The sequence below is a fragment of the Anabrus simplex genome, chromosome 5 (assembly GCF_040414725.1).
Source record: "Anabrus simplex isolate iqAnaSimp1 chromosome 5, ASM4041472v1, whole genome shotgun sequence".
NCBI lineage: Eukaryota > Metazoa > Arthropoda > Insecta > Orthoptera > Tettigoniidae > Anabrus > Anabrus simplex.
This window is the reverse complement of record NC_090269.1, coordinates 223,361,717-224,515,149: the sequence shown is the minus strand read 5'-3', so window position 1 is coordinate 224,515,149 and position 1,153,433 is coordinate 223,361,717. Positions and strand designations below refer to the sequence as shown.

The window sequence follows — 1,153,433 nt, the reverse complement described above, 5'->3', positions numbered from 1 at the left end:
CCTATATGATCTGCCTCAATCATTACCGAGCTTTGTGTGTTTGTGCCTTGGCTGAGTGCTGTGTGTTGTTGGCATGAGTGTCCTTTCATTTAATCATCCCATCCGTGAATATGTATGTATGTCTGGTCTTGGTTTGTGATTGGAGTTATCCTTTTGGTCAACTGTTTGTGAGGCAGTTATCAGTTATGGTTGGGCCATGTTGGCCGGTATTAGATTGGGATAACTGGATGGCCTTGTGCCTGAGCTATTATAGTTTTAACTGGTTTTTTCCTTCCTGATTATTGGTCGGACGTACTTAGCTATTTCTGGTGTGTCGTGAACCATCTTCCTCGTGTAATCTATCAACTAGTGTAAGTACATTTATCTGGTGTCTGGACCACTTTTTGTTTTCCTACTCGTAACTTGTCTTGCTGTGTATTAATTAATCTGACTGATCTTTTCTGAACTACTGCTTTGGATTTCATCCTGCTGTAAATGTTACTTGGTAATTTGGTGTTTCTTATGCCTGTTAATTCTCTGCATTGTTGGTATCGTGCACTGCCGTGGTAATTATGTACCTGGAATATGTGTGGTCAAAAATTTTGTTAACCTATTGGTACTTATCTAATTCCTTTGAGTTGTGGGTTCAAGTATTCCTTACCATATCTACTTGTCGGGTCTTGTGTTGTGTTGTTGATGATCCTCTGCCTGAGGGGTGGTATATGCCCTTTTGAACCTTCATTGGGATGGCTTTGGACATATGTAAGGTGGTTGTGTTGTGACGGTACCGTGGATTATTTTTGGGGAACTACTTTGGGGTGGCATGAGAACTTCACGGCATGTTGTTGAGGATGTTAGTGTTCCTTTAATCCCTTTGTGGAGCTGACACATGTCCGGTGTGGTTGGTCATGGTTGGGTTTTTCTTTGTGTTGTATTATTTGGTGATGTTGGCACCTTGGTATGGGCAGTGTTGGTGTCTGTCTTTGATTTACCTCCGTGTTCTGTGGATATGGCCATTTTCTTCTACATGAATCTACTACTCTCAGAATTAGCTTGTTGGTTTTCAGTAATGTGTCTGTTTGGTATGCTCGGGTTTTACCTTCCCTGTCTCCATGCATTTCCTATTGATCTGATGTCGTGTCTGTAACTTCTTCTACTGTAAAGCTCATTTTAATTTTACCTGCCACTCTATGGTGTTTTATTGTTCTCAGTGGATCTCTTAGTGTCTGTTGACATTGGTGTTTGTCATCTTACCGTGCTCTGGGTTTGCTACTCTGGTATGGGACGGAGTAGTGCTCCCTTGGTCGGTACTGGAATCTTCCTGCGAGTTGATTATGGGGTCTTCTTGTAGAGTACTGCCTTCTTCATGCTACTGTGAGCATTTTCCATGGACTCGCCTCGTATTCCGCCACTTATGTTTTATTTGCTTGCTCTCCTGGTGGATAGGAGAAAGTACCTGTGGCCGTATTGGGACAGTGTGATGGGAAAGTCACGTATTTGTAGACCGGGTAATGCCGAGACCCTCTTGGGTACCTGGTGGTGTACGTTGTGTGCGTTATTGCTCGATATTTTCCATTTTGGTCTTCCGATCTGAGGTTTTACTTTGCCTTTTAATTTGATTGGCTGGCCATTGTGAAATTAATTGTATTTAAGGTTCTGTGTAGTAGGTTGGTTACTGATTCCAGATTGTGTTCCCTCCTGTGATTCTTCTGTCCCTATTTCTGTTCCGTTATGTCCATGTCGTTTATTTGTGGCTAATGATGTGTGCGGTTGCTTGGTGTTGCTTGGCTGATCTGTTGTCGATGACAGACTATTCGCGAACCCTCCATCTGGATACCTTAAGAAGTCTCCAACCGGTCCAGTCAATCCTTCCCTTGCTCAAAACATGTTTACCATTTTAAGCCTTGGATTTTCCATATTTAATATCCTAACTCTGACTCCTTGAAGCTAGATTTATCAATTGCGTTTTGGTTGCTTGTCCTCACTCTTATTCTACAAGGTGGTGTATTTTGATGTGGGAAGTTGAACCTGTATTTGAAATTTTTTTCCCTAATGCTCTTGTCAGTGGATCTTGGAATCTGTTAGTGGTTGATTCTTCACTGTGTCGTAACCCTGTATCTACTAAATTCTAACCTTGGACTTAACCTGCTTTCATTGGTGTACGCCTGTGTAATGACCTTCGTCTAGAGGAAAAATTTCCTGACCTATGTCATATTTATTTATGTTTAGTTAGTGGTGGTAAGACGTTGTACTGTCATGCTGGTACCTGTAGGCTAGGTGTTGTTTCACTCAGAGCTTCTGATCTGAACTTCTGTGGAATATTGCTATTTGGCACTGCGGTCATGGCACCTTATGTTGTGGTTGATGCTCTTGATTATGGGTTGTTGTTTTGGGGTGATTTTAATTCTGGGTATTTGATTGCTAACCGAACCGAGGGTTGAAGTTTGAGGTCTTGTTTGGCTATGGTGATGGGTGTGGTTGCTCGTTCCATTCCGGTATTATGGATACTCCGTGTACTAACTGGTGCTTACCCTGTTGACTACTCACTTCTTTGTTTGAGTGGTGTACCGTGGCCCTGACTCAATCAAGCGTAACAAAACTGTATTGATCTAAAATTTTGCGGTTCTCTTATTTTGAAGATTACATTCACCAATTGCGTTCTCTTTGGGTCCTCCCCTGATCCCGTTGTGCGTTTCATTTCAGTGTTGTCACCTTTTTGCAACTCGAGATCATGCATTCCCTTAATATCATAAGAGATTTGTAAAGGTATTCGTGCATTAAAATTAATTTACCACCGTGCTTGCGAAAATAACCTGGATGCGTGGACTTATAATCATGTGGTTTTCGTTTAATTTTGGTCAGCATATCTGTGATTAGTGTGAGAGTTGCCAAACCTCAAGGTGAACTGCGTCATGTGTCATAAACTATATCATTGTGTGATGCATTGAAACAATGTGTATTGGGTGAACCTGAATATTTGGTGAACTCTGGTCATTGTGCTCTCTATTTGATGACAAACATTACTCTGGTGATTTTCCGAGTGCTCGGTTAACGTTTCTGGACACTGATGTTGATAGCACCCGGCCAATTATTTCTACAAACAATGTGATATGGAACTGTGTCTTAAACTATTAACCTGGTCTTGTGAACTCCTAACTAAAACTAGTTAATCTTGGCGGTCGTTTTCTGTTGGACTACTTCGCCCAAATTTAGTATATGTGTGACCACATCATTGATGGCATATGCATGTGATTTTGTCGTCGTTTCGGGGCGGGAGGGCTGAGACAATATTAGTGTGAGCCTCCCCCTTATAACATTTTGAACTGGCCTTGCGCCCTAGAATATCTGTGTCAATTGGCTGCTCTGCAAAATACCGTTTTAAGCTAATGTATCCCGCGCGGCATTGTTCTGGCTCCGTGAGGTTGCGCATAACTGCGCATGCGCCGGCCTACTACCAGAGAGTCTTGCTTCTTCCTCGCGTCTGACGCGAAAGCCAGTTCGCTTGGGTCAGCCATGACGCGCGCTTGTGTGTTTGAGTGTTACGCCATGGAGAGGTGGATTTCCAGAAAACCCCCGTAGTTACTAGATTAACGGGGATTTTCCCCAGGTGAACTAGTTAGTGACCTCCTGCCATTTCTTCTGATCATGTGTTTGGATCTATATTTCGTCTGGATACTCGCTAACAAGGTCTGATGCCGGTCGTGTGACTGCATTCTTCGTCAACTATGGCCAGGTTTAAATTCCTCTCATTTCTTCACCACCAAAGGTATGTACCAGTGTTTGAATCATTTTAAACGTCGTCCAGAAGAGGATTTTGATATTTTCGAAGATTTCTGGAATAATAATAATAATAATAATAATAATAATAATAATAATAATAATAATAATAATAATAATAATAATAATAATAAATATTTGGACTTCGTCGTTAAATTAATACCTATTTGCGTGTGTGGTATCAAAATCTGAAAAACAGTTTCGGCAACTAATCACAGTAATGTGGAAGGTTCACAGTGAACTGAATTGGGATTTTTAGTTTAAAATTTTACTGAGTTCCTTTTGGCACTTTTAAATTGTAACCTTCTTTGTGAACCAAGGTACAGTCTCCAAGGTAGAGAGCTTTACCTTCTTCGGCTTTCTGTTTGCTTTCCTGTGTTTGTTTTCTAATTCGTTTGGTATGTTTTCTTCTCCCCTCCCCCTTCTGGGGTTTTGGGTGAATTAAAAATTGTTTTCTCTAGCCTGTTTTCCTCCTTGTTATTTGGAGGCGTTGCTTTTGTTTGGTGGTGACCTTGGCAACGGTTTTGGGGTGATTGTTGTCGGGTTTTAATGTTGTCTGGCGTTTGGAGCCTGTGTGCATCTAGAAGTATATATTTCTGAGTTGAGTGTATCGTTCTCTGTTTTAAAGTTAATTTATTAATTTTGACCACCCTTTAAAGTTGTGTTACTATTTTCTTCCCTCGGGTGGTGTGTATTTTTACGTAAAATTCTATATGTCTTGGAAACTGTCCTTGGTGGAAACTGAACGTTTTTAATTTTGGTAATTATGAGAAGCGGCCGCGTTGAAGATCCATTTTATTGAATAATTGTTAACTGAGTTTTTTTATTAATTAACTATCCGTGATCGATCACATTTTATTTCAAGGTAGTATTTATGTAAAGAAGTCAATTGGTTTTCCGTTGTTTTCTGATCACATTTTATTAGGTACGGAGGTCATCCTTTTCCTTTCTTTGTTGTTTTCATAAAATTTTCAATTTATTATCTGTTAAAGAGTATTTATTTACCATTAATTGTTAATTAATAATGAATTAATTTTTCTTTTAAACCATACCTGGGTATATTCTGATTTATTTTATTTATTGTTAATTACCCTTTCCACCTTTCAACTTTACGTTGACTATTTACATTTTGGCTTTACGTCTTAAAATAAACATAGGTTTTATCAACTTAATGACTTGGTTTGTTACCTACTATTTGCCCTTCCATTAAAATTCTTTAACTTCATTGAAGTGTTAGTTTTCATTCGCCACGTTCGGTGGAGCACTGCCACCGATTTTCTTGTGTATCAACTTCCACGGCCTTAAGTCGTCTTCCTCCGCTGCTTCCGGTAAGTTATTTCTATGGTTTCTTGTTTTTTTATTGTGCTTGAAATTTTGTTGTCCTTCTTCTTATGCCCATCATTCTCCCTCGTGTTCGCTATAACTTCCATTTTTGGGGCGGACACGCTAGCAACCTTCTCACCAGGGTCTCTATCTATCTCTCTCTCTCTCTCTCTCTCTTCCTCTCTCTCTCTCTGTCCTTTTTCCTCCCTCTTCTACTCTCACCCTGGTGGGTAAGGTTATTCACCTCATCATCCCTAGGTCGTACCGGGGTCCTAGAGGGTGGTGAGCGGTGAGAGTGGTATCAGAGCGGTGGTTGTTTTTTGTTCCACTGTTGTTCTGAACCCGATTTGAGTGGTAGCAGACCTGTTGTTGTTGTTATTGTTGTTGCTCTGCTGCCTAATCTCAGTTGTTTCTGCCTTGTGCAACCTAACTTTCCTCCCCTCCTACCCTTGCTTGGTGCAGTGCTGTGGCGAATATTGGTGGATGGAAATCAAAAACTAAGAAACTAAGTGTTATTGTCAATAACTATTGTAAAAGGAAATGCAAGGATATCGTGTAATTCCCTATGTTATTTGTTTCATGTAACTGTGTTTTGGAGTTTCCTGTTGCTTTCAACTGTGTTTATGCTGGGCTGTATGGACTTACCTACTTGCTGATTATGATTTTGAAACCCTATGAGTAATTGTGCTGTGAATTCTGCTTCTGCCTTGCTGTTTCGAGGTGACCTGTAAATTTTTCTTCTTTTTCCTGGCGGATTTGGTGAGTGACTGCATGTAATTAATTATTCTGGGTAGGTGGAAGTTGTAATAATTGAACAACTTGTAATGGAGTATGACTTGGTTGACTCAGGGCTACTGGTGTACTACCGCTTAGTACATGTCCTGTATTATGTGTACTGGCTGTCAACCTTGTATCTTTGCTGCCTACCTGCATACTGTGGTTGCGATTTCGGTGGGAATTAATCTGGTCTTATCGTGGAGAGCTTTTCTGATCATTATGTGATGTGAAGGTTGCTCGGTTGCTTTTGGAGAGTGACATTGTGTGTCCTGGGATTACCTTGTTGTGTTATCTGTTCTGGCCTTGCTTTGGGCTCCGAGAATTAACGTTGTTATTATCATTTCTAGCATAATTCCTGTATGGTACCTCGGTGGTGTACATGCTAACAGTTTATTTGTCTTCTAAATTTAATACCTTCTTACTGCGTTAACTCTGGTGTGTGATTCTGATTATAATTTGACCTGGCCACTAAGCATGTCCAAATATGCCTACTTATATGTGTAAACGGTTATGTGCTGTAGTGTACGGTGATGTGTTATGCCCTTTCATGGTTTTGAACTGTGACCTGGTGTTATGGCGTTGATGGTCGTATGTGCTTTTCATTTAATTGGGGGCTGTGTGGGTAAAGTTATTTGCCCCTACTAACTTATGGCTAACCTCTGTTGTTTCCATGCCAGTAACCGTTCTTGGCTGTTAGTATCTGATAATCTAGTGGGCAACATCTTGGTATTCTGAAACTTACTACCCTGTAATGTTTCTGTTCTCTTTGGTTGGTGTTTAATTTGGAAATTGCTTAACCTTACTTGTCTTTTATTATTCCTTTAAACTTGGTTTAAGTTTCTGTTATCTGAAGTGTAGTTGGCTTTTAGTGTGCCGTTAAATATGCACACTTGTGAGATCATGTCTGGTTTACTTGACTTGTTACTAGAGACGTGTTCCCGCCCTTGTGTGGAATTTGGTATATTGAAATCTGCCTATATGATGTGCCTCAATCATTACCGAGCTTTGTGTGTTTGTGCCTTGGCTGAGTGCTGTGTGTTGTTGGCATGAGTGTCCTTTCATTTAATCATCCCATCCGTGAATATGTATGTATGTCTGGTCTTGGTTTGTGATTGGAGTTATCCTTTTGGTCAACTGTTTGTGAGGCAGTTATCAGTTATGGTTGGGCCATGTTGGCCGGTATTAGGTTGGGATAACTGGATGGCCTTGTGCCTGAGCTATTATAGTTTTAACTGGTTTTTTCCTTCCTGATTATTGGTCGGACGTACTTAGCTATTTCTGGTGTGTCGTGAACCATCTTCCTCGTGTAATCTATCAACTAGTTGAAGTACATTTATCTGGTGTCTGGGCCACTTTTTGTTTTCCTACTCGTAACTTGTCTTGCTGTGTATTAATTAATCTGACTGATCTTTTCTGAACTACTGCTTTGGATTTCATCCTGCTGTAAATGTTACTTGGTAATTTGGTGTTTCTTATGCCTGTTAATTCTCTGCATTGTTGGTATCGTGCACTGCCGTGGTAATTATGTACCTGGAATATGTGTGGTCAAAAATTTTGTTAACCTATTGGTACTTATCTAATTCCTTTGAGTTGTGGGTTCAAGTATTCCTTACCATATCTACTTGTCGGGTCTTGTGTTGTGTTGTTGATGATCCTCTGCCTGAGGGGTGGTATATGCCCTTTTGAACCTTCATTGGGATGGCTTTGGACATATGTAAGGTGGTTGTGTTGTGACGGTACCGTGGATTATTTTTGGGGAACTATTTTGGGGTGGCATGAGAACTTCACGGCATGTTGTTGAGGATGTTAGTGTTCCTTTAATCCCTTTGTGGAGCTGACACATGTCCGGTGTGGTTGGTCATGGTTGGGTTATTCTTTGTGTTGTATTATTTGGTGATGTTGGCACCTTGGTATGGGCAGTGTTGGTGTCTGTCTTTGATTTACCTCCGTGTTCTGTGGATATGGCCATTTTCTTCTACATGAATCTACTACTCTCAGAATTAGCTTGTTGGTTTTCAGTAATGTGTCTGTTTGGTATGCTCGGGTTTTACCTTCCCTGTCTCCATGCATTTCCTATTGATCTGATGTCGTGTCTGTAACTTCTTCTACTGTAAAGCTCATTTTAATTTTACCTGCCACTCTATGGTGTTTTATTGTTCTCAGTGGATCTCTTAGTGTCTGTTGACATTGGTGTTTGTCATCTTACCGTGCTCTGGGTTGCCACTTTTCTGCTTTTGTGTGCAGTCAGCGTGTCCCTAAGGTCCAGTTTCTGTCTTGGCCAGGGGTTGAAGGCTCGAAGCACTTTCTCTCCACTCTCCAGAAGTGGCTGTAATTCAGCCCCGAGGCAATGAAGCTGGGAGATTATAAAATTTACTTCAATGTCTTTGTATTAAACCGTTTTTATTTAATATGTTCATTGAAGAAGCTATTCAGATCATGAAGGAGAGGACAAAGGGAATAAAAGTCAATGGTGAAAGGATACATTGTACCAGATTTGCAGACTCAGAAAAAGAAATGAATAGAATGCTGAAAGTCCTCTCGGACACTCTCAAGCTATGGAAATTAAAAGTTAAAAAGCGGAAAACGATAGTAATGGTAGTTCAGAAAAGAACGGAAGAAATTAAAACCAATATATAAAAATTGATGACGTCAGAATTGATCAGGTGAAACAATCTTGTTATCTAGATAGTATGATAACAGTGATAATAGATGCTTTCGGGAAGTAAAGAGGAGAATAGCACTGGTAAAACAAGCATTTTTGACTAAGAACATTTTAGCCAGCACACACATGAATATAGATATCAGAAAATCCTTTGCAATATCATTTGTATGGAGTACACTTCGGTATGGGAGTGAGAGATGGACTCTGGGTTAATTAGAAAGGGATCGACTTGAAGCTTCTGAAATGTGGATATGGCGGAAAATAATCCAAACGAGCTGGACGGAAAGACAAACCAAGCTGAAAGTCTTAAGTGAAGTTAGAGAAGAGAGAAGATTATTAAGGGAAATGGAAAACAAGAAATTAAAGTTTATTGGTCATGTCATCAGACACAACACTTTCATCACCAGCAATTAAGAAGGGAAAGCGCTTGGAAAGAAAGGAAGAGCAGGACCTTGAATGAAGTATTTAGACGTCATCAAGAAGACTGATTGATTGTCTTGATATATCGTCGTTACGCCTCGAAATACCACTAGTGTCTAGGGGAGAAGTACTGACCCGCAGCACATGTATCACTTAGACAATTCATTGATATACATTAGCGGAAATTGAAAGTGTTACACCATGAAGTACCACTCCGATATTTATTAAATTTTGTGCAGACGTTCAATACATAACAGGTATTAAATAATTAAATGTTCAGTCCGTTCGGAATTGTCAATCATCAGTATGAGCTATGACCCCCACCAGCACGAATAAATCTTGTATTCGGTGTGGATGGAAGCAAACATCCTCGGAATGTGATCTAGGGATTTCTTACCACGTCTGAAACATACGCTATGTCAAGTCCTGAAGATTGCTGGCTGGAGGCTGATATGACCGTATACGTCTTCCCATCACATCCCAGACATGCTCTGTGGGTGACAAATCAGGGCATCGGGCAGGCCACTCAAAGATCCGTACATTCCTCACTGCACTTCTGGTCTGAACTGCCGTTTGGGCTCTTGTATTATCCTGCTGGAATGTTCTATTTGGTACCCTTGCCATGAAGGCTATGTCAACAGGGTTTAGTATTCTTGCCACATACTGGCGAGCATTTAATCACCCTTCAACAAGTACTAAATCCGTCCTGTTGTCATATCCGATTCCTTCCTTCACCCTGATTTAAGGTGTTAGAGACGTATACGCCCCGATAATCGCGCCGCTTCCTGTGACCTTTCATCTGGTTGTCTGTGGACATGTTCACGTCGATTTGACCGCTACAACTGTAGCGAGACTGATCGATGAACACCACAGGATGCCACTCGAGGCCTCAGGTTACTGTGGCTCTATATCATGCAAGTCTCCATTGCCTGTGGTTTGGCGTCGGCGTAAACAACGCATGTTAACACGAGATATCAATTCAGCTTCCAGTAATCTGCTCTCGATGTTTCGTGGTGACACTCTGCCTGTAACCACTGCCCGGATTTCAGCTGTTGTCATCTATCTACTCGTCAGAGCCAGCCGACGAATCCTAATATGTTATCATGGTGCTGTCTTTCTGGAAGGACCCGCGCCTGCACTTCATGCCACACTGTTGTCCTGAGTCCATCTCGTCACTACTCGCTCTGCAGTCATTGCACTACAGTCAACGGTCTGCGAAATCTCTCGGTACTGTTCTCCCATATCCCTCATGCCAATGATTCAACCTTTCACAAAGTCCTAAAGATGGCGATAAGCTGCCCGTGTATTCCTCTAGGCATGTTGTGTTGCGATCTCTGCCTGAAAAGAGATAGTAACGTTAGAGACACCCAGCAGCCATTACGTACACACACCAGCCGCCATCTTTAGGAATGTCGCTTTCCTGTTCTAACATTTAGGTCTATGCGGATAAAATTTTAATCAACATACATCACAGGCATGTAATTACTGGGGTATCGGTTTGGTGGCATTCGGTCAAGGTTTTCATGGTGTAACATTTTCCATTTCCGCTAATATAATTAATACAGATTACAAAACATTCTGGTCAGAGTTCTAAATTGAAACATTATCATTTACAACGGTTTTTCTAGGCACAATGACGCTATTTTATATGTATAAAGAGCCAATATTTGCAAAACTGATTAAAGTGGTGTCATATCTTTTCAACGCTGTTTCGCTTGTGTCGTAGCCTCTGTGTGTTAGTTGACCATGAAAAGGTATAGCTATAGCATCACAATGAAACTCTCGGAAGAAAGGGAATAGGACGGAGAAGTAAAATAACAATGAGAGGATGATTATGATGAAAGCGGAAATGAAGAATATTATAGGATGGAGATTTATTCTATTGATAATATATCTATTTATATTTTCACTCCAGGGTTCAGAAATTTCTAAACATCTTTACGTCTTTACAGTGAGTGGTTGTTGGTTATCATTCAAGGACGGAGGAGTCACTACATTTACGTTGAAATACTCCCGATAGAATGAATTTCTGCGGGTGTACATGTAAGAAAAGGAATGAGTGAACGGAAGACTGGTAGAGTGAAAGTGAGTACTGTATGTGAGTTAACTGTCTATAGAGAGAAAGAACGAGCAGTATACATGCATACCTTGCACATCACTATTTAAGTATTTTGGAAACTGTGTGAATATGGTTAATAACATCTCAGCTTAAGATAGGTCTAGCAATCTTTTGATATGTACACTGGGGCTCACCTTTTTCTCTAGATCTTCCAAATTTTTGCACTGAATTATGGTAAGTAAAAAATAAACTAATACGAATACCCTCGAAGTATACCTACTGAAGTATCATACCATTGCCTCGTACGTCATCGACCTGTTACATGTAAATACTTTTAACGGTGAAGATTTCCTTTCATGGTCTACATTAAGATAAGCGGGGATAAACATTTGATAAATAGGCCATTCGCTCGTCCACCTACTCTGACACGATAGTTGCTACTGCTTGACACATAGACCTATACAATGGACTACATAGTGGTTAGTACGACGTAATTATCAGTGCAAAGTTGATCTACGGGAATAACAATCGTTATTTACGTTTACAGTGCAACATGGTCGGAGAAGAGGAAATTCAGTACTCAGGCAAGCCTTTATCAGTTTCTTAGTTGGATCCCCAGTCAAGACTGTCCTCAATTCCCGCGCTCTTTCGTTTAAGATGGACCAATAGGCGACATGCATACTTAAAGGTTACGTAATTTTCCCACTTTGAAATATAGGAGACAAGTATTCCTTTTTATACCCTTTATATTGAAAGTAAGATTTATCAGTTAATTGGTGAGTGACAAAAGGAAGAGCAAATCATAATTCCGCATAATATTGTTGTAATTCGCTGCAGTTGTCATGGTATCCTACGCATTATTTCGTTTCCCTATTAAATAGTCCAGAAACAATATCTCTAAATACAATTCTTCTTATTTACTTTTACAACTACTTCGGTTTGATGCTATACGTGGATTAAGTCCATTTTAGACAGCTGGAATGCCTTTCCTACAGTCAATCCCATGTGGAGGGGAGTATTCATTATTGCATGTTTCTGCGGTGATTTGTAGTGTGAGTGTTATATGTAAATGGCGATGTGTGTTAAGACGAACGCTAAGTCTTGGCACAGAACTGCAACAATTAACCAGACGCAGTTAAGATATCGGTTTGGTCGTTAATCTAACCCAGTGCCCTCTAAGCCGAAGGACACTACGCTGACCACTCAACCAAAACGAAGGATATTCTTCAATGTGTTTGAACTTAAGTTTTTGTGTATCTAAAAGCAAGGAAAAATAACGTGCTAATAGTATTTTTAGCTGCCCATCTGTATATGTTCTTAACCGCCAATATAATATAACATTCCTGAAGAAATTTGGACTGACATTGTAACTTTAGATGTGAGAGGTTATTGCATTTGTCATTGGTTTCCGTTTAAAGTGGCAAGGTTCGGATCATGGCAAATGTGTATAGACTTATTAAAACGGAATTCACGTTCCTTTTGTTGAAATCCACAAAAAAACTGCACGTCTAGTAGCTACGGTATAATTATTCCATCAATGCAATAATTATACCTTCTTTCAAACGAAGAGAGAATTATTGGTGTTTAGAAATGAACACGTTGAGCGTAAGTGTGCTCTAGTGCAAGGAGTTGTAGAAGTTAGGAGCTCACCAATATAATAGGCCATACCGTGTAGAAAAAGCCAAGATACGACAAAGAAAATAATATTACAACTTTTGTTTAATAATGTCAACGCCCTGAAACAAATGTACAGAGTTAGTTGTGGGCAGAATATGATGGATGAATTTCATGGCCAGATTGGCTACGGTGTCTGGTCGTGTTGTTACCTGTTATACTTCCCTACGACCTTCCTTAAACTACCGTAAAGGAGAGTAGTTTTTCTCAATACTATTTGAATTATTTACTATCGCACAATTCTTCTACGCTGGTCCAAATAATACTACACATTTTTGGCATCCAAACACTGAATTCCTAATTTAAACGAATGAAAGTCAATGTTTTGCAAAAATACACAAATTAAATAACATATATCCCACTATCGGCAGCCCTAGAGATGGTTTTCCACGGCTTCTCACGCTCACACCAGTCAAATGCTTGGGCTCTTTTTTAATTAAGGCCACGGCCGCTTCATTTCCAGTCCTAACACTTTCCTATCCTCTCGTAGCCTATCTGTGACGGTGAAATGTAAAGCAAACTGTATGGAAAACAAAAAGTACAAAAACATGTATATAAACAAAAACACTAACAATACTGGCAGAGGAGCTCAAACCGAGCATCGGTACCTGCTACCATCCAACTCTATGGAAAATACGGATAACCCAGAAAAATATTTTATCGTTCCCACCACATACATTTGGGGGTAAGTATTATATCCATTTTCTCTGTTGTTGCCTTGTATGACTGTTCCTCGACGCAATTTTCTTTTATTTCCTCCGACAATTTCGCCTTTATATGTGGTTGTAATGAATGTATTGTTCTAAATTTGATACACGAAATATTATACTTTCCATTTCAATATTATTCCTACCAGAGCCACGCCGATATGTCAGCGTATTAAATCTTACTAAAGTAATAGGAATAGTATCCGTCCTTTTATTTCCAATTTAAGTAGCGAAGTTAAAGAACACATATTCCGTTTTCTTACGACTTATTCTGAGTCCATTAGTCTCCAAAACTTTTCACCAAAATGCTAAGACAGCCTCAACCATTTCACGTGTTTCACCGACTAGGATGATGTCGTCTGAGTATAGAAGGGTCCATGGGAGTCGTGTCATCAGTTGTTCTGTGAGATAGTTAATAACTATATTGAATAAGATTGGGCTCAGATCTGAACCTTGATGAATACCATCGTCAACAGAGAAACTCCCAGAGACACACAACTTTGAAATTTTTATCTCGAGTGCCTCTCAATTGATTTTTACTGAATAAATACAAAAAGCCTTTCCAGTTCATTTTTCACAAAGATCTGGATATGTAGGGAAGTTGCTTGGATTTGGTTTATCTCTGTGAGTTAAATAGGAGCCGACAAATAACATTCTTCTTCCTTCCTGGCCGTTTATATGTGCCCACAATGGACACTCCCAAGTATCACTCGGGGTCGATTCTTGTGATCCTTGGAGAGTACTCCCTGCGGTCGGATGCCTCCGTCACTGGAATGCCGTTTCTATTCAAGGCCATTTCGCCTGTACGCCACCATGTTGCTCTTGGACGCCCACGTTCTCTCCTTATTTCCTCAATTGCAAGAGCTGTCTTAACGGGATGATCTTCATCTCGATGCTGTACGTGTCCGTACCCGTGCAACTGCCGCTCCTCCAATTTCTCACTAATAGGGACCGTACTAAATGATCTTCGTACATGCTCACTGTGCACTCGGTCTAAGAGGGTGACACCCGCTGACAATCGCAGCATCCGTACTTCCGTTACATGCATTTCCTGACCATGCTTCTTTTGCCTTGTACAACACTCGGAGCCGTAAGTGAGGGCAGGTCTAATTAGAGTCTTGTATACCTTGCCTTTGACCTGTATAGACATCCTCCTGTCCCATAAGACACCTGTCAGCAAACGCCATTTTGTTCGTGCTTCACGTCGTCATCAATCGTAGTATCGTTGGTAATATTATTGAGCCGAGATACTTGATTTTATTCGTCACTGCCAGAGGTTCAACCGCTAAGAAAATAGTATTGAGTGCACCATGATCTTCTGGCTTGGCGAAGTTAAAGAACACATATTGCGTTTTCTTACGGTTTATTCTGAGTCCATTTGTCTCCAAAACCTTTCACCAAACTTCTAAGACTGCCTCGACCTCTTCACGTGTTTCAGCGACTAGGATGATGTCGTCTGAGTATAGAAGGGTCCATGGGAGTCGTGTCATCAGTTGTTCTGTGAGATAGTTAATAACTATATTGAATAAGATTGGGCTCAAATTTGAACCTTGATGAATACCATCTTCAACAGAGAAACTCCCAGAGATATCCGAACTAGACTTCATCTTCGTACACGTCCAGGATCAGCCTCAAATACTCCTCCGGAACATACAACGGACAGCTCCACTCCTGGTTTCTTCTTAACAACATCATTGAATTTTGAATTTTCTGACTTCTTCTAGCCGTGTAGAACAGAAGCCTTTCGAAATAAACATACTTCCTAACGCCCTTCACATGTGCACCGACTAAGGGTTTCTGTCTTTGCTGATTGTTCCTTTAATTAATTATTCGACGTTTCATTTCCTACAACCGAACAGTTGCGCCACACATGTTTGTGAAGAGCCAGTAGTAGCGTTCGATGTTAAAGTGTACATATATATCACTTTCGACTTCAAATCACTGCATGGAATCAAAAGCTGCCTTAGCACAACATTGTAGCAACATACACGATTTTTTGAGACTTAAGTTTTAGTAATGTTTAAAATTGGAGGACCCTGTACCAGCGGTTTATTTCTGCCAATAGCCGTTATGTATCCATTATCAGAGCCTCCCTAAATCATCAGAATCCTATATGTTTCAACGTAACTAAAATATATTGAACGCATTTCGGTACAGTTTCTAGTGATCATCAGTTCCATAAATGAGAAAAAAAATTTCACTTGCGAATTCACAGGTATAATCTAGCCCTTAAAAGAATAAGGAATGACTTTAGCTCAAGTACATAGTCTTAAGCTGTATGCTCAATATTTCATTGAATAAGGAAATGATGTAATGTGCTTTAACACTGGAAATTGCGCTGTGTTCCATGTACAATTCACCATGGAACAATGTGGTTCCCGCTATAACTTGATGCTCATTGTGCCCTGGGATTCGCCTGTCAGACATGCAGTTCTGAGAGAAGCTTGATAAAGATGCTCCGCAGATTACCGAAGGACTACTGTATGTCTTGTTACGAGCTCATAGGAATAAATACGCGTTATGGAACGGCAGTGAGTTTAGGATTCTCCTTCTTTGTGTTTGGCTGTAATAATAATAATAATAATAATAATAATAATAATAATGCAGAAACACGCACTAGGTCAGTGGTACCAATACCAAGTCCTGATGACACAACTAAAAGACTGACAAAACGCAGTTCAGACTTCAGCGTCCTTTCAACAAAATACTATTTGTTTGTTGCTTGTTCAAAGCGACTTAATATCTAGGACATCGGCCCAACAAAATATTGAATGTCACATAGTTTTCTCAGTTTCAAGAAAATGTAATAATTAACGTTTTCAGCCTGATATCATCGAATATAGACAATGGGAAGACATATTTGACTACAGGCTTACCTAAAAATTGCTAGTTTGATGACACTGTAGGCAGTTATTGTTCCTTTCTCCAGAATGCTGTGGACCACTCTAATGGCTCCCAAGATCCAGCTGTAAAATATTATAGCCGGCGCCAAGCTAGAAAAATTAACCCTGATTGGTTGGCGTATAGAAGGTTTAAAAGTCCAGAATAGTATAGTGAAAGGAATTTATAAAGACAGGAAAACCGCTATAATTTCTAACTCTTTCAGTTCGAGTACGACCACAACTGTAGAGTAGTGGTCAGTAGAGTGTAAGCTGAAAGTTTCAGACGTTCCTGACCATTAGATGTCTGATGGGTACTGCTGGTGATGCAATGCACTTGCTAGACAAATACGCAGATAAGTGCGATGCAACGATTCTGAAGAAGAAAATATTATTATTATTATTATTATTATTATTATTATTATTATTATTATTATTATTATTATTATTATTATTATTATTATTATTATTATCATTGGAAGGAATGGCATATTTAACGCATGTCTGGAATCAGTATTGATATCGATTTATACAGCTAAAGGTCATAAAGGAGCTTGACAATTATTAATACATTTCCACTTACAATTTTCGATGTAGTTCTTCCTATCGGATTTCAAACGGGCTAAGACAATTTTAATCCATAAAGAAGGTGACCGGGTTAAAATACAGAACTGGAGACCAGTGACAATTTAGGGTACTGTACTTTGCGACGTAACATCGAACGTATTATTGATAACATGCTTAGACAAACTGTTAAATTCAGTTGCAATCAAAAAGATGTCATATTCTGTCCAGGGACTTTCATTAATACATCACTAACACATGCAGTATAAATCGCTGCATCAAAGATGCGAAAATTAAGAAGATATATTGCTCTGTTGTATTTCTGGATATCTGTAAGCCCTTTGACAACATATCAAATGAGAATATAGAGCGAACACTTACCATCATTCCTATATCAAATAAACTTATGACACTGGTTGTAAATCTTTTGACTGCGAAATCAACCAGCATACAGGTAAATAAGAAAACCATAACAGATACAAACCTTATTAAGAGAAGTGTGGCACAAAGTGTTCATTTTTCCCCTATACTGTTCAATTTAGCAGTCGACTGCGTTCTGATAGAATTAAGTGAGCAATAAATTTCCCAGGAATACGGATCCACGCTACTCCCAGATGCAGAAAATTGGCAGTACTTGAGTTTGCAGATAATGTAACTCTTGTATTGCTACGGATAAAGTGCGATGAAACTAATTATATTCTTAACTTTGGACGAGTGTTCAAGATTCCGCTGAGTGCTTTGCAGATCTGGCCAGAACTTCCCTGACAAAAAATTATCTCCAAACAAATACTAGTAAGAATAAAGCTATTTCTATATATAAGGGTCCGTTGAGTCTTACCGCTCCAATTGCGGTAGACGGAGAGAAAATTGCGTTCATTTCATCGAATGAGACCATAAAATACCTTGGCGTAACTTTTCAAGGCGAAATTATATTCAGTCCCTGTATTTTCATAGACCAGCTTACTATGATTTTAAACTAACTGGTTAGCTCACCGCTTCTCATACCTAATAAGAATTTTTGGGTACAGCTGGTATATCCATTCCAGGGCGCACTTCTTAAAAGTCTGACAGCAAACTTTCTCAGTGATATAGACAGAGTCAAAAAGAATTCTGCTAAGGCAATTATTGGTTTACGAATAGATGCCACATATTATATGTTCGATGCACCACGAAGTCTCAGAAGACTTGGTATCTTTAAAGCGCAATTGAAACACTTCATTCAACATATAAAGATATGCAGAAGGCTGATCACTCTAAAGAAACAATATAAATACGTGACCAGAGAGCTTCAAACCGAAATTAATCAGACTCCAGCGCTTGCCACTCACCGAAGAGCAAACTGAACATCTCAGAAACTCTAGCGCTAAATCAATCCAGAAGTTGCTTTTTGGACATTCGTTCACGAAATGGACCTTGTTGCCATCTAAAGGAAAAGGATTAATGTTATTTTATCATTGGAAGAAAGGCAACTCCTAGGTAAGCAATAAGAAAGGATTGTCGTGTGGGCAATTGACGGAAGAAATTAAAATGAATTGCAGTGCCATATCCTGGGAGGAGCCTTAATGCATCCCGTTGCATGAGACGTGACAAGCTGGAAACCCTTCCTCATGTATTAGAGTTCTGTCCGAAGGGAGATATAATCAGAATAAACCGTCACAATGCTGTGCGTTCTATGATCGCTGCAAGCCTTCGTACACAACAACTTCTCGAAATCTACTGTATGTAGAAGGTGGATGCATGTCCGAAGATGGATTAACACGCCGAGGTGTCATCATAGTGATCGACCGAACAAGAGAAGCAGCTCTGGTGTTCGATCCGACAGTGAGATTTGAGGGCAACGAATACCAACCATCTGTAAAGAGTAAAGGGCCATCTACGAATCATATACGAAAGTGCAAAAATTGGAAGTGGTTGATCTGATGACAGAAAAACTGGTATACCCAGAGGCGCCAGAGCGACTAAACCTAAATAAACTCTGGACTTCTTGAGGAATATTACAATATCTGAATCCACTATCCAGGCTACAGCCGACTCGGTACTAAAACCCTCGTTTTCAATTGTCAGACATCTCCTGTATTCCACAAAATTATTGTGAAATTGCTTAAAATTCCGATGAATCAAAGGACAGAAATTCCCACAGACAACCACACCAGATACAATCTGCTTGCTAGCAAAATGGCAATAAAAAATAGCACAATATATTCATTGTCATAAATATTGTTCAATGTTAACTGATTAGAAGGCTTTAGGTTCCCTAATAGGGGCGGTTGCATTCTGGATGTTGTCTCTAATAACAATAATAATAATAATAATAATAATAATAATAATAATATACTCAGATATTGCCTGCAGGCAATCTTTTTTGATAAAATATAGCCTCCTTTCTTGCCAAACTCGACGATATTCTCTATTTTACCAAATTATATCCATTTTTAACTATTTCTTAAAATGTATTACTTAGTTTCAATTAATTTTGTCGGTTATGTACCGAATGTATTTCAGGAGTGCTGAAATTTCTTTCCTTCGATTCAAAAGTTCTTCTACCTCATGGGATCCACAGGTAGACGTTCAACACAGATTAATAGACTGAGGTAATCAAGGCTCTTGATAATGGGTTACGAAAGGGAACACTAAGGTAAATAGAGTTTTTGTGGGTGATGGCTGAGGAACAATATTATTATCATAGCAGGTCAAACTTATATGATAAGATTTTCATAGGATTCATTGAGAAAATAACAACGGATTTGTTTACTAATAACAATTTTAAAATAGAGGCTGGTTACATAATTATTAGTAAGTAAATTAATTACTCTTGGGAGTAAATTTCATATAGCCACAGAAATGTCAGGTTTCCATGAATTATTTGGTTTATATGTAAGCAAAAACTAGTGGTAAAAAAGTAATGATTAACCCTAACGTTACATAAGTGGCAGTATTTTATTCGCAGTCCAGGTAGAAAATCCGCTATGTGAACTATTACAAGCAAGGCTACCTCAGAAGTAGCGGAAAGTCACATTTATGGAATAAACGTAAAACGAGCCCACAAAAATAAAGTGCGATGAAACTAATTGTGTTCTTAACTTAGGACGTACGTTCAAGAAAAGGAAAACGGGTACACTGTCTTTAAACTCGGAAGGGTCTGTAGATGACTTCCTGGGGTTTATTATGTTAAAAATGGCACGCATCAAGCAAATATCTAAAGTGAGATTAAATGTTTCAATTATAATGAGACAGTTTCTATGAATACATCCACTACCATGTACGGCGAATCCGAATAGCCATTTCTTCAACAACCATTCAACTCCCCTAAGTGAAACTACCCTTGGTTATTTCAGCGCGATTCAAGTTCAATAACGGTTATCTGGGAAGGAAATATTGTTAAGGCATACGGCGACGGTAATGAAAGAAAATCTGGAGCATACAATGTATGTGTGGAACCCAATGTATTAGAAGTGAAAGTAATGTTTCTTGACTACTGCCTTGGGTATTCTAATTTATATACAGGCCGAGGGAAGAGATTAAAATATTTGTCTGGGACGGTAATCAGAGGTGCGACTTTATTAGATTTTATTATTACAACAGTATTCAAATGAAATTGTCTAGCTTTAACGCTGGCTGAGCGGTGGAAGCTGCTAGTTGAAGATAAATACGCCCCAAACGCAACTGATGTGTTTACCTCAATGGGATTCGAGCAAAACTGATAAGGTTTTAATTCCTTCGAACGCAACTAATATACGCCCTATGCAGCCATCAATACATAATGTACAGTAACATGGTGATTCAGTTGATTACCTGTGTTCAAAGAACTACTTTCTGGGAAATCAAACCACAATACCCCAAGTCTCTAAAGTAATTAACAACGCTGCATTGACTATATGCTTGTAGGTATTATGTCTCATAATTAGACTTCGTACTACACCAGCATGGTTTCTCCGTCTTTTGCCGCCGAGGTGACATTACAATTTTGACTCGATATTCAACCACTTAGCACTTATTGTAGCACTAGTGGTTTCATTCCTGGCTATGAGTTAAATTAATTTAAAACTGAGCCCCAAACAAGCCTGATAATAAAGACTCCTTTCTAGGATTTATGTTTATAGTATATTACAGTGATAGAAACGGCACCTTTAGTTGATGATTGACATTAGGCTTCCCTATATTGCATAAATGTTGCTATGTATCTAACCTGAAGAAATATGGCAGTAAAATATGATTATGGAGTTCTATGAAATACCTTTATGCAAATGTTACTTGATATAATGATGACATCATTTCCCTTTTTTTTAATTGAGCAGGTAATTAAAATTTAATGTTATAGATGCTTCATAGATTTCAGGTAAATATTTGTTTATTTAATTGAATTCAATACAGATGACAAAACGAACGTAATTATACGCCGATTACAATAACTACTTATTTATAACTGCTGTTACATATTACTGAATGCGATTAAAATTAAAATCAGCATGTATAACGAACTGTTTCATTACAGTTTTAATTTTGAAGTGACAATTGCATAATATTCCATATTCAAAATTCATATCGAATATATAGAATAAACAGTATATGATCGTATCTACCGCTGAGAGGCCTCAGTCGAAGTTTTACCTACAAATTTGTATCTCAGCAGTAAATATACAGCATCCGTTCAGGTAATATTTTTCAATATTTTCTCAACTATTTGGCAATCTTATAAATTATCCACCTTTTAGACATCCTACCAGACTGTATCAGAATACATGATATTTCTTTTAGCCAGTCGTACGGAATGTTGCAGTATTACTCGTTTCAGGTCATATATGTTAAAGTAACCCAACAATTACACGGAAATATACGAATTAATAAAAAAAATAAGTATTTGTTTTCGAGGGAATTGTTACCCCTCAAAATAATGTTACAATAACAGTGAAATAAAGGTTCAGATATCTTATGAAGAGCACCCAAGAGAAAGAAAAAAGAACGTCAAGCAAGGTGTAATAACGAAATATTGTCTCTCCGTCTACCTAACGAAATACCATAACGTCTAAACAACTGGCCAGAATTTCATAAAATTTCACAGAAACATTCTCAGACGGATATGACGCCTGGTCATTATTTATTTCAAAATATAGGTCTGAAAATATAGTATTTTTGAAATCGTTTGTAAAAATTCGAGTAATAAATTATTACCAGACCAGATAACATGATACATAATCAAAGCAGTGATATAACTTTATTGATGCTGAGTGTCTGTGGTTTGCCGTCCGTTACAAAAGTACCGCTGTAGAGGTTTAGTATACCGTAAATATACCTTAGTAAATCTTCTTCCCCAATTGACCTCGAATTTCTAACAAGGCAACTTCGATATAATTAAAGTTCCAAACTTACTCAGAAGTCAGACAGAAATTAAAAATAAAATTTACGATTTCCGTTATATTTTTTACAACCGACCGCTACTCAGCCCGAAAGCCTGCATATTAGGAGGTGTCGTGCGGTCAGGACGACGAATACTCTCGGTCGTTATTCTTGACTTTTTCAACCGTGGTTATAATTTAGTATGGTATTTAAAACACAGTAGGAAGTTTAAAACCGAGCTCGATAGCTGCAGTCGCTTAAGTGCGGCCGGTATCCAGTATTCGGGAGATAGTGGGTTCGAAACCCACTGTCGGCAGCCCTGAAGATAGTTTTCCGTGATTTCCCATTTTCACACCAGGCAAATTTTGGGACTGTACCTTAATTAAGGCCCGGCCGCTTCCTTCCCACTCCTAGCCCTTTCCTGTCCCATCGTCACCATAAGACCTATCTGTGTCGGTGTGGCGTAAAGCCGCTAGTTAAAAAAAAGGAATTTTAAATTCGAACCGTAGAACATTAATCCTGGTTAAATTTGGAAAATAATGGTATGCAAGAAATCCTGGTTAAATGTTACAAAAAATGCCACATAAAGATAAAGTTAGAATGGATCCGGTGCAGTACGTATCAACTGGCTTCGGTGGTGAGGTCATGTGATGCGAATGGATTATCATTATGTTTGTTGTTTAAAGGGGCCTAACAGCTTGGTCATCAGTCCTTAAAGGTACGTGGTGCAACGAAATGAAAATTAAAACTTCAAAATTTATCCACTGAGTAGAATATAAAACGAATGATTTTAAATGATAGTGAAACAAAAGCGATCGGTGGATCCAATTCACAATGCCTTAATTACTGGGATAACGCTTATTATTTAAAGGGGTCCAAAATCCAGATCACCGGCCCCTCACAATGGCACTTATCATTGATAAAGCAGAACCAAGGCGTTCCTCCTATAGTGATACTAATCACAGGTAACATTGACTCATGGTGTTTCTCGCATGGTGGTACTAATCACAGGTAATGTAAACCCATGGTGGTTCGCACAAACAACGCAGACACACGGTGTTCCGACATAGTGGGTGCCGTTATTCCACATAGTGGAACTAATCACAGGCCACGTATACTCACAGTGTTGCTCACAGAGTGGTACTAATCATAGGCAATGTAGACCCAGGGTGTATCACACATTATGGTAACACCCACTGGCAACACAAACCCATGGTGTTCCTCACATAATGGTACAACTCTCAGGCAACATAGACCCATGGTTTTCCTCAAATAGTGGTACTAATTACGGCCGACAACCAAACGCGTCGTATTCCTTACATGGTGATACTAATCACAGGCAACGTAGACCCATGGTGTTTCTCATAAAGTGGTACTACTCACAGGTAACGCAGACCCATTCTGAACACAGTTAAACGACCGGTGGAGTGCACTCGAGGACACCACAAGCAACGCCCAGACCCGTAGTGTTTCTCGCATAATGGTACTGTTCCTACGTAACGTAGACCAATGGATTACCTCACCAAATCGCAGGTAACGTCGACCCATGGTGTTCCGCATGTAGTGGTACTAATCAAAAGTAGTCTAATGATTCTAATGTCATCATTCCATGGTCGCCCCTTTTAGTCGCTTTTACGGCAGGTAGGGGATACCGTGGGTGTAGTCTTCGTCTGTGTACCCCACCCACAGGGGTACCGGACAAAGAAAGACAAGGGCCACGAAAAGCGTGAAAATGAAAACTCCTTAGGCCTCAAATGTTTTAATACTGTCGGGGTCGGGAAAGAACAAGAGTTGATCGTGGGAGGTCGAAATGATAGATGAAAGTGAGGAACCTGGCACAAGTAAGTGGAAGCAATGTCAGGACTCAGCTAAGTGTCCCGTAGTAGCAAACCCACGCTCCCAAGTTGAGAGCCCCTGGGGCCCCTTTCAGTCACCTCTTACCACAGGCAGGGATACTGTGGGTATATTCTTCATCTGCGTCCCTCACACACAGGGGGTTGATATGAAATTCGAGGAGGATAGGATTTTGTTTAGCAGATAAACAAGACACCGTGCGTGTTTCGGCTCTTGATACAACTCGGGATATTTAGAGAATTTGTGATTTTATTGTACAATCACATTATTCTTGGAACTTACGAATGATCGATGTTATGAAGCTTGAAATACTGACATTGATGGTGTGATGTTTAAGAATTTAAGTGGGATGTTTCCTTGAAAAATGCGTGAATTCTGTCATGGGGTGGAAAGCCGTTTCTCTTGATTACCATGGGCAGTCGCAGAGTGGCAAAGTAATTATATACTCATCTTGAGGAGGTTTGATCTAAAGCAGACATAATTTGTATGAAATTGCATGAGGATATAATTAGGCCCGAGAGATACAGATAGGAGGATAGATTACCTAGTAGAACAATGGGTTGTGCCATGTAGAGTAAGGGAATTACAGGAAGACCAAGGCGACGATGGTTACACTAAAGTTTTAATTATTTAGTTATACAGTAAGAGGATATATTCGTCTCGGTTTGTTTCAAGATATTGGCCTGAAGATTCATTATTTGCGAATTTATTTGTAAAATCCGTGTTATAGCTCAAAGTGGTATTGCACAAGCTTAATCTAATAGAAATAGAAAGGAATAACATTGTACAGTATTGTAAGTTTGGAGTTACTCAATTATTAAGACACTCTGTCTTGTTAATGTTATTTATCAATTAAATGAACTGTTTCAAAATGGTGGTATTTAATATTTAGGAATGTACTGAAGTTGCCCATAGTTTTTTTTAAATGCATTTTAAACCAAAATTATGGGCCAATGGTTACTTCTAGCAAAATAAACAGCAGTATATGTACTCAAAATTAAGTTTAACACAAGATATATCATATGAATTTTCTTTATAACTCCAGTAAATTATGCGTTATCATGTCAAAACTCACGCTCCAGAAGTATGTAAGAAGTTACTGAAGTTGCGCGTGTCTTGTATGCTAGAAATAAAAAGATTATACAAAAGATTACTCCTACCACAAAGTATATACATACATATATACATACGAGCCCTGTCAATAATGTAGTGCCAACGCAATATATAATGAACTAACAAGTAAAAAATAAAATGAAACGGCGTATGACTTTTAGTATCGGGAGTGTCCGAGGACAAGTTCGGCTCGCCAGGTACAGGTTTATTAATTTTACTCCCGTAGGCGACCTGCGTGTCATGATGTTGAAGATGACACGTACACCCAGCCCCGTGCCCGGGAAATTAACCAATTATGGTTAAAATTCCCGACCTTGCCTGGAATCGAACCCGCGACCCCTGTGACCAGAGGTCAGCACGCTAACCATTGAGCCATGGAGCCAAATTGCATTACATTCCTTCATTGTAGTCACCCTCAAAGTCTATTACCTTTTACCAAATTTCGGGAAGCAGTGGGGGACCGCTGCAGGGCCTTCTCTCTTAAATACAGCGACGGAGCGCCCTAGTGCGCGGAGTACAGGTGCCACGTCAGGATATCGGCGGCCTTCAGAGGGTTCCTTCAAGTTCGGAAACAGGTCGAAGTCACAAGGACCCCTATCTGGTGAGTACAGGGGTTGTTCCGAAGTTGGAGTAAGAGCTTGACAGAGTATGCGACACGATAGGGCTATAGTCTCGCAATAATCGTGCACGTTTGCGCCTCATAGCCTGACGCAAAAGGACGCTCTAGAAATTTGCAAGAGTAGTCACTGTTGACTGTTTTTCCCTCAGGCAAAGCATGCGTAAGAATAACACCCTGGTAATCGCGTGCCACAATCAGTATAAGCTTCACCCGACTGGGTTACTGTCGATATTTCAATGGACGTGGCGAACCTGGCTGACGCCATTCATTGGATTGACGCTTTAATTCAGGCTCATAGGCTCGTGCCCATGTCTCATTAATGGCTGTAGAAATGCGCCCCCTTTTGCTGCGATATCTATCCAGATGGATGCCAGCGAGTGTCATTTCTGTACATTGGTGAGTTTATGTGGAACCCAACGGGTCGCAATTTTCCTCATATTACGATATTTCGTCAGTATGTGCCAAACCGTTCGAACACTGAGACCAACATCAACGGATAATTCCCGGACAGTCCATCGATGGTCCACGGAAATGAGATGTCAATATGACCTTGAGGAATGGACGGCTGACCTGTGCGGTGCAAATCCTCTGTCTCGTTCCGATCCAAACGAAACGCCTTGGCCCATCGTGCAACCGTCCTGCATTCTTGTTACAGGCTTCACGTAATCCTCGATAACATTCTGATCCATTTTTGCCACGGGCAAGCTCGATTTTAATCCACGAACACTGATCACCTTTCGAAAGCATGCGTTAGAGCTGTGAAATCAACACTCTTCACTTCAACTCCACACAGCAACAACACCCCCAGCTGGATGCCCGTCAAATGTACACTACACATCGACAATAGCGCCAAATGACCGCACCCTTATCCTATTTGCGCATGCCCGATCTTCTGCGAGTGTCTGTACTACTTAGCCACAATTCCATTTACAGACCTCATATATACGTCTTCTTTACAGACTATTATGCCTTTCAGCATTCAGCCCGCAAGATTCTGAGATCGTATTAAATGCCGCCCAAATACTCTAATTGTAACTAGCTTTGTGACCTCGTTTAGTTCTATACCTCTTATCTCCTTGGTCTCCCTCTACTTCTCTTACCCTCCACGACCGAGTCCATTAATCTCCTAGAACTGTCCACCGCCATTCACCTCACATAGCCACACCACAGAATTCGTTTAATTCATACACCATCATCAATCGATTTCAATCCTAACATAGACTTTATCTCTTCATTCGGAGTCACCTCCTGCCATTGTTCCCACTGTTTGTACTAAAGATCATTCTCGCTACTGTCTGTTACCTCTAACTTATGATTAAGATATCCTGAGTACACCCAGCTTTCAATTTCGTAAAGCAAAGTTGTTTTGAAACCAGACCGGTGCAAAGATAGTTTCCTTAGGGAGATGACTTCATTCTTACAACGAACCGTTGCTTTGCTACACCTTGATTCAATTTCACAACCTCTCACTTTGAATTCATGACCATTTGAATATTTTAAGGCTATTCAAGTGCTCTATATTAACACTTAGTTGCCAGTAATACTCCTCAACGTTCCTCGTGAGCATTCTTTGATCCTTTCTCACTTGTCTAAGAATGCTTAACATAGATACATATATTATATATCCTCACCTTCCACAAACAGTTTGTTTCAATTGTCATACCAGACTGATGAAGGCTTACGCTTGAGATTCTCAGTGTTTAAAATCAATAACAATCAATCAACATTTATCTGCATTTTGGGCAGACGCCCTGAAAACAGATCCCCTATCTCTTGTTTTCCTAGCATTTTCTTAAATTGCAAATAATTTGGAAAATTATTGAACATATTCATTGGTAAATTCTTCCAATCCCAAGCAACCACTTCCTATAAACGAATATTTGCCCCTATTTTTTCTCTTGGAATTCCAAATTTATCTTCATATTGAGATCATTCCTACTTTTGAAAGCACCACTCAAAATTATTCTTCCACTAATGTCATTTCACGCCATATTTACACTGACAGCTCGGAATATACTACTTAGTCGAGCAGCGCGTTTGCTCTCTCTCACGTCTTCCCAGCCCAAACTTTGCAACATTTTCCTAACGCTGAACTTTTGTCTGAAATCACCCGGAACAAATCGAGCTGCTTTTCTTTGATTCTTTCCAGTTCTTGAATCAAATAATCCTGGTGAGGGTCGCATACACTGGGACCATACTCTAGTTGGGGTCTTTCCGAAGACTTATATGCCGTCTCCTTTACATCCTTACTACAACCCCTAAATATACTCTTAACCATGTGCATAGACATGTAGGTGGGGATACTGCGATTCCAACACAACTCAACCATGCAAGTTACTTCAATCTCCTTTAAAATATTTTCTGGATCACAGTTTGTGTGACAGTCATGCTTATTGGGAAATAACGCTTGCTACGGACTGGGCGATACATCTAGATATTCCATTTCATTACTTTGCACTTATCAGCTACTACGTAAATAAATATGATCACAATAAAATATGATCACGACTTGTAGGGTGTCCGCTGTCTGTAATTTTGTTTGTATTGAAAATTATTCAGATATTTATGTGTTTTAGGTCAACTCAAGACCGTATCTGTAGTTCTTTTGCTTTCGTCTCTGTCTGTCCGTCTGTTTGTTCCAACATCACGGCGAAACGGCTGCACAGATCTCGACTAAACTTACTATTTAGTACATACTCATCCAGGGGAAGGTTTAGATATGCATATGATTTAATAATCACCAAATAGACTGGGAGTTTCTAGGAAAACCAGAAGAGTTTCCTTCCATTTTCTCTTATACTATTGATTTTATGTGAAATCTGGTGATTATAAGAGAAGCGCTGCTTCATTTTAAACAACTTTTTTTACATATATTATTTCGCTTAACATTCAAATGAGGGAGAAAATGAATAAATTCTGCGGGTTTCATGCCATGCATTGAGTGACCGATAAACCGGCAAAGAACCTTCCGGATACCATGGCAACGTCTCTGGCTACTTGACAGCAAGGAATTGACGTTACACCATTTTCGTCATCATTACTGTAAACTCGCGGTGTTCCTTGGATAGAAAGCGACTGACACGTTAATCTGAAATTCTGAGGGATATTTGCGGAATAACGTTGGAAGTTACAATCGTTCTCGAATAGCACTAAAGGGGCGTTTTAATATACGAACAGTACCGAGGAGTGTAGCCCATTATTTCACACTGTAATGTGTATTCTGGCATTTGCTATAAATGTTACTGTATTTATTTTGTATTTCTGTCCCATGCTTTAATTTTTCTTCTCTGTCTTGCCACATTAGGCTTAAGTAATAACACCGTAAGCTATCTTCTTATCTGTTTACCTAGGAATACCTGCGCGTAAATTTCTCCCCTGTTAACGCCTTCTTGTATCAGTAACTCATATCACCACAATTTAGTGAGGGACATTTCATTTTACATTACGTGCAATTGGCATTTACGTATTTGTCCTATCCCACTGTCCTCAGTTATAATCCCGTTTTATATTAATTTCAACTTTCTTAACTGTATTACTTTCTCTTTTAAATTCTCTTTATGCATGCGAGTGCTGATTCCGGAACCTGGACACTCTTTCCTTTTGAAGAAAAATCCCAAACTATTGAAATATATAACAGCATGGCCCCGGAAAATATTAAAAAATGGATTCAATTTTAATGACGGTGCGGACCTTCGTTTCGGGGTAATAAATGTCTAAATGGTAAGTCGTATCTCAAAACAGACAGTACAATCGCCGTTCAATTTGGAGTGATCTGCAGCTTTGGTCCTATGACCTCAAGTCGTATCTCGATCCCTTATACGTTAGACTGAGCTGCATTCCTGGTTTTTATGTTAATTTTGTACTTTTTGTACGTATATGTTATCATTTGACACATTTATGGGAGAGACAGAGCTATCAAATTCGGCACGCACATTGACACCACCAGTGGCCATACGAAAACCAAATTTTACTAATCCACCTGCCACATGAATATCCGAAAAATAAAGTAATGTGTGAAAACTGTACACATAGTACACTGTATTTAATGATTATAACTCAATCTAACCGATAAATATAGGAGATGCGAGAAAATGTCATAAGACCAAACATATACAGTAGAACACTAAAAGAGGCCTCTGGTGGTGGAATCCGTTTAACGACATCACGTACTGATTGAAAGCAGTAAATCTCGAAATGAAGGTCTTCACTTATAAACGTGCCCATTCCTATCTATATAAATAAATTTGTAGGAGGTCCGCTGTATGTAATTTCGTTTCTTTTGACAATTTTTCCCATATTTATCGGTTTTATGTCAAATCAAGACCGTACAAGTGTACAGTAATTTACGAATAAATCCGTAAACAATGCAGAATACCCTATCGAAGCACGGATACATTAGGTAGTTAATAAATATTTCAATTGCCTGCTGGTCTGTAAAAAGTATAAAAAGCTGGTTATGTCCGCATACTTACAGTAAACAATCCCACGCGAATATCGAAGACATAATTGTGCTCTTCACTTTTACTTTCACTTATCTTCTCCGACTTCATATTCTACAGTACCATCGAATAACACTTAGCTAACATTATTATATAGTTTAGTTAATATAGTTAATTTGGTACAATCTGGTTCAATGCTACTCGTTGAAACCAACTTCTTATAATGTACAGAGTATGTCAATAAAAATAAATGTTTCCTTTATTGTTCCTTTCCTATTTCCAGTGACATTTTCACACTATTTTAGGGGCATTTTTAACGAAGAGGTTGTCCCGATTTTTAATTACGCCACGTGATAACACAAACTCTGGTTCTGTATTTGCTTCAGACGGCCATTTTCTCACCGCGAGATCGTTACTTGTTCGTGGAGACGGTTCCTATCATGCGAATCGAATCCACTGCCAGGTTGGGATATTACCGATCTTAATGGTGTCTGGCATTAATCACGCACATCACAACTCATTAAATTCTACTTTGAGGGAAACAGTTGTGACTCCAATATTTTATTTTATCTATGCTATCTCTGTGGCCGTGTAAGTAAATATTTTCCTTAGGACGATTAACCTTCAATCATATGCATATTTAATAAGTTGACCGTAGAAATTCAACAACTACTACTACTCCTCATTATAATAATCATGATAACAATAATTGTACAGGAGCTACACCCGCCTTGCGCATTTAAATTAAGCAACTGGAGAATGCCGTCTGAAATATAAACTTTGCAACAACTAGTACAAGAAGTTTGAACATTTCTCAACAGATGTCGCAACTATAAACTTATGTTGTGTCCTCTGGTGTAAGGATGTAACTATTAAAAATCTAGATACATTTTGTATGTTATGGCTTCCAGAACTGAATTGTTTATACTTTGTTTTCGGTGTGTTAAAGTTTACAACACTTCTATCTCTTCCCGCCAACTTAAGATGTCGGCCAATGAAAAATTATGTACATTTATTTATCTGCCAATCAAAACTTTCTGGTATTTATTTAATTATCCAATGAGAATTGGGTGTGTGTCAGGGCCTTAGCCCAGAGTTTTCTGGAACTTTCCCGTGGCCGATAAAAGCTGGCATATTTTCGAAACAGGTTGTCTAGATTGTTTTCGCAACGGAGGTGGGGCAGCCTCATCCACCTTCGGGAGGTCCACCAGCTCAAGGTAATGGCAGATCCAGTTTAAAATCTGGTAGTCTTTCAAAGCTCGAGGGAAATTTTCAAATCCTTAGTACCGTATGTAACTTTATTTTCTAAAATGCAAACTTCAAACTTTAAACGTAAATTTCAAAATAGTCGAAAGAACTTAACCGAAATCAGGGAATAGAGAGTGAGATACCCTCTCGTGTTCCCTCTCAACTTGATTTTGAGGTGACTATGACTTTTTAACCTTTTCTATCTGGTGATTTCTGTAACTCAAACATTTTTCTCCATCTAGTCACCTCCGTAGAATAGGCATAGCCTCCGTAACGTCGGGCCATAAGCCCAAATAAGGTTTTATGCATTTACATAAATTTTAAGGAGGGCTAGTGTTCACCTCCTCACCATTTTGGTTTTTGGTCCAATAACTGTAACCTTTTGTTTCCACCAAAGACCTTGTAGAATGGGTACCGGTCACCCCTGGTAAACTCTATTTCATTCTTTTCATGTGAAAGGTATCAGACTGTTGAGCTTGAGACAGTGAATACTGTTCAATTTTGTTAAATATAGGTTTTGCCTCTGATAGGCCTAGAAAGTGTGAATTTTTTAAAATAGGTTCCTAAGTGTAAATTTATAGAGCCAAAATGCTCTTACCTTTGGTGTAAAAGGAATTGGGAAACCGTCTCCTTGACTATTGATGTTAAGGAGCAGGAGTGAAATTGTAAAAGGGAGCTTCAAGCTCAGCCTTTAAAATTGTTATCTGATTATTTTAGACCTCTCTAAAAGTGTTTCTCAAGCTTACGTGCAACCTTCTGTAATTAATTGTTAATTGAATGGCAAATGATTAAGACTTTTAAAAAATAGGGAGAGGTTAAAAAGGAACAAAACTGCCAATTTTAAAATTTTAATTCTATATTTCGATTATCGTATATCCACCCATTCATGCCCGCACCTTCCTTCAATCCGTGATCCACAAAACACGGCAACAACAACAACGATAATAATAATAATAATAATAATAATAATAATAATAATAATAATAATAATAATAATAATAATAATAATAATAATAATAATAATAATAATAATAATAATAATAATATAATTAGTAAATTTAGATTTGGATCTGAACATTTTCTTTCTTTTTTCTCTGCTTTTATTCTTCTATGTTTTCTATCAAAATAACAACTATGTTGCAAATGTGGGTGACCGATCACTCTGAATGACATTTCAGTAACAATTTGTTATAGGTAATAACATTTATGAAATATGAGAATCCCAGCTAGAGCGCTCTCTGAGACTACTTAATATTGTAACGAAGAACTATTTGTATTCCCATTTTACAGAAGTAAAACAAGGATTAAATATCTTCTGGTACAGAGTAAGCACAGCCAAATCACTCGTTGTTCTTTTATTAGAAAAACAAAGGCAATAACAACCCGTCAATTGAAGGAGAGAGAATTTCGAAATCAAACACGAGCAATATTCTCGTACTACAGGCAGGATATGACATTTAAATTCCAAAATGAGACAAGAACGCATTTAAAGAATTGACTGGCACACAATAGAGAAGGGATGTTGAAACATTCAATTTGATTCTCAAACATAACTTATCAACAAGACCTAATCGGTTATGAGGCAGAAAGAAATAGATAATAAGCTTATGCTAGTTTGTGACTTGGAAAACAAGGGGGTATACAGATGAAAAGTAGAAAAAAAAGAGGTTAAATTTTGAAAGTTCTAATCACAAAGGGAAACGTGTGTCTACACTCCTGCTTCCATTCAAATATTACAAAACTTTATGGAACCTAAATTTGTTCTAGAAGGAACCAGCCAAATTTACATAATTCTAAAATAGTAATAGAATGTTTCATGTCAAGAGACCAAAGAATCTCTGTATGCCACACGATGTTTCTACAGTTATAAGCCTATGAAGGGGGGTTGCTAAGAAGAAGTAGCCTGCCTTACGGTTGCTCCACTGACCCGTTGCCATAGATGAGTTCCGAACTTTAGCCGATGATCAAAAGAAGATCATACTTGCAGTCAACTGCGAACTCCTTTAATTACGGCTGACTGGGCGCTGATTGGGTACAGAGAAAACAGATAGTGGCAACATTAAGGAAATAGAATAAAGGGGTGCTAACTCCTAGCCTTCAAAATTCTCAACTAATAGGTTCTAGCACAAGATCCTAGGAGGCAAACCCTAACAGAAACGCGATACCTATTGATAGGCTAAAGTAATAATATGTTGAAAGAGTCTAATACCTTGTCACTAGATAACAATAATGCAACATGATTTAAGAGTTACTTAAGTGTAAATGGGGTGCATCTAAGTGTTACAACAACAACAACAACAACAACAACAATAATAATTGTACCGGGCGGTACACCTCCACGCCGCTAATTCAAACATTGCACCAGTTGAAACTCCCCTAGTGGAGGAGGCCTGAACTTTAACAACCACATTAAATCTCAGATTTCTCAGAAGATGTCCTACTGCAAATTTTGAAGTGTTCTGAACTATGTCAATTTTGATTTTTTTTTTTTGCTTTCTCTGTAGTAAGAAGTGTGAACATTCTCTTCTAGATGGCACTACTTAAGAACTACAATTGTGCACCCTAGTGCGAAGTGAAGGAACTTCTTTTTGAAGAAATTTTGCGTTCATAAGTTTGTTCTTTGTTAAATTTCTTTCAGTCATTTTTGGGTTGGCAGTATAACCCTTCTCTTTCCGCTAGTTTTGAAATTAGCCAATCCCGAATTTCTTAGATTAATTTTCGGCCAATCGGGGCTTTCTTCCCCAACTTGCTCTGTAACTGTGTTCTGTAACCAATAAACTTTTGTGGGCGGGTTGTAATCATTCATGAAAAGTCTCGAATGTTCCGCGAGGGTTTATAAACTGCTGGTTTTCTGGTCTCCTGGCCACTTCAGTAACATCTATCCGTGTGTGATTATGTAGCAGGGGGCGCGAAGCGCCTCTTTCTTCGGGCAGCCGTTCTTCCATCAGGTAATGGCCATTTTATAACTTCATTTCTTGCTAGCTCAGCAGTTTAACCCTCGGGGCAGGTTCGAAACTTTTATTATATAACTTTCCTTTAAAATGTAAAAGACACTTTGTATAAATTCCGTCTCTTTAACTAAAAATCCTCTCGAGCTCCCACTCATATGGTTTTGAGGTGACTACGTTTTCATAACCGTTTTTCTTCTCTTCATAATGTAATAAAGTTTTCCTATCGTGTCACTTCCGTAGTATGGGATTAGCCCTTGCATAAGCGGCTTAAGAGCCAAATGGGTTTTAAAAAGGTGTATTAGGAGTGCAAGTCACGCCTCCACTCAAGTTGGTATTTTGAGGCCATGTAATTGTCCTGTTTCTTTACTCAATAGGCCTCAGTAGGTTGGGTATTTTTTACCCCTGTTCTTGTGTGCATGGAGGGCAGCTTAAAGGTTGAGTTTGGAGTGGCCTTTGAATAGGCTTGAATTTTGAGAGCGGTTTGCTCCTTCTTAAAAGTAGATGTTCTGTGTGCCTCGTGGAGGCCTTACTTGGCTTGACTGGGGTTTTCTGCCCCTTTGTTGAACATTGGATAAAGGTAAAGTTGAGCTTATAACTGAAGGTTCATGAGTATTGGGCTCGAAGCCCAAATTTTGTAACAACTGTAATTGTACTTTCTTAATTTATTGATCTGCTATTTGGAACCTGTTATATTCTGTGATTTATTTATCTTGAAAAGAAAATATAACCTTTGTTAAAGTTTTAAATTAACTTTAATTTCGTAGGTTGAGTCCTATTCATCCCAGCACCTTCTTTCACCTCTGCCGGTCCACCAAATCTCCGTAACTAGTGGTAGCAGAGCGTGGTTGAATGGGTCTCAATTTAGCCCTTTTTGATGGATAAATATTGCTTTTGATTTGAACTCTAAAAATTTTCTCAGTCGCTGGCATTTTTCGATTTTTTCCAAATTTGTATTCTTCTGTCATTATGTCCGGCCCTCGCGAAGTACTCCATCCGTTCTATTTGCGTAAAGAAGAATTAATTTATGAACTAGCTCTCAGAAACGTTCAGTCTGGAGGCACGGTTGCGTTGGATGCTAATAAACTTAAAAATTCCCTTCAGTTGCCTATTACCACCCCAACGTTGGGAGAGAAAGAAATTGACGATGCTCTCTTCACGATCAATGACAATACTACTGAGCTAGCATCTGTAGCTAGTTTTTTTGAAGAAGGGAACCCATCCCCTAACCAACTTAAACGTGTGCATGCTCGACTATTTCATTTTTATAACAGGCTTAATGATCTATTGTCTCTCAAGTTGAGTGACATTCAGGGAAAGGAGGCTAGTGCCCTCATTGAAAACATCTCTAAATTGTCCAGTACTGTTGGTCACTTGTTATCGGGGGTAACGCCTCCCAAAACTGACCCGCCCCTGGCAGTAAACACAGTTAGCGAGGAAACTTCGTCCAAAGGGGACGAAAATGGAACATCAACAGTTACTCAAAAAACCACTCCCCCATTGGAAACTGAGTCCGATCCTCGCACGTCCATTCCACCCTTTGTGTTAAATAGGGCACCTTCGGAATCGGTTTCTCCGCCACTTAGGCCCCTTTCTACTATGTCACCGGGTTTTAGCAGTTTACCCCATCCATTAGCTATGTTACTTAAAGGTATTTCCAAGTTTTCGCTTAACTCCACTACTGATGTCATTGCTTTCTTAAGGTCTTTAGTTGAATTCCAAGATCATGCCCTTGTTTTTTCTCTGTCTCCGTGTCAAATCCTTCAGATAATTTACCCTTATTCCATTGGTGTTCTCTCCGATAAGATAGTTAGGGCAATCGCTGAACAGTCATCCATAGAAGACTTCCATGCCCATCTGTTGGCAAATTTTATCCCCGCTCGAGCTAGGTCATCGCTCATTCAAAATTACTACTATGGAGTACAACATTTGGATGAGAATTTGGCAGACTTCATCCAAGACATCAAGTTTTACACTAGGGTGTTTGCCCTACATTTCCCTGAAGATCAAATTGTCCAGGCTATTGTAGAAGGGATTTCACCATCCTACAGGTCATACTTGTGTTTTGCGTCGCGCCCTCAAACGTTTGCCGAGCTAGAGGCTATGGCTGTGTCAGCCGAAGGAGTCAGATACGCCGATACCTTGCGTGTCGCGAAAGAACCCCCTCCATCATCTAGTAGTTTTCGGCCTCCACCTCGCCGACCCATCACATCCCGTAAATGTTACGCTTGCGGGTCGCCTGACCATCTTCGCAATAAATGTCCATTGATCAAATCTAGTAGGACAAACAATGGAGCAAGTTCATCCCAAGGTTGCTTTAAATGCGGCGCGTTTTCACATATTGCCAAGAACTGCCCTAATGCTAACAGCACTCCCTCCTGCTCAACTTCGGGTGCAACTTCCACCAACAATCATAAGTGACTAGTGGCTTCGGCTGAGTCAGATAATCCATATTCCCGAGGCTCAGCTCCAAGTAAACCAGCCGAAATCTCAGGAAGAACTCAGTCTTCAAATTTATCTTTTGAAGGTCCCAAAGAATATCTTAGGATCGCGGCGGATACCCCCGCACCTGTTCCATTTCTCAAAATTGAATTGAGTAATGAGCCTGTGATTGCTCTTTTAGATTCAGGCAGTGTTTGTTCCATTATTTCGGCCGAATGGTATTCCAAATTAAAATCTATTTGTAAAATTCCTGATTTTTGTACGTCTTCGGTTCAATATGTTTCGGCAAACTCCTCTCCGTTAGAAATTTTAGGGTTTCTGTATGCCAAAATTCGCATATCAAAATTTACTTGGAAGGTTAAACTGTTTGTGGCAAAGCACTTGTCCTGTCCCATTATATTGGGAGCAGATTTCATGTCCCACACGTGTCTGGTGCTCGACCTTCAGAGTAAGTCGTGCACATTCAAATTTGCTTCTAATTGTAAAATCCCCTTATTGAAATGTAATTCTGTGTCTTGTTCATCTGTTTCGCCTACCCAGGATGAGATGTTGTTAGACCTTAGACATCTACCTGAGGACCAGGCAGAGAGTATTCGTGAGCTGTGTCAGTCGTTTCCAGAGGCGTTCTCGGATACTCTTGGTGTTACTGACCTTATTGAATACAAAATTGAGGTCACGGATTCTATTCCTCTCCGTTTTCCACCTTATAGGCTATCTCCACCTAAAATGAAGGCATTGAAATAAATAATCGATCAAATGCTAAAGGATGGTATTATTCGGCCCTCTATGTCGGCGTATTCTTCGCCTATTTTTCTAGTCCCGAAACCCCAAGGTGGTTTCAGGCCTGTGATTGATTATAGGGCTCTCAATCGGAAGGTGGTGTTACAATCTGTGCCCCTTCCTGACCTTCATTCGTGCTTTTCTTGGTTTCGTAAAGCTAAGTTCTTCACCATCTTGGACCTCAACCAGGCCTATAATCTAATTCCTCTGGCTGAAGAATCTAAACATCTTAGAGCGTTTGCCACGGATTGGAATTTGTATGAATACAACCGCGTACCTTTCGTGCTCCCCACGGGAGCAGGTGTACTTACGAGTTTGCTAGATCGGGTTTTCTCCGACATCAAATTTGAGTACTTGTAGCACTATCTTGATGATGTCGTCGTATTTTCGGAGACTTTCGAAGAACATCTTCATCATCTGAAAGAAGTTCTTAGTCGCCTTCGTAAGGCTGGGTTAACGGTGAAGCTGTCCAAGATAGCTTTCGCTAAACCTTCCATGTCATTCCTAGGGCATATTGTCTCGCCCGATGGTGTCGCAGTGGATCATTCCAGAACACAGGCCATCCGTGATTTCAAACCTCCCAAGGATATCAAAGGTATCGCCAGATTCATTGGTATGGTGAATTTCTTCAGGAAATTTATTCCAAATTTCGCTAACAGAGCGACGCCCTTGAACCTTCTTCGCAGGAAAGGCGTCAAATTTGAGTGGGGACCTTCTCAACAAGCCGCTTTGGAAGATCTTAAATTAGCTCTCTGTAATGCCCCTGTTCTCGCTATGCCTGATTTCGCTAAGAAATTCATCGTCCAAACCGACGCGTCGTCGTCGGCGGTGGCAGCAGTCCTTCTTCAAGAGACTAAACTCGGGAGGCGCCCCATCGCCTACGCCTCTAGGACTCTATCGGCTCAAGAAGCCAAGTATTCCATCTATGAGCTCGAAGGTTTGGCAGTTTTATTTGCTTTAGAAAAGTTCCGCTTCTATCTGGAACATGTTAAGTTCGACTTGGAGACAGATAACCAAGCCTTAAGTTGGGTCTTAGCTAGGCCACGTCGTACTGGTCGTATAGCCCGGTGGGCCATCAGAATTTCTGCCTTCCAATTTGATGTTAGGCATATCAGAGGTACTGAAAATGTTGTGGCAGACGGACTAAGCCGTATGTTTTCCAATGATGAAGAGACCCATGAACTGGTCGATGGTTCTTCACCTCACGAATCCATACTACCTGAGCTTAATGCCATTCTGACTGATGCTCCCATGTTATTTAGAAATATTGAAAAATATCAACGTGAAGATCTAGTGCTGGCTCCCATTCTTCTGGGGAACATGTTGTCCCTTATGTATTGAGGAATGGTGTTCTATGTTGCCCGTTGGGGCATGATAAGATGATGAAAGTTGTAGTTCCAGTTGTTCTTGTACCTATGATCTTCAAGTACAATCATGAGACCCCATTAGGGGGGCATTTAGGCATCTTCAAAACCCGAGAAAAGATTCGTGAAATGTTCATCTGGAAAGGTATGGACGGAGAAATCCGTGAATTGGTAAAATATTGTAAATCATGTTGGCTTAGTAAACCTACCATGTCAACTAAGCAAGGGCTTTTGTCTTCTTATCAAGCGTCGCGCCCCATGGAACTTCTCTACATCGATTACGTAGGACCCTTCCCCCAGTCAAAGGGGAATGCCAATAAGTTTATCCTTGTATGTGTAGATGGTTTTACAAGATTTTCTTGGTTATTTCCAACTAAGCTGGCTACCGCCCAGTCCACCATTACTTGCTTAAATTCCATTTTTGCTTCTTTCGGCCCGTGTCAATATATTGTGTCTGATAATGCTAAAGCTTTCACTTCAAATCTTTTCCGTAAATTTTGTTTTGATCTATCTATCTCTCATGTAACTACTTCTGTTTACTATCCTCAACCATCTCTAGCGGAACGGGTGAAACGTAATCTGAGATCGGCCCTTATTGCCTATCATCATGAAGATCATTCTAGGTGGGACACATCCCTGCATTGGTTAGCTTTTGCTTTGAATTCGGCGGTTCATGAATCCCATAAATTCACTCCAGCTTCCTTGATATTCAAGTTTGTTCCAAACACGCCGCTCTCTAACCTTTGGTCTCTGAGTGACATTCTACCTGAGACAATCGATCCGGATAAGATTAAAGACCTTTGGAAGAAGGCTAAAGCCAATCCTAAAGTGTCTCTTGAAAAGGTTAGGGAAAGATATGATCGTGGACGGAGACCCACCCATTTGAATGTAGGCGACCAGGTAATGGTCAAGAATTCTGTTCCTGCGGGCAAGCTTGCCCCCAGATTGCAGAGGCCATGTATCATTCTTGATTTCCTTACACCCGTTACCTTATTATTAAGCAATCCAGCCACAGAGATGATATTTAGGGTTCACCTGTCGCAGGTGAAACCTGTGTAACTTTCGCGCTAACTTAGCTGGTTTTACTTTTGTTACATTTTGAAAGAAATCTGAAAGTTATATTTTGGGTTTCATTTCGAGGCCTTCGGCTCTTTGAATTAGGTTTCTTGTATTAAAATGTTCTTTGTACAACCTTCCCCGACCAATTAAACTGCTATCCTGTCCTCGCCATGGCCATTACCATGCCCCCGTCTCCTGCTCCAAAACACCTGTGGCTAATTGAAATGAAATAAAATCTCCTCGCTTCTGGCCCCTCAGCCTCACCACAAAGACCGTACCCTAAAATCATTGTGGTCCAACTATTCTGCCGCCGAGATCTTAATGTTTCAGTGCCCCCGCAGCCGTGGCGCCGTACCGCCACTGAGGTGGGGTACGGGCCCGCCCCTCTCCAGTGAGGCCAACCAGTGTACGGCGAGTCGGAGTCCTCCTTTCGGCCAAGGCTGATGTGCGGCGCAACTCCTGCAAACTGACCGCGGCCTGTAAACAATCGTCGCGTGTGCGGCGTGCTTCACCACCACTACCCCTCTCATAGTGCGGGAGAGCGGTATCTCAGGGTACTTGAGGGGCCCGAGCGGCCTCATCTGGACACAAGCTGCTGCGGCTGGTCTCGCCATCAAGTAATAAGCAACTAATGTACTTAATCAGCTACATGGATATTTCACATCAACAATTACTACATTTTTGAATTCAACTGCAACATCGGGTGGAATTAGAAAATTCCTTTTCTCTCTTTCAAGAATTAACTATTTTTCTTCCTGAAGTCAACTACTACAGCATAGAGACATTTAATCAAAAGTTACTACAAAGAATTTTGACACTGCATCAAACCAATTTAAGAAAATCTTTTGTGAATCCTTCTGCTATTAATTTAAATATCAACATCATAACTTGTAACTTGTTTTAAAACAAAGTTTGGTGTTCTTCTGTGTCACCCCTTCTAAGGAGTTTTGGGGGAGGGAGGTCTGTACTGGGCGGTACACCTCCACGCCGCTAATTCAAACATTGCGCCAGTTGAAACTCCCCTAGTGGAGGAAGCCTGAACTTTAACAACCACATTAATTCTCAGATTTCTCAGATGTCCTACTGCAAATTTTGAAGTGTTCTGAACTATGTCAATTTTGATTTGTTTTTGTTTTCTCTGTAGTAAGAAGTGTGAACATTCTCTTCTAGATGGCACTACTTAAGAACTACAATTGTGCACCCTAGTGCGAAGTGAAGGAACTTCTTTTTGAAGAAATTTTGCGTTCATAAGTTCGTTCTTTGTTAAATTTCTTTCAGTCATTTTTTGGGTTGGCAGTATAACCCTTCTCTTTCCGCTAGTTTTGAAATTAGCCAATCCCGAATTTCTTAGATTAATTTTCGGCCAATCGGGGCTTTCTTCCCCAACTTGCTCTGTAACTGTGTTCTGTAACCAATAAACTTTTGTGGGCGGGTTGTAATCATTCATGAAAAGTCTCGAATGTTCCGCGAGGGTTTATAAACTGCTGGTTTTCTGGTCTCCTGGCCACTTCAGTAACATCTATCCGTGTGTGATTATGTAGCAGGGGGCGCGAAGCGCCTCTTTCTTCGGGCAGCCGTTCTTCCATCAGGTAATGGCCATTTTATAACTTCATTTCTTGCTAGCTCAGCAGTTTAACCCTCGGGGCAGGTTCGAAACTTTTATTATGTAACTTTCCTTTAAAATGTAAAAGACACTTTGTATAAATTCCGTCTCTTTAACTTAAAATCGGGATAGAGAGTGCCTAATCCTCTCGAGCTCCCACTCATATGGTTTTGAGGTGACTACGTTTTCATAACCGTTTTTCTTCTCTTCATAATGTAATAAAGTTTTCCTATCGTGTCACCTCCGTAGTATGGGATTAGCCCTTGCATAAGCGGCCTAAGAGCCAAATGGGTTTAAAAAAGTTGTATTAGGAGTGCAAGTCACGCCTCCACTCAAGTTGGTATTTTGAGGCCATGTAATTGTCCTGTTTCTTTACTCAATAGGCCTCAGTAGGTTGGGTATTTTTTACCCCTGTTCTTGTGTGCCTGGAGGGCAGCTTAAAGGTTGAGTTTGAAGTGGCCTTTGAATAGGCTTGAATTTTGAGAGCGGTTTGCTCCTTCTTAAAAGTAGATGTTCTGTGTGCCTCGTGGAGGCCTTACTTGGCTTGACTGGGTTTTCTGCCCCTTTGATGAACATTGGATGAAGGTAAAGTTGAGCTTATAACTGAAGGTTCATGAGTATTGGGCTCGAAGCCCAAATTTTGTAACAACTGTAATTGTACTTTCTTAATTTATTGATCTGCTATTTGGAACCTGTTATATTCTGTGATTTATTTATCTTGAAAAGAAAATATAACCTTTGTTAAAGTTTTAAATTAACTTTAATTTCGTAGGTTAAGACCTATTCATCCCAGCACCTTCTTTCACCTCTGCCGGTCCACCAAATCTCCGTAACAATAACAATAATAATAATAATAATAATAATAATAATAATAATAATAATAATAATAATAATAATAGCTTTATCAGAGGCGCCGATGATTTAGAATTTTGTCCCAAAGACGTTCATATGCGTGTAGAAAAGTCTATCGATGGGAGGCTGAATTTCAAATACCGGAATTGAATCTACCAAATTTGGCTGAGAATACCATAGTTTTACCAAGTATGACACGCATTACAAATGTATTGATATTATTCCATCAACATGTAAATATTAAACCATCGGCTGAACATACATCGAATCAACGGACTTCGTATTTAATAGAGACAATTCCCTGGACGATCTAATCTTGTCCATAGATGCCTCGTCAAATTCAGAGGTGATTCTTTATTATGAAGCTTTTATCAATTACAATTAATAATTTTTAAGAAGAAGTATACCAGTGGAAAGCTATCGATAATTCAAAATTTTCTCTAGGAGAATCTACTACTATAAAACGATATATACATAAATTTTTTCCCATGAAAGGAGATCAATACCTTTGATATATTTTACAATATACCTTCATGATATTTGCATTTTTACACCATTGGTGCTATATCAAATACTACATAGTCTAGAGGACTCATTTTGAAGTTTAATTAGAAGGATATTAACTCTTTATTGGGCATTGCATAGGAAATATTTTGTTTGCACAACAGTATTTTAATTTCAAGAGTGCATTGATATTATTCCGTATCAAATAATTTCTGGTAATTCAGAATGCACTTACGAAATTAATTCGATTTTCAACAAAGACAATTATGATATACAGTGCTCTATTTGTCATTATGTACATGCGAATAAGTTTTGAAGAGTATCAACGATAATAATATTAATTTCCGAATTGGTAAACATAGTAACCTAACTCACGTAAAAGAAATTCTACACATCTCAGAATGCTCACGCGAGAAGATATTTCAAGGAGAGCACACAGATTTTTATTCTAGATACCCTCTGGAAAAAAAACATGCACAAATGTACAGTCAATGAATGTTTAAAAAGCTTAATAACTATTTCCAGGTTTACGTAGAATCAAACCAACACCAATAATCATAACATCGTCGCAATTTATAATTCTCTGGCACTCACTTAATTTCTAGTTCTAGTGGTGTAGTATTTCTTCGCATAACTTTCATTTGTTTAATGTTTCAACAATTTTTCAAGTTATTCAACTTTTCATAGACTACAGTACGTAAAACTTTAATATCCGGAAAACTGCGACAACAGCCTTATTATTCGGAAGATAAAACCGTTCTAGAGGACTCCGGTACTTGACTTACTACAATTATTTAGCTAAAACTTTTCTTATACGCGTATTTTCAAACATCCCCTGTTTAATCTATGCCCCGACTTTGGAAGGTAGCAAGCTATGGGATGAACGGTAATTAATAATTCTTTAATCAACTTCCTTCTTATCTTCAGAAACGATTAGTACTTTAATTGACTTGTGCAAAGGAAAAGCCATCATCGGTTCAGTGAGAAAAGTGGCATTAGCTAATATATTTTTCGTTTGTATGAGCTTTAAAACTCCGAATGAATTAATTTTCAAATTAACACGCGAGAGTCGCACCCGCGGCAAGTTGCCGCACTTTTAAATATTTGTAAATGATTTCGTTGCTAGCCGCTGTAGGGCTTAGGGCTCTCGTTTCATCCCTCCCCTCCCTCTCTCTCGCCTTACGTTGATTATCGTCAGTGAATTGCCTGCTGCGTTCCGGAGTAGTTTAAGTTTTCTTTCACTCTCGCATCTGCCGCGGCATATTGTCTTCATGCGACCCCTCGCGTAGTGCATTTTTACATGACTGCATTTCCAAGAAAGTTTCTTAAGTAAAGTTCATGTGGTTTATGGTGGCTTTCAGTGAAGTTTGGTGCTGTAGTTTTATCTTGAATTGTGACCAAATCATTCATTGAAATGTACAAATGGAAACGTTGCGGCAATTCTCTCAGGCGCGACCTCTCGCGCTCTTTAAAAATTCTCGTAACTTTACCAGATTTTGCGACAAAATTCATTAATTTTTTTTAGATTGAGTAAATATTGTTACTGGGTAATTATGTTAGTACTAGTCGAAAGGCAGTTACACAGGGTACATATTAATATTTTTATCAGAGCATTCACCGCCAAAGGTAAATAGCAGCTCATTAAAATATGAAGCGTGAGCAATTTGCCTTCGCGCGACCTCTCGCGTGTTAAAATAAGCGGCTGTGGATAACAGCCTGAAGCGCCAATAAGAGTTAGTTCACTGCATTGGCTAGGCTTATTGAAGGACAAGTGAGGAAGGCCACATACGAACGATCGAAAACAATTATCGACTCCAATGTGAAAGTGACTGAAGCGCCTCTCCAGAGCAGACACACAATTATTAGTAAGCCCATAACACTAATTGAAACAAAAACTGATGAAGTAGAACAGTACTATCGCGCTGGAGGAGACAGGTCTATAAGTCTGCTCACTAATGGAATAACGTACTTGGTGAGGCCCAAAAAAGGTATTGGCAAGGCAAACAGAAATCATTATCTGTCAGACATTACGCTCTTTTAAGTCTAGAAAATGGGATATAGGATTCAAAGTACAGCATTAGACCCGACGAACTGAGGGATTGTCATGTCAGAGTTTCGTTTCCCGTCAAAGAGAGGATAACATGTATATTATACGTAGCAGAGGGCCTGATATGTAATGCCCCACTTTTTCAATTAAATCCTCCGATTAGCAGAAAAAACGTGCTCTCCTTTTTTACATGGCCTCGTAACAGACAGCCTAATGTGAAGTACAGCAGTATGTCTATCTTAACCCGTTGTTCTTTTAATAGCTATGAGTTAATTCTTCAATCCTTAGAGGTGCATCCAATGTACAAGCACGTACTGTTTGCGTGTTATTGTGATCATTGGGTGATTTCGAACTAAGGAGTAGAAATGTAACAGCAGGGTTTCAAAAAGTGATATAAATGTAGACAAATTATGAAATCTAACAGGAATGGACTTTGGTGCTAACATGGGATTATCCGTTGCTATTTCATTGTTCCAGCACAGTGCTATTTATATTAAGGCATGGTAAGAAAGGAGAAACAGGTCCGACTCATTGTCTGAATGGTCAGCATTGAGGCCTTGGATTCAGAGCGTCCCGGGTTCGATTCCCGGCCAGGCCAGGGATTTTAAGGGAAGTTAGGACTAAATTATTTAAAAAAATAGTAATTATTGATAGAATTGAATGAAATTTGGGTTATGGTCTCCTAATAGTGAAAGAAGTCCATATACCAATTTTCAGGAAAATAGCAACAGAACTTTCTGAGAAATTAACACTTATAATTTAAAATTTTAAAAAATCGATAAACATAAAGAATGCTCCAGCTGAACAGTTACTTCAAATATCTCATTGAAAACTGGTGTACAGGGACTTCAAGGTATGGAAAGAATTTTTTTTTTTTTTTTTTGCTAGGGTCTTTACGTCGCACCGACACAGATAGGTCTTATGGCGAAAAGGAAAGAATTTTAACAGAGAGAAAGTCTGCATATGTAGTCCCTGAATGTGAGGAGAAAATGTGTTTTATGTGTTTATGTTTTGATCAAATTATGCTTAAAATTACCCCTTTGAAGGCTACTATCTTTTAAAGTATCAACATTATAAAAAATTCCTTCCATTAATATCAAGACAATACAGGTGTTAACAAACCATGAAATTCTCATGGAATTTGAAACCAAATCGGTTCGGCTGGAACATTTTAAATACCTGAAAATATATATATGAAAAAAACACATTTTCTTAAGTAAAAGCTAGTGGTTGGGGACTTAACCGGACATTGAAATGTCACGCTAGTACTTTAAAAATAGCGGAACCCGAAAGATACCACCGCCAAATGATCCGCAGGATTCCGGCGTACAATAATATGCACAAATTGAAAAATCGATAATTTTTACTTTTTTCAATAAAAACTCAGTCCCAGCCTCCCTTAATGACCTATGATTAATTCTTCTGGCCTGGGGACTGGGTTTTCGTGTTTATCCTAACACTTTCCTCTTATCATTCACACAACACACTACACTACCAACCACCAAAGAAATACGCAATAATGATTACATCGCTCCGTACGGGGTTGGCGTCAGGGAGGGCATCCGGCCATAAACAGGGCCAAATCCACATGAGCGACACAGTTCGTGACCGCGACCCCACAAGTGTGGAGAAAAAACAGTAGAGAAAGAAGAAGGAGCAACAGATCCACTATAAACAGAATATGTACTCAGGAAGTCTGTAAAAAATCTACACGTACTTCTTGAATTTGTAGATTTTATTGACAATGATCTGATTTACAATGAACTTTGTATCCCTAGGTCCAGGATAGCGAAACAAAGTTTGATAAGGTGATAAAATTCCGTTGTAGGATCGGAAAAGAATTACCCAAGAATAGGTGCAGAAAAATGAGGTAAGATCAATGACTTGACGACATGAAATGAGGACAAATTTCAATAGTAAATGCAACAGAAATGGCTCGTAACTTGAAGTTAAAATGAATAATAACACTTTCACTTCGCAAAGTAGCGTAAGGGAAATGAACAGAGCAACACAATTGTAGAGTTCAAAATGGTATCACTGGAGGAATTTTATTTATTTTTGGGGACGCTTCTGGGCTGTTATAAATAATCTAGAAATAAAGAGGAGGAGGAGGATGTAATATATCAGCACTATTTAGGATAAATAATTGGAATTCATTGTAGTTCAAAGAAAGTAACCATACAGATGGAAAAGGTTTGAAAATATTCCTAGTATATAGGGAGATTTGTCTCCTGATATCATGAGCTACAGTGTTTTTTTTTTCAAAATAGAACATTGCACTAACTTGAGATAATATACTGGATGGTAAATTGACTTCTATATTATTTTTTTTGGTGTGTAAGAAACCTGGGAGATGGGTATCAAAAAATTGAAATGACTACCTTCCTCCAAACGGACCAACACCATAAAGATTAACTGCAATGTTGTCGCAGTTCGAAGCGTTCGATATTCGCAAATACATTAATTTCTACGTTTGGAAATTGTGATATTATTACATTGAAATAAGTTTCAAATAGCGTGCAAAAATCCCGCCATCACGAATCTGCATTGTGGTAACATGATTTTGGCGCGTATACTCTAGTGAGTCCGTCGCACTATTTTCCGCCTGTTTACCACTGTGTCATTCTGTGCATAGAATGGGCGCGAATTTTCATGGATTCACTTTTCTTTCAAGTTAGAAATATACAATTATAGAGGTAAACGTTAGAAAAATACACTCTTCATTCCTTGAAATTTCATGCTTCCTATTTGCCACAGGCCTTATGTCTTCGTAAAATAGTCCAGCCAAAGTCCCGCATACATCTAAGAACTTGACACGTGGCAACGCCAAGATCACGAGCTTCGTGGGAAAAGATCGGAACATCGCTTGGCTTTCCATTTCCGCGGCCACACAAAGTAATTAAAATTGCGAACTCTTTTTCTTTTTTCCATTGAAGGTTATGGGTTCAGTACGGAACAGAATCCGTAAGCAGAAAATATGTTTACGACTGGTTCAAATGATTTCGGGATGGACTGGATACTGAATCATCCACCACATCCGTTCTGCTTCAAATGGACAGTTCACTGCACAGGCATCTGAGTCAGAGAAGTTCTGACATTTTTGAACGAGGCACCCCGATGAATGCTAAGGTTGACTTCAACCTTCCATGTATAAATCATCGACGAGCGAATAGGTACTTATCATTGTATATTAAAATAAAACTGAATAATTAATTAGCTATTCATACTGTTGAATACTAATTGGTGTTGCGTTTTCTAAAGCTCTCTTCCAATCTACAGGTAAGTGACATAGTGTTGAGTGCAGAGTTCATATACACGAGATAACTAGAGGCTTCGTGAGGTACAGGCCATAATACAATCACGATGACGTAATGCAGAAAGAATAATAATTTACACTGCCGATGGAAGCAAAATATGCAGATGATACGTCTGTATTTAGTAGTCAAAAATATTCGTAAATCCTGCATTAATATACCAGGCGAGATCAGTAACACTATGATAGTATAAAATCTACTAAGTTAGGTTTATATAATTTTAGGAGAAGTAGTTTGAAAATGTGTCCAAAAAGGTAAAAGCGTAACGACATTTTTACTTTTCAAACAAATCATACTACACATTAATAAATGTATGAATACAACGAAAGTAAAAAATAAAAATGTTCATAAGAATATAAGGTATTAAATCCATACATATTTAGATGGCCATAATACAGAAGATATTTTTAGTGTCTTGGAGATTCTGGCACCATTCCTGAAAGAAAGTTTTAGATTTTTCAGAATTTCTATGGTTGTTAAGATTATGTTACACAATCAACTATTAATGCATTGACCAATAGGACCTGTTCACTTCTTGCAACCTTCACGAAAATTGCTGCGGTAGTTAGTTTTATTGCTTCTAATAACTAAATATTGCCTACTACGAACAGTTACATTTTAATATCTTAATATCAAATCCAAAATCATTTAATATAGCCTATAAAACGTATTTAGTTCAAACTTATCGAGGGAGGTTTTCTACTTCTATGCACTGATACTTTTCGTAAAAGGCAGTACGTTCCGACTGTCACCTAAGCAAAGAAATATAATAAACGTTAGATTATTTGTTTACTGATCATTAAGATTACTTTCAGAATTGTTTATAAAATATAAAACGAATAGCTATAAGTTTGTACAACAATAAGAAAGCCAAAACTTAACTCATGATCAGCATGGGTTTTCTAAAAAAAATTTCTCACAATTGCTCCTTCAGGGAAACGAATAACATATTTTTCTACAGATAAAATACTGTAAATATGCTAGAAGTGTTAGGTAGAGAATTAAAATGGGCAGTTCTCTCCGCACTCAGTACATTCGTATTCCGCATCGAATAATCTTAACAATTAACCTATGATGGTCTAAGTCATATTTCTCCTGTAGAAAGGATCTGATCTACATATCTTGCACTACTTTCTTCACAACTGAAGAGTACGCAAGTAGCCTGTTGAGTGCCAAATCAATGAATATTTAATATCGATAAATACTATAATAAATAATTAAAAAGCTGAGTAAATGTACGATATTCAGGACCACATTTTACTCGAAATAAACTTTCAGCGTATGAGGTCGTGTTCAGCACGTAAAGTACGGATCGAAGTGTTCATAAGTAGAGAGCAAAAATTACCAACCGGACATGACTCGAATCTGGAGCCATAAACTTCCAGTTTCGTATCAGATGCTCTTTCCACTTCATCAATGGTGGCTTACTTTTTTATTGTTAAGGATCTGAGATACAAGTCTGTCACTACTGCCATCATACTGCAGAATGCACGTAATTCACCCTTTGTTGGCCAATTCAGTGAATATTTAATGCCCGCAACCACATTTTACTAGAAATATACTATCAACTAACTAGGTCGTGTTCAGAATATATAGCACATTTCGAAGAGATGTTAAGTATAGAATAAAATTGGAAAAAACGAACGCCACTGCAAGAATTTAAATTTTTTTATTTGATTAAAGTTCCAAGGTCGCAGGCTCAAGTATGCGCGAAAAGACGTATGGCATAGTGGTACATTAATAACCACTATGACCGAGCTCGATACCTGCAGTCGCTTAAGTGCGGCCAGTATCCAGTAATCGGGAGATCGTGGGTTCGAGCCCCACTGTCGGCAGCCCTGAAGATGGTTTTCCGTGGTTTCCCATGTTCACACCAGGCAAATGCCGGGGCTGTACCTTAATTAAGGCCACGGCTGCATCCTTCCACTTCCTAGGCATTTCCCATCCCATCGTCGCCATAAGACCTATCTGTGTCGGTGCGACGTAAAGCAAATAGCAAAAAAAAAAATTAATAAAATAAATAAAATAACCGCTATGGTCACCACGATTTTGGATGAAAGCATTCAAAAGTGCATTAATTATTTCTGGCAGGTTCCGTATGTCATTTTGTATGATAGAGATCGAATTGCAATTTTTCAGTCAAATCATCAACGGTTAATGCCGGTATTCAATGACGCTGAACTTATTGTTCCATGATGTTCTCTATGTGCTCAGTGGGTGAAAGGTCTAGTGATCTCGCAGGTCAGGACAACTGGTCAACACTCTGTACAGCACGTTGAGTGACAGCGGCGGCGTAAGGACAAGCGTTATCCTGTTGGAAAACACCCCTTTAAATAATATGAATGAATGGAAGCACAACCGATTCAATCAATAGTCCGACGTACAAATCCGCTGTCAAGGTTCTTCGGATAATGACGAATTTGCGGCTTCTGTCAAAGAAAATGTTCCAGGTGCAGATCCAATTTGTCGATGCCAAACACAGCTTGGTGCCAAGAGCTCACCTGGCCTTGCAACACCCCCTAACAATGATGAAGAATGACGTACAGAAGAGAACGTCATAGGGAAGTGCGCACACTAGACAATATAAAAAACAAATAATTGAAAATAAATCTGATAATAACACATCAAATATAAACAAGGAAGCAAGGAAGCGAGGAAGAGTGCAAGAACCCACCCATAAAATAAAGTTAGAGGTGGGGATCACTAGGAATTACGAAGGAATTCACCTAAACGACGCCAACATTTAAAATTTTTAAAATAAATATATCCTTGAGCAAATCATATTTACATGTCATAAAATAAATCTTTTAGGCCTTGTAAAATAAAATGAACTTGAAATAATGACAATCTTAATGGCATACATAAGAGTTTGTAAAATAAACAATTCAGATATAAATACAATTAATATTATTTAAAATAAAATGATTTCTTCATTTTAAAAGAAAATCCAAATCCTGGTGCACCGGATTGCTTTAAACCTCACAAGTTACTAGCAAATATCCTTAAACAAAATTAAAATATTAATTAAAATAACAACAAATTGCTTAATAGAGGGCTTTCGACAGACCGTACAGACCGTAGTGGAAGGATCATTCTCCGTAAAACCCACATAACGTAGATCAAACAACGCATCATCATAAATTGAAACCCTCACAAAAAACGGACCAAAATGCTAAACACCATACAGCACAGAAATTAAAATAATATCAACTCCAATAAATTATGAATTAAGTCGCCCAACATAGTAGGCATGGAAAGTAACAAATACACAACCCGATATAAGTAATATAATGAGGAAGAACACACAACCACAAGAAAGAAGACAAACGATCTCGCCTCATTACCACAAACAATCCATAATTATATTCACAGCGGCACACACCAGCGGACGCTAATCCAGACGAGACAATAATGCATAATATCAGTTGCGTAACTGCCACACGACGATAAGATAAGGTAAGCAAATAACAATCAGAAGAGTAGATAAGGCCGAAGCAAAAATCGCTCCACACTAGGGGTGTCCAAACCCTCAAATAAAACCCAAAATTTACATTATTAAGGAACTACATCTTTGAAATTAATGTGGGTATCCCCACCTAATAAAGACAATAATCTAGTAAAACCACCCGCAGTAATGCTGAAATGTACAATCCTAATCCCTAACTATATGTACAAAGCAAATAATAAAATCTACGAAATACCATACTAATAATAATCATATTTAAATAAGGGGTGGTGTTTGGTGCAAACGTAGTACTTAGGTTGGAACACGGGTAACAGGATGCCGAAACACACGAAATGATGCACCAAAATAATATGAGAATCACAACATCAAAGAAAACACGATAATGTACACCAAATAAGCACAGGAAGAAAAGCAATGAATATGAAATTTACCAACAGTAACCGCACACGTATCAAAAACCCCAGGGAAAACACACGCAGATACACCAGAAAAAAGAATAAATCAAAGGGAAACACCAAATTTAGAAAAAGCAACGAAGAATTTTGACGGTTACCTAGACCCAACAATGCACTTGGCCGTTATACACAGCACACACTTCAAGTTTGAACGCCATCACCAAACACTGACATAATTTCAGCTACAATAAATACACTCATAGAATACAGGAACACACACCAAGAAAGTAATATTTACAGTAATAAATCCTAAGGGCGTACATTCATGGTGACCAATTATGCCAAGGTAACCCCCTTGTGTTTCACCTAATTACTACGGCACTTACAAGTAAAAATTTAAAAAACTTTACATAATTAACTCTAATGTAACTAAGATACTCTAAAACACATTTTGTCCACCTCGCTTGGTGAGGTATACCCTCCTTAATTACCCAATACCGACCGATTCGGTCATAATATCAGAAGCAGTGCGACAGTTGACCATTGCTGCGATCAGCGTCTATACTCGAGCAGTTCCAACAGCCGATAGATACACTCCACACTTCGCCACATGGCGCAACACAGTCTAACACCGCTGCACACTCTGGCGGAGACCGCCAAAACACACACTGTAGTTGCAATATACACACATAGATGTCGTAGGAGTCCGTGTAGCTGTCCACAATACAATTATACCCTGTAGAGGCACTACCATAGAGAAAAAAATGTTACGAAGAGTCACAATTGCCACATTTAGACTGAATAGATGACCAATAGGCTAACTGTTCAGATCGCACATGCATTAAAATTAGCTAAGTCCACCAGATACAAGGTTTAGTCATCCAATTCTTCAAATAGTGTTGAATTCCAGTCTCATATAGTAATGGTAATATCACAGCTCAGTATCCTGACACTAGGCCGCGAATACAAGGTCCAATAGCAGAATGCAATTCACAAAGATTACTAGTGCCGATAAGAGACTCATTTTAAATATACGCCGCGTAGACAGTTGATTGTCCAAATTATATCACACAATTAGCGCTTTTTGCTTAATAACGCCTCAGCCTCCTTTTTACCAAACAACGGCCAACACTGGCACCAAAACAGAAAAGGCCCTGATCTGGAAACACAACAGATCTCCACACCACCCTCCAGTGAGCTCTATATTGACACCACTGAAGTCATAGATGGCAGTGGTTAGGAGTTAGTGGCATGAACCCTACCGGTTGGCTGGTTCGGATATGTCCCTCAAGTAATCGATTTGTTACTGTGTCACTCTGGTGCCAGAAACTCTAGTGGCTGCTGCAGATGCAGTATGATCCACCACAGCCATGCAGGGAATACGGCGGTCTTCCCTCTCCGTAGTGGGCCGTGTGCGCACGCACGCGGTATTCGTTGGACAGTGCCATCCACTGGCCATCTTTGCCAACAACGATGCCGAGTCTTTCTGAAATGTCACGGAAAGAACATCCACCTTCTCGTAGCTGTATTACATGGCCTTCTTCAAACTCAGTAAGCTCCTTCATCTCCTTAAGTGCATGCTTGACTCTCACCTGTCTTACAACGTCAGCACCGGACGATGGCCAATGTTCACGAAATGTACAATGCGTATTTAAAACAAACTTGATATGCAATGTCATATTGGCACTACTAACACCACTCTTCGCCGACTAGCGCGCAAATCTGAATATGCATCATCTTTCAGATGTGCAAACACGCCTCCCGAATTTTATTTATATCTGACAACTCCTTCATGTTGTTGATATTTGATTTTCCGCCTGTGTATGACCTAGGACACAGCATTAGACGTAAAATCGGTAGGTTGGAAATTTGCTTCACCTTTAAGGTGGTCAACAGTACGAATGATTCATCGTATTGGCCCACAATGAGTGACTTAAGCACACTATACAGTTGTGAAGCAATACTGCCATATTTGTAGCTTATGGCCTTTCCAACAGGACAAATATGAACTAGACCACTTTAGCTCAAATGAAAACAAGCATACGACGCGAAATTGGGAGGTTGTGGTTTCGAAACTGACTACAGATTTTTTGGAAATTTTGTTCTCCACTTAACATCTTTACGACATGTACTATATGCAGTGTACACGATCTAATATGCTGATCGTTTATTTCTGCGGTCATTAATATTAAATACTTATTGAATTGGGCCGCAGTAGGTGACTTAAAACACACAATATTTATGATGGCAGTAGCACCAGACCTGTAGCTTAAATCCTTTATAGCATAAAAATATGACTTTGGCCACAACAAATCATTTAAAAGGCGCATGCGACGCGAAATCGGAAGTTTGAGGGTTTATATCACACTGGTGTCCATTCTGGCACTTTTTTCTGTACTTAATATCTCTTCGATATGTACTATAATTATATTCTGAGCATGTCCTATTGGGTTGAAAATTTGTTTGGGGTACAGTGCGGTCGTGAATGTCAAGTATTCATAGTCATGTATTCATCATAACAGTTACCATGATTTGTTGGGATTTTCCGAACGTAATGAAAATAATGATTTATATTAATTTGAATAGTTGGACTTGGTAAGCTTTTATATTTCGTAAATGCATGCTTGGTAATTAAAAAGAACACATAAAAATGATGCGAAACGAAACTTCAAGTAGTGAAAGGAAAGATCGTTTGTTCATACTTGCCAGGAAATAACCAACTTGCTCCAAGAAGTGTTCTTATTTATACATAATGTCTGGAAACAAGACTGTATAAATGTGGAAAAAGCGACCAATTTATGTGTTATTCACTGGCTGTGATGAAGGTTCTTATTGTTTCCGATAGAGCTTGTATCATGTCTGAGAACATGGCAGTCATAATCCGTAAAAATGAGGAAACGGTAATAAAGACATGTGTCTATCTATCTATCTATCTATCTATCTATCTAACTAACTAACTATCTATCTAAACAAACACCCTGAATTTGAATTTCTTTCGGTTTGTGCCAATCTCTTGCCGGTAACGTAGATGTTGTGCGTCCAGGATAAACAGTAGCCGGCGTGTACGCCATTCCGTGGCCTCCGAGCTTTGGACATTTGGCCCCTCGCCGCCTTTGCTTTCCTTGTAACTCACCAGATCAAAATAAATTTTCAACCACTCATTCAATGTACTATCGGGGAGAGATACTCTCCGCACGACGAGAGAAAATGTGATTTAGTGCTTATTCAATCAGTTTGTGTCCACTCTCGGACATTGGCCCAAATGCACTGCTGTGCTCGGTGCCTTAATGCTGTGACGAGGGCAAGATTTCTGTAGCGTACCGTGCGAGCTGTCTCATGTTGGCTTTAATCTTTCTTCTGCCTTCCCGACAGGAAATTTTTGTGGTTTTATTTGCTTCGTGCTTCACACAACTTTGTGATATTGTGGCAATTGCGAACTTTCATATATTGTAATTAAACTCAACGCGCTTTCCTTTTCTTCCTGGCTTTTTCAGTTTTCTTGAGGTCAGCCTTTGTGCGCATTTGGCCCAAATTTACAGATGAATACCTTTACAGCCATGAACTCTATCTGGGGGAATGTATTCACTATAGCGTTTTATTGTAGTGGTTGGTAGTGTCATGTGTTGCGTGTACAAAAAGAAATGTGTATTGAGAAGAACATAAAACACTGAGTCCTGGAGCCTGGGGAAGTAACCGCCTGTAGTTAAATTGGTCATCCCGGCGAGAATCAAACCCGTAGCCCTCTGAAACGAAGACAAGTATGTTGACCATTCAGCGTAGGATCCGAACGACCTCCAACACACTGTAGCTTATTTCCAGTATAAGCTAAATTACTGTATAGTAAAAGTTCAAGGAAAGCATTTCACGAGAAGCCCCATCACTTGAACTTACATTACTCCCCAAGTTATGATAGCATACCTCAAATGAACTGTGAGTTCTCATTATCTCAGTTAGGGCTATTAACATACCTTAGATTACAAACATGAAAGTCTTTGAACACCCGCAGTTATTCAAAGAATGTTCCCAGTCACTATGTGTTATATTCGCAAGTAGAACTTCTAATATCCACTTCCACTTTATTTTAGTATCTTTTTAATTTCGAACTCAGTGTACAAATTTCGAAGGTCAAGGGTTCAGTTGAATTGTCTCGATGATTTCAATCATTGGGATGCCATTTCGTGAACTGAGTCTTGGCTTTTAGAGTGACAATATTTGACAATTTGAAACTCAGTTGTCAAAGTTCATTTTACCCCCGTAAAATTCATTTGTTTCAAGTATGACTCTACCGAAGTTTTTATATTGTAAATTAGGTCATATTTCCTTTGAAATCATACCTCTGCTATAAACGTCAGTGTCCAAATTGAGAAGTTGTACCGAGTGAAAATTTCGAGATGCGAGATGATAAAGTAGTGGCGTGCCGTGCTACATTCTACACGATATCACAAGCCCTGCTAGGCGAGAAAAATTATCTAAATCTTTAAGGATCATATGTTGAAATTTGGTCTTCGATGTGAACGATATTTGTTGAGTGGCAACATGAAACTATTCACTAATTTCGTTGTCATCTTTTTTTTTTGTAATGAACCCAATACTGGAGAAAATTTAAAACGCATCGAAATCAAAAAAAATAAAAATCTGTCACGTAATTCACAGAATTATGAGATTCGAAGTTAATGTGACAGAGCCAGTGGAAGGTGGCAAACAGAAAAGATTAGATGGAGGCCGTGTGCCCCTGCAATACAATAAGAATCACCTCAAGAACATTTAAGTCATGAGACTTACGCGTTTTTTTGTGGTCAATAGAATCTTAATTAGCAAAGATGTAATTCATGTGACTCGGTATTTATTTCTCACTCGCTGTGTTCATAATTACTGAAGGCTTCTAATACATTCATTGTAGTATTCTGGATTTCTTTGTTGTTACCTGGAATTTCGGCTATATTAATTATAATAACTTCCATAAATCATATTAGCCACAGCGTGCTCAATATTGCACTATACGAAATAGAAAGTTAACACTGCCACGTTTCTCACTCCTCATCTTGCTTAATACGCCTCATTTTGGCGCTGCTATTGGTTTTGGCAGTTTCTTTATAACGGCATAGCCTTTGGTGGTGTTATTTGAAGATCCAATCAGCCTCCGAGCTTGTGACTTAACAAACACAAAACCATGTTCCATTCATGTGAATTAACTTCGTATATTCAGCAGTTTACGAAATTTGTTCCTAAATCGATTTTCCATGTGGGAGAGTCGAAATTGTCGTCGTTGTGACTACAGAATAACCTACCCGTTCATCACCTAGCCACAGAATCCATCAGAGCCTCGGCCTCTCCTTGTATTCCCTTGGGGAATCCTCGTTGAAATACAGTGAAGGAAATCTGAAGCTCTACGGAGTAGAAGCTCTGCTCCGAGAATTATGTAAAGAGCACTACGAACACGTTTGCCAAGTAAACGAGCGGGAGCTCACCCATCTAACTGCCAGTAAGCTACGCAAAGGGCACGTACTTCAATACAATGTTAAGAAGAGCATATTCAATTCATTGACAATCTAATTCAAGATGCCAGCCCTTCTTTCATGTTCTACTTTTATTGCTTCTCATGAGGGAGTATATCTATCCTCTGTAAGAAACCTCTATTACCAGGACTAACATACAACACGCTCCAAAATTTAACACCAAAAATTTCAGTAGCTTTCGTTGACCTTATACCTCCATTCTTATTTACATTCCTTTAAGAAATATCAGTGTATTTTTATATCTTCTTAAGGTTAAATGATTGTTACACCTATATCAAATTGTAATAATAGTTACCTGCAAAGTGGATATCGTATCTAACGTACAACACATGCACACGTTGTGAAATGAGACGAACACGAATTGTATAATACATCGTGTATTGTAATGTGGTGTCACGATATGTACACCGTACTACATTTTATCCCATTTTATGCTCGACGAAGCCGAAATATGAATATCCCAGAAAACTGAATCTTAATGAGACTCAATGTAGTTCAAGTTTGATACAGCTTTTCCCCCAATCAGAGTTCAGATGTTCATTGTGATACAACTGTTTGACCAATTTGGTAAGGATAGCAAAATCAAACAAGTCGGACACACATTAACATCAATCCACCTTCTACTTTCAATATTCCACAACCACATGAAACATTCCCGCAAATTCAATTCACCAAATGTACAATAAACAATTTGTATTTGAAATAAAGCTAGGTTAAGATAGCCTTCTATGAAAGCTTTGAAAACATATGAGATTGTGAATGTCTCTGATCCACTCACGGAAAATCAATAACCCAGAGCATGCGCTCTGCGCTATCTTCAGTAAACACAACTATCAAGCGACATCTCGACAGAAATTTATGGATATTTATATAATAGAGTTATAGAGTAATAATCGTCGAGCATAAACAGTCGTATGCAACTCGCCTGTCATGGCAATAATTAAGAACGAGTATATCTACAAAACGAGCGAAGCGAGTTTTATAATTTCCATAATGTACTATTAAGGTAAATAGCAAAGCAAAGTCATCTCCCTACAGGCCATGAAGGCCCTTGGAGGGGTGGAAGGTAAAGGCTTCCACTATCCGTAACCTCGGCACTTGATGGGATAGAGTGGTTAGCTCTAAGCTCGGCCGCCTTTGCCCCCAGGAATTACCCTGGTACTCATTTTTGGTGTAGGCTGAGTGAACCTCAGGAAGTGGAAATCTCATTTCTTTAATTTTACGACTTCCTGACGGGGATTCGAACGCACGTCCTTCCGGGCGAGCCGAGCACGCCTTTACCGCCTCGGCCAGGCAGCCCCTATTAAGGTAAATGGATTTAGACTAAAATCAGGCTGAATCGTTCTGATGAAATATCGATTTGAATGTTAGCTGTGCTATACGTCAAATACAATCATGAGATTCTAAGTTAATGTGACAGAGCCAGTGGAATGTGACAAATAGGAAAGATTAGATGGAGTCCGTGTGCCCCCTACAATACAATAAGAATCAGCTCAAGAACATTTAAGTCATGGGACTTACGCGTTTGTTTCTGGTCAGTAGATTCTTAATTAACAATTATGTGAATGTCTCTGATCCACTAACGGAAAATCAATAGCCCAGAGCATATTCATTTATGGCTCCATTTTTCCTGACAGTTATTCTCATAGTTACGAGATCTTGGTTAAGCAACTTCATTTTTGAGTGTCGCAGTGTTAGACTCTCAGACCTAAAGTGTATAATAGTTTTTATACGAAACTGGCACACAAAGAGAATTTTTACGTTGCGAGTGAGATGTTTACGCCCACGCCTGCGACCGGGGAGAAATTTCAAAACGAGTAACGTAGATGCATCACTTTAGTGCCTGTTGCGTATAAAAATTAGTTTCATAGTTGGTGAATTTACTTTTAAAAAATTGGATTCGTCGCGACGAAAATCGTCCATCTTTGATTCATGCATGGGCGTTTTGTTGTTTTTTGTTCGTGTATTGCTCTACATGGGGTTATGTTGAACATGGGGTATTCTACAAATCCTACTTCAGGAATAAATTTCAATTTGTTAGTTTCAACCATGTACAGGGTAATTTCAGGCATAAACCAAGGTTCAAAATTAGGTCCACTGTTGTTCATTCTGTTTGTTAATGATATTGGTTCTGTATTAAAGAATTCTAAGTTTCAGATATATGCCGACGACGTTAACATTTACAGACAGATTTCCTCAAACCAGGATAACGAAAAATTACAACAAGACCTAACAGCACTGGTTTAATGGGGAAAACACAATTCAATTCAATTCAGTGTTACGAAATGTGAATCAATGACCTTCACTAGAAAAATACAACTAAACCTCCATTCTTATCAAATGAACAATATCAGCCTAAAACGAGTTGAAGAAAAGAAGTATTTAGGAGCAATATTTGATAGTAATCTCCATTTCAATATACACGTAAATAACGCCGTAAGTAAGACCTAGAAGTACCTAGCATTTCTAATGAGAAACACGAACAAATTCAAAAATATCAAAGATATTATATACATGTATGAAATTCACTAGTTAGAATAGTAATAGAATAAGCATCTATACTCTGGAATCCATCATGTAATAAAAGTATAAAAGAAATAGAAAATGTTCAAGCTAAATTTAAAAATGCCTGTATTTCTGTACCTCTACAAAATAGTTTAATATAGTGACTCAATAACAAATTTTGGGATAGATAAGTTGCATACCAGGAGATCATTAACGAGTGTAAAATATCTACATAGAATTATCAAAGGTAAAGCAGATAACAGAGAATTACCAAACAAACCTTATTAAAAGGTCAGACACAAATCACCATATGAATTAAGCATTAAACAGGAATATGTCAGTCAGTTAATGAAATGCCAAACGTGGACATATTTTACGAGGAGAGTGTCTTCTTAAGGTCAGTCAGAGGGCAACTCACACAGAGAGAAGACATAAATTAAATAGAGTAGCATACTTGTGAACCATGAATAATTTAGCCCTTAGATTAATTTAGATTAACAATATATATTTTAGGGGAAATTAAAATAGTAATTTAAAACACACATTTTCAACAGTTTACAGTTCGTAAGTATTGTATTAGGTATCATATTTTAATTTTCATTGTAAATTATTTATAACATTAGAAATAAGAAAAGGAAATGTTCTGTAAGTGGGCTGAAATTCCTGTTGAACAATAAACCAAATAAATAAATAAATAAATAAATAAATAAATAAATAAATAAATAAATAAATAAATAAATAAATAAATAAATAAATAAATAAATAAATCATGTTAAAGAATGGTACAGCCAAAACCGTGACCGAAGACAAAACTAAGGGGTTCCAAGTTAAGAACAACACCAGAAAACCGATTCAGATATCAGAGGAGGAAAGGAGAAGATCAGTTAGAATGAAGAACTATTGGGAGAAGAAAAGAGCACAAGCATCTAAGGAGTGATTGATCTGACGTCCCTCAAAGATGGGTGATTCTAAATGAAGAAGAAATAAGTAAATAAAATAAATTATATCGGTAACATATTATTTGAAGCAGGGAACTGTCCACTGAGCTACCAGAGTCATAAAGATGGTTCTTTGAAGCTGAATTAATGAAATTAATACTGTGATATATGCGATATTCACCTGCTGGAAATAGATTAACCCGCACATTGCTCAGTGTTGTAATGGTGGCAGATTAATTGAGTTGGAAATGCAGAGACGCCATTTTTTGTGTAGATGGGTGCGGATCCACGGTGCTGCAATCAGGCGGAGAAACAATTTAACAAGGTTAATTTTAGTGTCCTTTGAGTCATGATCTCTCTGATTATCTTTGTTTTCAAGAACTTTTAGCTTCACCCCTGGGTGATCCATTCAGCCACCGCGACTACAGTTGAGGAGCTATCTGACGATGGGATTGCGACCATGGTCCAGAAAGCCGAGAATAATGTCCGAGAGAATTCGGCACACTGTTAATGTGACGACTTTTACACTGCCTGCGGGATGAGCAGTGGTCGCTTGATGGGCCCAGTTATCTCCTCCATACAGCAAAGTAATTCTGATGTAAAGGTAGCTCACTTGTTTCTTACAGAACTCTCAGAGGGTTTGGGTGGTAGAATACATCCGCGATGTCGCCTGTCTGTCGTATCAGGTGACTAAAACGGACTAGGGGCTTCAACTTGACAGCGTAGATTGGCAACCGCGTTTTCCGTAACTGATTCTGGCATTGCTAACATTTACTGGAACCAGTATCCTCGCTTTTGTCGTTTCTATTCGACTTCTTTTTTTTTTTTTGCTAGGGGCTTTACGTCGCACCGACACAGATAGGTCTTATGGCGACGATGGGATAGGAAAGGCCTGGGAGTTGGAAGGAAGCGGCCGTGGCTTTAATTAAGGTACAGCCCCAGCATTTGCCTGGTGTGAAAATGGGAAACCACGGAAAACCATCTTCAGGGCTGCCGATAGTGGGATTCGAACCTACTATCTCCCGGATCTATTCGACTTCACTTGGTCAGTTGTTCTCTCCCGAATCCGACGGTAATAGGTTTAAGAGGTCTAGGGCGTCTTTAATTTTCACGCCCTTCGTGGCTCTTCCATTTTGTTTGGCGATACATTCATTTTTCTAAATATTGGACCTCTTTGATTTTTCTTGTGATTAGTGTTGATATAGGATGATTGCCTAGTTGCACTTCCATTTATAAAAGAGTAACCACCATCACCACTTACAGAATACCGTTGATCAAAACTTAAATCTAACTCTATAAACGTTATTGCATCATGGTTCAAGTTTCACTTTGTAAACTACTATCCTGGGACAATACTTTTCCCAGGTACTTGAAAATATCGATCAGTTCACGTTTCATGTTATCCACCTGCCTTGTAATCGTGTTAAGAATTATCCTCATAATATTTAATCAATTTACTTTAGTATTCAAAGTGCTAATTTTTTACTCAATAATGACTGCACCTCATTTCAAGCTTCAAGATAATATACTTCAGGATTTCAACAAAATCGGCCAATAATATTAATCCATCAGCGTATTTTAAATTACTTTCAGCATTTCCACGCTTCTTGTAAATTTTTACCTTTCTGTAAAGGATTCATGATAGCCACGACTGTTATAATGTAATGTACTATGAATCTGGTAGTCCTCTCCTCGAATATTTTGTAAAAATGAATAGCCTTATGTTTGAGAATGTTCACAATCGCGATACAATGAGAATATATTACAGATCATGGGATAATGAAGCATTTTAGCGTTTTCTAAGACATGTAGTAACTTCGAACCGAGAAATTCTACCATCAATTCTCACTGCAAGTGCGTCACGCATCCCCATTCCTTATTCTGAATCTGAAAAATATAACTATTCAGTGAAACTTTTCACTAGTCATATACACAGACACATTAAGAGCCGTATGTTTACGAGCAACAAGGGTACTTCAGAAGATACCACCTCGCCATTCACCACTGATCTGCATTTAGGGCAGTCACCCAGGTGGCAGATTCCGTATCTTTTCTTCACTGAGCCTTTACTTACACAATTACAAAAAATTTCGAAATTTATTGAAAATCTCCCTTGGTAAATTATTCCAATCCCTAACTTGTCTTCCTATAAACGAATGTTTGCCTCAAATTGTTTTCTCTAATTCCAACTTTATCTTCATACTGTGATCTTTCCTACTTTCAAAAATATTAGAATTTATTCATCTAATAGTATCATTACGCACCATCTCTCCACTGATAGTTCGGAATATACCACCTAGTCGAGCTGCTCGCCTCCTTTCTCCCAAGTCCTCCGAACACAAATTTTGCAACATTTTTGTAACGCTACTCTTTTTCCAGAATTCACCCAGAAAAAGAACGATCTGCTTGTCTTAGGATTTTTTCCAGTTCTCGAATCAATTAATCCTGGTTAGAGTCCTATACACTGGAACCATACACTATTTGGGGTCTTACCAGTGACTGTCCTAGAGATGACCATAACGGAACGTCTGGTAACAAGAAGCCTGCTCTTTACATAACACCCAATAAACCCACACTCGAGTCCATGGGAAATTGCACAACAGTTGAACATCAGGTAGTCTCCCGTACTTAGAACACCCCATTAATATTTCCCGGAAAATTTTTCCCTTATATGTCTGCAGACTGACTTATTTTCTTCTGTCCACGCCTCGTTATACTTAGTTCGTAATATCTGAAGCCTTCTCTTTTAATTTTCGTCTTAGTTAATGTACAACTATTAGGTTACAATTATAAAAATATAATTCTTATGCATAGTTCACTGCAGATCAGACAGTGGTCTGTACCATTGAAAATTCCCAGAATACACCTATATTCTTAATAGATATTCTGACTCAGTTATAATGTAATATACTATGATTCTGGTAGCCCTCTCCTCGAATATTGTGTAAGAATGAATAGTCTTATATTTGAGAATGTTCACAATCGCGGCACAATGCGAATATATTACAGATCACGTGATGATTTCAAGATTGTCGCAATTCCCATTTCATGTTTAAGCAGGCGTTTCATTTACATTACCAAACCGGTTAGAAAGAACATTCATGGATTTTATTATTTAATAATAATATGGCATAACAGCTCCGTATTTTGTGTAGGGCGTAAAAACAAAGATATTCGTTTTACTGTTATTACTGTGCGTACCGGAAGGACAGATGTATTCAGAACCGTATAAAAAGTTGCGGTTTGCGTGAAACAATATTGGTCGGTGCAGTTGATTCGCCTGGCGTTTAAAATGCCATCACGGTGAAGAGGCTGCCTCCATTTCACATCCAAGCTCACGCATAATGATATTCAGTTCTGATCATCGGTTAATTTTTATAGAGTAGGTCAGGAAGTCAAATCAAAAGTTTCACCATTACACGAGGAACAGGCTACGGAAGAATTAGGAATAATCAGGCAAGAATTAACAGCGTTTAAGATTTCAGGAATAAGTTTACTTATAAACCTCATATAGATGATATTTTCCATCGATAGATATTTTGTTTCAATGTTTCATTTCGTAATGAAATGTTTAAACATTTGTAGTGTTTGTCTTTGCAGAGGAAAGTTTCAATGTCAGTTCACTTCAGTTAAGGTAACAGTCCATTTCTCTTGATGGTTGAAATCAAGACAGATCTAATCACGGAGCGTAATGGGGAGAGATTTTCTTCGAATCCTTTCTCTTAGTCTGAGTGAACTTCAGAGTTGTCTCTCTCAATTTATCCATTTTTCAGTTGATTGACCGGCGCCGTTCCCTTCTTCCTTTCTGCTTTCTTTAATATTGAACATAACGTGCACAATTGTCATCTCCTTTATCTGATACGCGAATTGCAGTCTCGGACGTTTTCTGCTTTTCTCATTCAAGGCTGTCAAGGACAGACACGCAAGTGTACATCTATTTTCGCTTGGATGTTGTATTGACATCTCAGCTAAAACGCAGAAAATTACTGGAAAGAAATATATACACATTATAAATTTGTCCAAAGTAAAATAGAACAAAAAATAAGTGATATCTTTATCTTCAGTTGGATTCGTCCGCCTCTGCTTGTGGGTTGTATGCCAATCGGAACTTCTCTCTCCCCTTTTCCATTTTGCATTCCATCATCATATCGGTCAATACTGATGAAAAACATTTCTTGTTATTCATTGGTTATTTCATCTTTAGGTTAGAATGTCTATTTATTTATTTATTTATTTAATTTGTCGGACAATTCATCTCAGTATTGAGATTTATCATAGCAAAGAAATGCTTTACTGCACGTATTTTAATAACGTATGATGCTTTCAGGTGCATTCCTTTCATTTATGTTTTAAGGTCTCTTCATATTAATTGCTCAAATAGCTCGTTCATTAACTGCTTCCAGTCTTTTCGTCAAAACGTTCCTCTTTCTTACTCCTTCATTTCTTATACCTTGAAGCAATACTTAATGATAGAAGAAAAAGAACTGCGGCTATCAAAACAATGCGTAAGAGCTTAAACCTGGTTCGTTCATATGCACTGCCATTACTACCTCCACGCTATGTAAAGTCGTTACTCCGTGTTACGTAATTGTTTATCTACCGTGATGTAACCATGCTGTCATTCATTTATGGTCTAAGCATCACGAAATGTCTCAATGTACTGTAGGATTCATGGATTATAGATTTAGTATCTTTTTCTAGTCAGCCTATATTTATTCAGTCTACGTTCTCTTTGGGTCTGCTTCCAATTATTAAAGGGAGAGTTTCTCTTCTTCATAGTGGACATAATTTCCTTTAAAATACAGGGTCTGTTTTCTTATTTTTAAATGGTGATCATAAAGACCACTTCATTCCCGCACACAAAAAGATATTTTTTCATGTCTGCCAGATAATTGCTTTATACACATTTCCGTTGGTTGTGTAATGACAGGTAGTCTATCAGATGATAGAACAGGAAGAAGTTTCCCGTTGGTGCGGGAGTATGCGTAAACTACTCTGGTTTGTAATTTTGGACTGTGTATCTCTGTGGGTAATTAATGCTAGCAGAGCCAGACGAATCAAGGCGGAGAATCTCGAGAACGGAGAAATTTAGTGCATTATATGATAAATAGAAATTTCCTAACAATACATTTCCAGCATATTCAGGATATAGAGATAGAATGGGTGATATACAGGAATCTTGTTGGCGGAACTTCAATGGAATACCTAGGAATAACTGTGCGTAAAAGATAGGTGAAAGTGAATATGTCTGTGGAATGATGAAGTCTGAAGAACATGCATGCGTAAAAGGAATGCGTATCAAAGATGACTCCAAACAAGGTTTGATTGAGATGAGGAATTTTGCATAGATCAAACGAGCAGAGGGAAATATGTCGTTGTGGAGTCCAAGAAGTAATCGTGAGAATATTTCGGTTATAACCTTGAAAAGACTGATCAAGCAGAAAGGAAATATCTCTGGACTGCAATAAATAAACTTAGAAACTGAAGAAAAATGGAAATGAAAAGCGTCTTGTTTAAATGAGGTGAAATTGTAAATCCTAGGAATCACTGGACATATGGAAGGTATGTATTACAAAATAACTCAATGGAGTTTATAGTGAAGAGACCAACGATGGCAGTGGAATTACCCTCGACAAACAGGAAAGGATGGTATGTAAACTACATTGACATAAAGCTGCGGTAATATGTTTTTTGTATTTTTATAACTGTTAGGTCTTCAGTCTGCCGAAACTAATTTTGAATATATAAATTTATAAACTGCCTGAAAAAAATATGGTAACATATACGTTCAGGTCTCAGTTCAAATATTAATGCAAGCGATGAATTAAAATTAAAATAAAAAAATTAAAATAAAAATTAAAATTGAAATTAAAGAATAAATTTACATACATCATATATACATACACCGTCGTTATAGACTGTTATGATTTTAAGCGTTCAGTCTGCCACCCTCTGTGAATTTACTAAGTTATACGCTGCCACAATCCTCTATTTGTAACAAGTACTGTGGCCTCTTTTAGTTACTGTATATACCTCTTATCTTTAAATAGATAGAAAGTGGGTCTAACCATTGCCATCTTGGCTTCCATCTACTCCTCTGACTCTCCATAAGAGAGTCCATTATTTTCCTGGGTAACCTATCCTCCTCCATCCGCCTCACATGACCCCACACGGAAGCCAGTATTTTAGTACAGCTTCATCCATGGATTTCGTTCTTAGTTAGCCTTTATCTCTACATTCCGTGTACCCTCCTGCCACTGTTCCCACCTATTTTTACCAGCAATCATTCTCGTTCATTTAATGCCTGTTACTTCTAACTTATGAATAAGATATCCTGAGTCCACATAGCTTTCATTCCCGTACAACAAAGTTTGTCTCACAACAGATCGATGTAAAGATAATTTCGTCCGTGAGTTAACTTCCTTTTTACAGTATACTGTTGATCGCAACTGCAAGCTAACTGCATTAGTTTTACTGCACCTTGGTTCAATCTCGCTTAGATCCTGGTAGAACACAGATCCTAAATCCTTGAAATGATCTACCTGCTCCAGCTTTGTATCCTCCGTCTGACATTCATTTTTCTTGGTTTGCTTACCCATTGATATCAACTAAATTTAACTTACAATTAAAATTATTTAATTGAAATTAATTAAAATGAAGTTAAATTATTAATATTCAAATACACCGATCACTTCACCGGATATTCATTAAATACTTTGTTTTCTTCAGCTATCTTGAGATCTTCAGTTGTAGAGAAGAATCGATACAACAATACCAATAATTGCAATTACGTAAACATATGCATAACCTGAGATGTGTAAAAAAAGTTTGCATGAAGATTAAAATTGATCCCAGTTGAAAACATAAAACAAACATTGAATTAAATTTTATAATTCACTGGGCATTTCATCGGATACTCGTTAATTCGATGGACATTCTTTTGTATTCATTTGTTTAACTTACATACTAAAATTAAATAATCTCTTGTATAACCATTATATCTGTTTCAAAATTCATTGATATGGGCTGAATTTTATGTATTAACGGTGCTGTTCAGTGTAACTGTACATAAAAGCATCAAATTCATGGACTATGGGAACATTACATTTCTTTGTGTATGAGGTGATCTCTGACTTGCTTCAAGGAAATCAGAAATCACTTCAGATGGTATTTTTTGTATTTAGTATATGTGAGTTAATATGTGATATGTATATACGTGTGTATTTAGGTACGTTGGTATTTTACCTTTCCCTGTTCTCTAAATTTTCACTAGATCACCGGAGAAGCTGCGTGGATCGTTCGGGTGAAATAATTGTGTCGGAAAGTTTATTTGAAATTTACTTAAATCAATAGCACAGGTTCAAGAATACAGTAAATGAGAAGTCGTGAAACTAATGGGTGGAACAAATTTATTAACAAAATCGCATGAGAAAGCATGGTAAATTCCCAAAATAAAATAAACCATGTTAAATTTACAGAATTTTAGAGAGAAAATCGTCATCACGGAATATTTATCGAAAAACGGGTCTCGAACCAATTGTATTTTACGGAGTGTACAGATGAGTTAAATCTACGGAGGGCACGAAGCCTATATCGTAGTCGTTTCTGCTGCTGACATATGATTATAGACTCGCACATCTCGGCCTGGTTGAACAAATCCGATCTAATCGGTAAACAAATTATAAATCAGTGACTTGTGGCTGACACATATACCCCCAAAAGAACACTGAATTTAATAGCAGGGGATCCGCCCGGACAAGCTGAAGTGGATGAGCTTGTGCTGTAACCCAATTATACAACGTTGCACACAATGACCATGGATACTAAATGTAGAAAACAAACATACAAGGTGCAATAAGGCACATTCTGAAAAAGTATAAAACAAATAAATACATTTGAAGTCGTCTGATATCCTGATCTAAAGCACGATGCCTCTCTGCCTTTGGATATCTCCGGCTGTATTCCGCACACGTTGCAGGTACTTGCCAGCTAGAATTGGCAATATCAGATGAGCTGTGGGAGAAAGTGACACGCGGAGATAACTTTAAGTTAGAACAGACCCCCTGTAGCCCGCTCAGAATATAACGGATCTGTGTGTTCACGCCCATTCATTCCCAAACTACCAGCGTTCTTCACTAAAACTTATTACACATGGCTTACGGAACGAGATTCAACTACCGTCACATTGACAAAGAAAGCGGCACAAATATCCCCAGTATTCCGCTCTGACACATAAGTACAATTTCGTCACATAATACGCCACATTATGGCTCACAGTAACGTGGACTTCACACATACCTTGCCTCTCTGGAAAATAGGCTACACTCATTAACGTTTCCCGGACCTCCCATCTAGCATATACAGGTTAGCATCATGGCTCACTCTCAGCCTATTATCTAAGCGTTCTCACCGCTTTTTTCACTAATATCTCCTGGCAGTAATACAACACATATCTGGACTCTTTCTGGCCTCGCATATACCCTCTCTGCATTCTAACCTGACACTCGGCTACAAGTCAGTCTGTTGCATATGATTCCAAAAGATCCTTGCTCATTTACAACGGTGGAAATATCTCACTGCTCTCGCTCCAAGCCTAAAAGCATGCTCCATGCAGATCAAGCACATACTGGCAGTATTAACTATCTGGTATTCGATACCGGGTTCCCTGTTCGAAACTCTAGCTGTGAGCTGACCTACAAATCTATTTGAAGGCAATGCCATCATTACAACCCTCTCGTCCAAAATGTCGCTAAAGTATACTGCATACAAAACACGTAAAAACTATTAAACTGGCATTACCCTCATACCATCTAATGCAAAGCTAATAAAACACAGGGCTGGTGCGTATCGTCAGCCCTAAGTTAAATTAATTTATTCTATACTTGTTATAAACATGATTAAGGCATGGACCTTATATAATTAAATATGTACATATTGAAAAAGGCGCTGTGTGGAGTCTACAACTATAAGTCATGCTTAAATTGCAGGTTAACTAATCATATATCCTCCGCCATTTCCTCATCATTTCCTCTTGCGGTTAGCAGACCTACGTCTTATAGTTAGCACATCCCAGAGCTGCGGACGTTGAATCTGGAAGCCTGGTACTCGACTCGTGGAAACGCCCTCACTGTTGACGTTATGGTCGTTCTTGCTCCGCTGCAAGCCCTGGAAACTGGATGTTGAAATTAACTATTCCTCTTCACTACCTCGTATGTTTACGCGCGCAATGTCTTGACCTAGGCGACATTATAAAGGTGAATATCCTACTTATGAGTTCGATCGCGAGTTGAGCCTATTATAATTATGAAAACCCGGTCACATCAAGTTCATTAGGCAGCTAACTTTCCGCGAACCGCACTCAAATGAATAACTTGATCTAGTTCATATATCATCTATTCACAGTACACGCTCAGACGAGCTAATTTATTTCTGAGTTAACGCTTTGTAACAACTTTGTTAAAGGCACTATTTTATAGGCACAAAGTCTCGAATTTAGATACGAGCAACACGCACTCCACGCCGGTCTTTCAGTCACAAGCCACAAGCTTCCTCAGCTAGAATCCCTTCATAGCAAATGCCCGTGTCCGTTAAGGATGCTGCATCCCCGTTTTCTGTACATACTGTCTTTTTGTACCGGCCGCGTCCCGTCAACGGCCGTTTGAATTTGAGTGAGGAAACCATTAAGTTGCATGGTTGTCAACGCAATGGTGTAAATAGTTCTCCATAAATTAAATCAATATATTCTAGTCTCAACAAGTAATCGCTAGGACTGAAGCTTGCGCTACGGGGTCGCCTCCTCCCACAGCACGGAGTTCGGGCTCTGTGTGGTGCTGTGCGAATATTCTGATTATACGAAATGATGCTATTTGGCTCGTGATCTGGTGATACCGTATAGTATGTATGTACATTCGTCTGAAAACAAGAATGAGTGCATGGTATTTTACACTTTCCAGCAATTGAATCTACGAATAAAATGCTTTTCTTGAGTATCCATGGCATTTATGTATACATGTGAGGTTAGTTCCGTTTGATAGTAATTATTAAATCTGACAAAATGCCAAATGCCACGAAAATACAATACCATGTGCTCATTCGTCCTTCGAGCGACGATACGCGAGGTGAATGTTGAAGAATAGTTTACCAGAGAACAATAGACGTAGCCATAGAAAGCGGAGGGAGGCCATAACTCAGAACTGAACGAGGGCACAATCTTAGATGCAGACAGAGGGTTCTCGAGCCCCGTAGCTCATAGAGTCTTGCGGTTAGCAGAGATATGGTCCAATAACAGAATGTCTAGAATATGAAAATGACCATAATGTTGAAAAGTCCACGTACATAAAAATGATATTAGGGTGGATTCAAAATGTGCAATTACACGAAGTCCAAAGTTGGAATGTCGAACCTTTACGGAGGTCCACACTCTACTATGTCCATCACTTACAATAATATAGTTCAGTGACTAAAATATCCAGAATTACTAAAAATAAATTACTAATAAACGTGAAGTATGAACTGTGGTTAAACCAGTTCTTTAATCTACTTTGATTGTTACGTTGTTACAGCCATGAATTTGGGTCATATTTTAATGTTAACCCTCTTCTTGTGGGTTAAAATGTAGTTTCAAGTGATAAGCGACGGATTTCATTATCGTCCTTGAATTGTTGGTAACTACGGACGATGTTTTCCACTTGTTGCTAATTTTGTATGTATCTCCTGTCCAATGGGCGTTTAATATTCACATAACCACCTATTAATTAAGTCACCAAAACTGCTTTAGCATTTTGCTTCTATTTAGGTGATGAAAAAATCGTCATATACTGTATTTACGTAGGTATTTTAGGATTGCAACTAACCTATGTAGTTGAACTTCGTTGTTTGTTGGGTTGGAGACCATTTAACACTAATGAATACATATTCCATCTCTGTGGCGGGAACGTCTGGGGAACAGCCCTCCTTCTTCCTCTTTCTTGCCTGCCAAAGACGTAAGTTATTTTCACATATTTGGCGACCTCCAAAATTTCTTCATCAAAATTGCGCTATAATGAATTGCACAGTAAAAATTAATCTTCTATGGGAAATAGAAGCAGTGCTATAATTTCATCAGTTTGCTTCCTGACAAGAGAATTTTCTACGTTTAGATAAGCCTCTCGTAACAATTTGCAAACCACGTTTCTCAATAGGGAGTTAGTAAAATGGAAACGACGATCTGTAGTATGTATGTTTGGAAAAAGACAAGCATTTATATTAGCCAACTTACAATCGGTGATCTAAAAATTTGATAAGAGACAACATTGTTGAGAGTTGTGTAATGTAGGATCTCACGATAAAATTAACAGTACATTTGTTGTATTTGACGGACGATGAGGCAGACCACCAGAGAAAATTAATTTCTAACCAAGCCATGTGCAGTAAATAGTTGAGCAAGTTGGTTGGGCGCAGTTTTGTAAGTACGATCACTAAATATGGTAACACTGAGCGACAAAACTTTTGTTTTCTTTAATGTTGAAGAAATTAAATTTCTTCCGGCACTCTGTAGAACCAAGTCATAAATTTAAAAAAATTCGCCTGTTGGTGCTTTTTATATGCTTCTTTCATGATCACTTCCCTCAAACTGTTCGACACGCGAGTACGATTTTTATGTTGCTGACAACTATTCTTCCAACTTATTGCATTTATTTGAGGCAAAAATGCCAGAAACTTCTCGTTGTATACACGAGAAATTATTTCCTATCCAATGATTCCAGCTGGTTGTTCCATAGGATTGGCCTGGCCAATTGTGCGTATTCTGTGTGGCACTTCGTGCACTCGGATATCGATGATATTTGGTGGATGTAAGTGGTTCACTTTCCCATCTCTTTTTAATGAAGATGCTCTTCAAATCCGCATTAGTCACATATCGAAAGTTGTAGGACTTTCTCTCATAACAGCGCCAGTGCTTGAAGTTCGAATTACGTTTCATGAATGGTAGTGGTCAACGTTGTCTCTGTAGAGAAGAATAGGTTTATTCTTTCGCGAGTAAAAGTATTCAGCCACTGTAGACATGAAAAAATAGATTATTAAAAACATGCATTTTTGAATGCTTCGTGATTTAAATACAGAGAAAAATCTTGAAATTAAGGTCTGCAAGGTGATAGATTAAAAAAAAGCAGCCCTACTCAAAAATGAGTTGGTTTGGTAGGTATGGTATTTTTTCTCATTAAACTGCGGGCCACATCCCACAGTTTCAAACATGTGTCGCTATCTTGAGTGAGCACTTTTATGAACAGGACATTTTTATACTGTAGACATTTCTGCACATTGGACGGTTTTTGCTTTTGGACGGTATAAGTTCTAACATTTCCAAATTTTGGAACTCTTATTAGTGGATTAAATGCCATGGACTAAATGATATCAGGACTTTCTAGCTTGGGAATTTTATACATTTGGACATTTTGGTTTGGAACATTTCTCTGGGAATAAATCGAGTAGCATGGAAGGCGGAGTCTATAATAAAGGTATGTGCTACAGTGTACGATATTCTCTAGCTTTAACTGACTATTCACCTGTCTTGTCACCGATGTAAATTAAATAATACGATTATTAATTGTTATTATTGAAATTGGAATCTTTAACAGAAGCTCGTGAATACGGACATAAACATTTCAAGCATCATACAACAACTTCCTTTAAAGTATTGCAACATCAAATAAAGGATGCATTCTGAATTCTGTCCTCATTACCAATTCCTTAAGGTAAAAGGAAGACGTAGTGTAGCCTCTCAAAACTCGCTATATTTAATCTAACAATTACGCATTAGCCTTATATTGCACTAATAATATTCCTGAGGAAATATTTAAGAATATTTTCTCATAGTGTGTTTGTCGTACACGTGCGATAATATAGCCTACAAACTTACAGTCATTTGAGGATATGAATCCTTGTGTACAGAATAGGCATTTACAGAAACTTCAGAACTCTTGTCAACACTGTGATTCATTTATTGGTGATATAATAGCTATGCGTTTGCGTTAATATCTCGCCAAGGTAGATCATTTATCATATACTGTCTTCGGAATGCAATCTCGGTAGACATTTATTGAGAAACTTCTGAAATTCATTGGAGACCAATGTAGAACTTAAACAAATTCCTTTCTTATCTATACAATTCTTAAATCATTTATAACATGGCTCTTCGTGCGTACAATAGAGGTTTCATTTTAAATGATTTCAATAATTGCTATAAATATAATCGTATCTGTGGTAAAAATTAATAACCAAGTATAAAGAGCTCACATAATGAATGATTCATCCACAAGAGTTCAAGGCTTCCGCTTTGGGCTATAATAATAATAATAATAATAATAAGAAGAAGATGAAGAGGCATACGAAAATAATCTATGTATATAAAATTCGTATTATTCAGTCTGTCTTCCACAGATATATTGAGAACACGAGAAAGTTTCAGCACCTGAAATTCGTACCAGATATTAGTGGTTATATCCGCTTTACAAGAAAAACAAAATGAATCTCAAATGTTAACGAATTTTTTATTATGCAAAGATAACTACATTTCGTTCAGGGAAGTTGAAATTATCGTGATTGTCTCATATTCGACATTAAGACGTACACAGACATATCTTTCGGCAAGGGTTCGAACTGCGTGCGTAACAAGTTACGAGTGATGGTTCCGTACCCGGCGGTTATATATAGGACAGACAAAAACATACCCAAATGATCTGGAGCTATACTCTAAGAATGAGATTATCAAGGATTGTATGAATTTCCTTTGTAAAATCAACTAATTGTCAAAGAACTGGCCATCAAAAGTCCAGTTACTCCACGATAAGGACCAAAATGTACTAACAAATGCAATAATGACGAGCTTAAAAATTTGCTATTGCAGGGAGAAATTACACAAGATAAAGCGATATATTTAGAGAAAGATAAACTGAGTAAATTTGTCACGGAATAGACAGGGTAACAATTCTAATTCCGCAGACTTCTACGTCTAACATGAGAATTAATCAGATGAATTAATACATGCTAAGTTATTCATATGGGACGAGGCAACCATGAGTCTCCATCACGCTCTCTCAGCAGTAGATCAGCCATCACAAAATTAACGAACCTTTGGGTAGGAAAGTGATCTTGTTTGGCGGAGAATTTCGACACTATCTACCAGTGTGAGACTGAACACTAGAACATGATCACAGAACAGCTATTGTACAGTCAAGTTTAAAGTATTCAATTCTATGCCCAAAATGAAGATGTCTAAACAATCCAAATATAATCTAAGAGCATATCCTAACTATAGTGAATGGCTTCTTAAACTATGCAAAGGGAAAAATGCCAGGAATAATAATAAGAAGAAGAATTCCAATGTATCATTCTTCTGTCTTTCTTGCGAACCGGCCAAACTTAGGACCACGCCAATACCACTTCACTTCCTTCTAATCATCCCTTCTTCCTTCCTCTTTCTCCACAGTGCCTTCATTCTTTCAGAATGTTGCGCTCTTCTCTCTTCAGTCCATCTCCCCCCTCTGCGCTCTTTCTTTTCTTCAACCAGAACTTTTATGTTGGAAAGTCTTTTCCTGAATTGGTCTCTATCACGGCATTCTTCATCTGCAATTCCTAACCTCTTGAGCTCTTCTTTCATCTGCTTGGCATATCCCCCCTGGCTCTTCAAGTAGTATATTTTATTAAAAATGTGTTTATTTAACCTTGTTGGATCCATTCTGACCATGTGTCCATAGCCGTCTTTTCCTTATTGTTGTTTCCAGGTCTTCTGTTCTTTTGTATATCTTCTTATTTGAGCGTAATCTGTAGTTTCCCTCTACCACCCTTGGGCCGTAAATCCTCCTCAATATTCTCCGTTCAATCTTTAGTAGTTTTTCCAGGTTCGTTAGTGTTGCTGTTTCCACCCCATACAGAATCACTGGTTTTACCACAGCATCATAATGTCTTAGTTTCGCATTGATGGAAAGATTCTTTTTGTTGTAAATGGCCTTGGTGGCAATGTTTAGCCTTTCCAACTTAAGTCTTCTATTTTCCATGGCCTCTTTATCCATCCCGTTGCTGTTGATAATTTCTCCCAGGTATTTAAACTGCTTTGTGACCTTCACTTCGCCATATTTCATTGTTCTCTTCACATAATTTCTGTCCGTGCTCATCATCTCTGTTTTCGTGAAGGAGATTTTTAAACCTGTTTTCTCGGCTATCTCCTGTAGTTCATTTATCTGTGTTATTGCTTCCTGTTCTGTCTCAGCGAAGAGTGCCAAATCATCAGCAAAGGCCAAACACTTGGGTTTGACATGTTTATTTTTACTACCTATTATAGCACCTGAGTCATTATGTTTCCACAGTGTTTTCATGACCTTATCTAGAACCACGTTGAAGAGTGTTGGGGATAAGTTGTCACCCTGTCTCAGACCTGTTTTTATCTGGAAGGGTTTGCTGATCTCTCCTCGAAATTCCACTTTGGATATGGTGTTTGTTAGTGTTAACCTAAGTAAGTTGAGTGTTTTTTGATAGATGCCATATTCTCTCAAAATTTCCATCAATGTGTCTCTATCTATTGATTCGTATGCTTTTTGAAAGTCAACGAAAGAGATGAAGATGTTCTTTGGCCGCGCATTGTAATATTTGATTATCATTTTTAGACTCAATATATGGTCCTGACAAGAGCGCCCTCTCCTGAATCCACCTTGATACTCTCCCAACTTGTGGTCAATTTGCGGTGTCAGTCTGTTCAATAGGAGTTTAGAAAAAATATTATACGTGACAGATAAAAGTGATATTCCTCGGTAGTTGTTGACGTCTGTTTTCGGTCCCTTTTTATGTAGCGGGTGTATTAATGCCACCAGCCAGTCTTCTGCTATTTTCTCATCTCTCCAAAAATTCCGGAACAGTTCTGTCACTTCAGTGATAAAGGCATCATTGGCTATCTTCCACAGTTCTGCTATTACTCCATCTTCACCAGATGCTTTGTTGTTCTTTAGGGAGTTTATTACTTCTCTTACTTCTTCCTCATCTGGTGGTTCAGAATCTGGGTTCTGGATTGTGTCCTTCTCAATCTCCAATTTTTCCTGTGGTGATTCACAGTTAAGGAGGTCTTCAAAGTACTTTGCAAGGATCTCACAGTTATCTTCATTGTTGAGGGCAAGAGTTCTGTCCGTTTTCTTGAAATGCAGGCTCGGTGCTATATAGCCCTTGATTCTATTTTCAAAGGCCCTATGGAATAATCTGGTATTGTTTTTCTTGAAGTTTTCATCCATTTCTGTGACTTCTGCCCTAAGGTGTTCTCTTCTGACTTCTGGGTTTGTTTCCTTATTTCTCGTGATTTTTCCAAATTTGTCACAGTCTTATTCTCATTCCATGATTTCCGTGCCTCAAATCTTTATTTGATTGCATTTTCACATTCTGCATTCCACCATGCATGCTTGCTTCGACGTTTCGTAGACGCTAATTCAACTGCTGGCTCCTGCAGATTTTTTGTCACTTCATTCCAATTTCTTGGCACCTGTAGCTTTTTTCCTGTATTCTTCCCTCTTTTCTTGGATGAGCAATTCACGGTCAATTTTTGGCACTCTATTCCCACAGATATGTGTTTTTCGTCCGGGTATGAAATTCATCTTAATCTGTGATAAATAATGGTCTGATGTTACATTAACCGCTTTTCTAACTTTGACGTTATGAATTTCCTTGTAATTGTTCTTGGATATCGCTACATGGTCCAGTTGAAATTCGCCTAGCAAGGGGTTTGGTGATACCCATGTTTTCTTTTTGTTGGGGCGTGCTTTGAAATGGGTAGACATGAGTTTAAAGTTGTTCATATTGCATAAATTGATCAGTCTTTCTCCGTTTTAATTCGTCCTGTTGTGTGCCGGATGTTGTCCAACTATTTCAATGTACTTCCTTTCCCGCCTCACTTGTGCATTGAAGTCTCCCAGGAGAATTTTTATGTTATTTTTTGGGATCTTTAGTATTTCATCCCCCAGTTTGTCCCGAAACTCTTCAACCATATCGGGGTTCTTTTTATTATCCTCATTTATTGGTGCATGAGCATTTATCAGCGTGTATTTCTTATTCGCTTATTCTTATTCGCTGATTTGATCGTCATGAGTGATAGTCTTGAGTTCACACTCTTGAAGTCGACTATAGTGTTTAGAAATTTTTTGTTTACTACAAAGGCTGTTCCCAGTTGCGGGACGTTTTTCATGATCTTTTTTCCGGCCTTTCCTTTGAAGATTCTGAACCCATCTGATTCAAAAGGTTCTTCATCCATATACCGCGTTTCCTGGAGGGCCAGTATCGAGATGTTGAGTCTATGTAGCTCCGCTGTTAACTGTTTCAATTTTCCAACCTGAATAAGGGAGTTGATGTTGATGTTGAATTTTCCAAAATAGTATTTCCTCTTATTCTTGAATTTAGCAATGTTCTTGTGGTGCTCCAGTTCACTCACGAGCTTCAAAATGTCAGGCACCCTAGAATCCGAAAGGGTAATTTAATTCGTGAGAAGCTTGTTCCATGATATTAATGTTCATTTTAGGGGTTGGACATAGTCCAACATTGTACAACTAAGGTTGTTAGCCTTAGAGGGCCTCATGATGTTTTCTGGCGAAAGGCAGGCACTTCCTCCTACCTTAAATACGTATGGTTTCCCCGCCAATACTCAGGTGGCTAACTGCAGTGGTTACCCACTGGGCGATGGGGTCGCCACATCCCTACGCCTACAATGTATCATTCATTCTTAAACGAAACAAATTTTTCCTAAATTTAATCTTCCCTGTCACAATCAATAGTTTTTGAATATACAATACTTTACAAATTGCTTAACGTCGAACCACACAGATAGGGCTTCATTAATTCCATTCCTGACTCGGTCGAATGACTGGAAACAGGCTGTGGATATTTTGATTTAATATCCTTTCTCAACTACCAAGCTTTGTGTATCATTCCTTTTTTATTTCATGCAAATGATTTCACTTTAGCATTGAAGTATATAAATATAATTTCCTCTGAATACATATAAGTTGCTTACACCGCTGGCGTATTGGCATATTTATCTCCTTTGTTGTCTTTTACTTGTATTTACTTTAGAAATGAGGTTTTGCAAACGCAGATGGAATTACATTTGTCGATTCAATTAATCAATGTCTTCAGTTGTTAGCCATACAAACTAATTGGATTATCATAGCACAAGATCGTTGCTTTCATAGTTGGTTTAAACAAATTTACCTTTAGTGTCTTACAAGCCTAAGACGCTGCAATCTCTTGACCTCTAAAGAGCGAGACTCAATGCTTGAAGCTCTGCTCGTGGGCAATCCGTCATTCGGTTAGACGGGTCTGGTGCTTCCTATCAGCGAATACATTGTGCTGCACTCGTGAGAGATAGACCATTATGGATTTTTCTCAAGAGTATTTTTGTATACAATACCAAGTTCGGAGAATTTTTATTTGTATATGTCTAGAGAATGGAAGAAAATTATATTCCTGAACACACAAAAATTCTATAACAATACTGTCCAAATCTTGAGCTATAAAATCATTGAAAATTAAAGGAGCTTAAATTATGGACATTTGTATTGATTTAGTTATCATCATACAGTACGATTTTAGACTGGGGGAAATTGTAGGTGAGTTATCCAATAGCCCCGTATGCTAAAGTTTCAAACTCTTTGTTTCTTTGAAGCTATTCTGAAGCTCATGAAATATGATGTGAGTATATTCTAGCTTAGAATTGTGAATTCTCAAAGAGTAATTGTTCTATTACATGACTGAGAAATCGATGTAATTTTGTTCATCTGACCGATGCCGTTGTAAAAACATCATACTCTCTAATTTCATAAAATTATCTTCATTTATTTTACCAAATGACTATTAGATATGTGCACTTTGTACTGTAGGAATGTACTTGGAATTATCAGCCTAAAACATGCAATAATATTTATTTCAATAAAGATTTAAAGCCTGTGTAATCTATTCAAGGAATATTACTTTCGGTGTTGATTTCATAACATTGATGATGAAGTTGAAGATATTTGTTGTTCAAAGGGGCCTAACATATAAGGTCATCGGCCCGTTTATAAGATTGAGGCCTTAGAATTTCAGCATTGAAAGCTTAATATCTGAATGATTACTTTCGACGTTCATTCTTATCTTACAATTTTACTGCATTAGACTAACCCTATCAGAGACGGTGACTGTAAAGTTTATGTAGCAACGTGTATGACTTCCGTGTTAATATAAATGTTTTATAAAGGAAATTATGAAAAACAAATATACGTTCTGTTCCTCTACATATCTGCAAACAGTACCACCTTGTACCACCATGAAGTCGTGAATGACACTTTAGAAATGTGCTACTGTTATTTTACGTTGATAACGAAAGATGAAATTTCTTCCATTTCGCCTGATTCTCATGGTTTCAGAAACATATCATACAAACAAGATTAAAATACATGCTTCCCGCCACTAATTCTGCAATTCTTAGTACGACTGATGTATATCAGCGCAGTTTTTATCTTTTACCGGAACTTCCTCCTTCAGTTCTTCTTACATATTTATGGCATAATTCTGACGAGATCTATGCAGAGCGGTATAAATCGCTTTCATTTTCGGAGGAGTTCTTGTACATTTTTCTTGCTTCTTCGACATAGTAATTAAAATCTACTTAGGAACTGCTCGAAATAATAACATTAACAAAAATTGTACCATTCGTCATTCTGCACCAATTGCTCACTTTTTTCGTATTGAGCTACTATGGACCACGTTACTTCAGCTGTTTTATCTGGGCTTTGATCTTTGCCCAGTGCTCCGTTATTCGGTGCTGGTGATGCTCTTTTCTTTCCTGCGTCCACGTCTTTCCCGTCTTCGACTTTGGCCTTTCTTGAAAACCTTGGTGGTCTTTTAGTTTCCTCCTGTGTGGGTTGCCTTCTTGTATACCGTATCTTCATAAGTGATTCCCATCTCCTGTAGGTCCCTTTCCACCTCCTTGAACCAAGTTGGCTCGGTCTTCTCATCTATAAAATAAGTAATGATCTAGTTCGAAAATCGTGTGCGTTTTATTCTTAGCAAGTGGCCATAAAATGCAATTCTCCTTCTCCGCATGGCATCGGAGAATTTCTGGACATGAGTATACAGCTCATGCTTAAGTCGATGTATATATTCATAGTTGTCTTTAATTGGGCCAAGAATTCCCCTTAAGATATTTCCTTCTTTCTTTCTTTCTTTCTTTCTTTCTTCCTTCCTTCCTTTCTTTCTTTCTTCCTTTAATTTCCAATTTGCCTAGCAGGCCTTTCTTAGCAAGGCATTCCACTGCATACTAAGCCTCTAGTCTTATGACAGGCAGTAATGTCTGAGTTTAGCATTCAAGGGTATGGCATTATTTTTGTAAACGTCTTTGGTCAGTTGATATGCCATTTCCATTTTATTCATGCGCTACGCGAAAGCTTCTTTTTCAGAAATACTTTGTTCTATCTAATTGCCAAGATCAAATGCACCTGTCCGTTTGATTGTCCTATGGTTTACGTTTAGCTTTCTTGGTGCTGGCCTGATGTTAGTTAAGAATTGCGTTTTCTCCAGGGAGATCTGGGGGCCTGCTTTTTCCACCTCTGCTTTGAGGCCATTCATTTTCTTTATAACTATGTCTACATAATCAGAGAAAATTGCTATATCGTCTTCAAAAGCTGGGCAATCAATTGAAAGTTTCATGTTCTTGTAACCCTATCTCACACCATTTTGGACCCCATCGTTTTAATTTCTTTGCGCCACTCACGGATGACTTCTTCAAGGACGCAATTGAAGAACAGGGGCGAGAGCCCACCTCACTGCCTAACTCGCTTGAAAGCGTCTGAAATATCTCCTCTGAACTTAACTCTGGATGTTGTGTTAGCTAGGGTCCTTTCGATTATTGTCCTGGTTTTTTTTATCGAAGCAAAATTCCTTTAGAGCTTGAGTAAGAGTGATTCCATCCATCGAGTCCTAGGTCTTCTTGAAGTCGACGAAGGTCACACAAATTTCTTGTTCCTTAGTTTCAGATATGAGAGGGTAGATTTCACATTCATAATTTGCTCGGCACGTGAACGCTCTTACCCGAACCCTGCTTGGTACTCTCCCAGCTGTGGATCAAGTTGTTGTTCCGAACTAAACTGCAGAGCTTTTGAGAATATTTTGCCTGGAATATTTTAATATAATTTTTAGTGATGCTAGGGAGAGAATTGAAATTTTCTTTACCCGTTCTTGTTCTCGCAATGGTGATTACTCATGCAGCTAGTAGGTATCAACCCCATTATCTTCCCTGTAGAAAACATTACCCTTGTATAGAACAATACAATTTCACAATGTTTACAATGTTTATTTTATACATTAGAAGTTCATGTAACTTTTTTTTTTGCAAGTTGCTTTACGTCGCACCGACACAGACAGGTCTTATGGCGACGATGGGATAGGAAAGGCTTAGGAGTTTGGAGGAAGCGGCCATGGCCTTAATTCAGGTACAGCCCCAGCATTTGCCTGGTGTGAAAATGGGAAACCACGGAAAACCATTTTCAGGGCTGCCCATAGTGGGATTCGAACCTACTATCTCCCGGATGCAAGCTCACAGCCACGCGCCTCTACGCGCACGGCCAACTCGCCCGGTAGTTCATGTAACATATGACACGATACAAACTTTCGAATGTAATTTAATTTTTAAATTTTCAATATAGGTGTACTTTTAGAATATTTTAACTTTGTGTATATCTCTCTTAAAATGGTACCTTGATTCCAGCTTCATCAATTACTGAGCTTTAAGCTGATGATGATATTCTCTACTAAGAATGTAACATGTATTTTTAATTTATAAAATAAACATTGTGAACTTGTATTGTACATGTGAGACTTTCCTGTAATTTAACTAGCTCATTATAACATTTAATACAATATGAAAAAGGAGACGAGAATCTGTGATGGGAGATTGGAATACAGATGTGGGCCAAGTAAGGGAAGGTAATGCCGCAGGAGAATTCGGATTGGGACGAAGGAAGGAGAGAGGAAGTCGGCGAGTTGAATTCTGCAATGATCATAATTTAGTCCTGGCTAAAACTTGGTTCAAACACCACAAACAACGTCAGAATACGTGGAGGAAAGCTGTAGACACAGGAAGGTAGCAAGTAGACTTCATTATGTTCAGGCATAGATTCAGAAGCCAGGTGTTGGATTGCATGACACTGCCAGGGACAGCCGTGGGTTCTGACCGGAACCTGGTGGTCATGCAATGTAGGTTAAAGATGAAGAAATTGAAGAAAGGAAGGAATGCAAGAATATGAGATTTAGGTAAGCTTAGTGAAATGAGTTTGAGAGATTTCTCTAAAGAAAATGATGCACAAGGACTATATTATAAGTCTGTAGGAAACACAATAAGTGAAGTGTGGACGATCGTGAAGAATGAGATCAATATGGTTGCTGAAGAAAATTAAGGGAGAAGGATCAGGTCAAGTAAGAATCAGTGGATATTCTCATTCATGAACGGAGAAAATACAAGAATGCAATAAACGAGGAAGGCAGAAAAGAATAAAGGCGATTAAAGAATGAAATAGGTAGAAAGTACAGGTCAGGTAAGGAAGAATGACTGAAAGAGAAATGCAAAAAATATTGAAGGATGTTTGGTTGTAGAGAAACGTAGATGAATCTTATAGGAAAATCAAGGTAATCTTCGGATAAAGGAAAACTAGGAATATGAATATTACGAGCTCAGATGGGAAACTACTGCTAAGGAAAGAAGACAGGGCAGCAAGATGGCAGGAACGTATTAAACAATATTATCAAGGCAAATAAATAAAATATAGTGTTCTGGAACAAGAAGAGGCTCATTGTGCTGATGAAACTGGACACCAAATTATGAGGTCAAAATTCAATAGAGCTTTGAAAGACCTAAAGAGGAACAAGACACATGGAATTGATGACATATTCTAAGAATTACTGACCTCCTTAGGAAATACCAGCATGGGGAGGTCATTCAATTCAGTGTGTAAGATGTGAGATACAGGAGAAGTGCCATACGATTTTACACAGAGAGTTGTTGTACCTATTCCCAAGAAATCAGGTGCTGACAAGTGTGGAAACTACCCCTCCAAGAGTCTAGTACCTCACGTTTGCAGAAATTTAACACGTATCATTTACAGAAGAATGGAAAGACATGTTTAGGCTGTTTTGCGAGATCAGTTTGGCTTTAAAGGAAATGTCGGAACACATCTGATCTTAAAGAATGGAATTAAGAAAGTTTGCCTACTTGCATGGCGTTCATAGATCTGGAAAAGGCATTGGATAATGTTGATTGGATCAAGCTATTTGTGATCAGATACCGAGAAAGAAGAATTGTTTATAATCTATACAAATGTCAGTCTGCAGTGATAAGAATCGGCGGTTAAGATAAAGAAGCAGCAATCCAAAAAGGATTGAGGCAAGGCTGCAGTTTTCCCCTTTTAATTTTCAATGTTTACGTGGAACAGGTGGTACAGGAAATCAAAACGGAATATGGAAAAGGAAACACAATGAAGGAGAGGAAACTGAAACTCTGAGATTTGCCGATGACGTTGTTACTTTATACTAGTCTGCAGAGGATCTGGAGACATTTCTGAATGGTATGGACACAGTTTTGGAGAAGGAGTACAAGATGAAAGTAATTAATTCCAAAACAAAAGTACTGGATTGCAGTCTTATGAATTCAGGTGTTGCAGAAAATATTAAATTAGGAAATGAAATCTTAAAGGAAGTGCATGAATAAATAGTGATGGCAGAAGTAAGGAGGACATAAATTCAGACTAGCACATTCTAGGCAGGCCTTTTTAAGAAAATAAATTTGCTAATTTCGAACATTGATATAGGAATTAGAAAGACGTGTCTGAAGACTTTCACGTGGAGCGTGGCATTGTATGGAAGTGAACCATGGACGATAACTATCTTAGAAAGTTAAAAAAATAGAAGCTTTTAAAATGTGGTGTTACAGAAAAATACTGAAAGTAAGATTGATAGATCGAATCACAAATGAAGGGATACTGCATCGTATTGGTGACAGGAGTACGATTTGGTGAAATTTGACCGGAAGAAGAGAGATTATCTTAAATGATTCAGGTCTTGTTGAGCTGGTTTTTGAGGGAAATGTAGGCGGTAAAAAGAAGGCAGCAGTAGACCAAGGTATGACTATAACCATCAGATTAGGATTGATGTGGGATGTAGTAGTTACGTAGAAATGAAAATGTTATCATAACATAGGGTGGCATGGAAACCAGTCTTTGGACTGATGACTCAAATAACACATTGAGCTGCTTCGTTACTTCATTTGGGAAAGCATTCAGTTATATTCTGAAGATACTAATATCATATTAGTAATTATATATATGTATGGAAGAACGATGAATAAAACGAGATGCTGATACGACAATGTCTTCTGGCTGTCGAGACATGCCAGGTTGAAAATTACGGCCCTTTGAAAGAGAGTTAAATCAGGATGAAACGTCCACTAGCTCAGTGTATCAACTGTATATGTAAACAAATCCAAATATCCACTGATATATCCTATCTTCTGACGTACGAATAGAAAATCCTTTAACCAGCCATATCGGGATCAAATGAAAAAGCTTTCGGCCTTTTACCTTAAGATCTCCCAGTTCAGTAAATCTCAACACATATTGACTGGAATACGTATAGCATGGCGTGTCCCCTTTTTACCACGTTTTATATTATTCTTGTCAGAATGAATCTATAGAACTACTGTTTCCAAAATTTACATTTGACATTGATTCTATTTTTTCTATACTTACCTGGATAAAATGTGTTCGGGAAGGACCTTTATGAAACTCATCTTTGTAAAGTCCAAATCTGTGTCAGATAACTGAAGGAAAATCCTAGATGAATTGTATGAATAATATATATACTACCAAGGGTCCCTAATTAGGCTTACATTGCATGTCCATAATTTTATCGGATTCGTATCTTTGTCCTGTCCGATTTTCCAACTTCTAAAATAATTACTCAACAGACTTGTTCCTGATAGGTGCCTCCGTTCGTTCTTTAATTTGGCTGTTGTGAGCAAATGCCCGTCGTCGTTGCCATCATCATCATCATCATCATCATCATACAGCGATAAGGCCTGTTGGGATGTTCATAGCTAAAAGACATCTCTATTGTGTTCAATACACTGCTTTCCTCCTCCCGTCCTTTCCAATTCCGACGTTTCTCAGGTCTACATGAGATTGTGGGAAGTATAGAATTATAAACACCCTATAAAATTTTAGTTAGACTTAGGTTTGAAATAATTTTCTGTACATAAAATGTATCCCATTATATATACATTCTTTGAAGTGTTGCCGTGATGTTAACAGAGAATTGTAGATATATATTGCTTGGTAGACTGATAAAATATAAAATATAAGAAACTAGTGATAGTGAATGTGAACATAATAGACTAACAATCGGTGATCTGCCGACGATCATGTGAAAATGAGTAACGGAAAAGAAGAAAGAGTTTCATTAAGTGACATGCCGAAACACGAAGATAAACTTGAAGTTGCCAAGGTAAACGTCAAGCTGCTTGTGTCGAGAAGCCAGATATATGGTTTTGCCAAGTGCAAGCATAAAATCTTATCACCGGTATAAATACCGAACAAACAAAATTCAACTATCTTCTTGCCCGGATGGAGCCAAGATTTGTCTAGAATATTTGGAATCTAGTTACAAGTGTAGAAACTAATAAATATTATCTTGCAAAGGATAGGCTGTTAACTTTATTTAAAGAAAGCGAAGTACGACCAATAAAAAAGGTAGTTAGCCAACTCGAACTTAGAGATATGAAATCAAGTGAGTTGCTTAAAAAAATGAAAGGTTATGGTGAGGCAAATAAGCTTTAGAAGACTCTTTGGCTCAACAAATTACCAAGCGACATTAGGAGCATTTTCTCGCGAAAATGTTGAAAAATGGCGACCCTGAGGTCATTTTACAATTATCCCTCAATTCAATGCAGTACCGCATTTATATCATTGAGCAATCTAATAGATTTCTCTTCCAAGAAATACTCAATAAGGTCTCTACTGAAATAATTAGCTATCATCCCGAAATAAACAATCGTTTAGAAGACCCGGCTTCCCAAAAATTTAGATCTAACCGTTAATTATGCTCTATATTGGGTTGTCATCCAACAGTAAAACTTGGTTCAATTCATATTAGAGTTGACCATAGATAATTGGCAAATCTTATAGGAAAGTTATTTACTTTCAAATGTTCCCATATTTTGTCGTGATTCTTCTCCGTCTAACATCGCAATGAATCATCATACAAAATAATCAACATTTTAATATAAATATGTAGAGGATACCTGTTTCAGTGACTTAGAAGGACGCTATAATTTCTTTTTAATTATATTTCTGGTTGTTTAGAATATCACAAAAGAGTAAAACTGATGATCGAATGCACCTCTGTGCACGTAAACGTATTCATGTATGTGTCTGAGCCGTAATTACTTCCTTACTGAAACCATCCGCTCCCAACAAAGTTGAGAGAGCGCAAGTACAGCTTAATGATGTCTTCAGGGCATTCTTTGTTATGATGTTAACATTTCAAACTTTGTACTTAGAATACAAATTCTCGGGGACTAAAACTTCTTGCTCAAACGTCATTCGGAACGTGTATTTCACGTTATTCTCACGTAAGTAAATATCGTTGGATAATACAATCGCTAAATATAAAGGTAGTGAAGAAGTTGTAGTACCTATATTACGCATACCTGTATGTACACTTCCATTTTTCCCTAAGAATCACATGACTGCCCAGTATGTTTGCCATAATGTTATTGTTACATGACTCATTTGATAAATCCAGTCTCCTAGTAGTGTATGTTCCTTCCACAAGCATTCCTAAATCGGTTTCTTGTGAGCGAATGCAAATAGACGTGGCCAAATTTGTGAAAAGTTCAACACGGATGAAAGGTCAGGTTGTAAGTTTCACCAAGAAGAGAAGTCACCCTAGTTCTAATTACCATGTTGATGGCGTGCGTGCTCCCAATTGAGATCTCTGATCGTACTTAGGTGTAAATATAACTAATGATCTTCGTTGGGATAATCACATTAACGAGGTTGTAAACAAACGTCACAAATCTCTTCATATGATCACGAGTTTATTTAGGATTTGTAGTAAGGTTACAAAGGAGAGGGCGTGTAAGTGTCAAGTAAGACTCCAATTAGAGTATGATTCCAGTGTATGGGACTCACACATGTATTACTTGTTACGAGACAAGGAAATGATACAGAGTAAAGCAGCTCTATTGTATTTGTTATGGTTGATGTCCGACAAAAGAACTGTGTTAAAATGTTTAATAATTTGTGCTGGAAATACTTTGGAGTAAAGAAACTAGCTGTTCGTCTAAACAGGATGTTTCGATCTGTCATTGGAGGGAAAGGAAATATTATAATGATTATTTAAAAAAATTGGAATTCAGGAGGGAAAATTGGGGTAAACATTCATTTATAGACGAGGAATTAGGGAATGTAATGATTTTCAAAGGGAAATGTTCTATAAATTTTTAGGTTCTTTGAACTCATTTAAGAAAAGACTAGAGCGGTTAATAGGGAGTCTTGGCGACAGCGCTAGATGCAGATTGATTGATTGATTGATTGATTGATTGATTGATTGATTGATTGATTGATTGATTGATTGATTGATTGATTGATTGATTGATTGATTGATTGACTGATTATGGTTTTCGGTAATATAGCTATCCAGAACACCGAATTCAAATTATTTCGGACTGCATAGCGAAATGAGTTAGACTTTTCCCCAGATTGCGGTATCACATCTCGGTACTGTACTGATATTTCAATATTTCAGAGGTTTAAAACACAGAAAGCCCCTGGAATACATTTACTCGGGAAATTTTAGTGATACAGTAAATGCTTAGTATACTGGGTTTCTTAAGGTCAACTTATTAATGGGTTGGGACTATATATTATTGTTCTTATCGGATCGATTAAGTAATGAATACGAAACTTAGAGAGTACAGTCACAAGCATTCAAAATCATCTACAATTACTGCTTTTGTTATTCTCTGTTTTGGCGTATATAGAATAATCGATCATAGTGTTCTGCAATGAAACGTTACTCACAATTATATTGATGGCGTTAAGAAAATTAATTATATAGCTATGTCAAATTTATTTTGAAATCGTTTATATTCCTTATGCACTTTTAAGAAATGTCTTGAAAATTATCCAATTATTTCCTGAGTCCCTCCGTGTATAGAAAGTAGACCCTTTACAATCACACATAATGACAATGGATGAAGAGACAATATTTATACGTATATAGTGAAAATCTTACGAATTATCATCATATTACTAGCATCCGTAAAAATATACGTAGAATATAAAATTACATATTTTACAAGTATGTAAGTTCTTCACTCGTTAATTTATGTATAAGTCTAGTAACAATATCAGCGACTTAAGTTCAGGAATTTGTACTGCATTCTAGCCCTTAATTTAACTATCCCTTAAAGAGTTAGTTTCGAACATTCTTAAATTTAATCTTATTACATGTCCGATAGATTACAAAGAGTATTTTAAGGTGGATGACCAAATAAGCCAGGGCGATCAGGTGAAACAAAGAGTATGTTTTTTTTTTTGCATTACGGATGTTGTAAGAAACACGGATTTACCTTTACGAGGCACTCCTCAACCACCTTCAAATGATCATTAATTAGTGAAAGAAGTGTCCATTTATTTTATCAAGATTGGTAAGAAAAATTACCTAGTCACAGTCACTACGTTGGTGCACTTGGCACAACTTCTCAGGAACGAGAGAAAGTCAGCTCATTTACTATATGGAATCAAACCAGTGAAGCATGTATTTTGAGTTTATTCTCACGGTTCCAAATGGTTTTTTCTGTGTTTCGTATGTTGATACTATACTGATAAAATTTTCAAAGCGATTCAATTAAGATATTTTAGCTTACAAATGAAAATAGCGGAATATTACTAATTTTTTGTAGACCTTGATATCAATTAAAAAGACAAGCCTGACGTTAATAAGGAAGGAAGGCAAAAATTTTTTAAGTTGTTTCAGTGATAATAGTCACTCAACTATCTCTTAATATTGCAGTGAATGAGTTAGGGAGAAAGAATGCACAACGGAGAGAAATTCCAACAGAGTAAGTTTCTAGAAAATTTTCTAAAATATTTAGAGATTACTTGTAAAATTCCAGCAGTATAGAAAAGAAGTAAATTTGTTGATATGAGTATGTTAAAAAGATCTGTATGACAAATAAATATAAATAGGTGAAAATAAATTCCAGCCAAGAAACTTTCTTTTTTTGCTAGTTGTTTTACGTCGCACCGACACAGATAGGTCTTACGGCGACGATGGGACCGGAAAGGGCTAGGAGTGGGAAGGAAGCGGCCGTGGCCTTAATTAAGGTACAGCCCCAGCATTTGCCTGGTGTGAAAATGGGAAACCACGGAAAACCATTTTCAGGGCTGCCGACAGCCAAGAAACAAATGGTTGAAGCATTATCCAAATTCGTAAACCATATTAAAAGAATCTCACCACTAATCTGCATTTAGAACTGTCACCAATTGGTAGATTCTTCTCCTTCTTATTCCTTTATTCATGGGTTCTCTTTTAAAGTTCCTTTTAGCGTCGACCTGGAAGATCTTGTGTATTCCTTTATCTCCAACTAGTTATACCTGTTCCTTTCAGAAAGGTGCAGGTCCTCCTTATTGGGTCTTCTCGGATGTTTCTTCTCTCTTCACCAGGTAATCCCAGAGTAGAGATTCTAATTTTTCCCAGCGCCTCACATTCCACATCATTGCATTTCCTACTCGTTGGCTGAACGGTCAGCGTACTGGCCTTCGGTTCATGGCTATGATTTTGTTCACCGCAAGGTTCCACAGAAGAGGAGAAAGAACTCCTCCATGGGCACATCCACGAGTTTTTCTAACAGTTAGCGTGTCTTCAAACATAGCTGCCTTCATTTTTCTCCCGCCTAACATGGATCTAATCCTTTTTACAACAGTCTTGCTAACCCTACTCTCTTCAACAGCTTTAATCATTTCGTTGTAGATTGTATTACTAAAGGCCCCTTCTATGTCTAGAAATGCCGCCAGAGCAATTTGTTTGTGTTCTAGGCTTTCCTCTAGTTTGCAAACCAATTGTTTTAGTGCTGTCTCAGTGGATCTGCCACGTCTGTATGCAAACCTATTTCGTGTAAAGTTCAGTTGCACCGTTTTCCGGATATATCTATCCTGTATTTCTCCATTGCTTTTAGCATGAAGGAGTTTAAGCATATTGGTTTATAGGGCTTTGGATTGGGCATAGTTCGCCCTTCCATCTTTAGGTATAAATACCCCTTTAGATTTAGACCATGATTTCGGCACGTATCCCTGAGCTAGGCTTACTCTAAAAACGTCTGTCAGGACCTTGATGATTATCTCCAGTGCTTCCTGCATTGGTATCGTTAGTATCACATCTGGTCCCGGAGCCTTTATGGGCTGAAATGTGCTGATTGCCACCTCACACGGTGAGGCTTAATTAATCGTTTGTCAAAGTTCCAATCCGCTCTTCGGGATCTGGCTTGTGTTTCAACCATTTCTTACCCTTATAATTCCTTAGCCTCAGGAAAATGACAAGCTAGCAACACCTCCAGCGTCTCCTTTCACGTCTGAGTGTATGTTCCATCGGGTTTTTCCAATGTTCCCACTTGATTTATATGTATCATTTTAAGGACCTTCTGGAGACTTGTAGCTTCAGTGTTTTATTCCACGTTCTGGCAGAACAGTCCCCAAGAGTTTCTTTTTGCTCTCCGTATTTCTAGGTTATACTCAATAAGTTCCCAATGATATACGTCCTATATACAAACTCTTGATGATATGTACAACGCTCTAACCCCTTTCTTCATTTTGGCTAGATTATTATTCCACCAACTAACATTTTGGGCGGTTTATTTTCTCTAAAGGGACAGTTGTCATGGTATGCGGGTAAAATCGCATCTTCTAATTTTCCCACTGCCTCATCCAATTCTCACCGTCTCCTTACGTTCGTTTGGATCTTTTGTACAGTCTGCCCTAGAACTTCTCTGTATCCATCCTAGTTCGTTCTTTTAGGATCTCTGCACATTTAAATATCACATTGCTTCGCATCTATCGCTAATTGGATATGCTGGTGGTCTGCCAAGGATGGCTCCTCCAGCACCTTCCAATCCCGAATGAAGTTTGCAATATGCATGGTGCTCAATATGATACCTATTACCTCTCTACGATTCTTATTTATGAATGCAGGTTTATTTCCTAGGTTTAATATTATCAGTTCTGTTTTAATAATAAACTATATTAAGGACTCACTTCTTGCATTGCAGTTAGTACTGCCCCTTGCAGTGTGATGTGAATTTGTATCTCCCCCTGGTACTAGGTGTTCACTTTTCCTCTTTTCTTTGCAAATTAATTCTTCGACGTCTTCCCATGGAGGCGGATCCATTGAGTCGTATGGAAAATACGCGGAGTCTATCGGTATTTCTCTGGGACCTTCCCAATTTCCATGTTTTATCTTGGCCGCCAATAGATCCCTTGAACAATGTTCCTGTATCGGAAGGAATGTTCACTTCCTGCTGACAAGGAAACATGTTCTGGGCATATCCGATGTAATATCGTGCATGAGCTTACCTCCAGAATCCGCCAGCCCTGCTACTCCGCCCTTAACTACCCATGGCTCCTGAATAAGAGCCACGTCAATAGCCTCGGACTTGAACTTCCTGACGAAATTGGCAACGGCTGTTTTTTATATCGAAGGTTGGCCAGAAGAAATTTCAGCACCATCCTTGCCAAAGCTGGGTTTTGCTTTGCCCTTAATTACTTGAAATTTTATCTGCCCAAGTACACGCTTGGCCTTAATGCCTCCCTTCTTGAGCACTTGAAATTATCTTTCATTAATGTCCAAAACATTGTCATTCCTGTGTTATCATTATCAGTGATTGTCGCATTTAGCATTCTCCACTCTTTCATCGTAAGTTTGGTTTCATGCTAATGGATTCTGACAAGAACATCTTGTAAATGGAGGTGGAATCCTGGTGTTGATCTTTGTAGTGTTCAGCACCTTCTTAGCTTCTGCCAGCTCCAAATTCTCCCCTTCCCAAGGGTTGCAATTGGCTACTGTCTGTTCCTGCCAACTTTTTATGGATTTTCGCAGATAAGTACCATTGCTCCACTTTACAGCCTTGAAGACTCGAGGAAGCCTGGAAGACACCCGTCCGGTAGCGGTTTCATCTGCGCTATCGGGATAGGTGAGAGCTCTTTCACGTCTTCCTCCTTCAGTTTCCCACTTGGAAAGATTTAAGGTGGTTTAAGGTATTATGACTGCCTTGATTGAAGTGAGTCTTTCTGAAAAGGACATGACCGTTTCTTCTTTCCGTTTCTTGGCTGGTGGTATTGTAGCCGAACGTTATGGCGTACTATCCTCCCACCTTAGTCTTTTGGGCGTTGTCGGAGGGATAGCCTCCCACCGATCCCTGTTCCTTGGCTTCTTCTCCGTCCAAGTTCCAGCAGCTATTATGGCTTCCTTTATCGCTCTCTTCCTTTCTTTATTGTATGTACTCTTGCGAGGTGGTCTGTCAATATGTAATCTGTTGATTTTTGATGCAGAAATCTTCAGTTCTGTCTCTAAGGACGTTCCTGATTTCTGTTGCCATTTCTGGTTTTGTGTTGACGATAGCCGGTCCTTCTGGGACTTCTGTCTTCACGTTTCATCTTGGGCTTGCTCCCGGATCTGCTCTGCTAGAGGTTCCGTGGTTTCCCTCGATGTCGGGGTTTTAGAAAATGGATCTTCTTGAGCTTCCATTTTTCAATCATCATAGGTTTCTTGCTCCTTTTACGGTCCGGAGCGTCGTTCTCACCATCCGTGATGAGGCATACAGCCTTATATTGTCCTCCCGCAACTCGGGCTCTCTGTAGCAGAAACCACGCCCCACAGTCGTCCATCCAGCAGTCCGCCTCTGACCCGAACCTAGGCAGGTTTGTTCCCCTGTCATTAGGCCTACTCACGTGGTTTCCACTTGACTGAGTTCACAGCCATGACTTTCCCCTTAGGTTGGGTTCGCCCCTTTCCCAACCCGCGGCTGGTCCAGACTACGTAGAGGAAAGGGATGTGTTGGTTCCAATACTCCGCAATGAACATCCAGCTCATTCACCAGCACCACTTCACCTGAACCACCGTATCACCTATGTGAGGAACCATGGGTGGCTTTGTATCATGTGTGGGCGAGCCATCCACTTCCAAACCTTGGCTTTGGCTAGTAACAATCATAATGCATCCAAACTTTTTCTGGCAATACCTGTTTTAGGTCCGCGAGAGGCATTTTATTTCCCTCAGACCCTCCGGACAAGTCCGGCGAGGCTCCCTATCCGCCACGTGGGACGCGGCCGATAGGAGAATAAGTAAAGGAAACCCCCCCAGTGGCATTGGCAAGTCACCTACGAATTGATTACTTTGTCTTTAAGGTATGATTTCAAAGAAACTGAGGTAATGAGTGACTGAGTAGGCTATGCCAGAATTAGACTGAACTGAGATATTCTGAGTTTTGTGTTTGCCGTAATAAGGAGAAAACTATATCATGATCCTAAGGACTGGACAGGCTGGGAAACTGGGTTCGAACCTACGAGCAATATACACAAAGTCAGTTTGATTTTTCACCAAACATTACACCATATATTAATAATTATTAAAGTTTGCATATACTTTTACTTATTTACAGGTTAAACAAAACAGTATTTCTCTGATTAGCACTTAGGAATTTCCCTACCCACATTTCAATAATTGAAGCTAAAAGTCTTTTCAGTTCTCTTGGCAACAATCTTGAAGTATGCCCTCACACTTCAGTCTCTGAACTTCAATAGTTCGGTAGGATGACTTCTCTCTTTTTGCTTCCTTCTTGCGGACGCCTATGTAGCTTCGGACGCCTGGCTGACTGTTTGGATTAAGATTCAGTTCCACAAACACAAATGCTTGGCCGTTAGGGAAGGAGGAGCCGCACTATAGATTGAGTCTTTCCTCACCGAGTGTCTGTTCAGCTTACTAAAGGGCTCCTGAACTGGACTTAGTGTCTCTAGTGCCGCTTATCACCATGTTACCTCTAACAACTCTCTAATTTTTTTCTTCCAAATCTTTGTCCGACTCACTGAACTGCCTCCCGGTTCACTTACTACCAATCAGATTATTCTGTCCACAGAACACTACTCTCACAACGTCTGCGGAGCTTCTCTCCGATATGAACTCGATCACGGCTACAGAGCTCCTCTCGGTACGAACTCGGTCACGACTACAAGATTTCTCCTCGACGTGAACACTATCACGGCTTCCAGGTTTCTCTCCGATACGGTCTAAAAATCCATCTTATAATGTCCAGTCTGTCTTTCTAGAAGTTACCAGTGTTCTATCCAAATATCAACCCCTACTACTTCATAACTCTGATGTGCTGTGAGCTGATTAGCTCTCGTAATCCTCTTACCACTTTAATGGTGATGTCTTTGCAAGTTTCTAGAAAAATATATTTTTCTACACTGTCAAAGTGCTGCGTTTTTCGTTTAGTAGTTTATATGATGTATATGGCCTTACCTAAATATCATCGCTGTACGATCACGGTATCGGTATCCCCTACAATGCTCTTCCTATTCATTATTTTCCTTAAGACTGATTACCCCTCCCAGCAACACATCAGAACAAAATTCGTTGTTTTCGTTTTCCTATGTCATTCTGTAAAGGGAACTGAAATTTGTTGTACCGAACTGTTGAAATGTACATATTTCCATGATATATTTTGCACTCCTACAGTAAAATGCAATTAAGGTTCGTTTTCCTTTGCACATTAACACAGGAATATGAACACAACGATCGTTGTTTTCATGGACTGGATTTCCATGTGTGGCTGGGAAGCGTGACCAGTCTTAAGGAGGACAACAGATCGGAAGAGCATTGTGGAATACGACGTTCTGCTCTTGCACAGTCAATATGTGAAAGATATGAGCATTTTTTGGTTCATCTCCTTGAATCATCATTTATCTGTCCAATTCGGTAGCATCTTTGAGCGCTCTTGCCTTCCCAGGCGGTCTTCTTGTTCTTCGTCACTTGCAGACATGACTACGGGAACAATTAAGAATGAAACTACGTGAAATTAACGTCTTGGAGAATGTAATGAATAATTTCTTTAAATAAAGATCAAAATGCGAAATATCATCTAACATGATGATCTCGCTGGGCTAAATTTCCATTGAATGTTCAAAATCGCACGGCCATGTTTAATTAACAATTTTCTGCTACAAGCTGTGCTTTTAAATATTAACAAAGGTGATCACAATAATAGATGTTTTAAACAATACTCTTTTATTTTTATTACTATAGAATGGAATATTAGAATTATTAAACTAATTTTTCTCAAGTGTTAATAATATTCTAAACTATCAACCACGTGATCCTCCATCATTCCAACTGAATGTTATACGCATGACACCGAATGCTCTGAAGCGCATAAAAACTTGATCAGAATGGTCGTTTATCACAAAAGTAGTGATCATTGACTTTTGCTGTGTAAATAGCATACGATGGAAAGTTCAGCTGTAATTAGTGCCTATTCTACCAATGTTAGCTGCCAATAGCGATAATTATACATGTTTCTTAACCTGGGTTACCAAATAAAGTTCATTTACTAATTTCAAATGTCCTTAATTATTCTTAAACATGCAAATGTAAACGGCAATAAGCACATTGGATTAACGATGTATTTGTGCAGTTTGGAGTTGAGAAAAAATCCGCAGTGACCCAGATAACTCTATCAAAAGAATTAATGTCATCACTTTCAACAGGAAAGTAGCTTCCTTCGAGCCACGCAAATAAAGGTGGATAATAGCGTGAAGGTTCTGCATGTCACTACCAATGTTGACGATTCAAACTTGCTCAAAAAAGCATTCGGCCAATTTCTTCTATTGACGAAGAAAGCATATATACAAAGGTTGAACAAGGGAAGTTGCACGATGAGGAATGGTTTCTGCCTGTTTGTGTTCATCCGGAATTACGAAAGATTTTGTCGATGGAGTAAAAATGAATCTAGAACCAATATTCCAAGGTTGGAAAGGACAGTTATTCCACCACTGCCCAAGAATACTCTTGACCACTTTCCCTGATTTTGGACAAGTATGTTATAAAGTCGGATCACCTTCTCATGCACTCGGGTATCAAATGTGCCACTTGGTATACGTACAACAGTGAGAATTGGGCAGAGGCATTGAAATTCCTTGAATAAAATGAACTTAATTGTGTACAAGTATGATATTGCAGACGCTGATTTGACTCCGACAATCGTGCTTCTTCCCTGATGCTAGGTTGTGTGTGGTGTGCAGATTGGTCGGTATTCAGAATTTCAGCTGATGAATGATTAGGAATTCATATACTAAATGCAATCACCAAATTCTCCATCTTTTCCTCTGTTTGAGCATATTTTTTATGTTACAAAGCGAATAACTTCGTGACTAACAATCTTGTGAACTGCTTTGACATTCCAAAGCCAGGTCTGTCCAGCTTTTAATCATCAATCGTAAATCATACCGTCCTAGCTTACGTGCACGCCCACCGCCTTATATCGATACCATACATAGTCTTTAGCTGCATAATCATTTAAATATTCATACACAGGCTCGACATAACTAGTACCGTCGGAAGGCATTTGCACCACTTCTTAAGCATCCTGGATTTCAGTGCTATTGGCGACTTCAAATTTCTTGATCAATTCCCTTTTCATGTACTTCACGTGATAAAGACGTTAATTCAATCTGGTGCGAAAGCCTTAACACCTGATTTGGGTCAGTTCTCATTTCACAAGAATTTACTAATTACAGATTGTTTTGTGCAGATCCGTGTTTATTTTCACATAAAAACATAACAATAAAATGATGCAATTAAAATAAGTAACAATCCAAAATAACATGTATTAGTCTCAGATCGCATCACCAACATGCCGCCACCTAATTTAAGGAACAAATGACGTAACCAGAATTTATGAAACTTCAAATAAACAACAACGAAGGAACATACAAGAACATAAGAAGGGTTCAGGATATTTGAAAAGTTAAAAGAACCAATTGAAATGTTATTGAACAAATTATTCTTGAGGAAACACCCTCAGTTTTATAATAGGGCGTTTGTACGCGCCCGTTGGAATGCGCACTGATACAACACGGACTTGCCCATCAGCTCCAGAATGAACCGACTCAATTACCCCAGTCCTCCACACAAGAGGGGGTAAATTGTCCTCCTTAACGATTACCAGTGTGCCAGCTTGTAGAATGGGTTGTATTGTAGACCATTTACTGCGTTGCTGAAGTTGGGACAGATAGACGCTAGACCATCTTTTCCACACCTGTTGTCTGCATCGCAGAATGTGTTCCCATCTTGACAAACGTGACACTGGATCTGGAAGCAAATCTCACTCCGGCATGGAAATAAGAGGTCCACGTACTAAGAAGTGGCCAGGCGTTAAGAAGAAAAACTCATCAGTGCTGTTAGGTAAAGGAGTGATGGGTCTGGAATTGAGGCAAGCTTCAATCTGTCGGAGGGGTGTGTACATTTCTTCAAATGTCAGAACTGTGTTCCCCACTACTCTCCTTAAATGATACTTCACTGTTTTTATCCCGGCTTTCCACAATCCACCAAAGTGTGGTGCTTGAGGGGGACAAAATTCCACTCAATTCCTTCTTGATGACTCCGTGACTTAAGTATGAGATGCAATTCCTTGAGTTAATTTTTTGGAACCCACGAAGCATGTGACATTGTCACTGTAAATGTTACTACATCTACCACTCCGTGCTGAAAATCTTCGTAATGCAGCCATAAACGCCTCTATAGTAAAAATGCTCACCAACTCAAGGTGAATTGCTTTAATAGCCAAGAATACAAAGAAGGCAATATAACATTTTATCTTCACCTTGCTGCGTACCGTGCCTTGCTTGATGTACAATGGTCCACCATGGCCTATATCACAATTTAAAAAAAAAGACTTACTTGGTTCAACTCTTGCAGGAGGTAACTGACTCATGAGCTGTTCTGTTGTAGTAGCCTTCAGTCTGAAACAACGAAGATATTTATCGATGGTCTTTCGAATGACAGATCGCCCGTTGGGTATCCAAAAGTGTTGCCTTAGAGATGCAAGAAGCAATAGAGGGCCGGCATGTAATAACATTTGACGTTCGTACAATATCAAAAGTTCTGTTACATGGTGTTTTGGAGGCATTATCAGTGCTAATGAGTTCTCTAACCTATTACCTACCCTGAGGACATAATTGGCATTCGTGAAAGGATGCAGATATTTTAACTTGCTATCAACGGGAAATGACCGACCTCGTTTCAGTGTTTTGATTACATTATGATAAGTACTTAGCTGAACATTATGGACAATGATGTTCATGAACTTATTAAGCTCTGTGGTTGTCAGACATCCAGTCAGGCGTTGTCCCGTATCACTGCATTTGAGATTGTATATAAATCTTAGAACATATGTCACGGTTCACAGCAACCTTGACCATAAGGAGAAATAATTCAGCAAGTGTTCCCATGATAGATGCATAGAAAGTAGACTGATACTATAATGTTTTTTTTAAAACTTTCTACGCTTCATTTTCTAGTAATTATGACCAAGCGGGTTGAGTTCCTTGAGCCATGAAGGTCCCGCCGAATACAGCAGAGTTAGCTTCAAATTTTGAGGATCAACTCCTCTTGGAATGATGTCGGCATGGGTATCTTGAGTAGGGACATGTCTCCAGTTCTTTGTATCAGACAGTTCTTGTATTTCAGAAACACGATTTACCACATATGTCTTCCGCGAGTTAGAATTCACTTTCTGCTCGCTCTTTGATAGCTGCCCTTAATTTCTCCATTAACCTAGCTAGGAGTAACGCACCACGCAGCTCAAGACATTGCAAGGATACGTTTCTCAATGGTGCTACTCGAGATTTTCCAGTTAACAATGAAACAATTGCGTTTCTACTGGTGTGTACACATCGCAAGTAAATGCAAGCACCATAGGATTGCTCTGAAGCATCTCAAAATCGATGAAGCTCTGTACGAGTGCTATTACTACTTCCGAGAACAGAACGATGAATATGTATATCATTAAGAGATGGAAGTGTGTTGTGTATTTCCTGCCACTGTTCTTCGAGCTCATCACTTAATGTCTCATTTACTCGTAATTCCCACAAATGTTGAAGAATTATTCGGCATCTTACAATGACAGGACCTAGTACGCCAAGAGAGTCATATAATGCTGCTACACTGGCCAGTATTTTCCGTTTTGTCCACGTTGTTGTTTTTTGGGTGTTCTTAGAGACGAAAAATTAGATTCGATCACTCGGTGGGTGCCATAAAAACCAAGGTGTTGCATGGGTTCTTCTTTATTGTCAAGACTCCATGGAAGGCTAGTTTCTTGAAATTCCTGAGTGATGGCTTCAATACTATGCTGTATCTGGTTCCTTGGGATTGTCTTCCATTCATGTATCAGTCTCAGATCGCGTCACCAACACGCAATACATTATGAGCTCGCAAACGTAAACAAGTACTTTTGATTCAGACAGAATAATGTTTTAACGCAATGCCACGAAACCAAGCTGCAACAGGCAGGAATTATCTCTGTTTATTTGTAGCTGATGAGTCAGTATGGGCGGCGAAAACTTGCTTGACTGCTATTTATCACCATGGCTGTTTACAAAAGGTGAGATAAATACCCGCCAAATACTTCGGTATGTTCCTTGTAAGACATATTGCATTGTTTTGGATTAGATGATTCTTATTTGATTTGTATATTTAGTAGCAATTGGAGAGTCCCTCTTTACACTAACAGCGCGTTTGAAACGAGGTTCGTAAACCAAATCCGTTACACTAGTCACCAGTGTCGTTTTCAGGTAACTTATATTAAGGTAAGCCTTGCCAGCCCTTGGCGAATTCATTGAAATTTTCTTCTCTCTGTAATTTTTCCAAATAATCTGGGTGGGCACTATGTGTGAATTAACCCCAGTTTTGTGGCCGAATAATCTTAATTATGACAACCCCATAAGTAGGGATGTACTCACTAACCTTTCTGGGATAATTAATATTTTGTATTTAATGAAGAAGTGCATTAAGACAAACACAATATCTACGCCCCCGAGCTAAATTAACGAGACGTGGCTAAAATACTCGATTCTGCTGGCAATATTAGCTGGGACCTGGGTGCTATATGTCGGATCGTGGCGAACATTTAAAGGTAATTGGGACTTATTGAACCGTTCACTTCAAGACGGTAAATTCTAACGATTTATCCATAAAAGTAACTGGTATTCAAATTCTTATAGAGAAATTCAATTTCAAAAATATTATTAAGTAAATGTAAGTAAATGAATTGCATACCTCCTGAATGTTGACAGGCTATGGATATTCAGTTGGTGTATACTATCAGTGTCTGAGAACTGTTTGATGCACCATGCTGGAATTCAACGAACTAAATGTCAGATAGTTCATATCATGGAATATCCTGAGATTTATGTAACCAACACTTATCATACAATTTCAGAAGTCTCCTTCAAAATTACGATGAGTGCTGTCGAGAAAGTCCAGTAGGGACCTCTGGGAGGCACTCAGAGAAATTAAGAGCAAACACTAACCTCGGTAGCAAGTCCAAATAAAGGTCATCGTATATATGGCAATGTTAGAACAGCTTATTGCACAGAGTTTGAGAGAGCCTTGTATTTTCCATATAAACACAATCATGGATATATAAAGATAAGTGCAACGACAGCGTGAAGACAATCCGTACTTCATACTAATATTCTCGGATATATTAACAGTACATAGGTCAATGTAGTAGACTAGATTTAGCGACGCTTGGTTGAGCGCGATGGCACGAACGGGGCACCAAATGTAAACACCGTTACAGTTAAATCTCCGTTCATTTCCGATTTGAATTTCATTACTACCAGGAATAACTATTGACATATTTTTAATATATTTTAATTACTTGTACAATAATGAATTCTCTGTGCCTCGTGATTGTGACTCAGAATCGAATGTTATAGTTGATGTGCGAGGAATGAATTGAATAAGAAACACGCGTTCCTTTTTCCTTCTACATGACACTTTATAATGCATTATATAATAAAACTAGCAAGGTACCCGTGCTTCGCTACGGTATTATACTGAAATTTATAATTGAATGCTTATTGTTTTAGATATATAATCCGCTGAAATTCGCGATCTGACACGTTTTCAGCGAGAATCCACAAAAATTCCCGATCTGACTCGTTTTCTATTAGATTACGGCACGTTTCCTCCCATTTTTCAATCTTCCTTTCCAGCAATCGATTTCGTACTTCCCGGGCTAGGCTCAGGTATTCTTCCCGGTCAGTTGGGTCCGTAAATCTTTGCCATACCGTATTTTCCTATAATCATTTTTAATCTGGATAAAATCTTCAGGAGATCCGGCGTGGTGTCATATTGGGTGCCTTGGCGGCACTGAACCCGCGGCCGGACTGCATTCTTAGTCATTACCCGTCCAGGAGCCGTTTCCAGCGCGGTTCGCATATTTGACGACGGTCCGGAACATTATTATTATTAATATTATTATTATTATTATTATTATTATTATTAATGTTATTCTTATTCTTATTATTATTATTACTATTATGTGTTGCTGGGGTGAATGATGACAGGGAAAATCGGAGTATCCGGAGAAAAACCTGTCCCGCCTCCGTTTTGTCCAGCACGAATGTCATATGGAGTGACCGGGATTTGAACCACGGAACCCAGCTGTGAGAGGCCGGCGCGCTGCCGCCTGAGCAACGGAGGATCCTTATAAGTACATTAAGAACAGTAAAATCAATTGGTCTCACCTCCTTTTACACCCCATCGCCGTTAGTTTTTACTGCCAACACCCCCCCCCCCAAAAAAAAATTAAAAGAAGGCGTGTTTCTTTATGTTTAACGGAAATTCCAAACACCAATGTTCACGTCTATTACCTTCAGTTTTGAGATATAAGTATCCCCATAAATATAATTTACTTTTGTCACTTCATTTCAAACTGCTCCCCCCCCCCCTCTAAGTGAATTTTCCCGCAAAAAATACTTGTTTCTTTAATAGTGAAGGATCTTCTAAATACCAACTATCACGACTCTAACTTCTTCAGTTTTTGATTTATGTGTCCTCATGAAAGGAATTCAACTCCTTTACACTCCCGCCCCCCAAGATGGTTTCCCCCCCAAAACGCGTTTTTCTTTGTTTTTAAAGGAGATCCAAATAAGAATTTTCACGTCTGTAACAACTTTAGTTTTTATTAGATGTATATATTCTCATACAATTAAAGTCAATTATTTTTTCAATTCTTTCACCCCCTCCCCCCGCTTCATTGGATTTTCCGAGAATACGTGTTTCTTTACTTTTAAAGCAGATTGCAAATATCAAATTTCACGTCTGTAACATCTTCATTTTTAAGATATCAGTAGCCTAATTAAAAGAATTCAACACCATTTTCAGTCACTTTCACCCCCCCTCCACCGAAGTGGTATTTCCGAAAATTAAAAAAAAACGTTTCTTTATGTTTATTAGAGATAAAAATACCATTTTTCACTTCTGTAACATGTTAAGTTTTTTTTAGATATACTGTAAAAATTCTCATTTTAAAATTTCACCCCTTTTGGGTTCCCCTTAAGTGGAGTTTCCAAAAACAAATCACCTATGTTTCTTTACATTTACAGGAGATTCCAAACACCCACTTTTTACGTCTGTAACATTTTACGTTTCCAAGATAATCTTTCAAAAATTTCACCCCAATTTGTCACTTCTGTTTAACCGCCATTAATAGGATTTTCCAAAAAATAAAAAAATACGTGTTTCTTTATTTTTAAAGGAGATCCCATATACAAATTTTCAGTTCTGTAATATCTTCCGTTTGTGAGATATATGTATCCTCATTAAAGGCATTCAACCCATTTTTTACCCTTTTACACCCCTCCTATTGGGATTTACAGGAAACAAAAAAATACGTGTTCCTTTATTTTTAGAGGAGATTCTAACTACCAATTTTTTATCTGTAAATTTTAAAGTTTTAAGATGTAGACACATTCATTTAAAAAAAAATCACCCCCCTTTTCACCCCTCAATAGTTGGATTTTCCAAAAACGAAAAAATACGTGTTTCTTTACATTTAAAGTAGATCCCAAATACCAATTTTCAGGTCTGTAATATCTTCAGGTTCTGAAATATAAGTAGCCTCATTAAAGGCATTCAACCCATTATTCACCCTTTTACACCCTTCCTATTGGGATTTTCCGAAAACAAAAGAATACGTGTTTCTTTATTTTTAAAGGAGTATCTAAATACCAATTTTTACATCTATAAACTGTAACAGTTTTGAGATATAGATACACTCATTTTAAAAAATCACCCATTTTTCACCCCCCCCATTAATTGGATTTTCCAAAAAAACACGTGTTTCTTTATTTTTAAAGGAGATCCCAAACACCAATTTTCAGGTCTGTAATATCTTCAGTTTCTGAAATATATGTAGCCTCATCAAAGGTATTCAACCCTTTTTCACCCCCTTTTCATCCCTCCTATTGCGATTTTCCGAAAACAAAAAATATGTGTTTCTTTATGTTTAATGAAGATTCCAAATACCAATTTTTAAATCTGCAAACTTTAAAAGTTTGGAGATATGGATTCACTCATTTTAAAAATTCACCCCCTTTTCACCCTCCCATTAATTGGATTTTCCAAAAACAAAAAAATACGTGTTTCTTTATTTTTAAAAGAGATCAAAAGTACCAATTTTCAGGTCTGTAATATCTTCAGTTTCTGAGATATAAGTACTGGTATACTGATTAAGGACATTCAACCCATTTTCCCCATTTTCACCCCTTTTCACCCCTCCTATTGGGATTTTCTGAAAACAAAAAAATACGTGTTTCCTTATTTTTAAAGAAGATTCTATATACCAATTTTTACATCTGTAAACTTGTAAACTTTCGAGATATAGACACACTCATTTTAAAATTTCACCCCTCTTTTCACCCCCTTAGCGAAGGAATATCCAAAAATCCTCTCTTAGCGAGCACCTACATCTTAATATGAATATATCCCCAAAATTTCATTTCGTTACGTCCAGTAGTTTTGGCTCTGCGATGATGAATCAGTCAGTCAGTCAGTCAGTCAGTCAGGACAAGTTATTTTATATATATAGATTACCTCGTTAATTTGCTTACATGTGAGAATGTTTGCATTCCAAAATTATAAAATTAGATCGATTCGGTATAACATAGCTTCTCTCAGAATCGGACAACAGCAACTGCGTTTTCTTAAGCCTTCATTAAGTCTCCATCACTGCATGACGTTGGGAGGTTTCATCTTTTTTTCCAGATCTGACGTAGCTTTGGTTGACCGTGAGAGATCCAAGATCTAGTTCGGTCGCCTATTTGTGTAGATAATCAGCCGTCCTGCATAAGCAGTCCGCTGCCCGGTGTACACAACTAGTGCAAGTTGCAGCCATCAGAATGTTGAGAAAAGAGGAAGGAAGCAGGTTTAGATGGTATTTTACCTGAATTCGTGATATATCTTGGGAAGCATGGAAAAATATGTATGGCTCAAGAACTTCATCAGTGACGTGTCAGAGACTGGAATCGTTCTTCCGGAGTTCAAGAGGGCTCACATCATGGCAACCCTCAAACCAGCAAAATAGCAGGTGACCCCTCAAGCTATCGACATATTGCACTACTGAGTGTTTGCTACAAATTGTTGGAAACCCTCATCCAGGCAGGTTTCATAATTAAAAGAATCTGCTGTGGACAAGTATTAGCGTTAACACCATTCCATGAGGAAGGATTCGTTATTTACAGCAGTTCGTAAGTTGAATATGTATATGTACTCGCTTGATCGACCTCTCCGCAGCAGCAGTTGTCACGTTGGTTGAATACCCATTACAAATACGGAAAACATTCACACACTCATGCCGGGTTAATTAGTTTTCATAGAGAACGACGGAGACCAATTGCATATACAGTGAGTTTTCCCTATTTTCCAGTTGAATTACCCTAATTTGACCCTTGTTAAGTTTAAGTTCTGCTCCTATCCCTCGATAGATTTCTCGAGGAGTAGGCCTATTACTCCCAGCCTCAAAATGCTATTTAATAGTATTTTAGCATACATTTGCCATATTATTACTGAAACAAGTTTCTAATGCTTGACTATAAACTCTAAACTAGTCGCACTGACTTTCTCCCTAGTTCACCGTCCGTTTCTGTCCGCTTGCTGGTTTACCACGGCAGAGCTTACACACGAACTGTATTAATTGTACAGAGCTCACGACCGCTACAGCCAGGGTATTTTGCATGTATACGTAACAATACCAGCAGGAACTCCAAATTTGAAATAATACCCATGCAACACAGAAATGAAGTAGAATATAAGTGACTTGATGTTTACATGATGTTATTTCGGATCTATATAACAAGTGTAATGTTCAAATTAGTTACAGAACAGTTGAGAATGAATCAGTAATTTCGAAGTAATTAAGTGCTTGCGCTATAAAATTACATCACGGTATGGGTTCATTTATGACTAATCTAGTATTCATTCGGTAGACCGAGAAGTGGTAAGTGATAAGCATTAAAATGAACTACAGATTACATTTTCACGACAGGAAGGCACCGTCCTTTACACACGTATGTGCTCTTCGGGATCAATGGGAAGCTACGAAAGAAGCTATAGTGAAATTAATTAATTTCCTTTCATTTAGGACGTACGGTATACAGCAAATTGCATGTTTGTAATTGTATACGCAGTATTCGGGAGATAGTAGGTTCGAACCCAACTGTCGGCAGCCCTGAAAATGGTTTTCCGTGGTTTCCCATTTTCACACCAGGCAAATTAATTAAGGCCACGGCCGTTTGCTTCCCACTCGTAGCCCTTCCTTGTCCCATCGTCGCCACAAGACCTATCTGTGTCGGTGCGACGTAAAGCAAGTAGCAGAGGTAATTGTATACGACAGTGGACATCGTGAACATAGCAACGGTAAATTCCGTTTTACGCGAAATGTTAATCAGGGGTCATGGCGGATCATTTCAATTTCCTCGTGATTGAAACTATGCCTGCCTTGGTGAAAATCCAGTGATGATGTTCCTCGACCATCCGGAACCTTATGTAGAATGCTGTAAAGATGGAGTATAATCATTTCTGTGGCGTCGGAACCGTGAATATAACCGGTGGTGATGTTCGGAATTACTGTTCAACTAGAAGTACAACTGGCCAACATTTTCTAATCACTAATAAGAGGAAAATTTAATAACTGAAATGTTAAAGTTTGGAAGTTCCAAATTTATCACAATCGAATTTAACACACAAGCACATATTAACAAGATAGAGCACCACACAAAATTTGAAGGTTAGTTAAATTTTTGCTAATTTATTAACAGATGTTGTTTATATGTTGAGTGGAAAATGGTGCTTGGGGCATAGATTTCATCATGACTGGTTTATAATTTGACAGGCTTGTCAAAAACCTCATACACATAGTAACAACTCTGTGTTTAGTAGTAAGGTATAAACTATTCGCGATGTAAGTTTTTCAATTTTCCATTATTCATACAATAGGCAAATACTCTAGTTTGGTGCTGTTTTAGGAACAAAATTATGACGGCAATTGTCTTCAACTGATAATAAAATGCAGTACTATGTTTAACTCCTGTACATATTGAAACATTATCAGAATATTTCAGGTTAATCTGATAAGAACTCTGTTGCAATAAGAATGTTATACACGGCAATGAGCTCACAATATTTTAAGCTAGAAACATCCCATCGAAAGTTCTAAGAAACACACTTGCATTAAAACTGCTCAGGAATGTTACTCCCTCAGACTTCTGTCTCCTATTATGCACAGTTTAGGCCTACTACAAGGGAAATGCATGGTCTTTCACTCAAAGTGGGCCGGCCGGCGTAGCGCAGCGCAGTGGGTACATGGGCGAGTTAAAGATCAGACGAGCACACGGCAACTCGCTGAGCTTGGGGCCGGGAAAGCGCCCGTATGAATCGCAAATCAAGCACACATAATAAGGCATAATCAAAGTAAAATAATTCCTTAACTTCTCACAGACGATGTTGGAAATAGCGTCCAGCGGTATCTTCACATTTCTGGCTTCATCTAAGGAAATTTACATTCATGCGCATTAGTTCGTCTACCGAGATAGCCTCAGTTTCTCTCGTGATAATTTGTTTGAGTTCATCTAGAGTGTGAGTTGCATAAACATTATTTTTCAATTTTCTCCACAAATAAAAACCGCAAACCGTAAGATATAGGAATCTTGTGGGCCACAATGGATTACTAGTTACCCTGTTGTCATTTAAACTTAATGACTCGTTAGCCTTATCGCGGTTACCGAGTATTGCTGGTAATATCCAGATTGGCATTCATGGTTCGTCAATTGTAAAAAATTGAATGAGAATATCATCCCTATATCTCTGCCCAGCGATTGTGGTTTCAAAACTATAGGCCCTATTATTCTGTCTACAATTACTGCCGCCAACACTCCTATTTTCACACTCTAGATCAGGGCCATCCAAACAGCGCTCCCCGAGCGCTAGCGCTCTGGCCGCGCTCCAAGCCAGTGCTCCGAGCGCTTTGAGGGAAGGTAGTTTCGGTAGTGGAGGGAGGAGCTTGGCTGGCTGAGCGAGCGGTCTGCCCGCCCGGCCGAAGAGAGCAGCCGATTTTTTAGTGTGCCACTGAGATTTTATGTGTTAAAAAAACACAATTTGTAACACCACTATCGTGCCAACCACAGGGATCATTACGGTGTTTTGACAGACGCCAGTCGCCAATCGAAGTTGGAAGGATTGAAAGAAAATTTCAAGCAGCACTGTTCTGTATTGTTGTTTTAATGTTTAAATGCTTGTTTATAAACGGGAATGAATAAATGATTGAATTATCTGAAGAACACAAAAGTTGTGACTTACCGTATTTTTGCCTGACAGGAGATTGAGGAGAGTGAGGTTGGTGGACCAACTTTACGAACAAGCTACAAATGCTCGTCGCAAATTGCCAAAGCTGGGAAACCCTTCGCGGAAGGGAATGTAATGAAGGAGTGCCTAATGGACGCGGCGGCATGTATTTGTCCTATGAAGCTATTTGAGAAATTGCACAAAATATCTCTTTCTCCTCGCACTGTGGCTCGCAGAATAGACAATGTGGCCGTTGATATGGAACAACAATTAATGGAGAAGGCAGCAAATTTTGTATCCTTTTCCATCGTTCTCGATGAATCAACCGACATTGCGGACACAGCTCAGCTCGTTATTTTCATTCGAGGGTGGATGACGATATTCGGCTCACCGAGGATTTCCTAGACTTGGTAGCTCTCAAAGACACCACTACCGGTTTCGATATTTTCAAAGCAGTATGGGGGTGTTTTTGAGTCAATGGGATTAAAATGGGAGCGGTTCACGAGTGTAACGACGGATTGAGCATCTGCATTACGTAGTCTACGAACGGGATCCCTCAGCTATGTAAAATTAAAAATGACTGAGAGCGGTACTACCCTAATGGCGGCGATCCAATGCTTGATACACCAGGAGGCAATCTGTGCAAAAGTCGCCAAGCTTAAAGACGTAATCGGAACAGTTGTGCGAGTGGTAAATTTTCTTCGATCCTATGGACTCACGCACCGTCAATTCAAAGAGTACCGGGCGAGTTGGCCGTGCAGTTAGGGGCGCGCAACTGTGAGCTGGCATTCGGGAGATAGTGGGTTCGAACCCCACTGTTGGCAGCCCTGAAGATGGTTTTCCGTGGTTTCCCATTTTCACACCTGGCAAATGCTGTGGCTGAACCTTAATTAGTACCTCAATTAAGGCCACGGCCGCTTCCTTCCCATTCCTGGGCCTTTCTTGTCCCATCGTCGCCATAAGACCTACCTGTGTCTGTGCGACGTAAAGCAAATAGCAAAGAAATATATATATATCAAAGAGTTCTTGGATGACTTCGAAGTGGAGTATCCGGATATCCCGTGCCATGCAGAAGTAAGATGGCTGAGCAAGACGAAGGTGCTTCATCGAGTTTTTTGCTTGCGGAATGCAATAGATACCTTTTATTTATTTAATAGTGCACAAATGTGCATTAAGAATACATTATTCTTTCGCATATTCTAGTAAAGATTTTGTTCTCTTGTTGCACTTGCTGAAATGATAGCGATCGCAATGTTTGTCACACAACACACACACACAATGTTCAGACGGTTCATGGAAGGTATCTATTCCATGAATAGATACATTTTATGACACAAAAGGGCGGCCCGAAATTATTTTGCGTAATCCTAAGTAGGTGGTGGACTGGGTCTTTTTAAGTGACTTTACTGCCCATCTTGAAAACTTCGCTTACCGAGCTCGATAGCTGCAATCTCTTAAGTGCGACCAGTATCCAGTATTCGGGAGATAGTAGGTTCGAACCCCTCTGTCGGCAGCCCTGAAGATGGTTTTCCGTGGTTTCCTATTTTTACACCTTAATTAAGGCCACGGCCGCTTCCTTCCCAGTCCTAGCCCTTTCCTGCCTGATCGTCGCCGTAAGACATATCTGTGTCGGTGCGACGTAAAGCCAATAGCAAAAAGAAAAAACTTGGCTTCAGGGCGAAAAGCACAATATCTGCGATTTGGTGGAAGATATTTAAGCGTTCAAAAGAAAATTGATTTTGTGGGAAAACCAGTTGCGTGCAAGGAACACAGGACATTTTCCATTGCTTGAAGCAGTGAAATAAGGTGTCGATTTTGATGAGTACTTGCAGGCAATTCGCCAATTACAAGAAGAATTTGAAAAGAGATTTTCAGAATTATCAGAACCCCAAGCGGTGTTAGATGTAATTGTTCGAACATTTTCTCTTACTGCAGACAGTGCTCCACAGCTATTTCAATTAGAGTAGCTTGAACTGCAGTGCAATCTTCGTCTTAAAGACCGCTTTCTAATGTCACGAAGTTTGGAAGAATTTTATAGCGGCTTTCCGCAAGAAGAATACCCCCTTTTGTATAAACATGCATGTAAAGTTCTGTCAATGTTCGGCTCAACGTATATTTGTGAGCGTTTCTTTTCGGTTCTTAAGCTTACCAAAATAAACATCGTGCAACGATGAGCGATAGAAACTCGCGTAATTGTTTAAGAATATTGGTATAATATTGGTAAAATTTTTAATTTTCCTTTCAGATATGTTCAAATTTCAGTTTTGAATAAATCGCATTACTGCATTCCCTACTTAAAACTTGATTTCGTTTCCTGCATATTCCATACATCGGAGTACCTTTCGATTTGTATATGCGGTATATTGGTTATGGCAAAACAGCCTTATCAATATGATGTCAACAAACCCACAAAAGCCGACGAACGCACGACTGTACGTACGTATCTGGTCAGCGCGGTCCGAACATCGTCCGTCTCAGGTCTCCTCGCTGCCACACGGTAGTGGTGGTAGGGGAAGGAGCGCTAGTCTGACTGCCCAGTGCTCCTCGAGCGCGGGCGCGCTCTCGGAGCGCAATAGCTGGATGGCCCTGCTCTAGATGAATTCATACAAAATATCACTAAATAAATTGAGGTTATCACGGCAGATGAACTAATGCGTAAAAATGAAAATTTCCTTAGATTAAGCCAGAAATGTATAGATGCAGGTGGAGGACATTTTTAACATCTTCCGTGACAAGGTGAGAAACTATTTTATTTGTTTATGCGTTATTGTGTATGCTTGTTATTTACATGCGATTCATACGGGCGCTCTCCCGGCCCTAAGCTCAGCGAGTTGCCGCGCGCTCGTCTGACCTTCACGTCTCCCACCTACCTACTGCGCTGCGCCGGCCCCGCTTAAAGTGAAAGACCCTGAATATTCCAGCAGAATTATTGAAATGGTAGTCCGAAAGAACACTGAAGCCAATACCGTCTGACAACGTGAGAAAAGGGGCGTATGCTTGCTCTATATACGACGTGCCGCTAATTTTTAAATCTGGCATTTAGCTCTTAAAAATGGCATTAGGGCAAAAGTTATGAGGTTAAAACTGAAAATTCATTTTTGGCGAAGTATGACGGTAGGATAAAGTAAGAGGGCCACGACGGGCGTGATATTGAAGTGCAATATATTCTAGGCCACACAAGCCTAAAATAGAAAGGGTCAAAACACGATTAGGCTAAACATATGTGGCCAGATAGGAAAGATAAACATGAGGTACCTGGAATTCAAGTGCTGCATTGAGAAGGCAAGAAGCACATTATTAAGGCTGCAAACAGTTCTCAAATGCCTGTTGTCAGGTGAGCCTGTGTTGTCACCGCTCACCTACTTCAATACAGGGATTCAACTGACCCACGGACGCGATTGATTTGGGTAGGTAGCCGTAATCTGTTTTCTATTGAATATCTAGTTCCATATTGTACCCGTCCCTACCACAAAAGGCTCCGGTGAGAACATCTACAGGGCGTTACTGGGTAAAATAAATAGGCGGATGTCTTCAATTAACTTGGCGGCATATAGGGTAGGAGAAATGGGACGTACTTAACTATAATGAGAACACATTCGTATCGAATTTAAGTGAATGCAAAAGATTTGTTAAATCCTGACGACTATGGGAATGTCGCATGTATACACAAATGAAATACATAGTTTATTTTACAACTGTTGTGGATTATTTATTGACTTGTAGTCGTGTGTGATAGATTCGAGTACTGTTTATCGCGAAGCGATATGCCATGACGCGACCTGAACGGAAACATTTATCATAAACACTGAAGCTCTCTCACATTATTGACAAATGAAATTAACATTCATACAACAAGTCTGAGCGATCCCTATTCTAAAAGCACAGAATTATTTCCCAACGAAATACCACAAAAGAAATTATATAAATGTGGATCAAACACCCGGATTTGAACCGACCCTCACTGAAAAACAATTCGCCGTGCCGATGGAATAAAGCAATCGCCGACGCTAATTACAGTCACAACATGCTACATAAAACTACATAAAGAATCACACATTATGTACAATAAAGACGTGATGCACCCCGTCCTTCATTTTAGCATTGTGGAATACCAATGCCCACGTAGAGGACTGAACTGATGACCCCAGACATGAACATGTGGCACTGGAAACCCTAGCTAATTTATACTAAAATAAATAATAATAATCTAACAAATATTAGTACCAATTACCGTGTCATTTATTAGCGAATACAGTATTCTGGCGTATTGAATATTTCCAAATATTAGCCTGTTCAACAGGCTCTGCTTCGCACCTAAAAGCTCACTCCCTTAGAGGCGAGACACACACCAACACATCGGGCGCAAGGTCAAGTATTTCCACCCCCACAACGGGTGGTCATTAGGCTCGGACTTCACAGGCATAACAAACTATCTCTTTAAAAACACCTCGTCCCGAGGTACACTCTCCATAATACTGAGGTCTATCCCTCGTTCATCAAATCGCTCTCATGGCCAACTCATGACTTCAAATATCACATCTATCTCACATCACGACAATGGTTTTATAATACCATTATTATTATTATTATTATTATTATTATTATTATTGATTTCGACTGTCCATGGACTTCCTTACGTGATTAACCTGCTAACTAAATCATATCAAACCATCACACGGAAACCTCCTCATAATTAGAACGTAATTAAATAATCAAATGATAATTAACTCATAATCAAACCCTCATTAATTTATGGTTAACACATAATTAACTTATAATTAAATTGTCACACGGTAATCAACTTACAATTAAATATTCACATGCTAATTAACTCAAAATCACACTGTAATTAAATTGTCACGCGGTAATCAAATCATCATTAAATATTCCCACGCTCATTAACTCATATTTATACCATTATTAAATTGCCACACGGTACTTGAATCATAATTAAATCGTACTTAAACTGATCAAAACAACCCATCTTAAATTGAAACACTCCCTAGCTAAATATTTCATTGGGGGTATGGGGTATCAGTCCCATAGACATCTGTCTTAACTCTTGATCACCTAACGTAGCTTAATTATATTACTTACCATTCATGAAATTATCAATACTAGAGGAACTACAACCTAACTTAAATTGTCAATCCCTGAATCTACAAAACTACTGCTCTCCTGACGCATTAACTGGCTACAAATTTCCCAAAATGAAGTAAATAAGTAAATCTTCTATTGCACGCAAATCTCTCAGATTATAGTTTCCCCTATTTACAATTAAATCACTCAGACCTGTTATTAATTAAATAAAATAAGAAATCAAAACTACGTGCTCATCTCTGGCACTTCTACATTCAAATTAAGTTACATCCCTAACATTATAACGTAAGTTTATGATAAATAATTCCCGTCCCTTCTAGTTGTGCCATATAAATAAGAATATACTCATCTCTATTATCTGAACACACCTTGGTCAGCTAGGGAGATCCATAACGGGTTTTACTGTTGACTCATTGGCACCAAGGCGATCACTGGTAGCTCCATTTCACCTTCAAGTGGAAGTCCATGGTTCTTGGTCGATGAAGTCGCTTGCAGTATCCTGAGCACAGAACACGTCACTATTAATTTTCACAATATGTTTAATTGCGTTGAGCATTGGCGTCCGGCCACTATTTCGGGTTAGTACTTTGTAATCCGCGGTTTGGTATCAAATTCCTTGTACCTCTCAGCCAATATACTAAAGACAATGGGTTGGAATGTAGTACCATATCTGAAGTACTTATCTGATTATTGTTTCGTCGAAGGAGCTATACCAGAAGAATGGAGAGTTGCTATAGTAGCCCCAGTGTATAAAGGAAAGGGTGATAGACATAAAGCTGAAAATTACAGGCCAGTAAGTTTGACATGCATTGTATGTAAGCTTTGGGAAGGCATTCTTTCTGATTATATTAGACATGTTTGTGAAATTAATAACTGGTTCGATAGAAGGCAATTCGGTTTTAGGAAAGGTTATTCCACTGAAGCTCAACTTGTAGGATTCCAGCAAGATATAGCAGATATCTCGGATTCTGGAGGTCAAATGGACTGTATCGCGATTGACATGTCTAAAGCATTTGATAGGGTGGATCATGGGAGACTACTGGCAAAAATGAGTGCAATTGGACTAGACAAAAGAGTGACTGAATCGGTTGCTATATTTCTAGAAAATAGATCTCAGAGAGTTAGAGTAGGTGAAGCTTTGTCTGACCCTGTAATAGTTGAGAGGGGAGTTCCTCAGGGCAGTGTTATCGGACCTTTATGTTTTCTTATATATATAAATGATATGAGTAAAGGAGTGGAATCGGAGGTAAGGCTTTTTGCGGATGATGTTATTCTCTATAGAGTGATAAATAAGTTACAAGATTGTGAGCAACTGCAACGTGACCTCGAAAATGTTGTGAGATGGACAGCAGGCAATGGTATGTTGATAAACGGGGCTAGAAGTCAGGTTGTGTGTTTCACAAATAGGAAAAGTCCTCTCAGTTTTAATTACTGCGTTTATGGGGTGAAAGTTCTTTTTGGGGATCATTGTAAGTATCTAGGTGTTAATATAAGGAAAGATCTACACTGGGGTAATCACATAAATGGGATTGTAAATAAAGGGTACCGATCTCTGCACATGGTTATGAGGGTGTTTAGGGGTTGTAGTAAGGATGTAAAGGAGAGTGCATATAAGTCTCTGGTACGACCCCAACTAGAGTATGGTTCCAGTGTATGGGACCCTCACAAGGATTACCTGATTCAAGAATGGGAAAAAATCCAAAGAAAAGCAGCTCGATTTGTTCTGGGTGATTTCCGACAAAAGAGTAGCGTTACAAAAATGTTGCAATGTTTGGGTTGGGAAGAATTGAGAGAAAGAAGAAGAGCTGCTCGACTAAGTGCTATGTTCCGAGCTGTCAGCGGAGAGATGGCGTGGAATGACATTAGTAGACGAATTGGTTTGAATGGCGTTTATAAAAGTAGGAAAGATCACAATATGAAGATAAAGTTGGAATTCAAGAGGACAAACTGGGGCAAATATTCATTTATAGGAAGGAAAGTTAGGGATTGGAATAACTTGCCAAGGGAGATGTTCAATAAATTCCCAATTTCTTTGAAATCATTTCGGAAAAGGCTAGGAAAGCAACAGATAGGGAATCTGCCACCTGGGCGACTGCCCTAAATGCAGATCAGTATTGATTGTTTTTTTATTGTTTTTTAACATTTATTTATTACTACCCGACACGGTTGTGCTGTAATAATAATAATGTTACAATTCGAACTGAGTGTTCGCGATACATCACAGTTTTAAAAGTTTAATTACTAACGTCATGTATATCAACTCTATGCAGTATTCACACGAATTACTCTATTGCATTTGAATTTTATGTCTGAAGTCACCAAACAAAGGATTAATAGGAGCTCAGCTAAACATATCAGTATTCACCTGATGTGATTGGGACATCTTCGTACGATTATTCTTCGTAGTATCTCCTGTAATTAATTAAAGATTTTCCTGCTTTCCCTTCCACACTAGGGTGAACTCCCGCATCAAGGTGGTGTTTTGACAGTAACCAGATGGCCCCTGGTAATTTTACACGCAGAAATAACACAGTATTCTTTCTCCAACCGTAAGTTATCATCCAAGAAGACGTTAAACACTCTAAATAAATGCCCCAATTATAGTTATCTCTTCTAAATCGGAAAACGACTACAGAATTAAGATTTTATTAATTTCCACATCGTAGTTAATCACGTTGGCAAGGCTGGATTAAAGATGGCTTCCATATTTCGCTTCGAAAAAGTTTGCCTCCCCTCGATTTCTTGGTCATGAGGTAAGGATAACTTCTCTCAAGTTACGTCACGGTGAACCACCGATTGCAGCCCCACCCAAGACTTCACTGGCTTGGCTCTCCTGCTGGACAAAGAAAGATGTTGCGCAATAGATCGCAAATAATAAAATTCTGTACAATAAATTGTAAAGACTTATTTTATCAGTCTCAATGATATTGACATTAATTAATTTCGATATTTCTTTCCTCAAATAGCATTGTGTCTGCAATTTAAATGACCAGTCTTAACCAGAGGTCCTTGGATCATGCCCCTGTCAGGTGCAATATTGTTCCATATTATGCAGCAACATTAACTGCCTTGTTAAAACATATTCGATTTCCTTTCTAGATTTTCTCTCTCATTATTTTCTTGATAAATATTGTTTGGATGTTTTTGTCATTAGAAAGTCTAAGAACATCAAACATTGTCGAAAGAAACTTCGCAACATCAGAATCGTTTTCGTATCTTCCAGTAATCCTTTCCATTCTTATCCTCAACTCCCTGTACAGCTCTTCTTTCCGCTCTTAAGTTTAAGTCCGTCCTCGAATTATTATGATTAGTAATCGAAAGCGACTTTCAACCTATTAGGTCGTACTGAGATGTCTCAAACACATCGGGTGAATACTGGTCACCGGATGGTCGTACTATTTGACCTCTAGTGGACCGTGGATAGGCCATATGCAATGTGGTCGTGAAAATTCAATATTCATTGTCTTGGCCCTCAACGGCCAACTTAAACGCACTCTACAGTGTGATGGTAGCAGTACCAGACCTGTAGCTTAGATCCTTTCCAACAGAACAAAGATGGCCTAGGCCACCATAGCTCAATTGTTAGAGCAACCGACGAGAAATCGGGAGGTTGTGGGTTCGGATCCCACTGGTGTCTGGTTGGCCATTTTTGTTCTGTACTTAACATCTCTTCAACACGTACTAAATGTACGTAACACGACCTAATAGGTTGAAAGTCACTTTCGATTACATTGTGGTCGTGAAAATTCAAGATTCATTTATTATGATTAGATTTCCCATCTGAGCTTTATATTTTAAGCACTTGATGAGGTCATTCATTCCTGGGTGTGATCTCCCAATCTGACTATTCAGTTTACGTTTCCATCCTTCTACTGAGTTAATCGTCCTATGATGTCGGTTATAGCAGTTAAATAATTCAGGCAGTACTATAGGATTCTCTAGCAACTGGTCAACTAATTATTCAGGGAATACGAGGAGCTTTCCTTCAAATCCTTGCCCATGTATGTAAATTCTCAACACTTCAGGCTCCTCTTCAACACTTTTAGCCTTGAGGAGAAACAAATACAGCACACAGTTGTACACACAGTCTAACGTCTTTATTTTCCTTGTATTAGTTTATTCGTACCAATAATTTAAACTCTCCTCCAGAGACATAGCGTATAATGAAGAGAATGCTCCTGGGTCTTAAATGAGGGAAATACCTCCTTTAAAGCTCAGATAGCCGACATTTGAAAATAAATATATACTGTCTAAGAATTCCATTCAGGTAATTACAGTAGAAACAAACATAGCATTCGTAAATTTCTTTCCTTCTGTCAAAAATAAGAGCAAAGACGACTGGTGATACTGCAGTGCTTCCAAGGTCGATATGCATGGAGTAGAGTTGATGAAACTACTACAGCTTTTGAACGTCCAAGAACATGAGCCAAGACATGTATCTTCTCGAAGTCTCCTTTCCTTTCCTTTCCTTTCCTTTCCTTTCCTTTCTCTCCACCAAACACATCACCCTACCTCTTACACGATTATTGGCTATGATGAATCTTTCCCAGTCATCCGTTTTTAGGATTTCCTGACGAAGAACAACCTCCTCCGAAATTCATAGCTCCTTTTGTACTCCCTCTGCACGGTTTCTGTTTTGGCATATCGAAGGCTTAAAATTTGTAGAACTGCGGTGTCATTGTAACAAATTGTTGTCGTGTGTTTAATGAAGGCTGAAATTTCTCGTCAAATACCTGAGGAACTGCCACACATCATCGTTGGCCCGCTTTTTGCTCTAAATATAGCTTTTTGTACCTCCAAGTTTGCCTCATCAGGAACGCACTGATTATCGATCATCTCACCACCATGTTATTCTGACATACTAGTCTCTTTTTCGTTGCGATTTCTTCCATTTTAAACACACCCATGTCAACCAAAACCACTGATTTTACCCGTATTTTTTTTATAATATTACCCATTATGTAAAACAAATACTTGCCTTTAAACGTCATAATAAAATCCATGGCAAAAGAAAGAAAGCAAGTAGATTACAAGAATAGTTATATCACAGCCTGATGTTTACAGCTGCAATAAACGTGTTGTAAACTGTATACATTATAAACTCTAAACATTCGTTTGCAGAATTACTAAATGTATGTTTTAAATATTCATTGAACAATTCTCACAGGTACAAACATTTATTCAGTGCTATATACTCTATGATCATATATAAATCTGAATATGAACTCAAATTCAGTTGAAGGGAGAGAGGATGGGTTAGGAAAATTCCTTAGTCTAACCTTACAACATGCGGAGTACCCACCAATTAGAATTCTTCTTGCTGCATTGAAGTTTGAAAACCCAGGCAGGCTGCCAATAATTTAATTATGATCGCAAGGGGGACACAACTATTTATCTGAATTCCTTTCTTCTTTGGTGATTTTTTGAATTTCCTCCAATTTGCTTTACATGATACATATTTTATGGTGACCGTAGATAAGAAGAGGGCTACGAGTGGGAGGGAAGCTACCACGGCGTTAATTAAGGTACAGTCCCATAATTGCCTGGTATGAAAATGGGAAATGACCGAAAACCAACTTCAGGGTTGCCGACAGTGCGGTTCGAACCCACTAGCTACCGAATGCAATCCGACAGCTACGCGACCGAAACCGCGCAACCACTCGCTCGGTCTTTCTCTGTTATTGAAAATGATCACATGTGGTACAAATTATTCTGTGATCGCAAATGGTTCAGTCAGTCCTTATGTTTCCTACCAACAAAATATTTTAAAATCTTGTTTAAAAAAATAAATATAAATGTAAGTATAAATTGTATAAACGGCTTCATATTTTTCTGTGGTAAAATAGATGTCTATGCACTGAGTAACGCCCAATGTACCTTCTAAATAATATAATATTCAACGTTAGTTATAGAGTAGAATAGATGTATTGTATCTGGCAAGATCAAGGCCAATAGTCCTCCTCTTCCAACTGGCCAGAAAAATCAGTAATGAAACTTGCACAATATAAATAAGGTATACGGAACATTTTACTACAGCTTAACCACACGTTTCAATAAAATGATTACACAAAAATGTGAAAAAGGTATTGTGTTGGTGATGAGGATGAGGTGGATGAGTCTGATGTACACTAACATAATATGATTATGGTATTCACGAATTATTAGCTAATCTATATAATCCTTAGTGATAACAGCTGTTATATACAGTACATAGCTTGTAGAAAGGCGGATATTTAATTGATATGATATTTAATTGATATAACATACTGCATAACACACAAAACTTCAACTATTACCTACTAGCTATTGGTGATTTGATATTTTGATATTTACGTTATTTAGTCTCAGTATATGACCCTCAGTACAGTTTTAATTTGTTTGTAATTCTCTATTGAAATTTGATTTTATCTGTTAGACCGGTAGTTAGTTAATGGTCAAATATTTGGGTTATATTAAATGAAATTAAATCAACGATTCTCTATTTTTTCTATATCTACGGACTTACATTTGTACAACTTGCGAGAGAGTGACATGAGAAATATTAACATTTTCTCTGTCATGTGCAGGAGAGCCGTAATTTCTGTGTAGTGCTTAGCGTTTCTTCTCTCTCAGTTGTATGTCGGAGTCGTGAAATATGTATTGATTCCAGGGTTGTGCCAATAGGATAGACATCATTTTGTTTATTTATTCCCAAGTTTATTAGTTCTTTGCATACCACAGTAGGTCTACTGTAAGGAATGTGCGTGTCTCACACTGACGTTTCGAACTGCTTGTGATGTCTTATTTCGTAGTAGATTAAAGTAGTCTTGGGTATGTTGTCGCTTAAACTGCCTACGTAAGTAATGTAACGTCTGATAGCATTTATAGGCCCGTAAAACATTTAAGATTGCTTTATTTATTTAGTTCAAATAGCTTCATATTTAAATCAAATAATTTCGTACTTGTTCGTGGCAGGCATACGACTTTATAAAATATTCTTCCGGGTCATGTATATTGCGTTTACAGCATTGAAAGGTGGATCCTTAATTGTTATAACATATTGTATAAGACACAAATCAAAACTTCAACTATTAGGTACTAGCTATTGGTTATTTGAGATTTTACGTTGCATTTACGTTGTGTATTTCGGTCAGTCCGTCTCGAATTAATGTATTTTAGTCCACCACATCCAGTATTACGGTATTATCGCTGTATTGCTCTTCAGGTCGTTGGGCTGTCAAGACAACTACTGCTCTGCCGGATGCCTATAGACACTGAAGTTCCAAGACATCAGTATGATGACTTCCTCTGCAGTACAGATTGGCTTTCTTGATCGGATCCGCTCGCTCTGTTAGTCTCATATGGCTGAGTAAATACACTGACTGACAGAGCAAATGCAACACCAAGAAGGAGTGGTCAGAACTTTATGCCAATTGCAGGGTAGACTGACGTCACTGAGGTATGCTCATGATGTGAAATGCGCCGCTGTGCTGCGCACGTAGCGAACGATAAATGGGACACGGCGTTGGCGAATGGCCCACTTCGTACCGTGATTTCTCAGCCGACAGTCATTGTAGAACGTGTTGTCGTGTGCCACAGGACACGTGTATAGCTAAGAATGCCAGGCCGCCGTCAACGGAGGCATTTCCAGCAGACAGACGACTTTACGAGGGGTATGGTGATCGGGCTGAGAAGGGCAGGTTGGTCGCTTCGTCAAATCGCAGCCGATACCCATAGGGATGTGTCCACGGTGCAGCGCCTGTGGCGAAGATGGTTGGCGCAGGGACATGTGGCACGTGCGAGGGGTCCAGGCGCAGCCCGAGTGACGTCAGCACGCGAGGATCGGCGCATCCGCCGCCAAGCGGTGGCAGCCCCGCACGCCACGTCAACCGCCATTCTTCAGCATGTGCAAGACACCCTGGCCGATCCAATATCGACCAGAACAATTTCCCGTCGATTGGTTGAAATAGGCCTGCACTCCCGGCGTCCACCCAGAAGACTACCATTGACACCACAGCATAGACGTGCACGCCTGGCATGGTGCCGGGCTAGAGCGACTTGGATGAGGGAATGGCGGAACGTCGTGTTCTCCGATGAGTCACGCTTCTGTTCTATCAGTGATAGTCACCGCAGACGAGTGTGGCGTCGGCGTGGAGAAAGGTCAAATCCGGCAGTAACTGTGGAGCGCCCTACCGCTAGACAACGCGGCATCATGGTTTGGGGCGCTATTGCGTATGATTCCACGTCACCTCTAGTGCGTATTCAAGGCACGTTAAATGCCCACCGCTACGTGCAGCATGTGCTGCGGCCGGTGGCACTCCCGTACCTTCAGGGGCTGCCCAATGCTCTGTTTCAGCAGGATAATGCCCGTCCACACACTGCTCGCGTCTCCCAACAGGCTCTACGAGGTGTACAGATGTTTCCGTGGCCAGCGTACTCTCCGGATCTCTCACCAATCGAACACGTGTGGGATCTCATTGGACGCCCCAACCTCGTACGGACGACCAACTGTGGCAAATGGTTGACAGAGAATGGAGAACCATCCCTCAGGACACCATCCGCACTCTTATTGACTCTGTACCTCGACGTGTTTCTGCGTGCATCGCCGCTCGCGGTGGTCCTACATCCTACTGAGTCGATGCCGTGCGTATTGTGTAACCTGCATATCGGTTTGAAATAAACATCAATTATTCGTCCGTGCCGTCTCTGTTTTTTCCCCAACTTTCATCCCTTTCGAACCACTCCTTCTTGGTGTTGCATTTGCTCTGTCAGTCAGTGTACTTCCGGACGCAATTAAAGTTAACTTGCCAAGAATTCAACCTGGGGACTCCTGGTAAGAGGCCAATATACAACTCTTTGCATATTAACAACACACAATTTTCATTTCGTAGAAATCCACGAGTCACTGGAATATAGTAAATAAAAGTAGTAGATAGCTTAGAATATTCGAAGGACTCTGCAACAAAAATGGTAAAAATGTTGTAATTTAAGCTTCTGATGTCATGAAGTAACTCTGTATAAATTATTTAAAACTAAATTATATATTATGGAATGGTAGAATGCTATGGATATGTACATACGTTCACATTCACTCATGTACAGAAATATTCTACGAAGTTTCTTTAATGTACCGTGCAGACTGGTTTGTGCATTTTCGTCAGCCCGTCTCGAATTATGGGATTTTAGTCCACTACATCCAGTATTACGGTATTCTCGCTGTATTGCTCATTAGGTCGTCGGGCTGTCACGCTAACTACTGCTCAGCCGGATGCCTATAGCCACTGAAGTTCCAAGACGTCAGTGTGATGACGTCCTCTGCAATACTGATTGGCTTTCTTGATCGGGTCTGTTCGCTCAGTTAGACTCATGTGACTGAGTACAGACTTCACACCGCAATGAAAATTAACTTGCCAATACACAACTCCTACACCACTGGGCTGGTAGAGTATTCTTGCGCCTTTGAATAATGTACTTGGTAATTCCAAACACACGTTCACTGGAAGCTCGTCACAAGTAAGACAATAAGCTGCAGGACTTCTTTTATCAACCGTGACAACGTTGTAATGAAGTCCTTCCACCAACCTAAAACATTACTGAACCTTTCTGCAGCAGTCCGGCTCCATGGGTAAATGGTTAGAGTGCTGGCCTTTGGCCACAACGGTTCCGGGTTCTATTTTAACCATAATTGGTTAATTTCGCTGGCACGGGGGCTGGTTGAATGTGTCGTCGTCATTAACATTTCAACCTCATCATGACGCGCAGGTCGCGTATGGGAATTGAATCAAAAGACCTGCATCTGGCGAGCCGAAATTGTCCTCGGACACTCCCGGCACTAAAAGCCATCGAGCACGATAGCTGCACTCGCTTAAGTGCGGCCAGTATCCAGTAATAGGGAGATAGTGGGTTCGAACCCCACTGTCGGCAGCCCTGAAGATAGTTTTCCGTGGTTTCCCATTTTCACACCAGGCAAATGCTAGGGGATGTATCTTAATTAAGCCCACGGCTGCTTCCTTTCCATTCCTAGGCCTTTCCTATCCCATCGTCGCCATAAGACCTATCTGTGTCGGCGCGACGTAAAGTAAATAGCAATAAATAAAAGCCATACGCCAGTTCATTTTTTACTTGGTGGTATTGGATTACAGTGTATCATCGGGGTAATGATTGTCACTGCCGTCGTCTGAGTTTTCCTAATCTTACATTTCACTTCTTTTGGCTGCACCGTCACACTGGCTTGTTATTTGTAGGCCTGGATCAGATTAAAATTGACTTGGACTGTCACAAACAGGCAGCTCACTTCCTTATAAGCTTCCTTTCTCTCGGACTCACGAAGCTTGAGCAGTTAGCGATAATCTGGGCTCAAGAATGTTGCTGTATTACGATCCCTTGTTATTTCAGTTTATTCCGTGATGCATACCTACCATTCAGCAAGTAGATTATTACTTTCACTTCAGGAAATTCATCCTCATTCAAGTAGCAGCATTCAGCTAAAGAATACGATGTTACGCGGATAGTGACAGCTCGCTTATGCTTTAAGTTTTAAGTCTCTATGAATATATTTTGCCGGCCCTGCGGTGTAGGTGTAGTGTGCCTGCCTCTTACCCGGTCGTCTCATCTTTAACTTTTTTTTTTTTTTTTTTTTTGCTAGTTGCTTTACGTCGCACGGACACAGATAGGTCTTATGGCGACGATGGGACAGGGAAGGGCTGGGAGTGGGAAGGAAGCGGCCGTGGCCTTAATTAAGGTACAGCCCCAGCATTTTACAATATTTTGGATTATTATATCCCTATATTCAAATAAGAGCATTCATTACTTACATTGTGCAGGGCACAAGTGAATCTCGAATAATGTGAGTTTGGTAAACAAAAAAGGGAAGGAATGAATGACACAAAGCGCGCTCCTTTCTTTTTTATTTTAAAATGGAGATGCCAGGCCAGGTCAGGGGTTTTTACCTGAATCTGAGGGCTGGTTCGAGGTCTACTCAGCTTACATGATTACAATTGAGGAGCTATCTGACGGTGAGAAGGTGACCCCGGTCTAGAAATCCAAGGAAAACGGCTGAGAGGATTCGTCGCGCTGACCACGCGACACCTCGTAATCTGCAGGCCTTCGGGCTGAGTAACGGTTGTTTGATAGGCCATGACCTTTCGGGGCTGTTGCGCTATGGGTTTTTTAATGAATATTTTTTGCGGTATTTTACGGCTTCATCCCGCAGATATTCTTCGAACCCTTTAAGGCGACACTCCTAATCGTTTTCCTCCAACAGTAATTGACGAACTCTTTTGAATTATTATTATTATTATTAGTATTATTATTATTATTTTTATTATCAATTACGTTTCAAAACATGTAGCGGAATGGGAATATTATGAAATTATTAAGGAAGTACTTTGTTAAACTGCTACAGAATGTAACCCAGCTGTCTAAACAAACGTTATGTCTCTCTCCGTGTAGCAGTAAATAGTACGGACCTGATGCTGCATTCACAGTCGCTTTCATTGCTATTTTAACTGTAGTGGCCTCTCCATTTTTTAAATAAAACAGAGAAAGAAGCGGGCTTTGTGTTATTCTTTGCTTCCCTTTTTGTTTACCAAACTCACATTAAACGAGATTCACTTGTGCCCTGCACAATGTTGAAATGAAAGCTCCTATTTGAATCTAGGGATATAATTATCCAAAATATTCTAAAAACTACTAACTGGACAACAAGCCCATAGCACTGTATTGACAGCATGTTCCCTTAGTACATGGACGTTTTATTTTTGTAGCCATATTGTGCTTGTGTAGTGCAAAATGCAAATTCAGTTATAATATCTATCTTTATAACATGCGTCACGTATCACCGGTACCACGTGAAGCTAATGTAATAAAACGCACTGTTTTATCTTTGACACTTTGCAATGCTGTTGTGGGTCACCCATTTCATGAAAAATTGCGTAATTTGTAGCTGTTAGTGAAGCGCTGCAATGAATCCTTGTCGTTTGACGATTGTCGAGCTTTTCTTGAGGTGGCTGTGGTGTAGTGTCGAATATGTAATATTCGTAAATTTGGATTACTATTTAATTGCACATTTCACTTTTGTCGTGAGACGAAGGAAATAATGCGCCACATTCACATATTTACCGAAGTTCTTCTTTATATATATTTGTTTGCATCTGATTAGGAAGGTCTTGCTGAAAATTAACCAACATGCCGTGCGGCTCCATGGCTAAGTGGTTAGCGTGCTGAGTTTAGCCACCGGGGTCCCGGGTTCGGTTCCCGGTAGGATCGGAATTTTTAACCATAATTGGTTAATTTCGCTGACACTGGGGCTGGGTGTGTGTGTCGTCTTCATCATCATTTCATCCTCATCACGACGCGCACGTCACCTACGGGTGTCAAATCAAAAGACCTGCATCAGGCTAGCCGAACTTGTCCTCGGACACTAAAAGCCATACGCCATTTCATTTCATTTCATTTCATTTCAACCAACATGCCAAATTCGATACTTTGTGGTCGTGAGGGTAGGGTCTAATTACGCATCTGGTGTTCCTCAATGGAAAGTAGATAACGTGTCATTGAATTTCTACGAAATTATACTTGCCGATGAGGAGGGTTTCCGAAATATCTACATTGAATGTTCAGTATTTGTTTGCCAACATTTCCTTGAAATATTGATTAATAATTCATTTTGATGAAATCATACTCAGGACTATATTTTGTTAAAATTAGAGAGTAAAACTCTGCTATTAGTAAGACAGCTACGGAAGTACTAGAGTGGAATCTAGATGTGCAACGGTGTTCTAAGTATTTTAACTAGATGTCTCTATTGGTGAATCCTAGTGCCCTCCGGTATACTAAAACATAGTTAACTTAACGGAACATGTTCTCGTTTTGAGGTTGGGTAACCTCATCCGTCTTCAGTTGTTTTTAAGTTATTTTGCAGTTCAAATCATTGCACCAAACAAATTAGCACAGAACTGAAATTCAGTAACTCAATAAAATTTGTATTCCAGCATACTAGCATTGAACTGAACGTCAGTAACTGAACAATCATTCAGTGGAATACAAATCTTCCGGACCAACCGGTAGTAGAAAATATTTGAATAGCTAATTGAATCTCCTTTCCATGTATAGACGTGTATCCACACAATTTTAACAGAACCAATATGCATGTTAATTCTTTATCCAGTTCGCAGTATTTTCGAAAGCTCCAACATTCCATTTAGAGTTAATTTGCATTCCATTTATATGACTGACTGTTTGAGGATATATGAATTCTTCTACGTCATGCAGCTATTTGATTCTCATAACTTGTAATGTTTTCGCTTTGAAAAGAGGCTGCAGTATTTTCTATTCACTCCAGTATGGTGATATATATAGCAATTTCCAACTAGTATGTTTATTTATAATTCTGTCTTTAATCATGATGATTAATATAAATTTATTTTACAAGTTGCTTTAAACCACTCGGACACAGATAGGTCTTATGGCGACAATTAATATTAAAATTATCCTAGGATGTTAATGTTGGATAATGAGAATGATGACTCACGAAAGTGGAAAAAAGACATATGTTCAGTTTCATATTTGTGTACCTTATTCCTGCTCTTTATTCGAGTATTGGCCTCCAAATCCTAAGATTACGGGTTCAAACTCGGTAGAGGTTGTCGGATTTTTGAAGGGTGGAGAAAATTCCATTATTCTCTACATGTTGTACGATGTTGGCATGTAAAAGTTGTCTGGGGACACATATGGTGTTCACCCGACAAAATTCGTTAAAACTGTGGCGTAGGCGCCCTAGAGAGATCAGGTATACTCTGCCGTATAGGAGGCCTAGAAAAACGGAACGTCGAAATTGACGAGCAGGCAGCCAGCAGGCATCAAATTAAAATGCCTACACATGGTAGCTGAGGTCATATTATTATTATTATTATTATTATTATTATTATTATTATTATTATTATTATTATTATTATTATTATTATTATTATTTCCATATATTATAGAAGCCAATTTTCAGGTTAATACTCAATAAGCAGACCACAGACTTATGTACCAACCTTTGAAACGTAGACAGGACTATTTCCAAAGCAAATCCCATAGTTATTTATCGACTCATTGACTTATACTTTAATACGACCAGCACTGTTACGTTTTTCTCTTTACCGATAAAACGTATGCAACGGAAAGTTTGTAAATAATTTACCTACTAAATAAATCTTGTCATGAGCAATTTTCCAGGAAAACCTACCGTAAGAGAGATACGTCGAGTTTTATATGTAAGGCCCTTTCTGAAGCCCTTCCTGTTGACATTTAGCGCCCTCATTCTAAACTTACCGGTACGTACCAAATTTCATGAAAATCCACCAATTCATTCTACCGTGCTGCTGTAACAGTGAGACAAGATAAGACAAACGGACAAAAATTATACTGAATCAGATAGAGGCTTCATTTATCCTGTCCGGTATGAAGCCCAAGTACCATGTCAATGTTCAAAAAGTAAAGTCAGGAACACGATAATTTCTATAATTATAAAAGGAAGTGTTTGTCTGTCTGTCTGTGCGCGATGCCCAGCAAAATCTACAGCACGCAGAGATCTGAAATTTTGAACATAGGTAGATGGAAGGGGGTCCGAATGCACCTCGAAGCCGGAATTTTCATTTTCGCTTTCGTTGGTGAGTTATGAACGAAAAACCATCGTAAAACGTGCATTGGGATATGACAATCCAACGTGCTGTCACCAAGATTAAATGCATAGAGTCGCTGTCGCTAGGCAACGTACATGAGATAGGTAGAGAACACAATATTCAAGGAGCCATTTTACGTCCAGGACGTTGGAAGCTGTTTTTGGTCTTATATGGTGTGAGGGCATATGACGGTGTACGTTACGAGCGAGACATCGGGAAGTGCAGACGTGTGAATGAGCTGAGGTGCGCAATATGGGAATAACGATACAGCAATACAGGCTAAGAATTGGAAGATGGCATGGTGCAAGGCAGTGTTGGAAGGAAGGTGGAGTTGAGAGAGGAAGAGAAATTAGTGGTTATAAAGGACTGTTGGAGATTATGTTGTGTGCGACGGTTATTGCGACGCTGCTGGTGGTAGGAGGTATAGAAAAGAATCCGGGTCCAAACCAGGGACCGTTCGGCTGGGAGGAGCTTGAAGAGATCAAGAGAGTGGTGAAGGAAGCAAGCAAAGGAGAAGAAATTAAGGAAATGATGCAGGAACACCAGGCAACCCAAATGAAGGAGATGAAGGACTTAAAAAGTTTTATAAAAGAAGAAATTGGAGGTGTAAATGACAAGTTAGCGGAGATAGAAGATGAGGTAGAGAGCTTGAAAAAGAAGGTGGTGGTACTGGAAGAGGAATTAACAGCAATGAAGAGAGAAGTGAGGTTAGCGAGGAACGAATCGGCAAGAAAAAATGTGTTTGTGTACGGTGTACCTGAGGAAGGAACAGAATCAAAAGTGGAATTAGTATTGAAAGTGGTGGACATAGTTTCGAACAAAATGAAGATAAACTTTTCTGAAGTTGATATAGATGATATATATAGAGTGGGAAGGAACAAGGGACATAGACCGGTGAAATTAAGATTAATATCAACCCTGATGGCTGATATACTTCTGAGGAATGCTGGAAATTTGAAAGGATCGAACATTTATTTGAAGGCTGAGATAGAGAAAGAAGATAGGATGCGGTTGGAGGTCTATAAGCGGCATATGTGGCGTGCTAGAGCGGAGGGATTGCGAGTCAAGATAGTGGGGAGGTGTCTGGTTACTTCAGGCAGAAATTAGTCGCGATCGTGGACACAAGAGGAACTGCTGAGGATGGAAAAATGTGAGGAGGAAATGAGTTGCAGAAATCGAGAGCAGGGCGACATCAGTACGGAGAAGGAAGAGAGAAGAGGGGACTGCGGTGTCAGCGGGCAGGTAGCGAAGACAGCAGAGTCCTTGGTGAGTCAGAACAGCCCAGGAAGGAGTGAATCAACAAGTAGGACACTAGACCGAAGTGAAGTGGATACAGGTAGTGAAGAGGTGACGGGAAGGGAAAGGAGTCAGGGTAGTGACTTAACCTCCCCAAATAGGAATAATGCAGAAATAAACCTGGAGAGAAAGCAGGCGTTAAATAAGGCGAGATCCTTAAGTTTAAAAGATCTATGGGGTGGGAAAAAAGGCTCTGTCACGGAAAAGGGGAAGGATGGGGGTGAGAAGAAAGAGAGGGATGGGGTGGAGCCAAAAGGAAGAATCACGAGAAGTAAGGGGGGAAGTGGTGAAATGCAGAAGTATAGGGAGGGAGGGGGAGGAAATAAATAACTTGATATGGTGATAGGGATGCTGAGTATTGAGGGGTTGATGGGGAAGTTAGGGAATAAGGAAATTGTGGATTTAGTGAAAGATTTTGAGATTATTGCTCTAGTAGAGACGTGGTTAGGGAAGGGGGTTGAAATTACATGGGACGGTTATAGAGTAGTTAACGTGTTAAGGAAAAAAATAGGGAAGAGGGGCCGAAACCCAGGGGGCATAGTAGTTTTAATAAGGAATGAGATAGCTGAATGGGTGGAGACGTTACAGACTAGGGTAGAAGGGGTAGTGTGGTTGAGAGTAAAAATGGGGAAGGGGGCAGCGGAAGCAATTTGTCTGGCACTGCTTTATAACCATCCGAGCGATTCAGTGTATGCAAATAAACATTTTTTTTGACGAACTGATTGAAGAAATAAACACAATTAAAGGAATGTATGTAGAAGATGGGATGATTTTATTGGGGGATTGGAATGCGAGAGTGAGCAATAGAGTACCGGTATACGGGAAAGAAGTAAAAGTAGACGGGATACTGCAAAGGAAGAGCAAGGATAATGTTGTAAATAGTTATGGAGAAAGGTTATTAGAGTTATGTGCTCTAGAACATTTATTTATTTTAAATGGGTGGATGAAGGGGGATAGTGTGGGTGATTTGACGTATATTACAACAAATGGAGGGAGTGTGGTGGACATAGGAATAAGCTCAGAGATAGCGTTAAGGAGAATAATAAGTTTTGAGGTGTTAGAATATGGGTTGACAGAACATATGCCTATCAAAATAAAATTGAGAACTTTGGTTGCTGATGAGAAGGGAAAGATGGAGGAAAGTAAGGAGAGGTATAGGAATGGAGGATGGAAGTATGTATGGGATGATAATACCAAAGAGAAATTAAGACGGCATTTGAAAGAGGAGGGAGATATATTAAGGGTAGGAATTGAAAGGGCGGTCGAAGGGAATGATATGGATAACGTGTTAAAATTAATTGAACTCCCTGTATGGAGGGTGGGGAAGAAAGTGAGGAGAAGGGTAGAGGGAAAAAAGAATAAAATGAATGGATGGTTTGATGAAGACTGTAGGAGAAAACGTGAGGTTGTAATGAGAGCCCTAGCGGAGTTTAGGAAGGAGGGTACGCAAGAAAAAAGGAAGGAATATTGTAAATTGAGAAGGGAATATAAAGAGGTATTGAATGAGAAGAAGAGAGGATGGAAGGAGGCGGAAGCTGAAAAAATAAATATATATTGCAGAGAGAAGAAATTTGAGAGGATTTGGGAGTCAATAAACAAGATCAGAAGAACGAAACCGGAGGGGAAGGGAGATAAAATAGGAGAAAACGAGTGGGTTAGGCATTTTAAAAGGCTTTTAGAAGGGGAGAGGAAATTGGGTAGAGAAATAGACAAGTCACAAATTGGAAGGGAACTGGAAGTAGGCATTACAATATTGGATGGGGAGATAACAAGGCAGGAGGTAATTACAGTATTAAAAAATGCTAGACCCAAGGCTGCAGGAGGTGTGAATGGTATTTCCAATAGTGTGTGGAAAGAGGTAGGGGCAAATGAACCGATGTTGAGAGGGATTGTGAAATTCTTTAATAGGTTGCTGGAAACGGGGAAATTTCCTAGAGAATGGAGGATGGGGGTATTATGCCCTATTTATAAAAATAAAGGAGCTAGTAGTGATCCAAACAACTATAGAGGAATTACACTCCTAGACTCGCTGTCAAAGGTGTACACAGGGGTTTTGGCGAATAGGATAACAAATTGGGCGGAACAGTACGGTAGGATATCTGAGTTCCAAAATGGATTTAGGAAAGGATGTAATACAGTTGATAATGTTTGGATTCTGGACACTTTGATTACAAAGTATGTGAGGATAGCAGGGCGTAAATTATTTATAGCAGCGATTGACTTAGAAAAAGCCTTTGATACGGTCAGTAGGGAGGCGCTATTTTTGAGATTAGGGGAGGTTGGAATGTCGAAAAAAATGAGGGTGGCAATTGAAACTATTTATGAGGAAGTGTTTGTGATGATTAAATTGCAGGATGGAAGGTTGAGTAAGTGTTTTGAATCGAAAAGCGGGGTGAGACAGGGATGTAAGCTGTCCCCGATATTATTTATATTATTTATAAATAATATTTTAGAGGGTCATGGTGGAGACGCATGGCATTGCCCTTGGGTAGGGAAAATGGAGGTTCCGGGGTTGCTATTCGCGGATGACCTATTGATTTTGGCTTTGACGGCAAATGGTTTGCAGAAAGGGTTGGACAAGGTAGTTGAATATACTAGGAAATGGTCTCTCAGAGTAAATGTAAGAAAGACTCAGATATTGGTGTGTAGGAAAAGGGGTGGAAGAAAGAATAAGGAAGTCTGGAGGCTGGAGCAGGAAGAAATTAAACCAGGGGGAAAAATTGAGTACCTAGGTGTAATAATTACTAAGAATGCTTCTTGGAAAAATCAGTGTAAGAAGGCAAAACTTAAAGGAAGAGGAGCGCTTGCGGTAGTAGGGGCATTAGAAAAGAAATTTCCAGACGTTAAATACAAAATTCAGAAAACGGTGTTTAAATCACTGGTAATGGGCAAAATGCTATTTGGGGTTGAAGTATGGGGAATGGAGGAAGATAGGAGTGAACTAAACCAGGTGGTGGCGAAATTTAGCAAGATCATGATGGACCTACCGAATTGTACAGCCAATGCCGGGGCCAGATTAGTCTGTAAAGAATCGATAGAGGTTGAAATAGCTAAGAGGGTGTTCAAGTACTGGATTAGATTGGAGGAAGGGAAGGGTGGGGCGTTAGTACAAGAAACGTTTAATTTTCAGAAAGGTATGACGAATGAAGGTTACTGGGTGAATAAGTGCAAAAAATGGTTACAAAAGATTGGATTGGGGGTATATGGAGAGGTCTGGGGGGATGGTAGGAATAAATGGGTATGGGAAAGGATAAAGGGAAGACTACTAGATATGGAAAGACAGAGCTTAATAGGGGAATGTAGAGAGAGAGTCTCTTTATCAGTTTTAAATAAATTGGTGGAAGTAATAAACCCGAAAACGGAGTTTGAGGGTAGAAGGGATAAGAGAGGTTTGTATTGGTGGTTATTGGGTGTTCCGAGGAATAGGGGATGGGTAGGTAGTGAGAATAGGGATAGATGTGTGTTATGTGGAGAGAAGTGGGAGGACCTGCATATTTTTAATCAATGCCGACCTTTGGCGGAGATAAAGATCAAACTACTAAGTAAGAAGGAGATGCATATGGTAGGGGAAAGCTATAAGATAACATCTTGGTTATGTAGAGAGTGGGAGAAAGGAACGAATATAACGAAATTCTTAAATGTGGCCAGAGCTATATTTATAAAGAAATTGAGGGAGTAACAGGGGTTGTGCAGATAATGTGGTTTGTGCTGAGGGAGAAAGGGGGAAGGCATTCTGCTCAGAGGAATGGATATCCGCCCTGAGCAAATGCGGGAAGGGTATCATGGTAATCATGATATCAGAAGAGGGGGCTTTAGTGTTAGGGGAAAGGGGGAGAGCTCCTTGCCCTGTGGAAAGGTGATCCGCCTGGGGCAAAGGGAAAGCCTGAGAAAATTAGGTAAGCGTTGAGAAAAGGGGAGGTTGAGTAGGTTTGAGGGTAGTGTAAAGCTTAGTAAAAAAAAAAAAGCGAGTTGACGGAGTGAACTAATGGACTTGGAATGGAGTACTGTCTGTTGGTGTGTAAATGAGGAGTGAAAAAAAAAGGGATTGTTTGTGAGGAAGAAGTATAAAGAAGGTATATGTGATAGAATTGAGATAGATTAAGTGGGAATGTAGTTAAGGAGAAAATGTTGGCAGTATGGAAATTATGAAAGTAGGTAAAAAAAAAAAATAAATGGTGTAGATGCCTTGATGAAGGGTGTAAAATTGAGGGATTCTTGATGTTTATGTATTAAGTTTAATGTGTAATAGTAATTTAGATAGATTAAGGGGGACTGTAGTTAAGGAGAAAATGTTGGAAGTATAAAAATTAAGTCCAACGGTTTGAGGCAAGTGTGGTGTTGTAGATTGTGAAGACTCAGTGAACTGATGGACTTGGAATGGAAACTGTCTGTTTGTGTGTAAGTGAAAAAAAAAAATTGTTGATGTTTAAGTCTTAAGTTCAAGAAGGTGAGATGTAGTGGGCGGGAATAGTGCGAGAGAGGAGAAGGTGGCGTATCAAGGGAAGAGGGACGGGTTGGGGCTTGACCCAACCCAAAGAAGCTAGGCTTTAGCATGTCTGCACGGCAAGAAAAGAAAAAGAAGAGGGAAGGTAGTGAGCTGACAATGAACAGAGAAGGTGTGACGTATATAGCGGAAGTGTGTGACAAGCCATGTGATGGGTCCGGTTTCCGCCAAGCTGGCTTGGCACACATGGTAGGTAAGGAATACATTGTCAGCAGGTGTAGGTGAGAAATAAGATCAGTTCTCACGTGGCGAGGCTGGTCCCTGCGATCAACGGGTTGGTGGGCATGTATTCCATACCAGGGCTGACGCAGAGACCGGTCTACTATATATATTTTTTTTCTAGGTGGTTGGTAGGAATAGGGGAATAGGGAAATAGGGTAATTTGTAGTGCGGTGCTTCCTGCACGTTTGCCGGCTATCCGCGTGCGTGTGGGAGGACACTGAGTAGATTTAGAGGTAAATAATTTTGCTAGGTAGTTTTAGGAGAGATGTAGTGCTTAGTGTTTGTTTGTTTGTTCTTTTTGTTTCTGGGTTTCGCTCTGTCTGTCTTTATTACCTGTAAAGCCGATGGTGTATTCTAGGGTGGGTAATAAAGATATGTATGTATGTATATGACGGTGTTGATGATGATTCGTCCGTCGGATCGGGACGTGAAGTCTTGAGCTATTCGATAGGAGTGGTCTATGTGCCGGCGGCGGGTTTCATCCTCTTCATTCTTGCTATCATATATCATGTCATTCATTTCTTTCAACAAGCAACTTTTACAAGAATTACCCGATGTTCTACACAGTTACAAGTCTATCGACTACACGGCAGAGCTTCGAAAGACTTGGAGTCTCCTGGAGTACCCTCGAACATCTTACAGCGGACGATTGTGGCACCAATTATCCTTCTTAAGAATAAGAATCCTGCCCTCTGCAATGGACAAGACTCTGAAACTGGTGACTAAAAGTATTGAAGCCATTCTCATGATTGGGCATGCCGCGAGCGAAGTAATATTCCTATCTGGAGACGAGCACTGTGGGGTAATCCATCCGTAGCTCCCTTAGGGGTGGTGGGTCAGGGGGCGGGGGCGAGGTATAAAAATAATCGAAAAAGGTGCCGAATCCACAATTTTCGGGGTCGCTGAGATGAACAGTGACACTCCCGATTTTTCAAAAGTCAAAGTTCAGCTCCGTTTCGTATGGGGGCGAGAGGGGGGGGGGTGATATATAAAATTAAACGAAAATAATGTCGAATACATAGTTTTTGGGGGTCGCCGAGGTGAATTGTATACTCTGGATTTTTAGTATCAAGAGACAAACCACGTGGGGGTAAGACAGCCCAGGAACCCTTAGGGGCAGGGGGGCGAGGGGGCTGAGATATAAAAATAATCGAAAATAGCGTCGAATCCATACTTTTCGGGGTCGCTGAGATGAACAGTGACACTCCGGAATTTTTTAAAGTCCAAGTTCAGCCCCCTTCGTGGTGGGGGGCGATGGGAGAGTGATATATAGAAATAATAGAAAATAGTGTCGAATACATTGTTTTCGGGGTCGCTGAGATGAATAGTGACACTCCGAATTTTTAGTATCAGGTGACAAACCACATGGGGGTAAAAATCCCAGGAACCCTTTAGGGCGGGGGGGGGTGCAAGGGGACTGAGATATACAAATCACCGAAAGTAGTGTCGAATCCGTACTTTTCGGGGTCGGTGAGATGAAATAGTAACATTCCGATTTTTTTAAACTCAAAGTTTAGCCCCCTTTAGGGTGGGGGAGGGGTGAGTGAGATATAATAATAATCGAATATACTGCCGATTCCATAGTTTTCCGGATCGCTGAGATGAATAGTTTTAAAGTCTAACTTCAGCCCCCTTTGACATATGGGGTGAGAAAGGGTGAAAAAATAAATTGTCAGAAATGACCGAGATAATGGACGTGTATGATCCAGTATGACTTTCAAGTATAACTTACTACCTGGAAAATGTCCTGTGGGAGGAAGACGCCCCTAGTACCACTAGGGAAGCGGGTGAAATATAATCCACACTAATAAATGGAAGTCTGTTTAGCGCGATCTATATATACTGTATACATAAATTAAGGCATAAAAATGTAAACAGACGTGAATTAGTGAGACCATTCTAGGCATCTTAGAAATTTAAAACTTGGTACCAGACAAGCTGATGACTTCAAGGATTCCTAGAAAAACCTTAAATTCTCATAATTCTCTGAGGGTACATGCTGGGAGTTTCAAACCTGCATAAGAACACAGTCGATGATATTTATGCAGAACCTACAGGTTTCATGGGCTTAAAAGTTTCCTTAAAGTCCTGATTTTTAACCCACTCTCCCATATCAAGATCACTGCACAATCTCCCAGACGATTTAGTAAATTGAAATTTTGCAAAATTATAGCTTTTAGCATGTAACCGACGGAAAATTTACGAGATGTTTACAATTTTTATTTTTACTCCCGAAAAATATCGAAATATGGAGGCAATTTTAATGACGTTGCAGTCCTTCCTTTCGATGTATTTCGTGGCTAAACGGTAAGTCGTATCACAAAACGGACGGCACAATCTGCGTTCAATTTGGAGTGATCTACAACTTCGGTCCTATGACTTATTGTCGTATCTCTATCCCTTATACATTCAATTTTTCTCTATTTCTGGATTTACCTAAATATTGCACTTTGCACACATATAATTGATGGTTTTATTCACTTATAAGAAAGATGGGTTCATCAAATTCTACACGAATATTGGCCCACCCAGTAGCCATATGTGAGCCAAATTCTATGTTTGAAGCTGTCGCATAAGTATCTGAAAAGTAATTCACTGTGTGAAAATCTTACACAAATTTCACCCCACTGATCGTTTATAAAACATAATGAATTGTGGTAGACAAGTGCACCTGTCGTTATCATCACAACTCCACATTTTATTCACTTATAAGAAAGATGGGATCATCAAATTCTACACGAATATTGGCCCACCCAGTAGCCATATGTGAGCCAAATTCTATGTTTGAAGCTGTCGCATAAGTATCTGAAAAGTAATTCACTGTGTGAAAATCTTACACAAATTTCACCCCATTGATCGTTTATAAAACATAATGAATTGTGGTAGACACGTGCACCTGTCGTTATCATCACAACTCCACAACTCGCATTTTACATTGGAAACATCGTCTGCGGACCTCCCTATGCTTTTCTCGGATAACGCCAATTTACATGCAATTTAAAGTTATTATTCACTTCATGTACAGTAATTTACTTCGATTTCCGTATACAATCTGAAATACCGTAGCAAAGCACGGGTACAATTGCTAGTTTATATATATACTAGCTGATGTACCCGTGCTTCGCTACGCGATTCTCAGAAAGACTGACGTTGTGGTTTTCCTAACTGAAGTCAACGTAGGTCATTACAAAAACGTCAGTAGGAATGTAGCGATTAAAAGCAATGTTATCATATAAAATACTCGATCAAATGGAAAACAGCACTCTTCTGCCATTATTCCGTTAAATATTCACAATGCTCATTCCAATCAGTGCCTCAGTGTAGGAATCGAATAGCTCGAATGCTATGATGAATCAGTGTATTACGTACCAGTAGTATCAGAAAATTTATGAACCATAGGAATGGCATGCTAAAGAAGAAATTTATCTAACTCCCTATCTAATTCTCGCCAATATTCAGGCAGGCTGTTACACTCGGTACGGCCGGGCGGTTTGGCCGTGTGATTAGGGGTGCGCAGTTGTGAGCTTGTATCCGGAAGATAGTGGATTCGAATCCCACTGACAATGGTCAACGTAATGCTATTGTTGATCTATGTTATGAGCTTTCTATATTGCAGTCATTCACAGTTTTCTTTCGACTCTGTGATATTAGGGCGTCTTAAAAATTATTTATAGCGTAGAATGTAGTTCCTTGTTATCCGAATTCACATACCGAATTGTATTAAATTCTGTTTACCCATTTTCCCGTGACTCTGCGCTGATATTGACTTAGCAACAAAAATTCTAATTCATGAATATCTCTGTGATCATAACCAGTACGGTAACAATGCATGAGATTAATGATCGGAAATTTTATTCCATATACATATAGTTATGTAGTATTTATAGATACAACCACTAATAACATAAATATTTGAGAATAAAATTTTAGGCCTTCCCCTAAATTACCATTTCACTCAGCGTGAATAAAATTATCTATGGCCCAGATTATAGCGACGTATTCTCCGACTTCGCATACCGATTTTTATTAAGATAGAACCACTAATAACATAAATATTTGAGAATTACATTTTAGGCCTTCTCCTAAACTGCCAATTTTTCTCAGCGTGAATACAATTATTTATAGCCTAGATTGCATTTACTTATTCCCAAACTTTGCCTACCGATTTTCGTTAAGATACGACCAATAATAACATCAATTTTTGGGAATTAATTTTAAGGCCTTCCTCTAAACTACAATTTCACTCAGAGTGAATACAGTTATTTATGATCTAGATTGTAGCGACTTATTCCCCGACTTTGAATACCGAATTTCATTAAATTCTCTCCAGCCGTTTTCTCGTGATGCGTGAACATACATACAGACAGAGACAGACAGAAATTAAGGAAAAGTAAAAAGTGCATTTTCTTGTTACTGGTAACACGACTGATACAGAAATGCCATCCTTTTTAAATTGTGTGCAATGCACAGACAAAATTCTTATTTTATTTATAGAGATGTATACATGAAAAAAAATCCAATTTACGTACAGTAAAATAATCTACCAAGCAAATGGTGCATCAGGTCATGATTGATAGGCCCCACGGTTAACTACTGACTACTGACCAAACAATATTGCAATTTCTAGAATTGATATCAATGAATGAATCTAGAGTACAAGATATTAAATCTCCTCCCTCTACTATTTGAAGTACTCAGCCACCACCGACATATATATATATATATATTCTTTTTCTACCGCTTTTCCCACACCTGTGGGGTCGCGGGTACGAACTGTGTCGCAAATATTGATTTGGCCCTCTTTTACGTCCGGATGCCCTTCCTGACGCCAACCCTATATGGAGGGATGCATTCACTATTGCGCGTTTCTGTGGTGGTCGGTATTGTAGTGAGTTGTCTGAATACGAAGAGGAAAGTGTTGGGACAAACACAAACATCCAGTCCCCGGACCAGAAGAATTAATCAGACACGATTAAAATCCCCGACCCGGCCGGGAATCGAATCCGGAATCCTCTGAACCGAACGCCTCAACGCTGACCATTCAGCCAATGAGATCACCGACATCTATATAACCCTCCATTGTATTTAGCATAATTGATAGCAGGAGACAAATATATTAATAATGGTATTTGTTACAATGTTATACGTTAATTCAATCCTGATTACTTGTAATCTGAAGTTGACGCATGATTTTATTTATTTATTTATTTATTTATTTATTTATTTATTTATTTATTTATTTATTTATTTATTTATTTATTTATTTATTTATTTATTCACATATATAACTCCCACAAAAGTGGACTACCTATAACGACAAAGTATACAATTTCATGTTTTATGTTTAGTAAAAAAGTATTAAGAGACGGTTCTGAATAAAGATGTGCATGGGCAAGACCAGCGCCAACAGTACGCAGCGTATGAATTTGACACATACGCCTGTTTCTTCGTCTGACATTAACCTACCAACACACACTAGTTGAGACAGCCCAACACTGTATCGTTCGGTGATCATGTCGACGTTTGTGCCTGAAAAAGAACATTTGTATCCTTATTTAATAAAAAAAAAAGGCTATGGAAAGTTATGGTAGAAACATACTGCGAACACGCTCCATCGATTAGAACAAGTGAGACATGGTTTCGACAATTTCAACGTGGTGATTTCAGTGTGAAAAACAGCGCGCGCTCTAGTAGACCACAAAAGTGCGAAGACGAGCAGATACAACTCGAACTCAACAGCAATTGTCAGAAGCATAAAATGTGTCACAAGGAACAATCAGCAGACATTTACGAGAAATGGGGAAGATCAGTAAATCCCAGTAATTGCAGTTCAAGTCCCTGGAGTAATAGTAGTAGTAGTTTTGACAGAAATATTTGAGAAATTATTGTAGACAACCTCGTATTTTTCAGTAGGCCTAATTAAGGACACTTTTTTTTTCTCCGTCCCGTGGAGTAGGAAAAATAATAGTAATCCACCAGCTGTAATAATCACATAACCACATTTCAGTAGAATTGTAGTGAAGATAAGGTATAATATATTAGATAGTATCTTGCCAGTTATATTCGTGTTTTTCTTCGTGTACGGCAATCCTTTTGATACTTAAGCATTTAACCAAACACAGTATAGTGTAGTGTAGATACATTGTAGTATAGATACAGTACATTTAGATAGTGCCGTATCTTGCCTGCTATATTCGTGTGTTATCTTTCGTGTGTATCTATTAGACCCTAATACTAATAATAATTTGTCTAAACATTTAGCTTCGTTGGTAATCTTTGAGTACAGTAGTTCTTGCAAATTTCATTTCTGTTGTGCTTAGTAGTGACATACGGTACGGTACCGGTATCGTAATTAGGATACGTCTGAAAGTAGTTTAAAAATTACTGTAGTGTACTGTACAGTAGTATACGAGTAATATCCTATTAGAATTTAGTGTGCTTATTTTATTATTGTAAAATATTTGTGTAGTACTGGTGTAGTAGAGGTATCCGTAGAAACTCTTACTAAAATATTGTTGAAAATAGGATAAGCTTAATTGCAGTTTGGAATTGTGTAGTTCTTGTGTATTACTTTCGATATTCAGTAATTAACAGCAGTTTTTATCCTGTTAGGGGTTGTAGGATAAAAAAAAAATAGAGCACGACTAAGTAGTATTGTAGTGTAGTCATATATTAATTACATTATTGTTGTATACTATCCCAGACAATATATCCCTCCGTTCATTTATTTTTTTGCAAATAAGTTACTTTATTTTTAAATTTAAAATTTCCCCCCCCCCGTAAAGAATGGCTAAGGAGCGCGAGTGTACTTATTGTGGGTGTGGTGAGGCATTGAGGGGTATGAGGGAGGAGTTGGAAAGTTTGAGGGAGATAATTAGGATTCTCACAGAAGACAGGAAGGAAGATAGGACTCCCTCAAACAATGTACAGGTTACAGTAGGTATACAAGAGGGAGAGGAAGGAAAGGGAGGAGTTGTAGAAGACAGGTGGTCTAATGTTCTAAGGGGAAGGAGATTGCAGGCCAAGGGCTCTATTCAGGATCAGAATTCAGGACAGGTGTCTGTGCGAAATCGGTACGAGTCACTCCAGGTAGAACAACAGAGGGAAGATGAGGGACAGGGAACTGTTGCTGAGATACATGGAAGTAGGAGGAAGGGAAAAGGTAGGAAAGGCAAATGTAGAGTAGAGGATAGGAAAAGACAGGTGGAACAGGGTCACGGGAAGGAGAAAAGGGAGGAGGAAGTAGCTTCTGCAGCTATCAGGACAGATAGGGCTGACCAGGAGGGGAGGGGATCAAATGAGGTGGGTAGGGTTGAGGCTCTGGTCATGGAGGATTCCATCGTTAGACACGTGGGGAAAGTGTGTGGAGGAAAGGGAACCAGGGTAGAATGTTATCCAGGAATTAGGTTGAGGCAGATGTTGAGGAAAGTAGCAGAGAGGGAGGAGGGGAAGGAGAAGGTGGTAGTGTTTCACGTTGGTACCAACAACGTAAGGCAAGCTGATATAAGTACCAACATAGTTGGAGATGTGTGGTATCTAGTAAATGCAGCACGGGTGAAGATTAAGAAAGCGGAGATTGTTATTAGTGGAATACTGTGTAGGAGGGATACTGACTGGAGGGTGATTGGGGATTTAAATGAGACTATGGAGTGGGTATGTGGGAAACTGGGAGTGAAATTTCTAGATCCTAATGGGTGGGTGGGAGATAGGGATCTGCGCTCGGATGGCCTTCATTTAAACCGCAGTGGTACGTATAAGTTAGGAAATTTGTTTGGAAGGGTAATAGGGAGGTACATTCAGGGAAACGGGATGGCCCAGGGAGCGGTGATAAGGGAACAGGGAACTGGAAATCAAGTAGGGATGACATAAAATTGTTATTGTTGAACTGTAGAAGTATTGTAAAGAAAGGAATAGAATTAAGTAATTTAATAGATATATACATTGACTGACAGAGCAAATGCAACACCAAGAAGGAGTGGTCAGAACTTTATGCCAATTGCAGGGTAGACTGACGTCACTGAGGTATGCTCATGATGTGAAATGCGCCGCTGTGCTGCGCACGTAGCGAACGATAAATGGGACACGGCGTTGGCGAATGGCCCACTTCGTACCGTGATTTCTCAGCCGACAGTCATTGTAGAACGTGTTGTCGTGTGCCACAGGACACGTGTATAGCTAAGAATGCCAGGCCGCCGTCAACGGAGGCATTCCCAGCAGACAGACGACTTTACGAGGGGTATGGTGATCGGGCTGAGAAGGGCAGGTTGGTCGCTTCGTCAAATCGCAGCCGATACCCATAGGGATGTGTCCACGGTGCAGCGCCTGTGGCGAAGATGGTTGGCGCAGGGACATGTGGCACGTGCGAGGGGTCCAGGCGCAGCCCGAGTGACGTCAGCACGCGAGGATCGGCGCATCCGCCGCCAAGCGGTGGCAGCCCCGCACCCCACGTCAACCGCCATTCTTCAGCATGTGCAAGACACCCTGGCTGTTCCAATATCGACTGTTGATTGGTTGAAGGAGGCCTGCACTCCCGGCGTCCGCTCAGAAGACTACCATTGACTCCACAGCATAGACGTGCACGCCTGGCATGGTGCCGGGCTAGAGCGACTTGGATGAGGGAATGGCGGAACGTCGTGTTCTCCGATGAGTCACGCTTCTGTTCTGTCAGTGATAGTCACCGCAGACGAGTGTGGCGTCGGCGTGGAGAAAGGTCAAATCCGGCAGTAACTGTGGAGCGCCCTACCGCTAGACAACGCGGCATCATGGTTTGGGGCGCTATTGCGTATGATTCCACGTCACCTCTAGTGCGTATTCAAGGCACGTTAAATGCCCACCGCTACGTGCAGCATGTGCTGCGGCCGGTGGCACTCCCATACCTTCAGGGGCTGCCCAATGCTCTGTTTCAGCAGGATAATGCCCGCCCATACACTGCTCGCATCTCCCAACAGGCTCTACGATGTGTACAGATGCTTCCGTGGCCAGCGTACTCTCCGGATCTCTCACCAATCGAACACGTGTGGGATCTCATTGGACGCCGTTTGCAAACTCTGCCCCATCCTCGTACGGACGACCAACTGTGGCAAATGGTTGACAGAGAATGGAGAACCATCCCTTAGGACACCATCCGCACTCTTATTGACTCTGTACCTCGACGTGTTTCTGCGTGCATCGCCGCTCGCTGTGGTCCTACATCCTACTGAGTCGATGCTGTGCGCATTGTGTAACCTGCATATCGGTTTGAAATAAACATCAATTATTCATCCGTGCCGTCTCTGTTTTTTCCCCAACTTTCATCCCTTTCGAACCACTCCTCCTTGGTGTTGCATTGTCACTGTCAGTCAGTGTATTTACCAGATATTGTATTAGGAGTTGAATCATGGCTGAGAAATGATATAATGGATGCAGAAATTTTCTCACGGCACTGGAGTGTGTATCGTAGAGATAGGATAGGAAAGGTGGGAGGGGGAGTTTTCATTCTGGTGAAAGAAGAATTTGTAAGCTACGAAAAAGTTAAAGATGAGACACATGAAATTCTAGGTGTAAGGCTCATTTCTAAAGATAATAGGCAACTTGATATATTTGGAGTGTACAGATCGGGAAAGGGTAGCACTGATGCGGATTCGGAATTATTTGATAGGATAGTCAGCTATGTGGGAAACGACATGGAAAGAAATGTGATTGTAGCGGGAGATCTGAATTTGCCAGATGTAAATTGGGAAGGAAATGCGAACGACAGGAAGCATGACCTACAAATGGCAAATAAGTTAATATGGGAAGGACAGCTGATTCAGAAAGTGATGGAACCAACCAGAGGGAAAAATATCCTGGATGTGGTGCTGATAAAACCAGATGAGCTCTATAGGGAAACTGAAGTAATAGATGGTATTAGTGATCATGAAGCTGTTTTTGTGGTAGTTAAAAATAAATGCGATAGAAAGGAAGGTCTTAAAAGTAGGACTGTTAGGCAGTACCATATGGCTGATAAAGCAGGTATGAGGCAGTTTCTAAAAAGTAACTATGATCGGTGGAAAACGGTAAATAAAAATGTAAACAGACTCTGGGATGGGTTTAAAGAAATTGTTGAGGAATGCGAAAACAGGTTTGTACCTTTAAGGGTGGTAAGGAATGGTAAAGACCCACCTTATTATAATAGAGAAATAGAGAGACTAAGAAGGAGGTGCAGACTGGAAAGAAATAGAGTTAGAAATGGCTGTGGAAGTAAGGAGAAATTGAAGGAACTTACTAGATAATTGAATCTAGCAAAGAAGGCAGCTCAGGATAACATGATGGCAAGCATAATTGGCAGTCATAAAAATTTTAGTGAAAAATGGAAGGGTATGTATAGGTTTTTTAAGGCAGAAACAGGTTCCAAGAAGGACATTCCAGGAATAATTAATGAACAAGGGGAGTGTGTATGTGAGGATCTTCAAAAGGCAGAAGTATTCAGTCAGCAGTATGTAAAGATTGTTGGTTACAAGGATAATGTCGAGATAGAGGAAGAGACTAAGGCCAAAGAAGTAATAAAATTTACATATGATAACAATGACATTTACAATAAGATACAAAAGTTGAAAACTAGAAAAGCGGCTGGAATTGATCAGATTTCTGGGGATATACTAAAGACAATGGGTTGGAATATAGTACCATATCTGAAGTACTTATTTGATTATTGTTTGGTCGAAGGAGCTATATCAGATGAATGAAGAGTTGCTATAGTAGCCCCTGTGTATAAAGGAAAGGGTGATAGACATAAAGCTGAAAATTACAGGCCAGTAAGTTTGACATGCATTGTATGTAAGCTTTGGGAAGGCATTCTTTCTGATTATATTAGACATGTTTGTGAAATTAATAACTGGTTCGTTAGAAGGCAATTCGGTTTTAGGAAAGGTTATTCCACTGAAGCTCAACTTGTAGGATTCCAGCAAGATATAGCAGATATCTTGGATTCTGGAGGTCAAATGGACTGTATCGCGATTGACATGTCTAAAGCATTTGATAGGGTGGATCATGGGAGACTACTGGCAAAAATGAGTGCAATTGGACTAGGCAAAAGAGTGACTGAATGGGTTGCTATATTTCTAGAAAATAGATCTCAGAGAGTTAGAGTAGGTGAAGCTTTGTCTGACCCTGTAATAGTTGAGAGGGGAGTTCCTCAGGGCAGTGTTATCGGACCTTTATGTTTTCTTATGTATATAAATGATATGAGTAAAGGAGTGGAATCGGAGGTAACGCTTTTTGCGGATGATGTTATTCTCTATAGAGTGATAAATAAGTTACATGATTGTGAGCAACTGCAACGTGACCTCGAAAATGTTGTGAGATGGACAGCAGGCAATGGTATGTTGATAAACGGGGTTAAAAGTCAGGTTGTGAGTTTCACAAATAGGAAAAGTCCTCTCAGTTTTAATTACTGCGTTGATGGGGTGAAAGTTCCTTTTGGGGATCATTGTAAGTATCTAGCTGTTAATATAAGGAAAGATCTTCACTGGGGTAATCACATAAATGGGATTGTAAATAAAGGGTACCGATCTCTGCAGATGGTTATGAGCGTGTTTAGGAGTTTTAGTAAGGATGTAAAGGAGAGGGCATATAAGTCTCTGGTAAGACCCCAACTAGAGTATTGTTCCAGTGTATGGGACCCTCACCAGGATTACCTGATTCAAGAACTGGAAAAAATCCAAAGAAAAGCAGCTCGATTTGTTCTGGGTTATTTCCGACAAAAGAGTAGCGTTACAAAAATGTTGCAATGTTTGGGTTGGGAAGAATTGAGAGAAAGAAGAAGAGCTGCTCGACTAAGTGGTATGTTTCGAGCTGTCAGCGGAGAGATGGCGTGGAATGACATTAGTAGACGAATAGGTTTGAATGGCGTTTATAAAAGTAGGAAAGATCACAATATGAAGATATAGTTGGAATTCAAGAGGACAAACTGGGGCAAATATTCATTTATAGGAAGGGGAGTTAGGGATTGGAATACTTACCAAGGGAGATGTTCAATAAATTTCCAATTTCTTTGAAATCATTTCGGAAAAGGCTAGGAAAGCAACAGATAGGGAATCTGCCACCTGGGCGACTGTCCTAAATGCAGATCAGTATTGATTGATTTATTGATTGATTGATTGATAAATGAGTCCCACACGACTTGAATGAACGTCAAATGGAAAATCGCAAATTCACTTGTGAAATGCTGCTTCAGCGCCAAGGAAGAAAATCATTTCTTTACCGAATTGTGGTGGCTGTCTCCTGGCCAAATCTCTTCGGCAAGAAGACCATGCTTTGTGTCTGGTGAGACCAGAGTGTATTGTGTATCATGAACTCTTGAAGCCCAGCGAAACCGTTAATGCACAACGCTATCGCCAACAAATGGTTAATTAAATCACACCTTGATCGAAAGACGACCGAAATAGGCCAGAAGACATTGCAAAGCTTTTTGTTACACGACGATGCGCCGTCTCACACAGCAAAAGCAGTAAAAGACCCCTGAAATCGCCTGGATGCGACATCTTTCCGCACCCGCCGTACTGCCGCGACCTGGTGCCATCTATCACCTCTTCGCATCAATGGAGCACACGCTCGCAGAGCAGCACTTCAGCAATTTCGAGGAAGTTGTAAAAAGGCTCAATGAATGGTTTGCCGCAAAAGACATCTGGCATGGTATTCATAACTTACCTGAAAGATGGGCGAAGTGTGTAGAAGCCGATGGCCAATATATTGAATAAAAATGAATTTTCCTGGAATATTACGTGTTTTCTTTACCACAAAGACCGAAAAAACTTATGCATACACCTGGTATAAAATAAATTACACGTGAAAACTGATCCGAATTTGAATTCAAAAAGTAACGTTCATATTAAGGAAAAAGATTTAATAACTACCGAAAAGATGGTGTCTACAGTAAGTATTTTAACTGGTACCTAATAATAAAAAAGAGAAATAATTAAAAAAAACGGGCCTCTTAGAGGGTTCACCCACCCAGTAAATGTGGTACGATGAATTGTGTTGTCGAGAATGGTGAGTTTGGTGTGGTTGTGGCGTATACTAGGAACTGCCCCAGCATTGGACTTAATGCTGGAGAATGGGAAACCACGGAGAACCCTTCTCAGGACAGCCGTCCATGGGGATGGGCACCTCTCCATATCCCAAATGCATAGGTGTAGAACCACGGTAGAACCGTGGCGACCGTTGCTCTGCTTGGTTGTTCGGTCGTAATGCACAGTTGTAGAGCCACGGACCAGCGGCGGCCATCCCTTCCCGGCACCCGCCCAAACATACATAACATTACAGCCAAAATCGGAAAATTGTTAGTCGTTCTATACATAGACGTGTGCTGCTCTCTGGTCATGGAGCTGACTTGTTACAACAAGTGAATAAACTTCTGAGGCAATGCTATTAATTACTACACTGGTATTAATTATTTAATGATCCGGCTTGTCAATACAATTCAAATCGTAGTACATTTCTAATATATCAAAAACATAAATTATTTTCAAGATTATAGATACATTTGCTGAGGTATTTTCATGTGTCAAATTCATATTACAATTACTCTGGACTGAATTAACGTATTACATTATAACAAACGTCATATTTAATCTCCTTTTTTCCTGATTTCAATTATGCTAAAGGTAGGCCTAATATAGTTTTACATTTAATAATACGAAAGATTTGTTTTAAAAATTATACTTCCGTACATTTTTTTATTAATTACACCCACTAATTTAAGAGCTCTTCTCCTAACGCTCTATCTGTGAAAACACTGCTTTCAAAATTCCTCGTTGTTAAAGAAATATTTCCGGTGGTAATGCTCGGTGACTCGCCCTTCATATGACATAGACGAGTAGAGACTGTGATTCTAGAATTTGGTGGTTATTTACAGAAGTCTTCATTTAAAATTTTAATTTATTTACGCATTTTCGTCAACATACATTCAGTATAATTTCACTAGAACGTGTTCAGAAGGCTCTTTCATGACTCAAATGCTTCAAAGTATAACGTAATTATCCCATGAGATCATATCACGGTGTGATGGTTGAGTGCTTCAAATACTAGAAGTAGGAGATGTAGTATCATGTATTCTAGATTCCTTTTATCATATCATTTACATATCATTTCTCAGAGGTTTCCAATTTGTAAGGGCTCGAGGGCCATATTGGAAACCTTAGTCATGTCCGCGGGCCGCACTTGAATAATAAGCCAATTTTCGCCAAATTCTGCTTATAGTAGGCCTACAGAAGTACCATTATGATGATGATGATTAATGCTTGTTGTTTTAAGGGGCCTAACATCTAGGTCATCGGCCCAGTATCATTATGAAAAAGTAATATGCATAATTCAATTGAAATAAAGGTAAAACATTATTTTACAATTGCATAAAAGAATGAAATTTGGAGCCGGGCTGAGTGGCTCAGATGGTAGAGGCGCTGGCCTTCTGAATCCAGCTTGGCAGGTCCGGTGTTAGATCATTCCGAAGGTGTTCAAATACGTCAGCCTCGTGTCCACTGATTTATTGGCACGTAAAAGAACTCCTGCGCGACAAAATTTCGGCACCTCGGCGTCTCCGAAAATATCAAAAGTAGTTGGTGGGACGTAAAAACCAATCATTGATATCTGAAATTTGGATTTTAAATGTTTTAAAAAGAAAAATTATCCATTCAGATCAAGTGATTTTTTAAAAAAAAGAATGAACTAGTTCGGACTTGGGTCTATAACGAACATAAAAATAAATACATTTTTGAACGACCTATAAAATATTATTTTGTAACTATTCTTCACATTATTTATTAAAATGCTCTCGCGGGCCGCTATCTGGGAACCCCTGTTCTAGAAAATGCAATATTCATTCGTTCGTGGTCCTCAATTAAACGAAAGGCCTGTCGATCATGACCTGACGCACCTTTTGCATGGCGTATTACTTTACTGTACATAACAATTTTTAAAGTAGTAAAAATGTTTACATATTTTTAACAAACGATTGAACAGTAATTAAATTTCTGTGTTGGTGTACGATCACACACCTTAATTTGTGAGCAACAAATGATAAACCATATTAAATAATAATAATTTTATTCGCGTTATGTGCCACTAACTACTTTTACGGTCTTTGGAGACGCCGAGATGCCGGACTTTAGTCTCGCAGGAGTTTCTTCACGTGCCAGTAAACCTACCGGTACGAGGCTGACGTATTTGAACACCTTCAAATACCGTCCGGCTTCATGGCTAAATGGTTAGCGTGCTGGCCTTTGGTCACAGGCGTCCCGGGTTCGATTACCGGCAGGGTAGGGAATTTTAACCTTAATTGGTTAATTTAGCTGGCACGGGGGCTGGGTGTATGTGTCGTCTTCATCATCATTTCATCCTCATCACGACGCGCAGATTGCCTACGGGAGTCAAATCAAAAGACCTGCATCTGGCGAGCCGAACTTGTCCTCGGACACTCTCGGCACTAAAAGCCATACGCCATTATTATTATTACCTTCAAATACCACCGGACTGAGCCAGGATCGAACCTGCCCAGGTGGTGTCAGAAGGCCAGCGCCACAACCGTCTGAGCCACTCAGCCCGGCGTAAACCATATTAAAATGGGGAGTCTAATGTAATATGATTTCTCTTTTCACATAATACTGCAATTTAAAAGTATAAATGTCTGTATTAAAGTTTGATTTTACATATTTTGGGTGGCGTTTGCCTGCATTTTTCTGTCCCTTTTCATACCTGAACTTTCCCTCTCAGGTTACATACATATATTCAAGATGCCTAGTTGCTGTTCTTCTTACAGATCATATAGACGTATATCAGTATGGAGAGAATTTTGAATGTAGAGGTTGCTAATCCATCATTGTATAGATAGTCCAAGTTGACTTTTCACCTTTTCTTCTGCACCACATGCCGAAATGACGTAAATCTCATGTTTCTACCATGTCCTCCATTAACTTTGTTTGATGTAATAAATGCTGCTGTGGCTTATGGATAATAGTTATATATAATTAATATAATTTAAGTAATTTCCTATTTCTAATGTCTTGAAATAAATTTAAAAATTCAAAACTTTCACAATATTTTAATTTTACAAAGGGCTTAAGACTGCCCAAAAACGCTTATTATTATTATTATTATTATTATTATTATTATTATTATTATTATTATTATTATTATTATTATTATTATTATATATTTTTATTATTATTATTATTATTATTATTATTACTATTATTATTTGTGAAATCGAAATATATTAGCAGGAATATTTTTCCTATACCGGTAGTTCCCAGCAACAAACGTCTCAATTAGGGGAGTAAATTGCTGATATTCTATCGAAGAGCTGATTTATTGAAGCCGAGTACTCTTACGCGTGGAGGGAAGGGTATGTAGTTCCCTACGATGACGCTTGATTTCGCGTCTAGACGGTGAGTTTCGTCAGACTGCCACCTCCCGATGTATGTCTGAACTATCAGCACACGAAGCTCATGAAAAGTCACGAGCACCGACGACGACGCTCGAGTAATTCCGTGATCACAATCGATATCCATACTTATTTGTTTAAAATTAGTCACAATATAGCTAAGTAAACTTACTAAGGTTATGTTCTTATTGTATACATTATTTCAAATTTATGCTCAGTGAATTCGAGAATAATTAGCATATTTAGTGCTACGAAATTACGAATATTTACCTACCATTACACCAAGCAGAGTAGGTTTCGTCTTAACAGCGGCTAGTTTTGGTGAACTTGTAGATCTACATTCGGGAGGCGGAGAGGCTGATCCCCACCGTCGGATGTTCAGTGAATGGTTTTACGTGGTTTTCCATTCTCCCAAACTAAAGAGAATAACGTAACAGTTCTTATTTAAGATCACGGCCAAACCCGCCTTACCTTCTCCGCAATCATATCATCGATAAAAAAATCTCCCTGGCTCCTCCTACCCTGTCCGAGTATGGAATGGAATCTTTAACGCGCTGCCTATTCCAGTACGATTAGTTAAGCTGCCTCTGTGGATCAGTGGAAGTATGTCGGCCTCCCGATCCCAAGATACCGGGTTCAAACCCGGCAGAGGCAATCGGATTTTTTAAGGGAGGGAAAAACTCCATTCGACACACCATGTCGTACGATGTCGGCATTTAAAAGATCTCTGGTGACACATTTGGTGTTTACCCGACAAAATTCATTAAATCCCAGCCATAGACGCCCAAGAGAGTTTCGGTTAATTCGGTCTGCCATCTAGTGGGCATAGAGTAAAACGGAACGTTGAAATTGACGAGCAGACAGCCAGATGGCTTCAAATTGAAATGTCTGCACACGATAGTTGAGTCCATACGAGTATTATTATTATTATTATTATTATTATTATTATTATTATTATTATTATTATTATTATTATTTAAGCTGATAATAGTAATGACAACACTAATGGCAAATTCGATACCTGACTCTGTACACATCTTTGGTAAATGTAATTTCTGCCAATTTATTTCATACTAATTCCATGCAAATATTGTGATTGGACCGTACTCTGCATTCCCAGTACTTTCTTGCATTCATAGGTCAAATTCTCTTGCATCCACTGCGTTCAGGTACATGCGTGGACGGTCAGTGCAGTGGCCTTCGTTTAGGAGGGTCCCAGGGATTTCTCAAGGGATTAACTTATAGCGACACCATGTTTATGTCTCTGGTTCGAGGCGGGATGTTTGTATTCTTTATTAATACACACCCGTTCTTTTACACACAACACACCACACTACACAGTTATCCATCACGAAGACACGTAAGACAATAATCCAACCCTTCAAGTAGAGCCGACGTTAGGAAAAGCATCCGGTTATGAACCAGGACAACTCCACAATTATTATACAGAACATTACTGGAATTCTGTGAAATGTGCAAAATTTGTCAATAAAGAAAAACGGCTTACGGATAGAAATGTTTGGTGTGGTGATTAATGGGTATCAATAAGAATAAGGATCAAAGAGCAAAACGTGAAGATAATTTAAAAGATGGAGGAGGCATATCTGTTGGGAGTACATAGGTGAACAAAGCAAAAATAGAGAGAAAGAATTTCATAAGCTTATAAATTATTAGACAGAGAGTGGTTTTCACCAAGTAGAACACAATTTTTTGGATAGTAAAAAAAGTGGCAAGAGAAAATTAGGACCGATCTCGATAGCTGCAGTCGCTTAAGTGCGGCCAGTATCCAGTAATCGGGAGATAGTATGTTCGAGCCCCTCTGTCGGCAGCCCTGAAGATGGTTTTCCGTGGTTTCCCATTTTCAAACCAGGCAAATGCCGGGGCTGTACCTTAATTAAGGCCACGGTCGCTTCCTTCTAATTTCTAGGCCTTTCCCCTCCCATCGTCGCCATAAGACCTATCTGTGTGGGTGCGACGCAAAGCAAAATAGCAAAAAAGAGCAAATAAGGAGAAATGATGTTAAAAAAATTGAAATAATTAAGGATAAGATACATATTGTTCTAGATTATATCACACTGTCAAGTCTGTAGAGGAAAAAAAGAAAAACATTGACAATTTGGAGAATGGTTGTCAACATTTATTCGGATTAATTATAAAGTTTAATGTAGTAATATACAAACTTAGGAACAATAAATGATTACTCTCTTCCCAGTATGAGGTGATCTGGAACTAGAGGATAAGAATATTCTGTTCTATTTTATTCTATCTACGCTGCAAACAGGTAATCTTTTTGACCGTCTTGAGAGTAGGGAGAGGTCGGTTGTCGCCCTGCGCACCACAAGTCAATAGGTACGCGCGATGCCCCTGTTATGTAACATATTCAAAACGCACATTTTTGTTTAAAAGGGCCTGCTAATAACTATTCTGAAAATACGAAGTTTAGTCGTGACAACAGTTCATTATCATCAGCAATAAGGCACACGTGTTCATCAGCACTAAAGACAGAATATTACGCTTTTTGTATTATAATTTTATGTAAAACAAAGAATAATGCACATTATAAATTAAATACTTGCATAATGACTATCAGCTGCATTTGGTAAAACTCATAAAGCTAAGTGTTAACATCCATACACAAAAATCAAATGCATGCAAAAAAAAAAAAAAAAAAAAAAAAAAAAGATTACAATAAATGATTACTGATGAAAAATATGCACATATGTGTCACCGATTTCCGACTGCTAACAAAACTTTGTGTGTGGAGGTTTATTATCAATCAGTCACTACTGATCAGCATTTAGGGCAGTCGCCCAGGTGGCAGATTCCCTATCTGTTGTTACCCTAGCCTTTTCTTAAATGATTGCAAATAAATTGGAAATTTATTGGACATCTCCCTTGGTAAGTTATTCCATCCCTAATTCCCCTTCCTGTAAACGAATATTTGCCCCAATTTATCCTCTTGAATTCCAACTTTATCTTCATATTCTGATCCTTAATACTTTTAAAGACACCATCCAAACTTATTCGTCTACTGATGTCCTCCCACGCCATCTCTCCACTGACAGCTCGGAACATACCACTTAGTCGAGCAGCTCGTCTCCTTTCTCCCAATTTTTCGCAACCCAAACTTTGCAACATGTTTGTAACGCTACTCTTTTGTCGGCAATCGCCCAGAACAAATCGAGCTGTTTTTCTTTGGATATTCTCCAGTTCCTGAACCAAGTAATCCTGGTAAGGGTCCCATACACTGGAACCATACTCTAGTTGGGGTCTCGCCAGAGACAAATATGCTCTCTCCTCCTTGTTAAAACAAATCCGCGGAAGTACAGCCTGAAATACTGCTGCTATTATTATTATTATTATTCGGTTGAACCGAATTGAAAAATAAACACATTTGTTTTGTGTTGAAATTATTTTTGTAGATACTGTGCAGTAAATTAGTTCCGATAGTTTCACTATCAACGGAGTCACGATGGCAATACAAATTTGTATCGGAGTTTTTTTTACTGTTCCATAATATATTTAATTATTAATTATTTTATGCTCCTTTTCAATTCATCATGAAGATACAATTCTATGGCTGTCTTATAAAAGGTCGATACTGAACCTTTCGCCGGGCACTTTCGGCCGAAGTGATGGACCCGTTAATCTTGAGATGAGGTACCTCAATTAATGTTATTAGCAGTTAAGAGCGCAGATTCTATAGGATGACTGTTTTGATATCCCGTATTATGTTTACAAATGTATAGCTAAGAAATGATTCATTACTAGAGCAGCGTAACGCTAATGAAATTTACACGATCGTGTATAAGTCCTAAGATGTTATTCATATGCACTGTTTAAATAATTCCATCTGTAGATTAGAATATAAAATATCTCACTCACTAGTTATAAATATCTCACTCACTAGTCACCGGCTGCGAATTCATTTTCGTAATTTATAATAATAGACTGAATCCAAATTCCAGACACAGTTGAAAAGTGCAGAAGGTATTTTCACTCCACCTGATTTAAATCCCCATTTAAAGAGTGGGGCGTGGTACCTAGTGGATAACGCCCATTGTCTAGCCAAAGCAGTATTTCCAGATACAGTATTTATAGCTGAAATTTTCCTCTTCCACCTGATATTTCCCACAACTATGATATTTGTATTCATAAATATCAAACTATGCTTAACACTGCTATGATACATCACAACAAAAAGTAGTGTTCAGATGAAAGCCAATGGAAACTGAACAAGAATAGTAGTTGCTACAATATATTATTATATCTGATACACCAGTTGTTCTTCCACATCCTTTGGATAAATTTCACCCCGATTCCTCGTTTTCTATTTTAGTCGGATCATTTAATTCGCACATAATAATAATAATAATAATTATTATTATTATTATTATTATAATAATAATAATAATAATTGTACCGGGAGGTACACCTCAATCCCGCTCATTCAAAAGAAGGACTTTAATTATCTCCATCTATCCAGCAAATGTGAAACTGCTATTACAAAAAATTGGGACTTTAATCAGAAGATGTCACTACTGAAGTATTTTGTAATTGTGTTGTTGTGAAGTTGCCTAAATTGACTGGATTTATTTGCTTTGTGTTTGTTTACTTCAAGAAGTTTGGACATTTTTCCATATATGTCACTACCAAAAACTATGGTCATACACTTTGGTGCAAGGTAAAAGAAGCTGTTATGCTAGTTGCTTTTACGTCGCACCGACACAGATAGGTCTTATGGCTACGATGGGACAGGGAAGGGCTAGGAGTGGGAGGGAAGCGGCCGTGGCCTTAATTAAGGTACAGCCCCAGCATTTGCCTGGTGTGAAAATGGGAAACCACGGAAAACCATTTTCAGGGCTGCCGACAGTGGGGTTCGAACCTACTATCTCCCGAATACTGGATACTGGCCGAACTTAAGCGACTGCAGCTACCGAGCTCGGTGAAGCTGTTTTCTCTAGTAAATCAACTTTCATTTGTTTTTCTTATATATTTCCATGATGACAATTATCGTAGGATTCAAACAAAAACGACCTCGAGGAAAACCAGCAAAGCCGGGAAGATACCGGAATGGGAAACACTATAACAATGTAAAGGGATACGAAAGCCCTAACGCTTGGCATCATTGTGTGACAACAGACCAGTCTGTGGACTGAATGCCCGATGATGATGATAATGATGACATTCATTTAAAACGTTGTTGATAAGTAATCCAAATGCATACATTTAATTATAACAACCTATTGTCAAGTGAATGGTCACATTGTTCTGGATAGTTTCGAGGTTTCAGAAAAAAAAATGTGTTTTTTCAAAGTATCGTTCGAAAGTATCGTTCAAATTTTAAGAGTACAGTTAATTTATCCAAAGATTTAAAGGAACGGTATTACATATGTATTGACTATTTTATGTAACTAGGGCACAGTGATGGTAAAATTATCACGTGTTTCAGACATTCTGAACTTTTCCACGATTCAATCAATCAATCAATCAATCAATCAATCAATCAATCAATCAATCAATCAATCAATCAATCAATCAATCAATCAATCAATCAATCAATCAATCAATCAATCAATCAATCAATCAATCAATCAATCAATCAATCAATCAATCAATCAATCAATCAATCAATCAATCAATCAATCAATCAATCAATCAATCAATCAATCAATCAATCGACTGGGTTTAGGGTTATCGCTATCCCTAGCATTTATCAATTGTGAACCTAGCATTTTTTTAAAACGTTTTCAAAGAACTTCGAAATGTGTCGATATTTTCCCAGTCCCTTACTCGTCGTCCAATAAATGAATATTGGCCCAATTTGTCCTCTTAAATTCCAACATTTCCTCCATATTGAGGTCTTTCCTGCTCTTAAAAGCTCCACTTAAGCTTATTCGTTTACTGACTTCATTCCACACCATCTCCCCACTCGGAGCACGAAACATGCTGCATAGCCGAGAATATCGTGTCCTTACTCCCAATTCTGCAACCTCGTCTATTTTTCAGCTCGTCCGTGGGAAATTTCCCTCAATCTGGCATCACAGGGACTAGAGATGGAACGCGATTGCAGACATAACATAATAAGTAATAGATAAAGTAGGAATTCTAGATTTTACACCAGTGGGTATTTCGATATTACCAATCAAGCTTTATTTGTTTACTTGTACCGCAGCTCATAGCAAATAAGCTAAAGCAACTGCAAAGTAGTAGGAAACGAATCAATAACAACCGCCAATATTCTTTAATTTCTCATCATCTCGTACAAAATCAAACCGTAAACGAATTAACCAAAAACATCTCAGCGTTCGGTACATTGTAAGTGTGTGTATATTGAAAATTCCCCTCATTGAAAATTAATAAAATCTTACTTGTTTTCAAATTTAATACATTCGAGGGATGAACATTGATTTTGCAATGCCATAATTTGTGAATTATTCATCAGATAATGCTGATTTCGAAATCAGCATAGGCCTATCATCGAATGTTTTCTCCACGCCTTTGATAGTCAAAGAAACACCTATTGTTAATTTACAGTGAATGATGACGCCGTCTAACTCTGTAATGTCACAATTAAACTACTTGAGCAATTAAAATTCGATTCTTATTAAAATAACGCCCCATAACAACAGGTTAATCTATTACGTTCTATGTACAGGCTTTCAAGTGCTACAACCCTTTCATTTTTATGATGACACACCTTAAGTATATGTAATAAACAGAATAAATATAAATCTACTTCAAGATGATATTCATGACTTTTAATCGGAAATATTAAATTTTACGACACTGATAAAAAATTAGCTGGACCCAACAATTGCATGTTTGCATAATGAGCACTGAAATAATTATATCAAGTAATTTGCAAGCTATTGAAACATACTAATAATACTAATTATATGTATGAGTGAAGTATTCTCCACTAAGTCTTTTTTATTATATCACAGAAGTACTTTACTTCTAATAGTAAATAGCACATCAAGAAATTGGCGGAAGTTTAACAATTTTTCCACTGAGGTTGCTTATAATTCTATGAAAGATGTGTCTCAGTGCATATTAAGGAAACATGTTTTCATTTGGGTTTCCTCCACCTAATAACATTTTGTATAACAAAAATTTCTCGCCAAGTATTATAGTGTTACCTTAAAATATTATCTCAATGCTAATATGTACGGAAGTGGGGGCACTGAAAAATACGTACGCATTGTAGCGTTTAGGAATGCCAAAGAAACAGTTCTGAACTTCATATTTGTCTTCTTTCTGCTGCTTACGTTTGTAAGATAAATTATAATACTGCGCAGCATCGTAAGATTTCGCTCTACTTCGTGAGCAGAGTTGTGGACAGCACCCGTGAACATGTAAACAGTTCGTTCTCTGACCGCTAGATGTCACTGGCACACGTAAATTTACTTTATTCTATCTTACACATTACCATGGAATATCAAACATGGATAGAATTACTTAAAAATATATTCATATTGGAGGAAAAACATAGATTGTAATGAGTGTGTATTTTATCATTCATTATAGTCGCAATGTGTAGTTATGTGTATTGATAACACACATTCTCAGTCAAAGAATGCAGGTTAAACTTATTTTTTTTTTATAAGGGGCCTAACATCAAAGGTCATCGGCCCCTAATGGTACGAAATGAAACGACAAAGTAAAAGTTCAAAATTATCCACTGACCAAAATAAAAAATGTCATGAAGAATGAATGAACGAATGAATGAATGAATGAATGAATGAACATGAATTTAAAACAATCAGTGGATCCGACTCAAAAAACTATCACAGTTAATAGTATTACTGACCAAGGGACCACTTCCAAAAGCAAATCGAGGACGCTTGGTGTCTAAATGTGTCCAAAATACAAGTCAAAGGCCCCTCAGAATGATACTGATCGCTAGTAATGTAGAACCATGGTGTCTGTCCTGTTGCGGTACTAATCAATGGGAGCAGAGACTTGCGGTATTCCACACATTATTGTACTACTCAAAGCTTATGAAATTCGACATAAATACAGACCTATGTTTTTCTCACTCTGCGGCGCCATTCACAGGCAACGCAAACCTATGATGTTCATCACATAAGAGTACTAACCACAGGGACCTCTCCCTATCCCGTGGTGTTCCTTATAGAGTGGGTACTAATCACAGGTAAGGCAGGTCCATGGTAGCTATCATCCCATGGTCCCGCTTATATGGTGGTACTAATCACAGGTACTGCAAAAGCCGACCGCGCGGTGCTCCTGTGTGCTACTAATCACAAACCTATTTCGTACTTAATATAGTGGTACTACGCACAAGTAAAAGCGACCCTTGGTGTTCTCCGCGTGGTGGTACTAATCACATGTAGTTGCATGGTTCGAATACAATCATCCCTTGGTCGCCCCTTTTAGTCGGCTCTCACGACAGGCAGGGGATACCGTGGGTGTATTATTCGTCTGCTTCCCCCACCCACAGGGGGTGTGTGTTTGGTCCGCGAGAGGTATTTTATTTCCCTCAAGTCCGCCGGCAAGCCGGTTAGGACCCTCCTATCCGCCACCTGGGACGCGCCACGTGGGAGTAGCACCTCTCCCCCTGCTACGCCAGCGTAGTAGGTTCGTGGCAGGTTAAACTAGCCCACATTAACAACATACCTGACATCATTCTATGAAACAAAATAAATTATAACGGATGGATATACAGACGTAAACAAATTCTTTGTGAGCTAATTCTATTCCCAGTTGACAGTAACCTTCGTCTTTATCAGAATTGTTTATTTTCATGTGCCTTTCTGTTGAAAAAAATTTATACCACCTTTAAAATACGCAATTTATAGGAATAGAATTATTCTTTCTTTGATCAGATCGAGCACTTGTATATGGATTTGTCAACTTGTCAGGATACTTCTATGCGTGAATGAACTGGTGATTTTAATGGTGTATGGTCTCCGGAAAGGGCTGGTTCAGGTATTTCAAGTTGACGCCTACAGGCGACCTGCTCGTCAATGACTGTGGGAATTAATTAATTAAGCTTAAAGTCCCAGAACTTTCCGGTAATCGAACCGGACACTCCTTAGACTAACAGCATGTTAACCGTGTAGCCATCGAGCCGGACATGGTGATGATAATTATTGTTGATTTAGTTTTTGTTTCCGTGAACTCATCTCCCGTTATTGGATTTACTTCCCATTCACTACCTTTGTGTATTTCGGATACGCCAAATTGTCAGAAAATTTTCCCGTTTCAATTAACTAATTTTTCCATTAAATATACCTCCACGAGTCACTTGATCAGATTTCAATAGGTATGTCGCTTACGTTGCTTCAACTCATATGATGAGAGAGGAAAGAACTAGGACGGGAAGATGGCGGCCATGACTGCAATTAATTTACTGCCATTTGCTTGGTGCAAAATTGAAAAACCACTGAAAACTCTCTTTGGTGTTGCCGATAAATTATACGAACTTATAACCTCTCAATTGCAAACTTACAGCCAGAGAATCCGGAATGTATAGTCACCATTCTCGCAGAAAAATTATCGTTTTAATGAGAAATACTTGTTAACTCTCTGCTTTTACCTTTAAGGGACACTGGAAAATGGAAGATGTCTGCTGCTACTACAATGAAGGATAGCACTTTCCAAAGATAGAAGTCTGTGAAGGTCATGCTAATAAACAATACCCTAACTGCCGTATGTTGGATAGGAAATATGAACGTGAGAATCTTTGAACTGGTGAGTGAAAGAATTGCAGACTGAGCTAACCTCTCGTGGTCATTACTCCTCTCTTCCGGTTTAAGAGTCGTACTCACCTCTTACGACAGCCAATGGTTCCGTGGATATGCCGGTTTTTGCATGCACCAATGATGGTAAGTAAAATCACTTGTTATAGTGGATTCATTGGAGTGTATTTGGGTCGAATGGATTCCAATCCAGTCACCAAGTGTAGTCCAGTTTCAAAACTATGCACCTAACGGTTTACTGATTTATAGGAGAGGCGAAAAACTGTTCCAGAGCGTACCTTGAATGCAGTGGTCGAACATTCAATGTGGTTTGATTCGCGGTCTTTCCAAATAATTACTGAATCACTGTGAAGTTAAATAAAGCTGTAGAAATAGGTTAAATTTGCAAATGAAATGTATAGGTGCTTAGGTTTATAATGTATGTGTTAGTTAATAAGTTTTTATACAGCAGTATGAACATCATTACCTATGTATAGTGAAATACTCCTTATTATACAATGGTTTTGTATTATATACGTAGCACAATATTAATGATTGCTAACATTCTTAAGTACTGTTAGAAAACAAATACCACAATTTCCTTGAAAAATATAAGAAAACAGTCACCGTATCATAGAACAAGTCAACATTAAAACTAACATCAATCATTGGGAGACCTTCTTCCTCCCCACTGTCATTGTCTGTTAGACTGTTTTCCGCCCAAAGCATCCTTGTAGAATAAAAGGATTTTCAGGTCCCTTCAGTTGTTGCCATAACCTTTTACCGGAAGCTTTTCCACATCCTTCATTTTGTTGACTTTTTCTTCACATCCTATGAAGTCTGGATTGGGTCGGATGTAAGAAATTCTCTTGGATGGTTTACAGGATATATTTGCTTTATTAAATTTCATATTGTATGCCGGATTTCCTCTAACGAAGATTTGGACTTTCCCCTTGGAGTTTATTAAGCATAATCACTGTTCTTCTGCACCTTTTTAAGTGCCAAAGTTTCGGCTGCTTTATTACGTCTCTTACGGCGTTTTCCCGGTCTTATATTACTACACTTTTTGCTTTGGCGACTTGCTGATAATATTCAAATATTATTTTAAATAGTTAACAGAAAATTAAATTTATTTTAACTAATTATTTTAATTAGTTGCTGATGTCCGCATTTCTGTAATGTACTACATTATCGAAATATAATGGTCCCTCCCTAAACTTAAATAGCAGAATCAATTATTTTTAAGTAACTAAAAATAAATCTCACAGCTACACAAGATATCAAACACACATAAAAAAGCACATGCACAGAGAAGAGACACAGTAGAATGTTGATTTTAGATGAAATTAAGTACATTATAAAATTTAGTGGCCTGAAATACATAATTAATAATCATTAATCTAGGGGAATCAAATATAAAGATTTCCAATGTTAGGAATAGCTTTGGAGCCGTGTTCAAATGCTATTTATCACCCATGTGAAGCAATTCACAAACCAATTGTGGATTCAACTATAAATATTTCGAAATTTAAGAAGAGCTTCGGAGCCGTGTTCAAATGTTCTATATCACACACCTGAAGCAATTCTGAAATTGAGGCGCACTGAAATATTACTTTAATTTCAGCACTAAGCTTTTACACATTTTAGTACACAAGTGTGCACACACACACACGCACGCACACACACACACACACACACACACACACACACGACATAAATATGAAGTTTGTGTCAAAATGATCAAAATCATCACAGTTACAGACGTACCGATACCGATTACCTGAAGAAACATGGATAAAATATATGCTACAATCAGAAACTTCAGTAAACCGAGCTCGATAGCTGCAGTCGCTTAAGTGCGGCCAGCATCCGGTATTCGGGAGATAGTAGGTTCGAATCCCACTGTCGGCAGCCCTGAAGATGGTTTTCCGTGGTTTCCCATTTTCACACCAGGCAAATGCTGGGGCTGTACCTTAATTAAGGCCGCGGCCGTTTCCTTCCCACTCCTAGCCTTTCCCTGTCCCATCGTCGCCATAAGAGCTATCTGTGTCGGTACGACGTAAAGCAAATAGGAAAAATAAAGTCAGTAAGCAGAGCAATCCTATTATGTCTAAATATGTAAAATTCAATGTTTATAACTTGCTCAGTTTCAACACATTTCAAATTACTGAAAATCAATTTGAGAAAAAATATTTCTTAGCCTTATTTCCCATGAGTCTGCGTGTTTGTTTCCTTATGACTATAACATTACTGGAAGTATTTCAGCCATTGTTTATGATTAACATGTAAAACACATCCACCGTTCCTACCTATGTTAATAACATACGCAAAAGTTTAACCTACCGAGGACAAGAAGAAAGAGGCTGGATCGCTTGGTCAAAACAATGATGGGAACATTTTTAATTCAGACTGACTGGTGAACCCTATCAGTATGGAAATATATGGCTATTCTACCTTAAAGTCAAAGACAGAGTAAAGGAAAAGCACACGTTTTATTAAAACTGAAAAGGAAACATTGAAAAGTACAGAGCAAATATAAAGGTTCATAAACCGCACACGATGTTCATCGTGCAGTCGTTACAATTCGAAATGGAGGACGTATGCAAGGATAAAATAATTTCGTTGCCCACGCCGATCAAAATAAATAGTGACAACAAACAATATAAGAGGGTAGGGAATATAGAATGGTTACAAGCATTCAACATACGTACCTTTAGGTGATTTCCCGTAGATGTGCAGAAATTTAAGAAAATTGCTGTATATTAAACATGGCTTCAGAATGTACATGCATAAAAGCTTTCTCCCTACTTGTGGTGCAGGTTAATATATGTGGAGCCAAAGGACGGAACACTTTTGTGTAAAAATCTTATTTCGTTTCAGTAGTAACAAACTCGCAGAAGAAATTACGCCAACAAATGTGTCCAGAACAGTATTTAGTAATACGCGCAGGATCTTATTTCCACCAAGGGCAAACCTCCGAAGAGAGAAAAGAAACCTGACATAACAGTTAGGTGGAGAGGTGTTTCTGGGACGACACTGAGAGACTACCACGGCAATGTAAAGAAGCAAGGTGACGAAAATTGCTCGACAGGTAAGCAGGGATATCTTCCGAAAGCACCTGGTACACAAGGGTAGTTGCATGTAATTTACGTCCGTCTTCTAGTCTTAACCAAGATAATTGTTTATAGAAGGAAAAACCCGAGCATCCTGCCGAAATTCATAGCATATCTAAGGGAAGCATTTGGAGTGCAATGTAGTTTCAAGCTTAATTCATTTGTTATGCCCGTAAATATTACATTACACTGATCGAAAGTAATGACTGAATAAGCTGAATTTTTAATGATCGTGAGAATACACTTCTGATCAGAGGACTGGAGTGCAATATAATATGACGAGTCAAATACCAACTCTTTATCCCCTATTGGTCACGGTAAACGCAGTTCACGCAGACGCACTAATATCCTGTGCCATGATTTGGCACAACGGCACCATCTCATCCTCACGTCAAGATGAACAACTTACCTTTTCGTAGACGAATTACTGCAGTGCGTAAGCGAATATATGGAAATGCAATGTTGCACCAACGGAAATCAGTTTCATTTCGTACAGACTACGTTGCCATATCGTCCACAATATAGATTAAGGCCTCCAATAGGCAAGATTTTAACCGAAGATGAAAAGGACACTCACGCCAAGCTACTTGGCATTATTGGGAATAAAGAAGGGAAAATATAAATGATATCGCAACGTTAAAACAAACGTGCCACTTGAAGTAGCTAAGTACATTACTACAAATGGAGAGATCGATCAAACAAGACAAATCATGCTCGCAAGACACCTAAAGTAAGGAGACCTAAAAACTGCATATCGTGACTTCGCAGGAATGTCCAATTATGTTAACTGATTACAAACGTTTCACATAAAGCTCTCCATTTATGCCAGAATGCAGCTTAGTAGTGAGAGTAGAACGACATTCAAACCGGTATTTATGAGTTTTGATCAACTGAACACACATGGGGTGATGGGTAGTGTGCCAACTGGCTATAAGAGATCATCATCAAGGTGTCTTCAAAGAGGCTGACGTTCGCCCACTTCAACATCTACACGATATGCTCTAAATGTATACCTATTTCAGCTATGTTTTGCGGAAACCTGTCCTTTTCCGTCAATGATGGGTAGCTCAGCTGGTCGGAATCAATAAAATAGAGGGAAAAAATACGTGCGTTTTGGCGACTGTGCCCTAATTGGAAGTTGAGCTAAATTTTTTGAACTGTTCCAATTCATACCAATTGGTAAATATTTTGAAATTACTCACATTCGTAGAAGAAGAACAAGGGGACGCCAACAAGCTAACCCTCCTCGATAACTAATAGAACAATATAACCAATACGATTCAGTGCATCAACGACTTTCGAAGACAATAACCTTTCGGAGGGGTAGAATAATCGCCTACAAACTGTTGTAAGTTGCCGTCATCTTCATTATTATTTCATAAACGAAGTAACATTGGGAAAATACTAAACCAAATACGGCGTCGTCAAACATTGAGGAAATTGTAATGCTGCTGTGAAGAAGTTGGAGAGTTCTATATTTTGAACACTTAATATAACATTTCACTGTGTTTTGAACAAGCATGTGTGAAAATGTTTTGCTCAAGAATCCAAATTTGTTAGGGACAATGGTTTTAGGAGGTAAATTTAATTGGAATAATGGATCGTGACAAATGTTTGCTAATCAGAGATATCCTGTCGTGGTTAAAATAGGCGTGTGAGAACTAGGACAACTTCCCCAAGAGCCATATTATGCGATCATCATCTACATCCACACCTGGTATAAAATCTGTTTAACTTCAGAAAATAGTGTCTGTTGAAAACTGCAGTATTTTGAGGAAAGTTCTGAATACTGATTTGGGGAATCCATAATGGAAGAAAATCAGAAGTGAAAGTATGAAGAGGTTCTGGGAGGAGTAGAAGAAGAAGGAAAAGCCTTAAGTTCAATGCGGTCCATAGGTGGCCAAATTCGGAAACAACAATAATAATAATAATAATAATAATAATAATAATAATAATAATAATAATAATAATAATAATAATAATAATAATAATAATAATAATAATAATAATAATAATAATAATAACAATAACAATAACAATAATAATAATAATAATAATAATAATAATTACAACAATATGCAGCTGAGAATCAGGGATAATTTTGGACAATTTCGGACAAGGAACTGTCTCGTCAAATAAATTCGAGAATCGTCCTCATTTTGTCTCGGCCTTCTTCATCGTTATAGCACACCGCGTTACCGCCACGTGCCTTCGGCAGAAATTATCAACTTAACATGTACTAAACACGTGAATGTAACAACGTAAATTCTCATAATTTCATTAAGGAAACATGTAACCCATTTCAAATTCCCGTACAAGGAATGGGTACAAAATGCTCTAAATAATAAATATTAATGTTTGCCGTTATTTGGTGTATGTGAATATCATTACAGATGTGTGAGAATAAGAGTTACAATGATGTAACCTCACGGTCATCTGAACCGATTTGTTGTATCAAGCATGAAGAAAGGGCCAGACCGTAGTCGTAGACGTATTAGACCATCACTCCGTGGAATTTAATTAACGCCTCATTTTGGGTCCCCAAGGGGCTGGATGTTCATATTATGCAATTGTCGGCCATTTGGGGATTTCAGACTGTATAGTGGCTCGAAGTTGGATCAACACAGGTTGACAAGATGTTATCGTGATAGAATGTGTCAAGTAATATCCAACACTGTGATGTCTGGGCTGGCCATCTAGACAGTCACTGGACTCTGTGACATCACCTCTCGCCATGCCTTGATATTAGTCGGACTAAGGGTTCAGTTAACATCAAAATCGGTAGCTGCATTTGGAACGTTTTCGTAACTGGGAAGTATTGATGACGAGTAGCGTCACATTATGTTCAGCGATGAATTTAGATTCTGCTTTAATATAAGGAAAGATCTTCATTGGGGTAATCACATAAATGGGATTGTAAATAAAGGGTACCGAACTCTGCACATGGTTATGAGGGTGTTTAGGGGTCGTAGTAAGGATGTAAAGGAGAGTGCATATAAGTCTCTGGTAAGACCCCAACTAGAGTATGGTTCCAGTGTATGGGACCCTCACCAGGATTACCTGATTCAAGAACTGGAAAAAATCCAAAGAAAAGCAGATCGATTTGTTCTGGGTGATTTCCGACAAAAGAGTAGCGTTACAAAAATGTTGCAATGTTTGGGTTGGGAAGAATTGAGAGAAAGAAGAAGACCTGCTCGACTAAGTGGTATGTTCCGAGCTGTCAGCGGAGAGATGGCGTGGAATGACATTAGTAGACGAATAGGTTTGAATGGCGTCTATAAAAGTAGGAAAGATCACAATATGAAGATAAAGTTGGAATTCAAGAGGACAAACTGGGGCAAATATTCATTTATAGGAAGAGGAGTTAGGGATTGGAATAACTTACCAAGGGAGATGTTCAATAAATTTCCAATTTCTTTGAAATCATTTCGGAAAAGGCTAGGAAAGCAACAGATAGGGAATCTGCCACCTGGGCGACTGCCCTAAATGCAGATCAGTATTGACTGATTGATTGATTGATTGTGGATAAACCTCGTTTGCGAGTGTAATGTTGGCGAGGGGAGAAGGCACTCATTGACAATCTTTTTGAGGATACGTACTCCTGGCATCTAGGTGCAATGAGCACCCCTGGCAGTGATTCAGAGATCCTGGTGATAGAGTGTCCGTCAGTGATGTCTTGCGTCCTCGTGAGTTAACCCGGAAGAGACAGCACCATGATACAGTTCATTACCAAGCCAACGCTAGGTCACACAGTACATATGATTCTATGGACTGCTTGTGTCTTGTTGAGGTACTCTCATGGCTTTTAAGTTCAATACATTGTTCACGATAAACCATATATATGATCAACACGAATGTCAACTAGCGATCTGAGGAATATTGAAGACCAGGTACAGACGTGCACATTAATGGTGTCCCGACATAAACAATCAACACTGCCCCACTCCAGTACTGAAAAGAAGGGGAGAGAGTGAAGGGGGTAGTGTTGAAGGCCAATCCAGTACAAAACGTGGGGAAAGAGAGTGAAGGGGTAGTGTCGAAGGCACAATGACTCACCTTCTCGCTTAACGCATTGCTGCATGGACTGCATGCAGACAGCCCGCTACAAAACTTCGTTGTGATCGAAATGGGCACAGTGGCGGATGTATTGAAGTACAGCATTAGGTTACCTACTCGTCCGGCCGCCCCGGGTTCGATTCCTGGCCGGGTCAGGGGGTTTTAATAGTAAATGATTATATCCCTGGCCTGGGGACTGCGTGTTAGTGTCGTCCTTAACGTTTCTCACATTCAACACTCAACACTTCCGCAATTCCAATTACATACAGGTTCATATATTGTGCAAGTAGGGGCAAAAGAACTCTGTAGGTCGACGCCCCGAACAAATAGCATTTTAACATAAAAAATTAAAAAGTAGCCTACTCTGTTAATTACATTATTAAGAGGTAAAGGAGGTTTTTAACCGAAAACTATGTTATACTAGTTAGGAATATTTTGTAGCTGCGTTATATCGGGTGTACCAATCCTTCTTCACCTCATTCTTGCCATATTTCTATCCATCTCCAAACTGTATTAAGACTGCATGGTTAAAAATTCCAGACTGGCTCCAGAATTCGAACAGGGAGATTTTAACTCCATGAGAGCATCTAAGTAGATAGTAGTCTTCAGTGATTTCGCAATTCCACTCCAAGTTAATACCAGAGATTCACCTATAATACAGGTCTGGGTACCAACCTTCACAGCTTCCCAGCTCCGAATGAACCCAAGTCCAGATTACTATTGCTAGACCAGTTATTTGGCAGACTTTACATGCATCAAGTAAGCGGAGATACTGACAGGGGTACCTCATGCTCATAATGTAACATAATAATAATAATAATAATAATAATAATAATAATAATAATAATAATAATAATAATAAACAGTTATGAAAATTTAATTTGGTAAACATGGAGATATCTTTCAATCAATAATGTATAATCATTATTAAACTCAGTCGACATCATATAAGTATAATGCGTACTAAACTAAGCTACTATTTGACAAGAATTTCACCTTCCCAACGTCTGCTTGCTAGCCACGAATATAATTACTTATCCACTGCGCTAAACGAGTCATTGCATCCCCAGCTGCGTTCTAAGTGTGAATGGTAATTAGATTTCAATGCGATTCGTTTAAAGACTTCGTGAGCAAAGCAGTTTTTAATAACCCTATATAAATCAAGTTTCCATCCAGGATTTTCCGAGAAATTTTCTAAAGACAGGTTTGGAAAATATTGAAGGAAATTTTAGCTTTGTTCACATGTCTTCGCGTTCCAAGATGTAGGTAGCTTCGAAGGGAGATAACACCTTCGAGGGCAGCAGATAAAGTTCACTTTAATGTAGCTACGTATTCTACGTTCGAGATTAGTATTATTTTTCAGCTGATATCGCGGTAGAGTTTTCACTGATAGTGAACTCACCAGATGGAACTGATACATTCGCACTGTCATTCACAGGCTACTACAACTGGACAATCACATAGCTCTGGTGAATAATTTTCATCAGTACCTGAAACCGATGACGTAATATCATGGGGTTAAAAAGAAAGCGACAGTAGATTTAATTAAGGAACAGCCTGGTGTGAAATATGTGAAACCAAGGAAAACCATTTTCAGGGCTGCTGACAGTGGGGTTTGGATCCACATTCTCCTGAATGCGAGCTCACAGCTACGTAACCAAACCACTTAGCCTATTCGTTTGGTATTTCCAGAAAGAAAGGTAAAAATCTTAACTTTCCGCGATAAAAAAAAGGCTGGAAATTTGCAGTAAACAACTGTAGATGTGAATTGTCCAGCTTCACTTTCTGTATATCATTCATTTCTCTTGTACTGCTAAAAATGATTATAGCAAACTCTTGCTTTACAACCTCACAGGTTGTAGTCAATGACAAAGATTCAGGAGGGATAGGTACACATGATGGCAATTGCGATGACATTTCAGGACCTGATATTTGAGTACCATGAATACAATCGGAACTACATGCAATGGTAGGATTCTGAGATAGTTTAATGTTCCTTACGTTCTGTTATTATTATTACTATTATTATTATTATTATTATTATTATTATTATTATTAACAAATACATCGCAATTTGAAAATATCTCGGTGGCAAATGATCACTTACAGTACGGTAGTGTAATATTAAAGTAAAGTTAAAACATAATTTTCCAACAACGATAGAAACAAGAGTACAACAACAATTCCCTGGAAAGAAAATATTACAAAAACATCTTAACATTCTAACTCCAGCATCATCATATACAATTTCACACACAGCTGAAGTATTTCCAATACTTAACACTACGGCTTACAATACTGCAGACTGAGCTTACTACTAGCTTAACATTACAGGTGATAATAAAGTAAAGTTAAAACACAATTACACATCATCAACAACAAAAGTACAATAATCAATTCTATGGAAATAAAATATTGCAAGTAATAACTTACTACTAGTTAATTATTTTAAAACCAGAAAAAATAACGAATTCAGTATCCGTCATTTAAATATTTTACTTTTCACTTTACACTAGATCTAATGATCTTCTTAAGCATTTTGATACCGGAAGGGAATCTATCAAAGACTGCTGCAGGTAATTTAATCCAATCCCTTATGGCCCTGTTTTAGACGGAAGGCTTGCCCACATCCTTATGTTGGTTTCTGGCCCTAATTTTGTGCTTGTGATCATTTCTCTATAAGTACGAGGGAAGCCCCTAACTGTTCATAACAAAACTCCAGGCAGCCCGTCCCGTGTATCTCTTACAAAGACTTTAGATACAAGACTTTCGCAATTGATGGTATTCCTCCTGTTCGTGTTTACGAAACGCATCACCCTTCTTTGAACTTTTTCTAGGGAATTTATTAACCTATACTGTACGGATCCCAGCACGCAGATTCGTATTCGAGGGTCGGTCACCAAAAATTTATCTTACTTTTGTCACCAGAATTACCTTTCTTGAAATTCCCCATAAAAAATGTAACGATCTCCATGATTTCTTGACTACATTTTCCACTTGCTCTGACAATTTTAAGTATTTTCTGATAGTAACACGTAAGTACTTACAACTATCAACTTCAACAACATTTTCTCCCCCATGTTCGTAACACCTCTTTCCTGTCCTTTTCTTCACTGAAACACAATTTCTTACTTTTTCCCGCTGTAGATTTTCATTCGATTTTTACGCGCCCGTTTTCAATCTATCTAAGTCCTACTGAAGCAATAGTTCGTCCTCCCCTGTCCTTATCTCCCGATATATGATGCAATTATCAGCACAAAGAGGCACACTTCTGATTTTGTCGAATCAGGCAAATCATTCATTCATGGAAAACATGAAAAGAATTGGCGCAATAATGCTACCATGAGTCACACCAGACGTAACGTTTATTACAGAAGATAGCGTTTTCCCTACAGGCGCCATTGAGGAGGTCTCGCATCGATTTCAACAATGTGACGCCAATGTCTGTACACGCTAATTTTTTAAGGAGGATGTCATGTGATACAAGGTCGAAAGCCTTAGCAAAATCAACTACTACTGCATCAATCCTTGACCCATTGCCAAGCTTATCCGATATATCTTGATATACGGAACAGAGCTGGCTTTTGCAGGGGAAGCCTTCCCTAAAACCATGCTGCCCCTTAGATATCATTCCTGAAATGTTCCATTTTAACCTCAAATAATCAAATATTCATTGCGCCAATTGTTTGCATACGATTGACGTCAAACATATCTGTCTGTGGTTATTCAAGTCGCTCTTGTCACACTCTTCGTGAGTAGGAACTACAACGGCCGATTTCCAATCGTCTGGAATCTTCATATTGTTCATTGATATAATAAAGATTATTACAGTATTAAGTGCGGCCGTCCCCGTGGTGTAGGGGGGCCCCGGGTTCGGTTTCCGGCCAGATCAGGGAATTTTTCCTGAATCTGAGGGCTGGTTCCAAGTCCACTCAGCCTACGTGATTACAATTGAGGAGCCATCTGACGGTAAGATGGCTGACCCGGTCTCGGGAGCTAAGAATAACGGCCGAGAGGATTCGTCGTGTTGACCACGCGACACCCCATAATCTGCAGACCTTCCGGCTAAGCAGCGGTCGCTTGGTAGGCCATGGCCCTTCGGGGCGCTTGCACCGTAGAGTTTGGTATTTTGATTAAGTACGGTAGGATCGCTTCACCCCTGAGTTTAAGTGCCTCTCCGGAAATAGAATCTGGCCCACAAGTTTGAGTTTTTCTGAGTTTGGAAAGACCTTTACGCTATAATGAAGCTTTAATTTGGAAATAATTTTTATTGTTCGGAAAATTGACCCCGAATAACTCTGTCAACGGATTAAAAACAGTTCCGTAGTACTTATTTAATGCTTCCTCTTTATGTCTGTTATCGGCAATAAATCCCCTCCTATACAAAGAGAAGGACTTGGCTTGTTCAATCTTCGTATATATTTAAAAAGGGTTCCAGGATTTTCGATTTTCATTTAGGATATTGTCTACGTATTTCTATTCTGCCAATTCCTTTCCTGCTAGCAAATACTTCACTAAACTTCTATAATCCAATCTTTACGCATCATTAATATTTCTTCTTTTGAACGTTCTCCTACTCTTACGTTTAAGCTTCCTAATAGTCGCGGTGTAGTAGGGCTCGTTTTCTGTCTTTTGCTTATCGTCCACAACACAGCGTGAAACGCGAAATATAATGTGGAATGACAAGGATGAATTGTTTCGAGAAACTACGCAACTGTATATATTACCACCAGAAAGTCCGACTCGTTGGCTGAATGATCAGCGTACTTGCCTTCGGTTCAGAGGGTCCCGGGTTCGATTCCCGGCCGGATCGGGGATTTTAACCTTCATTGGTTAATTCCAGTGGTCCGGGGGCTGGGTGTTTGTGATGTCCCCAACATCCCTGCAACTCACACACGACACATAACACTATCCTCCACCACAATAACACGCAGTTACCTACACGGCAGATGCCGCCCACCCTCATCGGAGGGTCTGCCTTACAAGGGCTGCACTCGGCTAGGGATAGCCACACGAAATTATTATACCACCAGAAAGGAACTTCAAATAACAAAATTACATCTGTAACAGTCCAACGAGTAACAGGGCAGGAATGTCAGTACTGCCTCTAACCTCTTACAAAATTGTCACAAATATCCTTCCTTTCCCTTTCCTTCGTTTCGCTGAGACAGTTACTTTTGTATTACGATCTCTGATAGAACATACTATTTCTAGAACAGCTTACTGTGATGGAACAGGATGTTACGATATTTAACCCCCATGTCAGTTGTCAAGATGTAAAGAGCCTTAAGTCCAAAAAAAAAAAAAATTGAGATAAGATCAACATTTCTTTCTTCACATCATTTAGCATTGATTAACACTAGCGTAGATCTTCGAAATGCCTTCTATGTTGCTTATTTTGTAGGTAAAAAATCATGGACTGCTGCAGAAACCTGTATGTTTACTGCCAAGCTTGCTGCGTAGACCCTTATGTCCATTCTCTAAAGAGAGATGCACGTACCATTATGTCCACATCCATAAGCCTCTGTATACTAGTGGAAATGCAGCAAACACCATTATGTCCACGAAAGTTATTTTTGTTCCGGTTCTTGAAATTAATGACCAAATCAATAGAAAGCAAATTAAAATACCATATACATAAAAGAAGAACAATAATACAACCAAATTTGGTAATACTATCAGATTCGCTAACACAGATTGTCAGCTGTAATGTGGCATTTTCAACTAACGCCTAGCAAACGCATAATAATTGCAACATCACATACGGGAAACATTACTGTGCGTGGAGAATTTCTTTACAATACAGATTATTGTGTAGCTAAGTCGATTTTGAAAAGAGGAAAGTACTGGGACGTAGTTCAACCTCAGATTGCCCTTGAGGCAATTAAGTTGTAAAAAGATAAAGTGATGGATCTGAAATGCCTACTTGAAGCACACTTCACAGAAACCTGGAAAATCTGGAAGACCTGAATTTTTGAAAGGATCCACTGACCAGACAGGATGAACGGTTTGGTGATAATGACACAGTTGCACATCTAGAAGAAGGGGTAGACGATGACTTATTAGACATTCCTGAAGGAGACGAAGTAATGGCCATTTCAAGGAATTGGATTATTACCGTAGTACTTTTAATGTACAATTTTTCTTTGGCTATTGAAGTGACTCAATTGTTATATTTTTCATCTTCTGCTGTTCTTTAATTAAAACAATGTTTGAGCCATAATTTCATACAGCCTAAGGAATGACAGTTATAGCAGCTGAAACTTGACAGTTTAAATTAATGTAAAGAACCTGCTGTCCTTTCTAACCTAGTTTTAAAAGTTAATATTTTGTGAAATATTATTGTGTTTTCCTGTCACATAATAAAGGAAATGTAAACAAATGGAAATAATATATAGTAATAAAATGATTTTTCAGTTTTTTCCTTCATTCAGTCCACCTAAGTTTATGTTCCCAGTACTGTAGCATATACCATTAATTACATTAAGCTGTTTACTGTTGAAAATACGCTTATGTACAATGTAAAGCAGCAAAATGCCTTATGTCCAAAACATTTAAATATCTAGAGAATCATGGAAATGTCATTTCTCTCGCACATGAATTTAAAATCAAATATTTTTTTCTAATTTTATGCTGAAAGAATTGTGATCCTACCTCTTGCACATAAAAATGACACGTTATCCTTTGTTTATGAAATATTTTTAATAATGAACTTAAGGCTCTTTGCACCTCATGTCTAGTGTTCTCCACTGCTGTCTGAGTGGATGGAATACAGACGGCCACTCCAGGCGTATATTGTGATGGTAGGATAGCAAGAATTTCTGCTGCCACTGTTGTTGATAGAGCCTTCCTTTAGGTTAAGTACAGTTCGCCAATAAGTTTGTACTTATCTGTCTTTTAACAGAGGTCCCTTTTTGTCTGTATAGATAGGAAGATGAGGATTGTTGTGTTTTCTAAATGTTCAACGTAATAATGTTCTCCTTAATAGAGGAGGAAGTATGTTGCACAAGGCAGGTAGCTAATGAATGTTTTTAGTGCGAATGCGCATTGCCTGGTTTAGCTGGATGCCTGCTAATTTGGTGTGAGCGGTGTTAAGCCAAGTTGAGCAGCAGTTTTCAGCATAGCAATGACCAAAAGTTTAATGATATGAAAGCTATAGCTGACATACTGACAGCTTGTGGTTCAGCGAGCGTGAGGAAAGTATGCTGGCCTCTGTAGAGGTTTTCTGTACCTAAAATGTCCCGTAGTAATATAACGAGAGCACTAGAATTAGTATAGAGACAATATAGAGTACGAGTTGTATTTATTTTGACTACTTAGCGAATAACTACACAAATATGAAATTACAAATGGAGTACACAAATATAAATTAAATCCATAGTTTTTCTAAATCTACACAGAGAATCAATCAATCAATCAATCAATCAATCAATCAATCAATCAATCAATCAATCAATCAATCAATCAATCAATCAATCAATCAATCAATCAATCAATCAATCAATCAATCAATCCTTATCTGCATTTAGGGCAGTCGCCCAGATGGCAGATTCCCTATCTGTTGTTTTCCCAGCCTTTCCTTAAGTGATCGCAAAGAAATTGGAAAATTATTGAACATTTCCCTTGGTAAGTTATTCCAATCCCTAACTCCCCTTCCTATAAACGAATATTTGTCCCAGATTGTCCTCTTGAATACCAACTTTATTTTCATATTGTGATCTTTCCTACTTTTAAAGACACCACTCAAACTTATTCGTCTACTGATGTCCTCCCACGCCATCTCTCCATGACAGCTCGGAACATACTACTTAGTCGAGCAGCTCGTCTCCTTTCTCCCAGTTCTTCCCAACTCAAACTTTGCAACATTTTTTAACGCTACTCTTTTGTCGGAAATCACCCAGAACCAATCGAGCTGCTTTTCATTGGATTTTTTACAGTTCTTGTTGTTCAGTTTCTCAGGTCAAATACAAGTCTATTCTGTCCACTAGTTCATCTTTTACAAATGGTGGTAAAAAATATATAGGTATTACTGAACTTACGCATTTTTTCTACAAAAATGACCATATGCATTTTCTTCGCAACTTGCAAAAGTTCTCCAGAAAATTTAGCCACTATGTGTTAAAACACGGCTCCAGAATGTTAGCTGTTCGGCCGGGTGTTTGTCCGGTTTCTGGTAAGTCTTGCTAATTCAGATTGGACACCAGAGTATGTGAGGTTTGCTGCTCATAACGTTACATGTCAACGAACAGTACAAACAGAAGTCAATGACATGGCCAAATATCGGCCCGTCAACTTCGAGTACGTTCTGATAATAATAATAATAATAATAATAATAATAATAATAATAATAATAATAATAATAATAATAATAATAATAATGTATATCCAACAATTTTACGTTTTTCGACGGGGTCTGAAATGAAACTATACTGGACAATTTCCATGACTGAGTTAATTTTGTTAAGTAGATTATATTTCATCGGTGGAAGTCAAAGCATTATATTATAATAATAATAATAATAATAATAATAATAATAATAATAATAATTGTACCGGGAGGTACACCTCAACTCCGCTCATTTAAAAGAAGCGCCTTAAGAAACGCTCTCTCTCCTACTAAACGTGTAACAGCTACTGCATGAAGATGGGACATTAACCAGAAGATGTCACCATTGAATTATTGAGTAATGTGTTATTTTGAAGTTGCCTAAACTGACTGGATGTATTTGTTTTGTGTTTGTTTACTTCAAGAAGTTTGAACTTTTCTCCATAGATGTCCTTACAAAACTGTGGTCATGCACTCTGGTGCACGGTGGAAGAACTAGTGATTTAAAGGTTTTTTTGTTATTATGTTTTCTCATCTAAATTGACTTTCATTAATTTGGTTATTTCAAGGTTTGCAACACTTCTTTCTCATTCCGCCAACTTTTCAATCTGGCCAGTCAGGAATTTTCTGTTATTATTTTTCAACCAATAATAGGCTTCTTGTATCTTTTGAATTCGGCCAATAAAAATTAGAGGATGTGTCCGGGTTTAGTCCAGAACCCTCTCGAACCGTCCCTTATGGTATAAAGCTGCCGCTTTTTCTGGCTACCTTGTCTTATTGATCGTCGTCTTACTCAGTATGTGTGCTAAGGTAGGAGGCGGGGCCAGGCAGTTCAACAGCCCAGGTACTGGCCACCAGCCTTATATTCCTGTAGCTAAGTCCGCAGACTTACACGAGAGGAAGGTTCTAATTTCTAACTATGTAACCACCTGTTTTCTAAAATGTAATCCTTCTTTCGGCTAATGTAAAATTTCATAATACTTAAATTGTAAATCGGGGATAGGGAGTGCGTTACCCTCTCGTGTTCCTCTTCAATTTATCTTGAGGTGACTACGATTTTGTAACTGTTTCTCTTTTCTGTAAAGCATTAAATTAACCTTCATTCTAGTCACCTCAGTAGCTAGGGATTAGCCACTGCATCATCGGGTCGCGAGCCCAATTAACCTTCATTGTAGTCACCTCAGTAGCTTGGGATTAGCCTCTGCATCATCGGGTCGCGAGCCCAATTAGGGTTTTATACTTGATTTTCTAGGAGCGCAAGTCTACGCCTCCATATATTTTGTGTTTGGGCCAGTAATTTAACCTGTTCTTCTTTCCATGAAGACTCAGTAGTTTGGGTAATAGATACCCCTGTGTAAAATTTATAAATTATATGTTGGGCCTAGAGAGGCCAGAAATTTGTAAGAGCTTTGTGTGTGTGTGTGTGTGTGTGTGTGTGTGTGTGTGTGTGTGTGTGTGTGTGTGTGTGTGTGTGTGTGTGTGTGTGTGTTTAATGTTGCCTTGAGCGGGCTGTAAGAAATGGGCGCAGTCTCCTTGATTAAAGTTGGAGAGCATGTAAGCTCTTTTCTGAGATTGCTAATTTTACTGTACTATTGAAGGATGATTTTGGAAGGCTATATTTGTAAACCTTGGAGCAAAGTGCTCTTGAATTGGGAGATTCTCCCCTCATCTAACTAAACGCAACATTTGCGATGTTATAAACTTGTAAATTTGGAGCTGGAAGCTCAGCACTTGTAATTTCCAATGTGATATTTGTACCTGTAACCTTGTTATTTCATCTAGTGAAAAGTTTGTTAGATTTGTGATTTGAAAAGAAATATGACTTATATTTAAAGTTTTAAGTTAATCTTCGATATAGTAGATAGACCCATTCACCCCGCACTTTCTTTCACCTCTCTGCGGTCCACAAAAGCACGGTAATAATAATAATAATAATAATAATAATAATAATAATAATAATAATAATAATAATAATAATAATAATAATAATAATAATAATAATAATAATAATTGTAGTTAAACGTCCCACTAACTAAACGCACAGTTTTCTGAGACGCCTAAGTGCCGGACTTTTTGCCTCACTGGAGTTTCTTGCGTTCTGGTATTTCTACCGACACGAGGCAGGTGTACTACAACACCTTCAAATACCTCCGGACTTAGTCGGAATCGAACCCCTTCAACTTTGATTTGAAAGACCAATAGCTCTACCGTCTGGACTATCCAACCTAGCCCATAATAATACTTATTCTCTGACGCATGAATGCCTTTTAGATTTAAACTAAGAAATTTTCCAAAGCGGTTAATTTCCAAGTGAAGATCAGTAAATCTCAGAGTCAGACTTTTCATTAAAAACAATCTTCCCTCCCTCATAGCACAGTTGTAATTCATCTTAAAACAATAAATAACCCCCGCCCCACCAACACTACCACCACCGTTATGTACCCTAGCCTAGGAAGATATCGCTGCTTAGGCTGAATCTTTTCGGTACACCGGGATCGCTACCTCACCATCAGATATCTCCTTGACAGTCCTCACGTAAGCTAAAGGGGCCTCGATAAAGCCCCCCCATTTGGGATAAAGATCCCTAATCTGGCCAGGAATTGAACCCGGCGCCTCTGGGAGAAAGTCTGGCTTACTACCCCTAAAACACAGGGTGCACAAAATCTGTCTTAATTTCCTGAAAACTAGTTTTTGGCCATGGGCATCGTTAAGTAGGCCTTCCATGAGAGAGATATTTTAGTTCAAATTCTGTAAGAAAAATTAATGTATTCAGAGAAATTTTCGATGGTAATTTAGCAGAATATTACTGGGATGGAATTTGAATAACCATCAAAAGTGGTTCGTTTTTTTCAAAAGAATGAGAAGGCAAAATTATGTGAATGTTACAGGAAGCTTTTATAACTACACAGAAAAATTTACATGCCGTATTACTTTACAGATTCATTTTCTAATCGTACAACACCTAGCCCGTTTATATATTCTGCGCGGAATATTCTAGTATGTAGGCCTACTGGGGTTACGGAATGTTACTGCCTGATAGTTCTACAGTTCCGACTGTATCAGTGCCTTGTCGAACAGTGTGCAAATGGCTTTGAGAATGTGACATTAACCCTTTCCAGCTTAAGTTATTTTGAGTCAGTGGATGAGGTATTCTTTCGGAAACAGTTACTAAAGTTTGCCTCTCGAACATGGAACTACAAATATGTACATAAATTCAGATTTTCCTAAGTTGGATTATTAGTAATACCATATGATACAGCTAAGCATATTTAACAGAAGTCCTTATGAATGTCATTCAAGTGTGTGATCGAGGGATGCAATTTTAGATCAATTAATCGAAATATCCTATTGATAAGAATTATTCTTGGTTATAAAACACATAATGAATATGAGTAAATTGCTAAGGTAAAGTTTAAAATATGATATAAAACAGCCAGGAAAAATAGAGTATCTGAGTAAATCTCGAAGAAATTTAAGGATCGTAAACTGTAATCTCTTCTAGATATCATTGTATAAAACATGGCTCACGTAGGCCCCGACGACTCTCTTTTCAATCCCCTCATCACTCATTCTGACACCGACAGCTACACTGCTGAAATTTGGCACATGTGTTCTTTATAACCTAATAGGAAAAGGAAACATGTTTCATTCCGATGTTTCATACTAGGAGGTGAGATCGGCCCTTTGGCACTCGGGCTTAGGCTAATACTGACAAAATATTAAATTTTTCAAGAAGGACCGAACAAAGCTCAATTTATCAGTCTCGATGTGAACACAACAACAACAACCACCGGGCGAGGTGGCCGTGTGGTTAGGAGCGCAGAGCAGTCAGCTTGCATCCCACTGTCAGCAGCCCAGAAGATGGTTTTCCGTGGTTTCCCATTTTCACACCAGACAAATGCTGGAGTTGTACCTTAATTAAGGCCACGGCCGCTTCCTTGCCATTCTTAGGCCTTTCCTGTCCCATCGTCGCCGTAAGACCTATCTGTGTCGGTGCGACGTAAAGCAAACAGCAAAATAGCGAAATAACCCTTTCCGAGAAACCACTTTTTCCTTTCCAAAAATCAAATGATCATATATATCGTCGCTGCCGGCACAAAAGCTCCTATGTGAAATATTTTAGCTTAAAACTTTGGCCGGTAAGGTTCTGTCATCTAAGGTTCAATATTGTGTGAATGTTGTCAAGGCATTCTCGCTCTTCATAATGTATGTGCTACGGGTCAGTATAACTCCAAAAATACCGATCTGGATGTCTGCAGTCGCTTAAGTGCGGCCAGTATCTAGTATTCGGGAGATAGTAGGTTCGAACCCCACTGTCGGCAGCCCTGAAAATGGTTTTCCGTGGTTTACCATTTCACACCAGGCAAATGCTGGGGATGTACCTTCATTAAGGCCACGGCCGCTTCCTTCCCACTCCTAGACCTTCCCTGTCCCATCGTCGCTATAAGATGTAAAGGAAAGGGCATATAAGTCTCTGGTAAGATCCCAATTATAGTATGGTTCCAGTGTATGGGACCCTCACCAGGATTACTCGATTCAAGAACTGGAAAAAATCTAAAGAAAAGCAGCTCGATTTGTTCTGGGTGATTTCCGACAAAAGAGTATCGTTACAAAAATGTTGCAATGTTTGGGCTGGGTAGAATTGAGAGAAAGAAGGAGAGCTGCTCGACTAAGTGGTATGTTCCGAGCTGTCAGCGGAGAGATGGCGTGGAATGACATTAGTAGACGAATAAGTTTGAGTGGTGTTTATAAAAGTAGGAAACATCACAATATGAAGATAAAGTTGGAATTCAAGAGGACAAACTGGGGCAAATATTCATTTATAGGAAGGGGAGTTAGGGATTGGAATAACTTACCAAGGGCGATGTTCAATAAATTTCCAATTTCTTTGAAATCGTTTGGAAAAAGGCGAGAAAAACAACACATAGGGAATCTGCCACCTGGGCGACTGCCCTAAATGCAGATCAGGATTGATTGATTGATTGATTGATTGATTGATTGATTGATTGATTGATTGATTGATTGATTGATTGATTGATTGATTGATTGATTGATTGATTGATTGATTGATTGATTGATTGATTGATTGTGTTTTGTCCCGGCAAGGACGATATGCCTCTCGGTCATGGCCATCTACTGCTGCCAATTTCAGATGACCATGGCATAAGACACAGCTCGCACGGTTGCTACGTAATATTGTCTGGTCATCAATTCGTACCTTATATCACAGCCTGCAGGCTAACTTCCGTACTGAACATTTTTAGATGAATCCCAGCCATAAGCCGTACTTATGTCAAAACCACACATTTTGAGTCGCAAATTTCAGATGATGACCTGCACGGTTGCTATGTAACATTGTCTGGCCATTCTTCCATACTTTTCATCACAGTCTGCACAGTTGATAGGTTACATTTCCGTTACACAATCTACTACGGAAATTTTTTGGATAACCCCAAACACCAAGATATATTTATGTCAGTAATGATGTTGATGTACTTAACAGTGTTCATTAACACTTAGAGGAAACAACACAAATATATTTAAGCTCGTATTCCACTGATTCTGACACTGCAGGTACTGCACAATTCTTATTAAGATGCAATTGAAAGTAGGAGCTATTGTCATGGTCCCCAAAAATCTGAATACCGAAAGAGGGTTGTTTAATTGAACAAGGCTTATAATAAATTACCTCAAACCAATGGTATTTATTGTAGAGGTAATATCCGGCAATATCGTTTACTTTCCAAGAATATTGGCGTTGCACCTACCGACAATGACCTACCCTTTGCTCTAAAAAGACGACAATTCCCAATCAAACTTGCATTTTTCATGGCTACTGACAATTTTTAAGGTCAGATATTAGAGAACGTGGGTATTTCTGAAACAACCTCTGTTCTGCCGCGGATAGTTGTATATGGAGCTATGCACTGTGGGTCCTCTTTAACGATGTGAAAGTTAAAATTGTACAAGGTTCTGACCAGTGAAAAGCGACTGAGAATTATTGTGGAAAATTATTCATCAAAAGTGTTGTTTACAAGGAGGCATTTCACCTTAATGGCATTTTTAACCTGTGTAAAGCCACAGATATTGGAATATAATAAATAAGAAAGACACAGAAAGGGATTTTTAAAAGTATAGAAATATTTAAAAATATAAATTAAAAATAAATGAAAAATGTGGGGCAACACTCGAAGGGAGACAGGTCCATGTCCCTTCTCCTGGGAGGAAAGTCCAAAATCTGCAGACGATTCCGTATTCAGTATATAATTTTAGGTTTCATCAAATTAGCGGAGCTGTACATTTATAGAGCCTGCTGCATTGAGGTACCAACAGGTTTCTCTGCTTGCTCCAAAAATGGTTCCTGTCATTTGTGAAACTAAGAATAAGTTAACACAGAATTAACTGATACTGCCTGCATAAATTAAAACAGAAAAGCAAAAAGCATTAATGTTAGCGCGAATTGAGCAAAAAACCGAACAAGCAGTTCACCTGAGGAGAAATATAACCTACCCGCTAATTCACAGGTAGTGACAGTTCTTCTTTTTGGCGCTAGAGGATTTACTTTGAAATACACGGTGGCAATATCAAATGAATATGGCAATAGTGAAAAATGAATCGATTAAATATAAATAAAAGTTTTAAAATATCTAATTCACATATTACATAAATTCCAGTGTAAGTGTAAGTTCTGATGTAAATTTCTAGCCATTAATTGTAAATGACGAATTCATTTTTGTTTCTGCGCCTTCATGCTCATCAGGCGCTATATGTGGTCGGCAACCCTGAAGATGGTTTTCCGTGGTTTCCCATTTTCACGCCAGGCAAATGCTGGGACTGTACCTTAATTACGGCCATGACTTCTCCCTTCCCAATCCTAGCACATTCTTCTCCCATCCTCGCTGTATGACCTATCTGTGTTGATTCAATTGAAAAAATCTATACCGTATATATGCATCATTAAGACATCTTGAAGATAAGTTATATATTTCAAGTTTCTAAACATAAATTTTCTAAATATTTGATTGTGATTTGATGACATCTGATGATGTTCTTTCAAAAACGGAATATAAATTATTTGTTTATTAGTGTGTATTTTTATTCCTAGTTATATAATGTGCCCTTTTACAGGCATGTTTTAGTGTAATATTTATAAGAAACTTGTTTGTTCCACAAAATGGAAAGCTTTTAAGTTAAATTTAACTAGGTCGACAGTGGAAAGTACGGCTTCCTTCTTAATAAAAGTAAAATAAAAATGCACATTCGGATAAAATGCCAGGCTTATCGTCAAGATGGGGTTTCATGGGCTGAATTGTTGGAGATATACTGTCTTATTACATATGTTATGGTCTGAGAATATCACTCGTTTACAAGCAAAACGTATTTCTGAGGAAAAGAAAGTTTGGAAGTTTTCCGTCTTTCATTACCCAATATCTCCTCCCACAATGAGAATATTCAGTAGGTAAGGGTTATTCTGCCCGAAGGCATGTCCGAATCTCCGAAGAGGTGTTCCTGAACCGGAGTTTACGTGCGCTACGGTGGCCAGTTCCTTTCCGCTCCTCCATTCCCTTACCCCCACCAACAGCGCGTGGTGACCCATCCAACTACTGACCACTCCCAATATTGCTTAACTTCGGAGATCTCACGGGATCTGGTGTGTCAACACGGCTACGACCGTTGGCAAATATTCAGTGAGTTTCTAATAATATCTCGAATAGCACTGACGGGCTGCGCAAAAAGCTAAACAACTCACAAACTGACTTAATACGTTTTACTTGCAAATCCAAGATATATGAAATTTCCATTGAACGCAGTATTAGCTCGAGTAGGCGAGATGTGGAATCTGCTGAAAATCATTGAGAAATGGAAGAATGATATGGTTAGTCACCTGCTGCGACATTCAAGATGGTTCGCAACCTTACTGGAGGGAAACTGGAAGTACATAATACTACAGGAAGACCAAGGAAGGAATTCATCGACAAGACCAAGGCAGGAAGAGAAGACAATAAAGTGAGAAGTAGGGCCGTAGAAGGAAGGAATCTGCAAGCTCAACAGCCCGTAGGTTGAGAATGAGAAGAAACAGGAAAAGAAACAGTTACAACAATATATTATCACGAGACATCAGTTTCTGATTCCCTTGGTAGTGTATTAAAGATGCCTGCAAATGAAACTGACAAGTTAAGTGGCTTATGAATAAATATAGCCGCTTTAACAGGATGGCTAGCTACCAAAGGAATTTATAATGTCAGTACACACTAAAACCACCATGTGCTATATCAGTCGCAGTATAATGTCTTTAGTAATCGTATATGGTGAGAAATATTGTGATGCAGACAAATACGCATTGTTCTGATCGTATCACGTATAGCAACGGCTGTTTTTGCTCTTCAAAAAGTCGGTAGTTAAGAATTAATAAATAATGCTCTTTGTATGGCTGTTAATTTGTCATCATAATGTGGGAACTCGAAAATTTTGTTACTTTATATTCGACAGTAAAATATATTCATTTTGAAGTATATATCATGTACGTGTACGAAACTAATGTTTTGTGATGCCAAGTGTAATGAGGAACAGGTAATTTTTACATGAAGATAACAATTAGGCCATGCTGACATGAGTAAACTATTTCATTCTTTAGAAGAATGATTGTAGAACTATCAACTTTAATTATTACTCCACACTCGGATATTTTAAAACATATTTACACTACGAAATTGTCTGACAAACGTTCAGATTTTTCCAAATTAAGCATATAGATGTGATAACACCTTTTTCTTTTGCTAGTTGTTTTACGTCGCACCGACACAGATAGGTCTTACGGCGACGATGGGACAGGAAAGGGATAGGAGTGGGAAGGAAGCGGCCGTGGCCTTCATTAAGGTACAGCCCCAGCATATGCCTGGTGTGAAAATGGGAAACCACAGAAAACCATTTTCAGGGCTGCCGACAGTGGGGTTCGAACCTACTATCTCCCAAATACTGAATACTGGCCGTACTTAAGCGACTGCAGCTATCGAGCTCGGTGTGATAATATCTAGTTCTAACTATGTTCACGTTGAAAAAATCATCAAATGTAGATTATTTGTTCAGAAAATATACATAGATTAGGCTAACTGGGGAAAAATCCCTTAATTCCTTTATAACATCAACGTATTCTGCCTTATAATGCTATATCATGCTACATAAGGAGTTAGTGTGTTTTTCTTTATTGTCGACGATATTTTTTCTCCGCCAGATAGAAGCACAGAAGTTTCAAGTGTGGTACGACAGCACTATTGACATATAACTGAATTATTTTTTTTTACACATGTACCGTAACCAGTACCATTATAACCTGAACCGCTGGCGAAGCTCATCGAATTAAAATAATTATTTATTTTCGTTGTGTGCAATGAGTTCTCTTTGAAACCAGTACAGGCACATCTTCCGAATATCCAGGTAATAATAATAATAATAATCGTATGGCCTCAGCTACCGTGTGCAGACATTTCAATTTGACGCCATCTGGCTGTCTGCTCGTCAATTTCGACGTTCCGTTTTACTCTAGGCCACCACTAGATGGCAGACCGAGTAAACCGAAACTCTCTTGGGCGTCTATGGCTGAGATTTTTAATGAATTTTGTCGGGTAAACACCAAATGTGTCACCAGAGATCTTTTACATGCCGACATCGTACGACATGGAGTGTCGAGTGGACTTTTTACCGCCCTTCAAAAATCCGACTACCTCTCCCGGGTTTGAACCCGCTATCTTGGGATCCGGAGGCCGACACTCTACCGCTGATCCACAGAGGCAGCTAATATCCAGGTAAGCTGACACAACATCCTGCAGGCGTGACTGTGAATGCCTAGTTGACTCAAGGTAAGGATGAATTTACAATTAACCAATTTGCTCACACGAGCTTTCTCTTCGATTATTCATACCAAATCACCAATAACCCCCAACAATCAGTCACAATATTGTTCTTGGTGTTCGTCTCCAGGTCCTTACGAAACAAATCAGAGAGCCATTATTCACAGTTGAGTACCATATAGAATGTCTACAATATTTTCATCACCCAGATTGATACATCTTTCATTAGAATTGTGTATATAACGTTGTGCCATAGGCAGAATTTATATAGATTTCCTTGAAAATATCAAATACGTATAACATTATCTGAAACAGGAGATATTCATGAGGAATGCGTAGTAATACGACTTCACTGCCACAGCGACCGATTTTATGAATGGATCTTATTTGTTGGAAACGTTCTGTACATTTTTAATCATGAAGTTGTCGACTAATGAGACCATAAACGTCAAAGCTGTGATACCAGGCTAATTAATTTCAGCGGTACAAGTGCCAGAGCACGTCAACTCGAAGCATTAGAAGAGTGAAATTGACAGGAATGGATGAGTTCACGGTGTCGGTGTTAAATCTAATAATAAGTGAGAGACACAATTCTATTTTTATAACAGTGTTCTCATTTTATTTGAAATGAAATTAAACTTTTTACATCATGGATAGTCCAGTCCCACACTCACTGACCTCCAGTGAGAGAAGCAATGACTCTGATCGCTTTCATCGTAGTCATGGAAGTCATATCTGGAATACAACACGTTACTTTGTTTATTTGCTTTACGTCGCACTGACACAGATAGGACTTATGGCGACGATGGGACAGGAAAGGCCTAGGAGTGGGAAGGAAGTGGCCGTGGCCTTAATTAAGGTACAGCCCCAGTATTTGCCCGGTGTGAAAATGGGAAATCATGGAAAACCATCCTTAGGGTTGCCAACAGTGGGGTTCGAACCGGATGTGTGCTAACAGCTGCGCATTCCTAACCGCAAGGCCAATTCGCCCGGTGAATGCAAAACGACGAGGCAAAACATAATGACATTCTCGCCGGAACCTAGAAGAAAGTTATTTTGATTTCTTCAGCCAGTCATGTAGGAAGTGAAGTCATCACGTAAAAGTTGGAGATGGATTCCCAGTTTTCAAACATCTAGAAACAACTGCACGTATCCAATAAAATAGTAATAATATGGCCTCAGATGCTTGTTAATTTTGACATTCCGTTCAACTGTAGGCCTGCCAGATGCCAAAGTAAACCTAATCTATCTTATGCTTCTATTGCTGAAATTGAATGTATTTATCGGGTAAACACCAAGAGTGTCCCCAAAGATGTATTATTGGATGCCAACATGGAGAAACGAATGAACGTTTTTCCGTTCTTCAACAATCCGACTACTTTTGACTAGATTGAAATCGTGGTCTTGGCCTCCACAGGCCAACACTATTACTGAAAATAAATTTGACAATGTGATATTGAAATTAAAACATATCCTTAAAAATATATCTTACGCCCAGGCAGACGATTTCCTAATATCAGAAATCTTCTTATTGATGGGAACTGCTCTGTCCCGATATGCCAGTCACACAGGCAGAATGAAAGTTGAAATGTGCTTAATTTTAAGACATTGATATACTGGTAGGCATAAACCAACCCTTTCTTTTCACTGTCGTAGGTAAACGGGTTAACTGTCGACATATGATTTAAATTTCCCTTATCTCTTTCCACATAACCATGAGAAATGTCTGCTGAGATGCAATGGAAATGTCCAAGGACGTAGTCAATATACCTAAGTGGTCAGATATTCCTTGTAAGAATTTCGTTGGACAAATGCATAGTGGTCCAGTTACTCTCGCCGGTATATCTTTCGTAGCATACTTGACATGTTGCTGTCCTTTCACATTTACTAACTTTATTTTCTTAAGTTTGTCATCAGCGCTATTCTAGACTCCTCTTTTATATTTATTTCATTTTTGTCTATCTAGTCCAACACCTGCTCTCATTCAGACTTTTACTAATATAACCAAATTCGTATAAATCAATTCAATATAAGAATTAATATGTAGTTGGAAGTGACGAGGTTGCATCAGAATCGAAACGAAGAGGGTAATTAGGCTGTTTATGTACCGGTTGTACGGTGAATTTTTGAAGTCGTTCTCATTTTGAGACGTGCATGGACGCATAAACTAGATACGTAATGCCCGAAATTTAGTCCTAGAAGTGAACATGGGAATGTGGGAACTTAAGATCGACCGGTATGGAATAAGTTCATGAAACCAAAGGAAAAGAAAAATGTGTAATGTACGTCACAGAAAGTTTTACTTCTCTTAACTTGTATTATTAATAATGATTAGAAAGGTGGATCACTTTTACGATGATCATTTGGCTTGAAACTACTGTTAGCTAGTTTCTCTGATATTGCCGTGCTCAGATAATCTACATTCCCCAACAACGTTGGCCAATACCAGATAGTGCTCTTATTATCTCCATGTAATCCCTATAATCCCCATCGGGGGTCGTAACTTGTATGATGTGCGTGGGATACACGCTATACCGATTTCCATTTATGTTTGCTAGGTTCATCTCCATTACGTTTCCTGTCAGCTCTTGCTCACTACTGATTCCATGGCAGTAGGTTTACATATCAGTGATACCATTCATCTCCTCGTCCTCGATTTCGTTTACTCCTCATCCTTTCACGAATCCAAACTCAGCTTCTTCGTTAGTTATTTACGTAAGGGACTAAACTTCTCAGTACTTTAACTCGCATTTCTCTAATTTGCAGGCACATTGTGTAAATAAAATTGATTTTCGTTAGAACTACTTCCCAAATGTACTGTTTTCAGTTCGATTTACACTCTAGCACTTATTTCAATCTTTTCACCTTTATAAAACGTGCTAGCTACTAAACCCGTCCTTGACGGGTTATTTAATTATTATACAAATGCAGCGGTAAATTAATCTAGCTGAGATGTGTGGCAGCCGAAGGGAGAGATAATATCTCAAGTATTAACGACAGTCAATGTAATAAGTTTTTCTGGCTTAATACGTAGTAAATTACCACATTAATGCTGTTGCTGCTCAGCAATATCGGCACATCCGATGTCAAATGTGTCTATGATTTCTATCTCCCTTCTCCCCTTTTATAATATTGTTTCTCTTTGTTATTTCTTCCCATTTCGAAGATTATCTTAATTATATTGGATGATCACGTCGTTTTATACCGTTTGTACATTATAATAACAATTACGGCAACAAGACAATCGCTGTTATTTAACTCATTACCATGACGATTGAACAAGGTTTAATGTTTATTCATATATAGTTTGTTCGGCAATGTATCTTCATTCCTTCTGCAAATGGCTCATCAGTGCATTTTCGTTAGTCAAGGTTGCAGTCGGGGGACTGAGAGGGATATACCAGACATAAGCAACCTAAAGCTATTCAGAAGAATGTGCTGGAAATTTTATCTACACTCAGATTGATTTACTCTTAGAAGTACCCTTAAATTTTAGATTATTAAGTTAAATTAATAAAATGTCAATATAAGGTTAGAAACATTATAGTTTATATTTTTCGAGATATAGCTTTAATAATAGTAAATATTATAAATTAATCTTAAAATGTTAAAATGATTTTTATGATGCTTTACATTTCATACAAATTACATTTCACATTAACTTTAAATTACAATTAACTTATTTTTTAAGTAGTTATAACGTTCAGTATATTATGTTTATGCAGGTGCATAATTATATGGTTTGGCATAATAGCAGGCTTCATAGCCTGAGCCCCGCCATGTACAGAAAGACATTAATAAATAAATAAATAAATAAATAAATATTCTTCAGTTCTTTCCTCGCCTCTAATCGTTCGACATTCTAAGCCTACATGCGTAGAGATATGAATGATCAGCAGTATGAAACACTTACCGATTATACGTATCCGAAATAGTTTTGCAAATCATTGGTGATAGGTATGATACAATTTCTTACTCATAACTCCCTCACTTTTGTGAATAGCAACTGACTATTTGCCGCCAAAACAACTCCATATCATCATTGAAAACCCTCCATATTTGAATTCAGTGAATATGCACTGTGATGCCATGCGTTCCCTTTTGCAAGTCGGATGAACTTAAGGAGTTTTATGTCGAACAGATTGAAATTCGGCTCATCCGTAAATAATACTTCTGTTCACAGGCTAAGAATTGAATATTCGTATTATTTGGCCCAGTATTGTCTTTTGTTGTTATTGACAGCCCTATGCATAGGTTTTTTTTCACAGTATTTTCTTTAAAATGTTTGTCCTGAATTCTCTTCTATACTGTAGAAACAATTACAAGTTTATCCCCTCATTGATTAATTCCTGATGTCAGCATGGGCGCTTTTTTCAAATGATAACGTTTATCTTCACTTTACGGTGTCATCTTAGTTCTTCCTTTGAGATAGCAATCATTATAACTCCAAGCACACATATACCTCTTGACAGTATAATGTAAACTTCAAAGGGCACGTGTTTTTGCACTTCTGTTTCATGCATGCTATGACCTACTGTGTGGAAGCTATTGCAGCACGGTGACTGTTTCTTTCTTTGGCCATTTCAACACCTACATTTTACACACACTAATGTTTATCTTACGATTTTTTGTGTAGTACTAATCTGCTTTTAACCGTCAGTACCTTTTTAGTCAAATTATGTGAGCACCATCTTGTCAATTACAGGCATATGAATTACTTGGTTACCGGCAAATAATGTTCGTATTGATAATAATGCTATCTTCCCACAACAAACTTGCGCAATACTATCTATTTATGGATAACTTTGATGACAGCAAAACGGCAGAAAATTTACTTTTCGTTGGTGCATGATGCATCTGCCGCTCTGAACAGCAAGATTATTTATTGGACACAGGATTTACATTTCACAAATTGATCATTATCAGAATTGATGAAATAACCAAAGCAGACATTACACCTCTGCCGTGAGCAGTGAATTATAAATGAGTTACTGCATTAATCACAAAGTTTCACTCCATCTAAGTCAAAAATAAACTCCTATGCGACAAACAATTCACGAAATTCATATCGTTATAGCATGGTGATTCAATGTGCATTCATCAAGATCCAGTAGTTTCCCATTGTCGATTTTGGTTTACCGCAAAGGAGTACTTCGCTTATGATTTGAATTGAGCGAATTTTTGTTAACACTCCAGGAATCGCTGTTCACCTCTGATGACGACCTCTTTGTGAAACGCAAGGTCCTTTTCATACTTAGTGATGGTAACGTCAACCGGAATTAGATTCGACTCGCTTATGCTTATGGGCTATTTATCTTAAGTGGTGCTCTTCAGATTGGGCGACTCAGCAGTTTGGTACAAAAAATAAGTCCAGTGACTGAGTTTCAAGTAGCTCACTCCCACTACGCGAAACCGGGACGGAATCTGCAACCACGGCTGGTGACTTTTGGTGAACTATCGCTTTGTAGTGACGTCTTCACAATAGGATACTTTGCAGTCGAGCTGCTGTTCTTCAGTTGGATTCCAACAGGTGTGTTCCTCGAATATTATTGCGTATTTTCATATCTTCCGAGGTGTATTTTATGTTACATTAATACGTTCAGTATTAATGGTATATCAAGAGAAGTGGACCAATTAAACCCACAAGATTCAATCTTGGACTTAAACTGTGAAACTGCAGCAACAAATTGACAAGAGAATGTTCGATCTAAAGTAATACTCGTAATCACTTCTTTCACACTTCCGAAGAGTACATCACAGATTTCATTAACATTCTCAAGTGACTAAAAGTCTTCGTAACATCGTCGTATACTACGTCGCTTTTCTAGGACAGGTAGTTTATTCCAAACGAACTTTCGAAGTAGGCTGTGAGATAAATCTATGACACTTCCATTTGTTCTTTTCGATTATAACGAGAACAACGAGACGCACTCCCTTGCCTGGGAACGGATACTGATACTTAGCCGGGTCGGCGACCAAATAGCGTGGCTGGCTACCACTCAGCGACACGGAATTTACATGACGTGGTATGATGCCGATTCTGGAAGCAGCCCAAACTCCAAATATCTATTGGTCATCGTCCTTTTCATAGCCAGATGCACTTCACATTGTCGATAGATAAACTTCTCATAAGTTTTCAATGGCCAAGGAATTCCATGAACAGTCAAAATTGCGCATGTGAGTAATAAGCCATGTGACATTTCCGACGTTCTGTATGTTGAGACTTCAGCCAGGAGGCTGGCTGGATCCTCAAACATTACTGACCTTGGTGGCAACATGATAAGATATCAACAACTAATTTCGTCCTCGATCTCGAAGTGAGGTGAGTCCTCGTCACACATTTCCCCTCAATTTCTTGACATCAAATATATTTGATATAATACTGTGGAGTATTTCTGCGCTAGAGCAATTTTATTTGAAAATGTCAAGCATAAAGACCAGCGAAGGTAATTGCTATACTTCAACAATGATAATTGAACCCTCCGAATGAAGTTAAGAAATAAATAAAATTGTATATTGTATATGTACTTGTTTCTAATTGTAAATTCAAGAATTTGCAGTCTATCTTAATGACTTCCATAACTAAATCGTTATGCAGGACATTATAGTGCTAAAGCAATTATTACCACCGACAAACCTAAAACCATATCTGAGGATAGATTCGAGGTTCCATTATGAAAGCCAGAGTTGGGTGATTCATTCTCAGCCAACTGCCGACTTCACCTAACATCTGAGGGTGCTTTTAATAGTTCGTTAGTGATAAAAATATGAAATACTAGCAGATGTGTCCGTGCTTCGCTACGTTTTTTTACATCGTATACGGATTTCTACATAAATTACTTTACACGTGGTAACTGAGGTTTCATTACATTTATTAAAGTGCAGACCTCCACTTCCAGATTCACTACACCTAAACGGTACATTATATTAACAAACAGTTTGCACCATCTGACTCCTCCCTTATTGCTCTATATACACTGACTGACAGAGCAAATGCAACACCAAGAAGGAGTGGTCAGAACTTTATGCCAATTGCAGGGTAGACTGACGTCACTGAGGTATGCTCATGATGTGAAATGCGCCGCTGTGCTGCGCACGTAGCGAACGATAAATGGGACACGGCGTTGGCGAATGGCCCACTTCGTACCGTGATTTCTCAGCCGACAGTCATTGTAGAACGTGTTGTCGTGTGCCACAGGACACGTGTATAGCTAAGAATGCCAGGCCGCCGTCAACGGAGGCATTTCCAGCAGACAGACGACTTTACGAGGGGTATGGTGATCGGGCTGAGAAGGACAGGTTGGTCGCTTCGTCAAATCGCAGCCGATACCCATAGGGATGTGTCCACGGTGCAGCGCCTGTGGCGAAGATGGTTGGCGCATGGACATGTGGCACGTGCGAGGGGTCCAGGCGCAGCCCGAGTGACGTCAGCACGCGAGGATCGGCGCATCCGCCGCCAAGCGGTGGCAGCCCCGCACACCACGTCAACCGCCATTCTTCAGCATGTGCAAGACACCCTAGCTGTTCCAATATCGACCAGAACAATTTCCCGTCGATTGGTTGAAGGAGGCCTGCACTCCCGGCGTCCGCTCAGAAGACTACCATTGACTCCACAGCATAGACGTGCACGCCTGGCATGGTGCCGGGCTAGAGCGACTTGGATGAGGGAATGGCGGAACGTCGTGTTCTCCGATGAGTCACGCTTCTGTTCTGTCAGTGATAGTCACGGCAGACGAGTGTGGCGTCGGCGTGGAGAAAGGTCAAATCCGGCAGTAACTGTGGAGCGCCCTACCGCTAGACAACGCGGCATCATGGTTTGGGGCGCTATTGCGTATGATTCCACGTCACCTCTAGTGCGTATTCAAGGCACGTTAAATGTCCACCGCTATGTGCAGCATGTGCTGCGGCCGGTGGCACTCCCGTACCTTCAGGGGCTGCCCAATGCTCTGTTTCAGCAGGATAATGCACGCCCACACACTGCTCGCATCTCCCAACAGGCTCTACGAGGTGTACAGATGCTTCCGTGGCCAGCGTACTCTCCGGATCTCTCACCAATCGAACACGTGTGGGATCTCATTGGACGCCGTTTGCAAACTCTGCCCCAGCCTCGTACGGACGACCAACTGTGGCAAATGGTTGACAGAGAATGGAGAACCATCCCTCAGGACACCATCCGCACTCTTATTGACTCTGTACCTCGACGTGTTTCTGCGTGCATCGCCGCTCGCGGTGGTCCTACATCCTACTGAGTCGATGCCGTGCGCATTGTGTAACCTGCATATCGCTTTGAAATAAACATCAATTATTCGTCCGTGCTGTCTCTGTTTTTTCCCCAACTTTCATCCCTTTCGAACCACTCCTCCTTGGTGTTGCATTTGCTCTGTCAGTCAGTGTATTTGGTTCTAAAACATGTTGTCGTATCTCCCATATTTATGGGTTAAATTGAGTGCGAAAATTTGAGCATTTTTAACGCTTTACATTATTTTTTGCATACTTACGTATAAGGTAGAATCATGAATCATGAAATTTCGTTCACGTATGGCCTTTAATCGTACCAATGTTCGCACCAATCGTGATGACTCTATCTCTCCTCTAAGTGTGTCAAACTATAAAATATACTTCTAAAAATCACTGAATTTACGAACAAACCTAAAATACAGCCAAATCTAACGTATAAGGGAGGGAGATACGAAAAAAGTCATAAGATCAAAGTTGTAGATCACTCCAAATTGACCGGGATTGTGCCATCCATTCCGTGATACGACTTACCGTGCAGCCAACAAATAGCTCAAGAAGAATGTCTGCACTGTCATTAAAATTGCCTCCATATTTCGAAATTTCTGGGGGTAAAAATGTGAGAAATTTGAACATGTTGGAATTTTTTCTTTGGTTACAGGCTAAAGGCTATAATTTCTCCAAATTGCAATTTTCTAGCTCGTCTAGCTGATTGTGCCGCCATCTTGATTTGGGGTGAAGGAGGATAACATTAGGAAATTCACGAATGTTTCTTAAGCAAACGGAACCTATAGGTTGTCGCTTGGGATAAATTATACGACTGCGTTCTTACGCTGAGCCCAAAATTTGAAGCCCCCCAGCGTGCCCCCTTCGGGGAAATTTGAGAATTTTCGATTTTTCTATTAATGTTGGGGTCATCAGCTTCTCTGGTACCAAAGTTTTAAATTTCTGAGATTTCTGTAAGTGCCTCTTAATTCACGTCTATTTTCATTTTTAGACCTTTATATATAGATCGCTTAAAAACCGACTTACTTTTATATACATAGATTAACAAGAAAATCTCTGTTATCTCAGTCCCTTCTGCTTTGCAAATCGCTGAAATTTCCATTTGAGTATATTTGTATCGTTTCTGTACTGTTCCAAGGAACTTGGCCTGATAAATATCGGATATGCTGAACGTACGAATAACACTCTATAAGATCAAAACCTTTGCACGTAATATTTATAACCACTCACAGTTCTTCAGTCTTGTAATATTGAAATCACTTGATTGGATTAAAAGCAAAAAATTCGAAAAAGTTGTTAAACATTCACAACAACATATTTTCAGCATAGGAATCAAAAGAGGATGATTTCCCAAGGAAAATATTCAAAATTGTGTAAATCTTGCTAGCAGCGAATATATCAATAACCTGTCCCAATATTCTTATTTTTGTGCTGAAAGCGAATTTTTTCAACAAATGTTTGTCTCTGTACCACTTTAAAAGTTGTGAAAGAAGCTGGGAAAAATGTAAAATCATAATAACTTAATTAGGAACCTACCTTGACGACCGAATGAATGCTGAGTGAATGCGATCAAGGTGTGACTTTTCTTTTAAGGGAATTAAAAGGAAAAGTCGAGTGTTTCCTATATTCCTCGGATCAATTGCTTTGATCGTTATTTTGTTTCAAGTCTCGAGGCACATATCCAAATATATAACGTAATAATTACATTAATGTTTCACCACACCACAATATTGCAGATTACAAGGCACGTTCCATCAGTACAAGTATTCGGAACAGTAAAAAGCTAACAATTACTCGGCAGGCCTCAGACATCCCCAGCTCAAGACGGCACCGAGCTCCTTAACCAAACTTGCAAACTGATCGGTTATTTTCTATTCCTCATCTACTGAATGTCGGAAAGCAGATGCGAGTTTGAAGTTTGAAGAAATGTGTGATTATTAGCAGAATATTGTTTAGATTCTATTATGTTTTAATTTAATAAAATAAATACCACTCCTCCTCCTCCTACTACTACAGCTGGTACTCGCATTACTACGAATAATAATAATAATAATAATAATAATAATAATAATAATAATAATAATAATAATACTTGTACCGGGCGGTACACCTCCACGCCGCGAATTCAAATATTGCGCCAGTTGAAACCTCTCTACAGGAGAAACTCTGAACTTTAAAATCTGTATTACATCAAAGGTTTCTCGGAAGATGTCTCTACTGTAAATTTTGAAGTGTTCTGAACTATGTCTATTTCGATTTGTATTTGTTTGCTCTGTAGCAAGAAGTGTGGGCATTCTCTTCTAGATGGCACTACTTAAGAACTATAATTGTGCACCCTAGTGCGAAGTGAAGGAACTGGTTTTTTTTTTTTTTGAAGAAATTTTGTATTCATAAGTTTTGTCTTTACTAAATTTTGTTCTGTGGTTTGTGGGTTGGCAACATTAAACATTTCTACCTGCTTGTTTTGAATTTAGCCAATCCCGAATTTCTCTAATTAATTTTTGACCAATAACGTATGTCTTCTCCGATATGGATATGTTGCTTTAAGCTATCCAATAAAGTTGAGGGGGTGTGGGTACTCATTCTTGAAAGGTCTCGAATGTTCCACGAGGGTATTTAAACTGCTCATTTCCTTGTCTCGGTGCCACTTCATCGACATCTTGCTTAGTGTGTGATTATGTAGCAGGGGGCGGGAAGCGCCTATTTCTTCGGGCAGCAGTTCATCCACAAGGTAATGGCCGTTTAATAACCTTATTTCTTGCTAGCTCAGCAGTTTAACCCTCGGGGCAGGTTCCAAACTTTTCTCATGTAACCTATCTTTAAAATGTAAATACATTTGGTAACAATTCCGTCTCTTTAACTACAAATTGGGATAGAGAGTGCCTACCCTCTCGAGCTCCCACTCATATTGTTTTGAGGTGACTACGTTTTCATAACCGTTTTTTTTCTCTTCATAATGTAATAAAGTTTTCTTATCGTGTCACCTCCTTAGTATGGGATTAGCCCTTGCGTAAGCGGCCTAGTGCCAAGTAGGTTTCAGAAGTGTATTAGGAGTGCAAGTTTCGCCTCCATTCTATTTTGTATTATGGGCCAGTAACTTAACCTGTTGTTTTATTTTCCTCATGTAACGGTCCTGTAGGTTGGGTATCAAATACCCCTGTTTCTTGATGTGCCTTAAGGGCAGACAGAAATGAAGTTTGTTGTAGCCTTGGATAGGCTTGTAAAATTGAGAGCGGGTCTGCTCTTTCCCTCTTAACGTTGTAATTAGGAGCAAGTGCTCCTTGTACTTAGGGGTTTTCGGCCCTTTAGCTATTGTGGTGGTGAGCTGAGAGCTCAGAAATTAATCTTGGGGCTCGCAGCCCAAATCTTGTAACTATTGTAATTTCTTAAATTGTTTTCCTGCTACTTGGTACCTGTTACTCTATTGTTGTTATCTGTTGATTTTTAAAAGAAAATATAACCTTGGTTAAAGTTTTAAATTAACTTTAATTTCTTAAGTTGAGACCTATTCCACCCAGCACCTTCTTTCACCTCTGCAAATCCACAAAACATAATAATAATAATAATAATAATAATAATAATAATAATAATAATAATAATAATAATAGTAATAATAATAATAAAAATGCGACAATAAAGCCCGAGTTCAGGGTGGCCTGCAATAATGCCAGCGAGAGATAGTAATTGTAGCGTCGCTGCAACAATGTGGACGAGATTAGCAGCCAGGAAAGCGCTGGTGGATTGTTGTAGCTCGCGAGAAGGAAGTTCCTAGAAAGAGCCGGAAGCTGATTATGACTGGACCAAGAACCTTGAACGATCTTGAAGTGGAAACTTCTAGACTCTTCTACAACGAACACTCGCCAGTCACCTTGGAGTTATTCTCGAGTAAGTCAGCCTTCGCAAGTGAAAGAAAGCAGATAGTTGCGAGTCGTTACGAGTGAGTGTGTCCGTTAGAAGGATATGTGGAGTTCAACGGATCTTGCTATTGTAGATTGTTCTGGAAAAATACTGCGCTGTCAGAAGATGTGTTAGGGGCGAGAAGTTCGACATGTGCCAGTGTGCAATGTAATCGCCCGAAAGTGTGTGCTCTAGTGTTTGTTATGATCTTCAGTTTGTTATTTATTCTTATAGAAGACATGGGTCCTAAGGAACAAGAGAGAATTGATCAACTTTTCCGAAATGTAGAAGAAGACGAAGAACAAGAAGCAGAATCATTGAATAGTGCTCTTGAACAAGAACAGATCAGGATTTGGAAGGACATGAACGTGACTTATTTTTTAAAACCAGGAGTAAAAATAAGAAACCATAGTACAAGGGATCATAATGAGATTTTGGCACCCATATCTTCTCAGTTGTGTCCTCGCTAGGATAATTTTGTCGGTGAATATTGCTCCAGATTCACAAATTATGATATTTTAAAGTAAAAATAGTAGGGAGTATCTATGATTATATTGTTGTTACGACAATATTTCTGAATATTTTCCCTCTCCGTTGAAAGGGATATATTGTACTGAGCATTGCACTAAGAGAATTGGAGAGCGAAGTAACATCTTTCAAAAAAGTATTAAGAGAGCTCGATACTTCGAGAGAAAGAAGAGGATGGTGAGTTGCAGACTGTAGAGGATAAGCAGTAAAAGCCTCCCGATGCTGTAGATACCATTAAAGCTCAAGAGAGAGTCTCGTATTAGCCGACCAAGGGTAAGCCATTTAACGGTAACGGCAGTGGACTAGAGTATTTACATTATTTAAGTGTTATTGGTCAAGCGGACCCAGCTGTGGCCGTGCCCATGTTTGAATCAGCTTATTTCATTAAGGCTAGAGACAGTGGAGTATTGTGCTCTAAGCACTTCCCTTATTGTCTCCTTACTTCAACCATAGATTAAAATAATTCACTCCACTGAAACTTTCTCGTGTATTAGCAAAGTAGCAAGTATTTTAAGCTTCAATTTCTTGCGTCAAAGTTTAAGAAGCACGCAGAGAATGACGCAGGAGACTGTTCTCTTATAACATTTTTCAGTGCCATTACAAATATAAGATATCGTATCTTAAATTAATCAAACAAACAAACAAATCTATATTTTTCCTATTCTAGTCATTATGTCTGTCTGTCCGAGTTAATTTCATTAATAAGTGGATCAGTTGGTAGGGTGTCGGCCTCCGCATTCCAAGCTAGCGGGTTCAAACCCGGCAGAGGTAGTCGGATTTTTGAAGGGCGGAAAAAGTCCATTCGACACTCCATGTCGTACGATGTCGGCATGGAAAAGATCTCTGGTGACACATTCGGTGTTTACCCGACAAAATTCATTAAATCTCAGCCATAGACGCCCAAGAGAGTTTCAGTTTACTCGGTCTGCCATCTAGTGGGCCTAGAGTAAAACAGAACGTCGAAATTGATGAGCAGACAGCCAGATGGCGTCAAATTGAAATGTCTGCACACGGTAGCTGAGGCCATACGATTATTATTATTAATACTATATTAATGTTATTGGCTTAACGTCCCACTAACTACTGTCACCGAATTTTCGAAGACGCTAAGGTGGCGGAAATAATCCCGCAAGAGTTCCTTTATGTGCCAGGAAATCTACCGACACGAAGCTGGCATATCTGTGCACCTTCAAACCCCACCGGACTGAGCCAGGATCGAATCTGCGAAGTTGGGGTCAGAAGGACATCTCCTGAGCCACACAGCCCGACAGTGTTTAGTTGGAATAGCGTGAATTCCAACTATGGGATGTCCAATGTTTCAAATATACACTTTCTGACACTTTGACACTTGTTTTAATGACACCAAAGTTGGGCTATCTTCAGTCATATAGTTTGCATACTTAGTCGAGTGAAATTTCATTTTATGCCAATAAATCACCTCTCTACAAATGTGGTGAAAATAATTAATAAGTTGGATTATTATTCATTTCTGGCATTTACCGCACACTTCAACCAAGAAAAGAAATATATACAATTGGAGTACTTCAAGGACGTGAACCGTAGTGATAATACATTAATCAATGTTGCTGAAAAGTTTAAAAACACGTTGGTGTTAAATAAGATCAGACATCGTATTGCCACCTGTTCATGTTCAAGTTGAAATCCTTAACAATGTTGTTAAATTCCTATTGAAGGTAAAGGTAGACGTTGGCAGAAACATTTGTAGAAATACATTTTTAAGACGCTTACTGAAAGACTATGCTTTGAAAATATATTCGTAAAATTGTACGTGTGAAATAATATTATTCATAGGTTGAAAATTTCAATTCTTGCTGGATCCCCACCTCCAGTTCTGTGAAATCTTATTCCCTGTGTTGTGTTTCCAGAAGAATTATGAGAGATTATCTGTAGAACTCTGGACGGATGTGGATAACCGCGGATATCCGTGTAATTAAAGCCTTGGCAAATGCAAACTCTATGGCAGTGCGGATAATTCTGCTGATAATTTTTAAATAATGATGTTTATTGATTTTCACTCAGCTATATTTCGACAAATCATTCTTTCATACATTTCACGAGGTTACTTTTGCTCGTGGTAAAGCGAAACTTGATAATAGTGAGAATGGTTATATACATAAAGAGCCTTGAGTACATAAAACCGCTAATCTGACTCAAGCATAACTGGATCTGCTCGCAATATTATTGAAAGGAAGGACCAAAATTTCCGAATGAAAACCGCTCAATATTTCGATAATTGTCGCAAGAGGGAATCCCCATAAACCTGACACTGCAGGGGGAGGCTGGTGCCAATTATCCGGCCAATTGTATTATGGTAATGAATCTATCAATTTCAATACCTTCGGCGTAATGTAGTTAAATAGTTGTATAAAAGCTGTATTAACATCAAGAAGCTTCCATAAGAATTGGAAACTCCGAGGCTGGCGCTACGAGGGTAAAACAGGGAATACGACAAGGATGTGTATTTTCTCCCTTGCTGTTTAATCTGTACTCTGAGCAGATCTTCAGAGCTGCTCTTCAACAAGAGGAAGATAGAGTAAAAGTTAAATGTAGGCTGATCGACATTCTGAGGTACGCAGACGACACTGTCATCTTGGCTGACAGTACTGAAGGTCTTCAGCGTCTGGTGGACAGAATAGTAGCTGACGGGGATAAACTTGGTCTCAATATTAACACCGATAAGACCAAGGTGATGGCCATTTCCAGGACTCGTAACATGCACATTCTTATGACCATTTGAACAAGTGTGGAAGTTTATGTACCTTGGCATCTGGATTACTGAGGACTTAGACTCGGACTTAAAGATCCGTGAACGAATAGAAATGGCTCGTACTAGCTTTCTGAAAGTGAACAATTTACTGTGTGGCAGAAGCCTCAGCTTGGAGACGCTAAGTATATTCAGTGATTCAGTACGGCGCTGAAACATGGACTCTGAAATGTAACACAATTAAGAGAATAAATGCCTTCGATATGTGGGTGTTCCGAAGGATGTTACGGATCTCGTGGACTGACCACGTCTCCAATGCTGCCGTACCCAAATGCTGCATGAGGAGGGAACGAATTTTTATATCTACAATCAAGAAAAGAAAGTCAGCCTACCTTGGGCATATTATGAGGAATGAAAAGTCCAACCTACTTAAATTGATCATGCAGGGTAAAATTGATGGACGTAGATGTCGAGGTCGAACGAAACACTCTAGGCTGAGGAACTTACGGAATTGGAAAGGAATAAATTCTACTCGTAGAAGGCTGATGAGGACAGCCGAACAACCTACAGACTTCGCTGTGATTGTGGCCAACCTTCAGTAATGCAGAAGGCACTGCAAGAAGATGCAGAAGGAAGTTGCAATATCCTTGGATGAGGGTGCGGATGGAGTAAGTGCTGATAAGGAGTGGATGCTTATAATATTTTGTTATCTAGTTTGCAGCAAATCCAAGGTAGCCATATTTACTTATTCCACAGCCATGCTTCGAACTTTGGTGACTTGTTGGATGTTCGGTGATAATTTTTTTTTTTTTTTTTTTGTGAAGATACTGAAAACAAATTAATTTCATTAAGATTCTGTGGGAAAATATTACTTCTGGGTGGCAAGGTTTGATAGAGAGCTAAAGAAACTTATACAAACTACAGGGTTCAGAATAACATACTTGTCATAGCTGAGAGTCAGCAATGTTTGCGGAAATGGAAGTTTGAATATCTCCCATAAGTATATTTTTCCCCCTTCTTCATGATATTCACCGCTTTCCTTGTTGGTCCTCGTATTCTTTCCTATTTCCTTGTGATCTATAATTTTAGGGCCTAGATACATATTTTTGAGAATTATTTACCGGAATTTAAGCTGAATTAATTAATGCAAACTCACTGGAAGTGTTGTTTGACATGCCAGTTACATCCGTAACTAGAGTCCAACGAAGTTGCAAAAGACTATTAAAAATTGTTAACATTAATGTAATTATAATATAAAGGAAGTTTTACGCATAATGAAGGTGTGGTGCTGAAAACCATGCGTAAACATGTACTAAGTGTTAAAGCATCTCTCTGGATTTAAAAAAAACATCTACCTGTGTGTTGTGATAAGTGAAATTGGCTGTTAAAGTAGTACCACTAAAATTTGAGAGAAAGCTTTACCCTTAGTGATTATCCTATTGTGAAAGCATATACACAATTTCGTCGCCCCATATTCCACATTTAACTTTAAAATTAAAATTTTAATTTTAAACTTTCGCAGTTATTCAACCATTGTCTCCCATTCAAATATTATCAATTTGTTGTTTGATATATTCCAACATAAAAAATCACACAAATCGCTATATGAAGTTTGCAACTAGGGCTTTATATCATAAGCTATTAAAATGTGGTTTAAATCAATGTGAATTCAACAGTGATTGTAAATTTCTTCCACGTAATATAAATAATGTATTCATTTACCGCAAAGTGTACTTCTAAAAAGTAGATTCTAGGATATAATTCTCTTCTTCTAAACCTTTGTGTTACGTACTCAGAAAGTTACAATCTTGATGAAACTGTCTAACAAGAAACTTCGACTTGTAATTATATTCCATTGTATCACATATAAGAGTGTTAATTTAATTTTTCACTGTGTTTATTCAATAATCATCTTGAAGTAAATGAATTAATCAGCGTTGATCTGTTTCACTCTCTTACCAACTCACTATTCATAATTCATAAAGGTACACTTAACACAATGCACATACAATATATTTGCAACTAAACATGGTTTATCTTCAAAATTAAATAGCATTTTTCCACAAAAATAAGGATTGAGCTACCACTTAAACATTAGCTGAGGCAATATATAGTGAAGTACTTCTAACAAAATGTTTTAATTACAGTTGGTCATTTATTAGGGGTTTTTGCATGCGAAGCATCACACGGATCAATGTTGCACACATCACACACATCGCTACAACATTTATTTTCACTCCAATTTATCTGTTATGAGGGAATTTATGAATTCCTGAAGGTTTTAGTAGGACTTAATCATGATTTGCGTTAGAGGTAAAATTTGGAAAATAAAAAAATGAGACACTTCATATTACTACATTAGCGTTCCTCTATGTATATATTTGCGGATGTTTTCTCAAGATTACATCGGTATAAGGTAAGCCATATGTTAAAATTTCTGAACTTTATGTGCTAACAAACGAACCTATAGCTCAGCAAAATACGACAAATAACTTCGTATTCGAAGCTGGCAGTTTTAGAATTTGATTGCAACCCTAGTGATAACTACCTATTAATATATTTATTAGTTTTTAAATTATGACTGAAATAATATTGAAAAAGTGATATTGTTTTAATACAGTATATTAACTATTCACATCCCTTCTACTATTTAATCACTTGGCTCGTTAGTTCTGCATATAAAAAGCCATTTATTACCTCACATAATTATGCAGAAGGTACTTTCAGGTAGAAAACGCTATTTAATAACACTTTCCTTCTTACGCAAATTTCTTAGCATATTACTTCAGGAAATGTTGGTAGGTAATGAAAGAATCATTATTTCAGAAAATCTCGTTCACAGACGACCGTAACTAACAGATTTCTTTATTTCTGAATCTGTTTTGAATCATTCGTAACACCAATATGTCGATGCATATTGGAACAACATCTATACCATCATCAAAAGGCGTGCACTGTTGGAACGATCAGCATCCAATATGATGATACAGACACCGTCCATATTTTTAAAATTTATTATGATTCGAATAAAGCCATGAAGGATCACTGTGCCTAAGTGTTCAAGTCATGTACATTTTTTTTTTTTTTTTTTTACAATTTGCTTTATGTCGCACCGACGCAGATAGGTCTTATGGTGACGATGGGCTAGGAAAGGCCTAGGAAATGGAAGGAAGCTGCCGTGGCCTTAATTAAGGCACGGCCCTAGATTCTTCCTGCTGGGAAAGTGGGAAGCCACGAAAAACCATCTTCAGGGCTCCCGACAGTGGGGTTCGAACCCGCTGTTTCCCGGATGCAATCTCACAGCTGTGTAGCCCTAATCACACGGCTAACTCGCGCGGTGAAGTCCTGTACTAGCACCAGAGAAAGAGGCTCAGAGAGATATAAATAATGCCTAATTGTTGTGACTGCCGGCCCCGTGGTGTAGGGGTAGTGTGCCTGCCTCTTACACGGAGGCCACGGGTTCGATTCCCGGCCAGGTCAGGGATTTTAACCTGAACCTGAGGGCTGGTTCGAGGTCCACTCAGCCTACGTGATTAGAATTGAGGAGCTATCTGACGGTGAGATAGCGGTCCCGGTCTAGAAAGCCAAGAGTAACGGCCGAGAGGATTCGTCGTGCTGAACACACGACCCCTCGTAACCTGCAGGCCTTCGGGCTGAGCAGCGGTCGCTTGGTAGGCCAAGGCCCTTCAAGGGCTGTGGTGCTATGGGGTTTGGTTTGGTTTTTTAATTGTAGTGACTAGAAATAGAAATATATTTATTTAAATTTAATTACAAGCAGGACCTGAGGTACCTTTGCCCGTAACTCACTGCCACTTTAATTGAAATATATCAATTAATATACAACATATAATAATAAGAATACATAAAAAGCGTAAGATACATTTGCTGAGGATAAAGAAATAAGACTGAAAACTAAACATCTAGGAGATTACAACATAAACTTTTGCCATTTCATAAACATAGACTATACCAACAAGGAAGGGCAGCATAAGAGAAACGTAAGGATGCTATTGCCAGTTCGAATTAAGAATAAAATTGAGCATGAAAATTATATCTAGGAGATTATGGTATTTGGTACTATTTAATTAATTTGGTAAAAATTCACTTACATTGCTTAATAAGTGGAAAGGTAGCGGTATTGAAGACATTTTTTTCTTAGTCCAATACTGCTGTATTTTATACAGTTTAAGGTAAATTATAATTGAGAGGCAGTGACCAGGAACGATTTACTGCACTTAACCGTACGATGCTATGGAACGTGAAGGATGTTAGCTGTAAACTTATTGTCTCGATCATGCACTTAACTCATCTGAACAAATGGCTAGGTCCAATATGAGGGAGCATTAGATTTAAAAATTCGCAGCAGTAAACTGAGTTTCAACCACTCTGCGGCTTTGTAGTGACATTTTACGTGACGGTCTTTACGAATATTCAAGACGAATTGCGCACAGGCATTCTGAATACGCTAGAGTTTGGTATTACATTTCTCTGAGATATCCTTGTAAATTACAGCGCCGTAGAGTGGTGGTAAAGAAGACATAAGAAAGGAAGGCGAGTTTGAAGGGATAGACGGTAGATGATTGATGAAAACTGGGTGGATGACAATGGACGACGGATAATTTCGTGTTGTGTTCTGCTATAAAAGTACGAGTGATTAGAATATGAAGACATTTAAAGTGTAGTCAGACCGAGCTCGATAGCTGCAGTCGCTTAAGTGCGGCCAGTATCCAGTATTCGGGAGATAGCAGGTTCGAACGCCACTGTCGGCAGCTCTGAAAATGGTTTTCCGTGGTTTCCCATTTTCACACCAGGCAAATGCTGGGGCTGTACCTTAATTAAGGCCACGGACGCTTCCTTCCCTTTCCAAGCCCTTTCCCATCCCATCGTCGCCATAAGACCTATCTGTGTCGGTGCGACGTAAAGCAACTAGCAAAAAAAAAAAAAAAAAGAAAGTGTAGTCAGCTAAATGTTCCTATGTAAAGTCAATTACATGGAGTCGAATGGGGCATGAATGATCTAACTAATGATAAACCCATGATTTAGGCGATACTCAGCACATCTCTACTGAAAACGTTCACCTGTTCTAGTAGAAATTTGACTCCTACTGTTGATATATTTTATAAACTATAAATAATATGGTAACTTAAAGTTCCGCGTATCTCTATTTCGCACTTCCTACCAGATTATGTTATGGTCACTTTGTGGCACCAAAGGATGACGATTTATAGAAATTTATTTTTAAATGTACTGTACTTGTAGTTATTGCAGAACACGTACAAAGTTTTATATCCTAATATTGTCAATTGCTAATCAGAGTGAATAAGTGAAATTACATTTCAAGCAAAATAGTTCAATAGCTTTGTCAGCGTTACAGCGATAACACGGAGGCACATGAAAGTAATCCTATATGAATGAAAAGTTAACTGCTTGAAATCATTGTCGGAGCAGGTGACAGCAATCTTTAAAAAAGAGGACGAAATTACACTCGTTTATTAGAAATGCCACTTGTTTCCAGAGTCATACATTTTTCAGTAACTTCGTTTTCTTCATGTTTTCAACTTACGTAATTAGGGATATGAGTATTAATTTACTGTTCGTCCTGATCTTTTTGCAGCATATGGATGGTGGGATTTACAACAGACAAAGAGTTACAAAGATTTTTGTTCCAGCGTCATTCCTTATTTGTTATTTCTTCCGACCGGATAGGTACCACGACATAAGGTATCCTTTACTCGAGATACGATTACAATATTAGCCAAAATGTAACATGAATGTAAAATTATTGTCACTTGCTACTTTGTGTTCCAGTGAAATAGAAATGATAAGGCAACACGTATATATGAGGAATATCTATTCAAAAGGCTCTATTTTCATCTTAAGGAATTCGTCGGAAAAGTGCAACAAATGTAAAATAAATGGCACATGGGAATTACCCATGATCGGGTTTGGCAAAAAATTTAAGATATTACATCTTCCTGGTCTGGATTGCTCATGACAATCGATAAAATTCAACTGCTGTAATGCATATGGAGGAAATATTGGTTTAATTTTTGGAAGTGGAATTTGAACAGTCACTCCATATTTGAAATATTTTAAAAATGCAGAAGGATGACACAATACGAATTTGTGTATGTATGTTTAGTCCTCAGCCCGAAGGCTGGTTGAATCCTCAACAGCTCCGCCATCAGCTGTCATAGATGGCCTAGGCATCACTGAAGAGGCGTACTAGGGAAATGAGGAGTGAAGTAGTTTCCCGTTGCTTTCCTCATTGAGCCAGAAATTGCTATTACATATCAGTCCGCCAAGCCCACTGAAATGCATGCACCAACCGACCCTATGAGCAATATTTGCACACCATTCATAGCAGGGACTGGCTGCAGAAGAAATGGCATTACTAGCATCTCATACCTCAGTCACTTTCATTTTGTCAAAGCCAAAATTATCTTAAAACAATCTAAACATAAGAAATTTATTTGCTTTTAACGAGGAGCATTACTGCCCAAAATACACAAATTTCATCCACAACGATCATTTAATATGTCGACGCATAACTTACAAAGATGAAAATTCTCAGTGGTTGCCGGTGAACAAAATACACAAATTTCATCCACAACGATCATTTAATATGTCGACGCATAACTTACAAAGATGAAAATTATCAGTGGTTGCCGGTGAATTTATGTCCATAACATCCCGACTACCTACCGACATAAATTAACTTTACTTATAAAAAGGAGGGTTATACATCACTACTAAATTATCTTTCTTTGTTGTTAACTATTCTTTAAACAGTGGGTTTAGGATTCCATTTCTCTATTTTCGGCGGTTTAAAAGTAGGTTCATTTATTTTTTATTAGTGGATGGCAAAATATCTACAGAAGATGCACCTTCATACCCTCAACGTAAATTCACGTGGTGAAACCCAAACAAATTAATCGGCTTGATGGCTTTTAATATCGCAGATACAGTAGTGTCATTGGATTAACTTTAAATTTGTTTAATATATGTTACAATTAGAACTTAATGGCACAACTGCACAGTATAAAAATCTTCGCTGTTAACTGGCTGGATCCCATCACAAGTGCTCTTGTTGGGATAATGACACGGGCTCACAGTCACTGATTTTGTATGGTCACATTTTTTGAAATCGTAAATATTTCAAAATTAATTTCGAATTAGTGGATAGCTGCAGTGCAGCTTGTCAAGGCCCGTCACAGTGTTGTGTGATGTGTTCAGTTGGCTTTTACTGCGGTTGAGTTGGTTGAGAGGGGGAAATGATTGATGGATTGGTACGGAGGGTTCTCCCTATGCACTCGCATTGACCACACTTATCTAGTGTCCAGCATGTAACATGAACTCATTAAAAACCAGTCGTCGAAAACCTAGTCGCAGAGGACAGCGAGAAAAATGTATCCTATCAAATAAATTTTAAGCTATTAATCATGGTAATGCTCACTTGACTCCGTGGATCAGGCGGCAGTGCGCCGACCTCTCACCGCTGGGTACCGCGGTTCGAATCCCTGTCATTCCATGTGAGATTTGTGCTGGACAAAGCGGAGGCGGGAGAGGTTTTTCTCCGGGTACTCCGGTTTTCCCTGTTATATTTCATTCCAGCAACAATCTCCAATATCCTTTCATTTCATCCGTAAAATTTTAATCATTGCCCCAGAGGAGTGCGACAGGCTTCGGTAGCCAGCACAATTCTTGTCCTCACCGCTAGATGGGGTTTCAATCATTCATTCAATTCCTGACCCGTTCGAATGACTGGAAACAGGCTGTGGATTTTCATTCTCAATGCTCACTTGAAATATTTCAGTATCATGTTTCTATTATTGTTTCAAATGATGTTGTGATTGCCTCTATCAAGCGTCCCAAGTGAATTATCGGTAACATATCACATGCTTTGGTTTCTGTAGAGACATTATTGTTCTCGACAATTAAGAGTAATTGGAATGCGAAATGCAACAAATACTACTATAATTATGGGGAGGGTGGTATTGCGATCGCAACACCAAAAATTTGGGGTAAAGTACATCAGTAATATGGATGTGTGACACACTTGAACTTTCAGAATACTTATTAAATCTACAATATACTTAAATAATGAGGTAAAATATCACTTAACATTTTAAATATTCATTTTCGACACTATTATTAATTAGTTCAAACAATATGTTAATACCACTAATTCTCGAAGATCTTGTTAAGATCACACTTAATCAAAGTAACTTTGAACTCTCAGCTTATTATTTCTTTTTCCGACCATTGGTCTTTAAGGGTCGGAAACAAAATTCGACTTTTCTTTCCCCACGAAATGTATTATTCTGACGTAAGAAAGTTTTGGACACATGTTGGAGAAGGAGTACCTTCATATTCCGTGTTCGATTCGTCCAAGGATTTTATCCCGGACTCGGAGGCTGTAACTCCAGTCATGCAAACTGAGAAAAGCGAAGGAAGATGTCACCACGCTGATAACGTATCACTTTAACCCTGCAACTCATCTTCTGACCAGCAATCCTATTGGTGGCCACGGTTCAGATGTTCCAAATGTTCCACGGTTTCCTAACAGTTGGAATAGTGTTGACCGAGCCACATGAGACCAGTTGAGAAGCTCTCTAATATGAGCAATAGCGGAAAGAAAACGAAAGAACATGCAAGGATGAAATCACCACGCTGTCAATGTGTGCTATTTGTGGGCTGGACAATTGTCGTCTCGGTAGACCAAGATCAATAAATAGGCTATATGAGCCACGAGATTAGTTCTATTATGCAAAGATTGGTGACATTTTTAATACGATATAATTCCTTATCAAGGAGATCGAAATATCGCTGTCGAACCGAGGTAGCCAGTATCCTCAGATAGGTAATTAGTGGCTTCATTTTATACACCGAGTTCCACTCCGGATTCCCTAATTAGAAGCAGATGTTGCGAATTTTCTAGTCCTTTCTCGAAACTGAGGAGCGTTGTACCTGTGTATCTTGTGTCTTGTATGATAGCAGTTTATATATTATTTACATGGATGAAATGTTTATCTTGTCCATATATTCACAATTTACCTTATGTTGGTTGTTTCCTGATTTCTATGAAGCTATAAAAATCAATATTTGGAAGAGTATCCTTAATGAATAAATTTTAAAGAACATTATCTCAGTTACATTTCCCGAGTGATAACATTTCGAATCACTCGGTGGTTATAGACCAAAGAATAGGGTAATAAGAACTTACTTAAAGCTTCCGTATAAATTTCGTCCCTGTGAACGTACCATTTTTCAAAAAACAGATAGAACACATATTTTGAAACCAATGTTATGAAACGAATGTTTTTTGTCACACAAGAAACTCCTTTAAGCTATTGGAGGGCATCAAAATGTTTACCCTTTTACTGTTATTAGACAATAGATAGTAACTTCAATCCGTTAACAGGTTATGACATGAAATGAAATGGTGTATGGCTTCTAATGACGGGAGTGTCCGAAGACAAGTTCGACTCGCCAGATGCAGGTCCTTTGGTTTGACGCCCGCAGGTGACCTACGTGTCTTGATTAAAATGAAATGATGATGATGAAGACGACACATACACCCAGCCCCAGTGCCAGAGAAATTACCCAATTATGGTTATAGTTCTCGATCCTACCTGGAATCGAATCCGGGACCCCTGTGACCAAAGGCCTTCACACTAACCATTTAGCCATGGAGCCGGACAACAGGTTATGATAACTACCTGAATGGCCTCAATATGAAATAATAAATCATTATACATTACGGTACAATAAACTAAAATAATTATAGAAGGAAACGATAGAAATGCGCATAGTACTATCTGGATAAATTCAAGAACCTCATCCTTTTTCCTACCGTATTTTATTTGAATCGCAGATATCATACATTTGTTTAGGTCTCCGGAATAGACCATATACTTTCCATTTATAGATCTTGCGATCACTGTCTCAGTTACTAATTTGTCACAACTTAGCTTGAGGTTACCCACTGTCCTATATGTAACAAACAACGAATGGAATGAACTAGAGATGAAAAGCTGGGAGATATATATATTTTTTTTTGCTAGTGGCTTTACGTCGCACCGACACAGATAGGTCTTATGGCGACGATGGGATAGGGAAGACCTAGGATTTGGAAGGAAGCGACCGCGGCCTTAATTAAGGTACAGCCCCAGCATTTGCCTGCTGTGAAAATGGGAAACCACGGAAAACCAACATCAGGGCTGCCGACAGTGGGACTCGAACCCACTATCTCCCGGATACAAGCTCACAGCCGCGTGCCCCTAACCGCACGGCCAAATCGCCCGGTAGTTGGAAGATTAACCATTAGCTTATTATATAGCACACTGTCTCTGTTATGTCAATTGGGTTATACCATTTCAAGTTGCATGTCCTTTATAATGAACAGTGTAATGGAAAACTTGAAAGCGTAATTGTATACATTTCTTCTCTGAGATCGAAGTTCACATTTCTATAAATTGTATACCCAGGTTAATGCTACGAAGTTTCCCAAAATACGAGCTAGGGGAATTACTTCAGAGAAGTAATTCATCAGAGTGTCATGGGATGTTTCAGTGATAATATAATCGTATTAATAGTTTTATGCTGAGCCAGCATACTTAAATGTGCTTGAAGCTTATTTTGAGAGGACAGAAACATCTCGCATGCTGCTATTAATGGATACAGACCTACAATCTGTCTCCAAATCGCCATCCACTTCATAAAGTTACACAGGTCGAAGATGAAGTCCCTACACCAGGAAGACAATTGTTTAGAGGAATTAAATTTAGGCTAAGAAATTGTCTATGTAACGCAATATTTGTTTCAATTTCCCAAGCCACAGTTTCATGAATGCGCAAGAAAACATGTGGCATGTACATAATTGTTGTAGGCGCCATGACTTTGAATGCAAGAACGCAAACGTGAATAGATTGTGTCGTCCAGGTGTTGTATGTCATTCTGTGGGAAGGAGTTAACGTCTGGTGTGGGTCCAGTGTGTCGATGCCGCAGACAGCGTGGTTCCAAACGCTAACCTGGCCTCCTTTTCATCAACCTACGGCGATCACTGCCACCAAGACCGAAACAGCTCTCATCTGAGAACACAATAGATCTCCACTCTCCAATGACCTCTGGTTTGACACCACTGAAGTCACAGGTGGCAGTGATTCTGTGATAGTGGCACACATTCTACATGATGTCTGACTCGAAGCTTTCCCTCATGTAATCAAGTTGTTACAGTTCGCTGTGTCACTCTGGTGCCAACTGAAGTTCTTATGGCTGGTGCATATGCAATACGATTCACCACAGCCATGCGGAATTCTTCATCGTAGAAGTCCGTGTGCAGCCGGACCCCGATATTCTTGAGACATCTCGTCTAATAGGGTCTAAGATGAGCCGGGCGAGGAATAAGATCGAGCAATGAGGCGATTGCTTCGCAGTAGTCGAAACTGAGTTGACCTGTTTCATTCGCTAGAAGCAGCGCAATAAAGTGCGCGTTGTAATACAGCTTCGATGAACTGCAGTTGATAAACGAATCCTGTATTGGACCCAAATTCTTGGCTTGTAATCTTCCTTTACATCGTTTCGGATTTAGTGAAATAGTTTGCTTTGAAGTGATGGTGACTCTGTAGACACCGTTGTGTAGTGAATGTCCGTTGCAGGAGGATGTTGACACTTTATCACCCTGTTCTCAAACATTCGGCAGATAAATCTTTACGACATAGTTAGTTATTGATAACAAATATCACATATACTACTGCTTTATTTCAGGAAATTGATTGTGCGTTGTTCGTTACTGCGGTGCTCTAAAACGTTTGTCTCATTTCCCATAAATTTACGCCAATAAAATCGTGTTTTAGAGATTATTTAAACTGCTGAAATTCCTTCGCAGATTTTACAACTATGGATGTGTCATTCCTTGCGGATACAAACTTCAGAGTGTCACATAAGAACTCGACTTTTTCATTACCAAATAATACCGAATTCTTTTCTTTATGTTGCTATTAAATCTTGTTGTGCTTATATATTTTGCATGATTTTTGAGTTTCGGAACGGTACAAGTGAATAAACCCTCCGGTTCTGTTTGACGAAACTCAATAGTGATTCTCTCTACAATTTTGTTTACTTCCTTTATACAAAACTAGATTTTGCTGTCGCTCTTAATCTCGAAATCTACCATAAATACATCACATATTTCATTAAAACTGATGTAGTTTCAACTCAATGAGAAATTCATATATTATAGTAAGTTATTTGACGCTTGGGACTCAATAAGCCATCCGATTCTGCCATGTTTCTTTATATCACAAGTTTATCCTTTTTACGTTCCGTTAACATAGCCTAACATTCACCGATCCAATCACTTCAGAGAAATGCACTTACAACTACTTCTGAGCAAATTATACTAGCATACATTTAAATGTAGAGAAATATACTAATTTGATGGCTCATAGACACAATATGTTAATATGAACCTTACAAATTTTTAAAACGTTACATTCATTGTTACGTCTCCATTGTATGTTCATAGAAGAAAGGCTCGTTAACCTACGTCATTCACACTGAAATGCAGGATCTTATAATTCATTCTAGAATTAATGTACTTCTTTATTGGTGAAAATTAGTATAGTTTACCCTGCCAAGGAAATTCATTAACGATAAAGGGGAAATCCGTATTTCCCCGTTAATTCTAATCCATGGGATGAAAAATTAAATATATCCATGCCGTCGTCTATAGATTTTGAAGCTTTTTCAGGCGCACCCCCCAGTGAGGGCGTGCTGTATGTGCCTTTCTAAGCACATACCGTAATACATGTCAATCAGAAACTTCTGATAGCACAGGGAGACGAGCCTACGTCTTCAAGAACAGCAGCTAATAGCACTAACCACTATACTACCGAAGTGGACAGACACGGGATAAATTAGTACAATATTCTGTGGAAATCAAAGTACGGGCACATACCACACTATTTAGGGGATTTCCGTTACTCAGACGCAATTAGGTCTTGACCACCTTAAATAGATACTAGTGAAGATACTTTACTTATTTTTGTTATAAAGCTATACTTCTTCTTAATAATTTTATTACCGAGTTCGATAGCTGCAGTCGCTTAAGTGCGGCCAGTATCCAGTAATCAGGAGATAGTGGGTTCGATCCCCACTGTCGGCAGCCCTGAAGATGGTTTTCGGTGTTTTCCCATTTTCACACCAGGCAAATGCTTGGGCTGTACCTTAATGAATGCCACGGTCACTTCCTTCCCATTCCTAGGCCTTTCCTATCCCATCGTCGCCATAAGACATATCTGTGTCGGTGCGACATAAAGCAAGTAGCAACAAAAAAGAAAAAATTTCCTCCTCATAGCAAATCGTAGCAAAATGCTGTTAGTACATCCCTGTTTCTAAGGATTACGCATCGCCTTTAATGTAAAGTATACAGCTGCAATTGTTCTACGGAAGGAATTATACTGAACATACTGCTGAACTGTACCCAGTTTCATCTTGACGACGTGAAATGAGTTACCCTTCAGCTTAGCGCTCAGAGTAAAGCGGATGGTAGAGAAAGAGGAGATAACGAAAGCAACATCACAGACGAGCATTGTGGCTTCGTGCAAAGTAATTTATGAAAGTTTACAACTTGTTCCCAAATTTACGCTCCATATAATAGATTAAAAGTAAATATAAAAAGCGCTTCGGGGAGAACTTTTTAGCAGCTCAAATATGTTCTTGTATATTCCTTTTATGGATCAAAAACCATGTAGACTACCTTGCCTACAGCCATTTTCCATCCATTATACACCGTTAAAAGTGAGTGTAATATGTAGATACGCAATTACAAAGAGGAGAAGGTTGTAATCGATACGTGTACTGGCAATACTTGGAACAATTAGACCAATTAAATGTAAATAAAATGATTCTGTTTTCTAGGTTAAATGCTTATATAACCCATTCCAGATAATTAGTGCCGTATATATATATAGTAATTAAACTAGCAACAGACAAAATCACTGCTTGTTTGGCAATTGTCTGTAGTAATTTATATTATAAGATTTCACATTGTATCCATTATCTTAGATTAAAAACAATTTGTAGAGTTCTGTTGTAGTCAATATGGATGCACACATTTCAGTGAGCTGTGATAGAGTATGTTGAATATTTCCGTTTAAAATCCTTGTCATGTAAGGAATATCTAAATTTTGTATTTAATTTTTCCCCTGATTGTGATCCTTGGTAGACGTTAATTACTTATTTCTCTGGCTACATCTTTCTAGTTGTTACAATTACAGTGCAGTTGCTGGTGGAATTAACCCACACACTTATTCACCAATCATTTCACTTAATACTACGATCAGATTTAATATATTATTGTCGGTTCCGTTAAAAGGCGTTGACTTTTTTAAACCTGTTCTACCGACAAAATATTAAAAGTAATGTTATGCTCTAGGAAGCCTGACTTCAAAGAAATTGTATACTAATTGAGAAATGGTTCTAAATACTCTGGCGTAAATATTCGAAACCACTAACGGACTTGAGATATTTTTTTTTGCTAGTGGCTTTTACCTCGCACCAACACAGATAGGTCTTATGGCGACAATGGGATAGGAAAGGCCTAAAATTTAGAAGGAAGTGGCCGTAACCTTTGTTAAGGTACATCCCGAGCATTTGCCTGGTATAAAAATGGGAAACCACAGAAGACCATCTTCAGGGTTGCCGACAGTGGGATTCGAACCCACTATCTCCCGGATGCAAGCTCACAACCGCGCGCACCTAACCGCACGCCCAACTCGCCCGCTGACATAAATATTTTCATAGTATATCGAATGATCTGAGAATTCAATTGTAATGGCAAATTTGATATCATCCATACCTAGAAACGTGCTTAAATGAACGAGATACACTTGCCACTTACATTTCAGTTAGACACCTTGAAAATGAATTATTTTGCAGTACACGAAAAGGTTCAATGCGTCAACAATCCTTTCGTAAACATCGTGTAGACATAATTCATTGTCTATGCTAATTTCCATACGCCGTGGAAAAGTATAACCTGCGTAGCAAGCCTATAATGAGATTTTTATTAGCGAACATGCTGCAGTTCCGACGTCAGCCGATAATTTTCACCACAGTTACGGACTACTTAGTGCATTAGAGATAACATCGTTAATATTGTCCTTGAAGTATATTGGTCAGATTCTATTTCAACATCTGAGTGCTCAGTCCCAAGTGACATGCCACTGAGCTATGTTCATATTAACTCTCGTCCATTTACATGGAGTGCAAATAAATAATACAACAGTATTATAGGAGAGCATACTAAGCCTTTAGAGAAACTTCTCTTTAGAGGTTGTAGTATAAAGGAGTCCATAACCCTCGAAAAAGTTCACCTAGTATCGCCATTTCTCGCTGGTTCACATGAAGTCCTTCCCTGCTGAAGTCCCTGTCGTCTATCCAACTGTTGCAGTCCACAAATATTGATCCTGATCTTTCGGCAACCCCTGAATATCTTCGTTCAATCGGTCGATCTTCTTCCATGATACGTCTGGTCTCCTTAGTACACCACTAATTACAATATTTGCCTTCGGAAAGTTTTTCATAATCGAGTTCTCTAGATCATAAAAGCCTCCCGTTATATATTCAGTCCGTTACCTTTTTCTAAGCCATTGATTCCTACGTGGTGAATTACTACTTCCCCATTCCAGCCGCATTCGTCCTCTATTTTCCTATTAATAAAATAATAATAGAAATAGAATTAAAAATAATAACACACAAAAATAATAATAAAATATCAATAATATATCGACAGGGCGGACTAAACAATCACCCGTTGTACATTATTGTTATTACGAGTTAATACGGACGAATTAAGGACCGATATGGTCAAGTTTGTCGACTATATTTTCCTGTTCAACTATTCCGCTCGTATTCCCGGCTTGCACATCACTTATCTGTCCCATATGCCGCACTATAGAATCGCCTGTCACCACCCAATTTACAAGTTTCATCTTCTCCACATACGAATGAGTGCCTACATTTATCATATACACTTTCTGTAACTTCCTTTGTAGCTCTGCAATAATGAGATTTGCTCCATTTAATTCCCGTTGTAATTAGTTCGTCAATTCTTGCTTTGTCGCTAGTCACATTCCCATTCATGAAGCACTTGCTATATGCCATCCTTTCCTTATCACTGTACAGGCCTGTAGCTTACCACACCTGAAATGAAACCACATTCCACACGTATCGCACTTAGCACCAGATCTTAAGTTCCTCTTACACCGACACACTTCACGTTCACGTTCACTACCACTTCTGAAGCTGGTTGAAGTCCAAGATCAGCCACATTGGCACGGCGATGAGAAGGGGCGGAAAAGCAAATGTCCAAGATGATCGAGAAAACGGATGAAAGTGTGATGTTCCAGCATAGCTCTCAACCAGACTTGGTATACATACGACTAGTCTTCGCTTCCGAAAGACCTCAAGAGAGCATATATGAAATTATGTTCGAAAATTTTGTATGTTTTGACCTCTTTATTACACCGACAGGGTGATACATATATGTAGCCCACCAAAAGGATGCGATCATTAGAGGCGTCAAGATTTTACAGTCCTACATCGAGGTACGAGTCTCGATTTTTGGAAAAATAATTCACCATTACAATATTGACCGACAGGAGAGGAGAGGTGGCGGTACTAAATTTATGATCTGTAATTACGTGGCAAAAGCCTGAGTTCAATTTCAAACCTCTCCGTAGCGTTCATATGGAGTGACGTCATATATCGTAGGTGATGGAGTTTCGTCCTTGAACAAACCCCGTCTCAAAATCAGTCACTACTCATCTGCCTTTAATGCAGTTGCCCAGGTGGCAGATTCTCTATCTGTTGTTTTCCTACCCTTTTCTTAAATGATTGCAAACAAATTGGAAATTTATTGAACATCTTCTATGGTAAGTTATTCCACCCCTAACTCCCCATCCTATGAACGAAAATTTGCCCCAATTTGTCCTCTTGAATTCCAGCTTTATCTATATATTGTGATCTTTCCTACTTTCAAGACACCACTCAAAATTATTCGTCTACTGATGTCATTCCTCACTATCTCTCTACTGACAGCTTGGAACATACCACATAACAGAGCAGCTCGTCTCCTTTCTTCCAAGTCTTCCCAGCCCAAACTTTGGAACATTTATTATAACGCCATGCTTTTTTCGGAAATCACCCACAACAAATCGAACTGCTTTTCTGTGGATTTTTTCCAGTTCTTGTATCAAATAATCCTGGTGAGGGTCCCATACACTGGAACCATACTCTAGTTGGGGTCCTACCAGAGATGTACATGCCCTCTCCTTTACATCCATACTACAACTCCTAAACACCCTCATAACCATGTGCAGACATCTGTACCCTTTATTTACAATTCTATTTTGTGATTACCCCAATGAAGATCTTTTTTTATATTAACACCTAGGTACCTACAATTATCCCAAAAAGGAATATTCACCCCATAAATGCAGAAATTAAAACTGAGAGGACTTTTCCTATTTGTGAAACTCACAACCTGACTTTTAACCCCGTTTATCATCATACCATTGCCTACTGTCCATCCCACAACATTATCGAGGTCATTTTGCAGTTGCTCACAGTCTTTTAACTTATTTATTTATCTGTACAGAATAGCATCATATGCAAAAAGCTTTACCTCTGATTCCACTCTTCCCTCATATCATTGATATATATAAGATTACATAAAGGTCAAATAATACTACGTTGAGGAATTATTACAAGGTCTGATAAAGCTTCGCCTACTCTAATATTCTGAGTTATATTTTCTAGAAATATAGCCACCCAGTCCGTCACTCTTTTGTCTAGTCCAATTGCACTCATTTTTACCAGTAGTCTCCCATGATCCACCCTATCATATGCCTTAGGTAGATCAATTGCGATACAGTCCATTTGACCTCCTGAATTTAGGAGATCTGCTGGATCTTTCTGGAATCGTACAGCTTTAGCTTTAGTGGAATAACCTTTCCTAAACCCGAACTGCGTTCTATCGAACCAGTAATTAATTTCGTAAACATGTCTAATATAATCAGAAAGAATGCTTCCCCAAAACTTACATGTAAAGCATGTCAAACTGACTGGCCTGTAATTTTCAGCTTTATGTCTATCACCCTTTCCTTCATACACAGGTTCTACTGCAGAAACTCTCCATTCATTTGGTATAGCTCCTTCATGCAAACAATAATCAAATAAGTACTGCAGATATGGTACTATATCCCAACACATTGTCTTTATTATATTCCCCGAAACTTTACCCAATTCCAGCTGCTTTTTTGTTTTCAACTTTTGTATCTTACTGTTTTTTTGGCTAGGGGCTTTACGTCGCACCGACACAGATAGGTCTTATGGCGACGATGGGATAGGAATGGCCTAGGAGTTGGAAGGAAGCGGCCGTGGCCTTAATTAAGGTACAGCCCCAGCATTTGCCTGGTGTGAAAATAGGAAACCACGGAAAACCATCTTCAGGGCTGCCGACAGTGGGATTCGAACCCCCTATTTCCCGGATGCAAGCTCACAGCCGCGCGCCTCTACGCGCACGGCCAACTCGCCCGGTGTATCTTACTGTCAACGTCATTGTTATCATAGGTACATTTTTATACTCCTTTAGTGTTAATCACTAAAGAAGTATTAAAATTTATCTCGCTGCCTCATTGCCCCATTACAAAACACTCAGGCGCGCAGACCAATCATATGCGCTAAATAGAAAGATGAGCATCAAGTCTGTTGGGAGGTCACACGCCACCATTCATTGAATGAATGGATGAATGAAAGAAAGAAAGAAAGAAAGAAAGAAAGAAAGAAAGAAAGAAAGAAAGAAAGAAAGAAAGAAAGAATCAATCAATCAATCAATCAATCAATCAATCAATCAATCAATCAATCAATCAATCAATCAATCAATCAATCAATCAATCAATCAATCAATCAATCAATCAACCAACCAACCAATGAATCAATCAATCAATCAATCAATCAATCAATCAATTGAGCCTTATCCTGCCGGCCCAAAAGAGATACACGGATTATTATTTGACATAATATATAAACTTTATTGATCTGAATTGCAGTCATATATGGTAAGGTAATGAATCGTAGGATAGCTGAGATCGGAAATCAATGGAGACATCAAGTCGCTGGATATTTCCCAATACTTCCTCGGGACCGTGAGAATGGCTTAGCGTCACTAGGAGTTGGCACATCTCGGCACGTGTACGATGCTGACCATGAGAAATAATCCAGCCAATGAGAACGTGAGGATATGGCAAATATGGAGTCTACATCGCGCGAAGTCATAATCCCAGGTTGACCAACATGTGCAGTTGCTTGAGATAAATTCTGTCATTTGACGGATTTCCACAGGCCTATAAGTGAAATATAATCAGGAGTACGATATATAAATTATAGGAAGAGATTTGATGTTATTTGGACTGTGTTTTATTGATATGTTATAATTACTATTGTGTCATTATAAATGGCAAGCATTCTGATTGGTGGTTTGTCTAGACATGCGGGTATCCCATAGCTGCAACGGCGTTACCCACGCGTCCTTAGCACCCCAAGCTCTGGAGAGCGTCACTCTGGTGGCGCAGTTTGGATAGTGTAGAAGTGCGACGCTGGTCGCGCAGTTTGGATAGTGAAGAATTGCATCTCTGATCGTGGATACTGACGTGAGGTGGACGTTGTTCGATGTGCTCCGAGAATTGTACTTAAAAGTTGCCACGTGAATATATCAGTACCAGAATATGGTCTTTAAGACCAATAAACAGTTTTTCAGTCGTGCAGTTGAATAAATTAACAGATGCAGAGTTAATTGCAGATCATATTATCGCAAAGTTCACTACCAGTAAATAGACGGTGATCAGTTAGCCGCAATTTAGAACGTGAAGGAGAGACGTGCAGTTGTCTCATATTGTCGTGTCGGTCGCTTTTTGCGAGGAACTCTCGGTCCGTACCGCGTGCCGCTCTCAATAACTGTGTACATAAACCCTCAAGTGTAAAATTTACAGTGTATTTATATGTCAGTGTTTTGGCTGAGTCTATAGCCAAGAAAGGGTTGTTCAGCATATGCAGAATTTAGCGGTGAAGAGATATTCATTCAAAACCTTCTGTGTTGCAGTGTTCAATAACCTTCAGCAAGAAGATGGCTTCGCCTATGGAAGAAGGAAGTGTATTTCTATGTGTTGAAGCTGTGATCGACATGGAGTAGACACCCAACGAGGCGGGGATGTGAGCCGCTGCCATGTATCCAGAGAGTCGTCCAAGATAAGGCGCATGTGTTAATTACGGAATGTTACATGGGTTATGACAAAATACTAGTGCAGTTTAGAATAGAGATTTTATTTAACGGAAAGTAAGCCTGACGGCATCTGTTTATTTCACTTTTATATTGTTGTATATACGGATAAGAGAGAAATGCATGTTCTCTATATTTTTATTTTTATTTATGACTAGTTAGTTGGGATAATGAGGGAATTGTTAGGATTAGTTGTTGTGAATTTATGCATGATAATTTAGTTAGTATTATTCCGATTTTTCCGTGTATATTAGTGCTAGGAGGATTAGAATGACAAGTTCATCCAATTTCAAAGTTAAACACTTGTTACGTTGAGTGTTGATTCAATTTTATTTTGATTATTCAGAAAGTTAGTAACAGTTAAATTGCATGACGCATGGTATTTCAGAAGCTGTACGTAAGGAGCTGCATAACAATTGAACCCGGTCTCATAATGTAAAAGGCTGATGTGATTTGTAAGAGATGTGAGAAGTTATAACAATGCATGCGGAGTTATAAAGTGATTATGCAGGCCGATTGCATGCCTGATAAGTGAAAGAATTATGTGCAGTGGATATGTACCCCAATGAGTCTGATGTGTATAATAAATTGCCGAAGCATGCTAGGAAGGAATATGATTGTACGTGAGTTTCCGTATAGCCGAAGAAAGAGGATATCTCATTGCAAGCTGATATATTGGCCGTGTTTACCTAGACGGCGTGAATGAGATGGTATTTCCGTGTTACAATCTTGGCGGACAGAATCCAAGCCTTAGTACAGTGTTAAGTTCCAACATTTCCTTTCAGCTCACAGCATAGCAGGAAATACGTGACGGATGACCGCGTTGTTGAGTGCGCAAATGCAGCAGAAGAAGGCAATGTTGCCCATTGCTTTCTACATGGATATTGATGGATAATTATATGTTTCTCTCTTACAGGATGATGTTTCATGATGTTTCATGTTGTTTGAATATGTTGTCATGTTGTTTAATGGGAACAGCCCGAGTGCTGAGTATTATCGATGGTCAATCTAGTTTTCACTAGATCCTTTGTGGTGAAGCTCGACACACATACAATCTGTGTAGTATGTAAGACTTTTCTCTTTATCCGATGTAAATAGATGTGATATTTTGCTCATTTTTTGTTCATTGTAAATATAACGTAGGGAAATGCCACTCGTATTTTTCATAATTCATATCATGCCCCATTGCGTATTAGTTTTTCTTTTTATCGTAACTTTCTCTTATATTGTAATTTTCCTTTTAACGTTTAATCTTGCGACGACTCTAAATCTAAATTAAATTACAAAATTACAAACAAATTACAAATTATTTATGATTTATTATAGGGGATAGACAGAGAAAAGAGGAATAAAGAAGGGATCTGTCACTTCGAAAAATGAAATAACGGACGAAGAAAGACAAGGACCATGAAGAGCGTGAAAATGAAAGACTCCCTAGGCCTCGAATGCTCTAATACCGTCGGGTTCGGAAAAGGGCAAGAGTTATCCAAAAGAGATCGAACAGGATATATGAAAGTGAGGATCCTATACAAGTAACTGGTAGCAATGTCAGGACTCAACTAAGAGCCCCTTGGTCACCTACCCACTTCTCAAGTTGAAAGCCTCCGTGACCCCTTTTAGTCGCCTTTTACAACAGGCAGGGGATACCGTGGGTGTATCCTTCATTTCCGTCCCCCACCCACAGCGGTTGCGAACGAAATGGATTTCGATGGGGAGCTTTCAATATTAATAGGGCTTATGGAAGAAAGAAAGAAGAACTGGCTGAGCCAGCAAACAGGGTGCATCTGGATATGCTAGGAGTAAGTGATATTCGGGTAAAGGGAGATAACGAGAAAGATAAAGATAATAAAGTGTACTTGACGGAAGATATTCTTCAGGCATAAGGCTATTCACCGCTACACATGGGAGGGTACGGGTACGAGATCCATACTAGTCTATATCTTAGCCGACTTCGAATTCAGAAAATGTGTTTGGAATGTACCGGTACTGGGTTTTCGGGGATTTTTCGATGATACAGACCACTATCTGTTCTATAGTGAATTAAGTATTTCTAGGCCTGGAATAAAGGAAGCGAAATCTGTCTGCAAACGAATAAGGATAGAAAATCTCTAGAACGAAGAAATTAGACAGAAGTACATGGATACGATTAATGAGAAGTTCCGAATATTGAACAGTAAGCAGGTTCAGGGTACGGAAAGAGAATGGGTGGCATACAGGGGTGCTGTAGTAGCAAAAGCAAGGGAATGCTTAGGAAAAACTATGTGTAAAGATGGGAAAAGGCGAACATCTTGGTGGAATGATGAAGTGAGAGCAGTTGGTTAACGTAAAAAGAAGGCTTATCAGGTAGGGCTCCAAACAAGGGCTGATGAAGATGAAGACAGGGAATTGTACATAGATGAAGGAAACAGAGCGAAACAAATAGTTAATGAATACAAAAAGAAGTTGGGGGAAGATTTTGGTAATAACCAGGAAAGACTAGGCCAAACAGCAGGAAAACCTTTCTGGACAGTAGTAGCCTTCGGAAGAGAAGGAAAAGGAAAATGAACAGTGTTTTGCGTAATACAGGTGAACTCATAATAGATCCCAGGGAATCACTGGACACGTAGAGGGAATATTTTGAAAATATTCTCAGCGTAAAAGAAAATCTTCTTGGTGTTGTGGTGAATAACCGAGCTCGTGGGGAGGAGGAAAATTATGAAGCTGAAATTACGATTGAGCAAGTGTAAAAGTTGGTAAATGAAACCCAAAGTCATAAAGCAGCAGGGATATATGAAATTAGACCTGAAATGTTGATGTGTAGTGGGAAGGCAGGGATGAAATGGCTCCGTAGAATAATATTAGCATGGAGTGTGGGTAAGGTACCTTCGGATTGGACAAAAGCAGTAATTGCACCTAACTATAAGCAAGGGAACAGGAAGGATCGCAAAAACTATCGACGTATATCATCGATTATTAAACCAGGAAAATTATTCACTGGCATCTTGGAAGGGAGGAGCGATCAGTGGTTGAGACAAAGTTGGATGAAGTGGATTCAGACCACAGAAGGGCAGTCAGGATCAGATTTTCAGTATGCACCAGGTAATTAAAATTGCCATTAGAGGAATAGATAGTTACGTTTATGTTTCGTAGATCTAGATAAATCATATGACAGGGTACCGAGGGAAAGGATGTTCGCCATACTGGTGGACAATTGGATTAAGTGTAGATGATCAAAATCCATCAAGGGCATTTATGTTGACAATTGGGCTGCAGTGAGAATTGATGGTAGAATGAGTTCTTGGTTCAGGGTAATTACAAGTGTTAGACAAGGCTGTAATCTTTCACCTTTGTTGTTCGTAGTTTGCATGTATCATGTGCTGAAAGGTATAAAGTGGCAGAGAGGGATTCAGTTAGGTGGAAATGTAGTAAGCAGTCTGGCCTATGCTGATTACTTTGTTTTAATGACAGATTGTGCCGAACGCCTGCAGTCTAATATCTTGGAACTTGAAAATAGGTGTGATGAGTATGGTATGAAAATTATCCTTACCAAAACTAAATTGATGTCAGTAGGTAAGAAATCCAAGGGAATTGAATGTCAGATTGGTGATACAAAGCTCGAACAGGAAGATAATTTCAAGTATTTAGGATGAGTGTTTTCCCAGGATGGTAATATAATAAGTGAGATTGAATCAAGGTGCAGTAAAGGTAATGCAGTTAGTTCGTTGTTGCGATCAACAATATTCTGTGCGAAGAATCGGCTCACAGACTAAACTATCATTACATCGGTCTGTCTTCAGACAAATTTTGCTGTACAGGAGCGAAAGTTGGGTTGACTCAGCATATGTTATTCATAAGATAGATGTAACAGACATAAAAATAGCGAGAATGATTGCTGGTAAAACCAGGTGGGAACAATGGTAGGAGGTTAATCGGAATGAGGAGATAAATGCTATGTTAGGAATGAACTCGATGGATGAAGCTGTACGCATAAACCGGCTTCGGTGTTGGGGTAATTTGAGGCGAATGGAGGATGATTGGTAAACTAAGAGAATAATGTACTCTGTTATGGAGGGTAAGGGAATTAGAGGGAGACCAAGATGACGGTGGTTAGACTCAGTTTCTAACGATTTAAAGAAAAGTGGTGTAGAACTAAATGAGGCCGCAGCACTAGTTGCTAATAGAGAATTATGGTGGCGTTTAGTATATTCACAGAGATTTTCGGACTGAACGCTGAAAGCCATAATTATGTATATATGTATGTATGTGTGTGTGTGTATGTATGTATGTATGTATGTATGTGTGTGTGTATGTATGTATGTATGTATGTATGTATGTATGTATTATATCTTAGGAGCAGCATCGAATTCATAACAGAGGAAATTCTGGAAAGTGGAAAATTTTAATCACTTGACTAGTACAATGTGATTCATAGTAGGAAAAATAAAATCATATCACCACCAGCTCTGTGTTGGCTCTGTCCCCGGGGTTTGTATGAATAATCTGTGCTTAAACTACTTTATGGTACCTAGGGATTACTGGATTTGATGAGAAATATATTCGCTTGCTCAGCATAACTTTCTTCAGACTTCTGTTTGCTTCTGAATTTCTGGTATAGATACAAGCAAATTCTCACTTTATGTATGGATATGTTCTTCAAGATGTATAGTGCTATAAACTGAACTGATTTTGCTTCAGTTTAATAAATAGTTTTCATACCCTGATTAAATGGTGCAAAATTGTCTATTTTTGCAAATGTGTAATGAAAACTTCGATGATCGAGACCCGTATTAAGCAAGGCATTGAATATTGTAATATCTTCTACTACACAATAAATTGAACTGGTATAAATAATTTCCACAATGTACGGATACCTTGCCCCTGGTGGAATGATACTCTAGTTTTCAAAGTAATACTAATGATGGAACAAAGCTAGAGATATCACGTAGAACAATGAACCAAATATTTCAAAGGAAAATATATATACACTAGCTGTTACCCACGGTCGCGAAGATTTCGTAATTTAATAAAAATTAATTGTTCCTTGGTACTGCATTAAGACATTAACTGAAAACCCCTAAAGTATAAAAACTCGAAAACTTGCATTTCATTTAAACCTCGTCGATGAAAAAGGGTTTCTTTATTTCTAAAGGAGATTCCAAATACCAATGTTCGCGTCTGTAATATCTTAGTTTTTGAGATATAAGTATCCTCATAAAGAGAATTAAATTCCTTCTTCAATTATTTTCGATCTCCAGCTTAAGTTGATTTTCCGAAAACAAAACTCCGTATTTCTTTATTTTTAAAGGAGATTACAAATACAAATCTTCACGCCTGTAACATGTTACGTTTATGAGATATACTATAGATATACTCATTTTAAAAACTGCCCCACTCCTTGGGTGAGTGTTCAGCGTTGAGGCCTTCGATTCACAGGGTTCCGGCTTCGATTCCAGGCTGGGTGGCGACCTTAATCGCGTGTGATTAATTCTTCTGGCTCGAGGACAGTTTGTTTGTGTTTGTCTCAACACTCTCCACGTCAGTTCACTCAGCAAACCACATTACCAGTCACAACAGTAATACGCAATAGTAATTACACACCTACACATAGGGTTGGCATCAGGAAGGGCATCTAGCCATAAAACAGCGTAAAATCCGCATGTGCGACACAGTTCGCACCCGCAACCCCACAGGTGTGAGAAAACCGTCAAAAGAAGAAGAAGATACTCATTTTAAAAATTCACCCGCTTTTTTTATTACGTCACCCCCTTATGTGGATTTGACAAAAAAAGTGTGTTCATTTATTTTTAAAAGATATTCCAAGTACCAGTTCTAATGTCTGTAACATCTTCAGTTTCTGAGAATTCAAGTCCTTCCTCCGTTCATTTCACCCCCCAACCCCACCCCACCTCCACCTCTTAAGTGGATTTTCTGAAAACAAAGATGTGTGTTCTTTTATTTTTAAAGGAGATTCCAAATACCAATTTTCAAGTCTGTAACATGTTAGGGGTTTGTGATATATTGTAGGTAATCTCGTTGCTGTAAGAATACCGGAGCTGACGTTGCCATGGTTGCGGCAGTTCATTTCATTATCCGATTCCTAAAGCATGGGTAGTGTGGTGCCAATATCTCCATAACGATTGGTTTTAGAGACTTAAAACAGTTTCCTGGTCCGTAGGGCTTACCGAGTTTTGTTCTGCGCGTCAAGGGGCTTAAATTTAGTTTTATCTCGCCCTTGTACGACAAATTCGACATTTCGCCTACGTTAGCCTAGTATTTTTATACATCCCTACGTCGCCCCTCCCCCTACTAAAATTGTTTAGAAAATAAAATATAGCTGATAACACTCACGGATAGCGTATCTTTCTATTAGTGAGAGAATATTTAGAATCGGTCCAGTAGTTCCTGAGATTAGCCATTATATACAAACAACTTTACCTCTTTACATAATAGTATAGTTAAGACCATCATAGTAATTCCATATATCTCCACCTGTAACAATGGTTAAAGTTTCTCCTAGATTTTTGGGATATCACAACAAAATTTCCTTATTTATTGAAGAGTTTAATGTTATATGAGAATCACACCGACAAGGGAACCTTATGATATTCGCACCGGAACGGTGACCTTATGATTTTTGCACTGTTTTCTATGCAACCTAGTTATAATGGGTAAATTGTGGCGAAAGTAATACCCATGAAATAGTTCTTTTCGAAGCTCGTTCTATTCTGATTGATTGAAAGGAAAACCTTTGTACTCCTCCCAGTAATTATGCAATCTGAAAGCACCTTCTGATAAAATGTAAGACAGGAGTTACTCTTAAACATTTCCTCAGCAGAATTGCTATCAGAACATGCATCGTATTCGAACAAGAACTAAGCAATAATAATTAATATACATTATCAGGAAAACGGTAAATTTTATGTGATAGGGATAGTTCATGAAAACGTAGCTGACGAACACTGTGTTCGATGTTTAGTTTTTTATCGCACCATGAACACACCATGAAATAATTTTCTTGACATATACACTGCAGCTTTATGGGACGCTGAAATTAATATCTAGTACATTTGAATACGGAACACGAGGAGTAGTAGGAATAATCCCGGATGCTGGGCAGATGTAGCGAAGTATTGGTTCTTGTTTAGATAAAGACAGTTGATCGTATATAAGAGAGTGCATTTTCAGTATAAAAATTCTGCTTGTGTATACGACCTAAAAGAATCAAACCAAGAAGTTGAAATTGAAAGTTGGTAGTCTGAGTGAAACGCATATAAGAACAGCTCAGGCATTTACAAGCAACCAGTACCAAGTAATGTATTTTAGACATACGGTATATAAAATTTAGTAATTCTGTTTGTGACCAGCTAAGAACTACCTTAACAGTGAATAATATGCTGTTCCACAAATATTAGTTCATGATCAGCTGCTCGTTTCATTAACTGATTCTTCTTCTACAAGTACACCTCTGCATAATATAGGTTATGTACCTTAAACAAGAGTGACAATGGCTAGAATTAAGGAATGATATTGACAGACTTCAAAAAGGGAATTGGTATAATGTAGATACAAGAATAGTATTGATAAAAATTCTTCTTCTTATTATTAATCTGTTTACCTTCTCGGGTCGGTTTTTACCTCGGACTCAGCGAGGGATCCCACCTGTACCGCCTCAAGGGCAGTGTCCTGGAGCTTCAGACTTTGGGTCGGGGAATACAACTGGGGAGAATGACCAGTACCTCGCCCAGGCTGCCTCACCTGCTATGCTGAACAGGGGCCTTGTGGGGGGATGGAAATATTGGATGGGACAGGCAAGGAAGCGGCCGTGGCCTTAAGTTAGGTACCATTCCAGGATTTGCCTGGAGGAGAAGTGGGGAAACCACGAAAAACCACTTCCAGGATGGCTGAGTTGGGAATCGAACCCATCTCTACTCAGCTGACCTCCAGAGGCTGAGTATACCCTGTTCCATTCCTCGTACCACTTTTCAAATTTCGTGGCAGAGCCGGGAATCGAACCCGGGGGTGGCAGCTAATCACGCTAACCACTACACCACAGAGGTGAACATTGATAAAAATTACGGCATATTTGTATTAAATTTAGTTCCCCGCAGACCGGAAATAACTACCAAATCTGCGTCAAGCCCGTCCCAGAGGAAGTCTGGTTTTAGTCCGGTTCCATGGCTAAATGGTTAGCGTGCTGGCCTTTGGTCATTTCATCCTCATCACGACGCGCAGGTCCCCTACGGGCGTCAAATCAAAAGACCTTCACCTGGAGAGCCGAACATGTCCTCGGACACTCCTGGCACCAAAAGCCATACGCCATTTCATTTCATTTCTGGTTTTAGTAGTGCAACGGATTTCGAGGCCTCTGCACATCATTATGGTATCAGTCGGAGGATCCCTCAACCCACAAGCTGAGGACGAAAATGAATTTTTTCTCGGAATTTTAAATTTTTGAACATAAGAACCCTCTTGAGAGTTTTTGAAAAGATGGAATTGGTGACGGAATGGGAGAAATAACCATTCGAACTCCTCAAAGTGTAAGAAAAACTTGTAGGAAATCTTTGTCCATGTTTTGGAGACAGTTTATACACCAATGTATGGGAAGAACGCGCTTTCTCCCCTTGCACAAGAAGTAGGACAAGACTAAAATGAGCGGCTATAAGGTATTTCCTGTCTTCCTATCGATTATAAAATCCTCCCAAAAGCACTACACAGTAGAATTGAAAACTATCTAAACAAACAACTAGGCGAATGTCCGGCAGGCACAAGAAGAGCGCTAATGTGCGTAACAAATATACAACATGAAATTACTAATGGGAGACAGAGCAGTTAGAAATGAAACTTGAACAATCATGGCCTTCATAAAGGAATAGCCCCAGAATTTTCCTGGTGTGAAAATGGGAAACCACCGAAAACCATCTTCAGAGCTGCAGACAGAGGGTTCGAACTTACTATCTACTGGATGCAAGCTCACAACTCTGCGCTCCTAACCGCACGGCCAACTCGCCAAGTCGGTAGATTTTAGGGTACTCTTGTTACTCCAGAAGATCGTGTTGGATAATAAATCCCTGGCAATTCCGGCAGTCTCTTAAAGAATTATTTTTCAAGCTAAATTTATGTGTGAACCGACCCAAGTACTTAAGGAAAAAACATGTCTAAGAAGAGTAGATGGTATTTCGCTTCCTATTCAATGACATTTTGGAAGTGTTTCATAGGTGTAGAGAGCGAGAATGGGCAAACCTGAGATTCAGAAAACGACAAAGTTTGGTTGGGTGTTGAAAAAAAGTATAAATACATAAAAAATAAATTCTTTCGAAGACGATTCTGTACTTCTGGTAGACTACCTCCTCATACCGATAAAGCAGGCCGAATAATTACAGAATGCGACTGCCAAAACTGGACTAAGTGTTTGCTTAAAATAACTGCATGTACTAACCCGAAAAATATTATCCCACAAACAGAACTGTAGCGCTGATATCTGGATGACATTCTCACCCAAGATGGAAATGAAACGGGGGTGCTAAAATGCAGGGTGAAGAGGATGGAGATACCTTTCAGGCTAGGTTACTGAACTTACAAATCCATGTCTATGTAACCAAATAAATTTAATTAATGCTGTTCGGTGATCGGAACGGAGTGTTCTTATGTGGTGGAAGACCTGACTAAGGCAAGAGACCCAGCCATTGGTAGGTGAGAAAGAGCGCTCGTAAGAAAAATATTTGGATCCCAGGAAGTCACTAAAGGGCCAACTCATAATTATCTTGAGACTCAAAGGAACTGTAAGAAGAAGTAGGCTAGACAAAATAGTAACTGTTAAGAGTAAATGGAGACAAGCATTCTGTGAACTCATAAAGAAGACTGGCCAGCACAAAAATGGGAAAACCCAACATCTGTGACTGAGCGCAGTACACAAATGCTTGGAGGAAGTAGCTGTCAAAGACGAAAAGATACTGCCAAAGTCTGCCTGTAGGAGGAAATTTGAGGGAATGAGGGACGCAACCGAGAAATAAGTTGCCAAGCCACGAAATATATTGGCGGAAGAACGACAAATAAGGAGCCAAGACTTAATGACCTCCAGTGGGAGTGCAAATGAATAGGTAGAGGTAGAAGTACAGGTGGCTTGTGTAAACGTAGCCCATAGCTGGCCGTAACAGTGAGTGAATTAATGTAATAATAATAATAATAATAATAATAATAATAATAATAATAATAATAATAATAATAATAATAATAATAATAAACTTATCTGATTTTACATTTCATTACCTAATTTTACGGTTTAACACAAATACGTCAAAATTATGTCCCACAGGATTTAGTTTACGTTCCATAAAGTGTGCCGACACGAGGCTAGTGTATTTGACCACACTTACCACTGGACAGAACTGGATTAAACAAGCCAACCTGGGGTCAGAAGCAACCACTCTTCCATTTGAACCACCTAGCCAGGCTCACGAAAGGAACAATACTCACGAACTGACAGCTGATTCAACATTATTAACATGCACTCATAAATACAACTGACTGACTGACGGTCACTGTATTCCTCACTTCTGTCTCACAATGTCACAAAACGGTCAACCTTAACATTCAAGGCTTGACATTTTATTTCTCATTCCACGCCATGAAACTCGCGGGTCTATAGAACTGGGTAAGGAAGTACCTAAAGAATGTCATAACTTATTATAATCTCCAGAGTATTATAAAATTATTATGGCTTCATTACTTGGTTTTCCTGAATTCTATACAAGTTTCAAGACTGCTATTACAAGAATCATAACCATTAACTTTCCATAATCGGTATTATATTGCAGTACTGGAGATGCTATCTTTGTTAAAACTCCTGCACGTTACTTGAAATTAACCATCATGGGTAGTAACGTGATTCCAGTACTGTAAGAGCATTCTGCGTTTTTCTCCGCCCCCGTAATCCTCGCATCGTAGTAATAACAATAACATCGGCTTAGCAAAAATTTAATTACCTCTCGTTTATTACTCGTCCCCAGCTTCTTCCTCTCAGAGAGAAATTGTTCCAGTTTATCCGCGGTTACATTGCGTTAATATTTCTCCTATTGCATTACTGTTCTTTGGCAGGATAGGCAAATGGAAGGCATAAGAAATCACATGGACCGGATATGAAATGTGGCAACATGGTTGTAAAGAGGTCATTTAAAATGTTTAAATATTGTGTATGATTTGATAACCAGAGCCTGTATTTTACTAAAGTAAATGTAAACTTATACGAAAAATAGCAAGTATTACCGCCTGTTCCGCTGTACTGTTTTGTAGGTATAGTTACGTGAATTCTAGGGGCTTTAGCAGCCTGTAACCCTTGTGTTTATGCGAAACTCACTGCAGAATAGTATACCGCTTTTCACGAGAGTTTAATCCTGATGCAAACAAATAGGCGGAGCACCTTACCTTTGCATGTGGACATACACGTAGTTGATTGGAGAAGCAACCGTCGCACTCACTCGACTGTATGCGAGTTCGAAGAAAAGTAGTACTTTGCATTAATTTTATTTTATTTTAGTGTATTACATGTAGAGAGTTTGGAAGAGTACGTAATCAAAATAAAATATGGTTGACATGTATACCGGTATATATATATGTGTGCTTTTTTATTTGTATAAAATAATGATTAAATAACGAGAAACGAAAGCACAAGGCGTGGTGAAATACAGGAAATCTTCTCGTAGTGGGGGAAAGTCCCAAGCTGTACAGTGTGGAGATAAGGTGTTGCATCTTGCAGCAGCAGTTGGTGTCAGTATTCATAGTGAGAGAAATGGATCAAGAGGTAGGACCATCGCGTGAAGTGAAGCACAAAAGAGGAAAACCGGTCAGAAGTGACCATAAGGCAGTGCATTGTGAATGTGTTCAATAAATTAAGTGAACAGAATCCAGGTTGAGTCTCTTATTCAGAAGTTCAGATCTTCGCACTGGTGTCGTACGCGATGCGTAGCACTGTACGTCCGAACAGGAAACGTTGCCCTGGTGGAAGTCGGCACTACACTCTCAGCGAATCACAACTCTTTCTTTGGCGGACGCGTGGACACACCATATTTACATCAGGATTAAATTCTCGTGAAAAAGACACATAGGAAAATTTATTTGTACTGCCACAATGTTGTATTTGGTAGAAGATAGCTCTAAGAGTGCATCCAAAATCTATTCCTCTTACATGAGGCCTTACGTCCTCAGTATGTTCACAAAACACAAGGAACCACTGACAAGGGAACGCTTCGACACAAGAGACCCAATTCTACAAGTAGAATGGCACTCCTTTACTTACAACCACCACTACTACTTCTACCATTCAAAGTTTTCATTCTCCTCAGTAAGGGGAAGGTGGGCCTCTTAGAGAGGGTGACGCCCTATCTCAAGCCGGGCGATGTAATACGGTGATTGTTGCTCTGGAGAAGGGTGAGGTGGGTGCGACCGTGGGAAATGAATTAGGAAATGACGCGGCATTCACCTTAATGCAGGATAAAGGAAAATCACAGAAAACCATTGTCAGGACGGCCAAAGGTAGGGACCAGCCCCTCTCCGTCTCGCAAATACAAGAACCGCGGCCATCGGGTCTTATTTTCGCTTGGTCGGTTAGAATGCAGGTTTGTAGGTCTTGAGCCAGCAGCGATCACCTCTCTCTGCAGCCGTCGATCGCCTTTATAGATATCGACAAACAATATATAGACACTTGTGTCTCAAGTTTTCGAGGGGTTTGACAAAGTTTCACTCAAACCCTGCAGTGATGCAAGTTTTTCTTCATGTTATTATCTATCGTTTTATGTTGGTTCTCGTAGCTAATCTGCGTCGAAGGAATGGGTGCGTATTGCAAAGACACAAAGATCCGCTACTCCTGCTGCCAGTGCAAAACGTACCAGTGTCTGGAGCTTGCTGTATTTCTGCGGAATGTCCTTGAATATGACATGAAAATGTTCCGTTGGATTGAATTGATACTTGGAATTAGATTGTCCAATTTTCAAACATATTTATTATCAATATTTTGAGTTTTGTGTTACATGTATTATTGATCCGTAAAATATCAGTGGTACCAACAATGCACTGTAAAATAGTATCATGGTGACTAAAATTGTTGACTTTTTGATAATTATATGATGATAATGCTGCACTTATTAAGGAATAAGGTTGACGAGTATGAAGTCATTTCAAATGAGTATTAAAAACGTATTTCAGGATGGGTCTATGAGACCCAATCCATACGCTCACCTAACATATTATAACCCGTTCACTGGCGGAATATTTTGCTGAAAGCCTGCAGTCTAATATCTCGAAACATGAACATAGGTGCAATGAGGATAGTAAAAAATTAGCCTTTTCAAGACTAAAGTAGGATTGTAGGTAAGAAACATTATTGATGTTTTATCTACTTACATACTAGGTTAAAAATTGTTCGAATATAAATGGAAATTAATTCATTTTAATACATTGTATTCCTTCTGCTCTACATATTTACTCCTCAACCTACAGTATGTCCAAGAACACGGTCGGTGCGCATTTCCTTGTAGGATTTTTAAATAATAATAATTAATGTTATTCGGACCTGCCACATTGAAGTCGGAAGGCCAGCGCCTCAACCGTCTGAGCCAATCAGCCCGGCTATTCCATTCCTCATATAACGTGTTCTCTTATATGAATCTTCTGTCTGTTGTCATCCCCTCCACCTCAGAGTTCAGCATGGAGATTCTTCCAACGACCTAAGTTTCTTGTAGAAGTGAGGATAACGCTACACAGTCTCATTGTGCTTTAGCAATATCGGAGGGAAATATCAAAGCCGAGAGGGAGTCGTAAGCCGGCTTAGTGAGTCACATCCTCGCTCGCACATAAGGCGGGCTTAGCGCAAGTTTTAGAACTCGTGACATGGGAAACTATTGAGAGAGTTAGGAAGCAACTCATTAACTGACAAGAACGTCAGTTCTGTCTCACATTAAAACATATTAATTATTATGTGTCAGTTTCACAGTAGCAGGGTGGCTATAACTCTCGCTAAGAGCATATATTACTCTCCATATATCAGTGATTCGGCAATGAAGATATTCTTTACCCATCTATCTCTCTTAGAACCAATACCTACAAACACCTGTATCTCTCTCCATCTCTTTCCCATTTTCAGTCGTTTTCTTATCATCATGCACTCATTTATTGTAGGATATAATAGATCGTCGTATCATAATAATACAGCCGTTGTTTATGTATCGTTAAATACGAGGAAGATGTTCTAACCCGAAAAGTACACATACGTTGAGCACAGTATGTTTGATGTAATATTATCAAAAAGTCCAGAATTTCTTAAAATTCCAAGCTTATTATTTAACAAATCGCCGTTGCCGCGACAAAAACGCCTATGTGATAATATTTTTGGAGATATAGTGACCCGCAGCACATACATCATAAAGAGCGAGAATGCCTTGACAATATTCACACAATATTTCACCTTAGATGGCAGAACTTTATCGGCCAAAGTTCTAAGCTAAAATATTTCACATAGGAGGTTTCGGCCCGACAACGACGAAATACTTTGTTAAGCCTTCCCTTCATACACTAATTTCTTCATATTTCTCTTAAAATTCACACATATGTATTCAATTTATTACCTTTCCTTCCCGGTATATCCAAAATACTTCAGATTATTTTATTCTCAATCTTCACACAGTTTACAGTATTTTATTATTTTTTCCGAAAACAACTTTTCCTTCCATTAGCATGTATATTTACTTTGTACGGCTTCTAGTAATTTATTATTTAATTTATTCATCCATTACTGCATTTTTCACAACATGTATTCCCTTCTTCTCTCCCATCTCCCCAAAAGGTAAACATTCCTACTTTCTTATTATTTAATTAAATGTGATTTTTCTCTGACCTCAAATTTACTCACTCGTTTATCATGGGGTTCAAAATAGTTACAGGTCCCTGGTTCGTTCCCGGGTTTCGGTACCAAATGTTGGGTTTCGTGATGTGATATTATTAAGATTCATGTGTAACGGTAATACCTCTTACCGAGCATTCATATTTTATTACGTACGTCAATTATCATCAGTATATATTCCAAATAAAAAAGAAAAGACAGTATAGAAAGAAACTAGATATATGAATGAATAATGGGGGCTCATCTTCCCCGTTCTCCACATAAGATTCTAAAACATCACATTTTTGGCCATGGTTTAGATGAATCATTTACTGAGAGATGTAAAAGAGCACGGAGGGATTCAACTGGGTAATGTTTATAGCAAGCCGTTTTACCTATGCTAACGAATTGGACTTAATATTGGACTGTGCTGTAATTCTGAAATATAAATTGCACGAGTAAGGGAATATCATGTATGAAACAGGAAACTGGAACACATGAATCACTTCCAACTATTAGAGTATATTCTTCCAGGATTCTAGTATACTATAGAAAGTGGAGTTGTATCAACCTGTAGTGATTTCGTAGTTGTGTTCAACGGTATGCAGTAAAAAATGTCATCCATATTGTACCAAGAAAAAAATGTTTATCTTAGAGATTTTGACACAAATCTGATGAGCATGGACTATATCTTAGGGTATGGCTTAAAAACATTGGAGTTGGTAAGAGAGGGGTATAGTTCATTGAACTTAGAGGTTTTTTTTGGATAATCTGAGTTTATTGATCATTGAAACAAGTTAATATCACGTTCATACAGTAGAATTGAATTGTCGTGTCCGGTTGGTAACTCCGGGTCCTGGGATGGCGCTGGATACGGCCTGGGTAGGAACCACGCCCGCCTGGATGTGAAGTTCTGGAATTTCTTGAAGTTTTGGAATTTCTCGCAGTTCTGGACGCACACGTTCCGGGGTTCGATTTTTAAGACATGATTCACGTGCAAGTCCCTGCACGGCACTCCGTTTATTTGTGGCGCTGTTAAATAGATATGACCTTTCAATGATTGCATCTACTCGTAAAATGAAATCTGACAAGTGTTACTAAATCCTTTATTCAGACACTTCATTGAATCGAAAATATTCCTAAACAATCACTTGAAAAACAGGATGATTGCATTAAATATTTGACCTCGTACTGGTAGAATTAATGTGTAAAATGTTAAGTTCATGACGTGAGCTTACTAACACAGGCACGGTAAACTAGAATGTTCTATAGGATTGCCGTTTATAGTCACCACAGTTCTTAATGTACAGTTTATGAAGGTTCAGAACACATTGGCACATTTGCAATAAGCTTAGTAAATGAAATAGCACTCGGAAAATGTCTTATTCCGTCGATAGGCAAAGTAAATAATCATTAAAGACAAATGGTACTCGGAAAAAGTCTAACTCCTGACTTCACTTATAACGCTGGAAAATTCTATGTTCCCTCGGAACATGGCGTGTGTATTCTAAGTTGTCACAGTCTATTATGTTGACACGAGCCTAAGCACAAGTCCTGATGCAGTACTCGGAAAGTATTTCATATTTTCACAATCGAGCGCAATGTTTAAAAATACCTTAAGTTCCACAGTTTGTCATAGGACATAAGTTCAATGTGGTACTTGGAAGAAAAATCATACCATTCACACGAAAGTTTACGTTGACACAGCTTGTCATAGAACACAAGTACAACTTACACACTCGGATAATTTCTATGTTCCTGAAATTGATCCACGAAAGCACAAATTCGAAATATAAGTTCAAACGTGGTATTTGTAGAAGTCACGACACTCGCGAGAATTCTATGTTCCTTCAATAGTCACTGGATAACAAAGTCCTAACGCGACACTTGAAGAAAATAACAAAGTTCCAACACTCGGATTTCAAAGATTATTCCAACTATAAGTTCGGTCTGCACTCACAGCGCTCCTCCCGTCACCCGTGCTGAAGAGACGGTGGAGTGATAGATACTGAATTTGTAGTCCGGGTCGTCCTCCTTTTATACCCGATTGTGGGGAAGTATCTAGAACATGGGTATTATCTACCCTTATAACTCTTAAAGTATACGGTGGATTTCCCTGAAATATTGACAGGTTGCGTCCATCATAATGGTCTTTACGATGGCAGCGTCAAAATATTTTAATGCAAAGTAGACTTTTGCAGGTAGGCTGGAACACGACCATATATGGTCATGTAGAGGACACCCGAGGCGGCTACGTCACTCGCTGCGTACTTCATTGAGTTCGGCGGGCTGCATATCTCCCGCCTCGCGCGAAGTTCAATAAACATACTTCGAACTTCGCCTCCATAGCGGCGTTCCCGGTACAATATATTGATCTGTGTTCAGACCGACGATGCTGAAACTCCAACCACATCAATAAATGTCCGTAATGACACCGGAAAATAAGGCCATAGCGAACATGATGGTGAAAGACAATCGCCGTTTCGGCGTACGAGAGCTATAAAAGGATATCAAACTCATCGGATAACAAATACATAGCATCGTGCTCAGGTAACTAGAGTATCGAAAGTTGTGTTCTGAATGGGTACCCTGGAACCTCGCCGATAAACTAATAGGCGTACGAATGGGGATATGTACAGAATACTTAGACAAACAGATAGCGCTCCTTTGTGTAAGTTCTTACGCGTGACGAAATCTGCCAACATTTCGAGCCAGCAAGAAAGAGGATGAGTCGGGAATGGAGACATCCATGTTAAAAAATACCCAAGAAGGCAATACCGTTTGCGAAGGGAATTCTGTTCAAACTGACTACCAGTTAGTGTCACGATCAGTGCTTAACGTTGCAGCGACAGCTTACAGGAAATCCAAAAAGCCTCAAAAAGGGACAGCCGGGGAATCTGTGATTATACCCTATGATAACGCACTCCCACACGCTGCCATCGCAACACTGGGCATACTGTGACATGGATTCGGAGGGATCACCACGTATGTGTTCAGATGTCCCCAGTTTCGACCATATCTTTGGTCCGTTGAATAAGCCCTTGAAGATTAAGCGTTGCACACCTTATCTAACGATTGGCGATGCTGCGAAGGAGTGTTTCACCAGAAAAAAGGTCCTTCTTTGTCTGCGACACAGCGAAACTTGTTCATCTTTGGAACAGGTGTGTGAACAGTGGAGGATATTATGTGTAGAATATTTTAACCTGCCATAAGTATGTTGTCACTTCGATGTCTTGTGTATTGTTCAGTAATACAGTGTTAGTTCTCAGACAACAGTTCATTATTCAGTTGAATAGCCCATATATTTTTATGCATATGGCAGATATTTCTACTGCTTTCTCGCAAGAATTAAAAAGAAATAATAATTAATGGTGCTCCTTACCATAGTACCAGAGATTCCATGCAGAGTCCAATAAAACATTCCCATATTTGTTGCATGCAGAACAAGATAGGTATGAACCACAGGCGCGTATTGGTGTTCTTCAAGTTAATGAGTTTAAATACTGTGCATTTCTAAATAAGAAGCTTAATTTTCAAAGCATAAGTTACAAGTATCGTTGTGTTTCTTAAAACCTATATGACCGAGCTCGATAGCTGCAGTCGCTTAAGTGCGGCCGGTATCCAGTATTCGGGAGTAGTAGGTTCGAACCCCACTGTCGGTAGCCCTGAAGATGGTTTTACGTGGTTTCCCATTTACACTCCAGGCAAATGCTGGTGCTTTACCTTAATTAAGGCCACGGCCGCTTCCTTCCCAGTCCTAGCGCTTTCCTGTCCCATCGTCGCCATAAGACATATCTGTGTCGGTGCGAGTAAAGCCAATAGCAAAACAACCCTATATGAATAATATAAGAATGCCTGCGATATATAGATAAGAGACAGACTTCATTTTATCGTACGCGGTTAGTAATGACTTATCCCTACATTTTCCCCCATTTCATAAACATTACTTTCTCGAAATACCTAAATGATCATGGATTCCATTACACTACTATAGTATAAATTAATTGAATCTTTCTCTTGTTCTAAACAAAATTCTCAAGAAAGGTATGTTATTCTGGTGCCAAAGCGAAGCTATTCTGAAAGTGTAATTTCAACAGATTCAACATTCTGACAAATTTAAATGACTTCGTTGTTGGATATCAGATGACTTAAACCGAGATCTCGAAATTCCGATGGCAAGTTTAGCATTAAAGATAATCATGACTTCTGTTTAATGACGTCTTAAATTTGGAACTGACACAGCGCAACGTTAAAAGTTAAGTTTGGTCATTTTCCCTGTATGGAGTTGAAGCTTGATCTTTAAAAACGTCCACCATACTGAGGTTGGAAGATCTGGAAATTCGGTTTCATAGAAGAATGATAAAAGTTTCCTGGATAGAGCATGTATTTAATGAACAGATATTGCAGAGAGCAACCTCGAAAATAGAGCTGCAGACCTTGATCAAGTTGAGAAAACTTTCTTACGTGGACATGTGTTACGTAGTGAAGGATACAGTATTGCACCTCATTTTAAAAGGCAAAGTCGAAGGATATCGACGAGAAGGTCTCAAGAACATTCATGATCGGACTGGAATAAGAACCGTCGAGCAACTATACTGTGTTGCTGAAGATCAATTAAGACTGTCCATATCGACCGCCAACGTCCAGGAGACTGGACAAGGCACATAGAAAAAGAAGCAGGAGAAGGTGAAGAATGAGAAGAAGAAGAGGAATAAGAAGAAGCGAGAAGGTATGTGCATACATACTATTAGAGGAAAGCATGAAAAAAGTAGCTCAGAGATATAGTCACCAGCTCCCCAATGAAACAACATCGGCTCACTTTCCGAATGTAAGCGTATTTATGAAATATAATCGGCCTCAAGGCTATATAAATCACGGGGTTAATAGTCAAATTATAAAATGGATTTTACCCACGATGTTTACAATTTTATACCTATTTATATTTACACATTTGTTAGGCTATATTATAATTACATCCTTATCACAAAGGTAATGCAAATATAAAATACGTAGCAAAACCTGGACATAAAACTTGAAATTGAGACCAAGCAACAGATTCTTTCTCAGTGTTTGAATAGATGTAAAATCGATTTTAAATATTCAGTGAATCGGCTGCTGAAAAAAAGAGTGAAACTTTCCAAATCAACTCTATTTGCTCATATGGATATGTGTTGAGCTGTGTGGGATTGGCAAACGTTTCATCACAAATAAACAGTGCAGCAGAGATATTTCAGTTGTGGCTTCCAGTACGGGCTGCTGCTTAACACCCTAGGGAAAACATATTGACTTTGTTCCTAGGTAGATCTCGCTTTGATTAATACAGAGTTTGTTTCCAGAGTACAACCTATCAGTGTACTAACGCAAAGCTTACAGCGGATTCGTGTTGTAATTACGTTAAAACATAATAAAATAGGTAATACGGTTCATACTACATTAAGACACACTCTAAAAAATTCAATAATGTAATTCGTTTTACTGTTTGCATTCATTTTGAATCCTTAATCTGAAGGCTGGACGTGTCCTCAACAATTAAAACATCAGTTTTCATAGGAGTGTACTAGAAAAATAAGGAGAATGGTAGATTCCATCCTTGCATTTTACGGATATCCCGAAGGAGCGATCGGGTACCACTCATGCAAAGTAATTTAACGCCGGAATGCTTAAATGTTTCCATCCTTCATTTGAAACGTGAGGTAGAATTGATATACACAGTTCAAAACATTAGGGCAGCATGTTTTGTAACGTCTGGTATGTGAACGTTAATTTCCTAGATGGGGTTCCAATGGTCGTACAGTAAACCTTGAGACCTTAGCTACTCAGGGTATGTCAAATCGAAGTTATACTCCATCTGTAGGCGTAGCCGTGCATTAAACTGTCAGGTGACCTCCTCATAATAAAGTGAATGGCAGTGCGTCCGTGTGTCGTTATGAGGTACTCAGTTTACTGCAGTTATTTGAGCACGTTGTACGTAAACTAGCACATCCCATGAGACATCTTAACGAGGTTTAAGTCGCAAGGGCTATCACTTTGATCCAGGAAGGATGGACTTTTCGTCGTGTTGCTGCGGATCTCAATGTCTCTCTTTCAGTTATTCAATGTCCGCCTCCGAGGCGTAACGGTTAGCACCATCACCTGCCATCCTCGGGGGTCCGGGTTCGATCCCCGGTTGTTATTGTTTGTCCAACCCTTGTACCGTTTCCCTACGGGGTCGGGTATGAACTGAGATGAATCTGTCGTGGCGGGTTTTTATGACTGGATGCCATTCCTGACGTCAACCTCATTAGAGGAGTTAGTGAGATGAAATGAATGACGTAATATATGATAGTAGGGAGAGGGTGAAACCCGGTGCCGGCACATAGCCTACTCCTGTCGAATAGCACCAAGGGGTTTTCTCAAGGCTTAACTTCCCCATCCGACGGACGAATCACCATCAACAGCGTCATATGTCCTCACTCCATATGAGCACTGCGGAGAGGTTTGGAATTTAATCCAGGCTTTTGAAATTGTATACCACCACCTCCCCTACAATGGCGGCCAACATTCTGATGGTGAACATTTTTTCTACCAACGGGACTCGAACCGGCTAACCTCGGTGTCAGGCCGTTTAGACTTCAGCGCCTTAACGATCATGGCCACCAGGCGGGTTCGATTCCCGGTATTGGCAGACATTTAAGAACGGCAGGAGGGCTGGTATGTGTTTAAAATGGTACATGCAACTCACCTCCAACGGGGTGTGACTGAAAAGACCTGCACCACCTCGGGATGAGGAAACGAGTTTACTAGTTATTCAACGCTTGTGGAATCGCTACGATGAGACAGAGCAGTTCACAAGGAGGAGGTGGACGAGGTCGTGGACGCAAGACAACCTCACAGGATTAGAGAAACATAAAACCTGTTTTAATTAATATTTCATTCTGGTGGTGATCCAGAGTACTTCATTTTTTAGATTAACCTTCATCGCGGATTCAAAATTTCATTAAATTTAATATTAATGTCAAGCTTCGGAACCATCGGTGTTTGCAATCCTCACTTATAATAAAATAAATTTGTTATTCATAAATCTACTGAATACTTGTTTTTCGAAAGTGACATTAAGAACTGGGGGAAAGTTCAGAGAATTCACAATGTGTCTACGAATTAGGGTCGACTACCCATAGTACTTGACATTCAAATATATCTGATACATTTCGTGTTAACTTATATTTTGTAAGATGATGACAGTGTTATGGAATACAATTAGGATGTTTTTCCATCATTAATGAACAAACGACCTTTGAACATTTATTAAATACTGAACAAAATTGCTTTGAAATATGAACAATAAAAATATTATTTTAGAGTTTATATTCCATAATCCTTTATTCTCAATGTCTGTAAAGTTTTCAGCCATATTAATCCACTAGCTCATGTACACGCGCTTCGCTGCGGGATTCTCAGAAAGACTGACTTAATGATTTCCCTAAATGAATTCAAGATAGGTCATTGCGAAAACGTCAGTAGGAATGTAGCGATTGAAAGCAATGTTATCATATAAATACTCGATCAAATGAAAAACCGCACACTTTCTCACTTTCAACGAACAGTACTACGGTGCCGATCTAACAGTCCAAAGTTCCAGAGCTGGAATAACCAGGTCGCAGACTGCCATGACCACTCCTCTGTTATTATTCCGTTAAATATGCACACTACTCATTCCAATCAGTGCCTCAGAGTAGGGACTGAATAGCTCGAATGCTATAATGAACCAGTGTGTTACGTACCAGTAGTATCAGAAAATGTATGGCCGGGCTGAGTGGCTCAGACGGTTAAGGCGCTGGCCTTCTAACCCCAACTTGGCAGGTTCGATCCTGGCTCAGTCCGGTGGTATTTGAAGGTGCTCAAATACGACAGCCCCGTGTCGGTAGATTTACTGGCACGTAAAAGAACTCCTGCGGGACTAAATTCCGGCACCTCGGCGTCTCCGAAGACCTTAAAAAGTAGTTAGTGGGACGTAAAACAAATAACATTATTATTATTAGAAAATGTATGAACCAGAGGAATGTCATGCTAAAGAAGGAAGTTACCTAACTCCACAGCTACTTCCCGCCAATATACAGGCAAGCTGTTACACTCGTTACGACCAGGCGAGTTGGCCGTGTGGTTAGAGGCGCGGAGCTGTGAGCTTGCATCCGGGAGATAGTGGATTCGAACCCCACTGCCGGCATCCCTGAAGATGGTATTCCGTGGTTTCCTATTTTCACACAAGTCACACCAGGCTGTACCTTAATTAAAACCAAGGCCGCTTCCTTCCCACCCCTATTCCTTTCCTATCCCATCGTCGCCATAAGAACTACCTGTGCCGGTGCGACGTAAAGCAAATTTAAAAAAAACCTCGGTACGCTGCAGTAATCCTATCTATCGGGGATGAGTGGAAACAGAAGACAAAAAGCACATCACAACAAACAATGGTCAAGGTAATGTTATTGTTGATAAAGTTTATGAGCTTTCTATATTGCAGGCCTTCACATTAGTTTTCTTTCCACTCTGTGATATTAGGGCGTCTTACAAAATTATTAACAACGTAGACTGTAGTTCCTTATTCTCAGGCTTTACATACCGATTTTCACTAAATTCTGTTCACCCATTTTCCAGTGACTCAGCGCTGATATGGACTTAGTAACAAAAATTCAAATTCATGAACACCTCTGTGATTATATGCGGCACGGTAACAATGTATAAGACATAAGTGATCGGATTAAATAACTTCTTACATAACTACTACTAACTTAACTAAAGTTATGTCACTTATGTAGTATTTATCGATACGATCACAAATAACATAACTTGTTTGAGAATTATATTTCAGGCCTTCCCCTAAACAACCATTTCACTGAGCGTGAAAATGTGTAGCCTAGATTGTAGTGGTTCATCTCCCGACTTTACATACCGGTTTTCATTAAATTATCTTCAGCCGTTTTCTCGTGATGCGTGTACACACATACATACATACATACATACATACATACATACATACCGACAGACAGACAGAAATTACGGAAAAGTAAAAATTGCATTTCCTTGTACTATGGACATGACCGATACAGAAATACCATTCTTTTCAAATTCTGAGCAATGTACAGACAAAAGTCTAGTTTTATATATATAGATTACATTTCAGGCCTTACCCTAAACTACCATTTCACTCAGTGTGAGTAAAATTATTGATGGCTTAGATTACAGAGACTTATTCCCGGACTTTGCATACCAATTTTCGTGAAGATACGACCACTAATATAATAAATATTTGACAATTAAACTTTACGCCTTCGCCTAAACTACCATTTTTCTCAACGTGAATAAAATTATGTATAGCCTATATTGTAGCGACTAATTTCCCGTCTTTGTCTACCGATTTCCATTATGATACGACCACTAATAACATATATATTTGAAAATTAAATTTCAGGCCTTCCCCTAAACTGCCATTTTACTCAGTGTGATTACAATTATTTATGGCCTAGATTATATCTACTTATTACCCCGACTTTGCATACCGATTTTCATTAAGACACGACCACTAACAACATAAATATTTGAGAATTAAATTTCAGGCCTTCCCCTAAACTACCATTTCACTCAGCGTGAATAAAGCAATTTATGGCCTGGATTGTAGTGGTTCATCACCCGACTTTACGTACCGATTTTCATTAAATTCCCTTCAGTCGTTTTCTCGTGATTCGTGTACAGACAGACAGACAGACAGACAGACAGACAGACAGACAGACAGACAGACAGACAGACAGACAGACAGACAGACAGACAGACAGACAGACAGACAGACATTTCGGAAAAGTAAAAAATGCATTTCGTTGTTACTTTGGACATGATGGATACAGAAATACCATTCTTTTCAAATTCTGAGGAATGTACAGACAAAACTCTTGTTTTATATATATATATATATGTAATATACACAGAAAATGAATATGCTTGCTACGCACACAGCATGGAAATTTGTCTTGTGTATTCTGACTGCAAATACAGCTTCATTACCATAAATTAATGTTCACCAATGTAACACTTCTATGGGATTGACAATTTGCACACAACTCACTATAATCAACACAAACCACCTTGCAGTGAACTAAACTCAAGCTATCGATGCTAAGCTGCAAATGGAAATCACTCGTGCGACTGTTGGGCGACTAATCTAGTCGAGGTGAGTGTGGATTATTGAATAAACGAAGTACTGGATTACCGAAACGATTGGGTGCACAGATGGATTCACGGGCTTGATAAGCAGTAATCCAGATATTATTTGCGATAATGCAACGCTATGAGTAAATTTCTACTTTCGAGAATTCGTTCACGATTACTTTATTGATCATTCGTAGTTGATACACCTGCGGTATCCTTGAAACTTATGGTTCTTATGCCTATTGCTCACGGTAAAATGTTTCGTAAAATTTGTTCTACAATTAATTTTATAAAAATTTGGTTAAAACAAGTTGTGTTGCTCACGGTAAAATTATTTTATAAAATCCGTGGAAACATCAGGATGGCCATCTATGAACTTACTTCTGAACTAAGATATGTATGTGTTGCCATCTATCGATAAACTTTTAAACCAAGAATCAGCTGTTCAACTTACGTTTTTGAGAGTATGGCTCCAACAAACAAAGCTAAACTTGCTGCTTTAGCTGCAATTATATGTTGTACAGTGGTAAAAAGGAAGAAAAGAAATGCCACGAAATGCTGGACCAGGGATTGGATCAAAAGAAGAGAAGAAGGTCCTTGGTCGAAAATTAATTGAGGTTAGAAGACCAGTATTCATATAGAAATTCGCCGATTGTGTTTTTTGCCTCTCTTCTTGCATTTCTGCTGTGGTAAAGTGGCGTTTTAACTTCGTACAAACAAGGATATTTCTGGTATTCGTCAGTAAAACACTAACAGCTTCTTTAGTCCACCCGGATCCTGCTATTTTAGAAAGAAGTGTTTGTTTACAATCGAGCTTCGCAATCTTCTCACGACGTAGCGCCAGCATCACCGTGATGTCAGCTTCGCTGATTGGTTCGTTTCGTAAATTAATTTTATGGAATAGAACATGTCCTATTTTATGAAAAGTCTTATCAAAGGTTTTATAAAACTTGAATTTGACCGTGAGCAACAGAAATTTAATAAAATTAAATTATTGTACAATAAATTTGACAGAAAATTTTACCGTGAGCAACAGGCATTACTATACTGGAGGAGTTTCTCAATAAAGCACATATTGGCCTGAACTACTGTACTTATATTTAACTAAACCCTATCGGTCTCTCTGAAATGAATAGCTGCCTGTTTATAACTCGAGAACCTCTGGACCAAATTTTAAGCGGTTTGCCAGCTTAGTGTCTGGTACCTAAAAGAACTCCTGCGGGACTAAATTCAGACACCGTGGCGTCCCTGAAAACCGCTAAAAAGTAGTTAGTGGTACGTTAAGCCAAGAACATTATTTATTTTAATTAAGCGTTTTACCCTGTTGCCTAGAGGATGTTCCAGGAAATGTTTCCGTGCATTTTATGCTGGACTGTGATGAAAACGAACGGAGTACTAACGATCTCTACAAATCAGCTCGAAGATAATGACACTAGGTTGCAAATTTATCGGTTTACGCTGCCTAATCCATGAAAGATATCGACAAATTATATGGTTACGAATTGTAGAGCACGAAATCACTACAATAATAGTCCGCTGGGTTATATATACATCACTAGAAATTCAGCCCCAATAACAGTTGTATTTTTTAACAATGTAACGTGAAGTTACAGTTAACAAACAGAATAAAAGGAAACCGCGTGAGTATACCCAAACTGTCCTGTGAACAAATTAAATTAAAACATGACAGTAGTTACAACTTTAATGAAACAAACTAAGAGCTCAGCGAAACAACGGTCCCAAAGTGCAAAATAAACACTAAATAATTACAGCTCTCAGAATCAATTTTGTAATGAGCCTCACCACAACAACAAGATCCCATTTAATGGAAAACTAAAAATACCCTAAATAATCCAGGCAAAGAAGGACAAAGTGGACAACTATTGGACTCAGTTTATGTTACCAGAACTCCACAAAGACGGTAATAGAATTTACAACAACAGTCTCTCTGGAACACGCTACGAGTCCCAGAGTAGTTTAGCACTCTAAATGGTCCTATTCACATCTCTACAGTGATCCCGCGCTAGAACTAAACGGGTTTAAACTTGTGCGAGGATAACTTAATTTATTCAGTGGGTGTCGATAATTTTGTTCGGGGGAGTAGACCAATCTGTTAACGAGAGCAGACATTAACGTACTTTGTTAACTTTGGCCACAGTTACCTGCACGTCTCTCTTCTTCCTTCAGACAGGAGCCGATGTAATGAAATAGACTTCACGGTCGCTCCACAACTTTAATTAACTTCAAGGCGAGAAGAAGAAGAAACTTGTGCAGGTTCTGGCTTGATTCACTTCCGGACCAAGAAGAGTCGGATTCGTGATTCCAGTTGGAATATCTCGTTTTCAATTGGCAGAATATAAAATTACTCTTGGCTTAGAAGTACGGTACTGTTCCGTTCATTTTCCCATCCGACATTCCGCCTCTTTCACCACAGTTAAGACTGTCTACAATTGTCGTCTACTTTCGTTTCGTATTTAACTTTTTTTCGGCTCGTACTATGAATTGTCGACACATCCCTAGTGATATAAAGGTCGTACTTCTTGTTGTCAGGTAAATGTTTAAGCAATTGTAATAAAATAGTTTTCAACTATTCACTAGAAATGTCATATACTGTATATGGAAAGAGTGGCATCAGAATACATATTTTTCGTTTTCCAGTGTTTCAACGTTATAGTAACTCAGGTAGGTGTTCGGCAGAAGTTGAGATACGAAAGAGCTCAAACCAGAAAGTAAGTGGTAGCAGCATATTGCCGGTGTCGAAGTAGAAGACCATAGAAAACCATCCTGAGAGGTTTCGATGGCAGAGTTTGAATCTATTATCCTCTGAATGCAAGCGCACTGCTACATGATTTGTACCTACGGAATTCATTCTTCCTCTCGAAAATCTGACTTCATCTGCCGAATCTGAATCCACTATCGTGGAGTCCGTGCGCCTGAGGTATGGAAACCACAACGGCTCTGATCAATGATGGGATGACAGTGAGTTTCTTTCACTCTGGTCACGTATTTACCTCTTTCAAAATGGGAACAGTTACTAATGATACGTGATTTGTCTACAAGAGTGGCCTGGGAGGGACCGCTTAACTCTTATAATCGTGTGTTGCCATAGCCTTCACTCTTTATTATTTTTAAATTTCGTTTAGTGTTTGTAAAGAGACCAATCATCTTTACATTTTCTCTTCTGTTGAACAGTTTTATGAAATGTGGGTACGGTTACTGTTGTAGGTAGATGTTCTAATTCAGAAGCCTGTCTATACACGGGTATCTCTCAACTAAATGTACGTGTAAAAATAATATTTCACAAGATTGGATGTGCTCTCATAGTTGATTTTCAGTACTTGTGCTTCAAATTCAGCCAAGGCCTCATCATACATAAAGTGTTTAATTTTTATGCCCGTTTCCGAAAGTGGCCCTCTGATAGTTCCACACATGGATATTGATCGGGCCTTAAATCACTATGGAGAGCAAACCATCGTCCAAGAAATTAGATTGATTGATAGTTTGTGGCGGGTATTATTAATCATTAATACTGGCATATTCTGTATTTATCCCGATCACTTTTATCGGAGGACACGCATGAAGCGCTCAAATTGGTAATCAATGAACGTATAATATCACTCCACGGCAACGCGTGACTACATGCATCCAGAAGAACACTCCGAAAACTATGCAACGTGCACCACCAGAATTTGCTCATGCGCAGTACTGAACAGAACTGACATCAACCGCCTGGCATCTTTCTATACGTTTGGATTATACTGTATTTTGTGAGTTAATTGGCTTAAAATTGATTCATTCGTGATATCTTACGTATAGACATTCGGATCTTTACAAAATAAACAGGCAAGAACGTAAGTTAACAGAAATTCATTGCATCTAATGGATTATATTTTGAATCATTATAACAGAGTTTGAAATTTAATGACCCAATTACACGTTCATTGAACATAAACATTCTACACAACTATTTCATTTATTTTATAAATATTCGGAAATTTGTTTGAGGATAGAAAGCCCAATTAGATCTCCGGAAGGCATTGTATTAGTAGACCTAGAATACAGAAATTGAAACCTGTCTGCAGACTGACAAGCGTAGAAAGCCTACATGATAAGACAAACAGACTTACTCGTGTACGAGTGGCAAGAAGTTCTCAAAATAGACAGTCAGCAGATTCAAAGTATAGGAAGAAAATTGGTGGAATACGGAGATGCTGTAGTAGAACGGTAAGGAAAAGCATAAAAAATAAATATTTAAAGGTGGAAACGGTCGTTGTGAAAGGTTGAAGTCTGGGAATTTCTTAAAAGTAAAAATAAGATGTATCGAAAGTTCCTGCAAACAGGAACTGATTTAGTTAGGGAATTTGATATGAAAGGAATAGAACACGATAAATAATCCCAGAAGTTAAGCTGAAATCATGAGAAGATATTGAAAGTAAATTGAAAAAGCCTAGGTATGGTCCTTCCTGGACTGTACAGTAATAAAGAATCTTGCAGAGGGAGGAAAAAGTTAAATGAGTAGTCGTTTGGTGTAAATCAAGTTAACTCACCGTATATTAAAGAGAAATGGTACAGAAAGGGTGGACGTGAACATCTTTGTTTCGTAAATCAAGGGAAGATATATGTCGCAGTACCTGAATAAAGGAAATAGAATAGAATAGAATAGAATAGAATAGAATAGAATAGAATAGAATAGAATAGAATAGAATAGATGTATTTAACATCAGCAGGTTATTTTATCAATTAAAGATTATTCAATAAAACATAATATACAACAAATACACCTTAAGAAAATAACACTAATTTCCTAAAATAATACCCAAGTTCAAACTAAACCTAGAGACCTTTTTTTACATGCATATTTACAAAACCTTAAATAAATAAAATAAATAAATAAAACTCAATCTCTTTAAATAATTGACATTACTATACTACATGTAGTAACATTTACATATTTACATATCTTACAGATAGGGCCTTACATTCATGAGGTCATTAGGGCATGTCTGATTTTAGACGGGGGTGAGTGGAAAAGGTCCACTGATTCACCCACCTCATTCAGTGATCTTAGTGCCCTCGCAAGCCATGAGTTAGCCCGAGCTACAGTTCTCACTTTAGGCAGATGAAAAATATATCTTTGCCTAGTATTTCGACGAGGAACATGTAATGGAATCAGCCCCAGTAACGTCGAGCAATCCACTCTGTTCGTCAGACACTTATAAAGAAAGAGGGCATTGGCACATTGCGGCGTGAGTGCAATGTCCTCATGCTCATAGTCTCACAAAAAGACTCGTGATCGGACGAAGAGAGAGAAATACCCAAACCCTTGTAGTCAAACTTGGAGATTATGGGTGTAGGTTATTACATGCAATGAAGGGCATTTATGTGGAGAATCTAGTCCTATAATATACAAGAATGATTCACTGTGTGGCACAGAATGGTAAGGAAGAAGTCAATAGGATGGGAACGCAGTAAGTGGTTTCATCGTTGCGGACGACTTGGTGTTCATATCAGATGTGCTGAAAAACAGTAATGTGATGTTCTGGTACAGTGAATGTTATGAAAATGATCATTTCCATGACTAAAGTGATGTTAGCAGGGCAGATACCTAAGAGGGTTGAATATCAGATGATGAAAATGAAGCTGGAATTGCTGAATCATTTTAGTACGTAGGCAAGTAGGCAGCATAAAAAAGTTTAGTCGAATCAAGATGCATCAAAACTAACGTAATGTCATCGAAGTCTTGATCAATAGTATTCTGAAGAACGAAGTAGCTTATTTATTTGCCTCTTTGAAAACACACAGGCATCAGAGATATAGGCAATGCAAAACCGAGTAAGAGTAAAACAATGGAAAAACTTATATCACTGTCGGCCTTTGGATCCCAAGATAGCGGGTTCAAACCCGGCAGAGGTAGTCGGATTTTTGAAGAGCGGAAAAAAGTCCATTCGATACTCCATGTCGTACGATGTCGGCATGTAAAAGATCTCTGGTGACACATTTGGTGTTTACCCGACAAAATTCATTAAATCTCAGCCATAGACGCCCAAGAGAGATCCGGTTTACTCTGTCTGCCATCTAGTGGGCCTAGAGTAAAACGGAACGTCGAAATTGATGAGCAGACAGCCAGATGGCGTCAAATCGAAATGTCTGCACACGGTAGCAGAGGCCATACGATTATTATTATTATTATTATTATTATTATTATTATTATTATTATTATTATTATTATTATTATTATTATTATTATTATTATTATTATTATTATTATTATTATTGCTTCTCTGTCGCTGAGATTAATTGTGACACTCTAAACATGCATTCAAAAACAAATATAATGCACATTTAAATCAAAATCAAAAGAGAAGGAGATGAAGTACTTCAGAAAAATACCAAAGCGATAATGATCTAAAATTAGTATAAAACGTTCCATACATGTATTCTATCCCCTTCTATGTGTTAAATAAAATTTAATATTTGTTTGTTCGTCTCGACTGGACTCAAAAACTACTCGACCGATTTCGCTAAAAACTTCACAATTTGTTCTGATTACCCCTGAGAAGGTTTAGAAAGTGGTTTGAATGAAATGCGGTGGGTAGTTTTTTATTATGAGTAATTTTACAAAATTAATGTCATTGCAAAGCCGCATCAAGATTGGATCGACTTAATGGACAGACTGTCGCTAGGCGACAGCAGCTTACGCTATATCAAGGTATTTAGAGTAAGAGGTAGGGATCACGCGCAGGTCTCCCCACCACGCTTGGCCGCCGATGACGTCAGCGTGCACCCTCAGCGCCTTGCCTTCTGTATGAGGTAAGCTTTAAGCTATTCTGTTTTAGCCACAAGTTAGAGATAAGAGAACTTCATTCATATTTTAACATCACCTAACAAAAGGCATTCAACTTCACTATTACGAGAGTAATAATAGGAGATCAAATACAGTGTGAATCCAGCAGCGTTTCTGAAGTATTTCGATCTGTATAAAAGGTTGTAACAATGCTAAGACTGTGATCCCAGTGGAATGGCCATTCCATATGTTCATGTTCTCAACACCCATCATAACAGTAACAAGGGGCTCTAATTGTTACAGATTCGAACATTAAAGCCTGATGACTGCAAGAAATATGTCCGTTGTTACAAGCAATATTGGGAAACTATATACACTGTCAACAACACAAACAGCAAATGTTAGGAAACTGTCCACAAAACAAACAGTACAGTAAATGTTCTCCTCCAAGTGCCAGGAACTGACAAATTCCACGTTAACATTATATAGGCCATATAAATTAATGAGCCTGTATACTAACATTCTTAGCACTGCTTTCATATACAACATAAAAAAAAATTGCCTTTCATAAAAAAATAACAGGCTTGTTATACACAAACAATAATGCTGATATTTTTAAAAAAGAATATCAAACACACTTATCCATAGCATCAGTGGAATTTCTTTGCTTTTCTTCTTTCTTTATCGGTGTTGTATTAACTGAAACCCGGTCTCCATTCGAATAAAAGAACGGCTTCTCACGAAGCAACTTGCAAGCTCAGTTCTTTCCCGAGCTCGATAGCTGCGGTTGCTTAAGTGCGGCCAGTATCCGGTATTCGGGAGGTAGTTGGTTCGAACCCCACTGTCGGCAGCCCTGAAGATGACTTTCCATGGTTTCCCATTTTCACACCAAGCAAATGCTGGGGCTGTACCTTAATTAAGGCCACGGACGCTTCCTTCCCACTCCTAGCCCTTTCCTGTTCCATCGTCGCCGTAAGACCTGCGTCGGTGCAACAAAATGGAACTCTTTTTGAAATCTAATTTCCACCCCTTGTAGTTTGACCTGTCTTCTCTCCGTAATCGCTTTCTATATCGAGGTTCTTCTTCTTTATCCTAAAAGCTACAATACAGCCAGTGAAGTTTTCAAGCAGCTCATCACGATCCTTGGTTTCGCGACTGTTCTCGAGCTGTTTTACTAGCTCTTCAAGGGCTTAAACGAACCCTTGCTCATCCTCCGGTAAAGAATTGGATGTTGTGGGCTCAACGCTGGCCTTAGACTGGCACACGATACCGAGTTTTGATCGAGTTCATCAGTAGCGTGTAACATATTTGGGCGTAGTGTTTCATAATCTTCCGGAGAACAGACGGAATTTCCTATCGCCTCGGAACCATTGAGGCTAAGAAGCAATGATCTCACCTTTCGCGTCACAACTGTTGGAAGAGGATGGTCATAAAGCCTTCCGAACCCTACGAAGCTGAGAATGATAGCTTTCGATAATGACTTGATTACCTCTGTCACCATTTATTTAGGTCAGTGGCTTTAGGAAATACATGAAAGTGTATTTCGTTCCTTCGCGTGCCTGCTATGATTTGTGCAGCCTGCAATGGCATGAAAAAGAATACTGAAAAGTGTACACTATTACTGCTTTTTACGTTTTATCACATAAAATAAACACACACGGTTTCCTATACACCACAGATATGTTACTATCGTGTATTATTAGCACCTAGCTTCTGCGTGTACAGCCATTCTTATTCGAACTACCTCTACCTCATTCAGAGCAGATTCAACGCGAGGGTCCTGCGTGACGTCACAGCTCTGCTTTGCTACTGCGCATCTCTCTCGTGATCCCTACCTTGTATTCTACGTACCTTGACGCTATATAATGATAGTCCGGTAAGAAAAGCTGCATGTAGGAGTATGGGAACACGCGGCAATATTTCTTGCTGGGAGGTTCATGACAGTGCAATTAGGCTAAAGATGGCTGACAGTACGGGCAGACTCGGTGACCTAGGCAACGTTATGAATAGAAAGTATAGTGCACATATTCTTCGTGGTTTCCATGGTACGGGTGGCAAAAGAAACAAGCGGAATACTAATTAAAAACTGTTAAATGGTGCGTAATTTATTTGTACGTAGATTGTAAACTGTGCTCTATTACATTTAAAAATATGTATAACTAGAAGATACCCGTGCTTCGCTACGGTATTATAATGAAATTTATAATTGAATGATTGTTTTATATATAATCCGGCGAAATTCGCGATCTGACTCGTTTCCTGAGAGAATTTGCCAAAATTCGCGATCTGACTTGTTTTCTAATAGATTACGGGAAGTTTCCTCCCATTTTTCAATCTTTCTTTCCAGAAAGCCATTTCGTACTTCCCGGGCTAAGTCCAGGTATTCCACCCGGTGAGTTGGGCCCCTAAATCTTTGCCATCTTTTCCTATAAGCATTTATAATATGGATCAAATCCTTCAAGGGATCCGGCGCGGTGTCGTCTTGGGTGCCTTGGCGGTACTGAACCCGCGGCCGGACTGCACTCTTAGTCATTACCCGTCCAGGACCCGTTTCCAGCGCGGTCCGCACCTTTGATGACGGTCCTGAATATTATTATTATTATTATTATTATTATTATTATTATTATTATTATTATTATTATTATTATTATTATTATTAGTATTATTATTATTATAGATGTTCTGGACCCCACAGCAAGACACAAGACCGCTACTTGGGGGTAAATTACGTCTGCTGCCATTGACATTGTTGACAATGTGACCAGTACCATTGTCGCGCGTAGGCAAGTGTGCGGGATTTCTGGCGGTACGAATGACATACTTCCGTGCATTATTGACCTTATTATAGAGGTGAACAATTTGACGGTCAATCTCATTCCTATCGTTTAATTTCAAATGTGTTTAAATTTTTATTTATATGCCAGGAGAATCTACTGTAATCTAAGAACGTTCTCCGAAGGAAAAAGGCTCTTCAAAACGAACCGAGGAAAGATTAAAAATGATCGGTTTATGATCACAATAAGTACATCGAAAATCTACAGCCTGTTTCCAGTCATTCGACAGGGTCAGAAATGGAATGAATAAGCCCCCAGCTAGCGGTGACGATAGAAATTGTGCCGGTTGCCGAAGCCTGTCGCACTCCTCTGGGGCAATGATTAATGAATGACAAATGAAATGATATAGGAGAGTGTTGCTGGAATGAATAATGACGGGGAAAACCGGAGTACCCGGAGAAATACCTGTCCCGTCTCCGCTTTGTCCAGCACAAATATCACATGGAGTGACCGGGATTTGAACCAGCAGTGAGAGGCCAGCGCGCTGCTGCCTGAGCCACCGAGGCTCCTTATAAGTACATTAGGAACAGTAAAATCAATTAGTCTCACCTCCGTTTTCACCCCACCGCGATTAAGTTGATTTATGCCCCATCCCAAAAAAACGAAGGCGTGTTTCTTTATGTTTAAAGAATATTTCAAATACCAATGTTCACGTGTGTTACCTTCAGTTTTGTGATATAAGTATTCCCATAAAAATAATTATCTTTTTTTAACTTACTTTCACACTCCCCCTACCATCATACAATTCATTCAATTAATTTTCAAATTTTCAACCCCCACCCTCCCTTCATTGGATATTCCGAGAATACCTGTTTCTTTACTTTAACAGGAGATTCCAAATACCAGGTTTTACGTTTGTAACATTTTACGTTTCTGAGATATACTGTAGATACAGTCTTTCTAAAAATTCACCCCCATTTGTCACTCCCCATTAATTAGATTTTACAAAAACAAAAAGTAAATGTTTCTGTATTTTTAAAGCAGATTCCATATACTAACTGTCTGTTTTGTAATATCTTCAGATTCTGAGATCTAAGTATCCTCATTAAAGACATTCAACCCCTTATTCACACTTTTCACCCCTCCTATTGGGATTTACTGAAAACAAAATAATACGTGTTCTTTTATTTTAAAAGGAGATTCTAAATATCAGTTTTTACATCTGCCAAATTTTGAAGTTTTGAGATATAGATACACTAATTTTTTAAATATACCCCTCCTTTCACCCCCACTATTTGGATTTTATAAAGAAAACAAAAATACATGTTTATTTATTTATAAAGGAGATCCCAAATACATATATTCAGGTCTATAACATCTTCAGTTTCTGAGATATAATGATCCTTATTAAAGGCATTCAACCATTTTTCACCCATTTTCACCCCTCCTATTGGGATTTTCCGAAAACAAAAAGTACGTGTTTCTTTATTTTGAAAAGAGATTCTAAATACCAATTTCTATGTCTGTAAACTTTTACAGTTTCGAGATATAGATTATTAGCGCCTAGCGTTGCCATATGGCAACGATTTTCGCACCTTTTTCTTTTAATGCTGTAGGCAACAAGAAATAATATGGAAGATTGTGGTGTAATCCGACAGTTAGAGAAGAGTTTGTAGAATCTAGTAATCTTGTTTATTTCGTTTTAAAATCTAATGTTGTGACACAAAGACTGGTGGACTCTTGGTTATTTTAAGATTCCTGCGAAATGGCTGCCGGCTTCACGTACGAAGGATATAAAATCTATAAGTGAAGTTCTTTCATTGGATTATGTTTACAGTAGTGTTGTGCACTCTTCATTATATAAGTTGTAAGCATTTGAAACAGTACGGGCGCACAATGCCGTAGTAGTGCTTGTTGAATCATTAGCGTTGCCATATGGCAACGCTAGGCGTTTATACTCAGTAAAATAGCTGCAGCTGTCAGATCATGATACTTTATGCTGATTCATACATCTTCATTGCAGGAAGGGATTTTCCCTTTTAGAAGCACTAGATATGCTACTGACTGAAGATCTCGATGGTGATTTTTTTGTGGAACCGCCCTATGTAAATGTACTTACAGATGAGGGCTGCTGGTGATGAAGATGATGGTGGGCTTGTTGATAATCTCTCTTTCGAAAGTTATGTGTCAGTGCTGAAATGAAGCTTGTAAATAATGAAAGAATCGGGATTAGTTACGATGGTGAAGGTGTGTTACCAGAGGACGGAGTGCCTTTCCTGTCCACTGATGCAAGATCTGTTTCAATACCCGATGCTGCGAAAAAGCGGATAACTGATAGAGGAAATAATAAATCAAATAAAAAACCAAGATAGACCGATGGGGCTGATTTCAATATTGGGTGACTGTTGACATTTCCGGAGCCTAGTTATAGCAAGTGAAAATCCATAACTGTTGTTGACATTTTTGAATTGTTTACAGATAACCAGCTGATCGAACATTTAGTTTGAGAGTCTAAAATGTATGGGGTGTTTTTAAATTGTACGGACCCACAAATAACTTCTGATGAAATTCGTTGCTTTGTCGCCATACTTTTCATTTCTGGATATAATAGGTTGCCCTCCAAGCGTTCTTATTGGGACACGCAGGATGATATGAAGACAGTGAAAGATTGTCATTCTCTATCTCTGTGGCTAACGCGCAAGTATTGAGGGTGGGCTTTTATATGCCTCCAAAAGTATATAATAATAGTTTGTTACTGCATCTGAAGTTCTTTGATTCTTCTTTTTCGTATTTTTGATTTTATTCTATTGTTCCAGTGAGTGTTTTATTTTGACAGGCAATGAACTGTACATTTGTGTCTATATACTGTAAACAAATATTTTCTCCTTTATTCAATAATTCTATTTTTTTACCGTGATGTGAATAAAAACTGATATTCCATATTCTTACAATAAATAATGCTAAGATATTTCAACATTGTTATTGCACGAAAACGAAAAAAAACCACTTTGCAACCTAAATTCGACTTCAAAACTCATTGTTTAAAAATAGGTAGTGCAAGCGCCTAGCGTTACCATATGGTAACGTCAAATATCTTATGACCTAGCGATTCCAAAATTCTGAAACTTGTTTTATTAGTTTATTTTGGTCTCAAACATTCGGTAAAACACAATAAGTAAGCAAATCTCAGAAAAAAAATAATTCAGGCACTAATGGGTTAAAATTTCACTCCCCCAACCCTCAACTATTGGGATTTTCCAAAAACAAAAAGTACATGTTTCTTTATTTTTAAATGAGATCCCAAATACCTGTTTTCAGGTCTGTAATATCTTCAGTTTCTGAGATATAAGTATCATCATTAAAGGCATTCAACCCATTTTTCACTCATTTTCACCCCTCCTATTGGGATTTTCCGAAAACAAAAAATACGTGTTTCTTTATTTTGAAAAGAGGTTCTAAATACCAATTTCTATGTCTGTAAACGTTTACAGTTTCTAGATATGGATACACTCATTTTAAAATTTCACTCCCCCTATTCACCCCCCATTATTTAGATTTTCCAAAAACAAAAAAATACGTGTTCCTTTATTTTTCAAGTAGGTTCCAAATTTAAATTTTCATGACTGTAATATCTTCAGTTTTTGAGATATAAGTCTCATCATAAAAGGTGTTCAACCCATTTTCCCCCTTTTCACCCCCCCCCCTTCATGGGATTTTTCGAAAACAAGAAATTGCGTGTTTCTTTATTTTGAAAGGAGATTCTAAGTACCAATTTTTACATCTGTAAATGAAAGTTTTTGAGATATAGATACACTCATTATAAAATTCAACCCCCCATTCAACCCTCCACTATTTGAATTTTCCAAAAACAAAAAGTACGTGTTTCTTTGTTTTTAAAGGAGATCCCAAATACCTTTTTCAGGTCTGTAATATCTTCAGTTTCTGAGATATAAGTATCCTCATTAAAGGCTATCAACCCATTTTTACTCTTCACCCCTCCTATTGGGATTTTCCGGGAACAAAAAAATACGTGTTTAGTTATTTTGAAAAGAGATTCTAAATACCAATTTGTACGTCTGTAAACTTTTACAGTTTCGAGGTATACATACACTCATTTTAAAATTTCACCCCCCCTATTCACCCCCCATTATTTGGATTTTCCAAAAAAAAAAAAATACATGTTCCTTTATTCTTCAAGGAGTTTCCAAATTTAAATTTTCATGACTGTAACCTCTTCAGTTTTTGAGATATAAGTCTCCCTATAAAAGGCGTTCAACCCAATTTTCACTCCTTTTCACCCCTCCTATTGGGAATTTCCGAAAAACAAAAATACGTGTTTCTTTATTTTGAAAGGAGATTCCAAATACCAATTTCTAATTCTGAGAACTTTTACAGTTTGGAGATATAGATACACTCATTTTAAAAATTCAAACCCCTTTTCACTCCCCAATTATTTGGATTTTCCAAAAACAAAAAATACGTGTTCCTTGATTTTTAAGGGAGGTTCCAAATTTTAATTTTTATGACTATAATATCTTGAGTTGTTGAGATATGTTGAACCCGACAGGGGCATGATCCAAGGACCGTTGGTTGATATTGATCTTCGTAATTACGCACGCAATGCTATTTAAGGTAAGGAATGCTGAAACTGATTAATATTCATACCATTAATAGAGGTAATACCGAAACTAATTAATATTCATACCATTGAGATGGATAAATTGTGTATTTTAAAAATTATTCTACGAGATTTCCTTGTCTGCGCCTTATTGCGCAGTATTATCCTTTGTGTGGCGGGGACCCGCAGATGAAGCCAAGCCAACTTAGACCCGGGAGGGGTTATGAATGGGGATTCCCCGTGACATCACTCGAGAGAAGACATCCCTCCTCAAGACTCATAGAATGAGGGGAAACCAACTTTTTCGAAACCAAATATAGGAGCCATCTTGGATTCGGACTAGCCAACTTAATTACCTACGATCTAGAAAATTAATGAAACTCGAATTATGGGGTCATCTCCCAATTTAAAAGGGATAAATGTCACTGGGACATTTATTTAGAGTGTTTAATGTCCTCTTCCTTGATAACTTTCAGAAGAAGAAAGAATACTGTGTGGTTTCTGCGTGGAAAAGTACTGGGCCATCTGTTTATTTTCACGACACCTCCTCGAGAAAGGAAGTTCACCACGCAGGGTGGGGGAAGCAGGACTGATTTTAATTAATTTAAGGAGATTCACCGAAGGATAATTGACTGGTTATGTCTCAATCGCATCAACTAAATACTGGTCACCGATTAACCGTACCATTATACCTCGAGTACGCCGAGAGTAGGCGCTACGCAAATTAGTGGAAGGGGTATCGCTCCCTTGTAAAAACTACTGCAGTAAGGGACGAGCGTCATTCGGGGTTAGCGGCTCATCGACGGCGAAGCTATGCTCGGTTAAGCCCTCGTTAGTTCTTTGTTCAAGTGAAGTTAACTCCCATTTTAAGTGAAACAATACAATTCGCATAAACAGTGTATAGTTTTGATCTCTGTGACGCCAGTGTTAACTTTTTAGAAAACCGTGATGTGTAAAGTAATATTATTATCATTACTATAGTATAATAATCTTACGTAGTCGCTTACGAGATCGTGACCGGACGTTCACATTGAACGCTGTTAACCGGAGTGTGAATTAAACACTGACGTTGTGTGTGTACAGGATTAATTGCCAGCGGCTCCACCAGCATCGAACAATGGATCTTCAATTTCAAGATGGAATGGAAATGGAAGTAATCACCGCGGTGTCCATGGAGGAGGAGTAAGCTCAGGATGGACCTCCTGAGCTAACGAAGGTGTCATCATGTGATAGAGATGAGTACAAAGTTCTAATATCTGGCATGCATAGAGGGGATGGGAATATTTATTGTAAACTGACGCTATAAGAAATTAAAGATGTAGTCCTGTTGAAATAGAGCGCCGAAATGGGCGCGTAGTTGTTAATTTTTAGTTTAGGAAACCGGCGACAGGTCTGAGTAATTGATTGTAAATAATTTAGGGAATATAATACTCTAGCTTTTCATGGGACAGAGATTTATTCAATTATTTCTTTCTTGGGAGATTCTGTTTGTTTATTGGCGTCAGAAGACCAGGAGTAATTAGTTTAGGGGAGTGCAGTGAGAGTAGTTATTAGAGTAATCATTAATTTGATAAGTGTATGGCAAGTAAAACGGTAAGTACTACAGTGCGTAAGGCACGTAACTACGAGGCTCAGCGGCCGAACTGACAGCCAAGAACTCCACCCTTTGAAATACTTAGATAGGAAGTGATAAGGTTAAATTGATTATGTGATTAAATTTACCAGGAAGTGATGATAATGCGTGTGTCAAATATCAATCCGTGTGAATATTAATTAATTAATGAATGTATTGCCGTGTGACGATAAAGTAGCCATGGGCTGATCATCGATTAATTAGCAGTCAGTAATCGGATGTAAATTGCCGAGCGAGCACTTAATTGTGTTGCAATTGCTGAATAGATTCCGCACGATGACCATGTATAAGTAATGTAGCGGGTAAGCCATGTAGGACGGCAGGAATAATAATAATAATAATAATATTATTAATAATAATAATAATAATAATGATCGGGCAAAGGTTACCATTGTAATACCGGAGTCGCGTTGTGAAAATGACGTGATACTGTTGGGTAAATATGTGTTGAATTCAAGGTGATTTGCGCGAGTATATTGTAGACGTACTTCCGAGTGAAGTGAGTGAAGTGTTACTGTTTCCTTTGATAAGGGAATGTCACGCGTGTTATGTGGGCTGTTGACCCCTGGGGTGGCGGACCCGCCCCGTCTGACCTTGCCCCAGTTGTGTTTCTTTTTTTGTGTGTGGGTTTCCCGTAAGCTGAGGAAGGAGGGACATTGCTGTTAAAGAGAAGTTGGCTTCTTTGAACGGCCAAATAATGCGATTTACCTAACACGGCAGAGCAGTGTAATAATTAACAAGCGACCCGGCCGATAATGATAATGTTTGCCAATGAATCATTGTTAATTGTTCGAGTATAATACAGATAGGGATTACAGGACCCTGCCTTCATCGCAAGAGGCTGTCAGTTCGATGCTCAACGTAGGCATTGGAGGCCTACAGCGTCAGAAGAAAGATCAAAGTGCCTTTTACGTATTTTGTTGCATATCATGTATCATTTATGTGTTCTTTATGTCATGTGCGGTTGTACATAAGGCCAGTGGTGGTTCTGTCCATCAGCTTGGCGATGTCTATAATAGCGAGGGTCGGTTCGAACCCAGGTGTTGTATCATGTGTGTGTATTTTTTTATTTTGCGTCATTTCATTGGAAATCTAGGTCTTTATTAGAATAGGGATTGCTCAGACGTGTTGTCGGGTGCATGTTAGTTGTATGTGTTAGCGATAATATAGCCTCAGTGTTATGATAAAATTACCATTCGCCATATGTCACGATACATCGCTTCGCGATAAACGTACTCGTTTCTATCAAGTATAACGGACAGATGTCCACCTCACAAATCACAACAAACATTTATAAATTTTAATGTAATTCATTAGTGTTATTTAGTGCGCCATTTCCCATCATCATTAAGGTTGAATAAACCGGTGTTTGAGTTAAATATCTTAATTCAAATGTGTTCTCATTTTAGTTTTATGCCCCGCTTCTCCTCCCCTGTACGCCTTTAAGTTTACTTTAGTTCAGCGCCTATTTATTTCATATTTCTTGACCCATGTGCGACCCTGTAGATTCCATGCCGGTGCCATTTACGGAGGGGGCGGGTGCAATGTCTCTTCATAAAAGGTGTTCAACACCTTTTCTCCCCTTTTTACCCCCCTTCATGGGATTTTCCGAAAACAAACAAATACCTGTTTCTTTATTTTTAAAAGAGATTCCAAATGCCAATTTTTATTACTCTAAACCATTAGGTTTTTGAGATATAGATATCCTCATTTTAAAAATTAACCTCCCTTTTCACCCCTTTAGCGATGGAATACCAAAAAATCCTCCCTTAGCGAGCTCTTACATGTTAATATAAATGTATTCCCAAAATTTCATTTCTGTATGTCCAGTAGTTTCGGCTCGGCGATGATGAATCAGTCAGTCAGTCAGTCAGTCAGTCAGTCAGTCAGTCAGTCAGTCAGTCAGTCAGTCAGTACAAGTTATTATATATATAGATGAACATTATTGTTGCATTGCTTGCAGTTGCTGTTGTTTTCTCCGTCAAAATAACCATGTCTTATAAACTAGCATCAGTTGGTAGATATGCCTGCGGAGCACTACAGAAGAAGCAACTACTAGCCATGAATTCCTATCATTCCCACCGACATATCGTTTCAAAAGACTGCAGTTCCCCCGTTCGCCTTGCGTTCTCAATGACCATCAACAAGACACAAGGACAATTGCTTCAAGCGTGTGGATTAAATCTGAAAAATCCACGCTTTTCACGTGGTCAAGTATATGTTGCATGCTCACTAGTGGGACAGCCGAAATTTGTTTTGCAGAAGACAGAAAGACCAAAAGAAATGTGTGTTCCAAACCACTTGAACAAAATTTTTCAAATTTAATTTAATGCAAAAAGTATCAATGTTTTTCATTTATTTTGTACCACACATATAAATATATCTGCTTTCTATATGTGTACCTACATAGAAAGAGAAATAGGCAATGCAAAAGCGAGTAAAATAATGGAAAAATATTAATATCAAATCAATTTTTTTTCCGCTGAGATGAATTGTGACACTCTGGACATATTTGAATCCACGTTCTGCCACAATTCGGACAGGGGCTGAAATGGGGTGAAAAGAAATGGTCTAAAATAATCAATATTTGTGTTGAATCCATAGATTTTGCGTTCGCAAGGCTGAATAGTGACACTCTTAATGGGCAGTTGGATTTGTACACTACATCAAGAGTGTGACGGGTAAATACATACCAAGTTTGAATTGATGAAATACTTTCCAGTCAATTCGGGCTTCCAGGTGGACAAAGTTTTACTCGAAAATGAACTAATCTAAAACTTGAAATCGAGCACATAAAGAGCGCCAAAACAGCATGGTAGATTGCAAAATATCAACTAATACCTCAATAAGGAATTCTAAAATTCACTTAACACCTCATTATTAACAGGTAATACAAATATTTAATATAAACATTCAAAAGCTATTCGAGCAACGCCGGTTACTACAGCTAGTCTCAAATATTTTCAACATTGTTATAGAGAGAACTGTGAAAATAGCAGTAAAGAAACAACAAGGAAAATAAAATTCAGGAATTCAATCGTGAAAAATGACCAGTGTTTTGTCCTCGTGCGTCTTGGGCTCATCACGTGAAGTACTTGCAGTGATGTCACCACCGGCGTGCTGGCCGGCCAGTAACTTGGGAAGGTGCGGTATCCAACTGATGAGCACATACCGCACTCAGGCGGTACACTGGTAATTTTTGACGAAGGATTTTCCTGACTTCTATTTAGCTATCTCAATCGCAAGCCATATTTTTCGGTCAAAATTAATAAATTATTTCATGAAGGAATCATATTGAAAATTAAGCCAAAAATGAAAATCCTCAGCCTGTTTCGAGTCATTCCACCGGGTCAGGGATGGAATGAATGAAGCCCCAATCTAGCGGCGATGATAGGAACTGTGCCGTCTGCCGAAGCCTGTCGCACTCCTCTGGGGCAATTATTTATGACTGACAGATGAAACCAAGTCATACTGGAGAGTGTCACTGGAATGAAAGATGACAGGGAAAACCGGAGTACCCGGAGAAAAACCTGTCCCGTCTCCGCTTTGAACAGCAGAAATCCGACAAGGAGTAACCGGGATTTGAACCATGGAACCCAGCGGTGGGAGACCAGCGCACTACTGCCTGAGCTACGGAGGCTCAGAATTAAGGAAATAATGAACAAAATTTAAATATGGTAATAAGAAGGACTCGCATTCTGATGACTTAATAAGTGCCAAATTGACCTATAATGTCTAAAAGTCCTCAGAAAATGACTTAATATGTGCGAATAAATTACGCCCCCAAAACGGAAGGAAAATATACAGAATGTTCTTGAAAAGGTTTTCAATATTTACAGAGGAGGTAGCATGCAAAAACGAAGGAAAAATGTCCTATATACATTGATCGCGAAGCGAATATCTTCGGAGTTATTGTCCACTACCACTAGTATCTTTGATCACCATGTCTTTGATCTACTCTTCACAACATTTACTCTATGTGACCGCCGTCCATTGCAATGGAGCCTCCCACAAAACAAAAATTAAAAAAAATAATAAAAAAATAAAAAAGTCTGCGCCATTTGAGCACTACTGCACACCTGACTAAACTAACATATCTGACTGCGAGAGCAATACGTACGAATTGTAGGGCGCAGTGGAATACTGTGCTTCTTTCTTGCTGATACGGTAAAAATGCACACACATGGCGTACTGCATCAGTTGTGTACGTACTCGTAGGATGGTTCCGTATTTGTTTCGTGAAAAAGTGCTCAGAGTGAAAGATATGCCACTCGTACACAATAAGACCATACATAACACAAAATGCTAGTAGTTTTACGACCAATGCTTAGTTAAGAACGTACTTCCGTCTTTTGTTGAACACGACCCTCCGTGAATTATAGGAATATAGTGATCATTGTTAGCAGTGATGAAGAACCGTAAGTCCGATATATGACTAGTTGTGTTCTGCCTCCTTTGAAAATGATGGGCACTTTTGTAAGGACAACCTGTATATTATAACAAATATTTCCTTTGCTAACTTTACCTATAACTCATAAGGGAGTGGATAAAATTTATAAGTATAATCAATAACAACAATAGTAATAGATACAGATATCCCAGTCCTCTTGCAAAATTCAGATCATACTAGCAAAATAACTGAACCCATATAAGTCGTCATTATTAGAATACTAAGAAATGTCAGCTGTCCAGTGATATTCTGGATACCACGCGTTTGTTGCGAAATGTGTGTTGCCGAATGGTAAAGCTTTTATCCACTTTCTTTTTCATATTGAAAACTTATCAGAAAGGTATAAGAAACCCATAGGAAAACATGTTCTAGCCGAATTTTGAAATTCAGCTTCCATAATTCAGATGTGTACAGGAAGGTGTGATGGCGTTGATAATATAATGCATTTTCCTTACTCCTGTAGGCTTCACCATAGCAATTTTTGCAATAGGTTCTTGGAACTTTATTTCGGAAATGCAGCTAAATGTATTTGTAATTATTGACCCCAGTTAAACTAATTTATCTACCAAATGCAAGTTGTGTGCATGTTTCATATTTTCGAACTGGTTTGAGCATTTTATGATAATTTTCGTCTTCTCTCTATTAATTCGAGTCCATTTTATTCATTACATGTTCGGATCTGTGAAGGAGATAGAGCATTTCAACTTCTGAAGGAGCTATTAATGATGTGTCATCAGAATACCTCAGGTATTACACCTATTCTGATTCCACTATGGCAGTTTTCCGTAGCATTCCTCTGTATTAATTCATCATATACGTTAAATAAATGGCTTTCCGATTTCAGTAAGTATGGTCCACACTGCATTCCACTGCACAAAGTGAAATGAATACTTATAACCTACGAAACAGATGAATGCTTTAACAATGCCTTGTCTGCATTCTTCAATGATTTTGTCGGATATTCAGGATCTAACAGTGTACTGTATTCTAATGTAATTCGTATATACCCTGGAATAATCACAAAGCTTAGTTCTAGAATACTTTCAGGAACAAAATTCAATCAGTCTACATATAGCTAAAAGCTATCTATCTGCAAATGGATTACAGTCATTGTGAGGGAAATGTAATTGAATAAAAGCCCACCGGTACTGGTTACATATCAGCCAGAGAGTATTGTTAGTGGAAATAGCTAGTTACGAAATGTAGGTGAAAAGTCGAATGTGATCAATGATTTTAATACAGTTATACATCCCAAGTTACTTGTAAATGTAATATAATTTCCCTATGGATGTTTCATAGCATTCCCGGACAACACACACACACACATCATTTACTCAGTCCATCGTTCAATTCCCAATAACTATAACATAAGATGTAACTGAACAGGCGACACTAGAATACAAGTAATATTGCACTCTCCTGTTGTTTTCTCGCTAAGCCTGATAATGCGATCAGGTACTAATCTTCCAAATGCACAAAAAGATATAAACTTAAATTAACCAATATTACAAGCTATACTTTCACACAATTTTCACGAGGACTGTTTGGAAAATACTTGGACTATTTTCCATACCCAAATCACTTTCATACTGATAAAGCCATAGGTCTGACTGAGATAAGTTGAATAAAGTAAAAAACTTTTCAGGCTCATATCAGAAGACACAGTTTTCAATTTACCCTAGATATCACAAAATGGTGTTTAATTTTGTTGAAAGTCCTTCCAGGAGCGTACAAAGAGCTTAAGCAGAAACGGTTCGGTTTATCAATTATTGTATAAATGACTGTCGATCTGTCTGTTTGTCTTTCTGTCAATTCCAAGTAAACTCTTAGATCTCATGGGATCCTATGCTTCTTGTCATTTGCTGACATGATGACAAGTAACAAACAAGATACGTGAAATTAAAGGCTCCAATATATTAATTTTTAATTTATTGAATATCAGGCAAGAGAAGCAAAAATTGTGAAATAATTATTGGTAAAATAAGACAAATTAAATTTTCTGAATCTTCAGAGTTGCAAGGTCAGTCTAGTTCATAATGTTGCCTGAAGGGATGAATATATTTCTACCGGTGGTACACCAGCCCCTTATTCCTTTTGGAGACAGGCAACCCAAATAACGCGTATAATCTTAAGATCCTTATTAGTTTAATGAACACCAAATAACTGGAAATTTCTCCTTATGATCAATAAAGCTCTTCCCTACCTGCAGGTCATTACAGTAAATTGATCCACGGACCTAGCAAAGGAAAAGCTACTGTGCATAATTCCGCGCCAAATACTAAGGACCATTCTGCAAACATGTCATTTATTGCGCCTTGAACTTCGTACCCGTAACATGATCAAATTGATGGATTATGCCACGTGCTCTGTAACGTAAGGAAGTTAATTGAACACTGTAAACCTTCGTTAAAAACTTTGACACGTATTTTAACTTTCGAGGTGGAACGGCCATACGTAAGTACTAAATCACTAGCAAGCATCATATATGTTCTCTCGTTGCTGAAATGGATAAGGGCTGGAGCAGAATATCTGTGAGTATAGGCAGCGTAGTGGTTCGAATCCAGCATGAGACAAATATTTCAGAACGATTAAGGCGGTTCATTTTAGAGAGGGTACAATAATAATCAATTTTTTGCTATTGGTTTTAATGGGTTCCCTCTGTGTTGGCGTCCTTCTCCTAAGGATGGATGGGGGAAGAATTGGGAAGGAAATCGGCATTGCTCTTTTATTAAGGTACCGTCCTGACATTCGCCTGGTGGTGCAAATGGGAAACCGAGGAAAACCGTTCCCATGACGGCCATCATGGGACTCGAATCTACAACCTACCGAATCCAACGCAAGCAAATAATAATCCACACCTACCTGGTCCTATCAGAGCACTTAATCATTTCCTCAAGTATATTCCTACGAAGAGTACATTCATTTGTTGCTAATTTATGGAGAAAGTACGGTCGAATTAAAATGTATACCAGGTGCTCCGTAACGGTAAAAAGTTAAATGAACACCGGAAAGTGGTCAACATTTTGAACACTTGTTATATGCACCTACAGACCATCACGTAGTAGTCCAACCTGATTACGTAACATCGTATGAAAACGGTTTTTTCTGAACCAAATAAACATTCACTCTTTGGAACAGGATGGTATACGAGCATATTACAGTCACTGTAAACGGCGTTAATCGAGAAAAATGTGGACCAGCCTGTGATTCGAATCTACTACCCCACACCTTGGCTGATGCAACAGCAACAATGCGTGATTTAGCTACCTCAGTACCGCGATACTCGGTGCATCGTTAGCACGATGTAGACCTTATAGACACTTCCTGTCCAAACGTAAGATAGTGTTATTCACACATATTCCACATCCATTATAGTATATTTAATAGAGATAATACGGCGTCTAATGATTTCTACCATTTTCGCGAGCATTAAATAATCTCTATGGTTGTACTAAGGCCATAAAAAGCAGGTACTAATGTTTTTCGAATGACTATGATATACGAGTACGTTTGTTGGATTACCTACCTCCGAAAAAAATAAGGAACTTGTGAACTACCCGGTATATATCGTGTGGCTTTACAAGTACACAAATTGTCTAATATCAAATGGAAATATCCAAATCTGACAACCAGTCCAGAGCACTCGGAGTCACTTGGCGTAGAAGCGTCACATCACTGTTAAATGCTCAAAGTGGACACTTTTTAACAATGTGTTCCACTTTCTGCTCCTCCGCTCTGCAGTCGCGGTCAGCGGATGAACGGAAACCCTATTTCTTCAAAATGCAACCACACCTCCATTGACCCATTCTAATTCAGTTCAGCTTCGACCAGGTTTGACATGGTAGTTGGAATATTTCAACCTTCTTTGTTGAATCCTGAACCAATTGAACGTTTTTGGGTGGATGTTCATGGCAACATTGTCGCCACTCGGAGGTCATGTCTAAATAAATGATAATTTTAAAATCAGTCCAGGGTGGTTTGCGTGATTTCAGACGAGGTTTTGGTTGGTCTTTTAGGCCATCATACTAGGGAGAGTTCTTAAGAAAATAGATCTTCTTTAGCTAGTTTACCAAAGCCGATTTCCTTCTTAGACCTTGCTGGGCAATATCACCTAAGACAGATAACCACTGAATGGGAGTAGCTGTGACAGTACCAGTGATAACTCTCATGGCTTCATCTAGCTGTACATCATAAAAATGTGACGCACTGTTGTTGGAAAGTCAAGGACCGATCCAGAGTGATCCTTAAATACACTGACTGACAGAGCAAATGCAACACCAAGAAGGAGTTGTCAGAACTTTATGCCAATTGCAGGGTAGACTGACGTCACTGAGGTCTGCTCATGATGTGAAATGCGCCGCTGTGCTGCGCACGTAGCGAACGATAAATGGGACACGGCGTTGGCGAATGGCCCACTTCGTACCGTGATTTATCAGCCGACAGTCATTGTAGAACGTGTTGTCGTGTGCCACAGGACACGTGTATAGCTAAGAATGCCAGGCCGCCGTCAACGGAGGCATTTCCAGCAGACAGACCACTTTACGAGGGGTATGGTGATCGGGCTGAGAAGGGCAGGTTGGTCGCTTCGTCAAATCGCAGCCGATACCCATAGGGATGTGTCCACGGTGCAGCGCCTGTGGCGAAGATGGTTGGCGCAGGGACATGTGGCACGTGTGAGGGGTCCAGGCGCAGCCCGAGTGACGTCAGCACGCGAGGATCGGCGCATCCGCCGCCAAGCGGTGGCAGCCCCGCACGCCACGTCAACCGCCATTCTTCAGCATGTGCAAGACACCCTGGCTGTTCCAATATCGACCAGAACAATTTCCCGTCGATTGGTTGAAGGAGGCCTGCACTCCCGGCTTCCGCTCACAGGACTACCATTGACTCCACAGCATAGACGTGCACGCCTGGCATGGTGCCGGGCTAGAGCGACTTGGATGAGGGAATGGCGGAACGTCGTGTTCTCCGATGAGTCACGCTTCTGTTCTGTGGCGTCGGCGTGGGGAAAGGTCAAATCCGGCCGTAACTGTGGAGCCCCTACCGCTAGACAACGCGGCATCATGGTTTGGGGCGCTATTGCGTATGATTCCACGTCACCTCTAGTGCGTATTAAAGGCATGTTAAATGCCCACCGCTACGTGCAGCATGTGCTGCGACCGGTGGCACTCCCGTACCTTCAGGGGCTGCCCAATGCTCTGTTTCAGCAGGATAATGCCCGCCCACACACTGCTCGCATCTCCCAACAGGCTCTACGAGGTGTACAGATGCTTCCGTGGCCAGCGTACTCTCCGGATCTCTCACCAATCGAACACGTGTGGGATCTCATTGGACGCCGTTTGCAAACTCTGCCCCAGCCTCGTACGAACGACCAACTGTGGCAAATGGTTGACAGAGAATGGAGAACCATCCCTCAGGACACCATCCGCACTCTTATTGACTCTGTACCTCGACGTGTTTCTGCGTGCATCGCCGCTCGCTGTGGTCCTACATCCTACTGAGACGATGCCGTGCGCATTGTGTAACCTGCATATCGGTTTGAAATAAACATCAATTATTCGTCCGTGCTGTCTCTGTTTTTTTCCCCAACTTTCATCCCTTTCGAACCACTCCTCCTTGGTGTTGCATTTGTTCTGTCAGTCAGTGTATTATGGATTGTAGTTAGGCGGTTTTTCGGTTCCGTCGAAAGTCACATGTAGCTTCCTTTGGACTTCCTTATTATTTGGATGGAATACAGTAACCTCAGTTTTATTTCGGTTGGGTTGGAGTCTCCATTTATGGAAGTAGTCACTCAATTTTGTCAGACCACATGCCAGTTTATTCTCACAGTGCAAAAGATATTTACTCTGGAAGACTAACGCTAGGTTGTCTGCATACTGGATTTGCAATGCGTCCGCGTCTGGCATATCATGGATATACAAGTTAAACAGAATGGTGGCCAGAACTGATGCCTGACGTAGGTGATTGTTTAGAGCCCTCCATCTGCTAGATTGTCCATTCAGAAACAACTTAAAGCGTCTGTCAGAGAGCATGTTGTTCACCAGAACGGCCAGATTTCGTCATGGGATGATTTCAATAAACTTCGACATCAAGCCGTCTCTCCACACAGTGTCATAAGCTGATGAAAGGTCCACAAAAACTGCATGTGATCGAAGATCTCCTTGGAATCTAGCTTCGGCTAGAGTTGTCAAGGTTAAAGCCTGGTTGCAGCAGCTCCAGTGTTTCCAAAAGCCTCCTTGTACAACAGGGATGATTTGATCAATGGCCTCTTCAATGCGACTTAGAATAAGCATTTCTAGTAGCTTATAGGTCATGTTGAGTAGCGATACTGGTCGGTAGTTAGAAGCATCAGCTCCGTCCTTGGCCGGTTTCAGGATGGCAATTTTCTTAGGCTGCTTGAAAAGCTTCGGTAATATTCCAGTCGTAGAATTTCATTAAAGAATTCAATGAGCCACAATTTTTTTAAATCAGATGGCTTTAGGAAACTGGATATACGCCATCAAAGCGAACAGCTTTATTTATCTTTATAATATTCAAGGCTATTTCAAGTTCGTCAATGCCGAAGTCATCTGAGTAGTCAGAATGTGGTGTTAGATGGGATCTCTTTATGTACAATTCATTTTTCCACGATTCGTGTATGTTCTTTTTCAATTTTAGCAACTGGGCGTTACCTGGTTAACGGTTTAACAAGCTGATTCCTCCACAAAGGTGCTGCTACACAGCAAAAGGTATGCAAGAGAACTTATCTACTAACATTCCTTAGCAGGAGTACCAAAGCACGGAACACTCATCGATTTCCATTTGTAACAACTTACGGATGTATCGCTAAAACTTCGAATCGATTTCAACACCTGATGCTGCAGATGACATTAGATGTAATAGCAATACACGAGACTCACACCAAGGATGACACACACCTTTACTGAAGAGGGGGGATATATGGTTATGCCTGAATGGCTAGATATATAAAAACCATCGTTAATATATTATATTACAAAACAAGAACAGCTTCCTGAAAGTCTTCATTGAATCCATCGGTAACCGTGGGTTGATCCACTTGGTTCTGTAAGGTGTAGCTACCGATGCTCGAGCTCTAGACTTACGTATAAATGTTCAGGCCATCCACTAACTCGATATCACGCAAGATACCTTCCTTCACCTGAACCGTTAATCGAATCGGATTGACCTCCAGTTCTACTGTGAACCGATCGTTCTCAATACTTGCATTACGCTAACAAGTAACACACGTATGATCTTTTTCGCCTGACTTAATATCATTAAATATTAAAGCATCATTATCCCAAGCAAATTTGATCATCAAAAATGCTAATCACTAATGATACGGTAATTCCGTGGCTCACAGAGGAATAGGAAGCACGTGGGTTTAAAGGTTGGATGGAGGATTACTTAGAGCAACTTCTACTTTAAGGAATTCGGAAAATTTCTTTCTTTCCTTCTTTTTTAATTGAGTAAAGGAAATTGAAGAGTATAACAAAGAAATGTTGAGAAAAATATGAATGGGTGAAAACCATTACGGTATAAGTAGCATTTTGGTCATTCAGAGAAAAAGGCATTTAAACATCTTCAACACTCATATACAGCATGCTATTTGTAGTTATACCACCCATCACTAGAGCGCAGAATATTACCGCTATCACTTGTATCTCTTTGCTGGTGAAAGGATACATCCTCCCGGACTTACATCCTGCACTTAACTCATTTTTAAAAAAAATGACACTTATACCGTTATGGTTTTCATCCATTCATATGAACAACGAGCTCGTCATCTCTAACAATGCCTTTTCTTAGAAGTCCTAAATCAGGTACAAAACAACTTGAGAGAATCTCTTATTCGTTAAATTACATTAGAAAGAACATAATTGTCACAATCGCTCCAGACAGGTACAATATTATGAAAGAACATAGTTGCTCCGAACAGGTACAGTTTATAAGAGTCTCACCTCCAAAATACAAGAGTCTAAACTCGAACAGGCAATCAGTTGCTTCTGACAGACTTAATTACACTGTGCAATTCATTGGGTGACCCCATTTCAAAGTGATCATACGCGGTTGCACCGTGGTGGGCTTACCTTATCCAAGGTTCTACAGTAATGTTAATTCCTGTTACCAAAGTGAACCCAAACGAAGACACAATTACCTTGAGAATAATTAAGTGAAAACAGGGGCATAATTACCCATTCTACAAGGCCTTAAGACTAAAAAAGGAAAAGGTTACACACAACAGGCCATAAACAAAATATAAGGAGGCGAAACACCAGCACTCCTCAAGGGACATTCTGGAAAAGACAAGAACCTACGCGGTAATAAGGCCCTATGATACAAAGAATATTTACATACTAAAATGGTGACTAAAAGTGGAAAATGTAAAAGCGAAGACAAAATTTCCAATATGTAAAGGTTGAAAACTCAAAAATTGAAGTGAAGACCACTGAGGGTCACCACTCGTGCTCCCTTACATTAAATATGTTCCCAGTAGGGAATATAAATATAGTCCGAAGATTACGCAGAAGGTCTTGTACTTCAACTCCGGAAAGAAAAGATTATATTTAGATATTAAAAGAAAACGGCTGAAACCTTACAGTCGAACAACTCGCAGGCACGATTACATGTTTATGTAAATTCTGCAATTACCTTGTAGCGCTGCCTCCCTAGCCTACTCTGGCCTCCGTCAAGTCGCAATCTCAAGAACTGGAAACATTCATACAAGACGGCCCTAAAGTGCCCTCCATAAATAGTTCTGCAGGGAAAGTTCCAAAAAAATAAAAATACAATTTCCTGATATACTGAATTTCCATACACACACCCGGGTTTCATTACCTAGAGAACCTAGTTATAAGCATATGGCAGGTATATTACCATATAGGAGGAACCGGCTGAAGTGTGAACAATTTCGTTACAAAAATACAGTCCTCAGAAAGAAGGTTTACCAGTAACATGCATGGCCGTAGAGAAGGCGCGCTGTTTAGGTAGCCGGGGAAGGTGTACCCCTGGTGCAAGTAAATAAACACCTAAGCGCTTTCCTCACAATAATAAAGTTTAAAATGAATCACAAGTAGTGTTAAGTACCTTCAACTCAAGATCCTATAATGAAAAAGAAAATATCGATTTTCAGTTAAAACCTCAATTAGTTGTGCACGGCCTGGTATACTTCGGACAGCTGAATTCTTCACATTCAACTGGCGAAACTGTCCACCCTTTTACCTTCCTCCTCATTCATTCGGATTCGCCGTGTGCGGAATTAGTCGACGCATCTTATCCTCTGTAGCAGGGATGGGACATTTCTGAGACAGTTATGTGAGCTCGGACATTCATGCGCGACTAATAAACGCATTTCCACATTATATGCGTGTGCGCGTTTTTATTTTCTTTATTACCTGTTTACAATTGTGATTTCCTGCACAAGGCCGTTGGTAAGTAACATTTTATACGTAATAGCATCAATTTTATGAAAACATACCTAGGAGTCATTGCACTTTCTGGTATTACGTAATAACTCTGAGCAGCTAGTGAGGATTCATACTTTTTTACTGAATATTTATTCGAACCTTGTGTATAACTGGCCGGAGCATGTATTAGCGAAATTCGTAAGACACGCCACAAAGGCCTTTTTGTTATATTTTTCCTAACAAGGGGCATTCACGAGAGGAGGAACGGATAAGAAATTTACTCGAAAATCTCCAAAATGAATCAGATGTTTAAGAATTTTTGATGAGTTGTTTGCCAAAATGGGGCCAAAAAATGTATAGAATTCATTCATAAAGATTTATTTAATGAAACCAAATAATACTTTCTATATTTGGCTGTTTATAAAAAATAATCTTCATGCTCATCCGATAAGCGATGGGAAGAACATTAGCCTCAATCTAGTAATGCCTTTGATCAAGGACCATCCGATGGAAGTGTCTGATTTTCATTCTTCTCGAAACTAGTATTGAAAACTCATCCTGCTCCTATATGATAAAAAAGTGTGGAAGTAACGAAAGTGTTCCGCGCGAGTATGGTACTGAGTAGACGATGACGTCCGATGATAGTCTTTAAGAATGGATTACAATCTCTGAATGAAATGATATTGTTACAGTGGACTTGTTGTTGAGGTTGGAAATTAAAATTCAGTATAATTTCACCTAGTATAAACACTGTTGTCCGCCTCTGTGGTGTAGTGGTTAGAGTGATTAGCTGCCACCCCCGGAGGTCCGGGTTCGATTCCCGGCTCTGCCACGAAATTTGAAAAGTGGTACGAGGGCTGGAACGGGGTCCACTCAGCCTCGGGAGGTCAAATGAGTACAGGTGGGTTCGATTCTCACCTCAGCCATCCTGGAAGTGGTTTTCCGTGGTTTCCCACTTCTCCTCCAGGCAAATGCCGGGATGGTACCTAACTTAAGGCCACGGCCGCTTCCTTCCCTCTTCCTTGTCTATTCCTTCCAATCTTCCCATCCCCCTACAAGGAACCTGTTCAGCATAGCAGGTGAGGCCGCCTGGGCGAGGTACTGATCATTTTCACCAGTTGTATCCCCCGACCAAGAGTCTGAAGCTCCAGGACACTGCCCTTGAGGCGGTAGAGATGGGATCCCTCGCTGAGTCCGAGGGAAAACCGACCCTGGAGGGTAAGCAGATGATGAATGAACGAATAAACATTGTATAATTTGTATTCCTATAATTCTGGTGTATGGAATTCAGTAATAATAATAATAATAATAATAATAATAATAATAATAATAATAATAATAATAATAATAATAATAATAATTGTAAAAATAACACCGTCTATCCCTAGTTGTGAGCATCCTTTCTAACGACTCTAAATATTGAAGTCTCTCGGTGATAGGATGAACTGAATGATGTTCAGTTATGTTTAATGTTCATTAAAAGATGTCTGTACTGTTGTTTCTGAGTGCCACCTGGGGTCGTGGATTGTGTTCATAAGGATTAGCCACACTGCGTGGCACATACTGGCATGAATCATTTGTTTTCAAGTTGCCACCAGTGCCTGTTCATTTCTAAACCAACCAATCAGCACCCAGCTTGTCCCTGTAAATATTGTAATTTTGAATCTTACGTAATTAGCCGGACTTATTCTTCAGGAGAAATCTTACAAAGACGTGCGTTGTTAAATGGGAGCTTCGTCTGCACAGTTTAGACTTATGATAATGAAAATATCCTACTTGTTGAAGTTTTGTTACTATTGTTTGTTGTCATTTTAAAAAATAATCCAATAAAACAGAAGGAAATAAGATTTTGAAATTTTCTTGGTATGAATAATAATAATTATTATTATTATGGTCCGCCTCTCCGGTGTAGTGGTTAATGTGATTACTTGCCACCCGCGGAGACCCGGGTTTGATTCCCGCTTTCGCCACGAAATTTGAGGAGTGGTACGAGGGTTGGAATGGGGACCACTCAGCCTCGGAAAGTCAACTGAATAGAGTGGATTTCGATTCCCAAGTCAGACATCCCCGAAGTGGTTTTCCGTGGTTTCCCCACTTCTCCTCCAGGAAAACGCCGGGCTGGTACCTAACCTAATGAAGAGGGGAATCAATGCATAAAACAAGGTAACCGTACCGTAATTAATGTATTAAACACCGAACTAAGAGTCGCCGTAGCGAAGGTGACTAAAGCACGCATCACTGCTGTTGCATCAGCCAAGTTGTGTGGTAGTAGGTTTTTTCAACACCGAACTGGATGGCGTATGTACTTTACTCTCGTCGTACTACCAGCACGTTTCCAGCAGTGTAGCGTAGTTGATGTGGTTAGGCGTTCCCATAGTAATTGACGGAATGTGCCATTGGTGTTTCGAATCCCGCATCGTTCAAATACTTTTGCATCGGTATGGTGTTTGAATACGTAAACACAGGTCCACGATCACGACGCTGTTATTCATCTTGTGCCCTGTGCATACTCCACTGGTTAGGACCTGAATGTAATCCCTGCAATCGTTCGGCGTGTTTTCCACAGAGGAATACATTGACATGCTCATCGTTTATGGAGATGCAAAACAAAACACGTGCGGGGCACTACATCTGTACGAGGAACGGTATCCCGACAGGCGACACTCGGCTGCTACGGCATTCCGCCGTGTTGAAAGACGCCTCCGGACAACAGGCGTGATTTCCAAGCAGCCACCAGTACGCCATAGCCCCGTTACACCGGATGAAACAGAAGAGGCCGTTCTGGAGGCGGCTCGTAATAATCCACAATCAGTATTATAACCTTTCAACGGTTTTCAGACTCGTTATAGAACCACTGAAGATCATGGTAAAGAAGAGGTCAATGGAAATTATACGGAAGTATACGTCCAGTCGTTATAGGTCCAGTTACTATGCAGCCAACTCTGTCTGTCTGCCGAGATAACTCGCTCATATGAATAGGAAATTTTGATAGAAATAGGAAGAGGACGTAAATTTATAAGCTCAAAACCCCGTGGTCATTGGAAAAACATCATCTAGTGTGTAAGCGGAAACCAGTAAATGAAAGATCAAACGTAAAGGGGAGAATAAAGCAAGTTTCATATGTGGCTTTCAGATCCAGCAATGGCATATGCGGCGGAGGCCATGGTTTGAACGATGCAAGTTCAGTGATCAAGAAGGCGTTGATGAAACAATCGATTGTACGCGTCAAGGAGATATAAGTGAATGGTTAAGCGTGTTACTTTGCATGGTTTCTTAATTAAGAGAGTGATTTTGTCATAGAATGCATGCCTAAAATGTCAAAAACAGATGGAAAGGAAATTATAAACCAACAATTTGTCAGAAATTTTAAAATGCGAACCAAGGTTATTATTGTAATATTTCTTTCTTCTTTCTTAATCTGCTTACCTTCCAGGCTTGGCTTTTCCCTCGGACTCAGCGAGGGATCCCACCTCTACCACCTCGAGGGCAGTGTCCTGGAGCGTCAGACATTGGGTCGGGGATACAACTGGGGAGGAGGACCAGTACCTCGCCCAGGTGGCCTCACCTGCTATGCTGAACAGGGGCCTTGGTAGGGGATGGGAATATTGGAAGGGACAGACAAGAAAGAGGGAAATAACCAGCCGTGGTCTTAAGTTAGGTACCATCCAGGCATTTGCCTGGAGGAGAAGGGAGAAACCACGGAAAACCACTTCCAGGATGGCTGAGGTGGGAATCAAACCCACCTCTACTCAGTTGACCTCCCCAAGCTGAGTGGACCCCGTTCCAGCCCTCGTACCACTTTTCAAATTTCGTGGCAGAGCCGGGAATCGAACCCGGGCTTCTGGGAGTGGCAGCTAATTACACTAACCACTACACCACAGAGGCGGACATTGTAATATTTAAGTAGGATTTTGTTTTATATGAACAATGATATTGTAAAAAAAAATGAGATTGAAGGTCGAGAGAAAGAACTGTTAGGTACATTTAAGAAGGAAGCTAACTGAAAATTGTTAAGACTTGAAAAGTTATAGTGAAAGGAATACGGAAATAAATTGTAATAATAATATCTAGCGTTTAATATAAGAAATAAGGCGAGTGTTTTGCATTAACATTGAAATATGTCGTGCTACATATCGTTGTACTAAATCCGATTGTACATGTTTCAAGTCAGAATGCCCACGAAGGTGGAAGATTGTTACTGTAATACCATAACCAAATCAACCACGTTGGCTTGAACAGAATTAGTGTCCTGACAGGTCTGAAACTATGAGGAAATGAAATAACATTTAAAATTCAACCAGATGGGAAGATGGAGATGAGCTACAAGAATTCGTCAACGATATGTACCCCAAGATGTTATCTTTCCCATATTCTGTCATGTATAATGCATAGCAGTAGCGTAGTTTTCTTTTATTTGTCATGAGGTGACATCATTAAGATACAACTTGAGTAACATAATGTGATCGTCGCAAATATTCAATGACATCCGTAATTGCAGTTAAGTTTCAATAAGGGGATATTGGAATTATGTTTCCCGTGAAATATTCAACTTGTAAAGCACGCATTCGTGGTAATTATTCCGGGATATCCTAGAGATTGTTCATGAATGTAGAAAATGCTAGTTACTGCGTGGACAATTCTTGTGAGTTGATGTGATTTACGTGTCATTTTTGAGATCTTATGTGATAACTTTCATGTACGCGTATGATTTGTGTAAGACGTGAAAATTTCGTCCGGTTCATACTGGGATTATTATAACAAGTATTTGGTGATGAGATGATATCTTAAGGTATATGTGCTTGTATATTTTTGGATAGATAATTATGAATAAGCATGGTGCTCATGTAAGGTGTTGTGAATTGTAAATTATAGGGTCGTCTGTAGGATGTTAATATGATAAAATGAGATTGCTGTGATATGTGATTGGTTGAAAATAAGCATTACGGGAGTGTAGTGTGGTCTTCGAGTTTTAATGAATTTAAGGTTGAGAATGATTTAAGACCTTCATCACGCGAAGTTGAAGTGGCACCAGAAATATACAAGCGATAAGATTTGATGTTTGTGTTTTGCACAACGTTCCGAGGATAAGTATTGAAACGTGTGCACAGTCATCAAAATTAAATAGATAATGAATATAGGTTATTATATATTTATACCTATATCTAAAGTATATATTATATAAACATTTATTAATATATAAATCTATATATATAATATATGTGTAGATATATACCTGCAGGATCAAAGAATGAGGTATTTAAGTTTCGGTCAGTGAGTAGTAGAGTAATAGCACCTGCTATTAATCTATGGCACAGTGAAGATGCGAATGTTACATATTTGAATGGATAATCATTGATAGAGGATCTTCGACAATAGATGACATTGATATGAAGATAATGAGATGTCTGAACTTAAGTGATGTTATTGTCACTTGATGTAGTGCGTGATTAGTATTTATTTAAGTAGTTGCTTTGTAATATGGATTTCCGTAGGCAGTAGTATATCTTTATAAATTTCAGGGGAATAATCTCGGTGAAGCCAGATGCTGTTGGATCGTTTCCAAGTCTTCTTATTTATTAATGTTATCAGCTAGATGTTGTGTATTTTAGGTGCGGCGGATACGGGGTTCCAGGAAATGCTGTTCCAGCTTTGAATGAATTTACTAGTTAGAATTAGTCGCAATGTCTCTGAATAGTATGTGATTACGTTATTAACATGCAACAGCGTTGGACATAGGTTATTATGGGATACTCATGTTGTTAGACAGATTGTTAATTCATGCGCTGAGTCATAATATTGACGGAATACAGAAAGATAAAATCTTGGACCAGTGAGTGACAGGTACGAGTGAAATAACTAAATTTTTTTAAAATTTTAATTCTTTGATTGGCGGACAATGAAATTATAGTAAAATAATTTAATGTGTCGTGATAAATTAGCCCTCAGCAAGTTCCATGTTGGATTTGTTAGACGTCAAGTTTTGAATTAAAATTAGTTTATTACCAACCTGTGATTGTGTTATGATCCGAACCAACAAAGCATGCAATGCCGATTTTATTCCTATTTTCCAATTATGTTGTAATGTAAATAATGTTGTTATTCTATTTACATTAACGTTTGATTAATTAAATTGGAGTATCCTTCCAGGAAATTAGAATCCTCGATATTTTCATTTCGTTGAATTAAGAATTATAATAGCCTTACATAGTTAAGTGGAATGAATTCTTGCTATAGTAATAAGAGTCTTATATTAAGTGGAAATGAGCTATAGCAGGTTTTCGCCGAATGTCCAAGTCCATGAGTGGAGACTCATGTAACTCCAGCCGAAGCGTACTTACACTTCTAACTCTTCATTGAATCGACCCATGGATGGTTATAGTATGTTACATGAGCCAGCCTTCTGGCGAATACTGCATTAACATAAATTTCACCCATACCAACTTGGGCTACACCAAGAGCTCTATGGGTGGGATTTCGAAGCTCAAAAAGAGTTTTGTCGGTGGCTATTAGGCAGTAGAGTCGTGTAAAACATATTTGGTGGTCGGTTCATGATTATCGAGTATGGCTATGACTGAATATGCTTCTCAAAGGCTAGGCGAGCCATGTTCGTTCGAAATTGCCCCTTGATATTCGTTCCTTCCCGTGCTATCTGAGTCACAGGAAGAAGTTCTCGCTTCCCTCCGTCCTTGCTTAGCCATACTCTGTTAAGTTTGTCTCGCGTTCCTTTATATCTCGAAACATTGGACTAATGACTAATGACTGGGCACAAAACTGTCAATAATTAAACTTATATATTGTTATACTATGTTACTCCACTGTACTGGAAGAAACGGTTAATGAATTTCCCGTGCTGCTACGTATATTCCTCTTAACCAGAATACTTTACTGCTGTATATATGGAAACTAAATACACATTATTAATGGATAAACCATATACTTCACTACTAGCCAAACCAAAGACATTGTGTATAAAGTGTGCAAATTAATGCCATTGTAACATACAAAATTAAATAGGCTATAAAAGTCAAAATTAATGGAAATATCTCCCCTTTGCTCAAGGTTTTCCATCCAAGGATACATGGCTAGTGCAGAAACTCGAGCTCAAAATTTGGAATGAATTGCAAACTAATTATTTATTGTTACGATTATTATGAATTTATAACGAGTCATTGAATTCGTCTGGGTCTAGCTGACACCTACGACGCGTAGAAAGCATTCCTGCTTTACTAAAGTTTGTTTAGCTGCTTTCTGGAATTCAAAATGTACGTCCAGCAATTACTGAAAGTGGGCAGCATGGTCTTTCCATCAGCATTCATATCGCAGTAAATTCCTACTTCGTCACAAGCAGCTCAGTTGTCGCTTATTCACTCACTGAATTTGTTCTTTTTCTTCGGAGACTCTTGTAGACATTGCGCATTGCACATTGCGACATGAAGGATCTACAGAGAGACCAAGCACCTTGTTCAGTTACTTTAGTTACTTGACTAAACAAGGTGTTTTGTGGACTGTACCGGGCGGTACACCTCTACTCCGGTCATTTAAAAGTTGCGCCAGTTGAAATTCCTCTTCTGGTGGAAATCTGAACTTTATCTACTCTATTGATTTTCTCGTTTCTCAGAAGATGTCACCACTTGGAAATTTTTGAGTTTGTGAACTGTGTCATTTTTGATGTGTCTTTGTTTCGCTTGAAGTAAGAAGTGTGAACTTTCTCTTCTAGAGGACACTACTGAAGAATTACGATAGTGCAACCTAGTGCGAAATCAAAGAACTATTTTGTTGGAGAAATTTTTATTTCAAGAGTTTGTTCTTTGTTAAATTTCTTTCTGTCATGGTTTAAGTTGGCTGTATACCCCTCTTTTTCCCCTTATTTTGGATCTAGCCAATCCCGAATTTCTTTAATTAATTTTCCACCAATAATGTGTTTCTTCTTCCTCTATGTAGGGGTTTCTTTTCCCTAGCCAATAAAAACTTTGAGGGAGGGTGTTTTATTTCCCCTAACGCCTAGAATCTTCCGCGAGAGGATATAAACTGCTGATTTTAGGGTCTCCAGGCCACTTCTGTTCCATCTTTCAGTGTATTAAGTACATAGCAGGAGGCGGGAAGCGCCTCTTTCTTCTTCAGCCGTTCAACACCAGGTAATGGCCTATTAATAACTTCTTTTCTTGCTAGGTCGGCAGTTTAACACTCGCGGCGGGTTCGAAGCATTTCCATCATGTAACCTTTTCCTAAAATGTAATTACTCTTTTCATCTTTTTCTTGTAAAGCTACATATTGGGATAGAGAGTGCTAACCCTCTCGAGCTCCCACTCACATTTGTTTTGAGGTGAACGTATTTTCTCAAACTATTCTTCGTTTATGTAATGTAAAGTGTTCTTCTCTAAGTCACCTCTGTAGTATGGGATTAGCCCTTGCGTTAGCGGCCCAGAGCCAGATTAGGTTTTAAAAACAAAGTGTATTAGGAGTGCAAGATAGCCTCCTCTCAAATTGTTATTTTAGAGGTCATGTAATCAACCTTCTTTTCATGTAATAGACCTCAGTAGGTTGGGTATTTTACCCCTGTGAATACGTCCTTAGAGGACAGCTTGAAGGTAGAGTTTGGTGTGGCCTTGTGATAGGCTTACAATTTTGAGAGCGGATCGCTCTTTGAAATTTGTTTCTGTATGCCTCGTGCAGGCTTTATGTGTAATGTTTGGAGCCAGTGCTCCTGGGCATGAATGGGGTTTTCTGCCCCTTGGCTAAAAATTTTTTTGGAGTAAGGCGGGGCTGATTGCCCAAGAGTTATGAAGTAAGGGCACTGAGCCCGAATCCAGTAATATTGTACCTACATTTTTGCTACTCTGTACCTGTTATGATTGTTATCTCTTGTTTTTAAAAAGAAAATATAACCTAATTAAATTTTAAATTAATTTTACATTGCACGTTAATTTCGTAGCTTGAAACCCATTCACACCCGCACCTTCTTTCACCTCTACCTACCACGGATATCTCCGTAACAAGTGGTAGCAGAGCGTGGTTGAATGGGTCTCAATTTAGCCCCTTTTGACGGCTAAACATTGCTTTGATTCGAACTCTAATAATTTTCTCAGTTGCTGGAATTTTTTGAGTTTTTCAAAATTGTTCTGTCATCATGCCCGGCCCTCGCGATGTTCTCCTCCTTAACTACTTGCGCAAAGAGGAGTTGATATACGAGTTAACTATCAGAAATGTGCAATCTGGAGGCACGGTTGCAATCGACACCAACAAGCTTAGAGAGTCCCTTGATTTGCCCATTTCCATCCCCAATTTGGGAGAGAAAGAAATTGATGACTCTCTTTCCACGATCGTCGAGAATATTACCGGGCTAGCATCTGTAGTCAGCTTTTTTGATGAAAACGATCCGTCTCCTAATCAAATTAAGCGTGTGCAAGGCAGGCTGTATCACTTTGCAAATAGAGTTAATGATCTGTTGTCTCTAAAGGTGAATGACGTTCAGAGGAAGGACGCTAATACGCTCCTTGAAACTATATCTGAATTGTCTAATAAGGTCACTCAATTGCTAACCGGCGAAGTTCCTCCCAAAACTGATCAACCCGCCATGGTGAATGTAGGTAACGAGGAAGAGCCTCCTCAGGGAGAAGTCAATAGGATAACCGTTGCTGCTCAAACTATCTCTGCCCCATCGAACAACGAATCTGAACGCCGTGCGTCATTGGGTAACATCCGCTCTGAATTAACTTCTTTGCCATTGAAACCTTTAACGACTATGTCACCTGGGTTCAGTAGCTTGCCTCATCCATTGGCAATGTTGCTTAGAGGTATCTCTAAGTTTTCCGTCAACACCACCAGTGATGTAATTTCATTTTTAAGATTTCTAGTGGAATTTCAGGATCATGCTCTTGTTTTTTCTCTTTCGCCATGTCAAATTTTGCAAATTATCTATCCGTATGCTATTGGTATTCTCTCTGATAAAATCGTAAGAGCCATTGCCGAGCAATCATCTATTGAGGATTTCCATGCCCATTTGCTAGCTAACTTCATCCCGGCTAGGGCCAGGTCCTCCCTGATTCAGAAGTACTATTACCGTGTACAGCGCTTGGATGAAAACTTGGCCGATTTCATTCAAGATATCAAATTCTACACTAGGGTGTTTGCTCTGCACTTTCCTGAAGATCAGATTGTGCAGGCTATTGTAGAAGGTATTTTGCCATCCTACAGGTCATATTTGTGTTTCGCGGCGTGTCCGCAAACCTTATCTGAACTTGAAGCATTGGCCGTCTCAGCGGAAGGAGTTAGATACGCCGATTCTTTGCGTGTCGCGAAAGAACCCCCGCCTTCCTTTAGTAACACTCGGCCTCCACCTCGCCGACCAGTCAATCCCCGTAAATGTTATGCTTGCGGGTCGCCTGACCATCTGCGGAATAAGTGTCCTCTGATCAAGTCAAGTGGGACAAGGAATGGAGCAGGGTCATCACAAGGCTGTTTTAAGTGTGGGGCCTTCTCACATATCGCCAAGAATTGCCCAAACTCAAATAGCACCCCCTCCTGCTCAACTTCTGGTGCAAATTCCAGCTATGCCAATAATAAAAAGTGACTAGTGGCGTCGGCTGAGCCGACTAATCCATCTTCCCGAGACTTAGCCCCTAGTAAACAGGTTGTAAATGCAGAGAACGACCAGCCTTCAAATTCATCTTTTGAATGCCCTAAAGAGTGTCTTAGGATTGCGGCGGATACCCCTGCACCTGTTCCTTTTCTTAAGATTGAGTTAAATAACGAGCCTATAACAGCTCTGTTAGATTCAGGCAGTGTTTGTTCCATTATTTCGGCTGATTGGTATTCTAAATTGAAATCTGTTTGTAAACTCCCTGACTATGACTCATCTCCTGTTAAATATGTTTCGGCTAATTCATCTCCATTAGAAATTCTAGGTTCCTTACATGTCAAAATTCGGGTTTTTAAATTTACATGGAAGATCAAATTGTTTGTGGCCAAGCGTTTGTCTTGCCCCATCATATTGGGAGCGGACTTCATTTCTCACACTGGTCTTGTGCTCGATCTCCAGAGCAGGTCGTGCACATTCAAATTTGCGTCCAATTGTAGAATTCCCTTGTTAAAGTGTAATTCTGTATCATGTTCATCTATTTCGCCTACCCAGGATGAGATGTTGTTAGACCTTAGACATCTACCTGAGGAGCAGGCTGATAGTATTCGGAAACTGTGTCAGTCGTTTCCCGAGGTGTTCTCTGATACTCTTGGTGTTACTGACCTTATTGAATACAAAATTGAGGTCACGGATTCGATTCCTGTCCGTTTTCCACCGTATAGGCTATCTCCACCTAAAATGAAGGCTCTGAAAGAAATCATCGATCAGATGTTGAAGGATGGTATTATTAGGCCCTCTAAGTCAGCGTATTCTTCGCCTATTTTTCTAGTCCCGAAACCCCAAGGAGGCTTCAGGCCTGTCATTGATTACAGGGCTCTCAATCGGAAGGTGGTGTTGCAATCCGTGCCCCTTCCCGACCTTCATTCTTGTTTTTCATGGTTTCGTAAGGCCAAGTTCTTCACGATCTTGGATTTGAATCAGGCCTACAACCAAATTTCCCTTGCCGAAGAGTCTAAACATCTTACAGCGTTTGCCACGGACTGGAATTTATATGAATACAACCGCGTGCCTTTCGGGCTCCCCACGGGAGCAGCTGTACTCACTAGGCTACTAGATAGGGTCTTCTCCGACATCAAATTTGAGTACTTATATCACTACTTGGATGATGTCGTCGTATTTTCCGAAACCTTTGAAGAACATCTATATCATTTGCGAGAAGTTCTCAATCGCCTTCGTAAGGCTGGGTTAACTGTTAAGTTGTCCAAGGTTGCCTTTGCTAAGCCCTCTATGTCATTCCTAGGGCATATTATGTCACCTGATGGTGTAGCAGTCGATCATTCAAGAACACAGGCCATCCGTGATTTTAAACCTCCCAAGGACATTAAGGGTATCGCCAGGTTCATTGGCATGGTGAATTTCTTCAGGAAGTTCATTCCTAATTTTGCTAATAGAGCGGCGCCCTTAAACCTTCTCCGTAGGAATGGCATCAAATTCGAGTGGGGACCGTCTCAACAAGCCGCTTTTGAAGACCTTAAATTAGCTCTCTGTAATGCCCCTGTACTTGCTATGCCTGATTTCTCGAAGAAATTCATCGTCCAAACCGACGCGTCGTCGTCGGCGGTAGCTGCAGTCCTTCTTCAAGAGACTGAACTAGGGAGGCGCCCCATCGCCTATGCATCTAGGACTCTCTCGGCTCAAGAAGCAAAGTACTCCATATATGAGCTTGAAGGTTTGGCAGTTTTATTTGCCTTAGAAAAGTTCCGTCTCTATCTGGAACATGTCAAATTCGACTTGGAGACAGATAATCAAGCCTTAAGCTGGGTCTTAGGTAGGCCGCGTCGTACTGGTCGTATAGCCCGTTGGGCCATCCGTATTTCTGCCTTCCAATTCGATGTACGACATATCAGAGGTACTGAAAATGTTGTTGCTGATGGACTCAGCCGTATGTTTTCTAACGACGTCGAGACCCATGAACCTGTCGACAGTTCATCACCTTCCGAGTCCATACTATCTGAGGTTAATGCCATCTTAACAGATGCTCCCATGCTCTTTAGGGATATCGAGAAATACCAACGTGAAGATCCGACGCTGGGTCCGATAATGGAAACCCTTTCTTCTGGGGAACATGTCGTCCCTTATGTTCTGAGGAATGGTGTTTTATGTTGCCCATCGAGGCATGATAAGATGATGAAGGTTGTCGTGCCAGCGGTTCTTGTGCCTATGATCTTCAAGTATTATCATGAGACCCCATTAGGAGGGCATCTTGGAATCTTTAAAACCCGTGAAAAAATTCGTGAAATGTTCATTTGGAAAGGTATGGACGGTGAAATCCGTGAACTTGTAAAAGCTTGTAAATCTTGTTTGCTTAGTAAACCCACCATGTCCACCAAGGTAGGCCTTTTGTCTTCGCATCAAGCGTCGCGCCCCATGGAACGCCTGTATATCGATTATGTTGGACCCTTCCCCCAGTCAAAGGGTAATGCTAACAAGTTCATCTTTGTGTGCGTAGATGGCTTTACTAGATTTTCTTGGTTATTTCCGACTAAGCTGGCTACCGCTCAGTCCACCATTACTTGCCTAAATTCTATTTTTGCTTCTTTTGGTCCGTGCCAATACATTGTATCTGATAATGCTAAAGCTTTTACATCAAATCTGTTTCGTAAATTCTGTTTTGACTTGTCCATCTCTCATGTAACTACATCTGCTTATTACCCTCAACCATCTCTGGCTGAACGGGTTAACCGTAATCTCAGGTCCGCACTTATTGCCTATCATCATGAAGATCATTCTAGGTGGGACACGTCCCTGCATTGGTTAGCTTTTGCTTTGAATTCGGCGGTTCATGAATCACACAAATTTACTCCAGCTTCTTTGATGTTTAAGTTCGTTCCCAACACGCCGCTCTCTAACCTCTGGTCTCTGAATGACATTCTGCCCGAGACAATAGATCCGGACAACATTAAAGATCTTTGGAAGAAGGCTAAAGCCAATCTTAAAGTATCTCATGAAAAGGTTAGGGAAAGGTATGATCGTGGACGGAGACCCACCACTTTGAAGGTAGGTGACCAGGTTATGGTCAAAAATTTTGTTCCCGCGGGCAAGCTTGCCCCCAGATTTCATGGGCCTTGTATCATTCTCGATTTTCTTACGCCGGTTACCTTATTGCTAAGTAATCCAGCCACCGAGAGGATATTTAGAGTTCACCTGTCCCAGGTGAAACCGGTGTAATTTCTGTGTTAACTTGCTTCATACTATTTTGAAAGGATATGAAGGTTATATTTTTTTTTGAGTTTCACTTTTAAGGCATTCTGCCCCTTCTGTAATATTTTGGTTTTAGATGTAAGCCTTGTGTAAAACCTGCCCCGACCCGTTAAACTGCCATCCTGTTCTTGCCACGGCCATTACCACGCTCCCGTCTCCTGCTCCACCTTACACTGTGGCTTCATAATAGTAAATGCCATGGATATCTACACGCCGCTGGCCCCTCAACCTCTCCACAAGCCTGTACCCTCAAAGAAGATGATTGTCCAACACAATTCTGCCGCCTAGCTTTAATGTTTCAGCGCCCCCGCAGCCGCGCAGCGCCGTGCAGCGACTGGGGAGGGGGATGGGCCCCCTCCTCTCCAGCGAGGACGACATGTGCACGGCGAGCCGGAGCTCTCCTCCCGGCCAAGGCTGATGTGCGGCGCACGACCTGCTACATGCCCGCAGCCTGTATCTGTTCACCGCGGGCGCGGCGTACTTCAACACCTCTGCTCCCCTCATAGTGCGGGCGAGCGGTATCTCAGGGTACTTGAGGGGTCCGAGCGGCCTCCGTTGGACGCAAGCTGCAACGGCCGGTCTGGCCATCCGACTCAATCTACATCAACTACATGGACAGTCACCATAAGCAATAACTACACTTGGGAATTCAACAACAATATTTGGTGGACATTGCAAAATTTTTCTTCACCTTTAAGTATTAAAAGTTTATCTTCAGAAATTCAAATTCTACAAACATAAAGACTTTCATTCACCTGCAACAACAACATTTTGAAACTGAATTAAGAAATCTTGTAAATGCTACTGCAAACTATCTTCACATTCACATTAAAACTTGGACCTTACTTTCAATCAAAAGTTATGCTCTTCTGTGTTACCCCTTGGAGGAACTTTTGGGGGGGGAGGTCTGTACCGGGCGGTACACCTCTACTCCGGTCATTTAAAAGTTGCGCCAGTTGAAATTCCTCTTCTGGTGGAAATCTGAACTTTATCTACTCTATTGATTTTCTCGTTTCTCAGAAGATGTCACCACTTGGAAATTTTTGAGTTTGTGAACTGTGTCATTTTTGATGTGTCTTTGTTTCGCTTGAAGTAAGAAGTGTGAACTTTCTCTTCTAGAGGACACTACTGAAGAATTACGATAGTGCAACCTAGTGCGAAATCAAAGAACTATTTTGTTGGAGAAATTTTTATTTCAAGAGTTTGTTCTTTGTTAAATTTCTTTCTGTCATGGTTTAAGTTGGCTGTATACCCCTCTTTTTCCCCTTATTTTGGATCTAGCCAATCCCGAATTTCTTTAATTAATTTTCCACCAATAATGTGTTTCTTCTTCCTCTATGTAGGGGTTTCTTTTCCCTAGCCAATAAAAACTTTGAGGGAGGGTGTTTTATTTCCCCTAACGCCTAGAATCTTCCGCGAGAGGATATAAACTGCTGATTTTAGGGTCTCCAGGCCACTTCTGTTCCATCTTTCAGTGTATTAAGTACATAGCAGGAGGCGGGAAGCGCCTCTTTCTTCTTCAGCCGTTCAACACCAGGTAATGGCCTATTAATAACTTCTTTTCTTGCTAGGTCGGCAGTTTAACACTCGCGGCGGGTTCGAAGCATTTCCATCATGTAACCTTTTCCTAAAATGTAATTACTCTTTTCATCTTTTTCTTGTAAAGCTACATATTGGGATAGAGAGTGCTAACCCTCTCGAGCTCCCACTCACATTTGTTTTGAGGTGAACGTATTTTCTCAAACTATTCTTCGTTTATGTAATGTAAAGTGTTCTTCTCTAAGTCACCTCTGTAGTATGGGATTAGCCCTTGCGTTAGCGGCCCAGAGCCAGATTAGGTTTTAAAAACAAAGTGTATTAGGAGTGCAAGATCGCCTCCTCTCAAATTGTTATTTTAGAGGTCATATAATCAACCTTCTTTTCATGTAATAGACCTCAGTAGGTTGGGTATTTTACCCCTGTGAATACGTCCTTAGAGGACAGCTTGAAGGTAGAGTTTGGTGTGGCCTTGTGATAGGCTTACAATTTTGAGAGCGGATCGCTCTTTGAAATTTGTTTCTGTATGCCTCGTGCAGGCTTTATGTGTAATGTTTGGAGCCAGTGCTCCTGGGCATGAATGGGGTTTTCTGCCCCTTGGCTAAAAATTTTTTTGGAGTAAGGCGGGGCTGATTGCCCAAGAGTTATGAAGTAAGGGCACTGAGCCCGAATCCAGTAATATTGTACCTACATTTTTGCTACTCTGTACCTGTTATGATTGTTATCTCTTGTTTTTAAAAAGAAAATATAACCTAGTTAAATTTTAAATTAATTTTACATTGCACGTTAATTTCGTAGCTTGAAACCCATTCACACCCGCACCTTTTTTCACCTCTACCTACCACGGATATCTCCGTAACATGGACAATGGGATACAATTACTTAAATAACTACGGACAGAAAATTATATTTTCTTTCTTTCCTTCTTAATCTGCTTATCCTCCAGGGTTGGTTTTACCCTCGGACTTAGCGAGGGATCCCACATCTAACGCCTCAAGGGCAGTGCCCTGGAGCGTGAGATTTTTGGGTCGATGGGATACAACTGGAGAGAAGGACCAGTACCTCGCCCAGGGAGCCTCACCTACTGTGCTGAACAGGGGCCTTGTCGGGGGGGAGATGGGACGTCTGGAAGGAATAGACAAGGAAGGGGAACTAAATGACTATGGCCTTAACTTAGGTACCATCCCGGCATTTACCTGGAGGAGAAGTACGAAACTACGGAAGACACTTCGAGGATATCTGAGATGGGACCCCCGCTACTCAGTGATCTTTAACTAGAAACATGTAAGTATAATCACACTGAGATATGTTGAATTCGGACATTCTTTCGTAAACTTTCTCAATTATACTTACACTTGTTTTCTTTGGATCTGGTAATTTTGTAGTAAGCACTGTACCGAAGAGCTTCCACCCTTTCCCTATACTCTGCGTAGTCAGAGTCAGATAATGGATATGGTCAGTCCACATATCAAACGTGAGAGAGCCAACTTTGCCAAAATTAGCACCAATATTAATCCTTTAATTCGTTAAAGCCTTCTTCGGCAACAGTGCTAAACGTTCGGAAATCTTTGACGCATATGAAAACGCTCGCCCTAGTTGTGGTTTGCTTTGTATTGCCGGGCAATACTTGGCCAGAAGAGCCAGCATTAAATTTGCGAACGTGCTTTTTTTAAATGAGTTGTACCGAATCTATATGTTAACAGTGCATTGCACGATTCACAGGAAACATACCGTGTCTGCTGATTGTCTACAGTGACCACAAGCAAGAATTCTTCCAAACATCAAAAACGAGCCCCTATCTCTTAACGAATTACACTCACTGCTTTGAATTTGAGCCATAACGCTGTCCGTCGATTCAAGTGGCATGGTAAACTTCAGCTCAAAACTAGTAGTTAACTCAACCATTCCGTCATCCTTTTATACCTCCGAATTCTCGTCCTTTGCTCTATGTAAATAAGGGCTTACTGATATCTGGATGAACCACATTGCTTGCAACGTCACTAAAGCAAGCAGAGTCATCCCCGCTAATCTGCAAACTTCGCTTCGAACATGCCCTGTCGAACGAATTGCAGCAAACTCGGACATTTTAGCTTATACTCTCCATGGCAGTTGCATATGCAGCAAGATACATGCTGCCCCGTCTTGGTTACCCGTCTCAAGTTTGAACAATTCACGCCACTATTAGGCAGGATGGGAAGTGGTGCAGCATACGTATCGCATCTCCTGTTCTCGGAAGAATCGCGCTTACACAACAATTGGAAAGCCAATTGCCACAATATGCACTATTTAGTCCGTACAATCCTCACTGGGGGCGACAGGCGGTTTAGCAATTGCGCTGGGGAGTGAATAAGTGGGATAGTGGTGGATCACCTGACTGGACATTATTTCTTTGAGGGCTGTTGGACGGGCACAGGCTACTTGCAATTTCTGCGTCAGGAACTCCCACCGCTGCTGGAGGATGTGCCCTTGCACGATCGTTTGTCGATGTGGTTGAAAGAGGATGGAGCCCCGTCCCATTTGAATCTATCCGTTCGCAACCATCTAAACGAGGAACGGCCAGGGAAGTGGATAGGACGGTGAGGCTTTGTTACCTGGCCCGCCAGCTCACCGGATTTAACGCCATTAGACTTATTCTGTGGGGGCATTTGAAAAAAATTTACACTCAAACGCCGGAAAACCTCGATCACCTCCGGCAACTCATCACGGACACCTGCCGGGCAATTACACCTAGAATGCTTCAGCGCTCAAGACAATCTATAGAACACCGGGCCTGAATGTGCATAAACCAAAACGATTATCACATCGAGCATTTGCTGTGATAAAACATTGTCAGGGCAGTTGAGCTCTTATTATTCCCGGTCCGTATGTGTCCGGCCTGCTAACTAATCGGCCCTTCTCTGGGCCACATGTACATTCATTCACTCGCAATTTGCATGAAAGCGAGTATTGAACTTACATTACGTGCGGCACGTATTAAACAAATATTTCAAAATTATGGAATCTTCGCCATGAACTCGAACCTTCCACCACACACGCACTCCCCCTCCACCGCGCCTTTACCAACTGCGCTACCGTTCTGTACGGCACATTGTGCGGCTTATAGCATGTATTACGTTTACTGCAGTCGCAGTATCCATTTAGTGTTTCGCCGGCGTGTCAGGTTCATATGATCCAGAAGGAACACGCAGGTCTTCCGGTGTTTAATTTTACGGCGTCCTATCATGGTGAGGTGGTAAATACCAAGATACCCGGTTGTGTTGTCTGAGTATACCGGCAGTGCAGATGTTTCCAGGACGGTATTATTATTGCGGACTGCATAAAATTACACCGGAAGGGGCGACTGAATCACACGGTATATTAGACCCTAAGGCTCGCAATAGCAACAGTGATAACGCAGTTCTAGTAGTCTACACACATATACGCCAATCTATTTGGCAAATGTTAGAGATTTCCAAGAGATAAAACCCAGCCACGACAACCTAGTGTATCGATGACCACCATACCTGTAACCTTATTCTAAATCAAGCCAACGATAAATTTCTTTCAATGTGATATTCAACATTTGCCATTTGGGACGATGATATTTTAATTACTTCTATAACATATTATTTTACAAGACTGCTTCCCACATTTACGGCTGTTCTAATACTACTGATCCCACAGATCTCACGCATACTAACGTTGATCCAATCCTCTGAGGAACCCCTGTTCAGATACAATAACCGCATTGTGTTTCGCTGTTGATATAGCAATGGTTGTAAATGACAAAGGAGAAGCCTCCACCTTGGCCGCAAGCACCAATAATACGCTGCAAGAGATAGGCTTGGATATCAATACTAAGAAATCAAGAGCTACTATCATCCAAAATGAAAAATGAATCTGTAATATTATTCCAACAATCTGTGGCAGTGTCGCAAGTATCGGAGTGATGAAAATGAAAATCCACAGCTTGTTTCCAATCATTTGACTGCGTCAGGAATGGAATGCCCTTCGAACGGCGAGGATTGGAATTGTGCCAGCTGCCGAAGCCTGTCGCACTCCTCTGGGACAATAATTAATGAATGATTAATGAAATGAAATGATATTGGAGAGTGTTGCTGGAATGAAAGATGACAGGGAAAACCGGAGTGCCCGGAGAAAAACCTGTCTCGCCTCCGCTTTGTCCGCCACAAATCTCACATGGAGTGACCGGGATTTGAACCACAGAACCCAGCGGTGAGAGGCCGACGCGCTGATCGGCAGTGATGATGAAGTTAAATATCTGAGTGCATCCTTCAATAAGAGGCTGATATTCAATGAAAACCAAAACTTAGAACATCTAAGAAGTAATTTAGACAAGCTTGCATCCTCCCATTTGCTGTAACCACAACACAATTTAACTGTTATATAAATCAGTTCATAGGTCCCACTTTAATAATTATATCCTTTTCAATTGGCACCTATAGAGAAAATTCCAAAGAAATGTTTAATACGAGCAGACAATGTAACGAAGAATGTAGTGAAGAAAATTCTCCAGCTACCATGTGACACACCTAACAATACGTTGTACTCAATAAATGTTAAGGCTTCTCTATACTCGCGAAACGTGGGAATCATACCTCCAACAATTAAACAAGAACCGCAAGCTTGAAGTAGTGAATGTTCTTTATGTTAGTGCTGTCAGTAATTACAATGCCATCAGTAATTACTGCTTCTCAGAGCTGCAGATAAGTACTGACGACATATGCAAGAGTGTTAAGAAGATCCGAGAAACTGCACGACTAAAGGAATTTCTTGCTTGGAGTACCTACCGCACAAAGGGAGAGGATTTCCCTTATTCCGTTATTCTGCCAACTCATGAGTGATGAAATGCAATGGGCTATCATCGTCGGTATGGAGAGATATGCTAAAAATGACGGCACTCAACCCGGGCGTTCTTCGAGCACAGGCAACTGCAGGCACTGCAGTGAGTGTGAAACCCTACCCCATGTGCTCGGGAGCTGCCCTCAGGGAGAGTAACCTCGGATTAAGCGTCATAACACTGTGAGATATTTATTAGCGGGCAGTCTCAATGAAGAAAAGCCATGAGGTTCATGAAGAAGTCCACTGTGTAGCAGAAGGCTGAAGTAATCGTCGTGTTGATATACTTGACATCAATCGCAGACAAAACCAAGCAGAAATCATTGACTCTTCGATACGGATTGAAGATTCTCTTACCCAGCCAGGCGACATAGATAAAGAAAAATAGGATATATATGCACCAAAAATACCCTACTTCCAGAGAGCGTACAGTGTCAGAAACATACGAGTAAGTGGACTGTTTCTGGATGCTATAGGGACCATCATCAGAAATTTTGCCGTGTCGTAAAGACTGGACAAAAATATTCAAGACAAAATTGTTACCACGATTATAAAATTCTCAGTGGCAATAATTGGAAACTGTTCGTATGGAAAATATAGTACTTAATTTCCTCCCGGCAACATACAATTATTCATATTCTTGAGTACATCGAAATTTCTTTTGGGAAACAAACAATTCAAGTATTTTTTAAAATAACTTTTGAGTTATTCTGTGCCCTTTGGCAAACATGTGTTGGTGTCAGAATGAATAAAGTAATAATAATATTTACATTGATGCTTTCACGGTCTGTAATTGTTGTCTTGATATAATAATAATCAAATAATAATAATAATAATAATAATAATAATAATAATAATAATAATAATAATAATAATAATAATAGGAAGTAGGAGATATGAGTTACATTTCACAAAGCTGATATCGTCAGGTTTACGAAACGATAAAAGCGGAATTTTTGTTCACACAATGAGCTGCAAATGAAGAAATTAACACTTTATTATTATTATTATTATTATTACTATTATTATTATTATTATTATTATTATTATTATTATTATTATTATTATTAGCGTATTCTCCCAATAATGGAAGACGTTAAGCAAACAACTCAATCAAGCTTTCTTTGGGTTCTTCTTGTTCTTCCAATAGGCTTTCATTCTCTCTGAGAAGGCTTGTTTACGTTCTTCCGACCATTTCGGTCTGCACTGTTTTTGCTTTGGTTGCTCTGATGTAACTTCCCACTTGTTGACTTTGTGTCTGAAGGTGTCTCTTTCTAAAATGTCTGTTGCACATATGTTTGCGTTTTTGAGGTCCTTTCGAAGTTCGTCCAGCCAAGGTGTTGAATTCTTAAGTGAGCTAACATAATTTAATATTCTTTTTGACAGTCGATTTTCTGGTAATCTTGTGAGGTGTCCAAAGAATTTCATTCGTCTTTTCTTTATGTCAATTTCAATGTTTGAAACTGTTTCTGTTGTTTTGATTGATTGTAGCTTGTAACCATCTTGGGTATATCTTGCTTCTAGGATTTTCCTGATGATCTTCCTCTCTTGCTTTTTTATTTCTTCTAAATCTTGTTTACTGTTAAGTGACAATGTTTCACTTGCGTAAAGGACTGTTGGTTTTATGACTGTGTTGTAATGCCGAATTTTTGTCTGTCTTGACATGCATTTTTTATTGTAGATGTCTTGAACTAACCCTAATGCCTTCTTGACTTTTTGAAGACGGTTTTGCTGCGAGATCTTCTCAAGGCCTGTCGGTTCGATGAATTCTCCGAGGTATTTAAAGTACGAGACCCGGTCGATTTTACCATATTTTGTTCTCAGGCTCGTGATATCTGTCTTTGAACAGAAGAATTTAGTTTTCTCAAATGAAATCTGTAGTCCCACTTTTTCTGCAGATTCCTTAAGTATCTCAAGCTGCTTGATGGCAGTTTCCTCATCCTCTGTTAAAATCGCCAGATCATCCGCAAATGCAAGGTATGGTACGTAGAGGTTGTTTTTGGGAAAGCCCAATCGGATCGGTTTCCAAGATTCACGTTTCTTGAGTTCCTTCTCCCATTCTTCCATAACCTTGTCTAGGACGACGTTGAACAGAATAGGAGAGAGTCCATCACCTTGTCTCACACCTGTTTGAATGTCGAAGGGTTCTGAAATTTCTCCCATAAATTTCACTTTAGATTTTGTGCCCATTAGTGTTTGTCTTATGAGTTCTAGGGTTTTGGGATCTAGTCCTCTCTCTTCTAGAATTTGGAATAGTGAGGGTCTGTCTATCGAATCATATGCCTTTTTGAAATCTACAAATGTGCATACTGTAGGCTTTTGTCTGAGGGCTCGTAGTTTAAGTATGGTTTTGAGGTTGAAAATTTGTTCTGGGCATGACCTGTTTGGTCTGAATCCTGCTTGAAATTCTGATAATTTGGGTTCTAATTGTTGTTGTGTTCTATGCAAGAGACAGGCTGATAGTATTTTGTATGTGACTGATACAAGTGAGATTCCTCTGTAATTGTTTACGTCTAACTTGCTGCCTTTTTTATGTAGTGGATGGATTAGAGCAATCTTCCAGTCATCCGGGAGCTTTTCGGTTTGCCAAATGTTTTGGATTATTTGTGTAATTTCTCTGAGTGAATTTGGGCCTAAATTTTTCAGAAGTTCAGCTACAATTCCGTCTTCCCCTGATGCTTTGTTGTCTTTAAGTTTCTTGATATGTGAATAAATTTCTTCTTGAGTTGGTGGTGACGAATTTTCCGGTATGATTTCTGGCTGTACTTTCGCGAATCTCTTTTTGGGTTCTGGACAATTTAAAAGCTGTGAAAAATATGTAGCTAATTCTTGGCAGTTTTCCTTATTTGTCAAGGCTAGTTTACCATCGTGCTTCCGAAAGCAAAGGTTCTGTGGGGAATATCCTTTAATTTGGTTCGCAAAGGTCTTGTAGAAATCGTGTGTATTGTAATTTTTGAAGTTGTCTTCAATTGACTTCAGTTGGACATTGACGTATTTCCGTTTATTTTGTCTTAAAATCTTGGATACATGCTTGCGAACTTCGAAGAATTTCTTCTGTGTTTCTTCTGATTTGTTACAATTGTAGTTTTGAAATGCCTTTTTCCTTTCTTCTAGTGCGGTCTCACATTCTTGATTCCACCAAGGATGTTTTGGTTTCTTGCGAAGAGGGATTAGGTCCTTCGCCGTTTCAATGATTTTAGTCTGGAAATTCTCCCAGCTCTCTGCAGGTCGTTTTTCCCATTCTTCTGAAATTTTGGAGTCCTTGATTTTGTGCAGATCAAATTTTGGAATCACCGATGTTTTCCTGTTGAATTTCCCTTTGGGTGTGAATTTAATTTTGATTCTGCTTAAATAATGATCCGAATCGATGTTAGCACCTCTGCGCACTTGCACATCATGAATTTCCTTTTGGTAATCATATGATATTGCCACATGATCAATCTGAAATTCTCCTAAATGATGGATGGGTGATCGCCAAGTTTTTTGCTTTTTGGGATTCTTCCGGAATGATGTTGACATAATTTTGAGGTTATTTTGTTGGCATAACTCAATGAGGCGTGTGCCATTTTTATTGGTGAATCTGTGGGCTGGATAGTCTCCCACTGTCCTCCTGTATTTGTATTCCCTGCCAAGCTGTGCATTGAAATCACCGAGTAGAATTTTCACATCATTTTTAGGGATTTTGGCCATTTCTGTTTCAAGTTCTTCCCAGAATCTTTCTGTTTTTTCAGGCTCCTTTTTATTGTCTCCGTTTGTTGGTGCATGCACATTAATAAAGGTGTATTTTTTGTTTGTATGCCTGATTCTTAAGGTCATAAGCCTATTGTTGATGGGTTTCACCTCTATTACTGAATCCAAAACTTTTTTGTCTACACAGAAGGCCATTCCTAACAATGCTGCTCCTTTACCAATTTTCTTGTTTGTTCCACTTTTGAAGATCCTATAATTATTGTAATCCATCGTTTCTGAATCGGTGAAGCGTGTTTCTTGCAGGGCCAGAATTTGGATTTTCTGCTTTGTAAGTTCTGTTGTGAGATTGTGCAGTTTTCCTGTTTGAATCAGTGTCTGAATGTTGAATGTGCCAATGAAAGTGTGAGTCTTTCGTGGAAGTTTATCAGACCACTCCGACTTGCTCTCTCGTATTCGCCCAAGCTCCCCAGAATCCGAATGCTTGGTTGCCACTTTAGAGTGGGTGGATTGTCCACCTGGGGTAATTTTGTCTTTACTTGTACGAGTCATGTCTGCTTGTAAGCAATCTTCTAGCTTTCGCTAGTGGTGTAGAACCAGGGATTGTTAGTTCCTGGAGCATATTTACAGCCGCACCTCTGGTGATCAGACGCTGACCACTTGCCGCTTGCTACAAGTCAGACGCGAAGTGGATTTGATTCGGTTCTTCCGCCCTCTCTGCCATTGGGATATGTCCTCTTCTGCCGTCGAGGCCGTTGACCATTTCTCTGTTTACCTCAGTTGATCCGCGGGTGCTTATTTGGCTAAGCCTTATTCACACCTGTCCTGCATATCTACAGGAGCTTCCCCTATCAGCCATATGGGACGCGCCGTGTCGGGGTTGAGGGCCCCCACCCCAGTGTCTTACGCAGGGTTATGCCTAGCTCCTACTCATTTCAGACCCAGACCCCCACGTAAGCTGACCGGGCACGGTTATTATTATTATTATTATTATTATTATTATTATTATTATTATTATTATTATTATGCCATCATTATCGTCTCCATTCCTTCTGTAGGTGAATTTTACAGTCACTGTTTACATATCGCAGCAGCAGTGAAGCTCCTCTATGTGCTAACAAGCTAAGGAAGGGAGAAGTACAGCGCCTATCGACAAATCGATGATAACAACACAGCATGGAAATTGTGTTGAGGAGGGAAAGTTGCGGAGCACGGAAATGTATCAGGAGGATCATTTCACGCCGTATCTCTACGATCGCGCTCACGCAACCAATATCAACATGCCAAATATTTAATTATTTATACGCTTAAACATAGAGTCTGGAGCGCTGGTGAAATTTAAGCTACTTAACTTTAATCTGGTTCATTTGAACATAGGCTTTTTCGACAGTCTTGCTTGTTATTAGTAACAAAAGTTTCAACTCAGCACAGAAGTTGAAAGGATGTCAGATATTATTATACATTTATATACACAAAGAAACTCTAATTTTTAAATAATTCACTTAAATGAGGATCATCACACCACAATAAATAAACAATCCCTTGTTATCCAATTGTCAATCAACGCCCAGGAATAACTACTGGACTTAAGGAAATGAAAGTTTGGGGATATATTTCTAATACTAAGGAATGGTTTCATAAAATTCCACCTCTAATGGTAGGAAACGCGGGTAATAAACTGAAATCCAAAATATTCAATACCTCGAAATCGTTCACCGGAAGAAGATGTAATTTCACTCAATAAATGCTCTTTTATTTACTATATGTTAAATACCAAGGTTAGAAAAAATTCAGCCCTTAAGGGTTAAATCGTGGTTAATACCCGGAAATTAAAGTATTAATTTCTCTGAAAATGTTTAACATACGAGGTTGAAGCTTCACATGTTGGTTACTCCTATATATCTTAGAATGTAAATAAGCATTGGTCTTAAAACAAAACACCCTTAAGGGGTATTGCCAGGGGTGACGATGAGAACGAAAGTACTTATTTTTCTGAAATTGTTTGACATACGAGGCTGAAATTTCACATGATAGTTGCTCCTATATAAGATTTTGAGTAAAAAGTTGTCTTAAAACAATACACCCCTAAGGGACTAGACTTAGGGTGCGACCTGATGACAAAAATATTACATTCTCTGAAACAGTTGACGGGGTTTTTGACTGAGGGTGGGATCCGATGACAAAAGTATTCCATCCTCTGAAAAAAATTGAACATGAATGGTGCCCCTCATGTCGTAGGTGCACAGTTAAGTAAAATAGGTGAACATGTTTTGTAACGTCTGGTATGTGAACGTTAATTTGGTAGATGGGGTTACAATGTTCGCACAGCATTCCATGAGACATTAGCTACTCAGGGTATGTCAAATCGAAGTTATAATCCATATGTAGGCGTAGCCATGCATTAAACTGTAAGGTGACCCCTCAAATCAAAGTGAATACCGGTGCGTCCGTGTGTCTTTGTGAGGTACACAGACTACTTCGGTCATTTCAGCACGTTGTACGTCAACCAGCACATCCCATGAGACATCTTAACGAGGGTCAAGTCGCAAGGGCTGTCATTTTTATCCAGAAAGGTTGGACTTTTCGTCGTGTTGCTGTGGATCTCAGTGTATCTCTTTCCGTTAGCGAACGCTTGTGGAATCGCTACAGTGTGACAGGTTATTTTAAAAGGAGAGTTGGACAAGGTCGTGGACGCATGACAACCCCACAGGATGACCGATATCTGACCATCTGTGTGATGCCAGCAATTGCCAGAGAACTGCAACAAGACCTCAGGGGAGTCATTGGAGCCACGGTGTCTGACCAGACAGTAAGAACAGGTTAAGTTAAGAGTTCTCACGACCCACACATCCTGTTCGAGTGCTCCGTTTAACGCAGCGACATTGCTCAGCTCACCTTTTGTTTGCCCGTATCCACGTCAACTGGCAACTTCGCCAGTGGGGACCTATGTTGTTCACAGACGAGTCCAGTTTCTTCCTCAGACACAGCATGATGGACGTCAACGTGTATGGAGATGCCGTGGTAAGCAGTACATGCCAAATATTGTCCAGGAAGGCGACCGATTCGGACGAGGTTCTGTGAGGTGTGGGGTGGCATCAGTATTGTGCCATTTCACTGTCCTGAGAATATGTTTCAGTGGAGTCAAGATGGTCTCAAACAGAACGCATGAATTCGATAATATATATCAAGGAGATACGATATAGAGCGGGGACAGAATAGTAAACATCAACATGGCAGTGGCTGAGACAAAACAAGACTTAGAATTGTTAAAGACAGTACTATTGCAAAAAGAGAGCGGATGTATTATTTCCAGAAGGCTAGACACGCATTCATAAGTTCATAAATTAGAATATGATCATCAGAGAAACAGTCATTCACAACGTTAAAGCTGACCGAAAAGCATATAAATATAATAGCAGTAATATATTCTGCGAAATAAATATTATATTATAAAGGCCATATAAATATCGGAGTTCATTACGGGAAAGACTAGGCCTTGATTCAATTAGAAGAAAAATAATTCTTTATTACGCAGCAATACCTAATTGAACCTTAAAAACAGTAATAAACGATGTATATAAAGCTGAAACAACGGCAGGCATATTGGAGATCTGCAACTTTTTTAATGATAAAATTCGAGCTAAAAGATTACTATTGAAATTGTTATGTTAAAAGGCTTTGAATTCAACGTAATGTCACAATTAACTTCGTACATGTATCTTTATATCCCTATTGCGCACGACCTGGCCGCCTTGCAGTTCTAAGAAGACTATGGGGAGATTGTCTGGTTGAGGCCAAGCTGAGATAAGAGCAACGAAGGACCACATCGCCGAGAACATCTCGTTGACCAGCGGCGGAATGTGAGCGTCAAACCAGAGCCGCGGATGACGATGCAGACATTACCAATCCCGGAGCCGAAGGAAAAAGGTAAGTTTTTGAATATTGGTAGAGCAACCGACGCGAAATCGGGAGGTTATGGGTTCGGATCCCACTGGTGTCTGGTTGGCCATTTTTGTTCTGTACTTAACATCTCTTCAACACGTACTGAATGTACGTAACACGACCTAATAGGTTGAAAGTGGGTTTCGATTTAGATAAGTTTTTATTAAGGTAAGGTAAATGAGTGGTTTATAAATTCCAAAGTTGTCATCTTAATTGTTTGTGAGTAGATGTTAGATCGTTTATATCTTCAAGATGATTCAGTTGTGTTAGATTCTCGGGATATGGTTTTATATTTGTGTCGGCATACATGGAGATAGGTAGGCATCCTAAAGATAAGACCAGTCCTAGTCTGGGAGTGTGAAGTGAATAATATGTCAATGCCATTGCTATGAAACCAAAAAATATTGGAAGGTTATACCATATGAAATATGACGTGCAGAATGGTAGAATATTTAAGGTTGTATGTAAAGTGATGATTGATAGTTTGGAATATGAAGGTTAGATATTGCTATAGGAAGTCACTATCTGGGCATGAGAATAAACCGAAGACATGCTCAGAATAGACGTGAAGATATTGAATCAATGGGGGTGATTAATTGGAAATGAAATGATTTTAAGCGACAAGATGAGTTATATATGAGAATTATTGGAAAGACATGGAAGAGTTATGATATGTTGTGAGATGAAAGTGACTTTGTAATGTTATATTAGTATAAGGAAGGATAGAAAGATAGAATATATGTTGCTACGTTAATAAAGGATGAAAATGATTGTTTTTGAAAAGAAAGATATGATATTTGACGCAATCCATGATCATTTATATTCGTGATACCATGATGATATTTCATTGACAGAGAATCCACATCCTACGATAGTGACAGCGTGTTGTGGGAGTTATAATATGTTATGACATGAATAGATCATCACAATGAATACTTTTTAGGAAGTGTTGATTAGTAATTTGAAATATTTTAACCTAGTATCTCTACCATAAACTTATATTTCCCTGAATGATAAGCATGGCATAGATGAAATCACATGGATAGGCACTGTTATTATTTTATAAATAATTTCAGGAGTACATATGATTTCTAGAATCTTCATTAAAGATATCCCTTAAATATTTAAATAAATGACACAAGGTAAAATATCAAAATTCAGACACTCATGTGAGAATATCTTTGATTAGTTATGTTTTATGGTTTAATTGAATCGAAGGTTAATTTGATAAATGATATATTGATGAATAATGTTAGAAGTTAAAGTGAATATTAATAAGTACTCCTAACAAGATATAGGCCTACTTACCTTTTTTTCTCGACGCACATAAATATGTTGATAATCCTACAATAAATACAAAGCGTAATTCTCATCTATATATATAAAATAAGAGTTTTGTCTGTACATTGCTCAAAATTTAAAAAGGATGATATTTCTGTATCAGTCATGTCCATAGTAACAAGGAAATGCATTTCTTAATTTTCCGTAATTTCTGTCTGTCTGTATGTATGTATGTACACGCATCACGAGAAAACGGCTGAAGAGAATTTAATTAAAATCGGTATGTAAAGTCCGCGAATAAGTCGCTACAATCTAGGCCATAAATAATATTTTTCACGCTAAGAGAAATGGTAGTTTAGGGGAAGGCCCAAAATTTTATTCTCGAACATTTGTGTTATTAGTGGCCTTATTGACAATAATTACTATATAAATAAAGTTACATAGTATTATTTCCGATCATTTCTCTTTTAAATTTTGACCATACCGGCTATGATAACGGAGTTTTTTTTTTGGGCTATTTGCTTTACGTCGCACCGACACAGATATGTCTTATGGCAACGATGGGATAGGAAAGGCCTAGGAAGTGGAAGAAAGCGGCCGTGGCCTTAATTAAGGCGCAGCCCCGGCATTTGCCTGGTGTGAAAATAGAAAAACCACGGAAAACCATCTTCAGGGCTGCCGACAGTGGGGCTCGAACCCACTATCTCCCGATTACTGGATACTGGCCGCACTTAAGCGACTGCAGCTATCGAACTCGGTACGGAGATATTTATGAATATGTATTTTTGTTGCTAAGATCATATCAGCGCCGTCACGAGAAAATGGATAAACAGAATTTAATGAAAATCTGTGTGTAAAGTCGGGGAATAAGGAACTACACTATAATTAATTTTATAAGACGGCCTTATATTACAGAGTCGAACGAAAACTGAATGTGAAGGCCTACAATACAGAAAGCTCATAACACTGATCAACAATAACATTACATTGACCATTGTTTGTTGTGATTTGCATTGTGTCTCTGTTGCCATTCATCTCCAATAGATGGGATTACTACATTATACCGCGTTTTTTTTAAAATTTGTTCTACGTCGCGCCGACACAGATGGGACTCACGGCGACGATGGGATACGAAAGGGCTGGGAGTGGGAAGGAAGCAGCCCCTACGTTAATTACGTTACAGCCCCAGCATTTTCCTGGTGTGAAAACTGGAGACCACGGAAAACCATCTTCAGGGCTGTCAACAGTGGAGTTTGAACCCACTATCTCCCGGATCCAAGCTCACAGCTCTGCGCCCCTAACTTCACAGCCAACTCACCCGGTCGTACCGAGCATAAAATTGGTGGGAAGTAGCTGGGGAGTTAGATAAATTTCTGATACTACTGATACGTAACAAACTGGTTCATCATAGGGTTCGAGCTATTCAATTCCTACTCTGAGGCACTGATTGGAATGAGCAGTGTGCATATTTAACGGAATAATGGCAGAGAAGTGTACATGGCTGTCTGCGGTTTGGTCATTGCATCATTGGAACTTTAGACTGTTAGATCGGCACCGTAGTACTGTTCGTTAAAAGTGAGAAAATGTGCTGTTTATTAATTTGATCGAGTATTTTATATAACATTGCTTTTAATCACTACGTTCCTTCTGACGACTTCAGGTAGAAAAACCACAAAAACAGTCTTTCTGAGAATCCCGTAGCGAAGCACGGGTACATCAGCTAGTCCTACAATAAGTTATCAGGAGAAGAAAAATGTATTATGACTCCGATAAAGACAAAACAACTTAACATAATCGTTGACTTTCCATGTGGATTTGAACCTATTTAAATAGATTTCAATTTTGATTTATGTATATTTTCTTAATTTGATGGATAATATGAAGGTTATATATAAGTTCATTTCGAACTTTCGTTATACATAATTAACATATTTATGATCAACATTTATATTTACCGTATTGAAGCAGACTGAATGAATGAGATAATTATTTTTCTTAAGTTCATTCTTTTCTCTCAATATTTTTGAACGATATATGTACCGAGGGGTACAGCTGCTCCTATTCACTCAGTTTTATGCAATCCGCAGAATAGAGTTTAACCTAAAAATAATGACCTTGGCTACTCACCGCGATATCTGGTCTTACGACGCTTTCTACATTTCGTTTATTCGTGTATACGAAATCAGCATTAACAATGAAGTACCGAATCTCACCTTTACTGGTTATTGTAGAGAGAATGGAACGCCCACGCAAAAGAAAAGAAAGGCATTAAGTATTGTCTGGAACTTTCGAAAATCACACTGCATCGTTTAACCCGCCCCTCTTTTCAAGAATATGGTTACAGCATGCCTACTGTACATCGCCATAAAGACAGAAATATGCACATTAATTTAAGTGAGAAAGTGTTTTTTTCTTTAATTCCTCAGCGAGCGTGGAAACCGACTTAATTATGAATATCTTGATTTATTTTCATTTTAACATTTATCATTTACTAGGTTAGGGGAACATTCATTACACTAGCCAACATGATTTTGCGGTAACATAGAATATATGTAATTCTTATGGAAATCGCTGCCCTGATTCCGAAAATGATGCTATTTTTTCATATCACGTCTAGTTTTGACGCAATTCGGTGTTTTAATATCTGCATGAATTCGTAAGGTGTAATGTTGAGAGATGTTCTCGCGCAACTTTTTTTTAGAATACAATTATATGATTTGATTTGTTATTGTTTGCACTTTATTATAGGTTTGTTGCTGTCTAAATTTTCATTTTGTAGTTGGGGATTTACTGGTAAATTCATAGCAAACTCCCCCAGATACGCAATAGACCGCGAGGTATGTAGGATTGAATATATGACAGTTGAGAGTTTGTCTTTCATCTTAGACCACTTGAATAAACAGACGTGTTAAAAGCCCCAGCCCTTACGCAATGTTTATGATGGACTGATAAAGCAGTTCCCTTTCAAAAGATAACAGTGCGAAAGTATTATACTCAAGAACATGCACTTATATTTTGTACCGATGTTTCAAATCTTCTATGTCGATTGGGAGAGAAAGAGTATGATCCTAGTAACTGGCGTGTTTTTATTGACTCTTCCAAAATAAGTTTAAAGGCTGTTTTGCTTGTTTAAAAAAAATTAAATATCATGAGGATGGGTGGCAAATTTGCGGTGATTTGAGGATCATTGGATTGTTGCTGGGACAACAAGAAGGCTATACAAAATTTCCCTGTTTCCTATGCGAATGGGTTAGTAGGGCACGGGATAAACATTGGGATACAGTGAATTGGACAGAAAGGAAACAACTACAACCAGAATCCAAAAATGTCTTGAATGTACGTCTTATTGACCGTGAAAAAATTCTACATCCACACTTGCACATCAAATTTGGATTGATGAAACTGTATGTCGGGGCATTAGATAAAAGTAGCCTATGCTTCCAATATTTATCCACTAAATTTCCCTAATTATTAGATGCAAAAATCAAAGAAGGGGTATTTGATGGACCACAGATTCGTAAACAGATGAAGGATAAAATTTTCACAGATACGATGACCAAAATTGGGAAAGAAGCATGGAACGCATTCAAAGATATAGTGACTAAATTCCTTGGCAACATTAAGGACCCTCATTAAAAAGAAATTGTAAGTAAAATGTTGGTAAAGTTTAAGGAACTCGGTTGTAATATGAACTTTAAGCTTCATTTCTTAGCCTCGCATGTGGATTATTTTCCTCTAAATTTAGGAGCTGTCAGTTAAGAACAAGGTGAAAGGTTTCACCGGGATCTCAAAGATGCAGAACGACGCTATCAGGTACGTTGGGATGTGAATATGATGGCCGATTACTGTTGGTCGATTGCACGAGACGACTCTTCTAGAGATCATTCAAAAACTTCAAAAACCCGGAAATTCTACGGAAAACGGGAAAAGACGGAGGTGTGAATCTAACCTGCACATAATGTAAGTAACAAAACTATGTATGTTTAACCATGTAATTTTTATTCAAGGTACGGTTATATTAATTTAAAAGCAACTGTACAGTCGAAACTAAATAGGCGCTTTATGCTTCAGTTTCACGATTTTCAATACAAATTAAAAATATAATACATACTATCTACTTGCTTACAAAGCAGCATTTATGTGTATTCAATGCATGCAACATATGATTACGTTTTGCAAGCTGAAATTTACATTAATACATCAAATTTAATCAATACTAAGTATCAACAATTTTACGTAAGAACAAAATAATATTTTGTAAAATTGCCACCAAACCAGACGTGATTCGCCAAAACAAATTTTTTTCTCGAATTCTGCGTTAAGAAATTCATAAAATCCACCTAGTTTCGTTTTTACCGCACAAAAATGTTTTATTTTGCAGGCTAGTGTTATCGACATTCACACTGAAGTTACTTTGTTATCGTTATGTCTGGTGATTTTAATATGTAATTAGGCCGGTTGGCAACTGTGATCAGCCATTACAAAAATGAGAAAAAAAGACAAACGGGCGGCGATATTTAATTTTTAGTGTATAGCCTTCCGTGGCGATTACTATACATTTGCTCATTTGAAATAAAAAGTGATCTTCAAGTAATTTAACCCAAAGAGGTTTTGACCGGGAGGATGAGACCTAAAACGTAAATATTCATATCTCTGAAGCCATTTTACAAACGGCTTTGAAATTTCACATCTTAAATATTCTTCATCTTAGATTTTAATAAAGTGGTCTTAAAACAAATCACCCATAAGGAATATTGACTGGGGTGAAGTCTGATGATAAAAAATTAATATCTCTTAAACCGTTCTATACACGAGGTTAGAATTTTACTGGATGGATAGTCTTCAATATCTTAAATTTTAAGCAAGAATTGGTTTTGACTGAGAAGTAACGACTGATGACAAAACATGAATGTCCCTGAAACAGTTTTACGCACGAGGTAGGAATTTCAGATGATGGTTGCTCCTCAATGTCTTAGATTTCGAATGAGAATTGGTATTAAAACAATACACTGTGAATTGTTCCGACAGGGGTGAGACCTGATGATAAAAATATTAATTTCTCTGAAACCGATTGACTCAGCAATTCAAAATGTCACGCCACTGGTGCTCCTCATTCTTAAATATTAAGTAATAGGTGGGTTTAAAACAGTACATCCCAGAGGGTTTTGAATCTTGGTAGGGAGTGGGGTGGCGTGAGGCGCCCTGACAAATCTATTCATTTCTCTGAAACAATTTGACTGTTTAGGCGTTAGATTTTAACAAGAAGTGGGCTTCAAACAATACACACCCAAGGAGTTTTGATCGCACACGTACACACACACACACACACACACACACACACACACACACACACACACACACACACACACACACACACACACACACACACACACACACACAGACAAATTGATCCGGATATTATATATTGAATATGGATCTCCATGTCGAACTTCTCCGATGATAAATTATTCCTATTTCTTATTTAAATTCCAATAACTGAATATTTGTCCTCGAAAATTCCTACTTTATATTCGTATTATTATCTTTCCTACAACTCTCCACTGTCACATCAGAATACGTTGCTTATCCGAACAGTTCGTCTCCTTACTCCCAACTCTTCCCAGTTCAGTGTTTGCAGCATTTTCGTAACACTACTCTTTTGTCTGAAATCGTGTTGCTTTCCTTTCTATCATTTGATTCTCGAATCAAGTAATACTGGTGGGGGTTCCATACACTAGAACCACACTCCAGTTGAAGTCATACCAGCGATTTATACGCCCTCTCAATTTCATCGTTACTACAACCTCCAAATATCCACCTAAACCTGTGAACAGGTCTTTAATCTGTATATACAACCACGTGAATGTGATTACTCTAACGAGGAACGTTCAAACAGTCTGTCTAAATAGTTGTCAAAGACAGAAATAGGGAAAGGTGCACTGATCCACCATTTCGTGGCGAAATTTGAATTTGGAGAATGCTGTAAAATCAGTATTACATGGGACTACGTCATGATAGTACATACTGCGAAGTTTAAGTTGTTTTATCTACGTGTGATCTACAAGATGCCATTTAAGCTAAACTTATGGTATACCAGATTATTGTTGAGGTGTATGGTGTACCTGTAAAGTATTAGTTTCCTTCAGAGAAAATAATTTACTGTAGCATCTTCAAAACTTTTTACAAACATACATTATTATCTGATCACTGGCTATGGAACAGAAAAGGGAACACAATCCATTTCAATGTGCATTAATTTCGTTTAATGGTATACTTAAATTAATATCACAAGTGAGCCAACATTTATAATAACTTAATGAATAATTATTCTCTTAATGCTCATCTAACATCAATAAAATTGAAGTATTGACTTAGCCTGCAAATAAAATGGCTGTGTCCTCCACTTTTAACTACGCTAGTGACGACAGCTCCTTGGCATGTAGCCCGGGTAATGGGAAGCACCATTCCTATCGACGCAACAAAGAGCTGTCTTTCTAGGACATAGAGATGCAGGAACACAGCTCAAATTCTTCAGTTTGGCGTTAATGGTGTAATTCATTAAAATATCTATCGTCTTCCTTTAGTATACATTAGGCCTATAATGTGAAACTATAGCTTGAATTATTTTATCTGGAAAAGGTTACATGCTTATTGTTCATGGATACGGTAATAAACTACAGGGCATCATGTGCACCTTTCGTGCGTAGTCTGTCTCCCAGGGCCCTAGTACTACACAGCTGAAGGACAGAAAATAGGCCGTTCAGATAACTGATTGTAAAAGAGAAGACGGTGGTTATTCGGGGTCGAACCAAACGATAATTCTTCCGTGACTGATCTACTTTACACTTTGATAATCAACTGCTAGTTGTTGCCTTTGAAAGTTAAATTAATTTCTTACTGGGCATATTAACAGTGAGTATAACGGCATGAAGTGCAAAACTGGACTGAAATGATGGAGAGTTATGTCTTGATAAAGTGATGGTGGTGGTGATTGTTGTTTTAAGAGCAATTACAACTAGGTAACCATTCACTATGAACAAAGTTAAACCAAAATTAAAATATATGTAAAAATATGTTTTAAACGGAGGACTTTCAAAATGATTTTTGAAAGTAACTGGAGGACCCGTGCTGCTCCAGAGCATTCCTTAATAATAGGTCAGACAACTCGTCTTAATACGTCTGGCGTAGTCATATTGTTTTTCCTGCCTTTTTTCTATGGTTTTATGAACAATTAATCATAAACGCGTTATGGTATGACTGAGTTATATAGTAGTCAGAATTCATCCATTTGACTTAATCATACCGTCTGTTTGGCAAAAATCTATCTATATAATTCCTGTTTTATACTATTGTTCTTGATGTAAAGCTTGGTATTCTGTCATGAAAAGCAGTAGTATTTTTAGTCGCACGTCTCCTATATAGAACAGTTGTCCCGTTAGCTCATAGGTTTGTCTCGAAGGAAAGTTTTATGTCAGGCAAAGAACTTTTTTAAGATGCATGGCATTCACTCTTTTTAGTGTAGCTAGTTTATCCTTCGATAGGTGTACCTTGATAATGTCTAAGGCGTATATAATGTTGGGGTCTGTTTGTACGTGCACTTTTTTCTCTTTGCAACATGTAAGTCATTAGGAACGCTCTGACATCTGTTGAATAGATTTGGTAGCTGGATAAGGTTGGAGAATCAAAGAGTATCTAGCAGAGAATAGTATTATTCTGTGATCAGAGGAATGATAGGTATACACTTTGGCTTGACAGGTAGTAATCAAACATGGCTGCAAACAATCACATTACTTAGGACGAAAATTACATAAATCGGAATATGAATGGAAGTGTTAGTAGCTTAGCAACCTGCTAAGTACAGAATGTATTGCGGGTTAGAGTAAACATTCGCCTGCAATTATTGGAGTGATCATTTAATGATTTGGTTTTATGATTACTCAAAATTGGCTGAACTTAGAGACCTATCAGAGTCTCATAATTCACCAGCAGGTAATTCCGGAGAGAATGAAACAAAAATGTAGTAAATCGGTCCAGTAGAACGGACGAACGGGTTTACACAATCTGTTTTTATTAAACAATTTTAATATGTAGACAATAAAAGCGATTTTATTAAGCCGAATATATAACCCCTTGATTAATCCACTGTCACACACAAAGTGAATGACGAGATCATCAGTATTCCCGTCATCCGCTTGTATGAGTTCTAGTGTCTCCTACAGAGCGTGTTTCCGTCTTAGGCTAGAGTGATCGGCACTCTCTGTGATGATGTAGGCCATGGTGAATTTGGCACCACAAGAATACACTGGGGTAAGGGGTGTTCTCAATCCAGGAGGTGAGAATGCGTAGATCGTCTATGACCTATCCTCAGTCTACATAAAACTAATGCCTCTCTCTCTCTCTCTCTCTCTCTCTCTCTCTCTCTCTCTCTGAAAGCCGGAAATAATTCCGCCACACTCCACTTTCCTTCTTAATTTACTGCTCTCAGCTTGTTGGGAGTTCGGTTAGCTAGCTACTCCGATTCTCTCAGCAAACGATATCCTAGCGGAGCTGTAATGTGGAGCTAGATCATCCACATACAGCGATGGAACGACTGCGGGCACCGCAGCCGCAACTATGCCGTTGATGGCGATTGGGAACAGCGTGACGCTCAGTACAGATCCATGTGGTGCTCCATTTCCTTGAATGAAATATTGACAAAAAGCATTCCACACTCGGACTCGCAAGTTCTCAATAAACGCAGGTAAATTTCCCCGAAATCACCACTGGTGTAGCGTGGAGATTATCCCATACCAACAGGTAGTTTCGTAAGATTTTTCAAGTTCAAACAACACGTCTGATCATATTGCTGTAAATGAGACTTCTCCATGTAGAATCCCTCCTTGGCCTTATTATATTATACAATCACTAAATGTAATATTTTTATTTGTAAACTCATTTGCTATATCACTTCCTAAGAGCTATCAACAATTCGAACGGGACTGTTTCGGGGACACATCCGTACTTTTCAAAGTTGTAAACGTACCACCTGATATGTATTGTCAAAAGAAAATATCTACCCAGTTGGCAATTTTATTGTTAAAATTTATAGTATCCGATCGAATTTACACATCTTTAAGATATTAGGTCTATTGTATGAGAAGTAATATACATATGGCAAGAGATGGACTTCAATATTACGCACGAAAGTTAAAGCGATATTTTCGCCACCTAGAATCATGGGAGCCTTGATGGGGCCATAATCTTAGCTGAACTGCATTTTTGTGAAATAGCGTGTAAGTTCACTTTGGAATCGATATTGGAATCTCCAGCTAGTAGGATGGTCATTTGTGTATCGATTATTTTCCATGCAGACTTTGAGTAGACCATTACTTTTCCTGACAGCAACATTCCCAATTCATAGATGCAAGTATAATCTTGCCTTGGTAATTCAGTTTCACCAAGCAGATGGTATTAATTCCAGATTTGATCTTCGGTATGCCTCCTCGGGCTGACATTAGTTCTACACCCTTCAGTTCCGAATTGTTTTACGCATTTGGGAAAGTAGATAATTTCAGTTGGGGGGGGGGGAGGGGAAGTATCTCTGAACTCACCCTACGATGCTCGGCCTCCTTGAAAGTGAGACGCTCCAGAAAAGCCTTTTGATGCTCAGCATTGGTGATTTTGGTCATATCGAATTTCAGACAAATCTTTTCCAATACGTTCACCATAATTCGGAGTCAATTTATCATCCGTATGTCCCGACATTTTTTTTGCTAGGAGCTTTACGTCGCACCGACACAGATAGGTCTTATGGCGACGATGGGATAGGAAAGGCCTAGGAGTTGGAAGGAAGCGGCCGTGGCCTTAATTGAGGTACAACCCCAGCATTTGCCTGGTGTCAAAATGGGAAACCACGGAAAACCATCTTCAGGGCTGCCGATAGTGGCGTACTCGTAGAACTCATTTAGATGAATCACGTGGCCCCTTACTCGATGTCCTGTAACACCAGAATCAAGAGACACTCACCGTTAGCCACATGACACGGCCGTTTACTACAAATGAAATTTTCCATCAAGCTATGAAATCTGCAAATGTCGTTTCTGTATAATAGAAATGTTACATTCCATTTGCTGTGGTTTTTGAGTTAGCCTAATGGTAGATTAATTAATCAAATGTGCCTATTTACAGCTACCGTGTGGTACACATTAAACGCTGTCTGAGTCATTTGGTGACTGATCCACAAATGGAAGTAATACATATATAAATAAATAAATAAATAAAATAAATAAATAAATAAATAAATAAATTAATTAATTAATTAATAATATATGACACAATTGAGCCTAATTTTTATGTGAGCATAATAGCTTTCTTAACATATCGCTGCTGTGCCAAAACCGTGAATATGACAATGTTCTTTATTATTTCCCCACAGACTAGTCACGCCTCCCAGCCACATATTGATGTGCAGTCCATCAAAACAATTTCCGTTGAGTTGATTTTCCTATGTGCGTGTGTAAAGAAAAATGAATCTTACGGTACCGTACTCCAGGAATGTATGTTTGCATGACATATTTACCATCTACTACACTAGGATATTCCATTTCTTATGGCTGGGAGGCGTGACCATTCTTAAGGGAAATAAAGGCTAGGAAGAGCACTGTAGCAGCGATGATAACTTCATTATGCTATCATGATGTGTACCTCAAGTTTATCTACGTACACTTGTACTCCCCTTTAAATTGAAGTGATATTTCAGTTAAGGAAAATTCACTGCTTACTTTGATGCTCCTATGTTTCTAACTTGAAGCTTCAAAACAAAGATGCTTTAGTGTTCACAAATATGAGATTACAAAGCATTGTTTATAATCACATCAAGGGAGCATTTCTCAGCATCATGATTCACAAGAGTTCCTTGAATGCTCTTGTATTCACTGTGATCTAAATTCTAAGCTTACGAAGAGCACTTCAAGCATCTCATTCATTTCGCGTCCTCAGCATAATGCGCAGAGGAACGATTATATAAAATTTGTCTCTCTCAGAGCTGTCGAGTCCTTCATTTAGACAGCTACAATATTACTCCCTAGCTTTTTAAACTGGTATTTCACCAAATTTTGTTGATGTAACTCGCTATGTGTTACTAATTACAGAGTGGATGTATCACGGTTCACACAGTCCTGGAAATCACATGGCTGTGTAGATCGCGATATTTTTTTCTGAAATACATCTGTATAACATGGAACGACTATGCATTATTCGGACTTAATCACATAAATTCAATGTCGGGTCAAGATTCAATATTTTACTCAATCAGACTCCTTTGGCTTGCACATAGTACGGATCACCAATGTGTCAAGTCTATCCCACGAATATGTTGTATTGACAACCTGTTGTATTTAGGATAGATCAGAGGCGCTCACGCTGGGCACTTCATCCCGCGGTGCCTAGCACTGTAAGGGTGCGGGCAGGCAGGTGATGAGCGTATGCTTTTCGCCTCAGTGACTTTATTGATACGTCACATGCCGCGAAGTTTGGGTGAAGTTTCCCCAGTCACTCTAGATCACTGCTGTGATTCCAGTGTTTTAAATGGAGGAAGAAAGTAATGGAAGAAATAGGGCAGAAATCCACGTCAATTTCAATTTACATTTAAGAAATAAGTTATTTCCGTTATTTGAGTTTATATATTTTGACCGGATAAAATAAAGAGTTAGGCCTACAACCTCAAATATGTGTGTAATATACTTAATGAATTAAAATTTTCACTATTGCATGTTAAGAATTGCTTTAAAAAATTCTAATATAATACAGAGTTAAGGTGGATAAGCTGTGGTTTGTGGTTGCTTGCCTTTAAATTATCTGATAAACTCACCAACAGTCCAATCATGCTTACCGGGAATAACATCAGTTAGGTTATTTATTTGAAGGCATACGGTATTTCTATTTGGTAGATATATTTACATTGTTGTTGTACTTTAATCTTTAATAGTAAGTACCTACTGTATCTCCCCACCCTCGCCATTTAGAGGCTAGCTATAATCATCGGACGCCTGATAAGTTTTAAAGACTATTTTCAAATTCAGTGAACCGGGAAATTCAAACAATACTACAATAATGCGCAAAATCAAGAAGTAAACTTGTTAAATTATGTAAGTATATTGCTTTTTCTGAATGAATAACAGCAACGTTACGTTTCAACAAATGGAAATGTATTCATTTCCATCCAAGGAATTGTAAATCGTAGCTTGTACGCTTAAATCCTGTATCTTTGTAAATTGTAACACAAACATTATAACGTGTTAGTTTTTTCGAATGTATACATATACGAAAATAAAGCTGAGTGTTAATATTGAGGGCAGTATACATCAAACCGGAATATCTTGAAAAGATCGTTTTTCTTAACGATTACATCGTTTTTTCCTTAAATACTGTGCTCCACTCAGCATTTCGCTGAATAGAGGAACAGAGCTTCGTAACGACAATCGAATGTCACCGCTGCACATCCCTGTCAATTATGTTCGCTCTCTCGCTTCACTGTCACGTACGCTTGCTACGTAAGCTGCCCGCATTTACGTCACGCCAGCCCAGCCGCACTGGGCTAGCCTCCAAGGGCGCCCAGGTGAGCACCTCTGGGATAGACCAACTCCTAAGTGCAGTTTAGAATCGTAGTGGAGTTATTTTATTAGACAGTACCTCGCTTCCGTTGTTCTTGTATGATCCTTTCGATATTTCAGTTTGCAATGGAAGCATCTACTTCTATTAGACCGTAGTAAGGTACACTAACAAATTCGTCTACGTATTTAGTTTAAAATGCATTTCTGGATTAGTTACCGGTATCTTGTTATTCCTATTATTCTATACATACGCCAAAGTAGTACTGCAGTGAAATTATTTTATGACTTAGTATCTTGCTTTATTGTCATATAAAATCTTTGTGCAGTAAATAGTACTCCCTTCCTTTGGATATTCACATTGTACTTTACATTATGTTGTTGATTTTTCGTAAATAAACAATGGATGACGAATTCATCTGTAAGGACTGTGGATGTGAGGGGGCACTAAGGAGTATGGGAGAATGGATGGAGAGTTTATGGGAGGTAATTAGGAATCTAACGAAGGACGGGAAGGAAGGTAGGTCTCCCTCAAATAAAGAACAAAGTATGGTTTGGTAGAACAAAGGGTGGGAATGGAATGGTGGAAGACAGACAGGGTAATTTTTCAAGGGGAACGAAATCGAGAGCCAAGGGTTCTAGTCAGAGGGTGAGTTCAGAAGAGGTGTCAGTGACGTATCAACATGAGTGAGTGCAGGTATAACAGCAGAGGGAATTTGAGGAAGAAAGATGTATTACAGAGGAGCAGTGACATAAGAGGATAGGGAGCGGAAGGAGAGGGAAGTGTCAAGTGGGGGATGAATAGATGGAGTTGGAATTGGGTCTCGAGAAGGAGAACAGGGAGGAGGAAATAGTTCCTGCAGCCGTCAGGAAAGATAAGGGGACCATAAGGGAGAGGATCTAATGAGTTGGGTAAGATCGAAGCTCTGGCCATGGTGGAGCTTCTGACTTCAACTTCATCAAGGTTCCTAGTCGCACAAGTAATCTGTGATGATGTGACGTCCGACGTGTGATATAGGCAAATAATGGCGATTACGTCGTTCTTACGTCATCACTTTTACCTGCCTCCCGTTGCCGTATTGTACAACGCCTTGTTAACAAGTGCATCGAGGAGAACATCGTGACTTTTAAGATGGTCCAAGGTAGGACTTTCCTTCCGTGGTGGAAACTTATGTTTTCGTTCATCCAAGGGCCCCTTAATCTTGAATGCAATGGGATATGTGATGTGTTTCATACACAGGAATTAGTTCCGTAACGCAATGGCCTTCTTTCTTGATGTTATTGGGTACTTTTATACTGCTCATATAAAAAAGGAACTGGAGGAACTGTTGTGATCTTATAGGCATTACTTAAAAAATTTGTAATGACCTATTTTCTCTGCTCTAGCCATCCAAATTGAAGGTGCCTTGTGTGACATGTAGACATGAAACTGAAAATATTGTCCATTAAACCGACCCAATGGGGCACTACACTGGTCAATATATTCGACCGCAGTTTTCTGTTATTTCTCTTAGCCATAAATATATTTCCGAAAGTTAACTTTTATTTTTAAATTGTAGTTCAATAATCATGCATCCAACGGGAGAAAGTGTTTATTTTACACACCCGTGGGATGAATTATTCTCCTGAATGTAGAAATTTCGTGTTGAATGTCTTACTGTTTCCACTTATTCGTAATTTATTTCTGGGGTTCCTTCTGAATATTTAATACTAATAAACTCTGACGCGTTTTATTATTTGTAATTATATATACAGCACTGGTTACACATTTCCTCTCTATTTTTGCTGAATTGTGTGGAAGGTGTCTCTGATACCGTGCGTGGTTTCATTCATATTCGTTTTATTGTGTAATCGTGTGTATTTTATGTTTAGGTCTAATATATCTGGCACTTTCCCCTGTATAGGGATATTTTTACCTTTTCATCTTCCCTTTGTATATTTTACCTTCCATTGGATATCACATGAATTAAGACTCGTAATTGAGTTTATTGTCCGACTCGTTGGCTGAATGGTAAGCGTACTGGCCTTCGGTTCAGAGGGCCCCGACTTCGATTCCCGGCCGAGTCAAGGATTTTAACCTTCATTGGTTAATTACAATGGCTCGGGGGCTGGGTGTTTGTGCTGTCCCCAACATCCCTGCAGCTCACACACCACACACAACACTATCCTCCACCACTATAACGCGCAGTTACCTACACATGGCAGATGCCGCCCACCCTCATCGGAAGGTCTGCCTTACAAGGGCTGCACTCGGCTAGAAATAGCCATACAAAATTATTATTATTATTATTATTATTATTATTATTATTATTATTATTATTATTATTATTGTTATTATTATTATTATTATTGAGTTGATTATTGTCTTGCGAATAATTGTATCGTTCGTGGATTGGTAGTCTATTAATTACTATCATTACTGCTTGGTAATACAGTACTCTGTATTAAATGTTCCAGAGCTCTCTGGTGGCGGTGCAGTTGAAGATTAAGATGGATAAAAAAATTAGTGAACTCATTAGATTAGTTTTCAAAATGACCATCTATATGCATGGAAAAAAACTTCTTTATGCAGAAATTTGATATATATAACTCTATGAAATTCGATGCGAGTACCCACGTACCCTTCGTAAAATTCATGACTGAACTCTTGCTTTTTTCTTACAAGTTGTTGTACGTCGTACCGACACAGATAGGTCTTTTGGTGACGACGGGACAGGAAGGAAGGAAGGAGGGAAGGAAGGGGCCGTCGCCATAATTAAGGTACATCCCCAGCATTTGCCTGGTGTAAAAATAAGAAACCACAGAATACCATCTTCTGGGTTGCCGACGGTGGAGTTCGAACCCACTATCTCCCTAATACTGCATACTGGCCGCACATAAGCGACTGATCGAAATTTTGAAGCCTACTCCAAATTAGAAGCCTGCAGACAGCACCTATGAATATCATGGATCAACCAAGTAGGGAATATTGCAGGGTTCACACTCTTTTAGAAAGAGTTACAAATAATATCGACGATAGTTAGGAAAAATTGGTTTATTTCAGTCACGGAATGCGCAGTAATAAACAACATCCCCTGCAAGTCATCTTTCACGGACAAATCTAAGAAAAGAGAGGGTGTATACGGAGGAGAGTGTCAAATATGGGTAATCGGTACGACTGATGTGATGTCAGGTATGTCTACTTTCGGACATTCGATGATGAAATGCCATACAAAGAGTGAATTCGTTCATAAACATTGACATTTTTTTGAAACAGCTATTTGTCTTAATATAAGCACTAAACATCAAATTATGCATTAATACACGCAGATGTCTATTTTTGAATGACCAGAGAACTTCTTAGAAGGGTAACAATCAAATGGTCAAACTGAATTAGGAATTTTTCCCACATCCTTCCTGCTCTACTTCTGTAATCTCCCCCGCATGATTGTATTTTAGTAATTAAGTGCTGTCTAACATCCAGGACGCTGATGTTTTAAATTCACTCCAGTTTTCAAACTTGAAATATTTTATTTAGTTAAGAAGATCAATCGTATTGTGAACACTAAAGTAATGGAATGTGATACCCTCTCCTTCGTAATTAGAAGTAGAAGACCCCTGCGTGCGTTTGGTTACTTGTCAGAATGATATTCTAATTACGACAGGTTTGATCCTGACTGACGTTTGTTGTATTTAACTGTGCTAAAGTGGACACATCAATATCGGTTCCTTTGGACACGGTAAAGACTTCCATAGGGATAAAATTTCAAAACCTTGGTGTTTCAGAAAATGAATGGCAGTTTACGGGACCATAAACAAGTAATACTATTATTACTATCATATACTCCTCAACTGAAATTGAGATACGAGGCGAGTTTACGGAAATGGCACTCTCCAATAGATGTGGAAAGAAAATGTATAAGAATTGCTTTTGTAGGAAATTTTCACGTACACTGGTAGGTTCCATTTGTAACAAGACTAATCACTTAGGTTGTGTAATCAATTTTAAAAGTCCCTAGCGAAAATAAACCACTAGAAACACAGATGCTAAATCCAGTTTTTGAATGTCCAAAATAATATTTAGTGAAATTAAATTAAAGTAGATTACATTATGACTACGAAAATAAGTCGAATTTTTTACAAGCCTATGTTCACTTAACTTCAGTCTAAATGGGCGAATTTTAGCCCATTGCATGAATGTGAAATACATTACGTTCGCCTTCGAATTTGCCAGTTAGCTACATTTTATGTTCTGCTTTCTCATCTTCACACTATTTTAAATGACTTCTTATAGCTTTGAGGTAATGCTACCCTCTGTGGTTCACTCGAACGACTATTTCCTTAAGTGGATTCTCGGCCAATTCTTTAGAGATTTATGTACCATTTTACAAATTCCTGTTTGTGCATTTTCTTGAATTAATTGGATCTCTCTTTCCACATGCTCTGATATCTATTCTGCCCATTTCTACTGAACGAATGATGATAAAAACCAAAACATGTATACAATGTGAAATGTTTTCCTTTGTTTGATTGGGTCAGTTTCGCATCATCTTTGACAGTGGCTCAATTATACAGGAAGGAAGGTAGCCGTTAGCCCATTTTCAATTAAGTATCAAGCAGAAGGTTAAACCGCGCTGTGGGAATGTACTTTTGCATAACCTATTTATACACTCGTACATCATAATGTATTTAAGGTTCATTTTACTTTACACTTCCACATGGGAAAATGAACACAATGAACACTGTTCTGAAGGACTACATATCGTCGTTGCCGGGACAAAACCTCCTATGTGACGGTATTTTTGGAGATATACTGACCCGCAGCACATACATGACGATCGAGAACGCCTTGACAATATTCACACAATTCTGCACCTTACATAACAGAGCCTTACCGGCCAAAGTTCTAAGCTAAAATATTTCGCGTAGGAGGTTTTGTCACGGCTGCGACGAAATACGTTTGTGGTTGGGAGATGTGACCAGTCTTAAGGAAAATGTTGGCTAGGAGGGCATTGTGAGATACGAGGTTTTGTCCTTTAACCACCGTATTGATGTTTAACACGCAGCTCTACAACAGTATTTTTGAAGTTAATGGAGATTTTCGCTAATATTCAAAAAGGATGTTTTCTATGCCTTCTAGCTAACTTCTCGTTAATATTATTTACATCTTTCGATGTAAGAAACTATGAACTAATGTGATTTTTGCATGAAAATCATCTTGTGTGATTTAATTGGTACTGGATGTTGTGTCAAATATTTTATATTTGAAACACAAACGTTGAAGTAATTTTATTAGACTGTAAATTGATCATAAGTTAGTAATATCTCCTTACGGCAATTAGAATGAAGTAAGCCTCTACGTTATAATGTTAACTAGCCAAGAAAAGCGTGTGAAAATTTGTACGTTTGTGGTAGTTTTTGTACGGCCAATCAATTTTCTTGGCAAGAAGTGCACAGCGAAGGACTTGGTATCGGTTTCTTCAAACTCCATTGATGTGGTTGGATAGTTCTGACCTTTCTTACAATTAGTATGACATAAATTTACGCTTTTAACCTCGCAATCTGCGGTCACGGATGGCAAAAATAGTCAAAGATTCAACCTATAACGTATTGCTCCTTTTTTACCTGAGTATTCTGGTTTCCTTAATGTATACAGAATGGTCGGAACAGAGTACATGAGCGTAAGAACGATGGTCATACTGACGAGTAATTAAAAAATGACTCGACACCTCGCGCCATTGGCATTTAATCACCTTCTGAAGTTAGCCAATCAGACCACTTCGCGGGCGAATTCAAATGGGCTTTGCGAGGCGGTGTTGCTAAATCAGCACCTAACTTGGTCGGGTTTGAGAGCCATGCCGAAAAAATTACCCACACCGTGGGTTTCACAGCGTGCTTGCTGCGGGCTGCCTATCAGCATGGAGGTCCTTGTTCAATTCCTTCCCCAGAGGAATTTATTTTTTCTGCGGTCTCAAGTCGGCCAACAGCCACGTACAGATTTAGCAACACCGCCTCACAAAGCCCATCTGAAGCCGCCCGCGAAACGATCTGATTGGCTAAATTCAGCAGATGATAAAGTGGAATGGGCGCGAGACATCATTTTTTTCTTCCAGTTATTTATCAGTACAACCAACTCTCTAATGCTCATGTACACAGTTCATGTTATTTCCGATCACCCTGTATTCCATACGTCCCTATAACTCAAGAAAGCGGGGAAGTGTACTGCGAGCGATCAGTGGAGTTTGACTGCTATTTGTTGCACTGTAATCAATAAGTTTACCAGAATATTTGATTCGATGTCCCTGTGCCAACTCTAGTCCAGTAAGATTGCAACAAAAACAATTTATGTGTACACATTCCGACAGCTCATGACAAAAACATGACGTGAAAATGATCCTTAACGAATGGAAAAGTGAGACTACTAGGCGGTTGAAAAACAGTTGTTCACTTCCCGCATCGGCTTGAATACCATCAAGCTCAGAAGATATTCTGATAAGCATATATACAATAATTTGAGACAAATCTATTAATTGCTACCCACTGCAGTGGTTGCGCTGTTCTGGCACGTGCGTGTTCGTTTGTATTCGAAAGGTGGTGGGTTTGAACCCAACTCTCATCAACCCTGAAGACGGTTTTCCGTGTCTTCTGATTTTCACACCAAGAAATTCATGACACCATAGATTCCTTCCCAGTCCTTGACCTGCCCCGTCCCATCATCTTCGTAAGACCCGTCTTAACGGTGTGACGTAAAACGAATTAAAACAAGATAACATGATATTTGATTAATCTCTTTCAAATTAAAGTGTGTATAGTTCGTTGCTGGGATACTTAAAATCTTATTCCAAGGTCAGCAAATTGGCTTCTAAATTATAACTTGAATGGGTTATTTATAATTTGTTTACGGTAGTGCTTAACTTGTGATTCTAATGTATTTGTGTACCGGTATGTATGGTTATGCCGGCCCCGCGGTGTAGAGGTAGAGTACCTGTCTCTTACCCGGAGACTCCGGGTTCGGTTCCCGGTCAAATTAGTGATTTTTATCTGGTTCTGAGGGCTGGTTTGAGGTCCACTCAACGTGATTGCAATTGAGGAGCTATCTGACGATGAGAAGGCGGCTTCGGTCTAGAAAACCAAGAATAACGGCCTTGAGTATTCGCCGTGCTGACCACACGACACCTCATAATATTCAGGCCTTCGGGATGAGCAGTCGTCGCTTGGTAGCCCATGACCCTTCAGGGCTGTTACGCCATGTGTTTTTTGTTTGTTATGTATGATAATATTTAATACAGCAAACAAACCCAATCCACCACCATTAATATCTTTTATCTTCAAATGAAGTCAAATATTTCCGTACTTTCCTTCTAGCCAATATTTTCCTTAATCCACCAAGCTATAACTGCTGGTACAATAGAACAGGAGAATTTTTTTTTTTGGTAACGTATTGAACTTATTGATATCCCAGATTTTCCCTCTGACCTTCCGCTGAGTAGCTACATAAAAAGTAAGGTCCACTTTTCAACGGTAATGATGTCCCATTCTATGTTGAAGTAGAATAACGAGATGGAGAAGATCGTTCCTTGCAAACCTCTCCATTACACTAATTGGATTAAAAGTAAAGTTTGGATTATCAAAGGGCTCAAGTAGGAAGACTGGAGCAAGAATTGAAGAGAAACTTTAATCTTAATTCATATATCACCCGCAGGATATTTTATCGCTCCCATTCAGCATCTCTAACAGAGCAGAAGGGCTTAATATTATGTCACTAAGTGTCCAATCAAATGATTTATTCAGGCGTATTGCTCAATCCAGTCGTGAAATATTTGGTTACGTCCGTTCTCTCGCCGAGTATGCCACAATCGCCAGGATAATAAGTGACAGCTCTGCTATGATTTATTTCTGATTAGAAGATTTGTCAACTGAACGCAGTTGGTTTCAACTTGCTTCGCGTGTTCATGATTGTGGCTTCGATTCCTCATCTCAATCAGGAAACATTTAAGAATATTGAATTACATTTAACAGTCTGAGCTACGGAGGAAGGAGGGCCCTCATGGACGAAGGGCCTAAATACAGTATTACTGAAGTGTAAGGTATTTACCTACCTTGATTCGAAATCGGTACTCTCTTCGCGGAACAAGGAACTTATCTGCGAAGTTGGTGACAAAGGACATCATTGTTAAGTTGATGAAGACACATTCAGATAAACAAAGGAATTAATGTTCAAAGAGCAAAACATCTTTGCGCCTAGGAAAACCAATGTGTGATAATATTTTAGCTTATAACTCTGACAAGAAAGGTTCTGTCATCTAAGGTTCGGTACTGCATGAAATATATATGAACGTTTGTTCTAAGTGATACATGTGCTGCGGGTCAGTATTTCTTCCCTGAATATTGTCACATGTCGGTATTTGGGACGCAACGATAATAATTAAGATATATTCAAAATAAAATACTTGTTTTACTCATTTTCGCTAACAGAAGAGAGTTTCCAGCATTTCTACTTGAATACCATTATTTACGATGGACGATATCTCTCTTTGTATTTCGTTGAACATTGAGGCAGTCTTTTCAGGAGTTATTTTTGAATTCATTGTCGCATGTGTAGCAGCACTGTTACTGATCTAATATTTGGAGGCAATAACGAAATGCAGTGATTGTGGTGGGACTGGAGTGAATCTCTCCGTCAAATTACTGTATTACAGAATTCAGTATCAACTGTCGGTACATATATTCCACGTATTAATGAGTAACTTGTCCCAACAATACTATTTACAGGTACCTGATTGTCATGAAAAATGAAAGAATACAAATGTTCTTATTCCGAAGCGTACTTTATTTCATCATTCATTTATTCATAAGAAATATTCGGAACATTCCCTATGACACTATTGAAAGTTGATACTCGAAATTACTTTTGCCCTGGTTTCTATCGATATACCCTATATAAAGGGGATACATATAGAGATTGGTTGATAGAACAATATATTAACTCTGTTCTGCGCTAAGCTTTCTTATTCTCTATAAGAAATTGTCCATCAGTAATTTTAATTTAAAACATTATGCCAGAAAAATTATATGTTTTACGCATAAATTCATAGGACAATATTCAGTAAATTACTCTAAGAAACATACTTGAAGTGTCTCGGATGAATCATTGCCAAATACGCATTCATGACCAGTTTACTCATGCGGTTTTTAAGTCACCATGTTGCTCTTTCTATAGTTTTGCATCTGTTCTTTCCTTATTATACTGAAAAAAGGGAACACACATTCTTATCTTAAATTTTTAATGATAATTTGATTTCATTTGATTTAATTTAATTTGATTAGTCTCCAAGTATCCTCAACTATGCACGACCTCCGGAATATCGATCTAATTAGTAATTAATAGTAATCTATACTAATATTTTAAAAAGAGAAAAAATGTGTATGTTTGTTTGGGACGAATAGATCGCATATAGAAATAATTGAAAACAGTTTCGAATCCATAGATTTCAGGGTCTCTGAGATGAATAGTAATACTCCGGATTTTTTACAGGTCCAAGTGGGGGGCGATGGGGGTGAGATATAAAATTAATCGAAAGACTATATATAAAATCTTATCATCTTCTTCTTCTTACTATATATAAAATGGATGTATGTGTGTGCGTGAGTGTGGGTGTGTGTAAATGACACATCTCCTCCTAAACCACTGGAGCAATTTCACCAAACTTGGTACACTTATCAGTTAGTATCAGGAGGCAAACTGCGTGGGGGTAAGACACCCCTAGCACCCTTGTGGGCATGGGGAGAGGGGGTTGCTATAAAATAATCTAGAATTGTATCGAATCCATAGTTTTCGTGGTCGCTGAAATGAATAGTGACACACTGAATTTTTTAAAGTTCATGTTCAGCCCCATTTGGGGTGAGGGTGAAGGGGGAGTGAGATATAAAAATAATAGAAAACAGTGTCGAATCTACAGTTTTAGGGGTCACTGAGATGAATGAAAACAATCCAGATTTTTCTCTTTTAGGGGTGGGGGGGCGAGAGGGGGACAGTCTCATTGATAGTTGAAATCCTGTACATCGTATCTATAGTGCGACGGCTAAATACATATAGTTATCACTTATTAATTTTTGACAGGATCAAACACTTCCCAGTCGATTCGAGCTTCCATAACGACGAAGTTTTACTCGAAAATTAAATAATCTAATACTTGAAATCAAACAAATATAATTAATTCTAAAACTACATAATAGATCGTAACATATGGATCTGCAAGTCAAAAAGGAATTCTATAAAAAATAACATTACACATAACTAACTGGTAGTGCAAATCTTAAAGGGAAATATTCAGAAACTATCCGGGCAACGCCTGGTACTACAGCTGGTAATAATATAATCAAACTCTAGTCATTTATTCATTTTAAATAATCGGTAGGTGAACTGAAACGAATGTTACTTTTATGAAAATGCTAAATCTAGTATTATTGACCAGGTCCTTCTTGCCAACATAAACATTTTTGCATCAGTACTTCTGAATTCGCAGTAATGTGCCTTTTTCAAGTCATATTGCATTAAATAACGGGCCTCTTTGTTATTGATCGCAAATATGAACCAAATAATGAATTTGTAAACCATATCCAGAGGAAAACTTTGTTTAATGCACGGAAGATAGCTTTCTGTTCTCCAAATTTTGGGAATTACGCACGGTACTCCATAAGAGATAAATAATTTGGAGATTTTCACTGTGCTTCTGCTCCCATGCCCTTAAGTTAGAAAACCGAATAACCAAAACTTGGAAAAAAACATTCATAATTTCGATCTAATTAATATAGAAAATAACATTCTGTTAGATTAAATTAAACGTAAAGGACAGAAATAAAGTAGTAGTGAAAATATAAATGATCAGGCTATGAAGAAAAGAAAAAAAACCCTTAATAACTGTATTGCTCTTTCGTTACTAGTGATAGTATATTTTATTTCGTTAATTGTGTAGTTCTTACAAAATCAAAGTTAAAGATACTGAAAATAAATCAGAATACACAGAATACAGACTCATGCTCCAAAATGAAACGTTCACAAGGTGGCATTAGACACTGTATATAAACAAACCCAAAACCAGACAAAGGATAGAGTGTAGTAGCGGAAAAATCACTGCAGGAGGTGGGACTCTAACTCTTGTGCCTTACGCTGCTTTGTATTTTTATGAGCGTAGTATGGAGATGTACAAAATATTAACCAATTAAAGAGTGAACTTTTTTCTAGAGCAGTATTGTTTGAGAGGATATTCGTGGGATTTCGAAGGGATGTGCTCTTCATGCAGGTAATCCATGTGGATAGATAATTACATTCCCCTAATACGATAATCACTACCACCATTCCATGTATAGATGTGTGCAGTTCATCATGCCATTAATAAGCGCAAGAAAGGCCTGCGTCGGGTTTTACAGTCACTGTTGTGGTCATGAAACTTTGGGTCCAGTATTTTGACGCCTGTTTTAGAGACATTGCATATATAAATCCAGCAAGCATTCCACAAAATCCAAGCGGCTGTTCATCAATTGCTACGAAGGACCCTGGCCTGCATGACGTCCTGTAATTTAAAAATCGTTCCATTCTGCCTTTTTGGGTATGAAGAGTTCGTTTCTTCCCAGAGGAGTATTTGTGTCAACAAAGCGTGAGAATGTTAACAAAAATTCGAATCTTTTTGAGTTAATTTCGATCTATATTTACGACCGCATAAATCAGAATGGAGAGTTCGTCGAAGTGACGCTGGTGATAAAATAAAAAACCCTAACAGGGCCTTCAACTCCAGAGGAGACACACCGCCTTGAGTAAGAACTGGCGATTTGTAAGCACTTCTCTTCCTTTCAGTTTCTGCTTGTTGTTTAAAGGGGCCTAACATCTAAGGTCATCGGCCCCATCTAGAAAGGACGCTTGTTGCTAGGTACACTGGGCCTTCCCTTTATTCCCCTCATCAAGACTCTTGGGGAGACGAAAGTTATTATCTTGGGACACATGAATATCTAATAAACTATTTGTGGCTTGCCCGCAAATTGCCACGCAAATAGAAACAATTAACATTCCATGGTTTCCCATTTCTCTATGTAATGTTTGGGCGCCAGGGTTACAGTTTTAAACAAAACTGTAAACCAAAATTTATATTTACTAGCATAGAGACTTATCTTTAAATCACAGGGGTAGGATTTTAAGTAATGAACCATTAAGTATCGCTTAAGAAAGAAAATTAACGCAATATAAAATACAAATGAATTTATTATACAAAAAAATGAGATGAATCGGAAAAGTTCCTTAAAGCGTGGAGGAATTTATAATTTACTTTACTGAATTTAATATTGCTTGCTTTATCTAATTGAAGCTCACCAATTGCAGCTTCCGTTGAAGTCATCTGGTTTCCGTGGTTACTCGTTCTCTTCTTCTCGATGTAGAATTTGCTCCATGGACATCCTTCCTTCCTTCTCTGAGATGGTACGGGCTATCTGGACTAGCACTCCCTATTTGCCTAGTCTTTAACTTAGACATTGGCCTTATACTTGTAAAAACTGATCAGCGTTGATCGTAAGAGGAGAAAATTCTGAGATATGAATTTTTCCATATTAGTAGAAATCTCAATCCAACTGAGCTATACTATTTATACGGTACAGACTTGTACCAAATTTCCGTAGACTTGAACCAAACATAGTTCTTCGTCCACAATATTTACTGAAAATAACACAAACCGTAAGGTTGTTTTGTCTCACGCAGATCCGATAACATTACCTGCACCTAAGTACTGTATCGAAACGACAACACATTGTACAAAAATAACTATGTCGCGGAGTGACCACATACTGTTTCAAAAATCAAATAACGTCGTTCAAAGTAGATGTTCACAGTAGAAGTAGTAGTGATGGAGTATCTCTAAGTATCTCGCTCCGCACTTGATAATATCACCGGGCTCCCCCACTCTTGGTAGCAGCTCAATCTCAGATCTCTATATACGAAACATCTGATTCGTAGATCGCATTATCATCTCCCCTTCTCTTCTTTCTTGTCGAGTATAGTAGGCGTGGCGATGATGTACTCTACTGGTATGCAAGCCTCACGCGCGGGTCGCTGTTTACTGCCTTCGCCAAACCCATGAGTCACGCAAAATCCCCAACTTCAAGAATAACCCTCCGTATACGCAAATATGAGATGAAATGAAAACAACTATGTCTCAACATATTGACCGTATTTACAACATAATGAATTCCTATCCTACATAATATAATAATTTAAATAATAAACGATGTTATCATATATACAATATGATTCCAAAAGGCCTTGATTACAAATGATTGACGTTGAATAAATATGTTATTACGAATAATTGCCGATGGCGGATAAACTTGATATCAAATGATATCGCGTAAAATGATATTATTTTAAATTAGTAGGGCTGGAGAAGCCTGGACGGTTACAATATCCCTCATTGCCGTCACATGCGCTTCTAGTAATTATTTCAGTTTCCCTTACAGATCTTCTACGTACAAAAGATCCTTCATTGTGAGTGGGTCATGACTCACGACATTGGAATACACTTTCAGCTGATGTCAAGAACTCTAAGACATGCACAACACACTGCTAGCAGAGATTTCCTTAATACGACTAACTGTGTGGGTGGTGATGCACGATCGGATGTTTGGTTGCGGTATTGTGGTATAGAAGGCAGCAATTTCGTGATTTTGAAATTAAAAATACAGTAGGCTGTTCATTCCCATGAATAATAATATAATTATTGCAACCGCCCAAAAGGGATGGGCCACATGAAACTAAAGAAAGAAAGAAAGAAAGAAAGAAAGAAAGAAAGAAAGAAAGAAAGAAAGAAAGAAAGAAAGAAATAATAAAGAGAAAGGAAAGGAAATAATTTCTGTGCGTAGAAATATTCTTCGGAATTTTATATTGATAGCTTGAAGGGTGGAGTTTAACTCAGTCTTAGATAAACAACATTTATTAAATAAATAAAAGAAACAGGGAGAAGTACGACAAGAAGTAGAGTTAATAGAATAATGAAAATACATTTTACAGTGTGCGCAAGCATTTTCGTAACGATAGTACATATACAGAATAATAAGACCTTATCACATCAACATTGCAAATATAAAGCTATAAGGGTGGAACAATAATTGCCTTCGACCGACAATAAGTAAATGTAAACATTATCCCAAATGTATTATACGATATATCAATACAAACTCTTGATCATAAGGTCATGACACGATAATAGTACATCCATTTTGCCTCTTCGGAATAGACATATTCCTATTTTAAATGAAGGGCTATTCCCTAATCTAATGATTGAGTGAAACATAATTAACTCAGAAGTTTTTCTTTAAGTTACGTGTGCTTACTGTAACGCATTTGAGTTGTGGCGTCTGAGAAGACCCTACATTTTAAAGACTTAAACATAGTAATCCATCCCGAACGAAGTATGATGATAGGGCCCTGGCAGTTCCTTAGCATAAAGCAGAAATTAAGAATTTATAAAACGGAACGATAAAAATACTGAATTTGTGCCTTGCTTAACTAGGAGGCCTGCCTAATGGCAACCCTATGAGAAGAAATGTATTCACTATTTTATTTTTCTGTGTTGTTTGGAGGCGTGGATTTGTGTGTGTGTGTGTTTATGTGTGTGTGAGAGAGTAGAAGAGGAAATACGTTTGAAAAAACACTCAAATGACCAGGAATGATTAAAATCCTAGATCTGGCTGAGAATCCCGCACGGAACCAATTGATCCTACGCTGACAAAAATAAACAGAAATAACTATATGTAAAAAATATTAGAATACCCGTTAATTAGCATCATCATTTTCATGATATCTTAACATCATTTGGGATTCAGGACATTCTGTAAAATAAGTATATTTTTGTTAGAAATACTGAATGATGCTCGATATAACTAGGATACAACTGATCAGGTATTGGACAGAATTATTCGTCTTTCATCTCAGTGTAGAAATATACCTCTGTGTGCTAGGTCATCAGCCCAGAGGCTGTTTGGATCCTCAAATGGCATCACCAAAGTCTATGCAAAACCACAAAAAACAATGGCAGTACCAAAATGAGGCGTACTAGGCAAGACGAGGTGTGAGGTAGTTTGCCATTGCTTTCCTCACTGGGCCAGGCAGTGCTATTGTAGCACAACTGACCCTATGAGCAACATCTTTCATGACACTCAGACGCACTGGTTGTACTCTGAATGCCATTACTCAGCACCACCCATACCCCATGGGCTTCCATATTGTCACAGCCATTTATGAGACTGGGACTTCGGTGGAAGCTACACTTTGCTCTGGCCTATGCCGAGAGATGGATGCAAAAGTACTGTATCCATCAAGAAATGACAGCAGGCAGAAATATACCTCAAACCTATTTAAAAATTTATAGGCGTAACTTCTTGAAAATAATAATAATAATAATAATAATAATAATAATAATAATAATAATAATAATAATAATAATAATAATAATTGTACCGGGCGGTACACCTCCACTCCGTTAATTTAAAATGTGCGCCTGTTGGAACTCCTCTGCTGGAGGAGGGCTGAACTTTATCTACGCTGTTAATTCTTTACTTTCTCAAAAGATGTCACCATGTGGAAAAATTTGAGTTTTTGAACTGTGTCATTTTTGATGTGTTTTTGTTTCGCTTGAAGTAAGAAGTGTGAACTTTCTCTTCTAGAGGACACTACTGAAGATCTACAATAGTGCAACCTAGTGCGGAGTCAAAGAACTATTTTGTTGGAGAAAATTTAATTTCAAGAGTTTGTTCTTTGTTAAATTTCTTTCTGTCTTTGTTTAAGTTGGCAATATTTACCCCTTTCTTCCCCTTATGAATGTATCCAATCCCGGAATTCTTCTATTAATTTCTGACCAATCTGGAGTATCTTCCCCCAACTTGAATCTGTTGCGGGGTCCTATCCAATAAAAACGTTGTGGGCGGGTGTTTTCATTCCCCTAACGCCTAGAACCTTCCACGAGAGGTTATAAACTGCTGATTTTTGGGTCTCCGGGCCACTCCTGTTCCATCTTTCAGTGTGTTAAGTACATAGCAGGGGGCGGGAAGCGCCTCTTTCTTCGGCAGCGGTCAACAACAAGGTAATGGCCGATTAATAACTTCTTTCTTTGCTAGCTCAGCAGTTTAACTTTCGGGGCGGGTTCTAAGCGTTCTACCATGTAACCTTTTCCTAAATGTAACTACTCTTTTATATATTCTCTTTTAAAGCTTCATATTGGGATAGAGAGTGCTAACCCTCTCGAGCTCCCACTCATATTGTTGTGAGGTGAACTTAGTTTTCTCAACCTATTCTTCGATAACGTAAAACAATGTGTTCTCTTCTTAAGTCACCTCTTTAGAATGGGATTAGCCCTTGGGTTAACGGCCTAGTGCCAAGTAGGTCTTAATCAAAGTGTACTAGGAGTGCCAGTTTGCCTCCTCCCAAATTGTCATTTTAGAGGTCATTTAATTAACCTTCTTTTTCATTCAATAGACCTCAGTAGGTTGGGTATTTTACCCCTGTGTATATGTCCTGAGAGGACAGCTTGAAGGTGAAGTTTGGTGTGGCCTGTGATTGGCTTACACTTTGAGAGCAGATTGCGCTTTTGGAATTCAATTTTTGTATGCCTCGAGGAGGCTTTACTGTGTAATTTGAAGCAAGTGCTCCAGGGTTTGATTGGGGTCTTCTGCCCCTTGGTTAAAATTTGTATATCGGAAAGTTGGGCTAGTTGCCCAAGAATTGTGAACTCAGGGCTCGAAGCCCAAATTCTGTAATCTCTGTAATTGTACATTTCAAATTGTGTTTCGGCTACTAAGTACCTGTTCTTTGTTATTACTTAATTTTGAAAAGAAAATATAACCTTGTTAAATTTTACAGTAACTTTGATTCCGTAGTTTGAGACTCATTCACGCCCGCACCTTCTTTCACCTCTACCTACCACCAAAACACGGTAACAAGTGGTAGCAGAGCGTGGTTGAATGGGTCTCAATTTAGCCCCTTTTGACGGCTAAACATTGTTTTGATCCGAACTCTAACTATTTTCCCAGTTGCTGGAATCTTTTGAGTTTTTCTAAATTGTTCTGTCATCATGCCAGGCCCTCGCGATGTTCTCCATCTTAATTATTTGCGCAAAGAGGAGTTGATCTATGAATTAACTATCAGAAATGTACAATCTGGAGGCACGGTTGCAGTAGACACTAACAAGCTTAGAGAGTCCCTAGATTTGCCCATTTCCATCCCCAATTTGGGAGAGAAAGAAATTGATGACTCTCTTTCCACGATCGTCGAGAATATTACTGGGCTAGCTTCTGTAGTTAGTTTTTTTGATGAAAATGATCCGTCTCCTAATCAAATTAAGCGTGTGCAAGGCAGGCTATATCATTTTTCGAATAGGGTTAACGATCTGTTGTCTCTAAAACTGAATGACGTTCAGAGGAAGGAAGCTAGTACGCTCCTGGAAAATATTTCCGAATTATCTAGTAAGGTCACTTTATTGTTGACTGGGGAAGTCCCTCCCAAATCTGATCAACCCACCATAGTGAATGCAGGTAGTGAGGAAGCGCCTCCCAAGGGAGAAGTTAATAGCATAACCGTTGCTGCTCAAACTATCTCTGCCCCATTGGACAACGAGCCTGAACGCCGTGCATCGTTGAGTAACATTCGTTCTGAATTAACTTCTTTGCCATTGAAACCTTTACCTACTATGTCACCCGGGTTTAGCAGCTTGCCTCATCCATTGGCAATGTTGCTCAGAGGGATCTCTAAGTTTTCCGTTAACACCACCAGTGATGTAATTTCTTTTTTAAGATTTCTAGTTGAATTTCAGGATCATGCCCTTGTGTTTTCTCTTTCTCCATGTCAAATTTTGCAAATTATCTATCCGTATGCTATTGGTATTCTCTCTGATAAAATCGTAAGAGCCATTGCCGAGCAATCATCTATTGAGGATTTCCATGCCCATTTGCTAGCTAACTTCATCCCTGCTAGGGCTAGGTCCTCCCTTATTCAGAAGTACTATTATCGGGTACAGCGCTTGGATGAAAACTTGGCTGATTTCATACAAGACATTAAGTTTTACACCAGGGTGTTTGCTCTTCACTTTCCTGAGGATCAAATTGTACAAGCTATTGTGGAAGGGATTTCACCACCCTACAGGTCATATTTGTGTTTCGCGGCGTGCCCGCAAACTTTTTCTGAACTTGAAGCATTGGCCGTCTCAGCGGAAGGAGTTAGATACGCCGATTCTTTGCGTGTCGCGAAAGAACCCCCTCCTTCGTTTAGTAATACTCGGCCTCCACCTCGCCGACCAGTCACACCCCGTAAATGTTATGCTTGTGGGTCGCCTGACCATCTGCGCAATAAGTGTCCACTGATCAAGTCTAGTAGGGCAAATAATGGAGCTGGTTCAGCACAAGGCTGTTTTAAATGTGGGGCTTTCTCACATATCGCCAAGAATTGCCCAAACTCGAATAGCACCCCCTCCTGCTCAACTTCTGGTGCAAATTCCACCTATGCCAATAATAAAAAGTGACTAGTGGCTTCGGCTGAGTCGACTAATCCATCTTCCCGAGACTCAGCCCCGGGTAAACAGGTTGTAAATTCAGGGAACGAGCAATTTTCAAATTCATCTTTTGAATGCCCCAAAGAGTGTCTTAGGATTGCGGCGGATTCCCCCGCACCTATTCCTTTTCTTAAGATTGAGTTAAATAACGAGCCTATAACAGCTCTCTTAGATTCAGGCAGTGTTTGTTCGATTATTGCGGCTGAATGGTATTCTAAATTGAAAACGGTTTGTAAACTTCCTGACTATGTCTTTTCTCCTGTTCAATACGTTTCGGCTAATTCATCTCCATTAGAAATTCTAGGTTCCTTACTGGTCAAAATTCGTGTTTTTAAGTTTACATGGAAAGTTAAATTGTTTGTGGCCAAGCAATTGTCTAGTCCCATTATATTGGGAGCGGACTTTATTTCTCACACTGGTCTTGTGCTCGATCTCCAGTCTAGGTCGTGCACATTCAAATTTGCTTCTAATTGTAAAATACCACTATTAAAGTGTAATTCCGTGTCATGTTCTTCTATTTCGCCTACCCAGGATGAGATGTTGTTAGACCTTAGACATCTACCTGAGGAGCAGGCTAATAGTATTCGCAAACTGTGTCAGTCGTTTCCCGAGGTTTTCTCTGATACTCTTGGTGTTACTGACCTTATTGAATACAAAATTGAGGTCACGGATTCGATTCCTGTCCGTTTTCAACCTTATAGGCTATCTCCACCTAAAATGAAGGCTCTGAAAGAAATTATCGATCAGATGTTGAAGGATGGTATTATTAGGCCCTCTAAGTCGGCGTATTCATCGCCTATTTTTCTAGTCCCGAAACCCCAAGGAGGCTTCAGGCCTGTCATTGATTACAGGGCTCTCAATCGGAAGGTGGTGTTACAATCTGTGCCCCTTCCTGACCTTCACTCTTGTTTTTCATGGTTTCGTAAGGCCAAGTTCTTTACTATCTTGGACTTGAATCAGGCCTATAATCAAATTCCCCTTGCCGAAGAGTCTAAACATCTTACAGCGTTTGCCACGGACTGGAACTTATACGAATACAACCGCGTGCCTTTCGGGCTCCCCACGGGAGCAGCTGTACTCACTAGGCTACTAGATAGGGTCTTCTCCGACATCAAATTTGAATACTTGTATCACTACTTGGATGATGTCGTCGTATTTTCAGAGACTTTTGAAGAGCATCTAGATCATCTGCGAGAAGTTCTCGATCGCCTTCGTAAGGCTGGGTTAACTGTTAAGTTGTCCAAGGTTGCCTTCGCTAAGCCCTCTATGTCATTCCTAGGGCATATTGTGTCACCCGATGGTGTAGCAGTCGATCATTCTAGAACACAGGCCATCCGTGATTTTAAACCTCCCAAGGACATTAAAGGTATCGCCAGGTTCATTGGTATGGTGAATTTCTTCAGAAAGTTCATTCCTAACTTTGCTAATAGAGCGGCGCCCTTAAACCTTCTTCGTAGGAAAGGCATCAAATTCGAGTGGGGACCTTCTCAACAAGCCGCTTTTGAAGACCTTAAATTAGCACTTTGTAATGCCCCTGTACTTGCTATGCCTGATTTCTCGAAGAAATTCATCGTCCAAACCGACGCGTCGTCGTCAGCGGTAGCTGCAGTCCTTCTTCAAGAGACTGAACTAGGGAGGCGCCCCATCGCCTATGCGTCTAGGACTTTGTCGGCTCAAGAAGCCAAGTATTCCATCTATGAGCTCGAAGGTTTGGCAGTCTTATTCGCCTTAGAGAAGTTCCGTCTCTATCTGGAACATGTTAAATTCGACCTGGAGACAGATAATCAAGCCTTAAGCTGGGTCTTAGGTAGGCCGCGTCGTACTGGTCGTATAGCCCGTTGGGCCATCCGTATTTCTGCCTTCCAATTTGACGTCAGGCATATCAGAGGTACCGAAAATGTTGTTGCTGATGGACTCAGCCGTATGTTTTCTAACGACGTCGAGATCCAGGAACCGGTCGATAGTTCATCACCTCCCGAGTCCATACTATCTGGTGTTAATGCCATTTTAACAGATGTTCCCATGCTTTTTAGGGATATTGAGAAATACCAACGTGAAGATCCGACGCTGGCTCCGATAATGGAAACCCTTTCTTCTGGGGAACATGTCGTCCCTTATGTTCTGAGGAATGGTGTTTTATGTTGCCCTTCGAGGCATGACAAGATGATGAAGGTTGTCGTTCCAGCTGTTCTTGTGCCTATGATCTTCAAGTACTATCATGAGACCCCATTAGGGGGGCATCTTGGTATTTTTAAAACTCGTGAAAAGATTCGTGAAATGTTCATCTGGAAAGGTATGGACGGTGAAATCCGTGAACTAGTAAAGGCTTGTAAATCCTGTTTGATTAGTAAACCAACCACGTCCACCAAGGTAGGCCTCTTGTCTTCGCATCAAGCATCGCGCCCCATGGAACGCCTGTATATTGATTATGTAGGACCCTTCCCCCAGTCGAAGGGAAATGCCAACAAATTCATCTTTGTATGTGTAGATGGTTTTACCAGATTTTCCTGGTTATTTCCGACTAAGCTGGCTACCGCTCAGTCCACCATTACTTGCCTAAGTTCTATTTTTGCTTCTTTTGGTCCGTGCCAATATATTGTATCCGATAATGCTAAGGCTTTTACATCTAATTTATTTCGTAAATTCTGCTTTGACTTATCCATCTCTCATGTAACTACTTCCGCGTATTATCCTCAACCATCTCTGGCTGAACGGGTTAATCGTAATCTCAGGTCCGCACTGATTGCCTATCATCATGATGATCATTCCACGTGGGACACGTCCCTGCATTGGTTAGCTTTTGCTTTGAATTCGGCGGTTCATGAATCTCACAAGTTTACTCCAGCTTCTTTGATGTTCAAGTTTGTTCCCAACTCGCCGCTCTCTAACCTCTGGTCTCTGAGTGACATTCTACCCGAGACAATAGATCCGGATAACATTAAAGATCTTTGGAAGAAGGCTAAAGCCAATCTTAAAGTGTCTCATGAAAAGGTTAGGGAAAGGTATGATCGTGGACGGAGACCCACCCCTTTGAAGGTAGGTGACCAAGTTATGGTCAAGAATTTTGTTCCCGCGGGCAAGCTTGCCCCCAGATTTCATGGGCCTTGTATAATTCTCGATTTTCTCACGCCGGTTACATTGTTAGTAAGCAATCCAGCCACCGAGAGGATATTTAGGGTTCACCTGTCCCAGGTGAAACCGGTGTAAATTGTGTGTCAACTTGCTTCATATAATTTGAAAGGAATATGAAGGTTATATTTTTTTTTGAGTTCAACTTTAAGGCTTTCTGCCCTTTCTATAATATTTTGGTCTTATATGTAATCCTCTTGTAAAACCTTCCCCGATCCGTTAAACTGCCATTCTGTCTTTGCCTCGGCCATTACCACGCTCCCGTCTCCTGCTTCAATACACACTGTGGCTTAATTTGAGTAAATGCCATGGATATCTGCACGCCGCTGACCCCTCGACCTCCTCACCAAGCCTGTGCCCTCAAAGAAACATGATGGTCCAACACAATTCTGCCGCCGAGTTTTTATGTTTCAGTGCCCCCGCAGCCGCGCAGCGCCGTGCAGCAACTGGGGAGGGGGATGGGCCCCCTCCTCTCCAGCGAGGACGACATGTGCACGGCGAGCCGGAGCTCTCCTCCCGGCCAAGGCTGATGTGCGGCGCACAACCTGCTACTTGCCCGCAGCCTGTATATGTTCACCGCGGGCGCGGCGTACTTCAACACCTCTGCTCCCCTCATAGTGCGGGCGAGCGGTATCTCAGGGTACTTGAGGGGTCCGAGCGGCCTCCTTTGGACGCAAGCTGCAACGGCCGGTCTGGCCATTCAACTTAGCCTACATCAACTACATGGACAGTCACTATAAGAGATGACTACACTTGGGAATTCAACAACAAATTTGGTGGACATTGCAAAATTTTTCATCACATTTTAAAAGATTATCTTCAGAAATTCGCCTTCTACAAACATAAAAACCTTACGTTACCAATTACAACAAAAATTTTGGAACTGAATTAAGAATTTCTCAAATACTTCTGCAAATTATTTTAATATCAACATCAAAACTTGGACTTTTGTTTTCAAACTGACTTCATGTGAAATCCCTGGAGGAACTTTTGGGGGGGGAGGTCTGTACCGGGCGGTACACCTCCACTCCGTTAATTTAAAATGTGCGCCTGTTGGAACTCCTCTGCTGGAGGAGGGCTGAACTTTATCTACGCTGTTAATTCTTTACTTTCTCAAAAGATGTCACCATGTGGAAAAATTTGAGTTTTTGAACTGTGTCATTTTTGATGTGTTTTTGTTTCGCTTGAAGTAAGAAGTGTGAACTTTCTCTTCTAGAGGACACTACTGAAGATCTACAATAGTGCAACCTAGTGCGGAGTCAAAGAACTATTTTGTTGGAGAAAATTTAATTTCAAGAGTTTGTTCTTTGTTAAATTTCTTTCTGTCTTTGTTTAAGTTGGCAATATTTACCCCTTTCTTCCCCTTATGAATGTATCCAATCCCGGAATTCTTCTATTAATTTCTGACCAATCTGGAGTATCTTCCCCCAACTTGAATCTGTTGCGGGGTCCTATCCAATAAAAACGTTGTGGGCGGGTGTTTTCATTCCCCTAACGCCTAGAACCTTCCACGAGAGGTTATAAACTGCTGATTTTTGGGTCTCCGGGCCACTCCTGTTCCATCTTTCAGTGTGTTAAGTACATAGCAGGGGGCGGGAAGCGCCTCTTTCTTCGGCAGCGGTCAACAACAAGGTAATGGCCGATTAATAACTTCTTTCTTTGCTAGCTCAGCAGTTTAACTTTCGGGGCGGGTTCTAAGCGTTCTACCATGTAACCTTTTCCTAAATGTAACTACTCTTTTATATATTCTCTTTTAAAGCTTCATATTGGGATAGAGAGTGCTAACCCTCTCGAGCTCCCACTCATATTGTTGTGAGGTGAACTTAGTTTTCTCAACCTATTCTTCGATAACGTAAAACAATGTGTTCTCTTCTTAAGTCACCTCTTTAGAATGGGATTAGCCCTTGGGTTAACGGCCTAGTGCCAAGTAGGTCTTAATCAAAGTGTACTAGGAGTGCCAGTTTGCCTCCTCCCAAATTGTCATTTTAGAGGTCATTTAATTAACCTTCTTTTTCATTCAATAGACCTCAGTAGGTTGGGTATTTTACCCCTGTGTATATGTCCTGAGAGGACAGCTTGAAGGTGAAGTTTGGTGTGGCCTGTGATTGGCTTACACTTTGAGAGCAGATTGCGCTTTTGGAATTCAATTTTTGTATGCCTCGAGGAGGCTTTACTGTGTAATTTGAAGCAAGTGCTCCAGGGTTTGATTGGGGTCTTCTGCCCCTTGGTTAAAATTTGTATATCGGAAAGTTGGGCTAGTTGCCCAAGAATTGTGAACTCAGGGCTCGAAGCCCAAATTCTGTAATCTCTGTAATTGTACATTTCAAATTGTGTTTCGGCTACTAAGTACCTGTTCTTTGTTATTACTTAATTTTGAAAAGAAAATATAACCTTGTTAAATTTTACAGTAACTTTGATTCCGTAGTTTGAGACTCATTCACGCCCGCACCTTCTTTCACCTCTACCTACCACCAAAACACGGTAACAATAATAATAATAATAATAATAATAATAATAATAATAATAATAATAACAGCATTTCACTTTTCTTTAACTATTGTTCTGTTACTGCTTCTTTCTGTTATCATGTTAGTAGAATTTACTTAGCAGTGGAATCACCCAACTAGTTTGAATTGAATATTGACATCCAGGTCCAATAACACTCTGTCTGACCACTCCTTAGCGACCAGCTAACTAGACAAACTCTCGAGATGACTATTGCTTGAGCTAAGTGCACTTACTCCAAGTTTACTTACAAGCTTATAACTTCACAGAATACATTAGATTAGCAATCAACAGACGTGAGAAGCACGGTTCTGAGAATTGCCTCAGTTAGACCGCAAACGAGCGTGTTCTCCTTTAGAGTCGACCAGAGTGCCACTTCCTAGCTCTCCACAATCATCTTTACTTTTTAATAAGAGTAAGAGTTAGAATAATAGAATAATAGAATAATAGAATAATTGAATAGAACAGAGTAATAAAAGAGCCAAAAGATTCCTACTCAACTTCCTTCTGACTAATTTTAGGTGTGGACTGTTAATATTTCCCTTTTATATGTAGAAGTAGTTCATGGTTGCAAAATATTTGTACGGGTTTTTGTGTGTGTGTCTGGGTTTGAACAATATCATTTCATATTGGTTAATACAATGAATACCGTTTATTTTATACATGTGACAGTGTGAGTGTTAGTACCATACAATTTTAAGTTAAGTAGTTAAGTTAAGTAAATATATGTACTGATAAGTGTTATAAGTTTGATTAATTGTACGAGATGGCCAGGCATCCTAAAACTTCGCCTCTTGAAACAAGACGAATAACCTATTAAATACATAAATTAATAAATAAGTAAATAAAAGAAAAATAGAGTTCCATTCAACGGTATTGATTATTTAATTTAAAAAATTAATATTCAAATAGGGTCCGAATTGAAAGAATACCTCAGACTGTTGACTGAGACTCAAAGAGTATTCCTGCTACTAATATGTCAATAATGCCAATAAAGTGCAATCAGTGAATTACTAGAAATGATGTTACATTTAACAAATTGAAGAACACGTCGGATGCTATTAGAAACAAATACAGGTCAGTATATTGAATGAACTGCCCCTTTAGCGGTGGGGTGTTATGGCTGAGTGATTTCTACACAGACTACTTAACAATATGGCCGCTGATAGAGTTCATAAAGCAGTTCCTATTAAATATTGCTTTTAATCTAATTCGTTTACGCCCCAGGGTTTGTTTTCCTCGTATTCAGCGAGGGTTCAACCTCTACCACCTCTAGCGCAGTGTCCTGGACAGTGAGATATTTGGTTGGGGATACAACTGAGCAAGAGGACCAGTACTTCACACAGGTGGCCTCAGCTGCTGTGCTGGACAGAGGCCTTGTGATTTATGGGGAGATTGACAAAGATAGGCAAAGAAGAAGTAGGGAAGTGGCTATGGCCTTAAGTGAGGTTACATCGTGACATTTTCCTGGAGAAGCAGTGGGAAACCACGAAAAACCACTTCGAGGATGGATGAGGTGGGTATCAAAATCCTCTACTCAGTTGACCTGCCGAGGCTGAGCGGACGCCGTTTCAGCCATCGTACCACATTTCAAATTTCGTGGCAGAGCCCGGAATCGAACAGGGACCTCCGGGGGTGGCAGCTAATGACACTAAACACAACCCCTCAGTGACCGACACCTATTAAAGTAGCAACAATTTCTCCATGGGAGACTTGTTATAATTAATATTTCAGAGAAAAATCCCCTTCCGTACTTTCCAAACAGTGAGCTTATATTTCCTATAAATCCAGTGACGTGTGTTATTATTCAGGTTTCATAATTGAAGTTTATTCCCTGTCCGGATTCAGTAGCAATTAATCTGCATTCCTATGTATTATTCAAATTTCAATATTGCATTAACAGGGAGTGACATTTCATTGTGCGCGCCATGGAGGTGGAAATGATGAATGCTGGTGGATAATGTAAAACACACATCCCTGTAAGGATCACTGCTATACAATATGTGGTGCTCGCACGATACAAGGATAAAAATGTTGTAGTGCACGACTGGAGTTTCAGCCTCTGCCATCTACATGCCATGAGTATGTGTGTTAACAGATTGTAGCTGTTATCTTTTGGTGAAAATCAAGCTCATTTTGACAATGGTATTGCCTCTGTTAGTCAAGAAACTCATATTTTGACTACGTATTCACCACTATAGGTTGTACCTTGTTCTTTGAATACCTTGCTGCTGTTATCCGGGTGACTGGAAATAAAACAAGGAGCGTGTTTGCATTCCTGTGCGAAACTGTTCCGACTATTATGTTACGTTTCTTGAAACTGAATGTTAACAGTATTGTTCTGTACATGTTGTGAAACCGTGCGGTATATGGAACAGTACATTTTAACTAATTTTCCACACATTTTGAATGAATACTCATTAATTTGCATTATGTTCCAGGGATTATATTACGTTCTTCTGTATATCTTGTATGAATCACAATGACTGTGTTACACTACTTGAAGGAATGCTCTTTAACTGAGAATTTCGTGGAATACCTGCGGCAATGATTCTATTTACAGTGTTACTGTTGGCGCTGTGCACCATTCCTTCTTGTGGAAATAGCCTATATGCAGTTACGACATACCCGAATTTATTATGATTAAACAGTAACAACACTAAAACTAAGATACAGATGGTTCTGACACACACACACAGCCATCTTGTCCTTGAGTCTACAACAAAAGATATGAAGTGGTGTCACGCTGCTAGTGACAAGGTATGCACTGATGCTTGCTGCCTTCTAGCGTAACAAACTTCTCTAAGGTGGATTGCAGAACACAAGAGGCCGAGATATCAGACGTACCGAACAGTCATTTACTTAAATTGCATAGCATTTGTGTTCGCTTTTTAGTATTTTCTTATTATTTCTAGTTAGTTCTCATGTAATCTTTTTCTCAATTACAATAACACTAGCCACTGTACATGAAGGGAACTAAGAAAAGTTACAGAATAAACAATAAACCAATAAACAAGGGGGGATAATTTCCCATGCTACGTGGCCTTAATGGAGAGGTATCACATGGACTGCATTCGCACAAGGCGTACAGAGCCAAATCAAGGCCTTATGGTGTTGGGTACTATTGGGTACAACCACAAATCACAGTTGTTGCGTGTCCAGAGCACTGTGACCAGCCTTACCAACATGAATGACATCCTGCGACTCGTAGGCATACCCTTTCTGCACGGCACACCAGACGCCATATTTCAGCAGGAAAAAGCGCGACCATACGTTGCTGCAGGAAAACGTGCCTTCTTGTTTTCACAGGATGTCAGACTGTTGCCCTGGCCCACCCGATCACCGGACTTGTCGCCAATCGAAAATATGTGGGCTACGGTGAAACGACAGTTGTGCCGCTGTGACCCAATCCCAATCACTAAAGATGAACTGGGGCACCAGGTGAATGCAGCATGGATGGCTATAGCCCAGAACGCCATTCGTCCCTTATACGCGTCGATGCCATCACCCATGAAACAAGTTATCAGTGCCTATGGAGGACCCAGTGTCTACTAGGCGACATGACACATGCTGAACCTAGGTGACTGAAATGCTAACCGTTTCTGAAGAACATAATATTGAACGTGTCCTGTGAATATGAACTTCCTATCTCTAGTCTTTCAAGGTGTTCTGTTTTTATGAACGCGAGTGTATCTTGTTGTCCGAAGTATTCCAAGTCCGGGATATAGTACTCTGCGTTGACGGCATGAGCGGTCGCCGCTGCCGACGTCTAGAGGGGATGCTGCGGACCTCTTGGGTACCCTGAGATACCATCTTCCTAATACATTGAGGGTTGAAGCAAAAGCGATGAGAGCCCAGAACCAAATAGCAAGGCCTCGCCCAAAAGTAGAGTGGAAGGTTCAGTCCTGCCTCCCACTAGCTTCCCACGATGATAGGCCCAAAGGGGGTAGTCTTTCTTTAGTCCGAACGAGGCGGGCCCATTCCCCGTGCCGGAATCTCTCCCAGGTTGATTTCACATGACCTCTGATGTAATGTTGGGCAATGTAACATGTAAATTTTAGGGCGAAAGAAACTGTCGTACAAACGGGGCTACATATAGTTTAGACAAAGTTTGGCGACTTTGAAGGAGGAACACACAGACTTTCTGAATTCGGAGTTGGAAGAGACAGGGGCGGCTTGTGACAGAATACGTAGAATTCAGAGCAAGGGAGGTTTTTACAAATGACTTTTAAACAAAAATAACAATTTAAATTTTAGGGTACAACTTAATCATATGAGAATGTATTTAGTTTACCTTCATAATTTTAGGTGCACAATAGGAGCAGAAGTATTCCTTACTTTGATTTATTATAATAGGTAAACTTATAAATTTGTTAAGGAAAGAAATATAATTATTCAGCAATTTAATCGCTTAGTGGCATTTAATGAACAAGGCTATAGGCCTTCATGAAAAATCCTTTCACTCTCCGGATTACTCACAGAAAGTGTGACATGAGTGAGTAAGTATAAATTTGTGCAACGTCCATGAAATCTGGAGGCAATATTGCCCGCGGTATAAAAATTTTAAACCATGACCTGATCTCCAACTTTTAAATTGGTGGGTATTCGTCTACTGTCATGCCTCATTTTTACTCTCCGATGATAGGCCTTGAGATTATTTCTAGCTTTCTTCCCTAGATTCTGGATATTGTCTGGGTACATTGCATCTGATAATAGCTCAATGATCAACCACAAATTTGACAAGCTAGTGTTTTGGACGAACTTGAACACAAAATACATTGGAGAAAACTTGTGGGACTCATGAAAGGCCGAGTTAAAATCTATTGATAGCCAATGCAAGGATGTGTCCTAACAAGAATGATCTTCATGGTGAAAGGCAATAAGGGCGGATCGAAGATTTCGATTAACCCGCTCAGCAGGAGATTGCTGTCGGTTGTATGCCAACGTAGTGATGTGTGAAATAGAGAAATCAAAATATAACTTAAGAAATAGATTGGAAGTGAAGGCCTTAGCGTTTTCGGAAACAATATACTGACATCGTCCAAAAGATGCAAATATTGAACTGAGAGAGAAAAAGTAGTTTGTGCTGCGGCAAGCCTAGTAGGAAACAGCCATGAAAATATAATAAAACAATCTACACACACAAGAATGAATTTATTTCCGTTCCCTTTAGATTGCGGGAAGGGTCCCACGTAAACAGTATACAACCGCTCCATTCGGCGAGAGGACTGGTGCGATGACAACAGCCCTACTTTGGTAGATAACGTGGGCTTGCTAATCAGAGAAGTTTTACATGCTTTAACCAGTTCTTTAATTTCGCCGTCCATTCCCTTCTTGACGACTAGTTCCCTTTACTACTCTCTGGTTTTAATAATGCAGAAATGCCAACCTAATTGTTTTTCATGGTAATATTTGAAGAGTATAGATACTAGAATTGATAGATCAACAATCTTCATCTTTTGATCGTGCCTTGATGGGTAATACAGGACCACGTTCCGCAGTACATAAGGGACAACATGTTCCCCAGAAGAAGAAGTTTCAATGATGGGAGGTAGCATCGTATCTTCAAGTTGATATTTCGCTATGTCATGGTGTAGCATAAGGGTATTAGTAAGAACGGCGCTCACACCAGAAGGTGCGGGGATATAAGGTGGAGGGCCTTCCTTAGACTCAGAAGAACTTAAAAAGGGAGATTAGAAAATATTCTGCTCAACCCACCTGCAACCACGTTCTCAGATCCCCAAAGGTGTGGCACGTCAAACTCGAAAACTGAAATTCCGATAGCCCAGCGATCGATGCGCCCGGTACGATGGGGCCTAGCTAGCACCCAACTTAGAGCCTGATTGTCGTTCTCTAATTCAAACTTGTCTTGCTCTAGATAATGACGGATTATTTCTAAGGAAAAGTGTACAGGGTGTCCCTGTAGTTCTTATATTTAATATTTGGGCTCTTGATGAGACAAGATACGAGGCATAGGCGATGGGCCGCCTTCGGAGTTCAGATTCCTACAGAAGAACCGTAGAGAAAGCAGATAAAGTCGCTGGAAAAGTTCGGCATAGCCAAGACAGGGGTATTGCAGAGGGTAATTTGAGATCCTCGAAAGCGGCTTGTTGAGAATGACCCCATTCAAATATGACACTCTTCCTGCGAAGAAGATTCAGGTGTGCCGCCTGGTTAACGAAGTTTGGGATGAAATTTCCAAAGAAGTTTACCATACCGATGAATCTTCTTCTTCTGTAAATCTGTCTTGAGACAGGTATCAACAGAACAGCCTCCATGATTTCTGTCCTGAGCATCTTCCTTCAGTTGTTCATAGCATCTCCTTTGTTTGCCATCTGTTAACATTCTAAACATTCCTCTTCCTCTTCCTTTTCTTCCATCTATTTTTCCTTCCATCATCCTTTGTTGAAGACAATTTCTACGTAGTTTGTGACACAACCAGGATATTTTCCTCCTCCTTATCGTTTACATTAGGTGTCTCTTCTCTCCTACTGTCCTTAACACTTCATAGTTCCTCACTTTACCTGTCCACTTCAGGTTATCCATTCATCTCCACAACCATATGTCAAGACTTTCCAAATACGTACTTTGTTTCATTCTTTCTTAATGTCCATGTTTCAGCTCCATATGACACTACACTCCACACAAAACACTTTTCGAACATCTTTATTAAATGAACAGGGATTGCCTTTGATGTCAAAAGGCCTCTTACCTTTACGAAAAAACTTCTTTTCCCACAGACATTCTGCTTATTAATTCTCCTGTTCAGCTTCCATTCCATCTCAACGAACTTCCCACATAACTGAATGACTTTACTTGTTCCGATTTCTTACCCTATATTGTTACCTTAACAGCAATCTCCTCCTTTCCTATCCTCATCACCTTAGTCTTCCCAATGTTTATCTTCATTTTGAACTCTTTGCCCACTCTTTCAGTATTTTCGAACATGACTTGCAGATCCTTTTCTGATTCCGCTAATACCGCCACCTCATCTGCGTATTTGTGGCCTTTATTGGTTCTCCTCCCACTATAACGCCTCTTGCATTTTCCAGGGCCTTCTGTAACAGTTTATCGGCATGTGACGTGCAACTTCCCTGTCTCACTCCTCTTCCGGTACCCACTTCTTCTGTTTCATATTAATCTACTCTATAGATCACTTTCTGATTCTTACACAACTATTTTATCAGTCTTCTGTCCTTCCACTCTACACCAATACCTTTCAGAACCCTCATCAGAACGTACCAGTTCACTCTGTCAAACACTTTTTCCCAAACAATGAAACATATATACATTTCCCTATTTACTTCTAACATCATTATTGCTATCAACCTTAGGCATCCAACTGCATCCGTGGATCCTCTTCTCTTTTCTAAAACCAAACTGGTCATCTCCCATATTCTCTTCTATTTTCTTTTCTATTCTTCTGAGCACTATCTCAGTCACTGTCTTAATAACATGACATATAAAACTTCTTCCTAGGTTTTTACTATTGCAGTCTTGATGTTAAGCTACTCCTGTGATACATCCATACCCATTCTCGAGTTTTCCAACTTTCCTTCAGTCCTTCTTATATAAGATCGATATTTTCATTCCTCAGTTTTGTTACGTCTCACTTCCTTCCAGGGTGTTTTATATGATGTATTTCAGTAGTGTTCTTTTATCTGCCACTAGCAATTTGTGGTCTATATTTGCATCTGGCCCAGGGAATGTTTTAGCCATTTTGATGCTGTTTTCGAATTTTGAGTATAAGAAAATATACTGTATCTGGTATTTGGCTGTATTACCATGACTCTTCTAGCAACCGCTTTAACATCTTTGGGAGGCATGAAATTATGGATAGCCTGCGTTCTCAATTAGTCTACTGAAACTACATCGGGGTAAACTATATGCCCCAAGAAAGATATTGAGTGTTTAGCGAAAGGTACTTTCGAGAATTTAAAAGTCAAACCTGCGTTAAGAAAACGTTTTAGTGCTTCTCCTAGATGAGCTAGATGTTCTTCGAAAGTCTCTCAGAAAATAACAACATCATCTAAATAATTGTAAAGGTATCCGAATTTATTATCAGAGAAGACTCTATATAGCAATCTAGTAAGAACTGCCGCGCATTTGGAGAGCCCGAAAGGCATGCGGTTTTATTCGTACAGATTTCAGTGAGTAGCGAAAGCAGTCAGTATTTTCGATCTTCCGCAATAGGTATCTGATTATAGGCTTGGTTTATATCTAAGATGGTGAAGAATTTTGCCTTACGAAACCAAGGAAAACACGAATGCATGTCGGGAAGGTTTACTGACTGTAGAACAATCTCATGGTTCAACGCTCAGTAAACAACTACTGACCGAGCTCGATAGTTGCAGTCGCTTAAGTGTTGCCAGTATCCAGTATTCGGGAGATAGTGGGATCGAACACCACTGTCGGCAGCCCTGAAGATGGTATTCCGTTGTTTCCCAATTTCACATCAGGCAAATGCCGGGCCTGTTCCTCAATTAAGGCCACGGACACTTCTTCTCACTCCTAGCCATTTTCTGTCCCATCGTCGCCATGAGACCTGTCTGTGTCGGTGCGACGTAAAGCAAATAGCAACAAAATCAACCACTGGCATGAAGCCGTCTTGTGGTTTTAGCAGAAGGAAAATAGATGAAAAATAAGTCGACTTAGAGGGTCGAATGTTTCCATCGTCTGTAAGGAGGAAATCTTACGGTGATCGTATCCGTAACATCTATCGTGTATTTAGTTAAGTCAACCACATGCAGATTTTCTGAAAACACATTGGAAAATAACTGACATAATTTACGAATACTGGTAGCCTTATACTGAAGTAGATGCGTAAGGTCTAACACCATCTGACTCTGAGGAGTCGAAACACGCCAACATGATGCAGAATTACACGTCAAAATGGGCATATGGACATTGCTATCGAACTTGAAGGTGCGTGATTTCATTTGAAGATCAAGCACGAGACCTGAATGAGACGTAAAAGCTTCCCCTAATATTACAGGAACCGAGCTCGATAGCTGCAGTCTCTTAAGTGCGGCCAGTATCCACTTTCGGGAGATAGTAGGTTCGAACCTCACTATCGGCAGCCCTGAAGATGGCTTTCTGTAGTTTCCCATTTTCACATCAGGCAAATGCCGGGGCTGTACCTTAATTAAAGCCATGGCCGGTTCCTTGCCACTCCTAGCCTTTTCCTGTCCTATCGTCGCCAAAAACCTATCTGTGCCGGTGCAACGTAAGGCAACTAGCAAAAAATAATATTACAGGATGTGACAAATTTATAGGACGAATAACTTAAATTTCCAAGTAAACTTAGAAAAACGAATTTAAAAAGGATAAAAACTAAAATTTCTGAAGAAATACATTTTACACTAGAAAAAACATATTCAGAAAATTCGCACCAGTACTTTTATTTGAAATACCGTTCTTCAGAAGTGATGGACAATATACTTCCGGAATCTAAGAGGGCAGTAACAGGTTCATTGTTTATTTCAATTTTGATGAAGGCTTCAAATCCTAGAGTATTAAATGCATTTTTAAGCATTCTCTTGGACCTTCAAAAAAGCTTGAGACGGTCTTACTTCTTCAGGAAATGAAATGGTTTTATACTGGGCTGAGCCTGGAGACACAGACTGGGAAGACTCAGCCGGGGAGCTCTAGTCAAATTCTATTGCTGTTGTTACCAGGAGTAGAAAAGGAAGGTGTAGTGTTCGATGAGTTACAATTCTTCACCAGGTGTGTAAATGATCCACATTTGAAACAGCCTGAATAAGCCGACGATCGATGTCTAGAATCTTTCGTATTAATAGAAGACACTTATTTCTTAAATGTTTCGCAGACCCACAAGCATAACATTTCAGGGGAGTGAAAGTCTAACGAGGGGCTGGTCGAACAATATTAGAATAAAGTGGTGGGTCGCGAGCAACTCACAGTTTATCGGTATACTTCACGCCCTCCGCAAAAACAGACATTGCCTCAAGTTCACTAAACTTTTGAGGACGAAGAAGCAATATGGGCAGTAAGATGGAAAAATTCCTTGAATAATGTCCTGCTCTATTTGACCTTCAGAATGGTGCAATGCAAATACTCTAGCATAGAACTTAATATCCTGTATGAAATCAGCTAGATATTCATCTATCATTTGCACTCTGTATAATATTTCTGGATTTGTGTTGGCAGATCTTTCGCAAGAAGAACGTTAGCCCAAAAGAGAGCATGGAAAACCTCAATGAAATTTCATTCCTATATAGCCTTAACTATTTTGCCTGATAATACAGATAATACAGATAGAGATAACTTATTTCTAAGATGTGAGAATGCAACAGAGCAATTCCAGAGGAATTCCACGAGAAATCTTAAGAAGGAAATGACGTCATTAGTGGAGTTAAACTCCCATTAAGCAACATGGCTAAAGGATGGGGTTAACTGCTAAAGCCTGGGGATACTATCAGAGAGTCAGCCGGAGGATGAGGTGGTTCGAAAGCGGCATTACTAAAGAAAGGTTCTAAAAGGTGTTCTGGATTGCCAACAGTTTTGGCCACCTGTTCAGATGGGACAGAAGCTTGTTTTTGCCCAACCGATTCCCCACTACCTGAAAATTTTTTCGGGTCCTCTTCCGTATTCATAGTTAACGGAGCTACTTTCTTTACGTCGCCCCAACACAGATACGTTTTATGGCGACGATGGGATAGGAAATGACTAGGAATGAGAAGGAAGCGGCCGTGGCCTTAATAATTGTACAGCCACATCATTTGCCTGGTGTGAAAATGGGAAACCACCGAAAACCATCTTCAGGGCTGCCGACAGTGGGATTCGTAACCACTATCTCCAGATTACTGGATACCGGCCATACTTAAGCGACTGCAGCTATCGAGCTCGGTGGCAACATAGTCACTCTTGCTACTAACAAACTAACAAAACGCAGACAACAATTGGTTCACTCCTCACTAGAATGTTCCTTGCTGAGATAAAGAGACAACAGATCCCCCAATCCATTATGAAAATGAAACAGCCTAGCCTGAATGTTGGTTACCGATGGGTTCCGCTCCGTAAAAAAACTAACAATAGATGCAAGGTCAGCGGTATTGGTGGTGGTAGTGGATAAAGCCTCACCAACATCCTTCCCTCCATAAATATGAATACTGTACCCTGGTGGGGGATTAGGCTGCGTCATTCAGTCATCTATTAAGGAATATATTACAGATACGCTAAGCACAAAATATTATACATTGTACACGCCAGTCCGTAAGGCATTAGGACATACATACAGACTTCTGTCTCTACAGGGGTTAAGAAATGGTCAGGAAATACAATAGGAAGCAGAAATAGTGTACCCAGAAGTCTTATCAAGATGGAACGAGAATAGTGTAGGTATTTCCGAACCAAGGTGGAAACTTACATAGCCTCAGGGTCGAGCAATACAAAGGACAAGGAACATAGCACGCAGGAGTTCTAGGAAATTACTTCACGGAATGTCCAACGCTGGGAGGCGTACTTGAAGGCAGCAGTAGGCAAGGCGAGGCAATAAAGCGAGATTTGAATTCCCGCCCAGCATGGGCCTATGACGAAATTCGCCAGGAAACAGGGTTAGAGGCAATCATGCCAACGTTATATTGTGGGAGGCGTTACACGGATAAACTTTGCCAATAAAATTAAGTAAAAGCTGAGTACAGATTCAGAATGAGGTAGAATTTAGAAATATAGCCTGATATTAAAATTGGTCATTTATATAGATTCACTTCGGTAATTCTCGGAAATCAGTGACGCTATTCTCTGATTGGCTAAAAGCAAGGGACGCTACATATGGCGCGAACTTGCCCGCCAACAAGACAGGAGCTAAATTCATGATTAATGTAATAATCTGCGAGGGATCTGAATTCATATTTCGTGCAGAGGCAAGAAATGATTTATTACACATATGGACCACAAAGTGAAGCCACAGACAGATATGCGTGTAGCCAAGCGGGAAAGTTGGAGCTTTTCACACTAACGTCAACTTCCATGAACCCGGAAAAGGAGTGAAAATAGTATAAATAGCGGGGCGTTCATCACACAACACACCAGTCTGGGAAGTTTATTCGGGTCGTCACCACGCTTTTTAAGATAGTGATACAGTACGTGTAACGAGATCACTCTGGAATGTTTATTTGGGCCGACAGTACACTCTTAACATAGTGATCCATTACACGAAATAGTACGCGTTACGGATAAATATTCAGCAGTATTATGAGTTCGCATACCGGATAAATTTTACAAGTAGTTGCCTACCGATAAATCAATAGAAATGTATAAACATTTCCGGAAGTAGTTGCAGGAGCGCGTAGGAGCGATATAGTATATATTAAGAATGTATATTAAGAATAGTGTAGTGGAGTTATTCCGTATAATTAGACGCCAGAGAACAGTCGATTCCAAAGTGATACCTGGTCAGCCACGCGGGCGTATGACGGCAGGAAGGCGAACATTTACGGAAGTTCGGGGTTCAAAATTCGAATTCGCGCAGGGCCGTTGAAGATGATACCGTTGTGTCACGAGTTCCTTAGTGCCGAGAACGAACGAAGAATGTATGTGTAAATTAGGTGTAAAGCAGTGTAAAGATTTCCTTCCTAATATTAGAGTGTAAGAGTTTCCAAGTTTTAATTAATTGACAAGTTAAAATGTATAAATTTGAGAAGTGTAACGGATTACCTCTATAATCACAGCAATAGCACCAGTTTTTGGGTGGTTAGGCCGTGTGCATAATGCAGAGTTTCGTCCAGACGTGCCATTTGGACTCATCAGCTGGAATGGCACGCCCCTCCAGGACTCTACATTCTGGCATGGAAACCAGCAGGATGTGGTGCTTAACTGGACGGGGCATATGCTACTCGTCCGGTTTAGAAAACTACAGGCAGTGATGTGTAACATATCTATTTAAATATGTGGATTTGCTAACGTTAACGGGGCGAAATATATTCTTTTATTGGGGTAACTTAAAGTTAAGCGAGCTGCTCCCCGGCTCGTCCATTTCACATATAGGCACCAGTATATTCTAGTTTGTTTTATTATTGTCATTTAAGGACTGTTTTGTTTCTTAAATGCTTGATTTTGTTCAATTATTTATTTTGAACAAGCGCGATTCTTTTAAGAAAACTTGAGATTCGTGTTAGGATTGCTCCACTTTTGTTTGTCTGACTTACGTCACATTCTCTTATTTTTTATATCTATATTAAGGTAAGCTGTATGATAATGCAGAGGTACCAGGTTGCCACTGAATTTTAATGTTGGTGTACAGAACTGCTGTCCGGTTGTTTTAATGCAAATATCAGTGGTTGTGTGTGCCGCGAAGTTCCGCCTGTGGACGTCAGTTATAAGAACCATTCAAAATATCAAGGTGATAAGTGGAGACGGAGTACGTCTAAAAAGTGTGTATTAATAATACTTTGTGTAAAATGCACGGGCCTGATTTATAAGAATGATTTCAAGTAAATTAAATGGGGAGATAACGCTTTTGTTTCTTGCAGAATTATTTTATTAAATATTATTTGTTCATTTAATGCTTTAGACTCGATAATAATCAAAATAATATGTTTAGAAGTGATAGAGGCACTAGAATATGGTGGTCACACCATTTTTAAGGCTCTGAGTGCGTTAAGGTCTTTTGGACAGACGTAATAAATATCAAGATGCTGTAAATAGGAAGATAAGTCTTATGATAATACTGGTGGGAAATCCCTACATCTTAGTGTTTACTGTAGCGTGTCTTGGGATAGGAACCCGGGATCGTATTGAACAATACCGGGTGGGTTTCATCTCGGGAAAAGTGGAAGCGACGACATAATTTGTGTGTTCGCGCTTACCTTTCCAAGAGTTAAATGGTCTCGACCATATTGGTTGTGGTATTGTCTTAAGGGTCGATGTTTCAATCCTCGGCGATCGTATGTCATCCACCCAAGTGAATGGGTGGTCTAGTAAGGTGTAAAATTTGATTGTGTTTAATTTTCAGAAACGTATTTGGCAGATTACTGGGCAAATAACGGTCAACAAGATTTGCTTTTTCTCCAGATATAATTTTGAATAAGATGCTCCTTGAGCATTTGCATTTGGGAAAGGAACAGTTCCAAGTTGCCTTTCTTGTAGACACTAGTAAACCCTTGGTGACCGTTTAATATATCTGTCCCTTTCATCTTTGACGGAGCCTCCCCTTTTCTCTTTTGATCTGTTTTAGTGTAATTAAGTTGTTTTTATTATGAGTCTTAACGTTAATAATTTGCGTGCCCCGTTCAACCCTGTAGTACAGTACTAATTTCATTGCGCCTATATTTAAATTGGAGATTTCGTATCTTCGTACTTTTTGTTTGTTTGCTTGTTTGTTTGTCTCATAAATCGAACCGTAACACCCCTGAGATTAATGCAGGTTGAGACTCAGGCTTGGGTGGGTGCAATACAAATACTTATATATAAAGTGTTCTTTAATCTAGACGCATCTGTCGCAACCGTAGCTCAAGACTGAACCTTTCTAACTGATACTACATACACAACCTCTTCTTTGTGCAAATACCAAGGAGCAAGAACCTCTCTGGGGCCAACATGATGAATGAAATTTTGAAAAAATTTTAGAAACTTGAAAACCGAAACATTTTTAGCGTTCAAATAGAAAGTTTGAGAAAGTAATGAATAGGGGCTTTGTCCAAGCACATTCAACCACGCTCAGCTACCACTTGTTCCGTGGTTTCCGTGGTGCACAGAGAAATAAGGAGCGTCTGTGTTGAATGGCTCTACAAGGATTAAGGTAGAGCAGAACTTAACCAACAAATATGGAAATTTTATTCCCTTCCTTTTGTTAAAATTGATAGATAGAGAATTTGAAAAGCAGTTTTAATGAGATCGTCAGTTCTAACCATAAAGATGACTTACAGAGTGTAGTAAATATGTTAATTTACATACCATAGTAAAGAGCATTATTGCTCTTGGCAGGTGCAATATTTTACAAGAGCAAGATTTGCTCCAAGAAGGTACACTACTCAGGAGTCCGAGCTCCGAAAATCCCATAGTCTAACCTCGCAGAGGCAATCAGTTTCCTTTGATACGCAGAAATTTACACTAGGAAACCCAGGGAGTGAACTCACTTTAGAGTGTTCATCAATTACTCCACAATTACCATAACACTAAGCACAGTTCCTGAAGAGAACTAAGACGCAGAAAAAGTTACCGAATAAGAAGGGGGCGTAATTTCCCATACTACAACGCTTTAATGGAAAAAGGAAATGGTTCCACATAACGGGCCACAAAGAAAAGACAAGGAGGAAAAAACACTAGCACTGATTTAATAAATTGTTAAAACCCTAAGTGACCTTACGGCCCGAAGGTACGGAGCTAATCCTTCGCTACGCTGGGGCGACTATAGGAGAAACATTAATGCCTAGGCAAGATTTAAGGAATTTAAAGTTTGGAAGCTTTAGTCACCCAACACAGGTGTGAATGGGAAACGACAGAGGCTCGTCACTTTTCTTCCCTTACATTACGTTATTTCCGAGCAGGGATTAAGAACAGAGTCCTCAGACTTGCCGAAAATTCTACATTGAAACCACCAGTTTACAAAATGACATTAAAACAAACAAGGTTGAAACCTTACCCTCAAACTTCACGAAGGAGCTCTCACATGTTTAGGTAATTTTTTCCATTACCTTGCGCTGCTGGATCTTCCTCACACATGCCTCGCCCTTGCCTCCCTTAGGTCAAGTCGCACTCCTCATCACTTGAGCAATAGTGACAATACCGCCCTAAAGTGCCCCGATTTTATAGTACGTTAAGGGGAAGCTTCTAGAATTCTTTACTGATAGCCTGGTTTCCTGTATACATCCCCGGTTTTAATTGGCTGGAGAATATATTTCCAAGTATCTGACAGGTTGATTACAATCGAGTGTTGACAACTTTGGTACATTAACAAAAAACGATCCACAGAAAAAGGTTTACCAATTACAAAAATGAAATATCCTAAGCTCTAGGTTAGTTTTTAGTCCATAAGATTTCACTAATAAATCGATAGTAGAGCCATCTAACAGAAGAAAATGAAATTTATTGGGAGATTGCAAGTTCAAGTCTGTTGTCATAGATGGCCGTAGAGAAGGCGCGCAGTTTTAATAGCCGGGGAATGTGTACCCCTGGTACAAAATAGTGATAAACAATTCGTGATAAAATACTTATGGGACCACATCCAAACTCACCCAACTCGCTCCCCAAACTGCACTCCACCGTATCGCCCCAGAACCATCAGGGTGGCGGCTGAAGTTCGTAAACACCCAGATAATTTCCGCCGCGATACAAGCAACAAACTCAGTGAATCATGGCTACCTATTATCAGAAGGTGATGCTTTACTGCTGCCATTCGTTGTTCCTAGCATCGGGTTTAAGTGGCGTCTCTACTATAATCTTAGGCCACCATTTTAAATTTGTTGATGCTTTCTCTCTGCAACCACTGATGCGTCGTACTTCTGACCTAAGCCCTCCCCATATGAAGAAAGGCAAAGCACACTTCTAATCGCGTGCCGGGCGAGCCTATACTTTCCAAGCACACTGCACAATCCCCACAATATTATATCATGAATAGTTACACGGGCCGTGAAAATCTAATCGATAACGATAAAAAATATATTTACAACTTATATACATATTTGAGTAGTCTTAAAACATACAGAAGTAGAGTTAGATTACATGGTGGAATAGTGTCATAAAATAAATAAAAATGTACTTATAAAACAAATTAGATTCAATGGCTAAAAATCTTATTATAGAGATTATGTAATTCATATTTGCAAAAAATTACAAGTGTACTCTTCGATTTACTGAGTACTTTTGTATATTCTCATCGGGAAGCGTACGTGAATATAACACGCAATTACAGGAAGGCAATTTATCTCCGAAGAGTGCCCATGCAGGAAATTTAATGTTAACTCACTGGCCGTGAAATACACTGTACTCGCTGAAAATATATGGTATGACACCAATAATTATGACCATTTAATAATCTAGCAGCGAACATGGGAATTTAATTAATCTGATACATTATCCACTTGTGGAGTCATGAATATAATTACATATCCATAACACTACTGTTTGATACCACGTACAGTGACGGCAACCTGTTCGCAAAGCGTTTACTACCAAAATATTGTTCATTTTATGTTACATTTGAATGTGTAATTATAAATTAAATTGCATGCGACATCTCTCGAGGAATTTTAATAAGGCATAAGAGAATTTTTAGCGAGATGGTGTAATGTTATTTGTAATAATATAGTATAAAATTATTATTAACTACCAGAAGTACCCGTTCTTCGTACGGGTTATCAGGAACTGGCTTTAGTTACTCATACTATTGGTGTGACTGACTTCATTAGATATTTATATCGCTGGTGTATTTATTTAAGTGCGTAGAAATTATTTGTCATGTTTTCTTCATGGGGGCCTCATTACCTTATCCGATTCCTATAGCAGGGGTAGTGTGGTCCCAATATCTCCGTAACGGTTGGTTTTAGGGCCCCAAAACATGGTTTTCGGGCCCGTAGGGCTTACCGAGTTTTGTTCTTTGCGTCAAGAGGATTAAATTGAGCTTTGCCTCGTCCTTATACGACAAATTCGATAGTTTGCCTATATTAGCCTATTATTTTTATATTTCCCCCCGTGCCCCCCACTTCGAATTGTTTTGAAAATAAAATACAGCCTATGTTACTCACTCGCAATGTAGCTTTATATAGGTGAAGAAATGTTTAAAATCGGTTCAGTACTTTTTGAGTCTATTCGTTACAAACAAACAAAATTTTCCTCTTTATAATATTAGTATAGACTAGCGTACCCATGTGGGAACTCTCGCATGTGGAAATCCGCCACCCCACTCCAACCTCGACGTTCTCCCCACATCCGTGTGAAAGGTACATTTATTTCTGACTTATTGAGCTTCTTTTCATACTTTGTTTGTTATAGTATCATTGGTATCAAGTACCATCTAACAGTAATTACCCCGGTGAATGTTGCATGCCTTAAGCGTTAAAACAAACATGAGCCATTATTTCCATAAGAACATCAAGCCGCACCAAACCAAGCATCGGTCAAATACTCGCGGACACTCAATCAAAGGTCGGAAAATTAGGCGAACCACAGATTTTCGTATACTCCTCCCCAAGATCTACCCTCTTAACCTATCTGGATAAGTATTGAAGCACTCAACACGTTACCGTACTGCTGATTACACTCAACACAACACGATAGACCATGCCAAGCTTGGTCGTACAACTGCTACGACTTGGTGAAAAACGTTTGCTTGAGCATACACGCATACATCCTTATTTGGCATTCCGCCTGGGGCTAAACTATGACTTAAACGGCATCCATATTGTCACAGTTCCTCTCGGGGACCTTGCAAACTATGGATTCGACATTCATATCTGGCTGCTAGGGTTTTCTTGCCCCAACTGTCGTTTTTGTTTCAGATAGTAAGTCGTATGCGTATCAGGTTTGGATGAGAAATATGCTGGAATATATATACTTTCATCAGTAATCTCGATCATTTTGGACATATTCCGCCCCTTCTCACCACCGTGCCAATGGGGCTGATCTTGGACTTAAATTAAATCTGGAGTGTGACTACTCACCTCAGCGATCCCTAAAACTATGGATTCAGCATTAATATAGGTCATTTCATATTATTTTTATACTTCACCCCCTATCCATCCCCGCCCAAGGGAGCCCTATGAGTGTCTTTCACTACAGTATATTTTTCTCCAGATGGTATGTGTACCAATTTTTGTGGGCAGCTATCCCCAATTGTACATGCATGATCTCGCTGCTGTAGAATCTTGGAGCTGACGTTGCCATGGTTACGGCAGTTCATTTCTTTATCCGATTCCTAGAGCGGGGGTAGTGTGATGCCAATATCTCCATAAATTTTGGTTTTAGGGTATTAAAAACATAGTTTTGTTCTTTGGGTCAATGGGCTTGAAATGAGCTTTGTCTCGCCCTTGTACGAGAAAAACAATATTTTGCATATATTATCCTGGTATTTTTATATCTACCCCCTTCGCCCCCTCCCCCAATAGCATTCTCTTGAAAATAAAATACAGTCCATGTCCCTCAGGGAAAATGTATATTTACATCAATAAAATAAGTTTTAGAATCGGTCCAGTAGTTTCTAAGATTACCCATCAGATATACACAAACACACAAAATTCGCACTCTCTATTATATTAATAGCTGTAGTACCTGGCGTAACCCCGGATAGTTTTTGAATGTTTACCGTTAATATTTGTATTACCAGTTAGTTAAGTGTGAAGGGAATGCTTATAGAATTATTTTGTGATATTGATTTTACGACCTATTATGTAGTCTTTTTTTAGTTATTTAGATGTATTTGATTTCAAGATTTGATTATTTAATTTTCGAGCAGAACATTGTGTCTGTGGAAGCTCGAATTGATTGGGAAGTATTTGATCCTTTCGAAAAATAATAAATGATAACTATATGTAATTACAAGTAGCACTATACATATGATGCGGACGATTTAAGTTGTCATTGAGACTGTCACGATTAGTCTTACGACCTCAGAAGCAGTGGATTCAACACTACTCTCGGTCATTTTAGACTATTTACTTTTAAGCCCTTTGCAGCTCCCGTCTCAATGGAGGCTGAAAGTGGACTTAAACGGTATCCAGAGCGACACAATTCGTATCACCGACACATACATATTGGATTTCGACATTAATATCGGTTATTTTCCATTATATCTACACGTCAGCCCCTCGTTTCTCACCCAAACCGGGGGCTGTGACTTTCATATCAATAGGATTTATTTTTTAGATCGTGAGTCGTATGTGTACCAAGATTAGTTGAGAGCTATTCTGGAACAAACCCATATACATCCATAATCTACGTTAAATTTACATTCATTTTCACCCCTCCTCAACCTCCATACTGATTGCGGCTGAAGTATGACTTAACCATCCAGAGTGTCGCAGTTCAACTCAGTGACCTCCTAAACAATATATTCGATATTAATATCAGTCATTTTAGTTTATTTTTATATTTCACTATCTTGCCTACGAGTGCTAGTGGTGTCTTCCCAACGGTATTTTTTTAGATAGTATGTCATACGTGTACGAAATTTGTATGAGGACTATGTTGGAAGAAACACACATACATCCGTAATTTCGGTCATTTGAACATATTCTTTTAAACACCTTCTCATGTCCATGCCGATGGGGGCTGAACAAAAACAGCCAGAATATCATTATTCACCTCAGCGACCTCGATATTTATGTACTGTTCATGAATATTTGAAATTGTCGTTGCCTATTATTTTTTATATTTCACCCTATTTCTGTGTTTTGTTCATAATTCACACCGGCCCCTAGCGGTGCTAGGTGTATCTGACTCCCATAGTAATGTTTTGTACATAGTGTACCATTACGTTACAGTTGAGACGGTCATTAACATGGAGATGTAGCGGATAAAAATGACGCAGAGCAGCTTCAGGCGGCGTAAATATATACGGAATGTGGTCATATGGCAAGTCGATCGTAATTAGAAGGCGGAGGCTGATATTGACCGGCGAGAAAGAAAAGAGTTTCCTAGATAGAACAACTATGTTCCATAAAAATAATTGAAATCATTCGATTCTTAACTTCTTTGAGAGAAGAAAAACTGCGCTTAAGAAGGATAGCAATTTTCACTGCAAATTAAGAACATTCATCGCGACAGAGAAGATTATCGTAAAATACACGGTCAAACGAGGGATACAGCTATTTTACATCCGTAAAATAACTCAAAGGCGAAAGGAATACGTACAAACTTCGTTTCCAAATATCGAAGTAAAGAAAGCCTACGGACTAGTGGAACGGTGGCGAGAAAAGGGCCAGTAACAGTACAATAAGTGGCCGTATATTATCAAGAAACGCATAAATAACTGTCAGAAACTCTAAGCAATATTCATCAGGCGATATATTTGACAGAAAGCAGGCCTAATTGAATATATATATATAATTTTAGAACACTGTTTTATCAGTCATAAGGAATATGAATACCATCATACGTATTGGAAAACCCAAAATGCAAGAGATTGATATGTATTCTACAAGATTTATGCTGTCTTTTCATTGCATGGACACTGGAAACGTGATGGAGCTCGCTTAAACTGATGGTGAAGGACTGCTCAAGATGCCATAGCTCAAGCCAGACTGCCTGACCCGTGCCCAGCCGTGACGTAGTCCTGGATCATGGCTGATTACTCGGTGATATCGTAGTTGAAGAAGAAGCCAGCAGCTAACCAGCCGACACGAGATAAGTAATATGTTTCAAGGTATTCATTTTAAAATTAGTCTTGAACGATGAGAAATATTGATATGAGTGCAAAAGTGCCTACAGGTAAATTAAATGTGTCAATAAGTGAATACTTGTGCGTGAGTTTTAGTAACCGCAAACATGTGCCATTTCGAGTAATAGTAATGCCGTGCTCGTAAGATGATTATAGGTTAATGTAAACAGAAACTGAATGTGTATATCAATGTTTAAGAGCCAATCTACTTGGAAAGATCAATTAGTGACGAACCAGATGAGGTTAAGAAAGGAATCTGTGATGTAGATATTACTAATACTAGATCGGCAGACATAGCTAAATACGATTATGAAATTATAAGAAATTGATTTAATGTTAGGAAGTTGCCATTTATGAATAGATATTGAAGTCAATGGACTGTTTTAACCGTAACAAAGAGGTTATTAAAAAGAAGTTAGATGAGAATATGTTTTAATATGCGGAGGTATCGGGAAGAAGAGATATATGAGAGTAATGTAATGATATTAGTGGTTGGAAATATTAATTGTTCCTTGTATAAGCAATGGCTGGATGATGCTATTGCGGAATTCTATGTTGGTTACGGTTATAGTATGGTAGATAATACTGCAAACGATGGAGTTAGGTCATATCTGAATGAATATAAGATACAGTCCAAATATTAAATGGTCGATTGGTAGTATTTACATCAAAGATATCGCTAGGTTATTTGAATATCAGATGCATTATAGAGTAAATATAAGAGTATGAAGGAACATCGCTTAACAGGACAAACGTCTTATAATATGGATGTGGATTGGTAGAGCAGATTTTAACCTAATTTTGGCACAGCGGTAAATGATATGAGAGTTGATTTGAACTGCAATGGCCCGTAAATATGTAATCGTTTGGCGCGAGTTTCGTTGTTTGAACTGATTGATTATCTTAGTTGTGGCACTCACTACTGAGAATATTTGATTTCTTCTGGCACATATGAAAGAATATAATGATGATATACTTGGTATTAGTATAGATAGAATTATTTAAAATGCATTGATGTTTTGATAACATTACTTGGGAAACATATTGCTTATCTCCTGTCACGAACAAGTCATTACGAAAATCCAACGAAAATCCAAAAAAAATCCAAATATACCAAACAGGAAGAAATACCACTCCCTTCTAATAAATAAATATTTAACCCTCTCTTACCCCATGATATATGTTGAAATGATGAACTGTGGTCATACAACAGGACGATGATGATAAATAATGAATTCAAAGATTGTAATTTAAATTTCAATGATGTTTATGGTGTTGATTTTTGAATGCAAGAATAGTAATGTAACTTAAATTCATTTTATTTTCGCTATTGCCCAGAACTTAATTTTTATTTCATTAATATGATATTAGCATGCTAATAAATTAGATATAGGACTATTTATGCGTTTTCTTTCTGATAGTAACGTAAAATACGTAGTCATAAGGTAGTATAAGAGCTAACAATATATATTTATATTAAGTTAGGAGCATTTTTACGGAACATTACTAGGTTTTGGGGGAATTGAATTATTAATTGCGTATATTATCACTCTTCAACGGAACCTGCGATTTGTTTATATGATTGGGGAACCGAATTGAAATATTTTACCTTGAGTAGCTGGCTGAACATATACTTCCAACCACCGTACATGAAATACGCAGTAAACCCCCGCTTTATGAAGATTCATGGAATTATTGATAGGTGGAAGGGTGTAATAGTTTACAGTATCATGTAATATTATGAGGTATGATTCTTTCTCCTGAATTCCTCCCTCAAATTCAAGTTATCAATTACAGTTTTAGTGTGATCTGACTTTGGGAATACATTCATAAAATATAGAATAAAGTTTCTTGTCGAAACGTTCAACAACATCATCAATATGACAATCATTCATATCATCCCATTTACAGTTTCTCAGCAAAGTGTACAATCTGAGAAAGTTTGCTTTATTAAAGTTATAAATGTGACCTTCTACCTCTTACTTTTCGTGGCATTGTTACCTAATGAGTAATACATAATGTAGGGTGTAATTCTTCCTTAGGTACAAAAAGATTATTATCTTTAACCACGTCTAGATTTTCAATATTACTTGTTACTAGGTCTAAAGTCTTCTTATTTATATTGTTATACCATTCATTAGTTCAGCATTAAGTAAATTTGTAAATTTAAACAATGTTTCATTCTCAGTACTACCGCTTGAGAGATCGTAATTATTTCCCAATATATTCGGGATATTTAAATCACCCAGGATTATTATATTGCTATCACGGAAAATAGTAATATAATGTTATCTTGTGCCTTTGCTGGCAGGACCGAGTGTTTACTGTGCACTATGTCTTCTGGTATGGGCTAGAGCAATTTTGTTACTTTCATTGATCTGTCTCTGTCTTATCCTTGGCTTTGACAATATGAAAGTGACTGAGGTATGAGCTTTGCTAGTAATGCCATTCTTTCTGCAGCCAGTCCCTGCTATGAATGGTGTGAAAATGTTACTCATAGGGTCGGTTGGTGCATGCATTTTAGTGGGCTTGGCAGACTGATAAGTAATCTGGCTCGGTGAGGAAAGCAACGGGAAACTACCTCACTCCTCATTTCCCTAGTACGCCTCTTCAGTGATGCCTACGCTATCTATGACAGCTGATGGCAGAGCTGTTGAGGATCCAGCCAGCCTTAGGGCTGAAGATTGAAAATACATACAATGTTATCTTTTTAAAAATCCAAGTATACATATCAGAATTAGGTGGAAAATACACTGCGGATATATAGCTTCTGTTATTATTATTATTATTATTATTATTATTATTATTATTATTATTATTATTATTAGTAACTTATATAACTAGCAAAATACCCGTACTTCGCTACGGTTTTAAACTTAAAGTTATTATTTAAAATTTCTTACGTCAAACGGTTTTGGGAGACTGATTATTTATTTTCTTATCTAATACTCATTTGAGCCCCACACGGAAGAATTTGAATATTTCAATCCCGACCTTATTTAACATCTATGACTTAAAAGAGACTATGCTGTGAAATTGATTTTTTTACGTTGAACAGTAATGGAGGAATGAATGCTTTTTTAAGGGGCGAATGCTTTTAAATACTTATGAACATCTAGGGTATAGTAGACCACCCTTCATTGAAAAAATAAGAGTTCGTCCCTGAAACGGTTTCGGAAGAACCGATATTGTGTTTTAGAGAGTCAACCACTATTTAAACCCCTTCTGGGAGAAATATTTTGAAGTATACGATATTTTGCACCTAGGGCATAAAAGAAGAACCTTCTCTAAAATTACAATTTTATACGTCAAACAGTTTTGGAGATATGAATAATTTCGTTTACGGAGCTAACGTCATTTAACGCTTAAGGGGTGGAACGTTTAAAGATATTTCCTATTTCATACCTAGGATTTAAAATATATACCGCTATTTGGTATCTTTTGTCGTACACTAGACCGTTTCGGAGATTTACTTAAAACCTTACGTTATTTAACACCTAGAGTATCATTTAAAATGTTAACTTCGTAATTCAAACAGTTTCATACCAATGCATATTTTTGTCGTCATTCCTCAGCCTCAGCCAAAACCCTTTAGGGATGTATTGTTTTAAGTCCACTTCTTACTTGTATCCTCGAAAAAGATTTCAACTCCTTTTACACAAACCCGTAAGTTGATATCCCGCCCCCAAGAATAAATGTATATTTTTCCTCATAAAGAGAATGCAATTAATTTGTCAATTCAACCCCCCTTAACTAGATTTTACGTAAGCAAAAGAATACGTGTTTCCTTATTTTTAAGGGGACTGGAAACACCAAATTTCACGTATGTAACATATTCAATGTTTGATATCTAAGTATCCTCATAAAAATAATTCTACACTTTCTTCACTTCTTCTCACCCATCCCACCCGTAAGTGGATTTTCTTAAAAAAATACGTGTTTCTTTATTCTTAAGGAAGATTCAGATTTTTGATGTCTGTAATATCTTCAGTTTTTAGATATAGATATCCTCATAAAAATGATTGGTGTTTCATAGGTGTTACTTTATTTTTAACAGAGGTTAAAAGTACCAATCTGCACGTGTGTAACATGTTAAGTTTTTGAGATTCTAAAAATTCATCTTCTTTGTCACGCATGTGATACTAAACGCCAAATTCCATGGCTGTAACATCTTTAGTTTTTTAGATATAAACATCCTCATGAAAGATCTTTAATACCTTTCTCGCGTTTTTTCCACCCCTCATAAGAGGATTTTCCAACAATAAATATTACGTGTTTCTTTATTTTTAAATGAGATTCGAAATACCAATTTTCACATCCTTAAACTGTTGAGATATAGATACAGTCATTTTAAAAATTCACCCGCCGTTTCACACTCTTAGCGACGGAATATCTGAAACTCCTCCGTTAGTGAGCACCTACATGGTAGTATAAATGTATCCCCGAAATTTCATTTTTTTATGTCCAGTAGTTTTGGCTCGGCGATGATAAATCTGTCAGCCAGTCAGTCAGGACATGTTATTTTATATATATATAGATTGTCTTAACCACAGTGATTCTGTGTCTGATTCTGCGTTAAAAGTTCTCCCTAAGGCCACTGGAATTTCACACTGATAAGCACCCCACCACCAGTTTATTTTCGTTCTACTTGAAGCTATCTATCTTTTCTATAAACAGTATACCGGCTATAAAAGATTTCAGAGTAAAAAATTTCATCGTCAACCAAGTTTCTGTAAATGCAATAATTACTTGCGATCACATTATTAAGTAGTACTTGGGTCTTAGTTTGTAACTCTCTTATATTCTAGTCCTAGTAGGGAAAGTGTTTTATATTGGCGGGTGCCATTGCCCACTGCTGGTCACAAAACGATAAGAGGAGCCAAGGGTGAAGCATGCGCCGAAACACAGCCAAGCGTTGTTTTATCGAAAATTATTAGAGATGCGAAGAAAATTTGTATTTGTAGAAATCTGGGAAATCCAATTTCAGGTACACTAGATGCGCTTCATTGTTCAATGGGACTAATCATTTAGGCAGCGTATTCAATTTTAAGTGTCCCTAGCGTACGGTTTTTTATTCAGAATTGCTTCACATTTTCTTTCGTTCATAACAAACGTACAAGATATCGTGATGGTAAATAGCCTGCGGTTAAACAGATATATCAGCTACCTTACCAAATTTCAGCCCCAACAGTCTAATAGTTTTTACGTGAAAAGACACAGACAAGCAAAAATTCAAACTTCGCTATTTATTGCTGCTGGCGTTTTTTCCTAAATCATTGTTCTCGCGGAACCCTTTGAAACATTACGCTACGCAAAATGGTATATCTTTAAATTGGTGAAGGAAAATTCAAAGTCCATCCAATAATTTCTGAGATTATACATTGCAAATGCATACACTCCCAAGTTCTCATTATCGGCCTATATTAGTAGTAGAGAAGTATATATTTATGTTAATAAGAGCTAATGGCTTAAGGAATGTACATTTACTGTTCCTCGTCTTTTGTGTTCCACGTAACGGAGAACAATGCACACCCGGAGCTCCGTACAGCCAACTTAATTGATTTTATGAATTTTGTAGTTAACATCAGTTGTAGCAGGCCATGAATGATTTCAACCACACGACATCACACAGCATAAAACAACAAATGCATCCTCACCAAACAAGTGTTTCATAAATACAGTAGGTTACCTTATGGCATAATAATGTGTTTTGTGTGAGTGACGATGCTGTCTTGAGTGTATGTGTTGATTTTATGAGCTATACTGTAAAAAACATTGGATTCCAGTTTGTGAGAAAGGCTGCAGCCATCTTGTTCTTTAATATTGAGCACTGATGATACATTTTTCTCCTCACTGGTTTTCGAAGAGAAAAAGTTTGACAGTATCACCATCTTGTGGAACTAGTTGTACTTACAGCTGTTAGTCCATCACATCTTCCCATACGTACAGTCAACGTTTATATCAGGTTAGGTCATCTGTGTTTTGATTATCTTATTGAGTTTTCTTGGAATGCTTCAGTTTACGTTCATAACCAAGCCATCACTCTAGCACTAAAATTATAAACAGATCTGAATACAACTACGACCATTTTAAATCAATTAGTGGGCCTACATTTTTGGTTATAGATCCTTATTTCATCGCCGGATATAGATTTGATAAAGAGTGCCCATTACTAATAATACACAGTATGACCTAGAATTACTATACCCTATTTGTGCTATGCTAAGTAAATCATCCATAGGTGTTAACATTCACGTCGGTAAAAATCACCCCAAATGCAGAAGAAATAAAATATATATTGTATTCAATATGCCATCAACAACACAGCCCCGGGTAATTCTAATTCCATCATTCAAACCGCTGAGGATAGAAACTATTACGGACGTGTAGAAACAATACAGAGTAATCCAGTAGTCAAAGATATCCCCAAACAAAAATGCTATTGGAATGCAGGATTGGGAAAAAATCTCTAATATTATGCAGACTGGGAATTTTGATCAGTTGGAAGCCCTGGCTTCCAACATTTTACAGTTTTTCGCCGACCAAGTTACTGAATTGCCTGGTCCTCAACACTCTGCAGTCAAATAATTAAAATCTAGAAGGCTAAAAAGTAATCATAAATACGATCACAAAACGTCTAATAATCCAAAGTGATGGTCTAAGAGGCAACGAGAAAAAAATCGAGAACGTTATCATTACGAGGTAGCTCAGTACCAGTTTTATAACCAAAGACAAATGTTGACCGTAAAGTAATGAAAAACATGAACAAGTGTCACACTTGCAAAATTCCAATGCCAAGAATAACATAAATGTTTTTAAAAATACCTTGGGTGTCGAAAACATCAACACCGCTCTCCCAGATACAGAAATAAGTACTGATTTACCTTCTGATAATTTCCATTAATGGATATGGCGCACATAAGGCACTTCACGGCATAAAAGTTGACACGTCACCTGGCTCCGATCGTATATCAGTTTGTGCTTTAAGACATCTTAAAACCACTACTTTTCTTACGTTGCTCTTTAATGCAATGCTGCAATTCTCTAATGTACCTTCACAGCTTAAAAGGCGACGAACGATGTAAATACACAAAGGGGTAGAAATGAACGACTTCAAGGGATGGAGACTTATTATTATATATTCGGTGGTCAGGAGGATCATAGAACGTGAGTTAGACAGCTACGTGCACACATCACTTTAAATTCATCTCAACACGGTTTTATGCCATTAAATGGAACACATTAACACCTCTCTTGTCAATGATTCCTTCAAGAAGCAAAGCGCTACCGGAAGGATTGTTGCGTCATTTTTCTCGACATTATGAAAGCGTTTAAATCTATTGAACATCAGCACATCAGACGGGCTTTACAACAGCCTGTTATTCCAGACAATTTACGTAAAATTTCCTTGTTCAGAACAGAACTCAAGTAGAAGCAGATTTTTAAAAATCAAAACCTATAGAAATTAAATGTGGAGTAGCACAACGCAATTAATAAAATATTACATGATCTTACCGACCATGGCGACAGCGGTAGATACGGATACATTTTATCTGAAAAAATCCCACCATAGTCTTCTTCCACCTTCGGTGATGATTAATAATCAGCAGTATCGCAGAATAGGTTGTTTCTTAATTTAGCCATAAGCAGCTTCACAGAATTAGGTTAAATATCAACCCACAAAAAGGTAAATCTACTATCCTAAAGAAAGGAAAACTGGCTGCGGGAAATATCACCACTCTTCAAGGATCAGTAATATCATCAGTAATACTATCTAATAAACGATTCAATCATTTAGGAATTTATTTCAATACAGAAGTATATCTTGGCAGATCTACAGTACTGGTAATTAATATCCAAAACTCTGATTTAAATCATTTAGTTAAAACTACACTTTTAAAACCAGAACAGAAAGTTAAAATCATCAATGAATTTATTTGGCCAGGATTGATATATCCGCTAGAGTTCGTACCGCTAACTCAGTTATCCAGCACTTTTCTTAAAGATCTGGACGAAATCATAAGAAGTTCGGTTAAAGAATTAATGATGCTACCCGATGATATACCAAACTCCATGTTATATAAGCCAAGGAAATTCAGAGGTATGGGCCAATTCTGCGCTGAATGGGAGGCTAATATTATAAACTTTCAATTTAATCTGAGCCAAACATAAGGGAATTATTGAAGTTCATGATAACATAGAAGTCAGTTGAAATCATAAAAGGCAAATATCCAGTCAATTTTTGTTTTTGATATCCCGATAATTAGGAGCAACTCACTCAGTTGAGTGTTACATTTAAGTGAACATTTGATATGTGAAAATTTACAATCTCAGAACCCCATGGTACCCAATAAATTCGTGTCCTGAATTTCGATATTTTCAAGTTACGATAACTACTGTTGATTGAAGGTGACCATATTTGACAAGAAAATGAATTGAGTACTATTGCGTAATGTTCATTCTCAATGACCGATCTATAACGGAATCTATGGACTGAGTTGAATAGTGGGAATTACACATGTCAGCATTACCGTCCACTTGCATTATTTATATATTAGCTGCTCACCTATGGATATCTACAATTGATTGGGAGCTATTTCTGGGAAAACTGTTTAAAGTAGAATTGAAGAGACAACGGGATATGAATTATTGGGCGCATTCCATTTTCAATCGGGCACTCCCGCTCGTGAGATCGTCTTATTTCAAAGGGAAATGTTACTCAACTACCTGATATGCCATGAATGGTTACGTAGCAAGAAATTACTCTCAATCAGAAACGCCCACATCCACACCATTGTTGTCAATGAAATGGGATATGCTACGAAAACGGATGAGACGTGCTGGTTGAATTTGTGTTTTGACTGTAGGCCAATAAGCGAGGAAAACATTACGTATGAAATTTTAGTTCTCTTTAAGCGAAGTACGAGTGTTGTAGCAGAATATTGTTTCATTTATATTGGTATCACATTGCATGTATATTTTGCTGTACAAGTTGCAGAAATAGTGGAAGGATCGTCCTATTGAAGGGTTAAGTAATATCAATATGCAGACCTAAGCCATAATGGAGATCCGCCAGGCCTGGAAAATGCGGTGATGAGGGAATGTTATATAACGTCCCGAGTACCAGCGTGTAAAGGTCACATCTTCAGGAATTTACCAGCCAAGATGAGTACAAAACTTTGTCCTTTATCTATTCTAATACACTGTACATTGCGAAGTTACATTTTCTCACTTTACATCATGATTATAATATTTTATACGTAGATACAATTTGAGCGACGCCGCGGAGTCATCTGTATATATACGTTTTATAATGTTGTAAGGCGCAATTTATCCCTTGAATGCTAGTATGATTCGGATTTAAATTAATGTTGTGCCTGTTTTATTTAAATTTCAGATGAATGTACATTTTGTAGGTTGTAATCTATGGGAATGTCATTGTGATCTAGCCAATCGCCTCAGTGATACGGTTTTCCCGGTGAATTGAGTTTGCCAATTTCTTCATGAATCAAATCTTATTGGTAATATTTCGGAACGCATTTATTACAATGTGGAGGTTAGGAAGTTTTTCTTTACAAACCAGATATTTCCTATGGCCTGGACGATTCTTTATTAGAGAAATATTTCACTAAACACTATGGATTCGAATAATAGAGTTCGCATGTGTTTGTAAATGAGAGCATTTTCTTCGGCAATTATGAGCCTGTGTATTTAACCGAAAGGTTTAAATCTGTATGATGCGCATATGAGATTATACAGAGTTTGTTGAATGTTAGGATCGTTGATATGATTTATGATGTCATGCACGACTGTAGTGTTAGGTTATATCTTGGGGGAATATATTTTACGTACAATGTAATATGATCGTCGATATGTCCCAGAATATTGATATTTGAATACGGGGGAAGAGGTACTCGTCGTGCGAATCCCAAGTGTGATATTGCGAAATAAACAGGATAATATGGTGTTACGATGTTACCGTGAAGATACTGATCTCTGAATAAAGTCCTCGAAATGAACATTTGAATAATTACCCTTGATATTTATGTGATACATAAGAATGGGACAGGTCTTCTATGAATGATAACATACATACAGAGTGCGAAGTTCTTTTAACACAATGCTATTCCAATGAGATATTTACGTTGCACTATGAATAAGGGTAAGTTGAGGGGCATGTTATCCAATGTACAATCTATATGTTTTCCTTAAGTAGCCGTAGTATTTGTGCATGTATTTTGTAGATTTTGGCAGGAAATTTGAGCAATCCGGAGGAGAGACCGTGGATGAATTTAGATGTTACTGGGCGAGTTGGCCGTGCGGTTAGGAGCGCGCAGCTGTGAGCTTGCAACCGGGAGATAGTGGGTTCGGACTCCACTGTCGGCAGCCCTGAAGATGGTTTTTCGTGGTTTCCCATTTTCACACCAGGCAAATGCTAGGGTTGTACCTTAATTAAGGCCACGGCCGCTCCCTTCCCATTCCTAGGCCTTTCCTATCTCATCGTCACCGTAAGATCCATCTGTGTCGGTGCAACGTAAAACAAATAGCAAAAAAATAGATGTTATGGTGACTTGATGATCTCAATCATGTTTGTTCATTATGGTATTGTATGGTTTTGAATATTCATTTTCTTCTAGGGTGCAGCAGCCGGAGGACACAATAATTACTTTGTTCTTCTGCTTAAAAAATTCATTCGATTTATGATCCGCGGTTAGCTGCACAGTTTATTCTTACGTATGTTGTGATCCTTGTTTCGTTTCAGACTCCACGGCGTTGCATGTAATTTTATTTACTTATCGCTCAAGTTGTTAAGTAGAGGCTACTTGTTTTACGTGACTATTTTAAACGTTATTTTTTATGGAATACTAAACGACAAGAATTTGCCCAGAATAGACATGAACACAGTCTTTATATTGCAGCGGATGAAATAAATTAACTAACATAATTGCACCGTTAACTTCTCATTGAAGCCTTCGGCAACATTTTATGTTATATTGTAATTAATTGACCTACTTTCACTCAGATATTGCTTGACTTGTCCACCCATGTTGTGATATTTGTATTGTTAATTATTTTTATGATGAATTGGTTTTATTAAATCGGAACATTCTTCCATTTGAAAGAGATTGTGTTATGATTTATGAGCTATGATTTCTCTCAAACTGATACAGTTAAAAGCGACAACATTCCATAATGATAATATCAACATGGTTATGATTATTATGGACTGTAACCGGTGCCTAACACAACCTCTAGACCTGCGAGTTAATTCTCATTATATCTTCGTTGAGTAATGCTAGGGTGTATCCAGAAAAGTTCTTCGAACCCCGTTGTTGTGATTTGCTCTATGAACTGTTACAATATTCAGCACTATAATATCTGCAGTTGCTTACTCCCAATTAAGGACGTACAGTTGAATCATGTACGAAAATTTTCCGATGAGCAGAACATAGTGCTCCATAATTTGAATATTGATGAAGAACGTCCTCCCTCTAAAACCAGTAGAAGATAGCTGCGAGAGGTAATGAGAGATCGATATATTTAGTTATGGTGTTAATTACCCCAGAAAGAGAGAGGACTGGTTTTGTACGCCGATCACCCGAAAATGAATTCCTGGATGTCTTGCAAGTCACCGTTATCTTTATCCGAATTCATAAATGCTACAAAAATATCGTGCAACCTGACCGCAGTAAGATCGGTTCCCGGAAGAACTTTCAGCTCAACCCGTTGACGCTGAAACAGTTGAAACGAGACCAAAACACTTGGACATGTCCTGGGGTTCTGCAGGAGCACCGAATTACTGCGCAACGATCGTCACCATCAAGTAAGAACATCAATTGCTCATGACCTGAGTCAGTATGGATGGGAGGTGCACGAAGAAGTCCACTGCGTCTCCACCGACGACTCAACGAGAAGAGTGGACATCATAGCCATCAATAGGAAATAAACTATTACGTTGGTGTTAGATCCTATCATTCGCTTGGACAGGGACCTGCAACAAGCCCTGGATTTTAATCTGAAAAAGCAAGCAGTTTATACATCATGTCTGGCATATCTATCAGCTGAATATAATATATATTGGTCAATGTATTGTCAAATTCCTCCTGTTTGAATCCAGAGAATGCCGAGAACACAGCAACTATTTCTAAAATTTAAAAATTCATTTTTACGACACAGAGAAAATCTTATTTCAGATCATAAGAGATTCCCTGCAAATTATTACAGTTTCATTTATACTCAAAATAGTAATTTCCAAAAAAGACATAATTTCATTATTATAATTAAATTGTGTAAACTTTGTATTCCGGGCCTTTATGGTCGTCCTCTCTGGAGGATAAATGATTTATTTTTTAATAAATCTTACTGCTACTGTAATAACATCTTCCCTATTAAAGGCATCACATTATGTTCATGTTTACTCGTGACAAGATGAGCACATTATAACTTTTGTTTACTGTGCCCCAGAGCATCTTTTGTATTGCCTTATCAAAGGTATTTGCAGACGAATTTTGACTCGTACCTGGGAGAAATGAAACGCTAAAGGAAGAACATAGGAGTAAACAAAGCATTGCCTACGAGCTTCATTAATGTTATTACTTCATATTCACAACAAGGAAAGGGAAACAAGTTACGAAGTCTTTGCTCTAATATTTTATTACCACCAACATCACGTAGAGCTGCTTGGGAAATATTCCTAGTGAGTTACTCTACAAGCCTGTGCGTCATTTCGTTTAATGTAACCTTAAAGCTTTTCGGTCTCCCGAAGATACTAATTGCAACATTTTTTCTACATGGGAGAGTGTGTCTTCCTTCCTAACAAATTGTTTCCCTTAAACATGAATTGGGACTCTAAGATCGACTTTTGTGGAACAATGGCTTCATTTGAGCACCGAAGCAGATCTACTCATTAATTAGAGATTGCAATTCTAAGCTAAACTTCTTACACTGAAGTTGTGCCAATTACTTTGATTGAACATTTACAACCCAGCGCTTTGAATCATACTTGGATACAATTTTATTTACGTCCCACCAATACAAATAGGTCTTACGGCGACAATGGGATATGAAAGGCTTAGGAGTGGGAAGGAAGCGGCCGTGGCATTAATTAAGGTACAGCCTGGTATGGAAATGGGGAACTACGGAAAAACATATTCAGGGCTGCCAACAGTGGAGCTCAAACCTACTATCCCCGAATGCAAGCTCACAGCTGCGTGCCCCTAACCGCACACACAATTCGCCCGGTGAATCATACATTATTAATTATAATTCCTCCCTCAGAAAGTAGCCGCATTCAACAATTTTGAAATAATTATTTCAGGTAAGCGTGGATGAGTTCCACAGACGGAAATATGCTCACCTTCTGACCCAAGTTTAGTGGGTTAAATACCGGTTCAGTCTTGTTAAATGATGGTGCTCAAACGTGTCGGTAGATTTACTGGCAAGTAAACGAAATTCTGTTGGACAGTATTTCAGTACTTCGGCGTATCCAAAAGTCGTAAAATGAGTTAAATCTATGTAAAGCCATTATTATTATTATTATTTTTTTTGCTAGGGGCTTTACGTCGCACCGACACAGATAGGTCTTATGGCGACGATGGGATAGGAGAGGCCTAGGAGTTGGAAGGAAGCGGCCGCGGCCTTAATTAAAGTACAGCCCCAGCATTTGCCTGGTGTGAAAATGGGAAACCACGGAAAACCATCTTCAGGGCTGCCGATAGTGGGATTCGAACCTACTATCTCCCGGATGCAAGCTCACAGCCACGCGCCTCTACGCTCACGGCCAACTCGCCCGGTATTATTATTATTATTATTATTATTATTATTATTATTAAAACTATCATGATTGTTATCATCGTCTTATGACTTCCTCATTTCAACTCCAGAAAAATTATTTTGACTACGTTCTTCTAAAATCCAGCCGAATTATTCAAAAAATTGGATCATATTAATAGGAAGTAACGAAACAGAAAATAACACAAGAATGCCAGATATCAGTCATCTAAAATGAACAACATCCAGTGTTTTTACTTCATTTCTTAAAATGAGCTTTCTCACTAAAGGAAGTTAAATCGTCCACAGTATCTCTAGCCTATCTCATGAAGCGACTGAAAGGGGACTCTGTGCTCCCATTCTGGGCGCGTGAGATCACAACGACGGGGTAGAATCTGAAGCTGGTATTGTTTTCTCTTGTGCTGCGCTCTACAGTTTCATTTCTCCTACAGATAAAGAGAAGGTGAATTTTGGAAGAGAATGATTTTTTTTGTTTTTGTGAAATCTTCGAAATGTTGTCCAAGCATTGTGGCGCCTACAGCCCATCACGATCCTGGGCCTATTACAATGACTACTACCTAACCGGATGTGCTGCAGCTATTGGAATTGCGCATGATCAGCGTAACAACATCTTTAGCCGTGTTGCGTGGCAGTTATAACAGGATTTATAGAATATATATAATATGGACCTACTTTAAGTTGATATCTTAAGTTCTTTAATTTTTTCATTAAATAATTGAGTGAAACTAGTAAATATATTTCAATTAAACTCAATACTTAAATATACAGAAGGCGAATTTTTAATTTACGCTAAGAAATTGAGCAAGATCGAGTGTTTCCTTAGATTATCTCAAATGAATCTTCAGGCAAAAACTACCCAACTCAACTATGACTGGCAGTAAGAAAGATGGTCTGCCATTATAATGATAACTACCCACCTGCTTTGTGACTGGTGAAAGCAAACAGCCTATGTTCCGAGCTATTAGTGGAGAGATGGCGTGGAATTACATTAGTAGATGAATAATTTTAAGTGCTTTTTCAAATAGAAAAGGCCATAATATGACGATAGATTTGGAATTCAAAAGGACAATTTGGAGGAAATATTCGTTTATAGGGAGAAAAGATAGGGATGGGAATAATTTACCAAGGGAGGTTCGATAAAATTCCAAATTCTTTGAAACTATTTAAGAAAAATCTAGGTGAACTGCTACAGCGAATTTGCTACCAGAACGACTGTCCTAAATGTAGATATGTGTAGATTGATTGATTGATTGATTGATTGATTGATTGATTGATTGATTGATTGATTGATTGATTGAAATGTGTTATTACTCTTTTCTTATTATATCTTGACGGACGCATTACTTTGCATCCGTCTCTTGGCGCAGTCAAAAGCGAAATCACTGGAGTCTCGGTCTCGTTTATGACTGTGACATCTGATAAATGGTGAGGTGCACATGATGTAGAATAATAATATAATAAATAGTAATAATAATAATATAACAAATGTACTTAAAATAAACTTTCAGCCTATTAGGTCGTGTAGAGTACGTACAGTACATACCGATGAAGTGTTAAGTACACAACAAAACCGTTCCGTTGTCTTGTTTATTTCAAGACGTAACTTTCCCTTCTGTAATGAACTTTTCAATGTTTAAAAAAATATAAGTAACAAATGAATATTAAAAATAATAAAAATAATGGAACTGGTATTGTGTGCAAGTAATTTGAAGTTACGCCATTTAGACTGCCAATGAGTCAGGAAATAGCTAGTAAGAGTATGTTCCGTCTTGCTCTATACCGGAATTGAATTTGCTCACCTATTGCTGAATTTCAGTAATTCAGCAGAAAAATAGAATAAGTCGCCAGAGTTCGTTTACATGGTGGCATAATTTGAGTTGTGACGCTGAACGGACTTACATTCATTCTTCAGAAGTCTGACTGCTTGTCATGTTTAAAACTATACCTGGTAACTTGAGGCCGATACTCGAACACTGCTCCGAGGAGGGAGTTATAACAAAATGTAAATAGCTTGCATGAAGTCAAGGAATACGAAGAGCGTGAACTAGATTTAATTTCTATGGGCAGGACAATATAAGAAAACGCCCTCTGGATGAGAGTAGTGGAATACATGACTTATCCCCCATCTGGTAAAAGAGGTAACACCCAGGGGCTTACAACTTTCGAACGTGGCTTTATCTTCTAACCCTGGTGGTGTTACGATAGCAAATCCCTGGAACTTTTTCAATTTTCAACCCCTTCGTGGTACATATCTTCTTCCTGTCTATATTTTCGGATATATTGGAGACACCGAAAGCTGTAAAATAATTAAGTAGGACTTAAAATAAATAATGTTATAAAAAGGGGTTCAGGTGGGATGGTACTGACTGATACTCAGTACCAGCATTTCGAAAATATTGCAAAATTTGTAGGGATATTTACATACTTCTTGGAAATTGGTGGAACGTTCCGGCAGTCATATTCAAGCCTATGAATTCGAAACTCTTCATAAATGTCACTGGATGTTCGCATAACTTACTATCATGCACTGTCATATTACATAATATTGGAACTTTCAATGTCATATTAACTGAAAAGTTCCATATTTTTACATGAATATTTACAATATTAGGAGTAATGGTAATCGGAAGCGGTTTCCGCTTATTTTCACTTTGGAATATATGGCATTAAATATGTGGTGGTATTATTATTGTTATTATCTCTGCACTATTTATTTAGAGTACATACCATTCTTGTGGTTGTGCATGAGGCTGGAACGCCAAGAATGTTCGTTTGCGTCCAACGTAAGTAAATAAACTATGCGTTAGTATTACGAGCTCTACTGATTTTAAGCCAACGGCCGTAGCCGTGTTGAAACACTGGATCCCGTGAGATCTCTGAAGTTAAGCAACATTGGGCGTGGTCAGGAGTTGGATGGGTTGCCACGTGCTGTTGGTGGGGGGGTAAGGGAATGGAGGAGCGGAAAGGAACTGGCCACCCTACCGCACGTAAATTCCGGCTCAGGAGCACCTCTGCGGAGGCTCGGACCTGCCTTCGGGCAGAATAACCCTTACCTTACCTACTGATTTTAACGGTTGCAGGAGTCAGAGCATATTGTACTGAATCACTCATGAAACTAAATGGAATACGTTATCGTAGCATTGATGAAGGACGAATATTTAACAAGGTACGAACCACAGTCAATGAATTGAATGAAGTGTCAGAAATTGACATTTTAATATTCGGTTGTAAGTACAAGGGAAATTAGTCTCAAAGCAATTATATTTCTTCTCCCCTTCTACTCTTATCAAACATCCACTTTAAATGGGTCACACCTCCTCCGAGCAACCCTCTAAAGGTCATCGGAGCGAACCATATTATAAGGATTACGGTACGTGCAGCGCTTGCACAGTTATACTCTCGTACAGTTATCTGATAATTCAGTTACAAAGCCCTCCCTCTACTTGGAATTGCAGATTAATTTTTTTCGGTAAGCCTGCAGCAAATGTAATCGGGAGAAGAATAGTCGTTCACTATATTGTATGCCCCTATCTTTAACGCCTCATCTCCGGTTATTGCTGCTGGCTCTTCTCCAACTCTCCAACTTTTAAAATGGGCGGAGATTTTCTTACTTTATTCTCAAACCTTTTCCCGTATAAGCAGTAAGACATTCCGCTCGAGGTTCACCGTGATGTGATAGACTACAACATACTTAAACGGTACAACTCTTTCCAAACAATACGTTAATACCTGCAATGAATTACACTTCTGTGCTGTTTGTTTCGCACGATATTTTGCGGTTGTTAGTATGTTGGATAACTTACCAACATGAATCCGTATTGTAATGAAGTAGGAAGATGTAACAGGAATTACCCCGAAGGTTGTCAGGATCCACAACAGCTCCACCACCCGATGTCACAGATAGTATTTGCGTCACTGAATGGAAGTACTATGAATATAAAGAGAGGTAGTTTCCCGTTACACATCGTGCAAAGAAATACTGTTATATATCAACATTCATATTACTCTTTCACTTATGTATAATATGAATCATTCATAACCAGTAGGAAGTTTGCACAATGTAAGCAATACTATATGTATCTAATGGATGTACAGTAAATTATTGTTGCAAGGAAATGTAAGGATATTATTATAACATAAAACACGCCTTTCTATTTTAATTACTTTTTATCAGGTATGTACGAAGGTTTTACTTCTACATACTTTCTTACGTTAAAAGGGCCCAAAGGATTTTACATAATGAATTTAGAAGTTTGCGGTCTATCAGTCAGGTGAAGTCGGAACTTGGGAACTAAGAAATTTTCATACGTGTGATGTAAAATTTGTATATAGAAAGGTCTTGAATTTATGTTTATTTAAATAACAGCATTAAAGGGGTATATATTAACTATTCCAGTAAACCAAAATAATCTACATGATTCAAAAATCAGCCGATAAATATGGTGACTTGCCTATATGACGCAGAGTGGCCATCTGATAAGTATCTAAGTAACAGTTTTACGTTTTTTGAAAAAGATTTCTGGTGGTATGTTTTTATGGCCAAGCAGGCATCAATTTTTAGTAAAGAGACAAAGTCTCTCATAGTGCATTGGCACTGCCGGTGGTTTCAAGTAGCCTACGCAGTGGCCTCCACGGTATGCACTAGGCAGTGTCTTGGTAGGTGTGCTAGGTACCAGCTGATGAGCCCCACCTGGCACACAAGGGCGTACCGCTGGCAATCAGGAATGAGTTAGCTGGAAAGGTTATAATGTCCAATAACGGACCATTTATATTGGTAACCCATATATTGACAATAATATATTTATCTTAGCATACATTGTAATAGCTAATGCCATATTAGGCAGATCGGACCCATTTCATGAAGCAAGAACAAGAAAGCAACAACACTTTCTTTACAAATGAGTGTAATACAAATGAGATAAAGAAGGCAACATAGTCACATAATGGAAATGAAAATGCAGATATACAATAGAACCTCAATATCTTGAATCTCCTCTGGAGTTGAGTTTCACTGATGATGCTTGTTGTTTAAAGGCCCTGAATTTTATTTCGAGTTATCGAAATGTCTATATATAGAGAATTCACGCCTTTGAGGATTGCACATAATCGAAACGCGTGTAACTACGGCTTGATACTGCCATAAGTGTTATTTAACCATATCAAAACAAACTCCAAGTACTTTTTCATTTTATACTGTAAGTGCCGTTTTGCACAGTTAATGTTGTACAAACTTCGAATTACGGGACATTTTCAGCGTCTTTGGAGGAAACGTCTCCTTTTAGAAACAGAGAAATTCGTGTAACTGAATTTCGAGTAAGAGAAAAACAGATACACATGAAGAACAGAAGTGATAGCAGGGAAATTGAGATTATTTCGCTGCACTATGCGTGTAATTCTCCGTAATATTTAAGGTACGAACGCATTACCAAATCTTTAAATTTAACCTTACGAGAGTTCGTGAACAATGCTAGGGATATTCCTCTCCACCACGCAATATTTATACACTGCTCAGGAGTGCATTAATACATCTAAATTTAGTTAGGAAAGAACCTCAATAAAAGTGCCAAAAGAAAAACTTGACTCTAAGGTAAGAAAGTAGTAGGGCAAGGCAAAATAAAGAAGTAAGTCGTATAATGATGTCACAGGCGTGAGCACATCGTAGGTAGACCTGCATTACAGCCCGGAACAGTTTGAGACATGGAAAAGAACTATAAATCCTGTTTACTACAAGTTATTTTGCTAGATTCAGTCACACGTAGGCATACATTGCTCTTCATTCAAAGTAGGGTTAAGAAGTGATTATCACTCGTAGAATACAAACAATTATGTTCACCGAAATGGTGAGTAAAAAGGCACTTTGCAATGCTGCGTAATCGAATTCCACTAGCTATTTTCATGTCTAAGCAAGATGCTCAAAATTCTTCTTAATGAAAGTGGGACACAAAAATAATGTGAGAATGACGGCAAGTTAGGTGGTAGGGGATAAGCTTAACGCTTCATTCTGAGCTGCAGAACTATTAAAACAGTAAACTTCCTCCTTTCACTCTCTTACCTCGTAACAGACATTTATACAATCAGAGAGAATGAGCTCCGAGGTGTGGTGTGACGCATCTCCTCCAACAACCATAGCAATACGCAACTCTATACAGTAGGTGCCACAGGCTGTCCGATACACTTCAAAGTATATGCACAGTGCTCTTGACGAAGTTTTTTTAGATGTTGTTCTGTTCTGTATCTACTACTGCTTGACACCAAATTCAGGTAGTTCTTGTGCACTATTGTAAGCCACCCAGGTTGTTTTCCACTTTTCTGTTGACCAACCTTTCTTGATTCATCTTATTATTATTATTATTATTATTATTATTATTATTATTATTATTATTATTATTATTAATATTATTAATGATAATGAAATAGTGCTTAAACCAGAAGTACTATATGCAGAAAAAACACTAAACATGAATTTTAAAGGCCAGAAAGGAAAATTTTAAGAAGGTCCATAGGACCAAAATGAAACACTACAAGAATATTGAAAAACTCTCAGATACTTGGCGAAAAAGAAGGATACATTTTTACGGTCTTCTCAGAATGAACTGTAATTCATTAAACAAACAAAACTTTGACTTCTTACATAACCACAAAACAGGTCCCGACTTGTTTCAAAAACAGAAAAAGACCTAACAGAATTAATAATTTCAGAAAATTCAGTATTCAGTCGAACAGCTAAAGCAATAACTAAGGATGAAAATTAATGGTTCCAAGACAAATCTACATTAAAAGCCAAACCTATTATACAGCAGGACGAAAGGAAACTAAGACCAGAAAGATTGAAGAAATACTGGGCACAAAGGAAAGAACAACACACAGAGAATATATTGATTCAACGTATCACAATGAGGGTCAAACGAAAAATGTAGAAGGACAAGAAGAAGAAATAATAGTACTTTAATGCACATACGAAACCATTCCTAAGAGCTGTAATTGGCAAATGTACCTATTTCAGGAACATAGTGGTATTTGCATCATGTCCGCGAATAAGAAGAATACAATTGACATGGAAAATTAAGTACCTCGAAGTCATCTGAGCCACGACGAGTGTAATCAGGATCATCATCACTATAGTTAAAATCACTGATAGTTCTTCAACTTGTTGTTCTTCATGTAAAGTGGTTAAGAATATTAATATTTGTGACCAATTCTTACTTTCTTCATTATTTAAAGAATACTATTTCCTGATGAGCAGAAAGCAGATTTTTCGTTTACTTGAACGACAGACCCATCTATATTCTAAAGATATTTTTTGTAAGAATCAAATTGTTGTAAAGAAATATAAAATGAAAAATGGAAATCAACTGCAAGTTTTAGAGTGGCGTTCAGTATGGAATCAGTGGCCATAAGGAAATTGGTTAGAGTAATAGATGAGATTTTGTCATATTCAGAAGGTCACGGTTACATCGGCCATTAACTTAATGAGTGATAAGGGTGGAGGAAGCACATAGGATAATATTCTGGTAGATAATGGTCGAATGACGTACGATTGTCCACGAACGTGAGGTCCCGTTGTCCCTCAGCACTCAGATAAATGGTATTGATAACTCTATGATTGAAGAGGCTAGTATATGATTGTGAGTCATATTTCACACTGACGTACAAATGATGTCCAAGAATACTTCCACGCTCAGTGAAGACACAAAGGACACATGTTTCAAAGATTTATATTAAACCTTCTAATAGTAACTTTAACATTGTCAAGTAACCGTAAAATTAATGGAAATTAAATCTTTCAAATATAAATATTAAGATTACATATAAAGTAGCAAATTATATTTTTGTTCATTAATATTCCCACGGATGTATTTGGAAAGTTTCAAGCTAATGTATAATACGCACGGACTATTGTGGTAGGTAAGAATAATGTTAGATCAAACATTCGAAAATGTTGGTAGCTTTTTGAACATACTGTGAATTACTGACATCGATTCGTCAAATTTGTACACGTTTTAACTGCGAAATTATTAATCTAGCGCCGTAAGATGAGCAATATTATGCGCCACACTATTAGGAGTGTAAATATATAAATTCCTTTGAGCTCCAACCCTGGAGCAAGCTAGATAAAATTAATCATGAGAGGAACATGGAGTTTCCAATCTAATCCCTGCTACTTATAGCGATTGCTTTGAACCTTGTTTACATTCAACCTGAAAACTTCGTTATGCTGATGTAGTACAATTCCATGAAACGACTTATTCTACTACTAAGCGTGCAGTTATGATTATCCCTAATGATTAAGTTGAGGTTAAAGTCAGAGCAGACTTTACAATTGCTCTAATCTATGACTAAAAGTTCTCTACAAGTTGAAATAAACAGAATCAAGGAAATACGTAACAATTTAAAAATGAAGAAGAATGCCAAAACTATGGTATATACGATTGAAGCAAGTAATCCTAACTTATTCATGGAATTAAAGTTAATTTTCCGGAGAATGAATTGGTAGATTAATCATAGAACAAAATCCAAATGTAATGTAAACTATTCCTTGAGGATATTTTTGAGGACGGCTAAAGATGGGTAAACAAAATACGCAGTTATTAAAGTTACCCTGCCAGACCTAGAAGGAAAGTCGATTGGGCCATCTTAAGCTGGCGTTACTATGGTTACGGCTGACCATTTCGTGATTTGTTTCCAGGAGCGAGGAGCGTTTTGGAAATTTATCAGGAAAGGTTGATATTAGACCCAAAATGTTGTTTTGGCTTACCGTGTATTGTTTTTCTAGCAGCGAGGGGCGTAAAATGAGGTGTATGTGGGTCTTCTAAGACAACTTCAACATTTGGTCTATTTTATTGATTATTTTTGTGCCCCCTTATTGCATGGAGTTTAAATTTGAATTTGACAACATAACGACCTATACGATCCGTCCGAGTCCCTCATGAGCCTTGGTTTAAATTTTGGAGTTGATCTGTGGAGGCGAGAATATTTTCATAAGGAAAAAATCATAAATTTTATATATATATATATATATATACAGTTAATGTCAGATATGGAATATGAAATTGGATTCAGTGGATCATTTGAAATATTACCTATTATAATTAGGGCCTACTATCATAATAACAGAATGAGTGAGGAACGTAGGGAGGCTAAAATAAGTCATTGGAAATAATGGCTGTTTGAACAAGGGCACTCATGGTCTGTCAATCAACGCTTCTAGTTTGACAAACTCTTGGGAACACCTCGAAGCCATATAATATGACAGACAGAGGATTCCGTAGATGATTTCTATCATTCCCATCTACTGGTGGTAGAGTAACTAAGGTACATACTTTATTTATGAAGAGTCGTCTATTTACAAAATCGGCCATCCGTAAATGGTTTAACTTTTCTGGAAACAGGCAAAACGTGTTAAATGTAAATAACGAGAGTTAGAATAATTTTCATTTGCTTAATCGCTTATAAATAGCATTGAAATGAATGTTATAGAATACCAACGTCTTATTTATATAACTATTTGGAATTTTTAAGTATAAAATCCTTAGTGGGCCGGGTTTGCAAGAAATGAAAGAAACTAACGGAACGAAAGTGTATAAAAGATTTAATATTTAAAAGTTAACTAAAACGAAATCAATACAGTTTAAAAAGCAAATGTATTTACATAAAATAAACGAGAATTAACAATAATTAGTGCTATTATGTTAATCAAAGCTTGTAAAATACCGCACATAGACGTTCCATATCTTGGCCAGTGACTTCTCAGGTGTATTTGACAGTCCCAAAATCATTTTCCTAAGTATTGTTCTGTCTTGTATCTTCTGCTAGGACATGTGAGCTACGAGGAAAATAGTCAGGATCCTCATCACTCGCGTGACTTCAAATAGAAGGGCATTAGTCTGCGTGAGAGGTATTTTACAAGCTAAGTTTTGATGAACATAATGGAATCAATTCTGCAGTTCTGTTTTATTGATCGTTTTGTTTAATCGGAAGCGTACACGTGCTCCAAAGCCGTTGTTCCTTGCAGAATTGCGATGCTTTGTATAATATAACTTAGACCCATATTCCATAAAATTAATACGATAGCTGTCCGACTCGTTGGCTTAACGGTCAGCGTACTGGCCTTCGGTTCAGAGGGTCCCGGGTTCGATTCCCGGCCGGGTCGGGGATTTTAACCTTAATTCGTTAATTCCTACGGCTCGGGGGCTGGGTGTATGTGTTGTCTTCATCAGCATTTCATCCTGATCACGACGCGCAGGTCGCCTACGGGAGTCAAATAGAAAGACCTGCACCTTGGCGAGCCGAACCCGTCCTGGGATATCCCGGCACTAAAAGCCATACGATATTTCATTTCAATACGATACCTTATTTCTCAAAAAAGAAAACGACATATGTTCCACATTAAAAAGTAATGGCATAAATATTGCACATGAAGAAATGCAATACTCTATATTTGCTTAGCATGTTTATTACTTAAATTAATGTAAGAAGGGCTAAATGCTACTGAAAATATTTTGAAAACCAAACATTTGAAGTAAATACCTTGGTATAATGCTTCGCACATCAACACTCTTACCTCGTTCGCCGTTCCGCTATGCCGTTGTCGTACCCGCTTGGCATCTTTCCATTAGGTTTGATTATTTTTTGTACTTCTTTTGTCCTTATTCATATTCTTTATGGCGCTCAGTGATAGGTGACTACTTCTACCCACAACGGTCGGTCTCCTAGAAGGCAACGCTGTCTCTCATTCTACCGAGATTTGATTTTACGAGAGAGATGTTCGTAGAAGGTGAGTGTGTTGGCGGTAATGGCCTATACTATGAACTTTCCCAACATCCACCTTAGTGCAAGAGAATTGAAAACCAAGGAAAACTATTCTCAGGGACCAACTTTTCCCCGTCTCCCGAATGCAGAGCTGTAGAGCCACGATAGAGCCGTGGTCAGAGGTACTTCTGAAACAGACTTTGAATGTGACTACTACTAATAATACTACAAGTTTTCATTCACTACCTGAAGTTGACGACGGGCCTCCTAGACGGTTGCTCTCAGGCCAGGTGAAGGAGATGTTCGGAGCAGTGGTGGTTCGTGACGTTTTACTCTGGCAGGGCTGTGCCGTCATCTATCACCCCCCACCCCACCAAATCCATCCAATTTTCACTGACCAGCACCACGGTACTTTTAAATTAATAATAATCACTGTTACGGAGTTTTCGTGGAACAGAGAGGTGAAAGAAGGTGCGGGCATGAAAGGCTCTATCTACTACAACCAAAAAATTAATTAAAAGCTTTAAAATTGAAGTTATATTTCTTTTCTCTTCCTTTTTTAAAAGCAAAACATGAACAACCAAGTCGCTAAGCGACGGCACAAGATTTCAGGTACAGTAGTTTAAGAAAAAGATAGGAGAAAAAAAATTGTTAATTGATCCTCTGAGCTTGAAGCTCACGATTTTTACAGAAATTTACTGGAGCACCATTGCTCCGTACACTCAAGACTCAAGGAGACAGGTCTCCCACTTCCTTTTACAGAATTGAAATAACACAACTACAACAATGGAAAGAGCCTCTATGCTCTATGAATATCTAGGAGGCTACGCTCCAAGCTAATACTTCTACTGCCAGAATATATTTGCTCACAAAATTTACACTTTCAGGCCTCTCGAGGCACAACTTACATTTTACTGGTTCAAGCAGACATCACTGTCTTCAACACTCAACAGTTTAACTACTTGACAGAAAAGGTTTTATAGGAGTATAGAATACTCAGTCTCCCGGGCCTGGTTGGGAAAGAAAAGCACAGGTTTAAGTTACTGGCCCAAAAATCAAAATGCTGCGGAGGCAGACATTTGCACTCCTTGAGGTTTGCACACAAGATAAAACCCTATTTGGGCTCCTGGCCCGAAGTTACAGGAGCTAATCCCGTTCTACTGAGGTGACTAGATGGAGAAAATTTAAATTCCAAGGCTACATATAGGTTACAAAAGCATAGTCACCTCAAATACAAATTGAAAGGGAACTCGAGAGGGTGTCACACTCTCTATTTCCGAATTTCATCCAAGTACATTTAAGCTCGTTTTGAAATTTACATAAGAATAAGTTTAAATTATTGAAGGTTGGAAATTACATTCTTAAGGACAGGAAACATTCCCCTCGGATTAGCTTTCAGAGGCTAACACCTAGTTAGTACAATAATGCCATTACCTTATTGCGCTGGACTGTTGGATAAAGGGCGAAACGCCCCGGCCTCCACTAGTAGCACACACTCAGGACCATCGACGACGATCAAGAAGACAAGCTAGCTCGAAAAATTGCCAGCTTTTATAACCGAGAGGAAGATTCGAGACAGATCTGGACTAATTTCCGACACACACCGAGTATTTATTGGCTAATTCAATAAAAGAAAACCCTCATCGGTCAAAAACTAAATACCCAAAATTTCTAATTGGTTACTTTTAAGGAGTAAGTGATATTCGGGTAAGGGGAGATAACGAAGAAGATATAGGAGATTATAAAGTGTACTTGACGCGTGTTAGAAAGGGAAGGGCAGAGTCTGGGGTAGGGCTCAGGAATACCGTTCCACGCAACATAGTTTCTGCTAGGCACGTAAATGAGCGAATGATGTGGGTAGATTTGGCAGTTGGAGAAATTAGGTCTAGAATATTCTCCGTGTATTCACCATGTGAGGGTGCAGATGAGGATGAAGTTGACAAGTTTTATGAAGCATTGAGTGACATCGTGGTCAGGGTCAACAGCAAGGATAGAACAGTGCTAATGGGCGATATAATGAGAGAGTTGGGAACAGAACTGAAGGATACGAAAGGGTGATTGGTAAATGTGGGGAAGATATGGAAGCTAATGGGAATGGGAAGCGTTTGCTGGATTTCTGTGATAGTATGGGTTTAGCTGTTACGAATACATTCTTCAAGCATAAGGCTATTCACCGATACACATGGGAGGCTTGGGGTACCAGATCCATAATAGACTATATCTTAACCGACTTCGAATTCAGGAAAACTGGTAGCAATGTAAGAGGTTTTCCGGGGATTTTTTCATGTTACAGACCACTGTCTGATCTGTAATGAACTGTAAGCATCCCTAGGCCTAGGGTAGAGAAAGTGAAATCTGTCTGCAAAAGAATAAGGGTAGAAAATCTCCAGGACGAGGAAATTAGACTGAAGTACAGAGATATGATTAGTGAGAAGTTTCGAAAATAGACAGTAAGCAGGTTCAGGGTATAGAAAGAGAATGGGTGGCATAGAGGGATGCTGTAGTATAAACAGGAAGGGAATGCCTAGGAACAACTGTGTGTAAAGATTGGAAAAGGCGAACATCTTGGTGGAATGATGAAGTGAGATCAGCTTGTAAACGTAAAAAGAAGGCTTATCGAAAATGGCTCCAAATAAGGGCCGAAGCAGACAGAAATTTGCACGTAGATGAAAGAAACAGAGCGAAACACATAGTTGTTGAATCCAAAAAGAAGTCGTGGGAAGATTTTGGTAATAACCTGGAAAGGCTAGGTCAAGCAGCAGGGAAACCTTTCTGGACAGTAACAAAGAATCTTAGGAAGGGAGGGATAAAGGAAATGAACAGTGTTTTGAGTAATTCAGGTGAACTCATAATAGATCCCAGGGAATCACTGGAGAGGTGGGGGGAATATTTTGAACATCTTCTCAATGTAAAAGGAAATCATCCTGGTGGTATTGCGAACAGCCAAGCTCATGAAGAGGAGAAAAATGATGTCGGTGAAATTACGCTTGAGGAAGTGGAAAGGATGGTAAATAAACTCCATTGTCATAAAGCAGCAGTAATAGATGAAATTAGACCTGAAATGGTGAAGTATAGTGGGAAGGCAGGGATGAAATGGCTTTATAGAGTAGTAAAATTAGCATGGAGTGTTGGTAAGGTACCTTCAGATTGGACAAAAGCAGTAATTGCACCTATCTATAAGCAAGGGAACGGGAAGGATTGCAACAACTATCGAGATATCTCATTGATTAGTATACAGGCAAAGTATTCACTGGCATCTTGGAAGGGAGGGTGCGATCTGTCGTTGAGAGGAAGTTGGATGAAAGCCATTGTAGATTGAGACCACAGAGAGGCTGTCAGGATCATAATTTCAATATGCGCCAGGTAATTGAGTAATGCTACGAGAGGAATAGGCAGTTATGTTTGTGTATCGTAGATCTAGAGAAAGCATATGACAGGGTACCGAGAGAAAAGATGTTCGCTATACTGGGGGACTATGGAATTAAATGTAGATTATAAAAAACAATCACAGGCATTTATGTTGACAATTGGGCTTCAGTGAAAATTGATGGTAGAATGAGTTCTTGGTTCAGGGTACTTACAGGGGTTAGACAAGGCTGCAATCTTTCACCATTGCTGTTCGTAGTTTACATGGATCATCTGCTGAAAGATATAAATTGGCAGGTAAGGATTCAGTTAGGTGGAAATGTAGTAAGCAGTCTGGCTTATGCTGACGACTTGGTCTTAATGGCAGATTGTGGCGAAAGCCTGCAGTCTAATATCTTGGAACTTGAAAAGTGGTGCAATGGGTATGATATGAAAATTAGCCTCTCAAAGACAAAATTGATGTCAATAGGTAAGAAATTCAACAGAACTGAATGTCAGATTGGTGATACAAAGCTAGAACAGGTCGATAATTTCAGGTATTTATGTTGTGTGTTCTCCCAGGATGGTGATATAGTATGTGAGATTGAATCAAGGTGTCGTAAAGCTAATGCAGTGAGCTCGCAGTTGCGATCAACAGTATTCTGTAAGAAGGAAGTAAGCTCCCAGACGAAACTATCTTTACATCGGTCTGTTTTCAGACCAAATTTGCTTTACGGGAGCGAAAGCAGGGTGGACTCAGGATATCTTATGCATAAGTTAGAAGTAACAGGCATGAAAGTAGCGAGAATGATTGCTGGTACAAACAGGTGGGAACAGTGGCAGGAGGGTACTCGGAATGAGGAGATAAAGGCTAATTTAGGAATGAACTTGATGGAAGAAGCTGTACGCATAAACCGGCTTCGGTGGTGGGGCAATGTGAGGCGAATGGGCGAGGATAGGTTACTTAGGAGAATAATGGACTCTGTTATGACGGGTAAGAGAAGTAGAGGTAGACCAAGATGACGATGGTTAGACTCTGTTTCTAATGATTTAAAGATGAGAGGTATAGAACTAAATGGGGCCACAACACTAGTTTTAAATCGAGGACTGTGGCGACGTTTAGTAAATTCACAGTGGCTTGCAGGCTGAACGCTGAAAGGCATAACAGTCTAAAATGATGATGTATGCACGTATGGTTACCTTTAAAGTTGGCGGAAAGAGATCGAAGTCTTGACAACTGTGATATACCCAGAAACAAAAGAAATCCGGTCAGTTTAGGAAACTTAAAATAACACATCACTCTATCACTTTAGTAGTGACATCTGTTGACCAACGTTCCAACTTCTTGCACTAGTTGTTTCAAGTTTTAGGAGTAAGATGTTAGTTCACAAGGCGCTTGATTTGAATGCACGGGGCGGGTGTACCCTCGCAGTACAATAATAATAATAATAATAATAATAATAATAATAATAATAATAATAATAATAATAATAATAATAACAATAATAATAATAATAATAATAATAATAATAATAATAATAATATGAAACTGGCTGAATAGAAATCTGCTAGCACTACAACATTAATTAACTACTCTACAATGCCATTTATGCACACATATTAAGAGGCTAACAGCTAATGCAATCCCGACTGCTGTGGCACAGCACTGTTTCAGTGATCACAATCATCAGTGATAATAACGAGATGGATGAAGACAAATAAACAGTGCGCTCTCGAATTTCTCTCTCCTTGATCAAATTTCAAAGCACGAAAACGTATTTAACACTTTGACCACCCTAGAGATAGTGCCGTCAGGTTATGATTACATTTGAATCTTCATTTTAGCTTCTTTATAGAACTTAATTGTTTAAACATTCAGTATTATAGAATTTATTGTTTTGTAAGATATTTTCGAATTCATCTCTAACAAAAATTAATGTAATACGTGGGGGAAAAGGCCTAGGTACATTGCAAAATAGTTGGCGATTTTGCTGAGGTCTTCGCCGTTCAGCCTAACAAGCCCATATAGTTCTTCCTGGCTCGCTCCGCACCCCGCACATTTGTTAAGTCTAGGGACCTACTGAGGGCTTTCTGACACAGTCCAAGCGCCTCAAGACTAAAGAGAAAACCTTGTGCTTTCGGAAAACAGTCACGGTCTGAAAGCCTCTGCCATTTCCCTGAAAATAGAAAAGCAAAATGTTTACGGCCGAAATAATAAAGATAACATTATATAACTGATAGCCCACTACATAAGTTTGAGTTCGTTACATTTGTCCAAAGCTTTATGTAATCAATTACAGAGTGAAATATCGTTAAATGTTTTTGAAAAGGCGGTGGGGCACGAACTGCCACTGGTTGGTGGCCATGGCCTATACTGGGAGCTCTATCTATATTAGCCTTAGTTCAAGGGAATGGAAAACTGCGGAAAACCATTGTCAGGACAGCCGATAATGGGGACCAGTCTCTCTCCGTCTCCCGAATGCAGAGCTGTAGAGCCACGGACCAGCCGTTGCAACCGTTACGGTCGAAGTAGACTCTACATCCACCTACACTGCATGTCGTTATTATTCTCAAATTACACGTTCATTTTGGTAATGAGAAAAATGTCACCTTCCAAAGGAATGGTAACACTGGCTGTGTACTGCAGAACGGATTGCCGCTGTGTTTGTTGTAGCTTGGCGCATGGGGAGTAGGCACATTACCTTCATGCTCGACACCTATTTTAATAAAAATATAGCGTAGAAACTTTCTGACGTTATGCATCACCAACTTCCGTCAATTATTACCGTAAAAGTCAAGGTGCTGTTAAGAAGCTAATAGTACGTTCATTTTGATGTATGATTCACTCACAAAAGAAACCTTCGCTCTATCATAGAACGTTCATTTATACGCGTATCATTTTTTACCCTTCATGTACTGTTCATATCATTACTGGCACATACATTCCCAATTGCTAGGGTTCAAGTCTTATTTTCTCAAATTCTCCTCCCGCTCTTCTGTTTTACCATTGGGTAAATGTCAAGAATGACGTGACTTCCACTACTTCCAATATTGTTCACAGTAGCATGTAGCTTTTCGCAACTGGTGATTTTTGAAAAACCGGGCGAGTTGGCCGTGAGCGTAGAGGCGCGCGGCTGTGAGCTTGCATCCGGGAGATAGTAGGTTCGAATCCCACTATCGGCAGCCCTGAAGATGGTTTTCCGTGGTTTCCCATTTTCACACCAGGCAAATGCTGGGGCTGTACCTTAATTAAGGCCACGGCCGCTTCCTTCCAACTCCTAGGCCTTTCCTATCCCATCGTCGCCATAAGACCTATCTGTGTCGGTGCGACGTAAAGCCCGTAGCAAAAAAAAAAGATTTTTGAAAAAACAACTTTGTTTTAGTCTTCGCTTTGCTCCGCGGGACTCTGTATTGGGAATCTTGAAATGATTCTCACTGTGGTACTAGAGTATCTGATGGCTGTGTATACTTACAAAGCGCATACTCCTTCCCTCTAATGGACCACCTATTCCAGTGCAGACAAATGTACGGAAAGTAAAAGAGAAATGAGCTTTCAAAACGCTTCAAGTAACGTTCTATAGCTCCCTTTGATAACAAAAATAAAGCATAAAACGCAGTATGAACGGAACGTTTTAAACTGTATTTCATATCGTTGCTTCCTTAAAATATACTACCATTTGCTTCTATACCTTGTCTAAAACTACATTTACGATCCTTTGTTTCAAGCTCTTTGAGGAACAGTCTAATTCAGATACAAGAAGGGAAATTAAATTACGTCGGTTCTGGATACAACAAAGGAACCCAAACAAAGATTTGAACTTCGTGCACTTTTTAACCAATGTGTTAAGCTAGATTATGCTAAGCTTTCCGTGTTGTTCCAGGACAGTAATTCCGTACTCATGACTAAATATCCAGAAGTTGATTGACCAAGGTAGCCTGGAGAGGCATATAGAGTAAGTATTCAAAATATTAAGAAAGATGTGGTATTTAACACGCAGTCGACTACATTTCAAGTTCTACCCCACTGTCTCCTGAATGTGACTTAATTTTAGTTCTGGGATAATTAGCACTCCAGATAAAATCAGATTTATCTGGAACGTTAAATGCTATTCAGGAAATGATATATAGGCCTATACGAAGATCTTTTCTTGCTAGTGGTTTTACGTCGCACCAACACAGATAGGTCTTACGGCGACGATGGGATAGGAAAGGCCTAGGAGTTGGAAGGAAGGGGCCGTGGCTTTAATTAAGGTACAGCCCCAGAATTTGCCTGGTGTGAAATTGGGAAACCACAGAAAATCATCTTCAGGGCTGCCGACAGTGGAATTCGAACCCACTATCTCCCGAATGCAAGCTCACAGCCGCGCGCCTCTAACCGCACGGCCAACTCGCCCGGTATTTACGAATATCAGTAGACATTCAGACGCAAATGAATATTAGCATACAACATGGTTATATAGTAAGTGTATTAAATGGAATTTAAAATCTCGGGAATAGAACCAGCTTTCGGGTGGTTAGGCTGCGTATATTTGCAGAGTTTCGCCCAGAAATGCCATTTTGGCTCATAAGTTGAATTGGCACGCCCCTCCAAGACTCTGCTTAGCAGTGGCAGACCAATTGCCAGGTCCCGCCGTGTTACCAAGTAGTGATTGCTGACGTTACGAAGTCGGATGGGAATTTTAGATTTTACTTTTACATATTCGTGAAGGCCTTTTTAAGATGAAACAGGCAGTGAGTATTTAAATTTTCGCCAGTCCTTTTTTAAAGTGGGATTTCTAAGCTGCAATTTCGTAGTTTGCGCCTTGAAGTATATGCCGGTATACGCCAGCGCTCACGGCGTACGTCTTTCTTGTTTCTTGTTCGCTTTCCTCACATTCTGTTCTCCACTGTCCCCCACTACATATGGTTGTCTATAATTGTGCATACGGGATGTCAAGATGAGAATGTATGGATTAATTTGGAGTGTTTTATTTTCCAAAACTCATTCATTTCGACATGAATAAACAATACATAATGGTTTTCACAAAACATTACTTAATACACAAATAATACAGAATAAAATACCACCATTAAATTCAAACTGTTCAAGAAATGACATTTTAGCCACTTAATGTTAGAACTATTTGACTACTTATTTCGTTTAAGTTTTACGGACTAGTTTGGTTGCTTTACGGAAACCTTTACAGAAACGAATTTTCAAACACCCTTTCATCAAGTAAGAGTTGCTCTATGGAGTGTGAATGGGACGAAACAACTTTCTACCTTCACTAATTGAACGATCAATATCCAATTTTGTGACTTCCTTGCCTTTATGAACTGTTCTTGCACGTAAGATCGAACCATTGCTTCTTTTATAATTACTCCAGTAGTTTAACGTGGTTGACGAATCCAAAAATATGTACATGCACAGAGGTCCTCTTACTTTTGAAGAATCTATTGTTAAATGTGCACATAGGAATTGAATCCAGGAATAAATTTGTTAAAACCTTTGTTTGGAATGTGCTAACTTACGGTTGTGAGACATGGACTTTGGGAAAACAAGCACAATCAATACTAGAAGCTGCGGAAATGTGGTTCTGGAGAAGACTGACAGGTACGAGTTGGACAGAAAAGAAGACTAAACTTAATATATAAATCTTGAATGACGTTAATAAGAAACGGGCCTTAATTTATTCAATAGAGCATAGGTAAGCTAAATTTCTTGGACACGTCCTACGACATGACACCTTTCTCCAGAATGTCTTCGAAGGAAAGGTACTAGGGAAGAAGTCGAGAGGAAGACCACGTCTCTCATACCTTAGGAACATAATCACTCAGCTGGGTTTAGTTTCCTATGTCACGATGTAAAGAACTGCTGAAGACCGTAGGATGTGGCTGCAGCGACAAGGCTTAGCCTTTAGATAATGGATGGATGGACATGCCCAATAATTATTCGGAATCTTAATCTTCCACTGTTATACAACGTCGCCCTCGGCCATCAAAAGACGTTACATTCGTTGAATTCATTTTCGTTTTTAGATTTTTCCGATGATGGTGTCTCCTTCGTTTTCTGAATCATTAAACACGGCTACTTCCTCCTGAATAAGTTCGAAATTTTTCTCCAAAGTTGCATCAAACGGTGTCGAAAAGAAAGCTCTATAGCTTCTTAAAATTAACGACGTAGATATTAACAAGAGCTGCAGGAAAGTTCCAAGTGGTCATAAGAAACAATGAATGTATTGCCCTCACTTGCATAGCCCTCAATTGAATAAATTGACCGTATATATACCAGTCACCTTCACTTGTACACAGCTGTAGACAACTGTATGTGGTGGAGACAGTGTAGAATGGAACGTGTGAAATACGAAGATGGTGTTAGATAGCCGCTAGTTGTATACCGGTATGTATTGTAGCTCTCAAATCCCCCTGTATAAAGAACTAGCGAGAAAGAGTTCTCGACTTCCTGTTTCAGCATAAAAATACTTTAATGAATATCTCATAAATAAAATTGTAATGTCATTTGTTTTACCATATTTCGATATATTTATCCCTTTTAGGTGAACTCAAGACCGTACCAGTGGTTTTTAGCTTTCGTGTCCGTTTTTCTGTTTGTTTGTTCCACCATCACGGGCAAACGGCTGTAAAGATCATAAGCAAGCTTTAAATTTAGAGTCTACTCAATTAGGAGAAGGTTTCGATATGCATATAGATTAAACATCATTTAGTATACTGGGGGTTTATAAGAAGACCTGAATATGTTTTTCAATTTTCTCTTACACCACTGATTATATCTCAGCCAAAATTCATATTTAGAGTCTGTTCATCCAGGAGCAGGTTTCGATATGCGTATCATTTAAAAATCACTGAACTAGGATATTATAAGAAGACGAATGTTTTCAATTTCGTCTGTAGAATATTTGTGAAACGCTCTTTCATTTAAAATATTTTTTCTTCTGTACATAATTTCGCTTACTCTTCAAATTTTGTGAGAACGTTACTATTTTCTATGGGCTTCATACTCCACAGACAGTGATGGACACCCACGAAAATCTACAATTATTTTAACAATCGAAAATAGGAGAAAATCAGAGGATACATAATATTTCCTTCGGCTTGAAAATTATGTTACTGAACCCTGTTGAAACATGAGATAGCATTTTACCTTTGGTGTCTGTCTGTCTGTCTGTCTGTGTGTCTGTCTGTCTGTCTATCTGTCTGTCTGTCTGTCTGTCTGGTTAGCTATCTCTTTTTATATTTCCAAAAGTGGAAAACTGCTGGACTAATTTCAACCAAACTACGTATTAGGAATCTTCTTACTCAGGATTGTGTTATCAGGTGCATATGATGTCATGGTAATCACATGGATTTGGTAGGTATAGGAAGATTTTTCTAAAATATTTTTGTTAATATTAGGTCTATCAAAATACTGTATATAAGAAACGTTTAAATATATGTTATTTCCATTATGTTATGTTATGCCTTGCCACGAAAACTGGATTTTTATTCCAAGTCCCGTAGGACATGTCGTGCATGTCACTTCAAGGTGGATAATGGGAAAAACTAAAGAGCCATTTTACTCTCTTTGATAGGGCAGATATTAAGGGAGGTATCATCAGTATCAGAGTGCCTCGTCTGTGGTCAGTGATACAATATGCAACATGAGAACCACGTAGAATTTCGAATAAATTCGCACTAGGACTCTACCGTACAATAAATTCGGTAATCGTCGTCATTCTCACTCGACTTTCTTCAGCTTAATCATATTTCAGGTTATTGTCACGCGCCTTCGTTGAACATTTGAATAGAGCCATGTTACTGAAGGAAACGTGTAATCCCATGCAAATTTCCGTAAATAAAATCGAAATTCGCCGTCAGACATGGTACTGTTGACTTGTCAGATCGAAAACGTATACAGTTCATTATTTACCATCATTAACATCTTCATCATCATTATCATCTTTATCATCATCATCATCATCATCCTTCTTCTTCTTCTTCTTCTTCTTCTTCTTCTTCTTCTTCTTCTTCTTCTTCTTCTTCTTCTTCTTCTTCTTCTTCTTATTATTATTATTATTATTATTATTATTATTATTATTATTATTATTATTATTATGAACTAACTCCACTTGCCGAGCTGCAATAAATGAATGCCCATCTTTTTTCTTGGATTTATGGGGACGCAGACCTTGACATTCAAGGATTACTTGGAACTCAATATGCATTTCAATCAATTGTAGACAAATAGTTTAAGATGTTTTAAGCTTAGGTGGGTTGAAATTCCTTTTGTCCTCCAGCCAAAGCAGTAGCCAAGTTTCTAGTGTATGAAATTTCCATTCTCATATCATACAGCTACCTTTCTACTAAGTCATTCACCGTCAAAAACGTTGTTCAGCTTATCAGTGCCCCTTCCAGATTTGACCGGGGGTTTAAGGCCGAATGCCACTCTTGCCACCACGCGACTTTTGAGATGAAAATCTCAACCCAGTATCGATCGGGAATTGAAACTCAGCCTTCTTTGTGGGAAGCCATTAGCTAAGCGACTGAGCTAATCATGCTCTCTGAGAGTCCTATTCAAAGTAAACAGAAATGTTGTGAAACCTTTGTCTTTAACATATTACCCAATAATCAATTTTCTTCACCCTTATCGTGTAGTAAAAGTAGAATTTTTTCCTACGTAGTTAAATCATTTTAAAAGTTCTGAACAAACGTACTGTCATTATTGATATCCAATCTATGGTGTATATATAAATATTTCAGTTGACTTACTTCCCTTAAGTTCACACAGATAGTCTTAGTCTATCATAACTGAACTAAATTTTACTTTCAATGCGCTTTAGTAAACGTACCTAAGCAGTCTTGCCCTTCTTGTTACGGGAATTTAGTTCAACTGCATGTTGTACTTTAACAGAGCCATTAAAACAATTAATAACGTGGGGAGCTAGAGAGCTTAATTAGATCTGTAATTTTCGGACGGCCACTCTGCCTCAGCAAGGAAGCAAGCACTCCATTGGATATATCACAGGTAAATATTTGCCCGCTGCATCAGCAGTATGGCGCAGTAATACTTTATGGCTGTTTGTGGATATTTCTACCCCCAGTGATACGTGCTTGTAATTTCCAGCAGTGCTCTTCTATAATTCAATGAAGATACCGGCAGATAGTCTATTTCATTAATATTTGCGCTGAAGTGGTCGCTTCCTGCTACAACACAGCGCTGCTCCAAAAAGAATACTCCCAGAGACGAGGATAATAACTGAATTCTACATGAGAACCAAAAGGGAATTATTTATGTTGCATACTGTTGGTACTTCCCTAAAATACTCACATGTAAGAAGTAAGTCAAAGAGATGATTAAATTTAGCATCTCTCACAAACATCAATAAGAATTATTATTTTCTTACAAGTTATTTTACGTCGCACCAACATAGATAGGTCTTACGGAGACAATGGAATAGGAAAGGTTTAGGAGGGATAAGGAGGTGGCCGTGGCCTTAACTGAGGTACATTTGCCTAGTGCTTAAATGGAAAACCACGGGAAACCGTCTCCAGTGTTGCCGGTAGTTTTGTTCGAACCCCCTATCTCATAAATGCAAGCTCACATCTGGGCGCCCCTAACCTTTAATAATAATTTGAAAAAAACCCATGGCGCAACAGCCCCGAAGGGCCATGGCCTACCAAGCAACCGTTGCTCATCGCGAAGGCTGCAGATTTTGAGGTGTCGTGTGGTCAGCAGGAGAATCCTATAGACCGGGGCCGCAATCTCACTGCCAAATAGCTCATCAATTGTAATCACGTAGGCGAAGTGGACCGCGAAACAGCGCTCAGAGTAAAACACTGACCTGGCCGGGAATCTAACCCAGGGCCTCCGGGTAAGAGGCAGGCAGGCTATCCCTACACCATGGGGCCGGCCAATAGTAAATCATATTCTGTAACATGCGTGAAAATTATGAAGTTCACATGAAGTGCGCTGTCCAAAATTCATGGTCTTTATATTTATTTACTTAAGTTACTGTCTAGAAATTTCACTGAATTACAGATTTTTCCGGGGACTATAAATTACATTATATGTGAAAAATATGATCTAACAGGCTATCAAAGACATTTATGCTCACAATCATGGCACAACGACAATTGATTGCAGAATGGGTTGCTTATTCAATGTTGTAAATCACAATATTTCATTTTTCTGTAACACCATTACTGTTCGTATTTTACATGAATGACAGTAAGGGATTCACTTGGACGGACAAATATCAATAACTTTGGCCTGTGCTCAGGACATTATCTTAACTGTAGAATGTTTCGATATCTTGCATGCTACTATCCTGGATTTTGAGAAACGTCATTTCAAAGATGCGAGTGCTGCCAGCTAAGAAGAGTACCGAAGATCATCGTTTGTTAGGCACTTGAATAGATGAACCATATCAAGTATTTAGCCTGTGTAATTTCTCATGAAGATACTGTAGTATAGAATGTGAAGTCCAATACTGAGGTGTAGAATAGATACTGCATGGAGCTTTACCTTGTAATCAGCAGTATTCTGTATGGAAGGTGTGATCTCCTTGACGAAAATATCCCTACAGTGGTGTATTTTCAGGCCAACTTTGACATATGGGAATGAATATCGATTGAATTAGTATATCTCAATATTAAGCTGGAAGTAACAAGAGTGAAAGTCATGAGAATGGTTACTGATGCAAGCAATTGAAAACAATGTATGGAGAGCACCTCACAGTAAGGACAATTTGGCTAAATATTCGGTATATTTATGCAAATAATTATTTCAGGAGTAATTTCTTTAATAATATGGGAATTATTAATTCTTTCTTGTTCTTAAGACCATATTTTTTTACAACGGAATATTTTAACTCACTTACAAACGTTTCTTAATATTATGTTATTGAGTACTTCACCTAGTATAAGTATTCGTCTCCCAGGTTCTGTCATATTGTTTTAATTTCTTTCCTTCGTCAATTTTATCTTTGATTTTTGTGTCATGTCAATATAACAAAAATGCTACGATTAATGTTATGTTATTCCTTTAACTAGGATTGAATATACTGGGCCTAAGAGTGTATCGAATTCCCTTAGCAGCGTTACTGCGCTTGTACGTGGCATCTCTACTTCTAGACACACCTACGGATACCAGCTATGACAGGCATTCTGCTGACCGCAGCCATGTCGCCTAGATGTTCTTATAGAAAATGTTATGCGGCTATTAATAGAAGCACAGCGATAATTAATAATTCTATATCGAATCTTATGCTAAGAGGGATTATTACTATACATTTTCTTTATATCAGACTGATGAATATGAAGTATTTCTTAGCTGGTAAATGAATATGTCTGTCTACAATGTAAGAGATAAAAACGAAGCATGTTAATGTCTGCATGCATGTATTTGGAGATACTATTCCATCAATCAGTACACTGAGTGATTTCGCAACCGTGCAGGCTGTGATGTCAAGTATTTATGGATGACAGATAGACTTTTTATCTCTGAGGGGCGTTAAAGAACAAATGGTTGACGTTATCGTGCGGGCTGATTGACCAAGACTGAGAGACATTATAGAATGCTCTTGTTCATACTCTAGCCTTTTGCACTCCTATGTCGAGTGCGGTTCAACTTTTGGAATATTAGACTTGCGCTCCGATGTCGAGTTCCACTCGACATGAAAATATCTCGTACTTTCAGCGCTCGTATGACGACTGTGCCGTGTTCTGTTATTGTAGAGCTATCTAACGGTCTCTGAGAGAACACGTTTTCTTATTTAAAATAGCTCGCAGGAATTGTGGTAACTTTCTTAAGCTCTGTTATTCTCGAATGTTGATGCAAGTTCACAGATGTTGTTGTTTGAATGTAAACATGGATTCTGCTTCGTCTTCACTCACGGAACTGGATATTTTAGAACAGTTAGTGGACAGTGATCGTGACGATGATGAACCAACAACTGACTTGGATGATTTATTCGTGAATAATTAAGTGAAAGTGAACAAAGTGATAGTGATAATGAAACCGGAGGTGGTGATGCTCCTCCATACCCATGGCGCGAGTGGAAAGCTGGCGATCCTGATTTACCTGCATTCTCATTCAATGAAACAATTTATCAATACAAATCATCAGGTAGCAACAATCCCTCAACACCTTACGGAGTTTTTCAACTTATTTTTAGTGACGAGTTATTCAAGCAAATTGCCGACGAGACCAACAGAAATGCTAAAGGTGGTGGAAAGGAAACAGTTTACTACTGCAAAACATGTTCGAGGAAACCCGGTCTCCACCCAGAAAACTGTGTTGAAAAGTACCACAGAGTGAAAACCTACAAGGATTAATGTGTTTTGTGTGCCTAATTGTAAACATATTCCTGTAACATACTTATATTTCATGTTAGATTCTTTTGCATTGTTCACATCCTACAGCTGTTCATAGCGGAGAAATTAATTAGGAGTGGTGCAGGAAGCATACGCTAAGGGTAATGGAGTTCAAAAGGCTAGAGTACTAAATAATTGACTCTTAGTAGTTTCATAGACCAGGAGTAAGTTTCTCCCTTTCGATGCACTGAATCGTACACTTGTTGACTCCAAATTCAATTCATATGTCTCTGGAAAGTGATTCTTTGATGCAAATTATTTAATCGATATCAGTTTGAGTTCCATTCATCGACAAGCTTTTCTATAATCATTACAAATTATAAAGAGAAATTTGATACCATTTAAAAAATAGGATGGCTAAGCTTTGGTGTAGTTATGTATTTGGAAGAGATTTTTAATATTATATCAGAAGAGCCTTCTTTGAAACTTAATATTTTCTGTAACTGTACTTTTCATTTTAACGGGAGAACCGTAATCTCCACTGCTGTTCTCGCTTGGTCGACCCCAGGACATCTTAACACGGATCGCGGGAAGTTTAACTAAATATCTCTACGATCATTTGACATTCTCGTGAGCCACATAAGAGTGTACAACATCCTAAGGCGCTTTAAAGAAGCCCGTGAACCATATAACCAATTTTGAGATTTGGCGTTCGTGATTAGGTCCACTACCCATCATATTACACTGCACACCAGTTGATCTCAACAAGGTATAATGAACGGCCAATTTGGCTCTCATCTCTGAGTAAGGAAAGATCTTAATTGGGGTAATCACATAAATGGGATTATAAATAAAGTTTACACATTTCTGCACATGGTGATTAGGGTGTTTAAGGATGTAAAGGATAGGTAATACAAATCTCTGGTAATACCCCAAATAGAGTATGGTTCCAGTGTATGGAATCCTCACTAGGATTACATGATTCAATAACTGGAAAACACTCCAAAGAAAAGCAGCTCGATTTGTTCTGGGTGATTTCCAACAACAGGGCAGCGTGACAAAAATGTAGCAAAGTTTGGGCTGGGAAGGCTAAGGAGTAAGTGACGAGTTGCTCGACTAAGTGGTATGTTCCAAGCTGTCAGTGGAGAGATGGCGTGTAATGACATTAGTAGACGAATAAGTCTGAGTGGTGTCTTTAAAAGTAGAAAAGATCACAAAATGAAGATGAAGTTGGAATTCAAGAGAACATATTAGGGCAAATATTCGTTTATAAGAAGGGGAGTCAGGGATTGGAATAACTTATCAAGGGAGACATTCAATAAATATCCAATTTCCTGGATATCATTCAAGAAAAGGTTAGGAGAATTGATTGGGTATCTGCCCCTAAATTCAAATCAGTACTGATTTAAATAAGAGGCAAACACACTAATACTACACTTCGGGGTTGGGATCAAGGACACATTTCCAAATAAATACTATTCGTTATGGTACTGTTACTCTAAAACTTTGGAATACCGATACTAGGTTTCATCTAACTTCCGCTGATACATCACTAATGAAAAGTATTACCCTAAAATATATTGAACAACATTTCCCAGTTATTGAATGCGGAATGTTTGAGGTGCTCCCAATTCGCTTGGCCTTGACAACAATAATCACCGTCCCGAAGTGGGTAAATCACTACTGTGGTTTATTTTGGACTGCATTACCTCTTATTCTACGTTCGTTCCCCAACCATTTTGCTGTTTGAGATACCCTCATTAAGTTCGGATGTCATTCCGATTCTAAAAGCCTTGTACAGTAAAATTTAGTGTAATATATTCCTATGGGGGAGGTGTGGCTAAATCCAAAGTACGGTTAATGCTTCAGTAACACAAATATCTATGGCTATACACCAGCGTGAGGAGAAGGTTTGGCATATACCATCCTCTAAATACAATATATTGTAATGTGATTATGAAGATTCTGAAATGTGCAGTAGATCCATTTGGTGGTAGCATCAAGATTATACACTGCCTGACAAAAACTTTAAGCACCAAGTGGTTGAAAGCGAATGAAATTACATATGCTAAAATACCATGTGCCTTAATTACACTGATTTCAATACCGCAGTTGGAGGTGGAATGATGGCGCCAGGTCAGTACGGAGTCGCACACCTTCCTGGCCGCAATGCATGTCCCCATGCTGTTCGGAACGGTGCCAAACAGTCTTTGGATCCTCTCCTGAGGCACGTTTGTCCACAGTTGTTGCAGCTGTCCCTCCAGATTCCGGAGGTTGGTACTGGGACGGAGTCATTCCACGCGTGTTCAATTATGAAGAGGTCTGGGAATCTTTCTGGACACGGCAGGACCTAAACATGCTCCAGGCAGTCCATTTACACACGTGCTGTGTGTGAACATGCATTATCTTGTTGGAACACTGTCGCAGGCTGCTGTGCCATAAGGGGTAGGACGTGCGGACGCAGGATGTCTGTGACGAATCGCTGTGCGGTAAAAGTCTGCTGAAGCACATTTAGAAGTAACATGAATGCTTATCCTATGGCTCCCCACACCATGACGCCTGTGTGCCTTTCCACAGTATGGGCAGGATATGCCATCTGCCCTCTAAGCTGCCAAATCCGCACACGTTTGTCATCGGAGGTTAAGGAGAAGCGGGACTCATCTCTGAACATAATGCGAGGCCAGTTGTCCTCTGTCCACGCCTTCAGAGCAAGACACTACTCCAGTCGGAGGCGTTGGTGCTCTGGAGTCAATGGCAACCGACGCATCGGGCGGTAGAACCCCAATCCGGCAGATACGAGTCGTTGGGACACTGTGTGGGGACTCACAGGACGTTGTAGAGTCTCCAAAACATGTTCGCGGATGGCCGGCGACGAAGTTATGAGATCCCGCAATGCTTAGCGCACCATACGACGGTCCTCCCTCGGAGTGCTGTTTCTTGGTCGACCCGAACCTGCACGACGTAATCGGATGCCCACATGTACCCATGGAGCCCAACATGGGGTCTCTGTGAACTCTGAATGGCCCACGTAAGTGGAAATTTCACGATACTACCAACCAGCCTCAAACAGTCCCACAATGCGGCCTCCATCAAATGCTCGCAGTTGGTGTACAGACTGTCTAACGCGTCTGCGAGGCATCGCGGGTATTTCGTACTCTGCGCAGATCTCTCTGCACATTTAAGTTAACTGCCTGACTCACAGCTGTTGACTTAACAACCGGACAGTGGAATCACGAATGCACTCATGCACTCTGGGGGGCGTTCTACACGTTACAGATTCTTGTAAATGTGATCACTTACTTACACAACAATAGTACGCATGTATACCGAAGTGGGATAATATTGGACGACTCCTTCTGAGTGCTTAACATTTTTGTCAGTGTATATCCGTAATTATCCACATTTCTCTGACGGTGCGTTCGCAGAATATGCTAGCAAGGTCAAATTCTAACAGTCAATAACATAACAATATTTAGTATTTCACCCTTAAAATATATTTTTAATATCTTGTTTATTGTGCTCGGAAGACTGGCTACTTTACGATGACTATATGTATAATACATTTTTACTACATTAAAGTAGTACTATTTTCCGTGTTATTGGTAATGATTTCAAGTACTACTACTAAAGTAGAAATACCTTGGAATGGAATTATCTGGGCTGCTGTAGATTTAGTCGAAGTAATTACTGTCAAATGAATGATTTTATGAAATAAATCATAATACAATGTAAGTAACAGGGTACAAATATGGTTTAATAATCATTCTCATTCACTCTCACTAAGAGGTATGGAACTAAACAAGGCCACAAATTCACAAATAGAGGATTCTGGAGGCGTATAGTACTGTAAATCCACAGAGGTTTGTAGACCGAACGTTGAAAGCAATAACATTATATTTACAGAAGAATGGAAAAACAAGTTGAAGCTGAGTTGGAAGAAGATCAATTTGGCTTCAGAAGAAATGTAGGAACACGTGAAGCAATCCTGACTTTACGTCTGATCTTAGAGGATCGAATCAAGAAGGACAAGCCCACGTACATGGCATTCGTAGATCTAGAAAAGGCATTCGATAATGTTGATTGGACCAAGCTATTTACGATTCTGAAGATGATAGGGATCAGATACCGAGAACGAAGTATTATCTACAATCTGTACAAAAATCAGTCTGCAGTGATAAGAATCGAGGGCTTTGAAAAAGAAGCAGCAATCCAGAAAGGAGTGAGGCAAGGCTGCAGTTTGTCCCCTCTCCTTTTCAATGTTTACATAGAACAGGCAGTAAAGGAAATCAAAGAGAAATTAGGAAAGGAAATCACAGTCCAAGGAGAGGAAATCAAAACCCTGAGATTTGCCGATGATATTGTTATTTTGTCTGAGACAGCAGAAGATCTCGAGAAGTTGCTGAATGGTATGGATGAAGTCTTGGGTAAGGAGTACAAGATGAAAATAAATGTCCAAAACAAAAGTAATGGAATGCAGTCGAACGAAGGCAGGTGATGTAGGAAATATTAGATTAGGAAATTAAGTCTTAAAGGAAGTAGATGAATATTGTTACTTGGGTAGTAAAATAACTAACGATGGTAGAAGTAAGGAGGATATAAAATATAGACTAGCACAAGCAAGGAAGAGCTTTCTTAAGAAAAGAAATTTGCTCACTTCAAACATTGATAACGGAATTAGAATGTTTTTTAAGACTTTCGTGTGGAGCGTGGCATTGTATGGAAGTGAAACATGGACGATAACTAGCTCAGAAAGAAAGAGAATAGAAGCTTTTGAAATGTGGTGTTACAGAAGAATGCTGAATGTGAGATGGATAGATCGAATCACGAATGAAGAGATACTGAATTGAATTGGTGAGAGGAGATCGATTTGGCTAAATTTGACGAGAGGAAGAGATAGAGTGATCGGACACATCTTAAGACACCCAGGACTTGTACAGTTGGTTTTTGAAGGAAGTATAGGTGGTAAGAACGGTAGGGGTAGACCAAGGTATGAATATGACAAGCAGATTAGAGCAGATGTAGGATGCAATAGTTACGTAGAAATGAAAAGGTTAGCACAAGATAGGGTGGCATGGAGAGCTGCATCAACCCAGTCTATGGACTGATGACTCAAATCAAACACAACAAAGGATATGTATACATGTATGTAATCATTCGCAAAATACAACATACTTCCATTTATGTCCTAATATTACATATTAGAAGAGTCTCCCCCTATACTTCACTCGGGTAAAATTCGTAATTTCCAGACAAAAATAGAATATTGGAATATAATCCAGTAGTTCAAATGATATTAGCGAAATTGGACTTACATATAGAAACGTGCCCACTCACTATAACGCACACACACACACACACACACACACACACACACACACACACACACACACACACACACACACACACACGAACCCACAGAGTGAGAGAAAGGGGGTATTTGCATTTGACCTTTTATAAATTGAAAAAGTTACTGCGCAAGGATAGCGGTTGATAAACGGAACCTGTCAATTTGTCCTCTGTAATATACTTTTCTTTTTTGCAAGTTGCTTTACGTCTCACCGACACAGATAAGTCTTACGGTGACGATAAGACAGTAAAGGACTAAGAGTGAGAATGAAGCTGATGATGACAATGCTTGTTGTTTCAAGGGGCCTAACAGCTAGGTCATCGGCCCCTGATGGTACAAAATGAGACGAAATACAATAACAACTCAAACGTAAAAAATCGACCAGAATTCAAAACGTGATGATGAAGACTGAATGGATAAATACGAATTTAAAACAATGAGTTGATTCGACCTGCAATGCCTCACCTTCCCAGAAACAATATTACTGAGCAAGGGACTGCTTCCAGAGCACAATCCTTGATCGATGATGCTTGTGTTCAATGTCCAAGTCAACGGTCCCTCATAATGGCACTTATCGTTAGTAAAGTAGAACCACGGCATTTCTGAAGTTGCGCTACTAATCGAAGGTAGCGTAAACTCACGGTGTTCCAAACATTATGGTACTCTTTACAAGTATTGTACGTCGTACAGGTAATGCAGACTTACGATGATTCTTATATAATGGCGCCACCTCACATAGGTGTACTATCCCGTGGTGTTCCTCACATAGTGGGTATAAATCACGGGCAACGCATACCAACAGTGTCACTCATGTAGTGGTTCTAATCACAGGCAACGCCTAGATCCGTGTTTTCGCATAATAGTAAAAATCACAGGCAACATAAGCCCGTGATTTTCCGCATATAGTGGTACTAATCACACGTACCGGAAACCCACAGTGAACCGCTCTCTGCTGCTACTAATCACAAACCTATTGTGTACTTAACGTATTGGGGAAGTAAAGGCGATCCATGGCTTTCTTCGCGTGATTGTAATAATCACAAGTAATTTAATGGTTCTACTTCAATTATCCCTCGGTAGTCCCTTTTAGTCGCCTCTTACGACAAGCAGGGGATACCGTGGGTGCATTCTTTGTCTGCGTGCCCCGCCCACAGGGTATTGGGAAGGAAGCGGTCATAGCTTTAATTAAGGTACAGCCCCAACATTTGCCTGGTGTGAAAATGTTAAACCACGGATAACCATATTCAGGGCTGCAGATAGTGGGATTTCAACCCACTATCTCCTGAATACTGGATACTTTCCGCTATTAAGCGATTGCAGATACCTTGCTTGGTGTGATAGATGACACTAAGTATTATATGAAGTACGCTGTGTCTAACAACTTCACACAAGACCTTGTGTTAAAATAATTTTCCTTAGCTTCGGGTTCATGTATGAAACGGACATCTAACATGTGAGAAGCGCAATTTATTTGTTAATACAGGCAGCACACTGCCAATATATTATAATACGATGTTTCTTTAATCAATATCATATTATGGTACAAAAAGTGAAAGGTTAATTCACCGTTTCACCCGTAAAAGTATAATTAAAATATACTCTGGGTATTTATCACGAATACATCTATCGCTGCCCATATAAAATATCCAGCATTATCCGGGTTTCTATGATGGTATTTACACAGAATATGTAAAACAGGAGCATGTTGAATTTCAAAAAGCTGGAGATATGAATTACGACTTAAAAATATGATTTTTCAATAATTTGAAGTATACTTCTGGTAATATGCATTTCAAAATTGTGAACAATATTTCTACATGCGACAGCAACGGTATCCTTATTGCTTCAATGCATCAATTTATTAGGTTAGGAATAAGCAAGGTATCCAATTAAAATGTCTTTATATTTCTACGTGCCTGTAAGGGAAATGAATCCTGTTAGAAAATGAGGGAGTTCCTGCTAGTTTCCCACTAGTCTTATTTTTGCTGGTGGTTTAACGTCACACTGTCACACAGATGCTTTCAGATGATAGGATATAAACGGGGTAGGAATAAGGGGGAAGTATTTGTTAGATCAATATAGATACAACTCCGGCATTTTCCTCGTGTGAAAACCATCTTCATGTACGAACTACAGCGCGTTATCAACTGACTGGGTTACTTTGTCTACACTGATAACAGAGTTTATTTTTCGAATTTTAGTTATTACTGAATCCCTTTAATTAATTCTGTCGGGTAAGCATCGAATGTGTAACAATTATGCCAACACCGTACACAATGGATATCCAAATGGATATGTTTGCGCCTTCAGAACTTCAACAAACCCTAGTCAATTTGAATCCATAATCTTTCCGTGAGTGAAATACACCCTATAAGCAATGATATATGCAGATCTTCTGGATGCGCAGCAGTCGCTTGGTAGGTCATGGTCTTTCGGGGCTGTTGCGCTTTGATATTTTTAAATCTGTAAAAGGATACATCATGCAAAAATGAAGTCATAGAAAATTCAGGTAATATATTTTTCTGAAAGGCCCGTCTCCTTGGCTGAATTGACAGCGCACCGGTCTTCGGTTCAGAGGGCCCCTGGCCCGATTCTCGGTCGACCTGGGATTTTGACCGCATTTTATGAATACGTCTTGCTCGGGAGCTGAGAGTTTTTATTATTCTTAATGCACATCTTCATTTATATACAACAAATTACGGTAAAATACACACAAAATTGAATCAGGGAAGGCATTCATCCGTAAAGCTGGGCGTACTCAGATATAGTGCCGACCCCAAATAACTGGGAAAAAGGCCAGGAAGAAGAAGGTATTTTCTGAGAAAACCACTATAGAGTTTAAGACTTAGATCGAGAGTGGGCAAAACCAAACAGTTTAGAACATTTATTACCTCACTACAATATCTCAACAGCCTGAACTTTAAAACATATCCATTCAGTCTTTTCTCTGCCAATGGCATCGGTTATTTACATTGTAAGTGATACTTATAACGTTATAAAGTACTTGGAAAAATAAACGAGAAACTCCATTTTTGCCTGCGAAAGGAAACGATGAAAAGTTTCTATTGTGACAAACCAGGCCATTAAGGGAAGTGAGATTTATTTTGTCAGAGAAATCTACAATATAAATGTGCGTGTATAAACAGTGGGCTTGCTTCCAGCTGACGAGTCCAGCCATGCATCACTCGTAATCCAAGTGTACTGAGACCAGATGAGCTATGGCAAAGGAACACTTTGAGGTATTTATGTAGCGGAGACCGCTCGTTATGCTGCCGACTGCTGTTTTATTGCATCTCATCTACGTCCGGGAGATCATTAGAATATTATCGTAAACTGGTATACGAGAGATGGTGAAGAAAGAACTGTGAATATGCGGTAGTAGTTAAAACAACACTGAGGCTCTTTATTTCTTAGGGTTAGCTTTACGTCGCACCGACACATATAAATCTTACCGCAACGATGGGATAGGAAAGAGCTAGAAGTTGGAAGGAAGCGGCCGTGATCTTAATTAAGTTACGGCCCCAGCGTTTGCCTGGTGTGACAATTGGAAACCGCGGAAAATGATTTTTAGTCTGCCGAGAGTGGGGTTAGAATCAAGTATCCTCCGAATGCAATTTCACAGCTGCGCGCCCCTAATCGCATGACCAACTCGCTCGGTCTGCTGTTATCTCTCGTTATATTTTAGGTTACATGAGAGATTAGAACTTTCTGAATAAACTGCATGAGGAATTGTGAAGTGTAACCTTGGAAGAAACTCATGGCATTGCGGCTGAGTTTGGGATGATGATAATATTAATAATATGAATATGAATAAGAATTATAATAATCGTAAACACTAAACACAGAGTCCATAAAAATCCCCTCCAACAAACACAAGCCGTGATAAATGGGAGCGGGGTAATTAAAGTGACGACGGGAACCATCCTTGTAACTCCTATCAAGATTGAACTAGGGCAATTAACGTAGTGTCGTTTCAGAGGAGATCTGTGGCTCAATATCCCCTGAAATAACTCGAAAGTTTTTCCGATGTCTTCTTAAATCATACTTATTTTGTGAAACCCAAATTTGACATGAAACTTTATTAAAATAGGGACCAGGGTCTCCGGCGAAATTTAGACGTGACGCTTTTCGTGTAAAGCAAAATGTGATTATAGGTCAAAACATATTAAGCATAGTTGGATGGTTTGTACAGTATCTATATATAATTTGAACGTGTAAGACAATATTGTGCGAAAACCGCAATAGTGAAGAAAGGTCTCCATCTCAGTATTATTAGAAAAATATTATTCATTTCATTAAGCCGTTTATTTGCGTAAAATAGTAATTTATTTGAATAATACCACGCTTAGATCATTGCAGTTAAATGTGTTCGCCGGTAGTCGGCTCTATCAAAGTTGCCTAGTTGATTTTTCTACGCCAACCCGATAGAAGGCTCTGCGGAATTTGTCCATGCAAATCTTTCTATATCAGTCCGATACATAGTTCTATGAACTCAAGTTATCACCGGAATGTTAATTTTTGCTCCATGTTGGGTCCAATGGCGAGGAACAGAGTAAAATCCATCTTTCAAAATGTAATTTATTATGGAATAACCATTGGATAATTCAGTATAGAGTTTTTAAATGAAATCTGTATGCACTGCCAAGGACGACATTTTACTGCGTAAATGGTAAATGAACACCTTAATTCGTGTTGCCAGAATGGTTTGGTTTATTTTCCACAAACCAAACCAAACTCCATGGCGCAACAGCCTCGAAGGACCATGGCCTACCAAGTGACCGCTGCTCAGCCCGAATACCTACAGATTACGAGGTGTCGTGTGATCAGCACGACGGATCCTCTCGGCCATTATTCTTAGATTTTAGACCGGGGCCGCTACCTCACCGTCAGATAGCTCCTCAATTGTAATCACGTAGTCTGAGTGGACCTCGAACCAGCCCTACGATGCAGGTTAAAATCCCTGACCTGGCCGGGAATCGAACCCGGAGCCTGCAGCGCTGGGAGGGTATTTATTTTCCACAACGTCAAATAAATGGCACACTTAAAGGTATGGTGTTACATGGCAATGATATTATAAACCAGGGCCTCTCAGGGTGCATGCGCTGTGCACGGTGCAAAAGACGACTTCGCTTGGTTGACCAGAGTGCAGACCCCCCTCCTCGATTTGGAGCAATAGCGCTGTATTTCTCTTTCCCCACGCCTGTCTCGCTCGCTCCCCCTATCTCCCTCTTCCTCACTTGCTCGGTAGCGCTCCAAATCCGAACCGAGTGGATCCGAGTTGAGCCAAGCTTACCCGAGTAGCCCGGAGACGAAGCGTTGGTCCGAGCCGAGCCGAGTGGGACCGATGCACAGTGCACGGAGCTCTTGCCCCTAGATTTGCACGCGTGAAATTTTGGGCGTTTGAGAGGCTCTGTAATAAACCATGTATGGCATTATACTAGTGCAATGCCCTTTGCATCCTTCTCTGCTAACCGTAGCCACATTCCAGAATTAGATCTTTACTGTTTTACGATTCATGACATGATCCATAGGTACAATTCAGATTTACTACCTACTGAAAATGGCTGAATATTTTACGGCCAGCATTACGCGATAGAGTCATGTCTTTCGAACAGAATTCATTGTGAAAAATCTATGAATTCCCAATGTGCAAAAATATCATAATTATGTACAGACACAACGGAAGTGTAAATTTAAAGGTAAATAAATGGTCTTCAGGATTTCAGTATATTTTACGTTATTCTCACACTTCCTTTATGAACAGTTTCACGTTTAGTCTTTGTTCGCAACTATTTCTGAGACAGACAACTAGTATTATATTGAAGTAGAGGAATGAGTGCATAAGACGTGACCATGGTACCTAAAGTTATGTTTATGGTATCTTACTAAATTTAAAACCATTTAAGGTCTGTTTCTGGAGTTCGAAAATCAATTAGCACGCTGTGTAACATGATGTGTAGATGTCACGCAGAGACGAGCTTGGTGTAATTTGATCCATTCCGATAAGATCTATCAGAAAACACCCATGGCATTAAATTGTAACCGTAAACTTATTAAATATTGATCGTTTTATGACTGAAAATTGATTAACTTTACCACACTCTACAAAAATGATCAGTTAGGTGACTAATAAGAGGGCAAAAGACTAAACGGAGGGTATGAAGGAGGAAACTGGATTCAATGAGGAATGAGACAAGAGGAAAAGTCAGAACGAGTGGAACGGCTATGGGAGCGTTTGGAACTTGAACTTGCAATGCTGGCTTCTTGTCAAATAAAAATGGAATAGAATGAATAGGAATACGATTAATTTTTCAGACAGCGTATTCACATTTCAGGGTTCCACATTTACCATTTCAATAATACCAGAAAAACCCTCTATATACGAATATATACGAACAAACTCACGAAAATTTATCTTTTAGTAATAGCAGATTTTCGCATACAGTGGCGTACAAATATTAAGGAAGTTCCAGAAGGAAATTCAATTTCCTCGGGCAGAGAGAGAGAGAGAGAGAGAGAGAGAGAGAACGAGAGCGAATCCATTGTGTATAGCTGCTCTTATACTAGGAAATGCACAAATGTTCAAGATATTGATAAATCTACGAACATTATAGAAATTTAAATAAATATAATTTACATTGGAATTTAAAGAATGTTAATCCCAATATACATTATTATCGGGCATATATCACGGGATGGATTCTGTTCTTTTCAATGTCACTTCAAGTTTTACACAAGGTTTTATACAATTTGGAAGGAAACTTTGAAGATCTCAATTGACAAATCTTGCGGAATATTCGTCTGGAGTTGACAACACGTGAAAATAAGAACGGAGAGAAGTTTATCTTTTCCGTGCGCACCAAACAATATATTATATCTTCGAAGTTACATTTTTATATGTAACATACCCCAAGTCACGAAAGCAAGTCTTTTGGTATATCTTTGTTTCTGCAGCAACTTCTTAGGACAGCTTTCCATCTCTCTTAAATTTGACTAGTCGAAAATGACGCTCTTGTACAAGACCGACAGCAATATTTCAGACCATGATGCTACTATCGATTGTTGGGGAAATGGCGCAATTCGCGGTGGTCGTAAGAGATGTGTGCTTGGCACATGGTTATTTTTACATCAAGTGTCGGTGATGAAAAAGCGCTAGTTCAACGAACTTATATAGTATTTAATGGGTAATTATTATTGTGTAGTGATAGAGGTGTGTATAATAGTGTGCACACTATTATCAATTACTGTGCTGTAACGGCTCTAACATTTTCCAAATTGGGTAGTTATTGCTGCGTACTAGGTTGTAGATTTAAGTTATACAGTTGCTTATAATGCAATGCTTAAATTCCTTGAATATAAATCTTTAAGGGAGTAATAGACATGGGAAATACTGAACCCTTGAACTTACCATTCCATCGTTGGTCGGCCACGGCTGCTACAGTAGAACAATTTAGAACTCTTAAATCCTGGGTCGTTGCGGGAATAAATTCGGTCACGATTTTAACCAAACGATGGGGTTCAGAAGAGAGCCTAACTACTTGAAATGAGGAGCAAAAATGTGCTTACTAACTTTTATTCAATTGAAATAGCACGATAACATCATTAATTTAATATGCATTCTTGCAAAAAATAAAAAAAATTATAAATTATTGAGTTTTGAATGTTCCAAACAGTCACATTACATAACGTCAATTCGTTTCTTACAATGTCGAAGAGTTGATTCGGAGAAGCTAATATGTTAGTGGACAGCGAAACTGAAAACTGAAAAAGGGAAGACCTGAAAACCGGGCACCTATTATTCCAAACGAGAACTGAGAGTTAATCCACACGATCCGTGGAAAATCTGACTTTCAACAATTAGAACGCCTGATTTTCTCTCAATTAAGGTTATCCACCAGTCGAATACCCTTAACGGATACGGAACACCCGCCGAATGGACCCTTAATCGAACCAAACTGACTATCAGTTGCTTTGGATAGGTTGCGAAATATTATGGGAAAGCATGGTGTTCACTACAAGTTAACAGCATCATTCACAATTGAAATAAAATCCCACCATGCATTTGTCATTCATGACACCCTTAAGTGATAAGGTAATCCCGATGCTAAATGTGCATCACCCCAAACAGCTGTTCGGAAGGAACCAACAACAATAGGATCCGAGAGGATCTTACGTTATGTCGTTCTAAAGGAACAAAACTGCGAAATGAAGGAAACAATTACTAATCATGCATTTAGAAGAAATGCCAAACACTGAAGATAATTAAAAAGTGGAAAGTCACTTGAAAAGTCTTATTATCGAACCGATTTTCAGGTTAGAAATGGGTTTGTTATGCTTAATAAAATTACCAGTCCACGCTAAAATTTACTACACTTTAAGGAATTCTTTCCCTTGAAAAACAATGCTACCAGTACAGATCTCTCTATTTACTGTCTGTCCCAACACACTACTTGTAAAGTGATTACTTACTTACTTTAACTATGAATAAAAATGAAAGTACGACAAGATTGAAAATAAAATAAAATACTGGCTGACGAATCGAAACCGCATTCGCAACTCAAGTCTCACACTAATACACTGAGTGTCAATATGCACACTATCAAACGAGAACGGACGTCAAAACGAGAAAACAATAAAGTCCGTAAAAATTAAATTAACATCTCGAAGTCATTAACGCTTAACACGCACGGAGAATCACAGTAAAAATATTTAATCCATATCGAGCCGATATCCAACACTTGGACAACCCTCACTCGTCAACAGCTGTCCCGTTATCTCAATGGAGAGCTACGCATTGACCCTCTTCATAAATCATATAGCACTGTAACTGCTACCTTCATCCAGGCCGCTTCAACAAAAAACAAAAGAAACATCTAAACTGAGACTTGAGTGTGTACAGCTACCATCCCAGACCTATCGTCGGGCTCACTTGAAATCTGTACACCCTAACACTAATCATTATGTACATGATACCTTCCAAATCCTATCGTCGGGCGTGAACTAGGACGTCTCATCATCAGTGACTCCAAGAATAACATCTGACGTCCTAATCCTATCTTCGGGCGTCACAGTGGGTCGTACTACGCCTCCCTTAACATATCAGGCGAACAGCAAATTCAAACGAACTCCGACATTTAATACTAAATCTGGTCAGACACATACCACACGACGGAACCACGTCTCTTACTATCAAATGAATGCAAGTCGAAAAATACAGTAAGTCTCTACCATTACAATACGTGAACTCAAAAATAAATATACGTGACGAACGATTCTCCACCTCGAACACAATCTCAGCCTATGCACTGAAGTGTTAGGGAAGCAAATGAAAATTCCCAACACACGTTTAAAATTTAGTGGATGCCTTCAAAATAATAATCATCACTACCGCATTCGAAATTCACAAATCGCCTATCATCAATTCCAACCATTTATCAATGACCTCTCCAGTGAACAAATTCAATACACCCCAACCATGGGTCCAAAGTGCTCTTTGATCATTGAGGTCGCTCATTATCTTATTATCCATACGGGCTTTACGTAACAAAATCACTGGATGTTTACTATCAAGACTTTAACATTTTATCAGAGTTGTTTTCCTTGGGATCTTTCTATAAATTTACGATGCTTCACACCATAGTCGTCTCAAATTCGGATTGATTGCGGAAAACAATACAGCCTGCCTCAACACAGCCTGTTTCCTAAATACTTCCTCTTCAAAAATATAGCTTGTCTCAAACTCCTTCTCCTCGCTTTATTCCAGCGGTATCACTTCATCCATCTCTCTCATCTCCACATACATATAAATTCGTCGCTCTCAATCCCTTTTCCTTCAAGAACCTTTTTCATACTTCGATCCCCTGGTGAAAACGACAACCATTATTAAACACATCTCTTACTTTACTATTATTACGACTTTCGAACCTCGAGAGTCCAAGAGCACCCAGCGACTTTTCGTATCATTGATATACACGATGTCTCAAAATTTTCCTTCCCATTACTGACTGTGACTCTAACAAATTTCACCGAAATTATCTAAATATGCCTGCGATCCTTGTAAAAATGTACTGGTGAAATGCACTTTAACATAGAAAAATTTCCTTATCCCGCGGTAGACATTATTATTATTATTATTATTATTATTATTATTATTATTATTATTATTATTATTATTATTATTATCGACAAACATTTCTGAATTTAACTGACATCTGAGATTAAGATATTCGCCACGACTAATTTACACTTATAACGTTCCAAAAATCCACGCTTTGGATGATATCTCATCGAACATTTAACACCACAATTTTAAGCGTTTCATTTTACCGTTCTTGACATGAACTTTACACACTGAAAATTTCACACGCTGACCAAAAATTACAACACCTTTCGCCTGATAATTACGAATATCAACCCGACAATCATCTGGAAAATTTGTTGGGACAGAACAATAACTAACTACAACATAATATAAAATAGACAGACCTGCACAATGGTGACATTCCCAGCATTCTGGTTACATCGTCACCAGCTGACCTCGGGCTTAGCCGCTCATTTTCACAGATAACATTTTCATTTCCAAAATATCACTCATATGAACACTACCCTTCACACACACGATATTAAAATTACCACATAAATCAGGCACTTTCTCTGTAATTTGCACCACGAACTTCCCTCGTCCTGCAGTCGACTACAACTGTCTGATGCGTTCCCAGAGCGGTTTCTCTCCGTTACTTCAATAGAAACAGGTGTTCAGCAGATAAAGGGAGCAGAACTACTCTGAATAGCTTCCCCGGAAAACCTCTTCACTTTCAAGCGTACATGAGATTACATAAATAAAACTTGCTGTGTATATTTCAACCAGCCTACATCTTCCTAGTTCGTCGGCAAACGTTCAGAACTTTTACAATCACTTTCTCTTCTTAACCAAGTATATGGACCTTAGCCACGGACATGTATTTAATTATTTGTTGGTCAATCTGGCGCGAAATTTCAATGACGACGGGCACAAGCTCCCGCGGCTTCAAGTTCCAGATCGACACTGCAAAATCTACGGTGGGGGGGGTTTCTTTTATAATCTCAGAAGGGACGCTATCCCCTCTATGAGGCTTGATTGTGAAATCTGCCAATTTTGCGTCTAATAGACGGATTTTGATGAGACTTGTCCCAGAACTCCGGACAGACTTGCACTTATGTTAGATGTTAGTTTTATAATTTTTCTACACTCACAACCGGGGAAATAAATTATTTCTGCCCGTGCGTTTCGCGCGTTTTCTTCCTCCCCTGACCTTGGCACGTGTATCAGGTTCGCTGATCTAACGCTCACATGTACTTAGGCTTAACTGCATTTAAAGTTTCCCTAGTGGCTCTGTCTTCACGCAGGGTGTACGAATAATTTTGCTTATTTATTTCTTTATTTACTATATTGCCAAAATCCCTCGTTGTGCAGAATTCCATGAATTTAAAGAATTGTCGGGCACTCGAGTTCCACCGAGGTGTCCCGGCAATTCACGAGCTTGCCGTGAGTGAGAACCTTCCCACGCGACATCGGGGCTCTTAGGAGCGCAACATGGCTGCCCTCAAACATAAAAGTACTTTCTTAATACCAAATAAATATTGGAGAAAAAAATTTTTCTCACCGTAGAATTATGGGTTCAATACACCGGGAAAATTTCGAATTAAACAAATCGATGCACATATCGAACTAGGATTAGTGTTTGGGAAATATCTCTTTCCAAGGGTGTTGTAGGAAGAGGAGTTGAATTTTACCAAGTGCTGCCAACAAGATTTGTTCTATTTTTTATGATTTCAGAACAAACAGCAGGTTCAACGTAACGTAATGAAGGATGATGTGTTCTCTTTATTACAGCGATTTGATATCATGCAATGGATGCTTCCTTTGAAGAAATTTGAAAGTGAAGGTGTTTTATAAAAACATATTCCTGTGCCAACCAAGTCTGTATAATAGGTCGGATAAGCTGCACAATTAGGTGAATCATTTTCCGATTTACAATCATGAAAATATTTCCCCCTCCAGTAGAATTTATACATCAGTGAATGTTTTAGAGGATGCCTTTATTCCTGATTGTGATATGAATATAATAAAACGTAGGTAAATGGAATTAGTTTTGGAATGATATTGAAATTATTAGTTCCAGCTTATGTACAGTATTTTCCAGATCTTCTTGTATGGGCTGCTACAGTTTGTTACACATATCTAGAAGCCTATCAGTTCGTATAAGATGTTCCGGGGATTATGTGGCACGCAAAGGTGAAAGAAAGTGCGGGCATGAATGTGTGTACATAAAACAGTCAGAGGATTAATTTAAAACATTAAAATTGGAGTTATATTTCGATTTTTTTCAAAAGTTATACTTTATAACTGAGGTATCAAAATTTAGCTCATTAGCTAGGGTAACAATTTTAGCAAATCATAACAATCAACAAATAACGAATTAGCAACCTTGAGCTTGAAGCTCTCTAATAACAATTTTTTACTGAGCACTACTGCTCCTTTCAATCAACAGTCAAGGAGACAAGGAGACGGGCCTCCCCATTTCTTTTACATCAACAGGAAGAGCAACATTGCTCTATCAATTTACACTTTCCCGGCCTATTATAGGCACAACCTTCATTTAACAATATTAAACATTATTCACTGTCTTATAAGCTCAACAGTCTGATATCTTCAACATAAAATGAACGAAATAGAGTTTAACAGGGGTATTACAGCGATTTGATATCATGCAATGGATGCTTCCTTCGGTAGAGACAACAGGTAATGTTACTGGCCAAAAACCAAAATAAGGAGCCGAACTCTTGCTCTCCTCGAAATTTACATAAAATGCATCAAGCCCTATTTTGGCTTATGGCCCGACGGTACAGAGGCTAAGCCTATCCTCCGAGGGTGACTAGGTGGAGAAAAATATTTAAGTTACAGAAATTACAATATCAATTTTAAAGGTTATAAAATCATAGTCACCTCAAGATCAAGTTGAGAGGGAATACAAGAGGGTACCTCACTCTCTATTCCCTGATTCCGGTTAAGTTCTTTCGACTTGTTTCAAATTTACATTTAAAGTTAAAATTTTACATTTTAGAAAATTAAGTTATATCATTAAATATTTGAAACCTTCCCGCTGAGCTAGCTTTGAAAGACTATCACATGTTAAACAGGATCTGCCATTACCTTGAGCTGGTGGACCTCCCGAAGATGGACGAGGCGGCCTCCGCCTCCGTTACGAATACACTCTAGATATTGGAGCGATCACAAATACAGCCTGGTGAGAAATTTGCCCTCCTTTTATAGCCGAGGGGAATGTTGCATAAACCCCTGGGCAGGGCCCTGACACACCCCCAATTTCCATTAGATAATCAGATAAACATCAAATTTCATCATTTGTGAATAAATAAACGCACAAAATTTCTGATTGGCCAACGCCTTAAGTTGGCTGGAAGGGATAGAAGTGTTGATAACTTTTGAACATCAAAAACGGACACTATACATTCCAGTTTAGGAAACCTTAACACACAAAATTACTCTTGAATTTTAATACTTCATCTTCACCCCAGAGGGAAAAACTTAAGTTGAGAGTAGCGTCATCTCTTGAGAAATATCAAAACTTCTTATGCTAGTAGTTTCTAAGTTTATGTTGCAGATGGCCTTATTTAAGGCGCTTAAATTAAATGCGCGGGGTGGGTGTAGCTCCGGTACATAAAGAACTAACATCATGACTGTCTCATCGTGTTTCATCCTTGATAGAATAGGTTCGTAAGAAAATCTTACCAGGAACGCCTTGTATCCCACAGCTATTGAGAGGAAGAATATTGCTCTAGCTATGAGCATTTATAATAAAATTGAGGCATTAGAAATTACACATAATAACGGTACTGTTATTTCAGATGATACCATCTCATTTCTGAACCTAATATGTAAATAGTGGATTAGTAGAGATGTGCCTGGCCTATATGCTCTCATTTTTCTTTCATAGTGTATGTCCCGCTGCACGGGGTCCATTATCTTCCTATGCCTTCTCCATTATTTGATCCTGAACGTCGTCTAGGCTGATGTCTCGAACTCGCATGTCTTCTGTGATGGAATCCATCCACCGTTTCATTGGTCTTACACGGGAGCGAAAACTCCAAAATCGAACTGAACGGCTACTTTTACCACAGAACGGCTGTCTTGACGCATGGCATGACCATATCATCTGATCCTAACCTCTATCACTTTTTCTACAATCGGGGCAACGCCTAGTCTTCGTCACATGGTCGTAGCGTGTTAGGCCAAGAGTCCATCGGAGCATTTCCATCTCCATGGTGTGGATGAGATACGTTGTTTCCTTTTCATTGGGCGACATCCTGATCCATACACTACTGTCTTACGAGGGCTGTAGATACAGTAGTGGTTATTGATAGAACGCAATATTTAACAAACTAACAAGTGCAATTGCATAACATTCCTTCAATATAGTCACCCGCAAAGTCTATTACATTTTTCCAAAGTCGGGAGCCGTTCGGGACGGTTGGCAAGGCGTTATCTGTTGATAACAGCGACAAAGCATGATACTGCGCGGAGTACAGGTGTCACTCAGGAAATTAGCAGCCTCGAAAGTGTTCCTTCAACTTCGTAAACAAGTCAAAGTCACAAGGATTTATGTCTGGTGAGTGCGGAGGGTATTGCAAGACCTTCCATTGCTACCGTTGCAACAATAGTTTGATAATGTTTGCGACAGGACAACGAGCGTTGTCATGCAACAGGATAGGATGATCGTCTCGCAATGAACGTCGACGTTCCACCCGCATAGTCGGACGATGATGTCGCTCCAGAAGTTGACAATACTAGTCACTGTTGACGGTTTGTCGCTCAAGCAGAGTCTGCGTAGTCGTGTAGCACAATCAGTATAAGATTCACCCGGCAGGGCTCCTGTCGAAATTTCTGTGAAACTGGCAAACTTGGGTGACGCTATTCATTCAACTGACACTATAATTCAGGCTCGTAGGCTAGTACTCTGGTCCCATCAATGGCAACAATACGCTGCAGAAATTCGTCTCCTTCGTTGCGGTATCTTTCCAGGTGGATGTCAGTCAGTGTATACCGGTACCATTTCTGAACGTCGGTGAGTAGATGTGCAACCCGATGGGACACAATTTTCCTCAAGTCAAGACATTTCGTCAGTATGTGCCACACCGTTTTGAATGAGACCAACATCTACGGATAATTCCCGGAGAGTCTTTCGATCGTTTTCGGAAACGAGACAACTCTCGATGTCAATCTAATCTTGAGGAATGGACGGCCGGCCTGTGCGATGCAAATCTGCAGTCTCCTTCCGACCAGTGTGAAACGCCTTGATCCACCGTGCAACCGTCATATACGGTAATGCATTCTCGCCACATGCTTCACGTAATCCTCGATAACAATCTGATGCATTTTTAACACGGACAACCTCGGTTATAATCCACGACGCGGATCACCTTTTGAAACCATGCTTTTGAGTAGTGAAAGCGACACTTTTCACTTCAACGCCACACAGTAACAACATTCGCAACTGGATGCCCGTCAAATTCACAATGTATATCTACAACGGCACCACGTGACCGCTCACATATCCTATTTACGCATGCTCGATCTCCTGCAAGTGTCTGAACTTCGTTGCCAATTCTTTATTTACAGCCCTAGTATATCGTCGCTGTCGGGACAAAACCTCCTATGTGAAATATTTTAGCTTAGAACTTTGCCCGGTAAGGTTCTGTCATGTAAGGTGCAATATTGTGTGAATATCGTCAAGGCATTCTCGCTCTTCATAATGTATGTGCTGCGGGTCATAATATCTCCAACAATATTATCACATAGGAGGTTTTGTCCCGGCATTGACGATATGTACTTTAGCCTAGAAATATTCCGGCATGTGCTTGTCCTTGAGAACGCCTGTAACTTCCTTCCGCTTCAGCTATGTTGTATTTACTGACGTCGTTGGTGATGTCACTGTGAGATGCTTCTACTGAAGTTTGAATTATCTACCATAACATTTATCTATCTATCTATCTATCTATCTAATTCATTGCATGCATGTGGTTGGGTAGGTTTGTAACACATCTCCTACTTAACAACTGGAGCGATTTCAACCAAACTTGGTACACTTATGACTTAGCATCAGGAGACAAACAGCGTGGGGGTAAGACAACCCAAGCACACTTAAGGAGGTGGCGAAGGAAGGAAGTAGTTGATCTCCGTCGTCTCGAGTCAGGATTTCTCATGTTACTAAAAGAGTGGCTTTAACACGAGAAAGTCCAACTGACTAGGATGAAAATGTGCACCATTTGATTTTGCACTTTTAGAACTGATTATCACTGTCTCATAAATAATCATCATTCACTGGATTAGAAATACGTCATAGCACTGTCTATTATCGTAAATTACGATAATGAGGAAATACACTTCCATGCACAGTTCATCTTGACACTTACTGCACACTGTTCGTATTGTCAAAAATAACTTTCATTCGAAGCACAGTTTATCAAGGCTCACTTACACAGCAAAGTAATAAATAAATAGCTCTCTCTCGTAATGTTCCTTCTCACTATCACAGTTCTACAAGTATTAATGTATGAGTCCTATACTTCACAATATCACTGAATTACGAAGTTCATTATACAGTCTATCCACACGGGTTGTTTTAAACGGTACAGTCTGTTATGATTGTTACCGTGGTTTGGTGGATTAGCAGAGGTGAAAGAAGGTGCGGGGGTGAACAGGTCTCAAAATGCGAAATTAAGATAAAATTTAACAAGGTTATATTTTCTTTTCAAGATTAAGAAATAACAAATAGAACAGGTACTCAGTAGCCGAAACACAATTCGAAAATGTACAATTACAGTGATTACAGGATTTGGGCACCGAGAGCCAGACACACAATTCTTGAGCTATAAGCCCAACCTTACGATATACAGAATTCAACAAAGGGGCAGAAGACCCCAATCATGCCTAGGAGCACTTGCTCCTCTTTACACGGTAAAGCCTCCTCGAGGCATACAACAACTCAATTTTCAAGAAAGAGCAACTCGCTCTCAAAATTTAAGCCTATCAAAGGCCACACCAAACTCCACATTCAAGTTGTCTCCAAGGACATGAAAACAGGGGTAAAAATACCGAACCTACTGAGGCCTATTAAGTAAAGAAACAGGTAAATTACATGGCCTCTAAAATACCAACTTGAGAGGAGGCGTTCTTGCACTCCTAATACACTTTATATAAAACCTAGTTGACACTAGGCCGTTACTGCAAGGGCTAATCCCATACTAACGAGGTGACTTTTAGAAGGAAACAATTTACATTACGTTAAGGAAGAAACGGTTGTGAAAATAAGTTCACCTCAGTGCAATATGAGTGGGAGCTCGAGAGGGTTAAGCACTCTCTATCCCAATATGTAGTTTAAAAGATAGAATTGATACTAAGTGTCTTTACATTTTAGGGGAAAAGTTACATGGTGGAAAGGCTTCGGACCTGCACCGACAGTTAAACTGCTGAGCTGACAAGAAAAGAAGTTATTAAACGGCCATTACCTGGTGGCTGAACTGCTGCCCGAAGAAAGAGGCGCTTCCCGCCCCCTGCTACGTACTTTACGCACTGATAGATGTTACTGAAGTGGCCAGGAGACCCGAAAATCAGCAGTTTATATACCCTCGTGGAAAGTTCGAGGCGTTTCAGGAATGAGAACACCCTCCCACAAAAAGTTTATTGGTTAACGACGAAAACCCCTACACTAGATGAGGAAGAAACACCTTATTGGTGGAAAATTAATTACAGAAAATTATGATTGGCCAGTTTCAAAATTGGCAGAAAGAAAGGGTTAATATTGCCAACTTAAACAATAACTGAAAGAAATTTAACAAAGAACAAACTTATAAATTCAAAATTTCTCCAAAAACATAGTTCTTTCACTTCGCACTAGGGTGCACAATTGTAGTTCTTCAGTAGTGCCATCTGGAAGAGAATGTCCACACGGCTTACTACAGGCAAACCAAAAATACATCGAAAACGACCCAGTTCAGAAACTTCAAAATTTACAAGTAGTGACATCTTCTGAGAAACTTGAAAATTAACACAGTAGATAAAGTTCAGACTTCCTCCAGTAGAGGAGTTTCAACTGGCGCAAAGTTTGAATTAGTGGCGTGGGGGTGTACCACCCGGTACAATGATGATACGCGAACAGTCCTTCGGCATAAATTAAAGAGTTCTAGGTTTTAATAATACTCAAAATAGTCAGCGTGTTGCAACGTACACTTTTGATATTCAAAGTCGAAACAGTCCAAGACAATTACAATGTAAAGTAGCCGTGCTAACTTCAAATTTGTTATGGTTTTTCACACGAAAATTAAGATATTTATCAAGTTCAAATATTGGTGAAATATTATAAGTCTTATCCCTTTGATGTTTTACACACGTTAATTCCCTAAGTTTGAATGTCTGATGAATTGCAAGTCCCACAATTTATGAGCTACTCACTAGGTTTCACAGAAACTAAGTGCCAACTTGCCGTCGAAATCATCTAAGTATTACGATGTCCGGCAGTATGAATACTGAGTTCGACTCGTCGCGTGCAGCATGACATGCGAGCCAGCTGTGTAGAATGCGAACTGAATAGCTACGGTCTGGTCTGCTACTTATATCCCGTACGACCCAAGGTTGCTTGTCACGTCACTGGGGGAAGTGTGATTCCTTTCTCGCTTATATCTCTTGAATGACATGATAGATTATATTGAAATTGACATATGTTTACGTTCAGAACATGAGCTACACGATGGTGTATGTGTCATTTCCGTAACGTTATCGGCTAGAAAGTTAGAAATTTCCCTTCCAGTACATTCGAGAGATAGGCGTGCAACATGTGGCAGTGACGTCACCCGCAGGTTCCTTGCTCGTGACGTGTCCAGCTCGCCACGAGGAGCTTCGTATTGCGCTCGCACAAGATGTCGGGCATACGAACACATATTATCGCCGTCCCTTTTCCATATATTCTGGCAATTGTAAAACAATGTACAGGGATGGAACAGTTCCTGGTACAATATATAACTAAAAAAGAACAATAATAGTGTTGAATGAGTAGTTTTTCGGGACTACTGGAGCGGCTCCATAAAAACCTGGTACACTTACGACTCACCATCAGGAGATAAACCGCGTGGGGGTATGACAACCTTTGCACCTCTAGGGGTAGGTGTTGGAGGGGGGGAGATATAAAATAATCGAAATAGTGTCACATTCACAGTTTTCGGGGTCGCTGAAATGAACAATGACTCTCCCGATGTTGTTTGAGTGCATGTTGAGCCCCAGGTGGCAGGCGGGTGAGAAGGAGTGAAGAAAAGAAAATGTCCAAATGACCGAGAGTGTGGATGTTTGTGCGTACGTTCTAGTATAGCTGTCAACTGAACTTTGTACGAGTAATACCTACTATCTGAAAAAATATACTGTGGGATCGAAATATAATTATAACTAAAAACGGCCGATATTACTGTTGAATCGATACTTTTCGGAACTACGGAAATGATTTCTACCAAACACAAACTTGGTACACTTTTGACATCCTATCATGAGAAAAAATAAGTGGATGTATGACAAACCTAGCACTCCTAAGAGGGGATGAGATGTAAAAATAATCTAAAATAGTGTCAAATCCATTCTTTTCGGGATCGCTGAGATGAATAGTGATGCTCCGAATGTTTTAGAAATCTAAGTTCAGCCCCCTTCCGCATACGAGCGAGAAATGGTGAAAAACAAAATTTCCAAAATGACCGAGATAATTCAAGTATGTGTATGTTACAACATAGCTCTCAACCAAAATTGGACTTACTTTCTGGAAAATGTACCTAAGGGTAGGAGACCCCTAGCCCCTAAACAAGGGACGAAATATAAAAATTGGCCGAAATTGACTAATATTTGTGTCTCATCCATGGTTTTCGGGGTCGCTGAGATGAACTGTGGCACTCGGTTTGCCGTTTAAAACAAAGTTCACTCCCAAACGGCAGGGGAGTGAGAACGGATGAAGAAAAGAAAATGTCCAAAGTGACCGAGTTTAAGGACGTATGTGAGTATGTTCTAGTATACCTCTCAACCAAACTTGGTACACACATGACTTACTATACGGGGTGAAGCGTAATTCGCGCACTCGGGCGTCGCAGCGCGACTCCTCACATGCCAGCAATAAAAAAAATGTATCTTACAAAATTTCGTCTTGCGAGTATATCCGGTAGAAAACGGACGTTAAAGAGTAGCAATCTGGCAACACTGTAACCATATGTAGGGTAACTACCGCTGTCAACACGTCCCCGTCGTGCTGTACAGTTGGTGCAGTGGGTAGAGTTTTTGGTTGGCATGCAGGAGGTCGATGGTACGGTCCTGGGTTGAGGCGCATCTTTTATTTGCTAATTTCCATCTGACATTACCTACTGTGATACAGTAAGACACCGTTTCTAAGGTCACATGTATCCTACATTTTCAACATAATAATAATAATAATAATAATAATAATAATAATAATAATAATAATAATAATAATAATAATAATAATAATTGTACCGGGTGGTACACCTCCACGCCGCTAATTTAAATGCGCGCCAGTTAAAACTCCTCTGCTGGAGGAAGTCTGAACTTTATTGACGTTATTAATTTTCTACCTTCTCAGAAGATGTCACTACCTGTAAATTTTGGAGTTTTAGAACTGTGTCACTTTTGATGTGTTTTTGTTTCGCTTGAAGTAAGAAGTGTGAACTTTCTCTTCTAGAGGACACTACTGAAGATCTACAATAGTGCAACCTAGTGCGGAGTCAAAGAACTATTTTTTTGGAGAAAATTTAATTTCAAGAGTTTGTTCTTTGTTAAATTTCTTTCTGTCTTTGTTTAAGTTGGCAATATTTACCCCTTTCTTCCCCTTGTTATGAATGTATCCAATCCCGGAATTCTTCTATTAATTTCTGACCAATCTGGAGTATCTTCCCTCAACTTGTATCGATTGCGGGGTCCTAGCCAATAAAATAATTGTGGGCGGGTGTTTTCATTCCCCTAACGCCTAGAACCTTCCACGAGAGGTTATAAACTGCTGATTTTTGGGTCTCCGGGCCACTTCTGTTCCATCTTTCAGTGTGTTCAGTACATAGCAGGGGGCGGGAAGCGCCTCTTTCTTCGGCAGCGGTCAACAACAAGGTAATGGCCGATTAATAACTTCTTTCTTTGCTAGCTCAGCAGTTTAACTTTCGGGGCGGGTTCTAAGCGTTCAACCATGTAACCTTTTCCTAAAATGTAAAAACAACTGGTATCTATTCTATTTTCAAACGACATATCGGGATAGAGAGTGCTTAACCCTCTCGAGCTCCCACTCACATCGTCTTGAGGTGAACTTATTTTTCTCAACCAATTCTTCCGTAATATAATGTAAATTGCTATTAAGTCACCTCTGTAGTATGGGATTAGCCCTTGTATTAACGGCCTAGTGCCAAGTAGGTCTTAAGCAAAGTGTATTGGGAGTGCAAGTTCGCCTCCTCTCAAATTGTATTTTAGAGGTCACGCATTAACCTTCTTGTTATTTAACAGACCTCAGTAGGTTGGGTATTTTACCCCTGTGTATATGTCCTTTGAGGACAGCTTAAAGGTGGAGTTCGGAGTGGCCTATGATAGGCTTGTATTTTAGGGGGAAGTTACCCTTTCTTGAAAATTGTGTTTCTGCCTCAAGGAGGCTTTTGGGTGTAATTGGAAGCAAATGTTTCTGGCATGTTTGGGGGTTTTCGGCCCCTTTGTTGTATGGTGTTCATTGTAAGGTTGGGCTCATTGCTCAAGAATTATGTTTCTGACTTTTGAAGCCCCAAATGGGGTACCTTGTAAATGTATTTTTTTTCAATCGTGTTTTGGCTACTAAGTACCTGTTCTATTTGTTGTTACCTAATTTTGAAAAGAAAATATAACCCTGTTAAATTTTAAAATTAATTTCACTTTAGTAGCTTGAGACCTATTCACCACCCAGCACCTTCTTTCATGCTTAACTACCACCAAAACCCGGTAACAAGTGGTAGCAGAGCGTGGTTGAATGGGTCTCAATTTAGCCCCTTTTGACGGCTAAACATTGTTTGTTCCGAACTCTAACTATTTTCACAGTTGCTGGAATTTTTTGACCTTTTCAAAATTGGTCTGTCATCATGCCCGGCCCTCGCGATGTTCTCCTTCTTAACTATTTGCGCAAGGAGGAGTTGATCTATGAATTAACTATCAGAAATGTGCAATCTGGAGGCACGGTTGCAATAGACACTAACAAGCTTAGAGAGTCCCTGGATTTGCCCATTTCCATCCCCAATTTGGGAGAGAAAGAAATTGATGACTCTCTTTCCACGATCGTCGAGAATATTACTGGGCTAGCTTCTGTAGTTAGTTTTTTTGATGAAAATGATCCGTCTCCTAATCAAATTAAGCGTGTGCAAGGCAGGCTATATCATTTTTCGAATAGGGTTAACGATCTGTTGTCTCTAAAACTGAATGACGTTCAGAGGAAGGAAGCTAGTACGCTGCTTGAAAATATTTCTGATTTGTCTAGCAAGGTCACTCTATTGTTGACTGGGGAAGTTCCTCCCAAATCTGATCAACCCACCATAGTAAATGTAGGTAGTGAGGAAGCGCCTCCCAAGGGAGAAGTTAATAGGAAAACCATCGCTGCTCAAACTATCTCTGCCCCATTGGACAACGAGTCTGAACGCCGTGCATCGCTGAGTAACATTCGTTCTGAATTAACTTCCTTGCCATTGAAACCTTTACCTACTATGTCACCCGGGTTTAGCAGCTTGCCTCATCCATTGGCAATGTTGCTCAGAGGTATTTCTAAGTTTTCTGTTAATACCACCAGTGATGTATTTCATTTTTAAGATTTCTAGTGGAATTTCAGGATCATGCCCTTGTTTTTTCTCTGTCTCCATGTCAAATTTTGCAAATTATCTATCCGTATGCTATTGGTATTCTCTCAGATAAAATTGTAAGAGCCATTGCCGAGCAATCATCTATTGAGGATTTCCATGCCCATTTGCTAGCTAATTTCATCCCGGCTAGGGCCAGGTCCTCCCTTATTCAGAAGTACTATTATCGTGTACAGCGCTTGGATGAAAACTTGGCTGATTTCATACAGGACATTAAGTTTTATACCAGGGTGTTTGCTCTTCACTTCCCTGAGGATCAAATTGTACAAGCTATTGTGGAAGGCATTTCACCATCTTATAGGTCATACTTGTGTTTTGCGGCGTGCCCGCAAACTTTCTCTGAACTTGAAGCGTTGGCCGTCTCAGCGGAAGGAGTTAGATACGCCGATTCCTTGCGTGTAGCGAAAGAACCCCCGCCTTCCTTTAGTAACACTCGGCCTCCACCTCGCCGACCAGTCACACCCCGTAAATGTTATGCTTGCGGGTCGCCTGACCATCTTCGCAATAAATGTCCATTGGTCAAAAGTAGTAGGGCAAATAATGGAGCTGGTTCAGCACAAGGCTGTTTTAAATGTGGCGCCTTCTCACATATCGCCAAGAATTGCCCAAACTCGAATAGCACCCCCTCCTGCTCAACTTCTGGTGCAAATTCCACCTACGCCAATAACAAAAAGTGACTAGTGGCTTCGGCTGAGTCGACTAATCCATCTTCCCGAGACTCAGCCCCTGGTAAACAGGTTGTAAATTCAGAGGACGATCAGCCTTCAAATTCATCTTTTGAATGCCCTAAAGAATGTCTTAGGATTGCGGCGGATACCCCCGCATCTGTTCCTTTTCTTAAGATTGAGTTAAATAACGAGCCTATAACAGCTCTCATAGATTCAGGAAGTGTTTGTTCGATTATTTCGGCTGAATGGTATTCTAAATTGAAAATGGTTTGTAAACTTCCTGACTATGTCTCTTCTCCTGTTCAATACGTATCGGCTAATTCCTCTCCATTAGAAATTTTAGGTTCCTTACTGGTCAAAATTCGTGTTTTTAAGTTTACATGGAAAGTTAAATTGTTTGTGGCCAAGCAATTGTCTTGCCCCATTATATTGGGAGCTGACTTTATTTCTCACACGGGTCTTGTGCTCGATCTCCAGTCTAGGTCGAGCACATTCAAATTTGCTTCTAGTTGTAAAATACCACTATTAAAGTGTAATTCTGTGTCATGTTCTTCTATTTCGCCTACCCAGGATGAGATGTTGTTAGACCTTAGACATCTACCTGAGGAGCAGGCTGATAGTATTCGCAAACTGTGTCAGTCGTTTCCCGAGGTGTTCTCTGATACTCTTGGTGTTACTGACCTTATTGAATACAAAATTGAGGTCACGGATTCGATTCCTGTCCGTTTTCCACCTTATAGGCTATCTCCACCTAAAATGAAGGCTCTGAAAGAAATTATCGATCAGATGTTGAAGGATGGTATTATTAGGCCCTCTAAGTCGGCGTATTCATCGCCTATTTTTCTAGTCCCGAAACCCCAAGGAGGCTTCAGGCCTGTCATTGATTACAGGGCTCTCAATCGGAAGGTGGTGTTGCAATCTGTGCCCCTTCCTGACCTTCATTCTTGTTTTTCATGGTTTCGTAAGGCCAAGTTCTTCACCATCTTGGACTTAAATCAGGCCTATAATCAAATTCCCCTTGCCGAAGAGTCTAAACACCTTACAGCGTTTGCCACGGACTGGAATTTATATGAATACAACCGCGTGCCTTTCGGGCTCCCTACGGGAGCAGCTGTGCTCACTAGGCTACTAGATAGGGTTTTCTCCGACATCAAATTCGAGTACTTATATCACTATTTAGATGATGTCGTCGTATTTTCAGAGACTTTTGAAGAACATCTTGATCATCTGCGAGAAGTTCTCGATCGCCTTCGTAAGGCTGGGTTAACCGTTAAGTTGTCCAAGGTCGCCTTTGCTAAGCCCTCTATGTCATTCCTAGGGCATATTGTGTCACCCGATGGTGTAGCAGTCGATCATTCTAGAACACAGGCCATCCGTGATTTTAAACCTCCCAAGGACATTAAAGGTATCGCCAGGTTCATTGGTATGGTGAATTTCTTCAGAAAGTTCATTCCTAACTTTGCTAATAGAGCGGCGCCCTTAAACCTTCTTCGTAGGAAAGGCATCAAATTTGAGTGGGGACCTTCTCAACAAGCCGCTTTTGAAGATCTGAAATTAGCTCTCTGTAATGCCCCTGTCCTTGCTATGCCTGATTTCTCAAAGAAATTCTTCGTCCAAACGGACGCGTCATCGTCAGCTGTAGCTGCAGTCCTTCTTCAAGAGACTGAACTAGGGAGGCGACCCATCGCCTATGCATCTAGGACTCTATCGGCTCAAGAAGCCAAGTATTCCATCTATGAGCTTGAAGGGTTGGCAGTCTTATTTGCCTTAGAAAAGTTCCGTCTCTATCTGGAACATGTCAAATTCGACCTGGAAACAGATAACCAAGCCCTAAGCTGGGTCTTAGGTAGGCCGCGTCGTACTGGTCATATAGCCCGCTGGGCTATTCGTATTTCCGCCTTCCAGTTTGATGTTAGACATATCAGAGGTACTGAAAATGTTGTGGCTGATGGACTCAGCCGTATGTTTCATAACGACGTAGAGACCCACGAATCGGTCGATAGTTCATCACCTTCCGAGTCCATACTATCTGGTGTTAATGCCATCTTAACAGATGCTCCCATGCTTTTTAGGGATATTGAGAAATACCAACGTGAAGATCCGACGCTGGCTCCGATAATGGAAACCCTTTCTTCTGGGGAACATGTTGTCCCTTATGTTCTGAGGAATGGTGTTCTATGTTGCCCTTCGAGGCACGACAAGATGATGAAGGTTGTCGTTCCAGCTGTTCTTGTGCCTATGATCTTCAAGTACTATCATGAGACCCCATTAGGGGGGCATCTTGGAATCTTTAAAACTCGTGAAAAGATTCGTGAAATGTTCATCTGGAAAGGTATGGACGGCGAAATTCGTGAACTTGTAAAAGCTTGTAAATCTTGTTTGCTCAGTAAACCCACCATGTCCACCAAGGTTGGCCTTTTGTCTTCGCATCAAGCGTCGCGTCCCATGGAACGTCTGTATATCGATTATGTAGGACCTTTCCCCCAGTCAAAGGGTAATGCTAACAAGTTCATCTTTGTGTGCGTAGATGGTTTTACCAGATTTTCTTGGTTATTTCCGACTAAGCTGGCTACCGCTCAGTCTACCATTACTTGCCTAAATTCTATTTTTGCTTCTTTTGGTCCGTGCCAATATATTGTATCTGATAATGCTAAGGCTTTTACATCTAATTTATTTCGTAAATTCTGTTTTGACTTATCCATCTCTCATGTAACTACTTCTGCGTATTACCCTCAACCATCTCTGACTGAACGGGTTAATCGTAATCTCAGGTCCGCACTTATTGCCTATCATCATGAAGATCATTCCAGGTGGGACACGTCCCTGCATTGGTTAGCTTTTGCTTTGAATTCGGCGGTTCATGAATCACATAAATTCACTCCAGCTTCTTTGATGTTCAAGTTTGTTCCCAACTCGCCGCTCTCTAACCTCTGGTCTCTGAGTGACATTCTACCCGAGACAATAGATCCAGATAATATTAAAGATCTTTGGAAGAAGGCTAAAGCCAATCTTAAAGTGTCTCATGAAAAGGTTAGAGAAAAGTATGATCGTGGACGTAGACCCACCACTTTGAAGGTAGGTGACCAGGTGATGGTCAAGAATTTTGTTCCCGCGGGCAAGCTTGCTCCCAGATTTCATGGGCCATGCATTATTCTTGATTTCCTTACGCCGGTTACGTTGTTAGTAAGCAATCCAGCCACCGAGAGGATATTTAGGGTTCACCTGTCACAGGTGAAACCAGTGTAAATTTTGTGTCAACTTGCTTCATATAATTTGAAAGGAATATGAAGGTTATATTTTTTTTTGAGTTCAACTTTTAAGGCTTTCTGCCCCTTCTATAATATTTTGGTCTTATATGTAAGCCTCTTGTAAAACCTTCCCCGATCCGTTAAACTGCCATTCTGTCCTTGCCTCGGCCATTACCACGCTCCCGTCTCCTGCTTCAATACACACTGTGGCTTAATTTGAGTAAATGCCATGGATATTTGCACGCCGCTGGCCCCTCAACCTCTCCACAAGCCTGTACCCTCAAAGAAGATGATAGTCCAACACAATTCTGCCGCCAAGCTTTAATGTTTCAGTGCCCCCGCAGCCGCGCGACGCCGTGCAGCTTCTGGAGCAGAGGTCGGGCCCCCTCGCCCCCAGCGAGGACGACGTGTGCACGGCGAGCCGGAGCTCTCCTCCCGGCCATGGCTGATGTGCGGCGCACGACCTGCTACTTGCCCGCGGCCTGTATATGTTCACCGCGGGCGCGGCGTGCTTCAACACCTCTGCTCCCCTCATAGTGCGGGCGAGCGGTATCTCAGGGTACTTGAGGGGTCCGAGCGGCCTCCTTTGGACGCAAGCTGCAACGGCCAGTCTGGCCATCCAACTTAGCCTACATCAACTACATGGACAGTCACTATAAGAGATGACTACACTTGGGAATTCAACAACAAATTTGGTGGACATTGCAAAATTTTTCATCACCTTTTAAAAGATTATCTTCGGAAATTCGCCTTCTACAAACATAAAAACCTTACGTTACCAATTACAACAAAAATTTTGGAACTGAATTAAGAAATTTCTCAAATACTTCTGCAATTTATTTTAATATCAACATCAAAACTTGGACCTTATTTTCAAACAAAAGTTTATGTTCTTCTGTGTTACCCCTTGGTTGAACTTTTGGGGGGGGGGAGGTCTGTACCGGGTGGTACACCTCCACGCCGCTAATTTAAATGCGCGCCAGTTAAAACTCCTCTGCTGGAGGAAGTCTGAACTTTATTGACGTTATTAGTTTTCTACCTTCTCAGAAGATGTCACTACCTGTAAATTTTGGAGTTTTAGAACTGTGTCACTTTTGATGTGTTTTTGTTTCGCTTGAAGTAAGAAGTGTGAACTTTCTCTTCTAGAGGACACTACTGAAGATCTACAATAGTGCAACCTAGTGCGGAGTCAAAGAACTATTTTTTTGGAGAAAATTTAATTTCAAGAGTTTGTTCTTTGTTAAATTTCTTTCTGTCTTTGTTTAAGTTGGCAATATTTACCCCTTTCTTCCCCTTGTTATGAATGTATCCAATCCCGGAATTCTTCTATTAATTTCTGACCAATCTGGAGTATCTTCCCCCAACTTGTATCGATTGCGGGGTCCTAGCCAATAAAATAATTGTGGGCGGGTGTTTTCATTCCCCTAACGCCTAGAACCTTCCACGAGAGGTTATAAACTGCTGATTTTTGGGTCTCCGGGCCACTTCTGTTCCATCTTCCAGTGTGTTCAGTACATAGCAGGGGGCGGGAAGCGCCTCTTTCTTCGGCAGCGGTCAACAACAAGGTAATGGCCGATTAATAACTTCTTTCTTTGCTAGCTCAGCAGTTTAACTTTCGGGGCGGGTTCTAAGCGTTCAACCATGTAACCTTTTCCTAAAATGTAAAAACAACTGGTATCTATTCTATTTTCAAACGACATATCGGGATAGAGAGTGCTTAACCCTCTCGAGCTCCCACTCACATCGTCTTGAGGTGAACTTATTTTTCTCAACCAATTCTTCCGTAATATAATGTAAATTGCTATTAAGTCACCTCTGTAGTATGGGATTAGCCCTTGTATTAACGGCCTAGTGCCAAGTAGGTCTTAAGCAAAGTGTATTGGGAGTGCAAGTTCGCCTCCTCTCAAATTGTATTTTAGAGGTCACGCATTAACCTTCTTGTTATTTAACAGACCTCAGTAGGTTGGGTATTTTACCCCTGTGTATATGTCCTTTGAGGACAGCTTAAAGGTGGAGTTCGGAGTGGCCTATGATAGGCTTGTATTTTAGGGGGAAGTTACTCTTTCTTGAAAATTGTGTTTCTGCCTCAAGGAGGCTTTTGGGTGTAATTGGAAGCAAATGTTTCTGGCATGTTTGGGGGTTTTCGGCCCCTTTGTTGTATGGTGTTCATTGTAAGGTTGGGCTCATTGCTCAAGAATTATGTTTCTGACTTTTGAAGCCCCAAATGGGGTACCTTGTAAATGTATTTTTTTTCAATCGTGTTTTGGCTACTAAGTACCTGTTCTATTTGTTGTTACCTAATTTTGAAAAGAAAATATAACCCTGTTAAATTTTAAAATTAATTTCACTTTAGTAGCTTGAGACCTATTCACCACCCAGCACCTTCTTTCATGCTTAACTACCACCAAAACCCGGTAACAAAAAAATAAAAAAAATGTATCTTACAAAATTTCGTCTTGCGAGTATATCCGGTAGAAAACGGACGTTAAAGAGTAGCAATCTGGCAACACTGTAACCATATGTAGGGTAACTACCGCTGTCAACACGTCCCCGTCGTGCTGTACAGTTGGTGCAGTGGGTAGAGTTTTTGGTTGGCATGCAGGAGGTCGATGGTACGGTCCTGGGTTGAGGCGCATCTTTTATTTGCTAATTTCCATCTGACATTACCTACTGTGATACAGTAAGACACCGTTTCTAAGGTCACATGTATCCTACATTTTCAACATAATAATAATAATAATAATAATAATAATAATAATAATAATACTTTGAGATACGTACTAAACAGCATGCGGTTACCAGACGCAACACGCAATGTTGAAAGGCAGAATTATTGGGACCATGGTGATAACACATACAAATTGTAACCCAGTTTGGGCATTATTCGCAGAGCACGTTGCTAGGCCTACGGTAACGTAAGGCCCTAACGAAATGTAATGGACCTGAACGAGGCAAGAATAATAGTTGGTACTAATCTATGGGACCATTGGAGGAGGGTACAAAGAAAACAGGTTTCACATCTAGTAGATGAAGTGGTGCGAATAAATTCACGCCCACGACGTGGAAAGGGCGCCTTTCAAAGCTGACCAATGAAAACGATTGTTCGTCCATTTCTAGGATCGTAGTATGTAAGTGCAAATGGTTTCTAGAGGACCCAATGCAATCGCTGTTGACGATTAAGATGCCAGATACCATACCATCTGGACTACATTTACGAAATAAAAAACATACGCCTCAACCCAGGATCGACCACTCGACCTCCTGCATGCTAACCCAAAACTCTATCCATTGCACCAACTGCACAATACAAGTTATGCCTGCTGACAGAAGTAGTTACTCTACATGTGGTTACAGTGTTGCCAGATTGCTAATCTTCAACGTCGTTTTTCTGCCGGATATAATCGCAAGATGAAATTTTGTAAGAGACATTTTTTTATTGCTGGCATGTGAGGAGTCGCGCTGCGACGCCCGAGTGCGCGAATTACGCTTCACCCTGTATAGAGGAAATCATTACGGGGGTAAGATATTCCTTGTACCTCTAGGGGCGGCGGGTGACTTACAAAATCACAGAAAGACGGATGAAATGTACAAATAATTGACAAGGACAAATATTAATATACAGTCCATAGCTTTCGGAGTCGCTGAGGTGAATAGAGACACTCCGGATATCTCTGCTCATTCCCCACCGGCATGTTGTTGAGAAGGGGTTGAAAATAAAATGTTCAAATTGACAGAAATTACAGACGTATATGTGTTTCTTCCAGCATAGCTCTTATACAAATTAGGCCCACATACGACTTACTATCTGAAGAAAGTACTGTTGGGGTAGTTAAATATAAAAATAAACAAAACTGCCTGATATTAATTGTAGAATGCATTGTTTACGAAGTCGCTCAATTGAACTGTGATACTCTGCACGGTTAAGTCATACTTCAGGCGTATTCAGTATGGAGATTGAGAACGGGTGGACATGAATGTAAAAAATAACAGAGACTGAGAATGTATTTGGGTATATTCCAGAATAGCTCTAACGAAACTTGCTACACATATGACTTACCATCTGAAAAATATACTATGGAGATAAAACATCACAGCCTTCGCTGTGGTTGGGGAATGGGAGGGGATGCAGCTTAAAAATAATAACCGATATTAATGACAAATCCAATACGATCTGGATAGCTTTAAGTCCACGTGTAGCCTCCATTCATACGGGGGCTGAGAGGGGCATAAAAGTAAATAGTCTAAAATGACCGAGATTAGTGTTGAATAGACTGCTTTAGGGGTCGCAAGGCTGATTGGTGACAGTCCCAATAACAGTGAAAATAGTGTACAACACATCTATACCGTGATGGGTAAATACATATAGTTATCACTTAAATTTTTTTTTAAATTATCAAATACTACCCAGTCAATTCGAGTTTCCACACGGACAAAGTTTTACTCAAATATTAACTAATTTAAATCATGAAATCAAACACATGTATATAACTCTAAAACTACATAATAGATCGTAAAATATCAATGGACATCTCCAAAAGAAATGCTATAAAAATTCACTTCACCAATAACTATATGGTAATACAAATCGTAAACATTCAAAAACTACCCGAACAACGCCGGGTACTACAGCTAGTGTCTTAATATTTTTGTAACTGCTGACTTTGGCAAAGCTGCTGGTTAGACAAAATTTATCTATTGCCTGTGATATTTATTTGTATGTTTCGTTATGTCATTGTTGTGTTATTCATAATTTAGACGATGCTAAGGCAATGAATCAACCTAAGTAATTAATTCGTTGCACTTATGGTAACGGGTACTTTTTTTTTTGCAAGATTCTTTGATATTTCTGAAACATTGTAAAAGGATATTTGGATTAAACATGAGGTGGTTGGGATGGATACATTAATATGTTGAAGAAATGTTTCGCAAAATACTTCATAATACCCAAATTAGGCACAGTTCTAGATGAATACAGCATAGAATCTTGGATGTCATTTAGTTTTCCAATTATTTCATTCTCAGCACTTCTGACTAACATACCAATGTCTTCCAGAAAGCCACGTCGGCTTTTTCGTTAACGAAGCACTTTGTAAGGGATATATCAATCCGGGCCATATATACTGGCTTTACATTTTTAATGTTCAATGCTGTACCCAAAATCAGCAAACAGTTGTTCAAAATAAATTTCGGAATTTTAATACTTTTTTCGTAGGATTAATAGTAGTAACTTCCAATGTTTTGAGTGAAAAGTTACTCCATAAAAATTAACAAGAAATGGAAAATATATATTTTATTTTATCTCTGATGTATTTTACTTTTACTATAAGAGCAATAATAACGGAGATATTCATGAATTTAGGGTTTAACTGCTATATCCATGATAAATTAACATGACTGATTCACCCGTCAATGATGTCAATCTGTGTGAATCACATGATTTTGGTAGAGTAGACTTAGGGGAGATGATATAAGCAGTTTAACAAATTGAATTGCTGTGCGTACAAAGGTTTTAGGGATAGATGTCATAGATTGAACTTTGGCGAGGTGGAACTTTCCACTTCCCCTCAACACATACTACAATTTGATTTTGAATACTTCAACTGTACTCAGTCTGCTTTCGAAGGTTATTCAAAAGTTGTAATCAATCGGAGACTGAAATTCAGAAACTGATGGATTCTTTGACAGCAAATCTACTGTACAGTGCACACTCTCAGGAGGTTGCATTCTTCTTGATGGGTAAAGGAATTCCACCGCTGGTAAAGGACTGTCGTTACAGTGAGGTTACCGGTAGTGACACTGCATCCGATCGTAGGCTTTGATCTCAAGCGGGCTGACGTAATGCGCGCCGTCCACGGAGTGCCTTAAGAGTGAGGGTACAGGATTCCCTCAGGAATCACGTGTCATCGATGTGTGTGTGAGTGAGTGAGTATGCTTTGGTAGACCAGCGTCATTTCTTTTGACATAAGAAAATCAATAACGTGGTTTCTCCTCCTTTCTCACAGACAGAAGGATGAAAACCTCGTCTATTCTCTTAGTGTTCGTATTGAAATCAAGTGCAAATAATGCAGTGAAGGAATCACCCTTTAAATAGTGCTCGGAACTTCTTTCTTTAATATACTTTATTATTGGGATCAATTCTCATACAGTAACTGAAAAAAACAATAATAATGCCGGGCTGAGTGGCTCAGACGGTTAAGGCGCTGGCCTTCTAACCCCAACTTGGCAGGTTCGATCCTGGCTCAGTCCGGTGGTATTTGAAGGTGCTCAAATACGACAGCCCCGTGTCGGTAGATTTACGGGCACGTAAAAGAACTCCTGAGGGACTAAATTCCGGCACCTCGGCGTCTCCGAAGACCTTAAAAAGTAGTTAGTGGGACGTAAAACAAATAACATTATTATTATTATAACAATAATAATAATAATAATAATAATAATAATAATAATAATAATAATAATAATAATAATTCTCTGAATTTTCCACCGCTATAAATACTTAAATTGTTCCAGAGACCCCAAATTGTTGGTAATTATTCCGAAGGAATTCAGGTATGTACAAGTAAATCTACTACACGAGCCTGGCGTATTTCAGAACATTGAAAATCACCAGTCTATGCCGGGGTCGAATCCATCAATTTAAACTCTATCCGCCTCTGTGGTGTAGTGGTTAGTGTGATTAGCTGTCACCCCCTGAGGCTCGGGTTGGATTCCTGGCTCTGCCGCGAAATTTGATAAGTGATACGAGGACTGGAACGGGGACCACTCAACCTCGGGAGGTCAATTGAGTAGAGACGGGTTCGATTCCCACCTGAGCCTTCCTCGAAGTGGTTTTGCGTGGTTACCCACTTCTCCTCAGGGCAAATGCTGGGATGGTACCTAACTTAACGCTACGGCCGCTTCCTTGCCTCTTCTTTATCTATCCTTCCCAACATCCCCATCCCCCACATGCCCCTGTTCAGCATAGCAGGTGAGGCCAATTGAGTGAGGTACTGGTCCTAATTCACAGTTGTATCCCCGGCCCGAAGTCTCACGCTCCAGGACACTGCTCTTGATGTGGTAGAGCTGGGGTCCCTTGCTGAGTCCGAGGGAAAATTCGACACTGGAGGGTAAACAAATTACGAAAGAAGGAAAGAAAGACTGTCAGCTCTTCCGTCGAAGATGGGCACAGAAGACCAGTTGTCTAGAGTCTGAGCTACTCAGCCCGGCTATAGAATTAGTAATACCGGGCGAGTTAGCCGTACGGTTAGAGGCGCGCGGCTGTGAGCTTGCATCCGGGAGATAGTGGGTTCGAATCCCACTGTCGGCAGCCCTGAAGATGGTATACCGTTTTTTCCAATTTTCACACCAGGCAATGCTGAGGCTGTACCTTACTTAAGGCCACGGCCGCTTCATTCGAACTCCTAGGCCTTTCCTATCCCATCGTCGCCTTAAGACCTATCTGCGTCGGTGCAACCTTAAGCTACTAGCAGAAAAAAAGAAAAGAATGAGTGATATTGAGTACCCTTCCGGCTTCATGTTATTCTGGCTTTCCCTGTTTCCTTTGCGTTTCATATTCAGTGCTGCTTTCGGAACTCGTAGGTATATATTCGCAACGAATCCTCCAACAGAGCTTTACTACCACTTTCATCCAACATGATAACTAACTTGCAATCAACTCGCAGTCTCGTCTTAGATGAACGTTCGCTTCTTGGTAACAATGTGAGCCCAAACGTTTGACATTGTGAGAGCAGGAATATTGTAATAGGGTGTCCAATTTGACTACTCTTGCCACAATTAGAGCATCCTTGCAATGCAAAAAAGCTACTGAACATTAATAATAACGAAATGAGTCAGATAACATTTACTTCAGAAATTAAATACACACGTACTTATTTTTCTACCGCTTCTTTTCCACACCTGTGGGATCGCACAAATGGATTTGTTGGTAGTTGAGCTCTTTGTGGAGGGATGTAATAACTATTGCATTTTACTCTGGTGGTCGGTAATATGGTGTGATGCTTGAATATGAATAGGATAGTGCTATGACAAAGACAAACACCCATTTCCCTGCTGGGTATCGACCACAGGGCCCTCTGAATGGTAGGATTCAACGCTGAGCATGCAATCAAGGAGTCGGACGAACATACAACTTATGTTTACTAATGAGGATCTAGATCTCAGTTTACTTATTACAGTTCAACGCGATACTAACTTGCTAACAGATCCCGACAGCTCGGAAGGTACCACTTACCCGAGCAGCTCGTCTTATTTGTCCTAAGTCTTCCCAGTATAAACTTAGCTACATTTTCGTAATGCAAATCGTGTCATTCAAAAAATGAGATGACATTTTATATGAAATTCATGAATTATAAGTCTAAGGAATCAAGCTTTACGGACCATAAATTAATGCCTAGTATTTCTGTATTAGCAGAATAAGGTCAGACCAGGAAATTAAGTCTTAATAGATATAAGTAAATACCTAACATTGATATCAACCAATCGCTGCTGATCTGCATTTGGGGTAGTCGTTCAAGTGGCAGATTCCCTATCTGCTCCTTGCCTAGCCTTTTCTTAAATTATTGGAAGTAATTTGGAAATTTATTTTACATATCCCTATGAAAATTATTCCAATCCCCAACTTCTCTTCCTATAAATGGATATTTCCCCTAATTTGTCGTCTTGAATTCCGACTTTATCTTCATAATATGATCATTCATATTTTTAAAAACACTATTCAAACTTATTCGTCTGCTAATGTCATTCCGCGCCATCTCTCAACTGACAGCTCGGAACATACCACTTAGACGAGCAGCTCGTCTCCTTTCTCCCAAGTCTTCCCAGTCCAAACTTTTCAACATTTTCGTAACGCTACTCGTTTGTCGGGAATCACCTAGAAAATATCGATCTGTTTCTCTTGGAATTTTTCCACTTCTCGAATCAAGCAATTCTGGCGAAGGTCCCATACACTGAAACCATACTCTAGTTGCAGTCTTACCAAAGACTGACATTCCCTCTCCTTTACATCGCTGCAACAAGCCCTAAATGCCCTCATAGCCATACTGAAGAGATCTGTAACCTTTGTTTACAATCACGTTTATGTGATCACCCCAGTAAAGATCTTTCCTTATATTAAAACCTAGGTATTTACAGTTATCCCCATAAGGAACTGTCACTCCATCAACGCAGTAATTGAAACCGATGGGAATTTTTCTATTAGTGAAATTCACGATTTTTAACCCCATTTATCATTATCACAGTCTTCTAACATTTAATACACAGTACAGTATAACATCAACTACAAAAATTCTTTTTCATGTCATTTATATATAAGAAAATATAGTGATCCAATAATACTGCCTTGAGCAAATTCCCTCTCAAGTACAAACTAATGCTGCACCTACTCTAATTCTCCAAGTTCTAGTTTCTAGAAATATAACCGCCCATTGTCACTGGTTTGTCTCTTTTAGCCAGTAGTCTCCCATGATATACCTTATCAAACGTCTTAGATAGGTGAACCGCGATACAGTCGATTTGACCCCACTGAATTTTAAGATATAGAGTGTAACTTGCTAGAATCCTACAAGTCTAGGCTGCAGTGGAATAACCTTTCCAAAAAACTAACTGCGTTCTATCGAACCAGTTGTTAATTTCGCAAATATGTCTAATATCATCAGAAAAAATGATGTTCCAAAGCTTACGTGCAGCACATGTCAAGCTGACTGGCCTGTGATTTACGGCTAATCACCCTTTCTTTCATACTCAGAGGCTACTATAGCAACTCTCCGTTTATTTGGTATAGCTCCTTCATACTAACAGTAATCGTATAAGTACTTGTTCGATAGGTTAGATACATTTGTAGAATAATTACTGGTGGCAGAAGAAGGGAGGATGTAAAATGTTCACTAGACCAGTTAAAGTAAGTTTTTCTTAAAATAATAATTCGTATTATCTAAAAAAGTGATTTGAAATTTGAAGTTGTGCTTGAAGACATTTCGCAATTAAGGTAACTATCCATGGAAGCGAATTATAAATCATTACTTATTCAGACAGAAAGGATGTAGAAGGTTTTGTTCGTGGTGTTGCCGATTTCATGTTCTAGGTGAAGAGGGTGGACAGGACACCAATGAAGATGTAGTAATAATAATGGCGTGTGGCCTCCGGAGAGGCCTGGTGCAGGCTTTTGGACTTGACGCCCGAAGGCGATCTGCGCGTCGGGATGAGGATGAAATGATGATGAAGACGGCACATACACCCGGGCCCCGTTCCAGGGGAGTTAACCAATTATGATTAAAATTCCTGACCCTGCCGAGAATCGAACCCGGGACCCCTGTGACCAAAGGCCATCACGCAAACCACTTAGCTAAGGAGCCGGACATGACGATGTAGTGAACCAAGTCAGTGTGAGGTGAAAGGTTAGGTGATATTTGACGAGAAGCTAAGGCATATAGATAGGAGATATCTTGTGCCACACAAATTCATGCTTGCGTGTGAGGCCATTCTATTGTACAATAATGATTGAATGATACCAAGACATGAATATGACACACTGGAGTACTAGCGGGAAGCAATAAATAGGGTCTTTACACAGTTTAGGAAATTAAGCCCAAAGTAAAAGCAAGAATTATTTCAACTGTAGCATTTAGTTTTAACCAAGTTCAATTCTCATTCAGAGAGCAGACTTGAGCGATTGGAACGGAAAAACAATTGACAAGTGGAGTGAAAATTTCACTTTTGACACTCCCCAAGTTTGAGAATTTTTTTCCTAAATTTATATACGTATTCAATTTTGTCATTGCCATTATTATTATTATTATTATTATTATTATTATTATTATTATTATTATTATTATTATTATTATTATTATCATTATTATTATCGTTTCAATGGGTGTGAGTTAAATAAATTAAATAACTTGACTCTTGTATTAGTGGTGTGATAGCTTCACATGTCAGTGCCATCAGCTTTCAAAATCAATTTTCGCACCCATTTATCGAGTCAACTAACGTCCAGTATTTCTAAATATGCAAACGAGAGCTTACACGTGTGTCCCCTCTCACGCGTTAAAATGGCTGATGAATTTCTGCGAATGGAATAAACGAGCAGTTCTCAGTACATTTACATCCCATGATTTACTTCATTCTTTATTTGAATGTTCAGAAGCCATTAATGTATACGTGCACTTGTGAAAACTGAGAATTTGCGACATAATTTTCAGGCCTCCGAGTACACTGTGTAATATACACAGTAGGTGAAACAAAGACTCCATTAACTACAGAATGAGTTTCAACCAATACACTGCAAAATCGTCAGATTTCTCAATTAATGTGAATAAAAGTAACATTCTAAGGTGGTTATACAAGCTGGTCCATTTGATTTGAAACAACTTTTCATTCTTTGTCTAATAATTTTATCTCGCATATCCCCAATTTCGTTAATATACGCACCGTTGACTGGACTTCCCACCGAGCTCTGGAGCTTGCGTATCAGATTCTTATCCTGCTTGTCGTCAGAGAGTTGCTAATTTACTCCACTGGATTTAAGGATTATATCAACATATTACTTCTGAATATTCAGAAAATAACCCATCAGCTGTGCTCAGATAGCAAAGGTAGTGTTGTAAATGAGCTTTGAAAACATGCACTAAAGCTTCTGGCCTATTTAAAAGTACTACGAGTCACTTACTGCGGAGTAATACAGGAAAATTTTTCTCCTGATCGTCAAGTAGATATATACTGCTTTCTACAGCTGGTGTTAGAGATAAGGATATTCGTAACTCAGAATTATGCCTTATTTTCGAAATCCGACTAGTAGTTTTTGAGAAAATCGAACGTGTTCTAAACAAGTTATTTAACAACCATGGGTTTTATTTAAATGAATCCCTAACCAGCCGGGGCAAAGCACGTGCTACGTACTATTTGCTTCACGAAATGGTCATTTATAGTTCCTTCAACTTCTTCTGATATCAACTGTATGTGTTCACTTTGCCGTGTCTGTATATAACAAGGATAATATTGTATGACGTAAAACCTTTAATAGCAAAGCAAAGTCTTCTCCGTACAGGCCATGAAGGCCCTTGGAAGGGTGGAAGGTAAAGGCTTCCACTATCCGTAACCTCGGCAGTTGATGGGGAAGAGTGGTTAGCTCTACGCCCGGCCGCCTTTGCCCCCAGGAATTAACCTGGTACTCAATTTTGGTGTAGGCTGAGTGAACCTCAGGGCCATGTGCACCTCCGGAAGTGGAAATCTCGTTTCTTAAATTTTACGACTTCCTGACGGGGATTCGAACCCACATCCTTCAGGGCGAACCGAGCACGCCTTAAAGACCTTTAATACGGTACCTAAAAGTAGGTTATGTGACAACAAAGGGACAATATTCATTCAGGTGTGCTGGCATACGGCTACAAAACGAACCACGTTAGTTTACCATATAGTGTTATTATCTGCCACCCCCGAAGGCCGTGGTTCGTTTCCCTGCTGTGCCACGAAATTTGAAAATTGGTACGAGGGGTGGAAAGTGGTCCACTCAGTCTCGAGAGGCCAACTGAGTAGAGAGAGGGGTTTCTATTCCCCATTCTCGAAGTCGTTTTCCGTGGTCTCCCACTTCTCCTTCAGGCAAATGCCGGGATGGTATCTAACTTAAGCCGGGCTGAGTGGCTCAGACGGTTGAGGCACTGGGCTTCTGACTCCAACTTGGCAGATTCGATCCTGGCTCAGTCCGGCGGTATCTGAAGGTGCTAAAATACGTCAGCGTCGTGTCGGTAGATTACTGGCACGTAGAAGAACTATTGCGGGACTAAATTCAGGCACTTTGGCCTCTCCGAAAACCTTCAAAAATATTTAGTGGGATGTAAAGCCAATAACATAATTATTATTTGTACCTAAATTAAAGGCCGTGGCCGCTTATTTTCCCTCTTCCATGTCTATCCCTTCCGATCCTCCCACAAGGCCCCTGCTCAGAATAGAAGGTGAGGCCACCTAGGCGATGTACTGGTCCTCCTACAATGTTGTATCCCCGGACCCAAAGTCACATGCTTCAGGACACTGCCCTTGATGTAGGTAGAGGTGGGATCGCTCACTGAGTCCGTGGGAAAAACCGACCACGGAGGATAAACGGATTAAGAAAGAAACAAGAAATGGCGTAGACATTTTTTTACAATTTGCTTTACGTCGCACCTACACACATAGGTTTATGGTGATGATGGGACAGGCAAAGCCTAGAAGTGGGAAGGAAGCGGCCATAGCATTAATTAAGGTACAGCCCCAGCATTTGCTGGTGTGAAAATGGGAAACCACGGAAGACCATATTCAGGGCTGTCGACAGTGGAGTTCAAACACACTATGTCCCGTATGCAAGCCCACAGCTGCGCGGCCCTAACCGCACGGTCAACTCACCCGGTAAAATGGCCGGGATGAGTGGCTCAGACGGTTTAGGCACTGGCCTTCTGACTCCAACCTGGCAGGTTCGATCCTGAATCAGTCCGTTGGTATTTGAAGGGTCTCAAATACGTCAACATCGTGTCGGTATATCTGCTGGCGCGTAAAAGAACTCCTGCGCGACTAAATTCCGGCAACACGACGTTTTCGAAAACAGTAAATGTACAGTAGTTAGTGCGACGTAAAGCAAATAATATTAGTTGAAATGAAATGGCGTATGGCTCTCAGTGCCGGGAGTGTCCGAGGACATGTTCGGCTCGCCAGGTGCAGATCTTTCGAACCGACTCCCTTAGGCGACCTGCGCGTCAAGACGAGGATGAAATGATGATGAAGACGACACATAGAATACACCCAGTTCCCGTGCCAGAGAAATTAACCAATGATCGTTAAAATTCCCAACCCAGGTGAGAATCAAACCCGGGACCCCTGTGACCAAAGGCCAGCACGCTAACCATTTAGCCATGGAGCCGGATATAAAATTTATTAAAATAGCATAGGTTGTTGGGAATCTTTTACTATGAATTTCTTTTCTGCTTCTGTGAAGTACCGAGCTCGATAGCTGCAGTCGCTTAAATGCGGTATTCGGCAGATAGTGGGTTCGAACCTAACTGTCGGCAGCCCTGGAAATGGTTTTCCGTGGTTTCCCATTTTCACACCAGGAAAATGCTTGGGCTGTACCTTACTTAAGGCCACGGACGCTTCCTTGTCCCATCGCCGCCATAAGACCTATCTGCGTAGGTGCGACGTAAAACAACTTGTAGAAATTAAAAAAAAAAACTTCTGTGAAGTAAACCAATATTGTTCTAAAACAGATGTAATTATTAAAATGGCCATGGTGTATCTCTAAGAATGTTTGGCAAGGTATTCGTGAAACTTCAACTTTTGTAGCTGTTTGAATCGTTTGCACGTTATAGACCTACAAGTTCATTTGTGTAACATGCTAGGAAACAAAACTCAACACACGGTACGTAGGTCGAGTCCTAAGTCATAGCAACTATCTTTTCTCGTGAAGAGGAGACAACACGGAAAATCTAAGATATGCATCTGGAAACGTACGGTATGTACTTACGTATGTTGCCACTAGATGTTGTATGTAAAGAACAGTGTGGTTCTAAGCATGCCCCCAACTTCAGTGTGTGAGTGAGAGCGTCACAAAATGGAAGTCAGCAACTGTGGGGATGGGAGGTTCTTCCATATCCGCCTTATTCGCCTGATCTGAACCCATGTGACTATGAGCTAATCCCCAAAGTCCAGAAGCCATTACGTGGACAGCGGTTTGCATTTCGGAGAGAGGTGTCACACGTTAGCGATAGACAAGCAGCGAATGGTATTCATCGCCTGCCCCACCGCTGGCAACACACAGTGGAAGCTTTGGGTGATTATTTCGAAGGTCTGTAACCATTGGGGACCTGTCCTTTGTACGTAGTTTTGTGTTATGTCACTTTCCTACGAGAATCTCCTTAAGTCAGAATTTGTCTTCAGTCACTATGCATAAGTACATGCCCTATATTTGCAAATGCATATCTTAGACCTTCCGTGTTGTCTCCTGTTCGCGAGGAAAAAAATGTTGCCATGACTTATGACTTGACTCTCGTATATTGCTATAAGTCATCTATTAAGTCAACCTTAACTTTTATCTGGGAAGACATGAGAGAACGGAGACGACCTGCTCAACTGAGCAGTGTGTCCCGAGCTCTCAACCGGGAGATGGTGTGAAATGACATTGGTAGACGAAGAAAGTTAGTGGTGTTTGTAAAAACAGGAATTATCACAATATGAAGATAAATGTTAAATTCAGGACGGAAAATTTGTGCAAATATTTGTTTATAGTTAGATGAATTAGGATGTAGAATAATTTACCTAAGGAAAATGTTCTATGAATTTCGAACTTCTTTGAAATAAGAAAAAATTAGAGGACTGCCCTAAATGCATATCTGCGTTGACTTATTCATTTTGGACTACGGGGGCACTAGCAACTAATATTGTATATAAACCAATCATATGAAACACCTGACTGGTTATAAATAATCTTTCAAAGGATTAAATTGTGAACAATAAGAATGTGGACAGCATTTCCAGTCGATTAAACATAATTCGCATAAATAAATTCATCAGGATCGCGTAACTGCACATTTATTGTTTCAGAACAATTTCTAGATAATGATTCGTTTCATAAGTAATATGAAACTTTTGTACTTTTCGTGTTCGCAAAACTGGGAAAGTTGGGTGTATGTCAAACAATCCCCGTGCTTGCAATTTACCCATTCTGGGTTATGTTGCCAGTCTTAGACTGTGAAATATTATGTTAATAACATCTCCTTTATTATTCCTCTCATCAAAATAGAAAATGATTTCAAGGTTTGTAGATTTCACTAAGTTTGGCCATGGACACTAAAAAAATCTCTAATTCGATCTTCGTATAAACCCCCAATATATTTCGTGATTTTGAAGTCAGGAGTACCTATAACCTACTAAATACCTTCGGATCGTTAGATTCTAGATATGATATTTGCTTGGAATGCGCCCAGTAGTTTTTCAGTAATAATAAATCAGCTCTACGCACCCGCTTTTGGGCTGTGTAAAATATGTAAAACATTCTGATAATACCTCCCTTCTTAATCCTCATATCGAAGAAGTGTACACGAAAAAAAATTTGAAAAATATTTCTATTAATGTTGGTAGATTTTGTAACAACCGCTTACCTTACTGCCCTATTCTACTGGGTGTGCCCGGAATGGACTTTTGCTTCGCCTCGCCTACTGTGGCACCACCAGCGTGTTTAATCTTGGACACACACAACACAGAAAGCTCTAACTTTACTGCAACCAAGCAAACTTCCTGCCGACCTCGTCACCTTGTACGGAAGTACTCTCATCAGGTGACTTTGACGTCACTGCCCTCAGGCGATTTAGTTCTTTCTGGGACCAATCAATGTGCAGTGATTGGTTGACAAAATTACGTCACGCTCCCCCATATCACTACAAAATGATAGATTCTCTGAAATGGACTCGCTGCATAGGAGGCTATGCCATTTGCCCGCTTACTCACGAGCTGCTAATTTATGCCAAGATATCACAGAGAGCATTCAAGTACTTTCAATTTGATCGGACGAGTTGGTCGGGTGGTTAGGGGCGCAAAGCTGTGGGCTTGCATTCAGGAGGTAGTGGGTTCGAGCCCCATTCTCGCCAACCCTGAAAATGTTTTCCCGTCGTTTTCCACTTTCACACAAAGCAAATGCTTGGGCTGTATCTTAATTAAAGCCACGTCTGCTTCCTTCCCGGCCCATCGTCGTCATAAAACCCATCTGCGACGTAAACCAAATTGTAAAAAATTGTGTACGCCATTTCACAGTACGTAAACCGGAAATAATAACCTGTCTAGTGATCTGGGCCTTGAAATCTCAATTGAACTCGGTGCATAGAAACGATTTATTGTGTATCTAATAACTGAATGCAGTATAATTCAGGGAAGGCCTAATACACAGTGTGATCAACAGTGAGGATGATTATTATAAAGCAGCGTAGTATATTCGTTTTAGTGGCTGAAGTGTAACGGAAGGCTAACTGAAAATAGCGGATTGCAATTCGCAGTCAGCAATACGTGTCTTACTTCGATAAAGTAGGGCTTCTGTTCCTAATTCTTCAGCAGCAGTCCTTTCACTTTCGTACAATGTCCGTCTCTTCATGAAGCATTTCATAAAAATAATTCTCTGTACTGTGCAAATCAACGGTTAAGCAAACTACTTCTTTCAGAAAAGTTCAGGCTAGTCTAAATTGTGTCCTCTTTATTTCCGTCATCACTGATACATTCTAACAATATTAGTGTACTTTCTTTAAGACTTTACCTAACACTAATATTTCCCCTGTCTTTTCTCTTCATTCAACTACTCTTCAATACCTTTGTTACATTGACTTGTACTGGGTGAGATGGCCTTGTGATTAGGGGGGCGCAGCTGTTAGCTTGCATTCCATTCGGGAGATAGTGGATCGGCAGCCCTTAAGATTTTGTTCCGTTGTTTCCCATTTTGACACCCGGCAAATGCCGGGGCTGTACCTTTGCTAAGGCTAAGACCGCTTCCTTCCCACTCCTAGCACTTTCCTATCCCATCGCCGCCATACGAGCTATCTACGTCGGTGCAACGTAAAGCAGCTTGTAATAAAATTTTAAAAACTTTCATTTTGCCGTAAATATTTAGACACTGAATGTACTGGACATGGAAAGGCTCACTTGCATTGTTAAGAATAACGAAACGTTGTGAGGAGTCATGTCATTTTATACGGCTGGCTCGTGGGATTTTCCCAACTTGAGACATGAGTTGTTATCTTTGCGACACCAGTGCATTATTGGCATTTGTCTTGGAGAACTTTAACGTTCCTTCCGAATTGTCACAGACTTTGAGCGTCGATCATTTTTAGTTAGGAAGTTTATGCTAAATGTGTATTCCTTGGATTTTTCTGGAAACTGTTGTATGTACACTAATTATTGGCTCAAATTGTTCAACTTGGTCAATAGTAATGATTTTCTAAGAATTCAGAAATGAGCCGTGAAAATTCTTAGGTTGCTATCTTTCCCCTTAGGCCTTACTAAATATATTCGATTGGCAATGAATAGACTTTATGAGTTAACCGTCCCTAGGGCAGCTGAATGTTAACGTGATTAAAACACAGTCATTACAGTTCTCGGAATTGTTAGTTCTAGGTGTTGAATTGTTCTGGAGGTCTCATATTCTCTTCGCGTAAAAATATTGATGTAACTAGGTGTTATGATTCTAGTGTGTGCTTAGCGTGAATTTTCATTGACTTTGCCCACAACGGGTGACTTGCACGAGCTCTACAGTCTGATGGCGCTAGTGCGAGTCCTGTAGCTAAGTTCCTTTCAAAAGGTAGAGCAACCAACGCGTAGTCGGTAGGTTGTGGTTTCGGATCCTACTGACTTCCGGTTGCCATTTTTTTCTGTACGTTCTACATGTACGTAACACGACTTAATAGGTTGAACGACGAGTTGAAAGATGATTTCGATTACAATGAGATCGTGAAAATTCAATATTCGACATGAATTAGCTTCTGCGCACAATTTAACCAAAAAGCAGCGCCCGGATTTCCAACCGATAACCTGTTTTAATTATTTTTCTATCAGGTTTACGTACTTTCATAACCGAAAACAGCTACTTACAGAGATATATTCTACAGTACATACATGACTTTTTAGCAGCATAATTACGTAAATATGGAAGCACTGGACGAGGAATCGTTTGGTAGTAGCCAGTCAAGTGTCTTTCGTTGCTTTTGTCCCTTTGATCCCAAGTGATACTGGAGATTAATAATGTTTATCTGTAACCACAAAGGAACGGATTCAACATTGACTGCGAATGGAGCTGGAAAAGCAATCTCTCGTAGTGAGGTACAAGCTTGCCCGTGTTTTGGAATCTAGATAAGACTGCCTCTAGAGACTAGGAAATATTTCAGAATATTCTTCTACATCACACAGTGAAAGGTGATGTTTCACTAAAGTAGGTCTTGATAAGTGGTCATTGTTGTCATTTTAGCAGAAAGGAACATAGGCTGTGCGCGTTCGGGCTCAGCAACCCTGCCCATCACTGATACCAGTCAATTGTGATCTAGTTTTAGGCATCCCACCGCTTATACTACAACTCTGTAATACATCGGTCCCTCTCCCTAAACCAGGATTATATAACGGGATTTGTGTTTACAGGCTAGAAGACAGCAGGAATCGTGAGCGCCACTATTACTTAAAAATGGGTACCTCGAATGAACCCGTTAAAGGAGCACAGATACTAAGAACACGTACCTTACAACACTAGGTGCACACACAGGACAGGTGTGGTTACCGTATAGGCTAAGAACTGAGCGTAGAATGATAAGCTTCCTAGTAGCTCACATGGCAAGGGCGTGGTTGGAGATGTGATATTGGACAGTGCTCGAAGGTTCGAAGTATTGTTTCCACCAATATTGGCTGGAATGTTGTAAGGTTGCATACTTGTTAGCTTCCATAGACCTATGTGTTTTTTTGGCCCTTTAAAGGGCCGTATTATCGTGGCATAGCTGTGTTGGATGAGAATGAGGAGGTGATGGCCAGTGGCTTGCATACAAGGCATAACGCCTGTGTCAAGAACGCTATCCATATAGACGACAACAGGCATACATGACTTTTGCGAGGATTGAAAGACATTTGGGCTACTGCCTGTTCGAGATCATCCCGTGACGTCTGCTCACAATGGAGAGGTTGTGTTGGGCGCTACCCGGTATAACTCTCACAATAGCACACGGGCCATTGCATGGGAGACGAACAATAGCCAGGCGTCTGTTATGGGGATATTGCATACCCAGTGGTTTCACCCGTACTATGCACACTTGGCTCAATGGTCATGATTTCGAAGCCCGTGTGGCGTTCTATGAATGGACCCTACTGAATGTGGACACCGATCCTGCCTTTTTAGCAACCGGATTATTTACAGACAGAGTGCGGTTCTACAAAAATAAAACATTTAATCTCCATAATATGCATTATTGGAGTGCAGGTAATCAGTATCGGGCACGGCAGTCAGGTTTCAGGTACAGTGGGGCGTGAACGTATGGTGTGGCATCGTAGGTGTTCAACTCATTGAGTCCCACGTTTTAGGAACTTTTGGCGGGGGAACGTTATCTGCGGTTTCTCCAAGACGAACTACCATCGCTCGTGGAACATGTGCCACTCCTTGACCGTTGAAAGGTGAGGTTTCAACATGATGGAGGTCAATCGCGCGAGGCGGTCCTTGCATCGTATCCTGATACACGGATGGGAAGGGGAAGATGTGCCCGCTCTCCGGCCAGATCTCCCGTTCTTACATCCTTGGATATTTTTGTGTGAGACCAAGCAAAACAACTTGTGTGTGCACAGGAGCCGGTCAGTCCTTGTCACAATACACAGCTAATCACCGAGGCATGCCGATAGTTTTCGCCTGAGACTTGATATGCAGGGGGCAGTTCCCAGCCTATAAAATACCTATTCCTGGTATGTGTATCACCTCCTGTTTTAAGGTATGTTCTTCGTATCTGTGTTAAGTTTACGGATTCATTCGGGGTACTCACAATGGATAAATAGTGGCGCTCACGATTTCGGTTGTTTTCTAGCCCGTAACCACACATCTCGTTATATTACGTCGGGTTAGGGAGGTGGACCAATGTATTTAAGAATTTTAGTAAACGTAGTGAGTTGCATAACACTACGCTTCGTAGGTCGCATGGGACGTGGGTGGGGTTGCTGTGAACTACCCGGTATATAGTTATATCATTTAACTGAACAGCATGCTTTATGACCTGACATGTGTCACGTAAAATATATCAATAATAATTGTTACGGGGTTAGCCGTGGACCGGCAGAGGTGAAAGAAGGTGCGGGCTGGAATGGATCTAACTACAAGTCCGAAAGATGAATTAAAATTTCAATAAAGGTTATATTTTCAACAGATAACAACATTTAACAATTTTCACTAGGTGAAATAACAAAGAAAATCAGGTACAATGCAACTTAAGAAAATAAAGCACAAGTTAAGGGGTCTTTACAAATTCTGGGCTACGAGCCCAAATTCGTCAATCCTTGAGCTCTCAGCTCACAACCACAAAATACCAAAGGGCAGAACGCCCCTAATTGCATGGAGCACTAGCTCCCAGCAATCAAAATGCCACGCCTCCCCGAGGCACTTTTCAAACTACCAGAAAGAGCTGACCCGCTCTCAATCTTTCAAGCCTATTAAGAGGACGTTAACGGACTTTACTACAAACTGCCTGCAAGGCACACTTATAAATAAACAGGGGTAACTTGTACCCACTCTACTGGGCCTAAAATGGAAAAATAATAGGTTACTTTAAATGGCCCTAAATGCAAAAGGAATGGAGGCGTGAGTTAACTCTCCTAAATCCACATTTTAAAACCTAAGAGGCACTAGGCCGATTACACAGGGGCTAATCCCAATCTATGGAGGTGACTAGTATACAAAATAAATTTAACACATTAAGAACGAAGAGAAGAACGGTTACGAGAACATAGTCACCTCAAATTCAAAAAAAGGGAGCTCGAGTGGGTAAAGCACTCTCTATCCCCAATTTACCGTTGAAGAAATTTGTAGTATTACAGAGACTGAAAAGGGATTTACATTTTAAAGAGATAGGTTACATATTAAAGTTTTCGGAACTTCCCCGCGAGTTAAACTGCTGAACTAGCAAGAAAAGATATTAAATGGCAATTTCCTTGTTGAAGATCTGTTGCCCGAAGAAAGAGGCGCTTCCCGCCCCCTGCTACATATCCACACGCTAAGCTAGATGTTATTGAAGTGGCCCGGAGACAATAAAATCAGCAATTTTATACCCTCGCGGAAAATTCGAGACCTTTCATGAATGATTAAGACCCGCACACAAACGTTTATTGGCTAACAGCAAAAGTTACACACAAATCGATGAAGAAACACCTTATTGGTGGGAAATTAATTACAGAAATTTAGGATTGGTTAAATTCAAAACAGGCGGAAAGGAAGATTAATATTGCCAACCCCCAAATGAAAGAACGAAATTTAGTACAGACAAAACTTATGAATACAAAATTTCTCCACGAAAGTTTATTCCATCGCACCAGAGTGCATTATCATAGTTTTTAGTAGAGACATCTGTTAGAGAATGTCCACACTTCTTGATCAACAAAAGCAAATCAAAAACACCCAGTGACATCTTTTGATAAACAGTTGAGTTGATTCAGTTGTTACAGTTCAGGGTTTCTCCTGTAGAGAGGTACTTTAAGGTGGAAAATTCAAATTTGCAGCGTAGAGGTGTACCAGCCGGTACAATAATAATAAACATCATCAACATCGTCATCATGTTCGGCTCCTTGGGTAAATGGTTATGCACCCATAAGCGAATGTGCATAATAGATGCATAAATTAAATGTAATAATTCGCATATGGGAATACTGCAGAAGGCTGGGAAAAGCTTGCTGTCTCACAAAGCAACATTCAGGCGCCGTTCAGACTGAAAATATATCCACAGAATACGTCTTAAGGCACGAACGGGAAGTAGCTGGCCTGAGTGGTACGTCCAATTATGTTTATGATGCCGACGAGAGGTGGAAACTTTCTATCCAGTTCCCACGTGAATCCGCACATCGGAATCTGCCCTACCTAGATGTGCGAGAGAGAAACGAATGATGCCCGTCATCCCTTAGCAGAAAGTGGAAGAATCCAAGCTACTAAGAGCGCGAACGTCTCAGCCAATCAAAAAATTGCAAATTTTAATGTCTTGTCATAGCGAGAATCTACAGCTAGTATTTCGCGATTTGGTGCCCGAAGTAGCTGTGAAATATTGTGTCCTGACTTCCAAACAATATTTGAGGATTTATAAGTGCAAATGTGTGGTTAATCAGTGGTTAAATAAGAAATTTTCAATTTTACATGGAAGAGTGGTATCGCCCAGGAAATGAACAGTCATGGCGCGAAGGTGCCATACTCTTGCAGAAAATAGAGCCAGTGACGCGTGCCATCATATAAATTAACCTGTGATCGTTTCTCATAACGCAGTGTAACACGTAAATCGGACCAAAATCAGGAATGTTTAGAACACATTTCCTAAAATTCTAACCTACGGACGTATGGTAAATCGGTCCCAAGTGCAGGATTATTACGCCACATCCCTTCCACAGAACTATTTTCGAAGTGGGGGAGAACAGTTTACAAAACCAACGACAACAGTGTGGTGAATCTTCACTCTTGTAAGAATCTTCAGTCTTGTAAGAATTTGCTCTTGTCCGAACCGACAGTCTTGCGGGAGAACTGAAATGTACGGAGGTGACTCTACGGAACGCGATAAGAGACAGTTGTTGGCATCCGAGTGAGTAATGTATTTACTTGTGTGAGTAATATCTTAGCCGAAATGAACACTTTGACAAACTTTTATTCAACTTTAGTTTATGCAGAGATAAACAGGCAATTAAATTAACAAATGACAATGGTAGTTATATTCTCAACACATGCCTTGAATGAACTTATAACGTGCTAGGACCGAGATGAACAATGAATCTCTTCGTAACACGTAGCTGCATAACATTTTCCCTAGTTCATGTGTAGCTTGTATATTTCGTGGAAAAGACATATTTTGGAGGACGATTATTATAAAAATTCTCCACATATCATCGGGAACATTACATTTATATTTTTCCACACTTTCATAGAACTACTATTGTAAGTGAGATATTTGAGAGCAGAATTAGTCAAGCCAGTTACAGGGAGAAGGACTCTGTCTTCGCTAGTGGAATGCTGCGGCACTAAGACCTTGAGTTCAGTGTTATGGTCAGAGAAGGTGAATAACCAATAATCCTTTACACAAACAAACTGAGAGGGGTGAGAGAGACGACAGTAGGAGGCTAGGCAGGTAGCGGAGTCCAGACTTTCAACTTCACGTCAGATACTCAATGCAGTGTCATTGAATAATATTCATAGGAGTGTTAAAATGCGAGTGCTGATATAAATGTGGACGTGTGCAACGCTATCGTAAAAATGCATCAAGTTTGTGCGTGTGACATCTCGGATAACCACATCAGCTTGAAGATGGAGTACTAAATTCATCATGACGGAGGCCGGAGGGTGATCCGACCTGCCTCCAGCACAAATAAGGTAAATGAGCAGAATATAAATATGTAAATATGTAGGACTATGAACAATCGATGATCAAAAATGTAGTTTAGAATTTTAGATAGAATTGTAAATAATTCACGTGTCGGATGGTATTAATTTTAGTTTGATACCATTTTCATTTTTGAGTTAAACGTGAGACTACGACAATTATATTTGACGTCCCGGAATATAAATGCCATAGTATCACAATAATAGTAATTATAAAAATTAGGATCGTAATAATAATAATAATAATAAATAAGTGTTAGCAAGTGTTATTTGCGTAGTTTCCTTAAGTAAAAGTTTTTCATATTATTTCTGGATCATTTTGAAGTAAGTCCTTTTGATATATGAGAATCCTATTTTACTAAGAAATTTACATACAGTGTAGTGCAGATTTTTAAAGTGATGTTAATAATAATAATAATAATAATAATAATAATAATAATAATAATAATAATAATAATAATAATAATAATAACTATGGTAATGAGTATTATTTTGTTGACGTTTTGATTTTGTAGATGCCGCCATGTTAGTTTAAATGTTTACTTTTGCTATTAGCGCATCCAGTTTATTATGTCATGTTATGTAATCATTATTCAGATGACCGTTTCCGGTAGCTCTCATACTTTGTATTTCGCGACGATATGGTTGATACGCAAAATTTAATTTCTTTATGTAAACGTGGTTACACATTTCGATAGCCGTGTTTTTGAGAGGCAATCTCGTTATTTCAGTTAAATAATTAGTGACAGGAAGCCATTGATAAGTTAGCTCTGATATTTCATAATATGTGAAAGAGTAGATGATCAAAATAACGAGCAAAGTAATAGTAATATCCCTGATGATCTGCGTGGAAAAATGGAAAATGTGATATTTGGACCATGTCATGAATAATGTCGTAAAAATGGATATGTGAACGGCACAGTTATTTCGCCCGCCTGATACGAGCGAGGCCGTACTATGAGTTACTACGTCGAGAATATTGATGAATAAATAGAATTGAGAGATGAATAATTTAACCGAGAGTGTTAAATATGCGACGACATGTGTGATTGTTGTAGGTGAAAAGCCTGTTTTGTTTCAAATAGTTTCCAGGGTAAATGGATGCTCGGAAAATATGCAAGTTAGAGTCCGAGGTGAATCGTGAACAGAGCGACCGATCAATGTGTGTTTCGACAGTCATGTACAATCATTGATGACATGTAATATCAATAATTAACGTCCCTAAAGATTGAATAGTGTCATGTTCAGACATTCTTCGTCTGATGTTAGAAGATTGCCATCAAATTCACATAATTTTGCTACTTGAATCAGTGTGGGGGTAATATTTTATATTTCGATATTGCACATTTTTTATTAAAAATTTTTTTTAGGCAGCGACTTTTGGGATCTGGATTTTTGTTACAATATCCTTTCTTTGCATATATTTTTTCACCGTATTATTTAGAATCTGATGATACGTGAATAGTGTTTGTATTTAATTTATGTAAATAAAATAGGTGTAGTCAGGTTATTTTTATTTCATTATTTCTTGGGAGCAGTGTTTCTCCATTGACATGTTCATTTATGTAAATAAGATTTCATGTGTTAGGGTAATAGATCATCGATTAGTTCATAGTCAAAACCACAGTAGTGGTATGCTCACACCAGAAGACAGTTAGTAATCACCAAGCCTTAGAAATCCACTACATTTCAGTTAGGCAAATGAAGCGATCTTTAGTAAGCAGTTGTATCACAAGTGCCGCAAATGAGTTACATAAATAAGATGGAATTTGCCTACATCTAGAGTTGGTACCACACAAATATGCATTCGCAATGAAAATGCAGGCAGCGGCAAACTAGGTAAAGTTAACGATGTAAAGGGATCGCTTTCATTTAAGAAGGAAACTTGAGGCACTTGGCCTAATTAATTTAAGTATTTTAAGCGTCCAGACTATCACAGTTAAATAAGTAAGGTTTAACTAATTAAATGAGTGATGGTAGCACTCAGATTTTTGGTTCAATAAATTTTCTTATTTTCAGCCACGAGTAGCTTAAGTATGTGGCAAACGTTATATAACGGATAAATTACCATGTTCATGGTTTTTCTCTCTTCTTTTATTGTTACACATGGTTAGTGCATTCTATTATTATTTTAGAGTTGGGTGTTTCCCAACTGAATTTGAATATGGGTTAAATATTTGATAGACATCTCAAAGTCAGTGTCAATTTGACAAATTAACAAATTAACTAATTAATTACTCAAATTTATCTGAGAGGACATTTTCCAAGGTATTGTAAATCATTTATTCAAATGAGGCTGTATTTTTGACCAGTGTTTTGAATGTGGTCACGTCGTTGTCATGGAGACTGTGGTTCGATGTAATCCAGAATATTTAAATTTAAACGACCTTCAGTCGAAATTTATTAAGGCAGATAATTAACTTATTGTAATGCAGATCTTTTAATTGTTTTAAATTTTAATTTCATTTCATATTATTTTATTTTACACCATTTTACTTTCATTTTACGGTTTGCAAATTTTGTTAAATAAATCATTTTATTTATTTAAGTTTTAATTCAGTCTTTGGGTACCGTCATTTAATAGTTTAGTTTACCCCATCTTTCTTTTCCTCACCCCCGATTGACGTGTGGCCCATCAATCCGAGGGATCCAAGAACGCACCACCCCTGAGGAGAAGAGTCTACATGAGGCGGTAGGTATTTTTTTAAATGTCATTATTTGCAGGAGTAGGCGGCGCACATGTCAAGAAAGCAGACCACCGCATTGGGTGCCTTGTAAAGGGCACAGTTTTTATGTTGGTGTTTGGTCCAGAGCGTCCCGAGGTCGATTTCTGTCCGTGTCGGGGATTTTATACTTCATTGGTTAATTCCGATGGCTCGGGGGCTGGGTGTGTGTGCCGTCCCCACCATTGGCAAGCGGGCCTGCCGATATTGTAGGAATTTCCGAACTGGATTGTGGATGGCAACATGTAATGTGTCCTGCAATTATCATCAAGACTTCCCGAATCTTCACCTTAGATCGTAAAAACTGTATGGCGTCCTCCCTGTTTTGTTTCTCGGATTTAATATATCTTACTCACTAAGCGTACTGTGATTCACGTAGAAATCCGTATACAGGGTAGGATACTGTTGGGAAGCACGGGTACATTTGCTAGTCTAAAATAAAAATGTATATCTACGGAGCGCATGCAACATCCCGTAACCTACGAAAGTGCAAAATTGTGATTTTAATGTGAACATTTTAAGTAGACGGACAGACACCTGCCTAAATAATCCCTAAGTCACAAAACACTGAATACACCTTTCATTTTCCTCCGCAACGTTTACCACAGGCAAATTCAGTACGTGCGTAAAACGATACCTCATATCCCAACGATATTGGAATATGAGGTAATCCTTTTGGAACGTGATGAGTTATTCCAGACTCCAACAACAGAACGTCACATCTTATTGTTGTGTTCAATATTTTATCTAACTTTCTTTGCTATGGATTCTTATTATTCTAATAAATTATAGCTTTAAAACCTCAAAAACGCGCTTCAATAACAATCCGAACTAAAAAGTCGAAAATAACTTTTAAATATAATGATTTTGTTCTATGACAATAGGAAGTATAATGGCTCATTATAATGGAAAAATGTCTAATAAGTTTAAAATAACAATTAAATCACTAACAGTGTATAGCCTAATTTGATTGTAAAACGGCGTGGGGTTCCCCGCCTTGAAACGCGAAACCAATCCCTTATTTACTCAGGATCTGTGGCAGCTAATTGTGACAGAAACTAATAGATATGCTTCTCAATTATTAAGGTCAGCACAACAATATTGTAGCCGAATTGTCGCGTAAAGCAGTGGCGGACTGTTACCTTACCTGTAAAGTAAATGAAAGGTTTTATCACTGTACTGACTTAGAGCCCTGCGCGGATATGCAAAATAATATTCGCATCCGCTCCTCATCCGCACTTTCTTCATCTGCACCCGCATCCACATTCGCGAATGGTTATCCGCATCCGTAAAATGTTTACCCGCGGATAATTTAAATATTTAAGTACAGTATATTACACTCAATATATTCAAACAAATAGGTCCATTGACATAATACAATAGGCCTGTCACGTGGCACGATAACCCATACAGTCACAGGTTTATGAGGGATTTTCTCCTGCGACAACTACCGACGTATTGAACTTTTTCCTTTCTTCCATTAATTGCGGGCAGGAGCCAGTTAGACTTAGGTCAGATTTACTGCTTTATCGTCTCAAGGCTCTTTATATATCACTATTCTCCTATACCAGTGTCAAGGGTACCTAACCACAAGCTAAAACAAGAGTATACCTGAGTGAAAATCAATAAACGTCATTACCTAGAAATTATCAGCAAAATTATCCGCAGTTTGTATCCTCCAGGACACTAACACCACGGATATCCGCATCCGTGCAGGGCTCTATATTGTTAGAGATGGGGATTGCACGCAGATCGACCGCAAGGCAAGTCTGATTGGCGGGTTTCCTGCCCAAAAATATGTGAAGATTAATTAGAAATCATTTCATATTATCCTGGTGATCCTGGTCAGGATGTTAGGATAACGTTTTTGAATTATTATATTGTCATCGGCCCTTGATACGTGTGCATATTTTCAAGTTAATCGAACGTCTCCAAGATGGTGAAATTTATGTTGACAGATTCCGTTACATATATAGATACCATTCAAGCTAATAATAGCGTGTTAAAAAGGCACTTGTGCGTGACTAACTGTATTGTGAATCCTAGAGTTTGAGGTATATAACAGGATTTTTTCCATGGCTGGAAAGCTCCACGGCCAATTACTATCCAGTGCAACGTTAAACCACTAGTAAAACAGCCGCAGTATCACAGTTATCACCTCCATTCCATTGGCTAGTTTATTAACATGGAACGGAATCCCTAATTTTTATTGGTTTTGATAACTATAATTTAGGTATGAAAAATGGATTTATGAATAGTCAATTGCTTCTGTAATTATTGTTGACGTGAAAATCAATCAGATACATTGTACATTTTGTGAAAAACTTGCCCAGTTATAAATAAAATATAAAAAACAAAGTTGAGAATTGAAATGCAGATAAACAGCTAGAAGTTCAGAGAGAATGTCGCCCATGCGAATACGTCATTGTGGATGACTAAGATGTAGATTTTACTGAAATTATGGGCGTAAAAATCTAAACCGTTGTCCCTAATGTTTGAATATGACCACTCACAAGCAATGCCCCCTCGCAAATATAATGCAGGAAAGGCCATAAAGATATTCTGGTGTAAAGGAAAGGTCGAATGTTACTGAATTTAAGCTGAGCAGTATTACCCGCAATTCATTGTGTAAAAGATGTTGAAGGAATATGCTAAGTGAGCAAGCACCACCTTACGTTGGGTTCCCTGAACACAGATCTTGCACGTGTTTTACCATGACAAATTTCTCGCAGGCCTGAGGGGATAAGATGGCATAAGCGCTGAACTTACGAAGCCAAGTTGGCAGATTTTAACCTAGCTCAGTCCGGTTGTATTTGATGGTCCTTATACTCATGTTGGTAGATTTAGTGGCACGTAGAGAAACTCTTGTGGTGAGAGTTACAGAACTTCCGGTAAGCCAGCGTATCTGAACACCACGAATGTATTTCCTTGGGACTTAAAACTCATCCCAGTTTTCTTCTTATTAAAAAAAATCTCATACCGATTAATAATAATTGCAGTTATCATTATTTTGCAACAATTTTTCGACAATCCTCTCGTAATTCTAATCAGACAAAGAATGCAAAAGGTCTGAAAAGAATGTTGCTTAAGAAAGGGAAGGATCAAGGAGGGTGTGATAATGAAACAGTACCTATGCCACGCAAACCTAAAAACATTGCGGTCAGAAGACAAGTGTTGATTTTGCACGTGAATAGGGAGACAGTTGTGCGTAAAGAGCCTGTCTTACGTTGTTGGTCGAGCTTGTGCAATAAGGTAAGTTTAAAATAAATATTTTCGGCCTTTAAGATACTTTTCACATTGCGAACGGCAGTGTATGGTATCTGTTCGACAGCAAGACTTACACGTATCACGGAAGAAAATCCAGTGTAATTGCAAACGTATCACGGAAGAAAATCCAGTGTAATTGCAATAAAGTGAATGTCATGCTAAAAGATATCTTTGACAAAATACGAATTGTCAGTTCATAATGATTTCCTGAAGGGAGGAGAAATAAACAGTGATGATCGATATTTTTCGTCTTTCATGGCAGTCCATAAGTAGTAATCGGCCTGAGATCTGACAAAGTGATCGATATAACACCTTTTCATAACAACACGCCATTACTTCCATCTCTAATTGTCAGAATTTCACTTAGCACCTGGCTGTGCGATTTGGGTCACGCAGCTATCAGCTGGCGTTCGGGAGATAGTGAGTTCGAACCCCACTGTCGGCCGCCCAGAGGTAGTCTTCCGTTGTTTCATATTTTCACAACGGCCAAATGCTGGGGCTGTACTTAATTTAAGGAACGGTCGCTTCCTTCCCGTCCCAGCCACTTCCGACCCCAACGTCGCCATAAAACGTAAAGCACATTGTGAAAAATAAGATCAACATTTCTCAACAAACATGGACTACCGTGCTTCAGAATCCCACCCATTAATTGGACTCAGCCGCTGGAAAGTCCCCTCTCTTTCCAAGGATGAATAATTATAATAATGGCGTATGGCCTCTGGAGAATCCTAGTGCAGATCTTCTTCTAGTAGACGGCCTATTAGGCGACCTGCATACCTGTGAAGATGAGGGCCCTACCTAGGATGATTTCTAATGTTGAATACGCCACACACACCCATCCGCCGAGCCGTTGGAATTAACCAATTAAGGTTAAAATCCCCGACAGGCCGGGAATCGAACCCAGGACCCTATGAAACGAAGGCCAGTACGCAGACCATTCAGCCAACGAGTCGGACTCCATACTGAATAACAACGTCAAACAAAGTGCAAACAAACTGGGACTTTGTGCGCCCTATTATTTCCAGCAGTACAACGAACCCAAGCACACCGCTCACAATGTGCGGTTATGGTTGTTATATAACGGACCGAAAATGTCTGGAAACTCAAAGCAATCACCGGATCTCAATCCAAGTGAGACTGTGTGGAGGCACTTGGAGAAAATAGTGCAGAGACATAAAGTGGCCAGCAAAGAACAACTCAAGGGGGTCCTACAGGAAAAATGGAGCAAGGTTTCACCGCCGTTTACGAAGAAACTTGTGGACTCTATGCCAAACAACCTGGAAGCAGTGCTGCGACCTAATGTACGTGTAACCAAGTACTGAATATGTGGACATCTGCTGAAATCATATAATTATACACTATTATTTTGGTGTACATTCAATTTTATGTGAACGATAGAAAATATTTTCGTTCGTTTTTGTATAGTCAGTGAGTATATGCATTGAATAGTTAATATATTTTGTAGCTAGATGGTCCTGCAATGCAAGTATTTATTTTTCACAATATATAATATGAAATAAGTACATATTTTGCGTTAATGTATCCCTACCCGATTGGTGTACGTTCAATTATCTGAGCCACTGTAGCACGTGGGAGTAAATATGTCTAATATGAAATAGGTACAGTTTCATATTACAGGTTTTAGTGATACTAGTGGGATTAATAACAGAAAATATTCCATACTTACACAAAAAATAATATTTTAAAAATTAATTGAAAACATCTGACAATTGGGACAGATGTTCTTAAATCCGGACATCACTGAAATATAGTGTGCCTCGTTCTCCAATATTCACCTTAACACATGCACGGCACAATACTGATTACATTTCTTGTTGTTTTACAACACATTTGCCACACAAAAATCACGCTTTCCTGCTCTTCCCACACATACTTCGTGAGACCATATTTGACACAGCCCGCACTAAATCCGTGATACCATTCGTCCAGAAACGCCACTGAAATAGTCAGTACCACAAAAGCTACATAAACATGTGTTATCCTTGTCATTTTTTTAATTTTCCAGGGCGGGTTTGAAGTAGGGCGTCATTTCCCCTCTATCTTGCACACCACTCTATAACCGAAGCTGGTCAGCCCTGATGGTCATATCATGTCTGTCCTGTTAAAAGTGCTACATTGCCTGGTAAGGGTACCTGATAACGGTTCAGTCGTCATGAGCGCAAAACACAATGCGCTTAGAGAAATAGCTTGAGAGGGTGGGTTTTCCCTGTAACTGTACAATCGTCATTCCACCTGGCATTCGAATAAGAAACAAGTGAGAGAAGTCGTGTGGTTGCGTGATAATGGGCACGAGTTCTGCCACGCATGTGCTTATCTCAAGTCTCAAAGCCTAAAAATAAACACCTGTTTCATCAGTGGAGACCCGTGACGTGGTGTTGTGAAGTTTCAAACTGGTAGAACAATTGTGCCATAGTTCCACATTTTCTATAAGTACTGCATAATGGACACCTTGATAATGAAAATGGATCTGTTTTTTTCTGTCACGACTAAAGTTTGTAATGAGTAGAGTGTCCGTTACTCCTGACGTACCTACAAGCTACCACGATTTCTCGTCAGACGCAGATAATATCTTGTGTTTACTTTGTAATTTCATCATCTCAGAATATATCTACAGTGCTACTGTACTGATGTGTCAAAACAAAGGTCAGACCTCTTTATCTTGGGCACCCCCAAAGTTATCGAGCGTAAAGGATAATTATGTTTAGTAATTATGTCTTTGTACATGTCGGTGGTCCCTTTAATCTGTACAATTAAACAGCTTTGAATAGATCGTTGGTATGTATTGGTGTCTGGAATTGGGAACAATCGAGTGTCCGGAAATTGTCCATCATTCAAATTCGTGCCATCATCACACGTGTTGTGATCTTCATATTATCACCCACACATTGCCTGGTTAAACCTTCCATATTCAATACTACAGATTCCCTTACTCTCAGGTTGTACATTTTCTCAATTTAAGTGAAACGAAAGATCAGAATAAATATACAGACAAGAAGAGGTATAGAAATAGCGCCTTACCGTACTTCTTCCGATATTGCCTGGAACAAGAACAGCACGAGTCCCCCCACCCCCTCCCCCCGCCATTCGCTACTCTTTAACTCTATTGCAAGACAGTGCTGCCAACTAGTTGAATGTTTCTGGCGCTTATTTCAAATGTAAATCACATAGACGTTACGAGTATCCGGAAATAAGATCAGACCGGGTATTGGCCCCCTAACCTATAGAATTATAATTAATGCAGGATACAAAGAATAGAGAATCTCAGTATCAGCTTCACTGCTGATAAAATAATATGTAAACAAATGTAAAGGGAAATTTCACAGCAAGGAATTGTAAAGACATTCTGCTAACGAGGAAATATAAGTAACTTGATGTGGAGTAAGTCTCATTAATGAAGTTTTTCTATAATTATGTAAAGCACTGAAGTATAATTATAATTATTTGTAAAACTATAGCATATTTAAAATCCTTGAAGCACGATTTAAACACATATCGCCAAAAACGATTTCAGATAGGGAGGACTCTATAAATTACCCACAAATTATTTGTTCTCACTAACTGCTCTGAATGATGAACACAGCCGCAGGCATACATATTACCAGTGTAATATTAAGAAGTGATTTGCCCTTACAAACGAGAAGTATGTAGGCAGTAAATCAGGCCCAGCTTGGCACCGCACTTACAGGGACAGAGATTAACTCGAGTTGTCCGGACAAAATGGGAGTAGCAAGTTCTCAGTGCGATAAACCGTCTTTAAATCTTCGGTATTGGAGAGAAGCCAGTGCGGTTTCTCTCGTCTGTGTTCCCTAGTACGCGACACATGTGCTACTGTGCACACACAATCTCTGTTCGTATATCATTAAACCTAACTCATACACAAAATAAGTCACTGATCAATCATCAAACAACCTTACTTTCATGTCTAATATAACATAGAAGAGTGACTTCAGTTAAGCAAACACTGATGCGTTCAGCATTTTTTGTCAATTTTTAAGTAGTATTTACGTGTTAAATTCGTATTGAAATACTTCAGTAATCCAGTACGTGTCGTTTTACGAGTAGCGTATGAATGTGTAACTTCCCTCAAATAGGCAATAGTCTATATTTTATTAAGTATCTGATACTGTCATAGCTTTGAAAGTTTCCGTAGCTCGGATTAAGAATGATCTATACCTTTACAAAAACATCAATACTATTTCAAAAGTTAAACGATGCCTAACATTACTTTGTTAAATACTGTTTCTGTAATTTCTCATTTGGTTATCTCTGATAGGAAGAAGTTGAAGAGTGAGTTCTTCCCTTGCCATAGAAAGTTACTTTAAGTCGGTTAGATCTTGAATGATTCCTTCAACTAGATATTACTTTTAAATTATGTCCCATTTGAGCTTCTAAGTGTGATATATGATATAAACGACGATTATCTTAAGGCATGTAATATTATCCCCTCAAACGTAATGACCTAGTGAATGTTTCAAACTCGATTGAATTAACTCGGTCTGAGTAAAATATCCGAGTGATGCTTATGTTCATGCGAATGTCCTACATTCAAATTGTCAGTGTGACGACTCTCTCGACCATAGCAGCTACAATTCACGAAGGGAATCTATTGATTATCATATCCCTTAGCTAGAAATGCATACGTAAGTTTGTGGGAACCAAGTTCCAATCCTCTAGACCAGGATTAAACTCCTTCAACAAGCTGAAGTTGAACCCGAGGTCGCCGGATGACTAATATTGTCAGATTACACTACGGACTTTTATCAATTTGATGTGTATTGAGAGATGTGTAATTTGCGGACATATACGTTGACAGCGTCATCATTGCCGCAAACAGTGAAAACAGTGAATTTCAATATAAGCTTGACATAAATGTCATTCATGGAAAATTCCTCAAATAATGTAATTCCTGTCATTCAATGGGTCAGCATTCTGACAACTCCATGTGGAGGGATGAATTAAAATATTCAGTCTTAATTGGGTATTGACTGACTTTTAACCATTTGTGACAAGGAGAGTTCACAAAAAATTGTGAATATCATTAATTTTATTTTGGTACAATGAATATCTTCCAGTAAGACATGTTATTGAAACATACACACACATAAAAACACACATATTTATAAAACGTTATCTTAATGACAGTAATATAGAGTATTTCATAAAAGCAAACGTTTCTCACAATACTTATAGTATATTATTTATTTACCTAGCTCCAAATTCTCATTTATATTCCTCCTCCGAATCTTTCTTGTCACAATACTCTACTATAGGAATAACCAAATGTGTCTTGCTGTGCTCAACGGCATCCTTATCCCTGTGTAGTGAGAATGTATGACTTAAGTCGAGAAGGTCACTTATCATCAAAGCCTAACGATTAGTGATATGAAAGTTCCACGTTACACCAATGTTATCAAATGTTCATGCAATTCAAAGACTCAAGTCCACAAAAATTATTCTGCGAAGAACACGGTAACTAATTGGATCACCTGAAATGGCAAGAATAAAGTTGTGGAAAAACCAAAATCTTTAACATCTCGGGACAGATGAGTGCTGGGGAACGTCTACCACCGGGATACAATGAAAAATACACTGCAGAGGAAAGGTCCATAGTCAACCTTGAGAGATAGGGCTACAAAGTTGCATACAACATCAAATACGAACGCCGTGAAAAACATTGAAGTACTTGCTTCAATTTCCGATATGTCTACGTTCTTGTGCTGAAGGTGAACTGTTTTAGGCAACGCACAGTATCTTGACGTTGCAAGAAATTTATCATAATTTATGTAATATACCTCTGGTGTTTAAAAATTAATATTAAGTTGTGTACAAGATGTTTATGGCAAAGTAATAATAATTTCACAATTTACGGTGTGTGAGAAATGAATCTCAGGACTTTTGTGGACCTTTATGGTCAGCTTTAAACAGAATCTAGACGAAGCAAGTATACACCTAGGTCTGTTGTGTAAGTGGGGCAAGGTGTAGTAATCAGAATGTGATAGGAAAGCAGCAGTTCTTCATGCATCTGGAGAAGAAATGAAAGACCTATTTAATACAACTCTGTTAGCAGTTCAGTGGATTTCAATTTATAATTACATTATAGGTACTGTACAAAGAACGTAATTGATAAATTGATGTTCATGGATTCCAGTCAAGTAAACCTAATGAATACTGCAATTTTATACATCACAGTTGAAGGACGTCGGTAGAGGATGTGTTGAGTTCAATGGGAAATTTTGTTGATTTTTGACAGGGTGTGGTTAGTACCTGCTGTCTCACTCTTTTCCTTCTTTAGGGTGAACCTGTAAGTCTATAGCAATATTTAGGAATTGATCTCGGATCAAAGTGATTTAAGACGTGTGAAATGATACATATTGTACCTGTTTAAAGGGGGGAATATTGTGATACATTTATATGAGCTTCCTTTAGTTTAGTGTGAAGAAATCAAGTTATTCAGCCAACCGTGCCGAATGATGGAACAGACCAACAAATTACAGGACATGTTTAAAAAATGTATGGTTTAAATAACAGATACATTTATTAACAGCTTTCTTCAGTAATTGCCGACCGTCTCATTATCGTCCGTGGCAGAGTGGATTTGGACCCTTAGACCCATATTAATTGAATTTTAATTTAACGATCGAGTGAATTTTCAGTATACCGGTATTCAAAATATAATTGGGGCTCCAGGCTCTGTAACTACGTCAACAAAATACTATATCATTGTAATACCTCTCACGGGGTATGGTTGTTGGCATGCTGTGGGTGTCGTGAGATCAAAACTCGCTATGCGCCTTTCCGTACAAGACAGGAGTGAGCAGATATAATGGGATTCGATCCGAGATCTCCAGGGTAAAAATCCCAGAGTTGTGTAGGGTTTTTATTCGCATGTATTATAAGGGAAGCCACTGTAGCTGAACACAAGACTCCAGTGAAGCGATGTAGTGATTTCAGTGATAGTGAAAATAACAATTTAAAAATATCATTTTAGTGTATTGGGAATAAAATTTCAGAGAATCATATGGTGGAGACAGCTCCCAGTATTGAGGCAAGCATGTGCAATGTGTGTGATTATTAACTAAACAGATTACGCAACTTGTTATTGCTTGAAACTTTTTAGAAGGGCTCCACTCAGCGAAGAATTCTTGGATATGCACGGACTGTGTTCACGTACACATTGTTTCAGAACACATTAAAAGTTTGGTACCTGTGTACTGAGACTTGTAACTTGCATTAGGCCTGTTTAGACTGAACCATTAAGGTCTCAGCAAACTAGTCATGTGAGTGAATAGTATCATCCTTCAGAAAGGCGAGGGAATTGTTCAAGAATATTGAAGAGAACAAAACTAGTCAGCAGAGGTGCCGCGGAGGCGAGTAAGGGGAAAGGGAGCGGAGTAAGAGTTCGTAACGTCGGCCAATAGGCTCACAGGTGAGAGAATCAGGACAGTACGTTGAAAGCTCACGGAGAGACGTTTAAGGGACTGTAACCAAACCAAACCAAACCAAAGCAAAGCAAAGTAAAGCAAAGCAAAGCAAAGCAAAGCAAACTAAACCCCATGGCGCAATAGCTCCGAAGGGCCATGGCCCACCAAGTGACCGCTGCCCAGCCCGAAGGCCTGCAGATTATGAGGTGCCGTATGGTCAGCACGACGAATCCTTTCGGGAGTTATCTTTGGTTTTCTAGGCCTAGGCCGTCATCTCACCGTCAGATAGCTCCTAAAATCACGTGGGGTGAACGGACCTCAAACCATCCGTGATCCAAGTAAACCTCCCTAACCTGATCGGGAATCAAACCCGGGGCGTCCGGGAAAGAAATAGGCACGCTGCCCCTACACCGCGGCTCCTGCTCGCCATAATTCTTTTCGTCATAATTCTATCCTCAATTGAGACTGGTGTCAGGGAAGACCGTAAAAGTGCCACTTAATTTCAACTCACCTTATCTCGGACCCCGTATCAGGAAACGAGACAAAGGGTTAGATATAAATACATAAATAAATATTATGTTAACCTTAAAATAATAACTTACCATTACTTTGTCCTCCATTTATTACGCATGATACTACGGCGACGATAAATCACTTTGTGGAAACATTCTTGTGAATCTGTTGCAATGAATTGCATGGCAGTCACACTAATCGGCAAGAACCCCACGGTAAGAATGGTTCTACGGCGACGATAAATCACTTTGTGGAAACATTCTTCTGAATCTGTTGCAATGAATTGCATGGCAGTCACACTAATCGGCAAGAACCCCACGGTAAGAATGATTCTACGGCGACGATAAATCACTTTGTGGAAACATTCTTGTGAATCTGTTGCTATGAATTGCATGCCAGTCACACTAATCGGCAAGAACCCCACGGTAAGAATGATTCTACGGCGACGATAAATCACTTTGTGGAAACATTCTTGTGAATCTGTTGCTATGAATTGCATGCCAGTCACACTAATCGCAAGAACCCCACGGTAGGAATGATTCTACGGCGACGATAAATCACTTTGTGGAAACATTCTTGTGAATCTGTTGCTATGAAATGCATGCAAGTCACACTAATCGGCAAGAACCCCACGGTAAGAATGATTCTACGGCGAAGATAAATCACTTTGTGGAAACATTCTTGTGAATCTGTTGCTATGAATTGCATGCCAGTCACAATAATCGGCAAGAAACCCATGGTAGAAATTCTTTTAAAATAGAATCGTATAAACTTTGGACAGTTGGCTTTAGAATGTAGATTTAAATTTTACCGAAAACAGGTTAACGCTCTAGCAAAGAGTGAACTGAAGAAGATATTGTAACAGTTTTCAGGGGATATATGTAATGGATGAGGATAAATTATATGCCCAGAAAATAAATTCCTCTTCGTAAAAGTATTCATCGCTAAAAATCTTAAGGGCACAACATCAAATTTCACGTCAATTATGAGAAACTATTCTTTCATGCTGCACTTCGATACACAATTTGTTATCATTCGTGTTCGGATTTCTCTGTATCTACCGGTACATATTATTTTTCTATGTATGTGTCTGATGGAAGCTAAAAATATTGAAGAATTACATAAAATTTATATCCACGGAAACTGTTTTAAATTGAGTACTTTGTACTGAAAGTAGTAAATAATAAGATTTAAAACTCAAAGTAGTCACTATATAAATAAATACATACCGACAATTCAATTCCTCATGTATAGGCCTAAACTCGTGTTTTACTTCTTATCCACTTTATTACGTTCGTCGACGATATTAACATCCTGAAAACTCGGAAAAATATATATTGGTAGGCTATGTTGTACAGCATTTCTTGCCTTAATTAATCTGAGTTATTGAAATGTTCAGTTCGTATCAAAACGATTATTCTTTAGCTTGTTTTGAATAAATACCAACAACTTTATACTCCGTGCACAGTTTTAAAGATTTAAGTTAGTACATATTTTGATGTTTATGGGTACATATCTATGTATATATTTTTAGTATAATATAGCATATAATTCCGTGCTCTAGTTATCATCATTCTTTTGAGAAGAACATTATAGCTATTTAATTTTTTACCGTTATGTCATATTTTGGTAGTAAACGTCTAGAGAAAAATTGTTCTGAATTACAGTGAAAATTTGAGTGTTCTTTTCTGTGTTGTTGTTCTTCTTTCATATCAAAAATTTCTTTCCAAATCAATTAATGACAAAACACTTAATCTAATTTAGTGCCTTTGCGCATCACCTATTTCAGAATTACAAGTACTCACGTGATACGAAGGTAAAGGAGGAAATATTAGGCCTATATTTTGAGTGACATCTAATAAAATGGAATCGACTATTTCAGAAACCAGTCAAGAGCCAAGTCTGTCACTTTTGGGAAAATGATAAAAACTGTCTAGCATCAGATGAAATGTTATGGTAGGGGTGTTAGTATATTAGCTTGAAAGTGTTATACCTTTTAATACTTTTTATATAAGGAATAATATTTTGTGGTTATTTGATATAAAAAATCCGAAAGCATTCCACTTGACGGGTTTCCGAAATAAACGAGTGTTGCAAACACATTTTTATAGGATAGTTCTTGAATTTTAAAAGGATTTTGTCATAAAACCCATATTTGTGGAAATAGAAAATATTTTAATAGGTTTAGACTACATTGCTGATACAAATATAATTATTAAAGAGATGAAATCAGCCATACCTGCTCATCATGACAGGAGGTAATCAATCCTCATAAAAAAATTCACAGCACATTCTGTCTCTGTAGTAGGCCGTCGTAAAATGCTGTCATAAAAGTGTTGATATTTCATCAGGTAAGGTTTGAAGACATTTAGGTCATGTACATTATTGATATTGATGAGAACCAAAACAACCAATAACAAAGAATAATGTAGGGCTCAAGCCAGGTACTTCCTTGCCTGAATAAGAAATATAACCTTCTCCTTTCACCCTTTCATTCCGAATAATATTATGCGTGTGAGTTTGTCTACCACTCCTCGTTTCCTTGTTGATACAGGTTGGTCTTCTGAACTTTCAGACATATCACTACGATTATAAAAACACTTCACTAAACAAGAGAAACACTTTTTCAATCAGTTATCCACAAAACTACGAACACGGGATTCCAGAAACACAACAGTGACAATGAAAACACCTGTACAGCTGGCTATTCTGGATTCAGAGCAGCAGCGCCAACCGGCAAGGTGCGGCACATCACAAAATGTACCAGCAGTTTACTGCAGAAACCAGGAAAGTGGTGTCACTTACCTGTTTTCTGAACTAAATACGAAATTCAACGTAAAACATGACCATAATAGGAGGACGTTTCTTGACTGGTTTCAATACCAAAATGTGCGTATACCCTTTTAGTAACATATTCATCAATGACTCATTTTTCACTTTTTGGCACTTGACTGCTTTTCGAAATAATCGACTCAATTAATAAACTGTAGCCTTGTAGAACGTAATATTTAATAATAATAATAATAATAATAATAATAATAATAATAATAATAATAATAATAATAATAATAATAATAATAATAATAATAATAATATTTGCATGGCCTTGGCTACCGAGAGCAGGCATTTTTGCATGTCATTTCGATGGTTTGAGAGGAGGATTGGGAACAGTGCAGAGTGACCTATGACAGAAATTTAATTAATTTTGTCGGGTAAACACGGAAGGCGTCTCCACACATAATTTAAACTCCAGTATCGCACAGTAGGTGTGCCAAAAGGGCCTTGGATCATCCTGATCCACACAGGTAAATGCGTGTTCTCTTCAAAAATATATTAAGTCGACACACCAAAATTCCTGGTGAATTTTATTTTGTCAATTTCATTTCACATGAAATGAATTACTGTTCTTCAAATGATATTGATGTGAACATGTCATCAGAGGAATGTGAACATGTCATCGAAGGAAAAAAATCAAATATTCTTATTTTTTCATTCTAATCGTTATAGACCAATATTTACTTACTACACTTGTGCCTTCCATTGTTCGAGATATTTTTTGTAATTTTCAACAGTTATTTTGAATTATTTGTTTACGTAACGTCCTTTGAATAAATCTCCGTAAATAAAAATTAAATGACGCCCACCATTCGAAACGGCAACATCTAAACCACTCAGCGGAATTTCTTAATTATTTTACAAACATTCAGGTTGCTACGTGGTTTACTCATTTGTATCAGAACATAAAATGATAGACCTGGAAATACATTGTTTGAGGAAATGTTTGCAGGTAGAATGCTTACGTGAACATAGCCGTGACACAATTTATAAATAGGAGGGTGATAGTCTGCTGTGAATGTACGCGATCCGGTGTAGAGGTTCCTTATTTTTATTATTTATCTGCTTACCCTCCTGGGTTTGGTTTTCCCCTCGGTCTCAGCGAGGGATCCCGCCTCTACCACCTCAAGGGCAGTGTCCTGGAGCGTGAGATATTTGGTCGGGGATACAACTGGGGAGAATGACCAATACCTCGCCCAGGCGGCCTCATCTGCTATGCTGAACAGGGTACTTGGTGGGCGATTGGAAGATTGGAAGCGATAGACAACGAAGAGGGAAGGAAGCAGCCGTGGCCTTAAGTTAGGCACTATCCCGGCATTTGCCCGGAGGAGAAGTGGGAAACCACGGAAAACCACTTCTAGAACGGCTGAGGTGGGAATCGAACCCACCTCTAATCAGTTGACCTCCCGAGGCTGAGAGGACCCCGTTCCAGCCCTCGAACCAATTTTCAAATTTCGTGGCAGAGCCGGGAATCGAACCCGGGCCTCCGGGGGTGGCAGCTAATCACACTAACCACTACACTACAAAGGCGGACGTAGAGGTTAAATTAAACAAAATATTTTATATTATATTTTTCAAACTAGCAAATGTAGCCGTGCTTCGCTACGGTGTTCTACATTGTATTCGAATATCGAAGTAAACACTGTACATACAGTAAATAACATTGTTTTAAAATTGCATGTCTCTTAGCGTTATCCGAGAAACAGCATAGGGAGGTTGCCAATACGGTGTTTCCAATGTAAAGTGATGATAACGGCAGGCTCACATACCTACTGCCATTCACAATCGAGTTGGGAATTTTTCATTATAATTGCAGGCCCCATCGCCTACTGCGCGGTCACAATCGATTTGGGAGTTTTCGTTACAATGGCAGGCCCCTTTCGTACTTCCAGACAGATTACAGTTTTCATTAGAATGTTTGGAAACTTCCCTACTACCAGTCGAAATTGAGTTGTGCAGTTATAATTATAATGACAGGCCCGTTTTCTTACAGCCAGCCAGCTTACTACCAGTCACACCAAGTTGGTGAGTTTCCATCAAAATAGCAGGCCACTATGCCTAATACCAGTCACATTTTAGACGGATATATTTGATTATAATGGCGGGTACCCTTGCCTACAGCCAAATACAATCGGGCAGGGGACTTTTAAACAACAATGCATGCTCCCTTGCCTTCTGCAAGTCAAATTGAGAAGTGAATTATTCACTACAATGGTAGGTCTTCCTTACTAATGCCAGTTACACAGGTGTTGAAGAAGGACCCCATTCCTACTGTCAGTCAAAGTCGGTGTGGGGAGTACTGATTACAATAGCAGACACACCCTTTCTCGATCGCTACAAGACGACATCAGTGAATATATATAGATTGACATACGAAAGTATATGCATGCTTAAAATATTGCACACCTTCATATACAGATGGATGCTGCAAAACGGTACGTCATATCGACAAAGGATTGTACAATAAGACGTCAGATTTAGCGGCCTAAATGGCTGGTCGTAGAATATCTGATCTATTCATGGGTCAGATTGAGTTGGAAACGTTGAACAGGGTAAAATATTTGTAAGATTATCGCACATTGCATCACTTTTCACATAATTTTGTGACAGCTACATACATAGCATTTGGCTCACATATGGCTACTGGGTGGGCCAATTTTCGTGTAGGGTTTGATGATTCTATCTTTCTTATAAGTGACTGAAAGTATGAATTATGCATGTGAAAAGTCCAAATTTACTCAACATAGAGAAATAGACAAAAATGAAACGTAAAAAGGATACAGATACAACAAAACGTCATAAGACCAAGGTTGTAGATCACTCCAGATTGAACGGAGATTGGCCTTCCCTTATATGATAGTACTTCGCGAAGATCTGCACGATCATTAAAATTGCCTCCATATTTCGATATTCTTCGGGGAAAAACGTGAAAAATTTAAAGCTCTTGGAAGTGTTCTGTCCGTTACAGGCTAAAACGTATAATTTTGACAAATTCCTGTTTTCTTGCTCGTCTGGCAGATTATGCCGCAAAGTGGATTTTGGGCGAGGAGGGTTAAAATTAGGACTTTCAGGAACTAAACCAAAAAATTATGCAGATGGTTGTTATTATTACCCCTTAAACGTGTAGCTGTGCGAACATTTCGCTAAATAGTCAATGTACAGGCACACAGTCGTTAGGATTTTACTTATATAGATAGATAAGGAATCTGCTCCAAGTACAACACCTTTTGGTCTATGTCTGCTAGACTTACCCTGCAAAACCGACCATTCACGATATCTCCCTTATTAATCTTTCTGTCGAAAAAATACACATGAAAAATTTCTAGAAATGGATTTCCAACAAATTTGGTCGATTTCCAGTCCGGTTGGTCATGTACTGTATATATTGTGGAAGAGTACATTCACCATTTCGGTTCCCTATAAATCGCCAGTCCATTCCAGGAACAGGAAATGTTATTAACCTTTAAATCTACCTTTGGAGAGGTGGATGCTAAATATTAAATTTGGTTCAAATATCTTCAATAGTTTTCAAGTTGTAAGAAATACGCTCAACACGCGCCCGTTCTTAAGTTAAGTCTGGTTAATGATATCTCCCTTATAAATCCTCTTACCGAAATGATACACATGAGAAAAAAAGGTTTAAAAATTAATTTCCATTAAGGCAGGTAGATTTTATTAAGTTTTGTTGTGTATATTTTGTGGGAGTGCAAAATCACGGTTTCGGTTTCGTACAAACCCCCAGTCATTTCATGGATTTAGAAACAATATTTGCCCTGAAACCTACCCAAGGACAGGTGGATTCTAAATATGAATTTTGGCGGAAATATATCCGGTAGTTTCCTAGTTATAGACAAACAGACAAACATAAAAACAAACACCAAAGCTAAAAATATGCAGAAGGTCATTATTACACCTGAAACGATAACTGTACAGAAATGTCACCAAAATAGTCAATGTACAGACACACTCTAGAATTGCGGACCTTTATTTCGAGAGTTACTGCTTTAAAACTCTGCGACATATCTGCAAACGGACCTCACCATCAGACGCCTCTTTCAGTGTTCTACATGGTTGGTCCCATGACATCTTCTCGTATCTCCTATATTTATGGGTTAGACTGAGTTACAATCATTGGGTGTGAAATTTTGTACAGTTTTCGCATGCTACTTTATATTTGTGATACACATGTGACAGATAGAATCATAATATTTGGCTCTCACATTGCCACTGGTCATGCCAATGTGCGTGCCGAATGTCATGATTCTATCCTTCCCATAAGTGTGCCAAATTATTGTTAACATGTACATGTGAAAGTACAAAATTAACTTGAAATCGAGAAATACAGCTCTATTTAACGTATAAGGAATAGAAATACGATAAAAAGTCATAGGACAAAAGTTGTAGATCTCTCCAAAATATAAGGCGATTGTGCTTTCTGATTTTTGATAAGACTTACAGATTAGCCACTAATTATCCCGAAACGAAGGTGTGCACCGTCGTTAAAATTGCATCCATATTTCGATATTTTCCGGGGCCGAAAGTTATACATTTGCATAGCTTAGAATATTTCCCTAAAGGTAAGAGTGTCAAACTTTCGGGATTAGCACTCGCATACATGCGGTGTAATTAAGGAAGAAAATGATTCAGTAAAGAAAGTTGAAATTAATAGAAATGGATTAAAACTGAGGACAGCCGGATGACGACAAATATGTAAATACCAAGTGAATGTATTGGAAAACCAAATGCCCCTCAATAAATTATGCTGGTGTGAGTTGTGGATATAAGAAAGAGGTAACAGTGGAGAAATTTAGGCGCAGGCATTCTTAGGTCAACAGATAAGATGACTAATGGTGTTAATAATTAAGCTATTCCAGGACGGTTATAAACTCCAACGATATTCCGCCAATATCCCGCAGAATGGCAGATTGACGCCCTCTCTTGCCTTCTACCCAAGGAACAACTATGAATTTAAAGGTATGATGAGGAAAATGGCAATATGTTACTTCCCTGCTGGCAAGCAGAGACGTTGCCATGGTAACCTGTAGGTTCTTTGTCGGTCTGTCGGTCACACACGCAGACCATGATGCCCGCAGAAAATAGTAAATTTCTCCGTCATTTCAATAGTAAGGTAAATTATGAACATAACAAAAGTTGTTTATAATGAAGAGACGTTTCACATACGGTCCACGGAGTTTACAGCAAATCAATAGTATAAGAGAAAATGGAGGAAAACCGTCCTGGTTTTCCTATAAACGCCCCGTCTAATCAAAGATTTTAAAATGAAATGCATACAGAAACTTTCCTCGTGGTGAGTATTCTCCAAATATGAAGTCTGGTTGAAATCTATCCAGCCGTTTTGCCGTGATGGTGGAACAGACAAACAGACAAACAAACAGACACGGAAAGTAAAAACCACCGATTCGGTCTTTAGTTGACCTAAAACGGATAAATATCTGAAAAATTGGCAAAACAAAAGAAATTACAGACAGAGGACCCCCTACAACTTTATTTATAAGGATATAACACCTCGGATTTCTAGCAAGACAACTTGAAGAGTGATAAAATTTCCTAAGCTACTCAAAAGTCTTGGAGAAATACAGTAAAATGAAACTTCACGATTTCCGTTACTTTTTTAACGTGATTACATTTTACACCTCTGTCCCCCGTGGTCAGAAGTGAGCGTCACGAAATTTTTTCTAGGGCCCTTAAGAAATACACTTCAAGGAATAAGCAGTTATTATAATTTAAATGGAACACTGCATTGTTCGTTTCTTGGACTATATCGTGGTTCCGCCAGCGAAAACCGCAATGTGAAATATTTCACATTAGAACTTTGGCGGGTAAGAATCTGTCATCTAAGGTTCAGTACTGTGCGATTATTCTTAAGGAATCCTGGTTTATAATGAGATATGTGCCGCGGGTCAATATTTCTTCGACAACATCGTCACATAGCGGTTTTCACAGGCGCAACGACGATACGCTTGTATTACCCGTATAACCTTACCAGACTGATGTAATCACACCGCGCGGGCAACTTGGCCTTGAACTCGTGATTACGAATGTTTCTACGCTTCGCATCGATGCAGGCAGCAAATAGATCATCTGATAACAGCAATTCTGGCATCAATTTGTGGGTAAATATAGTCTTACACCATAACCAACAAACGTAAATAAAAACTCATGACCAAATTAAAAATATTATTTGCAAGTTTCAGACTGTGGTGTAGTGGTTAGTGTAATTAGCTGCCACCCCTGGAGGCCCGGGTTCTATTCCTGGATCTGCCACTAAATTTGAAAAGTGGTACGAGGGCTGGAACTGGGTCCACTCAGCCTCGGGAGGTCAACTGAGTAGAGGGGTGTTCGATTACCTCCTCAGCCATCCTCGAAGTGGTTTTCCGTGGTTTCCCACTTCTCCTCCAGGTAAATACCGGGATGGAACCTAACTTAAGGCCACGGCCGCTTCCTTCTCTCTTCCTTGTCTATTCCTTTCAATCTTCCCATCCCCCCACAAGGCTCCTGTTCAGTATAGCACGTGAGTCCGCCTGGGCGAGGTACTGGCCATTCTCCCCTGTTGTATCTTCGACCCACAGTCACGCGCTCCAGGACACTGCCCTTGATTCAGTAGAGGTGGGATCATTTGCTGAGTCCGAGGGAAATACCAACCTGGAGGGTAAACTGATTAAGAAGAAGAAGAAACAATACAAATCGGTGACCATTCAAATGTCAATTCCAACATCATACCTTAAGAAGAACTGCCTCTGAGCCTGACATGATTGTACAACTACGGTTGTCCTGCAAAGCTCCGAGACAAAGATATAGGCCTATTGGGTAAAATATGTCGGAATCTATATCGACTTCTGATTAGGTCTATACAGAGTGAACCGAAATTCGCGCACTTGGGCGTCGCAGCGCGACTCCTCACATGCCAGCAATAAAAAAAAAATAGTTTCTCTCAAAAGTTCGTCATGCGAATATATACCGCAGAGAAATGGCGTTGAAGAGTGGCAGCCTGGCATCATTGTAACCACATCTAGGGTAACTCCCTCTGTCAGCACGTCTTACTCGTGCTGTACAGGTGGTGCAGTGGAAAGGGTTTTGGGTCAGCATGCAGGAGGTCTACGGGTCGATCCTCTGTTGCGGCGTATGTTTTTCAATTTCGTAAATGTAGTCCAGGTGATATGGCTTCTGGCATCTTAATCGTCAACAGCGAATAAATTCACATCCACGACGTGGATAGGGCGTCTTTCAAAGCTGACTAATGAAAACATCTGTTTGTCCATTTCTAGGATCGTAGTATGTAAGTGCAAATGGTTTCTAGAGGACCCGCTGCAATATTAACTACGATAAAAACAGCTTCGTGATCACTAATACAATCTATTACTTCGGTTCCTCTATAGAGCTCAACTGGTTTTATAACGCCACATCCAGAATATTTTTCCCTCTAGTTGGTTCCATCGCTTTCTGAATCAGCTGGCCTTCCCATATTAACTTATTTTACATTTGTTGGTCATGCTTCCTGTTGTTCGCATTACCTTCCCATTTGGTAAATTTAGATCACCCGCTAGTATCACGTTCCTTTCCATATCGTTTCCCACATAGCTAATTATCTTATGAAATAATTCTGAATCAGCGTCAGCGCTACCCTTTCCAGGTCTGTACACTCCAAAGATATCAAGTTGCCTATTACCTTTAGAGACGAGACTTATACCTAGAATTTCATGTTTGTCTTCTTTAACATTTCGTAGCTTACAAATTCTTCTTTCACCAGAATTAACACTCCCCCTCCTACCATTCCTATCCTATCTCTACGATACGCACTCCGGTTCATTAAGAATATTTCTGCATCCATTATATCATTTCTCAGCCATGATTTAACTCCTGTTACAATATCGGGTAAGTACATTTCTATTAAGTTACTTAATTCCATTCCTTTCTTTACAATATTTCCGCAGTTGAACACTAATATTTTTATATCATCCCTACTTGACTCCAGTTCCTTGTACCCTTATCACCGCTTCCTAGCCCACCCTGTTTCCCTCAATGTACCTCCCTATAAACCTCTCAAACAAATTTCCTAACTTATATGTACCACTGCGGTGTAAGTGAAGGCTATCTGAGCGTAGAACCCTATCTCCTACCCAACCATTGTGATCTAGAAATCTCACTCGAGTCTCCAGCATGACATCATTTGAATCTATTATAAATATTATAACATACCAAAAATGCCTGCATTACGTTTCTGGACTCCATTTTGGCTTTACTACGAATTGTAAAGAAAAAATATCATTAAGCGACTTAAAATCAAGGAGGTAGAAAAGCCAAATATATGCCATCTTGTGACAGTATGATAAACCCTCAAGGTAAGATTGCCAGTACACAAAGAAAGCAAAGAATTTCGTAACTTTAATGAAACATATGGGAAGCTAAAGATGAATGCAGACAGAAAAGCAGGAGCGTCCCGCTGTTGGGCTGATTGAACTGATGTTTCGAATGAGTATATCCCAATTATTCAGTTCAAATCCAGCCTATTCTGATTTTTTAATCATTTATGTTATAAAACTGATGGGCATTAATATGCAGGTATTTACTAAAGTAGAGCATGTTTTATAAGTTATAAATAAAAATAATGGGCACATGATTTGTTCTATCACAAAATAAAGTTTACTACTTGGACTCGAAATAAGTTGTCAACAAAAAGAATAATATCAATTTGATTTGAAACTCGAATTGTTCTTATTTCTTAAATCATGAATTCCAGATCCCCTAAATATAATACATTATAACATTATGCTGAGTGACTGTTGGGAGTTGTAAAGGTTTCAATCAATATCCGATAGTTGGCAGTAATGCTGAAATTGTACTGATCGAGCGCGTCAACGGGGGGATCCAGCAGCCAGTATAGTTAAAATAATGGTATTATTCATCATCTGCAGCAATTACATCCCATTTGAGGTGATGCACCTAAAATGAAGTCAATAAATCTAAGCTAATCAGCAAAATTAACTTATAATGAAATATGTAAATTTCTACAGTTCTAAACTAAAAATATTTATTTTTAAAAGGTCAATTCATTTAGCACTGATCTGCATTTAGGATTGTCACCCATGTGGCAGATTCCCTATCAATTGTTTATCTACCCTTTCATGACATGATTTCAAATAATTTATCGAAATCGTTTCTGGTGTATTAATCCATCCCCTAATTTCTCTTCCTATAAACGTAACTTATTCGTCATTTTTGTTACAAACTCCTTCTTCGAACTCGAGTGAGTGATTTATGGGGAATATTCATTGAAACTTCAAGTTTTTTGAGGTACTCATGTTTCGATAAGAGCCAGGAATTTGTACGGACATTCGCTTTACATATTTATCTGTGCCTGGTGTTGCGGCATTGTGCAGATCAAGTCCCAGAATTACGAACGGTCCACTCTGTTAGTAAGGGGAATATTTTCCCACTTAGTGCGTGAATGTGAAGGCGTTATTCCCATGATGTTACAGATGTTTCATAGTGTACTTACCGAAGAGACGTGTCCAAACACCAGCAGCTCATTCACTTCACGAACTACACTTATATATCCTACAGATTCTTAGTTAGGTATTGTTGTGAGGTCAGCAATGTCATCCGGCAGTTTCCGAATGACGAACTTACGAGGGCACAGAACTGAATATTATGAGCATAAGAGAAAAACCTTTCCTACGTAAGCAATGCCATCCGTTATCTGGAGGTTTTCTCTTACAATTCTCGGTCATCTCCGTAGGTATTTACCGGATGGGGTGTAAGAAAATCGACTTCTCATTCTTTGAATTAATCTCGTTTATGAGATTCAAACTTATGTAACTGTTGTTTAGAATGTTGTGAATTCTCTTGAACAATATGTCACCACATCGTGTTATAAGTAGCTGACGCTTACTTGGTAATTCCTATGATTAGACTTTGGAACTTTCTAGTGTCCATTTCACTGTCTTCCCCGATTACGTTGTTTGTTATTCAGCTGTGAACACATTCCATAACACGATCTGTTGATGATGGTACAGAATGTTGTTCCGAAAATAAAACAGCAGATTTACCAATCCATTTTAAATTCGATATAATTAAGAAAGGGAACTACATCCTTCAAATATTTAACATATTGGCTTAAAGTGAAATAGCGAAGAAAGACTCTACAGTAGTCATTCGAGTGAAAACTGACGTTTGTGAGTTAAGATGAGATTAGAAGACAGTTGAAATGCTTATTAAATGTATTGTTACGTTCCCTAGAAAGGCTAGAGTATCACACGGCCAGGGATCTCCCAGCCGGCCTGGAGGATGGGGAAGGCCTTTCCGTGCATTGCTCTCGTTGGCTGGTTTCTCTGAGAGTGTCTGCGTGGTGCAACGAGAATGTATCGTCTCTAGCCACATCGTGATTATTCCGGTGTACATCTCCTGAGCTATAAAAAGGAGGCTAGCCGCGGAGAGTCAGTCAGAATGGGACTCAGTGGTGGATTCAGTGTGGGACTCAGAGAGTTGGAGTCAGTGTGTTGGGGTTCGGGGGCTGGGCTGTGGCGAAAAGGTGCTGATTGTCGGCAGTGTCCCACCGAGATATGAAGGAGGGATTGTTGTTGCATCGGAGTGTACAGTGAGTAGCTGGACTAAGGACGGCGTACGGGACGTAAGACTTTGTATTGCCTTAGAGTAATGAGTCTGTGTGTGTGTGTGTGTGTGTGTGTGTGTGTGTGTGTGTGTGTGTGTGTGTGTGTATGCATGCGCATACTTCCAAGTATGGAGGACCGACGTAGAGTCACTGATTGGAGCAGCACCCGTGAGGGTAAATGGAACAGTGTTAATGGTCATTTTGTGAGGAGTATTCCTGTAGTTTAGCACTGTTCAACTGTTTAGTTGCTCTCTGTGTTTGACTGTGTGAATTACTAGATTGTATCTGGAGTCGAATCCAAGAACAGTCATCGTGTGGCCAGTAGCGCTGTGGTCAAATCATAGCTGTCTGCACGCACCTGCGGAGTGGGTTGACTGAAATTGCGAGCGCAAGTAAAAGGCCTGTCAATCATGATTATCGGGTAAACGCTGTCGAGATGTAGTACTGCTGTAAGGGGTAAACAGGTAGCAGTTAGTGAGTATGGTTAATCACGGTTGTACAGAGTTATGTATGTGTGTGTGTGTATTTATTGGGTCATTCTGAAATAAATTAGTGTAATAAAAGGGACGGTGTTTAGTTCGTAACATAGGGCGTGTCAGAAGTTGGAATAAACCCTACGTATAATACATCATTTAATCAGCGTGAATCAGCGGACCAGATACTGCAGGATTCGACCGCCGTCGGGAGAATTCCAGAACATCTGTATTTAGTGAGCATACACACTTATAGATCATTATGTTTCCTCGTGTGCTAATTTATACCTGCCATTGAGACCAGAAGCGGCACGAAAAGGGAGGTTTAACTATACGAAATCATTAAAATATGCTTTACGTCGCACCGATACACATAGATCTTATGACGACGATGGGATAGGAAATTCCTAGGACTAGGAAGGAAGCGACCATGGTCTTAATTAAGATACGTCCCCTGCAATTTCCCGGTGTGAAACTGGGAAATCATGGAAAACCATCTAACAGCGGGGTTCGAACCATACGCTATCTCTGAGTTGATGCAGAGGATGATGAAGAAGACGGAAGAAAGCCAGAAGTGGATAGTAGAAAACCACGAGGGGTTCATAAAATGAGAGAGTTCGGAAGGTAGACGGAAGACGGCGACGGCCAGACCACGGTGGAAGACGGCCAAAAGAAGACGACCGCAGGATGAAACATTAGATAACAAAGTTAAATTGCTAACTGGTTGAGGTGGGAGAATACAGATAATTGGGAAAATCTGGAATTAGAAAGTTACATATACATCATATTTAAGTCTCGTAAACAACACAAACGTCTCGCCCCCTACATTGCACAACTTCCCGGGAAGAGTTCTAGTGGAACGAGTGGAGCAAACAAGAATAGAGTGAGGTGAGAGAGGAAGGAAAGGGAATTAATGATAACTTGAGGGTTAGATGGCAGATACGAATAGAACAAAAATGTTCACTTAACATGGAAAATACTGTACAACGAATGTATGGAGATGGGATGAAAGTGAAAGCGGTAGGAGGATTACGAAGAAAGCAGAAGGAAGGACTTAAATCTACGGGAACATCAGGAGTAAATTTGCTAGGAAATGTAAGAAATTATTATGTGGTGGAAGGGAAAGATGCATGAAGAAGTGAGACAGAAGTAAGGAACTGTAGATAAAAACACAGTGAATAAGGTAAAAATAGCGTTGGAAAATGAAGAATAAACCTATTATAAAAAGACGGAAAATTGTAGAAGTAGGAATACAAGAGTTATAATGGGAATATATGGTAAAATGTATGTAGGTGGGGAAGAAAGTAGGAAGGCAAGAAATAAGTAAGGGACGAACGGATAAATTAGAACTGAAGTGTTATCAGGGCAGCTTGTACTGTTGGACAGTGGACTAAAATTCAATCAACACAGAGTGATCTATTCCGAAGTTCTAGATGTGATACCACCACTCCCCATTAAGCATAATCTGTCCCGGGTGTGATTAATGCGAATTATAGCAAGTGTTCTACGCTGTGACCATAAAGTTTGAAGTTTTGGCTTAACTTAGCCATTGCGTTAATGAGAAGCTCCGGAACAGGATGAACTTGCTACGCGGAACAGTCCTGGTTTATATACAAACTTCAGCTTAGTACGGAGCTCAATTATAGGGGGAAAGAAAAAAACAAGAGGAAGTATTTTAACTCTATAGATATTTCATTATACTCGTTGATAATGTTCCACTCCCTTTTACTTGACCTCTCGACTATTACTCGTATATTGTAAAGAATGCAAGAATCGTTCTTGTGGATATGTAACAGAAGGGTGATTGCCAATAGCAGACAAATAAACCATGAGTTTAATTACCAAATATTCACACTCTTCTTGTAAGCAGGATAAAAATCGAGATACATCTAAACCAGGCTGACGAACTAGACTAGGAAACGATTTTCATTTACCGAAATTTGAAATATTTCCACTATTGTTAGGTAATACAGTGGCGGAAAAATATTCAAACACCATGAAATAAGGAAATATAAAATACGGAAATTTTGTCAACGTATTCATGGAGGTAACATTTTTAGTAAATATAGTTTAATATAAGCTCTAGAAGAGCCATCGCAAATGTGCCATACTGGTCCACTAACAACCGGTGCAATCGCACGACTGTTGAATACAGGCGTGCAAACGTGCATACATTGTGTCGTACAGGTGCTGAACGTCAGCTTGTGGGATGGATTTCAATTCCCGTTGCACTTGGTCGGTCAATACAGAGATGTTTAATTCCGGTTGTGGATAACGCTGGAGTTGTCATTCAATGATGTCCCACATGTGCTGGATTGGGGAAAGATCGGGCGATCGAGCAGTCCAAGACAACATGTCGACATCTCACGAGAAGTCACGGCAGCTTGTAGATACGGCACGAGTAACAGATACTACACTAAGCTACAAACATTGGTCGTGATAAACAGTGCGAGTTCTCTGAAAGAGATGTGTGCTCATTATCAAACTGTTCATTATGCGGTACTTACAGTAAATGTGTAACCAAAGCCAAATTGCACTACCACTTTGAAACTTCACAACAGACCGTAGTTAACAACAATCACCGTGGACGGACCTGAGTTTGTTGGCAGGCCTTGAGAGTTGAGATTAACGAATGCGCAGTAGTCATGCTTACCCTCAGCACACTTTACCCCGCATGCACGCGACTTCTCGTCACACAACCATAGTAGAGCATGTTTGGTTACAACAGCGGTATGAAGGCGTACATCATCCTGTCGGAAAACATCCCCAGGAATGCAGTTCATGAATGGCAGCCAACAGGTCGAATCACCAGACGGACGTACACATCTGTAGTCAGGGTGCGTGGAATAACCACCAGAGTGCTCCTGCTGTCGTAGGAAATTGCTCCCCAGACCAGACCTCCCGGTGTATGTCCAGTCTGTCGACACCGCAGACAGGTGGAATGCAAGTGCTCTCCTGGCTTCCTTCTAAGCAACACACAGCCATCACTTGCACCAAGGTAGACCTGATATCAATCGAAAAACACACACAAGGAACCTCCCTTCCATCCTCCAAAGAGCTTTCGCTTGACACCACTGAAGTCACAGACGGCGGTGGTTTGGGTTAAGTGGAATGCACGCCACAGGGAGTCTGGCTCAGAGCTGCCTTTCAAATAACCGATTTCGAATAGTTCGTTGCGGCACTGTGGTGACAAATGCCACTCAAATTGCTGCTGCAGGCGCAGGCTGCGGCTCCACAGCCATATGCCGAATATAGACGTCCTCTCTCTCGGTGGTGCCACGGGGACTTCTGGAGCCCGGTCTTCTTGCGAGCGTACCTTCTCGTGACCGCTACTGCCAGCAAGTATGCACAGTGGAGACATTCCTTACAAGTCTTCCTGCAATAGCGCGGAAGGAAAATCCACCTTCACGTAGCCCTATTATACGGCCTCGTTCAACCGCAGTGAGCTGTTCATACTGGCCTCTTCGTCATCCTCCAGGCATTCATGACCCACTCACAATCAATCCGTAAAATCTCACAGGTAACTAAAGCTCTCGCAGAGTACAGCCCATATTTAAAGCGAACCTGATGTGCAACTTAATTGGGCCTCACCTAACGCCATGCTAATGCGATTTGCGGCATATTTCAATAAACGTCATCTTTCAGATGTACGTAAGACGAGTCATAAGTCATAAGAACTATTTATTTTAGCAAAACAGGAGACAACACGGAAAATGCAAGATATGCATTTGGAAACGTACGGTACGTACTTGCGTATGATGCCACTAGATGGTGTATGTAAACAACAGTGTGGGTCTAAGCTTTCCCCCAATTTAATGTGTGAGTGGGAGCGTCACAAAATGGACGTCAACAAGCAGGAGCAACGATCGTATATTAACACAATGCTGTCCGCTCACGTATCAATACGTGTTTCCAAGCACGGTGCTCTGCAGCCGATCACGTATAAATACGTGTTTGTGCAAGTCTGTCTTCTGATGCCATCTAACGGTTATTGAGGAACTATTTGGAGATTATCGTTGATGTGCCTAAATGGTAGAAAAACTACGCTTCTTTTAGTACTGGTTTTGCCAGTTTTAGTGCGTCAGTTGCATTTGGTTTTGCCTTCGAATATCTTCCGTGTATCCATCAATGCAAGCAAACAAAAATGGCAGCCCCGGTAAACAAAAACAGTGGACTGACTCCTGGTGATATTATACATGAATTATACGCTGATAATTTGTCATATGTTTCCCGTGATTGTGAGGAGAGTGAAGATGAATTGTCTAATGATAATTCTAGTGCTAGTATCATGCATTTATGTGGAAGTGATGCGTTGAATGACACGTTTATTGCACCATGTGAGCAATGACCTGATGCTTCAGATAGCAAAGATGGTCCAGATGTAAGTACTGTTGATAATATTCTCCCTATTTCTGGCAGTGAGTGGCCTAACAGGATATTATACTGTTTTTGGGGTCTTTCTCGTGGACGCCTGGCGTTAAAAATTTCGCCGAGTGAACCTGAAAATATAGATTGTGATGTCAAGTTGTTCATTTGTAATGATTTGTTGGCGTATATGGTGGAGGAATCAAACAGATACCAATACCAGAATGAACCAAAATCTAAAATATCACCAAAAACTTTAAAATGGACAGATATAACTGTGAATGAACCTAAAATTATTAAATTATGATACCCTGCAATAACTCCATGTCTCTGCCAAAACCTTCCGGCCAAAGGGGCCAGTTATACGTCAGATGGGACGGACAGCAATGTGTTAAAATAGCAGTTCTCCGCGGCAAAAATGCACGGCAATGTCCTGCAGAGCTTCGGGAAGCGTTAGGTGTGCGTGCCATGCCCTATAGAACAGTGGCGAGGTGGGTGGAGACATTCAAACGGGGTAGAGTATCAACTGCCGTTTTGCCTGGCCCGGGCCGTCCAGTGTCCATGGACAAATATGTACGGATAATTGTGATCGATAAGTGTTCACATGAGGACAGGCGCTGGATTCTAGAGGAATTTCAAGAACATACAGCAATACCAGCGGCAACAATACGGCGCATTTTACACAAGGACCTACAGATGCGTAAACTAAGTGCAAAGTGGGCGCCACGTCACTTAACTGAGGTACAGAAGTGGACTCGTTACGAAAGATGTCGCATCAATCTGGAGAGGTTTCAGCAAGAAGGACAAGCCATGTTGAATCGCATTATTGCAGTCGATGAAACACGAGAACGTGCTTTTGAACCTGAACTGAAGAGACGATCAAGTGAATGGCGTCGTCAGGGGTCACCACGGAGACACATGTTTCGACAAAATCAGTCGCCCAATAAGGTTATGGTAATCCTGGCATAGGATGTTCAAGGTGTTCTTGTGTGCCATCCAGTGCGTGAGGGGCACACTGTTAATGCAGTTTATTACAATTCCTTTTTGTTGTACCAATTGCGCCGTGCAGTGCGAACCAAACGTCCAGATCTTTTGGACAACGCCATAATCCTACACGATAACGCGACAGCTCACACAGCAGCCATCGTTCAGCGTCGCTTACAAGGGTGGGGATGGGAGGTTCTTCCACACCCGCCTTATTCGCCTGATCTGAGCCCATGTGACTATGATCTAATCCCCACAGTCAAGAAGCCATTACGTAGACAACAGTTTGCTAACAAAGAGGATATCGTAACAGCATTTCGGAGAGAGGTGTCACACGTTAGCGATACACATGCAGCGAATGGCATTCCGCGCTTACCCCACCGCTGGCAACGCACAGTGGAAACCTTGGATGATTATTTCGAAGGTCTGTAACCAGTGGAGACTTGTCCTTTGTATGTAGTCTTGTGTCTATACCATAGTAAAAAATTGTTTACCAATGACCTGTGTTCTGTCACTTTCCTACGAGAATCTCCTGAAGTCAGAATTTGTCTTCAGGCACTATGCATAAGTACATGCCCCACATTTCCAAATGCATACCTTAGATTTTCCGTGTTGTCTCCTGTTCGCGAGAAAAATATAGTTGCCATGACTTATGACTCGACCCTCGTATAAACACGTCTACCGACGTTCGTTAATCTATCACAACCCCGTCTTGGTGTTTCGATATTTTATTCCGCCAGTGTATATTTGCGTGCTGTTGTAAATATATTGCTTTAGATACTTTTAAGTAGGGTGAGACATGACTATTTTTCTTTATGGACCCCTTTAGTCACTCATTTTGTACGACATGAAGCCATTTATACAGATAGATAAAAATCCTGATTATATTGCCTTTAATGGAAGTAAAGAAACGACTCATTGTGCTTTAAAAACGTCGAGTTAGAGTGTTCGGTAGGTTTCTAACGAAGTCTGGACGCCAAGTGTGACAGAATAAACCAGTGTTGATGGTTTACCAACTGTTAAGAATGGGCGCTAACGCTGCGCACTGAGGGTTATCGGACCCTGGTTTATGATATACCAGTCTGGAGACAATGAAGGTAGCTGAGGACGCAAATCCTCAACGGAACGCAGATCACTCAACTAAGACTGATGAATGTCATGTCAAACAAGGAAAGCTTTATCAATTAATAATACTGGACGCTCGGAAGTTAGATACAGTAGGAAGCGTATATATCCCGCTAAGTTCTAGACTGCCGTTTCCCAACAGAAATGAACAGGAATACTGGAATGCTACGTTACCTTATGCTTGAAGCTCTTCCGAAAGTTGAAGTTTACTGCCTGGAAGTCTCACCAGGAATATAACTTGGGTGAAATATTGAGAACGATGAGAAAAGTAAATTCGGCTTACTTCAAAATTTCCCCTGCAAGGCTTGGGTTTGATTCCGAGCTCATTCATGAACATCAATCGTAATTAATTTCAATCTAATTTTCACAAGCGATCTGGGTAATCAGCGTAATTTCAGGCGAAGAACTCTTGTTTAACTGTATGTGTCAGATGTTAATATAGTCTAGCACATCTCAAAAGTAATCAAAATTGGAATATATGTCAATTATACATTTTTCAATTTTGCTTTGCGTAGCACCAACACAGGTAGGTCTTTTGGCTACGATGAGATAGGAAAGGGCTAGAAGTGGATATGAAGTGCCCCTGACTTTAATTAAGGTACATCCCCAGCATTTGTCTGGTGAGAAAATGGGAAACAACGAAAATCCATCTTCGGGGCTGCCGACAGTGGGATTTGAATGCAAATTATTTCACGTGGTAACCAGTTCATTTCTTTTTGTTCTCATTATAGCTGACTAAACGAACTTACAAGGAAGAGTGAGTCATGTAAGGACCCATCCGTTTAAGTTATAAAACTGTAGGCTATTTAAATGTATTGGAAAATATGCCGTTCAAACAAGGGTAGTAGATGGAAGAAATTGACAGTACTTATATTAGCCAAAATGTTACGGTGCCGTAGCTACTTTCCGGAAACTTTTTTAGAAATAGTAATTGATTGGTTGAAATCAGCTTCAGACTAATGTAAACCGGTACATTCAGAGAGATTATGAAACATTAACAGAAAATAATTATAACAGAAGGACGCCGATGTGTATTATATTAACAGTCTATACTTGTCAAAGATTCCATCCGTCGATTCATATGCTGTGCTAAGCATGCCAATTGACATAAATGTTCTCTAAATCATCGGGACCTTGCATCTTCCTTCATTTTTAGTTTTATGAAGCAGCCCTAAGTCTTCCCTCGGATGGTATATTTTGATGGTTTTGTCTATTAGAATTGAGTGGAAAAGCTTTCATTAAATTATTCTATTGAGTCTACTAAATAAATATGTCATTGTGTATAACCCAAGAAATACGTCATAACTTATTATTAATAAGAATTTACATTTTTGATATTTGGCTTAAAATGACAGATACAATTTTCACTGGAGTTAAGGGATGAAAGACGAATAATGGATTTCTCCTGCATATCAGAAGGGTGTTGCCTTTCATATTGTTTATGGTAGAAATACTGGGAAACTCAGAGACAATACTCCAATCTCTGAAATCTCTAAAGAATTATTAACTGACATTTCTAAAATTTCATTATCCTTTCCCTTCCAAATTTTCCGATGTAAAACGATGCCCCTGCGTTCAAACACTGGAAACGAAAATGGCTAGTTACTCATAGTCTTTCTGAAAAAGTATTCTTTTTTATGCTAGTTGCTTTACGTCGCACCGACACAGATAGGTCTTACGGCGACGATGGGACAGGGAAGGGCTAGGAGTGGGAAGGAAGCGGCCGTGGCTTTAATTAAGGTACAGCCCCAGCATTTGCCTAGTGTGAAAATCGGAAACCACGGAAAACCATTTTCAGGGCCGCCGACAGTGGGGTTCGAACCTACTATCTACCGAATACTGGATACTGGCCGCAATTAAGCGACTGCGGCTATCGAGCTCGGTAAAAGTATTCTTTGGTAACTGACCGAATTCATTGTTTTAATTCGTTATCCATATATCAATTACATTTTGGAACTGAGTACGACATGCAGGAAGGGGATAAGCTGCAAACAATTTGAAGAGAATCTCTCAAATAATAAAGGAACTACTGAATACATTCTAAAGTATTTTCAGTGGTATAAGAATCTCCTTGAAGGAAGGTATGCTGATTTTTCAAAATTGTCGAACTTAATGTGTTGACTGAAATTTTTACGCTGGCGACCAGTATTCTTCGCGTTAAAATACGACATTACAGCGCAGGAAGGAAAATATTTTACGTCAGTTCAATGCAAGATTAGGAACTGTCGTAAAATATTATCGTTCATTCCAATTCAGTTATGAAAATAACCATACATCTAACTTTAACAGAACATAATTCAACGTAGAGGCCTAAGAATGTAAAGGAACGGAACAAACTTAACGAATGAATAGAAACTCATTAATACGGAAATATTTTCTCTAAATGTAATTAATTAAATTCCACTTAATTTATGCCATTCTCTTGTATACGCTGCCTCGCTCTGCATCCACTCGTACACAAGATTTGCACGCGGCAAATTTACACGCAAAGTAAACAAGAATTTTGTTTAAAGGAGGAAATTAAAAGCAGCATTCTGGTGTAGAATAACATAAAAGAGCCACCTCCTTCGAGATCAAATATCGCAAATACGTATTCAAGCAACACCATTTAATTCCTTAAAATGTGCTTTACACTATTCTCGCAAACAAATAATTGTCTTTGTTGAGATGATTTGACGGTGTATAACTTTAGTATAAGGAATGAATTATTATATGCCACCTGGTTGGTCTGTATTCAATTCCCGAACCTACAATAATTATGAATTTTCTAAGGGCATTGGCTACTATAACGGCATTTCTATTTCCTACTACAATATTTTTTATAATCGGAGTAGGTTTGTCCACTTTGAAGATTATAGCGGCATAAGAGGAAGTTAATATTGAGCTTAAAATAACCACAAACTATCTGGGATTATTCTTTTAAAAGTCCCGAGTTAATGCTACTTTTAAAGCAATGTCCACGGTTATTTAGATGCATGGTGAGGTAATGGTAAGCTGAATAGTGTTTCATTTTTATGTTACTCTGGAGTGAGAAACATATATTTTGAGGAAAGCTCTTGGAGTAGCTAATACGGAGTTTGTTTGCACGTGTCACTTCAATAAAGAGAGACTTCAGTAGGAAATGGAAGATCAAGGAAAGGGAAAGCAAACTTTATGCTTAGGAAGTTAATGAATTTAAATTTTCCCGAAAAATATAAATCAGAATTTGATGTGATATAACGGTCAGAAGAATGGTACACAACAAGATCAAACTCAAGAATCGCAGTAAACATAACCGGGTTGGTTTTGACGTAAAAAAATATTCAAGTTAGTTCCGGAATTCTCCAAGATAAAATCGATATGACGAATTTCATGTATCGCAAAAGGTGATTATGCTCAAAAGGTATTACATACTTTACCCTCTTTTGTTGTTGTATCGTTTTTAGCCACTGGTGAACTCAGACGGAAAGTATAAAAGACTACATTTTCTTATCGTGTGAAGTTGTAAATTGAATGCGAGGGAAAGTTTTTGATGTTATTGACATATACACTAGGTTAATGGAGGTTAAGTTGCACAATAAAGAAAATTATACCCTCTGGTTAAATTGTCGAAATAGATACGTTCTTTATTGAATAAATAACCGGAAAGGTTATATGCTAGGACGTGATAAAGCAATTGTCGTGTCAATAGAATATACACAAACACTTCTTTTTCAAATGTTAAATATAGATGTCGTTATATTGATTAAAATACCGAACTGGAGACGAAGATATTTATCTGATCACTAACATAGTCACAGTTAACAGAATTCCGTAGTTTCATGGTCCATAAATTATTTGTTAAGCAAATCTAATCGTTAAAATCACAGGAATATTTCTGCTAAAACACTCTTCATGAAAATAAAAGCATTAAATACTAGATAACTCTTACTCTTTCTGTTTACGCATCTTTCGGAGCGATATTTCCTACCATCCTTTCATAATAATTCCTCTTTTAGACAAGAAAAATATCTTGTAAAATAACTGTATTTGGAAATAAAGAAACTACCTTACAATCAGTAGGTAAGATAAGGGTGTGTTCTGCCCGAAGGCAGGTCCGAACCTCCGCAGAGGTGTACCTGAGCCGGAGTTCACGCACGGTAGGGTGGCCAGTTCCTTTCCGCTCCTCCATTCCCTTACGCCCCACCAACAGCGCGTGGCAACCCATCCACTTCTCGACCACGCCCAATGTTGCTTTACTTCGGATATCTCACGGGATCCGGTGTCTCAACACGGCTACGGCCGTTGGCAAAATCAGTAGAGGCTTATTCAAAACATTAACAGTACAATGATGGCATCTTTCTTCTTGAATAACAGATAATGCTTAAAATAAAACTACTACAATATATAGCACACAACGTGGGAGAAAATATAACTTGGAATAAAGAAAATAGGGTCTACGTAATAGATACACGAAATACGGAAATTAAACCGTATTATATTTTAATTTTAATTCGCCGATTTTTCATGTCATCGACGATATCTTCTCATAATCTGATCTGAACGTAAGGGCATTAACTTTGAATGGATGAGACCTCTAAACCACAAATCGTGCCTAAAGAACAGTACGATTCGTTTGATGTCATATGACTCAAAAATATACTTATTTTTAACACCTGATAGTATATATAATTAATGCAAAATTTACCAATTGGTCAATATGATCAATTCATCATGGGGATCTTATTGTATCACAAGAATCCCTATACATATTACATTTGGTATGACCTGCATTATAGGATTTCGAATCATTTATAATATCATGACTAATACATGAACCAACATACAACTGGTCTCTTTCCTCGCAACTTCATATTCTACCTATATTTAATTGTCGTGTATTTCCAGGCACTATTCATCTGGCACACTAACCTTTAAGTTTTAGTTATAATATCTGAGGCATTTCTGCATTATATGACGGATATTCTCATATTACTACCCTTGAAAATATACGGTACATTGAGGACTCGTATCCCAACTATTGCATCATCTACAATGCTACTCCAAGAAACCTATCATGTTATTTTATTTAGGTTATTATCCTGAGTAACCTCCCAACATTTATACACATTCTATTTCTCAGACCTCATCATCTGTGTATCAAAATATCGTACAAATATCATAGGTTTACCTACTGAATATTTCATAAAGGGTCCCAATCTTTACATAATAAGCGGGAATTTTAAATTCGACTATCTATAAACATAATAGACCATTTAATTTCTAATCTTTTGAAGACTATTACCTTACATAGCTCCCAAATGAATGTGTCCATCACATGCAGATTTTGAAGACCCCGGAATAAATTGCCTAAGCTATGATTTTAACCCACACTCAGTAACATATTTATTTAACGAAATGAAGGATGAATTATTATTTTATAGAAACAACTGTACATGAAATTATTTCAGAAAAGTTTACTTCATAGTATGAAGTAATTGCCTATTTCCCGTACTCAAGGAAAAGTACAGGAAATGACACTATAATGTACTGCATTACTTCAGCACTGTTTTATGAGAAGTCATAAAGTTCGTATCACCTTCAATAATCCAGGACCAGAGGACCATGTTTACGGCTGTGTTAGCTTAGTGGACTGTTTGCTACTTCAAATAACATTATTTTTATATTTTATTACAAAATAATCGTATGTACATTTCTCTCACATCTTTTATAGCAAGAAACGAACATCAAAACAATAAAACCACAATGCACGGATCAAACATGGGCTACTTGTGTCACAACGATTCAAAATTATTTATAATTAAATTAATTTAATTAAAGAGAAGTCATTCCACCATAGTATGAAATAAAATATTGTACGCAACCGTCACTAAAGCGACTCGAACGTAAACGGCTCACTCGTCACTTAAAACATCACTTTCTGTGGCACATGGGTAAATTATTAGTCTATTATAATTTCATACTGTGGTGAATTTATTTATTCCAAATATTATTATGAAATATTAAAAAAATTCACACTACGCCACGCAATTCATCCATGTTGAACTTATATAATAACGTTTCGTGTTGGATGTGTGTGTGTTATGACAGATATGAAAGGTGTGTCCGTAGATTTACGTGGTAATTAAACAGCAAAATGAATGTTACTTTAAGCAGTGAAGAATACACTAAGCTACCAGAGTCGTAAACATTGTTCTGCGGTTCATTATAGTTTAGTGACGGAAATATAAAATTGATGATTTACTGTGCTACATGTGATATTTATGTGTCGGGAATGGATTAACCTGTACGATAGTGAAGATGGTGATGGTGACAGATTACTTGAGCTGGGAATGCGTAGAAGAGATTTTTGGTGTAGGTGGGTACGGAGCTACAGAGCTGCAGTCAGGCGGATAATCAATTCAAAATAGTTTCCGTAAATGGTAATGCATTCAATTCTAATTACAACCGAAAATATTTGAAGATATATTCTTGTACATTGATTATTTCTGCGAAATCTTCGTTCTTTGATAGTGTTCGGGTGTAATAACGATCATTTAGATTGTTTAGTGTACGTTTGTGTAGCTAATATACTTCTTATGATAGGAGAACAGACAGCCATATTTACACTGTACCCCAGTAGTTAAATTAAAATTGCAATATAATTTTAGCCTAAGTGGCACACTAACATTTCAAATTGAGTCTGTACGGACTGCGTGTTAGCAACTATTCTCATTTTCAATGTCTGTGTCTTGTTCGTCTGCCGAATTTGATATCCTGCCTGTATTACTTGAGTCCATCGATCAGAGTTTTCTTCCGCTCTTTGGTAAAGGGCCTCTCCGCCTTGTGGCTTCTGTCTCCATAGTAAAAGCTGCCTACTTGCACTTATCCTAGAAACAGTATTGCGTACCACCTATTTATCATTACAGGTCTTTCTCTGATCCCTGCGTCACTGAAATAAAATACTTGTATATTCAGTATTTTAATTTGAGAGATCAATGTAAAATACCACTATAAATTTAATGGCTTTATATTTTAACGGACATAGGAGTGTATCGACTGGCTTCTAGGGAAGATATTTACGCATTCTGAAGAAATATTCAGGGGGGAGCATTCAAATTTATTCATAACTAGCAAATGTACCCGTGCTTCGCTACGGTTTTCTACGTTGTAGACGAATATCGAAGTAAATCTGCACGTGCGGTAAATAAGATTGTTTTGAAATTGCATGTCTCTTAGCATAATCCGAGAAATTGCATAAGGAGTTCCCCATAAGTTCTTTCCAATGTAAAGTGTGGGTTGCGAAGTTGTGATAATAACGGCAGGCTCACTTGCTTACAGTCATTCACAATCGATTTGGGGAGTGTTCGATACAATAGCAGGCCCCCTTTCCTACTTCCAGACAGATTACAATTGAGGAGTTTTTAATATAATGGCAGGCAAATTCCCTACCACCAGTCAAAATTGACTTGTGCAGTTATCATTATAATGACAGGCCGCTTTTTTCTTCTGCCAGCCAGCTTACTGCCAGTCGTACAGAGTTGGCGAGTTTCCGTTAAAATAACAGGCCACTATGCCTAATGATAGCCACATTTTAGATGGGTTCATTTGTTTATTATGGCGGGTACTCTGGCCTACAACAAAACACAATGGGGTAGGGGAGTTTTGAACAAAGTAGCATGCTCCCCTTCCTTTTGCAAGTCAAATCGAGAAGTGAATTATTCATTACAATGGTAGGCCCTCCTTACTAATGCCAGTTACACAGGAGTAGGAGAAGGACCCAATTCCTACTGCCAGTCGAAGTCGGTGTGGGGAGTACTGTTTGGAATAGCAGACACACCCTTTCTCGATCGCTACAAATCGACATCGATGAATATGTATATAGATCGACATACGAATATATATGCATGTTTACTATATTGCAGCCCTTCATTTACAGATTAACTGCTGCTAAACGGTACGTCATATAGACAAAGGATTGTACGATAAGATGCAAAATTTACCGGCCTAAATGCCTGGTCCTATGATATTTTCTCGCATATCATCTATTCGCGGTTCAGACTAAATTAGGAACGTTGAATAGGGTAAAATTCGTGTAAGGTTTTCTTACATTGCATTACTTTTCGGATAATTATGTGACATAGCAATTGGCTCGCATATGGGTACTGGGTAGGCCAATGTTTTTGTAGAGTTTGATTTTATCTTTTATGTAAGTGACAAAGTATGAATTATGCATGTAAAAAGTCCAAATATACATAAAATCGAGAAATAGAGATGAATCTAAAGTACAAGGGATACAGATACGACAATAATTTATAAGACCAAGGTTGAAGATCACTCCAAATTGAACTGAGATTTTGTCATCCGTTATGTGATAGGACTTCGCGTTTATCCCCACGAAATACCTCAAAACGAAGGTCTGCACCATCATTAAAATTGCATCCACATTTCGATATTCATCGGTGATAAAACTGAAAATTTAAAGATTTTGGAAATTTTCGTCCATTACAAGCTAAAACGTATAATTTTGCCAAATTCCAATTTTCTTTCTCGTCTAGCAGATTATGCCACAATCTGGATTTGAGTGAGGGAGGTAAAAATTATGACTTTCAGGAAGCTACGCCCAAATTTGTCAGATGGTTTTCAAGTTATAATAACTCATACAATCAAACAGATAAATGACACTAAAGCTAAGAAATAATCAGGTGGTCATTATTACACCTGAAACCGATAACCGCACGGAAATTCCGCCAAAATAGTCAATGTACACGGTCGAAAGGTTATATTTATATAGATGACATATAAGCATGGGCACGTTTATAAGTGCCAACCTTCATTTCAAGATTTACTGCTCCTAAACGGTAGATCATGCCAACAAACGGTTTGCACCCTCAGACGTCACTTTTATCACTCCACATGTCTGGCCTTAAACATTTTCTCGTATCTCCCATTATTCTGGGTTCGATAGAGTTACTATATTTGAATGGAGTGATCTTTGGGTACATATTTTAACATTTTACATTATTTTTCACATACTTATGTGGAAGTTAGAATCATGGAATTTGGTTCACATATAGCCACTGATCCTGTCAATGTGCGTGCCAAATTTGTTGACTCTATCTTTCCTATACGTGTGTCAACTAAGTAACATACGTGTAAAAAAGCACAAAATTTACGAACAATCGAAATATACAGCCAAGTCTACGCTATAAGGGGGGGGGGGGGGGGCGGGGGGAGAGAGAGAGACGACAAAATTCCACAGGACCAAAGTTGTAGATCTCTCCAAATTGAACGGAGATTGTACAATCCATTTTGTGGTAGGACTTACCGTTTAGCCGCGAAATACCTCGAAACGGAGGTCTGCACCGTCATTAAATTGCCTCCATATTTCTATATTCTTCGGCATGAAAAGTGAAAGATGTAAAGAGCTTGGAAGTTTTCCGTAGGTTATTGGCTAAAACGTATAATTTTTCTTAATTTCAATTTGTCAGCTCGTTTGGCAGATTGTGAGGCCACCTTGATTTTGGGCGAGTGGGGTAAGTTTAGTACTTACAGGAAACTATAGCTAAAATATGCAGATGGTCATTATTACCCCTTAAACAGAAAACTGTACGAAAATTTCGCCAAAATGGTCAATGCACCGACACACGGTCGTTACGATGGACTTAGCCTTTCATGATCTCTCCCTTATGAATGCTCCTGTTGAAAAAATGCACATGAGAAAATAATTAGAATTGGATTTCCATCAAGTTTGGTCGATTTCCAGTCAGGTTGGTCTTGTACATTATATATTATGGGAGAGTAAAATCACAATTTTAGTTCCCTATAAAACCCCGGTCCATTCCGGGAATGTGAAGTAGTATTGACCTTAAAACCTATCCTTGGATAGGTGGATGATAAGTATGAAGTTTGGTTCAAATATCTTCAGTAGTTTTCAAGTTGTAAGAAATACGCTTTACACGCACCGGCTATTGCGTCAAGTCCTGTGGGACTTGTACCGAAAAACGTCCGTTAATGATATCTCACTTATTAAGCTTGTTATCGATATGATGCATATGAGAAAAAAAGCTTTAGAAAATAATTTTCATTAAGGCAGGTTGATTTCCATTTTGTTTGTGCAAATTTTGAGGGAGTGCAAAATCACAATTTCGTTTTCGTGTAAACCCCAGTCAGTTCAGGGATTTAGAAACAATATTTACCCTAAAACGTACCCAAGGGCAGGTGGATTCTAAATATAACGTTTGGTGGAAATATATCCAGTAGTTTTCAAGTTGTAGAAGGGCAGACAAACAGCCAAACCGACAAACAGACAGACTCCAAAGCTAAAAATTAGGCATATGGTCATTATTACACCTGAAACGGATAACTGTACGAAAATTTCGCCAAAATAGTCAATGTACAGACACACGGTAGTAACGATTTTATCTATATAGACTAGCAAACATACCCGTGCTTCGCTACGGTATTTTATATTGTATACGGATTTCTCATTAAATTACTGTAAAGGCGGTGAGTAGGGGCTGCCTGGCCGAGGCGGTAAAGGCGTGCTCGGTTCGCCCGGAAGGACGTGGGTTCGAATCACCGTCAGGAAGTCGTAAAATTTAAGAAACGAGATTTCCACTTCCGGAGGTGTATATGGCCCTAAGGTTCACTCAGCCTACACAAAAAATGAGTACCAGGTTAATTCCTGGGGCCAAAGGCGGCCGGACGTAGAGCTAACCACTCTACCCCATCACGTGCCGTTGTTAACAATGGTGGAAGCCTTTACCTTCCATTCCTCCAAGGGACTTCATGGCCTGTACGGAGATGCATATCTCTTACGGCAATCCGAGAAACAAAACAGGGAGGACACCATACGTTGTTTACGTTGTAAGGTAGGCATTGAGGAAGTTATGTTGATAATAGCAGACCACATTTCCTACTGCCAATCACAATCGAGTTCAGGAGTTTCTGCTACAACGGAATGCTCACTTTGCAACTGCCATTCACAGTAGAGATGGAGTGTTTTCACTATAAAGATAGGCCCCTTTTCCTAATACCATTCATAAACGACCTGAAGAGAATTGATTATAATCGAGAAATGCAGCGCTATCTAACGTATCAACAATCGAAAAGCTCTCTCAAAGCTGAACGGCGACTGTGCTATCCGTTTTGAAATACGACTCACCGTTTATCCACCATCGTCATCATCATAGGCATTTATTCGTCAACGAATATATGGTAAATAAATACAATGTCATTAGGACGTGTTATTTGTGTCGTCTCAGATGGCTGAACAGTCCGCTTCTGGAAACACACATTTTATTGCATTGAGAGCACACACTAGTTGTTGCAGCAACTACCTCGAACCCGAGGTCCGCACCCTTATTAAAATGCATCCATATTTCTATATTTTCCGTGGCCAAAAATTATACATTTGAAGAGTTTGGAATTTTTCACCAAAGGAAAGTGTGTTCAGGTTTCGGGATTAGCACTCGCACACATACGGAGTAATTAAGGAAGAAAGTAGGACAGTTAAGGAAAATCAAGTTAATAGAACATTGGATTATAACTGAGGACAGCCGGATATGACAAATATTTAAATACCAATTTGATATATTTGAAAATAAAATTCCCCTCAATAAATTGTTATAGTGTAAGCTACGGATATAAGAAGGCGGTAAGAGAGGAGAAATTTAGATGCAGGAATTCTTATGTAAACATATAAGAAGATAACTTATAGTGTTAATACTTCAGCCTAAAGAGGCAAGGCATAGGCAAGAAATGAAAGCAGAAAACAGAAGTAGAGTAGAAATACAGTACAACTTATAGCAAATGGCAGAAAACACCTTGCAGTGTGAATTAAAGGGCTACACTCAGCGGCACTATTCAAATATTAACAACGCCCTTTAGTACAATTCGAGGATGATTGTAACCTCCAACGGTATTCCGCCAACATGCCGAAGAATGGCCGAATGACGTCTCTCTTGCTTCCTATACAAGGAATAACCACGAGTTTATAGGAATGATGACTAAAATGGCGAGGTGTCGGAGACGTTGCCATTGTAACCTGTAAATTCGTTGTTGGTCTGTCGGTCACTCAATGAAGAGCTTGAGACCCACAACAAATTGTAATTTTCTCCGTTATTTGAAGAGTAATCAAAATTATGCACATAATAAAAGGTGTTTATAATGAAGGGGCGTTTCACTATATTATAGTCCACGGATTTCACAGATAATCAACAGTATAGGAGAAAATTAAAGAAATCTATTCTGGTTTTCTTATAAACCCCCGTCTAATCACAGATTTTTAAATCATATGCATATTAAAACCCTTCCGGAGATGAGTATACTCCAAATATGAAGTTTGATTGAGATCTATCCAGCCGTTTCGCCTTGATGGTGGAACAGACAGACAAACAGATACAAAAAAACACGGATACGGTCATGAGTTGACTTAAAGAGGATACATGTCTGAAAACTTGGCAAAACAAACGAAATTACACACAGTGGACCTCCTACATCTTTATTTATTGGGTAAATAATAAGAGTCATGCATACAAAGTTGACTTTATAATAATTGATGTTGTGATATCTGATGAATATATTAAGTTGCTTGAAGTTAAAAGGGAGATAAGAATAAATTGTTATTACTCCTGAAATGAAGGACATCAAAAAAAATATTATGATACATATTTATAAATGTCAAATTTGGATAAGTTTGGATTCATACGTATCCGGCAGTAAGAGCCTATCTATTAACATTTATACATGTATATTAAGTACATTTAATCATCCTTTCTTAATCTGTTTACCGTCCCTGGTTGGTTTTAGGACTCAGTGAGGGAACCCACCTCTACCGTCTCAAGAGCAGTGTCCTGAGTTGGGGTGATACAACATGGGAGGAAGACCAGTATCTCGTTCAGGTGGTTTCACCTGCTATGCTGAACATGGGCCTTGTGGTAGGATGGGGAGATTGGAAGGGATAGACAAGGAAGAGAGAATGATTCGGCCGTGGCATTAAGTTAAGTACCATACCGGAATTCGCCTGAAGAAGTGGGAAAAACGGAAAACTACTTCGAGGATGGCTGAATTGGGAATCGAACACCCCTCTACTCAGTTGACCAACCGAGGCTGAGTGGAACCCGTTCCAGTCCTCGTAGCACTTATCAAATTTCGTAGTAGAGCCAGGAATCAAACCCGGGCCTCCGAGGGTGGCAGCTAATCGCACTAACCACTACACCACAGAAGCGGACTTATTACATACTTAATTTAATTGTTCAATTTTATTTATTTATTTATTTATTTATTTATTTATTTATTTATTTTTATTTATTTATTTATTTATTTATTTATTTATTTATTGACAACGTACATGTGCAGTATGTATTCACAAGGTGAGCCTAAATAATTATGTACATTGCTATATAAATGTTAAAATGTTACAGCATTTCGTCAGTGAAACGTTTGAAACGCTCACTTTTATTTCTTTCTTAACTTTTAACCAATTATTGCCCACTGTTTTTCGGATAGATATGACATTTATTATTCATATCTATAGATAATAACAAACTGTTACATTGAATACGTTTAGATTATTCTACTGAAATGACCTTTAGTCGACGTGAACAACCAGTGTTATTTTCACTTTCTGTCTCACATGCGCACACTTTGAAGTTCTACCCATTAAGGAGTAGTATGTGCACTGTGAGTCGCATGGTTAAAATGAGAGTACAAAATGAATTTTAAGTTTCCCACCACATTTACAACATAACCAGGTGTAAGCGTCCCTTACATACAAGTGGTGCTATTTTCCGGTTAGTTTGCGTCTGGAATTGCTCGGATGTGGTGATATTGCTGCACACGCGTCTCTCTTCTCCCATTCACTCCTGGCACTTGTTAAAGTGATATCGCTTTGTCACGTGTCACTGAGAATAAGTTACAGTCTCTCTTCAGCCAATGCTGCTCCGTATTCTAGAAATAGCAGGAGAAGAACGTATGAATAAGAAGTAATCCAGAAAATTCAGTACAGTGTTCCTACTATCCAACTTCATTGTGTTCGTCTGAAAATTATTGTTTCTCCTTACCTACCGGTACCATCCAACTACTTCCTGAAGCAACTGTAATTTTTGTAGCTTGAATCAAGAGAATATACGCCTGTACTTAGTGGAAGTGGAGTATGTCCGACAACTTGAATAAGTGAACTGTCTAGAAAAATTTGAATTTTCAGGTAATTAGGGATGTATTTTAGAGCAAATGGATTTTGCTGTAAAGGCAATTAATTAAAATAAAATTGTACCATTCACCACTGTTCCAAGTGAAAATCCACACAAAGCAGTCCGCAGAATATTCTCAATTTACTTGCAGTAGATGAGGCAAATTTGCACTTTTGAAAGAAGGTCCCTTTAAGGAAACGATATTACTGTGTGATTCCTTGGATGAAGCACGGAGAGAAGTTTGAATAAAGCGTTGACTATTAAGCTGAACATTTTATGGCACTGAAACGTGGAACCCAAAAGAAAGCAGAAAGGAAATAAAATAAATAAAGGTACGGTGAAAGGAAAGAGTCAAAACGGTCGCGGGTGGTATAAGCTGATACACGACATCAAGGTATTTGGGAGATACTGGAGGGCGAAGAGCATTGCTGTGGATTGGACAGCACGGAGACCGAAGGAATTATGAATGCAAGGGATGTCGGGGTGAGCAATGTACAAAACCCCTTAAATGAAAACTAAAATTTTTGTTATTATTCTTACTTTTTTTTTGTTCGCATGCTTATTCTTATTCGTGTACTCTTTTTGTTATTATCCCTTCGATCATGACATTAATCCTTTTCCATTATTCTACATACTAATTCCCAGATCAACAAATTACTGGCATTTTTATTAAATATGGGACTGTGAGAGTAAGAGTTGCTATAAATAACCAGGTGTCCGACTCGTTGGCTGAATGGTCGGCGTACTGGCCTTCGGTTCAGAGGGTCCCGGGTTCGATTCCCGACCGGGACGGGGATTTTAACCTTAACACAATGCTGTCCGCTCACGTATCAATACGTGTTTCCAAGCACGTTGCTCTGCAGCCGATCACGTATAAATACGTGTTTGTGCAAGTCTGTCTTCTGATGCCATCTAACGGTTATTGAGGAACTATTCGGAGATTATCGTTGATGTGCCTAAATGGTAGAGAAACTACGCTTTTTTTAGTACTAGTTTTGCCCGTTTTAGTGCGTCAGTTGCATTTGTTTTTGCCTTCGAATATTTTCCGTGTATCCATCAATGCTAGTAAACAAAAATGGCAGCCCCAGTAAACAAAAACAGTGGACTGACTCCTGGTGATATTATACATGAATTATACGCTGATAATTTGTCATATATTTCCCGTGATTATGAGGAGAGTGAAGATGAATTGTCTAATGATAATTCTAGTGCTAGTGTTATGCATTTATTTGGAAGTGATGCGTTGAATGACACGTTTATTGCACCATGTGAGCACTGAACTGATGCTTCAGATAGCAAAGATGGTCTAGATGTAAGTACTGTTGATAATATTCTCCCTATTTCTGGCAGTGAGTGGCCTAACAGGATATTATACTGTTTTTGGAGTCTTTCTCGTGGACCCCTGGCGTTAAAATTTCGCCGAGTGAACCTGAAAATGTAGGTTGTGATGTCAAGTTGTTCATTTGTAATGATTTGTAGGCGTATATGGTGGAGGAATCAAACAGATATCAATACCAGAATGAACCGAAATATAAAATCTCACCAAAAACTTTAAATTGGACAGATATAACTGTGAATGAACCTAAAATTATTAAATTATGATACCCTGCAATAACTCCATGTCACTGCCAAAACCTTCCGGCCACAGGGGCCAGTTATACGTCAGATGGGCCGGACAGCAATGTGTTAATTGGTTAATTCCAATGGCCCGGGGGCTGGGTGTTTGTGCTGTCCCCAACATCCCTGCAACTCACACACCACACATAACACTATCCTCCACTACAATAATACGCAGTTACCTACAAATGGCAGATGCCGCCCACCCTCATCGGAGGGTCTGCCTTACAAGGGCTGCACTCGGCTAGAAATAGCCACACGAAATTAAAATTATTTAATAACCAGGTTACTCTTATATTCATTTTAATAGGTTACAGAGAAGTCTGAATATATTTCTGATAGTGTACCGCTGTGTGGTACAACTTGTTTATGAATAACACAACATCCTTCAGACTTGAAGCCATGAGTTACTTTCCACTTGAACATGTTGAAACTACGGTTCTTTCAACGCCATTATTTCTGTGTGGACTTTGTGGAGTGTGTAAGGAAGAAAAACGTCACAAAAGTAACAAGATGGAACCTCCATCTGTCTCTGTTGAATAGCCATGTCGCGCCGAGGAAAGAGTGTTAGCGGTTGGAACACGGTTACATTCTAAATTGGGTTTCCTTTCGATTTCCGTCAGTCGTTCTGGAGTGGGGAGAATGTCCAGTCTATGGACGGAGAATACAAACTCTATCTGTGAATGGAATCTCTTGGCTACAAAGTATTCTCGTAAGTAAGCTATTTAAGTCCACTTCGATTAGGATGTTTTATTCAGCTCAATACTCGCAATAACAACGTAAAAATTAACATTAAGTTTGCGTAGTAAAATTGAAATTCTATCTCAAGCTACTAAACGTAAGCATGTGCCAGCGATGTAGTGAGAAAGCAACGGAAATATATTGCGTAAAATTGTATGTTTTTTAATTTGCTGTACATCGCACCGACGCAGAGAGGTCTTATAAGGACGATGGGAACGGCCGTGGCCTTAACTAAGGTACACCTCCAGAGTTTGCCCGGGGTGAAAATAGGAAACCACTGTAAACCATCTTCAGTGCAGCCTACAGTGGGGTTCGAACCCACTATCTCCTGGATACAAGCTCACAGCTGCGCGCCCCTAACCGCAAGGCCAACTGCCCGGTAAATTGCATTTTAGTTCGATACTCCTTTATATTTTCTTATACAGACGATTATTACCATTTTACTTACGATATTCAAAATAACGTTAAATAGACAATATACTTAGGTACAAAAATTAAAATCTTCTCTTCTTACATAATTGAGCAACTCCAAACCAAGCAGCTCAGAGAGCTATTTATTTTATTTCCAATGAGGGTATGTTTTGAGCTCGCTACACTTTTCCGGGTATTTCGCATTTAATATTAACGGTTCCACTTCCTAGACATAAGTGATATTAATAAGCGATTGCTTTAATGTTGCACATTTAACGAAAATGTGAAATTGAATTAAAGTCACGGAAGTGATTTAGTGTAAAATTCATTCATTGAATTGTTAGTGTCACAGCATAAAATGTTCTGTCTTTTAAAGAAAACACATTTAAAAGGTAAAATTCACTAATATTCCTAGTGATAATCTTAAAAATACGATTCATTCCGTAGTAAACCTTAGATAAACGAGAAACAATTTCCACTTTTAAAAAAATCCGAAATTTGAGATGAATTAATTCATATTATACCCATATAAAACTAAAGTGGGAGTGAAAATTTCCAGAACTGCATCTTAGCCTGAAAGTAGCTGGAAAACAGTCGATACATCTCGTAAAACTTTGATAAAATGCTGGAGTATTTCAAAATCTTACTCTGAAGAATCAAACACAGTTTGAAATAATATTAATAAGGTTTAAGGTAAAATAACTTTCTGCTTATGTTCGTTTTCTAAACTCGTCCTCCGTCCCACCCTTGGTTTTCCAAGATTCTTTATTATATTTCCTCTTCCAGAACACTTCCAGAGCAAATGCTGGGGCTTTACCTTAATTAAGCCCACGGCCGCTTCCTTCCAACTCCTAGACCTTTCCTATCCCATCGTCGCCATAAGACCTATCTGCGTCGGTGCGACGTAAAGCCACTAGCACTTCCAGAGCACGAATTCTAGGACGAATATAGTTGAATTTCAATGACTTAAACACTTACTAAATGAAAATAAAAAAGCAAACCTTAAACTTTATAAACGTCACTCCAGTACTGTAATAATCTGATGTACAAGATCATCCGCCCTAATAACATTCTGGAATACTACTCTGATCTCAGTGACACAAGAGCAGACAACTGTTGACCGTAGAAGGTATGAAGAAGGGCTTAGTATGGTAGTATGGTAAAATAATTTTCAAGGATGAAATTCTTCTTACTATTATTATTAAATTCAAATCATAATTTTTGTCATTGTTGTGGTGTACCATATAAACTCTCTTAGGTACGACCTATGAAGGCGATGCGTGAAAGTATGAAGGGAAATACACTGCCTGACAAAAAAGTTAAGCACCCAGAATGAGAGGTTGAAAGTGGATAAAACTATATATGTTGAAAACGATGAGCATTTATTGAACTGATTACAATATGGGATGAAAGAGTTGGACTGATGGTGCCGCAATGCATGCTCTTATGCAGCTCGAAATGGTGCTAAACAGCTTTTGGATCCTCACCTGAGAAAAATTTGTCCGACAAATTGGTCCACAGTTGTATCAGCTGTCCTTCCAGATCCCGCAGGTTGGTACTGAAACGGAGTCCCCTCTGAATGTTATCCCACACGTGTTCAATATTATGAAGAGGTCTGTGGATCTTTATGGCCACGAGAGGGCCTACACCTGCTCTAGGCTGTCCATAGACACACGTGCTGAGTGTTTTGGGCATTATCTTGTTGGAAAACAGTCCCAGTGTGCTGTGTTATAAGTGGTAGTACATGAGGACGCAGAATGTGTGTGTCATGTATCGCTGTGCCCTGAACGTTTACCGACGTGTTATTAAAGGTGACCTGAACGCATATCCTATGGCTCCCCACAACATGATGCCAGGGATTACGCCTGTACGTCTTTCCACAGTATGGGCAGGACCTGCCCTCTGCTCTTGACGCCGCTAAACCCGCACACGATGGTAATCGGAGGTTGTGGAGAGGCGGGACTCATCACTGAATGTGATGCGAGGCCAGTCGTCATCTGTCCATGCCTCCCGGGCAAGGCACCACTCCAAACGCAGGCGTTGGTATTCTGGTGTCAATGGCTATCGACGCATGGGGTGGTAGGACCCAATCCGCCGAGTGCGAGTCGTCGAAACATTGTACGGGAACTCGCAGAATGTTCTAGAGTCTCCACAACATGTTCGCGGATGGCGGGTGCCAAGTTACTGGATCCCGCAGTTCTTGAACCAGGGTGGTGTTTTTTGGTCGGCCCGAACCTGCACGACGTGATTGGGTGCCCAAATGTACCCATTGATTCCAACATAGGGCCACTGTAACATCTCAATGGCCCACATGCCTATCAATTACACGATATGACCAAAGAGCCTCATGCAGTCCCAAAATGCGGGTTTTGTCAAATGCTGTCAATTGGTGGACAGGCTGTCTAACGCGTCTGCAAGGCATCGCGGTTGGTTCCTACTACTGGCAGTCCTCTCTACACGTCTTGCTTAACTCACAGCAGTTGACTGGAAACAACTTAACAGCCGGAGGCCGCCATCATGAATGCACTCTGGTGGGTGTTCCACGCATTACAGATCCCTGAAATTCTACTCATTTACTCATACATTAATGGTATGCGCGTGTACCGAAGTGGGATAATTTTGGACTACTCCGTCTGGGTGCTTAACCTGTTTTGGTCTGACGGTGTAGAAGGATTAACATCTCTGAATATGTTTTAAAACTGACTGAAAATAAGAATTCATTACTGATATCTGTAAGTGATGCACCTTTAGAACATAAATTTGAAAACGTGCCTGTGGTAGAACACAGGGCATATCATACTGGTAAAATGTTCGTAAAATTTAACTGAAATGCGTTGAAAGTTCCGTCGCCGACGTATTGGTAACCGTGTCCGAACTCCTTCTGCTCCTGCTGTTGAACCTCATAAATAGTTTCGTACTCCCAGAAACATTTCAATACATTCTTGCATTCCACAAATGATACCCATAACTCAATCATTGCTGCTACTAGACTAAATATTCAACGTGTTCTTATCATGTTACACAACATGTTCATAAAATGTTTCTTATCTTATAATTTTAATTATGTGTAATCAGTATAGTAATCTGTGTAGTTGAAGCTTTTCCGTAGAGGGACGAAACATGTACTACATTTTAAACTTGAAATACTATGAAGACAAATATCACCTAGACAATATGTCCGTACATGGAGTCATGATCGGAGATCGAGGCATAATCCCTAAATTTCTTGTACAGCTATGACATTCTCTCGGTCTCAATCGGACACGACGTCGTTATGGACACATGTAACATGAACTCAGAATACTTTTATTACGGCAGCAGAGACCATGCGACACCTATATTCATTGAACCCTTTGGTCACCCTTCGATCGTCGGTTATCTGCCACAGCTGCTCTGGTAGTAACATTCATCTCTTGAAATCTTGAGGTAGTAACGGGTATTTTCTTGTCACTTTGCCGACCGGTCGACTGGGTTAAGCGGAAGGCCTGAATACTTCAAAGGACAGGCATGAATATCCGTACTGAAAGTTACTGAACTAAAAAGGCTTCAATTTTTTAGTGATTTATTCAAATGAAAGCATAACGGTATGCAAATTAGGTACAATAACCAGTAATTAGAATGTTACAATAATGGGGTTTGCCTCATAACAAAGAAATGCACCATAAAAGTCGAAATAAGAATGTTGAAAGCGAACGTACTGTAGGTTTAGAATAGAAAAGGAAGTGGTCATCTACATTATTATGGCAACAAAAATTAAACTATAAACAACCTGTATAATTGAAAATAGTAAGCAAACATTCTCGAGGATTGTTCATAACAATGTCACGATCACCAAGTGACAACTAAACTGGTCAATAAATTGTATTCATGACAAATCTCAAATGTATCAGACGACCTAACTGGTGGTTCCCTCAACTTGCTCGAGCTGACAATGTGGGATACGGTGTATCCCACAACAAAATTTTACACCAACATGAAGTTAAAATTGAAAGAATTTTTGCTAAATGCAACCAACCACTATATCATTTTGACGAATGCACTATTCAATTACTGGAGGTATATTATTTGCTATTTGCTTTACGTCGCACCGACACAGATATGTCTTATGGCGACGATGGGATAGGAAAGGCCCAGGAAGTGGAAGGAAGCGGCCGTGGCCTTAATTAAGGTACAGCCCCGGCATTTACCTGGTGTGAAAATGGGAAACCAAGGAAAACCATCTTCAGGGCTACCGACAGTAGGGCTCGAACCCACTATCTCCCGATTACTGGATACTGGCCGCACTTAAGCGACTGCAGCTATCGAGCTCGGTGGAGGTATATTAACAAGCTACTTCTCAAGCTCTTTACAAGAGGACGACACATAACTTAGACCTACGGTCTCACTTGGAATCATTATTCAGACACTGACATCACTTCCTGTTAAATAAAGCGCATCGTGCAATCAGTTATGACGGGCATTTCTTCGTTCCTAAATTAACTCTGAATTTCATAAATATCTTCAGGAGCCTCCTTCTCACAGCCTGTTCCGAAATTCGATGCATCATATTATTACTACAGGAGCGTCTCTAGCACAGACTCTCCCAGAATTTCGGTGACCCAGATGATAAGTTATACTACGTCGTGAATAAGGCAAGAAGAGTTGAAGATCGAAACGCGGAACAGAAATTTAGAGAGCAGAAAAGCGTAGTCACGAGAAAGTGAAGTGAATAAGAGACGCGAGGGTACACACTTGCACATTCTCAATTTACACAGTACCAACAAAGGGAGTTCCACTCCGTACACAGACAGCCTACAATCCTACACGAGATAAAATAACTGAAAAATCAAGAAGTCCTTCATTGCAACTAAGATAACCACAGCATGCCATAGCTGTTACATGCCGGAAGGGAATGCTAGTATATTTCTCTCGCCACACAAAGATGAATTCACGTTTTTGTCCAAATAGCTGCCTACATTATTGCAGACCCAGCCAATCCGTCGTCTCCTGGGAGGGGAATCTCACTTTACGCAGTACAATTCAAGATCCAAGATATGCATAAAACTCAAATTGGAAATGAAAGGGCAGTAGTGTAGACTTAGAAACAAATGACTCTAGCCATTGTTGTGTCAATCCCTGGAAAAAAGTAATGCGCTACTACGTTGTACGCAATCAAAGTCGCTAGGTTGCCTTCAAAAACAACAGTAGTAACATAATATATTGAACATGAAATAAACATCTTTCTCCGTGAGACTTCACTATTTTCAGGGTTGCCTACAACTAGGAAGAGGCCGTACTACTTTTACAGTTAATATTATTATTCTCATGATCTATTATTATTATTATTATTATTATTATTATTATTATTATTATTATTATTATTATTATTATTATTATTATTATTAGTCTTATATAATTATAAAAGGAAGAGTTTGTCTGTCTGTGCGCGATGCCCAGCAAAATCCACAGCACGCAGATATCTGAAATTTTGAACATAGATAGATGGAAAGGGTTCCGAATGCACCTCGAAGCCGGAATTTTCATTTTCCCTTTTGTTGGTGAGTTATGAACGAAAAACTGTCGGAAAACGTGCATTGGGATATGACAATCCAACGTGCTGTCTCCAAGATTAAATGCATCGAGTCGCTGTCGCTAGGCAACGTACATAAGATACATAGAGAAAACAATATTCAAGGAGCCATTTTACGTCCAGGGCGTAGGAAACAGTTTTTGGTCTTATATGGTGTGAGGGAATATGACGCTGTTGATGCTCTGCAATGAACACGGCTAAACTGATGACGAATATTATTGAAGCCAGCATCATGACTGAGCATGCTGCGGGCGAAGTAGTATTCCTCGGACTGTAAGTCCATTGAGTAGGAAGCCATTTTCGGTCCGCGACACGAGAAGCCATCAGCCCGTAATATTCGGAAATGTTTGAGTGTATGTGTGCGAAGCCCAGTCAAATCTGCGGCACACAGAGATCTGAAATTTTTACATAGGACAATCGCTTACAGTTGTAGGACTCCATCTTCGAAAACGGTGCTTTTGCCATTGTCAACTGCACGTGGATTGTTCAAGAGTTCGAAAGGCAAACACAATACAGTATACATCTTACCTCCAAATGAAAGGACATTAATATAGATTATTCCGAAGCTCTAAGGAAACAACATATTTTGTATTATACACTGACTGACAGTGACAATGCAACACCAAGGAGGAGTGGTTCGAAAGGGATGAAAGTTGGGGAAAAACAGAGACGGCACGGATGAATAATTGATGTTTATTTCAAACCGATATGCAGGTTACACAATGCGCACGGCATCGACTCAGTAGGATGTAGGACCACCGCGAGCGGCGATGCACGCAGAAACACGTCGAGGTACAGAGTCAATAAGAGTGCGGATGGTGTCCTGAGGGATGGTTCTCCATTCTCTGTCAACCATTTGCCACAGTTGGTCGTCCGTACGAGGCTGGGGCAGAGTTTGCAAACGGCGTCCAATGAGATCCCACACGTGTTCGATTGGTGAGAGATCCGGAGAGTACGCTGGCTACGGAAGCATCTGTACACCTCGTAGAGCCTGTTGGGAGATGCGAGCAGTGTGTGGGCGGGCATTATCCTGCTGAAACAGAGCATTGGGCAGCCCCTGAAGGTACGGGAGTGCCACCGGCCGCAGCACATGCTGCACGTAGCGGTGGGCATTTATCGTGCCTTGAATACGCACTAGAGGTGACGTGGAATCATACGCAATAGCTCCCCAAACCATGATGCCGCGTTGTCTAGCGGTAGGGCGCTCCACAGTTACTGCCGGATTTGACCTTTCTCCACGCCGACGCCACACTCGTCTGCGGTGACTATCACTGACAGAACAGAAGCGTAACTCATCGGAGAACACGACGTTCCGCCATTCCCTCATCCAAGTCGCTCTAGCCCGGCACCATGCCAGGCGTGCACGTCTATGCTGTGGAGTCAATGGTAGTCTTCTAAGCGGACGCCGGGAGTGCAGGCCTCCTTCAACCAATCGACGGGAAATTGTTCTGGTCGATATTGGAACAGCCAGGGTGTCTTGCACATGCTGAAGAATGGCGGTTGACGTGGCGTGCGGGGCTGCCACCGCTTGGCGGCGGATGCGCCGATCCTCGCGTGCTGACGTCACTCGGGCTGCGCCTGGACCCCTCGCACGTGCCACATGTCCCTGCGGCAACCATCTTCGCCACAGGCGCTGCACCGTGGACACATCCCTATGGGTATCGGCTGCGATTTGACGAAGCGACCAACCTGCCCTTCTCAGCCCGATCACCATACCCCTCGTAAAGTCGTCTGTCTGCTGGAAATGCCTCCGTTGACGGCGGCCTGGCATTCTTAGCTATACACGTGTCCTGTGGCACACGACAACACGTTCTACAATGACTGTCGGCTGAGAAATCACGGTACGAAGTGAGCCATTCGCCAACCCCGTGTCCCATTTATCGTTCGCTACGTGCGCAGCACAGTGGCGCATTTCACATCATGAGCATACCTAAGTGACGTCAGTCTACCCTGCAATTGGCATAAAGTTCTGACCACTCCTTCTTGGTGTTGCATTTGCTCTGTCAGTCAGTGTATAACATGGTCTTTTACATGGTTTTAATGTTATTTGTACCATCCATCAACCCGGTATCTTAAGCATTGAAAGTAACAGTATATTAAAAATAAAATAATGTATTTCATGCAGTTTACGTCAAAACGATGTGAGTTAATAAATATAATGTTTTCATTTGCTTTTAAATAAATAGTTTAGAAACATCTAACGGTTCAATTAATAAACGCGGACACATGCTAGTTATTATATAAGCAGTACTGAACAATAATATAGCAGCGTGGATATAAATTACTTTTTAGTATGAACCAACGATATAAGAAGTATAGAGTTTAGTGGAATGAAACATTAAAATATCTGTACAGTTATTATTTATTATGACCAAACAAGTTTCAACACGTTATTTTCTAGCACATGAGAGGAATTTGATATTATCTCCACATAACAAAGAGCCCGCATTTCCTCATATTTTTAATGTAGCTTTATGAATACATTTACCATTCTTCCATTTTTGGTCCAATGTGAGTGAAACGTTGTTTTAGTGAACATGGAAGTGTACTTGATGTACCTATGTTTACAGAAAACATACCTGCAGTCCTCGTTTAATGGTAGAATACACAAGCCATTACTGTTTGAAGTGGAGAACAATAGAGGTGCTGTTTACTTGTTTTGCGGTCTTAATGACATTAAACAAATTGTTCAGGCTACGTTGCTCATGCATGTAGCTCTCGCCTCTATGGATCATGCGAGCATGATAAACAGTTGCTTCACAGTCTATACCATTGGGTATCTACAAAGCAACGAGGATAAGCAGGCTAATAATATATTACTAGGTCCTTACTAAAAGCGATCCAATGTGTTGTATGCTACACTGGATCACATTTATTCGGTCCTATATTTTCAGAATAATATACTATTTACTAAATCTTCAAAAAAAATTAATGTGCGGCCATCCTGAGAGCGAAATTATATTGGAAAAATCGGACAATTTGAATACTTTGAGACGGAAAATGACTGACGTTGATTACCGAAGGAACAGTGCCATAAAATTTAAAACACATTCCTAAAGATAGTGTTCAATTCTAAGGGATGATTTACTCACAGCATAACATAGCATAACAGTATAACATGATATTAATCAATGTTCTAATAAAATATGGACCGAGCTCGATAGCTGCAGTCGCTTAAGTGCGGCCAGTATCCAGTATTCGGGAGATAGTAGGTTCGAACCCCACTGTCGGCAGCAATGAAAATGGTTTTCCGTGGTTTCCCATTTTCACACCAGGCAAATGCTGGGTCTGTACCTTAATTAAGGCTACGGCCGCTTCCTTCCCACTCCTAGCGTTTCCTTGTTCCATTGTCGCCATAAGACCTATCTGTGTCGGTGCGACGTAAAGCAACTAGCAAAAAAAATATGGTGCTTTAATAAGGCACATTGACCTACCTAAAATGGACAATCGGTGTTTTTTCTTCGAAAACTACAGTTTCAAATAAAATTTATAAAAATCTGTCATTGAAATCTTGAATTTAGCGTGAATTATTTTTGTTCCGAAGGCCAGATGTAGAATTTAGTTGTCGTACTTCTTCTACTTGAACATGTACTCTTGTTTCTTTGCAGACAATGGCATATATAGAAACGTATTTGTATACAAGAGCTAAGAATCAAATATAGGGGAATTTTCCCCTTTTAACACTAAAACCGCCGGAATATATTATATACCTGGAACTGCCGATGCGGTCATTTTGACCGCCATTGAAATTATTATATTTTCATTCTCGATACGCACGGTTACTCATTGTTATCATTTTACCTCTTTTTTTGTACATTACCTTATGAGTTTCAATATTTATTTATCAATAAAAAGACGCCACGCACTCGTTACACTGTCGTCAGGAACACGCCGCTTTGAATACTGAGTAAGTCCTCGATTTTTTTTTTCAAGGGGGTATGGTGAGCAATCCAACCAGGTGTCATTTTCCCAGTCAGCTACGGTCCACTCACTGATGCCATCAGTACCTAATGGTGCATTATCTGGCCATGGGAGGATTTTACCTATGATACCATGCTTTACGGGTTATTGTTTCTACGGCTGTAATAGAATAATTGAAAACTCATCAGTACTCAGCCTATGCGAGCTATCGTTGTAATTTCAATAGGTATAAATCGAGAAATTTCACCAAATTTGTTATTCTGATAGTTATAATAATACTAATACGTAGGTCGAGACATAAGTCAAGGCAACTATTTTCTTTCTCGCGAATAGGACACAACACGGAAAATCTAAGATATGCATTTGGAAACGTACGGTATGTACTTGCGTATGTTGCCACTAGATGGTGTATGTAAACAACAGTGTGGGTCTAAGCATGCATCCAAGTTCTGTGTGGGTGAGAGCGTCACAAAATGGTAGTCAACAAGCAGGCGCAACGATCGTATATTGAAATAGCAGTTGTACGAGCAGAAATGCACGCCAATGCCATGCAGAGCTGCGGGAAGCATTAGGTGTGCGTGCCATGCCCTATAGAACAGTGGCGAGTTGGGTGGAGACGTGAGGTTATCGTAACAGCATTTCGGAGAAAGGTGTCACACGTTAGCGATACACATGCAGCGAATGGTATTTGTAACCGTGATTGGGACAATTACGCTTACACATATAATAATAAATATAGCAGACATATGATATTAATAGTAATAATAATAATAATAATAATAATAATAATAATAATAATAATAATAATAATAATAATAATAATAATAATAATAATAATAATAATCATAATACTCAATTAATAATGTGAATAAGGAAATAGTAAATGACGCAGTGGCGGTGAATCGCATCAAAACGTGGAAACGTGACGAGTATCTTTCGATATGCAAACTTACATCAAATACAAGGGAACACTTACAGGCCTAAAAATGACAACTAAGAGAGGAGAGTGGAAGGTGCTGGAAACCCTGTGAGGTCTATGGGAACGTATGACGTTATGGGGAGAAAATACTTACAAGAAACACCCTCTAGCTCAACTATATTAAAAATAACGACGAAAAATTACAAAACAAAGTTAAATCACAAACAGATACAATTACGAATCCAAAAACACAAATGAATGAATTGTTGAATTTTATAAAAAGTTGAAAGACTTGAAATTATAAACAGCGGGAAACTTTAAAAATGACGTTAAGCAAGGAAATAGCGAAAAACCAAATTAATTAAATTAAATTAAACGAAAGCAGGAAACATTGAGATTAACATTGAAATAACACTTACCGCGGAAAGGCAGGAGTTCCCGAGGGAAGCCCTCGAGCTTGCGCTCGCTAGGGCGGTCGGATGTAAATGACGCCGAGCACACGCATGAACATTCTGAAGCCGGCAGAAGACCGGAAATGGCCTGATCACTACCGACCAATAAGGTCAAACTTACCCTAGATTCCCGGTCCTTTTCGCCAATAGGAAATGGTTATCACAACACCAAAAATTTCATCATTGGAAACTACACGTGTCGTAAAGCGTGTCTAAATTTAAATAACCTTTTACATTTTTAAATCACATTACAAACATCAAATCAACCTTTGGACAAGTTACACCCTTGCTGACATTAATTTAAATTATCAACCACATAAATTTACATACAAAAAAAATCACTTCAAAACAATTCTCGTATCTTGCAGTGTTCATTTAAAGTTCCATATAATCTTGATGTTTTCCTAAAAAACATTATTACAATTTCAAAAATATTCCAGCAGGGTCCAGATAGTTCTCCGTCTCATCACATATTACAGTATTCAGCGCCTGCCCCACCGCTGGCAAGGCACAGTGGAAAGCTTGGGCGAAAATTTTGAAGGTCTGTAACCAGTGGAGACCTGTCCTTTGTACGTAGTCGTGTGTATTTGCTGTCTATAAAACCCAAACCAAACCCCATGGCACTACAGCCCTTAAAGGGCCTTGGCCTACCAAGCGACCGCTGCTCAGCCCGAAGGCCTGAAGATTACGAGCCGTCATGTAGTCAGCACGACGAATCCTCTCGGCCGTTATTCTTGGCTTTCTAGACCGGGGCCGCCATCTCACTGTCAGGTAGCTCCTCAATTCTAATCACGTAGGCTGAGTAGACCTCGAACCAGCCCTCAGGTCCAGGTAAAATTCCCTGACCTGGCCGGGAATAGAACCCGGGGTCTCCGGGTAAGAGGAAGGCACGCTACCCCTACACCACGGGGCCGGCATTTGCTGTCTATACCATAATAAAAATGTTTACTAATGGCCTGGGTTCTGTCACTTTCCTACGAGAATCTCCTCAAGTCAGAATTAGTCTTCAGGCACTACGCATAAGTACATGCCCTGTATTTCTAAGTGCAGATCTTAGATTTTCCGTGTTATCTCTTGTTGGCGAGAAAAAAATAGTTGCCCTGACTTATGACTCGACCCTCGTATCAACTAACCTGTACAATCCGGTTTTCACCGAACCACTGCTTTCCGAGTTATCACTTGACTGGTAGTAATCTTCGTATGCATTTTCTCTCTTTAGGTCCTGATAACTGGACCACATTCTACATCAGACATATCTTCAGGAATGCCATGCAATAGAGTCAGCAACTGATGGTTTGGGAGACATGTTTACTGTACTATGACAAGCTGACGAATGGTGACACTACCGGAGATATGGAGGAAATAATACTCGCTCCATTGTTGTGTTCTTCAACATTACCATTGTTGATAGGATAATTATAAGTTAGGTGATTATATCTCAACGAGATATATGTGTTATAACATAACACATTTAATTATCATAAATAATACAGCGGTCAAAATGACCGCTCCGGCAGCAACGTATCCAATGATACAATCAGGAAAATTCACTGCAGCTCAATGTCCCACAATAAAAACTGTAGTAAAAACTGAGTTTGGAAAATGTGTAGCGGTCATTTTGACCACTCCGGGGATTCTAGTATTAAAAATTGTCACAAACGTGTGTTTGTCATTAAATTCCACGTACTTGTAGATTTCAGCCACGAAATACAATGGTCTTCCAGATGTAGAATAGAATTTACCTAATGTTCGGTGAACGAATGGAACTGCCCGTCTGTAAATTATGTCATATATTAAGGAGTCAGATTCCTCATTCTAAAATCTATAAACTGTTCATATCATCACATTCTAAATATTTTAGCGGTAATGACAACGATTTTACACATTTAAACGCTTAATAACAATTCTAGGAATATTCTTTTCAGCCTTTCCCATGAAACCTGAGGCCTTCCTCATCACAAGGCTAATATGAGTATATTTCAACTTTGTACATTCAGATAATCTCTTTCCTCTGACTGAAGAAATTTGCGGGAGTGACAATTCATACCTAATGTAGAAAGATCATTCATACTGTACAAATTATCGGATAAGATTAGATGCAGTGTACTATGTCATTACAAGAAAAGTTACATTTGAAAATATAAGAATAAGACTTCGAATATAAAGGGAAGCCTGGATGTAATTTATCATGATCACTGATTTTGAACATGTATGACCTGGATTATATAAATACAGCAAATATAAGGGAAGAAGAGAATAACATACTGAATGGGAAATGAAAGTGAATGTTAAATTAATCTACTGTATTTTATCTACCTCAACCAGATAAGAATTGTTTATTTCTAAAGGCTAATAGTACTTAACCGATGTACTGACATCAGTCCTATGAAATTCTAGACGCGATGCTTACAGCTATATTGCACGCAAACCAATCCACGGATCATAGTCATGCAGATTCAATATGTCTACCCGACATCACATGGTATAAATACAGTGTATTAAAATGCCTTATCATTTGCACCATTATGGACTGCCCAAAATCGATATTTATCAGCCTGCTAAAGAAGTTGAGTTCTAAACGATCTAGTGATTACATGCTTATAAGTAAAATGAGTCACAGTCTGAAAGTGTTTTTAAGGGTTTTGCATCCTCCAATATGAAAAAAATTCAAGAAAATGTTAGTAAAACTATGTTTGGGTTGATAAAAGTTATTTGTGTTACGGACACCATGGTTCGTATCCATGTTTTTGTTAGGTTTTAAGCAACAGTAAAACTTCTGCAATTGCTTCATTGATTTAAGAAATCTTTTGACAACGTTAAATATGATATACATCAGCTGAAATGTACTTGACGTTAACAGTCACATACCAAATTGGGAAGGGAGTACAGTCATTGACCCCAGTGACATTTGTTGGGTCTCGAAAATGTGTAAACATCTGATACTATCTTATTTGAAAAAATTGACAAGGGTCACGAAAGCTCGGACTGTGAATTTAGTTGCAATTTACTTGAATGTTCCAGTGAAACTGAAGATAACGCTTAAGGGACCCCTACCAGGAAGGTTACCGATACTAGTGAGTCAGACGAAACTGGTGAGAGTATGGCCTAGACTTGTTCTTATAACTGTGCATAACTTTTGAATATCACTGGAGTTTTAGTGCATAAAAAGCATCTGTTTTTCCTTGTTGATACTAAAGAGTAATCTCTGCACTGGTAGCTAGTACGTAATACCAGAACATCCTTTCGTAACCACTTTTCCCTAATGAAGAAAATTTCACTTGAAAACTGCAGTATTCATATTACAGTTTAAAAAATCACGTCCCATGAGTTTAAAAAATATATGGCGTAACAAACGAAATATGCATGAAGGTCTGGGGTGGAGGCAGTTACTGACACCCACCACTGATACTTATTGGTGAATTACCTAGTGGAAGTAAGCGACTGTAAACACAATCAAGAAGAATCATTGGGACCCAACAGCTACCATCGAAGTTAGAAACCACAATACTGTAGAGGTTACGATACCAAAAATAAGTAAGAATAGATGAACCTCCCTTCCAATAATTTTAACACATACTCTGAAGACATTTTCGAATTACCCTCGATAAAGTTGATACCAAAATCATTAGCAATGGAAAAAATTACACCATCGGCTATGCAGATGCTACCGTTATATTTGAATACAACCAACAACTGATATCTACGAAGTAATCAAGGATTTGACCTCGATGTGAACGCTCATAAAATACAATTTATGATGATCAGCAAACAGAAAATCATCAACGATTTTGTCACACTCTACCAGAAACACGATTGAAAGGGTATAAAATTTGAAGGATAACTGGCTAACACAAGAAAGGAATTAACATGTAATAACGAAAATGAGAGTTGGCATTGCAATAAAAGAATTTCTACAATTAGAACATTTTATGTGAATCCCTGATCTCTGACTTCAAGGCTACTGGCTTGTCAAGTTGACAGGAACCAAGCCAGAGAGCACGTACATTTTAAAATTTCGCACTTACTGTATTTTACACCTTTGTTAGTAATGGCCGCTGTTCCTAAGTTGAAATCACGAGTCCTTATGAGCTTCCCTCTAGCCCTCAGTAATAGATTAAAATCCTTCTACCAGAACAATGGAACCTGGAATTTTGAGATAAGTATTAGAAAGCACTACCGATACATCATGCTTTCTCTTTTATTGCTGTTTGCTTTACGTCGCACCGACACAGATAGGTCTTATGGCGACGATGGGATAGGATAGGCCTGGGAATCGGAAGGAAGCGTCAGTGGCCTTAATTTTGGTACAGCCCCGGCATTTGCCTAGTATGAAAATGGGAAACCACGGAAAACCATATTCAGGGCTCCCGACAGTGGGGCTCGAACCCAGTATCTCCCGATTACTGGATACTGGCCGCACTTAAGCGTCTGCCGCTATCGAGCTCGGTCATTATACTTATAAATGCACACGATATACATTATTTTCCGGGAGAGCCGAGTATCTCACACAGTAGAGAATTGGCTTATTCAGCCTGGTGGTATTGCAAGGGGGTGATTTATGGTAGTCTCTTGTCGATAGATTTATAGGCACATAAAAGAAAGCCGTCAAGGAAAATTTCCGATACCTCGACGTCTCCGAAAACCATAAAGGTTGTTAATGGGCCATAAGGTTATTATTATTATTATTATTATTATTATTATTATTATGTTCAATGCCTATATCCTTTGAGCTCAAATTTAATCCTTATTTGTTTCGAGACTCAGACCGATGTGTTTTCTTTATAAACATCAGTCGTTCTCCGCTGAACTTTCTCATTAACGAGTGGTTTTCTCTTCTTCTTCTCATCCACGGTTCTGTCGATGACCTAACGTCCACGCTTTGTAGTATTTAATATATTCTCCACAGATTTTTCAAACGATGTACATGAGCCAAATCAGTCCGCCATAAATGATTACGATTTAATGGTGAATAATGAATACCATGAGATTTTCAAGGAGGTACACCTGTTCAGTATTTCCAACTATGAGTTTGCTGGAATTATGTCAGCAATAATTATCAGTGGTGGTCATGGTCAACAGTGGTATACGAGAAATAAGAACTTATCTTTTATCATTTCAATAATAGAGCGGAGATAACATAAAAACTATGAGATTCGCAGTTCTCAGACCACTGTAAATGCAGAAACGTGAGTTGATAAAGATTACAACACAGTCTAATATTCAAATATGTTTAATGTGCATGTTAGTGAAAATGATGCAATTCTCGGATTGGAAGAATAGGCTACGTAGGAAAAAATACACGATATGATTTTTCTATGGTATTTAAAGAAATATATAAACGAATGAACTGTAAGTCAACAGACTTCACTTAGTAGTTTCTTGGTGAAGGTTGGTATGTATAGGTGGCATAAACTGTCCAATGACCTACACGAACAGTGCAATGTAAAGATGTAATTAAATAGGACTAAAGAAACTCCCGTCTTTGAACTGCCAAATGTACAGCCTGGCTTTCAACATTATTATTGGCAGTCCCCAGTAAGATCGGGCAGCAGTTCTTAGATTTAATGCATGTTATTGTATTTCTGATTCATGTTATTTCTTTCGTACATTTCAAATTGTCAACCAATGCTTCCTCTTATTGTTTCGGACGAGGTGTAAAGATCAATTCCATCTAGAGCATGTTTATCTGTTCAACTGAAGGTTTACATAAAATACTTGTCCTTTAATTTTACCATATTTGTGTATGTGCTGCAGAGCTGGGGAATTAGACGAAATTCCTTAAGTGCTTTTCGGGCATATTCTCACATATACTAAATTTTTAAATGTGAAATACAACAGAAATGTGAAAAACATAGTAAGGCGAGCGTTGATTGATATGCTTGAAGAACGATGCTCTGATAATGTTCACCTTGAAAAGTGCAAATAATAATAATAATAATAATAATAATAATAATAATAATAATAATAATAATAATAATAATAATAATAATAATAATAATAATGAACGAGTTGGCAGTGCGATTAAGGCACGCAGTTGTGAGCTTGCATTCGGGAGATAGTGGGTTGGAATTCCACCGTCGGCAGTCTTGAAGATAGTTTTCCGTTTTTCCCCATTTTCACACCAGGTAAACGCTGTGGCTGTACATTAATTAAGTCCACGGCCGCTACCTTCCCAATTTTATCTCTTTCCCATCCTTCCGTCGCCATAAACTTTCGATGTGTTAGCGCGACTTTAAACAAGTGAAAAGAAATTCTGTACGTAATAGGGTTTCTTTCTAGTTATACTAAGAGTTTCTTTCTCGCAGGGCGTTCCAAACTCTCCGAAAAATGAAATTGCTTTTAGATCTCGGGACATCGTCATATTGTGTAATTATTTTCTCCAGTTTCGATCCCTCCAACTTTTGGCTAGTGTCCGTTTCGTAATGACCGAAGACGAGTCCAGTGTCAGAATCCCGCTATCACTGCACTGGTCTCAAAATCAGTGAATGTGCTGATAAGTTACTGAAGAATAATTTATCCAACTTCAAAATTATGCGTGATCTCCATTACCCATGACAATTGTTGTGGAATACTCATAGCCTATTTCAGATATGTGACATATGACTATGTGACTTCAACTAGTGAAAGTAAAAATGTAGTCGATACTCTTTGTCATAATTACATTACATGCTACATTGAATAGAGATTTTGGTCTGACTACGTGGTTGCTTCCGTTCAGATGGCTCGGGTTTGATTGCTGATCCGGCTGGGATCATTAATTAACTGAGTATTCATTTCACTCTGGGATTGAATGTTCTGTTAGTATTAATATTCTTTTCTAAACCATACTAATAACCTTCACAGAAACAAGCTAGTGTGAATACATTCAGTACAGGAAAGGAATCTGACCATACAAATAGGCCAAATTCGCATCAAGTGCCAACCGCAATCAATTGGGACAAAGGCCAAGAAGAAGGGGATTTGAAACGAGGTTATATTACGACTGAAATATTGATTTTTCGTACTACGTGTACAGTAGGGATGGGACAAATGGTTACTTTGCAGTATCATGTTGGAGTATTCGGATATAAAAGTAACATAATACAAGTTGCAGATCAACTTTTGGGTGGGTTTTTTACTATACCCGTTTACTTTTGTAGGCCCTAACCACACCTTAGTAACTACTTATAACTAGCAATACTGTACCTTCATGTCTATTTCTTGTCTCCCGCTATCCCTTTTGCCAGCTCGGCACTCAGATTCTTAATTATCCTCAGAAAATGTTTTGCAGTGGCCCATTCACATTCCGACAACTAATACTTCGAAACTTTCGTTTATAAAAGGCGCTGAGTCTACTAGGTAGCTCTGTGTGTTCCTAGATGTCCAAGTATCTATAGTTAGACACTGCGACCCTTGATGAAGGAGAATCACATACACTTCAAAGAACTGAGGAAATAGTCCTTCTATCAGGCGAAACGTAAACAGAATTTAATCCAGTAATTTCATTTTTGCTGTTTTTTTCATCACACGGACACAGACTAATCTTACACTGACTATTGGTTAGGATAGGACAGGACTATAACTGAAGCAAACCGTGGCCTTAACTGAGGAACAGCCCCAACATTTGCTTGGTGTGAAAACGGGAAACCACTGAAAACCACCTTCAGGACTGCGGCAGTGGGGTTAGAACACAATATCTCTCGAAAATAAGCTAACAGCTACGTGACTCAAACCGTGTAGCCAACTCGCTCTCTAAATTCAGTATAAAAGGCTCCAAAATCCTTCGCTCCCGTCATAGAAAGAAGGTTAGGAGTATGCAATGGACAACTGTGTAAATGGATTGTCTTTGTATATAACTCCTTTTCTTTTGAACTGGTAAAAATTGTCAGCAGGTATTATTGCACTGGCTCACGGGTTGCAGTGGACAACGAAGTTTCAGAAGGCACAGATACACGTGATGAGACTTGCGATGACTTTTTGGGACCTGATATTTGAGTACCATGTACATTATCAGAACTACACGAACCGGCATAATTTTTTTAAAAAAGAAACTCTTTCCCTGTAAGTGAGCTCTTGTCCATATAAATCGTACCTGGACCAGAGGACGTCATAGAAAGATGTTTAGGAATATGCGATGGACAACTGTGTAAATGGCTTGCCTTTGTGTATAACTTCCTTTCTTTTGAACTGGTAAAAGTTATCAGCAGGTGTTGCTGCACTGCCTCACAGGTTGCAGTCGATAACGAAGTGAAACACGAGAAGCAAAGTGGGAACGCCGCGCGGAACAGTTTCGAGAAACTACGCTCCTCTATGTATCACCACAGATGAGCCTAATACAAAGCACTTCAAATAAATAAAGAATATCCGTAACTGGCCAGCAAGTAACAGCGTAGGATTATCTGTACTGCCTCTAAACTGTTGCACCATTATCGCTCGCGCCTGCGAGACGTGCGGGCTTCAGACTAGCTGCTATGCTTCCTCATATCCGTTAGTCCGTCAGAAACTCCCTACCCTTCCGTTGGTGTCGCTGAGACAGTTACTTTTGTATTAGGATCTCTGGTGGGACATAATATTTCTGGAACAACTTACTGTGATGGAATGGGATACATTAACATATTACGATATGTAACTCCCATCTTTAGTGTACAGTCGCCTAAGAAATAATGAGGGCATGATAATGTACGTTCCTCGTACTGAATATTTTATCAGATTTCATTTTGAACTACTATCAAAATGTAATTCACGGTATGTAACTCCCATCTTTAGTGTACAGTCGCCTAAGAAATAATGAGAGCATGGTAATGTACGTTCCTCGTACTGAATATTTTATCAGATTTCATTTCAACTACTATCAAAATGTAATTCACCTTGGATGAAGACACAAACCCTCTGTACACTCACAAGAAAATATGATATGCGTACGTGCAATTGTTTTTGAAAAAAGTGTACCTACGGGAATCTTCATTATCTTGCGCTCAATCTATGTTTGTTTAACTGGACAGTCTGTCAGTAACTCAAGTACCGCGTAATTTGATGTTGCTCAGTGCTAAATTACAAAAATTTGCGTACCTGGAAAACACAGATTTAAGTGTCCCTGCTCTGTTTTAGAAATACGTACATCTTTACTATTTCCGCATAATTACTTGGTTGATATTCATAATGTATTTCGTTATCCTCAAGGGAAAACAAAGGCTAGGCAAGAAAAAAAGCATTGCACTTTTCTAATTATTTGAGAATATATGCATGAATGCCATTACTTCTATTTTCCTATTCAGAGCCTTTTGTTATATATGTTGCTCGTTCCCTATCTGTTAGCAGTTGATGATAATTATCGCTGGTAGTTTGAAGACAGAAGAACTTGCTGTTGAAAGTTAAGTCCTAAGGCGAATGAGACAAGAATTATTTACTCTAAAGCGTACGCCGTTTACTAAGAGGTAACCGAGAAAACTTATTCATTTTGTATTACTAACTTCAACTCATGCTCAATAATATTAGTGCAGTAAGTGAGGACATGGGACTAAAAATAAATGCAAACAAGACCAAGTTCATGATCTTCAGCAGACGTGCCAATGCTGAGGCAATCTTACAACTAAACAATCGACAGATTGAGAGAGTAACCACTTTTAAATATCTGGGTGCCATTGTCACTGAACAACTTGATCCCGAGAAAGAAATGAAACAGAGGATAGCAATAGCACGAAACATATTTACAAAAATGAAATTTTTCTTTTGCAATAACTATTTAAATTTAAAACTTAGACAGAGGATGGTCAAGTGCTATATATGGTCAGCCTTGCTATATGGTGTGGAAACATGGACTCTCAAGAATATATCAGTGAAACGCTTGGAAGCCTTTGAAATGTGGATCCACCGTAGGATGCTCAGAATTTCGTGGGTTGCACGACTAACGAACCAAGAAGTACTCAGAAGGGCAAGAGCAAGTCGGGAACTCGTTCAAACAATAAAACTCCGAAAGATCTCCTACCTTGGCCACATCCTTAGAAATGACCGTTACCTCATCTTACAGCGGATTGTACAAGGCAAAATACAGGGTCGAAGAGGTGTCGGGAGGAGGCGAACATCATGGCTTGGAAACATCAAAGAACGGACTGGAATTCACAGTGTTGAAAGACTTTTCCACCTAGCAAGAGATCGTACTGCTTTCGCCACAGTGATCGCCAACGTCAGGGGGACCTGATACGGTACTATGAAGAAGAAGAACTTCACTTCATCATACGTTTCAGTGTAGGCGTGGACGTCTCTTTCAATTTACCTCTTACCGGAGGCTAATATATTGAAGACTGAATTTCCTTTGTAACATGTATGTTGAGTAGTCAGCCCGAGGGCTCCACCATAGATAGTCATAGTTGACCTAGGCGCTACTGAAAAGCTGAACTAAGTAAACGAAGAGAAAATTAGTTGCCCGTTGCCTTCCTGTCGGACCAGAGGTTGCTACTACATATCAGTCCGCCTCATACACTGAAGTGCACGCACCAACTGACCTTTTTAGTGACAGATTCATATCATTAATCATAGGGACGAACTTCATAAGGAATGTTGTTACTAGTATAGCTCATACCACAGTTATTTCCGAATTGTCAAAGTCAAGGAAGAGATAGAGAAAGGACAAGTAAGATTACATTTTTTCTAGCTCATAATAGAAGAAAAAGTTCACTGTAAAAGCTAGCTATCGCCAACGAAGGTACATTAGCAGTTCTTTACTAGAATGTGAACGACGATGTCATGGAACTTTAGTTATTTTTAATTGTGCTTTATATATTCGCCTACCTACTATTTCCCTCCCCATATCAATTACTTAAAACAATAAATTGTTAAAATACTATTATGAATATTATTGCTAGCAAAATGTCCGTTGATTAAAAATACTTATTTCACATTTGTCAATCTATGAATGCCAAGTTGGATAGGTAGATTGTGGAATATGTATTCTTCAATGTATGTATGTTGATTGTCCAGCTGTCATAGATGGCCAAGACGTCAATGATGAGACATACCAAGGAAATGAAGAGAAGGTAGTTTCCCGTTACTGTCGTCCCTAAACCAGAAGTTACAAATGTGTGTGTCATTCTGACAAGACCACTGAAATTCATACACAAACCAACCCTAATGGAGAAATTTTCGTACAATTACTGACAAAGAAGAAGGCAAGGTCACAAGTAATGGTTCAAAGTGGGAAGAATATGTACCTAGGTATTTTTAATTGTGCCTAGTGTTGTCTAATGTTTCAGTCACACATATCCACGGATCACAGCTTCATATAGAATATATCGTGTTGTCGGAGTGGGTAAAAACACATTTGACCCTGTGGTTTATGGTCTTTCGTGGGAGAATTAAGAACGAAATTGCACCCCCCCCCCCCAGAGAGATGCTGGGAAGGATTAATTATGAAAGTCTGGGTTTAAATGAAACCTCTCTGCAGTTCATTACGACATAATGACATTATATCCGCATACGTTTTGGAAATAATTTTAAGCATTTATCTTGATAGAAATGAAAAACTAGGACGATAATTCTCGTCTCCATCAACATCACTTGCCATTCATATTCTCACTCACCCGTATATTGTGGGTGGCAGAACTAACAAGCATGTCACGGTAAACTGTTAATTCAGTATTTAGTGACCACCGTCGTAAAAGATCAAAGAGAGGTTATCCCTTTGGTCGTTATAATTATGTTTTTGTTCTTTTGTCTTTAATGGTCTATATGTGATAAAGTACGGTCCATGTGAGAGTTCTGAAGTTCATCCGCAGTCACTTTTCCTTCCCTTTTATTCGTGTAGGCTGTGGCTGTTATCAAGTTACACCTGCTCGTACGCCTTGGGTTCGTACGTAATTTGGCTATTGGTAACAGCGTGTATGAATCATAAATATTCATTATTTCCATGTGTCATTGCCCAATAAGCACAAAATATTATCCACTTTTCCCTAATTCTTCGGTGATTTTGAATATAGATTGTAATATTCCGGCGCAGTACTCTATGGCCCAGTTCCCTCTAGGTGCTTTATTACCCTTCACATAAGCAGACTCAGTGCATCTGAGGTTGACTATCTACACCATAATAACAGTATTGTTATGCTTATTATAATAATCATAATAATAGAAACAATAAAAACTATAATTATGATTATTTTATTGGGACAATAGTTAAGCTGATTTTGAGTTTGGTTCCCTGCTATTCCGTATGACTATAGCGTAATATACTTAAGACAGATCAAACTTCACCAGATCCAGGGATTTCGAAATATTTTCACAAGATGTCTCCACTATTGATTTTCTAGTGTTATCTAGTGTTATGTACTGCTACTAACTTATCGAGAATAATTACGTTTGGAGATTTGATAACCTGATCACTCTTCTGTTGTTTATTCGTTATGGTTGGAATTGTCACCGCTTTTCGAAGGTTTATCAACCAATTAGGTTCTGTCCCCCAATGCTAGTGTCTACCATCCAAACTGTTCGTTCCATCATTTTTCCAGAACTATTAGTCAGCCTCTCTTTAGATACTGTGAATTTTGGAACAAATGTGTCTATCTGCACTGTATCTTTGAGTGTTCTACGTAACTGAGGAAATCTCTCCCGGGAGATGCTGCTGCGGAGTCCGGTGTGAGAAGGAGGTATCACAAGGTAAAGGCAGAATAATCATCTAATTGTGTGAAAATTATCTACGGGTGATTGAAGGGAAGATTCCAGAGTTCCCCATTGGCATGGAGTGGTTAGGTCGACCTGCGTTTGCTTTAACTGTAAGGTAGTGCTGTTTCTTCGTTTAAAATTAAAATTTAAGCTTTCTTGGCAATCTAGCGACTTAATATAACCACCTGTAATGGGGATTTTGTAAAATGTAAGAACGTACGAGTGTGTGCCCTCGCTCCCCTTCTTCACTTAGTTTTCTGGTGACTAAGTTTTCTATTTTTCAAAATTACTGTCGACACCATCTGTCCGAGAAAAGACCGTAAAGAATGATGAGAATGAATAATCTGGTCTGGACACAGCTCGCAATAACCCACACAACAGCACACGGGCAATTGCATAACAGGTCAACATCAGCCAGGCTTCCGTACTACAATTAATGCATGCGAATACATAGCACCCCAAATATGTACAGCAAAACCCAGGAACTCCACGGATGGAATTTCAAAACTGGAATGAATTTCTGTCAATGGCTGTTAGGAAATCTGGGGGACGATGTAGCATTCCTGTCGAAAATTCTTAGACGAATCGAGATTCCACAATAATGGTAGCATTAACCGCAACAATATTCACAATTGGAGTGTTGACAGTCACCTCCGGATATGACAGACAGCCTTTCCAGTGCAATGGGGAGTGAATGATATAAAATCTCGGGTAATCACGTTATTGGACCGTATATTTTTGAGGGCGATTTAAGGAGGCGCACGCTACCTGTACTTTATGCGCCAAGAAATCCCATTTCGTCTCGAGGATGTGCAACTTGGAGACCGTTTAACGATGTGGTTTCAATAGAACGGAATAACACTACATTGGATGTTAGCCGTCTGTAACCTTCTGAATGAGGCACATCCATGAAAATGGGTACCGTACGAAGATGAGGACGCGCCACTTGGCCCGCCAGGTCACCGGATTTAACACCTTTAGACTTCTCTCTGTGGGGGAATTTGGATCAAATAGTTTATATACAGCAAAGGTACCAGAACATTCCTAGCGTCTGTGAAGAATCGGAATCGAAACCTTCAGATTAATAACACGTGCTATGCTAGAGCGCACTAGAATATCCATCAACCGGAGTGAACAGATGTGCATGAACCAAGCAGGTCATCATTTCGAGCACTTGCGAACGTAGCTAACCATTGTTGGTGCAGTTTGCCCACTCCCCCCCCCCCCGCTCTACCTATAACATCTTCGTAAAACCCTGATGACATACAGGTCACTTGCACTGTCACTCACTGTGATTGTGCGTAAAAGGAGATATTTCACATTAAGAGACGGGGAAAACTAAAACATAAAGAGTATCCCTGCTCCGGAGTCAAACCTACCACATGTAAGCCTGACGTCGCTATGTCCTCTTCATGTTCCGTACATATTTCCTTTAGAAGTCAGGCCATTTACAGAGCGCACTGGGGGCTTCTATATTTTAATAATATGACAGTTTCCCATTTTTGTGTAGTCGAATATAAGAAGTTATCCGTTTTATTGTGTGTACTGTGTGTAGCGGAATGACAGATATTTTCAGGAAGTAGGCTGTGTGAAACTGCGATTTTCATGATAAGATATCGTTAGGGACAATAGATTAATCTCGTATGCAATTAGAAGTGAATTAAATCGATTTAGTTCAACAAATTCTTATCAATGTTATTATTATTAATGTCAGTGTTTACTGATTATTTTCCAGCTCCTTTGGTGATGGTGGATGTTCAGCGTCGGGCCTTTTTATCAAAGTGTCCGTGTTCGATAACTGGCCGTGTTGGGGATTTTTAACTCCGAATACACTCCAGTTAGTATACATACAACACATCACACAATTAATCACTACAGAAACAAGCATTAGTAAGTACATTAATACAGTAAGTTATCCGGCCACAAAACAGGGCCAAATACACATGACCGACACAGTTCGCCCCGACAGCCTCACCAAGATCTGAGAAAAGTGATGATAGAAGTTATACGAGACGAAGAAGAAGAATAAGAAGAAGACTCTTTGTGGCTTATTAAATGGTGCTAGAGAAATCGGAGTTATATTTTTAATTGATATCCTTGAGTAATTCCAATTAAAGGAGAGCTTCCTCTCCGAGATTTTCAAGACGACAATAAACAGGTCCATCGTCTTTTCTGAGAAGCCAAGTTTATGTTATACAGTATAAAAACTTTTAACTACGAGTATTTCGTGTTTTATATCAATCACTTTGAAAGTTAGTTGCCGTGTTAAATATTTGTATAATAATAATAATAATAATAATAATAACAATAATAATAATAATAATAATAATAATAATAATAATAATAATAATAAATCCTTCCATGGGTAAGGCTTCTCCGTAGTGGTAGGCAACAGTTTAATCGCCTTACAACTACGAATTATGGAAATACTAGCTGTAGTACCCGGCGTTGCCCGGATAGTTTTTGATATTCACCTATATTTGTACTGTATTGTTAGAGAATAATTCTTTTTTGACATGTTGATTGATATTTTACGATGTATTATGAACTTTTAGAGTTGTTTAGATGTGTTTGATTTTAAGTTTAGATTATTTCATTTTCGAGTAAAACTTTGTCTTTATCGAAGCTCAAATTGACAGGGAAGTGTTTGATCCTGTCAAAATGTGTTAATTATGGTTATTTACCTGTCGTACTATAGACTACATACGATATACACGATTTCAACTGTCATTGAGACTGTCACAAATTAGCTTTGCATCCCCAGAGGCAGTGGATTCAACACTAATCTCGGTTATTTTAGACTGTTTACTTTTAAGACCATCTCAGGCCGCAGTCTCGAAAGAGGCTGAACGTGGACTTAAACGGTATCCAGAGTGTCACAGTTGATCTCGGAGACGCATAAACAATGGATTCGGCATTAATATAGGTTATTTTCCACTATTTTTACATGTTATCCCCTCCCATTCCCCATTCCTATAGGGGTTGCGATGTTTCATCTTCATAGTATTTCCTTTTTTTTTACGGATGGTAAGTCATACCCATATACATTCATAAATTCCAATTTTTACATTTATATTCACCCCCTCTCAACCTCCATTCTGATTGCGGCTGAAGTGTGACTTAACCAGCATCCATAGTGTCACAGTTCAACTCAGCGACCTCGTAAAAAATTGATTCGACGTTAATATCAGCCGTTTTCATTCAATTCTGTATTTTGCCCCTCCCCTAGGTGTTCTACGCGTGTTTTCCCTCAACAGTACCTTTTTCAGATAGTAAGTTATATGTGTACCAAGTTTCGTTAAGAATCTGGAACATACATTATAATCTCGGTTACTTTTACATTCATTTTAACCCCTTCTCAGCCTCCATTCTGACTGCGGCTGAAGTATTACTTAAGTCCAAAATTTTAGAACGTTAAAATTACACAGACTTTATTACGATATATCCTCCTACAGAAAAACCTAAACGTAGTGCTTTTAAAAGGAGTATTATCTACCTAATTACGAATTTATATTAACATGTTGATTAAATTTCATGAACAAATGGAATTAAAAATTTAAAAATATTTTGGAAAAATGATTAATATATTATGAAAGAAATGTTCGTGAAATCTCTACTTTTATGTAGGTGACATTCCTAAAAAGTTTCGTGAAAATCCATGCATTAGGTATAAATATATTTTTATGTGCGGAGTGTCGCCTTTACCAGCATCCAGAGCCTCACATTTCAAATAAGCGATCTCGTAAACAATGAATTCAGCATTGATATCAGTAAGTTTCGTTCATTTTACTGTATATTCCTTCCCCCCTCCCGCAGGAGTGCTAAGGGTAATTTCCTCCAACAGTATTTTGTTCATATTGTAAGAATGTGTACTAATATGCTGGAAGAAACACACATACATGCATAATTTCGTTCACTTTGGGCATTTTCCTTTCCACCCCTTCTCAACCCCATACGGATGCGGGATGACATGGACTTCAATTACATTCGGAGTGTCTTTATTCACATCGGCGACCCGGAAATCTATGGACTGTACATTCATATTTATTGTTACTATCATTCTTTTATATTTCACCCTTTTTCCGTATTTTTTATAATTCAGGCCCGCCCCAAGGGGTGCCAATGGTATCTTTCCCCCGTAGTAATATCTTCCAGATAGTGAGTCATGTGAGTACGAAGTTTGGTTGAGTGGTATGCTAGAACACACACGTACGTTCGTATCCCCCTGTCGACTGGGACTGAACTTCGTTTTAAACGGCATCCGGAGTGTCACAGATCATCTCACAGACCCTATAAACTGTGTATTAGACTCAAATATTGGTAGTTTTCCAGAATTTAAACTTCACCTCTTCCCTGGGGGCTAGGGGTCTCTTACCTCCACAGTATTATTTCCAGGTAGTAAGCCATACTTTCATCAGTTTTGGTTGAGAGCTATGCTGGGATATACACACATACGTACATTATCTCGGTCATTTTGGATTTTTTCACCTTTTCTCACCCCTATGCGAAAGGAAACTAAAAAAATTCGAAGTGTCACAATTCATCTCAGCGACCCTAAAATGTATGTATTCAGGATACTATTTTCGATTACATTTATCTCTCATCCCTTCCCTCCCCACGCGTGCTGGGGTTGTAATACATCTACGCAGTTTGTCTTCCGGTAGTAAGTGTTAAGAGTACCAAGTTTGATTTAAATAACTGCCGTAGCCCCGAAATATATGGATTCAATAATAAAATAGGTCATTTTAGATCTATTTCAGCCTCTTTCCAAGGTTTTCTTGGGGTTTCTTGTCACCGCAGTATTTTTTCCAGATACTGGTTAATATTTGTACAAAATATTTACTTTGCTTTTTTTGTAACTGAGCTTTTATAATATCTGAATTTCGGTATATTTAACAACGTAGTGACCTACTTCTGTGTAACCGTGCCTTCTGCCCGATTAGGTTTTATGACAAGTCAAGTCACAGAATTTCTTGAGTGGATCCATTCTATTTTGTTTTCGGCCTTTTCTATTTAACCTTTATTTATAGTCGTTTTACGGCTCCTGCTTTTTCTAGACTTTCAGATTCCTATTCTTTGTGTTGTTGCTTTCCCTCGTAGTAAGGGCAGCGAGTGTCAAGTTGGGTAAAATCCAATAATATTTTAATGTAAAAGTACCTAGATGTGAACTCTAGGCCCGTAAGACCACTGTAAATCAAAGTTGAAGATCCGATATCACTCTCAACTGAAACATTTATTGTTGGTAGTTCAAGTTTCTTAATGCAGATAAACCAAATATTATCTTTCTTATGAAAGGTCTAATTTTTGAGTAGGAAATCTTGTAAAATGGGAGCTCCCGCTTCCCATTTAATTATGCAGCACTAGAGTTTATATTGTTGATGTTGGTTGTTGTATCATCGTCTGAATCTAAGTTTTAACATTTAATATTTTTGTTTCGAAATGAAAATTGAAACACTAATATATATATATTTGCTAGTTGCTTTACGTCGCACCGACACAGATAGGTCTTATGGCGACGAGGGGACAGTATAGGGCTAGGAGTGGTAAGGAAGCGGCCGTGGCCTTAATTAAGGTACAGCTCCAGCATTTGCCTGATGTGAAAATGGGAAACCACGGAAAACCATTTTCAGGGCTTCCGACAGAGGGGGTTCGAACCTACTATCTCCCGAATACTGGAAACTGGCCGCACTTAAGCGACTGCAGCTATCGAGCTCTGTGAAACACTAAAATAAAGAAAAGAAAAGATTTATCTTCATAATTAAACTGTTTGTGTGTTCGTTTGTCCAGTAGCCTAGGCCCTGCCGTTTCTCCCCACTCTTTTGTCCTTGCGCCCGTAATAATAATAATAATAATAATAATAATAATAATAATAATAATAATAATAATAATCCAGTCCATCAAAATGACTGAAAGTTTTTAACCCAGTTATGAGCAAAGCAAATCGAAGGTGGAAAAGTCCATTAAGGTCCTTCGCCAGCTATGATTACTACTGTCCAGCCAGATTCCTTGCAGATATAGGAGTGTCACATGGCCCGCATGGTGAGATTGTCAGTACTATCACGATCTCACGAGAGTAAATGAGCCCAGTTATATCTCTCAAGAATAAAATCCTTCAACTGGCCACGAATCCAATCTAAGGCTCTCCAGATGAGACCTAGGTAGTCTACCTCTACAAGACGAGACTGGCGTAAACTGCTTTACATGATCGGTGAATTCTTGTGTGTTTGAAACATACCTACCATTGGAAGTTGTTGAAGAAACACTCACAAACTCGAATTTCATTTTAGGTAATTTTCAGGATATATGAATAACGACAGTACTGAAAATATTCTTATGGAATTCCTAAGAATTTCGTGCGAATGTACATTATCATTATTTAATTCTTCCTAATTCCTCGTTGGACAACAAAAGCCACAACCCTCACTCGAACAATCGATCATTTAACCAACAATTAGTTGGAAAAGGTTAAAGTAATCTATTTTTTCTCAAAATTAGCCTCATGACTTCTGTTGTGCTGATCATAAACACTATCGGTTTTAGCGAGGCTCATGCGCCCTGAGAGCTTCTAAACGCCAGCCAGCAGGCGAACTCTCAGAGCTAGTAGCGCGCCAACCGTAGTTTTATACGCATTGCTAAGGGAAGCTCACTGTGAACACCGGGCAGATCGCAACGTGCCAAAGTGACTCGAGAGCCCCCCATTAACGATGTGATTCGCTAAGTGATATTAGACTGCAGCTGTCTCCGAGGATACAGAACGATGAAGCACATCCAGGAATTGACTATTTGTCTTCTAGTATTCCTTAACACCGTCGGTAAGTCATTCTCCGCAGTTTTCTCCATCAACGTAATGCAATTTATTCTTTGGAAATTAATCAAGTTAACAGCCACATTCATAACATAAGTTTACAATCTTTCTAGATTTTTAATTGTAGTAGAATTACAATTTGGAAGTATTCAGGTACCGGTATGCACATATGGATTAAAACTAATTATGTTGCACATTGTAAATCCGTGCTATCTTTCTTACATGGTATTTACTATCTAAATCAAGTTTTATTTTAAAAATCAGCAATTTAAGGAGTTTACCAGTGGATTTAGAAGTATGTTAAGAACGTATCGCTCTTTCAAAATAACTACGACACACAATTATTATTATACGTCACAATTGGATTTAAATTATTTACATGAGAACATATTCTCTTGTCCCTTCCGTTAACTTATTTCTAGTTAGACAGTGAAGAAAATAGTGTGTAACGGATCCAAAGAACAATACCGAGTTACCTTTAGATTTAGAAGTATGCTACAGTAGAAACGTATCGCTGTTTTACTGTAAACTTACTACGACACATAATTAATATTATACGTTACAACTGCTTTAAAATTATAAACATGAGAACATAGTATCTTGCCTCTTCAGTTAACTTGTTTCTAGTTAGATAGTGAGGACAATAGGGTGTCATTGGTCCAACGAACAATACCGAGAGAGGGATGAGTCACCTCCTAGAAGAAATCAAGTGGGATATTCTATATTGTTCAGAAATAACAGATTTCATGAATTGATGGAATGCCACGAGGATTGCTTTTTAGTATATGAATTTACAAGCTAATTATTAAATCCAGGATTTAGAGAATTTACGTTTTATATATACCAACTATATCACCGGTAACGTAGAAACACCTCCTCTATTGTAGAAATGTATACCCCAACAATTCGAATTTAGACGTGATAACTCCTTTTTACAGGTAAAATACTAACTTTGTAACGTATTCATTGTAAGTGAACACATTAATGAACATCTCAGTTATTAAACCTATGTCATTTCTCTCAATGGTATTTACATGCACAGTTTCGGATGGGTATATACATACGGCATAAAGCTTGAAGGATCATTCTCTCAAACCAGTGAATATTAAAAATCCCTCCGCAGAAAGGTCTTCTGCGTACACATTAAATCACACCTACCCCATAAACCACAGATGAGTGAAGTTCAAAAGTGTATATAAGATAATGACAACGTCTGCAACGTGACGTCATATGTAGCCATTGCGTTCACTGCTCCACAAAATAGATAATAATCGTCCTGAAGACAATAGTACACGATATACAATTAACATTCGTTCAATTTCAATCATTTTATCCGATGAATAACATTTTAGGAAGTGATGATGATGATGATGATGATGATGATGATGATGATGATGATGATGATGATGCTTGTTGTTTAAAGGGGCCTAACATCTAAGGTCATCGGCCACTTTTTAGGAATTCTCACTCATAAACATGCCACCATATATTTTACAAAAATCAACATTTCAATTCTATTTTATTTTCTGTTGCCTGGACTGTAATTCGAACATGTTACACAAATAAGCTACTATTGATTATTAGCTGGGCACTGCACCGATGAGTAAAATAACTGAAATTTACAGGCATGTCTATTGATGATGTTACAGGATCTTTGGAGAAGAGCCTGAGTTGCTCTCTGGACACTCTGATAAAGGACGTTATCGTTGACTCAGTAATTGCAGTATTTATAAGCGGATATGTGAAATTCCATGCCTGAAATTCGTAAATGTTACTGAGTTAGTTTGAAGTAATATGCACAATCTCAAAATGATATCTATATGAAAAAGCCACTTAGGATCCTAACCGGTGAAATGAAATGTCGTATGGCTTTTAGTGCCGGGATATCCCAGGACGGGTTTGGCTCGCCAGGCGCAGGTCTTTCTATTTGACTCCCTTAGGCGACCTGCGCGTCGTGATGAGGATGACATGATGATGAAGACCACACATAAACCCAGCCCCGTGCCATTGGAATTAACCAATTAAGGTTAAAATCCCCGACCCGGCCGGGAATCGAACCCGGGACCTCTGAACCGAAGGCCAGGACGCTGACCGTTCAGTCAACGAGTCGGACATCCTAACCGGTACCTTAATTGGATAGACGGTCATTATATGAAATAAGTTGTATTAACATTCCTATGGACGATTTGTCAAGTAATCCATGGAAAAATCACAATGAAATAGACACTGTCAGTCAATTCATGTTGCCTACATCGATATATAACTCAGGTCTGGTTTAACAGATTTTGTTCAGTTTAGGGTTAAATTTCACTCGGAGGTCAACACTGTTGATTCCTTCCTTGATCTCCATATTCCACTGAAAAACAATCCACGTAGTCGTTTGAATTTCGTGTGGAATTCTTGTGAGGAGCCTTCGGTATTCTCCACTAAACCTGTAAAAACACAAAGAACGATTCTCTCAGACATTTGTGCTTTATTCATAATATTACGAATCAACACTAGGGATTTCCGCATGAATCCCTAAATGGCAGTTTCTCTATTCTTCAATTGAATAATGATCTTCGTAATCAAGTTTCGTTTGAGCCTAAAAGGATAGGGTTGACATTGGGATTTTCCAACGGGTCTTCAAGGGGGCAGTTACTATATACTTCAATCGAAGTACGATCATCTGAGTCATTAGGGCTTTGTGTTAGAATAATTCAAGGAATTTAAAACATCAAGAATTAGTTGAAGTACGATCGTCTGAGTAATTTGGGCTTTGTGTTAGAATTCAAGGAATTTAAAAGATCACAAATTAGTTTCTCTTGGGAGAGTGATAATGAATTTAAACCGTCAACAGTTTCTGATAAAACTGGCCACGTTTCGAATACCGGTCAATATATTGTGTTTTCTGAAATCAGAAACAGGATAACTTGTAGTTTCAAGTTTCTATAGCTTGAATTGCATTCTAAGCTTTGTTTCCTTTGGCATGATCACGATACTTTTTTTTTTTTTTTTTACTATTTGCTTTACCTCTCACCGACACAGATAGGTCGTATGGCGACGATGGGACAGGAAATGCCTAGGAGTGGGAAGGAAGCGGCCTTAATTAAGGTACAGCCCCAGTATTTGCCTGGTGTGAAAATGTGAAACAACGAAAAACCCATCTTCAGGGCTACCGACAGTGGGGTTCGAACCCACTATCTCCCATTTGCAAGCTCACAGCTGCGCGACCGTAACCGCACGGCCAACTCGCCCGGTGATTACGATATCAAGAGAACCGTTAAACTAAATATTAGCTACCATTTTAATGTAGCTTCTGGAATTATTCGTCGATACCTTTTCATTTCTCCATAGGAGTATTTTTTAACAAATATTGGTAATAAAAATTTTGTTTCCCCTCATTGTGGCTTCATGTATGGAGAACTTCTGTCCGTATGATGTGTGAAATTATTATTTCATTATCATAATTCAGTATCCTGTACATCAAAAAATGTATAGACGTATAGACAATTTAACGCTATACACAATAAAATATCAAAGCCTAAACGACGACGTCTCAGGTCTTAATACAGGTAATTCCCTCCTATAACACTTAAGGGATTCCAACTAGTCCACGAGTAAGTCTCCTTTCAGAACCCTACAGTGTGAAACATTGTATGAACTGCACCACAGTTTCATTGGACTTGTTACGCAGACTCCACTTGTGCTCGGTATAATTGTACGAATCTACTCCATTACGCAAGTTTTGGTTCAATACATGTCATCTTAGGTTGATGAAAACCTAAATACCTACTTTAACGGATAGGTCACCTGGAAGTTATTACTTACAAAAAATGTTTATTACCGAGCTCGATAGCTGCAGTCGCTTAAGTGCCGCCAGTATCCAGCATTCGGGAGATAGTAGGTTCGAACCGCACTGTCGGCAGCGCTGAAAATGGTTTTCCGTGGTATCCCATTTTCACACCAGGCAAATGCTGGGACTGTACCTTAGTTAAGGCCACGGCCGCTTCCTTCCCACTCCTAGCCCTTTCCTATCCCATCGTCGCCATAAGACCTATCTGTGTCGGTGCGACGTAAAGCAATTAGGAAAAAAAATGTTTATTTATGCCATTCACTTTTACTTTTTGTATTCTGGTTAAACTGACAGGTCAGCAGACTAATTTCTTCCGGTTATGCTGATACCCTTACTTGTTTCTGCAAACATTTGCTGTTAGGGTTCAGAGGAACGTGGGAGTATGGTGCTATGATTTAGTTACCATTTCATGGCTTTCAGAGAGTTTTAATATGACACTACTTGCAAAGCATTGAAGGACATTCCGTCCATGTACTACTAGATTAAATCATTTGAAGTTAATGCAGCCCGTTTCAATCTATAAAACGAGTCTGGAAATATGTCACATTTGGGAATTGAACTCTAGCATGAGGAGTACTGCTACTTTGCTAGTCTCTACTAATCTCTCTCTGAGATTACAATCAGATGATGTCATTATCAACTTATTCATCAATTTTATTAGTCTCTTGCTTTAGAGCCCCCATTACCTTCTCTCTCTTCCGAAATTTGACTTGAACGTGATAAGAAACAGGATTTAATAAAACTGTTACCATTATCTGTGAATACATGAGGGAATGGTAAAATGAATGGGTGAAACGTGTCGACCGATTGACGTAAGTTTAACCAACGGATTGACTGCGAGAATGAATGGCCAAAGATGAGCTATACACTTATGGATATTTTACGTAACACAATATATTTTAATATAAATTACTTTAGTCATCATTCGAGATTCTTTTCCTCATACGCTGATAACCTTATTGGTATGTTTCTGCAATAAATTGCTGTTAGAATTTAGGGGACCATGAACATACGGTGCTATGTTTTCGTTATTATGTCATATCCTTCGGAGAATTTTAAGTAGAGCACTTCTATATAAACTGTGAAGGTCATATCATCAATTTACTACTAAATTAAATATTTTATGTTAATGCAGCTTATTTCAGTCCCTAAAATAAGCCTTAAAATTTGTGACACCCGGAAATCGGACTACAGACACCAGAACAAAAGCCTGCTTTCCTATCATAGTGTTGAAGAAACAGAAAGGGAGATTCTTAAGGAGTTAATTCGTTAATAAATTAAATATTTATACACACACTTATGTAAATATTCAAAATAATAAGGGTCTATATACTAGTAAGTTTATGTGGAGAATATATATTTCCTTTTATCATATCAATCTTTCTCAACCAATCTAGTGGCTGCGCGTTATGGATCACGTATCCGTCTACTTGCATTCTGGAAATAGTGGGTTCGAACTCCATTTTAGGCAGTCCAGAATATGGTTTTCCGTGATTACTCACTTTCACACCAAGCAAATGCTGGAGCTGAACCTTAATCGAGCCCTTCCCTGCCCCATGTTTGCCATAAAACCTACTTGTATCGGTGCGACGTACGTAGGGCAAATTGTAAAAAAAAAAAAAAAAATCAAACTATTTACATTCTATTCTTTCACATCCAAGGTACTTGAAATCAATAGCCTAGTAGCACTGTCAATTCGTCTTTCTTCTGTTCACAAGATCGTGCACTCGATCCCACTTGACGTGACATTTGAGGGTATTTAATATTCTGGGCTTTGGCACGTTAGGGAACTTAGTATTAGTATTAGTATTAGTATTAGTATTAGTATTAGTATTAGTATTAGTATTAGTATTAGTATTTTTGAGAGTCAGATTATTAGCTGAATGGTTGACACAGCGACCGGCTCGGCTCCCGACCGTGCCGCGGGTATTAACCCCTTTTTATTTAATTCGCCCTGCTCGAGTCCTGCGTACTTGTGATCTTCTTGACACACACCATCGTTTACATGCAGTACATCTCAATACTAACCACCATATAAATACGCCCTCCACATAAGCTTGGCTAAGAAAGGATATCTAGTAGTAAAACTAGGCTTAATCAACATTAATGCCGACATCAAAAACAGGAAAAATAGGCAGGAATGAGGAAATTATGTTAGGATTCCCCTTCTACTTCTTCAAATTAATATTAAATTAATTTCTTAGTCAGCTGTAATTGTGATGATGATGATGATGATGATGATGCTTGTTGTTTAAAGGGGCCTAACATGGAAGGTCATCGACCCCTAATGAAACTAGATGGACGACATGATATATGACAGTTAACATTTTAAAACATATCCACTGACTAGAGTTAACAAAGGTGATAAAAAATGAGTATGAGATTAAAAAATCAGTGGATCTAATTCGCAGCTGTAATTGTGATCTGTCGGGTAAGTATGCTTAACTTCGTGTTTGATTGCCATTAGGATATGACCACCGATATACGTTTTAGAATGTCAGAAACAACAAAGAAGTGCGTTGAGTTCAAATTTTTCAGTCTCTTTCTAGGATAGGATATTTGTTTTAATCTATTTCCTTCTTGTGCCTGGACGTATTTAAAAATATAAGGAGAATCTGCTCAAAACGCAAGGAAACATAAATAGGGCACATGGAATGGCGCTATTTCTAAAGAATCGCATCTTTCTTATCTGGATTGCTGATGACATTCTATAGTATTCAGATACTCTAATGTATGTGGACGAAACATAAAAATATTTTTTTTTTTCAATTTGAAACTGTTCCTTTTGAACAGACACTTCTCATAATATAAATTTCTACACCACACGGAAAAATATATGGAAATTGGTTGGGGCTTACAAGACGAGAATGTGAGTACAGATCCTTTGGTTTTCCCTTCTTGGCAGCCTCGTAAGATCCGCAGGGAGTACAGCTAATGCATGCATAATTTCATTCCACGCACAAGTGAGAAAACTTATTCCGTTAATTCCAAATAATAATATTCTATTTATTACGCAGTGTTCAGAGTTAATTTAATATTTTCCCGTTAAAATTAATCGCCATTGCTTCCTTTGCAGCCTCTATTTATACAGCAGGTATAGTACATCCAAAATCAACATACCCCAAAAGCATGCCTTTCCGTCCACCAAAACAATGTCGTTCCTCCATCCTTGTGACGAACACTGGTTGCTGGTTACAGCGACGGCTTTTAGTCTCCTCAAAACTGTCGGTGCTAATTCCAGATAGAGCCTGAGCCAATGAACAAATCCATGTTAAAATGACACGTATGTTACAAAGGACTATCAATTAAATTAAAACTCGTTTACGAATAATTTCAATCATTTGTATCAGTAGAGACACTCAAGTGACGCACGTTCTTTGGATTAAGTGCTCTAATCTATTCACTCCGATCTCCAAATCATCTATTAAGAATTAACAATAATACAAATTTTCATCATCATCATCTGTTTACCCTCCAGGTTCGGTTTTTCCCTCGGACATAGCGATGGATCCCACCTCCACCGCCTCAAGGGCAGTGTCCTGCAGCTTCAGACTCTTGGTCGGGGGATACAACTGGGGAGTATGACCAGTACCTCACCCAGGCGGCCTCACCTGCTATACTGAACAGGGACCTTGTGGAGGGATGGGAAGGTTGGAAGGGATAGGCAAGGAAGAGGGAAGGAAGCGGCCGTGGCCTTAAGTTAGGTACCATCCCGGCATTCGCCTGGAGGAGAACTGGGAAACCACGGAAAACCACTTCCAGGATGGCTGACGTGGGAATCGAACCCACCTCTACTCAGTTGACCTCCTGAGGCTGAGTGGACCCCGTTCCAGCCCTCGTACCACTTTTCAAATTTCGTGGCAGAGCCGGGAATCGAACCCGGGCCTCCGGGGGTGGCAGCTAATCACGCTAACCACTACACCACAGAGGCGGACTAATATAAATTTTAACCTGGAATACGTATCTTCAATTGATCTACTTGGTTAAAAGCGACTCAAGGTTAACATTATCAGCAGCCATGTAGCGCAGCTACGATCTCTGCCAGAGACATAATCAGCAGAAACGACTGATAAGTGTAACTTCAGACTGTAAAAACTGAGCCTTTCGTTTTCCGTGGTTTCCCATTTTTAAACCAGGCAAATGCTCCGGCTGTACCTTAATTAAAGCCACGGCCTTTTCCTTCCCAATCCTAGGCATTTCCTTTCCCTTCGCCGCCATAAGGCCGATCTGTGTCTGTGCGACGTAAAGCCAATTGCAAAATATATAATATATAACTTGCTTCTGTTTTCGTATTTTAAACACTGTTAGGGAAATAACGACTGTAGATTGGAATAGAATAGCAACAAACAAACCCCATAGCATTACAGCCCTTGAAGGGCCTTGGCCTACCAAGCGACCGCTGCTCAGCCCGAAGGCCTGCAGATTACGAGGTGTCGTGTGGTGAGCATGACGAATCCTCTCGGCCGTTATTCTCGGCTTTCTAGACCGGGGCCGCTATTTCACCGTCGATAGCTCCTCAATTCTAATCACGTAGGCTGAGTGGACCTCGAACCAGACCTCAGGTCCAGGTAAAAATCCCTGACCTGGCCGGGAATCGAATCCGGAGCCTCCGGGTAAGAGGCAGGCACTCTACCCCTACACCACGGGGCCGGCATAGAATAGCAACAGTTATAATAATTATAAAGACATTTTAAATAGGTAAGTAATATTATAAAACAGCAATATTCGAACTTAATCTCTTGGTAATTAATCATCATCATCATCATCATCTGTTTACCCACCAGGGTCGGTTTTCCCCTCGGACTCAGCGAGGGATCCCACCTCTACCGCCTCAAGGGCAGTGAACTGGAGCTTCAGACTCTTGATCGGGGGATACAACTGTGGAGTATGACCAGTACCTCGCCCAGGCGGCCTCACCTGCTATGCTGAACAGGGTCCTTGTGGAGGGATGGGAAGATTGGAAGGGATAGGAAAGGAAGAGGGAAGGAAGCGGCCGTGGCCTTAAGTTAGGTACCATCCCGGCATTCGCCTGGAGGAGAAGTGGGAAACCACGGAAAACTACTTCCAGGGTGGCTGAGGTGGGAATCGAACCCACCTCTACTCAGTTGACCTCTCGAGGCTGAGTGGACCCCTTTCCAGCCCTCGTACCACTTTTCAAATTTCGTGGCAGAGCCGGGAATCGAACCCGGGCCTCCGGGGGTGGCAGCTAATCACGCTAACCACTACACCACAGAGGCGGACTTGCTAATTAATACTCAGGATAAATGAACGTTCCTTAAAAAGCAACGAGTAGAGTGGGATTAAAAAGTATTTGAAATATTTCTTTCATGTACATGTTCAAATCATTCCATCGTCATAAAAATTTATGTTACGCATGTTTTCATGAAAAATCTTTAAATGTTTTAATAATCCGCGAGGTCTGGAAACTCGAACCATGAAAGACTTAGGCGCACTGTTCATGGTAGTCATACAACCATTTTCAAACGTTCTGCTACAAACCTATACACCTATTTATAACGAATTCTACCACAGCGTGAGAACTATGTTTTATGAAATTAGGAATTATTGATGTAGACTCAGTGGCTTAGGTCGCAGCGCTCCGTCCTCCCACCGCTTGGTTCCGTGGTTCAAATCCCCCTCACTGCAAGTAAGATTTATGCTGAATAAAGCTGAGGTGGGACAGGTTGTTTCCAGGTAATTCGGATTTTCCCTGTCATCTTTACTTACATCAACACTATCGAATACCATTTCATCTGTCAGTTATTATTCAACGCCCCAGAGGAGTGCGCAGGCTTCGGTAGCCGGCACAATTCCTATCCTCGCCACTAGGTGGGGCTTCATTCATTCCATTCCTGGCCTGTTCGAATGAATGGAAACAGACTGGATTTTTTATTTCAAGAATTAATGAATGTGTTTTCATTCCTATTTGCCGATATAAATAAAATCTTAACGACCGTGTGCCTGTACATTGGCTATTTTGGCAAAATTCTCATACAGTTATCCGTTTCATGTGTAAAAAATGACCATCTGCGTAATTTTTAGCTTTCGTGTCTCTTTGTCTGTTTGTTTCTCTGTTCGTCTCAATTATTATAACTTGAAAACTACTGGACTTATTTCTAGCAAACTTGATATTTAGGTAGGTATTAGGGCCAATATTATTTCAAAATACCTCAATTTACTGGGAATTTATACGAAACCGGAACCGTAATTTTGCATTCCCAAAAAATATACACATCCAGATTTAATGGAAATCTACCATCCTTAAAGAAAGTCAATTTATAAACGCATCTTTCTCATGTGCATCATTTCGATGTGAAAAATAGTAAGGGAGATATCATTAACAGACGGTTTTTCAGCACAAGTCCCAGCGGCCTTAACTCTACAATGGATGAGTGTGGAGTTTTTTATTATAACTTGAAAATTACTGGAGATATTTCAACCAAATTTCATACCTATCATCCACCAGTCCAAAGGTAGGTTTTAAGGTCCATACCATTTCAAATTCCCTGAATGTACTGGGGGTTTATAGGGAAAAGGAACAGCAATTTAACTCTCCCTCATTATATACAAGACTAACCTACTGGAAATCAACCAACCTTGATGGAAATCTATTTCTAAAACGTATCTGTTTATTGCATTTTTTCGACAGGAGAATTAAGGGAGATATCACAGACGGTTGGTTTTGCAGGCTAAGTCCAGCGCACATAGCCCAAAAGGTGTTGCAGGTGGAGCACATTCCTTACCTATATAAACAAAATCGTAACGATCGTCAGTCTATACATTGACTATTTTGGTAAAATTGTTCTACAGTTATCCGTTTCAGGTACTTATCTTTTCAGCTTTAATTTCCTAAATCCTAATAAATTTGTCAGGCGAACTAAAAAATTTAAATTTGTCATAATTATAGCTTTTAGCATGTGACTGATGGAAAAATTCCAAGATCTTTAAATTTTTCACATTTTAACCCCGAAAAATGTAGAAATATGGAGGCAATATTAATGACTGTGCAGACCTTCGTTTCGAGGTATTTCATGGCTAAATGGTACGTCCAGTCAAAAAATGGATGGCACAACCTTAGTTCAATTTGGAATAACTTTGATCGTATGACTTTCGTCGCATGTCTATCCCTTATACGTTAGATCTATCTCTATGTCTCGTCTGTAAGTAAATTTTGCTCTTTTTACACGTATAATTAATTCATAGTTTGTACCTCTTACAGTAAAGAGAGAATCATCGAATTCTACAGTACACGAGCATTGGCTTACTCAGTAGCCATGTGTGTGCCAAATGCCCTGTTTGTAGCTGTCACATAATTGTCCGTAAAGTTAAACGCTGTGAGTATGACCGCACGGTGTAGGAGGCAACGCGTCCGCTTGTCACCCGGCGGCCCCGGGTTCGATTCCCGGCCGGGTCAGGGCTCTAAATTGTAGTGTTTAATATTCCTGGCCTGGGGACTGCGTATTTTTGTCGTCCTTAATGTTCCTTTTCTCACATACAACACACTACACTTTCGCCATTCCACTTTACACGCAGGTTCATATCATATGGTGCCAGTGGGGACAAAAGATACACAAGGGTCGACGCCCCGAACAAACAGCATTAAAAATCATTGTTAAAATCTCATACCCAAGTTCCACACAATTGAACGTTTTTAACTCAATCTGAATCATGAACAGGTGAAATACAAGAAAATATCATAGGACTAGCCATTTATACCGCTAAATAAGGCGCCTTATGGTATGATCCGTTCGTCGATATGACGTGCCGTTTAGCAGCAGTTGATCTGTGAATGAAGGTCTGCAATATTTTAAATATGCATATGCTTTCTTATATCGATCTATATATATATGCATTCGTATCGGTTTGTAGCGATCTAGAAAGGGTGTGTCTGCTATTGTAATCAGTACTCCCCACATCGACTTTGACTGGCAGTAGGAATGAGGTCATTCTCCAACTCCTGTGCAACATGCATTTGTAAGGAAGGCCTACCATTGTAATGGAAAATTTCCTTCTCGATTTGACCGGCAGGAGGCAAAGGAACATAACATTTAGTTCAAAACTCGATGTTACTGGTATTAGGCCTGCTATTTTAATGGAAACTCACTAACTCCATGTGACAGGCGGTAAGCTGGTTGGCATTAGGGCTTGTCATTATAATTATAACAGCACAACTCAGTTTTGATTGGCAGTAGAGAAGGTGCCTACCATTTTGATAAGAACATCTCAACTGTAATCTGTCTGGAAGTAGGAAAGGGGGCCTGGATTTTTAAAGAAAAATCTCAAAATCGATTGTGACCTTACAGTAGACAGTGGGGCCTGATATTATAATAATATCTTCTCAACTCAGCTGTGAATGGCAATAGGCAAATGAGCCTAACGTTATCATCATAACTCCGCAACTCTCACTTTACATTGGAAACAACGTCTGGCGACCTCCTCATACTGTTTCTTGGATAACGCTAAGAGACAAATAATTTAAACTATCTTATTCACTGCATGTACAGTAATATACTTTCATATTCATATACAACGTAGATTACCGTAGCGAAACACGGGTACATTTGCTACTATTAAATTAATATTTTGTATAATTGTTTCCACTCACAAGCAGTGTGTATGCATGTCTAAAATTCAATCCCGTTTTGTAATACGGGGTTGGGATGAGGTGAGATAAAATTATATGGCTTGTCTCTGCGGACAGATGCCGTTGGTGACACAAGCCTCAGTTGAGGCGCTAATGAAGATGATGTCGTATATATAAACAAGTTTCCTTTATTGCACTTCACTTCGTACCAAGAGAAAACATAGTGACGTCAAAGAAGATACAAAGAATGCACACACAGACAAAATAAAGGCATCGTTAATCCTCCACATCCTCCCCACCCTGGTCGATCTCCAATGGTATGACCAGCTGTACCGGTCGGGTAATCTCCGTTCCATCGCTGAGTCGGAGGACGAGGGTCCTCGCCTTCCCGTCACCGCCAAGTCTCACTCCAGTGATGCGAGCTCGTTGCCATATGTGACGTGGACGCAGATCGTCTTGAAGCAGGACGACATCCCCCTTCCGGCACTTCGTCGATCTTCTGTCTGGTTGCCGCACCTCGTGGAAAATTCTTAGGGCCTCTTCCAGAAGTCGTCTTGCATTTCTGCCCTTAGTCTCGCTTCTTTTCTCAGATCTGTGTTGACGCTAGGTTCTGGACCGTTGGGTAATGTTGTTAATAGTCCCCCGTTTATGAAGTGGTTTGGTGTCACTACGTTGGGACCATCTTGTATAATTTGTCTGCTGTTGATGGCGGCTTCTATTTCTGCCAGTATTGTCCTCAGAGTTTTCTCGTCCACTTGAGACGTGCCCAACACTTTTCTCAAGCATCGTTTCATTGTGCCCACCATTCGTTCCCACCAGCCTCCCCACGAAGCCGCCCGTGGAACAATAAACTTCCAGGATACACTGTTGTGGGCAAAATGCTGGCTCGTACGTGGGTCCGTGAAGATCCGAGAAAGTTCCGCCAGTTCTCTGCTCGCCGCTTGAAAGGTTTTCGCATTGTCTGAGTAGATGGTGTGAGGTAATCCGTGTCTGCTGGAGAACCGTCTGAACGACATGATGAATTTTTCAGTACTCATGCCCGATGTTAATTCCAGGTGCAAAGCCCTTGTAGTGGCGCAAGTGAACAGTACAATATACGATTTCTGTACCATGCTCCCCACCCTGACATACAGTGGACCGGCGAAGTCCACTCCTGTGACCGTGAAAGGTTTAGTGGCTTGTATGCGATCCACAGATAGGGGCGCTTATATTTCGTGTCCTCGGTGGTTCTTAGTGATCTTGCGATTCGAGTGCAGTATTACTCCTTCCTTCCTTGGTAGGGAGACAACCCTCCTCCCGTCTTCCATTTTGAATGACTCATGAAAGCCTTCCAAGATTGCAGATTCTCTCGCAGTGAGTGCTCGTTGCTGATCTTCCTTTATCCCTAATGTCTCTAGATCCCAAAACTTGCCCAGATTGTCCTCGGAAGATAGTAATTCTGCATTGATACTGACGCGGTTTACGGACACGTGATTCACTGTAGTACCAGACTTATTCCCACTAAGAATCCAATCAAACCTAAATGGAAGAAGTACCATGGAACTCGAGATGCGTATTGGCTCTTCGTCCTTCATCACCTGCCAGTACTGGTCTCCTTCTATCAGGACCTCAATCATCAGATCGTCTGCATCATCTTGAGGATCTGCTAGTTGCAATTTGTGAAGCCGTGATAGACTCTGGATGTCACGTGAGACGGTTGGGTGTGGTGAGTACGTGTTCCTGCTCTCAAATTCCGAGATTCGCACGGACTCTTTCGTCCACATTCCACTTATGCTGAAGTTGACCAATCTGCGAGTTACCAATGTACTTAATGGTGCTTCAAATACTGTGACTGACATATCTCTCCTGTCAATGACTTTCAGCTTTAAATCATCTACCAGTTCCGAGCTGATGAAGCTTGACTGACTTCCGGCGTCCAGAATGCAACGTGTTCTTTTCCGAAGACCGGTTGGTCCGATTACCCAAATTCGAGCTGTTTGGAGGTATGTCAAGTTCGGCATGCTAACATCTATTTTTCCTACAGTTTTTGTCCTTCACAGATGGAGATGTGATGTGGTCTTTACATTTAGTGCAGGATACTTTGTTCTTCTTGCTGCAGTTTCTCAAGGTGTGACTTGTGTTTAGGCATAAAAAGCATCGTTGAGTAGACTTCAGCTTCTCTGTGCGTTGCTTGACATCTGTCATCTTGGTACAATCTTGAGCCCAATGGTCTTTCCCTTCGCAAGAAACGCAAAAAGGTGACGTCTTTGTCTTCTTGGACGTGTGGCCCGTCCTAGTAGTGACTTGCAAGGCAGCAGCAGTTGGGTAATATGAGTTTGAGATGGTGTTTTTCTCCTTTGATTTTCTGCGTCGTCATTGCGCCCTCCATTTCTTCATTGAGGAATTCCATAAGCCTTGTTATGTGCGCTTCGGAAATCTTCTCTCTCTTCGCGTAGATGATCCACCTTCTACAAATATCATCCGGAAGTGCACGTAACAGTTTGGGGGCTAGCATTCTCCCGTAGTGGTCGACGTTTTCCCCTAATGCCCTTAAAGCCTGGATACGTCTATTACATTCTATATATGTACGATTGAGGGCGTCGGGCGTTGCATCGCGAACTGGTCTCATTGTCTCCAGTTAATCCAGATGCGCCTGGATGATGCGGTTCCTATCGCCATATCGTGCAATAAGAATCCTCTATTTCCTCGTATGCGTCTGCAGTCACCGCTATGCCATCGATTAGCTCCTTAGGTTCTCCCTCCAGGTATCCACGAAGGAAGACGTGTTTGTCGATAGTGTTGATGGTCGGGTTGTTGTCTACCGCTGACTGGAATTGCTCCCAAAACCGAGACCATTTTTCTACATCTCCTACGAATGGTTCTAGTTTGATAGTGGGTAATTTTACGGAGTGCGTGATGGAAAAGTGTGTTGGCTCTGGTACTGCGGATAAAGGTCTGGAAGGGTCAAGATTCATGTTTCCGAACGACTCAGATAATTTGTCACGAATGACGCGTGTCGAATTAAAAATCGCGCGCTTCGCAACCTCGATGTATTTCTCACACTCTACGATGTCTGCGTCATATTCGGCGTCTGATAGAAGTTCATGAATGCCATTATCGAGGGAAATGAGTAGTTTAAAGTCTCTTGCAGTCTCGTCCTGTTATATTCGTGATCTCTTTCTGCATCTGACGCTGCTTTTGTAATGTCATTACTGAATTTGGTTATGTTTGCTTGCACTGTCTTTCGTTTTCTTTTCATCAACATTAACGCCTTATCTCCGTTATCGTCTGTCATATTCGTGAAATATTACTTTAAAAAGATTGCAAGGGAAGTTCTTGTTGGTTATGTTGCTATAAGTATCCGATAGATAACAGCACTAGTCACATAGAAGTTGTTAGATTCTTTTAGCACTCATTGTGTCTAAGAAAACAAGATGGCTCTCTTTCCCTTCAATATTACTGTCCAGTCTCTCGAAAATAAAGGAAGCCAGCATTTAGCTATACAACCCCAAATCAACCCTTAACTGGCAAACGTTTAATGAATAACATCCGTATAATATCTCAAAGTACAGTAATTCAAATAGGTAATTTGGATACTTATCTGCGTTCTCGATGTCTCGTGGCGGAGTACCATGTGATCGTGATGTGAAGCTCGTTTAATAAAATGTTGACAATTTCGTTCACTTTCTTCGCCAATTCTGAAATAAACTAGTGAAAGTATTCAAACTTGTCTTCTCGTATTCGTATATCTTCGTAATTTATTCCGTATTTCCCTCAGGGCGGGTTTCGGCACCAAATTATGTTGTATAACTTATATAAATAAGTTTTCTTTATTGCACTTCACTTCGTACCAAGAGAAAACATAGTGACGTCAAAGAAGATACAAATAATGCACACACAGAGAAAATAAAGGCATCGTTAATCCTCCACAGATGAAATGAATTCTGGTGAATTCAGTAGGGTAAGGAGGTAGAAGGAAACGCCTTTCGCCTATGAACAGAATCTGTCCTGGAATTCACTGGAAGTGAAAATAGGACATCACAGGAAACCATTTTTCAGGTCATCCGACGGTGGATTCGAACCCATTCATCTCTCGAATTCATAGCTTGGCTCCATAACCGTAGCGTGTTCACACACGTGGCCACTCTGTTCGGTTGTTTCAACTTATCAACTATTTTCTTCTTATAGGTACTAATAATAAATAATATTATGTATTTTTTGCTAGTTGTTTTACGTCGCACCGACACAGATAGGTCTTACGGCGACGATGGGACAGGAAAGGGCTAGGAGTGCGAAGGAAGCGGCCGTGGCCTTAATTAAGGGACAGCCCCAGCATTTGCCTGGTGTGAAAATGGGAAACCACGGAAAACCATTTTCAGGGCTGCCGACAGTGGGGTTCGAACCTACTATCTCCCGAATACTGGATACTGGCCGCACTTAAGCGACTGCAGCTATCGAGCTCGGTATTATGTATTTATAATTAATAGATCGTCAGATACTCTATTTTGTTTGTATGAACTTATATGCGATAGGTCATCAGATACATTCTGTTTATAATTTCGTAATTGAAGTGGGAAGCTGTGTAATACACTTTCTCATAAGAAAATATCAGTGACATCGGAATATAGTCGTCAGTGTTACTTCATCAGAATTGAAGGGCTGAGAACCATAGTGGGCCAGGTGCCATTTTTTAAAAATGGAGAAAATTAAGGTTAAAGTTTAGTCACTGCTATAATTCACAGACACAGATTACAGAGACTACAACATTTGCATATTATAGTTAATAGATCCATTAATCACTACAAGGCAAAAGACAAAAATTATCTGGTTTTTTAATACAAATAAAAAGTAAATGAATACCATCGTTTTCCACTGGAGGGGATTTGGCCCACTTTGGCTCTAAACAGAACGGATGAATTTTAACAATACGCCAGTGAGCCAACTCCACATGGCACTGTAAGGTACTTCATTGTGCCGTAGTTACATCGCAATATTGCAAATCCTTAAAAAAACTCATGATTAACTGGTGGAATGAATGGAAGCATGGCAATTAAATCACCATATTCAGCTTTTGTCAGCTTAATGGGTGCTGCGTAAGCAGGACTCAGTTTCCATGGTGAAGGTACTGAAGTTGTTACCTTTACAGATGGCCTGGCCTTACAAGAAGGTGAAATATCAATGATTTCCCATTCTACCATTTCGTTGAGAGTGTAGCTGAACGTAATCTTAAGAGGTTCATTAGACTGGAAATGAAACCACCTAATTTTGAGCCACTCATCCTTCTCCCCATCTACTGTTTCCTTACGAATCACAAAGTTTTTTGAGAGCTCCTTAATGTTCACAAATTTTTTATGCTCCATTTTCGTCACACTAAAGGGCTTATTTCTCCTACATTCCTTAAATAAGGTCACATAATCTTCTGCCGAAAACAGTGATTTTGCCTTACATTTTGAAGTTTCGCTGGTACTAAAATCTCTGTCATTAGGCAAATATGAATGGACAGGTTCTAGGAACTTATGATCAATAGTTTTAAATTGGGAATAATTAACTGATGTGGCCCATAAGATGCAATGTACTGATTCCTATTCTGACCACCACAAGTGTCTGAATAGGCTATTAAATGATTTGCTGTTGTGCTGTCGTTCCTCAGGTAATACAGAATACATGAACCTACTTCTGTTGGGCCCCTTTGTGCTGCATCTGCACCCCACAAGTACATGTACCCTTTCTCATCCTCACAGTTATATACACCCAAAACTTCCTCTTGTAAAAATAAACGCTACTAATTATTATGGGAAGGAGGAGGGTCTACTGCATGTCAAATCACTGCTTCTATTTTCCTCGTGGCCGATGTCCGACATGATACTACGCATATCACGTGACTCAGTGCAAGCGAGGGATTGGTCATGCGGATTTGGCCCACTATGGCACTACCTCCAGCGGCTAGTTCAATTTGGTTGATATTTTATGACCCTGTAGCACATAAATGGGAAGACGTAGAGATAGCCCAGTTGGAGAGATAATACCTAAGTCAGAAATGAACCGCTAAATGGCATTAACTCAATTTCGACGGTTGGTGGATTTGGCCCACAATGGTTCTCAGCCCTTCAATTAAGGTATTGTAAATATTTTATGTTTGCTTCATACGCAGTACATTTCGTTGGCACAGGTAATAGCGCACACTACTGCACATATTAATGAAACTTGTGCTTGTGTGTTTTGCTTGTCTGGTGTTACTAGCATGTTGCGATTTGTCCTACGTATAGGTTAATGCAAAAGGATCATGTTCCGAGAGTTACCGAGCAAGGAAAAATACGCAAATTAGTAAGAATAATAAAATGTTCCATTATACAGTAAAATTCCTTTCACTTCCCTCATTGCCTATAGTTTATATTAAGCTTGGACGTTGTCCACCGATGCTTTATTGACTAACTAAGGAGACGTACTTCGTTTTATCTCCCAAACTATGCAGTGGACATTAAGCAGCGAATAAATTATGTCTTATAACCTTGAACAAGTTTTATGTCCGCAACATCTAAAAAATTTATGAAAATTATGAGCTGAAATCAAGCATTATTAAATATGTAAATTTCGCATCAGGCTGCTGAATCTGTCCAAACTCCATTTTTCAATTCGACTGCTATCATCCTTAAGCTTTTCGTATTACCCGTAACATACGTAAGTGATCCTCTTCCCTGTAACAAATTAAACCCACTGAGAGCTTTGTCCTGCCAAAATTATTGCTTTTTAGCCTAATAATATTAGAGTTTAATGAATTCCGCAGCAATATTGCTTTGCTATCTCGACGTTGTCCTCTGTTTCTCATATCGCGCAGCTCGTCAGTTCCATTCACGTGAATTAATATACCTCGTACCAGCACCCAGTTTGAATTAAAATATTTCAACGAACCAGTAATCGAATTAGGGCATCTGGGTAACAGGCAGATACGAGTCTGGCGCATATGCTCAAACACATCACAAATTTATCGACCGTTGTACGTTACGCACGCTCTCAGAAACACAAATGCACACACACACGCATAAACATGTTTACGGTTCGTGTACCTAACTAGTTTAGAATTGTTATTATTGGGTAAAATTCATTTTAAATTTTTAGTCGTTCTCTCTTGACACTTATTATTCGATGTACGGGCTGAATACTGAAGAACGTTAAATATTATAGCTTTGGTTTATGTATTGCTATATTTTGACATTACAGCAAACTGGTATGCATCATACAAATTATGAAACCTTACTACTTGCCATAATACTTAACCACTTTTCCACCGGATTATGGTCGTTATAAAAATCTAACAAGTCATTTTAAGAAAAAGGAGATTATTACTAAAAACGAATATCCCGGTTAATATTCAACGGAATGAAATATCAACTAGTTCAACATCGTTTCAATTGTTACAGGTACGTGGCTAAGTTAAGGCTCTCGCCCCTCTCTTACATTTTCTGCAAATGTACAAACCTAATTCGCCAACTAGGGGTTAAATAGCTAGTCTTTCATAGGAATTCCTAGGACCTGATGGATTGGTATCGTCCTAGTTTCCCTCTATGCTGACCACCAAGGTGTTTAGGAGATTTTAATAATAATGTTATTTGTTTTACGTCCCACTAACTACTTTTTTAAGGTCTTCGGAGACGTCGAGGTGCCGGAATTTAGTCCCGCAGGAGTTCTTTAACGTGCCAGTAAATCTACCGACACGGGGCTGTCGTATTTGAGCACCTTCAAATATCACCGGACTGAGCCAGGATCGAACCTGCCAAGTTGGGGTTAGAAGGCCAGCGCCTTAACCGTGTGAGCCACTCAGCCCGGCAGGAGATTTTAAAGAAGACTTACTTAGCACTCCACGAAACACCAACCAACATCGTCATAAAACGAATCCTTATATTCTTATGGTGTAAGTTCTATGTAAAACTTTAGTTTCTGTATGGCCGACTTGAGAGCACTGATAGAAAAAATAAACTTCTCCAGAGGAGGGACTTGACCAAGGACCTTCCTGCTGATAGGCTTGGCCCATAGCAAGCGAGCTATGGCGGAATTGGCTGAAACCCACGGTGTGTTAGTGTTTGGTGAACATTTCTTGGTATGGCTCGCAAGCCCGGCTAAGCCATGCACGGAATTTAGCAAAAGTGCCCCGTAAAGCCCATTTAAATTCGCCGGCGAAGTGATCTGATCAGTTAACTTTAGTAGCTGATAAAAAGGCAATGGCGAGAGATATCTAAGTATTTCTTTTTAAATTACTCATCAGTATGACGAACGCTTTAACGCTCATATATTCGGTTCACGTCGTATCGGATCACTCCGTATATCAGTTCTGAATATAGGAACTATGGACATTCGAACACCGATCATTACTGTCTACTTACATAGCCATAGCATTGTTAATATGGTAGTACGTAGAAAATATTCTCTAAAGTCGTGTAGGTGAACAGCTACAGGCAGGTCAAGAAAACAGAACACTTCTTTATTTCGGCATCACTCTTACATTTCTACGCAAGTAGAATCCTGATTGCTTAACTCATCTCTTCTTCCGCACCGTTTCATTAATGGTGATAACGAAGGCGTTGTATGTTGATTAATGGCCACTGTGCTGTTCACCTTTCAGAGCCGATGGGACCACTTCCACACTTATTCGACTCATCACTTTGTGAATGTTGAAAGCTTCCGTGTCTTTACCCGCAATAAACAGATCATTACACGGTCCTTCTCGCGTAACCTATCATTCAGTACCTTCACTACTTCGTAATTGTTGATGAACCATACTTCTGGTTTACTAACTTGTGAAACACAAACACCATCTAGCTCAGGGCCTCTCAAACGCCCAAAATCTCACGCGTGCAGAGCGAGGCGCAAGAGCTCCGTGCACTGTGCATCGGTGCCGCTCGGTATGGCTCAGATCAACGCTTCGTCTCTCGGCTACTCGGCTATGCTCGGCTCTACTCGGCTCTACTCGGCTCAACTCAGCCAGGATTTGGAGCGCTACGGCGCAAGTGGGGGAGAGGGAGACAGGTGGAGCGAGCGAGACAGGCGTGGGGAAAGAGAGAGTAAGCGCTATTGCTCCAAATCGAGAAGTGGGGGTCTGCACTCTGGTCAACCAAGCCAAGTCGTCTTTTGCACCGTGCACAGTGCATGCACCACGCGCATGCACCCTGAGAGGCCCTGATCTAGCCTATGGGTGTGACTACAAATATCCGATACCTAAGCTGGAGTCAGTCGTCTTCAATAGTTTCTAAGCCGTAACTCAAGAAATATTACAATGAAATCACAGTATACACATATACGTTGTATATGGTTTTCATGGCCAAGTACACTGCCTCGTGTATCAAACAACTCCTCACACATTACCATAAAGCTGAAGAAAGCCTCTTGCTATCCTTAGTACAGGATTTCAGTAACAGTTCTTGATTCCAGTAATTTAAAACCAAGTCTGCGTGAAACTTCAAAGCAAATTGTTTTTTTAGAATAATAAAACATACCACAGTGGAAAGGTTCCACTGAGAACATTGCTTTCGAAAGCATAACATTGAACAATAACAGCAGCAACATCTCCGTCGTTAGCTTCCTGATTAATATTGCGTACAGCTGCATGCTACATTAAGAATCGTTTGTACCGTGAATAAAAGTAAAAATTACAGCTGAGTTTTATTATTACTCACGATGAAATTCCAAACGTAATTTACTATGTAATGTCTATTTACTCTCTTCTCAGTGATCTTAAACATGTATTACCCATTTATTTATTCAAGTCAATTATATTTACTGAGAGAGCTGCCTCATTACTGTCTGAAACGAAACAATTCAATTGAAGAAAATTGGAGACGCAGTAATAAGCTGCAAGAATGAGTAATCTGTGTTGAAAGCAAATTTGCGTGTGCTAAAACATAAACTTTCAATTCATAATTAAATAAGTTATTTTCATTTAGGTTTTTATTTACTAATATCCATCGCGTATTCGTATTATTCTTGTTGTTGTTAAATTTGTAGTTAATGGAAACAGTAGGCCTGAAGGGATTCTCAGTGTCGAGCATGGTGATTGCACGATTCGAGCCTGTAGTAGTTAACTTGTTTTTAGAAAGATGGTGATTTTTCCTTGGTTTCCCATTTTCACACCATGTAAGTGGATGTAAATTATTCTAGGCCACAGTCTCTTCTTTCTCAGTGGATTTATACTGAAATTATCTGAACCACAGCAGAAATTAAGTTGCACATCGCGGGGATCGAACCCTACACCATCGTTACCAAAGGACTGTCCAAGTTTGTGCGACAATCAAGCACTAGCAAAGAAAAAATATGAGTTCAGAACTTGTACCCTTATAAATTTTGAAAATCCTCCTAGAGTTACTTTCACTTTGTAGTTTGCTTGATCGTCGTTGGTATGCACAGATACTGGAATATCATTTACCAACACTGGTATAATGAATGTCGGTACAATCCTTACATCACTCCGTATTCCGACCAACAGTGCTGTACGCAAGTACAGTAAAGCTAGGAGGACTCTGAATAGCTACACATATTAAATTAGATTAACTCTACGTCTGTATATTGGTTACTTTCTCAGCAATTTTGGTCATTGTATGACGACTAGGTTAATACTAATATTTGTGTGTGTCTCCATAAATCTCGATTTATTACCATAACATGGACAAACTGATGGTCCAAAGTAGATGACATTTTGTTTTCATGCTCTTCCTAGCACAATTATAATATGATGCGGACTAAATATAGAAAGGACTATAAATGATGCCTTGTTATTGTTTACGAGCATTTCAGAGATGCTAACCCAACGTATTTAAGGCAACACTCCACAGATAAAAATATATTTTTACCTATTGTATGGACTTTCACGGAATTTTTGTGGGAATGACATCTACATAAAAGTAGAGATGTTACGAATATGTCTTTCATATACAATTAATAGTTTTTCCAATTTTTTGAAATTTAATTCCATATTTGTCATGAAATTTAATTAAAATGTTAATATAAATTCGTAATTAGGAAGATAATAGTTCTCTTAAAAGCAGTACGTATCGATTTTGCTGCACATAACTTATATAAGGAGATAATTATGTCCTATTAAATTTTGTGTAATTTTTACCTTCTACTTGAAAAAATTCTGAATCAAAAATTCCATATGCAGGTTTCTTAACATAGCTGTGATACATATACCGTACTAATTTTGTTACATTTCTCAAAAAATTATGGGAGGAAAATGGGATTTAAATGTAAAATGACAATTGGCAAACAAAGCATTATTATAGTGACAAATTGTTTGAATTCAGCGGAATAACTTCGCGACAAGAAAATAGAAACTCAATCCTTTCAATTTCAGTCATAAAAAGAATTCCCAAATACGCCCAAAATATCAATTTTTATCTCCGGAGTGTAGCCTTAATAAATTGGTTATCCAAATTAAATTTCTTACCATTGTTGTGAAATGTGTGAGTAATGGTGCCTCTTGTTCCTATCGTCAATTCCTATAACTCCATCGAGTCTAGGTGCTATTTCTCAGCGTAATATGCAATTTTAGTCTGATAATATTTAAGTTATTGTTATTTCGTAATTTCTAGAAGTTATACTGTAAGCATAATACGCCAAATAAATTTAAAAAATAAACAATGAAGAGATGAAAAATCGCGTTCAGATTTCGCATGCATTCGATAAATATCACTTATTTTATAAGTAACTGTCATGACGCTGCTGTGCAGAATATAGGTCAACCATCAACCAGTTTCCTGAGAATTGTCGAGGAAAGACGAGTGAAAGCCGGTAATGCGGTATTTAAATGATCTGACTGTTTAAATGACCTCCTTTAATTGTAGTATGTCATGTATATTGCTTATAATCGACGTTTGTGTACGAGTAAAAGTGTGTTACGTTTGATGAAGGACACAGTGAACAAAAAGAACTCACGATGTATTTTCCCTTCTCACGCTATAATCAATCACTGTGCGATATTTCAGTCCGTTACACTCTCTCACGGCGAGTAACTGGTAGGAGGAAATTGCAGATACACACGCTAATAGAATTCTTATTCCCTCACACATTACAAGTTTTTCACATTCGCTTAGAGATAGTATGCTTTTTACTATGAGGGGAAAGATTGTCGAATTTCAGTAGACGTTTAGTTCTCATCTCATCATTATAAATGATTCTGGTTGCAGAAATATCAGAACTATCAAAATCTCTTAAGAGTCATCCCATTGTACTTGCATCAGAAATTTGAAAATTTATTATAAAACAAAATAAATATATATAATATATATGTGTGTTATTTTTAACACAATAACGTTTCCAATAATTCTCCAAAGAACCAACCAAGGATATTTTGTTTACAGAGAAAAGAACGATTCCTTGCACATGCAAACATCGCGCCTCCTTGCTAGCTCCATGGCATTCCGGTTATCATAACGTGGTCCATAGTTCCTCTGATCCGAAGGCCAGTACGCTGACCATTCACCCAACGAGTCGGACCTTCGAATGTTAAAAGCTTAGCATAAAATAGCGAAAAATCGTATATATATTCCATTATGACAAACCACATCATATGCGAGTGTTAACGTACTAGGCTGAGTTAAGAATTGTTGATAAATCTAAAAAACTGAAAGCTAGCTGAAGTTTAAAGCTAGAAACTTTCATCACCTAACGTAAACGAAAACTAATTCATGCAGTAGACGCTTAAGCTAGCGTGTGCCGGCATTTTGACCTGACGCCACTTACGCTACTTGCTTGCCACTTGGCTATTGAAATGGTGTGGAGGAACAGATGAGTTCAACAATCAGGATGTTACTTACGTCGGAAACGTTCTTTATATTGATCCGACTGTACCTGCTTATCTACACGAATTAAAAGACTATTTTCTACTTTCGGGTTCCACCGTCCTATAGCATAAGCTAGCGTGTTCAGGCTCATCTGACTTACGCTACCTGCTTGTCGATTGTCATGTTGCATTTTATGGCGAGTATCTGAAACGCCATTAGGTGACGTTGGCTGGTGTTAATTAATTTTGTCGAATAAACACGGAATGTGTCACAAGAGACCTTCTGCATGCTCAGATCCTGCGATATGGAGTGATGAATGTACCTATTCTGTTGTCAAAATATCCGAGTACCTTTATCCATCTTTGGAATTATGGCCATGAGTCCGACTCGTTGGCTGAATGGTCAGCGTACTGGCCTTCGGTTCAGAGGGTCCCGGGTTCGATTCCCGGCCGGGTCGGGGATTTTAACCTTCACTGGTTAATTCCAGTGGCCCGAGGGATGGGTGTTTGTGCTGTCCCCAACTTCCCTGCAACTCACACACCACACACAACACTATCCTCCACCACATTAACACGCAGTTACCTACACATGGCAGATGCCGCCCACCCTCATTGGAGGGCTTGCCTTACAAGGGCTGCACTCGGCTAGAAGTACCCACACGAAATTCAAATTAAATTTAAATGGCCATGAGATCCGCAGGCCGATATTATACAAGTGGTTTACAGGGAGAGTTTAGAAACTTAATTAACAGAACACTGGTGGTGTCACACTGATCCCTTGACACTCCAATATCTACAGGTATGTTGAACCTTGGCTGAGGTTCGTTTGGCATATTTTCACGTTTTTTATACGACGAGGATACTGCGTGACAATGCATTGCCACCAGTTAGACCTATTGCTGTCCCCCCATAGGGAGAAGGTGAAATCTGGCGTCGGCACATAGCCTACTCCTATTGGAAAATACCAAGGTCCTGCTCAAGGCTTAACATCCCTATTCGACGGAAGAATCGATGTTGCTGCCATTTTTATCTCATCTACAAAACTGTTCATTCCAGATGTATATTACAGACAGAATATTAACATACTTTCCTCATTCATCCTAACATAATACATAGCCAACCATGGAAAATTCTTTCAGTACCTTCACAGGGTCAGCAAAGCCATGTGACCGATGTGTCCGTGTGAAGAAGATATCCATAAAACAGTCCATCTTCTCAACCGGTGCAAATAGGTAATCGTGCAAGTATTGCGACCCATACACCTCCGAAAGCCAAGTGTTTAGTTTTACAACGTTATTTCCGATCCTATGGCTATTAAGTATATGGATGAAGAATGCCAGACATTAAGTCACTGAGAAACGAACTCAACAACTGTAATTAACTACAGCTTTCATGCTCACTCTCGATAGCAAATATACTCCGACATAGCCTAAGAGTGAAACGCTGATTGTAAATTCTGTTTGTTTAATAATAATAATATATTCTTCCGGACATTTTAGAAATCCGACTGCAATTTCTCATCAGTAAATTTCCGTATTGAGGAATACTGCGAAGAATTGAAAAGTAGGCTGTTAGAGGATTTTTACAAGGAACTCTACTGGCTTCCAAGGGATACGCTACTCGTGGTAGTTAACTTTAAATAAAGTTTAGATTAATATTAATTGATTCTTATTTAGGTGAAGTGGACTGAGCCTATTGGTCTTTACCGTGAGCTTGTTCGCAGAGAACCATTCAACTTCCACGTTCAATGTTTGCTGACATAGCACGTTGAGCTCTCCAATTATTTCAGCTTCATTTAAACATGTGGTATCATCTGCATATAAAAATAAACAGGCATTAGAACCTACGTTACAGGGTAAACTATTTAACTGCACACTAAATACAAAAGGATTTAAGACAGAGCCTTGTGAAAATACATGTTGAATATGAAGTTAAAATAATTTAACTCCTCTCATTTCTGCTACGTGCTATTTATTGCTGTATAATGTTCGTCCTTACCACCATAGTAATTAAAGTTTGAAAATAAGATGACCAGGAGACACCATGAAAAGGAATTTCCGAGATCATATGCAGTGACCTTGGAAATTTTCTTGTTTCCTAAATCTGAAATTACATCTTGCAATTAGGCATTATATTGCTTCAACAGTTGATTTACTTTTGCAAAAAGGTTCTTAAACACTACTAAAGGTTAGGCTCAACGCGAGACGAGCTGCTATTGGTTAACGAAATGACGTCACAGCAGGAGTAAAGCAGCCGAGCCCAGAGCGCGCACATCAGTAGGAACCTTATAATACCAGCAAACATTACAGTTTCTCAGAACTAACTGCAGACCAGACATAAAGATTACTGTTGTTATAAGACTGAAAGAGAGTACAGCATAGTAAGTTTTCATTATTTCTATTACGAATAAGGCGTAAAATAACGTGACGGAACACTGACCAACGCTTGAAGTATATTAACATTTCCATGTTCCTCTATTTAATTTGAGGAAGGTTATGCGCTCTCAAATCTGTAAACATAAATATTTAGACATATGAAAAGTTTGTAATATTAAATTTCTACAGCAGAAATTCCATGATGGATCTACCGTATGTTATCATGCTATATACTGACTCACTTCTGCAATTATGGAATTTAAAGCTTAACACTTATTATAACAGCAGCATAAGTAAGTTCATATTCGAAACCATGCATAGATAGTCCTGGAAACTCTACAACCTGTTTTCCAGTCTTTGACCAGGTCAGGGATGTAATGAATGAACCATATACAGGCAACTATTACAATAGGGTCGCGACTCCCAATGTGATTTATTAATGCCTGATAAATGCTATGAAATGATGTTGGAGAGTGTTGCTGGTATGAAAGACGACAGGGAAAACCGGAGTACCCGGAGAAAAACCTGTCCCGCCTCCGCTTTGTCCAGCACAAATCTCACATGAAGTGACCGGGATTTGAACCACGATATCCAGTAGTGAGAAGCCGACGTGCTGCCCTCTGAGCCACGGAGGCTCCGCATAAATACTCCTACTTTTTTAAATTAAACAATAAGAAAGAACAGGAAAAACACCTAATTAGAACACAGTCCTACCTGTGAGATCAGATGTCATGAAGTGGTTGCTTTTGAAGATGAAATCCACTCTCGTGCCTTTCGCCGATGAGCTGCTATTGATTTTTCAGTTCTTGCCCAAATGTTCATTTGTCATATGCGTATAAGTGTTCTTGTTCTAACTCACATTTTTACTATTTCTTGTGGTACAGCGGGGAATTTACTGCTAATTATGTGACACACTTTGCGCATAATATTAGGTATGCGTCACAGTTCAGCACGTCCGTGAGTGTCCGAAAAACACTTCTATCCATCCCACAGGGGCTGTACCAAGAAAAATGGAAAGCATTTCCCCAGTGGGACTTCCCATTGACCTGTCATATTTTCTTTCACGGTAGGCGATGTAGCCGGCGAGGTACCGAAATCCCTCTGCTGAACAATCAAGCGTCGCTGTAGATTGCGGTGAATATCATTAACGGCACGGTTTTCTATCGCAATGATACTATGAACACAGAAATTTGACTATTACACTATTCACGCAACTTATGAAAAGAAAATAAGTGCACGAAACACAGCAACTTAACAGAGATCTCACAGAAACGAACTACGACAGACACACTACGCAAAATACAGTAGGCCAGTATCTAAACCAACAGCAATATACGGAAAGAAATTACGTATAGTTATTACGTAGAAATCATTATAAGACAGGCAACTATAAACAACGAAATGACATACGCGGTTGTATGCTACACAGTCACGGTGCTCCTGTGATGTCGTCACGAGCAGGACGAGGGAAAACTAACATCTACTGCGCAACCATTCTGGGCCACCCGTGCTTTGCGATAGTCAAAATATTTCTTGCAGAGAAGTCTTCTAGATTCAGAGTAAACTGCTAGTTGTTGTGTCATTACATACTCTAGAATCTTACCAAATACAGGAATAATTGAAACTGATCGGAAACTATTGAGATCGTTCATAAGATTCTTTCCGTAAACAAACCTGAAGAAAAAGGTTTTGAAAATGTAGTGTTGAGGATTCTTCCTATGACTGGAAAACATCATCAGTCATTAAGAAGAATGTTTCAAAGCAACGATTAAATTTCTTATCCTAGTAAAATTCATATAAACCTGGGACTATTCGCACTGTCGTGACCTACCTGTCCAGTGAGACGATTTCGTAGGTTGGTCACCAGGCCGTAGGATGTTGAAGTATTACCTGTCCTGCCGAGCGGATATAGGGAGGTAATTTGTAGTATGACTCGTCCCGCAAGTCCCGAAATGAAAGAAGAAGTCATTTCCCTGTCCTTTATTACTGAGGACAACTAAAACTACTGTGTACAGTATATTTACAAGTCTCAATGTGATGATCTAGAGAGAGAGCGAGCTTGTTCCACGCGCCTACTTTTCTACTACGCGTATCTCTGAATCTTGACCTGCGGCACTTGCGCTATGCTCCAAAAGAATCTCGTTCTGACAAATACGAACAACTCGCTGGGAGAAGGCCCCGCGCCATCTTAGTCAGGGGTTATATCTCCTCTCCTGAACTCAAAGTTCGCTCCCCACCCACTACCAAGTGGTTGGATCTTACGGGCATTACCAAACTGTTCATCCAGTGCGTGGCGCCCTCAAGTAGCTATTCTCAATAGTTGTCACAGTAAGTGCTGCCACCTAGGCACTACTGTCTTCTGTCTTACTTTGTCCTCATCCTTCCTTGTTTTCCTAAAGTGCATCTGTACTGGCCCTGACTGGCCTTGTACTCTGCTTTGTTCCTATGTCGGGCACCAGGCGGGCCGCCTGGCCCGCATACTAACTTCGTTTGTTGATACATAGTAAATATCCTGTTGTGATCAACAAGTCTCCGCTCTTGGTCAACACTTTTGTAAGCGCACTTCGCAAGCTCTCTCCACTACATGTAACTTCTTGAAATATTTCCCTTTTCTTACGGTAACTAAACCTGACTATAATTATTATTCAATTACCTTAATACTACAAGGTGTCTCCTGTTATTGATCATTATTCTAACACTAATTAGTCTCCTCTGACACCTTGAGCTCGAGACTCGGCTGCGAACCCCGGCTGCCGTCCACCTGGCAGTCCGCCGGTTTGAGCCCCTGGGAGGTCGGTACACGACATCTCCCCCCTTAGGGAAGAAATGGATGCAACCATACGTTGCGTCCATTTCTGTCCCAAACTATTTACACTCTGATGTTGCCGGTACGTAAGGATCGGCGACCCTGTGGTGAAGGGGAAGGTTGTTCTCGACCCTGATTAACACTTGTATCTATTTCTACTGCTTCTGTAGATCTCACAGGCGTACTAGGGCGTCCCCCAGCAGGCCTGGAGTGTAATTCCGTGATCTCCTCAGACATCTCCGGGCGTCCCCGGTTCCGCCTGGGACGTTGGAATATAGTTAAATCCTCATCTGAGGTCTTAACCTTATCTCCCTTCCTGATTACCGTTTGTTTTATACATATATTAGAGCAATGAGCCCGTGCATTATCGAACCATCTCCTTGCTGGAAACCCTAGTATCGGACAGCAACAATTACAACAATAACAAATTAAAATTAAACTTATGATACCAACAACTATCCACACAATGTATTTGTACACATTAATATGTTGATAGACCATTTGTCTTTGCAGTTCTTCTTCTTTTTGCCTCACCATATCTTCCACTTCTTGTGTCTTATGGTTAGCCCATTGTAAATCGTCAATATGATTTAGCAAATTATTTAATGACAACTTATTCATTTCGGGTATCTGTTCTAACTTGATTTCACTACCTATCTGTTCACAACAGTCATAATCAAGTGTGACTTCTGGTACAAAGTCTTCACTTTGTGTAGTGTTCACTTCACCTACACCTTGTATTTTACTATGTGGTCCATATACTGTGCAACCTGCACTTAAAACAAGAATACCAGTGCCTACTAACCTAATATCACTTGTGGTATCCTTACACATACATGTTACCTTAGTTTCTTCTGGGGATACATATATATATATCTGTTAGCTCTGATAGGTATCCACATGAGCTGTTGAACAGGAAGTACTCTTTTATCACAATTATCTGGAATTTGACTAACTCCAATAATTAACTGGATCGCGCCACTCTTTTGAGTGTACACTGTATTAATAGGGAATTTAACATGACATAGTTTCCAACTGGGTGTTACTACATTACATTGACTTACTTGATCTTTATCTAACAGAACATAAGTTTGTTTCTCTTTGTCCATAAGGATATAGTCCTTGGTCTCTTGAAGATAAACAAAATGGTGTGGATTACTCTTTATATACGTGGGGAATGGAATCATGTGATACAATGTGTAAGTTACTCTATCTGTAAGGGGTGTCTTAATAACGAACACTAGATAATTTTTGTTAGCGTACACTTCCACTGTGGCTACTTTGTAAATCAAGTAGCCGTAAGCTGATTTTAAATCAAATGGCAAGGACAATCCTTTAGGGAAATCTCCCTGAGCTTTCCTATAACCTTTAATGATATCATCTGGTGAGATTACTTGCACCTGAATGACTCCTACCTGTGCATTCATTATACCTAACAATACAACACTGTAATGCTCATACAGTTGTACGAGAAGGCCTTCAATCTCAATCAAATGCCTATTCACTGAGTTTTCTAATTCTACTTGCGTAATTGCTTCTGTAACCTGAAACGTGCTATTGGCAAGATAAGATCTAATTTCTGCAATGTTTTGAGTTAATCTCTGCTCATTGGCTGTGACATCGTAAATGGTGCTGTTCATAGACTGCAATGTTGACTTTACGACTATCATTTGTTCTTTTGCAATTTTCATAATTGAAAGCTGTTCCTGCTCTAACTCACTAATTTTTGACTCATATTTATCGGCATCATCTTGACTTAATGTTCCAAATAACGCCTTTGCGATGGAACCTACTGGGTTAATTAGGCCTCGTTTTCGCCTAGTGTTATCCGTTTCCCCTATTGGTTTAGTAATCCTCGTAATTAATTCCTTCGATTCCTTAATTCTCTCTAATTGTGCACTTGGCATTTTAACATCCTGTTGACATGTTAGATTAGTACTTCTTTCTAACTGTGTACATATTAATTGAGTCCAGTGTACGTTTCTCTTGACATTTGCAAATACATCACTTAATTTATTCAGGTTTACATAAGTAACTAGTGTCCATTATGTATGATATAATTGTATCACATCCTGATTGTCGAAGTATGCCCCTGGAGTACTTTCATATGGTGTCACCTTGACATCCAGTATTTCTCCGGCTATTCTGTAGCGATGTGACGTCACGACTATCACTGCTACTACGATGGACAACAATCCTAGCATTCGCGCCATATCTGCTGTCTACCTGCAAGGTAAGGACAGGATATGTGTTACCCTTCTATCTGTGGATACATTCGCTTCCCAGTTCTCATTTCACTCATCTACAAGTACAATTTCAAATGGTTCTTATGTACCTTAACCCTTTTTCCTATCTTGTTCATCTGTAGGGTGCAGTTCACCCCTGAAACATCTACTACCTCGTACGGACCTTCGAATGGTGGGCTTAGCTTCCTAGATTTTCCTCTTCGCAATGCGTCATTGCGCAAAAGAACCTTATCACCTACCTGAAAGGTGACCTCATTTTGCTTTTTGTCGTAGTGTTCTTTCTCTAATTCTTTTCGCTCTATTAAGGTCTTTCTGGCGGCCTCGTGATTTCGCCTAAGCTGTGCCGTCAGTTCCTCCACCACGTTCTGGTGTTCGTTGTAACTCATCTCAGGTGGCTTTTGCAGCACACCTGGGATATTTGCCTTCCTTCCAAAAATTAATTCGTAGGGTGTGAACCCTGTACTTGTGCTCTTCGTGGTGTTATACACAAAGCTAGCTGTGGGCAAATACTTATCCCAGTCATTTTGCTCTCCTGAGCAGACATAATGCCTTAGGTACTCCGTGAGCACTTTATGGGATCTTTCTACACTACCGTTCGATTGTGGCCTAAAGGCCGTACTGTGTGTTTTCCGAATGCGCAGCGTTTTACACAGCGTTTTAAACACATCACTCATAAAATTACTATCCTGGTCAGTGAGAATCTGCTCTGGAATCCCGTAGATACTTATCACATTGTAGATTAGCGTCCGTGCCACAGTTTCTGCCTCCTGATTAGGCATGGCACTCGCTACTAGGTACTTTGACAGCTGGTCTTGGCATGTCAGAATGTACCTGTTTCCTGCCTCTGTCAACGGAAGAGGTCCAACTAGGTCTAGGGATATTTTCTCAAAGACTGTGTCCGGGGTATCCGTAATTCTCATCGGAGCCCTGACGTCTGGTCTGGTCCCTTTATTCTTTTGGCAGGAGGGACATGTGCGTACATAGCGCTCAATGTCCCCCTTCATGCCCTTCCACTGAATTCGTTCACGTACCCTGGCGTACGTGCGCGCTATTCCTTGGTGGCCTCCCACCAAAGAATCATGACATTATTTCAAAATGGCTAGCTTTTCAGCTTCGCCTAATTCGTTCTCTTCCTCAGATAAGCTACCTTCGGGCGAAATCTCCTCTGCGTTAGCGTTCGGAAACTTCGCTACCGTCCGCTGCAATTCCCTCTGCCGTAGCGTCCTCGGGTTTTGAAGACAGCACCTCCTCTCTATTCGCGTCTGAGGCCTGAGTTTCTACTGTTGTCTCTGAGTGAGACCTGTGCTTAGCCGAGTTAACCACTCGCGCTTGGCACTTGGGTTCAGTAGGATTCCTACTCAGGGCATCTGCATTGAAGTTCTGTTTGCCCTGCTTATATACGACGTCGAAGTCGTATTCCGCCAGCTTCAGCCTGAACTTTAGCAGGCGTGAAGACGGATCTTGCACTTTGAAGACCCACTTCAACGGCTTATGGTCAGTCACATCAGTGAATTTTCTACCAAACAAATATGGTCTGAAATACTTTACTGCCCACACTATTGCCAACAATTCTTTCTCAGTTACGCTATAATTCATTTCTGCTTTATTAAGCGTTCTACTTGCATAAGCAATTGGAAGGTCTTTTCCGATAGGTCCTTGTGACAATACTGCCCCAACCGCGTTCGTTGCTCGCATCAGTGGTAACAACGAATGGTTTTTCAAAGTCCGGATACTGCAATATAGGTTCCTCAATTAGTTTTTGCTTTAATGTTTGGAACGCTTGTTCCTGATCGTCTCCCCATACAAAGGGAACGTCCTTCTTCACTAACTGATACAGCGGTTTTGCGATTTTGCTGTAGTTAGGTATGAACTTCCTATAGTACCCACTCAGTCCGCAGAACTGCTTGATCTGGCTACTAGTGGTCGGCCTCAGAAAGTCTTTAACGGCCTGTACTTTACGCGAGTCTGGTAAGACACCTTCGTCAGTGATTACATGTCCTAGGAACGCTACCTCGGTTCTTAGGAATTCACACTTATCTGGCTGTAGTTTCAGCGTGTTCTCTCTCAGCCTTTGAAATACGTCCCTTAGCTTCGAGTTGTGCTCCTGGATTGAACTCCCGTACACAATGACGTCATCCAGGTAACACAGATATTTTATACCTGTTAACCCTGAGAGCACATTGTTCATCAGCCTCGTAAATGTGGCTGGCGCGTCTTTCAAACCCACGGGCATTTTCCTGAATTCGTACTTGTGCCCTAGCGCAGAGAATGCTGTCTTTGGCCTGTCTTCAGGCTTCAACAACACCTGGTGATAGCCTCTCGCGAGATCCAAAGTCAAAAAATATGTCGCCTTGCCAAGGGCGTCTAACAGTTCTGAAATTAATGGCAGGGGATAACTAGTTCCTATCGTTATCTCGTTCAATTTTCTAAAATCGATCACGACCCGCCATTTTTGTTTCCCTGAGGCATCTAATTTCTTGGGAATTAAAAGTAATGGGGCGTTCCAGCTTGATGTGCTAGGTGTGATAATTTCATCATTCAGCATCTTATCTATCTGGGCTTGTAATTCCCCCTTCTGTGCTTCGGGAAGTCTATATGGTCGTACATTAATTGGAGATTGATCTTGGGGTGTAGGGATCTCATGCTGTAGTACATCATTGTGAGTTAGTTTGTCTCCCTTAAGATGGAAGATATCATTGTACTCAGCACAGATGGCGTATATCCCTTCCTTATCTACCTGCGTGAGGTGATCAACTCGCAAACAGTCTATCACCCGCTGTGATCGGGGCTTCTGGGTGGCCGGTTCTCCGTTTGCCACTCCACTGTTCTGCTCTACCTTTCGCACTTGTGCTAGGCAGGTTTTATCTACCTCCTGTATGTGCACTCGTCGACTGTGTAAAGTCACCGCCTTTTCAGTGGTATTCATCATGCTAACCACTGCTTCGTGGTGCGCTGATTTAGTCAGGCACCCTGCGAGGTACACCCCTGATATCACTTCTTCCTTCTCAATAATTCCTAACGGTAGATTCCGATCTACTTCTATAACAACGACCTTCTGGGTCCTTGGTTCGAGACGGATCACCTTCGTCTCTTGCGCCCCCATAGGGTATTGTCGCCCTCTTATGGTGACATGACCTTCCTTATAGTCGATCACGCTATCTGTCAGGAGGTCTCACCCGACTATACCATTCTGTGTTAATTGGAAATCACTCCCTACCACATGAAATGTGTGATTTGTTTTTCCAATGGCAAAACGTACGGTACCTTGTGTGTAGATTATTCCTTTACTTACATCCGCTAATTCAATTGATTTGCTCCCGTCAATCATGCATTCCTTGGGTACCGATTGCCTCTTTAAAGGCTGACATCGGACCCAGTATCTATCAAAAATCTCAACGGTCTTCCTTGGTTTGCAACCTGGATCAGCACCGTGCCTTCTACGTCAGAATTCTTGGGACACAAAGTGCGACTGTCTCTCGCGGGTCCTGCGCTGTTTGGAACATTTGACAAATGTACAAATCTAACGTGCCTTGCTGGCCATAACATTCTATCAATGCCCGCTTGGCTTTCTCCCAATTATGTATATCACGTCTGTACAATAATTTATCTCGGGCTCTGCCCGTAACCTTAGTTAATATATACTTGAAAAACAACTCTTGATCTTTATTCTTAATCATACGAACAGCAGCATCTACGTTTGCTATGAACTAATGCAATCTATCTGGTTGACTGCCATCAAACTCTCGTCCAATGAGGCGATGTCCTTCTACTACTGTCACAAAAGGCATACTCATACTTACTGATTCCACCTCGTCAAGCATCTCAGTGCCTTGGTCTGCTGGTACTGAACTATTCCGTCCTGCCATTTGAAATAATATTCAGCTTACCTTAATTCTTCAATATTGTTTCACTGCTGGGCTGGATGAGTAGTCGGCTGTAGTACTGCGTCTCCACCGGTTGGCGTTGGCTGCTACTGGACTGCTACCCCTCTGCTGCTCTGGCTTAGTAGGCTGCGGTAGAGATGCTCCTCTTCTGCGATGCGCGGCACACGAACGAAACTACGCGGTAGCGCGTTTCGGACAATCTTCTACGAAGTCGCGGCTTATCTCACACGGAAATCTTTTGCGAAGTCGCGGTTCTCTTACGGACAATCTTCTACGAAGTCGCGGTTCTCTCACATTATTTCGGTGAGTTGACACTGTTCGAGGATCGAACTCGGGACCCCACACCTGACACCAAATTTTGGTACGTGCCTGTCGTGACTTACCTGTCCAGTGAGACTATCTCGTAGGTTGGTCACCAGGCCGTAGGATGTTGAAGTATTACCTGTCCTGCCGAGCGGATGTAGGGAGGTAATTTGTAGGTATGACTCGTACCGCAACTCCCGAAATAAAAGAAGAAGTTATTTCCCTGTCCTTTAATACTGAGGACAACTAAAACTACTATGTACAGTATATTTACAAGTCTCAATGTGATGATCTAGAGAGAGAGCGAGCTTGTTCCACGCGCCTACTTTTCTACTACGCGTATCTCTGAATCTTGCCCTGCGGCACTTGGGCTATGCTCCAAAAGAATCTTGTTCTGACAAATACGAACTACTCGCTGGGAGAAGGCCCCGCGCCATCTTGGCCAGGCGTTATATCTCCTCTCCTGAACCCAAAGTTCGCTCCCCACCCACTACCAAGTGGTTGGATCTTACGGGCATTACCACACTGTTCATCCAGTCCGTGGCGCCCTCAAGTAACTATTCTCAATAGTTGTCACAGTAAGTGCTGCCACCTATGCACTACTGTCTTCTGTCTTACTCTGTATTCATCTTTCCTTGTTTTCCTAAAGTGCATCTGTACTGGCCCTGACTGGCCTTGTACTCTGCTTTGTTCCTTTGTTGGGCACCAGGCGGGCCGCCTTTCCCGCATACTAACTTCGTTTGTTGATACATAGTAAATATCCTGTTGTGATCAACAAGTCTCCGCTCTTGGTCAACACTTTTGTAAGCGCACTTCGCAAGCTCTCTCCACTACATGTAACTTATTGAAATATTTCCCTTTTCTTACAGTAACTAAATCTGACTATAATTAATATTCAATTACCTTAATACTACAAGGTGTCTCCTGTCATTGATCATTATTCTAACACTAATTAATCTCCTCTGACACCTTGAGCTCGAGACTCGGCTGCGAACCCCGTTTGCCTTCCACCTGGCAGTCCGCCGGTTTGAGCCCCTGGGAGGTCGGTATACGACAGCACAGCTTAGAAAGTAACCTACTTCTGCGATACAGCAATATGTGCGTTTCAGGCCTTGGTTGGTAGCATACAGTAGGCCACTAGAAGGATTTTCGATGATATAATGAAGTAGACCAGACTGCTGTTTCTACTGATTTTTCAGGCACTCGTTATCTTGAAATAACTCTTTGTAGGTCATCTAATCCTTACTGCGTGTTCCGATGAATTCCTTGATTTCTTGTATGAATTTACGGGATATATCAGGGTGTAATGGCAGGAAGAAGTTGTTGACATTTCTGTTCCATGTTCAGCAGTGACTGCGTTCTTATTAAAAAGGAGGCTAGAATATTGAACTCTTTAAAATGCAACCCCTCGCCGGCTTGTGGGTTGGGCAATAGCATGAATGAAGTGGCTCCTTATAGGGTTGAATACATCGGTGACCACGCGTACCCAAAGATCACTACGGTGGCTGTGAAGACACTACATGAATCTTTAAATATGTCGGTAAACGGGGTAGTGGTGTAAGGACAGCTGGTCAACGACCCTGAAAGCAGTTGAGATTAATGTCCGAATGCTGTGGAGGTCGAAAAATCGACATCCGCTGTCTTGTGATAAGAGAAAATCTCAAGGGCTAAGTATGAGTTACCTGAAAGAAAAACGAAAGCAAGTCTTGGGATTGCGAGTTAGCATTCCCTGCACCGGAGTAACTCATCGCATAGCCAATAACCTACGTAAGTAAGACTAAATCATTCAGAGATAATAATATGAAATGGAAGCTGGATGGATTTTAACCCTTAAATGCGCAGCATTGCATATGTGCAAAGGAGATTTTGTTAGCTAGCTATGCTTACTCTTTGAAAGTATGGTAATGTTATTTTCCCTTTGTATATTCTTAGAGATGTGAATTTGCATGTGCCATGGATTTAAAGTGGCTAGATGGCACTAGTGAAGCAGTAATGCTCTCTCTTTTTTATGCACCTCTGGATTCTATATCTCCTTTGACAAGGCAATGCTTGTGTTAGTTCTGATGAACTGTAGCCTCATCTACTGGAGTGTAAAATTGTGTATTACTAAATGTGTACCTATTATTGACATTTGAAGTGTTTTGACCATATTTGATACCCGTAGAGTTTGTATAACGACATAATTATATACTTTGCATATGTGCAAAGTTGCACCTATCGTAACTCAAACCATAATGGTGTTTTATAGAGGTTAGGATGTGCTGAACCAGTATTCAGTCTGTGACTTTCGCAGTTTTAGTGTGTTGTTTATTACTATTAGTAGTAAAAATGAACAGAATGAGTTTCCTTGAAGGTGGTGTGAAGAAATTAGTTACGGATGAGGATATTATGGCATTAGTTTGTCCATTTGAAAGTGAAGATGGATTGGAAATTGACGATAGTGATAATGACCCAAGTATTCATGTTGATCAGTTTCTCTCAGATTCAGAAGATTATTTTGAGGAAGGTGAGAATAGGAAACAAATGTGTGAAACACACAGGACTGTTGATTTGAATGCAACTGGAATAAATTCTAGTTCAAGTAGCACACAGACAGTTGTATATGAAAACAACCAAGTAATAGCACGGTCTTCAGGAAGTATAAATGCAAGTTCTTCAGGATTTGTATAAAGTAAAATACACAAAACTACACTGTAGGCTAAATAAAATGGAACGTAGGCCAGTTGTGTGGAAGAAAGAAAATGTTGATTATTCACAAAGAAAGCGGGAGTTCGTTGGAAATTCAGTGTTGCCAGATGATATAATGGATTTACAGTCACCATATCAGTTCTTCAAATACTTTTTTAGAGAAGACATCCTAGCAAAGTTGCCAAGTTGATCCCAATAAAACCCTAAATGCAACACATTATGACATTCAGAAGTTTCTGGGAATTTGCATTATCAGTTCAGTGTCTTCACTTACTAATGTGAGGGATTACTGGAATGAAGTAGTAGGTGTAGATATTGTAAAAGAGACAATGTCCCTAAAGTAATTTGAAAAGCTACGCCGCTTTTTACACTTCAATGACAACTCAAAGCAACCCAAATCTAGTGATGATAATCATGACAAGTTATATAAAATTAGGCCTGTACTTGATCATTTGAACAAGAAGTTTTTATCTGTTCCTATGAGTGAAAGGCTTGTAGTTGATGAACAAATGTGTGCAACAAAAGTAAGACATCATATGAAAGTATACATGAAGGACAAACCGCACAAATGGTGATATAAACTCTTTGTGCTGTGTGGAGACATGGGATTTGCTCACAAGATTGAAATATACAGTGGGCAAGAGAATGATGCAAAATTTCCACTTGATGGTGAACCTGATTTAGGAGCGAGTGGCAATATTGTTGTTCGACATGTAGGCTACAAACTGTATTTTGATAGGTACTACACGTCACTACCTCTAGTAGTTCATCTCTTCAAGCAAGGTATTTTTGCTTTTGGAACTGTGCAAAGAAACAGACTACCCAACTGTAAATTTCCAAGGGGTCAAGAAATGAAAAATAAACCTCGCAGATTTTCGTAAGAATATTCCACTTGTATTGACTGTTGATGTTTCAAGGATAACTGCAATGTGACATTTTTATCAACATTTGTAGGGGAAATTCCAAAGACAAAAGTCATGCGATACGACAGAAAAAAGAAGGAACACGTTGAAATTGATTGTGCAGCTATTGTTCCAGTGTATAATAAACACATGGGTAACGTGGACTTGCTTGACAGCAACGTGGGAAGACATCACAACAAAATGAAGTCGAGAAAATGGTATTTTCGACTGTATTTCCACTTGGTTGACATAACTGTTATAAATGCTTGGATTCTGTACACGAAAGTAAATGAATGTAAGCAAGCAAGTGGTAAGCTTCCCAACCTGAAACAATTTCGCATTGATCTTACACAAACCCTGTGTAAAATTGGAAAAAAGAATTCTAGGCGAGGTCGACCAAGTTCAGATTTCGTTGAGAACAGAGAAAAAAGTTTCGAGGATCATCAATTCCATCGATTGACGTAAGGAAAGATTCTAACGATCATTGGCCCCTGTGGAATAAGAAACGTACAACTTGTAAGATGCCTTTAATCAAGGGTTACACCTTCATCACGTGTGAGAAATGCAAAGTGAACCTCTGCTTGAACAGGGAAAAAAAAATTCAGGGATTTCCATGCTAACTAGCTGCAGTAGAGTGTGAACTGAGAGCAACAAATCCAAAATCAATCGCTGAAACTGTTGCTTAACTCAGGACATTCATGAACGTGAACCTGTACGGTTATGTACTTAAATGCACAGCTTTGCATATGTGCAAAACAAAAGAAAACACTTATATGTTGACATTGATTTTGAAAATATAATTTTTGTCTTTTATTTGGTGATTGTTTATCATAATTGTGACTGAAAATAAATAAATTTTTGAAATTAAAATATTGCGCATTTAAGGGTTAAGATGACGACCCTGCCAATATAGGATGTTGAGAGAGATGCTTGGATTTTCACATGACTGACAGGAAACGAAATTGAAGTATGACATGAAATGGATAGTCGTAAGTTTAATTTGCAGATATTGGGAATTGGTGAGTAAAAAAGAAAAGGAATTAGGATGAGTAAGCAGAGATCAGAGAGCCAAAGAAGGAAATAGTATCATTTTAAATGAAGCACTGAGTGCTAAATTTCTGGAAAGCTGTAAGTTCTAGAAAGAATGAGAATGGACCTCGTGGATCCAGATATATGCTCCAAATGAGTTTAAGGAAGAAACTGAAAATGATACTATCCATTATACTTTACAAATACGTAGACAAAGCAGGAGATAACAACGAGCAAATCGTAGTAATGGGAGATTTGAATGCTCAGATCGGTAATGATGGAAGGTACGCAAAATAGGATAGACCTCTAATACCCAAAGGCTAATGGTAAGCACTTTGAAAGAAAAACTAAACTATGTGGAGTCTATAAGGAGGCAGCCCCTCCGAATGGATTACTCATCGTAGGATTAATAACCCACATAAGTGCATATAAGTAACAGAAGGTAGAATTCTGCATCGACAAGTAGCTATTGTTCAGGAACATTTTCTATCCACACAGAACCATACACCAAAATGACATTTATCGCACTTGCAGTGCAATAGAAGGTTTCACGCATACGCCATCTACGCGTTATGTTTCAGAGGATGCGGTGTACTTCACAATGAAGAACTCAATACATAGCACAAATTACTGGTAATAAAAACTCCGTGGAAGAAACCAAACGTGAAAAATCAAAGAAGTACCCCGGAATAAACGTTCATGGTTTAAGGAATGAAGAAAAGGGAGAATTATACGCGGCTGAAGTAAATATTATACTGGGGATGGCAGAAAGAACTACAGATATGAAAATGTAGGGGAATATGGAAAGCCTTTAAATAAACTACACTGAAGAGAGCTTTCTGTTGGATAAGAATGGTAGGTGGAGTGCGGAAACGAGAAAAATGTTGGAATGAAATTGTTAAAAAACCATTAATAAGAAGAAGTATGCTTGGAAGAAATACAACCTTAGCAAGAAACGTACAAATTGTAGCAAGAAATTAAGACTGAGTAAATTTAAAATGCAAAGAAGGCGGCATGGGAATATTTTGGTAATGAAATAGAAAATGACTTCAGGGGTAACATCAGAGTACTTTTAATTCATATGAGAAACATTAGAATGAAACGACGGGTGACAATTAGAAACATTGATAAAAGGAAAGGAAGCTATGAACTGAAATTATGAGCTAAAAACTGGGAGGATTATTATAGGGAACTATTTACTCTAAAGGTGGAAAAGCTGACTGTCAGGATAATGATCATACACAACCTGAAGGAGCAAGTGATGTTATTAGAAAAGATGAAGTAGCATAGACTGTACAAGGTATGAGATTGAGGAAAGTAGCAGGACTCGATCATATAACTCCAGAGGTAATTAAATATGGTAAAGGGAAGGGTTCAAAATGTCTGAGAGCTTTTATCCTGGAAAGGGGAGAAAATACCAATTGAATATGAACATAATATGATCGTCCCCATACATGAAATACCGACTATTGTGCGCCAAAATTATCGTGCTATAAGCGTCTGACGAGTAGCGTTTAAATTTTACTCGAGGGTTGTTAAAAAGCGTCTACGATAATATGCTGAACCAGACCTAGTGCGTAAACAAGCTGCATTTGTTTTCGAAAGATAACTGAGAAGCTGAACTGCCTAGATATTGCTTCAGCATTTGATTTTTTGCCTAATAAATATGTATGGAAAGCCTACTGCTAAATAATACTAAACACTACTAAATTACAGTCGACCAAACAAATATGAAACATGAGAATGAACAAGAGTCACGAACTGCATACGCAGCACCATCGTACTTAAATTACTTGTTTATGAATGGCCTCAGTGAATCGTTAAGCATAATGTGCTGCTTGATCCACTTCACATCAGCTCTTCAAGAAATTAGAACAGGATTAATTCGTCTCCGTCACGATTAGTAAATTTCCTCTCTGCAATAAAATCTGGGAGCTCTTGAGCCATGTTGTCTTCTTCATAGCTCCAGTCTAGAGTGCATATGGTTAGTGGAGGCAGGAGTAAACCCTGCCTGTCGTCGGGAAGACCACTAGCTCAAGGCAAAGACACACATATTTTAAATATCGGGTAGCTCCAGAAAGCTGACTCGAGGGGAAGTTTTCAAGAATTCATTCTTAATGTACATTTCTAAAATTTAACATCACCTTTTAAATGAAGATTTTAAGACAAGTCTAAGGACTCTATTTAAATCCCTGCTGGGAAATATGTAACTTAGGGCACAAAGAGTGTTCACCCTCTCTTAACTCACATTCAACTTGGTATGGGGGTGACTGTGATTTTCTAATACTGTGAATTTCTTCAAAACCTTTTGGAACTTAAGTTTTTCACCATCTAGTCACACTCTGTAGTATAGGTTTAGCCTTTGTAACTTCGGGCCATTAGCCCATGTGGGATTTTAAGTATTTTTCAAAGTGTACTTCAAACGGAGTGTAAGTATTTCGTCTCCTAGAATTTTGTTTATGGCCGACTCCTTAAACCTTTCCTTTTGACCGCTAAGGCCATTTAGAACAGGCACTTACTGACTCTGTTTATAGTATCAATAATTCTGGATGAGTATATAATATACTGAAATGACAGAAAAAAATGTTTTCAAGGTTTCTCTAGCGTAAAATTTTGATAAGACACTTGTGCCTTTGAGAGGCCGGACTGTAATAAATTTTGGAGCTGTCTCCCAGAGTGGAAATTGAGTGGATAAAGTGCCCTTTGATTGTGTAACATTGGAAGTACAAGTTCATTTATGTAAATGATTGTGTACCTGAAGTTTGGCCTAAATAATTCCTTTTGTCTGAGATGACGAACTCCTGAACTGTTATTGCTGTTAATTATTCAGATTATTTATCAAAGTTAGTCAGAAAAAAGGAAGGAAAGATTTTTTTTTAATTGTTTAAAACTTTTACTGTTTTAAATTATGCTCTCATCATTTCTCTGTACACCCATTGAAACCCGCACCTTCCTACACCTCTGCAAACTACCAATACAAGGTAATAATAATAATAATAATAATAATAATAATAATAATAATAATAATAATAATAATAATAATTGTTACGGGGATACCCGTGGAATAGAATGAGGTTAAAGAAGGTGTCGGGGTGAATGGGTCTATCTAGAATATCAAAATTAATTTAAAACTTGAATTGAAGGTTATATTTCTTTTAGAACTTCAAACTTAACATTTTTTCACTGAATAAACATAACAATGAAACATTAGGCACAATGACAATCTTGAAACCAGATTAGGAAAATCCAAGATCAGTGAATTTTACAGATACTGGGCGTCAAGTGATACCGGATCCAGTTTGCAAAACTTTAATGAGAAATGAGGAATCATTAAGTCAAGGAGAGAATTCCCCTTAATCAAGAGCACTCGCTCTCAACATACAATATCTAGCCTTCCAGAGGCACTCGTTACCTTTGCAAAACATTGAAAATGAGCTAACAGACTCTCAATTTCTTACGGCCTACTCAAGGCAACATTACATCAAAATTTACAATCGCTGGCATCTCAAGCCACAATTTACAAATAGAACAGATTTTTACACAGGGGTATCTAGTACCTAACCTACAGGGTCTTTGCGAAAAAGAACAGGTTAACTAAACGGCCCGAACACAAACTGAATGGAGGCGATCACTGCGCTCCAGATAAGCTACAGGGCTCCTGGCCAATGAAACAGGGGCTATTAACAAACTAGGGAGGTGTCTCGCATGGAAATCACTTTAACACATTACAGGAGGAAAACAGTTACGAAAACGTAGTCACCTCATACCAAGATGAAGGGGAGTTCGAGAGGGTAACTCACTCTCTATCACCGATTTACAATTAAAGATTTTATGAAGTTTCTACATTAGCTGAAAGAAAGTTTCAATTTAGAAAAGTAGGTTATATAGTCAAAGAATCGGACCTTCCCCTCGAATAAAGCTGCGGAGATAGCAAGAAAGATATCATTTCATATGGCTATTGCCTTATAGATGTTCTGCTGGCCTAAGAAAGAGGCGGCCCCGCCTCCTGTCTTAACACACACACAGAAAGACGATTATCAGTTGGCAAGGATTCACGAAAAGCCGCAACTTATATACCTTCAGGGAAGGTTCGAGAGATTTCAAGACTAATCCAGATCCGCCCATTCAAATTTTATGGGTGAATTCAAAGTGAACCAGAAATGCGGTATTGGTTGAAAATTAATTACAAAAAAATTCTGATTGGCTTGATTCAAACCTGGCGGAATGAAAAAGACGTGTTGCCAATCCAAAAATAAATGAACATAGAGTCAGTTATGGACAACCTAGAAACACAGAACTTCTTTAAGTTCTTTCACCTTGCACCAGAGTGGATGATCAAAGAGTTTTGGTAGCGTCATCTGTGGAAAAATGTCCAAACTTCTTGATATATAGCAGAACAAAACAAGGAGAAATTCAATCAGTTTACGAAACTACACAGTGACACAATTACTTAATATTTCAGTGGTGATATCTTCTGATTAAAGTTCTAAGTTCATGTTGCATCAGTTTCCACTTTTGTTCGTTGGAGGATTTTCTTAATGCGCTGATTTTGAATGAGCGGAGTAGAAGTGTACCTCCCGGTACTATAATAATAATAATAATAATAATAATAATAATAATAATAATAATAATAATAATAATAATAATAATAATAATAATAATAATATCGTATACTCTCAGCTGCTGTTCTATCCAGATGGCGCCACCTGGGCACCTCCTGTGTTAGTTTTGACGTTCTATTCTCGTTCAGATGTTGCGCCACTGTAATTTACTATAGTCGGCACTCGCGTAATCGCAATCAAGCTCCGCGTAGATGGTTTAGAATTTCAAGATAACTTAGCTGAACAGACAGATAATGTGTTCACTAGATTTCTATTACCTATTAACTAGAAATGCACGGCGCGTCTACAGATTTTCTGTCTTCAAATATTTCCCGACCTTGACCATAAACAGACTTTTGTTTTTGTGTACAAGATACTATCACGGAAACCACTCGACCACAGACGTCAGATCTCTCGTAGTATGTCGCTACATCCCATTCAATGACAATTAAATACTTATCCTTTTAGCAACTGCTAACTAAAAGGCACTAATAACGGGACGTGGTTATAGTCTCAGCTGCTGACTTTTCAATCGGAAGTCGGTGATTCGAATTCCAGTCGATCCTGGGTTGCCTTTTCATCTCAGAGGTCAAGTAACGTCAGGAAGGGCATTTGATCTTGAACATCCGGTCAAAACGTAAATAGTATCCGAGAGATAGTAGGTTCGACTCCCACTATCGGCAGCCCTGAAGATGGTTTTCCGTGGTTTCCCATTTTCACACCAGGCAAATGCTGGGGCTGTACCTTAATTAAGGCCACAGCCGCTTCCTTCCAACTCCTAGGCCTTTCCTATCCCATCGTCGCCATAAGACCTATCTGTGTCGTTGCGACGTAAAGCACCTAGCGAAAAAAAAAACGTAAATAATCCTGGGTGGTTCCAGCTAAGCTGAAGGAAGTTTTATTTTATAACTGTTATGATCTTCAGACGGTCTAAAATAATTTTTTATAAGCACATCTATAAAATGCATGAAACTGCGTATTGTAGCAGAATTATACCTCAAAAAGGAACAAGAAGATCATAACAGTTATAAAATAAAACTTCCTTCAGCTTAGCTGGAGCCACCCAGGATTATTTACGTTTTAACCGGAACAATTTAATAAAAATAGAATGGCACGTTCCAATTATTGAACGAAATTATCAGATTATATCAAATCACATGCTAAGATATTTAGAAAATTATTTTCTTTTATGATTATTTGTTTAAATCATTAAAAATTTGAAATTCTTATCTTCATGAAGTTCTCACTTACGTTCACTATAGAATGAATAGAATGCTTTAAACATAAACATACGTATTCATATATTTATAAATATTTTTTAGTGTGGTAGAATCTGATGATGTCCTACCAACAACGAAACATGCAGTTCTATTTTGATTAGCCTGTTTATTTTCAAGGTATTATTCTGTTACATATTTTTTTCAATTTTCAAGTACTTTATAAATTTATTTATTCAAGGTTAGTATCGACAGACTGAAGAGTTATAAAATAACTGAGTCAGAAGAAAATAGATGGCTTGACAAATCACAATTACAGAAAAGAAGGAAATTCTGCTTAAAGGTATGCATAGGGTCTTGAGGAATGCCAGGAATTACTTCAGTTTTTTTTATTCAGTGAAATGTACTCATATAACTATACAGGGCGCCAGGAAATGTTCTCCACAGCGCCTACGTGCGCGAGGTGCCCTCAGCAGTTAACAAACAGTACACATTAAACTTTGTACTACCGAGCTCGACAGCTGCAGTCGCTTAAGTGAGGCCAGTATCCAGTATTCGGGAGATAGTAGGTTCGAACCCCACTGTCGGCAGCCCTGAAGATGGTTTTCCGTGGTTTCCCATTTTCACACGAGGAAAATGCTGGGTCTGTACCTTAATTGAGGCCACGGCCGCTTCCTTCCCATTCTCAGCCCTTCCCTGTCCCATCGTCGCCATAAGACCTATCTGTGTCGGTGCGACGTAAAGTAACCAGCAAAAAAAAAAAAAAAAACTTTGTACTCACCACAGCAAATCACAACATATGCTGGAAGTATTGTCCTTTTGCTCGAAGACACATATTGTCGAAGACTTTCACAAAAGTTTCTTGCGAAATGGACTACACAGAATTATGTTCATCAATCGTTTTTCGTTTGTTAAAAGCGTAGGCCTGCCTGTGCCAGGTATATCGCAAACTGAGCCGGTCTCACGAAATTGACTTATCAAATCCCGAAGGGTATCCCGGTTTGGACACTTTGAATTAGGAAACCGCGCCTGAATTTTTGTTTCACATTTTCTGTAAACCGATCGCCTACGCGAAAGACGTATTCCACCAAAACAATTCTCTCTTCAGTAGTAAACATTACCGCTTGTACTCTGTTTCTCTATTCCAATAATCTATCTGAACGATTTCGACAGGCCACAGCTCACACGTGGGGCGTTCCCTGCACTGCTATCCTGTCGGCGAGTGAGCGTGACAGATATGATACCGTGCTGCTAAATACACTGCTGATGCTTCCGCACGCAGCAGCACATAAACACTGCGGAGAACAATTTCTGGCGCCCGGTAGCACTAGATCTCAATGGTGACAAATATACAGGATTTTAGATAACGTTTCTCGCTCCGCTGTGTCAATGTGCTTGTTTTCAAAACGAGCATTTATTGCTTAAAACGGGGATACATTTTATAAGCCGTTCAGAAATTCGAGCGCCACATAATAGTAAGATTAACAGGCATTTATTCACACCAAACAAATTACGAGAAAAGAAAACTGTTTGTCTAGATACACTTTTTCAAAATTCAAGTTTCCGTAAATTCTCATATTCATTTTATGTTTTAGTTTACATTTTATTTAAAAAGAAGAATTAATTGAAGGGAATGTGATGAAGGAGGAAGCAGAGTAAAGTACATCATTAAACTAAATTCAAACATTTCAACAATAATTAGAAATGGGTGCGTAGAATTATTTTACACTTGTTCATAACATTCATCAGTTCCCTAAAAACCTAATTACACGTGATTTGATTGAAGCTGATTTTGTTCTTTAAGGAATGAGATAGGTCATTTTTATTTTAAACACATTTAATAGTTTTCCAGTGTGATATATTTAAGCTTTCCTTTTTCGGGCGTTTCGTATATGTATTTAAACAACATTCATTTCGACAGATTAAAAAACTCACCTTTATAGATTATCTAATTGGAAACTGAAAAATGAATGTCTTCCACGATAACAAAAAATTCATACATATATTCGGTGAGAGCAAAATGTGACGAATGGAAAATTAATAACATTATAGCATTGACATATATAAAGCAAAAAAGTAATTCAAATGCATTCTGAACGATAGAATTAAAAGGAATGAATTGAGGCGAAACACACCACTGGTGAACGATGAAGACTTACGGGCAGTACAATGAACATCACTCATACAATATCCTCCACCACATTAACACACATTATCCCATACACGTCAAATATCATTCATCCTCATGGCAGCGTCTGTCCTACAACTTCTGTATTCGGTGGCAAGAGCCATGCTAAATTGTACATTACTAGCCGTAGTTCCCGTCCATGATCGGACAATCACGTAATATAAGGACAACATTTTTTTCTACCCGCCATATTATTCCCCAGATTCTGAGGGATATTAGTGGCCAAGCCTCCCCCTGTCCGCGGCTTATCGTGATGAGCTCTCTTCCTTGCTCTCTGTAGGCCTTCACAGTTTCATATTCTTTTTGCATTATTGCTAATCTTGATTTGATATCTTCCTTCTGGAATAAAATAACGCCTAGTATCGTGTTAATATTAAAATACTGGCAGATTTATAAAGCCTTAAAAACGTTATCGGAACGATCTCCACAGCAACATTCTTTGCGTTTACGGATCTTGGCCTTTAAACTTTCACATGAGTCTCATTGATATTTCCCTTATTTCATTACATTAGAAAATATTGTGGAACAAAAATTCGCCATGATCTATTTTCATGTACTGTTACCAGTAAGACATAATAATAGTTTTCATGCTTAAGGCTCCTTCTGAAGCACCCAATCATGGTGAAGTTTTTTTTTTTTTTTGGAAAACTTACAGCTAAGATCCTTCTCGACACTTTTAAAACTGACATAACAAGTTTAATTAAAATCTACCCAACCATTTCCTCGTGATGCTGTAACAGATATAGACAAATATTAAACTAAACTCGACACTGGTGATCACAATGACGTCAATATACTTGTAAAATACAATATTAAACGACTGGAATGTCGCTGTTGAAAGCAATGCTATCAAAGGAATACTCGATGGAAACAAGGTACAGTTTCTCACTTTTCACGAACATTACAACGTTGGCTTTCTAACAATGGGAAGGTCTAGTGCTGGAATGACCCGGCCACAGACAACGGTGAATATAACTTTCCTTTCCTACCTCATTGCTATCAGTGTTTTAGATTAGGGATAGAATAGCTGGAATACTGAGATGAATCAGTGTGTCACATAACAGTAGATATCAGAACATGTGGAAACCAAAGGAATGACATGCTAAATAGGAATGTTATCCCACTCGCCAACTACTTCCGCCAATATTCCAGCAGGCTGTTCTACTCGGGACGCAACAGTAAGCCCATCTATCGGAGACGAGTGAGAGCTGGAGAGATAAAGCACATCACAACAAGCAATAGTCAATGTAATGCCATTGTTGATCACTTTTATGGGTTTTTGATATCGTAAGGTCCTCACATTTAGTTTTCTTTCGACTCTGATGAGATTAGGGCATCTGATGTCAAGTGAATCTTTCTTCTACATATCAGGACTCCATCTTGTCTTCTTCTTCAAGCGGTAGTTGCTTTAAGATTTTCTTCTCACTTTTATAATTATCTTCACATTTTTCCTTGTCGATATGGGGTGATGACCACTTGATTTTACACCTTAAGGCAACCACCACAACCACCAACACAACCATCGCTAGTTAACAGTATTGAAAAATATTTCCATGTTAGCGATCCTCGGCGTTGCAATGTACGAAGCAACGTAAGTCTAATTTCATGAATTCTGTTATACAGTCGTTACCGTAAAGATGCGTAAAGAATAAAGGTTTGAAAATTGTATGCTCTATAACGTTTATTGTGTTGTATTTATGGGTGGGAACACTAACAACTTGGATATTTGATAATACATGTATAGGCCTTCCCCTAAACTGCAAATTCACCGAGCGTGAAGATAATTATTTATAGCCTGGTCTGTAGTGCCTTATTCTCAGACCTTTACGAGCCGATTTATAATAAATTCTGTTCACCAATGTTTCTCGTTGCACCGCGTTGATATGGACTAAGTAACAAGAGTCGAAATTCATGAATTTCTCAGTTATCACAGCTGGCACGGTAAAAATGTTTATGACATAAATGATCGTACTTATCGATACGACGACTATTAACATAGATTTGTCCGAATAAAATTTTAGGCATTCTTTTAAACTACTATTTCACTCAGCGCGAATAAAATTATTTATATACTAAAGTGTAGCGCCTTATTGCCCGACTTTACATACCGATTTTCATTAAATTCTGTTTAGCCATTTCCTCTTGAGAAGCGCACGTACACACAGACATACATATAGATAGACGATGGAACATTATATAATTGAATTTTCTTCCTACTTTGGACTCGATATAGAAATATCATTCTTTTTAATTCTGAGCAATGTTCGGTGTTAATGTCATTGCACTGTCAAGTGTAATAATTAAAACATCACTTTCGTCACCAACAAATATTTAAATGGAACAACACTATCCATCTCCTATTGCTAAAAATGAACTCATACTACTAATCTCACTCTCGACTTAAATGGTATGAACGTAGTGAAAGTTTTGGAGGGCATATAGATCTCCATCCAGAGTTCCACGTCGTACAATGTCGATGTCAAGAAGTTCTCTGGTGACCAACTGGATTTAACCCGGCAAATTTAAGTGAAACTCAGTAGTACCATCCAATATACTTTTAGTTTACCTGTGATATTGTAGAGTAGACCTGAAAGTCGAAGATCAAATACCAGCACACAGTAGCTGAGAGCATTCACGTATTATTATTATTATTATTATTATTATTATTATTATTATTATTATTATTATTTCCTCGTTATGCCCATTCAAAGAGCTCGTTTGAACTTGTTCGTTGGCCTGATGGTTTTCGCCTTTATATCGTCCCATTACATCTTCATGAACCGGGCGAGTTAGCCGTGCGCGTAGAGGCGCGCGGCTGTGAGCTTGCATCCGGGAGACAGGGGGTTCGAATCCCACTGTCGGCAGCCCTGAAGATGGTTTTCCGTGGTTTCCCATTTTCATACCAGGCAAATGCTGGGGCTGTACCTTAATTAAGGCCACGGCCGCTTCCTTTCAACTCCTAGGCCATTCCTATCCCGTCGTCGCCATAAGACCTATCTGTGTCGGTGCGACGTAAAGCCCCTAGCAAAAAGAAAAAAAACATCTTCATGAATACACTGTGTTGCACCTTGAGTTCTATGGACCGCTTCCTTCCAGTCTCCTTTTTAGGTTTCTCCGTGAATCTGTGCTTGGCAATTATTGTACTAAATGCTCCACCATCTTCTATGATGTCGTCCGTAATATTAATTTCATGGAGGTCCAGTTCTAGCCAGTTTATGTTACCTTTTCTGAATTGATTACTTTAAATAATCTTTTGGCGAGTCTGCCGCTGTCCATTCTGTAGAAATTTCATAGAATTTCGGGCTTCTGTTGCGTACGAATCAGTGAACCTTTCAGTTCTCCTCTTCTCTTCATAATACACATTCCATTTTCTCTCGTGGGACGATACATTTTCTGGAGAGCTTTACCTTCTTGCTTTTCAATTTCTATAATTTTAGAGTGGCCTCCAACGGATGTTGCTTCGAGGCGCATAAAGCTTCCGGCAAAACAACTATCTTGGAATGTCGTAATTTTGCATTACGCGATATGGCTCTCTTGATGTAGTGATTCCACTTTAGTCTGTACACCTTGTGGAGTTTAGTGGCTCTTTATATGCTGACCCTGCTGTCTAGTATGATTTCTCCAAGGTGCTTGAAGGAGGACACCTGTAAAATTGTGCCGTTTTCCATTCCTATCGGCGTATTTTCGCTATGTTGATGTAAATCTTCCATGAACTTTGTTTTTTCGTACGATATATGGAGGCCTGATTTTGATATCTAGTTTCATCTCTGGTCTTAGTAATGATTGCTGAATCATCAGCAAAGGCTAAATATTTTACCTTGATTTTGTTTCCCAAGATCCAGATGCTCACACCTTGAACGTCCTTTTCCCATTATCTAATAACTTTGTCCAGAACTACGTAAGTTAAACAGAATAGAGGAGATACCCTGACCTTGACGAACGCTCGTACATATTTCAAAAGGCTCCGAAATTTCCCCAAGGAATTTCACATTAGAAGACGTATTCGCGAGAGTCTGCCGGGTTAGTTCTCTGGTTTTCCTGTCTACTCTCAGTACTTCTAGAGTATCAAAGAGCGGTCTGTCTGTACACAGAACCATACGTTTCTTAAAGTCCACAAAAGTGATGATCTTCCCCATATAACTTCTTAGCTTTGGATAATCAAGGTTCGATTTGAAGATGTATAATAAATATTCTTTTTGTATCACCCTGTTAGGATATTTAAATTTTACAGAGGCTCAAAGTGACCACTTCCCTTCCCTACAGTTCTAGAGTATAATTGATCTGTTCTAACATTCATAAACTCTGGTCAAATAACCACGACATGCAACCTCTGAAAGGAATATATTTTCATTCATACAGCGTATAATATTTTCTATGATATCATAAATCATACTTTTCTGCATAATGCATCGTACTGACGATAAGAGCTATGAATATTAACTCTCAAGTTCACGTGCGTGTTTAGGAGATAAAGCAGGAGAAAAACTGACAAATGGAAGTTACTCTTAACGTATGCATATTCATGAAACAGTAGTGACTGCCTATCTGCCCTGCTCTTACTCTATCGAGTGGCGACTGGCCAATGGTTCGGTGCTGTTCTTGCTTCATCCGAGGAAATTGTAAAATGTGGCCTACATCATATGTGTCATATTAGATTATTATTAGCCTTATTATTATTATTATTATTATTATTATTATTATTATTATTATGTGCGTACGGACCCAATGGATCACGCAAAGCTCTAACGATTCTGTTTTCTGAGTTGCCAAACAGCTCTCATCCTTTCTCCGTGGATCCTTTTTCGTTCTTCTGTCCACTTTGCTCCAGTCTTCTTTTTCACTTCGTTCTCTGGTTGCACTTTCCATCCATTAAATTTTTTCCTATAAAGGTTTCTGTCCGCGGTGTCATTTGGGTTTATCTGGGCTTTTTCCAGATCCTTCTTCACTTCTAGTACCCATGGAATATTTTTTAGATGTTCTATGTAAGTGAGAATCTTGTGTGTCAGTCTTCTTGCCGGCAGTCTGCGGACGTGCCCATAGAATTTCAGACGTCTTTTGCGGATGTCTGCTGCAATGTTGGAATGCTCTTCTGTCTCTTTGCGTGACCTCAGTCTATATCCATCTTCTGTTTTTCGGGGGCCGAGAATTTTCTTCAGGATTCTTCTTTCTTCTTTTAAAATGTTTTCTAGGTCACCTTTCCCGTTTAGTGTATGGGTCTCGCTGGCATATAAGACTTCGGGCTTTATTACTGTATTATAGTGTCTGATCTTTGCATGGCGGGACAAGCACTTTTTATTGTATATGTTGTGGATCCTACCGTAGGCTTTCCGAAATTTTTGTAGGCGAATTTTCTGGGCAGCCTTCTCGCCTCCCGTTGGTTCAAGTATTTCTCCCAAGTACTTGAAGTGTGGTACTCGGTTGATTTGCCTATGTGTCGTGTTCAAATTTTGGATGTCAAATTTTGAGCAGAAGAACTTGGTCTTTTCAAAGGAAATTTGTAGGCCAACCTTTCCAGCACATTCGCTAAGGGTTTCAATTTGTTTAACGGCTGTGAATACATCATCTGTAAGTATGGCCAGGTCATCTGCAAAAGCGAGGCATGATATCTCAATACCGTCTTTGGGTCGTCCTAGTCGTATGGGGCGCCAGTATCCCATGTCTTTCAATACCTTTTCCCACTCGCGGATGACTTTGTCTAGGACGAGGTTGAAAAGAAGCGGAGATAAGCCGTCACCTTGTCGGACGCCAGTTTTAATCGGGAACGGTTCAGAGATCTCCCCCATGAATTTAACTTTGGAGATAGTGTCAGTGAGTGTTGCCTTGATAAGGTTGAGGGTCTTGGAATCAAGCCCCAGTTCCTCAAGAACAACGAAGAGAGACTGTCGATCAACCGAGTCGCACGCTTTCCTGAAGTCAACAAAAATGCAGATGACCGGTTTGTTCCTCAATGTTTTGTATTTAAGTGTTGTCTTCAAGTTGAATATTTGTTCTGCACACGAGCGACCAGGGCGGAAGCCTGCTTGATATTCGCCAATACTTCGTTCAAGTTGTTCTTGCCTTCTCTTCAAAAGGCAAGCTGAAAGAATTTTGTAAGTCACTTGGAGAAGAGAAATGCCCCTGTAATTGTTTACGTCAGTCTTATCTCCCTTTTTGTGTAATGGGTGGATGAGGGCGCACTTCCAGTCCTGAGGTGATTCCTCCGATTGCCAGATATCTGTATTTGCGTGAGCTTCTTGAGGGAGTTAGGTCCAAGATTTTTCAGAAGTTCCGCAATGGTGCCATCTTCTCCGGAGGTCCTATTGTTTTTAAGTTTGAGGATGTGGCCGCGGATTTCTTCCTCTGTCTTTGGTGGAGATTATGGGAAATTGTGCCTTGGGGGTTCTTGAGGGAATCTTGTGAGGGGCTCTGGACAGCTGAGGAGATCAGCGAAGTAAAGTGCTAATTCTTGACAATTATCCTGATTACTGAGTGCAAGTTTTCCATCTGATCTTTTGAATGCCAGGTTTTGAGGAGCGTACCCACGGACTTGTCCTCCGAATTCCCTGTAGAAATCTCGTACATTGTAGTTACGAAAGTTGTCTTCAATCGAGTCCAGTTGTTGCTTCAGGTGCTTTCTCTTGACCTGCCTGATGATTTTGGCTACTCGTTTTCTAGTTTCATTGAAATATGTTTGGTTTTCTGGTGATTTCTTGCTGTTGTATTTCTGGAATGCTTCTTTTCGTTCTTTCAAGGCACGTTCACATTCAGAATTCCACCAAGGGTGTTTAGTATTCTTTTTCAGGGGAATTTGCTCTCGAGCTTTCTGGATGATTTTGTTGCGGAATTTCTCCCAGGTGCCTGCATGTTCCCTTTCCCACACTTCTTGCAGATTAGTATTTCCAATCTGTGTCGTATCAAACTTCGGTATTTGTGACCTCTTATGATGAATTTTCTTCGGGGTGAATTTTACCTTTATTCTCACTAGGTAGTGATCGGAATCGACGTTTGCTCCTCGGCGTACCTGTACATTGTGTACCTCTCTCTGCATGGGATGAGAGATGGCAATGTGATCGATTTGAAATTCACCGATCCCTGGAACGGGAGACCTCCAGGTCTTCTGTTTCCGTGGAGATTTTCTCAAAGAAGTTGACATGATTTTAAGATTGTTTTGTTGACACAGTTCAACGAGTCTCAACCCGTTTTTGTTAGTGAATTTGTGAGCAGGGAATTTGCCAACAGTTTTCTGGTGTTCTTTTTCTTTACCAATTTGTGCGTTAAAGTCGCCCAGCAAAATTTTTGTATCCTCTTTTGGAATCTTCGTCAAGATTTTCTGAAGTTTATCCCAGAATGCATCAGTTTTTTGTGGTTCTTTTTTATTGTCCGCGTTAGTGGGTGCATGTACATTCACTATTGTATATTTCTTGTTAGAACACTGGATTCGCATTGTCATGAGCCGGTTACTTATGGGAGTAACTTCTTTTATTGAGTCTACAATACTTTTATGTACCATGAAGGCCATTCCTAGTACGGGAGTTCCCTTACCAACTCTCCGCTCCGTTTTACTCTTGAAGATACGGTAGTTTCCATAATCAGCTGTTTCCTCATCAGTGAATCTCGTTTTCTGCAGGTCAAGTATCTGAATTTTCTGTTGATCTAGTTCTGGTTCAAGATTGTGCAATTTACCAGGTTGGATTAAGGTATTTACATTGAACATGCCAATGTATGTGAAGGTTTTGGATGTTAGTTTGCCAGAGAACTCCGACTTTCTCTGTGTTCGTGATTGCCTGGGTTCCCCAGAATCCGAATACCCAGTAGCCGTCTCATGACGGGTGGATTGGTTACCACCTGGGGTAATGCTGATTTTACTCTCACGAATCATCATAGCTTGTAATCAAAGATTGATCCAGTGTTTCCACTGGGAAATTAGGACCAGGGATTGCTAGTTCCTGGAACATAACTATACAGCCGTACCTACTAGGTAAACAGACGCTGACCACTTCACCGCTCGATCCGAGTCAGACGCGAGGTGGATTTTATTTTTGGTTCTTCCGCCCTCTTAGCCATTGAGACACATGTCCTCTTCTGCCATCGAAGCCGTTGACCACAGTTCTAGTTTCCTCAGTTGATCCGCGAGTGCTTATTTGACTACGTCTTATTCACACTTGTCCTGTATATCTACAGGAGACTTCCCCTATTAGCCATTGGGACGCGCCGTGTCGGGGTTGAGAGCCCCATCCCAGTGTCTCACGCAGGGTTATGCTTAGTTCGTACTCAGTTCGGAACTAAACCCCCACGTGAGCTGACTAGGTAATAATGCATTATGCTGTCCATTACATATGCGTCACATTGCCAGGCTTAAAAATGGCTGACAATATAGTGGCCGGCAGTGTGGCCTTGGCAACGCTAATAGTAAAAGGAATATTGCATATCTTATTCGTGGTTTTCTATGGAATTGATGACAAAGGAAACAAAATGAGTGCAGTTATATCAAAAATGTTCACTAGATATATGAAGTGACCTCTAGATCGTGTTATCTATGGAATAATTGTCGTATTTATCAAGATGGCGGACATTTACGGCATGAAATTCATATTAAATATTAACCAAAAACCCTGTTATATAACAAAAAAGTCACAAGATAACACTAACTCACTTGTAACACCACAAGTAAAACCACTATTATTCCTCGGAAGCCATAAAAGAAGTACAGTTCTTCTGTATAAGCCGACAAATGACGCAGCACCATTACACAATGATCTTACCCACTGGGCACGGATTATTATTATTATTATTATTATTATTATTATTATTATTATTATTATTATTATTATTATTATTATTATTGTTCCGGTTGGTACACCTATACGCCGCATATTTGAATATTCCGCCTTAACTTACCTCTCTACTGGAGAAACCCTGAACTTTAACAACTGAACTAACTCTACTGTTTATCAGAAGATGTCACTGTGTGTTTTTGATTTGCTTTTGTTTTTCATTGATCAGGAAGTGTGGACATTCTCTAACAGATGTCTCTACCGAAAACTATGATAATGCTCTCTGGTGTGAAGGAATGAACTTTCTTGGAGAAATTTTGTATTCACAAGTTTTCTCTTTACTAAATTTTGTTCTGTCATTTGTGGGTTGGCAATATTAATCCTTTCTTTCCGCCTGTTTTGAATGTAGCCAATCAGGAATTTCTGTAATTAATTTTCGGCCAATCGGGGCTTTCTTCTTCAATTTTGTATGTAACTGTGTACTGTAGCCAATAAAAGTTTGAGGGCGGGTTGTTATCATTCATGAAAGGCCTCGAACTTTCCACGAGGGTATAAAAACTCCTGATTTACTTGTCTCCGGGTCACTCGTGTAACATCTTTCTCAGTGTGTGAATATGTAGCAGGGGGCGGAAAGTGCCTCGTTCTTCAGGCAGCAGCTCTTCAACAAGGTAATGGCCTCTTAACATCTTTATTTCTTGCTAGCTCAGCAGTTTAACTCGCGGGGAAGGTTCGAAACGTTTAATATGTTTTTGCTATTTGTTTTACGTCGCACCGACACAGACAAGACTTATGGCGATGATGGGACAGGAAAGGACTAGGAATGGGAAGGAAGCGGCCGTTGCCTTAATTAAGGTACAGCCCCAGCATTTGCCTGGTGTGAAAATGGGAAACCACGGAAAACCATCTTTAGGGCTGCCGACAGTGGGATTCGAACCCACTTTCTCCCGGATTCGAGTTCACAGCTGCGCGCCCCTAACCGCACGGCCAACTCGCCGGGTCCTTTAATATGTAACCTATATCTTTATATACGTAAGCCTTTTCAATCTTTGTAAATACTCCACTTAACTTGAACTGTAATTCGGGGATCGAGAGTGCTTTACTCTCTCGAGCTCCCCTTCATTTTTGGAATTTGAGGTGACTACGTTTTCGTAACGGTTTTTCTCTTCCTTCTTAATGTGTTAAATTTATTTTGCTGAATAGTCACCTCCGTAGATTGGGATTAGCCCCTGTATTATCGGCCTAGCGCCACATAGGTTTTAACAAGCTTTAGCGTAGGAGTGCAAGAACTCGCCTCCATTCATCTTTGTGTTCGGGCCATTTAATTAACCTTTAATTTGCTATTCAGGCCTCGTAGGTTGGGTACTAGATACCCCTGTGTCCTTATAATTGTGCCTTGAGAGGCAGTTTAGAGGAAAGTTTGTTGTTGCCTTTAACAGGCGTGAGAAATTGAGAGCAGGTTAGCTCTTTCTGATGTGATAGACGTGCCTCTAGGAGGCCCAATATGTGTCTTTGGAGCTAACGCTCCCGGTAATGAAAGGGTTTTCTGTCCTTTGAAAAGTAATTCTGTAACTTGGTATTGTTGAGCTAAAGTTCAAAGATTGTCAGATTGGGGCTCGGACCCCAGAACTTGTAAGAACCCGAAACTCGGGCTTTTCTTTAAATCTACTCTGGTAGCTGATTTTGTTATTTCCCCTAGTGGAAACTGGTTAAAATTTTCCCCAAATCTTGGACTTCTTGGTCGTGTACCTGATTTAACTTGTGGTTATTTGTTGTACGGTCAAAATTCTATGTCACCATTGTTAAATATCGAAAATATAACCTTTATTGAAATTTTAGATTAATATTTTGGCCTTGTAGTTTAGACCCATTCCAACCCGCACCTTCCTTCACCTCTGCTGTTCCACAGATACCTCGGAACAATTATTATTATTATTATTATTATTATTATTATTATTATTATTATTATTATTATTATTATTATTATTACACACACTCTGAACGTAGTATTTGAATATTGCTACGTTTCACCGGATACTGCACCCGAGAGTCAGTGATGGACTGATCTAATATATTTCTGTTCCTTTTTTGCCGGCGGTTAACGTCGCACTAGCACACTGAAGTATTAAGGTACACCTAGAGTATTTACCTTGTATAAAAACGGGAAACCATGGAAAACCATCTTCATGGCTGATGAAGTTGGGATTCGAACCCTCCATCTTCCGGATGCAAGTTCAGAGATACCCGACCCTATCCTCACGGCCAACTCGTTCAGTTGTCTTACATCTTTTACAAAGATTCAGTAACATTCAGAGAAAGAGTGGATCGTTGAAATGCCGGCGCAGTGTCCAGTATTGGGAGAATGAAGTTCCAAAGGAGTATGACCAAAAAGCCCGAAAAATGTCATCGTGACACCGAATGTGAATGTTTAAGTTCTTAAGTGCATGTTTCATTCACGTTGTACTTTTTTTACATCACATTGAACGGAGGGTTAATTGAACTCTCAACTCTGTTAACCGAACCACTACAACTATTCAAAGTGAATTAAGATTCCGTTAGTGAGACGAAAAGGGCAAAAATGTGATCTATTCGGGAATCGAACCCCGAATACCGCACTTTCCAGTGGAGGGGGGGGGGGTTCTTTAACGATTCCGCTAAGAGTTTCTGCACATGACAGAAATACCTTCGGTCCGATGACCTATCTGTAAGACCCCTTTAAGCAACAATCATCATCATCACATCATCATCAGAAATACCTTCATCTCTTTATTTAAATGTTTTGGAGTCATCTACATGGCCAACGCCTAACTGAATTCAAATTATTTGTCTGTCCTAATAACCCTTAGAATATATGCTGTTATTATCCATACGAATATGAATGAACAAGTAGTACATTAGTACAAATAGGCATTGACCGTTTTTTACATAAATGAATCTGAAGATCAAATAATATAATTTACAAATATTAATCACAAGAAATTAGAACAAAACACGTTTAGGAATTAGATTCGGTAGATAACATACTCTGGAGGCCAGGCTCCATGGCTAAATGGTTAGCATGTTGGTCAATGATCACAGGGGTCCCAGGTTCAATTCTCGGCAGGGTCGAGAATTTAACCATAACTGGTTAATTCCCCTGGCACGGGGACAGGGTGTATGTGTCGTCTTCATTAAAATCTCATCCTCATCACGACGCGCAGGTTGCTTACCTGCGTTTGGCGAGCCGAAGTCCACGGACATATCCCGGCACTAAAAGTCATATAATTTCACATATTCTTGAAACTATAAAAAATCTCCTCCACCACTCCAGGAACTATAAAAAATCTCCTCCACCACTCCAGGAACTATAAAAAATCACCTCCACCACTCTGGAATGAAGGACGCATCCTATATCAATATTTACGTTTATTTATTTCCTGGAAGACCACCTGAAAACTCTCATCTTAAGTCATGATAGAGAACAGGCCTTATAATATTCGAAGAACAATGAATTATCAGCGCTGCTTGTTGCCTGAAAAGGATCTGAGTGAGTTAAACTGAATAAAGTGCGTTTTGAGTACGTTATCAGTTATCTTTACATTGGATGAATCTCTACGTGAAACACAGTATCACGCTAACATTTATAAATAAAAATGATCGTTTGTAATCTAATGTTTGCTATGCCGTCCACAGGTTTATTTTTCATCTCTTAACATTTTTAAATTAACTATCCAGCAATACATGGAGTGTTTTATATTTCAAAATGTAGGTCAATATTTAATTTAATAAAATGTTCAGTAAAAAAAAAAAAAAAAATAGTACGATATCTCTTAAATGCTCAACCGACACGCCGATCTGAAAAGTCTCGCTATCTTTCTGTTTGTTTACCTTTCGTGTGTCTATTGAAGTTTAATCGAATTTTGTGTTTTTGATACTTCAACATTAGTTGCTTGTTAAAAATAGAAAATTACACCACGGCAAACAAATGGATTCGTGAGAAAGATTGCTTAGAACGAATGAAAATAATACACTTTAGGAACGTTAACACAATACAGTTTTAAAGATGACTCCCTTTTATAAATTCATCTACATAAAGTCTTTATAAGGCACTATGTATCCCTATGAGGGCTATAAAAATAAGTTTTCTGATTTCTTCGGACTGTCACAATCTGAATTCTAGCTTTTATTGCATAAAAGTGACTGAGGTGTGAGCAATTATACTTGCGGCATAGTCGTCGTAAAAGCTGGTGTAATATACAGTAATTGCTTGTTAGACAAGTTTGTGTGTGCCGACTAGACTGGCGGCGCGTATGAACGCGGCACCTGTGTGTTCGACGCACGCCGTTGGCTCTCCTCAAAATGGTTTACTATAGCTGCCCCTGCCTTCACATACACCGTACACACACTTAGATCAGAGCGATGAAGATGATAAACGGCCCGAACGCGCCCAGCTTATATAGTAACTCAGGGTGAAGGTTCCCGGACTCTCTTGACCTAGGCAGAATACCTGCACACACCCCCAATTTTAATTCGCTACAAAAACATATACGCAAATTTCTGATTGGTTGATAACTTAAAGAAGAAAGAAGCAGAAGTAGTGTTGACAATCTCAGCACATAAAAAAAAAATTACGAAAACTTAAGTTATACAACTTATACAATAGCAAATTCCCTTAAAAATTAATTGTCCGTCCTCCTACCAGAGGTAAAGATAAAAGGTTCAAGTATCTTCAGATACATAGTACAGGGTTCACAGCACAGATGGCCTTCTAGAAGGCACGCCGTTCTAATGGACGAAGAAGTTGTACATCCGGTACAATTATTATTATTAGTAGTATTATTATTATTACTATCATTATTAATTTATTATTATTGTTATTATTATTTTTATTATTATTGTTGTTGTTGTACCGGGAGGTTCATCCCAATGCCGCGCATTTAAATCTAGCGCCTAAAAGAACTCCTCTACTGATGAAACAGTGAAATTGAAACTAGACCAACTTATAAATTTACTCAGAAGATGTCACCAATAAAATGTGATATAATTTTGTTATTGTGAAGTTTTCTGAACTGACTGTATTTCTACTTGTTTTGTTTCTCATTCATCAAGAAGTTTGGGCAATCTCCCATAGATGTCACTGCTAAAAACTATGATCATGTACCCTGGTGTGAAGTGAAAGAAATTTTGATTTAAAGAAGTTCTGTATTCGTAAGTTTTTTACTAATTGATGTTCATTTATTTTTGGATTGACCAAGCTCGATAGCTGCAGTCGCTTAAGTCCGGCCAGTATCCAGTATTCGGGAGATAGTAGGTTCGAACCCCACTGTCGGCAGCCCTGAAAATGTTTTTCCGTGGTTTCCCATTTTCACACCATGCAAATGCTGGGGCTATACCTTAATTAAGGCCACGGCCGCTTCCTTCCCACTCCTAGCTCTTCCCTGTCCCATCGTCGCCATAAGACCTATCTGAGTCGGTGCGACGTAAAGCAACTAGCAAAAAAAAAAAAAAAAAAAAAAAAAGGTATTTTTAGGTTGGCAATATTTATCTTTTCTTCCCGCCAGTTTTGAATCCAGCCAACCCCTGATTTCTGTAATTAATTATCTACCAATCACAGTCTTCTTCTTCTTCTTCATCTCTTCGATTTTGAGTGTAACTTTTAAATTACCCAAAAAAAAAAATGAGAGCCGGGCTGAGTGGCTCAGACGGTTACGGCGCTGGCCTTCTGACCCCAACTTGGCAGGTTCGATCCTGGCTCAGTTCAGTGGTATTTGACGGTGCTCAAAATACGTCAGCCTGGTGTCGGTAGATTTACTGGCACGTTAAAGAACTCCTGCGGGACTAAATTCCGGCACCTCCGCGTCTCCGAAAACCGTAAAAGAGTAGTCAGTGCGACGTAAAACAAGAAACGTTATTATTAATAATAAAAAATGAGAGGGTGTGGCTAGTATAATCTTGAATGGTCTCGAACTTTCCCCGAGGGTTTATAAACTGCGGATTTTCACGTCTCTTGGCCAATTGATCGTCATCTTACTGAGTGTGTGTGTCAAGCAGGAGGCGGGAGGCCTCATCGTCAGCTGCTAGAACTTCTATAAGATAATGGTCACATAACATCTTTATTTATTGCTAGCTCCGCAGTTTAACCCGAGGGAAAGGTCCGAAATCGTTAACAATTTAACCTTCCTGTCTAAAAATGTAACTTTCTGCCGGCTAATGTAATAACTTCATAAAATCTTCAACTATAAATCGGGGATAGAGAGTGATGTACCATCTCGAGCTCCCCTTCATCTTGGTTTGAGGTGCCACGTTTTGTGATCTTTCGTTTCTGCCAAGTATTAAAGTTATTTCTCTACGAGTCGCCTCAGTAGTTTGGGAATAGCCCCTGTTTCATCGGCCTAGTGCCCTTTAAGTTTTAAGAGTTCATATCTAGGAGTGCAAGTACACGCCTCCATTCAATTGGTGTTTCGGGCCATTTACTTAACCTGTTCTTTTCCGCAAAGGCCCAATAGGTTGGTTACAAGATATCCCTGTTTCCCTGTTTCAAATTTGTAAGTTGTGCCTTGATGGCGAGTGATTGTAATTTTCTGATATTGCCTTGAACAGTCTGTTAGCTCTTTTTCAAAGTAATATTTCGGAATGCCTCTGGAAGGCTAGGTGTTGTAATTTTGGGAACAAGCACTCCATGAATTAGTGGGATTTCTTCCCTAGAGTAAGTTGGTTTTTGTGAACTTGAGCGTGTAACTCAGGAAATGTAAAGCTAGGGGCTTAAAGCCGAAGGTGTTAAGATTCTGAACCTTGGATTTTTTTACCAATCTTATTTAACGTTTGCTACTTGTAAAAATTGTCAAATTTGGTGTCTAAAAATATAACCTTCACTTTAAGTAATAAATTCTGTTTTTGACATTGTAGTTAGACCCATTCATCCCGGCACCTTCTTTCACCTCACGATCCACAAACACCCAGGAACAATTATTACTATTATCATTCTTATTACGCTAATTTCATGGATCACAGATGTGTAAGAAGTCGCCGAGGTGAATGAGTGGACAAGGAATTAACAAAAAATAAATTAACACAACGAAATTCGAAATGTTATTTATTGCCTTTTACCTATTTTAATTTAAAATTAGATAAATAGTAGATCTGAATGAACAATAACAACATATAATGAGCTCGTCAGCTCCAGCAACAATGACTTAAAGTCCAAAACATCAGGTACAAACTTGAGAGAATTATCAACATGATAATACAGTATACAAGAAGATCAAACCAATTGTTCTCAACAAACGTACAATGCAGGGTTCTCCCTTATCACTGGCGCTTCACAACATTGCAACTGACCACATTTTAGAATAATTTTCATCAAGACAGTTCCAGGAAGAACATGGATATTGTATAATGCCGGACCTTCCTAACGTAACAATTCTAGGCTTTGCTGACTGTACCGGGAGGTACACCTCAAAGCCGCGCATTCAAAATTAGCGCCTAAATGATTTCCTGTATCAATGAAAAGTGGAACTAATAACACAACAAGTTGGAACTTTTATCAGAAGATGTCACTACCGAAATATTATGTAATTTTTGTTGTTGTTGTTGTGCAGTTTCCTAAAGTGAGTGAATTTCTTCTTGTTTGTTTGCCATTCATCAAGAAGTTTAGACATTCTTCCATAGATGACACTACCAAAAAACTATGATCGTGCGCCCTGGTCCAAAGTGAAAGAACTTATAATTTAAAGAAGGTTTGTTTTTCTAGGTTTTTGTAACTGATTGATGTTCATTTAATTTTGGGTTGGCAATATTTCCTTTTTCTTTCCGTCAGTTTTGAATCTGGCCAATGAAATATTTCTGTAATTAATTTTCAACCTATCACAGGCTTCTTGTTCGATTTTGACTGTTACTTTTGAGTCTCCCAATAAAATTGAGAGGGTGTGGCTGGTTTAGTATTGATTAATCTCGAACCTACCCTGAGGGTTGATAAGCTGCGGCTTTTCTCGTTTCTTGGCCAATTGATTGACGTCTATCTGAGTGTGTGTTAGTGTTTAGCAAGAGTTGGGCGGCCTCTTCGTCGGGAGCTAGAACATCTTTTTTAGCTACCACCGCAGATTATTCCAAGGGGAAGGTCCGAATATTTAACCATTTAACTGTACCCTTCTAAAATGTAAACTTCTTTTGGCTAATGTAAAATCTTCGAATGTCTTTAACTGTAAATCGGGGACAGAGGGTGAAGTACCCTCCCGAGCTCCCCTTCATCTTGGTTTGAGGTGCCTATGTTTTTGTAACCTTTCGTTTCTGCAATGTATTAAAGTAATTTCCATGCGTGCTACCTCAGTAGTTTTGGAATATCCACTGTTTCATCGGCCGAGAGCCCTATAGGTTTTCATTTTTTGGAGAACAGTCTCCGCCTCCATTCAAATTGTACTCGGGCTGTTTATTTAACCTGTTCCTTTTCACTAAGGCCCTGTAGGTTGGGTACTAGATGCCTCTATGTAATAATATTTCTATTTGTAAATAGTGCCCTGTAAGGCCAGAGATCGCCTGATTTTCATTCAATGTTGCCTTGAGTGGACTTGAGAAACTGAGAGCCTGTTAGCTCTTTTTCAAATTTTGTAATTGTAAAGAGTGCCTCTGGAAGGCTAGATATTGTGATTTTAGGAGAAAGTGCACTTTGAACTAGGGGATTTCCGCCCTTGACTAAAATTGTTCTCATTTTGAATTGTAAATTTGAGCTGGGAGCTCTAGAAATTGTAAAATTACGGGCTTGAATCCGAGGACCTGTAAAAGTCACTAATCTCGGATTTTCCTAATCTTGTTCCAAAAGTACTTTGTACCTGATAAACACTGATGATACAATAAATCAATATAGATCTGCATTTAGGGCAGTCACCCAGGTGGCAGATAGCCGTTTCTTGAATGATTTCAAAGAAATTGGAAATTTATTGAACATCTCCCTTGGTAAGTTATTTAAGTCCCTAACTACCCTTCCTATAAATGAATATTTTCCCCAATTTGTCCTCTTGAATGCCAACTTTATCTTCATATTGTGATTTTTCCTCCTTTTAAAGACCAACTCAGACTTATCCGTCTACTAATGTCATTCCATCTCTCCGCTAACAGCTCGGGACATACCGCTTAGTCGAACAGCTCGCCTTCTTTCTCCCAATTCTTCCCAGCCCAAACTGTGCAACATTTTTGTAACGCTACTCTTTTGTCGGAAATTACCCAGAACAAATCAAGCTGCTTTTCTTTGGATTTTTTCAGTTCTTGAATCCGGTAATCCTGGTGATTTTAGCTAAAAACGGGACTTCAGCTAGAAAGATCACTGAAATGGCCATCAAGAGATTTGAAAAAATTGCCCTAACAATCAATGTTAACAAATCTAAATCCATTTCCATAGTTAAAGGAAGCCCTACCAACAAATCTCTAACATTAGATGGCTACAATGAAATTAAATCTATAACTCCTGCAGAGACAATCCGCTACCTTTGTTTAAACTATCACAATGCTACTGTATTTGATGTTAAATCAATGATGGAAAAAACTTAAGAATAAACTAAACGCATTAGCAGCAACTCCACTACTGCAACCACACCAGAAATTTAATGTGCCATCAACCTACATTTGCCAATCGACTGCAACCACACCAGAAATTTAATGTGCTATCAACCTACATTTGCCAATCTTTGATCTACAAATTACACACTACACCTTTACATCGAATACCTGCGAGTTTCCTAACTGATACTGACAAACTTATCAAAAGCACCTTGAAAAATATTCTTCAGCTTCCAATAGATACACCAGACAGCATGTTATACTCAAATAAAAAGTATAGAGGACTCGGTCATTTCAAGTGTGGTTGGGAGGCTTATCTACAGCAAATAAATGCATGCTAAGTTCCCCAACGATCCAACAATATACACATTAACCATACAAGAGACCTCCATAAAGAAACAGAGAAGTGCTTCCAAAAACTTGGCCTACTCCTGAATACGAATCAGTCAATGTCTCGCTGTTACGACAACAACTCCATGATAAAGAATTCGATGCCCGGTGTGCGTTACCACAAAAGTCTAAGGGTGTTATACTGTACAAGGAGTACACACCAGCCAATCAGTGGGTAAGAAAATCCGAAGGTTTGACCAGTAGCGCCTGCAGAAATGCCATAAAACTAACAACAAATGTAGTTCCAGTTCGTGCATTACCTGGCAGGTCCCGAGACAATAACCACTGTCGGCGTTGCCACAGTGAGACTGAAACACTTCGTCACGTCTTCGGTTCCTGTCCATTTAATGACACCCTGCGGAATTCACGACATCATCGTATACGATCTATTATTGCTGAAACCCTGAGAGAAATGCATTATACAATCTACGAGGAGGTACATGGATTGTCTCAGACAGGGTCAAGCCGGCGGATTGACATGGTTGCTATACCACCGGGCGCAAGTAAAGGATTCATAGTATACCCCACAATTAGAACCGAAGCATCATCTACTCAACCACATTATGTACCAATGAGAAATATGGAATATATGAAGCTACAATCCTATAGTATGCCGAGAAATATCATCTGGACTCCATAGATGTATTACGATTGATGATAGGAGCACGAGGCACCCTTACTCACACATTTCACAACTTATGTAAGAAATATAATTTGCATAACCTATTTATTAAGGACAATGGGTTAGCAGCTCTGAAAGGATCGTTAGCAATAGTCAAAAATCATCTATACTCTTAGCTACGTCTTTCTCCTACGAGGAATCTCTCGAGGACTTCAAAATTATTGACTGATACACATTTTTAATTACTGTAGGCTTTAATATAGTATACATATCATTTATGGACTCATTATAAACGACGCTTGTAGTTATTAATCAAATTTTCACGTAAGCTTTGTCTTTTTGGCAACCTCCAAATGGGGCAAGCAGAAATAAATGCATGTCTCTCTCTCTCTCACTCTCTCTCTAGAGACATCTAACAGTTGAAACCCAAACTATTTTGCATAACAAGTGTTTAAGTTGGATAACCTAGGTGGCCTTATAGAAGGCGCGCAGTTTAAATGGCCGGAGAAGGTGTATCACCGGTACAATTACTATTATTATTATTATTATTATTATTATTATTTTATTATTATTATTATTATTATTATTATTATTATTATTATTATTATTATTATTATTATTCGAAGTGTCAGTGCTATTCCGATGCAAGATTACTTTCTCAATCAACGCTGGTTTATACAACAGTACAGTTCCTTCAGTCCGCCTCTGTTGCGTAGTGGTTAGTGTGATTAACTGCCACCCGCGGAGGCCTGCGTTCGATTCCTGGCTCTGCCAAGAAATTTGATTTAATAAAAGTGGCACGAGGGCTGGAAAGGGGTCCACCTAGCTTCGAGGGGTCATCAGAGTAGAGAGGAGGGTGTTCGACTGCCACCTCAGCCATTTTCGAAGTTGTTTTTGTGTGGTTTCCCGCTTCAGATCCCGGCAAAGTCCAGAATGTTACCTAATTTCAGCTCACGGCAGCTTCCTTCCCTCTTCCCTTTCTATTCCTCCCGAATTTCCATCACCCCACAAGGCCCCTGTTCAGCACAGAGGGTGAAGCCACCTGGCCTAGATTCTGGTCCTCAACCTCAGTTGTATCCCCGACCCAAAGTATAACGGTCCAGTACACTGTCATTGAGGTGGTCGAGATGTGATCCCCGCTGAGTGAGAGGGAAAAAGCAAAACTGGAGTGTAAACGGATTAAGAAAATAAGAAAGAAAGAAAGAAAGAAAGAAAGAAAGAAAGAAAGAAAGAAAGGCACTTACTTCAGAAATTCACGTGTCAGGACATCACAGATGTTTTTAATCAGTGCGTAAAATAGCGAGATGCCAGGCCATTCAAGTAACAGTATTTTCAATTCAGTTGAAATTACCTTTAGGGAATTTTCAATGCCGTACGAAAAAATAAAAATGTTTATCTTTATTTGAATATCAACCAAGACAACCGAAAAATACACACCTGTTTATCCCACACTATTAGTTATGATAACAGACTAAGCAGTAACATTAATCAGTGTTGAACACCTGCCGGTTAATATTGTGATGTTTGGAACATCACAGAATGTACTGAATTATCGAACTGCGTAATTATTTGGAAAGATGTATATATTTAATTAATCAGTGGTACGTCATTTTAAATTATCATTTTTACACTGACTGACAGAGCAAATGCAACACCAAGAAGGAGTGGTCAGAACTTTATGCCAATTGCAGGGTAGACTGACGTCACTGAGGTATGCTCATGATGTGAAATGCGCCGCTGTGCTGCGCACGTAGCGAACGATAAATGGGACACGGCGTTGGCGAATGGCCCACTTCGCACCGTGATTTCTCAGCCGACAGGCATTGTAGAACGTGTTGTCGTGTGCCACAGGACACGTGTATAGCTAAGAATGCCAGGCCGCCGTCAACGGAGGCATTTCCAGCGGACAGACGACTTTACGAGGGGTATGGTGATCGGGCTGAGAAGGGCAGGTTGGTCGCTTCGTCAAATCGCAGCCGATACCCATAGGGATGTGTCCACGGTGCAGCGCCTGTGGCGAAGATGGCTGGCGCAGGGACATGTGGCACGTGCGAGGGGTCCAGGCGCAGCCAGAGTGACGTCAGCACGCGAGGATATGCGCATCCGCCGCCAAGCGGTGGCAGCCCCGCACGCCACGTCAACCGCCATTCTTCAGCATGTGCAAGACACCCTGGCTGTTCCAATATCGACCAGAACAATTTCCCGTCGATTGGTTGAAGGAGGCCTGCACTCCCGGCGTCCGCTCAGAAGACTACCATTGACTCCACAGCATAGACGTGCACGCCTGGCATGGTGCCGGGCTAGAGCGACTTGGATGAGGGAATGGCGGAACGTCGTGTTCTCCGATGAGTCACGCTTCTGTTCTGTCAGTGATAGTCACCGCAGACGAGTGTGACGTCGGCGTGGAGAAAGGTCAAATCCGGCAGTAACCTTGGAGCGCCTTACCGCTAGACAACGCAGCATCATGGTATGGGGCGCTATTGCGTATGATTCCACGTCACCTCTAGTGCGTATTCAAGGCACGTTAAATGCCCACCGCTACGTGCAGCATGTGCTGCGGCCGGTGGCACTCCCGTACCTTCAGGGGCTGCCCAATGCTCTGTTTCAGCAGGATAATGCCCGCCCACACACTGCTCGCATCTCCCAACAGGCTCTACGAGGTGTACAGATGCTTCCGTGGCCAGCGTACTCTCCGGATCTCTCACCAATCGAACACGTGTGGGATCTCATTGGACGCCGTTTGCAAACTCTGCCACAGCCTCGTACGGACGATCAACTGTGGAAAATGGTTGACAGAGAATGGAGAACCATCCCTCAGGACACCATCCGCACTCTTATTGACTCTGTACCTCGACGTGTTTCTGCGTGCATCGCCGCTCGCGGTGGTCCTACATCCTACTGAGTCGATGCCGTGCGCATTGTGTAACCTGCATATCGGTTTGAAATAAACATCAATTATTCGTCCGTGCCGTCTCTGTTTTTTCCGCAACTTTCATCCCTTTCGAACCACTCTTTCTTGGTGTTGCATTTGCTCTGTCAGTCAGTGTATATAGAGTTCTTAGTCATCAATTTCACATCATCATTTCATTTCTTTGTATCATGGCTATAACGTATTCTGAACGAACGACTTGCTGAGTAAAGTATTACAACATCATTCTTATTAATAGCTTGCAGTAAATTTCCTGTAGCTGAGGTCAGGTGACCGGATTCACCATGCTAATTTTAGTACATTACCAGGAAATGTACGTCATCAAGCTTGGAAGAAACCTTACCCCTTCCATACTCTGAAGAGACAGTTGAAGACTTGTTAACGCCCAATTTTGGAATTTCCCTACATGACGCTTAGATTGCGCGGGAAAGATAAACCTATGTAATTGGACGTTATGAAGCAAGATGGTGTATGTACAGCAATGGATAGGGGTAGGGATAATACACGAGATCTTACTGGAGCATGTGATATGGTTGGTGAAGGGAGACTTTGGAGACTATATACATCAACGACAAGAGCTGGAGAGGGCGTATTCAATCACTTTACAATCGGACAATTATAATCTCTCATCGGAGGAGGGATATACGTTTTGATATCGGAGAATGTCTTAACTGCTGAAGACCTTAACTTAGTGCACTTCACATCTAAGTAAAGCACTACCCAATATTATTCTCTTTGGGATCTGTTTATCTCAGTGACGAGAGATAAAGTCAACAAGATACCGGTTTTGACTGGTATAGTGCTGGTCAGATTTTGTTTTGTATTTAGTTACGCTACAGTTCTTTAATACGGAAGAAAACAAGTGTATTCTCTCCATGAACGTAATCCAAGTTGGTTTTGCTATTAAAATTAGGTCTCATTACAACTTTATATAAGAAGTACTGTAGGAAGTGTTAAAGTCAGTAAAGTTGTAGTACAACTAGTGTACTATGCACGAATCAGAAGTAGGACTGGTACCAATAACGTGAGATAACGACGCTTGTACGAGAGGTCCATCAAACATCAGCTGCTACATATATCGTATCCAGATAACTGAGTCTACAAGTGGTGAGCTAATGGCGTAAATTATCTGCAAGTCTCCGCGTAACAGTTCATTTTCTTATATTTTATTTCATTCAATTTTCGTTTCGCCTCCGTAAGTTCAGATTTCGTAAATGTGCCGTCACGTTCTTTATCCTAATAAATAGTTGTTTTAATTAGTATTTTCTGAAATTCTTATTAATGATCCTTAACTTCCGAGTTAGTGTGTACTTAATGGTTAGTGTTCCGTCACCCCACCTCTGGGAGTATTTAGAGTCTAATTATGTATTATTGTTATTATTAATTATCAACTATCGTTTCCAAGCCAAACGCTTGAAGGCTGGTGCCCATGAGATATTGTTCATGGAGAAGTAAACGAGACATTATTTATTTATATAAAAATTAAGGTTACACGCCATGTCACATTTTGTCACACATGTGTGGGCAAGAGTGGATACGTCACATACTGTCGCCTAGTGCGTGGATCTTGTAAACCATTAAGTACTAGTGTAGAAGGGCTGTGTTGAAGATAGAATCAGTATTTTGAATGAAATATCCACAGTATATTTTCCTTGTATGTTTGATCTTGGGGGTAGCATGGCTAAGCAAGAAGAGAAAGACTTGACGCTGCGTAGTGGACACGTGCTGAAGGGAAGTGCTTTAAGTAATTCTAAGGAAGAGGTAGATAAGCGTGTAGAGGAGGAAACAGATAGTATGAGCAAAGATAGCGAAGGAAACAAGAGTAGGAATGACGAACTTACGTAAGAGTCAGACGATAGTACGATGGTGGGCGAGAGGGAAATTAGCCCTAACAATGAAAGTAATAATAATCAGTTGCTAGATATGATGCAGTTAATGTTAAGGAAAATGGAGGATAGTACAACTGAAATAAAAATGAAATGGGACAAAATAATTATAAAATAAAAAGGAATTGGAACAAACTAAATCCGAAATTTAAAATGAAGTAGAACAAACTAAACGCTAATTAGGTAAGGCATTGAATGAACACAAGGTCGAAGCAAATAAAAGGATCGACGAGCATAGCAAATATTTACACGAATTATTTAACAATCTGAAAGATTTAACAAGCAGGTAGAGGAAGAGAAATAGACAACTAAGCAAAACCAACAAGTGGTAGAAAAGACATTTGTAGAGCAAAGGAGAGAGATTTTGGAACTATTAAAAATGAAATCAACAACACCAGAGAGGAGTTAGAGACACAGGCGACAAGTAGTAAAAATAAAGCTGAGAACCAAAAGGAATAAATAAGAGAAATTTGACGAACAGGTACAAAACAATATCGATACGGTTAAATGTATGATAGAGGACAACACTTGGGAACAAAGAGAAAAGTTTGCGATGGTGGAAGGCAATACAGTGGATATTGAAAGAAAGACAGAACACATTAACGAATGAAATTGAAAGAAGTGAGAAAGATGTAGATAACGGCATAGCGATAGCAGAAACACGCATAAGGCGAGAAGTAATGAAAGACAAGGTGACATTGAGAGGCAGAGTCACGGAGGGATTTACAGTAAGGAAATAAAATTACCGAAGTCCAATGGGATACAAACTAACCCATCATAATTTCTTAAGATAGTAAAAAACGATTTGGGAAACGGATTGAGGAGGGTTTTATGGACTGGGAAGAGGTGATAGACATTATTTATCATGTTTTGGGGCAGAGACGCGTTCTGGTTTTCAGTCTATAAATGCAACATGAAAAGTCTGAAGGAATTCAAGACGAAGTTCACTGACAAATATTGGAACGAAAACGTTCAAAGCCGTGAAGGAGAATAGGTGGTATTTGTGAAGTTCAAACATAATGAAGGCGTCTCTATGACTATTTCCTGTCACATGTTATGATTTGCCAGAATTTAGATGGAATCACAGCTGATTCGGATGTAGTCAGATTACTGTTACGATATTTTTCGGGAAGGGTACGCAAAGCAGCGTGTATGCAAAATATTAAAAGTATCCAGAAAATGGGGTAGTTATTAGGGAGTTTTTTGCATTAGGAAACACTGGGCATAGAACAGGAAACCCACATAATTTTATTCCTCATAGTGAACCAAGGGACACTAGGAGACAGCAAAACTACGAGAATCGCAGTCAGTTTCAGCCAAGGAATAACCGTAGGGGTGAAGCACCGGAAAAATGGAACGGGAAATGCCCATAGAGGTAGAGGACAAGTTACTAATGATCCAAGTGTAGGTAAGCGAGCGCAAACTTCAAACTAAATGAAGGCTGTAATGAAGGGTCAGAATTCCAGCCCTATCCGGAAATAGTTAGAAATTGTGTTACGAAACTATTGCCATATGACGTAGATATTAAGGAATATATTATGTATGGACCAGATCATAATTATTTAGATTCGGGTGATGAAGTGGTTAAACCTGTGGTTCAATTAGAAGTATTGGGGGCGTATGTTAATGCGTTAATTGATACAGGAAGTCAGAAACTGTATATTAGCTCAGAATGGTATGATTCTTTAGTAGTTAAACAGGATATTATGATTGAAGAAATGCCTGTTAAGTCAACATTCGTTATTGCAGCTGTTGGCGAAAAGTGCAATCGAATCTGCAAGCAAGTCGCGGTGCCGATTAGTATAGAGGGTATAATTTCAGTACATGTATATTTGATTATTCCTCACTTGGTATTTGATCTCATGCTGGGATGTTACTCGTTGACCTTAAAATCGGCCCAGTTAGATTACAAAGAAGCAATGGTAAATCTGAAAAGGAATAATAAGTATATCAAACTGAAAATGGAATTCAGGGGAAAACGAAGGTTTGCGCCATATGGAATGTTATTGAGGGTTTTGGATATGAGGAGAAACCCAGAGAAGAGTTTAATTTATGCCAGTTGTGTTTGAAAGAGGATCAGAATTATGCCTTATTTGAAGCTGCGAGTAGAAGGAAATTAGAGGAAGTCCAGAGGGACGAATTGTTGACAGTGTTATGTGAACACGCTGAGATTTTTTCTGAGAAACCAGGTAAAACACATGTCTATGAACATTATTTTTCAGTGCTGGATGAGAGTCCTTTCAGCGGGCCACGGTATGCTATACCACACAAATATGCCAAGGCAGTTGACGATCAGATAAAAGCGATGTTAGCCGATAGGGTGATTGAAGTGTCAAATAGCCTGTATTTAAATTCTTTAATAATTGTACCTAAGAGTGATGGAAGCGTGAGACTCTGTATTGATGCGAGAGAGATGATTAAACGTATTTGTGCTGAACAGTTAAGATAGCAGACAATTGAAGGGTTAACCCTCTATTGCTTACTGTTGCCGTTAGGCAACAAATAACTTTTCACCTGCATAAATGGATAAATATTGTAGACACATTACACAATACCGATCACATTACCACAGGCTTCAGGAGTACATCTAGCTCAACCTCAAAGACATTACCGACCTACGGTCGTGTAAGTTGTACTTGCGCCTTGCAATACGTACCCATGGCCAGCAGGCAGTAATGTTCAGTCTTTGAATGTTAAAAGCTTAGCGTAAAATCGTGAAAAATCGTATATATATCCCATTATGGCAATCCACATCACATGCGAGTGTTAATACTAGCCCCAGATAAGAATTGCTGGTACATCTAAAACACTGAACATATGTTGAATATCAAAGCTTGAATTTTTTCACCAAACGAAAACGAAAAATAATTCATGCAGTAGAGTGTTAATTCAGGGTTTTCAGGGTAACAAAGTGGTTTTCATCTGTTGATTTAAGAAGTAGCTCTTGGCAGATCCCTTTTAGAGTAGAGGACATGCTCCTACAGCATTTAGTCATATAAGTATAGCTTGTATCACTTTCATCGTGTTCCCTACGAGACGAAGAGAAGTTCAGCAGCTTTCATTAGATCATTAAATATAGCATTAGTGAGAGTATTGGGAATCACCGAGGAGCCAAAGCGTAATTCTGAATTTTATATAAGAATAGACAGAGAGAATCTGGTAAAATCTGGTAACCATCGAAAGAAGCGGCATAAACGTAAGGTACTGGATGAATTTGAGGTAGGTGACCTTGTACATTTGTGAGTTTCCATGTTGTCCAACAGTGATGATAAAGCCGCAAAAAAGTTTTTCCTTTTATATCAAGTACGTTATCGTACACATAAGAAACTAGAACCTTGTACTTATAAATTTGCTGACGGCGATAGCATTTTAGTGTAATCGTACAACATTAGGAGTCTACATATATATATATATTACGAGTCCGGGGGATTTTTCGTAGGGGTGGGATGTAGGTCAGTAGGCTAGGCCAATATTAGCTTTTACATAATGCACCTGTCGCGGAAAGGAGTAACCGCTCTCTGGAAGGTGGAGTTTCCCAACTTTTGTTTTGCTGTCAAGACGGTGTGTGTGTGTGTATACGATAGATACGAGCTCATTCCCAAGGTCACGTCTATTCTCTTTATGTAATGCTATCCACGGGGTAATCTAGAATTTGATTTACTATAACAAGGATCATTAATATTGGAGATTAAGATTTGTGGATTCTCCGTAGACTATATGAAGTCATCCTAAAGACTTACAATAATTGTACCCAGGCTAAAACCACGTAAATGTGTTAGCGTGTGTGAAGTAATAGTTGTACAGCAAGAACGTATAAAACACATGAAAGAGTAATACGGTATATTTTGTTTATGTTAATTTTGCACGGGTTTAAATTGAATTCTCAAGTGTTGTATTCACTGGAATTCATGAATTCAGCAAGATATGATGAACATTAGAAAAGTGAGATATCAGAAGCGTGCTAAGTTGTAATATTGTGTTTTATTATTATATATTATTATATTTGCCTTTATTTGTAGTGGCGAAGTTAGGACTCATGGTCCTCTCTTACACTTAACCACACTTCATTAACATTGTACATCTGAGAGCAATATTCATAATCTTAAAACTACCATTACAAACTAGAAACAAAATATGAAACAAAATAACATAAACTCGATAAATATTCTTAGTCATGTCTTAAACTATCGTTACAAATTGAAAGTTGATTGACACTAAATACCCTAAGCACAGTAAACGTACATTCATACACACATTCACTCTACCAGATTCATTCAGCCTGGCGGCACACATCGAGGAGATGATCACGGCAAGACAACTTGAAGGAATTTAAGGATTGTATGGCTCTAATGTTGTGGGGGAGAGAATTCCATATTCTAGCTCCATTTGCAACAAAGGAACGGCTGAATGCTGCTGATCTGCTGAGAGGGATAGCAAGTGTACTGCCAGAGCGTGTGTTATGCTGGTGGAAAGAGGATAGGAAATTGAGTTTTGAAGATAAGTAGTATGGGATATTCTCTTTTAATAGTTGAAAGATTAATACTGCCACGTGGAGGTTTCTATATTGTTCAAATTTTAGAAGGGATAGTTGTCGATAATAAGGGGTAACATGAACATCATGGCGTAAGGAAAAGATAAATCTAATACATGAGTTCAAAGCACGTTGTAATCGGTTTAGTTGTTCTCTCGTGGCATCAATTAGTACTACGTCACAGTAGGAAAATATAGGGAGGATAAGAGTATTTATAAGTCTAATTCTCATGTTTAGTGGCAGCATATTTTGATGATATTTTAGTGGGTGAAGGGACACGTACACTTTTCTACAGATATTTGTAATGTGCTCTGCCCAGTTAAGATTCTCGTTTATAATTACACCAAGATTTCTTACCGAGTTTTCGTAAGTAAGTGGTAAGTATTATCTGTTGTAATTAAGGTGTATGTGGAATCATCAAGATGACAAACAGTCAGTTGTAGAGGAGACCAAGATGTAATTTAGTAAAATATTGATTCATATGTTATGTTGTACAATGAGGGAATGTAGAGCTGCTTTATACACAAGTGAAATGTAAGTGCCAGAGTGAGTAGGTGTGAGCCCTCAACCAAAGTGCCACTTGTTTCGGACTCCGAGAGGCGAATGTGATGTTTAGAACATCACAGCATGTACTGAATTATCGAACTGTGTAATTAATTGGAAATATGTATATATTTAATCAGTAGTACGTCATTTTAAATTATTATGTTTTTATATGGGGCTTTTAGTCGTCCATTTAAAATCACCATTTCATTCCTTTTATCACGGCTATAACGTATTCTAAACGAATGACTTGTTGAGTAAAGTATTACAACATCATTCGTCACTACCCTGCTCAAAGTGACTGATGACATACGGTACAAAATGGACCAAAAACTGGTGACCATACTTACTCTCCTCGATTTCAGTAGCGCATTTGACCATATAAACATCCAGACTCTATTAAACAAGATGCAATCTTACTACTTCTATCAACGAACTATTAATTGATTTTCATCGTACCTCAAAAATCGCGCGCAACGAATTATAACTCTTCATCAGACCTCTCACTGGCTAACCAGGAAGGAAGGCACGCCGCAGGGTAGTGTTTTAGGTCCATTGCTCTTTAACTTGCACATAAACGACATTTCATCTAATTTAAAGAATTGTAGCTACCATCTTTATGCGGACGACTTACAAACTTACTGTCACTGTAAGACCTCTGATATGCCTCATGCCATAACAGGCATCAATGCTGACCTTCAGCGATTTAATGGTTACTCCTTGAAAAATTCCCTCCTTTCTAACCCCTCCAAGACACAAGCAATCATTATTGTCTCTCAAAAATTGTTGGCCACACTAAGATACGAAACTATTCCTCCAGTTATACTGAATGGTAGAGTTATTCCATTCAGCCAAACTGTGAGAAATCTTGGAGTGACAATGAACGAAACTTTAAATTGGTCTGAATATATTGAGAATGTGTGTAAAAAACATTTAAGGTACTTCATTCGGTTAAAAAGCAGCAATACCTTGTAATGTGATAGTCAAACTCATACAGACGCTATTGCTTCCCGTCCTCGACTACTGTGACGGCATTCTGGTAGGCGCAACAAAAGAGCAGACTTCGAAACTTCAGCAAGCGCTTAATTATTGCCTTAGATTTATATACAGTCTAAGTTATGAAACACATGTCACCCCATACTATCGCACTATTACATGGCTGAAACCTGACAAACGACGAACGTATCATATACTGATTCAGATATACCGACTGCTCTCTGAATACAGACCACTATACATTTCTTCCCAGATTAAGTATGTGTCCTCCTTTCACAGCAGTAATACCCGCTCTGTGTCCTCCCTTTCTATTCCTGTTCACCGATCCTCTACGTACAACAATTCCTTTGTTGTGGCGGGTTCTAGACTTTGGAATTCCTTGCCTGTCAGAAATTCCACCTCATTACTTAAATATAGGACTGCTTGCCGAGACTACCTGCTGAATGCAGCTGACTAATTTGTATGACTGGAAGATCGAATGAATGTGAGTTAGTAAAGTGTAATATATTTTTGTGTAGGTTATTATTTACTATATAATATTATGTACTCAAACTCTGCTCTCAATGATGTATCACTACAATGGTTAAGTGTAAGAGAGGGCCAAGAACCCTAACATCGCCACCTACAAAGGCATAATAAATAAATAAATAAATAAATAAATAAATAAATAAATAAATAAATAAATAAATAAATAAATAAATAAATAAATAAATACTAATAGCTTGCAGTAAATTTCCTATAGCCGAGGCCAGGCGACCGGATTCACCATGCTAATTTAGTCCGTTACCAGGAAATATACGTCATGAAGCTTGGAAGAGACCTTACCCCTTCCATATTCTGAAGAGGTAGTTAAAGATTTGTTAACGGCTAACTTTCGAAGTTCGCTACATGACGCTTTGATTGCGGGGGTAAGTTCAAATTATGTGGATGGACGTTATGAAGCAAGATGATGTATATGCAGCAATAGATAGGTGAAGGTATAATACACTGACTGAGCAAGTGTCACGGGATAGCGGAGCACTGATGCGCACCGTACCAAATCCTGGAAGAATTAAAATATAGACTTCGGGGTGACCAAAAATTCAAATTCTAACTTAAAAATTTACATTCAAGTCTATTAAAAATTTACTAACTTTGTTTCTGCGCACCACACGCTCCCTGTGCCAGCGGCAGTTGTATATGATACCTTTTGAGCAGCGTCTGTGCATGTGACAGGTGTAACATGGAACGTCGTCGGGAGCTGACACCGTTCGAACGGGGTATACTGGTCGGTGCCCGACGGATGGGAAGTGCGATTTCGAAAGTGGTGCGGGAATTCGGCTTCACACGGCCAACCGTGTCCACAGTGTATCGTGAATGGTTGAATGCGGGAGTCACCATCCACAACAGGCGAACGGCCGGCCGTCCAGCAACCCTCGATGACCGTGACCGGCGACATTTGAGACGGATTGTCAATAGTATCAGAAGGGCAACCGTGCAACAAATCACGGCTCAATTCAACATAGGCCGTGCTAGACACGTCTCCCAGTCAACAATCCGTAGGAACATGGGTTCTGTGGGATATGGGAACCGGCGCCGCACATGGGTTCCACTGTTAACCCAATGTCATCGGGAACAACGAAGCGCATTTGTCGCCAGTCACCAGGGATGGGCACTGGATCAATGGCGTAACGTGATATGGTTGGACGAATCACGATTTCAACTGCACCGTGCCGATGAGCGGCACCGTGTACGGCGCAGACCACATGAAAAGATGGATTTTGCCTGCGTAGAAGGTGTGGTCCAGGGCGCTGGTGTCTCTGTTATGGTCTGGGGTGCATTTTCCTGGTATGGAATGGGCCCACTAGATGTTCTGGAAGAGACTTTGAATGGTACGCGGTATGTTGAGCTGCTTGGAGACCATCTCCAACAACTTTTGTCCTTACAGCGCCTAGACGGTTCTGCGGTGTTTCAAGACGATAACGCGCCACCACATCGCTCCCACGTCACCTGGGAATGGTTCTAGGAACATGCAGCGGAGGTCCAACGACTCCCATGCAACCCAGGAGCCCCGATATGAACCCTATCGATAATATACGGGATGTCGTGGAACGCAGGCTCCGTGCCATGGATCCTGCACCCACGAACAGACCAGCATCGGCGACCGCTCTGCAAACGATTTGGTGTCAGCTGCGTGCAGAGGACTACCAGGGACTTGTCGACTCACTTCCACGGCCTCTCACTGCAGTTTGCAGGGCCAGAGGAGGCCCCACCCGCTATTAGGTGATTATCCCATGACATTTGCTAAGTCAGTGTACATGTGATCTTACTGGACCGTGTGATATGGTTGTTGGAGGGAGACATTGGAGCCTATATACATCATCGACAAGTGCTGGAGAGGGCTTATTCTATCGCTTTACTATGGAGAATTCTAATCTATGATCGGAGGAGGGCTGTACGTCTTAACATCGGAGAAGGTCATAACTGCTGAAGATTCTTTACTTAGTGCACTTCGCATCTGAGTATAGCACTAGTCACAATTATTCTCATTGAGACCTGTTTATCTCAGTGACGAGAGTTAAAGTCAACGAGAGACCGGTTTTGACTGGCATAGGGCAGGAGAGATTTTGTTATGTATTTAGTTACGCTAAAGTTCTGAAATACGGAAGAATACAAGTGTATTCTCTCCATGAACGTAACCTAAGGTGGTTTTGCTATTGAAACTAGGACTCATTACAATTTTATGTAAGAAGTACTGTAGGAAGTGTTAAAATTAGGAAAATCGTAGTACAACTATTGTACTATGCACGAATCAGAAATAGGACTGGTACCAACGTCAGATGACGACGCTTGTACGAGAGGTCCATCAAACATCAGCTGCAACATATATCGTATCCAGATAACAGAGTCTACAAATGGTGAGCTAATGGCATAATTACTGCAAGTCTCCGCGTAACAGTTCATTTCCTTAAATTTTATTTAATTCAGTTTTGCTTTTGCTTCCTTAAGATCAGATTTCGTAAATATGCCGTCACGTTTTTCATTCTAATAAATAATTGTTTTAATTAGTATTTTCTGAAATTCTTATTTGTGATCCTTAACTTCCATGTTAGTGTGTACTTAATGGTTAGTGTTCCGTCACCCCACCCCTGAGAGTATTTGGGGTCCCATTACGTAATTAATAATAATTATCAACAAACGTTTTCAAGCCATAAGTTTGAAGGCCGGCGTCCATGAGATATGGTTTATGGAGAAGTAAAGGAGAGATTATTTATTTATATTAAAATTAAGGTGACCCGCCACATCACATTTTGTCACACATCTGTGGGCAAAGTGGGTACGTCACAAATTGTCACACATCTGTGGGCAAGAGTGGGTACATCACAATAAATGCAGGTTTATCAACATCAGTGTATTAAATTATCAAATCACGAAGATGACAACATCCATATTCTTGTATAAATATAGAGTTTAATTTAAATGATAACAGGAAGGGTGTTTAAATAAATGTGGAGCTTTTATACACTTTTACCACTACTGTACTCATAATTAAGCCAATAACTCTAGCTTTGTTGGATTTGTAAGTAAAGTATTGAGGAGTTCGAGTAGATTTAATTCATGGCATTCTCTGTAGTCCGCCAGTCAAAATTCTCCTTCCGCCGTATCCTCCACTATCTTCCAGTTCGCAGAATATTATGGCTCGTAGAATCGTTATATCAAAGCTTCCTTTAAAATTGCCTCATGAATTCAGGCTGATGGATTATTCTACATGTTTAATGCGTTTTCTCCGCAAAATCCTCAAAATTAATCTATAGAATCTATAGATCTTCTCGTCATTCTCCGATTCAACACCAACGCACGTATTTGGATGTGCCAAACACAGGTTATTTCGGATTTAAATGATCGTGCCGTTTTTTAGTTCCCGATATCTTGTAGCGCTAAAAGACTGTACTTTAACAGAAGATGGTATCATCTCTCGGTTAGGATGACGGTCCGATATATTGCTTTACCCAGAATAATTCTGTGCCTTGTGTTTTTCTTTGACTGATGTCTTCTACCCTGCATCGTGACATCTCCCAGGGGTAAATGGTTACATCTTAGAGGTTATTTTTTTTTAAATTTATGTATTTATATGCATGCCATTTTATTTCCGGAGTGTCTTAGAATATGCTCTACTTGCATCTACCGGTCTTTCTATTGGGTGCCCATGTGTAACTTGCAGAGGATGGTTTAGTAAGCGAACGCGGACATGGTAATCTCTATCGGGACCAGACCTCGAAATTTTAAGTGGGTTTCAAGGGTATAATTTTGCTTAATCAAGAAATGATTCGAACGTAATTAATCACGTTATTTAAAAAATAACATAAATACATAAGCAACATAAATGAAAAGTTTTTTACATACGGGATAGTTGGAATAGAGCAAGCGGAGCGGAAGATGGTTTCTTTAGTGAATGCGGACATGGAGATCCCTATCCAGCAATACCGCGCGGTGATGGGTCGTTGGCACGGGCAAAGTGGAATCTCCTGGCGTGCTACTGAGCACAACTTCTGTTGTAGTGGTGCCACTGTTCATTAGAGGAGCAGAAAGGAACGCTGGACTCGGTCCTACTAGTGCCGTTGGATGGAAGGAGATTGAAAAGGTAAAAGAAATTGTCAAGAAGATGATCCAGGTGGAGCAGACCAGGGAACATATACGGGATCCAGCCAAGGAATTAAGAGAATTAAAGGATTGCATGAAAGGGGAAAGACATGGCGAAGAAAATGGAAACAGAAATAATGGATCAGAGGCGGCCGGAGGGAAATCATCAGCAAGAAGTCCGTGAGAAAAGCACATTTATATTCTGGTTGCTGGAGGTTACAAAAGAACATCTAGTAGCTAATGTACTAGATCTAATAAATGGAAGTCTCATGATCAGCATCAGAAAAGTTGATAGAGACGATGTTCAGCCACTGGGAAAGAGAATTAGTAAGCTTCCATTGAGAGTGAGGCTTGTTTCAGCCACATTGGCGGAAAATATCCTGGACAGTACGCTGCACTTGAAAGGCGAAAGGAGATAAATAAAACGGGAAATATGTGTACCAAAACTGCTTCGATTCCATATGGGTCAAGATAGGTGTTCTGTTACCATCGCCTAGACAAAACTAAATCAATTATTGGTGGATGATTCAAAATGGAGTCGTGGATGGTTGGGGGATCAGCTAAGGGAGATGGACAGCAACACCGGGAGTATGGTGGCCGAGGAAGAATGTGAACGTAGTGGACGGCTTAGCTCAGCGATTATAACTGCGGGACGTACTACTAACGACGAATTGAATCAAACCGTTGACTCAGAGGACACCAGCAGGAATAACAGCCGTGTCGATCTTCAGCGGGAGAAGAGGACATAGACTGGAAGTAAGGACGCATCGCCCACAACGTAGAGGGGTAAGCCTGAAGGAGTTCTGGTCAAAGAAAGGTAACTCCAATGAAGAAGTTTGTGACAGGGAAAGTATTTGTACACTTGAGGAGAGTTGTAATGAACTAGGAGTAACTAGGGTTACGAGGAGTAAGGCTGGCCCTCAGAGTGAAATGAAGGAGAGGGAAAAATAACTAGAGTTGAAAATAGGGTGTGTTATTATTGAAGGTTGTATAACTAAATTGGGGAATAATTCCTTTAGAGAGTTGATGAGAGGCTTACAGGTACATACTTTTGTAGAAATCTAGACTGCTCCGGGAAGTGAAATAGTAAGAATTTACAGTCCATTTCAAGTAGAAACAAACGGGTTTGAAGAGGTATATATCCTGGTGGTATAATAACTATGGTGAGAGAGGACGTAAATGATACAATAGAACACATTCAATCGGAAACGATTTGCTAAAAACAAAGTTCCTCAAGTGAATGAGCGAGATATGTTAATTTGTTTCATTTAAAACCCACCTGACACCTCTCAATTTGCGAAGAAATACTTTTGTGGTGAGCTAGCTAGAGCTATTTAGGGGTATCAAACGAATTTTGGAAACAAGTGGCAAAGGGCAGACACATCCTAGAAAGGATTTGTTAACAAAATATTTTAACGGGTAGAATTTCCAAAATCGTGGCAAGTGGGAGTGATTTTCCCAATGTATAAGAAAGGAGAGAAATCACACCCAAATTGTTATAGGCGAATAACGTTCCTAGATACCGTACTTTAAGTAAATATACACAGGGGTGCTAGCAAAATGGATTATGAAATGCGTGAAGAGGTGCTGGATCTAGGAGAGACTCCAGTTGGGCTTCAGAAAATGGATGAGTGTATTCGACAATATATTTGTAGAGAGAACAATAATGGATAAATATGTTAAAAAAGGAGGAAAATTGTACATCAGCGAAAAGGAAAAAGCATTTGATTCCCCGAGTAGAGGGGCTCTTGTGGCAAATATGTAGAGGCATGATTTTTTTCGCATTAACTAAAACGCGACAAGAAATATTTTGAAGCGATTTTGCGATATCTTTACGAATCATGTGTTTCTGCTTAAGAAAGTATGGGTATTATGTTCCCGAATTGAAGCGAATTAAAGCGATAAGGCCATTATAAAGCGAAATTCAATTATTTCGCGATAAGCGGCGATATTACAGCGAAATCTGTAGTGGATAATGAACTTGACATTTTGTTCCAAGATTATGTATGGAAAGAAAAGGAAGAGCGAAAAAAGACTCATCAACAGGAAAGAAGAATTTTATCATTAATGTTCTGGAAAATCTCTTTAAGACACTGCATCAAAGAAACGGGGTTGGCTCCAGGTTTCTTGCCAAACGAAATGTTTGGTATGTTGTACTTGTGGTGGCTGCTAATCCCACCCCACCCTGTCTCCTCACGGCATTGTGCAATCCTGGAATCCCTAATGACGTCTACAAGCAGCACAATTGACTGGTGTATTTCGGCTTCGTGGTCAGGTAAAATTAAGAAAGTGATCACAGACAGTAGTGAAGATGGGTCGCTCGATAAGTGTTACGGTGCACAGCAGAGCTAAACAGTTTGCGAGTGAAGGTCTATACGTTTCGGAAAGCAATTTTTTAATGTGTAAATTTTGTAATGTTCGTATCGAGTGGGAGAAAAAAGATACTATCTCAAAAGATTGTTTTAAAAACAATGAACATTCAGAACGTAAATTTAGCACTCCAACAATGAAACGGCAGGTAACAATAGAATTCTCATTAGATATGCTAAAGAAAGCTAAGAGTAAAAAACTTGAATTTATTCACGAAACAACAGCGATGTTACTCAAAGCCTACATCTCGCTGGAGTAGGTAGACGACCCTGCAGTCCGGAAATGGCTTCAAAATTATGTACCAGGTATGAACAGTCTATCAATTAAACCTTCACAATTAACGATCAGTGATAGTAATTAAACCCTTAATGAATAATTTTAGAATTTCATTAAAGCAAAATTCAAGCGATACGGCTATATCTATTTCGCGAACTAACGCGAAAATTGGTATCCTTCTCGCGAAATCGTTTAAAAATTTATGCGAAAAAATCATGCCTCTACAAGTATGGGAACAATGGGGATGTCGCCTAAGATAATCAGAGCGATGGAAAGCATACACTCAGAAGTTAAGTGCTCAATTAAATTTAAGGAGGATAAAGGAATTGGGGAGGTACTCTACAAAGTAGGGCTGAAACAGGGATATAAGTTGACCGCTATACTGCTTTTATTCTTCATAATTGACATATTTCAATCGAAAGGCTTCGAATGTGGGATATTCCCAAGTCTTGAGAATCACGATATTCCGGGTCTCAGTTTTGCATATGAAATTGTCCTACTCACACTGACTTCTGCGAATATGCAGGTTTGTATAAATGAAGTGGTAAATTACTGCTGAGATTGGAATTTAACAATTATACACAGAAAACATTGGTAATGATGTGTAAAGAAGGCCATAAATTATCAAAGTATGAAAAAGATTTGATGGGTGAGGCTTAATTAGAAGTTGTTAATAAAATAGAGAACATGGGTATGATAATAAGTGGAGACGGAAAATGGCCAGAGCAAATAAAGGGAGCAAAACTGAAGAGTATAAGTGCATTGCCAGCTGTTAACCTCTTGGACAAAAAGCTTCCTAACACTGATTACAGGTCGCATAAAAATGTTTGTAATGCGGTAGTTAAACCAAAGGCATTGTACGGAGCAGAGATTCAGGGAGTTGAAGAAAACGATTGTGAACTTGAGGTAATTGCAAGTGAATTTGCTAAGTTAATAATGAGACCACCCAATTTTACAGCCAATTGTGGAGTAAGAATGATGTGCAATGATATATGGAAAGTATTTTTAAATATGTAATTATTGGTTAAGACTGAAGTTGGGATCAGGTGGCGAAGTGTCACAGATAAAGTGAAATATTAGAAGCAAGGATACTGGGTGGATATGGTAAGCAACATTTTGCACAATGTAGGAGTGGGATAATACTGGAAAAGGGAATGCTTAACGCAGCAAAGTATGTGTAAAATAGTCCTATGCGTTAAGGATATTGAAAAGCAATGAATTGCTTCCCAGTGTAAAAATAAGAGCTTAATTAGCTTAATTAGGAGAATGAAGACAAATGTAGACGATATAATAAAATAGAGAAATTAGAGGAATGGTATGGTGGTTAATGTTCTGAAGAAATGGAATAGACGCATGCCATAAAATATTGTTTAGAGATAAGGGAAATAAGAGAGAAATATATGGGTGAGGAAGAGAGGAGGAACACTGTTAATGAAACTCAGTTGTATACCGTTGTAAAGTTAATGAATATAGAGTGGATGCACCCGGTATTAATTGCTAAATTATTCAACATTATTAAGGGAATACGGAAAAATAAATTGATAGAGATTAGAATTGATACATGCTAGTTAGTGACGAAATTGTGCCTCTGTTGAAGTCTAGAACTGTTAAGTACGTAGATAATACGTACAACATATAAGTAATGAACTGCCATATTCTATTTAAATAGCATGTTTTGATAACGTAACATTTATGTTCATTTGAGATGACGGACGTAGTAGGCAGGGTCCGAGGGTGACTACAGTGGTGACCCTCACTATTGGGGGTCACGTTTCCGGAGAACCCGATAAACTTGTATGGCATGTACGCGAAATCTCGTATTTTCTTACTATTTTTAATTTCCTTTTATTAACATTTGTGTCTAATAATCATTTCAGACCATTCATTCTCTCTTCCTAAATCATGTGTTAAAATTGATGTTTTCTGGATACGTCTTTATTTTGGCTGTCTTTCTGTGTTTAAATTATGCTACAGACATCGACTTTTGTATAATTCATGTATCAAAAATAAGATTACCGGCACAATTCCTATCCTCGCCGCTAGATGGGGGCTTTATTCATTCTATTCCTGGCCCGGTCAAATGACTGAAAACAGGCTGTAAATTTCCATGTTCACGCACTTAACAATGCACTCTCCCTTTTCTGTTGTTTCCGGGATTATGGAAGACGTGTATTATCGTCACTTACTTGGTGTTTATTTTTACTACAAATAGTTCCGTGATTTTTGACGATTAACACTACTCCTCAAGTCTTGCACCTACATGAATGATGAAGTTATTAATGTATAGAAACCAAATTACGATTTAAATTAAATTAATGACATTTTGAGCCTCTTGAACTCGTTTCACAATTTTTGCTTACTAATTTTTACAACTTACACGTGGTGGAAACTTGCTGTTGCATACTTGTAGCTTTTCATCAAAATTTGTTTATTTCACATTCATCCTTTCGTATCACTTCGTGAAATTCTGGCCTCCGGACAAGGACTTCGTACCGGCTTTCTCAAACAATGTTGTTTCCCTCTATAACACCATCGACAAAAAACTTTTTACGGCAAACTGTAAAAAAGAGTTTTGTATATAACTGAGGCAGTTTAATAATTATTCAAAATTTTGAACACTTTATCATTCTATATTGCTAGTTCAATAACTAAAACATGCCGAGCATTAACATATTTTCCTTCCATACTCATTGCACATATTTTCAGGTTCCAAGATTTTAGACTGCAGGCTTTGAGCACAATCTGATATTAAGACCAATTCGACAGCATAGGCCAAACTGGTTGCTACATTTACACCTAACTCACTCCCTCCCTTTATACCTTTCGTCAGATGAACCATGTAAATTATGAACAACCAAGGTGAATGTTTACAGCCTTCTCTAACTCCTGTAAATACTTTGAAGCAGAAAGTCATTCTACCATAAATTCTTACCGGAGCCCAATTGACAATATAAATGCCTTTGGTTGCTTTTAATAATCTGAACTTAATCCCATAGTCCCCCAGTATGGCGATCTCTTTCTTCCCTCGGTACTCTCCCACATGCCTTCTCTGGATCTACGAAACATACACATAATTATCTATTCCTTCCAAAACACTTTTCAGTAACCTGGCACACAGTGAGTGTCTAATCGTGACTGCCCCTCTGCGGTCTAAAACCGATCTGGTTTTCATCCAATTTACTCTCAACTACTTATCGCACCCTCCATTCGTAAATGCCACTGAAATTCTTACCTGATCTACTGATCACTGAAATATCTCGGGATGTGTTGCAGTGCTTCCTATTCAGTTAGTTATAGACAGGAGCAGTTGCAGATTCCGTCCAATCAGAATATACCTTACTAACATTCCATGCTAATCTTGTCACTCTACGAATCCACTCATGCCTACATTCCCACTGAGTTTCACCATTTAAGGTATAATTTCTATTCCTACTTCCTTATACGTAGAAAAGATATTCAAAATATTCCTTCCACATGTTCAGTGATTACCTGTGATCTATTATGATTTTAAATGATTTATTCAAACACCAAACATTTCCTCCTTTCCACCCTTTCCAAGATTCCTTATTACTGTCCAGAAATATTTCCCTGCCGCTTCACCTAGCTTTTTCTGGTTAATGCTGAAATCTTCCCATGTCATCTTCTTGGATTCAACAATTACCTGTTTTGCTCTGTTTCCTTCATCTACGTATAACTCTCTGTATTCGTCAGTACTTGTTTGAATTATTTCTGATATGCCTTCTGTTTTCAATTCATCATTCCACAAAGATTTTCGCTTTTCCCCAATTGCATGCACAGTTGTTTCTAGGTATCCCCTTGCTGTTTCTAGTTCAGCATCCCTGTATCCAGCTCATTGTCCTTCTACAACCTGAGCCTGCTTACCGTCCGTCGTTTGGAAGAATTTACTAATAATATCCATATACATCTGTATAATTTCCTCGTCCTAGAGATTTTTTTCCCTTATTCACCTGTGTCATTTTTTACATTCTCTATCCTAGCCCCTGATATGCGTAGTTCAGTAAGATCAGATAGTGATCTTTGTCATCAGAACATCTCCTGAATACCCGTACATTGCTAACAGATTTCCCGAATTCAAGTTCCCTTATGATATAGTCTATTATAGATCTCGTGCCCCTACCCTCCCATGTGTAGCCTTGTGCTTGAAGAACGTATTCGTAACTGATAATCCCATACTATTACTGAAGTCAATTAAACGCTCTCCATTCATACTAGCTTTCATATCTTTCATATATTTACCCATAACCTTCTCATATCCTTCAGTTCTATATCATACTCTCGTATTGCAATCGCCCATTAACACTACCCTATCCTCGTTGTCGACCCTCACCATGATGTCACAAAGTGCTTCTGCCACATTCGCCCACACTCTCACAACGTAAGTAAAGGTGAAGAGTGTTAGCACGACCAGGGATAAATACATAAATTAAAGGAAATACTTACAATTATCCCAATTAAAAGGCCGTCGCTGATTGAGGAAGCTCTGGACACAAGAGGCCTAGCGAATCAACTAAAAATTAGCTTAACTAATTGACTGAAATAATAATTCCTTGATTCATTTAAGAAATCTTTAATAATACCAAAACATTTATAATTTACCGACCTCAAAATTATTTTTTTTGAATTGTTTTAAAAGATACGATAAATACTGAATTCTATTTAGATCAATTAAAAGAATAACCCAGTAGAAGGTAAAATCCTTATATTAATAATTGCTGAATGAAAACAGAAGACCTCTTTAGAATAATAAATGAACGAGGTTCAATTGAAAATTAAATAATTAAAACCACCATAATAGAATGGATAATGAAAACCTATCTAATAGACTATCTCGGTTTTCGGAGGTTGCGTGAAAACAGTAAGGATCAACCAAACACACTATATCACCAAACGAAGAAATAATTCAGGAACATGCAAAAAAAAAATCAGGAGTAGGATAAAATAATTCAATATTCCCCAGAGACGATAACTAAAATCGAAGGAGTAAGTCAAATACAGCAGAAAAGATCCAAAGCACGCAACTATTTCCAATACAGATGAACGTCAATACTACAATAATCCGCAGATTCTCAAATGTCAGTTTCAACACAGCAACGCCCCCCATTGCGTTTGCATTCTATTACACAGGACAACCGCCATGATTAAAATGAGAACACGATGTACCGAGTAAGTCAATAGATCAGCTTTCATTTAAAGCACAAGTTAACTTTTAACAGCCCGAAATGGTTTAAAAAAATATTTTAAATAATAAATATTTAATTATGTTTGAAAACAGGAAGGAAATAAAACCAGGCTTTTCAGGTTATACAATAAATTCGTACATCATCTTGTCGGAGCTCCTTGAACATAATCATTCCTTTCGTGCACGAAAGCTAATATAACTGAATGCTGAAGCCCAAAAATTAACATATAATTATCTTCTTAAATTAAATAGAAATCTCAAATATTTTCACATTACAAGTTAACGACAATGACCTGTTTTCGACTCTAAATTTTTTTTTTAACCCACAAATAATCCGAACATCACCTTTAGAAATTCTCACATATCGTAGACTTAAGTGCTCAGCATCTTAGCACTATAAAATAACAGGATTAGTTCCTCAGTTAAAACAGTCATAACATCCAATGAAGCTACTTACGAGGTCGGTGTTTTCAAAAATTAAATCGTTTCAAAAAGACAAACCACATTTTTGGCACTTATGCCAGATGGAGAATCCATCAACCGGGATCAAATATCCGCACCATCTTCCCTTCTTGTAAGATAATTTGTATCTTTAAGACACAACCAGCAGAGATTAGCTCAACGCGTCTTCCAGTTTAAAAGGCAAGAAGTAGAACAACTGCACACGCTGATTGTTAGAGCACGATTCATGGTCAAGCAAGCTTATCTTCTTGGCGCCCAGATAGCAGCACAACTACTCACTTCGAATGGTAAGTACTAAATCCACCACTAGATGGCTCACCATCAGCAATTTAATGAAAAGCCCATACAGTTACGATATTCAACACTCGGAGATGCAGACAAATGATGTGAAGGCATGAATGTAATAGAGACAGCATAGTACCATGACGAGTAGTTATTCAAACTCCATTACAGCCTCCCCCCCGAAACCATCAACCTGGGGTGGCGTATCACAAGCAGTCATAGTTGAAAACCATCTGTTGTCTCAAGAATATGTGTAATAAAAGTTCCATCTTCGATAATTTAACATAAACACTTCTCAATATGAACAGAGATATACTAGGGTGATATATAACAGTGATCAGACCACTCACAGTTGTTTAGTGTTCAATTAAGTTTTCACGCGCAATATCATCAGCACGCCAATTTTCTTTAACATGTTCAGATAATACTAAGATTACTAAGGTAATCGGAGTTTGCTTAATCACAATAAATTTTCAGACACATAACCTACACAAGAAAACAGGTCTTACAAGGTTTAAAACATAGCATAATTCTCATTCGAACATAATTCAGGGCTTCAATTATAGGGAATGACAAGACTTCAAGAGTGATAACCATATTACCACATAAATACCCCAAAAGGAAAACACAAGAAGAAGAAGAAGAAGAAGAAGAAGAAGAAGAAAAGGACCAAAATAAATAGGAAAACATAAGCCTCTACAAGAAGTAAGTCAGTGCAACGAACATTAGATAATACTTCAAGTAACTTATCACACTAATCACTTTATCATCAGTTTCCTCCAATCCAATCAGAATACCACAGCAAGAGCCGAAACCAGAATATCAGATCATTCACGATAATTATCACATCAAGGTTAAGTGTAGCAAACAATCAATATATCAATAAAGCTAAAATTTTAACAGACATATCTGTGAAATCAAAACTCCCCAATCAATAGATGCTAACGCCTTTTTTTTATTTTCAAATCATTTCTTGGCTTAAATTAATATTCCTTTCGCACAGCTTCAACTTCCATAGGCCTACTACACATATACTCATTCCAAGCAGAAGGTGAAAACAAGAAACAACAACAAATAGAAGGATACAGAATAACACGTTTAGAACAGGAAACCAAGCAAGAGTACAAGATATGAATGTTTAGAGCCAAGGAAAAAGGTTAATTACAGTTGGAGACATATGTATAATTCAGATGTAGGGTACGCGTAAGGTGGGTCATCAACAACCGAACTATCAGCAATTACCAGGCAATCGACACACAATATCAACACATACACCGGGATAGAAAATGACCAGGAGAAACACGGGAGCCAACACTATTCTGAAATCACATACTCCTTCTACAAGCCCCCATATGCAGGTAGAGGATCGATGACTGCAGTACCGACTTCACGAACCGAATAATCCCATACTCATTCTTCTTCATGACAGAACGATAACTTACTATACCAACGACATCATTCAGATGTAACTCCATTATTAAATGCTTTAGCCAGCCAGGTTAATTAAAATGAACGTTTAAATCCACAAGCATAAGTAATATGACCTCAGATGAACAAGATATGGCAGAGAATATAAGAAGTTGAACCAAAAGTCAGGTAACAGACCCGAAAATAAACACATAGTTAAGAATTTTTCCCAAAATGAGTTGTAGATACATAAAATGAGTTTTCACCAAATCCACCTTGACACCAAGAGAAAAAAAAATAAAGGCAATGTACAACCTCCTCAAGGCGTCCATACTACAACAACCCACATAATAAGTAACTCAAATAACCACAATACATCACCACTCAAATGACCACCAGTGCCGATGTGTCAGCCACGAAGGTAAAGGACATACAAATCCTCGACAGCATCTCACAAATCACAGAGTGCCCACCCAATATCATTACAACAACCACAATAACACCATCATGACTTCAGAGGAACACAGTCACCTCTCAACGAAACCATAATGCCACCCCAACATAATTCCCAAAATCAAACCCATAATTCAAAACTTCACCAATACACAAGGATCAGAAACCATACCATAAGGTCAAAAGGAGGTACCCTCCTTAGGTCATGAATCCTTTAACTATCTCAACATCACTTCACCATAACGGACGGAAGAAGTAAAACTCTAAGTACATTACATGAATCTACAACTCTAATTAAACAATATACAATAAAACAAGTCGAAATTTCCCCCGAAACACCTTAGAAAATGATGATAACAGCGATGAATAGGCAGGGTACCAGATCACCTTACAACGAGAAGTCCACACGGGTATACAATACTTCAACAGGATGAAATCACTTTCCTTATACTTCCCCAGTTCAAGATGGCATAAACACCTAATCAGTAGACTATACCACAATTTCAAAACACTAGAACATAATTGACAGACCAGAACATAAAATGATTTTTCAACTAACACAGGTTCAACTTTCCTCCACAACTACATCACCAAGTTGAATAAGAAGAAGGACAAGCAAACAATCCACAATTAATAATTATGTTTCAAGTAACCTAGAACTAGATATCAAACAAGTAAAATCCAAGATAGAAATGGTAAACAATTCATAGCGAGGCAAAATAGGCACGATCAGTTGGAGACCACTAGTACTATTAGATGAAGAGAGCTCAATAAGTTTGTCATCACAACAGATCAACAATTACGCCAAGCTATCAAACATCAGAAGAAACAGGATAGAAATAGGGATAGCAGAAACTCAGGAGGGAACATAATCTGGAATCAGGTAACTAGCCTACTTCACAGAAACACAGATACAATTCATCCCACCATGGAACATCCAACCAATTTAAAAAAAGGCAAATTAAATCCTTCGATTAGAAGAACCAACAGGGAAATAACGAGCAAGGACCCATACTACATATACCACAGTTGTCCTTTGCAGAACCTCGGCGTTACCCGGTCTATAAATAGGTGATGTCAAGATCACACTGTCGCTCCACAGCAAAACAGGTACCTCCCCCAATATTCCCCAGGGGACGAGGTAAATAAAATATAAGTAGCGGAATAGAAGTCGAGTCGATGGAAATGCTCAAGAGTCCTTGAAGAAGACAGTTACACCTCAAATGGCCCCCATAAACCATCATTAGTAGGATTCCAGTACCGGCTAGAGGATTTGCTATTTAGTCCCATACCTAAGTATCAAATCCAATAACACGGCAAGATGACATCAACCATGTCAAGAGACATTATGAAAACCACTGAGAGAAAATGCCATTGATTGGCAGGTAAACATTATATGGGCTTTACAGAAAAAGGTAAAACACAAGAGGACGTCGGATCAACAGGCAATGAATGAAGAGAGGAAGGAAGGAACCAGATCACATGAATCAGATACATAATTACCACGAGGGTGCACAATAACAACAATGCAAGGGACAGTCAGGCATAAGAAACATCAAACACCAAATAAAGTTTACCCCAGTATGAAAACAAACAGAAATTAAGAAAGGCCAGGAAGATTAATCAATACTCAACCAAGGAGATCACGATTAGAGAAACTTGAAGTGACCCAAACACCTGATGAATACCTCACAACCAAGGTAAGAGGGCTTCGACACATCAGAATAGCAGAACACATGCCAGCAATAATTAAGACAGGGAAAGCCAGTAAAAACTCCAAGGTTTAGGTACAAGACCAACAAGTCATCCCAATCAGATACTGATCCACATGGCTCAACCATAATGGTAACTCCCCAATAAACAGTTGACATATAGAGAAAACCAAAACGTTAACCAGGTCAGTAACGATAGTCATACAAGGTAGATGGTATTCATATCGAATTCCACACAAGGGCGAAAAACATATCACTAATTGATTGTGACATAACCCAGATTTGATCACACAAGAGTGGATGCATATAACGGCACACATCAAGCTCACTACACATTAGAAGTAGGTAAATAAACCAAATTTAAGAAATAACACAATAAATCAGATAAGGTTAATTAATTTCAAAATAAGAACACACCAAAGCATACAGCCACATCACTGATTTAATAAATTTTCAAGAAATCATGATGTGCACACCCGATAATCCAATATCAACAATCAAGGTACATTTACCGACATGAAAATAACAGTGGTTAGTAAAAGGTAATAAGACCAACTAAATATATACCATCATCAATGTCAAGGCAACAGACCTCAGCTAATAATAATGAAAGAGCGCAACACATCACAGCACACCATTCCACACCTAACGTTTTACACAAGTAAACAGAGATAGAAGGCCATGCTCAGAGGTTAGGTTGAATTTTTCCTCAGTAGATCCCTAGATGCATAAGCATACCCCTTATTGGATGAAGAAGAGATGGCACGATGAGTAGTAAAATTATTAACCCTACACGAAACAGAGGGAGGAGGATACCTGGAGTGCCGAGACTCATCTCCATGTTTTACATCCTCGGCAAATGTACACGCTACCTCGAGTTCTGCAAAACTACTCGGGCACTTAGTCAAGGATAAAAAGGACCGATATTGAGGAGTAATGCCTTTGATTACACAAGCTACCATCTCTTCTTCCGGTACCACGATTTTAAAAACCTCGCAATAAAATTTCAAATCCAAGACATAAGCCAATAGATTTTCATGCAAGAATTGCGTTCTATAACAATGTTTTGGAACCAGAGTTTGTAACGCTAGGGACGGAATAAACCTTGTCAAGATTAACTCGTGAAATTCATTTACACTTAAATTACTGCTAATAGCCTTAGAAATTTCTCTTTTTAGTACACCTTGACAGTTGGGAAATAACACTCTAAAAATTCCCAGAGCATCCATGCAATACACATTAGCCGACTCAGATAATTCTACTAGAAACCGCAGGAATCTGATGGTTTCGTCAATGGAATCTACAGAAAAGGTCATTACATTTTTGAAAAGATCCTTAATAGAATTAGGAGCCGAACATGACCTAATCAACAAATTCTCAACCGCAGGACTAAGTCCGCAGCAATGCGATGAGGATGGATTATTGACGGTCTGAGGAGTAATTAACTCATTAGTGGCACCAAGGTTGTTACCTTCATTCGTTTCAATCTCATCACTTAATGATAACTGTCCAACCTTCTTCATATTAATCATAAAATCGAGTTCAACCGAAACATTAATTACTGAAGTTAACAACGAAGTGCATTGAGACATCAATTCACCTTCAGGTCCAAGAGAAATCAAATCTTGCACCCTGTTAATAAAGTGATTGGTACGAGCTTTTAATCTTTTCAATTGGTAATCTGATGGATTACACTCTTTTAACTGTTTTATAAACACTAATAATTCGTTAATAGAACTGGACATTGCATGCACTGACTTACCCAAGTCGATGCTCATGTTACCTGGATCTACAGGGGAATCAAGGGAGCCCAGAAGCAAGTTAACATCGCCTTCCATAGAACCAGTGGACACTAAACCCCGAATATCGAGCTCATACAACAGCTCACCCTTCCTCAGCATTCTTGGCAACAACACAGCACGTGCACTCATATTGATATGAAACAGAAAACACCAAGGTTAGCACTCAATATAATCCTGTCTTTCCCTTCACAAGTTTAATTAACTAGTCTCAATTGACTTATTATTTCAGTCAAGGTGATATCAATGGCCTGACGAAATAGCCACAGTCACAAGAAACAAGAAAGAAAAATATGCTTTCACAAGATATCAGAACGTAGCAGTACAAAAAACCACGCAATCTGATACCAAACACAAATAATGAGAATAACAGAACGTAGTTGCTATGGCAAACCACGCTCTGCGCTACCAAACACACTCTCACAACGTAAGTAAAGGTGAAGAGTGTTAGCACGACCAGGGATAAATAAATAAATTAAAGGAAATACTTACAATTATCCCAATTAAAAGGCCGTCGCTGATTGAGGAAGCTCTGGACACAAGAGGCCTAGCGAATCAACTAAAAATTAGCTTAACTAATTGACTGAAATAATAATTCCTTGATTCATTTAAGAAATCTTTAATAATACCAAAACATTTATAATTTACCGACCTCAAAATTAATTTTTTTTGAATTGTTTTAAAAGATACGATAAATACTGAATTCTATTTAGATCAATTAAAAGAATAACCCAGTAGAAGGTAAAATCCTTATATTAATAATTGCTGAATGAAAACAGAAGACCTCTTTAGAATAATAAATGAACGAGGTTCAATTGAAAATTAAATAATTAAAACCACCATAATAGAATGGATAATGAAAACCTATCTAATAGACTATCTCGGTTTTCGGAGGTTGCGTGAAAACAGTAAGGATCAACCAAACACACTATATCACCAAACGAAGAAATAATTCAGGAACATGCAAAAAAAAAAAAAAAATCAGAAGTAGGATAAAATAATTCAATATTCCCCAGAGACGATAACTAAAATCGAAGGAGTAAGTCAAATACAGCAGAAAAGATCCAAAGCACGCAACTATTTCCAATACAGATGAACGTCAATACTACAATAATCCGCAGATTCTCAAATGTCAGTTTCAACACAGCAACGCCCCCCATTGCGTTTGCATTCTATTACACAGGACAACCGCCATGATTAAAATGAGAACACGATGTACCGAGTAAGTCAATAGATCAGCTTTCATTTAAAGCACAAGTTAACTTTTAACAGCCCGAAATGGTTTAAAAAAATATTTTAAATAATAAATATTTAATTATGTTTGAAAACAGGAAGGAAATAAAACCAGGCTTTTCAGGTTATACAATAAATTCGTACATCATCTTGTCGGAGCTCCTTGAACATAATCATTCCTTTCGTGCACGAAAGCTAATATAACTGAATGCTGAAGCCCAAAAATTAACATATAATTATCTTCTTAAATTAAATAGAAACCTCAAATATTTTCACATTACAAGTTAACGACAATGACCTGTTTTCGACTCTAAATTTTTTTTTTTTTAACCCACAAATAATCCGAACATCACCTTTAGAAATTCTCACATATCGTAGACTTAAGTGCTCAGCATCTTAGCACTATAAAATAACAGGATTAGTTCCTCAGTTAAAACAGTCATAACATCCAATGAAGCTACTTACGAGGTCGGTGTTTTCAAAAATTAAATCGTTTCAAAAAGACAAACCACATTTTTGGCACTTATGCCAGATGGAGAATCCATCAACCGGGATCAAATATCCGCACCATCTTCCCTTCTTGTAAGATAATTTGTATCTTTAAGACACAACCAGCAGAGATTAGCTCAACGCGTCTTCCAGTTTAAAAGGCAAGAAGTAGAACAACTGCACACGCTGATTGTTAGAGCACGATTCATGGTCAAGCAAGCTTATCTTCTTGGCGCCCAGATAGCAGCACAACTACTCACTTCGAATGGTAAGTACTAAATCCACCACTAGATGGCTCACCATCAGCAATTTAATGAAAAGCCCATACAGTTACGATATTCAACACTCGGAGATGCAGACAAATGATGTGAAGGCATGAATGTAATAGAGACAGCATAGTACCATGACGAGTAGTTATTCAAACTCCATTACACATATCATTCACTCAATTGCGTGCAATAATACTCCTGATGAACAGCTCTACACCACAGTCTGCCCTTCACTTTTAATACCTGTTAAGAATACTTTATTATAAACTATCTCTTCCCCATTATCTCCCCTGACCCGAATATTATTACCTCCTATCACATCCAGACGCATCCACTTTGCTGACGCTTCCTTCCTTAAGCCCCATTAATATTGACAGCTCCCCATCGAATTGCATACCGTCCCGCATGTTGCTACCGAGGAATCCTTCGCCTGTCAAATGGAAGTGGGGCACCGTTGTGAGCGTGCACGTTAAATTATACGAAGCAGTGTGCTACTCTAATTACACATAGTCCCATTGAGGATGTCTCCTCTGACGGTTTAGAGTTCACCGGTGAATTGTATAGCCCTAGCCGCTTGAGCACAAGGAGGGCCACGACTCAGAATATTTCCGAGATGACCACTCCCACTCCATAGCAACTGGTATCCCAACTCTCAGGAACACGTACCAGGCCATTCATTCGTTACCGTGGTTCATGGACTAGGGCTTGATTATAGTAACCCACACCATGAACTACTGGACATTTCCATCGGCCGAATAGTCACATGCTTTTTCAGAGATGCCAGTATTTATAGCATATTTTGTACAATTCTTGTATTTATTATATTTTTCTGATGTCATCCTATGAGTTCGACTATATCCACTGCTTAAATTAACTTCACGTAAAACATGTGATTGTATTTTCATTTTTCGCTGCGTACATCTGGTAGATCTGGTCAAAAGAGAAGAGATGTTGAAGCGAGTTGGTGAGAGGTGAACGAATTCGACAAAATTTGTCCAGAAGAGGAGACAGAGTTTATAAGACGAATATTGTGATTCAGAGCTAAAGCAGTTTAATTTTTGAGCGAGGATGCAGTTGTTGTGCAGAAACGAACATGTCAGTGCAGGTTACGGTAGCATGGAGAGCTCCATGGAACCAGTCCCTGGGCTAATCATCTACGTATCAACAAGAAACTCAAGAAGGGATATTGATAGGCACGGTGGCCCTTGATTCGCACCAAGGTTGTTCCCAAGATTTCTGGTAGATTTTCAGTGAACACCTGCGAATGGTGACAGGCCATGAAACTCTGCGTGCGACCAAAAGTAAGCCACATAAATGTAGAATGGAGACAGTAGAAAAATTCGTGTGTCTTGTTGAGGTTGTAAAGGATGACTCAATCCACACTAAAGGACAGTCAGGAAGTTGCAAAACATTAGTGTAGGGCATTTTATATCTGCAGAGCTTAAGAGCCCTGAGTTTCACGAGTCCCGCACCAGAAATGAGTAGCAGGTCTAAACCTGAGGCAAAGGTGGCTGGAAGTAAGGCCAATCACTCTCATCATTCTCCGAGATTGTAACTAGTAGAATAGAAAACTTTACTGTCTACTTCTGCAAAGAGAATTACGCCCCGTACGGGGATATAATTTTTTCAATTTAGTAGTGCTTATATAAATTAACTACCTTTTAAAATAGACGTAGATAAAATACGTTGAATGAGAAAGTAATGCTTTAACACATAACGTTTCACATTTTAGGCCGTCAACCAACCACGCTGCGCCTGAAATTTAAACGGAAGAGCTACAGTTAATTTAGCTAGTACGATTAATCGCGCTCCACAGCTGATAACACCCACATATCCTTCAGTGAGGTTAAATTACACATTTTAATAAACCTGTGTTTTAGTTCAGGAGACTGAGCTCGCTTTTATGGGAATCAAACCCAAAATCTGTGATATATTTAACCATAAATTTATTTGTAAAGAATTGAAAGCCTTTCATTGCCAAGATGATATTTATCTCCAATACCTGCACGTCGGTCAAAACTATGTCAACCGGCACACTAGTTACCGTTATAAAATTAAATACTGCATACAAAGCCACACAAAAGCCTCCGTGGCTCAGGCGGCAGCGCACCGGCTTCTCACCACTGGATACCGTGGTTCAAATCTCGGTCACTCCATGTGAGATTTGTGGTGGACAAAGCGGAGGCGGGACAGGTTTTTCTCCGGGTACTCCGGTTTTCCCTGTCTTCTTTCATTCCAGCAACACTCTTCATTCTCATTTTATAGCATCTATCATTCATTAATAAATCCCTTTGGGAGTGGCGACCCCATCTACTAACAGCCTATATCTGCTTCATTCATTACATCCTTGACCCGTTCAATGACTGGAAAACAGGTTGCAGGTTTTCATTTTCATTCTTCACAAAGCCACACACAAACAGTATATAGTTACTGTACCTTTCCACTGTAACCTGTAAGTGGTCTCTCTCTCTTAAGTCTTCATCCGTAAGGCTGATTGGATACTCAGATACCACCCGAATTTAAAAACATCAAAAGCCGATGTTGGCACCTAACTGAGACGCACAGCGCATGATGAAGTGTGAGATAGTTTTCCCATTGCTTCAATCATTGAATCAGGAAGAACTTTGAATCACTACTCACTCTATGAATAGCACAGACCTTAACACTCAAACGCAGTAATCGTGCTGCCTATGTCGTTTCCACGGTTCCACAGAGTCACAAATGAGACTGTGATTTCGGTGGAAATTATAGTTTCCTCTGGTCTGTGCCAAGATAGAAATGCAAATACACTGCATTCATCAAGGAATTACTGATACAACTTCGTGTTCAAGAACATGTATTAACTTATTTAGTTTCTTTGTACAATATACCATGAAATATAACGACATACATTACCCACTACAAAATCCATGTTGGTAAATATCCACGTCATTCATCTTCTTCGTACAAATCTGTAACTCATTACCCGAAAGTCTTCTATTTTTACTAGTGGCTTTCAACATAATTCGCAACAACTGAATGGAGTTTGGTGGCAGTGTATTTTATTTATGTGAACAATGTGCATTATGCTCCCTTATTTGACGCTACTTAATTTAAGAATTAAATGACAATTAGTAGCGTGAAAATTCGGAAGTAAAAGGCAATGTTTAAGCAAGGGACATATTTTCTAAAGGAATTTCTTAAATATTCTATGGTACTGTACATTGATGATAGATGTATTTACATTATTTATTAAATTAATAATATAAATATTTAATGAATTGTCGCATTTAGAGCAAAAACGCCCTTGGATGTAAAATAGTATGCAAATTTGATATAGATTTTTTCAGGCAATTCTCAGCCTTTTAAAAACTGAACATTAATTTTTGAATGGCAATAGATGTATTCTCATGAGGGATGTACCCCTGCTCGAACGGCTAAAACTGACAGAAAGTGGGCTTAACGTATACAATTGTACCTATGCCAATAGCTATGAAGGCCATTCATCTGTAAAATTACGTGCTCTGTCGCCAGCACCATCTGACAGTCAGCGCACAGGCCGCGCTGCATTGGAGCTGTACACGCAATGCCTTTTAGTTGCAGTGTGTCGTAGTATAGTGCATAGGATGGGCCATTTGCATGCATGTTATATGATATCATAACGCAGAAGTACATACCGACACACTGGAGAGTAATGGTGACTGTGAGGCGGACAGCGTAGAAGATACAGCACGTGAGTACGAGGGTTCCAACTGTACCGACAATTCAGCAACGGAAGGAACTACATGTGACAGTGATTTCGCTCCTTCACCCCCAGAACGTGAACGAACAAGTGTGATGCGGAATATTGATGACCGAACATTGGACAACATTTATGATGATTATTATCACTGCGGTTACAATTCTTATCAGAAACTAATAAAGCGTTATAGCTGCATTAGGTCGAAATCAAACTGCAAGGTAATTTTAGATTATGTGACGCGCAAAAGGCAAGAGCCAGGTCTGTTTAAGGGAAACAAAACATAAAAATTGAAGGCTTTAACAGAATCTGTTAAAGCACAATTTCAGAGAGCTAGAGATAATGGATCAGTAGTCCACTACTGGCACATTCAAGCGTGGGCTCTGGAGGCCTCTAGAGCAGTTTCCTTAGACAGTTTGAAAGCTTCGTTACATTTTGTCAGGGCCTTCAAAGACGAACATAATATTTCGTCCATACATATTACTATCCTCGTGACTCGCACAGGTATTGAAGAAGAGCATGTTATTATACAAACAGCAGAAATATTTGTGGCAAACGTGAACATGTTTATTCAAGACGGGAGAATAATGAAGGAATACGTGTGGAAAAATGAGCAGAGCCAATTTCTTTAATGAACTAAAGTCTTCCGCAATACTTTCAAACAGAGGGGAAAATAACAAGATGGTCTGGTACAGTCTGTGCATAGTTCTGCGCATAGTTACACAATTGATGTGACTGTGTCCATGGATAGCAAATTAGCGAACAAGCCTTACATTTGTCTGCAGGAACGTTTGGTCCGCAGGTTGCAAAGAAGCTGACAGAAATGTGTCCACGGAACACCAATGTTGTGGCAAGTAAATGTGGAAAAATGACAAAAGCACTTATGAAGAGCTTCTTTAATTCGTTCCTCGCTGAACATGTTGGTGAGAGAGAGGTCCAGTACTTTGCGATTCCTGGTCAGGACAGAAAGACTACAGCGTCATTGAAGAATGTTTTCCTAATAAAGATATTGCATTAATGATATTACCACCAAAGACAACCAATTACTGTCAACCTCTGGATGTATACGTTTTTAGGCAATACAAGCTCTATGCCAGACGTCTTGTTGATTTTGTACGTTTGCAAATAGATACTACGCAGGCCACGTTACATGATCGATACTTCATCATCCGTCTTCATTCCGTCATCTACAACCAACTATTTGCATCGAGATACAGACTTATGTTAACATACGCATGGCAGAGAGCAGGTTATGCTGTGGATGTTCCTGTTGCTTCGTCTGATATTGTGATCACCGTGGCATTTGAGTTGGGACTATTGCAATGCGGGAACATTTTAAATATTGTAGTATGTCTACATGTTGCGCTCGTTAAGTGTGCATACTGTTCCATTCCGCTGTATTTGATTTTCATTGAAACTCCACATTTACATTTCGACGTCAAATAAAGGACAACACAGTATCTTCTATTGTGGAAAAGATGACTATGTCAACAAGGCACTGCATGTGTTAAGAGTTCTTGTTGCAAGCACGTGTTCAACAGTATGCCAGATTATACTGCCCCACATCTGCATCTTGTTATTTTAATGGTCCGAAGTGCCTGTTGCACGGTAGTTTCTGCTGCAAATTGTGTTTCTGCAATATTTGTACGCCGTAACTTCCAAACATTGATTGTACACTAATGCGGGATTTTACAGATAAATGCCCTTGAAGAGTAGTAGAACAGTATGTTAAGCGCACTTCCATTCGGTTTTAGCCGTTCGAGCTGATGTACTTCCCTCGTCAGTATACACCGTTTTTCTTAAAGTATCATTTGTATGAACTGAAATATAAAATTATTAACTTTACTGACATACATACATGCATACTGTACCGGCATTGACCGTACGTCAAGTATTTCTTAAATAAAATACGCCATAAAAATTTAGAAAGTATTAGCCAGTGTATTTTCAGCGCTCATGCTGACAAAGTTTCGCAGGAGCAAGTAGTCAACCGACACAACGCTACTTTCGTTATCACACAGCCAGCGTAATGTCAAGGAGAGTTTGCGCCATACGATCTGGAAACAGCCAAAAAACGAATTTATCTATATCCTACACTAATTGAGGTATCGATTCAGAAATAGCGGTATCTTATAGTGCACATTTCTATAGTCTTCTCATGTTAATGTCTTCAAACTCGATCTGGGGATTACGGAGATATTCAAGATTTTATAAAACATTACGTCAGAGCTATATCTATATAAAAGATCACAACTCTTGGTCCTGTCACGGCAGTTAACACCTGCAAAACGACGATTGTGGTTCGCTGTATGATATGGAATCAGGCTGCAGGGCGAGATTATGCCTAGGTGACGTGCGAGATGTGGAACATAGACAAATTCCGGCGTTATGGTACTTTTAAACTTTCAGTAACTTGAACCTCGTTGAGGGACTTATAAATATTGTACAAGGTGATTCTAAGACTTGTATAACTAACATTTACCTGTGTTCTGAAGCCATAATAATGATTTTTCCATTTGAAATCGACTTATACGTTAACATTACGATGTAGCTAACAGAATAACCTGAGACTTCACTTTTCGTACAAGTGTTTAATCATTCACTTAGACATGATATCAAATGCTGTAGTGAAAGTGATATGTTGTTTTCCTTCGAACAGACTTTTCGTAATAATAACAATAATAATAATAATGATAAATGTTACGGAGATATCCGTGGAGCAGAAAGAGTTGAAAGAATGTGCGGGTGTTGAATGGGCCTAACTACGATATCAGAAATTGAATAAAAATTTTAAGTAGAAGTTATATTTCTTTTAGAATTTCACACTTAACAAATGTTGTCACTGAGTGAACATAACAATATGGCAGGTACCAATGGCAATCTTGAAACAAGAATTGGAAACTCCAACAATCGGTAATTTAAATTCTTTCAGCTTCAGGCTCCAAACTTACAAGTTTTGAGCTTCACGCTCCAAATTTACAATTTCCGCTAATGTTCCGTTAGTCAGATAAGGAGAGATATCTCCCAGTACACAGTGTTCCGGAGCACTAGGCTCCAACAGTAACAATTTACGGACTTCCCAAAGCACCTGTCAATATTACGGAAAACTTAGAAAAGAACTTACATGCTCTCTAACATTAACAGATTTTCAACAGCCCGCTCAAGGCAACATCACCCAAAATCTTACGATCTTTGGCCTGTCTAGACACAATTTACAATGTCAATTTATTTTACACAGGGGTATCTATTACCCAACCTACTGGGCTTTCATGGAAAGAGAACAGGTTTGATTACTGGCCCGAACACAAAATGAATGGAGGCGTACACTTGCACTCCTAGAACTTTTAAAACCCTAATTGGGCTCTCGGCCCAATGATGCAGTGGCTAATCCCAAGCTACTGAGGTGACTAGAATGGAGATTAATCTAACGCTTTACAGAACGGAGAACAGGTTACAAATCCTAGTCACTTCAAACCAAGTAGAAGGAGAGCTCGAGAGGGTAACGTACTCTCTATCCCCAATTTACAGTTTTAAGAATTTATGAGGTTTTACATTAGCCAAAAGAAGGTCTACATTTTAGAAAACAGGTTACATAGTTAGAAATTAGGACCTTCCCCTCGTGTAATTCTGCGGAGGTAGCTACAGAAAAATAAGTCTGGTAGACATAACCTTGGCTGGTGGTCTGCCTGGCGAGGAATGAGGCGTCCCGCCTCCTGTCTTAACACACACACTTTCTCGGAAATACGGCGATCAAGAGACAATGTAGCCAGAAAAGCCGCAGCTTCTCTACCCGAAGGGAAGGTTCGAGAGGATTCTGGACTAATCCGGACACACCCTCTCAATTCAAAAAGCGAAAAGAAGCCTGCGATTGGCTGAAAAATAATTACAGAAATTTCTACTTGGTCAGATTCAAAACTGGTGGAATGAAGAAGAAGTGTCAACCCAAAAATAAATGAAGATTGATACACCTATGAAAACCTAGAAACACAAAACTTTAAATTACAAGTTCTTCCACCTTGCACCAGAGCGCTTGACCAGAGTTTTTTGTAATGACTTCTATGGAGGAAAGTTTAAACTTCTTGAAGTTCACCAAAACAAAACGAAATAAATCCAATCAGTTTAGGAAACTTAGGAATGACGAACTTCTCAATTATTCAGTAGTGACATCTTCTGATTACTGTCCCAACTTCCTGCAGAAGCAGTTTAACGTTTTCTTGGATAGGTAGAGTTGATTAAGGCGCATCTTTTGAATGGGCGGAGTTGAGATGTACCTCCCGGTACAATAATAATAATAATAATAATAATAATAATAATAATAATAATAATAATAATAATAATAATAATAATAATAATAATAATAATAATAATAATAATAATAATAATAATAGCTTCGCATAGAATGCAGTAGTTAAGATTGATAGTGATTCTTCCTAGTGATTTACACTACGCAGACACAAGCGCACTTATAGATTTTTAATGTAATACAAGTGAAATCTCCAAGTAAACGGTGCATCTAGTAGGTCGCTACATAAATTCAGATTCTTTAGAATTATCTTTCTAAGAGTACAGTTATCTAACCATACGTTCTATTTCTCCTTGTGAATATGAATAAACTGTGTTGTGATGAGTTCAAATGAACAACAAAAAATATTAGTTTGGCAGGAGGGCTCTATGCAAGTGATAGAAGTCAAATTTTATTTCATTTTTTTCTTGTGGAAAGCCACCACAAATTTCCCAAGTGCAACTTATTTTTCTAATTTTACGTTTGGGTTCTAAGTTAGAACTGTGCCAACGATTACAGTTCACAAAGTGCTGTGGTTTATCTGATATTCGGGGGACTGTTAAATGTGGACACTCAAGTAAGATAATCAGTGAGTGGTTACCCCGCCCCGGGGTCTTGAAGAATCAAAGAAAACCCATTACTGTACACAAGGGATCGTTGTCCTATGGCTTGGTTGCTGCTTACAAAGGATCGTGGTTCCATGGTTTGGTTGCTACACACGAGGAATCGTGTTTCGATGGTTTAGTTGCTGCCTATAAGGGATCGTGGTTCCTTGGTATGGTTGCTGCATACGAGGAATTGTTTTCCACGATTGAGTCGCTGTGCATTAAGGTGGATCTATGGAAACAACTTCACTGTAACCAGCACAATAGTAAGGTGAACCTTATGTGAATAAATTCAGTTTAAACAATTTCGAACTTATTGTAGTTACGACCCCTCTCTTTACCCAGCTCTAGGTCTACATCCAGGGTGCCCTGTAATTAAGATATGGTTACTCTCCGAAATATCTAGTCGTGGCTTATTATCAAATCATTTCCTGGTAGAATAGATACATACATACATACATACATACATACATACATACATACATACATACATACATACATACATACATACATACATACATCTTCATTATAGACGGTTATGCCTCTCAGTATTTAGTCTGAAAGGCTCTGTGAATTTACTAATCTCCGACAGAATCCTCTATTTGCAACTAGTCCTGTTGACTCGTTTAGTTCTATACTTCTTATCGTTAAAGCATTTGAAACTCAGGCTAATCATCGGCATCTTGGTCTCCCTCTACCCCTCTTATCCTCCAACAGAGTCCAAAATTTTACTAGGTAAGCTGTCCTCCTCCATTCACCTCTTATGACCGCATAACCGAAGCCGATTTATGCGTACCGATTCATCCATCGAGTTCAATCACAAATTAGCCTTTATTTCCTCATTCTGAATAACCTCCTGATATTGATCCCACCTGTCTCTACCAGCAATCATTCTCGCTACTTTCATCTCTGATACTTCTAGCTTATGAATAAGATACCCTGTGTCCACCCAGCTTTCACTCCCATTAAGAAAATTTCGCCCGAAAATACGCCGATGTAAAAATAATTTATCCGGGAGATGACTTCCTTCTTACAGAATACTGTTGATCGTAACTGTGAGCTCAATTTATTAGCAATACTGTACCTAGAATCAATATCACTGTTATATTATCATCCAGGGAGAACACACATCCTATATACATGAAATTATCTATCCGTTCCAGCTTTGTATTCCCATTCTGACATTCATTTCTCTTCGATTACTTATCTAATGACATCAATTTAGTCTTAAAAAGGCTAATTTTCATGCCATACATATTGCATATGGTATATTTTCAAGTTCCAAGATATTAGACTGTAGGATTTCGGCACTATCTGTCACCAAGACCAGGTCTTCATCAATGGCCAGACTGTTTACTACATTTTCAGCTAACTGAATCCCTCTCTGCCACCTTTCAGTGGATGATGCATGTAAGCTATGAACAATAAAGTTGAAAGATTACTGCCTTGTTTAACCCCTGTAAGTACCATGAACCAAGAAGTCATTCAAATGTCGATTCTCACTGCAGCCTAGTTGACTAATTTTAATAATCTTCCCTTAATCCCATAGTCTCCCAGTATGGCGAACATCTTTTTCCTTGGCATTCTGTCCTATGTCTTCTCTAGATCTACGAAACATAAATGTAACTGTCTATTCATCCGGTAGTAGTTTCCAATTACCTGTCGCATACTGAAAATCCGACCCTGAGACCCCATCTGTGGTCTGAAACGACACTGGTTTTTATCCAACATCTTATCAACCACTGATCTCACCCTCCCTTTCTAGATGCCAGTGTATACTTTGTCTGGTATATTGATTAATGAGATACCTCAATAGCTGTAGCAGTCCTTCCTGTTCCTTTGCTTACTGATAGGTGCTACGACTGTTTTGTCCAAACTGAAGCTACCTCTCTAACACACTATGCTAATTTTATTATTTTATGAAGCCATTTTATCCCTGCCTTCCCACTATACTTCACCATTTCAAGTTAAATTTCACATATTCCTGCTGCCTTATGACACTGGAGTTTATTTACTATCCTTTCCACTTTATCAAGTGTAATTTATCCAACATCACTGTATTCCTCTCCATGAGCTCGGTTGTTTGCGACATCACAAGGATGATATCTTTTACGTTGGGAAGATTTTCAAAATATTCCTTCCACCTCTCCAGTGATTCCCTGGGATCTATTATAAGTTTAGCTGTTTTACCCAAAACACTACTAATTTCTTTTCTCCTTAATTTCATTTCTTTATTACTGCCCAGAAAAGTTTTCCTGCTACTTGACCTAGCCTTTCCAGGATATTACCGAAATTTCCCAGGACTCCCTCTTGGATTCTACAAAAATTTGTTTCGATCTGTCCCTTTCCCCTGCATAAAATTCTCTGTCTGCACTCGTCCTTATTTGGGGCCAGTTTTGAAACGCCCTCTTTTTACGTTTACAAGCTGCTCTCAATTTATCATTCCACCAAGATATTTGCTTTTTCCCCATCTTTACACACAGTTGCTCCTAGGCATTCCCTTGCTGTTTCTACTACAGCATCCCTGTATGCCACCCATTCTCTTTAGATATCCTGAACCTGCTTACTGTTCACTGCTTCGAAATTTTCACTAATCATTTCCAGATACTTCTGTCTAATTCCCTAGTTCTGGAGATTTTCAACGCTCATCCGTCAACAGACAGATTACACTCTCTCTTTTCTAGAGACAGAGAGGTACTTGGTTCACTACATATCAGATAGTGGTCTGTAACATCAAAAGATCTCCGTAATACCCTCACGTTCCTAACAGATTTCCTGAATTCAAAGTCGGTTATGATATAATATATTACTGATCTGGTTCACCTAACCTTTTGTTTGAAGAATGTATTTGTAACTGCCAATCCCATACTAGGAGAGAAATCCAGCAAACACTTCCCATTCCTATTAGCTTCCATATCTTACCGTGATTTACCATTCACCTTTTCTTATCCTTCAGTTCGATTACCAACTCTCGCATTGAAATCGCCGATTAGTACATTTCTATCCTTGTTGTTGACCCTCACTACGATGTCATTCAAAGCTTCATAAAACTTGTCAACTTCATTCCTCATCTGCACCCTCAGATGGTATAAAACATGAGACAATTCTCGTCCTAATTCCTCCAACCACCAAATCTACCTTCATCGTTCGGTCATTTACGACATTTAAGCCTCAGCGAGTTCTATTTTCTTTCTTCCATAAGCCCCATTTATATCGATAGCTCCCCATCGAATTCAATTTCGTTCGTCAAGCTGTTTCCAAGGAGACCGTCGCCGGTCAAATGGGAGTGGGACTCCATTGCTCCCGTATGTCCAAGGTTTCCTTAAATCGTTCTGAGCGTGCTCGATGAAAATTCTGTGAAGCTCGATGCTACCCTTACATAGACATAGTCCCATTGAGGATCTCTCCTCTGACGCGTTAGGGACCACTGGGATTTCATAGTCCTATCCATCTGAGCACAAGGAGGGCCATGATTCAGATTATGTCCGAGATGCTCATTCCCATTCCGTTGCAACTGCATATTGAATCTCAGGAGCACTTACGAGGCAACTCAGCCATTGCCGATCGTTCACTAGCTAGGGCTAGACTACAGTAACCGACACCATGCACCATGAATCTTGCTTATAATATTATTATTATTATTATTATTATTATTATTATTATTATTATTATTATTATTATTATTATTATTATTATTATTATTATTATTATTATTATTATATATAAATATATAATTCGCTGGGGCCATCAAGGACCACGTTAAGTCTTGTTGCATTTGACATTGAACTTGGCCTTCTTTAGAGCCCAAATTTCCCTCATTCTTTGTGAGTGTGCCTGCTTACGCTCCTCTGTCCAAGCGGCACCGTGTCTTCTCTTCGGTTGCTCGTCTCGGTTTAGCCCGTTCGTCAATATTTTCTTGCGGAAGAGATCTCTGTTAAAGGCGTCTTCAGCTGAGATATGTAGCATTTGCAGGTCTTCTTTGGTATTTCTAAACCAGGGAATTGTGGTTTTGGGGTTTGAATCAAAAAGGTGAAAGATTTCTTTAGTTAACTTTCTTCTGTCCATTCTTTTCGGATGACCGTAAAATCGTGCCCGTCTTTTTCTGATTGTGTCGGTAATTTTCTCTATTTTGCTGTAGACTTCCTTGTTGGATCTCTTTTGATGGATTCCATTTCTGTACTTTGATCCCAAGATTCCTCTCACAATTTTGCGTTCTCTTTTCTCCAGTTCTTTAAGTAGTCCTTTGTTGGCATTTAGAGACAGGGTTTCGGCTGCATATAGAACTACTGGCTTCAGAACTGTTTCATAGTGACGTATCTTGGTGTTTTGGGAAAGGCATTTTTGTTGTATATTGTGCGGGATGTTTGGTAGGCTATTTTCAGTTTGCGTACTCGCTCCTGAAGTGCTTCCTTGTCCAGTCCATTTTGCATGATGATCTCACCCAGGTATTTGAATTTGTCTACTCGGGTGATGTCCCCGTATTTTGTATGGAGTTTTGGTGGAGCCTCTTTGATGTTAGTCATTATTTCTGTTTTTTCAAACGATATCTGCAAACCAGTTTGTTCGGCAATTTCCTTTAAAATTTCAACTTGAGCTCTAGTGGTTTCTATGTCGGTTGAGAGAACAGCAATATCATCGGCAAATGCTAAGCAGTCTGTTGCGATCCCCTTGGATTTGGTTCCTATTCTCAATGGACTGTAGTTGGTTTCCTGTAATCTCACCCGCCAGGTTCTGATGATCTTTTCAAGAACACAGTTGAAGAGTATCGGGGATAGCCCATCACCTTGTCGGACTCCTGTTTTGATGTCAAAGGAATGCGAGAGACATCCGTGGAACTTCACCTTGGATTTTGTATCGATCAGGGTGGCTCTAATTAATGCCAGCAGTTTCAAATCAACTCCAAATTCATTTAAGATGTTTAGCAAGACTTCCCGGTCAATGGAGTCGTACGCTTTCTTAAAGTCCACAAAGACAGACACATACTGCCTGGAACTTAGTGTACAATATTTGATGATCGTTTTGGGATTTTGGATCTGTTCAGCTGTTGAGCGACTTTTTCTGAACCCTCCTTGGTATTCACCTATTTGATGTTTGACTTGTGCTTCCAAACGCTTCAGGATGGCAAGTGACAGAATTTTGTAAGTCACGGGTAGCAAAGATATTCCTCTGTAGTTGTTGATGTTCTTCATGCTGCCTTTTTTGTGTAATGGATGGATCAAAGCTATTTTCCAATCTTCGGGTAGGGTCTCCTTGTTCCAAATTTCTTCTATTTGCTTTTGCAAGATATCAAGTGATTCTTCTGGGGCATATTTCCATAGTTCTGCTACTACTGAGTCTTCCCCCGGCGCTTTGTTATTTTTGAGATGGGCAATGTGGCGCTTGATTTCATCTCTGTCGGGCGGTCTGGAATCTGGGTACCTGAGTAAGGGTTCCTTGGTCTCAATGGCGCTTTGCGGTTTAGAGCAATTAAGTAAATTCTTGAAGTAATCTGCCAGAATGCGCCAATTTTCTTCATTTGACGTCGCCAGTGTACCGTCCGTTCGCTCAAAGCATAGAGATGGTGGTTTATAGCCAGTGAGTTTGCGTTTGAAGGCTCTGTAGTACTCTCTGCTTTCATTCCTCCTATCTTTTCAATGAGGGATTTTTCGTATTTACGTTTCTCAGTTCTGAACACCCTAGCTGCTTGGGCACGTTGGGTTTTGTAGGTTTCGCAATCATTTTCTGATTTCGTAGAGTTGTACTGTTTCCACGCATTGAGTCTTTCTTGGAGGACTGATTCGCAGGTACTATTCCACCAGGCATGCTTTTTGCTTCTCTTGATTTCTGCAACGTCTTTGGCGGCCTCAACAAGGAGACTTTTGGCGTTGTTAAAGTCACAGTCATTTGGTCTAGCCTTCTCCTGGAACTCCTCGACCCTTTGCCGAAGTTTATCATTGTCGAAGCGTGTGATCTGTTTGGTTGTCTTCCTTGTGTTTGCGGGAATTGGTTTGAATTTGATAAGAGACATATAATGATCTGAGGCCACATTGATGCCTTTCTTTACCTTGACATTCATAATCTCAGGGCTGTTTCTCCTGGAGATCGCAACATGATCAATTTGGAACTCTCCGAGAGCTTGGACGGGAGAACGCCAAGTCATTTGCTTTCTGGGTAGATGGCGAAAGTGGGTCGACATGACCTGCAGGTTGTGATTTTCGCAAATGTTCACCAGTCTCTTGCCGTTGGGATTGGTTCTTTTGTGAACAGGGTAATTTCCTATAACTTCATTGTACTTCTGCTCACGACCTAGTTGGGCATTGAAGTCACCCAAAATAAGCTTGACATGGTGTTTGGGGATTTTGTTCAATTTTTCATCCAGTAGGTCCCAGAAATTATCAACTTCGTCTGGATCACTTGTTCTTATCGTTTGTAGGAGCATGTGCGTTTACTAGGGCGTAGGTTTTGTTCGCGCATTTAATTGTGAGTATAGACAATCTGTCATTCACAGGTTCGAAATTTGCAACCGATTTAATGATCTTGGTTCTAACAGCAAACGCGGTTCCAAGCATCACAGCTCCATTGAGGATTCCTTTTTGCGCTTTGCTCTTGAAAAATCGGTAGCCTTCAGATTCAAAAATCTCTTCATCTGTGTACCTTGTTTCCTGTAGGGCCGCTATGGATATCTGATTTTCGTGAAGAGCTTTGGTGAGGGTTTTCAGCTTGCCAGTTTGTGTAAGTGAATTTATGTTGAAAGTTCCTAGAAAGGTTTTAGATTTTGGCCTGAGTTTTTGACTCTTCGGGGTACACCGAGACGCTCCGACTCGTCTCTTGCATGATGTTGAGTCTCCCCCAGAATCCGAACGAGACTCGTGCGCCGTGGCGTTCACGACGAGGGATTTATCCGAAGATTTACCCCCTGGGGTATGTTTCTCGAAATGTTGTGCCATCATTTTTTTTGACTTGACTTTGCTTTGGACGGGTACCCATCCTTTTACAACTAGGGTTGTTAGCCCTAGAGGTTGCCTCAAGATGTTTTCTGGCTTCTGGTCATTTACCAGTCTTCGCCGTAACCCTGGCAAGGGACCAGTTTTTTTTCACGGGGGTATTTTATTTCCCTACTACCCTCTGACTCTGCTGGCGGCAGAGCCAGCGAGCTTCCCCAATTCCAATGGGACGCGCCCGATGGAGGTAACCGGTAAATCCCCACACGGGTATTATTATATTATTATTATTACGGCGGTAGAGACGGAAAAGCGGCTTGGCCTAGGCTACTGGACAAATGATCATACAAAAGCTTTATATTTTGAATAGGTTTGCTAAAAGATCGTACCTTTTCTGTTCCTATTTTCTTTTTTTAGAGATAACAAGAACAGTAATTAACAAAACAACTAGAGATAATATGTATAAAGGGACATTACATTAAACTTTAGAACTTAGTAATTTACAGGGAAGAAGGAGGACCCATTTCATTCACCTGTTACCCATGGGTGACTTGCGCGTGTGATTTATGAATAATAGGCCTATTATAAGTAGCTGTAGTATTATCAATAGTCCTCGTTATGGCACTACACAAATATTACATATCACACAGATAGACACAAGAAAGTGATGAAACACTGAAGTGATCGACAATTCAATAGAACATTTCACAAAATAATATTCATATTGTCCAGCCACTTGCACTGAAGCTGTCACAAATCTTCCATATGTCCCGAGAATTCTCTTCTCTCACACTCAGTGGCAATGTGATAGATTGTCTGCTCCACCTCACCACAATCGCAGCTAGGGGAAGATCTCAAACCGCAATTTTGAAGTAATGATGAAGTTCATGGTCTAAGGCCGATACGAACCCTGCGGATAGGAACCCACGTTTTCTGGGGCAAGTACGGGGATGGTTTACGTTAAATAAATGCTTCACTAATTACTTCGCCATTCATTTGTAGCACTGAAGTTACTCGAATTACGTGATCTTCAGCTGTTTAAATCGGTGTGGACCTTGAATTTAGATGTTGAAATCCACTGCATGTAACACTTTAGATGAGTGGATGCCAGTACATTGTTATTAGGGAGTAATCTCGGAAAAAGTTGTTCTTTCCTTTCAGTCTAGGGTGTTGGATATGTCTAAGTACAAGCAGCCAGAAAATAGAAGTGGCCCTAACTGTGCCGACTGGGCGAGTTGACCATGAGCGTAGAGGCGCGCGGCTGTGAGCTTGCATCCGGGAGATAGGGGGTTCGAATCCCACTGTCGGCAGCTCTGAGGATGGTTTTCCGTGGTTTCCCATTTTTATACCAGGCAAATGCTGGGGCTGTACCTTAATTAAGGCCACGGCCGCTTCCTTCCAACTCCTAGGCCTATCCTATCCCATCGTCGCCATAAGACCTATCTGTGTCGGTGCGACGTAAAGCCCGTAGCAAAGAAAAATACTGTGCCGATGATAATATGCATAATTTGATTCAGGATAACATCAATCTCCATAACATATGAGCTCTTCATGCATACTGTAGAACAGTATTCAGCTGCTGAATGAAACAGCCCAATAGCTGAAGCGTGGAAGCTGAGGCTCCCAATGTAGAGTTTTGTGAAGTATGTGATACCTTCTTCTGAATTTAGCAGCCTTGTCAGTTAAATGTTTACAGAAACACGAATTAAAATAGAGGTACCTCGGATGGGAGTTGTGAGGTAAAGGAAACCCTACAAGTGACACATTTAGGGTAGTTATTGACTGCTTTCTGTTTAGATGAATGAAACATATGTCTGTTCGATTAGTCTTTCGCCCCTGTACCCAGCTCCGACGATCGATTTGCACGTCAGAATCGCTACGGACCTCCATCAGGGTTTCCCGTGACTTCGTCCTGGCCAGGCACAGTTAAATGAAACATATGTCTGTTTTGATGGGGATTGGAATCGAACAACGTTTTCTGAAATACACACTGTAAATGGACGGTTTAGCGTTTATATTTCTCCCTAGGTCATTCACTCAGGTGTGTTGAAAAGCTCACTTTTGAGAACTTTATATTTTCTATACTTTTAGTCATTACTACCAGAAAATTCTTACTTGACAGCATATGATTTAACAACTGTATCAAAAACTTACACCCCGTCATTTTAAAGCACTGGGGCGATGACCTTAGATGTTAGGGACCTTTAAACAACAAGCATCATCATCATAATAATCAATTTAAAGGACTTATATACAACTCCACTTATCCAAACTGTATCATACACCACTGCCAAGTTTACGAGAACATATCTACTCTTAAATCGTTTCTCGCAGCCTGAATAAGTGTAAGACGTCTACGATTTAATTTGTTCTTAACAATTTCGGTATGGTCTGAGACCTGCCCGTTCAACTGGGAGGATCTCCAACATTTGAGGGCTGATTCTACCATAAAAGTGTCGTTCCAATTGTTTATTACAAACACTCAATAGGTTAATTGGCCTACGGTCCGGTTTATTAAACCTCAGTTAACATTTAACTGTAAGTTAAAATAATTTAACAGTGAACGTAACTAAATTAGCATTTCATCAACATTGGTGAAGACTAGCAATCTGTTAAACTCTCTGTTAATTTAAGTGCCCAGTTTGAAGGAGACAAATTCTCTATTAGCTGAAAATGTGGCAGGAGAATTAGATGTAGATCTTCCGCAATTTCAATTTAATAGGCCTTTTCCAGAAAAAGAAACAGGAGAGATGATTTTCATATACTGTAGTTCTTATTTTTCCTGTTCTCCTTCGTAGTCTTTTGGAATTTGCTTGCGCGGTACGTCCAGTCATTGGTTTGATATAAGTATTACTAACCAAAAATTAATAAACGGAAGTACGACGTTGTTTATTTACTTCTTAACTAGGAATATTACAGTATATCCTTGTACGGTTAGTAACAAGTGTAAATTTCTTAGTTACATTTATTTATCATAGCGATTCAGGGTTCTACGTCTTCAAACCAGTGTGATCTATCAAGCCATCATAATGCAATACACTAACATGACTAGATCACAAATAAGGGATTCAGGATCCTTCATATTGTATTGTGATATTACAGTCTTGTTCCAGTTGCTTTATCGTACATTGGATAACTTCAGTATGCACATTTAATTCGCAGTTATTTTGCCGAGCTTCACTTTTAGCTTTGAGCACGGATCCATTAGTATGCTTACTTTCTACAACAGTTATATACTTGGAAATAATTTCCAAAGGAAGAGAAATTTCAACCACGCATTCTCTTCTCGGCTTTTTTCATATTTGTCTATAGAAACACAAGAAATTCACGGTCAAGTCGGAAAATGCTAATAAATATCAACTTCGCGCGCCTTGGTTTACACCTGTTTTAAAACAAAGGCGCATCGGAGCGCATTATAAACTACATGGTTCTGCTAATACCTTCTAGATCTCGCTGATCGTTACTCTTGTGAAAGTGAACGCCGTGTTAGCAAACAGATATCAGGAAATGTTTGGAAAAACGCAAGAATCTTAAGATGCTGCTAAATGTTTAACGAGATTGAATAGACCGGGGCTATAACTTTCAGGACGATAATCAGGCTTCCAGAAGTCTATAATAATAGTACACCTGAATCCAAGAAGTTTCTGGTAAGTATAATGTTAGAAAGGAACTATGACAACACACAGTGTGTAAGAAATTCAAGGTGTATTGCATCCATATTTGCAGCCCTTCTGTTTCTCGACCCTTTCAGGGTATCAAAATCTCATTTTCATTGAAAAGAGCGGAGGATATCGAACCTCAGTGTCTGGGTGTGTGATGATGATGATGCTGATGTAAAAAATAAGGTATTACGAGGGTGAAAACAGTTTTCGGCTCTTAGCCTACTCCTGTCGAATAACACCGAGGAGGCTGCTCAAGGCTCCATTCAATGGAAGAATCGCCATCAACAACGTCATACGCCTTCATACCACATGAATACTGCGGAGAGGTTTGAAAATTAACTCAGGCGTTTGGCACACAATCTAGTAATTAAAATTTGTTTACCATCCCTTCTCCTTCCCTGCTGGCCGAACTTCGTTCCACCAACGGGACTCGAACGGACTAACCATGATGTCAGACCGTAGATACTGGACGCCTTGGGGATCTTGACTAATAAACGGGCTCATTAGAGGGTGTATTGTGTATGTGTGGAGGATGTGGGAAGGATGGAGAGAAGAAAGGAAATCGTTCCGGTTCGGCTTTCTTGTGTTATGAAGATCGAAATTATTACAAAGATTGTTAAAATTGTGCATGTGACATGAAAATAATAATCGTTATAATGAGGTTATTTTACACTGAATTTGATCTCCGTGATTGGCCCTGTTCCTTATGATCTGTGGCATTAGAGGATGATGCCTATAATGGCACAATTGTCGGTAATGGTAAGTGTGATACAGGTGATAAGGACTTTTTGATTTAGTCAGGCTGTAGATGGCTAGATGTTGCTGACTGGCTAAGTGTCATCGAAGGTGGTGTGTAGAAGGCGACGAATAAGTGCGGAGATTTGCAGCGCCTGAATTATAGCTCTCGTACTCTTTGAATCTTATTATTAGGCAACTGCAGGTTATGTATCTCGAAAGCGAGCGTGTACACAATGAACATAATATTTTCACGTCCTTTGGTTAGGATTTCCTTAGAGCTACAAAGGTTCATACCTGAAATCAAATGGTAGGCCATGTGGTTGTTCTCCAATACAGTACCCTATTAGCAGTTTTACGAACGCCAAATGAACCGAGTTCATCCAGTGAGCATGAATGTTTCTCATTGACGGTAAACTATTCTTGTAAGAATGAGAAAATCAGATTTCTCTCGGCAACTAGACTGGCAGAACAGTGAACTTGAGTCATTCCAATCCATGTTACTCTGGCCCTCCTGTACATTCAGAGATTCTAGATACCGTCATCAGCTTTAGAGACGTGATGTAGAGTCTGCAGCAGCATTTCGTTGTATTCATGCACACATCATCAGACAGATGGGTATATCTGAATGGTCCCCAGACATGAAAGGGAAGGCTTTGAATGGCTATGTCAAAACTAACAGATTTAAGATCCCATACCCCAAATCGTACTCGCCGGGGCACACCTGAACTATAAAGGTGGAGTAGAACAATTGACAGTAATGGCAATATGATGGCCTATCACAGTACATACCCCATAAAATACACGAAATAATTTTTGTACGAGGGGGATATGGGCATTACAGTGAAAAACATCGCACAAGTTTGTATTTTGAAGGCAAAGGTGAAATATAGTATTTGTTTAGTTTCCACAAATTAATAATGAAGAATGTGGATTTTTACTGGTAATTTACGTTTCGTTGCTTCAACATTACATACAAATAAATAGAATGTAGGGCCTATGGCATTTATACAATCTAATCGGTAGTATTTGAAATATTTTTGGCCTCTATAATTACTGTACTTTCATTCTACTGTATAATAATATTTTTCCCCGTAAAATGAATATGGAGAACCTTCCGTTACTTTAACTTTCTCTATGGCATGTCGAGAATACTTCGAGTTGAAGTTCAATAAAATGTTTTAATAAGATAAAGAGTATTACATCACAGTCATTTAATACAACAACATAAGGAATATTTTGATAGCGGACAGAAAGCGTAAATGTAAGTTAAGGAAGGAGATTAGATGATCGTCCGATTCGTTGACTGAATGGTCAGCGTTCTCGCCTTCGGTACAGAGGGTACCGGCTTAGAATCCCGGCAGGGTCGGGGATTTTAATCGCTTCTGATTAATTCTTCTGACTTGTGTCCGTCCTACCCCTCTCTTCTTCACATTCAGACAACACATCACACTACCAACCACCACAGAATCACGCAATAGTGATTACATCCCTCCATATAAGGTTGCGTCAGGAAGGGAATCCGGCCGTAAAACAGGCCCAAACCCACACGTGCAACGCAGTTCGTACCCACGACCCCACAGGTGTGGGAAAACTTGGTAGGAAAAGAAGAAGAAGGAGATTAGATGGCCATTGGTCACGTATCTCACGAAACAGCGAATAAAACAGGACAGAAACCCACTTGTACATGGAGAAAGTTTGTTTTCGACGTTAGTGTAAATGGTTAAATATGTTCCTTTGAGAGATCAACAACCATACTAGTGGGGTTTCCAATTTTATCGCAGTATAATTGTTCCATAGCGAGAATTTGGATTACCCTAGCACAGAATTTTGTCTCTTTCTGGACGTAATGAGTACTGAGTGGGGCGATGTGAAATAAATGGAAAGAGGGGAGAGAGCAGATAAACTCGTAAGCATGAAGGTTCCATAGGTTCCTTCAGGAAGCGAAGAGAGAGGACAAGCATCTCCAGCGCAAAGCCACTTTTGGTCGATCAGCCACGTCGAAAATATTTTGGATGTGCTTAATACCACCTACTCTCCATGTGGATGCTTCAGTTTAGTATGTATCATTAGGTTATTATTCATGGCTAAAACTGCAACGCCTACATTCGAATGCACACCTCATCCTATTATGATTTCAATTGTTTCCTAAGTATCATGTTCAGTCATGACATGTTTCTCTCGGCATTATCATCGTAGGTCCGTGTATAATGGTCTAGTGACAACAGACTAGACTAGCCTTCAGAATACATCATCAACACGGTTCGTCATCAGTTGCCATAACACAATTAAAATCCGCTAATATTCGTGCTAACCTTTCAGAGCGGGTGTATTTCAATGGCTGGCCTTCACTGGATGAGAGAGGACTATAACAAGCTACTGAAATGGTGAATAACCCAACATGGCATGCAGTTGAAGGAGTTGTAGCTAAGGAAGTTTTGTGAAGATTTGCATTATTCTCCCCTTTTATCAAAATTATTTCTTAATTATCAGGTTACGTAGTTAATCACGATTACTAGCCTCCATTGATAAGAAATCAATAATATAAACATGGAAAAATAAAAACTACGATAACATTGCCATTTTCATTAGGTATAATAGGGAAGATACGGATATTTCGATGAACAATGCAAGCTACATGAAAATGTATTATTATAAACTGAAATACTGCAGTGATCGAAATTTACAGCGCAACGCATTTTGAACTAACGATAATAAATTCTTGTGATATCAGTTGGATTGTTGTATTTTACGCTTCGACACAACAAAACATTTCTATGGATAATTTCTTACTGCAACCAATAACACGTTTCTGTTCCTAAGACTATGTTTTCGTGTGGTATACTATGAAGTATTCCTTCATGCAAAAGGACACCAGTTAAAAAGTTGGTTCCTTTCTTCTTATTAACCTAGTACACTACACACAGGCTCGTAGCTCTGACTTCTTCCCTCATTGGAGATTCTTTTAATGAAATATATTTCAGTACATGAAACATAGTGTTGCCGTGATAACCTTTTTCCCGTCTTTCCACTCCAGACACATATCTGACAAAAGGTTCTTAACGAATTCAGCTATTGATGTTAGGCTACACTAGCTAAGGTGCCATTATTCACAGACTTTATTTCAATAAACGTACCCACATAAGAAGTAGACGATTTAAAATCGCCGAAATGATATGAAAATTCGTTGACTAACTAAATGAAAGAGCTAAACTTCATGTAACTCTCTGAAAACTAACGGATTCTTCTATACTCCGCATGTGATAGTAGTAGGGCTAGGCTGATTCTAAGCCAATTTCAAGGTCATCCGGTCTCCCGAGCCAATGAGAGGCCCCGGAGTGGGTCACGTGACTGCTCTTAGCGAATGGGAGAGCAGCGCAGCAGGGAATGCTGAGGATGGGGCGTGGTTTGGTGTTTCCCGCTATGCCGGAGAATGGGGGGGGGGTAGGGCGTTGGCTCCCGCCAAGACGCCATCTTGAGTCAAAGCTATGGTTGGGCGTTGGTTTCCCGCCAAGACACTATCTTGAGCTAAAGCTATGGTTGGGCGTTGACTGTCCGTTCCCGCCAAAACGCCATCTTGAGCTAAAGCTATGGTTGGGCGTTGACTGTCCGTTCCCGCCAAGACACTATCTTGAGTCAAAGCTATGGTTGGGCGTTGGCTGACAGTTGCTGCTAAGGCGCTATCTTCAGTCGAAGTTATGATTTACTTTGTAATTGACTGTTGCCGCTCTGCTATTGGTTACTCTGTGGCAAAGTAGAGTGCACTAATAGAGATGATCTGTAACAACTTCTGGAATTTAGGTGTGAGTTCTAAATAAGATGATTTAGTTGACATGATACTGTGCTAGAGTGTGGTGTGCTTTATCATGCCAGGAACGTTGATTGTTGACGTCCAAGGTTTTAAAGTGTATGGAAACAGATTTGTGTTTAAGGAACTGGCTGTGTTGGATTGCACTACGTTGTGGGCCCCAAAAGTTAGCAGTTTCGTCTTTGATGCTCCGTTTCCCTATCAGTTGCAAACTGATGAGGATAAACGGCAAACACAATGGATTAGGAAGAATCTTGGACTGCGGTGGGAAGAAGAAGGTATTCCTTATTACTTCCTAGATATGATTATGAATGCTTGTTTATCTGAAGCGGACGTAGTGTGTGTTAAAGGCTGTGAAAAGAAAGAATGGCTGCGCAAGTACGTATCACCAACTTGTGAACTAGTTGATCTACATGACCTGGGATGTCCGTCATTACAAACTCTTGTTCAAAATAGAGAACACAACGTAGATACGATTAGGAAATCCTTTCTTTATGTGTGCTTGCTTTTTGATTGGTTATGCTGCAATGCATGCCGGGAGGTGAGAAATATGTGTAAAACACCGTGTTTTAGTGTAAATAAGAGCAGTGAGAAGGATACACCTGTGCAGTGAAGACCTCAGTATGTCTATTTCATTTTTGTCTGATACTGGATGTAACTTAAACAGTATTGAAAAGGCAATTGTAAAGTTTTTCGCATGTAAGAAGAAACTGGACACATTTACTGAGGAGGAGTTGAATGTTTTGCCTAAGGCATTTCTACTGTATGTAGCTGCGAATGCTGTAAAGGAGATCTGGGATCAGGCGCCACGTGCTTGGACTCAAGATCCTGTTTTATCGGAGCTTCAACCTTGCAATGTGTATGAGCATCACCATCAAGTGAGTTTAGCTAAGATACCATCGGTGAGGCAGTGTCGTACGTGTCAACTAATCAAACTGTATCACGGACATAAAAGTAAATCGACTACATTTGTTAACACCTATCATGGCTGCGAAGAGGAAGAGAGTAACCCAGCAAGCGCGAAAAAAGAAGACGAGTTGTGTTGGGACAATGGTGAAGAAGCGTGCTGGGCGTGGGCTCATCGATAAAGTAGTTGATCTTCTTCCTTTCGAGCTTCATCTACCCTCTTATCAATACTGTGGCCCTGGAACTCGACTAGACGTTCGCCTGGCACGTGGAGATCCTGGTATTAATATGTTGGACGCTGCTTGCAAGGAACATGACTTGGCTTATCGTGCTAGTAAACGTGACAACAAACCTGAACTGCGACGTGTCGCTGATGAGATTCTGCTGCGTAAGGCTATGCAGCGTGTGACGTCACCTAATGCATCGGTTGCAGAGAAGATGGCTGCATTGGTTGTCGCTGGTGCTATGAAAGGAAAACTGATGATAGGTGGTGGTATTAGGAGTCGAAGAGGAAGGCAGATGAGAAAATCTATGTAAAAACTTTTTAAATGTTAATTTCATGTACACTTGCAAAAATAAAGTTGTTTTGTAAAACATCATAGAATTGTTATTTAATTATATCCTAAAAAATGTATTTAGGAAAAGGATAGGTTTGTTGTAATAGAGAAATAAAACAGTATTCTTTTTAAATCTTATATTGACAAGAAGATAATACAAAGTATATAATCACAAAATAGATACATCATTATTTACAGAGATGATAGTGTACAAAGTACATAAAATAGATACATCATTATTAACAAGGAAATACACTAGGAACTATCATAACCCCATGGCAAACTAGTGAGATTATCAGCAGACCAGTGGCGTTTGTCATCGAAGGCAACTAAAGAGCGTTTCATTTGTTCTACCGTAAACACTTGATGGGAGCGGGATATTATGCGTATTTGCTTACATAGAGCCTCCTTTTTATTGTAGAGAACTCTACGGTAATGATCTACTTGTAAGTGTTTTGTTACACTAGAACGAACGCCCTTTGCTTTCCTTACTGAACGAGAATTAGCTGTTTGATAGGTATACATTTTAGGTGCTAAACCAATAAACTCCGTCATGAGATTAGTACCACATTCATCCTTCATGAGACCTATTACTTTTTTATTAAGTGGCTGAATGCGAAATTGATTGTCAGAACCGTAGGAGGATGTGTCAAAGTGTTTAGAATGGGTTCGCATTACATCGTAGACGTTGGTATTGTGAATACAGTAAATGAAACTGTCCGTGTCCATGTAGAGTAGAGAGACGTCATCAAAGTGTTGTTTTGCAAATCCGTAATGAAAGTCATACATTTTTAATTTTGAGTAATCAAGAATAACCATACCTAAATAAATGGGTTTCGTATAGAGCAGTTCTGTTTTACTCATTTCAACGGTGAGGAGATCACGATCAATGACTTTGTAAGTTTGAAAATTAGGCTTCGCAATATACTGACGTGCACCGTATCGGCCTTCCCACTGGTTGACTAAACGAATGTCACGATGCTTGCGGACATTTTCCATACTTTTACCATATACACAGTTATTCATGAGTTTAAAAAAGTTAACTTCAAAATCAGTAGTAGCTCGTTGACGATGTTCCGTATTCAAGTCCATGTAGGGTTTAAGCCATGCTTGTTGTGTAAACCTAACGATGCGATGAATGTGCACTAATTGTAGACCGTAAGTTAAACATTGAAGCAGACTTTGTATGTGAATGACGTACCGCTTCTTAGGGTACAGTGTGGCTAATAGCTTTTTGTGCTTGGATTCACTGTTTGGGGGAATCATTTGCTCAACACAAAATGGCAAGTCAGAATGAGCATCGTGTAATGTGGATGGATATGATACGTCAATTTCAAGAACGAATCCTTGGTGAGGATCTTTAGCAGCGGCATGAAGGTCAAAACGATCAATCTCTCTCCTTGATAGCCAGGCAAAATCTTTGCATGGTAGAGGCTGAGACATAGCATATCCGTACAGATTATTTACGTCATAGTACATGAGGTATGAATCGATTCTCTCCGGATCGTAGTTATCCAGGTACGGATTATTAGCTGTAGCATGTCTGCTAACGAGAGAGACTAGTCCTCCTCGAATGCCACGTTCAAAGAACAAGAGCATGTCTACATCGGTAAGGAGATCTAATTCGATACCCGTGTAAAAAAGCATGGCATCCCACGAAAGACCTGGACTTGTGTAGTAGTGACATGGATCTAAATGATAAATAGATAAACACATCTTACGGAACTTCTCAAACACATCCGTAAGTAGAAGTGTGTCTACTTTCAAATACAAGTCGGCATACTCACCTAGTGATTTTATGCCGAACTTGTTCCACACGTTACAGGCGTGTGTGTACTCCTCATCCGAGATAGCCCTGGTATGTGTGGTACTCGATGATGCAGACTGCTGATCATCTAGCGATGGAGTACTGCTTTCATTCAAAACACAAGAAAAGGCAGACTGAGGAGGTAATCGTTGTTCATCTAGTCTTGACCAATGGTCAACATAACTGTATGGGAAAATTCCTTTCCGAATACAGAGTTGAAAGTGTTCAGGATGAGGAAAATACTGACGTATATAGTGTAACTCATCGCTAGGAAGACCCTTGACGAGTGCATCAAGAGAGGAACTTATAAATTTGTAAGAGTCTAAAAAGCGAATGCTAATATCCCCTACACGTCTTGTAAAGCTAATGAACCGCTCATGGTTTTGAGCGATTACATTAAATTGACTACTTTGTAGATTAGCAAACTCGCGTATGATGAAGTGCGAGTCATAGCCGGAGAGATTGTGAAAGAAACAGGGAATGAACTTTGCTGCTCGATATGTACTGTTGCACGACTGATGAGCCGGTCCTCGGTAACGGCCTGTAAAATGACAGTGGTCTCTCACCTTAATCTGTGTTGGAGTAATAGTTTGCTTACAAATATGACATTGATTGATTTCATCATGAGCAACTAAATCATCTAATGTCATTTCAATAGGAACCGGGTTTTCTAAAATTGTATGGACACGGTTAGCTAGATCTTCAAGTTCCTTTAGCAACCATGCGGTGCAGTTTGGTCCCCGGAACATCTTAAAAAATGAAAGCGAAGTGTCGTAGGAGCAAACAACATGATAGGCTACCGAAAAAGGACTGTGTCTCTGAATGAAGTCAGTGTACGGCTTGGAGGGATCTGGCTGACACCGTTCAACAGGAAGTGTCAGGGATTCGAAATCAGCATAGACGACAAATGGAACGGGATTCTGCCGGTGATAATTACGAAATTTCATCTTTGCTGCGTCACCTTCGGGGAAAACGAGTTTTACAGCGGGTTGAGTCGCACAATCAACTATGTGATTATCTAACCTAGCTTGTGAAGAGAAGTACTGTAAACAGCGTTCACATATGTACTTCTTCCTGTAGTTGTTAGAAAGTTGTGAACTTAGCAAGCGGGAAAGGTTTGTTATGAGACAGTAGTGACTGCTGTCTTCGTTAGAAATGTACAAGAGTTGAATGTGATGCTGCTTCCGATCAGTAGCTGCATGCAGGGGTCCTATAATACGTTCACCTTCTAAACTGAACACGTAAAACGAAAAGTCTGGATTATTCAATTCGAATTTGGCAATGTTTGACACATCCATAGGGAAGGTGACGTCAGCAAAATTTAAGGTGTAGAGTAATTGATTGAACGTATCTTCATATTGTGTTGGTCTGTTGTGATGTATAGTAACCGGCTTTAACGCAGCAGCTATGCACCATAGAAAACAATAGTCGTCGTCATTTTGAATATTGATGACAGCTTTTTTATTTTTAACAGACATAGGAAGTGTGATGTACCGCGAACCGGAATTTAGAGGATCGTACCGACAAGCATTTAGTTGAAGGTGTAAAATACTTTGCAAGGATTTACCGCTACTCCCTTCCTGAAATTTATCAAATTTAGAGAGCAACGCGTCTACGATGTGTTTGCGAAACCATTCCGCAATATTATCAGATCGCAAGAGCTTCTTCATTTTTGTAATCAAATAAAATGTTTCGTGCACTTCTTTCTCGTCTTTGTACAACACAAACTTACAAGCTAATTCTCCGTTTAGTTTGATAGCAGCATGTAACCCTAACCATACCAACACTTTACTGAGAAATACATTATAACAAGAATGTAAAAAATATTTAGGGTCTACGATATTGTTGGGGTTTTTTATAACACCGCTTGCAATACGAGTTGAAAAGCAAGTGCTGATATCTTCCCAGTTACTAGATGCCATAGTAATAAATCGTTATATACACCAAAACTTACACTACAATCTATGTTAAAAAAAATATATAAACAGTATACTAGAACAGTTATAATTTTATTAGTAGCATTACAATAAACGTTTTACACAGTAATAGATCTTATACTTGCAGTATGCCACTGCTGCTCAAACAATTGTTCCCTCGTTGAAGCGAAGCAAGCAAACTCCGTTCTGTACACCAAGATACTCTAGGCATATGTTGCGACTGTTAATGGCTGTGATACAATCGTCAGATACGTCGTTAAAGCGCGCTGGCAGGAAAACGACAAACTCTTCACACGTGCACAGTAGCCGAGGTCCAAACTTAGTTTTTATTTTTTGAAGGGACGTGACTGGAAATGGTTGATTTACCGGCAAGTCTCGCAGCCGTTTTGTTTCTAACCCTGAAGATTGCCCAAGATTATTTAGTTCGATTAGAGGATCCATGGTAAACTAAAATTTTTTAAAAAAGAAATCAGTTGTTATGTTTAGAAGATGTAATCACTATACTAAGCATGCATAATAAATAATCAGCTGATACAACTTACCTTTTGGTAGAGAACCTCCTGAGTTGACCGGACGAGATCAGAGAGGGAACTGATAGTGATGTACAAGAGCGAGCGATATTTATACCTGATACACAAAAAAACCTTGTAGACTAACAGGTTACTAAAGAGTTTTTTTAAATACAAAAAATCATAATATAGTCTTAGTTAATGTGTGCAGACATTTTGATTTTGTCGGATGAACACTAAATGTGTCATCAGAGATCTTTTACATGCCGACATCGTAGGACATGGTGTGTCGAATTGTTGTATGCTTTTACAATTTCTACCGGGTTTAAACATATAATTATATCATCAGGTAGTTGACACACAATAAGGAACTAGTTATAAAACTGGAAAGGCATTTGCGAAAATATCATTCCGAAGTTGAATAATATTATCAATCTGCTTTTTTTAAGTTGAGGTACTGCGCAGCATTAATATGACCAGGTAAAATTGGAGGAAGGTATTCTTCGGGTGAATTTCTAGTAGAACCTGACCGTGGAACTTGAAGCAATGACCAGGGCAAATCGTCCCACTCAAACCTCTAGAGTCCTTCTTTGCAACAACTGCACCAATACTGCAAATCTAGCAGTTGCTGCAGAAAGTCGTTATAGAAACCAACTTCAGTCTCTGAAATTTTGTTTAACAGGTGTATTGGTGACACACATTTTACACAAATATATTGCGGAATGCGTGTCGCCTTTTCAATATAATAATCTGTTCTAAGTCGTGTTTGACCTAGTCGCGGCACCGGCACAGGTGGAATGCAAAAACGATACTTCGATGATGTTTGAATCTTTTTAAAAGTATTATATTTCATGTCTCTCGTTAGTAACACATGCTGATATTTCTGTTGATCTATAGGATTCATTTTGTGTACTTACACAGGTAGTTAGATGTAGTAAAGTATAGCTGCTCGTAGTACTGGCGGTGAAGAACTGTAGTTTGCCTGTCTACGGATCCATCTTATATACAAAATAGAAACCTTGAAAACATATTTTCACTATTTACTTTTCCTTGACAACGCCCTAAACGCCCTTGACGAATAATATAAAATAAACACCAACAACAATAGAAGTATCAGTGATCCAGCATAGTACGGTCTTGTACAGTTCTCAAGCAGTATGGCTGAATTCAACTCTGAAGCAACAACATCGAGTGGAAGTAGAAGGTATTTTTACTCACGAATACCTTTAAAAGAAATAACTCAAAATTTATTTTCATGGAAACTCTGTATGCAAAGGAATATTGCTACTGAAAGAACTGATTTGTATTGTTATGAATCTTTAGAGGAATATTCAGAAAGTGTACTGCAACATACTAACGAAAATGTTCATTATAAGTTTCTATGTACTGATGCAACAGTTCAAGTATTTTATTGTGTGGATTGTGTCTCTCCTGACAAATATAAACATATAAAATTAACACGGTGGTTTTCGAAGAAGCATATATATTGTTGTACATGTCAGTGTTCACTCATAATACCAAACTGCATCATGTCTGCTTGTACTTCAACTAATGAACGGTGGTGGGCTGCATTTAAGTATCTAAACATTACCGGTAATTTAGACCTGACGCTAAATGTATTCTTTGCAGCACGAGAATCAGTGACTGGGAACAGTCCCAGACAGAATCAACAACAACTTGCAATAAACGAAAGAGAGCTAGCTGCTCTACATCACTACAGGTGAAAAAACATTGTGGAAATCCCGGTGTGAAACGTGTGATTTTGTGTGATAATATTACATATAATTTATTTAAACAGGTGATTGATTCAGACAACCATGATGTTATTTATCCACAGTTACCTGATACAGCAAAGCAAAACACAGAATTAGTAACGAAATTTTATTTAAATTGTATTCTAGATGATATGTATTATTGTTTGTCGTGTGCTAGTACACTTTTTAATTTGACTGACTATGTTCCTATTACAGAAACATTAGTGTTACCATTCTGTATGGTTATAGAGAGAGTATATAATTATAAAAGTGAATACTGGTGCACAGTGTGCTTAAAGGCATTATGGTATTGTAAGTGGGAGCACATAAAAAATGTAACATTTCCTGCTTGTTATGATGAAAAAACTGACTTTCCTAGCTTCGACTATATGTGTATACAGGCAACTCCATCACTTATAGACATAGAGAAATGTGAACTGGATGAATTAATCCATCAATTAGACAGTTTGTAAGATATCTTGAGAGAACATCATCATATTATACTTCTTATACAGTATGTAATTTGTTATGCAAATAAACTTGTAAACATTTTATATTAATGTTACTTTTGCAATATCTCTTTCTGTGTAACCGTTTTAGTCATTAATAATTTATTTTAGAATAGGAAATCAACAGATTTTACTTACCAAAGAAGTGCTTCCGTTTAGAGTGATTGTGGACACTAGTAAATCAGCTATAGCTTCGCTTTATATATACTGCAGACCATCTACTTTCTAATAATTACACATTCACGGTTAGCTCTACACGCAACTGCATGAGTGCACTTGTACGCACAAGTGCACCTGTACAAAATCTCACGGACATCTTCAACTGCATGAGTACAAAATCTCACGGACATCTTCAACTGCATGAGTGCACTTGTACGCACGAGTGCACCTGACGGATATCTTCAACTGCATGAGTGCACTTGTACGCACGAGTGCACCTGTACAAAATCTAACGTACATGTTGATCATCTCATTCATCGGCGACTACAGACCTCTAGCCGAGATTAGCATAGCTTATCGTTTAATCAAGCAAACCCATGAAGTTAAGCCTTTTTTTGTGTCAGGTAACGTTACACTAGCTGCTAGACTACCAAGATAGAGGTACAGCGCGGATAACACTTTATGTTTTTAAACTCATTCCTCTGCTCTTCTCTTGTACTAGGGTTTTGAGGTAGATGAATAAAGGTTTTACGCCTGACTGCCCTTCTCGGTTTAAATGAAGCTGTGTATTAACACAGTAAACGTTTAGGACAGGATAGTCATCAGTTTTGTGCACTTGTAGTATGCAGTTATGCCCGTTTAGCAAAACGTTGTATAAACAAGCAGCAGCTCGTTAAACTCAAGGTGCCTAGGAATGTCCTGGGAGTGTCCCGGGAGTGCCCGGAAGTGTCCCGGGAGTGCTCGGGAGAAGGAGTGTGAGAAAAACTGCTTAAATCGAAAAAATACGTCAAAACATAAGCATATACATTAAAATTATGATTTTTATCTTAAATAATGTTTTAGGATGTTTTGAGATGAAAAGGTAAGAAAAAAGGTTTGAGGGGTAAAACAGGGTTTTTTCTAAAATTCATCTTAAAACTTAAAATAAGAAACATCAAATTGATTTATTTACAATTTTTAAATACATTTAAAAATTCATTCTTACATTGTGTACAGTCTTTTATCATTGGATTTGGTCCATCCCAATCGTCTCCACTTTCACCCCGGTGCTTGAAGTGTCGTTGACAGCGTCTGCATGCTGCTACATCCGATGTCATCTTACTGTGAGTAGGTAGTAGATCCCAATCATCGTTAACATCAGAAGCGGCATACGTTGACAAAAATCCAGTAGGTAAATACGCAATTAGATGCTGTGGCATATGACGCAAGCTTTTACGTTTATAATAGGCTGCAATAGCTTCACTCACCACCGAAAGGTAAATAACAAGTATAGCATCGAACTCGGTGTTAGGTAAGCAGGATTTACACTTTTGTTTTACCTGTTTGTTTGCAGATTTAACATAAGAACACGACGGAGACCAGCGTTCATGCTCATGAAATGGATCATCACCTTCTTCCCAATGTCCTAATTCTACTCCACAAAAATAGCATCGTACAATGTCTTTAGTGCCAATAAAATAGAAACCAGCTGCTGCTAATTTTGAAGGAGCAATGAATTTTACAGGCCACTTCTCAAATGTCTTCAAACGCTCCGCTTCTAACCTTAATCTTGCACTTTCATCTACCATAGCATCTAATGTTCTCAGCAGTACTCTTCTACAATGTTTAAACAAACACTGATGTCAACAGATCAGTTACATTCTTATTTATAATCGTGTAACGATATTTGATAGAGGGCGGTAAGTTACAGCAGACTCGTGAATAATGAGGCAATAGGCTGTTGTGTTAGCTGGAATATTTTCGCTCGTTTCAAATTCTAGACGAATATCAACGGGTGATTCTTTTATAGCCTCTTCCTGGTATGAACAATCCATCACAACAAGTGGTGCTTGATTTTTGAAATCCTCAGGCTGAAATAGAGGACAGTCTTCTTTTTGGTAGTAGGATGATTGGAATTTACAAAACATGTCGTATAGCACACCAAAGTTATTTTTATCAAAATTAATGTCTATGTTTTCGTAGGGATAGGTAACTCCGTTAAGGTAAAGTCGAAAGTTTCTTAGTTTGCAGTGATCAAACTGAGAAGAATCCTTTGCATGTTTAAACTTACGATCTGTCTGAAATCCAAAAATAATATAGAGAGGTTTTTCTGTGAAGCGTGATGTTTTTACAGCCCAACTGTGTTTGTCTGTTGTCGGTAGCACAGGATACTCATGCAGTTCCCAACTTCGAAAGCGTATAGGTATTGGAGTATCATTTTCTACAATTTTAAGCAGTCGAAGTTTTTCTCGATCGGATAATGTTACTTGAGGAATCCTCCACAGAATACGATGTAGTGTAATTTTTGAATCTAGAGGTGCGGCTGCTGCTTTAAGAGCATTGTAATCACTCCGATCACGGATTAAAATCAGTTCCTGTTTTGCATTGATGATGATACGTTTATAATCTTCGGCGAAGCCTAGAATGTGTTTTAATGGTAAAATTCCTGCAAACGTACCATCCGCATTAATCATCCAGTCGTTAGTAGCATTAGGGCACCAGCCTGCCGTACGTAACGGTTTAATTTCTTCACTGCCAAATGAAGGGTAGGATTTCATTGCACTTGTAATGCCAACATTCTTTGTATTATCTACTTCGACATTATTCACTTCAAAGCGTGCCTCCGAAAAGAGAAAAGCAAGAGCGTTGTTATTTAGTTTTGAAGTGCTTGCACCACTTCCATCTGCCTTTTCTATGCGACCTTCGATGTAGAGGTAACTTTCATGCGGTAAAGTGTATACATCCTGCTGGTTGATAACCGTGCGAATTTCATCATTGTTATTAAGTCCAAACGTAAAAGGTTGATAGGAATGAAACTCACTTCGCACTACGCCTTCCTGGGTTACTGCTGAGCTCATGATGTCTAGCATATCTTCCATGTTGTTTTCGTAGGGTATAGCCTAAGTCTAGGAGAATCTTTTTATGCACACGTGTTAACTTGATGGCTCCACGGAAACAAGTGCTGCGCTTCATCGATGCACACCGTGTTTTGTAGATTTGCTTCATACTGGTTTGAGGTGAAGTTTATAGGTGACGTGCGTGTGTGGATCTAAATTAATAAGCTGATTGCGTTTATTTACAAGGCGAAGGGTAATGTCACTGATGCGTGTTACCGTCACGGGATGATAGAGCACCACAGCTGGCTTCTCCCGTATAGTGTAGCCACCTTCTTCTGTAATAACAAAGTCATGCAGGGCGTGTGAAAGTCGTTGATTGCTGTACACGTCCGTAATAATGTTACAGGTAATAGTCACGTGATGATCATCCAACAGTGTCGTCGGTTGGTCAGACTCGTAGCGTACGTTCGGTGCTAGTTCTCTTGAGGTAAATCCAAGCAACGGCCCAATCGAGTCGGGTTGTGATTTAAAGTCGATCTTAAACGAGGATTCGATAACACACTTGTGTGTAACGTTGCTTGCTGTAAGAGAGAACTTGCGCTTCTTAGTAATAAAGCTCTCGAAACCAAACTGTTGAATCAAAATATTTTCAATATGTTCACGAATATCATCTACTGAGTATGTGCCTGGAGGTAGGGTTAGCACGTGATCGTCGTAATAAAACTTGTTCGACCCCTCTCGCACGTTATAGATTTTATTGTAGCCTTCAAAGGAAACTAGTCCAAGTCCGTGTAGCCGATGTCCAAGTTCAATCGGCGGGTTGAAGTACACAGTAGTTTCAGGCCCTTCTCCACGTATAGTAAACGTTCTTGCAACACCGGACATCACTCTAACACTGATAACTCTCCTCTTCTGTTTGCCATTCATATAGGAACCTTAAGCATAGTCGACCACATATGCGCGTATTCCATTTTTGTGTACGGTTTGTATTGTAAACGATAACAGCACTGCTTCCGAAGTATTCAACGAGCTCCACCGGTGGAGGTAAATTTCCATAGCTGTCGAAATACCACACTTTAGTTCCGCGTTTAACGTAAGCTACGTAATGCGTTCCCAAACCATCACTGTCATCCAAATTAATCACGGCACTCTCACAGTTACGTGGGTGTGTCGGTAACTGGTCTCGCATAAACACGCCACGAAAATAGGGAATTTTTAATTGTTTAGCAAACGTAGCAACTTCCTCATGGGTTAGAGCTCGACGTGGCAGTGCTTTCAGTAGGCGTTTTTTGGTGACATGTAGATACCCAACCCTTTCTTGTATGGGGCCAGCTTCATGTGTACTCCTTTACCTCGTAATGCAATCGCCTCCATAGTCCTATTGTGACGTTCGCTCTCCTTCAACTGCTGTTTTGCTTCTTCGACGGCTTTAACAGTCCTAGCTACAGCACTAGCTCCACCAAGGAGAGAACCTAATGCAGCTAGTCCAGCAAACAGTGCTGGTAAAAATCCTCCACGTTTCGGTATAGGAATAACTCGTGCACGCTTGTGAAACACTGTTTTGCTCCTAGGGCTAACTCTTGCTTTTGCCGCTCGTAGTGCCTTGGTAATAGCTAACCGTGGATTGGTTTCTCCTCGATAGGCTTGCCGCGCTGCTTTTACTGCTGCTTTCCACCCTACTGCCTTTGTTTTCCTCTTCATGACGTTAGGATAACTTTGTTTCACCATCTTGCACACCTTTACTCGTCAACACTCATTAACCAACTGATACTTACCTCTTTATTCATTCGTTTATCTATCCTGTTACTGCTGAATACTCTAAGGTTTCTTTGGTTTGAATTCAATGCGGCCGGAATCGCTTACATCCCTTTTTTCCACGTGCAGTGCAAGCCTTTTATCCAAGTATTGTTTAGTAACGACATCTAAAGGATTTTTAGGATCAGCTGCGTCAGTTAGTCTCAGCTTGTTCATATATATTATACCATATTGAATTGTTCCGAGTTTACTCAATTCAAAAGCTAGGTAATGTTTTGTACATACGTCTTGTTCATTAACAGGATCAGCAACTTGTATCAGCCGTTTATTGTTTGCTGAATAGCCTTGCTCAGTTAGAGTTGGCACTAATCGATGTAAATTATTCACTCTATTATCTACATAATCCTTTCTAGCTGCGTCCGTGTCGTTTGTTGGGGGAGCCAATCGTATTACTCGACGCTCTTTCATGTCATAGTTATTGTCTTTTGTTGTTACTACAGCATTTGCTTCCAGGTAGGCTTTCGTGCATACATCTTGAGGATTTACAGGATCAGCCACGTTCGTGATTCGTTTCTTTTGGGCTTCATACTCTCCTTTTATTCGTCTTAAACGGTAATAGTCTACATATTTCTTTGAACACGCATCTGAAGGGTGTGTAGGATCTTGTATATTAGTTAAACGCTTTCCTTTAAAATCGTAATCTAGGTCTGTAGTGCGTGGTAATGCAACTGCATCAACATAGCGTTTGTTCACCGGATCAGTGTCTTGCTTAGGATCCTCAACGGCCTGTAACACACGTTTTCTTTTCGCAGACCGTGTTCTTCCAAACGCATCCATGCTGTTACTGCTAAACCAGTGACTCGTCCGTGGCTATATATTATTTACCTCTTTACCTCTTTAATCAGTCAACATGAAGATTATTAAGCAACAAGACACATTGCCTGTAAGCAACGTACTGTCTCATCTCCTACCTAGCTCTGATACAACCTCGCTACGTCGTCATGGAAAATTGTTTCCTTCTACCATCCGATGCATTATCGCTGGGCCATCAGGCTGTGGAAAGACCAACCTCCTACTCACCCTCATTACCTCCCTTAACGGGGTACGATTTCAAAATATTTACATTTTTGCAAAGTCACTCTATCAACCACTGTATGTCTTTTTACAACTTGTTATGCAGGATCTTGCAGGTATGAGCTATTTTCCGTTCCATGCACGTGAGCAAGTCGTGTCACCAGATGATGTACTTCCCGATTCTCTTATGATTTTTGACGATGTAGCTACTGAACAGCACGACGTCATTCGAGCGTACTTTAGTATGGGACGACACAAAAATGTAGACTGTTTTTATTTATGCCAAACCTATTCCCGTATACCCAAGCAGTTGATACGTGACAACGCTAATATGATTGTGCTTTTCCGTCAAGATGAACTTAATATGCGTCACGTGTATGACGATCATGTTAATACAGATATGACTTTTAACGATTTTAAACGCCTGTGCGCTACATGTTGGTCATCACAGCGTTACGGGTTTTTAGTTATCGACAAAGAAAGCGAAGTTGATCATGGTCGGTATCGCAAGGGGTTCGACCATTTTATACGTATTTAAGGATGCGTGTATGTTCTGCAGACCGCACTCGACCTGCATCCGACATCATGTCAACATCCAACAAAGCGGTTAAGCAACGTATTATCCGTGCACGGAACAATATTCGGCATAAATTTAAAGAACTTAAACGTCTTCAAGCAGACACTGATTTATTTTTCAAAACACAACTCGGTACACCGTTGCAAGAACTGTTAAAATCTACATCTTCACCAAAAGCATCCACAAGTTCTGTTACTACACAAACATCTCAATTCGAGGAGGTGCAGGATAAAGAAGAAGACGATGTCTTTACACCGCCAAAAAAGGTTAAGCAGGTTGAGTTTATACCTACAGACGTTATTGCAGAAACACCTACCAAACAACAAGAGATAACCTTGTCTGACGTCTTGTCTACACCAGAATACCATAGTCAGTTAAAGCAATTTCTTCAAAGCACCTACGGTCCACTTACCGCTCCCTACTTAGAAAAACTATTTACAAAAAAAACCGACACCACCTATGGTATTCGCTATGAGGAGGATCGTTTTCGTATCGGTAATGCTGAAATCAAGATTGATGATAACAGTCTCGTCGTAAAGAATGTAACCTACAAACCTACCAAAGGTCTCCTCGAACTTCTGTTTTCACGACTACCTGACCCCGATATCATTTCTGACGCCGATCTTCAGAAATATAAATCTATTCTTCTTGCTACAGAAGCGTTTCGACGTAATTACGAGCGTTCAGAAGCTGTCAATGCTAACAAAAGCTACAAGTATCGAGAAATTATTTCCAAACTGTTTCCTACACGACACCTTTCTGCACGAGGTCTCCGTTATACCTACAAACCCCTGTCACAATACGTAGACGTAACGTACTGGAACGATCCTAACCGACTTGTAGAACGTTTACAACTATTAAAAGCCTCTCAACAGGCTGGTCATACGGGACACGATGCAGAGATTCTAGAAATAGAAGAGGAATTACGTCACGCAGGTATTATCGAGTAATGGCTCCTCGAAGCAAGATCTCACCTATAAAGGTTAGCATCGCTCGCGAGTTACATAAACTAGCTCGTCGCACCTATCGTCGTAGACGTGTTATCACACGCGGAAAAGATGATCTATGGCAAGCCGATCTTGTTGAAATGATTCCTTACGCCCGCAACAATAACGGCTACAAGTATCTGCTCACTGTTATTGATGTGTACTCTAAATTCGCCTTTGCAGAACCCGTTCGCGCAAAGACAGGTTCACTAGTTACAGAGGCTTTCCAGCGTATCATTCAACGGTCAAAGCGTTGCCCACGTCTTCTTCAAACGGATCAAGGTAAGGAGTTTTACAACAAGACGTTTTCTTCTTATCTCAAGACACTTAGCATTCACCATTATTCAACCTACAGCAACCTCAAAGCAAGTGTAGTAGAACGATTCAATCGCACACTCAAAACACTCATGTGGCAAGAATTTACTGCTCAGGGCACCTATCGTTGGATCGAACTCCTACCTAAGCTAATGTCCAGGTACAACGATACACCTCATCGTACCATCAGCATAAAGCCTCGCCTTGTTACCAAGAATACACCCCGCTTAGATGCTATTCATCGTGTAATCAAAATAGCCGACCCACGGCGTCATCGCTTTCAAAAAGGTGATTTTGTCCGCATCAGCAAACACAAATCCGTCTTCGCTAAAGGATACACCCCTAACTGGAGCACAGAAATTTTTCAAGTCAACAAGATCAAACTCACCAACCCAGTCACCTATTTACTCCATGATCTTACTGGACAACCCATCGAGGGAGGATTCTATGCTGAAGAGTTACAGAAAACCAAATACCCTAATCATTATTTAGTAGAACGTGTTCTTCGGAGACGTGGTAATAAACTGTACGTTAAATGGCTCGGTTTCAATAACACTTTCAATTCCTGGATCAATAAAGAAGATGTACTTTAATAGTTTTTATTCTATAGTAGCCTGTTAAGGAACGAACAGCCAACGCCCTTCAGTTTAAGATAGCGTCTTAGTAGGAGCCAACGCCTATACATAGTTCCGGAGTAAGATAGTGCCTTAGCAGGAAACCAACAGTCAACGCCCAACTATAGCTTCGACTCAAGATGGGATTCTTGGCGGGAAACCAACGCCCAACCATAGCTTTAGCTCAAGATGGCGTTTTGGCGGGAACGGACAGTCAACGCCCAACCATAGCTTTAGCTCAAGATAGTGTCTTGGCGGGAAACCAACGCCCAACCATAGCTTTGACTCAAGATGGCGTCTTGGCGGGAGCCAACGCCCTACCCCCCCCCATTCTCCGGCATAGCGGGAAACAGCAAACCACGCCCCATCCTCAGCATTCCCTGCTGCGCTGCTCTCCCATTCGCTAAGAGCAGTCACGTGACCCACTCCGGGGCCTCTCATTGGCTCGGGAGACCGGATGACCTTGAAATTGGCTTAGAATCAGCCTAGCCCTACTACTTGTGATATAGTCATTTATGCCACCTGCAGTGAATCCAAAATGATGCTTTCTGTATACAACATGAGTTGAACCAAAAGGCATCTAGTTTATTAATCAATTAAGCCCGCCATTTTGAAGGGGTGAAAAATCACATTCGTTATCCTTGATCTCAAAAATGTCCCTACACGAAATTTTATGCAAATTGAACACTTCTTCTATTTTTGAATAAGAATGTTTGATTCAGGACCACTGTGCATCGGCCTGTCATGTACAAGACAATTCTCGAACGTTCCACTTCCTTGGTTGCTGCATATACTCAATAAGAGGCAGGTTAACCTAAAGTAATTTTAATTTTAAAATTCAACAAATATTTTTGTCACGTCTAATTCGATCTACTTCATTTATATCGGAATTTTACGCCATATGCATTGTGGCCTTTTCTATGAGGTAGCTTACCAGGGTTTTACTCCTCGTGTCCCATACAGTCTTCTCACGATTTCCATCTCTTTCTATCAGCAACGTTATTTTCTTGTGATTTACTGTTCGTTTCTGTATAATAATATGCTATGTATGCGAGGCGTTCACTCTCGTAGAGAAAAGTAGGTGTGAAAACATAGTGTTGAAAGGAATCACATTTCTTATCTCTTTCTGAAATCCGCATTAATATTGTGAATAATTGCTTAAATATGCGCTGATCGCCTTAAACAATGTGACCAAATTATGAAAAAGGTGCCTGTCATAATCCTGATGTTCTGGTCGCGGTGTCTATCTTATATCACAGAAGCACTAATTGGGGCCATAACTAATTTCGTATTTTCATGAGATTTACTGCCAGTTTTTGTATAATATGTGCTATGTCTACCCAGCGTTCACTCTCGTAGATGCAAGTAGGTCTAAAATAGCTTTTAAAGGAATCACATTTCTTCTCTGTTTCTAAAATATGCGTTAATGTTATAAATAAATGTGTAAATACGAGCTGATCGACTTAAACAATGTAACCAAATGATGTAAAAAGTGCCTGTCATATTACTGATTTTTTGGTCGCGGTGTCTTTCTTATATCAGTCAAACACTAATTAGGACCATAACTAATTCCGTACTGCCCAGAGTCGTAATAAGATCTTGCTGTTTTTCACTGGGTGTCACCTAACACAGACGTAATGAAGTTAATCCGGAGCTAGTTAGCTGTATTGAGTGATTAGCTGTTAATTATCGTCACCAGTACACGGTAACGAGACTGCTGGACACATGGGAGCAGAAATAATACTCTGACAGATACAGCCCACCATGTAAGGAGGAGATTCTACAATGTTGAACAACATAATTCCATCTCCGGGAAATTGTGTCTATACATATTTCCTTTATTATTTCTGAAGAAAATGGTATAAGGCACGTATGGCCAAATCAAGAAATAATTCATAACCATCTCAACATGCCATCAAACACCACATAACTCAGAGCGAACCGGTAGATGGAGGAATAAACAGACAATGAAGGTAATCACGGAAGTTGACCCTTAAATAAATACTTCTTACCGTGAATATGTACTTTAATATACATCAAAGAAACAATTGAACAATTTTACTTTTACACTTGAACTGATTTTATTATAATCCAGGTTTGTATCAGTTAGAGTAACTTCCAAATGCACCAACAGATGTTCGTCAGTAAAACGGGACCTGTATTTCGACTAGATATATTTCATTTGTAAAAATAATTGACAGTTAAGTAGAAGCAAAGAAAGCTAAAATTTGAGTTGAAAACAACGTTTACTTCAAGGGATTATCAACTGAAGGATGTTTCAGTCTATTACATTATAATATTGAGTCCGCCGCGAACATCTTGGGAACTATGACACAAGAATAACTCCGAGAACTCACCAAACAAGGATTTCGTTCATAAAAGACCCTGAGGTGTATACAGATTATTAAAGACTGTGATTTTCCAAGGTAACTGTTGCCAGGACTGGGGGACTGTAAACGTTAGTGTGTCAATCATCAGATGATGACATACTCAGGCATAATGAATGCCTTAGATTTCCTAGCAATTCATTAGCTCTTCACAGAATATCTTCTGGTGGTTTGGAATTGAGGGGACTTCAAACGCACATTATTAAATATTAGTGAGTCACATTGATAGTAACATGTGAACTACGTCGATTTCTATTTTTATTCTGAAAATTTCAAATTTCATAACGGTAAGTAATGAAAATTGCATTAACATTATAATCCGAGATTAAATTTTAAATATATTTGTATCTTCTCCTTCCTGACCTTTCCCTTATTATTTTGCGTTGGCACTACAAGTATATTGAGCTCTATTTTATGGACGGATGCCCATCCTGACGAAAATACTCCGTAATGGGTAATATTAAATACTGTAATATCGTGTTTCTGAATTAATTGAAAATTGTTGCATGCAAATGAAGATCTATATCAAGATAAACACGAACACCTAGTCCACATGTTGGATGAATTTACTAGACGCGGCTAAAATCCCTCCGGGCCAGCCAGGAATTGAAACCAAGCCTCTCTAAACACAAGGGCACTACGGTGAACGCTCTGCCAAGTAGTATACAAATATATTGTGCAAAATATATTAAAATTGTGCATTTCTTGGCATTTCGAAAATTATTCTATATGAGTTTGTGGATAAGGCGTATGCATTGTACAGACTTATTTGAGAGCAGTTTGAAAGGAATTATCATTACACCAATTTGAGTGGGAAATATAATGTAAGGATATTTTAGTCCATCTGATACTTTTACGCATCTTTTAGGTGAGATGCTAGCGAAATCTTCCGCCCCAGCAGTTCTCTAACGTGCAGCAAATATTAATGCATGTGATTGGGATTTTGAACACTTTCTATACCACCTGACTAAGCTGGTATCGAAGCCAACAATTCGGTCTCAGAGAGATAGGGCTTCTTCCATCTGAACCATTCAAACCGGGTAGTTTCTGTAACGGCAGAAAATGGCTGAATCACTGTTTAAAATGTCCTAGAAATTGGGATAAAATGTACAGCTCCATTGATTAGGACTTTGACCATTCCTTAAACCATTGGAATGATCACTTACTGCAGAGATCTACAGACTTTCTCTGAGCACAGTTAAAATTATTTTTGGACACCCCGGATCAGGGGTAACGAAGTAAACACATCAAGGTATCCGTGGAATCGTTATGTAAAAATATTAAATATTAATGTTTAGATGTTACAGGGAAGCTTTTTTATGTTACTTCCTTTGGAAATTCTTGGTAGCGGCTTTGGGTCAAAATGCTTACATTTATTTCAATACTTGCAAATACAAATATAACATTTTTAATCGAGAGATTTGTGCATCTCAGATAATTAAAATGCTAGTCAGTCTGACGAGTAGGAAAGGAAGTTCAAAAGACGTAAGACACACTTGATACCTTACATTAATTACATTTATATTTCACTTAAATTTTCGTCATTTGTTAATTTGATTGAAAAGCAAATACAGGTATTATATCTTTCTCAAGAAGACTGCTTCATTTTACCCACACTTGTAACCAAGTAATTGCAAGTTCACATTAAGGAGCGGATTCTGGAGGAATCTTGATTCCTAAGAAAAGAAGATTCACTATTTAACTAAATACTGATTCGCATCTCTCAGTCTGTTAAGCAGATTTAGCAGGGAATTGAATTCTCCTCATAAGACTAACGGAAGTGTCATGGTTTATATCGTGCACCAGGATGCAGAAATATTGGACGCACAACGACGAGAAATAACTTTCGAAGCCAACAATAATAGCAGGAAACCTTGGCGAGTGTAGAATTTTTTTGTCATAACGACTTTGTTTACAAATGAATTAGTCGTTCGAAAAGGAACTAGACTATTATTCAAGGCAGTCTTAACGGGGAAAGGGGGTAGATTGTGCATGTACTTAGCAAGACGAAAAGCAAGTACAATACACTATTAATGCTGTTATTACGATGTATCATCCTTATATCTTACACAACGATGAGGAAGACGAAAGAATTCATCTTACGGTGGGGAAGAGTAATAATAAGATTTAACTGTTTCGTGAAAGTATGAACAACACTGAAATCACATAGAAAATTGTGCACATATTATCACTACGCAGGCCAGACCACAAAAACAGAGGACTAATCCACCATTTACGTAACAGCACTGTAAACTGCCCAGCTGACCGCCGAACGAGTAATATGATCTAAATGTTCGAATCTCACGGAAGCTAGGGGGAAGTGAGGCTGGTTACACTATCCACCTTCGCAGTTAATTTTACCTGTGTGAGGAGGCACCTTCATAAATAATACTGCAATGTATTCGTGACAGCGGAAACCTGTTCATAACGCAAACAGCGACACGGGAAAGGGCATTTAGAGTAAATATATTTTATAGTAAAGTATATTTCATTCTGATTTCATGAACTTCACCTTTCAATTCATGATAAATATAACTTCGTTCTCATTCTACAGCGAACCATGCCTGTCATAATTCTCGGACCAGGCTGTCTTACGTTAAACAATCTTAGTAAAAGCAGTCTTCACCTTGTAATATTCAGCTGCTGCGTTATGCGATAGCAGTACTTTCATCTCCAGTCTAGTTAAATAACCACAGGTACTAAATAATGCATTTCCAAGTCCCTTCCGTTTCCGTTAAACTGACATGCAAATGAAATGCACGCTAGAGAGAAGTAGGCAGGCTGAGCGGCATATCTGTGACGCAGGCTGCATACATCACAGGGTGAGAAGAAAAATAAACCGATTATTTGTAGAGCTCGCTTCCTTTGCGCCTCACGCAGTGTGACAGCTAATCTCGACTCTAGTCGGCGCAGTTCAAATGCCATTCCGATTTTCTGGCACCAGGAGGTGTGCATTACGATAAGTATAAAAAGGGAAATGTAAATCACCGATTTAGCCCTCTTGCTGATAAGCTACTGGAAGTGGGAGACTGGCATTCATCAGAACGTTTTGTCAAGGTGAATTCATGGCCTATACATTCACATGCGCTGTTGTGTAAATGTTAATTTATCATCCGTCATGCCTTTGATGAACTATCTGCAAGTAGACTGAAGAATGTGTCATACAATTATTATTATTATTATTATTATTATTATTATTATTATTATTATTATTATTATTATTATTATTATTATTTTGCTAGTTGCTTTACGTCGCACCGACACAGATAGGTTTTATGGTGACGATGGGACAGGAAATAGCTAGGAGTGGGAAGAAAGCGGCCGTGGCCTTAATTAAGGTACAGCCTGGTGTGAAAATGAGAAACCACGGAAAACCATTTTCAGGGCTGCCGATAGTGGGGTTCGAACCTACTGTCATCCTAATACTGGATACTGGCCGCACTTAAGCGACTGCATCTATCGAGCTCGGTATTATTATTATTATTATTATTATTATTATTATTATTATTATTATTATTATTATTATTATTATTATTATTGTCGATCCACAGTTTAAATAATTGTTGGATTCCCAATAGTTACACAATCAGTTGTCACTGAAGGGATACACCCTACAAAAGGATGTGTTCTCCATGTTAATGAGCACATGTGAGTCCGTTAATCTCACTGAAAATTGGAGTTAAAGCGAAACTAATTTCACTAGAGAATTCTAATTCTTTTAATTAATTTCACTAACTCATGTCTCAACTATCAGGTTGTATTTTTCTTCTTCTTATTATTATTCTTCTTCTTCTTGTTTTTCTTTTAGTGCCATCTTCCTTAATGAAGGCTGGCTACAGTCACAGGGAAGTTGTACGTTGTTCAGCTGTCCTCATCACTCTACTATCCAATCCCGTAAGTTCCTCAGCCAAGAGTGGTTCCTTCGTCTACTTTTCATTCCTCATAATATGTCTAAGGTTTCTTTTCTTGAATGTAGACATCAACATCCGTTCCCTCCTAATGCATTTTGGGTACGGCAGCATTGGAGACGTCAGTCCACGAGATCTTTTGGAACACCCACATCTCTCTATAGTGTTACATTTCAGAGTCCTTTTTTAAGCGCCATACAGGAGCACCGAATATGCTGTGCAGCTCATTTTCAGTATCTGTAACTTTCCATCCCATTAAAAATCACCTCAGAAGTCGCGTTAGTTGCAGTATGTTGGGCGAAAGGAACATCCCTGGGGCTCGATCGGCGTGCATCCAGAGGCGCACCGGCCGGAAGATAATGGAAAGGTGAGATTGTAACATTCCCCCACAGGAAAAGCGCTCTCTATTGCCATACAAAAAAGAAATAACACGCGACGCAACGAAAAGTCTAATACACCCAGAGGTGTGCCTACTTACAGGGCTTCTCAATAACAGAAGAAACTTCCTGTTTCTCCGGCATGTTTCACGAGGGTCAACGTTGAATTTTGACTCCAAAATTATGTGATATTCTGATCCATACATAGGAAAAATATGTAGGACACATCAATGTATAGAGCTGAATTTTCTGTATATCCCAGACTGGAAATATTGAATCGTCGCCATAAAACCTATCAGTGTCGGTGTGACGTAAAGCCCGTAGCACTAAATAATGAATACTTTATTTACGGGGCGAATTGAGCTCAGGAGACGTCCATCTGTAATGCATTGCTAACATGCGTGAATATACCGGATCCCACCAGCCGAGAAATATGCACAAAATTAACTCCTCCCACGAAGGGACGCTACGACTCTAATTAAAGACGGGAGCTTCATTACCTAAAACCTGCCGATCGAATTGCGATCGCACTTGGCTCGAGTGAAAGAGGGACGCGAAATCTAAAATACGCACCATTTAAATGCCTTGAACTCCAGTTATTAATGGAGACGATTTCCTTGATTCAGTGTGAAGGTGCTTTACGCCCATAGGACCAGCAAGTTGACAATATAATGCCGGGCCCGGCCCATACCGGGCAGTTTCTGGACAACTAACAAAAGACGAAGTTATTTATCGTCGCGATCGTGAACTTTATAACCCGGGAGTGCATCTTGTGAACTGTGTATTAGGAACTTGAACAATAGCCAATTGAGGCTAGGCAAAGGTCTCAGTTGCTGTGCATAATTAAGTAGGACGATAGAAAAATCTGAATAAATGAATAGCGGAAGTTGGCTATGAACAATGCCGGCATAAATTAGTGGTATCAAATTCAGAGCAGTAAAATTCGGCGGTAGAATAGCGCCGTCAGTGACAATGCGGTATACGGAGTAAGGGTTTCTCAAGTCTTCTGAGTCACCCTGCTCAGTGATTTAACGCGTTGACTAGAGTGACCTCTCTCCATAAGGGAAACTCTGTGAATGCGTCGTTATAGCCAAAAAAGCTAACGTGTGACGAGTGTTGGAGTTGATACCAGTTGGATTACTTCAAGATTTATAGCAATTGGCCGATCCGATCAGCATGATGGACAGTCGCAGACCAGACTGGAAGGCTGATACTCTCGTCTACAGCGCCGGGAGTATGAACGAGCATAACTTCACACTGGGCTTCCCGTGGAAGGAAAAACGGCCACCGAACTGATGAGTTGATGCCATTTTATTTCTTAGCACTATAAAGGTTAACCGGGGTGACAAAATGTACGGATTTCTTTTGTTTAATAAGTAAGTGTTGTAAATACCACATCTTAATACTGATTTTTCTTTTGTAATATTAACGTAAAATTAAGAGAGGTTCGTTCATTGTTGTGTGTGATTTTCTAATGTAAATATTTTTCTCATATGTTAATTCTGTTGCGTATGGACCGGTTAATTTCGTGCTAAGGATATAGTGTATTATGTAGGGGATATCTTTTCAAATTATCTGATGGTGATCGATTGAAAGAAAGGACAGAAATGTAGCTGATATTTACTTACCAGATTTCGATTACACTTCATTGCCAGATGAAGTCTATGATGAGTTAAGCTCATCGACCGCCCTTCAGGCGATCAATTTATTTAACGTACTGTATTTTTCTTTTTGTGGATATGTTTGTTGTTATAGTGTTTTTCCTCTCCTTATGTCGCAATTCAGCAATAAATTGATATTCGTGACCTCATTATATGATTCTTGTCATTTCTAGCGGTGATAAGCAGAAATCCTACCATCACTTTAGATAAGACTTCATCTTAAGTATATTTCTTATTTACTTTTTGTTTTCTAACATCAACAACAACCCAAGTGCTTGAGTATGCCGAGGCTCTCACAAAAAGGAAGAGGGATGTTGGTTCGAGGCCCGTGTTTGTTATCCGGACCGCCCTTCGATATAGTCTCATCCGTGGTTATCCGTCAGGTTACACTGACGCATTATTGTGCTTAGGTCTCCTAGTCAAGCCCGGAAAGGGTGTAATACTGTGCTTAGGTCTCCTAGTCAAGCCCGGAAAGGGTGTAATACATAGCATCTGGCGATGTTTTGCCGTGCCTCAAAGCTAAAGCTTCTGTCACAGAGTATATTCCTCATGTTCAGAAAGCTAGCACGAGAAATTTCTATTCGTACACGGATATCTAAACACTTGGCCTTGTCGGTATTTCGAGACCAAGTTTATCCCGTTCTGCTACTATTCTGTCTACCAGACGCTGAAGACCTTCACTGCGGTCAGACAAGATGACAGTGTCATCTGCGTGCCTCAGATTGTTGATAATCCTACATTTAACTTTTGCTCCATCTTACGCTTCTTGAAGAGCAGCTCAGAAGGTCTGCTCAGAGTACAGATTAAACGCAGTGGATATAATGCACATCCTTTCTGTATTCCCTGTTTGATCCTAGTAGTGCAAGTCCCGGAGCTTTCAATTATTACGGTAGCTTCGTGATGTTAATACAGCCTATTGACAAATGTAGGAGCATCACGAATTATTCCTCTTGTGTTCAGAAGTCTTAGGTGTTCGGAATATTACACACCATCAAAACTTGTGGGCATAATACATGAATCAGATATACACATCTTTATACTGTCGCCTGCAAATTTTTAAAAGTGTCGCCAAGCAAAACAAGGCCTCATGTGTACCAGAGCCCTTACGGAAACCAAATTGTTCGTCACTTATATCCAGTTCGCATTTTAATGCATTCTGAATTATATTATCTCCAGAGGCAATTTATGAACTTGACTCATGAGACTAACCAGTCGGTTTTGACTACATATAGCTACATTTCGCTTCTTAGGAATGGGGACTGGAACTGACTTCATCCATTCTTGTGGGATGCAACCTGCCCGGTATATATAATCTAAAAACTTGGTTAGTAATCTAACAAAGTCTTCATAAAGTATTTTCAGAATTTCAGGGTGAATATCATCAGGTCCTGCTGCTCTTCAAGTCTTTAATAATGTTTTGACCCTCTGGACTTCACTGAACAGAATTTCGTGTCCAGAATCTGCATTTACAAGGCCTAATAGTGAAATTTAGTTTGATCCTTCTCCAAATAGACTTAGCACGTAGTTCACCCATTATTCCTCTGCTTCCTCTTCTCTGGAAATCAGAATATTTTCTGTATTAGTCGAGTGTAAGGTCGAATGTTTAAGTTACCAGTTACTTCTTTTCCCTTCTTACGCAAATTAAACACATCATGTTTATTCGTAGATCTTCAATATGTTTACACCTCTCCTTGATCTAATATCCCTTAGCCTCTTTGATTTTCTTTCGTACATTCATCCTTATTTCATCATATTTGTCTAAATCAACATTCTTATATTTTCGTCGTAAGCTCATTAGATGTAATACTTCTTCGTTATTCAATTAGTTGATTCAGTTGTGACTGCTTCTTTCAATTGTTGCCAAAGATCTTCAATTTCATTTTCCAACTTGGATATTTCCGAACTCTCGCTCATGTTGTCCACTTGCACTTGCTTAATGTCATCGTTAAGAATGTGTCTTACTTCTATACATATCTCTGGGCTCCTCTGTGCAGATAAATTTATTTTTCTTTTTGTCTCTTCACAATTTTATTCAAATGCCATTTATGCCATTTCCGTATCTCTTATCTACTAAAATACAGTCGATTTGATTTCTGACAATATGGTTTGGATAATCTTGAGGTGATTTCCATGTATGTAGTATTCTCTGAAGTAAATGAAACAAAATATTAGAGACAAACATGTTCTCCTCTTGACAAAATTCCACGAACTGGTCCGCACTGTCATTAAACTCTCCCAGTCCAAATTCCTCTCTGCCTTTTCCTACTTTACCATTAAAGTCTCACATGATTATTTTTGTTTCATGCTTACTGACGTGAGATCGTAAATCTCTAACTTCCAAATATAATCTGTTAAACTCTGCGTCAGACTTCTCATCTGTTGGGGCATATACTTGAGTTATGTTTATATTTCTTGGTTCTGCCTTCAGTTTTGTTAGCATAGCTCGGTCAGGATAGGATAGGAAGTTCACGACAGATTTCTTCACTAGTATGTCCTCTAATATTCCTAGTCCATTAGGATGTTGAGGTAACTCACTTCCCGTACAGTAAAATCCTATTCGTAAATGTTAATGTTCCACCTGCTCTATAATTTATTCGTAACCTTAAAATCCTTTAAAACATATTTTAAAATCCAGTACCGGTACTCTCCGAAATGTACCAGTCAATATTTTCAAGAAAAGACTATATTCATGTTGGCAATATTTTAACTTCTCAGAAATCATTCATGTAAACATATAAATTAAAAGACATATTTTGAGAAACTGAATCTGAAAGTAAATGCTCTTCACTGCATGGCTGTGGACAAGGAATCCAGCTCAACGACAATAAACCAGGACTAGGTTCAATAGCAAGGGGGGAGAAACCATGAAGCTTCTTCTTCAGGGACCAGTGTTAGGCACAGCTGCCTTTTAGCAGGGCAGGTTTCTTCTCTCTCATTCGCCCTTGACATTGTAAGACGGAATGTTACTAATATGTTTCCAAGAAATCCCAATTAGCTTCTCTAAACAATTTGTCCTAGCGTAGTCTGTATACCGTAGATTTCTTTAAGTTTCTTAAGATAAGCTATCGTAGATCATTAATCGGACACAAGCGTACACAAGTTATATCCTAAAGTCTTCTAATTCGCGCTCCAGTAAGACCCCTCTTAGTCTGCTACCTATTCAGAAGGTTTCAAAGCGACTGAAATGTAAGCAACATGATACTTTATGCATCCATGCCTGTGATGAATGGTGAATGATATTACTTGAGCGAGTAGAATTGTATACCGTATACATCTCACAATATTCGAAGTGTTATGCCTCCACCAATATCAGAAATCGAAATATGGAAATTTCGAAATGAATTTAGGGGATATCTACTAATAAACCAGCCGTTACTCCATGACAACAGGATACCATAATTTCCAATTTGCCTATGAGAAAACGTCATTACAATTTAAATATACTTATCACTGCTCACTTGGAAAAATATTGTATACAACCATTTTATGTGGATTTCTGAACAGAGAGAGAATGAGGGAGAGAGTGGGTTCATGAATTAAACATTGATAATAATGATGATCATGATGGGTACGAGTTGCATGTATCGCCTTTACTTTCAATATAAGTTATGCTTATTAATTGGATCGGGCAATGTTCCTCACAATTTAACGAAATACGTCAAAATTCTAAATCAAAAAATCACTCTTGAATATGTTTTAAAAATGAAAAAGCCCATTCATTCAATAATAATAATAATAATTGTTCCGAGGTATCTGTGGAACAGCGGAGGTGAAAGAAGGTGCGGGGGTGAACAGGTCTCAGGCTACGAAATTAAAGTTAATTTAAAATTTAACAAGGTTATATTTTCTTTTCAAAATCAAGAAATAACAAGCATGGCAGGTACAGAGTAGCAAAGCAACAAAGAACAATTACAGTATTAACAGGATTTGGGCTTCGAGCCCCGGACTCACAATTCTTGGGCAACTAGCCCAACTTTACCCCAAAACAAGATTTAACAGAGGGGCAGAAAACCCCATTCATGCCCAGGAGCACTTGCTCTAAATTACACAGAAAAGCCTCATCGAGGCATACACACTCAATTTTCAAAAAAGAGCCACTCGCTCTCAACTTTAAGCCTATCAAAGGCCACACCAAACTCCACCTTCAAGTTGTCCTCTAAGGACATAGACACCGGGGTAAAATACCCAACCTACTGAGGTCTATCAAGTAAAAATAGGGTTAATTACATGACCTCCAAAATAACAATTTGAGAGGAGGCGATCTGCACTCCTAATACATTTTGTTAAAAACCTAATCTGGCTCTAGGCCGCTAATGCAAGGGCTAATCCCATACTAAAGAGGTGACTTTAGAAAGAAATAATTTACATTACGTTAAGGAAGAATCGGTAGTGAAAAAATAAGTTCACCTCAAAACAATATGAGTGGGAGCTCGAGAGGGTTAAGCACTCTCTATCCCAATATGTAGCTTACAAGAGAATAGATACAAAGAGTCTTTACATTTTAGGGAAAAGTTACATGGTGGAAACGCTTCGGACCCGCCCCGAGAGTTAAACTGCTGAGCTAGCAAGAAAAGAAGTTATTAAACGGCTATTACCTTGTTGTTGAACTGCTGCCCGAAGAAGGAGGCGCTTCCCGCCCCCTGCTATGTACTTTACACACTGAAAGATGGTACTGAAGTGGCGCAGAGACCCAAAAATCAGCAGTTTATATACTCTCGCGGAAAGTTCGAGGCGTTTCAGGAATGAGAACACCCGCCCACAAAAACTTTATTGGCTAGGGTTAAGCAAGACATTCAAGTTGGAGAAGATACACCTGATTGGTTAAAAATTACTTCACACTAGGGTGCACCATTGTAGTTCTTCAGTAGTGTCCTCTAGAAGAGAAAGTTCACACTTCTTACTACAAGCAAAACAAAAATACGTCGAAAACGACCCAGTTCAGAAACTTCAAAATTTCCAAGTAGTGACATCTTCTGGGTAACTTGAAAATTAATACATTAGATAAAGTTCGGAATTCCTCCAGCAGAGGATTTTCAACTGGCGCAAAATTTGAATTAGCGGCGTGGAAGTGTACCGCCCGGTACAATAATAATAATAATAATAATAATAATAATAATAATAATAATAATAATAATAATAATAATAATAATAATAATAATAATAATAATAATAGAAGGGACTCACGGAAAAGTCAAGCGAGTTGAAAAATTTAAGTATCTTGGTGAATGGATAGAACCTAACTTGTCCGAAAAAGTAGCCTTTTCTTCACGCATGAATAAAATGGAAATGGCTTACATCTGAGTAAAAATGTCTATAACAAAAGATCTATATCTCTGAATGGAAAAATCAAACACTATTGCACTGTTATCCGGCCAGAGGCTCTATATGCTGCGGAATGTCTTGCCATGAACAAAAAAGGCATGATGGAGAAATTGGAGGCCAAGGAAAGAAACATTTTGAGAAAAATCTTAGGTCCAGTCAAAGACAACGGCGAGTTTAGAAGACGGCACAACCAGGAGTTGTACTCGCATGTGGCGAAAATAACTGATGTGATGCGAAAAAGGAGGATTACTTTTTATGGACACATGGCTTGAATGAATTCAATACGGTTAACCAACCGCATTTTCACTTTCCTCCAAGAGAAAAAGGCAAAGGGGGCATGGTTTAGTGAGGTACAGAAAGATCTGCAGGAGATTGGGATCTCATTTGAGGATATCCAAGAGCGTGTCCCACTTAAGAAGAAACTCCAAGAACATCAGAGTTTCCTACCAAAGCCGAAGATGAAAACTGGAAAGGCATGGACGGAAGAACGAATGAAGGAGTACTGGAACAACATTAAAGCTCAAGGGAAACAGTTGAAATGACGTGGTCCTTAGTTGGCCGAAACGAAACAATAATAATAATAATAATAATAATAATAATAATAATAATAATAATAATAATAATAATAATAATAATAATATGTATAGTCATTATAGCCTGTTGTGACTACCAGCGTTCAGTCTGCAAGCCTCTGTGAATTTAGTAAATTCCACCACAAGCCACTACTTGTAAATAATTCCGTGGCCTCGTTAAGTTCCTAAAACTCTTTAAATCATTAGAAACATCGCCCACGACTAACACCCTCCCTTACCCAATGCCGGTGAACTCCTTGCTTGACATATTGATCAATTAAATAAATTAAATACATTAAATATATGGATAGTTGTGCAATCCTTCCTGTTCCATGCTTATAGAAAGGAGCAAGTCCTGTTTACATTTTTTTCAAATCAGAAGGTATCTTACCAATCTTCCATGCTAAATTTACTATTCTATGAAATCACTTCACTCCTCCCTTCCCTCTATATCTCACCATTTCAGGTATAATTTCATCCCGTTGCTGTATGACAATGGAGTTTTTACTTCCACTTCATCAAGCGTAATTTCACCAACATCATTGTCCTCCTCCCCGTGAGCTCGGTTGTACGCGACGTCATCAGGAAGATATCCTTTTTCCGTAGGAAAGATTTTCAAAACATACCTTTCACATCTAAACTGATTCCCTGTTATCTATTTTAAGTTCACCTCATTTACTTTTTATCTCCCTTCGGAAAATTATTTTCTTACTGTCCAGAACACTTTCTCTGCCGCTTTACCTAGTTATTACAAAACTCCTTCCACCACTTCTCTTTGACATTAACAATTACACGTTTCATTCAGTTGCTGTCATCTGCTTACAGTTCTCTCTCCGCATCAGTCCTTGTTTGGTGCCATCTCTGACACGCCTTGTTTATAAGTTCCAAGCTTCCCTCTATTGATTATTCTACAAAGAATTTGCATTTAACAATTATGTTAGTAATGTGCGGATATTCAGGGCAATCTTTGATTACCAGTATCACATCGCTAGTGAACTAAGTACCCCTTGGCATATGATAGAGAATGTAAAATCAGTCTGCAGACGAATAAGTGTAGAAAATATCCAGAGCGAGTAAATTAGACGGAAGTAAATGAATATGCTTAGTGAAAAGTATGAAACCACAGGCAGTAAGCAGGTTCAGGAATAGAAAGGAAAACGGTGGAATACAAGGATACTGTAGTAGAAATAGCAAGGGTATGCTTAGGAACAATTGTGTGCAAAGACGAGAAAATGTGAAGAAAATCGGATATGATATATACTCATATGGACCTAATTCCACTACCCTCCCATGTGTAACGATGAAGAGCCTTATGCTTGAAAAATATATTTTAACTGCTAATCCCATACTAGCAGAAAAGAGGAGTAAATACTGTACATCGCATTCCTTTTAGCTTCCATTTCTTCCTCATGTTTATCCATCACCTTCTCATATCCTTCAGTTCTGTTTACATCTCTCGTGTTGTAATCACCCAGTAGTACAATGCTATCCTTCGTGCTCATCCCAAATATGATGTCACCCAGTGCTTCATAGGACTTGTCACTTTCCTCCTCACCTGCACCCTCACATAGTGAATAGACTAAGACATCTTTCGTCCGAATTCCTCCAAATGCAAAATCTATCCACATCATTCCTCATTTACGTGCCTAACAGAAACTCTGTTGCGTGCAATAGTACCCATGAAGAAGAGTTATACCCCACACTCTGCTCTTCCCATTTTAACACCCGTTAAGTACAATATTTATAATCTCCTGTCATGCTTGTTATCTCCCCTTACCCGAATATAATTATTTTCTAACATATCCACGCAAATATTATTTCCTGACTTAGTCAGTACTACTGTAATTTTTTTCCATAAGCCGCATTAATAATGATAGATCCCCTTCGAATTCCATTCCGTTTGCATGAGTCCCTCGATTGTCAAATGGAAGTGGGAATCCTTTACTGCGTGTTAAATTCTGTGAAGCAAGATGCAACCCTACTTACACATAGTCCTGGTGAGGATCTCTCCTCCAACTGGTTAGGGACCAACGGTGGTTTTCATAGTCCTAGCAGCATGGGCACAAGGAGGGCCGTGACTCTTTCCATAGCAAATGAATAGTTTTCCGACTCGCGCCACTTAAAAGCCACTCAGCCGATGACCATGTTTCATGCACTAGGGTGTGCCCACAGTAAACCACACTACGAACCACTAATAATAATAATAATAATAATAATAATAATAATAATAATAATAATAATAATAATAATAATAATAATAATAATAATAATAATAATAATCCCGGTCCCGAAAGCCCAGAACAACGGCCGAGAGGATGCGTCGTGCTGTCCACACGACCCCTCGAAATCTTCAGGCCTTCGGGCTGAGCAGTGGTCGCTGGGCAGGCCAGAGCCAATCAAATAATAATAGGTGCATTCATATAAAGTATACGTCTATTGTGAATATAAATTGCACTTTGCGATTAACTGAACAATTAATAAAAGTTGGGAATTGAGTGTATTAGTGTTAAAAGTAGGATGTGATACGGAGTTGCCACAAACAAACCATTAGAAGAGACACAACGTCGTCAGGACTATTTCAACTACTTCTAGTTTATGAACCCACATTTGAATCCTGAATATATTTAGAAATGTAACATTGTAAACACTTGCGGTTTTCGTACATGAAATTAAATTCCAGTTAAGATATATATAAATTATATATAAAGCCTGCTTCTACAGAGAAGGATAGATAATTAATATTATGCAAGCTAAATAGTTCACATGCTACGTATCATTGTTCAGTACGTACTCCATGTGATCCTAGCAAACATCCCGATAGACTGATCTGAAGTTATAGCAGTTATCGCGGACCAGATATTTACCAGTCGTTCATCAAGAGTACATGGCACCTGGGTAAAACAATTTTCCTTTGCCATACCTCACAATAAAGTCTCACGCATCTGGCAGGGTAGAGAATGGCATATCCTCTGGACACAACCATACTTGGGAAATGCTCTACGAAGAACACCAGAATTCCATTGCTGATATTAGGAGTAGCTCCGTGCCGTTGAATGACTTAATGCTCGTTACCCAATCACATACCTTGAATAAGATAACTAAATCGATATGGAACCTGATAATTGCCTGTTCCCGGTACGTTTAAATTTTCACGCCGTGAGGAATTCCTTCACCCACTTGGTGACCTTTCCAGAATTTAGGGGTTTCTGCAGAAATATTTCATGCTTCTCGCACCCCAGAAACCTGATATTCTGCTTGTTAACATGTCCGCTCAGGAATATATGGCATTCATCTGACCATCAACAATTGAAGATGCTTTATGGATGTACAGGCTCATAACTGTTTATCGGCATGGAAAAAAAGAAGGTATTAACCGATGCAGCACCTGTATCCACTATATGTGGCTAATAATTTACTTACGTGTGCATCTCATATCGGTAGTATTCATATTAAAGATGCACTGGAAACTCTTCCTTAGCTGTGTAGTATATCATCCATAAAATACCTGCTTTGGTACTCATGGCAGTAAAAATTCTTGGTGCACATGAGACTACATATTCTGCAGAAACGTTTCGTATAAAGATTAGCCGTATATTCTGTGTGCTGGAACGTTTCACCCAAGATATGATCTTATTTGGTGGTGTAGATCTTTAGAAATGATCCTGAACCCCGGTTAATGGTTAAGACCCACCAGTCCACCCTGCTCAGTATCTAGGGAAGCAATGTTACATGCACCGTGCACGATCCTGGATGCCATACTGTGGCATTTGTCAGGCAAGATGTACCTATACGGCATGCTTTAAGGCCGGATGCCCTTCCTGTTGCAAAAGTCAGTTGAGGTCCTAATGAGGAAGAAATGAATGACGGTGAATGAAAGCAAGTAAGGAGGTAGAAGGAGTCGGCTGTGGCCTATGAATAGGTACTGCCCCAGCATTTGCTTTGAGGTGCAAATGGGAACTTAAAAAATAGTTCTTAGGGCAGCCTACGATAGGGTTCGAACCCACGCTCTTCCCGAATGCGGGCAGGCCGCTCGCATTTCCATTCAATTGTATGCATGGTATAAGTATCTCGAGATTCCTTTGTATATTCCACTAAGGTAGGCTTTACGTTTTGCACCACTGACTTAGATTTCCGCAGTAAATCTTTTTACATGTATATTTCTTACGTATCGAAAACTTTATTCTCTGTTGCCTGTTTCCTCAAAGCTGAGCGCCGTGTTTCATCTTCCGCAAGAAATGGATATCACTACTATAGCCACCTGCGTCGCAAGGTTCCTCCTGTGTGAATACTGCCGCCAGCATTCCTTAACATTTCTCAATACTCGATCTATTTATGAGAATTTCAGCATAGAAGAAACTGGTGGAATTTGTTCAGTTATAATTCAACAATTTAATGGGGAATGGTGTCCACGTAATGTTTATACAAAAACTGGATACTTTAAATTCATGTTTGAGAGAAAACTGGGACAAATTTTAAAAAACGGGACGAAAATTCATTTACAAAAGTTAGTAAACATTTAAAATTTACCTTCGTATCGTGCGCACAAATGATCCCAATTTAATCCTTGAGGGCTCTTCCCAGGTAATGTGGTAAAAAGTGCCTCCGCCTGTGTAATGCTGCTTGAATTGTTGTATATTTTCTGAAACACTAAAAGAATATATACCAAAATTCGAATAAGTCCTCCCATCCGAACGCCATATTTTCAAAAGACGTGAATGTTGCAAATTTAAAGTTCTATGAATTTGATTTATTTATTTATTTATTTATTTATTTATTTATTTATTTATTTATTTATTTATTTATTCACTACAGAGTTTCCTCCCTTATTAGCCCTGTGTAATATCCATACCTAAACAAGCTCTTCGACTCCACTTACTGAACAAATACATAAACAACAAGGAATCACAATAATTACACTAACAGAAAGATTAAATTGAACTAAATTACATAATATGAGCAATCAATCAGACCAAAATAAAGAAAATTAGAATGAATAATCTTCACCACGGCAAAATGACCTCTGTCTAGTCTCTATTGGAGATCTCATCGCCATGGTAATACGTCACCATAAAACATAATCCGAGCATCGGTAAAACAAAATAAAATCATACGCACGGCAACTGTATGAACAGAAAGAAAGAAAAAACAAAAGAAACAAAATGCCTTAAAATACAAGAAAAGTTGAAATAAACGGCATTACGACAACCTGGCGCATGGTCACCCATATGAAGGGCAATGCCCTACTGTTCCTCTCCTGGCTGACACAACAAGTCATTACGCATTACACTCCTACATATTCCCTTACGATCTGTTACAACTTGCTGACCAGCCATAACGTTGTGACATTTGCTGAGTCCTTGTCCTCTATTTCTTTTTACTGATTCCCCTTTGTGCACTGTTCTACTTTCAAGCTATACATCGTTATTCCCTATGACGTCATCATCCCACTTCGTACCATTTAAATAAATTTATCACTCTTAGCAAACCGGAAACACTTCCAAGCCACAACAATCATATTGTTAACTGAGCATTCACTTAAAATTCAAATGCCAACTTCCCCTTCCAATATTTCCAATCAAAAACTCCACATTGAATTACACTTTAAATAACTTACTCACACTTAGTCAAGTGCAGTTAACAAATTCACTCCACCTACCTAATTTAACTTCTTAACAGTACCTGGAATCACTCTCAGACCAAACTCCGTCCACCTTACAGCCACCCTTTATTATATCTCATACCCAATAATTAGTCACTCTTACATACCTCCAAATCCTCCCCTTACATATAACAACACAATTCCACCATTAACTTATTTCCTCTTATGCAATTAACAATCACACTCCACCACTTACCAAAATTAGCTTCATAACAGTAACGCTAATCATTCTTAGCCCAAAATCCAAACATCTTTCATCTAGCCTTTCATATAATAATTAATCACTCTTACACACTACCAATTCAACCTCTTAATCATAATCACTCCTACCTTCACTTATAAATCTGATAGACTTAACTGTACTCCACATGCACAAAACCAAACTACACACTAAATTACAAAATAAGTGACTTACTCACTCTTTGCTCATACACAATTATCGAATACACTCCACCACCTACTAATTCAGCTTCTTAACAGTAACTCTAATCACTCTAAGACCAGACTCGAACCACCTTACAGTAACTCTTCATTAACTCAATAATTAATCACTTTTACAAGCCACCAAATCAACCTCTTACAAATAACAATACAATTCCACCATTAATTTACTTCCTCTTATACAATTATCAAATACATTCCAACACTTACCACATAATCATTAATCACTCTTACACACCACCAAATCTACCTCTTACAAATAACAATGCATTTCCACCATTAATGTATTTCCTCTTATACAATTAACAAACACACTCCACCACTTACCATATTTAACTTCCTAACACTACCTCTAATCACTCTAAGCACTATAAGACCAAACTCCCGCCACCTTTCAGCCAACCTTCATTATAATAATTACTCACTCTTACACACCACCAAATCAACCTCTTAATCGTCATCATTATTACCGTCACTTATTTTTCTGATATACTCCAATGTACCCCACTTTAACCGCCTCTTAAAACCTATAAAATTCACACTTAATTCTGATATGTTTACACTTACACCACCTCTTAAGGCACACTTCAACACCTACCAAATTTGACTTCTTAAGATCTTCCAATCTTCTTATATTAACTAGTTTACTTACTAATACTACTTTACTTTTTACTTCTCGTTACTACACCTTCACCACTTATACTTTTTACCCCATAGGTCCTTTAACCTCATGCTTATCCATTTAATCATAGTTCCTCTTGCTTCTGCTTCTTCGCTCAAATCATTATTTACACTGTACGTTTGTCCACTTGCCATTTCTTGTGGTTTTCTCTTAACAAGCACTTCACTGATTTCTTCTACAAGCTCTTCTAAGATCTCATCGACCCTGTTTGCTCGTCTTGCCTGCTTTTACTTCGATCTCGACGGTATACTAAGCTCCCCCAGCTCACTGCTTCCATTTGTTCTTTCCTTGTCGCCATGACCGTCTCCTCCAGTGCTGCTTTCTATTACCTGCCTTACATCCACTCTCGTCCCCATTATTTCTCCCTGCATCGGGCTCTCCTCTAATATCCGTAACTTCGTCACTGTCCAATATCTGACCCATCTGGCATTAGTTACCACTTATTGCTGCCCCCTAATTTGCGTTCTTAATTCTTGAAGTCTGGCCCCCACTAAATGTTTACTTAGGATTTTTAGACTCTTATTCCCTTCTCTTCTCATGTACAATTTAATCCGATTTTTTCACTTTGTAGGTTCCCCGCGATTCTTGTCACTATTTCAGCCATCAATGTGGATAATAACTTCACGTTTATAGGCCTGTTGTCCTGCGCTTTACCCATCCTTGCCGCATCATCTATATCTACTTCACTGAACTTTACTTTCATTCTGTTCCGAATGAAGTCCACAACTTTGTAAAATGTCGCCACTTTGTCCTCACCCTTTTCTTCCGGCACTCCATATATAAATAAGCATTTCTCCCTACGTTCCTGACTACTGTCATCTATTTTTCTCTTCAGGTTCAACATCTCCTCCTCCATATTTCTTAGTAGGGGAGCAGTGGGGCTCCTAATCCACCTCATCAGCATTTTCTGCTGCGTCAGCACACGAAGGCATTACCCCGGCCAAGGTAATTGACCCCGTGACATCATTACCAAGTGCTTTTGAATGTAAACAAAGCTACGTGCTCTTGCTTTTAAACAAATCCATGTGCTTTTTGACAGCTGTCAAGCTGACAGGTTCCATCTTTAAACAGCAACGCATCGCTAACCTCAGTGCTGCCATTTGAAATTCCACGTGCTCTTGTTTGTAAACTAAGCCACGTGCCTTTCGACAGCTGCAATCTTTAAACAAGAGAGCATCATGCTGCCGTCATAACGGGGCTAAATTCTCATGGGTGTAACCTTAGGCACATGTGCTGGGCAATTAAAACATTCCACGTGCTCTGGTTTGCAAACAATGCCACGTGATTTTTGACGGCACCCGTCTTTAAACAAGGGAGCATCATGCTGCCATCATGAAGGGGATAATTCCTGATGGGTACCACCTTAGGCATGCAGTGGCGGGCAATTTAAAAAATTCCACGTGCTTTTTTGACAGGTGACAGCTGCCATCTTTAAACAGCAGAGCACCGTGCTTCCATCTTTACAGCACTAAACCTCATGCTTGCTGCCTTAGGCATGGAGTAGCGGGCAATTTGAATAATTCCACGTGCTTCTTGACAGCTGTCAACCACTATTTTCAACTACATGCACATGGCCTACTGCTATCCTGACGGAAGTAAACTTTATAGCGCGGAATTTGCCACGCCGCAAGCAAGCAAGCTGCCCTTCCTACGATCATAGTTATAAAGCAAGCTGCCCTTCTCAACATACTTAACGAGCTGCCCTTCTCGACATACCATTATCTTAGTTTTAAAACCAAGACTGTTATAGATGCCGGCTATGGGCGATTGCACAAGATGGCGGCTGTATATGAGCTCTTGTGAGACGGCCTAGGGGGTGATAGCGCTAGATGGTGGCTACACATAGGCTCTTATGGAGAAATCCAGATTAGAGGCTACTGCACAAGATGGCGGCTATACACAGGCTCAAATGGAATGCTTGGTAATAAGGAGTAATATGCACATCATACCTTAGGTTAAAAATGAATCTAAGGCAACAATTCATAATACGCTGCAGTTTCCTAGTTTGGTCTTTAGTAGCGTCTACCAAGGTAACATCACCTTAGTCAAGGATAGGAAGAATTAGGGTCTGTGTTGATCTTTGCCGCGTATTTAGTGGTATAATATCTTTATTTAATTTCAGTGGGTGTAGAGTATCAAACACCTTCTGACTTACGTTTTTGATATGTTCTGCCCAATTTAGAGTTTCAGTCATAGTCACCCCAATATTTCTCACTGTTTTACTGTACGGGATTGTGTTATTATTTATTTGTAGAGGAGGAATGATCGAGTCGTTGATCTTGTGTAGGAGCTTCTGGTAACCGACAATGATAGCTTGCGATTTTGATGGATTTATGAAAAGTCTGTTTGCGAGAGCATATTCACTGAGTTTTTTCATGTCATCATTTATGCATTTTACTGCGTTTGGTAATGGTGGAAGTATACAAAAATTTGTGCAGTACACTGACTAAACAATATTGTTAACCAATGAATTTCATCTGGGAGCTATCCCATTGACGATTACTGCGTACTCTGGTACAGCAACAAAATAGGATTCAAATATAAATATAACAACAAAGAAAAATACTAAAACAAAATAAAAGAAATATGCCTAAACGAAAAATGTCATTGTAATGAAAAGGGATGAAATGATAACAAGGGCAAGAAATGCATGACAATCGAGAGTTTTGCTTCCTAAATGTAGAAAAACAAAAAAATACAAACCGCGATTTTTGAGCTGGTTCGAAGTCCACTCAGCCTGTGTGAGAGCTCGAGTGGCTGTCTGACGATGAAATAGCGGCTCCGGTCTAGAAAGCCAGGAATAAAGTTCGAGAGGAATCACCTCGCTAACTACGCGCCCCCTCATAATATCCCCGACCCGACCAGGAATCGAATGCCCTCTGGACAAAAGGCCAGACAGTTAACCATTTAGCCATGGGGCCGGCTAATGCTACACTAATATTCAATGATATAAATATTTCAAAAATTAAAATATTATGGAAAATTAGTGAAAGAAGTGTCGACATTAATCCATTCTAAGGACATTTGGAAATACGAGATTTGTGTCTAACATCACGCCTGAAATCATGTCCATGTCATGAGTTCATGAGATTTCGTGCTGAGGTATTAAATTAAAAATGCCTCGTAGATCCATTTTATGAATTTAAGAGGTTTCAAGGGCATATGACGACCGATATACTTCATTCAGAACACTGAAGGCCTCTACAGTTCCGCGTAAGCCTTAGCACGAACAACACGTATCTCAAGCAAGTTTGTACAAATGTGGAGCCTTACAGGGAAGTAGGTAAAAATCCTGTTTAATTGAAGTTTCCTCCGTATTATATGCTTAGATAACTAAAGACATGACGGAAAGATGATAGTTGAAAGGAAAAACACAATCATCTTCACATTAACAGAACGAGATATTCCAAGACCAGCCCCATACGAAATCCACCAGGGATTTTTGAAAATTTGATACTGGATGAAATGGACATTGAAACACCGCAGCTCAACGGAATTTCTCGACAAGTCTTCATTAAGTCCAGGATTCCAGAGATTGCTGTTCATTTTCTCAAGAACTATGCAGGTGAGCAATAAATTTTCAAAGGAATGGCTGTTGATTCGGCTGGCTTAGAGATCAAACTAATGAGAGTTTTCAATCTACCCACTGAAACATCTCATAGACACACTTCAGAAGTTTTGCTTAAATACGGGACTATAGTTTCAGTAAGTGATGAAAGGTGGAGTTCTAATTTTCGATATAAGGTGAACAATGGAATACGTGCAGTACGTATCATGCTTAAAGAGCATATTCCTTCCTATACAGACAAAGAAGGAAATATAGCATTAGTCAGTTATGATAACCAACCACTAACCTGTGCCAATTGCAATACGATACACCATTACCGCAGTGAATGCTCAACGCGACGTTTACCAGTACAAACACCTGCTACACCAGTCAGGCCAACCTAGGCGACTTCGACTTCAGCCTCGTGGAATTTACCCACCCAACGCATACATCTCATATTAACACAACTCACTTCAGATTTTCCAAGTTACCCACGCAACGCATACATCTCACATTAACGCAACTCACTTCAGATTTTCCAGAGGTGGAAACACGATCAGCTGATACACCGGAATTACATGTAATCACACCGTCTATACAACAGGCGGAAATGAACAAAGAAGAGGAGACACAAGTAGACAAGCCAGCACACAACCACATTCCGGACACAACAGAACCTGTTTACCATAGAGATATCCCAGTGGAACAGTCGCTAAGCCCATCGACCTCCCAAAAACATACCCAGTTAAAATATGTACCGGTACAATCAGAACTACCCTCACAGAAACAGATTAAACTTTGTGAAACAGTCGGTGATCAGTTCCCGACATCTAAAAGTTAAATGATTGGTTTAAAAAAATGCCACCACAACACATTCCCCAAAATACACAAACAAGGAAGACGATGAAGAAAGTTGTTTAATGGAAGCGGGAACCACCCCGTCAAAATCCAACCCTGCAGTTTGTGAAAGTGATCCAGGATTACAAAGACCGTTTGAGGAGAATGGCAGCAAGAAAGTAACAAAATTATGTAAATGTCTCCCGCAGACATAATCTGAAGTGCGTTACCTGCTGTCCGATGACTCCAAACGAGTATGGAAGCAGATAATGTATTTTTCTGTGTAAACTTAGCTCTAATGTCAGTAGTTAGCTGCTATAGTGCTCTGAATATGGACTGCCTACGAAGTCAGAGCAAGCACGTATTGCTGAAATATTGTATTAAATATTATGATATAGACATAGTTTACTTGCATGAGGTCAACGTCACGAACTTATCATTCCTTGGATTTCAATACAATTATATATATTCAATGCCGGATAAAATTTACGGGGGGAAGACCCAGCTTCACACAGGGAAAAAGAAGGTTAATATTCAATCGATTGTTAAATATGCTACAATTGTTGTTGACAATTGCTGCGCATATCCCAGTATTGGCACGCTTGCTGGCAACCAGGAGCAACTTCGATAATGTCAAAATAAACAATTATATTATTTGAAAATAAAATGTTCAAAATTTCCCGCCATTTTAACCATACATCACTGTTTCCTTTTAAAATTCCAAGTTTAAAAGAATTTTCATTCTTTTCTTTTTTAATGTATGTATCAAACCACCACCTACAGTATGAACCTCGGTCATTAACATAGACTGTTATTTAGATATTTTTGTCGAGTTTTTAATCCGAGCACCTGAAAATATTGTTATTTTTGTAAATAAATATGTTATATAAAATCTAATACAAATTCTATTGATCTGAATGAGGTACAGATTGTAGTACAACACTATGGGAGGAATCCCTGAAAAACATAATTATCCGTGAAACAGTAAGAGAGTTATGAAGGAAACCATGATATATTGTTAAAAACATTTTATTTAAAATTGTCATAATTAGAATTTAGATATTATTGAAGTTGTTTCTGATTGCTAGGAAGCGTGCTAATACTGGGAAATGTGCAGCATTTGTGAACGACGTTTGTAGCATATTTAACAATCGAATGAATATTGGCCTATTTTCCCCGTGTTAAGCTGGGTCTCCCCCCTTAAGAGGAATTGCTATTGTCTATAGAACTGGGATACCTATCAAATTCAGTGAATTTCACCCGAGTTGAAGAATCTCATACATACATACTTACCGAAGTTAATACACTGATCATTAGTATGTATCTATACTCAGGAATATACAGACGCTAAGAACTGGAAGATTTCATTCAGAAATAATTATCTTATTTTCTTCGTCATAATTATGAGAACATTATTCTCAGAGGTGATTCCAACTGTGTGGTAAATGCAACGTATCAGACAGGTGGATTCCGTCCTTCCCCGGCATTAGAGCGAGTATATCGAGCAATTAGACTTTCAGATGTGTGGGAAATCATTCATAGTAACAAAGTAGAATATACTTTCTGCAGAGGTACGGCTGCTTCACGTATTGGCCGATTTCATATAAATAAAAAAACAGCAAATCACATCCTATCCGTAATTGTTAATATTTCGCCATTCAGTGATCATCATTCAGTAGTGATGAAGACTGCGGGGCACAGACTTACGGCACAGATAGAAAGGGGTTTCTAGAGAATAAACAGCTCCGAATTATTTAACGAATATATACAAAATGAATTTACCCTCGTGTGAATTGATCTGGAAACTAGAGTGCGAAGAGGTGAACAAATTTCTATCAACTCTTGGCTATACAAGTTTAACCCAGCTATTCAGAGCTTTTTAAAAGGTAAGGGAGTAGAAAAGGCAATCAACAGACGCCCTATGTTGTATTTTGATTACGTAATTCTTTACGATCTTTCCTAACGTTAAGAAGTCGGAAATTACGTATCAAATCATTTGACAGCAGTAAAACACCGAATCACCTCATTTCAGGAAACACTTCTACAAGGAACAATCATCCGCTCCCGCGCAACATCAGTCATACACGAAGAGAAAGCACAATCGTACCACCTTGCCTCCGAAAAGAATAACGCGAAAAATAAAAACATTCACTCGCTAGTTATAGATGGCAATAGGATTATTACCAAGATACTGCATTACTGAAGCCGGAAAATTCTACAAGAAAACATGTAAGGAAGGTAAGGTATCTGAACCCGACCATAACAAAATAATATCCTATTTAGATCAATGTTTTGTGAGGAAGGTGAACAGCACCTGATCCGTGCGATCACCGAGGGAGAAGTTCTTAAGGGGATATAGAATCGGATTTTTGTAAAATTTTCAAAAAATTATTAACAATATTTATTCCCAGAAGCCTCCCCCTTAAAACGGTATATTGAAAATTTCTCTATCACAATTCTAACCATGTTAAATTTCTCAGAAGTGGCGTGGCATCATTTTGTTCGCCAACTGTCATGGATGCTCTCTTTCAATATTTTATATATGTTGATAATGCGCATGGCTTTTTCAGTAATCTTCCACTAGCCCGCGGCGTTTTAACTACAAACTGAATGATACTTTTCAAAACACAACTTACATGTGGCGCATGTACACAAACAGTAAGTTCAAAGAATAATAAGTGGAGACAAGCGAACATCGAATGCACGTTGGCCAACAGGGAAATTTACAATAGCTCTCTCACTACTACCTATATGTCTCACACTGCATAAATGTCACATCGGAAAGCGAGATGTTTTAAAACATACGTACTACACTACCAGCCACTACAGAAACACGCAATAGTGATTACTTCACTCCATATAATGCTTTCGTCAGGAAGGGCATCCGGTCATAAAACAAGGCCAAATCCCCATGTGATAATGTTGACAACTAAGTAGCTAAGAAGCAAGACAGACCACTACGGGTGCCAAAAGAAGACTGCAGGATGCCTTCAGATGTGGTGAAGATGAAGCAAACTGGAGCAGGAATGTTTTAACTCAATCTCCCGAAAATTTCCTTTTTTTGCATTTACGGAACATTTTCTCAGATTCTGCTCAACCTAAAACAATAAAACTTTCAGGATATCTTTACTTAAATGTTTTACATACATGTTAATAATTTTATGTAGATCTGTAGTTTCTTCAAAAAATTATTGGTCATAATATATTGGAAAAGGGTGATGAAAAAATTCTTAGGTAAAAAATTATATTTCCCCCAATATTCCTGTTTAAAACATATTATCCTTTCAGTATACATAGAATAGCTGTTCCCATGCAGAGTAAAAATTTGGGTTATGTACCTAACATGGTTCCCAAGAAAATGTTCTTATAAATCAACATTGTGAAGATAGGCGATTCCATATCCCCTTAAGGCCCTGCGCACTGCAAGTGACAGATCAGCTCCCGGCCCAGACGGCCTCATTACTCCTTCTCCAAATGTACTGGAATGTCCTTAAATATACGCTCATGGAATTAATGAACTTTCTATTAAATAACCCAATAGAATCGGCTGGATCCAGCGAAGGGATAATAATCCTCATTTTAAAAGTGTCAGCACCCCGAAATTTACCAGGCTATCCTCCTATAACCTTACTAAATGGGAACTACAAATGATTTATGAAAATTCTTGCCAACAGGTTACGGCCTTATCTGGGATCATTCATTCAGCTAGGGCAGACGTGTGGCATTCCGAACAAGAGATCACTTTTAATCTCCAAGCATTTAAAGATGCAAAATTATTATGTGAACATTATCCCCATAACTACGCAGCAATACTCAAACTTTACTTTGAAAATACCTTTGATAGTGTTTACCATGGATATTTTTTCACGATTTTCGATAAGATTGGTATTCCACAGTCAATGTGTAGTATCGTTTGAAATCTATGCACTCATGCACATTCTTCAATAGCCTAAATGGGAATTTCTAAAAACTTATTGCCTTGCGACAGGGATGTCCCCTATCTACGGTATAATTCACTTCCCCTTAAGTGTAAAACCCTTCAGTCGAGCTCTCCTTCACCTCCTAAAAGATGTAATAAATCCTCATAAAATGTTTATTGTCCGAACTTATGCTGACGACATAACACTCTTGTTACGAAACCGAGCCCAAGCGGATCAGCTAATTAGAATAATATCTGTGTATGAAAAATCCGTCCACGCGAAAGTGAATTATCAGAAATCTGTCTTGTTACCACTTGGTCACTGGACAAAATACATAACAATTGCGGAAATTCCTGTAGAAGACATTAAAATTCTCCATTTGTAATGTGCATGTAATTTTCAGGAGGCAGTCGATTGGACTGAAATCAACACTGTTCGGAACACAGTGATGACGCGCCTCAACAGGATTCTCAATCTAATACAGGAAATATGGGACATTAATTCATTCGCTCTGTCTAAAATATGGTGCGCGTCTCAGGTCCATCGCATTTCAGAGAAACATGCGCAAAGAGTGGCGAGGATACATCTACCGCATATCAGGAAATCACCGCAGAAGACCACCTGACTAAGGAGGTCTAGGGCTCATCGCAGCCTCCGGTAAGTGCCAGGCTCTACTTGTGAGATCCATTCTAACTGCAAAAAACGGACTCGAAGACATAAATTTTATGTACTTTTGGACGTCACCTCTGTCGCGAAATCATCCCGTGGAATTCTCAAGCTTCAAACAAGCACTGGATACTATTGAATCCTTCTATCGTCATGTGAATCAACGGTGCTTTACAACCACGAAACTCGTATACAGTCCTCTTGTAAACCATCATCGTGTCACGCCACAGATCAGGGAAAAATTCCCTCAACAAAATCAGGACAAATATCTGGAAGCAGTTCACAACTCACAAGATCCCAACAGACTGGGAAAGTTCGGCATACAGCTATACCAACCGAGGAGAAAAAATTTCACCACAATTTGGTCCAGTCACACTTGTGTAAAAAATGTGAGATTCCAACTATTGACACATAACTCCACATACGAACAAGATGTGGTGGTATGATAGGAGTCTGGAAATGGAGACTTAATATGGTGCAGCCGCTAACATCTTCCAGTAACCGTAATGATAAGTAACATATCCCGTTAACTTCAGATGTAACCAACAGGGAAACCAAGTTCAACCTAGTATGGCTAACAATGGAAATTCTTCACTATACGCAGACAAAATACTGATGCTCTGTACAATGGTTTAGGCAATTTCTCAAGACATCACGACACAAATTGACATTTTATAGTAGTTCTAGATCGCAAGTGAAATTAAATTGACTTTATATTCTTAAGTTGTGATGATACAGCACGCGTACATACTGTTTTGTTTATGTATGCATTTACTTGCTTTTTTATTTAACGATGTAATTGTACAGTAGTTACAGAACACAGAAGAATATGAATGGCCTTACTGTTCTTTACTTTAGAAGTAATAGATCACATGTGATTCTTTTTAACTGGATATCCTTACTGGTCGTGCACCTGTGAAGATTTTTTATTCGAGTTTTGTGTCTAATTTTTATTTTTAACGTTATGACTTTTTAAGCAGCACTGTAACTCTTAATGTATCCATTTTCTCCATAGTATTTAAATTCACTTTCTAGAAAAAATTAAACAGAAAAATGTAGAAAACGGCATAGGCTCATATTCAATAAGCACCTCAACATCCTCAAAAAGTGATTTTCTGGGGATGTTCCTAACAAAACGAAAGATTCTATAGTTTCCGAAGTTATATCGATTTGGAGTAATAGGGATAATATGAACCAGATCAACAGAAGTGTTTAATTCCTTACTGGTATCACGATATTACTAGCGAATACATCCCATGAACACTTCTTTGAAGTGTAGTATAATAAGGCATAGACTTTATAAAATACTAGCAAATATACTCGTGCTTCGCTACGGTATTCTACCTTGTAACGGATTTGTGCGTACAGTGCTGTACACGCAGGGAGTAAGATTGCATTAAATTGCATGTCTCTTAGTGTTATCCGAGAAACACCAGAGAGAGGACACATACGTTGTTTACGATTTAAGGTGAGCGTTGGGGAGTTTTGATGATAATCGAAGGCCACGTTTCCTATTGCCATTCACAATCGAGTTCGGAAGTTTCTACTGTGATGGAAGGCTTACATGCCTACTGCATCAGGCTCCTTTTCCTCCTGCTAGTCATAATCGAGTAGGAGAGATTTGATTGTAATAGAGAAATGCAGCTCTATCTAACGTACGATGGAGATACGACAAAATCTCATAGGACCGTGATTGTAGATCTCTCGAAATTGAGCAGCGATTGTGCTATTTGTCTTGTGATGCTACATACCGTTTAGAAACCAATTACACCGAAACACAGATCTGCACCGTCATTAAAATTGCCTCCATGTTTCGATATTTTTTTGGGGTCAAAATTTATACATTTGGATAACTTGAAATTTTTCCTCAAAGGAAATGGTGTCCAGGTTTCCTTATTAGCTCTCACATACATGCGGAGAAATGAAGGAAGGAAATAATGCAGTTAAGAAACTTGACAATAATTGCAAACACGGTAATAAATGAGGAGAGCCGGATAGGAAAAATACCCAAATACCAAGTGGATGTAATGGAAAATGAAATGTACCTGACTAAATTGTAATGCTGTGAGTTATGGATTTAAGTAAGCGATAATAAGGAGAAACTTAGGCCTAGGATTTATTAGTAAACCGATAAGATGATAACTAATGGTGGTATTACTTAAGCCTATAAAGGCAAGGCAGAGCCTATGAATTAAAACAGAAAGTGGAAGAAGAAGATAAATTCAATAACAATTATAGAAAATTGCCTTACAATATTTTACTGTGTGAAATAATGAGCTACACTGCGAAGTACTTTTGAAATGTTAACAACCACCCTTAGTACTATTTGAAGAAGATTGTAACCTCCAACGGTATTCCGCAAATATCCCGCAGATTGGCAGCTTGACATCTCTCTCGCATTGTACCGAACGTATAACTAAGAGTTTACAAGAAATATGACGATATTGGCATTACGCTACTTCCCTGCTGGCAAGCAGCTGGAGACGTTGCCATGGTAACTGGGAGGTTAGTTGTCGGTCTGCGCGGGTGGTGATGGCGGTGGTTGTTGTTCTTTAAGAGGAGTACAACTAGGCAACCATCCTTTATATAACACTAATCAGAGAAAAAATTGGAAGGGATCCGCCTCTTCGAAAATGAAGGTATCGGCCAAACGAAGACAAGGGCCACGAAGGGCGTGAAAGTGAAAGATTCCCTAGGCCTCGAATACTCTAGTACCTTCGGGGTCAGAAAAAAAACAAGAATTGATCAAGGGAAGACGGCTAAGATAGATTAAACTGAGGGACCTGGCACAAGTACGTGGAAGCAATGCCAGGACTCAGTTCAGGGCCCCGTCGTCGCCAACCCACGCTCCAAAGTTCAGAGACCCTGGGTGTTGGTCACTCAACGTAGAGCATGGAACCCGCAGAAAATAGTAATTTTCTCCGTCATTTGAAAAGTAAGCGAAATTATGTCCATAAATAATGTTGTTTAAATTGAAGGGAAATTTCTTATATAGTCTAGGGATTTCACGGAAATCAATAGTGTGGGAGAAAATTGAAAAGTCCTGATCTGGTTTTCTTAACTCTTTATAGGTTTGTGGTCGAATTTTCAACCACACCACTTAAGGTTCAATTTCTCTTACATTATATTATAAATATCAGCCTAACGGTGTTAGGCTACTGGCATGGAACGTTCTGTGGTCAGAAAATCAGCCACAATGTGTTTCCAAGCGCTGGTAAGCAGAGAGCAGCACTTTGTAGAGCGCAATGCACGTTGTGGTTGAAAACTGAACCACAATCCATTCAGCTCACCCATTGTGCATGGAAGTAGATTATCTCATGAGGTAAGTTAAATTTATTCAATAATATTTCATTTATTCCTGTATATAGTGGTTCTAAGGTAATCTGAAACGTATGTTTTACCGTATTTACGTGGAAATAGCACAACAGATGTTGTAGCATTTTAGTTATATACCCTAGAAAGAGGGCATGCATTCGTAACCTCACTTTGTTCGAATTCATGCCATAATTTTTATGTTCATTCTAAACTCACAGTGATAGATAGGAACATGTGGTTATCAAATAAATATCTGCGCTATGTTGTCAGTTAGTTCAACAAATATATAGTCGCCATATGTGTTGCGCTGACTTGTTATAGCGTTTTGTTTATGGTGGTGTCAAGTGTTCCATTGGCCACCATGATTCCTTGTGAACACAAAATTCTTTATCATTGCGTGCTGTTTCACTCCGCAGCATGTACTCCTGAAACAACAAAACTGTTTATATAATTGTTCACCCGGTTTTCAAACTATATCAAACTGTTGATTTTTTGTAGGCTACAGTCATGGCGAGGAGGCCTGATTGCTTGGATGCGGGAGCACTACTCAATATCTTAGATACAATAACAGAAGAACAAGCTTCTGAGTCAGATTTGGAGGGCGATTCTAATGCTGAGGATTGTCGTCCATTTACTGCGGCAAAGCAAACATATTCGACAGACAACGAAGTACTAGGCTTGAGTGGAGATAGATCAATGGGTGCAGACTTCGAATCCGATCACATCAACATTCACAAGTTGATTTTGTGTTTGCAAAGTGCTCACGTTATTATAAAAAGGTTTTTTCCTTCTTTTTATATTTTCAAGTAATATATATTGTCCAATTATATCAGAAATATACATGGAAATTACAATAAACGTTCAAATTAATTATTTTATTTTTATGGTTTATTTATCAACCACAAAACATGAAAGTCCAAACCACTTCCCTAAATGGATTGTGGTCGATTTTTTGACCTCAGTTTTTTAGGAATAAACCGTGTTTTACAAACTGTATATATATCTCAAACATATAAACTATATTGGAGGATAACAGTGAACATATACATTATGCGTCCTATGATATTTTTCATAAAAATAGTTTTGCCCTATAAAGGGTTAAAAAACAGTCCTATCAGTGATTTTTTAACAATATACATGTCTAAACCCTTATCTGAATGAATATACTCTACTGTAAGTATGAAGTTATGTCAAGATCTATCCATTCTTTTCATCGTTATGGTGGAACAGACAAACAGCCAAGGATAAACGAAGCTAAAAACTTCTGATACGCTCTTGAGTTGAACTACAACGGATACATATCTGAAATATTGGCGAAACGGACGAAGTTACAGATAGCGGAGCAAATACAAATATATTTGTATCGATTTTCTGGACTTCAACTACCTTATTTTGTCAATATTACTCTAAGATGGACTACCTGTACATGTCGTTGACGGGTTGATCTTCTGAATGCTACTCCCAGTGTTAGTGGGAAAGTGGATGAAGGAGGTATACTGCCATAAATGACGAAAATGGGCAGGAGGAAGGTAGACAATATTTTCAGTATATGTTTAGTAATCTATATGAAGGCTATTTGTGGGAAAATTAATCTCCTCGAATAAATCAAACTCCCTATTTTTGTTTGAATTTTAATCGGGGAAACACACAGGAAGCAATATAATAAGTGCATGTTAAGTAATTCAGTGAACTGAAAAAATAACTTCTGTGTTTCGCCTAAAAAATATCTTCTTTCATTTCAAGCAGTCGTTGTTTTATTTAAATTCATTTCTCACACAATTCTAATAGTGTCTTAAAGGTTAAATTTCATGAATTAATTAGACCGAAGTTACAATTTTAGTAGAAACGTGCCACGATAAAACTTTTATTAAGTACGTAATTAGAATTTTGTGACTGTCCGCAGGTAGGATGCTAACTCTAAAGTACAGTAAGAAGAATTTTATTTAACGAAATTGTATAAATGTCCACCAATTTATTACTGAATAATTTTAATTAATTATAAATATTAATCATACCAGGATGAAAAACAGGTTGACTAATGAAATTATTTACATGGTATAATCTATACTATAATATTATAAAGTGGAAAATTTTGTTTATGTAACGGATAGACTCAAAAACTACTGAACCGATTTTAAAAATTTCTTCACCTATATAAAGATACATTGCCAGTGAGTAACATGGGCTCTATTTTATTTTCAAAACAATTCGAGGTGGGTGGCACGGGGTTAGATATAAAAATAATAGGCTAGTATAGGCAAAATATCGAATTTGACGTATTAGGACGACACAAAGCTCAATTTAATCCTCTTGACGCAAAGAACAAAATTCGGTAAGCCCCACGGGCCCGGAAACCATGTTTTAAGGCCCTAAAACCATGTTTTAAGGCCCTAAAACCAACCGTTACGGAGATATTGGCACCACACTACCCCTGCTCTAGAAATCGGATAAAAGAAATGAACTGCCGTAACTGTGGCAACGTCAGCTCCAGGATTCTAGAGCAACGAGATTATGCATGTACGTTTGGGCATAGCTGCCAACCAAAATTTGTACACATAAGACATACTATCTGGAAAGAATATACTGCTGTATAAGGCACTCATATGACTCATTTGGGCGGAGATGGGAAGGGGGTGAAGTATACAATTCTTACTACTGTATACAATATATTAAAATTGATGTATCTGTGTGTGTGTGTGTGTGTGTGTGTGTGTGTGTGTGTGTGTAAATGACACATCTCCTCTTAAACCACGTGAGAAATTTCAACCAAACTTTGGTACACGTATTGGTTACTATCGGGATACGATCACTGTGGGGTAAGCCATTCCCTAGCGCCCTTAAGGGAGGGGGTTCAGGGGGTTAGTTATAAAAATAATCGAGAATAATTTCGAATTCATACTTTTCGGGGTCGCTGAGTTGAAAAGTCATACTCCAGATTTTTTAAAGTCCAAGTTCAGCCCCCTTTTACGTGGGGAGCGAAGGGGGGCGTGAGGTGTAGAAATAATTAAAAACAGTTTCGAATCGATAGATCTCAGGGTCTCGGAGATGAATAGTATTACTCCGGATTTTTTACATGTAAAGGTGGAGGGCAAAGGGGGTGAGATATAAAATAAATCGAAAAACTATAAATGAAAATCTTATTTTCATCTTCCTACTATATAAAAATGGATGTATGTGTGTGCGTGGGTGTAAGTGTGGGTGTGTAAATGACACATCTCCTCCTAAACCACTGGAGCAATTTCACCAAACTTGGTACACTTATCAATTAGTATCAAGAGACAAACCGCGTGGGGTAAGACATCCCTAGCACCCTTATGGGCAGGGGTGCCAGAGGGGTGGTATAAAATAATCTAGAATAGTATGGAATCCATAGTTTTCGTGGTCTCTGAAATGAATAGTGACACTCCGAATGTTTTGAAAGTTAATGTTCAGCACCCTTTGGGGTGAGGGTGAGGGTGGAGTGAGATATAAAAATAATCGAAAACAGTGTTGAATCTACAATTTTCGGGGGCACTGAGATGAATGGTGACAATCCAGATTTTTACCTCTTAGGGGTTGGGGGAGAGAGGGGTCAGTCTCATTGACAATTTGAATACTGTACATCGTATCTATAGTGCGACGGCTAAATACATTTAGTTTGTCACTTATTAATTTTTGACAGGATCAAATATTTCCCAGTCGATTCGAGCTTCCATAAGTACGAAGTTTTACTCGAAAATTTGATAATCTAAAACTTGAAATCAAACACATCTAATTAATTCTAAAACTACATAACGGATCGTAACATATCAATCTGCAAGTCAAGAAGGAATTCTGTAAACATTCACTTCACACATAACTAACTGGTAATGCAAATCTTAAAAGGTAAATATTCAGAAACTATCCGGGCAACGCCGGGTACTACAGCTGGTCAGATGTAATTCTATGACGTATACGTTAGAACAACTATTGAACTCATATTGATAAAAATTTGAAGTTGGGAGCAGAATAAAGTAAAGGCAATAAGCTCTCGATGAGATGACGTATAGATTACGAATAATGCGCTCGTGAATTATAATAACGATACGCTTTTCTTCGAACGATTCTGTAATACATTACTAATTAAGAATATAAAGTTATTTTAAAAATAAATTACTGCACTTTCATTGAAATAGAACACTGTATTTCAATGAGTTACATTTAGCAAGACGATGTAAAAATTTATGTGGCAAATGTGTACGTTGATGTGTAAGAATCGCCTGTGAATGTGTGTAAGAGAGAGATGAATGCAAAATTCACCAGGTTAACTAATAACACTGAATTAAATGATCAAGCCGTTTTCGCTTATTTTGTTAGAGGACTGGTGATGATTAATGTAACTTGGCTGTCTTTCCACCGGCATGTCACTGGAAACCAAAATGTGTCAGTAAAAAGAAAATTGTTGACATTTAAATATTGATCTCTTTCTATTTGTGACACTTATTCGTAAATTGAACTGTATGCCACACCATTTTAGAACTATTCATTTCATATTTTCTTAAACTTCCAAATTAATTTAGAATTTGGAGACAAAGCAGACCATAAAATATATTCTCTGAGGCAAACATTCAAATAGACTGACGTTACTGGGGCAAAGTAGTGAAAGACGCTTCTCCGAACTGACATTTGATTTTCACGGCTATGTGACCCTTGTACGTCTTTAAATATATATAATTATTACTCCATATAGAATTGTATACAACCTGTCGTAGCCGTTGTTGACGGGTTAGTTCTGATACAGATGCAAAACATTGCCTATACCTTCTTTTCACCAGTAATGACCTTTAGCGGAAGTGGGTAGCAGCAGAAGAAACGCGGAACATCTCAAGTAAACATTTTTATTTTTGGTTACCAAATATTAAGCTCACAATTTAGAAAGAAGTGATAATCGGTAATAATTGTTTCGTTGTTTCTTAAGGGCTGAAACCACTTGAAATTAAGAAACGATATTTTGCACACATTTTAGTTATGTACACGTTCGATACCCTTAATATTAACGGATAAATACGTGACAGTTCGCCATTGGCCCACTTAGTGTTGCTATACCAGAGCACAGAAGTCTAATAGGTTTCATTCAAGCGTGGAAAACCCACAAATTATGTTCAACCGTTTTCCATGATGATGTAACAAATACAGACAGACGAACTGACAAAAACTGAACTGAATATGCATTCCAATTTTGTGTAGGTAATCCGAGATTAAAGTGAGGTATGAGACATACATTTTCAGTGTCAATGAAAATTGTATATATTTTTATGTAGATATCGCTCAAGCGAAATCAGAATTTTTCTGATAAGCTTTATGTGAAAGTGAAAGAAACAAGCAGTTTAAACCTGTCTCTTCCGCTATTTGACATTCCTTGTATATCTTACAATTAACGCTCGAGGGAGACGGAGGACTTAGAGTCCGATATTAACCCGCCAGCACCGAGTTTATAAAGCAAATACACAGAAGAACATAATCTAATTGTAGAATCAGAAACTTCCGACCCGCTTGTTGGTTCGTTTATCGTGTTTATACAGTCAGAGAAGAACTCGGCTGCTCAGTTTGTGACAAACCACAATACATGATCTCAAGTGGAAACAACAGCGGGATCTGATTCCCACTAGTTATCCAAGTTAGACTCCCACTGTATTTGGTGCGTGCTTCTAACAGTTCATGCTAAAATAAAGGCAACAGGGGATGAAATCCTTTGGGAATCGAAAGATTGACTTTCCTGTAACATCTTTTCACAGCGCACCACATATCAGACAGAACACCTGGTGGATTTTATGGCTGATGCATTACGACATCAGATTACTGGAATGCGACGAGAACTCTAGCTTACGTGGTAAGACTGGCATCTTATGGGGAGCAGAACCACAGAAATGGAAAGTCAGGAGTTACATCTATGGTAGCGGCAAAACGAACGGCACTGAAAGTATTGCCCACCTGCTGTCCACGTTTCTCCAACAAAGAAATAATTTTGTTGCATATAATAGTATAATAAACTGTGAATTCACTATTGTGATATGTTCTGCAGTTATGGCTCTCACAACCGTGGAGGATTTGTTTACCCTTGAGCATCATTTCCTGTCACACCGAGTGTGGCGTCAGAATGGGCAGAGTTTGCCTCACATTAAAGTACAATACGAGAAGCGATTTAATAAGGAAGCACCAATTCCAGAGCAATGTTAGCCGCCATTGTCAAGTTCCGTCATACGAGATCAGTCTTATTTAAAGGAACGGGGTCTACAGGCTGCCCAGGAACCGTTACCACGAACGAGAAATATGGACGACTTATCTAGAAGGGGCTGTAGTCCTCTACGAAGAATATCGCTGGAACTCGGTTTGAGTAATAGCACTATTCAACAGGGAAAAAAGCACTTTTTTCACAAAAGTAGGTGTACATTATGTATTTCTGCCTCCTGAATTCAAAAATGAAACTGAAAATATCATATCACCCACAGTTTTGTCACAAAACGTATACTTTTCTTTTAATAATTATGAAATGAAATGGCGTATGGCTTTTTAGTGCCGGGAGTGTCCGAGGACATGTTCGGCTCGCCAGGTGCAGTTCTTTTGATTTGACACCCGTAGGCGACCTGCGCGTCGTGATGAGGATGAAATGATGATGTAGACGAGACATACACCCAGCCCCCGTGCCAGGGAAATTAACCAATGATGGTTAAAATTCCCGACCCTGCCGGGAATCGAACCCGCGACTCCTGTAACCAATGACCAGCACGCTAACCATTTAGCCATGGAGCCGGACTTAATAATGATATCACATATTGAAGTAGTACATATATATATATATATTGCACCCGTCATGCCGGGCTCAGCTCGGCCGGTGAGCGAAGATCTCCAGGGTGTAGATCGTTCGCTTATCGGCTGTGCGAAAATTTTAAAGTGCAGGGATAGATGATGAACTAGTGGCAAATGAGAGAAAACTAAATTGGTTTTACACATTTATTACAACTACTGCTCTTCATAAACTTCACAATAATTTACAAAATCTAGGTATTTTGTTTATCTGATTTATCTTCTTTCATGTCGTAGTCACATAGACACTTCATCGAAAAACCAAACAGCAAAAGGGCTGAATCTGCAAATATAATATTTATAATTTTAGCGGAAAATTAATTAAATAATTAATAATAATTGATTTGAGATGATCTCTCCCATTGATGATTTAATAACTTGAAATTAAACTTCCTTCATAGATTTGATTTTAAACAAGTTTGAAAATGATCATTTTCATTCCTCTTTGAAAATTAAATAAAAATTTTTCTCTCGTACAATTACGGTTAAATCGTCTTCCTTGACCTTTAAATTAATTAATAAACTCAACTTTATAATTATTTAGTAGTTGCTTTTCACATAATGGCTCGGAACTTGACCTCATGTCAATCGCTGTTTATCCATTAATTGAAATAATTAATTAATCGACACTTACAATTTAATTTTTGTGAGTTCAATCCACTGACATGGCCTATACTCATTTATGTGTATTCGTTAAATAAGATTCTATTCTTCCTTAAAAATGAATAAAATTCACTAAAGGTTGAAATTCATTCAAATGGTGAACCACTAAAGTTGGCGTAAATTAGGCCAAAAATTCCATGAAATAACGAAGAGCATCATCACAAATATGGATTGGAAACTTACATTAAGCAAAATACAGTCAAATCTCACACACACTACACTCACACAAAGATACACGGGAATATTATATACATATTTACACGAACGCTAGCCCTTGACTATTAATTTTTATGTTTAGACAAAGTTAGGAAAATTATTCTCATGATGACACTATCATGGTGACCTCCTCTCATCAACTGGAAATGTGACAGAGTAATGACTATCACTTTATTAAGGAACACATTTATACGACGATGTTCAGAGAAAATTTACGAACACAAAATCATCCAAAAATCATCGATAAAATCGCTTAAACATAGGCCAGAATTAACATTCCGCGCACACGGTTCATGAGCTACGATATTTATTTTACTTCTCCACTATAATTATGATTCTCGATTAATCTGCACTCACACAAAGAAATTACATCAAGTAACATATCCTATTCTTAAATTGACTCACTAATGGATGCACAGCTCGACTGCTGAATTCAATAATATCCATCTATCAGTCAACTTATCATCACAACACAGCAAATATATAAAAAATTGTATCGGTCAGATACTGCCATTTCCCAGGCCTAAATTACAATAAATGAGCGCACATCAACCATTTTCAATAATAACTAATATTATGCTCATGACCTTAGGTGTTCTTTTACGCGATAATTTAGTTAAATTATTTTTATTATTATTATTATTATTATTTTCCCTGGCCGCGCAAGATCATACGTGCGGAAGCTACTGCACAATAATATTTTAGATGACTCTATTGCACACAAAATTCAACCATACGTCGCATAATTGAAGAATGAACTCTGACATAATAGAATCCACGAAATTACTGTCCCATTTGATCTCATTTTAAGTCAAAAATATTCAAATAGTCCTAGTTTAACGTTGAGGTCATTCTACATTTATCTCGCCTGCCACAATGAACTCGGGACAGTTGAAACACTTCTCGAAGACATCCACTCAAACAAACTAATAGGTTCAAATACTCACACATCCTCAATCTACCATCACCAAGAAAGAAGAGAGGGAAAAACTCTAACTAATAGAAAATTTCTAAATAAATAAGTAGAGGCTATGTCATTACAATTACATTACAAAAGGAAAGAAAGAATAACAAAGTTTAAATATTACTTGGTGGTGACTGTCGGCTGTAGAACTCGGGCTGATGACCTAGTGCATTACCACATTACGCACCATCGATCCTGGTCACGCTTGCCTGGACTGCCTTACATTTTACTCGTGCATTGGAGACATGCTAGGGCGCTGGAAATCACACCATTCACCAAGAAAGAAGACTGGCATCCTGACTTGGACTCGAACCGGTGATCTCTTCTATGGAATTTCTTGTGAAGCTGAAACTAAAAATCACGTCTAAGACAAGGTCCAAAACTCACACCGATGTTTGATAGGATGGTAAAGAAACTTAACTTTTGAAATCTGTTGAATTATAGGTGGGATCCGAAAATATCTGAACTGCAGTTGTTATAAGTTGTAGGCTCTGAATGACGAAGTTCCCTCAGCAAGCGAAGTGCGTCTTCTTCCGTCCGTAGTTGAAGCTAGAGTAATTCTCCTCAGTAAGCGAAGTACGTCTTCTTCCGGCTGTAGTTGAAGCTAGAGTAATTCTCCACTCGACGTGTTCAGAGGTAGAAATTTTTGAGTAAATTTTCCCTAGGAAAATCCATTATTCACTGTCTTAAGACAGGGGTGCGTCTTTTCCCCATAAGCGATTGGTTAATTTATTAACTTTGCACCAAATTAATCGCTTGATTGGCTGCCATAGTCAGACGTCACGCACCTTCACAATTATCGATCGAGCACTTGACATACATTCTGCCTGGTCACGTGGCATTCACGGCTGATTTGAAGGTTATTTGGCTAGCTGTATCTGCGCTCTCCCCCCGTTTGTCCTTGAGTGGAATTCCCAGCCACCTGGCATATCTCGCTCAGTCAACTCGATGTGATAAAACTCCCTTCCTGGTTCACGAAATATTATTTCAACACACAGTAGAATAAAATATTTTCCAATAAATGATTTTTACCAATTTTGAAGGGGACATTTTCTCCCTTGGTTGGTTAATGATTTAGTCGGAAGATGAAATCATTAATGCTGGAAATAGACCTTTAACATGTTCCCTGAAAAATTTGAGTGGTAAACATGTGTTACACTTCTATACCATATTTTCAGCTCTTGTTCCGGCACGTAGGCTCCTGTTGTCCGCTTCTAGTGCTGCGCCCAGTAGTCGAAGTTGATTCATTATCGTGCTCTGCATTTCTTGACATTCCTCACAGGTTTCTTCTTGCAGGTTGACTTGGGTCGATGCATGGTGGTACACTGCATCCTCACTTGCATCCCTTGACGTTTCTTCTTCCATTATGGTGTTGACTTGGGCATCATTTACTGGTCTAGGGCAGTTGTAGCTTCGTAAATTTGAGTCATTGTGAATTCCCTCATAGCTCTTATCAAGACTTTGAATTTTATAGGCATTGTTCCCATATACTCGGATAATTTTATAAGGACCCACGAAAAGAGGTGCGAATTTCGCGTAGAATTTGCTGGTAGGTTCCGAAATGGCTGGTTTCTTTAAAAGAACATATTCATTCAATCTCAGGGGTCGGAAAATTTTTTTTTTCTTACTCTCCGTTGTCTGCGATCAGCTTGCTCCCGTAATGAGATAGCAGCCTTTTGAATGTTTTCCTCCAGTGTTGGCCTTAAGTTACCGGGGCATTGAACGATGTTATCCCAAGGTCGAGTTGGTGGTCGATTAAAATGGAGACTAACAGGGATTTGTGCCGTGGCCTCATGCACAGTATTGTTCAAACACTCCATCATTATAGGTAGAACGTCGACCCATAACCAATGTGTATTTCCACAATAAATCCTACAGAATTTAGCTAGCTCTTGCATTACCCTTTCTGCCGGGTTGCTTGAAGGATGGCGGATAGAATTCAGAATATGTTTAATTCCAAGCTGTTCCATGGCCTCACGGAATTCTGTGGATGTAAATTGGGACCCATGGTCAGTGAGTAATGCCTCTGGTTTGCCCATATCTGGAATCAGATTGCGAGTGATGCGCCGAATTATTGATTTCGAGTTCGCTTTCTGGATCGGGTACAAAGTTACGTATTTTGAAAATACGTCGATGGTGACGATGATATGCCGGTTGCCTCGCTTCGATGTCGGAGCAGGTCCAAATAGGTCCATTGCGTATAGTTGTTTTGGCCTAGAAGGAATGATCGGAATGGGACTATGTTGGAGCAGATGGGAGCTCGGTTTCACTCTCTGACAAATGTCACAAGTTCGGACTATGTTTCTCACAGTTGATCGGAGTTTGTCCCACGTAAACTTTTCTTGTATCGTGGCTAGTGTCTTGTCAATGCCACCATGGCCCGTGATTCTGTGAGCATGCCATATCAATGGCTCGCGTAATTTAGAAGGTACTAGTACTCTCAGTTTCGATTTCGCTGTATCCACAAATTTAAATAAAGTACCATCTAAGTATTGATACCGGGACGCTTTCCTTCTTATCTTTCTGTACCCAGGGTCCTTAGGTTTAGTTTTATTTTCTAGAAAGTCAATAATAGGCCTCAAGTTACCATCTCGCTTTTGAGCTTGTTTTATGTATTTCAATTTCCTCAAAAACTCGTGATCTTCGGGAATTAATTCCAGTTGGTTGACTTGTAAAATTTCCTCGTTGGGATTACGGCTCAAACAGTCAGCTAGCATGTTACTCTTCCCTGGACAGTGCTCTAATTTGATGTTAAATTTTTGTACGAACATGGTCCATCTAAAAATGCGCTCAGACGCCATTGTGGCCTTTAGCATGAATATTAGTGCTTTGTGGTCTGTCCTAATAATTATCTCGAACCCATAGATAATTTTCTGCCAGTATTTTAAGGCATAGACGATAGATAGCATCTCTAACTCTGTTACTGAATAGTGTTTCTCGTGGCTGCGCAATTTTCTACTGACAAAGGCTAGGTAGATCTTGTCCTCGGGATTCCTCTCGTCTTCCTGAAACAGTACGGCCCCAATTCCGACTCCTGATGCATCTGTTTGTAGGATAAAAGGTTTCTTGAAATTGGGATATCCTAGTTTGACATGATTTGATAGCATCTCTTTGGTCTTTGCGAAGGCTAAATCACATTCTCTGTTCCACTTCCACCTGTTGCCTTTCTTCAATAAGTCTTGCAATGGAGCGACGGTTTCTGTGAAGTTCGGACAGTGATTCGCGAAGAAGTTGGCCATGCCTAAGAACTGACGTACTTGCTTCACGCGGATCGGCCTTGGGAACTTGCTGATGGCCTCTATTTTTACAGGATTGGGTCGTATTCCTTCCCCATCAATTATATGGCCTAAAAACAATATTTCAGCTTGGCAAAAATGGGATTTCTTTAAGTTGATGTGGAATCCAGACTTAGAAAGGTTATCTAACAATTTCTCCAGTTTAATTAGGTGTTCTTCAAAAGTTTCACTGGCCAGAAGCAGATCATCGATATACCTGGTGGTAAAGCTCTTAACTTCTTCTGTAAGGCATCTATCTAAGGCTCTGACGAGAACGGCTCCGGCGTTGCATATGCCGAATGGTAGCTTTCTAAAAACATAGGTCTGCTGATCGAACATAAACCCAGTTAACAGCCTAGACTTCTCTTCTAACAGTATGTGATAATAGGAGGCTGTAAAATCAACTGACGAGAACAATCTCATGCCATGGAATTTCCTCAGGACGTCTTTGATTGCTGGTGCCTGGTCTCTTTCTGGTACTAACTTCTTATTTATATCGCGCGCGTCGATGCAAATGCGCAGAGACCCGTCTGGTTTATTCACTACTACAAGAGCACTAAGGAATGGTGTACAAGCTTTCATAATAATTCCATCCCGTTCCATTTCCTTGATAATCTTCGCCACACGAGAGTGAAATTTTTCTGGGATCGGATAGGGTTTCTTCTTAAATGGGGTCCAATCTGTAGCTACCAGTGAGTATTTGAAATCAGGAATCTGGCCTGGTTTGTCATCGAACAGTGATTTATATTTCATCAGTAGATCTCGGAGCTGGCCTCTCTCTTTCTCTGTTCCTAATGCTTGTCCAGCCTTGGAATTTATAAGATCGTACGGGTGTGTTGTACTATCGCCCTCTTCTATTATATTGTCCAGGGCCTGGTGAACTTCTTCAGTGGCCTCCTGGTCTTCAGATTCCCACGGTGCATAGGCGTTACTAATTTGGAACACACTCTGATCAGCTATTTCTGATGGGTTAACCATGACTGTTTCAATTGTTTCATCTGACCGAAATAGTATTTGATTTAAATTAAGATCGATGTTGGCCTGATAAGTAGTTAAGAAATCCACCCCAAGGATGATATTGAATTTTATATTTGACATGGCCAGGAAAATATTTTGAAATTTTGAATTACCAATTTCAACATCCAGTAAAGTTTGTTGTCTACATGCTACAGTTTTATCCGGAATAATTCCCTTTATTTTTACATGAGACACTGGAATAATCGGAATGTTATATCTTTCGTTCAAGTCATTTAGAAACGAATTGGAGATGACACTGATGGTGGACCCTGTGTCGACCAAGCATTTTACTTTAACACCACATACTCGGGCTAAAATTATCGGCAATGTCCTCGTACAAACTCTATTTGTATCCATATTTTCTTCTAGTAGATCCTCCGACTTTGTCATCCAGGAATCAATCTGCACTATTATCCATTCTCGTGTCTTATTGACAGTACAAGGGCTAGAATTCAGCCTATCTCCCGTTAGTTCAGGGATTGTTTTTTTTTAATAGCGCCCTGACTCTGTTCTTCTCTTTCAGGACGTTCCCTCTCTTCCTTTTCTTTGGCTCTCTGATATTCTAGGCTTTCGGCGCCGACCATGTCAGGATTGACGTCTTGGTCGTGGATAGCACGGTGCCATTTGCGTCGTTCTTGGTTGGATTGTTGGAGCTCGCGGAGATATTTTTCACGCTCTTCTTGCCTCCAGTTCCTCTTCCGGGTTTCGAATCTGCGGTCGTTGGGTTCTCTTCTCCAGCTATCTCTATTATTTTCATACGGTCTTCTCCGGTTGTTCCGCCGGTAGTAATTCCATTCTCTTTCGTTCCTATAGCCTGGTCTTGGAGAACGATCCCTAGACGGTCTTTCTTCATTTTCGCGATTCCGGTTTCTCCCTTGGCTGGCAAGGTTCCTGTCGTCTGGTCGATTGACAGTTGCATGGAACACCTGTTGCTCTGGGTTTGTACTTCGCCTAGACGGCTCCCTGGATGTCATATCTAACTGTCTGAGAATAGCCTCCGCTTGAATTGCCGTCTGAACGTTCGAGGCTATCATAATTCTTTGGATATCCGCAGGCAGCTGTCTTACTATGACCTTTATGAGCTCAGTTTCTGTAGGTGGTGCGTCAAGCTCACGCAATTTGCGTAATTGACTTGAAAAAAATTCTGAGAAGCGCGTGGGTGTGGATTGTGCATATTTCTTAGCGTACAGTTCTGTCTTAAGTTGGTCCTGAATATCTGAGTTCCAGTACTTCTCTAAAAATGCCCTTTTAAAACCTTCAAAATCGTCAAACGAGTATCGGAAGGCTGTAAACCACGTCAACACTGAGTTTTCCAGGTATCTCTCGGTTACTCGTAGTTGACGTTCCACAGGGATTTTATTATCTCGGAAGAACTCCTGCAATTCGTTAATAAAACTCTTGGGGGTTATTCCTTTTACATTATTGAATTTCTTTGGGTGATCCTCATGCAATCGTATTATATTCACGATTTGGGTTTGACCAGAAGTGTTCAGTTGACTCGTTTCCCCTCTAACAGGCTCTAAAAATGGGTTGGTGGTGTTTACGGGAACGTTTAGAATTACTCTTTCATCGGTCTTGGGAGTTGAGAATTGAACTTCCTCGGATACACGTTTCTCCAGTTGTCCCTGCCGTTCTAACAGAGAATTAGCTACAATGTTATTACTCTCTCCTTGTAACTTGAGTAGCTTTAGTTCCTTGGTAAGCTCCTGTATTTCTCCCTGTAATTCCTGTTTGTAGACTTTCGCACTGGCTCTAACTTCACTTATTTCCTTATCCACGGATGTTTTCATTGTTTTAAGACTCTGCTGGGTCTCCTCGATTGTCTCATAAAAGTATTCGAGTCGCTCCGAATTAGTGACTTGGGCTACCTTAATCTCGGCTATTACGCCCTTCTCCACCTGTTTTACTGTTTCATAGATTTCGGTGAACTTCCTGCTCCATGCGGTCTTCGTTGCAGACAAGTCCTCGGCATTGTCACTAATTTTCTCTTCAATGGTCCTAAAATTTTCCTTTACTTCGTCCTTGTATTGATCAAGTCCATGCAGTATTCCTGTCTGTACTTTGGCTAGTCTTTCGCTGAACTCATTTGACATAGCTGACATGGAGCTATCGATTCCGGCCTGAATTTCCCCTTTCAGGTTAGAAAATTTTTGCTTAACGGACACCAACTCGCTCTGGACCGACGCTAATTTTCCGTTAAATAATTTAACGTCCATGTGCAGTTTCTCTAAGTTTTCATCCGTTCTAGCCTGAATTTCCTCTAGAGCACCCTTAAGATCTTGTTTGAGTTTGTCCTGTCCTGCATTCAGTTTTCCTGTTAGTGTAAGTTCCAACTGAGTGTTATTTTCGGTTAATTTGCGTTCTAGTTGAGCATTCACATTCTCACTAATCTCACCTAGCTCACGTTTTAACTCCTGTTTCAGTAAGTTATTGTTTTCATTTAATTCCTGTTTCAATAAGTTATTGTTTTCGTTTAATTCCTGTTTCAATAAGTTATTGTTTTCATTTAAACTGTCCTTTAAGTCCGCAGTCACTACCTCTAGGAGCCTACGAAGGTCCTCCATAGTAACAGTACCCATTCTAATTTGAGACAACTAGCAGTTCAGACATTGAACGGACCAGGTTCGATGGTCTAATACCCGAGTTCAGATCGACAGTCACGTGTGGATTGAATTCACAGTCATAAAAGAAGATTATTATTGCATAAAATAATATCTTATAATTTAGGTCCAAACTATGCGGAAATCTGCCGCAAAAGTAAATTTTGAAAATATCATCCAGATTTTGTTTCTAATATAGCACCAAGGCCCTTCCTAACCTTTAACATGAGCGTAGTTCGCCACAAAAATTTGGGCTAATAAATGTCACAAAATAAACCTGAAATTTTTAATTTGCCACCGCATCTTGTTTGCATCCAAATTCTGGACTACAAGATCGAGTTCTTTTATTGGTACAGCCAATAAATCGGGCCTTAACACGTTGGCCGCCAAATCTATACCTGCACCCGTCATGCCGGGCTCAGCTCGGCCGGTGAGCGAAGATCTCCAGGGTGTAGATCGTTCGCTTATCGGCTGTGCGAAAATTTTAAAGTGCAGGGATAGATGATGAACTAGTGGCAAATGAGAGAAAACTAAATAGGTTTTACACATTTATTACAACTACTGCTCTTCATAAACTTCACAATAATTTACAAAATCTAGGTATTTTGTTTATCTGATTTATCTTCTTTCATGTCGTAGTCACATAGACACTTCATCGAAAAACCAAACAGCAAAAGGGCTGAATCTGCAAATATAATATTTATAATTTTAGCGGAAAATTAATTAAATAATTAATAATAATTGATTTGAGATGATCTCTCCCATTGATGATTTAATAACTTGAAATTAAACTTCCTTCATAGATTTGATTTTAAACAAGTTTGAAAATGATCATTTTCATTCCTCTTTGAAAATTAAATAAAAATTTTTCTCTCGTACAATTACGGTTAAATCGTCTTCCTTGACCTTTAAATTAATTAATAAACTCAACTTTATAATTATTTAGTAGTTGCTTTTCACATAATGGCTCGGAACTTGACCTCATGTCAATCGCTGTTTATCCATTAATTGAAATAATTAATTAATCGACACTTACAATTTAATTTTTGTGAGTTCAATCCACTGACATGGCCTATACTCATTTATGTGTATTCGTTAAATAAGATTCTATTCTTCCTTAAAAATGAATAAAATTCACTAAAGGTTGAAATTCATTCAAATGGTGAACCACTAAAGTTGGCGTAAATTAGGCCAAAAATTCCATGAAATAACGAAGAGCATCATCACAAATATGGATTGGAAACTTACATTAAGCAAAATACAGTCAAATCTCACACACACTACACTCACACAAAGATACACGGGAATATTATATACATATTTACACGAACGCTAGCCCTTGACTATTAATTTTTATGTTTAGACAAAGTTAGGAAAATTATTCTCATGATGACACTATCATGGTGACCTCCTCTCATCAACTGGAAATGTGACAGAGTAATGACTATCACTTTATTAAGGAACACATTTATACGACGATGTTCAGAGAAAATTTACGAACACAAAATCATCCAAAAATCATCGATAAAATCGCTTAAACATAGGCCAGAATTAACATTCCGCGCACACGGTTCATGAGCTACGATATTTATTTTTACTTCTCCACTATAATTATGATTCTCGATTAATCTGCACTCACACAAAGAAATTACATCAAGTAACATATCCTATTCTTAAATTGACTCACTAATGGATGCACAGCTCGACTGCTGAATTCAATAATATCCATCTATCAGTCAACTTATCATCACAACACAGCAAATATATAAAAAATTGTATCGGTCAGATACTGCCATTTCCCAGGCCTAAATTACAATAAATGAGCGCACATCAACCATTTTCAATAATAACTAATATTATGCTCATGACCTTAGGTGTTCTTTTACGCGATAATTTAGTTAAATTATTTTTATTATTATTATTATTATTTTCCCTGGCCGCGCAAGATCATACGTGCGGAAGCTACTGCACAATAATATTTTAGATGACTCTATTGCACACAAAATTCAACCATACGTCGCATAATTGAAGAATGAACTCTGACATAATAGAATCCACGAAATTACTGTCCCATTTGATCTCATTTTAAGTCAAAAATATTCAAATAGTCCTAGTTTAACGTTGAGGTCATTCTACATTTATCTCGCCTGCCACAATGAACTCGGGACAGTTAAAACACTTCTCGAAGACATCCACTCAAACAAACTAATAGGTTCAAATACTCACACATCCTCAATCTACCATCACCAAGAAAGAAGAGAGGGAAAAACTCTAACTAACAGAAAATTTCTAAATAAATAAGTAGAGGCTATGTCATTACAATTACATTACAAAAGGAAAGAAAGAATAACAAAGTTTAAATATTACTTGGTGGTGACTGTCGGCTGTAGAACTCGGGCTGATGACCTAGTGCATTACCACATTACGCACCATCGATCCTGGTCACGCTTGCCTGGACTGCCTTACATTTTACTCGTGCATTGGAGACATGCTAGGGCGCTGGAAATCACACCATTCACCAAGAAAGAAGACTGGCATCCTGACTTGGACTCGAACCGGTGATCTCTTCTATGGAATTTCTTGTGAAGCTGAAACTAAAAATCACGTCTAAGACAAGGTCCAAAACTCACACCGATGTTTGATAGGATGGTAAAGAAACTTAACTTTTGAAATCTGTTGAATTATAGGTGGGATCCGAAAATATCTGAACTGCAGTTGTTATAAGTTGTAGGCTCTGAATGACGAAGTTCCCTCAGCAAGCGAAGTGCGTCTTCTTCCGTCCGTAGTTGAAGCTAGAGTAATTCTCCTCAGTAAGCGAAGTACGTCTTCTTCCGGCTGTAGTTGAAGCTAGAGTAATTCTCCACTCGACGTGTTCAGAGGTAGAAATTTTTGAGTAAATTTTCCCTAGGAAAATCCATTATTCACTGTCTTAAGACAGGGGTGCGTCTTTTCCCCATAAGCGATTGGTTAATTTATTAACTTTGCACCAAATTAATCGCTTGATTGGCTGCCATAGTCAGACGTCACGCACCTTCACAATTATCGATCGAGCACTTGACATACATTCTGCCTGGTCACGTGGCATTCACGGCTGATTTGAAGGTTATTTGGCTAGCTGTATCTGCGCTCTCCCCCCGTTTGTCCTTGAGTGGAATTCCCAGCCACCTGGCATATCTCGCTCAGTCAACTCGATGTGATAAAACTCCCTTCCTGGTTCACGAAATATTATTTCAACACACAGTAGAATAAAATATTTTCCAATAAATGATTTTTACCAATTTTGAAGGGGACAATATATATACGTAATTCATTCCGTGCTTTCTTAGTTGCCATGGCGTGGCCGCTGCTTTTCCTCTTATGGGGCATTTCTGTGTGCTCACAGTGAATCATCCAGCAGTAGTCGCCCATTATCCGAACATCCCAGGTTCCCTGGTATCGTCATTCCATGACCTTTATACCCTGGTGGAACTTTTCACCCTGTTCCTCACTTACAGCACCCAGGTTTGGGGGGAAAATTTCAAGGTGAGAATGTAAAAAACGTAACTTCAAACTCATTGAGCATCTCAGCATTTTCAACTTCGTCAGCATGTTCTCCACTATGTCGACATACTCTGGGCTGCGATTGTTTGCCAGGAAGTTTTGAACCACATACTTAAAGGCAGTCCAGGCTTCTCGCTCCACGACATTCATCTAGCATTACTTTCCGAATATCGGGACCATTGAACACACCCTCCTTCAGCTTAGCATCTGACAGGTTGGGGAACTTGTTGCATAGATATTTGAAACAGTTGCCACACCTAGGTAAAGCCTTGACAAACTGCTTCATTATGCACAGTTTGAGGAACTGAGGTGGCAAGAGTATTCTGTCTCTTTCCACTAGAGGGTCACACTTGATAATTTTGTCCCCTATAACCAATTCCAACCTTCGGGGCCACTGCTTTTGCTCCCAATGTTTGTCACGAGTACGACTGTCTCATTCACAGATGAAACAAGGAGACTTGGTATATCCGGTCTGTTGTCCTAGAAGCATACCGTACACTTTCAAATCGCCACCCACCATCCAAATGTAGTTCTCATAATGAACGGTAGTATAAAGCACCTTCATGTTGTCGTATATTTTTTTAATGTGCAAAGAATGGCCGACAGGTATTGAGGCATGCATGTTACCATTGTGCAGTAGAACTGCCTTCAGGCTTCTTTTAGATGAATCAATGAACAGTCCACAGTCACCGGGTGTGTAAGGAATGTTGAACTGACCCATCAAACCTTCTTACATCACTGCAGTACACTAACACATCATTTTGAGAAAAATATTGCCTGATTATCAAGTCCATTTTTCTATAAAATGTAACGGACGTTCCGGGTGCTAAGAAATGTCTTTCACGCAGTCTTGACCCTAGGAGCTCTGCTTTACCCCTTGACAGTCTCAGATCACGGACTAAATCATTTAGATCTGGCTGAGTGAACAGAAGAGGGACCTCATCTATGCCTAATTCAAAGTCAGTATCATCCGTCTCCTGAACGGCACCTGTGTCATCACTGTCATCCGTATCTAATGTCTGCGGAGGCTGTGGTATAAGTAAATCCGGGCCATGTGGTGTAGGACGAATAGCTGAGCGAATGCTGTTCTGATACTCAATAGTCTTGTTGTTTTTCATGTTGAAACCAACTTACCTTACAAGAGCAGAAGTAGCAGTCGTTGGTATGATATTGTTGCTCTCGCCACACCATAGGGATGCCAAACTGTAATGACTTCTTCTTTCCTGCCACCCACTGTCGTAAATCTTCTAAACACACAATGCACACGACCTGTGGAGCCCATGGTTCATCGATGTCGCCGAGTTTCACTCCGAAATAGGCATGGTAGACCTTTTTTACGAAAGTAGTAATGTTTCTTCGGTCCTTTATCACCACAAGTTCACCACACATATAACAAAATCTGTTAGGAGAGTTTACACGACCTCGGGTAGACATTCTGCACTAAGACTAATACGTACTTCCTTCCACAAACACAACACAGTGACGGAAAGGCAGCGTCATTTGCAACGTGATAGTTCGCTAGGTGCCACTAGGAGCGCAAGTGGTGAACAGTTGAAAGCGATGTACCGCTTCTGAGTTTTATATGGTGTTTTCATATCTATTATAATAAATACTAAACCCCATATGAAGCTCAGAATATCAATCAGAATATTATTATAATAACATTAAATTACATTACCATTAATTACAAATGTATGCGAATTGTGGGTGATACGATGTTTTCAGTATCTTTTTTGAATTCAGGAGGTCGAAATACATAAATAACCTTTTCTAAAAAAGCTTTTGTGATCTTAACATTTGTTGCATAGAGTAGGCTGTTTGGAGAATATTTAAAGAGCTGGGTAGATTTGCATACTGTATTCAATTTGCTCAGCGTCTAAGAGAAAGGGATGAGTGAGCTCGATTGCAGCAATGCAGCTGCATGTTGTCCATAAGGTTTGAAGATCCAGATTTCTGCAACGTATGGTTTGACCTCGACAGCATTCATCGATTACTTTATCCACGTTTTCTTTATAATATTACAAAGATTTGCTGTTCCCCCTGGTTTCATCCATTCTCTGTTTTACCTGAGCATTACGTTCATTTTAATCTATATACATATTTCTGGAACATTTTTAATCCATGTTTCAGTTTGGTCTTTTACTGGATGTACCACTCCGATACATTTAGTGTACGTATACATTGATTTCCCTTCTTTTATTGTGGATTTAGTCTTATACAGGGATTATCCGTAATGATGTTACAAACATTTAGGGATGCTGGACTACAGAAAATGGACCAATTTGAGATAAGGAAACACAGTTCTGAAACGTTCGAATCAAAATATATCAATTAACTTATCCAAGTTGATTAACGTCCGCTGCCTGCGACGCTTTTCAAACGACACCGGAGATATTCCAACGGGTACGACAGAACTTCATGTGACGCTGCCATGCCTGCATTGATGCAGAGGGACGCCATTTCGTACTTTTGTTGTCAACGGAGCAGCTTGTGAAACTTGTGCAGGTAAACGGTCGTAAATGAGTACAAATCTGCTTAACTTTTGACTCGATTGTTTCCCGAATATGGTTCCTTATCTCAAATTGATCCATTTGCCGTCCTGCAACGTCCCTGAAAGTCTATAATATCACCAGGGATACACTCTGTATACTCCAATTTCCATCCAAGGTATCCCTCTCATTTAGCTCTCAGTTAATATTTCACTCTTTAATTTTTAATTTTTACATTACAGAATTTTGCTACACTTTTCGGTGGTATATTCTGTCCACGTTGCTCATATATCCATCCTTTACAGCTATCCTCAACACCATCGTCTCATTTCTTGGTAAATATCTCTCAAAAGAGTAATCATTGCAGGGACATCTAGTATTTTGCCATGAAATGAAATGGCGTATGGCTTTTAGTGCCGGGAGTGTCCGAGGACATGTTCGGCTCGCCAGGTGCAGGTCTTTTGATTTGACACCCTTAGGCGACCTGCGCGTCGTGATGAGGATGAAATGGTGATGAAGACGACACTACACCCAGTCCCCGTGCCAGCGAAATTAACCAATGAAGGTTAAAATTCCCGACTCTGCCGGGAATCGAACCCGGGACCCCTATGACCAAAGGCCAGCACGCTAACCATTTAGCTATGGAGCCGGAGAGTTTTCCCATGCAATCCTCCCTAATGACTAATTCTGATATTTCATTTGATTCTGATACATTATAATTCTTCTTCCCCTTACATCGCCTTTCCCACAACTGTGGGGTGGAGGGTGCGAACTGTGACGCAAATGTGGATTTGACCCTGTTTTACGGCCGTATGACCTTCCTGACGACAACCTTATATGTAAGGATGTAATCACTATTGCGTGTTACTGTGGTTGTTGGTAGTGTATTCTGTTGTCTGAATAAGAAGATGAAAGTGTTGGAACAAGCGCAAAATCACAGTCCCCGAGCCAGAAGAATTAATAAAACACGATTTAAAATCTCCCAGCAGGGAATCGAATCCGGGCCCCTCTGAATCGAAAGCCTTAACGCTGACCACTCAGCCAATGAGTCAACTACGTGTAACGTACTAAACTAAATATATCTCTATCTTCTTATCCCCTCATGATTTAATTCATGTTGTTATTCAACTGTGTTCGTAACAACTTGGTATTTCTATTGATGTTTTGTGAAATGTACTCACGGCTACCTAAAATACCAGATCGTCAATAGTTAAAATGTCTGCTTCACATAACAACTTTATTGACTCTTGGGGTATTCCTGATCTTCCAATTCTGGGTTTTGGATATTTTTATCCAATAATGTTAGACGAATCAAAGCACTTAGAAGTTTAATTTTCTTCCTTTATCTGCACTCATTATCTGTATTGCTGGTTTGATCACCATTTTCTTTTAACAAGTTCTACCTTTACCCTATTCAATGGCTATAGTTCATTCATTGAAACGGAAGTGATTTTATGAACTTTCTCTTTTTTAATAATCCAAACCTAGAAATAATCCTTCTCGTTATGGCTATATTTGTACACAGATCACCAGAAACAAGAACTAGTTTTAAGCTCTGCGATCAAAGGTGACCTATCTATTGAAATTATTGGCGAGCTTATGAGCAGCTGAAGCCTTTGCAATTCTCTCATTCAGGGACTTTCTTGGTGTATACATGGATGGATTTTGTTTTCGTGCTTTTAACAGAGCATTCAATGAACTCAGGTGTCTCCATTGTTGCGTGGACACTGTAAGACTCTATTTGAATGTTTAATTTCCATAATAGCGTGGGCTGCCTTTCTAAGAGCCACTTTTGCGCTCGACTGTTCAAACTACTCAAAGCGTAAAATAAACAATCAACAAAAATATAAATAGGTAAGCAGATCTCGGTAGATCAGCCTGTTAGTGGTTTTCCTCCTATTCTCATGGAACTAATTTCAAATCATGATGAGGTGACGGCATTTCAGAGCATTTAACTACAACGAGTGGAATATGCCGTCAGTTACCAACAGATTTCCTACATTTTCACGCCAATCAAATTATACGGCAATTGAAAGGACGTTAAATAAACATTGCTTATTTGTTGATTATAAAATCCTCTATTTACAATGATTTTGAAGGGAATGAAAATCTTCGAAGGTGCATTCATAACGAAGTCCAAGTGCATACGTTCCTAGAATCACTCATTGTTGAACCGTCCAGACAAAGGTACGTAGATAAATTTTGAAACCCGTAATTTTGTAGTTGTATATAGTCATGCAGCTTTAGTTCAATTGGCTTTAACAAGGAGAAAATTAGCTACTCGCCTGAAAAAGGAAGAAAGGTGGGAAGGAAAGAAAAGGAAAGCCCTGTAATTGCTCAGTTGATGGGTGAAGGTATGGAAGTGCAAGGTGAAAGTAACGCAGCTGAATTTATTCTAGGCTTCATAGACCCTTCATGGGTGGAGTGGATCATGAGATCATCCAGTTTTGTCGGATGAGAAAGATAAACTAGTAGTTTCCGCTGCGAAAATTACAAGAAATGTAAGACAGACTGGATGCAAATTTTTGTAATAAAATTTTCCAGTAATTTTAGGCTGTGCTTCATCTTGTCCTGCTTGTAACCCGTGACATTTCAATATAACAGTTTCCGGCATTTTCGAGGGTCTACTCTCTTTTGGCTCCTGGGAAGTTACGAGACTCTAGGGAAACGTTAATTTTTCTCTGTGTCTATTATCATAACGGAAGAAGTTATTGAAATACTGTATAAGAGGCGCAATGTGAAACAGTTTAAGGACATAGTCCTTCATTATAATAAGACGCACATAAAAATACCGTGCATAATAGTAACTGCATCGGATCACAGTTCACATTTCGGTGGTAATCGTCTCTGTATTACCATATTGTTGTTGTATTCTTAGTTTGTTATAATCTCTCTACATAAACATTTACTGTTATGAATGTTTATTGATAGTGACTACATTGGAGAAACGAGAAGGAAACGGCAAATTAAACAAGCAAGTCGACCAGCTTTTACGATTGGTATATCAGCTGAAGAATGTGTCTGATACTCTTCTTTATGTGCCATATACACTTAATGAACGTTTTCGATATCTTCCTTATCGACTGTTAGTTGAAACGTTTGAAAGGTAGATCTTCCATCAAAACTGGCAAAATGATTAGATACGATGTTCTACATCTACAAAGACGTCCCCTGCCTTCAAAATTAAGTTTCATGATGATATTCAAGAGTATGTATTTCTCCGTTTGACGTATGATTTGTGCAAAATACTGAAGCTCTCGCTTCTTGATATACCATACCATTACTTTTCATAGGCCGCATCACCTCCAATTTTCTGACTTTTTCAGTCCAGTTAATTGGCAATGTGTGTCGTTAAAGTCACTTTTAAAACATTTCAAGGCATTCTAAATTTGTTGCTGTCAAGAACCATATCTTCTCCGTATTGAAAGCTGGGAATCTGAAAAAAATTGTCTATCTTCCTCTTTATGTGCCTTATACACAGAGTGAACGTTTGCTATATCTCCTTTTTCGACTCAATCGAAGCGGTTCGAAGGTAGATCTCCCATAAAACCCGAAAAATTACTTCGACACGATGTGAAATGTAGTGTAATGTGAGGGTAGTGATCTCCAAATTTAGAGATAAACTGTTATTACAAACAGCATTTATTAAACTCTATCATATCCTTTACTTCTAACAGAACGTTTCATTTCTCCAGGAAATTAGAGCCATTACATTCACGTTTATCGCAACGAAGTTCCATTTTCTGTTATTTGTGATGACTCAGTGGGTTGTTTATGACAACCGCGATCTTTCTTTTTAGCTACGTTCAGATTTAAGCCGCATCATTGATACTTGGAAAGGTCACTTCTTCATGAATACCTGAGACGTGACAGGTTTGTGAGTAATGACGCAATACCACGTGGTGACAAGGTCGCGAGTGCCTAACGGATAACATTCTGACCTTCGCTGTGCACGTCAGACGATGTTATTCGACAATGATGGGTAAACGTAGTGGCTGAAGCTACTTACTTTAACCACGAGCAGACAATTGAGCCCGTGGGTTGTGACACCAGTATCTCCAAAGTACCACTCTCGTTGGCTGTTCCTGTACCACGGTATGAAGTTTGTACCAACAGTGGAGGAATCGTGGACACATATTGATCAGAAGATAAACTGCGGCCTACCACGAGTGATTGGGCAGTGAGGCAAGCGTTGACTGCCATGACAGTTATCACCGCAAAGACGCTCAACAGTGGATCATTTGACCTACCAGTACAAGAGTGCGGTTTGCACTACGCCCATGTGCTGCGTACACTGCGTCAAGTCAGGATCGGGGAGTCGTAGACAAACAAGGCTGCCTCGGTTGAACGTACTTCCCAAACAGCCCCTAATATAGGCCCGACGAAGGCGGCAGTGGACCTTGGTCACATGGAAAAGGATGGTCCGGAGTAACGAATCCCGTTCCGTGTTACAACGTGCTGACGGCCGAGTCCGCATCTGGTGAAAACAGCATGAAACTACCTCCGCCACCTGTACTGGAATGCCGGAAATAATAGATTTAATCCAAGTCTACTAAACACATCAACAAACAGACACATATTCTACCCGTTGGAAGGTCAATGCTTTTTGAGTATGTGTAAGTAGACAGTGGGCATAGGAGGATGGTATTTCAAACACACACACACCGCAAATGAACATGGCGGTTTTAATTTCCCACACTAGCTAGATTTAGGAAATTTGGAAATATTATAACTTTTAGACTGTAAAGGACGAAAAAATTCCAAGACGTTCATTTGTTTAAATCTTTTGGCCCTAAAAAATATCGAAATAGAGAGGCAATGTTTACAACGGTGCATATCTTCGTTTCGGAGTAATTGGTGGCTAAACGGTAAGTCATACGACCAAAGAGATAGCACAATTGTAGCTCAAATTGGAGATGTCTACAACATCGGTCATATGACTATTTTTCGTATCTCGATCCATTATAAGTTAGGTAGAGCTGCATATGTCGATCGTAGGTGAAGTATGTAATTTTTACCTTAGATATTGTGACCAGCGGTAGGCAATGTCCCCATTTCGATTGTGACTGGCATTATGAAAAGGTGCCTGACATTTTACTGGAAACTCCCCAACTCAATTGCGAATTGCAGTAGCAAGGTAACCCTGCATTTATAGTAGACACTCTCACCTCTATTCCGAATGGCAGTAGGGAGCGTGGCCTGCCATTATCATCAAAACTTTCCAACGCGCAACTTACATCGAACGGGGCTTCTACATGGTAGTTTAATAAAATCTACAAATTTACGTAGAAACTGGTATGCAATTTAGAATACCGTAGCGTAGCACGGGTACATTTTCTATTCTATATATATAAAATAAGAGTTTTGTCTGTACATTGCTCAGAATTTAAAATACTGTATTTCTGTATCGGTCATGGCCATAGTAACAAGGAAATGCACCTCTTACTTTTCCGTAATTTATGTCTGTCTCTCTATCTGTCTGTCCGTCAGTTTGTATGTATGTACACGCATCACGAGAAAACGGCTGAAGATAATTTAGTGAAAACCGGTATGTGTAGTCGGGGGATGAGCCACTACAGTCTGGACTAAAAATCATTTTACTCACTCTGGGATAAATGGTAGTTTAGGGGAAGGCCTAAAATTTAATTCTCAAATATTTGTATTCTTAGTGGTCCTATGGATAAATACTACATAAATAAAGTTATATAGAATTAAATTTCCGATCATTTATGTCATGCATTGTTACAGTACATGAATTTGTACTTTTGTTGTCAAGTCCATATCGACGCCGAGTAACGAGAAAATGGGTTAACAGAATTTAATGAAAATCGGCAGGCCATTATAGAGTCGGGAAATAAGAAACTACAGTCGAAGTTATAAACAATTGTATTCATCGTGGATGAAATTTTAGTTTAGGGGAAGGCGCCTAAAATTTAATTTTTAAAAACTTGTGTTATTAGTCCTACCGAAAAGTACTACATAACAAAAGTTATAGAGAATACAATTTACGATCATTTACGTTTTATTTAGTTTTACGGTACCGACTATGATAAGAGTGGTATTTCAGAGTCAGAAGAAAACTATATGTGAAGGCCTACAATATTGAAAGCCCAAAACATTGATCAACAATAACATTACATTGACCATTGTTTGCTGTGATGTTCTTTGTCTCTTACGCTGTCGCTCAACTCCGATAGATGGGATTACTGTTGCGTACCAAGTGTAACAGCCTGACTGAATATTGGCTAGAAATAGCTGGGTAGTTATAAAATATTCTTCCTTAGCATGTAATTCCTCTGATCCATACATTTTCTGTTACCGTACTGCGGGTACGTAACCCACTGGTTCTTCATAGCATTCGAGCTATTCGATTCCTAATCTGACGCGCTGTTTTGAATGAGCAGTGTTCACACTTAAGGCAGAGGCTCACTTAGTAGTAGTAGTAGTATGACCTGGACTAGAATTACAATTTAGGCATATTCCAAATGATGGCACCACGATTCACTAAATAACTCAAAATGCAACCCTGAAAAGAGCCGTTTCTTGAAAAGAGCTTTTTGCTCTTCACTTTTATTAAATTCTACATTCATTTTATTCAAAATTTGCTGTGAAGAGGGGTTTTCTTCTCTGGCTTGGAGGAAAAGTTTGCTTCCAAGTCAGATAGATTTTTCCGCCGCCATTGTAATGAATTGAGATTTTCCGACTCATCGGGTTCTCCTAGTAAACAGATTAGTAAAAGGGCATAGTTTTTGCCCTGGGACTCTTCACTATTTGAACCCCCCACCCCCCAGAAAAGACTAAGAGAGTTCACGGATCTCGGCTGTTTGTGGCCTGGTCATTCCAGCTCTGGAAATTTGGACTGTTCGATCGGCAGCGTAGTAATGTTCGTTAAAAGTGAGAAAATGTGTGTTTTTTCATTTGATCGAGTATTTAATGTAAAATCATTGCTTTTACTCCCGCCATACCTACTGACGTCACTGTAATGGCCTATGTTCTTTTCAGTATGACAGTATTTCTGAGGATGTAAAAAGGCAAGTGGAGAGTGAGTGTCTACCATTATAATGAAATTCCCCAACCTGATTGTGACTGATGGTAGGCAATCGGGCCTACCATTAAAATGAGAATTCCCTAACGCAGTCTTCATATGAGAAAGGACGTTTGGTGATTTGTCCGTCGCGTTTCTAGAGCTATGCAATTTAATACACTCTTGCTCACATCGTGTACACTACCTAACCTACAATTCTGTATACAATGTAGAATTCCGTAGCGAAGCGCGGGTACATCAGCTAGTTTAAAATATAATCAAAATCCAAAGGGAAAGAAAACAACGAAATATAACTTATGACGGTAATATTTGGCGTAACATCACCGAATATAACTCATTGAAGACATACGTATTCATCCTTATGGAAAACTGCTCTTGTTGTCCCGCTCCCCAAAATATCACCACCTTAAGACGTAACTGACTACTGACTAGTGAGCATGTTGTGGGCTTTTTCAAAATCTCTAGAATACGTTTTAAAACAGCCATTTTCCAAGTACTTGCAAAAAACTATATTCTTCACGTACACCAGTCTGGTTTTCGACGCAGTCATGCGTAATGCGATGAACAGTTACAATCTTAGCCCTTCTTGTCTTCTCTAAGGCTTTTGACTCAGTTGACATAGACATACTTATTTCCAAAATATTTAACCTATATTTGTCAAGAAACAGACTCAAATGAATGAAATAATACTTCCGGGGTCCTGAGAAGAATGTAAGCAATAACTATAATGAATATTTATCCTGGCAATCCGCAAACGTTTGTGTACCACAGGGTTCTGTCCTAGGACCACTTCTATTTCCCGTCTACACCAATGATGTAAAGTAGTCAATTAACAACTTCAGACACCACATATACGCTGAAGAAATACAATTGTACTTACACTGTGGAGGATCAAAACTAACCCATAAAATAAAAATGTTTAGTTTTAATACTGTTCTATAATAAATTGGTAACTGGGGTGACGCGCAATGACTTAAACTAAATAACGGCTAACTTCAAGATATAATAAATTCTCATCCGTGGCTCCGTTAAAGAAATCATAAGCAACTGCTCTTTACCTAAACTCTACCTGCAAAATCTACAAATTTATTTTAGTGAATTAAATTCAACGATATCGATATTATTATAGACGAACATCTTTTATTAAGGCAACAGATTATTAGTGCTTCCAGAATCGTATTTAAGATAAGTAACTCATATAAGAGATTTCGTAATATATTTTCTCGACTGTTAAAGGAAAGCCACATTCGCACTCTGGTATTACGTCATTTCGACTGTTCTGACGCCGTGTCCAACGATCTGACTCGTATTCTTAACGACAAACTACAAGATGCACAAGACGCACACTGAGCCGTAATCTTCATGCTTTATGACTTCTTTATCAAATATTCTCCTCACGTTCACCTCCTTAATTTTATTGTCAATTTCACCACCTGTCAACCTATCACAATTTTGTAAGACTGTCTTAAACTAACACAACCTTATCGATACCACCTTATCGCAACACAAGATACACAAATTCGTTTGTTATTTCTTCAGCACGGCAGTGAAATACACTACATGCCTCTGTCAGATGGGCTTCCTGTGATAGTTATAAGCAACAAAGTCATCAAAACCTAGCAGGTAATAGATGAAGTTGTTGTGGCTCGTATGTTATATTACTGTTGCAGATTAGCCTTCTTTGAAAATGTGCACTGAATATAAATAAACTCTTATTATTAAGTAAAATGATTAAGGATTTATTTTAGAGAGGAATTAGGTTTAATACTTTTTAATATATTCGTCGTGTAATAATTATGAACATATTTCATTTTTAATATTATTCTTATGTTTCTTAACATATTACTATATAGTTTAGTAGCTGTACAATGTTATATATGTACTCTATTACTTTTAAATTCTGTAATGTAAATATTGTATTATTTTTCTGATTAGATGGAAGAGGGTTTAATGGCCGGACAAAATAAATCTACTGTATTGTATTCTATTTTAAGTATTTAATTAAATATTATGTATGTTATCATGTGTTATAATAAAATCGTTCAATGTATTCTGTCTTTATTCTGTTGTTTAGCAGCTCTACTTGATTAGGTCTATTGACTATGATAATGTTGTCATCGGAGATCAATTTATTCATCTACTTATTTATTTATTTATTTATTTATTTATTTATTTATTTATTTATTTATTTATTTATTTATTTATTTATTTATTTATTTATTTATTTATTTATTTATTTATTTATTTATTTATTTATTTATTTATTTATTTATTTTTGTCTCTAAAAAGTGGCGAAGTTAGGGCTCTTGGCCCTCTTTTACACTTCACCACATACAATTTTTAGAATTTTACAACATTATAATATCATGGTAATATCCATTATCTCCAGTTGTTGACAGATAGATCATTCACTTTGCAATCAAATTCTTATTTCCGAGGTCATCCTCAGAATATTTCTTCAGTAACAATAGTCCATGAGAATAATTTTTAATGCTATTTGTTCGGGGCGTCGACCTACAGAGATCTTAGAGATCTTTTTCCCCTACCTGCACCATATGATACGAACCTGCGTGTAATTGTAACTGCGGAAGTGAAGAGTGTTGAACGTGATGAAAGGAACGTTAAGGACGGCACAAACACCCAGTCCCCAGGCCAGGGATATTAATCATTTACAATTAAAAGCGCCTGACCCGGGGCCGGACATGAGAATCATTTAGATTTATCAAGTATTCAGTTGTAAATAACTTAGATGCATATATATTAAACAGCCTAGTTACACCGATATCTTGGTCTTACTGGTAGAATTTCAATATCATGTTTAGGTACTTTGACAAAATGAGAGCAGTTTACATTTGAAAGTCATCACTTTCAAGCACAAAATATTGCATATGGGCCCCTGCTTCTCAATATATCATTTTCGAACTTAACTATGCACAGCATGATAAATTTACTGTAACGCATGTTGTTTTCTATATTTTCATGAAGGTGTCACTGATGGTGAAATAATGATTTGGAAGTATAACATTTCGTTATGAATATAGGTATCACATGACTTGCTAATGCGTCGATCAGACACCGGTATCTGTCATATTTCCAGGGAGATTTGGTGCTATTTATGATAAGAGAGTTTCGTATGAAGAAACTGCCGCAGTCTTGGAGAACGTAAATCACGTGGTTTTGATATCGTTTGATAACAACGTCGTACAGTTCCACTTATGATGTAGCATCTCTAAGAAAACACAAAGTGATTGTGTGTGTAGCTTAGCCGTGTAACAAACAATATGAGTTACATAATCATCGTTACACATTATTTCTTGCCTGGCTGCCACTTTACTTGGCGGTGTGTTTATAATGCGCTTTATTCTTCATGTAATTACCTGCAGAAATCTTCTCCGTTTAATTTTCTCTTAATTACACAGTGTGTTGTCTTTATGGTTTTCTTAAATGAGCGCGGCCTTAATTAGTGTTCCACGACGGTAAGATTTTCTCCAGACATCGCGCTTGCCATTCACCATACTTGTCCTTCTTTGATCATAAGCACAATCATGAGCTTGTATCGCAAATGTCTGTTTATCCTCTGAGATACAATTATTGATTTATCCAAGCATTAAAGAAAACATTGCTCTGAGACATCAGAGGTGCAGAATATATTTTCAATAGGTGAAGCTGAAGTTTCATATAATTGTGAGTCTATTACATTAATGCTCAGCTTTACGTATTTAAAAATTTGTTGGCATATTGCATCATTAATTAGTGATGAATTTAGTGACAGACTTAGTTACAGTCCCAATATGTTGTTAGGAGAAACGTACTTATAATCTGGATGGTGGTAATTTTATTTATTTATTTATTTATTTATTTATTTATTTATTTATTTATTTATTTATTTATTTATTTATTTATTTATTTATTTATTTATTTAGCGCATTGCTTTTACTGCCGGAAGTTTCCTAGGACATGTTCGGCTCGCCTGGTGAAGATATTTGTTTTAACGGCCATAGGCAACCTACGGATGTGGCTGTGAGATAATTACAATTATATGAAAATAATGAGGTAGGGAGAGAGTGGAACCAAGTATAGACACACGACCTGCTCCTGTCGAACGACACTATGAGGTATACTCAAGGCTTCACACCTCCGTCCAATGGACGAACACCTGCAAGGGTGCCATACGATGTTGCTGCATGTGAAGGCTATGTTGAGATTTTGGAACTCAGTCCAGACATTTGGCACTCTTCCTAGTGATTATAAATTGTTAACCACCTCCTCTGCTACATTTCCAGCAAAGATTCAGATGGTGGAACTCATTCCACTAACGAGACTCGAGCCGGTTAACTACTGAGTCAGACCATGGAGACTTGTATCTCAGCAGTGATATATACGGCACTTTAGAGATCAGCATTAGGCGACCAGTATTCCCTGATTGTATGCAAAGTATGATACCAAAATGTTCATCTCTTAGAAAACATTCAGTTCTTCTGCGGTTATTACAAACGGCAGACCGTTCCGCATCATCTCTTTTTTAATTACAAACTTCCATACTTCCCTTAAAGATAATATTTACCCTATTGTAACTGCGACTAATATGTGGAATATGTTTAGCTACCTGGACAATTCTACCGGTCTTAACCTGTCGTGGATACCTATGCCTTGAGATGATTAATCCACATTCCCGAAAAGATACTAAACTACTGAAGAAAAATGTCTCTAAGATTTGTAAATAGTTGAATTTAGATTATTTTTTTCAATTTTTATAACGGTTTATAATAAAAAAAATACGGCAAATTAACTGATGCGTGGTGGGTAACAGTTTCATTTCGAAATGATATCAAATACTGTTTCTACTAGCAATTGTATCCGTTCTTCGCACGGGCATTTGCAGTAGATTATATGTTTCCTACAGGAAGTTATGAGAAGTAACATGGCTCCGTTCACACGTTTAATGCGACATGTTAAAATTATATTTTACTACGACAGCCCGGGATTGTATCAAAAATATCATGACGCTGAACAAATTGGAGAGAAAATTAGGACGATTTCCGAATTTATAATACGGTTGAGTTCCTGGCCCGTAGTTGTGCGAAATTTTCCATGGTTCTCAGGTAGCGTATCCTATCCCTGACCACTTGCGTGGAGCTCTGACGTTGATGACACCTCTCTTAATGGCTCTTTTTTTATGTTACCCACATTGAAGTGACATGCCACAAGGCCTTGGACTAAAACTCCAATTCTTCGTAACCATCTGCGTCATTATCCGTCGAACGATAAAAACGTGCATGGCATTAAGGAACGAAAATAACATTTTCTTAAACGTTTGTTACATGCAGCCTATTGATAGACCTAATATCACCGAAAATATTTGATAATAATCTTCCTAAAATTACTAACTCCATGTGGTTACCATGACATCATATGCAACAGAAATGATTATTTTCCAAATAAATAGAGTGGTTGAAATAAATCGACAAGTTTTTATCTTTTAGGAACATTCAACAGACAGCAGACAGCAGAAAGACAGATAGACAGATCCTGTGGAATTCACGACATCATCGTATACAATCTATGATTGCAGAAACCCTAAGAGAAAAGCATAATAAAGTCTACGAGGAAGTATTTGGATTGTCTCAGACAAGGTCAAGCCGGCGGATTGACATGATAGCTATATTGCCGGGCTCGGGTAAAGCATTCATAATAGACCCCACAATTATAACCGAAGCATCATCCACTCAACCACATGATACACAGAAGAAGAAATTCGATATACACTGACTGACAGTGACAATGCAACACCAAGGAGGAGTGGTTCGAAAGGGATGAAAGTTGGGGAAAAAACAGAGACGGCACGGATGAATAATTGATGTTTATTACAAACCGATATGCAGGTTACACAATGCGCACGGCATCGACTCAGTAGGATGTAGGACCACCGCGAGCGGCGATGCACGCAGAAACACGTCGAGGTACAGAGTCAATAAGAGTGCGGATGGTGTCCTGAGGGATGGTTCTCCATTCTCTGTCAACCATTTGCCACAGTTGGTCGTCCGTACGAGGCTGGGGCAGAGATTGCAAACGGCGTCCAATGAGATCCCACACGTGTTCGATTGGTGAGAGATCCGGAGAGTACGCTGGTCACTGAAGCATCTGTACACCTCGTAGAGCCTGTTGGGAGATGCCAGCAGTGTGTGGGCGGGCATTATCCTGCTGAAACAGAGCATTGGGCAGCCCCTGAAGGTACGGGAGTGCCACCGGCCGCAGCACATGCTGCACGTAGCGGTGGGCATTTAACGTGCCTTGAATACGCACTAGAGGTGACGTGGAATCATACGCAATAGCGCCCCAAACCATGATGCCGCGTTGTCTAGCGGTAGGGCGCTCCACAGTTACTACCGGATTTGACCTTTCTCCACGCCGACGCCACACTCGTCTGCGGTGACTATCACTGACAGAACAGAAGCGTGACTCATCGGAGAACACGACGTTCCGCCATTCCCTCATCCAAGTCGCTCTAGCCCGGCACCATGCCAGGCGTGCACGTCTATGCTGTGGAGTCAATGGTAGTCTTCTGAGCGGACGCCGTGAGTGCAGGCCTCCTTCAACCAATCGACGGGAAATTGTTCTGGTCGATATTGGAACAGCCAGGGTGTCTTGCACATGCTGAAGAATGGCGGTTGACGTGGCGTGCGGGGCTGCCACCGCTTGGCGGTGGATGCGCCGATCCTCGCGTGCTGACGTCACTCGGGCTGCGACTGGACCCCTCGCACGTGCCACATGTCCCTGCGCCAACCATCTTCGCCACAGGCGCTGCACCGTGGACATATCCCTATGGGTATCGGCTGCGATTTGACGAAGCGACCAACCTGCCCTTCTCAGCCCGATCACCATACCCCTCGTAAAGTCGTCTGTCTGCTGGAAATGCCTCCGTTGACGGCGGCCTGGCATTCTTAGCTATACACGTGTCCTGTGGCACACGACAACACGTTCTACAATGACTGTCGGCTGAGAAATCACGGTACGAAGTGGTCCATTCGCCAACGCCGTGTCCCATTTATCGTTCGCTACGTGCGCAGCACAGCGGCGCATTTCACATAATGAGCATACCTCAGTGACGTCAGTCTACCCTGCAATTGGCATAAAGTTCTGACCACTCCTTCTTGGTGTTGCATTTGCTCTGTCAGTCAGTGTATATTAACCTACAATTCCATACTATACCGAGAAATACCATCTGGACCCTATAGATGTTTTAGTATTGATGATAAAAGCACGAGACACAATTGCTCACATATTTCACAAATTTTGTAAGAAATTTTTGCATAACCAATTTATTAGGGACATTGGGTTAGCAACTCTTAAAGGATCCAGTAGTAAAAAATCATCTATACTCTTTGCTATATCTTCTTCCTATGAGGAATTCCTCATGGATTTCAAAATTATTGACTGATACACATTTTTACATTATTAAGTAGGCTTTACTATAGTATACCTATCATTCATGGACATACTTTAAACGAAACATGTAATTATTAATCAATTTTCATGTAAGCTTTCTCTTTTTTGTCAGGCTCCAAATGGGGCAAGCAGAAATAAATACATTTCTCTCTCTCTCTCCCTCTCTTCAAAGGAAAGGTTCTACCTCATACATTAGGTGGGGTTAATTTTCAAGCCGAGAGAAATATTATGCATTCTCTGATTTTCTTCTGTTATGGATCCTTCAAATAACTGTAGGTGTGCGAGGGGGTCCGTCACAGACTGCAGCGCATGAAGTTCGTAGCAAATAGTATTTTCCCTCATTTGAAGAGCAAGCTAAATTATGTATATAATAAAAATACTTAAAATGAATGGGAATTTCAAATATAGCCCACAAACTTTACATGTAATCAACAGCGAAAGAGGAAATTGAAAAGAAACGTTATTTTCTCTTCCTATAAACCCTCAGTCTGTTCAGTGATTTTTAATTTATATGCATATCGAAACGTGCTCCTGGACTATTAAACTCTAAATATGAAGTTAGGTCGAGATGTAATCAATAGTGTAAAAAGATAATGTAAAGTCTCTTACTTTATTCCTACAAACACCCAGTCTATTCTCTGATTTTAAAATTATATGCTTATCTAAACCTGTTTCTGGATGATTAGACTCGTTTTGGTTGATGTATAGTCAATAGTGTACGAGAAAATTGAAAAAGAAAACTCTTCCGATCTTCCTATAAACCCCCAGTCTGGGGTGAATAGAAACAATTTTAACATTTGAAATTGTCTGGAAAACGCTCTACAAAAGATACATGAATTATTTTTGTGGCACTGTATGGGTGTAGGTCAAATTATCAACTGACCAAATTATCATGGTCCTTGTAGTTACAATTCACAAAATACTTTTATAAAACATGTCTGATTCTATTTACAGTACTGCGTAAATAATACAATATTGACAAATGCAATGGTTTGGTATAATCTAACATGTACAAGTACGTACATATATTTGTATCAAAAACATATAAGATGTAAGGCTTTTCAGGCGTTTTGCTCTATTAACCAGCGTTTCGTCTTAGGTCTGACACAAGACTCAACAGAGTGGGATGTGTCAGACCCTACCCACTGACGCTGGGGTGTATGCAGGTGAACTTATCAGGAGCCCTTATAAGAGGCACAGTCTGATAACTGCATACGGGAGATAAATCACCACAATGGAAATATTGCCCGCCTAGCAATCTCATCAGAGTGGGATGTGTCAGACCCTACCCACTGACGCTGGGGTGTATGCAGGTGAACTTATGTGTATCTACACACACAAGAATATATTTTATGACTTTAAGACCATATCTCCAGTTTTTTATGATTCTATCCTAGTCTAAAATGGGAATTTTGTCCTTACGTGGAAACCGATTTTACGCGATGACATGGATGGTGCCATTGCTAACTTGATAGCCTAAGTATAATGTTATAATGGAGAGGGGATCCATTCCAGGTCCAAGAGATTTAAATAACGCACTTCTTGAATTCTCACGGTGTTAAAAATAATTCATAATTAATAACTACTCTATAGAACTTGAAATAAATGTAATTTTACTTAACAGGAATTAGAACAGAAAGAACACCATACCTTATGATTATGATTTTGCTGTTGTTGTTTATGGTGGTGGAGATACGGTTCTACGTCCTACCAAATAATTATATGAATGGACAAAGTGACATGGACCGGAAGGACCGAACAAACGCAAACTTACCTGGTCATTCGTATTCGTCTGAGGTACACAGTACCGCTTCACACAAACGTTTGGTGGTTTGCCGATATGGCTGAGCGTCGGACTATCTCATTTAACCAACACTAGTCATATCTGGTAGTGAAGTGCTTTAACATTATTTATTATTATTTATTTATTCAAAGGAATATTTTGCTTATGCAAACTCTCTTCTACATCGAGTCACGTTTACTTCATTTTACTGAATTAACTGAACAATTGAGTAAAACGATATCAATAATTATAACCATTATAACAACATAACCATTTTATTCATATATAGGATTGCCGAGCTGAGAGACTTAGATGGTAGAAGCGCCTGCCTGCAGAGCCCAAGTCGGCAGGTTAGATCTTGGCTTAGTCCGTCGGTGTTTGAAGGTGCTCTGATACGCTAGCATAATGTCAGTAGATTTACTAGCACAAAATAAAACTCCTATTCGAAATAATGCAGCACCTCGGAGTTTCCGAAAATCGCAAAAGTAGTTACTCTGTGTTTTATACTATGTATGAAAGATTTACTTTACTTACTGTGAGTGGCTGAACACTTACGTGTTTCATCTTTTTCATGACCACTAATAGATTGGCTCGCACTGAGGTAAAATATACGTCAACGCAGGAGAAATAATATAAGTCTCATAGTAGGAAATATAGTGCCTTCTTGTAGCCATGTGAGAACACCAGCTGTCGGCTACAATAGCCCATACATTGTGCTCGTGTGGTCGAGTTGGCAGGCGAGGAAGCGTAAATCTCAGGCACTGCTATTTTGTAATTCAGCCGAGACCGTGCTACTTGCTGCTTGTACCGCTAGCTTACTTCAGAGAATTAATTAAGAAATGAATCAAACTGACAAAAGTAAGTTTTAGCCGACGTGAAGAATATCTTCTTTAACTAAAGGATTTTCATTTTCCTTCTCTGAACGCCTTCTAGAGTTACTGAGGCTTTCAGGTATTACAGGAAATAACATTCCCTAAACCATACACTTCAGAAAACGTGTAAGTGTAAAGATGTGAGGAAAGTAAAAATTAAGTGACGAAGAATCGATTAATTGTTTGTTGAATCATTGATAAATATATTAAAAATGACTAATTTCATACATGCCTCCGGATATTGTTTGATAGTTTAGAGTGTCTATGAACAGGAGATTGTCACCAAATATCAATTAAGTAGTGTAAAATCATCAGGACAATCTATCTAGTGTAACAAACCCTAAACGTAAATTTTTCCTGGAGACAGGAAAAACACTCAGAGAATAATATTTTGACTGATAATCCATTACTTTGTTTAGATAGTACAAATGCATTACTACACAAAGTAATTTTGTTTTAAAATTTGTATTTTACGAAATATTCAAGAAAACAAGATGGATTTTGTGGTTTCTGGTACTGAAACTCTAAATAGTTCCATCTTAATGGTACAAATCTCACTGCTGTAATCAGAAAACTGATTTTATTTAAATATGCAATGATCAAAATTAAGTAATTTTCACTGAAGACACAGACTGATATTGAATGAAATCATCAAACAACGTCATCATCAACATCATCATGTACTAGAGGCAATGCCTGGTTACCGTAGCCACATAGGAAGATCATTTGCTAGTCTTTTCATGTTGCTCTATGAACCACATACCAGTTCACCGACGGAGTTCTTGATATATGGCATCCTTGGTCGTCCTCTGGGTCTCTTTTCCAGTACGTTACCTTCAATGATGCTTTGGAGAACATAAAAAAATAAATTAAATACAGTTTACTGTTCTGCTGGTCAAGTGCCCTTGGAAATGGATGCTCATTCGCTGCATGGATACGCTATGTTTCGGTCAATTCTTTCCCTGGGACTGGTGCTTATTCCCAATAAATGTGACATTCAGCGCCCTGTTTAATTAGTATTTGGGCCATTTTGACAATTTACTTTTCTTTCATGTTATGGAGCTTCCTGCCAACGAATGTTTTCGGTCATCATATTGGTTTTTTTTAAATTTGGTAACTTTTTGAAATGGGCTTCTGAAATATCATCAGTCAGAAATTCCAAAATACTAATATTTGGATTGTAAAGCCAAACTGTCAATACTGATTCAACATATTGATTTACTGAACAATAGTTTATCAAAATCTCTAAATGGCGTTATAGGTTGAAGTTTACGAGTGACTAAATGTTGTCATTTGCTGACATTAATCAGTCATTCAGTCATCAGTCACTAAATCGGTCGTAACTTCATTCTACATATAAATAGCAATAATTTAAATTGTATTCTGCGTGAATGGTATATAAAATAATCAGTGTTCTTCTCTATGACAGCGAATAAATTTTGGATACTACTTAAATATTTCAGAAAGTAGGAATCGCTTATTATGCCTTATCTAACCCTGTTTTATGAAATCGAAATATTTCAACTTGCTTTCGTGTTTTATTAATAGATTGTAACAATTAAGGAACATTTCATTTGTTCATTTATAAGATTAATCTTCTGACACATCGGAGTATTGAGCATTTAAGAGGTTAGTATCAAACGAAATTCACCCGGGTCTCACTACTCACTCTGTTGCAAGCGCATCAGTGACCTATCTTAGGGAAGGGAAAGATGCAATTATATACAGTAAGAGCCTAAGTAAAGTTGCCGGTTATTCGGTATGCCGTGTCTGGGCTGGTGAATGAGGCAAGTGATATCGTGGTCTCGGCTAGTCTGCGATAAGCTTCCGCACAGCGTAGTAAGTGATTATTTCTCACACAGCAGTAATTGATAGGTTCAGTGGATGTACTGGCCTCTGAACTAAGTGTTGAACAACGTATTGTCGTGCTGTAGATTTTAAAATTAAATTCACATCGAAGTTTTGAATATTCAAAGGACCTCAATTGCAGAAAGTGAACCAGAATATATTCACACGTTACAACGCTACTCCACAGCATGAGGGAGAACAGTTTCAACACTTTCTATAAACGGGTAAATCTGCTTTATCAATCTTATGATCCATTCATCGAAGACGTTGGGTTTTCTAAGGGACCACGGCATCATATGCCGGCACGCGGCATGCAGCAAAGATGAAAACCCTTGCAAGACTTGCGCTGCACCTTCATTTGCCAGTAAGAATTTACACCTGACGTTGTGCGGTGTGGTGAGCAAATATGGTCAAGACGGGTATCAAGCCATTAGAAAGGATTGTTTGGTACGTTGCTGTCTGGTGACATTACTTTTTCGTGACAGTAGGTATACAAAGGAAGATTCTTTCCACTCGTTGTTTAACGTCGCATTAACATTTCGAAGATTTTCGGTGATGCAATGATGGGAGAAAACTAGGTTTGCGATGATAGCGGCCTTGGCCTTGGCCTTGATTAAGGTACAGGTCCAGAATTTGTCTGGTGCGAAAATAGGAAACTATGGGAAACTACCTTTAGGGCTGCCGGCGGTGGAATTCGAAACCACAGCTTCTCTAGTGCAAGCTCACAGCTACGCAACTAAAACCACGCGGAAAACTCGCTTGGTATTTGAGATAATGAAATAAGCGTTAGTTAAAAACTGTGGGAGGTTTGAAGGCACCTGAAAACCAAGGTTTATAAGACGTGCGTGCTGCCAGTTACTACTTACGGTCTGGAAACGATGACTCTGACGAAGGAAAGTACACGCAAGCTTCAGCGAACACAACGAGCCATGGAGCGACAGATGCTAGGGATCAGCCTTAGGGATAAGATCCGTTCAGAGGACATGAGGAGAAGAACTAATGTAACAGACATCCTAGAGAGAGTAGCAAGACTGAAATGGCAATGGGTAGGACTACAACAGGTGGACCTCTGGGATTGTTCACTGGACACCATGCAGACACAAGAGAGGCATTGGAAGACCCCATAAGAGATGGCTCAACGACATAAAGCTGTTGGCTGGAACACGCTGGTTCCAAGTGGCTCAAGACCGAAGACGACGGAAGCACATGGAAGAGGCCTATATCCAGCAGTGGATTGAAGTAGGCTAGAAAAGAAGAAAGAAGAAGAAGAAGAAGCGGTCAACTTGTGATATACATTCTTTAAGGGTTTGAGGAGTTCCTCAGGATATTTCTAAAGATAAACGCTTCCCTTTCGAAGAACAATTCATGGCATGGTTCAGGTATTAATAAATGTCTCTTTTGGACGATATCCGATACTCTGTGAAGTAGTAGAATGCGTGGCTGTATGCAGAAAGTTTTCCCTGAGATGGATCTGCATTTTTGCTGCTTAAACAATGCTGTTTTTAAAGTTCTATTAACATAGGTATAATTTAATAAAAGGGACCGGCCTGTTTTCAATTGATTACGACCACTAATATAACTTGAATTCCCCGAAAGGTTTAGATACGTTATGAATTGCGTAACACATTTTCTACGCTTGTATTCCTCCTTTTGAATAGGATGTCTCTCTTATTGTTTCTTTTTGCCTCTCTCTGTTCTCCAAGCCATCATACACAGACAAAATAAAGAGTCTCTTGTGAAAATGGAGGTGATAATGTAGTAATAGCAGGTGTCAAGAAGATCCTTTTGATGTCATGTTATAGGCCTGCGTTACAGAGGAAAAGAACACAATATTTCTTTTTTCTCTGTGTATTTGAAGAATATGGAAATGTCCTTTCCCTCTTCTCGGCGCTTGTTCAATAACCCCAAGCCTACGAACAAGGGAGCACTGTCAGGGAATATTGCCGGCAGACGCTCTTTCTACCCCCACACTCTCTCACCTGCTTTGCTCTTCTGTCCTGGATTAAGGTAACATCCTTTCAAGTTTTGAAATCTTTCATCCTATAAACTGTCATATCCACAAAGAGCAGCTGTAGCGTTAATAAACATTATATGAGACACTAAGAATTAATCCCTTGTTATAGATGAGTACAGATCCTATGTTATAATACGGTGGTAAGTTATTCATTTGGGTGGCAATATAGTAAGCGATTTGGTCTATGCCGTTGACTTGGTCTGAATTGCAGCCTGCAAACAGGTACATTCGAACTGGAATAGAGGTGAAACATATATATTAAAATTATAATTTTGAGGACTTACTTGATGTTAGAGGAAATATAATAGGATTGAATGTCATGCCGAAAATACAAAACTGGAACAGGGGAATCAATTCAAGTATTTAGAATGCGTATTTTTCGAGTACAGTAGTAGCGTATACTAGGTGAAATTCAAGCACGGTGCAGCAGAGCTTGTATTTATGGTTAATTTTTTTCGTTAAGAAAAGGCTCAATACTTGTCCGACCGACTTCACTGCACGGGTGTAAAAGCTGGATGTATGCAGTATATCATATTAATAAATTGGAAATAATCGAGACGAAAGTAGCTAGTATAATTACCGGTGAAAATAGGCGGCAGAAGGGTGTTCGGAATGAGGAAATAAAGGCACTGACACTGGAATAAACTTGATTGGTGTAACTATACGCATAAATTAGACTCGGTGTTGAGGTCATGTGAGGTTAACGGAGGTGAATATATACCTAAGAGACTAATGGACTCGACTATGGATCGTACGAGAAGTGGAGAGGGACATCAGTGACTATTGTTCGACAGGATTTTGGAATAATTTACTGAAAAATTCTGCAGAAATAAGCACGAGCACAGACCTACTAGCAAGTAGGGGATTATGGAGCCGCTTAGTTAATTCACAAAGCCTTGCAGACTAAAAGACACAACAGTCTATAATGATACTGGTTGTATGTATGTAGAGATACATATAGAAGGTAGCGGCGTTCACCTTCAGTAAGGTACAGGCCCAGCATTTTTGTGGTGGCCTAGAATTTGTGCGTATCTTTATACATGCGCAAACATTCACTCTTCCCGGTATATCCGGAGTCACCTAACCCGTGGGAGTAACATTTAGCGTAGGCATTTCTCTTTGATAATATCTAAAGGCTAAGATACATTTGAAAAAATGAACCGGAAGAATTGAAATGAAATTGGTAAACGTAAAATAAAACTGGCAATGTTTCGGAACGATGAGTTGCAAGCTGCTGTGATAGTTAATTTTCATACCGCTTGCTACTGCTGTAACAGTTAAATATTATACCCTGCAATAGATTTCGCATCTCTTACCGTAATTTTCCGTGCGTTCTTGCAGGCAGACCGTGTCTTTAATTCGAGTTTCCACTTCGAATGTTAATAGTAGGACACATAATGCAAAAAGGAACTGGTGCATAGGGACTCAGATTAATTTTCAGATGTATACTGAGGTAGGGAATTTTCATTGGCGTGTGTCCTCCATGAGTGTAGTTATATGAAATTCATATTACTCACTATTTATATCGTTGGTTAATTTCTTGCAACTGAATCACACACTACCTTCAACCTCATTATTACAAAATATTTTCATGAAGTTCGTCTAATACATCATTCATATCCTCCGGAGCGCATTCATTCTACACGTGAGAAATCCATCAATTGTCTTCGTCTACACCGTACTGTATTCACGTGTTTCCTTTCCTCGAGTGGTCTTCTATGGTATGGTCTCCTCATATAATTACACAACGACGTGATCTTCATACTGTACAGAATAGACTTTTATGATTTATGGGAGTTGGATTATGTTAACACCACAGATAAATGCACAGGTAGAGAATAAACTTTACCTTCGTTCTCCAGAAACAAAGACGAATATTTGATAGAAAATTATCACTGGTCTAATTGACTGTCCAGAAACCTGAAAGTTGTAAAATTCCGCTTCCCATTCGGTACAAGTTCAAGAGACTTCTTCGGATGGAGGCATACAAACACCATCAACGTATTGAAAGGCTGGGGAACAGGGTACCTCCCGAGATGTTTTGTGGTAAGTCCTACGTCTTTGAAATGCAAGTTAGTGTTACCCTAGATAAAAAAAACTTCCTTGAAAAAATCGTAATCCTCCCTTCATGTTCTGTTGAAATTAGTTAGCGTCCCACATTTTGCATCCATATCTTCTTTGCAGTTTATAGACATTACTGTAATTACGTTCATTGATAGTATTAGTTCTTGTTCACTGGTTACATTTGCTACATACTCAATAGCGTAATACATTATCTCCCGCGCTAGTAACTAAAACTAGTACTTAAACTTTTATGTCAATAATTTGTGTACTGATTGATTGGTATTATAATAATAATAGCAGCTCCGCATCATTCGCTATAAATATGTCAGATAATTCGTCTTGGTATGCCTGTAGTAGTCATATTGTTTTATCTACCCTTTTCAATGGTTTTGTGAGCATTTAATAACAAGCGCGTCATGCTATGCCACAGTTCATAGACAGAATTCATGCATTCTAATGTCATCTCGCCGTCTGTTTGGTAAAAATCTGTCCAAATATTCGCTGTCTTATCCTGCAGTTCTTGATGTAAGGCTTGGTATTGTTTTGATGAATGCAATGGTATTTTTAATTGCTGTTCTTCTATATAAAACGGTTGTCTTGCGATCTCATAGGTTAGTGTAGAAGGAGCGTTTCTTGTCAGGCAGAGAACTTTTTTTAAGATACGTGGCCTTCACTCTTTCTAGGGGAGTCAGGTTATCCTTCGATAGGTGTTCCTAGAAATGTCCAAGGCGTATGTCATGATAGGGTGTGTTTGTACGTAGACTTTTTTTCTCTTAGTAGCATGTAAGTTATGGGGAACGCCCTGACATCTGTTGAATTTATTTCGAAGCTGGGAAAAGTTTGAAAATCAAAGAGTATCTAGCAGGGAACATTATTCTTCCGTAATCAGAGGAAGCGTATACTCTGGCTTGAGAGGTAGTAATCAAATATAGGTGCATGCAATGACATTACAAAAGATGAAAATCACATATCTCAGAATATTAATGAAAGTGTTAGTCGTTTAGCAAGCTGCTAAGTAGACCTACAGAATATATTGCGCGTTACGGTAAGCCTTAGCTTACAAATCGGGCCAGGAGATTTTCCAAATCTGATTTTATTAAACTCTGTTAATATATAATAATAATAATAATAATAATAATAATAATAATAATAATAATAATAATAAAAATAATAATAATAAAAATAATAATAATAATAATAATAATAATAATAATAATAATAATAATAATAAATATTAATATTAGCGATATATAAATCAATTCATCTGACTCTAAACACAACTGATAACATGGATGCATAATAATATATGTCTTATTTCAGAACTTGCATGTTGCAGAAAATGAAGAGTAATGAAAATATTTAACCCTAGAATGGTTTGATACTTCAAACTTACATAACTGGTATGATGTTATGTCTTAAGAAAAATAATGTTTTCGTACGATGGAAATGAAAAATCAAAACTTATAGAACATATTTTAATTTTATATACATTTAAGAACCCAAAATACATTTAACATAAAAGAATCGTGTATTGGGGCACAATGTCAAACATTGTTTAATCGTCTACGTCACCTCGCGGTTAGGTCCGTCTGAAAAATTAAAAAAAATGAAATTACGATATTTACTTTAAGAAACGAGTTGTATGTTACAACTGAGGACTAATGATCAAGAAGTTTTGGTATTAGCTGAAAAATCTTACTTAATGTCTTAATGATGCTACAGTTGATTCAGGCGCTGCAGTTTTTGCAGGCTTTCCCGCGGTGCTCCGCGCAGAACGCAGTGTTGCACTCGCAGCAGTAGTGCGCTGTCATTCTAAGCTTTTCAGCTGCCCATATCTCACAAGTTGTTATATTTTTATCCACCTTAGGAAGAACTGTATCTGCTGCTTCTTGTCTGCCAATAACATTGAATACCATACTTCTTATCTCCCTCTGAGGATATCTGATTGTCAAGCACTGTTCTCGCCATGGAAAAACAAACTACTGATACAAATACTGGTTCAAAAAGGATATTATTTTCATGGTTTGTTCTTTTCTAGAACTTGTGCCCATTCACACGTTCGCGACAGTTATCAAAATGGCGCCGACTGAAGGTATGGGCCATGTAATCTATAGCAAGCAAGGAATAGACACCTGTTGTGATGACACAGAGGGTCATATACGTCATGGAATGTTCAAGTATTCAGGGTAAAACGGACAGTGGACGGTCTACTGTATTGTTTTTTAAAAAAATAGAAAAAACTTGATTTATTAAAAAACTTCATCTTGAATTTTTCACAACGTAGAGAGAGGACGCAATTACCGTCTCCGGAATAATTCTTTTAGGAGAATCAAAGGATCACATATAAGAAGAGAAATATCTCCAACGGTTGAAACAGGATAAAAAATAAGTTTTCGTCAACATCTACAAGAAGTGCAGACAGAGAATAGACGCACTGAATTCATTACCAACGAAATCGCGGATACGTCGGAGAGCCACGAAGAACAAATAAAAAAAAATTAAGGATTACAGACGTCAGAAAAGAATTGTATAGTGGCTGTACACTGCATTATAATCTTCAATTTTGAGACTGACAAGAAGACCATGAGGATGATGTGCTAAATACACATGATGGACCAACCTGGGAACAGTACATCTTACCATACTACCGGGCCATGATGAAGAAGGAGACGGGAAACCATCCGACCGAGCCATGACGAAGAAGGCGACGGGAGTCCAGACAGTATTTCCATAATGAGAAAGCGGATGATGTACCAGATATCCAACCCGTGACCTAACCGAAGACCCAACTACATCCATCTTGGGAACGGAACAGCTGGACCAGGGACAACCATGAGCGAGCTAAGTCATTCACAATATTTTATCGCATAATTTTTGGTTTGCCTACACATGTACCTTAGGTATGTGCCGATGGGCTAATTGTAGACCGATACATAAGCAATGCAAGTGAAAGTTTCCAACGAAGTGTGAGATATTTAAGTTCGTAGTTACATGATTTAGCAATATAGCAGTGGTTTCTGATGTAATGGATATATACGTCAACGTATATCGACCAAAAATACTCGTATGAAGCGTAAGGTTTGAAAGAGAAGTGTGGAAACAGCTGATTATAATGACATACTGGGAGATCATAGAGATTTCATAGAGGTAATGTTACAAGTTGACGTCACGTTTGGTTGTGCGCGGTGTAGAAATAAACAAATGGAATTACGCATTGTTTGCTTCATAGAAAGGAGCATTGAACTCAGTCATAGGTTATGAGAAAGAGCGACTTTTAAATGTTGACTTAAGAAACAGTGTGGTACTTTGACGTAGTCATGAATTTGGGAACGCGACGAGTGATTATTGTGGCTACGGTGTTAATATATTAGATGGATGTTGTAATAAGGATATGATTATGCTAATTGGAGGAAAGGTTCGAGTTATATATAGTGATATGAGAAGTTTTCTCGCACGAATGCAGGGACCGTCGAGTACCTGCAAGTTAAGATATGCCACACTACAAGTTTATTTTATGATTTGTTTACGTAAGATTGCCCACACCGCTGGAGCGACCCAAGCCAAGGTATGAACAGGATTTACTATTGTAGATGTATGCTCGTGACGTAATCGTATGTCACTGTAGATGATTTATAATGAACATCGGAATACTACGATACTTTAAATAGCTGTATTTAACCAAATGCATTTACGACACCGATGTATATGAGAGTATGTTTTGAACCTTGCGGCATAGCGCTTCCATAGTAATTGCGAAAGAATAAAGTAGCTTGCATTCAAGTAGAATGTTAACGGAATATAATGAAGGAAAGGGACATTGAACCTAAAAGGACATGTATGACAGCCAAGGATTATGCTGAAATTAGTTAGATAGCTAGATCGATTAATATTCTCCGTTTGAACGAACATTTATTTTAACGAACTACAGCTAGGGAAAGGCTAGAGTAGGAGCCGTATTTATCAGGCACTAGGAACGAATGCCTTAGTTCGTAAGTAGTTATCCATGCACTACGGTAACGTAGCAACAAAAACATGACTTCGGATTTACTCAGATCTATTTTGATTTACTTTGATTTATTCAGATTTATTTGATGTATTCAAATTTATTCAGACTTAACTTATTAGTGTATTTGAGATGCATTTCGGCTGAACATTGTGTCTAAGTGAGACTGGTTTAATCAGACTAAAGGAAATGAACTATCGTAACAAGTTAATTGTGTTGATGTTACACTTACGTCTCAACTGCAATGTGGACCTCAGATGTCCAGTGATCTATTGTAAATGTGTAAATACTTAACTTTTACTTCACAAAGGAACTGATTTTCATAATTTAAATACTAGATATTATTTTCGTTTTTACGAGCCAGCGCTGACTCATTATCCATACTTATTTCACGCAATCTAAAGTAATGCCTCGCATTATTTGCTAATTTAATAATCCAACATTTTATCAATAAATAACTTATTTATTTTCTATAATTGCATGTGTCATGAATTCTTCCATTACTGTCTAGTTGGTAAGTTAGTTGATAGCTAAGTGAGGTACTGAGTAATTAAGTGTTCCATTTAATCATGGCAAGTTCTCTCGAAGTCAATAATTCAGATAAAATTTGTCGACGATCACTACTACTACGTCGTGAGTGTCTGTAGGTGTCACCCGTGAGTTGGTATTCTCTTGAACTCACGTAAAGCGTATTCTATAGTAAGATTACATGTCTTACTTGCCATTAGAAAACCCTGAGGTATCCGCTGAGCGACTCCATTTCGTCTAACTAGGCTGCCCAACGACGAGTAAAAATGGAGGTATCGGGTAAAGAATGTAATCATCGACTACGAACGTTACAAACTCAAGAACCTATTTAAATGATAAGTGAGTTTTCTTCTGATGTCGACCTAGTCATAGAAAATGCAGAGTGACCATCTTTTTCCTTTTCCTTGCACACGATCTGGCTGAAACCATTTTGCCAAGTGTATCCTCTCTTCCTTTGTTATGGTTGTAGTGGTCAATCATTACTGGTTTGCCATCTTCCTGATTAATTCCTTTGTCCAGGTGCATTATGGAAATAAGGCAAACTACCTTGTTGTCGTAAGCATTGGGTTAATGAAGTGTTGTCGTGTTGCTGAAAATGCATTTTGAATCACTAACGTCCCTGTTCTTTGTCAATCTCATACTCGAAGGTATCGTTTGTTTATAATCCATTCTCTAAATTTATAAAAATAAATGATTAAGATCAGGGGAGTGTCGTGCATAAACTCTATTGAGAAATTCAGTTCTACCATGATGCGATACAGCCATTCCGACATGCCGCCTCTACCTCCGAAAAGTAGACCGAATACTTTCTATTTTTTAATGGGATGCTAAAGTGCTCTGATATAAGGAAGAAGTGGGTAGTAGATTTGATTTTCTCTCTGCATCCACCTCTGTTGCTTGCTGTAAGTTGGTCTCAAACCAAGCAGTTGGATCCAAGACTTTGGCCAAACACAGCTTCTGGTTTATTGCCACAATATCAGCTTTTGTGTCGGAGGAGCCACATGATGTCACTCAGTGTACTTCCTAAAATAGTGACATTTTCTATACCGTAGCGAAGAGGTCAATGCTGATCGAATACGTCGATGCCTGCTATTCCTCTGCAGCTCACTCTTGGGGCAGTAATGCAGTGCATGACTAAAGGTTTCAATCCCACTACATCTTTTCCATAGCGGCAGTTGTTTTTACTTAGGTTTCTACCTGGAACTTGTCATACAGACCTTTAGAGAGTTTGACGAAAATGAATAGGAAAGACTTGTGCGTACGCTTACTCAATTACTGCATGAATGTCTGGATGTTCAGAAAATACCTCTACTCCTTCATCTCTTAAGTTCAAGTTTCAAATTCTCTGTCTCTGGGAAGTTTTCTTACTTGCTGACCAGATTTATCTTAAGCTTTATCTAACCCTCTTCACAACGTCACCTATAGTATGTCATGATATCCAGGAGATGAAATATGCCGTTTTCCGCGTCATTCTACGATAAAAACTGCCCAAGTCAGAATTTTTCTGCCCGCTCCAGGACTCGAGTTGCAATATCCAGAGTCGCGCGACCCAGCTCTAGTTGCTGGTAATTAGCAGCAAGGCGGTGCAAGAGCGCTTGTACTCGAAACTCTCTCACTCCCACCGCGAGCGAGATGAAACCATACGCGTTATCACGTGACAAAGAATCTAGGTCACTAACTGAGCCCAGAGAGTAGGTCCAACGTGAAAACTAACATTATACCATGTTTTCCTCGCTCATCCACCACTACCAACTTATCGCGTTCAGCTGTTTTCTTTCTGTTAATTTTTATAAATCACAAAATACCCACTGGATAATTAAGCGCAAACATTCATTTGAATCAGGGAATTTTACGCATAATTATGAGACCGAGAAGTGCTCTACTTAACTGACAGAGAGATAACTGCGCTGTAAACAAGGGCGCGTCTTAATGACTAACAGATGTTGGACTCTAGCCGTGCCAGGGAACACAAGGAATCCCCTGTGCTCGTCATCATTTACCGCCAGAAATTAAAGGACGCTTTTAAGATTGCTTCAGAACCTACGAAGTTATTTTAATAACAGTCACTCAGTGGAGATGGGAATACAAGAGCTACATTTTGATATCCTGTTCGTTACTGTACGTTGCGTATTAACGGACCAATGTGTGAGAAAGGATTGCATGTTTTCCCCCACCCTCAGCATTCGGGTCTCTAGCGTAGCGCGCCTATATATTCATGAGCTGAGAAGGAGACACCAGCCAGTGCGTTCTTATTGTAATGCCAGTACGGTAGTATTCCGTCGTGGCTTGTGAGTGAGTCGTTTGTGAAGAAATAATCTTGTAATTTGAGTAGTGTAATACAGTGATTCATTAAATTCTGTGAGTATGTGGAAATAATCACCCTCTGAGTGAGATGTTAGCGTGTACAGTGTGCCGCAAATTAATAAATAGGAACGGTACGAAACCGTAATAACTGATACCCGTGTGTAAAAAGGGTCGTACATCAAGCCTCCTATGTGTCTAAGTTAATACGGCTCAGTTAACATATATAGTGACGTACTTAGCGAAGTGGGTGGAGCGTACGTGCTTGATATCAATATGAATTACCAAGAAAGTCAGTGAACAGCTCAGTTAGACCTAATTGAGGACAGCGCCACGTTAAAATAACCCGCAGTACAGTTGAGAGCTCGACTTACGGCTAAGTGCATTAGAACAGGCCTGAACTAGTGTCATGAATACGAGAATGCTAATACATTAGTGGCCTAACCACTGTCGTTTCTAGGGAAACTAGTGAAATTTCTGGGCCTATAATCGCTGCCTACAAGAATAATAGATAAATGAGAAGGGATTAATGTCGGGCTTCTGGGACATTACCGACATTAGGTTGGAATGCTCGTGCTATTGAGCAAATCCAACCATATGTTCAAATTGTGGTGTGTGATAAACTAACGTATTCACTTGAGATAATTTCCCCTCATTTACATGTCTACGTGAACGCCGGAGTGAACGCCGACGCCCATCTGAATGCCAGAATTTTGCCTGCATATTAGAGAGAACCAGACGCCTAGCTGTCTTCGCCTGGTGTAGCAGAGAACGTCGAGAACGTCATACCAGATCAAGCCGTCATGTTCGTGACCTGCCAGGAAGTCATCATGGGTCTTCACATCACCGATGACGTGATGCAAGCAGTCTAAAATCCATGGAGTGCCTCCCTGTAATGCTGTGAACGTGGTATCCAGAAGGCTGAGTACATTTCCAATTATTTATATCTTTGAAGGTCGTGTCCCATTGTAAATATGTAAATTTTTCACTTAGATATAACGTAGACTGCAAGCACGCCATTTCAGAGGGATAATAATTATAATTTCATTTTTATTTGGTTTTTTATAGAATACTTTCTTCATGGTTTGGGAACGACCATATTTCACTACCATTTTTTTTTACAAGGGATTGATAATGCATGACGTAAGTTTAAGGACCTCAGATTAATTATGTGTGAAGTACTGTCAAGTAAAGGGGCTTAAATAATTCTACATAAACGACTCCAGTTATCATCTTTCTACAGCCAATAGGAGTCCTCAAAGATATCTCAGTAACTGTTCTTTTTTTGTACTTTACAAGCTCTTAGGAAATCCTCCTTACTAGAAATTAAAACTGCTGGAACAACGAATGGAGCATGAGATTGGGGTATATATCTTACATCGCTAATTAGTTCGCGAATACGCAAGTTAACTTGAATTCTGATGGCAGGAGATCATCAATAAATCTGCATCGTAGTCAATGTACCGAGAGGAGAAATGAAATGGGTGAACAGGCGGTAGCCATAAGATATAGTGTGAAATGAGAATGTTAAGTTCCCTCGGAACTCTTTAGTAATGTACACGAAGTGGATCTCGTGATGTGAACATGTTGATTAGGCCTGATATAGGGCCGTGATTTATGTGATGCCATTTGTGGCTAGTATTGAAAGAAGTGAATAGATTATTTGCCGTGGAGCCATTGCCCGAGAAGGCTAGTAGACCGCTCATTGGAAGGGTGTCACGGATAGCTCCCAGCTGGAGTTTTATGAGCCCCTTTAAACGGGGGAGTGAAGGCGTTTTTCTTCAGTGAAATAGAACAGAGACAAGTAGTGAGTTTCTTTCCTTTTCGGTACAAAGATTACGCGTGTTAATTTAAAAAGAGCCAACGTCGCAGAGATTCCAAATGAGCATTAAATGAAGGACCCCTCCAATTTATTTCTTTAAGTATCCACAGCGTATAGGGAATTCCAGGTCAGATATACCCCGTCTCAGAAGGTCCTGAGTTCATCGCAGGAGACAGTAAGGCCTCCTGTCACAAGCGGCAGGTGAAATAAGACCACCTGCGGCCCATCGTGTGTATGTGAAATGTATATATTCTTGTCCATTGGTTGCAGGTAGTGCTATAATACTTTGTTTATGATGTCTGGTATTGAAGTCGCTAAATGCTTGTCCATAGGTAACATCGTTGTGTAAATAATGTCCTGATATATGTGTTGATAAAAATCCTAATGAAATGGGCGTGTTTGTCATACTGCATATTTGGCAACGTATAACTTAAAGTACTGGTGTAACGCGACTTTCAAGGGATTGGGAGTGTAAATTGCCTATTTCAGTTCATACGATACTAGCAAACTTATATCATAATTTGATGCAAGTTGAATATATTAATTTTCGACAAACAAACAGAATTACAGCTGGATATGCCTATGTTGAATAGATGTGTGTGTAAAGTGATTAGTGTAAGTGTAAAGTGAAATAATTAGAGAGAAAACGCCTCTCTAAGTCTGAGGTACCGGTAGTGTAATAGTTCGAGAGGGAGCGCCTTCTTAATTTTGAATATTTAAACGTATAATGAAGTGTAGAAAAGACTACCGAACATTTAAACGTTAAGATCACCCAAGTTAATATATGTAAAGTGTTTGCACGGCATACCCATGTAAATAATGTGTTTCACTAGTATAAGTAAAAATTTATTATACAAGATATTGTCTTTCTTCTCATTAGTAATGAAATGGTATTCCTCTCATAATTAACTTTCCCCCCTACTATAGAGACTATTACTAAAGGACTTACCGCCCCATCGGACAGTCCACAGACCCGAAAATGCGATACCGACTCGGCTAGCGAATTATTCTAGTAGGGGAGGGTGAGGCTTCGACAAACCGGGCTGAGTTCGAAGCTCACCGATGGTGCTCTATTCTAACGTCATATTTATGAACAATGGTAACTGGTTCATGTACTGATGCCTTGGAAAGGTTACACTCTTGGGGCAGTAATGCAGTGCATGACTAAAGGTTTCAATCCCACTACATTTTTCCATAGCGGCAGTTGTTTTTACTTAGGTTTCTACCTGGAACTTGTCATACAGACCTTTAGAGAGTTTGACGAAAATGAATAGGAAAGACTTGTGCGTACGCTTACTCAATTACTGCATGAATGTCTGGATGTTCAGAAAATACCTCTACTCCTTCATCTCTTAAGTTCAAGTTTCAAATTCTCTGTCTCTGGGAAGTTTTCTTACTTGCTGACCAGATTTATCTTAAGCTTTATCTAACCCTCTATTAATTAAGAGGGTAATTCCTCTAGGCAGTATTATTGACACTCCCTGCTTGCCTAGTCTTTAAATTAGACATTGGCCCTATACTTGTAAAAACTGATCAGCGTTGATCGTATGAGGAGAAAATTCAGAGATATGAATTTTTCCATATTAGTAGAAATCTCAATCCAACTGAGCTATACTATTTATACGCTACAGACTTCTACCAAAATTCCGTAGACTTGAACTAAACATAGTTCTTCGTCCACAATATTTACTGAAAATAACACAAGCCGTAAGCTTGTTTATTGTCACGCAGATCCGATAACATAACCGAATCTAAGTACTGTATCGAAGCGATAACACGTTGTACAAAAATAACTATGTCGCGTAGCGACCACACACTGTTTCAAATATCAAATCACGTCGTTCAAAGTAGATGTTCACAGTACAAGTACTAGTGATGGAGTATCCGTAGTTAGGTTGTAAGGCTGTAAGGTCGTAAGGTCGCGTTCTCGTGTTGAGAATCAGTATATATCCGGGCTCACCCCCACTCTTGGTAACAGTTCAATCTCAAAACTCATATACAACGAAGTATCTGATTCGATAGATCGAATCATCAACTCCCCTTCTCTTCCTCGACAAGTCCAGAAGGCGTGGCGATGATATAGCTGACCAGCTTGCAAGTCTCGCGCACGGGTGGCTGTTTACTAGCCTTGGTCATAAAATAAACCCATGACTCACGCAAAATCCCAAGCTTCAAAAATAACCCTCCGTATATACAAACATGAGATGAAATGAAAACAACTATGTCTCAACATATTGACTGTATTTACAACATAATGAATTCTTATCCTACATAATATAATAATTTAAATAATAAAACGATGTTATCGTATATACAATATGATTCCAAAATGCCTTGATTACAAATGATTGACGTTGAATAAATATGTTATTACAAATAATTGCCGGTGGCGGATAAACTTGATATCAATGATATCGCGTAAAATGTTATTATATTAAATTAGTGGGGCTGGAGAAGCCTGGGCGGTTACATACGCCCTCCTGTTATTTACAGATATAACATATATGAAAATAACACACTACACCAAAACGGTTGATATATACATCATTACATCTGACAAACACTTAATAAAAAACTTACATAATCAAATCTTGTATCTCACTGTAGAGTGTCTGTTTCAACGATACCAGATAACATTAGTAATAAATCCTGCCAATTTTCTTGCGAAAGTTTGTCAGCGACACTCATAATATTTACAACAACAGGTAAATAACTCTATCTTTGCACTTCACCATCAAAGTGTTCGGCAGTTCCAGGTTATCATAATATATACTCCACACACACACGTAATCACACGTGGATTACCTCTCTTAGATGGCCGCAAGCAATTTCTTGCTTTCATTGCAAAAAATATTACAACTTAGGAAATCATTGCATTAATTTCCTTCTGCAGTTTCAAAAGGAAACCCCAGTTACTCATGGCTTCTACAATGGTGTCAGGTCTAGGTTCACAACCTATACATGAATCCACGTTTTCTAACTCAAGTACATTTAATGTTATCAAAACAACACTTAATTCGCAGAAATATATCGTCTCAGAGAGCGAATATTATAAGTGCCCAACATGACACGATTACCATCTTTCAATCTGTATGCACAAGGACCAACCCGACAATGAATCTGGAATGGACCCTGATACAACAAAAAGAATTTCTTCGTCACCTTCTCTTCACTGGATGAGAGCATGGGAACACGTAACAGAAAAGAATCTCCTACTTGAAATTCATCTAACACCTGACATTTCTGCTGTCTGCTACGCTTCTCAGCCGCTTTAATCAAATTCTCTCTCGCTAATCTGACATATATCTGAGAGTCCCGCTGAGGTTCCTGTGTAATACCTAGTAATTTTGTCAGCTCATTCCTTGGATTGTTGCCAAAATGAACCTCTAATGGGGTGAATTTCGTACTATCATGCTGAACCATGTTAATCCATTTCTCAATCAACGCTAAAGAACCAACCCACGCAGTGTGCTTTTCATAAACTAAAGATTGAAACATCCTACCTAATTCCTTCATCGTGCGTTCACACATATTCCCTTGTGGATTCCTAATTGAGGAAAAAACTTGTGTGATACCTAACTCTGTCATCACAGCCTTCCACTTCTTCGATGTAAATTGAGATCCGCTATCAGATAATAACCTAATAGGCGTACCTAATTCCTGAACATACTTGTCACTAATAATCTTACTACAACTGAGACCTGTCGCTATACTCAATGAAAGATTGACACAGACTACTCGAAACTTCAATTATACCATCCTCTAACATAGCTTCAATTTGATTGTCTACCGCTTTAGCATACTTATGTGGTATCGGATATCTCGGACCAGCGAATATACTTTTATCCAGCACTGAATATGAGTGTTCATACACATGTGTTTTGCCAGGTTTCGATGAAAATACTTCCTTGTGTTCTCTCAACACATACAACAATCGGTCCCTCTGACCTTCTTCCAAATTGCTACTATCTACCGCTTCTCTCAAAGCATCATCGTGGTTCTCCTCTAACCACACTTCACACAATTTAAAATCCGCTCTCTCTTCTTCATCTTTTGAAACCTCATTAACACACCACATGTTACAAACCTCCACTTTCGTCTGAACTTCGGCATCCCACGTGACTTTAACATCCTCATTATCCCACCTTAAATATACTATCGCCTCATTGTAATCTAGCCGAGCTGAGTATAAACTTAGCCAGTCATATCCCAAGATAACATCCAATATAAGATTCGGAATAACAAGACAGATCTGAATTTTCGACTTCCCATTAATACAAATAGGTATGGCAACTTGTTTACATATTTGCTTGGATCGTTTACCTACAGCAGTGACGATATATGTGGATTTCACAGGCATTTCTTCAATCTCAATATTCTCCTTCTTTCTGTCCTCATACCACTTCAAATTTACACATGATCTTTGACTGCCTGAATCCAATAAAGCCTGATACTGCGCCCTCCATATAACGATCGTAACAACGGGGTTCTCACTTTTACTACCAACTTCGACTTGATTCACTTCCACCTCCCTTAATAACTCATCTCTAACATCGAGATCATAATCCATGTGCATCATTACACAATTTCTCGCAACATGTTCTGAAGACTGATAATCTGATCTCTCAATACCGTCTACTCTCAGTTTAAATTACTGTGTCTCCTTGTATCCTGATTTCGGCTTGTACCTTCCTCTACATTGCGTTCCCTCTGAACATTCCTACTTTGCTGGTGTGACTGATTACCTACAGGTTGTTTTCTCGGTTGAAACTGACCACGGTGATTGTGTTCTTGTCTTCTGGGTGGTGTCTCATAGTTTTTGTGCTCTCGTGTACTATTGCTATTTCCTAACGCATCGAAACTTGCTAGCAGTCTTTCCATTCCCTGAATAGACTCTATCTATTGCATACAGCTAGCTTCGCGGATTTTGTTCGGAAAATGTCTGAGTAATAACTTCACAATATCTCTCTCCGCTAACATCCCATCTACGTTTTTACAAATCATAACGTGGGCTAAAAAATATTCGGTCATAGAAACTCCTTCGTGTGGCCTAAATTTCCCAAAGACAATGCGTTCACTTTCCCTGCTTTGTATAGCTCCACTCCAAAAATTTTCCGTGAAATATTTCTGGAATTCCACCATACTGGTCATGCTGCTCTTATACACCGCAAACCATGATTTCGTTTCCGCAATAAAAGCTTTACCAATTATCTCTAACGCTTCTTCCCATTCAATGATTCCTTCTTCTATTCGCTTTTCAAACCGTTTCTTAACAGTGTTTAAAATATCTAAAGGGTTTGTCTGCCTCCCATTGAATTTAGGTAAATCAGTTTCATATATGAAATTTGTACCATGGCACTGACTTCCTATATTACCTTGCTTTTCTCTGATTTCTTTACGTATTGGTGCCTCCGACCTCTCAATACGTTCATTAATTCTTTTCTCTCTAGTTTCTACGTCATTTGCAATGTGTTCCTGTCTTTCCTTGTTGGCTTTAATTTCAATAGCATATTCCTCTGCTTTCTTAAACTTTCCATTACATATTTTGGCATTAGTCTCTACCTTACCACACAGATCATCGTATTGTTGTTGTACTTCTTCTCTAACTTTACTAACTTCTCCCACTTGTTCCCGCATTTTACAATTAATTGCTGTGATCTGCTGGTCTACTTCGCTCCTATGTTCAGTTAACTTACTTTCTACCACTTTCTCATGCTGGCTAGGTCTCATCTCCTGTTCCGCTAACTGATTCTCAAAAAGTTTCTGCTGCTCTAGTTCTTCATCTAATCTATGATCTAAAGCATCCATCCTAGCATTCACTTCTCTGCTAATTTCCGTTTTAGTCTGTTCTATCTCCTTGCTAATTTCGGTTTTCGTCTTCTGTACTTCCTTCTTGATTCATTCGTTTGCTAAATTATATCTTGCATCATCACAAACAGTTGTTCAATATTCTTATCACTATTCGTATTACCTTTCTCGCCCCCCTTCCTAGCTACATGAGATTCTGTACTATTTTCCATGTTCCCACCACTCTGTACCGATTTATCTACTTCAATACTTTCATCTACAACATTCCTAGAATTCAGTATCTCGCCTCCCTTTACTAAGTTTCCACTACGTAATTTCATGTCCTTTTCACCATGTGCAGCCATGATTCCCCCAACATCACACATACAAATTATATGGACACTCACTTAACCCCCACAAACACAGACTCTACTTTTACTGCTTCCCTTCCACGAATACTTAATGGTTTTCGAGCTCCACGTTGGTGCGACAAATGTAACTGTTCCCTCTCTTCAAAACAATTGAGGAGATGAAAGTTATTATCTTGGGACACATGAATATTAAATAAACTATTTGTGGCTTGCCCGCAAATTGCCACGCAAATAGAAACAATTAACATTCCATGGTTCCCCATTTCTCTATGTAATGTTTGGGCGCCATGGTTACAGTTTTAAATAAAACTGTACACCAAAATTTATATTTACTAGCATAGAAACTTATAATTAAATCACAGGGGTAGGATTTTAAATAATTAACCATTAAGTATCGCTTATAAAGAAAATTAACGCAATATCAAATACAAATGAATTTATTACACAAAAAAATGAAATGAATCGGAAAAGTTTCCTTAAAGCGTGGAGGGATTTAGAATTTAATTTACTGAATTTACTTATTGCTTGCTTTACCTAATTGAAGCTCACCAATTGCAGCTTCCGTTGGAGTCATCTGGTTTCCGTGGTTACTCGTTCTCTTCTTCTCGATGTAGACTCTGCTCCATGGACATCCTTCCTTCCTTCTCTGATATGGTACGGGCTATCTGGACTAACACTCCCTGCTTGCCTAGTCTTTGAATTAAACATTGGCCCTATACAGTACTTGTAAAAAGTGATCAGCGTTGATCGTATGAGGAGAAAATTCAGAGATATGAATTTTTCCATATTAGGAGAAATCTCAATCCAACTGAGCTATACTATTTATACGCTACAGACTTCTACCAAAATTCCGTAGACTTGAACTAAACATAGTTCTTCGTCCACAATATTTACTGAAAATAACACAAGCCGTAAGCTTGTTTATTGTCACGTAGATCCGAAAACATAACCGAATCTAAGTACAGTATCGAAGCGATAACACATTGTACAAAAATAACTATGTCGCGGAGCGACCACACACTGTTTCAAATATCAAATCACGTCGTTCAAAGTAGATGTTCACAGTAGAAGTACTAGTGATGGAGTATCCGTAGTTAGGTTGTAAGGCTGTAAGGTGGTAAGGTCGCGTTCTCGTGTTGAGAATCAGTATATATCCGGGCTCACCCCCACACTTGGTAACAGTTCAATCTCAAAACTCATACAACGAAGTATCTGATTCGATAGATCGAAGTATCGACTCCCCTTCTCTTCCTCGACAAGTCCAGAAGGCGTGGCGATGATATAGCTGACCAGCTTGCAAGCCTCGCGCACGGGTGGCTGTTTACTAGCCTTGGTCATAAAATAAACCCATGACTCACGCAAAATCCCAAGCTTCAAGAATAACCCTCCGTATACACAAACATGAGATGAAATGAAAACAACTATGTCTCAACATATTGACCGTATTTACAACATAATGAATTCTTATCCTACATAATATAATAATTTAAATAATAAAACGATGTTATAATATATACAATATGATTCCAAAATGCCTTGATTACAAATGATTGGCGTTGAATAAATATGTTATTACAAATAATTGCCGATGGCGGATAAACTTGATATCAATGATATCGCGTAAAATGATATTATATTAAATTAGTAGGGCTGGAGAAGCCTGGACGGTTACAAAGTTAGTTTGAGAACAAAACCCCGCACTTTCTTGCAGACGAGGGATATGGGTTCCACCGTTCAGACCAAGAGACAGAATGTGTAAAGTAGGCGTAGGGGGTTTCTTTTATACCCTCTGGAGGGACGCAACCCTCTCCACGAGGCTCGATTCTAAAATATGCTGATTCCACATCCACTGGACCCATTTTCTTGAAATTTATTCCGTAAATTCGGACAGATTTACAATTCACCTTGGTATTAATTTCATATTTTTCCCATACTTGCAACAGGCGAAATGAATTATTTCTGCCGTGGAATTTCGCGGCTTTTCATCAGGAAAATGACCTCTCCACGTTTCGCCGCTCCGCGAACAGGACACAAACTTTCTTTTAGGCTTAACTGCATTTATATTTACCCTCGGGATTATATCTTCACATACGGTTTGTAAATAATTTAGTTACTTTATTCCTGGATTTACCATGTCGCCAAAATCTCTCCTTATGGACGATTTTTCGAAATTGGTAGATTATTCATTACTCGAGGTCGACCGAAATGTCCCGGCATTTCACGAGCTCGCGGCTCGCTTGTCACGGAGAGCTGTGTTCCAACGAGGGAGCCAGACTCTTGAAATAAAAATATGGCTACTCTCAAAAAGTTGTTTGTAGCTGAAATAAATAAATAAATAAATAAATAAATAAATAAATAAATATTTGAAATTATTTTTCTTCGTAGAATTATGGTTTCAATATAAGTCTATCGGAATGATCAAATGAACATATAGATTTCATTGCATGTAATTTTGCTCTTTAAACTTCACAAATACAGTGAATATACTGTATTTCACATGTTTATTAATGAAATGTTGTATGGCTTTTAGTGCCGGGATATCCCAGGACGGGTTCGGCTCGCCAGGTGCAGGTCTTTCTATTTGACTCCCGTAGGCGACCTGCGCGTCGTGATGAGGATGAAATGATGATGAAGACAACACATACACCCAGCCCCCGTGCCGTAGGAATTAACCAATTAAGGTTAAAATCCCCGACCCGGCCGGGAATCGAACCCGGGACCCTCTGAACCGAAGGCCAGTACGCTGACCGTTCAGCCAACGAGTCGGACATGTTTATTAATAACATTATATAACACGGTTACATTCATTTGCAATATACACTTATCGAACGTATTTATTTAAACGTATTGCGATTTGTACATGTAGGATATAGCTAGTAAATAGCAATATTAGTGGATATTATTAGTCCGGTGCTATTCTTGTAGGTAAAAGTCGATGGTCACAGATCACATGGAATGTACATCTTCTCAGGAAATATTTTAAAATTAGTGGAATAATGACATGATACCTAATATTGCAAGGTATAGCAGAGTAATAGCGATATCTTCTTATGAAATAAATTAAGATGATTGAAAAATAAATATGCTCTCTCGATTCACTCTTGTAACCGAGGATTAAAGTGTTAGCATATTGTCTAATGTCTTCATGGGCTAAAGGTCTATTTTTAATTTTTTAGGAGACGATACACTTTGTTGAATAACAACATCTGGCATTCATATAATTTTGCCCTAATCATAGTTTGCTGTCAACACTGAAGATTCTTGAGGAGCTATCTAATTCCTAACATATAGGTATATTATCGTCAAAGTCATCGATTATATTGGCTCCTTGTTAGCTAGTTCTAGCCTGCTGGTCTGTAGTTGTTTGTTTGTTTTTTCGGCAGGTTGGTTGGTTGGTTGGTTCGTTGGTTGGTTGGTTGGTCGGTTGGTTGGTTGGTTGGTTGGTTGGTTGGTCGGTCGGTCGGTCGGTCGGTCGGTCGGTCGGTCGGTCGGTCGGTCGGTCGGTCGGTCGGTCGGTCGGTCGGTCGGTCCGTCGGTCGTTCGGTCGGTCGGTCTGTCGGTTTGCTGTAAAAGTGCATTATCTGGGCGTAACGTTAGGACAATGGTATTTCATCCAGAGATAAAATTTCAGAATAATGAAACCCTACAACTAGTATTTTGTTAGTTTATGTCTCAAAAGAACCAACAACCACTTCCCTCATCTCCATTACGGCGGTAGATAAATCGTACGAATGACACAAGACACTTAAACTCATGAAGCGTTCCTTTATAAATATTAATCGCAAGATATAATTGAACCTTATTTGGAGAGGGAATCTCTTACCATTTAGCATTTAGCAATTGTCTCCTCAAGAATAAAACTGCAATTTTCGCTTTGCAGAGGTTTTGAAGATCAGCCTGTTAGGGAATGGAGAATAGATCAATCTAGCGGTTTGTTTTCAATTGATGAAATTCCTTGCGCTTGGTGGATAGATCCTCCCTTCTCGGGAAGCATATCAAAAGAGAACATCAGGATTATTAACGAAGTGGTTGACAAGTTGAACGTGTTATTTCATTAATTAATTGGTCTGCATTCTATCGAGAAGTGAATGTCTCTGAGTACATGAGCCTATACTATCTTCATGTAATGTTCTTAGAGACAGCAATGAAGAGAAAGATCTCTTCAGCCTTTTGCTAATTACTCCACATTCGAAGCTTAATGAAGGCTCCACTTTGTCTCTTTTGATGGAGGTATTACTTCCATTGTTCTCCTTATGGAAGCTTCTTGTGCTATTCTTTCAAATTCTACGAGCGTGAACCTCTCATAAACTAAACACGCCACAACCTGGACTGAAATCTCGCTAAGTATAATTGGTTCTTTCGTATATGTAACATCAAATATACGGGCAAATTTACGCATGCGGTGTCACCGTTTTACAACGTTTCTCACCAATTGCAATTGTATATGAAGCCCAAGTCTTTTACCCCACACTTTTCTATTGTGGTTTCCGCAGTTGAAAATTCTAGTTGGAAATTTACTTTTCTCTTTGCAGGACTTTAAGGATAAAATTAAAATTTCCTTTTGTGCGTGTGATCGATTGTCAAGAATTCATAAACACCTGTGAGCTTATTTTTACGCTAACCAACTGAATACTACTACTACTAATAATAATAATAATAATAATAACAATAATTAAAAGTGGACCCGTGCAACTCCGCAGCGTTGCTTATAAATACAAACCTGTCGCAGTCAAATTGCTTTCCCTGCCCTATTCAATGTTTTAATGAACATTTAATACCGGTAATGCAGTTTATAGCACTTCTTTACATGCAAATTTATCTGTGCTTCAACCATTTGGCCGTAACTGGATCTTAACATTTTCAAACGATCTTGCCCGGGATACTCCAACATAAAATTGGCCGTGGCTGTATACTGGTTCGAGTAAGCTGACTACCCACCTCTTCAATAGTTTGTCCCTGCGATTTATTAATGCTGGTACAAAATGCTGGTCAACTTGATGCCTCTCCGTCTGTACGTATGTCGACCAATTCCTCTTAGCAGCGTGTATGTTACTAGGAACGTTCTGCCATCTGTTGAATATATAAAGAAGCTGGGGGAGGTCAGAGAATCAAAGAGTATCTAGCAGAGAATAGAATTCTCCTATTATCAGGGGAGGTGTATACTCTCTGGCTTCACAGGGAGTAATCATTCATCGCTGCATGAAACGACATTATTAGGTAAGGACGAAAATCACATATATCAGAATACTAGCAAATCTACCCGTGCAACATACGGTATTCTGCTTTGATTACGGGTATCGAAGTAAATTACTGTACATGCAGTGAATAAGATTTTTTTTAAATTGCATGCCTGCTAGCGTTATCCAGAGATATTAGGGGGAGGTTCCATACGTTGTTTCCAATGTAAAGTGCGATTTGCGGAGACTGTCCAATTCACAATCGAGTAGGAAAGTTTTCATTATAAGGGGAGGCCTCATTACTTACTGTTGTTGTTGTTGATAGTCGTTTAGTCGCTTTCGACTCTCCGTAACCCCATAGACCAAAGTGCGCCATTTCTTCCTGTCGTATGCTATTTTCCGAAGTCTTTCTAAATTGAGAGCCGTGGCTTCCTTGATGTCATCAATCCACCTCATCCGTTGTCGCCCTCTTCTCCTGTTACCATCAGTCTTCCCCAGCATTAAGGTCTTTTCCAGTGAATCATGTTTTCTCATGATATGACCGAAGTACTTTAGTTTTTGCCTGAGTATTTGACTTTCCAGTGAACAGCCTGGGTTGATTTCCTGTAATATGGACTTATTAGATCTCTTCGCAGTCCATGGAACTCTAAGGAGTTTTCTCCAACACCATAGTTCAAATGCATCTATTCTTCGGCGCTCAGCCTTTCTTACTGTCCAGGTTTCTCTTCCGTACATTGCTACTGGGAACACCATAGCCTTCACTATACGAATCTTCGTTCTTAAAGTTACGACTCTACTCTTGAAAACGTTATCAAGGTTGGCCATTGCCTTCCTCCCAAGGAGCAAGCGTCTCTTAATTTCATGGCTGCAATCGCCATCAGCAGTTATTTTGGAGCCCAAGTAGATGAAACTAGGAACAACCTCCATTGTTTCACCATTTATATGCCAGGAGGTGATAGGTTTAGTTGACATGATCTTTGTTTTCTTGACATTCAACCTTAGTCCAGCTTTTGTACTTTCTTCTTTCACCTTCATTAGTAGATACTTAAGTTGTTCTTCACTTTCTGCCAACAGGGTGGTGTCATCAGCATATCTAAGGTTATTTATATGTATCCCACCAATTTTAGCTCCAGTTTCTGTTTCATCTAACTTGGCATTCCTCATCACATACTCTGCATATAAGTTGAATAAGTAAGGTGACAATATGCAGCCTTGACGTACACCTTTCTCAATCTTGACCCATTCAGTTGTTCCATATAGGGTTCTCACCGTAGCTTCCTGATCAGAGTAGAGATTTCTCATAAGGCAAATAAGATGATCTGGTACTCCCATAGTCTTGAGTACTTGCCACAATTTATTGTGGTCGACACAGTCAAAGGCTTGAGCATAGTCAATAAAGCATAAGTATAGGTCTTTCTGGAATTCTCTTGCTTTCTCCATAATCCAGCGAATATTAGCAATTTGATCTCTGGTTCCTCTGCCTTTGCGGAACCGGCTTGTTCTTCAGGTAGTTCTCGATCTACATACTGCCGAAGCCTATTTTGCAGGATCTTGAGCATAACCTTACTAGCATGCGATATAAGTGCGATTGTTCGGTAGTTTGAACATTCTTTAGCGCTGCGGTCACAATCGATTTGGGGAGTTTTCGTTACAATGGCAGGCGTCCTTTCCTACTTCCAGACAAATTACAGTTGAGGAGTCGTTATTATAATAGAAGGCACCTTCGTTAGTACCAGTCAAAATTGAGTTCTGCTGTTATCATTATAACTAGCGAATGTACCCGTGCTTCGCTACGGTATTCTACATTGTATTCGAATATCGAAGTAAATAGTGTACATGCAGTAAATAAGATAGTTTTAAAATTGCATGTCTCTTAGCGTTATCCGAGAAAGAGCATGGGGAGGTCCCCGTACGTTTCCAATGTAAAGTGTTTGTTACGGATTTGTGATATAACGGCAGGCTCACTTGCCTACTGGCATTCACAATCAGGTTGGGAAGTTTACATTATAATTGCAGGCCCCATTGCCTACTATGCGGACAGAATCGATTTGGGGAGTTTTCGTTAAAATGGCAGCCCCCCTTTCCTACCTCCAGACAGATTACAGTTTTTATTATAATGGCAGGCAATTACCCTACTATCACTCGAAATTGAGTTGTGCAGTTATCATTATAATGACAGGCCCCTTTTCCTACTGCCAGCCAGCGTACTGCCAGTCACACCAAGTTGGTGAGTTTCCATCAAAATAGCAGGCCACTATGCCTAATGCCAGTCACATTTTAGATGAGTACATTTCTTTATAATGGCGGGCACCCTTGCCTACTGCCAAACACAATCGGGTAGGGGAGTTTTAAACAAAACTGCATGCTCACTTACCTTCTGCAAGTCAAATCGAGAAGGGAACTATTCATTACAATTGTAGGCCTTCCTTACTAATGACAGTTACACAGGAGTTGGAGAAGGAACCCTTTCCTACTGCCAGTCAAAGTCGGTGTGGGGAGTACTGATTACAATAGCAGACCGACCCTTTCTCGATCGCTAAATCGACATCAGTGAATATATATAGATCGACATACGAAAGTATATGCGTGTTTACAATATTGAAGACCTTCATTTACAGATTAACTGCTACTAAACGTACGTCATATCGACAAAGGATTATACCATAAGACACGCCGGATTTAGTGGCCTAAATGGCTGGTCCAATGATATGTCATCTATTCTTGGGTCAGATTTAGAAACGTGGAACAGGGTAAAGGTTTTGTAAGATCATCTCACATTACATTACTTTTCGGATAATAATGTGACAGCTACATACGTAGCATTTGGCTCACATATGGCTACTGAGTGGGCCAATTTTCGTGAAGAGTTTGATGATTCTGTATTTCATATAAGTAATTGAAAGTATGAATAATGCATGTGAAAATTCCAAATTGACTTAACATCGATTAATAGAGAAAAATCAAACGTAAAAGGGATACAGATACGGCATAAAGTCATAAGACCAAGGTTGTAGATCATTCCAAATTGAACGGAGATTGTGCAATCCGTTACGTGATAGGAATTTCCGAAGGTCTGCACCATCATTAAAATTGCCTGCATATTTCGATATTCTTCGGGGATAAAAAATGAAAAATTTAATGATATAGGATTTTTCATTCGTTACGGGCTAAAACGTATAATTTTGTCAAATTTCAATTATCTTCTTATTCTTCTGGCAGATTATGCCACAATGTGGATTATGGGCGAGGCGGGTAAAAATTAGGACTTTCAGGAAATCAAAAATTATGGAGATTGTTATTATTACCCCTTAAACGGAAAGCTGTACGAAAATTTCGCCAAAATAGTCAGTGTAGAGGTACACAGTTGTTACGATTTGATTTATATAGATAAGGAATCTGCTCCATGTAAAACACCTTTTTGGCTATGTCCGCTGGACTTAACCTGCAAAAGTGACCATTCATGATATCTCCCTTATTAATCCTCCTGACGAAAAAATTCACATGAAAAAAAAGGTTTAGAGGTGGAATTCCATCAGGTTTGGTCGATTTCCAGTCAGGTTGGTCTTGTTCTGTATATATTGTGGAAGAGTAAAATCACCATTTCGGTTCCTTATAAACCGCCAGTCCATTCCGGAACATGAAATGTTATTTACGTTTAAAACCTACCTTTGGACAGGTGGATGCTAAATATAAATTTTGTTTCGAATGTCTTCAGTAGTTTTCAAGTTGTAAGGAATACGCTTTACACGCACCCGCTCGTGAGTTAAGTCCGATGGGACTTGTACAGAAAAACGGTCCTTTAATGATATCTCCCTTATTGATCCTCGTATCGAAATGATGCACATGAGAAAAAAAGGTTTAGACATTAATTTCTACCAAGGTAGGTAGACTTCCATAAACTTTTGTTGTGTATATTTTTTGGAAGTGCAAAATCACTGTTTCGGTTTCGTATAAACCCCCAGTTAGTTCAGGGATTTAGAAACAATATTTGCCCTGAAACCTATCAAGGACAGGTGTATTCTAAATACGAATCTTGGTGGAAATGCATCCAGTAGTTTCTAGCATTCACGTACATACGGCGTAATTAAGGAAGAAAATAATACAGTTAAGAATGTTGAAACTAATAGAAAATGGATTATAACTGAGGACAGCCGGATAACGACAAATAAATAAATGCCGTGAGTTATGGATATAATAAAGCGCTAACAGAGGAGAAATTTAGGTTCAGTGATTCTTAGGTAAACAAATATGAAGATGACTAATGGTGTTATTACTTAATCTATTCGAGGGCGGTTATAACCTCCAACGATATTCCGCCAATATCCCGCAGATGAGCCGATTGATGCCTCTCTTGCCATCTACCAAGGAACAACCACGAATTTAAAAGCATGATGAGGAAAATGGCAATACGTTACTTCCCTACTGGCATGCAGTCAGAGACGTTGCCATGGTAACCTGTAGGTTCGTTGTCGGTCTGTTGGTCACTAAATGCAGAGCATGATACCAGCAGAAAATTGTAAATTTCTCCGTCATGTGAAGAGTAAGGTAAATTATGAACATAACGAAAGTTGTTTATAATGAAGAGACGTTTCACGTACGGTAAACGAAGTTTACAGAAAATCAATAGTATAAGAGAAAATAGAGGAAAACCACTGTGGTTTTCCTATAAACACCCCGTCTATTCAAAGATTTTAAAATTATATGCATATCGGAACCTTTCCTGGGATGAGTATACTCTAAATATGAAGTTTGGCTGAGATCTATCCAGCCGTTTCGACGTGATGGTGGGAAAACCACTCTGGTTTTCCTATAAACCCCCCGTCTATTCAAGGATTTTAAAATGATATGCATATCTAAACCTTCCCCGGGATTAGTATACTCTAAATACAATGTTTGGTTGAGATCCATCCAGCCGTTTCGACGTGATGGTGGAAAAACCATTCTTATTTTCCTATAAACCCCCCATATATTCAAATATTTTAAAATGATATGCATATGGAAAACTTCCCCGCGATGGGTATCCTCTAAATATGAAGTTTGGTTGAGATCTATCCAGCCGTTTCGACGTGATGGTGGAAAAACCATTCTGGTTTTCCTATAAACCCCCTGTCTATTCAAGGATTTTAAAATGATATGCATATCAAAACCTTCTCCGGGATGAGTATACCCTAAATATGAAGTTTGGTTGAGATCTATCCAGCCGTTTCGACGTGATGGTGGAACAGACAAACAGACAGACAAACAGAAACAATTTTATTTATATAGATTTTTACACTCGTTCTTCACCCCCTTTCCATCCCCGCCCAAAGGAGTCCTATGAGTCCCTTACACAACAGTATATTTTTTCCCCAGATATTAAGTCTTATTTGTACCTATTTTGGTTGACAGCTATGCCCAAACGTACATGCATAATCTCACTGCTCTAGAATCCTGGAGCTGACGTTGCCATGGTTACGGCAGTTCATTTCTTTATCCGATTCCTAGAGCAGGGGTAGTGTGGTGCCAATATCTCCGTAACGGTTGGTTTTAGGGCCTTAAAACATGGTTTTCGGGCCCGTAGGGCTTACCGAGTTTTGTTCTTTGCGTCAAGATGATTAAATTGAGCTTTGTCTCGTCCTTATACGACAAATTCGATATTTTGCCTATAATAGTATAAGAGAAAATGGAGGAAAACCGTTTTTCCTATAAAACCCCCGTCTTTTCAAAGATTTTAAAATGATATGCATATCGAAACCTTCCCCGGGGTCAGTATACTCTAAATATGAAGTTTGGTTGAGATCTATCCAGCCGTTTCGACGTGATGGTGGAACAGACAGACAAACAGACAAACAGAAACAATTTTATTTATATAGATGACTGATAAGCATGAGCACGTTGAAAAGTGCAGACTTCCACTTCGAGATTCATATCTCCTAAACGGTTTATGATATTAAGAATCGGTTTGCGCCATCAGACGCCTCATGTATCGCTCTACATGTTTATTTCTAAACCACTTCCTCGTATCTCCCATATTAAGGGGGTAAATTGAGATCAAATTTTCAATAGGGTGACATTTGGGTGCATTTTTAACATTTGACATTACTTTTTGCCTACTTATGTATAAGCTAGAATCATGAAATTTGGTACACACATGTCCCTTAATCGTGCCAATGTGCGCACACAACGTGATGATCCTATCATTCTTATAAGTGTGTCAAACAATGAAATATACTTGTAAAAATCACCAAATTTACGAACAATCCAGACATACGGCCAAATTTAACGTATAAGGGAGAGAGATACGACAAAATGTCACAGGACCAAAGTTGTAGATCACTCCGAATTGAAGGGACATTGTGCCATCCGTTTTGTGATACGACTTACCGTTTAGCCAAAAAATAGCTCAAAAGGAATGTCTGCACAGTCATTAAAATTGCCTCCATATTTCGATATCTTTGGGGGGTAAAAAGTGAAAAATTTGAACATCTTGGAATTTTGCCGTCGGTTAGGGACCAAAAGCTATAATTTCACCAAATTTCAATTGTCTACTTCGTCTGGCAGGTTGTGCCGCCATTTTGATTTGGGGGGATAGGGGATAAAAAAGAGGAAATTCTCGAAAATTTTTAAGCCCACGAAACCTATAGGTTATCGTTTTGCATATACTATACGACTGTGTTCTTATGCTGAGCCCAAAATTTGAGCCCCCCCAGCGTGCCCCCTTCAGGGAATTTTGAGAATTTCCGATTTTTCTAGGGATCCTGGGGTCATCAGTTTCCTCCGTACCAAGTTTCAAATTTCTGAGATTTCTGGAAGTGCCTCATTAATTCACATCTTTTTTCATTTTTAAATATTTATATATACATCGCTCCAGCCCGACTTGCTTTTATATATATAGATAGATGACGGATAAGCATGAGCACGTTGAAAAGTGCAGACTTCCACTTCGAGATTCATATTTCCTAAACGGTTTATGATATTAAGAAACGGTTTGCGCCATCAGACGCCTCATTTATTGCTCTACATGTTTGTTTCTAAACCATTTCCTCGTATCTCCCATATTAAGGAGGTAAATTGAGATTATATTTTGAATAGGGTGAAATTTGGGTGCATTTTTAACATTTTACATTACTTTTTGCCTACTTATGTATAAGCTAGAATCATGAAATTTGGTACACATATGTCCCTTAATCGTGCCAATGTGCGCACACAACGTGATGATCCTATCATTCTTATAAGTGTGTCAAACAATGAAATATACTTGTAAAAATCACCAAATTTACGAACAATCCAGAAATACGGCCAAATTGAACGTATAAGGGAGAGAGATACGACAAAATGTCACAGGACCAAAGTTGTAGATCATTCCGAATTGAAGGGATATTGTGCCATCCGTATTGTGATACGACTTACCGTTTAGCCAAAAAATAGCTCAAAAGGAATGTCTGCACAGTCATTAAAATTGCCTCCATATTTCGATATCTTTGGGGGGTAAAAAGTGAAAAATTTGAACATCTTGGAATTTTTCCGTCGGTTAGGGACCAAAAGCTATAATTTCACCAAATTTCAATTGTCTACTTCGTCTGGCAGGTTGTGCCGCCATTTTGATTTGGGGGGATAGGGGATAAAAAAGAGGAAATTCTCGAAAATTTTTAAGCCCACGAAACCTATAGGTTATCGTTTTGGATATACTATACGACTGTGTTCTTATGCTGAGCCCAAAATTTGAGCCCCCCCAGCGTGCCCCCTTCAGGGAATTTTGAGAATTTCCGATTTTTCTAGGGATCCTGGGGTCATCAGTTTCCTCCGTACCAAGTTTCAAATTTCTGAGATTTCTGGAAGTGCCTCATTAATTCACGTCTTTTTTCATTTTTAAATATTTATATATACATCGCTCCAGCCCGACTTGCTTTTATATATATAGATAGATGACTGATAAGCATGAGCACGTTGAAAAGTGCAGACTTCCACTTCGAGATTCATATCTCCTAAACGGTTTATGATATTAAGAATCGGTTTGCCTCATCAGACGCCTCATGTATCGCTCTACATGTTTATTTCTAAACCACTTCCTCGTATCTCCCATATTAAGGGGGTAAATTGAGATCAAATTTTGAATAGGGTGACATTTGGGTGCATTTTTAACATTTGACATTACTTTTTGCCTACTTATGTATAAGCTAGAATCATGAAATTTGGTACACACATGTCCCTTAATCGTGCCAATGTGCGCACACAACGTGATGATCCTATCATTCTTATAAGTGTGTCAAACAATGAAATATACTTGTAAAAATCACCAAATTTACGAACAATCCAGAAATACGGCCAAATTTAACGTATAAGGGAGAGAGATACGACAAAATGTCACAGGACCAAAGTTGTAGATCACTCCGAATTGTAGTGACATTGTGCCATCCGTTTTGTGATACGACTTACCGTTTAGCCAAAAAATAGCTCAAAAGGAATGTCTGCACAGTCATTAAAATTGCCTCCATATTTCGATATCTTTGGGGGGTAAAAAGTGAAAAATTTGAACATCTTGGAATTTTTCCGTCGGTTAGGGACCAAAAGCTATAATTTCACCAAATTTCAATTGTCTACTTCGTCTGGCAGGTTGTGCCGCCATTTTGATTTGGGGGGATAGGGGATAAAAAAGAGGAAATTCTCGAAAATTTTTAAGCCCACGAAACCTATAGGTTATCGTTTTGGATATACTATACGACTGTGTTCTTATGCTGAGCCCAAAATTTGAGCCCCCCCAGCGTGCCCCCTTCAGGGAATTTTGAGAATTTCCGATTTTTCTTGGGATCCTGGGGTCATCAGTTTCCTCCGTACCAAGTTTCAAATTTCTGAGATTTCTGGAAGTGCCTCATTAATTCACGTCTTTTTTCATTTTTAAATATTTATATATACATCGCTCCAGCCCGACTTGCTTTTATATATATAGATGACTGATAAGCATGAGCACGTTGAAAAGTGCAGACTTCCACTTCGAGATTCATATCTCCTAAACGGTTTATGATATTAAGAATCGGTTTGCGCCATCAGACGCTTCATGTATCGCTCTACATGTTTATTTCTAAACCACTTCCTCGTATCTCCCATATTAAGGGGGTAAATTGAGATCAAATTTTGAATAGGGTGACATTTGGGTGCATTTTTAACATTTGACATTACTTTTTGCCTACTTATGTATAAGCTAGAATCATGAAATTTGGTACACACATGTCCCTTAATCGTGCCAATGTGCGCACACAACGTGATGATCCTATCATTCTTATAAGTGTGTCAAACAATGAAATATACTTGTAAAAATCACCAAATTTACGAACAATCCAGACATACGGCCAAATTTAACGTATAAGGGAGAGAGATACGACAAAATGTCACAGGACCAAAGTTGTAGATCACTCCGAATTGAAGTGACATTGTGCCATCCGTTTTGTGATACGACTTACCGTTTAGCCAAAAAATAGCTCAAAAGGAATGTCTGCACAGTCATTAAAATTGCCTCCATATTTCGATATCTTTGGGGGGTAAAAAGTGAAAAATTTGAACATCTTGGAATTTTTCCGTCGGTTAGGGACCAAAAGCTATAATTTCACCAAATTTCAATTGTCTACTTCGTCTGGCAGGTTGTGCCGCCATTTTGATTTGGGGGGATAGGGGATAAAAAAGAGGAAATTCTCGAAAATTTTTAAGCCCACGAAACCTATAGGTTATCGTTTTGCATATACTATACGACTGTGTTCTTATGCTGAGCCCAAAATTTGGGCCCCCCCAGCGTGCCCCCTTCAGGGAATTTTGAGAATTTCCGATTTTTCTAGGGATCCTGGGGTCATCAGTTTCCTCCGTACCAAGTTTCAAATTTCTGAGATTTCTGGAAGTGCCTCATTAATTCACGTCTTTTTTCATTTTTAAATATTTATATATACATCGCTCCAGCCCGACTTGCTTTTATATATATAGATAGATGACGGATAAGCATGAGCACGTTGAAAAGTGCAGACTTCCACTTCGAGATTCATATTTCCTAAACGGTTTATGATATTAAGAAACGGTTTGCGCCATCAGACGCCTCATTTATTGCTCTACATGTTTGTTTCTAAACCATTTCCTCGTATCTCCCATATTAAGGGGGTAAATTGAGATTAAATTTTGAATAGGGTGAAATTTGGGTGCATTTTTAACATTTTACATTACTTTTTGCCTACTTATGTATAAGCTAGAATCATGAAATTTGGTACACATATGTCCCTTAATCGTGCCAATGTGCGCACACAACGTGATGATCCTATCATTCTTATAAGTGTGTCAAACAATGAAATATACTTGTAAAAATCACCAAATTTACGAACAATCCAGAAATACGGCCAAATTGAACGTATAAGGGAGAGAGATACGACAAAATGTCACAGGACCAAAGTTGTAGATCATTCCGAATTGAAGGGATATTGTGCCATCCGTATTGTGATACGACTTACCGTTTAGCCAAAAAATAGCTCAAAAGGAATGTCTGCACAGTCATTAAAATTGCCTCCATATTTCGATATCTTTGGGGGGTAAAAAGTGAAAAATTTGAACATCTTGGAATTTTTCCGTCGGTTAGGGACCAAAAGCTATAATTTCACCAAATTTCAATTGTCTACTTCGTCTGGCAGGTTGTGCCGCCATTTTGATTTGGGGGGATAGGGGATAAAAAAGAGGAAATTCTCGAAAATTTTTAAGCCCACGAAACCTATAGGTTATCGTTTTGGATATACTATACGACTGTGTTCTTATGCTGAGCCCAAAATTTGAGCCCCCCCAGCGTGCCCCCTTCAGGGAATTTTGAGAATTTCCGATTTTTCTAGGGATCCTGGGGTCATCAGTTTCCTCCGTACCAAGTTTCAAATTTCTGAGATTTCTGGAAGTGCCTCATTAATTCACGTCTTTTTTCATTTTTAAATATTTATATATACATCGCTCCAGCCCGACTTGCTTTTATATATATAGATGACAACCCCTTTTCTTAGTGTTAAACACACTGAGTTGGCGAGTTTCCATTATAATAGCAAGGCCACAATGCCTAATGCCCGTCACATTTTAGAGGAGTAAATTTGTTTATAATGGGCGGCACTCTTGCCTACTCCCAAACACAATCGGTTAAGGGAGTTTTGAACAAAATTGCATGCTCCCTTGACTTCTGTCAGTCAAATCGAGGAGGGAGTTATCACGATGGTAGTCCTCCCTTACTAATGCTAGTTACAAAGGAGTTGCAGAAGGGTCCCATTCCTTCTGCGACTCAAAGTCGATGTGGAGAGTAATGGTTACAATAGCAGACTCTCTCCAGCTCAGAGTCGAAATCGATGTAAAATATTAATTATAATGACAAACACACACTTTCTACGTCGCTAAAAATCGATTTCAATGAGTACATATAGATTGACATACGTGGTACATGCATGTTCACAATATTGCAAACTTCCATATACAGAATAACTGCTGCTAAGCGATTCATCATATCCATAAGCGGATTTTACCATGAGACGCTTCATTTAGCGGTCTAAATGACTGGTTGTACGACTTACCATTTGGCCGCGAAATACCTCGAAGCGAAGGTCTGCACGAACATTAAAATTACCTCAATATTACGACATTTTTAAGGGGTTAAAAATAAAATATTTAAATATCTTGGAACCTTCACGTCGATTACAGGTTAAGGGATATAATTTTGCCAAACTTCAGATTTCTAGCTCGTCTGTCAGATTGTGCCTAAATCGTGCTTTGGGGGAAAAGTGGTTAAAAATGAGAACTTTCAGGAACCTGAAGCTAATAAATACGAAGATGGTGATTATTACATTTGAGACGGATAACTGTACGGAAATATCGGCAATACAGTCAATGTACACACACACGAAAATTAAAATTTAATTTACATAAATTAATTCTCGTATAGAAATGATGTACATGAGAAAAAAGGTTTAGAAATTTATTTCCATTAAGGCAGGTGGATTTTCATTAAGTTTGGTTGTGCATGTTTTGTGGGAGTGCAAAATCACGAGTTCGGTATCGTATAAACCCCGCAGTAAACTAAGGTATTTAGAAACAATATTGGCCCCAAAACCTACCCAGAGGGCAGGTGGATTCTAGATATGAAGTTTACTAGAAATATATTCAGTAGTATTCTAGTTGTAGACAAGCAAACAGACAAAGAGACACCAAAGCTAAAAATATGAAGATGGTCACTCTTACACCTGAAACGGATAATTGTACGTAAATTTCACCAAAATAGTCAGTGTACAGACACACGGTCGTTACGATTTTATTTATATAGACTAGCAAACGTACCTGTGCTTCGCTTCGGTATTCTACATTATATTCGAATATCGAAGTAAATACTATACATGCAGTAAATAAGATTGTTTTAAAATTGCATGTCTCTTAGCGTTATCCGAGAAACAGCATGGGGAGTTCCCCATACGTTGTTTCCAATGAAAGTGTCTGTTACGGATTTGTAATGATAACGGGAGGCTCACTTGCCTACTGCCATTCACAATCGAGTTGGGAAGTTTACAATATGATTGCAGGCCCCATTGCCTACTGCGCGGTCAAAATCGATATGGGGAGTTTATTTACAATGGCAGTCCCCTTTCCTACTTCCAGACGGTTTACAGTTAAGGAGTTTTTATTGTAATGGCAGGCAACTTCCCTTCTACCAGTCTAAATTGAGTTGTGCAGCTATCATTTTAATGACAAGCCCCTTTTCCTACTGCCAGCCAGCTTACTGCCAGGTTGGTGTGTTCCATCAAAATAGCAGGCCACTATGCGTAATACCAACCAGATTTTATATGGGTACATTTGTTTATAATGGTGCCACCCTTGCCTACTGCCAAGCACAAACGGGTACGGGAGTTTTAAACAAAACTGCAAGCTCCCTTGCCTTCTGCAAGTCAAATAGTGAAGTCAATTATTCATTACAATGGTAGGCCTTCCTTACTAATGCCAGTTACACAGGAGTTGGAGAAGGACCCCATTTCTACTCCCAGTGAAAGTCGGTGTGCGGAGTATACATTACAATAGCAGACACACCCTTTCTCGATCGCTACAAATCGACATCAGTGAATATATATAGATCGACATACGAAAGTATATGCATTTTTACAATATTGCAGACCTTCATTTACAGATTAAGTGCTGCTAAACGGTACGTCATATCGACAAAAGGATTGTACCATACGACGCCGGATTTAGCGGCCTAAATGGCTGGTCCTATGATTTATCATCTACTCATGGGTCAGATTGAGTTAGAAATGTTGAATAGGGTAAAAGTTTTGTAAGATTATCTCATATTGCATTACATTTCGGATAATTATGTGACAGCTATATACATAGCATTTGGCTCATATATGGCTACTGGGTGGGCCAATTTTCGTGTAGAGTTTGATGATTCGAACTTTCCTATAAATGATTGAAAGTATGAATTATGCATGTGAAAAGTACAAATTTACATATCATCGAGAAATAGAGAAAAATCAAACGCAAAAGGAATGCAAATACGACAAAAAGTAATAAGACTCCAAATAGAACGGAGTTTGTGCCAACCGTTATGTGATAGGACTTCCCAAAGGTCTGCGCCATCATTAAAATTGCCTCCATATTTCGATATTCTTCGGGGATCAAAAGTGAAAAAATTAAATATCTTGGAAGTTTTCCGACCATTACAGGCTAAAATGTATAATTTTGGCAAATTTCAATTTTCCGGAACCGACGAAAGGCCAGCATTCTAACAATTTAGCTATGCATCTGGACAATATTTGTCCTAAAACCTACCCAAGGAGAGGTGGGTTCTAAATATGAAGTATGGTGGACAGACAAACAAACAAACAAACAAATAGACAAACAGACAGACAAACTGACACCAAAGCTAAAAATATGCAGATGGTTATTATTACACCTGAAATGGATAACTGTACGAAAATATCGCCAAAATAGTCAATGTACAGACACACTCTAGAAGTGCACACCTTTATTTCGAGTGTTACTGGTTTGAAACTGTAAGACATATCTACAAACGGACTTGTGATTTGTGATACGACTTACCGATTAGCCACCAATTATCCCGAAACGAATGCCTGCACCGTCGTTAAAATTGCGTCCATATTTCGATATTTTCCGGGGCAAAAAGATATACATTTACATAGCTTAGAATATTCCTCAAAGAAAAGAGTGTCCAACTTTCGGGATTAACACTCGCATACATACGGAGTAATGAAGGAAGAAAATAATACAGTTGAGAAAGCTGACATTAATAGAAAACGGATTATAACTGAGGATAGCCGGATGAAGACAAGTATGCAAATACGAAGTGAATGTTTTGAAAAACCAAATGTCCCTCAATAAATTATGCTGGTGTGAGTTATGGATATAAGAAAGCGGTAATAGAGGAGAAATTTAGGCGCAGGGATTCTTAGGTAAACACATGAGAAGATGACTAATGGTGTTATTACTTAAGCTATTCGAGGATGGTTATATCCTCCAACGATATTCCACCAATATCCCGCAGAATGGCCGATTGACGCCTCTCTTGCCTTGTACCCCAGGAACAACCACGAATTTAATGACATGATGAGGAAAATGGCAATACGTTACTTCCCTGCTGGCATGCAATCAGAGACTTTGCCATAGTAACCTGTAGGTTCGTTGTCGGTCTGTCGGTCACTCAATGCAGAGCATGATACCCGCAGAAAATAGTAAATTTCTCCGTTATTTGAAGAGTAAGGTAAATTATTAACATAACGAAAGTTGTTTATAATGAATATGCGTTTCACATACGATCCGCGGAGTTTACAGAAAATCAATAGTATAAGAGATAATGGAGGATTTTCCTATTAACCACCCGTCCATTGAAACATTTTAAAATGATATCATATCGAAACCTTCCTACGGATGAGTATGAGTATGATCTAAATATGAAGTTTCGTTGAGATCTATCCAGCCATTTCGCCATGATAGTGGAACAAACAGACAGACACGAAAAATAAAAACCACCGATTCGGTTTTGAGTTGACCTAAAACGGATAAATATCTGAAAAATTGGCAAAACAAAACGAAATTACAGACAGCAGACCCCCTACAACTTTATTTATATAGATTAATGAAAGTGTTAGTCGCTCTGCGACCTGAAAAGTACAGAAAGTATTGCTGGTTAGGGTAAGCATTCGCCTGCAATTATTGGAGTGATCATTTAATGATTTGATGTTAGGATTACTCAAAGTTGGCTGACCTAACATTGACTCATGATTCACAGGTAGGTAATTCAGGGGAGAATAAAACAGAAATGAAGCAAATCTGTCCTGAAAAATGGATGGACATGTTTGCCTAATCTGTTTCTTTTGTAGATAATAATACTCTACAAAAGTAAAATCATAACGACCGTGTTTCTCTACTCTACCCTTCCAGTCTATAAGTTGGGCGCCGATGTTCGGATCGAAGACGTGCAATCTCAGGTGATATTTTGAGAACTTTAAAACTAAAACACAACTTAACAGGTAAGGAAAGATAAAGAGTAAAAATAAAATAAAAAAGTATGAATGAGAACTCTTTGCGTTGCATTTATTTAAAACGTTGACAGTACGACAGAAAAAATTAAAACACCCTTTAAAAATAGAAATCATTGTTATAGAATCATAAGGTCAATTGACAAGAAAGTTACACTAATACATCCATTCGGATCCATTACATCTTCTAAGTTTTATTGTTCCATTGAGCACAAATGCACCACTTGCTAAATATGTTAAGTCGGTTTGCTTTAATCTCATTTACACACATTAATTCTTTAACTCATTACAACCCTCCCTCAATAATCTTGAAATCCTAGAGAAAAATACTCATCTAGGTGTTTAAGGTTTGTTTACATTACTTTAAAAATACACTTTTACGGTCTATTTACAAAAAAATACGGACGTAAATCATTACAAATCATTGCAGTTCGTTTGCCCTTTTGTTGTGTTCCATTATTGAAATATAATTGACCTGTTATCTTTTTAACATTTCAATCATCATTTTCCCGGGTCATTCCTTTCATTTCATTTCATTTCATTATTCTCACTTATTTTTTTAAATAATTTTCTAGGGTTATTCCCTTACATTTTCACTAGCTCTAGCCATCTAGTATTGACATTCACATTATAATTGCCCTTATGATTATCTTTCATATTATATGGATGAATCAACCATACAACCCATATATTTGCCCACATAATCCCTCAAGGAACACGCCCTGTCCTTATACCTTTTATGGTTTGTATTGAAACTATTAGAAATATTATTCGCCCAGGAACATTAGCTATTCGCTTAGCTGCTAATATAATTGCAGGCTATCTCCTTTTAAATCTTTTAGGAAATACTGGGCCTTCCTTAATTCTTTCTACACTTTCTACTTATCGCTCAGATACTTTTAATAATGTTGGAATCAGCCGTAGCCATCATTCAATAATATGTCTTTGCTACGTTGGCCACCCTTTATTCTAGAGAAGTAAACTATAGTAACACATTCAAATCACCCTTATCATTTAGTTAACCCAAGACCTTGACCCCTAACTGGTGCTATTGGAGCTATAGCAACTGAACGAGTTTATCTGTTCTAATTTATTGACATGAGTAGATCCAACTAAAATACAATCACATAAACAAACACAACTAACTGTCTAATAACTACAGTATATTCCACCAACAAGGAAATTTACGTTAACTAAATCACACTATTAATAATTTTGTAGCGAATAAATAAAATCCCCAAAAATCTTACAACTACACTGGTTTTACTGCAATGGGAATGGAACCTCTGCCTCAAAGACGTGGCAATCACATGGTACTGCGTCCACAATCAACAAATTACCACAACCACAAAACAGAATTTGTGTTGTCAAGTACATAAAAAAGAAAGGTAAACCAAAAATGTAAACAGATAAAGCGTAATGTCAACCATCAGTGAAAACCCAAATCTAGTGACCCGGTCGAGAATTGAAGAGATGTCTTTCAAGTCATCCAATTACAGCGTACCTGAAATGCCCTAACTTCCAAGCAAAATGATGTTCAAATGACCTTAATTAATTAAATAAACTTGTGCTGTGGTCCTAGTTATTCAATTGAAACTATTTATGAAAATAAAGCATTTGAAATTCTTAACGACCCTATCGCAACATGACATAATCTTTCAGAGTCAGACACGGTGACGAGGATGCTCATATACTTGATAGTAAAGATTTATCTCCCAACACTCCCTTGACGTAACGCACATGTCAGTATTTTATCTCGCTATCTCCATAACAAGGAATGAACTGTAGATATTCACACTTTACTCAGAATACCTTTTAATTTTTTGCCTATCTCTGGCTCCCTATTAACTTCCACTGGTTCAATGTCTCACCAGGATTATGTATATTCCTCAAATCATCATAATGCGGAATACACAATTTCTTACCTTTATTGTTATGTGTCTCATAGTGTCCCATCTCATGTCTCTCATTTTTTTCGTCTTTCCTCACTACCTATCTGCTGTTGAAAAGAAATCCTATCTCAACATGTCCGTAAATAAATCACACAAAGGGCCGTGCGCGTAGAGGCGCGCGGCTGTGAGCTTGCATCTGGGAGATAGTAGGTTCGAATCCCACTATCGGCAGCCCTGAAGATGGTTTTCCGTGGTTTCCCATTTTCACACCAGGCAAATGCTGGGGCTGTACCTTAATTAAGGCCACGGCCGCTTCCTTCCAACTCCTAGGCCTGTCCTATCCCATCGTCGCCATAAGACCTATCTGTGTCGGTGCGACGTAAAGCCCCTAGCAAAAAAAAAAATCACACAAAGGAACGTCGAAAACGAATTACCTCGCAGCACATATCTTTATCTAAACCAAAATGGAATAATTTATTCTCATACGAAGATTCTAAGTATAAGCTGTAATATTCGTTGATGGTTACTGGTTCAAGTCCGCAGCACGACACTAATGACTTTTCTCGAAGAAAAAAATCCACATGCAACATGCCCATGCAAACTACTTTAAGTGTACTTAATGCCAGCCGATCTTTGTATCCCAATTAACTCACCCACCCTGATATTTCATTAACACAGAATATAAATTCAAACGTTACATGCAATAAATGACTAAATACAAATTTATATGACAGCTAGCTGTTATTGTCCATAAATTAAATTGGAACAAATATAGTCATCCTTGTCCGGGTACTTCCATGATTCCGTATTGCACCAATTTAGGCCATCAAGTCAGCCCAACGATGACTTGTTCACTCCATCATCACACTGGAAATGCGATGGTCTATATATTTCGTCTCCAGGGTCAGTTCCTGACGTGCACTGTCCCGAAATGACACGATTCACGACACAGTTCTGCAGCTTATGTCCAGCACAAAACGAAATACAATGAGCATGGGAAAACAGGCGGTATAAATTATCACAGCACAGGCAAATACACAATGAAATAATCACTTTCACGATTCCGTCTGCGTTATAGTTCAGTCCTGTAGTCTACTAGTAGTTAATGTTAGTTCAAATAGTTACGATCTCTATGCAAGTTCTAATTTGACTCACGATTTCGTTACTTATCAAGTTTCACTCTGCTCGCACAACAAGTGGCTTACTACTCCACACAGCTATTGACGTATCAGTATGTAAAATCAACCATTAATACAGTATTTCCCCTATGGAAAAATCCCTTCGGATTAAGTTCGTTTCTCCAATTTTACAGTCATTATCTCTTCCTACAGAAATACGTATTGCCATCACTCCACGTTTTTCAGATGACGTTCATACACACGACCGGCCCGTTCAATTCAATTCATCAGAGTGAGCTCTGGCTAGCGCGTGGCGTCATCCGCCGCTTGCTCACTTCCTGGTATACAGAGCACGGCTTCCCCTTTACATTACATCATACTTCCTGTCTCTGGTTATCTATATATATAAAATAACTTGTCCTGACTGACTGACTGACTGACTGACTGACTGACTGATTCATCATTGCAGAGCCAAAACTACTGGACGTAAAGAAGTGAAATTTTGGGGATATATTCATATTAAGATGTAGGTGCTCGCTAAGAGAGGATTTTTGGATATTCCTTCGCTAAGGGGGTGAAAAGAGGGGTGAAATTTTAAAATGAGTGTGTCTATATCTCGAAAGTTTAAAAGTTTACAGATGTAAAAATTGGTATTTAGAATCTTCTTTAAAAATAAGGAAACACGTATTTTTTGTTTTCAGAAAATCCCAATAGTAGGGGTGAAAAGGGGTGAAAATGAGGAAAATGGGTTGAATGCCCTTAATCAGGATACCAGTACTTATATCTCAGAAACTGAAGATATTACAGACCTGAAAATTGGTACTTTTGATCTCTTTTAAAAATAAAGAAACACGTATTTTTTGGTTTTTGGAAAATCCAATTAATGGGGGGGTGAAAAGGGGGTGAATTTTTAAAATGAGTGAATCTATATCTCCAAACTTTTAAAGTTTGCAGATGTAAAAATTGGTATTTAGAATCTTCATTAAACATAAAGGAACAATTATTTTTTTCGTTTTCGGAAAATCTCAATAGGTGGGGTGAAAAGGGGTGAAAAAGGGGTTGTATGCCTTTGATGAAGCTACTTATATTTCAGAAACTGAGGATATTACAGACCTGAAAATTGGTGTTTGGGATCTCCTTTCAAAATAAAGAAACACGTATTTTTTTGTTTTTGGAAAATCCAGTTAATGGGGGGTGAAAAGGGGGTGATATTTTTAAATGAGTGTATCTATATCTCAAAACTGTTACAGTTTATAGATGTAAAAATTGGTATTTAGAATCTCCTTTAAAAATAAAGAAACACGTATTCTTTTGTTTTCGGAAAATCCCAATAAGAAGGGTGTAAAAGGGCGAATAATGGGTTGAATGCTTTTAATGAGGCTACTTATATTTCAGAACCTGAAGATATTACAGACCTGAAAATTGGTATTTGGGATCTACTTTAAATGTAAAGAAACACGTATTTTTTCGTTTTTGGAAAATCCAAATATTGAGGGGTGAAAAGGGGGGTGAATTTTTTAAAATGAATGTGTCTACATCTTAAAACTTTAAAATTTACAGATGTAAAAATTGGTAGTTAGAATCTCCTCTAAAAATAAAAGAACACGTATTTTTTTGTTTCCTGTAAATCCCAATAAGAGGGGTGTAAAAGGGTGAAAAATTGGTTGAATGCCTTTAATGAGGATACATATATCTCAGAAACGGAAGATATTACAGAACTGAAAATTTGTATATGGGATCTCCTTTAAAAATAAAGAAACACGTATTTTTTTAGTTTTTGGAAAATCCTATTAATGGCGGTTAAACAGAAGTGACAAATTGGGGTAAATTTTTGAAAGATTATCTTGGAAACGTGAAATGTTACAGACGTAAAAAGTGGGTGTTTGGAATCTCCTGTAAATGTAAAGAAACATAGGTGATTTGTTTTTGGAAACTCCATTTAAGGGGAACCCAAAAAGGGTGAAATTTTAAAATGAGAATTTTTACAGTATATCTAAAAAAACTTAACATGTTACAGAAGTGAAAAATGGTATTTTTATCTCTATTAAACCTAAAGAAACGTGTATTTTTAATTTTCGGAAATACCACTTGGGTGGAGGGGGGGTGAAAGTGACTGAACATGGTGTTGAATTCTTTTAATTAGGCTACTGATATCTTAAAAATGAAGATGTTACAGACGTGAAATTTGATATTTGCAATCTGCTTTAAAAGTAAAGAAACACGTATTCTCGGAAAATCCAATGAAGCGGGGGGAGGGGGGAAAGAATTGAAAAATTAATTGACTTTAATTGTATGAGAATATATACATCTAATAAAAACTAAAGTTGTTACAGACGTGAAAATTCGTATTTGGATCTCCTTTAAAAACGAAGAAAAACGCGTTTTGGGGGGAAACCATCTTGGGGGGCGGGAGTGTAAAGGAGTTGAATTCCTTTCATGAGGACACATAAATCAAAAAGTGAAGAAGTTAGAGTCGTGATAATTGGTATTTAAAAGATCCTTCACTATTAAAGAAACAAGTATTTTTTGCGGGGAAATTCACTAAGGGGGGGGGGAGTAGTTTGAAATGAAGTGAAAAAAGTAAATTATATTTATGGGGATACTTATATCTCAAAACTGAAGGTAATAGACGTGAACATTGGTGTTTGGAATCTCCCTTAAACATAAAGAAACACGCGTTCTTTTAATTTGGGGGGGGAGGGGGGTTGGCAGTAAAAACTAACGGCGGTGGGGTGTAAAAGGAGGTGAGACCAATTGATTTTACTGTTCTTAATGTACTTATAAGGATCCTCCGTTGCTCAGGCGGCAGCGCGCCGGCCTCTCACAGCTGGGGTTCCGTGGTTCAAATCCCGGTCACTCCATGTGACATTCGTGCTGGACATCGTGTCATCATTCATAGCAACACATAATAATAATAATAATAATAATAATAATAATAATAATAATAATAATAATAATAATAATAATAATAATAATAATAATAATAGCATTAATAATAATAATAATAATAATAATAATAATAATAATAATAATAATAATATTCCGGACCGTCGTCAAATGTGCGGACCGCGCAGGAAACGGCTCCTGGACGGGTAATGACTTAGAATGCAGTCCGGCCGCGGGTTCAGTGCCGCCAAGGCACCCAATATGACACCACGCCGGATCACCTGAAGGATTTTATCCAGATTAAAAATGATTAAAATAAAATACGGTCTGGCAAAGATTTACGGACCCAACTGACCGGGAAGAATACCTGAGCCTAGCCCGGGAAGTACGAAATCGATTGCTGGAAAGGAAGATTGAAAAATGGGAGGAAGCGTGGCGTAATCTAATAGAAAACGAGTCAGATCGGCAATATTGGTGGATTCTCGCTGAAAACGTGTCAGACCGCGAATTTTGGCGGATTATATATCTAAAACAATAAGCATTCAATTACAAATTTCAGTATAATACCGTAGCGAAGCACGGGTACCTTGCTAGTCATATATATTAGCTTCACAAGCAGCCAGGATCCTTTTACTCAATGTATACATGATTATAAGTGCCTTATTTACATTTTATGATATTTCTTCTGAACTTCAACCTTCCTTTGGAATGTTATTATTTCGGTACTACTGCTATCATTCCAATTACTCATTTGCGCGCTGATTTGTGATTCTTCGGTTCAAATTTTCCGTCGGTAGATATCTTTAGCTCCGTCTCGTCTCGTTCTCAAGCCTCTCTCTACTGTACGGAAAATTCCAGAGACTTATATGATGAAACATCCGCCAATCCTTTACACGTGTAGCTCTGGAGACATGATTCGGCTTGCCGGATTTCCTCATACATCCTGATCAAATATGGAATATCCTCCCCCATATTTCATTTTCATAACATCTTATTTAGCGCCGCCTCTGTGGAGTAGTGATTAGTGTGATTAGCTGCCACCCCCCGGAGGCCCTGGTTCGATTCCCGGCTCTGCCACGAAATTTGAAAAGTGGTACGAGGGCTGGAACGGGGTACACTTAGCCTCGGCAGGTCAACTGAGTAGAGGTGGGTTCGATTCCAACCTCAGCCACCCTGGAAGTAGTTTTCCGTGGTTTCCCACTTCTCCTCCAGGCAAATGCCGGGATGGTACCTAACTTAAGGCCACTGCCACTTCCTTCCTTCTTCCTTGTCTATCCTTTCTAATCTTCCCATACTCCCGCAAGGCCCCTGTGCAGCATAACAGGTGAGGCCGCCTGGGCGAGGTACTGGTCATACTCCCCACTTGTATCTCCCGACCCAGAGTGTGATGCTCCAGGACACTGCCCTTGAGGCGGTAGAGGTGGGATCCCTCACTGAGTCCGAAGGATAATCCGACCCTGGAGTGTAAATAGATAAAGAAGAAGACATCTTATTTATATACCAATGGCATCTAAACCAATTTGGTTCAGTACATTGAACATTTTGGCCGAATTTTCCTACAGTTATCCGTTTCAGGTATAATAATGACCATCTGCATATTTTATAGCATTGGTGTCTGTTTGTCCGTTCGTCAGTCTCTATGAGTTCTTATAATTTGGAAACTACAGGATATATTTCTACCAAACTTCATAGATAGAATCCACATGCCCTTGGGCAGGTTTTGGGGTCAATATTATTTCTAAGCCTGTGACTGGCCTGGAGGTTTATTGGAAGATCAGAACTGATTTTACCCTCCCACACAATGACCTTAGATGTTAGGCCCCATTAAACAACAAACATCATCATTACCAAAGGGCCGTTCTTCAGTCTACGTCACAGTGTACTTAGCCTGAAAGCGGGTGCGTATAAAGGATATTCCTTATAACTGAAAAACTAATGGAAATATTTAAACCAAACATCATAATTAGCATCCAACTGTCCAAAGGTTGTTTTTAAGGCCCATATAATTTTAAATTCCAGGAATGGACTCGGGGTTTACGGGAAACCAAAACAGTGATTTTACTCTCCCACAAAACATACAAGACCAACCTGAATGGAAATCTGCCTAAATTGGTGGAAATCGTTTTCTAAAGCTTCTTTCTCATCTGCACTATTTGACGGGAGGGTGAATGAGGTATATACTCACTATACTCACTTCATCACTTTTAAATTACTCCAAATGATATTGTAGGTTCTGATGCATAAGAGTCCAATATTCTAAAAATTATGAATCTCGACACGAATGTTGATATAGTTATATCTTCCTTACATGCGGAGAACAAAACACTCAATATTCCTGTGCGTACATTTCTTTCTTATTTCTGTACAGGAATCAAAAGTAGATTCCCTTTCTGGATAAAATCTGAAAATACACAGGAAAAATACTACTTCCTTCTACATTCTGGACGATTTCCTCATGTTACTGTGATGTAATATTTTACTCTTGTCATGTACTTTAGATGAAGGCTTCAAGTTTTACGTTCACTTTTATTTTCTTCTTCAGAGTTAAAAATTAATCCGTCATGTCTTGGAATGTCACGTCGCTCCCCGTCTTGTATCTTTATAACTTTTATACCCATGCCATGAGACGGAGGATCTTATATTTGTGTAACAACATAAAAGAATAAATCGCTTGTGAAGTTAAAGGGCACTATACTGAAATACTCATGCAACAGTACTTTATTTTACGTTAGCTACATAAATACACAGGACACATGATGACCGGAATAATATCTTTTGTATAGCATAAAAAAGCAATAAACTTCAATACATCGCAAAACTCACAATACGTCAGTCCAAGCAAAGGCAGTTATAATGATTTGTTGATTCTGCAACTGTTTAAGGAGGATAAATTAATATAAGTAGAATATAATTAAATAACTTGGGCTTCTCGGTCAGTATTCTTGTTAATTACGGAAGATAATAGATATACTGAATTAAATTAGGAAAACAAATTGTAGGAAAGTATAAATAAATAGAATTTTAGATGATGTATTAATAGGATATAATACAGCAACATCTGTGGTATTTTCTATCTCCTAATTTTAACTGGTTTACGAACTATATTTTGCGTACTATTTGATATAGGCTACAGTATATAAATTTAAATATGCTGAAACTATTCATACTGTTTTGATAATACTGAATTTAGTAATACTGTTTGTGCTGTTAACAATATAAATAATAATAATAATAATAATAATAATAATAATAATAATAATAATAATAATAATAATAATAATAATTGTTCCGGGGTATATGTGGAACAGCAGAGGTGAAAGAAGGTGCCGGGGTGAATGGGTTATATTTTCAAAAATAGCAAATTTAACAATTTTCACATAGAATTTCAAAATTTAACAAATTCTCACTTAGTGAGATAACAATAACATAGCAATAAAAAAATACAAGATTCGGCAAAGAAAGGAATTCAATATTTTAAATCTTTAACATATTTCTGTTACAAGACCTTAGTTTTACAATTTAGCGGTAGCTCAAAAACCAAAATTTGTTTCAAGAGCAGAAATACCATAATCCGCGGAGCCCTTGCTCCTCATTACACTATCCGGCCTCCTGGAGGCACGTTTACAATACATTAAAGAGCTGACCCGCTCTCACTTTTCTGAGCCTATTAAAAGCCATAACAGACCTTAGCATTAATTGCCCTCAAGGCACGACTTACAAGGAAACGGGGGTATCTTGTACCCAACCTACTGGGCCTTAGCAGAAAAGAACAGGTTAAGTAAATGGCCCGCAACATCAAGTAAAATGGAGGCGTGTACTTGCACTCCTACATGAAACTTTCTAAAACCTACGAGGCACTAGGCCGATGAAACAGGGGCTATACCCAAACTATGGAGGTGAATCGTATAAGACATTACAGAAAGGAAGAAAACCAGTTACAAAACGTAGTCACCTCCAATCAATATGAAGGGGAGCTCGAGAGGGTAAAGTACTCTCTACCCCGAATTGCAGTTACAGATTTTAATGAAGTTTTTACATCAAACGGCAAAGAAAAATGACATGCCGGAAAGATAGATTACATTGTAAAGGGGATTCGGACCTTTCCCGAGGGTTAAGCTGCTGAGCTACCAAGAAATGAAGATGTTAAATGGCCATTACCTTATTGAAGAGCTGCTGCCTGATGAAAGAGGCGCTTCCCGCCTCCTGCTACATGTCCATACACTAGGTTATAAGTAGATGAAGTGGCCCAGAGACAAGAAAATCAGCAGTTTTTATACCCTCGGGGAAGATTCGAGACCTTTCATGAATAATTAAGACACACCCACGGGCATTTATTGGCTACAGTACACAGTTACACACAAAATCGAAGAAGAAAGACACGATTGGTCAAAAATTAATTACATAAATAATTGATTGGCTAGCTTCAAAACTGGCGGAAAGAAAAGATTAATATTGGAAACCCACAAATGAAATAACGAAATTTAGTAATAAAAAAACTTATGGGTACAAAATATCTTCAAGAAAGTTCCCTCACTTCGCACCAGGGTGCATGATCATAGTTTTTAGTAGAGACCTCTATGAGACAATGTCCAAACTTCTTGATCAATGGAAAACAAAACAAGTTGAAATCCACACAGTATTGACAACTTCGTAATCACAAAATTTACGGTAGTGACATCTTCTGAGAAACTTATGAGTTGATCCAGTTTTTAAAGTTCGGAGTTTCTCCTGTAGAGGAGGATTTATTGGCGCAAGATTTAAAACTGCGACGTAGGGTTGTACCGCCCGGTATAATAATAATAATAATAATAATAATAATAATAATAATAATAATAATAATAATAATAATAATAATAATAATAATATCCAGGAGTGTCCCACTTAAGAAAAAACTCCAAGAACATCAGAGTTACCAACCAAAGCCGAAGATGAAAACTTGAAACGCATGGACAAAAGAGCGAAAGGAGCAACACCGTATACGAATAAAGGAACAACATTAAAGCTCAAGGGAAACAGTTGAAATGACGTGGTCCTTAGTTGGCCGAAACGAAACAAGAAGAAGAATATGTAATAACCACGGATATTATAGTTATACACAAATGTGATGTATTATTTTCACCTTAGAATCTACGAACTTAGGAATGGGTATTAAGACTGCTTCTTTTACAACGCTAGTTTTGAAGACCAGGTCATAAGAAGCAACAGCGTTCGAAGTACCTTCTTGCAGAAATTATTAACTATAGTAATATTTTCTCTGGTAGTGGTGTAACTTCGCATTTACGTACGATTGTCTCCAGTGGCTCTGGAATAAGAAATGAAGAAAATGGCATGATAGTGGCCGTTGCTTTAATTAAGGTTCACTATGGAATTTTCTTGGAGTGAAATTTTGAATCTACGGAAAACCATCTTCAGTGTTATTGTCTGTGAGATTTGGACCAAACTTTTCCAGAATGCAAGCTTGCAGATACATGACAAACGCTGCGTGAAGTACTCGTTCAGTTTTTAAACATTTTAAATAGCAGTTATGACTTCCTTTAATAGTGAAGTGTAATGTGCCGTGAACTCAATATTGCTAAATACCTATTTGTTATTCTGATGGCAATAGTTGTTAACCATTATTCATTCTTTGATTGTACAAAGATTTTAGCTGATTTAATCCACTTTGGGAAAACCAGTTCCTGATATTTTAGATATTACTCAACTTTGCGAAGGTTAAATTATTTGAAAACTATTATTCCATTGCCACTTTATCAAACGTCGTTATATAAGTTATTTATTATTGTTCTGGTGGTAATGCCGAAGTAACTATACTATCAAAGCACTGCACGTGCACAATGTGGAAACAATGTTGCAGAATTACTCGTAAATGCTGTCTATATTTCGATAGCAATGACATATACTTCCCGTGTCAATTAACGAATGGTCGTTAAGATAGTAGAATTTCAGCAAAGCAGGAAACTACAGCTGGATGTGAGGCTTATATTTTCTCTGAGATTCCGAATAAATCAATCACGAACTTCAAGAAACACATGAGTGAATTCCACGTAAATAAAAAATGAAATGTTCAGAAAATCCACTTACTGTTATTGTCTAATCAACAATCACAAAACGAGTACCGAAGGAAGCTTTGAGAAGCATGCAGCGTACTCGTCAAATATCCTGTCATGGCCAAATTGTTCTGTACATTTGTTTAAGAAATTTTCATCATTCCAAGGTTGTCGAAATATCAGAACTGTGAGCTATTTGTTAGCAGCACTGAGAACATGAGAACAGGTCTGTTTTGTGATAGAATGTTAAAAACATGGAACTGTTACTATGTATTCATTGTGGTTGTAGACATACCTTGTTATATTTTAACACGGATACAAACTGAGAACATTAGGACATCAGTAGTGGATATAATCAATAAGAATGGCTGAAAATACCACACAGACATATTCCGGATTATGTTCTGTCGCTTGCTAGGCAGTTAATGACTGGTTTTCAGAATTCCGGAAAGGAAAATCATTTCTCAACAAGAAAAGTGTAAAGCACACCCCGAATATAAACCTTACGACAGCATCGGTCATGTGAATACAAGCTTAATAAGAATCTGTGGGTGTATAAAATGGACCGTGTATCAGCAAGTGTAACTATATAATAGACTGCATATATTCGTCAATTCTTCAAAAGCGTACAAGTTCCTTTTATGTGTAAGAAAGTGCTGCGGGCGAGAAAAATTGCGCATATGATTATATTATTATATTATATTTGCCTTTATTAATAGTGGCGAAGTTAGAACTCATGGCCCTCTCTTACACTTAACCTCAATCCATTAGAATTGCACATTTGAACGAAATATTTATAATCATATCTTACAAACTAGAAGTCTCATGACACACATAGCATAAGCAAAATAAATATTCTTAATATTAGAAACTACATAAGTACAGCAGACGTACATTCACACACACATTCACGCCTATGATTCATTCAGTCTGGCGACACACATCAAGGAGATGCTCATGGAAAGACGACTTAAAAGGGATTTATTCTTTTTTATGCCTCTAATATTATGGGGGAGAGAGTTCCATATTCTAGTTTCATTTGCAACAAATGAACGGCTGTATGCTTCTGACCCGCTGAGAGGGATACCAAGTGTGCTGTAGGAGCGTGTGTTATGCGCGTGGAAATGGGATAGGAAATTCAGTTGTGGGAAAGTAGTATGGGATATTTTCGTTTAATACTCAAATATTAGTACCGCTACGGGAAGGTTTCAATACTGTTCAAATTTTTGAAATGATAGTTTACGATAATAAGGGGTAAAATGAACATCATAGCGTAAGGAAAAGTAAATTGAAAACAAGAGTTCATAAAACTTTGTTACCGGTTTAGTGGTTCTCACGTGGCATCAATTAGTATTATGTCACAGTAAAATATATAGGAAGGGTAAGAGTATTTATAAGCCTAATTCTCATGTTAAGTGGATGCAGATTTTGATGATATTTTAGTGGGTGAAGGGAGGCGTACTCTTTTCTTCATTGGTAATGTGCTGTTCCCAGTTAATACTCTCATTTATAATAACACCTAGATTTATTACCGCTTTTTCGTACGAAATATTTTCCCAGATAAAGTTAGTGGAGGAATGCATTTTTGCTTTCTTAGTACACTGATTTGTTTCATCTGTCCAACAATAATAGATTTAGATTTTGATGGATTAATGAAAATATAGTTGTCATGAGCGTATGTACAGATATTATATAAGTCAGAATTCATATAAGCTAGTACTTGATTGATGTACGAAATTGTAGAGTGATTATAGATTTCCACATCGTCAGCATACAAGTGGTACTTATAGTGTCTTAGCCGTATCAATATATCATTAATATAGATTACAAAGAGAATTGGGCCAAGTACTGAGCTCTGTGGTACTCCTGATTATTACGTTACCCATTCATATTACCTGTTATAAATAATTACGCATTGTTTTCGTTCGGTAAGATATGCGTGAAGGAATTATAGATCTGTCTGCCCAGGGTGAAGTGATTTCAATTTAACAACCAATATTTCTATACTTCCTGTGTCAAACGCGCTGCTAAAATCAAGAAGTTAAAGTAATTTCATCTGCCGTTCATCCATCGCATTTCTCATGTCTGAAACCTTCATTAGGCAGGGGCCGTACTGTATCCCTTTTCAAAACCCGACTGTAAAGGGTGAAATAGTTTGTATTTATTTAAATAGTCAGCTAATTTGCACGTGTGCTATGCGTTCAAAAGGCTTGGAAAGAGATGAAAGTATGCAAACAGGTCGATAATCTGTTGTAAGTACAGGTGAGAGATTTTTTGGAATAGGTTTTATAATGGCATTTTCCCACATTGTTGGAAAGAGGCCACTTGTGAGGAAGGTGTTGGTAAAAGAAAATTTGTCAATGATGTGTTTTATTATAAGTATGGGTATTTCATCAGGTCCTATAGCAGGTAATGTGATTGATAGTTGTTCACGTTTCACGTAAATCTCTCTAACTTTACGAAATTCAAAGAATGGCCTTTCTGGTGGTAATTGGTTCAGAAGAGAATCTATAGCCTGACGGATTGTTTGCATTTCTGGTTTATTTTTATAAAAAAAATGAGCTTTTATTCTCTGTAGAGAGATGTCTGGATTACGTATCTGGGGCAAAGCTTTCCCAATTCGAATGGTTCGAAGTTGTTTCCAAGTTTTTGACACTTCTAAATTTCCAGCCAGGTGTTGGTAAAAAAAATCTTATTACGGATTATTACTCTAATTCTATTCCGAAGTGTCCGATACTGTTCAAGCCCACTGGGAGAGAAAGTGCGTCTGTAGAGGCGATGTAACACATCGCGGGGAGACATCATTTGTTTGATATCTTCGGTCAGCCGTGTAGAAGGAGGTCGGAGGACTTGGACCGTGCGCTTAGGTTTATGTTTGTCAAGGAGGCCAAGTATAAATGAACTGAAAGATTCAAATTTCTTATCGATATCGTTTACATTTTTACGTTATCCCAAGGACTATCCAAGACATCAACTCTTCGATGATCTAAGTTGATATGTTTAATGTCCCTGAATGTGATGTATCTCGTTTTATACTTGGGTACTTTGAGAGAGAAAGACAATTATATTAAGTCATGTGTCAATATGCTGGGAGTAGGGAGCTGACCATGTGACACTATCTGTAGATTGTTAGTGATGTGAAGCGTATGTGAAGATGAGGTATGATTTGTCGGTTCCAGTAAATTAGTATTCAAGTCTCTACATATTAAAGTATGGTCATAAGCAGGTGATAAACTCTGTACAATGTCTTCAATGTCTGAGAGGTGACCAAGCCGTGGTGGCCGATAAACTACTCCTATCAGGACTTTAACTGTTATCACAGTGATCTCAGCAAAAGTAAACTCAGGTCTTGGGTCAGCACAGTGGGAAGAAGTGCAAACAATTTTACATTTAATATCATCTCTACAGAACAAGGCCACTCCTCCACCTCTTTTATCTATTCGGTCATGCCTGTAAATATTATAGCCCGTTATATGTAAAATACTACTATAGTTGGGCCCTCGAGAGTTGGAGTCTGACATTTGAGAGGCGAAGGCAGTAACTACGAAGTACGCTACGTTGCCATATACGCTGCGTTTTCATGCATCCATCTGCGGCATATCACCCTTTCATACAGGCTAAATAATTAACCAAATATTTAGGCCTAATGGAATTCACTAAGCTTTGACCCTGTTCCTAACCTCGTGCTAAGAATTCCAGCATATAAGACAGAACACGTCATTGCCGATAAATATGAGATTTCATAATCACTAAACTGACAATAACCTCAACAAATGTACATGTTAAATAGAGAATATAACTCTACAACTAGCCCCTGATTAACTTAAAAAAAGCTAACAACGACAATAATATTCAGGGAACAAACACGTAAATAAGTACATAAACCAGCAACAACCAACACAGAACCACTCCAAATAATATCACAAAAGCGAATGAGAGCAAGCCAACCCACGTGGCGATAGTTTCCTTAAATGTGGCATTTCTGTTATCGTTGCCATAGCAACAGACCATTTTCAAGCATCTTTAGTCAAGTTATTTTCGCCAGTGACGCTGAACGTCAGACTCCAACTGACATGGGCTCAACTAAAGGAATAGTTGCGCGTAACCAGCTTCCAGTAACACAAGCTACATGTACATTGCTGTTTTCAAGAAGATCTGTTAGATCCTCGTGACGAGCAGGTATCGATTGGAAATTTAAGGAATGCAGTTCAATGATCGTGAGTTTGCCTGAAATAATTTCACTATTGAGCTCTGGCAGCGGGGTGCCTCCCGTCTCGGATGGGAGTGGTTAGGGGTAGGGGGACAGTCAGGTCCACAGCTGGCAGTAGCTATAACGGCACTCGTCACACAAAACAGAATTCAAAGTAGAATACATGCTTCTTACCCCCGAATCTCATCCGAAGTCGCGCCAGCTTTTCGTGCACTCACATGCACACTCAAAAATAAAACACTATAATATAAACTTAAGCAAATTGTCACTTTCTTTTGTTGTCTGCATCTTGCCGATTGAGTAATATGTCCATCTCCGCGGGTGCGTATAAATAGTGTTTCCTCCCGTCATTGTCCATTACCACTATTCGACCATCCTGTGATCAGGCCGGTCTTCCCACCACCTCACGCGCCTTGTTGAGCATCCCTTTCCGAGTAACAGTGAGAGACTCTGTGACCAAGAGATCCTACCCTTAAGGGCACGTTTAGCCCGCATTACGTTAATGATAGCGCGTAAATATCACTATTATCGGCTTCTTTTCTGTTGTTAAAACATCAGCAGAAGTTCTAATACGCGCCGCCAGGCTGTGACAGTCCAAATGTACAGTAATTTAAATTGAACTCCAGTGCCGTTTTCGCTTTAGCGATCCTCACCTGGACTGTTCGGAAAATAGGTATAAGAGTAATAAATATAATTTAGCTGATAGTGATAATAATATTAATAATAATAATAAATGTGATATATTGGCATTCGTAGAAAAGGACTGCTGATAGTAAGTTCTTTGGAGTGATGAGTTTCTCTGTGTGTTATACCATGGTTGTCGGTTTGTTTTTAATGAACAGTTTGTTTCAGTGGCAGGTGGCAGATCTGGGTGGTCAGCCTTTCGGGTACTGACCATGCCCAATGTTGCTTTACTGCAGCAGTCGCAGTTTCAGCATCAGTGGGCCCCGGAATATTATTAATTCGCGTGTGCCGGTTGTTAGTGGCACTAGTGGCTATGACAGCGGTCAATGCTCTCCGTGGTACGCTCGATATTTAGCTTCTGCTTCATCATACTCAGTCCTTTAGCCGCTGTATCTTCCTCAGGGCACTCACTGATCTTGAGGATGAAGAGGCAAATTCGTCTGAAGTATTGCTCCGCTTGGTCCAGTTTTTCCTCCTGTACTTTCACTGTTCGCTGCAATGAGACCAACTCCTTCTTTATGGAGACCAATTCAGCTGCAACAGTAACCGAGAAACCAGTGAAATCCGAGCAAAGATCCTGGAGCATGTCGTGGGAGTTGGGAGCATGGTTAGCAGCCACGGTCGCTTGGTCGAGACGAGCTTGAAATTCTTTCATCCGATTTTCAAACATTGAAACTTTATTCTGTACGACTTAAGAATCATAGTGAAATTCGTAAACTCTTAACGGTACTTTAATTAAACTGTTTTGGTTATTCCTGTCAACTAAATGAATCTGTAAACGAGGACTTGGCTTGATTAACACAGAGCTACTTCTCAGACGAACCTCACTACCTCGGCTTTAAATAACAGTCAGTGGTCAGTTAATGCTCACCCTGTGTAGGTGAAAGGATGGCTGAGTGAGATATCGAAGTTACTAAACAGCACAGTCTCGAAAGAAGGCTGCATAGATAGCTGGACATGGTTATTCTCGAACCACAAGCACTATTGAAGTACCCGTTAATCTAAAGTGGGAGAGCTCTTTGTTGCCGTGGAATCTCGTGCCTTTTTCTTCTATAATTTTTACTTTATTTCCTGTGAACTCTTACATATACCTTGAGGGCTTGTCAATATTTTTCTAAATGTTCAGGAACCCTGTCACTCAACTGGTTCACGAGGCGTCATATCCTCCCAGTAATACATGTAAATTTGGCACTTTTTGTTATCAAATTTCAGAACGTCCTTTTAAAACTTTTGCTGTCCTCCCTAATTACACTGTACATTCTTGAATTGAAAATAAATCACTTGATTTGGAAAGCGTGTCCTGGGCATATATCAATGCAGATGTTTATCATTGCCTCATTGCTCATTGTACTAGCCTCTTTCGAGATACTGATTTTCGTTCTATGGTCCTGCCTTTTTATTCTGGCTTCTAAGACAACGCTGATGATATTTTTCCAGAAATGTTTAGTGATTCTGTCAGTGGTCCAAGTCTCGCATCCACGTGTGGTATTCTAGTACTCATAAACCTTTACAGCCCAACACTTACAAGTAATGCGACAATGGATGAAATGTTATATAAATTCTAAGCACGATATACCGAACGAATGTGTAGCAAAGTCTGAGCAGCATTCCTTTGATCCCATAGAACGAAGAACAAAATGCATTTGTAAACACCGCGATGTTGTTTAGTACTCGGATGCCCGCGAAGGATAGAATATTAATTTTGTTCAAATCGAACACGTACGATTAAAGTGACGCGGACGAGAAGCACATTAGCCATACGAATAGCATAGAGCAGTTGAACATGTTACTGATCCTCATTTAGTCAGGAGATAATGCTACTAACTGCTACACTACAACACATTATTATTATTGTTATTCTCCATGTGTTTTCAGGATTCCCCGGTGTTCAGTTATCATTAGCGGGATTAATATCCGAACCCAGTGACTTATTATGCATCTTCGCATAACCTCGCGTTATGTATTCTTCAAACCACTATTCAGCACAATACTGCAGGTTTCATAAAACTATTCTAGAGTTCAATATAGATGTTCTACTTGACCTTTAGATGATAAAGTACATAACTCGGCTGGTGAAGACGTTGTCTTGGTTCTCACACGACTATTTTAACAACAACGGGATATCACTGATTGGCATGCCCTTTTCCCAACCCATTCTTCCGAATAAATTTCTTTCCCAAAACAGTTGTCACCAACAAATGTTGATTTCCGAGTGAAACGTTTGCAAACACGCTTGCTCCAAATTCAATAAAATGTTATATTATGTCCAACAGCGTTCACGAATACTTTATATTGTTGGAGATTGTGAAACAATATTTAAAATGTAGGACCCTGAAATTTCTTGACGGCGCCATCGTAATATCCTAACGGTTTCGTTTAGTTTTGCTTCAGTGTCTGCGTATTCAATCACTAGTTCTGTTAAGAACTAGTAAAGGCTTGCATGTAGGAGTCCCAGAATTATTAGTAGGTGATTATACTACCCGCGGAAAGATTATTAATCTTAAAATGTCGTTGAATCTGTGAATCATATTTGTTCTATCGTTCTACTGGAGAGTAATTGCTTGTTGGCATCCGTTTGTTATGCTTCTGCGGAAATAGTTTCAAAATATTCACCAATAGGAAGGACTTCCTGTGCGTCATCATCAGGAAAATACTAAAAGTGCTGGACAACTACCTATTGGGACAAATACACTGAATTATAACCAATTTTTCCCCTCTAAATTTTTGATTGCGAGCTGAGCTACCCATCATCGTTGAGAAGGAACAGATTTATGCACGACATATATGTCCTTTTAGAGCATGCCATGTTGATGCTGAAATAGCGGGTCATAAGACTCATTCAACACCGTCTTATGGCGGACTCTCTAACACCAGTTAGAATACTATTCTTCAACCCATGAGTGCTTTGCTGATCAAAACTCATGAATACAATTTTGAACATCGTTCATATTATGGCGAGCGCCACTTTATAGACTCCCTCATAGTCCAAGCACTACAGCATGTGAATTTAAACAAAGCTGGAAAGATCTGTGAGAATTTATTTGCGACAACCCTGCACTGATGATCTTACCAATATCGGCAGTAAGTATCTTAAAATGTCAAGGAATGGTAGAACACAATACCCTATTGGATATCAGATTAATACACATTGAGTCCATCAGATGCTTTCTCACACCGCGAGTTATCTATGGAAAATCCCTAAATATAACATAGTCTTAAGACATCAGCCAACGCACTTTACAATTCAAATCCCCCAAGTAGTGTTCGAATAAAAAAGTGGGGTCCTTCGATTATATTTGTAAATTCAGACTCGGGACTAGTGGTGTTCGGTGGCTTCTTACAAAGATATATAGTGATATGGTCACCATTTAGTAGGAAACTACCAATACACTCGTATTTGTTGCAGTTGAACCCTCCGAAAATCAATGATGACTCAATTTCAACAAAAGCTACGTCTCCCAGCATGCTATTTACATTACGTGGCCAATCCATTTTCACACAGTTGAAGAGTTTGCATTGTAACACTGTTTGGAATCTTGTTCATTTCCACGCCATTTCTTTAGCTTGGCATCGTTCCATAATGGCCACGTCCACACACTCATCTAGTCAAATTTACAAGTACGTTCCTTCTTTAACTTCATTTCAATGCATCCTGCAAGATACATTTCCAATGTACTCCAGCATAGGTGACAGATATTACTATAAAGGAGAACTTCAGCCCTATTTATTCACTCCTGTCGACGAGTACGTATATATATATATATATATATATAAGTAAATTCGATTTTATAAATGGTCAGTAAAAACATTACTTATATTTTAGCTTACTTCGCTGCAGATATCGTTCTCGTAGCCAAAATGTCTCAAATTTTTCAATAAATATGATCCACAACGTAATGATTTCGCTTTTTAACAATTAAACATACATTTTCCAGGATTTTGGGGTTGTACCGAATTGGTCAGAAACCAGCGAAGATATTATTCCGCCATAAAGATTCAGGCGAATTTTAAATTGCTCCTTGTTCTTTAAGATGGGCGTTATTAAGGAGGAAATTCATTTTAGTAAACTTCTTTTCATAAAAGAATTATTAATATATGCCAATTGAATATTACATTCCACTCTTTGATAATTATGTGACTGAATCAACCTTATATTCGTCTATAGCAGTATTAAAACTCTGAATCGTCACTGGAGGTAGGAGGTTTAATTTTGTTCGTACATGTAATTGCGCATTGCAGTTTCCAGCTTATTTGCTTTACAGACGTGTTCCAATCATATTTAAACTCGTCTAGAATAATTAGATAACCAGAATAGAAACGCGCGGCTTATGAACGGTTTTATCCAACTGATTACCAACAAAAGCAAGAACAAATGAACATGTAATTAGTTGCTGAATATTGATAGTTGACTCTAGTCAATTTCTTCTTCAGTTTTCACAGGTAATTATACATATGTACTACATAATTATGAAATTTAGTACCAATCAATAATTTATTTCGCGCGTTATGTGCATTTCACCCGTCGTTGTTGGCGATCGCGTATCGAACGCGGCTGGCAGGTGCCGAACGCAACACTGATGGCAGGAGTTTGAATGCCATAGTTCCAATATCGTATGTTTGTTAGTTTAACACACTTCAAAATTAATGCGGGAAGGAGCCAGTTTCTGTGTCCTCATCGATTGTTCAGTTCATAGACGCTTCAAAACGAATGTGAACGTGGTGTTCACCCTGAGGCCAATGCAGGGTTAACTACACATCAGTCCGGAGCTTTTCAGTGATGCAATAATGATCAAATGTGTTTGTATTTTGTTTTTATTTTAACATGCTATTCATATTGTACACGGAGCGTCAAAAATATATACGTTGAATGGACGGATAGACCGATACCATAATGGGAACGTGTGGTAACACTGCGTGCATGCACACGTGAATCGAGAGACATCTCCATAATCTGTAATTGGCGTTGACCACACGGACCTGACCAGTCGTACGTAGTAGTGTGAAGACTCGTGTCATAGTGCAATGGAGCAAGAAATTAACATTCACGTTTTGTTAAAAATCGGCAAAAAAAAGGCAACTGAGATGCATGAGCTTTTTGTAGGACAGAAACCGTAAGCATACAATGTGTTTACGACCTTTTTTAAACGCCTTGTTACCCCACCTGCAGGGAGTCCTGAATGGCACACAATTTGTTGACATATCAGACATCTAAACACATGTGATATCAGTGCTTCAGTCAGTTCCAAAAGACGCCTACGCTGCCAGTTTCCAGCTGCTGCAGCCACCTGGTCAAAAGCGTGTTATGAATAATTGGGGCAGATTTTGAAGGTGACTATATTTTGTTTCTAACTTCTGTTTTATTTATAGCATTCACCGAACTTTTCAGACGCACCTGGTATAATCCTCGGGGTATGCTCACAACCTAAACTAAATTATGATAGGTTGACAGACCTTCTGAATTGAGTACTTCAGTAGTGCCCCTTTCGGACCTTACAATGATTGGAAGAAATTTCGCCAGACTTCAAGGAAATCGAAGATGGTACTTGACTACATTGAGAGTGAAGGCTTATCTTTACAGTCTCAAAAAGATAACATATACAACTGTCGGAGGAGAAGCAACAACATCAATATTTCCTTGAGCAACCTAAAATGAGTAAGGTCCGGAAAATTTGGAACCACGGAAACGTAACTATCAGAAAATGCCTCTTAAGAGAACTGACTTTGGTCTTGGATTCCGAATTTCCTTAATACTGTATTCACAAAGTATCCATATCCAAGGATTTGGATAAAGGTATGATTAAAAATTTCACGGAAGATTTTTTTCTTTACAAGTTGCTTTACGTCGCAACGACTCAGAAAGATTTTATGGCGACGATGAAACAGGAAGGGCCTAGGAGTGGGAAGGAAGCGGCCGTGGCCTTAATTAAGGTACAGCCCCAGCATTTGCTTCGTGTGAAAACGGTAAACCACGGAAAACCATCTTCAGAGCTGCCGACAGTGGGGTTCGAACCCACTATCTCCCAAATACTGGATACTGGCCGCACTTAATCGACTACAGCTATCGAGCACGGTCACGGAAGAATTAGCAAGGATTATGAGAGCGAGGGAGATGGGAGGGAGAGACAGAGTTGGGCGATGTGAATAAAACAGTGGCGTAGGTAGAGAATAAACTTAAGCAAGCCAATATCCCTAGAAGCCAAAGAATTGCTAAATACATAATGCTACACAGTCAGCAAAAACAGTAGCACAGCCTTACAATAAAGTTCGATACGGCAGAATAAGTTATGTTTTTTTGAAATAGGCCCTATGCAAACGAGAGGAAAAAGTACAAGACCATCGTATAAAGTGCAAGTATAGATCATACTAGAAAGAAGATAATAAAGTGTTGAAATTGGCATAAAATGAGACAGAGTTACCGATACATGGAAGACAGCGGACAATAAACAGCATGAAACAAACTGTTCTTATGAATAAAATTGTTATGGAGGAAGTTGAAAACGCAAAGTACGGAGTGGGAATTGGATGTACTTGACGAAATTCTTAACGCGCGCATCAAAACTAGTTAGCTTTATTTTTTAAAAGCAGTAACTTGCCTGTAGGAATAATGTCTCCTTCAAAGCACTGTACCTGATTTACGAAGGCAAATGACACCTAGAGTGCTGTATAGACTGAAAGGAGACCAATATGACCCAATTCTTCTTGGAGTTGCCTTGGAATGCGTGTTCCTCGGTATTCCGATCCAGATCTTAGTGAACCAGATAACGAATAATGAGTATCCCACAGAAGCAATTCTTCTTCCGTTCAGGAAGATCTGCAATGTAGGCAATGAACTTTATTCCTAATGACATTGTGGTGGTTCTGCGACTCACCCGATGAAACTGATTTGAAAAATTTACAAACTTAGTAAAATCCTTCACGGAAGGCAGGTCCATACTGCAGTCAAAATACAAAACCTGCAGATTAAATATTGAATTACAGGATTAATGCGAAGTATACTATCCGAAAACTGCATAACTGTAAATGGCGATATAACAAGCTACAGACTTTTACTTTAATGTGTCAGGGTTTTAAGAGGGTATTCAGTAAGCCTCAGTGATACGAACAGAGCTCGTCTACAGTACATGTAAATATACGTTGATTGTATGACAAATCAGACCCCACGAAGCTTTCTATAAAATTCTTGTAAGTACAAATGAACTCTAAATTAATGGCAAGAATACGGTAATTATGGTACCGAGGAGGAGGCAAGTTAAGTATTGGAAATATGACACCTACAAAGACGAATAAACACTCAGAGTAGTGAATAACTCATAGAAATGCAGAGAAGTGCAGAACCGTGGGGTGTGGTTTGCAGTTCATATGCTGAAGGGGTCCAAGAAGCAGTATTGCCGATAGGCGATATTCCTTATTAGAACCGAATATCCCCTGAGACGATAAAGAATCTCTTCCAACTCGATATTTTTCCTGTAGTGACTTAAAGGGTTGGACCTCACCTGGGAATACGAACGAGCTGTATAAATCTGAATCAGCTAAGTCATTTCACCTAAAACGGATTCGATTATTGCGAAATATATTCACTTACTCCAGTGGTTTATGAGATTGATAGAAAGTCCGTATTTACAAAAGTTGTGAGGTTTTAAATGACGCTGCCGTCTACCTTTCTCAGTAAAACTCTGATGCAGGCGATTAAAGAAAAATCATCCCTGTACAATTCTATTGAAAGGACGTCAGGGCATACGAGTAGTGGGCAAATATAAATTATAAGCTGTGGCATACAATCACACGCTTTGCAGTACGTGCATTTCACCACAACGTAAGCTAAAACAAGCTAATTCATTAACCTACCCCAGCTTATTGTTGTGAATGGTGCAGGGAAACTATCTGTCATAAATCCCCAGTGCATGCAAATACGACAATTTACGTACATTAACTTTGCACTAATTAAGTAGCAGTTCTGTAAAATATACACGTAATATACACGTTGTACGCTCTTCTCTGTAATTAAAAATATAGAGAATGTTTAAATGCATGTACCACGTCGACATTGTCTGATTGGTCAGGTTTTGTTGATGTTATTCATTCCAGCATGGCCCGGAGACAGCATTTCGGGGAATAAGTGTGACGAGTGCAGCCTAGGATTTTGGTATTGCTCACAGCCTTGTTTCATGTCCATGGAGAGCATTCCGAACCACAGGTGCTGCTGCCAGAAGGAGAGGAGGGGTTCGACTACAGCAGTAGCTGACCGCTACGTTGAGTAACAGGCAAGAAGAGACTTACGTCAGACAGCGGGTGCAATTGAAACCACATTTAACAAGACTGCAAGGTACCAAACTCAAGCTCCACAGTGGCACAACAACTGCATTGGGATGGTCTTTTTCCCCGACGACCTTAATGTTGTGTTCCGTTGACACCCGAACATCGGCGGCACCGTTTTCGCTGGAGCCAAGAGCATTAGATCTGGACCGACGAGGAGTGGGGTCATGTGCTCTTCTCAGATGAGACAAGATTCAATCTGAGTAGTGATTCTAGACGTACCTTCCTCTGGCGAGAGGTGGGAGCACGCAATGCACCCAGGAACATTGTCGAACGTAATAATTTTGGTCGTTCAGTTGCTATGGTGTGGGGAGGCATAATGTTGCATGGGCATACCGACCTCCAAATCTTTGAACGGGGTACACTCACCAGTCAACTTTATTGTGTCAGTGCTCTTCCTTCTCCATGTGAATCTTTTCAGGGGTGCATTCGGCTCTGACTTCATTTTCATGGAATACAATGCTCGACCGCATCGAACAGCGCAGGCGGATGGGCACTTGGAACGAGGCGATATTCGGCGTCTGGACTGGCCTGTGCGTTCCCCAAGCACGTTTGGGACATGTTGGGCAGATGTATTGCAGTACGTCCACATGCACCAACGACCATCCAGCAGTCGTCATCCGCGCAGGTGGAGGAATGGAACGCCCTACCACAGCAACTCCTTACCGATCTTGTGGCCAGCATGGGGACACATTGCAGAGCATTCATCGCTGTCCGTGGTGATCACACACCCGTTCAAGAACCATGACCCTTCTTTTGTGCTGTTCAGGGGCCATCATAAGTCGCAGTGATTGTGTATGATACAAGTTTCGTCGAGCTATGTTACTTGGCAGTGACACAACATGCGAAAGTAACTTTCATCCTTAAGTTTTGCACAGCAGTGTATAAAACCTAGAGTGTTAGGAAATAGTGGTTGATGATGTGTTTTCCAAGCGGAATATTGAATGTCAAAGGGTTAAAAACCGAGACTAAACATCGCCTCTTAGGTGTACTTATACTGAACTTCTCTGGCATAGTCAATTAATTTTATAAGCAACCTCTCCTGCTCTAGAAACATTTAAAGAATTCACCACAACAGCTCTTTACAACGTGTCCATTTGTTATATTGTTACCTATGCCATTCTATCGTTCTTTTCACCTCTTTATACCTTAAATGATTCTTGTTACACCCACCTCTGCTACTCTTGGTAACTCTCGTTTATGAATATTAATTTATAGTCTACGCAGCTTTCACCCGCTAATACAAATGTTGCATGAAACATAGAGAAATAACAATAATTAAGTTACATTTTTTATCTACAAGTCCCATTCACTGATACTGTGATTTAATTGTACCGGGATTACCGGGCTAGTTGGCCGTGCGCGTAGAGGCGCGCGGCTGTGAACTTGCAACCGGGAGATAGTAGGTTCGAATCCCACTATCGGCAGCCCTGAAAATGGTTTTCCGTGGTTTCCCATTTTCACACCAGGCAAATGCTGGGGCTGTAGCTTAATTAAGGCCACGGCCGCTTCCTTCCAACTCCTAAGCCTTTCCTATCCCATCGTCGCCATAAGACCTATCTGTGTCGGTGCGATGTAAAGCCCCTAGCAAAAAAAAATTGTACCGGGAGGTACACCCCAGTGCCACGCATTTAAATCTAGCGCCTAAAAGAACTCCCATACTGGTGAAACAGTGAAATTAAAACCTATACCTGCTTAGAACTTTACTCAGAAGGTACCACCACTAAAATCTGATGTAATTTTGTTATTGTGAAGTTTCCTGAACTGTGTGAATTTCTACTTGTTTTGTTTTCCATTCATCAACAAGTTTGGACATTCTCTCATAGATGACACTACCAAAGAACTATGATCATGCACCCTGGTGCGAATTGAAAGATATTTTGATTTAAAGAAGTTTTCTATTCATAAGTTCCTTTACTAATTGATGTTCATTTATTTTTGGGTTGGCAATATTTATCTTTCCTTTCCGCCAGTTTTGAATCCAGCCAATCCCTAATTTATGTAATTAATTTTGTACCAATCACAGTCTTCTTCTTCTTCGATTTTCAGTGTAACTTTTAAATTCACCCATAAAAGTGAGAGGGAGCGGCTAGTTTAATCTTGAATGATATCGAACTTTCCCTGAGGGTTTATAAAATGCCGATTTTTAAGTCTCTTGGCCAATTGATCGTCATCTGACCTAGTGTGTGTGTCAAAGCAGGAGGCGGGCGGCGCCTCTTTCATCAGGCAGCAGTACACCGACCAGGTAATGGCCACATAACATCTTTATTTCGTGCTAGGTATGCAGTTTAACCTGAGGGAAAGGTCCGAATCATTAGCTATGTAACCCAGTTTTCCTAAAAATGTATCTTTCTGCCGGCTAATGTAAAAACTTCATAACATCTTTAACTGTAAATCTGAGATAGAGGTGACTACGTTCTGTAAATGGTTTTCTTCCTTTCCGTAATGTCTTAATTTATTCTTATACGAGTCACCTCCATAGTTTGGGAATAGCCCCTGTTTCACCGGCTTAGTGCCCTTTAGGTTTTAAGTGTTCATATCTAGGAGTGCAAGTATTCGCCCCCATTCCTTTTGTGTTTGGGCTATTTATTTAGCCATTTTTCATTTGCCATGAAGGCCCAGTAGGGCCCGGTTAATCATTTTCCTCGTAAGTTGTGCCTTGAGAGGCCAGGAATTTTAAGTTGATGTTGCCTTGAATAGGCTTGGAAAACTGAGGGCCTGTTAGCTCTTTTTCAAAGATTAATGAATGCCCCTTGAAGACTAGACGTGGTAATTTGGGAGCAAGTGCTCCATGAATTATGGGGATTTCTGCCCTTGAATGAATTTGTGCTCTTTGTAAATTTGAGCTGAGAGCTCAGGAAATGTAAAGCGAGGGACTTGAAGCCCAGGACTTGTGGAATTCACTATCTTGTATTTTCCTTGACTTATTTCTTAATTGCTAATTGTACGTGTTACGTTGTTATTTGTTGATTTTTAAAATTCTAAAGAAATATAAACTTTGTTAAAGTTTTATATCAACTTTAATATTGTAGTTTGACCCATTCCCCCCGGCACCTGCTTTAACCTCTTTCTGCTCCACGGGTAACTCCGTAACAAATTATTTTTAGTTAGGTACAGCTTGGCAAATTCACATACTATACTATCATACCAAGAAAATACTCATCACTTGTATTTTAAATTGCCACGTATTCCTGGATTTATGTTTGTAACATGGCATTTATTCCTGTTTAATTTCCTTAAAAACGACATTCAGTTCACCATATTCCAATTTTTGAAAATTTGCTGGACCTTGAGTTCAATCTCTTATAGTGAGAATAGCTCATATGAGCTATTCAGATTTTAACTGAATTCACTGGTATTTGTTCCAACAAACTTGTATACAACCTTGCGCCTTAACCACCTGTACTACGCAGTCTATCATATTTTAGTATTACGAGTAGCAATAATATTATTAATAATATTATTAATACACTACATTTGGTGATTAAGGAGGCCTTTTCTGTTTGCAAAAGTAAATCAACTGCACGGTTTCACTTTTGCTTGTAGTTTGGACACCCTCCTAGGTGCACCGAATTGTAAGATAGGAGAGGGTAACTTAGTGCCCCGATTCATTTCCGTCATCCGTCCTGTCTAATCCCCAAACAAACAAGGACATAAATAAGGCCGTTAACAAGGGAAACGAGTTTCACGTGACACATCATATAAAATGGAACAAAACGCATATGTATTAGCCTGAAGTAAAACTGCCGCCAACTTGCTAAGAAGACAGTGACATTATCGTTCAGCTGTCACGTCTCTCCATATAAATATCCTTGAACCAATGTTGATCCTGTCATACCTTCCCTATCGCTGATTTTGCTAAGATCGCACCAGTCACTTACTGCTCAAATTAATCCTAAAATATTTTATCCCTCATTAAAAACACCATCATCACCACTAACATATCTCTGAGCTCTCACCAAATATGCTCGTCATAACTTAAAGTGAAGCTTCAAAAGGCTTTCTTTTAAACCACAGAAGACAATGAGTAATCACAAAAACCGATGCACGTTCATTGAAAGACATTTCTTTATTTCCGTAGGAAGAATGATGAAGCATCGATTATGTTCAGACAGTGTAGATCATTGAACGCATATTCCTTCGTACAATGTCTTCAATCGAAATATATATATATACACAAATGATTTCTCTTTACATTTGCTGTTTGTACTCGTTCTTGACAATAAATCTTTTTCATTCTGGATGTGTCATGCTTTGCTTTATTTGCTCAGTGCTTCGTCAATGCTTACGCAAAGAAACAACAGCCGTAAAAAGCTGGTGGACGGGGAGAAAAGTGGGGGATTAGCTGTGAGTAAGCGGCAGTCCCGACAAACAAGTGGGCTTGTTACGAGGGAGAAATACGGTTTGTTTCAGGCTGACAAGCTGATAGAGGATTTCATTGTTTTTCTTTTTCACAAAACGTGAAGCTTGCTATCTGTAGCCTGAATAACCTCAAGGACTTTTCTACAAAGAAAATGTTTGTCTTTGTGATGTAACTTTGGAATCAGCCCAGGGGCATGCTAATAATAGAGAATAATTTCATTTTAAGAAAAGAACGATAACTATAAGACTAATGAACAGAAAAGTTAGAGTTGCCTAACCACTTCATAATATAACAGAGCACGCAGAAGAGAACGCTTCATCTTAACAAAGAGTAGAATTATCATTCTTTTATAAATGACATTCGTTCGACTTTTATTAAAGATATATTTTTAACACATAATATTAATAAATTTCAGTGTAAACTTTCCAACGAATTTCTCTGACATAGCGGAGAGATGAAGTCATCTATTTTTTTCATTATCGACAAGAACATTTTCCTCTGGTTGCAATTATGTACATTAATCCTTTTTTGGCCGACCATTATTAGTATCAGGGGCTGGCTGGCCGAGGCGGTAAAGGCGTGCTCGGTTCGCCCGGAAGGACGTGGGTTCGAATTCCCGTCAGGAAGTCATAAAATTTAAGAAACGATATTTCCACTTCCGGAGGTGCATATGGCCCTGAGGTTCACTCAGCCTACACCAAAAATGAGTACCAGGCAAAGGCGGCCGGGCGTAGAGCTAACCACTCTACCACATCACGTGCCACGGTTAACAATGGTGGAAGCCTTTACCTTCCACTCCTTCGAGGCCTTCATGGCCTGTACGGAGGTGTCTTTGTCTTTGTCTTATTAGTATCGGTCGACTGGTGCCCGACTTCAGAGACGGCTGAGGATAATTCTATGAAAATAAATAAGTCGTGAGAAATAAGTCGGGTTATCAAGCTATACATTATAATTTTAAGGTTGTGTATGGCATTAAATTCTACAACAAATTCGGAAATATTTCCTTCTATTTTTTTCCTGATGAATATATTAATAACTATTTTCCCATAATTCATTTTTCATATGGCGAATGGTATTGAGGATAATGGAGACAATACTTCTAGTTAATTTCTTCAAATAGTTTGTTTGAATTATTTAGACACTGAAAATACTTTGCAAGGACAGGGAACACATTGAGAGATTATGAGATTATGTGTACCGAACTCTGAACAGACTGGAAGGATGAGCAATATGAGATAAGGAAGTTTAAGCGCAGAAAAGGGACAGTATGATTTCTTTATCTCAGCCGGTGCCTTTCTCCACCCCAATCATCCTCGATATACGTTAGTCAAAGGATCCACATTACATTTTTCCCTATATTAATCGTATGTGTTTTCTAAGAACTCCCCATGATAGACTTCATCTTTTTCTTATTGATGAGGGCTTCCTCATAATTTTGGATCGAATTTATTTCGAATAATAATAAATCAAATGTTACTTGTTTTACGTCCGACCAACTACTTTTACGGCTTTCGGACATGCCGAGGTGCCGGAATTTTGTCCTGCAGGCGTTCCTTTTCGTGCGAATAATTTTATCGATACGAGGTTGAAGTATTTGAGCACCTTCAAATACCACAGGACTGAACAAGGATCGAACCTGCCAAGTTGGGGTCAGAAGGCCAACGCCTCAACCGTCTGGGCCACTTAGCCCGGCTCTATTTTGAATATATTTACTGAAAGAAGTTTACTCGCTGGTGTAGTGAGTGTTATTTCACCTCGACGTCGAAGGATGGAATCCCAGCGGATCCTTTTTGGTGAAAATTGTGATTATTATTTTAGGAAAAGTAAAAGTGGGTAACCATCCTTTCTGAGCAATAATGAAAAGAAAAACTTGTATGGGTCAGATCTTTCGAAGAATGAAGGAACTGACCAAAGCAAAAGCAAATGGGAGAACCGAAAACTTAAAATCACCGGGGTAGGAAAAGAAAAAGTGTTGAAAAATGGAGGTCATATACAAAAGATCTGAATGAAGAGACCGGTACTATTAAAGGAAAGTAATGGCAGCCTAATCTAGGAGATCCCTGGTCGTCAATCCATGCTTCCAAATTGAGAGCGACTGATCACCATTTTACTCACCTCCTATGACAGGCAGGAAATAATGTGGATGTATCTTACTACCAAGCCATGCGGGATCACATAACTCCGTCACCCGCCATCCGCGAACATGTACTGCAGACTCTACAACATCCTGTGAGTTCCAGCACAGTGTCTTGACGACTAACATCCGCCGAACTGGTGTCCTACGGCCTCATGCGTCGGTTGCAACTGACATCGGAACACCAACGCCTGCGTTTGGAGTGGCGCATTGCCCGGGAGGAATAGACGGAGGACGACTCGCGTCGTATCATATTCAGTGATGAGTCCTGCTTCTCCATAACCTCCGATGACAATTGTTTGGGAGTTTGGCGAAGTCGAGGGCAGAGGCCAGATCCTGCCCATATTGTGCAAAGACACACGGGCTCAAGGTGGGGCCGCGGCCCCCCACCCTTAGCTCTCAGGGAAAGGCAAACATCTAGTGTAGTCAGGTGTTTTCCTTTCAAGAAAACGGTTTAAAAGTCAGTATTTCGTAGAAGCGTTAGTACCGTCCCCCACCAACAGGCAGGGAATACCGTAGATTATTCTACCGCAGAATACAAGTCGCCATTTATCTTCCAAAATGTTAAAAATACTACGTACCTCGTGATCTGACACCCCCCCCCACCCCACCCATACAAACTGTCATGTGTGCCCCCATGCATGGGCTTAATCCCTGACATCATGGTGTGCGGAGCCATAGTATATGCATTCAGATCATCTGATAGTGCTTAGGCAGACTTTGACAGTACAGCGATACGTAACAGATATTTTGCGTCCGCATGTGCTACTCCTTATGGCACAGCACCCTGGGACAGTGTTCCAACAAGCTAATGCACGTCAACACGCAGCGCGTTCGTCTATGGACTGCTAAGGATCACCAGCAATAATGGCCGGCTAACAAGAGAGTTGTTCTTTCCAAATATCCAAGACAGATTACAAAGTATGTTTTTGCAACATGAACATATTACTACTCAGTTTTTGACAGGACATGGAAAGTTTGGATCATACCTCGAGAGGTTTGGAATCAGTCTTCAGAAGCCCTACACTTGCACCTGTGAAATGCAACAAACTGTTCCTCATCTCTTATTTGAGTGTACGATTTTTAACAGGAGTAGATATGAATTATTAATGCATTTAAACATGTGTAATATAGAATACCAAGCACCTCTCACTATGGTATTTCAGAGAAGATGTTGTTATAAAGTGTTTGTTAAATTTCTCCATCTAACTTATAAGTCATCTCTATTTTAATTGAATTGTCATGTATTAACTTAGTCTCACTATCTATAACCCTAATATACTACTTGTAAAATGGGGCTTGTAATGGGAAATTCAATAATAATAATAATAAGAGCATATTGAGGTCCTCCCGTGGCCAGCAAGATCCCCGGACATTACCATACTTGAACACGTGTGGGTTGACACGGGAAGGGGACTCCGTCCTAGTACCAGCCTGCGGGATCTGTAAGGACAGCTGCAACAACTGTGGAAGGCTGTTTGACATCATTCCGAACCGCCTAAGGGCATGCTACACAGCCAGGGGTTGCGACACCCTACTGATCTGGCGTTAACATTCCAACTGTAACTGCCAACGACCTTGACTTTTCCATCCTATATTGTAATCAGTTCAATAAATGCACACGGTCTTCCAGCATGGGTAGCTTCATCCACTTTCAACCTCTACTACAGTAGAACTATAGTAGTATATTCGTATGCCATCTGTGTGCTTGTTCTCCATTATTAAGGAAGAATGGATCTATTATTCACCTTGCAGTTATAGCATCCTCTAGGATTGTGAAACATGCGCCGATTTCATCAATATACAGTATGTATACTTCCGTCAGAACTCTTCGTTTCGGATTAGAATTTTAGTGTTTAGCTATCCCATTATTCTCTGTTTATTAACAAGAATATTATCAGTTCCTATTCCTCGTATTCGAATACCTAGAACTTTCATTCGAAATTGTCTACACGAATAAGGTTTTACACACGTGTCGTATATCTAAACTCTTTAATCATGCGTAAACATTTCAGTTGGCACTGCAGTAGAGTAGTCTGGTATATTTGCGCGCTAATTAAATGATTATTTGCTCATGCTGAATTTTAAATCACTTGTAAGAATATTGAATGCCCGTTGAAGCAAATAACCGGAAGAGACTGGAATTTAAGAATCTTACGCTACACGGTCAAGGGAAGAGCTAAAATGAAAACTTTTACGCGACTAAGACCATCGAAATACTTTCCTTCCGTAGGCAACACCAGCAGCTACCGCTTCGCTTGTAAGCGCTATTCGGGCCCAAAACCCAAGGCCGAACTAAACGCTCTGCACTTGATTTATTTTATATTTACGCACCTTCATGAACATTACTTACTTAATTTTTGTATTCATTCGCTAAATAGTCAAATTAATACAAGTTCCAGTTTCTCTCTCATTTCTTTAATACCGAATATTTTTGGTGAAAGGGACATCTTAATACGCCGATATAAACCTTCCCCATCCCATCGTCACCGCAAGAACTGTGTAAATTAGTGTGAAGTAAAAGAAATATTTGGGGCACAGTCTTGTAATGTAGACCTAAGGTGAATACACCTAATTCTGCTACTGATATTAAACTGTGTTGTGTGGGTAATTCGAGAGTTTTTTTACTCGAAGCCTCCTTCATTTAAATTGTTGCGACATACTTCACTCAGAGTTTATTCTCTCTTCTGAGGGTTTACTAATTAACCTCTTTCATACATTCCAGCCGCAATATGAACTCAGCTCCTATAAAATAAGACAGCAGTGACAAACTAGGAGGTAGCTGGTGATAATCTAATGGAATTTTCTAGGTCGTTCCTAGAAATCCCATGCCTCTAGTGATGGGCGATCTTTAATAAATTACTTTCTAGTCTTCCAATAAAAGATTCGGGTACGCTGCATTTATTACGAGAAGTTCGTAGCAAGCTGAGGTGATATAGTACATTGTTTCATTACTTCTCCTGCTCCCACAGCTTTTCTGTGGTGTAGTTCTAAAGCGGTTGTCACTGTTCTATCACCAGATTTTGCCAAAATATCTGCTGATAGTAAGTCACATTTGGAGCAAGTACACGCATGCACATTAATGGTTTCCCGACATAAACAATCAACATTGCCCCACTTCAGTACTGAAAAGGAGGGGAAGGAAGTGAACAGGTAGTGCTGAATACACAGTGTGTGTATTCCGGCGTAATGAGATGGCTCCTATCCTCTCGCAGGTGAATCGAGGACGTATTATTGGCATGTGGGAGGCTCACATGGTCCCCCAAGCAATAGCACAAGCAATACCATGCAGTCTTAAGACAGTTTGGAGATGAATAAAAGTATGGCAAGAGCGAGGTGAAGAAGGATTGGTAGACCCGATATAACGCAGCTACAAAATATTCCTAACTAGTATAAAATACTTTTCGGTTAAAAACCTCCTTTACCTCTTAATACTGTAATTAACAGAGTAGGCTACTTTTTAATTTTTTTAAATGTTAAAATGCTATTTGTTCGGGACGTCAACCTATAGAGTTCTTTTGCCCCTACTTGCACAATATATGAACCTGCATGTAATTGGAATTGCGGAAGTGTTGAGTGTTGAATGTGAGAAACGTTAAGGACGACACAAACACGCAGTCCCCAGGCCAGGGATATAATCATTTACAATTAAATCCCCCTGACCCGGCCGGGAATCGAGCCCGTACACCACGGGGCCGGACGAGTAGGTAACCTAATGCTGTACTTCAATACATCCACCACTGTGCCCATTTCGATCACAACGAAGTCTGGTAGCGGGCTGTCTGCATGCAGTCCATGCAGCAATGCGTTAAGCGAGAAGGTGGGTCATTGTGCCTTCGACACTACCCCTTCACTCCCTTCCCCCATGTTTTGTACTGGATTGGCCTTCAGCACTACCCACTTCCTCTCTCCCCTTCTTTTCAGTACTGGAGTGGGGCAGTGTTGATTGTTTATGTCGGGACACCATTAATGTGCACGTCTGTACCAGTGCGTGGTCGATGGAATGAAATTTGTGGAAATTTTTGTGTAAACGTTTGGTAGTAATACTTATACGTAATCTTGGATTCTGGATGTTCCTTAAAGGTACAGTACAGCCTGCTGATATTCAGATCATGGCTCAAATACTCCTTGTTATTTTTTCTTCTCCCGTAATAACTTTCGTCCCTCGGAAAAGAGTTAACATGCTTAATAACAAGACCCACATCTGATGGTCTGAACTTACATTTTTGGGCCTTATTACCGAGCTTTTCTATGAATAATATTTCACTTTTCTTGGCTGATACGAGTGTTTCGATTCTGTGTTTGGTTATTGGAAAAACATACGTAAAGGTGTTCCTACACACTTGTACAACGTCACCCTTTCCATCTGGCAATAAGAAACAAACCGTACCTTGCCACCTCCTGTCTTCTGGATCATCATATTGACCATTCCGCCTTGAGTTTACAGGAGTAACGACCATCAGCCCCATCAAATAAGAGTTTTGAATCACATTGTATTTAAGGCCACAGAAGTCATGGAAAAGAACCTTTCTTTGCTTATGCGGTACGTAAACACAACGAAACTTACACTTGCAACTGAACTGAAACAAAACGGGGCAGATTCCGTCAACCTACACGCTAAAGATTCGAAATTGATTAATTATTTTGAAAATATTCTATAAAATGCGGTATTGAATTATATATACATATGTTACATTACAGGCTTGGATAAATTACAATATTCAGACTTTTAAAGAACAATTACAATGACGGAATACCATTAAATATTAGAAGTAAATACTTTGTACATACCTCTTCACAAGGCTCAGTTTCTCCTTCCACCAATATTATTTTACTGTTCACGTAGGTTTTCCCTTCACTTCTACGGCGTTTTCTCAAAAGAATTAGGTTAAAATTCACAGCGATGTTGTGACGCAACAGTAAATGATCGGTGGCACATAGCCCGTAGAAACTCCACCAGCGGCCCGGCACATGTCTCTCATGCCATCTCTCGGGTCTTGCATGCACTACAATCATGGTCATGGCAGTTAGCCCGCTTTATAGGTTGTTGGCAATGGCACAGAGCTTGTTCTTTTTAGGGTATGAACATTTTTAATTGTTTTGGCACTTAGCCTGTTACTGTTGTCCAGTCTTCAGTGTGATATCCGTGGTAACACTACAAGAAGTCGATTATCGGTTTATAATCTTAAAATTAATTTCATACGACTGCCACTGTCATTTCCGTTACATTTCACTGCATCGATATAATTATAGAATAGGATCTTCTATAAATAACTTTACGAATATTTCATGAGCAATTTCCCGGTAAAACCAAGATTTATTTAACAGTCTCCTTCTTAAGCCGCCTTGCTGGTGAACATATTTGAAAGAAACATATCCAAAACCCTGCTAGCCATTATCGTAAACTTAAATTCCAAGATTCATTAAGATCCACCTATCCGTTTTCTCGTGATGTTGTAACATACAGACAAACATATAGGTCATGACGACTGTTCTTTTAAGAGGAAGTACAACAGAGAAAGCATCCTTGATTAATACTAATCACAAAGAAAATGGAACAGGTCCGAAACGTCGCTGAAGAATGAAGGGAGTGGCAAGGGAAACGGTAGGGTCACGAAGCCCGTGAAAATGAAAGACTCCCTAGTCCTCATAAATCTAATATTTTCGTGGTCGGGAGAGAACCAAAATTGACCAAGGGATATCAGAGAGGAAGTTTAACTGTTACGAGACGGACACAACTTAGTAGAAACAATTACAAGCTTACCTCGAAGCCTCATATTCGCCAACTTCCACACCCAAGTTCAGAGCACCTGAGCCATTTTAATAGCCCTTTACGACAAGTAGGCGATACAGAAGATGGACCGACAAACAGATAATCGTACAAAAATTGAATTGAAATCTTCATTGGCCATTACTTGTGTAGTCCGATGAAAATACCAATTATCAAGTTGATATTTAAAAAGTTGAAATTGAGAGACGAGTTTATATAACCACGGTTTTAGGTTGTACCGGACGAGTTGACTGTGCGGTTAGGGGTGCTCAGCTGTGAGCTTGCATCCGGGAGATAGTGGCTTCGAACCCCACTGTCGGCAGCCCTGAAGATGGTTTTCCGTGGTTTCCCATTTTCACACCATGCAAACGCTGGGGATGTACCTTAATTAAGGACACGACCGCTTCCTTCCCGCTCCCAAGCCTTTCCTATCCCATCGTCGCCATAAGATTTATTTGTGTCAGTGCGACGTAAAACAAATTGTAAAAATAAACTTTAGATTGCAATCATATTCAAATGTACAGGATCTCACATAGGAACAGGCATTGGTTGCCTTCATAGTATATACATAGAAGGTTCACTGTGTATCATGCAATTATTTGTTCGGCATGAACATACACATTCTTGTAATTGCTACATTGACCATTTGGTCAGCCGCAGGCGTATTTCATAGTGGCAAGATGTTTTTGTGGAATGGCTTCCAACCAGCTGGGAAATTTCCTGCATTGCAGTGGATAGAAAATATTCACCATCGTTGGAATTCAGATGGAGAGGATTCTGTACCATTACACTTCCAATCTAGCTGTAGATGTTTTCTTGCTCCTTTATATTAGTAATTTAAACACGCAGCGCAGGACGTAGGTCGATTCGGAGCGAAATAGGACGAGTATTATGCAGCTAATATTGAGATATAGCGACCTTGTTCCTTGAATACATTACAGAAGGGAAACTTGACTCATTTACAAATGCTGTTTCTCATACTGCCACGGCGTACTAGCTGAAGATAAGACTAATCTCAGAATAGAGATCTGAAATCATAAAATATCGGCATGAATGATTTAATCGGTTTCGCCAAGACTATTCCTTGAAGAAGAAAATGTATTTTTCAATCTCTGATGACGAAGAACTTTATATCGAATGTCTAGTTTTACGATGTTAACCCCATTCAAATTTCGTTGGCAGTTCCAGTTTGTAATTTATCGGAACCACAGTTGATAAATACTTAAGAAACATAAAATTCATAGGATAAGTTTGAGAATTATCCCTCAGCTTACTGTACTTCAAATCATACTTCACCCGTCGGTCACAAGTAGTTATCTTGTTTGACGATCTCCCTAGTCTAAATATTACTGAAAACATGTGTAGCCAAACATTTAGTGTCCAGTCCACTAATAAATGTACGATCATTGTAAGAAAAAAGCCATACACGACAAAAAAGTATTCAGAATCACTTCATACTTCATATTGGTGTTTGTAATGATGATGTAAGAGATTATATTACCATAGTAGTAGTAGTAGTAGTAGTAGTAGTAGTAGTAGTAGTAGTAGTAGTAGTAGTAGTAGTAGTAGTAGTAGTATTTATTCATTCATCATGTCGTTTACATATTTACAGGACTCTGTTTTATATATACATAACTCTTCTAATAACATTATTACTTGAGAAATATTAATCTTATAACTAAACCACATATATTACAGAAGTAGTAGTATTATTATCAACATATTAATACTTAAAATAAATTGAACTTGTAACTATCTCTTGCATACATTAAATAAATTATTATTATTATTATTATTATTATTATTATTATTATTATTATTATTATTATTATTATTATTATTATTATTATTATTATTATTATTATTATTATTATTATTATTATTATTATACAAAATCACACCAACCTCAACAGAGTCGAGTAGATATCAGTAAAACACCATGTAAGGTGAAACCTTGTGTGTGGTAATTTAGAATATTAATTACATAGTGAGAAATATATTTTAAATTATGCCTGAAATACGAGTATGGGTATGAGTGAATGATGGATATGATCAACAGCACATGGTGGAGCATTGAATAGAAATTGGATATGGTGACGTGATATTCTCATTTAGTTATTTCTTCCATAAGAGTTTTATTATCCCTGACAAAGGATTTAAGACAATTCAGACTCATTTTCTGACCTAATAAAGTAGACTGTCAAAGAATTACGGAAAACTGATCACTTCAATGGACACTCACGTACCTTGTGGGGAAGTCTCGAACATGGATACAAGGTGATTTACGAGTGGACACATACGTCCACTTGTGTTACAAATTAACCTCTAGATCATTTAATTGCTAGATATAGAGGTATTGGCGCCCCAAGTGGTTACAGGTATGCTATAATCTAGTGATCGGATAGGTCACCGAAATGTGGTACCATCGCCGTGGAACGCTTGGTGTGTGCTGCCGAGTATTATACTGCTGGAAATTACCTCCTGGAAACCGTGCCATGAAGGCAAACGCATGCAACCGCAATATTCCCTGTACATATCACATTTCTGTCAATGTCCCTAGTATTACTACTAGGGATGACTGATTGTCGTAAGTGATGATCTCTCAGATTCGAACACAAGTAGTGTCGGCAGTGTTTCCTGCCATAACAAAAGAAGAATTGAGGCGCTCGCTACGATGCCTCCAGACACGAACGCGACTGTCATCACTGTTCAAAGAAAACCCAGATTCTTCACTAAAGGCAGGCAGATCCAGTCCGCAGCATCCTGTTGTAAACGGAGATGACACTGGGTGGGTGTTAATACCAGGACGTGCAATGGACTCATGAAATTAAATTTAATCCAGCCAAGCGCCTGAAAATAGTTCGGGCAGATACATTGGTCAAGGTGTCTGGAAGGTGACACAACAACAATTGGATCTGCTCGCGCTGGTCGAAGAATTTGGAGTATTCCCGGCCTTTGTAGCAGTAGAGAGTGGTTTGAGCCAAATTGCCGTGAGTGCTTAAGGTAACTTGGCAATATTTTCACTACGGCCTAAGTGGAGAGCAATTCGTTCATTTGAACTTTCCGACTCCTACATTTCAAAAGTGCACTTATTCTCAAAATTGAACACTGGGTATAACCTTTTCGACTGCATCGTAGAGGTATGTCCAGAGGTCGACAAACTTTCACAACCGGAAGTAGCATTCCATACGAGTAGCTTCTGCGAGCCTTTGAATATGCCACAAGTGGTAGCATGTTGACTGCCTCTTGAGCCAAGGCTTTCAGATAATCACATGATTCGACTAAGTGTTTGGGATTTAACTGTATTTAAAATATTGCGGTAAATGTAAACCCTCTTCTTTCGAGTGATATTATTTTCGGTTTGTTTATTCAGGGTGGAAGGAAACTGATGCACGAATTTAAAGCAAGTAATTGACCTTGGGGAGAGTATAACAATGTCGCAAGTTTCAGTTTGAGCTATAGTATCAAAAAGAAATCAGTGATATAAAGGGCAAATGGATCAAAACGTAAGACATGTCAACAAACACATAGGAATATGTGTCAGAACAAACTCTTATTGGTAATTCGACCTGTATCTCGATATGTTCAGCGATGGAAAATTAAAAGTAATAACTTGAATGATATCAAAAGGTATGTAACAACACAATTTTGATCAACAAAATTGTGCATAAAGTCGGTAGTTCCAATGAGGGGAGAAAGTTGACCTGCAACGTAATGTCCATAACCCAGACAAGACCAGTGTGTGGGTAGTAAACATATACTGTTCAGCCATGGAAAAGTTCAAATCGAGGGAGTAGTTTGACATGATTTTAATTTATGGGGAAGAAGGACAGTATACTCGTTCATCCCACAAAGAAGGGATCCACATCGCCGTAGGTCACCATTGATCTGCACTCACCCACGTGGCGAATTCCGTATCAGTTGTCTAGTCTTTTCTTACATGATTTCAAATGATTCAAATGAATTGAAAATTTATCAAACATCTCCCTTTATAAATTATTCCAGTCCATAATTCCGTTTCCAATACAAGAGTATTGGCCCAAATATATTCCTGTAATTCAAAATTTATCTTAATCTTATTATGTTTCCTACATTAATATTAATTATTCAGTCAAATTTCCTACATCTACATTTAGGGCTATCGCACAGGTTGCAGATCGCCAGTCAGTTTTTACCTAAGATTTTCTTAAGTGATTTCGCAGAAATTGGAAATTTCTTGAATATCTCATTTCTTAAATCATTCCAATCCCTAATTCCTTTTCGTATATCTTCACATTACTAAATTTCTAACATAAAATATCTCCCTCCAGCATATAATCTACTAATATCATTCCATGCCATATCTCTACTCACAGCTCGGAACATAACGCTTAGTAGAGGAACTCATCTTCTCATTCACAAGTTTTACCATACAAAAGTTTGCAACATTTTGGTGAAGAAAAATAGTATCCTCGTCCCAAGTTGGCTCTGCCCTTTTCATGCACTCTCTCATTGTAGGTGAGCTCTTGCCAATCTTAGCATACTTCCAGAGAGTTATAGGAAGTGTACTGTAACGGTTCAAATCCCGTTACAAGATGATATCTGTATTTTTATTATTTTATTATTTTATTATTATTATTATTATTATTATTATTATGTTATCTGTGATATTGTACTATTATTGTAATTATCCGTTTTATTCAATTTTGCAATTGCCTGTTGCTTGCAAGATTGCACTTAGATGTATGCATATATACGTATGTGTAGTATAACACTCAATACCTGTACAGTGAGAATTGTTGTATATATCAGAGATTAGATGTGACGTTGGTGCATTGTGCAATATTGTTGGCGATTCTGCCAAGTCATCGCCGCGCCATGGCTACGTCATCGTATTTATTTAGCAATGCGCGCACGGAGTTAGTCGCCGCGGGGCTATTTCACAACTGTATGTAATATCTGTCGCGTAGGTGGGAGTATGTCATTGTTATTTCTGGAGATTACGTAGTTGTGTCAACCAACGTCTATATAAGGTAGCTCCATATTGTAGCGTCAGTCATTACTTATACGGATGCAGTACAGTGAAGTAGTCTACTAGATCAAGAGGCCTTAGTTGGTCCGTCAACCAGTGTGAACGAGAGATGGTGAAGACTCAGTGAGCCATTATTGGTCATTGAGAGAGTGAAACCAAATGGTTGGTCCGTCACTTAGTGGAAGACGCGGACGCAAGGCTTACCAAGGAGTCAGAGAGGGCAACCCTGGACCTGCCAAGAGGTCATACCATATTGACTTACAAAGAAGTCAGATGATATGGAGAAGAAGCAGTCGCAAGGATGTATCACCACGTTAGGCGTGACACATCTACAGTAAACACCAGAGCAAAGGAATACGTCGTAATTATACTAAAAGTGTTGAAGGTACAGTCAAGTGAATCAGTGAGGGAAATATTTCGTATAAATTGTTAAATGTCCGGTCAAGAAGAATTCAAATTCATGCCTAGTTTCTTTCAGTTGCAATGTCATAATTTCATATTCTCATCTGTTTTATCGCAACAAGACTCACTATTTTTTTGATATATTATTTAAAGAATATATATTGTTCTATCAAACGAATTCATAGTTTCATTTCATTGAAAGTAAAATATCTTAACCTCAAAATTAATGGGGAAGCCGAACGCCAATCTCCTTTTCCCAGAACTTATATGGTATGTTGTCAACAGTAAGCTTATTACCCCACACCCTAGAGATGGTCAAGAGTCTCATTCTATTATTGCTGTACTGAGTGACAGCTGGCGCCCTTCAAATAACGTATGTGTAAGTAAGCAGGTAACAAGTAAGTGTGAGTACAAGGTCAGACGAGTGTGTATTTTATTTAATGAATGTTAATTTTCAGATTTTCCATTTTAAATGCAGATATTCAGATTTTCAAGTTTAATGCAGTTTTATATGTTTGTAAATTCAGTCAGACAGTTAGGAAGCATTTTGGCCCCGCAACGTGGTGCACGATGAAATTCAGAATTTGGTCTGAATGACAGCATATCATAGGTTCATTTGGGAAGAGTATGCACATTTAAGCCAACGGAATTATTACTGGTAAATGTTAAGAGTGTAATTTTGTGATATATATTTGTATTTTGGGGATATGTCAAGGGATTTGAAGAGGGAAATTAATTTGAGATCGCGTACTATCACTAGTGAACCAAAGATGGACAAGGAAGACAATAACAAGTCATGTGACGACGAGGTCATTGCTTCGGCGGACATCCAAGGTGAAATTCAGAGTAGGGAGCAGGTGAATACGATGGAAGGTTCTGGGATAATTCAGGAAAGTGCAGAAATTGAGAAGCACACTGAAACCCAAAAGGAAATCGTGGGGGGAATGAATCAAGATTTTCTAAATTTGCTGATGGCCAAATTTACCGAGATCAGTAATGAAAGTCAGAAACGAATGGAGGAAAATAAAAAAGAGATGAAAGAATTTTTTAGTAGTAGTGAAAATAGTCAGAAACGTATGGAGGAAAAGATTGATACTAATAGTGAAAATAATAAGAAAGAGATGAAAGAATTTTTTAGTAGTAGTAGTAGTGAAAATAATAAAGAGATAAAAGAATTAATTAATACTAATAATGAAAATTGTAAGAAACTGATTGAAAATAGTAAGGAAGAGATGAAAGAGATGAAGGAATTATTTAGTAGTAGTAGTGAAAATAATAAGAAAGAGATGAAAGAATTAATTAGTACTAATAATGAAAATTGTAATAAACAGATTAACTCTCTAAGTAATAAAATGGAACAAATGATTGGTATTAGTAATGAAAATAATAAGAAGCAAATGGAAGAGTTAATTGGCAGTAATAAAGAAAATTTTAATGTGACCAATGAGAAAATAGATGCTTTAAGTGAATCACTAAATTATAAAATAGATACTAAGATAGTAGAGGTAACTAATCAAATATCTACGTTAGAAAATAAGTTAAATAAAGAGTGTGTTGACCTTAGAGAAGAAATGGAGTCGAGTCGGAGCGAGCTTCATACTCAAATTGAGCATGTCAAAGGAACTTGTACAGAGAATATCTTAGAGTTAAGTAATAAGATTGCGAGTAATCGGGAAGAAATTCATGAGGTAGTCGAGAAAAGATTGGACAGGATTTACAATACAGTTAGGGAAGATACGAGGGAACAGATTAGTAGAATTGAACAAATTGAAAGCAAACTTGTGGAGGTCACTGAACTACGGAACGAACAGGAAATGCTATCACAGCAGGTGAGAGAGAGGAAGAATTGCAGGAAGACGTGAGAATAGTGGAAGAGAATTCTGAGAGAGCAGCGGAAGAAGAAGAAGAAGAAGTTGTGAACTGCCAGGGATTGATTCGGCAGGAATTTGAATTTGCAGGTGAGATGACGGGAGAAATGATAGTGGTGAGTGGTTTGTTCAGTAGGGATTGTGATTTAACCCAGTTTTCTGGAAAACAGTTCAGTACTACAGAATTTGTAAAAGTAGTCGAGAAAAGATTTGCAAGTAAGTTGAGGAATAATATTATTGAATGGGAATATGTGTTGGAGATTTTGTCTAATGTTTTTGTCGGTGAAAGTAGAATATGGTTTCGAGTATACTGGAATAATATGTCTAATTTAGGAGAGTTTAAAGTGTTCATTGATAGGCTTTGGAAAGAATGTGTGCAAGGGCGCGCGCGCGAGAGAGAGCGCATGATGTCTAGGGAAAGTAATATTGTAGAGAGAAGGGGGAAAATGTTAGCCGTGTATCAGAGGAGAGGGGGTGATCATGATCCGCAGAGGATTAATAGTTGTGTTGATGGTGATAGTGATCAGAAGAGTAACGAGAGAGAATCAGAAAATGGGAGGCGTATGGATTTGAGTTGTGAGAGAGAGGATCAGAAGAGTAATCAGAGAGAATCGGAAGATGGGAGGCGTATGTATTTGAGTTATGAGAGAGAAGGTCAGAAGAGTAATCAGAGAGAATCGGAAGATGGGAGGCGTATGTATTTGAGGTATGAGAGAGAAGGTCAGAAGAGTAATCAGAGAGAATCGGAAGATGGGAGGCGTACGGATTTGAGTTATCAGAGAGACTATGGTAGTCTTAATATGAATGGTATCCAGGTGTCTTTATCGAGCCAGAGTATCTCAGATTCACAGGGAATCGGGTAAGTTACCGGTAAGTGGACAGGCTGAAGGTAGAAAATGAACAGGTATTTAGTATAAGTAGTTATGTAGTGAAAGTAGATTTAAGAGTAGTGTGATTGTGACCTAAGTAATGTTAAGTGAGATATTTAAGTAGTGACGTAGTCGTAGATAATGAAGTACTTAATGGTAGCAGTAAGTTAGACGTAAGAAGTGTTCTGTTAAAGTGATGTAAGTACTTGTAATACTGGGAATATACTGTCAGTAGTGAGGGAATAACTCCGATGAGGGAAATTGTGATATGAAGAAGGTAAGTGAAGGTACTATCAAATATTATAACAGCCGTTGGGTAAGTCAAAGTGAGTAAATAAAATGATAGCGGTACCGATCATAAGTAAAGATAATTGTAAGTTTCAGCCATGCCTTGTGGTACCAAAACTTGTGTATTCAGTTGTTTGAGGAGCTGACTTGGTTGCAAATCATGGAAGTAGAATAGACTTTAATTTAGGTAGTGTGTGTTTGTTCTATGAGGAAACTGGCAAAGAAGTACGTGTTAATTATGATGGTCTGAGGTAAGTGTTTGGTAACGTGTGTTCTTTGAAAAATATGAGAGGTAAGTGAAGTTGTTCCTAGTGAGAGGAAATGTTTTGTTGGGTGTGTTAGTGTCTATAACGACCAGTATCCGCGGGATAGTCGGTATGAGACAGTGACGTGAGGTAATTTGAGTGAATTACAGGAGGAGTAATTGGGTTCGATGTTAGGTAAGCATCGAGAGGTATTTAGTGGTAAGTGAGGAAGAACACGTATATGAACATAAATTTGTAGTAGATGACCATTCATAATTTGTGGGAGGTAAGTACCCCATTCAACTTAAAAATGCTAGTGAAGTCTAAGAACAAATAAACATTATGCTGGATTACGGAATAATTGAACCATCTTGTAGCCATAGTATTGATTCTTTAATTATTGTTGCCAAGTAGGATGTGATTTTTTTGAGATATGTAAGTCAATGAGGGCAAAATTGATTCAGTTTGAGTGACAGAGTGCTACTCAGAGTTCCATTTCATCATCTGCAGAGGCGGGAAATATCTTGAAGTTATTCTTTTGTATCAGGGGTATTTCACTATTGTGAACCGTATCGGGAAGTGTGCATATTCCTTAAAAAGTTCAGGAAGGGGATATTGTCGGTATTTATAGTATTATATATGTAAAGAAGTATTTCACCTGAGATTTGTTGAAATAAGAGTAAGATGATTAAATTTTGTGAGAAACTGGCAAAATAAAATTAACATCTGCGATATGCGTGTGAACCAAGTGTCGTATTGGTGTATTGGAAGAATAAGTGGTACATTGTCATGTACTGTGTGACAAAAAAAACGGAGAACAGGACATTGGACAGTTATCTGCGATAACAATATGCGAGAACAGTTCTCATATAAGTGATATTTCACAAAACGTTTTGATATGTTAAAAAAAGAGAAGAATGTTGTATATTGATTGAAAATTATTTGTGTGTGTTAAATTAAGGGCTATGCTCTTGTGTATTGTATGAGAATGGGACACTGGATAGTTATCTGCGATGACAATGTGCGAGAAAAATTCTCATATATGTGATGTATTATAAAATGTATGGATGTGGAAAAAGAAAATTTTTGTTGTACACTCATTTAAAGTGTTTATATGTGTCAGTGTTATATATATATATAATTTTGTTCATAAATCAATCGATTTTTTGTTCTTCTATTTATTTATGAGGGAGGCGAATTGTAACGGTTCAAATCCCGTTACAAGATGATATCTGTATTTTTATTATTTTATTATTTTATCTGTATTTTATTATTATTATTATTATTATTATTATTATTATTATTATTATGTTATCTGTGATATTGTACTATTATTGTAATTATCCGTTTTATTCAATTTTGCAATTGCCTGTTGCTTGCAAGATTGCACTTAGATGTATGCATATATACGTATGTGTAGTATAACACTCAATACCTGTACAGTGAGAATTGTTGTATATATCAGAGATTAGATGTGACGTTGGTGCATTGTGCAATATTGTTGGCGATTCTGCCAAGTCATCGCCGCGCCATGGCTACGTCATCGTATTTATTTAGCAATGCGCGCACGGAGTTAGTCGCCGCGGGGCTATTTCACAACTGTATGTAATATCTGTCGCGTAGGTGGGAGTATGTCATTGTTATTTCTGGAGATTACGTAGTTGTGTCAACCAACGTCTATATAAGGTAGCTCCATATTGTAGCGTCAGTCATTACTTATACGGATGCAGTACAGTGAAGTAGTCTACTAGATCAAGAGGCCTTAGTTGGTCCGTCAACCAGTGTGAACGAGAGATGGTGAAGACTCAGTGAGCCATTATTGGTCATTGAGAGAGTGAGACCAAATGGTTGGTCCGTCACTTAGTGGAAGACGCGGACGCAAGGCTTACCAAGGAGTCAGAGAGGGCAACCCTGGACCTGCCAAGAGGTCATACCATATTGACTTACAAAGAAGTCAGATGATATGGAGAAGAAGCAGTCGCAAGGATGTATCACCACGTTAGGCGTGACACATCTACAGTAAACACCAGAGCAAAGGAATACGTCGTAATTACACTAAAAGTGTTGAAGGTACAGTCAAGTGAATCAGTGAGGGAAATATTTCGTATAAATTGTTAAATGTCCGGTCAAGAAGAATTCAAATTCATGCCTAGTTTCTTTCAGTTGCAATGTCATAATTTCATATTCTCATCTGTTTTATCGCAACAAGACTCACTATTTTTTGATATATTATTTAAAGAATATATATTGTTCTATCAAACGAATTCATAGTTTCATTTCATTGAAAGTAAAATATCTTAACCTCAAAATTAATGGGGAAACCGAACGCCAATCTCCTTTTCCCAGAACTTATATGGTATGTTGTCAACAGTAAGCTTATTACCCCACATCCTAGAGATGGTCAAGAGTCTCATTCTATTATTGCTGTACTGAGTGACAGCTGGCGCCCTTCAAATAACGTATGTGTAAGTAAGCAGGTAACAAGTAAGTGTGAGTACAAGGTCAGACGAGTGTGTATTTTATTTAATGAATGTTAATTTTCAGATTTTCCATTTTAAATGCAGATATTCAGATTTTCAAGTTTAATGCAGTTTTATATGTTTGTAAATTCAGTCAGACAGTTAGGAAGTTCTCAGTACGTAAGACAGAAAGGACAGACGACTTGGCTGTGAATGATGTCTACGTTACCCAACGATCGCTAAAGCTGAATGTTCTTTCATCTCACATCTAGTTTAGTAGTAAAGGCTAGTCCACACCAACCGACAAAGTTGCGGAACACGTGTATCGCGACAAGTCCCAGCGGTGTCCTACGACATTTTTTCCGTGTTTGGGACTGTCGCGATACAAAAGTTGCAAGTCGCAGGTCTCCCATTCGAAATGGGATACCTGATACAAATGTTGCGCAATATGATGTAGTCTGGACGTGTCGCGAGACAAAGTCCTGGACACGCCGATGCAAGTATGCAGGTAGCAGCCAAATGTTGGTGTTGTGTTCCATGTTCTGTTGTTTTGCGATGGAAACTACTCTAAAAATCATTGAGGATTTACACACCCTCCCTTGTCTTCGGGATGTTATGTCTACCGACTATAAACACATAGACAAAAGGAGGGAAGCAATGGAGTCTCTGGCTAAAAAATTAACTATGTCCATTCACGAGATGGAGGAAAACATTCACAATATTAAAAGCACATAAAGCTATTTCTTGCACCATTTCGCGCCGATTCCTGTGGTGCAACTGGCTCTATAGATGTGGACGCGGGACATTGTATCGCAACAGTCTAGGACAGTGTCCCGCAACTGTCCCCATACAATGTCCCGCGACTTTGTCGCTTGGTGTGTACTAGCCTTAAGGAAAACATAAATTAACAACTGGTGTTGTGGAGAATCGCGCCTGCCTACGTTTTATCAGCACTTCACTTCGCCCATTCCTGTAAGAAGTGTTTATCCTAGTCCAGAGTCTGACCACTCTAGATCAATAGATTAATTTTATTCTCGTCACTTACTATGAGAGGCTATCTAGCCTAGAACAGAATCTGACCTCCCTAGGTCAGAATCATCACTTCATTCTCATATCTTCCTTTAAGACAGGGCCTCTCAAACGCCCAAAATTTCACACGTGCAGAGCGAGGCGCAAGAGCTCCGTGCACTGTGTATCGGTGCCGCTCGGTATTGCTCGGATCAACACTTCGTCTCTGGGCTACTCGGCTAAGCTCGGCTCTACTCGGCTATACTCGGCTCAACTCAGCCCGGATTTGGAGCGCTACGGCGCAAGTGGGGGAGAGGGAGACAGGCAGAGCGAGCGAGAGAGGCGTGAGGAAAGAGAGAGTAAGCGCTATTGCTCCAAATCGAGGAGTGGGGGGGGGGGTCTGCACTCTGGTCAACCAAGCCAAGTCGTCTTTTGCACCGTGCACAGTGCATGCACCAAGCGCATGCACCCTGAGAGGCCCTGCTTTAAGAGTTTGTCTATCCTAACCCACAGTCTGAACTCTGTTACCAGCTCCCTAATCATATTCACTACGTTGATGTTTGATCTTACATTCTGCCTACTTTGCCGGCTTGCTGCTGTCTATATTGCAACTCAACTCATCTTGCACCGTCTGCTCGCACGGCCCACCTGCGACTGTTTGCTGCCTCTACTTCCTGACCTCCATTCCAATACGTCGCGGTGTTCTCGCATGTTCTCTGCTCCGCTTCTCTTGCGCTGTATAAATCGCCGCTGCCCTGTTACCGGCAGTCAGGCATTCTGTGTTAACTCGAGCGGAGGGAGAAGAAACAGTTACACACGGCTGGTCCCTTGCGATTTTATCATTTTTTCATCTTTACCGTGACTTTGTGTTATCTTCACTATACTGGGTGAGCAGAACTTTATTATGTCACTCTAGATACTCTGGATTAATCTTCTCCAACTTTGCCCATCAGGCCTTATTTGTATTTCAAACTCAGCCCTTTGTAGGGCAGTTCTTACTATGTATTTGATGAACTTTTATCAACACGCTTAGTTACTAAATTTGGCACGTTTCTGCCACAATGATTCATAGCTTGGGCGAAACTTTTAATATTGAATCAAGTGAAAGAGTGACTAATACGGAACTTTTATGTACGACGTGTGTGCGTGCGATAGAATAATTTTCAATTATTGCAGCCTGATCTTTACCATCTCTCACCCTCGCCACTCATATTTTCTCTCTCTTTTTCTTGTCACTGTTAACATTGTTTATTATTTCCTGTCCTTTCCTGTCCCTCTAATCTGTTTTATCTTCCATAATTTCCGTGAGTGTAAATTTGTAAAAGTGGCCTTCGTGTTTCATATACTATGAATATCGGTGTTTAGCTATTGCACATATTTTACTAAGGTGTATAAATCATTATTTTCATCTCTTCTTAATGTCGATAAAAGTTTTCTAGTTTCAAAGAACTCTAGTCACGATCTCATAATCATTACCTTTCATGGTCATGTTATTTGTATCTACGCAATTGTACCTACTGTCGGATTTTTTATTATGGACACTCGAGTTTAGGCTTTAATTACAAACGAACCAATAGGCCTATGGAAATTTGAGTTATACCAACATTTTTCTTGTTTAATTCTACGTTACCGTATATAAGACGCATTGTTTTCGACGTTCATTAAATATTTTTTATTTGTGGTTGTAATAAATATTGCCCGGGTTTTTGGCTTCTTCTCTACGATGCGCTCACTTAGGAATATATACAAGGAAAACGACTTGTCTGATTCTAATGAAATTTTTATATGTTATAACCACATGTATTTGTAGTGTAATACTCAAGTTACAATTTTTTTCAACCACCCTGAAAAACGTTCTTATCATTTTTCTAAAGCAACTCTTTCTAAGCCCAGGATAAACGTACAACAGCAAACTTGGGCTTATTTTGAAGCACGCAGTCATGGTTATCAGAAACTACAACAACTGTAACAGTACAGAGTGGTACCGAATTTATGTAGAGTAATATTGAGGGGAGGTTTTGTCCACGTCGGACCGTACGATTAACAGCAGGCCGGGTGGTGAAATTGGACGCAGTGTTGCCGCGTTCATCACGCGCTCAACGAACACAGTACGATCGCCCCGGGCAGTTGTGAAACGGAATGCCCGTGACCTTGGTTTTTCCGGAAGCCATTTTCAGTTTTCCTATGTTCTGCATGTTGGCCACGTCACTTCAAGATGCCTCCGAGACCGCCGTTATCAGAGGGTGAACTTGCAATGATTGTTTTTTTTTTTTGTTATTTGCTTTACGTCGCACCGACATAGGTAGGTCTTATGGCGACGATGGGAGAGGAATGGGAAGGAAGCGGCCGTGGCCTTAATTAAGGTACAGCCCCAGCATTTGCCTGGTCTGAAATTGGGAAACCACGGAAAAACATCTTCCGGGCTGCCCTCAGTGGGGTTCGAACCCACTATCTCCCGGATGCGAGCTCACAGCTGCGCGTTCGTAACCGCATGGCCAACTCGCCCGGTTTGCAATGATACTGAGTGCTATTTTTTCTTTCAATGTGAGGGGGAAAAGTACGGGACAAGAGGTTCCCTGTGTACCAGAAGGTGGCAGATTGTCTTGGATTATCGCTGTCGTCAGTGAAGATAGTAGGAGCCACTTCAAAGGAGAATGATGGAAATACGTCATCCAGGTCATAATTTTACACATCGGAAGTGAAGAACGATTTCTTGACGGTGCAGAACTTTGTTTTAATGGCAAGAAAAGTAGTGGTGATTACCAGAATAAGATGAACTCGACTCATTATGAAGAATGGTTCACGAAAGTCCTGAGTTTATTGCCTCAAAGTTCGGCTGTCGTTATAGATCAAGCTCCATATCATACGAGGGTCGATCCTTCATCTAAAAACCCGAACATGTCATGGCTGAAACGTTGGATACATTGGATAACGTCAAAGAATATTTCACTACCACCTGGAGTTGACGATTATAACAAATTAACTAAATCAGAGCTGATTGTCTTTGCCAGGCTTAGTTCTTTTTTTTTTTTTTTTTTTTTTTTTGCTAGGGGCTTTACGTCACACCGACACAGATAGGTCTTATGGCGACGATGGGATAGGAAAGGCCTAGGAGTTGGAAGGAAGCGGCCGTGGCCTTAAGGTACAGCCCCAGCATTTGCCTGGTGAGAAAATGGGAAACCACGGAAAACCATCTTCAGGGCTGCCGATAGTGGGATTCGAACCTACTATCTCCCGGATGCAAGCTCACAGCCGCGCGCCTCTACGCGCACGGCTAACTCGCCCGGTAGGCCTTAGTTTCAAACGCCGACAAAGAAGCTGGAACAACTGACTAAACGACTTCGACCAGATGTAGGGTAGGGACACATTCATTATCGGTGTTTACATTGAGGTTAGTTTGTTATGGTTATGTCTGGTGATTTTAATATGTAACCAGGCAGGTTGGCAGCAGTGATCAGCCATTACAAAAAAGAGAAAAGAAGAGCATCGGGCGGCGATATTTACTTTCTGGGGTATTTCCTTACGCGGTGAATACTATACAGATTATTTGGTTACCAGTGGCCCATTGCGAGCGTAATCCAATCGAGCTCATTTGGGCTTACGTAAAAGGGAAAATAGCAAAAACAAATATAGCTAACACATTAGAAAATGGTAGAGGTATGGAAGCAATTTACGCATTATGCCGAGAAGCCTTACGTACCGTGACCCCTGAACTCTGGAAACAAGGTATTAAACACGCGAAGAAAATTGAAGACTACTACTGGGAAAAAGATGGACTGTCTACAAATGTCCCTTATTTCGAGCCAGTCATAACATGAATGACAGCAGCACAGATTCTTCGGAACACAGTGATTTTTCAGACGAAGAAAATTGATAGAATTAAATACCGTAAATATATGTAAATAATAATTCAAATAACTCTTGTAAAAATTGTACAGTGTGATATTTCTAAATTAGGAAGTTAACGATTTTTAAACCTGCCGTTGAAGGTCCAAAGCCCTTATGAGAAAAGGTGATGGGAAGTGGAATTTACAAGAGGAAATAAAATTAAAGGTTGAAAGTAAACGAATGAAAGTAAAGGAAAAGCTGTGTTCGTTGTGCGCGTGAATACTACTGAACGCGGCAACACTGCGCCCAATTTCACCACCCGGCCTGCTGTTAATCGCACGGTTCGGCGTACACAAAACCTTCTTTCAATATTACTCTTCATAAATTCGGTACCAAACTGTACTGTTACAGTTGTTGTAGTTTCTGATAACCATGACTGAGTGCTTCAAAACAAGCCCATGTTTGCTGTTGTACGTTTATCCTGGGCTGAGAAAGAGTTGCCTTAGAAAAATGATAAGAACTTTTTTCAGAGTGGTTGAAAAAAATCGTAACTTGAGTATTACACTACAAATACATTTGGTTATAACATATAAAAATTTCATTAGAATCAGACAAGTGGTTTTCCTTGTATATATTCCTAAGTGAGCGCTTCGTAGAGAAGAAACCAAAAATCCGGGCAATATTTATTACAACCACAAATAAAAATTATTTAATGAGCGCCGAAAACAATGTGTTTTATATACGCTAATGTAGAATTAAACAAGGAAAATATTGGTATAACTCGAATTTCGATAGGCCTATTGGTTCGTTTGTAATTAAAGCCTAAACTCGAGTGTCCATAATAAAAAATCCGACAGTAGGTCTAGTCATGGTCTAATGATCAGTTATTTTTATATTGTATTGTATTGCCAAAGCAATATTGTAAAATTCTAGTCACGATCTTAATAAAAGTCTTCCTTAATGAGAACCATAACGTATTTTAAATTCTTTATTTATGGTTTGATGGTAAAGATATCACAATTTAATGTTGGTATTTGTGGAAATACCTGATTGTGAAATTCTTTCTTCTTAGGGTCTTATCAATATATTTTTGTGATTTGGAACTTCGTTATTTGAGATTCCCTAGCTGTCCTAACTTCCCCTTCTCTTTTTATCCTGCTTGTTATGTGCTTACCATGTCATACCTACTGAAAAAATGGGCCAGCAAACTCTGTGCTTATTCTGCTGGTATGTTGAGGTTTTGAATTGTGATAATGCTTCGCGGTGTTTTTCCCTTGTTTGATCTGGCGCTGGAACTTGGTAATATTTTTTGTCTGCTACGTAACTATTTTGCCTTGTGGTCTCTATTGTGCACGTCCTTTGGCCCAGGGTTTCATTTCTGCTTCAGCACACAGGCAGATTGCTACTTAGTTTAGCATTGGTACACTATTACTCATATTATTTATCATCACCGACTATTCACTGAGCTTGTTCTGTTTAACACACCTAATCTGGATTCACTTAATGTATCCCCCGCCCCACAACAAATTGATACGTAACAACTCTCAAGGTTAACATTTCACATTATTCTCATCTCTTCCTATGAGAGATTGTATATAATAATGCAAAGTCTGATCTCAAGTCAATGACTTCACTTCATTCTCGGCTCTTCTTATTCCTCTGTCTGACCTCTCAACTTTAAAAACATCATTCCATTCTCGTCTGTTCAAGCGAGAGGTAGTCTATCCTAGTCCACAGCCTGACATATGTAGGTAAATAGTTTCACTTTATTTTCATCCCTTCCTACGAGATGTTGCCTAACCTAGTCCAAAGTCTTACCTCTAGGTCCACGACTTCACTTCATTCTCGTCTCTTCCTTCACGAGGTTGTCTTGCAGCAGCAATACAGAGAATAGCTGACACTGGAAATACCATGCACAGGCTGGTGGGCTTATATGCTATTTTTGTGCAGAGGACCACATATTAGAACTTACTGCAGAGGATCACGTCATGGGCACTCGCTAAATAGCGACAGTGGTAGGAGTGTCCCGCTCGACCATTGTACGAAACAGGACTCCCGGACCATCAGCAGCACCTATCGGAGGGAGATTATGCACCGCGCACGGCCTGCTGGCAATGGGTACATCTTCAACCCGAAAATGTCGTGAATCATATTTTGATCACAGGAAAGGCTTCCTTTACCAAAAGTGGCATCTTCAGTTTTCACAACACGCTTATGTGGTAGGAGAGCAATTCCCATGCTATGAGACGTTCCGACCACCAACTCGGATTTTCGTTTATGCTTGGACGGAGATGCTAGGAGGCATTATCATAGGACCTGTGATGTTAATTCATAGACTGAGGCTGCCGTATATCATTTTGTATTGTAAAATTTGCTTTTATGCCGCACCGACACAGATAGGTCTTAAGGCGACGATAGGATAGGAAATGCCTAGGAGTGTGAAAGAAGCGGCCGTGGCTTTAAGTAAGGCACAGCCCTAGCATTTGCCTGGTGTGATAATGGGAAACAACGGAAAACCATCTTTATCGCTGCCGACAGTGGGATTCGAACACACCATCTCTCGGATGCAAACTCACAGACGCACGCACCCTAACCGCACGGTCAACTCGCCCGGTCGTATATCATCTACAGTTTCTGGAAAGCACTACACCACTAATAATAGAGGATGTTTCACTCCATACCCGATGGCCCTCGCGGTTCCAACATTATGGAGCACACCCCACACTTCACAAACGCAGCGTGCCACAGTCTGGACGCCTCCTGTCCTCAGGGATGGATTGGCCGGTAAGGAGACCGGATCTGAACACCTTATATTACTTCTTTTGGGGTTCATGAAATCTAAGATGAATCTCATAGATGAGGAAACTCTGCAAGAGCCCCGAATACGTGTCTTGGAATCTCCTCAGGACATCAGTCAAAACTTCGAAATACTCAGGCGGGTTAATTTTCTCCGACGGTGCAGAGAATGCATTGTTGGCATGGATATTCCGAACACTTGTTGTAACAATGTGCACCATTTCCCATGACCAGTATGGTCGAGTGTGTCAGTCTTTAAATGGCACACAAATGCTTTGCTGTTGTGTTCTCATTTTGTCTATTGCAAAGGTAAATTACGCTTAGAGTTTTATATGAAAATTACTTTTGTGATTATACGCCACGGGTCTTCCAGTTTTATGTGGAAACCGACTCATGGAATGTGACATCCTTTCGTAAATCTCACATGCATTCGTAGGGAATCAAACCTCGGTCAGAAGCCGACAGCGATGAAACGAGGACTGTTTCTATTATATATTACTTTGTTCGATTTTCGCTGCTGGGTCTGCGGTTGTAGGATATTTGACAGAGTCTGACAGTCGGATGCCCTTCTTAACCCCAACCGTCAGAGGATTTTCTTTTCACAAATGACTTTAAGTCGCACCGATACAGTTAAGTCGATGGGATAGGAAAAGGCTGGGAGTGGAAAAGAACCGGCCGTAGCCTTAATTAAGTACAGACTGGTATGAAAATGAAAAAGCTCGGAAAACCATCTTCAGTGATGTCGAGAGTGGGGTTCGAACCCACTCTCTCCCGAATGCAAGCTCACAGCTGTGCGCATCCAATCGTACAGCCCACTCGCTCGGTACCGTTAGAGGAGGAATGCTCTGTGTTAATATGGTGGTGGTTGTGAGTGTCGTGTCTTGTCGTGCGTTCATGACGACTGAAACACCAATTTCCCGAGGAAGGCAAATGCACTTTATTGATTTTACCTGACAATGTTGACGAAAACTTAACCAATAAATAATAAGTACCTAACATGAAATCTGAAATTATGTCCTAAACTACTGAATTAAGTAATGTACTGTACACGACTTATACACTACATAATATACAAAATGAGAGCTCATACTGTTTCCTAAACGCAATAATGCAGTAATACTTATATAGGACTTAACGGAAATAGTAAAATTTATAATCATTTTAATAATTAAGGTAATCGTTCTATTATTTAAAATTAATTATAACGTATTTAAATTTTGCACGTCTTTGCTGGCAGGACTTTGTGTTTACAGTCCACTATGTCTTCTGGTATAGGCTAGAGCAATTTTGTTACTTTCATAGATCTGCCTCTGTCTTATCCTTGGCTTTGACAATATGAAAGTGACTGAGGTATGAGCGATGCTAGTAATGCCACTCCTTATGCAGCCAGTCCCTGCTATGAACAGTGTGAAAATGTTGCTCATAGGGTCGGTTGGTGTTTGCATTTCAGTGGGCTTGGCAGACTGATATGTAATAGCAACTCTGGCTAGGTGAGAAAAGCAACGGGAAACTACCTCACTCCTCATTTCCCTAGTACGCCTCTTCAGTGGTGCCTAGGCCATCTACGACAGCTGATGGCAGAGCTGTTGAGGATCCCACCAGCGGAATCGCTGACGGACTGAACATACATACAATAAGACCCATGGTTCAATATATTATTAAACTGGACATAGAATAACGATTATAATCAGGGAATCACAGATGAATACTACTTCTACTACTAAGCTACAACTTACTTTGAATAAAACTAACGATGATAATAATAACAACAGTAATAAGGAAGTAATGGAAAGGAGAAGAACACCTGCCGTCCTTCTACGAGCCCACCCCATGGAGATATTTTAAGCAGGATTGTCTGATGCTTCTGTGATTTTTTATGCCTTTGACCTCTTGTGGAAAGAAGTTCTATTCATACATGACATCCCCGTTCATGGCACACTCAAACTCTCTTCTGCACATCATCACGGCATTTTAATACATTTGATCGTCATAGATTTAAAAATTTCACTTATATCACGTCTCTGAAATGAACTTAACTATCTCTTTACTGGACGGACACAAAATCTGCGTGTGGGTGCACAAACTAACATGAACATAAACCGTCTAAAAACGAATGCATTTAAAGAAATATTTATAGTTGCTTTTCCTTGAAGGTGGATTTACTGATTTCGGCAGTAGTTAAAGTCAAACTACCTCCTCGTTGTCCATCAAAATCATAGTTGTTTACTGCAAACGAATTAACCAATTTGAATTAGTTTATTAACTAACTTGTTGTATTCTTAATGGAAGTTACAACTTATTTTCTCTTAAACTATACGGATTTACATTTCTATGGTTAATTACAAAAACTACCCGGTGTTTCACAAATTTTCAAGTTTATCGACACAACATGTAGTACAAATGAAGCTGCCAACTACACTACAGAAGTTCTGAACAATATGGAGTCACCTGGAGTGCCACAAACATCTTAGAGTGGACGATTGTGGCAACGATTATCCTTCTCAGCAATAATAATAATAATAATAATAATAAAAATTAATATAAATATATATAATAAATAATATGAATCCTCCTTGCCTCTGCAAAGGAATATGATCAGTCAAGAAAGTGATGCCGAATAGATTGAAGCCACTATCATGACTGGTTATGCCGCGGCTGTATACTATTCATTCCTCGGATTCAAATTATCTCTTCGGATATACCGTTTCAATTTAGATATTTTAAGTTCCGCCATTTGTTTGAGTTTCGATATGCACATCAACGAGGCACAAGGGCAATCGCTCAAAGTTGTAGCACTGGATAATCGGAAACTGTGCTTCTTTCATGGTCAACTGTATGTGGGTTATTCAGGAGTTCGAATGGAAAACACACTATACATCTTAGCTCCAAACGAAAGGGCAATTAATATAGTTTATCCGGAAGCTCTGTTATGTTGTTTTATTAATATTTGTAGCCTCCGCCAACTCGGTACGTATTAAGCATTGGAGTTATAATAGTTTAAAAATAACATAATGTAATTAATTCAATTTATCTAAAAGCTACCTCTGTTAATAAATATTTGAATCAGCTTTTAATTAAATGGTTTTAAAACAACTAGCAGTTGAATTAATAAACGTGAAGCCGCGGGTAAATGCTAGTGCTCCATAAAACCTGTCAAATTTATCCTCATCTGCATCCTCACATGGTGAATACATTGAGACAATTCTCGTCCTAATTCCTCCAACCTCCAAATCTACCCATATCATTGGCTCATTTGAGTGCCTAACAGGAGCTATGTTGCACGGAATAGTATTCCTGATATACAGCCGTAGCCCACACTTTGCCCTTCCCTTGTTAACACCCTTCAAGTACACTTCATAATATCCTATCTCTTCCTCGTTATCGCCCCTTACCCGAATATCACTTACTCCTAGCACATCCAGATGCATCTTTTTTTGCTGATTCAGCCAGTTCTACTTTCTCTCCTCCATAAGCCCCATTGATATTGATAGCTCCCCATCGAATTCCATTTCGTTCACCAAGCTGTTTCCTAGGAGTCCCTTGCCTGTCAAATGCGAGTGGGACTCCGTTACTCCCATAAGTCCGAGGCTTGCTTGAAATGTCCTGAGCACGGTAATTTCATGAAGCAGGATACTACACTAATTACACATAGTCCAAGTGAGGATTTATCCTCTATCGGGTTAGGGACCTCCAGTGGATTGTATAGTCCAAGCCGTCTGAGCACAAGGAGAGCCATGACTCAGAATAAGTCGGAGATGCCCGCTCTCATTCCAGAGCAACTGGTATCCTGACTCTCTGGACCACTTACTAGGCCAATCCGCCGTTGCCCATGGTTCACGAACTAGGACGTGACTACAGTAACCCACACCTTGAACCATAGAAGACAAGAAAAAAATAATTAATGGTATTCTGCAGTATTAATAATCAATGGAAGGTCAAAATAATCAGGAAAATATGATTGCCGATATATTGTTGACTATTACCAGAAAAAACCTGTTTTGATCGAAAATGAGCATAAGCCAAAGAGGGAACGAGTGTTCTTTCCTATCTCAACACCGTTTTAATATGTTTTAGAGAAGGTCAAAGGAATGGTTGTTTCATAGTTTACACCACCGTCAAATGGTTCTTACTTCGTACATTTTAGAAGTCACTCAATAAACATCAAGTGCTCGAACCCACGAACTGACTAGGATATCGAGCAGAGAAGAGCGATTTTAGGAGACTGATAACTTATGTAGCAGAGGAGAAGTCTCAACTTCATCATGAAATGTTGGATTCGCGAGTAACAAACTGTGTCTTGTTAGGAGACTCCTAGGTAGTGTTATTTGGTGCAATGCTTAAAGCTCAAAATTATCCAAGAATACTTTTAACACGTAGCATTTCCAGTGTTTGTGTACGTAGTATACAATATTATTCTCTAAATGAAAATAACATTTTGATTTCTAATGTAATTTATGTTGTCCTTATGTCTAGTTGGCCAGCCCCGTGGTGTAGGGGTAGCGTTCCTGCCTCTTCCCGGAGGCCCCGGGTTCGATTCCCGGCCAGGTCAGGGATTTTTACCTGGACCTGAGGGCTGGTTCGAGGTTGACTCAGCCTACGTGATTAGAATTGAGGAGCTATCTGACGGTGAGATAGCGGCCCCGGTCTAGAAAGCCAAGAATAACGGCGGAGGGGATTCGTCGTGCTGACCACACGATACCTAGTAATCTGCAGGCCTTCGGGCTGAGCAGCGGTCGCTTGGTAGGCCAAGGCCCTTCAAGGGCTGTAGTGCCATGGGGTTTGGTTTGGGTTTATGTCTAGTTGGAATTTTTGTCTTACATTTAGAGGGTATTATTTCTCTAATGTACGATAGTCCATCACAATGGCTAAATGGATAGCGTTCTGGGCTCTTTTTCCAAAGGGTTCCGGGCTCGATTGTCGGCTGGATCGAGGATTTTGACTTTCATTATGTAATTCCGCTGGTTCGAGAATGGGTGCGTGTGCCGTCTTCAGCATAGGAATTTATCGAAAGTAAGGGTCCATTTTTGCATACGCGCAGTTCGGCTGTCAGGCGTCAACTTCAGAAAATGCAACATGCCTTTCCGGAAGCCACACGCCATTATAATAATTATTCTACCATTCGACAGAGCTTTATATCTTTATTTTATGAAACACAAACTATTTTTAAATGTCAATCAAGGTTAGGAAAGATAAAATTATGCAAAAAGTCATGTATATAGCTGTGTTTCTCGTAATACTTTCTTTTGTTGATTTCCTAAAGTTTACTTTCTATGGCAGATAAGCTTTCAGAACAGTTATCTACATATTTCTAGGAGGAGTTACATGGAATTTTATGTGTATATATATATATATATATATATATACATACTACATAGTAACAGTTCCTCAATTAAGAGGTTGCCTAAAAGGCGAAGTATTGAAAAATCTATATAGATAAAGTTGTAGGGGGTTCGCTGTCTGTAATTTCTTTTGTTTTGCCAATTTTTCAGATATTCATCCGTTTTAGGTCAACTCAAGACCGAATCTGTGGTTTTTACTTTCCGTGCCTGCTTGTCTGTTTGTTCCACCATCAAGTCGAAACGGCTAGATAGATCTCAACCATACTTCATATTTAGAGTATACTCAAACCGGGGAAGGTTCTGATATGCATATCATAAAATATTTGAACAGGCGGGGTGGTTATAGGAAAACCAGAACGGTTTACCTCCATTTACTCTTATACTATTGATTTCCTGTAAACACCGTTGACCGTACGTGAAACGTCTCTTCATTATAAACAACTTTCGTTATGTTCATAATTTACATTACTTTTCACATGACGGAGAAATTTACTACTTTCTGCGGGTATCATGCTCTGCATTGAGTACGACAGACCGACAACGAACCTACATGTTACCATGGCAACGTCTCTGACTGCATGCCAGTAGGGAAGTAACGTATTGCCATTTTCCTCATCATGCTTTTAAATTCGTGTTTGTTCCTTGGGTAGAAGGCAAGAGAGGCGTCAATCGGCCTATCTGCGGGATATTGGCGGAATATATTTGGAGGTTATAACCGCCCTCGAATAGATAAAGTAATAACACCATTAGTCATCTTTTTATCTGTTTACGTAAGAATCACTGTGCCTAAATTAACTCCTCCGTTACCGCTTTCTTATATCCATAAATCACACCAGCAAAATTTATTGGTGGGCATTTGATTTTCCAATACTTTCACTTGGCATTTACATATTTGTCGTTATCCGGCAGTCCCCAGTTATAATCCATTTTCTATTAATTTCAACTTTCTTAACTGTATTATTTTCTTCCTTAATTACTCCGTATGTACGCGACTGCTAGAATCTACTGGATATATTTCCACCGAACTTCATATTTAGAATCCACCTGTCCTTAGGTAGGTTTTAGGGCAAATATTATTTGTAATCCCTGAACTGACTGGGAGTGTATACGAAACCGAAACCATTATTTTGCACTCCCACAAAATATACACAACCAAACTTAATGCAAAACTACCTGCCTTAATGGACCTTTTTCCGGTACAACTCCCATCGGACTTAATTCAAGAGCGTGTGCGTGTAAGGCGTATTTCTTACAATTTGAAAACTACTGAAGATATTCGAACCTAACTTTATATTTTGCATCCACCTGTCCAAAGGTAGGTTTTAATGGTCAATAACATTTCATGTTCCTGGAATGGACTGGTGGTTTATAGGGAACCGAAATGGTGATTTTACTCTTCCACAATATATAAAGTACAAGACCACCCTGACTGTAAATCGACCAAACGTGATGGAATTCAATCTCTAAAACTTTCTTCATGTGCATTTTTCGTCAGCAGGATTAATAAAGGAGATATCATGAATGGTCAGTTTTGCAGGTCCAGCGGACGTAGCCCAAAAGGTGTTTTAGGTGGAGCATATTCCTTATCTATCAATACAAATAAAATCGTAACGACTGTGTGCCTCTACATTGACTATTCTGGCGAAATTTTCGCACAGCTACTCGTTTAAGGGGTAATAATGACCATCTGCATTTTTTGGTTTAGTTCCTGAAAGTCCTAATGTTTACCCTCCTCGCCCAAAATCCAGTTTGACTGGCAGTAGAAAAGGGGTTCTTCTCAAACTGCTGTATAACTGGCATTAGTAAGGAAGGCCTGAAATTTTAAGGAATAGTTCACTTCTCGATCAGACCTGCAGACGGCAAGGGAGCATGCAGTTTTGTTTAAAACTCCCCCACCCGATTGTGTTTGGCAGTAGGCAAGGGTGCCAGCAATTATAAACCAATGCCCTCATCTAAAATATGACTGGCATTCGGCATAGTGGCCTGCTGTTTTGATTGAAACTCACAAACCTGGTGTGACTGGCAGTAAGCTGGTTGCAGTAGGAAAAGGTGCCTGACATTATAATGATAACTGCACAACTCAATTTCGACTGATAGTAGGATAGTTTCCAGCCATTATAATAAAAACTCCTCAGCTGTTATCTGTCTGGAGGTAGGAAATGGGGGCTACCGTTGTAACGAAAACTTCTCAATTCGATTGTGACCGCGCAGTAGGCAATGGGGCCTGCAATTATAATGTAAACTTCCCAACTCGATTGCGAATGGCAGTAGGCAAGTGAGCCTGCCGTTATACCACAAATCCGTAACAAACATTTTAGATTAGAAACAGCGTAAGGGGACCTCCCCATGCTGTTTCTCGGATAACGCTAAGAGACATGCAATTTTAAAACAATCTTATTTACTGCATGTACAGTATTTACTTTGATATTCAAATACAATGCAGAATACCGTAGCGAAGCACGGGTACATATGTCAGTAATTAAATAAAAATCCATTGAATTTCAAATAAAATCGCCGAATATGGTTTCTTAAGTTACTTATTGTGGATGTCAAGGCAATTCAAGAGAAAAGTTATGATAATGGTACTTGAAATCATGAGTATGAATCTTCCTTAATATACTTAAGAATATTTATGGTTCACCTTTGCTTTCTCCATAATTTATAGTTACGGAAAATGAGAAAACATTTGTTCATTTGGAGGTTAATTAACACGTTTGCCATCAGATGATGTATATACGCGTGTTAGCACGTAACTAAATGTTGCAAGTGAAGTAAATTCAAACCATATTTCTCGCTCGATGCAAAGGGATTAAAATCTGGGGAAACTTAAGAGCAATGTGTTGAGAGTGAGGGAGTGGCATTCAGGATTAACGTATAGACACTTCCTTCTAAACTAGTGGTTAAGTGCTGGTGAAGGCATACAAAAATTATTTAAAACGGAACACAATATTTATCAAATCCCGTTTACAAAATTAAGTATGACTGCATACTTCTACTTCAATTTTTACAATCAAACCAGATTTATAGTGCTCTAGCCCTGAACGGCGTTGTTCTACCAAGAGACCGATGTTCAGCTCGTAGGCCTAGAGCAGGGCCTCTCAGGGTGCATGCACCTGGTGAATGCACTGTGCACGGTGCGAAAGACGACTTCGCTTGGTTAACCAGAGTGAAGGCCTCCACTCCTCGATTTGGAGCAATAGCGCTCGCTCGCTCTCTCTCTCTCTCTCTCTCTCTCTTTCCCCACGCCTGTCTCGCTCGCTCCACCTGTCTCCCTCTTCCTCACTTGTTCCGTAGCGCTCCAAATCCTAGCCGAGTTGAGCCGAGCTTAGCCGAGTACCCCAGAGACGAAGCGTTGGTCCGACCCGAGCCGAGTGGGACCGATGCACTTTACATAGGAACTCTGTGCCTTAGTTTGCACGCTTGAGATTTTGGGCGTTTGAGAGGCCCTGTTCTAGAGACTACAAGATGACTCTTGGTCAGTGCGATGTGCCTTCTCGGTCATTATTATTGGTATTCTGACCGGTGCGGCTTTCTTTCAGTCAGATAGCTCCTCTGTTGTGCCTTTAGAATCAGTCCTATTATATAGCGGGAAACCAATCCGAGACCTGGATGTAAGACACAGGCTTGCACGTCAAATATGACAGGCTAACTAAAATAGTATCAAACGAAGCACTTCCTAGATATGTATTTCTTCATTTTGCTTCCGTTTTTTAATGAAAAGTGGATATAGCATTTCGGAGAATAAATATTCTCTTATTTGTATCAAAATATTATATTAGTTGAGTAACAAAATACTTTTCGACAGTGATATACGGACTTACGACTTCCATTCCCTATCACATGAATTACAAATCCCAACAGTTCTGACGTACCCCCGTAACAAGTCCTCCAGCTCGATATTATATTTCCAATCCCTTTCACATGGAATACAAATCCCAACAATTCTGACGCATTCCCTCAACAAGTCCTCCAGCTCGATATTATACTTCCAATGAATTCAAAATGTTCAGAGATTGTTGCTAATTCTTAACCGCAGCAACATTCGTTCGTTAGAAGAAGGACTCCTCCTACTTCCTCTTTACGAAATATTTTGATTTGAAACACGTACACCCACTCTGTGGATCAGTTTTAGAATGTCAGCTTCCAGGCTCCATTAGCGTGGGTCCCACACGCCAGAGATAGTAGGATTTATGAACGGCGGAAGGAAGGCAGGTCGGCTCTCTATGCAGTGGAATATCGGCATGTGCAGGAGATTTGGTAAAATACTTGGTCCTCATAAGTCAAAAGCATCTATTATTGTTTAACGAGATCAGTTTTTCACCTCGAAGAATACTGAAAAGGAGATGTGACCAGTTAAAATTAGATGGATAGTCACTCAGTATAACATAGAACGGGTTGACTGAATTTCTCGGGCAATGTGAGCTTGCAGTCGAAGATAGTGGTTTCAAACCCCACCAATAGTAGCCCTAAGGATCATTCTCCTTTCATTTTCACATCATAAAAATACTGGTGCTGTTCCTTGCTTTTCACAATGGTCGCTCCCATCTCGTTCCCAGTGTTTCCTAAGTGCATCGGCACAATAAACATGTCTGGGTTGAGGCAACACTAAACCACCAGCTAAAATGTATTCGATGAACATGTGTTTCCTACAATCAGCCGATTGCGAATTTACTTCACCAGTACACACATTCAGATGTTAAATATTGAACAGAAGAGATTCATATATGTTATAATCCAAATGTATCAATTAAAATTGAAGCAATCTTATCGTACTAACTTAACCGAGTTTACTAACATTTTGCCATTTCACAGAAGCGAATGAATTGCTTCAGGTGTATTAAATTTAGTAAGTTTTACTATACAACTAATTATGACACTACACGTAGTGTATTCTTCATTATAACTGTCACAATTGATTTTTATGTTCCAGAGGGAACGCTTGACTGAAAATAGAAATTTGAAGTCATCTTAATTTAGGAATGGCTCGTAGGTATTTATTCTAATGTATCAGTATGAACCACATACTCCTATAACTTAAAGAGTATTTTCTAAGTTATATTTGGTTTTATCCATAGCTAATTTAAGAAGGTTCGAGCGCACATTGAAGACGATCGCGTTTTTACAATATATCAACATACTTAGAAGATATTTATTGTAAGCATTAAAATACAATTCAAATGTCAGTAATAGCAAAATTCACGTAAGAAGCAGGTATTTCAAGTATGTTCAATTAAATACTTGGTTTGGGTCATAATATAATGATGTCATAAACATACCATGAGATATCTGATCTTGATCGATATTTATTAATATCAAATTACGAGTAAATGTCGGCTTTCACATCAGAACGGTCACGGGTTCAAACCCGACAGGGGTAGTAGAATTCTTGAAGGGTGAAATAAAAGTCCATTCAACACTCCATGTCGTAAGATGTTGGCATTTGAAAATCTCTGGTAACACACTTGGTGTTTACCCGCCAAATATAACTAAACTTGAGCGAAAGATGACCCTACAGAAATCACACCTAGTAAAGTAAAATGGAACATTCAAATTGATGCGTAGGGTGCACACGGTAGGCGAGGCCGTACGATTATTATTATTATTATTATTATTATTATTATTATTATTATTATTATTATTATTATTATTATTATTTTCCGCCTCTGTGGTGTAGTGGTTAGTGTAATTAGCTGCCACCCGCGCAGGCCCGAGTTCGATTCCCGGCTCTGCAACGAAATGTGAAAAGTGGTACGAGGGCTGGAACGGGGTCCACTCAGCCGCGGAAGGTCAACTGAGTAGAGGTGGGTTCGATTTCCACCTCAGCCATCCTGGAAGTGGTTTACCGTGGTTTCCCACTTCTCCAGGCAAATGGCGAGATGGTAGGCATACCTAACTTAAGGCCACGGCCGCTTCCTTCACACTTTCTTGTCTACCCCTTCCAATATTTCTATCCCCCCGCAAGGCCCCTGTTCAGCAAAGCAGGTGAGGCCGCCTGGGTGAGGTACTGGTCATCCTCCCCAGTTGTATCCCCGACCCAATGTCTCACGCTCCAGGACACTGCCCTTGTGGCGATAGAGGTGGGATCGCTTGTTGAGTCCGAGGGAAAAACCAACCCTGGAGGGTAAGCCCATTAAGAAAGGAAAGATTATTATTATTATTATTATTATTATTATTATTATTATTATTATTATTATTATTATTATTATTATTATTATTATTTCTATTGTTATTATTATTAGTACACCCACATACAAATTCTACTGCCTGAATGAGTAGGCCTATCTGCATAATGTACTAAATTACACGATTAGCTTCTGTTACTCAAGATGTCCTTAAAAGTGTTCAAAGCTAGAGATAACTTTGCAAATATTATTTTTAATTTTTAGCAAGAACGGATAGAATGAATTACAGAAATACAAGCACCTCAAATGTGAATGGATAGTGAAACCTTAATCACATGGCATCTGAGAAAAGAAGGTTATGTCACACAAATTGAAAGCGCACATGAACAATTTACAAAGTGTTCCCAGTCATCTACCCTCCTTTACCCGTGCCATTCGATTCCTTGAAGTTTTGCCACATTAGTGATCATCGTTATATATTCGATCCTCCGTCGAAATTGTACATTTACGTATATACGCGTGCGTAGGTGGTGTCTTTGATATTGAGCTGTCGACCTATGGATGGAAAGCAAGATACTAACGAATTATTTGCAGACTTCCTCACCAGAATGGTTGGTGATGCAATGTTTGAGATAGAGGCCATAAAATTAATATAATACCGCATTCCAGTGAAGATTTACAGCACTTAATGTAACCTCAAATCTAGCCACTGAAATTCCATAGGGAGCAATGTTGGTTGCATACCACATCCATGTGTTATTACTCATTACAAATGGAAGCCTAGCGCCGTACATCGCAGAGGACCAAGAAATAAATTACTAGGTTTATTCTGCTAGTCATAATATCCAATATAACGTATCCTGAGTGGTAGAGTCACTATCCACTTTCTGTTTATATATTTGTTATTTTACTATATGCATTCTAAAGTATACAGAATACATTATACGGCAAGTAACCACATAGTAACTGTCTGGCTCCTTTAATCTATACTACATTTTTTTAGTTACCGTACAGTAAGTTTTGCCTTCGAGTTCATACGACATTAGTCTTCAATTTTTATTTATTTTAAAAACAAAATAGTTCCGTCTATAATTTATAAAACTGCAGATTTGGCACTCTGATGCGAGTATGTGATAACTAGAAACGGGAATTTGCCTATTTGCCTATTTTATTCCTGTGTTCAGAAACATAGAGTTTCAGATATAAATCCGTTTTAGGGTCTCTTTAGCTATATTTCGTTGATTTTATTGTGCTTATAAATGCCTATTTCAGTGGTTTGTACCTATTTGGAGAATAATTGCCTATTTGATGCCTATTCACTTTATTTTAAAAAGGCCACTTTTCTTCCAGTGCGTTATATTGTAGCGAGTGTGCTCGACAGAATTATCTTCTCTTTTCTTGATATCTGTTTACCCCACGAACAACATGGGAATTCTTAGAAGTCACCAGAAATAGTTCTAGGGAAATTTCCACCAGGAGAAACGAGGAACAATTTGACCTTGAAGCCTTCACCCCCTCCAGCCTCCTAAGACATACGCGAGAACCAGTCAATGTGTCGAACTATGTTGGACAACCCATATGCCCTGTACCTCCCTTTCGATGTGAACTGTTGTACGCGTTTGCTTTATGTTCAGAACGTGTTGTGATTTATTGTAAAGTGGAAGACGAAGAAGAAAAAGAAGTGTGTTTGCAGCAATGCCCAAAGAAAAATACGAAATCTTACTGGCTGAAGCAGTGGATCATAGGGGATCCCAATTTCACAACGGATGGAAGGGTAGTCTGTCAAGATTGCTGTAAGGAGGTAAGTTCGTTTGTTCCTTTTACATTTTCTGTGATTGAGAACTATGATCGCATTTCATTGTAGCTTATATAGGCCTATTAATTTATGTATTGAGGCAAGTTGTATTGTTGCAATGCTGTATTAGTCGTGAACTTTCAATAATTTATGTTGCTACAATGTAAATAATCCTTAAGTTACTGAAGGAGGAGTTAGAATGCCAGTGGTCTCTTGTCACAGAATGGATGAAAATAAAATCGGTATTTTGAACTGAGATTTATTTCCTGTGATAGTAGAGATTTACAACTGTAATGCGATTTTCAGAACTCCCTTTAAAAAACGTGAATTCTATACATTTCCGCTAAGCTTTCACGAAACACAGGTTGCAGATTCAATGTAGCCCGGCTAGGACGAGGCCACAGCGTGTTTTACAAGGTTGCCAAGACTATCTTTACAAGACCAGGTCAGGATTGATGAGATCCGGTTAGTAACCGTTGTGCTTCGGGAGGGGGGTGGGAGGGAAAGCAAAGAGAGTCTGAGGGGCGTAAGGTCCCAGGTTAACAAGCCTCTAGCATCCCCTCTAGAGTCTTGCTAAATTGTGACAAAAAATTAGGTTATGTTTCCATCTCACAGCAATTTCAAATTGCGCCGTTTTTAATTTTCAACGAGGTTGGCGGCCTTGTGGACACACATTATGCAGGATCTATTGCAGGCAACAGAAAATAATCTTCATGACAGCTGACCCGGCTGACCAAAGCCGGCGAATATAAACAAATACAATGTTCACAAATCTGAGATTTATAGTACCTCCGTCTTCATTCTTCTATATATGTCAGAATACTGCTAGTGCAAGCTTGGTGGGTACTTTGCAAGCATAAAGGACGGATCTCTCTTCTACTCTACTCCCGTATCGTTCCACGTCTTTTATTATATTTTTCACGCTGTGAACTCGACACGATACTGCCAAATTACAACTGAAAATCCTTGAGGACATATTTCCATGTAAATTACTAATTCCCGTGTTCCTACTTTAAAGTTTTGTACTTCTAGAATCATCATCTCTAATAGTCTTTTTTTTTCATGAAACAAATGCATGATATATACTAAGCATTATTGCCAATTAGCCCAACTGTAGAAATTTAAGATATAGGGACAATGTATTTGATGTCAATGTTATTATTTTTCAGATCAAATGTGAGAAAAATACCACATAGATCAACTTAGAAATACCGTGATGCATCCGATACGAGTACAGAAATCTGTATCAACCCAACCTTTCTACCAGTCCACTTTGGGCAGCGACCAACGACCATTTTCTTCAGACCTATACGCTGCAATGTTGGGAGCTAATATGCCCCTGCATAAACCAGAGCATCTTCAAATTTCAACAAGCTGTCGGGAGCAGTCACTAAGTTGGAGAAGACTGACTTGCCCCTGGTGGAGTCATTTAGGATTGTGGAAGAAGTCAGTGGAAGTTTTGACCGAACGTCTGGGAAGGCAGCCGCTGTCACCGAAATAAAACCAGATGAAGTGACTTCATTGAAGTTTTGTCCAATCACTTCATGTGATGTTGAGAGACCTTTCTCTCAGTACAAAAACTTTATGCTTGACAGGAGAACAAGATTGTTTACGGGAAACATTAAAACGTTGCTTGTAAATTCCTTTTATAGTAACTAAATGTGTTTTTAAATTATAAGTCATTTTTTCAAGCCATTGTTCCCCATTTTACACGTTAGTGCCAATTTAAATGCCTATTTTGTCTAATTTAAGAGCCTGTATGCCTGCCTATTTTAACTGCTTTTAGTGCCTATAATTCTCGTCTCTAGTGATAACTATTATGATCCTCTTTAATGGTCTAACACCGATCCAATCCCTACATTCTGATATCGTTATCCTCTAGAACTTACGGATTGCCCAAGGTAACATGTCGGTGACATCCTTACATATAAAAAAACTTGTCTCACAAGCCTTTATCATCCTGAGTGATGTTGTATGTAATCACTGCGATGTCTTGGTGTCATTCCCGTGGCGATAAAGATGGTTTCTGTTTAACAATTTCAGAAACATTTTGTCATTAAAAAAATAGAATGATCACTTACTAGAAGCAATAATGTCGTCCGATTGCATACCTATATACAGTATACCGAGCCAGGTGGCCATGCGGTTAGGGGCGCACATCTGTGATCTTGCTTTCGGGAGAGAGTGGATTCGAACCCCACTTTCCACAGCCCTGAAGATGGTTTTAATTGGTTTCCGATTTTCACACCAGACCAATGCTGGGGCTTTACATTAATTAAGGTAACGGCCGCTTCGTTCCCACTCCTAGCCGTTTCCTATTTCGTCGTAGCCATAAGACCTACCTGTGTCTCCGAAAAGTAGTTAGTGGGTCGTGATGTAAATCTTCTTTTTCTTGTTCTTTTCCTACCGCTTTTCCCATACGTGTAGGGTCGCGGGTGCGAATTGCGTCGTACATGAAGATTTGATCCTGTTGTACGGCCGGATGGCCTTCCTGCCGCCAACCCTATATGGAGGAATGAAATCACTGTTGCGTGTTTCTGTAGTGGTTGGTAGTGTAGTGTGTTGTGTGAATATGAAGAGGGGAGTGTTAGGACGGACACAAACACACAGTCCCCGATTCACAATAATTAACCAGAAGCGATTAAAATCCCCGATCTGACCGGGAATCGAACCCGGGGCCCTCTGAACTAAAGGCCAGTACGGTGACCATTCAGCCAAGGAGTCGGACGTGGGTCATGAATCAAATAGCATTATTATAAGACCTATCTGTGCCGTTGCGACATAAAGCAAAATAGAAAAATATATACAGTACATTAACAAAATTATACTGAATTATAAACGTTACGTAGTTCATGTTCCGTCCTGTACAACCTCTGAAAAATAAGCACAAAATCAACATTTACATCACCGTATTTACATTCAAAGAAATGAAAACCAATTTTGTTCCTTTTCTTCTTCTTCTCCTCCCTAACCTTAACTCATTTATTTTGGGTCAGTACTGTGGTTGGATTATGCGCAGTTTTACAGTTGGATGACCTTCACGACGCCAGCCGTATGTGATGGGATGTATTCGACACTGCATATTTCTCTTGTGGTGTGAAGTAATGGGCGTACATAGAGATATGTATTACGTCCCCTAACTAGAAGAATTAACCAGACATGATCAAGATTCCCAACCTGGACGGGAATCGAACCCAGTAACAACTAAGCCGAAGATCACTACGCTGAACATCCATTCAAGAAGTCGGGCGAATAATACAAAGCAAAGGTATAACTTTATTACGAGCTTTTCTTGCGCACTCTTCGTGATTTGTGTACAACGTTGAATCATCTTCTGCAAGCAGTAAGCACCGAAAATGCCTAGTTGTTCACTTGGTGAGAAGAGAAAATCACATTAGACAAAATGTGAAGTAATTGTAAATTCTGGGTAAAAGCAATACTAATAACTGTGGCTGTGCCAGAACAAGCCTTGCCTTATAAAATACTTTCGCGTTTCTGAAGGACTGCTCTTCATGACTCTGATATTTCACCAATGCTATACGTGACATACTCCCCGCAATGTACATATTTCATACTTAGGTTATATTACGCTGAAAATAACTAGTTGTTTTGAAAGAAAATTTTACACACATTTCCAAAACAAAATAACAAAATGCGCGTCATGAGCGAATCATGCAAGTACATCGAAGGTTGCCACACTGGATCGTCATAGGTATCCCTTTTGCGTTTAATGCTGTTTCCTTTAGAGGAAGTTCCAGTAGGGGACGTAAATTTCCTTTTTTAATTTCATAGATTCAAAACACCGGAGCAAGGATTTTGTAGTGCTGTAAGTGACACAGCTGATTTGAGTGAAAAGCAGCGTGTCCTGGCAGCACATCTGACAAGTCTTTGACCAGCTGGATGAGTTTGAGGGAGGCAGCTTAGTCGGACTAAAGGAGGCAGGTTGGGCGGTCTGGCGCATTGCTCGCAGCTTGAGCGGTTCTAACTATACTGTGTGACGGTCTTGGACTCATTGGGAACGTGATGGTATACAGAGTGTTGAGAAGGCTGAGGTAGATCCCAGAGGACAATACGAAAGGTTGTAACCACTCCACGGTCATTGCTGTGCGCTATCCAGAGACATATTTGTCTGCGACAGTTCGGAAGCTCTTAAGGCTGAATTTTTTCCCGGTAGTTTACCTTCGCGCTAACATATCGCAGGTTTCCTACGGCGGGAGGATGGGAAAAGGCAAGGAATTGAGAAGGCAGTGGCAGTGGCTTTAATTAACGTACAATCACAGCATTTGCCTGGTATGAAAATGGAAAACCTGGGAAAACATCATCAGGGCTCCCGATGGTGGGATTTGAACGCACCATCTTCCAAATGCAAGCCTAAAGCTCCGAGATCCACTCCCGGATGAGTAATGACATACTTCGGAAGACTCTTGCGTATGGATTCCACGACAGGTATTACTAATAGCGTCAGTAATTCTCCGATATTACTACCTGACTCAGGGCAGAAAGCGGTGTTTGACTCCTCCACTCCTCATTATTACTCGTTTTCCGTACAATCTTCAGTGGTTCTGTATGAGGAAACAATCATCCTCCACGCTGATTAAAATATACTGTAGACATTATTGTTATTGTTATTGTTATTTGCGTATGGACCCTTGCAGTGCTTTTATGATTCGCATTTTCGACCTTCCATATGGCTTTCATTTTTTTTCCGTGGGCTCTCTTCCTTTCTTCACTCCACTTGGTTCCTGGTCTCCTTGGAACTGCAATCTCTGGTTGTACTACCCATCTGCTTACTCTTTTACGTGACAGATTTCTGTCTAATATTTCTGATATATCTATCTTACTCCACGTACTTTTTGACTTCTTAGATCCATGGTTGATTGTTCAAATTTTTGCACGATGTCATGATCTTGAGTGTAAGCCTTTTTGTTCTGAGCCTTTGAACGCGTCCATAAAATTTAGATCATTATTATTATTCGTATTCCTATAATTTGCTCTTCAATTGTCAAATTTTATGGTTTTATGGCACACCATCGAAGTGGCATTAATGCTTACCTCCGTGGAATATGAGTGAGCGACTTTAACCTCATAGTGGAGATAACAACCAGTGATTATGATATCATGGAAGAGAGACCCCGAAGCAATTTCACGTCCATGCCGCCATGCATATAGAGTGAGATGAAATGAAACAGTTAATCCACTGAAGCATTAAGACAAATCTCTCTATTCTAGCTATGCCACATGGATGTGTTTGTTCTAGTGCAGCGAGTATTACCGGAGAGGCAAATTTTACTGCAGTAAAAGGGACAACTATTCATCAATGGCTAGGGAAGCACAAGGCACAGTGAGTACTAGTGAAGTAAAGTAGATAATTCCTAGCGTAATGCAATTTTGATAATGAGTTTGTCAGTGAGGTAGATGGTCATCATGCCTGTGGATATGGAAGCTGTCCACTTCAGCTACCGAATGTTGTACCTAAAGCCGAGATTTATGTTATTCCTGATGAAGCCAATAATTTTTAATAATCAATAGTAACAAGGATAGGACCTCTGCCCGCCAGCCATGCTTGAGGTCTTGATGTTCACAATTCAAATGACATACTTCGCATGACACTCTGCATAGCCACCTGCTGGCTGAGAAATGAACACGATAGACGTCAGTGACACCATACTAACTTGTTCATACCGTTGCCAAGATAGGCATATAATTTACCTTGGCTAGTAGTTCGAATAAGATGGCCTAGGCTGTATAGAAGCAATGTGCAAAACGTGTTATCTGAGTTCAGCGGACTCAATATTCCATGTCACAAGAATCTTAAATATAATCCTAGGATTTAATCATTTATATTAGCTTTAGACACTCGCATTGAAGGATTATCCCGAATCAAGGTACGGTTAACTAAGCGGAATATTCGAAATAAATATGTTTGCTTTGCATTGCCTACTGTAGGAGCTAAGTAAACATGGTCTCCACCCATTGTTATTATTTTCACTTCGTATCCCGAAACAGTTTAACATTGCAGAAAGTACACGTAGCGCACATATTGAATTTTTGACGCTTACATTTGAGGCCAATTCTATATTAGAGATACTAGAAATCCGTCATTTAATCTAATGATTCGTTATATACCACTTTCGTCGTCGTGTTACCAGGAGCACAATCGAACATGGGAGTATCCAACATACAGTTAGCCAACTGAGTAGCGGCTCGAACTGAGGTCAGGTCCTGCTATTATCATATTCTAACACTGTGACTTGTTCAGAGCCATCTACAAGTGTAGACTGACGGATAACTGCAAATGAAAACTGGTAGAAAATTTATGTTACAGTAGTATGTATGGAAGTGAGTGTACTGCTCTTATTAGCGCAGGGATAGAATAGGTGCTTAGGTACGCGAAATGACGTACTACCTAAACATTTCTTTCTAATATGCGAGGAAAACCACGTGGAATATCCACATTGATAATGTCCGGTGTAGGCGTCTAATTTTTACCCCCAAGCCTCTTAACCAAATAAGAAAGAAAAGTGCGCAGAAGTTTTCAATTATAATAAACCAGCATTACACGCACCTACTGCTGGTGTATGTCAGCCAGAACTTAAACTGCAGATCATTAATACTGTATCTCACTTATTAGTCTAGTTTTGCAGTTGTATAAAATCAGCATTACACACACCCGCTGCTGGGCTCTGACCGCTAGGACGTAGACTGTGGAACGTTCTGTATTAATAGGTTCCTTATTAATCCCCCTATAGAGAAAGCGAACGTCATCAAATGTTCTAGATTTCCGTTAAGGATCGTCTGTGATATTTTCTGGAGACTAGAACACCGTTTAGGCCTTCCTATAAATCCCCAATTCATTCAGTGATTTTGAGAATGTATGGATCTTAAAACTACCTTTAGTTAGGTGGATACTAAATAATTATAAATGGTTAAATATTTCCAGTAGCTTACCAGGTATTACAATCTGTAATATAATTATGGGGATGTTAGGTGGTGTAATACTCATGATATCCTGAACTCACAATCAGAGTATTCTAATGTCATTTAGTGGTCCTGAAAGTATATGTCTTAAGAACCAAATTAAATCAAATCAGATGGAGGTGGTTGGTGTATCTAATAGAAGTAGCATTCCACTTTCAAGGTACGATGCTGTAAATCGAATGCTACAAAATAATTACCGAGTTGTACTGTATTATCACGCCGGTGAATCTCTCCGCTGCCCGAGCTGATGGATATGAAATATGAACCAATATAACTTGCAGTAAGTGTAGCACACTCTCACCAATTTATCATCGTGTCATTTACAAATGAGTATGGCTTATGAAATCCATACCTTGTGTTCATGTCCACTCATTCATTACCAACTAAATTACTTAACAGAGAAATAAGTCGTAATTCATTTGAAAATTAACAGTAACTTTTACCAAAGCTTGGATTTGTTTCTATCGTATAAATTACATTGCAACATCTGTTTTATTTAAAGCTTGAAACCGTGGTTTATTAATGTGCAAAGTGTACAGCCTATCTTCTTTCCCATTTATAATGTAGGGCCTAGTCGTATAAAATTCAACACTGAATGTATTTATGGTCCAATACTGAAGGGTGTGATAAGCCAATAATATAACTTCCGCCTTTCCACAGTTGCAGCTAATGAATTCAACTTCCAGTATAGGTACTATCTTGAAAAATTCAAGTAACGTCTCAAAAGACAACCGACATTCAAAATACAACCAAATAATAATGAGGTTTACAGTCGAACTCTTCATCTTAGAAAAGATCTAAGGTAAACCGACCTAGTCGCCTTAGTTTATGCAATCATACTGTTTCATATACATGAGCGTTTCAATAGCGTTGAATCATCGTAAGGCGAGGGGTTTAAAGAAGTTAGATTAAAATTGTTGGTACTCAGGATTTGGCAGGATGTATATTTGTGAGAAAGTGGAATAGCTCGAAAGAAATTGTAGTAATATTAACATCACTACCTCACAGAAAACTTCAAAATTTTTACTAGTAATGCCAGTCTCGAATACTAATGAAAACCGAAAACTCGAATAAAATGTTGGAGACAGAAAGATAAATTCCCTAACAAATATAATTACAAGATACAATTAAAATAGTCACAATTGAAGTTAAAATATCTCAAATACTGCCTGATTATTAGGGAAACCAAAACTGATAGTAGCCTTTACATCAACCACACCTGAAAATGAGCTTCTGATTATAAGTAAGCTAGTTGTAAAGCAAATAAATAAAAACCTCTTTCGGGGCTATACCAGGACACGGTCAGAACGATTGCATGCGTCGAATACGTCTATATACATAGTGACTATAGCAGGCGGGTGTGAAATGAAAGAATTTATTTATTGAGACTTGAATTTCATTTCATGTTACTACGAAGGTGGCACAGAAAATAATGAATCACAACTTTTTTCTCAGCCCCCAGCAATAGTACGAATGCGAAGCTTTAGGTATGAATTCTTTGAAGTTTTCGGAGTGCGCGCGCAAAGTTTCCGTTTATTCCGACAGATAGCGTACTCGCTGAAATGGTTCAACATGACGTCTGTAAGTGATGTATGTTACAAGCAGGATTTCGTAATTGAATTTCTCACTGCGGATAAGAAAAGGTTGGAAACAATCACAAGCGTCTATGTGCAGTTTATGGGGCATCAGCAGTCGACAGAAGTACGGCTAGTCGCTGGGCACAGACGATGAGGCCATCTGAAAGCGGTTCGGCAGAACTCCAAGATTTGCAGCGGTCGGAGAGCCCACCCACGGCTGTCACACCTGACATGATGCAGCGTGCTGATGTGCTTATTCGCGAGGACCGGCGCAGACCTACTCGGCAGTTGGCTCGGGAGCTGTCAATCCGCAAAGGAAGTGTAGTTGTAATCATCAGTGCTTTTGAATGGGTAAAAAAGTGTTCACGACGGGTTCCGCGCCGTCTTACGGAGAAATACAAAACTCTCAGAAAATATATTTCTTCTGAGTTCCTGCAACGTTTTCAACCTGAGGTGGAAGTCTTCTTGTCCTGGATTGTGACAGTTGATGTAAACTCGACTCATCATTTTGAACCCGAAACTAAACGGCAATCGAAGGAATGGCGGCATCTTGACTCTCCACAGAAAAAAACAATTCAAAACAACTTCTTCCATGATCACTACGTTTTGGGACGGTGATGGTATCATACTAATTGATGCTGAGAGGAACCACCACTAAGTCTGAGGCATATGCGAACACATTGACCAAACTCAAGAAGAGCTTCCAGAGACTTGGATGCCATAAAAATCCAGGTGGTTATTTGCTTCAACATGATAACACACGCCCTCACACATATGAGGACGTCGGAACACATCACGAAACAGGGTTGGACAGTGTTACTGCACCCTACTTACAGTATAGCCCTGACCTAGTTCCCTCAGGCTTTCACTTGTTTGGGGCATTGAAGAATGCCATTCGCAGGAGACCCTTTCAGGATGACGAAGAGATGATTCGCACAGTGAGGAAATGGCTTCGTGAGCAGAACAAGGAGTGGTACAAGCCCTTGTGTTTCACTGGAGAAAAGATATAGAACGGGAAGGAGATTACGCGGAAAAATAAGGAGTGTAGAAGAAACATCTTTCTTTCTTGTGTTTAAGTTTCATTGTGTTAAAAAAACTGTGGGCCGATGACCTTCGATGTTAGCCCCCTTAAAACAACAAGCATCATCATCATCATCATCATCATCATCATCATCATCATCATCATCATCATCATCATCATCATCATCAAAAATAACTGTGAAAGAAAAAAAAAGGTGCATTAGTTTTTGGACTATTTACAATATGAAAACTGGACAAGAGACATTTACGAATTCTTACCATCTAGGCACGTCAGAAATACTCATCGTTCTCTTCACATCACTACGCACCAAGCAGTTTGTGAGCCAAAGAAGTATTACGTCGTGATTCCATACACCAGGTTTTGAAACGCTCCCGTTCAACTCGTTTCGACTCAGCACCTACCATGGGTCGCATTTTCGAGTCTCCACGAGGAATTCTATCTCCTGCTATCGTTTCCACATGTTAAAAAATATTTATTAACCGTGTTTCGACTCAGCTTGAATTTTAAAGACTTTTATGGACTAGCTCTTGCGTCTCGATGCAACGAGACCTGAAGCTGTGTTAATTTAAGGCGCGTGGGGGAGGCCATTATGCCATACTAATGTATCACATGTCATCAATGGCGTATGGCATCATAAGATAGTATGAGTGATCACATGCTAGAGAATGCACGAACGAGAGAAACCTCGCCCACGGAGCTTGCATGCTATGTTTAGTGGAATTTTTTTTTTTGCATTTCAAATCCGTCATGAAAGCGTGACAGGCATTCTCCAACAAAGACCATCCGGATGAGGCGTGTTCTCCATCTAAACGGTAGTATTTAATTTACATTATATATATGACACGAAATGAAAGTACAATACTAATTTATTGAAAATTACTGACATGGTACTAAGTTGCTAGTAGCTTGAAAATAACATTTACAAACTGGTACTTCTTATTAATGTTGAAAACCTTCCTTTGGATTCTCCAGAATGACATTCAGAGTCGCAATAGAACTGAAGTTTGATTTTCAGTTTGATTTTCGTTCCTCTAGCTGATGATCTCCAAGAATTAACATTAATGAAAAGTACGATCAACATACGTAATTGTTGAACTTGTACAACTTGTAAAGGGGTAAATTGTGTCCTTAAATGCTACCATATGAGAAGTTTTAAGAAGTGAAAACTTGACTATATATTCCTACGGACTTTAATAAAACTTGAATTGATCGTTCTCGCTACAAAATTTACGGGTGGCCTACACGTTTGATTCCCAGTAATCAGGATGACTCCACAGTTCTGTTACTTTTATCTCTTCACAGTATTCACTGATTTTCAAATCAGACACTTTCTCAGTTGACATCACGATACGTATTAATACAGTTAATATTCGTAACTATTAACAGTGCTACTAATATTATTATTATTATTAATAATAATGATAATATTAATAATAATAATAATATTTTCCTATCGCGTGTGCGAACTGCGGCGCACATGGAAATATGGCACTGTTTTACGACCGGAAGCCCTTCCTGACGCCTACTCAGTATGAAGCGATGTAATTACTATTGCGCGTTTCTGTGGTAGTTGGTAGTGTGGTATGTTATCTGAATATGAAGAGGAGAGTGTTGGGACGGGCAAAAACAGCTAGTCCCCGAGCCACAAGAATTAATCAGAAGCAATTAAAATCCCCGACCCGGGACCCTTTGAACCGAAGGGCAGTACGCTGACCATTCAGCCAACGAGTCGGACACTACTACTACTACTACTACTACTACTACTACTACTACGACTACTATACTCCAGTTCAGCAACAATGGTGAAATTCATCCAATTATTACAGCTATCGAGCCTGACAGAAGCCCTTAAACCTTCATCTTGTCGGTGTGATGGGAGGAGAAACTATAAAATACCGTACATTCGGAAATAGACCTCAAATTTTCTCGATTTGGTTCAATGTTAATACAGTTCACGCTACTGTCGCGTGCTTCAGGACAAATATAGTAGTTTACCATATTTTATGAAACATGCGAATGGATCCAAGCAGGCTATATAAATATAATCATAATGGTCACAAGTCCATACATTTATTATTTCAGAAAATCTTGTTCATAATTATTCGTTTCATTCATGATACTGATCATCGAAAGGTGTTCTTACTTTTGGAGTCTTCCTTTCTGTCTGTCTGTCTGTCTGTCTGTCTGTCTGTCTGTCTGTCTGTCTGTCTGTCTGTCTGTCTGTCTGTCTGTCTGTCTGTCTGTCTGTCTGTCTGTCTGTCTGTCTGTCTGTCTGTCTGTCTGTCTGTCTGTGTTCCTAAACTGAAAAATAACAATTACCGAATATATCCTTGACGAAAGTTGTGGAAAATTGTCCCACTTCCAAGTTACATACAAGTTTATCTGACCGCTGGTTAATACTGATTTGTTCCTCCTGTAAACTGTCTGAATGTTTTCATGTTTACATTTGGTATCTGTTTGTTTAAATTTCTAATACTGGAATATATCAGGACATATGACAATGGAACTCCGTATTTGGAAAATAATCATTCAGGGTTGTGCAAACACATGCATATGACTTGATGTACATAAAGTGGAGCACAAGTTTGTAGGAAGATCAAGCCGGTTAATGTTAGGTCTATTGAAAGAAGGTAAAAAGGAAAAATTATGTAGACTTCAATTTTCGATGGTTATTGCAATTAAACAACCATCTTTCGGCGGATTATAATAAATATAAGTACGAACATTTTATTTTTTGTCAATGGTTCACTGAAAAACTCGGTGAATGTCACTTCAGAACCACTTTATGAATACTGTACAGGAGGAACAAGCACGAATTTTTTATTGAGTTGATAATAAGGAAGATCATGAATTTTCAGTCACAGGCCCATAGCCAAGTGGTGTGATAAGTTGTATGTAAGTTCGAACCGGGGCAGTTTCGCAGAACTTTTGTCAAAAAACTCTGTCATGCAATACATTCGAAAATCGTTCTCGTTCTGTCTCGATTTGGATCAGCCTTATTGTACTTCACGAATCTATTACATACTTCCAGATAGGGGTATCAGTTTAATACGCCATTAATTTAGTGTAAATTGAGCTACGGAATTTTTGCTTAAACTCGTATAAATGACATATATTCTATTGTTCAAAATTAAGCCAGATCACCTCTACTTAAATAACTAGCTGCAATGAATATCTTGTATGTTTACTGACTTGTTCTACGAATCAGGAGATGATGATAATGAATTATTACTTCTTTTCTACACATGTGAAACCCTCGGATGTTTGTGAAGTAGTAGTGGAATTAACTGTATAATAAGCTGCATAAAGAGGTATTGAAAACTTTAACCGTCGATCGTTTGTCAACTCACTCAGCTGCATTGGAAGCAAGTATTATTTGACCCTTCTACAGTATCTCTGGGTGTTTACGGACTGTTTATTGTCACTTAATCGAATGATCGGTAGTATTCGAAGGACGTTAGCAAGATTAACTCATCTTATAACTGACATCAACCAACCATGAAAGTCTATGATATTCAAGTAACATAACCAGACAATACCACTATTTCAAACATCCATATATTAATGGTTAGAACCAGCCACCGTTATCTGGCTTTTCATGCGAAATATTACCTACTCCATGCCTGATTTCTAAACACCAGTATGGAATATACATCGCAACTGATTTATTAACCCACGCCTGCCATGACCTGCCTTAGTTCCCACTAACACTCTATCATGGACAGAATCAGCCACTAAGTACACGAACACTAATCAGACAGCAATCTCAATGACTGAATCCAAAAACTATTTACAAAAAGAAACTGCCTGTTCATTCCTTTCTTGAATATGACAAACATTCCATCATTTACCTAAGCCATCACTAAGTACACGAATACTAATCACACAACAATCTCAATTACGGAATCTCGAAACTATTTACAACACGAAAAGTATCTGCTCTGTCCTTTCCATTACCATTCCCTTTAACGAAAAAATTAAATTCAAAACCGAACAGTTAACTCATGGTATCCCAATTATGGTCACATGTGAATACACAAACCGTCTCAACTGTCAATGGATAATAACGAGAATCAAAATTTCCTCCGATATAATTGTTCACTAAGTGAAGATTTTAACTAAACAGTGATATTCTGTTATATTGAATATCAAAGGTGAAATCACCCTATCATAAGATACGTCTACTTATCTCAATGAAACACTATAATCATTAGGCAATGTTCACATATGAAACTGAAATCAACGTGTAATTTTAACATAAACGGAATCCTTATATTTCAACTGAAATATATTTCCCTTTCCACTCTCCAAATGTTAAAATGGTTGACACTTATTGATGATCTCCATTTCATATGTTAAGTTCGGAGACATTGGATGGGCACAAACAAAATCGAACCACTTGGACATACAATTTAACGAGGAATGAAAACCAGGGAACAAAATCACTCTTTAAAAATTAGCACTTCGGACATCTCTCAACTTACAGGGGCATTATAAGCACTTCCTGAACTAGATTCTATGATGTAAAACACATCAATAGGCAGGGTTCTCCCCTGATGTAGCCTTCCTAATAAGTTCATTCAACATTTCATCTCATCTCACTTTTTAATCTTCGCAGGGCATTCAACCTCTTGCTAACTCATCGTAACAAATTTAACCGCGCCTCAACAAGCAATTTCGTAATGCAACAAAATACAGTTCAGTCCTAAATGATGGCAACAAAATATACCACATTAAGGTATAAAATGATGATCGTAATGTTTAAACATTTTATATCCAAATTATCCAAAGAGTCAAATCTATTTAATTTCCTCAGTATATTCACGTTTTACTTCACGGGCAAATTGAGTAGTAATTATGAACGATTCCTTATTATTATCTGTATTGATCATATTTTTATTCTTTCTTATTGACAATAAAAATGGACACAGAATTACTAAACGACCTGATTTTTCGACATGTACAACTTAGACTGGTATACACACTCAAATACAGTCTATTTACATTTATATACGCAAATGATGGATTACTACTAAACTAACAAACGTAAATTTATGGCGAAATTTGCCATCGGGGAAACGCTGAAGTGATATGACACGCACATTTATCTCTAAATATTGACAGTCATTGTATAGAGCTGTTTGTATAGCGTCTTCAGCCACATTATACCGATCCGCTTCTCCATATAATTACTCTATTTTAATAATCATCATGGAATCCATGGTACGCATTAGTGTCACAGACTGCACATAATTCTTCAACATTACACGCGTCTTACACTAGACACAAAATAACGTATATATTCACAGACCTTCGCTAGGTGGTATCGTCACAACCGCCTTTATATTTTTCTTCCTGCGAGATGACACGTATTTCACGCACTTCCGTGCACAACTGGAAAAATCCGTCCTCTCAGTCAGTCAATTGTTCAACGCACGTTATCCGGGACGGTCTCCTACTCTCGGGCGCGTTTTATCTCAGAATCCACACTTAAAATAACACAGTACCCTCGCTTGCTATTAGCGGGACAGTGATCTCGAACTGAAATGTAGAATATTTGTCAAATCATTCTCCTCAATAGACCAAGTTTACAATCACTGTAGCCGACAAGAGCTTCACTAGCCGTACCAGCGTGATATTATTTTAGAGAGTTCCATAATATATTACTTGAAAACTAGTCAATGTTATGTAGTGTCACTTAAAGTGTGTACAACTCCTAGTATCCTCAACATAAAAACTTTTCAGAATCCACGCATATTTCCTCTAATTTAAGTTTCAGTAACTATTCCTTCCTACTTGATAAAATATTAAGAGTGTCGACTTCACGTCTCCAAATCTCATTAAGTATTTCTATCACATTTTCACATAGCTGAAAGCAGGAGAGATTCCCTCAATGCAAAGCTCAAGACCTAAAAGGAAAACACGTTTTACCTGTCACGATACTGCTGACGCGTCTTTCCAGATCATCAATCTGACCTCGCACCAAAAAGTCGTACAGTGATTGCACCATGTTCACCAATTTTTATCTTCCGCTGGGTTCAACTACAGACATTTTAAGTTCACATAGTTCAGAAAGTTCTTCCCGTCTCAAAATTCATAAGCACATCATTATCCTGGTGATTTAAATGGGCATACTGTAATTATGAAAGCGTTTCTTGGGAATTTCACCTTTTCTAGAAGACGATGTCACCTATGGTTAAAAATCTTAGAAAGCCGCACCTGCTGTCAAAATATTTTTCATACTTGAAGTTTAAACCAACTTGCCTACTTGGAAATTACTTTGTTATAACAGCATCTTTACTTGCTGATCATTGCTTGATCATGTGCCCAAATATCCTGATTTTCATGATTACGATGAATGGAACCATGCCTACCAATGATGTTTATAAGAATATTTAACTATATTCGTGAAAATGCTATTAAATATTATGTAATAATTCTTGAAAGAAAATTATTCTTTCAGATTTTGAACTGGATGCAATTCATATCGTCGCTTCACCGGTAAAAGGTTGTAATCCACAAAGCTCTCCCTGTCGATTATTCTCCTTAAGACTGGTCACGCCTCCCAGCCACATACGGTTATGCAGTCCATCAGAACAAATTTTGTTGTGTTCATTTTCCTATGTCCATGTGTAAAGTAAAATTAACCTTACTGTACCGTACTATACGAATGTATGCTTGCATTACGTATTTACGCACTCCTATTGTATAATGCATGTTAGGTTCATTTTCGGTTACTCGTCGCCATAGGAAAACGAACAAAACGGACATTGTTCTGATGGGCTGCATATCCATATGTGGCTGGGAGGCGTGACCAGTCTTAAGGAGAATAATCGTTAGGAAGAGCTTTGTGGATTACAATCTTTTACCGGTGAAGCGACGATATGGAATAGTGTGTTTACGTGAGACAAGTTACATACCTGCTTATTCAATTATCCGAAGGCAGTCGGAGCAAGTCAAGGCCAATCATTTAGGCCGTAAATTGCCATACACTAAGAATGCGGTCATTAAGTGACTTATTCATAAGCTTCTAGGGCTGCCAACTATACCAATTGAATATGTAGACGAAGTTCCTGCAAATCTCTCGGAAGAGATTTACAATGACTTAACTTTGGAGAAAATACTTTACTATGTAATCAGTCGTCGTGTAGCGGATGAAGACACATTGAAGCTACACTATGGAATGCATACGAATCAGTGTTAATGGGTTAACGAGAACTTCAGGCTTTGTAGAAGTGTGTAAATCGGTAATTCTAGAAGTTTAATTACAAGTTAAATTGCCACAATATACCAGTGTGGAACATCTTAAACTACTTCAAGACCGATCAGCGTCAAAATGAAATCCCAATGATCCTAAGAACAGCTCACCATAAAATAGAAAGCCCGTCAGCGGGCAATGAAATGAAAATCGGACTGAACGGATTTCTACCAATTATACAGGCTATAGAAATGGTACCGTGTAACTACCAGGGAAGGGGGAGGAATATCACGCCTTGGCACATTTTTGGTGTAAAAATCGCAATTTTTAACCTGGAAATGCAATATTTTAAGTATGTTTCACTTGATATGTCAACTAAGGTAAGTTGTCACTTATTCATTATTTCAATTGATATTATTAATGAGTTCCTACAGTATACTTTCTTCGGGCGGGCAAATTTTTTCCCACCTTCTCCACTCTAGGCTTGTATGTAACGGATTTTTCTCTGACGGATTATCTCAACAAAGTCAAATAATCGGACTCTCGCCTTCACACTTTGCATACTTGTGAAGATTATTGTCGCCGTTTGAAGATATTTTTCACCAAGAGTAACCCTGACTGGGAAAAGAAGAAACTGAATCTCAGGAGGCTGTATATGTTCGAGCCGGGACAACTAGTCGTAAGATCAGTTTTAGTAGACAGGGCAGATAACGTGTTTTGGTTGATACAACCTATCATCGAGCTCATTATATGTAAACTATTATCTCTATCAAGTGTGAGAGTTAAAGTTGAAATTAATGAACGGAAGAACATTTTGTTATGTTACTATGATTTGTGACATCTGTTACCATTTTACACAATGCATTTCATTATTCTCTTGATTGTCCGTGAGTGCAGTCATTGTGCAGAGAGTGTCGGAGGACAAGTTCGGGTTCGCCAGATGCAGGTCTTTTGATTTGACGACCATAGGCGACCTGCGCGTCATGATGGGGGATGAAGTGATGATGAGGCCGCCACATACACCCAGCCCCTGTGCCAGCGAAATTAACCAACGATGGTTAAAATTCCCCGCCCTGTCGGAAATCGAACACGGGACCCTGTGACCAAAGGCCAGCAGGCTAACCATTTAGCAATTGAGCAGGACTTGGCCGAATGATATCAATAATGTAAGATCATTGGTGTTTTGCATTAATGCTCGATTAGATTGTTGGAAATAATAGCGGGTGAATTTTGCTTCACCCGCCTAGATGTGCAATTAACAGATCTTACCATGGTAGTATTAAATTTATGTAATCAGTCGTCGTGTAGCGGATGGAGACGCTTTGAACCTAGACTGTGGAAAGCATAGGAGTCAGTGCTAAAGGGGTTAACCAGAACTTCTGCATTGTGGAAGATTGGAAATCGGAATATTAGAAGTTAAATTACATTCCTTATATCTACAGATGCCACTAGAATCTTCTAGGATCACATGGCTTTGGATGAAGAAGCCTAATTTATTCGTTGTCTGAGAATGCCAGCTGCCTTGATACCACAGCTAATATAATCTCTAGCAGTCAACAGGCCCTTCTATTTATAGTAACAGACTTGGCTGTTATTGGTTGAATAAAGTTCAGTAGGATCGACCCAAACAAGTGACCAAAGGGTAAGGGTTGACAACTCGTCACTAATACATTTCTTACTGAATGAGCAAGTGAAATTTCCAACATAGGTTACTAGGTGATAACCTCAAATTAAAAATTATAATCTTAAGTAGCCTTTAGAACTTATATTAAGAGAGAGTTCAGCCTATCTATACAAAATGTCAATATATATCGATGTTTAGAGTGCTGGCTAACTCCAGGAAGAGGCCTCCTTCATGTCATAATAATAATAATAATAATAATAATAATAATAATAATAATAATAATAATAATGATAATAATCATAATAATAATTGTGCCGGGAGGTAGACCCCAACGCCGCGCATTTAAATCTAGCGCCTAAATGAACAGTGAAACTGAAACTACACCAACTTAGAAATTTACTCAGAAGATGTCACCACTAAAATATGATGTAATTTTGTTATTGTGAAGTTTCCCGAACTGACTGTATTTCTACTAATTTTGATTGCTATCCATCATGAAGTTTGGACATTCTTCCACAGATGTCACTACTAAAAACTATGATCATGCACCCTGGTGCGATGTATAAGAACTTATCATTCAAAGAAGTTTTGTATTCATAAGGTTTTTTAATGATTGATGTTCATTTATTTTTGGGTTGGCAATATTTCCTTTTTACTTCCGCCAGTTTTGAATCTAGCCAATCCCTAATTTCTGCAATTAATATTCTACCAATCACAGTCTTCTTCTTCTTCTACTACGATTTTGAGTGTAACTTTTAAATTGACCAATAAACGTGGGAGGGTGTGGCTAGTTTAATCCTGAATGGTCTCGAACTTTCCCCGAGGGTTTATAAACTGCGGATTTTCACGTTTCTTGGCCAAATGATCGTCATCTTACTCAGTGTGTGTGTCAAAGCGGGAGGCGGGCGGCCTCTTTCGTCAGCTGCTAGAACTTCTACAAGTAATGGCCATATAACTTCTTTCTTTCTCGCTAACTCCGCAGTTTAACCCCGGGGGAAAGGTCCGAATCGTTAACTATGTAACCTTCTTTTCTAAAAACGTAACTTTCTGCCGGCTAATGAAATAACTTCATAAAATCTTTAACTGTAAATCGGGGATAGAGAGTGATGCACCCTCTCGAGCTCCCCTTCAACTTGGTTTGAGGTGACTACGTTGTGTAACTGCTTTTCTTCCTTTCAGTAATGTTTTAATTTATCCTTATAAGAGTCACCTCCATAGTTTGGGAATAGCCCCTGTTTCATCGGCCTAGTGCCCTTTATGTTTTAAGTGTTCATATCCAGGAGTGCAAGTATTTGCCTCCATTCATTTTGTGTTCGGGCCATTTATTTAACCGTTATTCTTATGCCATGAAGGCCCGGTTGTTTGGGTATTAAATACCACTGTATAATCATTTTCCAATTGTAAGTTGTGCCTTGAGTAGGCTTGGAAACCTGAGAGCCTGTTAGCTCTTCTTCAAAGTTTTTGTAAGATTAACGTATGCCTCTTGAAGTCTAGATGAAATTTTGGGAGCAAGTACTCTTTGAATTAGGGGATTCCTGCCCTTGTACAATTTGTGCTCTTTTGTAAATTTGAGCTAGGAGCTCAGGAAAAGTAAAGCGAGGGTTTGAAGCCCACGATCTGTTAACACCACTAATCTTGTCTTTCCTAGACTTGTTTAATGTTTGCTACTTGTACCTGTAAAAATTGTTAAATTTTGAGTTCTGAAAATATAATATTCAGTTTAAGCTTTTAATTAATTTTGACAGTGTAGTTGGACCCATTCACTCCAGCACCTTTTTTAACCTCTGCGTTCCACGAAAAACCACGGAATAATAATAATAATAATAATAATAATAATAATAATAATAATAATAATAATAATAATAATAATAATAATACCCATTTCTATTAACAGAGAGCAATTTACATGTTTGAATGAATCGAGAATTGAACCGTAACATCAACGCATCGGACAGATGTGCTTCTCCCATTATTATTATTATTATTATTATTATTATTATTATTATTATTATTATCATTATTATTATTATTAATATTATTATTATTATTATTATTATTTCAGATTATACTGTACATCCGTCGATTCATAGGATGAGCAGAATGTTGCAGAGAAACATAAAACCACACTCCACAAATGACGGATGTTTCATCATATTGTTTTAATTAGAAAATATATATTTCGAGGGAGTATATTAATCTGCTATAAAACTGTAGTGGAATGTAGAAATGTAGAGCCATTGCAGAAACGTGGCTGCTAATCCTCTGCTCGCTGTTCGGTCCGAGTGCAGAGCTGGAGGACCAAGGACCAGCCGTCGCCTACTCTACAACCACTGCCCCTTTATTCTCTAACTATACAAGCTTTCATTCCGTACCCTGAAGGGGTAAGGGGGGCCTCTTTGAGGGTAACGGCCTCTCTCTGGCCAAGACATTTGGAGTGGTGAATGTAATGCATGGAGAAGTTGAGGGGTTTAGAGGCGGTGTCCTGTACATGGAACTGTTCCGGAATTCACACTAACGCAGGAGAAAGGATAATCACGGAAAACCATTCTCTTCTCTTCCGTATTCGAAATGCAGAGGTGTAGAGCTACGGTAGCATCCTGTCTACTCGCCCTATATACTGTTGGTCGATCGAAGTGCTGAGCTGTTGGATCACGGAGCAGCCGTGGCCACTTTTAACGTACTCTGTAACCTTCTACCTACAGTAGTTAAATTAAATCTGTCCGTGTAAGGTGTATTAATTATTTATTTTTATGGTAAATATATTCGTATATTTATTTCAGTAATTTTGAAGTGAACACTATATCCTCAATTCAATCAGCGGTCGCCATTCACAGACCACTTAGCTCAATTTAGGCCACTATCCTCGAGAAAATAAATGTTATACATCATTATTACATTCAGTTCATGATTCACTCATGTAATAAACGCAGTGAAGGTTAAGAATCTAAAAAAACTGCTTTAAATGCACTGGTAGTGCTTCTCATAGTACTTAGTACTTTCTGGTGCTAGTGTTGAGTGTGGTAAATAACTACAATATCGTAAAGTTCCATATTCCTCGTATTTCTAGTGAAGCAAACGCCCTAATATTCAAAGCTGTTGATACCAAGAACTTTAGCGTGTGTATTTCATTTAATAACATAATCAATAAAAGATTGGTAATAGTTAAATGCGTGGAAGAATTAACATATACTTTAGTAATATAACTCCCAGTAGATTCGGGAGCGTATTCTCCATACCGAAACCTAATAAGGATTCACACAATAACTCCCCTTTATACTAAATTACTACCCAGTATAATCAACTTTTCATCTTGATATAGTTATTTTTAGCATGTCTGAAAACCAGTTTGCTATATCCTGAGATAGTGTGTGTCAGACTTTGTAAGATAAATTATACCTTGATATAGCTGATTGTATCCAATATTAATATTAATCTCCTTCTTTTGTTCTTAAGTTTAGTTATTGGTTCAAAACGTTGAATTACTGTATTACTTGTAATAAATATTGAAAGAATTGTGAGTATTGTAATTGGGGAAGACCTGTGATGTTCACAACACTGCTTAAATAAATAAACAGCATGAAATTTAAAAATTATTAATAGCTGAGCGTACACTCAGTCATTACATCTATGATATATAATTTCAGGAAATGTGTGTACTTGCTATTGCGTTATACTGGAATCCAAGAAGGAATTGAGCATAACTACAGGAATACTTAATATGTGATCCTGATATGTGATTCAGATATTTTTGGGGCTCTTTTAATTCAAATATTGGTGAAATGCAGTGAAATGATCATTACTTTGAAGGATAAAAATAATTTCATGGGGCCGATGACCAAGGAGTTAGGCACCTTTAAACTGCAAACAACATCATCATCATCATCATCATCAATAATTTCATGTTCAGGTAATATACAATTGTTAGGTATCGGATTACATCTCTCCCTTCACAACTATTACTACGACTGCATCAGACGTTGACTCTGATGAGGAGATGAAGCTATCTCGTTTTGAAATAATGCGATCGAGGTCACATTTTTCATCCTTCAGATGTAGACGTCGTATCGACCGTGAAAGAATTAACAAGGGGAAATATGTCTACTGTGATTCTAATTAGTCGAAAGTAACATCAACGACTAATGCTCTAACTGTGAAAATAACTAACTAATGATATATACACAGTTCAAAAAATTAGGGGAACATGTTTCGTAACGTCCAGTATGTGAACGTTAATTTGGTAGATGGGGTTCCAATGGTCGTACAGCATACCTTGAGACATTAGCTACTCAGGGTATGTCAAATCGAAGTTATAGTCCAACTGTAGGCGTAGCCATGCAATAAACTGTCAGGTGACCTCTCAGAACAAAGTGAATAGCGGTGCGTCCGTGTGTCGTTGTGAGGTACACAGAATACTGCGGACATTTGAACACGTTGTACGTGAACCAGCACATCCCATGATACAGTTTAACGAGGTTCAATTGCCATGTAATTTCAAGAGTTGGATGCCATGTGTAGTCATTCCATCTATTTACTAAGAGAGGGTGGCAAATAGTCAGGAGTTATTTCCGAGTAGTTTATATTAAGAAACAGATATGAAGACCGTGGTTGCACTTTGAACCATATATTAGCAGAATATCTGCTTCTGAAATATTAATTTAATATACCGAGGTATTTTCCTAAATTAGAAAGTACTACTTAAAACCCTATTTGAATCCCTTAGGTACGAAATGAATTTATTCACATGAAGCCATAATTTATAGACACTAATATGTTTCTCATTAGAATAAAAGGATTCGTAAAAGGACTAGCGTGCTTCTAGTGCAATTAAATATAAGTTATCTTCATTTATACGGGCTTATATACATTTTTTATCAAACGAAATAAAATCACCTGAATACGGCACTCACGACCTTATTCCCATATGTTACGAGTGGCTCGGAGAAAAGGAAGTTCACCTTTGCCATCCCAGGCCTAATCTTCCCGCCACACTTATCATCGTGTTAATTCGCCCTTCCGCTTTCTAGGCTTACCCTACCTGTGTGTCTCCCTTGATGCTGCTGGGATCCATATTCATTTACAACGTTATTTTAAACTTCTAAGCGTGGGAAGCTCGACATTACAGCTGTCCGTCAAATGTCAATAAAAGAAGCCGCATAGAATTGAAAACATTCACATTTTCATTATTTAATTCAATATTACAGCAGAGTTTGTTTAAATAACGACTTGAATATAGGAAAAAATAGGCATACATCTGGAGCATAAATAATATAATCATAGTTGCATTGATACTGGACGTGGGGTCAGTGCCACGAATCCTTTTGGATATTATTCCTAGATCCCCAGACTGGGGCCGCTATCTTATCGATACACAGCTCCTTAATTGTTCTCACATAAGATGGTTGGACAATAAATCAATTTTCAGATGTGCTTAAAAATTCATTGCCTGGACGGAAATCGAATCCGGGTATCCCGGATAAAACGCAGGCTACCTACTTCTACACTGCGGGTCGGGCTTTAATGCGATGAGGTGAAGGAAGAAAATTGGAATACAATGATGTAGCATCAGAATATGTTGAAGACTGTAGGGTTTGCACTGCAGCTCATGTGAGCGTTTATCAAGAGTGATTATAACATGAAGAAATACAAAATTGAAAATAAAAGTCTCAAAACATATCCGTGTAAATAGACCTTTGCCGTCACTGCAGTAAATTTAAGTACTATACGACCTAGAATGCAGAAAATGTAAATCAGCAGTGATATTTACTAAAAAGGGATAGGGCGAGTCAACAAAAGTATGCAAAGTTTAATCAGGAAACATTCTGCAGGAAGCATGTAGCGGGGTGACGAGTGGGAATGTTCGCTTATTCATTGAAGTATATTTAGTGATATATAACCTTTTCCTGCCATGGATAGCACTGGTTCGTCTTGAAAGAGCAGTTCTCTCTTACATCAAATATACATAGACGTGGAGTAGTCAATGTAAAATATAAATGTACAAAGAAAACAGACCTGGATCCCAACTTCCGTGGTGGAGTGAGTTTCGAGGATAGCAGAATTAATCCTGACTAAAGTCGATGGCACACAGTTATTTTTATTTTAAAATATCTGTGTTTTAGGCTTCCAGCACTTGAAAAACTTCTTGAAGAACAAGATTCTGCCATTCTGGTACCTCGTTCCAATCACAGCTACGTGAAAATAAGTTATATTATTTATTTACTAATTTTAGAAAGACAACAAAATTTGAATTACCAAAATGATAGATCTGTAGCTCATCACAGGAAAGGAACAATGGCAAAGTTCTTAAGGAGAAATTTAAAGCATTGAAAACTTTAGCTTGAATTTCATACAATTGAGTAACTGAAATTAAATAGGAAACGTCTATACTATTTTGAAATGTAGTGCCCATGTCCTAGGTCTTAATGATGTAATGGTCTTACGAACAGGTTTTGAATCATTCGGATTGTAATTTATAATAACATCGAGAAACCATGTAAGTCGAAAATGAGTACGGTAGTTGGTTTACTGTTGAAGACGGTGTCTGAAAATACGACGAATATATGTAATTAGTCCTGAAACGTTGAGATTTATATTCATTTTTCTAAAGTTTGCTTCTTACTTAGAAGAATCATTCGAAAAAGAAATTAGCAAGTAGTTTGAAAAATATATAATTAGATTAATCCTACGCTAGTTTAATCTGACACCAGGCCAACCACATGTAACATTTCGACTCATGCAATTTCCCCAATGTGTAACAATGCTCAGCTGTACTTAACGTTGTCTTGAAGAGATTCTAAACTTATTTCCTATTAACTAAGGAAGTAGAAAGTATGTTTAGGTATGTGATGTCTATTATTTTCTAAAAATGTCGCTGTTATCGACACAAAGCGCCATGTACAGTGCTTTAAAAATCTGTTCACCTGTATATTGAAGATCTAGCCTATATCATCACATACAAATTATCACCTTGCTAAACGCAACCAAATACAGCCTCGTCATCAGAGATTTCAAACAGGATATTATTAAAATTTTACTGTTAGGATTTTGCCTTCTACCTTTGTTTTTCCAATCATATAAATATAAATAAATGTAGTTACATAGTATCATGATTATCCTAATCCACAAATACATGAACTATACCACTGGCTATAACTGAAGAAAGCTAACAAGGTTGGAACCCAACTGACAGAATATGGTCATCGAAAGTAGAAGTAAATGAAATAACACTGCCAGCGATAGCTAAAGTAGAAATTTGAAGATACTAAGCCCGAAAAGGAAACAGAATATGAGAATAGCCATCAGGAAGGCTATTTTAGTAGGACAATAGCAATAAAAGTTAGGGTAGCCTAATCTACATGTTTTTCTGTCAGCAGCATGTAAGTTACTAGGAACGCTCTGTTGAATATATTATTTGGAAGCTGGGAATGGTTAGAGAATCAAAGAGTATCCAGCAGGGAACAGTATTCTTCCGACCGAGCTCGATAGCTGCAGTCACTTAAGCGCGGCCAGTATCCAGTATTCGGGAGACAGTAGGTTCGAACCCCACTGTCAGCAAACCTCAAAATAGTTTTCCGCGGTTTCCCATTTTCACACCAGGCAAATGCTGGGACTGTACCTTAATTAAGGCCACAGCAGCTTCCTTCGCATTCCTAGTCCTTCCTGTTCCATCGTCACCATAAGACCTATCTGTGTCGATGCGACGTAAAGCAACTAGCAAAAAAAAAAAAAAGTATTCTTCCGTGATCAGAGGAAGTGAGGTTCAAGCAAACTGGTGACAATGCAAGTATTGCACGACCTAGAAGACCCCGATTAACATCGTATAAGAGGATCAGTTCATATGTGTACCGAGAAAACGACAGAGAACTCGTACTGTACCTGAAATTCCCAAGGAATTATATAGTATGCTAGCAACTTCAATCTCTGTCGCCATAGTACAACGCCGTCTTCGTGAACAAGGTTTAAAGGGATGCACCGCGGCCAAACAAATTATATAGGGTGCAAATTTTGCAATGGGCATAGCAACATAAACACTGGACTGTGCAGCAATGGTACAAGGTATTATTCAAAGACGGATATAAGTATGAGGTATTTGAAAGCCATCGTCGATTATTCGTCGACTTCTTGGATAAAGTATGAAGAGTCAGTGCATGGCGGAGGGTCAGTCTTGGTGAAGGGTGGGGGGTGTTTTGCGGGTGACAAAGTCGGTGATCTAGTTAGAATAAACAGAGAACTAGAGGACCTGTGCTGCTCCGCAGAATTCGTTATAAATAGATGAGATAACTCGTCTGTCGTAGTCATATTGTATTGCCTACCCTTTTCAATGATCTTATGAACATTTAATAAGAAGCGCATTATGTATGTCGCAGTTCGCAGTCAAAAATTCAACCCTTCTGACGTCATCATGTCGTCTGCTTGGTAAAGGCTATCCCTACATTCGCTCTTTTTTAAATCCTGCAGTTCTTGATGTGAACGTGGTATTGTGTGGTAGAATGTAATGGCATTTTAATAGTAGTGCTTCTGTATACAGTAGAATGATTGTCTTGTGAGCTCATAGGTTAGTCTCGAAGGAGTGGTTTTTCCCAGGCAGAGAACTTTTTTAAGATACCTTCACTCTTTCTAGTGTAGCTAGATTATCCTTCGATAGCTGTTCCCAGATATTCACTAAGGCGTATGTCATGATGAGGTCTGTTTGCTCTTAGACTTTTTTCTATGAGCAGCATGTAAGTTATTAGGAACACTCTGCCATCTGTTGAATATATTTGGAAGCTGGGAAAGGTTATAGGATCAAAGAGTATCTACCAGGGAACAGTATTCTTCCTTGAACAGAGGAAGTGTATACTCTCTGGCTAGACAGGTAATAATCAAACATGGCTGCATGCAATGACATTACTGAGGATGAAAATCACATACCAGAATATTAAAGAAAGTGTTGGTCGCTTAGGAGCCTGCTAGTACAGAATGTATTGCGGGTTAGGGTAAGCCTTCGCCTGCAATTATTGGCGTGTTCATTTAATGATTTGATTTTATGATTATTCAAAGTTGCCTGAACTCGGAGACCTATCAATGTCTCATGATTCGCGCGCAGGTAATTCCGGAGAGAATAAAACAAAAATGATAATATCAGTCCAGTAGAACGTATAGACGGATTTGCCAAAGCTCTTTCTAGTAAATTCTTTTAATATATAGATTAAAGAAGGAAAATCATCACGGGCTACTGATCAACAATGCAATATACTTATTGGTCCTGGATTTCTTCTGCAGCAGGAAAATGATCCATAACAGGCTTGTAAATTGTGCAGAGTGTATGTCAATAGAAAAGAGGTGTGGAACAGAAAAAAATATGATTTGGCCAACTCAGTAACCTGACTTAAATCCCATTGAACTATTAGGGGATGGACTTGAGAGGGAGGTCAGAAAACTGAGGGCACCTCATGTTGAAGATCTATGGAATAATTTACAGACATGTTTGTGAAATGTCTGCAAAATACTACAATATGTTATCTGCAGAATGCCAAGCGTTTCTGCAGCTGTTCTGAGAGAAAAGGGTGAATACCTCAAAGAGGCTAAAATCTAAACCATTTTATATTGTACTTAATGATAGAGAGATAAAACATTTCTTTTCTTGCCTACTTTCTACGATGTCTTTGTACATTGAAATAATGGTTGTTTTTATAAACTGTTGACGGTAGTGTAGCTGTCACCTTGCATTCGGTAGATAATGGGTTCGAAATACCCTGTCGGCAGCCCTGAAGATCATTTTCCGTGTTTTTCCATTTTTACACCAGACAAGTGCTGGGGATGTACATTAATCGATTCCTCACCACTTCTATCCTCTTCGTATCCCATCGTCACCATAAAACCTATCTGTGTTGGTGCGATGTACTGCAAATAGTAAAAGAAAACATCCTTCCTCCGCTGTTAATCGGCAATTATATATAGGACTTTCGTCATATCGAGCGTTTTTTAGTATTCCACCGTATGAAGAATTTATCAGGACATGAGAATGTGTTCCTTTCTCGCTGCGACATCATCGACAGAGGTGGCCATCCAGTGATCTGCCCGTAACAGTTCTCTCATCCTTGACTTTACCTGTAATCTTAATTGCTTCACTATGTATCGTTCATAAGTGGTCACCCCAAAGAAGCGTTACAACTGCCATAGTAATTTGTTACTTAATTTTTTAACAATAAAAAATTGGAAAATATTCTAAATATACTAAAGCGTAACTTTTGCTAAGGTTGGTTGATTTATGCTTTCAAGGCATGTGTTGTGAAAATAATATATGATATTGACAGGACCGAAATCTTTGAAAGCGATTTAGGGTCGTTTTTGGTGAAAAATTGGAGGACATAAAGAAAAGTTCTTAAGCCCCAAGAAATAAATAGTATCTTAAGAATCATGTCTATATTTATTATATTTGAAGGACAAATAATGTGAATTTAAAAAAAAATTATAAATAATGTTTCAGTTACGGATCATAAATATTATGTTACCATAATAATTCAATATATATATGAATAATTTATTACAAGGATTATACGCTGATTAGTAAAATACACGAATTGCTCGATAACAACTTAGGTGATTAGTATTTATCTCAGGAGTATTTGTATTAATGGACTTAACTCTCTAAAAAGTGGCGTCTGATATTTCGTAAATATATAAAGAGATCTATATAAAGAGCTAAACACATGCGAAGAAATGGAAATCCGTTGCGAGACGCTAAATTAGAAGAAATTGAACAATTGATCTTCTTGAAAAAAATTGTTTTTTTCATAGTGTTATTTATTAATTGGAGGATAAAACAAAAATATTGATGGAGTAAGCTCTCAGTTTGGTTTAATGCAGTTAATTCATTTGCAACTCGCATTATTTTCAGTTTACGTATCATAGTAACCTAAAGAATTCAGACCACTTTGCGTTTTGATTGTAAATAAAGCGTGGACTCAAACAATGAATGTACAGTATGTGTAAGTGGGCTTGTACGGTAAAAACACATGATGGAAAATCACAAAGAAGAAGGGATGATTAATGAACTGGGGTACGGAGGTCAAGAAAAATAGAGGGAATTGAATATTATAATGCTTTTCGCATGTAGAATAATTGTTGAGCGGAAGAAATGTATACCCATTGAGAATGTGCTGGTGGTTTTCAGTTCATGAGAATATAAGATGCATATTGACCTCTGAAATTGAATGTTTAATAGCTTAAGCAAGTCGCGTTTTGCGAGCTAGTAATATTCTGTTCGTTCGCATATTCACTGTTCAGTTGAAATTATTTCCCCAAATTTATGTTCAGTACCTGAGAGATTTAGGACTACTTGTAATTTTCACAATCCTTCTGTTTGTAGGAAATATTTTTCCTTTATTACAGCTAGTGATAATCCATTGTGTTACGACAGAAAATCGTATTTGAATAAAACTACCCTCACCATTCAAGCGATTATCAAATAGTAAAATAGTAAAATTATACTATCCAATCAAAATAACTTCCATTAGTAGGCTTATAAGGCTTAAAATATAATACTTTAAATTATAGTCCGAAAATCACTCTGAGAATCTTAAAGTATTACAAAAATTGTTTCCCTAAGTCAACATTTTCTATCTTATACTCTTCTAATGCTATTGAAAACTTACTTGTTTAAATCCATTCAACCGTATCTAACCACGTAGAGATCATTAAAAAAATACCATTTTCTTATTCTGTACTTTATTTCCTCTTAAATTAGGTAGACAGTTGTAAATGTACAAACGCAAGCAATTAATGAAGTAGATGGCTTGAAACGTTGTGTGTTGATGAACTGGTGGATTTGGATACTACGGTCCCCGATATGGAGGTGAATAAAGCTTGCTTCACAGTTCAATTACGTTCACCATACCAGTTAGTTAAGCCTGAACAGAAATTCCTAGTGCATTCGGTGCAGGTGGTAACTTTCGTCTTACCTGTCGTTACATTCTCTGCGAGAAAAGGAGAAAACCTTCTACAAGTACCAATAAACACTCCCAATTTAGAAGTCTGAGTGACATATCGATTTATTGTTTAGTGGTTGTTGCTGAACCACGAGTGTGTAGAAACTGTCTAATAACATTTTATAGGGCGTCTTTCTTCGTGCACAATAATGGTAGGCGTACCTTTCTCAGGATGCTCAAAGTTTGCTGCAAAACACTACCCTTTGCGATGATGTTACTATTCTCTTTGTACATCAGTACTCGGGAGTACTGAACGTTACACACACACACTCACACTCAAAATAGACCTATATATCATCATCATCATCATCATTAGTAGTTGTGTTCATTACTGAGCGTCGTGACCTCATAACTTTATTCTTTCAGCGTTGCAACCTTGACAAGATGTCTCCAACCCGAGTGGTTTTCGTATTTCTTTAATATGATCTGAAGTGGTAGCCCAGTGATCTTCTTCGCCTGATCTATCCATCTACTTGCTGTTCTTCCTCATGGTCTACTGCATTCGATTTTGCCTTGCAAAATGACCTTTTCCAAGTTCTCTCCGTCTCGTCTCAAAATGTGGCCAAGGAACTGGAGGTAATACTCACTCACACGGGAAGAAAGACGTTTCTTGACGCAGAGTTCGTCCAGAATGGAAACATGAGTTCTTCTTTCTGTCCAGGATACACGTAGCATTTTCCGCCAACACCACATCTCAAAGGAATCAATACGCTTGTTGTCATTAGAATTCACGGTCCAGGTCTCACAGCCGTACAAAAAGACGGATAACACTAGTGATTCTACCAAGCGCATCTTCGTGACTTTTGATATTGCCCGGTTCTGCCAGATCTTGGTAAGTTTAAGCATTGCAGCACGACCTAAGACAATACGCCTTTTTACCTCTTTATCACAGCTTCCCGTGTCATTGATGACTGACCCCCAGTATACAAATTCCTTAACAATACCCACGTCCTTTAGGGCATCCCATAAGTTGGATTTTACCTTGCCGATCAACTACCATTAGTTTGGACTTTATGATGTTCATCTCTAGACCATACTGAAGACTAGTGTTCTTCACCCTTGTAAGAAGGTCATAAAGTTCCCCTTCACTACCGGCGATGACGGAAGTGTCATCTGCAAAGCGCAGGTTATTAATTTTTCTGTCATCAATTGAGATTACACCATTCCAGCCAATGAGAGCTCTTTTGATGATACACTTTGCATACATGTTGTAGAGTTGAGCTGATAATATACAATCTTGCCTTACTCCATTTGTCACATTGAAAATGCCTGAGAGATCACCATCCACCTTTATGGTTGCTGCGTGATTTTTATACAGGCCTTTCAATAATGATATTAAATGCAGTGGAACCCCAAATTCCTCTAGCACCTGCCACAACTTGTCCCACATAACACAGTCAAAGGCCTTTTTGTTGTCCAGGAAGCAAAAAGGCAGGAAAAAAACTCGCGAAATTTCTCAATTATCTGTCTCATGTTCAGGATAGACTCTCGTGTTCCTTTACCTGCAACATGCCTGCTTTTTCCGCGGATATCTGAGGTTGCATGAATGGTTTTAGGCGTTGATTCATTATGTAGAGCAGAACTTTGCTTGCATGGGATATTAATGCAATAGTAAGATAATTGGAACAATCCCTTATAGAACCCTTTTTTTAACAGGTATTAGTATTGATGTTGTCCAGTCCTTGGGCCATTCACAAGTTTTCCACACCATATTGCATACCAAATGTAAAACACGCATGCCCTCCTCCACCATCACTCAGCATTTCTCCCGAAATACCATCCATACCTGGGGCTTTGTTGTTCCTCAAATGATTGACAGAATTCGCAATTTCGGTGAATAAAATATCAGGTTCTTTGTCATACCTCATAGAAATTTCCAGTTCGGCAGATTTATTTCCTGTGTAATATAGCATTTCACAGTATTGTTTCCACTTCTCTATTGGTTTATTCTTTTCAGTAATAAGGTTGCCATCTCCATTTTCCATCACCCATGTGCGAGGTTTGAACTCACGGGTAATGCTGTTGACTTTTTAGAAAGATCACGTATTTTATTCAACCTATGATGCTGGTCTATTTCATCACAAATACCGGTGAGATACCATGTCTTGCCAATTCTGCAATTGCGCTGTATTTCACAACAAAATTCGCTGTATGATTCTTCGTCTTGCTAGGTTTGAATGCCACGTTTATTCATTATGCTTCCCTCTTCTATCAGAAGTAGAGTGGTGTTCGATATCTAGGGGTGCTTAGCTTGGGGAGAATTAGTAAAAGGTTGACGGAGAGAAGAGTTAATGATTGTCTTGAGGTCATCCCATTTTTGGGAGGCTGATCTTTCCTCCTGTAATTGCTGGAGTTTTGGCCTTATTCTTTCCCCAAAATTTTGGAGAAGATTTTTTTCAGTATTGCGAACCTGTGTCACTCTCTTCTTCTTGGTCAATTTCAGTTTGATCCGCATTTTCATGGATAGCATAATGTGGTCACTGCCACAGTCTGCTCTAGGATAGGTTTTGCAATCCAGTACAGAAGTCCGCCATCGTTGCCTTACCAAAATGAAGTAAATCTGAGTTCAAACCCTGTCGCCAGGAGGAATCCATGTGTATCGACGCCGTGGGTGATGTTGGAAGAGAGTATTGCAGATAGACAGGTTATTGCCAACACAGAATACCAGTAGACGCCCACCATGCTCATTTCTCACACCTAGACCGTGCCTTCCAACAACATGTCTCAAATGATTGTCTGCAATAGACTCACCTATCTTCGCATTAAAATCACCCTGAATGACAAACATTTCGTTCTGATGAATCTTTCTGACGGTGTCTTCCAGCAACTCGTAGAATTCATCGATTTCTTCATCCAGTGCAACTGCAGTAGGAGCATAAACCTGAATGAAGTTAATCCTACACGGAGAAGCATTCATCCTAATGGAGATGAATCTGTCAGAGACAGGCTCATATCCCACGGCAGAACTGGCTAGAATTTTAGGAATCGCTACAGCGACACCATTCCGACTCAGATCCTCACTTCCAGAAAAATGTATGGTGTTAGCCGAGTGAGTGACAAAGTGGCCACAACCTTTCCAATGTGTCTCACTGAGTTCAAGTATGTTCAGATCATGTAGGCTCATTGCTCTTTCAACGATAGCCAGTTTTTCTGTCTGTAAGAGACCTCGTAAATTCCAGGTTGCAATATTTCTAACTACGCGCAAGATTGGTTTGGATTGATTTGCACATTCAGAGGCTCCTCTCAACCATGTCTCCCCCGGAGATCCAACTGGGAGACTTACTCCAGACACTGATTTATGATGGAGTAAAGCCATGAGTTTGTCTTGGGAAAATTAACAGTGGTGGTTTCTCGTTGCCTTCCACTGACGCCAGTTCCACTCTGCTCACCGACCCAGCTTCACGCTGGGGTTGTTGGTACAACATTCCACCGGATTGCTCGGCTTAACAGGGGCTCCATGTGTAGGTAGGAAATGGAGAATTGAGGTGAGAGAGGCTAAGAGAACTCTCTTGTTGAGTTCTTATATTCGCATCACACTTTTATTTAGCCAGATGTCGGAACAGATGTCAGACCAGATGTCGCCAGATGTTTCATTCCAGGCTTGTGTCTATATCACACACCAGTCTATGTCATATGTTACGGAAACACATTATGTGAACCGCTTAGTCTGATTGTGATGGTTCGGTCTGCTTCCGCTTCGAACGCTAGCGTTTTGCCACGTCCTGGGGGTTATCTGGTGGTGAATAAACGTACCATTTCCACTTCTATTATAACGTCCAAGTTTCAAAGTGTCATTGTTTAAGAAGCTTTTCTCGTGGTCAGTCGAGATTTCTTCTGAGGACGCAGAGCACAGTTTTCTGCGAAACGTTAAGAATTTCACCTTATTTTCTTGACACATCATAAGCCAAAAAGCCTATTCAGTATCAAATCACTAAAATTATTCACGCACTTCCCATACTATGAAATTAGCGCAATTTTTTCCGTCACGAGAGGAAGTGGCGTCCTGTTTGTTACCCATCTCTAACTGATTCAGCGTTAGACGTCTGCTTCCACTGTTTAATTTCTTCGATGGCATAAACATTTTTGCCTGGTGTTTCGTGACGACTACGTAGTTTATCGTCTTTCAAAGTCTCTCGGGTCTCTGTAAATACACGGTTCAACTTCTGCATTAACAAGGCTGACATCACATTCTATCCATACAGAAGCACAATCGTCTTGTGCGACTAGGTTCATGACTTTACCCCTAAAATATATATCATTTTACAGTCTGATTTTCGTAACTACTCGATCCGTAACTTGAACATTTTGCTACTGTGTCTATAGGAATATTCTAGTTTACTAGATTGTGTGTCAGAGCTCAATCTATCGGAGAAACTGCAAACGTTTGGTTGGATAACTTGGAACGAGCTGTGTTGCTCTGTTTATGAGCAATTAAATAATGAATCTCATATTATGGCACTCGCATGTTATGTACCGGATGCTGACTTTGCAGTTACATCGTAATACTGTATATTTTTATCTACTCAATGCGAGGTAGTCAGACTCTGTGGGTAGCTAAAGGCGACTTGAATAGTATTATTACCGGGGCATAAAGTACGTTTACTTAAATATAGCTTACTTTTACACTTGAAAACCGAATTATACTTGAATTTTAATGGTTCCCAGAATATGCACGTTACGGGACGTAGAATTATGGAAGTAAATTATTTAATGTTAATTTTTCACGTTTCGTAATGATAATTCACCAGTGAACAGGTTCTGTAGTACCTTCAAAAGTGCTAATCAGGAAAATAACAGCGTTGACTTCAGACTGCCAATGCTCGAGTTTCTAAATGAACTGAATTATTCAATTGTATGAAGTCATAAAAGTAGAGGAAATGTAAAAACTATATTTTGTGAAGCTCTATAATATCGGCGGCTCCGAGCACAAAACTTCGTAAATATCCCCTGTTCAAACATAGTATTTACAGTTACAATTTTATTTCTATTTGTGTTACCATTCTCCTAGGAGACGACGTTACGATCTATTATTGCTGCTAAGTTTAGGCGCGCAGGACATACGATTTTTATACAGAAGAAACATACTGAAGTAATGGGTTTGGTGATGTTCGTAACTCCTTTTTTCTATCCTTGGACTTGCGATGTTGATACTTGTAGCCGAAAATATTATACTTGTACGTGAATTTATTCATGCCTTTTGTTTTTTTTCTTTGTCGTGTGTTTTTCACAATGTTAATGTTTCTATAAATATACTTTGATATTTTATGTTAATGTTGCAGAAGGTTATGTCAGATAAAAATATAATGTTCCTTAGATATAAGTAACGCCATATTAATTGTAGTTGATAGCCTCTCCATGATTAAATTGATATCAGTAGGTAAGAAATACAAGATAATTTAAAGTCAGATTGGTGATACAAAGATGGAACAGGTAGATAATTTCAAGTATTTAGGATGTGTTTTCTCTCAGGATGGTGAGATTGATTCATGGTGCAGTAATGCTAATGTAGTGAGCTCGCAGTTGCGATCAACAGTATTCCGTAAGAAGAAAGTCAACTCCAAGACGAAACTATCTTTACTTCGGTAGGTTTTCAGATCAACTTTGCTTTAGAGTTATGAAAACTGGATGGGCCCAGGATATCTTATCCATACGTTAGAAGTAACTGACATGAAAGTAGCGAGAATGACTGGTGGTACGAAGAGGTGGGAAGAATGGCAGAAGGGTACTCGGAATGAGGAGATAAATGTTAAGTTAGGAACGAACTCGGTGAATGAAGCTGCAGGCATAAGCCGGCTCCGGTGATGGGGTCATGTGAGACGATTGGACAAGGATAGTTTACCTAGGAGGATAAGGACTCTGTTATGGAGGGTTAAAGAGTAGAGGGAGACCAAGATGGGGATGGTTAGACTCAGTTTCTAATGATTTTAAGATAAGAGGTATAGAACTAAACGAGGACACATAACTATTTACAAACAGAGTATTGTGGCGGCGTTTAGTAAATTCACAGAATTTTGCAGACTGAACCCTGAAAGGCATAACTACCTATAATGATGATGTATGTATTTATATAACGTAGTTGCCGCTGTAATTGGAACACTATGTCCTGTACTCTGCATTAAAAGAGTAAATTAAATAAATATTAGTGACTGAAGGGCACGATATATTTAGATTTCACTGTGTTATCTACTAAAAACTATGGCCTTCTATTCAAGTGCCTACACACACAGCTTACAGGAGGAAATAAATGATGTTGGTCTGAAATTATTTCGCAACCATACACCCAGTTTAAACTTTGCACTGATGGTCGATATGCAGCCTCATGTGATCTACGAATGTCATATTCCTTACAAGTACACGGTTCTTTCTGTGACTCTGAAATAATTCCCATTATTATCTGGAGAACTATCTCTACTGTCATCCATTACATTTTTCTATCTTGGCTGTAAATCTTCACGAATGTAGAAGAAAATCGCCGTACTTTCAACATTGTTGTAAGGCTTACCAAGAACTTTTGCTGTTTATCTGCACAACACAGCTGGAATGGAGCCCACAACAGTTTCGAATTCTCGAGGGGAAACGTTTTTATTGGTCTTGCATATAAAGCAAACAAGTTGGGAACGTGACGTTGCAGAACGAAACATTGTATTGGAAGTTGAGCCCGTGGCTTTCCAACACCCAGTTCCTAAAACTTTTCCCCCTCTCGGTTGCTTTGTATTTACGATATTTTTCACGGCGGTATATAAAAAGGAATAAAGGCGTTGTGGCCACAAGTTCGTAATGAAACTGAGCTTTGAACTTGCCTCACCGCACATGACCTCATTTCCGTTTCAGATGACTTTACTTGAGACAACTATTGATGTTATTCACTCAGAAACTTCTTCTGAAGTGCCTGTCATTTTCTAGCTCATTGGAACATGATAGATACACATGTCATCCTACACTTGATGTTATATTCCAGTTGTGAGGATTGGAGGCTATATTTAAATTCCATCTTCTATTTTATAATTTACGGTTTCATTGGGTTGTGGTCTCAATCAATAGTTGCACATTGCATTTGGCAGTGGTGTTGTTGGTTGTTATTGCTTTAACAGGTAGTACAACTGGACAACCGTCCTCTATTAACATTAAAATGAATGGCTAACTGGTTATCATGCTGGCCTTTGGTCCAAGGTGTCTCGGATTCTATTCTCGGCCACGATGTCAGATGTCGTGGGAGTTGGGTGGGTATGCCTTCTCCAGCATTAGAATTCGTCATACAATAGAAAGGGTCCCATCCTCGCGGATGGGCTGATCACCTATAAGGTGTCAACTCGAAAGACCTGGACTAAGCCTCTCTGGAAGCTACACGTCATCATTATTAAAGAAAGGAGAATAATGAAATGTCTGATACTGTAATGAAGAAGGGAAGAGAAGGGCCAAGAAGGGCGTGAAAACGAACGACATTCTAGGCCCCACAAACGTTACAACGTCGGAGTGGAAGGAGAACAAAAGTTGACTAAGAGGTTCCAGACATCAAAAATAAGAACTAGAAGACCGACGCAAGTAAGTGGAAGAAATTTCAGACACAGATAAGGGACTCGCGGTCACCAATCAACGTTCCGAAGATGAAATTTTCTGGTCCCCTTTTAGTAGTTGTTTACGACAGGCAGCGGATACCGCGAATGTATTAAACTGTACCTACCCACAAACGGTGAAATTCTACTTTTTAAGATCAGTAGTCACCTAGATGGCAGTTGTTTAGTTGTTTCCTTAATAATTTCAATGAAATTGAAAATTTATCGAACATCTCCCTTGGGAAATTATTCTAATCCCTAACTCACCTTAGTATGAATTAATGCATGTCCCAATTTATCCTGGTGAATTCAAATTCTGTCTTCATATTATGGATCTTTCCTACTTTAGAACGCACCACTTAACCTTATTCGTCAGCTAATGTCATTCAACGTCATCTTTCCACTGACGGTTTGGAACAACCCACTTAGTCGAGAAGGTCGTCTCCATAATTGCAAGTTTTCCAACCCCAACGTGTGCAATGCTTTCTTAGCAGTATTCCTTACTCCGGAATCATTCAGAAAAATCATGCTGCTTTTCTTTGGATTTATTCTAGTTATCTAATAAAGTAATCCTGGTGAGGGTCCCTTAAACTGGAACCATATTCTGATTGTTGTCGTACCAGAAACTTATATGCCCTCTCATTTACACCCTTACTACAAACCCCAAATATTCTCATAACCATTTGAATTGATCTGTAACCTTTATTTACAATCCTCTGTATGTGATTATTCCATCTTGGTACTTATACTGATCTACATGATGTATTTTCACCCCACTAACACAGTAACTAAAACTGAGAGGAATTTTCGTTTCCGTGAAAATCAACACCTCTCATTCAGCATCAAACGATAGTCTGCTGTCCGCTTCAGAACTTCATCGTCTCTTTCCCTTTTAAGGTATTCGTTAGCTACATTTTAAGAATTTCAATCACAGTAGGAGCTAAGAATATCATCTTATTTCATTTCCATCTCCTCACAGAAGTTTGGTGAACACAAGTGTGGTATTTGCAATAATTTATTCGGGTTGCCTTATTGTGGATACCCAGCCACTGACGGGGATTCCACACCCAGGAAATTCTTCTGGATTAATGTTAAAGTTTTCCTTCTTTCTTGCTTTCTGTGATCAGTTGCATAATTCTCTATTGGTTAGTTCAGAATTTATGACCGTAGCAAGCTGTGGTCTTGCGTACTGTAAGAGCGAATAATTTACTTTCTGCCAAGGCCGAGTACCTCCTTCTTGGTGATATGGTCTGCCCACAAGATCTTCAACATTCTATGATAAATCCACGTTTCAAAAGCCTCTAATTTGTCAATTTTTGAAATCCACTGGTTTTCTGTGCGAATCCTAAAATCAGTGCCAAAGCATGTAACAGTCCACGACGCACCAAAGTGTTTCAAATCAGAAGACTCCGTTGCACTTTTGAAGTCCATGGCTAAATGGTTAGCCTGCTAGCCTTTGGCCACAGGGGTCCCGGTTTCGATTCCCGGTAGGGCCGGAAATTTTAACCATCGCTGGCACGAGGGCTGGGTGTATGTGTCGTCTTTATCATCATTTCATCCTCATCACGACGCGCAGGTCGCCCACGGGACTCAAATCAAAAGACCTGCACCTGGCGAGCTGAACGTTTCCTCGGACACTCCCGGCACTAAAAGCAATACGCCACTTCTTTTCACTTCAAGAATACACTTCTCGTGAAGCCAGTTCGATTTTTCATTTCCATTTTCAGAATCTATTCTATTCACCATACCATGTTGTTTCCGTTCAAGGTACGAATAGCTTTAGTAATTTTCTCCTTTAATATTAGCTTTAATTTTGCTATATATTTTATTTAAAGGGAAACTATTTTCTTTAAGTAGTTGGTGCTGTTTGTATGGAATTGAATGTATCCTGAATAGTACATTCATCCTCTTAATTAACAGCAGTCACCAACATTATGTCAATTTTCAGCGTGCATCGCGGTATTATCTGCGTATCGGATGGTGTTTATTTACGTCGTGTTGACTTCGACTCTTGCACTAACTTCATCAAGGGCGATTCGAATATTAGCTTTGGTGTATTACTTAGAAAGAAATTGACCAAACAACCAAACCAAACCCCATGGCACTACACCCCTTGAAGATTCTTGGTGCTGCTCAGCCCGAAGGCCTGCAGATTACGAGATGTCATGTGGTGAGAACGACGAATCCTCTCGGCCGTTTTTCATGGCTTTGTAGGCCGTGTGAAAGGAATGGAGACAGGATGAAATTTTATTTCACACAGTTTTATATCTTGAGTAACGTTCTCTCCAATTCTGACGTGATCTGTCTGGTTCCAGTAGAGTTATTCACACCTTTAGTGTCAGCCCTAAGACCATTCCAACATAAAATATAACGTTCAACATTGTTGTAGGGTTTTTCATATGCAATGAAAGAAACAGACGTTATTGTTCAAGTCATTATTGAACTATAATTTGTATAGATACCACGTCGTCCTTCGTATCCAGACCTTTTCTAAACCCAATCTCAGTTCCACTAACAAATCCCTCCTTTTAATCTATGTAACTAGGAAAACATTTAACCGGGCTATTTGGCCGTGTGGTTAGGAGCGCACAGCTGTGAGCTTGCTCCGGGAGATAATGGGTTCGAATCTCGTTGTCGGCAGCCCTGAAAACGGTCTTCCGTGATTTCCCATTTTAACAAAAGGAAAATTATTAGGCTGTATCTTACTTAAGGCCACGGCCGCTTCCTCCCCACTCCTAGACCTTTCTTATCCCATCGTTGCCATAAGACCTATCTGTGTCGGTGGGACGTAAAGCAAATTCTTCAAATGCTTCATTAGGCTTATCAGCCTTTAATCATTACATTATAGTTCGATCCTGGTTTCAGATTACAATATATCGTCAGGATTTTCGTGTTAATTCCAACATTCTGTCCAAGTAGTCAATTCACAACAATATAAAAACAATGGGGCCTCCTTCTTCCAGGTAAAGAAATGGATATAAAGAAATGGATATTATTATTATTTTGAGAAAGCCTCTTTTTAAGTATTTAACGTTAGTAAACCTTTTTACGTGATATATTAGAAACTTCCCGGCGTAAAGAATACCTTCTGATCAGCTGTGCATCATAATTTATCATATCCCAAATATTTAAGTAACCTACATATACAAATACTCATGTCCGTGTATATAATATGGTCACCTAAGAGTGTAGAATAACTGATTTTGTTCAGTTGATACCACTTTAATAATTCAATATTTACATTCGTATCATATGAACTGTATCTCATTTTTTAATAACACCTGAGCTATCTCTTACCCACTTGCATTCCTTTTGGAATATAAACACAATATATACTTTTAAGATTTAATTCTCGTTAATTATACGTAAATTATACATTCTGTCGTTATTCGTCTCTGCAGATCGCACACATTTCTCAGAATACAATGGCACAATGAAGGTCATATTGACGTATATGAAGCTGTGTGAAGTAAAAATTGCTTGGGAAGCTATTCTAAACGGTCTCTATAAATTTGAATATTAAGAAGACGCTATCCCTCTGATATTTTAATGGTACACTGAGATAGAATGTTTGAAACAGATATACGTAACATTACGCATTTATGAAAAACTTGATACGAGGTTAAAAATGTAACGAAAACAATTTTAGCTCGCCATGATTTTTTCAGTGAGTAAATTAAAAGATGTATATGTACCTATATCAAAGTGATGTGATTCCCTACCATTATCGTAGAATAAATATTTTATTTATAACATAATTTTACTCTCATAATTTCACTCTTCAAACGTCTCTTCTTATCATACATAAAGTATCACACATTCCATGATAAATTTCCTTGTACCATCATGATCTCAGTACTTAATAAAGATTTCTCCTTAATCAGTTACTGTTTGTTGAATTTAATGTAAGAATTCATTCACTTTATATTTATTGATTTTCACTATTTAAATAACAAAATATATCTATTTTACTTCAACTAATATGTCTCACATCTTACTATTTTCGAAAGAACTCCCTTAACACTTTCAACACTACCATATTTTAACATGGATCCTGGCTGTGAACTGTGTATTTTTGCTAATTTTTAACACGTTGTTATGGAACAGCGAAACGTATTACATGCCTGATTTTTGTACCATATGTAGGTGTCAACCGTCCAAAATGAAGATGTTAATCAACAAGTGAATATCTGAAATAATTTAATTATACTAGTCTTATGAAAAACATGAAAAAAATAGTACAGAAATTTTTTTTACATTGAGGTTATACCAATAAGCTTGCTCAAACAATAAAAAATAATCATTTAATGAGACTACATAGGCCACAAATAAACACCAATGCAGTGGAATAAAATATTTACCTATTTAGGAATAGTTTGTTTTCGTATGGTAGTCCTGAAAACATTGGACTATAGTCTACACAGTCCTACTTTGCACTCCTTGCACTACCATCTACTCTCTTTTCTGACGCACTTACCACTTTCCTTCTTGCCCCTGTCTGAGCATACCTTGCAATAACGAGTAGCTTTCACACATATGGAAAATTGTTGCAAAAAACCAATAAATTTTGTGAAATTTTACTGCAGACCACCTGTGCCACATGAAATTTTCCTTCAGTTTGCCCTGACGTTTCATTGCCGCAATTGTCATACCTGCATATCTGTTAGTTTCTGTTTTTATATCTTTGATCACATCGTCACCAAAAAAATTACTGAAACAATCGATTTCGTCACTCCCCGCGCAAAACTAAGTAGAACCAGATGCCAACTGGAAGACAGGTAGCTGTAGTTGGTCATCTGTTTCTGACCATTCATCATCAGGTTCAGATGATCTAGCAGATGTTCCCAGCACAGGTGAATCATCAGCCTGCGTCTCTTCATCTAAACGAAAAAGATAACCCCAAATTTCTAGGTGAAGTATTTCTATTGTTTGTATTCGGAGTAAAATAATACAGCTAAACACTTACGTTCCAAAGTGACGTAATAAATACAAATCTTACCTGAACTATCGCTTGATACGTTATCCGGTTCGAAAGTAGGGTCGTAATCACTTTCATCCATCTCTGAACCCGCTTCTCCCGATAAAATATCACTATCATTGAGCCGGCGTAAAGACATGTTTACACAGTAAACATAGCTGACAGGCTGACAGATTTGGCGCGCGCAGCACACGGCACACAGAGTGCTTCGGTAGAGGTCACGGCAAGGAGAAAATACCCTGTTTATCGTTTCATTTCGAAATTCCCGAAAACTGCTGCATTCTAGTGGTCACTAGATGAACTATTACCTCCAACCAAGGGAAGGGAACCGTACGTGATACGTGCAGCTGGATATAAACACACGAGAAAATCACGCCCGTATCATATACGGGCGCCGTCCAGAAGCAGGAAAGCAGCGCGCCCGTATCCCGTACGGGCATAGTGTGGAAAGTGTTAATTTGCCTTGCTTTCAGTAACAGTTTAAAACTTCGCCTCAAAATCCGTATGTCTAGCCTGCAAGAACATATTGAGATACCTTATAGGTTCGGATAAAAATGATTATTTTTCTGTAAACATTAAAGTTATAATTTGATCTCTTTAATGAAAGATTACTCTTCTGGGTTTGTATTGGATCACCATAACACTTCAACCTAAATGTTTAAACATTAAAGGGGGATTAGGTAGAAACTAACGAGGTGCATATTTCTGATTAGATACCTTCCATTCATATCTAACAGATGAATATTGATTCTCCAGAACATTGCAGATAACGCTTCTTCATGTATGTACTCGATTTCTGTACCTTTCAAAATCTTAAATAGTTTGATGCACACAAAGATATCAAATAAATTTTCTAAGTTTACGCAGGCCATGTGTGTGACATTGGTATCCATTATCGGCCAACTTACTGATTTAAGTGAAGTGTAATATTATGCAACTAGAGATGGGATGATTAGTGATACAGTAGCTTATCACCGGCAATGTAAAATCCTTTATGTAGACAATCGCGCTGCTGTGACAGTTGGTGATAGGAGGAATTCTTGATTGAAAGTAGTTACATCGGTTAGATGAGGCAGTTATGGTTCATCTTTGTTGTTCATAGTGCAGGTAAAATATATGGATGTTTTACTGAGAAGTTTTAAGTGGCACTGAGGTACTCAGTTCGGTGAAAATGTAGAAAGCATATTGGTCTATGCGGACGTCATAGTAATGATAGACTGTGCTGAAAGCCTACACTCTAATATCTCTGAGAATAAATCCTGTGTAGCGAGTATGATATGAAAATTAGCATTTACAAAACTTAAGTGATGTCAGTAGGAAAGAAACATAAGTGGACTGAATGCCAGATATGATATACGGAATTGTATTTGGTATATTACTTCAAGTAATTAGGATGAATATATGCTCCCAAGATGACAGTATACCGTACTAAATTAAATTAAATCTAGGCGCAACAAATAAAAGGAGTAAACTCGCACTTGTATTCTGTATTTTGTAAAAATGAAGTGAGTTCTTGGAAAACACGACTTTTACATATTGGTCTTCTTTTAGACTGACCTTGTGTATAGCGGTAGCTGGGTGGACTCAGGATACTTTGTTCATAAGTTTGAAGTAGCACACATGGATGTCTTCTTTCAGACTGGCCTTGTGTATAGCGGTAGCTGCGTGGGCTCAGGATACGTTCGTCATAAGTTGGAAGTAGCACACAAGAATGTGATGAGAACGATTATTTGTTCAGAGGGGTGGAAACAATGGCTGGAGAATAAACTCAATGTATGAAGCTGTGCGTATGAGCTGGCTTCAGTGGTGATATCATGTAAGGGTAATGGAGAAGAATAGGCTACCAAGGAGTATAAAACGATCGAACTGGGATGTTAAAAGAAGTAGAGGGAGAACGAAGAACCGTAGTGTATAGGTACTCTGATTTTAATTATTTAAAGACAAAACGGGTGGAACTAGCCGTGGCCAGGAATCAACTTGCAAATAGAGGACGGTGGAGACGTCTAGTTAATTCACGGATAATTGAAGAGTGGATAATTTCGAGCATCTAGGATGTATATTTTTCCAGGTACCAGTATACTGTGCGAAAATGAGATAAGATGCAGCAAAGGCACACAAATTGAAAACTAGGAATGTAGCTGGATTTTATAAGGTTTCGGGGGATATACTGAAGACAATGGTTTGGGATATAGTACCATATCTTAAATACTTATTTGATTAGTCTGCATGAACGAACTGTACCAAATGAATGGAGAGTTGCTACAGTAGCCCCTGTGTATAAAGGAAACGGTGATAGATATAAAGCTGAAAATTACAGGCCAGTCAGAGTAACATGCATTGCATGTAAGCTTTGGAAAATCATTCTTTCTGATTATATTAGACATGTTTGCGAAATTAATAACTGGTTTGATAGAAGGCAGTTTGGGTTTAGGAAAGGTTATTCCACTGAAGCTCAACTTGTAGGATTCCAGCAAGATATAGCAGATATCGCGGATTCAGGTCAAATGGACTGTATCGTGATTGACCTATCTAAGGCGTTTGATAGGAGAGATCATGGGAGACTACTGGCAAATATGAGTGCAATTGGACTTGATAAAAAAGTGGCTGAATAGGTGGCTACGTTTCTAGAAAACAGAACTCAGTAAATTAGAGTAGGCGAAGCTTTATCTGTCCCTGTAATAATTAAGAGAGGAATTCCTCAAGGCAGTATTATTGAACATTTATGAACTCTTAAATATATCAATGATATGTGTAAAGAAGTGGAATCAGAGATAAGACATTTTGCAGATGATGTTATTCTGTACAGAGTGACAAAATAAGTTACAAAATTGTGAGCAACTGCAAAATGACCTCGAGAATATTGTGAGATGGACAGTAGGCAATGGTAGGATGATAAACGGGGTTAAGAGTCTGGTTGTGAGTTTCACAAACAGGAAAAGTCCTCTCAGTTTTAATTACTGCGTTGATGGGGTGAACGTTCCTTTTGGGGATCACTGTAAGTACCTAGGTGTTAGTATACGGAAGGATCTTCATTGGGGTAATCACGAAAATATAATGGTTGTAAATAAAGGATACAGGTTTCTGCACAAGGATATGAGGGCATTTAGGGGTTGTAGTAAGGATGTAAAGGAGAGGGCATTTAGTCTCTGATAAGACCCCAACTAGGGTATGGTTCCCGTGTATGGGACCCCCTCCAGGATTACTTGTTTCAAGAACAGGAAAAATCCAAAGAAAAGCAGCTGGATTTGTTCTCGATGATTTCCGACAAAAGAGTAGCGTTACAAAACTGTTGCAATGGTTGGGCTGGGAAGACTTGGAGAAAGGAGATGAGCTGTTCGAATATGTGGTATGTTCCGAGATGTCAAGTGGCGAGATGGCGTGGAAAGACATCAGTAGACGAATACGTTTGAGTGGTGTCTTTAAAAGTAGGATAGATCACAATATGAAGACAAAGTTGGAATTCAAGAGGACACACTGGGGCAAATATTCATTTATAGGAAGGGGAGTTAGGGATTGGAATAACTTACCAAGGAAGATGTTCAATAAATTTCCAATTTCTTTGCAATCATTTAAGAAATGGCTAGGAAAGCAACAGATAAGGAATCTTACACCTGGCCGACTGCCCTAAATGCAGATTAGTAGTGATTGATTGTTTGATTGATTGATTGATTGATTGATTGATTGATTGATTGATTGATTGATTGATTGATTGATTGATTGATTGATTGATTGATTGATTGATTGATTGATTGATTGATTGATTGATTGATTGATTGAAGTGAGTTTGCATTTGTGATTGGTAGTATTCTGTAATAATGACAATCTTCTTCATTGTAAATACCGAATTGGAGAACTTTCAGCCGTTTTGAGAAGCTTCCCTCTCAGTAACTCACTCCTGGGACAGGAACACTTGACATTTTGTACCATTTGTCAACCTAGAAAGCATTAGTTATGACGACACACTCAAAAGGAATTAAGAGCTTCAAACATGTAAATTCATTTAGCAGGTGCGAATTATGACTAAAGTAAATTAAAGAATTTACCTGCAGTGGAAACGGATTTGAGCAATCGAAGGTCATTATGCTGTAATTTTCTTTCTTCACTGCATAATAGATTTCAGTTAGTAATGTGAGAAAATATTAATCCACAATCCCAAACCCTATCATTTGTTCTTGATGAAAGATTCACTGGCCATTTCCACTGGCTAACATTTAACCTAACAGTTACGTGCGAAGTGTTGGTGCTTGAAGACCATTGTCGTCCGACATTCAAACGATTATTACACGACGTGTCCTGTGCTGTGAATACTGATGAGAAGGTCGATGCATGTTCTCGACGCGGTTGTGTAGTGAATGGGCTCAGGGATATTGCTCAGGACGTCTCCTACGATGACATCTGCAATGGCGTTTTATGGAACAATTCTATAACACCAGGAATATCCATTCTGTGAACATTTTATTTTATGATCCTTTTCATTGAGCAGATCAGTTTTTCTCTCTAGAGCAGTTCCTCTATAAAAGTACTCTAAATATTATTTTTTAAATTCATGTTCGTCCATGATAAACGACACAACTGACCCTGACAATTGCCCTTTTATGTGGCAGAAATATATAATTTCGTCTTTTTTAAACTATCGTGACAGAAATACTATTTTGCCTTCAGTTTTAACACAATATATCAGTAGTGGGAGAATGCCGATTCTAGACCAAATTCAAGGTCATCGAGTCTCCCAGCGCGGGACGGCTGAGGACGGGGGCCGCCATCTTGGGCGTTGGCTGCGGTTTCCCGCGCCGGCGCTATCTTGGGTGTTGGCTGTCGTTTCCCGCGCAGATGTTAGTGCGTTGACGGGGGGCCTACACGGCAGGCGTTGGTTGACGAGTACGAGTTTTACGCCCGGATGACCTTCCTACGTCGTGTCCGCTATGGCGGTGTGCTTTGGCGGTGGCTGACCCGGTAAGCTTTGGTAAGACAAGTACTAGTTTTACGCCCGGATGCCCTTCTCGACGTGTTAGACGGGTACTAGTTTTACGCCCGGATGCTCTTCCTACGTCGTGTCCGCTATGGCGGTGTGCGTTGGCGGTGGCTGACTCGGTAAGCTTTGGCAAGACGAGTACTAGTTTTACGCCTGGATGCCCTTCCTTACGTGTTAGACCAGTACTAGTTTTACGTTCGAATGCTCTTCCCACGTCAAGTCCGCTATGATGGTGTGTTGGCAGTGACCTACCTGTTTTATACATGGATAGGTATTTTTTCTCTGTTATTGTGTTCGAAATTTATGGTAAAGGTATATTGTATTATTTCATTTTATTTTATATTCTGTTGTCGTGGAAGAACATTGGAAGTGTATTCTTGAGTACCTATTATTACTGAGTTAGTGCAGAATGCAACGAGTAGCGTAAATTATGCAAATGTCTGATAACTGCTCGGCTATTACGCTAATGTTAGAGAAGCATTAACAGATAAAAGCTCAATTTTCTTATCACCTGCTGTCACCTACAGGAAAAGAAAATGACTAATGCCAAACAATACTTAGATTACTACTTGCTGTGTTCACGTTTCTACATTGTTTGGAATAGTAATGCTAAGATAAGAAACAGTACTTTGTTTGTGTCCTTGACGCAAGTTAACATGCTGAATATGAAATAGTACTGAGTGGGCAGAGAGAGTGGAAGAGACATGGTTGCTAAAATAAGGTAAGTCTTAAATTTAACATAAAATAAAGGATGTGAGACGTTTTAAATGCTAAGCAGCTTGGGATGTAACTGCTTATAGTAGAAGGAGTATAACAAAACATTAAGCCTGGTAGATCATTGAATGCAGTGGTTTATTGAAACATAACAATAGATATACATAACATGAACGGATGACATTATCGTAAAGTACATTCTGAACAGTCTTTAATCATAGGGTTTGAACTATCCCAGTCATCAGAGTTGTCTTTACCTCTCCAATTGTAGTGTTGATTACAGTACCGGCAAGCAGCAACTTCTGGTACCATTTTCAGGTGAAGTGGTAGCAGGTTCCATGAATATTCTGCATCCTTAGAGGCATACGTTGCTACAAAACTAGATGGTAGATAGGGTATTAAATGCTTTGGCATATACCACAAAAACTTATGTTTATTATAGGCATCTATAGCCTCACTTACTAATGTGTTGTTTGCTTGTTGAAAGACGCAGGCCTCACACTGACATGTAGAAGACGGGTCGGAAGGTAGACTTGCGGTGTTACTAAAACTTTGACTGTCTTCTTCCATGGCCGTACAATCGGTGCAGTTCGTGTCTTTTTAAGGACTGATATCTGCATGGTGTATACGTATGTATTTACAGCCGTGTTACAATATTAGATAGAGGATAGTAGGTGATAGCCGTTTCGTGAATAATAAGACAGTAGGCGGTTGTATTTTCAGGAATGTTTTCAGCCGTTTCAAATTCAAGACGAATGTCGACTGGTGACTCTTTCATGGCTTCTTCTAAGTAGGAACAGTCTATGACAACTAAAGGCGCTTTGTTTTTAAACTCCTCTGGAGGAAACAGGGGACGATTTTCTTTCTGATAATACGAAAACTGAAAACTGCAGAACATGGTGTATAGTGGTCCAAATTTGTTTTTTTCAAAATTTAGTTCCATGTTTTCGTAAGGATAGATCATTCCATTCAGATAGAGCCGAAAGTTTCTTAATTGACAATGATCAAATTGTGAAGCATCAGCACTGTGTACAAATTTACGATTAGTCTGAAAACCGAACAGGACGTAAAGAGGTCTTTCTGTGAAGCGGGATGTTTTTACAGACCAACTGTGTTTATCTGTAGTTGGTAGTACCGGATACTCGTGCAGTTCCCAGCTTCGGAAGCGAATCGGTATTGCCATGTCAGTCTCTACTATTTTCAGAATACGTAGTTTTGCTCTATCGGATAAGGTAACATGGGGCACTCGCCATAGAATACGTTGTAGGATGATTTTTTAATCGATAGGTGTTGATGCTGCTTTGAGCACATTGTAATCACTGCGATCGCGAACAAGAATGAGCTCTTGCTTTGCAATGAGTATAATACGCTTATGATCTTCAGCAAATCCAAGAATGTGTTTTAATGGTAACATTCCGGTAAAGGTTCCGTCTGTATTAACCATCCACTCATTTGTAGCTCCCGGACACCATCCTGCCGTACGTAAGGGTTTACTTTCTTCACTTCCGTACGATGGATACTGTTTCATAGCACTTGAAATGCCTACATTTCTTGTACTGTCTACCTGTACTCCGTTAATTTCCAGGCGGGCCTCCGAAAAGAGGAAAACGAGTGCATTATTGTTTAGAGTTGAGGTGCTTCCACTAGTCCCATCACTCTTTACTATCTGTCCTTCAATGTAAATGTAACTTTCATGGGGTAGGGTGTACACATCTTGTTGATGAATGACCGTGCGAATTTCATCGTTGTTGTTTAATCCAAACGTAAAGGGTTGATAGGAATGAAGCTCACTTCTTACTACGCCCTCTTGCGTTTCCACGGAGCTTACGACGTCTAGAATGTTTTCCATGGGGCTGTAAGGTATAACCTAAATCTTTTAACACTTGTTAATGAGCACGTGTTAGCCTTATGAGTCGTTGCGAACAAGTGAGACGTTTCTTCGGAGCACGCTTTGTTTTGTATCGAGACGTGTAAATACGTTTCATGTTGGCTTGAGATGAAGTTTGTAGTCAAAAATACTTGCAGAAAATGCTATTTCACAATATTTGCTTCTACAGATCCTAGCAGAAACTTACCTTCCACCGAATGGGATGATTTAGTGTATGCTGACAGAGTACAAATTAAATACTATAAATTTCCAAACATCGATGTTGCACTATTCAACATCTACGAACATCCTACATATTTCTGGTGTTCACTTTGTCAGTGTCCTGCATTTACAATATCATTATTTGAGAATCCGTCTGTAACACTTATTCCTGACAAAGATTATTTTCTTCACAACAGAGCAAGTGTAGAGTGCAGTCCCTTTATTCAACCTGTACAAAACATCATTCAAGGTAATACTTTATCTCTCTCTAAATAATATACTACAGACTAACAGCTCTAGATCTTCGAACATTTTAAAAATCATGTTTTATTCTTTCAGCCCTGCGTCATCATCGTTACCTGTAAGTTCTGACAGGTTGCAACAGCTACGCTACACGTATGCACAGCGGGGACAATTTTCTAGTTACATGCTGTGACATATCTATCCTAGTTACTACAATAATGTGTTTTTGCATATTATCGGTAATGGTGTTATGAAAAATAGACCGGAATCCTTGACCAGCACTATAAAAGCAGAGTAGCCTTCGTGTTCACTCACAGTGTGTCTACTGCACTCTACAAAGCAACATCTCCACGAGTGTGCCTTAACAGGTACGATTATAGTTTACTTTTAAATTTAAGGAAATTATGCTTCTTATAAGCATGAGTTATTGACTTCTTTTTTATTTGTTTTATAGTATAGTATGGATCCTTTAGATGAAATTAATGCTCTAGGGCAAGCAGCTGGTCTTGAAACCAAGCGGCTTCGTGACTTACCACTCCATCAGCCCTTGCCTATCACACATTTGCAGAAGATAACAACACGTTATGGCAAGAGAATTCTCTGCACCTGTGACGAATTTATTGTGTTTCTACCTGTGCGCTTCAATACACTGTCTGAAGGTGTTATAGAATCCTTGAACAGTCGAAGTCTGTTTCTTGAATATTTAGGTATTCAGAACGGTGCATTCCTTGTGAGATTTACGGAAGGAGCTATTAGCTAAATTTGATGTATAGACACTTAGTCTTGTGTTTATGCAAAACATATATTGTTGTTACATTAAGCATCATGTTTGCTCCTAACATCTTACTAATTTACGATTGTTATTAACAATATTTTATTTGTATTTATAAACCTTGTTCAGCATATATTTTTGTGTTAGTTGAAGTTGCTCTGTAGGCACTTAGACTTGTGTTGGTTTGTCTTTTTGTGCAAAACATACATTGTTTTTGCATTAAACATCATATTTGCTCCTAACATCTTACTAATTTAAACTTCTTATTAACAAAACTTCCTTTGTATTTATAAACCTCTGTTCAACATATATTTTTGTGCTAGTTGAAGTTGCTCCTTAAGCACTTAGTCTTGTGTTCGTTTGCCTTTTTGTGCAAAACATTTCTTATTAACAATAAACATCTGTTCAGCATATATTATACAAGCCCTTCGTTCTTTCTCCCACAAAAATTAATGTTTATAACTATACATAGAACTGTTACTTTTTAACAATTTATCTAAGGATGATAGTATAACTAACCATGTCAACACCTACCTGGGAGACTATTCGCACCTGTTTCAACACACGGGTGTGTAGTGGTCGTATTACGAATCCAACCGGTCTATTAGATCCGAGAATTTTTTTAACTTCATGTTTTCCTGTGTTTTTTTCAAAATTAAATGAATACTTATCCCACCACACTGCATTGAAAGTAAATGGTGAATTAGCATGTACCTTTGTGTTTTACAAAGAGAATGTTGAAGTACGTAATACCTTTTACTTAAATACTAAAATGACAGCGCTTTATCAATCTGATAACATATATCAATGGTATTGCACACATATCCTAGAAGCACTGCTTACTAAATTTGATAAATTTCAAGACGGCCCGAGTGGACTTGCTCTTGAAAAGATTAACTTTTTATCTATTAACATGTGCAGGTATGATCCACTCAATTCCGGCTCAAGCTATATTCCTTTACCTACTAACATTAGCAAACGTAAAGCTGTAATCAACATTCAAAACACAGACATCTTTTGCTTCCTTTGGTGTATAGCAGCCTATTTGCAACCAGTTCGCACACATAAGAACCGTCCAAAACAGTATGAGGTCACCTTTAACCGGCTAATAGAAACACTTAATTTTGTTGGTGCAACGTTTCCTATGAACATAACGGATATTTCTCACTTTGAGAAAAACAATCCCGAGTTTTCTTTCATGGTTTACGGGATTGAAGGCAATACTGTTGTAGGTCCGCTGTATGCAACAAAAGAAAAGAAGCACCATCATATTCATCTGTTATACCTCTCGAACAACGACGTGAACCACTATTGTTTAATAACGAACCTTTCACGACTTGGAAGTTCACAACTTTCCGCACACGGACATAAGATGTTTGTGTGTGATCGGTGTTTAAACTATATGAGCAGTCAGTCACAACTCGACAAACACATTAATAATTGTGCTACTCATCCCGCGGTGAAACTTGTTCTTCCGGAAGCTGAAAAGGCAACTATGAAGTTTGTGAACATTCACAAGCAAATTCCCGTTCCATTTGTCGTCTATGCTGATTTTGAATGCTTTACTGTTCCAATCCAGCGATGTGCACCAGACCCATCTTGTTCGTATACTGATGCAGTACAACTTCACATTCCGTTTTGTGTTGCCTATCACGTTGTTTGTTCTTTTGATAGTAAGCAATCCTATTTTCGAACATTTCGTGGACCGAATTGCACAGCATGGCTACTCAGTGAGCTTGAAACATTAGCTCGGCATATTGAAACCTATTTACACACACCAACACCTATGGTGTTTACCGAAGTTGATTTGCAAAACTTCAACCTTGCCACCAACTGTCACATTTGTGAAAAACCCTTTCTACCGACAGATGTTAAAGTAAGAAATCACTGTCATTTCTCAGGACGTTACTTAGGAGCAGCCCATCAAGTGTGTAACTTGCAGTTTCGTGCACCCAACTTCATTCCCTGCTTCTTCCATAATCTTTCAGGCTATGACAGTCACTTTATTATTCAGGAGTTTGCTAACTTGGATAAGAGCAAATTCTCTCTTCTACCACAAAACCATGAACGATTTATTTCATTCTCGTATTGGATAGGAAAAATATGCATTCGTTTCCTAGATTCTTACAAGTTCATGTCCTCGTCACTCGATGCACTTGTAAACGGTCTCCATGCCGATGACCTGATCTATACAAAGCAGTATTTTCCTAATCCAGAACAGTTTCAGCTATGCATCCGAAAGGGGATTTTCCCCTATGATTATGTCAATAACTGGGAAGTGTTAGAAAACACAAAGTTACCCGATCAGTCTAAATTCTATTCTATTTTGAACCAGACTACGGTATCGAACGAGGACTATCAGCACGCTAGTCGCGTGTGGCAAAAGTTTGGCCTGAAGTCGCTAGGTGCCTATGCGGATTTATATCTCAAAATAGATGTCCTCTTACTTACTGATATTTTCGAAAAATTTCGAAACATGTGTTTGACTATCTACTACCTTGATCCTGCCCATTACTTTACAAGCCCAGCATTATCGTGGGATGCCATGTTACGGATGACAGGAGTTGAATTAGATCTCTTCACTGACGTAGACATGCTTTTGTTTTTTGAAAGAGGTATAAGAGGAGGATTTGTTTCGCTCAATCAAAGACATGCAAAGGCTAATAACGTCTATCTAGAAAGTTATGATCCTGAAAAACCCGTTTCTTTTCTTGCCTACTATGATGTGAATAATTTATATGGTCATGCAATGAGTCAACCCCTCCCTTACAAAGATTTTCGTTGGCTGTCTGAAAAAGACATCGCTCACTTTGATGTGCACAAAGCAGTTAATGACTGTGAACAAGGTTATATTTTAGAAGTAGATCTGGACTATCCTTCTACTCTTCATGATGCACATGCTGACTTGCCGTTTTGTGTAGAGCCAAGGATTCCCCCCTCTCAAACATCAAAACAGAGTAAATTGTTGGGAACACTATATCCAAAAGAACGATATGTGTTACACATTCAGAATTTAGTGCAATGTCTCATGTACGGTCTGTTGTTACTTAAAATTCATCGGGTAGTAACATTCAAACAGCGCCCTTGGCTAAAACCGTACATGGATTTAAACACTCACAACCGACAACGTGCTACTAGCAATTTTGAAACTAATTTCTTTAAACTTATGAACAATTGTATCTATGGTAAATCGATCGAAAATGTGCGAAAATATCGAAACATACATTTACTTAACACATGGGAAGGTGGATGGGGGATTCGGAAGTACATTTCAAAGCCAAATTTTAAATCACTGCGGGTCATAGCAAATGATCTTGTTACCGTAGAAATGAGCAAAATAGAAATAATGTACAATAAACCCATCTACTTAGGCATGACAATTCTCGATTTTTCCAAATTAGTCATGTATGACTTTCACTATGGTTTTGCTAAGCCACACTTTGGCAACATTTCCTTGCTCTACATGGATACGGATTCATTTATCTATTTCATTTCTCAATGCAACATGTATGATGTCATGCGTCAGCATTCAGACCAATTTGATACATCTTCTTATCCATCAGATAATGTTTATCAAATTCAACCACTAAATAAGAAAGTTATAGGACTTATGAAGGATGAATGCGGTGTCGATATTATGATAGAGTTTGTTGGCTTGGCACCAAAAATGTATGCTTATCGAACAAAACAGCATAACGACACCACGAAAGCAAAAGGTGTGCGGTCTAATGTGGTAAAGACATTACGCGTTGACGACTACCTCGATGTTTTACATAAAGGTACAGCTACTCAGCATATTCAGATGCGAATACTCTCCCGTTCCCATGAAGTGTTTCTTGTAGAACAAGTAAAACATTCTCTTAGTATGTTAGACGATAAATGTCAGTGGTCTGCTGATGGGCTCACTAGTTTACCGTGGGGCTATAACAAGTAGCTTCTACATGCTCTGTACACGTTTTATAGCCTATAACTATCTAACAACAGGTGTAAATCATTCTTTATAAAATATTTTATGCATACTGTACATGCTTTATGTAAAATTTTATGTATACTGTACATTGAAATTATTGTTGATTAATACATGCTGAATATATCTATACTATGTTTACTTTAAACCAACATTTCCTACTGTCCTAATCCGTTCCCTTCCAAAAAACCCATAGTTAAAATAAAAACACAACAGTTTATTACAAGTCCATTTATTTTTCACTTTTTACAATGTTATCAAGGTCCCACAAAAATTATAAACACATCATCAAGTAAGTTTATGGTTTTTTCTCTTCTTACGTCTATGTTTTATTCCAGCTCCTAGCATCAACTTTCCCTTCATTGCACCCGCTACCACTAAAGCCGCTATTTTTTCCAAAGCAGAGGCGTCCTTCGATGCCACACGTTGTAGTGCTTTTCTCAACAGTTCTTGGTCGGCAGCACGACGCAGTTCTGGGTTGTTGTCCCGTTTACTTGCACGATAAGCTAAATCGTGCTGTTTGCAGGCTACATCCAAAGCATTAATACCTGGATCACCCCGTGCCAATCGGAGGTCGAGCTTCGTACCAGGCCCACAGTACTGGTAATTTGGCAAATGTAGTTCAAAAGGAAGTCTGTCAATCACTGTATTAATGATTCCACGACCAGCAAAAGTCCTCCTCGCTGCACGTTGCCTTGCTATCCTGTTTCGCTTCGCAGCCATGGTATGATGCTACATAGTCTTTACACTCGCTTTTATTGCTTCTGTGGTAAAGTTTTATAAGCTGACAAGTACGACACTGTCTCACAGAAGGCTGCCTCACCGATGTCACTTCGTGATGGTGTTGATGTTGAGTGCAGGGCTGTAGTTCCGAAAGTATAGGATCCTCTTTCCACTCGTGCGGTACACGGTCCCAAATGTCCTTTACTGCATTTGCAGCTACGTACACAAGAAATGCTTTCGGTAAACACTTTAACTCTTTTTCTGTAAACGTATGCAGCTTTTTCTTGCAAGCAAAAAATTTCACGATAGCTTTCTCAGTATCACTAACCTCTATGCCGTCAAAACCATCAGACAAAAATGCAGCACACATAATTCTTTTTTCCTCACACAAACAAGCGTCTTTACACAACAACACGTTCTTCCTCAATACATTGTTCTGTGCTCCCGCACTGTCTTTTAACCGTTTCACTTACTTCCCGGCATGCATTGTAACACAGCCAGTCGAATAGCTTCCATACACGTAGTAATGACCGTTTTTTATTACCATCACTGTTATGACTGAGCGTTTGTAGCGAAGGACATCCCACATCGTGTAAATCAACTAGCTGACACGATGCTGGTACATAAGGACGTAGCCATTCCTTTTTCTCACTTCCTTTCACAAATATTACATGAGCACCAACAAAGTAGGCCTTCATAATCATCGACACAAACTTATAGGGAATATCTCCGTCTTCCCATTTCAATCCTAGATGTTTCCTTAACCATGCCGTTTGTTTTCTATCTTCTTCCGACTGCATATGTAGTGGATAGGGTGGCTCAAAAGAAACGCCGCTTACACTTGGCAACCACAGCGTTGTACAATCTATAACAGCAACTTCCTTCAGTACAAACATGTTCCCATTCACCTTAAACCCTTGTACATCTACAATTAATGTTCTCGCCATATTTTATTTACATTCTTAGCCGCTTTCACACTCACATCTACCACTCACAATATCTTCTCAAACACTGTCTCTCGGTCACTTATTCGTTACATATATATACCTCTTGGAACAGAAGCACGCTCTGCAACACATTTTTAATCAAGTATTAGTCACCGTGAGCGAACTCTACCGTACCTCTTATTTATTTATTTTTCAACCGTTAGCCACCCTGCCGAAGCCTTTCGTGCTATTTTTAAATCTCCCAAGATGGCGCCCGCGCGGGAAACCGCAGCCAACGCCCAAGATGGCGGCCCCCGTCCTCAGCCGTCCCGCGCTGGGAGACTCGATGACCTTGAATTTGGTCTAGAATCGGCATTCTCCCACTACTTATATCAGATTTACCTTTAAACAGGACAGTTACTTCAAGGAATATTTTTCATTGGTGTTATTTGTACCCCAATATTTACAATGAATTAAAATAATCTGGGATGTATTATTGAGAAAGAAATGTGTAATGAATGCTAGAGAAAGTTACAATAATACAACTGATGAACTGAATGTCACAGTAACCTGCAGGAAGTGAAATATAAAATAACTTGTAAGCATCTCGCGTCTGTTTGCAGTCTGAATATTAATGTATATTTCCCTCCAGTGTTGGCTTTTTCTGGGGTGAGCTACCACGGGTGCAGATTTCATGAATCGAGATATTTTCTGGGTAAGTACAGCATTAAATGAAACTGTTCAACAATATCCATAGTTTACTCTTTCGAACAATGCCAGGAAACACAATAACTTCTTGCTCGTCCATCAATCTCAGTGATTGCCATTGGATATGTCATGTATTCTCACTGTGGGTGCTAACCTTCACCATTTTCTATCGACCAGAGGGAGGAATAATTATCTACGAATTACTGTAGTCACAAATCACTTAATTTAGACAGCCACTGACCGTCCTAATAATTAGGTAGACATGCATGTTTAAGTATGTATGGTCCAGATACTTTAAAGCGGACGAGTTAGAACCAAAGAATGAGAACATTGGCGTATGAAGAAATGCAATGGGCCATGATAGATTGAAAAATAGGTCGAATGAAGAACAGATTTTATGAAAGGAGGGCGAACGATATAGATGACTAATGTAAATTAAAGAATTCAACTGCAGTGGAAACGGATTAGATCGTTCAAAGGTCAAGGGATTGCACTTCTTTAAGAACTTTACAAACGCTAAATTGTTTTTATTTATATTATGTCCTTTTTTCATTATGCTAATGCAGTACAGTGGTTAGTCTTGTCTCAGTATTTTTCTGGTCATGGGCTGAATGCGACATTGGGAATATTATTCTGGTGTGGAACGCCTCGCAAACAATGATTTACCCACGTTCCAACTAGATAAAAGGTTTCACCTTTAGCATTATCATTAATTGATCATGGAGAGGTTCACATCACATCTCCAAGCGGACTTATGCAAGCTACAACAAGGCAGTGTCATGTTTGCGAAATAATAAAGGCATCGCATATGAGAGTACTCTCCCACTGTAAATAAACATACGATTTATAATAAACTATTGCCGTGAATAGATCAAAATTCATCAGCAGTATCTTGCGGTCTATATCGGCACCTAGACCTGAATGTCCGAATATAAAATACACTGACTGACAGAGCAAATGCAACACCAAGGAGGAGTAGTTCGAAAGGGATGAAAGTTGGGGAAAAACAGAGTCGGCACGGAAGAATAATTGATGTTTATTTCAAACCGATATGCAGGTTACACAATGCGCACGGCATCGACTCAGTAGGATGTAGGACCACAGCGAGCGGCGATGCACGCAGAAACACGTCGAGGTACAGAGTCAATAAGAGTGCGGATGGTGTCCTGAGGGATGGTTCTCCATTCTCTGTCAACCATTTGCCACAGTTGGTCGTCCGTGCGAGGCTGGGGCAGAGTTTGCAAACGGCGTCCAATGAGATCCCACACGTGTTCGATTGGTGAGAGATCCGGAGAGTACGCTGGCCACGGAAGCATCTGTACACCTCGTAGAGCCTGTTGGGTGATGCGAGCAGTGTGTGGGCGGGCATTATCCTGCTGAAACAGAGCATTGGGCAGCCCCTGAAGGTACGGGAGTGCCACCGGCCGCAGCACATGCTGCACGTAGCGGTGGGCATTTAACGTGCCTTGAATGCGCACTAGAGGTGACGTGGAATCATACGCAATAGCGCCCCAAACCATGATGCCGCGTTGTCTAGCGGTAGGGCGCTCCACAGTTACTGCCGGATTTGACCTTTCTCCACGCCGACGCCACACTCGTCTGCGGTGACTATCACTGACAGAACAGAAGCGTGACTCATCGGAGAACACGACGTTCCGCCATTCCCTCATCCAAGTCGCTCTAGCCCGGCACCATGCCAGGCGTGCACGCCTATGCTGTGGAGTCAATGGTAGTCATCTGAGCGGACGCCGGGAGTGCAGGCCTCCTTCAACCAATCGACGGGAAATTATTTTGGTCGATATTGGAACAGCCAGGGTGTCTTGCACATGCTGATGAATGGCGGTTGACGTGGCGTGCGGGGCTGCCACCGCTTGGCGGCGGATGCGCCGATCCTCGCGTGCTGACGTCATTCGGGCTGCGCCTGGACCCCTCGCACGTGCCACATGTCACTGCGCCAACCATCTTCGCCACAGGCGCTGCACCGTGGACACATCCCTATGGGTATCGGCTGCGATCTGATGAAGCGACCAACCTGCCCTTCTCAGCCCGATCACCATACCCCTCGTAAAGTCGTCTGTTTGCTGGAAATGCCTCCGTTGACGGCGGCCTGGCATTCTTAGCTATACACGTGTCCTGTGGCACACGACAACACGTTCTACAATGACTGTCGGCTGAGAAATCACGGTACGAAGTGGGCCATTCGCCAACGCCGTGTCCCATTTATCGTTCGCTACGTGCGCAGCACAGCGGCGCATTTCACATCATGAGCATACCTCAGTGACGTCAGTCTACCCTGCAATTGGCATAAAGTTCTGACCACTCCTTCTTGGTGTTGCATTTGCTCTGTCAGTCAGTGTAATACAGGTCGCATTAGGAAATGTATCTCCATTTCGTTGTACCATCAAACATCGTGTAGACTCCGGAAATGGTGAATCGTTCCTTTAAGATATTCATGACACGAGAAAGAGAGTTCAGGTTTTTTTTATATTGAAATGACTTTGGAGACATTTCTTTGGCAAGTACTAAATTACAATGAAACTATGGAGTTGAATTTTAGCTGTAGAAGAGATTTTCCAGAGCTCTATAGTTGTCGGTCATGGGCACAGAGTTGCAGATTTACTAGATGGAGATAGGATGTAGTACGCGTGTGGAAGTTCCACCTTTTCGTGACAGAGTAGGCTTTCTGTACTGTGTAACGTGTGGTTCCTGGCAGTTGCTAAAGCGGCCGTGATAGTTATTGGTAGTGCTGTGTTGAACCTAGGACCTATAATGGAGTTGATGTCCAGGTACCGGAAGCAGAGACGGCAAGTATGCGTTCCACGTATTCATACTGACAAGGAGCTAATCTTATTTTCAGAGATATATGAATGCAGTTGCTGTTCTTATCAACAAAAATTACCAATTCACCAAAATGATAAATCATGTTCTAGAAAGGAAGAAAAAATATCATCACAGATCTCACGTCATTTACTATTAAATTTGAAATTGTGTTTTGTCCTTCTACCCGACAAGTTTGAAAGCAAGTAATGAAAGTACTAATATCACACGTGAGGTAACTTCTCGTCATTCATTTGTTACGCAGATCGTGTATGCACAATGCTTTTCCGGACTGTAAATTTCATGTGATACATTCGGAAGTAAGACACGCAGACCGCAATTGCACTTCAAAAATTCTGACCTTGTCCTTGAGAAACATCGCTCGTACGAGCATTGTCAACGGTAATATTCCCTTGGCCAATGAGCTAAACCATCAAAACCCCGTAAAATGGTGGCCTTCCTGCACCTTTGATGCTAATCCAAAATCAAACGAGTAACATCGTACAATCTCCCTGGGGAATGCAAGCTGACGTATTATATCTCGGTGGCATTTCCTATATATGAGCGATGCGATATGCACTGTTGTGTCCAGTGGACTCACGAAGATGCACCAACACCATTTCTTTCCACGAACACAACTACAGTACTCCTTGACGTTTCCATCACCTCTGTCCGTACCACCCATAAACTCACCACACTGCATACAGATGAGGGGACGTGGTATTTAAATTATTCGTTTCTCGGACGACAAACACAAATTGCGGTCTTTGCACTTTATGCCGCTTTAAGCTACTGTTACTAGCGCGTTATACATCCATCTGATAATCACAATCTTCGTATTATTGTTGGTGGCCAACACAATTAATGACCCACGATTCTTCTTAATGAATTGTTTGCTTTGTGCTAGTGGAGCGTCTCTTGGAACACATTTCTCTCGTACGGTAGCACTTCATAAATAGTCTGTGTCACTGAGTATCTTGATAAGGTGCTCAGAACTAAACAGATTCCAAAGTGAATTGGATTGGGCAAGTTTATTTATAACTTCTGGAAATTCCCTCTAGAATTGCAGTAATGGTGCTAGAGCCTTCCTATAGTTATTTCCCTCTTTTCCACCATTAAAAGAGCTGCCTCTGTGGATCAGCGGTAGAGTGTCGGCCTCCGTATCCCAAGATAGCGGGTTCAAACCCGGCAGAGGTAGTTGGATTTTTGAAGGGCGGAAAGAAGTCCATTCGACACTCCATGTAGTACGATGTCGGCATGTAAAAGATCTCTGGTGACACATTTGGTGTTTACCCGACAAAATTCATTAAATCTCAGCCATAGACGCCCAAGAGAGTTTCGGTTTACTCGGTCTGCCATCTAGTTGGGGCCTAGAGTAAAACGGAACGTCGAAATTGACGAGCAGACAGCCAGATGGCGTCAAATTGAAATGTCTACAGACGGTAGCTGAGGCCATACGATTATTATTATTATTATTATTATTATTATTATTATTATTATTATTATTATTATTATTATTATTATTATTATTATTATTAAAAGGCGTTTTTCCTAGATATAAATCAAAATGTATAGTGTAGCCTTGAACCAAACTAAGAAATCATACACTGTAACCGAAATGAATGGGCTTACCTCGGATACATTTTTTTATAGTCATGTTTTCCGTAATATGCCACCATGGCTTCGTCATCACTTATATGCTGCTTTGGAATGAAATCCTCCTGAATCGTTGCTTTTATAGGAATTGAATGAATCGCCCGAGCTTCCACATCCTATCTTGAAAATTCGAAAAATTATTATTTGCAATATGGAGGGGTGACAATATTAATATCAAAATTTATGTACACACATGGACAGGTGAACAACAACATTTCTTATGCCATTTCATTACCTTGATAACAATATCATCTGCGTCTTGGCAATTTTCATTGCCTGTCATAAATAAAATTGCAATGATTTTTATTTATTCCAGCAGCACGTATTTCAGGATTCGATTGATTTTCGAAGGCTACCTATTTCCTATTAAGGGCTGCCTGGCCGAGGCGGTAAAGGCGTGCTAGGTTCGCCCGGAAGGACGTGGATTCGAATCCCCATCAAGAAGTCGTAATATTTAAGAAAGGAGATATCCACTTCCGGAGGTGCACATGGCCCTGATGTTCACTCAGCCTACACCAAAAAGGTGCCAGGTTATTTCCTGGGGGCAAAGGCGACCCCATCACGTGCCGCGGTTAACAATGGTGGAAGCCTTTACTTTCCACTCCTCCTAGGGCCTTCATGGCCTGCACGGAGTTGTCTATGTCTTTGCTTTGTCTGTGACCTATTACCTACTCTGTCGATATAAGTTCCAGCAATTCATTATCCACGAACAGTTCATACAGTTTTTGTGGTGCAGAGTTCTTGTAAGAGGAAAAATCGCTAGCAGGGGTAGGTAAGCTAAGGGTGTATTCTGCCCGAAGGAAGGTCCGAACCTCCGCAGATATGTGCCTGAGCCGGAGTTTACATACGGTAGGGTGGGCAGTTCCTTTCCGCTCCTTTCTTTCTTAATCTGCTTACTCTCCACGGTTGGTTTTTCCCTCGGACTCAGCGAGGGATCCCCCCTCTACCGCCTCAAGGGAAGTGTCCTGGAGCGTGAGACATTGGGTCTGGGGATACAGCCGGGAAGAATGACCAGTACCTCGCCCAGGCGGCCTCACCTGCTATGCTGAACAGAGGCCTTGCGGTGAGATGGAAAGATTGGAAGGGATAGACAAGGAAGAGGGAAGGAAGTTAGGTACCATCCCGGCATTTGCCTGGAGGAGAAGTGGGAAACCAAGGAAAACAACTTCCAGGATGGCTGAAGTGTGAATCGAACCCACCTCTACTCAGTTGACCTCCCGAGGCTGAGTGGACCCCATTCCAGCCCTCGTGCCACCGTTCAAGTTTCGTGGAAGAGCCGAGAATCGAACCCGGGCCTCCGGGGGTGGCAGCTAACACTAACCACTACAGCATAGAGGCGGACGGCTTTCCGCACCTCCATTCCCTTACCCCACCAACAGCGCGTGGTAACCCATCCAAATCTTGGCCACGCCCAATGTTGCTTAACTTCAGAGATATCACGGGATCCGCTGTTTCAACACGGCTAAGGCCGTTGGCAGCAGATAATAGAGTCATACACAGATTGACTTAATGGAGTTTCCACTGAGAATTGGCTAAACATACAGTAACATATTTCGCTTATGTGCTTCGCATTCGCTATTCGTGTAAATTGCTTGTGATTGGGGAGTCGTTACACGTCATAACTACAGTATATGCCATACTGATTCCTGAACGTTTTCCCTTTATTTAAGTTTCTTTTAGAAGAGCTACTCTTCCCTTGCCTGCTGTGATCGTGGAGGGCGTGGAAGTCATAGATAGTTATGTCGAAGCTTGGAAGTTGGGTGGGTATGTAAAAGTCACCTTCCAGCACAATTATTTGCAATTTTGCGACATGTTTGTTCCTTAATAAATCATAAAATGCACCAGGTTTACAAAACATAGTTTCAAGTTGCCAAAATAACTTATTCATGTTACACTCAAAATTCACATTAAAATTCGCACAAATGAACACAAATCAGAATAACTGAAGGAATTTCCTTCGTGAAAACTTGAATATTCTACTTTTCTGTCTTACTGGACTCACTGATATTAAAATTGATAAGTTTTATATATAATAAATTTTACAGAAAAATCTGCACTACTGAAATTGACCATATTCATAGTCACACTACACGCAATGCGGACACATCTTACTTGAATATTCGAAACGAACTGGAACTTTGCACTTGCAAATCAAATATCTTGTAGTCGTCTTCCTTTTTGATGAATAAATTCGACATAGTCTTCTTTGCATCCCTCGGCAGTTTTTCCTCCTGGCCCAGGTCTTCAAGGAGATGTACTTCGGCTCCCACAACTCGACCGACAGAAAATAGCAATTTTCCTGGAAGGCGTTTGCTCATTATTCACTCTCACAATGTAGGTTCAATCAGTTGTTTCGTGAGGATTTACCTGATAAGGGCAGTTCTTTCATTAAAGAACTGCAGAACAATATATACGGTGATAACCCTCTCGTATGAAGGACGCAAACATGGTCCAGCTCTGTTTACGGCGGCCTGAAGTGTATTTGAAGCTCTCATCAACGGTACCAACATCAAATTTTGTGTTACTATAGTGGGCTATAATCTAAGATTTCCCCGTTTCTATGTCGTCTTTTGTTGTGAGATGCATGCTTCATATGAGGATCACCACTTTTTCCTTTTTAGGCACGTAGGAAAGTAGCATAAACACTTTGTTTGGTTCCATACTACGTTGTTCCAAATGCACATTTTATTGACAGCAAGAAAGGTGTGGGAATATCCTTACGATTCTTTTTCATGGTCTCCACTACGGTCGAACAATTCTTCCGCTGCACATCCACAAGTTCGTTTGAAACCTAAGAGTTATATTTTCGGTTACCACCTGTTATCGGCTTGCACAACTTCAGGACATCCTGAGTGGGAACAACATACTTCCTCTCATATTGAGGAAGTCTCCTGCTTCATCAGAACTTCTCCCGAGTATTTCCTCCGAATGTCTTCTAGTTATTTATTTGTCCACATACGCATTATATTCAGCATGTAATCACTGACAATATAGCCCCAAAAAGTGAGAGAGTCCACATGAGCATGTCTTCTTAGATCGGGGCAAAGTGCTGGGATCCTCATTATACTGTGAGCTGGGAATATAATATTCGCTTTCCGATTCTCTTTTGGCAAGCTCCTCGCCACTTTTACTGTCGTATGAAACACAGAAGTCTGAGTCAAGTTTGCTATGTATAGAATCATCATCCTTTTCCTCAAATAATTCTTAGTTGGATATGTCACTTCCTAGGTCACCGATAATATTCGAAACTATTTTATAAAAAATTGGATCACTCCTATTCACACACGATGGGTCAGGGTCACCTAACATAGTTACTGTCGTCAACAGATACGGAAAGGAAATAAACACAGCGAACACAAGGAAACGCTCAGTCTGTCACTAACTTACGCACTCACAGCCGTGCGGTCCACCGGACATCGCTTTAAAAATGCGAGAGCCATCACAGCACCTCCAACACTGACTACGATGGTGACAGGCATTAGACTGAGAATGAGGAAGCTATTGAGACGCGCAGATCTCCATGGCCGATAGTGTTCCTAGAATTAGGGATGTGAAAAGTAGCGCGTTCCCTGGGACCGCACGACTGTAGTTAAGGGTTAGATTGCAACCCTTGATTTCATATGTCATATTATTAACAGTGGCAATTTACAATCATCGTTACGGTCTAATACAAACAATATGTTGATTATAAACTCAGAAGAAACGTATTTCATTCAATTTGTGACGGGCTTTCCGTGGTTTACAGAGGTGTAAGAAGCAGCTAGGGTCAATGATTCAAGATTCAAGATTCAAGATACCCGTCTCCCTTAATCTCGAAAACCATAGATTAGGGAGAGGGTGTTATTTATTGTAATCGTTTCATAATTTCATAATTTGTGATACTTGCAGTATACAAAATTAGAAGGAGTATCTTTCAATAACTATTGTGAATTTTTGTTAATAATTGGTACATGCGATGGATGTTCATATAAAGCAGGTGCTTAGAGATTGAACAGAGAAAGAATAATATAAACTGAATGTTGGAGTTACGTTCATATATAGTATTATGGCAGAAAAAAACAAAACATCTATTTATAGTGATATCTTTTCAGATTTTCAAAGATAATATTGCCTTTGCAGGCTGTTAAGAAAAGAGAGAAAACGGAAATTATTACTCGACAATACATGAAACTAGTAGAACTACTGTAACGAGGTAGTTCCATGCTATTCCTTAAGCCTATGTACCTAATGGCTCTAGACTTCAACGTAGTTATATTGCCTAGGTTACCTTAGGCACAATTCGGTTCCTGGCTGACATGTATCACATCCTTTCCTTCCTTCAGTTTTCTGCACCACCTTCCCCTAATAATGTTAAATAATTTTGCAATTCTATCCGGATGCATCCATTCTCTGTTCAATAACTTTACAATTGTATACAACTGATTTACGTTCTCAATTTTCTTTACATCCTCATCGTCTATGAATTTTTCTCGTATTTCCTTTGTCATAGGGCAATCTTTTATAAGGCGTGCCCATCCCATCTCTTCAGAGCATATTAAAAATTTATTTTCATCCCTGTTCCTTCTATATGCTTTATTTTTATGTATCCCCATTAACCACCATATTGTAGCCCTCATTCTCTTTTTTGTTATAAACTCTACATTTATTCTCATTCTCCCATTTATATTACAAAATTCTTCTAATGATCTCTTACTTCTACATTGTCTTGCCTTGTTTTTCAATATCCTTAATTCTTAGAACTATTTTTTTTACATATCTTCCACTTCTCTATACATTCTTTTTCCCAGTAATATCCTATTCCAATCGTTTCCAAAATATTCCGTACCCCATCCACCCAGTATCCTTGGTTCTGATGTTTCATTTGGTGTTGATATGCTATCTGTAAAATTTCGCCCCCTTCTCGCAACTTCATTCTCAACCAATACTTTATTATCCTTTTAATAATGTACACTCGCAGACTTATACCTTTGCACATCATTCTCACTCCACAATTAGCTGTACAGCTGGGTAGACCCATAATTATTTTCCCAAATCTACTCGTAATTGTATCAAGTGAATCAACCCTTCCTTCAACTCCCCAAATTTCCACTCCGTACAACACTCTAGATTTAACTACTGCATTCAAAACATTTTTATACACTCTGTAGTCTGTGTTGGGCATCTTCTTCTCCAGTATGCTAATGGCTGACAGTGCACTCATGCCATTTAGCTTTGATCTTTTTATTTGCTCTGACCATTTTCCATTTCCACTTAAAATCATACCCAAGTATTCTACATTCTTGACAACTTCTAACCTCGTCTCGCCCATCCACCATTTTTCATTCTTTGATAATTTATGTCCTTTTTTGCACACCATTACCTTAGTTTTCTGTACACTGATTTTTAAATTCCATTCTTGACAGTAATTTACCACCACATTCATACTACCCTGCATACTATTGGGTGTCAAAGTGAGCAGAAGGATGTCGTCAGCAAAAATGAGGTCCGGAATATCCCGGTTCTCAAGACTTGGATAAACCCCTGCCTCGAAACCTTTCGATTGAAAGATATCATTTGCGCACCTTACTTCTGAATATATATTTTCAACCGCTGTTATCATCTTCTGGGACACCCCTATCCCTCTCATCTTGGCCATGACCGCCCCTCTGCTCACAGAATCAAATGCTTTCTCCAAATCAATAGTAGTAATGTATACTTTTCCTCCTTTCTTTTTTACATACTTATCTATTATTGTTTTCACTACAAAAATATGATCTGTTGTCCTCATCCTTTCTCTAAAACCTGCTTGCAGCCTCTCCACAATCAATTCCTCCTCTGCCCACTTCATTATCCTTTTTGCTAACACACCTGTATATATTTTACTTAATGTATCTAGCAACGTTATACCCCTGTAGTTGTTAGGGTTACTTTTATCTTCCTTCTTCTTATAGATTGGGCAGATCACTCCCTCTTGCCAAGATTTTGGAAACTCACCTCCATCAAATATTCTGTTAAATAGTTTCGCCACACTTTCTAGGATATCCTTATTCTGCGCCAGCTGCTTCCAAAATTCGTTAGTGATACCCGATATCACTCCTGATTTGCCTTTCCTGACTTTCCCTAGTACCTCCCTTATTTCTTGTTTCGATATTTCCTTGCTAATGCCGGCACAGTACACCCTAGCCCTACCGATATACCGGTATCGTTTAATCTCGGTCTCCACATATCTTCAGCCTCTAATAGTTTCTTATAGTGCTCCACCCAAATAGCCTGACTTATTACCGTCTGCCGGGGCAGCTTCCGCATTCCACAAATCCCCTTAATTGTACTCCATACTTTTCTACTATCATTCTGTTTTGCATTGCTATTTAATTCGACACCTCTCTGCTCTTGCCATTCGGTCTTAGTTGCATACAGTAATTCCCTATATTATCTTCTCAAGTTACAGAATCCCATCCTATGGTTTCCCCCACCCCCCATGCTTTCGAAGCTCCTTCAATGCTTTCATCACTTCATACTTTTTATGCCTGAATTCTTCATTGTACCAGCCTTTTCCTATTATATTCTGCCCCTCCTTTATCCTCATCTTCTCCCCTGCCATCTTTACAGAGTTTTCAATTATTTTAACTGCTGTACTCGTTTGGTTAATCTCGATGATTGAATCTATTCCAGCTTTCACTATCTGTCCTATTTCTTCATCATAATAATTCATAAACTCGTTTTTTAGCTCCTCTCTCCACCTATATTTAGTGACTATCGTTTCTTTGTATTTTATCATATTGCTTGTTGGTGTCTTACCCTCTCTAACTTTTACTCTGACAATAATTGGAAGATGATGTGACTCACCCCATTCCTTAACCTCCATGCTTTTAATCACAGGCAACGCATTTCTGGAGCATAACGCCAATTCTATGCTACTACCCCCTGTTTCCATTATGTATGTCAGGTTCCCTAATTCGTCGCCATGCCACCATCCATTCAAAATATATAGTTCTATCGTACCACATAGCTCTAGCAACTTTTCTCCATTTTTATTACAACCCTTATCCTGGCTCACTCTCTTTTTTACATAAACTGCTTCTGTCTCCTTGTCGTACATCGGCTTCTGGTCTGCAACCCTCGCATTGAAATCTCCCATTATTAGAATGCCTGCATCCTCAAAAATATTTTGTACTCTATTGATTTCTAGTGCCAACTCATCAAAGAAAGCGCTTTTCGCAAATGGCGAGGTTTCAGGAGGGTTGTAGACAAAACCAATACATAAGTCTGACTCTATCTCATCATACATCTCTATTCTGACACATATAATTTCCTCCATTTCTGATTCTATCTGAATTATTCTAGCTTGAAAATCCTCCCTAACCATCACCATTATCCCACCCGGGTATCTGCCCCTTTCGGTTCGTCTCTCTTTTGACTTACAGTAGACTGTGAACTCTCCTATCTCTATAATAGTTTTCGGTGGAATCCAGGTTTCCACACATGCGAGAATATGCAAGCTATGTAATAACTCTTTAAAAGCTTCATTCTGTAACTTACTCCTAAGGCCTTCAATATTGATACACCCTACTCTTATCTCTAGTTATGTCTTTCTCCCCTGTCCCTCACTCTGGCTGATTTTCTTGGACCTCGTAATCCTTGTTACACCTAGATCTTCAGAGTTCTCATCTAGAGTGTTAACACCTTCTCTATCAAGGCCACCCTCATTTACATGACCTTTTCTGAGCAAGAAGTCCTTGATACTCACACGTCTGCGTTTCGGTGTTGCTTCTTTCGTAGAGTCCGCACTCAGCTGCCGCTGAAGGTCGCCTGGACTGCCTTCGCTATTCGTTGTCTCAGCATCTGTTACTTCCTCTCTCTGTCCTTGTCACTTCGCTAGCTGGTTGTCACTCACTGCTCCGCATTCTGCTGTTCTCGGCTGCCTCGTACGTTCACCTCCCTCCTCGGCCAATGTACTCGCTGTATTGTACATATTCTTAGGTGCTCTACCACTCAAGTTCACGTCCAGTTGCTGTCTCCCACCACTAATTTGTTGCGCCGTATATAGGCCCTTAATCCTTCACGTCTAGCTTTCCCTAGGTAAAACTGTAGCATTTTCTGGTTCCTGAGGGCTTCTTTTTCCATCTCCTGTTTGACCCATATGTTCTTACCTTTCAACCGGCTTGTACTATGCAGAATCTTTCTCACTAGTAGGTTTGATACGAACCTCACTCTCACTGGTCTCTTGCCTTTTGTTTTCCCCATTCTCTGTAACTCTTCTATATAGGCCTCTCTGCAGCTAATCTTCATCCTCTCGTTAATTAGCTCCAGCACTTTGAATACCAGGTCTTCTTTAGTATTTTTCTTTCGAGTTTCCTCTTGTCTTTTTCTCCTGCCATCTCAACTCTTTTATCTCTTCCTCCATTCTCCTCACCTTATCCCTCAAACTTGATATTTCTTTATTATTTTGGGCCACTCTTTCTGTCACTTTTCCTATCTCCTCTTTCACCATTTCTCGTAGATCACTAGATTGCTCTCGTAGTAGCTCTCTCATTTGTTCAGTTTGGGCCTTACTACATTCCCTTATCTTTTCCATGTCTTCCCAACCAACCACATTCTCATGATCAGGTCCAGGGTTCATCTCGACCCCTCCAATAACCAACAACACTGCCATCACTGATGCAGCCATCAAAATTAAAATCAAACTCACCTGCTGTCCGGTTCTGCCACTCATATTGCGTCTCGTATTCCTGCCTCTACCGTGCCAACGACTTATCGTCACCCGGTACAATTCTATTGAAATCCCCATGTCAGCACTCACTCACTCAACAACCTTCCTCTTCGCTTTCACTATTACAACTGAGCTAGGGTCAATGGGTGGACACTGATTTAACTAGATCTTCACAACAAATTTTGAAATTTTGTTTCTCCCCTTTTGTTTTCCAATTTAAAATTGCTAATTAGAAAATCTGAAAAACACTAACAAATTGAGCTCGTCAGCTCCGACAACAATTACTTATAGTCCAAAACATCAGGTGAAAAACTTGAGGGAATTACAAATACTAATTAACATAGAAAAGAGCTGAATTGCTCTTAGCAGGTACCAAATTTACAGGAGCAATATGTGTTCCTATACTTCTCACAACATGGGAGCCTGCGCTCCAATTATATCATCGTCCAAACTCTCAAAGGCATCAGTTTATAATAGCCCACTTCTAACCTATCGGATGCACTTAATTATTTAAAAAATTACACAAGGTAGCTCCAAGGTGGGCTTATCTAATGATCAACAATGTAAAACTTTCTGCTCCTCAAGGGAATTCGCACCAGGCTCAATTCTACACACCACAATATATTTACAGGGGCATTTTTCCCATACTAAATGGCCTTAATTACAAAAGAAGAGGTTGGTTGTAACCGGCATTAGACAAATTGCAAGGAGGCGAAACTCCTGCTCTCTTTCTAGAAATATTTAAAACCCTGAGCGGAATTTCTGGCCCAAAGATACAGAGACTAAGCCTATTCTACATCAGGGTGACTAAATGGGAAACATTAAATACCAAAAGTGTTTTAAGAATTTTAGAGCTTTAGAAACATTAGTCACCCCATACCGAGTTGAAGGGGAATCAACAGAGGGTAAACATTCTTTGTTCCCTTACATTACGGATTTCCCAGTAGGAAATAGGACAGAGTCCTCAGACTGGCCGGAAACACTACATTTAAAACACCAGGTTTTGACAATTTACATGAAATAAAAGTTGTTTAAATCTTCCCTAAGGCTATCTGCAGGATCTATCACATGTTTATGAAAATGCTGCCATTACTTTGCTTTGTTAGGGCTTTCGCACGCCGCCCTCGGACCCTGCCCCTGTTAGAACACGCCGGACTCAATTGACTGGAGCAAGAAGAAAGAAAATACTGCCCTGAAGCCCCCAGCTTTTATAGTACTTTTGAGGGGAATATTCCAGAACTCTTTACTAATAGGCTGAATTCCTATATACACCCCCGATTTTAATTGGCTGGATAAAATATTCATAAGATTCTGATAGATTTATTAATATTGGATAAGGAACCAGAAAAAGTGTTGAAACGTTGATACATGGTGAAAACAATCTTCAAAACTAAGAGTAGCCAACTGCGAAAATACACATTTCTTAATAAATCAATTAGAGTTCGACTCGTTAGGTAGAGCAATTAAACCGATGTTAGAGACATCTAACGGTTGAAAATCCAAGGATCTTGTAAACATCAGTTCAAGTTCGGTTACATAGATGGCCTTATAGAAGGCGCGCAGAAGGCCGAAGAAGGTACCCCACGTACAGACCTCCATCTCCTAAGGTTTTACCACGGTATAAACAGATTTGAAATTTTGACTCTTACGATACATAAATTTTGAGAAAAGCATGAATAAGTTGGAGTTTCTCTTGACAGAGAGTCTACAGTATTCTTGTTTGTTTGTTGCAGTAAAGTAGTCTTGATGGTGTTTCAGAAGTAATCGAAGTTCTACTGTCACGCCCAGAGTTGACTTCAAGAACTGTCAGGATGGGGTCGCCCTGACCCCCAAGGTATCCTCCCGGTAAAATGAGCGGCGCAGCCAAGGTGATGGCCACCAAGGACCAAGTGGCACGGTCCAGTACAAGGATAGAGTGGGAGGTTGAGTTCAGCCTCACAGCATCTCTCAATGATGACAAACCCAAAGGAGGCAGATTATATGGTGTCTAGGCCGGAACGAGGTGGGCCCATACCCCGCGCCGGCATCTCTCCCAGGCTGTAATGATATGGCCTGGGATGAATGTTAGGCACTCTAGTATTCAATTTTGGGGCAAGGTAACTGTTTCTCAGACGGTGCTACATTATGGTGTATGGTTTGGCGACTTTGGAGGAGGAGCACACGAAGTTTCTGATTCAGATTGGGAGACAGGGGCCTAAATGGAAGAATGGCATAGAAATTAAAAAGGGAAGGTTTTTACAACATAATTTAATCAACAAAATGAAATTTACCATTCGGGGTATAACTTAATCGTTAGAACAGTAATACGTTTACATACATAATTTCAGATAACCGAAAGATGATGAAGGTCTCCTTATGTATACTTTTAGTAATACTTTAACTTATAAGTATCATAAGGAAATTAATATAATTATTTCACCTCCTTAATCACTTGGTGGCATGTAATGAAAAGCAAACGACCTTCACGCAGGCTTGACTTGAGGCATGTGAATACAAAAAATCCGTTCGGTCTCCGGATTACTCACCAAAAGGGTGACAGGAGTAAGAATATCTAAGATCTGGGGACAAGCATTCCATGACCTGATCTCCAACTTTTAATCTGATAGGTTTTAGCCCACGGCCATAACTCACTTTCAGTCCCTTATGAGATGCCTTAAGATCATATCTCCATAGATACCTGATATTCTCTGGATCTATTGGCTCTGGTTAATAGCTCATTAATTGACCACAAGTTGGACAAGGGAGTTTATGGGAAAACTTAAACATGAGAGATATGGGAGAAAACGTGTGTGACGCATGAACGGCCGAGTTAAAGGCTAATGATAACTAATGTAAGGACGTGTCCCAAGGAGAATGATCTTCGTGGTGGAAAGCAATAAGAGCTAATCGAAGATTTCGATTGACCGCTCGGCTAAAGATGGCTGTGTGTAATACGCGGACTTAGTGACATGTGAAATAGATAGATCAAAATAGAACTTACGTAATATATCACAATTGAACGGCCTAGCGTTATCGGAAACAATATACTGACAGGGTCCAAAAGATGAAAGTATAGAATTGAGACAAGAAATAGTTGTGCAGTGACGAGCCTGGTCGGAAACAGCCGTGAGAATCGTGTAAAACCATCCACGCACAAAATAAGGAATTTATTCCCGCTCCCTTGGGTTGCAGGAAAGGTCCCGCATAATCGATATACAGTCGCTCCATAGGGCGCGAGGCTTAGTGTGATGACAATAGCTATACTTTGGTAGACAACGTGGGCTTGCTAATCAAACAAGTTTTACAGGCTATAACTAATTCTTTAATTTCGCCGCCCATACCCTTCCAGATAAACAATTCCCTTACCTCCTCTCTGGTTTTAAAGATGCCTAAATGTCCCGCTAAATTCATAGGTACCGGAAGTGCTGGAACCACAAATTTCATTTTTATCGTGACTTGAGGGGCAACACAGGACTCCATTCCTCAAAATATAAGTGACGACATATTTCCCCGAAAAAGGGTTTCCATAATGGGAGCCTGCACCGGATCTTTATTTGGTATTTAACTATGTCATAATATATCAGAGAGGCATCAGTCAGAATTTCTCTTATACCCGAAGGAGTCGAATGGATAGGCGGAGGGCATTTCTCCGAGTTAACAGAATCAGAATCACTAGAAAATATTCGGCTTAACGCATCTGCGACCACATTCTAAGATCCCCGAATGTGTCTCACACCAAACTGAAAAGCTGAAAACCTAATCGTCCATCGGGCAATGCGCCCCGTGCGACGTGGCCTAGCTAATACCCAGCTTAGGGACTCATTTTCGGTCTCTAATTCGAACGTAAAGTGCTCAAGGTAAAGACGGATATTTTCTAAGGCAAAGAGCACGGCCAGTCCTTCTCGCTCGTATATAGAGTACTTGGCCTCTTGAGGAGACAAGGTCTGAGACGCACAGGCGATGGGCCGTCTTCCGAGTTCAAATTACTGAAGAAGAACCGCAGCGACGGCCGATGAAAACGCGTCGGTATGTACAATAAATTTGCTAGAGAAAACCGGCATAGCCAATACTGGGGCGTTGCAGGTGGCTAATTTCAGATCTTAGAAGTCAGCCTGTTGGGAAGGGCCCCATTCGTACATGGCACCTTTCCTACGAATAAAATTCAAGGGTGCCGCCCAATTAGCGATATTGGAAATTGATTTATCATACCGATGAATCTAGCAACCCCTTTAACATCTTTGGGATGTTTAAAATTACCTCGTCGAATGATCGATTGAAACTCCACTTGGCGACACAATATGTGCCAAGAAGGACATAAATGGTTAAGCAAAATTTACTTATGACAGTTTGACCGTCAAACCTGCTTTACGAAGGCGTTTTAGAGCTGCCTCTAGATGAGCTAAATCTTCTTCGACAATCGCAGAGAGAATAAAAACATCATCTACATTATGGTGAAGATATTCAAATTTAATATCAGAGAAGAACCTATCTATCAGAGTAGTAAGAGCGCTGCGCCCGCGGAAGCCCAAAACCCACGCGTATGTATTCATACAGGTTCCAATCAGTAGCGAAAGCAGTCAGATACTTCGATTCTTCCGTCAGAGGTATCTGATTATGGGCATAGTTTAGATCTAGGATGGTGAAGAACTTAGCCTTACTAAACCAAGAAATATATTGTAGAACAATCTTACGATTTAACGTCCTGTAATCAATTACTGGCCTGAAAATGGGTGAAGAATACGCCAACTTGGAGGGTCAAGATCTCATCTATAATTTCCTTGGCGGCCTTCATTTTAGGCGGAGATAGCATATAAGGAGGAAATCTTACGGGAATCGAATCCGTAACCACTATCTTGTATTCAGTTCTGTCAGTCACCCCAAGATTTTCCGAAAACACTTCAGGAAAAGACTGACATAATTCTCTACTGCAGTTAGTCTGGTCCTCAGGTAGATGCATTTGGTCTAACGCTATCTCACTCTGAGGAGGGAAAATAAGCGAACATGAGGCAGAATTACATGTCAAAATGTGTATATGGACATTATTATCAAACTTCAGTGTACATGACTTCTTTTGAAAATTAAGCACCGCACCGGAGTGAAATATGAATTCGGCCCCTAATATTTACAGGCGATGGCAAGTTTTTAACAAGAAACAACTTAAATTTCCAGGTAAATTTTGAGATACGAATTTTCGCATGGATAAATCCTCAGATGTCTAACGGAGAATATTTTACAGAAGAAGAAACATATTCAGGAAATTTACATTAGACCTCTAACTTAGAATACCATGCTTCAGAAACAATAGACACAACATCTCCTGAATCTAGGAGGGCAAGAGCTGGTTCATGGTTTACTTAAATTTTGCGTAATGGAACAAATCCTGAAGTATCAGAGGCAATTTTCAAGCAATTTTAGGGCCCTCAAAGATGGTCTTAGACGGCCTTCCATTCTGATTTTGAGAAATAGTATCATCAGGCTTAAACTGGGCTGAGCCTGGATACACAGCTAGGGGAGAGGACTCAGCCGGACACTTTAGTCAAATTGAGTTGCTGTTGGAACTACACGTAGTACACGGAAGGTGTACTACTTTGTAATTTACAATTCTTAGTCAGGTGTTTAAATGACCCACATTTGAAACAGCCTGCAGAAGACGAAGGCCCATTCTAACACTACGGTGGTCGCACGAAGAAAAATCACGTCAGTGGTCGCGCGGGTCACAATTGTGATCCGTACTTTCTTTGTGATATAAGACTATTCTATGCTATTTATTCAATGAATGTAATTATGCATTGTGAAAAGAACTTTATTTTCCGTACAATATAATTATGCATGCATTTAAAAAAATACCTGAAAAATTGCCGGACATTGTGATTTGTCTCAGTTACTTCCTACATAATGTTTGTGAGGTACCTCACTGTCTTGTTCATTCAGCTATAGATTTATATTCTCGTAGTCATCAATTTTGTACCTATATACCAATAATTAATATAAACTCATAAAAAGGAGTAGATATATGCATACGAACTGAGATGAGACACCGTAATAAGAAAACAAAGTCAAAATAAGTCACGCTAGTGGTTGCACGGATCACAGTTGTGATCCACAAGAATAAATTGCTTTATAACGCAACAACCATCAGTCAAGGTTAGCAAACTACTGCGTTATAAGAGAGGGGATGGGGAGCGAGGAAGGTACACAGATGCTCAAGTTCAACAGTCATATCGAAAAAGCGGAGCGAAAAACTAAACGGCTGGATCACTATTTTGATACGCGCGACCACCAGAGTGCTAAGGTCCATTTGTTTTCAATAGAGTACACTTGTTTCTTAAATAGTCCGCCGACCCACACGCATAGCACTTGCAGGGAGTAAACGTTCGGCGGGGAGGTTGTCGAGAAATATTAGAAGTAGGTGGTGGGTCCCGATCGACTTGCAGAGTATCGACATATTTTACTCCTTCCGCAGGCACGGACATGGCCTCAAGTTCCGCAAACGTTTGAGGACGGGAAGCAATACGCAAATATGATCGGTAAGAGAACGAAATCCCTTCAATGATTGTCTGCACAAATTGACCTTCAGAATAATGCAAATAAAATACTCTAGTGTAAAACCTAATATCCTGTACGAAGTGAGCTATATTTTCATATGTCCTTTGGACTTGGAAGTAACATATTCGAATTCGAGATAACAGGGCTTTTGCAGAGATAATGTTTGCCAACAGTGAGCATGGATATTTTCAATGGAATTCTTTACCGATATAGCCTTAACAATCTTCTCTGATAGAATACAATTAAGTAAGGATAAATTATTTGTAATATTTGTGAGTGCGACAGGACAAATACCAAAGCATGGTCCTGGAATTCTACGAGAAATCTCAAAAAGTTTATGACGTTATTTGTTGAATTAGCGGAAAATCTCGATATCCCCTTAAGCAACATGGCTAAAGGATAGGGTAAGTTGCTAAAGCCTGGAGATATTACAGGAGAGGGGGCCGGAGGTTGAGGAGGTTCGAAAGCGGCATTACTAATGAAAAATAGCGGAATGTGTTGTGGATTGCCAAATGGGTTTACAATTTGTTCGGATGGGGCAGAAGCTTTGTGTTGCTCGACCAATTTCCCACTATCAGAAGATTTACTAGGGTCCTCTTCCGTATTCATAGTTACTGGGGCGACATAGTCACTCTTCCCACAAACAAACCCAGACAAAAATTGGTTCACATTGCTAGACAGCTCTCAAATATGTTGGCCCAAGGGGTTAGCAATACTAGAATGTTCTTCGCTAAGCTTGAGAGATAAGAGATCTCACACTCCATTATAAAAACGAAAGAGTCTAGCAAGAACACGTTTTAGCTGGTTACCGGACGCCTCACCTCCTTCAAAAGAACTCACAACCGACGCAAGATCGGCAATATTGGCGGTGATCGTGGATAAAGCCCCACCAAATGACTTATCTCCTTAACAGGAATACAATTAGGTACCTCTAAAGAATCTTTGAGTGTACACGCATATGTCGCAACCGTGCCAACAGACTGAAAATTTCGAATAGCTAACTCATTAATTACTTCTTCCTTGCGAGGGAGAAAGTCTGCATTATGCTTTCTGATTTATGGCGAACCTAATACATCGGTGTTTCTAAATGAGTATCTGTTGGTCATACGAGGAATAAAATGCAATATTTTTTTTTACAGTTGTGTTCAGATGGAAGGTTGTAACAAATCGACGAATAGCGGCTTCCAATTTCCTCAATTTTCTGTATTTTCTTAAAGCGAGGTTCTATCTCCTCTGGCACTGAACGAACAATACTTTAATGCATAATGAACACTGGTGATGAAATCTTTGAAATCTGTGAGGTTGCAGAGATTTCATAATATGGATATTAATTCAACTGTGCATTCCTCCCAATAACTCGCTTTGTTGTGGATTTGAGGTCCGTGCTTTTATTCTAAAATATGGATCATCTGCTCTTTCACAAGAGCCCCGTTTGTGAGTAAAAGACTTTCCTTTTCTCTTGGCGGAGAGCTTTATTTGTATTATAGCCGAACGAGTGACTATCTCCTTTCCCTCTGCGGGTAAAGCTCGAAGCGAAATTACACTTCCAACTCAAGTCATATATTAATTAAACGTGTCGAAGTCTTATGTTGAGTTTTTACGACAGCCTTTGACTTTATGACTCTCCCTTAAAACTAGATCCGTATTCTGAAAGATGTATTTAATGGGATTTCATTCTGCAAGTACTTATAAACACACATTGAAAGCCTGTTCACAGCCTGTACGTCAAAGGTGTAGTAAAAGCCTTACCATAGCTTGAATACTTTTTATAACTATTAATTTAATCTTCTTTAATAACACAAAGTCATTCAAACTTGAGCATTTCGCTGTAGGTGCACATTATTTAAATTCGTTTTACAGAAAATGTATGAGTTTAATATTATTCATAAGATTACAGTACAGAAATATTGACACGTTTCACATATATATTCTTAATATGTACTTAGTAATAATAATCGGATATGGGTACGAACTACACCATTTCAGTTGATTTTATATCAACACAAGTAATAAAGATACAAACGATGAGAATACCAAGAAATCTAAATATAATTTCTATATGTATTCTAAGTGTCTATTAATTTATTAATTTATGAAATTCAGATCTTTTTTTGAATTGAACTTCAGAAGACATTAATCGCATGATGAATTGCAAATTCACTCACTATAAAACAGAACCTATACGGAGATCGTTTCAATCTATAAAACACTAACATGATTATATTACAGTTCGGTCCAAAATAATATTCCCACCTACGAACTTTACTTAATGCATCTCAAAACAACAAAGAGGCTATGTTTCATTGGTTTACTAAACTTGTTTTGTTTAAAAAGTTAAATTAGGTTGTACAGGACATATTTCGTCAAAATCAGCTTGCATTAATATTTTGTGTGTCCTCCTCGTGCCTTTTTAAGTACTTTCAACATTTTTACACTTCTCTTTCAGCCATTCTTCTCCTCTCCTGCACTTGTCATCCACTGCATACTTTAATCGCCTGTATGCTTTTCTTCCAACCTCATTCCTTGCATCCTTGTACTTTCTTCGTTCATCAGACAAGTCTAGTATTTCCCGAGCTATCAGTTGCTTTTTAGTTGATCTTTTGTTTCTTTCTAAACTGTCTTCAGCAACAATACTGACCTCATTCTTGACGACTGTCCATTCTTCATCTATTATGATTCTTTCAGCCTTCTCATTTAGTCCTTGTGAAGCATTTTCCTTTAAATAATCCCTCACACTTTCATATTTTAACATGTCCAGATCCTACCTCTTTGCATTCCTTCCTTTCTTCAAATTATTAAACTTCAGATGGCATTTCATGACCAAAATGTTGTTGTCAGAGTCTACGTCCGTTCTTGGGAAAGTCTTGCAATCCAACGTATGGTGTCGAAATCTCTGCCTAATCATAATTAGGCCTATATCTATTTGATACCTTACAGTGTCTCCATGTCTCGTCCACGTATACAGCCGTCATTTGTATTATTTGAACCACGTATTAGCAAAGATTAAATGATCGGTGGAGTATTCAACCAGCCGACTTTCATTCCTTGGCCCCAATCAGAAATCTCTACTGTTTTACCCTCTCTTCATTGGCCTGCCACTGCATTCCATTCTCCCATCACAATTTGATTTTCGTCACCTTTGACATTCTAATTAATCCTCTGTCTCTTCATATATTCTTTCTATTTCTTCATCATACGTTGAAGTAGTAGACATAGAGACCCGCACTATTATGGTGGGCATTGGCTTTGTCTTTATCCTGACAATAATCCTTTCACTAAACTAGTCGTATTATCTTACCCGATGCCCTATTTTATTATTCATTATATTAAACGAACTCCTGCATTTCAACACTTTGATAATCCTGTAGCCGCCTGACAAAAAAATCCTGTTCTTCCTGCCAGCGTACTTCACTTATACCAACTACATCTAACTTTAAACTATCCATCTCCCTATTCAGATTATCTAACCTGTCACAACGATTCAACATTCCACTCTCCAACTTGCAGAATGTTAGTATCAATCTTCCGAATGGGGGACTATTTTACCTCCGAAACATTTTACCCACGAGGAAGCGATCATCAGTACATCATTCATACAGAGAGACCTGAATGTCCTCGGGAGTTAATTACGGCTGTAGTTTCTCGTTGCTTTCAGCCGTGTATTGAAATACACACAGCTAATCCATGTTAAGTATTATTACAAGGCCACATCAGTCAATCATCTCGACTGCCACCCTTGCAACTTCCGAAAAGCTGCTACTAACATTTCGAAGAACCATTCGTTATTCTGGTTTCTCGACAGATACCCATCCGATACAGTTGCACCTGCGGCTCGGCTATCTGCTTCACTAAGACTCACAAACATCCCCACCGCGACAAGGCCACATTGTTAGCAGGGGAGGATAACTAGGTATCGTTCTTCTAAACACTAACACTGAATTTAATTTGCTTTTGCGTTCACACAATTATCACTCTTAACTTAATGGTGGTGGCAGAGAGTAAACTCACTTCTTAGCTACATCTCTAAATGAAGTATATTAATCTGGCTTTTAAAATTCCAAATTATTATATAATTCTGTCTTCGTGTTTCAGAATCTCGGAAGCTGGTGATGAAAGAGGTGATGATTCCGCCCGTGGTAGACATTCGACAAAATGTGACGCTAACCTGCCGTTTCGATGTGGGAGAAGAACGTTTGTACTCCGTGAAATGGTACAAGGACGGCGCCGAGTTCTACAGGTTCATGCCAGACAACTACCCACCATGTCGTTCACTACCTGTGGTTGGAATTACGCTCCTAAACGTAAGTTCAATACAACATTCGATATGCGTACAATGTAATGCTATTCTGTAGATGTGTTTAGAGTCGTACAAGAATTATATTTAAGAAATGAAAACTGTACACAACGTAATGTATAGCTTTCTAAATTAGCTTCATTCTTATGGATCTTGTAATCAAGCCGAATTCGGGACCGCATACATTAATTCATAGCACACACACACACACACACACACACACACACACACACACACACACACACAAATATATGAGTGTGTGGGATCCATACGCCTATATTTGTTATTCGCAAATTCAAATCAAATCAAATCAAATCAAATCAAATCAAATCAAATCAAATCAAATCAAATCAAATCAAATCAAATCAAATCAAATCAAATCAAATCAAATCAAATCAAATCAAATCAAATCAAATCAAATCAAATCAAATCAAATCAAATCAAATCAAATCAAATCAAATCAAATCAAATCAAATCAAATCAAATCAAATCAAATCAAATCAAATCAAATCAAATCAAATCAAATCAAATCAAATCAAATCAAATCAAATCAAATCAAATCAAATCAAATCAAATCAAATCAAATCAAATCAAATCAAATCAAATCAAATCAAATCAAATCAAATCAAATCAAATCAAATCAAATCAAATCAAATCAAATCAAATCAAATCAAATCAAATCAAATCAAATCAAATCAAATCAAATCAAATCAAATCAAATCAAATCAAATCAAATCAAATCAAATCAAATCAAATCAAATCAAATCAAATCAAATCAAATCAAATCAAATCAAATCAAATCAAATCAAATCAAATCAAATCAAATCAAATCAAATCAAATCAAATCAAATCAAATCAAATCAAATCAAATCAAATCAAATCAAATCAAATCAAATCAAATCAAATCAAATCAAATCAAATCAAATCTTGAATTGGGCCATAGGCCTATATTCGTCTAATACTCTTTCTTTCAAATATTCTTAATTTATTTGCATCATGAACTAAAAGGTTCCAGGCTTCTGAGCCATATGTCACTACAGGTCTAATAAGGGTCTTATATATTTTGAATTTTGTTGGTTTAGACATGAGACGGGATTTAATTAATGTAAGATTTGCATAATAGGCCCTGTTTCTACCTATTATTCTACGATGTATCTCCTCACTTATTCTATTATTGTATGTCAACATGGTTCCCAAATACTCAAAACTTCGTACATTCTCAAAGCTATGCCCATTTAATGTCCAATTATCTTGACTTCTTCTGCCCTCTATAACAGTCACATGCAGATACTTGGAATTACTGTCATTCACCTCCAATCGCATCCGTTTCCCTGCTTCTTCCATTTCACGGAATATTTCCTTCAAATATCCATCATTCCTTGCCGGGCTGAGTGGCTCAGACGGTTAAGGCGCTGGCCTTCTAATCCCAACTTGGCAGGTTCGATCCTGGCTCAGTCCGGTGGTATTTGAAGGTGCTCAAATACGACAGCCTCGTGTCGGTAGATTTAGAGGCACGTTAAAGAACTCCTGCGGAACTAAATTCCGGCACCTCGGCGTCTCCGAAGACCATAAAAAGTAGTTAGTGGGACGTTAACCAAATAACGTTATTATTATTACTATCATTTCTTGGCATTAACACTACATCATCTGCATACGCACAAATGTGTTTAGATTTATATGCAATATTTGCGGTATCCACAATTGTTTCAATAACTTGGTTCATTGCCAGATTAAACAAAGTAGCTGAGAGTGCATCACCTTGTCTGACTCCTGTATTAAGAGCAACTAATTTCCAATTCTTCCATCCACCATCACCTTTGCCCTTACTTCTCCCAAAGTAATTTTGACCTCACATTGCGAGACGCGTGTTTCACATGCTGGCATTAGTCCAGCCGAATGTGAGGTCACTGCAGTAGTCACATATGGATTCTTTCCTCAAATGGTTTAGGGATTCTATGGCGTTTTATACACTGTGTGGTCACAGGATTATGGACACCTGTCCAGGCGTAGTTCTACCCCTGGGTCACACGGTCACCTGCCCTACCGTCCATATTTACCATATTTACAACATTATTTTCCTTTAAAATGTGCTTTTGGTGGCTTTTATGCATTACGCCCTCACCAAATGATGGAAGAAGCTTGGCAACATAGCAATGGTTACATTATAGTTGTAGACTTCCTCTCTCGTTCGTCAGCATCATACTCGCAATCAAAGAGAATGCGCCTTACAGCTGCTAGAGAAGGAAGTGAGGCGGGAGTTTAGAGTGAAATCTACAGACAAAGGTCACAAAGATTTTAAGACCGGACACTTGGGCTCTGTAATATATCTGCCGCATAGTTTGTGTTCTGTACACTAGATGGTGACAGGAACAGTTTTGTTAATTTTCTTTAGAGCCTTCTACAGGGTCTCACATATAAACACAGACCCAACGCACGGTGTTTGTACACTGAGCTACTGTAGCTGCCTCAGCTTAACCTACCTCGCGCGCGGCCGCCCTGCTTTAAGCGTGTACACAATATCATGTGAAATCTTACCTTATCCCTTTCAGACCGGAAAGAAAACTGGAGGTGTGAATTTTTGTTTGTACGTCAAGAACTGAATAAAATGCTCCTCAATACACATATTAATAGTTTATTTTACAAAATAAAAACTAACATCCGAAAAACAGGACCCACACAATTGTGCGTATCAAAATTCAAAACCTCGTTGTATCACGTACGATGGTGTAGCTTCACAATTTACGTTCACTAACCAATGTACACACTTCATTGAATATATTCCGGTATTCAGTAAAGCTTCTAGATTAACATAAACGCAGTAAATAAATACTTACTTTCGGCACTACTGCTTTCTGCCATTTCGCCGATCAACTGTGCTTTTTAAACTCTTCTTCCTTCGCCCTGGCGGTCAAGCGCATACTAAAATCAATTGAAATACACGCCACGTGTCCTGCACAATCACTGCAGTCCGGTGTAGCGCCGAAAAAACATCAAATACGGTCAGGGATAACTAAAATACGAACCCGCACAATTGTGCGTACTCGGTCTGAAAGGGTTATAAATGATGCTGAAAGTGTCGGCCTTCCTGCGTTGTACAGGCATTGTATCTGGTAACCACATTCTGGCTGACGCGAACGAGTTCTGCAACTGTAATGTTTCTCATTTCCTTCGTAAGGTTTTCTTTCAGTTCCTCCAATGTGTGAGGATTTGTTCGATACGCTTTTTCTTTCAGTTTACCCCACAAGTAAAAATCACACACTGTTAGATCTGCAGAACGAGGGGGGAAATAGACCAGCACTGATCACTCGGCCTGCAAAAACTTCCAAGACTGTAAGATGGAAATCTTCTGCTGAATCTTGTTGAATCCACCCATGCGATTTTTCTTCTTCCGTTCACGGCGTCAAAATGTCATCTTGGTGCCCCTCTGCATTTACTGTCGTCTCGATAAAAATAGGTCCAATTATTCGTCTTGCACTAACGGGAGATAACACTAATCTTCCTATCATAATGAGGGACTTCATAAACCCCATTAGAATTCTCTGCACACCAATAGTAAGAGTTACACTGTTCACAGTGTTCACACAACCATTAAGATGAAACCAGAACTTTTAAATATGAAAATACGGTGTTGCAATGATAACTGTCTCACCATGTTAACAGCTGAGATTCATACTGGCGACTCATCCTTGTCAGGTCGAACACGTACAGGCAACTTGCATGGTCAAAAACTATTCGCACGCCTCCCACACTGCAGCTGCCATAGCGCAGAATACAAACACCGTTCGTTCGGCCTGAGAGACCCTGTAGAAAGTTCCAAACTCCTTTCTCCAATGAAGGAAAGATTTCTCATTATATAAAATGTATGAAAGAAGAAACACAAATACACAAATAATGTGAGGAAAAACATAAACCGGAATGATGAATTTCTGCGCAGTCGTTGCTTTCGTTGTTTTCGAGTGAACCAATCCAGTGGTGCCAGTGTAGCAATTTTTCAACTAGACATAGCGGAATTGAGATATTTCTAGCAGGGGGACTTTTACAAGAAAATGTGTTCTTCATGTAGGGGTTTAGTGGTTATTTCATTTTTTTTCTAGCAGCATTGGAACATCCTTTTCATTTATGATAAAGAAATTCAGCGGATTTTCTTTTCGTGCTTGTTGGCTTTCCATGCAATTTTGTGTTGGCCAGGCTGAACTAAACATAAGTGATAAGCGGGAAGTAAACACCTGGTTACTTTTTATTGCAGAGTGAGTTTAAGACCAATTCACAATGCAAACGTAACGTAAACTAAAAATTAACGTTAACTTAGAAGTTTGCGGCAATGTTATCTGATGAAATCATTCACAAGGTGCCAACGCAAACTTAATTGCGAGTCCGTAAAATTAAGGGATTGCAAACTCCAAGCTCTTGCGGTTAATTTTATGTAAAGTTTAAGGGCCTGCCAAACAACTTTGATGTAAATGTTGTATTTTGTGCGCGATATAATTACGTAATTCGACGGAACACTTGTATTTCTCTTTCAAAACAATCCTTGTTTTATATATGGTAAAAAGAAAATGAATTATAAAGTCGCTGTACCGTAAGAGAGTACGTGGAGATAAATTGTTCTAGCAATGAAATCCGACTGTAAATGGCGGGAGACAAGCTTGCAACGCTGGCGGCAAGGCGAGTGACAATCTCCGTCATAGATAAAATAATGTTCCTGTATATTTCTTAACATTATGACAGGTTACTAGTTTACGAAAACGATATCTCAAAAAAAATATCATCCGAGTGTGATAGCTACGCGTATAAGATGTCAACAAAGGAGACCGTACACTTATTTTTATTAGAAACGTGGACACACATCATGAGATAGTGTCAAACATTTTAGGTTTCATCCGCATGTACAAAACGAACTGTTGAGTGTCATTTCCTGCAGTAGATTACAGAAATCGCCCAGAGATAACCCTGTTTGATTCAACGGATGATTCTATCTTCCGCGCCGTTGTTTACTTCGCCTTTTCAAGTACACATTTCCCAAGAGAAAAGCAAGAGATGCTTGAAGTAACATGAATTCCGCTATCACGTTGTTTGATTCCATCGTGGTCTTCTTTCCTCGGTGTCTATCCGTTTCGGATATTGGCGATAATGATGGCTATTTTTGTCTTGTTTGTGGCAGCGATGAACAGTTTAGCTGATAACATATTCCTACTGCCTCTAAAACTGTCAAGCCAAGATATTCGTCTTCTTCCAGGACCTCTTTTGATGTTGATTTTCCCACGAAGTATTTTTTGCGTAGGTCCTATCTATCTGTATTGTGCATGATATGTCTCGGATACTGAACCGTTCAGAATTTCACTATCTTGATCAACTGAGATGTTGTGTTCATCCTTCTCATTGCCTCCACGTTTGAAATTTTTCCGGATTCTCAGGATAAACCTATAAAGCCGTGTTTGAAAGGTATCCATCTTCTCTGTGTTTTTATTCAAGGTCCATGTCTCTACACCACACAAAAGAACAGAAAATGCATAGCAGTTCAAATGTTTGATTTTAGTTCCTAATGTCAGATTGTGATTTTTAAACACATTAATCATTTACTGGAACACTTTACCTTGACTCCTTGTGCGTTATACCAGTCTTCATTTTTATGGTTCCAATGTACCATCGTCGCCATAAGACATATCTGTGTCGGTGCGACGTAAAGCAAACAGCAAATAATAATAATAATAATAATAATAATAATAATAATAATAATAATAATAATAATAATAATAATAATAATAATAATAATAATAATAATAATAATAATAATAATATTATTATTTATTTATTATTATTTACATATTTTACGCCCACATTGGAGCACTGAAATCAATACATTTGAGTTAATTTCTTCTTCTTCTTCTCCCAGAACTTTTTCATCCTCTCCGACCTGGAAGCCCTTTGTGTGTCCGATATAGTATATTGTTTCCGTTCAACTGCTTTTAGTTTGAGACTTATGCTTTTGTTCTTCAAAATCCTCTTCTCTTTTCTGTCTTTGATTTGTTGCCGAGTTATACCCAATTCTTCCAAATCGTCCTGAACTTCTTTGAACCAATTATTATTGATTTTATTCTTCAAAAAGTAATCGAATAGTTGTTTCAATATCCTGGGGTCTGCTAATCTTGATATGTGACAGAAAAAGGAAATTCTTCTTTTATAATAATAATAATAATAATAATAATAATAATAATAATAATAAAAAATAGGGTTGCAAGGTGTGAATATTGTCTTACCCTTTCGTCTTTGCGGTGTTTATTTCAAGCCCGTATTGGCTGCTGACTCTTACAATTCTATCCATTAGTGACGGTAGAGCTTGGATAGTATCAGCAAATACAATCGTATGATCAGCATACCGGATGTTTTTTAATCTCACTCCATTTATCAAATTTCCTTCTTCTATATATTCCAAGGCTTCTCTAAACATGTATGCTGAATACAAATTAAATAATATAGGTGACAAGATACATCCCTGCCTCATTCCTCTGAGGATTTTGACTGCTTCATTTTGTTCTCATTCAACCCGCAACACCGTTGGTTGATTCCAGTACAGCGTCTTGATGATTCGCAAATCTCTTTCCTCCATTCCAATATTTATCAAAATCTCCATCAATTTGTCATGTTTTACTCGGTCAAAGGTTTTCTTGTTGGCAATTAAACAAGAAAATTCATTCTTATTTACATCTATACATCTCTGAAACAGTATCTGCGCACTGAACAAGGCTTCTCTTGTACCAACTGCTCTAACAAACCCAAACAGATCTTCACACAGTCTGTATATTTTTCTGTGTATCATCCTCAAGGACACTTTCAAGAGATGACTCATCAAGCTTATCGTGCGGTAATATCCACATATTTTTGCATTTCGCTTTTCTGGGCAAGATGATGAACTCTGGTTTGAGCTATTCCTATGGAATATTCCCGAATAAATAAATTTAGTTGAAAATTTAGGTCATCCATTTTACATGATTTTAATCCATCAATTTTAAGAACTCTGCTTCTACTTTATCTGTTCCCACTGCCTTTCCATCCTTCATCTGATTGATGACCGTTACAACTTCTTTTTATAATGTACCTGTTCCGCTTCGTTCACTTGTACGTTGTGTAAAAGCATAGCTAGTGTCATGAAATAAACCTTCCAGGTAGTTTTCTTGTCTTATAAATCCACCGTCAAGTTCCCGGCTTCATCTATTAACTTCCACCTGTGCCATTCCTGTATTTCACTGTTAATTCTCTTACTTTCCTGTATACATTGAAGCTAGCATTCCTACTTTTATATAACTCAATCTCCACACATTGCTCCACTTTTCTTTTATCTCCCTGATCTTTCTTCTGATGTCCGCATTTATTTTTCTGTATTATGCTGGTTTTCCTTTATTGACTCTTTTTTCTCCATTAGGTTCAGTATTTCATCCGTCATCCGTGACTTTCTCTCTTTCTCCTCTGGTTTCATGTGTTTCTCTTTCATTTAATGTAGGGCGTTTTGTAGTTTAGTCAATTCTAATTTGACGTTATTACGGGTGATAGTTTCCTCTGTGATAATCATCAAGTTAAGTTCTTTTCGCAAGCTCTGCTTCACTATTGTGTCTTTTGTTTTCCTCGAATTGTAGCTTTGCCTGTTCTTCCTCTGCACTTTCTTCATTTTGACTGAGTCGACGTCTGCACCCGGGAATGTTTTCACTGCGGTGTAACTGTTCCTGAAACGTTTATTTACCAACATGAAATCAATCTAGTTTCTCACATATTTTCCGGGTTTGTCCATTGGAGACTTCCATGTATACAGTCTTCTAGGTGGGAGTTTAAACCAAGAGTTCATCATCACTAAATCATTTGAGATCGCAAAATTTTCAAGATCATCCCCTTTGGAATTCCTCTCTCCTAGTCCAGACGGTCCTACCATTTCTGATGTCCTACCTTTCCCCTCTTTCACATTGATATCTCCCATCACAATTGTCAGGTCATGTTTGTTTAGGTTTTCCAAATTCCATTTATGCTTTCATAGAATTCTTCTATCTCTTCATCTTCCTTGTCCATTATAGACGCATACACTTGTATTATGTTTACGTCAATAAACTTAGCACTCAGCTGTAATATCATTACTATGGCTGATACGGGTGGGGAACGTTTGAGACACCTTGCTACTTTCGCATAAAATATTACACCGATTCCATGTTCATGCGCTCCATCAGTTCTACCCGAATCATCATCATCATCTAAAGGCTTCGCCTTGTCGCTGCAACCATTGATCTCTTCTCTCTGCGATCCTTTTCATCTCTCCATAACCTTGGCATCCCATCATCTCAACTACCTCTTCAATGATCTTCTTCCGTGGTTTCCCTCTGCCTTTCTTTCCCATCACCTTGCCTTCGAACAAGTTCTTTATGAAGTTATTATGCCGGAGAATGTGACCGAAAACTGATGCTTTTCTCCTTTTTACGTTGTTATTAAATGTCTCTGGGTGTTTATTTCTCTAAGCACTGCTTCATTAGTTTTCTTCTCAATCCAGCTAGTTCTTGCCATCTTCCTCCATAGCCACATTTCCACTGCCTCTAGTCGTTTCACATCCTCCTTCAAGAGAGTCCATCCTTCACAGCCGTATAGCAGCACACTCCAAATGAACGTTTTGATAAATAATTTCTTTTATTCAGTATTTAAGGATTTATTAGTTAAGAGCTGCTTCTTCTCCTCAAAGGCTTTCTTACACAGGGAAGTCCTTCTTTTTATTTCCACAGTTGATCTGTTGTCATCGGTAATAACTGATCCTAAGTAGCAGAACGTGTGCACCTGTTTTATTAAAATATTTCCAATTCTGAGTTGTGCCTCTGGCTTCATTTTAGATTTGCTTACAACCATAACATTAGTTTTATTTACATTAATGTTAAGTTGGAAATCTTTTAAGATGGATGTTAATTTGTTGAGCATGATCTGCACGTTCTTATCATTGTCAGCCAGAAGTGCAATATCGTCGGCAAATCTAATACAGTGTACAGTTGTTCCATTTATTTTAATGCCAGGTGTTTTGGATTTAAACATTTTCATGGCCTCTTCAATGTACAGATTAAATAGAAATGGTGATAAGGAACACCCCTGTCTTACTCCTTTCCTGATTCTCACCTTGCATACTTTATCAATACTTTCGATGTTTATTCTTTGATTGATGTAGAGGTTACGTATTGCTTTTCTGTCTTTCCAGTCCAAATGAATGTCCTTCATAATTTCGAACAGCCTTTTCCAATGAACATTGTCAAAAGATTTTTCCAGGTCTACAAAAGCTATATATGTATTTCTGTTAAGCTCCAGTCTTCTCTCCAAGATGGTTTTAAGTGCTATAATAGCTTCTCTTGTTCCTACTCCTTTCCTGAACCCAAACTGATCATCATCTAGATTCTGCTCAATTTTCATTTTGATTCTGTTTTTTAATATGCATGTGAATATTTTTGCTGCATGTGAAACAAGACTTAGTATTCTGTAATTGGAACATTCTGTTGAATCTCCTTTTTTGTGCAGAAGTACTGCTTTGCTTTCAACAAAATCCTCTGGCATATCTCCGTTTTCATAGCAGTACTGGATGATTTTGAAGAGTTCATCCTTCGGCTTTTTTCCAGAGTATTTCCACAGTTCAGCAGGCAGTTTGTCTGGTCCAGGAGCCTTGTTCTTTTTCAGCTGTTGCAGTTCTGTTTCGAATTCACTTCTCACTATGGGAGGACGTAGTTCATCTTGTGAAACCTGGTCTTGTTTTATGATGTACTCACCTACATTGTCAATTTCTTCTCCATTATATAGATCCTCCAAATACTCTTTCCATCTCTTCATTACCTCCTCATCTTCTATTAACAGACTTCCTTCCGTATCTTTTATTACACTGGATTTCATTTTAGCCTTGAATTTTGTTCTTTTTACTTGATTGTATGCTCTGTCAACATTTCCGATTTTCATATCATGTTCTATGCTTTTACAAATGTCATTCATCCATCTTTCTTTCGCCTCTCGGCACTTCTGTGTAACTAAGTTTTTTAGTTTCTTGTAGTTTATCGTTCCTTCTGGGGTATTCTTCCGGTGTTCTTTGTTTCTTTCCTGAATGAGATTTAGTATTTCTTCAGTCATCCAGTTCTTCCTGGGTTCAAGCGTCTTTTTCCTAGCACTTCATCTGCTGCCGTTGTAAGTGAAGGTTGACAGTGTCCCAATCTGTTTCGTTGCAATTGTTGTACATGATCATATCTGTCTTTTCTTCGAATGCTACTTGTGTTCATTTCTGTAAACATCTGCCGTATTCGGCCATCGCATTTCACTAACACCAAGTATGTCTATCTCCATCCTATCCATCCTTTAATGGTATTATGTGTTTTTCTTCCTTGACTCATTGTTCTCATATTCCAGGTTGCCACTTTAATTTTTTATTTCAACCTGATTTTCTTCGTGCCTATACTCACAACTGATCCTGCCGGAGATCCGACTAAGGAACTTACTCCGGGTGATGATAATTTCATCATAACCATGGCCGTAATGATTACTAGGACTTGCCATCAGGCCTTTAATGTAGTCGTTGTCCAGAGAGTTCTACATCCTTATACCGTTGACCACCTCTGTGGTTCCTCCGCCGTTAAAGCCAGTTTCCCAACTGAAGGACAAAAGAGTGTTCTTTAAGAGCCAATTAAGGCGAGAGATGATATTTCTATCGAAGTTTTCTCCCTTATCCTTTAATAGTCCCCTATGAACTTGCAAGGCAGCAGGTTGTACTCGTATTAATCCACAAGTACAGCGACGCCTCTTCCGCAATCTCAACCGTTCCGAAGTCCATTTTCTCCGTTGGAGATTCCGTTGAGGACTTCACTCGTAACCCCTAGCTGGGACCCTTACCACATATTACACACCAGGCTAGTGTGCTCTAGGACTCACATAGGCAGGGGCGCCACTCCCTGGGTAGGGCTGCCTAAAACCCAACTTTTCTGCTAATGACATGGCAGTGTTTTGATCGGCTGCTGTGTACTCTTTACGGTCAATTGTGGATACCACATATTTTATGTTAAGTTTACTTAACGTCGTTAAGTTCACGGTTACTTTTGCATTGTGAATGGACCTTTATGGTGCATGTCATTGTTTGACACGTGTTATACAATGAAAATGAAAATCCACTGCTTGTTTCCAGTCATTCAATCGGGTCAGGAATGGAATCTAGTGGCGAGGATAGGAATTGCGCCGGCTACCGAAACCTGTCCCTCTGGGGCAGTGATTAATGACTGACAGATAAAATGAAATAATATTGGATATTGGTGGTGGAATGAAAGATGACTGGGAAAACCGGAGGACCTGGAGAAAACCCTGTACTGCCTCCGCTTTCTCCAGCACATATCTCACATACAGTGACAGGGATTTCAACCACGGAACCCAGCGGTGAGAGGCCGGCGCGCTGCCGCCTGAGATACGTTTCAGAAAATATTTTTATGAATGTTGAAGTGTTATTTTTGTGTGATGTGTCAGTTACAACAAGTGAATAGAATCAGGTGATATATTTAAAAGCAAAAAGTCTAAATTGGGAGAACTGATTACCTACAAAGGAATTAGGTCCAGCACGGCTAGAGATATGTATAAACAGCGGGATAAAAATAGAACATATAACAGGAACTTAAACAAAATTCTGTGTGAAAAACGGGAACGGATATGTGGTTTTCGGTGAACTAACTCTCTATTTTGTTCTCCATGTATTTTGTTGTTTAGGGATAGGGTAACCGTATTTGTAAAATAAAATCCTGGGAGGTTACCATACTGTAAAGTTTAAAAACTGGGAAAATTTCTATTCAGAGGTTTCTTCACAATATTTTTCACTGGCTTATACTTCTCTTCTAGAAAGCCTGTTTTAACCACGATACTGTCATAGTACTGTACATGAGAGAGTGGCTGCCTGGTTTGGATCATTTAGCTGTCAGACTGCATTCTGGAGAGTGGGTTCGAAGATTGTTTACCGTTGTTTGCCAATTTCACACCAGGAAAATGCTCAGACTGTACCTTAATTAAGGCCATGCTCACCTATTTCCCGCTACTAGTATTTTCCTATCTCATCACCGCCATAACACCGATCTGTATTGGTGCGACGTAAAGCAAATTAAAAAAGAAAAAACGAATGTACTGTACACATTTTACATTTATCATGTTGTACAGTACAATTGCATTTTCAGTGTTGTTTAAATTTGTAGAGCTAACTTCACAATCATTTTTAATTGTTATAGTTATTTGTAAACTATCTATATACTAAAAGAGTTTACTAAAACAGTTTTGGCAAATCCGTCCGTCTGTTCTACAGGGTCGATTTTCTTCATTCTATTCTCTCCGAGGCATTGATAGGTCTCTAAGTTCAGCCAACTTCGAGTAATTGTAAAATCAAGTCGTTAAATTATCATTCCAGTATTTTCAGGGAAAGGTTTATAATAACCGGCAATATATTCTGTACTTAGCAGGTTTCTATGATGACTAACACTTTCATTAATATTCTGATATATGTGATTTCCATCCTTAGTAATGTCCTTCATGCAGTCATGTTTGATAACTACCTGAGAAGCCAGGGAGTATACGCTTCCTCTGATCATGGAAAATTACTACTCTCTGCTATATACTCTTTGATTCTATCACCTTCCCTAGCTTCTGCATATACTCGACAGATGGCGGATCGTTCCTAATAACTTACATGTTGCTAAGAGAAAACAGTCTACTTACGTACAGACGGGAAAGTATCAAGTCGACAAGACTTCTGTATGATCATTAATAAAGCCCTGGGCCAAAATCTTGAAACAGTGGGTAGTCTGCTTACTCGGACCAGTATTCATCCACGGCCAATTGTATGTTGCACTATCTCGCACAAGATCGTTTGAAAATGTTAAGATCCAGATACAGCCGAATGGTAGAATCACAGATAATATTGTATGGAAATAATTGTTGTGAACCGGTATTAAATATTCATAAAACTATTGAAAAGAACTGGCAAAACAATTTGACTGCCACCACCTTATCAAGAAGTGTTATCTGACCTATTAATAAGGAATTCTGCAGAGCAGTACGGGTTCTCTAGACTATTTATAAATCAATATTCACTGTATTATGTATTCTTTGTCTTCGGGCAGGCCTCTAGGTAGAGGATGAATTTATAACCATAAAAAATAACAATTTTATATTTTCAGCTGTGAGCTTGTTCCGCTCCTCCGTCTACTGAAAATATAGAAGAGAAAATATTATCTCTACAGCTTCGTAATGTGCAGATACGGCAAAGTAGTATTGTACCACTCTTAACAGTTCAACACTATCAACATTAATCGATATGCATTATTGCCATTTCTCTGCAATATTTTTCCCTACTAAAGTTGCATAATTCATCTTGTAGAAAGTTCTTAAAGCACATCTTTGATCCAAAAGTAAACAGTCGATAATAATAATAATAATAATAATAATAATAATAATAATAATAATAATAATAATAATAATAATAATAATACAATTTCAAAACAGAACAGTTTTTTCCACTGCTTGCCAGTCTGGCTCGTTTTCAAGATTAAACCAACTTAAAACTGAGTTCAGCAGAGACTCGCTAGAGGGCAGATATGATAGCAAATACATATTCAAATGTATAAAAATAAAATAAAATAGCGATTTCGATAACTGCAGACGCTTAAGTGCAATCAGTATCCTGTATTCGGGATAGAGTATTAGAAACCCCACTGTCGTCAGCCCTAAAGATGGTTTTCAGTGGTTTCCCATTTTCACATCAGGAAAATGCTGGGGCTGTACCTTAATTAAGGCCACGGCCGCTTCCTTGCCACTCTCAGCCCTTTCCTGTTCCATTATCGCCATAAGACCTATCTGTGTTGGTACGACGTAAAAACAACTTGCAGACACGCCAACTCCCCCGATTGAAGCGGGAGAGTCCCTAATATTTGGTCCTTCATTCCTCTCTCCTGATAACAGAGACTTATCCCCCAATTCTGAGAACATATATAATATTCGTTAAATTTTTGAAAATCCCATATTCTTCTTGAAAATCCATAGTTCTTTAAGTAGCTGGAGAGAATTGATGTTCAGCGGGCAGACAGATGAAATCAACTGCTCGTGTTCTTAAATATGACAAGATCTCTAACGTAATGCTTTTTATTCTGTTATCATTTCCACGTAATTATCAATGCCGATTGTAAGACTTCATTTAGCATATTTTCAAGGACAAAGATTCAATTCATATAGAGCTTCCAGAAAAAGAATTCTGGAAAAGCTTAAGCCTTAAAACCCATTCAACAAGGCCAGTGCTTTAAGCGCAAATCTAGTTCAGAAATTTACGAATAAGACTGAGACAGTTACAATGAAGAGTCATGTGTTCTAAAGTTCAATATGAATAAATAAATAAATAAATAAATAAATAAATAAATAAATAAATAAATAAATAAAATAAATGGAAATTACATAATTTAGTAGTATAATGTGTTAAATATTCTTCAAAGTTACGTCATCAATGATGTGTCGTTAACATGTCGGGATATAACGCCAAAACTGATGAATTTTTTACTTTTGTAATTGCCACGTTTGAACTAATAAAAGATATGTATAACAAATGTAGAATAAAAAAGAAGGTCCGAAGGATTATTCAGAAGGCGGGATGGCTGTAAGTAGTTGTATTCCCATGTTTTGACTGGTAGGGACCAAAATATATTACAATTATACTGTATAATTATGAAATAATTTGATGGCGGACGAATAAATCTGGGGATCTATCAAAACTGAACGGGGGTTGGAAGAAGCGTCTAAAAATCGGGTAGTCCCCGGTTAAAACGGGTAATATGGTAATCGTAGGTAGGGAAAACTGTTAGACTGGCGAAAAAGAACTAAAACACTGTGCTCTATCTCCTGTGAACGCCACGAACCGCCACTGCACCTCTCTCTTAGGGGCTGTCAGTGAAGGCCTAGATCGCTCTGTGGATCAGTGGCAAATTGTCGGCCTGCATATACCAAGACCGTTGGTTCAATCCCGTCAGAGATAGTCTGATTTCTGAAGGACGGAATGAAGTCCATTCAACACCCCATGCCGTACGATGTCAGCATATAAAAGTCTCTGGTCACAAATTGGGTATTTTTCCTTCCTTTCTACCTTCACACATGATGTGGAATTTAGTACAGTGTTATCGCCCGATGCCCCTCCTGACGCCAACCTTAAGTGAGTGATGCATTATTTTGCGTGTGTCTGTGGTGGTTGTAGTATCATGTATTGTAGGTAAATATGCATCAAGATGAGTACCCACTCTCCCAGTTACAGGAATTAATCACACGCAGTTAAAATCCGTGACGCGGCCGGGAATCGAACCTGAGTCCCTTCCAACGAAGATCAGTAATCTGACCATTCAGCTAAGGAGCCAGTCACGGATCGGCCAACAGAGATCTTTCTCTGCTATCTGGTGGAGTAAAACGGAACGTGCGAATTGACACGCAGACAGCCTTAATACATGGCGTCAAATCAAAATGCTTGAGGCAATATTCTTCTTTTCCTTTTCTTCTTCTTCTTCTTCTTCTTAGTAGTAATAACGTTGGGGTGACGAGTGGCGACCAGAGTGCCCTTAGATTAAACTGGCATTGCTTCCATTTACTTCTGCCAGGCTTCTCACATTTATTTGTCCTATTCGCTCTCTTTTTTTCAACACTTCTTCTCTTCCTCCCCGACGCTATCAAGTTTACGAGATCTTAGTAAAAATTTCATTTTCACGCCGTTCGTTGACCTTCCGTTTCTTTGTCCGATACGTTAATTTTAGGGATTTTTGGCCAATTATTTTCGACCGACTGGACTCGACCCGGTTAACCACGGGTAAGGAATAGCAAATACCAATACGGTGTCCCTTGCCTGTAATAATAGGCTACTGGAGGCCCTTTCGGGGTTTTAAACTTGGGAGCGTCAGTTGCTGACCACAAAACCCCTAGCTGAGTCTGCATTTTTTCCACGTACTCACATCACTCCTCACTTTCACCTTTTCTGTTTCTCCATTTACCAAGACTTGTTTTCCACTTAATCGTCAGTATTAGGTTCGCCAAACATAGGAAGACGTTAATGTTAACACTTGTTACATCGCTTGCTTTTCATCTTGGAAGGATCAGACCACCACCTCTACCAAGCGAGAAAGCTGTGCGATTTGAGCCGTGTAGCTGACAGCTTGCATTTGGCAGCCCTGAAGATGGTTTTTGCACCAGGCAGATAACGGGGTAAACTTTAATGGCTGCTTCTTTCCCAGACATTATCCTTTCCTATTCCATCTTTACTGAAAAACCTCTCTCGGTGCGACGTTAATACACGAGCAGAATGAAAAACCCACCGACTTCTTCTAATTCACCACTCCTCAAAGCTAAGAAGAGACTGCTATATCCTGATGCCTAAAATCAGCTGTTAGGACCCCGTCACGTAACTTTAACCACAAGATGTTACAATTCATCTAATCTTAGTTCTATTTGAACGCGAGCATACAGAGGGTAATGTGAAAAGAATGAACCCTGTTTGAAAGCCTCAAAACCACACAAGGTAAGACTGTAACCAGGCGAGTTACAAAGCCCCTTAAAAAACTTTCACAATGCCATATGGGCTTTGGGTTTAAGGAGCCATTTCAGGATCTAGTTTATCGCCTTGATAGCTACATTATAGCTTTCTTTCTTCACGTACCTCATGTGTACTGCGTGGAGCAGATCTAAAGGAGTCGCTCAATTGTAATGGGACTATTGGCCTATTGTGTTACACTTAATAACACTTCATTTAACTGTTATGTCAATGTGTGGACCTAAATGGACCAAGCAAATTACCGACGAGTAGAAAATACAAAATTTTACTATAATTTTGCGTAAAACACGTGACGGAAATTGTACACAAAACTTTTTATCGTAATTTGATCACTGCATTATGCCAATAATTTCGTATTTCCACTGTCATTTGTAGGTTTAAGATTAAAAGAAAATTGAAGGAATGTGTTGGTCCATGTGTGTGCCTCCCATAAAAGGCTTATTATTATTATTATTATTATTATTATTATTATTATTATTATTATTATTATTATTATTATTATTATTATTATTGTTACCGTGGTTTGTGTGGTAGTTATGCGTGAAAGAAGGTGCGGGCGTGAACGGGCCTCAAACTACGGAATCAAAGTTAATGTAAAATTTAACAAGGTTATATTTTCTTTTCAAAAACAAGGAAATAACAAGCATGGCAGGTACAAAGTAGCAAGTCCAAAGGGTAGTTACAATATTTACAGGATTTGGGCTTCGTGCCCTGTCTTTACAATACTTGGGCAATCAGCTCAGTTTTACCCCAAACACAAGTTTTAACATAGGGGCAGAAAACCCCATTCATACCTAGGAGCCCTTGCTCCAAATTACACTGAAAAGCCTCCACGAGGCATACAACACTCAATTTTCAAAAGAGCCACTCGCTCTCAAAATGTAAGCCTCTCAAAGGCCACACCAAACTCTACCTTCAAGCTGTCCTCTAAGGATATATACACAGGGGTACAATACCCAACCTACTGAGGTCTATTAAATGAAAAGAAGGTTGATCACATGACCTCTAAAATAACAATTTGAGGGGAGGCGAACTTGCACTCCTAATACACTTTGATTAAGACCTACTTGGCGCTAGGCCGTTAATACCAGGGCTAATCCCATACTAAAGAGGTGACTTAAGAAGAGAACAATTTGTTTTACGTTAACGAAGAATAGGTTGAGAAAAATAAGTTCACCTCAAAACAATATGAGTGGGAGCTCGAGAGGGTTAGCACTCTCTATCCCAGTATGTAGCTTTAAAAGAGAATAGATGAAAAGAATCGTTACATTTTAGGAAAAGGTTACATGGTGGAACGCTTCGCACCCGCCCCGAGAGTTAAACTGCTGAGCTAGCAAAGAAAGAATTTATTAATCGGCCATTACCTTATTGATGACCGCTGCCGAGGAAAGAGGCGCTTCCCGCCTCCTGCTATGTACTTTATACACTGAAAGATGGAACAGAAGTGGCCCGGAGACCCTAAAATCAGCAGTTTATATCCTCTCGCAGAAGGTTCGAGGCGTTAGGGGAATGAAAACACCCTCCCGCAAATTCTTTATTGGCTAGGGTACAGAAACATATCCAAGTTGGGGGAAGATACATCGGATTGGTCGGAAATAACTCAAAGAAATTCGGGATAGGCTAGATTTAAAACAAGGGGAAAGAAGGGGTTAATATTGCCCACTTAACCAATGACTGAAAGAAATTTAGCAAAGAACAAACATTTGAAATAAAAATTTCTCCAACAAAATAGTTCTTTGACTCCGCACTAGGTTGCACTATTGTTGATCTTCAGTAGTGTCCTCTAGAAGAGAAAGTTCACACTTCTTACTTCAAGCGAAACAAAACCACATCAAAAATGACACAGTTCAAAAACTCAAAATTTTCCACGTGGTGACATCTTCTGAGAAAGTAGAGAATTAATAGCGTAGATAAAGTTCAGACTTCCTCCAGCAGAGGAGTTTCAACTGGCGCAAATTTTAAATTAGTGGCGTGGAGGTGTACCGCCCGGTACAATTATTATTATTATTATTATTATTATTATTATTATTATTATTATTATTATTATTATTATTATTATTATTATTAATATTAAATAACAGTCCGTGGCGTCGCGTCGCGTGGGAATTTCCCGGGTGTTGTCGGTTTGTATCATACAGTCGAGGAGAGGACAAAGTTTCTTCGAGCGTTCTACTAACGTTGTAGGAGGAAGAATCCCTTTTCCAAATACATATTCCTATGTACAGAATACGAAAGCAGTTCGTCGACCTTGTTATTTTCACAGCTTTATTGTATTTTTCTATTGATGAGAATTATATTATCGTTTTGCCAAAACGTGCTAGAGAAACAATGGCCGTAACATGATTCTTAGAAGTTCCATGAAATGAAATGGCGTATGGCTTTTAGTGCCGGGAGTGTCCGAAGCCATGTTCGACTCGCCAGGTGCAGGTCTTTCGATTTTACTCCCGTAGGTGACCTGCGCGTCGTGATGAGGATGAAATGATGAAGACGACACATACACCCAGCCCCGTGCCAGAGAAATTAACCAATGATCGTTCAAATTCCGGACCCTGACAGGAATCGAACCCGTGGCCACTGTGACCAAAGGCCAGAAAGCTAACTATTTATCCATGGAGCCAGACAGAAGTTCCATGACGCGCATATAATACGGAAACTGCCCATATTCTTGATACCATCTTTGGTCTAAGAGGTTATGTTTTCATTTGAAAAAGTAAACACGGCTAGTACAATATTTTTTATAATTTTTCACTGCCGCTCAGCCACAGTGATGCTGTACACCGTGATGCATTAAAATGTCTTTCGAAACCTCCGTGCGATTTAGTCTTTAAATCATTTAATTTAGGAGTTGGATTCGAAATATTACTTTTCTCACAAGATGTACATGATCCTAAGGAACTGTTTAAAGGCTCTCTGTAACACAGTCACAATCATAGGAGTCATAGGAGAATACTCACCAGTCAATTTAGAAGCCTTGCTTGGGGAGTATAGGAGAATCACGAAAAGCAGTTTGCCCTTGTGTCTAACCGGTCAATAATAATAGAGTAATAACAGAGGAAGTTCTACACATGCCTTCTGATCATATGTTACCAAAGTACAACTTTGAAAAACCGTTTGAGACCCAGATAATAAAAAAAGAAGACCGGGATATCAACAAATGGAGTACTGAAAAAGAAGATATAGTATGGCGGACTGATGGCTCAAAGACTGGGGATGACACAGGAGGAGGTATCAACGGGAGAAGACCTCAGAGATCAATCCAGATGAGCTTGGGCAAATACACTATAGTCCTTCAAGCTGAAGTGATAGTTATCACAACATGCCTTGAATAAAGTCTGAAAGTGAACTAGAGGAATAAGAACATTTTCATTTTTACGGACATTCAAGCGGCCATTAAGGCACTAGAAGCAGTCCGGATAATATCCAGAATTGTCTGGTATTGCCATTCACTTCTCCTGAATCTCTGAAAGTACAACATTGTCATAATAATATGGGTACCAGGGCATGCAGGAATATAAGGAAACGAAAAGGCAGATAAACTGGCCAGGAAAGGAGCAGAAACACATTTTGTAGGCCCAGTACCTGTATGCGGGATTTCATATTGAAACAGGAACTCCCGTACTTTAGCTTAGTGGAGAACATGGATTGACGACGGGGCGTGTACGGTCCATGCTCAGAGAGTCGTAGAGAGAAGGGTAGTGCAATAAGTTCTTATTAAGTGGAAATTGAAGTTTATTCAAGAAAAATGGATAAATCATATCACCTTTACAGATGAATAGTTGGTGTTTGAGTGTCCAAAAACATGTAGTGAAGGGTGTCGTCCCTCGGCGTCGGCTTCTGCCGTCGTCCCTCAGCGTCGGCTTCGTCCCACGTCGCTGAACTCCTCCCCTCACCATAGAACTCCTCTGAGCACTGCACTGAAGGTTGTGGCACGACTCTGTTTGTTAAATGCACGAGCTCCAGTGACAATAGTGCTTAACGCAAAATACTTCGAGGAAATAAATTCAGAATCACAGTTCCGTGATGATGATGATGATGATGATGATGAAAGTTAGTACTGTTCAGGAAATGAAATAGTCATTGACGAACTTGAAATACAAAATCTGGAACTTTCTGTGACTTTGAGGTTCAACCGTGAGCAACTTCACTAAATCACAGTTCAAAGAAAAGAAATACATCCAGTGCCACTGACACGGCCTTTCGTAATATTCGTATTGAATACGATGAAGTCAATGCTATGTTTTAGCACACACAAACTTTGAAATACACTAAGTTTTCTACGAAGACAATTTTAATTGATCACAGTACAGCCTCGTGACTTGAAACCAATTATCGTAAAGGAAATGTTTATGAAATGGACACGCTGTCTTGTGAAAAGCAATCTATGTTCCACTAAGACACAGTCTTTACGAAGTACGTTACACAGTATCTCGTGAAGAAAAGTAGGCACAGTATTTATGGAATACATGAAACACAGTCTTCCAAAAGAAATTTATTCTCCATTGAGACACAGACTTTTCGAAGTAGATTAACACAGCCTCTCGAAAAGAAATATAGGTACAGTCTTTACGAAGTAAATTAAACACAGTCTTTCAAAAGGAATTAATTTTCCACTGAGACACAGTCTTTACGAAGTAAATCAACATATTATCTCGAAAAGAAATGTAGGCACAGTCTTTACGAAGTAAATTAAACCTTGCAGTACAACCTTTTATGAAATTAATTCTCACTAAAGCGCAGTCTTTATGCACTAATTTAATCACACTCTTTATAAAAGCACACTTTTTTCAAAAAGGTCTATCTGACAGCAATTAATGCAGTCTCTGCAAGACGAAATTCACAAGTCAAAAAAATGTTGATCAGCTAAACCGATTCTACAACTTGAACAAGTCTTCTGAGGCAACTTATTTCCTTCACGCGAAGGTACAGTCCCACGAGTATACTTTCGACACTTAGACACTCGAACCGTATCGCGTACCTTCTACCATCGGCCATCAGCCGGACAGAATAACAGTCTATAATCCCACAGCTGGCCCGCACGGCGTGGCAGCTGGGGCACGGCGAAACACACTCTGAATTCTACGGAGCTAGCGGGCTCCTTTTATACCCACAGGTCGGCTGGTAAGGCTGAAAATACGAGATTCTCTAACCTTCCATAACTCGGTCATCCTTCCGCCGATTTGCTTGAATTTTTTGTATAGTGATATTTGTTATTTAGGTCTACGAGAAGACGTGCTGCAAATTACGATCTGATATCCCGTTCAGGATATAGTGAAATTGAAGGAATGGAACGTTCGATGGTGAGGTCACTCGAACTTGGCTGGTACCCTGCACCGAGCGATTACTTGCCTGCGCGCTCGGCGCTCGTTTCAAACCTTCACAGACAGCTGTTAGCGCGTTTTCCACAACAAATACATGGAAGGCGAATTCTGATAGGGCACTCTCGTTTCATCATGGGCAAGCCCGACACTACATGGGTAAATGGATACAAAAGAAAGAAATGGAGAACTGGAAAAGTACTCCAGGTTGCAGGCTTGCAAAGGGACTCATAAAAGGACCAAACAAGAAGCATACTGAGGAACTGTTGAAACTCAGCAGAGAAAATATATGATAGGTAGTAGGACTGTTGACGGGATACCTCCATCTAAAGAAACGCCTACACAGAATTGGAGTAATAAGAGACAATGTATGTAGGAAATCAAATGAAGCAGAGGAATCAGCTGAACACATACTTTTCGAATGTGAGCGGCTGGGTAGAATCAGACTCTCCACTCTAGGACTGCGAGGTGAAGAGAGAGAAAAATTCCAAGAAAACCCAATAAGAACAACCTGCAGCTTTGTGAAGGGAGCAGATATATGTAGGTGGAAATGAAGGAAAAACATGGTAGCAAAAGATCCTAGAGTTTGGCGCTAATTAGGAACTAATATTTAGAGGCCCCATGAAAGAAAGGGGAAGAACCGGTCAATGAAGCGTGACCAACGAGCTAGGAAGTTTTTTATTTTCATCCTCTTCGAAGCCCTTGTTTTTCTTTGGCCGATATCTTCATTTTTAGAAGTGTCGGACCCCTTCCATATATACCATCGCTTGGGTTAATAGTTGTGTTATCGTTGAAATGCAGGAATCTGTGTAACTTTTCAAACTTGTTTCTTGTCATTGCATAAGTAACTAGATCGTACTGACAATCAGCCCTTGTCTCCCAGTGCATTCTTCTTGAAGGCTGTTTTTATACCCAGATAAGACTAATATAGCTTCATATCGATATATAGAGAGCCTCCGTGGCTCAGACGGCAGCGCGTCGGCCTCTCACCGCTGGATACCATAGTTCAAATCCCGGTCACTCCATGTGAGATTTGTGCTGAACAAAGCGGAGGCGGGACAGGTTTTTCTCTAGGTACTCCGGTTTTCCCTCTCATCTTTCATTCCAGCAACACTCTCCATTACCATTTCATAGCATTTATCACTCATTAATAAAATCACCTTGGGAGTGACGACCCCATTGTAATAACAGCCTATATATGATTAATTCATTACATCCCTGACCCGGTCAATGACTGGAAAACAGGTTGTAGGTTTTAATTTTCATTTTTCATCGATATATATCTTCCATAGATACCTCAGTTTGAGGATAACCATTCAAAATAGCACATTTAACTGTTTCCATCACAATGTGTAATGAAAGTGTTGTCCCATATTTCTGTGAACAGGTCTACTGCTGCTTTGTTAGGAATATCCAAACCAAGTTTTGGAAACAACTTCACAGAATTTGATGAAAAATGGACACCACTTTCTTTTCTTATCACATGACGTACCAGCAGTCCCTTCTACCTGAGACACGGTTTCCTCTATGTTTTGCAATATAGGCCACTAAGTTATGGCAGTGTGGATGTAGTTATCTTTCCTTAACAGCTAAGAAACATAAAATTCATTAGTTAAATTATTTTGTAAGTGATACGGGGAGGCCTTCTGCACCGTCCGTATGCACCTTCCTCTCCGGTAAAAATTTGCTTTTCTTCCGTTGCCTGCCTACCATTACCTTTCCCCCGCCTCCAAAACCAAGAATGAATTTTATACACTCATCCTCGATGCTGGAACTGTACATCCCGGACTTTTACGGCTTCAGAAAGAATTCAAGACTTATTTACTGTTCAATTTCTTACAAAAGAACTTTATCAATAAATTATCTGGCTATAAAGTACAACTTCAAATGTATCAAAAAAGCAAAATTTTACAAAATGTGTCACCCGAGGAAGGACTTTTGCGGGGTGGGGGGGAGGTGTGTAACAAAGGTACACTCGCCCCGTACATTTAAATGAAGCGCCTTGGAGAATACCATATAAAATATAAAATTTGTAACAACTAGCGCAAGAAGTTCGAACATTTCTCAACAGATGTCGCTACTATAAACTTGTTTTATGCCCTCTCGTGTGAAGGTGAACTATTGTAATTGTAGAGTAATTTTGTATGTTAATGTTTACTAAACTGAATGGTTAATTATTTTCTTTTCAGTGTGTTAAAAATTACAACACATCTATCTATTCCCGACAACTTAAGATGTTGGCCAATGACTAATTTTGTATTTTTACTTTTCTGCCAATGAAAATTTTCTGGTATTTATTTAATTAACCAAACAGAATTGGGGGTGTGTCTGGCCTTAACCCAGAATTTTCTGGAACTTTCCCCTCGGCTATAAAAGCTGGCACATTTTGGGACCAAGATGACCTTTTGGTCGCTCCACTCTAGAGTGTGTGTTTTTATAGGTGGCGGGGGCGAAACGTCCATCTCCGAGAGATCCACCAGCTCAAGGTAATGGCAGATCTTGATTACAATCCTATAGTCCTTCAAATCAGACTCGAGGGGTAGGTTTCAAATCTTTAATAATGTAACTTTATTTTCTAAAATGTAAATTTCAAAGTTAAATGTAAATTTCAACTAGCAGAAAGAACTTAACCGAAATGAGGGAATAGACAGTGAGCTACCCTCTCGTATTCCCTCTCAACTTGATTTTGAGGTGACTATGATTTTGTAACATTCTTCATTTTGTAATCTCTGTAACTTATATGTTTTTCTCTATCTAGTCACCTCAGTAGTATAGGCTTAGCTTCAGCAACTTCGGGCCAGAAGCCCAAATAGGGTTTTAAGCTTTTTATTTCAATTTTTAAGGAGCGCAAGTGTCCGCCTCATCACCATTTTGATTTTTGGGCCATTAACGATAACCTGTGTCTTTTAACGAAGGCCTGGTAGAATGGGTACTCATTAGCTCTGTTAAACGCTATTTCATTCTTTTCATGTAAAGATGTTAGGCAGTTGAGCATTTAAAATAGACAATATTGTTCTGTTTTTAAACAGTAGCTTGTGCTTTTGACAGGCCTGGAAGATGTGAAATTTTGAAAAAAAGAAGTTACTGAGTGTAAATTTATAGAGCAAAGACGCTCGTCGTATTAATGTAAAGGTTGAATACTGCCTTTGGAAGGCTGGAATGGTATAGTGATTGGAGTGATGTCTCCTCGATGATTTCCTGGAGCAAAGGTACTAATGACATTTATGATTGTTCCGTGGTTATCCGTGGAGCAGGAAGAGGTGAAAGAAGGTGCTGGTGTTGAATGGGTCTAACTACGATATCAAAAAATAGAATAAAAAATTTTAAAGGTTATAGTTCTTTTCAAAAAACAAAGTTAACAATCTTTCACTTAGCGAAATAACAATGACAACTTTGGATAGTAAAATAGAGAACCCCAGAAAAGGGAATTTAACAATTTTGGGCTTCAAGCCGCAGATTTACGAGTTTCGACCTTCAGGCTCTAAATTTACAACTTTCAGATAAGGAGAGATGTCTCCCAATACACAGTGTTCACGAGCACTTGCCTCCAACAGTAACAATTTACGGTCTTCCAAAGGCACCCCTGAATATTACAGGAATTTCAGAAAAGAGCCTACATGCTCTCCGACATTAACCAAGTACTAAGAGCCCGCTTAAGGCAACATTACCAAACCTTACAATCTCTGGCTTCTCTAGGCGCAATTTACAATTAAATAAAGTTAGTGCACAGGAGTATCTAGTACCCAACCTACTGGGCCTTCGAGTAAAAAGGACAACGGGTGAAATTAATTGCCCGAACACAAAACGAATGGAGGCGTATACTTGCACCCTAGATAATGAAGAATAAAATACTAACGGGGCTCTCGTCCCAGTGATACAGTGGCTAATCCCAAGTTACTGAGGTGACTCGAATGAAGGTTACTTGAATACATTACAGGAAAGAAAACAGTTACGAAATCGTAGTCACCTCAAACCAAGTGGAAGGGAAACTCGAGAGAGTAACGCATTCTCTATCCCCGATTTACAGTAAAGACTTTATGGAATTTTACATTAGCCGAACTAAAACTTACATTTTAGGAAAGGTTGGTTGCATAGTTAGAAATTCGAAACTTCCCCTCGGAATAGTTTGCGGAGACAGCTAGAAAGATAGAATATTGGTGGCCATTGCCTGGCAGTTTTCTGCCTGCCGAAGAATGAGTCGCCCCGCCTCCTGTCTTAACACACACACTCAGAAAGACGACGATCAATGAGACAAGGTAGCCAGAAAGCCTCAGCTTATATATCCGAGGGGATTGTTCGAGAGGATTCTGGACCAATCCGGACACACCCTCTCAATATTATTGGCAAATTCAAAAGAAACACCCAAAAAGCAACAAGAAGCCAGTGTTACGCTAAACAATAATTACAGAAAATTCTTATTGGCCTGATTCAAAAAGTGCGTAATGAGAAAGAAGTGTTGCAAATTCGAAATATATACAACAAATAAATGAAAGTTAATTTACTTGAGAAAACCAATAAACACAAAATTTATTTCAATCACAACTTCTTTTACCCTGCACCAGAGTGCATGACCTCCATTTTGGTAATGGCATCTATGGATAAATGTCCAAACTTCTTGATGTACAGCAAAACAAAACAAAATAAATCCAATCAGTTTAGGAAACTTAGTAAAGATAAACTTCTCCATTATTCATTAGTGACATCTTCTGATGAATGTCCGAACATCATGCAATAGTAGTTTCATATTTGTTGGATAGATAGAGTTCATTAAGGCGCTTCTTTCGAATGAGCGGAGTTGAGGTGTACCTAACGGTATAGACCTCCCCCCCCCCAACCAATGATCCTTCCTAGGGGTGAGGCAGAAGAAACTAGACCGAAGAAATTTGCACGGAGAAATTTTTATAGGAGGGAAAAAAATTTAAAAGTCCATTTTAGCAAATTAATTGTGAAAACCAGCTTTGAAGTATTTTAGCGGTAGTAGAATTCTTGGATGTGCCGATTGAGTTTGACGGCAAGACCTACCGCAGCTGCCGATACCCAGGTGCGGTCGCCCCGACCCCCAAAGTGCCAACAGATACACCTCTCCCGCTACTATGAATGGGGTAGTCAGGCTGATGGTCGCCGCAGATCAGATGTAGATTTGCAGTCCCCAGATGGGTTGGCGGTGGAGATACCGCACTTCTGCCCTTGCCGGAAGTTGGACTCCCCACTCCTGTATCGCCCACCAGAATTTGGAACACGGCCGCCGACGGCTCAGGGGGTACTGAAACAATATCTGGGCGACAGAAATGTGTTGCTGGACTTTACAGAGTACGATCTTTATCTGTGTGAGGCAGAGGAGCGGGTGGCGTTGATGGTGAGAGTGTGTCAATAATGCGTGGATGCAGGATACTGGGGCTTAGTAATGGCGACCAGGGAATTGACCACAGGAACAATCAGAGGAGAAGATCGTACATATCAGGTAATATACAAAAGCGGCGCAGAAGGCCTCCAATCAATCATTAACATAATTTTAAAATATCCCCTACTTCAAAGGAAGATAACCTTCGACTCCTGCCAATTTTTAATGGCTAATGTAAACAACAATGAAATTACACAGTTTTCACCTGAGAGAGGTGAACCCTACAAATCTTCTCTGTGGCTGGGTTACTGACCAGTAATATAACTGGTGTCAGAAAATCTAGAATGAAGCATGGCCCATGGAATATGGGGCCAAGCTTGCCCGCAGGAACGACATTTTTTACCATGACTTGCTCTCCGACTTTTAAATTGGTGGGCCTTCGTCCACGATTATATTTTTATGTAACCTTTTCATGGGACGCTTTAAGTTTGTGTTAAGCCTTATTCCATAGATCTCTACGATTATCTTGATCTATTGTCTCTGGTAATATGTCATTATGTGACCAAAGATTAGAGAGCGGCGTGTTAGGAACAAATTTAAACATGAGAGATGCTGGAGTGAACTTATGGGATTCATGAACCGCCGAATTTAGAGCGAAAACCAACCAATGCTGCGAAGTATCCCACCTGGAATGATCTTCATCATGAAAAGCGATTAATGCAGAACGGATATTACGATAGACCCGCTCAGCCAGAGACGGTTGAGGTTAATAAGCTGAAGTTCTTACGTGTGAGATAGACAGGTCAAAACAAAATTTACGGAATAAGATAGATGTGAATGCCTTAGCATTATCAGACACTATATATTGACAAGGGCCAAAAGAAGCAAAAATAGCATTCAAACAAAAATAGTAGACTAGGCGGTAGTCAGCTTAGTCGGAAATAGCCAGGAAAATCTAGAGAAACCATCTACACAAACCAGAATAAATTTATTTGCGTTCCCCTTTGATTGTAGAAAAGTTCCGACGTAGTCTATATATAGACGTTCGATGGGGCGATACGCTTGATGAAATGAAAACAGACCAAGCTTAGTGGACAAGGTGGGCTTACTAAGCAAGCACGATTTACAAGCTTTAACCATTTCTCCAACTTCGTCCATACCGTTCCAAATGAACATCTGTCGGATCTTTTCCCTAGTTTTGGAGATGCCTAAATGCTCCCCTAATGGGGTCTCATGATAGTACTCGAGGATCATAGGCACAAGCACAGCTGGAACCACTACTTTCATCTTTTGATCGTGCCTCGACGGGCAACACAGAACCCCTTTTCTCAATACATAACAGACGACATGTTCCACAGAATAAAGGGTTTCCATAATAGGAGCAAGCCCTGGATCTTCACGTTGGTATTTTTCAATATCCCGAAATAACATGGGGGCATCAGTTAGAATGGCATATATGCCCGAATGTATGGGCGTGTGAAGAGAAGAACTATCTTTCTGTACCGTGGTACTCATTTCATGAGAAAACATGCGGCTTAGTCCATCCTCAACCTCATTTTCAGATCCTCGAATATGCCTCACATCAAATTCGAAGGCAAACATCCTGATGGCCCAGCGGGCTATACGACCAGTACGACGCGGCTAAACTAATACCCAATTTAAGGCTTGGTTATCTGTTTCCAAGCCAAATTTGACCTGTTCCAGATAAGGATGGAACATCTCTAGAGCAAACAAAACTGCCAAACCCTCAAGTTCATGGATGGAATATTTGGCCTCTTGAAGCGATAATGTCCTCGAAGCATAAGCGATGGGTCGTCTTTTAAGTTTCGTTTCCTGAAGAAGGACAGCAGCAACCATCGATGATGAGGCGTCGGTTGAACAATGAATTTATCGAAAAATTTGGTATTGCTAGCACAGGGGCGTTACAAAGAGCTAATTTCAGATCTTCAAAGGCGGCCTTTGACGCCTTTCCTATGGAGTAAGTTCTAGAGCGCCGCTCTGTTAGAGAAGTTAGGAATAAATTTCCTGAAGAAATTCACCATGCCTATGAACCTGGCAATACCCTCAATGTCCTTAGGATGTTTGAAATCACGGATGGCCTATGTTCTAGAATGATCAACGGAAAAACCATCGAGCGACACTATACGCCCTAAGAACGGCATGGAATCTTTAGCAAAAGCTACCTTAGATAATTTGATACTCAACCCAGCCTTACGAAGGCGATTAAGTTCTTCCTTTATATGACCTAGGTGTTGTTCAAAGGTCTCAGAAAATACAACGACATCATCGAGGTAGTAATACAGGTATTCAAATTTCATGTCCGAGAAGGCCCTACCTAGCAGTCAAGTAAGAAAACTGCCCCCGTGGGGAGACCGAAAGGCACGTGGCTGTACTCATACAAGTTCCAATCCGTGGCAAAAGCTGTTAGATGTTTCGATTCTTCAGCTAGAGTTATCTGGTTGTAAGCCTGATTAAGATCAAGGATGGTAAAGAACTTGGCTTTCCGAACACATCAAAAACAAGAGTAAAGATTGTGAAGAGGCACAGATTGTAACTTCACCTTACGATTTAAGGCCCTATAATCAATCACAGGCCTGAAGCCACCTTGGGGTTCCGGTACAAGGAAAATGGGCGAACAATACGCCGACTTAGAATGTCGAATATTAGCATATTTTAACATTTGATCGATGATCCCTTTAAGAACCTTCATTTAAGGTGGGGACACTCGATAAGGCGGAAACCTAACTGGAATAGAATCCGTAACCTCAGTCTTATATTTGATAAGGTTAGTAACACCAAGAGTATCAGAAAGTACATCAGGAAAAGACTGACATTCTTTACGAATACTTTCAGGCTTCTCCTCAGGTAGATGTCTAAGGTCTAACAAGATCTCATCCTGGGTAAGAGAAACAGATGATCATGACACGGAATAACACTTTAAAAGAGGAATCCTACAATTTTTCGCAAATTTGAACGTGCACGACTTATTTTGAATGTCGAGCCGAGACCAGTAGAAGACATAAAATCAACCCCCAATATTACAGGGCAAAACAAGTGTTTAGCCAGAAACAATTTTATTCTCCGGGTAAATTTGAAAATACGAATTATAGCAAGGATGCGACCTAAAATTTCGAATGGAGAAGTGTTAGCCGAAACGCATTGGACAGAAGCCGAAATCATAGAACACACGCTCCCTGAGCCCAATAGAGCAGTAACATGTTCACAGTTCACTTCAATTTTAAGGAATGGCACACAAGCCGGGGTCTCCCCCGCAACTCTGAGACATTCTTTATGGCCTTCAAACGAGATATTAGAAATAACCTATCCTTTACCAGAGCTTTTACTGGGTTCAACAGGAGCTGAGCCTTGGGAAGATGAACATGCCGACTCAGCCGATGACACTAGTCACTTCCTATTATTGGAGTTCAGGATGTTGCACCAGAAGTTGAGCAGGAAGGGGTGCTATTTACATTAGTGCAATTTTGGCGAGGTCAGTAAATGAGCCACAGTTGAAATAACCTTGGTATGATCCTTCTCCATTCTTTGTCCCACTCAATTTTATCATTGGGTACTTATTGCGCAAATGTTCCGTCGACCCACCACCATTTGCGGGTGGTGACGTTCGGCGATGGGTAGGCCAAAACTATTAGAAGAAGGAGGGGGCTCCTACGCAACTCGTAAAGTTTCGGCATTCCTTACTCCTTCAGCTGATACAGCTCGTAGCCTCTAGTACTGCAAAACTTTGGGTCTAGACGCAAAACATTAGTACGACCTATAGGGCGGAGAAATGCCTTCGATAATAGTCTGCATTATTTGGTCTTCCGAAAAATGGAGTGCGAACACCCTGGTGTAGAATGTAATGTCTTGTATGAAATCGGCATGATTCTCATCCAATCGCTGTACTCCAAAATAAATTTTTTTATCAAGTATGACATTGTCCTAGCCGGAATAAAGTTGGCCGAAAGGTGGGCGTGGAAGTCTTCTATGGATGATCGATCGGCTATGGCCTTAACTATTTTGTCTGAGAGGACGCCTACAGAATATGGATACACGATTTGAAATATTTGAGAATGAGAGAGAGAGAGAAAACACTAAAGCGTGATCTTGAAATTCAACTAAGAACCTGAGAAATGAAATGACTTCTTTAGTGGACTTTAACTGAAAATTAGAAATTCCCTTAAGCAACATAGCCAATGGATGAGGCAGACTACTGAACCAAGCTGACATAATAGATTATGGCATAGAAGATTGAGATGACTCCAACACAGCATCATTCAAAATGAAAACGTGGAATTTGTCTAGGATGACCACACTCAGTATCAAATGTGGCAGAAGTTTGTTGACTAGAAACAGATTTTCTACTTTCTACAGCTTTAGACGAATCCTCCAGAGCAGGCAAATTTATTAAAGGGAGTTGGTCCGTTTTTGAAGCAGCTGCCCCAATCAACAATTGACTAACTCTATTAGACATATCTGAAAGGTGTTCCACCAGATTACTAGCCTTATTGGCATGATCGTCTTTTAATTTACGGGACAATAGGTCCCTCGTTCTGTTATAAAAATTTAACAGTCTAGCCTGTACTCTCTTAAGCTGCTTTGCTGATGGATAGCTTACTTCAAAAAACTAAGTACAGATGCTAGCTCTGTGGTACTGTCTGTGATAGTGGATATAGCCTCATTAATTACCTTTTCCCCAAAGACTGGGATGCAAATAGGCATTTCTAAGGGTTCTTTGAGTTTGGCAATATCTGCCACAACCGTGCCTCTAGATGGGACCTCTCTAATGGGGAATTCATAAATCAATTCCTCCTTGCCCAAGTACCCGGAAGCGAGGACCTCGCGAGGGCCAGACATCATGACAGAAAGCTACTAATTTAGAGAAAAATTCCCAGCAACCGAGAAAATTCTTAGAGTTCGGTGCGGATTCGAGGTTTAGCGCTCAAAAGAGGCTTATTTTATAACCATTCAAACACGCTCTACTACCACTTGTTCCGGGGTTATACGTGGAGCAGAAAGAGGTGAAAGTAGGTGCTGTTGTAAAATGGGTCTATCCACGATATCAAAAATTGAATTAAAACTATGAAAGGTTATATTTCTTTTCAAAAAATAAACTTAACAATCTTTCACTTAGTGAAATGACAATGACACCCAAAGGCACTCCTCAATATTACAGGAATTTCCGAAAAGAACTTACATGCTCTCCGACATTAAACACGTTCTAACAGCCCGCTTAAGGCAACATTACCAAACCTTAATATCTCTGGTATCTCTAGGCGCAATTAACAATTAACAAAAGATAGTGCACAGGGGTATTTAATACCCAACCTACTCGGCCTTCGTGGATAAAGGACAATAGGTGAAATTAATTGCCCGAACACAATATGAATGTAGGCGTATACTTGCACTCCCAGATAATGAAGAATAAAATCCTAACGGGGCTCTCGGCCCCGTAATACAGGGGCTAATCCCAAGCTACTGAGGTGCTCGAATGAAGGTTAGTTGAATACATTAGAAAGAAAACCAGTTACGAAATCTTAGTCACCTCAAACCGAGTGGAAGGGGAACTCGAGAGGGTATCGCACTCTCTATCCACGATTTACATTTAAAGGACTTTATGGAATTTTACATTAGCAGAACGAAAATTTGCATTTTAGAAAAGGTTGGTTACATAGTTAGAAATTCGAACCTTGTACTCGGATAAGATTGCGGAGACAGCTAAAAAGATAGAATATTGGTGGCCATTACCTGGCTGGTGTTCTGTCTGCCAAAGAATGAGGCGCCCCGCCTCCTGTCTTAACACAGACACTCAGAAAGACGAAGATCAATGAGACAAGGTTGCCAGAAAAGCCTCAGCTTATATATCCGAGGGATTGTTCGATAGAATTCTGGACCAATCCGGACACCATCTCTTAATTTTATTGGCAATTTCAAAAGATACATCCAAAAAGCAACAAAAACCTGTGATAGGCTAAACACTAATTACAGAAAATTCTTATTGGCCAGATTAAAAACTGGCAGAATGAGAACGAAGTGTTGCAAACTTCGGAATATATATACAAAAAACAATGAAAGTTTATTTACTTGAGAAAACCCATAAACAAAATATTTCTTTCATTCACAACTTCTCTTACCTTACACCAGAGTGCATGACCACCGTTTTTGTAATGGCATCTATGGAGAAATTTTCAAACTTCTTGATGTACAGCAAAACAAAACAAAATAAACCCAATCAGTTTAGGAAACTTAGAAAAGATTATCTTCTCAATTATTCATTAGTGACATCTTCTGATTAATGTCCCAACTTCATGGAATAGCAGTTTCACATTTGTTGGATAGATAGAGTTTATTAAGGCGCTTCGTTTGAATGAGCGGAGTTGGGGTGTATCTCCCGGTACAAATATATTATTTCTATATCTCAATGCTGTACCTGAAAATTTGTTTTTCGCCTAGCCAATGTTGTTGTTAATATTTAACAGAGGTGCACGGAAGAAGGCCCCCCCCCCCCGATGATTGTATAAATTACGCCATGAAAAATGAGTACAGTCGGGCGCACCCTGGGCAACGTTGCAAATTAGCAGCGGCGGATTCTTCCACTACCTGTCAGCAAAGTAATCCTCCTAAAGTGTCTTTTTTTGTCTTGATAAATATCGAGGGTTTTTCGTGTGCCAAAGAGACCTTATTGGCTGATTCATGTAAGGAATATAAATGTGACATCCTTCTAGTGCAAGAGACTCACCGGGGCTACAACAGACATCGACCCAAAATCGCAGGCATGGAGTTTGTTCTGGGAAGGCTCCATGATAAATATGTTAGTGCCATTTTCACCAGACCAAATCTAAATATCACATCAACCTCGCCGACTGAAAGGGATGACATTGAGCTTCTTTCGGTATGTACGCCACACTTTAGCGTTACTTCTATATACAAGCCTCCTAATGTTGACTTCACGTTTGAAGAACGTACTAACTTTAAGTACCAGGGCGTAAATTTCATCCTCGGCGATTACAATTGCCGAAGCACATCTTGGGGATACCCAGATTCATATACAAATGGAGATAAACTGGAAACTTGGTCAGAGAATCATGATCTTCATCTAATTCGTGATCCAAAGCTACCAGTATCCTTCCGTAGTGGTCGATGGAAGAGAGGCTACAACCCTGATAATATTTTCGTGTCATCAAAAGTTGCTGGGAGTTGCGTGAAGAAAATGCGTAAGCCCATCCCATCTACCCAACATAGACATGTAAACTGCAAAGTGAATGCAATGGTAGTGCCAGAGGAGGTACCTTTCAAGCGAAGGTTTAACTTTCTGAAGGTCGATTGGGAAAGATTCACCAACGAGCTTGATACAGAAGTTGCCAAAATCCCCCGCAACCTGAGATGTACGAGGCATTTGTCAAATGCGTCCATACAGCCTCTAGAAGGACGATTCCAAGAGGTTGTAGAACAAGTTACATAACAGGACTGACTGATGACTGCAAAAAGCTAAAGAACCATTACAAACATCTTTTTGAGGCTGACCCATTTGCTGATGACACTATCCAGGTTGGTGCGGAATTGCTGCAAACTATCTCAGCAAATCGCAAAGTTAAGTGGACCTCACTGGTAGAGAATCTGGAAATGAAGTTGAGCAGTAGGGGAGCTTGGTATCTCCTGAAAAACCTCAGCGGTGACCCAACAAAACATAGAAACTTCACCAGAACAACAGCAGAGCAGACTGCAACCCAATTACTCATGAACGGGAAGACTAAAGATCGGAGTACACGGGAGCAAGTGGAAAGAACCCCAGGAAGTGAGAACCATAATCTCTGAGAAGCCTTCGCCTTAAATGAACAAGAGTCTGCCATCTCCACCTTCAAATTAAATAAAGCTGCTGGCATCGATGATATAAGAGTAGAACAGATCAAGAAATTCGGCCGGAGCACTCTGCAATGGCTGCTTACAGTGATTAATGAGCGTGTATCTAAGCTTTATATTACCAAGCTCTGGAGGAAAGCTCGAGTGGTTGCACTACTTAAGCCTGGTAACGAGCCAAACGATCCTAAAAATTTTCACCCAGTGTCATTGTTATGTCATTGTTTCAAGATCTTCGAGCGCCTTATCCTTAACTGAATTAGTGGCATCCTCGAAGAAAAGTTCAATTCTCAGCAAGCTGGTTTTCGACCTGGAAAGTCATGCTGCAGTCAGATACTCAACCTTACTCAACACATCGAGGATGGTTTTGAAGAGCGTAAGGTAACAGGAGCTGCCTTTGTTGATTTAACAGCTGCCTACGACACCATCAACCACAGAAATTTGCTGAGGAAAATTTACCAGCTCACTAATGACTAGCAACTAACATCTCTTATTGGCATTCTCCTGCAGAATAGAAGACTCCAAGTCTCTCTCCATGGTAAGAAGGCCAGATGTAGAATACAAAAGAACGGTTTACCACAAGGCAGTGTTCTAGCCCCTGTGCTCTTTAATATTTACACTAATGATCAGCCCATAACGGAACATACCAGGCTTTTCATATACGCCGATGATACTGCAGTAGCTGTCGAAGGAAATACATTTGAAGAGGTGTACGGAAAGTTGACTTCTGCACTAGATACTCTTGGCTCTTACCATGAAGGCAATCATCTAAAGCCAAATCCCAACAAGACTCAGGTGTGCGCATTTCACTTAAGGAATAGAGAAGCTCGGCGGGAACTGGACATTACATGGCCAGGCAAACGCCTTGAACATTGTCCTTCACGAAACATTGCCACAACACCAGGCTGAAAGACAGTTCACGGAACAATATTTTGAGAAAGCTCACAGCCACTACCTGGGGAGCAAGCCCTCGCGTCCTGAGAACCTCTGCTGGTGCTTTGTGTGTGTCCGCTGCAGAGTACGCTTCGCCGCTTATCCTTCACCACTCACACCAAGCGGGTTGACATTGCAATCAACGAGACCGTGCGAATCTTGTCGGGATGTCTGAAGCCGTCTCCAGTTGATAAACTCCACCCGATTGTTGGAATAGCTCCCCCAACTATCAGAAGGGCTGTTGCTGCTGATGCAGAGAGGACAAAGCAGACTAATGATTTTCGCTATCCACTGCAAGATCACCAGGCTCTAGTCTGTCGACTGAAGTCGAGAAAGAGCTTCATCACCAGGACTCAACCACTGATGGGAACATCGGAGTCTAACCATATCACCAGGTGGAAGAGCATGCTGCCATCTGATACCCCTGAAAAGGAAGAGTTAGCTCCAGGGAATGACCTGCCTTACCCTATTTGGAGGTCACTTAAGCGTCTTAGGGTGGGCGTCCCTATTTGCAAGACCAACATGCAAAAATTGGGCATACTTCCAGCTGTTGGAGACGCATACTGCGAGTGTAGTAGAACACAAGATCCGAACCACCTGCTAATCTGTCCTCTACTAGAGCAACCCTGCCATACACAGGACCTGATCGAGGTGAACAACAAGGCTATCGGAGTTGCTACATTTTGGAAATGCTGACCGGACACGGAATAATAATAATAATAATAATAATAATAATAATAATAATAATAATAATAATAATAATAATAATAATAATAATAATAATAATAATAATAATAATAATAATAATTAACATCTGAAAAGAAACCAAAACAAGGGGAGAGAAATGAAACTGCCAATTTTAAAGTTTTAAATGAATCTTCTGACTGCCTTATATCCACCCATTCATGTACGCACCTTCTTTCACCTCTGTACCACGGTATATCCGTAACACTTATTATTATTATTATTATTATTATTATTATTATTATTATTATTATTATTAATTTGCTTTACGTCGCACCAACACAGATAGGTCTTACGGCGACGATGGGATACGGAAGGCGTAGGTGTGACAAAGAAGCGGTCGTGGCCTTAATTAAGGTAGGACCCAGCATTTTCCTGGTGTAAAAATGGGGAGAAAACGGAAAGCCATTTTCAGTGTGGTTCGAACCCACTATCTTCTGGATGCAAGCTCAGCGAAGTCATTAATTATGTTAATAAATATTGAGAAGTTAGTCTGTATGTCACAACAGAAGCCAAAGAAAGGAATATGAAGTTATATTTCTTTTGTAAAATCAAACAAAACTTAAACTTCTTTACTTCTATCGCTATATATCCTCTTTCTAATCTGTTTAATTTCGCTTTTTATTTGAATCATAGTATTTGGCAGCTAAGGACACATAAGTTTGCTTCACCGAACAAAATCACTGCCAGGTAGCCATGATCGTCAAGGCGTCAAGTCTATACAACATGGTACCATAGTTAGGCGGTTCTAGATCCGTTGATGGAAGAAATGTTGGTCGGAAAGGCAGGAGAGATCCCATTATGCAATTTATAATAACTAGACCAGCCTGGGTCGCTCATATGGTCAAGGCACTGGCTTCTGAGTCCAAGTTGGCGGGTTCAAACCTGGCTCAGTCCGGTGGTATTTGAAGGTGCTAAAATAAGTTAGCCCCGTGTCAGTAGATTTACGCGCACTTAGGGGGACTACGTACGCCCTGTAACTACGTTGTTAAATTGGTAATATTGATGACCCATTATCTCAGAACCCTTGGCGGATAGAGATCTGAAATTTTTCGAAAGTATAGTATCACTCATTTTTCTGATTACTGAACCAGAATTAGAATATACGGACAAATAATTAGTTATGATTTTTTAAATTTATATTCAAGTTTTCTTTCAAGAGTCCACTTTTTCTTCTGTAAGCAAAAAACCGCCAGAGGCAGAAATATTTTGGTGGTTCAGTAGATGCAGTATGCTAAGAGGCAACATCGTGTAAAATTAGATATATGTATCTGTAATAGTTCCTGAGTTAATGGGTCAAATATTGTTAAAAAATATAATTTTCAGGAAATCAAGTTTAATGATTGACTGGATATTAATCACATATGGAGGCATGCCGGCTCCTAGCAAGAGCCAGCCCCATAATCAGGATTATCTGGATCCTGTCCTTGATCATGCTGCAAACCTAGAAGCTTTCTTCTTTTCCTGCCTCTTGCCTCTTTAGTCATTTCCTCTGCTGCACGCTGGGCTTTCAAAAACCTACGTCGATCTATTCGCTGGAAGGCCTGCAGTATGTTGGCTCCTGGAGTGATACCAAGTTGCTCTAGTACCCTAATTCCTCCTTTATTACCATCATTAAACTTTATCACACCATCATAAACACCCAAGCATAGAGTTTTCATTCCTACAAAGACATTTTTGGGTATGCGGGTCCAAATGACATTATTGAAAGACTCATTCGGGTTTTGCATTCGACCATGGAGACACTTGAAAAGGTCAGGATGAGCTAAACCTCTATATACTGGTTTAATAGCTTCTATCACTGCAGATAGTACGCTGTTTACATGATCTTCTTTGTCAACAAATAAATCCTCATGGTTTCTAAGATTTCCCCTCGAAGCACTAGTGGGCGTGTCCTTATCACGTATCTGTGAAACATCAATTTCAGGATCAGCACTGGATTCAGATCCCGTGGGTTGATGATTTCCATGGAAACCTCGCTTCTTAAAACAACCCTTTCTTTTCGTCATGTTGAAAAGAGATATAAGAAAATGTAATAATACACCAAACCACTAGATTTTCAGTTCGACGCCTATAAAACACCAGAAATATAAAGTAAATCTACAAAATCCATGTGCAATACCGCCATTTCCGTTTACACAGTGCATAAAAACTCTTAATAAGAACATTAACATGGATTCAAGGAATAAATAGCTGCATACCACAGCCTTGTAGATTGAATAGTTCTAGAGATAGAGATACTTAAGCAAGTCAATGCAGAACGCCTGGATTTTTTTCTGCCTTCCACAATTAATTTTGAAATGATAAAAACTACAGTTCCAATTGGAATTATACGACAAATAATCCATCAAATTATTCAGGAGAGATCAAATTATTATTATGCGATCATAATCATAAAAAGTCACTTTTTGACCAAATTCACCATACCTTAAAAGAACTCCCTGTAAATTTAATGACTCCCTCACTGGGTGAGACTAAACCAGATACTTGAACTTCCAAATTATTTTTCCCTTTATTTTAATTAGTGACTTTTAGCATTTCAAATAATTTGCTATTTACTTTAAATAATAATTTGTTCTGAAAATCGCATTTGCTGAAAAGACGCTGTACAGGGAATACGTGTATTTAATTTTAAGAACATTCCTAGCAGTGATGGACATTGTAGGATAAGTTTGATGTCTTTTAAAATACTGGAAATGTAAGAAAGCAACTCACCCAGCACTTATGGGCTATTCGTTGTTCTTTAATAGAACTGGAAAAGTTATCTTCTTCAGCACAATTACTTCCAGTTCCTTCTTCCATACGATGAATGTCGGTTATTAGAATTGTAATGATTACAATTTTATTTTAACAAGTAACTAACGAATAAAAGTAACATTTTTTAAAATATAACATATTGTGAATGTTCATTGATAGGGAGAGTAGTTAGGGATTTCAATAATTTATCAAGTGAAGTGTTCGAAAATATTCGAAGAAATTATTTAAGAAATGGCCAGGTAAACAACTGATAGTGAATCTGCCACCTGTGCGACAGCAATAAATGCAGATTAATAATGACTGATGGACCGAATACAACGGTTATAAGTAAAAATTACAAGAATATATTAGTTACAAGTAATTCGATTTCTTTTATTCAATTACTTTCCAACCCTGCATTGCGTAGATCGTAAGTGTGTGCAAAAAATGTTGTTACTTTTTATATTCTCGTAATATCTCATTCTTTTCCAGCATAAAATAAATATATCATATTTCTTGCAAAATATTTCTTGGAAAATAAAATAATTTAAAATAAGTGTTTTAAAAAATGTGTGACACTATGTTACTTAGCAACCGCATAGGCTGTGGTGTGAAGTATTATTGGATGGCCATGACATACAGGTCCACCACCTGTACACCTCTCCAGGTACTGATGCTAGGTGACATCACGTAACACAGTTGGTTACATGACTCTATTTCGTTTCAAAAATTTTCAGATGATCCCAACTCTAAAACGTATTTATGCCAATTTTCAAACTAGCAAATGTACCCGTGCTTCTCTATGGTATTCTACATTGTATACGCATAAAAACAAAACCAAACCCCATGACACTACAGCCCTTGAAGGGCCTTGGCCTACCAAGCGACCGCGGATCAGCCCTAAGGCCTGCAGGTTACGGGGTGTCGTGTGGTCAGCACGACGAATCCTCTCGCCCGTTATTCTTGGCTTTCGAGACCGGATTGTATACGCATATCGAAGTAAAATACTGTACATGCAATGAATAAGGTTTTTTTAAATTGCACGTCTCTTAGCGTTATCCGAGAAACAGCATGGGGAGATCCCCATACGTTGTTTCCAATGTAAAGTGTGAATTGCGGAGTTGTTCTGATAACGGCAGGCTCACTTGCCTACTGCCATTGACAATGGAGTTCGGAAGCTTACATTAAAATGGCCGGCCCCATTGCCTAATGCGGAGTCACAATCGATTTGGAAAGTTTTCGTTAAAATCGCAGGCCCCCTTTTCTAATTCCAGACAGATTACAGTTGAGAACTTTTAATTATAATGGAGGAAAACTTGCCTACTGCCAGTCAGAATTGAGTTGTGCTGTTATCATCTTAATCACAGGCCCCTTTTCGTAATGCCAGCCAGCTTACTGCCAGTAACACCGACTTGGAGATTTTCCATTAAAATACATTTGACACTTTTACCCACAGCCAAACACAAATAGGGTAGCGGAGTTTTGAACAAAATTACACGCTCCTTTGCCTTTTGAGAGTGAAATTGAGAAGGGAATTATTCCTTATAATGGTGGGCCCTCCTTACTAATCCCACTTACACAGAAGTTGGAAAAGGACTCTGTGCCTACTGCCAGTCAAAGTCGATGTGAGGAGTACTGATTACAACAGCAGACACACACTTTCTTGATAGCTACAAATCAACATCAATATATATATATATATATATACACATACCTATCGACATAAAAAGTATATGCATGTTTAAAATATTGCAGACATTCATTTACATCATATCGACACACAGATTGTACCATAAAATGACGTTTTTAACGGTTTAATGGCTGATCCTATTATATTTTATCGCATGTCATCTGTTCATGGGGCATATTGAGTTAGAAACGGTGAATAGGGTGAAATTTGGGTAAGATTGTCTCAGAATGCATTACTTTTCGGATAATTATGTGACAGCTACAAACATAGCATTTGGCTCGCTTATGGCTACTGTGTGGGCCAATGATAGTGAAGAATTTTATGATTCTATCTTTCCTATAAGTGATTCAAAGTACGAATTACTGCTTGTAAAAAGTGCAAAATTTACTTACTTACTTACTTACAACTGAGAAATACAGTCAAATATGAGGTATAATGCAGAGAGATACGACAAAATGTCATAGGACCAAAGTTGCAGATCACTCCAAATTGAACGGAGATTGTGGCATGCGTTTTACGATAGAACTTACCATTTAGCCACGAAATACCCCGAAACGAAAGTCTGCACCGTCCTTAGAATCTGCTCCAAGTACACCTTTCGGGCTATATCCGCTGCACATAGCCTGAAAAACCGACCGTTCATGATAACTCCCTCATTCAACCTCTTATCGGAATGATGCACATGAGAAAAAAGTTTTAGAAATCGATTCCATTAAGGACGGTACAGTTCCACTAATTTTGGATGTGCATATTTTGAGGAAGTGCAAAACCATGGGTTACGATTCGAATAAACCCCCAGTAAATTGAGGTATTCAGAAATAATATTGGTCCTAAAACCTACCCAAGGATATGTGGGGATTCTTAATTCAAGTTTGGCAGAAATATATTGTGCCCTGACAGCAATCCCTGTGACCATTTTTGTAAATTTTAATTCTGTATCTCAGTGTTGGGTTAGGCCGCGGCGAAGCAATGCAGTCGGAGATCCATGAAGGCTCCACTCAAGGGACGTGCAAGTCCGACGAGTTGGGTCACAGGTTAATTAAGTGGACTGCTATCATCGTGGTTTTTAACGTAGAATGTAATCATCATTTCTGCCTAAATTACGTGAATATTCCGCAATAGAGTATTAAGAGATCGAGAATATTGGCATATTCGTTAAGATACTTTGACCATCATTTAATCATATCTTAAATTAAATAACTAACCTAGTGTTCCTACGCTACTTTAAATGAGAACTCCGTAAAATGTTTTATTTATGGAAGGATTCTCCGTTTAATGATTTTTAAATAACTTCAGAAGTATCAATTACATTAAGAGCAAATTAATGGCAACTCAAACGGATATAGGAAGGAAAATATTATGTTAAATAGAAAATAAACACCTAACTTCAAGCTCTTGTTACAAATAAGTTATAACATCATCAATCGAAAAACAAAAAGAGACAAAGTGTCCCTCTGCTGAAGGCTTACAGTGAAAGATCAGTCATCAACCTTGCATTTTCTAAAATAAATCACTGGGAATTATAGAATCATCCACTTCAGAATGCTATTTTCTACCCAAATATATCATAATATTCCGTCATTTTCTCTTTTAAAATCACCGCATTATATGTCGGTATCTGTCTATCTAGCAACTTGAAAAACACCGTTATTCTAACTTCATAAAATCACCATAAATGCAATAGAAATGTTTGAAAGACACAGGATCGTAACATAATATGACATCCATCAAAATCATGCATTTAAAAGACAGACTCGATCCTCTCGTACATTCATCGGTGACTGCGCCTAGATAAAAGACATCAAAAGACATTGCAACGTCTACAATACCCTTGTCTAACTACGTTGATTCTGCGCCTCCGGATACCACTGCGACGTTTGACCTGGAATACTACATTAGCACTAGGCGTCAACTCAAATGATCTACAAAATCCAACTAGCAAAGAAATGATTTACTTACCATAGAAGATCATATTTCCTTTACGACATGACCTCAATATCTTTACGTTACCGATTATCTTGCGAAGATCCTAAACATCCCTTTAATATCGTGCACTCGGGTCAATCTTGTATTTAAATAGGATAAATGTGACGACCAACTACTAGTGTTCGTGAGTGCAACATCCTATAACATTATTCTAAAATACGGCCTCGTACCTAAATAAATTATTCATCACGACAACATCAAAATTCACGCATGACCAACATGGTTCCTACCGTCAATACTATCATCAGGACCTTCACATAATATCATCATAAAATTCGCAATCCTAATGACACGTCTATAATCATCACATCTCTCTATCCACGTAAATACTTTCAAAGATCCTACCGTAACTAACACCTTATTACATCGCACAACTCGTCATGCACAGCGAATTCACAATACTAAAGAACAATCTATTCAGGCAATTACGTAAAATTACTAAATACGTTGCCGCATTAACTCCATGTCACCACAATAGTATCACACTTCTATTATCAAAACACTGTATTTCCACACAAGCACATAACATTTTGAAGACCACAAAATCGCACGTCGCAAAATACCGAGCTCCTCCGAGGTATTCTGAGCTACAAGTTAAATTAACGTTCAATACCATAACACCATTACGATACCAATAACATCCATGTCGAAAAATCTTCCGTAAAACCTTGCTAACAAACATTAAAGAAATCTTTCACAACCATCGCATATTATCACAACGTAGTCTGGCTCACCACACTAGACGTAACGATCATAAGTATTACAACGCAATGTCCAACAAATAACGGTCGCTTTCAAGTTAAAATTGTTCATGTCAAATCGACAACAAAATAAGTACTACTCTACAACTACAATAAGCAATTACGTGGCGGAATATATAAGATATTCAAGTACTCATCCTGGGTTGTTGCTCCACGACGGTGTCACCTTCCGAGTTCAGCTCTCACTCAATAACATTATCAAGTATTGTCCATCACATTTCTGGTCAGATCCTTTGAGGTCCCTCTATTTTAGTTGTTCATGTTGATACGTGCACTCATTTCATCGGAATAATTAATTGCTGACGGTTCCATATTACCTGAAACTCAGAGATATCAATTAGAACAAGGTTATACACCTTAATACAATTTTTACAGTTCAAATGATACACTTGCCTTTTTCATTCAATAACAAGATATCTTGTTTTACAATATTATATGTTTAAAATATGCCAATATCTCTTTAATATTTCCTTTCAATACAATCTTTTCCCTATGAATTCTTGCTTCCGATCTTTCTGAGATGCAGATTGAGAGTGTGTCAACTTCTTCAGAGACAAAACAGATTCTACCACAACATAATAATTGCAGACGGTTTGCTTTTCAGAATTCTTCTCAGCTTCTAGCTCCCATATGTTCCTGACAATTGGAAACATTTGACACATAATGTAAGACGATCTCGTACAAATCAGCTGTACTAGCAAAGGAACTTATTTAATAATTGCCGCCTCGTATTTAGGTTAGTAATCGACAGTTTCTTTTCTTCATCTCGATCGTCGGATCGTGCGAGACTAGATGTACAAGGTATGGCCCTCTCATATGAATTTATTATTTACATATTTCATGGCCCTCAGTAACATTCTGTCATAGATATTCTGCCGTTCATGCATTTAGGAAAGTTTACTTGAGGAATACGTATTATTCATTTAATCCTGCCCTATGTTTCCCGATGTTTAACTTTCTACTAATATTTCCGAGATACCACGGGGTTTAGAGCTCGTTATCAATCCGCTGATATCTTCAATTCAGCGATGCCGTTCACGTAATTAGACAAATCAACTGCCTTCTAATTCATCTGGAGGTGTGATAACCGGACATAAGATTTCATTGACATTATTTCTCGACATAAACTTCCAATGTGTTCACCAACCTCATCCTGACATACATTGGAAGGTTATATTCCTCCTCTACTCAAAAATGAAATTTCGTATGAAAGGAGAAATTTCATGTTCATGCCAGATCTAATCATAATTCTCTTCTTCAATGAAATCTTCTTTTATCAGGTCTGAAATGAATGAAAATAACTCTGGTCTTGAGATACTGTTATACCATATCCTGCCTTCCAATCTTGTTTGGACTTCATCATTCGTCATCTGATCCGTCGGTCAACGAATAAACATCCCAAGCATCTCCGTTTCTTTCGTCTTCCACGATGATATTAACTTCCTCCTCATCAGCGATCGGGAAACTGTACTGTTTAAGACTTGAAGCATTGAAAATAGCAATGTTGTTGGACTCCAAACTCTGTATTTTATATGCATTATTGCCCAACGCTTCAATAACCTTGAACGGCCCGATGTACAAATGTGCAAACTTGGAATAGAATTTTTCCGTAGGACAAGATGCGGCTGGTTTTCTTACAAGAACATAGGTTCCAACCTCCAAAGGTCCTCGAAATTTCTTATGCCTTAACTTCTTGAGACGTTTTTCGGCTTGCCTTTTCATACACGCCTGAGCTTGCTTTATGTTCTCTTCGACGCTAGGACTTTCTTCGACTGGTCTAGCAATGATCTCGTTCCAGGGACGTCTTGGTTGCTCGTTCATGTGAAGAATGCTTGGAATATTGCCGATAGACTCGTGCCATGTAAAATTTATACAATCGGCTATTGTCGGTAAACAAGAAGTCCATGTCCAATGACGTTCATGGCAGAAAATTCTACAATATTTCGCAATTTCTTTCATGACCCTCTCAGCTGCATTGGATTCAGGGTGTCTTATTGAACTAAACCGGTGTTGAATGTTCATTTTCCTTAAAGCTTCTGCAAATTCGTTTGACGTAAACTGTGTTCCATGGTCCGTTATTATGCATTTTGGTTTACCCATCTTTGGTATCGTTACTCTTTCTAAACTTCTAATTATGGACTTAGAGTTGGCCTTCCTAATGGGCTGAAGTGACACATATTTTGACATCACATCGAGGACTACCAATACAAAACGGTTTCCACGTTTACCTACGGGAAAACTCCCATACAAGTCCATGGCATATACTTCCCTAGGTCGGTCTGGTATTACGGCTATCGGTGGTTGATACAATAATACGGAGTTGTATTTCACCCTCTGGCATATATCACAGGTTTTTACTATTCTCCTTATGGTTCTCCGGAACCCAGTCCATGTGAAAGTCTCTCCTATTGTAGCCGTTAATTTATCTAGTCCACCATGACCAATCATTCTATGGATGTACCATATGAGTTTACATCTTAATTTGCGTGGCACCACCACTCTTAATTTCTTCCGATCTTTATCTATGTATTTATACAAGATGTTATTCGTCAGCACATAATCATCTATTTGATCTTCGGATCCATCATTAGCTGACCTTCTTAGACAATACTCAATAATCTCTTTCAGAGATGAATCCTCAAGTTGCAACTCCGGCAATCGTTTTAGGCTTTCCAAACATTCTTCATCCTCTTGAGTTACTTCGATCACATTGACCTCCAGAGGCTCTTCTGTTGGATTTCGGCTTAGACTGTCTGCCAACACATTACTTTTACCCGGGCAGAACTCAATTCTTAAATTAAATTGCTGCGCATAAAGTGCCCATCGTGATACTCTCTCGCTGGATAATGTGGTTTTTAACACAAACGTTAGCGCCTTATGGTCCGTCCTAATGACTACTGGATACCCATACACGATTTTCCTCCACTGCTGTAATGCGTAAACAATGGCCAACATCTCAAGCTCAGTGGTCGTATATTTAAGCTCATGGTTTCTCAATTTTCTACTAACGAAGGCCAAATAGTTTATATTATTCTTCTCATTACTCTCCTGATACAGTACAGCTCCAACTCCAACTGCTGAGGCATCAGATTGAATGATAAACTCACGATCAAAGTCCGGATATCCGAGCTTTATGCTGTTAGCTAGTAATTCCTTCGCGTTAACAAAAGCTCGATCATGACTCTCATTCCATCGCCAACGATTATTGGTCTTCAGTAAATCTTGCAGGGGAGCTAATATCTCTGTATACCTTGGACAGTGGCTAGCGAAAAATCTCGTCATTCCCAAGAATTGTCGGATATGCTTAATTCTTCTGGGCTTCGGAAAGTTACATATGGCCTGCATCTTAACCGGGTTTGGTCTTATTCCAGTTCCATCAATTACATGTCCAACAAACAAGATTTCAGATTGGCAGAACTTTGACTTGGATCGATTGATTTTGAATCCAGCCTCATCTAAATTTCTTAGCAGCTGTTCCAACTTGACTACATGCTCCTCGAAAGTTGCTGTCGCCAGTACGATGTCATCAACATAAATGGTTATAAATTCTTTTACTTCCGGTTTCAAGTTCCTGTCTAAAGCTCGTACCAACGCAGCCGCAGAATTAGAAATGCCGAATGGGAGTCTTTCAAAGATATACGTTTGATTATCAAACATGAAACCAGTAAATAGTTTGGATTTACTCTCCAAAACTATGTGGAAGTATGAGGAAGTCAAATCTAATATCGTGAAAAATCTCTTGTTCCGAAATCTTCTTATTATCTCCTTTATTACTGGGGCTTTATCATACTCAGGAATTAATTTGGAGTTGACCTGTCTCGCATCAATGCACACGCGAATCGATCCATTGCTTTTTCTTACCACTACCAGAGGGCTAACGAATGGTGTATGTGCTTTAGATATTATACCATTGTCAATCATTTCTTGTATTACCTTCCTAGCCTCGGGCATGAATTTATCTGGTATAGGGTACGGTTTGATCTTAAACGGCCTCCAATCTTTCACTAATAACTTGTACTCAAAGTTATTTATTGCTCCAGGCTGGCTCTTAAAAGCATTGTTATACCTTTTCAGCAGATTCTCAATTATTCCTTGCTGTTCAGGATTTCCTCCTATCCCACTGTCGATTGTCTGTCCACACACAGCATCTTCTGTGTCGTATCTTTCCATCATCTTCTCGGCAACATGTGCAGCTTCATTTATTGAAATGTTCATGGTTTTCTGTAGCTCACTCGTTTCCTTGTTTTCTATTCTAGCTGTAATGTCCTGTCCTCTTTCACCGTCACATCTGATCCTTATTTCTTCTTTCTTTAAATCAATAATTATGTTGTTTTCCCTGATAAAATCGGATCCAATAATTAAGTTATATTGGATTTTATCCATGACTACAAATGGATGTTCCGTTAAATTTCCTCCAATCTCTATTGGTAAATAAGTTTGTATCTTGCATTTCGTAACCTTATCTGGGATTATGCCCTTGATTTTCATGTTGGCAATCGGAATTACAGGCAAGCGTGTCTTGTTTTGTAACTCTGAGAATAATAACTTGGAGATGATACTTATACTTGCTCCAGTATCCAATAATGACAATACTCGAATACCCAATATTGTGACGTAAATAACGGGTAGTCCTCTCTTTAATTTCGTTCCTTCTGGTCGACCGTCTTCGTGCAGCAATTCCTCGGGTTCAAATTCCTATGATTCTATTCCTGCTATGACCCATTCGTGTTGCCTATAATTTGGATTTAACTTACTAATTCTATTATTTGTTACTGATTCCAAAACGAAGTTTTTTTTTTCACCCCGTCATTGCCTTGATTATTCTTGTCAAATGGTGTGGCTGCGGGATTTAACGTTTTATCAGCGCTTTCCTTTCTTTGCTCTTGCTGATACAACAGACTAGTCGCGCCCACGCAATCAGCGTTCATATCTTGATTCAATATCGCTCGTTCCCATTGTTTGCATTCCTGCTGCTTTCTTAATTCGCTAAGGTACCTCTCTCTTTCCTTGTTTATCTCCTCGTCCTGACGAATATCTGATTGTCTTGAATTTTCTCGATACCTATTTCTGCGGTACGGCCATTTATCTCTGTTCCGACTCCACCTTGTATTTCTGTAATACCTAGGATATCTCCGCTCTTCGTTCCGAAACGGTGTCCACTTCTGGCGCGTCTTGTCACTCTTCTCATCCCTATGTTCCACTCTTCTGTAGCCTTCATTCGTCCTAGGTCTATCTCCTTGACCGTGACTATTGTATCCCTGGTTTCTTTCTACACCTTCATCTCCTGCTGGTGTTACAACATTTACCGTCGGATCGACGTGTCTTACTATGCGGCTATTAGTATGTGTTGTCGTGCTGTCAATTTGCCGAAGTATTGACTCCGCTTGCACGGCTGATTGAATGTTTGCCGCCGTCAATAATCTCTGTATATCCGCAGGGAACTGTTTGATTATTGCTCGTACCATTTCTGTCTCTGTAGGTGGGGAATCAAGCTCCTTCAGTCGATGAAATTGCATCGTGAAGTATTCGGCAAACCTACTCGGTCCTGTTAAAGAATATTTCTTTGAGTATAGATCGAGTCTGATTCCTTGCTGAACATCGATCCCCCAGAATTTGTCCAAGAAAGCTTGTTTAAAGCCTGCGTAATCTTCAAAAACGTAGCGAAAAGCCTTAAACCAAATGAGTGGTGCACCCTCTAGGTGTTTCTCTACTGTCTTTAACTGACGCTCCGTAGCTACCTTTGCTTCCCTAAAGTATTCCTCAATCTCTCTTAGAAAACCACGAGGAGTCATACTGGATCCTATATTTCCGTTAAATTTCTTAGGCCTATCTTCATAAGTGCGTATAATGTTATCAATCTGGGTTCCACTTCCTGTATGAATTGTCCCGTTGTCATTAATATCAACGCAAAGCTGAGGTATCTCAAATTGACTGTTTACTTCAGTCTTCCTTCCATCCTCAATTATCGTCTGTCGGTCGTTCAACGATGATACCAAATTCCTATTTGTTTCGTTTTCAATCCTCAGGTTCTGTACGTCCTTTTGAATAGCATTTAAATCGTCTTTTAATCCTTTTATTTGCTGATTCATCAAGGCTTTGTTCTCTTCAGATTCTTCCGTTATCAAATTGAATCTGTCATTGATCTGTTCTCTTGCTTGGGTTATCTCTTTCCGTATATTCTCATTGGTGATGTTGACTTCATCCGTTACCTTCTTGAGTTTTCCATCCCAATTATTATCAGACTCTTTCATCTTTTCCTGCATCACGTCTACTTCTTCTTTGAGCTCTTTAAGGTCATGGTCGACTTGAACTCGCAACTCTTGGATGCTTGACTTAAAATCATCCTTCAATTCTTCGAATTTTTCTTGAAAATTCCTCTTATTCTCATTCATCGCCGCATTCACTTCTTCTTTTAAATTTAATACTTCTCCTTGTACCTCAGCGACTTTCGATCCTAACGATACAATCTCTTCTTGCATCACCTTCATATTTTCTTGCACCATATCAGTGATTCTGTCAAAAGTTCCTTGCATTTTTTCCCGCGATTCGTGGATTTCTACTCTAGTAGTATTCTGTGATTCCTGGATTTTCCTCTCGGTATTTTCTTGTGCCTCCTGAATCTTTTTCTCAGTATTCTCTTGTGCTTCTTGAATTCTCTTTTCTGTACTTTCTTGCGATTCTCGTACCTCTTGAATTCTCTTTTCTGTACTCTCTTGCGATTCCTGCATTTTATTCATTTTTTCAGCGAGCTCCTCCAATAACAGTTTTACTTGAGCAAGAGACGCCATCGTAATTTCCTATATCGTTCCTTATCAAGAATATATCACCCTCAATCTCTCTATAGTCCTTATCCAGTGTTTCCACAACACCTATAACTGCCTAGCACCTCACGAATTAAATTCAATAAATGAACGTATGGGTCTCTCCGGATCTGACCCGAAATATGACGGACATCCAATAATAAGTGACACGGAACAACCTATCGCTCTATCAAAGTTAAATGACTCATTATCCCGATTAACAAGAGCTGAAACTCTACGGAAAATCCTTCCATAATGTCATAAAATAAAACTAAGTAAAATCGTAGTATTAATTAACGGTCAAATCCTTCCAGTATTATTCATAAAATATACGATTAAATAATATTTCAAACATCCTTCACCAACAACGTTATAAATTCAATGTTCTCTGATTACCAATGTCATCACGAGTTTTCCTTTCTTTAATGATATAATCTCTATTCTGTTCTCTTCGTCACGAATTCCACTGACAGGCAATAAACGATAATCTATACAGCTCAAGTCCACCGCCAAGCGATAAGTAATTCGACTCTAGTCGTTCGGTAATAAAATAATTCAACTCTGGCCCCACAGTTGGGTGTCAAGTAAAATTATAAACCTATATGTGCCCTGACAGCAATCCCTGTGACCATTTTTGTAAATTTTAATTCTGTATCTCAGTGTTGGGTTAGGCCGCGGCGAAGCAATGCAGTCGGAGATCCATGAAGGCTCCACTCAAGGGACGTGCAAGTCCGACGAGTTGGGTCACAGGTTAATTAAGTGGACTGCTATCATCGTGGTTTTTAACGTAGAATGTAATCATCATTTCTGCCTAAATTACGTGAATATTCCGCAATAGAGTATTAAGAGATCGAGAATATTGGCATATTCGTTAAGATACTTTGACCATCATTTAATCATATCTTAAATTAAATAACTAACCTAGTGTTCCTACGCTACTTTAAATGAGAACTCCGTAAAATGTTTTATTTATGGAAGGATTCTCCGTTTAATGATTTTTAAATAACTTCAGAAGTATCAATTACATTAAGAGCAAATTAATGGCAACTCAAACGGATATAGGAAGGAAAATATTATGTTAAATAGAAAATAAACACCTAACCTCAAGCTCTTGTTACAAATAAGTTATAACATCATCAATCGAAAAACAAAAAGAGACAAAGTGTCCCTCTGCTGAAGGCTTACAGTGAAAGATCAGTCATCAACCTTGCATTTTCTAAAATAAATCACTGGGAATTATAGAATCATCCACTTCAGAATGCTATTTTCTACCCAAATATATCATAATATTCCGTCATTTTCTCTTTTAAAATCACCGCATTATATGTCGGTATCTGTCTATCTAGCAACTTGAAAAACACCGTTATTCTAACTTCATAAAATCACCATAAATGCAATAGAAATGTTTGAAAGACACAGGATCGTAACATAATATGACATCCATCAAAATCATGCATTTAAAAGACAGACTCGATCCTCTCGTACATTCATCGGTGACTGCGCCTAGATAAAAGACATCAAAAGACATTGCAACGTCTACAATACCCTTGTCTAACTACGTTGATTCTGCGCCTCCGGATACCACTGCGACGTTTGACCTGGAATACTACATTAGCACTAGGCGTCAACTCAAATGATCTACAAAATCCAACTAGCAAAGAAATGATTTACTTACCATAGAAGATCATATTTCCTTTACGACATGACCTCAATATCTTTACGTTACCGATTATCTTGCGAAGATCCTAAACATCCCTTTAATATCGTGCACTCGGGTCAATCTTGTATTTAAATAGGATAAATGTGACGACCAACTACTAGTGTTCGTGAGTGCAACATCCTATAACATTATTCTAAAATACGGCCTCGTACCTAAATAAATTATTCATCACGACAACATCAAAATTCACGCATGACCAACATGGTTCCTACCGTCAATACTATCATCAGGACCTTCACATAATATCATCATAAAATTCGCAATCCTAATGACACGTCTATAATCATCACATCTCTCTATCCACGTAAATACTTTCAAAGATCCTACCGTAACTAACACCTTATTACATCGCACAACTCGTCATGCACAGCGAATTCACAATACTAAAGAACAATCTATTCAGGCAATTACGTAAAATTACTAAATACGTTGCCGCATTAACTCCATGTCACCACAATAGTATCACACTTCTATTATCAAAACACTGTATTTCCACACAAGCACATAACATTTTGAAGACCACAAAATCGCACGTCGCAAAATACCGAGCTCCTCCGAGGTATTCTGAGCTACAAGTTAAATTAACGTTCAATACCATAACACCATTACGATACCAATAACATCCATGTCGAAAAATCTTCCGTAAAACCTTGCTAACAAACATTAAAGAAATCTTTCACAACCATCGCATATTATCACAACGTAGTCTGGCTCACCACACTAGACGTAACGATCATAAGTATTACAACGCAATGTCCAACAAATAACGGTCGCTTTCAAGTTAAAATTGTTCATGTCAAATCGACAACAAAATAAGTACTACTCTACAACTACAATAAGCAATTACGTGGCGGAATATATAAGATATTCAAGTACTCATCCTGGGTTGTTGCTCCACGACGGTGTCACCTTCCGAGTTCAGCTCTCACTCAATAACATTATCAAGTATTGTCCATCACATTTCTGGTCAGATCCTTTGAGGTCCCTCTATTTTAGTTGTTCATGTTGATACGTGCACTCATTTCATCGGAATAATTAATTGCTGACGGTTCCATATTACCTGAAACTCAGAGATATCAATTAGAACAAGGTTATACACCTTAATACAATTTTTACAGTTCAAATGATACACTTGCATTTTTCATTCAATAACAAGATATCTTGTTTTACAATATTATATGTTTAAAATATGCCAATATCTCTTTAATATTTCCTTTCAATACAATCTTTTCCCTATGAATTCTTGCTTCCGATCTTTCTGAGATGCAGATTGAGAGTGTGTCAACTTCTTCAGAGACAAAACAGATTCTACCACAACATAATAATTGCAGACGGTTTGCTTTTCAGAATTCTTCTCAGCTTCTAGCTCCCATATGTTCCTGACAATTGGAAACATTTGACACATAATGTAAGACGATCTCGTACAAATCAGCTGTACTAGCAAAGGAACTTATTTAATAATTGCCGCCTCGTATTTAGGTTAGTAATCGACAGTTTCTTTTCTTCATCTCGATCGTCGGATCGTGCGAGACTAGATGTACAAGGTATGGCCCTCTCATATGAATTTATTATTTACATATTTCATGGCCCTCAGTAACATTCTGTCATAGATATTCTGCCGTTCATGCATTTAGGAAAGTTTACTTGAGGAATACGTATTATTCATTTAATCCTGCCCTATGTTTCCCGATGTTTAACTTTCTACTAATATTTCCGAGATACCACGGGGTTTAGAGCTCGTTATCAATCCGCTGATATCTTCAATTCAGCGATGCCGTTCACGTAATTAGACAAATCAACTGCCTTCTAATTCATCTGGAGGTGTGATAACCGGACATAAGATTTCATTGACATTATTTCTCGACATAAACTTCCAATGTGTTCACCAACCTCATCCTGACATACATTGGAAGGTTATAATATCCAGTCGTTTTCAAGTTATAAGAACTCAGACAAACAAACAGACAAACAGACATCAAACCCAATAAATATGCAGATGGTCATTATTACACCTGAAACGGATAACTGTAGGGAAATTTCGCCAAAACAGTCAAAGTCAAGAGACACGGTTGTTACGATTTGATTTAAATAGATGACACATAATCATGGGCGTGTTTATAAGCGCAGACCTTCATTTCGATATATACTCCTCCTAAACGGTATATCATATCAAAAAACGGTTTATGCCATCAGTCGTCCCATTTATCGTTCTACATCTTCGGTCCTACAAATATTTTCTCGTATCAAGAATATTTATGGGTTAGCCCGTCAAAGCCCAAACACAGTGCAGGAAACAAATCTATGTATTTCCTTTCAGATTATGTTAGCTATACTACAAAAAACAATGCAAAACCAAAAATCTGCACGAAATGTGGTCCACAAAGAAAATATATGGGTGTCACCTGTAGGTGACACTGGTCAGTGTAGTTACAGTTCGCAGCTTGCTGGTAGCCTACATGTTAGTGTGAGGGCAAGTGCTGCCCCTAACGCATATTCGGACTGTCCCGGATTCGGAGCCTATTTAGACCCTTGGTAAGGCTCAAAGTCTATGACGTAACCAAATCGCGTAGAAATTGACCACATTTATTTCTAGCATATAGTTCTTGTGCGGAGCGTATAACTTCGACATTTTTATAATGAGATTATTCTTCTTCTACAATGAGCAGTAACTTAAAACACTGAACTGCAGACAGTTGCGGTCCGTCATATCCAGAAGGTTCCTCGTGCATGTCACCTCACCCAATCGGAAAATAAAATAAGAGTAAGAAGAATTATTCTTCTCTGTAGCTGCCCACAATGTATTGTATCTTTTCGTAGATGATGCTGGTTTATTTGTCCTAGAAACACCAGATGCCTGCTGCATTTCATTAGAAGGTATCGGCATACCATCATAAGCTGATATCACATATATTTACACTGTCAACCTTGACATTCTACCAGGAAGGGGATTGACATCGACAGAATCAGTTGCTTCATCGCCACCTATCTCATCCGTAAACTGCCCATCATTTTCAGGAAAGCATAATAATATCATCTGGGGTGCATTATTACTATCATCTTCCAACATTTGTACTAGCTCATCCAGTATCAGACTGAAGAGAGAGAGAAAACGTGAAGTGAATATCAGATACTATTCAAAATTGAAACTGGACAAAAAGGCCTACTTGATGTGACCTACAGGTGACAGCATGGCTTTTCATGGCAATAACATAATGTACTTAAATTATAATATAATGCTTAAGAATGTATCACTTTCATTATTGAACCTTTAAGCAATATGCATGCATAAAATGCAAAATAAAATTACCTTTTATCACACTCTTTCCATGCCACAATAACTTGCGGTTGCTTCACCACTTCAATCCAGTCTCTTTCCTCTTTCTTCTGAGCGATAGCTGATTGATCAGTGCAGGCTGCGAGTTCAAAAACGATCCATTCCAAATTATAAGACCTTTCCTTAAATACTTCCAACAGGCAGAAAAGTTCAAACAGCTTGATGGGCAGGAAATGTTCTTAATATTAGATGTCACTTGTAGGTGACATTGGGCTTTGACGGGTTAGATTGAGTTCTAAATGTTGAATAGTGTGAAATTTTGGTACATTTTTAAAATTTTACATCATTTTCTGTATACTTATTGCGCCGTCCCTGCGTCCAGGAGAGGACACACGAGATCCAGCATAGCTTAAACTGTGATCATACATATACATGGGCTATGAGTTCCGGTTGAAAGAAAAGAAACATCAAGTTATGTTTTAGGAAACCTCTAATCCACGTCGAAGGACGTCTCCTACACGCTACTGGCTAGAGTTCCCTATGGTTTACCGAGTTGTTATGAAAACAAGTACTTAAGACTAAGTCACTATTCTAAAAAAACATTAAAAGAAAGATTGATGCTTTAACATACAACATTTTATTATGGACTCAGCTTATTCCATATAATAGATATCATGCTTTCCTCTTTGAAGGTGATAATAAAAATTGATGGGCTATGCCTACGTCTGAGGTTCATCCTTGACGGAATTAGGCTTCTCGAAATACCAAGTGTCCTGTCAGAGTACTTGGCAAATTACTTATTTACCATCTTAAAAACTCTCCAACACAAATAACTTGTATGTAATGTCTGTTCTTTTGGTAGGAAAGAAATTTAATAAATATCAATATCGGACAAAAATGTTGAGTAGTGGTAATCATAGGTGATTAAGTGATTAACATGTCAGATATTGGAAATATTCAAGGATAATATTGTTGCTCAATAAAATATTACCTAATAAATACACTTGCTAATGAGAACATTGATTAGGCAGAACATTGGATAATTAAAACATTCAATGATTGAAAAATTAACTAGGTAAAAATATCAAATTGAGTAAAGGATTATTAAAGTAAGTAGAAAAAATATTAGATTGGGATTATTAGATTGGGATTATTAGATTCATCTAACGAGGAAAAACAATATTTACAGTATAGCACAATATATACAAAGTCGTCGATTGAGAGCGGTTTTGAAAATATGCAGGACGTATACTTGTATCTGGGATTAAACCTTTATGAACTGGAATCACAACTTTCCTATATGATTTTTCGAAACATTTCAATCGACTATTCTGTTTCCCTGATCCTATTTATGTTGATCTACAAAAATGAAATAATTTTTCTTCCTCCTAGTTCATTGTGTCAAAATACACAACCAGATTAACTCGGAAAAATGTCCTCGTAGAATTATAACATCTGATAGGTGTTGTATTACAAGTAATGTTTATGCTTCTTGACATTCCTCTGCATGGATATCGATAAGTCCCTTTTAAATTAATGTATGCCCTCCAACAAATGGTTAAACATTACATTCATAATATTAAGTATATAACTCTTAACTTGAGTTTACTCACAACTTCGAGTGCGTATTTATGCGATTATATTATATTACCAAGTAGATAATATCATAATTTCATCAAAAATATACTTGGCTTACATGGTCTACTTTAGATGAAGACTCTACCTCAAAATAGTAACTCGTATGCCTGCAGTCAGTCATCAGTGATACTAGATATCGCCTAAGAAACAACCCTAAAGTTCATCTCACATGAGAAGAATCTTATAATCAGGAAATATATATGAAGGTGTGAACACGTTCAAACTTATCCTCCTAGTTAGGAAATCCATTGTGAGTTCACGCATAATTGTCAAGAGACGGATGTCATTTCGATCGTATTCTAACCTAGTCTGTGCTTACTCATAGGTAAATAATTGAAGGGAAACATAATAAATTCACTAAACACTTCACAAAGCTCAACTTGGGATACTGTGTCCACATCAACATGACCATGATTATACTCACGAAGAACAACAACTACTACCATCATTAATTACCAATCTCACATCATCACTTTCATTAAATAACTATTGTTTCACACTTTAAATGAATATCACATTTCAATTACCTTATATATATATATCATCCTATTCTCACTCGACGTATCTCTTACCATCATCATGGCTTGTGAACTTACTTATTCCACTAGAGCTTTGATTCCTTCATAATTCCCAAAAATGACATTACCACCTTCGTTTATATGGCAAGCACTTCATATGAACGATCTCTATCTTACTCTTCTTCAGTCATATACCATCACTCACATACCTAACTTCCATTCTGACGTTGTGTACAATTCACCAATACATTAAAGAAACTAACCTTTCTCACACTATATTGACAGTATTTCGAACATAGGCTTTTATCACTGACTGACTTCCTACATAGGGATCTGACGTTTCGGGTGTAAAGATTACCTCACCACCTTTAACCTAACTCGTAATCCACTATTCGTATTTCATCATTTCTTTCATACAGAGTAACTCCGCACTTTAATAAAAGGAAAATAAATATTTCTTATTTGAACATTAACTTAAAAACGGACTTATCTCATTCAGCAGCTTCTGTAGTTGGCTCCTGTCCGGGTGACTGGACATGCAGACACGCCTCCTCTAATTTCCCTAGGTATCTGGGAATGCTCGGGCACGTCTCATCTGAGCTTTGGTCATATTCTGGCTGGCAACGTCATCCTGCGGCGCTCATCTGGGTAGTTTCGCCTCCCATCTTCTTAGAACATCTTGAGCATGGCTTGAGCAATTGGAATAGAATAATATGTGGTTTTAGTTAGCATCGTCATCTTAGGGCTATGTTCTGTTATTGCCTGCTTATGTAGAATGATCGTCTTTCCTGGATAAGGTGATGTTATAGACAACTAGCAGTATGGGATAAATGAAATTGATTGTTATACTCGAAGTGAGCAAATTGTGTTTTATATATCCCTTCTAAATATTATGGTCGAGATTCTACTCCTTTAGTTGCTTAAAACTGACAGTATCGGGTAATGCGTCGTCAAAGGACTGTTGTGACGTATCCCTGTTACAACTTTTATATTTAGTTTTGGAGTCTTTAAATTTCGCGAAGCGAACTAATATCTCTTGCCAATAATCTGGAGTGTAGTCGTCAACGAAGTTTTCTTCTTGTATCTAGTATGGAATTCTAATACTCTAATATCTTCTTTTGGGCGATTGGCTATGTTGCTTCTTGTATGCAAATTAAGTGAATGTAGTTTTTTTTCATTTTTTTTTTCAATAATCGCTCGTAAAAATCTTCTCACTTCGTTCCTTTTCACTGCCTTCTATGTCTCGATCCTTTTACAAGCGCTTGACGAAAATATTGCCATCTTAGTTCATGGTATTATCTGGCGTTTAAATATTCGTTGTTTTTGGAGGTTCAGACTCCATTTTTGTTCCGACCGCATCTTTAGGTAACACTGAAATGGCACATTATGTATAAGCTAGAACCATTAAATTTGCTTCCCGTATGGCCATTGGTTGTATGAATGCCCGCCCCAAATTTGATGATTTTATCTTTCTTATATGTGTGTCAGAAAATCTACATTCAATCGAGAAATACAGCGAGGGAGAGAGATACGCCAGCCACACAAATAAGACAAAATTGAATACAAAACTCAAGAATACAAACCTCTGCTTTACTCTTACGCGAAGCAAACCAACAACACGCACATTTTCAACCGAGGAAAGGGCACGAAGATCGGGGAGTCTGAAGAAGTACTGGCATGACCGCAAAGCCCGAACAATCCCTTCAGAGGGAGCTAAACGATGGACTGAACAAAGTGATCCTATGCGGTCATAAAGCAAGAAGAAGACGTGCTATCACTGTAAAATTGCTGGAAGAATGGGATACCAAGATGTATCTGTTATTCTTATCAGCATATGACGGAGATCCGCTGGCTAGATAGTAGTTACCCCCTCAAGATACTTGCAGTTTACACCATAAAGGACTTCATCAGTGTAATACAGCACTTCCCAGGAAACTGATCATTAAAACATCGGTTATTATCTTGAAATTGGTTAGCTCATGAATCATAAAGTATGATGGTGGTGTAGGCTGAATACTGGTATAATGTATTTATTTACAGCAGAATGGTTTATAATTCATCTTAAAATATTCAACCTTACACAAAGAGGGCTTCATTTTTTAACGAATGGTCTATTGTTGATTATACAAATTTTTGTTGTAGATCTATGGCAGGCATGTATATTCATGTTTTGTGTACATTTTTCACTTATTGAAGGTTGTTATCTAAATATGAAATTAGTTTGAGCTACGATGTAGTCGAAAGGAACAGAAGACTACATTTGCGTTATATTATTCGGTAACATTTGATTTAAAGCATTTGAAATTTTTATCACGAGGGATGATATCTTTATTTATTTACTCAAGAAAGGGTACCTGAGCCGAGGCTCTTATGGCGCAATGCAAGATTAAATATTGGCAGAGTTACAAAATATTGACAATACAATAATAGCTTATTTCTAAATACGTTACAGTCTTACAAATATAAATACAAATATATAATACCACTGTACATTACTTGGTTGTAAGATTTACTGCTCATTTTCTTTTGTCCATTGATTATTTCTTTTTTGTTTAAATTTTGAAATTGTTGTTGCCTGCACAACGTCATGTAATTTCCTGTTTCTCTCAAGTTCTTCATGTAGAGAGATGAGAATATAGGATATAATTTACATATTTATGTAGTTATGGGTCCTAATATATAGAATTGTAATACATTTTAGTGCTATTTAAAAGAACATTCGCACTGCCTCATTTTTATTTGTTAGTTCCAAACACATGAATTACTACTATTATTTTCAGGATACACGTTGTAATATGGAGAATGTGACGCTGACTAGACTCACCTTTAACAGCAGTGGGCGCTACCGATGTGAAATATCTACGGAGGCCCCAAATTTTAAAACTGTCTACAGGATTAGTAACATGACGGTCGTTGGTAAGTAGCATTGCTTTTTATCCATCGATTTGTAATCTACTTGCATACAACGATAATTATACCCAAAGCATATTTTTTATATATGGTACGCTATGAAATTACTATATATAATTTCTTATTAATATGCTGCCAGAGCCAGTCACTGCTGGCACAAAATCTATGAGTTGAACCTAATTTTCTCATTCTTTTCTTCTGTGCCTTCTATCGGACTGGTGTTTCGTCATGTTCGTTCGACGTTTGTGAGCCGCCGAGGACATACACCACCACATGGGACGCTACATGCTCCTATTTAGCGATGTCAATTTGGCACTTCTTCAATACGTCCTTGAATCTTTTATGATGTACTTCTTCATTAAGTTGTCCAGCCTCAATTCATAACAAATTACTTACTTTGGAAGGTACTTGTTTAGAATGCAAGTAAAGTGGTGCAGCCGGCCGTTCGAAACTGATGTTTGATAATAATCATCATCTGAATATTTGTTGTATTGGGCTCCTTTTCGAACCCTGACTTGTTCTACGCCTTTGTATTTTAATTTCTCATCTAATACTGAGCTGTTGGTACGTAATATTACGTCGAAAACTGATAGTTTCCTCATATTTTTCGTAGTGGTGACCTAACGCGTCATGGTCTGCCTGAGCAGCCAGAAGATACAAATAATATTTCGCTAAAGGAATCAAATTTAATCTTATCTTCCGGAAGTTGGAGAACCTTCAGCAGAAGCAGATGATGAATATTTGTGGGTGAAACCTAAACATATTTCTCAATTTTGAGTGCCCTTGTTTCCAATTTAAATCTACGTTTAAAAAATATGCAACTTCGTCTGCACACTTCGACTTTTAGCTCATATTTCATCTTTATATCGAAATTAGGATCAGTTCAATTTTCATCTATCTGTTTGTCTGCTTGTTAACATATTAAGGAAAAACGTCTACATAGAATTTACGGTCGCACAGGTTGTGCTAAAGGCTATACATATTTTATGAATAGGGTATATAGAGTATTGTGATGTAGCAATGTTAAGGGGTCCAACAGAGAAATGTCGAACTTCTCCATAAATATGAGCAGTTTGGAAAAACAATCGATTAATAGATTTGTAAAATAACATTTCCAAACTTTAATGTTTCAGGAATTTCTACCGAAAGTGGAATAATAATTTCGATACTTGCAGTTATTATAACTGTCAGGAACTTCACGACAAATCTTGAAACATTAGTTTCATCAAACACGAGTACGTTAAATAAATTGAAGAAAATCTCATTTCCAAACATTTATTTTTAATTTATTAATTAAATGCCGTATTTTAGATCGAGAGAAATGAAACCTGCTGTTCTGTCCGTCCTCACATTGAACGGTATTTGAAATACGACAACTTATTTTATTGCAACTGGATATTCGTATCTACAGTGATCTTATAAGTGAGTGATTTTACCTTAATGTTTAACGTAGGTTTAAAATGTAGTGGCTGCGCAGTTTGGGCCACGTAGCTGACACCTTGCATTCGGGAGATTGCGAGTTCGATCCTCACTGTCCGCAAACCTGGATATGATTTCCGTACTTTCCCATTTTCACCCCAGGCAAACTGCAACTGTACCTTAATTAAGGCCACGGGCGATTCCTTCTCACTTTCCTATCCAATCGCCGCCGAAAGACCTATCTTTTTCGGTGCGATGTAAAGCAAATTGTACAAAAATTATTTAATTTTATTAACTGTTTAATTCATATGTACATTTATTCCAATGTAAGCTTGTTAACTTTGTAAATCCACTTCCTGCATTATGCCGACCCCGGGTAGCGTGCCTGCATGTTACCCAGAGCCCCCGGATTCGATTCATGGCCACGTCAGGGATTTTTACCTGGATCTGAGGGCTGGGTCAAGGTCCACTCAGCCTACGTCATTAGAAGTGAGGCGTTATCCGACGGTGAGGTAGCAACCCCGGTGTAGAAAGCCAAGAATAACGGCCAAGGGGATTCGCCGTGCTGACTGCACGACACTTCGTAACCTGCAGGCCTTCGGGCTGAACAGCGGTCGCTTGGTAGGCCAAGGCTCTTCAGGGCTGCAATACCATGGGAGTTATTTTCTGTATTGCTTCTTAAAGTGCAATACATTTAATATGTTCCTACTTTATATACAATTTGTTTTACGTCCCACCGACACAGATAGGTCTTATGGCGACGACGGAATAGGAAAGAGCTAGCAGTGGGAAGTGACCTTGGCTTTAATTGAGGTACAGCTCCAACAATTGACTGGTGTGAAAATGGGTAACCACGGAAAACTATCTTCAGTGCTGACGACTGTGGGGTGCGAACCCGCTATCTCCGAAATGCAAGCACATAGCTGCGCGATCCTCACCGCACGGCCAACTCGCTCGGACCTTCTACAGTAATTTCAGCATGTAAGAAATTCCAGGTGCAGCTTGAAGTGTCAGCAATTGACTTACTGTAGCCACCTGATCGGGAAATGTGTATACTGGCATAGAACCTTATAAGGATCCAATTTGTGGATTTGTAGAAGTAGGTGGGTTGCTTAGGGTCAGCATGTGATGTGAGGTGATGACAGAGAGAAGATTCCATCGTTCTTTCAAACGTAACATCTCGAGTTCCGAGAACGCTTGTGAGATATGTTCGAACAGTGGTATACTAATGATAAATCCAACATGTGCATTGTGGGTTCGTTGAAGATGTTTAGAATGTGATGTGCTAAGGTTATTGGAAACTACGTCATAGAATTCACTTACTTTTCACGCCAATAATTGTCTGAGATTCTTCAAAGAATCTAAGGAGTAAAATACTCGCTGACAAATATTAACGATATGTTCATGCCAACTGAGATGTTTGTCATAAGAAGTCCTAGGTGTTTGAAGTCCCATTGAGTACTGTTGGCTGAATAGTGAATCCGTCAATTTGTGAGTGAGCGTTTCGAGCACCTATCAGAATGCATTGTGACCTTGGCTTTCATTAAGGTACAGCTCCAACATTTGACTGGTGTGAAAATGGGTAACCACGGAAAACTATCTTCAGTGCTGACGACTGTGGGGTTCACATTAAGTAAAGGTTGTTTATACGGTACATTTTTGCCGAAGGAGCTATAATAAGGGATATATTAAAGAATAAAGCATAGAACTATGGAGCATTATCATTGCTTGGAAATTTCAGCTGAAATCAGAATGTTAGGGTAAAAGTCAGTCTTCAGAAAAATTCTATGTTATGAAGGGAGTTCGTTAAGGCTAATTTCTATCACCTATAATATTTAACGTCTCGTTAATAATATCAGGTATACCGATGATATCGTAACCAGTCTGCAGGCTGTACGAGAACTGCTCACTATAGTTAATGAAACCAGGAGCATTGTGGACTCGAGACTGAACGTAAAGCAAATACAGCGGATGGTTTATAACAGGAAAGTGGTGGTGTTAAAAAAACAGTTTTTTTGTATAATCGTAATCTGTCTTTATCACTTAGCATGTGACTTCTTCAAAGTTATGTATTTAGCATTCTGCTTTGCGCGTAAAAGTTTGAATATTAATAGATACCTAGTTCAAGAGACCATAGGCATTTTACATTTTCACATACCGGAGGATAATCGAAATACCTTGGACAACGAAAATTATCAATTTAGAAGTTTTGAATCTTATGAAGAAACAACTTTAAATTATTAATGCCATCAAGAGGAGAGAACTTAAATACCGTGGTAATATGATTAAGATAATATCTGCAAGTAATACTCCAAAGAAAATTATATGGACTATGAGGTTCTGGGCAGCGAAGAATAACGTGACCATTCTGCTGCCAGACATCTACCAAGATGACATTACTGCTGTAATTATAAAAAATAACACTTCAACGATGATAAAAAGACAGTTAGAAGTATGTCTAAAATTTCACTCTTACACAGCTCATGGACTGGATCTTCTATTTTAGTTTGACCTAAATACGATTAAAATAATAAGACCAACTCCTACCCACTGGCTTCCTGTCTTGAGCAACATCATGCCTCCTTCATTCCGTAGAGCACAAGGACTGTTGAGAGAATACTCCAAGATAAATGAGAACCGTGACTTGCCCATTCACTCCAATATTCCTGACCTTCAGAGGAACCGGTTAAAATCTAGACATCCGCCAGTTAAGTTCGCTCAGAAGCTCACAGAAGACAATTTCAACCCGTATGCCCAATGGAAGGAAGATTGGATCTCAAAAACAGGTGAACATCTCTGGCCTTTCTTCCCACCTAATTCGAGGTCTGTTCTCCCAAGAAGAACTTGGACCATCCTTAATAGGATTCGATGTGATCATTGTGTCTGTGCTGCGTCACTGTATAAATGGGGAAAGATACAATCCCCGAGGGTGACTGTGGTGCTCCTTCTCAAACCATCGAACACACTGTAAAGGAGTGTAGCAGAAGAGCCTTCCCCGGAGATTGGTTTGATTTTCTAGAGGCCAATACAGAGGCTCTAGAATGGATAACATCTTTGGACACTAAAATATAATGTACTTGCTTTCTTGTTTCTGTATATACTGTATTTATATGCCATACGATAAATAAATAAATAATACGATTAAAATGTTTGGGACAGCTACGGAATAGAAACATATCATGCTACTGATCTCCATCGTGATGCGAGGGAAAGACACGTAAATAAGGATAAGATGGAGAAGAAGAAGGATACTATCATTTCTGGTAGGAATATTACTCAGTTGTCATAGTAACGAACCAAGTGACATAGGAAATGGTGTTATGGGGAATGCTTTTGTCGACTGCAAAACCCTGTGCTTATTAGCGTCGGTTAATTAAGAAGATTACTATGGAAATGGTAAGGAAATCGTGCATAAATATGATGTAATAATATAAGGAATTGGGGGGAGCTTGAAAGCATTTTTCCTCAATTTCTCTAATATCGTTCAGCTATAAGAAAACCATGGTCTAAATCCCTAGAACGTGAACACAATACCATCACACTGACTCACTCTTGTTAATTGGAGTGCCTTGACCATTCTGCTGCCACACATCTATCAAGATGACATTTCTGCTCTTATTATAAAATTAACCCTTCAACGATTAGTAAAAAGAAATTAGAAGAATGTCTAAAATTTCAATCTCACGCAGATCATGGACTGGATATTCAGTTTTAGTTGCTGACTAACGGTGAAGATGGTGAGCGTCAGTTACCACGGGCTTTGACGTATCAGCAAGGCCGATGCATCTACAAAGTGACCTAACAATACGGATAATTTCCATCAATGAATTCAGTAACTCTGAGTGCAGTGTACGATTTGTTACACTTTATAAATAACGTATAGTTCCTTCCCGAGGAAAGACCTTACCGAAATGTGAAACATTTCTCCTGGAAACTCAACATCCCGCAAAGGGTTTTTAATTGGAACAATTAGAGGCTGCTTACATTTCATTCCAAGCAGTTACAACGCTGCTTCCAACTTGAGGCACTTTCCACATTACAATTCTTTGAATTAGAAAGTTCTGTGAAAGAGGGCTGCTTACCTCGAGTGTAGTGTAAGTAATTGGAGTGCTCTTTTCATGTTTGTTTTCTTCTTGTTGAGCGTATTAACGGTCCGCTGAACATTTATAATGCACATTTATACGTATTTACATAGGAATGAATTGGAATGATTGTAAGGTAGACAGAAACGAATGGGCACACATACGCGTCTTCATAAAGCATTTGTTCTTTGCTGCCACAAATAAGTGTCAGAATGCATTATTGGCAACGAATGAAGGCGAATTAAGTGAGAATTCTTGTTAAGCAAACTACAAAATATAGCAGTATGTAAATTATTTGTCAATATTATTATGGCTGGATTAATCAACCCATATATTTATATGCAACGTGTAGGGGAAAAGTACCGTTGGATATATTAACTGGTGGTAATAAAGGGAATCAGAATATTTAAAATGAGGATAGGAATCGACCAATTTCTTAGATTATATCATTTGTACATAAATTGAACGAATTAAATTGTCTGATTTTCTAATTATACTGCTAACATTTCAATACCTAAAATATTGCTTGGTGGATGGTTCAAATAACATTCAAACTATTCAAAAGACCATATTTTAAATAACTATTTTTTCGATAAAGAGATTCCGGATAAAATATATATTGTGCGCCTCCATTTGGAGCTAAGATGTGTAGAGTGTTTGCCTTTCCAACTCTTGAAGAACCAAGGTAGAGTTGGCCATGGGAGAAGCAAGGTTTCCGAAGATCAAGTCCTATAACTTTAAGCAATTTTCTTAGCGACTTGTTGATGCACATAGCGAAACTCAAACGAACCGAGAACTGCAGACATCTAAACTGAAGCTGGATTTCCGAAGGGATTATTTTTATCCGAGGAATGAATACTACTTCGTCCGCGTCATGTCCAGTCACGACAGTGGCTTCAAAAATATTCGGCATCAGTTTCTCGACTGAGAGTTGTGTTCCATCGCAGAGGGAAGGAGTATTCATATCCCTGAGAAGGGTAATCGGTGCCACAATCGTCCGCTCCAAGATGTTCTAGGCTGCTCCAGGTGAATAAGTACATAAATAAACAATTAAAAGTAATATAAATAATTAATGCAAGCAGGTGCTTATTTTTATAAAGAATCCTACGAGTTTAAATAAAATGGAAAATGAGAAAGTTCTTAACCTATATTTTACATAATCAAAACACTAGAACGACTAGGACGACGTCCGTCTGTACATAGTTATTAAAGTTTGAATTGCATGGTGAGGGCCTAGTGATTTACCTCGCCCAAGCAGTCAGCTGCCCGACCTAGGTAAGCCTGTACTCCAGAGCAAGAGGACTAGTAAAACCTTAGGAGGAGACTGCGGAATACTGATTGTGCACGGTTACTGACACCTTATGAAAGTGAGTGTGTACCGACCCCGCGGAGATACATTACTCTTTTAAAAGTTCTTGCACTTGCTCGTGGGTCTTACGGATATTAATGTACACAGGTTAGCCTATTAATGGGCTTAATAACCGTCATTGATGGTGATAGGATGGACTTCAGAGTTTCCCCGATAGACAGCACTGAGAAATATGTTGACAGTGTGGATAACTCCAGGATATGCCTTTCTACACGGTACATTTTCTATATTGCACCCAGAAGTTTTACTCGATTCTTTGTTTGATGAGTTATCTGGGCATAAAACTGAACACATTGACATGAAATTGATTTTGTAGGTTCTGGTACGGTAAATAAAACAGTACAAAAATATATACTAATACTACAAAGAGAACCAAGTAATATTAACATCATTTCGTGGAAAACAGAAAAAAAATTGGGCAGTTTTAATTTCTACAACTATTATACTTACAGGATGAACAAATTGCATGGTCGTAGTTAATTAAGAAGTATTTACGTGCTTTTATATCCATGAGAAATTGCGGAACACCTTTCTAGTAATATGATGTTATGATTAATGTATCAATTATACTGAACATCAGTATTTCACACTCTTGTCACAGTATTCAATGTAGTAACATACAGAGTACAATGCTTCTGAGTGGATGATGTGAGTTTAAATGTCTGTATTTGCTGTTATTGTAAAATGTATTTTTTTAAATATTGTACTCATATCAACGCAATGAATGCTGAAAATAATTGCTCTGCAACCAAACAAAATTAGTTATGATTTATAATGTCATGTAACACTGTCAAGTGAATTTTCTACCGTCACAGAACCGTAAGTTAGCTCTTATCTGTTCGATTAATAACCCGTACGGTTGTCTCTAGCATAAAATATGCCATGCTTTAAACTTCGCTTGGTGACACTAGCTCATTAAATAAATATAGTTTGCTTCAGTCTACGTAAGGCCATCGAAATTATACGTTAGTACGGGATGTGATAAGTTAAAATTATAATCGGAAATATTGTTAAAATTGTAATATTAATACTCGATTGGTGTCTCACATGTAGAGATCTCATTTCTTCTTGAAAGAGAAAAAATCCGAAATGCTTCGGAGGCCGCATGCCACTCTGGAAATTAAAATTCTTGTCCAGGGTTATTATCTCCACGAGAGACGTGAATAGGTCGGCATTTCAGTATCTATCGACAACTTAATTAAAAACTCCCTCTGCGCCTCGAAGCGGAACTCGTTAACTTATTACTCAATGAATTATTTTTACTTCTTTAAAATTCACGCTCCGCTGTCTCCTCAGATTAAATTTCAAATAATAATACGAATTATTGCCACATTTCTTATTCCGTAGCAGGGTTTGAATAACATATAAAAGTCTATGCCCTCATTGAATGAATCACTTCGAGTACAATAATTACTCTCCTTCTGGGGTTTTCTTCATTGTCCGAGTTAATCACAGAATTAATTATATTAATATAGAAATTAATAATACCTTTCACATCCAGTAAGTAGTGGCGACGTGTTCAACGTTCGTATACAGATGTGTAGTATACAAACCTAGTAGTATAGTGTAGTATATAAACTTACAAGGGTACGGAATGTAGATAGTTTCTCCACAAGTGTCAGTAATTCAAGGTACGAGTTTCGGACATGGAATCATTTCAGGACAACAGATAATAATGCTATAGACCTCACAATCCACCTATATTTTATAATTCGATCATATTACCACTTCACCTACTGCCGTTATCAAGGAACACTGGCTACATTATCTCGCGATTCTGTTGGGAACATATTACATGATTTCAATTTACCTCCCAGGGAGCCATGCTAAGGTCCTGCTCTAACTACTAGCTATCATGCAGTAAGTTTTAATTGGGCCTAAAAGTTACACTGAATGGGCTCTCCAGTTTTATGTTTATAGTACTATTTACCGACAAATGCTTTGCCTGTAAATGTCTGGACCCGGGAAATCAGAGACAAAGTGTTTGGAGGGCGCTAGATAATGCAAGAAACTCTGTTCTTAGGTTTATCAACCAAATAAAAGCTTGCCTTATCACATTAAATTCAACCAATTAGAAAATGTTGTTGGTCTAGAACTATCAGCACGCCCCTATAAATACTGAGAGATTTTTGAGCTAGGATGTCTATCTGCATTGAATCCTTGAGTTCGTGGAGTGTTCTACATACCTGAGGAGTTCTCCGTCGGGAGACGCTAAGGTGGAGTCTGGCGTGAGAATGTGGCATCACAAGATAAAGACAGAATTAACATATAACTATGTAAATATATCTACGTGTGATTAAATGGAATATTCCAGCGTTCCCCCCTTAGCATATAACTGTTAGGTTGGTCTGCGTTTACTTTAAATTTAATTAAGGGCTTTCGCTTTTGGCTTTAACTGAAAATATGGGTTATCTAGGCATTATAGGGCTTAAAAATTAGCATCCCTAACGGGAATTTTATTAAAGGTTGGGACACACGAGTGTGTACCCTCGTTTTGCTCCTTCAGTTTGTCTTTAGGTGACTAAAATTTCTCCAATTTTCGAAATTTATTTACCTTCGTTTCTGACTTTATTTATAGTTTCTTTATTCACTGAATAGTATGGCCTATTCATTGCGTAATCGGACTTTATGCCCTGTTAGGAGTTTCTTTGGTCTTAAACGTTGGAGTGCTTGACTAGTTTCAGCCTCCATTATTCATATTTTGTTCTCAGACTTTCTTGTTAACCGTTGCTTTTTTTCTTTCCTGTTTATGGCCACGAGGTTAACGAGTGTAAAAGTTGTCGAAGGCGAGAGGTGTATGATGCTATATGAAATTAGAGATGTTTTGCTGAAGACACTGACGTAAATTTCTGGCTAATAAAGGACAGTTATGAATAGTAACATACAAAAGAAACTGTATTCTGACGGTTCCCTTTTTTAAAGTTGTGTTGTTGTTGTCAATAACCTAGTGCATTTTTCAGAAGATGTTGTTGCCAAAATGTAAACTTTGGTTCATGCCTTGTCCAGCCATTCACCCATCATGCTTCTTGCCCTCTCTATTCCGCGGAAATTCCGATTAAATTAACTAGAAACAGAAACTCACCATCGCCAAATCGATCATGTCTGGTCCACTTAATTTACTATTCTGGGATATGTGATTCTAATTTACTGATTTTTTCATAACATTCCCCTGTAATACTACACTCCAAGAAATTATATTATCTTTCCTAGATAACCCATGTTGCACAAACATCTCAGAAATATTTTTCTAATTAGCGCACCTATGTAAGATGTAAGGACATTTATTTTCGTACGTAAACCATTCCTTGGCTCACCCAACTGTCTAGCGGTTCGATTGCCGGCCAGTTCAGGGATATTTATTTTGACGTGAGGGTTTGTTCAAGGTCCACTCAGCTTACGTGATTACAACTAAGAACTATCTGACGGTGATATGATACCCCGGTCTAAAAACCAAAAATAACAGCCGAGATGAGATTGAGTCGAGATGCAGTAAGTCTAATGCTGTGAGCTCGCAGTTGCGATTAATCTGTAAGAAGGTAGTCAGCTCCCGGACGAAACTATCTTTACTTCGGTCTGTTTTCAGAACAACTTTTCTTTATGGGAGTGAAAGCTGGGTGGACTCAGGATATATTATTAATAAGTTAGAAGGGTAGCGAGATTGATTGTTGGTACAAACAGTTGGGAACAATGGAAGGAGGGCACTCGGAATGAGGATAGAAATGAACTAGATGGGTGAAGCTGTACGCATAAACCGGCAATATCACGTACTATACTACCAACCTGGGAAAACACATATCCTAAATACTTGAAATTATCTACCTCTTCCAGTTTTGTATCATCAATCTGACATTCAGTTCTCTTGTATTACTTACCTAGTGACATCAATTTTGTATCCGAAAGGCTAATGTTCAAACTGCACTCATTTGCACTTATTTTCAAGTCCTAAGATATTAGACTGCAGGTTTTCGGCACAATCTGCCATTAAGACCAAGTCGTCAGCATAGGCCAGACTGCTTACTACATTTCCGCCTAACTGAATCCCTCCCTGCCATTTTATACCTATCCGCAGATGATCCATGTAAACTGTGTCGACAAAGGTGAAATATTACACCCTTGTCTAAATCCTGTGAGTACCCTGAACAAAGAACTCATTCTACCATCAATTCTCACTGCATCCCAATTGTCAACATACATGTCTTTGATTGATTTTAATAATCTACCCTTAATCCCATAGTACCCCAGTATGGTAAATATTTTTCCCTCGGTATCCTGTCATATGCTTTCTCTAGATCTACGAAACATAAAAAACTGTCAATTCCTCTCGTAGCATTGTTCAATTACTTGGCGCATACTGAAAATCTGATCTGTGACCTGAAACCACACTGGATTTCAGCCAACTTCGTTTAAGCCATGGTCGCACCCTCCATTCCAAGATGCCAGAGAATACTTTGCCTGGTATAATAATCAATGAGATACCTCGATAGTTGCTCTAATCCTTCCTCTTCCTTTGCTTATAGATCGTAGCAACTACTGCTTTTGTACAATCTCAAGGTACCTTCCCCACACTCCATACTAATCTTATTACTCTATGAAGCCATTTCATTCCTTCCTTCCCACTATACCTTACCATTTCAGGTATAATTTCACCATTCCCTGCTTTTTCTTCAATGAAGTTCATTTACCATCCTCTTCACTTCATCAAGCGTAATTTCACAAATATCATTATCCTCCTTCTCATGAGCTCGGTTGCTAGCGACGTCACCTTAAAGATTTCTTTTTCATTGAAAAGATTTTCAAAATATTCCTACCTCTTCTCCACTGATTCCCGTGAATGTATTATGAGTTCACATGAATTACCCAAAACACTATTCATTTCCAGGTTTATGCCAAAATCATCCCTAGACTCCTTTCTTAATTTCAAAAACTGTTTGTATTTCTCTGGTTTCCTTCATTTACTTAAAATTCCTGTCTGCATCAGTCCTTTTTTGGAGATGTTTCTAATACGCATTCTTCTTACGTTCACAAGCTACTCTCACTTCATCATTCCATCAAGATGTTTGCTTCTTACCACCTTTACATACAGTTGTTCCTTGGCATTCCCTTGCTGTTTCTACTACAACATACCTGTATGCCACTCATTCTCTTTCTATATCCTGATCCAGATTACTGTCTATTATTCGGAAGTACTTCGTGTACTTCTATCTAATTTCCTCGTCCTGGAGATTTTCTTCCCTTCTTCTTTTGAAGACTGATTTCTCTATTGTAGACCTATTATTTTCATAATGTGTTGATATGCACTGCGAGGGATGTCTGCACATTTGTTGCAGTCCTTTCTATTCAATTGTTTATAGACAGATAGATAGAACCAGATGATTCATGCAATCAGTTGGCAGCTTACTGAAATCCCATATTAATCCCAACACTCTACGAATCCATTATGTCGCTGATTGCCACAATGCAATCTATGTGTATCGCGGAATTGTATGTAAATTCTATTTCCTGCACTTCTTGAATCTTGATACAATATACAACCTCATTTTCTTTCCTATGAATTATGATCTTGGAAAATATCTATAAAATTTTGCTCCGAATCTCAGCCGGTGAATGTTGAGCTAGAGTGAGTTTTCAAATTCTACCAGCGACCATATAATTTCTAATTTCTAGAGGGGTCATTCTACAGACTTTTTAACTTTAATTTTCATGCTACATATTAAGATATTTCAACATTGTATTTTGAATCGTACAGTTATTAAAGTTTATACGGCTCTCTGACCTCCATACGTATTTTTAATGAACATCTTTTCTTTATTTAGCACCATTCTTGGCTTGCCTGACTTTCATTTTGAAGCTACGATCAACAGATAACTGTACAATTTTTATTAACCTGTTTGTAACTATGTATATGTATGGTGTGTTTGTCTCCTGCCCGTCGACCCTGGGTTCAATGTTTGGCCAGGCTAAACTTATTATGGACTGCGACTTGGAATGCAGTTCATTTAGCAGCATTATGATATTAATTGTGTACTCTTCTATGTGAGATTCAGTGGAACTGGTCGTGAAAGCCAAGTAATATGGCAAGAGCCATTGTCACACTTACCACGTAGTATTCCAACATCAGCATACAGATATTTTGGGAAGTAGACCCTTAATGGACCCTTAAGCGTCATCTGTCGAGGAATGACTGCTAGTCAAACACATTCATGGTGCATGTTGTATCAGTGAACGTGTTGTCCCTGTGTAGAATGCGGAAGGCGCGCGATCTATCTGAGTTTGACCTATGGCAGATTGTGACGGCCCGGAGACACGACACGAGCATTTCGTAAACTGCACGACTTGTCGGGTGTTCGAGTCCTGTAGTGAGTGTCATTGAAACCACGTCCAAACTTCGAGGGGTATAGCGGCCACCCCTCATTACAGATGTCGGACGTCGTAGGCTGGGCAGACTGGTAAAACAGGACAGGAGGTGAACGGTGGTGGAACTAACATCAGACTTTAACGCTGGGCAGAGTACAAGTGTGTCTGAAGACACAGTGCACCAAATATCTCCGCAGCCGACGACCCATGCATGTGCCAATGTCAACACCACGTCATCGACAACTACGACTTAAATGGGCACGTGACCATCGTAACTGGACGTTGGCGCAGTGGCAGAGCGTAGCATGGTCTGATGAGTCCCGATACCTTCTTCATCATGCCGCTGGGAGGGTGCAAATCCGTCGTCTTCCAAGGGGAACAGCTCCTAGTCACCTGAACTGTGGGACGGAGACAAGCTGGCGGCGGCTCAATTATGCTCTGGGAAAGCTTCATGTGGGCATCCATGGGTCCAGTGGAGCTCGTGCAAGGCACCATGACGGCCGAGAAGTGTCGTACCCTGGTTGCAGACCACGTAAACCCCTTCATGGCGATGTTTCCCAACGGCAGTGGCATTTTTCCGGAAGATAATGCGTCATGTCACAAGGCCAGGAGTGTTATGGAATGGTTCGAGGAACATAGTGGCCAGTTGCAATTGATGTGCTAGCCTCCAAACTCATCAGACCTTTACCCGATCGAACACAATTAGGATGTGATTGAACGTGGCTCAGAACTTATCGCTGCCCTCCTCGGAATTCACGGGAATTAGGTGACTTGTGTGTGCAGCAGATGTGGTGGCAAATCCCTCCAGCGACCTACCAAGACATCATTGCTTCCATGACAAGGCGCGTTGCCACTGTTACCCATTGTGGCTTTTAGGTAGGTGGTCATTATATTCTGGCTGATCAGTGTACTTCCCTGTAGTTTGATCTGATATTTATCTACTTGAGTCTAGTCGCTGGGAAAGAAACAGTGAGTGTTGCTGTCGACGTTTCCCTCAAATAGACACTCGTACTACCTGTGTGTGACGAGAAGTCGCGGCGGATTCTTGGTACGGCACGAGTAACAGATACTACAGTCTAAGCTACAAACATTAGTCGTGTCAGACAGTGCAAGCTCTCCGAAACAGATGCATGTCCATTAGTAAACTGTTCATTATGCAGTTTACAGTAAATATGAAACTAAAGCACAATTGCCCCACCACTTTGAAACATCACAACAGCACCACAATTCGAAAGGGTCACCAAAGACGGAACATGTGTTTATTGTAAGGCCTTGAGAATTGAGACTGGCCCATTCGCAGTAGCCGTGCTTAAAACTCGCGCTCTTTACCCCGTATCCATGCGGCTTCTCGTCAGACGACCGCAGTTGCTGATAACTTTTCCAAATTTTGACATCACATTCCGATATTAACGTAGACAGAACACCCCAGAATCAGGCTGCTTGGCTGAATGGTCAGCATACTGGCCCCGGGATCCATTCACAGCCAGGCGGTGGATTTGAATGGCTTAAGACGTCTAGGATCTGTGCAGTTGATTTTGAGGGAAATGTAGGCGGTGAGAACGCTACGGTTAGACCAAGATATGAATGTAACAAGCAGATTAGCGCGGTTGTAGGATGCTACAGTTACGTAGATTTGAAAAGGATGGCACAGGATAGACTGGCGTGGAGGGATGCATTAAACTAGTCTATGGACTGATGACTCAAAAAACAACAAAAACAACTTAGATAAGTCATAAGCAAAGCCAACCTCACGTTAGCACAGAAATATGTAATTGTTTCCAGCTCTGTTAGGCCAGATATCTTCCCATGAATATCCAATTTCCATTTCTTATCATTTATTTCTATCACAAAAGAATTGGGAACTCACGAGGCACTTTCCTCATTGAATGTTTTGACTCAGAGATGCTTGGATATGAATGTCGTCGTGTATGCCTGCTTCATGGATTACCGAAAGGCTTTCGATTGCGTATCCCTTGCAAAACTTGTAGAGCTTTCCAGGACTACTGGTGTTGATGATGGTGAGCTGTATCATCACTCAGCTCTACTGAAATCAATCAGGTCAAGCTAGTCGGAGCCACATCTGAGGACATAGCTAAAAGAAGAGATCTGCGACATCTATCCCCTGCCTCCTATGACATGTAATCTGATAACGCATTCAGAAAAGCTGTGTTGTGCATAAATATGACCATTTCCAACAATGATGGGTAGCTTGTTAAGAAAATAAACTACTGATAAAACTCCAGTAAAACTCTAGTATCTATCATTCACAAAGTGCGAAAAACATTCTGAAGCTTTTTTCTTCCTGTAATACTGAACACGTGTGTTGTTTCTCACAGACCCGATCTACAACGACAACAAGTTGAATGGTTTACTATTCCGTCGTTGCCAAATGTTGAATTCTTTATATTTTCTTGTTTGTTTGCTATCATACTTGTATCGTATTACTTCGGCCTATCTGAAGTTCACCGAACAAAAATCCGGATCCCTTATGAAAGAGAAACAAAGTAAACACGAATACACAACAGAGATGAGCTTCAAAATGCAATCTCTGAGAGCCTCATTAATTCGCAAGTATTTCCTGTACCGTTACTTGCTAGCGGCTCAATGGGCTGTAAGGAAAGTTGCTAGGAAGCTATAGAGAATAAATATCCATCCTAAACTGTGTTTGGGGTGTATAATTGGTACATTCCTCTTAGCAATTCAAAGAGGCACACATTCACTAACAAAGGGTCTCATTCCCACTATCATAATTTTCCTTCTCCTCCCTCTCCATCCACTTTATATAATAATAATAATAATAATAATAATAATAATAATAATAATAATAATAATAATAATAATAATAATAATAATAATAACGAAAGGAAAGAAACAGGTTGACCAAATAGATCATTCACCTAAGTGACTGAAACTTAAAAACCACGATTCCTTGGTTTAGGAACACCAAAGGAAGCCTTCAAGTCGACACCTCCAAGTAAGAACATCGTAAGTGAAATTTTTATGATTTTACCGTCTTGAATGATAAATTTATCTCGCATTAGGCGAACATTTTTCCAGTCGATTTTCAGTTAAATTTGTGTTTTTCTGTAGCAATATGACGTGAAAGAGCAAAAATTAATCTCTCTGTTTATAAAAGCGAATGCCTTGAAACACTCTCTAAATTACTCACCACTAATTATGAAAACGCCGCAGGGTTAATATTTTTAAAGTTCAAATATGAGAATAATTATTACGTCACAGTTCATTCCTATACCAATTATTACTCTTTTCAATGATATCACTCACGGTAATGTTCAATATTCCGTGATTTTTTAAATTTCGTAAACCATACAAGGATTTCCAGAATTGCTCTGAGTCTATCATAACAATTCCTCATTTAGTTAATATTTAATATTAAGATCCTCCCTGCACACATCCTATTATTAAAATTACATTCCAAAATCGATATGAAGATAATTAAGACTTTATAGCATTTTCACCCTACATAATTTTGTCGTTAATGGTCACAGGAGAATGGTTGTGGTACCATAATGTGTGTATAAGACAGAGATTCTGGCGATATTCTACATGAAAGGACGGAATAATGTAAGTACCAAGGAATGATCTTCATTGTGGTAATCATATTACCGAAGTCTTTAAGAAAGGTTACAGACCTCTTCACAAGGTTATGGAGGAAGGATGTAAAGTAAAGGGCGTGTAAGTCCCTAATAAGACCAAAATTAGAGTATGGTTCCAGTGTATGGGACCTTCCACAGGGCTCCTTAGTACGAGAACTGCAAAAGATTCAAAGGTAACCAGCACGATTTGTTTTGGGTGATTTCCGACAAAGGATTAGTGTTACGAAAATTTTTAAAAACGTTTGTGCTAGGAAGACTTGGGAGTAATGAGAAGAGATGCTCGTCTATATGGTATGTTTCGAGCTGTCAGTGAATAGATGGCGTGGAATGACATTAGCAGACGAATAAGTTTGAGCATAACTTTTGAAGGTAGGAAAGATCATAATATGAAGACAAAGTTGGATTTCAAGAGATCAACTTGGAGAAAATATTCATTCATAGGACGAGGAGTCTGGCGGTGGATTACACTATCAAGGGAAATGTTCTTCCATAAATTTCCATGTTCTTTGAAAAACGTTTGGGGAAAATCAAGGTAAACAATTTATATGGTATCTGCCACCCAGTTGATAGCCCCAAGTGCAAATTATTGATGATTTCATGGAACTAACATATAAATACCGTCGAATCACTAGTAGTTTACAAAAGTTTCCAAATTAAAATGGTGTGCTCATGCCTTTCTTGCCGTGTTATTCCACTGCACTTCGTATATATTAATGACGTTAGACGCCCTACCTTTAGATATCTTCTCCATCTCCGTATGTCCTTCGGTTTCTGAGTTATATAAAGTAAATAAATCATATATATTATAATATACAATTTTGGGAATGTTAGGTCGTGTGATATTTGATGTACCAAGGGTACACCATCCCCGCCTATTTAAACTGTGCGTCTTCTCCACTATGGCCATCTCTGACAGTTATTGAGATCTTTTACATTCTGAAACTTCCTTCTCTGATGGCTCTAGCATCTATTTTCTAGCTATCTCTCCTGGGCTAAGTTCCAGTTTACCGCCGGAGAAATCTAATTTGCTATAGTTGGTAAACCTTTTTACCTGTTATTGTTTTTTAATGTACTGAAGATGAGGAACAGGGAACTGTTGCTGATATGTGTGGAAGTAGGGGGAAGGGAAGAGATAGGAAAGAGAAATACAGTGTAGTGGAAAGGAAAAGACAGGTGGAACAGGGTCATAGGAGGGAGAAAAGGGAGGAGAAAGTCGCTTCTGCAGCAGTGAGAGAAGATATGGCTGACCAGAAGGGGAGGGGTTCAAATGAGGTGGGTAGGGTTGAGGCTCTGGTCATGGGGGATCCCATCGTTAGACATGTGGGGAAAGTGTGTGGATGAAAGAAACCAGGGTAGAATGTTATCCACGAATCAGGTTGAGGCAGATGTTGAGGAAGGTAGAAACGAAGGAAGAGGGAAAGGATAATGTGGTATTGTTTCATGTTGGTACTATCAACGTAAGGCAAGCAGGTATAAGTACCAACATAGTTGGGAATGTATGGGATGTGGTGAATGCAGCACTGATGCAGTTTAAGGAAGCGGAGATTGTTATCAGTGGAATACTGTGTAGGAGGGATCCTGACTGGAAGGTGATTGGGGATTTAAATGAGACTATGGAGTGGGCATATGGGAAACTCCCAGTTTCTAGATCCTAATGGGTGGGTAGGAGACAGGGACCTGCGCTCAGATGGCCTTCACTTAAACCGCAGTGGTACATACAAGTTAGGAAACTTGGTTAGAAGGGTTATAGGCAGGTACAATCATTGAAACGGGGTGGCCTAGGGAGCGGTGTTAAGCGAACAGGGAACTGGAAATCAAGTAGGGATGACATAAAAATGTTAGTGCTCAATTGTAGAAGCATTGTAAACAAAGGAATCGAATGAAGCAATTTATTGGATATATACTTACCAGCTATTGTAATAGGATTTGAATCATGGCTGAGAAATGATATAATGGATGCAGAAGTATTCTCACAGAACAGGAGTGTGTATCGTAGATATAGAATAGGAATGGTAGGAGTGGGAGTATTCATTCTGGTGAAAGAAGAATTTGTAAGCTACGAAAAATTAAGGATGAAAAAGATGAAATTCTGGGTGTCTCATCTCTAAAGATAATAGGCAACTTGATGTCATTGGAATGTACAGACCGGGAAAGGGTAGCGCAGACGCTGATTCAGAATTATTTGATAAGTTGAGCAGCTATGTGCGAAACGGTAAGGAAAGGAACGTGATTGTAGCGGGTGATCTCAGTTTACCAAATGTCAATTGGGAAGGTAATGCGAACGACAGGAAGCATGGACAACAAATGGCAAATAAGTTAATATGGGAAGGGCACCTGATTCAGAAAGTGATGGAACCAACTAGAGGGAAGAATAGTTTGGATGTGGTGCTGATAAAACCAGATGAGCTCTATAGAGAAACCGAAGTAATAGATGGTATTAGTGATCACGAAGCTGTTTTTGTCGTAGTTAAAAATAAATGTGAAAGAAAGGAAGGTATTACAATTAGGACTGTTAGGCAGTACCATATGGCTGATAAAACAGGCATGAGGGAGTTTTCAAAAAGTAACTATGATCGCTGGAAAATGTTAAATAAACATGTAAACAGACTCTGGGATGGGTTTAAAGCAATTGTTGAGGAATGCGAAAGTAGGTTTGTACCTTTAAAGGTGATAAAGAATGGTAAAGATCCACTATATTATAACAGAGAAGTAAAGAGACTAAGAAGGAGGTGCAGGTTGGAACGAAATAAAGATAGAAATGGTTATGGAAGTAAGGAGAAATTAAAGGAACTTACTAGGAAATTGAATCTAGCAAAGAAGTCAGCTAAGGATAACATGATGGCAAGCACAATTGGTGGTCATACAAATTTTAGTGAAAAATGGAATTGTAGGTATAGGTACTTTAAGGCAGAAACAGTTTCAAGGAAGGACATTCCAGGAATCATTAGTGAACAAGGGGAGTGTGTATGAGAGGATCTTCAAAAGGCGGAAATATTCAGTGAGCAGTATGTAAAGATTGTTGATTACAAGGTTAATGTCCAGATAGGGGATGTGAGTAATACTAAAGAAGTATTAAAATTCATCTATGATAACAGTGACATTTACAGTAAGCTACAAAAGTTGAAAACTAGAATAGCAGCTGGAAATGATACGATTTCTGGGGATATACTAAAGGCAATGGGTTGGGATATACTACCATATCTGAAATACTTATTTGATTATTGTTTGATTGAAGGAGCTATACCAAATGAATGGAGAGTTGCTAGAGTACCCCCTGTGTATAAAGGAAAGGGTGATAGACATAAAGCTGAAAATTACAGGCCAGTCAGTTTGACATAGATTGCATGTAAGCTTTGGGAAAGCATTCTTTCTGATTATATTAGACATGTTTGAAAAATTAATAACTGGTTTGACAAAAGGCAGTTTGGGTTTAGGAAATGTTATTCCACTGAAGCTCAGCTTGTAGGATTTCAACAAGTTATAGCAGATATCATGGATTCTGGAGGTCAAATGGACTGTATCGCGATTGACCTGTCTAAAGCATTTGATAGGGTGGATCATGGGAGACTACTGGCAAAAATGAGTGCAATTGGACTAGACAAAAGAGTGACTGAATGGGTTGTTATATTTCTAGAAAATAGATCTCAGAGAGTTAGAGTAGGTGAAGCTTTGTCTGACCCTGTAATAGTTGAGAGGGGAGTTCCTCAGGGCAGTGTTATCGGACCTTTATGTTTCCTTATATATGTAAATGATATGAGTAAAGGAGTGGAATCGGAGGTAAGGCTTTTTGCGGATGATGTTATTCTCTATAGAGTGATAAATAAGTTACAAGATTGTGAGCAAATGCAACGTGACCTCGAAAATATTGTGAGATGGACAGCAGGCAATGGTATGTTGATAAACGGGGTTAAAAGTCAGGTTGTGAGTTTTACAAATAGGAAAAGTCCTCTCAGTTTTATTTACTGTGTTGATGGGGTGAAAGTTCCTTTTGGGGAGCATTGTAAGTACCTAGGTGTTAATATAAGAAAAAAACCTTATTGAAGTAATCACATAAATATGATTGTTAATAAAGGGTACAGATCTCTGCACATGGTTATGAGGGTATTTAGGGGTTGTAGTAAGAATGTAAAAGAGAGTGCATATAAGTCTCTAGTAAGACCCCAAATAGAGTATGGTTCCAGTGTATGGGACACTCACCAGGATTACTTGATTCAAGAACTTGAAAAAATCCAAAGAAAAGCAGCTGGATTTGTTCTGGGTGATATCCGACAAAAGAGTAGCGTTACAAAAATGTTGCAGAGTTCTGGCTGGGAAGACTTGGAGAAAGAAGACGAGCTGCTCGATTCCGATGTTCCGAGCTGTCAGTGGAGATTTGGCGCGGGAGGACATCAGTACGCGAATAAGTTTGAGTGGTGTCTTTAAAAGTAGGAAAGATCACAATATGAAGATAAAGTTGGAATTCAAGGGGATAAATTGCGGCAAATATTCGTTTATAGGAAGAGGAATTAGGGATTGGAATAACTTACCAAGGGAAATGTTCAGTAATTTTCCAATTTCTTTACGACCATTTAAGAAAATGCTAGGAAAACAACAGATAGGGAATCTGCCACCTGGGCGACTACCCTAAATGCAGATCAGTAGTGATTGATTGATTGATTGATTGATTGATTGATTGATTGATGGATTGATTGATTGATTGATTGATTGATTGATTGATTGATTGATTGATTGATTGATTGATTGATTGATTGATTGATTGATTGATTGATTGATTGATTGATAACATTTCACCTGATTCTTCCTATAATGCAATCTGCCTATCACATGCCTGTAACTCAGTTCTCTAACCAATCAGTACCCAGGGGTGTGTATGGAAATCTAGCCTATCAGCGCTCTGGATTCTGATATATTCTAGAACTTTCACCTGCGGAGCTCCTCTATTTAAGGTGAGCGCATTAGGTCTGTCTTGTCTGATTTGCTCCTGTGATTGAGAATGCGACTTCACGGAGGTTAGAGTTGGCAGGACGCAGGAGGCAGAAGGCCGGCCTGAAGAAGATCCACCGCTGACAGGTAAAGGAAGAATTTATCTAAACATGTGATTGTGCCGGTGGGTGTTTCGAGGGGAAGATTTAAGAATTTTTCCTCAAAATCTAATATGTAATCTTTTCATATTTCTTGCTGAAATGTAGAACCTTCTGCGCAGTCTTCGGACTCAATACATATTCCCTACTGGGATAATATTTAATGCAAGGAATCACAAAAGTGACCCCCGGAGCGCTACCCTTCTGCTTTTGAGCTGGGTGACTAAAATTTTTCATCCAATAAATTTTTTATGTTTGTCTCGGCCTCCTTTTTAACATGGCATTATCCTCTTTGTCATTGGGCCTTAAGCCTACTTAGGTTTTTGTGTTTTCCAGAATATTCTTATAAGGAGTGTTGGTGTTTCGCTTCCTTGCCTTTTGTTAATGGCCTATTTTTGTTGTTTTTATTTTCCTTCTTTAGGCCTGGTAGAATGGGCAATATGCATTTGTATATTCTTTATGGTTGAGCGGTTAATCCTGCCTACGTTGAGGTTTCCTTGGGGAGAAGTACTTTACCTGGTTGTGAAATGTTGTAATTGATAAGCCCACCATGGGGCAATCTGTGTATGAACACCATGAAGTGGGTTCACCCCAAGGGTTACCAGTGTACTTGAAAATGTGAATAGCAACATATTGCTTGATTGAGGCTAGCCTCTATGTTTTTGGAGCTCAGACTCTATAATGTGTACTTGTTCGGAACAATTATGCTCTTTCAAGATGTTGTACCAGTCAGGAGCTATTTATGTTCATTCACATGTAGGTTAATGACTCGTAGTTCCTCCCAATTAATCTTGTACCTGATTACGGACTTCTGAGTCCAATGTACTGTTGGATCTGAGGATATCGTTGTTTAATGTGAATAGCCTCAAGTAATATTTCAACTGTTTCTTGTTTTTTTCATTAAATTACTCTATCTGAATTTTCAGAAAAAACGAAATAAAATTTCCAAAACTTTAAAACTGTTACTAAGGGTGATCCTTGCCCAGCCGTTCACCCCACGCGCTTCCTTACATCTGCGTACCACGATAAATCCCCGTATCACTTATCATATGCTGACGCGTTTCGAAACTGCAACTAGGATCGTCTTCATAGCAATAACATGGATTTTATTGCCAACTGTTACTCCATAGTAATCAAAATTAAGACAGAGAGAACCTGTTAGAAACGTAATTAATCACGGGCCCTACAGAGTCAAGGAGAAAAATATTGTCGAGTTAACTATGGAGGATAGCTACAAGTATCTAAACATCCCCTTTGTTAAAATGATTTAGCAAATTCCCATCGCCTCACGAATATTTTAGGTACCAAGTGTTTCTCTCTACAAATGACAGAAGTTGCGTCGAAAATTATTTGACGGTCGTCGTGTATGGCATGTTATGCCACAGCCGACTTCTTTGGCTGGATAAAACGTTAAGTGTTGTATTTTCTCTTAGGTCTCTCATTGTCTAACAAACGGTATTTCAAACAATCGGATCGGATCTTGAGTTCAGGAGCCCGAGCACGTGATTTCGTTACATTAAGGTTTGAAAGTATGTACCCTGATTTTAAGGATATTGCAGAGTCAACACATATCATCAGGGTTTGAGTATCGCCGAATTATAAAGTTACAAACACTTACTGAGTTTAAATTGTATTTGTGTTTATCTAGAGTAAATGTACCGGTATATAGATTTATTGTCAGAAATACCGTCTTCATACCAATGTAATATGGAACATTTTGTAGCCAACTGTACTTAACTGTAGCTAACCATCATTGATGATCTACCAGAGATATTCACAGATCACTTTCTGTAATGTAATTGTCCTTTCCGGATGAGGATGAATAGCCTGCACTCCACTAATGGTCGTGTCACAGTGAATCAATCCGCTCCGCTAACTCTGCCAGTAAAACTGTCCTGAGATGCAACATCACTTAACGGCGATGACTTAAAAGCTTTCCAGCTGAAGGAAACTTCCACACAAGCATTTAATTAGTTTATGAATATTCACTGACAAGTAAATTCAATAATGAAAGCGCACTCACCGTAAGACAAGACCTATCAAAGTTTTAACATCCGAAACATGAACGCAGTTTTAAAATTACCGTCCGCATGAATTCTCTATTATGATTATTTTGGATAGTTGCTCACATACAAATGAGATTAATTGGTACGAAAATTACTAGACCAAGGAATTGCTGATTGGAATCAATTTTTCACTAGAGTTCTTCCAGGAAACTTACGTAATGCTCCGTATTGATTTTCATGTTATTTACCTATATTAACGTAATTTATGCATCGAAGAAAGGTCATTCATATGTTTGTCAGTCGTTATAGGAGGTTGCTTTATGTACTGCTACAGGTCGAATTGTCTGCATTTTAGCCATCGATTCAAGGTCATAGATTCCATTCCCCGACGGGGCAAGGATTTTATGCTTGTAGGTTCTATTCTTTTACCTCGAGGACTGGATGTTGTGCATTTTTTTCCTTAACACACATTTTTATAACTTTGCAAACCAACATAAAATGATATCTTTCTACATAGTACTGCTATCAGGAAGAGCATCCGTGAGTTAAACCAGGCCACTGCAATATATGCTGCATAGATAGCAATAATAATAATAATAATAATAATAATAATAATAATAATAATAATAATAATAATAATAATAATAATAATAATAATAATTTCCTTTTTCTGTTCGATAATACCTGGTCCTTCATATAATCCTGTTACGTAGGTTGTTATGTTTATTCATTTAAACAGTGGTGAATACTAGTTTTCTATGCCTATGATGGAGGAGAGTGTGTCCACCAGGTAACCAGAAACACTGAATTCGATACCAATCCCGTTCAAGAATTTTAATTCTGTACTCATTCACCTTCGTGTGGTCCTCTGAAGATTCGTTTGACATGAGAAATAGCAGACCAGATAAAGCAAGTCAAGGAGTGCAGTGGAGACATAAAGTAGATTGCTCATGTGTACATAAACCTGTGTAGGCTATATATAATTTTTATATTAAAGTGTATATAATACAACATATAATTTACGCCAAGTGGTATGCTGTTTCTGTTATGGTCGTTTGTATGAAGGCAAAATAATTTTACGCAGTGTTAGTGATATTTAACGCACTGACATTTTCCCGGAATGCAACATATGAGTGGGTAGGATAACGCGGCGAAGCAGAAGCCACTTATTTGGACAATTACAAGTAGATTCTCAAGGCCAAATCACTATAATAATAATAATAATAATAATAATAATAATAATAATAATAATAATAATAATAATAATAATAATTGTTCCGAGGGTACTGTGGAACAGCAGAGGTGAAAGAAGGTGCGGGTTGGAATAGGTCTCAACTACCAAATTAAAGTTAATTTAAAACTTTAACAAAGGTTATATTTTCTTTTCAAAATCGACAAATAACAGATAACAACATTCAACAATTTCCACTAGGTGAAATAACAAAGTCAGGTACAAAATAATTTTTCCCGTCAGGGGTTTTTTACCAAGTTTTGGGCTTCGAGCCCCACACTTACAACCTTTGAGCGAATAGCTCAACTTTACCCAGTTACCAAATGAACAAAGGGGCAGAAAACCCTATCATGCCAAGGAGCACTTGCCCCTAATTACAATGTTAAGCCTCCTAGAGGCACGCAGAGATCAAATTAGGAAAGAGCAGTCCTGCTCTCAATTTTACAAGCCTATCGAAGGCCACAACAAACTTCACTCCTAACTGCCCTCAAGGCACACATACAGTGAAACAGGGGTATCTTGTACCCAACCTACAGCGCCTTCACATGAAGGAAACAAAACATCAGGTTAAGTTACTGGCCATAATGCAAAATAGAATGGAGGCGATAACTTGCACTCCTACACAACGTTTTTGTCAAAAAAACCTATGTGGCGCTAGGCCGATAATACAGGGGCTAATCCCAATCTATGGAGGTGACTAGTCAGCAAAATAAGTTTAAGACTTTAAGAAGGAAGAGAAAAACGGTTACGAAAACATAGTCACCTCAAATTCACAATGAAGGGGAGTTCGAGAGGGTGAAGCACTCTCTATCCCCGCTTTATAGTAAAAGAGATTTGAAGTTTTTACATGCACAGAAAGGAAATTTACTTTTCAAAGGAAAAGGTTACATATAAAATGCTTCGAACCCTCCCCGAGAGTTAAACTGCTGAGCTAGCAAGAAATGAAGATGTTAACAGGCCATTACCTTGTAGATGAACTGCTGCTTGAAGAAAGAGGCGCTTCCCGCCCCCTGCTACATATTCACACGCTGCGAAAGATGTTACTGAAGTGGCGTGGAGACAAGAAAATCAGCGGTTGATATACCCTCGTGGAACACTCGAGACCTTTCAGGAATGAGAAGACACACCCTTTCGCTTTATTGGCTAACACCAAAAGTTACACACAACATGAACAAGAAACCTAGGATTGGAGGAAAATTAATTTAGAAAATTCGGGATTGGCTGAATTCAAAACTGGCGGAAACAGAGATCAATATTGCCAACCCAAAACTGAAAGAAAGAAATTTAACAACGAACAAACTTATGGATACAAGGTTTCTTTAAAAAAACAGTTCCATCACTTCGCACCAGAGTGCACAATCGTAGTCTTTTCTCTGTAGAGACATCTAGAAGAGAATGTCCACACTTCTTGATACAGGGCAAAACAAACACAATTCGAAATAGACACAGTTCAGAACACTTCAAAATTACCAAATTTACAGTAGAGACATCTTCCGAGAAACCGTTGAGTTAATACAGTTTGTTAAAGTTCAGTCTTTCTCCTGTAGAGGAGTTTCAACTGGCGCAATATTTAAATTAGCGGCATGGAGGTGTACCGCCCGGTACAACAACAATAATAATAATAATAATAATAATAATAATAATAATAATAATAATAATAATAATTATTATTATTATTATTATTATTATTATTATTATTATTATTATTATTATTATTATTATTATTATAATTTCCTTTTTCTGTTCGATAATACCTGGTCCTTCATATAACCCTGTTACGTAGGTTGTTATGTTTATTATTTTAAACAGTGGTGAATACCAGTTTTCCATGCCTATGATGGAGGAGTGTATCCACGTACTGTAGACTATAGCGTAACAATCTCCATTTAAGCCACAGTTCATGGCATACTATTGTGATTCTGAAATTTAGTTTACAATTTTCTTCATGTAATGATACTGTTAAGCCAAGGCAATTGAAAATCTCTGTTTAGATCCATGTTATTTTCGTAATTTTAACCCTGTTGATTCCTGTTTAATACCCAAACACATATTCGCGTTCTATGAACATTCTTTATGATTACAAAATAACTGATTATCAGGGACACAGCGGAATTTATCCTTAGAATCCCGGCTCGTCAATTTGCATTCATATATCCTAGGGAGTAAGTAATTCAAACTGTTCAATCTTTTCTCAGTTCTTTAAGGAGCAAGTAGAATGCATCAGTAGATCTTGAAGTGAATGGAACGTGTTTATTCATGTGTGGTCCAGTCACACAGCTTTTCTCGTCTATCATATTGGACTGAGTCGGTGGTAAAACGGAATCTAATGGATAAAGTATTATTAATATTGCAAATTCAGCCTTGGCTTCTTCTCTCTTCTTTGATCAGGGTGAGTCACTCTAGTTTGCATGAACTGATAGGTTCCAACAAATTTAGGTTGTTGTTGAATTGGCAACATGAGATGCGTAGTCATCTCGTGCAATGGCACAAATAATGACACTAATTCATTTCACCTCAAGCGTAGCAGTAATCGTAACAATTTTTAGATCAATAATGAAACAATAATGTGTATATTTGAAACATGACGATAGTTTCATATACTAAAATTTGCAACTACAGGTTGACGGACATTCTGAATAATATATAACAAAGTAGTCCATATCCGACTTTTTCGAGCTAAATTCCACAAGATATGAATTTAGAAATACAGATATACCCGGGGAATATTTACATATTAATAAAATATTATATACTGAAAGTTTAGAATTACGTTCTATTCCCAATTACATATTTGATATTCAGTTTTCCGTCAGTTGATATTTCATTTCATAAAATCCGCTATTCATTTCTTCCGATTCCTCTTTGCCATAATATGACAAGAATAAAGTAATCTTCTAACAAATTTAAATAATTTACTAAAAATCCTGAAGACATATGCGATCTAAATATGGAAAACTACGCCACAATACTAAGACAAGCTGCGACAACGATCACTTTCAAACTAGCCTGAATCAAAACTGATGCAAATGAGCTGATTCGCTCTAATATATATATATATATATATATATATATTAATCAGCATCCAGGTGTTAAAAAAGCGAAACGAAACAAACATAGAAAATCGTTTATACATGCCGATCACAACAGCAACAGGATGTGTAAATCAATATGAATTTCTATAACTTAAGACATACCTCCAATACTCCCATGCGATCGATAATTTTAATACGTAATCGTATGAAATCTCTTACTCTTTCGATCACCTCCAGACGCTAGGCTACTCGTATATTCCTTGCCATAAGGTACTAACTACTCAGGTGCATAACATAATACTCATAAGGATGGTACCCAGTTAATGAACAGAAATGACCCCAAACATGTTTTATAGCTGGCGTAGATTTCCATAATAAGTAAGATTTTGTTTCATATCCTGCTTATGAAGAAAGCCTGTGTTACTCCGTCCGCCTTTGCTAACACTAAAATTTTATTAAATTTAAAGTGAAAACTAAATTTCTTTGAAAAAGGAACCAAATTGCACGGGGAAACATTGGATGAAAGGAAAAATTTATGGATGTATAATTTCGTCGATTTCATCCTCTTGGATTGAATATTGGGATATGAAACCTCATATTGACGACCTTTCCATGTTGAACATAACGACTGAAATTTCCCTCCGGCCGTCCAACACTTCAATTAGTAAGATTTGATTAAAAACCGTGCTTTATATGGATCAAATATTCCTCGTTCACACAACACTTTTAGATATTAGTAATCTCCCCAAAATATTTTCTGATGTACAGTTTCGTTAAATTCAGAACACTGTGCCAGAGTCGTACTTTTGCTTTATTCAAACTTATGATTATGTTCCAGACTTGTGTTCAGTTATCCTTAATTTTCCATCTTCAATATATTTTTCAGCAAGTGTATGTATACGGTGCATTAATAATAACAATCTTAAGAAATTTCCACAGCCTCCCATATTGTCGGATTGATTAACCTCAAAATAGGACTGACGAAAAAAAAGAGCACTTGCACTTCCATGATTATGTGTAATTCCTAGTCAGAATAATATGCAGGCCTATTTATGATTTGATTTCCCAGCTGACATAAAACATTCTTTCTGCCGTTTGTAAACTATTTGTTTCATGTCCCACATATTAGTGTAGTTTAAAATACGTCTCGTATCAGATATTTTGTTCTTTGAAATATCAATTTCATTCCTCTTTTCATTGTAACCCATTTAAGCCCAGCGTTCTATTTTGAGGATAGGGCAATATTTCCGATGTTACAAATTATTTGCAATATTTATTTGGTAAAACATTCAATAATTTACCAACAATAAGAGATCTATTAATATTCTGCCAATGTCAGCAAATTAACGTGTTACAGTTGTCGTGAAATCTCATATCTTGTTTACCTTGAGCAGAACTAAGTTAATGTCCTCAGATATACTACATAATTCACTGTTTTCTATTACCACTTCTATAGTTTCCGAAACAGTATCACGTGCGACTTATAGCATTGGGAATAACAGTGTCCCTAAGCAGGGCTCCGGAAGAACAATATCCTTTTAATATGCTTTAGTCTCTTTAAATAACTTCGTAAAAGAACGTAAAAATTTTATGATTTGGCGCTTTATTTCTAGACCACTATTCGATTGCGACCCCCGAAATTTGTCAGTCCTATTTCCGAAATAGGAAAAGGCTCAACATAATGATATGCGCTAACATACATTGAAATTCCTCTAGATGTGTTTCCTTTAACATGCCTATCACCACCAACATTATTGCGAATATACCATGATTTAAGTATTATTGTTGAAAATTGTTTCAGCCCTCCCTCTTGATGATCCGATGATCGAAGGTGTTCTGTCAAGCTACTTCATCGGAGACAGCGTGCGGGCCTCCTGTATCTCTGCTAAGTCCAACCCACCAGCCCAGCTCGCCTGGTTTATAAATGGTGTAGAGGTATTTCTCTTATTCTTTCCTTTTTCTTCATTCTTAGCTGAAACAAAACTGAAGCAGCAAGTTAAGTTTATAGATCGTGTGAATAAAGTAAATTATTTTTGGTGTGACACTTTCAAACTGTTACGCTATTACCTTCGAGAAAAATTTAGACAAGAGCGGAGGATAAAGAGAGGAAGTATTATGGTAATACTATTGGGTTTATTTGCAGCAGGTAATATGTATATTTTGAATAGGCGGTGGAGAGGAGATGAAAATGGGAAGATGAAATACACAGGAAAGTTAGGAGGGAGTGTAATTGATTTGATGATCAGTTCTGGAGACATGCTGGATAGAATAATTACGATAGAAGTAGTGGATTGTGCAGAATCATACCACGCGCCAAAATACCGGGTGGTACAGCTGCCCCTATTTTTTCCCGAATATATGAAACCAGCTAGGACGTAAATGCCTCTTAGTCCCATCTTGCGCAACACCTTACAGCAATGTTATGTGCAGTTAACCCGATGTAGACTTTTCCGCACAATGGAAAAATGGTACAAGAGGCAGTAAGTGAGGTCCATCTCAAAAACACTGCACCATTTTATGTAGAGCGGTGTCCAATACTCTACTAATTTTTACGAAATGTTACTATACTGTACAAACCATAAACACGCCTATAGCTGTCGGTAGAGAATTGCGCACCTGATTGGTCCAAGAGGCCATTTTCTTTTGATAGAAAGGGCGGTCGTGGTATCATAGAAAACGTGATAGGGTAAGACCAATTACAGACATGTCAATGCACCACCATTTTGTACAGTCTCATCACATCGAAATTGATAGAAACGTGTTTTGCACTGTAGTTTATAATCTGTGGCACGCAAATGCTGTACAGCAGATGTGATAGCTTACGCCATGTAATTACTACCGTTAGAGCGATCAAAAAAGGCATAAAACGGGACCATAAGGCTGTAACTCATCAGTAACTTGTCGAAGCGGGAACTTCCGCTCTCCTCGTGAATACAGAGTTACAAGAACGGCGCTTGTACGTTGCAAATAGCTGCGCGGAATTACGTATGGATGACGTACCTCGATAGGTTACTTGAAGCAGGAAGGGTTCCAACCATTCTTGAGTCATGCATTTTTTAATGTCATTTCGTATTCGCCTAGGCATCGTTTACGAAGACCTTTCTGAAGTCTCCGATATTCTTCTACGGAAGTTATAATAAACAGGTATCATAAATATCGCCACATACGCACCGATTTTGAATACCACCTGAAACATAACGCTGGACTCATTCAACCAAGTAACGCGTAGAAAATGGTTGCAACTATCTGGGCGTAAGAGAGACGCGATTCTTTAGTTCACTGTGGTGTTTGCACATTCGAGTTCAGAACTTTTAACATCAACGATCAGTATCGAACCGATAGCCTAGGTAATTCCATTAGTACAGAGCTACGAGACCAATTCTTTGTCGCCTGCAGTAGCTACATGGCACAAATCGCAGCGAGCATACGATATGTTAGCAGGCATTTAGAGTTCGAATATAGATACGAGGTTTTCAATTTTTTTTATATTATACTTGTAAGGCCATTCGTAATAAATATTTAACGTTCTTAAGTCTCAAAAGTAATTTGCCACCTTTACAAAGAAAGCATACATAATAACATGCGACTTCCATATGGCAAACGACTACAGGGAATGAAGCGCAGTGCACGTGTTGTCAACATTTTGACCCACCCATTCAACCAAGCAACTGCGCACGTTCGACTCGAAGACCAACTAACAGCGGTCTACACTTCATACGTAGGGCACATGAAACAGCATATCGTAATCCTTGCAGCAACGTGTGAGCACGTACTGTACGGTTAGGACGAAAGCAAACATTATGTATTCACGGGATGATTATGTGAATATGGTACTACTTTATGGAGAAGCAAGGCAAAATGCACGGAAAGCCAGACGCTTGTATCAAGAACGATTTCCTGGACGAAGGTTGCCAACTGCAGATACATTTCGACGTGTTGAAAGACGGTTGCGTGCAACGGGGTCATTTCATACATTACCCCCCGTTCGGGATGCTCCAGTGACGTCTGGAAATAACGACGAAGCTGTTCAAAATGCAACTGCATACAACCCGCACACAAGCTCACGGGCCATAGGAAATGAACTGAACATCAGTCATGTATCTGTACTGCGAATATTGCACCGCCATAAATTCCACCCTTTCCATCAACAGCTGCACCAGGAACTTCACGGAGATGACTTTCCAAAACGGATAGAATTTTCGCAATGGATATTGCAAAGAGTTGAAGCTGATGCGAATTTCTTAATGGACATTCTCTTTTGTGATAAATCCAGATTTCACAACTACGGAACTGTTAATTGTCACAACTTCCATTACTGGAGCGTTGAAAATCCTCACTGGATCAGGGGAGCTCGATTTCAGGTACAATGGGGCGTCAACGTGTGGCGCGGGATACTAGGTGGCAAGATAATTGGACCATATTTCTTCGAATGAAACCTCACGGGACGACGCTATCTAGAGTTTCTTCGTGAGTACTTCCCACTCTTATTGGAGGATGTGCCCCTTATGACACGGTTACGGATGTGGTTCCAGCAGGATGGAGCTCCCCCACACTGGTCGTTGGCAGTTCGGAACCACTTGCATAGGATATATCCTGGACGATGGTTTGGACGAGGGGGTCCGGTCACATGGCCGGCTAGATCACCTGACCTTACTCCACTCGACTTTTTCCTCTGGGGTTATTTAAAGGAAAGAGTCTATGAGCAGGAGCCTGAGAGCCCGAATCATTTACGGCGGCTCATCACGGAAGCCTGCAGGCAGATTCCACCACATATGTTGCAGCAAGCAAGAATGTCTCTCCTCCACCGTGCTCAGATGTGCATTAACGAAGCAGGTGGTCATTTTGAACATTTGCTTCATTAATCGAATGGCCATGCATAAGCCCATCGCACCGCTGTCGGTACAATCTCACTTTATTGCAAATAGCTCTTTTAAGAGCTCCTTCAAAAACAAACATAGCTGAGTACCTGCAATATCAGAACTGATCATGATTTAGATTTGTCGTCAACAACACGACTCTCACGAACATCGACAACGCAATTAAAATATTCGTCGTATACAGGACTCGAACCGCCTACTAACGAACACCGGTACACTCCTCTAACTTTTAGCAAGCTCGGCTATCACGGGTTGCTGCTTAGCGCTGTTGTGTTGCTGCTACTTCTAGTCATTCACCAATAATATTCTCTGTACAGGACGTTTCTGCGACACATAATTTTCACGATTCTTTACCATCAATCGGTATTTTATCATTAATGCTGATTTGCTTGACAAGAATAAACGAATTATGGAGAGCGTTGTAAGAGCAGACATTGTAGTGAGTAGTCAAGGTCAATATTTTTAGGTTCGACTATAATCTGCGGGTTGCATAAAACTGCGTGAATAGGAGCAGCTGTACCACCCGGTATATTACTGTGAGAGAGATGAAGGAAGAAGAGAAGAGGGGAATAGAGGGTGAGGGTAGGTGGAAGGGCACGAGTCAAGTTAAATATAAATGGTCAGACGAGATAAAAGAGAAATTAAGTCATTATTTAAATGAGAACTTCCAAATCATCAAGAGTGGGATTAAAGTAGCGTTGCGGTTAATAATGTGGATATGGCCTTAGAATTATTAGAAAAACTGATCAAGTGTGTAGCAGGTGTGGTAAAAGGTAGAGCAAGAAGGAAAGGACAAGAGAGGCGGTACAATAAGAAATGTGGGGAGATGAGAAGAGGGGCTTTAAGTGTGTGTAGGAAGAAGGAGGGATTTGGAGAAGAAGTAGAATGTTGTAGACTACATAGCATGTATAAGAACATGTTTGTTGAAAGGAAGATGTTATGGCGGAAGGAACAAGCGGAGGCAATAAATAAGGATCGTAAAAGGGTAACCAAAGAGGTAAGGTGTGGGAGTGAATCAAGATAATATATATAGAGGGGGAGGAGACAGGGAGAGGGCAATATTCATTTTGAATGATGTGTTCAATACTTCCAGAGATTATTAGGGGGAAGAGACATATGGATTAGATAGGGATTGACGAGAGAGATAGGGGGAGAGCCAGAGTTGGGTAGTGCGGTCTTGGATGGAAAGATAACGGAAGATTCATTAGTAGTGCTGGTAAAGTTGAATATTGGGTCTGCAGGGGGATTAAATGGCATAACATCTGTGTTTTGGAAAGTGGCAGTAAGAAATTCAAGTGTTTTGCAGAGTTTGGTAAAGCTATTTTTCGAGAGACTGGGCCGGATTGGGGTTTCGTAAAATATGAGAAAAGCACTTGAGGCAATATATGAGAAGTGTACTGTAGTGTTAGATTTGAAGATGGGTTAGTAAGTAAATGCAATGGATCAAAAATAAGGTTACGCATGGTTACAAACTACGTATCTCCCGTATTATTTTTGTTATTCATTAACGATGTATTAAAAGGGCACGGTGGGGATGAATGGATTTGTCCTCTGCAAGTAATTCTGGGCTCAATCTTTGCGAATGATGTACTCTTGTTGGCGTTGACAGCCGAACGACTACAAAAAGTATTAATGATGTGATGGTGTTTGCCAGTAAGTGGTCGTTGAAAATCAATACTAGTAAGACAAAGCTAATGGTGTGTACAATAGATAGGAGAAGAAAACCAAAGAGGAAATGGGAAATAAAATATGAGACAATTGAGGCATCGCATACTTTACATTATTTGGATATTCTTATGAGCAGGAACGGGAGTTGTTCCGACCAAATTGAACAATCTAAGAGGAAAGGATTAGCGGCACTCTCGGTAATAAGGATATTAGAAAACATTTCCAGAATATTGAGAATAAGGTCCAGAGGATGGTTTTTCAAACGGTAGTTAAAAGTAGAGTTTTATACGGGGTCGAGGTATGGGAGCTGGAGAAGGAAAGTGAAGTATAGAATCAGGTAGTTAGTAAATTTAATATAATTTAATGGGTCTCCCATACTGTGCTGCCAATGCGGGAGCAAGATTAATGTGCAACGAACGCATGAAGTAGATATGTTAAACAGAGTGATAAGTTACTGGTTAAGAGAGAAAGAAGGGGACGGAGTCAACTCCTGCTGATAGCATACCAGCAACAGAGTAAAAGCAGATATGGATTATATGGGCAGATAAGGTGAAAATTAATTTAGAGAATCTAGGGTTGGGTCATTAATGGGAGAGTGACTGTGTAAATAATAAAAGAACAAATTGGAAGAATATTGTAAGAAGAGTGAAAGATATCCAAAAGCAAAGGCTGAATGCAGGAGTAGAGCGTCACTCAGGATGTTCAATAGAATAAGTCAAGAGATTAACATGTAGATAGGGAACGTTAATATAACGGCAAGAAGAGGTCTGATATTGTGGTTATTCGGTATGTATATGAATAAAGACTGGTGACTGGAAAGGAACAACACGATATGTTTGCTGTGTGGTAAAAAAAATGGCGTATGGCTTTTAGTGCCGGGAGTGTCCGAGGACAAGTTCGGCTTGCCAGGTGCAGGTCTCTTGATTTGACTCCCGTAGGCGACTTGCGCGTCATGATGAGGATGAAATGATGATGAAGACGACACATACACGCAGCCCCCGTGCCAGAGAAATTAACCAATAGTGATTAAAATTCCAGACCCTGCTGGGAATCGAACCCTAGGCCCCTGTGACCAAAGGCCAGCACGTTAAACATTTAGCCATGGAGCCGGACAGCTATGTGGTGAAAACCGATACGATTTTCACTTGCTAAAAGACAGTAAGGGATCTCTAGTTTTTAGAAGAAAATTCATGGATGAGAGTCAGTTGGCTGCCATAAAACAGATGTAGTGTGGAAGATGTTTGTAAAGAGTGTAAAGGAAAAGTTGAGGTAAGTGTTGTGTGTATCAGTAGTGTGTATGGGAGACTCCAGTAAGGAATTGAAATAACTACGACTAATGTCAGTAGATTTTTAGATGTAATGAGAAAGACCTGTTTGAAAACGTAATGAAAATTTGAGGTAAGTGTTGTGTGTATCAGTAGTGTGTAAAGAAAACTCCGGTATCCAGATTGTTAAGACTATAAGCCAAGCGTTTTAAAAAGACCAGGAGTGAGTGTTAAGGGATTGTATAACTCCAGTTACTATGAATGAGTGAGTGACGAAACAAATTCTTAAGAGTAAGAAGCAGATCTTAGATTTAGTAGGGAAGGACTGGAAGGACTGGAAGGACTGTGTGTGGATCAATAGTGTGTAACGAAAACTTCAGGGTCTAGTTGTAACTATAGATCAAGGGTTCAAAAATAAGATTTAGTGGTAGTAGAAGGAGTTGGAAGGACTGCGTGCTTTAACTCAGTGAAGGAAGGACGTTTGGGGGTGTGTTTCCCTAGCTGACGGATATCACAACTTAGGAAGTCATAGGGTGTGTCTGCATGGATGGTAATAGACAGCTGAGTTGCTATCAGACTGAAAATGTTGGGATAGGACAGTTATCATTAAACAAGATTTTTTCCTTGATGGCCTCCTCTGCTACTGGATACCTTAGTGAGGTGGGGAGGGGTGGATAAGACAGTGATAGTTGGTCATGAGATGAGCGGCGTGTAAGCGATGCTCCGCTCCAGGTTGCTTGCGATCCGCGACGGTGGGAAGGGGCTGTTCATCCATGCAGATATACTTGTCGTAAGATTCAGATTAGTCTTATACACCTGTTTTTTTTTTGTGTGTGTTTTTAAAAATATACTTTCCCCAAGGAATGGTCTAACTGGGAGATTTCTGTATGGATCAGGATAAAATAAAGGTACTCTACTATATGAGTATATTTTGTGTTCATTTGGGCTATATAGGTAACGAATACGATTGAATAGAGGTTTTAAAAATAAGTAGGATCATAAAGTAAATATAAAATTGGAAGACAAATTCGGGCAATAAAAGCGGACATTTCAAAATTTAATATTAAGTTATACACGGTTATCTTATTAAATGAAGAATACTAAACGAGCTGATCTCAATATATCCGTAGTATTTACTCAGAATTTATGGAAAGTGACAAAAATAACCCTTGGAGGTCTTCTGAACAAAACATGTGTGAATATGTACATAACAAGGCTAGATTTAGCTCCAAAATAGCTAACGTAGCAACCCCTTCAAGTCATATATCATTGTACCTGTTGCAGGCCGACGGTTGGCAAGAGGAGCGGGACACAGTGTCACCCATAGCAGACGAACAGGGTCTCTACTCGACGACCCTGGGACTTAATTTTGTAACAGAGAAACGATACTTGAATCCTTATACGAGAGAAATGGAACTGCGGTGTACATCCACAGTGGGCAACCGAACCTGGAGTGTAGCTGTCACGTCAACACTCAACGCACTCACGAACATGGGATTAGCTCAAGAGCGATTCTCTAACAATGGTATGTTTTATATTTATTTGCATATGACAATAGAATTCATGATATAAAACTCAAGGTGTTTGCAGTGATAAAGTGAATAGGTTCATTAATCAAGGATAATTTTAATCACACGTCGAAAACTCAAAGTTATAAAGTTAAATAAATACTTCATTAGTGATAGAAGGAAACATTCAATTCAGTCAATATGACAGGTTCAATTTCTTAGAAACACTTAAAATAATGAAAAATCATTTTATAAATTATATAAAAGTATTGTTCAGTGAAGCGTTTCCGATATGTAAACGTGTTTATGAGTTGTTAGAAGTAGATTAAAAATCTGCAGGTTAAATCTGTCCCACAGCCGAGCAAAACGGTTTTTGGAGTTCGAATCGAAAGGTAAAGAAATTGTATACTGCCAATTTATGGCCATTTACGAAAGCACCTACACATAGGCAATACGGCCATGACAACATACAATGTAAGGTTACATTTCCACATAGTCCCCAAGAGATTGTAAATATTTTTCGCAACGTTTAAACAACTTTTCGATTCTGGATGCGTAGCAATCACCTCCAACGCTATGTAACCACTGGAGACAGCTGCTTTCACCTCCTCATCGTTTCGGAATCGTCGTCCCCCGAGGCCTTTCTTCAGCTTACTGAACACATAATAATCGCATGGAGCTGAGTCTGGACTGTATGGAGGATGTTGCCATACCTCCTACTTGAATCGCTGCAGCAGTTCGGACATTTGGCGAGCCGTACGAAGTGTTAAGTTATCTTCCAACAAAATAACACCGACGCTAAATTTTCCCCATCGCTTTTCTTTAATTACCTTATGCAATCGGTTCAACGTTTGACAGTTTGAAGCCGAATTGATTGCCGTGCCTTTCGACATACATTCTACATGCAACACACCCTCCATGTCAAAGTACACTGTCGCCATTACTTTTCCTGCTGAAGGTTGAACCATGGCCTCCTTTAGTGATGGTAATGTGGTGTGCTTCCTTTCCATAGATGTTCTCTTTGTTTAGGGGGTTAAGTGGTGAACCCACGTTTCATCCTCTGTGATGATTCGTCGCAGAAAATCATTGCCCTCCACAGAATACCGTCGCAAAAATCCCATTATGATTGGAAACGTTGTCCCTTGCGAACATCGGTGAGCAGACGTGAGACCTATCTTTGACACAGTTTACGAAATCCAAGGTGCTGGTTAACAATGGAGAACACACTGCCATACGAAATGTTCAGCATGCTGGCAATTTCCTAGAGTGGTATACGCCGATTCTTTCTAACGATCCCATCCGGACAGTCAACATTTGCAACGGTACTGGACTTTGCGGGACTGCATTCGGGATATTCGTCCGTGAGATCCGTACGTCCGATGTCAAATTGCAAACACCATTTTACAATACCTGGGCGAGAAAATGCACGCTTACCACATTCAGCAGGGATTTCACGACGAAAGTCAGTGCAAGTGAGCCATTTAACCCATATCGATGCACTCACCTGCTATTTGAAGTGAACATCCAGTTGACGCGCCATTGTTGCACACACAACACGATGGGATACAACACCATCCTTCCTATCGGACGTGTAAACCGTTACTATAGCTTACTTCACATTGGCTATGGTCTCGACACACAGCGTGCTCTCGCGGCGAGTTAGTGTAACTTACTTTTAGATTCGCCGTCGTATATATAACATTATTAGGTAGTGTAGAAAATTGATGTTACCCTCTTGTTTTCTCAATGTAGCCCGTATTTTTAAAATTGAACTTGGGTAATTATACCAATGATTGTTCGATGTCAGTTTGTAGGGATATTGTGTGTTTAGGTATTAAATGTACTAAATTCCCCATGCAAATCGCTAAAACGTATGAAAATTCCACTCTTGTTGATCGCATGATTGGACTAAATATGTTTTTTTAGTAACGTGGGTGCCTGGTTATTCACGACAACAATGATAATACAAGAGTTCAATGAAATTTCTTCATTCCCGTTTTTATGGCTCATTTTTACTGTATTATATTAAAAATTATGTTTGACCAACTGAAAATATTTTCACCGAGTTATACTAATTTCAACGGATTTATGAGGAGGATATTTGTTCCTATCTCTTCAGATCTTAGGGTCGTTGTTTTTCAATGTTACCTGATACTTGTACCTGTAGGCCTGTGGTACTTTTCTGCCGAAGAACAAAAAGACCACTCACACTTTGTGCATCAAGGAATTTAATTATTTAAAAATATAGTATTACAATTTAATATACTGTTGTCCCAATAGTAATTAACAGAAATAACAGGAAAAATTCGAACTTGGCTATTGTTCATTACTATTTTGTGGAAAATGATTTCAATTTTTTTCATTAATTTATTTTTCTATGGCTAGTTTGTCATATTTTTATTAGTGTTAACAAAGCAGATTCCGTAGCAATACCTCCCTTCTCAAGATATTCTTGGACATTTACCCCTGTTATGTAAATATTCCTGTCGGCTGACGTTCAAATGTTATTCTTCTACTACCATGGGTTCCCCCATAATTATCACGATGTCATTCATCACAGGGGGCGCAGTAATGCTGACCAAACTTTTAATAATTTTAAGGTACTTCAAAGAATTTATCAGCTATAACTCAAATCATTAATGTACAGTAAAATTGTGAATTTACTTTTATTCGTGTATGGGATTAAAGTATTGTAATGATCAACGGACTTTGCCAATTTTATGTTGATAACGGGCAGTGAAATTATTCTGTTATGTGAACCGAAATGAACACATTTGAACTCCGACGGAGAGATGAACAAAATCCTTGTCATTCATTTTCATAGAAAACAGATCTCGGGCGGCATGTTCAATGTCTATGGAACAAAATTCGATCTAGCTTCAGAAATCATATTCTTATGTTGTGGGTTGTATGTGTCTTCTTGTGTTATATGGTGCCCACGATTATACCATGTATGTTGCGCGGATGGTCATTTTGCTGCACTGTGTTATTAGTATCGAGCCTGATTTCTCATTCATGCCTACTAACTTCCGAGTTAAGTAAAGGTAATATCCGCAAAAATGCAAATCATACCATGAGGGCCTAGAATTAGCCCAGATTCCACAACACTCAGCTGAAGTGGTATTTGTTATAGAAAGAAGTGCATGGTCCACAAACACTCCGAGACTATTTTGGAATACTGGATGGAGACAGGAGAACATCCCGTGGCTATTACTCAAGCGCCACATTGCGTGTAGTGTTATGTGTTCGTCAAAATAATTAGTAATGATCTTGAATACGACTATGTTAATTTTAATCGAGTTCGACGAGAGTGCTGTGAACTACAGGCAATGAACTGGTTTATTAGCATAGAACACTATATAGAACATATTACCAAGGTACTACAAGAGTTTTCCTCTGGCTCTCAGATTTTGTATTGAGGATATTGAAACACCTCTCCCCTCTGATCTGCTTTTCTCATCCTCTGCTTTCCCCTGTGAGATGGACAGGGTGAGGACGTTGGTTTGAGGACACGGTGCACTAGTGCACTTCTCTTCGGGTTTATAAGTGTAACGATTTGTGGTTTATTACAGCCCAAATATTTCAGAGCCTGCGCTGTAGGATCTGTAGTAGTATTTTTGTTTTAGGAGAGAAGTCAATTACTACTGCTCCAGCAGGTGCTGATACAGCGCTTTCTAATTACAGATTCATCATCATCATCATCATCATGTACTCAGAATTATCCGCAAATTTCAAAATATTTTCTATTCGACTGCCTTTAATTGTTATATTATTCTTGTCGTAAGTAGACTACTTTTTAACTGTGACGTATTCTGTTCCATTTCAATGTTCCTTTTTATTATTTTCTTTACGTTCGTGAAATCCCCCGTTTTCGTACACTTTCGTTTAATAATTTTCCTCAAGGGTGTATTTTTGTTAATTTTAGCCGTTGTTATGTAATATTTGTTTTGTGCTCATTTCGTTGACATATTAGTGTAGATTAGAACTGCAATTTAATTATATCCCAATTACAACGTATTTATCAGTAATAATAATAATAATAATGATAATAATAATTAATTATTATTTTATTGCTGTATTTTATTGTTATTAATGTTGTTATTATTATTACTAATCACTTGACTAAGTATTCAGAAATATGTATCAAGCTCCTATTAATTACACTATTTGTAATAAATAACTTGAATGTACTTGTAATATTGTTTCTTTTGTTTGTAGTCCGTCCCATCATATCATCGTCACACATAATCTTAATTGCGCTGGTGAGCGCGTTGCAACGATTGGCTTCCTCCTGACAGTAAGACGTAGCCTCCCCAACGCTCTCTAAGAAAGAAAACATTCTTGATGCGAAATCGATGAGCAATTCGGAACCAGCTTGAAGTGCAAGGACACGAGTTTAGTGGACGTTTCAAAGACTCACTTGTTTAATGTTTATGTGAGATGGGTGTGCTCAATGTTCGGTGGAGTGACCAAGTGTTCCTGAGGAGCGTGTTGTTGAAATATTTCGGTGTATTTCATCCCTGAAGTGGGACAACTCTAATCCTGTTTTCGTCTCTTCATTCTGAGAAGAATTCCAGATATTCTTCTCAGATTGAGTAAACTCAGATGGACTGCTTATCAAAACAAATATATCATGTATAAAATACGTTGGAGTTAAATTCAATTGAATATAAAATATGTTATGGAGAATAAATGTGAATTATGATTATGTAATTATTCTTTTGTTGTGAATAGGGGTCTTATTATTTAACGTAGAATGCTTACAATTGAAGATGTGGATTCCAAAACGCCGCCAAGACGTTTTCTGCAGTTTTTCAGGAAATGTGATAAATAATCTAGGTAGGTAAATGTTTACATTATTTTAAATATTTTAGGCAAGTATTAATGTTATTTGTTTGCTCACATGTATGAATATAATTTTCAATAAATTATTTTGAAAATATTTTTCAAAAGGACACTAAGTCATTTGACTTAACAGTTCTTGGAAAAAGAAACTCAGTTTGTTTAAATGCAAATACTTAGTTAAGAAACATTTCAAACAATACATTATTTGCAATATTAAAAACCAGTATTTGAAAAAGTACAGTACGCCTATAGGCAATTTTTAAAAATAAATACCAGATATTACGTACAAAATCATCGATGGTTTTTACAAAAAAAGTGGTTGTAGCTCGTCATTCAAACGTTCAATATTATCACCCTCTCCAATTGGATCTTTTAATGCTTCTGCATAAAAGTTTCTGATTGCTGGATGGTGACTGACGAATTTTAAGAGTTTGCTAACATCCTTTTGCTTTTCTTTGCTGATGCAATTTTTGGATTGAACTTTTAAAATATTTTTGTAGACATATACATGATTACATTCCTTTTTTTTGACATCGTTCCAAGAACAATCACCACTATACGTACATTTGCAACTTAACTTTTGCGTCGGCCTACATTAGAAAATACAGAAACTCTTTGCTCTATAAGTTTGGTGGAAAATGTTTTTAGCATGTTGGTTGAACACAGCTTATAGTCAAATACATCCCAATCTTTACCCAACATTTCACATTATCTTATGTTTCATAAGTTTCCACGTATTCTGCTAGGCATTCAATAACTCGTATTTTTTTAAACTCTTGTTCCATCCGACCAAAGACTCTGTCAGGTGGCATGTAATTATGATCATGAATCGGAAAATAAAGCTCTATGGTAGAGAAGAATGGGTTTTCACTATTATTGACATAATTGAACAAACTGCCTATAAGAGCTCGGTTTTTGTTCGGGCCAGAGCATGAATTCGAAAACAACCTCAGTTTGCTTGGTTTGTCAGTATTATGTTTAAATTACTTTTTCAAGAACTTAAACGAAGTATATAAGTGCAGAACAAACTTTGTTCGAACCTCTAGGGGACTGGTTTTCGGTCCACGTGTAAATAAACACATTTGCCTTACCTTGGGTAGACTCATGAGTAAAAAATGCGAAATTAAACTCCAATTTTGTAGTTAACATTAGACGTCACTAACATACAATTTTGGCAATGGTTGATTTTGTTGCGTATCAAAAGATACGCAATCAGTCAGAAACTTCTCTTCCTACTATTTCAAAACAGTTTTGGCACGCAATTTGTGTAATCTTAGTTTGGTAATGGTTTCAAGTTTAATTTTGGTATCGGTTGCGGATTTTAATAGTATGCTTACATTCCTAACAAAAGGAGCATACATCTGTTTTTGGATCACCAAAGGCTAGATTGAAACGGAAATTTAATAATTTAGAGAATTTAGTGTGTGAACACACCTTCAGATCATTAAAGTTTGCTTCAGTTTTCCATATACGTTACAACAATTTTACGCTGAGCTCAGGTGGCAGGAAACCTCTCACATTTTTATTCCTTCCATAGTGGCTTTCTATATAAGGTGGAAATGAAATTTACTATTGACTTGGTAATATTTTTGTCATGTTCCTTGAATCTACGACCCTTCCCCCCCCCCCCCCCGTGTTTTCCTCCCTACACTCACCGTATTCCCTAAAATATGTACTTAAATTGCTTAGCCTCTTTCGCCCAACTTGTGTTATAGAGCAAAATGCTTTGGCACAGAGCCGAACAATAGGCCCATGGGCTTTGAGGATAAAATATACCGCAACACTACGGCACCTAGAATTTTCCTTTCTAGGTTGTCCTGTTTTAGGCTGAGAAGTATGAATATATTTCATCCAAAATTAGCTTGTGCTGCTCTATATTTAAAATTTGAGTGTTGTTGAAAAACTCAATAATATCTTCTTCTGATAAATCAATAGTAGGCTTACGTTTCGAGAGTGAACTGTTACGAGCATATTTGTGCCGACGTTTGTCCCAGGCTTCGCCATCTCTGATTCTCTTTCTTCCCCTCTTTGATACACCAACATTTGCATTGCATTCTTCTAATGATACCAAACTGCTATCGCACATTTGTACACATTTGGAATAACAAAGAATCGCAACACTACATTAGTATACAAAAACAGATTTCACTGACGTAAGAGGTTATGTATTGAATGAAAGATCACCTGCAATGGTGCGCATGCACACAAGACTCCCATTGACTTGTCGCTCATTGGCAAACATTTCCTTATTTCCTGATTTATTTAACAGTAGACGTAGCTCATTTTGATGGGTAGCACTATGAGATCCCTGTAGAACTGGATTCAAACATTCTTTAAACTAAAATCTGAAATTTGAAACAAATTGACTTAGCACTTTTCGGAATCCACATCTTCAGTGGAATTTACGTGCATAATTTATGTGATATTTTTCTTCATGTTAAGCATATCAGCTCTCTTATCTTGTGAATTGTAGTTCTGAGACTGCAATTTTGTGTTATAACGCGAGAGGGAGCTAACCCACAAACTGTTACAAATGAGTTATTTTGACATATTTGGATATTGCTATTATATATTTATTATCCCACAACATATGAATAAATATTGTCCATTTTTACTCTCCCACTGTACAAAATAAAATTTTGGAATATCTCTGAATAGCAAACTTGCAGTGCGAGAGGGTGAAAAGCCACGCGACAACATTACGTAAGCTATTGGTAGCCTATAACACACGCGCTTACTGTCAAAAGTTTTACTGTTGTGTTGACATCATGGTTAACGGTGGCAGATGGTTGCTTAGAGTCAGCGTGGCATAAACCCCAGACACTATTAATAAACCTTAAATGTAACTGGAAATTCATGTTGAAGTAAATCTGAACCTAACTGAATTTTAGAACAAGTAATTGATACCATTCGATTGTTGTAGAAGTAACCGATGATTAAAATTTCATGTTTCAGATTTGGGGATTTGGAGCCGCTAGTTATCAGACAAATAATGGAAATTAGATGACTATTTTAACTTTCCTATATTTTTGGACTATAAATAATAAAAAGTTGACTGTTAATGTGCTCAATTTCATGCAATAAATTCAAACATGAAACTAAAATTATCTCAGTTCCATATCTGTGTGGGTTAGCTACCCCCGGCATTCTAGTACTGGATTTATCCTGAACTAATATAAGAAACCTACGTCCATCTTTGTACACATTTGTAGAATTTCATATAATTCGAACATTGAACTCTGCAATTTTTTGAGGTAAGTTAAAATTCTGCAATTTACCATTATGACAAATATAACTGAAACGTTGAATGAATGGCTGTACATTATTCAGTCTGCAAAATTAGTGGTGGTAAATTGGAAAATGTTTTTGTACTTTTACAGAGTACATGCTGCCCGTTACAGTACCGGCTATCCTGAGACTCTACACCAGACGCCAAATTTCATTTTTTCTGCATTCGAGAATTAGTGGTGAAAATAGGGAGTGGTTGTCAATTTCGACTTCTCCTTAAAAGGGTATTCTGCTAAGTATTTTGACAGAAAAATAATCGCACGGCCAGCTAAACGATTATTTATGGTACAAAATTCGTATGCCTGCATAGCTTCAATAACTGGAGAGTTTGAGTGCTGTGCATGACGTTCGAAAGGTAGACATTTCTAAGAAAAATGGTAAAGTTAAATATTATAGTAGGTTAAGAGGTTTTATAGCGTATTAATTAAGAGAGTGCAGAAAGATTTTGTCCTGGAGTAATCATGTTATATTTCGGTACATAATAATCTAGCTGTTATCATTACATTAATATTATTGCTAATAATAATAATAATAATAATAATAATAATAATAATAATAATAATAATAATAATAATAATAATAATAATAATAATAATAATAATAATAATAATAATAATAATAATAATATTGAAACGAGTGTTTTGTGCATGTTCGAGGAAGTTGTCTGATAGTGTAAACACAGTCGGCTGGATTCAGAAACTGCAGGATGGTCAATTGTCTACAGCCCATTCTTTGGAATTTAAATCATGAAGTCTATCAAGTATTTTAGAGTCCTTTTTTGAGATATTAAACTTCTTAGAGATATATTGTTAGAATCATTCCCTTAACATGTATTAAGCAGCTACATTAGATGATACAACACCATATGAATGAAAATCAGAAATACATCTACGAAGACTAAAATATGTCCTGTAAAGCATAAAAGACTGGAATCAATATAATTCTCTCAAAAGCAACCCGCTTAAATCATGAGAAAATGTAATAGAATCTAAAATAATCAATTCAACATGAAAAGTATCAAAATTTATCCGATTCTCTTACACGCATAAAATATATCAGCAATCAAATCTATAAGAAACATCGGCCTATTTCTTACAAGCTCAGAAACTGTGTAAAATACTCCCCAGATATTTACCCGCCAGTTGTTCTTTTCCAAAATCAACCCATTTAAAACACAGGAAAATATAATAGAATATAAAATAATCATTTCAACTTGGAAAGTGTCAACAATTGTCCGATTCTCTTACACGCATCACCTATATCAGCAATCAAATCTATAAAAAATGTTGGCTTATTGTTTACAAACTCATAAACTGAATAAAGAACTCTCCAAAGTTTTACCAGCAAGGTTTTCTTTTAAGTAAATCCCCTTAACACTTTTCGAGACCTCCTATTAAGCATGAGAAGTTACTAGTACAGAATTTAAATCTGCCAATCTTGGAACATGGATGTTTACTATGCAGTTTCCTAAGAGCACTAAACTTCAAAACGTACCTTGGTATTGCCATATACCACCTTGCCTTGAGTAGCTGCCACAGAGAGAAAATTCCTTCATCAATCTTGCTTGTCCATAACATTCTCCTTGCAGGTACACCAAATTATCTTAGATCAGGCTTTAAGTAACTTGTCATCTCAAAATAGAATTCCCACAAAGTCAAAAAGGTCTTCTCTGCCGTGTATTTCAGTTTAGCACACGGCACGTTACGGTGTTTTATTAATACCAGCAACCATACGTTCTTAAAACTCCCTTCCATCTGTAATTTGAGACATAGGTACTTAGAGGAAAATAATTTGAAAATAGATATCGTAAATTGAAAATTGACTTCAGAAATTAGCAGGCTACGTAATTTAACCTCCCTTAAAACCATCCCGAAGCCAGAAGAGCTGTGTTTGTAGTGTGCTCCTACCTGCCACCGAAGGAATTGGCTGCTGGGATGAGTAATTTACTGGCCAATGTCGCAGGTGTCCTGAACCCGCAGGATATTCTTGTAGTTCGTGTAGTCTTTAAAATAAGGCATTTGTTTACAATGCTGGTCCTGATATAAACGAGAGATGTGGGGGTGTGCCTCCTTCGTGGTTTAATAAAACGCACTGTATTGACCCAAATAGTTGGAACGCGGTAGTACCCATAACTGTACGACACGGAAGTAATAGATAAACGAAAATAAAAGGCGAGAGCAAAAAAGAAATTTCAAAAAAACGTTGAATTAGTTATTACATGCAATTCTCAATCATACAAAATAAATTTAAGCGTCTTCACCTCAAAATTATACGGAAATTTTATAACTTCGGAATTATTTTCGGAATTTTAAGAGCATCGCGCGGAACTTAGCTTGCCTGCCATCCATTATCCTTCAGGAAGGGAAAGAATTATAAGACAAAACGAGCATATTTGACAGTTTTGCAGATGCCTGCGCCAGTGTGTATCTGTCCACTTCTTCCATGTGTGATATGAGCCTAACCTCCATTATGACCTCCCCTGCAGTGGTATCTTAAATTCCTGCATCTTTGGATACCTCCAAATTATTTGGTGCGGATGATGTATCCACATTTTTTTTAATGAATATGCATCCGAGGTAGGTAGTCCATATAATGTAATAATAGATATGTCATTATCGTCAGGGTATTTTCTGTGTAAGTTGAAGAAAGGTCACGTCATACCAGTGTTCATGAAAGGAGACAAAATTGTATTTCATAACTATAGGCCTGTTGTTTTATCGTCCCTGTTCTCAAACATGATAGAGAAGCTCGTGTGTATATTAACGTAGTTCAGTACGGTTTCAGAGAGAAACGCTATACTGTGTCCGATACCGTAGTGTACATTCAACTTCACTTCAGAATCTCTGAATAGGAAGCAACACGTGGATTCTGCTTACATGGGCTTATCCAAAGCCTTTGATTCCATTCAACATGATCAAATTGTCAGCATACTGGAGACGAGGAAGGGCTTTGGAGAGGCTTGGAAACTATCTCACTAACATGGTCGGCGAAGTAAAATCTAATGGCATTACATCAATGCCGTCCTACTCTACTTCTGATGCCCGCAGGGCTCTTTCTTGGGTCCTACGTTTATCATTGAAAATGTGCCTTATGTCATGTAGGGCCACACTTCAGCAAAAAACGTAAATTCATGCTATTTCTATCAATTGCGACTAACGTAATGAAGGTAGAGAGATGGTGAAGGTATCAAAACAAGTGTTATAAAGAGATCTATCTATTAGATAAAGAAATATTTGGAAATTCGGTCTAATATTATTTATGAAAAACACATAAAAAGGCAATTTTTAAAAATGAACTTGTTCCAAAAATTTTATTACGTGTTCATTTTTAATATTTCAATAAATAGATTGATCCTGTGTTAAAACATTTATGTGCCAGATTTTTTAATTTCGGAAAACTAAGGTCTCCAGTTCGATTTGAAGAGGGTCATGCATTATGTGACAAAAGCGTTACTAGTGGTAGAGTTAGACAACCAATGAGTTTCCTGTTTGAGGTTGTGTTTTCTAACAATGAATCACGTGATTATGCCGTGCGCCATTATGCCGCCAACACGTAAATGTCATTTCATTGCAAATAATAAGTTGGAAAAGTGGTGAACTAGGACCGAGTATTCATTCGGACGAAGATATACTCGTAACGGAACGACTCTCGATGTAGTTTTCAGCAAGTTGATACCACTCGAAGTGATGTATTATACACTGACTGACAGAGCAAATGCAACACCAAGAAGGAGTGGTCAGAACTTTATGTCAATTGCAGGGTAGACTGACGTCACTGAGGTATGCTCATGATGTGAAATGCGCCGCTGTGCTGCGCACGTAGCGAACGATAAATGGGACACGGCGTTGGCGAATGGCCCACTTCGTACTGTGATCTCAGCCGACAGTCATTGTAGAACGTGTTGTCGTGTGCCACAGGACACGTGTATAGCTAAGAATGCCAGGCCGCCGTCAACGGAGGCATTTCCAGCAGACAGACGACTTTACGAGGGGTATGGTGATCGGGCTGAGAAGGGCAGGTTGGTCGCTTCGTCAAATCGCAGCCGATACCCATAGGGATGTGTCCACGGTGCAGCGCCTGTGGCGAAGATGGTTGGCGCAGGGACATGTGGCACGTGCGAGGGGTCCAGGCGCAGCCCGAGTGACGTCAGCACGCGAGGATCGGCGCATCCGCTGCCAAGCGGTGGCAGCCCCGCACGCCACGTCAACCGCCATTCTTCAGCATGTGCAAGACACCCTGGCTGTTCCAATATCGACCAGAACAATTTCCCGTCGATTGGTTGAAGGAGGCCTGCACTCCCGGCGTCCGCTCAGAAGACTACCATTGACTCCACAGCATAGACGTGCACGCGTGGCATGGTGCCGGGCTAGAGCGACTTGGATGAGGGAATGGCGGAACGTCGTGTTCTCCGATGAGTCACGCTTCTGTTCTGTCAGTGATAGTCACCGCAGACGAGTGTGGCGTCGGCGTGGAGAAAGGTCAAATCCGGCAGTAACTGTGGAGCGCCCTACCGCTAGACAATGCGGCATCATGGTTTGGGGCGCTATTGTGTATGATTCCACGTCACCTCTAGTGCGTATTCAAGGCACGTTAAATGCCCACCGCTACGTGCAGCATGTGCTGCGGCCGGTGGCACTCCCGTACCTTCAGGGGCTGCCCAATGCTCTGTTTCAGCAGGATAATGCCCACCCACTGCTCGCATCTCCCAACAGGCTCTACGAGGTTTACAGATGCTTCCGTGGCCAGCGTACTCTCCGGATCTCTCACCAATCGAACACGTGTGGGATCTCATTGGACGCCGTTTGCAAACTCTGCCCCAGCCTCGTACGGACGACCAACTGTGGCAAATGGTTGACAGAGAATGGAGAACTATCCCTCAGGACACCATCCGCACTCTTATTGACTCTGTATCTCGACGTGTTTCTGCGTGCATCGCCGCTCGCGGTGGTCCTACATCCTACTGAGTCGATGCCGTGCGCATTGTGTAACCTGCATATCGGTTTGAAATAAACATCAATTATTCGTCCGTGCCGTCTCTGTTTTTTCCCCAACTTTCATCCCTTTCGAACCACTACTTCTTGGTGCTGCATTTGCTCTGTCAGTCAGTGTACGTTGTACTTCAGAAATCACAGAGAGATACTTGTATCTGTACTGGAACCAAGGAAATCCCATATTGAGGGTGTATCAATCACTAGGTTTACATCTCGCAGTTTTTCACATTAGGAGAAACCTCACAGTATCCAACTGGTCTTATTATTCTTCTTATGCTTCTCCTTCTACTACTACTACTACTACTACTACTACTTATTTTCGTTCGATTTCTTCATTCAGAGCACTATTCAATATTGTATCCTAGTTTGAGCATCTGAAGCGTAGAGCGATAATAAGCAGCTCGCAGCAGCAGATGATCCTTGTTTAGTGCTAATCAACTTGCAATAATTGCCTGCGATCTAGGGAATTTTCAGTAAAATTACCTTGTAATTTACAAAGAATGTTGTTTACGGTAACTTTGTTCAGATATTAAAAAAGTCCATTTCGACAACGTGTCTTTCCCATCTTGGCTCACTAGAAAACAGTAGTGCTGTCTGAATATATCAGCACAATATCAACAATCATCGTCATAAGTGGGGATGGAGTGATTTTTCAGCTTGTGACTGTGCTGAAAGAAGAGCATAGCTTTGAGCATATTATCCGATGCTGCCCTGTGCGTTACTCTCGTGGAATCTCTAATGGTATTTATTACATTATTTATGTTGTTGTTGTTGTTATTGTTGTTTGGGTCATCAGCTCATAGACTGGCTTGATGCAACCCTTTCTGAGCTAAACTTTTCATTTCTACGTAACCACAACATACTACATCCACTCTAAACTGTTTTTCATACTCATACCTTGGTATATCCCGGCCGTCTTTACCGACTACACTTCCCTCAAAAACCAACTGAACAAGACCAGGGTGTCCTACGATACCTCGGACAACGTGCAAGAATCATACTATTTATCAACCGTTTCCTTGCCATCTTGGTTTACTACAGAACCGTGAGGCTGTCTCAACATATCAACACAATACTCCCAGGTTTCCCAATAAGTTGATCACATACTAAACCCATCATCTTCTGAAATTTCGTCAAATCGTTCTCCACCCACCAAGTCGAACCAGGATATCTTCATTTGTGATTCGATCTAGGAATCTCTTATTCAGAATTCCTCTGAATTACCACTTTTCAAAAATTATATTTTCTTTCTGAGGCAGTTATCACAGCTAATTTGGAATAAAACGAATGAAAAATGTAATGAATTTGAAGAGGAAGAAGCTTCTCTTAAGAAACGGCCCTTTTCAGGGTTAGCTGTGCAGATGGAGTTTCTCCTCTGGTTTGGAGGGAAAATTTGCTTCCAAGTCAAATTTCTCCACGGCCAGTGTAGTGAATTGAGGTTTTCTGACTTATCGGGTCCTAGGAAACAGATTAATGAAAGGGCTCATTATTTGTCCTGGGATTCTCCACTACTCCTCCTCTTCCCAGGCCGAAAAAAAGACGGAGTCTGTTAACGGATCACGGCTGTCTGCGGCTTGGTTATTCCAACTCTGGAACTTTGGACTGTTAGATCACCAGCGTAGTACTGTTCGTTGAATTTAACATGCCAACTGTAACGGACTCCTCACTTCACCGGCAACTACTGTTATGTACTTCGCCACGCACATAACCTTTTTCTTCTATTAATATGGACTTACCCTCATCATGATATAAACCGCATTTTCTCTCCAACTGGAACTTACATACTTATGTGAATTTGCACACATCATACCTTGCATGAACTCTGCTCTATCCACCTGTACGATCTACGATAAACTAACTTCCTTTTCGCCGCCTGACGGCATGTGACATCACCTGGTTTGTCACGCATGCTCCACTAACCTCTGGAATCTTCCAGACATATATCTCATTATTCCACACTATAAATTCCCGGCCTTCCTCTGAATGGATTGAGATGGACTTTGGCCTGTGTGGAGGGAGCAATATCTAACGTCAACTCCGTCCTTAGGGACATGTGCCTAGAAGTCTCCATTTTCGGGCAGTTCGTGCAATTTGGTTCATGATGAGGTATGACAAACTGATTTCTTTACTGTAAATACCTTTTGTTGCATTGCGAGATACTTTCCTTGCAATTCCGACTGGGAGCATGGCATTTCCAGGCCGAAACTTCACTTGTCCTTTTTGTGTTTAAACTTTTCATTGACGAACCTAGTAACGACTTTCTTTCTAAATGTGCGTGTGGTGTATTGGCAACGGTGCGACTCGTACTGTACACACACTTCTACCCGTTCAGTGCTTCGCCATTTGAGTTTCTGAATGTTGTGAAACTGGTTCACTCGAAGTATATTGTGATTATTCGCCTGTAGAACTATGTTGCTTTGTGTCAATCGAGTGATAACGGAAGTGGTTGTGACTTGCATATAGCATTTAGATTTTGCTCAGAAGATTTCCTGCTGGCATACTCGAATTTGGTAACTGTAAACATCCCCTTTATCTCGTTGTTCTTGGTTTCTCCTTTTACAGTTATATTTATCCTTTCCTTGTTTCGTCCCTTTCCATTCCTACGCTATTCTCCATCTCTTTACTTTCTTACTCTTGGATATCTTATTTTACTATAATGAATTTGTATTTTGTATATGTGGTTGGGAAAATTTCATATTTGTACGGTTCTCCTTTCATGTAAATTGTTAGTTTTAGTGATTTCCCTCGGCAGTATTATAAATATATGGGTATATATGCATATAACCCCCATAAAAGGGTTACACAACAAATCTACTGAAACGAACATCTCATATTTAAGCTTTTCAAAATGACGAAGTCTGTTCACGAATCACGGCTGTCTGCGGCTTGGTCATTGCAACTCTGGAACTTTGTGCTGTTAGATCTGTAGCGTAGTACTGTTCGCTAAAAGTGAGAAAATGTGTGTTTTTTCATCTGATCGAGTATTTCATATGATATCATTGCTTTTAATCGCGACATTCCTACTGACGTCACTGTAATGACCTATGTTCACTTCAGTTGAGGAAACCGCTAAAACAGTCTTTCTGAGGATGTAAAAAAGGCAGGTGGAGAGTGAATATCTGCTATTATAATGAAAACTCCCAAACCTGTTTGCGACTGACGGTAGACAAGCGGGCCTACCATTACAATGAAAATTCTCTGACCCAGTCTTCATATGAGAAAATACGTTTGGTGACTTCCCCATCGCGTTTCTAGGGCAACGTTCAGAGCTATGTAATTTAATACAATCTTGCTCATGTGCGCACTGCCTAACCTGGAATTCTGTATACAGTGGAGAAGTCCGTAGCAAAGCAGGGGTACATCAGTTAGTGCTTAATATATGAGTTCGTATACCTTAAAATAATATTAATGATCCTACTGAGTACCAAGACAATTTAATAGCCCCGTCACATCATTGCTGGCTTCTCGCCATGGAGGCTGCCACTGACGACAGGGTGACAACATCTTTCGCACAGAGGTGAAATGATAACGTGGCATACAAGGCTAACAAAACAAGTTTCTGTTAACCATTTACCGGTATCTGCTCATCTATTTGAAAAAGCAATTGCAAGAAATTTTTGAATGATAAAGAAGGGGGTTACAGATTACTAGAAAGAGAACGCGGCGGCAGGTTCACAACACTTAAAACTAGAAGCCCTGTGACTGAGATTACGATATCACGATATCATTTGTACGGCAAAAGCTTTGGTTTTATCAGCTATTGCCCCCAGGATTTTCTATCTAGTTGTAATTCCTAATTTATTAAGATACCCCGCGCACTGGTGCGTCCCCTTGGAGGTATGGAACTATCGTTACCGTTATAAAATTACATCTAGTACAACTGGGTTACCATCTGCATCAGTTTCATTTATACATTCATTGATTGATACCTTCGTTGTCTCCCACAGGGTTAGTCACTTCTGCAGTCGGTTTTGTAAAGAAAAGCTAAATCAATCTTGTTACTTATCTCCGGTGTGAAGCTAACATTTCTCTCTAGACAGTTACTCGCCTTCATCTAGTGTACGATAACATCTCCTATTGTGGTGTTTCTTCTTTTTAAGTATGAAAATCTGGCCTCTACCAAATGATAAATACGAAATTACATGGTTATTTTGTAAGTGCAAAGGAGTCTATTTAACAAGTACACTATTCTTAAACAATGATTTGAAGGAAGTTGTGTATCAAATTAATTTAAAAATAAATATACTGATTTTCGTATTCTTGCCCACATCACATAGTGTATTATAAATGGTGTATTCATGTAAATTACCGAACTACCTCGCAAATTACATTTAATGTAATTTAAAATTTGATGTTCGTCGTCTCGTATTTTGTTGACCGCGTGAGTGTACACAAAGGATCCTGTAAGAAAATTTCAGAAACAATAGCGTCTTCAAATGGCGTAACTCATGAATCAATATAAGAAGAAAAGTTTTTAATTTCTACTGCATCATTTACTCACACCCTAAATAAGTAAGAGAATTACAACGTGCGAGAAAGGCCTCCCGACAATTAACAACTCTAGCAGATTGTGATTTAAAGCACTACGTATGGACAGGCTTTACAACTACAATTAAATGGTTCAGTTTTAATGTTAGACATTCGGGAGGCTATTGAACTCTTCAGGTTTGTGGATAAGAAAAGAGAGAAATAACAAATTGCCAGACCAACGATCCGGATCACACTTAACAAATTGGTATAACGCATTCATAATGAGGAGGATGCCGATAGAAACTCCATGGCATACGTTTTCACTGCTTTAATTATACGGACATATGGCCTACTTAAGTCCTTTGTTATGACATGTAATAGAACCTCGTTAAACAAGACAGAATTCAAATATTGAGAAATGTAGAAAATTAAATGGCGATTATCCCCTCTTTCAATTTAGGAATTTTAAATTTAATATATCCAAAATTGGACGATAAGTATATGTTTGTATCTAGGATAAGTTATGCATACTCCTTTCAACTACCATACCTACCAGTGTCGAGTCGACTTTTTTCGAAAAGCTATTGGAGTCCTGAAAAATATCTTAATAATAAAGGAGTGACATCACAGATTGGTAGACAGAAGTGCAGGCATTCAGTGCACTAATCTTTATAACACCATAATAAGGAGGAGGATGCAGATAGACTACACAAAATCTATACTATTCTACAATTATGTATTGTTATTATTATTATTATTATTATTATTATTAATAATAATAATAATAATAATAATAATAATAATGCTATTAGCTTTCCATCCATCTAACTACTTTTGCGGTTTCTAAGACGCCAATGTGCCGGAATTTAGTCCCCATCTGAGCCGCTCAGCCCGATATTATTATTAGTAAGGCTCTAAACAGGGACTATGGAGACAGGGAATTTTACGAAGATGGAAGAAACAGATCGCGCCGCAACGCAAATAACTGCTTAACTAAGGAAGATTTTAATAATAACCTGGAAAGGCTGGATCAAGCGGCGGAGAATCTTTCCTGCATAGTAATAAAGAACCTTAGAGGGAGAAAGGAAATGAAGGCTTTTGGGTAAATAGGCGAACTCGTAGTAGACTCCAGGGAACCACCGGACACGTTTAAGAAATATTTGGAAAATTTTCTCAACTTACAAGGAAATCCTTCCGTTGACATCGCGAACAACTGATCTCATGGGGAGGAGAATAAAGATGTTAGTGAAATTACGCTTGAGGAAGTGGAAAGGATAATAAACAAACCCCATTATCATAAAGCAGTAGGAGTATATAAAATTAGACCTGATTCGGTTACTTATATCGGTAAGGCAGGGATGAAATACTATCGTAGAGCAATAAATAATTAGCTAGGGGTGTTAGTAATGTACCTTATGGTTGAATGAAAGCAGTAATTGCAAGTATCTGTAAGAAAGAATACAGGAAGGAAAGCATCAACTATCGCGATATTTCATTGAGCTGTATATCAGGCAAAGTTTTCACGGGCATTTCGGAAGGGAGGTTGCGACCTGTGGTTGAGATTAAGTTGGATGAAGAAGAGAACAGTGCTGTTTCAGACCACACAGTGGTAGTCAGGATTTGATTTTTAAGTATACGCCGTATAACTGAAAAATGATTTCGAGAAGAATAAACAGGGATTTTTTATGTTTCAAATATCTAGACCAAGCATATGACAGAGTACCGAGGGAGATTATGTTAGCCACACTGAAGGATTGTGGGATTAAGTGTTGAATAATAAAAGCAATCAAACGACTTATGTTCACAACTGGGAAGCAGTGAACGTTGTAAGTTCAATGAGCACTTGGTTCAACGTATTTACAGAGGTTATACAAGGCTTTTACCATTTATCTTTTACCCTTGTTCTTTATAATTTACATGGATCATAGACTGAAAGGTACAAAGTGGCAGGAAGGGACTCAGTTATGTGTAAATATGGTAAATCGTTAGGCCCATGTAGAAGACTTGGTCTTAATGGCATACTGTACTGAAAGCCTACAATCAAATAATTATCTTGGAACTTGAAAATAAGTAAAGGGTGTATGATATGAGAATTAGCCTTTCCAGGATGAAAATTATGTCAGTATGGAAGAAATTAAATAGAATTGAATGTCGGGTTGGGAATACAAAGCTGGAACACATACATTTTTTCAAATATTTAGGATGTGGACTCTCCCAGGACAGTTGCATAGTAAGCGAGATTAACTCTAAGTGATGCAATGCTAATGGGGTGAGCTCTCAACTGCGAGTAACAGTATTCTATAAGAAAGAAGTCAGTTCCAGTACGAAACATTCATTACACCGGTCTGTCTACAGACCAATATTTATTTACGGGAGCGAAACGCTGGGTGGACTTACGATATCCTATTCATATGTTAAAAGTAACAGACATGAAATTAGCGAGAATGATCACTAGTAAAAACTGATGGAAACAATAGCAGGATGGTATACGGTTTGAGGAGATAAACGCTAAATTAGGATTGCACTCGAATTATGAATCTGTGCGCATAAACTGGAGTTGGGTTCATTTGAGGTGAATGGAGGAGGTCATGTTATCTAGGAGAACAGTCAATTTTATTATAAGGGGTATGTGAAGTAGAGAGAGTCCGAGATGACGTTGGTTCGACCCAGTTTCTAATTATTTAAAGGTAAGAATTATGGAATTAAACGAGACCACAGGTACACTTTAAACTGAGGATTATGGAGGCAATTAGTAAATTTAGAGGTGCATGCCGATTGAACGCTGAAAGGCAAAACTGTCTGTTATAAATATGTATGTAAATACTTGTTTTGCTTATTATTTGTTCCCGTAATTGAATTTTGATATTTCTTTGGTAATTTATAGAGTAATGTACGTGGTTAAGTGTAAGAGAGAACAACGAGCCCTATCTTCTCCACTGCTTAAGACATAAATAAATACATTGATTAATTAATTAAAAATAAATAATAATGTGACACTTTCTGAAGTATATCCAGTAAAACAAATTGTTCTCTGAAACTGCAGAGGGGCCGATATAGAATTCAGTGTTTTTCAAAAAAATATTGAAAATTTCACTTAATAATTTGCGAAAAAACGCAAGCGTTCCTCTGCAATAGTTCATATTCTTCTATGCCACTTCTGGTACAACCTAATATTTTGTGGCTGTTTTCTAAATGAATTGATTATCTTTACTTCTACATTCTTCAGATAAGGGTAGTTGTAATGTTATAAAGACTAGCTCGATATGTTGCCCTTACTTGTGACGTTGGGTGGCATGAGGATTTACAGTATGTGTGGTTTTAGTAGTTGCTGTTATTTTCTATAAATGTTAAATTTGTGTCTCTTGTTTGTGATTGTGATGATGTGGTCCAAATTGGTAATTGACCTGTCGGTTTCATGTTTTCCTGTGAAGGTGATGCTGCTGTATAAGTTGCTGAATGTGAATCATAGTTCGTCTACTCCTTGTGTACTCTCATTGAAGAAGATTGCGGTGACATCCACATATCTGTGATAGTATACGATTTGATTTAATAGTGAACTTTCTGATGTAAGTAGTTTATTCTATAGGTCATTGACGAAAATATCTCGAAGGTTTCCTGACAAACCAGATCTCATAGCACAACCATCTTGCTGATGGCAGATTTTGTTGTCAAGTTAACAACCAGGGTCAGATTCTACTACACTCAGTGAATACACCAGAAAAATTCAAGCAGAATGCTGTATTAAAAATCACCTGTGAAAATAGGGAAAATATTTTACCTGGCAGCACTTCGCCTACATAGGTAATAGCTGCATATCTACATGACACAGGACATGAGGTATCAAATCTACAAAATTTTCTCACCGTTGTACACACTCATCCAAATGAGCAATTTCTAAACTGCAGAAATGTATAGGCTTCAATTAATAGATAGACAGCACACACTCAGTTCTAAAATTGAAAAGGAGTATTTAAAAACAATATAAGGCTTTAGCAGAAACAGTATATTATTTACGACGCACACCAATAATTTATCAAACATAGATGTTATAAATGTGTAATGCACATAGCCCCTACTCTTCAATTAAATAATATTCTTTGAAAACAACTGTGTATCAAATAGAACAGTCAATTACTGTCAACCTTTCACCATCTGACGATAGAGTATAAGCCCTCAAATGCATTGTAGAATACAATTTACTAATACAATTTGTGAGTGGTATCAGTAATAATTATTTCATAACAAAACAGATTATAGTCTAATTAATTTTAAACCATTTACGCCCTTCGGTTTTCATGAAATTGGTCCATTGATTTATGAAAAAAAAAAGGAAAATGGTCATTATGCCATAGGAAATTGCCGAATGGACTCTCCAGAGAGTTTAAATTAAACCAGGAGGAGTATAAAATCTAGTACGTAAGGCCGTCTTTGACAGGCAAAATTACTATCTATAAAGTAATTGCTTATTATAACCCATAACATGTTATATGTCATTGGAATGGAATGCACACCGGTCAAATAATGAGTCACCCCTGCAGAAATCATTACAAGCATCATTTAACACCTTGTAACTCCACATCTGGAATTGATAAACAACTTGATTCGGTTAGGAAGTGCTTCCAAAAGGCTGTGCAAGTACGTCGCATCCAGGTTAAGCCACACACTGAGGATTTGATGGCGCAATTTCATCAAAACTCAGGGATGCTGATGTCAGCGTTTTACCCGCTGTTTCAACATGCCACACGTATTTTCAATCGGGTTCAAGTTAGGTGAATTTGCAGGCCATTCGAAATATAATAGGGTGGGGTGTGTTCATAAAATCAGTCAGATATGTTTCCAATCCTATGAACTTTGCTGTTGTAATCTTAAAAGTTTGGGGTATCAAAAGCATACTCATCATGGAGATGTTGACTGAAAGGCAAAACCTGATCATACGGAACATTTATCTTCATGTTAGTGCTCATCTGAGTGAGCTGGACCATTCCATGATACAAAAATCACCCTAAAAACATCACAGACTCACCTCCAGCTTGGACCTGACCTTGTACACATCCATAAATGAAATGTTCCATAATCCCTCCCGCCGCCCTACAACTACTATACCCTAGACGTCAAAAATAATTTGCAGCTTAAGTGTTTCCTTCGTTTACTTTGAACTTACAGTTAGTACGGATTTTCACCAATATATATGCAACTGTGTGCCCGTAATGCTATTGCGCAGAGCTACTTGATATGGCAACCTTGTTTTCATAAAATCTGTACTGTTTTCTTAACATGGAATGAACTATAGCTTTCGTAGATTCAATCTCGTTCCATTACACAAACCAGCTTTATTAACTTCTTTGGCATCATAGCGCACTATGGAGTCAATGGTAATGTACGAGTACGCTTTTAGTCACCTGTCAAACTACTCCGAGCCGATTGGTTGATGAGGTTAACTTGCTCGTTTCTTGCGAAAAAAAAAAATGCTACTTTCGAAAACATGGTAGTCTGACTTGTATGAAGGGAATGATTAAGTGAATCTCAAACAATATCCTTTCAAATCCGGTTTTGTTGAATCTCATAAGTACAATTTGGCGTAGTTAGCAGTTTTGGAGTTTTAGAAGCCATACAGTGAAGTTAAATCTTAATATTGGGTCATAAAGTATAATATTTAAAAGTTGACTTGATATTAGCTGTAACAGTAAGGAATTACTGCTGAGCAGTGTCCGAAGTCTGCACCAAGCAGGATCACTTTTCTCGTGAAATGTGACTTGTAGCAGCTAACCTACTTCTGAAATAGCCTAAACGGGAGCTATGGTTGCCTCATTTTATTCACTCCTCGCCTTCCAACATTCTTACGTTAGACGTAGAGGTCTGTGAACTTGAGGTAATTATCCTCTCTTTCCTCTGAATTGACTTTACTTAATCTTTCTCCAAACGTATAATTTTTGCTTCTATTCTTTATTTATGTAACTGCATATTTTATTTTTTCCGATTTTGCTTTTGTTTATCATTTTCGTCACCTTGTGTAGATGTAGTTCGCCGAATGGTGGGTTAATTTAAAATTTGTTGATTTAATACACGAAATTCATACGATCTTTGACGATCGAAAGGTCTTTCATGTGAGATCTCATTTCTTAACGGACGGCTTGTCCTTCCGACGGATTTTTGATGAAGTGGCGGATGTAGAACAAAAGCGATGGCGTAAACTCCACAATCAATCACGTAAGGGAAATGATCTACACGGTGATGAATATGAGGACTGGAATCAGGAACAGCCTAAATATAAAATCCTTTACCTGGGATATTGTGATTCTTTCAGGGTGAGTTTTGAAAGTGTAGAATGACCACTGACAATATAATGTTGGTTAGGATGATTTTTGAGATATATCTGAGGAAGGAAAGAGGAAAAGTGTTCATTGTAGCTATTGATTTCGAGAAAAGAATTTGATTCAGTGAGTCAAAGTGCGATGGTTGAAAAATTACGAATGGTTGGGGGTTCAGGATAAATGATACGTGTGAAAGAGGCTATATATGGATCTGTTTACTGCTGCATTAGGGTCGTTGAAGAAGTGGTAAGTGAGCTGATTGAATGTGACATGGGTTCGAAGGAGGGTTGCAAATTATCCCCCAATTTTAATATTTATAAATTATATCATGCAGGGGCATGGAGGGGATGAATGGGCCTGTCATGTCCGAGGAGAGCTAGAGATCCCAGGTCTTACTTTTGCAGTCGATGTTTTATTATTAACGTTATGAGGGGGAAGTTTGCAAAAAAAAAGCCTAAATGCTGTCTCAGAACATGCTAATAACTAGGCGTTGATAATAAATTGTAGCAAGACTAAGTTGTTGGTAGGCCGGAAAAATAAACCGAGAAAGAGCAAATGGAAGTGGATAATGCAAGGCGAGATAATTTTATTAATAAAAAGGGGGATGGGAAGACCAGATCAAAAGACTTAAGTGGAACGGAATAGCAGTAATGTGAGTCATAAAAACATGGAAATCAAATTCCCGGGAACAAGGTATGAAGCACAAAGGATGGTTTATTGAACGGTGGTCCTAAGCAGAGTTTACTATGCTTCTGAGTTGTGGGAGGTGGGGAGGTTGAAAAAACTAGAGATAAGTCAGTTAGCCAGTAGATACAGCAAAACTATGATGAGTGTTCCGCATTACACTGCCAGTTCTGGAGTTTTGATAAATTTTCAGTGAGTATATGGGAGTTAAAATTGTGAAGACGGTACTGAGATATTGGTGGCGATTAAAGAGAGGGGAAGGTGGCTTATTGTAGCAAGCATCTTTCCAATATCAGATTGCAAGTAAGTATAGTGAATGCTGGAAATATAACGTAGGAAAGGATTATGGAAGGTCTGGGATTGCTGTACTTGTGGGATAAGACTCTGGTACAAGGGGTATAGGCTTATGGAATATTGTTATAAGGAGGGTTAGGTATGTACAACTGCAAACGTGGAGAGAGAAATGTACGAAAAGACGGACACTAGACATTTTATTAGGATTAATTTAGTTAGTAGGATAAAGATTAATAACGTAGTAATGTAATGCTTTCTTATGGAGGTTGAAGGGTTGAAGGGTGTGTATAAGAATAGGTGGATAAGAAATAATGATACAATGGTATATATTTTATGTGGTAACGGGTGGGCCAATTGCCATCTGATATTTGAGTGTAAAGAAACCAAATGATTAAGCGAAAAGTTATTGAGTAAGAACAAGATAAACAAGTTAAGACATTCTGGTAAAGAGAAAAAAATACTTGATAGCTTGTGAAAGTATGGAACTGTGCGGGCAGTGTATGTAAATAGTTAATTGCGGTGAAGAAGTTGGGTATTAGGAACGTAAGACTAGGGAATACTTTTAGGAGTGAAGGGTTTAATTGGGGTCACGAGTGATGCTTTTTTCTGCTTCTTCTTGTCGTGTGAACGTAGTAAAGACGGAAGGATGTATTGAGAAGGTGCTCCGCAAGATAATTCTTCTAGCTGTATCAATGATTATAGAAGAGACAGAGACATAACTCAAGTAAGGTAGGTCAGGTCTGAATGCACAAGGGAAGGGGGAAGGGGAGTGACGGAAGGCTCCTAAGTTTGGTATTTCGACGGGGAAGCATGGGAGAAGTTCCCTCTCTCAATACAGACTTCTGTGAGGGGAGAGGGGAAAGAGAGTATAGTAAGATAACAGGACATGGAGTGCCACCCCCCCCCCACCGGCCTAACATCGGGTTCTTGGTTTTATAAGAAAACCAGAACGGTTTTCCTCCATTTACTATTATACTAATGATTTTCTGTAAACTCTGTAGCCTGTATGTGAAACGTCTTTTTATTATGAACAACTATTGTTATGTTCATAATTTACCTTACTCTTCAAATGACGGAGAAAATTATTATTTTCTGCGGGTATCATGCTCTGCATTGAGTGACCGACCGACCGACAATGAACCTACAGGTTACCACGGCAACGTCTCTGACTGCTCGACAGCAGGGAAGAAACGTATTGTCATTTTCGTCATCATTCCTGTAAATTCGTGATTGTTCCTTGCGTAGAAAACAAGAGAGGCGTCAATCGGCATTTCTGCGGGATATTGGCGGATTATTGTTGGAGCTTATAACCGTCCTGGAATAGCTTTAAGTAACAACACCATTAGTCATCTTCTTGTCTGTTTACCTGAGAATGCCTGCGCTTAAATTTCTCCTATGTTACCGCTTTCTTCTATTCATATCTCATACAAGCATAATCTGTTGAGGGGCATTTGATTTTCCAAAACTTTCACTTGGTATTTACCTATTTGTCCCATCCGGCTATCCTCAGTTAAAAACCTATTTTCCATTACTTTCAACTTTCTTAACTGTATTATTTTCTTCCTTAATCACTCTTAATGTATGCGAGTGCCAGTCCCGTAATCTGGACACTCTTTCCGTTGAGGAAATATTCTAAGCTATCCAAACCGTAAGTCGTATCACAAAAGAGAAGGCACAATCGCCGTTCACTTTGGAGAGATCTACAACTTTGGGCCTATGACTTTGTCGTATCTCCCTCCCTTATACGTTAAATATAACTGCATTTCTCGAGTTCAAGTACATTGACATGACCAGTCATATCTTCAAATGTTATGATTCCAGTGTCACATGAGTATGGAAAAGAAATAAAATAGTGTGTGATAACTGTACCGAATTTCACCCCATTCAATGACTAACTGAATATAACCCATAAATATAGGAGATAGGGCCAACCATGAGAACACTGAACGAGGCGTCTGATGGTGAAGTCCGTTTGTAGATGCAATTTAATATAATCTTACTCTCGTCCTGTACAGTAATTTACGGATAAATCCGTATATAATATAGAATACCGTAGCGAAGCACGGGTACATTTGCTGGTTTGTTTGAATTTCCCCTACGTAGCTGATGGAGAAATCTGTTGTGTTGTAGAAGGAAATAAAGGAATGGTATGGCATGGTATAAAATCGTTTTGTCGTGACAAGAAAGTATTAGTGTTCAAACTATCGTAGATATTAATGTTGGAGCCATTGTTGATAATCACATACAAAATGCGTGACATAATCAAAGGTTTGACATTTGCTCTATTTATTATCTTTTTGTGTGTATGTATTGCGGGTTAAACTAAGTCCAAAATTCAAACTCTAATCAAAAGGACGGAAGCTTGTTGTGGCCTAAATATGTTTTTCTGAAGACAATATCGTGAAATAAATAATAATTCACAGAATATCCCGAAAAATAATCACCATATCATAATTTATTCATTAAATCTTTCATTTTAGTGGGGAAAAATTTTGATGATATCCAATACACAGACACTTAAATGCACGAAATAATAAATATATTGAATACGAATTATTCTCGTTTGCTAATATCGCTCTCAGTAATGTGAGCACATCAAAACAGTCATCAGGACTTGGTTTAGTCTAATGCCATAACATAATGTTAATAATGCTACTTGCTCCAAAATGACCTCACTGCACTCAATGAGAAGCATTAACGATCGTCTTCTGTCTGTTATCGCATTTAATACGCGAAACCTTCAAAGTAGATAGTAGAATTTGGTTCAGTCTTATACCAATAAATGGCGTTGTGGTTATTATATGCAACCAAATTAGAGCCTCACTTTGTTGAATGAGAGGCACTTTGCAGAGAAAGAACCAGTCATACGAAAATTCATTTCAGCCGAATCGTATCTCTACCATAGAAACACCTACAACGAAACACCCAAGAGCAACATTCTCGTTAAGATGTCATTCTTCAAATTCAGCGGAAGGCATTCTATTTCGTGCTTGTATTTCCGGCCCATGATCCCTTTCTGTACGGGGTCAGGTCCGAAGCAAGGTGAATTTTTGTAGCGAAGTTTTACGACTTGATGCCCTTCTTGATGTCAACCAGATAAGAGAAGTTAATGAGACGATATGAAGGGAGAGGGTGAAACCCGTCATAGGTACATAGCCTGCTGCTGTCGAGTAGCACCAAAGGGTGTGCTCAAAGCTTTACGTCTCATTCCGACAGACGAACCACGTTCAGCATTTTCATATGTCTTCATTCAATATGAGCACTGCGGAGAGGGTTGGAATTTAATTCAGGCTTTCGCACGTGATCTAGCAATTATAAATTATGTACCAACAGATCCCCTATCCTGTCTGCCAACATTGTGATGGTAAATTATTTTATCAACGGGACTCGAACCAACTACCTACGGTGTCAGACCATTGAGACTTACCGCGTTAACGATTATAGCCACCAGATGTATTGCTCTCTATTGTGTTCATCGATGGAGTCAGTATGTTTTCTCAGCCCAGAATAGAAAGAAATGAGTAATTTTTACTGAAAGATAGTATTTCACTAAACACTTCAAGTGTGATGGTCGTCATGACATTATTCTTGTAACCTACTTTGTGCACCAGTTTAAGTCCCTCAAACTTCCTGTTTCCTCATATACACCGCCTGAAGAAAGAAAAGTACCCAGAAGGAGTGATTGAAAGTGAATGCAACTACATATGTTGAAAGAGTATGTGAATTTATTGAACAGATTACAATATGGGATGAGAGAGAGAAGGCTGTTGGTAGTTACCGGTGGAATGATGGTGCCAGGTCAGTAGGGTTGCGCACCCCGGATGGCTGCAATGCATGCCCTTTTGTGGTTCGTAGTGGTGTCAAATAGCCTTTGGATACTTTCATGAGGCAAGTTAGTCCGCAGATATGGCAGCTGTCCCTCCAGATCCCGCAAGGTGTTACTGGAACGGAGTCCCCTTCCAATGTCATCCCACACTTATTCAATAATGGAGAGGTACGGGGATCTTGCTGGCCACGAGAGGATATCAACATGTTGTAGGTAGTCCATAGATACATATGGTGTGTGTTAATAAGCTTTATCTTGTTGGACCACTGTCCTAGGGTGCTGTGACATAACGGGTAGGACGTTCGGACGCAGAATATCTGAGACGTATCACTCTGCCGTCAAAGTCTTCCGATGCACTTTTAGAGACGACCTGAACGCATATCCTATGGCTCCCCACACCATTATGCCAGGGATTACGCCTTTGCGTCTTTCCACAATGTGGGCAGTATCTGCCCTTTGCCCTCAACGCCGCCAAACCCGCACACGATAGGCATCGGAGGTTACGGAGAAGCGGGATTCATCACTGAATATGATGCGGCGCTAGTCGTCCTCTGTACATGCCTCCCGGACAAGGCACCACTCCAAACGCAGGCGTTGGTATCATGGTGTCAATGGCAACCGACGCATGGGGTGGCAGGACTACAATCCGGCAAATGCGAGGGGTGGGGGTGTGGGACTTGATTCCCACCTTAGTCATCCTCGAAGTGGTTTTCTGTGGTCCCAATCTTCTCCTCCAGGCAAATGGTGGGATGGTTCCTAACTTAAGGGCATGGCCACTTCCTTCACTCTTTCTTTTCTATCCCTTCCAATCTTCCCATCCCCGTACAAGGCCCCTGTCCAGCATAGCAGGTGAGGCCGCCAGGGCGAGGTTCTGGTCCTTCTCCCATGTTGTATCGCCGACCCCAATTCTCACGCTCCAATAAACCGCCTTTGAGGCGGTAGAGGTGGGATCCTTCGCTGAGTCCTAGGAAAAAGCAAACCCTGGACGGTGAACAGATTAAGAAAGAAGAAGGTTATACAGATGTTGAGAAAAATAGAAAAATTGAAATAAACATAATAATATCACATTATAGGACCATTTTTAATATTGTTGAATCATACAAAGACAAAGACACCTCCGTACAGGCCATGAAGGCCCTTGGGGGAGTGGAAGGTAAAGGCTTCCACCATTGTTAACCGCGGCACGTGATGGGGTAGAGTGGTTAGCTCTATGCCCGGCCGCCTTTGCTCCCAGGAATTAACGTGGTTCACATTTTTTGTGTAGGCTGAGTGAACCTCAGGGCCATATGCACCTCCGTAAGTGGAAATCTCGTTTCTTAAATTTTACGACTTCCTGACGGGGGTTCGAACCCACGTCCTTCCGAGCGAACCGAGCACGGCCTCGGCCAGGGAGCACCTATTGTTCAATCATACCATAAGAAACCAGGCGTATTATTTACTTCTACACATTTTTGAGAACCCAAAATGCCGGTCGAGTATTTCATTATAGTCGAAAGCAGCCCGGAAAGTGGTTTCGTTGCGCAGAGAGAGACAAAAGTATGAGGTGCGGTGATGCCAATGTGGCTACTCATAACAGCATGTATATGTAAACATTTTTTCATCCAGTTATATCTTGAATTCCAAAGCGATGACCTATATTTTTTGTGGGCTTAAACGTTTTCAAAAAGTCCAAATTAATTTTTAACATCTAACCCCGCGAAAGTGTTGAGGAAAATTTTTGAGATATTAAGGAATGTAAATGGACGGTCCAGTTTCAATTGCCGTAGGATATTCGCCGTTTTTATACATATCAAATATTGTTGTTCGCAGAAAATTTTTAATGAAATCATCGAGGACCGTCACTGGCTTCTTCCTCTAAGGGTTCTTCTCTGGCGACCTGAACACCGCATTATTTTTACTTCCGAAGCTTGTTTTATCCTCTGTACTGTTTGCAGGCCGATACCACACGCGAGTGCTGTCTTCTTTTGAAGCGTGACAACACGGCGTTCCACACCTTCTCCGCCTATGAACGCCTGCTGCTGCATGCTTACCAAATACAAATACACTTTAAATACTATTTCCCCCGCCTGTCGACGGAATACTTGTCTTTTTGCTTTTCCTGGATCTATGGTACACACGTAAATAGTTCCCTAAATTCGTAGATTATGATATTTACAAATAAAACTCGAAACATTCACTCGTGACCCGCACAAACAGGCACCTCTTACTGAAATGATTCTATTGGCTCAGCGGAAAACACGTCATACTACAAAGTGCGCGAATGTTACTGCGCAACCCTCTTCAAACCGCCTTCCGGGCTGCGTTCTACTCTAGTAATATGTAGAGCATGTCTTACCAAGCGGAGTAGCCGCATGTAATTATGCGCTAAGGCCATAGAACCAAACTTTGTATTTGTCAGGCCAATGATTTCGGAACCTCCATCCCCACCCCCCCGGGCTGTCTTGATAATGGTTTTCTGTGGTTTCCCATTTTCACTACCAGCAAATTCTTAGAATGTTCTTTTTCACAGGCGACAGTCGATTCATTCCAACTCCTTACTCAGTTCCATCCATCTTCATTCGTTTCATCTTCATGAAATCTTCAAGTGAGGTTGGGGTCAGGAACGGTATTCGTCAGCAAAATAATGCTATATTATATCAACTCACATAATCCATAACACCAAACCAGGAAACGGGTCCAAGGAGTAGATATCTGTATAATATGATTTGATAACATGGGATATCGCTAAAAGCTTCAGCATAATATGTATCTTGTTGAAATATAACAAAACGTTATTTTCTGATTACGGACGGAATCCCGCATTGTTTTAATCTCTTCCAAATTGAATTGTAATTAATATTCAAAAGTGAAATGGAAATCGTCTTTAAATCTCCATGTTTCAGATTCGTTACACATCGACATAATTTTGTACCTATAATAATTATTGACCACAAAATTTCTGCGATTTTGAAACTTTAAGGAAATGAATGGACCAGTCCTTGTTTCCTTAGGAAGGCTTGCTGCTACTTACAAGTACGTTGGTGAAGGTATTAGCGTTTAATTAGTACTGTTTTGGTCTTGACAGAATCGTCACGGATGAAACAGTTCATGTATGCATATTATTCTTATTGGCCTTTCCCCAGTTACCTGATGTATGCACTTTGTAAGTATTTAGCCTCGTTTTACGGCTGGATGACTTAAATTACGCCAACCCTGTGTGGAGGTAGGTATTCCGTATTCTGTGCTTCTGTGCTTCTGTGGTTCTGTTATGGGTGGTGATGTGATGTGTAATGTGTAGATGCATATGAAGCAAAGAAAAAACCGAGTGAGGGGCTGCGCGATTTGGGAGATGGAAGGTTCCAACCTCACTGTCAGCAGCACTGAATATGCTTTTCCGTGGTTTCCCACTTTCACATCACACAAATGTTGGGTTTTTACTTTAATGAAGGCCGTAGTAGCTTCCTTCCCACTCTTATCCATTTCCTATCCCTTCGTCGTCATAAAATTTATCAGTGTTGATACGATGTAAACGAAGCGTTAAAATAAATCCACTCAAAAGCACCCTGTCCCGAAGCGAAAGGAATCAACTACTCACAGTTAATATACTCGGCCATGTACGCTCAACCACTCAGCCAAGCAGCTAGAAGAGCAGGTTGTCCATATGTTCCAAAATAAGAATAAGTTTCTCGCAATAAAGGGCAACACATTTCTCAAGTGAATTTATTTTTCTATGCACTCAAGTTATCGGCAAATTCACCATTCAAAGAGTGCTTACCAATCAGAATTACTTACGAGAGAGTAAGTACTATTAAAAGTACAAATAATCCTCGCATTGAAAAGTATGCAAGAATATACCTCATAGTTTCCCTTCTACAATTTGAATATGTTACGAAATGGATGCATTCTAGGTCGTATTTATGCTGCTCATTTCAATGAAGACATGCAAATCATCGATCAAACTTAAAGAGCATCGAGAACGATGGTCATATTTACAATAATAATAATAATAATAATAATAATAATAATAATAATAATAATAATAATAATAATAATAATAATAATAATAATAATAATAATAATAATAATAATAATAATAACTTTACGTCCCAGTTACTACTTGTACGGTTTTCGGAGACGCCGAGGTGCCGAACATTTTTCCCTCGAGAGTTCATTTACGTGCTAGTAAATCTACCGACACGTGGCTGACGTATTTGAGCACCTTCAAATACCACAGGAGAGCCAGGATCGAACCTGCCAAGTTGGAGTCAGAAGGCCAGTGCCTGAACCGTCTGAGCCAGGTAATAATAATAATAATAATAATAATAATAATAATAATAATAATAATAATAATAATAATAATAATAATAATAATAATATTTACTTTACGTTCCACTTAATACTTTTACGGTTTTCGGAGACGCCGAGGTGCCGAACGTTTTCCCTTAGGAGTTAATTTACGTGCCAGTAAATAAACGGACACGAGGCTGACGTATTTGAGCACCTTCAAATACCACCGGACTGAGCCAGAATCGAACCTGCCAAGTTGGCGTCAGAAGGCCAGTGCCTGAACCGTCTGAGCCGGACACCCTGGCTGAAGACGAGTTGTACAATATTAATATCCTCGTTGAAAAATTACCTTCATTGTTGTTTGCGTGATTGTGAGCACCAAAACTGCAAAGAAACATAATAAGCTGATAATATTAAATGCATTTATTTACAATAACGTGAATTAGAGCATTTTGAAACGAATTAATGTCAACGCAATGAAATTGTTGAGGAGACTCCTCACTAAATAATTCATTACCTTACAAATCATTATTTTAATATTTTAACCGAGGACTATATATACAATATACATGAATATGTACCCCGATTTGTCTCCATGAAAATACGACTAAGTACGTTTTGATACTGCAGCACATAGCTAACACCAAATATATATATATATATATGAAAAAAATGTACTTATACATTGTCAGGGTTTGTCTAAAACAATCAACTACTACTTTTATCCTTTCCTGGTTGATTTAGTTTTCGGGTAGCCTTTAAATTTTCTCTAGCTAATGAGGGATACGCTACCAACAACCTCACACAGGGGAGGCATAAGCGATCCCAAGGATGATGGTAAAGCCACGAAATATTGACGTTGATCTCAAATTCACCAGGAGGCTAAGTTGTTTTACGGCGAGGATAGGCAGTGGCCAGGATTACTCCTCAGAGTTCAAGTTTACGAGTCGTGGAAGGAATCATTGATGAGCGGCGACACATAAACTCAGCAAGGAGTAGTTGGGAATATTCTCCAACTCCCTCTTACTTGCTTTGGAAACTCTCCACGCTACATGGTCAACTCACTTGCTTTACCGTAGCATTCCTTCTCAAGCAGTAGCTTAGAGAACTGTAGACGAAAATTTAGTGGTGGTGTTATCACAGCCGATTGATTTTAACTCGCAATTACCTAAAAAAATGTATGCATTTGTTTAACATAACGGGATAAATGTAAAGTCAAACATAGCATCAGATGAGGTTCATTGTTATTATACTCGGTTAATCCATTTACTACCATAGAACATGAATCCTTGTGTTAATGGACACGTACTTTTAAAGCAGTTTCTCAGCAGTCTCTGTTCATACCAACTTTGCTTTGCGGGAGCGAATGCTGGATTGACTCAGGACATCTGTTTCATAAGTTAGAAGTAACAGAGATGAAAGTAGCGAGAATGATTGCTGGTACAAAGAGGCGGGAACAATTGCAGGTGTTACTGTTGCCCCAAAATTGAATGTTACAGCGACAAACATTCACTCGAGGCCACGTCATATTAAATTGGGAGAGGTGCTGGCGGGTCTCTTCTCTCTACCCAAGGAACAACCACGAATTTACATGAATGATGACGAAAATGGCAATACGTTACTTCCCTGCTGGCAAGAAATCAGAGACGTTGAAATGATAACCTGTGCGTTCGTTGTCAGTCTCTCGGTCACTCAATGCAGACCATGATACCCCCAGAAAATAGTAATTTTCTTCGTTATTTGAAGAGTATGGTGAATTGTGAACATAACGAAAGTTGTTTATAATTAAGAGACGTTTCACATACAGTTCACTGAGTTTGCAGAAAATAAATAGTATAAGGTAAAATGGAGGAAAACCGGAATGGTTTCCCAGAAACCCACCGTCTGTTCAAAGATTTTAAAATAATATGCATATCAAAACTTTCCCCGGGTTGATTATGCAAGAAATTTGACGTTTGGTGGAGATCTATCCAGCCGTTTCGCCATGATAGTGGAATAAACAAACAGACAAGCATACAGACACAAAAAATAAAAACCACAGATTCGGACTTGAGCTGACCTAAAACGGAAAATATCTGAAAAAATGGCAAAACAAACGAAATTAGAGACAGCGGACCACCTACAACTTTATTTATAATGGTAAGCATGAACACGTCTAGAAGTGTAGGCCTTTATTTCGAGAGTTACTACCTTGATAATGTACGACGTATCTACAAATGGACTTCACAATCAGACGCCTCCTTCACTGTTCTACATGGCTGGTCCTACGTATGTCATCTTCTAGTATCTCCTATATTGATGGGTTAGATTGAGTTAGAGTCACTGAATGGGGTGAAATTTTCTAAATTTTTTTCATATGGCCACTGGTCATATCAATGTACGTGCCGAATGTCATGACGCTATCCTTTCTATCAGTGTGCCAAACGTTAACATATAAATGTAAAAATACAAAATGAACTTGAAATCCAGAAATACAGCTCTATTTAGCGTATAAGGGATAGAAATATGTAAAAAATTCATAGAACCAAAGTGTTAGATCTCGCCAAAATGCAACGCGTGCTTTCTGTTTTGTGATACTACTTACCGTTAAGCCACCAATCATCCCTAAACGAATATCTGCAGAGTCAGTAAAATTTCATCCATATTTCGATATATTCCGGGACCAAAAGTTACACATTTGCATAGCTTAGAATATTTCCTCGAAAAAAAGGGTGTCCAAGTTTCGGGATAAGCACTTGCACACGTACGGAGTAATTAGGGAAGAAAATAATACAATTAAGAAAGTTTAAATTAATAGAAAACTTGATTATAACTGAGGACAGCCGGATGAGGACAAGTATGTAAATACCAAGTGAATATATTTTAAAATGGAATGCCCTTCAATGAATGATCCTGGTATGAGTTATGGATATGCGAAAGCGCTAACAGAGGAGAAATTTAGGCGCAGGGATTTTAGATAAACAGATAAGAAGGTAACTAGCTATTCGAGGACGGTTATCACCTCAAACGATATTCCCCCATTATCCCGCAGAATGGCCGATTGACTCCTCTCTAACTTTCTACCCAAGGAACAAGTACGAATTTACAGAAATGATGACGAAAATGGCAAAACGTCACTTCTCTGCTGGCGGGAAGTCACAGACGTTGCTATGACAAACTGTACGTTCGTTGTCGCTTTTACATCCCAGATTTTAAATAAGATAATCAATCATTCAAATTCTTCCGTATGGGGTTCATTAGTGTTAGATCAGAAAATAAATAAGCATTCCCTCAAAAACGTTTAACGTACGAACCGATGGCGTATTTTACAGGCTTGGCTGACAGTGGGCTCTCAAAAATATAACACTTTATTTTCAGTTTAAAGCCGTAGCGAAGCACGGGTATCTAGCTAGTTTAACTGTATGTTCAGTCTTCAGCCCTAAGGCTGGTTGGATCCTCAACAGCTCTGCCATCAGCTGTCATAGATGGCCTAGGCATCACTGAAGAGGCGTACTAGGGAAATGAGGAGTGAGGTAGTTTTCCGTTGCTTTCCTCACCGAGCCAGAAGTTGCTATTACATATCAGTCTGCCAAGCCCACTGAAATGCATGCACCAACCGACCCTACGAGCAACATTTTCACACCATTCATAGCAGGGACTGGCTGCAGAAGGAATGGCATTACTAGCATCGCTCATACCTCAGTCACTTTCATATAGTCAAAGCCAAGGATAAGACAGAGACAGATCAATAAAAGTAACAAAATTGCTCTAGCCTATACCAGAAGACATAGTGCACTGCAAACACTAGGTCCTGCCAGCAAAGGCACCTAGTTTAACTATATAATACTAATCACCTCTACGAACTTAGGAATGGGAATTATGACAGGTGACTCCACTACCTGAAAGCAAGCCCATACTATCAACAGATAGCAGACACGACCTAATTCTCGATCAATATGGTATACAGCCAAAGACCATTAGCACAGCAATAGTGTTAATTACGTACTTCTTTCCTATGAATGGACATGGTGGGAGCAGAATTTTTCTGTGGATTAATTGACTTCTCAGTAGCTATTTCCTGATAATGAGCAAACATTACCGATTGGATATGAATGTTTTGTTGATTTCTTGTAAGTCACATGTTTGCTTATGTCAGAACCATTAAAACGATTACAACTGTGGAGTTAATGCAAGTTATAGTCTTCTACATCAATAATATTACATAATTTTAAACCTTTCTACCTAAATGTCGACTGCACGATCTCGTGCCGTGCTTGTACGTTGTAAATATTTTTCCAAGTGTTTATTGTAATTTCAGCTAGGCAGGATCACGTGTATATGGCAGAAGTTTATGGTCTGTAAAACATATAATCCGTGTCAAGACGGGGAAGAAATCTACAGTCACAGTGCCCGCAAACTCAGAAAAGTACAAGTTACGGTGCTGAATATATTTAATTAGTAAACGCCACTCAGATCCTTTGAACTATAGGCTATCCAGTAGAAAGAACTTTTCCAACATCCGCGTTATTTTAATTCAGATGGTGAGAGAATTTTAGCAGAGTAAGACATTTTTAGTGCGTCACTCTCAACTGTTATACAAATGGTCTCCCAGAAATGTATTCGAACCGTTTACAGCTAATAAGGCCTCCATATTCTCAAAATAGTTATCAAAACTGAACATCTAACATAAATATGAAATTCTGGCTGCTGTTGAGCATTTACCTTAAACCATTAGAACCACTAGTTCTACAAATGTTAATTGTACCTTTATTAATAGTATTGAAAAAATAGTTCGTAGGCAATTTACTTTTATTCATGAACAGCAGCTGGTTAGGATACAGTACTATGCAATTTAATTGGGACAAGCACATATTTCACAAGGAATTGACGTTGGTTGGCTGTAACAAACTTTATCCGCCCAATTGTTGGATTCTTTGCGATCTATTGTTGCCATGACTGTCCACAACAATTGTAGGTCCCCTCTAATTCAGTTGAGTGCTTGTATGTGTATAAACACCGTGTGTTATGGATAGGAAAACTTAGTGTTTGTGTTAAAATGGTCATTTCATCTAAGAAGCGGGCAAAACTACTTGCTCTTCGTGAACTCCCATCTATGACTATAATATACATTGTCTGTCTCGTTGCTATGGTAAAATATGTTTTCAGGAATTCTTCAAAGAGAAAAGGCAGATGTCAATGAAAACGAATAACCACCCCCAGAACTGACAAAACTCTACTTAGGAACAGTATAATTCATCCTCACAAGATAGAGAGATTTATTGGCTACAGGGATTGAAATCGAATCTTCAACGGTACGGCGAAGGCTTCTTGATTGTGGGGGGAAGTCACAGGAGCAAATAAGGAAGCACTTGTTAATACCTGCGATGAAATAAAAACGGTTGGCATGGGCCAACGTAGATAAATCTTGCACTTCCAATGCCTGGAAACATGTAATTTTCGGTGGCGAATCACATTTTATTGCTCATGGTTAGAGAGCAAAGGTTGTCAGGTGAAGCACCCTGAGGCATTCGACATGAGCATCTTGAACAGACTCTAAAACACCATTTAAAAAAGACAAACTTGAGTTTTTTCACTGAAAGTAGCCCTGGGCCACTATTTCCATTTGATGGCATGATGAATTTAAGCAAATACTTAGAAATACTTAGGCGAAGGGGGAACATTTACACATGACCTCACCCCGAGTCACAATTCGAACCTGTCAAGAAGTTCATGGAAGAAAACAACATTAATGTGCTTCAGTGGCCTGGTAATTCACCACACCCCATGGAGAATTTGTGGAGTGTTGTGAAAAGACGCCCTTATAAATTGGACTGTTAAGAAAAGAAAGAATGTTAGTAAATGTGGTAAAAGTGTGGTTTCATGACGACGAACAACGAAACACTTGCTCTAACCTGGTCTAATCTATGCCAGTACGTGTTCAGAACGTCATTGATGCAACAGGAGGTCATATTACATATTAATATTCAGTAACCTACTAACTGTAATATACATATCCTGTTCCAATTGATTTACACACTAACTTACTGTATACGTGATGTGAAAATCTCAATAACAATGTTACGGAGATATCCGTGGAGCAGAAAGAGGTGAAAGAAGGTGCGGGTGTTGAATGGGTCTAACTACGATAACAGAAATTGAGTTAAAACTTTTAATTAAGGTTATATTTCTTTCAGAATTTCAAACTTAATAAATTTTTCACTCTGTGAAATAATGAGGTTGCAGGTACAATAACAATTTTAAAAATTGGAAAATTCAAGATTCAGAACTTCAACAATTCTGGGCTTCAAGCCCCTAGTTTACAAATTTACAATTTCAAAGTTGTATAATTTAGGCAAGGGCAGAAATCCCCCAATTCCAGAGCACTTTGCTCCAACAAAGATACAGCCTTCCAGAGGCACTCCTCAATATTACAGTAAACTAAGAAAAGAATATACAGGCTCTCCAAAATTCATCCAATTTTAACCGCCGGCTTAAGGCAACATTACACAAAAATCTTACACTCTCTGGTCTCTCTAGGCACAATTTGCAATAGAAATTACTTATTCAAGGGTATCTATTACCCAACCTAATGGGCTTTCATGGAAAAAGAACAGGTTAGATTACTGGCCCAAACACAAAATGAATGGAGGCGTACACTTGCACTCCTACATAATGAAAAACAAAACCCTATCGGGGCTCTTGGCTCAGTGATACAGGGGCTAATCCCAAGCTACTGAGTTGACACGAATAAAGGTTAATTTAATGCATTACGGGAAGGAACAAAAACAGTTACAAAGTCGTAGTCACCTCAAACTAAATTGAAGGGGAACTCGAGATGGTAACGCACTCTCTATCGCCGATTTACAGTTACAGTTTTAAGAACTTATGAATTTTTACATGAAAAGGAAGAAGTTTACATCGAACAGTTACATAGTTAGAAATTCGGAGGTGGCTACAGAGAGATAAAACTGATGGCCATTACCTGGGCTGATGAACTGACTGGCGAAGAATGAGACGCCCCGCCTCCTGTCTTAACACACTCTTAGAAATTCGGAGATCAAATGACAAGGTAGCCAAAGCAGCCGCAGTTAATATACACGAAGGGAAGGTTCGAGAGGATTCTGGACTAATCCAGACACATGATCTCGACAATATTGGCCAATTCAAAATTTTACACCCAAAAACCAAGAAGAAGCCTGTGATAGGCCGAACATTAAGTACAGAAAATTAGTGATTGGTCACAATCAAAAACTGCGAAGTGAGAGGGAAGTGTTGCAAACCTTGAAATGTATAAAAAATGAAAGTTCATATACTTGAGGAAACCTATAAACACAAAATTTCTTTCAGTAACAAATAGTTCTTCCTTGCACCAAATTGCGTGACCTTAGTGTTGTACTGCCATCTATGGAGAAATTTCCAAACTTATTGAAGTAAACGAACACGAAGCAAATAAATCCAGTCAGTTTAGGCAACTTCACAATAACACAATTACTTAATACTTCAGTAGTGACATCTTCTGATTAGAGTTCCAAATTCATTAAGTAGCAGTTTCACGTTTGGTTAGATAGATAGGGTTCTTTAAGGCGCATTTTTCGAATGTGCGGAGTAGAGGTACAGACCGGTACAGCCCCCCCTCCAAAGGTCCTTCCATGGGGTGACACAGAAGAAATTTGAGAAAAAATATCCATTGAAAAAATGTGAGATCGCCCGGACCCCACAAGTACCCTCGGATACACCTCTCCCGCTACTATGAGAGGGGTAGACGTGGTGATGGTCGCCGCAGATTCGATACACATGTGCAGTCCCCAGTTGGGTGAGCAGTAAGGATACCGCACTTCAGCCCTTGCCGGGAAGATGTACTCCGGCGCTGGAGCGAACTCTGGTATCTCTCGCCCGATGATGCAGCACGGCGGCTGACTGCTGACGGGGTGCTGAAACAGTAAGATCTTGGCGACAGAGAAGTGTTGTTGTAGCCTTGATTGTACGATCTTTATTTGTGAGGCATAGGGGTGGGCGGCGTAGAAGGTGAGCGTGTGTCGAAAGTGCGGAGATACAGGAGACGGGGGCTTGGTAATGGCCACCAGGGGATTGACCATAGGAATAATCAGAGGGGACGACCGTACATATCAAGTAATATACAAAGTTCCATCAAAGCGGGGCAGAAGGCCTATAATCAATTATTAACAACATTCAAAGGAACTTAACCTTCGAATCCTGCCAAGTTTTAATGCCTAAAGTAAACAGCAATGAAATTACACAGATTTGACCTGGGAGAGGTAAACCCTTAAGGCTCTCTCTGTGGATGGATTACTGACCAATAAGGTAACTGGTGTGAGAAAGTCTAAAATGAAGCATATCCCGTGGAATCTGGGGGAAAGCTTGCCCGCAGGAACAAAATTTCTTACCAAAACTTGATCTCCGATATTTAAATTGGTGGGCCTCCGTCCACGATCATATTTTTCCATAACCATTACATGGGAAGCATTAAGATTGACTTTAGCCTTCTTCATAAATCTCTAATATTATAGGGATCTATTGTCTCTGCTAAGATAGCATTAAGTGACCAAAGGTTAGAGAGCGGTGTGTTAGGAACAAATTTCAACATGAGAGAAGCTGAAGTGAACTTATGGGACACATGAACCGCCGAATTTAAAGCAAAGGCCAACCAATGAGGGTACGTGTCCCACCTGGAATGATCTTCATGATGAAAACAATTAGAGCAGATCTAAGATTATACGATTGACCCGCTCAGCCAGAGATGGTTGAGGATAAGAAACTGAAGTAGTAACATGTGATATAAACAGGTAAAATCAAAATTTACGGAATAAGGTGGATGTGAATGCCTTAGAATTATCAGAAACTATATATTGACATGGGCCAAAAGAAAGCAAATATGGTATTCAAACAAGATATGGTAGACTGCGCGGTTGCCAGCTCAGTCGGGAATAACCAGGAAAATCTAGTGAAACCATCCACACACACCAGAATAAATTTATATGCGTTGTGATTGTGGGAAGGGTCAGACGTAATCTAGATATAGACGTGCCATGGGGCCAGACGCTTGATGAGATGACAATAGACCTAACTTAGTGGACAAGATGGTCTTACTAAGCAAGCAAGATTTACAAGCTTTTACCAATTTTCGAATTTCGCCGTCCATACCTTCCCAAATGAACACCTCTCGGATCTTTTCCCGAGTTTTGAAGATGCATAGATGCCACCCTAATGGGGTCTCATGATAGTATTTGAAGATCATAGGCACAAACACAGCTGGAACCACCACTTTCATTTTTTGATCATGCCTCGACAAGCAACACAAAACCCCGTTTCTCAACACACAAGAGACGACATGTTCCCCAGAAGCAAGGGTTTCCATAATAGGAGCCACCACTGGATCTTCACGTTGGTATTTTTCAATATCGCGAAACAACATAGGGGCATCAGTTAGAATGGCATTAACGCCCGAAGGTATGGGCGTGGGAACAGAAGAACTATCTCCCTGTTCGGTGGTCTCCACGTCATGAGAAAACATGCGGCTTAGTCCATCTGCGACAACATTTTCAGATCCTCGAATATGCCTCACATCAAACTGGAAAGCAGACATCCTGATGGCCCAGCGGGCTATATGACCAGTACGACGCGGCCTAGCTATTACCCAATTTAAAGCTTGGTTATCTGTTTCCAAGTTGAATTTTGACATGTTCCAGATAGAGGCGGAACTTCTCTAGAGCGAACCAAACTGCCAAACCCTCGAGCTCATAGATGGAATATTTGGCCCCTTGATCCGATAATGTTCTAGAAGTATAGGGAATGGGTCGTCTTCCGAGTTCCGTTTCCTGAAGAAGGACAGCAGCAACCGCCGATGACGATGCGTCCGCTTGAACAATGAAATACTTCGAAAAATCTGGCATAGCTAATATAGGGGCGTTACAAAGAGCTAATTTCAGATCTTCAGCGGCTTGTTGAGACTGCCCACATTCAAATTTGACGCCTTTCCTACGAAGTAAGTTCAAGGGCGCCGCTCTGTTAGCGAAGTCAGGAATAAATTCCCTGAAGTAATTCACCATGCCTATGAACCTGGCAATAACTTTGATGTCCTTAGGAGGTTTAAAATCACGGATAGCCTGTGTTCTGGAATGATCAATGGAAACACCTTCGGGCGACACAATATGCCATTGTAATGACATGGTAGGTTTAGCAAAGGCTACCTGATAATTTAACAGTCAATCCAGCTTTACGAAGGCGATTGAGTACCTCTTTAGATGATCTAGGTGGTTTTCAAAGGTCTCAGAAAATTTGTCAAAAACATATCAGATGTGAGGCTTTTCAGGCGTTTGCTCTGTGAACCAGCGTTTCGTCTGAGGTCTCACACTAGACTCATCAGGGTGGGACGTGTCAGACCGTACCGACTGACGCTGGGCTGTATGCAGGTGAACTTATCAGCAGCCCTTATAAGAGGCACAGTCTGATAACTGCATACGGGAGATAAATCTCCACAACGGAATTATTACCCGCCTAGCATATCTCCCGTATGCAGTTATAAGACGGTGCAACTTATAAGGACTTCTGATATGTTCACCTGCATACACCCCAGCGTCAGTGGTAGGGTCTGACACATCCCACTCTGATGAGTCGAGTGTCAGAACTAAGACGATACGCTGGTTAATTGAGCAAACGCCTAAAAAGAAGTTACTTCTGATATGTTATTGACATTTTTGACATGCTCTATTGGTGAAAAATATCTAATTCCCTCCATGGGAATTTAGAATTTTCCATTCTCAGAAAATACGACATCATCAAGTTAGTGATACAATTATTCAAATTTGATATCTGAGAAGACCCTATCCAGCAGTCTAGTGAGAAAAGCTGCCCCCGTGGAGAGCACAAAAGCCATGCGATTGTACTCATACAAGTTCCAATCCGTGGAAGAAGCGTTGGATGTTTCGATTCTTCAGTTAGAGGGATTTGGTTGTACGCCTGATTAAGGTCTATGATGGTAAAATCTTGGCTTTCCGAAACCATGAAAACCAAGACTGAAGATCAGGAAGGGGCTCAGATTGTAACACCACCTTACAGTAATCAATTACAGGCCTGAAGACCGTTTGGAGTTTCGGCACGAGAAAAATGGGCGAAGAATATGCCGACTTTGAAGGTCGAATTAAACCATCCTTTAGCATTTGAGCCTTCATTTTGGGTCGAGGTAGCGTGTAAGGCGGAAACATAACTGGGATCGAATCCGTAACCTCGATCTTGTATTCGATCAGGTCAGTAACACCAAGAGTATCAGAAAATACATCCGGAAAAGACCGACACAATTTACGAACAATTTCAGCCTGCTCCTCAGGTAGATGTCTAAGGTCTAACAACATCTCATCCTGGGTAGGCGAAACAGGTGAACATGATACAGAAGTACACTATAACAAAGGAATCTTACAATTATTCGCAAATTTGAAGATGCACGATTTACCCTGAATGTCGAGCACGAGACCAGTACAAGACATGAAATCCGCCCCCAAAATTACAGGGCAAGAAAAGTGCTTAGCCAAAAACAATTTTATTTTCTGGGTGAATTTAGAAATACGAATTTTAGCAAATATGAAACCCAAAATTTCTAATGGAGACTAGTTAGCCGAAACGCATTTGACAGAAGACGAACAAAGGTCAGGCAACTTACTTTTATGTAGAATACAATTCAGCTGAAATCATTGAAATCACACTCCCTGAGTCTAATAGAGCCGTGAGGGGTTCATTTTTCACTTCTATTTTGAGAAATGGCATAGGTGCGGGGGTCTCCACCGCAATTCTGATGCAGTCTTTAGGGCCTTCAAACAATAGATTAGAGGAACCTTTACGCTCACCCGAGCTTTCGCTAGGTTCAACATGGGCTGAACCTTTGGGAAGATGAACATACCGACTCAGCTGATGACACTAGTCACTTCCTATTATTGGTGTTCTCGGAGATTGCACCAGAAGTTTACCAGGAGGGGGTGCTATTGGCATTAATACAGTCCATGGCGAGATGAGTGAACGAACGACATTTGAAACATCCTTGAGATGACCCTCGATTTTATCAATGGGCACCTATTGCGCAAATGTTCCGCAGACCCACAAGCATAACATTTGCGGGTGGTGAAGGTTCGGCGAGGTGGAGGCCGAAAACTATTAGAAGATGGAGGGGGCTCCTTTGCAACTCGTACGATGTCGGCATACCTTACTCCTTCTGCTGACACCGCTATAGCGTCTAACTCTGCAAAAGTACGGGGACGAGACGCAGAACATAAATAAGACCTATAAGGCGAAGAGATACCTTCCACAATAGTTTGCACTATTTGGTCTTTCGAAAAGTGGTGTGCGAACACCCTGGTGTAGAATTTAATGTCTTGGACGAAACCGGCACGATTCTCATCCAATCGCTGTACTATGAAATAACAATTTTGTATTAAAGATTACATTGCCCTAGACGGAATGAAATTTGCCAAAAATGTAGGCGTGGAAGTCTCTATGGAAGATCTACCGGCTATGCCCTTAACTATTTTTTCCGATAGGATGCCTACGGAATATGGGTAAATGATTTGAAGAATTTGAGAATGAAGGAGGGAAAACACTAGAGCGTGATCTTGAAATTCAACAAGGAACCTGAGAAATAAAGTTACTTAGTTGGTGAAATTTACTGAAAATTTAGAAATGCCCTAAAGCCACATAGTCAATGGATGAGGCAGACTACTGAAACCAGGTGACATACTAGGTGACGGCATAGACCTTAGTTTTTGTACTGCCCTCTATGGATAAATGTCCAAAATTCTTGAAGAAAAGGAACACAAAGCAAATTAATCGATCCAGTGTAGGCAACTTCACAATAACACAGTTACTTAATACTTCAGTAGTAACATCTTCTGATTAGAGTTCTAACTTCATGTAGTAGCAGTTTCACGTTTGGTTAGATAGACAGAGTACTTTAGGGCGCATCTTTTGAATGTGCGAAGATGAGGTGTACCTCCCGATATATACAATATAAATCCTTGATCAAGGTAACGCATTTGCTCTCAGAGGGGCTAAGCAAAGAGTGAAACATAAGGGGAGAAGCATCACTTCGCATTCTGCATTTCTGCATTTTGTAAAATGAATTTTGTAGCCCTTCGTTCGCTTGAACCGTGGCTTACTAAATGGCACATTAAAGTCTGCACAGAGAATTGCCAAGCAGTGATGTTCACACGGAAAAGTAGGCGCACGTACAAACCCGCCAACAACAAACCACTGACATTATTTAACAAACGAATAGAATAGAAAGGTAACTCTCTAGGGTAATCCCAGACAAAAATCTTAGAATGTTACATCATGTCAAAGACATAAGGCGAAAGGTACACATAAGGCTTGTCAAACTATACCCAACACTATACAATCAATCCAATGACCAGGAGGAAGTTCCTGAAAAGTTTGACAATGGAGCTCACGAAGATCCTTGTGATTGAAAAGGGCGTCAGCACGCGGCATTCATGCAAATTTATGGTCCAGAATACAGAAGTGTTTTGTACTTGAACAAAAGGAACAACTCCGCAGCCGATTCAAACAACAGACAGGGTGGAATGTGACCCCCACTCGAAAAGATAGAATGGAAAGTTAACCCAAGGTGTGGAAAATTTTAGGTGCCAGTCTGCGGTGAACAATGTACAACGTTTTGTCATCCCTGCCAAGAAAAATACGGAGAGCGAAGCTTCATAGTGGTTTCGGTCTTACTTCAGTCTTGTTTTGTAGAATGCCCAGAGTAGAGACAGTAAATAATTGTATATATATTTTAACTTGTTTTATAAATTATGGGAATTTATAGATATATTTGGTGTATTTCGTTTAATGTAAGAAATGTTTGTATTCTTTGATATTTTATAACGCTAAATTCAATTCACACCTCTCTACATTATCTTCTATCCCTTAACGTAAAAACCTTTCTGGTCTGGGATACGAAGCCACAGTGAAAGCTATGATCAAGTATCCATCACAACAAATGTGGCAACGCTCAGGGCCTGTGCAGGATTCGAACGAACTTCTCCGCATCCTTGACCTTAACAACTGGATCTCCTGGGGTGTTTTGTCCTTATCTAAAATATATATCTAGCTTACAGGCTTAAGGGTATGGAGGAAATTCAGGACGCACTATTCTACGGCAAAATGCAATTCTTCCAATAGGAATAAACTAAACTTTAATGTCCTTGGCAAAATAAAATCATATTTTAAGATAATATAATGTACAAGTCTTTGGGGCCATACCACCGATTACATGTGACTACGAAATACATCAATTAACAAAATTAATAGGAATATCCCGGACAAGATGACTGTTAGTCTTTATTCAGACAAATGCATCCCGAATATACCGTAGTATCTTTTAAATTTATTACTGTAATTACGAATGCGTCAGCGAAACCTACATGACATTTTCCTCGACACTGGGAACCAAACTACAACTAAACAAGAAAAAAACTTGAAACTAGTTGAGTGGTTAATTCCCCTTTACCATCTGGTTAGATGGAAGAGAGGGCCTAATGGCCGTAATCTTGCCAGACAAAATAAATCCATTGTATTGTATTGTACCATTAATAGAAAAAACAAAACAAAAAAGCAATGAAATTACATACACAATAGAGTGTTCCACTACTCGCGACAAAGTAATACGAACCCAACATCATTACGTGAGTAAAGTCAGAATTTACTCATAACACATAATCACATCACTTGTATAAGCAGTCAAGAAACACAAAGAAAAACAATTAAAAGAAAAATACACATTCAATCACTGGCTGTATGAATATCTGACCAGGTCAAAGGAACCCGAGCGATTCCACGCTGGATGTGCCGGGATTCGAATCATGGGTCTTCAGGAATCGTAGCGGGTTGCTGAAAGAAAAACCCTACCTATTTTATTTGCAAAGGGATTCTATCACATAAATTATTTAATTAATAACGTGGCCCTACAGCCGAACAATTTATTGTATACGAAACAAACAGAACGCTTTTACAAATCCCTTGTGAAGGAAAATACCATTTTTGGTCAAGGGTCTGTATTTTACCATAACACTGTTCTCCCGCTCACAACGTCCTTCTTCAAACTCCCTGTGTGACCCTACACAGTATTCTAAACTTCTCATTCTATTGAAAACAAATCACCTGCTTTTAACATCTCGTATATATAACCGTATCAGTACCCTTTGGTAAAACAGAAAATCACAACTTTAAATAATTAGATCATTAACAGGGATTTTAACACTATTTAACTCACACTGACACAAAATCATGAAATACAGACCCGGGTTCGTGACCTGAGCACGCCGAAGAATAACAAAGAAACAATGCTTTTAAACTCGATAATTATTCATATAAGAAACATTATACATTTTTACAATGCAGGGGAATAGAAGAATGAACATAAATGCTTCCTTACCGAAACGCTATCTAAATGGAGGTTGTCGATTCGAATCCCAGCGTTATTCATCATACATCATACAGCATATTTGAATCCCATCAACCTTATGCTATAAATCTACTACTAATTTGATATCTAAAGGAAAATATATTGAGTGCATACCTGCATCTAGAGAAAGTACATGCATTAATTATTCTATATGTAAATGTAGTGACTGTGGGCCTACTATATATATTCCATCACCTTCGTCTTTAATCTAATGCACTCATCAAGTAAATTTTAAAATCGTTTATGAAAGAATAATAACCGTACAACTAACCTGCTCCCAAAATGAATTACGCGATTACTGTGACCCAATGGTGAAAGTGGATTAATTACACCGATTTCACTATGATTTCTAGCTAATCAATAACATTAACTCACTCAACAAGCTTCTTACGCTAAGCCCTGAATTATAATTTTCTTTTTACAATATATCCTACTCTACTATTAACTTATTTACACGATACGCATTCATAATTACTAAAAACTGAATGATACACTTATCTGAGTACTACCATGATGCCTTCCGTTCAAGCCTCGGGCGGGTCCATGCTGGTAGACTTTAGCCCTCCATATCAGCAGCAATCATCACTGGTATACCAAGGGTCCAGAGCTGGGTAGCTGTTTCTTGGATCATGGTTGAATTTCTCGTTCTCCACTGAAGACACTGTTACATCAACACAGAATGTTATCTACTCAGAACTTAATGTTACAATCACCCTTGATAGTGATCTCAGGGCTATCGTCACGCACAGAAGTCATGCCCTCTTATCTATAAAAATTATCAAAATCCGTTTTAACAGTTATAGAACTTATTCCGTATTTGATCGCTCTCAAACACATTCGTGTATGGTTTTTCCAATACCAGATTATATCTCTCAAATCATTCCCACACAAAGAAGCATATTCTTGTGACGAGAGACGTGAAGTAGGCTCGAAGACTAGCTCCCGACTGAGCTGGGGTGCGCCTGCTGCTGGTCTATTTATTAAGACTGACACAAGATGGCTGACCCTAGACTCCTCCCGGAGAGGATATCAATCTCTTCCATTGATTTCGCGAATATCAGTGAAGCAGTGCGCTCGAGAGGTAGCTAAACGTATTGCACGAATTTCGATTGTGTGACGAAGGTGATCCATTCGTAAACTATCTTGCAATATTCATGCCATCATCCCTGCCTCATAAGCATTGCGGGACTTCCCGCGACAGGCCACGTGTTCAGTGTATCGGGTGGGTACGCTTTCTTTATGTGATAGAGTCACTACTGCGTAATTTAAATTCCACGGGATATTTAGCATACCCCTTTAGGACAATCTCGCTACATAATTCCAAAGATGGATGTGGTGTCATTTCTTCTCCTAATCATAGTATAATTTGAGATGATAATTTAATCTCTCCTCACCTTTCGTCCCGTTAGGCTGGCTTCCCATATAAAATTTCTGTGCGGAATGTTGGCTGTACGCGATTTTCGCCCCCACTGTATTATCACGTGGTACGGGATCGAGGCCTTCCCTCTTCTGTTCTCGTCACACAGTTATCTCTATCGCACTCGCTCCTTGGATGGAATTTCCTTGGGTTTCAATGCTCACGCTTTTCCCCTCTCGGATCCGCGCGCGCCAAATATAGAACATGTTTAATGAAATTTTGAATGTATGTGCCTGGATCACTAATTCATGGCTCTGATACGGTACAACGTAAAACGGAATAAAATTATAAACACAATATCATTTTGAAAAACATAAGAAATCGAGGCTGAACTCTGCACTCACATGTCAACCAACAGAGAGCTTCCATTGAAGGTTAACCATTATTATTATTATTATTATTATTATTATTATTATTATTATTATTATTATTATTATTATTGCGAAAACTAACGTTTTATGAATGTCAGCAAATCGTACATATTACACATACATCATTGGCACGGTTCAACCCGGACGAAGAAATTAGTAGCATTTCAACTGTTCGTGGAAATTTCAACTGATTTCTATACTGCAAAAGCTAACATTCAGGGGAATTTGAAACCTATAAATAGAGAAATCAGATATTTATAGATGTTCATATTCTTCTTATTTACTGGCCTTTTTTCATCATTACGTGGAGACGGCTTTAATGTGGATTAAGCCTAATTTTATAATCGGGTGCCATTTCTGACGTACTCCGATGGACGTGTTCACTGCAGCGTATTTCTACGGTGGATGGTAGTGTACTTTTAGTATGCAAATGAAGATGTGTATCAAGACGGTCATAAACGCCCAAAACTCGAGTGAGAATAATTAACGGAACGCGTTATAATTTAAGAGATCTTGAAAACGTTGTTTAACAGTATCATCATTTATGTTATTCCTAATAAAAGATTCCGAAATCTGAATCAGTACGTTTGATGGAGGTACCGATTCAAAGGTTGTATCTCTACGTTTGAGTAATTTGTTCCATTTTTGTTTTACATAAACAATCTTAGTCGAAAAATCAAGAACAGCTGTTTCCTCTGAAATTGTGACTGACCTCGACTTTAATTCGATGACAATTGACTGGTGCCGCTTGTTTTAAATGTCTTTGCATAAAACTTATGTACAGTAAACTTTAAATTTGTCTGTGCATTATCGAAAGCGTATGTGTGGCTACATTAGCATCATCTGCATTAAATATAAATGTGGGTATTATTCACTTCATATACTCTTTACTTATTTACGTTGTCTAGATTACGCTTTAAATGTGAGTGCTTTTCACTTTATACATCGTTACTTATTCATGAGCAAGTAATGTTATAATCCCCAACTGTTATATTTCAGTTTCAAGGTGGTTTCGCTGTACACAACTCGTTACCTCTACGGCCGCTCTAAAGCTATAACCTACATGTCAGTACGCTACTCTGTTCATACAAACATGCTATTCTTTCTTTCTTACGGTAAAGCAGTATTTTACCTCTAACTTTATTTTACATTTTTTTCTTACCTTATCTCTTTATGATTTTCAAATTCCAGGCTTGATTCATGTGTAAACATAATTAACTGTAAGTGAATTCTGTGAACTCTTCTAAATTATGCCTAACCCTGCGAGTGGGGGAAGTAAAATATCGACGGTTTCACCTAGGTATCGTAAACTGGGACTAAAACGCAGCCGATGACCTTTGGTAACATGGATTGGTGACAGTGAGTACTCTTCTACCCCAGTCACGCGTGACCACCAACTGAGGAGAAAGTTTTCGTCTATTCCAATCCAAATTATTACATGGAATTAGTTTTCGATGGTAATACAAAGTACGAAAGATATTTCAATTATTGAAATGATGCAAGAATATTTGAAATATATAATACGTACCCAATAAATATTATCCAACCTTAGCCTTCTGAGGCATTTCATAGACTTAAACCATGTTATAGAGTCCATGATACCTTCTCCCATATATTTACACTACGTATGACGAGACGAAGGCAATAAACACAATTCCCCTCCGCCCCAGCCACGGATAACCACCAAGTGTGGGAGAGAGCACCCTTCCATCGCAATCAGCGCAGTCGCATGCAACTAGAGTTCTTACTACTACTTACTAATAAGGCAACGAACAGACCCCCTCCCCCAGTCATGTATAACATCCAACCGGGGTAGACAACATCTGCCCATCGAAATCACACGCAACTAGTTTTATTAGTATTATCAATACCAAACTTATTCCAACTAACAAATTGTTACAACACAGGATTATACTAATTAACTGTTGCAGTATATATTCTATGAACGTCATTGAAACATATATTTGTAAGTTCGTCAACACTAGCCTTCTTAGGTAATTCCTGGATTTTAACTAAGTTTTCTAGCCTACGAAATCTCCTTAAATACAGTATATGTATTTTTCTCATTTTCACCATTTTTACATTTCTTTTCCATATTCCTCTGATAATATGGCATATATTTTTTCTCTTCTTCCTGGTTTTCTTCATTCTCTGTTGAACAGCGCAGTAAGTGTGTAAAGTTCAGGTTCATGTTCATTTTCAATTTTGCCTATCACTTTCCCATCTACATACTTCTCTCTGATATTTCTCATTTGTTTACAGACATTTAGCATATGTGTAACTAACATATGTGTATTACATACTATACATTTATTTTCGTTAATTTTTTCTCTTAAAGCTTTATTTTTTAAAATCCCAACAATAACCAAAGTTATTCCTCTCATTTCCTTTTTTGTTAACTTTTGCGTCATTATTGCGATATTTTCACTTTTAATGGAAAATTATATTACTGTCCTCTTGCTGTTACATTTTATAATTATTTGCCTCAATCAGTCAATCAATACGGATCTGCATTTGGGGCACTCGCCCAGGTGGCAGATTCCCTATCTGTTGTTTTCCTAGCCTTTTCTTAAATGATTTCAAAGCTCCACATCCTGCACTCTTTGGACTACCTTTCTACCCAATCTCCTGTCATCGCTTTATGAATTTATTTCTCAGTAACGCCCCATTCCTTCAACTCATCCACCTAGTAGCCCTCATTTTTATGTTTCATTTGGTGCTGATATGATATGCCTAGAATTTCACCTTCTAATCCACCTTTTTTTATTCTCAACAAGTACTTGACTGTTCGTTTCAAAATATCTGCCCGGATACTCACACTTTCATACATTATTCTCACTCAACTATTTGCAGCTTGGCAATTCCGTAATTATTCTGGCAATTTTACTAACGACTGCATTTAAAGGTACGATTCTAGGATTTCCTCCCAAAATTTCAGCGCCGCACAATACCCTTGCTGTTACAACTGAATTAAATACACTTTTCTGAACCTCACGTTCTGTGTTAGGCAACATATTATACAGTATTTTTATACTAGCCAAGGCCCTTACTCCCTTAATTTTTGCTCCTTTTATCTGCCCTGACCATCTACCAATGTCACATATAATTTCCCTAAGCTTTGTCTTACCCATCCACCACTGTTCACTCTTAGAAAGCTTTTAAAAACAATTACTTTAATGTTCTGTGGATTAACATTTATATTCCACGCTCTACAATAGTTTCCTGTTTCATTAATACTAATTTTCATCTTGACAGGTGTTAATGCAAATATGAGGATGTCGTAAGTAAAGATTACACCTGGAATATACTGATTTTCGAGACATGCGGAAGCTTCTTTCTCAAAGATGTTCGATTGGAATATAACATTAATAAACAAACATTAATATTGGTAACAGTTTACACTCCTGTTTAAGACCCTATTTTGAAATTATATCCCCCAATATTACACAATACTGTACTTTGAAAAAAACATTTTAATTCCGAATAAGTATCTTCAATCGCTCTTTTCATTTTTCCTAATCTTCGATCTGGCCCATGTTGTGGACGATAGCCCGTATACTCACCGAATCGAAAGCTTTACCTAAATCGATTCCAGCTTGGCGATCATGAGTCCCATAGTCAAGTCTGGAATTTCTTCCACTTAATTGTGCCAGTATCCTCGCCTTTGTCTTTCCATCATGACCCCCCTTAGTTAATTCTTGTTCTTTTCCGACCTCGATGGTATTGCGTTTGCGATGCCTAAGTTGTCTTTCATTTTCAGGCTCTTCAAGGCCCTTCCTTTAATTTTGCAGTTATCTTCCTCTTACGAAAGATCGGAACTTTTTCTTTTCGCCTCTGATTAGAAGGTTGCTCAGTTGCAATTCATCATAAAAGTAATCATCACCACTCTGTGAAAAACACTAAAATGCAATGTGAACGATGGTAGAGTAATGTAAAATAAACTATGAAATCTTAAGAACTCTGGCTATCCCTCCTCTGTGACCTTCCAATGAAAATTAAAATAAATCCAGAAATTAAATATGGTTGCATTAAAATGATAAAAATTAACCTGGACACAGTATAAAATTTCTGAGACATTTGAAGGCAACAATGGTAAATATTAAATTACAGAGATGGCATAGACATCACACATTCAATCTAAAGGCATTTTCGTAACATAACTTGCCTTTCTGGTCATCAGCCCAGAAGTTGTTTGGATCCTTATATAGCACCGCCAAAGTTTATGTAGATGAAGGAAAAACACAAAAAACGGCCAAAATGAGACTTACTAGGCAAGGTGGGAAATGAGGCAGTTTGCCATTGCATTCCTCACTGGACCAGAAAGTGTTATTCCAGTACAAATGAATCTGTGAGCAACACTTTTTATAACACTCAGGCTAGTCGTGCTCTGAATGTCATTACTGAACACCACTCATACCTCAGGAGCTTCCATATTGTCACAGCAATGGATGAGACTGCGACTTTTGCGGAAACTGCATTTTTCTCCGGCCTCCACCAAGAGACAGGCGCAAAAGTACAGTATCCGTCAAAAATGGCAGCAGGCAGAAACAGAACTTAATGGGACTTTTTTTTACTAACCTTCAGCTAACTCCAACGATGCAGAACTTTTCATCGTGGTCACTGTTGATCCCGTTCCCAATATTGAATTCTTTTCTTACTTCGGTAGCCACCTTTCGAAAAATACTATAGTAAGTGGTAAAATACAGTATCATCACCTTAGGTGTTTTATAATTACCGAATGTTCAAGAAAAAGGAGAAAATTTGCGCTGGAAATGAGGCATGTGTAAATATTAAACAAATGGAACGACGTTATGAACCTCTTGGCAATTAAAGTACTTAAAGGCATTTCAATCTACCATAAAAACTAATTAGAAGCGTTATCATTGATGGACATTATGTCAACTACTTCAGTACTCCTAACGAAAGTGAATGTGAAATGAAGACTAATAATACTATTTCGACCTACTTGAACCGTGTTGATGTTTTACGCTCGATATGCACATTGTCCGAGATACCATGTACGAAGCGGATTTTTATTTATGGGTGATTCATTAGTTGCCTGGGACTGACCAGGTATATATTAGGCACCTTGATAAAAGTCAGTTAAAATTATTTGAAGCGTCAGCGACTTCTTAAGACTGTAAATAGGCCAATATGGTGCAATTGGGTCGAAGAATGTAATTTTGGTACAAGCGTTGGAACTTTTAAATCAAGGGACATTCATGGTTTGCAATTATTCCTTACCTATGAGCCAATGAGTTCTTTTTTTGTTAAATTATTTTTGAGGTAATGTATATTACAACGAGAATATCTCCTATTTTATACTGTATTTTTGTAATTTAGAGAACGAATGCCACATATTTGAAGTTGTTCTCTACATTGGGCCATCTGCCGCAGAAAATATCTCGAAAATATATGGATGATCTACTAGCGTACACCGTCTGATGTTTCTGTTATACGAATCCAATACATGCTATGTGATCAGACATTTTCTAGATCAACATTCTTGGATTAATCTGCATGTAAAATTTGTATGATTTATAGGTAGAAACAAATGGATATAAGGTGCTTTATCATATTATGATCCAGTACTTGAGACAAAACATTACTTTTTCAAAATCAATACATTACCCAACAGGGAAATGAACCGAGATATAATGGTCAAGTTTAATCATCTAAGTCACAGAGGTACTTCTATTTAGGAGCACAAACTTAAAATAAATAACTCTCAATATCCTGGCAAGAAATACAATATTCCAAAATCTCTCTTTATAATGATCAAGTTGGGCAAGCATTTGTTTGTCTGGCAGCAAGCTCGCGGGAACTGAAAGCCTGGGAAGCTTCTGGTGTGGTCGAGCCAGGGAATCACCAAGCTGAATATTAGGAGAAGCTACCCCCACCTCATGTTGTTGCTGAGTGGGAGAGGTAAACTTTTTCACATCGAAATATGGGAGCCATATTTAAATCATCATGACCAACTTGATCCTCTATGATGAAAGAATTAATGACATTTATATTACTGCAATGCAGTTTGATCCAAAAGAGCTGGTAGTATTTGGTAATTTAGACTGTGTGATGTTTTTTTTAGTAATAAGTCTCTGCTAAAAGAATGAATAGTTGGTTACGTAACATTGGAAAGTTACTGGGGCTATGTGGTTTATCTCTTCACACGCCATTGACAAGGGGAATCCTATGAGCGGTGGGGAAGTTGGAGAATGATACTTATTGACTACCAGGAAATAAACGATCGTTTTCCGCACGGAGATGTCTCATTTACATTAGAAGATTACTGGTCACCTGATTGTTGCACTATTTTGCCTCAGATACGCCGAGAACAGGCTGTACACGAAATTTGAGAAGGCTAAGTCTCATTGTTAACAAGGATGCAGAAGCGTCATCCCAAGCACTTCGACTTTTCTTCTGGTGAGGGACGGAACTATGTCCAGATGAGCTCCGAGTTTTTCTTTGCCTTGTGAACGGTTAAACCAGAAACTGTTAAAACCGCTTGATTCAAGTGAAATGTGTGCTGAATTAATAAGCGAGATCTAATGAAGTGCGTGATCAAACTGTGACGAGTTTTGAACATATTATTTAAATTCGTAAGCTTATTATTATTAGTCCAACGCTTACCCTAGATAACATAGAGGCCGCATAATAATAAATGCACTGTTACGGTTTCACCCGTGGGGGTTCTCTCACCGGTTCCCCTATTGGGCACGCCCCAGATGGCGGATAGAGGGTTCCTCTGGACTTGTCTTGTCTAGAGGGTCTGAGAGAAATAAAATACCCTCTCGCGGACCAAAAACAGGTATTGCCAGATAACGTCTTGAGGTATTGTGATTGTTACTAGCCCAAGTCAAGGTTTGGAACTGGAGGCCACGCCCACAAATGCTAGAGAGGCATCTATGGTTTCTCCACGTGGGTGTTACGATTGTTCAGGTGAAGAGGGACTGGTGGTTGAGGTAAAGGCTCACTGCGGGGTGCTGGGACCAAAACATCACTTTGCTCTACGTAGCCTGGACGAGCCTCGGGTTAGGAAAGGGGCAATCCCAACTTAGGGGTAAAGTCATGGCTCTGAACTAAATCATGATAATGCCAAGTGGAGGCCACGTGAGTAGACCTACTGAAAAGGGAACTCCTGGCTATGTTCGGACCAGCGGCGGACCGCTGGATGGACGACTGAGAGGCTTGGTCTATGCTACGGAAAGCCTGAGTTGCGGGAGGACAATGTCTGGCTGTATGCATCACCACGGTTGGTGAGAACGATGCTCAGGACCCTAGAAGGGGCAAAATCTCTATAATTGATTGAAATATGATTGCTTATGAAGAACCAATTTCAATAATTTCGACATCAAGGGAAGCCAAGGAAGCTCCAGTAGAGCAGATACGGGAGCAAGCCCAAGATGAGAAAATGGAGACAGAAGTCCCAACTGGACAAGCTGTCGCCGACTCAAAACAAGAAATGGAAACATAAGCACCAGTAGAGCAGACTGCTGTCAGAATCAATCAGCACGATACCAAACTTCTAACACAAGAGTGGAGAGTGCTGAATGCCACTTCAATCGATAAGGCAGGAAGGACATTCGTTTTCTCCCTTGGTGAAAGAGACTTTGAAGAGCTCGAAAAAACAAGCCTTAAGGCTAAGGTCGGACTTAGGCAGATCAAGTTTGAAGTCATCGGGGGAAAAACGAAAGCCAATGTTGATAAAGATGGAGCTGAAGAACCTCCAGGCCAATCATCAGCATAAAAAAGCACCTGTGGCCAATTTCGCCAGGAAATTCAAGTCCAAGGCTATTTACGTAGCTCTTATTCAAGAGCTATGGATAGTTAAGGGCAGATTAGCAGGATTGGCGCAATCTAAAGGTAAGGTGATGTACGATGCAACATGGGAAATACCCAGAACATGACTTTTTATGAAGAGGAAATTAAAATGTATTGAGTTGCAGGAACACTGTTCACGGAACTTAACCGTGGCCAAGATTAAACTTGGAAATTGGGAGGAACCCAGAGAAATAACCATAGGCTCTGCATACCTCCCATATAACTCAACTAATCTGCCCCTATCAGAAGAAGTTGAGAACCTATTTTGCAACGCAAAGAAGAAAGGCGAACACCTGTTCTTAGGAGCAGATGCCAATTCATACCACACGGCATGGGACAGCACGAACTGCAATGCAAGTGGTGAGTCTATTACTGGAATTGAGTTGACGATACTAAACCTAGGAAACAAGCCTACATTTATAAATGAAAATAGTAGGGAGGTAATGGACATTACACTAAGCACTACGCACATTGAAAACTTTATTAAAGACTGGAAGGTGCTGGAGGAACCGTCATTGGCAGACCACCAGCACATCCAATTTACAATAGATGCGAGACTACAGTATGTGGGATTGATATGTACAGAGACCCAAAGAACTAACTGGGACAGATAGAGAGAACTTCTAGGGAAGGTTGTACAAACAATTCCGACTAAGGTGAGAGGATAGAAAGAATCGGATGAGGTAGTGGAACTATTAGAAGAGGCCATTATAGACTCATTCCATGAAAGCTGTTCTCTCAAAGGAAAGAAAAACACCATGAAAATAAAGTGGTGGAACAACAAACTAGCCAAAATGAAAAAGAGATGTTAGGATGTCGTATAGAATATAATCTAGAAATGGTATGTGGGACGTATATCATAGGAAACGCGCTGAGTACAACCTAGGGATATGGAAAGCAAAAGAAAAATCTTGGAGACTGTTCTGTGAGAAGGTGGAATCACACACTGAAACGGCAAGGCTCCAAAACGTTCTGAAAGCAACACATGCAAATCAAGTGGGGACACTGGAGATACCAGTTGGGTCATTTACTCAGGCGGGGAGGGACACGCTGGAGATACTAATGGTGTGTCACTTTCCTGAGGCTGAGGAGATGACAGAAGAAGAAACGGTCGGAACAGAGACCGAAGCTCGAGGAGCAGACTGGAACTGTGCCAACAGAATAATAAGACATAACCATGTAAAATGGGCAATCGACACGTTTCATCCTATAAATGATACCGGGCCAGGTGTGGTACGTCCGATACTCCTACAGGAAGGACGGGAGATAATCGTCAATGTCCTGACGGACCTTTTCAGGGCTGGTCTAGCTTAGGGTACGTGCCGAAATCATGGTCTGAAACTAACGCAGTATTCATACCTAAGCCTGGAAGGGCAAATTATTCGCAAGCCAAAGCATACAGACCATTATGTTTAACCTCCTTCATGCTGAAAGCAATGGAGAAAAATCTGTATAAATATACTAGAAGGACGGCGCAACTGAACCCAACGTTACATAACAATCAGTTTGTATAAAGACTTGGCACTCTACCTGCAGGTTTGTAAACTAGAGGAAAGACTAGAATATGAAGAAATTGCACTGGCGGAATTCCTAGATATAAAATGAGTCTTCAGCAATACAACCTATGACTCTGTGATCAAAGCATTGGAAAAGAGGAAGGTGAGAAAAACCGTCGTCAAATGGATTAAATCCATGTTAGACGGAAGGAAGATAAAAGCAACCCTGTTTAAAGAAACGCTGACGATTAGGGTCACCCTAGGCTGTGCTCAGGGAGGAGTTCTTTCTCTTCTGGTGTGGAACCTCCTAGTGAACAAAATTATAGCTATGCTCAACGAAGGTTTTTATACACAAGAATACGCAGATGACCTAGTGATTGTGGTACGAGGTAAGGTGATTAGTCTTATCCAGGACCTCATGCAAAGATCACTTAACCTTATGGGGAACTGGTGTCGGGAAGAACAACTATCAGTCAACCTGAACAAGATAACTTTGGTCCCTTTTTCAGGAAGGAGGAAATTAGAGAGAAAGAGATCACTGAAGCTCTTTGGGCAATATCTATCTATCTACCTATCTACATATCTACATAAATAAAATTGTAGGGAGTCCGCTGTCTGTAATTTCTTTTGTTTTTTCAATTTTTCAGATATTTATACGTTTTAGGTCAACTCAAGACCGAATCGGTGGTTTTTACGTTTCGTGTCTGTTTGTCTGTTTGTCTGTCTGTTTGTCTATTTGTCCGTTCCACCATCACGTCGAAACGGCTGGATAGATCTCAACCAATCTTCATATTTAGAGTATACTCATCCCGGGGAAGCTTTCGATATGTATATCATTTTAAAATCATTGAATACACGGGGTGTTTATAGGAAAACAAGAATGTTTTTTCCACCATCACGTTAAAACGGCTGGATAGATCTCAACCAAACTTCATATTTTGAGTATACTCATCCCGGTGAAGGTTTCAATATGCATATCATTTTAAAATCCTTGAATAGACGGGGTGTTTATAGGAAAACCAGAATGGTTTTTTCCATTTTCACTTGATTTTCTGTAAACTTCGTTTACCGTACGTGAAACGTCTCTTCATTATAAACAACTTTCGTTATGTTCATAATTTACCTTACTCTTCACAAGAGGGAGAAATTTACAATTTTTCGCTGGTATCATGCTCTGCATTGAGTGACCGACAGACCGACAACGAACCTACAGGTTACCATGGCAACGTCTCTGACTGCATGCCAGCGGGGAAGTAACGTACTGCCATTTTCCTCATCACGCTTTTAAATTCGTGGTTGTTCCTTGGGTAGAACGCAAGAGAGGCGTCAATCGGCCTATCTGCGGGATATTGGCGGAATATCGTTGGATGTTATAGCCGCCCTCGAATAGATTAAGTAATAACACCATTAGTCATCTTATTATTATTTGTTTACCTAGGAATCACTGGACCTAAATTTCTCCTCTGTTACCGCTTTATTATATCCATAACTCACACTAGCATAATTTATTGAGGGGCATTTGATTTTCCAATACATTAAGTTGGCATTTACATATTTGTCGTTATCCGGCTGTCCTCAGTTATAATCCATTTTCTATTACTTTCAACTTTCTTAACTGTATTATTTTCTTCCTTAATCACGCCGTATGTACGCGAGTGCTACAAACTACTGGATGTATTTCCACCAAGACTCATATTTAGAATACACCTGTCCTTGATAGGTTTTAGGGCAAATATTGTTTCTATATCCCTGAACTGACGGGGGGTTTATACGAAACCGAAACAGTGATTTTGCACTTCCATAAAATATACACAACCAACGTTAATTTAAATCTACCTGCCTTGGTAGAAATTAAATTCTAAACCTTTTTTCTCATGTGCATCATTTCGATACCAGGATTAATAAGGGAGATATCATTAACGGACCGTTTTTCTGTACAAGTCTCATCGGACGTAACTCACGAGCGGGTGCATGTAAAGCGTATTCCTTACAACTTGAAAACTACTGAAGACATTCGAACCAAAATTTATATTTAGCATCCACCTGTCCAAATGTAAGTTTTAAACGTAAATAACATTTCATGTTCCGGAATGGACTGGCGGTTTATAGGGAACCGAAATGGTGATTTTACTCTTCCACAATATATACAGAACAAGACCAACCTGACTAGAAATCGAACAAACGTGATGGAATTCCACACCTAAACCTTTTTCTCATGTGCATTTTTTCGTCAGGAGGATTAATAAGGGAGATATCATGAATGGTCACTTTTGCAGGTTAAGTCCAGCGGACAAAGCCCAAAAGGTGTTTTACATGGAGCACATTCCTTATCTATATAAATGAAATCGTAACAAAAGTGTGCCTCCACACTGACTATGTTGGCGAAAGTTTCATACAGCTTTCCGTTTAAGGGGTAATAATGACCATTAGCATAATTTTTTGGTTTAGTTTCCTGAAAGTCCTAATTTTTACCCGCCTCTCCCAAAATTCAGATTGCGGCATAATTTGCCAGAAGAAAAAGAAGATAATTGAAATTTGACAAAATGATACGTTTTAGCCTGTGATGAACGGAAAACTACCAAGATCATTAAATTTTTCACTTTTTATCCCCGAAGAATATCGAAATATGCAGGCAATTTTAAATGGCAATTTTAAATAATGGTGCAGACCTTCGGAAATTCCTATCACATATCCGTTCAATTTGGAATGATCTACAACCTTGGTCTTATGACTTTTTTCGGTATCTGTATCACTTTTACGTTTGATTTTTTCTATTAGTCGATGTTAAGTCAATTTGGAATTTTCAAATGAATAATTCATACTTTCAATTACTTATATGAAATACAGAATCATCAAACTCTTCACGAAAATTGGCCCACCCAGTAGCCATATGTGAGCCAAATGCTATGTATGTAGCTGTCACATAATTATCCGAAAAGTAATGTAATGTGAGATAATCTTACAAAACCGTTACCCTGTTCCACGTTTCTAACTCAATCTGACCCAAGAATAGATGACATATCATAGGACCAGCCATTTAGGCCATTAAATCCGGCGTGTCTTATGGTATAATCCTTTGTCGATATGACGTACGTTTGGTAGCAGTTAATCTGTAAATGAAGGTCTTCAATATTGTAAACACGCATATACTTTCGTATGTCGATCTATATATATTCACTGATGTCGATTTGTAGCGATCGAGAAAGGGTGGGTCTGCTATTGTATTCAGTACTCCCCACACCGACTTTGACTGGCAGTATGAAAGGGTTCCTTCTCCAACTCCTGTGTAACTGTCATTAGTAAGGAAGGCCTACAATTGTAATGAATAGTTCACTTCTCGATGTGACTTGCAGAAGGCAAGTGAGCATGCAGTTTTGTTTAAAACTCCCCTACCCGATTGTGTTTGGCAGTAGGCAAGGGTGCCCGCCATTATAAAGAAATGTCCTCATCTAAAATGTGACTGGCATTAGGCATAGTGGCCAGCTTTTTTGATGGAAACTCACCAACTTGGTGTGACTGGCAGTAAGCTGGCTGGAAGTAGGAAAATGGGCCTGGAATTATAATGGTAACTGCACAACTCAATTTCGAGTGATAGTTGGGTAATTGCCTGCCATTATAATAAAAACTCCTCAACTGTAATCTGTCTGGAAGTAGGAAAGTGGGGCTGCCATTTTAACCAAAACTCCCGAAATCGATTCTGTCCGCGTAGTAGGCAATGGGGCCTGCAATTATAATGTAAACTTCCCAACTTGATTGTGAATGGCAGTAGGCAAGTGAGCCTGCCGTTATATCACAAATCCATAACAAACACTTTACACTGGAAACAACGTACGGGCACCTCCCCATGCTCTTTATCGGATAATGCTAAGAGACATGCAATTTTAAAACAATCTTTTTTACTGCATGTAGACTATTTACTTCGATATTCGAATACAATGTAGAATACCGTAGCGAAGCACGGGTGCATTCGCTAGTCTATCTATATATCTATCTATATAAATAAAATTGTAGGGTGTCTACTGTCTGTAATTTCTTTTGTTTTGCCAATTTTTCAGATATTTACCCGTTTTAGGTCAACTCAAGACCGAATCGGTGGTTTTTACGTTTCGTGTCTGTCTGTTTGTCTGTTCCACCATCACGTCGAAACGGCTGCATAGATCTCAACCAAACTTCATAATTAGAGTATACTCATCCCGGGGAAGGTTTCGATATGCATATCATTTTAAAATCATTGAATACACGGCGGTTTATAGGAAAAGCAGAATGGTTTTTCCATCATCACGTCGAAACGGCTGGATAAATATAACCAAAACTTCATATTTAGAGTATGCTGATCCCGGGGAAGGTATCAATATGCATATCATCTATATATATATAAAATAGCTTGTCCTGACTGACTGATTCATCATCGCCGAGCCAAAACTACTGGACATAATGAAATGAAATTTTGGGGATACATTCATATTAAGATTTAGGTGCTCGCTAAGAGAGGATATTTGGATATTCCGTTGCTAAGGGGGTGAAAAGGGGGGGTGAAGTTTAAAAATGAGTGCACCTATATCTCAAAACTTTAAAAGTTTACAAATGTAAAAATTGGTATTTAGAATCTTCTTTGAAAATAAGGAAACACGTATTTTTTTGTTTTCAGAAAATCCCAATAGGAGGGGTGAAAAAGGGTGAAAATGGGGGAAAACGTGTTGAATGCCTTTAATCAGGATACCGGTACTTATATCTCAGAAACTGAAGATATTACAGACCTGAAAATTGGTACTTTTGATCTCTTTTAAAAATAAACAAACACGTATTTTTTTGTTTTTGGAAAATCTAATTAATGGGAGGGTGAAAAGGGGGTGAATTTTTAAAATTAGTGAATCTATATATCCAAACTTTTAAAGTTTGCAGATGTAAAAATTGGTATTTAGAATCTTCATTAAAAATAAAGAAACACGTATTTTTTTGTTTTCGGAAAATCGCAATAGGAGGTGTGAAAAGGGGTGAAAAAGGGGTTGAATGCCTTTAATGAGGCTACTTATATCTCAGAAACTGAAGATATTATAGACCTGAAAATTGGTGTTTGGGATCTCCTTTAAAAATAAAGAAACACGTATTTTTTTGTTTCTGGAAAACCCAACTAAGGGGGATAAAAAGGGGTAATATTTTAAAATGAGCGTATCTATATCTCAAAACTTTTTAAGTTTATAGATGTAAAAATTGGTATTTAGAATCTCCATTAAAGATAAAGGAACACGTATATGTTGTTTTCGGAAAATCCCAATAGGAAGGGTGTAAAAGGGTGAATAATGGGTTGAATGCCTTTCATGAGGATACTTATATTTCAGAACCTGAAGATATTACAGACCTGAAAATTGGTATTTTGGATCTACTTTAAAAATAAAGAAACAGGTATTTTTTCGTTTTTGGAAAATCCAAATATTGGGGGTGAAAACGGGGGTGAATTTTTTAAAATGAGTGTGTCTACATCTTAAAACTTTAAAATTTACAGATGTAAAAATTGGTGGTTAGAATCTCCTCTAAAAATAAAGGAACACGTATTTTTTTTTTTTTTGTTTCCAGTAAGTCCTAATAGGAGGAGTGTAAAAGGGTGAAAAATGGGTTGAATGCCTTTAATGAGGATACACATATCTCAGAAACGAAAGATATTACAGAACTGATAATTCGCATATGTGATCTCCTTTAAAAATAAAGAAACACGTATTTTTTAGTTTTTGGAAAAGCCAATTAATGGCGGTTAAACAGGAGTGACAAATTGGGGTGAATTTTTTGAAAGACTATATCTACAGAATATCTTGGAATCGTAAAATGTTACAGACGTAAAAAGTGGGTGTAAATCTCCTGTAAATGTAAAGAAATATAGGTTATTTGTTTTTGGAAACTCTACTTAAGGGGAACCCAAAAGGGGTGAAATTTTAAAATGAGAATTTTTACGGATATCTAAAAAACTTAACATGTTACAGAAGTGAAAAATGGTATTTTGTATCTCTATTAAACATAAAGAAAAGTGTATTTTTAGTTTTCGGAAATACCACTTGGGTGGATGGCGGGGGGGGGGGGGGGTAAAAGTGACTGAAAATGGTGATGAATTCTTTTAATTAGGCTATTGATATCTCAAAAATGAAGATGTTACAGACGTGAAATTTGATATTTGCAATCTGCTTTAAAAGTAAAGAAACACGTATTCTCGGAAAATCCAATGAAGGGGGCGGGGGGGGGGGGTTGAAAGAATTGAAACATTAGTTGACTTAATTGTATGAGAATACATACATCTAATACTAACGTTGTTACAGACGTGAAAATTCGTATTTGGATCTCCTTTAAAAACAAAGAAAAAGGCGTTTTGGTGGGGAAACCATCTTGGAGGGCGGGAGTGTAAAGGAGTTGAATTCCTTTCATGAGGACACATAAATCAAAAACTGAAGAAGTTAGAGTCGTGATAATTGGTATTTAGAAGATCCTTTACTATTAAAGAAACAAGTATTTTTTTTTTGCGGGAAAATTCATTTAGGGGGAGGAGAGATTATTGTGAAATGAAGTGAAAAAAAGTCAATTATTTTTATGTGGATACTTATATCTCAAAACTGAAGTTAATAGACGTGAACATTGGTGTTTGGAATCTCCCTTAAACATAAAGAAACAAGCATCCTTTTAATTATTTTCGGGGGGGGGGCTGTAAATAAACTTAACGGCGGTGGGGTGTAGAAGGAGGTGAGACCAATTGATTTTACTGTTATTAATGTACTTATAAGGATCCTCCGTTGCTCAGGCGGCAGCGCGCCGGCCTCTCACAGCTGGGTTCCGTGGTTCAAATCCTGGTCACTCCATGTGGCATTCGTGCTGGACAAAACGGAGGCGGGACAGGTTTTTCTCCGGATACTCCGGTTTTCCCTGTCATCAGCCATTCCAGCAACACATAATAGTAATAATAGTAATAATAATAATAATAATAATAATATTCCGGACCGTCGTCAAATTGCGGACCGCGATGGAAACGGCTCCTGGACGGGTAATGACTAAGAATGCAGTCCGGTCGCGGGTTCAGTGCCGCCAAGGCACCCAGTATGACAGCACGCCGGATCTCCTGAAGGATTATATCCGTATTAAAAATATTATAGGAAAAGATGGCAAAGATTTACGGACCCAACTGACCTGGAGGAATACCTGAGCCTAACCCGGGAAGTACGAAATCGATTGCTGGAAAGGAAGATTTAAAAATGGGAGGAAACGTGCCGTAAAATAATAGATCGGGAATTTTGGTGGATTCTCGCAGAGAACGAGTCAGATCGCGAATTTCGGCGGATTATATATCTAAAACAATAAGCATTCAATTATAAATTTCAGTATAATACCGTAGCGAAGCACGGGTATCTTGCTAGTTTTAAAATATTTGAATACACGGGGGTTTATAGGAAAACCAGAATGGTTTTCCCACCATCACGTCGAAACGGCTCGATAGATCTCAACCAAACTTCATATTCAGAGTATACTCATCCAGGGGAAGGTTTCGATATGCATATCATTTTAAAATATTTGAATACACGGGGGTTTATAGGAAAGCCAGAATGGTTTTTTCACGATCACGTCCAAACGGCTGGATAGATCTCAACCAGACTTCATATTTTGAGTATACTCATCCCGGTGAAGGTTTCAATATGCATATCATTTTAAAATCCTTGAATAGACGGGGGGTTTATAGGAAAACCAGAATGTTTTTTTCCATTTTCACTTATACTCTTGATTTTCTGTAAACTTCGTTTACTGTACGTGAAACGTCTCTTCATTATGAACAACTTTCGTTATGCTCATGATTTACCTTACTCTTCACAAGAGGGAGAAATTTACAATTTTCCGCTGGTATCATGCTCTGCATTGAGTGACCGACAGACCGACAACGAACCTACTGGTTACCATGGCAACGTCTCTGACTGCATGCCAGCAGGGAAGTAACGTACTGCCATTTTCCTAATCATGCTTTTAAATTCGTGTTTGTTCCTTAGGTAGAAGGCAAGAAAGGCGTCTATCGGCCTATCTGCGGGATATTGGCGGAATATGGTTGGATGTTATAACCGCCCTCGAATAGATTAAGTAATAACACCATTAGTCATCTTATTATTTGTTTACCTAGGAATCACTGGACCTAAATTTCTCCTCTGTTACCGCTTTATTATATCCACAACTCACACTAGCATAATTTATTGAGGGGCATTTGATTTTCCAACACATTAAGTTGGCATTTACATATTTGTCGTTATCCGGCTGTCCTCAGTTATAATCCATTTTCTATTACTTTCAATTATCTTAACTGTATTATTTTCTTCCTTAATTACGCCGTATGTACGCGAGTGCTACAAACTACTGGATGTATTTCCACCAAGACTCATATTTAGAATATACCTGTCCTTGATAGGTTTTAGGGCAAATATTGTTTCTAAATCCCTGAACTGACGGGGGGTTTATACGAAACCGAAACAGTGATTTTGCACTTCCACAAAATATACACAACCAACGTTAATTTAAATCTACCTGCCTTGGTAGAAATTAATTTCTAAACCTTTTTTCTCATGTGCATCATTTCGATATCAGGATTAATAAGGGAGATATCATTAACGGACCGTTTTTCTGTACAAGTCCCATCGGACTTAACTCACGGGCGGGTTGCGTGTAAAGCGTATTCCTTACAACTTGAAAACTACTGAAGGCATTCGAACCAAAATTTATATTTAGCATCCACCTGTCCAAAGGTAGGTTTTAAACGTAAATAACATTTCATGTTCCGGAATGGACTGGCGGTTTAAAGGGAACCGAAATGGTGACTTTACTCATCCACAATATATACAGAACAAGACCAACCTGACTGGAAATCGACCAAACGTGTTGGAATTCCACCTCTAAACCTTTTTTTCATGTGCATTTTTTTGTCAGGAGGATTAATAAGGGAGATATCATGAATGGTCAGTTTTGCAGGTTAAGTCCAGTTGACATAGCCCAAGAGGTGTTTTACATGGAGCACATTCCTTATCTATATAAATCAAATTGTAACGACTGTGTGCCCCTATACTGACTATTTTGGCGAAATTTTCGTACAGCTTTCCGTTTAAGGGGTAATAATGACCCTCTGCATAATTTTTGCTTTAGTTTCCTGAAAGTCCTAATTTTTACCCGCCTCGCCCAAAATTCAGATTGCGGCATAATTTGCCAGAAGAAAAAGAAGATAATTGAAATTTGACAAAATGATACGTTTTAGCCTGTAACGAACGGAAAACATCCAAGATTATTAAATTTTTCACTTTTTATCCCGGAAGAATATCGAAATATGCAGGCAATGTTAATGATGGTGCAGACCTTGGGAAATTCCTATCACATGACAGATTGCACAATCTCCGTTCAATTTGGAATGATCTTCAACCTTGGTCTTACGACTTTTTGCCGTATCTGTATCCCTTTTACGTTTGATTTTTCTCTATTAATCGATTTTAAGTCAATTTGGAATTTTCACATGCATAATTCATACTTTCGATTACTTATATGAAATACAGAATCATCAAACTCTTCTCGAAAATTGGCCCACCCAGTAGCCATATGTGAGCCTAATGCTATATATGTAGCTGTCACATAATTATCCGAAAAGTAATGTAATGTGAGATAATCTTACAAAAACGTTACCCTGTTCCACGTTTCTAACTCAGTCTGACCCAAGAATAGATGACATATCATATGACCAGCCAATTAGGCTTACTAAATCCGGCGTGTCTTCTGGTATAATTTTATTTATCTGTAAATGAAGGTCTTCAATATTGTAAACACGCATATACTTTCGTATGTCGATCTATATATATTCACTGATGTCGATTTGTAGCGATCGAGAAAGGGTGGGTCTGCTATTGTAATCAGTACTCCCCACACCGACTTTGACTGGCAGTATGAAAGGGTTCCTTCTCCAACTCCTGTGTAACTGTCATTAGTAAGGAAGGCCTACAATTGTAATGAATAGTTCACTTCTCGATTTGACTTGCAGAATGCAAGTGAGCATGCAGTTTTGTTTAAAACTCCCCTACCCGATTGTGTTTGGCAGTAGGCAAGGGTGCCCGCCATTATAAAGAAATCTCCTCATCTAAAATGTGACTGGCATTAGGCATAGTGGCCTGCTATTTTGATGGAATCTCACCGACTTGGTGTGACTGGCAGTAAGCTGGCTGGAAGTAGGAAAATGGGCCTGGCATTATAATGGTAACTGCACAACTCAATTTCGAGTGATAGTAAGGTAATTGCATGCCATTATAATAAAAACTCCTCAACTGTAATCTGTCTGGAAGTAGGAAGGGGGGCTGCCATTTTAACGAAAACTCCCCAAATCGGTTCTATCCGCGTAGTAGGCAATGGGGCCTGTAATTATAACGTAAACTTCTCAACTCGATTGTGAATGGCAGTAGGCAAGTGAGCCTGCCGTTATATCACAAATCAATAACAAACACTTTACATTGGAAACAACGTACGGGCACCTCCCCATGCTCTTTCTCGGATAACGCTAGGCAATTTCAAAACAATCTTATTTACTGCATGTACACTATTTACTTCGATATTCGAATACAATGTAGAATACCGTAGCGAAGCACGGGTACATTTATTTATTTATTTATTTATTTATTTATTTATTTATTTATTTATTTATTTATTTATTTATTTATTTATTTATTTATTTATTTATTTATTTATTTATTTATTTATTTATTTATTTATTTATTTATTTATTAATGTCTTTCTGTACATGGCGGGGCTCAGGCTATGAAGCCTGCTATTATGCCAAACCATATAATTATGCACCTGCATAAACATAATATACTGAACATTATAACTACTTAAAAATAAGTTAATTATAATTTAAAGTTAATGTGAAATGTAATTTGTATGAAATGTAAAGCACCATAAAAATCATTTTAACATTTTAAAATTAATTTATAATATTTACTATTATTAAAGCTATATCTCGAAAAATATAAACTATAATGTTTCTAACCTTACATTGACATTTTATTCGTTTAACTTAATAATCTAAAATTTAAGGGTACTTCTAAGAGTAAATCAATCTGAGTGTAGGTAAAATTTCCAGCACATTCTTCTGAATAGCTTGAGGTTGCTTATGTACATTCGCTAGTCTATACTAATATTATAAAGAGGAAAAGTTTGTTTGTAACGAATAGACTCAAAAACTACTGCTCCAATTTTAAAAATTCATTCACCTATAGAAACCTACATTTCAAGTGAGTAACATGGCTTGTATTTTATTTTCAAAATTCTAAGTGGGGGGACGGGGAGAGATAGAAAAAATAATAGGCTAATATAGGAAAAATGTCGAATTTATCGTATAAGGACGAGACAAAGCTCAATTTAATCCTCTTGACGCAAAGAACAAAACTCGGTAAGCCCTACGGGCCAGAAAACCATGTTTTATGGCCCTAAAACCAACCGTTACGGAGATTTTGGCACCACTCTACCCCTGCTATAGGAATCGGATAAAGTAATGAACTGCCGTAACCATGGCAACGTCAGCTCCAGGATTCTAAAGCAGCGAGATTATGCATGTACGTTTGGGCATAGCTGCCAACCAAAATTGATACACATATGACTTACTATCTGGAGAAAGAAAAATGTTGTGTAAGACGCTCATAGCACTCACTCCTTTTGGCTGGGATGGAAAGGGAGTGAAGTATAAAAATAATAGCCCCGGAGATCTCCGTAGTACAGCGATCAGCGGTTGCCAACGGGCCTCCGTTTTTACGTACTGGCTTACGTTTCAGCATTTTGCGGAATCTGTTACCTATAGTTTAAACTATTTTCTATCAAATCATGGAGTAGTAGGGTCACTGATGTTATTAGTGCCGATATTTTGGTCCACTTTTACGATCATTGGAACCATGAAACCTATATATTGTACACAATTGTCAAGATGGTGTGCACATGACTTGAAAAAAATTCTCAACACTTATACTCAGATTAATTATATGATATGCGACCTGAGTGACAAGCCCTGAAAATTATAATTCTCGATAATTATAGTAGTTTCTTTTATGCATCACGTATTTCCTTTATCATTTGTAATAGTTATGAAATGTCGGATCAAACAAATACATTCAACAATATTTATATTTTTTTTACTACCTGGCGAAAGCATACTTACACTAAACCTGCAGCTTTGTGAAGGGAGAGTATCTAGGTGCGAATGAAGAAAAATATGGTAGCAAAAATCTTAGAGGTCGACGCTAATTAGGAACTAAAATTTAGAGGCCTCATGAAGAGAAGAAGAAGAAGATTCACTATAATTCCAAACATGACAAACAATTTCTACGTACTTAAGTAAATACACCAGTGATATAAATATCTAATGAAGTCAGTCACACCGATAGTATGAGTAACTAAAGCCAGTTTCTGATAACCCGTACGGAGAACGGGTTCTTCTGCTAGTATATATATATATGGAAGAACAGGCACAGCACCCAGATAGTGTTAGATAAAAATCTAACCTGGAATCCACATATAGAAAGGAACATAACCCGGGCCAAGAACTTGCTGTCTGCATGTAAAAGAGCTGTCGGGACGACATGGGGCCTAAGGCCATCAATGGTAATTAGGATATATACAATGATCATTAGACCGTTTTGGCCTATGCTGCAATCATCTGGTGGCAGAAAGTAGAACAAGGAAAAGTCAGTAGTAGATTGGATAGCCTACAGAGAATGGCATGCATAGCCATAACTGGGGCTATGAGAACTACTCCGATAGAAGCCTTGAATACTTTACTAGACCTTCCATCACTATGCAATTTCATAAAAGGACAGCACTAGAATGAGTCCGTATAGACTGGCTCAATCAAAGTGCTGGAATTCACAAAGACACAATCTAGGAAACTGTAAAATGCAGAGAGTAATAACGGGGGAAGTTCTGCACATGCCTTCTGACCATATGATACCAAAGTGCAATTTTTGAAAAACCGTTTGAGTCCCAGATAATAAAAAAAGAAGACAGGGATGTCAACAAATGGAATACTGAAAACGAAGATACAGTGTGGTAGACTGTTGGCTCAAAGACTGAGGATGGCACAGGAGGAGGGATCCACGGGGGAAGACCTGAGAGATCAATCCAGATGAGCCTGGGCAAACACACTGCAATCTTTCAAGCGGAAGTGATAGCTGACACAACATGTCTTGAAGAAAATCTGAAAATGAACTTTAAGAATAGGAACATTTTCATTTTTACGGACAGCCAAGCGGCCATTAGGGCACTGAAAGCAGTCTGGATAATATCCAGAATTGTCTGGTATTGCCATTTAATTCTCCTGAAGCTCTCAAATTACAACATTGTCAAAATAATGTGGGTACCAGGGCATGCAGGTATAGAAGGAAATGAAAATACAGAATAACTGGCCAGGAAAGGGGCATAAACACATTTTGTAGGCCCAGAACCAGTATGCGGGATTTTCTATGGCCAAGCCCGACACTACATAGGAAAATGTGTACAAAAGAAACAAATGGAGAACTGGAAAAATACTTCAGGATGCAGACTTGCAAATAAACTGATGAAAGTACTAAACAAGTAGCATACTAAAGAACTGTTGAAACTCAGCAAAGAAAATAAACTGTAAGATGTGTAGCAGGACTTTTGACAGGACACTGCCATCTCAAAGATCATCTACATAGAATTGGAGTAATAAGAGACAATATATGTAGGAAATGCAATGAAGCAGAGGAATCAGCTGAACACATATTCGAATGTGAGGCACTGGGTAGAATAAGACTCTTCACTCTAAGATTACCAGGGGAAGAGGGAGAAAAAATCCAAGAAGACTCAATAAGAACAACCTGATGCTTTGTGAAGGGAGCAGGTATATCTAGGTGGGAATGAAGGAAAAAAGGTAGCAAAAATCTTAGAGGTCAACGCTAATTATTAATTAATATTTAGAGGCCCCATGATAAAAAGAATAATAAGAAGAAGAGATTACGGTTTCAGATACAGGGTTAACTCTTGAGTGGTGGATAATTTGTGCGGGTCGTGTTGTAATACCCTGTATCAGTATTCTTTGATCCGGGGACTTGACGATTAAATACCGCGTTGCTTTGTGTGCGTTGATGCAGACGTGCGGAACGTGTAGTAACTCTGTGCATATTTGTGCCTAGATAACTGAAGATTGTCCGTTGCCAAGGACGATGGAGATTAACCACCGCAGTCAGCATGTGGAATCAGCGATAACCACAATGGACATCAGCCGGTGCTAAATCTACCAGATGGGCCACTCGAGCTCACCAAGGTGTTTTCCAGGGAAAATAAGGCTGAGTAATACCATTATTTCATGTATGACGTTAGGGTACAGATAATTCCTTAAAGATGTAGGTATTAAATGACAGGGAATTCAGTTTATTTAAATGTAAATGTGCCCATGTAGAGCACAGAGTTTCTCTTTTGTAACAAGTCTTAGTGGCATAATTTGCAAATATGGGTACATTTATTCGTGGGGAAATGTGTTCTACTTTTCATTTTATTTGGGGGGTTTTACGTTTCATTTATTGTTTGAATATGTTAGGTAGTTTCGGTAGATTCTGGGATAGATGATATAGGGGAACATGGTATTTAACCAGTGGAGTTATTATTCATGCTGAGTAATATTGTTATAGAATAAGTTTTGTGAAAGAAGAAATGCAACTGTGAGAATCGCCAAGAGAACCGAACCACGACCTCCAAATGTGATATTTAACAGAGGACTATTTCATTTTTATTGTGTTCATTGAACGTGCCTTTTGATAACTCTAGTGTTCAGTGTGCTTTGTAACGTGTGTAATTATAACTGTGTGTGTTGTTTCCATTTAACGTGTGTGTGTTATGAAGTGACGGATTAAAGATTATGTAAGTCGCGTAAGCACATCAGCTATAGAGTAGGCCTATTTTAAAGGATCAATAATAATAATAATAATAGTAAAATAATAATGAGAAGAAGAATAGTAATAATAACAATAATAACAGTAATAATAATAACTATTTCAAGCCGATATTTTAATATTCGAATTTATGTATTTGTTTTATTACCATCGGACCAGCTGTGTGTAAGATTGTGAGAAATGAATTATGTTTGCTGACATTTGCGTCAGACGACGAAGTTAGGATGATTCGAAGATAGGACTCACGGTGTGAGGTATTGATGTCGGATCGTGTTTGCGCACATGCGGATGTTTATGATCTAGAGACGAACTAGGAATCACCTCACAGTGATGAGGGAGTTATTTTTTGTGAAAGAGATATTTTTTAACGAACGATATTTTTTCTGCCTTTGACGAGCGGTAGGATGTCTTTCTGCCGCGCCCCCCAGCTGTCAGGGTGGTTGAGCAGGGAAACCGTATTTATGTGCGAAACTCTTGTGGAGTAATTTTTGAGTGTGCTTCGACCTCACCGTGAATTCGTAGCCTAGCTGGCATTTTGTTCTTGATGGAAGAGCCAAATGTTTTATGGCTTTAGCTAACAAGAATAAACTTTAAAAATGAGCAATTCCGTATTCTTTACTTATTATTATTATTATTATTATTATTATTATTATTATTATTATTATTATTATTATTATTATTATTATTATTATTATTATTATTATTATTATTATTATTATTATTGCATATTAAAAGACTAGTAGGGTTTTCTGGACCCTTGGTGACATCTTGGATCCGTGTTCGGTTCTGGGTTTGTGGACAGAAATATCGCAATTTTGGGACAGATGACGTGCGTCTCAAATTCTTTGTCTATATAATTTTGTGTTTCTCATGTGTGTATTTTGTGTTTTTGTGTCTCGTTTGTGATGTTATTCAGCGTCGAAAATGGTGGTCCCCATTGGTTTTTGCAATTTCTATATACAGGTGAGGGTTCGATCAGAACCCAGTACCTATGGTGCTTGTATTGTTTGAATCATATGATGTCAAGTTATTCCTCTGGGAAATCAATTTGTGATAGGATAGGTGTCACTCAGATTTGTTTACACTGAGTGTTTTAATTTTTCTGCCCAGTAATTTGGGAATAGCTTCAGTGATTTATGTTAAATGTTCTGTACACGACAAGTCATGATATAGCTGCTTAATATGTTTATAACCCAGTAAGCGATCCAGATGATTTTCGCCGGAGGCCCTATGGGTAAAGGGCAGTTGCAATACATCCTGCAATACCTCCTACACTTTCGTCCAGATGGTTTGGCTTAAATCCGTGTATTACGAAGACAATCACCATTTTGACCTAAGTCGAGAACACTTCAGAAGGAATCGGGGAATATTTCAAATACATCTAAATTCAATATTGATTAGTGTAGTTCGCCTTGGGTTTCTATCTATTTTAAGGACGGAACGCCTTGTATGGTGGTTACATAGCGATTAAAACGATGTTAATCAGACGGGAAACTTCCTCTTTTGCCGTGATGTGAATGACGGTACTAGTTTTGCAATTGTAGACTCTACTCTCTGTTAACGCACATGGCGCAGAGAGCAGGAATTAAGATTAAGTTAACGCTGGCAGTTCCAATAAGTTATATGCCAAAGTTTTCCAGTGTAACGCATATATGGATTTGGAGAAAATGGAACTGGGAACATTTAATAAAAATAGGCTCCCAGTCACTCTTCATTGCACAAAAACGTAAGCCTTTCTTATTGAATAGTACAGCGTCATGACTGCCAATGAAAATATATTTAATTGCACTGCCAGTAATACTATATACATTCTCTTGGCGTGGCATCTTCCACTGTTGAACGGGTGTACACATTAACGTGCGATAATATTATCACATTTTATTTTCGACGAGTTTCAAGCATGGATGGGAATTCGGAGTGCATGTGATATTAAAATTAAAAGTCGAATGAAGATATGAGAAAAATTGTTTTAATGGTCACAACTTTTATTTGCGAAATACAACATTTTTGGCCCAAAACATAGCAATCATAGTGCATGAATAACCTGGTTTCGTGATATATTATTCCTTGTGTGTAGATTATTTTACTGTTTAATACATAGCGGTGATTCAATTTCAACATGTTCACACAACATGCAGACATCAATCATTATAGGTAAGAATTATTGTTCATTATTCCGAAATGGCATGATTCGAAGAGTTGGAGGGGAAAAATTTTCCACCTATCCACACGTTTTGCACCCTCGATGTTTTACGTTGCTTTAGCAATGAACAGCACGCCCTTAGAAGAAACCAGTAGATAATCTCCACTAAACTGAGAACACTAAATCCTACTCCCAAGCCTAGAAGACCACCGCAGTTTGCTGAAAAATACAAAAATGTGTATTAGAAAACAATTTAGTGATATAAATATGTGTTACCGTATAGCAGAACGAACTTCCAGTTCCGATTTCCATTAACATAACTATAATGGCGTGCAGCCTCCAGAGAAGCCTGGAGCAGATCTTTCGATTTGGGGCCTTTTAGGTGATCTGCGTTACTGAGAGGATGGGGTCTAACTATGCCGAATTTTGAAGCCGAAGGAGACTCACGAACCCTGCCCCTGTGCCATCGGAATTAACCAATGAAGGTTAAAATACCCGAACCGGCACGGAATTGAATCCGAGTCCCCTTAGACCACAGGCCAGCACGCTAACCATTTAGCCATGGAGCCGGACGAGAAGAGGAGGGAAATATATGTCCAACCCTTGTCCTGTTTCTCTACAGGGTCTGGTATGAAATGAGATGAATCATCGTAGCGAGTTTTTATGACCAGATGTCCGGCTCCATGTCTAAATGGTTAGCGTTCTTGCCTTTGCTCACAGGGGTTCCAGGTTCGATTACCGGCAGGGTCGGGAATTTTAACCATCATTAGTTATTTTTACTGGCATGGGGCTGGGTGTATTTGTCGTCTTCATTATCGTTTCATCCTCATCATGACGCACAGGTTGCCTACGGGTGTCAAATTAAAAGACCTGCACCTGGCGAGCCGAACATGAATTCTGACACTCCCGGCACTAAAAACTATACGCCATTTCATTTTTTTTTCTTGACCAGATGCCCTTCCTGCCCTTCCTGACGTCAACCTTATCAGAGGACTCGATCCGCCTAACCACGGTATCAGACGCGCTAAAGATCATGGCCACCAGGCAGGATTGCGAAGAGGAGGGAAATATTGGGAGATAATTATCTAGCAGGTAAACAATATCTCGGTCAACGAAGGAAAATAGTTTTGATCACTAACAAAACCTATCTTATGATTACAACCAGAATGAACGATCTCCTCATGATACATATTACTATCTCCCAGTTGTGAGTATCGGAGGGAACTTTATGAGAAATGAAGATGTCTGTTCTTACTGTTCCGCCCTTTTAGAGCAGGTTCTATTTATTTTTTTCCGATACAGTCAAAACTATGGGAAATATCAGTGGTAATTGTGTGAAAGCATAAGTCCAAGAGCAAGTGACTAACTCTGCAGACTCTGAAGAGAGATGCTATGGAGATCATTTCGGCAACGTATTAAAGGCTTTGTATATCTGTCAATATCTTTTAAATACTAACCCGATATATGGTTTTCTTTTATACGTGAAAGAGATCAAATCAAGATCAACATTAATGCAAAGGATTACGGAAACATAAAGGGAAACAGAGAGCAAGGAAGGGAGTACGTCACACACGCCGCTGACATGTAGAGGCATGCCCGCTAACGTGTCTCATAATTTGGGGGAACAATATGTGGGGTGGGCAAACATGTAATCATGCACATGCTAAACTACGAGAACTACAGCTAGTACACGCACTATATGCGAGGTGTAGTTGACCAAGCTCAAATTATACTACAGTGCCCCTGCCTTTGCTTGCGTACCTTGCGAAAGCAGTGAGAATTCCTCCTTGTTTTGAAATGGAAATTCTGCCTCGTCTTTGCTTTGGGAGAACAAGATTTGAAAGAACTTTCAGCAGATAATAATATTTCATTGAACCTTTTCCTCTATCATATGTTCACAGACAGATCCCCATACGCTGCACGCGGGAAATAAGAACACATTTTCACTGCGTAACCTTCAGAACACACCTTCAGAACACTTGCAGTGAGGACTACACTTAGGAAACTGGGCTAAAGTTGGAATTTCACTCATTTCGTGAGCTGCCAATAATACAATCTGTCTCAGAAAGGGAATTGGCAGACGAAACTCGTAATAGTAATTGTGGATTTCTCTGCGTTTTGCTCTGTCAGATTCTCAAGTTATTATCTATTATCTATTATCTATATACTCGTACATATAAAATAAGAGTTTTGTCTGTACAAAGCTCAGAATTTAAAAATAATGGTAATTCTGTATCGGTCTTGACCACAGTAACATGGAAATGCGCTTTTTTTAATTTTCCGTAATTCCTGTCTGTCTGTCTGTCTGTCTGTCTGTCTGTCTGTCTGTCTGTCTGTCTGTCTGTCTGTCTCTCTGTCTGTCTGTCTGTCTGTCTGTCTGTCTGTCTGTCTGTCTGTCTGTCTGTCTGTCTGTACGCACATGCCGAGAAAACAACTGAAGATAATTTAATAAAAATCAGTATCTCCAGTCGGGTAATAAGTCGCTAAAATCTAGGCCGTAAATAATTTTATTCACGCTGAGCGAAATGGTAGTTTAGGGGATAGCCAAAAATGTATTTCTCAAGTATCCGTGTTATTATTTGTTCTATCGATAAATACTACATAATTAAGTTATACCATATTAAATTTCCGATCATTTACGTCTTATACATTTTTACCGTACCGACTGCGATAACAGAGATATTCATGAATTTGTACTTGTGTTGCTAAGACCAAATTAGAGGCGAGCCACGAGAAAATAGATAAAACAAAATTTAATGGAAATCGTTATGTAAAGTCGGGTGATGAGAAACTACAGTCAAAGCTGTAAATAATTTTGTCATCCTGGTTGAAATGGTAGTTGAGGAGAAGGGGCGTAAAAATTAATTTTTAATTACCTATATTATTGGTCATAACGGAAAGTACTACATAACCAAAGTTACAGAGTTTACATTTTTCGATCATTTATGTCTTATTCAGGTTTGTCGTACCGACTATAATAAGATTGGTCGTGATGGCGATTAAATTGTGAAGATGATTATACAAGTGAGAAAAAATCATGAAGGAACGATCGCTTGAATAACAAGAAAGGAGGACTCACTTTACATCAGACGCCCTAATATTACAGAGTCGGAAGAAAACTAAATGCGAAGGCCTATAAAATAAAAAACTCATCAAATGTATCAAAAATAACTTTACAATAACCATTGTTTGTTGTGATGTGCTTTGTGTCTTCTGCTGCCATTCATTGCGTTCCAGTCATCTGGGTAACGTGTTCTTTCAGATGAAAGCCATATTAAATTCATGGCTATATCAACCGACAAACAACCCTTTCATTAATAAGGACTGCTAAGTAGCTGCGAAGCAGCATGCCTGAATATTGGAGGGAAGCAGCTGGGAAATTAGATCCCTCTCTTCTTTAGCATATCACTCCTCTGGTTCATAAATTTTCTGATACTACTGGTATGTATCACACTGGTTCATCAAGGTATTCTAGCTATTCGATACCAACTCTGATTGGAATGAGCAGTGTGAACACTTAACGGAATATTGGCAGAGGAGTGTTCGCGGCTGTCTGCGGCCTGGTCATTACAGCTCTGGAACTCTGGACTGTTATATCGACAGCGTAATACTGTTCTTTTAAAGTGAGAAAATGTGCTCTTTTTCGATTTCATCGAGCATTTCATATAATAGCATTGTTTTGATCATGGCATCCTACTGACGTCATTGTAATGACCTATGTTGCCTTCAGTTAGGAAAACCAAAAAGACATCCTTCTGCGAATTCCTCAGCGAAGCACGGGTAGTTTTAAATAATATAGTCATGTTTGAATTATGTTATTTCAAGTGCATTACTAAACAATTTATAGCCGTGCATGCTAGTGGGGTGTATGTAGTTCGTGTTAATGTGGTAGAGGGTAGTATTGTGTGTACCCTTAACGCACGGGAATTACTTCCCTGGTATTTGATTTTATTTATTAGAATTGCTTCCCATTATAGGTTTAGGCAAAGGTGAAGCATATCATAGAAATATTTTTGTCCCTAGTACAGCAATGAAAATTAATTTACCTACTGAAAGGTTAACTTTCCCATTATGATTGACCATAAGCGATATAAGTAAATGGGGATTATACGGTATGGGAATGAGAAATGGCACTGAATATCTTGCTCATCTGCTGTCCACGTGTCGCTAGGACCAATGCATTTATTCATTTCACATAACACTTTAACATATTGTTTATTGTGTGATATGTTGGTTTCTGCAATTATGGTTCATACAACAGGGGGAAGGTAGTTATCGTGGATCATTATTTTTGGTCGTACGGAGTGTGGATTCAGAATGGGCCAAATTCGTTTCACGTTCAAGAACAGTACGAGGAGCGATTCAGTAAGGAGCAACCAAATAACTGAACGATACCGATAATCAAATATTAAGTTCCTAGAAGGAAACCATAATTTAATTTTATCGATTTCAAATATAAAATCATTTAAGTACTTTAGGACTTTCCAATAGTGAAATTACCAGCGTTTCGCCCCAGTGTAGAAGTGGGCTCATCAGCTGGATTGCTACACTTTCCCAAGACGCTGGCGGCTAGTGATCATTGAGACATCACTGCAAGCCTCCTATGTAGGACGATGCAGTGATGGTGCACTAGAGGAAGCATGTGCCTCCACGTGTATAAATGCCTACCTTTGGCCTTTACGTCACCAATTAAGTTCCCAGAAGGAAACCACAATTTATTTTCATCGATCGCATATCTAAAATCATTTAAGCTCTTTAGGACTTCCCAATCGTGAAATTGTCAGGGTATCACCCCACTGTAGCAGAGGGCTCACCAGTGGGATTACTACACCTTTCTGTTGATAATATACTATATTGATACTATTGATATCTTGATAATATCAATATATTGATAATATTAACAATATTGACAACATTAACAAGTTCCGTCATACGTGTCAATCTTATGTCAACGAAAGGGGACAACAGGGCCCCCATGAATCGTCGACACAAACGAGAAAGATGGAAGGCTTCCTCAACAGGTGTTACAGTCTCTAAAGTGTAGTATACGACGGAGAACGCTGACCATTGAGAGATTGGTCTCTTCGACGGGTGTTTAAAGATCTCTGTGGATTTGCACACTGAAGTCAAATTATTCAGATTTAATCTGGGAGATGTGGTTTTCAGATGGAAGCCATATAAAATTTATTAGTATATCAACCGATGAAAAACTCTCTTCTGATGGCTTTAACGGGTTGATGATGTTCAGAAATGAGTACGTAATGTGCGGGTTACGATTTGTTGCACCTTGTCAGCTAGTGGAATATTGGGCCCTTACTTCATTCTGAATGCTGCACAGAATCCAGAACAGTGGACTGGGTAGTCTACAAGGACCTCATTATTACACTCATCGTGCGAGACTGGCGCTGTTTTTGTCGCGCCAGAAATTTAAGGAGCACAGCGAGGGATCCAGTCGGCAGTATATTTACCCCTCCAACGACAGTGGATGCCACAAGATGGAGCTACGGTCACTTTTCTTTCCGGAAACGACACTTTGGAAATCGTCTAATTTCTCACCGAACTTGATTCCCGTACCTTTCTTGCTCCCAGGATCTGAAGGCCCCAAAATATCTACATCTGGGGCGTGTTGAAGGGATCAGTTTACGAGACAGCTAACACACGTACAGATATTCGAGAATCACGGAGAAAAGGACGTCATTTTTGTGTCTTGCAACCTGCAATTATTCATTCTACGCTCTTACGTATTTCTGTTACAAATTATGGGATATCCTGTTCCTGATACGTGCGAAATTGTCTACGACATGGTTTGTGACGAGTTTAAATCGAGAAATATACAAGACTGCAAGTGAAGCAACCGGTAATCTATGAGCACTGGGCTAGGGCATTTGATCACCGTCAAATACCGTGTAGCGCTTTTTCACAACGCAATGACACGATACCTTGCAGTAGTTGATATTAGCTGCGTTGGGAAACCGATTACAAGTGTACATCAGTGTCCTGACTGAGATAGTGTCGAATGTTCCTGTCAGTACGCGGCGCTAATTTCGCCACCGGGCGATACCTCCGTACGAGTAATAAGTGAGATGGGAAGCTATCATTAACGATGGTTCAATCTAACTTACTTATATAAAACATACGGTAGGGATTTCTCTCCTATAAAGTCCTTTTTTGCAGAGATTTTTATGCGTTTTACGTCAACTCAAGACCGCATCACTTGATTTCAGATTTGATGTCTGTTTGTTTAATTGTCTATGCCAGCACCAGAGGAGATTGAATGCATTTCTACATTTCGTATTTGGAATCTACTCATCCAAGAGCAAGTTTTTGATAGGTTTATCATAAACATCACATAAAGACTAGATGTATAGGAAGACCAACAGAGTGCCGGGCTGAGTGGCTCAGACGGTTAAGGCGCTGGCCTTCTAACCCCAACTTGCCAGGTTCGATCCTGGCTCAGTCCGGTGGTATTTGAAGGTGCTCAAATACGACAGCCCCGTGTCGGTAGATTTACTGGCACGTAAAAGAACTCCTGCGGGACTAAATTCCGGCACCTCGGCGTCTCCGAAGACCTTAAAAAGTAGTTAGTGGGACGTAAAGCAATTAACATTATTATTATTATTAGACCAACAGAGTTACCTACTTGATGTTTTGTCACTTAATATTTTATCTAAAATCTGTAGAATAAGTGAGAAAAGGTCTCTTTACTTTAAATCACTTTCGTTAGATGCATATAGGGCCGATGACCTTAGATGTTGGGCCCCTTTAAAGAACAATCTTCATCATCAACAAGTTAGGTACATATTTACACCTGTTCTTCAAAGGTCGGAGAAAATGACTATCTTTTACTGGTTTTGTGTTATGCCATGTTTGTCATCATTCGCATAAACTCGTGGTTGTTCGCTGGAGAGTAGGTGAGAGAGGCATCAAGCTGCCATTCTGCGTGATACTTGCGGAATACGGTTGGAGTTACCAGTCGTATTGGAACAGTGTTAAAAGTGCTTCTAAATATCTGAACAATACTGTAGAGTATTGTACATTATTTCACACTGATTTTTTTTTTTTTTGCATTTTCCATAATGACTATTGTAATTCCTCTCTATTTCTATTTTCTGTTTTAATTTCTTGGTTGCTTACCTTTACTCTTTCCTTCCTCAGTACGCGTATAATATCACCAGCAGTCATATCTTTCTACCTGAATAATTAACAAACCCTGAAGCACAACTTCACCTCTACTACCGATTTAAAAAAATTGTAGCTTGTATGTCCATAATTTATTCAAGAGCATTTCACATTATCAATAATGAGACAATAATTTACGATACCCTCATTGTTGGACATATACATTTGTGTGTGGGGGCTTTTATCTGCAATTCTCGGCCATTGTTTGCATTGCCGTTAAATTATGTGCCTGAAACTGTGGCGATTTAAAATGTATTTTCTTGCCATTGTTACGTCGGTTGCTTCGAAATTCTGATTGGCTCAATAAGCAAACTTTGACTTGAGTGTGCGCAGTGTCGATGTTCAACTGAGCGAGCCGCAGCGTCACTGCACTGCACGCCAGAGTGTGTTCCCGGCAGCTCGCCAAGATGGACGCGTTTGGAGAAGTTGTGTACAAAATGCGATTGAAAGTTGTTGGAGTGGAGTTTGATAAACCAGGCTAATAGCCTCGTTAATTAAGGCATTGCCTGAATTATAGCGGAATAATGTTGTGTGTTTCATATTTACTTTTTTTTTAATATTTAGTGTGACCGAACTATCTGAAGGAGGGTTCTTCATTACCAAATGAGCTAGAATGTAAGCTATTGGATTACAGTATATTAAATTGGACACCCAAAAATGTAAGTACAAGTATCTACTTAATTGTTTCGAAACTGTTCTGCTGCCGGATTATTTGGAGAAGTACGTGTGTATCAAGCTATCTGCGACAACTATTATATTAGAAGAAATGTTTTGGCAACGCTGTTAATATTACTTCGTCTCTACTCCCCTACTGTAATTGAAATTAGGCCTATAGTTTATGGACCTGGTGACCACCGTTTATGCATTAAATTAAGCTGGACTTTCTTCTTCATCGGACATTTTAATGATATAAATTGTATCTGCTAAATATTAAAATGTAACTTAACGTGATTTTGGTAATGTTCTATATCCAAATTATTCTTATGAAGTAATTCTGGAACATGGTATATGCGCGGGTGAGAGACCTATTATTCCATTACTTTAATTTAACTGAGATTATCGTTGTGCTGCCTTTTTCTGTTTCTTAAAGTTATTATTATTATTAATTTTGTTGATGGATTACCTTTTACATTTCTTGGTTCATATTTGTGGCATCCGATGGACTGTTGATAACGTTTTGAAAGACGTTATGTACTAGTATTGTTTTCGTAATGGCTCATTGTTTAATTACTTGAAGGGATGGTTTATTTCCGGTCTTATTCGGCCATTACCGTTTTCCAAGGCCTCCTAAAATTAAAATTGTGTAACCGGCATTTAAATCCTTTATTAATATTTTGGTTGGAAGAAATGTTAAATTTAAAAGACTATACATAATTATTGTAATATTCTGGTTATAATAAACTGGAATTTGTTCCCTATTTCTTGATGATACTTTGCCCTCCTCAGATTATTCGCGTCCGTTTTTTTTCTTTCCTTCTTCTTTCATTATTGCGTGCCATGTTTTTATCTTATCTCCGGTACGCTAATTTTGTGTGGGCTTTGCCTATTGTCTCTTTAAGTCGGATGTTGGCTTCGGTTTTGGGAAGGTGTATGCTTCGTGTGTATTGTTTTGTTGTCTGTGAAATTTTAAGTGTTTCCCTTCGTAATTTGTAGTTTATTTGAGACATATTTTTATTCGGGTTCGTGCGATTTTCTCTTGTGTCCTTTCAATTATTTACGTGTGGAATTTTTTTTGGTGTACTATCGTCGCCTTAAATATTGAGTGTATTTCCGTGTTTCGGGGTGATTGAAATCCTTGTGTACTGACCCCGGAAGCAAATTCCAGTTTATTGTGATTAATTGTAGTATTCTTACTCACCAAGAAAAGCTGGCCAGTTATGTAATTAATATTTAATGCACGGATCCGTTTTAACATTTGTCATTCATTGATTCTAAGGCAAAGTGTAGCTTGTAATCTGAGTGTGTTTTCACGATTTTATTTATCCTAAAAATAGACATTTGTCTCCTAATTTAATGAGTTAAATTATTACAATTTTTATCTTTCTTCTATTTACTTATTTGTTACTACATAAAAATTATTTTACGTTGTTATCCGAGTGCGCACTCATAGTATATTTTGCTTTAAAAATTGATTTTTATCTATAATTTAAAGACATTATTTACAGATTTATTTTTGCTCTGCAGTTTTCATTCCTAAATTCTGTTTAAATTTTTCCTAATTTTAAGTAAAGTTCAAGTTATTTAAACATTAATCTTGCTTTCATTTAGCAATATTGACCTGACAACCCCTCAAGTAGTTAGCTCAATCCAGTCCATTCCCTTATTTTCCGTGCCCTCCACGCTTGTTTTGTTAATGCTGCTGCTACTCGATGGTAAGTATTTTGCTTCTTGTCCACATTTGGTTATATTTATGGGGTTTTATTATCATTCCTGTTTTTATCTTTGTCGGGTTGCAGTAGTGTTGTGGTAGCAGAGCGTGGTTTCGATCCACGGACCTCTGGGTTATGGGCCCAGCACGCTTCCACACTACTGCAACCCGACAAAGATAAAAACAGGAATGATAATAAAACCCCATAAATATAACCAAATGTGGACAAGAAGCAAAATACTTACCATCGAGTAGCAGCAGCATTAACAAAACAAGCGTGGAGGGCACGGAAAATAAGGGAAAGGACTGGATCGAGCTAACTACTTGAGGGGTTGTCAGGTCAATATTGCTAAATGAAAGCAAGATTAATGTTTAAATAACTTGAACTTTACTTAAAATTAGGAAAAATTTAAACAGAATTTAGGAATGAAAACTGCAGAGCAAAAATAAATCTGTAAATAATGTCTTTAAATTATAGATAAAAATCAATTTTTAAAGCAAAATATACTATGAGTGCGCACTCGGATAACAACGTAAAATAATTTTTATGTAGTAATAAATAAGTAAATAGAAGAAAGATAAAAATTGTAATAATTTAACTCATTAAATTAGGAGACAAATGTCTATTTTTAGGATAAATAAAATCGTGAAAACACACTCAGATTACAAGCTACACTTTGCCTTAGAATCAATGAATGACAAATGTTAAAACGGATCCGTGCATTAAATATTAATTACATAACTGGCCAGCTTTTCTTGGTGAGTAAGAATACTACAATTAATCACAATAAACTGGAATTTGCTTCCGGGGTCAGTACACAAGGATTTCAATCACCCCGAAACACGGAAATACACTCAATATTTAAGGCGATGATAGTACACCAAAAAAAAAATTCCACACGTAAATAATTGAAAGGACACAAGAGAAAATCGCACGAACCCGAATAAAAATATGTCTCAAATAAACTACAAATTACGAAGGGAAACACTTAAAATTTCACAGACAACAAAACAATACACACGAAGCATACACCTTCCCAAAACCGAAGCCAACATCCGACTTAAAGATACAATAGGCAAAGCCCACACAAAATTAGCGTACCGGAGATAAGATAAAAACATGGCACGCAATAATGAAAGAAGAAGGAAAGAAAAAAAACGGACGCGAATAATCTGAGGAGGGCAAAGTATCATCAAGAAATAGGGAACAAATTCCAGTTTATTATAACCAGAATATTACAATAATTATGTATAGTCTTTTAAATTTAACATTTCTTCCAACCAAAATATTAATAAAGGATTTAAATGCCGGTTACACAATTTTAATTTTAGGAGGCCTTGGAAAACGGTAATGGCCGAATAAGACCGGAAATAAACCATCCCTTTAAGTAATTAAACAATGAGCCATTACGAAAACAATACTAGTACATAACGTCTTTCAAAACGTTATCAACAGTCCATCGGATGCCACAAATATGAACCAAGAAATGTAAAAGGTAATCCATCAACAAAATTAATAATAATAATAACTTTAAGAAACAGAAAAAGGCAGCACAACGATAATCTCAGTTAAATTAAAGTAATGGAATAATAGGTCTCTCACCCGCGCATATACCATGTTCCAGAATTACTTCATAAGAATAATTTGGATATAGAACATTACCAAAATCACGTTAAGTTACATTTTAATATTTAGCAGATACAATTTATATCATTAAAATGTCCGATGAAGAAGAAAGTCCAGCTTAATTTAATGCATAAACGGTGGTCACCAGGTCCATAAACTATAGGCCTAATTTCAATTACAGTAGGGGAGTAGAGACGAAGTAATATTAACAGCGTTGCCAAAACATTTCTTCTAATATAATAGTTGTCGCAGATAGCTTGATACACACGTACTTCTCCAAATAATCCGGCAGCAGAACAGTTTCGAAACAATTAAGTAGATACTTGTACTTACATTTTTGGGTGTCCAATTTAATATACTGTAATCCAATAGCTTACATTCTAGCTCATTTGGTAATGAAGAACCCTCCTTCAGATAGTTCGGTCACACTAAATATTAAAAAAAAAGTAAATATGAAACACACAACATTATTCCGCTATAATTCAGGCAATGCCTTAATTAACGAGGCTATTAGCCTGGTTTATCAAACTCCACTCCAACAACTTTCAATCGCATTTTGTACACAACTTCTCCAAACGCGTCCATCTTGGCGAGCTGCCGGGAACACACTCTGGCGTGCAGTGCAGTGACGCTGCGGCTCGCTCAGTTGAACATCGACACTGCGCACACTCAAGTCAAAGTTTGCTTATTGAGCCAATCAGAATTTCGAAGCAACCGACGTAACAATGGCAAGAAAATACATTTTAAATCGCCACAGTTTCAGGCACATAATTTAACGGCAATGCAAACAATGGCCGAGAATTGCAGATAAAAGCCCCCACACACAAATGTATATGTCCAACAATGAGGGTATCGTAAATTATTGTCTCAGTTCTCCCCTCCGTAAGCCAAAACACGGGGAGGCGAAGTGTCAAGGTGTTGGGATACAAAATTATATGATACAATTTCAATGTCCAAAATAAATCTTCACACGTTGATACAGAGATGATAGTCCAACATATTAAGTACAGTAACATGGAAAGGTCTTACTTGGTTGAGGGATAGCAGAACTTCACCAAATACCAGCAGATAAACACGTTGAGTATGACCGAAGAGATACAACGGGGCCAGCGTCACATCACACACCACACAAGTTGACAGTACACAACATAGTTTAATCACACCAGCACATGGCGTAGTAAGCAACCACAGGTATTTCATACACTAGTTCTCCGTTCAGCAGATGCATGGGTGCTCGCGCGCGCAAATAACTGGAACACCACACACAGGAGCAGAAGCGAGGGACCAAGTGCATATTTACAGACCACAATGAACCAAAATGGTTCAACCACACATGTTAGAGCAGACAAAATTTTTCCAACTAGGTTTCCAGGACACCTTGTAATATTTCATTATGTTTCGAGGAATTACGCAAGTTCCACATGTCCAAATTTACCAGCGATAATAGCTCCAATTTTGCACCCGAGTTAAACATATAAGTAACACCGTTAACATCATTACACCAGACCATAAGTTTGTATTGGCATTAGAGAAATCACCAAATAATTTTATCATCTTACATTCTTTTGTTGTCTAGTAAGCAAAGATACACCAGTTTTTTGAATTACCAATTTATGAGTTATAGTATTACCCATCCAACCTTTGAATAAGATTTACATATTAAGAAAAGGAGAAAATAACTGAAATATCCCAAGACTTTAATATACTAGTATCAAGACCAATCACAAGAGCTCAGAAAAATAATTTTGAATATTCAAGGTGGCTCATGGAATCCAGTGGCAAGTTACAGTGGTTTTAGTCCCAGCAAGTTAAGTAAAATTCAATAGACTCAGCAAATTGATAGGTCGAAGACCATTATAGTTTACACATTCATTTACATGAAATATTAGCATTCTTCCACACATTACATAATTCCACAAGACAGTACAGATACCAGAAAGATCCTTAAGACCAAGAACAGGAAGGAGAAATGACCAGGGGGAACAGGGAGGTAACAGAGAAAAAGATATTACTAAATGGAGGCAGCAGACCACATACTGACAAACCATGTACAGAAAACAGGTATCCAGAACACGAAGATTAGGAAAACAGGAAACGACGAGGCAGAAAATTTTACAATAAACACAACCATCCGCAACCGTAACGTAGCAATCACATGGATAATCGACCAAGAATAAGAAGCAACGATGGCAAAAACTGGAGACTTCGCATGCATAATAACAGATGGTGGGGAGATCTCAAAGTGTGTCCGCAAGAGATTACCATGCAACCATTACCAAGGTCAACAACTACATGACACCCAACAATTACAGTTAGAACGATAGGGAACAACTGACAAGACATGGAAATTACATTACATGAAACAGAACCAGCTAAACGCAGCATAACAAGGGCCAAAATTCAGGGAAAGTTACCTCTCCATATAAATAATCTTTGAATATACTGAGCACAGGTGTATTATCACAACCATCAAGTGTTCAGAAGAACCTCTGGATAACCCAGGACTAATAATATGGTGGCAAAACAACAGTCCACCCTGTGTGATTAGGCCAATCACCACAGACACCCTACCAGCCAGTCGGAATACACGGGATATAATAAAATATAAACGATGAAGAAGTGATAGGTTACACGATGACAAAGCGCATAAGTTGATGGAGAAGAACCTTCAGTCAATCAGTTGGGTCCCATACCCCAACGACGGACAAGGAATCTTAGCGACAGTTCCGAATTTACCCCAAATGATCCCATACTCATTGGAATAGAACCCAGAACAGTCAGATGACAACCAGGTAACAATATAGTGTTGCAAAAACATGCAGGGTAGAGCCAGAAGCGACAGAGTTACAAGGGGTTACCTTACTAAACCAGATGAGGAACTACGGAAGGCACCAACAAAGGAATACCTTATGTAAATAAGATAAAACGGAAGACGTTACACAGTGACAAGCACCAGGTACAAGGAAAATTCCTCGTACACAAATTTTTCACAATAACAGCAGATCACATACAGCATCTGATCCACGGATACGAATCAAAAGCGACATAAGCTCTCATACCACTAGACATCAAATGAAGACATGATCAGGACAGTGTACATTCACAAAATGACAAGATTTACCAATTACACTCCCATAACCCACAGAAAACGAACAGGAAGGAAGATTTACTACAGAAGGTTAATTTCAGGACAGATTCCACAATAATTAGATAAGGAACAGCACCAGTAACAACACAACAATTGCGCAACTCACAACCAAAATCCCAACATGAAGACACAGTAAAAACGAAGGGTCGTTTAAGCGATAAGCCAGCTGTACTCCACACCAGAACTCAGAAATGAACCCACACAACTGCCATGAAGTACCAGTAACAACACATGGGTAAAGCGACGAGAGATAAGGATGATCAAGAATCAACACATGGAGCAACCAACCAGGACTAGCAATGAAAAATCAGGAAGAATGAAAATTCACTCAAGCACACGGCCAAAACTGAAATCATTAACCAGCACCAGAAGATCACACACATGCGTGACACTAGTCACACATAATGAGCAGCAGAGAATGAAACCCAGAGCAAGAGTTTAGTACACAGACACCTGACAGAAAATATGCAAGGGGAAGAAGCTAATACACAATGACTACAATTAACCAGGTCAAATAAACCACAGATTCACAAAGAAATTAAGACCACACCTCATTACAACAAGACCACCTGAGTGAAGTACATGCACACAGCAGAAAAGGGTGAATAAAAGGAGATGAGTAGTACCAAGAGGACTAAGACATGAATAACATCAGGTACAGAAATTAATCACTCCACAACAGAACTGACAGAGCTACCTGACATGGACACATCAAATTAAAAAGATAATACCATCTCAGATGAACCATACAGACGTAGCCTATCACCGTTCAATCAGGAAAAGCTTTTCAGAGTATATGACAATAGGAAGACTGCCCAAGGTTACACAAATAGCATTAAACACAACAGTTCCAAGTGAGATTCCCATCAATACACCATAATCACATGACATAATCATCCACGAGTTCAATACAGACCTACAACAACACCATATCAAGAACGGGAACATGCACAAGACCACATAAGGTAAAATAGGAAGAAATCCCACAGCACATGACCCAGATACGAACCAATATAGGCCTACATAAGCAAGAATCACCAACACATGAGAACTCACCACATTAAATAAACTCAGAATAATAACACATGACACATAGTAACCTGGACAAGGCAGAACAGTAAAAATAAAAGTGGAAGGAGAGAGTCACCATGGGTCAAGATTGTAAATCAATTTCACATGTTCAGGCCAAACAGCGAGGTGGGTACACAGTCACTGCAAGATAAAATTTTATTACAATACAATTTCATATCAGACACTCAGGACCATGGATGAAACTGGAATAAAAACATCACTTAGAATTTAAATCAGGGTCACCACAGCAGTTGCAAAACCCAACACAAATTAATCCAAGTAAATCCCACCAAGGACAGGCACTGCAATTCCAGCAAGACCTATAGTATACCAAGAAGCTGCAGATAACAAGGTCAAAGAACATCACATCATTAAGGTAAAATGTGGAAGAAACTTTCAATTATTAAATCAGAAAGCAGATTAAGTAAATACTTCAAATTAATTATTAATAAAAGTGAGAATGGTCTTCAACTTACCCCTACATGGCAGGTACAGAATAAGCAGACACCGAAACCAACAGGATTCCATGACCACGGAACATGGTAAATGAAACAAGCAGCAAGTGCACAGATACAGAGCCACGCCATACTCCAAGTACAAGAGGGCAGCAACAAGCAAGTCTCGGTCAAACATGAAACATACATAGGAAGGAATTACTTTGGTCCATTTCAGTTTTACAATTTTTAAGTTTAAAAGGTTGGTCACTTTTAGCAGCCAGCAACACTGACCTGGGCAACTTATCAAGTTGTTAGAACAACAACAACAACAACCACAGCGAATGCTACCACAACACTACTGCAACCCGACAAAGATAAAAACAGGAATGAAAACTGCAGAGCAAAAATAAATCTGTAAATAATGTCTTTAAATTATAGATAAAAATCAATTTTCAAAGCAAAATATACTATGAGTGCGCACTCGGATAACAACGTAAAATAATTTTTATGTAGTAATAAATAAGTAAATAGAAGAAAGATAAAAATTGTAATAATTTAACTCATTAAATTAGGAGACAAATGTCTATTTTTAGGATAAATAAAATCGTGAAAACACACTCAGATTACAAGCTACACTTTGCCTTAGAATCAATGAATGACAAATGTTAAAACGGATCCGTGCATTAAATATTAATTACATAACTGGCCAGCTTTTCTTGGTGAGTAAGAATACTACAATTAATCACAATAAACTGGAATTTGCTTCCGGGGTCAGTACACAAGGATTTCAATCACCCCGAAACACGGAAATACACTCAATATTTAAGGCGACGATAGTACACCAAAAAAAAAAATCCACACGTAAATAATTGAAAGGACACAAGAGAAAATCGCACGAACCCGAATAAAAATATGTCTCAAATAAACTACAAATTACGAAGGGAAACACTTAAAATTTCACAGACAACAAAACAATACACACGAAGCATACAGCTTCCCAAAACCGAAGCCAACATCCGACTTAAAGAGACAATAGGCAAAGCCCACACAAAATTAGCGTACCGGAGATAAGATAAAAACATGGCACGCAATAATGAAAGAAGAAGGAAAGAAAAACGGACGCGAATAATCTGAGGAGGGCAAAGTATCATCAAGAAATAGGGAACAAATTCCAGTTTATTATAACCAGAATATTACAATAATTATGTATAGTCTTTTAAATTTAACATTTCTTCCAACCAAAATATTAATAAAGGATTTAAATGCCGGTTACACAATTTTAATTTTAGGAGGCCTTGGAAAACGGTAATGGCCGAATAAGACCGGAAATAAACCATCCCTTTAAGTAATTAAACAATGAGCCATTACGAAAACAATACTAGTACATAACGTCTTTCAAAACGTTATCAACAGTCCATCGGATGCCACAAATATGAACCAAGAAATGTAAAAGGTAATCCATCAACAAAATTAATAATAATAATAACTTTAAGAAACAGAAAAAGGCAGCACAACGATAATCTCAGTTAAATTAAAGTAATGGAATAATAGGTCTCTCACCCGCGCATATACCATGTTCCAGAATTACTTCATAAGAATAATTTGGATATAGAACATTACCAAAATCACGTTAAGTTACATTTTAATATTTAGCAGATACAATTTATATCATTAAAATGTCCGATGAAGAAGAAAGTCCAGCTTAATTTAATGCATAAACGGTGGTCACCAGGTCCATAAACTATAGGCCTAATTTCAATTACAGTAGGGGAGTAGAGACGAAGTAATATTAACAGCGTTGCCAAAACATTTCTTCTAATATAATAGTTGTCGCAGATAGCTTGATACACACGTTTTTTTCCAAATAATCCGGCAGCAGAACAGTTTCGAAACAATTAAGTAGATACTTGTACTTACATTTTTGGGTGTCCAATTTAATATACTGTAATCCAATAGCTTACATTCTAGCTTATTTTGAAATGAAGAACCCTCCTTCAGATAGTTCGGTCACACTAATATTTAAAAAAACGTAAATATGAAACACACAACATTATTGCGGTACAATTAAGGCAATGCTTTAACTAACGAGGCTATTAACCTGGTTTATCAAACTCCACTCCAACAACTTTCAATCGCATTTTGTACACAGCTTCTCCAAACGCGTCCATCTTGGCGATCTGCTGGTAACAGACTCTGGCGTGCAGTGCAGTGACGCTGCGGCTCGCTCAGTTGAACATCGACACTGCGCACACTCAAGTCAAAGTTTGCTTATTGAGCCAATCAGAATTTCGAAGCAACCGACGTAACAATGGCAAGAAAATACATTTTAAATCGCCACAGTTTCAGGCACATAATTTAACGGCAATGCAAACAATGGCCGAGAATTGCAGATAAAAGCCCCCATACACAAATGTATATGTCCAACAATGAGGGTATCGTAAATTATTGTCTCAAATAATTCTCCATTGTATTTACATATTCGTATTATCTTCAAATATTGTCCTATCTTCAATTATTCCAGTTTCCTTTATTCATTTTTCTTTGTATATGAGAGTGATAATATCGAAATCTGGACTCTCCTTTTCTTGAGTGATGTTTTGTACTAACTATTCATACATTTCTCCGCAATCTACTATTTCACCAATTATTTTTCATACCATACAGTTAATTGGAACATATTCAGATTTTGGAGGTCGGTTTTGACACTTGAGAGTTGGTGGCTTTTACTATCATCGTTCAAAGCTTAAAAAACATTGTAGGCCTTTTAAGGTGCCTGAGACTACTTTTTACCGCAAGACCAGGCTCGGTTTTCAGAAAGAACATCAGTCCAAGGCTAGGATGTCTAAAAATGCTTCTGAACATGTGGTCTGACTGATTGAGGACAGAATTAGGGTAACATTTCGAAATCGACGCTGATAATTGGGTCTTATTCAACTCGTGAGGAGAAGTCATTCTAGAATTAGGAGTCCGAGACTATTTTTTTAATAACGTTGTTGACAGATCAGAGACTACTGATGAAGATCACAGACGCTTATAAGCCGATTGTAAAAATATTAAGCTCAACATCAAATGAATATAGATGTTGTTTAATATTCTAAGAATTGAATGGCTCACCCGAACAACGTTTTAACTGACAAAAAAATGGAAATTTTACAGGAGGTGGAGAAAACATTTCTTAACTGTTTATATTGAAAGAACTAATTGCTGTAAGCTACTCTTTATGTTCATATAAAACATGTAAAGTAGTTGTTCTATTCATACAACAATTAAGTTTTGAAAAAATATTGCATTAATTATTTTGAAATTAAAACAACGTTGTAACTGACAAAGTTATTTTTTGTTTTTATTTAAAAAATCACCAGCTGTTAATGTAATCCCCTTAGTTACATTGTCATAATTATCATTAAATAATTATGATAGGCATATCAGAAATAAAAACATATTACAATGATATTTTGTCCCTAATAGGAAATGAAAACATGCTGAAAATTGTGCGAATAAATTTCATTTAATGAGGGCAGGTCCTCATAGAATTTTCTAGATTTAACTGGAATGTGTCTACACATCTCCAATAGGTCCTCCTTCTTTGCAGCTGTAATAGACCTGAATACACTTTTGGAAATCTGTGGACATTCACCGGAGGTAAATTTCTTTAACTAGTTCCTCTCATCTTCTTCGCAATACTCGGACTAATCCACGGCTGGAGAATATTGTGAATTTTCCTTGCAAGAGAGAAATAATCAGCCAATTATCGTTTTAGCCTATACAACTATCTGACCACAGAATGAGATGCCTTGATTCTCCTATTTTCAGTGGTTGGTGAGTCTTATTAATATACTTCAGTATTGAAGAAGAAACCTGAACAGAACCCGTTTTGGCTATGCTTTCATGCAAGAAACACATAAATGCAGTATTATTGCCAGTATTGTGCATAGAAATGTCATAGCAGGAGTACTGTCTTTGGTAAAATATAGATGAATGATGCAAATTGGGACAGAATAAATCTTGTTCTAAGTCAACTCAAAGCACTATAACTTCCTTATTTTCCTTAATAACAGCAGTATCAGATACCAAACATTTATATGCTGCCTTAAATCTGCGATCCTGAAGTTGAATTTCCTCCTCTAATTTCTTCATTTCATCATTCGATTCTGATGAAATGAGACGAATAAAAAGATGACCGTAGTAAGCACAAGCATCGGATATTGGAAGGTCAAATCTCAGCTTAAAGTCAGACTTCAAAATATCCCTATAGGTACTTTCTTTACACTCAGCTTCTGGGTACTGGTCACAGAAAAGTTTGTACATTTTTCTTAATGTCAAATCAGGATTTAAGGAAAACCTTATACTTTCATGTCTTCAGTAATGATTCCCTTGATTTGGGAAAGACTCTGTGTGCTGTCATATAAACGATTTAGTAACATGTGGTAACTTATACGCCCTAATACACGGTTTCCCACGCTTGTCTTCTGGAAGCTTTCGGAACTTAAGAATTTCCAATCGCCGGGCAGTAATCTTCAGTGGGTCACATAGTGTCATTTGGCAAACATGCAAATTTACCTTTTTTCAGGAGACAAATAATACCTGAAACTTCACTGACGGTGTGAAATATGAGCACTATTTGACCGACGTTTAATATCGACCAACTCTACACATTGATGTGCAAGAAGTCGTGTTTGATTATCATAAATTAACTTATAGAATTCATCAAATGCTATCTTCTTGTCACTTGCACTCACTTTCCGGCATTGAAAAGAACAACGACAGATTCTTTCCTATAACAATGAAAAAAGGTATGTTTTACCTGCAATCACATTTTATGCATTACTATATAGCTGCCTTTTTTAAAGAGTTAATATCATTAGCAGACCCTGTTATTTAAATAATTATCAGAATTAACTTTAGTCATTACGTCTGATTCGCAAAACGGAAAAATTATTGCACACAATATAATAATAAAATACTGTAGGTTAGTTGCTACGTTGTTCTACTCACTGCATGTGGAGGCAACTTTCCAGGTACGGGCTGCTTTCTCTTGGAGATGTATGAACATCCACTATCCCGTAGACGTTTGAAAATATTATATTTCCACTAGCTCAATGATATCTTGATTTTTTCCATTTATTTAACGTTTCTTCATCAGCTAACGTAAGCGACACACCTAACTGACCTGCCATTCTGCATGCAGTTACAAACTTTGTTCTTCTAAACGCTATTTTCAAATTAAAACAGTGTTACCAGTTTAATTATTCTAAGCATAATATTTATCCAATATGCCCACCATGGCAAGTACAAAGATGTTCAACTTTACGAAATTTGACGATTGCAATATTGTTCGGATGAGCCATTCAATTGGAAAGCAGCCAAGTACATCTTCACAAGAACCTCTCACAGATTTCACCAGAAAATTTTAATTTTTATCGTATAGCTCATCCTCCTGGATATCACATTTCTCTATCAAAAAGGACATATGTCAACTCTATTCATTTCCTTTAGTCATTGATATTCTACAACAGCATTCTCCAAATCACAAGATCCCACCATTTGAATCAACTGCAAATGACCATGAACCATGCCGGAAGCTAACTTCGACAACATTATCATTGAGACCACTGTGACCAGTCATGCTTCTGGAGTTCAAAGAATGTGTCAAGCGAAACTTTCCAGAGAACAAAGGAGTCCAGCACAGAAAATGAACTTCTATTTCTATTCTTCTCGGATTATAGTAAGAATGGCGAGATGAAATACATTTACTTTGTCAAGAGCTCGATCAATTTTTGGTAGGCATGTTTGCGAAGTTAGATGATGAAATACCACTCTGTATGACAACTCAACAAAAACGCTCAGAGCTACATTCACCTAAAATATATCCTGAGACAAAACGAGAAGTCTTTAGTTTCAAGTACTTTTTCTTCTGGAGGACCTCGTTGTATTAATGAACAAACTCGATATGTTACAAGCATAAAAATCATATCATGACTTTTCAATTACAATTGCTATTAAATAAAAGTGGAATGAAATTCCATTTGAAACGGGCAATCACCTAATGATCGTTAAGACATCATACCAAGTGCATTTCACATGAAATTGAAAGTTCTCATACTTAATAACTGAGGTACAAATATTTTCAAAACCCATGGTTTTATGTCCTCTTATGAGTAGCAGATACGTAAATTTCCTTGTACTCTTACGGCTCGGAGTTAAGAAGCTAACGGCCGATATTGATACAGTCATTTGAGCTAAAATATCAAATATGTGTTATAACACAGAGCTTTCCAGCTGTATTAAAGGGCACGTATTACATGAACAATAGGGGTCTCTGAAGTGGCGATTGCTGTTCACGGAATACGAACGTTGTTCAAAACTGTACTTAAGAGTAGTAGTCAACGGAACACTCATGGGGGCGATGGGTGGTATTCTGACAGGTTTTAGAAGTCTATCCATGCCAGAGCCTTCGATGAGTCTGCTGTATATCTGCTACATCATCTGCATTATATGTTCTAAGTTGATATCTCAGCCGTGCTGTATAGAAATATGTCCCTTCGCATCAATTATGGGTAGCTCAACTAGCATATAAAACAGTAATAAGACGTTATAAAGAACTTACCCAATAAATCCGTCACCCCATACAACTCACTTCGTCGAGTACCATGGATTGCAGGTCTTTTCAAGCTGATAGTCACAAAGGACGCTATCCGGCTAAAATATTTTAAAACAGACAAAAATATACTTAAGTTCCACGTCAGATAATTCATTTCTACACAGAATACATTAATACACTTAAGAAAATGGAAATTGCAACACCATGAAGGCATTGGTCGTTTGTGTTGATTTTCAAGATGTGGAACGATGCCATGTAGGTATATAAACGATAAAAGTTTCAAATCAATTGGATTGTTGCTACAGGTCTCCCTACTCTAGTATACTGACTCTGGTGTAGCGTAGTTGACTTGCAGTCTGTGCATTGAAGTGTTCCCCGTCAACCATGCCTCGACGACAGAGAAGAGCACGCTATCAACAACTGTCGCCATTTGAGAGGGATCGGATAATTGGGCTGTGTGAGGCTGGATTATCGTTAAGGACTGTCGCTGCACGTGTTGGCCGACAGGCATCTACGGTACAACGTGTATGGCAGCAGTGGTCAAATGAAGGTACCCTCACTCGTAGATCTGGCACAGGCCCAGCGCGACGGACAACTGTGAGAGAGGATCGCCGCATCATTCGGATGGCTCGGATGGAACCCCATGCAACAGCAGCGCAAATTCGAGCAGCTGTGGCACCGCACGTTACACAACAAACAGTTGGTAATCACCTGTGTGCAGCTGGCTTACGAGCCCGTGTCCCTGCAGAAGGTGTTCCATTTACCCCACAACAGCGACGTGTAAGGCTGGCCTGGTGTCGAGAAAGATCGACGTGGGTTGACGAATGGCATAGGGTCGTCTTTAGTGATGAATCGCGCTTCTGTCTTGCCCGCAGTAATCGCCCGAACCGTGTGCGCTGACGTATCGGGGAGAGGGGCCGCCCAGATCTTATTGTCGAGAGGCACACAGGGCCAACACCAAGCATTATGGTCTGGGGAGCTATTGGCTTTAATGTGAAATCACAATTAGTGCTTGTTGAGGGCACTATGACTGCTCGACAGTACGTTGATAGGGTACTCAATCCAGTGGTTGTCCTTATGATGGCGAACATTGCCAATGGGATGTTTCAGCAGGACAATGCCCGGGTTCACGCTGCACGCAACTCCAGAGAAGCTCTCCACGACATCACAACCTTACAATGACCCGCCAGATCCCCGGACCTCAGTCCTATTGAGCATGTGTGGGACATGATGGGTCGACAACTGGCCAACCGTTCTCAGCCACCCACAACTCTGGAACAACTGACCCGTACAGTGCAGCAAGCATGGGCCACAATTCCTCAGGAAGCGGTCCAGGACCTCATTGACTCCATGCCTCGACGAATTCATCAATGTATTGCAGCTCGTGGTGGGCATATCCTATATTGATTGTTGTCCAAACTTGGTGTCAAAAGGACCTGAAAGTGCAATCATAGAATCACAACCAAACACTCGTCCTGCATGTTCAATTGCAGCAATGTAGCATCACTCCTTCTCGGTGTTGCAATTTCCAATTTCTTCAGTGTTTGTAATTCTTAAATTTAATTTATTATGTATCGTAACACTGGGCCTCAACGGAGGTAGGCCAAATTGCTGTAATAATAATCTAAATAATTTCTTTGAGGTCCTTGCGACAGCTACTGATTTATTTCCTGGACCTATGAATCCGATCCCCAGATATACCGAGGCTCATAAATGTAACACCTTCGAAAATATATTCATCGCAGAATTCTTCGTAACCAACAAAGAACTTCGAAGAGCAAACGAGAACTGCGAAAGGCAAAATTTAATTATCGACTTAACACAACTTGAATACTTTTACCAAAGGAAGAAATCCGTGAGGAGAAGTAAGATTATAGGTTATTCAACTAATTGAGATTAGGAAACAATGTGGTCAAAGTGTGCTTTAGGAAGTCCTGACTATGACACGAGAGATTCTTATGATTATCATGCAAAGATCTCTAGATATGATGGCAATTTTGTTTGAATGTATTTATTATGATGTTGTCAGTAGAGATTTGAGCTAGTAGAAAGTCATTTTACCGCTCAATCCAAAGCAAATCGTAGTATTGATTCACATGATTCATTCGAACTTAGTGTAGTGCAAGATTCCTCTGTAATAGAAAGCAGTTGATAGAAGTCTCAGCTCTGATAAAGTGATGCTGAAGGTTTTGAGTGGTTCTACTGCTACGGATCCGAAATTTCATATTATTCGAAGAGTACTAAGCAATCGATTTATACCTGGTATTCTCAAGGCTTAGAGTATTTTCGTAAATATATCATATGGTACAAGAAAAGATAATATATTGATAAAAAAAACGCGCCTGGCCATCTATGTGCACCTAACCCTCACGAACCCCTGCAGACTTACCAACAGGATCTTCGCTGTGGCAGGCAGAAGGAAGGCCTCCGGGAACAAGTGGATCTCTACGATTGAGTCGTATCTGCAACAACTGGAGATCCCGCATGAGTCCATACATGACCGTCCACAGTTTCGGAAAGCCATCCAGCGGGGAATTCTTTCAACGTCAGTTACGAGTAAGAAGAATATAGGAACCAGCAGACCTATGTGCACGGAGGAAATAAATCTGGATCACAGCCAGAAAGTGAAGGAATACTGGAATAGGAGAAAATAGAAGGCCCAAGCCACGAGAAGTTATGAGTCCCGTGGTCTTACGATAATGAAGATGATAGTGGTGGTGATAATTGATTTAGGCTGAAGTAAAATTATTCAACCATATTTCCTTGAGTAAAGTTAAACGAAAAAAGGAGGAGATATTCAGCTTAGAAGAATGAATTATCGTCAAATGAATGGGAAGGAAAACTATAACTGTGAAAAGAGACTCCCTAGTTCTATCAAACCTGATACGTTTGGGGTCGGAAGAGATCAAGTGTTGTACAAGAAGGAGTAGGAGGAACATTGCAGGTGAGTATACTGAACACATAACTGAAAACAGTGCAATCTCTGCCAGGGATCTGGGGGCGGAAACCCACCTTCTCACATTTAGAGTCCCAGGAGATTACCCCTTTAAATCACCTCTTACGAAGAAAAGATGCATATATTATACAATGTACACATATTGCGTATATTATACAACCCCACCAGTGCGAATACTGATACCTTTTTCGAATATATTTTTAATGGCTTTGTCAACACAGAGTTGATCTAGCAGAAAGACATTTTATCACACAATCAACAGATAATCGTAGTGTTTACTCTATGGATATATCTAACTTTTCCGCGAAATTCTATTGCATTATTACACTACACTATTAGTAAAAGAATAATAGAATACATAATCCGAAAACTTTGTACGAATTGATGTATGACAGCCGTTAAATTATTACGTTAAGCAAGATGTATAGTATTGTTTTAATTATACACTCGCTGATCAAATGTACCTTAAACTGAAGACAGTGTTCGTTAGTATGTTACCTTCTAATAGTTGGCATTAATATGATTTTGGTCCGCCTTTTGCCTTTCTCATAGCCCTGATTCTGTTGGGGACACTTATCACCAAGTGTCCATGGGAGTGGCATCCCATTCGTCCTGAAGTGCTGTAGCCAGATAACATACCACACACGTGCTCTGTCGGGATTTGGTCGGGTCTCTGTGTGAGCCAGCTCAGTTGCAGATTATTATTATTATTCTGAAAACACTCGCTTACATAACCTGTTTTATGACTCGGAGTATAACCATATTGGTGTAACCAATGGTCGTCACTGAAATGATTTTAAATGGTAGGCAGTAAGAAAGCATTCAATGTGCGTTAATATCCATCTGCGTTTACAGTGAAATGCAGTCCTACCAGAGAGCCGACTCCATGTCATGAGAAACATCGCCACATCATAACGCCACTAACTTCACTGATGGTACTAATAATTCAGGTAGATAGCGTTTGTCGGGCATTCTGCATACCATAATCCTTTCAACAGCTTGCCACAATTTTTAACGTGATTCATCACTATGAATTAACTTACCTGTTTTCACTGTTTTAGTATCAAATGAATTCGCCCTTTATACCACGCCACGAGGCCTTTCTTATTATTAGGTAAATTTTTACTTTGTGGGCATCTGCTTGACCACGACACCCAATTCTTTTTAATTCCTGGTGCATAGTTGTTGAACTAGCCGTACTTTGCATAGCAATTTCAAATTCCCCAGTGATTCTTTTTACAGACAACTGTTGATTTTATCGCACCAGTGTCTTTAATATTCGTTGGTCTCTGGATTTCAGTATTAAGTGACCGACCAGATCGTAGTCGTGCTGTGATTTTACCTTCATGTTTTCACTTTAAAATTACTTAATGTGGAAATCAATATTTACCGCGCCCTGGAAGTCACTAAACCCACCAAACTTACCCTTGTTGCTGTTCCGTATCCGCACTGAGCACTTTGGTGCCGGTACAATGCTCATTGTTATTCTTTACTAGCGTGCAGGAGGTAGATGCAGAGTTGCTTCCAACAATCCTGTTACATCATTCGCTTACTGCTATGGCTGTACAAGCTAAAACTGCCCATCTCCAATGAGTGCTACATTGCATGTCTCATGTATACAAGTAACGTTAATTGAGTCGTTCAAACATATTATAATGCATAAAAGAACGTGATGAGGATTTTTTGGCAGATCTATCAGAAAATTTAATCGAATTTATTTCAGATCTATCAGAAAATTTAATCGAATTTATTTCACAATATATTTTAACATTGCAAAAGAAGCAACACAAAAATTGAAGTTAATGCTGCAACAGTAGGATATTGAAAAGATTAATTAATCCTTTTCTGAAATAACTGATTCTAATATCGAAAATTCCACCACAATACCTGTCCTAGCATTGGATACAGATGGGAGAAAAAGAAAACTACTTCACACCAGATGGAGATCAAACCTCACTGGTATCACTCCCCGTTTGATGATATTTTGAATGATACTTACTCAATAGTCCCTGGTCGAAACGCATCCCAATCAAAGTCACTCTGTGAACGTTCGGTGTTGTACTGTATATCTGTGCAGGACTGCAGACAGTCACAGTTAGGTCTGATTCCTCGATCTTTCAATCCACTCTCCACGTTATGCACAAGGAACAAATCTGTGACACACAAACATGGCAATCGCTTTAACATTATCGAGCACTTTATAAGTGAAATATTTTGGTACACTTTCATTTTACTTTTTAAAATCAGTTTACAATATCCCTAGTAGACTGTTGAATCATTTGTTGGACAACTCGTTCCACAAACAAGTTATTGATGTTGACTAGTGTTTGTTGAACACAAATACAGCTTTTACGTGTTTCTCTTGTAGCCCTTGATTTTTGAAATACACCTTATCTAGGAAGCTGTGTTTTCCATCCACATAATTTCAAACATTACTAACAAGGAAACTGTTTGAAATATCCAAAATTTTCCTATTCATGAACCTTATTCACCTGTTGCTCATATCACTGTTTATCCGGAAAATGGACAACCGGTTTATTTCAAGCGGATAACGCCCAAAAATGAGATGATTAATCTACAAACACGATGTTGACAGCCTTCTTTTGTGTCAAGAAGATCGATCTGCAAGAACATTGCCAGGTGAAGAAGTTCCAAGATTTAATACCTGGAATAAATCTACAAAAGTGTTCTAGGTAGGATAACAAGGGACATTAGTTCCAGGATATGGTGTGTTCGTGAGTGATGCCTTAGGTCCTGTATATACTGTCCATCCGAACAACGCAGAGTGTTACTAGCTACGAGTATTACTTCATACAGTAATAGGGTCAACTTCTTTCACACATCGAAAATCCATCAACAGAGTGGGTTGTCAAACATTCAGAGAAACAGGCGAAAATCATGGGTTCCTTAAAATAATCAACATTGGACACATAATAGTTGGAAGCATCTCTCACATCTACCTCAACTGAGGAGTTTTTCCGTAATAATAATAATAATAATAATAATAATAATAATAATAATAATAATAATAATAATAATAATAATAATAATAATAACGAATTGCGCGCCATCAAATCCACACATTATTTGGGAGCAATATTAGACAATATTAGCAAACGTTAGTCGTCGATCTCAGGACACCGGCATCATGAGCAGAAACGCGCATGGATTCTTCTTTACCCCGTAGGTTGCTGCTGTCCTATGTGCTCACTTCGTCTTATGATCGAAAGGGTAAGAGGGAAAATATTGACTACCCTAAGTAAGAAGAAATAAATTTTAATGACTCGTTATTTATCTACAAATGAGAAGTATAAAAACAAAATAAACTAATTACGAGAAATCAAGTTACGTGTCGATAACGAAAAATGGATAGTCAGAGTAAATTCTCTGAATTGGCCATTAATTATACAATGTTCCTTATTGATTAATTCAGTGGCCTTCCGAGGTTTCGTTACATTAACACTACTATTAATTGAAAGAAAGAAACCTAAAAATTAAATATTGATTTCAAGTTAGACAGTAGGTTAAGTTATTTCCATGTGAAAGCTTGGTTTCCCAGACATAAATTTCCGATTGTGCACCCATTATAAGGATATCTACCGATTAAATACCCAAAAATGCACCAGACAATCACTGAATGGACCTTTAATTGAGATTACGCAATCTCCAACTTAACGTGGACCAGTCGTTAACTCGTAGCCAATACTTTATTAAGTCGAATGTGCTCATATTAGGAGAATAACGCTCTAAAGTTCAGTTTAAAATAATTGAATAAAAAGCATTTCATCGCTTGAAATGTAACTGAAATCATGTTAATGTCCAGTAAAGAGGCTTAAGACAAGCACAAGAAAACCCATGTTGAAAATGAAAACGTCAGCGACACTGAAACTCTAAACTGCTTTCAGAATTTTAATTTTAAATCAACAAATAATAAGTAAGATTCCGGTTCATGACACGAACAATTAAACTGAAATGATATGGTTCAAATAAACGTTCGAACTTATGTGAACAAAATTTACTTGAATTCAAGTAAACGGTCGACTTGCTATTCACAGGCATAAAATTTTTGAACTCCTGTATCTGAAAATAAAAGATGCATAATGAATCCTCTGTTGTTTTCAATGTTTTGTCAAACCGAAGTATTATGCACACTTAAAATAAACCGTCACATGTGGACGTATATTAAATAATCGTTCTCACTACCTATGGGTACAATTGCGCTCGGAATAATACAGCGATATATTATATAACAGATATTTATAATATTTTACATAAAATTGTCAGACAAGCTATGAATAGAACATTTAAAGAATATGGAATATGACAATCAACTAACTGTCTGATAGTGGTCAAAGCCAATCACTATTAGATGGGATTCCATAAGGTCAAAATAAATACATCGAACCTGGTTACCCAATACTGGATCAGAATGTATATCTCATCTGGCTTTGTTTCTGACAGCTACCATGACGTATCGTGCATGCTACTAAACGTCCTTCTATTTCATAACTCAAAACACTGTTAAGGTAGATCACACGTACTGCACACACGACCTCTTGAATATATAAATAAATAAATAAATATATATATATATATATATATATATATATATATATATATAAAAAAATAACAATTAAAAATTTCGAAATATTAGTAAGGCATGAAATAACCGGTGCTTACATATCACGTTTATGTGCAACCAATATGAATTATACCTACATAAATCAACCAATATTAATGATGCCTACATAAATAAATAATTATATCACTGGCATTATAACATGATCATTAGGTAAACTGAACAGACCTTAATTACAACTGGTCACTTCTGAGGACCGACTCTACCTATAACGTTGTTGGTTACTTGTGAGAATACAAAATATGCAGTTAGTGGTTACTGGTGAGAATGAAAACTGTGAAACGATAACTAAACTAATCCACAAACAAGTGTATCCAATCCTTCCATGAAAATTATGTTACTCATCTCCTAAAAAAACTCGGGCTGGACCTTCGACGTTCCAAAACGAGATATTGAACTCAACATGAATTTGTTAAAATCAATTAACATGACATAAATACAAACAACACATGTTGCCTTCTACTCTCCTAATCACTGGGGGCTAAGAGTACTGTACATTCACTGAAATTCGTTTAGAATCGTGGAGTAAAACCTAGTGGACCTGCGACCTTACATAATGTTCGAATCAAGGGAAGAAAACTTCACAATATCACTTCAGACAGCTCAAAATCGACGTGGGCTCTCCCGGATATCCACGGATAAGACTACAAATATATTCTGAAAATTTAAAGGCTATCAGTGGCTTAGTGAATATGCAATTCTTGCACATAAAATGATAATGTAAAGAAAAGAAATATAGATAAATGGTAAATTACCGGCTCCATTAAGACGTAAAAATCTATCGGTACTCTTCTGGGGAGTGCGAAGGCTGTAATCTAGCCTACCAGATCTACAATTCTTTTAAACCTCTTGGAATGGCATCATACAAGTTAATATTGTAAACAGGATCACCGAAAATGCTATTACGCAATACGACCCACAAAAATTGTGCAATGGAACAAGGCTATGTGTGAAATAACTCATGCCGAACGTAATTGATGGGACTGTATAAAGGGCTATGATAAAGGAAATACGTTTTCTCCATGCATTATATCCAGTGATATGTGCTTTGATTTCTAGCGACTGCAAATCCCAACACGATTTGCATTTTTACTGATTATAAAAATGGCCCAAGGACAGTCGTTCAAGGTAGCAGGCATTAAACTGGAAATTCCATGCTTCTCTCATTGCCAATTATATTTTGCTTGCTGATGAGTGGGCGCGCTTAAATATTTATACATCAGAGGGTAGAGCAAAGATTATACCGTGTATCCAAAAGAACATGAATAAACAAAAGCCATGTTCACAACGTTTTTGTATTTATTGAATGGAAACTGTTTATTCGAATGAAACATATATTAAACTGAAGTTTATTAT

At 39.0% G+C, this 1,153,433-nt stretch overlaps 1 protein-coding gene across 1 annotated transcript; it reads left to right on the top strand.

The window, feature by feature from the left end:
- The first annotated feature begins 541,986 nt into the window (after positions 1 to 541,986).
- On the top strand, positions 541,987 to 1,050,042 carry LOC136874453 (uncharacterized). Its single transcript, XM_068227908.1, has 6 exons — positions 541,987 to 542,065; positions 946,932 to 947,140; positions 1,007,809 to 1,007,944; positions 1,037,931 to 1,038,064; positions 1,045,224 to 1,045,464; positions 1,049,666 to 1,050,042. The coding sequence occupies exons 1-6, from the start codon at positions 542,011 to 542,013 to the stop codon at positions 1,049,740 to 1,049,742; spliced, it is 852 nt and encodes a 283-aa protein (XP_068084009.1). The 5' UTR covers positions 541,987 to 542,010; the 3' UTR covers positions 1,049,743 to 1,050,042.
- Positions 1,050,043 to 1,153,433: the final 103,391 nt, after the last annotated feature.

Coding starts and splice junctions, on each gene's coding strand:
- LOC136874453 (XM_068227908.1), top strand. CDS start 542,011: ATGAAGCACATCCAGGAATTGACTATTTGTCTTCTAGTATTCCTTAAC. Junction 542,066..946,931: donor AGTATTCCTTAACACCGTCG/GTAAGTCATTCT, acceptor TTCGTGTTTCAG/AATCTCGGAAGCTGGTGATG. Junction 947,141..1,007,808: donor TTGGAATTACGCTCCTAAAC/GTAAGTTCAATA, acceptor TATTATTTTCAG/GATACACGTTGTAATATGGA.